This window comes from Camelus bactrianus, chromosome 7 (assembly GCF_048773025.1).
Source record: "Camelus bactrianus isolate YW-2024 breed Bactrian camel chromosome 7, ASM4877302v1, whole genome shotgun sequence".
Classification (NCBI taxonomy): domain Eukaryota; kingdom Metazoa; phylum Chordata; class Mammalia; order Artiodactyla; family Camelidae; genus Camelus; species Camelus bactrianus.
Genome location: NC_133545.1, coordinates 54,731,916 through 55,715,847, shown reverse-complemented (window position 1 = coordinate 55,715,847; position 983,932 = coordinate 54,731,916). Strand labels below are relative to the sequence as shown.

General features: G+C 35.9%; 4 protein-coding genes, 2 long non-coding RNA genes and 2 pseudogenes across 12 annotated transcripts; 6 read left to right on the top strand and 2 right to left on the bottom strand.

Moving 5' to 3' along the window:
- Window positions 1-138,879: 138,879 nt before the first annotated feature.
- On the bottom strand, window positions 138,880-696,100 carry THSD7A (thrombospondin type 1 domain containing 7A). 7 transcript variants are annotated; one of them, XM_074367421.1, is made up of 30 exons: window positions 695,899-696,097; window positions 694,806-694,853; window positions 559,164-559,242; window positions 501,036-501,275; window positions 354,046-354,877; window positions 313,473-313,721; window positions 310,627-310,808; window positions 280,415-280,570; window positions 278,847-279,059; window positions 228,115-228,309; window positions 219,346-219,580; window positions 214,947-215,062; window positions 205,594-205,726; window positions 204,229-204,332; window positions 193,263-193,457; window positions 191,595-191,858; window positions 176,386-176,564; window positions 172,205-172,338; window positions 167,893-168,046; window positions 164,840-164,984; window positions 163,381-163,496; window positions 159,929-160,046; window positions 159,554-159,699; window positions 158,960-159,134; window positions 154,636-154,809; window positions 151,058-151,153; window positions 148,216-148,298; window positions 147,654-147,864; window positions 145,003-145,090; window positions 138,880-144,285 (listed from the first exon to the last, which is right to left on the bottom strand). In XM_074367421.1, exons 4-30 carry the CDS (start codon window positions 501,196-501,198, stop codon window positions 144,201-144,203), a joined length of 4,941 nt encoding a protein of 1,646 aa, XP_074223522.1. In that variant the 5' UTR covers window positions 501,199-501,275; window positions 559,164-559,242; window positions 694,806-694,853; window positions 695,899-696,097; the 3' UTR covers window positions 138,880-144,200. The 7 variants fall into 7 exon arrangements, with proteins under 7 accessions (XP_074223522.1, XP_074223521.1, XP_074223523.1 ...); XM_074367420.1 differs by having other exon boundaries at window positions 559,164-559,239; XM_074367422.1 differs by lacking the exon at window positions 145,003-145,090 and having other exon boundaries at window positions 559,164-559,239; window positions 695,899-696,099.
- LOC141578163 (uncharacterized) lies at window positions 148,944-158,737 on the top strand. The gene is made up of 5 exons (XR_012508188.1): window positions 148,944-149,302; window positions 152,367-152,468; window positions 153,535-153,585; window positions 154,674-154,822; window positions 155,189-158,737. It is a non-coding gene; the product is annotated as an uncharacterized LOC141578163 (long non-coding RNA).
- LOC141578164 (uncharacterized) lies at window positions 164,877-165,607 on the top strand. Its single transcript, XR_012508190.1, has 2 exons — window positions 164,877-165,013; window positions 165,178-165,607. It is a non-coding gene; the product is annotated as an uncharacterized LOC141578164 (long non-coding RNA).
- On the top strand, window positions 451,935-453,318 carry LOC105083034 (hsc70-interacting protein pseudogene; annotated as a pseudogene).
- A 4,598-nt stretch (window positions 696,101-700,698) lies between the features above and the next one.
- Window positions 700,699-701,220, top strand: LOC105082496 (ubiquitin-ribosomal protein eL40 fusion protein-like; annotated as a pseudogene).
- An 84,984-nt stretch (window positions 701,221-786,204) lies between these two features.
- TMEM106B (transmembrane protein 106B) lies at window positions 786,205-806,772 on the top strand. The gene is made up of 8 exons (XM_010972050.3): window positions 786,205-786,343; window positions 788,863-789,084; window positions 792,138-792,201; window positions 795,568-795,727; window positions 798,843-798,983; window positions 799,213-799,262; window positions 800,057-800,110; window positions 800,822-806,772. Exons 2-8 carry the CDS (start codon window positions 788,865-788,867, stop codon window positions 800,958-800,960), a joined length of 828 nt encoding a protein of 275 aa, XP_010970352.2. The 5' UTR covers window positions 786,205-786,343; window positions 788,863-788,864; the 3' UTR covers window positions 800,961-806,772.
- Window positions 806,773-857,409: 50,637 nt separating this feature from the next.
- VWDE (von Willebrand factor D and EGF domains) lies at window positions 857,410-916,445 on the bottom strand. The gene is made up of 31 exons (XM_045508444.2): window positions 916,223-916,445; window positions 910,611-910,795; window positions 909,252-909,483; window positions 903,652-903,717; window positions 900,248-900,495; window positions 899,579-899,668; window positions 897,823-897,967; window positions 895,022-895,239; window positions 894,690-894,763; window positions 893,343-893,613; window positions 891,048-891,256; window positions 889,915-890,882; window positions 887,521-887,657; window positions 884,660-884,815; window positions 884,427-884,531; window positions 882,774-882,888; window positions 880,890-881,140; window positions 879,729-879,948; window positions 878,266-878,403; window positions 875,283-875,423; window positions 872,160-872,714; window positions 870,673-870,768; window positions 870,496-870,591; window positions 869,401-869,496; window positions 868,717-868,812; window positions 867,375-867,470; window positions 864,103-864,198; window positions 863,903-863,998; window positions 863,069-863,164; window positions 860,037-860,140; window positions 857,410-857,705 (listed from the first exon to the last, which is right to left on the bottom strand). Exons 1-31 carry the CDS (start codon window positions 916,356-916,358, stop codon window positions 857,691-857,693), a joined length of 5,547 nt encoding a protein of 1,848 aa, XP_045364400.2. The 5' UTR covers window positions 916,359-916,445; the 3' UTR covers window positions 857,410-857,690.
- A 55,485-nt stretch (window positions 916,446-971,930) lies between these two features.
- On the top strand, window positions 971,931-982,751 carry C7H7orf78 (chromosome 7 C7orf78 homolog). Its single transcript, XM_045508922.1, is given in 5 exon segments — window positions 971,931-972,346; window positions 974,374-974,459; window positions 981,966-982,105; window positions 982,673-982,683; window positions 982,685-982,751. Coding segments are annotated over 5 exon segments (720 nt in total).
- Window positions 982,752-983,932: the final 1,181 nt, after the last annotated feature.

The window sequence follows — 983,932 nt, the reverse complement described above, 5'->3', positions numbered from 1 at the left end:
CTGTCTGTATGTGCGCATGCACAGGCTGTTCGTTATGAACTACTTTAAGCAGAAAGTAAACAGTTAGTTATTTTTGACGTACAGGATTTTAACATTTCAGGGAAATTATATGCAAGCCTGATAAGTATAAAGCAACATTCTGAGTAAAATGTGTAATTATTGCAAGTAAACTCTGAGAACTCTACTATCATTTGCTGCAGTGAGCAGCATAAAGCAAATTACCGTATCTTTTGTTTTATATAGTTTATATCACGGATTATAAGGTAACTGCATGCTACATTGTTTCCCTAGAGCAAGTAATATAACCATCAGTGCTAGTGGTTTATGTGGCTGTGGCTGTCTCCATCTTGCATACAGTTCTTCCTTATTAAGTGTTTTAATCATGACGTTACTGATGGGATCCTTTTGCTGGTGATAGTGGAAAATTTACAGTTATCTCTTTCAGCAGTGCTTAGAACCCTTGGGATTTGATTTCTCTACTATGCTTAAAATGGTTCTTTAGTTTTAAATTGTACCATGTGCATGTAAAAATCCTCTCATCTTTGTCCCTTCTGAAATTTGCAGTAGGTGTTTAATGAGAAAATTGAGGTAAGTGCTACCAGTAGAATGATACTTTGAAATATTTTTTTTTCCTACACTGTAAATCTCTCTTGGACTCAGCTCCTCTCTTCATCTCACAAAACTGTGTCTGCTGGTGCATCAGCAGTGGTCCTGGATACTTCTACCAGGGCCATGGTTGCAGCCTCCTAACTGGTTTTCCTGTCTCAGTTTCATTCTCCTTTATTCAATTTTCTGCTCACATGCCATTTCCTCAGACAAGAATTCTCTGATCCCTCAGTGGAAAATAACATTCTGTCACTTTTTCCCTTATCTTGCCTCATTTTTCTTTGAAACATGTATTTTCTTGAAAAATGCATTTATTGGCTCTTTCCCCTTTAGAATGTAAATTCCATTGGTTCATGGACTTTGTTCCTTGCTGTATTCACAGCATCTAGAAAAGTCTCTGGCATCTAATACCTACTTAATAAACATTCTTAATAAGAGAATAACAGTGGTAGATATCGATGGCTTGACACATTTGTGTTTTAAGTGAGAATTTCTAAAATACACTGCGCATGGTCCTAATCGCACACACAACAAAAAACTATGGGGCTTACACTTGTGGGTCCCACAGGACTAAAACCCATGGAGGAAGAGTGCCTAAATGGCTGCCACCCTCAGGGCACAGCAAGAGGCAACAGACCCAGGAGCTCAGTCTTTCCATATAAGAAGCCTGTTAGCTTATCATCACATCTGCAGCTGAGGGGCAGGCGTCTACTTAAACACATCCAAGGGCCAAGTATAATCCATTCCAGAGACCTCAGAGGGTGGTGCTGTCTGTACACTCTTGCCCTGCCACACTCTGCAGTGCCAGTGTTTCCTGGAGGGGAGCATCTACATGTGTCTGAAGCCTTGGTTTTAACTCAGTGCTCTGTCTTTGTGCCTGCCGCCCAAGGGATGCCCCTTATACCCTGGCCCTGGTTTGCATTCCTGGGTCCTGCAGGACTGTAATGATCACAGAGACAGTTCTTGTCAGGCTGCCACTCCTAGGACCCTGCACAGATTGCAAACTGAGACACACCCAGTCTTTATGAAGGAGGTTCTGGAGCCTCAGCCTGAAGGGCAGGGGTCAGCTTGGACACATCCAGGGGCCTGTGGATGTGCTCTCAGGGGAGGTAGCCCAGTGCACACCATCCTTATGCTCCACTCAGCCTCGCTATGTCTCACTGGTATCTCCCAGACTGGAGTGTTACACTCATTTGGAGCCCCAGTTTTCATGACTGCCACCTAGGGAAACCTCCAGATCGCCTGGCACTGGTGGCCAGCCAGCCTTTTGCCTGCAGTCCCCCAGGGCTGTGTCCATTTGCATACTTTAAAACCTGCTGCTTGAGGGTCTGAATCCCAAATAGCCTGAATCTTGGTGACTGAGATCCTCCCCTTTGGGACACTGACAGATCTTGGCACACTCTCAAACTGCTAGGAGCCATTACAAATAAAATAGGCTATGTGGATAATCACAAAGGTTTAAGAAACAGCCAAGTGCTAGGGGAGTATTGAATGATAAGTTTTATCTCCTACATGAGGTAACACCTTCAAGACTGGGAGAGGTGGCTGTTTTATCTAATGCATAGAAACAACACAGAAGAGAGTCAAGCAAAATGAAGAAACAGAGGAATATGTTCCAAATGAAAGAACGAGATGAAACCTCAAAAAAAAAAAAAAAAGCCTTAATAAAACAGAGATAAGTAATTTACCTGATAAAGAGTTCAAAGTAATGGTCATAACAGTGGTCACCGAACTTGGGGAGAAGAACGGATGAACACAGGATTTTAACAAGGAGATACAAAATATAAGAAAGCACCAAAGAGAAGTCAAAGAATTAAGGAATATGATAACTGTACTGAAATGTAGAGGGTTCAACAGAAGACTGGGTGAGACAGAGTAAGGACCAGTCATCTTGAAGACAGAGCAGTGGAACTCTCCCAATCAGAGCAGCAAAAAGGAAAAAATAATTTTAAAAACTGAAGACAGCTTAGGAGATTTATGAGACAACATTAAGCTGACTAACATTTATATTAGGGATTCTAGAAGTAGAAGAGAGTGAGAAAGGGGCAGAAAACTTATTTGAAGAAATAATGGCTAATAACTTCCCTACGCTAGGGAAGGAAACAGACATCAAGATCTAAGAAGCCTTGTTAAAATTTCAATGGCATTTTTCACAGAAAAAGAAGAAACAATCCTCAAATTTGTATGGAACCACAAAAGGCCCCAAGTAATGCCATCTTGGGAAAGAAGAAAAAGCTGTAGGAATCAAGCTCACTGCTTTCAACTGTGTTATGAAGCTATAGTAATTAAAATAATATGATACTGACATAAAAACAGACACATTGATTAAGAGAATAGGATAGAGAACTCAGAAATAAACCCACACGTTTATGGTTAATTTACACAAAGTATCCAAGAATATACAATGAAGAAAGGACAACCTCTTCAATAAATGGTTTTGGAAAAACTAGACCTGTATTCTTACATGATGTACAAAAAATCAACTCAAAATGGATTGAAATTTGAATGTAAGACCTGGACTCATAAAACTTCTAGAAGAAGACAGGCAGTAAGCTCCCTGACGTCAATCTTAGATTTGCCTTGAAAGGCAAAGACAACAAAAGTAAAAATAAACAAGGGGGATTACAACAAACTAAAGACCTTCTGCACTGTAAAGGAAGCCATCAACAAAATGAAAAGGCCACCTACTGAATGGGAGAGATTACTGTAAATCGTACAGCCAATAAGGGGCCAATATCCAAAACATATAAAGAGCTTATGAAACTCAATAGCAAAAAAAAAAAAGATTCATTTTAAAAATGAGCAGAGGATCCAAATAGACATTTTTCTAAAGAAGACATGCAGATGACCAACAGGTACATAAAATTATGCTCAATATCACTAATCATCAGGGAAATGCAAATCAAAATAATGAGATATCTATCACTTCACGCCTGTTAGAATGGCTATTATTCAAAAAATAAGAACAAGTGTTGTTGGGGATGTGGAGAAAAGGGAACCCTCGTGTACTGTTGGTGGTTGTGTAAATTGGTGCAGCCACTATGGAAAAGAGTGTGGAAGAGTTTTTTTCTAATTAAAAATGAAACTGACATATAATCTAGTAATCCCACTTCTGGTTATATATATCCAAAGGAAATTAAAACAATATATGGAAAAGATACCTGCATCCTCATGTTCATTGCAGAGGAATTCACAATAACCAAGACATGGAAACAACCTAAGTATCCCTGAAAGATGAATGCCTAAAGAATATATAATGAAATATTATTCAACCATAAAAAGGTAAACCTTACCATTTGTGACAACATGGATGAAACTTGAGGGCATTATGCTAAGAGAAATAAGTTAGAGATAAATACCATATGATGACATTTATATGTGGAATATAAAACAAAACAAAGCAAAAAACTTAACTCATACTTAAAAAGAACAGATTCGTGGTTTCCAGAGGCTGGAGGTGGGAGGTAGGTGAAATAGGTGAAGGGGGTCAAAAGGTACAAACTTCCAGTTATAAGATAAATGAGTCCTGGGCATGTAATTTATAGCCTGGTGAATATAATTAACTACAAGTAATAACACTATACTGTAGATTTGAAAGTTGCTAGGAGAGTAGATCTTAAAAGTTTTCATCACAAGAAAAAAAAAACTTTTGTTAAGTATGTATGTTGATAGATGTCAATGAAAACAAAATTAACCAATAGCCAATCTAAGAGGTAAATGGAAAATTTCATTCGAGCCAAATTGAGGGTTATATCTCAGGAGCAGTTTCTCAAAGAGCTCTGAGAGCTGCTCTGAAGAAGTAAGAGTGGAGGTCGGTATATATGTGATTTTGGTGATGGGGGTACGCGCAATCAAGCACACATCTCAGTAGAAGGTTGCTGCTGGCCAGGAGGAACAGACACCTTACTTAATGGTTTTAGTGTTTTTCTAAGTAGGGAAAGATGCAAGAATCCAGGTTCATAAAATTTTTCTGCTGAAAATATCTGAAGCCCTGTTCTGCCAGTTTTTCTAGAGCAGAGAGCTTTATCCTGATCTTCGCTCTGAATTCTTTTCAGGATGTACTGTAGGTCAGAGGCTGCAGTGGCTAATGGCTTGACTCTTATAGAATTGGATGGTGGGCAACACTATTTTACAACCTCTTCTTTTTCAGTCTTAATGTTGACCAAGGTTTGGGGGGCATTTCATGATCAATTTGTCCCACTGTGCTGTCTCAGATCAGGCGAGGATTTCGTTGCTAGGCCATTCAGTGTGGTATTATTGGACTAGACTCTGTTATCAGTAGCCAGAAACCTCTGAACTGCCTGTCTTACTCGTCCGTTACGGTCCAGGAAATGATTCCCTCTTGTAGCTTCTCCCCACATCTCGATTTACACTGTTACAGTCATTGATCTCAAGGAACTATATATTTGATCAATTGTTTCGAGTAGCCTAGTCATCATTAGTTTTGTCTGAAGCTCTGTCGCACATTTGGTAATGCAGGAAACAATAATCTTGTAAAATAGACAGACTGTAAGTGGTATAGCTTTTATCATTAATAAGGTCATAAGTAAATATTAAGCTATGAACTTCCAGTATCTCCCCAGGTCTTCTGACCAGTCTGTTCTGCACCAGTCACTGTCTTTAAGGGAAATGATATATTGGCATTGTACACAAAATTCACCAAAGATCTCTGCATAAGTTGTCTGTAAGGCAAGTGGTGAGTCATCTCGACCCTTACAGGAATGAGGCAGGAATACCGCCTTCTAAGGACTTACATGGCTGATGCCCAAAGGAGAAAAATTGATCTTTATGGTTGAGCAGGTACTTCTGGGATTGGGGAAGTTGGTTAACGTGTAATACAGATGCACGATGCATACTAGAGGGGAAGGCCCAAACAGGCAGAGGAAATTTTTATGTTTAAATTTTTCTTGTCTTGCCTTCTAATGTGAATTTTTATTTCATCATGGATGCTAGCTAGACTTATTGTGGTTATCATTTTGCAATATACACAAATATTGAGTCATTAAAGTATATACCTAAAATATAATGTTATATATCAAATATACCTCAAAAGAAAAAAAAACCCAACAAAACTAAAACTATGACTAGACAGTTGTTTTACTGTGTTATCAAACAACAAAGTGCTTGTGAAAGACATATTTAAAACATGGATCATAATTTCTATTCAGGTAAACATTTTTATTAGTCCAGGTAAGAGTGTATATAGGTGTATGCCTGTAGTCCTATATTAATTTTCTCGGCACTAAAATATTTATTGAGCTTCATAATTCACATGGTGTTCTGCTAAATAGGTGGCACCTTCATCCTATGCTGTTCTCCATCCTCATTGCCATATTAATGAGTGGAGTGATCATATTTGCTTTTGTTTCTAGAATTTGAATCTTCTCATGACTTAAGATATTTATTGAAATAATTTTTATAGGGGAGGAAAAATTTCCTTTTTACTCTATCCTTTTTAGGTTCTCCAGCTGGGGTTCCATAAATTAGACTGACAAAAGGCAGATTAACAAGAGAAAAGCAAATTAAAATTTATTAACATATGCATTGCACATAAACACAGCGTACTCCGTGATGAGTAACTCAGTGGAGTGGTCAGAACCTGGGTGTATGCAGCATCTCAACAAAAGAACAATACATTCTTAGAGAAGAGACAAGTCAAAGGAAAAGGACATTGAGTCCCTAGGGTGGCGAATTACGGGAAGGTAAATGTATGGGGGAACAAGCGGACAATAAAGTCTAGTTAGTGAGGTTTTTTGTGAAGATCCCTCTGGTGCCTCTCTGGGCTGATAAGACTCTAGCGTCGTCACTAGTGGTTAACTTCTGTCTTTCCTGGAAGAGGGGGAAGGGGGACACCTTTACAAATTCATGTCTCATTTTTAGGCAAATGGGGGAGGGCAGAGAGCTCTTCTATTTCTTCTCAACGGTGTTCACGCTAAAATTACCCTTATGCTCAAGTGGCGTGTTTGCTACCCTTTGTCTATGTATTATCTCAGTTCACTCTTTGATGAAACTGCATAGCTCTTTGTCCTAAGGTGAACATTTCCTCAGTTTTAACATTAATTTTCTCATTCATATGCCTCGGGGTTTATGCTTTATGATTAGATCTATGAAATACCCCACAAAAGTCTTTGGAAATTATGAATTTGTTTGTTTAGGATCTTTTACAGATCATCCAAAAATAATACTTTGGTGGAGGGCTATCTCAAGTTGCAGGAAAAATTACCCTCTTTGTTACTTGTAAATTTATCCTTTATTTTCTAATTACAATTTATTGCAGTTTTTAACTTCTGGCTGCCCTTAGAATTCCTGGCCACTTTTTTTTTTTTTAAAGGACACCTATACTAATAGGATGTTTCTGTAACTTAAATCTATCTAACTGGGTATAAAAAATTACTTGGAACAATAAAAATATAAGCACTTTTCATTAGGAATTTCACCCAAAAGTATTTTTCCTCTAATAAAAGCTAGTGAAGAAACATGAGGAAGCAACAGCAAATGATTCTTAATCCTTTCTTATTCCCATGAATGATTACATTGCTTATTTAATAACAGAATGTATTTCTCAGTCTTTGAAGTATTATGCTTGAGGATAAAGCTTTTATAACAGCACTATTATTTGTAGTGCTATCTTACTGAATTAAAACGTTTTAGTGAGGTGTGATGAGATTGTATCTCTACCCAGCATTGTGACTTATTCTTTCTCTCCTGTTCTCCATTAGAATGTGAGTCAAATCATTATTTCCACTTAGATCCAAAGTAATGCAAATTGAGTTACTTGAAACAAAGCCACCCTAGTGAGCAAGTTCTCTGGCGGAGCTCAGGCTGACAGAAGGCTTCTGTTCTCATTTACCTGTACTTCTAAGTCCAAAGTTAACATTCATACAAGTAAGGTACACCTCATCTCAACATTAAGTGCCCTGAATTAAATACTTCTGTGTTAACCAACCTTTCGCTGGATCTTAAACAGTAAAATCAAATCACAAATTATTTTTTGTTGATGAACTAAAGCAAAGGCAGCATTAACATGAGCTCATGAGTGCTCATTTACATTTTAGTTTCCTTCCTGATTTTCAACTCCTCACCTGCTTTGTCCCAGTTATTCGACTTTTCCTTCAAAAGCCAATGGAAATGTTTTCCACAATTCAATTTGCCTTTGGGACAACAGCCAATGCTGTTCTGAGAAAAGTGACTTGATGACAATTTTACTGGCCTTGTTTTATTTTCGAAACAGAAAAATAGCAAGTTTCCATATTTCTTTAATTTTTCTTTTCATCGATAAGAACGCTAAATGACAGCAGTGTGGACCAAGTTCAGCTTTTTACATCAAGAAAACTAACTAATGGGCCATCTAATGAAATTGCTGCTGCTATTTGAGCATCAAAATAGTTTCGCTTCTCCAAAAATCATCGATCACAAGCGTGAAACTTGAAAACCGGGGACCAAAGGAATCTTTGTCATTTTGTTTAACAGTTAAGTTAACCCCGAATCCTTAAATATTTTTAACAACTGGGCTGAGAAAGAAACTATCAGAGTCCAAATGGCATAACTGAAAATGGAGTCAGGGTTTATGAGCAACTGTAGCCACAATCTCAGTTACCTACAGATTTGAGGTTTGTGAAAGACCTGCAGGTCCTTTTTCTTATATCCCCATGATAATCACTATCATGATTGCTCTCAGTGTGTTTTATTACCAACGATGACTTGTAATAATAAAAAGTAATAATTCTTGGTATTGACCTTATACCAGGTACATTTTTTTGTATAAATATTTTTTATTGAATAGTCAGTTTACAATGTTGTATCAGTTTCTAGTTTACAGAATAATGCTTCAGTCATACACAAACATACATATATTATTTTCATGTTCTTTTTCACCATAAGTTACTACAAGATACTGAATATAGCTTCCCGTGCTATACAGTATGAATTTGTTATCTATTTTATACATATTAGTATCTGCAAATATTGAACTCCTAATTTATCCCTTCCCACTCCCTTCCCCTCTGGTAACCATAACTTTGTTTTCTATGTCTCTGAGTCTGTTTCTGTTTTGTAAATAATTTGTTTTTCCTTTCTTTTTTTTTTTTAGATTCCACATATAAGTGATATCATACGGTATTTTCTTGCTCTTTCTGGCTTACTTCACTTAGAATGACACTTTCCAGCTCCATCCATGTCACTGCAAGTGGCATGATTTTATTATTTTTATGGCTGAGTAATATTCCACTATATAAATATACCACAGCTTCTTTACCCAGTCATCTGTCAATGGAAATTTAGGTTGTTTCCATGTCTTAGCTATTGTAAATAGTGCTGCTGTGAACATTGGGGTGCATGTTTCTTTTTGAATTAAGGCTCACTTGCACATTCAATTGATGCATCTACTTTTTATAATTCTCTTGATTCTTCAAATATTAACATCTTAGACAGGTACTATGAAACTCAACAAATTAGGCTAAAAATAAATATATTATCAAAGAAAACTCAAACCTAATCCTGTAGATTTTAAGTTTCATGGACTTTTGAATGATGGCCATTTCAGAATAAATCCTTGAGCTATTATAACTTTTTAACCATCAAAAGTATACATTAAAAATCAACTTAGTAAGCCTACTGGTAAAATTGCAATGTTGTATACTGAGTCAAGGAGGGAGAAATGGATATAAAATTATATCTATTTCATTATAACTATTTTGGTAGGAATTTCAATTCTAATTATTAACTTTAAAAAGTATTTACTTTATTTAGAGTACTTTTTAATTTCTAGTACTCATATTTTCACAAGAAGTTAAAAATTTAAGTACATACTAATTGTCAAGGTTTATTTTACATTTTTATTTCTATATTTTTGGTAACAAAATGAAACGGTGAAACATGTTATATTCTCTTAAATGATTCCTTAAAACTACCTTTCAGCAAATATGAAATAATTCTTTTTAATTCTGACTGGTGTGAGGTGATACCTCGTTGTAGTTTTGATTTTCATTTCTCTGATAATTAGCGATATTGAACATTTTTTCCTGTGCCTATTGGCCATTTGTATGTCTTCATTGGAGAATTGCTTGTTTAGGTCTTCTGCCCATTTTGGGGTTGGGCTTTCTTTTTTTCTTATTAAGTTGTGAGAGCTATTATATATTCTGGAAATTAAACCCTTGTCAGTCTCATCTTTTGCAAACCAGGTACACTTTGTACTCATAAATACACACTTTTATTTAACTTTTACATCAAACCTATGTGATAGCTATCCTAATTTTACTGATGAATGGGCTAGGTCTTGGAAAAGTTAAAAAACTTTGCCTCTAATCATACAGCTAGTAAATGGCAGAGCTGATATTTGAACTATGGTCAATATTATTTCAGAGTCTTAGCTTAACAACTACACAGATCAATATGATATACTATTTTAAAGAGGAAACTTCTCAGAGATGCAAAATTTCCTTCTGGAAAGTATAACCAGTTTTCTCCTTCTGGTGGGGTATAAGACAATCCCAAAAACAATCACCCAAAATAAATCTATATATGTTAATCAGGTTTTTACCATTTGTTTTAAAGTTGTGATCAAATGTCTGTGGTTCTAGAAAAGTAATCTGAAAAGAGTAAGGTCCACAGAGATCACTGTTCCAATTATACAAAAGCACTCTGACACACATTTAGAGGTACACATGAGTATTGTTAGACTGCATGGCAATTAGGCATAAATGTAAAACAATTTATGTAAATAATTCTAGTGCTTCTTTTTCAACCAAATCAAGATTTCTCAGCCTATGAAGTCAATTTCCAGTAAATATATATATATGAAGTTGTCAGTGTTGATGGCTTCTTTGCATATCCTGGTACTACTTAATAATCTCTGACCATATAGAACTCTTGTGCATTTCAGGTCACTGGAGTTCAGTTTCTAAGAGTGAGAATTTCTTTTCCCTAGCATTGAAGTTCTCTGTAGTCTACCACTGGGCATCCCACTTCTACGTCTGTTTCCTTTCCTAACTCCAGGGTCCTAGAACTCAAAATTTCTGAAATGTATATGAATTTGCATCAGCATCACCTGAGATATTTTACAAAAACACATATACTTAGGTACCTCCCCTGAACTACAGAATTATAATTTGTATACATGAGGGAAGTCTTAAACCAGCTTTCAGGTGTTTCTCATGCAGACTAGAATCTCCAAATCAGCTGTGTTGTTTTTGGAGGTCTTGAAAATGCAGACAGATTATATCATGGACCTGAGATGTTTGAATGTGTGATCAAGATATTGTGGGAAGAGAGAGGATACTCAGACCCATGAGAAACATGGTGAGAATAACTCAGTGTTTAGCTTTCCCTAAATCTTTCTGAAATTCGAAATGAAGAAATGTGAAGGATGTTTGGGTATTATATGTGGAGTGGACATAAAGCACATGGCACGAAGTATTACCCATAGTATGTGCTCATCAGTTGTTGTCTCATGACATTCATTCATTCATTTAACTAATTTTTAAGTGCCTATGATGGACAAGCCCTGTGCTGAGCGCTGAGGCTAAAAAGATGAGCAGAAGCAGACATGGCTTCCCCTCAAGGAGCATACAAAGCATTGGTAAAGACAGACAGTAATCAAATAAATACAAAAACAAATGTAATGTAACAACTGAGACAAACACTGGGAAAGGGAAAGAGATGGTGTTAATGGAGTGTACATTAGAGAATTTGACCTAAGCAGAGGAAGGGATCAGAATATGTTTCCCAGAGAAATCCAAAGGAGGACTAGAAATGTTGGGGACTTGGAGTATCTTAGACAAAGAGATCAGCATGTGTTTACAATCCTGGGGATTTTATAAATGGCTCTGTTCTGTGATTTGCTTCATAAGTCTTTATACTTACATCTTTTATAGGTTAGAAAACTGAGGTTAATTAATGTGGGCAAAGTCACATATGATTTAGCAAGTGATGAGTTTACAATGAAATCCTTTTGGTCCTGTTTGAAGCTTACGATCTTTCTTTTTCATTTGGACATGAATGTATTTCAAAGGGTAAATGACAGTAACATCTTCTCAGGTTTCATTTACCGGGGAGTGTTAGAAATCAAGCACAAGCTTTAGAAGTCTATGAAGCTGGAGCTCAAGGGAAAGAAAAGAGAAATGTAAACATAATTGCTTGCATCATAATTCTGTTGTGAGTTGAGAACCACTTTGCTGTGTGCTGAGAACCAGTGGGTATGAATCCCATTGTGGTAGAAATGGCAATGTGGAAGCATCTGGAATCTCCATTCTCTTCCAGAAGTAAATCAAAATCAACTCTCTCTCTCTCTCTCTGGAGAAATTGTAGCTGTTTGTGCCACCACTAAAGTCCGAAAGATGAAGACCGATGATTCATCTTCCATTCCCAGTTAAAGTAATGCAGAAGACAGAGGTATCTTGGAGAACGATGATATATTATTACAAGCTTAATCAGGTGGTGAATCCAATTATAGTTGCTTTTCTTGATGTCTCCCTAATTGAGAAAATTTTTACAGCCCATTGAATCTGTTACATAACTGTTACACTGGTGAATATCCCCCCACCTTTTTCCAGTAAATTAAAAAAATAATAATAACAAAAAAAGAAAAAGAAAAGAAGCAATTTGTTCTTACCTAGAAGGGAAAACACTACACCTTTACTGTTTTGCATCTCAGGGTCTGACCAGTTGTCCAGCTTTGTGGTACAATTTTGTCTAAAGGAAATGTGGCTAATCACCGTCCCACTGAATGTCATGTTGGCTCACCACATTTATCACATCCTGATAATATGATGAGAAAAGGAAGTAGAAGTAACCCTGGAAGCCTTGGTAAGATATCTTACCAAGTGCCAGAAAAGGACGATAAAAATCTTGACAACATAGCATACTGTTACTTCTTTGAAGTATCTGGGGGATATAACAATTTCTCCTTCAAAATGAAAAAAAAAAATTCATTGAACTGGTTACCACTAAGAAAGAGATACAATTCTTTGGAAAGAGGTAATGTATTTTACATCTGCATGTGTTCTATGACTCTGAAGATTTCCAAAGCAAGAGAAGAGCTCTCTAACTGACCCAGGAAAGCAGTGTGCCACTCTACTTTAACGGAGTAGCAGATGTTGTGATGATAAAATTGTCTTTGGCAGATTGGGAAGTTGAATGAAAACATGTCAAACTCCAAGAGGAGAATTCATAAGAGAGAGAATGCAAAATAATTCTCTTTAGGCAAGTAACTATACTCACAATAAGAAGCAGCTTCTATTTATATCTAGCTCAGTTAGAGAACTTAGGACCAGGGGATGACGTGAACTGGTTGTTCCTCATAAATTGGTACTATCACATCTACCTGGCCATTAAATTGGCGTGCCCAGCAGCACTCCACTGTCAAATGGAATGTCAAATCACCAGATCCTCAATGCACAAGAAAGCTGCCTGAGTAGGTAGTTCAAGCTTTTAACATGCCTACTCCTTTACCAAATCCGTATACATTCTAAGCACTGTTTTAGGAAAGGCGTATAGCAATAACAAAAGAAAAAAGTCCTTGCTCTTTTGAAATGTGTAAACTCCTCTAGTGGGAAGAGAAACATCAAAAAAAATATACATACTATTATCAGGAGGCAGTAAATGCTAAGAAGAAACATAAGAGTGTTGGTAGATAGAGAGTAATGAGGTGAAATTTTAGATATTGTTTAGGGAATTTTGTACAAATAAGGTGTAAATGCATTGCAGGCAGTTTGGAATAGATAGCAAAAACATGCTTGTTTTGTTCAAGAAACAGGAAGGAGGCCAATTTGACAGCAAGCAAGGGGAAAGAAAAGGAGAGGAGGCAGAGGCCCGATCACATAGGGTCTTGTAAACCATGATGAAAACTTTGGATTTAATTCTGAGATGGGAAGACACTAGAGGGTTTCAATTAGAAAAGTAATGTGATATAACTTATGTTTTAAAAGGATCATTTGAAATGCCGTGTGCGAAATATATCCTGGAGGGTAAGGGAGAAAGGAGGAAACAGGCTAGAAACTATCCAGTGGTTCAGGAAAAGGGATGATGGATTAGACTAGGATGGTTGTGGGTAAGGTAGTAAGAAGTGGTTGGATTCTGAATATATTTTGAAGGTGGAACTGACAGAATTTGCTAATGGATTAGATGTGGGTATGAAAAAAACAGAGATATCAAGGATGACTCCAGAGTTTTTGGTCTGAGCAACAAAAGAATAAAGTTGACCTTTACCAAGATGAGAAGGACTTTATGAGGCACATACTGTGGGATAGGAAGAAGTAATTTTTAGATATATTATTTTTAAGAGTCTTGTTAAATAACTAACTGGAGATATTGAGCTGGTAGTTAGTTGCATGGGTGTGGAATTTAAGGAGGTGATCTGACTTGGTGATATAAATATGGGAATTCCTATAGAGGAATTTCTTATGGAGGGAATTTAAAGCCAGGAGTTGGACGCCTCTCTAAAGTATAGATAGGAAAATAATGTCTGAGGATAGCAAATAGAGCCCTGGGGAGCTCAGTGATTAGAGGCTGGGAGACGAGAAGGACCTAGCAGAGAGGGGGCATGAAGTAGGATGAGGATGGACGAAGTGGGGTTTCACAGGCCAAAATAAGAAAATTTCCAGGAAGAGAGGTGACGGTTGAACAGGATACGAATTAATTACTGAGCACTGGGTTTGGCCAAATGAAGGCTTTTAGTTACCTTAAGAGGAGCTATTTAAGTCTGGTGCTGAGTATGAATGCAGGCTAGACCAGAAGGCAGCAGGTTGCCCTCATTAGGACAGATACATCTTCTGGGTTCAGGTTGATTTTCCTCCTGCATCATGTTCTTACCAGAACCACCACCACCCAAGGAATTCCTAAATGCAGTGTATGTGATAGTATTCTGTACAACGTTGTTTCTTTCTAAGGAACTCACGTGTGAGAGAGAAGCAAGCAGCCGGGATGCTGCTCAGGGATTCACTGGTGTTATACCTGACCACCAAGGTGCAGCTGGTGTTTTACCAACAGGAGGATGCCCTACTGAGAAAACTCAGGCCAGGTAGGAGAAAATTCTTTCTTATATTATGTAACGTACGCCTGAATCAACAAGGACATATGGTGCTGTTTCTTACGTAACTGAAATGTATGGATCCAGGGTCAACAGCATGGTTGCTTTCACTATTTTAACTGTTTCACAAAATCATTACTTTCCTTCTGAAAGACTCCAGTTTCTGAATTTAGCTTGAAGTAGGGAATGCTTCCAGAGATACCAATTGTTTATTTAATTGGAAGTAGAGACAGTCATTTGCACATGTCATGCTTCTCAGGTCACTAGGAGAAAAGGAAAAAGGGGTTTAAAATATTCGGCTAGGGTGATTGATTCCGACCAGGAGATGGAAGAAGGTTGTTGCTACTCACGGGGGGGAATCCTCTAGATATGCTTACTATGACCAACGCCAGTGGTAAAATGTACAGCACAACTAGGGCAAATTCATACAGACAGAACCATAGGATTCATCTGGAATAAGCATTTGGATTATCCCACTGAGTAAGTCATAAAGGGAAAATGATTTTTCTCTTAGGGATATTTTGGTTAAAAATCCCAATTCTAAAGCATTATGGATGAACTAAATCTGTTGGAAACAACACATTTTCTATTGCTCAAGAGCTAAGGGAGAATATGAATTCTTTAAAAAATTATAGTTTGGGGAGCAATGATACTTTCCAAAAAGAAAATCATTTGGTAATGGAGAATGGAACTAGGGTTTTCTGAAATGTGGCTAACAGTATATCACAAAACAAGGGGAAAATTAAAAAAAAAAAAATAAAAGAACAGAATATGGGGGAGGGTATAGCTCAAGCATGCACGAGGTCCTGGGTTCAATCCCCAGTACCTCTTCTAAAAATAAGTAAACCTAATTACCTCTTCCCACCAAAAAAAAAAAAAAAAAAAAAAAAACCAACAAAGGGAGAAGTTAGGAAATATTGATTTATGATTTATTCTTTGTTGGCGTTAATCAGAGAAATGTCTAATTTGTTGAGTTGAAGCAGAGTGATCAATATTTTCACCCTGATTCAATTTCTTTCAGGCAGGGAGACACAGTCTTCAGTGAGATCACAAAATCAAAACATGTGATTTCTCTGTACTTTAATTTTCCATAATTAAAATGAGGGCAAGCTTTATCTTCCTTATGTATCATACCCACAGTTATGTGCATTAATCCAAATTTTGCAATAAAAAGAAAATTCCAGTTTTGTGACAAGGAATCTCTAACTTGAAATTGGTCCCCTACATTTTTTTCCTTAAATATGGTAAAGTATGAAACCATAAGTCAACAAAAAGTAATTGTTCTCTTTTCAAATTTCACATTAGACATCCTTTCATAAGGCTTGCCTGCAACACTTCCAGTGAAGGAAATGTTGCATCTTTTCAGTTATGATTAGAAGGATGAGAACAGGGATGACTGGATAAATGTATCCCACTCTGGCACAGTTGTACCTTTGGTTTTCCCTTCTAATTTCACTGCTGCTTAAACAGAACTTCACTTTACTGATTGGATAGATAATTTAAAAATTGACTAAATGATTTAGGAAGAATATGAAGGATGCTTTGGAATATTTTATTTTCTTACTAAAAGACTTAAAGGAGATTAGATGGTGAGGTGAAGGGAAGGTGAGGATGAGGTAAAGTGACAGGATTTGGGGAAGGAGGGTCTGTTGAGTACTTCCTATTAATAAGTTTTGCTAGCCCTCTATTACAAATGTTCCCATTTAATCCCATGAGTACTCTGCAAGAGAAATATTACTATCCTCGATATAAGTGAGGAAGTGAAGACTAACAAAGAAGAAATAATTTGCCCAACTTACACAGTAAGTGATGACAGAAGTTGAACTTAACTCTTTTGAGTTTGAATAATCAAAGGGGAAAGAAGGATGATGAAAGGGATCATGAGTTTTAAGCACATTGCTGTATCTTACAGAGCTGATAAATGGCCCTGGTACTCATTCTTGGTGCATTAATTAGGTAGAAGGTGAGCAGCCAACTCATAGAAAGATCCTGCCAAGGATCTGCAAAATGCTGACTGATTAATTCTCCAGACAAGATAAATGAAGTTTACTGGTATGTGTGTGTGTGTGTGTGTGTGTGTGTGTGTGTGTGTGTGTGTGTGTGTTTGTGTGTATGTGTGAGAGAGAGAGAGAGAGAGAGAGAGAATGTGTGCGCTTAGAAGGACTGAGTGTTAAAATTTATATTCACTTGACACACAGTTTCTCAACAATAGGACTATTGGAAAATGTAAGTCCTCAGCTTTGGATTTGAAAGAAAGAAATTACTTGTCAAGTATAGTTCTACAAAGATACATTTTCTATAGAAAAATGGACATTCAAAAGCATAGCTTTATTTCACCATGCTGGTATAAAGGATAGGAAAATATAATGAATTTAAGGTACCCTAGACATTTCTATTTATACAGCTGTATGCACTGAAAAGTATCTAAGCAGTCTGTACAAAGAAACCATTTAATTGTCCTACATACTCTTTTTTCTAGTCTATTTGATCAAAGAATCCATTTAACCTGGAGCATACATAAGCATTTTAAGGAAAACCAAATCAAAGGAGCACAATTTGTGGAATACTCTCTAGGATAACAGCTTTTTGCAAAAATTTTAAGAACTTCCTGTTAGTTATATAAGGCCAAATTTATATGCGAAACTAGATACTTAATATAACAACCAGAAGGGAGTCAGTCACGACATGGTCTCTCTCCTGATATGGACAACATAGTTTAGGGTGTAATAGTCTATCTTGAAGTTTCTTTTTTTTCTCTCTATTATTCCTTCCTTGTGCCTAACTTCTGCCTATTCTGTTTCACATGGTGATCAATACATCACAGGAAAATAATAATTTTCAGTGTACATGTCTACATGAAACAATGAATTTTGTGAATCTTAAGTTTAGTATCAGATTTCTCTGACCTGTTTCAATAATCTGTGAGCCTAGATTCTGGACAGTGGGGAAGACACTAGGAAGCAGTGGGGAATTCATGTGTAATAAGGTAATTAGGCAACTGAATTTCTTCCCACAAACTCAGGGAGAGCTTCTGCTGGGGATGCTGAAGGGTACTTATGGACGCTTTAGGACATGGTACCAAATGGCTAAACAGCATGGGGGGAGGTCTAAAGAATATATAGAGCAATAGATCCCAACGAGCTATTTTTTGGGCAAAATGCACAACCAAATATTTGCAGAGTGATTTGATAGAAATTAACAGTTGACAAAGAGTATATTTGAACTTTTCAAACCAAGAAACTAACAGTTTTTGAAATGTGTATTAAAACATTTTTAAAAACTTTTTAGTAAAAAAGCTTTCTAGTTTATATGTTAGGCATGACAATGATAAATCAGAAGCAATGGAAAATGTGAATTCATCCATTTGTTCCGCAAATATTTGTTAAGCATGATGTTGCTGGGTCTTGGTCTGATCCTTGCCCTCAAGGAATTACAGGGTACAACAGACAGAATGGAATAGCCTAGATAGACCAGGGACACTTCCTTTTGCCATACATTGCTAAAAGGAACTGGAAATTAAAATTAGACAGACACTATATTAATTGTGGATTGTTGTGTGTCTTATTTTATACTTAGAGTAACAGGTAAATGAAGTCTTCATACATAGTGCAGTGATTGTGTGCAGACTATGTAGCCAGAATGCCCAAGCTCAAATCTTAGATCTACTATTTAATAGCTGTGTGGCCTTGGACAAGTTATTTAACCCCTTGGCTCCTCAGTTACTTCAGTCAAATGAGGAAAGTATTAGTACATACCTTAAAAGGCTGTTCTGGGGATTAAATGAGCTAGTACCTATTAAATGTCAGAATGGTGCCAGGTACCTAGAAAACGTGCAATGCATGTTGCTATCATTATAGTTTTAACTTACCATATTGGCTATTGGGTAGTTAAGATACTTATATTCACTATTTGTTGTCATTTAAAAATTGTTATTAAAAGACCTTTCTAGGATCTATAATAGGTAAATACCTGAACAGAACAGAATCAGACTAAAACTTTTGGTAGAACTTTCTTTGAATTAAATAAACCAACAAAACAGCCCTCTCACTAAATGTTGCCTTATCCATTTCTATGCAGACATAATTCCTACACTAGCATGACTGCTTGAGGATGAAAATCCAGTATCAGGGTCTAGGCTCTTTCTTTCATTTGTTTTTTTTCTTTCTCCAGTTTTAATGAGATATAATTGACATACCACACCATGTAAATTTTAGGTGTACAGCATAGTGATTTGACCTACATACATCATGAAATGATCACCACAATAGGCTTGATAAACATCCATCATCTCATATAGATACAAAATTAAAGAAATAGAATTTTGTGTGTGTGTGTGTGTGTGTGTGTGTGTGTGTGTGTGTGTGTGATGAGAACTCAGAATTCCAAGCTCCTTCTTCTGGCTCTACCATTGAATGTCTGTGTGATGTTCATCTCTCTGGGTCTCCATTCCACATCTGTAATGACAGGATATGACAAGATAATCTCCAAAATCTCTTGAGGCTTGAATATTCTGTAAGTTGGTGTCATTAGAGCTGTTAATAATATTCTGGGTTCTTCTTCTGGACGTATCTGAAGTCAGTATCTGCTTGGCCAATTCAAAATGTGAGTGGAAGCGATGTGTGTGTTTTCCAGGAAGACACCTTTGCAAACCCTAAGCTGCCTTGACCCTTCCTCTATCTTGGGGATCATGGAAGCAAGTGTTGGCAGAGCTCTCTGTAAGCCCCAGCTGGTCCCTGCTGGCCACATAATGTAACCCGGAAATAAATCTTTGCTGTTTTAAACCACTGATACTTCAGGCTATTTGTTCCATAGCGTTAAGTAACATAAGCCCTGACTGACACATGTGGTGTAACCCAGTGTGGAGGCAGTGCATATAACACAATGGCCAGTGTGTAGCACATAGTAAGTGCTTAAAATTGTCTGGTTTTATGGTTATCTTTATGATTTGTTGTCTGAATTGAAGGATTGATAATGAGTATCAAGTGGCTCAAGTCTGCTTGCACAACGAATTACTGAGTAATATTTTCAGCCTAATTTTTGGTTGGGTTCAACCATGTATGGTCTCCCTCTCTCTATGCAAGATTGGTCAGTCGGTTGCAGTCAGGCTCTGTGTCTGTGTATGGTGTAAAATGTGTGAGGACAGAACACCTTCTCCCCCTCAGTCTGCCAACAATTGTCATGATTAGTTCAGTTCAGTTAAAAAGCCATTGACTGAGCACATGTGATGTTCCAGGGACTGTATTAGGTGACTATTAGAATAACCTGCTGGTGTTAAGGAACTAATTCTCAGGAAGGCTGGGATGAGGTACAGAGTTTTGTGAACTCAGAAAAATAGTATATAACATGTTGGCATTTCCCTTCACCATGGCATTGTTAGTCCCTGGATGTGGCTACACTCTTGAAACCTGGGGTTGAGGACTGGAGAGCAGGGCACTGAGACCTGGACAGCGGCAACTAGAATGAGGTGTGGAGCCTTGGCAGCCAATGAGGAGCTTGGAGCTGAGCATCTGACTTAGGTTAGGGATGAAGTGGGCAAGATAAACTTTCTTGATGTCCAAGTTTTAGGACGTGTTGAGGGGAGAGGAAAAAATTTATAGAATATGTGTTTTATAAACCTGTTTTTTAATTACCTTTTATGCTTTAGTTATGGGTCTGAGGATGAAAGGCTTAGGAGATCAGAAACACATTGTAATACAATGCTTTTTGTTCCTGCCATTTTTCATCCCATTTGGAAGTCATAATAGCCCGTTTCAGAAGCTGATAATTCTTAAAAAAAAAAAAAAAAAAGAAATGTTTAAATTGTCATTGATTACACTGACCTAGGAATCTCCTAATATCTAATTCTTGCATGAAAATGTAACTAGCAAGATGACTCCTGCTGGCTTATAATTTACTTATTTAAAAAAGCCCACTTATCAGGTCCAGAGCCTTGATGTGGTTATTTGAACATGATTAGAATGAATTCATAAGCCAAGTCTTTCTGTCAGATATTTTTAATTTAAATGTTCTGATGGGTGATGAAACTCAGCATGAGGGCACCCAAAATTGCCTTGTGAAATTAAAAAAAGTCAGGGAAAGAGGCTGGAAAAATTTGACATTTAGTTCACAATCAGTGCCTAATTTGGAATTTAAAGTTTCAGGTCACAAAAGGTTTTGATTTTCTAAATTTGAACTTTACTACTTAAAAATCAACTGTCGTTCCACTGGCTTTTTGTTTTTTTTAATGACAGAGGTTATGTATCTTAACACAGATCACCTGTGGAATGCTGGTGAGGTCAATTCAGTAATAATATAAGCAATTTTACCTGAGCATTTAGGGTGAACAGCACTACCAATTTCTCTTTCTAAATAAATACAGGTAGCTCGAGGCCATTCTAAGCACAGGCTGTTTTTAAATATGCATGTGTTGGTTTGTTTGGTTTTTTTTCCCCTCCCAAATGAGTGTTTCAGTTTTCATGTAGCACAATGCTCTGGTGCGTGACCTTCTACTTGACAGCAATGTTCCACTACAGCTCCTGCGCAGGGTCATTACAGAGGCTTATTGCTAAAGCCGGGATGGCCTGTAGCTATTTGGAGGTCCACAGCCAGATGATTGCTAACTCATCCTGCCTCAATCCAAGGCTTAAAGGAGCTCTGTGTTGCTGCCTTCCCAATTCCTGCAATCCCACTGTACTGTCACCATGGCTGTGGCATCCTTAATGCTATCAAGAAGGCATATAAGAGAAGGAAATGAATTATACAAAACGGCAAGGATGAGCATAATATAGGCTCTGCAAATTAGGCAATGCCTAATTTGCAGCATAGATTCAGAAATCAGGTTTGGACAGAAGTTCTTATTGATACTTTCACTTTGTGTGGATCTTTCTTTAGCATTCTCAGTTTAGCCTATTTTTAACTTTAAGCCAATGTCCAATTTCTCAGGAAGACTTCCTTCCTTATTTATAGTCTTTCCTAAATATCTCCTATGACTTCTACGTGTCTACATTTTTGTTTTGCCTCTAAAAATTCACCAAAGTATCATTCAGTAAGATTTTTTTTTTGTGGAGCAGTCACTATGTGCAGAGCTAGGCACTAAATGAAAGTAGAATCAGCTAAGTATAATCTAGTTGGAGGTATTAGATTTACACGTGAGAAACATTTAAATAACAAGGCAGCATCAACGACTGTGAAGGGTCTGAGACTTTATCATACCTACAAGTTTACAGGGTTGCCTTGGCACAGTTAGTTTCATAGATACTGGCAGAAGACATGAGACTCTGAGGTCAGAGAATAAGGACTTCATTACTTACAGAGCAGCAAGCTGCTTGAGTATTAGCATATTTGAGTCAGTTCCCCTTGCCTGTAAGTCATAGCAGTTTTGGTTGAAGCACTGAAAAAATTAATGCCATATTTCCCATTGAGGTACAAAGCCATGATGTAGAAGTTTCAAAGGAGGTATTTGTTCTAATTTTAAAGCAAGATTGAATTTTGACCATTATATACGAGTAAATAATCTAATTACTCTACTGCCACTGTATTGTGAGACTTGACCTTAGAACTTTCTATTAAGAGGTAACAGAAAACAGCAAAGCCTGCCTTAATTTTCCTCCAGGTACCAGAAAAGATCTGGCCCATAGCGTGTACTTTGAGAGATAGTAAGAGACAGAAATAACTTTCCTTTTATTATATATTGTAAACCATGATAGTTGAATGTAGTGATTACGTGGTTAATCTGGCAATCTGAAAGGCAGAATCTATAAAAGAGAATTGGTAGGGTCTGGAAGTTTGGTGGACAAAACACATGGGATAGAATAACATTTGTAGACTCAAGCATATCCAGAAAATCTCATTTAAGTAGACCAAGAGGAAAGCAGATTTTCCTGAGCACTCTAATACTTTCCAAACCTATCAAAGGGTGAAGCTTAATATTTATAAAGAAAAATTATTGATAAAAATTGGTTATCTTATCTTTTATAACACATTGGAATTTGGGATTCGAAATATGCTGGATTGAACTCAAGAATATGGTTATCAAAATGAAAAATATAAAAAACATCATTGACTAACATTTGCCAGGCATATAAGGTATAAAAATAAAACCAAAGCTTTTTCTCTCTATGTGTGATATATATTAAGGACTTCACCAAATATAAGACATGGAAAACTTTAAAATAATCCATCTAACAGACTGGAAAGTGTTTTCCAGTGATTTATTTTCATCTTAAAAACCTTCTGTGTTTTCAACTTTTCTAAAATGAAAATGTATTACTTTAAAAATAAATATTAAAGCATTCCAGATTTCTTCTCTAGCATGAGGAATCAGATAGTTTGTGGGGAACTGAGAATATTGGCCAACAAGGTAGCTGTGAATTACTGAGGCAGTGACTAGTCCCAAAGAGCACATGACCCTCTTTGCAGGGTCAGCGCTTTCTGTCCTAAGTACCTTGTCTGGCTTATAAAGAAAGAAAGGGCAGGAAAATTTTTCTCAGATGGATCTCCTTTTCTCCTGTGTGTCTTGATGGGCTGTGACAAATAAGACTGTGATTTAGCCGCAGGAAAAGAAAGGAAAGGCCAGCAAGAGGGACAGCAGGCTGGGGAAGTCAGAAAACTAGGCTAAGTCACAGTGGTTTGCCCAAACAGGTTGCAAGCAAGCCACCCACCAAGTAGCACTGCATGGTTGTAGTGAAATCTGCAGAGTAGAACACCAGCGTCGTGCCTGGGACAGAGAGGCTTTTTCGGTTGGAGGCCAAACGCAGAGCATCTGTCACAGAGTCACTTATAATTAATTCTGCCTTTAAATTAGCAGCTGTCTTAGGACATTTTGCTGGTGGGTGGATTTGGGAATTTGGGATGAAGACACATTTCGGATGTAATGGATTTAAGCTTGTCAGTCCTAGGGTCACCACAGTATCCAAGATTATGCTCATCTGAGGGCTGCTCAGGTTTATAGCAGAGTGGTAGTGACCCGTTTCTGACATCTTTAATATTTTTTCTTGACAAAGACTAGAGAGACAGCTATTTTTGTGAAGGATTTAGCCCATCATATTCTAATTCCTCTTTACTTTTCTCCTAAAGCTTGTATTCACATACTTTGAAGGAACTGATTCCATTTGCAAAAATCATTGTCTAGCCATTCTGCCAATTCCAGAGGGGATGGGTAGTTATTTTTTTTTTACCCCGCATCACCATTTGACTTATTACAGAACAAAGGTAGCGAGATGACTTAATTCAGGAGTCCTGAGTTGCAGAGTAGAAGAATCTGGTGGTCCTGGTGAGAGCAGGCTACCACTTTTGCAAGGCTTCAGAGCAGATAGGTGATGCTACTCTCCTCATGGCCTTTTATTTCTGAACTTCTCCTCTCTTATTTGATACAAATGATTCCTAATACTGTGTGTTCAGGTACAACTTGCTGGCTTAGTATTTGGTGAATTGAGTTTCATACTTGGGTACATCCCATTTCATTTGTTCTTTAGGACATTATTTGAAGCTTGAGCACAAATAGTACCTCATTTATCCATGAACAAAAAAGTAAAGAACTGTTTTGTGAATTTTCCAGAAGATAATAATTATAGGAGCTAGCATATATTGAGCCCTGAATACGTGCCAGCACTTTGCTAAACACAAGTGTGGCAGACAGCCTCCAAGATGACCCACAGTGATCCTGTCTCCTGGAATTCATACCTTGTGCAATCCCTTCTTCCAAGTGTGGGCTGGATTTAGTGACTATGACATGATAAATGTTTGTTTCCAGCCACTAAATTTTGGGGTAATATGTTACACAGCAATCAATAACTAGTACAACTGTAGACTTATTATTTCTTCTTTCTAAAAATCCAGTGAAGTAGGTATTATTATTATTACTACTATGAAGAAAGACTTTGAGAAATTAAATATCTTGTTCAAAGTAAATACAACACAGGTGAAATTGGGATTTAAATGTAGATCTGCTTGACTCCAAAGTCAGTTCTCAGAACTGTTAAATGATTCTCTCTTGAGTGACATAAGTTTTAAACATTAATGCATAAGTAAAACTTAGGTTTTTCTCATTCATCAGATTGTTGATGCCATTGAAAGCCTCTCTGCCTTTCAGGGATATAGATGGACATTGTTCTAAACCTGGATTCTGGTTGTAGGAAGGGATGACTGTTCACGTGGGGTCCATGGCATTATTTCAACTCCTAGACCCTCCCGTTCCCTGCCTGCCTCCTCCCAAGTCTGCACTCCCGATGCTGCGTCCCTATTGCTGGCAGCCCACTGGGAAACGTGGCTTTTTTCTCTCCCCGTTCCTATCTTGCTTTACTCTTGGGAATCAGCCTCTCTTTGCTACTGACCATCTGTAGCTCTCAAGAATTCTGGAGAAAACATGTTCTCCCTCTTGTTGAGTTATAAATATGACTGTCTCATTTTAATGATGTTAGATTGAGATGTTCCCTAGAGGTATTGCTATGCTCTGGGTCATATTTTCCCCATATTAAGGACATCAGCTTGTTGTTTTTATAATAGTTTTTCTTCTTTGATATATATTTTTAATTCTCTTTCATCTTGAAACTCTTTACAACCTGGGATGGATTGCATGATTTGTATGCAAAGGAAAAATAACTAGACTCTGAGTAAAGGCTGAGGGTTATTTTCTAGTACATGTGCTTGTGACTTTTTTTTTTCTTTCCCAGTAAGGGGTACAAGTTCACAGCTTTGTTTTGAATGACCAGGGCTGCAAAAAGTTCATTTCCACCTAAGTGGGGTATTACTCTATTTTTCATTTCATTTCACATTATTTGCAAATATGAGCACATTTTTTTTCTCATTTTATTCCTGGATAAACAACCTCCTAGCTATTCTTTCTGCCAACATTGCATTCCTTCCCTGTCCAGTCTGTCTATGGCTGCGTGAAGAGTTTTTCCAAAACCCCCCTTAAGTAGTGTAACCTGATGATGGCCTCCAGCATAACTTCACGAAATAATCATGAAATAATCTGAGAACCCTTCCTGGGGTTAAATATCAATTTTTTTAAATAAACTAAAATAGAATGTTTAGAGTGAGGACTTCACTAATTAAAGTTGGGCTTTGTCTGTTAGAAATTATCAAATAGGTTTATGATGACTGTACCACTAATCCTGATTTATATTAAATCACGTTCCAGTGTGAGAATGAATAGGAAAAAAACCTGTGATTTCTAATTGAATAATAACCTCTAATATAATGAAAGTTATTTAAATGTAATATAAATACTTTTAATTAACGTATTACATTGCTTGAGGTGTGTTAGTAGTAACAGAAGTAACCCTGGTGGTAGGGATGGGAGCTTGATGGAATACCTACAGTAGGACACTGATTGTGACAAAAACCTGATCTAGATTGTCTCTTTTGATCCTCAAAAAACCCTGTGATGTAGGTCCTGATACCATTCTACAATTTATAGCTTATTTTAATGGCACAATTTTAATTAGCTCACTGCTTGTTTTCAAATCCTAAGTAACTATCAGCCCTATTTTTATCAGTCAATACAAATTTCATGTTTCTTGTTTGTCTCTTTCAGCATGTGCAATACAGTGGTTTAGGGAAATGAAATATCTTCTATCACGAAGTATTATACTTCTCTAAATCAAGATTTATTATAGCTGTTTGAAGTTTCCACCTGGGGGAATTTTCTGTCATATAAGTCAGAGAACTTCTATTTGTTCTGCCTAGTTTAGCTGTTCTCTCTACTTTGCTGGATAAAATAAAAAGATGTGACAAAAGGAGACATTAATATCCACAAATCCTTCTCTACAAAAGTGAAAATCGGTAGCTTTTATGATTCCTTTGGCAAAGGGCTCCTTTTAGAAGGGAGTAACAATTATAAATAATACTAATAGCTGTAGCTTTAGTAATAGTAGTCCATTTGTCTTAGAACCTTTTTTATGTACTTTTATTTTTCCAAGTGAATCAAGATAGAATAAAGTTTCTAGTGTCTCTATTATAGTTGTAGTTTAATAAAGGTGCGTTAGGAAAAAAAATGTAAGTAATTTTTTTGCCTATTAAAATATACCATAAAGAATCATCAAACATTAGTCATTATAATACTCTTAAAGTTCCCAAATCTCTATTATTTCTGAACTGGTTTGGTTTAGAACAATGACCTTGAGAGGTAATTTTAGATAACAAACAGCAGCAAGATAAATAGACCCCAATCTGTTATAAACAATTACTTTGGGGTTTGTGGTCAAATAAAATCCAATCCTCCCAAATACATCCTCCCCCAGACAAGTCCCTCTTATAGGACCTTGTGGTTGAAATAATTTAGAGAAAATTTAATATTAGTCTTCATTAAACTTATAAAATATGTTAAAGAAATCAACAAATTCAGCACCAGTCACAGCACTCTTAGTCCTCTCAATTTCTATGTTTGGGTGCACAATATAAAAGTAATATGAAATAAGAATGAAGAGGCTAAGAACTGCTGATTATGTTTTTAAAAAGTCAAGATCAAACTGAAAGCATACCTGTTGTGAGAAATTGTATCATGTCAAATCAATGGATTCATTCCAATGAATGAAAACAAAATAGTAAAAGAACTACTAATTTATTCACTTTGTAACTTCTGAGGATAAATGCCTTTAGTTGTCTTTTTGCTTGTGCATGCATGTGTTCATTTGCCCAATTACTTGTGATTACTCTTGAATAATCACTTCGTGTTATGTTATTTCAGCTAAAATCAGGCAGTGATTCAAGGTAATAGGAAAATAGTTCTAATAAATAACCAGCAGTTTTTCAGTGATTCTGACTATTCATATTACTGTAAGGCACTCAATTAATTTGGGAAAGTTAGCAAATCAAAACCTCACACCGCACCAGCCTTTACACGGTCTTGAGATGCCTGTGTGTCTCGTTAATAGTGTGTATTGTCAACACAGAATCAGTTAAATTAAGCAATTTATTCTTCCAATTTAGCCTGCTCTTACAGTATCCATATTTTCTGTATTTGTATCCATATTTCAGTCCGTCTCCTAAGCTTTCAGACTTGTTACCTTAGTTTCAATTTAAATTAAACCCTCATCCTTATTCCCCACCTAGAGCCACAGCTTGGTCAGTGCTTGCCTTATCATGTACCTCACATCCCTCTCTCCTCATTTCGATCTCATTAGTTCAGAATCTTATCAAACCACATTTTCCTCATTTTGCATGAAATTGTTTAATATTATTCCATAACGTATAGGATAATATCCAAAATCTTGAGCCTAGCATTCAAGGTATTTCTAAACTAAAGCGAAAATGTTCTATCTGATTTCCCTTTCATTTCTTTTACGTTCTACTACAACTAACTTTCTCTTGTAGCTGTGTTGGAAGATGCAATTCTCTTTCCTGGCTTCTATATTTTTACTTCTGAGATTCTCTTTGTCCTTTTCTAAGACCTCATAACCTCCTCAGATCATTTCAGTTTATAACGATCATTCCTGTGTTTGAAGTCAGAGACTGTTATTCTCAACTACACTGCTATTCTGTTCTCTTCCTTAGGACAGGACCATACATATAATTTCTTTATGTCTCTTCGTTGAGCATATTTTAGGGCCCTTCAAATATCATCAAGTTCCTTTGTTAAGTGTTTAAATGAAGCTACCTAGGAGAATTCACTACACTGAATTTTATTATTCCAAAAGGCATGCTGCAACATCCCTTCTACTTCAGACCCAGGTCCCCTACCTGTTGGTATATTCTCAGAGCTGTATCACTCAGGCTATGAGATATGTGGAATACGGCACTCAGAGATTGTGATTTTTGTTAATGGAACATTTCAACACAGCCCTTGATTCCACAGGCAGATTACTGCTTTTTGACCACCACAGAGTGAATGGCAAGAATAGTATTTTTTGGTTGAATGTGTATATGGGACAGATTTAGCTATAATTGACAAAAGTTCAGAGGCTAAAAAAGAGCCAGATTTGGGGGGAAATTAGTCTAAAGTCTAAATTAATGAACTTATTTTGGTATTTATTTTGAACCTATAAATAGCTGCATTACATTTTTTCCAGGACCTTTGTGTATGGTTTCAAATGCTCTGAATATTCTGGTACTTACTAATAAAAAAATAGTCTTTCCAGATGTGCCCCTAAGTTATCAAAATGTTTCCAATTTTTTCCAATATTTCAGAACTATATATCTCCTAGACAACCTCTTGCATACAGAAAATAATTTGACCACTTGTACATATGTATAGAAAACACAGTCATTGTTCATACTGGCTGAAGGATTCCAAAGGGACCAGTTCATTAAAATAGGAAGTTAAAAAATAGCTTATGTTTAAAATAGGTCTAAATTCAACTAGACTTGAGAATATAGACCTACAAAATAGAAGAAACAGAGAATTGCTTTTGGTTTAGAAATTGTATTGTGTAAGGATGTCTCATTCTAGTAAATTTAAATCTGCATTAGTTATTGAATTTGAATTTGAAACAGTAAGTCATAATATAACTTAGTGGAAATACTGTAATTTTCTAAAATAGAAAAACAGAGGGGATGTAATGTATAGATTAAAACAAAGAGTTTCTGTTGATCCATAGCCTGTAGATTTATTGTGAAAATTTTTCTCTGAATGGTTAATGGGCTGAAGGTGGGAGGAAGGGGGTGTGACCCACGGGGTAATGGGAAAATAGTTCTTGGAAGACAAACTGATCTATATTCCAGTCCTAGCTCTGCCATGTGATAGATAAATATCCTTGTGAAAACTACCTAACTTCTTAGTATATATCCTCATTTATAAAGTGAGGGTTCTAATATCAGGTTCACAGCATGATAATGAGGATTAAATGAAATAATATATGCAAATTACATAACACTGTGCCAGGCACCTGAGCACTTTTATTACATTAGCTCTTTTCCCTTCCCTTGGTAATAAAAATAATCTAGTTATCAAATTATATTGTGGAAAAAAGGATTTTTATTGTTTTTAAAGACTAGGTATTTGGATTATTGTTAACAGAATAATGATGTAATATACAAATGCATTTGCTCCCCCATATGCCTATCCAGTAGAAATTTAATGTGGCTCACATATGTAATTTAAAAGTTTCTAGCAGCTGTGTTTAAAAAAGGTCAAAGAAACAGAAAATTAATTTTAATAATATATTTTATTTAACCTAATATTTTAAAAACATAATTTGAACATGTAATTAATAAGGAACATTATTTAGGAGATATTCTACATCCTTTCTTTTTTTTTTTTTTTTTGTACTACGTCTTTGAAATCCAGCATGTTTTTCACACTTACAGCACATCTCAATTCAGAATAACCACTCTTCAGGTGCTCAATAGCCCCTTGTGACTGCTGGCTGTTCTATTGGACTATGCAGATCTAGGTCCTTTTTGTGGAGGAGAAAGGGAAGAGGGCATAACTCTGTAAAACTGAGGACATATCTTGAAAGAAGTTGTTCTAAACTGCTAGGAGACTGTTCATACTGGCAGAAACTGATAGCGTTAACTGAACAGGGTATCCATCAGGATTCTTACTTTCAAATGACAGAACCACCTCTGGCTAATTTAAGCAGAAAATCAGATTTATTAAGGCTATTAGATGGTTAACAATGTCTGTGACTGCTGGAAAACTAGACTTGGAGGCTACATAGTCAGAGACAAAGTCCAAATCATTCTGCAGAACTGGTACATCAAGACAGCACTGCTGAGAATGAGTACTTCCACTGGAAATGACTCCATGGTCAATGCTGGACAACAGAGATAATGCTCGATTTCTTTCCATTGCTGCCACCTTTAGTCCCCAAATTGACAGAATGGATTCTGCACACTCCCTGCTTCTTTGCATCCCAGCCTCTAAGCCGAGGTCTGGTGTGTATGTAGCTTAGTGGCAGAACCTAGGTCATGTGAAAGCTAGGGGAAAAAAATCATTTCCCAGAATGATCAATCACTGTCTCTCATTAAGATTCACAGAGTAGGGGATTCCCCACATATAGAATTGGGTAGGGGTGGGGGTAAGGTGATTTTTATATTCAAAGACAGACATGTCCACCTAACAACCTTGGGCATTCCAGCTATCCAGTGGGATAGGATGATGGCTCCTGAAGAAGATTGAAAAATTTTTAATTAATGTAAAAAATTATATATATATGACACTTTTTCTTCCCAATATGAATGTAATATCCATGAAATTTGTGGTTTTGTTTCATGCCAAAAACATAACATGAGGGGATTTTAAAAAGCTATGAAAATATATTTATTTGACCTTCATTTTCTTCTAGAAAGATGAAGTTCTAACATAGCATTTAGAAACCAGAGTAAATACATAGGAGTGAATGCTCTCATTTTGATATTGAGAGTAATTTAAATACTTAAGACAATTAGCCTGGATAGGAATCTGAGTAGGCTAATAAATAATACTGTTATTCTCTGCATGAGTGTAGAACTGTTGGAGAAATAGTTATACAAGTCAGGGAGATGAAGATGAAAATGCCATTCCTTTTATTGCTAGTCTGAAGAATGTGGTTTAAATAAGAGAAAATGAAGTTGCTAATGCTTCCCAGACGGAGACTTTCGCAGTGTCATCGCCTCCCACTCACTGGTTTGGATGGCTAGAGAAGAAAAGAGACTCGATATTTCAGATGCATAATAGGAGACTCCACATGATTTGAAGACCTGATTTACTAATTCCTTCCCCCAAAATAGTGAATGAGCATTGAGGAAGTGGTAGTGCCCAGGAGTCTTACTCTACTTGGAATCTCTCTTTATAGGAAACCATAAGGAGTGAGAGACAAATAGCCCCCATAACATTTCCAACTGTTTATTCCTCCAAACCATTTGGCTTAACAATGAGTCTACGATTTCCCAAGGATGTGACTGTGGGCCCCAGAGGAGATCACCACTTATCCAGATGTACTCTGACCTTCATGAAGCCATTCTCTTAATTCTCTGCTGGGTAGCATCCCGGGACCACTGCGGAGCAGCGTAGACTTTGGTCCAAAAGTTTCTAAAAATGAGCAAGACTCATAAGGTATTTAAATTAATTCCAGGACCTTTCTCTACCCAATGCTTAGAGGTCACTTTATTCTATTTCTCCCTCTTCCGTGTTAGATCTAGACACATGGCCTACTAGGGCTCACCAAGAGGGTATGCAATGAGATTATACAACAAGAAAAAGATATTCTAATAACAAAACGCCACCACTATAGAGGAGCCCCAAATTTTAATATCTGTGCTATGCTATTACCAAATTGCCAGGGAAAAATTAAAGTTCAAAGATTAAAAACACAAAGAAATTAAATACCAGAATTCTTAACTGAAATTTCAAGACTATTAAAGTCCCAATTCAAATTCTCTCTTCCTTGTAAGTTATAAATCCAATGAATTAAAGTCCAATATTTTTCCTCCACCACTTCTTATATAATAGGAAATTTTAAAAACCTTGACCCTGAGGCCCACTTAGAGGCTGTCTCTATATGCATCTGTCCCAGGTCTAGAAACATTGACCTATAATACAGTCCCCAATATAAAGTCACATATCCCTTTCAGGAGAAAATCTATGACCAGTAAGTGAGGGCAAATGACTCCCAGTCACGCCTTTATAGGTAAGTTTTTAGATGACATATTGTTACATTTTTTCAGTGAGACTGAGGAATCGATCTTTCATCTTAAAAATGGGGGTGCCACCATTTCCAGGGCAGTGGCTACAGTTTTATGCTTCAGAATTTGCCTGGCATACCCAAGAATGCTTAGGTCATTCACAGTACAACTAGCTCACCAGATACCAGTTGAAAGACTGAAATTCTAGCCTGAACTTCCTTGGGTAATGGTTATGTTACAGATAACAACACACAAAAAATGGCATAAACCCAGCAATATTTCTCAGGCCTCCAGATGTCGGGAGGGTGTTTGATAAGGCCCTCTCCTCAGATCCTAGGTGTGCTTTTATATATTCCAATAACCAACATTGAATTTAAGGGATTATCTAAATCAACCCTCCCTCCAATACAGTGATCTCATCTCTTTGGATGAAAGTCCCACACAGCATCATTTAAGAGCACCGCATTGCACATCTGTGGGCCTCGTATGTCCCAAGCCACTGGTAAACCCTGTGGAGTGCTATGATGTAGGACATTCTAGATCATTTGGGTGGTTCCTACAAATTATGAGATTGCACATTCTGTACTTTTATTTCACAGTTTGATAAATTTTTCATGGCCACAGTTCAATATATGACCAAACAACTATTATCGAAAAACACATTTCATAATATCTGTGCTATACTTTCTTTCCCCTTCTTGTGGAGGTAAAAGTCAAACTCTGGCATGTCTGAAACATTATTTTAATGATAGATAATGAGTATTATAGGAAATACTCCCACTAACTTATGATCCTCTCCTTTTTAAGACAGAAATGTTAGCTACAGTTTTTCCTCTTGTATCTGATACAAGAACACCTGATGAAATCATACACATACTATCAAAAAATGTACCTATCTTGAGAAAAGACCAAGGGGAAGACCCTGAAGGCTTGAATGTCTTCTCTGAACAGGTGTCAACCGATCTGGGAGCACATTTACAAATTGCACCCTGCTGTCAGCCCATGACACCTGTTTTTTTCTTTTTTTCTAATCTTCATGGGAAAAGGTTCCATCCATTGGGATAATTGTAGCTTTTTAACACATTTCACTATAATTAGTGAATCTGAACATCAGTGTTTTTTAGTGTATTCCCTGATTGAATTGGAGACCATTTTAGTTCTCCCCACGACCCGTCAAAGATAAAGAATTTGTTTACTGTAAATTGCACACCACTCACTCCTATATGCCATCTGCCACACTTAACTGCACAGAGCTACGATTTTCTATTAATAGCTCTTCGAGCTCAAGAAAAATCGTCAGAGGTGTTAATCATACGTGCTAGGGGAATATTTACCTCTCTCTATCAACCTTACTTCTTGGTGGGATTTTCATTTTAGTGTATTGAGTTGAGATGACATTGCACTTCTATTAAGTAGTGCACAGCTAAGCAGGGTTTAGAAATTCCCCTAAGTGGTAGTCATTTAATATAATTTTGAGACGTGCACTTCCAAGAAAGAGTAGAAAGTTCCATACTTCAGAAAGGAATCTATGTTTTTACCATGGCTCTTGTTGTCAGGTCACAGGTCAAATCTGTGAATTTCGCCTCTGGAGCTGGCTCACCTCCTGCTTTACTGTTTTCTCTTTTTTTTCTTCACCTTTTGTAGAAATCTTGGGTAACCATGAAGTCTGTATGTCATGTTCTTAACTTATTCACTTTTTTTTAGCATTTTATTGTATTTAATTTTTGCATGTAAATACGTATGTACAATATACTGCACATTTTGTTTAGTTTATATATATATACATTGCTTATATATATGATCATTGTTCCTAAGAACAGTTTAGAGCTTTAGCTTTTTAAACATACATAGTTATCAAAAGAATAAAGCCAACCACAAAATAAGAATCAACAGAATCCTGTAATCTAATCATAAAGGACAGTCAAATATGCTTACACATATTCAAGAAATCAATCATCTAAGTTATAAACAATTAGTAGTTCATTTGTGTCCTTTTTTTTTAGATTCCACATATAAGTGATACCTTATGGCACTTTTCTTTCTCTTTCTGGCCCACTTCATTTAGAAAGACGATTTCCAGGTCCTTCTATGTTGCTGCAAAAGGCATTTTTTTTCTTTTATGGCTGAGTAGTATTTCATTTGTGTGTGTGTGTGTGTGTGTGTGTGTGTGTATGAGGTGTATATATATATATATACCTCATCTTTATCTAGTCATCTGTTGATGGACATTTGGATAACTTATTCACATTTTTTATTATTTCCAATGGCTCTACTTAGCTACCATGTTGGAAGAAGTAATCAACAAATTTAATGCATTGTTAACCAATAGACCTTGAACATTAACAAAGCTTTCCTTCAGAGAAATGAGTTGCTGAAATATATTTGTCAATGGTAACATTGGATAGATGCTGGAAGGCTTCATTTAGTTAGGCGTGTTCATAGCCCCTTATACTTCGATGGCTGCCCTCAAATGAGGTATCCATTCCTATGGAATCAGAACAGTTAAATTTTTTTATTTACAAAAATGATACAACAATAACAAAAACAAAATCACTAATTCACTACCTCTTTACAAAGCACTATGGTCCATTGCTCCTTGCAAGTTTTGTTTTTTTTCACTTGGTTGATAATCTTAGAGGACATTGCATGATGGAGGAAAGCCAGCTGGCTGGAGTTGAAGGGCAGGTTGAATCCTTATTTCAACATTTAATATTTATGTTCTCAAATATATCCCCAAACATTTGAGGATATTGATGTTACGACTTTATTTTGTTATCTCTGAGTCATTGCACCGCCAGAGCCCTCATTTCACTACCTGTGATGAAAGAGCTGCAGAGATAGTCTGTCCTGCAGAGGACACACTGTAAACTTTTCCTTTGAAATTTATCTTTTGTACTTTGATATTTTTTGTTACCAAATGTCCCCTGTGTTTCACAAGCTGTGGATAAAATGAAATTGCATTTGTATTTATGACCACATTTCAATGGCTTTAAAACCTCACCCAGTTTACTAGCTAGGTTCCCCTTCCTAACTTTTTCTAAGACTCTCCAGGGATGCTTACACATGACCATGAATTGGTTATCTTACAACAAATAGAAATTTAGACCTCTGTCTGGACCCCACTGAGGCTGACACCCAGATAACTTTATCTTCACATACATCCAATCAATCAGGTGCCTCCAGGTTCACTGGAGCTCCTCAGGTCAGTGAGCGAGGTCTCGAGGGCCCGAGGAGGTTCACAGAGCTATGGCTGAGTTAAATTTTCTGTTCCTCCTAGTTCTCATGCCTCACTTGTGATCCCATTACTATCACCACTGAACTTCTCACCTCTTTGGATGCTAAGTTCAGCTGTGAGTTTTCTTCTCAATGAGGAGGAAGACTTTTCTTTCCTCCGTATCCCATTCAGAAGGGAGACACCCACAACTAAACTATTTGGGTTCCAATTCTTATTAGTTATGATGCTTCAACTCTTTGAATGCACATACACAGAGGCATTCTCTCCAGGCACACCACAGTGCGAGAATGACTGAATGAGAATGGGTTCCAAAGTTAACCAAAAATGGAATCCAGAAGCAACACTTCTATCTAGAACACAGGTCCAAACCCCTTCTTCGTTATAGTACATTTTCAGTCAGAAGCCCTCATTGTCCCTTACTGTAAAAAGACATGACTTTATGTTTTTAACTTTAATGTTGATGGTGGGTTGGAAAGTGGGAAAAAGAAGAAGCATTGTTCAAGTTCTTTATCTTCCATGAGACATCTATTCCTCTACATAAATTTGTGGCATCAAAAACATGTGTTGAAGGAGGGTTTTTTCCTCATTCTCTCTCAAGCCAAGCCATTGGGGAAGGAAAGACATCTCATGACTATTGACTACATCTAAGCACAGATTTTTACTCAAGCAAAACTTCTTGTAATTTTTTTGTATTATCTATGATAAAATGTTTTAAATTCTTAGAATTAATGCATTAATTTTGCCGAAGTATGCCAAACACTTATGAGAATAGAATGACAATGTGAGAGTTGGGGTCATAATTGTGATGTGAAGAATATACATGGATAAGTCTCACATTTTTCTAACTTGAAACAATCACCATTAATTTAACTTAGTGAAAAGTAGCATGAAACTAAGTGATGAAAATATCCGTAAATTATGTAGTAGGTTTTTCCCTTTTCCTCTTCCTAACTACTCATATTCTCATTATATTTTTTTTCAGCTAACGTCTATTTTAATTTTAATTAGTTTAGAACTTGGAAATACCAGGAAAATTAGGTATAATCCTTACACTTAAGGAGTTCATGGTCAGCAGAAACTGAGTAAGTTTCAGGCACACACAAAGACACACGTTGCAGTTTATCAGGAACTCACAAAGGGTCTGAGATTTCACGCTGCTTAACTGCTTAACAAGTGAGCCTGCTACAGTTTCATAGATGCTAACATAAGCTGTGAGATTCCTGGCTCCGAGAAAAGGACTTTATTACTCATGACACAGCAGACAGCATGAACTTCCCTTTCTCAGAATTCCTTCCCCATTCCCACCAAGTTCCATCCGGATGAAGTAAAGGTAGATGTGTACACAGTTTTGTATCAAAGTTGAGGAGCCCTAAGCTTAGGATGCTCCCAATATTATTAAAAAAAAAAAAAAAAAAAAAGTCTGCTAGCATACATGCCTAACCTTCACCGTGGTGGCTGTCATTTTCTTTAGTATCAACATAGGTTAGGAAAAAACCTGCCTTCATCCCCCTTAAGGGGAGACACTATCTTTGTCTTCTAAGGCAGTTTGCCATACAAACATCCTTGAAAAGATAGTTGGAATCAAAAGCTGTCAGTGTCTTTGCTCAAATGGGCAGAAAATGCAAGAGCCCTATGGAAAATTGTCTCTCAACACTTATCTAATAATAGTGTGATAAATTCTGTAGAAGAGTTATGAGTATGCCACAGAGAAAGGCAAAACCAAGTCTGACTCCTAGAGTGTAGGAATAAGGAGAGATACATTTTAACTGATTAACAAGGGAAGAAAAACCCAGACAAAAAGCTTCCTAAGCATGGAAACGCTTACTGCTGCTCCAAGACTGCCCTCTAGTGTGTGGAAAGGCTATACCTCCCTGGCTTTTGGCCTTGATGCCTGCAGGATTGGGGGTGACCCGAAGATTCTATGAGCGTTGTTGCTTTGGAGGTAAAATCCAGCTCCCTGGCATACCACCTAGGGGATTGATTTCTCTTGGAACTCCTAAGAATTTATACTACTACAAGTTTCTGTCACCTTAAAACTTACTTCCTCCCTTTTTTGTGGTGAGTTTAAGGGAACACTTTCTCTTGGGATTGGAGGACAGAAGAATAGCTTATTGGTTTTGACAGTTTATCACTCACTGCCTGTAGGTGATATGTGTACGACAGGAGGGTCTGGCTCGAATAAGGGGAATCGTGGAGACAGAATTTGAGAAGTTCCTAGAGTTACCTAGCTGATCCCCCCACCGCACCCCTTTTCTTCCTTCCCTATTCCCTTTCTTTTTCAAATACTTTAATAGTTTACTGTGTGTTTGTGTTCCATGCTAGGGATATGAAAATGAAAAACAATGGCTTTTTTCCTTAAGCTGCTTACAAAATAATGCGGTTGAAGAGACATGGTCAGTTAATTACAACAAATTGAGACTAGCTCTAACACCGAAGGAATTGCGAGGTGCTGTGGTTAGGAAACCTGATTCAGATAAGGGTATCATGAATAAATATTCAGAGGTCATTCTTGAATTGGGTCTGGAAGGATGAGCAGGGGATATTGAGGGGAAAGAATGGTTAAGGAGGACGCCAATCCCTACAGGGGCTTTTTGTATCATGCTAAGGAGTCTGGACTTTATCCCAGTTTGTATCAGGGAACTTTTGGAGGATATATATCAAGGAAGTGATAAGATCAGATTTGCATTTTAGAATGATTACTTGGCAGCAATGTGGAGAATAGACTCAAAGGAGAACCACTGGGGACATTGGAGATCAATTAAGATGTTGTTAGAGTGACCTCAGCAAGAGATTGATGAAGCTCTAACTCACATCATTAGCAAACAGAATGAGGAGAGTGTCTAGATACTAGCAATGAAATCAATAGAATTGGTAAAACTTGGGGAAAATGGGAGTGAGCAAGGAGTCCAAGATGACTCTGAGGTTTGTGGCTGTGTAACTGAGTAGGTGAGCTGTCATCAAACAAGATCTGGAGAAAGAAAACTTGGTAACGGGCTTGAGATTAATTGAGGATTTGACACACTGTGACTTAATCATCTCTGGAGCATCCATACAGAAATGATACCTGGATTTCGATACACAGATATGGGAACTCACTTTTATTCTGCCCTTTCATTACTTGATCTGTGTTTTTTTCCAATTTTTCATTTCTTTCTGCAGCCCATTTTGAAGTCATGCTCAAGCAATGGACGGGCTATTGCAAAGCACTGTGGGTTCTCTACTTTGCTGAGCACATTTCTTTCCTCTGAATGCTCATACCTTTAAAGGCAGTTCTTTCATGTAAATCTTTGCTTCATATTGAATGTGACTTGAAATTATTGTAAGGTTCACACCTTTATTTGAAAGTCATGTAATTCAATGCTTCTGTGTCATGAAAATGTTTTTCAGTAGAATCGGCTTTCTTTTTTCCCTCTCTGTTGGAAGTGTTTTGATTGTTCCACAAATGTGCATAGCATTCTCAGAACTCTATTTAGCTTCCTCAATACTTTTTTGAATCTGTTACATCTGGAAATTGTAGATTCATATGATGACAAAAAAAAAAAAAACCAGTTTCAGTTATTTGTTACTATTTGCTGTTTGTGGAATTTGGTTCCTACGTTGTTGATTTATTCAGCATGAATTATTTAATAATAGGACATTTCAATGAGGCATTTTACATACTTAAAAAAAATGATTTTTACTTTTTATTTTATATTCATCCTTTGATTCATACTGTACAGTTTAACCTCTTAACAGTTGCAATCTTGAGTTTATTGGTAACTTAAGATCTACTTCATTTTTTTGCATTATGCTGAATAATGAGTATAGATTTGTTTTTTAAATATTTTTCATCTTTTTTAAATGGCATGACTAAGAAGGGAGAAATTCAGAGAGATTCAGAGAAATGGAGCTTAATAAGAAAAGGATCAGCCTGAGGTATATATTTGATGTCTTCTCAGATATTTTCTGAGTCTGTACTTTTTCCTGGACATGCACAGTCATTTTCTAATTTTCCCCATATATGCAATTTCTTTAGAATGTCCTAATCTTTAATTTCTGGCTCCCAAAAGAAGGAAAAGAGAAAAATCAAGTGGGGAGAAAGGGAACTAATCCTTTAAGTTGCACTTCAGCCCCAGAGGGTGGGGCTTGCAATAAGAAGGGGAGGTACCACAACAACGGCCACCCACCCCTCTCTGCACTTCTGTGATCAGAATCAGCAGTCAGAACACAGATCCCCAATATTTGGAGGACAGGGTCGTTTCTGCCCACCCTGTCTCCTGCAAGCTCTGTGCAGGTTGCTCCAGGAACATGAGCACAGCTGCCTGCCATGGGGTTAGTGTTGGGAGATGGGTAACTGCTTCTGTGCTAAGAGCTGAAATTGATCAACATTAACTGCAATTTACTGTCCAAGCCTTCCCCTGGAAGGGCCAAGCCTTCAATAGACTCCAGAGCTCAAAATAGTTGTAACAGGCAGATTCTACCAATGCAGCTATTGTCCTGGTGAGAAGATAGATTCCTGGTGCTTCCTAATTCCTGCCATCTTCCTTTTCCTTCCCTCCTTCCTCCCTTCCTTCCTTCCTTCATCTTTTTCTGGAGAGCCAGTTTACCAGCACACCACTGGAAAGGCTGCTGATATGTATTCCTTGGCATAAGCCAGCTTGGGGTCACCTGGGCCAGCTGCTCTGACTGCAGTTCTCTAATTAGTCTTCTTCATACTGCCCCGCGGCCACTTCCCATTGCTGCTTCAGTTCACTGATTCTAGGAGTTATTTTAAGTGGAAGTGTTTGTATCCTATGGTCCCAAATTATTTTCAAACTCTGGATCTCACTTGCACAAGGTTTTCATAAATGTCTCCCTTCTGCAGACACCTGTCCTACCTAAGCACAGAATTATTTTCTCCCACCATCAGTCCATACTTAGGCTCTCTAATGTTGTCCTGTATCATCAATTTCTCATTACTGACGGGACCATTTCTACGAGTATACATACATGCTCTAAGGCCATCCTTCTGTTAAACAACAACAACAAAAACAAACCCTGTCTTGACCCATCATCCCTGTGTAGCTACCATTCCATTTCTACTGCTTATCCCCATTTTCACGTCTCCTGCTTACTCTTAATCTGACTTCATCACTTCAATTACACTGTTCTTGTCTGTCACCAGTGACCTCCGTTTACCAAAAATCAGCGAAGTTCTAATTGTTCCATTGCTTCAAGCTTGTTCTTGATATATCTTCTTCTGCCTATGTCACTCTCTCCACAGTGGAGTTCATCTAGGCCTATTTTTAAAATACAACTTATATCCTGATGATTCTCAAATTTATTTATTTAACCTTGACATTTGCTCTGAGATTCTCATATAGACAAATATTTAATTGACACCTTCATTTGGAGGTCTAGTAAGATTTTTCAGACTCTACACATTCAACTCTGAACTCTTGATTTCCCTCTCAAACTTGTCAGTCTCTTAGTCTGTCTCTGATTAGTCATCTTCCCAGCGACTCAAATAAAAAATTCCCTACTTCTGTTCTTCTTCACTGTATTCTAAGCTACTACTATTTCTTATCTGTAGTGCCCCAAAGTATCCTAATTGGCCTCTCCATAATTCCTTCTTTACAAACCAGTCTTAAAAGAACACAATAGATCGTGCCACTCACATACTCAAAATCTTAATGGTTTCCCAGTGCTCTTGGGATAAACTTATATCTCTTCAGTAGGACCTAGGAGTCCCTACCAACTCTTTACTTCTCAAACTTCATTGAATACCGCTCGCTCCTTTTTCTCTAGCCAGGTTCTTTTCTGATTTATAACTATTGTACCTGTTTTCTTTCTGCCTAGAATTTTCTCCTCGTAATTCTGTTCATGAGTGTCCCTTTTACAAACTTCAGGTCTCACTTCAAAAGTCATCACTTCAGAGAATTTTTCATTGACCACCACGCCATTGCTTTTTAAATGCTTTGTGGAACTTAACTGCTAGCTCAAATTATCTTGTTTGATTATATAGTTACTCACCTTTTAAAAAAATCTGTGTCCTCAGACTTGAGTAAAATCTCTTTGAGGTCAGGCACTTCATCTTATGTACTGCTCTATCCCCAGCTCTAGAATGATGTATAGTATTGGTCTTCAAGCTGAAGTACAGATACTCCAAGGGGGGAAGAAACATTGACAGTTTGAAGAGAAATCCAGGCCAGATTCTATATGTACTCTTTCCTAAAAGTGATCCGCTTGAGTATCCATCATTCAGATTCTTTGCCAACTCTCCTTTAATGATGGTCTCCATAGTACTTAAAAAAAAAAGCAAAGCCTATTTTCTGCCTGTCTTAATATAATGCATTGCTCTGAGATATGTAAACTTCTGGGACACCAAAAATTGTTCAACTGGAAATATTAGTGACCAAGTTTAGAAAATGAAATACTCCAATATCCAGATAACAAATAGTCTTGTAACTTAGGTGGTTTCCAACTGACTGCTTTGAACCAAAGGGAAGACTGATTGCAATTTGAAAAATGATAGATTCATATATAACTTTATTTTTTTTAATTTGGCAAATAACTCAGAAATAGTTCAAAGACTTGAGTGACATTACTATAATAAACTTCACATTCACTTCTGCTCTTTGACTTTGGAATGATTCCTTTGCTTTACATTGCTTAATAAAATCAAATTAATATAAAAACCCCTAGGAATTGAAAAGAACTTGAAATCAGTGGACTTAAAAGTAGATCATGTTCTAAGTGAAGTGGGCTGGAAAGAGAAAGAAAAATGGCATATGATACCACTTACATGTGGGATCTAAAAAATAAAATAAAAATAAGGACACAAATGAATTACTTATTGTTTATAACTTAGATGATATAACTTAGATGATTTCTTAACTATGTGTAAGCACATTTGACTGTCCTTTATGATTGGATTACCACATTCTGTTGATTCTTATTTTGTGGTTGGCTTTATTCCTTTGATAACTATGTAAGTTTTCAAAAAAAACTAGAGCTCTAATCTGTTCTTAGAAACAACGATCAGTACATATATGTAAACTGGAAGAAAATATGTGCAGTATATTGTATGTATGTATTTACATGCAATGTAATGTATATGTGCAGTCAAACTGTAATAATTCTACCTAATAAAATTGAAAAAGGAAAAAAAAGAAACTATCCAATAAGAAAAAAAGTAGATCATGTTTGTGAGCTGTGTGTATCTAGCTGACTTATTTAGTTAATGACTTTGCAAAATGCCATTTGCTGATATCAGTGCCAGCCCAGACATCTAGGTCAAATGGGAGGTAGACTGAACTTCTGGAGTCTGGAGGTAGCATGAGCCAAAAACGCAGGCTGAGTAGGAAAGGGGAAGACGGTTCAGTTAGTCTAGGAATGGTTTGGGGTCTTCCATAGCAAGAAGAATTTCCACAAACTCAGACGTACAGAAATGCATCACTTTATTATCTTAAGACTGGAATTAGTATCTGTCTTGAGTCACTCTTCTCGAAAATAGGAATTTTAATCTGTCATTCACAGGTAAATCGGATAAAGTTCAATGATGTTGACATCTTTTTTGGTATTTAGTATTTTGAGTTCCTATTGCTTTACTTCTTTATACTTGAAGGAGCCTGGATTTCATCATAGCATCTTGAGGTTGAACTTTGGAGAAGGGTACCTGGTTTGCGCTGTCCTCTGTCCTACCTAGCCTCTGTTTGGTTTTTGAAAGCTGGCATCTGTCGACCACCATCTGCTGCTGGTGTCTGCATTCCCAGCATGATTTCTCTTTTTGTCCACACTGCCTCTGCTGGCAGTGTCTCTTTGTCAAAACCAAAAAACCCCTTATGTTTTTCTCCCTTTACTGAGTCATAGCTGAGCTCTTCTTGGGTGCTCAGGACACAGTAGATGCTTTCCCATGTCCTTCCATGGCCATTGGCCACTTGGGAAGCTGCCTCAGTTCCTTTCTTCTAGGACCTTACCTGCCATCACTTCTTCTCCTGGCTGTAGCATGCTGGTGTAAGAAAGAATTCAAATCATTCCTTTCAAATCCCTCTAAATGTAAATGGAGTTTCTATGTGCTCTCTGTTCCCAGCTTATTGGGCTGTGGGTGTGTGTGTGTGTGTGTGTGTGTGTGTGTGTGTGTGTGTGTGTGTGTGTAAGGTGCCTATTCTGAAATTCACACTAGAAGTTTATCCCATTCCTCTTTTCTCCATTTCCTGTTTGCTCCTTTAGCAAACTTTAACCTGCACCCCTCCCTCTTCTATTATCTGTAATTTAAACAGTGAGAACTCAGCTTTGGGAAGCAAAGACAAGAAGAAAACAATAGAACAAAACACCTTTATATGTATTTTGCCTTCACTCCTGCAATTGAAAGTCCTGGTTTTCAAATGTTTGTATCTGTTATGGGTTTCAAGACCTAGGAATTTGACTCTTCATTCTTGTCTATATCATTTCCATGATAAAAGTGAGTCCATAGAATTCTACATGATGACTGATGGGAAAAGGTAAGGGGTACAAGGAAATGAGGAGAGAGATTCCATTAATTATCAGATGACTGACCAATCTGTGGGGGAAAGGAGAGTTTCAAATCAAATTGCTACTGTCAGTTACAAGAAATTTTGACCAAGTAGGAAAACTTAGATGAGAAGAGTCATCTAAGTTTTCTAAAGTGGGCTGACAGGTCTGGCATGCATTTCAAAAGAATGAAGTATGGAATGGAATCTTGACAGGGCAGAAAGCCCTAGAACAGCAGCATTGGGATTCTAATGTTGACTGCACAATAGGTGCTTATTGTTCTCAGCCCTGGCAGGAACCTTATTCTCCTTCATGCAGGTGGGAAGGGGCTAGAAGAAGAGGAATACTTCTTGGAGCAGGGCTTCTGGGTGCTTATGGCTGGGAATTGCAATTCAGGCAGAGAATGAGGATCTAAAGAAGTTCTTACAGTTTCAATTCCCTGGTATCAAAGAGCATTTGAGCTCCTGGAGGACGCATTTGGGGCAAATTGGGTCCCTGGATGGCCTCTCCTCTGTGGTTTATTCTTTTCCGTAACGGAGCCACTATTTTCTTTACTCGTTCAGAATTCTGGGACGATTGCTGAGGGTGTAACCACTCTCAGGACAGCTATCATAGTGAAAAGATTACATGATACGTGATTTGGGGTTGGCAACCAAGAGGTAATATTTCTCTTACCCTGTTGCTGAGGTTATAAACAGCCGCCGTGCATTGGGTATGCAGATTAGCAGGAAAAGTCAGATTTACCATCTTGCCCTACTTTTTGATCCTCCCTTTCATCATCTGACTCCCCGAATGCCTATAAAAACCTCTCTGCTCTTTCCCCTCCATGGCTTGAATGAGGCACAAAGAATGAAGACATGGCACACATGTTGGGAAAGTCACACCCAACCCTCCAACTTCTTGGGTGTAGAGGTAGGATTTCTTCTATTGTATCAGTATTTCTTGTTTGTACCCTTAAATAGCACTTGGCTTTTTTTTATACCTTGGAGTTAGACATTCTATTCTTCACTCTCACATTCTCTAATTTTTCACCTTGTATGAGTTGTCTGTTTTTGGAAGCCTTGGATTTTAAAAAATCCTGAGAAGGAAAAGTCTAGATGTTTATATCAAGTGTTTGTTTTGTAGTAATTGAAAATATATTTTGGATAATTTTAGTTACTGATAGTCTAGGTAGATTTTTTTACGTCCCCTAAGTAGGGCCAGGATTGCTGAACACTTCATAAATATCTATGCACATTTTTCAGCCCTTTCAGGCAAATCGTAATCTCTATGCTGTAGAAGAGGGGGTGGCAGCGGTCGTATCACGCTATTCCTTTTTACAAAGAATTACTTCTTCCCTCTCGCTATCACTGTGCTTATGTGACATGTTATCTCCTGACTTCTTTCCCTGACACCATAATCCATTTGTGATATCGAATCCTGCTCAGACCCTTAAACACCAGCCGGTTTTTCTAATTTCCTTCGCTCACCAGGAATTATTCACTGTTCTTATTCCCCCTGTTCAGGCATATGTCCCATGTCACTCCAGAAGTGGTTGTCACGTTACACAACATGTTGTTACTGATAATCTTGGAATTATTTTCCCCTCAAAGCAGTGTCTAATGTGATTATTTTGGTCGGTTTTTTTTTTCTCAAGCTAGAGCAATGCAATTTGTCTTTAACAGTGCCTTTTTAAAATGTCTGTTAGTAATATACAATTTACTTTCCCTTTCGCACAAAATGTTATTAAGTAACATTGAATAATTAGCTATGTACACATGCCAAGGATTTTACAGACTTGTAAAATGGCAAGCCATTTCAAGAATTTCTCTCTTGGTAGGGACATTTATAGGGAAGAGCGGCGAGATTAAAAAATACATTTAGTTCAAGATCTAGTGACAGTCAGCTGGGTTGGGTGGGTAACTAGTTTCTTCAAAGAGATTTTAATCCATTTATGCCTATCAGAAATTGTTTAAACAGTTCATCAGGAACATCAAGTTTTTCTTGAGATGAGATTGTATAAAATATATTACATTACAAAAAAAGATTCTGTCTCAGAGTAGATTTGGAACAATTTTTAAAGTCCTCCTTTTGACTCAGACAATCTTCAAAGATCTCTCTTAGTCAAAAAATGTGTTCTTATTGCATATTTCTGCTAAAATCATTCATTGGATTTTTTTAGCCCAGTCTCTTTTACATTTTTTAATGAATGGTAAAAATTAGACATAGGTTTAGTTTGTGTGATATATATGGAGTCATGCTTACCAGGTCACCTACAGTGTTTCATTATATATTGATCTCCTTTTCCTATACAATAGGAATATTTCCAAACAAAATCCTATGACAACTCAGAATCAATATTAGCTGTTTTATATAATCTGTGGACTAAACTTTGATTTTATCTATGTCCTTTTCAATATGGCCCACTCTATTTACCTAAGTCCAATTAAAGGTGTTGATTAAGGCTCTTGCTGTTTGCTTAACAAAACTAGAGCTATTCCTTTCTAAAGACAGAAAATTAACTTCTGTTCAGAGATTTTTAAAATAAGAAAAAAAATCCAGGCTGCATTATTGTCCCAGCATTTCCTTTTCTCTCCTACCCTCCATGCCTCCTCTGCCCTTCTCCTCTCCCTCCCCTCCTCATTCATCTCCTTCTTTTCTCAGCTCTTCCTTTCCCTCTTTCCTCTCCTCAGTTCTCTACTTTCCACTTCCCTTTTTTCTTTAATTTTTCTTTCTTTCCTTCACCCCTCCTTCTATGCTTCCTTCCGTGTATCTGCTCTTGTCACCGTGTCTACTCTGATGCAAAGGACCAAAGAACAAGTGGCTGTTTTTTTTCTAGGATGACCCACCATCCCTAAAAATGTAGGGCTATCCTTCTTCATCTCAAAGAACTCAAATCCATGACTGTCTCTGGCCTGCCAGGAGTGATGATTTATGTTCTTGTAAGGCTGGAATTCTGTTAGTCACATAGTGGGTATCTAAACAAATTCCATATATGAAGTGCAATCCTAATTCTTTTAGAGTGGGCTTGTCCACTTAATTAAATGAGCTTTGCCTTCAAGTGTGACACTTCTGGTACAGTCATGATTATAAATTTGGTCTATCTAATTACGTTGAAACCATGCAAACTATATTGCCATGAGTGGTACAGGGAATCGGTAAAGACACTGTGTACAATAGTTGACCTATTTAACAAGTAGTTTTATAGCAAGGCCAACCCACATATATGCTACTTCTATAGAATCATTATAAATACCGTAAATGGCTTGATTATTTACAGATATTTTGTGGTTAGAATCAGTGGACTTTATACCAACATTTTGTATCTAAAACAATTGTGATTTTTTTTTCTGAGTTCAATTCATTTTAAAACAGTCCTGAATTCCAAACATTAGAGGCATTATACTTAAATTCTTTTGAGAATCCTCTAGTTACATTGACAGTTTTCATATTAAAAAATTCATACACTCACAGCTTTTTTGTAGATTCCATTGGATTTTCTGCATAGACAATCATCATCTGTGAATAATGATAGTTTTACTTCTTCCTTTCCAATATGGACTTCTTTTTTTTCCCATTCTTGTCTTATTATTCTGGCTAAAACCTCTCGTAAAATGTTGAATAGAAATAGTGGGAGCAGACATCCTTGTCTTGTTCTTGAAATTAAGGTGGAAACATTCACCATTAAGTCTAATGTTACCTGTAGGTTTTTCTTAAGTGTCCTCTAACAGGCTGAGAAAGTTTCCTTCTATTCTCTGACTGTTGGGAGAGTTTTTATCAGGAAAGGATGTTGGATTTTGTCAAATGCACTTCCTGCATCCACTGAGATATCATATGGTTCTTCTTTTTTCAGTTGTTCAATATGGTGAATTACATTGATTTTTCAAATGATAAACCTGTCTCACATTCCTGGAATTAAACTCACTTATTCATTATGTATTATTGGATTTGGTTCGCTAAAATTTAGTTTCAAATTTTTCCATGTATATTCTTGAGGGATACTGATTGATGGTCTTCTTTTCTTGTAATATCTTTGTTTTAGTATCATGGTAATGCTCTTTCCTTCAGAATGCATTAGGAAGTGTTCCCTTCTTTTCAGTTGCCTTGAAGGGTTTCTGAAGAATTGATACTATTTCTTTCTAGGTATTTGGTAAAATTCACCAGTGAAGCCACTAGGGCTTGAAGGTTTCTTTGTCAGAAGGTTTCTATCTAAAAATTTAATTTCTTTAATACATATAGTGCTATCCAGGTTTTTTATTTCTTCTTGAGTGAGCGTTGGTAGTTGATGACTTTCAAGGAATTCTAAGTCATTAAACTTACTCAGTTTATTTTTTTCTTTCCTCTATACCCAGGTCTGGAAACTCTATTAAAGTAGTTTGGGGCAATCGTGAGGACACCTTATTCACTTTTTAACTCTCAAGGATCATTGTCTTCCATTGCCTGATGTCCAATATCTTGAAAATCCTTATATATTTTGTGTATATTTGGGGGTTTTTTTCAGACAAGAGAAAAGTCCAGTCTTTGTTTCTTCCTTTTGACCAGAACCAGAGTTATTGACCCAGGTATTTTAAACCCAGGAATAAAATTTTCTTAAAAGTCAATTGGTTGGAAGTCAGCATGTCAGCCCATGTTCATGAACATGAGTATTCATGTATCCATCCTCAAAGGTTACACAATTACTAAATTATATTCATATTAATAACACTTTCCCTGACTGAGACTAACCTCGGTTTGGTCAACCTTCTCTTTTTCACTAAACTAAGAAAATCCAGAGCCTATCTAACATAACTCACCACTGCTAGTACCCCTCCTTTCCAAGGGCTGATCCTCTGTTGTAAGGAGAAGGAGTCTGTGCCTCAAGGAAGTACCAGAGATGATTTGAATGTGAAACACATTTGCTCAGTTTTATTATTTGTAATCTGGGGACTTATCCTGGATAGATTAACAATGGAGTTGTTGTTGGGTAAAACCACACATTTCCAAGAAAAAGAAATAGCCACAGTGTTGGCTATATTATTAACCAGAGTAGTAATACATTATAACTACCAAAGGATTGTTAACTTTATATAAGTGAGAAGTCTCTTATTTTCCTGTTGGCTTGCTTATAATTGTTTACAGTTATGAAATATGCCAAAGCAGCTCGACTCAGTAAATGTTTTTCACAGTACACATATGCAGCAGTTAGGCAAGAATCCTGACATCTGGGTAGAATATAAAGAAGACAAAAATATTTTTGTACAGTTTCATACTGAAAACAGGCTGTACACTTAAAGACCAGTTTTATTTGTGAGCTACCAAGCTTTCTCCATTATATGTAGTTTCTTTTAAAATACAATCTTACTCCTTCCAAATGTTTTTATTTCAAATATATATATACATGTACTACACAATAATGAGATGATATTACTTAAGCTTAAATCATCAGTTTTAAATGCAGTTATTCTTATAAGAACATTTTAAGGCAATATTTCACCATTCTAGTTTTATCCTCTTAGAATGAATATGAAGAACAAACATGTTTATGAATAAACAAGAGTATATAAGTAAAAATTATTGTGTGGTGACCAAGTATTTTTGTTTGATATTACTGCTAGTGTCCCTTCTTGCCAAGTCCCACATCTTCTGTCAAAAAGAGAGGTTTCTATTTATTTTAATTACTTAAACATTTCTAAGCCTTAGGCCTTAAAGTTAATTAAGTCTGAAGTCTTAAAGTTAATTAAGGGTCTTATAATTACAATTTAAACTGACATTAAAGAACAGTAAATCTACTTGGTATTAGACACTTACCCCTAAAAATTTACCCACATAATACAAATAAGGTAACTCTGTGGATTTGAGTAACTTGTAGCATTCTTTGAAGTTTATAAAAACAATGCTTAAGATGTTCATTATTTTAACTCAGTATAGTTTTATATATGTATTTACATCTTTGCAATCTTAAAGGCTCAGTATAATTAATGATTCATTATCAATCTGTAAGACAGATATAAGTTGTTTTCAATAAATTGGCTCCCTGTCAGAAAATAAATGAGAGTCATACATGAACCAAAATGTTGTTTGCATTTTATGGTAATATTTAATTCATCTAAATATTACCAGAATTAGGAGTTTTAAATATTGTAATTTTATTAAAAATATACACTTATAAATATTTATTTGTCAATATTTAAAACATTTTTAGACAAATATTAAAAAATGTTTTGAATAATGGTAAAATCTCAATACAGAAATTTTTCTTAGGGATGGTCTGATGCCTATCTATTTATCTATTTGTCTTTTGCTTTTTTATCTTAGTCATCAGGACCCTAACCATTAAATGAAATTCATTTGCTCCCTTCTTAGAGACTTTTCTGCCTTTCTGTAGGGGAACACAATTATTTTTAGAACTATATAAGCAGGTCACCCAGGGTGGCTGTTCTACTCTCTGTACATTTTCCCCTCTGGACCAGTGCCTGCTAAACCTACACCTCCTCACATGGCTGACCTTCCCACATACTTGCCCCAGGCCCCAGCTAATGACTGTTTTAGCTTTAGATCAGAACTCTCCACTATGCTTATCAAAGGGGTGGAGAGGGGCGTGCCTGGTAGCTGATGAACCAACCTGAAGTCAATTACCACATAACTGGTAACCTCCCCCACCCCTCCCCGGAAGCGCAGCCTGATGCTGTGTCCTGCCTGCTGTCTGCCTCACACAGTGAGGTGTCACTCCAGAACCTTGCTTCAGACATGTAAGATCCCCTGTCCATTAAACCACCATTGCCAACTCTAGGCTCTTTCTTTGGTATTAAAGCTGGGCAGGTACAGGCCTTGCAGACCTGCAGGGTGCAGCCCAGCGAGCACCAATGAAGGAAAGCTTTCCTGCAACACAATTAATGCAGGAGTTATTGTTCCTGTTTAGGCATTTATTTTTCTAATGATCCATTTCTTTGCAAATATAGAGGTAGATACAAAGGGTGTGACATTTATTGGGGATTTTGAAATGGGTTTGGACTAATTTGAACATCTCTAAGATCTCTGTGTTTACATGAGTTTTCCTAATTGCTACATTTCTCAAACCAACACTTATTTTTGCAGATTTTTTTTTTATTGTCTTCTTAAGATGTTATGTTGGCAGTATTCTGATGCACCTCGAATCTCATTCAAAGTGGTTCTTTGAAAATTGAACTTTTGCTTTTTACTAAGCTTTGAATTTCAGAATTTAGTCTTAAAAAGTAGCAGCCAAATTTTTCCTATCTTTATGTTAGGATATGTGATAGCAGAGTGTTGTAAAAAATAACTAATATGGGCAGACAATAATTTGCTACTGGCTCTCCAGAGTTTTTTATACAATTTTATATTTTGGCTCAAGAAAGGGTAATTTAAGTTCTTTATTTTGAAGGGTAATTAAAAAAAATTTTTTTGTTACCAAACCAAACTTGGATCCACTTACCCGAGCATAGTAAAGCCAATCTACTGACACTGGGTTATGGTAAAGGAAAGAGCAGTGTTTTGTGCAAGGCATCAAGCAAAGAGTCCAGGCAGCTAGTGCTCAGAAGACCCAAACTCCCCAACAGCTTTCTGGGAAAAGGATAAGGGAGAGAGTCACAGGGTTAGAGATCATTCTTCTGATTGGTTGGTGGTGAGGTAATTGGGAGTCAACAACATCAACCTTCCAGCAGCAATTGGTCTGGGGTCTGTGTGCTTGAGGTCAGCATACAGTTAACTTCTACCTGTTGGAGGTTTCAGTATCTGCAAAACAGCTCAGAGGACACAGCTCAGAATATTATCTGTAGTCCTTGAGGAAGAACTAAAAGTCCTTGACTTTGTATAATGGCTAAATTATTATTATTTTGTCTTGCTTGAATGTTTTCTTTTGTCTCTACATTTTCTCACTTCTCTGATTAAATTTATTCTTTAGAACTTGGGGAGGGCCTAGGAGGCTAAAGTTTTTCTGCAAACAAGAGGCAGGCAGAGGACATGGGAGGGGTCTTCCTGGGAAAGTCCCGTGAGGTCCTGCTTGGTACAATTTCATTTGTTTCATCTTTTCATTTTAAAATGATTTCAGGAAAAGTTGTAAAAATTATGTGAAAAATTCTTTGTGAAGTACCCGTCATACAGATGCTGCAACATTAGCACCTTAATCAAACATACATTATTGTTTTCTCTTGTATTATTGTATTAGGTAAATAGGTAAAGAGTATTATAATTTTTGAAGCATTTGAGAATAAGCTGCAGATCTGTAACACTCTGTAACACCATAACTACTTCAGGGTATATTTCCTATTAATGGGGATGTTTGCTTTTATAAACGTGGCACATTATCAAAATCAGAAAATTAACACAAAATAACTATTATCTAATCCAAAGGCCTATTCAAATTTTACTAATTGTCCCACTAATGTCCTTTAGAGAACACTTTACAGTATACAATCCAATCCAGGAACACGCATTGCATTAGCTTTCCTGTCTTTTTAGTTTCCTTGAATCTGGAACAGTTCCTAAATCATTCTTCTTTCATTCCTATGATTTTTTTGAAGAGTGTAGTTCATTTGGTAGAATCTTCCTCAGTTTCTGTGGTTTCATCCTGATTAAATTTGGGCTATGCAATTTTAGCAAGACTAGGACAAAAGTGATATTATGTTCTTCTCAGTGTGTACTGTAGGGAGCACATGACATTTATTTTTCTCATTGCTGGTGAGGTTAACTCTGATCACTGGGTTAAGGTCATGTTTGCCAGATTTCTTCCTTCTGTAATTAGAACATCTTCTGTGGGGATTTACTTTGAAATCTTGTAAGTATCTCTTTTCTAAGCAACCTACTAGTTTTAGTATCTATGGATGATTTTTGCCTGGAGGAATTATTAATAGGTCATTGTCAAATGGTGATTTTTTTCTAATTCCAGTATTTGTTCTACATTTATTGCTTGGCATTCTACTGCAAGGGAAAGCAGTCTTCTCTCCCTCTATTTCTTTCTTTATATTAGTATGGACTCCTGGATTCTTATTTTATTTAATGGGACATAATTTATTGCTCTCATTATTTATTTTGATACTGAAATTGTCCCTTATTTGGCCAGTGGGAACTCTGTGCCCACTTGCCATGTCCCAATCCTTCTTTGAGCACTTCCTTACAAAACAACTGAATAGTATTTAAAAGGACTCACCCTTGAGACTTGTGCTGTCTTTTTGAGAATACTTTATCCCCATTGTCTAGGGGAGACACAGACTGCAAGAAATTTTGTCACTATTTGATTTGAATGTATTGCTAAGGGGATTTAGTGATATTAAAAGAGAACTTCAGTGGCCATTTGTGATATATTAACCATGGCCATAGACTCTTTGCAGGCTCTTCCATCAACCTTTGTGACTTGCTTTGAATAATGGGATGTGGCAAATTCCACTTTCACTTTCTTGAAATTTTGCCCTGACATCACCATGTAAGGAAGCTTGGAGGCCTACTGGAGGATGAAAGGCTACCCAGAGAAAAACCAGGGCTCCCAGTGATAGCCAGCGTTGACTGTCCGGCATGCGAGTGGGGCTAGCATGGATCTTCTGGCTAGGATGATTCTCAGCTGCACTGGCTGCATGCATGAGCTCAGGCAAAACCAGCAGAAGAATCATTTGGCCAAACCACTATATTGTAAAAAAAAAGAGTAAATCTTTTTCTTAATGCTTTAAATATTGGGATTGTTACTCAGCAATAATTAAATGCATTGTTATTCAAATTATCTCTAGTTATTCAAATTATCTCTAGTTTAGTAATTCAAAGTTTTTAAGTATTTTAGAGCTTTTCTCAATAATACAAAAATAGGTAAAGAGTCCTTTTGGGTCCCCTTGGCTGGAAAATCTATTTGTTTTGAATTAGATAGCCCCATAGTCACACAAATGATAAACCCTGCAGCTAGCATCATTTGTTTTTTCATGGAATACTATTTTTAAGTGAAGGAAAAACTTGTATTCTGTCTTAGATAGTTGGCAGACATGTCTCTGAAAATGGATGAAATGAGTCTGTCACTCCAAGAAAAACATTTGATAGTATTTGTTGTCAATGATAAAATTTGAAATTTCAAGTTAAAAAATGTGCATTTTGGAAAGCTTCACACTTTCATAATACTTTTTTGATATTGGTGATGATATCAACTAAAGTGATTTTCTACTTGTTATTTTATAATGAAATTTGTCAACATTTGAAAGAGTTGCATAATTCAGTGAATCCATATTTTCTGAATGACAAGTGCATAATGTTACAAAATCATATGTGTGTCAGAAAGATCCATTAAAGCAAATTGGAACCACGGATTTTAATGTAATAAGGCACAAAAACTTATTCATTTGGTATCTGATTCTATATGCCAACTAACACTTTAAAAATTACCACTTGTACAGTTTTAGTGTCAAAGAAGAATATTTATAATTACATAAGAGGCTATTAAATGATTTTCCCCTTTCCAACTATTTATCTGTGTAAGTCCAGATTTCTTCATTATTTAAACCAAAACAACATACTGCAACAGGCTGAACATGGAAGTAGGTATGAGAATACAATTGACCTTCTATTAAGTCAGGCATTAAAGATTTCTGCAAAAAAATTAAAACAATGCTAGTCTTATAGCTAAATATATTTTTTGTTCTGGAAAATTTTAATTTTCTTCATAAAAATACTCTGTTATATGAAATTGATTTATTTGGAAAAGCATTAATGAATACATTAAATTTTTCTTGGTTTTAATTTATAATATATTAAAAATCAATGACTATAACTCCCATAAAAAAGCTGTTTGAGTCTTCAATTCTTTTTAGGAGTATAAAGGAATCCTGAGATCAAAAGTTTGAGAACAGCTGATCTCAGCAAATGGGCAGCTGTATATCTAAAAGCTTCCCAGAGGATTTCACTGACCGTAAACACAAAGGCCAATAAGCTGCTTCCTAAATACATATGCAAACATAGAGAATCCTGAGTCAAATATAATGTTCTAGCCAAAAGGCAGACACAAATATGTCCAAAGATAAACCCAGCAGGAAGAAGATGATATATGCTCATGAGTTTCTCAAACATCTCTAGAATTTCTCAGCATAAAGCATTTACCAGAAATTTGAGGTCCTGTATCTAGTTCCCCTGCCTGAGGGGATCTGATATCCGCTACATGTCAGATCACACGCTGGCACTCTAGAGGAGATCACTGGTGGGACCCAAACTGCAGACCTAAACTGTCTTTCCAAGCAGTTTACCTTGGGTGGCAAAAGGTCTCAAAAGCAATCACTTTTTTAAATGGCTGGTGGACAATCATCATTTTAAATGACTCAATAATAGCTCTCAAATATACCAATGCCCTGATCTCTGGAACTGTGAATATGTTATGTTACCTGGCAAAAGAGACTTTGCAGATGTGATTAAGGCAGATTATTTTGGATTATCTAGCTGAATCACATGAGCCTATAAAAGCAGAGACTTCCTCTGGGTAGAGATAGAAGAGTTGGAGCAGAAAGGGAAGTCAGAAAGATTTGAAGTGACAAGGACTTGATGTACTGTTGCTGGTCTGAAGATGGAGGAGGTAATGTGACAATGGAATTAGGCAGAACTAAAGAAGCCAGAGAGGCTTTTAGCTGACAGCCAGCAAAGAAGTGGTCGCTTCAGTCCTACAACCACATGAACTGAATTTGTTCATCAACTTGCATGAGTTTAGAAGATTCATCCCCAGGGCCTCCAGAAAGGAATGCATGCTGGCTGACACCTTGATTTCAGCCTGTAAGACTCTATGCAGAGGAACCAACCTGGCCACCCTGTACCTGGACTTCTGATCTGAAGAATCATGAAATGATAGATTTGTGTTAAGATCCTAATTTATGGTAATTTAGTAAGATAGCAATAGGAAACATACAATGGCTGTTGGACACCCTGAGAAGGAGTCCAAGTTTTAACATCTCAGCAAGAACTTCCAGTCAAAGCTCAGGAACTGGGAGGTTAGGACAACACACAGGATCTCACCAGCGTGCTTGTGCTGTTCTTGGATCCTTTTCACTCTGGTGGGTTTTTGCAAGAAGAGATCATCTTGATGGATCCTCCAAAACTGTTATACTTTTCTGACAATAATTATGAGCTTGTGTCAGCATTTTATTACAATTTTGCTGCAATTTAAAAGCTCTCTAGCAGGCAATTTAGAGATTTCTCTTGGTAGTGATAATTACAGGAAAAAAAAAAAAAGGAAAAAAAAGGATGGTTCAATAATCATAATCACAGATGGACCAGAAGAAAAGGGAAATGAATACCTGGTTACAGGTTAACTGGCAGTCACCTGGGTTATTAGTTTCCCAGAGAGTCCTAAAACCAATGAAAATTCCATGCTAAATCCTTCCCAGATATAAACTGTGAATTAGATTACACTGAAGGTTCTGTCCAAGTCGAAGGCAGGACAGGTTTTTCTTTTGCAAGGCTCTTTCCTCCCTCTTTACTGAATTAACTCCTGCTCACACTTTGTACCTCACATCATGTATTAACATCCTCACAGACACCTGCCATGACCTTTCTAGTTCCTAGCTCCCTATTATGCACCCATAATGTACTTCACGCCTCCATAACCCTTTATACTTGCAATTTTACCTTTGTTTGGCTGATTCTTAAAATAATGCCTGTTTCATTTACTAGATTTTGAACTCCCAGGGACAGGGGCTATAACTATTTTTGTTCATTATTAGATCCTCAGTGTTAAGTAGTGCTGACCATGTAGTCAGGGCTCAGTAGATACTTTTAAATGAAAAAAAATGAGTATACCACCATTTAAACGTGGTGAAATACATGACTATGCTCAATAGGAAAATTGAGCTGCTGCTTCCTCTCACAGTATTTTACCACAACTTGGGAGGGCCAGTGAGTACAGTATGAATGTTTGAGAACAATTGCTCTAGTTCACACTATTAAAAAGAAATGTCCTGATTTAGATAAACTTTATTCTGGTGAGAAACTGGCCCATTTTATAGTCAGAGGAAATTTAGCCTTTACCAAGTTTACTGAAATCATGTAGAGAATCAGAGGTGAGTTTTCTTCGATTTCTCATCTGTTATTTTAATAAACAGAAAAACATCCTTAGGAAAGGAAAATAACTTTTTATATCACCAAGTGGCATCTGCAGGATGGTAATAGGAATGAGAGTATGTTTGTAAACTGAAAGTTTAGTTTTCTTGATCACAAAGAGGGTAACATACCTGGGTGTTCTACAGAGCTCATGTGGGCAGGGAGGATGTTGTGAAGCTCTTTGTTTTAGTGGCTTTCTATTCAGGATATGAAGTAGTCCCTGAGCCCACCATGCCTTTTCCCTTCTCTCTACTCCATTCTTCTGGTCACCTACTTATTCCTTTACTGAATAGCTGTAAAATATCACGGTGCTTAGAAAAATCTCTTTGTAAATGTTTTTCTTTGCTGCTTTAACCAGGAGCCAAAAATATCATGTGCTTCTGTTTTTGGAGTGTAACAAAAAGAGCTTCTGAAAAATACGGATGGTGTAGCTGAGATAGGATGGCAATATTTTTTAGAGACACATTTTTATAGAACCAGATGGTCTAGTATATTCTCAAACAAATATGTCACCTATAATTTGATGAATACCTTCCAAAGGAAAATAATTTTTTCAGGAGATAACAGATGGTATCAGTCAAAAGCATATCGAGACACTTTAAGAAAAACTTGATGGCTCAAGTGATTTAACAACAAGATTTTCTCCAATGTACCAAGCATGTTTTAGGGTCTAAAATGTGTCATGTGCAAATAATTCAGCCTCATTTCCAAACTTTATTCCCTGGAGAATTGACTGCAACCTGCTTTATACAATACCTATAAAAATGATGAAAATTTCAGAGTTGTTTTCTGGCTTTGTTTTTCAAGTATCTATTATATTATGTTTAAAGAAAAAAAAGTACATATCTAAGTGTCTTAAAACAATAAATAGTTTATATTAAAATATAAAAATATTTTAATAGGACTAAACTGCATTTTACCTATGGGAGCATAAAGCATGAATAGTGAATTTTTGTTAGTGCTTTTCTTAAAACTGCAGAAAATAGGAACATAATAGAAAAAAGTAATTCTGAAGCTACAGGTATGGATTATGAAGGAATATTTAGAATGTGAGACATTTATTTTGCTCTGGTTTTGACAAATGATACTGGTTTTGGATTTATAAACCCTAGTGTAGTAGTTTGTTTGTTATTAGATCTAATGACATACACAAACTTGTGGGGGAAGGAGGTACAGTGGAAATCAGAATGTTATCTTTCATGCCTCATATCCAAATGTAAACTGAGGTGGGACCGTATAATTTATCATTTTGCCCTTGATGCATTTGTGAGTAAAAGAGGCACTGATGATAGATACAAACTGAAACTGTCCAAGGAAAATTGGGATATATATTCATCCCAGGTGTACACAATTGGTGCCACAGTAAATGAGTCTACTGCCTTTTGACTGGCATGATTTGGAGAGTGGCCACACCTCAGCCACTTTAGACTTGGGTAGGTGAGTAATGCCAATGATTTTGTGCTGTTTAGAGCTTCATTACTATTTCCAGACTCTTTTCAACAATATAGGTGAAGACTTGTTTTTAAGACCATTTGCAAATCTGTTTCTTAGCATGGATCTCAAATAATTAAACATACATTTGTTTGTTTAAATGTAATGGGATTGGAATTCTGCTTACAAATATGAAGTCATGGACCATGAAAACACAATTGCGCTATAAGTAACATTTAAAAAATAAAATAAATTACAAAATTATGTTTTTAAAGATATTGGATTGCTATATCAGTGAGGAGAATAGAAGAAATAACATTCCAGAGAGGGAAGAGCCTTTCCTAGATGGGTTCATGGGGGCATTTTCTTCTCTAGGGGCATTTCCTACTTGGTCCAAGAAGAAGATCAGCTTTAGTCTAAACAGAAGGATTCACTAGAGCTTTAAAAAAAAATTGAGGTGTAATTGACATATAAGATTGTATAAGTTTATACAATGTATTGTACTGACACATTTATACTGCAATAAGATTGCCATTGCAGCACTAGCTAACACCTCTGCCATGTCACATAATTAACATTTTTTCTAGTTGTGGGAACAGTTAAGATCTAGTCTCTCAGCAAGCTTAGTGTTTATAATATAGTATTGTTGTCTATAATCATATACTGTGTATTACACACCCAGGACTTATTTATCTATTAGATACAAGTTCATAGTCTTAAACAACATCTCTCCTGTCCCCTCCCCAACCACCCCAGCCCCTGGTAACCACCATTACAGTCTCTATTTTTTCAAGTTTGATTATTATTTTTTTTTCCTTAAGTTTGGTTCTTTTGACAGTTATGTAAGATAGCAGGATTGGTTGAATCCAAAGGGGACTCAAAAGTACAGTTCCTTTTGCCCATGGACATAACTTGGGGCCTGGGTCAACATCTCTAAAAGTGAAATTTCCTGCAGTTTCCTGCTAGAGAGAGAAGATTTGACATGGCCAGTCTCCACATCAAAATGTTTGACATATCAATGTATTTTATATATATTTGGAATAGTGTGGCATAGGAAAAAATAGAGCTAATTTCAAAATTTGTAAAGAACAGAGTAGAATCTCCCATAGTTTTTCAGGATTAAAGAGACAAAGACCTTTCAGCACCTAAAGCAAAAGTCTAGAATGCCCATGCCCTAGGAACATTTTTGAACAAATGGTAAACTGCATTTTACTAAAACTGCGACCCAGACCTGACTCAGTTAAATCTCTGATTGGATTTAAGCGATCAACTTTTTGACTTACCTGCCTAAGAGGGGGAAAAAATAATATTTCTTTGAGGAAAATAACACTCTCAGCAGGTTCTGCAATTATTTTTTGCACAATGTAAAATATGCAATAAAACATTATGAGTCTGAAAACTTAGCATAGTATGACTGATAAGAAAGAGCAAAAATAGGCAATAAATGTAGATCTTTAATACTTCTTGTAAAGCTGGTTATAGTGGTAATGAACTCCTTTAGCTTTTGCTTGCCTGTAGAACTCGATCAGACCTTCAGTTCTGAATGATAACCTTGCTGTGTAGATTATTCTTGGTTGTAGGTTTTTTCCTTTCAGCACTTTGAATATAGTGTGTCACTCCTTTCTGGCCTGCAAAGTTTCTGCTAAAAAGCCAGCTGATACACACACACAAATTTCCTTGTATAGAACTATTTCTTTTTCTTTTGCTGCTTTTAAGATTCTCCCTTTAGCTTTAATTTTTGACATTTTAGTTAAATATGTCTTGGTGTGGGACTCTTTGGGTTCATCTTGTTTGGGACTCTGTGCTTCTTGGACTTGAATGTTTATTTCTTTTCCCAGGTTAGAGAAATTTTCAGCTATTACGTTTTTATATAAGTTCTATACCTGCCACCATCTCCTTCTGGGATCCCTATAAAAATGTAAATGGTAATGTACTTGGTGATGTCTCAGAGATCCCTTAAACTATCCTCACTTTTCTTAATTTTTTCTTCTTTTTTCTGTTCAGTTTGGGTACACTCTTCAGTCTTCTGGATCATTGATTTGTTCTTCTATATCATGTAATCTATTGTTGATTGCTTCTAGTGTATTTTTAATTTCAGTTATTTATTCTTCATCCCTGCTTGTTTCTTTTAAAAATCTTTTTTCTAGCTTTTTAAAAAAGTTCTGTGTTTATCCATTTTTCTCCTGAGTTCTCTGAACATATTTATGATCATTATTTCAAACTCTTTATTGGGTTGATGCTTATCTCCATTTTCTTTTTCTGAGATTTTGTTTTGTTCTATCACTTGGAATATATTCCTCTATCTCTTCACTTTGCATAATCCTCTGTGTTTATCTCTTTCTATTAGGTAGTTTCATATATCCACTGCTTTTGGTGAAGTGGCCTCATACAAGAAATGTTTTATGGGACCCAGCAGCTCACTCTCCTCCAGCCTTCAGAGCCAGATGCTTCAGGGGTTTTCCCTTTCTGCTGTGGTGGGGCCAACTGCTTCAGGTGCACTAATGGGTGGAACAGGCCTCCAGCACAGCTGGCTGGGAGGCTGTTAGTGTGTGACTGCTGTGGGCATGCTGGTGGTGGTGGAATGCCATCTTTAAAGAGATGAAAGGAAAATAATGACCAATATAAAATTTTATACACAGTAAAATATCCTTAAATAATAAAGGTGCTAGATGCTATCCGTTACCTCAGGATGCATCCTAGCAGAGAAAAAGGACATTAGTGGAGAATATATTGAAATATGAATAAAGTCTGTAGAATAGTTAAAAGTAGTGTTAGAGTTTTAGTTTAGAAGTGCACTATAATTATTTAAAATGGTAGCATTCAGGGGATCTGGCTGAAGGCTATAGAGAAATTCTTAGCACCATCTTTGTAACTTTTATGTAAATCTAAAATCATTCAAAAATAAAGATGAGATAAAGAAGTTCTTAGATAAAATCTGACAGCATTTGTCACCAGTAGAAGCAAACCATAAGATATGCTAATAGAAATTCTTTATACTAAAGGAAAGTAATTCCAAATGAATGCTTAAAACTAGAAGAAGAAATAAAGGGCAACAGAAAGTATAAATATATGAGTAAGTATGGAAGGATATTGATGTTTAAAGCAATAATAATATCTTTGTGGTTTATAATATATGTGAATATAAAATGTATGACTATAATGTCATAAGCATCAAGAGACATGTAAATGAGGTTAAATTGTTAAAAGGTTATTGCATTATTTGGAAATGATAAAAGTACTAATATTAGGAAGATTGCATGACAGCAGAGATAAATATTATAATCTCTAAGCTAACTTCTAAAAAGTAATAAAAATGTAAACAAACAAGCTAAAGGAAGAAATAAAAGGAAGTAAATTAAAAAAAATCAATGAATTCTAAAGAAGGCAAGAAAAGATTGAAAAAGGAACAAAGACCAGACGGAGTGAAGAGAAACAGTTATTGAGCTATTGTCAAATGCAACTGCATTGGTTATTACAAGCAATGAATTAAGCACTATTTAAAAGGCAAATGGATTAGGAAATGCACTTCAAATATATGCTTTCCAAATAGATCTATTTTAAATATAAACATAGATTGAAAATAAAAGGATGAATGAAGAGATACTCTATAAATAATAATGAAAAGAAATTCAACATGGCTATAATAATACCAGACATAGAAGACTTTATTGCAAAAAATATTGAAAGATACAAAAAAGGTATTTCATAATGAAAAAGGATTAATTTAAAAAGAAGCCAAAACAGTTCTAAACATGTATGCACTTAATAACACAACTTAAAAATACATAAAAATCGACAGCATCAATTAAGATTATGGTTTTGTCTATTTCTCATTTTAATCCTGTCAATTATATCCTAGATCTTGATTTGGGTGGTGAATGCATTTAACATTTTTGTACTGTATTTATGTTATACCTCAGTTTAAAAGTTTATTAAAATACATTATGGGTCATTTATCCAGTAAATATGTTTAATATGGCATATTTCTTTTCTTTTCAGAGCCTTGAAACTAAACAATGAATAATCATATATTAGAGATTGCTATCTTATTTAAGTGATGTTTAATGGATAGGAGAGGTCACAAAATTCATCATAATCATAAAAACTTTGACACGCAGTACGTGTAAAGGTTCCATTATCCTAAAAACATAATGGAAAAGATGGGTTAGGGGGTGGGTATAGCTCAAGTGGTAGAGCACATGCTTAGCATACACAAGGTCCTGGGTTCAATCCCCAGTACCTCCTTTAAAAATAAATAAATAAGTAAAACAAATTACCTACCCACCAACAACAAAAAAAAAATTATTAAAAAAATGGAAAAGATTGGTTAAATTGCATTTTAAGATATTCCTCAGGAAATTATCTTCTTTATAAAAATTATGGCAACAAGATATCACCATAAATATTGCTAGGTCTAGGAAGACCAATAAATAGTAACTAAACTTTGAGGAACTTTTAGATAAACAAGTTCTGAAATTAGTATTTGTTTCTTTTCTGGCATTGTGTTAGACAATGCTATTGGGTTAGCTATTCTAATATACATTATACTTAAGCTACTTCAATTTCATTCATTCATTCATAATAACTTTGTAAGCTATTAATGTCCGATATTTTCCATATGAAACACTTGCATTTGCTGGTAGTTAATAGCTACCATATGCTTTTTCATGGTAGCTGCTAACGATAATTTAGATAAGAATTTGGGAAAGTGCTGTGAGAAATCCCTGTAGTGTGTACAGATGATCTGTGATTTATAATGGTTCAACTTAGGATTTTTTGACTGCGCAATAGTAAGAAATAAGTTATGTGAGATATTCAACATTTTATTATAACATAAGCTTTGTACTAGATGATTTTGCCCAACTGTAGGCTAATGTAAGTATTCTGAGCATGTTTAAGGTAAGCTAGGCTATACTGTGATGTTCCATAGATTTGGTCTATTAAGTGCATTTTCAATTTATGATATTTTAAACTTACAATGGGTTTATAAAGATGTAACCCCCTCGTAAGCTGAGGAAGATCTGTACTTTGTTCTAAGAGCTCTGTAAAGTGATTATAAGTCTTAGAATCCTTAAAATATTTATATATTTTTTTACTTAGTATGTTTTGTGACAGTTATTTTATGCTCAGGAAGCAATTGGGGTACACTTTAATGATGTACTAGTTGAAGCATTTGCAGGTTTAGAGTTGGACTTAGAGGGTGGGCAGGTTTAATAGGAAGAGAATAATAAAATTACCTAATATGGGAAGAAGAACTGATCACAGTATTATACTGAGAAAGAGAAATTATATATAATGAGATTCTCTATGTAAAGTTTAGATATTTGTGTAGAAGATGCCATTCGCTGCCTAGATTATTCTTCAGGAATGAAGACTTTATTCCCCCGACTACAGAGTATGCTGCTGACAGACAACTGTCAGCTGTCAGCTCTTTTGGGGATTGTCTCAGTTGAAAAGAATCATGTAGTCCAAGGTCATGCCCCCATCCAGGAAATCCTGTATCCATAGATTGATTGATGAGTTTGTATAAAGGCTTGGCCCCCTTGCCTCAACTCTGGACAACTCTGAGAAGTCATCCTGGCTCCAGAATATCCTCTAGGGTCAACTGATTTTTCACTGAGACTTTATTGCATCCCAAACTTCTCTTTCTGTTCAATTCTTCTTTCTTTACTTTCTCTCAAGTTTATTACCTTGAAGAGAAAAGCTAATGTCAGTCTCATAATTTGTTTTGTGTGAGTATCGTTTCTTTTTATAAGTTTCAGTCTGGTTTGTTACTAAGTTGTAGGGATTTAGGAGAAGGTTATTCATTGCTTGGAACAAAGTGGAAAACTGGAGAACTGTGTCCTTGCCTGGAGGTGGTAATAGCTGCTATCGGAGGCTATTAGAGGCCACTTGTGGTCACTGCAGACCATTAGCAGCAGAGCCAGGGGGATCAAAGCTTAACAAGAAGGCTGGGGGAAAAGTGTAAGAGAGCTGCTTCAGATACAAGACAGTGCACATGGGATTCTTAGAAGACATTGGTAGATGCTTTGGGGTAGGTGAGCTCCTGTAGGAGTAGGTAGGGATTGGTATATTGTGACCAATATAGGAGCACAGGCTAGTGATCACAGATATTCACAGTAAATCAACGTCTAGGTGAAAACACATGCTTAGAAGATAAGAGGAAGTGGAAGAATGGTAAGTGATATGTTGGAAGTTTCATTAAACTTTTGAGAACCCACAGATTTTACTGTTGCCCTTAAATGGTTAATTGGTAGTGGGCTGGAAAAGTGTGATGAAGTTAGCATAAACAGACAACACTGCACTCCAATGTCACGAAGGAAGCAAGAATGACAGGAAAGAGCTGTGGACTCTGGATAAGGCCCACTCATCTTGAGTAAGTGTGGGAGGAGGCAGAGGCCTGGAGTGTTTCAGGGAGTATGATGGGCATATTATATTTCTTTTTTCTTTTTCCTAGAAAATAGAGGATATAAGTAGAATTATTATAAAAACGAATTGTAATAATTAGAGGTAGGAAACTCCTTGAAAAGTTAAAGGTATAGAATTGTTAGTCTCATAGTAAAAATGGCCCGTGTCATTTTTTTTTTTTACAGATAAATATAGCTTTTTTAATGAGGAAATTTTTAAATTCAAACATGCTACTGAGCATCTTGGAAATAACCACAAAATTGTTTACTATGAGTTCAGTGGGTCCCGAGCAATGTGTTTGGCATACAGAGGAGGTAAATCGACAGTCTTTGCCCTTGAGAGGAAATAAGGTTTTCTTTTATAGCGAGTTAGAACACAATCCAAGGCAACGCACTTATTGAAAGATGAACAGTATGATGATGTCCCATTGTAATCTCCCAAGTTCATAGATACTTAAATTGGAGATTAAATGCTGGTATTTTGTTTCCCAAAAATGCTTATGCTCACTTCTTCACAGGAATCAGAAGGCTGTAAGATTGGTGTGAATAGGTTGAGTTCTTGCTCAAAGTATCTGAAACTCCATTCATAGTCCATGGTCGGCTAGGTCATAATTTTACTCTCCACCAAGTACGTCATAGAAAAATTACTCTTTCTCAAGAGAAATGTAGACATCAAGTGTTAAAACCTTTCCTTTTCATTTTGAAAAGACGGGTGAGGTTGTGTGATTCCTGAAAGCGATTGATGAGGAAGGCTTCCTGTTTTTAGTTTGTAGTCTTCCACCTTCCCTGGTGATTGTTCACACCTCTTGTGATTTGTAAATCAGTGACATTGGCTGGGCATCCGAGAGCTCGGTGCCCTGGATCTGTCATTCTCTCCTCTAAGAGGCTGATTCGCACTCTTGATATCTACTTCCTTTCATTATTTTGTCTCTAGAGGACTATCAATGCAGTAGCAGCAGAATTAAACACAGCCTATAGATCAGGTTTTGTAAGAATTTTCTGAGCTCTCTTTAATTCTTGAGAGAAAAAAGATTCCATATATTCTACTATATTCTATGTTCCATACATGGGTCAAAACTCTTCATTGCTCAGGATGCCTTTCTAGGGACTGCAAGGGATAATTTAATGCTGTTTTCCAGAAGACTTCCAGGTTTGGTGTTCCAATGACCTGGCATCTACCATCAAATAGTTTTCATTGAATATTCATTCATTAAAGGAGTATCTGTATATTGAGGTCCAGGAGTAAGATTGGGTGTCCTATTTCTCTTTAGGACAGTGGGCTGGAAAGGGTGCAAACCTGAATTACAGCATAATAAGAAAACTTAACCTTATTTACTGAATAAGAATGACTTGGACATTTAAAAGGGCTCAGAGTAAATTTGTAAGCCTGTTTTCTTTTTTCTATTACTTAATACGATATCTTAAACAAGTTTGTATTTTCTTGTTCACAATTCTCAGTGTATGATCATTCCCCCAGTAGTCACAGACTTCCACATTTCCTTGAGGAGAGTTAAGATTGTTATAATTGGAATGCAAAGAGAATCAATAGCTGTTCAGTTTTTGACTTCTAAAATAGGCTTTTGAAACTCACATCAAAATCAATATTTTCAAGAGCCAAAGACTGCATTACAAGAAATGAGTTTGATTGAAAGAAAAACAGTCTCTTTAGAATCAAAAGGGAAGACTCTGAAAGAAGCAAGTAGGCACAAACGTTAGGACAACAGCAGCGGTTAGAAAAGAGAGCTGAGAAGTGTCCAGCTCCCCCACCCTCTCAGACACCTGATGAGCAACAACTGGTTATGAACTGTGTTTGGTACATGTAACAGAAACCAGCCAAAGGTGTCTTAACTAAGCATGGGTTTATTTAAAAAGAAGTTCAGAAAAAGGCATTCCAGGCTGGCACAGCAGTTCCATGACATCAGTATCCAGGGCTCTGTCTTTCTTCCCTGTTATCCAGTTATCTGGATCTGGCTCTCATTTACACAGTGATTTCATGGTCACAATATGACTGCTCCAGCCCCACATCTGTGTTCTAGGTAGAGAGAAAATGGAGAGGAAGGAAGCAGTGAGGTCAGAGAAAGTAAAACACTCCCACAAGTATGTTGAGGTACTATAGGCCAAAGTTGGTTCTGCCATGCTTAGTTGCAAAGGAGTCTGGCAAATGTCCTTTTTTTGATAAGTGGAGGATCCCCAAAGAAAAATGATTTGGGGTTGGGGATAGAAGAATGAAGAGTTGGATGAGACATACATTAGGGGGGTGTTGGTGAGACCTGAGACGTAAGTCCTCCCCAAGGGTACCACATGGAGAGAAGCTGAGTGAATACCATTGTGCCAACGCTATGAGCTTTACAAAGTCTTTGCAAAGAATCCTCACTAATTTGAGGAGAGGAGGGGGCCAGGGAGGACTTTCTTTTGCCATCTGCCTGGCGCTTTTATAAGATATATTTGAATTGCCTATTTTGGAACTGGTTTTTCAATGGTTAGGAGGTCATAGCCTCAGAAATAGAGGATGGGTTTTGTAGTATATAAAGACGCTGGCCAGGGTGGAAGGGAAAACCACTCCTCTTCAGCTCGACTGCACTGGCACAAAATTTCATCCCATTCACTCTCTGCTAATAATTTATGAACAAATATTATAGAGTATCTCTTTTGTGATTTAGTGTGTTTTCTTAAACTCTTTGTAGCTCAAATTTCAGGTTTAAGAACATTTCAGAGATGGAAAAATTTGGAGAAGGAATGGGAAAAAACCCAAAAGGAGTTTACAAATAGAGCTGTCTGAGCTTAAGACTACAATAAACTCAAGAGGCTTTCACCTACCATACACACTAAAAAAGCACTTCAAGATACTCTTGGACAACTTTTGGGAATGACCTTCATCACTGCTTTTAACCTTTGTGTCTGTGTGTGTGCTTCCCATTATCTTTGTTTGATTTATATTGTTATCAAAGTTGCTACATTTCTACTGCAGGGACTTGCAGTAATGGATGTGCTCATGCTCTCACCATTTTTTAAAAAGAGTGTTGGGCAAACAAGATGTTTCCTCTCACAGGCTACCCCAGAGAGAACATGTTGTAAATAAGTAATGCCTCCTTAAAAAAAGAAAGGAAAAAAGAGTGTGTAGATTTGGATAAATATAAACCATTTAAATTTTACTTTCATAGTTTCTGAAAGGAGAGCTAGATATGGTTTCTTCACCCAAAATACATTAGATGGATACTTCCAGAGGTGTGTGCTTTTACTATGCTATTCATTTGATTCATGATTCATAAAGCACCTTTGTACGAAAGCTGGCCAGTGTCTAAGCCAACACACTGACTTTAAAGATATACTTTGGCCATAATTCTTTGTGCTCTGACTAGAGCAGCAGGGAATGCCAACAGAATTTAAACTGCCAGTCTTTCAAGGTAAAATTTGATAAAGAGAAGCTTACTTAATACATTGTCGGTAAAAGTAAAAGGAAGACAGTGACTAAGAAACAAATGAAAAGAGAAGCAGAATTGTTCGCTTTGGGAGCTATATTTTGAAAGAAAAGTGGTTAATCTTTTCATCCTTACTATTAAAATATTTCCCCCACATTCGGAAAAATAGCATTATCATTGTAGAAAAGGGTAGTCAGAAGTTGTTTTTTTTTTAACTGGAACCAGAATACTGTGATTCTGATTATTTATTTTAAGTTTTAAAATCTGAGAACCTCATTAGAGCCAGGAGTATATATGGGCTTTTAGTGGTTGGAGATTCTGCCTGTTTATACTCTTCTTAACACAATTTCAAGAGTGCTGATTGCCAACAATCACAGACAACTCTGCTCTCCATTTGTTTTGATGAGCAGAGCAGTCCATGCAATACCAATAAATTCTTTAAATGGTTTTTCTCATATAATGGGCTTATAATTCTATCCCACTAGAGCTAAAAGCTTTAAAATAGTTTTTTAAATAAATTACTAAAAATTGTCCTACTAACAAAAATAGCCTCTTTGGGGGGGGTGCAGTGTTTCATGTTAAGCATGTATTCAAAAGCCTTAAAGATAAACTAAGCTATGGATAATGCAGGAGACATTTTGTGTTCAGCACAAGCAAAATTCTTTGGATTCTATGTCTAGAGTCTTAGTTAGTAGTTGACATTATTGGTGAAGGACAAGAAATTAGAATATCATAAATTCTACTCTACTTTGCTAGAGCCTGTTAGGAAATGCTACATCAGCCTGTTACATTTTCTCTCTGTGACTTGGGCACCAGATGTATGGAAGTAAGTCTAGGGCCTTCTTGATACCTGGGGCTCTTTTCTTCATTCATTCCCCTCCCCCCCATAATAACGACTTTTAAAGAATACATACATAGCATTTTTAATGACTCATTTTATTTTATTTTACTATTTTTTTATTGATGTATAGTTGACTTATAATGTTGTGTTAGTTTCTGGTGTAAAATGACTCAGTTATATATATACCTATTCTTTTTCATATTTTTTTCCATGATAGATTATTACAAGATACTGAATATAGTTCCCTGTGCTCTACAGTAGGACTTTCTGGTTTACCTATTTTATATATAGAAGTTTGTATCTGCTAATCCCAAACTCCTGATTTATCCCTCCATGTCTTTCCCCTTTGGTAACCATAAGTTTGTTTTCTATCTCTGTAAGTCTGTTTCTGTTTTGTAAATAAGCGTACATAGCATTTTTATCTTTTAATTTTTATAACAATACCTTATAGCAATCAGAGTTTGTGCTATTATTCCCACTTGGCAGATGTGTATGAGATCTCAATATTTGAAAAGGTTAGGTGACTTATTGTGCCTAGAACATCCTATAGCTAAGACTGAAGGGGCCTAAAGTCTGGAGTCTCTTCTAGTTGTTAATATTGTGTGGCTTTCCATGCCAGCAAGATTGGATGACCTCCAGAAATTAAGCTTGGCCAGTGCCCAAGACGTCAGGCCAGTTGGCTTGATTTCCAGCATGGTTGAGTCCAGCTGCTCACTCACCAACCTGGAGGTGGGAGAGATCAACTGAAAAGAAAACATCTGATTCCCGTCTGGAGTACTCTCCCTCTCTCCTCTAGCACTGGCTGTTTGAGGGTAGGGGTTCTGTCTTCTGTGGTAGTGTTATGTCTGGCACAGAGGTCTGGAAAGTGTTCTAATAAAATACAGGTAGAAAAAGAGAACGAACAATTTACCTATCTCTTAGATCACTTAGCTGTGAGTAAGCAAGGCCTAACTGCGGGGAGATTGCTGGGAGGAATAACCAAATCAATTCACACTTGATGTCAAAGCGCAAAGATAACAGCAGCTATGCAGCATCCTGTTAAATGCACCATTCAGTGCTTTTACCTTCCCTGCCCTGAAGCTGATATGTTGACTCAAAAAAAAAAAGACTTTCATTATCAGAAAGAAATGCTCTCTATTTGGGGGATATTTTCTATTTGATTAATGAGATACTAGTATATATAAAAGAAACTAAGAAAATCTCATGAAGGAACCCAAAAGAATAATATTTTGCAAGTAGTAAATACATCACACAGCATCATCGCAGAGGTGTAAGGGTCCCTGGAGGAGTCAGGTGTCCTACCTTATGCGTGAATTCCCTCTACAACATTCTGAATGCCCTATCCCCAGCCTCTACCCAGATCCCATCATGGACAAAACTGTTTTGTTACGACAGATGATTAGTGCTGGACTCCTGTAATTGCTACAGCTTTTTCTAATACTGAACTAAAATAAAATTCCTCTGGATTCCACCCATGCTGCTGGTCTTTTAAAAATTTTTTTTCTTCTTTTTTGGGTAGTAAAATGGCTCTGAACTTGCTGGGCCAGTATTTAAAGTTAAATTGAAAAGTCAATGTGTGGCATAAGGTATATGAGTGTTTAAAGATACTTTATGAATGATTGTTTGAATTGGATCCTTCAAACAATGCAAAAGGGGTAAAGAAAAAAAGAGGATACTTCAGATGAAGTAATTGAGAAAAAAATTTCTTCTCATTTGTTCTATTTTTAAGTACCCTCCTCACACTATTTGATTCATCTAAAGGATCTCAGTTCGGGATGAAACTGGAATTCAAACGTCTGTGGGCATGGCTGCCATCTGGTAGGTGGGTCTCTGATAAGTTCATTTGTAGTAAAAATAATTGGGGGAGAGGGGTGTGATTAGAAGGAAAGTGGTCTGTTTCATTTGGGCACCTGACTGAGCAACTGAGATGTAGAGAGTAGCATGCTGTTTGCCTGTCATACTGTCCCTACATGAGTCTGTAGAACTACAGTCAGAAGGTAGAGGAGCTGCTTGCTTAAAGGGCTCCATGAGATATGGAAAAAGTGATGCTACTTTGGCTTTATCACAAGTTACAAAGTGTGACCTGAGGCAAGGAGAGAGGCGTTCTCTCTGCATCTCTTTGAGTTCCTAGGTGTATATTGCTGAGAGTTTTTTAGTGGTTGCATTTTTGTCTGGATAAATTGCACTAGATGGAGTTAAACAGGCAAGGAAGACTTTATTCAAGATTATCATAATGGGGTGAGAGAAGGAACTCAACTCCACTAAGAGAAAAGTTGAACTGTTTTTTAAGCAGTGGGGTGAGCTAATGGAAAGTAACTGGAGGACATTAGTGGGGAGGTTGGGCCATGTGTTTAATCCATCTGTGTTTGCTAATTGGCACTTATTAAAGTGAGGCTCCTACCCTCCCACAGAGACAGGGAGATAGGTGCCCTATCTTCCTCAATTATTGTATTTCAGAGGGATGACTCCAAGTCCTTGAGAAAGACATTCCTGGGTTGTAAAACTGGCAAGAGACTGGGAGAAGATTTACATTTCAAAGAGGCAGAGAAAAAAAATTTATAGTAGCAATTTTTCCAAAGCAAATGCTCTAAGAAAAGGGCAAATCAGGGGGCTAGAGTCAGGAAGAAGCCTGTCTAGGAAGCTTCTAGGAAGCTGAGGGAACGTTAAGACCATCTTGGTCAGACATCAGTGTTTTCCTGGAAGACCGCTGTAGCCGTGGCACTGAGAGGTCATCACTGAAAAGACAGGGTTGGGAGATGTGTGAGGCTTTCCCCTGGGACTCCTGGAAGCACATGGAAGGGTTTGCGAGGGACTGAGAGTCTGTATAACGTAGGCAGAGGTGAGACCAGTGAAATTTGGGTTATTGCCATTAACGAGATCCCACAGATAGCTAACAATGGCAAGGCCTGGGAAATAGATTACTGAGGTAAAACATTTCAAACTGACTTTGAAACATGTTACACCCTTCAGTCCAGGAGTGCCTGTACTGTGACATCTGGCTTCTCTGTCCTTTGCACAAAAGGTGACGTGATAGAGTGGAAATAGCACTTTTAGATAGCTAAAATATCTGAGAGTATCTGCTTTTTGTTTTATTCTACCATTTACCAGCTATAAATAGTCTTATATGAGTCACTTGTATTTCTTATACTTCCTTATGAGGAAATTGTGGATAATACATCTACTTCACAGGGTTGTTATCAGGATGAAACCAATGTAGGTGATAGCCTTTGCAAAACCTTATGAGCGACAAGTAGGATTTATTTCTCTCGACCTCTAATGTCTCATCCATTACTTAAATATAGCCTTAATGTGACCCCAATCATGTCTCTTTATGACCCCTGTAACTTTTCATAATCAGATGATTTCTTCTATGCTCTGCTTCTGCAAGCTTACTCTAGTTCTCATTCATTTAAGCAACAAATACATGTTTTAAATAGATTTTTTTCCCCTCTCTGTTTTGTCTGTCATGCTTTATCTATCTCCCAGCTCACCAAGTCCCAGACTTGGACTTCCATCTTTTTTACAATACTGTGTCTCTCAGGAGGCCTTTTGTGATGAAGTGGAAGTCAGGGGAAGTCTTGCCCCCACACTCCTACCTGAATGCGCATGTTGCCATTTGCTTGCTAAAATGTCTCAGTGATGGCTTAGTGGTTTTTATGTTCTTTATGTGTCTGTTTGAATTTGTTTAAATTATACTATGTAGTCATAAGCTGTTCAACATCCAGTGTCTACACATGATAAATCAATTCAGTTTATGAAATGTCTAAAAAAGATGCCAAAGAAAAGTCTGTGCTCTTTGCTAGAAAACATGGGTGTTAAGAAGAAAAGAAAATCATTATTTGGTGGGAAAGTTAAACATTTGCTTACCAGAAAAAAATACATTTTTAAGTTCAAAGAAATAGCTTATTTTTCCATTAAACACTCAGGACAAAAAAAAAATAACTATTTTGAGAGGACTATCTAATGATGCAGTCACAATTGCTTTGATATTTGGCCCTTGTTCTGTAGTAATTTAGTCTGAACAAGACCCGAGTGTGTGCTATTCTTTGGCTTTATGGTCCTCTAACCATAGGCACGATGGCATTCACGATTATGGATTAAATAGGGCCAACTCTTGTCAGTAATTTGTTAGAAAACTCCCACAGAGATACCTATGGCGCAGCTGAACAATGATGTTGGTAGTGTGTTATTTTGCTTTAGGAAAAGCTACAGCATACCAACACGGGCTTCAGTGCCTGGTACTGGAAGGCTCGTCTCTATTTGATGTAAATTGAACCTTGAGTACACTCTGCCGGGTATTGCAATTAGCATCTGGGGCCTGACCAAATTCTAATTGGTGCAATTGCAGATTACTTACCACTGGATAAGAAATATACTCCGTCATAGCCTTGCTTAGTTGTATAATTTTGCCTGGGGTCATGAAATCACTGTTGCATTCTGCCACTGTGTGCAGCCAGTGGGCTTTTAGAAATTTCAGCATGAAAGGCTCTCAAGAAAACATGAAAATCTTTTAACATAAGGTTATCTCCAGGAGACTACTTTTTGGTTTAGTTATGTGATTGCATTTGAACAAATGTATTTTCTTTAGTTCTACTTAGCAGTTTTTAAATTGATGGACTTTCACGATAGGTTTTAAGATCCCGTGCTTTCAATTTCATTTTTGAAGGGGTAAAAGTTTCAGAATGAGATACATGATACTTTGAGATGAAAAATAAAAAATATAATCAATTAGACATTATTTTGCTGGTCTGATTTTTTTTCTGGAAATAAAAACAATAGAAGGCTAGTATTCAGAGAAAGTAAAATTTTTGGAATAAATAAACAGCTGCTGGGATAGTCTAATATTTTATTTACTGATGAAATTGTTCACATTGTGAAGGAAGTATTAATGGGGGTGCAATTGGGTTCTTTGTAAGGTGGCAACAAAGGGCTGCTTGGTTTACACCAGAGTCATCAAACTACAACCCAGAGGCCAAGTCAAGTCCACCACCTACTCTGATAAACAGAGTTTCTTTGGAGCATGGCCATGCCAATTTGTGTGTGCATTTCTGTATTGCTTTTGTAGACAACTATATGGCCTATAAGGCTTAAAATATTTGCTATCTGGCCCTTTATAGAGAAAAGTTTGCCAACCTGTGATTTACACAATTAACATCATCTTACGGAATCGAAGCTGAGTGTGTACAGCCTGTAAAGTATGGGAGAATCAAACCACCTCTTTCACAAACAATTAAACCTAGGCCTTTCCCATCCTCTGGACTCTGGATAGACATTTGCGGCAACCACAAGCTTCCTTTGTCTTTCTTTCTCAAGTTGCAGGGCCCCAGCTCTTGTCTGGCTCTTGTCTGTGACTGTGGCACCAGAAATGAGGGGTTGATAGATTATTATTGGATTAATGGTGTGTATTTTTCCCACATATGGTATTTTGAACTGAATGGAAACATGATTCATTTTGTAGCAGCTTCACATTTTAGGCTGCCTGTTTAAAACTGCCCTTATGCTACAGTTTACTCTTACGCTATAAAAGTAGAACAACATACTTCCCATCTTTTATTGTTAGCCAAACTGATCACACATCCTTTTCCAAACTATTACTGTAGACTAATCAGAATCTACACCTGCATTTTGGAATAGGGTTACTTACCCCTGCATCACTAGGGAGAAGAGTGGACACCTGGAATGGCCCCTCCAGAGCTACCCATCCTTTATTTTATCTTGGGTTCCCCCAAAGCAGAACTTGAGAAAAGGGATACAGGTAGGTAGTTACTTTTGTAAATGATATCAGGCAATAGAAGTTAGGGGACTGGGAGTGGTAAAGCAGAAGGACGTAGAGTTGAATTCAAGAGTAGAGTTATTAAAGTTGAGTGTTAGTTACTGTTATGGGCAACTGGGGCTCAGTGTAGCCAAGAACGCTTTGAAGAACTGTATAGATTTGATCTCAGAATTGTCTGCTCAAAACATGGAAGAGAATATATTCATCTATTGGTTTCCAACCCTGGTCAGGCAAGGGTTGCCCCAGGGGCTGCTAACTTCCTTGCATGTACAGTTCAAACATGCCTCAGGGGGAGCAAGCAGGCTGGTCTCGTAGGTGTCTCACACCATGAACTAGAGGATTCCTGAGGAACAAGAGATGTGCTGTGTAGCTGAGCCCAGGGGCTACTGCTGCAGTTGGTTGACATCGCAATGGCCAGAACAAAATGGAGAGCCCAGGGAATGTGCAACGGGACATAAAATATGTGTGTCTCACTGCCCTTCTTAACATGCTCCATACCTCAGGGGACTGAAACCTAGATCACCTGATTTCCCCTGCCTTCTGGCTTCTCTTTGTGTCTTGGTACCAGGAGACATGGCAGGAATCTGAAGACAGGAGAATAGACTGGCATGGGTATCTACTTCTCCCAGCTTCCTCCCTCCTTGAGCTGCCATGGGCACAACTCCTACTGGGTAGGTCTTTCTGCTTCTGAGGCTCCAGCTCTCTTTGGGCTTTGGGCACACCATTCTCTTTATACCAAAGGCCACAGCTCCTTCCAGAAGCTTCCTTCTGCTGTAGCTATAGCTCTGCCTTGGATCCAATAACCGCTTGTCCCATTTTTCCTTCAGGCCTGACATAGGTTTTAGCTCCCTGCGATTGCTGACCCTTGGAACCTGCTCAAACCACTCTAAATAGCCTTTTCATTGAACGCTCATCTATTTAATTCTTTGATTGTACCTTCATTTTCTGTCTAAACAAAATTGAGATTTTGTTAGCAGTAATGAAGGGGAAACATGTTTTGGGTTGGCATCTAAGAGTATCCTTATTCCTATAATGAGGGGCTTGCCAGTGTAATAACTTTAACCACTTTGAAAAATCACATAGAGATGAAATTCCTCTTCTGAGACAGTTTTCACATTTACTGGTCCCTACTCCCATATTTTGGGTTGTTGAACTGGGAATGCTATATTTAAAATTTTCATTGTATTATTTTTTTCTTCTTATAACATTGACATATTTTCAATATAAAGTTTTTAAGTAATATAAAAAGGTATAAAGATGCAAGTGAAAATCTCTTATAATTCAACCACCCATAGATAAATGTTAACATTTTGGTTTTGAATTCCTTCAGACTTTCTTGAATGAGTCTATAAAATAAATCAGCACCTCAATTTTATGTTTGGAATGAAAACTATAAAAAAGTGGAATGGGATGAGAGAAAAGAAGGAGAAGTAAGTCACCTTGTTGCTGGATAAGCATCAAGTTTGGATGTATCTTTTATTACTCAAGGATGTACAATAGAAAAGGAAATAGAGGAAAAAAACAAAAAGAGCAAATATTTGCAATCCCCTCAAAAAAAAAAAAAAAAAGCATCAAAGAATCAAAGAAAGACCATGCTTTTTAAAACACATTTTCCCTGATTAAATACTTGTGACAACTCAAATGTCCATCATGGGGTACTGGATGAATGAATTATGGTGGACTCATTCATTACTACTCACTCACTGCTTTGAGAACAGTGTTATTTCAGTGAATGAATGTGATAGCAGTTCTGTGAAACGTTTAAAGAAATGTTTATAAACACGTGAAAAAGATTTTTGTACAAATGTTACTTGTGTACTACTTTGAGAACAGTGTTATATGTTAGTAGAATGAAGTAGAATGTTATATACTAATATGAAATGATCTTCAAGATATATTAGGTGAAAAAATAAAGACTTATACAAAGGCTTATACAAAATCATTTCATTTATGTAAAAACATAATTATACATTTACATACTTGTATATACATAAAACATTTCTGGAAGGAAATGAGACATTATTAACCTTGTTTGATTATAGGAAAGGGATGGCTATTGGGGAATAAGAGGGAAATTTGCTTTTAATTACATATATTTTGTCGTGTTTGATTGTTTTTCCCGTTCACACATATTCAACTGGTGGAGATTTACTAGAGGGAACACAATTACATCTTTACTGTGCACTTTAGTTAACTTTAAGAAGACACAGAATCTCTGAAATGAAAGATGATATTAAAAAAGTGGAAAAGGGGTTTCTGCACAGTTGTTAAATATAAAAGGAACTGGTAAGAAAAGTGTAAATTGTTAAGAAATTTAAAATGTAATGAGGAAATTAAAGTCTATGAAAAAAGTAGTACAGATAGGAATCATCTTTCAGAGAAGTAACCAGTGACTTGGAAGACATCTTTCAACAATTCTCCCAGGATTCCGAAGATAAAAACAAAGAGAAGAAATTAACAAGAATGAAGAGCACAGGTGTGAAAGACACCTGTTCAACCTACAGAAAATCGGTCTTCCAAGAAGAGAGAACAAATTGAACACAGCAAACATCAGAAAATAACAGTATAAAACCTTCCTGATTTGAAGAATATCCAGAAGCAGCACAAGGCAAATTGGGCAAAAGGAAAACAACACCTAAATATATCCTGGTAGAATTTTTGAATTTCAACAGTAAACAAAGAATCTTCTGCATATCCAGAAAGAAAAAGTAGAGAGATGTGACTAGTTTTGATCTTTTCCAGCATAACAATGAACATTAGATGCCAGTGCAACAATATGTATAGAATATTGGAGTAAGTAAAAAGAATTTAAGATCTAACCAGGAATTTCCTATTTAGTATCCTGTGGTATAATTCATATTTAAAGAGAGACTTTATATTTAGCATATACTAATATATTTATTATGAGCTCTAGAAAATATACCCTACATACTACAGATTGAAAAAAAAAGTTTATTCAAAGGTACACTTAACTAACCAAAAATTTCTTTTGTAGATACACACAGGTTATTCTAGTATTAAATGGTCAGATCAAAGGAACTAGGATAGCTAAAACAATGTGAAAAATGATGAATTGGGAGAAATAAGTCTACTCAGTTTCTATAGTATCAAGATGGTGAGTTATTGGTAGAGGGATAGACACACAGATCAATGGAAAGAATGGAGGACTGAGGAATGGACCCACACAAATATGCCTAATTGACTTTTGACAAAGGTGCAATCCAATGGAGAAAACCAGTATTTTCAACAAATGGTGCTGGAGCAAGTAGACATCAATAGACAACAGCCAGAGATAATATCTTTGGAAAACCAAAGGCAATCTACTAGTTGGAAGCAGATGTAAAACAAAAAGTATGATCAATATAGAAAAAAGTGAAGAGGGGAAAGAATAGGCATATAAGATTACACCTACCAAGTGGTAATCACAAACACATAGTAAATAAAAAGGGAATAGAGTAAGACCAAATATAGAAATTATGATAATACATTTAAATGGGTTAAACTTTCTAATAAAATGAAGATATACAGGTATGGTTAACAAACATATATCTAATAAAAGTACAAAACAAAATCTGAAAAGTTAAGTGCTATGTAAGAGATACACAAAGAAGAAACATTTCAAAATAAAAGCTAGGAACAATATACATTAGGCAAACACAACAGATAAAAAGCACAGATACCTACTTCAAAAAGACACCTGCACCCCAATGTTCATAGCAGCACTATTTACAATAGCCAAGACATGGAAACAGCCTAAATGTCTAACAGCAAATGACTGGATAAAGAAGATGTGGTATATTTATACGATGAAATAGTACTCAGCCATAAAAACCGACAACATAACGCCATTTGCAGCAACATGGATGCTCCTGGAGAATGTCATTCTAAGTGAAGTAAGCCAGAAAGAGAAAGAAAAATACCGTATGAGATTGCTCATATGTGGAATCTAAAAAAAAAAAAAAAAAAGAACATAAATACAAAACAGAAACAGACTCATAGACATAGAATACAAACTTGTGGTTGCCAAGGGAGAGGGGTGGGAAAGGATAGACTGGGAGTTCAAATTTTGTAGATACTGACAGGCATATGTAGAATAGATAAACAAGATTATACTGTATAGCACAGGGAAATATATACAAGATCTTGTAGCTCATATCAAAAAAAATGTGAAAATGAATATATGTATGTTCATGTATAACTGAAAAACTGTGCTCTACACTGGAATTTGACACAACATTGTAAAATGACTATAACTCAATAAAAAAAGATTTTTTTTTTTAAAAAGCACAGATACCAATATTAATGTCAAAGAAAATAGAATTCATGGCAAAAATCCATTAAATGGGACCAGAAAGTTCTTTTTGTATAAATGTAATACCAATTAGATTTTATGTACTGAATAAAATAACATCAAAATATACAAAGCAAACAGTAAAAATATCAGATTTTGAACACACCTCTTTCAGTGTTTAACAAATCAAAAAATCAAGCATAAAGAAAAAACATCTAAATAAAACAATTTATAAAGGTATCTAATAATATAATAAAATGGCATTATAATTATAATATAAATAATAAACTATGTAGTGTTTTAATATAATAATGTAGTGCATAAAGTAATAATATGACAGCATCTAAATAAAATAATATGTATTTCATTGACATATTTCTAACTCTGTTCATTATTAACAGAATATAAATTTTTGTCAACTCACAATAAAACCTTTACAAAAGCTACTAGTCCACAAAGAAACCATAATAAGTTCTAGAAAACAAAATTATAACTGATAACGTTCTTTGGCCTTAATGCCAAAAAAAAAACCAAACCCAGAAATTAATAATAAGGGAGCAAAATATCTCTAACCATTTGAGATTAAAGAAATATTAATGCAAACTAGCCTCATGTAAGCTCTTAAGTCAGCAAGAAGTCCACATAGTTAGAAAAAATAACAACAAGGATGACGTTAAATAAAAACATTAGTGGTATAATATCAAAGCTGTAATTAGAGGCCAATTCATAGTTTAAAATTTTTCATTATTAAACAAGAAAAATAAATTAGTGAACTCGATAAATTACTAAAGGTAAAACCAAATAACATGATATTAAGTAGATACACAAATATATAAATCTTGAGGACATGGACCTTATCTGTTCTGTTCAGAGCTGGAAGCCCAGGCCGGTACCCTGAACCTAGGATAGTCAATCAATAGACGTTTGTTAAAATGATATGTGGATATGTGATTAAATAAGTGAATACATAAAAACAGAATTTGTGGAATAAAGACTGTAATAGAACTAAAAATCTAAGATTCCCGTCAGTGCAAATGCCTGTTTACAGGGCAAACAGGAGAGCTGCATCAAGTGCGGTTCAGACGCACAGCTGGGGAGTGCCAGAGGCCTCACTGTTTGTGTCTGGGATGTTTGACACCTGCTGGGGGCAAAATCTGTCACAGAGGGAGGCTTGCCTCTGGGAACGGCTGCACTGTGGCAATTTAGTGAAATGGCAAAAGGGAAAAACCTTCCCTCCCTCCAATGTTTACTTTCGAAATCCTCCAAACAGGTGCCGAAGTCTTCCATTTCAACCAGAAAATAAAATCTTTGCCGTAACAAAAGTGATTGAGGCTTTACTGTGAGGTTTGTTACTGATAACAAAACCTTTCTTGAACGCACCATTTGAAACAGAAGGTTGCTGCACTGCTGGAGAAACTGGAGGAGAGGGAGGGTTTTCCTTGCTATAGGAAAGAAGGCAGGGCCATTGAAGACTCATTTTGATTTCTTTATACATTTTTCCAATATTTATTCTCCAAAAAAGAAAGAAGAACAAGTAGAATCTCAAGCAAAGGACACATTGTTGGATGTACTGACTATAAAGTCACTTTTCATGGTTCCCCCTTTCAAGTCACTTGGACTGACTTCCTTCACTTATAACTTCCCCGAGTCTTCTGATATGAGATGAAATGATGAATGTTTATTACTTGTCATTCCTTAGTCCTCAAAAAATTCTCACTCTTTTGACTTGTGAAAAGATCAACTGAATTGAAATGAAAGCCATAAAATTTGCAAATCTTGACTAATGCAGATAATTACTTTTTTTTTTTTTTTTTACAGCTCAGGGGAAGGTCCCACTCACCTGGCCTCCCACTTGAAAATCCCAGCGTACTCTTTTTAAATCAGAGAGTATTTTCCAAATCCTGCTTAGAATCCTAGCCAAACCTAACTTCCCAGGTGCTTCACATGAAAGACTAGTTTGCCTTTTTGCTTCTGTTTGGAAGGTCACCTTTATCAGGGCTGTAATTAATTCTTGCCAGGCTAATAGTGTTCCCTGTGATTCACACCAGTCTTGAGGGGAAAAAATTGATAATCCAATAACCACAGCAAAGTGAGACATCTTCACCTTCCAGACCAGGGATCTGGCTCTCCCTCTTTTTTGGCTGATACAGCTTGGTCTGTAGTTATAATTGCTGCTAGCTGTAGGAAAAATAAAAAAAACAATTCATTGGCTTTCTTTAGGTTAGCCACGTCTTCTGTTTCTGCTTTCAAGTACAAAGTCAGATTCTGAGTCAGCCGATCCCTTTACCCGGAAGCAATGGCTTTTCATGCAACGAGATACAACAGCTTAGCTTGCATGAGGTTTTTGGGAAAAGGCCAAATATTCAAAAAACCATCTGCTTCCACTGCTCATAAATCACAGAAATGATTGCCCTTGATCTGTAGCCATTCCCCATTATAGAGGATATTTGTTTCCAAAAGATGTCACAGCATATTGAAATGAGATGGTCTCTTCCAAGCAGAAAATTCCTCTTCATTATTGTATTATATAGTAGAGTAGAATTATGTCATGTTAGCCCTCAAAGGCACATAGGATCTCAGAGAAGATGAAGGGGGTGGTGGTGGGGGCTGTAAATTTTGCATAACAGACAAGTTGCTAAAATTTTTATGCTTTGCTTCAGTCAAATGCTGTAAGAGTTTGAAATGATTGGGAGCAAGTTCTATTTCTGAAGATGTCTTTAACCAGGTGTCCATCTTGTCAATGTAACGCTGTTTCTCACTGAGAGCAGAGACAACGGCAGTTAGAAGGATGAGTACAGAGAATGATTGTGCTGCAAATAGCCCGTGAAAGCCAGACACTGTTATTATTTAGCACTTGGAGAACCATCTGCAGAATACTTGGCATTGTACAAAGCACAGGGATGACAGGATGTCTGGCCAATGGCTTTGATGATCTAAGTGAGACACAACCTTCCAAGGAGCTGGCGCGGCACAAGTGTGCACTAATTTACCCTCTGTGGTCGGAGCCAGTGAAGAGCTGGGTCTGAAACCCACAAAGTATTGAGGAACTCTCGGTGCTTTCGTTCTAGCTGGGTGTTCCGACAGCGTGTTGCTGGGTGACCTACAGGGAGATGGCTGCCCTTGCAGACTCATGTGTGGTATCTTTGTTGAGACCACGCTGCAATAAGGACTGTCTTGTTCTGAGCTTACTATGTGGCCTGAAATCACTTGTGCACTGTGTGCTTATCTTGATTGACATGAAAGTTCTATTGTTACCTAGTGGTGATTTGTACCTCAGCTGTGTATTCAAACTGTCTTCAGGAAGCACTAAGAACTATAAGTGTGGTCAACCTCGATCAGCATTTTTGGTTTAAATTTGTTTTTCATGACAGTTCTGTGAGATCTTATTAAACTGTTTTAGCTACTGAGGATGTTGGGATAGATTATGGCTCATGCTTGGCATTGGGAAGTAGGGGAAAGTTCAGAGTGGCGGAGAACAGGAGGAGAGAGTGGTTAAGCAAAAAGGTTTGGTGTTTTGCAGCCCTGGGTGTGTGCTCTGGCTCTGCTACCTGCTTTGGATATGACACTGGACAAGTCGTCTAACCTCTCTAAGACTAACTTTCGTCATTGCTAATAATAGTCCTACCTTATAAGAATGTTATGAGGATTAAAATTAGATATACATGTGTATGTGTATATATATTGCACATATGTATTATATACAAAGCCTGAATGAGTAGACAATAGAAGGTAGCTCTTATTACTCCTATTCAAGAAAGTAACAATTCCAGAACAGACTTAGGTAGAACAAAAAAGTTAGTGGCTGAAACAGAGTTGAACAACCAAAGTGAAAGGTGATCTGATAAAGACTGGGGCAGGCTCATTCCCTTTCTCTCCAACTGGTTGTTCTTATGGGGGATAGATTGAAAATTCAAACTGAATCAACATTGAGCACCATGTGTGCCTACTCCGACGCGCGGGCCTGCCTGTGTGTGTGCTTCAGTTTGCAAAGAAAGGAAACAGGCTCAGTTACCTTGAGGATGGGACACACGGGAAGTGAGGGAGTACAGGGAGCTCTCCGCAGCTGCCCTGGGCTCCCAGAGCCTGGAGTGAGGTTCACAGCTGTTCGGGTTACAGCCGCAGCTCCAGTGACTGCTGTGTGTATGAAGATTCAATCATTTGTCACTCCTCAGAAAGAGACAACTATTACCTGCCACCCCCGTGCTCTAGTGCGCGCAACTGTCCTGTATTAAGTTATACCTTCCCCTGCTTCCCTTGACTTTCAGAAGAGCTCACTGTCTGCCTTCTGTTGCTTCTCTCCGAGGACTGGGTCTCCCGTTGTCACGTGAATAGTACAAGGTCTTGCCTCCCTGGCATAGCTGATAGATCCAAGGGTGGGCACTGGATCCAAGCTGGGACAGTATTCTTGTCGCCAGAATTACAAAGCAGAACGAATAGCCAGGGAGGGACAGCTGACTTGTTAATAGCCACTCTCTGGAGTAGGGTATCTCAACTCTGGCACTATTGACATTTTAGGTTGGACAGTTTGCGGTGGGGGCTGTTCTATCCATGCATCGTAGGCTGTTTAGCTGCATTCCTGGCCTTTACCTACTCGATGCCGGTAGCACTCTTTCTCCACCCTCTTCTCTTCTCCACGGTGTGACGATCAAAACTGTATCCAAGGGAGGAGGGTATAGCTCAAGTGGTAGAACGCACGCTTAGCATGCACAAGGTCCTGGGTTCAATCCTCAGTACCTCCTCTGAAAATAAATAAACCTAATTACCTCTCCCCTCCTGCCAAAGTAAAATAATTAAATAATATAATAATAAAACTGTATCCAGATCTTGCCAAATGTCCCTTTGGGAAGAAAATCACCCTTGTCGGAGCCACCACTCTAGAGCCGTACTAGAAATAGTGTGACTCTGGACTGGTAGCATCAGTGTTACCTGGGAGCTACTTAGAAATAGAAAATGCTGGGCCTCCCCTGAGAGCTACTGAGTCAGAACTTGGTGGTGGGGTTCAAGGCTATGTGCTTTCACAAGGTTTGCAATGCCTTTCATGTCTGCTCAAGGTTCAGAACCACTGTTCTAGAACTTGGCTAGCCTAGGTGTGATTTGAGGATCCACAGCCTCTGATTCATGGGAGTTTGTTAGGAATACAGAATCTCAGGCCCACCCTAGACCCAGGTTCAGCATCCCCTGGGAACGTGTTGTAACTACACATCTTTTCTACCTCATTTTATGTAAATCAGAAACTCTGGGATTGGAACCCAGAGTTTTAACCAACCTTCCAGGTGATTTGAATGCAGCTACAGTTTCAACCATGGCTGCCGATTGGAATCCCCTTTGGAATTTTAAAGGATATTGATGCTTGGGTCCCATTTCAGGAGATTTTGATTTTAATTCATTTAGGATATGGACTAGTATCAGCACCAGGGTTTTACAGATCCCATACGATTGTAATATGCAGATGAACTTGAGAGCCAGCACCAAAGAGAGAGGGTCTCCAATCTCTGCTGCAAATGCCCCTGGAGCTTCTGTGGTCTTCACATCTCAAATCTCCGTTGATCAATTTTTAATTCATTGTGAGCCACCCCTATGATCTTCCAATGGGGTTTTTAATTAAGCTAGCCAGAGTCTATTTCTGTTACTCACAACCCTAATAACCTCAACCAATAGTCATTGAACAGGGGAGAGATTGCAGGCAATGGGTGAGGCCAGGTATTTGGAATTGGTCATTGGATTGTATGTTTGTGTGTGGTGGGGGTACCCCTGCATATTCTGGGATGGAAGACTAGCAGCCTGTGATCTACGTTCAGCCATTAGGGACACTGCTCCTCTTCCTGCCTGTAGCCACTGGGCAAAAGGTTGCAGCTGTAAGTCGTTAGCAGATAACTCAAAGCACTGGGGAACAGATATGGCAGCCTGGACAAGGGGGTCTGGCAAGTCGTCAAGAATGAGTACTCTATGTGCTCATTATGTTGATAATGCCAATGTGGTAGGCCTGGGAAAACAGGAAATGGGATATATTCCAGATGTTTTGGTTCAAGGAGTAGCAGATAACATCTACTAAAGTTCTGCAGCTTGCTGCTGGGACATTTCTATGGTGTTAATGGTTTAGAGCATATTGGGATATTATTTCCAACCTGAAAGACAAGTTTATACCTGGTGTCTCCCACATGGAGAAGGAAGCAGAATACATGACATGGTGGTCCTCTTCAGATTTTGAAGACAGTCTGTATCATATTTGAAAGAGGTATGTTGTACATTGTCTCTGACGTGTTTACTTGGCATCTTAGTCTGCTTTCATTCTGTTTTGCTGTGTCACAAATAACCTTGAGAATCTCAGTGGCTTACAAAAACAGGCATTAACCTCTCCTTCACTTGCATCATACGTAGCCATGGGGGCTCTAATCCAGGCTGCAGGTAGAGTTCAGGTCTGCCCCACATGTCCTGCTCATTCTAGGGCCAAAGTGGAAAGAGGACCACTTACCTGGGATGTTCTCTTGGGGTGCAAGAGAACAAGTGGTAACACACATCACACCTTCAAGTCTCTTTTAGGAACTGGAATGCTGTCATATCCACCCACATTCCATTGTTTGATGCAAGTCAGATGGTGGTAAAGCCCAAAGTCTGTGAGGCAAGGAAATACACTCCATCCACAGTGAACAATGGCAAGAAAAGGGAAAGAACTGTGACTATATCACTGACAGGTACCTGAAAATCTCCCAGAGCAAGAGAAGCACCTTCAGTTCTCCCACAGCAAAGTGCATGCTGCTCTTTCCTCAGCCTTTACAACCCGGCAGGTCCAAAGGTGCTGTTTGGAGACCAAGATGCACAATGGAGTCTGGGATAAGCCCTGGGGGACAGTCTAGTAGTGGTCTCTGGAGTCTGAAACTAGAGCCATGCTCTTCTTTCCAGGTCACTCTCCTTTTTAGAAGGGGGTCCCAGCTTTCAAATGAACTCGGTGAAGGCAGAATACCTGACCCATAGAAAGCTATAGGGTGTGAACTATTCATTCATAAGCAACTGATACCGTTTGATAGACCTTGCTTTAAAGCTGGGTAAAACTGGTACTAGGCCATCATCAAACAAGATCCTGAAGGCACAGATTACTTGCACAGTCACACTCCCATTGTTCACATTCCCATGAGTTCCTTAGTCCATGCCTGTGAACGGCCTCGTGGGTAGTTTGCTATGACCACTTGACTAAAGACAGGACACTCAACGCTTGGTTCTCTGTGAAATGCAAATGAACACAAAGTGGAAATGGTCTCTAGTGTGACAGCTTCAGACAGCAGTGGCCCTGAAAGACAGTGGAGGAAATTAAACCTCTTTGTGGCCAGAGCAGCAGGCATCCTAATCTGCTGTTTCCTTTGCCTAAAAGGAAATTCGACCTAAAATTGAGATCTATATTGATTTTTGGGCAATTGTCATGGTCTGGCCCTTGTTGGGGAAGAAGTGGATTAGAATATTAGTGACAAGAAGGTTAAGGAATGGGCTGGTGTGGGTGGGTCCCTCAGAATGAGCTTAAAGCATGAAAACGACTGTCTCTCACGCACGCCTTCCAGAAGACTTTCACTGCAGAAGAGACTCTTAGTAATCAGGGAGGCAGGATGGTCCATAGATGTCATCATTTCCCTCTGTTAGCCAGCGTGGTATTCAATCAGTGGGCATATGAGCAAGGCAGGCATGGTGGCAGGACAGATGCTGTACCTGCTACAGGCTCAACCCCATGAATTTCTCTTCACCAGCTCTGACTTGTCTAACTAGCATCATTGCTGAGAACCCAATTTTTCAAGCAATGGGAGCCAATCCTGAACCACAATCTGGCACCAAACCTCAAGGGTGCTTTCTGGGCACCTGGTGATTAGATCAACTAAATTGGGTCTCTGCCGTCAGTGAATAAATTGGGGAGATTTTTACCATTGGAATAAATATACATGCTCTGAATTTGGATTTTCTTTTTCTTCCCTTGATACCTATGCACATCATCTGTGAGTTTATCGAAGGTCATACTGTCAGAGTAAACGTACCATCACCAAATTCACTTCACAGCGAAAGTGGCCAGGCAATGAGATGCTATCCAAAGGATTAATGGATACTATCCCATGCCCTATCATTCAGAAAATACTGGCCTCATAGGATGATTCAGAGACCTATAAAAACCCAGCTGTGACATGAGCTGGCAGATATCACCTTTCAATTTTAGGGTGCTGTTTTGTAAGACGCACTCTTTGGTCTGTATCAGTTATTGGCAGATTTGTAGAGAGAAAAATCCAAGGCGTCCCTGGAGCGTCCCTGTTTCCTTTTCTTTCTGAGAGTAGGTGACTCAGGCTTTTCTTCACTTTTATGAAGTACCCCAGTACGCATCTGATGACCCCCGCCTCGCCTTTCACTGCAGCCCGTTGCAGTGAGCTCTAAGCAGGTCCTTACAGCCAGAAGATTCTTAATGAATACACCTTACTGCTAAGGTCTTCTTTTTTAAAATAGCAGTAAGAGAAGCCTGAATGATCATTTTCATCAAGGCAAATAAAATAGTTGACAGTTTTTCAAGAATATGGCAGACGGTTTAGTTTATACTCCACACCCCTTCTCCTTTACTTTATTTCTAAAAGACATACTGATGCTGAAAAATTAATCTGCAGCAGAGGATGAGTAAAGAAGACCATAGCTCTAGTAATGCCATTCACGTAGATGCCGCTTTCAGGAACACCTTCGAAAGGGAACAGTAAACCTTCTACCTTTCACGCTTGGCCCTTTGCACTGCCTGCTTTTCCTCGCCTGGAATGCAGAGTGAGTTGACAGATATCTTGTATCTGAGGATGAACATGGTAAAGCGAAGCCAGCTGCTGAGGATGACAGAGCAGAAGGACAGGATGGTTTTGACGAGTCTGTGGACCAACCCTGGCTTGCCTGGCCCTGGACTTACTCCAAGGACAGAAGAGCTGAACCCTCTTCAATTAAACCATGATATTCTGGGGTCTGTTCCATTTGACTGACTGTAATATGGAAACGGAACACACAGCTTCCCTTCTTTTTAATACAGTTTCAGGACTGAACAAAAACCTTTCTATTTCTGTAGAGGTGACACAGCTCTGCAGATGATTTGAGGCTACTGAAGGTACAAGTTATGGCCATATTTTTTTTTAATTATAAGGATTCAAATAACTAATCACTTCTGTTAAGATTGTCATGATTTTAGTCAACGAAAGGGACACAGATGAGGAACTTGGGACAGGGTAGGTTTTGATGTGACAATTTCAGGCACATTTGTTTATCTTTAATTTACTTCCCCAAACATAGAAATTCCCTTTAAAAAAAAAAATGCTGTCTTTTCTGTTACCAGTAAGTCCTACCATCACCAGGGAACGTGTTTTCCCCTCTAGTGTTGCTGAAGGATTTGTGTTTTACCTTCTGCAAACTGTCTCCAGATTTCCTTGAGGAATATTCACATTTGCCTTGACAAGCAGTTGTTAGTTGTGAAGATATTGTCCAGGGCTGGCCGAAGGGTCATGTCTTTACCAAATAGTCTTGAGATTCTGTACGTGGCCATCTGGGGGGTTTTCCATTTCACTTGTGCAGGATTTTGTGTCAATATATCTACCATGTCAAAGCGCAGGAGTGTAAACTTCAGGAACCCCAGGAGCTAACCCAGCAATACTTAGGTCAACATCCAGACCGAAATCTGAGGACAGCAGCGTTCCCCAGCTGGAGGGGACCTTCAGGATCAGGTCACTTAAGCCCTCGTGTCGGAGTTGCCTGGACAAAGGGTGAGAATGGGACAGAACCCACGCAACTCTGGAACTAGAATCAGGGAGCTGGGAACAGCTCTCATTTCCTATTTCAGGCTCTTTCTAGAACCTTACGCTTCTTTTTCCTTCTCTACTCAGACCTTTTCTCCTCCTATTTGCTTTCTCTTTAAACTTCCCCCCACATGACCACTTATAACTGGTCCTAGTTCTTTTGAACGTTTCCCACTTCAGCAGGAAAGGACCTGCATCTCGTTGCTCAGTCATGACGAGCTTTCTTCATGTGTATCTGCAGTCACTACTTGGAAGTCGGAGGCTGGCCAACACGTGACAGCCCCCCCCCCCCCCGGGCTCTGCGTCCCACCAGTGTTCTGCAGGCATCGAGACGTCTTTGTGCTAACAGCTCAGAGCCTCCCCAAGAATTCCCCTCCCAGGCATCTCCACCTCTCCTGGCATCTTAAGACCTTCTATACTAGTTTCCTAGGGCTGCCGAAATGAAACACCACAGAGTTGCTGGCTTAAAACAACACAAATTTATTCTCTTATGTTTCTGGGGGCCAGAAATTGGAATGGTTGTTGCTGGGCTCAAGTCAAGGTATTGGTAGGGCTGTGCACCCTCCGGAGGCTTTAGGTGAGAGTCTATCTCCTTGCCTCTTCTAGTCTCCAGTGGCTGCCTGCATTCTGCAGCCTGTGGCCCCTTCCTTGTCTCCAAAGCACATCACTCGAATCTCTACTTCCATCTCCTTTAAAGTTGAATCTCCCTCTGCCTGTCTCTTAAAAGGGCACTTGTGATTCCGTTTAGAGTTCACCAGATAATCCTGGATAAATTTCGCATCTGAAGATTCTCAACTCAATCACCTCTGCAAAATCACTTTGGCCACATAGGTGACATTCACGGGTTCCAGAGAGGAGAGCCCAGACATCTTTGGGGGCCGTTATTCAGGCTTCCACAGCTACCCCTCTCCCTTGGACCTTGACTTGGCCGTCTTATTCCAAGGTGCACCCTCTGAGCATGTTTGCAGCTCAAGAGGAAGGTGCCTACTTAGGCCCATCGAAATGTCGGTCTGCAGTTTAAAACTTGTTCTGAGAATGATGATTTGTGTTTGTCCAGACAGCAGAAGCTGTGCTGGGTAAAACTCAGACCACTTAGTGGTTGTTTTTCCTCCATGGAGCAAAGATGGTGACACAGCTGAGATAGAAATAGCGTGTGCTAGAGCCAGAGAGAGAGAGAGAGAGAGAGAGAGAGAGAGAGAGAGAGAGTGTGTGTGTGTGTGTGTGTGTGTGTGTGTGTGAGGAGGAGGGAGGGAGAGGTGAGGAGCCCTCCTGTGATACCATGATCCGTGATCAACTTTCACCCTTCAGGCCCATCTGCGTCTCCACCCTTACCCTCACCTGCTGGCCAGCCCTTCCCTGGTTTCTGTAAGACACCTTCAAAGCTTAATAACAAACTCCTTTTCTTTCCCCCGAGTCTGATTTTGCCACTCTCAACTAAGAGTCTTCAAAAATGCAAAAATAAACAGAGAGAGGATGTGGCTGGTAAAGGGGTAGAGAGGGCAAGACCTGTAGATAAGGATTTGACTTGGATTCCATTGATATTAGGGTGAGCAAAGACCCCTTTGGTCTACTACTGGGACATGAGACACAGCTGCTAGGAATCCTTTCAACGTGATACTGTGGCTCTGGGAAATTGGTTTGCAACTGTCTAGATGTTGTGTAGTGAAAGCAGGTGATACTTGCAAAAAAGGAAACATGTAGGGAGGGAAATATTTGTGGCATTAGAAGCTCATTCTAGTCCCTGAAGCACTGTTACCTAATCTCTTGAAGATTCTGTAGTTCAAGATGTTTTAGCAAAAGGACAGGCATTTCATAAGGAAGAGGCTATTGCAGTGAAGGAAGACGAGGACATGGAGACAGTCCCAGCCCTCTTGAAAGTCTCTAACTCTGGACAACGTCCTCAGAGTCGCTTTAGAGATTTTATTTAGACACAGGAAAGCAGCCTTCCAAGGTCATCTAGCAGGTCTTTCTTACTTCTCATTTTTCAGTTGTAAAGCTTGCTGGAAATGGCTCCAACTTAAGCTGGTATTCATGACCTGTTAGTCAGCAGCAGATTGCCAGCCAGAAGGAAAAGTGGGGAAGAAAATGCACCTGGGGAAGGTGGGCTGATAGGATGGTGGTGGAGGGGACAGTTTTGCCTGGGGTTGGCTGTGGCCTCATGGCTACCTCACAGGTCTCAAGCATGAGGGTAGAAATACATTTTTTCTTCAAACTTGTTGAACAGAAATCAAGTTTTGCTTATAGCACACATAGTCCTGCACTTTAGTGGGATTGGAGAGCTTTCTAAGCAGAAGAGGAAGACTTAGATGGGCTCCCCAGTATCAAGTGAGGGGGAAGAGCCCCTCCCGTGTAGTGCTAGGATAGCTCTCTTAGCCCACAAGCCGCCTGAGTTAGCCAGGTTTCTCAGGAGGAAATCAGCAGTGCCCACGTAATGCAGAGTGAATTGTGGCATCTTGGACATTGGAACAGTAAAAGGGATTCTCTCCTATGAAACAAAGGGGTTGCAGGTTACCAAGGGCCCTCCCAGCAATAAAGGGAGGAGGGGGCAGAGAGAGAACACGGGAATGTTGTGTGGCAGTGGGGATGCTGGTGGGGCAGTGGTGGGGGAAGAGACTCTGACGGAGTTCAGAGAGAAGGGAAAACCTCTAAAGGAAACAGAAGGACAGCACAACACACTCTCCCCAGGAGGGGATAACCCCCGGCAGCACAGCAGCCCCACTTATTTCCCATGAGAGCTGTTAGCTCAGCCAACATGACGTCGCTTAATAAGGGGCGAGTTCTCCATGTATTTTTGATTGTGCACCGGTGACAAAACCCCTCTCAGTTCAGCAGAGAGATACTGCAAGAGTAAATTGTCAGCGACAACATCAGTGTCTTCTCTCGGCTTCAGGGATTAAGTGACAACGGCGACGGCCAGGCCCCAACATGGCTTTGGGCATCTTAAAAAAAAAAAAAAGGAACCAAATTAAAGCCACATCCGTGAGTAAGAGGGAAGCCTTCTCCGACTCTGGCCGACAGATACCTTTGATTAAAGCTCAGTCTGACCTTCCTGCTTCATCTCCACGGAAATTGAGACACACTTCCGAAATGGCAGGACTTTACAGAATCATAATGAGCAGAAACCGGGATGCTTTGCGTTACATTTCCACCTTCATCCCTGGAGCGGGCAAAGGAGACAATCAGGGAGGGTCCCACTATTTGTTATCAAAGGAACAATGGGGCTCTCTTTCTCCCCATTCCTTTTGTGCAGAGGCAGAATTATCTGTGAAACAAGCAATTCATTCCTGGACACTTTAGATTGCTTTTTCTGCACAGCTGAATTCTTAGGTTATTAGTGTTTAGTGGATGCCAATAGTTTGATGGGAAATCTTCTATTCTGAGGGTGATGTGTATTAGTAAATAATTCACTCTGGGGAAACAACCCAAGCTTCAGGGAATTTAAAACAAAAACAAAGCCCAACAAAACAAATCTGTTTCCAAGTTAATGAGGGTAAAATAAACCAGAGGGTTTTACTCTTTGATGTTTCATTAAATTACAATTACTTAAATTGCGAAGTGCCCAAGTAGTGTATGGAGTCAGTAAGACTTAGCTGTTTTTATTACATTAATTTTGTGGGGTCTAAAATTTCTACCAATTTGGAAAATATGCCCACTGCAACAATGTATTGTTCTTGTGAATTAAAAATTTTTTTAATATAAAACCTGAGTTCTTATGTTATTGAAGCCCTCCATTTAACTTGATTTTTTATATGAATTATAAACCTAGCACCTTTTTGGTACTTAGTAAAGATTAGAACATTGTAATATAATATTTGTGTTGAAAGCCAGGTCTCAAAGATACTGTATAAATATTTTTTAAGTCTGGAAAACAATATCTCTACCCATTGTATTTTTACACATATGTTGCTACAAGGTTTTGGTGAATATATATATACTCACCTAAGAGAGGAGGGATAGATTTTCTGAAGGTAAACAATGCTTATTAAAAAGAAAAATTCTGCCAGCTTGTGTGGAATGAAATTACATGATCTCCAACAGCTTCTCCACTGTCCTATTTTGTCATTTTAACATGTTCTTTACGCATGTCAGGTCTATGTCCCTGCAAATGGTGAGCACGTGTGCAACAAAATCTCACCTGTGCCTGCATAAGGGAAGAATGTATGATGTTCACATCCATGTTCCCAGATGAAACCAACACCTTGTGTTTAGCCGCCTTCTGCGTGAAAGAGAAAAAAGAATCTCGTGACGAGAATGCGAGCAAAACCCATTCAAAATTGAGGACATGCTGCCCTCTTGTGGAAAGATGTGGTGCTAACAATGTGCGTGCCGATTGAGCGCTTTTTCTTTCTCCTTTTCTTTCTTTTTTTTTTTTTCCCCAGAGAAGAGGTTTTAGGAACCCACGAGTGCAGAGAAACACATCTAATGCACTGAGCAATACGGAAGTAAGGAATTTTGGTCAATTTAATTTAACTTCGAGTTTCCTCCACTTACCTGATCGAGAAGTCCTTTTTTTTTTTCTTAATACCTATTAAGCATCTGGAGAAATGGTATTTCACTGAATACATGTTTTGCCCTACAAACAATTCTTGACATGTTTGAATATATCTTCGTGTGGGCGTGTACAGATCTTTTCCCAGGATAGATTCAAAGGAGGGATTTACTGAGTTTTAGGCAAATTCAGACGAACTGCCCTTCTATGCGGCTGTACCTATTTATAAAACCAATGGTGTATGTAACTGTTTTCTCACACCGTTGTGAAATTTTGGTATTATCACATTGAAAAAAATTGTTGGGTAAGAAAGGAAGTATTATTGAATTTCAATGTTTGATTCTCTGAGCTTTAACAAGGTAGAGGCACATGTATATTTGTATTTTCCCCTTATCTGAGAGTTGCTGAATATGTTATTTGATCTTTTCTTTGGGAGGGGGTAGTTTTTATTCTTTGTGCATATTCTGGATTCTGATCTTTTGTCTTTTATGTAAAATGGAAATATTTTCACTCAATTAGTTACTTATATTTTAATTTTTATAACATTTTTTGCAACATTTAAAAAAATTTTTTTTAACTCTGCAAGGTTTAAAATTCTGGTATTGTCCAAATTTCCCCTCTATATCTTTTACCTTCTCTTTCCCCAGGAAAAAAAACATGTCTGTTGTCTTACATCCTATATCAAACTTTTTAATTTAACGTTTTCATTCAATCCTTTGATATTATTTCACATTCACTCCTATTGGCACCTCTGTTCAAGTACATAAATATCCATTTTATAGATTTATTTTACAGTGAATCTTAAAACATTATATATAGAGATTCTTGAAAAGGATACTTTAAGGTACACACTGGGTACAATATAGGACAGTTTGGAAGACAAGAAAATATTTATTTTCCCTTGAAGTGAAGAAGAATATTTGGTTAGGTAAAAAGATACCTAGTCACTAAATTTTGTAATTTAGACTACGTGCGTGCTAATGCTTATATTACCCTATTCCACATTATTGGTAATATGTTGTCCAATAGCATTTTTTTTCTCTTAGGCATTTGAGGTTTGTCTAAATTTTGATTGTTCTGATTGTCTATTAGAATTAAAAATTCATGTCCTGAAATTCAGTCCAACACTCATAAAGATGTAACTGGCAGTTCCCTAACATCATTCGCCTTCTGTTTTCATGAAATCTCCCTGTTTGACTAATAAGAATTACAGACAAATATTGTGCTCGGTGAATTCCGGAAAGGGCAGACTAAAAGGATTACAATGTTCCGTAGAAGAACAAAGTCAAAAGTCCCTATCCTTCTGGACCCAGCAAATGAATGCCATTAGGTGACCTCTACCGAGTCTTTGCCCCAGCAGTGCAGTCTCAGTTAGCGCTGGTCCCAGTGCGAGGCTGAGAGCCGATCACAGAGACTCTGAGATGGTTCTTTGTCCTTGGGTTCTCAGCACTTCAGTGCTGCTGGGGCGTTTGTCAGTGGCATTTGTGAAAGAACTGAGCGTAATTTCATTCCCAAACCAGCACTGGAAAGAGTAAGTGTCCTAAGAGGAAAAGCACAGAGAGCCACATTAGACGGTGACCTGCCATCCCACGGCCTGGTGACAGGCGTGGGGGCTACTGCACATCCTCTCCCGTCTGAGAAAAAGTGCTTCTCAATTTTCAGCCCTGGCAGCGCTGGGCTACATGTTGCTTCCAGCTTTTATAGCAGCCAGAAGGAATCAGTGAAATGATCTCAAATGTTAGGGTTCGGAAATGGCCTGATTTAAATTCAAAGTCATTTTCTTTGGAATAGCGAGGTGGATCATTCAATTAGCACGAGTTTAAGTGGTGTCTTGGAAGGGGAGGCAAGAGAGATGGTTTGTGACCAGTCTGCCATCTGGAATTGCAGATCTGTGTCTTTGTTTCTCCTCCATACTTTCCATTTTACTGTAGACAAGAAGCTCCCCTCATTTCTCCACCCCTCACTGTCCTTGCTGAGAAGGTGTGCCATCACCATGAAGATGGTTTGAAAGCCAGAGGGGATGGCAAAGCCACACTGAGGCCGGTCCACCCACTGACGAGGACTGGCTCAATGAGGACCTGATGGTGGCATGATGAACACGTGCAGGGACATTCCTGGCACGATTCAGACCTGGCAGTGAGCATGGGCAAACATGGGCATCTTCCGACTGCTGAGATGTGGAAGCCGACTACGCATAGTCATTGTCGCCAGACACAGTGACAGGAGCTTTCCACAACTTCTCTCACAGTCTGGATGGAGAACCAGGGTCATCTTTGCTACACTTTAAACCACCTACCCTCGCGTTTCATCAGAGACATTCCCTCCTACCAGAGAATGGGCTCAAGGGCTCAAGGGCTAAAGTGCTCCTCTGCCCTGATTGTAGGACACTGGAACCCTTAGGAGGAGAATTGCCTTTTATGGTCAGAATGGAAAGTACATGAGATTATCTACTTTTTCAGGTGGGCTTCTGAGTCCAAATACCCTTAGGAGATGTGATCCCTGGATTCAAGCCACAGTTAAATCTGAGAACTGTCTTAGCAGTCATCAGAATGCCATGATCTCTGCCAATGTGATGGCCTTTCTTTATTCTACTCCAGTGTATCTTTCCCCCTATTCTCTTTGTGTCTCTTGTCTCAGGACTTCTGCACTATTGTTCCCTCTACTGGGATGGTTAACTTTCTCCTTCTCCTTCTCCTCCTGGAGGTTGCTGATCTCCTCCAGCACATCTCCTTCTTGCTCACTTACCATCCTCTGACATATTGTGTATTTTACTCACTTATAATATGCTATAGAAGCAAGGAGTTAAAAAATAGTTTGTTCACTGCTGAATTCTTAAGAGCCTGGAAGAGTACCAGGAATATGGAGATGCTCAGTAAGTGTTTATTTTAAATTAATAAGTAAACTTGCACTCTAAACTACCTGCTGTTCCCTCTGCCTAACCCATGATTCATGGGCCATTGCTTTTGCCCATTATCACAAGTCCACATCCTATCCACCCTTCAGGGTCTGCTCAGTGTCGCCTCATGCAGAAATAGTATTGATTCTCCACAGTAATAAATAATATCACCTCTCTGCTCTCCCTAGCACTTTTACAAACAGCACTTTCTAAATGGTATACATACTAATTTATATATGCTTTTTATTACATTACAAGTGGTTTGATGAAAAGACATAATTCTCATTAGAATGAGTGATCTTAGAAGCATAGCATACTGTTCACACACTGCTTTTCACAGAGTGTGTGTAAGTTAGCTGAGAATTTAAAGCCTTGGGCTTTGCAGTCAGATGAACCTGGATTCAGTATTTGCCCCTCGTCCCTGTGACGGGTGGCTTTGTGGTGTCTCACACCCACCCCTTGGTTATGGGTTTTGGGTTCTGATTATGGGATCGTGGTGCCGGGTGTCAGCTCCCCATGCACTATGTTATCCCCTCTCCCTCCCCCACGACCCCTCTCCTTTTACCAGGTTACAGCTCTGGAGGACAGTGACTAACCTTTTTTTTTTTTTTTTATCTTAATCTACTTGAGCGCCTAGGGCATAGTAGAAATTCGAGAAATATTTATAAAAGAAATGAAATAGTAACTGTGAGAATTGAACTGTAACAAACGAGTATGTTCATCCCCTGGATCCTGCTCGGGGAACAAAGGTCCGATAGTGGAAATTAGAAAACACCAGACTGGGACCAGCTTGTTTTCCGCTGCGTCACCCAGGAGAGGTGGCAGCGGAGTGGTGGTGAGAGGTCTGTCCCGAGGAACTTAGGAGTGCGCTGTCGCTCAGTTACTGACTCGCTGGGTAACCTAATAAGTCACTCCATCCTTTGGGTGGGGGTGCGGGAGCTCAATTAATTGTTGGTAGAACAGGACTTTGGAATGAACAAGTTTTAGTGTTACTTAAAATCAGAATCCCATAATGCCTGCCCAGAGACAGCCGCCAATGTTTGCTGAACGAAAGAAAAGTGAATGAATCATTATTAACAGAAACAAAGATAATGTTACTTTATAACCATTGATGTCCAAGAATTATTTGTTTTCAATTGACTTGTCTGTGATTCATATTCTAAGACATTTCAGCATTACTTTTTCAAGGTTGTTTATTTACCTCTCTTTGTGGAAGAAATGTATTTTTTGTGTTTCTTAAAGAAAGCAAAGTATGAAAGGGAGTGAGTTAGACACTGAAATCGCACACTTTAATATAGACAGATTAATCATTTTTTATTTCTCATTATTAGTCTCATCTGAGATTATGAAGTATGCCTCCTTTGCTTGTTTATATTCCCTCATTTTAACATTTTCAACTTCATTTTACCTTCTCATGATCTGTTTTTTTCCTTAGGGGTTATTGTTTGGGTTACTCAGTTTGTTACATGTAGCATCCCACATCTGCCACCTAGTGGAATAAAGTGGTTAAGACAACTTTTATAGTGATAGTTTTAAAAATTTAAATCAGACACAGCATTGCTTGGAATAGAAATTACTCCTTTCATCAAAGTTCAAAGCAGTGCCTGGACTCCAATTTACCAAATTTGTGTAGCGAAACTGAAAATTGCATTTAATTTTCTAAAATGGCTTCTGGATACCTATGTTCACTGTTTTACTCAATTTTGCCGAGCCTCTGAAGAGCTGAGTAACCAAAGGTAGTTCTGTTATATTTGCTATGAAAAGTGTGATGGTGAAATAATGAGAGAAATGATTTTTAAGAGAAAGGCTGAAATTACGAGCTGATATCTTTTTTGAGGACCATCAAAGATCACAGCCATTTTGTCCTAGAAGAAGAAAATTACAAAAATATGTCATTAGCCTTGTTAACAGTATGCCATGGAGTATTTTAGGCTCTGACAGGTACTCTTTGAAAGACAAAGGGAACACATAGTTGTTTCTACAGAACAATATAGTAGTGGATGGTTTTACTTATATAGTTTACTCATATTTTCCTTCTTAAATTAGTTTTTTTTATCATTGACCTGTGAGTTTTCAAATATATTCTCTGATTATAAAAGTAACAATTTCATTATAGATAACTTAGAAAATTCAGAAATATATAAAAAATAAGAAAGACACCTGTAATTTAGCTCTCTAAAACATACACAACCACTTTTTTAAAAATCATTTTGATGTCTCTCCTTTCAGCCTTTAATCTCTTCATAGATGTAGTATGTTTATAATTTTTCTTTGACAAAATTTTAATCAGTTTGGTTCCACTTAACATTACAAGATGAACGTTTTCACTAGGTGATTCAAGAATACAATTTTTAACAGCTATAAAATATTTTTCATAGTTACATACAAAAGTCATTTAACCAGTTCTAATTAGTGAGAGCATAGGTGGTTTCCAAATATTTTGCTCTTAGAAATACTGCCCCTTTGAACTCCTGACACGTACACATTGGTGAGAATTGGATTGTGTCCTGAGTACAAATTCCTTTGAAGTTTAAGGGTTCAAGATTATGAAACATTTTAAGGCTTTTCATTTTAGGAGCAAAGTTACCTTTCCTAAAGTTGTAATAATTTTTTTCAGGCTAGCATTGTATGACAGGATACCTTTCATCTCATCCTTGCAACATCATTTTCATTTGATTATATAAGTATAAAAAGAATACCTCATTGAATGATAATTTGCATTTCTTTGATTATTAGACAGAATAAATTCTTTTGTGTTTATCAGAAATTGCATTCCTTACATCATTATTTGTCCTTTTTTTTTTCTCGTGATATTTTTCTTGTTGATTTATTAGCATTATTTACAAAGTTAGGCTACTAAGCACTTTTCATCATGTATACTGCCAATAACTTCCCCAGCTTGTTGTGTGTATTTTATTTGGTTTGTGAAGCTTAACTTTTTTTGTGTGGAGTAAAATTAATCAAATTTTTCCTTTGCATTCCATTTTTAGCTTTTATGTTCAGAGGTGTCCCTTTCATTTTCCACCTTCACTCTGCCTTTTGTTTATGGTTTTCCATTTTCAGTTCATAAAGGCCATGTCTTTTTGCATCTTTTTGAAGATATCCTTTAGAAATGAATATCATTTTCATTTGTTTCTTTATTAAACCATTTTGCAGTGTAGTTTTCCTCCAGTCTTTGGAATAAAGGAAGCAGCATCTTCCATAGGTCATAACTGGTATATATTTTTCTCTATTTGTAGAAAAGTTTTTATTATTAGAGTTAACTTTCAGTACTGTTATGAGGTTTGTCCTTTTTTTTTTTTTTTTTTTATTAGAATTTTAATGGGACATTGGGAGACACTGGGTCATGAATCCCTTGCCATCCTAAACCATACATCTATTTTATATCTTTTATTCAATAAGCGTCAGGAGAGCGGGAGAAAGGAGTAACAGCTGGGAGAAATTAAGTTAATTCTAAATGATGCTGTTGACCTGAAACAAATAGCCTGCAAGATATCTCTCCAGCAAAGATGGGTTTATTCTGGGTCAATAGAGAATTGCAATTCAGTGTCTGTAACGAAGGAGAGCTACTTGCAAATCCCCCAACAGCAAGGAAAGGAGACCACTTTATAGATGGAGAAAGAAAGTCGAGAGGGCTGTAGTAAACAAAGAGTCCATGGCTTTTCAATGGCTGCATCCCTGCTAGGAAGGAAGAGCAGTGTTTCTTCTTACTGTTGGGCTTGGCTATTGTCACAAGGCTTGAGAGCGCCCCCTGCTGGCCTCCCAATTCTATTTAAGTAAAATTTGTTCATTAATTTTTTTATAATACTAATTCATGTCTGAGACTGACTACATGGATAGGCTTGCCTTCTTGCTGGGATTGTGGGTCAAGTTAATTCCTTTGATAACACAAATTTCCAAGGAAATGTAGACAGAATGGCTGGTGTTTTGATCTTTTAAAACATTTCTCCCACCCACAACTTGCCGAGCAATTACTAAACTGTAGCATCTCATTTTCCTCCAACCCCTACTCATTGATGTGACAGATAAGTGAAATAAATTGAGAAGCATGACATTTCAAGCCACAGTGTGCGCTTCCCGTGTGGTCCATCTGCTAACCTGAACTTTCTGCCTTTTGGTGGCCGGAAGGCACCTTGAATGACCCTGCAGCCCTGCACACGTGTGAGTGGTTTTACCTTCTACTCCAGAATGAAGGCAAATGAAGGTAATGCCCATCAGTGATCTTTTGTTCTATTTTTTCTTCCCTTCCTCCAGTTTCTCCTGTAACAACACCGTCATCTAAAGTTTAAACGCATATGATGTGAAACAATAACTTAGAGCAGCGCTGCACAGTAGTAAAGTGGTTAGGAGCCAGGCGTTGGTCAGACCACCTGGCCTGAGTGCGTGATGCACCACCACTACCCGTGGGCAAGTCACTGACCGCTTGATGTGCCTCCCTTTTCTTATCCCGAGTGCGGTCATAGTTGTACCTACTTCACTGAGTGGTTGTGAGGAGTAACTGAGATAACCTGTGTAGCACATTTAGAAGAGGAAGAGCTCCAGAATGTTACTGGGTGTGTACAGAGTTGATCTCCTTTAAACAAAATACTCAGGGAGCTGCATCACCTCAGGGATAATCTAAGGGGTAATAATTTTATGCTCTTCCACTAGGGGTCGCTATAACTATATTAAAATGTTAATTTTGCAGGAGCAGAAATTCGTGTTAGAAATTACAGATTATTTGAGATACAAGATATACACACTTTCTCCCTAATAATAATGCAAGTCTAGGAATTTGAGGATTGCCATTACAGCAACCTCTTTGAACTGACATAATTGAAAATGGGGAGAGATTTAGGACAGATCCAGCTGAACTTTAGGAACCAAGAGAGCTAGAAACTTTCCCTCAGGATTTCCTTCCTGCTTGTCTCTTGCTTAACTCTTCCTTCTCACTGTGGACTGGCTGTCTCTGCTTCCCAGGCCACGCGGTCAAAAATATTGCTTTCAACAATTCCAAGTTTATATGTTAATGCTCCAGCCAGGAGAGCAACAGAATGAATCAACGCTGCATTCTAGCTCTAGCTCCATACAACCCTTGGACCAATAGATGGGGGCCTCTTCCGTGACCCTTTAGGTGAGTACGAGTCCCACTTCTGGTCCCATCAACTGTGACTGCTTAGTGAGCATGCCCACTGGGGATGCTCTACACAACGTGTGTGGAGGAAAGGGGCAGACCCAGAAAGGAAGGGCTGGGAGTTAACACAGAGAGTGTCCATCAAATGATGGTTCATAAATCTCTGTTGGGGCAGAGAAATTAGAGGTGCTAGAAATTATAGATAATGCAGACGGTTCAGAGAAAATAATGAGAACTCTGAAATAACAAATATGCTATTTATTTATGACTTATGACTTCATACCTTACCTGAGTCCAAAACACTGTGATGAGAATAGAAAGTGGTTGATTTACAGAATTTTATTTTACCAAATAATTTGGGGAGGGGCAAAATAGTATACCTGTGGTGTTTCAAACCATATTCAGACTTAACTATCCTTAAAAATCAGTATTTATTTGAGGAGAACTCTTACTATAACATTCAGAACTGAATTCTTCCAAGAGACGACTCCTTGGAGGTGATATTCAGCAAGTGATTTTTTTTTAAATAGATTTAATTTATCCTGCAACTATTGACTGTGAAATCTAGAAAACCCTAAGCTGTGTGTTCCCTGCAGTCAGAGAATCTCTGTTCATCATACAAGATTTAAAATTGAATATAAAATTACCTGTCCCTTCTAAATAGATAAAATAGCAAAATGTGTTTTTTTTTTTTTTCCTGAAGTGCCCCTCCCAATCCTTGCTGCAAAGTCCACCAACCTACCGGCACCCAGTGTTCTCTGGCGCCTCCTTGAGGCTGTCAGGAGATCCTAGAAAACTAGATTTCAGAATCATTGTTGAAAATATATTAGTTTCTATTATTTTCAGAAGTTCAGTATTATTTCAAATTGCAGAAAAATAGAGATTAATAAACAGCCACTTACGTATTCACCAATGAGATTTAAGAAATATTAGCATTTTACCATCTTGCCTGAGACCTGTCTAAACTGATGTAAAATTTACATACAGAGTAGTGTACACATCTTAAACATACAGTTAAATCAGGTTTGGCAAATACATGTTTTCATGAAGCCCACACTACTATCAGGAAATAGTGTTTTTCCATTACTCTAGCAAGCTCCCTTATGCCCTTCCCAATTAACTACAGTCCCAAACCCCCAGAGGCAATTCTGATCTCTATCAGAATTATTCTATCAGAATTATTAGTTGTTTTAGAATTTTATATAAATGAAATCATACTGGATGGATTCTTTGGCTTAGAGTATTTTTGTGATTCATCCATGTTGGTGCATGTGCTAATACGTTAATCCTTTTTGAAAAAGTCTGAGTAGTATTCCCTTATATAAATATACCAGTGTTTGTTTATTCTTTCTCCTATTGATGGGCATTTGGGTTATTTTTAGTTTTTGGTAATTATGAATAAAGCTACCATTAACATTCTTGTGTGAACAAAATATATTGCAAGTCATATCAGTAAACAAAGAGTGCTGTGGCCATCAAGTCATCAGCTGCCACTGCCAACTCAGGAGATAGACAAGCAGGTGGCCTGGCCTCTGCAGCCACCCTCAGCAGTGTCCCCTGAAGGACATGAACGAATAGGACACTGGCCCTAGAGAGCTAAGGTCATATCAAAGGAATGATTTCAATGAGCCCAGGCGTTTGTGCCTTCCCACATATAGAAAATGCTAAATTATTTAACTTGAGATGTCTGGTTTTCTTTAGTTAACAGTACTCTTTTAATGTTCCGACTACCTGGTTTTTGCTGTAAAACTCCTATATATCCTGGCTCCTCCCCTGCCTCTTCAGAGCAGCCCTTCAGGACGATCTGAGAAGGAAATGTTGCAGAAAAGCATGTGACAGCTCAGTATTATAGCTCAGTGTTACAGCTCGGTGTTACAGCTCAGTTGTGACAGCAACCTGGATCCCGGCAAGAGACCAAGCAGCACTCAGAGAGTTGGAGAACTCAGGTTAATTACACCAGCAGGCTGAGAGGAGTTAGCACTCCAAACTCTGGTCCCCGTCTGTAGGTTTACACAGGTTTTTATAGGCTGCCAGTTTACACTTTGCAACATCATATGCAAATAAGGTATAACAAAAGTTGACCAATTAGGAACAAGCTTTGTAGAAATGAACCAATCAGGAGGGAGAGAAATAACCAATCAGGAGTGAGGGACATAGACCAATCAGGAGAGAAATAACCAATCAGGAGTGAGGGAAGTAGACCAATCAGGAGAGAAATAACCAATCAGGAGTGAGCTCCATGCAAATGAAATACTACGAATGGACCAATCAGGAGTTAGCCCAGGGAACCAACAGAATTTTAGGGGTAAGTTCCGCTTTCCTAGAATTATGCCCTTTCAGAGGCAAAGAGTGAGATAAAGCGGCTGGGCCAGGGAACCGGATGGTGCTAGCAGGAGAGTAGTGGTCCTGCCTGGGGGACCTGCCGGTCTTTTTTATGAGGCTTCCTACCTTACTATCATCCTGGGCATGAAGGGGTTGGAGTCCTCAGAAATGTCCGCTGAATAAGACATAATTCTCAACTTTTAGGTTGTACGTTTTATTTCAGTTGACACTTGCACAGTTTGTTTTGTGGGCATGTATTTTTGTTTCTCTGAATAAATGTCTAAAGGAAGAACTGTTGGGTCATAGGGTAGATGTACAACATTATATGAAAGTGCAATTTTCAAAGTTGATGCACTATTGTATGGTCAGGTCACAGAGGTGGCTGTTCTCTTGCTCTCTGTTTGCCTCCCTGTTGGCCCAGCATCTGCTTCACCTACACCTACTCAAACGGCTGCTCTTCCTACGTACCTGCCCCCTGCCCCGTTCCAGCTGGTGATTGTTCTCATCTTTAGATCAGAACATCTCCACCTGTTAGCTATCAAAGAGGTCATGAGGGGCGTGCCCCTCTGCTAGTTTCCCTGGTAACCTGTGAGCCAACCTGTTTTCAATTCCCCCGTAACTGATAAATGCTTCCTGCCCCCATGAGCGAAGCCTGCCGCCATGTTCTGCCCGCTGTCTGCCTCTCAGTGAGGTGTTGCTCCAGGACCTGGCTTCAGAAATGTGAGTAACCTCTCCCACCCGTTAGGTGGGGGATGTCTCTGTTGCTGACTCCGGGATGTGTCTTAGGCACAGGGCTTGTAGGCCTGTAGGGTGCAGCCCGCGAAGTGGCTGGGCAGCCAGGAGATGGAGGAAACTCCGGTGAGCGCCTAGACGTTGGAAAGCTTAAGGGCGGGGAGTGGAAAGTGGCGCGGCCGCCTGCTAGCATGTGGAGCCCGAACGTTGCAGGGGTTATCCCGGGGTGACCTCCACTAATGTGGGGCCTGAAAGTTGCGGGGGAAGTCCTGGGGTGGCTGTGCAGTGGTACGTGGGGCCCTGTGGTGGCTGTCCCTCATGAATGGGGGACCGCTAGGTAGATATGGAGGACTCAGACTCCCCTAAGGCTGTTGCGGAGATGGGAAGAAGTGGCTGCAGCTGTGGGCTGGTTGTTGCTTTTTTATCTTAAAAAAGGCCACAGAGGCTGAGCTAACAGCCAAGGCCACAGTTAACTTGAATGCTGATTCTCCTTCCTTTGAAAGTGAGGCATGTGAATGTGAGTGAATGATGCATTATTGTCTACTACTATTGTTTGTTTAAACTGAATTGGCTATTTAAAAACTGAAAAAATCCCTGAAAATGGTCTAGATGGGAATCTTTTGACATTGTAAAACTGATATTTGCATATGCCCTTAGAAGTTAGCTTTCTGAAAGGAATTGGTGTTTCTCTTCCTGTGCCTTTGAGATGTAAATGATTGACCTGGACTCTCACGAACTTTAATCCACTAAACCCTTGGTGTTTTTCTCTGACTCTTGATCCTTTCTTTAGCCTTGAAGCTGGGCAGGTACGGGCCCTGCGGGCCTGCGTGGTGCTAATCAGCAATGCCTGGGAGTTCCAGGCGCGCTGCGTGCTCACCAATATTTGAGGCTGTCAGTTGTAAACAAGTTTATAGTTTTAACCTTTTGGTGTATGTAATGAAATTTCAGTGTGGTTTTAATGTGCACTTCCTAATGTGTTATGTAGAACAACTTTCATGTGCTCATTGGCATTTTTGTCTTCCTTTGTGACGGTTTATCCTTGTCTGTTGCTCATTTACTTTTCCTTGAATTGCTTTCTTATATTGAATTAGAGCAGTTACTTATATATTCTAGAGACCAGAATTTTGTGACATAAAGATCAGAAAGGAAGAAGTAAAACTATCTCCTTTCAGACGAGAAGACTGCTTTTATAGAAATATTTATAGTACGTCTTGAAATCATGTAATGTAAGTCTTAAAGTTTTTATTTTTCATGATTTTGGTTTCTTTGCATTTTCATATAAGTTTTAGAATCAGCCTGTCAGTTTCAAGAAAGCCTGCTGGGATTTTAACTGATATTGCATTGATATAATAAGTCAGTTTGGAGACAATTGATAACTTAATAACTAACAGTGATTTCCCCCAATCCATAAATATTTCTCTTCAGATATTTTGATAATTAAAATTCCTCTCAGCAATATTTTGAACTTTTCAGTGTAAAGATCTTGTGCATCTTTTATTAAATTATCCCTAAGTATTTTATTTTTTGATGCTGTTATCAATGATACAGTTTCTAAATTTTACTTTCCGTTTGTTGCTTGTATATAAAAATAGAATTAAATTTTATAATTAAACTTTTATTTTGCGATCTTTTAAATTTATCTGTTCTTGTAGTTGTTTACCTAAATTCCCTGGGAATTTCTATGTAAACAGTTGTATCAACTGAAAACAGAGATGGTTTTACTTTTTCCTTTTTGATCTTCGTAATTTTTTTTATGGCCTTATTGCAATGTCTGGATTCACTATAACGTTGACTAGAAATGATGAACCTAGACACCCTTGCTTTGTACCTTAGGAGAAAACTGTTCACCATCAAGTATGATGTTAAATGTGGGTTTTTCATGGATGTCCTTTATCAGTTTGAGGAAGTTTCCTTGTATTCCTAGTTTAGTGAGAGTTTTATCTTAAGCAGGTTTTGAATTTTAACTTTTTTTTTGCATTTATTGAGATGATCTTGTACATTTTCCTCTTTAGTTTCTTAATTTGGTGAATTATTGATTAACCAATATTGCTTATTTAACACCTTATGTTCATGGGATAAACTTGATTTTGCCATCATATGTTACCTTTTTTAAAAAATGTATTTCTGGATTTGATTGACAAACTTTTAAAAGGATTTTTATGTCTGTATCATGAGGGGTATTGATCTTCAACTTTCTTTACTTTCACTATTATGCTCAGGTTTTAATATTACATGAAACTTATCTGGTAAAATTATTTGGGTATGTCCTATTGTTGCTGGTAGATGTGACCAGTGTGCAGGTTCTTGTCCTATACCAGAAAGAATTCAGAGACAAGACACAGAGGTTAAGAAGGTAAAGTGAGGATTTATTAAGGGATGGATAGTACATTGTCAAGGGGAGAGCTGGCAGGCTCAGGTGAGCAGCTGCCCTGTTTCTTTGGCAAGTTGGTTACATAGAGTGTAAAAATGAATGCGTGAACTATTTGTTGGGGGAGGAGGGATTTTTGGCCTTATTAAGTCTGGATCGGAAGTGTCATGGCGTCGGTGCATGATGGGTACTTCTAATCTGCAAGGCTAATTTTATTGAAATAAGGGCATAGTTAGCAAAAGGTTACATTCAGACACTAGCGATTCCTGCCTTTCCCCACCTTTCTTTGTTGGCCTTCAGACTGTTACTATTGCTTCCTTAAGTATTTAATAGCATTCACAAGTGAAGCCATCTGGGCCTGAAATTTTCTTTGTGGAAATGTTTTAAACTATAAAGTCAATTTCCTTAATATGTAGGGGATATTTAGATTTTCTAGTTCTTCTGTCAGTTTTGATAATATTTGTCCTTCAAGGAATTTATTTTTTGTCCAAGTCGTTGCATTTGTTGGTAAAATGTTTCTTCATAATATCGCTTGTCTATTCTTTTAATGTTTAGAGGCTCTGTAGTAGGTTTCTTCTTTCACCCTAACATGGATAGTTTGTATTTTTTTTTTTAAATTTTGATCACAGGACTAGGCTTTAATTAATTTTATTGATCTTTTAAAGTAACTTTGAATATACTGATTTTCTCTTTCATTTGTTTTATGTTACTGATTTCTGCTCTTTTTTTGGTTCTACTTACTTGGGATTTGGTTTAGTCTCTATTGTTTTTAGCTTCTATGGTGGTAGGGTTAGATCATTATTATAACCTTTCTTATTTCCTAATGTTTGGTAGTTAGAAATGAACACTGGGCAGGCGGAGAGGAAGGGGAAAGGAACAACCTAGAAAATAACAGGACACCTGCACTCAAGATAAGGGGCTCCAAAAACTTTTACTTTCTCTAAATAAGGGCCGACAAAGAAGCTGGCTAGGATCAAACAATGCAGCTGTGCAACAGAGGGAAGGATCGGCTTAACTTGACCCAATGTTTATTATAATGTAATTAACATTGCAGTTTGAGTCCGATCTCGTGGGTTTCTCTGTGCGCATCATGGGTAAGACCCTGCATTTACACCATAACATTTCCTCTAAAGCTCTACTTTAGCTGAGTTCTAAGAATTTTGATATGCTGAGTTAACTTTCTTACCCTGGTGTACTTTGGGCTCTTTGGAAAGAGAGACCTTGTCTTATTTAATATATCTCCAGCATCTACTGCAGTGCTTGGTAGAGAGTAAAACTCAGTAACTCACAATAAATAACATCTTTCCTTGGCAATGTTCTCAGGACCGTTCTGATAGCTGCTTTGCCAAAGGAATCACTTTGTTCTTTGGTAGCATATGCTACCAAGGTTCTGTGCTAGGGCCTGGCTTATTTGTAGCTCACATCCCCTCTGGGCTATGGAAGATGTTCTTAGTCTTAATTGGTGCTGTCAGTCGAAATGGATAAAATACCCAAGATCTTTCTATAATCAACAACCAGAGACCACTTTAAGGAAACACCCACAACGACATAAATTAAAAATAAAAAGCAAAACCAATATAAATAGATTTATCTCATGGGTGATTTTCCCCTTCAGAACCTATCTATGCCTTTTGTCCTTCATTCAAATCACTTTACAACCTCCTCAGGGCCCAGGCAATTTTATTGGTCATCATAGTTAACACACTTACTTTCCTACTGCAGGAACACAATGTACCTGTGTGAAAAAGTGGAAGAGAAAAATACATTACTCTCCATTGGGATTTATCTACATTAAGAACAATTGATGGAAACGAAGAATCACAATATTTTCTGATTTAACTTTTTATTAACATTTTCTAAAATCTCATGGTAGCCTTCCTTTGCAGTCTGTTGCTCTAGACAAGCTCAGTTTTCTGCTGATCAGTCATGAACTACATAGAAGCGTTCATGTCACAGGCTGCCTGTTTTCTAGATGTACATGATGTATCTGTGGCTTCTCGGGCACCCATAAAGGCACCATAGCAGTTTTGTTACTGAGACTCCAAACAGATCCTCTTGTTTTTCTTTTAAGTCAGTTGCACTTTTTCCTGTCAGAGCTGCTGGGCATAACAGGCTTGGCAAGTTCATCTTAAAAACCATTTAGAGTAATTTGTGTTGGAGATTGGAGGCACTTGAGCTGCTCTTGCAGTCAGTCATGATGGCAGAAGTAAATTAATCCCCTGGCTTTCTTGAGAAACCTTTATGCAAACGATCTTGTCAAAGAGAAGTGTGATGGCTCTAATATTAAATAAAGTTGAAGTAGGTTTTCTTTAAGGTACACAAAGCTATCTTTGATTCCCGCATTTGACTGTCACCCTCACTCTCAGAAGCTCTTCTGGAGATGCTGAATCATCTAGCTTTTAAAGGGATGGCGTTGGGAGCAAGTTCTCATAGAGTATTTGGAGAAAGGAAGTGCCAATTATGATTGTGATTCATTAAAGAGGCTCTTGAAGTTTTAGGTTCAAAACATTATTTGTGGAAAGGTAGGCAATGAGATGCTTAAGATTGTTGAAACTAATTGATTCAATGATATGAATGAACATGTTTTACAATGCAGTGGTTTTGTCCAACAGAACAAGAAGGAGCTCAAAGCAGACATTTCAGGCCATCCTGACATGGAAGACAAGGCTTTTTGCTTTGTTTTTGTTTTTTTGGGGTGTGTGTGACTTTCCATTGTTCTGTGAAAACTTGGCAATAAAGCTAGAGTGGGCCAGCTTTACTGGCAAATGTACCGAGTTCTCCTCACTAAATAAAAGATAAATCACCGAGTTCATAGATGCCATAGACATACTTCTTTCTTTTAGGATGCTCTTTTTTTCTTTTTTCCCCCTGTGAGGCTTTATGTAAAGACAGAAGAAATTTTGGATTTAGTGCTCCATGGTCTGAATTTCAGGGAAGCAACTCCAGACTGAAGAGTTTTCCCCTTGCGATTCTAATTAGAAACAGGGGATGACCAGTTTAGATGCTTCATCTGTAGGATGATTGTAATAGCCTGTGTTTGCAGTATCTCATTTTATCCTCTCCACAGTCTGTAATGTAGACAAGACAGGAAGTAGTAGTCCCAGTTTTATACAGGAGAACATGGTGAGGTGACTTGCTTAAAGTCATATGGCTAATCAGTGACAAAACCAGCAGCCGCACCTGGACTCTGGTGTTTCACGTCTGTCAGACTGCAGTGATTTATTTTCTCCTCTCTTCTCCCTTCCTTTCCTTTTTTCCTTCTAGGAAACAAACAGGTCCAAATACTTACTGAAAACATTATAAAACATCAGGAGTAAATATTCACATGAGGAAATAATTGGGAATTATTGTAATTCTAAAAATTGATCATAAAATATTTACAACTATTCTTACTATGTCTACATATGAAGAGATTTAAGAGTTTAACTGGCTTCAAATCTGAGATGATCCAGCTAATTTTCTAAAAATTTGAGATATTAAAGTTAAGAGATTTAACAGTTCTTTTTTTAAAAAAAATTACAGGAGAATTTTCCATTTTGGAATTTTGGGTATATTGGTAACATCTGGGTAGCTACTTAGTAAGAATATCTCTTAAATATAAGGTGGATGTGATAGGCTGAATAATGAATGGCTCCCCAAAGATATTCGGGTCCTAACCTCTGGAATCTGAAGAGAAGACTTTACCTGTAGAAGGGGATTTTGCAGATGTGATTAAGGATCTTGAGGTGGGAGTTTATCCTGGATTATCTGAGTTGGGCCAATATAATCACAAGAGCGGGAAGGGATAAATTAGGGGCCAGGGAGTAACAGACACACAGTGCTATATATAAAATAGATAAACAACAGGACCCACTGTATAGCCCAGGGAACTATATTCAATTTCTTGTAATAACATATAATGGAGAAGAATCTGAAAAGAAAACACACATATATATATGTATAACTGAATCACTTTGCTGTACACCTGAAACTAACATAAATCAACTACACCTCAATACAAACTTTTTTTAAAAGAGAAGAATTTCATATATAAATTCAAATGACAGATACACAAAAATCACAAGGGTCCTTATCAGAGAGAAGTGGAAGGGTCAGAGTTAACAGTAGAAGTGATGATGGAAGCAAAAGTTTGGAGTGAGGCAAGGAAGTTGGAGACCAAGAAAAGGAACACCAGTGGTCTCTAGAGGCTGAAAGGCAAGAAAACAGATGTTCCCTGAAACCTCTGGAGAAAATGCAGCCCTGCTGACATCTTGGTTTTATACTTTTGATCTCCAGTACTGTAAGAAAATAAGCTTGTGTTGTTTCAAGCCACTAAATTTGGGGTAATTTGTTATTGCAGAAATAGGGAAGTAAAGTAGTGGGAATTTATCTTAGGTTTTTTTCCTCTTCAATTCATCTTAGTCAAGCAGAAGAATATCTATTTTGCTAGATTAAAGGCAACATTCTCTTCCATTAGTTTATATAGATTTTTGACACTTAAGTGATGGCTAAGTTTCAAGTTTTATTTAATTGGAATGAATCTTTTTAAAGGAACGTATGATTTTTGTTGCAGAAAAATTGGTCCCCTTGAGCAAACATTACTCAGAAGTGGATTTATTACTTTTTTAATGAAAATGATTCATTACGTGTTCCTGTTATGAAAATAATACGTATTCTCCTTGAATGTTTCAGGAAATAAAAAGGTATAAATAAGAATATTAAAGCTGTCTGTAATCCTACCATAGCTGGGAAATGTTCTGATGTCAAACATAGTGTAGTCTTGTGGTGTTTTCCCTGAAAGCAATCTGTGCTTCTCCAGTTGATTATCTGAGAATGAGGGCTCTGAAAGTGTGCTTTAGACTAGAGGAGGAGCTTGGGAAATGAGAGAAGTAACACTAACAGATGTCCAGTGTTCTATCTGTGTGGTGTTTAGCCTGGTAGAAATGCCTCAAGTTGTCTGTGGGCTCAGACAGGGGACTCTGGCAAGGAACCCTGAGGATACAGCTAGGCGTGGGCCCTGTACGTATAGCTGTAAATAATGCTGCACTTCTCCTTCCTCGCTTCGCCCCAGATCCTTCCACTGGGTCTCGATGAAGCTTGGGGGTTAGTTTCTTCTGCTGTGAAGAATTAATTGAAATTCTTCCTCTGGGGTAGAGTCACAGAGGTAAGTGTAGTCTCCTCTCGCCAGGAGCCTGGGGTGTTAAACTATCAGCCAAAAGAGGAGGCACTGAGTGTTTTGTGGCTTCCTCTAACACTGAAATTCTGTCTGGTTGCTGCAGAAGCACCAAGTCCCTCTACCGATCAGGCACCACTGTACCAGCCATCAAGCCTCTCCCTGTATAGTCTGCCAGGGCAAGGCTTCAGAATCCTCCAGATAGGACCCACAGGGACCATCCAGCATTGGAGGCTTGTTTGATGTCATATCATAGAAACAAATGCAGTGAGAGAATGACTGGTGCTACTTCCATTTCAACAACCAGATGAGAAACCTGAATTATATAGTCCTTTCTTGAATTTCTGGTTGTGAGATTACACAAGCCTGTCTCCTTCTTGAGTCTCTTCAGCTAGGAGACAGAGGCAGAAGGGAGTCTGAACACGACTCCCTTGATGTTGACCTTGTCATCCATCTCATGGGTAGGGCAACGCAGGGGCCTTAGGCAGTTCCGGGATACTTGCTGGCTCACATCGTCCTGTCACCCAAACTCGCTGTGGTCATCGGTGGAGGAGGCAGCAGCAGAGTCAGGTGTGCTGAAGAAGCTGGAGCTCAAGAACGGAAAGGATCTGTTTCTTAGGTGTGTGAGACAGCATCCTGGGGGCCTTGGAAGTGGCTGGAGTTCACAGCAGGCAGACTTGATTTCCGACAGGTGGGTGGTAGCTCAGGCACATTCATTTGGGCGTGGAAGGGCAAGTGATCTCGTCTGGAAGTAGGGGAGCCTGCGTTTTACACTGGAAGTTGTCATCCACAAGAGCAGCAATAGGAAATCCCTGTGTCACGTAGAGCTCTGTGTTTTGGGCAGCAAGAGAAACGCCTGCTGGGCTGCCTTGTACGGCTCTCCAGGGTTTGCTCTGAACACTTCCGGTCTGTGATGTACAAGATGTTCCCTAGAGTTTGACAGTACAGCTGCCCTACCATCTGACTTCTGTGTATTCAGGTATTTGAAGTTCAGTGTAGTGTAATCATTAATTGGCTTAGGGTTGTCTGACATGTTCTGTCGCATACTTTAGCATTAAAACCCTCAGGGGTTTGCCATAGTCTTAAAAGACATTTGACACCAATCTGTCTAAAGATGAGACAGCTATGGAAATGTGTGTGTGTGTGTGTTACACCATGATCAGCTTTGTTTTAAGGGAGCTTTGTTTGCTGGGATTCAAACAAAGATATAATGGTAAATGTGTATATAATCTGCAAGGCTTTCTCAATCCTGTTGCCTTCGATAAGAACCAGGTTAAGAAGTTAACAATCTGGAGGTGCTAGATGTGGATTTTTGGGGGAATGGTTGTGATGAGACAGGTGGATATATGGCCCCAGTTTTTTTTGTAAAACAATTCAAGCATGACATTTAAAAATTTCTTTGGGAAAACGAACATTGGACTCATGGCTGTTAAAATTTCTGGCTGTAGATAACATCTTGCTTTAGACATTTTGCACCCAACCATTGATTTAGAAAGGAACGACCAAATGAATAATCCCATGTGTAAAATAATCCAAAACAGGCTATGTTTGATGTTGGAATGCAAAGTAGCTGCTTCACGCAGTTGTTCTAAGCAAGCAAGTGAACTCGTTCCGAAGTGAGGCTTTGGAGGCTTCTTGCAGGGGTTAGACATCACCTGGTTTCCCATTCTTCTCCTTCACAAAATGCCTGCTGCCAATTTGCACCAGGTTGACGATAAGTAACACCTACTCTTAGATGGATGGAGAGCATTGTGCTGAGAGAGGCCAGACCACCACAGCCGGTTTGGGCTGTAAGAATGGCATTCTCTCTCAGCTTTGGCTGTTTGTACCTTGGGTTCAACCCCAAGCAGGGCAAATAACTAGGGAAGGAAAAAGAAGGAAGTGGTCACAGCTCCCTGTTGCCTCCCTTGTTCTTCAAAAAAATCCACTTAAAGTTTGGTCAGTGTGACCCACGTGGAATGGGGAATCGTCCAGGTCAGGGCAGCCCTGGGCGGGAGCACACTGCCGTTGTACCAGCAGGCTGAGAATGCGCCACGTTGGCATCTGTGAGCTACCTACTCCCACATAAGGGATTCTTGGCTGGGCAGTAGTCCTGTGTTTTCGTTCTGACTGGCTATGCCTGCCCAAAAGACCATTCCCATGGTTTTGTTTCTGCCTTTTTGGGCACAGGATTCACTTGCAAGTCTCCATTGCCTCTTGCTTTAAACTCTGGCAAGCACGAGTGAGGGTCTGGTTGTGGTTATCCCCCAGATCTGTTTTCCCTTCTTCTTGAGGCATGACTGACGAAGCTAAGACTGTATTTGCCAGCCTTTATTGTGGCTGGGTGTAGTTACATGGGTAAATTCTCACTGATGAGACACAAGTGGTATTGAGAGTATGAGAGGTACCAAGAACCTGGATCCTTGATGATGGAACAGAGCCAGTGATCCAGTCAGTCCTGCGCCGGCTGTCTCAGTCTCCTGCTGGGTCAGATAACAATGCCTGTCCTCACTGCTTACGCACTTTGACTCAGGGTTACTTGCAGCTAAAGGCAAGCAAATGAATACTGAGGAGGTCCAAGAGTCCATCTCCTGGCTTCTTGTCAGGGTTTCATCCAGAGTAAATACAACTGATTTAGATCTTCTCAGAATTTATAGCTTAACTCTTTTTGCCAAGTGTGTTTTAAATTTAGCCTGTCTCCTTCCTGCTGTTGTTTAAGCACATGTTTTATTGTCCTGTCAGAGGAGAAAAACTCTTGGTGATATATTGAGTGTTATTTTGCACATCTTCCCAGCTACTTCTATTCCAGCATTAATTAATCTGTAGAACTTTAAGACTTTCTTCATAGATCCTATTTTACAACCCTTTAAATTGAATCCATTGCAGCTAATTACATTCTAGTCTAATTGATCTCTTTTTTTTTTCTTTCTTAAATTATACTTTAATACTTTATGTTTCAAAAACTTGGGAGTGAGTAACTGTTCTAACATGACTTCTAAACTCCATCATTGCCCTAAATTAGGAAAGGCCTGTAAAAAGTTAGTAACAGAAATCTCAATTAAATAGAGTTGGGAGGCCAGAAGGGGGAGCTCTCATGTCCTGGGATGACAGCACAGGAAGAATACCCTTCCTGGCAAGGACTGAGCCAAGAGAAGCCTTGGACTTTGTGTTTACGATAGCCCTCCCCATTGCCTTCTCCCCCTGGATAAAAGTACTTTCCTTCCCTTGCCCTTTGGGGCTTGCACGGGCCTCACTGTGGTTGCAGACCCCAAATTGTAATTCTCTGCTGATCTTGAATAAACCTATCTTTGCTGGAGAAATAACTGGCAGTCTATTCATTTTCGGTCAACAGGCCCTTCGGCTTTCCTAAGCAATCCTCCAGAGGCCCTTCTGGGCTCTACCTGTTCCCTGGTGGCAGAGCCAGCATGTTTTAGGTTTTTATAATTTCCAGGGACCAAATTCTGTTACCTGTTTCTGAGTAACAAATCATACACAAGTTAGTGGCCTAAAACAATAATAATTTATTTGGCTGTGATGTGGGCATAATTTGATGGGGCTAGATCACGTCTGCACTGAGTGATGACAGGTGGGGTGTCTTTTACGATAACTCATCTTGTCTGTCACACTGGAGCCCAGCCAGTGTTGGTTGGCGGATGGGGGCTTGATTCCTTATTAGAATCGCTGCATGGGGCCACTTGAGCTCTTTGACAGCATGGTGGCTGGAGTCCAAGAACAAGTGCTCTAAGAGGGAGGAAGAGAAAGTTATCCATTTCTGAAGTGCAGCATCACTTCCACTGTATTCTGTGGATCAAGCAGTCACAACGTCTGCCCAATTCAAAAGAGGGGCTGTAGCAAAAGCAACAAAGAACTTGCAGCCATCTTTACCAAATAGAAGGTATTAATTTTTTTAAATTTACATATAGGTACTGTTCATTGTTTCTGAGAATGTTTAGAGCTTTAGCTTTTTAAACTTATATAGTTATCAAAGGAGTGAGGCAACCACAAAAAAAGAATTAACTCAGAAAGATACATGCACCCCACTATTAACAGCAACATTATTTATAATTGCCAAGATACAGAAGCATCGTTAAGTGCACATCAATAGATGAATGGGTAAAGAAGATGCAGCATATATATGTAATGGAGTACAACTCACCCAGAAGGATATTTTGCCATTTGCAGCCCTTCATTCACTTTTTTTCCACTTCAAAAACAAGAATTTTATAACTGGCATAAACATTTCCATTGCATCAAAAAAAAAAAAAAAAAAAACCAAAAAGCAAAATACCTAGAAATTGACTTAACCAAGAAAGTCACCTATACTCTGAAAACTGTAAAACACTGATGAAGGAAATTGAAGATGATACAACGAAATGGAAAGATATCTTGTGCTATTGAATTGGAAGAATCAACACTATCAAAATGGCTGTGCTACCCAAAGCAATCCACAGATCCAGTGCAACCCCTGCCAAAGTACTCACAACATTTTTCACAGAACTAGAACAAACAATTCCAAAAGTTATATGGGACAATAAGAGACCCTGAATTACCAAAGCAATCTTTTGTAGGTCTTTTTTTTTTCCTTATCTTTTCTTATGGTTTGATGACTAGAGAAGATCCTTTAACATTTGTTGTGAACCTGATTTGGTGGTGCTGAATTCTTTTAGCTTTTATTTAACTGTGAAGCTTTTGATTTCTCCATCAAATCTGAATGAGAGCCCTGCTGGATAGAGTATCTTGGTTGTAGGTTTTTCCCTATCATTGCTTTAAATATATCTTGCCACTCCCTTCTGGCCTGTAGAGTTGCTGCTGAAAAATCAGCTGATAACCTAATGGGAGTTCCTTTGTATGTTATTTGTTGCTTTTCTCTTGCTAATTTTAATATTTTCTCCTTATCCTTAATTTTTGTCAGTTTGATGACTATGTGCCTTGGTGTGTTTCTCTTTGGGTTGATCCTGTGTGGAACTCTCTGTGCTTCCTGGTCTTGGGTGACTCTTTCCTTTCCTCAGTTGGTGAAGTTTTAGTTATTGTCTCTTCAAAAGTTTTCTCAGGTCTTTTCTCTCTCTTTTCTTTCTGGGACCCCAATAATGGGAATATTAGTGCACTTCATGTTGTCCCAGAGTTCTCTTAAACTATCCTCGTTTCTTTTCATTCTTTTTTCTTTTTTCTGTTCTACAGTAGTGATTTACACTAATCTGTCTTCTTGCTCGTTGATCCGTTCGTCTGTCTCATTTAGTCTATTCTTTGTTCCTTCTAGTGTATTATTCATTCCAGTGATTTTATTCTTCAACTCTGCTTGATTATTCTTTATATTTTCCAACTCGGGTAAAAACTTCATTCTGTGCATCTATACTCCTCTTGAGTTCTCTGAACATCTTCACTATTATTACTTTAAACTCTTTCTCAGATAAATTGCCTATCTCCTCATCACTTATTTCTTCTTCTGGGATTTTATAATGTGCCTTGGCCTGGGAGATATTCCTCTGCCACCTCATATTATCTGTCTTTATATTTTTACGTAGGTTAGTTATGTTTCTTGACCTTGGAGAGGTGGCCCTTTGTGGGAGACGTCCTATGCGTCCCAGCAGTACACTTCTCTCTTGTCATCCAAGGGCCAGTGTCCAGCCAGTCCTAATGTAGAGTCTGGCCTATGTTTGTGGATTCCTTCCACGGGCTTTGGGATTGTTGTTTTCTTATTTATGGTATCAGCCCTGATGAGGCTGGGTTAGAGGTTTATGCAGATTTCCTGGCTGAAGGAGTCAGTGCCTGCTCACTGCTTCTGGTGAGTAGGGCAATATCTAGAAGTGTTTGTAGCTTAGGAAGCCTACTGATGGGTGGGGCTGTGTTCCCACCATGTATATTGTTTGGCCTGAAACTTCCCTACAGGCTGTTGGGTGGGGCTAGGTATGTGTGCTAATGATCTAATCAAGATGTCAGCCTCCGGGAAAGCTCATGTAGATGAACACTCCTGAACTGTCCGCCGCCAGCTTTTATATCCCCTGAGTGAGCCGCAGCCATCCCCTATGTCCCCAGGAGACCCTCCAAAACCAGCAGACCGGCCTGGCCCAGGTTCCTATGAAATTGTTACTGGGAAAAGGAAAATAAGAATTACCTCAGTTCTTAGTCACCCAAAGAAAAAGGATTTTTGACGAGAGACAGAAAGCAGGATTTTTATTAGTGAAGTAAAAAAAAAAAAAAAAAAAAAAATGGTGGAAGATAGTCCACTCCTGAGAATTAGAAACGGGCCAATCCAAGAGAGGAAAAATGGTGCAGTTCCCTCATTCTTCCTGTTTTTATATCCTGGTTTCATGATTGATTGATTAATCGATTGATTCGATTGATTGATTGAGTGACAGCTCAGATTCCCTGCGCTCTGGTTGATGGACAGCTCAGGTTCCTTGTGCTCTGGTTAATTGACTGCCCAGGTTCCTTGTGTTCTGGATTGTTCCTTTCCCCTTCCTCTCCCCCTGCCCAGTGCTCATTTCTATTTAAACTACCTAACATTTCCCTCTCTAGTCATAGGACCCCAAATCTTTGAGACTTAGAGGGTGACAACCGCTCTAGCTACTTCTTGCTGATCTGGGGCATCAGTGGAGCTCGCTGGGGTCCTAGATTAGCTGGCTGTCACTGGGCAGGTGGTGAGCAAAGGGTCGGTGTCCATCAAGGGGCTTGTGTGAAAGCTGTCTTGGCTGATTGGTTGGTTACCTTGTTGTATAGCCATTTGAAGCTTGACTCTAGACAAGAAGAAACACACTTTACAAGAAGATTAAAAAGATAGAGGTCAAATATATAGAGCTAATCCTAGCCAAGGGATGAAGGGGACAAACAAGAATCAGGCGTACTTAAATGGAAAAATTGTAAAATGGATTTCTGTGCTTTCTATTGGTTTAGGTTTTAGAAGGCAGATGTTGGAGTGTTAGTCCAGTGAACAAAAGGAGGAGTAAAAAGAGGGACCCTAATGTCAGAGACATTTTAAATTAGCATTAAAGCAGTTTGGTGAGGGACCTAAAAAAGAAAAGATTAGAGCCAGTAGACATTTAAGAAAAAGGTTTATCTAACGGATCCATAGCCCCGTAGGGCGATGGAACAGTCTCACAAGAGTGTCGCTTGAAAAGCAGTCACAGATCACTAACAGGTCTACAAGAATTGTGGAATTTGAGGTATCTTGGGTGCCCGGGTCCAAGTTTTTAACCAGTTGGTCTTCTAGGGTGGATTTCCAAGGTTTAACTGGGGTATGATGTATCCAGCTGTCAGCTCCGGGAACTTTCACTGCAGTGGGGGCGGAGGGAACAGGGTAAGGCCCCTTTCACACAGGCTGAAGCCAGGAGGCTGGGGAGCCATCTTTCCAAACTGATCAACACCTGAGTGCCAGGGAGACACAAAGGAGATGCTGTTGTCACTTGAGGTCCTGTTTTTAACCCAAATTCTCTCAAGGTGTTTGGAATTGATTGAGCCTGGGCATATGCCCCTAAAGAGGTGACTTCATTATCTATCAGTATTTCTGTCTGAATAAATGGCCTTCCATAGAGAGCTTCATGAGGACTAAGACCCAGGGTCGCCTTAGGGGCAACCCTGATTCATAAAAGAGCTACTGGTAAAGCCTCTTTCCAACTTAAAGAGGTTTCTTGGATGAGCTTTCCAAGAGCAGCCTTAAGGGATTGATTGGCCCTTTCAACTTTTCCCGAGGACTGAGGCCTCCAGGAGCTATGTAGATTATACTGGATTCCCAAGGCTTTAGAAACAGATTAGACTATCGAGGAGATAAATGAAGGCCCATTATCACTTTGGAGAGAAAGGGGGAGACCAAACCTGGGAATTATTTTGTGTAATAGTTGTCTTGGTACCTCTGATGCCTTTTCAGTTCTGGTGGGATATACTTCTACCCATCCTGTGAATATATCAACAAAGAGCCATAGGTATTTGTAACCTTGATACAGGGACATCTGAGTAAAGCCAAATTGCCAGTCCTCTCCTAGATAACTCCCTCTGTGTTGAGCAGGTTGAAATTGATTGGGGTTTTAAGGCTCCCTGTGGGTTGTTAGCCATGCAGGTAGGGCAAGATTTGGTCACTCGATCTGTGGTCTTGTTAGTCCCTTTCCTTTAAATGCCCTTGAGATTAGCAAGGAAAAAGCATCCTTACCCAAATGCATAGTTTCATGTAAGGCCTTTAAGACACCCCACTGGAGATCCTGTGGTAGAAGTAAAACTTCCCCCTGTTGTAACCATCCTGAAGGTCCAAGTAGAAATCCTTTATTTTCCCCAAATCTCTTCTTCTTGAGTACAATGGGGGCTTGGTAAAGGCAGGGTAGGAACCAGTGCCCCTTGCAGGGGAGGCTCCTGAATGGCAGCACTCCTGGCTGCAGCATCAGCTGTGCTGTTTCCTTTTGCTGTTTCTGAATCTCCTTTTTGATGGCCCTTACAGTGAACCACAGCCACTTGTCAGGGATGTTGGAGGGCCCAAAGGAGGCCAAGGATTTGGGACCCATATTTTATGGGACTGTTTTTGGCAGTTAAAAGTCCCCTTTGTTTCCAAATGGTTGCATGAGCACGTAAAACCAAGAAGGCATGTTTTGAGTCTGTATAAATGGTGACCCTTTTCCCTTGCAGAGCTCTAAGGCTCGTTTTAAGGCAATTAGTTCAGCCAGTTGTGCTGAGGTGCCAGGAGGCAGTGGCTTAGCTTCTGTAACCTCATGGAGGGACACAACCGAGTATCCAGCTCTACATTTTCCCTCCATGATAAGCTGCTCCCATTGGTGAACCAGGTCTCATCAGGGTTTTCCAGGGGTTGATCAGTGATACCTGTTCAGATCCTAGAGAAGTGGATAGGGTCTCATGACACAGGTGAAAGGGAAGAGGCTCATCTGGTGATGGTAATAGCGTAGCAGGATTGAGTGTCCCACAAATGGGAACAGTGATATCTGGGTTTTCCAGTAATAATGCCTGATATTTAAGAAGCCAAGCATCTGAGAGCCAGAAATGTCCCTTGCCTTTTAAAAGATCAGAAACTTGATGGTTAGTGTCTGCTTGTATAGGGGCCCCCAGAGTTAGCTTAAAAGCTTCCTCCAGGAGAGTGGAGAGGGCTCCCGACACTCTTAGGCAGGAAGGCCAGCCCTGAACACTGGGATCTAGCTGCTTGGAGAGGTATCCCATAGGCTGTTGGGTAGGACCTAGCCGTTGGGTGAGGACCCCCAAGGCTATTCCTCCTCTCTCATGAACAGAGAACTGGAAGGGCCTTGTAGGATCTGGAAGCCCCAGGGTTGGGGATCTTACCAGGAGATTTTAAAATTCTTTCATTGCTTCCTGTTAGGTAGGACCCCACTGGAGAGGTACTGAGTCATCCTTACCCTTTAAACTGTCATATAGAGGTTGGGCTACAGACCCATAGTTAGGGTTCCAAAGCCTACAGGAACCTGTTAGTCCAAGAAAAGCCCTGAGCTGTTTTTGAGTAGTGGGATTAGGGAGCTGTAAGATTCCCTGAATTCATTCAGGAGAAAGGCTACGGTTTCCAGGAGTCAGAACAACTCCTAGATCAGTCGCCTCTTGTTCGACCACTTTGGCCTTGGACCTGGAAACTTTATAACCCCACTTGGACAAGAAGTTAAGAATTTGGATTGCATGTTGGAGGACCTGTCCTCGAGTTAAAGGAGCAGATAAGTAGGTCACCTACATAATGAGCGTTCATCCTATAAACAACAAAGGGAGTGAGTAAAGAATCTTAAGGTTGGCTTACCTGTGACTCCCATAATGGTACAGAATCTAGAGGAGAAGGGTCTGGAGAAGGAAGTTAGGACAGAGTAGGTGGCCCTGCTGTCCGTAAGAAAAGTTACTGTCCTACCTGCCACATCTGTTTGTACCCGTGGCTCCAGCCCAGTGACGGGATCTCTTGCACTGGGGCTGACTGGAGGGGGCTTCTTTAGTCCCAGACAACCATCTGCAGGTCTTGGGCTGGTTTGCTCCCATGGACCATTTGGCTCAAGGGACAGAGGGCCACCCAATGACCTTGCTTGTTACACCAAAAGGAGGCAGATTTTGGAGGCTTGTCCTTATGGGGCATTTCTTGGCCCATTGACCAGGTCAGTGGCAGATGCTGCACTTGTCGTTGGACTTACTCAGGCTGTTGGGGGCTGGGTACGTCAGGATGGTGGCTGCCCTTGAAGGGCCACAGTCATCTGAGCAGGCCTGGCCTCCTCCCTTCCTTCCTTCCCTGAGCCTTGGCCTCTTGCACCTGATCTCAATAATAAAAAACTGTGGCAGCGATGGCCAGCATTTCATCAAGAGTGACTCCAGGTTCCTGGGCCACCTTTTGGAGTTTTTGGCTAATGTCAGGGGCCGACTGAGTGAGAAATTTATCCTTTTAGATGATTTGTCCCTCGTATGAGCTGAGGTCTTAATTAGTATACTTAGTGCCTCCCGGAGCTGCTCTAAAAAAGCAGTGGGATTTTCTCCAGGTTCCTGACTAACAGCTAACACCTTAGAATAACTGATAACCTTCTTTTGGGCTGCCCAGAGTTGTGCCTTAACACAGATTAAAAAAATGATCTTCTTTCCCACTTTTGGTTAAGGTCCTTATAGTCCTATCCGGGGTGCATTGGGGTAACAGCTGTTTTCCCTGTGCGGTACTTATCATTAGACAGATGTAGACCTTATGCATATTTTCTGGCTTCTCTGAGAACCCTTTCCTTTTCTATGTCAGATAGGGTTTGGCCAAGGATAATATTAACATCTTTCCAGATGAGATCATATGCCAGAGTGAGGTGTTGAAATGCCTCTGTGTATTTACTTGGATTATCTGAATAGCTTCCCAGATCAGTCTTACTTGGTCTCAATTCTACCGGAGAGAATGGCTTATGTATGAATTGAGGACCAAGTTCTACACCTGTTTCTACCAGGGGACAGGTCTTAGCTATCAAAGGTAATGGAGGAGCTGAAGGCACTGTCTTTCCTAAGTATGAGGGAAATGAAGGGTGTGGCAGGGAGAGCAGAGGAGGGCATAGGTTTAGGAGAGTCCCCCTCTCTAGGGAGTGTCGGGGACAGTAGGTTATTAGACGTAACCATTGCCTGAGTGGTTAACTTACATCCTTCTAGGAGATCATTGCTGTGCCTCAATAAGTAAAAGATATGAACGTATGGTATTTCAGGCCATTTGCCTGTCTCTTACAGAAGAGATCAAGCTGGAACAAGATGATTGAGTTTATGCTCCCGTTTATAGGCCATGCTTCCTCGCAGGGAAGTTGATATTGTGGCCAGGCAACATAACGAAGGAATATAAGTGTTTTTCTTTTGAGGGTTTATAGATTAAAATGGTCCCAGTTGGCCAATTCGCAGCCCAAAGGAGTCCCAGCAGGGACAGACTCTTGGTTTCCCATCTGAAAAATGAGAGTAGGATACAAGGGGTTTTCAGAGCTTAGTGTCCTAAGGCGAAAAGCCCGTGGACCAGGCTGACGTCTCAGCCTCTGTCCACAATGAGATGCATCCTAGCAGGTAGCCATGAATCAGCAGTGCCTAGTGTCCTAGGGTCCTGATTCGGGGATGGAAGCTGACATCTCAGCCTCCACTCCAGAAAGGGGGAAACGGCCACAGTCTTGCTGTGTGCTGGGTATCTCCGTGATCTGATTGGAGTGATCTCCTTTAGTTTAGCCAGTGGCTGGTCACCCTACCAGGCCTTGTATCCAATCCAGCTGCCACAACCGGTCCCAGGAGCTTTTGCTTTGCTGGCTGGCCTCAGGGAGGGAGAGGGAAATGAAGGAGAAAAGATCAAGTTTAAGCACACAATCCAAGTCATGGCACCAAAATTAATGTTACCAGGAAAAGGAAAATAAGAATTACCTCGGTTCTTAGTCACCCCCCAAAAAAGAATTTTTGATGAGAGACAGAAAGCATGATATAAGCAAGATTTTTATTAGTGAAGTTAAAAAAAAAATAGTGAAACATAGTACGCTTCCGAGAATTGGGAGCTGGCCAATCCAAGAGAGGATGCCCTCGTTTTTCCTGTTTTTATATCCTGGTTTCATGATCGATTGATTAGTTGATTGATTTGATTGATTGATTGATTGACAACTCAGGTTCCTTGTGCTCTGGTTGATTGACAGCTCAGGTTCCTTGTGTTTTGGATTGTTCCTTTCCCCTCCCTCTCCCCCTGCCCAGTGCTTATTTCTATCTAAACTACCTCACAGAATCACTGCCTCTGCCCTTGGACCTGGTGCATGTGAAATTCTATATATGCTTCCTGAGAGAGTGAAGTGTCTGTTTCCCCCAGTCCCATGGGGCTCCTGGAGTTAAACACCACTTGCCTTCAAAACCAGATGGCTTGGTGTCTCCTCCCAATGTCAGAACCCCAGGCTGGGGATCCTGATGTGGGGCGTAGAGCTCTCACTCCTCTGGGAGGGCCTCTGTGACTTAATTATTCTTTGGCTTGTGGGTCGCCCACCTGGGGGGTATAGGGCCCGATTATATCATGAACACATCCCTCCTACCATCCTGCCGTGTTTCCCTCTTTATGTTTCCAGTTGAAGATGATCTTCTTTGCTAGGTTCCAGTCTTTTTTTCGATAATTGTCTAGCAGTCAGTTGTGGTTTCACTGTAGTCACAAGGAGAGGCGAGCTCGTGGTCCTACCATTTAGCCATCTTGACCAGAATCTAGAAGGTATTAATTTTATCCAGATTTTAAAACCAAGAAAATTGAAACACATAAAGGTAAATTAATTTCCTCCAGGTCACACAGCTTGAAAATGTAGAGCTAAGATTTTAATCTAGGTGATATGATTACAGGGTCCCAGTTCTTGAAAGTACACTTTTATGAGAAAATTTGACAAAGGAAAACTTCTTACAGCTGACACTATGGCTTAATTTTACATCTGCCAATCAAGGCCTAAAGAGAACCAAGTGTTGAAATATATAGATATAGGAGGCACTTCAGTTGATCAGTGAGGACAAACGTTTATTCCATTGTGCTGATGTAACAAACTTTAATAACTACTGAACAAATTTTAAGTTTCAATAAAATTTAAACTTCACAAATTTTAAATTCCCATTATTTTATTTTGAACTTGGTTAGAGGGAAAACCTGGTAAGAGGGAAAGACGTTAACATTTCAATCAGTATAATTTCCCACGGGCTGTTTTACCAGGTTAGCCAATATTGAAGCCAGTTTACCATGGACATTTTCTAATTGAGCAGAATTCATTTGTAGACCAGTTTAACAGCTTAAGATACCAAATGCTTTTCTTTTCAATTAAAAAAATCCTAGAGAAAAAGCTACTTGCATGAATAAGAAAAGTAATAGGCAGAGCCTCTGGTAGAAGAAAACAAAAATGGTAGGAATTTCTATGCAGTTGAACAGGGTGCTGTTGGAGGGACGGTCTGGTTGTCCTGAGAAGGATAAAGATAGAGGAGGTGATGGCAGAGAACAATAGAGAAGGGACCAAAAAGTGTCCTAGTTTTTAACAAGAAGTCTCCTAGAAAGTATATTTATGTATGCATACATTTACTTATTACTTTATTGTACATTCAAGATGATAAATAAGTTTGAGTTTAGTACTATGATCAATATTAAAAGATGAAGGTCCACTGTTTTTGTCTTCCAGATGTGTGTCCAGTTGTGTCAATGTTTATTAAATCATCATTTTCTTACGTAGCTAAACTACCATAAAGATTGTCTTTTACTTCTCATGTTTCCTGGATGCTGTTTCTAGACTCTATTCTGTTCCACTGGTCTGTTTGTATTTGTCTTATACAAATATAATGTTTAATTATTCATAATATTTTCAAATAATGGGTAAATTATAGTGATGCTTTTCTTGGCTATTCTTTGGTAATAGTAATTTTTTAAAAAATATAAACTGTAAGAGTATTTTCTCTGGTTAGAAAAATCTGTTGCATTCCCAATTAGAATTTCACTAAACTTATATATTCAGGAAAAAAATGTAACTTTTCTTTCTGTCTGCTTTAAAATATAATCTGATCTGGTAATTTTAATTTTTTCTTTTTTTTTTTTTTTTAGTTTAGAAAAGTTCAGTCTCTAAGTTAGACTATTTCTCTTCCTACTTTTTAAAAGCTGGCATGCTGTTCTATGGGCATACCAAGTCTGTCCTCCTGGGAGTCTCTTAGGAGTAGCACAAATGCCTCTTTAGTATTTTGAACACCTAGAGGAGAGCTATTCATCTGACAGCTGACGCTTTTCACTGTTCCCCTCCTCTCACTTTGGTCTGGCTCGCTGTGGGCCTTGTAAGGGTTGTTTCATGGGTAAAGAAAACCCAGCAGATGCTCTGAAGTGAGCCCATGAGTCAGTGAAGTGACCAGATGTTTAAAACTGCGTGTTCTCCTTTGTAGACTCACTTTGAGTACCTAGAATGAGGGCAGGGGTTGAAGTCATATTTCTTTGTTCCACTTGCTCTGGGCCTGGGTGTCCCCGGGAGTAGTCCTGACTGATGGATAGGAGGGGTTGGGTCCTTAGGAAACAATCAGAAGAAGAACTGCTGTTATTTTCTCAGGTCTTGATAATAGGGAACATGATTGGAAAAGGTCTTGGTATTTTCTTTGTGCAAATATCAATTTTAACTGACCTAACTTAATAGAATTGTGCTTTTTACATTTATTACTTTCCCTCCTAATTTGCTTGAACTGGAAAAAAATGGCAAGTTTTAAAAATTCTTTTGATAGTCCCAATTGCCTTTATAAGAGATGAAAATTTCACCAATTTCCATTATTTTTGACATCGAGTCAGTATTTTGATAGTGATCCATTTCTATGTCTCAGGTAATCTTTTCCTTGAAAAGTTTTATCAGTGAATTGTGGGCCCAGTAAGAGGAAGGATCATGATTTTTCATCACTGGTGTCTGTAGAATATTATTACATAAGTAATAAATATCTTGTTAATGAACGAATGGGTAAAGAAATGTATCCTATATGGTTGCAAAGTCAGATTTTTTTAATTGATATTTTTCCTAGGAATTAATCTGCTCAACTATAATATGTCTTTGTTAGAAAACTTTCTGAAGTATGATGAAGTGTTGGCTTACAAGTTAAGAAAGGAAAAAATAAGTAAATTATGATATAACTGAAAGTACGTTTCAAATCAGGAAATGTAGAACTATGGCAGAATTGCAGTGTTAAAGCTGAAATCTTATGCTGTTTAAAAACTAGAAATCACAGACCATTAAAAAAAAAAAAACCTTTAAACTGTCAAAATAAATCTTAAAGTTACTCCTGATTATTTTTCCCCAGATGGTTACACAATTGTTTCTATACTACTATTTATTAAGTAATTAACTTTTCCCCATGGATTTGAATTAGCATCTTTATTTTAAATGAAATGGATTTATTTCTGGACTCTTCTGTCGCACAAACCATACATATTTACCTCAATGAGTTATCTTAATGGGAGCTCACAAATTTAATCATTACCCCAGGTAAGGAAATAAAACATACCAGCACCCTAGAAGCTCTTTCTTGGTGAATATTTATTAAGTAAATGAGTATGGAAGTCTCTGAGGAGTATTCAGGGTATGTTTTGTCCTCATCATGTCCAATATTGTTAATGTATTGGATGAGGACAGAAATGTGCTTACTAAACCCATGAATAACACAAAGATGGGAGATAATAACAGATTACGGATAAGCCTCCAAAATTTCTCAAGAGTCGGAGACCATGAAATGAAAGTCGAATTAAGTAATAGGTGTAAATGGTTGCATGTCACTAGGTGCAGTATTGGGAAGAACTCACAGCTCTCCTTTATGGAAATGTGACAATTTAGAAGTGTTAGTTATTGTACAGGACACTATGAACAAAAAAATGAATAGAATCCTAGCGTGTTCATATTATTGCTTGATGTCAAAACAAGGATGGTTTTACCTCATTTTGTGTGTCGTTCTCGGTTGTGAGCATTTTCTTTGAGGAAGAAAGATATGTTGGAGCATGTCTGCAGTGGGATGACTGGGGTGGCAGGAAGTCTGTGAACCTCGAATCCTTTTATACAAAAGCCAAGCTTAAGGAGAAGCAAATGTCTGAAAAACGGTCATAGAATTGGCAATATTTTGCTTGAAAAGGAATTGTAAAATGACATGAGAGCTTTCTTTAAAGGCTGAAAGATTAGCGATATAGAAAAAGAATTATGGTTATTTCCTGTAGTTCCAGAAGAGAATCTCACACTTGTTTGACGTTTCTAGGCAGCAGATTTCTGCTCAGTAATATAATGAGGTACGGTCCAGTGGGTAAGAGAATGGGTCCTGGAGGCAGACTGTCTCAATTGCTGTTTTAAAAATGGTCTATCGCTTAACCTCGTCATGACTTTATTCAAGTGAAATAATGATGCGTGCTGAATTCTTAGTTCAGTTCATGTAGTAAACTCACAACAGATACTATAATAGCAAATCCTTATTGTCTTTTTCTACCTTCTGTATCTCTTGCATTTTCATTGCTCTGCTCTGTATTTCACTTATCTAGGGGGATGTCCTACCTCTCCTATTAGCTAAATTACCGCAATAGAACAGTCTATCAAGTGTCTTCGCTTCCCGACCTCGATAGCATTCAGCTTGCCCTTCTACCAACTGCTGCACCCACCCCTCCCCTGGCCTGCTCTGGCAAAGGTCAGCAGTCACCGAATTGCCAAATGCAATAGATGGCCATCTTCATCCCACTTTGTCTTCTCTTCAATATTATGACAAGCTCTTTTCTCAGCTGTTTCTGTCACTTTCTTCTTCTCTTTCAGTTCCATATGAACGCTATCCTTTATAGATTCATCTTATCTTTTTACCCGTGATATAATGGTATTTCTTAGAGTTGGCCCTTTACACAGCCCTTTGGGTGATCTTATGTAGCTGAGAGCTTATGACTTAGAAATTTGAATCCACGAATCTGGAGTTTTACCTGCGGTGTAGAAATCTTCTCTGTGAGTGTTTCTATTTGGATGTCTTGGAATCATCTGAAACTCAATAATTGCTCCAAAGTCCAAACTATACTCTGCATTACCAGTTTTAGTCCATGGCAATCAAGCTAGCACCTGGCAATGACTTGCCATCAATTCAACTTTATTAACATTTCTTGAAGAAATCTTATCACATCTACTACGCCTTCCTTCATTCAGCTCTCATTTTACCTGTCCTGGGCTGAGGCAGGAGTCTCCTGTCTAGTCTCCATTCTGTTGCCAGTAGATGCAACTGGTGTTCCAGGTTTTGGTCCCGTCTCAGAAAGAATTCAGAGACGAGACGGAGTGGTTAAAAAAGTAAAGTGAGGATTTGTTAAAGGATGGTTAGTACACTCTCAAGAGGAGAGCGGGCAGGCTCAGGTGAGCAGTGCCCTGTATTTCTTCGGCAAGTTAGTTACATGATGTGTAAGAATGAATGGGCGGAATATTCATTGGAGAGTGAAGGGCTTGGGGTCGCATTCCCTGATTATCATCCCAATTCCACCTTCCAAAAGGAGGAGGGATTTTTGTCCTTATTTATTCTGGATGGAAAGTGTCATGGCGTTGGTGCATGATGGGTACTTCTAATCTGCATGGCTAATTTTATTGAAATGAAGACATAATGAGCAAAAGGTTACATTCAGACACTGGAAATTCCTGCCTTTTCTCACTTTTATTTGTTGGTCTCCAGGCCACTCATCACCCCAAAATGTGTGACCCCTTATCAGCCCAAAGGTTTCTGCTTTTCTTTCTCTGCCCAGGGACCCCTGGTGCTTACATGATGTATGGTTCCCTGCATTTGGCCTGTGCCCCTCCTTTCTGCACAATTCCTGCCATTTGGTCTGTGTCCCCCTTTCTCTGCTCACATCTAGCTATCTGCCTGCTCTAACACTTCCACGGTTTGCATAGCTGCCAAAGTGGCATTGGCCTGGCCATACGGTCAGGTAAAAAGGCAGTGGCATCCTGGCCTAGTAAAGGGATGCCCATACGGGATACCGTCCTGTGGAAAGCACAGTGGGAATTTGAAGGAGGCACTAGTAAGACATGTCAACACCCATCAGAAGCACTCCCTGCCAGGTTTGGAAAGTAACTGAAATCGACTAGCAGATACATACCCCTGTGTGCTTCTGTGAGGTGGACCACCTGGATCCGTGACACGAGTGGGCGCGGGGCCACTGCAGCAATGCAGAGATGAGCTGCATCTAGACATTCTCCTCTTGCGCCCTCTGAGGCACAAAGTGTCGATAAAAGCTGTTCCGTCTGCCAGCAAAATAGAGACTGCTGTTGGCTCTGTGGCAGATTCCCTGGTGGGAAGGCCCTGAACAGAGCTCAGCAAGACAAGCTGAGGCCAATACTGGGAGCCCCGGTGTGGGGGCAACTACAGAAGGGTCCTGACAGGAATAGACACTGACTCTGGATGCTGGAAATGCTCAGAGTGCCATGAAAGAACTGGAACAGAAAACACGGCACCAATTTAAATGCCTGAGCGTCATTTCTTCAGACCGAGGGATTCACTTTACAACCAGTGATGTCCAGCGGTGGGCAGAGACCTGTCCTCCTCAGATGACTAGTCTGACAGCTGGAACAGGCAGTCAGAACCTTGGTTGTCTAGAACAGGACAGTAAAAGCTGGTTTACATGCTTTCACAAGTGTACATGGGCATGAGTGGGGCGCATGGGGCGTCCCCACTGGGTATTTCTCTGTTCTTCTGATGGATCAGGTGAGGAGGGGATGGAGAAGGTGATGGTATGATTTATTCTCCACATCATTTCAGCTTTTTTTTTTTTTCTTACTTGATGAGGTGGTCAGAGGAGTAGGGCTGCAACTGCAAGGGCTGGAAATAGGGATAATTCCTAAGCAAGAAACTGTATTTTTAACCTTTCTGTCAGGCAGGATTCCTAAGGGCCTGATGGGCCAGGATGTGTCTTCACCATCTGGCCAAGCTGGGATTAACAGTGAATGCAGATACACTATTGCCTGGTGTAAAGATAACCCACTAGTTCTGTAGCCGTGTGACCTGACTCTGGGTGAGGAGTGACATGGGGGGAGGCACTTGCTAGACTAGTGTCTCTGCCTGCATTTTAGGTCAGCGCCGTGGCTGAACCCAGTGTCCCTTCTCAAGGTAGAAAAGTTTGGGTACAAATGGAGAGAAGTAAAAATAGTAACTATTGGTAAAGGAAAGAATAAATGGGTTATGTAATGAAGGAAAGTCAATCTTACATTAACACTTAAAAAGAGGCTCAGAGCAAGAGAGGATAGTTTCTTAGCTCGATCTTAACCAGATCCCAGAAAGAGTGAAGCCATATAATGCTGAGACCAGTCTTGCTTTTGGAACCTGACAAGATCAAATGGAATCCTGCAAACATGAGTAGCCTCCCTCTGGGAGACATTTTCATACATTAGGATTGATGATGGATTGGATATTTATTAATTATTGAGATTCATTGTTTGCTATAAGGAATGCATGTCCAAAGACATGGTAGACAGTGGTATTGTGATTCTTAAGAAATATATATATTTGGTCATTCAGATATTCACAGAAGTATGTATTTCTCATACATATTTGGTCTTGTCCATGGTTCTTGGCTCACAGCTTGCAAATTCCTTGGAATTTCTCAAGTGGTGAGAGCAATACAGGTGTCTTTGTTATGTAAATGAGGTGACTTTTTGAACTCATCTAGGATGGAGGCTGGTTGTCAGGAGAACCAACTGTGCGATTAGAGGGTTGGAACTTTCAGCTCCACTTATAGACCCTCAGGGAGGGAGAGGGGCCAGAGAATGACTTCATTCATCAGTGGTCAGTGATTGAATCAGTCTTGCCTATGTAATGAAGCCGCCATGAATACCCAAAAGGATGGAGTTGAGAGAGCTTCCAGGTTGGTGCACAAGTGGAAGTGCTGGGAGAGTGACGGGCCAAGGGAGGCTATGGAAGCTCCATGCCCTTCCCTGTACATTGCCCCAAGCATCTCTTCCAGCTGGCTGTTCCTGAGTTACATCCTTTTATAGTAAGTCGGTAACCTAGGAAGCAAATATTTGTTTCTCTGAGTTCTGTGAGCCTCGTTAGCAAATTGATTGGTCCTGATGAGGTGGTCATAGGAACCTCTGATGTATAGCCAGTCTGGTGACAACCTGGGCTGGTAACTGGCATCTGAAGATGGAGGACAGTCTTGTAGGACTGAACCCTTAACCTGTGGAAACTGATGCCCTCTCCAGGTAGACAGTGTCAGAATTGAGTAGAATTCTGCCACCCAGCAGGTGTTCAGAGGGTTGCTTGTTGGTGGTATGGTGAAATCCCCTCCCTCTCCCGACCCAGCCCAGTGGAGTTGGGTGCGGGAATACAAAGTATTACCCTTATCAGGCGGGCCTCCCCTTTCTACCATTTCCCTATCACCTGGAGCCTACTTTATTTTCTCCATGGCAATATTCACCAACCAGCATTTTACATATCCTTCCTTTCTTTTTAATGGGCGGGGGGAGGTAATTAGGTTTGTTTGTTTGTTTATTTATTTAACGGAGGTACTGGGGATTGAACCCAGGACCTCAAGCATGCTAGGCATGCACTGAGCTATACTTTCCCCCTCCTTATTTCTTTATTGTCTTTTCTCTCTTTAGAATGTATGATCAGTGAGGGCAGGTTTGTGTTTCTCACTTCCTACCATTCAAAGCCTAGAATAGTGCCTGGCACATAGATTTTCAGTAATGATTACTTAGAGAATGAATGAATAGAGGGGTACAAACCACATGCCATTGCTGAAGGTCAGTGAATACCACTTCTCAATCTGCTTGAGATAGGGTTTCAAATATCTCAGTAACCAAGAGGTCTTCTCAACTCTTACTGCTAAGTGCATGTAATTTCTTCTATAATGTAATAAGTATAGTTTTCCAACAGTTATCCTATTAGTGAAGCAAATCAGGGATGTTAAAATTAGGTCTCTTCACGAGGCATCTAACACTCTCAGTACGCCTACCTTTGGATTGACCAGTGATAGTAAATTCCTAGTATCTTTCAACTTCCTCTAACTGCCTCTGGATGAGGGGGAAAAGCTTCTTATGTGCTCATTGTTCTTGGTCTTCACAGCCAAATTCTAACAGAGTGTCTCAGGAGATACAGAGTGATAATCCAATTGGATAAACATTTGTTCCATTTTCTTCCCCCAGAGGCCTCAATGCACATTTCTAGAGATTTTTTTCCCCCTACCTACTTTATTAGCTTCAAAAATTAAGGCTGGATGTATAATCAGAAAGATGATTATCAGTTCTCTGTGCTTCCAAGCTGATATTTTATGTTTCTCTAAGTCCAGATGAGCTGCAGACGTCCTGCTCATTATCTGGGAAGCACCGACCACTACAGACAGATACGAGAGCCTTTTTCCAGCTGCTCTCCCTAATGTTGCAGAAACCTTCCTTTTCAGTTCATTAAATTTAACTCCAGGCAATTACGAAAATGCAAGATAATTCTTTTTTGTTATTTCTTTGGCACTTCTTAAGTTCAATGTCACATTAGCAGCAATGAGCCAGAGGGGTTTTTACAGTTTTTTTGTTTTGTTTTGTTTTTTTGCAATACTTATTTCAGGAGATACTTAGAAAAAAAGATCCATTCCAAATGACAGATAGCATTATTTTTCTTTTATTTATACTGACGTGCCCTCAATTGTAATCATTTTCTAAGTTGGCTTTGTAAGTGCACAATCAGGAGGAAATATTCTTGAGTTTTATACTGCACCAAAAATCTGGACTGTCAATTTACAATCAGTTGTTCATAACACTTAAAATAAATGGCTTAAAGACCATTTTTAAAGCATAATTAAGGAATATTTTGTGGATATGTGTGTGCACTAAGATTTTTCACTAATTTTTGCCAGTCCTCAGTTCTGAAAAATTTTAGACAGAAATAAGAGAGTCTTACAGATAGGATTTTGCAGAGCATTCTGTGTTAGGTATGTACCATAATTTATTAATTTAAACTTTATTTATTTATTTATTTATTTATTTAAATTGAAGTACAGTCAGTTACAGTGTGTCAATTGCTGGTGTATAGCACAGTGTCCCAGTCATGCATATACATGTATTTGTTTTCATATTTTCATTAAAGGTTATCACAAGGTATTGAACATAGTTCCCTGTGTTACCCAGAAGAAACATTTTTAAAAATCTGTTTTTATATATAGTCTAACATTTGTAAATTTCAAACTCCCAAATTTATCCCTTCCCACCCTTTTTCCTTGGCAACTGTAAGATTGTTTCCTATGTCTGCGAGTCTGTTTCCGTTTTGTAGGTGATAAACTTTACATTATTTATAGCCACTTATATTGCTTCCACATGTTTGTAACTACAACTGTGATAAGTATCTTTATACTGTATCATTGTGCACAGGCTTTATATCAGTTATCTATCTGCCTTTCATATTTGTCCACACATGCACACAAACACACACACACACACACACACACACACAGTGTACATAGTCACCACACATTACCTATTAATCTTTCCCCTTTTTTGTATCTATTTATCATGCGTCTCTCCTAGACTTTAGGATCAGTTCCTAGAAGTGGAATTGCTAGGTCAAAGGGTATGTTTATTTTTAATTAAAAAACAGTATCTACTTTCCCATTCATTGACTTGAATTAATATTTTCCCCACTAGTACAAACAAAAATCTTTTTTTTTTTTTTTTTGCCTCATGCTTGATAAGATTATATATTGTCAGACTTTATTTTCTTCATCCATTGGGTGGTGGTTTTATTTTATTTTTGTTTTGTTTTTGATTTTGGGGGGCCTTTTTTTTTTTTTTTTTTTTTGGTAATTAGGTTTATTTGTTTAGTTATTTTAATGAAGGTACTGGGGATTGAACCCAGGACCTTGTGCATGCTAAGCATGTGCTCTACCAGTGAGCTATACCCTCCCCTACATTGGATGGTTGTTTTAAAGGCATTTCTTCAACTATGAATGTTCATGAGAATCATTTTCATAAGTTTAAAAGCCATTTATATTTTCTTCTCTGTTCTTCTGACCTTATTATTATATCCTACCAGAAAGTGAAATGGAACTTTCAACTGAAGCTTTTGGTCCCTCCTTAGATTGTTTTTGTTTTTTTTTAAATAAACTTGTTAAATATGTAGGCTCTGATAATTGTCAGTGGAAGGTGCTGCTCTCAAAACTTAGGTGCCAGTGGACTGTGTCTGTATGTGGTGCTGTAGTCTAAGTAAGAAATGTACCGGTTTATTGCTACGTCTGCCTTGGTTATGGACCCATAATTATATTTAAATGTTTCTGGCTAGGAATTGTGTATTTTTGAAAGCCATTATGATCCCTATTCTGAAGAGAGTTGTATCAAAGTCCTCTTTAGTTTTTATCACTGAACAAATGTTGCCGTAATCTTTTTGCAACATGCATTAGATCATGATTCGTACCAGACATGGCCTTGGTCCATCATTTTTAACTTCATTATGGGGGGCATTTTGATTTTGCTGTGGATTCTTACATATAGACAGACATTCATGTGGGCATAAGCATATAAAATTAATTTTCCTATAATTTTAAAGAATCTTTTATAAAAATATCAGATCTAAATCCTATCTACTATGACTCCTTCTACAGCTAGGATAATTTCTTCTTGATTTATTTTTATAAATTATTTTTCCATAGATAGCAAGAGAGTGTCATCAGTAGAAAAGACTTGTAGTAAAGATAGTCAAAAGTGATAAACATATAAAAAAATAATACCCCAGCAGATGAATATTGTAAACGGGTGAACCTTTTATAAAGATAAATTTCAAAAGGGTACAGTTATTCCTCAGCTGTCGGAGCAGCAGCTGGAGGGTCACGGGGGTAGGGTTTGATGGGGTTTTCACTTTAATCACTGTGTTTATGAAAGACTGGGACGCAGGCCTCTGCCTCCCCTGAAGGTGTTCACCTTAGTCTCCGTGTTGCTTTCTAGTCTCACCGGCTGACTCTTAATTTTGAAATCCATTTTACTCTTCAAGGGAATCAAGACGCTGTATTCCCCAAGGAATGGATTTAAAAATTTGGGGAGGGGTAATTAGGTTTAATTTATTTGTTTATTTTTTTAATGGAGGTACTGAGGATTGGACCCAGGACCTGGTGCATTCTAAGCATGAGCTCTACCACTGAGCTATACCCTCCCCCCAAGGAATGGATTTTAAAGGGTCTATTAATACATTTACACAGTTGCTGAATGTCCCCCTCTATTGTTCCAAAGTGAGTTATGAGGATTTAGGAAGCACTTTGAAATTGTAATTTTATTCTGTTCTTTGCTTTACTGCTGCTGTAGAGCAAATAGTGTATTATTTGACTATTACTGATACCATAAAATAAATTAACATAGCTTAAGACTGAATAGGAGGGGGTGGGTATAGTTCAGTGGTATAGTGTGTGCTTAGCATGCACTAGGTCCTGGGTTCAATCCCCAGTACCTCCAGTAAAAAAAGAAGTAAATAACCTAATTACCTTCCCTCCCTTAAAAAAATCTATTAAAAAAAAGAAAAGAAAGACTGAATAGGATAGTCAGGATGCTTTTATATCCTGGAAAAAGTGTTTTTTGTTGGTTTGTTTTTAGAAATTTGCGATTGCCTTTTTCTTAATCAACCTCCCTCCCATTTCCGGGTATTCCCTGCTCCCTTGTGCCTCCCACAGGAATTTCCCATGCGATGAAATTAAAATTGAGAGAAAGCTGTGACGGAATGCTCTCTTGTACAGACTCCAGTCTCAAGATAGTTTCCCAAATCCTACAGCTCCCGCCTCCTGACATGTCCTGGGCTGTAACTCCTGCGATGCCAGGTTCAGCCACTACCGATTTTACTTCTTCAACTGCTTGTTACTGTTCTGTCCATGTCACAACACTGTACTTTTGGAGAAGTTTAGGTGAACATACTTTGAGCAAATGAAATGAATATAAAATGTATTCAAGAGGGAGCACTGACAGACAACTTTAAGTTTTGGATAAATTAGTTGGTTACTTAACCCTAGTGACCTCTTTGTAATTGATCTGCTATTTTACCTTAACCATTCTTTGTATATAAATCTCACATTCATTCATTCTTTTATTCAATTATTCATTCAACAAGAATGTGTTTATTCTATGTGTTGGGGTTCGTTCCAGGCAAGGAGCAAAACAGGTAAAGACCTGGCCTCTCATGAGAGGTGAGAGAAAGAGAGAATAAAAACATAACAACAAACCAAAAAGAGATACAATATCAGGTACCATAAAGAAGGGCAGGAGGATAGAGGTAGTCAAGGAAGGCTTCTTAGAGGAGGTGACATTTGAGCAGAGACCTGCCTGAAGTGAGGGAGCTGCCAGGCCTATATTGAGGGGAGAAATGTTCCAGGTAGAGAGAACTGTAAGGGCAGAGCTCTAAGGAAAGTGTGGTTTTAACAGAAGATTGGGTTCCAAATTCATCACCTCCACGTGACCCTGCCCTCAAGGGCATGAGAGTGAGGGTGAGCTTGCTCAGGAAATAGCAGAGAGCTGGGGGCAGTGAGGCTGGAGGGGTCCTTGTAAGAGCATCTCTGCCTCAGATAAAAAACTAGATTGTGGAGAAATAAAATCCAGAAATTTTTGTTGACCAAAAGTTGAAATACAGTTGACGGCCTAAAATTAACCAGTTTGGCATCACCAGAATTGCCATTTACAAATGATACGTTCTAGAGGACCACATCCAAACAGCCCACACATATATGCAAAGATAAAAGCTGCTCGAGTTTACTAGTCTTCAAGGACATAAACAATGAGAGGGCTTGATGTTTTGCTTCAGCCTGGATTGGGGCTTTTTCATAACTCAAATTATGATCGAAAAGCTATGGCCTTTGCCTTAGGTGTTGCCAGGGGGCGGACCAAGGGCATTTTACCTGTCTGAAACAGTAATAGAAAAAGAGATGAAGCTATTTTCTAATCGTATCTACTAAATTTAGCCCATTTCTCTCTCTGTCCTTTTCCTCCCCCATCCCCATCATGTTCATTAGATTATATGATCAAGGAGGAAAATGTGGCCTGATATATAACAGGTTGTTAACTTGAGTTACCTTGGCAGGGAGATGCTATGGAGGAAGGTGAAAAGGGGGAGTGAGTTGGAAAAAAGAAAAAATGAAAGGACAAGACTGCAGGATCAGAAAGCCTGATTGCATTTAAGCGTGTTTGTATGTACACACAGTTTTCAGAGCCATTGACACTGACAGGAACTGTAAATCGTGGTGGGTGTTGGCTTTTCTTTGTAGTATGTTCAGGGTTTAATGAAAGGAATCACTAGGGACTTGGACCAGTGACATGTACACTGGTCATGTTCACATTTGTGTTTGCAGGACGTAAATTAAGAGTTGCAAAATAAAAAAATGAAGTTAGTCACGTGACTGTGAGTGTCCAGGTACATATAAAGAAATAATGTGGTTTATTTTGAGAATTTTCATCTAGATTCAGTTCTGATGGACAACACAGAAAATAAGGAGACTGCAAATCACCCGTTCTTCATCAGGCGTTTGAGGCTAGTTGTACATTTTGAGTGGTTCATACAGTGTGTTTAACAGGCTCCTTGCTTAGTTATATTTTAGCAAACAGCTATTTTAGAAAATGTGTGAACTCAAGCTACCCTGGCAGTAATGATCTAATTTGTGCATCCTTTCCTGAATTTGTTAATGTGTGAATCTTAATTTGGGGAATTAAGGGCATCTTAATTTGTTACTGTGCGAGCTTCTGTCTTGTTTTCTAGGATTGCTCTTTTACTGGTAGACAGAGGGGAAAGGGACAGGGAGAGGCGTGCCTTGTGGCAGAGGGGCAGGGAGAGCTGTACCCTGTTCTAGACGTCTTACCATCCTCTGCTGCTTCTCTTGTAACTGACTGGAAACCAAGGGGTTCTTTGTCCGTGATGATTAATCTGTGGCCTCTGCAAACTTTTAAAGTAAAGGTTTGCATTTCTCAAACTTTCTAAATTGGAGCTGTTTAAAAAAGAGAGAGAGAGAGAGACCCAGGAAAGGGCAATACAGTAGTAAAAAAAAAAACAAACAAAAAACTGGTTATTCACTGAAAAAAAATTTTTAACCCACATTTGAGCAGCAAGTGATGCAAATTAAAAAGACACACGAGTAGAATGAAAATGATTTCTGTGTTTATGTTTGTCAGCAACGTAGTTATTTACAAATAACCCATATGAAAATGTAGAAAAGCATATTACATCTTCACATGCCGTCTGTATGAACTGAATAAAGCTTAGTGACATTATTTGCAAATCTGTAGTTAATTGTACATAGACATTTTGTGCATTAAAAAAGAAATGTACATAATTTAAAATAAATTACATTATACAATTTACAAAGTAATATTAACAAAAACTTAGACAGCTGCCTCCTTATTTAAACAAAATAAATATTCAGGTAATTAAATTAACCAAAAAAAACACATTTCGGGGATTATAATTTATAGAAAGACATATTGCAAACTTAATAAAGGTATATTTTACAATGACAGGTACTGATCACTTCAAATCTCTGTGCTAGAAACAGGCAGGAAAAAGTACCAGAAAGGAAATCTTAATGTTTACTTTTTAAAAATAGAGTCCTGAAAAACAGTTGGGAAGAGTTCATTGAGGGTTTGAAGTAGGTAATCTAGGAACTATTGCTGGGGGGGGGGGGGGGGAACACCTACAAAACGCAACAGTAAGACTGACACCGATGATACCCTGAATAGACTAGAGATTTCTGACCGCTCAAAACATGACTCTCACGAACTAGAAGTCTTCATGTAACTGCCCGCTTTAAGATCTGGCTTGGTAGAAGCACAAAAACAAAACTACCAAATCAACTATATCCATGTAGCATTCGTTTTACTCATTTAATAATGTAGACAGAGCCATCCTTCAGCGTCCCTGCTCGATAGGGAATCACCCTACCACACTGCACAACATATTTTCTGTAAAGAGTCGTGTCTGCTGGGCCCACACTTGTTTCACACACTCCCAGTCCTGTTCTGCAGTCCCGGCCACCTGAGAGCAGGACCAGGCAGGATGGGATTGGCAGAAGTTGCAGTTCCCACATCTTAACCAAACCCAGGAAAGCTCACTGTCAGAAGTGAATCCTCAATTTTTGTTCAGTGACTATGATCCTTTCAACAGCCTTGAGCTTAGAGGGGAAACAACAATAAACATTTGAATTTGGTACTATTTTTACAAATGGTGAGATACCCGCACCCCCCACCCCCACCCCCCGGTCATTTGGGAAGCCTGATTCTTGTAAATCCATTCAAACCCGGATTCAGCCTAAGAACGGGCTCTCCTTTCTGTAAGTTTTCAAAGGTGCAGGCCTCCCTTGCCCTTTGATAGGGCAGGACCTGAACAAAGAGGCAAGAGAGGGGTAGGTGGAGGCGGAGTATTGGGTAGGACTAAATCTAAGGTACGAATCGACAGTTTTATGGAAGACGTCTTTTTTTTTTTTTTTTTTTTTCCTTTTGGCATGTCTTCCACAGCTTTCGTTTCTTTTTGGCTTGTGTCTTTGACCAGTACATTCTGTTTAAATCAAAAATGTTCACTGTCTAAGTGACACTTTGACTCCAGTAGGAAGGACATATAGGTATTCAACTCTTTTTCTTATTAAAAATTTAGGCATGCTTAGTAGGTGGTTCTGGGGGAAGCAGACAAGATTAGTTGTTAAGAGAGCAGAGTAGGCAGAGAAATTCATCATCAAGGAGCAAGGATATATAGGGCGTTAGAGGAAGTTAAAAAAAATGAGAGGTGTTATGTGCTTCCTGTAAAGTCTTAAATGAGTGATTTTATCTTGAAATGTCCAGGAACTTAAGAGGGTTCTGCTTAAGACACTATGACAATTGCCACCTGCCTGAACGATGTGGCCAAAGCCTAACAGCGTGGCCAGGGACATGGACATCATGTAAGGAAAAATACTAACCACGATGAAAAACAAATCTAGAGTGAAGAGTTACGTGTGTGTCATCACTAAACATTCTCTTCTTTTCAATGTCTTAGATACATATGGAAACAAAAGCCACTGCTCATACTTTACAGTGCCTGGCAGAGTGTCTCACATGGGATAACGTAATAGTTTCTGTCTTGTTATAAGTACTTTGTGCTTTATTATAAGTAATTAAGAACGTGCTTTTATGCACTGCTTTTCAAATTAGCTTTAAGCTACAATGTAGGGTCCTCAGAACAGCTTTGAAATAAGGATTATGGTCAATTTCCTAGACTGGGTATTGATGAACGAGCAAATCAACCACTTTGAGGAGAGATCAGTTAGCCACTTATTTATGGTTTATATTGAAACAGTCCAACCAAACAGTGTAAAACTATTGTCAATATTTTTCATTTCTTTTTTCTTCTTAAACCAAGCAGACCTGCATATTTAGAGAACAGTAATTCTTAATCTTTGTGAGCTCACAGACCATTTTGGTAAGGCAAAAGTGTCAACAGACAAGTTACTGCTACATTCCCCTCCCGAATTCTTACAATGAACAGGAGGAGTAAGATTCTGATGAAATTCCAGTATTTAACTTGTTATTGACTCATGCCAGGAACAAAAATAAGGCCATTTTCATGTTATAATAAGCATGAATATAGGAACCTTCATTTGTCCAAAATAGTCAGCTAGCTACCTTCACCTCCCTATACCTTTCTAACAAGAGGCCATCCAGTGTGTATTTATCCTAATGAACTTCCAATATGCTCCTTAGTGTCAGGTCACATTGAACCTCATTTCCTCCATATATGTAATGTTGTAAAAGGTAATCAATTTATGAATAAAAAAATCTTGCATTTTCTTAATATTTTATAATTTTGACCCATTAATTCATTTAATTCTAACAATATAGGTCAGATGATACTGAGTTGCCTTTGGAATTGATGACATTTTACAGTAGCGAAAGTATAGAAGTAGTAACAATATTTTATTCCAGTCAACAATTTCAAGGGTAGTGGCTGTGGCATGGCATACATTAGCTGAGTTCTTCAAGTAACTGCAAAAGACTCTTTGTCAACCATTTTGGACAAATGGAGTTCATTTTATTCAGAGATCAACTTGAGGATTATGTGGAAGACCCCTGAGTATATATATTGACAATCACAGGTTTAGGGTGACAGTATTATTTTTGTCCTCCTCATTAATAAGACGGATGAAATGGAATTTGTTTTTATGCTTTTCCTTTAAGGTACAATTTTCATGTTGCTGACAATCTGTTTGCTTTGAAATTATTTATACATAGTTTAATACAGTGACTATTGAATAAGGAATTAGTGCTTGCCATCTTTAATGCATACTGAAATATTCAGATATCTGTTCATTTGGGGGACACTGACATCCTCATCTCATTTTTTATAATCATTGCAGATACTCTACTGAACAGTAGGAGGAGTTCAGACTCTAGTATAAAGGTAAAATACTTTCTAGTACAAACCACTTTTATAGCAACAAGATAAAACACCTTGTGATACTATTTTTTAAAGACCTGAAAACCTAATGTCCTCCCTGCTCCCAAAGGTTGTTGCAGGAAATGTTGCCTGAAAAATGGTATTGCTTTTTAATGGCACCTTTTGAATTTTCTTTTCATGTGAAAGAGGTTGACCAAGTTAGATACCATTTCACTGTGCCATTCCCAGGGCTATGTCTGTGAAAAATGAAGCTGCTTCCGATACAGTGGTAAATTTAATGACTGTTTTTCATCTTTGAAATTAAACACTGATTGCAGTTGGAGGGTAAGTGAACGAAAACTCAAGATGACACATGGAGAGTCAGCACTGAAAAAACTTCTAGACCAGCGACCAGCAAACCACAACTTGCTAATGAGGTCTGCTGACTTTTTTTTTTGTTTGTTTTACTGGAAAACAGCCATGCTCATTCTTCTACATACTGTATTGTGTATTGTCTAGGGGGTGTTCTCACAGTGGCAGAGAAAGTTGCAACACAGACCTGGCTGAAAATATTGACCATCTGACCCTTTACAGAGAAAGTGTGCCACCCTTGGTCTAGATATTTAATGAAGCCCTGGACAAAATAGTGATTCTTCTCTTTTTAAAATTCTAGTTTTGAAATCATGCATTAAAAAGGCTTGCTTCAAATTTCACTAGTGAGAAAGACAGAACTATGGATTTTGAAATAGATTTGATCTGAAACTAGAAAAACAAAGCGGGGAGAAGGAAAAATCAACACACAATTTTGATTTCTTTTAGTTACAAAAATCATCAATACATTATTTTCTCCATCTGCTCAAAATTAAAAAGACAACCAGCTCCTTTTTTTCTTTTCTTTTCTTTTTTTAACAAAGCTAACAAATATAAAATTCCAGTCATCAACACCCTTCAGAGTACAATTAAAAACCAAATAGTGGGATCCACCTTGGAGAGTAAATGAGTTCGGGACTTAAACACTTAAATTACCGCCATATTGTTGATTTCACAGTTACTGCAGCAATGAGGAAGGGTGTGGACAGCAGATGTCATAGTTAACTCTGTCCTGTCGCCATCCCAAATGAACTCGACTCTCTTCAGGACACAAGAACTTGTACATGTCTCCATGACACTCTGAGCACAGATGTCTTCATCCCATATGAAAAGAGGCAGTTTCTATGGCAATACTGGTTAAGTGCCCATCATGCTGCACTAATATAGTGCAAAAATGTGCCTTCCATGTAGCAAAAAAGATGCAGGCAACCAGTTTGAAAATTAGGGAAAGTAGAAACGTATTAATACAAGCAAATTAATTTTCCAGACAATAACCACTATAAAATACTGAACTTGAGGACTCTTCTAAGATACTAGTACATGTCCAGCATTCATACTTCGGAGAGAGACAAGAATTAAGTCTTATAAAAGGGTCTTTGCCTCTGAAATGCAGGTCAGTGAAACTACCACCAAGATGCTGAATTTATTCAGTGGGTTTTCTGCTCAGTTTAGAGCTTATCTTTATTCACCATTAAAATTGCTTATTAACAAGTATATGATCTGACATAATAATGTGTATCATTCAATTGAGTATATATGTTGTTATATCTGGCTATAGTAGTGTAGAGATCTTGGTATAGACTCTTCATGCGAAAATCTTACTATGGGTTAACACTGCAGACAGAGGCTTGCATCAGGCATCCTACCTGGCCAATTCGACCACCGTATTTTAGAGACGAAGGTGAACTGTCAGTTGGTAGATTTCAGAAAAGATCTCATAAAACTCTCAGAATGCAGCATGTATTGAACTAAATCTCCTAGAATTCTCAGGGCTGATGGTTTCTTTGTAAGTGGTACTGTCTTGATATCTTCAATGGCACTGTGATTTTCACTCTTTTCTTTATGATGATCTTTTAAAAAGTTAAAATGCATTTTAATCCCCACGGTTTGAATAGCTTTTTGGCCTCTGGGTATCTACAGCAAAGGCAGAAAGCTGAAACCTGTTGTTGTGGGGTAAGTTAACAGTTTACATATCTGCATCTCCATCATAGGCTAAGGTTAAAGGTTTCAGTCGGTTGTTTTGCCTTCTTTGGGGTTTCTTTGGCTTTTTGCTGTTAAAAAAAAAAATTGGGAGAAGGAAAATCAACCTTCGATTGTAATTTTTATTGTTTTAAATGAAAAAATTGAACATTGATAAACCTAAATTGCTTAATTGCCTACACTGCCGAAATTCAACTTTAAAATTTGGTTTTCTAGTATCTTTGAAGCTCTCAGTTTTATGCTTTGAATAAACCTGAAACAGAACCCTTCAAGAATTTTATTACCCTGTAAAAGATAAATGAGTTAAATGGAATTCCTCTAGTACTAACAATGGAAATAATGGTACAGTATAATCATTTATATTTGTCTGTAAACCTTCATAAATAATGTAATTTATAATTAATACATGTGTTAAAAGATAGTTGAATAAGATTGAGGTTTACCACTATATCTTCCTCAGGAGTAATGCAATATAAAAATCCACAGCTCACCGTAAGTATACAAAGTAATAATTGCTTCTATAACCAAGGAGAATACAATTGAGAAGATGACCTGGGGCAGCTCTGGCTCATCTTCAGAAATTAAATGGCTCAGACTTGATAGTTGTTAAGACCATCTAAGGCTAAAACCATGTTTATTCAGAAATTCAGACCAATGCTAAATAAACATGGAATACTTATTTGAGATGTTAGATTGCTGTTTTTGGTTATGGCCAATTGGAAGTATTTTCTCTGAAATAAAAAGATGATTATACATCCCCTTAGATTTTGAAATATTTAAACACTCACCAAGCTAGATAAATCATGGAGACAATGAAGATGAGTAACACAAATGCCCCAGCTGCTACACCGTAAACCCAGGTCTTTAGTCTCCCATCTAAGAAGAATGGATATTAGTCATTAATTGACATTAGTCTGGTATATATATGACAGTCTTTAACTATGACCAATGACCAGTCACATATGACTAAGTCCTTTCAAAACTCAAAATGAATTCCTGCTTCGGCACAGTTAATGATTAATGCAAAGCTGCTATTAGGAGTTAGATGTTCCTTCATTAAAGATGAATTATCAATGAAAATTGAAAAGCAGTAAATAATGTTTCAGTTTTAGTTCAGATTTCAAGTTAGTACATCTAAATTTCTATTGCTGCTTACCTGAATTTTACTGCAAACTCAATATATGTGTAATGCTATATAAACATTTATTTCCTTCTGATTTTCATTCTATCTTGAGAATGACAATTGAGAGAAAAGAAGAAAAAATAATGCAATTTCGAGAAAGTCCTACAACTTCGAGTTGATGCAGACAGGTGTCTGAATGTAAACTTTTGTTATTTAGACATTTTTTTCCCCAGCTGGATTGAAAGTTAATATATTTACATTTTGGAACTACTAGTAATCCTTTATCTAGTTTACACTTAGAGAGTTCTTTAAAATTGATTTGACAGTATTATTTGTAAAAAATAACCAAGTCTGATTAACATATAAAAGCATCTCTAAATAACTGTTTTCTACCTTTTCTATTATATGGAATCAGACAAGTCTTTATTTTTTCTTTCTCCAGTTTTATGACTAAGGACTTTATTAAACTAGGTTTTCTGATTTCATTCTCTTTGAACTTCACAGTTTTATATTCTGAAAAAAACTTCAAATGGATGATATTATTAATGCCTTTGCCTAACTTAATTTGATCCTCACACCAACATCTATTTTCTGTTGTACTCACATAGCTGACCAGAGGATTTTAGCATTAAAATTATGTATTGAGCAGATTGACCCCACAGAGACTAGAGTTTATCCAATATTTGGAAGGTAAATCAGTACTGTGAATTTTTTTTTCTCCTAGAGCTGGATCAACTTAGGGTTTCATTTGCTGGAAATAAACCAAGTTAATATTCTAAATACCCCCCTCCTTTTTTTTTTTCCAATTCTAAAGATTTTAAAATATTGAGTCTAGGTTCACAATCAAAAGAGCAGTTCTACTGTTGGGTTTATTGGTCCTGACAGAAATTTAACAAGTATTTTTGGGTTTTTCATAAAGCAAGAGCAAGGTCTAATTGTACATTTTTAGAATGTACTTTTTTAATGTATTAAAATGTTCACTTTAGGAAAATGATATTAAATTTTAAATGACAATAATAATATTCTCTCTATAAAAATCAGTTTTGATGTGAGATCTGCTTGGATTCTTGGTCAAGACTGCAAATGACCATTTGCTGGTCTGCTATCTTGGACAGAGAGAAGAGTTTCCCCTGCTTACACAGACAAGTCAGCTTTGCAAAATTTATTTTCAGCTCAAAACCTAATGAAGGCAGGGATGGTGTGGTTAAATGTGAATCATCCCAATATTGTAAATACTTAAAAAATCCCAATATTGATTTACCAATAAGAGAAAATATTTTGACTTAATGCATTAATAATAGGGATGTGCTAGCTGTGCAGATCGCTTCCTTCCGTCCTCATGCTTCTACTGGAGTTAGGAAGCAGCTGATGCCTGGGAACTTCCTTTGACTATTCTTTTAGATTTTTTGTGGGGGAGGTAATTAGGTTTATTTGTTTTTAGAAGAGGTACCGAGGACCTCGTGCATGCCAAGGATGTGCTCTACCACTTGAGCTATATCCTGCCTCCTGAGACTTCCTTTGGACATGATCTAGTAGTCCCTGCAGGGTGTGAGAAGAAGTGGCATGATCTTAGCACCTTTTAAAGCACCAGCTTAGTTCTACAGATGAACATACAGCTGTATCAACTGAAGAGAGAAAGTGTGCAGAGCAGGGATGGCATTTCATCAGCCGCCAAGCTTTTGCCTGTATGGACTTCCAAGTCCATTACCAGATACATTAAGAGCTGTCTGCTTAATATGACAAGAGTCTGGTCAGTCTAGACAGGAAGGCTCCACCCCTGCCCCGTGTATCTGGGGCCAGTATAGATTCTGAGTATTTGAGTGTGCCAACGCTTAAGGGCGACAAAAACTGGACTGGCTGACAAGTGTCCCCTGGTACAGCACTGCATTACCGACTGTCCTATTTAAGGTTCAAATTATTAACACTCTGTAGTCAAAGGGACAATTGTTGAATGTCTTTATAGTTTTCTCCTAATCCTGAATGATAATGAGCTTGCTTCCTAAATGATATTTTCATTGTCAAACTTTTTTGTTCAATGTGAAAATAATTCTACTTGTAAATTTGGGACTGAAATTGAAATAATAATCAATCCTAAAATTTTTCTGAGAAGAAAGTAATTTCATATCTCTGAATTTTAGGCATGAGTGCTTTTTTCATAATAGTAAAAAGTGGTAAGACTATATGGCAGTATCAAAATAAGTGAGTACAGATGAAATAATGATCTCATATGAAAATGCTTGCTCATTGTTTAACCATTTGGCATTGGTTAAATATACAGCTCAAGAATTCTACATCAACACTGTCCAGTCACTTCACCTGGCCCAAATGGCTGCAGAAACCAGGTCCTTCCCCGTCCTGCTGGGTTACTGGAGGGCTGGGTTGGATGTACTGCCCGACTGGTTTTCACATCTCCTCTTTTGTCCTCCACAGTGGGCATCACCACCACGGGGATAAGCGTGCACTGCTCAAGTGTACCATTGGAAGACATGACTTCAGTGTACCCTTCTTCACAACTGCACGTCCTCGTCTGCAGGAGAACAAGACGTACATGCAAGGTGATCTTTGAAAACATAACAGACCCGGCTGAAGTGCAGGCTTTAAAGAAGTCTGTTTCTGGGAATTTACTTCATGAAATTTGTCAGAACTACATAAAAAAAAAAAGAACACACTTTTTGTACTTTATACAAACTTACTCTAACAGTAGAATCAAGTGCATTCAGAATTGTTTATATTGATAAAAGTAGAGGTCCCCAAATAGAATTTTTATGCCTCAAGACATGCTTTTTTGGGGGGTGGGAGGGATGGATTGTATCAGAGGCAGTGAGCAGGGTGACAGACGATGAAGCTGGCTTGTCTACCCTCATGAATTCACACATACCTCGCTGCAGTACGAGTAGGGTTGACTACACGGTGGGTTACAAGACCTGTCAGCATCAGGCTGGCGCACCACCAAGCAGCCCCCTGCAGAACAGAAAATCATATTTTGACAAGTAGCATCTCTTGCAGTGAGAAAAGTAGGTCATTGTTATAGACTTGTCTTTGAATCCTGAAGCACCTTGGGAATCCTATAGATTTTTCTGAGGGTGACTGAACGTGAAATATTTGGTTAACCTTGACCACTTTATTTAGGAACTTGAGGGCCTTCTGATTCAGAGGAGACAGCACAGTACCTGCCGCTCAGCAGGTGGTTGATAAGCACTTGCTGAATGGGTGACTTTATAGTTGCTACTTTGGAAATACGAACTGCACATAAGCTATTCCTGCCATTGTACCTAAGGCTAAGCCTAGCATCAAAAAGCAGATTTAATTATCTTTTAAAGTTAAAATTCTTTCTTGGTTATTCAAATAAATAGTTTTCATATTAAGATAAAAAAATCTCTTTATGTGATAACATGTAGATGTATTTTTTATAATGCATATTTCTTTCTAAGAGAATCACCATTCCTACTAATTCAGGATATTTTGGGGGTGTAGGAAAGGAAAACAAATGTAGCTACTAAGTGGTGTGTTTGCATTATTGTTTTAAATTGACATTGTAGCTCTCTATTTAGCCCTTTTCTTTCCTAGTACAGTACCAGGTATGCCTAAGTCATTATAATGAAGTTTCAAGATGAGAATAGATGTCATAAAGAAACAACATTGGTGGCATGGAAGAAACTCAAAGTTTCAAACTATACTTGTTCAGTTTAACAGAATTTGAGCAAAGCAAAATTTTTCGTTTACTTATGGAATTGATGATCCTCTGGAATTTAATCAAACGTGCCTATTGTTAATTCTTTGCCTAATCTCAATATTCTAAAACTATTCACAGAAAAATTGTTATGCAAAAGCAGTTAGTCATCGCAAGGCAGTTGCAGTTAAATGGCCAAATTGAAGTTATCATCGTTAAACAGATGAAGACAAAGAAAAACATCTTGAGTTTCTTGTAAGGACAACTATTCATAAAATTAAAGCAATCGATTAAGGTAGGTAACATACTTTACATGCTTGTCTATTTCTTATAAAGAATCCCATCTCTCCTAAAAGATGGAAGAAAAATGTATATAGAGTTTATGACCAATCATTTACACACTATATTATTTTTGGCATTAGAAGGGAATAAACACACAGGATACTTTAGGGAAAAGAAATTGAAAACATGATTTCTACAGGAAGTCTTTTAAAATCTGACTTACCTTTGCACTGGGGAAGAGCCCCAACTTCAGTGTGAAAAACATGTAGAAGAAAGTGCAAATATTTGCATCCATATTTGAAAAAAAAACACAACACATAACTGGAAACTAGCAGGACCTTTTGGGGAAGTTATAAAACTCTCTGTGACAGTTTAAAGGAGAATGTAGACATTCGTTTTCAACATTTGCACCAAGTGGACCACCTCTGTGATGCCTTTAGGTTCAGAAAGCCTGTGCTTCCCTTCCCAGGGCTCCTTCCCCTCCTGTGCCTCTGAGAGTGGTGGCGGAACAGGTTTTTCTCCCAGAAAATAACACTGTGAAAGAGCAAACAGTCTCCTGGTAGGTGTCTTGTCTTTGGTACATACGTGTCCACCAGGAGTTGCTATTATCAAGTGTTTCTTAACACAGAATTTTCATGTATAAAATCTTCACAAGAATACAGTTTGACATCCTGCTCTAGCTTTCCTAGGGAGGAAATGAGTAATTAGGTGATTTAAAATCCAATATAAAAACTGATGCTTTCCAAAAAGTATATCGATCCTGCTCCTGTCATCTTACTGTAGATAGTACAGCTAAATTTATAAATGGACATCACCCAGGGGCACCCAAATGCATAAGACTTTGTTTCCCTGCCAGAGGGTCAAAACAGTGGCAGCAAGGCAGCAGGTCCCCCTAACAGTTAACAAGCTGCTACTGGGCTCTGGAGCTTCTTGAGGATTAGGTCTAGAACGATGAATTGTTTGAGACATTAGATCTCTGGGTCCATGTGCTTGAGGGTGAGGTTGTGGTTCTGACATTGGTTTCCTTGTAGGAAATTTGCAGGGTGGTTCTTTCTGTCTCTGGACCTTTTCAAAGGGTCTTTGGGACCCTGCCATTTATGGGGACTTAGATAAGGACTTTTAGTAACTGCAGATTAGAGTAGTTCTCTGGGGGGGGGTATATTTGGATCAAAGGAAATTTTAGAAAAGTTCTTCATTTGGATTACTTCTTTCAATGGGTGATGATTTTTGAGTGGGGACGGAGCAGGCTGACAGTAGCTACCGGATGCTCTGAGCTTGAGTTTTACCAATAGGTCTTCTCTATTACTTAATAAAAAATTAGAAGTCCTAGATTTCTGAATTCAAGCAAAACACTTGGATTTGTATAATCACATTGTCTTGGTAATATCTGGTCTGCATGTATATTGCCTTTAAGGCACAGAAACATACAGTCGACAAAACTGACTTTTTTAGCATGTAGTGAGTTATTAATACATAAAATTTCTAGAAAAAATAATCTGAGAATTATTTACTTAAAATAATCATTTAGAGTTAGACAGTATTTTAATTAAATCTAGCAGCAATGTCTAAAATGGCTTGGTGAGGGAGAGTTTAATTGAAATATTAAAAAAATAATTTTTCATTGGTCACTAGGTACACAGCTCAGGCTTCCTGAATCCAATCATGTGTGGAATGTTGAAAGAATATCTTTGATTTCTTAATTATTCTCTTTAACCAATTACATATGCATTATAGGAGGATTTTCAAAGAACGGAGAAATGAGGTTTACCTGTTACATTTACTCCATCTGACCTTTGACACCAGACTGTTCGGGAAGAGCCCTTCCAAGCACTAGCCATCCATTTATACTCATAACACTGCCCATCTGCAGGGACACAGCAGATATTAACAGAGGCATTATGCAGTCCAGCAGGACAATCATGGAGATAGAGTATTAATAAAATATTTATTATAAATAACTGAAAAGTGGTAAGAAGTCCATTTTGAATAATTCAAATGTCAAGTTACTGTGCTGAAGTTGCTGTGTTACAAAATTCTAGATCCATACCTAAATCCATCAAATTTTCCATGTCTGCTGTCACACTATCTGATGTGAGCTTGGTTTTTAATTTAATGTTTTATTTAAAGTATGGCATGTTGAATGTACAGACAAGAATGGAGGATAACTGAACTATTAAAAAAAAAAAACTAAAAAATATTCAATTACCCACTAAATATTACCATTTAGTCCTATTTGCTTTAGTTTTCTTTTGCTTGTGGATGAATAAAAAGTAACAAACTCTGTCTTATATTCTTTCCTGATCTGATCTCCCTCCATGACTGTCCAGCAATACCCACTGTTTCTGAAGCAGACACATGCATTTCTGTGACATGTTTTCTATTTTAATATAAATACATATAATCCATAAATGATTTATAGCATTATTTTCAGGCAGTCTTAAAATTTCAAAAGTATCATACTGACACAGATGATACATAGATCATTCTGACACTAGCCAATGCTACAGATGAAGTATTTCTATGGGATTCTCAATGCAGACATAGTCAATTTATTTTAACTGCTATATAGAATTCCATGCTACTAACTACTACAGTTTATTTACCTATTTCCTCTATGGGTGAACTTTTTGGTTGTTTTCAATTTTTGCTATTACAACAGTGCCCCAGTGGTCAGCCTTACGCAAGCCTCCTGATGCTTCTTTAAGTAAATACCTAAAGGGAAATGTCTGGGTATCACTGGAGGGATTGCTACGACTTTACTAAATACAGCTCATTGTTTTTTTTCTTTAAAAGGTGCCAATTTACATACCCACTAGCAGTAAGAGTCACCACTGCTCTAAACCCTCACAATCAGTTCCAGATTAAAAATTTTTTTTGTCAGTCTTGTGGGTGGGGAACACTATCTCATCATTTTAACTTTTAATTGATTACCAAAGCAATTAAACAGTAAGAAAAACATTTGGGGCATTTAGATTTCCTCTTGTGAATTGCTTATGTTTATCTTTTGGCTCCCCCATCCCTTTTTTCTTCTGAAATCTATCCCTTTCTTACTGAATTGTGGGAATTTTTCATTCTAGAATAACAATTCTCAAACTATGGCCCAAGGACCAGGGGAGACTGACATTCTTTCGGTGTATGAGGTGTGTGTGAGGACCTCCCCCTTTTAACTATACATCTGGGTGAGTAAGGTTGAATTTTCTTCATATACATAAACTAAACTAAGACTGCAGTAGAGTGAGTGCAGAAGCAGATAAGTGAATTCAGTGGTCTCTCATTAAGCCAGATGTTACAGAGATTTGAAAGAGTGTAAAACAGGACCATGCATGTCGTTAATTTTCTTCTTGTTTTGGAAGCTAGTTACTTTACAGGAAATATCTATGGTAACATAAAATTGATGTATGATTGCTTTAAATTAACAAATGTTTTACAACTTCACTTGTCATTTTTAATACAATAAATTTTGATATATATGTAACTCCCAAAGAAAAGCAGTTTGGGGTCCTCAACAATTTTACAGGTATGAAATTGTTTTAGAAGGCTGAGAAGTTTTAGGATAGTTGTTCTAGACACTAATCCCTTAAAAATGACTTCACAAATAATTTTTAAGATCTGTGGCGTATCCAGTAACCTTGTTTATGATCTATTTTACTGCATTGAAGATTTAAATTTTAATTTAAAAGTATTTTCATTGTTTTCTATTTTTGTTGGGGATTTTGGTGTCAAGTTGGGGAGATGCTCCTCATCTTTTTTTCCCACCCAACTTTAAGATTTCATGAAAATGGGAGTTGTCTGTTTCTTTAAATTTTACTAAAACTCAATTAAAGCCATTTAGATTTTTAGTATGTGTGCATGTGGGACTACGTATTTGATGGATGTGTGTTTTTAAGAGGGATAGAATCTATGATTTAGCATCTCTATTAATCTTGACAAATTATAATAACATTCTAAATTGTCATCATGTTTTTACATTTATTAGCAAAATTTATTCATAGAATTATATTTCTTAAATACTATTTTTATTTGTAGTCTTAATAATTTTGCCCTTTTTTTCCTTCGTTGATTTTGCCATGAGGTACTCTATTTTGTTTGGTCAAAAAGCAAATTATTGGTTTGCTGATTATCTTCTTTCTTTGTTTTCTATCTCATTAAATTTGTAATTACTTTACTCTATTTCCTTTTTCCTTTTTTAAAAAAAATTGAGTTGAAAATCTAGCTCATATTAAACTTCTCTCTCTCCTATCTAAGCACGTGAGGCTTTAAATTCCCTTCAAGTACTCCTGTGCTGCACCCGCATTGGTAAGTCATGCTCTAGAGATGGAGTTTTCAGTTTTCACTTGTGTGTGTGCAGGGGGCCGGGGGGATTTCTTTCCAGCCGTGGTATTTGTGATTCCTCATTTTATTTCATTGTCATTTGGGGTAAACAATTCTTTTTTCCTTTGGGAATTATTTCATTTATTGTAACTCCTGACCTTGCTCTCCTTTACCTACCCTGTCCCAGGAATATGCAATGCTTTACCTGGTTGGTAAATTTGGGAAGATTCAACTAATAGGATGGGTAATTCTTTAATTCTTGGGTTAAGTCATCTAGCCCGTTGGGCTGTCTTTCTAGGCACTGTTCTCCAACATTCCAAACTTCCTTCAACTTCTCAGTAATACAGGTAATATTCTGGCTCCTCCCTGCTAATGTCATACTCTTTAATTGCTCCAGAATGCAAGCAGGGATGAGAGGGTTGTCTGTTGAGCCTGACATTCTCCACTAGATAACAGTTCTTTTGTGTTCATTTAGATTTCTCTGTGTTCCCAGACTACGTATGACATTTTAATGCTCTGTGGTATTGTTTATACTGGGTAGATGTATATGTGTGTACACAGACTTATAGAGAGATACAGCATATATGAAAGTACATGTTTATATATCAAATTTAGACTAATCTTTACCAGTACTTTGACTTACCAGTTTCTGAGAATATACTGAAATATCTCATTTTGCTTTTGCTTTGTAATTTAATTCTTTCTTTTGATTTAAATAAATTGAGGATATTGCTAGCTTCATACAGGATCAGGACTGCTATAGGTGTGTGAACAATATGCGTCTACTGATCTCGGCCTCCTTTAGCTCATAAAACTGGGAAACTTTTTTATGATATTTCATCTCTAACTTACAAAGGGTGGCTAGACTTTTTCCCCTCTAAATCTTTAGAATTCAGAATCATCCCTGTAACTCACTCCTCAGCCTTGAGTGAGCTCTTAGCAGACTTGCTTATTTAACAGAAAACTGTGTATCTTACGCTTTTGCTTATCAACACAAACCTAAAATAAACAGATTTTATGAACAGTAGCACTCACCATCACATGATTTTGTTTCTAACATCTGCTCTGGGCAGAGATGTTGATTTTCTAGTTCTTGGATAATCACCGCTCTGGAACGGACCTGTATCCCACCGAAGCCTAGGTCCTCCCCGTTCACACAGGTCAGCTGACACAGGCTCCACGAAGACCAGTCCTTCAAATAACAGTCACCTGCAAAACACAGGTTTGTAGTTTATACCCACACCCAGAAAGAATAACCACCAGATACCCGTTTTATGTTTAACCCCACTGAGCAGTATTTTTAGGTATACATGATATTGGTAAGATTACATAAATATTTAATATTTGCAAGCTTGTGTGTATTTTTATAAATTTGTATTAATGTTATTTTCTGAGTGACTAACTGGGTGTAGACTGTGTTGCTTGATGATATCAAATATAACTATAGTTAAGCTTGTCCATCATGATTCCCCTTTTCTTGAGACAACAAATACTTGCTTAAAACCTACTACCACTCTTGTCATTGTTATCATTAAGCACTTGGTACTATTTAAAGAAAATTTAAGTATACATTAAACTTGTCTTCTAGGTGTTCAAAATTTCAGAAGAGCTTGAAGTCCAAGGCTGAGAAAGCTGGTATTCATGCTTGATTCCTGTTTCTTCCCAAAGGTGTAGAGGTAAGACAGCTCCTCCGGGCAGCTGCAGTCGGGGCACTCACGCACACCATTTCCTCTGATCCACATCTTCAAACTCCCCCCACCCCTGGCTTTTTTCAATTATTTATTGAAGAGTAATATACATGCAAAATGATTACGTATCACAAATGCACAGATAACTGAATTTTCACAATCTGATTAAATGCTCATGTAACCGACATCCACATCAAGCAATGGCATTCTGAAAAATTTCAGAAACCATCCTCTTGTTACATACGGAATAGTACCACGGGAACTTTCTCATGTTTGGTTTCTTTCCCTCATTGATGTTTGTGAGATCCATGATGGATTTCTGTAGCTCTAGTCTGTTCACTTTCACTGCTGTACTTCATGGTATGAATGTGCCACAATTTAGATACCCACTCTACTACTGGTGGGCAGCTGGAGATTTGTTAAGTTTTTTTCCTGTTGTGAATACTGCTGTTGTGAACGTTTTAGTATGAGTCATTTGGTGAACTTACAAACGCATTTCTTTGGGGTATAGAACTAGAAGTGGAATTGCTGGGCTGTAGTATGTCGTGTGTTCATCTTCAATCATTTTGAGAACAGGGAAGATTTAATGAAATACCTTTCCCATACACTTATTCATTCTTCAGGACTGACTGCTTGGGGATACTGTTCAGAGAATACAGTGAATTTCGATAAACACAAATCCATAAGGGGTCCTTATCACTTTAATTATTCCAGCCATATCACATGAATAATTTATTTTGCCTTATATTATGCTGAAGATGTCCAACATGAGCCAAGTTGCCTGGAGAGCTGATTAATGAAAAAACTTCTGCCAGGATTAAGAAATCCTGGAAAGATATGAATTACTGACTAACAGATAGGTGTATAATACTAAAGTGGAGTGGTTTTTGTAGAACTTAATTATATGTCCTTAATACTGTGTCTAACATCATCTAAAAGCGAAGGAAATTCTAGTAAATTTTGGAAGTGCTAAGGAAAAAGAAGCGAGTAAGAATTAAGTAGTCTAAGAAAGTTTTAGAAATATTTATTTCTCTTAGGAAGTACTACTTTTGGGTTACTCATTTTTTAATTATGTAGGAGAAACTATTAAATATAAAATAGAGAAACTCCTGTCAAACTCCTTCACCTCAGGGACTGCAAACTACATGGAAATAAAACATACGTTTTTACTAATAGGTTTTATCCCTATGCTTACGTCACTTGACATAGTGTATTTTGCCACAAAAGTCAGTAAGTCTTCTAATGGTAGTCTGTGAATTATATAATTACCACTGCAAAATAATCCATGTCAGGCTTCAAAGATTTAATAACAGCAAATGAGTGTGAGGCATTGACTTGTACTAAATATACCTTCATATTTTGACCATAGAAACCAGTGTAATAATAAAACGACACTATGCCTGTCAAAGAAATGACAATTAAGTGTCTGAAATGCATTTCCTAGTTCAGTATTCTACTGTTTAAAGCTTATTAGCTCACATATCGCTAGCTTTCAAAACCCATCACTAGGGAAGATTAGCAAGAGAGGAAATGAAATGAATAGGCTGTAATTTATAACAGAAGAGCAGCCTCCCCCTGGATTTGTAATTGCTTTGATTAAAATGGTGTGTTTGCCCTATTCTATGCTACTATGGGATCTTAGAATTTTTTTTTCACATCACTTACCACAGATTTCAATCTTAGGATTATTTGCGTCCCTATTAGAAGAGCAACTATCCTCTCCGAGGACAGGCTATGTTTCTCTTCCACTGTATGTCCAGCCTTGAGCCCAGGCCTGGCCTACAGTGACCCTCGATAAGTCACACTCAAATGCATGGTGATTGTGGTGCAGGAAGTAGACTGAGAACAAGCACAGAGGCTCCACAGCAAAGCACAGTGACATCAGTGCCTGGCAAGGGACAGGTCCACTCAAAGCCATGGGTGTCACAGTGTGACCCTAATGTGGCACTGGGGCTGTGTGTAGGAACAGGTAGGCCTTCCACCTTTTAGCTTTGGTCACCTTTGGTCAACTGTGTGGACATTCAGCAATCAAAGCCTGAAGATTCAGTCCTTGGCCCCATCCAGAGCCCTCACCTGCTGCCGCAGCCCCAACCTTGGTCTGCAGTAAAGTAAAATGACTTTATTATCAGATTGTGCAGGAGCTCTGGACTGAAATCAGGCCAGTCTGGAGGGAGGGGACAGGAAGTGGAACAGAACTGCTGGATCAGGAAAAGGTTATTTTTAGAACATGTGGGAATGTCATAGAAGCAACACTTTGCCTAGGTCTAGAAAGTTAGTTTTAACAAAATATTTCTTACTGTGAAGTAGATGGAAATATCTATGTACACAAAGACTATTACAGTTGAATACACAGAGGGAGGAATGCCCTCAAAGTCTAGCATACAGTGAAAAGCACTGGGGGCCGTTATTTTATTTTCTGTTCCATTTATTCATGTTGTCTCAATATCAAACTACAGAAACTACCATATTTACACCTCAAATAATTTACTTACTAAATGAATAAATTGATGAGTGAAAGAATGAACAACCCTTACTGTTAGCTTTTTGGGACTTAGTCCCATTAAAAAATTTTAATAATATGTTATTTATCTTTAGATTTTTCTTAGATAATGTCCTTTTTATATAGAAAGCCTGTTTCATACCTAGTAAGGTTAGCCAAATCCTTATTTTATTTTGGGGGGCTCTTACTTGAAATAACACATTTCTCAGAGATAATTTTTTAATCACAATTATAAACAAACTGGGAGAATAAAAACCTTTCTCTTTGAGGTTAAATATAGGCAATCCGCTTCCAGTCTTGCTCGTTGCTGGCCTGTGAATAAACTGGTGCCCCTGCGTCTTTCTCAAGGCCTTGGCTCATGCTTGACGTCAAGCCCACATTCCTATCATTAGCAGACTGCTGTCTGCCAAGTATTTCTAAGCTACTTCTATACAACATGTGCTTTCTACATTTTACTGCATGCACCTCTTGTGTGAAACGCTGAATTGGAATGATTTCCTTCAATATTTTCTTCCCTTTTTCCTTAAATGACTATTTAGCAGGGGGCAGAATTTTAGGTTACTGATTATTTTCCACTATATTCTGAATATATTCTGCTGTCTTTTGGCTTTCACTTGAACCAAGAGGATTTGTGTTATGATTCTAATTGATTATCTTCAGTTGCAGATAATCTGCTGTTTTCTTTCTGAATGCTTTACAAATTCTTTTATTTGTCTACATTTTCACTGTAGTCTATCTAGGTGTGAATTTGCTGTTGACTCTATCCAGGACCCAGAGGAAGCTTCTGTTATGACTTGAATCTTTCTTTAGCCACTCCGTGCATAAACACTGCCTCTCTCTTATCCTCTGCTTCTGGAAATCCTAAAAGGATGTGTGTTCTATCCTTTTTTTCCTCAACTTTTCTTTCATGCTCTCCCTGTTGTAGAAGTTAAAACTTTAGCAGGGTAGGTGTCAACAGAGGCCACGTGGGAGATGAGGACTTGAGCCTGACCTGGCAGTAACGAGACAGTGTCCCCTTCATCCACACTACTGGGACTAGCTGTTGGCACAGATACTACTGAATGAGACCATTGTTGACATCCTTTAGCTCAGACTTACATATGCAACCCCTTCTCCATCCTGGTCCTGGTAAGAAAAGACCAAGGTATGAATTCTGTTTTGCTGTTCTTACCTGGGCAAGGCTGGGTGCAGGTTTCTTCAAGAACCATTTTTTTATTACCATCTATAATGGGTTCAATGTCAGTACAGAATTCTTCATCCACCACTTTGCTGAAATCATCAGCCGACCCATCACTCACTACACAAGAAATGTTCCTTGTTCTGGTCCCTTCGCCACACTGGGCATCCTGAAATGGAGGAAGAAATAACTAATTAGGAAAAGAAAAATAATTCATTAGTGAGCTCATCGCTTACAGTCATCTCTGCACCACTGATTTTGATTTATGAGTAGTTACAGGAGCATCTGAAACCCGAGGGAAGAAGCCCGAGAGGGCACTAGCTATAAAGCATACAGGGAGCAATTTATTTGTTTTTGAGCCAAAGACAGGCAAATAAATTTTCATTAAAATGAATCAGTCTCCAAATGATTTTAAAAACATAGGACAGGGAGTGCTTGTTATCAAAACTAATGAAAGTTATGAAATGGCAAGGTACCTAAGATCGTTAAGGGAAACAGGCCATCTATAAGCTCTGAAAAATATTTCTGAAACCAAGTCTCTGCAGATAAAGAATACACACTTCCATGCAACCTCCTAAGATCTGATACCTGCACTTGGCATGGAGACCACTGGCCATATTGCCACTGGTAACAGGGCTTCACTGGGCATGGCTTGGACTGTTCCATCAGGGCAGGGCATGGTCTGCCATCACCTTGGAAGGGCTGGGTCACTGTTCGTCTTCGGATCATTTTTCCTTTGAGAGATACAAAGCGATGCAACCTTAGTGTAAGCACATATCTTAATGGGAGAAGGCACCATAGATGTTTCTCCTGAGAAGATCTCAGGAACAAGTAACATTTAGGTATTTTGGAAAGAGAGACACCCTAATTCAACCTTTCTGAAGATCGGACTTAAAGCAAGAGGGACATTTTATTTCCTATTCCTTGATTGTTAGTCTAGTGCTAATTACGGTACAAACAAACCTGTGAGGCCACATGTTTGAGAACACTGTGACCAAGGAGACCAGTCAGAAAGCTGACAGTTCACGGGACATTCCACCATGCAGGACGCGTTCATCTGCCAGTTCTTCTCCAGGCCAAGCTGCAAGGATAGAGGGAGATGTGTTTGTAGGGACATGACCGCGGTGTTGTCGTGATGGAAGGAGTGGGGGGAAAAGGAAAAGACAGGACCAGGGAGGAGAGGAGAGGAAGAAAAAGTAACGTATGTCATAAAAAGATGTCTGCAGGGCAAACACCCAAACTGCTGAAGTGGTTCAAGCCCAGAGAGAGGGAGCCAAAGGCACAGGATGAATGGCGAAACCCGTTTCCTCAATACACTTATATATTGTTGAACTTTTAAAATAAGCAATGGAGAAAGCAGATTTAATCTCCAAATTGGCTGAACTTCCCTAAATAAGGAATAAATAGGAAAAGCAAGATTACTTTCTAGTAGTAAAACTAAGAGTATCATCAATATACAGTTATAAAGTTGTATCTTTGGGATGTTATTTATTTTTACGTGTGCATATCAAACTAAAGCAAAAGATAAAGGCTTTAAAAATTGCCACTCAAAACCAAAAAAATAATGTAATGAAATAATACAAAGTAGTTTTTAAGTAAACTCTCTCAGAAGGAAGGTCACCAGAATTTTTTTGATTATGAACATTTACAGACATTTATTATTTTTACAAAGACTCTCCTTAAAACTGATCTCAGCAGCTAACTGTGGTGTAATTGTTATTCTGGCATTAGCCTCTCATCAGATAACGTTGTGCATTTTATTGTATTGACTTTCATTCCTTATTAAGTATTCTACCTTTAAAATACAGGATGAGATTTTGAACTTGAGTATGTATGCAAACATTTTAACAAAGTAGCATTGAAATAGAAAAAAATAAGATCTTGTTAGGAAAATGACACTTTTTACATTGGTACTCCTTGGGCATTTTCAAGACCTTTTTTATTTCTGCCTGAAAGATAAGTTTATGGTGTCTAATTTATATAGCAGAAAATGGCAAAAGAAACTTTCCCTGAAATGTTATGTTGTGGTTCAAGTATAGCTCTTGGCTCTAAGTTATTTACTGAGAGATGATCTCTGTACCACATCCCTCTGCTGGCACTCCCCTTATATTTCCACCAGTGATACCTGGCAAAGCTGAGTACTTGGTGTGAAAACTTTCATCATATCACTTAATCTAAGACTCATAAAATCACTTAAAAGTCACTGGAGATTGGCAATAGGACTCTTAAGGTGACATGATAAAAATGATGTGTTACATTTAAGGTAGATAGTAAGTTTCATAGAAAAAGGGTCTGAATCATGCTTCAACTACTACTGGCTTATTTTACTAGAGAATTAAAAAGGATGTCTGTTTACAGATATTCTGGGTGTCCTGTGGCAAGACAGTTTCCCCCATGCTACTGTCCCCCTTACATTTATTGCATTTTCTGTCTGTCTGTCTGTCTATCAATCATTAATCCAAACATATATTCAGGGATCAAAGAACAGAAAAGGAGAAACCAATTACTAGTCATCATGTGAGTTAGTGTCTGACAAACATCAAAGACAAAAGTACTACAGAAATGCTGGATGGGTTTAACCCTAATTTTCCTCTTTGTTGGGTAGTAATGCCATCTTTCTTTCTGGCGGTTAGAGAAACAGCGAGACTTAGCTACTGCTGTTGCACTGAATGCAGGGTTTGCACGTGAATTAGTAGGTACGCAATCAATCTATTGTCAAAAAGATAGCCAGCTTTTCTCAGGGCTATTATTTGATTCTGCTGCTTCCATAGGGACGGATAAAATGAGATATGAGTTGTTTAATCCATTTCCTGCAGAGAGTAGCACTGTTCTTCCTGAAGACAGTGTTTGATAAAATGTTATGATTTGAATCCCTAATTGTCATTGCAGTATTCAAATATGATCATATTTGTCCATAAAAGTAAATTTATCTAGGCTCCTGGATAATTTAAATTATAGGTACTTACATTTCATTTAAGAAATAAAAGGCCCTATTTATAGCTTTGTCCTGTAGTCATATGAAATATTTAAAAACTAGTCTTGTATAATTTGGGTTTAGCTTTCAGAAAGCTCTGAGCTATTCATCCTTATTTCGTTCTGACCCAGGAGGGCATTTACAAGTGCATTTGCAAAAAAAAAAAAAAAAAGAGACATAATAACCAACTAGAAGTAGATCACAGAAAGCTCTCCAACCTGTATATGACTGTAATAATATTATTTTTATAATGACCACATTAACTTTAATGTTATTAATTTCAAAACCAAATTGATTCAGGTATGAAATTTCTAATTAAATCTAAAGCAATAACTAAGTTATAAGATGATAGTGAGAGGAATTGATTAACTACAAACAGCATGCTTCCAGCACATTTGGGAGTTCTGTTCCCATCGACAGAGATATAGAGAGTTAAGTTAGGTCCACATGATAAGGACATCAAATGGATTAAAATAGTTCCATCTTGGGTTTTCCCTTAGGAGTTGGAACAGTTTACTGTGGGCAGATACTAACCCCCAGGATGTGTAGACAGAAGCTGTGGTCATCTGTCTACTGAACCCTGATGAGGTTAAGTTCTTCCCCGTATGTCCAAATTTATAGAGCCTGCTGCTTATCTTGGTTCCTGTTTAACCCAGTGGGCCTCAGGTGCAGGAGTCAAAACCTGTCAGGAAGAGGTGTGCCCTTTTGGTCTGGGAATCAGACAAAATAATTACAACTTGAAGAGCAGCTTCATGAATACTAAGGCAGGCCAACAGCTATGTTTTCTCAGATTTGCTTAGGTCACAGCTGATGAAATATGATCCGACATCTTCATACTGTCGGGTGAGTATGAAACTACTGGGGGCGTTACTTTTGTAAATCGGAGAATTAACAGCTACAGTTCTCTGTACCTAAAGGCACTCTGTACCTTAAGACTCCCTTCCTTTGTTTGAGTTTCAAGCTCCCTCTTATCCAGACCTGAGTCATACATTCACAGCTGGGTATTAGATCCTAATATCAAAATCTGCTACCAAACCACATGCGATCAATGTTTTGCAACAGAGAGAGTAACTGATGGCTCTTGGCAGGTGTCCCAGGCAACACAAAATTCATGTGAAATTACAAAAGATGGTGAGTAGTCTGATTAAGATTTATTGCCTCTATGCACCTTGATTACTTATTGTTCCCCAAGCATTTCTTTCAGAATAGGCTAATTAGCATACCTTTAGGCTCCAAGCAGAACAAAATACAGGAAATTATGTGTAGAAATCAGTAGTGTTGGGCAATGTCTCTTTTCAAGAGGGTGCATAGCAGCCTCTGAATAGCGCGGAAAACATCTGCTGGCAACGAGCTGCACAACGCACCGGTCACTTGGCTCGGCATGAGTTGAAATGATTTGGAAAGAATTTACTCACAAAGATCTAACCCAGCATCCCCTTACCTCTTCACAGTACTTCAGGTTAACCGACTTGCCATCACTTCGAACACAATCCAACATCCTTGTTTTCATGCCATTTCCACAAACTGCCTTCTCACTCAGCTGACACGTACTCCAGTCTGAAAGGAAGGGAGCCCATCAGCACAGAAGGCTACATAGGAAACAGATTTCAAAGGAAACTCGGATGACCTGAATCCCATATTTAATTCACAACTGCTTCCTAAGCTCCACAATCAATCATCCCACATGCAGAGCATATGGGTCTCGGCTTTGAGCGTATCAGGAGTCAAACGGCATTGCTGGGGTTGCACACGGCTGCAGGGATCATTCCTGAAGGCAGATGCCTGCTTGTCAAGCTTGACAGCTGGCCGTTTGGTGATGCTGTAAACATGGTCTGGCCTGCATATCAAAGGTCATTTTTCCCTTATGAAAGTAAAAGTTTTCAATGTTTTTGTTTTAGCAAAATAATCATAATTTTAATGGCTGGTACTTTGGGTAGCTGTATTCAAATAAAACACTGTATTTCACTTACTGTTCATACTTAGAATGTTTTAAAATGTACACTTAAATTTATTTCAAAATCACTGTGGCCATATTTATTTCACTTATTTTCTGTCTTTGGCAAAATAATTCTTTCCTCTTTCTTTCCAGGGCAACATAACATGTCCCAGAGAACTGTGATTTCATTGTGTCATTAAAGGAAATTGAAGAGAAAAACTGAAAGCGACGAAAAGCCAACCTGACTGCTACATGTCATTGTACAATTTCTGGAGTGTATTTCAATGTGAAAATCACTTGGGAAAAATTCCAAAATAAGCTTCAGTGTTGTCCTAAGTCATATAAACCAAGAAACTTGCCTTTCCTAAAGCATATGCCTTGATGGTATGAGATGAGGGTTTAGGGAAAAAAATGGAATTTAGAATGAGCCTTTTTCCTTAAAAAAAAAAAACCCTTATCTATCTTTTTTCATCTTTGATAATACTGAAATATTTATATTTTCTACATATTTTGGCAAGCTTAAGATCACTGATGTTTTTACATCAGACTAATCATGCTTATGAACTGCCCCTACAGAAAAAATTGCTATCCCAGTATTCACAGCGATTAAACATCTTCTGAAGAAGAAAGACATCTTTCAATAAAAGTGATACCCATGGGGACAATACATCTTTTACTTGCACCTTCCTAAGTGGGAGGGTGTCTTAAATAGGCACTTAGACTATTCACAATCTGCTTCAAGAGCTAATGTTTGTGTGATGTTTTCATTCCCATTATCTTGATGTTTATTAAAAAAAAAGACATAAATATTTCTGTCATTTAACACAGGATTATTTCTGGGAGAGGAAGCAGCAGGTCCAGAAGGCACGCAGACGGGAGAAGGGCAACACTTCCGGGAATGCTGCTGAACTGACAGACACGGGATCTGACCTTTAACTCCAGGAGGAAATGACAATTCACGTACCTGTTACATTATAATCATAGTGGAAGCAGTTTTTGTTCAGGTTACAGGGTTCCTTCTCAACAGCATTGGGGCAGGCTCTTCCTTCATCAGCAGGTTGTCTGATGGGATCAGCTGACCTTTGCCGGAAACTGCTTTGATTGCAAGGCTGACAAAGAATAACAACTCATCAGAAAGGTGAATACTCAGCCACAGAAGAGCTAATGTATTAGGGAGAGCACTGGAGCAGGAGTTAGAAGGGGTGGGCCACTGGCTAGCTTAAACAATTCCATCACAGCTCAGTTTCTTCATCTATAAAATCAGGGTGCTGGACAAGTTTCTGATGCTCCATCTAACTATAGGACACTGTGGACGGGGAATGCTGCCCGCCTTTCCAGTTCTACAAGGATCAAGCCATCAGCCACTGCAGCCACCCACGTCGTGTGCCCTGAGGGAAAATCAGGATGGAGAAAAACAGGAAGCAGTCTGTGCTGTGGACACTGAACCAAGATAGTTAAGATACAAACCTAACAATTTCAGTGAGCCCAGATGCCTGTATCTTCCTATATATAGGAGAGAACTCAAATCATTAACTTGAGATGTCTGTTTTTTGTCATCAGCAGTAATCTTTTGATGTCCGGCTACATGTTTTTTTTTTTTCCAGCAAAAACTTCCTAGTTATCCTGGTTCCTCCCTTACCTCTTCTTTGGAGCAGTTCCTCAGAGCTGAGAGGCTCTCTCCCAGGCTTCAGTCCTCAGTAAGATCCCCGAATAAAACTTAACTTGCAGCTTTTGTGTGTTTTTTTTCTTTGGTCGACAGTGTTTAAGAGTCTACCTAACTCAAAAAGAAATCTGCACCCCACGTCCACAGCAGCACTATTTACAACAGCCGAGACATGGAGACAGCCTCAGTGTCCATCGATGGACGAATGGGTCAAGTTGTAATACAATTATACAACAGAATATTATTCAGACATAAAAAATGAGGGTTCCTTCAACTTGTGACAACACACATGGACCTGGAAGGCATTGTGCTACATGAGATAAGACAGAGAAAGACAAATACTCTGTGATCTCGCTTACACATGGAATCTAAAACAAAACAAAACTCATAGAAAAGGATCAAACTCGTGGTTCCAGAGACGGGGGCAGGGAGGAGGGAGAAGTGGAGGAAAGTGGTCAAAGGCTACAAAGTTCCAGTTGGTTGTAATAAGTAGTAGAGATGTAATGTACAACCTGACTGTAGCTCACACTGCTGTGCGACAGGAAAGCTGTTACGACAGTAAATCTTAACAGTTCCCACCAAAAGCAGAAAAATTTGTTTCCTTTCTTCTTTATTTTTATTGTACCTATTTGAGAAGACGGATGCTAGGTGAACCTATTATGTTAATCATTTCATAACGTATGTAAATAAAACCATCATGCTATCTGCCTTTAATACAGAGGGATGTCTATCAATTATTTCTCAATAAAACGGTGACAAAAAGAGTCTGTCAACTATGGATAGATAAGTCACTGGTAAGGGAGAAGGGGTGGGATGGAGGGCTAAATTGGGAGTTTGGGATTTGTAGATATTACTATATATAAAGTAGATTAATAACAAGGACCTACTGTATAACACACGGAACTATGTTCAATACCTTGTAATGGCTTATAATGAAAAAGAGTATGAAAAGGAACATAGATAGCTGAACCACTATACTGTACACCAGAAACTAACAAAACCTTGTAAACTGACGATACTTCAATTAAAAAAAGGTAAAAAAATGGATACATCACAGCACCCACACACAAGTGATCATTATTACAGATCGCTAATGTAGACGTTATAATAAATTAATGTATCTATCTACCTACCTGTCTAACAATAGTTCCTCAGACCTGAAAAACTGTTTTAAGGATGACTTTAAATAACTAGCTATTAGTGACCCTTACTCCCTAATGCGCACACATACATGCACACGAACACAACCTAGCACTCCTTAAGAAGACGGGCTTGCCACTCTACTGGTACAGTCTTGTTCGGAAAACACTTGGTTACTAAGAGCAGAAAGAGTGACTCAGACTTGACACTGTGGAATGCAAATGGAAAATTATCTGCAAGCCCTTGCGAGGCAGCTGATTCTTTACTGTTACTATAATTTAACCTGAATCCAAGTCACCTGCCGGCCTTGTTTGGTCCCTGCTGTATCTGCTGGCTGCTAATCAGCATGTCTAATAATGTTAACACTGAACCACAAAATTAATTTCTCTTTGAAAACATGCATCTGTCCTATATTGTATTTTGGCAAATTAATTCCACATAAGATACATTTTTATCCTGTGCTTTTGATGCCATTTTTAAGTGTATAGCTTTACAGAAGTGGCCAGGGATAAGCCACATTTCCCACATCAGCAGCCAGTTCTGTTTCACGTGCCTCTCTCGCCAGGGTCCCATGGAAGTGCGCCTGTGGGCTGCTGAACTCTAGAAGCTTTGTGGGATTGGAAATTCCCAGCTGGCTCTGCAGGGCCAAAGAGACTCAGAGTCAGTGTGTGGAAAGAGATTCACTGATGCACAGCTTTCTCCTTTCCACTCCCGTTCTTACCAGGATCTTTTGCGTTTTCATGTCAATACTCCTGCTGCTGTACCCCCACGGTCTGAAAGACTATTTCTACAATTTAAATAAAATGGATTGGGCAAAAAGCAAGGGACGATAATAACCTGACACCGTTAAGGTACCTTTACTAGTGCGTCACTCTTTCCCCCTTACCCGGAGGGAATCATTATCCCCACTGCAGCTTTTAGCATGCTGTGTATTCATAAGCCATCTAAAGGCATCTTGCGCTGGGCTTAGGAGGGTGGTGGAAGAGCAGAAAGCCTGCCTGCAAGAGCGCAAACTGTTTTAGTGTGTTCAAAACATTGCTGACTTTTAAATGGCAGCCAGAAAAGAATGAAGTAGCCAACAACACACCTTGCTCTGGTAACTAATTTGGTAACTCATTTAGTACCCAAATTGTTATTTTCTTAATATTATCTTTGAAGCTTTAGTGGTAAGGAACTGAGCAAACTCTATATTAAAAAATGATTAATCGTCTCACCAAAGTGCATCGGGTCCATGGGCCCCATTCGGATATCACACAATCCTCAGGACATGGTAATTTGCACTCTCTAGAGCCCAGGGGCATCTCTTCTGGGTCACAGAGGTAGTCCTCTACATGCTCAGAAGGGCCATCCGCTGTGTTCTGCATGCATCTAGAAAAAAACACATCTATCAGTGAAGAAACCATGACAATCAGAACAATGGCCAACCCATAAGATGTTTAGTTTTTCTTAAGACATCACCATGGGGCTAGGGGATGGGAAGCTTTGCATTTTATGAGTAAAATTCACCAAACATAAAGACATAAAAGGATCTTGGCCTCCCATAAATAGTGACAGAGCTTCAGTATGATTTAAAAATCTATGCTTGTATGTATCATTATAATCTTTTAAAGTTACAGTCACTGTGTGTACACTCTGTGCATGTAAATGCTGTATGTCTTCTTCTGCAAGTAGAGGGTCATTTATACCCATATATGATGCAGAAACTAATGAGAAGTGGTCCAAAGATATTCATAGAGGGGTTGCAATTTTGGAATGTACTGGGGTTTTTTTTTTCCCTTTGGAGGGGAATGGTAGATTTCCATGGAGTGGATAGATCCATGTATGATGGAAGACAAGGCACACTGAACTCTCCTAGGGAGAGGTTTCATTAAGTGGTTTTGAAAGCAACTGATGGCGTTTATCACACTGTTTTGTCAGTTAAAAAGGAATTTTAGCCTCCTGCCTACTGATAACCTTAAAAGAAAGCCAGAAGTGAGGAGACAATCATAATAGTAATAGCACAAATTCTCTAAACGTGGTTGTTGGGATCTTTCTATATCTTGACCTTTTTTATTAGTTTTCTTTTTAACAAAACAAATTCAAACATTTTATTACATTTCATTCTATTGTAAGCAGACATAAAGTGCCCTTTACTCATCTCTTGGGAATCTAATTAATGTGGCTAGTATCAGACTTCACTTTTACGTAGTTAATAATGTCTCCAGGTACTTTACTAACAGAATAGAAAAACTTGTGCCCTCATCTGTAACTCAGAGAGGGTCAACTAAACTAGTGGGTTTGGGAAGAGAAGTGCACTGTGGAAGATGAAAAGGAAGGCTTGTGCTCTTAAGCCTCTCAAACCCATGGCCATGTTTTATAAACAACTGATTGAATTACATTACCAATTATCCCTGGAGTCTCAACTCTTCTCCGGGATTTACAATCAGTAGGGACGTTGCATTTTCACAAATCTACTCTGTAAGATCACCTTTCTATACAGCGCTGCTGATTTTAATAGAAATGTGGTTTTCCAGCGGGATGCATTCAAAGACAGGAAAATGATGCTATTGGTCATGTCTTAACTGGGATGCAGCCTGAAAAAATATACACCCTAATACACACCTCTGCATTTTTTTTGGTATATTGAATAAATATATGAAAAAGTAATCAAAATATGCAAAGGTAGATACTTATTTAATTTCATTGTTGAAGGAAAAAAATTAATAATAAATTTCTTTGGGAGAATTTTAGTTTCCCAGGAAAAAGGTCTAGCTTCAGTGGCATTTCTAAAACATTCTGTTGACAGCAGCTCTGAGAGAAAATGGAGCAGACAGGACAGTTCAGTCTCCAAAGCTGGATTTGCTGCTAAGAAAAGACTGCATTCAAGTTAGGCACCGACATGATATCCAAGGATTACCTTGCAAAATTATCTATTGATCCTGAATTAAGGACAGATGTTCTTTATTAAGTAGTTATGTACATAAAACTTCATTTTCAAAGCTTTTCTCCTCCTTCTATTTTTATACAGATAATAGATTCACTTCAGGAAAATAAGAAGAAATTTTTAAAAATTCACTTAATTCTATTGGAGATAACCACTCTTAACAGACTATTATATTTAAACCTATGTTTTTATTTCCTTAAATAGGAGCAAACTTTATCAACTATTTGTACCATTTAAGAAAAATATCAACAATACATTAGGAACATCTTCTCATGTTATTAACTGTTTTTCTAAGATAAAACTTTTAATGACTATGAGTTCCATCATTTGAGTGTGCCACAATGGCTAAAAAATCCTTTATGTTGACATTCAGATTATTTACATTTTATTTAATTTGCTACTAATGAGTTTATTTTATCACTACAGAGTACAGAATAAATATTTGGATCAATCAAGTTTTGAGCCAAAAGGAAAGCACTTTAAGGTCATTTGCTTTCTTCAAATTCTTGGCCTTTCTCCTCTACATAGGAGAAGGAATTACGCTGTGAGAAAACAACTACATTAGAAAACAGGGTGTAGAACCAAGTTGGAGGCCAAAGGTAGGGCCTAAGGGTTACCACAGATGTGGCATTAAGGTGTGCATTATCTGCAGAGAATAGCAAAAGCAACAACAGGAGTAACCACATCTGTCTGGTTTTTATTATCAGCAGGTGCTGGCAATTCTAAAAAAAGATCAGTGAAAAAATATTCCCAACCACCAGGGCGAACCACTTGTATCACGCAGTCTTTGATATGCCATTCCACCGTAAAAGAGAAAGAATGAGAGCACATACACTGAAACCTGCTCTCTGGAAGAGAGCTCATCTGTCCTGAAATGTCACCGAGTGCCTGCCCCTAGCAGGACAGTCGACCTCAATCAGCAGAGGAAAAGGCCTGGGAGGTGTACCACCCGGCCAGTAAAGGAACGTCCCTGCAGGGTCAGAGACGCCAGTCAACACTGATCTTCTCCTTTCTCTGTCTGCGTTGAAAAAGTTTACTGAAAAAAACAAATCGACCTGAAAAGTTACTTTGTTTAAGACATGTTTAGAAATGTCGAGAATTTATATTCACTGAGCAAAAAGAAGCAATATACACATCGATAGCTGCCGAAAAAAGCTGAAGTAACAGTAATTCTTTATTATTATTTTTTACTAACAAAAAACCACTCTGATAAAATTTTTAATATAAGGAAAATACTTTTAAATTTGAAAGGGAAATTTTAAATTTGGAAGAAAATTGGTAGAAAACAGAATCTCTCTTTTTCTTCCCTGTTTCCCTATCAACTCATTAACCTGTCCCCCACCCCATTCATCTTTTCAAGTTCCTTAAAAAGTAACTTGAGAGTTCAGGTGGGCTTTTGAAAAAAGAAACAGATTATTTTTGTTGGAGGCAAAGTTTTACATAGTGTGCCAAGGTTTTATCATACAAATGCTAACTTGTTCTACTTTCCTATTGAGACAGATTAAGAATCTTACATTCATGGAACGTTAGGTCATGAGTGAAAATGGGATTCTTCACAACAGGAGCTGTCACATTTTGGATGTTTTCCTATTTGTCTCTATGGTGTGTCACTCAGCAGAGTTAGAAGAAGGTGTTAACAGTTAAAGAGTGACTAGAGACTTGGGTCTCAGTGCCATCTCTGTCACTTTACTAGATGTGCGTTCTTGGTACATTACTTAGTACTTATGAATGTACTCTGTCAAGCGGAGATAATAAAGCCTCATACACTTGTCTCCCAGGTTCCAAAACCCTTAAAGATCATACACAGATGCTGTAGGGAAAATATAATGAGTATTACACCTGTATTGGGTTTTAGGGAATTTCTATGTATATGACAGGGTCTCGGTCTGGAGAAACTCACAGGATTTAATGAAGGTGACAGAGATGTAGAAAGGGTCTTTCAAAGCAATGAGGGGTATGTGGGGTATTACAGACAAGGCTGCTCCACAGAACTTTTTCTATGATGACAGAGAAACTGTGCCGTCTCACAGAACAGCCACTAGCCACCTCTGGCTATTGAGCACTTCGAATGTGTCTAGTGTGACTGAGGAGACACATTTTATTTAATTTTAATTAGTTTAGATTTAAAGAGAAATAGCCACACATGGCTAGTGGTTACCCTACTGGATGGCGTGGCCACAGAGTGGCACGAGCCAGCTGGGGGTTTTTACAAAGGTTTCAGGGAACAGGTGAGACTTTTCTCAAGTTAGCCAGTTTGACATAAAGGGGCAAGAGTTTATAAAGGATTGTCACTAAAATACAGTTAGAACTATATTTGAAATTAAGAAAAAGGTTACTAGAGCTGGAAAATCTGCACTGAGTCATCTGTCATTCAATATGCAGCTCTTTCCCCTGAAAAACACCTTGAAGCAAAGCTTCCTGAATCAGAAGGCTGAGTAGCATAAACTGCTGCAGGGAGCAGATCCCCTCAGAGCCTCCCATGAACACAGACTCCCTAAAAATAAAACTGGAGACAATCTTATCCAGGAGACTGGGGAGGAGGGCAAGCCCATGCCGGCCCCTGTGAAACTGGGTGGTGCCTGTGCCATCAGGCTTGGCCTCACCTCACTTTCCGGGTCTGCACGCCCTCTCCACAGTTGTCCCGCATGTTCACGAAGGTCACCTTGCAGACGCTCCACGGCTCCGTGACCCATATGTACTGGTTGCAGTCGCTGTGGCAAGGGACGACCTCATACACCTGAAACACACACAGTGCTCAGCGACCTCCCCCCACGGAACCCGACCACGGCGAGTGCGAACACTTCCCATCACAGCAATCACGATAGTCTTGTTTAGCTACTCTCAAGCCTCTCCTTTATTGTTCATTATTCTAAAAGGGGAATGTAGAAAATCTCTGGAGAGTTCTAGCAGTAAAGGGCAGGGCCGGCTGCGCTGTGTGCTGCTGCTCCTTCATCGCACGGTGGTTGTAGATCTGTCCTCACCGATCACGTCACACATACTCTGCCCTTCCCTGGACTGGCCCTCACCACACAGTACTGTAACTTCCTGGGCCACACGTCTGGTTCACAGCTCTGTGTGACTTTGGTATTTAGCCCCAGGTGCTCATGGGTCAGGCATTCTACAGAGATTTGTTGACTAAGATGAATGAATGAATAAACGAACTGATGACTTACCTACGCATACACAAGTAGCTGTTTTCAAATACACACAATTTGGCTTGTTTGCCAAATAAATATGTATGCCAATAAGAATTTACATTTTTTCTATTCCATATATGAAACTAAATTCAAAGATAATTAATATGAAAGAGAGCCATCTTAAAACTAATTAACCCTTATTCATTTAGGGCTTGGAAGCAAGGTCTGAAGTTGGTCTCATATTACACAGCTACAGACCAAGGCAACGAGGGCCACGTGGAACAACGCAAGCTGTCTGTGCTCCAGCGCCCACAAGGGCTTGCAGCCCAGGTTTAGGGTGGTGTGGCTGGTTTCAGGATCTTTAGCACAATGAACCAGTTATGCTCTTTCTTCAATGAGAAAGAATAACCAGATGGATGGAAAAAACAGATCAAAATCCACTGCAACAGAGCTGACTCAACCATAGAAAAGTGTCTTTTAAAATCATTTCAAAATCTATGATAATTCAACCCTATTTCCTACACACACACACAAATAGTACAGGAAAGTTTTATATAACTCTTTAATTTCAGAAATTATAGTGTTAAATACTCCTTTGGAGCCATCCTATTGGGCAAATTTTAGTGGACTAAACACCCAAGCAAAGTGAATAAAGCTGACCTACTCCAGCTAGGAATAAAAAAAATGCACTGTTAGAGTAAGAATCTACACTGATTGCCACAGTGATCACCTTCGCTCTGGGTGTTGTATTAAAACAGGACTAAATACCACCGGCTGAAACAGTGCCCGGCAACTTGCAGAGAAGGAAAAACTGAAGGAGAAACACCATCTTTCCTAATCCTTTGATGGCTCTCATTTTAGTCTCTGACACAGGAGTGAATACACACCAGCTCAGAGTGCCCACCTGCCGCCACCTGCAGCCCACCTGCCCCTTCTCCTCTCCCTCTGAGGAGCAGGAGACCATGAACAGGAGGCCTCACTGCCTTTTCCAGGCCGGTGACGTGAAGCTCGTTCCCCCTACGCCTGCACCCTGATGTTAAAATGAGAAAACACATGGAACATGCTAGGGAAAAAAAAGGGAACAGCTGCAGAAGATAAATGTTACAGAAAATATGACGTTTTTCCCTGTAAAAGATAAAAGAAATAGCAGGAAGAGAGTCAGGAGTGAAAAAGAAGAAACCGCAGCACTCTATTATGAAGCATGAAGTTTAAAAGTTCTTACCTGGGCCTGGAGTAGTGTTCAACAGGGATGAAGCAAAAGGAGAGAAACAAAGAAGTAAAAATGTCAGTATACTCAATGAGAAGAACTCATGTTCTAAGTGTCAAATGTTATCCATAGATAAAAGCCTTTTTTTAGGGTAAATGATAAGGCCATTTTTCTTAGCTCTTGAAAGAGAAAAACCAACTTTACTGTTGTTTAAAATTAAGAGACACAGTGGGGAGGGTATAGCTTAAGTGGCAGAGCACATGCTTAGCATACATGAGGTCCTGGGTTCCAACCCAGCACTTCCTCTAAAAATAAATAAATAAACAAACCTAATTACCTCCCCCCAACCAAAAAAAATTTTTTTTAAATTGATATGCACAAGTGCGTATTGCAAACAGCACAGTCAAGGAAAGGATTAGATGGGCAGGATGAAGAAATCTCAGAAATCTGGGTAAACCTCCGAATACGTATCATAGAGAACTGACATATGACTGTAAATATCTTGTGGTTCAAAGTGTGAACGGACTATCTATAGACTGATTGACCAACTGATTAATATGGTGATCTTAATCAATCCATCCACTTGTATTTCTTAGGAAATGAGGATGTGCCTCAGTTGGAAAGTGGAACCTCAGAGATCATTTAAGGCACAGTACCGCTGATTATTTCTTGGGGAATGCGTAACTGTAGTAAAAATCTGTATGATTTATGGTTTTCAACATTTACACAGACCTTTGCATATTCTTTACTTTCCTCACATTTTACTAACAAATTGATCCCTAGAAGTTTGTATTTTTAAAATGTAGAGTATTTATGCTCAGAGACTCAGGAATCTACTATTTCTTGTTTTAGCTTTGATTTTTCAGCTGTTAACGTCTCAATATGCCACTAGTAGTAGGCTGATAACAAGTATTCAGATGTCCTTATCATACTCTGCATTAGATTAAATCAGAGTGACAGAGGCATGGCTTAGGTTAACAGAATTTTTATAGCAAAGACAACTTGCGACAATCAATTTGAACTTTTTCAAATTCACTGTTTAAAAAATGCTGAGGTAAACATAGCTCATTTTAATTTAAATTCTGACTGGCTGTAGACATACACATATACACACTAAAGGAAAGAAAATATGTAGAATTTATTGCAACCATGGATAAAAATTTATTAAAATTTAAATTTATTATTGACATTTCAAGATTTAAAAACTTGTAGAAAAATATTCTTTTGTATTAGAAACATTACATTTCACTTATTCTGTCTCATCAGGGTCATGAATTTTCTCCTTTGGAGATATTCACCAGGACAGAGACACCCAGTCACCAGCAGATGGCAGGAGAGCAGTATGAGAGTCACCTTCAGTTATGCCTAAGGGCAAGTTCAGCAATTTTACTTGGGGGAAAAAACATTTTTTCAGAGTACTTTCTGTGCAATTTAATTCTCCATTTTCTTGGTCCTCAATCCTTTTATTCAAAAGTTATTTTTATTTTCTCTATAATTTACTTTTGTTGTGATGAATACATCTGGGTTAATTTGGAAAGGCAAGTGTGTATATGGGTAAACAGTGTGTCTGAAGATCAAAATTAGACAATCTATGTGTGTATGAAATATATCTACATATTTAAGGCAGGTTCACACATATGACTTGGCTCATTTGTGACCTGAGTTTCAACATACATCCTAACATCTACACATACTGTATGAAATTTCACTCTTTGTTAAATCACATGGAGGCTAAACATGGTAATAATTGTCTAATGCATCTTATATTACATTAAATTAGTCCCAATTCCCTCCATTAGATCTTTCACTTTTTATTTCCAACGGAACACGAGCAACAACTATGAACAGCAGCTAACAAAGTATGCATCTGAAGTCAAAGAAAGTTCCAAGTAAGACTGAAAAGGCCAATGACCAAATGGACAGATAATATAAGGTTACTTTGATGCCATCTTTGTATTTCTTTCTTTACATATTTTATAGCAAACAAATTTAAATAAATGTACAGAATATATTTCCCACTCTTAGACCCCAGCTCATCTATTTTCTTTGATTTTAATTTATGTAGTTGGTGACTGAGGTGTCTTTCTGAGAGTCTAGGGCATCTACAAGAATGACACAATCTTGCTCCCTGTAGATAAATTGTTGTACAATTTTATAACGGATTAAATACCTTGACATTATTTCAAAGGTAGATTTCATTTTTACTTCCATTGAACTATATTTAATATGCATATATATGCAGGAGACTAAATCTCGTGAGAATAGAGATCATGTATCTGATTTGGGATTTTAATAATTTACTCAGGCATTGTAAAGACAAAATGGGTCAAATTTCTTCTTCAGGGGTTATTATTTATTATTCTCCATTTTGGATAAAAAAAAAATCAGATCACTGTGCATGTAAAAAATACTTCAAAATATTCCCAATGGTAGAAGATACCTGGTTGACGTGGTCCAGTTTGGGGCACGGCCTTCCTCCATTATAAGGTTTTTCTCGCAGCCATTTAGACCGGACCTTCACGCCACTCCCACAGGACTTACTGCAGCGAGACCAGTTGGACCACTCGCTGAGCTTGCAGTCTGAGGGGCAGGGGATGATGCAGGCCTCTTCAATGTAACCTGAGTGAGGAAAATGAGACAAGAGCCATCTCCTCCACATGTCACTCGCCTACCACCACCCACCACCCCAGCTCATTTACAAGGTCCAAGTCTGACTTGACAGCAGCATGCAAATGCAGGGATGTCTCCGTCGTTAGGGACTCAAATAAAATTCTGTAGGAAGATGACATACATACAGCGACTCTGTTAAAATAACAGTTGAGCGGCTGCCATGTGATCTGCTTAGGATTCACGCTCACCATACTTCAACATTTCTGACTTTCTGACAGCTCGTGTTTAATTGACAATAACCTGTCTGCTGCCATATCATTCTTATGCTGCCAGAATGATACAGTAAAAAAAAAAATCATAAGTTTCTACAAAGTCTTATCTGTTAATGTCACACAAGTTCAAGTGTCTGAGTCCACATAGCATTCTTCCTCAAGAAGAAAGCCAGACCGTCTCAATCAATATTCAAAAGGAACCATTTAACTTAGCACCTTATGTTTCCCCTTGATTGAAAATCAAGTCTGATGAAGAAAAATGAAAGATGATAAATAAATAATGCCTCATATTTTTATACAGTGCTGTCAATTTCAAAGTGCCTTCACATCTTGTATTCATTTGGTTCTCTTGAAAATATCATAAATGTTTGGGGCAGATATTGATGTTCTACTGGACAGATAAGAAAACAAATACAGAGATGACTGACAAGTGCAAGGTCACATAGTAAGAGATGGAGACAGGTTTTCTGAGGTTTAGTCCAGTACTCATTCCATCAAATCACACAGTCAATTAACTTAATAGTCTACAGATTTGTTTTGAGAAATGGGAGCATTTTCCTTGACCAGTCCCTCACTACCAACCTGGCATTTCACAGTATCAATTTATCTCTATCATTCTCAAGGCATGTATGTGAAAAAAGCAAAATTCCTTTGGTCAAGAGTCAAATGTTGGCTTCTGTAATGCTCTGACTGTGGGGAGGGGTTGTTCTTGACATAAGGAAACACTCTGCTCTTACCATTTTACATCAACATCAATGATTCGATTTGGAAAATGATTATAATGTAAACAATTTATACTGGTATCTCTAAGTAGTTTTTTTTAATTTATTGAGACATAATTTACATACTATAGAAGTCAGCTCATGTTTTGCTCTTAAATATATTCACTGAGTTTTGCAACCATCACCACCATCTAACTTCAGAACATTTTCTTTATCACAGAGAGAAACCCTAAACCTATTATCAGTCACTTCCCATTTTCCCCTCCCCTGCCCTCTGGCAACCATTAGTTTATTTTATATCTTTAAGAATTCACCTATTTTGAACATTTCATAAAATGAAATCAAACATTAACTTTATTCTTTTGTATGTGATTATCAAGTTATCCCAGGTCAATTTGTGGAAAAGATTATTTTTTTTCGGATAGAGAGCCCAGAAATAAACCCACAAACTTTTGGTCAATTAATCTTTGACAAAGGAGGCAAGAACATACAACGAAGTAAAGACAATCTCTTCATTAAATGGTGCTGGGAAAACTGGACAGCTGCATGTAAATCACTGAAATTAGAATACTCCTTCACATCATACACAAAAATAAACTCAAAATGGCATAAAGACTTAAACAGAATACAAAACACTATAAACTGCTTAGAAGAAACCATAGGCAAAACATTATCTGACATAAATCCCAGCAATGTTCTCCAAGGGCAGTCTACCGAGGCAATAGAAATAAAAGCAAAAATTAACAAATGGGACATTATTAAACTTAAAAACTTTTCATAGCAAAGGAAACCATAAGCAAAACAAAAAGACAACCTACGGAATAGGAGAAAATATTTGCAAAAGATGAGACTGACAAGGGCTTAATCTCCAGAATATACAAACAGCTCATACAACTTAATAAGAAAAAAAACCCAATCTGAAAATGGGCAGAAGACCTAAACAAGCAGTTCTCCAATGAAGACATACAAAAGGCCAATAGGTACATGCAAAAATGCTCAGTATCGCTAGTTATCAGAGAAATGCAAATCAAAACTACAATGAGGTATCACCTCACACCAGTCAGAATGACCATCATTCAAAAGTCCACAAACAATAATAAATACTGGACAGGGTCTGGAGAAAACGGAACCCTCTTACACTATTGGTCAGAATGTAGTTTGGTTCAGCCGTTATGAGAAACAGTATGGAGATTCCTTAAAAAACTAAAAATAGACTTACCATGTACTCCAACAATCCCACTCCTGGGCATATATCCAGAGGGAACCTTAATTCAAAAAGATACATGTACTCCAATTTTCACAGCAGCACTACTTACAATAGCCAAGACATGGACACAACCTGTATGCCTATCAACAGATGACAGGATAAAGAACTTGTAGTATATTTATACAAAGGAATATTATTCAGCCTTAAAAAAGAGTAAAATAATGCCATTTGCAGCAACATGGATGGACCTGGAGAACATCATTCTAAGTAAAGTAAGCCAGAAAGAGAAAAAAATACCGTATTATATCACTTATATGTGGAATCTAAAAAAAAAAAAGAAGATGAACTTATTTATAAAACAGAAACAGACTCACAGACATAGAAAACAAACTTATGGTTACCAGAGGGAGAAGGGGGTGGAAAGGGATAAATTGGGAGATTGAGATTTACAGACACTAACTAATACATATAAAATAAACAAGTTCATACTGTATAGCACAGGGAACTACATTGAATATTTTGTAGTAACTTATGGTGAAAAAGAATATAAAAATGAATATATGTATGTTCCTATACATATATTCCTGTTTTTTTTCTTTTAGCAGGTTTGGTCATTCTTTTATTGGAAGCATTATGCTGTACACCAGAAACTGACACATTGTAAACTGACTATACTTCAAATTTACTGCATAGTATTTCCTAGCCTTGCTTTATAAATTACCTGGAACACATCTTTAAAGTACAGGTTTTTGGCAACCATAGACATCATGTTACAGTTCACTTAGGTTAGTGTCTGATTTTTCGAAATTGATATATTTTCTTGTGTTTATTCAGCACGCCCTCTTTCTTTTAATTGAAAAATTTCTGATCAAGGTAATTGTAGATTCACGTACAATTGCAAGAAATAATATAAACAAGTCCTTTGTATACTTTCCCCAGTTTCCTACAATGGTCACTATAGTGTAATTTCAACCCAGATACTGAGATTCATACAATCTATTCAGTCTATTCAAATTTCACCAGTTTTACTTGTACTCATTTGTGTGTGTGTGTGTGTGTAGGACTGAAATTAGGAAACTCTGTTGTAAGACACAGGAAGAACAAGTAAAATCTGGGTGAAAAGTAGATTTGGGGCATCTTTTTCTATATTTTATCTCCTATATTTTTGTCAAAGATATATATCCCCTATTTTAAACTTACTGTAGTCTCCATACACAAAAGTGCATCTTTCAAAAGTATAAAGTTCACCAAACACACCCATGAAACCATACTCCAGGACCTTCTTTTGCGTTGGCTTCCAATCACTACCTCTTCAATTACCCCGATTGCCCACAATCTAGAATTGTTCTACTTAAAAAAAATTTTATGTAAATGGAATACAGTACATGCCCACACACGCTAGCCTTCTTTCACTCTACAGTGTGACGTGAGATGCATCCACACTGTTGAATGTGGCTGAAGACTGTTCATTCTAATTGATGCAGAGTATTCTATTGTGTGACCGTATTATGGTTTATTAATTCATTCTATTGTTGGTGAGTTTTGGGTATTTTTCCTTGTCAAACCACCATTAACTGTACCGCTATGAACATTCTAGAACACGTCTTCCAGTGAACATGTGTATGCATTTCTGTTGGGCTTATTCCTAGGAGTGAATCTGATGCCTCCGAGGGTATGCACATTATATACGAGCAAACTGTAAGTGAAGTATAAAAGGAGACTTTTTTTGAAAGATGAGACCATGAATTCAGTGTGAAGAGCAGGATTCTCAAAAGTGGGGATTAAGTCTCAGAGAATCTTCAAGGGGGCAGATGTGCCAGTTGGGGCTTTGCCAGCTGTGAAACACTGAAGACAGAAAGAAGATCTAATGTTGAGTTTTGAATGTATTTCTGATACCGAAGGACGCTTCTGGAGTAATGGTAATAATCCAGAGGAAAGCTCCAAAAAGAACTGAAAATGTACTTTACAAGGGTGTTTACAAAAATTTTGAAAAGCGTAACTATTCTTCAAATAGATTGCCATGATCTACTTAAACCTTCTACTTTGACTTTACTTATGGTTTGAGGTGGGGAAACAAGCCCACTTCACTATTTCAAGTGAAAATAACTTTCAAATCACATTCTCTTTTTCAATCAGCATAGCCAGTAAATGAATTTATCTACAACAGTACGAGATACTTAAAACTGTAACTCCTGATAGTGTCAGTAATAATTTGGGTTTCATAGTAATCGTTTAGAATAGTAATAGAATCAAAGTGAGTCATCTCCAAATCAAAGACATCTATGACCAAATAGAAAAGCATAATGAATTTTAAAAAAATCCCCAACTATTTCCAAGTATTATCGATAGCTTTGATAAAAGGACACTAATATTTTCAAAGGTAATAAGTTACTGAAATATTTCTAGAAGAACTGCATTTTCTACCTTGCTAAACATCAAAATGACTGCAAAAGTTAACCTCTAACCTTTCGTCATTCAGTAATTGTAGTTGAAAGTAGAATCACATGACCTTTCATGTCACTGCTTCACAGACTAACAGACAAGTGGAAATCCTTTCTTACCATTTTATCTATTGAAGTACGATGGCACTGGTGAAATGTATCATGTCTGACTGCAGACTGATTCCATTGTATTATTAAGTAAGCAGATGTAAAATTTTTATGTCTGATCTTCCAATAGAGTATTGCAAAAAACATTTCTCAAATGAAAATCTATTAAACTGCTGAAAGATACAAATTAGGCACTGAGATAAAGATAAAACTGCAAGAGAGTATAATGCTTAGCGTTCCATTTTAATTTTCTAATGTGTAACAACATTCAATAATTGCCTGTCATGTTTATCTAGTACAATTAAAATCCTTAATGCTACCAGTGAACTGCCAGATGAGCATTCCCCTGCCTTCTCCACTAAGATCATTTTTGAGGGCAATTAACGCCAAACAATCATGGGGGATGGAAAGACAGAAATATCTGAAGTGTTTTAAGGCTAAATAAACGGCTGGCATCTTGAAGCAATTTATGGTTCCTGAGGAATACTGGAAGAAAATAAATGACTTCACAATTAGGGTGTTAAAACTTTTAGTAGCTCAACACTGAGTATGACACATGGAAAAATCAAACTCCTGACTTCTGATTATATTTTTGTATCTATATCTGTTCTGATTGCTACCTTCAGGTTGAAATGAATACAAAGCACGAGCAGGCTTAAAGTAGCAATCAGAGGACTTATCACCTCATTCATCTGAATTATGAATGTGCAGATAAAGTAGCTTTCAACAACCTTCACAATTACTATATTGTGTTGTTGAAAGGTGCACTGTTGACAGATTAAAGAACTCATTTTGAAAGCATGTGGGAAATGTTGGTTGGTTCTGATTTACAGCTGTGTGAATGAGCAACTCTGGCACTTTGTCTGAAATATCTGGACTAATCTCAGAAGTGACCTCAAAAATCTCTCCTGCTTAAATGTGTATTACATGCACATAACTGCAATTGAAAATGAGAACATTTAGCTAGATGTTTATCTACTGTGGTTCTCATGGATTTGAAAATATTGAGAAAATTCATTTAAAAGTATCTTCAAAATGAACAGAATATTCTTTTGTAATCAAATCTTAAGAACTGATAACTTGATAACCCTGGGAAGCCAAACTAGTATGCATATATCCAAACTCCTATAATCAACTGCTCTACTCAAATTCATATATTCAATGTATGAAAAGTTATGAATCAACACTGGGCAATTAAGATTTTCATAGTCAAGTGTTCAGGTAAATTCATATAACTACAATAAAATGTTATTTTAGGTTTATTTATATTTACTTGTTTTATATACACCTGAAGGCATATCTCTTCATACCCGCTAAGTATTTACAGATTTTCTCAGAAAACTTTAACATTGGTGTTAACTGCTGTGGGATTCTGCAGTTGCTGCTATTCCAATACTGGCAGCTCATCCAATGACTAGGCACCTTCAGATTCAGTTAGTACATCCTGATGGTGCATGAACAAGTTCACCATGAAGGCCATTTTTTAGAATAAACTCTAAAAGTCTGTGTTGTATAATAAAGAATGTGGCTGGTCTTTTCCCCTGATTCCTAGGAGGCAGCCTCTGAGCCCTGAAATTTCCTGAGTGATGATGAGAATATCTCCGTGATTTATTCATGGTGGCCCTTCTGGACTATGTGTGAATTTATGCTAAGAAGATATCTTAAGGAGGGGGATGATTATACCACAAAGACCAACCACGTGTTTAAATGGTTGGGGTTTTAAGCTGCATGATATCCTCTCAACCTCTGGTGAGGAGAAATTGAGTTCAACTCAATGATTCAGTTACTTATGTCTGCATAATAAAACTCTGGACACAAAAGCTCAGGCTGGTAAAGCACATCCATGGGCCAAGAGGGTGATGCCCCTGGCTCCATGGGAGACAGCACGGAAGCCTTGTGTGTGGGACCCTCCCAGACCTCGCCCACGTGTCTCTTCTGTTGACTGGCCCTGATTTTTATCCTTTTGCTCTAACAAAACTGTGATTATAAGTATGGTGCTTTCCTGAGTTCTCTGAATTACTCTAGCAAATTACTGAATTTGACGGGGCAGTGGGAATCCCAAATCTGTAGCCATTTTGTCAGGAATAAAGTTGACCTGGAGACCATGAACTTGTCTGAAGTGAGAGCAGTTTCACAGAGGACTAAGCCCTTAACTGTGAGGTTTGGCCTAAGGTAGTTAGTGTCAGAACTGCATTATACTTTCACATGTATATCTTATTAAAAAAAGAAAATAACCATATTTATGCAAGAACCTGTATCTATAGTTTACTTATTTAACCAAAATAAAAAATTCAGCAGTAATTACATACATTAAGGCATTAATGGGCTTTCTTCCCAAATTTAACATTTATAATTTTAACTAGTATTATATTAAAAATCAGAGAAACGTTCTAAAATCTCACTTTGGAAACAAGGCTTTGTCAGCAATATAAACGTATTTGACAGAATGTTCAAATTACGAAGTAATGAGAAATAAATTAACATTGAAATTTATTAGAGTGATTTACTTTTAACTTGATCCAATGCAGGGCACTGTTCTTTCAATCAACAAAAATCATGTATTACATTTAAGTATTTCCAAAGGATGATCTTTAAACACTAGTTTGTTAGATTCTAATAAGCGTTAAGCATAACTTTTACAAAAAGTGTTCTGTAGTGAAGTCAGTTGGAAAATTGTTGTATTAAACTAGGTTAAATAGGTTTCTTTACCCAGAGTTTTCTTTCTGATAATATGAACTATGAATCTCTGGAGAATGACTCAGACACTTAAGCCTATACTTATTAACTTTTTCGTATAGCTTCTTACCAGACCAGTGAGAAACATATCATCCAGACAGGTTGTAACCATAATGCATTAAAGTTGGATTCATGTTTTGAGCTGTACAGTTTTCTTTTCTTAAAAAGTAGATCTTTTTTATGTCCATTTCCAGATATGGAAAAAAATGCAAAACTAAACAAATAAAACTGAAAACTCTCCAAACTTAAAGTTTCTTCTTCTCAAATTATTTTATACTTTAAAGTTTTAAAGCGTTAAAGACCAAAACTATGGCAAAGGGATGGGGAAACCGTTACGCAGATAAACCTCTTGAATTTAAAAAAAACGACTATTTTAAAAAACTATTTTGTTTGTACATAAACAAACTAAAATTTCTTGTAAGGGCTAAACTGCCTTCAATGTGACTATGAAGAAATGGGATAAACATAGAAAGTAAACACAAGTAGAGATTCTCCTTTCAAATTTAACTTTAAAATGCCCACAAATGTGTTGTGTGCTCTCAGGTTACTTTCTGAACTCACAGATATGGCTTATGTCTAAAACATAATGCCTTCTTCGTGCATTTATTAAAAAAAATACATTCCTTATGCGTAAGTATTGTTCACTACATGACCATTTTGACGATGTTCTGAAGTAGAAAAACACATATTTTAGGAATGAGACTAAACTCAACTAATGGGATATGGAGATTCACAATTATTTTGGATTTGCAGGGCATTAATATAATAGAAATCTGTAATGTGGATTCACACACGTCATTCAGAACCTTTCCGAATTATAAAACCTTATAACATAACACAAATGATGAACAATTCTGTAGTTATATTAGTAAAATTACCACAGATATCAGCAAGATTCCCCCTCGTTATCACTTCACTGAAATTAGTGTTATCCCTGCCCTAAGCCATGGGGTCGGGGGGGAGGTCAAAGGCCAAGTGAAAGGATACAGAGTAAAATATAATAGCAGAAATTGTTGCTAAAGGCAAATATAAAAAAAATCTGTTGTTGTTGATGCAAATAATGAATTCTTTTAAGCAGTGAAATACTTCTTCCTAAAAAGCTAGAAAGCGCAATAAATATATGGGATACACTGGCAGATGTGTTTGACGGCCTGGCCTGAGGGGCTCCATGGAGTCCAGTCTGAAAACCTTTTAAGTAAGTAATAGATGAGCTGAGGTCTCTGTGACACGGAGCACACAGAACTAAATGATAAGACCAGATGTTTTTCTATCACACATGACATGAATGGGAGCTGCAAGAAAATCTCCGAGTGAAGTCTCCTTCATCCCCTCCATAGTCCTCCTTCAGGGAGCCTGTTAGAAAACAATGCTGGTCTCCACACCTTATTTACATTTGACCCTAGGCACTTGCTTTCTTTTTGTACCCTCATATCCACTGTAGCCCTTTCCTTCTTTCCTTGGCTCTTTAAACTTGCAACTGTTACCCCAGGAAAAGTCTGTTCCTCACCCCCTGACGACTGTCTTTTACATTTGAAAGGAAAAGGTCTCAGTTGTCAGAGACTACAGCAAAAGCAACACTAGCTGTACCTGTGCTACCAAATGAAAGATTTAAATTCTGAAATAAATTAAGGCATTAAAAACATATTACTAACTAAAAAAGCTTTTCAGAGAAATCAACACTCCATGTCAGCCTATTTACCAGACTCTACTTATTGCATTTTCTTCCTGGTTTAATTAAACATGCTCTTCCTCAAATGTAAGCATCCACTACAGCAAGGAACGATTTCTCATTCAATTTTGTTTCTAATTAACCTCTAAAATTAAACTTACATAATCTTCTATAGAACCGCATTATCAAAAATAGTACTTTCTAGGTATATTATATAAGGTTGAATGGTCATGTAGGTTATCCTCAGAATCTTCTCTCCCCATATTCATAATTATTTTTATCAGGTGTACCCTGAGTTCCACACAATGTCTTAAAAGTACATGTTCTTGAACTAAAGTCTATTTGTAAATTGAGTGCTATTTAAATTTTTAAAAATTCAGTTGGGCATCTGCACCACAAATACACTGAGGATGTATTCCTTTTCTAAGTTTTGTTGATGATCTTTTTTGTTCCCATAAATTCTACTAGGAAAAAGCCCCAACTCTGTGGCATATATACTAGATTTTCTGACTGAGAAGGCAGCATCTGGTATTTACAGTTCCTTACAGTATCAGGGGATGGTCATTTAAACATGATACCTGCTTTAAAATCATCTGTATCATTACTGCAGGAGGCTGGTGAAATACGGATGTAGACTGCTTAGGCTATTGGGCAATAACGTTAAATGTTGCTGTATAAGGGTAAGCTTTGGTTGTAATATAAAATATTTTATTAAAAAGCTTTTGTTTCACTAGTAAAATTTGTAAAGCTTCCTTTTTTAAAAAACTGATAAATTATTTGAGGTTTTAAAATTTAATAAATAATAATAAGCCGATTATATTCCAGTAAGAATTCTAGAAGAATTCATGAGTAATCCAGAGACATTAATTTACAAATGAGAATCTCAGTGTTAAAAGCCCATGAGGTCATGGCTATGCGGGGTACCACTAAGTGACAGTATCACTAGTTACAGGTTGATGTAAACTGTCTGTGTGTGTGATGCTTTCTTTTTAATGTAATAATCAGCACTGTAGTGCAAACCACCTATGAAGCAACCTGTAAGAACAACTTCGGGTACCAGTAAAGGCTTTCCAAAATATCAAAATTTAATGGGCATACTTTGAATCCCACAGATGCTTCCAAAACCTGGTGCTAAAGCTATTCAGTAATGTCCAGAATGTTTTCTGTAATATCATTCATAAACACAGTAGGTAAAGAGAGAAAGTATGGAAGGATCCATACAAATCATTATATTTAAAAATTAATGTTAAAGGGAAATTAATCTTACACAAATAAGGCATTAGACAAGCTATGTTGAACAATTCAACACAGTTAAAAGACAACCTGAAATAACTAAAAGGGTATAATGTGACCTAAAAAAAAGTGGTACAGCAATCTGAATGACAGCATGATGGTCAAATGGCAGTACAAAGTCCTGAGAGCTGTAGAGTCACTGGATCACGAGTACAGAGTGCACAAAGTCAAATGCACACAACACTTTAATATAGTATCAAATTCTGTTTATGAATAGAGTAGTGAACTAACCTAGAGCTTTCTTATTTCTCTATCTGAACCAAAAAAAAAAAAAATAAGACTTTCCTCAGGACAATCATTTACTTACCAATATCTTTTCCACAGAAGATCCTATCGACTCATTCTGTTCTCAAAATCATACCTAAATAGTCATACACTTTATAAAGACCCATCCTTACAAATTTCAAAAACTTCCTAATGTTCGCTTCCCCACAACTGGTAAGCAAGTGAACTATCACCTGGGAGGTGTTGATTATTTGCCCAAGACAGCATCACATCGTGATCCTCTAAGAAGTGATCTCCATAGACCTTTCCCACTAAGGTTCAAGCTCAGGATTCCTACCAAACTCAGTGAGTGTCTGCACGATCCCTGAAGGAATCTTACACTCTTAACTGTACAACAGAACCCCCCTGAGGATCTTGTCAAATGGAGAGTCTGACTCAGCAGGTCTGCAACATGGGATAAATTTCTGCATTTCCAATGGTCTTCTTGTGATGTCTGTGCTGCTGGTCTGTAGACTGTATTCTGAGTAAAAAGAGTTTAAATCCCAGTTGGCAAATGACAGCCCAGGCTGGCAGCTTGTATTTATAAATAAAGTTTTATTGGAACATAACTGTGCCACTCACTCACACACTGCCTATGGCTGCTTTCATTCTATAACTGCAGAGTTGGGTACTTGTTAGAGATCTTTTGGCCTTCAGATACTTTAATGTTTGCTATGTGGCCCTTTAGGAAAACATTTGGTAACAAGCAAGTTAACCGAATAGCTGATTCTTGAGTTTCCCTATGGTCTCTGCATTGGCAAGTATTTGATAGGTACCGACAGCAGTGTATTACTGTTACGCGACAGGAGAGCTATGTATATTAAACAGCATGGGCTCAGGAAGGACAGTGGTGTCAGACAGGCCTTTCTGCTTACTCACTATTAACAGATGATAAAACATCACAAATAAAATTGAGCTCAATTTTAGAATCTCTACTGATGGTGCATTATGGCTTAAACTCCCTATGAAGAATAGCAGACAAATTTGCTGAAAGTAAAGATTGAGGAGAAGTGTCTGGAAGGAATTATGTAACTCAAAGAGCTCAAAACGTAAGCATCTGGCCTTTTGACACTTCAAATAATTACCTTCACCTTCAAAGTATCTCTTTCAGATCAATCAAATAGAAATGCTATTCCTATTTTCTCAAGGAAAGGTGAGTGGACACAAAGAGAATTAAATAAACATCCCCCACTCTCAATTAAAGTTGTAAACACAGGTTGGGAAAAAACAAAGTGTCACAATTACTAACATAAACCAAGGGATTAAGCTGTTGTCCAAATGTAGTGCTGTACAAATCAGTAATTCTGAACAATAAGCTTTGAACGGGAATAAAGAGACTGGTCAGTATTGATATTACTGGACTAATTCAGTGGAATGGGTGTGTGATTCCTATTTCTTCCACCATTTCTTCTACCTACCATTTAGTAGGTAGAGAGAAGGACAAATATGTGATGAATATTATACAGAAAGTTTGTGGCACGTATAGATCTTATTCCAAACATCTTAGTTGTTCTCAGTGACCTGTCTGATTATTTCCCAGGAATGTGACACAGAGGGAGGGACACTGTCTGAAAAAAAGAAGGTGTCCAAGCCTGACTGTGGATCAAATACAGCTATAAACATTCTCTCCAGCTTTTCATTCATTCATTCTACAAATGTTTACTGAGCACCTACTGTTTTCGATACTTGGGATACATGAGTGAATAAAGTAGTCCAAGATACCCTCATCAATCTACATTTTCGTATAGGAGATAAAACATATATAATAAACATAATAAATTAGGAGTTTGGGATTAATATATACACACTACTATATATAAAATAAACAACAAGGACCTACTGTATAGACAAGAAGCTATATTCAAGATCTAGTAATAACCTATACTGGAAAAGAATCTAAAAAGATTACATATATGTATAACTGAATCACTTTGCTGTATACCTGAAACTAACACAATAACACTGTAAATCAACTATAATTCAGTAAAAATAAAATAAATAATAAGTAAATTATATGGTATGTTATAGAATAATACATGCTTTTGAAACACTAAAAGAGCAGAATTAGGGGTTTTGGGTGGGCTGGGTAGGGCTGAGGTGCAGCATGATAAAATTCTACTACTTACGTTTAAATGAAAATCTTGTATATATGTACCTTGCATAAGCTAGGTTATCTCTAAGAGTTTTTAAAATATCAAAGTTAAATGGACATAATAAAAAAAAATTCAAGAAATTCTACCTCTTGTTCTGTGAAAATTTAGAAGTGACTAACTTGAGAAGTACTTAAGTACTTTGTGGTAAGGCACTCAATAAATTTCTAGGGAACCAATCAGTTAAGATCTTAGAGGATTCTAGCAGTGAGTAGAAAACGTGTAATTTGGTTTTTGAGCGATTTATAATCTGTTGCTAACAGTGACACCATCCAAGATTTCATATCAAAGGTAAACATACATAATTTGTATTATGTTTTTAGGATAAATACCAAAAATGTATTTATATAATCAACATTGGTGCAGGAACTATATTCAATACCATGTATCAGGATAGATGAACATTTATATGGCTCCCAACGTATACTTTAAGATCTAAGTTTTGGAGTATACGTCTATCACTTTTCAGTAGAGACTTCTATTATGAGAAATTTCAGACATATCAGCACTGTATCTTGAGTTTCAGACATTAAAAAAATGGTGACCACATGGGAAATCCTGTAAAATAATATACTTAAACTGCTGAAAGTCTAACTGTTTTATCAGTATTATAACTGATAATATGATCTGCAGATGGACAATACAGATTGAAGAGAAATGCCATAAGGCCACTATTGAATAGGATAGGGGATTAGTGTCTTTGCACTGTGTAAATGTAAGGATCCATTTTACCTTTAAACTGAAAGCACAAAGAGACTTTTTCATGAAAGCCACTTTAAAACCCCATTTCCACTATCCATCTGGAAAGCTGATTTGGCTGAGAAAAGGCAGTGCTCCCAGAAACTGCAACTTACAGCATGCCTAGAGCAGAGGACCGAAGTCACAGCACTCTACCAACACTGTCAGAATTGACAGAATGTATGTAGTAATTCCAAAGAAATCAGACAACATAGAGTCAATTTCTTCAGACTTGACTTTGAGTAAAAATGTTAGTAAATACTAAAATATTTCATGGGACATCCATCAGAGATCAGATTTGATGAGAAAGAAGTGATGTGGGACAGACACAAAGAACTAAACTGGAACAGTTCGCTTAAAGATCTTAGATCCTTTCACAACCTCCATGAAGTTCAGTGCTGCCAGAATCCCCCATTTTTTCTATATGTGCTTTTCTTCTAGAACACAGTACCGCATTCTTCATGCTTTGAACTGACAGTGCTAAGGCAGGAAGTCTACTGTCTTTGGCCAGTTAGTTATTTCTGTCCTTTCTTCTTCTTTTTTTTTTTAAAGATCAAACATTTTTGTGAAAGTCACAAGATATTTAAAAATCTTTTTTTTCTAAAAATAAGATTGACTGTTAATGGCTTACTGAAGCTCTCATGCATCTAATTAACAGATCAGGGCAAAAGTGAGAATATATGAGAGTCATTCTCAAAGCTCACAGGTTATGTTAAAAACAAATGATTAACTTGGTGATTCACTATGCATAACAAGTTAAAATGTGAGCAAACACATTCTTCATTTCAGGAAAAATATTTTTAAAGTGACCTTCAATTTTACACTTTAATGACTAATTATGAATCTTCTACATCATCATCTCAGAATGGGAAGTGCATTCACATTTTTTCTGGTATCTAATTTATAGCACTTGTGTTATTTAATATAGAGAATAGAAAACTCAGTTACTCTTAGAGAAGTTTTTCAAAGTGTGCTAAAGCGTTTTCAGTTACTGTTCTAAATGCATGAAATAATCTTAAAATCAGTAATGCACATATATTAACCTGAAAAATACTTATATCTAGAGCTTCAAAAAGGGGTGGTGAGGGATAAATTGGGAGTTTGGGATTTTCAGATACTAACAACTATATATAAAACAGATAAACAACAAGGTCCTAGTGTATAGCATAGGGAATTATATTCAGTACCTTATAGTGGCTGAAAATAAAAAAGAATATGAAAATATATATACACACACACACACACACACATATGTATAAATGAATCACTATGCTATATACCAGAAATTGGCACATTATAAATGAACTGCACTTCAATTAAAAATAAATAAATAGAACACACTTCTGTAAACTTTCACTTCCCTCCATTCTGATACACATGCATTTTACCCTCCCCCCCAAAGACAGTAAACACATAACAGTGAAGAGGAATTGGATTACCATGGCTGTTACACCTGGAGGTCTCCACGAGCCTGCCATTTTGATCGTAGCACGCCATTGCCTGGTAACGATACCCCTGACCACACTCCTTAACGTCTCCTTGTGCTTTCATTCCCAGCAGCACTTCCACTTTTCCTTCTGGTAAAATGCAGTCTGACCAGTTCCCCACAGGCTGTGCATTATACTTGTCACAGGGACAGTACTGAGTCTCAATCAGTGGGTACAAATGAGAATTTTTACATTTTTCCTTCTTTTTACTTTTTCCTGTGGAGAAAATTAAGTTGGAGAATATAATTATTAATATCAAGCATCCCTAAGTTTTCTCCTTTCCTAAACTTTTCTCCATTTTTAACTGCACTCAACAGCAGCCTATAAATAACGCTATTTTCTCACTCCGTAGTGCTTTCTGTGTAGGCTTTTGTTAGTACTGAGTGCTTTGCACAGTAAATTTTTTTCTTATTTTCTCACTTAAAAATAGCCCATTTTGAATAAGGCATTAACTGTTGTGCTGAATTTTACACTCTTCAGAATGATTAAAATGATCATGTGCTTTCACTGACTGGGGAGTTTGAGGTAACTGCATAAATCTCTCCTTTATAACATGTGCAAAATGTGAAATGGTGAAAGAGTGACACTTCACTGGCCTGCAAAGTTAGCTACCTTTTTTGTTAATTCCAAGTAGATGGTATAGTTATACAGGATGACAATTCAGGAATGAGATTTTTCCATTTACTTTTCTGACTGTGGTTTTGCAACTTTCAGTATTTCTGAAGAGTAATCATTTTGACATACTTGGTGATTAATGTAGGAAATAACAATATTCAAAATGCAGATATTTAATATCACAATAAAAATATTAGGAATGGTTAGTATATATAAATCTAAACAAATTCCCTTCTAAATTAAAAACTTGAGTATAACTGAAAAATAATGTCATTAATATATCATTATTTTAATTAGATCATGTTACATATGTTATATATGTTTATCTCTAACTTTCATAAGCTGCCTTATATAGTTTTCAACAGGCTTCATTATGACAGGTGTTTCATTTTCTAACTTTAAATTCTGAACACTCTACTAGCACCATTATTTTCAGGCTTCTTTGGCCCCCGACACTATCTTTGAATGTACCAGGGTTTAGTTTAGTACAGTGGCTTCTGTTTCCACTCATTATGTTACTTCTTTTTGTCACTGTGACCGCCTTTTAAAATGTAGTTTTCAGATACAGAATTAATGTCATATTTCCATTCTAGGACATGAAGGATAATCTGAGGCTGTGACAGTGGCAATGGGTTAAGAAAGTGAAGTGGTAACCTTTCCTCATGTTCCTAAAAAACTCTTCTTCAAGCACCTCACAGTCTATAGGCAATCGACCAAAGGTACGTGTTTAAACCAAAAATTAACCCCTCATGTGTTGAACAGGGAGACAGGGTTCAATTTTCAATGCTACTTTTTCCTTCTACTAAAAGTACATAATGCATCTGTCACTGTCAACTTACATTAGAATACAGCTCTGAGCCCTTTGCTGTATTAGGTGTAGTAGCAACAATAAGTCATATCCTTGAATTTTCCAAATACAGCGTCAGAACTATCTTGGTCTGACATTTTATTGTGTTTTTCTGCCTTGACAGAAAAGGATGGCTTTGGTATCCCAATTATTCTTACCAACAATAGTGCGCTTTCTGGTCCTAACTGCACCACAGTCCCCATTGCATGAAGAAAACTTGGACCAGCTGGTAAACTGACAGTCATCCTGGCAGGGGATCTGGCAGGCTTGGGTGAGGGCTGGCACGGGGCCTGCATACCGGAGGCACTCATAGACGCCAGCCTGGCCTCCATCTTGCTTTCGACAAGTAATGGCTAAAAGAAAAGCAAAAAGCTGTTTATAACAAATTTGAACATCTGTAATTACTCTATCATTTAGGAATTAACCCAACATTTGTTATGCAGTCAGAGGAATCCTCTTTTAAATCTTTATTTGCAGCAGAAATCCAGTAGGAGTATTTCTTATCATCACAGCAGTCATTAAATTGATCCTATAAGATTTTTAAAATAATAGATAACCCTCAGTGGTTTTGTGACATAAAAAAGCACACACACACACATAACAGTTTTTATTAGATGCTGTTAAGGATTTCAAGTAAAATGTGGAGTATATTTAGAAATGAATTATTTAAGAGACAAATAAATAATACATGGATTCTGATAATAGTTTGTGTTGAGCACGGGCTGTTCAGAGAGGTGCGGGGAGACACCACATACCTCTAATAGCTGTTTTTATATCACTGTCCACTTTAGGATTTCTTTATAGAAGGATCTCAGTGACAGTAAATTGGTTGGAAGCTTTGGGTGGGGAGAGAATGCCTATGAAACTTCTTTCAAAGCAGTATTTGCATAGAAAGCATGCTTTTAAAAAAATCACATTGAAAGCCTGTTGTGATGACTTTGGAGTGGTTAATGGCGGGGGGGGGCGGGATCAAAGTCCCCCACTTTCCTCTGTCTACCCATTCTTCACATGCACAAATGACAAGCATGAATTTAAAATAAAAAACTTTTAGCAGCCTTAATCTCTCATATCATAATTGACATTTCCAACAATTACATATGGACTCTTAAAAAATGGTCAACTAATTTTTGATTCATAGATATTACTTCTCCTAAGATACTGTTCTACTGAAATATTTTAAACCAAGTCATAGTTTTATTACTTATTGGACACAGATGTAAAATTGCTTTAAGGTAACAGGTCTTAATGAAAAAGAGCAAGGGATGTTAAAGTCCCCTTTCTCCCTCAGCCATTTCCCCCTTGTTGGTTTTAAAAATAATTCATTTTTTATTGAAGAAGCAGATGAATCATTTAGACCTTGGTCCTAAAGTTAAGTTTTCATTGAAGTAGCTTAAATGGCCCAGTCAGACTGATTTACATGCCCTTTCAGGTTTATGGGCTAGGCTGAAATGGCAGCTGATCTCTGCCCTGTTCAGGATTCTATCATCTTGAAACTAAGGAGAAGGAGCCTGACATTTTGATTCTAAATTACAGTTCGGACACAGAGGGCCCCAGGTGAGACAATACTCTCTAGATTTGTATACGAAAACTTACCACCCAGTAGTGGAGGCCTGTGTGATGGCGTGTGTAAAAAGATACGGCACTTTTGGGAAAGAAAAACTTTCTCTGTGTAGGTGAATGCAACTTGTTGGAATTACTGCAGGAAAAGTTACATAACTGTGCAAAAGTAGGTGACTACTCACCTATTCCTCAGCTACAGCTACCTCTCCATTTAATATGCATAACACTGGAAGGGCCAGTTTGTATGAGAAGAACAGAGGTCCCTGAGTTTTATAAAGATATGATAATCTGGTTGAATGGATAGTTGTGGTATGAAGGTTATGTGATAAGAGACTCTCACCACTTGGGAGAAGACTTATTGTGTACTCGGTGGTTATACTGGTGTAAGGTAGTGGCTCTCAAATCAAGCTGCAGATGGTAATTACCTATGTAGCTTTTGGAAAATATCCATGACCTTGCTAAACTCAAACATTCTGATTTAACTGAATGAGGACAGGGTCCCTGGCATTAACATCTTTTCAAAGCTCTCTGATGATTCAAACATGCAGCAGTGGATTTAGACCACTGTTCTAGTAGGTAATATAGTTCTACTGGCGTCAGAAACACCTGGAATGCTATTATTGTTGAAGATTCTTGGATTCATTCCAGAACTCCCGAACAAGATCTCTGTGTGTGAGGTCAAGGAATATGAAATTTTAAAAAAAGATGCTCATACATTCCTTATGCACATTCAAGCTTAAGGCCCACCAGCCTGAGTATTCAAATCACCAGAAGAGGTGTGCCTGAGACTTGTGACTAAAACTGAAAGTTCTGGTACTCAATCGCCCTGGCACTGTGCCAGGTTTTGGAGGAGAAACACTAAGCATATGGGAATGAACTCAGGGGAGCTTAAACTTGGAACTCTAGGGGACTTGTACAAGGGGTGAATCAAAAACAGCATCCATATAGTTTGGAAGAACATTCTCTGATGACTGATGTAGGAGGAATCCGCAAAATGCAGCATATTAATAAGCTGAAGTGATTTTGCAATTCTCTCTACACCTGCCATAAACATTTTAAACGCATTAAGCGCTGATGGTTTGCAAGCAAAGTTGCCCCAAGGATGCTCAAGATGAAGGACTGATAAAAAGGAAAATATTAGGCTTTTCATTAAAGAGGGGATATGGACGAATCTCAAGAATGATTAATTCGGAAAATAAGAAATTTGACTGTATCAGAACTCTAAGCTGCGAAGAGGGTCACACAGTTTATAACTGAAAGAAAACTACAAAATGAAATTTGGGTTCTTTGAAATAAGACTACTTTTATCTGCACATCCAATTTGGCTCTCTGAAATAGAGACCTGACTATAAATCTTTTAAACTAAATGAAACTGCCTCAGGTTCTCCACTATGGTTCTCTCTGATAAATTTTATTTCAGAATTGTTCCAACCATCATCCTATTAAGGGACACCAAGAAACCAAAACAAAATACATTAAAACCACTCCCAACACAATTCCAGAAACACATCAGTTTCTTTTGTGCAGGTCTATACTATTTACTAAAGCCTATATACGCGCAGTACATAAAAACTCACAGAGTATCTCAAGTAGCTGAGAAGAAAAAAATGCGTAAAATTCTCATCTCTGTTCTCAGAAACCCACTCAACACTCTACTCCCCTTATCTGAGATTTTAGACTGTGTTCTTTGAATGAATTACTCATGCAATGTTATCCAAACAAGTAGCAACAGTACCATTTGTACAATACACTGAAATCTATCATACATCTCAACTTGTTTCTATTCTGACTTGGAGGAAACACAACAATTCAAACACAGGCATGTAATCTGAAATGAACTTCCTGCTATTAGGGTGAGGAGAATATAAATGTTTGGAAGGGAAACCACCTGGTCTTTCAACTTTATAAATCTTAAAAATCATTTTTAAGACACTGAAAACAGGGTGGTTTTAACTGTGGAAACATGCATCAACTTAAGCATGGTTTCCTAGCACACTAGAAAGTGACGAGTACCCAGACAACTGTATCTGCATTTACAGGTGAAAGGTGTATACCTCGTGTACAATGGTCATGCAATTTCTCCCCTGGGCTGAGGCCTTGTTAGCAAGATGAACCAAAATCCATGCTGCCCTAAGGATAAATAACCATGAAAGCTTCTTAGTGAGGTCAGCATATATCAAAATAATCATTTTAAAGTAAGATTTCATATTTAACTCTATGCTAATTATATACATTTGCTTTATTTACAATTTTATTTTATTTATATGAGGCACAGCAATTTTTATTTAAGTGTCATGGACAGGCTGCTTCCAGCAGGCTGAAAGTCTGGGAGACCTTCATGTGACTGCCCTGTGGGTTACTTACAAATTATGCTAGGCAAGCTCAGCCCATCAATACTGAGAAAATGCTGAGAAGGTAAGTAAAAGAGCCAGTTTCTTCAACAAATAAATACTCTGAAAAAGGGAGCTAGAATTGTTGCATTACAGGTGACTGAAGAAATATTCTAATCAAATGCAATGTGGAGATGTTTATGAATCCTGATTTGAATAAACTGATTATAAACAGACATTTTTGAGACAATGGGGAAAATTAACCATGGTATGAATATTAGACATAGTATGAATATTAGAATGTTAAATATGGTATGAATTACTGTTAATTTTGTTTAGTGTTACAATAATCCTCTTGTTATGCTTTAAAAAGTTAAGTACTTATGGATGATGTAAGTCTTATCTGGGAGCTGCTTCAGAATACTCCAGCAGATCTCTTTAAAGGTGCCAGGAGTGACAGATAACCAAGCGTGACAACACGTTAAAATCTGCTGGAGCTGTGTCAGTGAGGACTGCGCTATTAGTACTCACGACATGAGTGTCTCTACTTTTGTGTATCTTTGAAACTTCTCAAATTTAAATGAAAAAGATTAATAAGTAGACTAAGTAGAGTCAGTTCCAGAATGTTTTCATGCAAGTTGAATTATGTTTTAAAGAGGAGAATCACGAAGGCTCCTGGAATGAAAGGGAATAGATAACACTGGTTTGAGCTAAAAGGACATGGCTCTCTGTATCATGCATACATGAGCATGTAAATGGAAGGCTACCGATACAGGTCTGAAGTAAATCTAATAGAATTCAGAATGGAGTTGCTCATCTTCATGTTCTTGAAGAGGCATGAGACGCCCTTATTATTCAGGATGCACAAAGAGGAGGAGTCCTATTGGTCTGCGGATTACCCTTCAGTACGTTAAGACCATGCTGTCATTTCGTTTGAAGAACCAGAGTGAAATAAATTACTTGGTCTAAAATGTGCACACAGAAGTTCATTACAGGAAACAGAGTAAGATCAATGCCCCAGTGCAGTGAAAGCTGTTGGATTATACGTAACAAAGAGTTCAAGGAGCTCTGAGACCTTATTTATTAAACTGAGCTATATTGACACGGTTTATCCCACAGCAATAGCTTCCTGGTAGCACTAGAGACAGAATATGTTCAGCTGACTGAGTGATGAGAGGAGTGATTTTTTTCCTATGGTGTTACGAAAAAAATGACAATCATGAGAATGAATCATGTACAAATAAAAAAGAAAAAGCTTAATGTGCGCAAGAGCCAGTTGCCAGGAGACCTAATTGTGCTTAGAAATAAGACCAAACCTATAAATAATGCAAGAGGGCTCCAGTTGTTTACTAGGTGGATGTTGTGATCCTGGTCTTTCTCTGTGTGGAAGAGATTTGCATTGACAAGTCTGCCAAATTACACTTCCTAATTATAATTTGTGAATGTAATTCTGGCAGAAAGGAAGGAATTGTGCTTTTTTTTTTACTGATCCTAAATAGTTACCAATGATCCTCAGTCTTATTGACGCTCATAAGATATGCAACAGTCCTTACCAGGAAATAATAATCAGCTCCCAGTGGAGTAGCTCAGACCAAGGTCAGCTAGAGCCTCGACTGGGAACTGAGAAAGGTTAACTAACTGCATCACAACAAGCAGGGCACTGAGGAACCATCGCAGAGACATCCCAGTGTCTAGTTTATTTTATGAGCTGTTTAAAAAATAGCAAATGTGAACAATCATTTTATGACAGGGATCTGACAGAGGTATAAAACAAAACTAGAACCCCCAAATCAACTAGAATTTTCTAATATTTATAGAGAATTAGAGGAAGCCATTTAAAAATAGAAATAATTCTGGAAGTTTTAAATGATCGCTTATATAAACGAAGAGTACAAAACTGTTAGGTGGTAACTAACAAATACATTAGCCAAAAGATTTTAAAAATCATGTCTCTGTAAAATTCTTTAAAGCACACTCCTAGGCTCTTTTCCACCAAGTTCTTTTTCTATTTCCATTATTTTCATTCCTATTACATAACAATCTTTGAAAATTAACAGATTAATGCGAGTTACTAAGATAAATTGGCCCAGATACCCCAGGCCTAACCTCAATAATGTCTCTAAGCTATAATCTTTTAAAAAGAACAAAGTGGGCCAGAGTTTAAGCAAAAGAATGATGCCAAAGGCATCAGTACAGTTTAAGCCACTTAATTTAAGCATAAGAGTTAAGCATATTTGCTCACAAAAAATAACAGCATAAATTGTAGTTAAATAATTATATTTCACATTCTACAAATGCACTTAATTTTGGTGGAGGGAAAATTAGAACTTTTTAAAAAAAATTTATTCCTAGACTAGACTTTCCTTTTTAACCAGTAAGTGATGCAGGCTGAGGACTTGCAGGGCCAGGAGGGTCCCTGCCACGTGAGGTGTATAACTGAGTTTTTTTTCCTTTTCTGTGGTCTAGATTTGAGAATGCATCTGAATCATGCTGGCTTCCATACAAAGAGACTGATGTCAGATCTCAGTGACCTATGAACCCTACAATGAACACGCCTTGGCAGGCAAGAATACAGCCGGGATGGGGGATTAGGACAGGCAGAGTTGGCCCTGGAGATTATTAACTCTGGTTCCATCTAATTTATAGAAGTACACTTGGCAGGAGGTGGCATCCAGATCAACACAGAGATTGAGCAAGAGCAAGAGCAAGGTTATTATCATGAAATTCCAACATCTAATCCATGGTATTTTTGCATCACATTTTTGGGATAAATATGTCACAAAGCAATAATACTGGAATAATATATATGTACATTTTAAGTAGTAGTGATTATCCCTTAGGTCAGTCATAAAGACAAAATATGTAAATTGCCCAGTGTTGTCATTAATATGAGCCATGTCTTTTATTTTCAATGTAAATGTAATGATAACTCTAGCTACAGCTAGTACGGCTATGTTTCAATGATGCAGTCACCGACCAACCAATAATTCAGTGCTCTAAATGCTGTCTGAACTGTAGAAATGTGAGCAGAGACAAGACAGCAGAGGTTATAGTTCCATTAAAAGTTGATATGCAAGTGCCTTGAATAGCATGAAGCAAATATAAGCTGTTTACATACTTAAAAATTAAATAGATTGTGGACTTAATTTTATGTTATTTGCATTCCTTTTATTGACAATATTATAGGAAAGAGGCCTATTTCAAAGGCTCTCTGAAGTTTCCTTTTAAGATTTAAAGAGTGATTTAAGTTTTAAAGTTGCAAAATCCTGTTAATTTCAAAATGGCTGTACTGCAATAAACCTTTAATTGCAAAAAAGCAGACTTAATTGGTTGGCCCACAGGCCATGGTTTGTTGACCACTGGTCTAGAGCAATAGTTTGATAAAAGACAAGCAATAAAAATTCCTGTCTTTAGAATCACAGAACAGTAAAGTTGGCTAGATCGTATTTTAGTTCATGTGATGTCATTTCCAACGCAAGAAAATAGTAATTCAAAGTTAGTATCAGTTAAGCTCTCCAGGTACAAGGAAAGGCTTAAAGAATATACAAACACAAATACGTTAGAGAAAAAAAGAAATCTATTAATGCAAAAATACAATAAACACTTTTCCTGCTATATTTTATGAAATATATTTTAGAGATCTTAGCTTCTCCTATAGCTTCATCAAATCCCTTTATGAAAGTGTTACTCAAATTTCTATCTACATTCCTCTGCAGCTACATTTCTACATTCCTAATGCATACTTGGATATTTCCAATTAGCTTCCCTGCCATCACCTCTAATGCACAGTATACAAAACACATTTTCTAAAATTAGCTTTTGCTCTGACACCTAAGAATTTTCACAAATATTATAACTATTCTCAAGCTGAAAATATTGGCGTTAAAGAATCCTGTGATTATCTTTAACTCATTTATGTCCATCTCTGCGGCTATTGTCTGCTAAGTCCTGAAATTATTTTCCTCTATCGCATGTTGAAAATCCACTGATTTCTGCTCATTCCAACTACTGTGGTTCCAGTCTGAGCCCCTATTACTTCCACCTTGCATTGCTACAACAGCATCCTGGCTGGCATCCAGACCCATGGGTCTTATCTTTCTAACTTATTTCTTACACGCTGACAGATAAAACACTGCTTTCATCAGCTCCTTGCTCCTACCACTTATTGAACAAGGTCTAAAATACCAATCCTGACATTTATAGCCCTCTACAAAATTACCCCAGGCGCCAGCTCACATCTTCAGAGCTTCAATCTCCCCACTTTTCTGTGAACACATTTAATGTTTTGTTTTTCTTATCTCAAATGCTTAGCTTATAAAACTGATCTGATTTTGTATGCGTTTCTCCTTTCCACTTCTTCTAATACTATGGTACAAGTCAAGTCCCAGCTTATCCTTCAGATCTTTCTTAAGCTCTTTAGCTGCCAATGACTGCTTTTGCAATGGATTGGTTTCAGTCTTTAACTCCCACTTGTTGGGTGATGTTACCAGTAATCTCATTTGCTAACCAAACGTGAGTTCCCTGGGTTGAACATCTTCATCCTTTCCTGACACTTGTGGCTCTTTCTACATAGTCTTCCGAATGCAATCATAGTTACATGAGTGGCTGGAATTAGAAAGTCTGAAGCATTAGAGAGGGAGGGTAGCCTCCTCATAGTCTTTGCTGACTGATGCTAACCCCTACTACAAAATTATTTTAATTATCAAAAAACAGCAGAGGTTGGCATTTTTTAAGTCTCTGACTAGATAAGGGCAAAGATGGAAACAGCAAGAATCTGACAAGTCAATTCTGCAGAGTTCTGAAAACAGCCGTGACAATCAAAGGATGAATCTTTTCCCATTTTGCCATTGGTAAAAGGTATTTCTACACTCTTAATTCTCCCCATTTCAGGTTTCTGTCGAAATATAGACTCTAAGAGAAAAAAATCTTTAAACTATCATGGCAACAAAGAAAAAGATTATCTTCATATAAAAGTTAAAGGGGTTCTTCTGAGTATATGTGTGCAGAAATTACTTGTAATATAACTTTCTCTTCCCAGATAGCCGGTAAGATTGCTGAGACAGAGAAAGTAGTCTGACAGATATGCAAAGGTGAGGAAGCAGTGTTTAGGTACAGGCAGAGGAAGAGGCTCCAGTAATAGGAAACCACGAATTGGAACCATCAAAAAGGCAGGAAAAAGGGGCACTGAGGAAGTCGCATATTCCTCTCCACAGTGGGAGTGGGGAGATATTACAAAGCAGTCACCCAGGATGAGGAATAAGCAGAGGTTTCCAGATTTGAAAATGAAAAGGTTACTGGTCATCACAGGAAGAACAGTTTCTATATAACACAAAAGACCCAGGTTAGTAATATTGTTGCTTTTATGCCTACCACGACCTACACACACATTCATGGAGGCCATGATGTAACAGGAAGGGGAAAGAAATTAACATTTAATGAAGACTTAATACTTGCAAAGCACTGGAAGGATCATTATGTTCTCAGCCTCAAGAGGGGGGAAATGAATAAACTAAGGTTGTGCAGTTAAGTTACAGTTTAGAACCGAAGTTGTTTTCACACTTGTGCAGCTTCTACCATTTCCCAGATTTCCTCCAGTGGTATTCTACAAAAATATGGGTTTCATCTGTTTTACCTAACTTCATGTCACACTTTGATCCCTGGATGCTGTCTGTACATAGATCGTAGAAAGTGGGAAGTGGAGTAATCCTAAAAGATCATTTGGTCCAGCCCTCTTTTTTTTTTTTTCTCCCCATCTAAATAAACTGAGACCCAGAAAGGTAAAGGGGTGAATAAAACTCACACTGTATTAGTGAAACTAATTAGTAACTACATGCTAAAAGTTTCAAACTCATGCCTATTTTCATTATAAACTCTGTGTAAGGGTCCAAATTGCAAGAAAATGTATGCTTGGTTCAAAGAGGAATTAGCAGAGCATGACAAGAAAGTCTTATATCACTCAGTTTCTCCACGAATATTTGAAAGGGGGAGAATGACTTTCAATTCTAAATACCTAAGTCTCCATAAGCATAGAGACAGTTATGTTTTTAGCAGAAGCTGATGGTGGAGGATGCATATAAAATAAAATCCCCCAAACTAGGCAGTTAATATTAATCGTAAACCAAGTTTTATGTTTTGAATGAAGATTTCTAAAATGACAATTATCAAAATAGAATACTTTTATCAAAAAGAAGCTATTTTTCTCAAACTGTAATAATTCTACCTAACAAAACTGAAAAAGGAGAAAAAAAAAGAAGCTATTTTTCTCAAATTAAAAAAGGCAATCTTTTCACTGTAAAGAAAAGGGGGTCCCAGATCAAATCAGTAAAACCTGGAATCCTATTCCACACGTTCAGACTTCTGCATCATCAAATACTAACTACAAGAGAGGGCAAAACATGTTTTTATGAATCAAAGAAAAGTGGCTGTGTAGTCAATTACATATTTAGCTACACTTCAAGTGTACAGCAGGAACTCCATGCTAAAAATCAGTATGAGTAAAAAGAATCACGTGATTTCTATAGACTGAATTTGCTATTTGTATAAATAACAGGTTCCGAAGCTTGAAATGTAAGTATTATGCATAATAGCTAGTAAATAATCATAGCAAGTTGGAAACATTTCCATTACTCATTTCTGCAAGATTCCATGTTATCTAGTAGTGCTGACAGATTACAGTTCATATATGGCAAGTTTCAAGCACATAAATCTGCCACTTAAAAATCAATACTAAGTATGAACAGAATGAGGGTTAGCCATGACAGTGATAAGGATGGTCACTGCTGAGTTGCTGGGATTTTTCTGGGAAGTTAGGCAATTATATCACATTAGATGCACGTACATATGCAACGCATATGGGCAAGGATGTAAGGCTCTTATTGACTGTTAAGGTGACAAGCAACATGTTACGGAGTATCATGAGCCAGAAACCAACACAAAAACAACAAAAACAAGCTGTAGTGTACAATCCAGGTCATAACCTTCTCAGGTTGGTCTGATTACCTTCCAAATACAAATAAGGGGGAAATTCAACCAGAGGAGTTACAAACTAATGTCAAAGGACAAAGGACACAATTTAAAAAGACTAGTTGCCGTGTTCTGGTGTGACGTCAAGAGGGGTGGTGGATTCATACCTGCTCTGCTCTGTTTGCCTAGAGAGAAAGTCATCAAGCTAGTGGTTAAGTTAGAGATGCTGGAGAAATGGAAAGCACATCAACTGTGGAATGGGGCCCCCCACCTCTAGCCTGCCGTCCGGGTCCACAGCCTTCCTGTGCTCCAGGGCTGCCCTGCTGCACGCTCCAGGGGACTAACTGGCACCGGCGCCACTTGTGAGTCTTCCACCTGCAAGGAAGGAACAGAAACCTCATGGAGAAGGAGTAAACATGCCAGGCAAGTCACAGAGATTCAGTGGGGCAAGGAACCATGACTCCGACCACTGCAAACAGGAATTTATTTGACAATGCTCAATTTGGTTGTATCTAAATTCAGTTTAGATCTTCATCAAGGAATTATAAAAGGCAGCATTAAATAAAAAAGTGCTTTCTAGGGCAGTGGAGACAAGAGTCCATCATTATCAAGCTCTATAGGAATGGACTCTACAAATGGCATTTGGGCATTTTAATGACTGAGACTGCCAGCAGATGTACCTGATAGTACCAGAAGTGATGTGTTCCATTTAAATAAGATATGTTTACTTTACATTCAAATGATAAAGTTGCATTCAAGTCATGAGCCTTTTGTACAGTGCTCTTTTGATTAGCATTGTAGGGGGAACTCAGAAGCTGCCAATTATAAATACACTTCACAAAAACAAATCCCCCAAATAAATACATTTGGGCTAACAATTAATGTTCATCACGTAAGCAGGCAATTTCACTGTTTGTCGTCTCGGAATTAAATACAGATAAATTAAAACGGCAAGTCTGCCATCAATTTCATCTTAAATTATTATTTTGTGATCACACATCCCAACAAATTGATGCCGTAATATTTCATTCGTTGTCAGGATTGCAATTAGATATCACTTCAAGTTTCAATTAGGTACTTTCTCTTAATAGTTATGAGAAGAATTTTCTCTAATAATTATCAAAATTATGATATATAGCTTCAATAACCTTAATTTTCCTTGAGGTAGCCACAAATGAACAGAACAGACATCTTACGCATATCACTGAGATAAAGATGCCGTTTCGAGAGCCAGAATGCCAGCATTTATGAGAAACAGGTGCTCTTTGGAGCCACAGGAGGAACGCTTAGGCTATTCCTCTAACTGAAAAAGAATTGCTTCCTAAAGCGTATGTTTCATAATTATCAATCACTTTTCTGCATTTCGTCATCAACATAAGAAATTACCCCGAACTCCTGAAGCTAATAATACAGCTTGGAAGTTTGCACAAATCTGTGTGTCCCTGAAGATGATTTCAGTAGAAAAGCAGCTCTTTTGAAGAGGGAAGAGGTGGCTCCAGCAGCCACCAATATCCCCAACGCCACTGAGTCTGAGGGGCAGTGCTGGCTTCCTTTTCTCATTCTCAGGAAGAAAGATTACGGACCTGAAGTATTTTGCCCAGTGCACTGCTCACAAGCCCTTCTTTCACTCTGTTACCTGTAGCTTTGGCACACTTGAGGGGCCTCGCAGGCCTTCTCTTCATAGAGAGGGTCCGTGCAGTCCCGGCCTCCGTTGGCTGGCAGCTGAATGACGACCCGGTGCCGAGTCTGCTTCCTGATTCCGGAGTCCCCTGGAATGAGGCAGCTATTTAACCTCTGTTCTCTGCACTGATAAAACAATCTCCAGATACCACCAGCCTGTGTGAAGAAATTACATAGCCTCCAGCTACATGTGCGTTGACATCCCTGAATGAGAGGCTTCATCTAGTCCAGTCATTTCCTCAATTCTCCCCAAGACCGTTTATACTAAAACCCAATCAATTTATATTTAAAAATGTAAAGAATGAAGAAAACAGTTTCACTGTCAACAAGCCTTCCTAATGCACAGTTACACAGTGATTGTTCTTTTGTTTATTACTTTCCCCTAGAGAAATATGACAGATCTGATTAATTAATTTTTATCTACCTTAAGTTTATCTTCATGCTATTTCACAAAGCCCTGTTTACCACATGGGGCTCCTACATATCTAATGAATCTTTCTTAGGAGAATATATTCAATGTTTTAATGTGAGATTTTATCTCTTTGTTATTTACTTAATTTGAAGTGTGTAACTCGTAAATTATTCTAGTCATTTATTATTCATGTTAAACAGTTTAGGATCTTCAATTCAGGTCTCATCCTAAACGTCCCAGCTGTAAGGAGTGAAATGAAAGTCACTTCCTACATGCAGACTATTTAGAGAAGCATTCAAAGTAGCAATAATTACTGTAAGTAAATTACTCCAAATTACATTAAAAAATGAAAATAATTAAGATTTATCTTCAATGAAGATATCACTTGACTAAGTGTTACTAATATAAAGATGCTCAGAATTTTTTAGTATTAGAAACAGATAACGTACAAGATTTGACAACTTTAATAAAATACAACCCAACTTACAATATATATATACTTTAAGGATAAATAGCCACATATGAATTCACTTACAAAAGAATTCCCTAAAGAATTACTTTAATAGAGGTCCCATGATGCATTTACTTTATTTTGCAATATCATTAAATATTTGATATGTAGACTACAGAAACAGATATCTAGAAGGGTTAGCAGCCCCTAACAATAAAAGTTTAATCAGAAATGAAATAAAACATTTAAAAACCTATTGTGTTTGTAGAAAAATATGATTTGATAATTAGAACTCTCCAATAACGGAACATCCCTTCACATGAAGTCAAAGTATCCCTCAACACGGTCTGGCCCCTGATTGGCAGCAAGGTGAACTGAAGAGTCCTGTATTAGATGGGAAAATGGATCAGATTACTGATTCCTAAACGTCTGACTACATAGGAAAATTTATGTGAAAAAATAAAAATAAAAACAAAAACAGATTTCTGGGACTGTCTCCAGAATTACTAAATAAAAACATTTAGGAGCTGGATGTGGGAATCTGTGGATGTGGGAATCTGATTTTTGCAAAGCTTGCCAGGGAGTTGTGATGAACAGCCAGGTTTGAGACCTACTGAAACAACTGTCCTTCTATGTCTCATCCCAACTTAAGATTCTAGGGTCTGCACGTAACTTTATTCAGGATTTTTCCATAGCGGGGAAACCTGTACTGTTAATGAATGTATTAACTATGTCAGTGAACAGCTGGAACACTACCGATAACGAAGTAAGGGAAATATGAGGGGGAGGTGGTGGGTAGCAGAGAGTTAAAGTATTTGAAAATATTGTCATGGACTTTTCAAAATTGTAGCAACAGTAGTCTGAATGCCAGATATTTAATAATTTTACATATTAAATATCATTTATCTAGGAAAGATCTAAGAAATGCCAATAGAACTTTTACTAAAACTGCTAATGCCGTCTCCATCCATTATACTGTCCAATGACGATGACTTTAAGGCCCAGGTGACAAATTCCTCTAATAGTTTAGAGCTATAGGAAAAATCTTGTTTCCTCTGACCATCTGTCAAGAATCTACTGTGCTTCTAAATAGTTGCTTTGTTCACCAGAATCTCAGAGCTCATTTTCTTCTCAATTGCAGGATCTTACCTTAATTTTGATTTTATAATTTTTTCTCTTCTCCCCTCCCCCACACCATTTACTATCTGACTCCATGCCTTTTTTTTTTTACACTTTCTATTATTTTTCTTTTGTCTTATATTTATAATCTGCTTGTAATCTTCTTAAAAGAATATACAAACTAAATGACCATTGTTATCATTTGTTTAGCATTGGGGGAAAGGCGGAGGTGTGTGTTTTTTAACAGGGAGAAGAGGGAAAGAGCACAGAGAAGAAGGTCTTTGTTTCCCAGGTGGTCAAAATTCTTAGAGTGAATAACTCTCCAACCCTTTTTAATGTACAGATAAAAAAATAGACACAGAATTGAGACCAAGAGATCCAGAGACTGGAGGGCACAACGAGATCAGCATCAGAGGCACCTTATAGATGGAAGCTCATAGTCCTCACCTATCTAGACATCACCTGGTATATACGCAGGGCTGTTCAGAATTAGGAGGCAGCAATCAAATGTTAGTGTTTCAATTCTACTTTGCTCATTGACTTGAAAGCCAGAAGTTACTTGATATAAAACTCGGCAACACTCTAGTGCCTTCTCATCACAATCTTCACAAGTCTGCACTTGATATGTAACACTATGGTAACTCTCTTCACGTCCATATTGATTCCACAATGGCAGTCCACTTATTCTAATAAAAAAGTTCAAATACGTTAGCCTCGTGCAGCCCACAGGATAGAGATGGTGGCCTGATTAAAGTGGAACATTCCGAAGCCGTAACACCTAGAGCAGAAGTTTAATGGGATTACACAGGAAGTGTCATGACATCCAGGCTTCTATCCACTGGGAGGTTCATTTCTTCTCAGATCTCAGGTGAAAAATTAACTTGTACACTCAAAGAAACAGCCCTAGAGAGCTCAGGCAGGTTACAGAGCCCTCAGATCAGAGTGTAGACAAAGGGAGAGTACAACACATGTTTAAAAAAAAAAAAAAAAAGGAAGGTGCCTCACTAATAACTTGAATTGGTGAACTGGGAATTTTACACCCTTCATAGTTTCCTGGATGTATTTACACCAAATTTATTGCATGTGGTGGGGATACACATATAGTTTCCATTTATCTTTGTGTTTTAGCACCTAGAGCAATGGTCACACATAGTAAAGTCTTAATAAGTGTTTGCTGAATGAGCAAACACATTTATTTCACTTCTTCTCAGCTGGATTATTAATTAGCATCTTTTCTTTCTTTTTATTCATTTCCTTATAGTATTATGCACAAGGATACTAAGTCTGTTCTTTAGTATTAAGAAAAAATAAGGTATCATTTCATTTATTGGAAATAATGGGTGTGGGAAAAATAAAGGAATATTCCTGTAGTGTTTATACTTCAAAGTTTATACTATCTAGGATAGGTAGGGAAGAAAGGGAATATATATTTAGAAAACAATTATGTTATAATGGGCCACCGAGATTCAGAGGGTACGTAATCTCTCACTCAGTTATAGCATTTTTCAGGTATCTTAAGGCATTCAAGATAAACTTTACTGGGGTGAGGGTATAGCTCAGTGGTAGAATGCATGCTTAGCAAGCAAAAGGTCCTGGGTTCAATCCCCAGTACCACCGCTTAAAAAAAAATATGAAAAGATACATTTCACTGGAAAATTCCTTGATGGAAATTCCAAAGGGCAGGTAAAACTAAGACTGGGTAAGCTGGAAGTGGGGTGGATGGCAGACTGGAGCAGTGAAGATGCTAGGAAATTGTAAGGAAACCGTTCCGTGCAGGAAGCAAAATGCAAAGGCAGTTTTCAGATCTTTGGGGATAATTCTAGCATGGTACTACTTGAGGGCAACCAGGTAGAATAGATGCCTCTGCAAAATCCCTTTAGCCTTCAAGTCAGTAAGTGCAGTAAGGAAAAAAAAACAAAAAAGGAGCAAACAGAATTTGAGAAGTCAAATGTATTATTTGATCAAAAGCATTGATTTTTTAAAAGACTAGAGTTACAAATAATTTATATGCATAAACGTTTTCCATCCTTAGTAAGCCCTTTGTAAAAATTTATGAAAATTTGGAGAAGTTAGTAAGTATACTGGTTTGAGGATTCAACTACTCTTGACTCAATACTGATCTTTAACAGCACTGATTTGTCAAGACCTATCTTGAGAGAAAGAAGAATAACATTTCAAATTACTCCTTCTGTTCTTCCTGGAATCCTAGGCTATTCTGTTCCATTTACTGCAATACTATACCATAATTTTACCTATTTAAGGTGATTTTAAAAAGGAGGATAGCTTTATTTTCATAAGTTTAAAACTCTTACAAAATGCAGATTTTATGCACAGAATTAAATACAAAAGAACCACCCCATTCCTGAAAATAATTTTCTGTTGCTGCTATCTATCCCTGAACATGCAACTTATCAGCATTTTTGAATTGTGTACGGCAGTCAGTGTAATTTCAATGACGCTTGGCTTATTCCCATTTCATACCAAACAATGAAAAACTAACCACATGTCGCTGCTTTATTTTCCCTAAAACAAAAGGCTAGTTTTCTATAACACTGCTGTATCCTTTTTCTCAGTTACAGCAGTCTACAGGCAAAACAGAAAAGGCTTCTCCCAGTGCACAAAGCATCTTAGCACTGTTGTCCAATAACAACCTCCTCTATCACCCCCTAGTCTTTATTTCCTCAATACACAATTAAGGTTATTCTTTTTAAGTCTGAGTGACTAGGTTTAGGATTTCTGAAAGCCTTTAGTTCTAGGAGACTCAACATAGAGCTGCCAAATAGAACAGGCAGGACTAATCTGCTTCTGGTGAGATGACCTGAGCTTGACGAAACACAGCCTCGCCTCTCAGAACCTGTTGCTCACAGGACAGCAGAGTCTGAGCTGGCATTCTTGCACTCCTTGGTCACTACTACCCAGGAGCTCCAGAGAAGACTAGTATCTAGTGTCACCATGCATTTTAATTTACCTTCCGCCAAGAGACCATCCCAACTAAACCCATTATATATCTCACATTGCCTGTCACTCACCAAAAGAAATTAGCATCCCCGACTCCCTCTGCATGTCTTCCATCATCACCTGGACCACAGCATATATACTGTACATAACCTAATTCAATTTCTCATTCTTTTCCATCCTCTAATATTTCCATCACTGTACCCAATGGAACACTTTGTCTCTCATCTTCAGTCTCTTCTTAGAAAATGTTTCCTTCACATTCCTTGCCAGTGGAGGCTGGCTCTACCTAGCCTTTCTGGGTCTTTCCCCCTCCCTTTACTTTTAGAAATCTTTGACTCCTCTGAAGCTGCTGTCATCAACTTTTTTTTTTTTAATCAGCTATCCACTTTGTAGCAGTCATCTACTAACATTTCATTAATTAATGACTTTAGAAGGTCCCTCACTGCAATCCTTTCTCTTCCTACTCCTACAACCACTTAGGTGGTTTTGGCATCTACACGGTTATTGTATCCAAGGCACTGGACTCTGAATTACTTACTGTACCTCATTTCCAATGACCTTTTCCTGCACTTTGCATCAATTACTAGCTCTTCAGTTCATCCCCTGATGATAACATGTTCAATATCTGAATACTCTCATCCTTAAATACCTTAATTTCTGGTCACTCCTCCTCCCCTTCCAGTTCTCCTACTTTACTAAAGGTGAAAGTTCATCTTACTTATATTCTTCAGACTCAGTCAAGATTGCCAATCTACTTTCCCAGTCACTTTTTTCACTACATCATCCCCTTCAGGACCTCACTTCCATCCCAACCCACCTTAGAGTGTATACTCTGTTATTATTTTAAGTACTCCCTTGAAAACACCCTTGACTCTGTCCCTCTCACTCTTAATCTCTTGGAAAAGCCCTGATCTTAATCAATGCTAATTATTTTCCTACACTTTTCCTTCACTCAGGCAGCTGGCCATGGTTGGAGAAACACTGGCAACTGTGTTGAGAATCTCTTTTAAAACATGACTAAATGGGCACTCCATGTTGCCTATTACAAAATCTATCACGTATTACTAACTCGCCTACTTTTGCACCGTCAGAATGATGTCACATCTTTTTTCTAACCCACCTGCATCCTTCACTTGATCCTCCATGAGCATCAAGACATTAGAACAATTATTAAATGCCTTTCCTGTCTCATACCACCAGAATGTAAGCTTCCTGAGAGCAGGAAAATTGGTTTCCTTGTGTACTGCTATATCCTTTCTATTTAAAATTGTGCCTGGCACAGTGCAGTTACCTGAAGAATCTCTGTAGAGTGAAAAAGTGAATGACTGCTTAAAACAATAAACATGATGTTTAATGAATGACACAGTGAAGCCTTTTAAAACAATGATCAGTAAACGTACTAGAGAATCCTCAATAATATAAATCAGAAATTAGTATTAGTAAGTTTTCCTTCATCATGATCTAAACATTTTTCCCACTGACACATATTAAACTTCTAAGAGAGACTGTTTTCAACACACCAAGTTATAACATTTATCAGATACTGACCATGTGCAGTGCGCAGTGCCTTTTCTAAAAGAAATTATACTAACCATAGACAACAAATAATGTATCAGTCGGACCATGGTTCACAAAGTATAGAGCACTTTACCATCTGTTACCTCATTTTTTGCCACAGAACAGCTCATAGATGTTACAAGCAAGGCCTGGAGAGATTAAGCATCTTGCTTAAGGTCACTTGGCTGCTATGTGGCCAAGATTGGTGTCCAAACCAGATTTGTTTACTCAGAGTCAACTCATTCCATTATATGATGAAACTCACTACTCATTTTTATGTTCAAAAACTAAAGACTGTGTTCTGCTACATATAAGTAAGTCTAATTTGATCTTCCACAATCTGCCTCCATTCTCTTCCCAACGTCACACCTTGACTTTCCTCCAGACACTCCAATCTCCAGGAAGCTGGATCTCACTTTCTTCCAAACAACACACCTTTTTCATGGTCACTAAGACTTTTCCTGATGCCTCTGATCCTCACTTGGGATTCTTTTATGCATTCTCTCTTTCAAAAAGGTCTCTTCTGCCATCTTTTCAACAAGATTTTCCCTAGTACTTGCTTCCACAATGAGTTTTCCCCATCTCTTCCCTAGAACTTCCTGCTTTCTACTTATTGAATCATGTAAGTCTTACATTATCTGCCTTATGTAGAAGAGTTCTATATTTTAAATGTGATCAAAAGCTTCTTTGAAGTTCTTCTTAACAGAGCCATCAATACTAGTTAAATACAGTAATCAATAAATTAGAAATTCAGTAAGTATTTATGCATACAATACAGATAAATATTAATTTAATTAACACATGCAGAGTACTCGTGATCTATTTGTTTCCTCATCTATCTGTTAAAAAAATTTTAAAGTGTCTTATATGTTACCACAGTTTTTCATATAAAATATTTTTTATTTTACAAATGGTCACTTTCTTGATACTGTAAAAAATCATCATCAGAGATCAAGTTAAAAATCATGTTATTTGATTTTCAATTACAGTTCTTTTAAATGAGTAAGTTATACCTACTTTTCTTCCCTTTCTAGCCATAGAATGTATAATGAGATAACAAATTCATAGGCTACTTAACTGGTTCCTAATTCCTGGACACATTTTAATATTCCAAATTCGTTTCAAATGAAGGTCTAATGAAATGAGAAAATTTTACCTGATTCCTCATTTTGAGGAATGACTATCCTACAATCAATTTAATGGAATCTTTTCTGGTTTATTTTTTAATTTTATTTCTTTGAAATACTTTAGACCAAGAGAATTATTATTTCAAAATACTTTACTCAATATAAGGAAATGCCCAATATAGAAAAAGAGGCAGTTTTTTCCTACTTTCAAAAATTTTACTTATGAATATTAAATTTGTGTTAGATCATTAATCATGTCATAAATGTTACTGCATATGGAATTATTGGAATTATTAGTAAATGGTTCATCTCATACCAATGCAAAACATCAACTATAAAAACATTCAAAATAAAATTTTCAAGTATATAAATTCCATATAATACATAACCTTTTCCATTGTAGTGATGAATAACCAACAATTATCACAGAAATATTAACCTATGAGAAACTACAATTCTATTTCTGATTATGACCAAACTGAAGGATATCATATGTTATTTAGTTTTTAAGAAAATAAGAGGATAAAAGAAAAAAATCTGGATAAAAATATCAGACAATGACACTGTTCATCAATAAGATTAAGGCTGTTAACATATTTTTAAAAGTTAATACTAACTCTTTTTGTCCCAAAAGTTTTAAAAATGCCTTAGAAGACTTCTGAAATAAAAATTTTCTGTTCTTGCTCACTTTGCGATTTAATTCATTTGGTATTTCAAGGGTACTTAAAATAGAAAAAGCATTAAAAAGAAACTCATGTTTCAACTATATAAAATAATCACACTGTAAAAAACAATCCACATTAAGTTTATAATTTCATATACCTTCAGGGCTTAAAACAATTCTGGCAATTAAGAACAGTTGTTAAACTAGAAGTTAATTTCTAATTGAATTTCTCTAATGAGAGTCAAGAAGCATAAATAAAAGCATAAAAGGAACTTTAGAAAAAACAGGAGACAGTGTCATTTGTGACATTGAGAGAAAATGTGCTCAGTGACTGCATTTATCACCTGGAGGACACTGACATCTTTCTCAACACCAGTGAGAAAGGGCCCTATCCTGGAGGGTAAAGAATTATCAAAGTATCTGCCATGATATCAAAGGGTCTCTGTCTGTGAGTAATAAAATCAGAACCAAATCATATGGGCAACAAATTCTCATCCTGTAAACGCTGCATGGCATATTAAATATTAGCAGAGGTATGTTTTGGCCATTTTTCTCTTTCCTTTATCCTCATCCTTTGGATCACATAACTGAATCTGTATGCATCTAGTCCCATGGTTGTTTCTTGCCACTAAGAAGGTTGAAAACCACGAGTACGAATAAGATCACTGAATGTTCTTTTTGAAACATATCAGGACACTGTACATTCCTCCAGAATTAACGTTAAAGGAAACATTAATATAATAACATTTAGAATCCCTTCATTTTGATCTATATCATAAAGTTATTTGATTTACATCATAAAGTTCTTTAAGTCAGTTTTGGCATAAAACTCACTTGTCTGGTTCTCTAAAAGCTGTATTATTTTCTAGAAGGAAATCAAAACTTTATGGCATTTGTGCCAAACCAGGATTACACAGCCAGCCCCATGTAAGAATCAAAAACACTGCTCAGCCAGAGACACGTGGAGGTCCTGGCGAGAGGTTTCCTAGGTGAACTGCCTTCAGAACTCTGCAGATCATACCTTTTCTGCATGAGGAAGGGCATGATGTCCAGTCACTATACGGGGTTACAACACAGTCCTTCCTACAAGGAAGCAGACAGGGCCTCACTGTTTCAGGTCGAAGGCTTTCAGGACACCTAGGAAAAGCAAAGGGAAATTACTAGACCTCCACTGGAATTCAGAAAACCAGGTAATTTAATATCCTTAGCATTTTCATTGCTAAAATTGCTGAACAGTCATGAATCTGATTTATTTAACTTCCAGCATCCTTTCTGCTTTTGACAAAAACTATACAACTAAAGTAACTCTTCCAAACTGGACTTCGATAAAGCTTCTCAAGGCAGCATATGTAAATCTGATATTACTCATGCTATGGAGAAGAAAATATAATAATTATACCTAGTTTACTTACAATAATTTCTCCTATTAATAAATGTAAATATTCCAACAAGCTTTATAAGAAATTTATGGAAGTTTAAGTTACCAATTTAAGCACCCAGTTCTACATCTTTGCATAACTAAAGTTTTATTGCTGATTATAATTTCCCGGGTTAATCTGTACTTTACTTTTACAAAACATATTTAGCATAAAATAAATTTATAATGGAGTATATTCTATAGATGTGCTCAATAACAATACTGTATTTATAGCTATGTATTTCATAATAAATAAGTAATAAAATAATAAAAAGGTATAGATAATTATGAAAAAGAATTTTTGCTTTATTTCTGGTTTCATTCACTGTCTCTATTCTTATTTTTTCTTCCATTTTGTTCCTACTTTCAAATGACTGGATTTTAAATATTTTAAATATTTTTGTAAGTCACAATATTTTTTTGAAAAAGGGTGAATATAAACGAAACAAAAAGTCAACAAGTAAATTAAAGGAAAACAAAACACTGTGTTCCTTGACATAAACTGTAGTAAAATTAACTTATTGTTTTAAAAAATACAGCAAAAATATTCTATTTATTAGGAACACAAGAGAAAGATAACGACAAAACAATGAAGTTTCTTACACTATATAAGGTTTTCACTTCCTAAAGATAATTTTAGGAAGCTGATGTATGACTTTTAAATACACTGTTTTCTTTTTTAAATTTCATAATTCTTTTCTGCATGTTTACAATCTGATTCTATTATTGTTATCGCTCAAGTGTTGGCAGTGAGCATTAACACTAGAAGAAGATGTATATTAGGACAACAAAATATAATAACATAATTCATGTAATGAAAAGTACTTAATGTTCTGATTCCTAAGAAATTCTCTTTTGAGGTCCTATGAATCTGTGACAAGTAAGCTAAGAGGCAGTGAAGAAATAAACCTAGCAACCAGTATAACTGTTGCTGGAATAACTTGGCAAATTAGTGAAAAATGGGATTTAAACTACTCCCCACAGGAGAAGACAGATTTTTTGTAGGTCAAGTTAAATTGTCTTTTAACAAGTTAATCAGGTTTTCAGAACTGAACTATGAGTGAAAAAAATCAACATCATTAATCTCCTTCCCATAATTCCTTTATAGCACTTTGCTGACACTTCATTTTTGATATATCTTATAATTTTTTATCTGCATGTCCTATCTCATCCATAAGTATTACATTCTATTCAACTATATAGATACATGCCTTTCTCTCTCATTCTATAACACTAGGGTTTATTTAAAAGTGGGTTTAAAAAAGTATATGAGATTCAACATTTCAAAAGAAATAATCTCCCTGGTTTATGCTGAGTATAAGTTTGGATTTTCCTAATTGCTATGCTTACTCAAAGTCCTGGACGACAAAGAAATTCAGATGTGAATCACAGTAGTTAATGTATTGTTAGAACTGAGATTATAAATCACTAGAACTATAATTTAACCTACATTCTTAACCAGGAAACATTATATGGCAAGACCCCACACATAATCATGTTAATTCTTCTGGAACTATGGAATTATTGATCAGTAATTATTATTGGAAGCACTCCTTCTCAGTGAGGTGATTTTATAACTTTAACAATGGAGAGCTTTACTCAATTACATACTCTTCAAATTTTAGCCTTGAATAAATCAATGAAATTTACAATGTTATCACTGACAACCTCCAAAATTCCGTTTCAGTTTAGAAATTTCCTCAGCAAGATACTTGGCTAACTGTGGAGAACAAAATTACTAACAACAAAGCCGTTAAATGAACACACAAAGATAAATTGTACAGCCTAGATTACATCCAATAAAATGAATTCAGACTTCCTTGGGTGAGGCAATTGGTTCCGTCAACATGCTTCTTTTCTCCTTTGTACTGTTTGTATTTAGTGTTTGTGTTTAAATCAAGGAATCGATTTTGCCCCAGATCTTATTCAAGGTCAAATTAAACAGATGTGATAGGAGTTGAAGTTTGTTACTCAGAGGATAGATAGGATCAATAACATTGATTTTACCATTGCACAGTAATCTGTTTTATTAAGAGGAGTTTAAAACAAGGTTTCTATTTGCATTTTTGTTTCAAATACCGAGTACTGAAAAGCAGTCCCTGAATTTAACCTAGCATTTACTCATAAGGGCAGTAACATTTTCTTTTGAATTTACACTATTTGCTTAATTTTTTAGAACTTTAAGGGCAAAGGAAATCCATTTCATTTAACAAATCTATACTTGTATCCAGGTCACTGAATAAAGGCTGCAAGAGTGAAGCACATTTTTAATGGATTATTGTAGTGGCCCAACATGGGGCTTCAGGATACCCTTTCTATTGAATGATTTAATGACATTAATCCACCAGGCTTTTCCATACATAGGCTTCTGCACGTGTACATCCGTTGCTCAGCGAAGTATTTTGTAGTTTACCTAACTGAGGGAAATACCATCAGCACATCTGGAAGGTAATTAACTGCAAAACAGGAACAGAGTGAGCTTACTGGTGGAAGCTCAGCACAGTAACCCGCCGTTCTGTGCCGTGACAAGTCGGTCAGGTTACAACCCTCTGCAGTGAATATGTCTACCTGTGTGCTTGTCCCAGCAAGACCCACAACACAGCCCTCCAGCACTTGGGACTTCCACTTCTGCTGTTACTGCTACTGAATTTTAATACACTGCAAATGAATTTCCTTTGTTAGATTCATCCCATCTTTAGCATTATTTCTCTTAAAATACTGGTTTGGGGCTACCTGCTGAGCATGTGGAATAGTCCCTCAATTTATTTAAGTCTTTTGCGCATATATTTTCTGATACGTTTCCTAATTTCAAACTGCATAAATAAAGTATGGGCCCAAATATCACTAACGTCTGCAACCCTGGACATTAATTAGTAAAAATAACTCAAAATGGGATTCTTATTTATCCCCTGGATTTTGTCATATATCAGGTACATTATGACCATTTCCCTGAAACACTAAGAAGTATCTGCAATTTTTAAGAGAAAATAATAGTTTCTAAGATTTCTTGAGGGCTTACATTACAACTCCCCACAACGCCCCATTAAATCCCTTCAAAAAACTTTGAAAACTGAAGCCAGGATCTGTAAAGTAGTATACCTAACATCACACATAATACTTAAGATCTCACGTAACACCTAAGCACTTGGCCAGGTATCTGGAAATTAGGAGGCCATTTTTATGCCAACGCTTAACTGACAGGTTTTTCTTTCCCTGTTTCACGTGGCTAAGATGATTTGACTTCTAAAAGATATATGCTGTCTAAATCTCAAAAGATAGCTTTTTCCCCCTTAAAGAAATATATTTTTAGAATTGATTTATTAATTTTCTCTAAGGAATGATTAGCCCAGGTATGCTGTGACATGTTTTTGTTTATACTTCTCACAAGGCACATATAATACACCAATTCTCTAGGTCTTTGTTCTCCCCTCTAGCAAACTGTTTGCCTTGTTGTTACTCTCTTCATAACTACACTGAGAAACTGATGGTTTTTCTGCTCATCTTAACGCTCATCCCATCCCAAGGTTCTCTTTTGGGAGATAGTACTTTTGATATAGTACTTTCTGGGGGAAATGAAAACGAGATCATAGTAGGCTACTTCCCAATTAAACTAGATGGGCAGCCTCTGCAGCCCCTGGGTACACAGGAGGTCACGGATGACCTCCACGGCTAAGACTTCGTACACTGTCACTATTGATCAGCCAGGTCTAGAGCAAGCACCTGTTTCCTTGCCTCACTAGCTTAATAAAAGCAGAAAGTGCTACTATGAAACTGAAAGTAGGTCCCACATAGAAAGACTTCTACAGAATTTATGGGTCCCAGGTACAAGACTCTCGAGCTGCTATAACTTTATCAATGGCTGCATTCAAAACAAAGAGGTCTTACTCTTGAGGCCAGGTCGGACAAGCATCAAAATGCTAAATTTCATGAAGCAAGTGAAGCCTGAGCCAATCCCCGGCATGGCTGGCCCCAGGATTTACTGCTATCTTTCTAAAGCCCTTACTTTTTGGGTCCCACTTGGCCCACATTGACCCGCACACAGATGACTTTTCTTGTCTGCATGCCAACAGAGCAAGAGGCTTCCCCATTCCAAGTTGCGGTGGTGTTGAAGGATGATACCGAGGTGTCCTCGATGCACTGGCCCCAGGGACCAGTTTGCCAGTGGTACACAGTACAGGGATGCTCGTTACAGCTGCGCACCTCTTGCAAAGCACTGCTATTTGGACAGGGAGCTCCACCTATAAAAACGGACAATATTAACAGATTAGATATGGTGCCAACAGAATTCTTACCATTCTCTGTTCCTTGGAATTAACAATAACAATGAGACCTGCCACTTATTAGCACAGGTGACCAGCACACTGCTAAGAAGGCAGATCGAGTATTAATCTTACTTCACTTGGCATGCTCTGGCTTAAAACTTAAACTAAGTGCTAGACATAGTATTTGTTTTGGGGGACTAAGAGAACATTATTCTCCAGAGAAGCTGAAAATGAGATACAAACAAAGCCTATGTAACTGCTAACCAGGGGTAACGTGGGCATTGAGACTGTATGGATGAATCCAGTGTGTTTTAAAATATTATCCCTCAAAATGAAAGTCTTAATTACAGGTTTCAAAATGGTGTTTATTTCAGTGAATTAGGACTTGGGGTGATTAGAAACAGGGGTTTTTAAATGAATTGATGCTTTCTGATCTTCTATAGCATTATTGGGGAAGCCAAACTGTATTTCTTCAAATCTAGGATGTGATTGACTGAGATAGACCATCATTTTATGTGTCACAAAGAGAAACGGCTGCAAATTAAACAATGCAATACTTTTTTTTATCAACTCTAACTTTTACTGCATGCTTACTGAAATAGCTTTGTATGACTTATTTAGATTAAAAAATAACACTCTTCTGCATATGTTAAAGGGGAAGGTAGTCCTAAAACTTCTTTACATTCAGAATCTAAATATTTTGAGTAGCTTTTTAACTCACTCTCACCCAAGTTTGTATTCTCTTAAACAGTGTCATCCCTGTGGCATCCACAGTGTCGGTGATGCAGGATTTCTTAGAGTGTTCTCTGTTGTCTCCAGGGTTTTCTTCCAGGATACTGGTACCCATCTCTAAGCTTTGATGCTGTTGCATTTTTAATCACACCAGAAGATATGAATGAAAGGTTTAAGCAAGCAGCTAAGAAAGAGTTTATTTTCCTTCCTCAAATGGCCGTTAGCTGTTTTTGTTTTCTTTGTTTTTGGCAGGAATACCATAGGATTGCTTTTGTCTCCAGGAACAAAAAAGAAATTCACATGTACTAGCAATGACAACTGTGTTATAACTGCTGCTTGGCCACAGTGATTTTAAAATGCACCCATTGTACGATGTAGTAATTACAGAGATGATAAAAGGTAGACCAGATGTGTCCTTTAATCAACAGAATGTGGTGTGGAGTTGTCAATATGGAACTCTGCTAGCCCCATTTTAAGGATGTTCTAGGTGGCACCTCATTTTATATCTACAGCTGCTGTACAAGTAAAAAATTATCAAGTGGATGAGCCCATAAGGATTAATGACATGGCCACAGTAACAGCTAGGAATTTATGGAGCCCAGTTTTGTTTTGTTTTTTAACTACTATGCTACTTATAATGCCCACTATGAAAATAAAAAGCTTTATATATTGCTAAAAGCGGAGTTCAGGAGGAATTTATTGTTTATCTTGTTCACCCTGCATATTACTTATGTTAATCATACATACTTGTGATAGTAAATGGAGGAAACACTGAGCATGAGAAGAGGTGGGTTTTAGACAATCGGAAAGCAAGTCCCAAAAATTAAAAAAAAAAATAAGAAAAGGTGATTTAATGGCTAGGGACCCCAACATGGAAGATGGACCCTAAAGTTTGAGATGTGAGTAAAAGTCAAACAAAACCACATTCTGGGCTGATCTGCAGTTACCACTTCACTTGTGATTAAGGACATCCCTTTATTCAGCAAATAAATCAGGAGGCAGTTTAGGTGAGAATTCAACTGCAATGTAGGATCATTTGGGCAGTGTTGAACATGGGATCAACAGCAGAATAACCTGCATTAAACAGCATTTCATTAATGTCCCCTGCTTCATGAAGGTGAAAACATCTGTCACAGTTCGTATCCTGTCCTACATCAGACAGCTCAGTGACCCTGGAAACAAAAGTTTAGGATTTGAATAGAAACGAATCCGAAAATCTGCTAATTGGATTGGGGAAAAGTAAATGAGCATTCTTCCTACCCATTCCCTGAGGCTTTAGATTTATGCCATCTTATTTCTCAGGAAAACACATGCTAATTAAAAAAAAAATATATATATATATATATACACACACACACACATATTTAATTTACATAACCATTTTACCTGTAACTTCATATTTAATAGTAAAATTGTTGCTCTTCCACAAAATAATCTGTGTCTTTACTTACCCCATTTTCACCCCGAGTATATGTATGCTGTGTAAACTGTGATTTGAAAACTCTGAATTGTTTTTGACATTGGAACTGACTGGTTGGCTTGGAAAAAAAAAGTTAAGGAAAAAACTTTCACAACATCAGCATAACGTGTTCAGGAACGGCAAGATAGTTGTTAAGTTTACGGACATAAAGACTATTTATTTTCTTGCCTCAATTCACATTAAAGCCACATCAGCAGTTTTGGTCTGTCATCAAGATAGTTGCACAGATAAGCCCCAATGTGGTCTTAATTATAACAATGAAAGGACAATTTGGAAAGCATGGCTTGGAGTAATCAGTCACTGCAGCATCATCCTGCTATTTGGGGAATAATTTTATGGTTGAAAAATTGATAGATGTAACACTGAATTTATTTATTATTTATGGGAACATCTAATTCCAGACATCTGGGAATATTTCCATACTACTGGGGAAATTATAAAATGTCAACCAAGACAAAATTAGTGATAAATATATTTAAAAAAAATCCTCTTATATATAAAAATATATGCTTCATGTTAATGCAACTAGGATTTCTATCGTTCCACTGAAAATAAAGACTTTATAATACTTTGATGAAATTCTGCTATATAAATGAACTTCCATGTTCATATAAAAATACCAACTATTGTGTGAGTCTTCTCTCTTAGAAACGAAAAAGTGACTTTTCCTCTCCATAAAAGTGTGGTTAGGATACATTTAAGAGAGCTACGGTGTTTCTGGGTCTGGCACTGAAGTCATTACAATTTAGTGGCCGACTGAAAAAAAAAAAAGAACCTTTTCAAAATACCTGGATGCCTACATATTGAATGTGATACGCAATGGTCACCTATGCTTCAAGGGATATTGGGAGGTTAGAAACAGTTCCTGTACTCTTAGAGATCTCAAAGTCTCCTGTACTCCCAGAGATCTTATAATACGGTGGAAAAAAGTAGTAGAAAATGAATATAATTCTAGGTAGACTATAATAACTATGTTAAAAGAGGTACTGAGGAAAATTGGGATTCAGAAGTGGTAAGATTAAGTTAATTTGGGGGGTGACTAAAAATGCCTCAGTAAGGAAGGCATTGAGGTGAATACTGAAGGAGTAGGATTTCGACAAGCAGAGTTCTGGGAAGGGAGAGAAGGAAAAGATTTTATTTAAGCAGAAGAAAAAAATAAATAAAAGCAAAGGCACTCAGGGAGGTATGACCCTGGGAATTAGCAATATTGGTGCAGTCAATTGGAGTGCAGAGTTCACACAGGGAAGTAATTGGTGGTAAGGATAAGGGAGTGGACTGGGCTCAGGTTAAGAAGAGGCTATCAGTGTACTATGAATGACAGTCTTAAGATACTTGTAACTGCCTGCTATTGTAGTCCTAACCCCTTGGATAGCAGACCACTGTGCGTGAAAAGCACATTGGCAGTGACACAATTTCGGGGATTTTAACTGGAAGTGCATTGGCCATGGAGAACCTCGACACTCTGCTACTCTGCTGCAGCACCACTCCCCTTCTCTCCTCACTTTTCCCCCCTTGTAGTAAGAGGCAGAAGATGGCTCACTGTGGAGTCTGCATAAATCTTGCCTGGTGGAGGAACAGACTGAAGCAGAACTCCTTTTTCCCAATCAATAGTGGGAGGATGAGGGAGTGACAGTATTTACTTAGAAGTCAGAGTTATGTGTGTATATACACATAAAATAGATCCTGGGTTCTTCAAATTCCTCTAGGAAATGTAAGTACTCCCTGATTCTTAGAATTAAATCATTTAACTGTAAAAACTAAACAAGGTAAAAGAGAAACATTCCTGTTCTCCATGTTTTGTACTGTAAAATAGAAATTTTGAAGACTACTATTTGAGAAAAATTGGCATAATTTTATTTCAATTTGCACCTATTCCATGCATGTATGAAGGAGGTAAAAAGACACACTAACATTTGGCTGAAGTTGTATCAGGTCACTATGAACTCTGCAAAAATAAATACTGTCTCATTTCTTGCTTTGTAAGGATAATTGACTCTATAATTGAGAATTAACAGAAGTTGTTGTTATACTCAGTGGAAAACATTTTGAAAATCATTTTTCCTTTTTCAACCAAGTTTGTTAAGAATCTGCAACACAAGTTCAAAAATGGCAAAGGCCATAAGTCTAACATAAATTAAACTTTTTTTATTCAAATTCAACTTACTACTATTTATGTCAATTATCCTATGCCAGACTAAGTGTTAAAAGAGCGCATCTTTTTAGAACTTCTGGCATAATTTTAAAGTGGCTTTGGGGATCCATCTTATAGTTTACACAATATAAGGAAGATTTTTACCTCAAGGTATCACACAAATCAAAAAGCAAATTACCAATCTTATTTAGCCAAAAGTCAAGGCTTCAGAAGTAAGATACACACCAACACAATTCTACTTTTTTAAGTTGAAAAGAAATACTTTTACTTTCTCCAGTATATTAACTATCGCCAGTTGTTTTACCATTTGTGATTTGGTTTCCAAATGACAGTATTTCAGTAAGAATCATTTTATGACAATTTTTGTGTACTGCTGATACACAAAATAATAGGTTACATGATATTACTCAAGATTATATAAAAAATAGAAGTATTCAAATTGTCTTTATTCTATTTCTTATGTTTAACTTTGAACCAGCCTTGAAATTATAGGAAAATTAAAAGTATATTATCAATAATTTTCCCCTGGATCACTGGGAAGAAGTTATTGAAATGATGCCCCATTACTCTAAATACTTCAGTGTGTATTTCCTGCAGTCAAAGGTATTTTCCTATACAGAAGCAAATTTAATATTCAAGATGAGGAAATCAGGAAATTAACAATGATACATTATTCCCATCTCATCCTCAGACCCACTCAAGTTGGCCAACTGTCCCAAAATATTCTTTGACCCTCTTATACAATCCATATACCCCTCTCTTTAGACTTCTCAGTGTCTCTGACATCTCATGCCAGGCCACCCTTTTCCCACTGGGGTTGCCCATCTCACTCAGGCTGGGCTCTGACAAACTCCTCTGGACCTTTGAAGACTCCCCGCCTGCTGGTACAGATACCTACTGCCTGGCTCCACTTAATGGATTTATAGATAAAATTGTCCAGAAAGGAAGAGGAACAAACTAGAAAGGAAGGGAAGGAAAGGGAAAAGAAAGTATGGCAAGAGGAAATGGAAGTGCTATTCTATTATTCTACCATTCTTTTAACAGAAACAAAGAAATAGTAAAAGTCATAACATTTTAACAATAGAGAGCTTATCTACTGAATTGGGACCATATGGAATAGTCCTCCATCACATAACATACATGGACATAGATACCCATGTAGATGTAGATGTGCCACACATATGCATACACATACACTAAAAAGACGACTGGTAATTCAGGGTCTAGACTAGTAGGCAGCACTCCTCTTTCTAGCACACAGTAGGACTATATTTAGTCCTGCCCCACTTGAAATTAGGCTCAACTTTAAGTCATGATTATATGATGTACTTTGAGAATGAAATGTCTGTGGAAATGACATAAAGCACTTTTGGATGAAGTAATTTAATTGCTGATGCTGTTAAATCAGCAGATACACCAATCTTCTTCCTCTGGCATGACGATTGTCAGGCAGGTCTTCAAATGGAGGTGCAATGCTGAGACACTGGAGGACAGACTACCTTGGAGAGTTACCTGCCACTGTAGCAAAATTCCCAAGAGGGAGACGTAATTGTTCTTTTAAGTTACTGAATTTCTGGGCTGTCTGTTACTGCGGTACAACTTAGTCTGTTTTTATTAATAAAAGAGGTTTATAATCTTCACTATAACATTTAATGGTATATTCTGACTGAGATAAACAGAAGTACAAATGCACAGGCTGCAGCACTGATTCTGTAAATCCATATGAATACTTTGCATGTGGGCTTGTCTTGTAAGTTATTTCACCAGAAAATTATATAATTCCGTGCCTAAACACTCAATATATAGTTTTAATAATGTGGCCTTTTGCCTTAAGGTTATCACAATAATTTTCTTAACCACAGAAAAATTAAAAAATATTTATGATACATACAAAACACTAATTCTTCAGGAATAATAGAAAGACCTACATTTCTGTACAATTATAAAGGGATATCTAATTGGCAGGGAAACATATTTTTAAACTGCCTGCAAATGTATTTAAAAAATAGCTCATATTTAGAAAAGACTTATTTTGAGGAAGACAAAATGTGTTTTTGTGTTCCACAAATAATAGGCATTAAATCACTTTTGAAGGATAAATTCTTCCTTAAATATTTCACATAATTATACCAGTCTTTGTAGCGGTTACTAACAGAGACAAATAGCAGCAAATTTCCCGTTGATGGAATTTCCTCTGCAGTTTCCTTTTAAAATTATATTTTGAATTCATGCCTTTATGATTAACTATATACACATCTATAATTTTCCAGTATGGCTTGCTTCTGATGCAGCTACTAGCCTTAATTAAAAATTATCGAAGTCCCACCCTTTCAACCTAAGTGGATGATACACACCAAAGAGCAGTCATATATTTCTGCCTTTAAAGCATTTCATGACCTTTCAGTGTGAAGCATCATGTCTATAGAAATAATGATCTGGTGAGTTCTGCAAGCATGGCAAAATCTCAGCCATGTGAGTCTCGGGGCGAAAAGTCACTCATTACTAGTCACACAGCAAGTGTCTGCAGAGTATAATGGATTTATAGGAAGCAGAGTGACCACAGATCTAATTTTAATGAAGCCCAGGACATAATCTGAGCTGATAGAATGTGAAGTCTGAATACAATCTATACAAGGTTAGACTTATTGTTTGACAACATAGGGCATCTAATTTTCCCTCTAAAAGGTTCTATTTTTCTATTAGGTTCCATAAACATACTTCTTTCGGTAGCAAATAACTAAATTTATACTAAGGTGACAAAAAAAACCCCACCATTTTTTGGACACTTCGAAGAAAATTCTAAATTTTCCCATAGGTTGATTGTTTTAATTATGTTATTTTTTCTCCTATGTCTTAAAGTCAAGGTAGTTACATTTTTGCGTAGAGTTACATACACATACGGTAAGTTTGATTAACTAAGAATACTATCAGATTTCTATCACTAAAATGCTTCATAAACAGAAGAACAAAATAGGCAACATGAAAACTCCAAAACTGATTATTTGAGGGTATACATAAAGAAACATATGATCACTACAAATAGAAATCATTATTTACTAGTGTTAAATGTGGATGAGAAGAATGATTAAGCCTGATAATATTTAAGCAACATACACCTATATTCTTGAGACAGAACATGCTTAATGTGACAGAACTTGAATTACTTCTGTGTTTTCCTTACTCCTGTGTTATCTTCCAGAATGACAAGATTAAGTATGACATTACATCACTCAGTTGCACAGAGGCCAAATTAGCATTTGGATATAAGCTTGAGAGACAATTACCAAGAGCCTTGTATTTCTCAACAGTAAGGCTGGCACCAGTGAGGTATGAATGTATGACAAACCATGCTTTATTCAACCAATAAGGTGCAGTGATTTAGGAGCAACTTATTTTAAAAATGAATACAATCTACATATGAGACTTCTGTATCTCAGTGCCTATGTTCAGAAACCTGAATAGTAGAAAATTCATGTAATTTTCAGTCAAGCAACAGCCATGCTGGTGATTATTTTCAATAAACTTTATCATTGAACATATATGCCTATTCATGCAAAGGTAGAATGTGATTTCAAAGGGAAAAACTGACTACTAAAATAGACAAAACAATGAAACCTGAAGTCAGGAATTTGGGGAGTCATTTTAATATTTTTCTACAGGCTTAACACTTTAAAGTGGAAAGAACTTGAATTATTAGGAGGGAGGAAAGGCAAAGTGAGTTCACTTTTAAGTCTTTTCTTGGGGCGGGTATAGCTCAGTGGCACAGTGTGCACTTAGCATGCACAAGGCCATGGGTTCAATTCCCAGCACCTCCACTAAAATAACTAAATAAAAACCTAATACCCACCTCCCCCTGCAAAAAACACAACCAAAAATAAATAAATAAGTAAGTAAGTAAGTAAGTAAGTAAGTAAGTAAGTAAGTAAGTAAGAAAGTCTTTTCTTTTTATTGAAGGTCTATTTTCAAGGTTAATTTTGGGGAAGATGAGCAAGCTGACCAATATGTGAACAGATATTAAATCTCCTTGTATTGCTGGATTGCTGAAAATTGATTTTTGTAGAAAATCATTTTATCCAGGCTAGACAAAGAAAATGCATGCCAACCTCTGGAAGAAACTTAAGTCCCTTCTGAAGCTGGTAACCTTACCTTCATCACCTGCATAAGCCAGGATGGACCGTGCTCGTATCTGTTTTCCTTCTGTGGTTTTCCCTGAGCAGGTGTGGGAGCAAGAGGACCACGCAGACCACATGCTAAGCACACAGTCCTTGGGGCAAGGGGCATCGCAGGCAACAGGGATGGGGAAGATGGCATCTCTGCATAGCTGTCGGTCAACTTCTTCTCCTGCGAAAGACATCATCACCAACAGTCTATCACTTTTAAATAAATGTAAAATGAGCAACTGAAACCAGATGGGTACCAAGATAAATTAGGTTATTTTCCTTTTGTTCCTGGGTATAAACAAAGCCAAAAGAGTGACTGCTTACTACAGCCAGATGTTAAAGGAACACCAGGAACAGACAGACAGACAGATCCCTAAATTAACCTTCTTTATTATTGATGCTTAGGTGTGTAGATCAAGTACAAGTATTTTTATGTTGATACTGCCCTGTAAGTGATTTTTATACTTATTAATCTTGCAATAAGGAACATCAATGAAATACGTCCCTCTTTCCTTTATTTTGTTATTGGACATGAGCCATCATTGACAAATAATGAATCTATCCACAGCATGTACCATAGGTTTTCATGAACCAATTCATAGGTATCTCTTTTTGCAAACTTTCTAATATCTCCCAGAGAATTAATTTTTGTACAATTGGCAACCACCTTCTTTCAGTTAAAAATTAGTTTTTTAGTTGGAAATAGCCAGGAAATATAAATGATAGGATAGCTTTATAAAACCACAGGTTACGAAGGTCCCACTGGGAAAGGGGGAAAACACAACAAGGTAAGCTAATGGCAGAAGTAAGATGGTGTCACTTAAAACTCTTCAGCCGTTTCCTGTTGCTCTTCAGAAAAAGACCAGATTTCTCAAAGTTTATGAGACCTCAAATGACCCAGCTTTTGTTTCCTTTTCTAGCTTCATCTCACTCTACTTTCTCCATTACCCTCAAAGCTTAAGTCACTGGCACTCCGTTAGTGTTTGCTGAATGACTGAATGAGATACACAGGTCAATAAGAAAGAAAATATTGTTGCTGCTAATAAATGCCAAAGATAACTAAAATAATTACAAATAAATGACCAAAATACAGTATGAAGAGTCTGAATTCTGTGTCTTAGCTGGTTAATGTAGGGGCTAATGAGGCCAACGGAGTGGAGTAAAACAATACACAAACAGGTAAGATTAATCTGCTATTTTGCCATGGAATATATCCATAATTCTGGATATTTATGCCCTGAGACATTAGGCATTCAGGTGAGAAAGGGTGACTAATCATGCCTTTCTTCATTGCTACAAGCAAACAGGTCAAAGCTGTTTGCCACTGATGGAAGGTTAGAAATATCGTTTTAATGAACAGTCCTTTATTCATATATTTGAAAAACAAGACAGAAAATCAGAAGACAATTGGAAATGCTGTAACATGTTAATAGCTACTACTTTGAAGGGCCTTAAATCATTACACAAAATCAGAAGTCAATTAGAATGTACTTACCTGTTAATAGCCACTAGTTCGCAAGGCTTCAAATTATCAGACTTGCTCAATCCTAAAACTCACTCAAATGACTGACTGTTGGGTCATTATATCGTTTATTCTTCCTTAGTTACTCTGATCTGAAAGATCTCTTTTAATTATGCTCTTATTGGCGTTAGGGTTTGGCTTATATCCCAATAAAATGATATACTAGACTGTATGGTAGGTAGAGTACAAAAATCACTATAACACAAGGCACATAATATTTCACAATTTACATAATAATGATTCTTGTGTTTAATTAGGTCCCATTTGTTTATTTCTGCTTTCATTTCTAGGGCCTAGGCAGACTGCCCTAGGGGAACACTGCTAAGATGCATGTCAGAGAACATTTTGCCTATGTTTTCTTCCAGGAGGTTTACAGTGTCATGTCTTATGTTTAAGTCCCATGAGTTTATCTTTGTGTATGGTGTGAGGGAGTGTTCTAAGCTCTTGTGTTTACTACATTTTTCTTAGTGCAAGGAGGGGCTTGCGTATCTTATCTCCTTCTTTGCTATCTTTTATTGTTCCCTCTACCCTCTGTCACTTTCATTTCCAATATTTTGTGAAAAGTAAGGTAAGTTTGGGGCTGCAGCTTATAGTCAGCCAGGAATTATAATCTTAAGTTTTCTCTAATACTTACGTAACCATTTCTACTCAGAAAAATTCATTCAGCGGCATTTAAGAGGAATGTGCCACCTGTGTGCTAGTAGATTAATGTGCGTGGCATAACATAATACATTTCCGTTTCTTGTAGTGTAAACCACGAGACATACAATTTTAACCTTGTTTGCTTTTTGAGTTTTCTTTTTTATTTGTTTCCAATCTGTGTCTTGGACTTGATGTTATTAGCTCTTTTTCACTCATCTTGTTCTGCCTAGCCAGGTGTACCTTTCTGTAGGTACATTCCTCCTAGAGTCCACTTTAACCCTCTGTGGAGCTGTTGGATCCAAAAACTCACTTTGGATCCAACCTCTAAGGTTTCAGCCCTGGCTGCACTAACCCCAACTTTGTCACCTATGACCTTGCCCCATGCCTCTGATTGCTCCTGGCTGCCCATCACAAACTTGCATCCAAATAATGGTATTATGTTCTAGCCACAATGGGTTTTTTCCCTTTCTTCCTGCACACCAGTTTTGTTACTGCCTCAGGGCATCTGCATTCTCTCTTCACTTTGTACACAGACTGCTTCTCAACATTCAGGTTTCACTTCAACTGTCTCCTGGCTGGAGGAGCCTTCACTGTCCATATGGAATCTCACAGTAACTTCATTTTATCTTTCTTATAGTTTTAGTCATCACTAGAAACTATTTTAATTGTTTAGATGTTTATTATCTGATCCTACTACTAGATTAAAAGCCCATTATGGGCATGATCCTTATTTGTCTTGTTCACTGTTTTATACTTTGAACTTAAAACAGTCCCTGGCACCTAACAGACCCAAATCTTCTGCTATATGAATAAATCAATTAATTAATTTTAAGCTGCTGTTGCAGGAAAAGAAATGTTGGACTACTAGGCAAATATGGATTTAAGTTCAGTATTTCTTAAATTTACATGTATTCAGGTGTATTTGTTGGACAGTCAGCATATGCATTGCCTGGAGTTTGCTAGAAATGCAGTCTCTCAGATCCCACCCATTGAATGATAACTTGCATTTTAGAAAGATCCCTAGGTGATTTGTATGCAGGTAAAATTTGAGGAGCACTGCTCTAGGATTTTTCTGCCTTTGTTCTCTGGTGATTTGATTGGAACCAGACTGCATCTTTATTATTTTATTTTTATTTATTTATTTTGGGGGAGGGAGTAATTAGGTTTATTTCTTTATTTTTAATGGAGGTATTGAGGATTGAACCCAGGACCTTGTGCATGCTAAGCACACACTCTACCACCGAGCTATACCCTCCCTCAGAACCAGACTGCATCTTGAAAGGATAGCTGTATAAAATGAATTCATCTGGATTTCATACCTAACATTGTTTGTTTTCCTATAGAACTTCCCTTTATACTTCTCTTTATACTTGGATGAAAACATACATTCAATGAATAGCTACTAATTGCCAATCTTTGGTCAGGCACTGTACTATGAATACTGCATATACCATCTCAGCTAGTTATGACAACAATTTCCTGTTTTCTTCCTCTGAGGTATAATTTACATATATTATATTAGTTTCAAATGTACAAAATAATGATTCAGCATTTGTTTATATTAGGAAGTGATCACTTCAATAAGTCTAATTAATAACCCAAGCAGTTACAATTTTTTTCTTATGATGACGATTTTTGATATGTACTCTCTTAGCAACTTTCAAACATGCAATACAGTATTAATAACTGTAGTCCCCATTCTGTGCATTACATTCTCATGACATTTATTTTATAAGTGAAAGTTTGTACCTTTCACAAAAACCTTCTGACATAGGTATTAATGTTTTGTTTTGTATTGTTTACTTTAAAGGAAGTTCATGATCATTAAGTTTGCTGTCTCAAAAAGCAGAAGTTTGTCTAAGGAAAGCAGAGATCTGAACTGAGTTCTAACCAATTCTCCAACAACAACAAAATACTTTTTAACTGGTATGGTGTTGGAAGAACTCAAAATGCCAGGGAGTTAATAATGGATGAGGCTTTGTATGCAAAGAAGTCAAGACACCAGCAGTCTAAGTTGTTTCTCAAGGCACAGTGATGCATGGTGGCAGCCACACGCTGACACATCTAGGGTTTATGGCCATTGAACAAACAGTCATAGATCTGAGAGGATATGGAATCATTCAGATCTCTATCTTTGCTTTCAATGGATGCTTTAGTCAACTCCCTAACTGACCACTAACTGGAACCCTTAGGAACTTTGCTCTTTTAAAGCTAACTCATCAGCATTCCAGGCATAAGTCATCTAGGAAATATTAGGGGGAAAAAGTTGGGTCTCCGGCTATCACAGGTTAACTCCATAACTTGTCATCTACAGCCAGTTTCTGAGGCTGTTATGTCTGTCTTATTTTTTTTAAACAAAAAGTGACCTTGGAAATCAGCTCTTTACTTACAAGAACTGCAGAAAATAATTTCACTCCTCTTCCTCACATTAAAACTTGCTTTTGATCGATAAACATTATTTTAATTACGTAAGAATTGTTATGCATGATACTGTATCAGAGAACATATAATAGTAAATCAAACATGTACACATCCAAGTATCAGGTTAATTTATACTCTTTCCACATAGAGAAATGGAAATTCCATTTTTCCCTATCAGCTGCCCCACTATTAGGACATTTTCAACTATCATATGTCCCCATTATGAAGCCATTTGAGAGTTTGATTATCTGAGTGTGCATCCCAATAATTCTGGGCAGACACATCTAATTATCACTATGGTGAAAGATGCAAGTTCTACAACTCATCCAGGCACTGACCAGTGCAACTTCTTTTTTCTATTTTTCTTTAGTCTTTCTGAAGTTAATTTCTTATTATTCTGAACGCGATGCCAACATTTAGAATCCTCCCCACGCTTGCCTTTGCATATGAAATACACTATACTTTTCAGCATGTATTTACCAACGTGAAAAGTTTCAAAGGATTGCTTTGCATTTATGCAACATGCTCCCTTTCCACTCCACAACAAGCTCTAGGCATTTTAACCAAATCTGAAAAGATGCATATTTTACATGAAATACATAACACAAAACTAAATGAATGAACCATTGTTTACATGGTATAATTCACATCTTACTTTGAAGCCTTAACTAATGTATATGTTATGTGGTTTAAGCTTGTTTGTGAAATCCTATAACAAGAGGTTGAGAAATAAAATGAAAATGCTTGGGTTTATTTATTTTTGTGAATTCAAAAACAGATATAAATATTTAAGTTAGTGTCTCTGATTTAACTTTTTCCCACAAATATAATTTTAAGAATATATTTTAATAATTCATTATTTAATCAACTTAAACATGTATTTTGACATCTTCAAAGTAACCCTCAAATTTCCTTGTTTAATCTATTTTTATGAATATCACCAAACTCTTTTCATGAATGCTTCCAAAATATCTCCTCTCATTCTACTATGTTTCCTACAAGAAGATAAGAGAATTAAACATCTGCTTGAAGTAATTACACTAAAAAGTCATGAAGATTTCCACAGAAATAAAACAAAGTAAAAATTGAGATCAGATGATAGACATTTTTTTTCTTGGTAAAAGTATATACTGAAAGTTTATTGCACTCATCATGTAAAACCTAAATGTATTAAAGATAAACCTTGGTTTATGAAGGTTTTTAGTTTCAAGGTTTTTATAGTTTAGGAGCTGAGTCAAGAACACAATGTTAATGCATTAAAAATACAACGAATTGTATTTTAATGTAAGGCATATATGTGTTTAGCCTTGTTCCCTAAATGTCCCTTGCATCATGCTGACTTTTTTAAATCATAGAACTATGCAGATTGTCATGGTTCATTTTTAACAGTGGCAGCAGCACCAGTGCAATGCACCTCCAGAAGGCACTGCGAAATCCAAACTCATCAATGTAATGAAACTGAGAGGGGATAAGCAGAACAGAGAAATCAAAGTAGAGAGGAACCAAATACAGAGTCAAGATTTAAAAAATAAAAAGGCACACTACTTAGAAAGTCTCTAGTATCATAACTTTGGGATCAGATTTCTCTTGCCAGACCCATACAGATCCTGCAGCAACCCTGAGAATGATCATTTGGTTGTCAGAAACTTTTGTATTCTTCAGAAACAGTCTTAAAAATTCATACTGACTTTTGACAGTGAAAGTCATTATTTATATATTTATTGATAACCAATATAAGTTCAATAAAGAATTGATATGGGAAAAGAATGGAGGCTCATGTTTGCCTAGATCTTCTAGGAAACACTTTCATATATCTTTATCTGAACTTTAAAACAACTGTAAGATACGTAGGTCCAGAATCGCTCTCAGCTCACTAAAGTAAATACCCATGAATTGAATCTTGTAACTCTTTCTTCATTTCCCTTCTTGAAGAGAAACTACACATCTCTTCACCTTAAATGGGAAGCTTCCAAATGATTTTTAATCCCTGCCCTCCCTCTGCTGTCATATCTAGGTAGTGAGTCTGAGTTATTCAGTAGACTAAGTATCCTGACCTCATCTCCCTTCCAGACCACTGCACATTTCCCCCTGGTCTCCTGCTGTATCCCATTTCCCCTACAGCCCATCACCTATCCTGACCCCAAGGGTATGTTTCTAAAATGCAACTATGAGCAGCGCAGTGTCCCCAGTGTCTATCAGCTGAAGGTCAGATTCTGCCAGAGTGTAGAACATCCTCATCTCTGTCCTTGCCTCCTGTTTTCCCTACACTCTGTCCACAGAAAGCTGTCTGCTTCTCCATGAGCTGACATGCTGCCTTCTCACTGCTCTGCCATTTGGTCGACACTCCTCTCCATGCCTGATTTCCGCGTCATCTTGCTAACTCAACCTTTAGGACTGGATTTCCTTCCTCTGCAAACCTTCTCTGACTTTCTCAAATTGTCCAGATGGAGTTGCACTCTACCTTCTCTGTTCCCACAGCATTATAGACATAATGCTTTCAAGACTTTTTATAATTGTCTGTTTACTCATCTTTACCTCTGTTGGCCTATGAGAACCTTCTGGCCAGAGATTTTGTCTTATTCAACATCTTTATATCTGAAGTCCTTGGTTCAGTTATTGTCAAAACTTTAGAATTTTGCAGTAAATACTTGCTGGATGAGAGAAAAAAATGAACTGGAAATCCCAGGAGATATGTTGCTTTTCTGAAAAAGCCACTGTTATTTATAGATTTCCAACTGTCAGTTTACTAGAACCTAAGACGTCCTTAACATTACCCTCAGCTTGACTAAACTTTAGACAAGATTTCTTCCTGACTCTCGGCCTCTGACCTCCCTTTGCAGAGAGCATTAATTTTAGAAAATTTGCAATTGTAAACTTTCTTTCTGCCCCTTTGAAAGTTGTGTAAATCTTCTCCCAGCCTCTTCTTGCCCGTTTTACAATCCAGGAAATGTCTTTCTCAAGAGCTGGGCACCATCTCTGACGTGGAAACATCAAAGAAGACAGTGTCCACATCCCCCAGTCTCTGTAGGCTGGCAGGTGCCTATTTTCTTCAGTGGGTGCCATTGAAGCAAACACAAATGGCCTAATCACAGAGAAAAACATTTCCAAACTCAGGAGTAACTCAATGTGCTCAACATATCTCACTGATCAATCTCTTCTTGAATATCCTCCAGTGCTTTTTCCACTAGCTCACTGGAGTGCTTAAAAATTGTCTTTTGTTTCTGCAGAGTTGATTTTACTTTCTCTCTAGAGAAACTGAAGCCCCAGAATAAAGTCCTCCTTCCTTTTGTAACTTTGGTGCAGTTTCTGTTTTGACAAAAAAATTTATATCCAATTTATAACATGAATATTATCTTTAGCTTCACCTTTTGTTCATTTTTTCCATATATATATTTACCTACTGACTTCTAAATTTTATCTTTAGAGTGTTCATACTACAATATATTTTTTTCAGGATTTTCCTCCTTCTTCATCTTCAAACCCTTTACATTTTCAGTAAGTTATTTTTATGTCACCCTGAGGTTCTTTTCCTTGCCACCTTTCTTGTTTTGTTATCTTAGGCCTCTGTCTCTGTTTTCATTCTTCATGATCCCAGCAAAATTGAACGAAGTGACCCTGAGATAAAAAGCTGCCTTCTGTCCCCCGACAGCAACCACTTTCCAACTCCAGGCCCAGATGTGGTCAAGAGTACAAGCTTTAACTTAATTTTTGAGACGAAACCCATTCTAACAAATTGTAGTAAATAACATGAATTGTTATAAATAAATGATGAATATTTAGGGCTATATCCAACTGTAACTTAGCATTTTCTCACTTCACTGAATTTAAAGCAATCATGGTGTAAATCACTCACTTAGTGAACAGGGCATTAGGCAAACAACTCTTTATTACTGCATCAATGACTTCCTTGCCTCGTAACTCTAGTTAAGGATTTCACTTGGGGTTAGGCAAAAAAACCAACCACCCCCCAAAAAAGGGTGGGGGTAAACTATAAAGACTGACATCAGGTCCATGACTTCTGCCTGTTTGACATCAGCTATCAAGGCACGTTTTCTATGCATGTTCTCTATAAGGGTGTAAGAGGTGTTTTCTTAACTGAAATGAATACTTCATTTTTATGCCCTTTCCTATTATCATTTGGTCTGCCTGAATCCTAGACTATACTGATTTTTTTATTTTTAGTAACTGAAAGGTGAACTGACTCATTTTTATAAAAATGCTATGGAAACTCCAGAAAAACCAAATAATAACTTTACCTCTGGCATTATTTGAGAGGAAACAAAGCTTTATCCACTATTAGTTCCCCAGATTTGTTTATTTCATATTTTCATTCTTGATTAGTGCTTTCTTGTAACTTCATCCTTCTTACTGTTTTTGAATCTGAAATTACCTACAATGCTAATTTCATCTCTTCCAAATTTGCTTTTTTAGTAACTAGAAGTTAAACTGCCTTGGTTTAAATACTGGCGCTACCACTTATCAAAATATGTGTTCTTGAGCAAATTATTTAACTGCTGTAAGGGAATATATGTATGTCTATGTAAGACTAAAACATGCTGTACACTAGAAATTGACACGACATTGTAAACTGACTATATTTCAAAAAAAACCCAAAAAACAAAACTGTAAGTTAAATAGCTGCACACAACTACTTTCAGCCATCAAGACTCTCAGGCTCCTTCTAGGCAAGAAGAAAATCTTCTGGAAATGTTATGATGTAGTTACACTGAACTGTATTACAGTACTAAATGAGAGAAATTATGGAACTAAATGAAAGTAATTACATATTAGGGTCATTTTGAAGAGGTATCAACACAACCAACAAAAGCCACATTTATTATAATTTGTTGGTTTAATTTAACTTTAAAGCTTACATACATACACAATTCCACATCAAGTATTTCAATAGAGTATCATGTACTCTGTGACGAAATACAACTCCTGTCTTGATCTCTCCAGCCTCTCCCTCTAAGCCTACCCTGTTAAGGTACCTTGCAGACTCTATCCTAGTCAGTACCTCCTGCAACCCTGCAGGACCTTTGTGGATGAGGCCCTTGAAGTGGCTTTTCCTTTTATTTGGTTCTTCTTCTTCTTCTTTTTTCTTTTTCCTTTTTTCAGGTCTTGGTTACCTCACATTCTTTCTCTGAGGGAGTCTCACATTTCCAATCTGTCCCACAAATTATCAACCAAATAGTCTGCCAGCCAGCCACACTGCTGTGACTACATTACACCCTCTAATGACTCCCTCTAGTTCTGCAGATCAAGCATGCATGCATGTCTGTTGTGTTTTAAGACATTTCACCATCTGTCCCCACTTGACATATCGTATCTAGCAAGTCCATTTCCCATGCTCTGAGCATAGCTGCGACAAGACTAGGTTGGAGGACCTCACTGCCTGGAAGAGAATGACTCCAGCCTTTATCAATCCTTTAGGAATAGGTTAAAACCAATTTCAATTTGTAAGCTTTCTTGTCACTTCTCATACTGCACTCCTACATTTTGAGATCTCTTTCATAGTCACAAAATAAAGTATAGTTATTCTACAGACAGCTATTATAAGATTACAATGTGCAAACAAGTCTATGGAGTAATGGGAAAATTAGAAAAAATTTTAAATTGACCCATATTTGACATTGGAATCTTGCCAGGATGAAGAAGATCAAATGACCTAGAGATATTATATTTATCAAATAAAAATATTCATCAATAAACACTGTAAAATTTCATTCACTGATAGAGACTGTGGATAGACGGAGATTAGAGATAATACAGTTTTTGAAGGGAGTCAATTTGAAGGCAGTGAAATTTGAACAGAATTTTGAGAAATGAAAACTAAGTGATTTGGAAACAAGAACGAGAGAACAGTAAAATACAGAAGACTGGTCTACGTGGGAAAGCTCTGAAGTAGAAACGAGTTCAAAGAATTAATCATTACTATTAAACTTTCCATGATCATCTATTTTGTCCTCTGATGACCCTCATGTAGAACCACTGAAAGTTCTGACCATGAAGGCTAGACTGAGAGCTACAGCTGAGTAAGTCACAGTCCATCCCTTTAACCTTTATTGCTGTAGTGGAGTGTCTGCTAGCAAATCATAGGAAAAGAATCCTAGAGAAAATAAAGTTTCACTGATGGGAGAAATGCTACCTATTAATAGGTCCAAAAGCTGTTTGCTTCCACAATGAAAACACAAATGTGCTAGGAACTACTAGCTCATTTCATCAAGAGACAACATTTATAAAAAGTTGCTTAGGACCATCTCAGACTTAGTAATAATCACAAGAGCTTGTAATAAAAAAATATATACATATACATATACATATAGTACAGTGGACAGACAAAGAACATCATGAGCTTAGCAACTGAGATAGAAAGTCTCTGTTAAGATCAAACAAACCAAACCATGATTAGTGGGTACATGCAGAAAGCCAACCAGAGAGTTCTATGAAACAGTAACATCCGTACTGATAAAGGAGTTGGTTAGCTGGAGATGGGCCAAAATAGAACTCAGGAACCAGTTAACATAAGTCAAAATTAATGGCTGATGAAAACAAGAATCCTGGAAAAGATAGAAAAATTACCCTAGTCCAATTTTCCAAACCTTGGGGGGGGTAGTAAGGGTGTTCTAAATATTCCTATCTTCAGATCTCATCTGAGAACTACTCAACTGGATCTGCAAAGCACGATCTTAGAAATACTCATTTTAAAAAGATCCCTACCTCCATCACATCACATAATTACCATTTCTTTTTTGTGATCAGAACATTTAGGATCTACTCTCTTGGCAGTTTCCACATATATAACACAGTGTTGTTATCTATAACCACAATGCTGAGCATTAGAGCCCCAGAACTTATTCATCTTCTAACTAGAAGTTTGTACTTTCCATCCAACATCTCCCAATCCTCCTCCACTTCCAGCCACTTATAACCACAGCTTTTACAGATTCCACACGTAAGTGAGATCATATAGTATTCGTCTTTCTCTGTTTCACTTAGCATGATGCTAACACTGTGGTGGTAATCATACTGCAATGTAAGACTATCAAATAAACACACTGTATACCTTAAAGTTACACGATGTTGTATGTTAATTATGTTCCAATATAGTTGGGAAACAAAAGATCCTTAAATGATTGATACATCTGTGTTTGGGAGCTATGCTGTCTTCTCATTCCTAACTAAATTCCAGTACCCAGGAAGGAAGGGTTAATGGTTCAAATCAAACTTTCATAGTCATGCTTATGACAATAATTTACATGTACTTACTTATCTAATTAAAAGTAAATAATGTTGGCCCACTGCACCATCTTAATTTACCTCAAACAGCTTTTTTTTTTTATTGTTGCTCATCTCAAGCCCTGAGTTGAAGTAATAATCTAAGTATTTTAAAGAGACGTAAGTAAATCAGAGTGGGCTCTTTTTTTTTTCCTTCATAGTGTTTTATAAACAGATAAAGTAATGAAGTTTTATAGTAGCGGTTTCCTAAAAAAGACATTCAGGCGTAATATCATTTTGTTTATAAGGTATTTGATGAGTGTTAGGTGGATTATTTAGTCATGAATCAATAAAACAGAATTGCCGCTCTGAAGGAACACACACACACACATTTATATCAATACACACATAATACAATTTGACCCAAAATACAAAAGCAAGTATAGGTATACAATAGTGGGAATTTTCCTCTTATAGGAAAGAGTAAATATTTTCTAAAATTGAAGAGTAACCAGATTAGGTGAAAGATATTATATAATTTTCTCATGTAAACACAGTGCTAATATTCAGTTGGTATGGACTGGCTTCTACAGATAAAAGTAAACTAATGTTTGAAGACAAACCATCAGTTAAGACATCTTTTCAGATTAGTTAGTATTTGTATCTTGGTAGGTAAATATTTTGTTAAATATTCCAAGTAAAACTCTTGAGTGTGATTAACAGTTTGTCTAAAAATCCTAGTCTCTTAATTCGCAGTGCTCCATTATAATTTCAAGATAAAACAATGTAAAACAAACCAAAAAGTCATGCAGTTGAAATCAAGTCTTAAACGTCTCCCCAGTCTAAGTCTACCTAACACTGCAATTCAACGTACGATGGTCTTTCATGTTCCTTTTCTATTTAAAAATCTATAATAGCTTCACACTGATTTTTATATCCTGAATGAGGGGAAAGGAAATAACATTTTTGAGTACCTACTATGTGCCAAGCCAATGACCATCATGGTTATTCATCAGGTAAATATTTACCTTAGCCACATTTTACAACATTTGAAACAGAGAATCAAACAGTTTTCTCTTCTCCCCCTTGCCCCAAGTCATCAGTTATTTTGTGGCAAAGGCAGGACTTCAAGCCCACATTCCTAGACCCCAAAGTTCATGTTCTCTCCAACGTAACATGATAAATTTCAGGCACAAGTATCTGGCAGACACTTGATGAAAAACTGCTGAAACAAATGAGTTTACATCTTCCCCGTAATCTATGTACTAGAGCATTTTCTAAAATACACTTTTCTTTTTCTTTCAGAGCATCATCTACCCTTAAAATACACCAATCCTATGAAGCATATTACAATCTGGAAATCATCAACAGTATGACTTTGGGAAAAGGAATCATAGTCCAGGCACAACTTTTCATAAGTGGATGTTTAATTTCTTTGGGGATACGTTCTCCTATGCAGTGAAACTGTTTCTGACATTTCAGTAATGCTTTTATAAGCAACTTGACCTTGGATGCATTTCTTTTTTTAAGCTTGTAGCTTGATAAACTGCCAGAAATTGTGCATTCAGGAGGAGAGTTAAAAAAGCAAAGCAAAACAAAACAACAAAAATAACTCTGGCTAACAAAGCAATGCTTTTTCAGCTGAAATTTTTATCTGATTTATAATTTCACCTTTTAATTTATTTTTTAACACCCTGCACGTATTTGCTATTTCACAATCTGTGGTTCAGAACATATGCAGTAACTAGGTAAGTAAGTTTTAGGGAAGCAATGGACCTCTATGCTCATGAGGATAAATGTTAATAATAAAGTGAGTAAGTATAAAGAAAGAAGAGAAATAAATAGCACTTACACTGGAACTCTTTTGCTAAAAATCAGCTTGAATACTAAGAAACCATGATCACATTCACTTACAAACTGGCAGTACTTTTATTCCACAATTCTGTAAGTAGTTGCCAAACAGCAGTAATGAAAATAACAAAAAAGTCAATGTGAATACTTTCTATTGTAAAACTGTATCTTCTAGCATTGTGTGCCAAGATAATGCTCTCTAGAAGCCATTAAAAAAAATCAAAACCACTATTGAACTAGAGAAATCTTAAAAAGTGCCTGGCTTATGTGTACATCCGAAAGATGGAACAGAGGCTGCCTATTTGATCAAACAAGGAGAGAAGATGCAGGCAGAATGAGTTCCATAGCTAATGTGCTAGGACTTTTGAAGTCTTTACCCTGAGGGTAGGAATAATAAGCTACTCTGCCAGGGTTTGGACGGACTTACAAAGCCGGGGGGGGGGGGGTGGAATGGATGAGATGAAATACACAGAATCAAAATAATAGGGGATTTGGGGAGTTAAGATTTTTAGACAAGTTAAGTTACTGGGAAGTCAATGCCAAGAATAACAACAGACATCCAAATAGGAAAATCTTATCCGCTATTCTTCCAAGATCATACATTTTTCAAGTGGTAAATTCTATAATAAGTCAGAAGTATAAAGAAAGACTATGTTCATATGTGAATATTATGTTTCTGATTTCCACTGTAAAGGATGAGAAGGTAAAATTACAATCTGGAACTAATAATTGCTGACATTTATGAGCACTGCTATGGGTTGAGCATGAAATGCTTCACAGGTTTTGGCTAATGTCATTTTCCAACAAGCCTATGAGATAGACACAATTATATGCCCACGTAATAGAGAAAGAAACTGAGGCATGGAAGTTGTTCAAAATGTGATCAATCTCCTGTGATTCTCCAACAGAAGACTGTTTTGTACACAGAATCAGAAAAGTGTGAGAAGAAAAGCTGTGGGAGAGATTTACTTTAAGGATTAGGAGGCCCATAGAGAAGGACAGACTTGCCCAAGGTCACATCGCAAGTTAATGATAGAGTTGGGTTTCTAGTACTTATTCAGTGACCATATGGAGCTGGGGTTTAAGGGTGAAATGTTTGTTATCTTCTCATGTATGAGGCCATTACAGAGGTTACAGATATTACCTCACAGCACTGTGCTCAATTATCTAATGCACCAAGAAACACAAATAAATCACACTTCTCCCAGGGGCCAGACACCTAAGCTACGTAAACTGCTTATAATACTCTTGAGAAACAGAAAATATTATCTTGCTTTTACAAGTGAGGAAACCGTATGAATCAAATACAAAAGCAATAAATCTCATGGAAATTGGTGCAGCCACTATGGAAAAGAGTATGGAGGTTCCTTAAAAAGTTAAAAATAGAATTACCATATGATCCAGCAATCCTACTCCTGGGCATATATCCAGAGAAAACTCTAGTTCAAAAGATCCATGCATCTCAATGTTCATAGCAGCACTGTTTACAATAGTCAAGACATGGAAGCAATCTGAATGTCCATTGACAAGTGAATGGATAAAGAAGAGGTGGTATATACATATACAATGGAATACTACTCAGCCATAAAAAGAATGGAATAATGCCATTTGCAGCAACATAGTGGACACAGAGATTATCATACTGAGTGAAGTAAATGAAATAAAGACAAATATCATATCTTTTATATGTGGAATCTAAAATATGATACAAATGAACTTATTTACAAAACAGAAAAGACTCACAGAGACAGAAAACAAACTTATGGTCACTAAACGGTAAGGGAGTTGGGAGGGATAAATTAGGAGTTTGGATTTAGCAGATACAAACTACTACATATAAAACAAACAACAAGGTACTACTGTATAGCACAGGGAACTATATTCAGTATCTTGTAATAACCTACAATGGAAAAGAATCTAAAAAAAGAATATATACAGATACACACACACATATATATATTGTGCTGCACACCAGAAACTAACACAATATTGTAAATTAACTATACTTCAATAAAGAAGCAGCAAACCACATTCAAGTATGAATGGAGTTAAAAACATACAATGGAATTTTCTTGAAAGCAAAACAAAACAAGTGACAAAGAAATTCATCCAACCAAGAACCAAAGTCAACAACTTAGGAGTGGGAATGAAAAGATGTTATTGGTCTGATGACAACAACTGAATCTATGTAAATAAAGGAACTGAGGCTAAACAATTGGGAGATTCATTACAGACGACCACATAGATACCATGAATTCAGAATTAAACTATCCTTAAATCAATAAGGTAATTTAAACAGACATGTATCTACTGAGATAGGCAAGATGTTCTGGTACATCTCCCAGATTAAAAAAAAGAAAAGGTATTTGTAGAAATTCACTCCATTTCACTTCTTCAGGACATATTAGAAATGAAATAGTTCCCAAGAAAGGAATTCAAACAAAGCCAATCTTCAACTCAGCACTGTTTCAAAGATAGCATGGAAATCATTGGCCATTCTGTTGGTAAACACACTCTGTAGTGTAATGGACAGTCAGTAACCTTTAATACTTCACAGCACCTTCCATTCAGAAAACCTTCATCTTAAGGATAACCATCCAGGTACATTATCATCTTTGTCGTACTTATGAGGCAGAGACTTAGAGATGCAGGTATGGTTTGGAACTCCCCATTGTCTTACTGCAGCCATTACATTCTCATTTGATTCATGGGCACTTAAATGGATTTGACAGAGTGTCATTGCTTAGGAAGTCTTCAGTTTATGAAGCACTAGAGAATGACAAAATTCAATTCTGCTTTAGCAGAACTGAGTATCTTCATATCAGATGATTAAAATACTTTGATAAAAGGAAATAATTGAAATTCTGTAGTTCCTTTCATCCATTGTCCCAATTCTTCTAAAATGTCTCACAAATAAATGGTCCATAATTCCAAACATCCGTTTCCAATATTTGATGTGAGAGTCTAATTTCCTTTTGCCTTTTCAACTTAGAGTAGCAATCATTTAGGTATTTAAAAGAACTCAGTTACAACTCATGTTCCCTGAAATATTACATTACAAGGGAATTTCTTTATTTGATAAAGTTGATGTATTACAATTTCTAAATTTAAGGTGTGCAGCATGTTACTTTGATACATTTATATAATGTAACATGATGTTATTGAAGCAATATTTATATTACATCATTATAGTGCAGTATTATTCACCATATCATACTATGCATTAGATCTCCATGGCTTATTTGCTGCTTATTATGAGTTTGTACCCTTAGAAACCATCAATCTTATTCCCCCACAACCCCTCATTCTCTGATAACCACCACTCTACTCTGATTTTTTTCTTTTTTACAAGTTTGACTTCTTTTTAAGATTCTTTATGTAAGGTGACATCACACAGAACTTGTCTCTGTCTGATCCGTTGTACTCAGCTCAATGTCCATCAGTGTGCTCAAGGTCCTTCTGTGTCATCACAAATGGCAGGATGTCTTCCTTTCTCATGGCTGAATAATCTCATTGTATATATATACCACATCCTTTTTTATCCATTCATCCATGGCATTTTTATTTTTGAATTCAAAAGATTTGAGTAGAAGACTTAAAAGATAGATGGCAAAGTGGTTTTCACAGTGGAACTGGGAGTAAAAGCTTTGCCATGAATAGAAACATCAAAATTAAAAGCAGGTATTTTGAACATACTTTAAGGCAAAATATTAAATCCACTAGAGAATTTATGTAATAAAAAGGCTCAGATGCATTCAGGGAACATCAACCTTTCCAATACAGTGAAAAATAGGAATTCAAATAACATTGGCAGGTAAGGTTATGGAAAACTGTGCATGGTTAAAAGTGAAGGAAGAATTCAGAATAATGAGGAAATGAAGTATGTTAACTGAATGCCATTTGTGCAGTCACTGCATTACTAGGATGTGCATTATGGCTTGAGATTTATATATCTGGGGGGCTCATTATCTAGTTTCTTCTCCGTCTGGTAGTGATTTGGCCTGATAAGCATCTAGAATTAACGGATGGAGAATCTAAGAGTGCCTTACAAAGAGTACCTGTTTTTAAAAGCGTCTCTGAAGGAAATTAAATAAAACTTTATGAGAACAATAGAGGGATAAAGAGATCTTCGAGCCACGGCACAGATCCTTGAGCAAAACTAAAGCAGAGGTCCCAGCACATGTACAGATAATTCCACCAGGGAACTCTGCAAAATGCACGTGTTCTGATGTTTTTATTTTTAAGTTTTATTCTGTTAATTATTTTCTTAGCAAAGAGAATGTATTTTACTAGTAAGTATAAAGACTTTTCTGGATTTATACGACTATTATTGTATTTGGATCATTTGTATCCTGATCATTTTGTTACTGATTTGGCCACTTTTTAGGTTCTGGCTCCTACTCTTGCTCTTTTCCACTCAGCACTCAGAACAATCCTTTTAAAACATAATTCTGATCCCATCATCATTCCTCTTCTGAAATCTACCACTGGCTTCGCATTAATGTGGAATTATTTCCCTAGCCCTAAAAGGCCCTCTGTAGTTTGGTTCTTGGTCACCTCTACCCTTTTGCTGCTGCCTTACTCCGCTCCAGCCACACTGGCCTCCGTGATACTCCGGGAACACTTAAAGCATCCTCCTGTCTGGGCTCTTCCTTCTGGCCGTAATACTTCTCTCTCTTGATATTTGCTTTACTGCTCCCTCATTGTCCAGTCTGTTTAACTTTCTTCTTCTAAGAGAGGCATTGCCTGGCCATTCTGTCTCAGATGTTCTTCTCCCTACTCACAGATTTTCATCACTGTATCTTTCTTTGTTTCTAGGCTTTTTTTTTTTTTTTAACAACTGTTACACAGATTAATGATGCACTGTATCCTTTTGTATGTTGTCTACTACCCCTAAAATACAAATGCTACCAAGACAAGGATATTATCCATTGTTCATCTCCCATAATTAAAAAAGTACCTGGAACATAGTACAAGCTTATTAAACATTTTTCTGAGTAAATAAATGAATGGCACTTAATGACTTTAAGTAGCCAAAATAAGTAACACTTATAACTCAACCAAAAGACAACCCAATTAAAAAATAGTCCAAGGACTGAATAAACACTTCTCCAGAATAGATAATATACATAGCCAACAAGCACATGAAAAGAAGCTCAGCAATAATGATCAGTAAGAAGAAGCAAATCAAAACCACAATGAGATACCATTTCACATTCACCAAGATGGTTATAATAATAAGAAAAGAAGAAAGTAACAGGTGTTCTTGAGGACATGGATAAATTGAAACCCTTTTATATATTGCTAGTGGGAATGTAAAATTGTGCAGCCATGGTGGGAAGGTTTGGCAGTTACTAAAAAAAATTAAACTAGAACTACCCTAAGACCCAGAATTTCCAATCCTTTGCATATACTCAAGAGAATTGAAAAAAATATGCCCACACAGAAACTTGTCCACAAATATTCACATCAGCACTATTCACAATAGTCAGGTGGAAACATAACAAAAATCCATCACAGATGAATGAATAAACAAAATGGGAGGTATGGAATATTACTCAGATATTAAAAAGGAATGATGTACTGACATATACCATAATGTGAATAAATCCTGAAAACTATGTCATGCTAAGTGACAGAGGCCAGATACAAAAGGTCACATATCATATGATTCATTTATAGAAATATTCAGAATAGGTAAATCTATACAGACAGAAGACAGACTGGTGGTTACCACAGGGGGACAAGAAAATAGGTAGTGACTGCTTAATGGGTATTGAGTATTCTTTTATAGTGACAAAAATGTTTTAGAACTAAACAGAAGTGGTGGTTGCATAACATTCTGAAAGTACTAAATGCCACTGAATTGTACACTTTAAAAGTTAATTTCATGTTATGAGAATTTCATCTTAATTAAAAGAAACTCCAAAATCCATGATGTATTTATTAACAGTCTATAAGGCCCTCAGGATCCCACCACCTCCTTCAGTCTACCTTCTGCATGCGCACGCGCACACAGGTGCACACACACAGTCACACTCAGCTCCAGAGAACCTACCTCCTGCTCGTCCTCAAACCAGCCAGGTGTGCTCCATCTCAGGTCTTTACACCTGCTCTTCTCCCATTTGGCACACAACCCTCACACCTACCCTCAGGGCTTATTTCCTATTTTCTTTTGGGCTCTGCTTAAATGTTGCACCTCAGAGAGGTTTTCCTTGGCTACCCAAAGTAAAGAATATACTCTCCCATCTCTTTCATCCTGTGTATTTTTCTCCATAGTACTTATCATCAGACTCATTATATTTTACTTATTTACTTTTCTTTATGGTCTGTTTTCCCCCTAGACTGTGAGCTATATGAAGTCAGGAACATTATTTTAATCCTGTTACATCCTTTATATATAAAACAGTACCTGGCACAGAAGAGGCCATCAGTTAATATTTATTAAGTAAATTAATATCATCTATATAAAGTTCCAGAACAAGGAAACATAAAATGCTTAGGGACACATTCATATGTGGTAAAACCACATGATATGCAAAAACATAAGGATAAACAAAAAATTTACTGAGAAAATCACTCTGGAGAGGGGTTGTGTAGGAACCAGAGGGATGAGGTCATGAGGGTCCAGAAAGCCTCAATTCCACTAGTAAAGTTCTACTTATTTAACTGGATAATGTTTTAATGAGTGTTCATTTTATCTGCATGCTTTATGACATGTAACATCGTAAGAAAGGTTCAATATACATCAAGTATTTCACAAACACTTTAAATAGGTTAGCAGTATAATTATTTGGTAAAATTAACAAGTACTAAACATTCAAATAAATTACTCACTATTTTTAAAGAATATTATTTTACTCTTTAGAACACTATAGGGATGTTTGGCTAAAACTGCATAGAGGCTTCAAAGCTAAGAATCACCAATATCATTGAGGGAACTCAGCCTTCAACAACAGTGACTTCTGTTCTCCAATTCCTAACTCATCAGGAAGGAGCATTTCATCCAATCCTGAGCAGATCACCATATTTATATTTTGCTTCATATTTATATTCATTTAAAATTGTTTTCTTTTGGAGAGAAGCAAGATGGCAGAGTAGAAGGATGCTTGTAGCTCACCCTCTCCCACAAATACACCAAAACTCACATCTATGGACCTACTCATCCAACCAGAGCACCTGTCGAACTCCAACAGAACACTGTCCTCTTTGAAAAACAAAGATGCCAAAAATATGGTAGGAGAAAAAGAAAAAAGAAAGAAGAAAGAGCAAAACAGTGCAGGACTGAACCTGAAGGGAGGGATTGGCAAAGGAGGACCGGCGCTCATTCGCTGAGTCTCCCCTCTCCAACAGAGAGGGCAGTGGGACAGAGGGGGAGAATCCGAGGCTCAGATCTGCCCCGAGCACCCATTGATTGACAGAACGAAGTTAAGTGGGCACAAAGGGTCCCCGCAACACCCAGCCGGAGACACAACCAGCAGCTGGGGCCGGGACAGGCTGCCAGAGCCAGGAGGAGGACTGGGGTGGCTGCACTGAGGCAGCCCCGGGGGACTGCAGGGTGCATGTGCACCGTGGCTGGGAGAGGATATGGAGCAGAACAACCTCGGTCCCCATAAATTGCGAAAAAGGCAAAGCAACATGGCTGGTGTGCCCTGGGGGCAGGGGTGCCGTAACCTTTCTCTCCTTAGACCTGCGCCACCATTACTAGTGCTTCTTGTGAAAAGAGAGGCGGGGCGCAGCCACAGCTGCCATCTCCTCCTGTCCGCAGCGCCTGGGTAGGGGCAGGGCCAAGACCTGAAACTGCGCCCAGAGGCTCTGTAACCTCCTAGGCAGGACTGAGACTTGTTTACAGCCCGAGGCAGATAGAATCTTTCTGTCCTGGCACCTCAGAGAACTCGCGCTGCCAAGACAAACAAGGAGCTAAGATTTGGCACGGAGCAGGGGCTGGGCCATTTCGCGGTCTTCCCCGAGCCTGCCTTCGGAGAGCCTACCCGAGGCAGAGCGGGCAGCTGCACAGAGCAGCGGAGCGACCCGTGCCAGGTGAGGGCAGGCAGCCACCTGCCTTCCTGGCAGGAACGAAGCACCTGACCACAATGCTGGGAGGGGGTGGCGATCCACCCACCTGCCTCACCCCAGCACAGCATCTGACTGTGGCATCGGGAGGGGGAGTGATCCACCCGCCCACCTGGTAAGAGCTCAGCACCTGACCCAGTGTTGGGAGGGGGCATGATCTGCTAGCCAACCGCCACTGGGAGCAGCACAGACGAGGGCGCCAATAGATGGTCTCTGGAAACAGCAAGCTGAGTTCGCAAAACAGGGCAAAGACACAAACACCTCTCGATAAAATCATTAAGAGCACACTGTCTCCAGGAGAACTAGATGACTGATACTCCTTAAGCCACAGTGCCAGAGAGATATGAGCAATATGAAGAAGCAGAGGAACCACTCCCAATTAAAAGATCAAGAGAAATCCCCTGAAAGCACGATCAAGGAAGTAGACACTGATGGCCTACTAGATCAAGATTTCAAAAAAGGACTGATCAAAGTACTGAAGGAACTAAAAGAAATCGTGTTTAGAGATACAAAATATGTCAAAAATGAAATAGAAGCTATAAAGAAGAACCAAGTAGAATTAGTAAACTCATTTGCTGAGATGAGAGCTGACCTAAAGGCTGTGCAAAGCAGGCTAGCTAATGCAGGGGAACGAATAAGTGACCTAGAATACAGGACAACAGAAAGCACCCAATCAGAACAGCTGAGAGAAAAACAAATAAAAAACAATGAAAACAATATAAGGGACCTATGGGATAATATAAAGCGTGCCAATCTACGCATAATAGGGGTTCCAGAAGGGGAAGAAAGAACAAAGGGGATTGAAAAGGTAGTGGAAGAAATCATGACTGAAAACTTCCCAAATCTAAAGAAAGAATCAGATATCCAAGTACAGGAGGCTCAGAGGGTCCCAAACAGGAAGAACCCAAACAGACGCACACCAAGACATATTATAATCAAGATGGTCAGAGTCAAGGATAAAGAAATGATCCTAAAGGCAGCAAGAGAAAAACAAAGAGTAAGTTACAAGGGAACCCCCATAAGGCTCTCAACTGATTTCTCTACACAAACACTACAGGCCAGAAGGGAGTGGTAAGATATATGCAAAGTCCTGAATGAAAAAAAGATGCAGCCTAGGATACTCTATCCAGCAAGGCTATCCTTTAGAATAGAAGGAGCAATAAAGAACTTCACAGACAAGCAAAAACTAAGAGTTTAGCAACACTAAACCCATGCTAAAAGAAATATTCACAAGTCTACTCTAAATAGAAAAGAAGCAGGATGCTACAAAAATGAGAAACTCGTAACTGGAAAGGAAATAACTGCCATGAATTACAAAAAGAATAGACACAAAATTGTAAAAGAAGACATCTAAATCATTAAGAGTGGGAGAGGGAAGCAAGGAAAGCCACTGTGGAAAACAGTATGGAGATTCCTCAAAAGACTAGGAATAGACTTACCATATGACCCAGGAATCCTGCTCCTGGGCATATATCCAGAAGGAATCCTACTTCAAAATGACACCTGCACCCCAATGTTCACAGCAGCATTATTTGCAATAGCCAAGACATGGAAACAGCCTAAATGTCCATCAACAGATGACTGAATAAAGATGTGGTGTATTTATACAATGGAATACTATTCAGCCACAAAAAACAACAACATAATGCCATTTGCAGCAACATGGATGTTCCTGGATAATGTCATTCTAAGTGAAGTAAGCCAGAAAGAGAAAGAAAAATACCATATGAGATCACTCATATGAGGAATCTAAAAAATAAAAAAAATTTAAAAAACATAAATACAAAACAGAAACAGACTCATAGACATAGAATACAAACTTGTGGTTGCCAAGGGGGCGAAGGGTGGGAAGGGACAGACTGGAGAATAGATAAACAAGATTATACTGTATAGCACAGGGAAATATATACTAGATCTTGTGGTAGCTCATAGCGAAAAAAAATGTGACAATGAATATATACATGTTCATGTATAACTGAGAAATTGTGTTCTACACTAGAATTTGACACAACATTGTAAAATGACTATTACTCAATAAAAAATGTAAAAAAAAAGTCATATCACTGAAATTAACATTGTAAATTAACCACACTTCAATAAAAATTAAATTAAAATTGTTTTCTTTTGCTTTGCATGGTAAAATAACTGATAAATGAATCTGTAAAAACACTTAACTACAAGGAAAAATTTTATATATAAATAATCAAGTCACCCCAGAAAGCCTTTATGATGTATGATGACATACTTAAGAGCATTTAAAAATCAAAATGGAGTAACAATGGCTCAGGCATCCAAAATGGAGCTGGGTGGCCAATGTGAATGTGGTTTCAGACACGTTACCACATCACTGAGAATTTGAATTTTCTCTGAACTGCATCAAACTCAAGGACACCACTACACTTGGCATTTTTCAAAATAGTTTCTGTAAGCAATTGCTAGCTGCAACCTTGTAGTTTCAAAGTTTCCCCTCTTTGCAACTACATAATTATTTCAAATCAATCCCTGCTTACCAAGCACCCTTATTTCTTGCCAGCTCCAATCTTAATTCTTGACAATTTATGTAACCTTGCATGTGTGTGTTTTTTCCTTTAAAAGTCTCCCCCATTTTGTAGTCCAGTGGAACACAAAATTCAGGGGGTTCCTGAATTCTTGTCTCCTGGACTGCAGTCTTAAAAATGCCCCCCCAAATACATTTTCTTTACCTCAACCAGGTCTGTTCTGGAAATTCTTGGTTAATATTACATTAGAAAATACTAAAATTCATGCCTTCAACTGAAAATGGAAAAATGTTGCTATGATTTTGGTTTCTGTTCTAACAATTAAATTTATTTGTTGGACTCGGAATTAGCCCTATTGGTCTCATAACAATACAATTAGTTGCTAGGTATGCAACATTTTAACTTAATAGTCACAAATCCAACAAGATTGGCATCCATCATAGGAGACAATGATGGCAAATTGATCCTCTTTTCCTACTTGTTATTTGATGTATCTCTAATTGACCTCTGACAATTGTCAACTTGACTTCAAACTATGCACTTCTACCTTTTAGCTGAGATAAGAGAACTCCTCTCTGATCCTGTAAATGTTCAAGACAGGCAATTTTAATAACCCAGAGTGCCATAAATCAGCACAAATATCAATAATCAAACATAAGGTATTTACTTAATACGGACATTTCACTTATCATCTACTGATCACAAAAACAACTTAATGTCATTGCATTTAGCTAGACTCATTGCCAGATACTGAGTTATCACCATAGAAAATGCTTCAGGGATTGTGTCTTTTTTTTTTTTTTTTTAAGATATGAATGAACTGAGCTGGTGATAATAGAAAAGATTTTTCCAATGTTTTACAGTAAGTGACAGAACTAGGATTAGAACTTATGTTTTTTATTCATATTTCAGAAGTCTTTCCAGTGCACCTCTGGTGACAATTTGCATACATAGTATCTTAGTTGTACTATCCAGGGATATAATCTCAAAAGTTGATGAGAAGAGTGAAGTACTCCCTTGGCTAAATGAGTTGTGACTTTATAACTGTGACTGACCAAGCCACAGTAAAAGCCTGTCAAAATATTTCAAGTAGCAGTATCAATCATGATTTAGAATATACTGTGACTGAGTAAGAAGTGAATCAAAGTTGTTTATATAAATATGAGAACTTTGATTGTAGTCATTTTAAAAAAGTAATTTGCCAATTCTCATTCTTAAAGTAAAAATTTCTCAGAGCTACTATTTGTATTTTTATTTTAGGTTGTATTCTAGCTACAATGACATATAATACCTCACTAGTAATTGAATGAACTAACTGAAAATAATCCTAAAGGTTAAGGTAATTGCACTCATAAGATATATACACACATGAAATACACTCATAAAATCAGAAAATTTAAATGAATGCACAGACCCATTTCTTGAAATAGGAAAGGTAGAATGGAAGATAAGTGGGGTTGTTGATTAAGCCTAACTAATGTCCTTGTACCCAAGGAATGACTCTGAGAAATGATGCAAGACTTCAGGTGACCTACTACAGATTCGTTAGCTCTTCCAGAGTAGAAATTGTGAAAGTGTACTTCGTTGATGCAACAGAGCCACCCACCCCCACCATCCTATAAAACAAGGCTTCCACAAGCCTGTTGACCTTGCCAGGGTGCAGAGATGACCTTGCTTATATATGTACTAAGGCCACTGTCTGGCTTCAGTGTAAAAGGCTGTAAATAATATTTGTTTACAAATTCCTAATTATCTGCAAAACTTTTAATTCATTTTTGCTGAAGAAAAGGAAAGGTAAGCTATTTACTGGTTATATAAATCTCCATACAACAACTTCTTTACAGGAGAGATAGGCAAGCAGAATTTAAATTGCATTTTTGAAAGACTAAATATTAACTTTTAATGGAAAATCTGTAAATACTTAAGTAAGGCCTTAGGAGACACCATGTGTGTTTAATAATGAACTTGAATTCGGGGACATTGTGCCAATTGTTCTGTAATCTCATTAGTACCTCTATTTGGTAACAGGAGCACATATGCATCTTTATTTATATTGTTATCTATCAGAATTACAGTCATGGCCACGTACATAAAGTCTTTACGTGATGCAAAGGGATAAAAGAAAGAAGGAAAGCAACAGTACTTTTGCCATACTAACAATTATTTTTAGATGTAAAACGTAGTGCCATCTGTCACTTTGCTAGAGTCAACAGTTTAAGATAAAGTAGAAATATTTCCATATAACTAAAAAAAATCAGAAAACCACATTTCAAAACCTACTATATACTGAGATAGCAAAAAGAAAAAAGAAAAAAGAAAAAAACCTGTTTTCCCTCCTGAACCACAGGTGTGTCATTAAAAATAGATGCACTGAATGTAACAAAGTACAAGCTATAAAGCAAAAAATAAGCACCAAGGAATCAGATAAGAGAAAAAGAAGAAAATTCCAACACATTATAATATTTTGGTGTGATCTTTTGATTATCATTTTACCTCAAGTCCTTTTTTAGGGCCTTCTATTGATCTGAGCTGTCAGAAGATAGCTAAGCTATTTTAAACACAACTTCACGAATGTCTTGTATGGAAAGCACGCTTTAAAGACGCATGTAATGAGATACATGGAAGACAATTTTGTAGTAGGCTTATTTTTCTGATACTTTATGAAAACTGACAGACATATCATCTCTATATGCTAATCTGCTTTCTTCCCATCTGAAATCAGGTGCTCTTCAGAGAAATTCAACATTTGTAAGTGAAGAACCAACAGACTACTCAAATCTACAACTGTTTCTGGACCACCCCCGTGGACGACACTGGGCAGGGAGCTGTAAGAGCCAGAGAGAGAGAAGGCAGACACGCTGCTATGGAGGCAGCATGGAGAGGTGAAAAGGGAACTGACTTCAGAGCCACAGGGACCTGCGTACAAATAACAGGACGCCTCCTTGCCAGATGTGTCACCTTGGCCACGCTATCTAACTTAGAGCCAAAGCCGCACTCTGCTCAGAGACTGGAATGCAGCTCTTTATAAAATGTTAGTGCCTGTTTGTTCTCCCCTTCCTTCCCCCATATAATCTACTATCTTATAGTTTAAGTGAGAGACAGATGTACACGGCTAAGTGTAATACAAGGCAAGCATCATACAAGCCATGATAGGGATACAAAGAAATCACTACTAGAATGCAAAGCAAAAGCATGTGGCTCTGAAGGGGAAGACTGAGGGAGACTTTGTGGAGACCTTTCCATTTTGATCTTCAGGAATGAGGAGAATTTCAATAGAAAGATACGGGTAAGAGAATGCATTTTAAGTTGGTGGAGAAGCAGAAACGCGGCATATATAACTGAATGGTTTGACAAGTATCAAGATTCAGTCGTGTGTGCTGGCACCATTCTACATACAGTGGATACTGATAGTAGACAAGATGACAAGCATTATTCTCCTGACAAAGTGCATCAATTGATTAACTTAGTTGAAGCAAGGAAGAGAAAGAAAAAAAATACAGATGTATTAGAATTTTTTCCCCTGAAATTGTATTACAGAGACTTATTTGCCACGTTATATGCTATGTGCTCAGAACTAGGTGCTGTGGGTAATTAAAACTCAATTCAATATGACTTGTGGCTTCCAGAAATTTACAGTCTAGTCCAGTGGACAAAATGAACTCATGTGAAATCATAAATAATCACATTCTGTGACACTGACTCTAAATGAATTCAGAGTTAAGAATAGGAGACAGTGTAGGAACACATTTCATTCACAGGTCTTTTTTTGATTTTCCCATTTTCATTGTTCATTAAGACAGACTTTCTGACAAATTTGTTCACCAAATTTGAATATGTACCAAGGTTTTACTGCTTGTATCTGTCCTCCTGAATGAGAATAAATCATTCATAGGCTTTGCAGTGAGGCAGACGTGAATTTGAATCCTTTACTCTTATTTTCCAGCTAGGTGACTTTTTTCTTGTTTTTAATACTTTGGTTTTACCTGTAATATTTTTACTGAAATGTATAATATACATACGGCAATGTTCTCAAAAAATGTACAGCTCAATAATTAACACAAAGCAAACACTTGGCTAATCATCCCTGAGAGCACAAAAGAGAACACTGCCCTGAGGCCATGCTGCCCCACTAGAACCATTTCAACTATTTCTCCCTCCTTCTTCCCCCAAGTAACCATTATTCTGATCTTTAGCTCACTTGTTTAGTCTTGTCTGCTTTTGAAATTCATATGAATAATTTTTTTAACTTTGTATGTTTTTATAAACTTATGCACACATTTCTTTTTGGTACATACTTAGGAGTGAGATTCCTAAATCACTGGTGATGAGTACATTCATTTTTGTTAGGCAATGCAAACTATTAGTTTTTTGCAGCAGATTGCAGTTTCCTTACTCTATATCCTCACTAACTCTTGGTATTATCTAATTTTAATTTTAGTCATTCTGGTGAGTGTGTAGTAATATAGCATTTTGGTTTAAATTGGCATTTTCCAGTGACTGAGTCTGTTTCAATATATTTCTTGGCTTACAATGTCCTTTAAAAATATCTGTTCAAGTTTACTAATGATTTTTTTTCTATTGGAATGACAGTGATTTTTGCACTGATTTATAGCAGTGCTTTATATATTCTGAAAACAAAAACTTTGCCAGCAAATTATTTTCCTTCATTTTTTGTCTTTCCATGATCTTCATAATGTTTTGTGATGAGTAGGACTTTTTAACTTACCTTGTTCCTTCATAAGGTGTTAGAGAAAGCTTTCTGTGTATCAGTTCATAGTTACTCTCCTGTACTATCTTTGAGATTAGAAATTTCATTTTTTATATTATGATTCACAATCCAGTTGGAATTGATTTTTGAATATTATTTGACAGATGGATCAAGTTTCTCTTTTTCTTACTGCCATCTATTGACCCAGCATCCTTTATTGAAAAAATTTTTCCCTATGTTTTCCATTGCCAACTTTATCACACATTATAAATATGTGGTTCTGTTTCTGGACTATGTATTCTGTTCAACTGGTCTAACTGCATATTTTGCCCTAAAACCACTATGTCTTATTTACTCAAGTTAATAAAAAGTCTTCCTCTCCGACAGAGAATATCTTTCCATCTTTCTGTTTCCTTAGTGCAATTGCTTACTCCTGGCTCATCTGATTTCCATATAAATTTTAGAACTAGCTCTAGATTTCCTATTGAAGAGGGACTAAATAAGTAAATAGGTATCATTTTTACAATCTTATTACAGTTATTGAGTGTTTAATATACAAGCACTGATTTGATTAATTAATAGGAGTGTATGATACTGTACACCCTTTGCTGCTTATGTCAGAGGGAAAGGTTTCATATTTCATCATTAAATATGATGTATGGTTTAGTATTTCTATCATATATTTATCAGGTTAAAGACGTTTCATTATTAGATTGCTACAAGTTTCTGTCTTGAATAGAGGTTAAATTTTACCAAATACCTTTCCTGAATCTATTGAAACAATTGTGTTTTTTTCTTTTACTTTGTTACCTAGTTGAATCAACTGTTGGATTTTTGAATGATAAACTGACCTCATATTCCTGGAAAAAAATCATAACTAGTTGTTATGTATTACCTTTTTAATATATAATTAGGTATTGTTTTCTAATTTTTAGTTACAATTTTTGCTTCTAATTTTGACATCCAATTTTGAATTTAACTTTGGTATTAATATTATGCTTGATCTCATTAAATAAGGTATTCCCTCAAAAATCTGTGTAAGACTGACATTATTTTTTCCTTAATGTTTTGGTAGTATTTGCTAGTAAAGCCATCTGGATCTGTAGTTTTCTTTATGGGAAAATATTTATTTTGGATTCAGTTTTGGTGAACTGTATTTTTCTAGCAATCTGTCTGTTTCACCTCAATTTTTAAATGTATTGGCATAAAGTGGTTAATCATACTCTTTTGCCTTTTTTTTCCAGGTTTTTATGATCTCTTTTCACTGTGAAATTGGTAACATGTGCTTACTACCCTTTGTTTTTTCTTCATTTGACTCTGTATGGATTTATACCTGTTATTCTTTAAAAAAAAAATTTGGTTTCATTTATCATACTTAATTAGTGCATGCTTTCTTTTCTACTCCATATATATTTTTTGTTCTTATTTTCTTTTATTTGTGTTTATATTTGTATTTTTTTTTTTAAGTATATGGGAGGGATACTTAACTCATTGCTTTTTTTCAGTATTCTTTTATTTCTAACATATATGCCATTAAGACTATATATTTCTCTTAACATATGGCTTTAGTTGTATCTCATAAGTTTTGATACATAGTACTTACATTATAAATCAGTTCAAAATACAGTTTACTTTTGATTTTTTCTTTAATCTATGCATTGCTTGGAAAATTAATTCTTAATTTCCACACATATGAAGAATTTGTATTTTTTTAATCAATGTCAAGTTTAATAGTACTATGATTAGAAAACACATTCTGGAAGATTTGAAATCTTTTAAATTTATTGGTACTTGCTTTATGTCCCATAATATTTAAAGGTTTCATATTTACTAAGAACATACTCTGTGATTATTAGATATAATGTTCTTTTAGTTCAAATTTCTTAATTGTGCTTTTCAAACTTTTGTTATCTCTACTGGGTTTTATGTAATTGTTTTATCACTTACTGACAGTGGTCTTTTAAAAGCGCACATAATACTTATGCACTTGTCTACTGCAATCCTGAATAACTTAATCCAATTTTCATGATTAAAGTGACTTGAAGCTGGCCTTCAGAACCTTTGTGCATTTGTCTATTTCTAAATTTATTCTTTTGATTTATTCTAGGGTATAGCTCTTTGAGATCTTACTCTAAAGATTGATGTGTTAACTAGGGCCCTGAATTCTAATTTTTGCCTACATAGCACCAGGTAGCTATTCGAACCTCTGCTAATCTTAACCACACAGCCTCCTCTTCTGGAGTTGCACATATCAACAGAACTGTAACTACTCAAATATCAAACCTGTATTTTTGCCATTCTACTCTCATATCACTGAAACCCTTCACTGCCTTTTTAGCTCTTCAGTGTCTTCAAATATTTCTACAAATACAGTTTTCCAGCCTTTTAAATTGTTCTCAAGAAGTAAAGCTAGTTCTAATTATTGCACTTTCATTACTAGTAGTGGAAGTGTTAAAAGCAATGACTTTAATAAACTACTTAAACTGTCTCAGTTCACTCTTCTACAAAATAAAAATAAAATTACCATCTTTAAAATTTTCTAGTGCATACTTTGCATATGGTAGTAATGCAGACTAGAATTATATCTGACTTCAACTATACTTTATTTAGAGGTCTGATCTAGACTTGTGGCTTTACATTATCTTAATGCATTTCACAAGCCATACTTCTTCATTTACTGACATCTCTTTTGATGTTCTATCTGATAGTCATCATTTGTTGGTTGCTTTCAACTTGCTTATGTTGCTAATATCTCATATAAAACCTAATTCATTTCAATAACTCTTCTTCTCAAAGTCCTCTGCTCCTGTAAATTTAGATAAATCTTTTTGTGGTAACATTGTTTTTGAGTCAACTTTCTACTAATATTTATTCAATTGCAAAGATATTACTTGTCTTTAAAAATGTCACTAGCTCTTAGTTCTGTTTCATGAATCTTGTGAAATGTAGCTCAGTATCTTTGGACTAGTTTAAGTGTCTCCTAATTCTTCTCTCTTCCAGATGCTCAGACATTCCTTCTCTTACAGTTCTGTCAGGTTAATATATAATCTTAATATAGTATTTGATAGTATTAAACTTCCCCTGCCAAACCTTCAAGTAAATGTGCTACTTTCAATAATAAATCCCAAGCCATCAAATGGCATGCACACCCTTCTACAGTCTTGTTATTGGCTCTCACTTCAGCTTTATCTCCAAACTACTTTCAGATGAAACTCATACTCTGTACATATCAGTATCTTCAATTCTCCAGGATACATGCGCTCCTCCTCTTCGTGTCTTTACTCACCAACTTGTCCCTTTCCTCTCTAACTTGAATCCTTTCTTACTTACCTCAACTTTTAAAAGTCCTTCATATCATGAAATGCTGAATCAATCTGCACCATCTCTGTCAGATTTTCCTGATTACTACAGCTGGAGGCACTCCCTAATTTCTGAAAACCTATAACATCTATGAGGATCCAATATGACGCTTTGACAGATTGTAGACATTGTCAAATGGAGCTGAATTTTAAACTATTTTTTAGAGGTACAATCTTGAGTAGGTTACTACTTCTCTTTCTGCAAAATAGATTTAATACTGTTTTTGAAGGGCTCTAATAAAAATTAGATATGATACATGTAATAGCTGAACACTGTATAAAGAGCCTGGTGCATAATAGTTGTTAAAATAAGTGGCAGATAGTACTTCTATCATTGTTAACAGTAGAGCCATTTAAAACTAATCATGTGCTATTTTTATTGTCAATTATATTTTATACATATATTCTATATATGCTACCGAGATATAGGTCCTTTAGAATAAGAACCATGTATATACACACCTTTGCATATCTTGCAAGTAATGAGTGCTTAAAAATTTTTGTTGATTGGATGTATTTACATATGAGTAGATACTATTTTTAGGAATAGACTTACTGAATATTATTTTAGGGTGATAAAAGAGGTTAGTTACTAAAAAAAACTTCAAGTTTCGGTATAATCTGACTAGAATCTGGACCATTCCAGCTTTCACTTATGAAGGGAGTCAGTGCAAGGTCTACAAAATCAGTGAACACAAGCATATTGATCATGCTCAACAACGGAAGCCTTCTTCTGTGGAATAATCCAATCAAATGTCATTTTGGCATAAGAGAAAAAGTAAGTTTGATGACAGGCAAAGGTCTCAGTGGAGGGGGGGGATCAATTTTAGTCATAGAAACAAGAGGGATCAATACGCAGACCATCAGTCTACAAATACACTGAAGGGTCTTATAGGAAATGAGAGTGCTGACTGTGCCATTTAAAAGAAAAGTCCACAAATATTGTTCTCCAGAATGTAACCATTTAAAATTTCTGTGCTTTCATTGGATAATTTTCAAAACATCTGCATCATTAGTGATCACTTAAGAAACACAGTGATAATAAACATATTACACACTCAGACATTTCGTACATCAGAACATGTCCATGTGCATACACACACACACACACAGATACAAAAACGAGTGCTCAGCCTGAGTTGTCCCATCAGTAGTACTACTTTCCAATTACAAAATACCATCTTGGTCACCTTCCGTTCTCTTAGACCTTTAAAGAATTAAACCTGCCAAGAATATTTACATGGACTTGCATTTTCAAAGAACTTTATATATAATTAGTAATTAAAAAAATTATTTGCTAATTGGCAAGTGTTATCTCCTAGACAGAACTCTCCAGACACACTAAGGTCACAAGCTGATGCTCAGACAGAGCCACGTGTTTAAAAGGAGTTTTCATAGCACAACGCTTCCACTCTAAGCCTTTTTCCTTCAAGTGACTGACTGTGGCGGGAGAGGAAAAGAAGACTGCCACACAGGAGGCACAGGCAGTCACTATCTCCTCATTGGTGGACTTCAAAATCCGTAAGGCAGATGTCTGGAAATGGGAATTTAATACAGTAATTAATTCCTATATCATCTTGTTTCCCCAGAAGTCTTAATGTAGTTACCTAAGAGTTAGCTAATAGTAATTAAAAAGTTGACTAATAAATTTATTTTAAGAAGTAGAGGCAATGGAGAAATGAAGTTCACACATACGGTCGTGCATATGAAATTCCATACACTGGTTACAGGTTCCTCATAGTCTTAGTTCTAAGCTTTTTAGCAGTCAAAATAATGGGGGACTCATTACAGAATTCATCCTCGAATAGGCCAATTTTAAGAAAAGGTAAAATTGTTCTTGATTTAAAAATCAAGTAAATTTCTCCCTACAGTTTTCATAAAGGAGATAGTGCATAATTTAATGTGTAAATGTTACCACAACCACCTCCACATGCCTTTGGCAATAATGTCTTCACTACAGGCACTATTTAGTCAAACAATTCAGTGAAAAGGGAACTGTACAGAGAAACTCAAAATATACTTTCCTATCAAAACATACCACACTTCATCGTTATGTTCTAAAAAGATTTCATAAACCTTTTCTGATACAAGGTTGAACTAGATCTCTGACATTAGTCCTAAAAATTTAGAGTTTCCAAACTTTTTAGGTCCTAAATTCAGGCAACATGTGACCAAAATTAGGGAAAGGAGAATTAGGGCCCCATAAAAACTTTCATAGTAGAGACTTTCATGATACTGTCAAGGGAAAAAACTCAATCGTAGGAGAATGGTAAGGAGGTGGCACTACTTGCCAGAGTGAGGGCATTCGTAATACCCTGTTATTGGCAGGACAGAACTCCTAGTTAGAAGCCCAAGAGTCAAAGCCTGCTTTCCCTATTTTCTTTTACAAGTGCGTGTTTCCCCACAGGCCACTAAGCAAACGCCCAACTAAAGTAGGTCACTTTGACTAAACAGAACTAGCAGAAATCAATACTATTTAAAATGTTCTTTGGGTAAATATTTCATCATATTGATTTATACCAGTTTTCTTTCACACTCTCATGTTTATAGATGAGAGTTAACACACACTGTTTTAAAGTATTTTTCTCATTTATCCTTGGACTTTGTTTTTTTTTTTTTTAATTGTTTCTTTTATTTCTGGTTGCTACTAGAAGAGAGAATCTGAGATAAAACATGTTATTGACAGTTAAAAAATAATTATTCTTATCAGGGCGTCTTGCATCATTATAATAAGCTATTGTAAATAAAAGGCAAAACAATGGTCAGTTTAATGCTAAAACATTGAATATAGGAACCAGAGTACATCAAGGCTATGGAAACTATAATATCAGAGTTCTTCAAATGTTTCTATCAGCTCACTGTTTTCACTTTCCTTATGGAAAAATATTTACTGTGGTAATGTTTGGTTTCTACTATAACATGAAAGTATTTGGAAAACTAAAGTATCAGTGCACAGTACACATTTCATCAAAGCTATCAACAGGTAAATATAATATTTTTCTTCTGTTGAACATTCACTGTCCCTTTCAGGATAATCTGAGCTAGGTGCTTTGAGGCATTTAATGTATTTCTGTAGAATATGAATGCCAAAGAAATAAAAGGATTATTATGGTCGACAAACTCAAATCAACTCTCTTTGTCCAAACTACAAAGAAAGGTTACAGAGGAATGGGGCTTTATTAATAGTAACACAAATTTTAATATAAAAGACACTGTCTTAAGACCTTAGATATACTCCACATTATTTCAGTTCTGTGTTGATTTTGCACTTCAGTGAATGGAAGGTTCACAAAGTTCAATGCATTATACAAAAACTACTTAGAAACAGTCGTAAGTAAAAAATCTAGCTTTCTGATCCCTCTAAAAATATGGCTTAAGTCTTTACATTAATACGTTGACTTTTGCTTTTAGAAAATGATTACTAAATGAGAGACAGACACTGTACAGTGAGAGTAATGGCAACAATCATCTCACCCCATCTCTTTCCCTGAGGGTATCTTTCTTCCACATAAGACAATTCTCAAGTCTATACTAAGAAAAACAAAGGAAAACTTGCCAAGTACTGGAGGAAGACACCAAGCATCTAGATGGAGAGGTTATACACAATAAAGGTGTCAGTTTTTCCTAAATTCATTTAAGATTTGCATAAGACCAGTCAAAAAATTACCCAAAAAAAAGCAAATTTAAAACAGAAAAATGACTAATCCATGTATATTTTAAAGTTTAGAAAAGAGAAGGAAGAACCAATTAACTAAACAGTAAAATGGTCAAACTATGGAAAAGTAGCTGAGTCCCGCTGCGAGAACAGAAAAGGCGGGAGTGAGAAACAGGGAGACCAACAGACCAGAATGTAAGGTACAGCCCTCCCTCATGGTAATTATTGGAACTAACAGCTCCACCTACACAAAGGCATTCTCATTATTCTGTACTCTCTTGCAGTCCCTCTAGGTCGTCTTTATTGGCTATGACATTCTTATTCCTTTTAGCATATGCTGTAGACAATTTTTTTTCTGTAACGATCCCTATTTTTAGTATTATTCCTTAGAATAGATTACTAGAGGTGGTAACAGATGAGCACATTTGAGGTTTATAATCATAGTGTTTACATTCTAAAGATCATAATAATTCGCAGTTACTCCTCTTTTGTGTAAGAGTTTCTATTTCACAGCACTGGGTGCTCCTCTTATTGACTGTACTATAAACATAGACGAGATGTTGTCTCGCCAGTTTGTATTTTGTTGTTACACTGTTCTCACATGTTTGGTAACCATCTGCATTTTTTTCTTGGACGAATTAGCTCCTGGTTCTGGGGTGGTGTTTAGAATCTAGCCCTAACAAAGGACTAAGAAGAACTCCAGTGGGCTCCTTGTACCCTCTATTCTAGATGAACGGCAGTCTTGCTGCACATCATCCCAGGATGGCACAGGACTCTGACACTGGTGCCACGTGACTCACTCCTAACAGAGCATAGCTCACAGTCTTCTCAACTGCTTCAGCTGGAGCAGGTTTAAGGCTTCAACTGTTTTTTTGCAAAAAGCATGAACCCCACTCATTTAGAGTAACACTTTTGAGTGTTTCAGTAAACCTTGAGTTGAAACTAATTTGTTTCAGAATAATAATCTTTTTACGGATGTGGAAACATCACAAGATAGATGAATTATTTTAGATGACTAGAGGGGTGATTTGGTTATAAAAATGTCTTCCATCTTTATATGTTTTATATGCGTAGCCAGGCAGAAACATGGCTCCATACAGTCTGCGCCACGGTGCCCTGAATGGCCCCAGAACTCTATTTGCCTTCCCTTATGTACGTAGGCAGTCAAATTAAAATAATGGGCACCACTCTACTTCAAAAGAAGTACTGCCATTCTTCTTTGAGAAAGAGTAAAGACGTTAAGAAATCAAGATATGTTTAATCAGAGTGTATGGTCAATGCATACCCCCACCTCCACATGAAATACAATCTTGTCAAAGGAAAGTTCAAAAGAAAATTTCCCCTTAAATTTAGCTAAATGATTATTTAAAAAGAAACAGCAGGGACCTAGTCTTGCCTTTCTTAATTTTAACAGGAGATAAACACTTCCATTTTCTGGGGATGAAAAGTACATTTTTCATGCACATCATCATGTTTTTCACATTTAATATTAATCTTTCTATTGACCAAGCTACACTTTAAGCTTTCAGTAAATCCATTTTGAAATGCTTTTATCAAATTAGAAGGAGAAGATACGACTCTCTGAAAAAAGGTAAGGGATTCTTTTATGACTCAGATGCAATTCTGGTTTGTTGTTTTCTCCCCAATGTAATCAGTAGACCATGCCTGAGTACAGTCCATCTAAACAGCGTAAAGTTATTTAATTTAAACCCATCCTGCTATGAAACTGCATTATAAATGAATGTATCAAAGTACCATAAAATATATAATATTCTTCACATCAAACTGAAAATGTAAGAAAATCTATTTTTAAAATTAAAAACATAGTAACAAACAACATTTTAATCATGTTAATGTCATAGATCAATTCCAGGAGTACAAAGCTTAAACAATCTGCTACTTCTAAGTAACAGAATTAATAAAATTATGCTGTAATTTTTTTTCAAGTATTCCTGGAACACAAAATATGGTATTTAAAAATTACAGCTTTCACCAATATTATAACATATCAATCTTTTACACTTTTATATAGATGTCAGAGGTGTGTAAAGTTTGAGTATGGATTTCCCCAATAATTATGAGACATCCATATAGCTACATCATCAGGGAATTTTTAGAACAAATAAAAAACACAGAAAGAAACTCAAAATGGCTTAAAGACTTAAATATAAGACAAGACACTATAAACCTCTTAGAAGAAAACATAGGTAAAACATTCTCTGACATAAATCTTAGCAATGTTCTCCTAGGGCAGTCTACCCAGGCAATAGAAATAAAAGCAAAAATAAACAAATGGGACCTAATTAAACTTACAAGCTTTTGCACAGCAAAGGAAACCATAAGCAAAACAAAAAGAACCAACACAATGGGAGAAAATATTTGCAAATGATGCCACTGACAAAGGCTTAATTGCAGGAATATTTAAACAACTCATATAACTTAATAAGAAAAAAATGAATCCACCCAATCCAAAAATGAGCAGAAGACCTAAACAAGCAATTCTCCAATGAAGACATACAAATGGCCAATAGGCACAGGAAAAAGTGCTCAGTATCTCTAATCATCACAGAAATGCAAAACAAGACTACGATGAGCTATCACCTTATACCAGTCAGAATGGCCATCATTAAAAAGTCCACAAATGATTAATGCTAGAGAGGGTGTGGAGAAAAGGGAACCCTCCTGCTCTGCTGGTGGGAATGTAGTTTGGTGCAGCCATTATGGAAAACAGTATGGAGATTCCTCAAAAAACTGAAAATAGACTTACCATATGATCCAGCAATCCCACTCCTGGGCATATATCCAAAGGAAACTCTAACCTGAAAATATACATGCACCCCAATGTTCATAGCAGCACTATATACAGTAGCCAAGACATGGAAGCAATCTAAATGTCCGTCAGCAGTTAACTAGCTAAAGAACTTGTGGTATGTTTATACAATGGAATACTACTCAGTGATAAATAGAATAAAATAATGCCATTGGCAGCAACATGGATGGACCTGGAGATTCTCACTGTAAGTGAAGTAAGCCAGAAAGAGAAAGAAAAATACCACATGATACCACTCATATGTAGAATCTAAAAAAAAAAAAAAAAAATTGCAAAGCAAAGAAAAAAGAAGATACTAATGAACTCATCTACCAAACAGAAACAGACTTGCAGACATAGGACACTACTGAACTCATCTCAGATGAGTGACAGTAACAACAAATACTTAAACAGTATTTATTATGTGTCAGGCACAATTCTTAGCCCTTAATATATATCAACTCACTTATACTCCACAACAGTATTATAAGTAGGTAACTATACTGTCCTTATTTCACAGATGAGGAAATTTAGTCCACAAGATTTAAGTAACTTGCCAAAGAAAGTAGTAAAGTTAGCACTGGGATCCATGCTCAGTGCTTCAATAACTAGGTTCCAGAAAACTGAATCTCAGCAAATAACAGACTAAGGATAAAATGCTGTGAGAAGAATCCTTCAGATGACAGGTTTTTATGAACATTCTGTTTATTTTTTCCCTTCATGCAAATGCAGTGGCTGTTTTGCTCTGGCGTAGTGGGGTTTGGGAGTAACGGAATTTGAAGGCATATTGAAACGGTAATAGAGTGTGCAATTTGGTGTTATGCTTTATCTGACATCTGGTAGGCAAAGTCTGAATTTGCAATGAGAGCAATTACAAAAGTTTACTTAAGGAGAAATTGAGAGCCATTTCCTGAAAAGACGTGATGTTTAGGAATAAAAAGAAAGCAAGAAATTAGTGATGAATCAGAGATTTACTGACCATCTGTTTTGTGGAGCACAGTGCTAGGAAATAGGTATATAAAAATAAATAAGACATGATCCTCACCCCACAGTAACTAACAGTATAGAGGGAATAATGGGTAACAGTAAAGTGGAAACAACCAAATTCTATAAATGTACAATGATGCAGTAAATAAAAGGACAGAAAAGATGGCTGGTAAAAGGGCAGGATGGAATCAGGGGAGAAATTCTTTGATTCCCAAAGAGCTCTGAACTTTACGCAGAAGGCAACAGGAAGCCAGCAAGAGATTTAAAGCAGCTAAATTACGCCATCTAAAGAGGATGTATGGTGGGAGACCTGTGACCCCCAGCTCGGGAAAATCTGACCCTGGGATCCCACTACCTCTAGTAACTGCCTCAGTTCTTCCCAGACAACAGGTTTAATACTTTAAAACTAGCACTGCCCCTTCCATTGTTGCAACCCTTATCTAAGCCTTACTAGCACTTCTCACCTGAATTCCTGCAATAGCCTCTTCACCGCTTCTTATCCTCCTTCAAAGTTCATTCTCAACAAAGCAACACGAATGATTCTTTAAAAATCTAAGCCAGTCCTGGTTACTAGTCTGCTCCAGTCCTCCAGGAGATCCCCATCTTAGAGCGAAAGCCAGAGCCCCGGTAAGTTCTCACTTCTCCACAACCTCTCTCACCTCATTCCTGATTACTCTGCCCCTAATTTGGTCTACTCCAACCAAAATGGTCACTGTGTTGTTCCTCAGATTCAAAGAAGTTCCTACCTCTGGGTCTTGCATTTGGTGTTCCTTCTGCCTAGAATATTATCTTCCTAGATTCTCAAGGGGCTGACTTCTCTACCTCCTTTATGTCTCTTCACAACTGTCACTCTGTCAACAGGATGAAGCAAACTATGGTGCTATGAACAAGGCTAGGAAAACTGGAGGAGAAACCAGTTTTGGAGGAAAGATGATGAGTTTGACTTGGGTACATAATGACTGTGAAATGCCAGTAAGATTCAGCTGGAGCTTCCAGGTAGAGCTCAATAGCAGAAGGTTGAAAGATAGTGTTAACATTTAAGAAAGACGCTAAGAAAGAATATGGTACCCAGGAAACAGAGGAAGTAGCCTATGGGAGATTAAACATGTCTACAAATTCTGACAAGTACCTCCCATACAAAGGTATAACAGAGTCCACTGTCCCTTGCATCTAGCTGGTCCTATGACTGGCTTTGATCCAAATAATATAGTAGAAGTAACCTTATGATTGTTCTAGAACTCAGGCATTACGAGATCTTTCATCTGTTTTGGAACACTGCCCTGTGATCACCTTGAAAATAAGCCAGTCTAGTCTACTGGGCTAGGAGATGACACACAGAGGAAAAACCAAATACCTTCACTGATGTCAGTGAGACCAACTTGGACAGCATCTATGCCAACCCTCCAGCTGAATGCAGCTGCACAGCGATTCCAGGAGGAACCAACAGAGGACTGCCTAGCCAACCAACAGAATTGAGAAATTAAAAAAAAAACAAAAAGATTAAGTTCAGGGTGCTTTGTTATACAGCATACATATCTGGTATAGAACTTGGTACCTAGAAGCGGGGTGCTTCTCTCACAAAAACCTAAAATGAGACCTTTGAGGCTTTGAGACCTGGCGTAGGTAAAGGCCTAAAAGTAGGTGAGAAGATTGTTAGTGGAGGATGGAGAGAGTCTCATGTTATGCACTGATGGAAAAGTTGGCAGAACTTGCATGACAGAAGATGTATCTAATGAACCAGTGAGTTTAGACAAGATACTTCCAGGAACAAATGTTAAAAGAGTTGATTTAATGTCTTCCTCCTGAGAATGATACGTTATAGGAAGAGAAGGAAACTAAAGAAGGAACAATTCAGTGTGCAATAGGAATTAAGAGGATGCCGTGGTGTGCTGAAATGGAAGATAAAATTGTTTCTCATCCCTAGTTATGTGGCGAAAGATTTTCAGAGTAATAAATGGTCTAAGGTAAAAAGTGATTCAAGGCTGTAGCTACAAATCCTTTGATAAGACTTCAGGAATACTTAAGAGGTATGTAGAAGATTCTCTCAACTAGACGAAAGGGCTTCTGAGAATCTTAAAGGCATTTTGCACAGCAGTCCTCGAACCTGGCCCAAGTAAAAAGGCTTGTTTAAAACACAAAATCACACAAATTACGGATATGGCTTTGAGGTCATGGAGTGACCTCCAATGAGATTCGTAAGAAACCCAAAACATTTTAAGAGTGCTATACTGATTAAAAAAAAAAAATACTGTCAGCTTGGTCTTAGAGAAATTGAGACATTTCAAAATGAATAAAAGGCCTCTGAGTTCTCTGATTTACATGAGCGAAGGCAGAATGAGAAAAGTTCCTCAGCTACAAATATGAGCCATTTCTCATGGAAAAGGCAAGAAGTCTTACAGAAAATCCAAGAGCCCAGGGCGAAGAACAAAGAGCCAAGAAGAAAAATGGACCAGGGAACCACTCTCAGAGAACAAAAACAGTCTTAGATCAAGGAATTTCCCCTGCCCCTGGAATAGGGCGGAGAGGCAGGGCTTCAGGACGGACGTAGACCAAAGACTGCTGAACACTTACTGTTTTTCTCATTTTTGAGTGGGAGAGTCTATTCTGATTTTCTGGTCCCCATACATTATTGTATGTTGTATGTGTGGAGAGAATTAGTAGAAGGGATCTTGTCTTTTTAGTTCACAGTCCTCTGATTCAAGAGTAGCCACATCCTAGAAATCCAAAATTCCAATTTCAAACTGAAATCAGGCTCTTTGTGACAAGTAACATGAAACAATAATTATATGAAGTCATTATCTTAAAGAAAACCACTTTTCTGAAATCACTTTGTGAAAAGCATGATACTAGTATAGAATAAGATCTTAAAAGAATGGGTACCTTAAGTGAAGGACTGAAGAGTTCCTTTTTTTTTTTTTTGAGAATTACCTAAATGATTCAAATTTTTATTGTAGCTATAAATTAAAAGATCTTTCAATGTGAGGGTAATATTTTCCATGTCTTGACACCTTAAATAATTCTTCAGATATTCACCTAAACTGAAAGATTCTGCAGGACTGGATTATTTTCAAGGAAAAAAACCCCAATAATCAAAAGCTCTTTCAAACCTCACAGAAAAGGCTTCTGAATATGGGATTTAATTAACATGAAGAAAATTTAAGCACTACAATAAACCACTTTTTTCAAAAACAAAGAAATGACAATATACAAGTTAGGGACAAAAGCACTTACACATTAAAAAAAATTTTAATAAACATTTTAATCCTATCATCTGAAATAAATTTTTGTTGTTGCTGTGTGTGTGGTATTATGTGGTAGATACAAAATACATTACTGTTTAAGGTGTCAAGTTGTGTAACTTTAATTTGATCAAATGAGACTGTCATATTTATTTGCCTATAATAAGGTGGTTATATATTTTCATATTGTATGATTTATTTTCTTTTCCCCCTCAAAAAATCTGTAATTAAAGGATTAGCACTAAATGACTTTCAAATGCACAGGAGAGAATTTCTGACAAGTTGCCTCAAAGGAAAAAACAGCTTCTCTGAAAATAAGAGCTCAAAGCAAATATATGGGGGAGAAAAAAAAAGAGTAGCCACATCCCAGTAGTTGTAGCCAAGATGCCTCACCTGTATTTGAACTAGATGCAGATCATGAGATAGTGAACTTTAAGCCTGATGACATAATTGCATGGGAATTTTGGTGGTTTTCGGTGAAAATGGGATGTACTTTGCATGTGGGAGGAGTGACAACAATTGTGGCCAGAGGGTAGACTGAAGTAAATTAATTCCTTTGACATAATTCTTTGAAATGTCCTCATCAAGAGGCAGAGCATATTTCTCTACCCATTAAATCTGAGTTGTCATCGTGACTTCCTCTAATGAAAAGAATATGGCAATAAACAAGTTTCTTCTGGATAGCATAGGGAACTATATTCAGTATCTTGTAGTAACCTATAATGAATATGAAACTGAATATATATATGACTGAAACATGCTCTACACCATTCTAAACTGTCTATACTTTAATTAAAAAAATAAGTAAATTGTGGTAGCTTCAAAAAAAAAAAAAAAAGAACGTGGCAGAAGTCACATTGTGCAAGTTCAAGAGGTCTGTCAGCTTCTGTTTTGGTCCTTTGTTAAAGCAGTGCCCTAGAACCACCACGGAAGGAAGCTGGTTTAGCTGGTTTGCTCAACAGCGGGTGAGAGCCTCCATAAAGGAGGACCAAGGCCCCTTAGCAGGCAGTGAGCACCAACTGCAAATATGTCAGGAGGCCACCTCGGATCTTCCTCCAGGCATAGCCAAGCCTCCAGGGGGGAGCCCAGGTAAAACCTGAACAGAAGCTCCCCAGAATCATGGGAAATCACAATTGGTTTCGTTTTCAGCCAGTGAATTTTGTTCCCCAGCAGTAGTTAAATGACACACAGCCTGAGAGGTAGGAAGGAAATCAGAGGAATATAGAATTGAAATCAAGAGAAGAAAAAATCTGGCAGAGGAGATAAGAGAAGCAAAGCCATAGAAGCAAACAAGGAAGGAAAATGTAGGGAGTGAGATTCATCTGTTAGGTTTAATAAACTGCCTAATCTGACTGAAAGATATGCCTTCAATCATGCTGGCCTTTACTGACCCAGCTATGAGAAAGCTGGTTGCCCTGGATGGTGTTAAGCACTTGACCACCTACGCAAAGTCAAAGGCTGTTTTCTCTTGCATCTGCCATTTGAAGTGGTAGCTGACACTTAGAGGGAAATTTGTATCATCTCTTCAAGTGGTAAGCAAACTACTGTTCACTTAACTTTCATCTGAGGTTTCTGCTACACCTACCCTACTTTAAAGAAGAAAATTCCTCATAAAACCCTACTCTTTGCTAAGACATCACTATGGGAAAAAAACAAAAACAAAAACAAAAACACTGGCTCAATCTTGATGACTTCCTTACAAGTAGAAAATTAATTAAAAAAAAAAAACTTAAAAATTTTTTTAAATGGAGGTACTGGGGATTGAACCCAGGACCTCATGCATGCACTCTACCACTGAGCTATACCCACCCTCCCAAATAACTTTTATTAGCAATATATCAAAAATATATTATAATTCACACACACACATACAAAACACAAAGGACAGACAGATAAGGGAATTTGATGCCAGATTTTTTAAGGCCAAAATAACACTGTGATTACTACAAACCAACACTGAAGAATAACCTATTGTCTTAAATTTTCTTAAAGGCTATAATGACTTTCATCTTTACAACAAATTGAATAGAGAATCTCAACCCAATTATAGGAAACGAACTCCTACCAACAGCGTTAGATGATCCTAATTATAAAGTAAGAGACCTTAGTTTTAAGTATAATATCCAACCTAATTAAATTCCAAACACACTAAGTGACATGGCATTCTACAGGAAGGAAACTCCCCTGTTGATTTATTGCTTAAATTATGGAAAAACAATTCAGTTGTAGGATGTATTCTTGCATTTAAAAGATCAGCTTTTCCATGTAATGGCTTTGTAATTTATGTTAAGAAGTAGATTCCAGTTCCAAAAAGTGATCATGCTTCTGAAATTGTGTTCTCAACTAGTTTTATAGATATTTCAATTGATCTGAACTCGAGTTCTTGCCAAAATTTTAGAAACAAATCCTATTTAGGTGAGTTTCCCTTCTAAACTTACACAAATTTTAACTTAAGTTTTCATCACTCCTCTTTGTGTGTTATGATGTTTTTGTCCATCACTGATAAATAATTATGAAAAAAATATGGCACAAAAGGCATTCCCTTGATGGAAAAAAGCAAAAATATTTATGACTGCGTTTTTCAATTTTAAGTTATTCTAACATTTTCAAGTAGTAAATAATCTCAATGTCTGCTGCTTGGGTGTTTCCAGACTTTTGAGCCCTCACAATTTATCAGTCATTTCTCGGGTGATCATACTACTTGTTAGTCAAACCAGGACACTTTTGAGGACAAAGAGGAGTGCTATTAATGACCTCAAGAAAATGGTACTCTCCCGACCAAACCTGAAGACCAAATCACCGATTACATACCAAAGGGTATTTCTAATTATCTGTGACCCTCGTCAAACTTTCTCCCTTTCTTCCTTACTCTCACTTCTTCTCCTAGACCTTTCTGACATCTTCTTTTATCATTCCCAAACTTCTTACTTCTCTCCCCATGCTACCAGAGGTAACTTAAAAATTCTCTTATTTTACTTTGCAGAACTCAGCTCTTCTCTTATTTTCAGGCAATGTAGAGGGTACTGCAGATATGCTAACCAAAATGTCCCATCAAAGCATTTCCTGAAACTGGCAACTGTATCCTCATGGGAATTCCTCTGTAGTGTAGAAGACACTATGATCAGGTTTTAGGTTTGTTTTCGTATATGCAACATTTGTTCTCCTTCCCACTGTATTTGGATCTCCTACTGGACAGTGTTGTTGTGCAGCTGGAATCCCTCGGGATCCCTATTACTGGATCTTTGCACCTGTCTGTCAGATTCTGTTGCTACTATCTTGTTTGTGACCTTCAGCTGAATGACCCTAGGCACTAGGGTGGTCTGGCCAACATAGAAAGCTGGAAGTTTCTGGGAACCACCTTCCAGCCAGCAGCTGTGGGCCAGTAGTTGACTGATGTGAGAGTATAAAATCCCAGCTCCTTTACTTCTAAAACCACGGCCTTCGGGGTTGGCTCTTCTGATGATATGCAGAAAAGGTTCCAAAAAGAGGCAGAAAAACTTACTTTAAAGGCTTACTCCAGTACTAATCTCAACATGGTCTTAATCATAAGGTCTTTTTCAGCATTAGCCTAGTCCAGCCAGTTTGCTTTGGTGCTAGGAGTCTTTGGGTAACAGGGTCAGGTCTTAGGTTCCTCCAAAACAATCCTTTCTCATTTTAATTCAGTGGTTCACAAACTTGACTGTGCATCAGGATTATCCAGAAAGCTTCATAAAAAACACAGCTTCCTGGGACTTGCCCCCATAGATTGTAATTCAATGGATTTGCAGATAAGAGAGGAACCTGACTTTATAGTGCACACGCCTGACACTGCGGGGTCTAGCACACTCTGTGAAAGCAGGTCCAGCATCTCACAGGGTAAACTGAACAAATACTTGCATATCATGAATACATACATATGTCCACATATCTTACATCCATCTATATACGACTTATAAATATCTAACGTTACTGACACAGCCCTCCTATTTATACACGAAAAATTCATTGGCGGATATTCTTAATAATCTGATAGTCTGTAAACACTGTGGCATGACACAGTGGTGTGTTACAATCAGGTTTTAGGTGTATGTAAAACATTTGTTGTTAATGATATTTTGAGTAAGTCACTTTTAATAAATACATTTTTAAAAAATTAAAAAAATAAATAAAGTAATTTAAGGTTATCCAAAATAATCACGGCACTCCCATTTATTTGACTTTCAACATGCTTTACCCAATGGAAGAGGAAGGAGTTGAGCTTCAAGAACGTCTTAACACACTTGAAGGGCCCTGGCCCAACACTCCTCTTTCTACTGTACTTGAGCTGTGTAATAAGGAATTGTGGTATTGATTCACTTCTACAGAAATATTATTTTTTTGTTTCATAAAAATCTGTCCAGTATGAATGTGACTGATGCATGTCAATGTCATTGGTCCCATGTTAACTTTTACTAATGTGGAGAAACGTAAGACAGGTAGCACTGGAGTGACAGGTATTTTGAAACTGCTGAGGTTTACTGCTTTACAATGTAACACAAAAAATGAAATAACAAAGTGTGGTTTTGTTACACAGAAAGGTGTCAATCCTCTGATATCTGAAATAGAACACGTGGAAATGAAATACGGGTGGTATCACTTATCTTTTTTTAACAGAGGGGAGGGAAATATGGAAACAATATTTGGTTCACAGTATCTTCAAGTAATCAGTAAGACAGCAGATTATTTTTTGACTTTTAGTCTAATAGCCTTGCCACCTTCTGTCTCTAACCAACCAATTTGGGAAACAAAACACTCTTACCTCACCAAATTTATGCTTCTAAATAAAACACACACAAAATTGCAAAAACTGAAAGAAGGCAGATTTTGGGTTTTCTCATAGGTTCAACATCCTCTAAGATTCCACATGCTCCCCCACCACCGCATCACCGCCAGACTTTCAGAGCAGTTCCTCTACTTGTGCTCAGACATCTGAGACTGCTTTCCTGATGATCTTTAAAATATTTTTTCTGTTACACATAAAATGTTTCTCTCTTTCTGGAGAGTCTAATTGTCTTCTGAGTTCTCATTCATCTTTCATTTTTGTTACACCCCTCGGTCTGTCAGAGAATCTACATAAAACTCCTGGGTCCTCTTAAAACCCTTCCCCAGCCCTGCTCCTTAGAAGGCAACTGGAAAAATGAACAGTAACATCAGCAACAAGTCCTAATGATCTCTGGGAGCCTGGACAAAGGACACATCAGGAGGACAACAGAGATTTTAAACGCTTTGAGGTCATTAACAAAGTTGTGAAATTTGTGAGAAAAGTGGGAGAAAAAAGTCCTTTTATTATTTGCTAGACTCAAAGGTTCTAATTCTTCATTTCCCTAGTTGAGCTTTAATTTAATTATAAAACAAAATCTACGGCCACAGCCAGGCCTAGAGGTAGAGTCTGTACAACTAATCAACTTTAATTCCCTGGGCTTGATTTAATTACAAAACGACATTTGGTGCAGCTGCTAAACACTCACCAGGTGACCACGTGATACACTGGAGTAGTATTTATAGGTCTCTAGCTTTTGCACTGATTCTACCCAGCACAGTTATGTTTCAGTTACACGTAGATAGGAACAACCTCTAGGATTTATAATAATAAATTTTCTTCCTGATTTCATACACCCTTATAGTTGGGCTAAGTTGAAATACTGAGCTGTACTACAACTGATACATGTCAGGAAGTAAAATGTAACAATGGAGATGTCCTGATAAAGAACAATAATGACAAACTGAGTATCAACGATACACTTCTGTTTGTGAGGAGGACAAAGTGAAACCAGCTTACATATATTGTGAGTTATCAATCTGACTTTTAGGTTATAACATTCGTTACTTTCCAATATAACTAGACATAACCAGCTCATTCTTCTGCTCCTCTTTAGTGTTAATAAGACAATGTAGGAGGTGACTGTTTGTCCAACAAAATATTTTTTTACCAGAGAAAATTAAAATTAACCACTGATTTTTTTTTAAAAATAGCCATCTCCTCCAGCATTTTACATACTCAATTTGCACAAACACCCAGGAAGACCATTACATTAAGTGAAACCTGATTTTTCATTTTACAATATTTAAGCAGAAGTTCCATGCACAATTAACTTTTCATCTTTGAGGTTTTTTTCATCCTAGCCCACTCAAATATACTTACTGTAATACCTGCGATCCCAGTTCCTCCCTAGATCTATAGGAGGATAAGAAAAAATATTTAAATTGAGGAAAAAGAATCAAGAAGCAGTATCATTATGGGAGTTACTAATGATGCTAAAATAAATATGAGCTTCACTATTTTTACAGCAACTCAGAGGGTAATACAGAGTGCCATTCGATACAAATTAGGATTTGAAGTGAGTATATAAGCACAACGGAATGCATTTCATTTGCTTTCTTTTTCCTAGTTGTCAATCTCCTGTCCTTTCCCTTTAGAGTAGAACTGAATGTATCATAGCTAATTTTATCTACAGAGAAAAAAGCAGGATACATAACATTCATCATAAAACATCTGGAGCAACAACCCCCTTCTTCACCTTCCAACCTCAAGTGCTGGCTCGGATTTTACGTGATGCTATCTGCCATGGCTACCCTGGACTCTAGACAAAGATGAAACGGGACATTTCAACATCGAAAGGCTCATTTCTCAGTACTAGCACTGTCTGTCAGTCTCTTACTCCAGAGAGTATCTTTCTCTGCTGAACAGTGACTGAGTCACAGGAGGAAACAATTCTGCTTGCTAGAAGAGAGTAGGATGGAAGGAATTATGACGGTTACCAGATGTTCCAGGGCCCCCCGAGGGGGCACCAGAATGTCTCTGCATATGCTGTAAACAGCATCAACTGTCATCCATGGGACCCTGGGGCGTGGTGCTCGTGCTGTTCTGACGGGCAGAGTCAAAGGACTCCAGAGCTGGAAGGAACCTTAGAGATGATCTTTGAGAAGGTTTTACACAACTTCTGGGTGAGTTCTGTGTTTCCTAAGTGTGACTCAGGGATTGCTGAAGAATAAGGGGGATCTCCCTTAAACAGCAGCAGCGTTCGTGGAAACAATGTAGGAATCTTACGTCAAGGCTAACATCAAGGTGGGATATTTTACTGAACAAAAATCAATTGTAAAAGTCCAAGGTTATTCCTATGGTTCAGGCAAAGAATCTTGTGGAAAATCCCCCTCCCGGTGGCTCTATGACATTCCTAGAGGGGAGGACCCTAGAGCTCAGGTTGATTCAAGAACTCTAGGATGCAACAGGCCTCATGGCTTGGACTCTGGGAATTAAATTCTATTCCTAAGACACAGTATCAGGGTGGGAGATAAAGGCTTCTGGAGTCAAGTCAACCAATCCTTACAACCCTTCTTTATTTACATATCATTTTCTGTGGCAGATTAAAAAAATACACTTAGAAAAAATGTTACCTTTCCTTGTTATTTTAAAATCTGGCAATTTAATACATTATTGCCTTGACGATAATTTCTTATTCTATGTTACCTGTTTTCAAAGTAAAAATTACCCTGTGGTTGTTCAAAGACCCTCTCCACAGTCACCATAAGAAGAGAGAAAGAAGGGAGGGAACAAAAGGAAGGAAGGAAGGGGAGAAAGAAGGAAGCAGCAGCTATTTCTGTGTTTGTAAACAGAACCAGCTATGATGAGAGAAGACATGAGATTTTAACACAAGGAACAGCACATCTCCGGGCTCAAACAGACATTCATAAATGCAGGATAGAGACGTCTTCCTTACCGTCACTGTTGATGCACACGACCTCTTGAACTTGAGTGCCTGGACCGCACTCCTTTCCGTTATCTGGTTCACAGTCTCCGAGCCTCACTGCTTTCCAGTCATAGCAGGAGGGCTCTTCGCAGGGAATGGCTTCCAGTAAGTGAGGGCAATTCCCGGTGCCCCCAGAGCCTCCAGTGGGCTCACTGGTAATGCGTCGCTTCCTCAGTTTGAATCCTGAATTATTGGGGAAGGAAAATATTTATTGTTACCATCATAGGCTGAATATTTTACAAGGCTGAATAAAACTCCAAGTGAAAGTTGGATGAGGGTAGAGGGTAGAAGTCACATCTGCTTGAATCACCAATGCATCCTGAAACTCTAGCTCAACGTGAGCTCATTAATAATTTATTACATGAAAAAAAAAAAGAATGAATGAACAGAATAGCCAAACAGGGACTTTTAGACTTAGCTTACTATAGTAAAAATAAAGCAAGAAAAAGATGGAGAGGGAGAAAGAGAGAAACAGAAAAAGAGAGAGACAGAGAAAGAGAGTGATGGGTCGTGGGGAGGGCTTTTGATTTGGAAGGTCTATAGTTGCTCAATGCTCAGAGACACAATGAAATCTCAAGCTATTCAGAAATATTCATGACCAGACAAAAGTGCTATTATTTTGAATTCTTCAACAGGATCATGCAACTAAATTTGAAAAGAAGCCTCTAAGAAGTTAGATGGTCCCAGGAAATTGTCTCTTTGAGCCTTGGTGGATTTCAGACTCCCTGGAAATTTGAATTAGGGATCTAAACCATCTGGGCTCTAACGAGGAGCATTCAAAGGCTTGTTCTGTGCTTTTAACAGCACAGAGGTGTTGCCCTTCCCGACAATGTATAACAAAATTAATGTCTGTCTATTGCTATGTGAACATATTAGAATTACTGGAAAACTGTCCTTTGAAATAAAATAGAAAAATGTTTTCAATTACTTATATCATCTGAAAATTACCCTACCACGCCTACCATGTAGTAAACAAATGCATTTATGCTCCTTTTAGATATATTATTTGCATCATAAAAGCAATAGAGTTGGGTTTTTCGTTTATTTACCACCAAAGTAAGAAGTGGTTCTGTTTACTAGGCATTAGCTATGGGTCAGGCAATGAAATATGTGCTTTATGTTTATCTCATTGAATCTTTAAAAAAAAACTTGGGTAACAGTATTAACACCCTTTTTACAGATACAGGGACAAAGATGTAAATAAGTTAATTAACTTATCCAAACAACAGCAGACAGAATAAATTTTCCAGTCCAGGTCAGTCTGACACCACAGCTCATCTGAACCACTGCACCAACTGCCTCAGATGTTCTCCATCTGTTGTCTACATTAACAAGCATCTTGCTTACATTCTTCAGTTTTAATTTCCTGGTACCATCACCAGAGGAGGTTTATACATCTTTTGTGATCAGTTCTCTTTAGCCATTCTGGAAAATATCATAAATGAATGATCACTGGAACACGGAGCAGCATTTGCTAATAATTCATGGTTTGACTCAACTGACAGGATTTTTAAGCATGCCAGGTTAATATTACATACCTTTTTTGCCCTGTTGGTCATTACAGTTTTCATAAGTACAAGGTCCCCAAGCAGACCAAGGTGAAACTTCACATTCAATAGGACAGGGGATGTGGCACAGCTGTGTAGTATTAGGGCTAGGACCGGTGCATAACTTCATATCCACTGGTTTTGAGGCTGTTTGGGGAAAAATACAGAGATCCTTTAAGAATGAAACAGATTGTTATGATCAACAGTGATTTTATGATTTTTCTATGTGTATGGAAAAGGAAAATGCTTAAAGAAGTGCTACGAAAACATTATTCCAATGCCTCTCGGCTCCATCCTGAGAATAAAAGGAGGAGGAGTGGGGAAAAAGCAAGCAGTACAGTGTTGTCAGTGGAAACTGGGCTGGAAGTCTTGCAGATTGTTTGATCACCAGCTTTACCACTAAGGAGCCATGCAATTATTAATTGCTAAGTCTAATTTTCCTAGTCAGTATAATAATCCTTAGGTTAACTTCATTTCTAAAATTTTATAAGTAGAGTCTAAGAAAGCAGAATCTACTTTAGAGGATGGAGCAAACTAGGCGGGGAACTACAGCTTTAATGTATATGGAAACAAATTTCTATCTGAGTGGCTTCTGGCAGAGCAGTCTTCATTTCCTTCTGGAGGTAACTGGTGGACAGGATGAAGGAAGAGCTCAGGCCATCAAATCTCTCTCTACCTCCAAGTGTATGACTCACCAGACACTTCCCAGAACTTTAAAGAATACATTATCTGCCTGTGTGACTCAAATCTCAGGACTGCTATGGAGACTAATTTAAATTGTCCATGTCTGCTCATGAGTTGACTAATGAACTGTGGCTAAATACTAATGGCGCTTGCTTCTCTTCTTTTCTATTTCAATAACTGCAGTTTGGCTATTTTGTACAGCACATACATTTGACAGTTAATGCCAAGATGTGTCCATAGTTCTGGTTAAAAATGACTAAGTGAGAAAGATACTTGAAGCTATATGGACATCAGAAAAGAGTAAGATTTACTACTGCTGTAAAAACTTTAAGAAGTAAATGTCTTGGACACACATTTCCTTTAATAAAATCTAGCTCCTGTTACCCTCTGATACTTTGGAATGCCCATGCGTTTAGTACAAAAAAAAAACTGAAAAAACAGAGTTCTTAGCTAATTCTCATTCTCTTTATGTAAAGGACTATCAAATTCCAACTGCATGGGATTACATGTAGAAGCTCATAGAGATATTAAAATATTTTAAACATTGTAAAATAATTTAAATATTGTCCTAACTTTTAAATAAATGTACTAAATATATCCACTTGGAGTTTAAACACTAAAGCAGACTATAGGCACTTGTGTATCTGTAAACTTTCCGCACACATAAACATACACAATTATAAATGCTACCTAGAGGCTAGTACATTAACTCCTCTTCCTGCCAGTTTTTCAGTTCTGAAAAGTATTCTATAGATTTTATTTTTTCCTTATTACTCCTAAGAGTGCTTATTTCTCTCCCCTCCCACTCACCCTCCCCCCACCCCTACCCCACACACACACACTGCAGAGAAAATAAATGACTGGGCACCCCTAATTTGCTTAACATAAGCACCGTGAGCATTCATACTTAAGTTTATCAGAATTGTTGCTAATTTGTGTAACACAAGCCAAAGCCAAAAATGATTAATTGGATTGCCTTTCAACAGTGAAAGTACTTGGCCCACTAATGACAGAAAATACAGAAATGCTTCATTTCTCTGAATATAAAAAATAACTTGACATCAATGATACATCTCTCATAAAAAGTGATTTTTAAAAAATATCCTTACAGGCATAAGAGTCTTGTGAAGGTTAATTTCCTGTGTTAACTTCACTGGGCAAAGGTAAAGCATTGTTTCTGGGTGTGTCTGTGAGGCTGCTTCTGGATGAGATTAGCATTTGAATCAGCAGACTCAGTAAAGAACAGTCCCCTTCACCAATGTAGGTGGGGCACCATCCAATCCATTGAGGGCATGAAGAAAACAAAAGGTGCTTTCTCCTCTTGAACTGGGGTATCCATCTTCCCTTGCCCTTGGACAGCACAGATCCTGGTTCTGGGAAAATGGAAATTATACCAGTGGTCCCACTCCCATGATCTGAGAGAGCCACTTCCTAGAATAAATCTCCTCATATATCTATATCCTGTCGGTTGTGTCTCCAGAGAACCTTGACTAATGTAAGCCTATGGTATGTAGAAAAACTGCTCTAACTGCAAATTTACATAAGTAATTACTCCACTTGTGGAATCCTTCACACTATCATTCAAATTAAGATTATATGTATAATTACCTGAAAAGTCTCTATTTTTTCATTCAATTGACTAAAAGTAAGTTTACACCTTAGTGTTATTATAGAGTTTTGGAAATCACAATTACTATAAATGGAAGTCCACTAAGTATGCAATTGTGAGACCTACTATTAGAGCCTGAAGAAATTTACTTTATATATAAGGTTGAAAACTTTAGGAGAAAGATAAGATTTTTATTAAGGAAATAGGTAAAAACATTAATTCCTGGCCATTTTTCTATAAGCTTAATTTTAGCTTTTGGTGTATTTCGAATAAACTAAATAATCAGTCACAAAATTCTCCTAAGCTAGTAAAAGAGGAATGTGATGAATAAAGGCTCAAGGAAGTATTGCTTGAAGCAAAATACTCTTGAGATCTGTTAAACTGGCCAAGTCAACACTGAGATAATACAGTTCTTAAAAATTACCTAAATTTTAGAGATGTCTGTCTATCTATCTACCTATCTTTCATTAAACAAAGAAACACAGGGAGAGAATATGTGTTTGTGCATGATTCTACCCCTTTGGTGATTTGCATTATAGGTTTTCTTATAGAGTATATACTAATTAATGTAAATCACATATACAAGCTGAATGCCTCAAAAATGGTAAGTCAATTACATTTTTGCAATTACCCAAGATTTATTTGTAATCAGTGTGATTCAATAATGAAGTAAAGAACAGACCCAGGGGACCTTACTGGGTTCTAGTTTAACCTGTGGGATATAATTCAGGTAGTTTCTCTATCCCATAATTACATTATACTACATAATGTAATGTTTAAGACTGATCCCTTATTCTCATATACTGAGATATGGGTTTTCTAGAATGTCTCAGTCATTATTCTTCTATAATTTCACTATCTAAGAAATTGATCATCCAGTACAAGTTCAAAATAATTATATATTAGATTTTTAAAAATGTCTTATCGTTGATCTCTTGAAAAATAAAGGAGACATTTTGTAGTTCTCATGTGACTTAAAGGTATTCAATTACATGTACTTTGTGTGCTTCACAAGGTCATGAAAGAAGATCTGAACTTTTCTGGAGTTAAGAAAATAAAAAATATGAGATGCGCATTTCTGTCGGTCTGAAGAATTTTTGTATTTGTACATTTAGAACATTACAATGGAAAAAAATTTACTATAGGGAAAATAAACTTAAGACATTTGTTTCCAGTAACGTGGCCAATGAGGTATTCTGAAAATACAACCAGCATATAACCCCTAAGGGCAGTGAATTTATAATTTTTCAAATTGAATATTTTGTTTTGAGGTAATTATACATTAATATGAAATTGTAACTTCACAGAGATACGATATATTCTTTACCCAGTTTCCCTCAATGATCATCAGATCTTACAAAACTCAAGTATTATATCACAATCAGAATATCGACATTGATACAGCCATGGTACGTGTACAAAGTTGAATAGTGCCCTCTTTCCTCCCACCCCCCCAAAACTCTTCTCTACTAGAAACTCAGAATATGACCTTATTTGGACATAGGGTCACTGCGAAGGTAATTAGCTAACGAACTCCTAATAGATTTGAGTGAGTCCTAAATCCAATGACTGGTGTACTTAGAAGGCCATCCATATGAACACATACAGAAAAGAAACCCATGAAATAACAGAGAGATTGGAGTGGTGCAGCTACAAGAATTTCCTACAGCCACTTTGCTCCTAATCTTAGAGGGAACGAATTCAGTCTTTCACAATGAGTTATAATGTTAGCTGTAGGTTTTTGTAGATGATCTTTATCAAGTTGAGACTGTTCCACTCTATTCCTATTTTTCTGAGAGTTTTTATTAAGAATGGATGGTGAATTTTGTCAAATGCTTTTTTCTCCACTGATTGATATTACCTGTGATATTTTTCTTTAGCCTGTTAATATGGTGAATTATATTAACTGATTTTACCAATATTGAATGAGCCTTGCATACCTGAATAAACTGTACTCAATCCTAGTCTTCAATTCTTATAATGAATAATATTTTCATGACATATTGTTTTTCATTATTTATTTTCAAACTGGGTATATTGCTATATTTGAAGTGAGTTTCTTGTAGAATGTATAGATAGTTGGGTCATATTTTTTAATCCACTCAAATAATTTATGTCTTTTTTCCCCTTATAAGATTAATTCTGTTCTAGATACAGCATACATTTTTATATTGAATTAGGAGCAAATCATAACACTGCCTGAATACACATTTGTTAGGACTTTTTAAAATCTGTGCCCACTGGCCTTTCTGAGTTGTTGTCTTCTCTTAATCCAAGTCTGAGATATGGGAGGAGAAAAGAAAATCAAAGGAACTCATTATCTTGTCACTTCCTGAGTCTTAAAATCTCTAGCTTGTCTGCCTCCTGTCCAGCTAGCAGAGTCATTTTATGGTCTGTTTAAGTGTATAATGTTCAGGAGTTCTTTTTTTTATTTGGTGAGAAAATTAGAAAAAATTGTATCTTTCATGTGTTTCTGGAATCAGAAGCCTGTATGTCGTTTTAAAAATAAGTTTTCAATTTATTTAACTGGGATCATAAGAAAGGAAAATCCTCAAAGGATTCCCCAAATCCACAGCATGAATCCGGTAAGGTTCCAGAGTCCTAAAGCTGGCCTCTCCCTTGGGGTACTACTGATTCCAAGTCACTGAACTTTCAGTTTTAATGGACTGGTGGCCATTAAATTGCATATCCAGAATTCTTTAATTATCACGAACAAAGGAAGGCATTTCCAGACAGAAAATTGGAGTTTTAATAACTATAACAGGCCATCATTAAGGAAATTTCTAAAGGATTTATTTCTTATAAAAATGAAAGTAGACAGAGATGCAAGGTCTAAGATGCCAGATGGAATGGTGGTCAAGAAAATACTAAATATGAGTAAAAGTCAACACTGACTTAAGGCCCTAATTATGATGATTAAATAAGGGAGTATGGTTGGCAGAGTAATAGTCCCCCAGTGACCCCATGCTTTAATCCCTGGAATTTGTGAATGTGTTATCTTAATGGGAAAAAGGACTCTGCAGATGTGATTCAGGATTCAAACCCTGAGATGGGAAAATTACCCTGGATTATCTAGCTGGGCCTAACCTAATTACACGTGTCTTAAAAAGCAGACAAATCTTCTCAGCTGGTCATAAAGGTGAGATGGAAGAAGCAGGAGAGTTGAAGCATGACAAGTTTCTGATTTGCCATTTCTGGCTTTAGAGGAAGCGGGTAAGAGCCAAGGAATGTGGCCTCTAGAAGCTGGCAGTGCCCAGCTAACAACCAGCAAGGAAATGGAAATCTCCATTTCAAATCGGAAGCAACTGAATTTTGCCAAGAACCCAAATGAGCAAGGAACCAGATGCTCCTCTAGAGCTTCCAGAAAGGAACGTAGCTCTGCTAGGCCATGATTTTAGCCAGGTGAGATCCAGGTCAGACTTCTGAGGAACAGAACTGTTAGGTCAAATACTACATTTATGAAAGTTGGTGAAATAGAGATCAGAGATAAAATAGTTTAAAGCCCTTAGCAGCTAAATGTATTAATTATAGATTTTGTTCATTTGGGTCTGGACCTTAATATTTTAAGATAATTTCTTTATATAAATAGGATAAGAATGTATAACTTCCAAATTAAGGGAAACAATTTAACAGTAACAAAACTATTGCAATGGATTCTAAGGAAGGCAAGAAAGAACAAAGAAAGAAACAGAAAAAAATGGAACAAGGAGAATAAGATGGAAGAAATGAATATAAAAGTGTAAAGCATTAAAAGTCAAAGATCATCAGACTTAATAGGAAAATAAAATCTGAAGTGACATTTTATATCCACTAGCTTGTCAAAAAAGTTATGTGTTTGACAATACTCAGTGCTGGAGAAGATTTGAAGCAGCCAGAATAAACACTGTTGGTAGAAATTTAAGTTGCTTTAAACTTTTTGGAAAATAACTTGGAATTTTCTAGTATGGTGGAAGAGGTGCAAACACCTAGGTATATACCTTGGGAAAGCTATCAGACATGAGACATTTAGTTCAGGAGATATTTACAAGAACTGTGATTTTAGTGCTGTTTATAATTGCAAGTATCTATGAATAACTCTGGTATCCAACCAAAAAGACTGGATTTTAAATTATGGTGTCAATACAATGCTATACAAAAGTGGAAATAAACTAGAGCACAATCATCAAAGGTATATCAAAGGTATATCAAAGGTGTGAAGAAAGCAAGTTAAAGAAGAACATGTACTAAATGATACCATTCAGATAAAGCTTTAAAAAGCAAGCATTATCATCGTGTTTTGGGGTAAATATATGTCTGGGAAAGAGGGAAGCACCACTACTGTCTGGGAACTGGCCTGATCCTTTTAGCAGAGGCTTTGGTGTTTTGTTTTGTTTTTTAACATCTTTATTGTCATATGGTTCCTGTACAGTAAACTACACATACTTTAATGTACATTTTGATGAATTTTGATAGATGTATATGAAACCAATGAAACCACTACCACAATCAAGATAGCTCACTTTCCATCATTCCTCAAGAGTTGCAGTTTCTGAATTCCCAATTTATTCCTTCCCACCTCCTTTACCTCCTGGTAACCACACATTTGTTCTCTATGTCTGTGAGTCTGTTTTAGGGGGGCTTTTAAGAGCTGGCCTGGCACTCAGAGCTATGCCATAGTGTTCTCCTGCTGGACATAAACAATTTCATAGACCATCAAATCTGACAAATCATTCTAGACTATGATGGAGTGAGAGAAAATAACATGACTTCATTTGTCTAAGTAAAAACAAAGTCATGGTGGGAACCACAAAAACATCAAATATTTCCATCTCCCAGCTACCATGAGTGAGTGCTGCTCCTTAATCAATTACAGCTTTAGCCTCCCTTCTTCCAAATGAGATTTATTAAGATACTGGTCATACCCTATAAACCTCTTAGAAGAAAACACAGGCAAAACATTCTCTGATATAACTCTTAGCGATGTTCTCCTAGGGCAGTCTACCCAGGCAATAGAAATAAAAGCAAAAATAAACAAATGGGACCTAATTAAACATAGAAGTTTTTGCACAGCAAAGGAAATCACAAGCAAAACAAAAAGACAACCTATGGAATGGGAGAAAATATTTGCAAAAGATGAGACCAACAAGAGCTTAATTTCCAGAATATACTATATAAATACATATACACAGCCTATAAAACTTAAACAAACAAACAAACAACCCATCCAAAAATGGGTAGAAGACCTAAATAAGCAATTCTCCAATGAAGACATACAAATGGCCAACAGGCACAGGAAAAAAATGCCCAATATCGTGAATTATCAGAGAAATGCACATCAAAACTATAATGAGGTATCACCTCATACCAGTCAGAATGGCCATCATTAAAAAGTTCACAAACAATAAATGCTGGAGAGGCTATGGAGAAAATGGAACCCTACTACACTGCTGGTGGGAATGTAGTTTGGCTCAGCCATTATGGAAAACAGTGTGGAAATTCCCCAAAAAACTAAAAATTGACTTACCATATGATCCAGCAATCCCACACTTGGGTATATATATCCAGAGGGAACTCTAATTTGAAAAGATACATGCACCCCAATGTTCACAGCAGCATGATATACAATAGCCAAAACATGGAAGCAACCTAAATGTCCATCAACAGATGACTAGATAAAGAAGTTGTGGTATATTTATACAATGGAATATTACTCAGCTATAAAAAGAATAAAATCATGCCATTGGCCGCAACATGGATGGACCTGGAGACTGTCATTCTACATGAAGTAAGCCAGAAAGAGAAAGAAAAAATATCATATGATATCACTTATATGTAGAATCTAAAAAAAAGAAAAAAAATGAACTTATTTACAAAACAGAAACAGACTCACAGACGTAGAGAACAAACTTATGGTTACCAGAGGGGGAAGGGGGTGGAAAGGGATGAATTAGGAGTTTGAGATTTGCAGACACTAACTACTACATGTAAAATAGGTAATAACGAGTTCATACTGCATAGCACAGGGAACTACATTCAGTATCTTGTAGTAACTTATGGTGAAAAGAATATGAAAACGAATGTATGTATGTTCATGTATGACTGAAGCCTTATGCTGTACACCAGAAATTGACACAACATTGCAAACTGACTATACTTCAGTAAAAACTATATATACAAAAAGAAAAAGACATACCGGTCATAGACTTACCCTTGCTTCCCTACAGCATTCAATCCACGGCAAAACTCACTTATTTAAACCCTCCTAAAAAGTCAGCTAACTGAAGCCCAAATCCTAATACAAGTGGTTTCTGACACTGAGAAACCCATGCTTGCCCACAGTGCAGGTTCGCCCTTGCTGCTTAAGTAATAAACCCAACTTATTCAAACACAGGTGTGTACTTGGTGGTCTTTGGCTGAAGAGCATGAACAAATCAAATATATAAAGAAAAGCAAGGAATTTTAAACATAAAATTTAGACTAGTAGTTCTGCCTGTGGATGGAGTGGGATGTGATTCGTTAGAAAACTGACACATTATAACTGACTATACTATAATAAAATTTTTTTAAATGCTTATTGGCATTTACAATATGCCAGACAATGTTATGATGTTTCAAGTACTTAACAAATATTAATTTATTTAATTCTCACAAAAGCCCATGGGGTAAATATTTGAATTATCCCCACTGAGGGGGGAGGGAATGTGGATAATTATTACCAAATGGGGAAACTGAGTATGGAAATGCTGAGTAACCTTCCCAAAGTCACACAGGTAGGAAACCACAGATTTTTGGATTCACATCCAGGCCATTTGGCTCCATAATCTTCATTGCGTACTTCCAACTACTACACCATGTGATCTTAGAAGGTATAAGTAAGGGAATTTCCATAATATGTATTAATATGTAATGACACATGCACATTTAAATCCTTTTGAAATAGATTATAACATATTAAAATACAGTTAATGGGGATTATTAATATAGTGTGTGTGCATTAATAATGATACAAGGAGGCTATCAAGATAATCCAACATCAATCCCAATCATTAATCAGTGAAAATGATTCTGACTTTTGTACATCAGTTGAGAATGGAACTAAGTTTTCATTCTACAAGATATCAAGAACTGGCTGTCCAATTAAATTACTATTAAAGTGGGATGTTCTGTACTTACAGTGATAATAACAGTAATTACGATAAATAGTTGAATTTACTAAATAAATTCTTTTAATCCTCACAGCAATCTCATGAAGTAGGTACAACTATAGTAATCCCAAATTTGAAGATGAGGCAACTGAAGCACAGAGAGATTAAGTAATTTGCCTAAGGTCACACAGCTAATGAGTGGCAGCTGGTATTTAACTTCAGCGACCACGCTCTTATCTATTGTTCTATACTATGATATGAAAATTAGTAGTAATCACATTCTTCCCCATTTCTTACTCCCATTTCATGGGTCTGTAATATAAAGGGTGACTTGACTAGAACACAATACATTTTTATAACAGCCTATCTGGCTATTGTCATGGGGGGTGACAGAAGAAACTGGGAACACTATTCATTTGGAAAATGAGTCCTCAGTATTTTAATAAGAAACATTTTAGATTCTCATTCATTTTTAATACTAAATTTTAAAAAGCTAAATACTGCTTGTTCTAATGCCTAAAAAATATACCACTCATATGAACTTTTTTTTATCTTGAAAATACACACTTGGATTCTGAAAACATTTTAAACGAGAGCTCACACTCAGTCTACTTCAGACCTATTTGTAAAATATTCCTTTTCTGTAGTCATTCAAAAGATGTATTAGGGTTCAAAGCTTGAGAAAAATGCAATAGGTTTAATAACTCATTCATCCATTTAGCCAAATGGCTGGGCATTTTAGGCATTCAAACCCTCCTGATACTGTGTTTACTTTCTACTGTCCTCTCTGAAAATCTTTTTCTTGAAATAGCACTATTTCTTTAAATAAGCTTATTTGATTGCTAATTCACAATTACAAGGAAATTCTCTTGGATTTAAGTCTTAATTTCTGTATAGAAACTGACCAAATGCTATTATTAAATACAAAGGTGCTTGATAACAAGATTCCAAAGACTTACAAATAAAATCAGTTACAAATGGCTCTTTTCCTTTGTTATTCCATTGTTCAGTGTTTTAAAATAAGTATTAGATGCCAACTTTGTGCAAAGCCCTGCCATTGCTTTAGTAACCACATGTCCAAGGATGCTACAGGGCCAGTGGCACAGGCAATGGTCATTTGCTTACTTTTCTTAATTATTATAAGTATGCAGCAGTAATTTAGGGTATATGTAACCAAAGCAGTTTTAATTTCAGGAAGGTTCTGTTGATAGTTGACTTAACACCCACTTACGTGTCAGCTAGAGGCACGATAAATTCACTCTCAAGAATGATTTCAAGCAAATGAAGAAAGCCTTTATTCTGAAAATTAATCAATTCTACATGTATCAGTGATTGCTTAAAGCTTTTTGCAGATGTTCTTGTACTAAATTTTATTCACAGAAATTTATTTTATCTTCTTCACAGGCTGGTATATTTACTGGAGACACAAAGCTCATGTTCTTTTTAATAATATAAAAGTATTGTCTTTAAGATAATACACTTATTCTTTAATCAATTTTGCAACCACATTTAAAACGATGGTTGAGAATTATCTCGCAGTATTTAATGTGCTTCAAAGCTCACTTCCAGTCCTTCCTGGGTATGATTAACTCATTACTGAGCTATTGTTTTAGATTAATCTTTTCTTATATTAACACAGGACATTACACAGTTTATTTGGAAAGCATACACGATAGTCCTGAGCTCATTCTTAATTCTCATTCTACATCATAATTAATGTTTTCAGTATCTGATGGACTTATCACTGCTTCTGTGCAGCTCCTGAATTAATAGCCATAATTTTCATCCCCAGGCCATCCTGTTTGATCATAGCTTGCTTCCTCTTTGTGCTTGCTGTTTGGATAATCTCTTGAGTTGTGCTGAGGTCAAAAATCAAAACATTTGATTGAGGTCAAAAAACATTGATTTTTTTTTTTAATTACATTAGACCATTGCAGAGCTAAGCTGTTTGGCCATTTGGAATTGCGGTATTTTTACATTTTTCTGATTTTTCTCTTCATTCAAGATTGAGGGTTAAAGGAAGTCCAGGGTTGATCTTTCTTGGTTTTTAGAGTCAAGTCAAAGTTACACAGGATACATTTTATAAATTTAGATAAGGTTCTTCCCAATAAAGGATATGTAGATCCAGATTAGAATAAGAATTAGAGAACATTCCTCTTTTTTTTTCTTCTCAGCTGTATATCCTAGTTTTAACTTCTCGATGATGAGTGTTGAGGAAACTGACGGTGGGGGAGGAGCTAGCCCATGAACACTAGCAGTGTTGTAAAAGATACGGGCAGACTAATAATAAAGCCACCTTCTCCCTACAGAGGACTCAACCCATCCTGCAGTTACTCTGCTGTCTGAATGCCGCCTGTCAGCAGAGTTAGGAGGTTACCAAATGATGGGCCTATCACTGCTTTTGCCTCCAGCCTTCACTCTGCTGAGCTGGATGTCAGGGAGAGTCCTTTCAGGGTCCCTTTCTACTCCTCTTAGGAATTCGACTCCATCTCACACGGGCTGCTCCTTTGCCTGGGTTCCTCTGTTCCTTCACTCTTACATCAATATCCTCTCACAAACAGAAACTCCTTTAAGGGTCTAGCCTCTAGATGGGCTCTCTCCTTGTTCAAGGACTGAGGCAAGTTTATCTCTATTTGTATATCCATCGGTCATTTTAGGGAATTATAGAGAGAGGTCCATATGCCTATGCTTATGATGCCATATTGCTTAGGAAAAAACTATCCTCAAATAAAACAGAACTGTGCTATTCTTTTAAGTATTTATAGGGACAAACATATGTCAGCTAATTTCTCTCAGTGACCCTGATTCTACAAGACCAGAACATTTAAAAATGCATAGGACTGTTCAAAATCTACATCTTCATAGCAATGTCAATCACGTTAGGATTTAAATTTCACAAACTGTATCAACAGCTTGACGAGGCCATCACTCTCCAACGACAGGGATATACCATCTGTTGCAACAATGCAAATATGGAGGGCTTTTTTTCCCTTAAAACAAAGCAAAACAAAACAGGACATGTAGGAAAGTCTATGTAATTCACAGTGAAATCTTCCAACAATACACCATTACTGACAGACTTCCATTTACAATATTCCTAACTGGGAAAATAACATGAATAGATTTTGTAAATTAAAATAAGCATGTGTGTTATCCACAATATAATGATGGAGAACCTTAGCAGTTAGAATCTCCAAGAACTACAACGTTTGTTTTAAAGTGAGTAATGAAAAAAATTGGAATATCTAATCAAACAAGGTCTGTGACCAGCTCCACACACTTGCTGAGCTCCTCCAAACAGAATTATTCTGATGGCTAAGTTTATCAGTCTGCTAAGGCTGCTGTTCCCAGATACCACAGACTAGGTGGTGTGAAAAACAGAAGTGTGTTTTCTCACAGCTCTGGAGGCTGGACGGACGTCCACGATCAAGGTGCTGGCAGAATGGTTTCCCTGAGGTCTCTCTTCTGGCTGCCTTCTCATTATGTCCTCCTTGGTCTTTTCTCTGTGTGTGCTCATTCCGATGTCTCTTCTTCTTGTAGGGACAGTAGTCCTACTGGATCAGGGCCCAACCCTTATGACCTCATTTAAATGTAATTACTTATTTAAAAGCCCTATTGCTGAAAAATATCACATTACGGGTTAGGGATTCAACATATAAAATTGGGGGAGGGGTGGATTTAGTCCATAACACCAAGCTTGATGGGATATTGAAGAAACAAATAATTGGTGAATAGTGACTTAAGTGTAGTCCAGTGTGAGATGGTACCCACTGGCATATCTTATCAACTCTTCCCTGTTCTTTCGGGAGCAAAAATCTATGCTGAACTTGCCTTCAAAGCAACTTCTCCAAAGTTTCTCCAAAGCAGATTGCTGCCACTATTATTATCTGACCACACTTTACTTAGAAGCCAAGAGAGGCAAGTATCTCCACCATGAGATTCTCTGTTTTTCCTGAAATTTTCCATTCTCTTCTCAAAATTGCCATTTATAGACTAAAGAGTCCTATTTACATTGCATGGACAGAAGGTGAACTTGCCAAAAGGCTTAGAGGAGTTCTATGTTTTCCTTCTAATGTCTTGGAGTTAAAAAGTAAAATTCAACCTGGAACACTGAAGTAAAGACCAAAAGCAGGATTTGTGGGCTGTCTTGAACTGTAACCTCAAAACTACTCACCACTTACAAAGGAACTATTTTCATAATGAGTTTCTTGATTCCAGGTCCACTCAGATTTTTCAGCCTACCCCATTCTTCTTACCTGTCTTGGATCTGATTCTTACTCCACTTAATTTTCTCTACTTAATCCCTTGTACATTACTCCTAAATTTCCCCTTATACGTTGTCAGGATCAAGTCTATAATCTTACGAATATTTACTTAATTCACTCAGCAAACGTTTACTGAGCACCTACCACGTACAAGGCACATACTGGTACACAGTGTGCTCAGGATTCAGAGGAGAACAAAACAGATGAAGGTGCTGGATTTTTTTGCAACAGGAATTCTCACTGAGGGAGTGGGGAAACCGCAAAGCAATAAGGAGCTTAAAAAATGACTAACGGGTGTAGGATGGTATGAGGCTGTTTTCTGACCTTCATCATCTCCGATAAGATTTCAATTCTCATTATTATCTTCATTCACATGTACATACCGTGTGTTTTTTCCTCTGGGTACTTTTAGAATTTTCTCGTTACCTTTAGTATTCAGAAACTTGAGTATAATGTATTTTTGCTGCTGTTGTCTTAGTATTTACCCTGCCTGGGGTTTGCTGAGTTTATTATACATGAAAGATGATGGTTTCTTTTTCAACAAATTTGAGAAAACTTTGGCCAGTGTTTCTTCAAACACATTTTTTTGTCAGATCACTCTCTCACTTCTCACTGCAGTATCATTAATATATAAACACCTTGATATTAGTTCACCAGTCACTGAGTCTCTCTTGACTTTTCCCCTCAATGTTCTTTCTCTTAGTTCTTCAGATCTGATAATTTCTATTGATCTGTTTTCAAAATCAATAACCATTTCTTCTGCTCAGAGGCAATAATTTCTATTCATCTGTCTTCAAGATCACTTAACCTTTCTTTTGCTATCTACTGAAAGAATTTTTTATTGTAGATTTGTTACATTTTTGAATTTCCATATTCTTACAGTGTCTATTTTTCTCTTTATACTCCCGCTGTTCACTCCCCAAGACAATCTTTCCCTTTAAGACTTTGAACATGTGTATAGGAATAGTTCTTCAAAGTCCTTGTCTGCTAATTCTAATATGGGTCCTCTCAAAGTATATTTCTATTGACTGATTTTTTTTCTTGACAATAAACCGCTTTATTTAATTTTGCACATGGAGTAACTTTTTATTGTAATTTCTAGACTTTGCTAATGATATGTTGTAGGGAGTCCGGACTATGTCATCTTCCTTTATGAATTTTGTTCTGACCAACAGTTAAATTGCTAGCAGAGCCTTTTGATCGTTTCAGGTTTGGTTTCATTTGGATCGAGGCTGATCTGATTCAGATTGGAAGTTGGCTGTGACAACGTGATGCTTACTGCTAAGCCATGAGGGCTGAGATGCTCAGTGCGTATTCTCCTCCTTATGGGAATGGAAGGGGCTCTGACATCTCCCAGCACTGCCCTAGCTATTCTATCGCCTGCCAGCACCCAGCCGTGCAGCAAAGGGTCTCTGCTAGACCTCCCAGGGTCTTCACCTGCACTTGGGCAGCCCAGCACTAGGCCAAGGACCCCTCACATAAACTCCTGGACTCCATCCCACTCTCTGTACCCTGCCTGGAAATTTCCAGTCATTTCAGCGCCCAGGAACTCAGATTTCTGACTCCTTAGTCGCTATGCTTGTCTTCACTTTTCCTACCTGTGTTAGGAAACCTCCAACAGAAGATCAAAGCGATCGATCACCTCACAACTGTGATTGCAGTTTTCCACAGCTTGCTGTTTAATGCTAAAAAAAACAGTTACTTTGTAATTTCTGTCCAATTTTATAGTTATCCTTATCAAGAGGGTCCCAGTTATTCAATTATAGTTGAAAGCAGAAAACTAACAATAGGTTTGCTCTTCCGTTGATTTAAAATATTGACTTACCAGGTTTTGCGACTCATTTTGAAACATGCGTATCTTAGAACTATCATCTCTTTGGCTATCAGAGGAAGAAATTTTGCCAGAGTGATGATTAGTTGAAAATCATATCTAACAAGCCTTGAGGGTTGTCACTAAGTCCATTTATTCTTAATAAATACTTGCTGAACAATTATTATATGTTACCTATTCTGGTAGTGATTTTTCCCCCTAAGTAGCTTTAAGGGATTTATTTTAACACATGTATTAAATACATCATGAAGCTTGTACTACTGAGGTATACTGTACTCTGATATTGTTTTAAAACTTATTTATTCTGCCATTACAAGAGTGTTTTGGAGGGAGACAAGCGTACTTGAATGTTATGATTGGAGATGTCAAATAGAAAGATCAATATCTGAGTTGTTCCTCAGAGGGGAACTTTGGGCTAGATACATAACTCTGGAAGCCAAACAATACCCTGGCAATCCAAGTAATATCACTGCCCAGTCATTCTCTCTCACATCACCCTATTTTAATCCTCTGCATAGTACTTATTGCTAGCTGATAACTTCTGATTTATTTTATCTCTTTGCTTATAGCCTGTGTCTTTCCATTAAAAAAACAAAACAAAACCCTGTGACAGCAAGAATCTTGTCTGTGCTGTTTACTTCTCTATTTTCAGCATTTAGAACACTGTCTAGACATGGATGGCACTTAGTAACTATTGGTTGGATAAATTAAAGAATGAATAATTTCCTGACACAGAAAACAGTAACATGGACATTATCATACACGGATAGCCTTACTGTCATTAAAGAGGAATCACCTTAGTAAACAACTCACTCTGAGACTTAATTACTTGTTTAAAAGAAAGGCATATATTTTAAACAAGTATCACCTAGACAGGGAGGAACTTTTTCCCAACATCAAACTGATTTACAATTAATAACCCTAACTTCGTGGCATAGAGGTTCAGAGCACAGGTACAGGAGGCAGGCTTTTGATTCATGATTCTGGTTTTAATATTTACTAGCTATATGTCTTGGTGAAGTTATTTAATTTCTCTGCACTTCAATATGATATAATAATAGTACTTACTTCCTAGGCCTGGGGTGGAGCTCTAAATAGTGCATAAGGATAAAACAGACCAGCATCTCACATACAGCAAACGTCTAGCATCTTCTCAATCTTCCTCCTCATTACCATTGTTACTTCAAGTTAACACACTGAATTCTGTAGATTTCTACTTGGAAATCATCTTATCTTGAAGACACGATACCAAAAAGTGAATCTGCTTTTTGCAAGAGATAGCATTATTGTTGAAGCTGGTTCTCCCTTGCCTCTGTGTCAGGCTTTTGCTACGGGTTGTGAGCTGGAATAAATGTCAGGACCTGGGATTTTCCTTTGTGCCTAAACTTTTTATTCGTCCTACATCTAGTTAAGGCTAGACTCATCTCAATGTTTGAAGTGGGATAATATTTTATTCAAGTTTATGTCTTTGCCAAGCCTTTCGATTTTCTTTTAAGGATGCTAATCCTATTCTTACCTAGGTGACGGCTAGAAAAATGTGTCTCTGCATTTAACAGCACCTACATAGAAAACAGAATAGCAGTACTCCAGATCCCCATGTCAGGGGATGTCAGGGAACTCTCTGCCTCTCAGTATCTACCAAAGCTCTGAGGAGGGCTGCCTGAGGGAACAGCTGTACATCCATTCATTCAGATATTCTGAACTCCATCTCTGGGTTATCCCACTTAGCAGAGACCTGTAAATCTGTACCGTATCACACTAATCCCTGCTGATTTGCCTTTCCTGAGTTACACCTTCATATGTATGCTAGTGGCCTACCTTGAGGAAAACTGCTTAATGAAAAAGCTTCCTTCTGAAATTCATTGTGGTGTTTGTTGTAAAGATATTAATGAGGTTGTAATGCAATATAGTTAGTGTCATCTTCTCTTTATGAAGGCCAACTGGTGAATTTTCTTTCTGACCCTAAAACCAGAGATTGTCCTTTTCCCTTATAACTAGTTTCAATTGCCTAATGGAGGCTGTAAATTTCATAATTAACGTAGTATTCTTCTTTGCATTGGCTATTACAAGCTAAGAGCCAAGACTTGTGGTCCCACTTCAAGGAATTCACAGGCTCTTACAGCACACATTTTGTACATTATCTTTACTATATTCACCATCGGTTTGGGTATTATCTTTCTACTAGCATTTTCCCTTTGCCCCACACTCCTCATTCACTTTTCTTAAAATCACTTTATCTCCTTTTATTGTGTATATTTATGTAAAACAAAGTGGGACATAGGTAGGTATTAAAATTCTATCATTGAATGCAAGAGATTTCTTCTCTAACTGTGCATAGAATAAAAGCTGCTTGATAAATTCAAGTCACTCTCAAGCCATCAATGTAAGTTATCTTCCTATAAATAATCCCTACTATGGGAGAATCTACATATTTTTACAGGAGACAATCATTACCCTCTCCAAAGCACACTGCACACAGCACAAACGCATATGGCTCCCATGAAAACAATGACTACAATTCACAGCCAGTAGCTGCAGGGTTGATTCTGACAGTGGAAAGTCTGGACAGAGAGGAGTTCACACCAGGTGACTTGACACAATACAGTAATGGTAACTTTTCAGTTGACGCGTCTGAATCAACATGAATCAACACTAATCAACAGCTACTGACTTACAAAACTATCAACTTCATATGATTCAACACAATATGGATTCAAATGCCCACAGACCAGACTTCATACTGACCTTACAGAACCTTCATCTCAGGGAATGAATCTCTTAATCGTGTTGAGTCTTAAAAAGGACTTAAATTATCCTTAGTTTTCTGTTATAAGAGGTAGCTCCCTAAGGCATTTTTGTTTATTTTTGCAAAAGAGATATCATCAGATAATTTAATATAATGCAACTACTTTGGATGATTTTGATAAAGTTGTGGACAGCTGCTGTATCCAGTCATTTATTCTGAAGCAAATTCACAGGGCAACAGAGTACAACTGGATAGAATTTAGATTTTGGAGCCAAAAAACTGGATTGAGTGTGTCCTCTGTCACCTGTCATCTCAGTATGTCTGTGAAAATTATTCTCTAATTATTCACTTAGTCCTGTATTAAAGGGAAAACACTATCTATCACAATATGTTGGTTTCTTTGCTTATTGCTTAGCTACAAATTTTTGAAAGATAGTGAGAGATGGATCGATAGCTCTCAGTGAAAAGCATGACTATTTTCCAAGTGCTTCTGGAAATTCCTAATGGAGTAGAAACTTAATTGATCTCAGGCTTTTTAACCAGACCTAGCTGAGAACACGTAAAACACTAAGACCCTCACAATTTTTTGCATCTATTTATCAATATTATTTTGACAAGAAAAGTTAAGGTCTCCCAGGTATAATGCTGCCTAACCAATGTGGTTTTAGATGCCTGGGAATCCTGGGTAATGTAAGCGGCAGATGGATCAGGGTGGCATTCTTAGGCTGAGCTATGGTGAAAGTGTTCTTTTTAGAGCAACCAAACAGTCCCTGGGTTACTGTGAGCATTTCCTTCAGAATCCTTGGTAATATAAGGGGCAGATGGATCAGTGTGGCATTCTTAGGCTGAGCTATGGTGAAAGTGTTCTTTTTAGAGCAACCAAACAGTCCATGGGTTATTGTGAGCATTTCCTTCAGAATCCTTTGGCAACAGAATGCTGCTTAAACTTCTCAAAGGCTCAGCGTCACGAAGTAAGGCAAGCTATAATTAGTCTGTCTCCCATAACTACAGAAGTAAAATTGGTTTTCTTTCTTTTTGGCCTAGAATAATACAAAGGAAGTCTACTTTTTCCAGGAAAGGAGCAATTTCATATATAATGTAAGTACACAGCAGTATTTCAGGACATACTGAAAAGACTCCATGAATTATACATTCTGTGTTATGTTTCTCCACTTGCAAGGCCAATATACAATTATGCCTTTATTAAGCACAAAATGTTTGGAGTAAAACTATTATTTAAGAAAATCCTCCCCTTTTCTCAATTTTACCAGAAAAATAGATACATAAACAAAAACAGTTAATATTCATCTGGCATATATTAAGTGCAAGGCCTTATGCTAGGATATGTTTTATATATGTTATTTCATTAAGCCTTTGCAGAGGAAGGGAAAACAAAGGAGGAAAAGAATGACGTTAGTGAGAAATGTATATTAATCCAAAATGAAACACTATAAATTAAATGTCTAGGAAGTCAACATCCCCTAATTGAAGGGCTTTTTTTTTTTTTTGTCTTTCTTAAAGATATTTCTAAATGATACAATTAGCAAATTACCCAGACCCCTGGTAAGAATGATAGATAAACTAAAGTTTAAGAGGGAAAAAAAAATGCCATTCCATCCTCAGACGCTTAAAATCTTGGGGAGTTTCCATGAATATTCATTAGGCAATTGTGAAAGTAAAGAAGTCTATATAATCAAATGGTAACTTGTGTAATACAGTATAAGGAGGACATAGGCTTTGGGTGAAGCAAGATCACTGAAGACTTAACATTGTGAAAAAGATATTTGAAATAGGAGGTATTTTGATAGTTGTGACCATGGCTGTAGGCATTTCAAGGCAGAAAATACAGGAGCAAGAGAAAAGAAAAAGAAAGGTGATGCTTAGCTTAAAGAAAGTTCTTTTCTAAAGACAGATACAGCACAGACACTGACACTGAGAAGATACTGTTTTGCTGAATATTAAAAATATGAAACTATAAGGAGATACATCAAATCAATTACAAGATTAAGGATGGCTACTTTAAATTCTTAAATTGTGTTGAACATACAATCTTTTTATACATTAGCTCTCCCAATAAGAGGCATTTTTAGAGGATTCCAGACTAATAATATGGACCCTTTTATTTTGAGTGTATTTTTGTATGCAATAAATGGTGAAACCTTTCCAAGATGAATCTGCTGTCACGGCTTCCTTTTCCCACTGCTATTTTCCCTGGTTTATTTCCCTTTTTATTGCCCATTGCTTTTAGAAGGAATAAATATTAATGAGTTCCATGATGTAGTTTGTACTCCTCTGTTAACACTGGTGAGAGTAGCTACTCCCTATTGAGCAATCATCAGCAAGGCAGGGAGCAGCCAGCCACAAACCATTTCTTTTACATTCTTAGATAGCAGGAGTGTGCCTCTGAAAAAAAATGCCATTCATTCGCCAGTGCACATCCCTGAGTGCTCATTTCAACATTCCTTCTGGTGCTATCATTCATTGACAACTGACTCAATGAAATAAGTGCTTAAGGGTTACAAAAAGCACACACAGTACAGTCACTTGATAGTGTCAGGTTATGTGACATTTTATCCACCATTTTTCTCTCATTAATGGAAGGTCCTTTACTAACAGCTATGGCTTCTTTCCATCTTGGGTTACAGGTATGAAGTAAGATGAAACAGTATCTCAGTGTTAGGTATTCTTCCTCTCCAATTTCCTAGCTTAACTACTAGCAAAGCATCGTGGTTTCTCTTTCTTTCTTTTTTTTTTTTTTTAAGATTTGCAGCTCAGGAACCTAAAACTAGGGCTCCATTAATGTAAGTAAGAACAATGTTGGAATTGAAAGTTCTTATTTGCTTCTGAGGAGATATAGTGACTTTTCCCAGCCACTCCATTCTCCCTAGTCTTACCTCCAGAACTCTGGGAGACCCATTTTCAGGACACGAATGCCTGTGTTTCTGTTTCTCATCTTAATGTACTGATTCTCTTTGGCTGTAACAGAGGTCAAATATCTATGTCAAAATCTGGGACAGATATACTGAGAAACTCATGAAGCTTAAGGTCAGGGCTCTTCATCCGCACAGGCCCCTTCTGAGACCCTGATCTTAGTGATTTCGTATCTGAAATTTTGCTTTTTTTTAATGTATAAATTGCATAAGTGTTGGGCTTCAAAAACCTGGATTTCCCTGCCCCTCTCAGTCTCCCCCAAAGCTTTGGAAAGGATCTTTAAAAAGGACTGTCATGAGCTTTACGGGAAAATCAACTCCTGGTAATAATCATTATAATGCTTACAAAAAAAGACAGATTTTTGCACCCATTTCCGACCTACAGAATCACAATCTCAGTGGATAGCATCCAGGGACTTTGGCATTTTCTTAAAACATCCAGGTGATTCTTAAGTTACATTTTGAAAATATGTGCTTTGCAGAAAAATAATTCACCCAATGAATAAGGGTAAAAATTCTTTGTTAAGGACAGATCATAGTTGCAGCGTATTTTCAGAGCTTAGTGAAGAGCCCAATCTGGCATGTCTGAACCTCTCTATGTCAGTCTTGTGAAGGGTCAGAGCTGAACCTCCAGTCAACAAAGCTGTATATACAAGGCTACTAGTAGGTTATAAGCTCCCTGAGGACAGAGGTCAAGCCTGCTTTTTAAAAGATTCTATGTTCACCATCTCAATTACTGATGAAAACTAATAGTTTTTCAATAAGTATTTACTGAGTGAATGAAGGAATACCAAGTGAGAAATCCAAATTTTAGCACTTCATCCATCAGACTCTGACTGATATTCAGAAGAATGATGCTTGGGAGAACAGACACGATGAGTTTAACATTAAGCCACTGATGTCAACTATTCATTTCCCCACATTAAGCATTTCATCTTCACAGCAACCAAACAACTGTCTTGATAAACGCAATCAATCCTGTCACTGTCATCATCATCATTATCATCATCATCATCATCATCATCATCATCATCATCATCATACTGCTATTTTCTTTCAGAATGAGCATTTGGGACTTAAGTGTAGGTATCTGTTGTATGCATTCCATTAGACTTTGCACTATTAGAGAAATCTCAATGTTTCTAGTCTATTAATATCTTATTGTGTCATAAAATTATTATCCAATACATTTCATCCTTACTAGCTTAACATCACTCATATTTTATCAGCACACTGTCTATGACTTTGTCAAAGACACCAAAATACAGAATGAATTTTACTATCTTTTCTGGGTAATAATTCCTTTGTCATTATTACCTCTGTCTAGGTAATCAAGCCAATATCATTCATCTTTCCTATTAGCAAACTGAGACAAAACTAGATGACAGAAAAGGAGATAGGTTAGAAATACTCATGAATTTTCAGATGTTTCTCTCAGTTTAAAAAGTCTGCAATCATTCTCATGCTTCATTAAATGATATCAAGTTGGCAACACAATTTTTACTGAGTTTCATGTTTGTGAAGATTATCCTTCACTCTAAAAATACTGGAGAAAATTCTGGGCAATTTTGATTATCCAAGAAGATCTTATATCAAATGTCATTTAATCAATCCAACCAGTCTTTTGAATAGTTTTATCATTGTGCACGTACACAATTTAAATCACTCTCATCACCAAAATAAAACTTTCAGCTGCACTTTGTATATAATGATGGCATTATTGCCTGGGAAGCACAATGTGTCATCTGTCAGAGCACTTATATATTTGCCAGCAGAGGTGAATGTTCGGACTGAATGATCCACTCTCAGGCTGATCACTATAAACACTTATAATACAACTGGTTGGTGTCACAGAGTCAGTAATAATTAAAACAAAATGATTTTCTCTAAAAACCTTTGACTCTGACATTTAAAAGCCCTATTTCTAGATTTTCATTCTTCTTTATTTGGTATTAATTAGATCAATCTCCATAAGAAAACAATGATTTTTTCCTCTCATTCAGTACTTTTTTTGAATTGACTGAATTTTATTTAGTCCTTTTTAGAAAAGTATATATATGCGTACGTATTTTACTTTAATAATTATTTTTAACTTTTTAACAGGCAGAATAACTTAATATACACAAAGGTGTTCAGTGTCCCCACTCTTTCCCAACAATATACTCATCATTTCTTCCTGTCATGTACTACTGCTGTTCATTAACTGATTTACAGTGTTTTAATCTTAAAAATTATTAGTGTTGCTTCCTACATACCTATACTTATTTAGATTATCCAAGTGCTTATCAAATTCTTTGAATATCTTGAATTCTTCTCTTTCTGGGTTGAATTTCCTTCTTTCTAAATGCCATTTAGCAGTACTTTCAGTGAGGGTTTATTAGTCCTTTCACTTTTGTCTTAATTTTGCTCCAAGTTTTCAATGAGAGGTAGCTGGATAAATAATTTTAAGCTGATAGTTATCTTCCTTTCAGTACTTCCAATATATTATTTTTTATTATTTTGTTCTTTTGTAGCTGTTGAGAATTACACTTGTTAATTTGTTAATTCTTTTGTAGTTAATTTTTTCCTTCACTCTATTCCTTTTAATAACGTCTTTATAGTGGATGAGCTGAGATCTCACTACACTGTATTGAAGTGTACATATATTATTATCCCGCTTGGAAATTGGGATTTTTTTTTTTTGATTCTGTACATTCTTGTCTTTCATCAGTTCTAGAAAATTCCCTCATCTTTTCTCGATTCTCTCACTCTGAACCTTCCTGTTTAATTCTGCATGACTTTTATCCTCACCTGTACTCTCAACTTCTATTTTCAAGTGTTTCATTTTGAAAAATTTGCTTACATTTGTCTTTAGTTTACTGATAACTGTTTATTAGCTCAACCTGTCTAATTTACCCATTTATTTGTTTATTTCCAGTTAAAGTATTTTGCTTTTCTGTAACTTCTGTTTCTTTTTTTCAAGTCTGGTCCTTTTAATTGTGATTCATTATATTTAATGTTTTAATTTTTCCTTTATATATTTAATAAGTTTTAACACGTGTACTTTCTAGTTTATATCAGCTATTTCTAGTATTTCCAAACGTGTGAGTCTAATCTTACTGTTTGTTAGGCATTTTCAATCCTGTTTATGATGGAGTATTTTCCTCATGTAGTTCACAATTTTGAGTGGTCTGGTTTATCTGGGGAAACCCTGCAGCTGAGGTTAAGGTATTCCCCTCTTCAGAGTCTTTGCTTCTATTTATGTCAGGCACCTTGGTGACACCACTGGCCTGACACCATTTCTTCTATTAATCTCTCAGCTTTGTGGTCTTTGGACTTAAGTCAGTACTGTAAATTTGGAACTTAAACTCATATGAGTACAAGCCCATAGTTGGAATTCTTAGGAGAGGTTTGTTTTTGCCCTGACCTGAGGCTGAGGCTGACCTGCTTCCTTGCTATCTCCCTCCAAAGGCAAGTTCAGTTTCTCTGCCCACTCACTGATGCTATAAACTCTTTGAGACTGATGAAATAATGCAGTGTTTCTGCCTGTATTCTCTTTTTCTGAGTACAAGTTTATGTAAAACCCCTTACTGGCTCCACTCCCCCAAGTCTTCATAATGTATTATCCTTCCCCTGTACCATCCCTACCCAGGGGCAACCACAGAAAGCACTGACAGCCTTCACTTTTGGGAAACTGTTTAGTTAATCAAGACCATTTCTCTCTTTGCTCCTAAAAATATTTAAGGCAATACTGTATCCTGCATGTCCAGGTATTTTGTAAAGGATGATTTTCAGCTATTCTAGTCTGTCACATTGCTGGAAATGGAACAGAAGTGTCATTAAATAGCTATTTTTAGGCAAATGAAGTTAAGCAATGTGCATAAAGATACAAGGCCAAGCAGAAATGAAAACCAGGTTTCCTGATTATCTGCCTGGGATTCTTTTGAAAGTAGTCTTAAGATGAAAATTCAAAAGATTTTTAAGCTATCGATATAATTATGAAAGAGAAAAAGATATGTAATTTATTTTTCTCTTAAGTGAGTGGCCAACCTGACACAAAGTGCATACATTTTGACTCTCATCATTTGACCTAACAACTAGATCATGTTTCCTCTATTCAAAGTCAAAGGTGTGAACAGTTATTTATTCAGAGGTGAGGAACAGGCAAATGTGTGGATATAGCCCCTGGCTGAAACAGAGAGCGTTCAAGTGTGTTTGAAACGTTAAAGAGATTATTTTCAGACAAATTAAAAGAAAACTGTACCATTTTACAAAGGGGAGAGTAAACATGTCAAACAGGGAGAGTAAACATGTCAAACAGCAAATGTTTATTAAACAATGACTAAGTCAAAGGTATTACAAGCACTGTTTTCATGTTTCCAAGCTGCCTCATTATTTTTTTTCTTTGATTGCCTTTTTGGTTGAATGCTTCCTGACATGTCATTAGTAAGCTCTTCCTCTACTAAAAATTCTAAGTTACCTCTCGGGTAGACCACTGACCAGCTTAATCTAATTCCCAGCATGTAAGTTTTTATTAGCTTCTGTCCCAGTGGCTAAAACCTCCTGGCATCTCACTTTCCATTTTGTAATCTACTGATCACAGGGAAATTTTATAGGGAAATAGCTCTTCTCTCCCCCAAAATACCCAGAGGTTTGATTCCTTCAGGGATTTCCTATGTTTTAATTATTCTATAATTATATCACAGTGCTTTTTACATTGTACTGCATCAGTATAGGCTATGTTTCCCAAATGTAGTCATTATGTGATTTAGTTCCTTTTTCGTTTACCATACGAAGATTAGTAGAGCACAAAGTAGTATGTTTAGAAATATAATGATAAATCATGAAAACTGTTTATACCTTCCTTAACTTATCACAACAAAGTGTTCAAAACCAAACTTCATATATATTTATTTAATTGTGGTATCCTAGTGACATTTTTAAGTCAGTATATTTAAAAATCTTTTCCTGGTTTTCTATAACTTTTATCTATATAATGATCTTATAGGAAGAAAAGAAACATGAAATCATTCCTGTTTCATTGAACAGCTTTAATATTTTCCTAGCAGAACAGAAAGTGTAAGTAAACTACTGTCTTTCCTAGAGGGTTTAAGAATATTTCACCAGGGAATGTACAGAGAATCCCGACACACATTTCTGATTGGAAAGTCATGTGAAACTGTCTCATCTACCTGTTACAGTAAGAGTGATGGACAGGAAAGGTGCAGCACTAGACTTTGACATACTCTGATATTTACTTTCTGAAATAACAGGGAAATAGCACCATAAGCATAGCCTTTTTCTTTTTTCAAAATAGTTTTGACTGAAGTGGGCTAGTTTGTGGAGACCAGATAAAAGACTACAATTGTAAAGAATCTGCATTTCATTTAGGGATGGTGACTTTTATTTTATTTATTTATTTATCTTTGCAGAACATGGGAAAACATGAGCTCTTTACTCATCCTTCTGTCTACACATTCACAGTTCAATCATCCTTCCCTCAATTCATCTTTCCATTGATCCTCCAAACCTTTCTCCTGGTTTATCTCATTTCATGTCATCATACAAACTCATTATCAAGGCTGTTTTTCTTAATAACCTCAAATCCCACAGGCCTTATCCAGATTTCACTGTGGATTATTTGCTATGTTTTCTACAAAAGAATATTCTAAAACTTCCTATCATATAAATTGCATATAAACTTTATGACACTTTATAACCAACACTTTTGGTTTCCCTCATTTAAAAACATGTGTAATTTGTATCAAATGGAAGAATTCCTTGAGTAGCTAAAAATCTGCTTTTATTTCATTCTGAACTCTTATAAAAGTGAACTCATGCTCATGAATTCAATGATCAGTAACATTTTCATCAGCTTTCTAGGACTTACACTGATAACCTCCCCATAGGCAAGGCCTCTTCCTGTCATATTATGAAGAAGGACAGATTTCACACCAGTATAAGCTGGACATTCTTCAAGCCTACTGGAATTCTGAACAGCCAGCTGGACAGAAACTGTCAGAAATTTTTATTACTAACTCTTCTCTGTAGAGAACTTGTCAACGCTTTCTTCTAAAGAAGAGATAGTGGACATTTAAAATCACCTGAATACTGTGTCAGAATTGTAAGACTTAAGCGAATACAATGTGGATCCTCTCCAATATCAAGCAGATACATTTTTCCTATTGCCTATAGATGACATCACCAACTTGGTAAGTATTCTAATCATATAATTCACCTGGTACAGATATCAAGTTTTCAGTAGCATACCTTACACTTTTTATCTACTTTAGTAATACTAATTTCAACTTTCTGAAAATTAAATATATTAGTTCCAAGGAAAAGAATTTTTACAGCCCAGTGTGGTGTGAGTCAGTTAACAGTAGTAAATACACCAGTGAATAAAGTGATTTAATATGGTCTTTGTGCCAAGGTGCTCATTCTCATTCTGCTGTGTAATAAGATGTGCCGAGATAAGAAAGGGAATTTATGTGAATTTTGTATCACTTGTTTGCAGTATTTTTGTATCAAGAATTTTTATTTTTGGGCTCAAATATTTTATCTGGAGTTAAGGTATTTTTAATAATTGGGTTACGTGTGAGAACAAGACATTTATAGACAACACGGTGTCAATCTGTGAAAACAAAGAGTATAGACCTTCTCCTTCAAATTAAGTGCAGCTTAGGGTAACCTGTTCATGGTTACATGGTCAAGATTTCCTGAGATCAGGAAATTATCATTAGGACTGATTGAGGGAGTTATTTTGAGAGGTTTCCCTGTTTTTATAGAGTAAGCTTTCATTCTCTTGTATTTATTGAAGGAAGATAGGCTGTGAACAATTTTCACAGCCCACTGTCTAATTGTTCTCCATTCACATATATTTATAGTCCTTACATGTCACCCCTGGGATGCTGGTTTATTGAATAAGTTTCCTACTGGGAAATGTTGAGTGCTTCTGGGGGGAAACTCACATAATCTAAATTCTGAGAAAAAAAAAAAAAGCTGCAACTTTCAGAGAGAATCAACTATTTTTGCAAAGACTATAAGAAGCTTATTAATAGTCCTGGTATTTAATATGAAAGGACACAGATTCCTAAGTTATTCATGTTACATACATGACAAACACTAGTTTTAGGCAAATTGACTGCTTCTATATCTATTAATCTCTGTTTCGGCATTTGCTTTACTCCAACAGATACATCTGAATAATGATGGTCTTTGTGTTCCCTTTTTTCTGTGACTTTTATTTTCGTGGCTCTGCAGTGCTTTGACAGGAGTAGTAGGGGGACTTTATGACAAAACCGTTTAAAAAAATACCCAGTTGCAATTCAGAATTCTGAAGGATCTTTTGAAAGTAATAACCTACAGGACATAATTGACATTCAGAAACTAAAATCTGATCCACCTCTAGCAATGAAATTATACTACTCTGAAAGGACTGCTATAATAAATCCACCTGAGAGTGTTAAAAATGTAGCCATTAAAGTGGCCAAGAAAATATTAATGTACTAACATTACATGTTTTATGCTACTTTCTTAAAAACCTCAAGATAAATTAGTAGTAAAAATGTATCCCCTAGGCTAGATTTCTAAATGAGTTAACATGCTGTGTAAAGTTAGTGGATACAAAACAATTACATTTTGTAAGTTTCAAATGCAAAACTTTAGTCTTTATTTTCCATGAATTACTGGTCACCAGTGACCCTTCTTTTTGAGGGGGAGACAGAGGAGCCATCTCTTTTGTTTTTTAAAAAACCAATTTCTCTTGGTTCCTTCCCTTCTTTCTGCTTTTCTAGTTATTCTTTGTCATACTCCTACTCTGAATGCTTTCTTTTTCTTTTTTTCTTTTTCTCTCTCTCTCTCTCTTTTTTTTTTTTTTTTTTTTTTTTTGCTTTAATACATGCTGTTCCCTCTGCCTGGAATAAATTCCCTCTTGTTTTCCTGACCCACTTAACTGCAGGGAGTACATGCATCACAACTTAGCTCAAGTGCCACCTCCTTTATGAATGTTTCTCCCATGATTCCCCAGAGCTATTCTAAAACTCAGTTATAATCCATACCATATTGCATTATATCTACCGGTTTGTTTGTGTGCCCTCACGATGACCATGAGCACTTTCCTGACATGAAATTTGTACTGATATTTTTATCCTCACCATCATACACAATCTTTGGAACTCTACTGGCAACTAATCAGTTTATGCTGAAGGTATGAGGGACAGAAGTCCTGCTGTCCCTCAGATAGAAAAGTTTAGAAGGTCTGCGTTACAGCACTGCTTGAAAGCACTCATATTTACCCGTGGACTAAAGGGCTACAAAGTGAATATAAGCTTAATCCAACAACAATTAGAATTTTAGAGTAATATTAATACATTAACAATATATACTTTTAGCCCTGGTCATTTTGGACTCATTTATCCTTTTGTACACTTATCACATCTGGTCCCTAGACTGAGATTTAAACAAAAAAATTCTAAAATATGTCGCCAAATGAAAAGGTTTAACCAAAGGGTTTTCAAAAAAAAAAAGTAATGCCTTTGGGTTCAAGATTTTTTTTCTTTACTAGAGTTTTAGTCTGTATTTCTTTATGTTCAAACTGAAAATTTCACTCAATACCATAATTATTTTTTCAACCATATTATAAACTGCAAAATGAGATGTTGTCTATAAGAAGGTATCACTTCTTCTTACACAATGAAAAGAAAATTTGGGCTTTAGGATACATACTTGTATTCTATGTGTACACTTACAAGTTTTTATTCTATTTTTATGATTAATTACTCCTGCTATTTTTTGACTCAGAGCCTGAAGTCTAAATTTAAAGAAGACTTGTCAGGGTATCAAAACCAACTAAAGATGAAATTCATTAATTACCTGTACAACCATAATTAGGACTACTATTCACCATTGTAGACACCAGTCATAATATGAACAGAAACATGGCTCTTCATGCCCCAAAGACTGCATATATAACCCTACAGGGTAATCCCATGCTCAGTCTCCATGGGTGAGTATTTGAGAAGAAAAGAGTTTACCTTCTTTGTCCTTGTTGGTGTTTAAGTGTGAGAAGAGGTTCCCGTTGTCCTGCACACAGTACACCTCTCGAGTCTGCACCCCTCCACCACAGAGTGCCGTCTGGTTGCCCCGTCTCTTGTCCTGCTGACTGAGCAGAGGGTCCACACGGCACTCGGACCACTCTGTAGTCCTCCAGCTGTACCTAGATAAAGGAAACGCCATTCATCTTTATTGAATAGAACTTTTCTTTGCTCCTATTTATCCTTCAAAAAATTAACCCGAAAAATAATTTCCTCTTGAATCAATCTTAGACTACATCTATGATGCAGATTCAGTTTCAATTCCTTCTACATCCATTTAAGAGGGGTTAAATTTAAGATGATCCATTTTAATTGCAACTACTGGAAGTTACTTATAAATATTTTATGAAAAGACAGCATAATGCTGAAAACATGAAATTTTATGTTCAATTAAGCTGAACTCAGGCTTGCCCTTTTCCTGAAGCTTATAAACAAAGGAAGATTGAATCTGAGAATGGAAAACATAAATGTTGATGAACACAAACATTTGTTTGGTCTTTAATAAAATGCATGAAAATTGCTTCTTCATACTGGATCAAAATTATAATTGTGTGTTTGTAATAAAAATACAACATAATTTAGAGTTTTCTCTTTATTGTTGAGAATAAGAGTGTTTTGTTTTTTTTTTCTGTAGCACTGTGCATCCCTGATGAGTGCTGATGAATGATGAAAAGAGCTGACGTTTCTAATCAGTGGAACACAGGAAAGATGATCTGTGATCCTACATTAAAGCTCCAATCAAGATCATGATGTGAAAGAAATGTCAGGGGATTGTCAGCCCAACACGTGCTTTAAGGCGATAGCCAGGGAACCATTTCCAGATGTCACCGAAGACAGAAAGTGATGGCATTTCTCCACCTTAAGGAAAGTGGATATTCTAAAAGCACAAAGAAAATGGCTCATGTAGCACTTTGTGTCTCTTTAACCAAGATGCTTTCTTAGTAATCAGATTAACAGCTAACACAGGTACAAATGGATGTGCTCATGTTCATCTCAATTAGACAGAAAGGTTCAATGGGCCCTTGAAAATCTGCTCTAGATGCTTTGCTTTGTCAATGGTAAAGTTTCATGAGAGTAAAGCTGAACTTCATGCCCGTTTTTCATTTTTATAAGTATGGGTTCGTGATTTGACAGTGGTGCAGGACTGAGGCATCAAGGAACAATATTCTTGACATGTATTTATAAAGGAAGTGCAGCATTCAGTTCAATTCTAAAAACATGGATAACTGATGCCTTGGGCAGGGAGGAGGGAAGGAAAGTAACACCAAGCAAGTCATTCATTAGAGGAGTTAAAATGAAAATTTTATCTCTTATAGAATGGAGTCCCAATTTAGGTCATCCTAAGGAGTCCTGTGAGATGAATAAATTTTCAGTAATGTAAAGTGATTATACATTCTTAAAAAAAATGCTACCATTCACAAAGGGGAAGAAGAAAGAGACTCAGAGTATCTGTTTATTTTGTTAGTAATGGTTGAATATCTGAGAGGATAAAGCATAAAACACTCGGCTTGAGACAAAAATTGAAGAAACTCATAGGAAACTCTGACTAGAGATTGTGGGAACTTCCTTAGATTATATAGAGAGGAACACCCAAGTCAGTGGGACGAGCAGAGAAGTTAGGCAGGAAACTCTCCAGGGTGTTGGGTCACTTGTCACTCAGGGGAGAATGGACGATTCCAAAGTGCCTCAGAATGAATGATCCTGCATAAGCCATCACTATCCTTTGTTACTGCTATTGTTATTATTATTACAAGTAGCGGAGGAGGAGGAGTTGTAATTTTATTTCTCACTGTTTCATGAAGTTCAGGTGCATGCATGTTCTTCAAGTGTTTGAAATATTCCAAGAAACCTTTCAGTGACCCCTGTGGGTATCTATTGAGAACCTAAGATTCTGTAAGTTGTTTTATAAAGATTCTATATTCAAACTAAGCTGAAATATATTTATTGCCAAGATAATTCACAGTAATGTCCTAGAAGTGATTTTTTTAACGATAAAAAGAATGTAATTATACTGCCAAATATTTCAAAATTGGACTTATTTCATCTGAATTCAACAAACATTTATCTGACACTTACTGTGTGCCTGTCCCTATGATACATGCCAGTGATTTAAACAAACAAAAAAAACAAGGTTAATAAGGACAGTCTTTGTCTTGAAGGAACACCAAGTCATTATTTTGATGTACTATTTTACGCTATTCAATAGGATCTGTTATATATAGTACTGAATTTTAATAGGACTGGCTCAAAAAGCAAAAAGTACCTCTGTTTTGAAAGTTTATTTTACCTTACAGACTAGTTGACAACATATGGTCCAAAGACCAAGTCCAACGCACCCTCTGTTTTTGTAAATAAATTTTACTGGAACATATCCTCAACTCATTTGTTTACACATCATCTCTAGCTCCAATGGCAGAGTTGAGACATTGCAACAGAAACCTATATGTCTCATAAAGACGAATAATATTTACTATCTTCTCCTTTACAAAAAAAGTTTGCCAATACCAATTACAGGCAATATACCAACAGAGAATTGCTGTTAAAAAATCTAGCTTTCATGGAGATTTGGAAATACAGCTTGTTAAAGACACTTTTATTCCTGAAAACCAGTATTTTTTTTTTTTTTACAGGATAGTGAGTGTTTATAAAGAGACATTTTATTTTTCCACTTAGAATTTGTAAAAATCATCATTCCTCTACATACTATTCATTGAAATCAAACAGCTAAAAGAACGTGCAGTTTGGGCTGACAGGGCAGCAGGGGCTGCCATCCTCTGTTTACTCACATGGCACAGGGGGCAACTCCATCTCCTTGAGACACACAGGGTTCTTTTTCCTCAAGTTCTGGACACTCCTTCTCGCTGCCAATAGGAAACTGCCTGATGAGCCGTGTCCTCACACGGGTGCCCTTAGGGGATGTCATGTCGTGGCATGTTTTGGAGCAGGGGCTCCACTCAGACCACTCCGACACCTGGCACTCTTTGGTGATCACACAGGCCTGGAAGGTCATTGGCAGCTTCTCTTGCTGGCAAAAGCTGCAAAAGAGCATCAACATTCTCAGAACAGACTCACAGGCAGGCATGAACTTTGTCTTCTACACTCCAGCGTGAAATCAGCTTGGCCATTTTTATTTTCACTTGAAGGTGCAATTCCAATTTCATTGAAAATATGTCAACATTTACGACATGTAAAAGCTGTTAGACTCAAAGCTAACATTTGCATTGCCTCCTATTTTGTTAAGAGCTGTTAAACCATTCACAGGAAACAGAAAATAAAAGGATTAAGCAAAATTAGCTGAAACGAAATTTACCATATTGTTCATTTTACTCATTCCAGATTTGTTTTAATTTAGAAAACAAGGAACAAAGAACCGTTAACATATGATAATTTCCATTCTGTTTAGTGGTTTAAATAAACGTGCCTGGCTAACTAATACATTATTTTGAATAGAAAAAGTAATTTACACTTAAGATTATGTTTAATGTCATTTGAAACTAAAGCTGTCAATTAGAATTATAATGTATGCTTATTCAAATACATCAACTTTTCCAGTTCACACTTTAATGCAAAGTATATGAGTATACTAAATACATCATAAGCATTAGAAATATAAATTTATTCATAGCTATATTATTGTAGAAATATCCTTTGAGTAGATCTCTAATATTTATTCATCAGTTAACATAAATTATTTATGTTCAAATTCTTATCTATCTAGTCTCCCTTGAATTACAGGGATGTTGAATTCCAAACTGTAGTGTCCACATATGAAGATGAAGATGATGTTATGAATGCCAACAACGTATGCACTTTGTGAGGTTTTCCTGGAACTGGATGGCCTTGTGTTGAGTCTTCGCTGAACTCTTGTTCATTCTCAGTAACTAGTAGCTCATGTTGATAAGACACAGGCAGCCTGTTGCCACAATAGAGCATCTGTTCCAATGGGAGAATGTACGGATAATTCTGTCTCATCATTCAGGTGCTATATTTAACTATGGTAATCAACCATACAGAGAGGCAGGCCGTTTTTAATGTAACAACTCACATTCAATCTTCTTAATTCTAGTGGCATGTGTACAAAAACTGCATTCCTAGGAGACAATTAGAGCTCAAAACGTCAAAGTCAATTTGTCTGTGCTGAGAAGTCTGGGCAGCAGAATCATTTGAGAGTGGCAGTAGAAGGGCCCTGTGAGTCACTTCTGTTTTTCTCCTAACAACAGAGAAGACCAAAATTCCCATTTTTATTCAAAAGTCATGTATTGAGTATTAATGATGCATCAGGTATAACACTAACATTAGAGCAAAGCTTTCTCTGTGATGAGCAAATTTTCATTCTACCTTACGAGTTTTTTCAGGAAAATCAGGCAAAATAATGATCAAACGACGACCTCTTTAACTCCTTTCTTAGAAAATCCTCCAGGTTTAATTTCCTCTTAGATACATTTCTAATCCTTCATGAGATTTTCATATACATATACACATATATTATCCTCTACGTACAGCTTAGTAAGTTCATTTTCTATATAACCCCTTTTAACCTTTTGTGGACAATCTGACCGTCGGTTAACTCCCTCCAGTTACAATCACCTGGTAACCTGATGAAAGCCAGAATACCAGCTCTGTTAGTAGATAATATTATTTGTGATAAAAATGACCACTTTGGATAAATTCCATTTACACTAGAGAAACTAAAACTACCCGGCAGGCAGTCACAGCTTTGGGCTTCCCTAAATGTGGCAGCTCTTGGGACAGGGTTTGTTTTTTGTGGGACCTTGCAGGCTATGACAATGGGATCACTTCAAGAGATAACAGCTCCTGCGGGGCATGAGACTTTTAAGCCAAGACAGTTCTTGGACCTGCCTGATGTAGAACTATCTTCTTCCACCTGAGTTGTGCTACCTGGATTTCTAGGAGAATTCCCACCAGATGAGGAATGACTGTTGCTACAATGAAGATAAGGTCTATATCCTTCAAAGCCAACTGATGACAAATGTGGCCTATGATAGTCTTGTGAGTCTTGTGTATCCGAAAGTTTGTACAGCCAAATTTAAAACTTAATTCACATTACCTCATTTAATACTCCCAATAATTATTCGTATGGGTACCATTATTATTTCCATTTTATAGGGAAGGAGTCTCTGAAAGGTTAGGGAATGTGTTCAAGATCATATAGCTAGTAAGCAGTGGACTGGAATTTGAACTTGAATTTTCTAAAATCAGAGTCCATTTTCTTAACCACTCTGCCCTACTTCTCATAGTTTGAAATGACTATAAATCTCAGTTTGTTAGAGCAACTGCTTTAGTTGAGGCCAATGCCGAAGTTCCTAGAACACTGTAAATCAACTAGCATTACTATTTCACAGCCCTAAGATTTGTACCATGCTAGCTAGCACTTTGCAAATGTGCCATTTGTCCTAAGGGGGACAGAATAATTATGGAAAAGCCAAAACAAATACATTTTCCTGATACATGTAACAATTTTAGTACAGGTCCTACATATGAGCAACTAGCAGCATAAACACAAGAATAGTATGAGTCATATGATTATGTAGTTTTTTAACATATATGACATATATAACATGTCTATATATTTGTCTATCTACAATTTGTCTTTCCTTTAATTTTCCAATATCCAAAATCATTATTTCAACACATGCATATTAAATAACTCTACATATTGGGCTTCAGAAATACTAAGACACGATTAAAGTAATTAATTTGGAAGCATAAAACTCTGCTTGGGGAGGCACAGAAGCTTGTAGGAAGTAGTGGGTTACTACGGTGAATTTTCAACAATATATTAGAATTTGTCAGATTGAGATGATGGTAATTCATGCAGAAATTTATGAAATAAAATTGTCTTCTGTTTGTTTGTTAGTGGGTGGAGGAAATAAAGATGTTTTCCTTGGCCTCAATGTAAGTTTTTGTTGAGCACTGGAACTGAGAGTGGAATTGAAGCCCAGGTCGGATCACAGGCAGTTATGCAGATCTAAAAAAGCACTTTCTTTGGATGAGAGAACCACTGAAATGTTTGGAGCAAAAAAGACATGATATTTGTATTTTATGTAGATTCTGATGATAGGGTGGAGGATGGAATATTAGGGTACAGGATTAGAAGTAGAGAGACTATGATGATGATAACATCAATATTTATAATAAACATAGACTGAGGGCTTACTATGTGCCAGACATTGGTCAAGCTGAGTGTGGTATGATCATGAACATGAGATTAACTTTCACTGAATTGTCTACTGTGAGTCACATACTGGGTTGAGTTCTACCTAGAATATCTCATGTAATTCTGAAAACTATTCTGTGAGGTAGAGTTGTACTTTTTTTTTCAAGATAAGGAAATGGAATCCAAATGTCTCACCCAAGACTAGAGAGAAGAACTAAGTAGATCTTTCTGCTTACGAGGCTTATGAAAGTGCCAACAAAGGCAATGGCAATAGAAACGAAAGGAGTTACAAACTATAAAAAGGAGAGCCAGAAACCATGCAACCTGATGCGTAGTTGAAGGGGTTAAAAGAGAGGAAGGAGTCATTAAATAACTTGGGAGTTTATAGCTTTGGTGATCTGGTGAGCACTACTGCAATTCTTTGAAAAGGAGAACATGCAATAAGCAGCAAGTTTCTGGTAGTTGATAAAAGAGTTCAACATTCAACACTGAGGACTGATATGGATACATCCAGCACATCTCCAACACACAGAAACATCTAGTAGGCAGATCAAAAAGCAAGGATCAGGATTTGGTTGAAATTTCTGGATGCATACTTTAAAAAAATTTATTTATTTATTTATTTAATTTTATTTTTTAAGGAGGGATTTATTATTTACCTTTAATAGAGGTACTGGGGATTAAATCCAGGACTCTTGTGCATACTAGGCATGCACTCTACCACTGAGCTATAGCTCCCTCGCTGGCTGCGCACTATTAAAAATCATGAGCACATCAGAGTTCAAAGCCAAGGCCAGAGGAGTAGCTGAGAGCTCACACACTGGGGCTCATTTTAGGCCTCCATAACTCACTCATGGCCTTATAGTGGACTTTGGTAGGCCTACAAGCACTCTGATGCTTGTTAATGTCATTTTGTGATTGTTAGTGAGACTAAATAGGGTCACCAAATCATCTGTGTGTACCAAATTATTCAGCTATTATTCTCTCATTCTGGCCATGCAAATAGTTGACATAGTTGATACAGAGCTTAGGGGATCTATACATTTTGGTTCATTATGGTTTTCATGAGAACATGCCCCTCTGGGAAGTCAAAGGCGTGGGGTGTGCTTCTGCAAGGGCAGCCTGGTAGAAGATGTGATGGTCACTGTAACAGTTTCCTTATCATTCACATGGTATAGTCAGAACAGCCCAGGCAGCCAGGACTGGACAGAACAAAAACTTGGCTTTGAGACAAAAGCAGTTGTTACTTAATTACCATTTAGCAGATAGACAGTAACAAGGCTGAAAAAAAATGAAAAAGTAGAGGGCAAAGTTTACTATTTCTCTTTAAAAAGATTTCATTCAGAGATGACAGAGCACAGATATTCCTGACAGTTACTTTTAAACTCCGATTACCCAGTATATTTAACATTTTTTTTGTCAGGTCGAGGATAAAACTGAGAAACTGTTTACTTTTTTTTATTATTCAAGTTAAAAAAATAAAAGTAAAATGCCATTTCAAATTTTTTCCCCTAAAATTATTTCTGTAGCCCACTCAGTAATCATAGCACCTGTCAAATATACCTTCTTAACCTCCTAAAATACCATTATCAGCATTTAGCTTCTTAAATAGAAACTTTCCAAGACGCTCATTTTCTCAAGGTCAAATCCTAACTTTCCTCCCTGGTAATCAAAGCTTTCTATAATCCATCACTGCTTCTGCTGCCCTCTCTCTGGTCGGCAGGGAGCCAAAATTAACTTGCAGTCCTCCTCCCTAGTAGCCCGCAATTCTGCCCACTCTTCTCACTGTCTCCAGATAACATTGGCCCAGCTCTCTCTACCCACTTCTGTCTGCACTAGTTGCCATTTGGAATTCCATTTCCTATCTCCCATTTTCTGTGTCTCACAGAAGCGAACTCTCTCAGCATCTAGGTGGTATGGCTGGAGCTCAGGGAAAGTCTGCATATGTGGTCTGAACCATCCCTCCCCCAAACAGCACCATGTGACAATTTTTCCATCTCATGGAAAGCAAATAAAAATATAGACTGAAAATACAATGTCGTAAGTTATTGGTAAGAAGTATGTATCCCTTACAAATAGGTAGGCTGAATATCTGCACTGAGGTGGCAAAAAAGAGACACCTCTAAATCCCCTGTTCCAAATCTCTTTGCTTAGGATCAACTTGTTTAATCCTTTTCTTTGTTTCCTTTCCTTTCTCTCTCTCAATATTGATATGGGGGGGGGGGGGGAGCCTTTTCTTTTCGTTCCTAATAAGGTAAGGAAAGAAAAAGGAAGTATGGTAGTTATGGTTGGAAATCACCATGGGCCTACTGTTTCTCTAACTCAGGGAAAGTAATAAAAGTGATCAGTTTGGTTTCTCATCATCTTGCTGAAGCCTGACATCTGTGTTTGGGGCTCTGGAGGTGGAAGTTGTCCTGAAGGCTTAGTCTACTCCAGAGTTTTGCTTCTCAAAGTTTGTGAACAAACACCACTGCAATTAACTGGGAGCTTGTTAGACATGCAGCATCTCAGGCCCCCGGGCTATACTACTGAATCAGAATCAGTATTTTAACATTCCCATGAGATCTGTATGCACACTGAAGTTTGGGGACACCGGTCTAGAGCTAACTCTCTCAACTATTCAAAAAAAAAAAAAAAATCCATGCACTATTTACAGTTGGTAAGTCAATCTTTAATGATACGGTGCTACTTCTTACAGACAATAGAAACTGAGGAGACCACACAAAATGGGACTTATTATCAGATATTAGGTGGTTTACAAAATAACTGGATAGGCTGGAGGAGAAGGTTTCTAGGTCAAGCTTGCAGGACAACCTCCACCCTCAGAATTACATCGCCATTTCTTTGGTCCACATAGCTGCTTTTGTGATTGCAGGAAGCCATGTTTCTGGCACAAACTTCCCTGTGAAATGGGTGTTTCTGCCTCTTCCTACTGATCTCAGTTCAAAAGCCAAGCCAGCACATTGTTGGAATCTAAATCATATCCAGAAACCTGGCTGCAAGGGACTTTGGGAAGTATGCTTTAGTTTTCTGCCCTTGTAGTGCAGGAAATCCCACTAGAGCAGCACTAGTCCAAATGTGGTCCATGGATGGAGGCAACAGATTGTTAGGGGCATGCAGGAATTGAAAGTAAGTACCAAGGCATTTTTACAGCAAGTTGAACTTTGCAACACTCAAGTACATGATCAGTGTACCTAATTCAACAAACAGGGTACAGGCCAGTTTTGTTAATGATGGATTCCACGGTGAGAGGCATAATGGCATGAGCTACATGCTAGACATACACAGTAGGAACATGTTACTGGGTTGGTAGGAAACTGAACAAAAACCAAAATGAAAACCAGCAACCAAAATCTGATCCTTTGCTGCAGATAGCTTGAGAAGCACCATTCTGCCACCAGAGTAGCATGACTGATGAGCCAGTCTGCGGTACCCACCCCCAAACCTAGCTCAGTTCCCAGCTCCTTCCTGAGGCCAGCGGACTATGATGAGCTCACACGAACTTTCAGAAATATAAATCATTGTGGCTCTTAAAAAACATATCTATAAACAACATCCATAGCAATATATCTTTTTTAGTTTCCGTAGAATTAGTCTACAATAAGCACTTATAATATTTTTACTGAATTAAAGGACATGTTTTCTTCCTGTAAAGATGTAACTGAATTCAGTTACAGTATTCATGTTACAGGAGGATTTTTCTATATAAATGGGATTACCTTAAATCTTTTCATAATATTAACAAGCATCTCCAAGTTTTGTGATATGAACAAACACAATGTGGTATTCAGAGTAGATTAAAGTATTCATTTAGTTGATATAAAGCAAAATATATTTGTAGGCTTGTATACTGTTAGGGCAGCACGGTCATAAATTTAATCTGATTGGATAATTTGTCCCAAGAATAAAAGTGGTTGTCCTTATCCTAGCCAGCAAAATAAAAAGGTAATAGAACTTAGACCACATAAAGAATATTATTGTAACTCTATTGACTATTTGAGAAAAAATGATGTTTTTTGAGATAGATGCATTTTTTGCATATCCGAGAGGCATCAGTCAATTGACAATCATGTCTGTAGTCCCATTTCTTATACTTACATATAAACAGATTTAATTTTAAAATTATATTCAGAGATTAATCTAAGAATATAATACTCAAATATATATTTTTTCCTACTGATCTACCTTTGTATTTTCAATGAAAAAAACTGAATGGACCAAAAGGACTGACCAGTTTTTCTGAGTCCCCAGTTTGTAACAAGATAGAAATTGACGAATGCTGGGCTTACAGTCAAAAGACCCAAGACATTCCCACACTGCCACTCTTGAGTTTCATGACTGATCGGGTAGTGATTCCTCTGCCCCATAGCTTTTCTATAGGATGAAATTGCATTTTCCTAAAAGACTTCTAAGGTCCCTTTCTTCGAGCAAATTGAACTCTTTTAAGTCTTTAGAACCTAACCAATCTAAATTCTTACTGGCTTATATTTTCTGATTGAATCTTAAAAAAAAATACTTTTCCCACCTTCAACTATATTCAAACAACATTCCTTTTTTACACACAAACTCCAATTTCCTCTAATTTTGTGTTTATTTATCCATTTGAATGAACAGTTTACACATTTTCCAAGCTGATTTTATTCTCTCAGTGTGCCCTTTCCATCACAGAATTCAGCAAGTTATAAGCAATAATTCATATGGAAGCAAAATGCATGCACAGTCAAATTACCTTCCTTATAAAGGCAGAGGTCTTTCCTCTTGCTTTGATATTTGAAGATCTTTTGTCGAGCTGCTGGGAACACTGCCAAATGGTGTCACCTGCCAGCTGGAGTGATCATATGCTCCCTATTAAAGCTGAGGGCCATGCTGCTGGTCAGCAGCTGAGTGAGAGGCTATCAGCGCTGCACGTATTTAGTAATGGGATAAACTGCTCCAGCAGTGAGGCCTCCCTGGAAGGGCCGGGACATACATTTTCTATCCTTTCCCACAGCGAATGCTTGCATGCAGCTGCTTCCTTTTGCACCCATGCTGTTCTAGGCGGCAAACCGTAGTGAAGATTCATGGCACGATCCCAAGGCCACCCCAAGTGAAAACTGCAGATAACTTTATGAGACAAGGTGAAAATTACCTACCATGCTCCTAAAATGGTGTTACGTGGCATAATTGATTGGGGCCATTCTTTTCATTAAAGGCATTCTTCAGCATTAAGGAGTTTTTGCCTCTGTTTTCAAAACACTAACTAAAGAAGGAAAACATAGCCACAGGGATACTTTAGATTATTTTGGATTCTGCACCCAACTTCAAATGTGTGTGTGGAGGGAGTGGGTCCCAGCATCAACAAGCAACTCGGATACCTGCTGGGTGTCCGAGAAGTCAACTTAATTCTGATACTATCTACAAAGAGGTAGTGTCAGATTGCAAAGACTAAGGGTTCGGTCCTACAAGACTGCCCCTACCCTCCCACTTCAGATGCCAGTCACAGGTCCAGGTTATTTCCTGTACTTCTCACTGACTGGCTATAAGCCACAGGTTCCCAAGACCTTCTCCTCAGGTCTGATTAATTTGCTAGAGCAGCTCACAGAACTCAGAGTAAAACTATTTTACTTACCAGATTAGCACCTTATTATAAAAGGGTGTAATTCAGGAACAGGCAGACAGAAGAGATGCTCCGGGCAAGGTAAGGGGAAGGATGTGGAGCTTCCATAGCCTCCCCAAGGCTCATCGCTATCCTAGCACCTCCACTTGTTCACCAACTCGGGAACTCTCCAAATCCAGTCCTTTTGGGTTGTTATGGAGTCATGATTGGTTAAATCACTGGCCAATGGTGACTGGTTCAACCTCAAGCCCCTCTTGAGGCTTGGGGGTTGGAACTTAGTTCCAACCCTTTAATCACACAGTTCACTACACTGACAAACAGCCCCATCCTTAGGTGCTTTCCAAAAGTCACCATTAATATTACATAACAAAGGACACATTTATCACTCTCAACACTGAGGAAATCCCAAGGGTTTGGAGAACGGTGAGCCAGAAACCATGGATGGATACCAAATATATACAAGAAATATATTTTGGTCATCCAAATGATCAAATATATATATTCCTTATAAATCACTATATCATGTATCAGTTACTTAAAACGAGATTTATCAAGTATCAATTCAAGCACTGATTGTTGTAACTTTTATGAAAAATGAAAGTGAGAGAAAATTAGCCCAATATATTCAAGTTAAGGGATAGAAGTTAAAGGCAACAAAGCTTTGGGATATTGACAATGATTGGAAATTCTTTTCTATATAGACAATAGATTCCACTAACATTCACCTGACCAGGCCAATCCCCATTGCTTTGATAACCTGAAGGTCCCAGTGATTACTGAAAATGGTATAAAACCCAACATAAAATGTAATTCATAATTCATAAAAATGTAAGAAAAATGATTTTCGATTATTCTAAAACAATATCACTTTTCCTCTGCTGATCACCATCTCTAGGATACCTCTCTCGTCTTTTTCTTGTTTCTCTGAATTTTCACTCTCTTAGATGAACATCCATAGCCATGTTCAACTAAAATAATGATGGACATATTCCTATTTACCTCAAATACAACGACTCTCAAACTGAATTCAACATCTTCCCCTCAAATTGACTTGCTGAGTATCTTTCCCAGTCCTCCTGACTCTTCATTGTCCCATGACGGGAGTAGGAGGAGAAACTGCCATTTCCCTTTAATCTGCCCCTGTATACAAAGCCCCGCATTGCCCTGTCAGAATGACCTGACAAATTTACATTAACCCAATTTAGCATCTGCTCAAGAACCCACAATGGCAGGTTCAGAGTCCACTTGGTCCAGCTAGAACCCTTCCTCCTGACTTTCCAGGTCCTCACAAGGTCCCTATCAGCTTCTCACAAATGTGGAAACACAGCACACCGACCATATTACTTTACTTCTTTATGGCCCCTGTTCTCTCCTGTTCCCTCAGGCTATCTTAACCTTTAAAAGACTTGCTCAAGCCCTTGATATTTTTACTGAATATTGAATTTAACAGGGGGAAATTTAAATATTAATTCAGATTAGCAAACCACATACCCAGAATTGAGGAGACTTCCTTTAATAGGAATCCTGGTCACAAAGTGATAGGGCTGGTCCCTGAAATGAGTGGATCATCAGTATTGACAAAGAGGGGTTTATATCAGGCAAAACTTAAATGAAGGCAGAAATTCTGCTTCACCCAGGGAAGGATTCCTAAATGTTACTGCTTGTCAATTGGTAAAGAGCTGCCTAAAAAGAGACCAGATCTGGAAGAACTCAAGCAGGCTCCAGGTGAACACCCCTCAGGACAGGGCAGTGTGGCCTTAGGGAGGGAAGCTAAAGGGACTTGAGTGGGAGGTACTCCTGGATTCTCACCCCTACTTCATGCAGAGAAACTTGTTTTATCTTTTTTTCCCACTAATAGTGAGGGCTAAAGTTTAATTTTAATTAATTTTCTTCCCTTTTTAACCAGTGGCAGAAAAGAAAGAGAACTGGCCTGGAGACAATGAAAAGTCCTGCATTATTGTCCTTTCTCTGTAACATGATCTCCAGCAAATGACTGATACTCTCGGAGTCTCTAAATTAGGGACAGCAGGATTTGGGTTTTCTGCTTCATAGCATAGCTGTGAGAATTGTGTGAGTAACTGATAAGAAAACTACCCGAAAATGGTTAATTCCTACAAATGTTAGGTATGAAGGTGATGGCAAAGGTGAGATGGACACATGTAAATAGCTGAACTTTCAGTACTAACTCTCTTCTCTGGAAGTTACATAAATTCTCACCCACCCTAAAACTGTTATGTCCTCTGACACTGAAGAGACACGTGATTACTGACTATCTCTTGTTCATCTCTAATTTCTGCATATGTGATGCTATTTTCTCCCCTACTGGACTTCATTCTTCCTCAAATATTATAGCCTTATCTTATTTATTCATTTGTTTATTTTGCCTCAATACTGAGCAAGGAATAGACAACATATACTCAATTTATAAACTACATGATGGAGACCAGCGAGCAAGAGAAAAATCATTGCTAAGGCAGCAAGTGAAGGTAGTGAAGGGTATTTTATATGTGATAAAACTTGAGAAGACACTTTAAATTGGAAAATATAAAGACTTCTTGAGAAAATAGTACTTTAAAATCTCCTACCCACTACTCAAAAACTCCTTAATACATTCTTGAAATATGCAGTCTGTGGGATGACGAACACAGTTTGCTTAGTTCTTTCTACACTGAGAAAAATGGGAAAGCTAAATCTTTTAAAAGAAGATAATTCTGTTCACCACTCCATAACACATTCTTCAAAAGGCTCAGGTTAGAAACCAAGATATTCAGAAATAGAACTTAAAAATCAACATCTTCAGATAAATTGCAGTAAAGAGGAAAAATGAAAAGTCATTACAACTATATGAGAATTCCTGCTAGAATATTTGTTCAACTTAATGGAAAAGTACCTATTATTGGCTATATTTTTATCTCGTTTTTTCACTATGTTCCAACATATGTACCTTGTAATCTCACAGTTATTTCTCTTTAATGGGAGAAAGTTCTTTTGTCAAATTAGAGTTACATGGAAGAGGATGCTTAAGGGAGATTAATAAAAAGGAGACAGTACATTGTTTAAATACCTGTTTGATATGTTCTAAGACATAAAGGGTTTGAGTTAAAACTGAAGTCTGATCTGGACTCTAATGACCACAAAATGTGAAAGAGCCTCATCTTTCAACTTGACTTGTACGTATCTGTCAAAACTATGAGAGTTTGGAAAAATACTTTTCAGTTAAAGTACAGTTTTCTGTCATTCCAAGTCTATTTCAAGTGTTAGGGAAGATCTAACTAAATCAATATTTAATGAGCAATAAAAGAAATAATTCAATTTTTATTTTAGAAGACAAAGGCAATGCATTAACTATGCAGATGGCATTTTTAAATATATAGATTTTAACTCAGGGAAGGAGGATTGATTACAATGTTATTTTATCATACTACATATTCTATGATAACTGATAAATAAGGCTTTTCTTCAGAGTATACTAATTTTAATATTAATGGATAACTGTACTCAGGCAGAAGACTTATTATATTACTTTTGAAAATAATTACTGTACATTAAATGTTTATAAAGTAATAAATATTAATGATCAATTTCATTCATATTCATAACGACCATATTATTGATTAAATGGTTTGCTAGGCATTAAATTGCATTATTTGCTCAGAAAAGTTATGATGCAGACTGTACTTTTAATCAAATCTAATAAACTGATTGGTTTAATAATATTGTAACATTATTTACTGGGCTTTAAACTTCCTGAATCAAAGTAATATATAAAAACACAGAAGGGTGTTGAAGGTGGTAGGTTAATTCAGTATGTACTGCTATGATTAGCCTTAAGTATCATAAAAATATCATAAAGCATTTTTTCACTTGATAAGAACCCAAGATAATACCCCCAACTAACTCAATTTTACAGATAAGGTAACGGCAACCTGGAAATGTTAAACAATTTGTCAAATTCATAGAATTGCTGCTACTGGCCCTCTAGCGTCATCTTAGAGTCTGGTGAGAAGACTGAGTCCTTCATGACAGCACCCCAGCCCCAAGATAACACGTCTGAACTGCTTAGAGAAAGGTACCAGGTTCTCGCTGCTGGGGTTCCATGTCCTTCCAGGTGGTTCTACTCAACAGCACCCAAGATGACCCCATGCTCCTCTTCCTCTCCATAGCATGGTCTTCTTGGGGTCTGCAGGAAGCAGCCTTTGCCACGATCGCCTCTGAGAGCACAGGGCCTCCACTGCTGCCGTCCCAGGGCACAGCAGTGCTCTCCTGGCACCACCACCCTAAAGTCATCAATCACCCCCATCTAACTAGATTCCCAACCCTAGGTAATAGAGAGGTCCCAAGGAAAGACGCCTCACTAGGTATGAGGTGAAGAGAACAGCAGTCTTTATGTAAGAAATCACTTTACAAAACCTTCTTGTGCAACACTTTACTTTTTTTTTCTATTCTTGAAGTGGGCATGAGAATCAAAATCTACCCAACAAGAATCCAGATATTTATTTTTGAATCACATAGGTGTTTCCTAGAGACACACTGCATATTTGCAAAAATAAACATCCTTAAACAGATGCATTTATTTAAATGTATGTATGCAATGCAGCAGTTGGAAAAGTACCAGCAGTGACTTCACCGGGTCATACATTTTAATAGTGCATTTTGACAGTATTACCAGATCATCAACTTCCAAAATGGCAATCCTCACTTATAGTCTGATCAGCAGTGTATGAGTTCCATTTAATCATATCTGAGCCAAAACTTGGTATTATCAAACTTTTCTATACAGTTTTTAAAACCGGAAGGGCAATAAGTGGTTAACTCTTAGTTGTCTTACTTTTTCTTTCTCTGATTATTAGCGAGGATGAACAACTCCGCATAAACCAACTGGCCTTTTGTATTTCCACTGTGCTCTCACGTGGTAAGGAGAACAGAACATTTTCAGTATTACCTTAGGCTGCAACAACTCAGTGCCAGTTTATTATGCAGGGATTCTGCTCATACCATCATCCCACAGGACATCTATATAGATGACAGTATGCCAATAAAATCTTGTCATCAGAGATTAGCAAGTACCCTAGAGTCTCTGGTAAAACATTTGGGTGTGAGAAGTGGGACACAGATGTGAAAAAAGTTCAAGAAGTCCCACCACAGTGAAGTTTCTAGGTGTCCAACAATCTTGGGCACATGACATCTAAACTAAAAGGCAAATCTTTGGATAACAGAGGAAACACATAACATTTAGCTCTTTTCAGCTGACTGATTTACTAAGTAAACTAAGTTAACTGGCAGCTTTGAGTGAGGCCCAGAGCAAAGCAAGCAAGCAGATAAAGCACTTCTAGCTCATTCAGTCTTTTAAGCCAGCTGCTCAAACCCAGCTGCTATGGCTCAGAAGAAGCAATAGTCCTGGAATAATCACAAAAGAAGATCTCAGAGTTTTGTGCAAAGTCATGCTCTTCGTTTATATTTGAACCCCAACCCCCACGATGTCAATTTCTTTCTTCAGTCACTTCAGTGCCTGTTCATGAAAAAGGTGGACAGCTGACAAGGATGAAGGTTTTGTGTGGGCTCAAAACTTGCACTTTCCGTCACCAAAAATAAGTGACACCACTGTTCTGAATGTCTATCCTGCCAGCAGCAGTGGACAGCCCTGAGCCTTGGTACAGCATCATACTCTACGAGAACAATCCTGTGATCGGCTGTAGATTGAGTCTTTGATCCCAGAAGGAGGGTGCAGTTTGCTCTCACAGGAACAGACAATTTTTTTGGCTATGAATTTGCCTTCCTTCTTCACCATACTTCTGCCAGCACTGCCATCTAGAGCCTTATTCAATGCCTTATTCAATCATGGCATCCTACTGCTTTTAAACAGTGAACTTATTTTATAGCAAACAAATCAAAGCAAAGAAATGACCGTGATGGAATCCACTGGTCTTAACACATATCCCCATCATCCAGAAGTGACTGGCCCTATGGAAAGACAGAATGGTCAAAAGAAGTTTCAATTAAGATACCATCTTTGAAATGGTAGTTGGTGAAGTTGGGATGCTTTACCTAAACCAGTAGGAAAATATTTGGTGCTATTTTTTCCAGAGCCAATATATGTATTTCTGGGAACCAATGGGTAGAAAAAGGAGTTACAGCTAATGATCCACTTGAAAAAAATTTGGTTTGCATGACTTTGGACATCCTGCTATAGAGATTTTAGCTTCCAAATGATGAATGCTTCCACTAGGAGACTATTTCTAGTGATTTGGAAGCTGAAGCAAACAACAGGCCGCTTTTGGTTCTTCATGCCACTAAGTCAATTAGCAAAAGAAGGGAAGGGTCACTCAGTAAGCTGTGGTGAATGGTCCTGTGAACATCACAGGCAAATAGAGATGCTGCTTGAGAATGGGGGTGCCTCCTGGTACTGCCATGTCTAGTGTTAAGAAGGCAGATCTACCACAATCTCAAATCAATAGGGCATTCAAGTTTTGGGTCACTCCACTGAATAGCTACAATTATAGCTGAAGGCAAAAGGAAAATTGAATACACGCCGAAAGAACTAAGTTACATATCACAGCTATGGACTTGTAACCAATTGCAGAAACTAGAATTGTGCTAATATTTCTTTCTGACTCTATTATGCATATATGTATTTATCTATATTAATCACATTAATATTCCCTCCCTATTGTCCTTTCTATTTTATATAAGGGATGCTGGCGATGGATAATCTTGTAATTTATCGAAACTTTGGACTGTAGCTGATTTAGAGAAATAAATATCACAAAAGATAAAATTTAGTGACTAATTAGACTTTAGAGAGCAGAGAAACATACCCTCCTTTGTAAAAGAACTAGTTCAATTTCAAAAGCATGTTGTTATTACTGATATTTGAAATATAAGAATGAACCCAAAGTATTGTAACTATTGAGTATCCATAAAAAGGGGACGACCGACCACGGCAAATCTCAGACTGTCTTACTTCCCTCTACTCCAATCTCCTTGGAGCATGTGTTCCTATACATTAGAGACTGTAAAGACGAAGACCACGTATCTGCCTCCTTTGTAGCTTGGGTTGTACACATGACCTAAGATTTCAGAAAGTAAATGCCACTGGAGGCAACGTGGGAAGGTTATGAAGATAACTTATGGAAAATGATCATCTTGAGATGAAGGTAAGTAGTCACAGTGATACGTGGTTATCTGTCACCAGCTAGAGTGCAGCTTCCAGCTTTTGAGATGCTGAGTAATGAGCGGTGAGGAAGGCACGAGACCTTGGCCAGAGCTCTCCCCTCGTGGAACTGGGTAATTCTCCCAGCTGTACATCTTCTGCTTATGTGGCATCCAAGCTTGTTTCCCTGGGTCTCCCCGAAATTCTGCACTCTGCCTATTCCCAATATGGGTAAACTCTTTTCTGCTATTAAACTAGTTGCTGTGGACCCTGCTATTTGCAGATAAGACAACTGGCCAGCATACTAGTTTTCTAATAAATTCACTTAAGCCTGTAATTACTGCTTTGGCCAAATACTGAGCTGTATATTTTCAAATATAATGTACTCATTTCCTATTATTTACAAGTGGCTTTCCATGTTTTAGCTTTTAGCTTCATCCCCTCGTTAGCCCGAGAGTATCTATTTTTCTGTTGGCTCTCTTTCAGTTACCAGTTCCTAACTGCAATGTGCAATTATAGTAAATGTAGTCTGTCTGAAATAAGTAGAACATTGATTTAATCCAGATTTGTCTGGTCTCACAGTGTATTTTATCTACCACATTATATAATTTTGACCTCTGTGATTTCCTCCATTATTTTAATTACTTTAATGGAGGAAATCATCCATAAATTAGATAATATTTATTTGTTTTCTACTATTTTCCTCCATTATTCAACATTTAAAAAACAGCTCACTAGTATTCATTTTGTTGTACTATGTACAGTAAGGTTTTAAATTTATTCCCAAAAATGATTTTGTGTCACGAAATGCTTGTACATTACTAATGTCACAGTACTATTTATTGAATAAATTTTCCTTAATCCATTGATTCGTGAAACATCCTTTGTTATAAACACAAATTTTAAACAGACAAAACCTTTGAATCCCTTACTTATTACACGCATCTCTGCACTAGCATAGGCACATCTGCAACATCATTACTAGTCTCAGTAACTTCTGACACATTTGCTACTCCTTCCTTCAGGAAGTTGTCACAGTTCTTAATTTCTCAGCTTTTAGGAGGAAAATGCAACATCACAGAACATACCTGGCATTAGTTCAGAGTGGTGTTCTGATTTCATCTCCCTCTTCCCACTAAGTTGGACACAAAAATTTTTATCATTTTATAGCTTTGATTAGATGTTAAGAAGACATACGTGGGAATACTGGTAACAGATTAAAGTGCATGCCTTGTAATAACAATGTGGTCTGACAATTTTGATCCAAGGCTATCTAGAGAGGCAGAAATAAATTTTTGGAGGACACTGCTTTATCTTATCCAAGAATGATGTAAAATTTAAGAAGAGCCAAAGTTGAAATTCAGCCTTTTCTCAATTTTTCCCACACATTAAAAGGAGTCCAGAAAATGGGTTTCCCAGTAGTAGTGAATACACTGCTGTGTTCTCTTATTCACTTAAATCTCAGAAAGTGGCGCACTGTTAAATTCTTTCAGTCTTCCCTCTTGGGCCATTCCCTCCTCAGCTCTCCCCAGGGTCTTGTTTTAGCACAGCCCACAGTGCCTTGAAAAGTCTAGTTCTTCTGTTGCTCTAATTACTTTTCCCAAGAGAACACACCCTTGCAAATTTTTTTCTTTTTCTCCTAAGATTTGAGAAGAGGCAAAGGGGAAAATAGTAAAAAAGAGCAGAAGAATGTCGTAAATTTTCACAGACTGATTTTTAGTCTCTGACACAATCATTCATTTAAATATTTTTTAAGGCAATTATCTTATTCTTCAAGGAAACTCAGGAAAAAAATTGCTGAATAACAAGCAGTATTTTTAGAATCTAACAGTGATGGTGTATCAGTGCTTTGCAAAATAACTGCAAGCAGTTCAAGCAGATACATCTAAGACATTCTATGAACCCAAGATATCCTTTAGCCAAAAAAACTTTCTATCTGATCCACTGTGTTTTGATCCCTCTTGTATTGCCTTATAGAACTACTGTGTAAACTTGTGCTCCAAAATTCACCAGCAGCTGACATAGGAATCTGGTGTATATACACACAACACATGCACACAGACACATTTTAAATAAGAATCATGTTCCATTTTTTTCCCCTGTTAGCTGCCCAGGTAAATCAATCTAACTTCTGTTTCCAATTGCTATAACTAACCTCCAAATGGAATTAAAACTTCAAATATCATCACCTTTCCCCTCCTCTTTCACTCATTGAATTTACGTATGTATATATGTATGTATCATTCATTCACTTTGCTTTATTATTGTAAATCACCACCAAAATCCTTACCGAAAGTAGACAGACTATAACTACAATTATTTAAATGCTAACAGAGACCTGAAATTAATAAATCTCTTAACACTTGCAAGGTTGACAAATGACACTAATAGTTCACACTATTTAGCATCGTATTTATCACAGATTATCAATTATCACCAATTCCTTTGTCATTACATTAAACTTACCTTTTGTTAGATGCTAACGTCTGTTCTAATTAGGAAGTGAACTGGGATAATGGTAGATTAACACAATGTTTTGTTTCAACACTTAACTGCCCTTTTAAAAATAATAGGCTATCTAAGATCAAGTTAATTGAAAACTGCCATTATCGTGAGTCTCTGATTCCTAAATCAGAGAGGTAAAACATGTATTACTGTATTTGAAGACCACAGGTCTCACTGCCAGCTCTGGCCTCCAGTGGGAATTAACGAAACATGAACTCTAACTAGTAACACTGTGCACTTCCTTAGACAGGATCTTCGTAGACTCTGTAACACAGTCAAAGTTATCAGGCTTCTCATCTCTAATTATTTTTATGATAGATTAATTCTAATTTAAAGCAAAGAATAAATGTAAGGTTTTCTATTTGCAGAACTTCTGAAGATAAAAGAGAACTCAAATACTGTTATTATTAGTTAATGCCCTGATTTAGATCACATATTTTCTTCTTCTGTACTAATAATTAAAAATAATTATTTCAGTGAACTTAAATACATCCCTGAGGGAACAGATTTTTACTGATTATTGTCATAGTTGAAACTGCTTTGTTACCCAAGTAAACTATCATGCAAATGAAATAATTTACATAAACACTGGAAAAGACAAGAGGGAAATTCCTTTTAATATTACCATTATATACTATGAGTGAGAGAGCCCAGAATCCTAAACACTAGACCACCAGGGAGCTATACTATGAAAACTCAAGAGACTCTAATAAAATATTTTTGGAATTAAAAAGACAGTTGGCACTGTGGATAGACATAAGTTAAACACATAAAAATCAATAGCTTTACCCTTATAATAAGCACCTACACATGGAAATGTTTAAAAAGTTCTATTTATACTAGCAAGAAAAAAAATCACCTATAAAATATTTAGGAATAAAGACAGCCAGGAATATCTAGAATTGATATAAAAATTATAACGTATTATTTTAAAACCTGAGACAAAACAAGAGTGGAAAAAGTAGAAAACTATAATACAGCTTTGATGGTAGTTCATAATTACTTTCAAATATAAATTATCCCAGTTAAAAATCACAACATGGTTTGTCCTATAATTAGACATAAAGATCTCAGTGTTAGAATAGCTAGAAAACCATGAAAAAGAAGAGTAGGAAGGAGAGCACTTGTCATTGCAAATATAGCAAAATACACTCTACATTCCCTACAGAAAAACCTACATGGTATTCCACAGGCAGAGACAAACAGATCAGTCATATAGCATAGAGAATCTAGAATCAGGTTCTGAAAATTCTGAGGTATTGACAGTCGAAATAAATGAGGAAGACAGAATCTTTTTAAGTGATGCCAGCAAAGCCAGATATCCAAAGGACAGAAAATAGTGAAGGCCCCACTTACACATAGACAAAATAAAATTCAGAGAGAAAAGATGTAAATTTAAAATGAAAACAATACAAGTCTTACAAGAAAACCCAGGAGACTAAATTTGTTATCTTTGACTAGGAAGGCTATCTTAACCTCAACTGAAAATGCAGAAGCTTTAGAAGAAAAAAAAAATGTATCCGATGTTTTAAAATTTTTAAGTTCTTGCTAGTCAGTAGATTAATGAAAATTAATTGAAAAAATTTAAAAAATACTAAAAAGTCTTAGTGATCATAAAATAACATGAGCTACTAGAAGTTGATAAGAACAACATACATAAAAGAGAAAAATACATATCTTTTGTTTATTATATATACAGATGCGTAGAAGAGGAAACTCAAAAGGCCATGTACAAATGATCAAATGCTCAGGTCTGCTACCCAGAGAAATGAAAATTCACGTAATAATGCTACGTCGTTTGATATGCATAAGACTAGCAATAATCAAGAACTTTGTGTAGAGGAATGAGAGGAGAATGTTTAGAGGTAATGGACATGTAAGATGTTACCACTTTTTCTGGAAAGGATCTAGAAATATCTTTTAAAATAAAAGTTGACCTAGGAATCCTATACCTGGGACTATGCCCTATAGAAATAAAAGTACCAACTGACATGGACATATATATGAGGATATTTATTGCAGGCTGGTTCCTGGCAGTCATAAACCAGAAATAAAGTTAACCCCATCAATAGGGAATTTAAGAATTTAAGAAGGATGGATTAGAGCTATTCTCTCTAAATTGGAAGCGTTTCCATGGGGTTTTATTTGGGCAAAAAAGAGAAGACAGAAAGATGTGTTCAATATAATCCATTTTTTTTAAACGGAGCAAAATAAGTTAGTTGGGCATTTGCATGTATATGTATAATCAATATACGTAGGTTCATATGAATATAGCTTGTTAATGTAACTTACACTCCATGAGGGAATGAGTATGTGCTTGATGTGTTAATACGATGCAAGAAAGGAGTAACAATAAATTTAGTGTGTATCAATCCAATTGGTGTAAAACTGTATGATACACTATAGACACATAATGGGATGTAGAGCCACCAAAATATTAACAGTGCTTATTTCAGGAAGGTTAGATACTAGGTGGCTTTTCCTTTATATTTTAATATATTTTCCTCAGATTAAAGATAATATTATTTATAAAAACATAAAAATAAGTTTATTTCTATTGTGTATGAAGAGTAATAAGAATAAATATTTTTAATAATACATTATGCAATATTTATATATAAGCTGGAGGAAATAAGGCTCGGAAATATAATCAGCAAATAAAAAACAAAAAGAAACTGGTTTTATTTATTGCTACTGAAATATCCTGGATTTTCAAAGCTTTCAGATGTAAATTTTAATGTAATTTTATAATATTGATGACTGCAACAAATGCTTATAAATGATTCAACTATGATTTTTGCCACCATATCTAAGCATGAACAACTAAATTTCAAAGATAAATTTTGGTATCTTTTATGTCTTCTACCTAAAGTTTTAAAATAAAATAACCATATGAATAAAGGCCCATTTCTTTTCATTTTTGTGCCTTCAGGGACATAGAGGAGAAAGGTACAAAGAAATATAAGTATCAAGTGATCCTAATATGGGAGTCAGTTTAAATATTCATGATTTTCTGATTGCATAATTGATATTTAACTCTGTTGTCTTCCTAGAATAATGTGACAAGCTAATAATTATTCTATTTGTGCTGATCTGACATCTTTTCCACCTTTGAATAAGTGAAAACTGCTGACACAACATGTACCTCTCAGGTACTGCTCATCTCTAAACCCAGAGCAAGGCTCTCATATGAAACAACACTTTCTGAACATTCAGTTTATTTCTCTCTCAGATCCAAGAGTAAGTTGGTGACAGTAAATCACAGGAGAGAAAGCTGGTAACAGCAAACCAAAACCATTTTTAAAAAATGTGCTGAATGAGTTTATTAATGATGACTGTCATTGATGTAAGAAAATTATCTAGCATACTGAGAATGAGTTAAGTAACAATACAAAATATATAGCAATACAGAAATGCCCAGGTTTATTGGTCAGACTGGCCAAGAGATAGAAAGAAGCCTTTCAAATAATCCAGTCTTTAAGACAATAATAGTATTCCATACACTCATTCCAAAACACACCATGAAGCCTTCTGCTAACTACTCCCAACTCCTCAAAAGGTAAAACAAACGTTAATGATTATCAAAAGCCAATCCTTTCTACAAAGCTGCAAATACTAAAGAATGGGAGGCGGGAGAATAAGAATCAAAACAATTTATTAACACTTTAGAAAGAAAATCAGTAAGAAAATCACAAGAACTAAATAGAACATATGGGCAAAGAATTAGAACACCCGATCAGTTACGTGATGATTTCTCAATAAAAACTAGTTATCTAAGTAACTAACAATTCTACTCGTACTTTATACCTTTCATTTTATACATATACCTTAAAGCTGTAATTCCAATAAATGCCCAACAATCACTATCTTTACTGAAGAATGTTGTTGCACTACTAGCATTTTTTTTTAGCATTTAAAAAAAAAATCTGTCTTGTCTTTTAAAAAGTTTGTAGATAAAACTAACCAGAACTTTTTAAAAATCAATGATCTACCTATGGTAGTAAAGTTACCGTCCTAGATTAATGGATTTAATTTACATACAGAAGTACTATCATGCATTTGTATACTAATGAAATAATAAATACAATGCATATAAGGAGACTGCAGGTATAAGATGTATCTGAAATTTCAAGTATTAAAATTCAAGTTGTCAGTGTGGTCATTTCTAATTGAGATGGTCCATGCAAAACAAAGGATGTAGTTTTAGGGGCTGCATTACTAAGTGTTAAGGACAACATCCCCTCCTCCCTGGGCAGCCGTCAAGCGCTGAGCACCTCCTCAAATTCCTTTTAGTAGAGGACTAGGGAACAAGAATAAGAGAGACAGTCTCCAGTAGCCCACAGCCTAGCTGACAAAATACTGCACAGGAATGACATAAAACACATGCTTATTATCCAAGGCAAATTAATCCAGCACAACTGAGCTACTACATTTAGGCTCAAGAAGATAGATAGAATTAGACCTTTTCTATTACTATTGTTCATTCAACCTGTTCATTTTCTATCAGCCATTCTCAGTAAATGTCCCTGGCAGGCAATAAAAACGCACTATGGGTTATACAGTTCTGACCATAGCAACAAAATAGGACAACTGCCCCCACTCCCAACTCATTCTCAGCTTCACTTGTTCCTTCGGCTCCAGACTGTCAGCTTCATAATGAAAGTAGGAGATAGGATGAAGCGATGCAAAAATATGTCACCAGCACACTCTTACTAGCAAACTCCACAGTCACATTAGGGAATGTTTTCTTCTCAAATTGATTTATTTCACAACACCCTGCTTTGGTTGTTCAAATGCAAACAGTTTCAGAAACCAAATTTACAAGTCTAAAATTAAGATGACACAGTAGAGCATATGCATCATTCATGATGATTTCACAGTGTCTCCCAGTCTGATTTACAGTTGTCAAAATTAACACTACATGACATGATCCATTATGTGTTTCACTTAACTGCATTATCCAAATCATGACAAATTCAATTAAAACTAGATTCTATTCATTTTAACCCTTCCATTTATTTCCTTTAGCTCCTTTCTAGCTCTCCTTTCCTTTCCACCAAGATAAAAACTTTATATGATTCTAATTATGGCATTCCTTTAGGAACGATTTCCAACACAATCCTCATTTTCATATTTTAATTTTTTAAATTGCAGATTTGTTTTATCTTATTTTTCTTTTCTTGATTAACTTTGTTATGTAGAAAACCCCACACTGTTCTGACCTGTCACAGAATTCTGTCTCTGTGACTATTGGAGGGGTTGCTATAGACATTAACCTCTGACACTTAATGATACAAAAATATAAACCAAGTCTCTTTCTATCTATCTATATGCTGAATGCAGTGTCTTATAAGTGAGGAAATAATTAAAAATGAAATAATGAAAAGATGCTAAGTTAAATTAATGATTTTGCAATGGAAATCTGTGGTATAGTAATTCTTCAGGGAAATCTCTGATTTATTTGAAGATCAAAATAGTCAATGATGTTACTATCACAGATATATATATATATTTGTTGACTACCATGAATCATAAAAATTATATTTAAATATCCTTATAATAGTATTAGGATGCAGCTAAAGATAATATCTTATTAATGATATTTTGGATGCTTCTAGTATTTAAAATAGTTTTCCTGTCTTGTTCTTATGTGAGTAGAACCCAAGGTTCTGTGGGCTTCCCAGAAAAACATTCACAGTAAAATGTATGTATTTACAAAATAAATATTACTGTATTAATATTGGTTTTATCCTATCATATTAAAGGTACATGGATGTAAAAAAGATGTTTATTTTACTTGTAAAAATCACATATACATTTTTTCCCTCTTATGTAGTGTAATTCTGCTCTTTCGAAAGAGATTTAAAAAACCTAAGGAAAAGAGAGTATTCTCTTATCTTCTTTGTTTTCAATAATCTTTACTATCAATTTTAAAAGCATACTTTACTATTAATGAAAATTCATATTTTGCTCAGCCATTTCAATTTACATAGCAATTTTACATGCAAAGGTTTTTTTAATATCTTCACAAAAATCCTAACACATATAATGCAAGAATATTATCTCCATTTTGAAATTAAAAATAAATGGAAGAATTCCGACTTAAACCCAGGCTGTCTGAGTTTGATGCCGGTGTTATGTCAATTACATCGGTTGCATAAAATGATTTCTTTTTTCTTCCATAAAATTATTCCTTGACTGTTTAATACAAATTGGTTTCTAAGCTCCTAGCAGATGGGGACACTATCTCATCTTCTCAAACTAACCAAAAGAGAAAGGTGTTAACTTTAAAACGGCCACCAGGGATTTATTCACCTTACCTTCTCTCTCTTATTAACCTGTCTGAATACCTAAACTTGTTCCCTTCATTATTCTTTCTCACAACAGAGTGAAGAGTCATGTATATTACAAGTAGATTAGATGAGTTATTTTGTTAGGGTAAATAACCAGTAATCACAGAGAAATCAAATAAAAGCCAGATGAAATATAGACTGAGTCTCCAAAATGCCATTGCATGAGTACTGCTTATAAAGGCTTTAGATATATCTACCTAATTACAGAAAAATATAAAGGCACAAATGAAAAATAGAGTTGAAAGGACTCCCACAAAGGGAGGCACTTAGGCTCAAATAAAAAGTAATTCATAATTTTGTACTTTTCAAACCTACACCTCCCTGACATACTGCTAGATTCCTGGAATATCTAAATTAGGAGGTAGGGATAACCAAGGTCAGTGCTAATAAAACTTACTTTCCAAATAAATGATTATGCACATAATGGGGATTAATTAAATATCTGTTGAATAAATATACAGATACAGACGACGAACAGCCTTTGGAAGAGAGGACATGAGAGTCCTCAGACCATTGGCCAACTCACCCCCTTCTCACCCAGGGTGAAGCTAGGTCAGGCGGAGAGGTGACTATGGAGCAAAACTGAAGGAGGCACTGGCAGGACCTTGGGAAGACTGTCTCCTTAAATTTTGTGCCTCAGGAGCCTCTCTTGCCTTCTGCTAGTTGGACCCTCTTCCCATCCCCAAGTAATCTATTATGCCTTAATTAGAAGTCCTTCTTCCTTATTCATTATCTAAAAGAAAAAAGTTAAGCCACACCCCTTGGCATACTTGGGCAGACTTGGTGGTGGGGAGTGAGGAGAAAAAAGCGATTATTAAAAAGGAACCTCTTTGCATCCCGTTCTCTCTCTCTCTCTCTTTTTTTTTTGGAATGGTAAACCCTGGGGAGCATATAGTTTGGCTGGCACACATAATTATAAGGATCAAAAGTGATATACGTGGACATGTTTAACAAAGAGTGGAAGAAAATCTTAGTTATCATCATCGTGAAACTTTATACACAGGGACAGTCAAGGATCAGCTTTGGTGGTTTGGTATGACCCCAAACTGTCCTTGGCTATGATCTCTTGAGTAAGTGGGATCCCCAAATAAAATGGCCAGTTTTAAGTTTATGTTGAGGAGTATGAAATAGCTGGCCACCAAAACAGGAAAGGCAACTACTTTTCTGTTTCTAATACCTGCTGTTCCATTTTAGCTAATCCAACTATCCTAGCATTTTCTCATTTATTGGTCAGAGTTCTGGAAATTGGAAACTCATACTAGGCAGAGATCAAAGACAATCAAACTGTTGAATGGAAATTGCCAAGACTGAATGTTATCCTAAACTGATCCTGTATTGTCTGTTTGATCTAAAAAACCCGAACACTGATACCTTGATCTAGGCATTGCTCACCCCATTCTTGGATTATAAACATGACCTAAGTCCAGGCAGCCCAAACTAAAATTTGGGCCTCCAACCCATTCTGCATGCCATTCCTGTTTGTGAACCTAATTCTGATCCTTCTTACTGGAAAAACCTTCACTATTCTTTGCCTTACTATCTTCACTCTCCTCTACAGATAACCTGCTAATTCTCAATTCAGAGGGTTTTTAATTTATTTTATTCTACATCATGTTTGACTTGGAAAGCTCATTTTTCCCATCACACCACACCTGGTTAAATATAATTCACTTTTGGGAACTTGGTCAAATTCTGTTGCCTTATCAAATTATTCTAGTCAATATAGTTGAAGCTTTCTCTTGAAAAATGTAGTCATTTTATCTTAGATTTATCCTTTCATCAAGTATTTTGACTAACTATGAAGTATATGTCATACAGCTCATAAAGGACAAAAACTTTCTGGGACAAATGGAGTTACAGTAATTTCAAGTAATTTTACTTATTTTTTCACTTTTCCTCCTCCTTGTTTCTCATGCATAGAATTAAAGATATCCAAGTGCAGGGACAATGCTTTACACAGAGCTGGAACTATACAGTGTCTCCTATACTCTTGTTCATCTATTTCTTTTTTAATTTCACTATACGGGATCCTTGATAGACATGAACCTGTCAGAGAATAGCATTTTTTTGATAAAAACTGCTTGAAAATCTGTTTAAAATCCAAAATGTATGCATATATCATATCTTGTATGAAATCCAAAAGTATACAAATTTCATGCAATTGGAAGTGATTTCTAATAAATTCATAGTTATTATCCTTGAACCAGGATTTACATCTCTTCAGCTATCTCTATTCACATCCATCTATCAATAGGAATAGATGTATTCATGTATATATACTTACATATGACAGTTAGTGGTTTGGCTTTTATTTATTAGTGGCCTTTTGAAAGCATTATTTATTATTATTACTGTTATTTTTTATAAAACCAAAGTGAAAAACTAATGTAACTCAACTATCAGTGGTCACAACTGATTTTTCTTTATCAAAAACCTGCTTTGTTTGTTCCAGCACTCTACATTGTACATGACTGTGCCAACATTCCAAGATCTTTTCAGTACGACGACAGCTTGTATTAAGCACAGTACAGTTATTTTGTTCATTTATGGTCCTTAGTGCTATGGGGTAAATACTAGCCAAACTAATTTTCCATGATTGCATCCTTTTAAAATCTAGTATCAAAAACCACATGTTTGTAATAAGTAGAGAAGAAAATATTTGTCAGAAAACTTTTAGGAAAAATTTGGTAAGCGTTCTATAATAAAAACATTCAAGATTAGAAAAACAATGAACAAAAGCAAGGTTAAAGTGTGGAGTAGAGGCCTAAAATAGTGCCCAATATATAACCAACAATTTTAAGGAGGAAATAAGATAAAACACACAAAATTACTACCACAATGTGTTAGCAAAGTGTAAAATAGTGAGCATATTCTTAACTAGGTTATACAAATAATGCATTAATGATTTATGAATTCCTTATTCCATGTGGATTTTTTTCCCCTTTTAAAAGTATTTCCTCCCATTTAAACCTTTCTTGTCATATTCCAGTCAGAAGGTGATTCAGTACTACACACATAAAGCTGGTAGAATTCCAGCAAATAAATGAAAACAATGGGTGAGATCACAATTGTTGCCAAAGAAATTCAAGGTCACTGCCCCAATCAGTGGCCCAGCTGCTTAAGGAAGTGCCCGCTCAAGGAAGTTTCTCAAGGAATTGTGCTCTCACACCAGTCAAGGAAGAAAGCTAAACTTGGAACAATCAAATGGGAGATATTAATATAAAGCACTGATGAAAAATGAGGCAGTTGGAATGGACTTTATTTAAAGTTTATGTGAAGGAGGATTAGGCAGTAAGATCTATAATGTGGCTTAAGGTATAGCTATAATGTGGCCCTAAATGCTTTCCTTTAAGTTAAACATATTTTGAAAGTTACCTAAGAGCTTCCTTTTGTTTAACTGTCCCAAGATAAGAATATCATTTAAATCGAAAATATTCCTTGGAGGTGAGAGAGGGAGGTGTAGGAGAAGTGAAGCTATCGTGGGCATGACAAGACAGCTGTATCTTAGGATGTGGGACGTGACCCTAAGGTCACACTGATATTTCTGAATTTGATAGAAATGTATAGGTGGATATTGACAATATGAGCCTTTTAGTTGGCTGTCATCAACGCCAACTAATTGATAGTTATGACTACATAGCTTAGTGGCTTCAAGATGTAAAAACAGGAGTGATATGCTTACAATATAAGTAAAAATGCTTACAAATGGATCAAAGATTAAACTAAATAAGCTAATGCTCAGAACCCGCTAAAGTAGATTTACAGTATTATGAATGATTTATTTCCTAGTTTCTACAGAAAATATATTTCATCCCATGATGCAACAGCAATTGTTTAGTGTGACCAGGCAAAATAATATTGAAATATATTCTAAGTGATGTCACCTGAGTGGAACCAAATATTCTACATTTCTATGTATTTTACATTCTTTTTGTTGAATATGACTTATTTCTCTTGGATTATTTTCATATTTCAGTTATTTTCTTCACATCTACAGAAGTTTCCATTTCCCATTGACCTTACTTGACCCCCTATTATTCACTAAAAGGCTCAAATTCTAAAACCAAAGACTCCCTTAAATTTTCATACTTTGACATTTATCGGAGGCTGCTTATATGCTAGCATTGTCTTAGCTGAATGGGGCTATAAATAATATTGTCTTTCTTTCATGAAGTAGATTATCTAGCCATTTCATGTACTGTTACTACATAGAATGTGGATGTATACTTATAAGTAGATAAGTGTCAGTGGATTTCTTTACATAGTATATCATAACTTCTGAGAAAACTTTGAATATTTAACAAAACACAATTTTCACTGAATTCTGGGACCTGACATGGTATGAATAGACCAATCTTTTTCTTTTTTTTTTTTTTGTACAATACTTAAAAAGTACCCTTTTTCAAGGAATGAAATAAAGTTGAGGAAAAGTGGAAAAAACAAAACTTGGGTAATACTTTAGGTTAATAGATCAGGATGGGAGATGTGCATAAACTCAAGCATAAGTTTGAAGAGAACAATATCATGGTTAGTGAGGGATGGTAAATGCGGATATAAAAATCAACAGAAGAAATTTTTCCCACTTTATAATTTTGACCAATGCTGGTTTCGTAAAGTAGATATAGGGTTACTGGCATTTATTCTGACTGTGCATTTGCTCTTGTATTTTGAAATTAACAGATACATATCTTTGGTAGAAGCATGAAAGTGTATATGTTTCCCCTTCACTGATTTATAGTTAAGTGCAGGCTTTATTTCTCTCCCCACTATTATACTCAGTAATCTAAATGGGGCATTTTCCGGAAACATGTCAAAAAAAAAAAGAGAAGATTGAAACTTCTGCAAGGAATCAGGCTCATTACAGAGAGGGCGGGGCTGTGATAATCTACTCAGATCCCAACAAGCTGGGTCCCCTAAAACAGAAGTTGTCAAGAACATTATTTTAAACATGGATTCATGTACTGCTGAGAATGAGCTTAAGCTACCTCTTCGAAATGCCTTCATGTGAACCATCTTTTCTCCCAGACATCCAAGGCAGCACTCAGGTCGCATATAACAGCTGGTCGACCCTGATTAAGGCTTTTTTCACTGCCCTCTAATATTGCTCTTTTTAGGTGACCTGGGGGAGGTACTTAAAACATAAGACACTCACTTTTTGCCATCTATAACATAGGAATAATAATATTTGCTTTATTCTATATATAGCAATCTTTAAAAAATATTTAAATGTAAAAAATTTTTTATATAATTGCAAAGTTAATTCTGTACCTGGCACAGTGCTGGACCCATAGTAACTGCATAAATAATATTCATTTATTGGTTAAATGATTATAACATGATAATCATATTCATAAATCTCTACTTTTCAATATAATTTTACTTATATATAATAAACGAAATATATATTTAAAAGATAAAATGAATATATATATAAAAATCACTACCACTAACAATGTACCCTTCATGGAGAGTCTGTCTTAAGATTTTAGCTAAAGATAATATGAATCCATAATAATTAGGAAAATACTATTTCCTTGTTTCTTTATCTAATGTTTAGTTTCAATTATGATTTTTAATATATAGCATACTTTTATAATAGTGTTTGGTTTAATTTATAAGTAAATAATACATACATTGGGGTGTGCTCAAATCACCATAAATGTGGAGATGACTGACCCAGGATATAAGGTCAAAACATTTAAGCCTGACCTCCAAGAACTTCCCTGGCTTCTTTACTAGCCTAGCTGCTCATTCCTTTATAACACAATCTCTAGATGTGTGAATAATCTACATGCATCATATCCTTATACAATGAACAACTACTGATCAAATCTCAGTGCCTCTGCTCTGCTGTTCCCACGTTTTCCCTTCATTCACCTTCCTTTGGTGCATACTTTGTGCATACCTCCTAGGCCTTACCTCTAGCAGCATTTCCTCTGTGAGGCCATTCTCCATCCTGCCAGCCTCCCTTTATGAGGAACTTGCTACTTCAGTTGTCACTTGTATGCACTCCCTCTTTCTCCACATACAGACATAAGACTTCCAATAGTATATTGATTTTTTTTTGTGCCACTCTTTCCACAGCAAAGAACAGGTCCCTGAGATTAGGGTCTCTGGTTTTTCTTTTTTTTCTTTTTGGGTCTATATATTCCTGTGCCCAGAACGTCTGGGTGTCTTGCACTTTGTTGTACAAAAAAGTAAATAAAGACTAAATTAATTAATAAATAAGTGAACTAGCAATGACACAGAGGTAGTTCTCTGGCTCCAACACTATATTCTGGTGTTCATCATGGTTATCAGAAAACAAACTACAAACTTATGTGGCTTAGTTCAGGAGAGTACAATAGAAGGATCATTAACAAAAGCATGGGCAGTATTTAGAGAAACCACCAAAGGGTGGTGAAACACTCTGGGACTAACAACTCTGGGAAGTTTATCACCCCAAGGCGATAAAGGGACCAAGGAAAGGATCTTCCCAGCACTGAGACAGACAAAGAGCCATAGGAGACTGCTGGACAGGGTCTTCTGTTAGAGGAACTCAGCCACGGTGGACCCAGAAGACAGGAATGAATCCCCAACTCCCCTCTCTTCCCACTTTCTGCTAGCATGCTGCCTCCGGAGGGTAAAGTCCAACCAGGAAAAAGACAACAAGGAAGCCTTATCAATGTGCTGCTTAGAGATCAGCCCCCCAGGCGTATGAGCAGGATCTCGAAGTGCTGAGAGTGGCTCTCTAGGGGCAAACATAATAAATGCCCAGTCAGCTCTACATTTTGAGAGAAGTAAAGGTTCTCTGGTTAGCCACGTACCATCTACAGAAGAATGTCAACATACTGACTACTTCCTTCAGATGTGGTCAGCAAGCAGCTCTGGCAAGCTCATGAGAAATGCTGATGAGTATCTGGAGGGCAAATCGACACTTGCAATGATACAGAAAGTTCTTTAAAAGCCTGCTATTTATGCATGAGAAATAGTAATTTTATAAACAGAGTCTGAAGAACCTAGAAGTAGTCAGCGTTACTCTAAAAAGTAGGCCATTTACTCCCTACTTTCCGGTAAGGTTAGGATTAGATTTGCAATTTCACTGATGCAGAGTCATAGCAAAGGGGATGGGCCCTGAGGAACAAAACAGAACATCATCCTAGGGAAAAACTTGCAGTTACTTTCAAGATCGTAAGAGCTGTTCTAATCCATGGGCACTGCACATACATTCCTCCGTGTTGCACTATGAACTGATCCATGGAACTGAAAATTAATTAACTTTCTGACAAGAAAAGTATCTATGATTTTATACTTACTGCTTTAGGTATGGTTTTGGTTCAAGGTTCACTGGAATCATAAAGCTTGGAAAGGTTTTAGAGATTTTTTCAGATTCCTCTTCCTTTCACTCATCACTGCCCATCACCCTCCACACATATTAATGGGTGAAAAAACTGAGTTCCAGAAAGTTTAAATGACTCAATCTTGTGCAGCGGTGAGTGCTTAGGTCTCCCTTTTCTTATTAAGTACTTATTTCTTCTAATTATCCATTACTTAAATTCCCCTCTTGTTGATTCAGTGACTTTTCAGATTGTTGTAAAGCTACTAGCTTTATATTCAACTTTTATAACACCATTCTAGAGAGCAAGCCCAAAAGAGAAGGATATAGTAAACAAGTATGCTGAAGTGAATAGCAATCAGGCATCAAGAGATGGACTGTTGAGAAGAAATAAAATTTTCTGCTCAACAGAGGTAATTCTGAAGTTGAGAGGCTATGTCAGAAAAGTAAGAAGTTAGGGAAAAAAATGAGCATGCTTCATTACTATTCACAATGCTAAGGCTGAATTTATATAGAGACTAAAAAGGCAAAACTAAATTGATAACAAAATGAGAGAAAAAATACTCCCATCCATATGTCAGTATTTCTAAGGGTTACTAGTTTATTCTCCTCTTTATGTATTACCCAGTTTTTTTTTTTTTTTAAGACTTTCTTTTAGAGCAGAGGTTTTAGCTAGAGGAAGATACAGAGATTTCCCATATACCCTCTGCTCCCATTAGTAACATCGCTCACTAGAAGGGCTCATTTTTTACCAAGGATGAACTTACTTTGGCACATCCTCATCACTCAAAGCCCACAGTCTACATTAAGGCTCACTCTTGCTGTCCATTCTCTGGGTTTGAATGAGAGTATAACTGGCACATATCCATCATTATGACTTCATACACAGTATTTTCACTGACCTAAAACTCTTCTGTATTCCCCTCTTCATCTCTTCTTCCCATCTAATCCCTGGCAATACTGATCATTTTATTGTCTCCATAGTTTTGCCTTTTCTAGAATATCACATATGTAGTTGGAATCACAGTGTGTAGCCTTTTCAGACTGGCTTCTTTCACTAGTAACATGCATTTAAGTTTCTTCCATGTGTTTTCATAGCTTGATCCCTCATTTCTTCTTAAGTACTGAGTACTCAATAATATTCCATTGTCTGAATGCAAACACAGTTTCTTTATCCATTCACCTACTGAGGGGCATCTTGGTTGCCGGAGGCAAAGTTAAGTTTTGTGAAAGGTGTAAGGTCTGTGTCTAGATTTCTTTTCTTTTTTTTTTTTTTTTTGCATGTGGATGTTCAGTTGTTCTTGTACCATTTGTTGAACACGATCCTTGCTCCATGCATTGCTTTTGCTTCTTTGTCAAAGATATATTGACTATATTTATGGAACCAGTTATTTTTTATCCTTATATATTTGTGTCCAAAATGTCTGATTTATGGAGTTATCTAGAACCTGGATAAATCTACATTTTTTTTTTTTTTTGGCTTAGCCAACAGAAATCTGCTTTAAATCCTAATTCTTATTCCCTCTGGAATTTACTGGGCTGAGTTTCCCACACTTCTTGGCAATGTTTCCATAGGATTTATAATTACAAGTAATTGCCTTTGTCACGCAATACAATAAAACAAGGCATGTTCAAATGAAGGATATTTTCAAAAGTTGGCACTAAATGCTTCTTGTATTACATGCAGTGGTTTCACAGTTCTTCTTGAAACATGTGCCTTTCATATGTGAATTCAGGTTTTTATTTCAAGAAGAGGTGAGTGGAGACAGCCAAAAGCTTTCCAGAGGTGAGGGTGGCTGACAGCAAAACCTTAAATCTTAAAAGCCTTAAAGCTATGCTTGTTGCAATCTGGAAGTGTCTGCCTCCAATATCCTCTTCCTCTCCACTTCACCTTTGACAACTTAACTCAGCCAGGAGAAAAGAGAAGTGATATTCCTGCTTAATTACTCCTCCAGCCACACTCCCCCCTAGGACTGTCCATGCTCCAACCCCCAAAACCGAGAGACTCCCTGGAGAAGATCCTTGAATGGACCTTCCCTGATTGTGTTCTAATCACTTTAAAGGAATCTCCTTCATGCCTTAGATTCCTAGATTCCTCCAACTTAAACATCCAGATTTTTCAAATGGCTGCTTTCTTTATTCATTTTTCCATTTTCTTTCTTTTCTTTTTTTTTTTTTTACTGTAGATAGAAGTGATTATTTTCTTTATTGGTATTGCTGATTAATTTCAAGGCAGGAGAGAAAAATAAAACTGCCTTTATTACTTCCTCAGGTTTAATTAGAAGTCACATACCACAATGGACTGAACATGTGCCTCCTGCCCCAACCCATATGTTGAAGTCCTTAACCATCAACATGATGCTATTAGGAGATGGGTTCTTTGGGAGGTTATCATGAGGGTGGAGCTCTCGTGAATGGGATTAGCGCCTTTATAAAGTGACCTTAGAGAGAGCTCTCTTCCCCTCTTTCTGCCGTGGGAGATACAATGAGAAGTCATCAGTCTGCAACCTGGAAGAGAGTCCTCACCAAACACCAGACTTGCTGATACCTTGATGGTGGACTTCTCAGTCTCCAAAATTATGAGGAAAAAATTTTTCTGTGGTTTATAAGCCACCTAGTCTGTGAAACTGTGTTATAGCATCCTGAACTGAGATACATCCCTCCTATGGTAATAACTGCATTGCATTCCACATATGGAAGTACCATGATTTAATTGTCCTTTATTGGTGGGATTTAGGTTGTTTTTCTGTAACAAATCATGCTACAATGAGAGCTGCACGTATATTTACACACTTAGATATATTTTAGAAAAAATTTCTAGGAACAGAATCACTGCCAAAGGGAATGTACAGTTTAAATTTTGATACATACTATAAAATTATTTTTCAGATAGGTTGTACTAATTTTTGCTCCCACCAAGAGTGTATCAGAGTGCCTCCTTCCCCAATTTCTTTAATACTAAATAGCACTCTTGATAAAACAGCAAGTCTCAAACTTCTGTCTTTATAAAGGCCTGCTTGCAGAATTGGCCCTTGGCTGGCATCTGGGAATTTGACCAGTAAACAGTTCCCTATATTGATATAAAATTTCCTCTAATGATAAAACTTCTCTAGATGATAGAGTGGCTCACTGCACCTAATTTGTTCATCTAAACAATGTGGTTTATGGTGAACACCAGTTTTCCTTCTGGGAGTTTGGAACTTTTGTACACACTAGGGAGAGGGTGCCTATGTAATCAACCCCAATAACACATGGGGGCACTAAGTCTCTAATGAGCTGCCCCAGTAGATGATGCCTCACACATGTTGTTGCAACTCTTTGCTGGTGGAGTTAAGGGTAGGCTGTGAGACTCCACAGGGAGAGGACCCTGCAAGCTTGACTCTTGTTTCCTCTCATCTTCTCTCCACGCACACTTGTCTTGGCTGATTTTGCTTTGTATCCTTTCACTGTAATAAATCTTACCATGAATGTAACTGTATGCTGATTCCAGTGAGTCCTTTTAGTGACTCACCAAATGGAGGCTGTAATCCCTGAACACACTATCAAACATTTTTATTTGATAATTTGACAGGTGAAAATGGGATTTTAAATTCTTCTGTATTTCTTAACTATGATGAGGATTAGCATACCTTCTCTGACCTGATCCTGTCCTTTGTTGATTTTTAATAGACTTTATTTTTTAAGAGCAGTTTTAGGTTTACAGAAAAATTGAGTGGAAAATACAAATGGCTCCCATATACTCTCTGCCCCTGCACATGCATCGCCTCACCCATATCATCATTCCCCGTGGAGTGGTACATCTGTTACAAATGTTTTACACTGACATATCATTATCACCCAAAGCCCAGAGTTTACATTATGGTTCACTCTTGATGTTGTACATTTTATGGGTTTACTCATGTTTCAACCATGATGGTATTACATGGAGTAGTTTCACTGCCCTAAAAATTTCCTGTGCCCTTCTATTGATCCTTCTCTCCCATGTAACCCTTGGCAACACTAATCTTTTTACTATCTCCCTAGTTTTGCCTTTTTCAAAATGCTATATAGTTGAAATCATACAGTATGTAGCCTTTTCAGATTGGCTTCTTTCACTTAGTGATATGCATTTCAGTTTCCTCCATGTGTTTTCATGGCTTGATAGCTCACTTCTTTTTTAGTGCTGAATAATATTCTGCTGTCTGAATGTAACACCATTTCCTTATCCATTCACCTACTGAACAACATCTTGATTGCCTCCAAGTTTTGGCAATTATGAACAAAGTTATTATAAATATCCATGTGCAGATTTTTGCATGGATCTAAGTTTTCAGCTCCTTTGGGTAAATATCAAGAAGCATGATTGCTGGATCATATGGTTAAAGTATGGTTAGCTTTGTAAGAAATCACCAAACTGTCTTCCAAAGGGGCAGTACCATTTTGCATTCCCACCAGCAAGGAAGGAGAGTTCCTGTTGCTCCACATCTTCACCAGCATTTGGTGTTGTCACTGTTTTGGATTTTGACCACTCTAATAAGTATACAGTGGTACCTCATTGTTGTTTTAATTTACATTGCCCTGATGACATATGATATAGAGCATCTTTTCATATGTTTATCTGACATCTGTATATCTTCTTTGGTGAGGTGTCTATTAAGGTCTCTGATCCATTTTTTCAGTCCAGTTGTTTTCTTATTGTTGAGTTTTAAGAGTTCTTTCTATATTTTGGATAACAGCCCTTTATCAAATGTGTCTTGCCAATGTTTTTCCCAGTGTGGCTTGTCTTCTCATTCTCTTGAACATTTGCTGACTTTTATATTAGATTTTGGACCTTTCTCTTAATGATTTGTAGGAGTTCTTTATGTATTAAGAAAATTAGTTCTTTGTCAATTTTATGTATCACAAATACTTCTTCTTGGTTTGCTACCGGGATCTTAACTTTGTTAACCTTTTTCCTGAACAAAATTTTCTTTCTTTTTTTTTTCAAATAAATATAATCGTGATTAGTCGTTTCCTGTATAACCTTTGCATTCTGTGGCCTAAAGTGTCCTTCTTTAAGACTTTAACATTCTATCTTTTCTTCTAGCATTTAAAATGAAAACATTTTTAAGCACTGAATGAATATGGACTTTGGGTATAACAACTGAAAAGGGGGTAAATTCTTCTTTTTCCCTCCTTCTTTTTATTCTTTACATGCAAAGCAACTGCACTCCAAACAAAAAACAAATTAATTAAATTCTCATTCTCATCGATTTTAGCCTGTTTGAAAGCAGAAAGCAGGGCAAAACTACCATCTTTAGCTTTGAACTTCTAGCAGCAATTCTACTAAAATTATTTTTATTTGCTCTATGAACTCTGCTTCTCCAAGATTCTTTCATTTATTTAGCTAAATGCACTTAGTTATTGTACTAGAAGTTTTTTAGCCTTATTATTTTGTATTCTCTTATATGATAAAATTCTGAATTTGATATAAAATGAAACACTTTCATCATCAAGTCCTTCATCTGCGGTCCTGTTCTTTGTTGGTGTTACCTCTTTACTCTTCACTTTATTAGCTTCACTGGTATGGTGTAATGTTTGAGAAAAATATGGGCAAAATACCTAATACTGCCTCTTCTTCACTAATTTTCTTAGTTATATATATTTATTTATATTATTCTTATATATAATTCTCAAATAAGAGAGATATTAAGAAACAAACTAGCCAAGACATGGAAACAACCTAAATGTCCATCGACAGATGACTAGATAAAGAAGCTGAGGAATATTTACACAATGGAATACTATTCAGTCATAAAAAAGAATAAAATAATGCCATTTGCAGCAAAATGGATGGGCCTGGAGAATGTCATTCTAAGTGAAGTAAGCCAGAAAGAGAAATAAAAATACCATATGATATCAATTATGTGAAATCTAAAAAAAAAAAAAAAAGACAAACTTATTTACAAAACAGAAACAGACTCACAGACATAGAAAACAAACTTATGGTTACCAGGGGTACCAGAGGGGGAAGGGGTGTGAAGGGATAAAGTGGGAGTTTGAGATTTTTAGGTATTAATATATAAAAAAAAGGTAAACAATAAGTTTTTACTATATAGCATAGGTAACTATATTCAGTATCTTGTAGAAACTTGTGAAAGAGAATATGAAAATGAATATATGCATGTTCCTATATGACTGAAGTAGTGCACTGTACACCAGAAATTGACAACACTGTCAACTGACTATACTTCAATAAAAATTGAAAAAGAACCAATTTAACATGAAGTTTAATTTATACCCCAATAGGTTATAACATATATGCAACTATCATTTTGTTGGAATATATGGCATTTCTAAGATGCTATGGAAGATATGGTATTTCTAACAGAATATAAGCACCTAAGAGATGATCTATAGATTTTAAAAATCTATTTGCTTACAATTAACTGGATGAGAATGTTAGGCTCTATGCAGTGGGAGCTACTATCCTAATTATACTTTTAATTGAGTAGTCAACATGAAATTAAATGTCTACGAGAATATTAACCCAGTGACAGCAGGAGACAACTCAAGTTGCCTTGGAGGCTCATTCCATTACATGGTGGGAGACAAGTAACTAATATAACTGTGATACTTCAGGAAAAGAGATTGGGAAATCACCAGAAAAAGGACAGCTAGAAAAGAATAAAACAGGGATTGAACTGAAAATGTACATGATACAGAATCAGAGGTGAAGATAGGCAGGCAGGCGCGCGTGCACACACACACACACACACACACAATCCCCCTCCCCCGGCACTGAAGGAGTTACAGGGAACCTGGGGAAACAAGGCAGGAGAAGCAGTGTTTAGCAAGACCAGGAAAAGAGTTCAGGATTGATGACCTCAGAATGGAGAGAGAGCAAATTACTGCATGGCTGAAACAAAACACAACTGTGTAAGTACAACGGAGGAGTAGCAAATATCCTAAAGATAGCGAACAGAACAATGCTACGATGAGAGAAACTGGCTTAGGCATATAAATCATTTGTTTATTTACGCAGTTATTTAAACTATATTCTGCTCCAAAAAGGCTTTCAACCAGCTTTCAAAAATCCATAGACAGCAAAATCACTAGACAAGAATGAGTGAAGGAAAATAAGGAGGGTGAGAAAAAGATGAAACCAGTGGGGAGGGGGTGTTAGTAAACAACAAGCCTGTCACACAGCCCTATTTATGGTCCCAAGAGCCAAGGTAAACAGGAAAACGTGATCTATTATGAGATTTCCAGGGGCCATAAGGAAAACAATCCAGATGCTCACTAGAAGCGCAGGGGTTGATACTTCAGTGAAATTTATCTTATGTGTTTTTAATCAAGAGAACAGACTGTGTGATGGAGTAGATGACACTTTCAATGTCACTTCTACAATAAATATGATATAAAATTCTGAGTGGTTACCTTAATTTCTCTCAGTTCAGTCCAAATCATAGCTGCATAAATATTTCAGAAGAAGCAATTATGCAAATGATCCAGATAAGCCACTCCCAGACGGTCTCACTTATCCAAGAGCAAAATTTAGAATATCCAGAGAACTTCATATCCTTTAGATAATCCTCAATGAATATTTTCACAAGAAATAAATCATACATGAGAAAGTCTTTCAACATACAGTCATTATTTGCCCAGAGATAATTTGACAAATATATTTTCTGTCTAGAAAATGAAGCCAATTAATTCACATGTTTTCTAAATTAAGCTACTCATGATTAAATAACCTCTACTTACCTTATTTTCTGCTGGTTCCCCTTTCCTTATTTGGGGAGAGTTACTCCATTTTATAAAATGTGAAAGGAATTATTCTTAGGTTTAACTCCCTGGGTTGTTGTTTAGATTTTTTTTATAGAATAATTTTGAAACTGCTATAAATTTGGAAAGATCACAAGTGTGCCTTATTCTCACTAAAATAAGTATCTGAACTGAAAATCCCAAAACTCCAGCCTCTTAAGTTTTTCTTTTCCATTATAGGTGGAAACATTATTGACCTGAAGAAGCAGTATCATCTCCTGGAGAACCCCTCATGCTTTAGATTTGGGCAGGAAAATTTAAATTAACTCTAGCACCTAAAAATGAGCAAAACAGAAGTAACTCCAGGAAACCCACATACGCTTAAATGACTGCAAGTAGAAAATGTCCCCCTTGCGGGTAGCTCGTACTAGGTGGTGCACATACGAACTCCAGGATCTAGGACAGCACGTCTTAAGTACCCTCCAGCCCATGATCTTGACAGAGAGACTCGTGCAGTTAGTGGTAATAAAACCTTACCTCAAATCAGCAGCTTTCCCCGTCTTGTTCGTACACATAACCTCTCTGGTTTGATATCCAATCTGGATGTCCCAATATTTGTTCTCCTGTCGGTTCTGTCTGTTTCTGTTTCTCTTTTTCTTAATTAGTTCACGGGCCTCCGGATCCTTCACTCCTTTTCCCCGGTCCTTGTCCCGTTCTTTATTTTTCCCGCGTCTCCTCACCTGCCTTGCTTGTCTCGAGTGGGGCGTGGAGCATGTGCTCCAGGGACCCACCTGCAGGCTGTACATGCTCTCCTCGGCTTCGCAGGGACTGGACTGGCACACCTGAAACTCCGTCAGGTTTGGGCAGCCGGAGCCTCCAAACTGGGGGGGTGCCACCACGTGACGGGTCCGGTGCTGGAGCCCACTGCCGCAGGTCTTGGAGCATTCCGACCAGGCCGAAAACTCAGACACAATGCAGTCCTGCTGGCAGGGGATGAGGCAGGCCTGTTCCAGGAGAGGCTTGGGCTCAAAGTACTCACAAATGATATCATCTGCAGGGATGTCTTTCTCCTTCTGGATGCACGTTATCTCTCTCACCTGAATGCCTTCTTCCCCCTTAACGCACTCCAGGGGTTTCTCCAGGCTTCTAGAAATCACAGGCTGACACTGATTCCAGGGTCCCAGCCTCCAGTCATACAACTCTTTGTGCCAGTCACAGACTTTGAAACAATTCTGCTGGTTACTGGGTCTCTCAGGCTGCTTACAGTTCGTATGTAATGTTGTCCAGCCCTCCACGTGAGCACACCACACAGCCCGGGTTTGAATGCCTCCTGGACCACATTCGTCTCCCATGCACCGGCCCCACGGACCTACAAACAATACAAGAGACACCAGTGCTACTAGAAGAAAACTACAAGTGACTTCACATTCTAGAAAGACGTTTCCAGATCTAGCACATTCACTTCCCTGAAGTGTTCTAAAGTAGGTCTCTGTACATGACTGTTGCAAAGTAATGATCTATACTCAAAAGGGGAACTGTGTCACCGTGTCTATATAAGGTAACAGCTGGGACAAGTTCACTTTGGGTCCTTCTGGGATTACTGGAAACTTGCTTTTATTCATTTTCTTAATTTGAGGTAGGTAGATGACCCTTGCTCATAAAGGACATCAGAAACTAGGCACAGTGAAAACCCCTTACTCCTGCCTCATAACCATCAAATCCATTTCAATAAGTGGCAAAGAAGATGGCCCCGTGTGAAGAATCTTGTCTACTGCAGGTTTTCCTTTTCCTGAGCAATTAACTATCTTGCAAATCATGCTCTCTTCTCCCTCATGTTCTACTGGTGTACATACTATGACTGCAAGAGTCTACTAGCTGTATATACGTGTGCTAACAGATGTTCCTGGTAACCAAGTCTAGGAAGTAGAAAAATTCATTTTAGCACACTCTGCCTCTAATTTTACCCCCCAAATTAATTTTTCTCACATCCTCAGTGACTGTAAAGATGGGTAAGAGAATTAAAATTTAACTTAAAGACTTTGGGAATTGTCTGCATGTTCAAGGGTTCCTTGGAGTTTTATCAACTTTTTCATTTCCTAAAAATGAACCATTCGGCATTAGAGAGCAATTTTACAGGATACGGAAGTCAGCAGCTTTAGTATGAAATGTGGACTTTTTACCTTAGACTCCTTCTTAGCACAGATGAAAACTTACTGACATCTGCATATATCATTTCCTTTTTTAAGGTAGCTAATAGGATTCTCAGGGCCTTAACAGACAAATTTATAAAAATTGAGATTATATTATTTTCGAAATTTTAAAGAATTTTAAAGATCATATAACGGCATGGTTTTCAAAATGTGGTCCATGGCATTTGAGGAATCATTTGATGCAGACTCTGGCCGTCTTCAATAGCTTGTGTGGGAAGGTGAGGGACAATATACAGGGTCGGGCTGTAGAGACACTCAGCCCCACCCCACTGCCCTCCTCCCTCATCCCTGCTTCCCTAAGAAAAGCTCCATTATTATTATTATTTTTTATACATGTTGAGATTAATACATAAGATTTTGTCTGAGAAGAGGTTTCTGTTGCTAAAAAGTAAAAATCACTAAACTAGGCTAACAGATTCACTCTATGTATGAAGAAAACAAGTGACACAGAAGGGAAGTAATTTGCCAAGTTTACATCTTGAATGAACAACAAAACCATCTTGGATTTCAATTTCCAGTTCTGACTTTTAATTTTAGGATTTATTCTAGAGTTTAGAGTTGGAGACTTAGATACTCCTATACAAAATAATTCACCTATAAAGAATAAAATATAAAGAATGCTTATAATTTAATTTAAACATTTACTTTTAACTAGGAAGATGTTTACAGCTTGAAGATGTGAAGTTTATTATAAACGGAATAATGGAATTGTAAATAGAGAAGAGATTGACTGAAAATACTGTGCAAACTAACCACAGTTGCATGAAAATAAGAACTGGATATGTGGCATACCCATTACGTTGCTTTATGAAGTTCATATGTAAAGAGTATTAAGGGGCTTAAAATACATTCAGGGAAACAGTCTTCCCAGAGCACTGATACCCAAACTTTACAAGCTAAGAAAGTCAGTGAATTTGTTACATCTGTCAGTATGGAATACTTGGTAATATTTTAATCTTATTTGTAATTTGACAAAGGAAAATACATATTCATAAAGCTGTTGATTCTCTCTTAGAGATTTTCTAAATACCCAGTTTGGGAATCAGAACCTAGGACCCTTCTCAATAAGGAGTATAGCAATATGTATAAAATTTTATAATTAATTCCACACATCTTTGCTATTTATTTCTTACTAAATAATAGACTGGCTCTATGGCCCCTTAAGAACAGAACTTTGCCTGTCTTCTGCAACATTTGATTTGATCATGTCTTTTAAAGTTTCACGGTTGGCTTTTGAATGAATTTCCTCAGTTATTTTGTTCAGAAAAGAGAGAACTGATTTGTAGATCTTAATATCCAACGCATTTTATGGTTCATGCTAATGCCAGCAGAAAGAAAGAAATTGAGTTCAAGAAAATTTCTACACTGTTTCATATACATTGATAATAAGTAAGCACTTCTAAAGTTTACTTAGATAACTAGAAAAAGCATACATTCTATATTCAAATTCAATTCAATTCCCATTCCAAAAATATTACCATAGATTCCTATTAACCAGCTACTTACAGATAACACTGTTCCATTTATTTTACTCCAAGTATATTTACATTGAGAACCAGAAGATAGAATATCCCAAGAAAATTCCAGAGATCTATAAAAATACACACTATACTAAAGGAAAATAAAACGCATGAAGGCACCAGAGAAAGTAGAGGTGGTAATGTAATCACAATGGAACCTGAAGAAAACCCATTCACTTTGCAGGCCTCAGCTGTTGTCTTATCTTTCATTGCACCTTGGGTACTGTACATGTGTCCAATTAACAGAACTCTTGAAAACTCAGATCTTCACTACTATCCACCTGATGAAGGGCTGTCTACTTCTGCTCTCCAAGTAGTCTTAAAATAATCATACATTGAACAGAAAAAGGTTCACAGCTAAAATCGCTCTTGACAGTTAAGAATTGTTAGTACAATTAGTTACCATGTTTCAATGAGGACAAATATTTTAAAGTGCAATTTGAAAGCACAATATGCAACCTCTGTTAAGGAAAGCATGAAGTCATCTCCCACAGACAATATAAGAAGTGATACTTAATTCATATGTCTATGCATAAATGTTAAATTGCAGCCCCACATCTCGTATTACTAAGAGTGGGAAGTGATGTTGGAAAAGTTATGTGTGTGTGTGTGTGTGTGTGTGTGTGTGTGTGTGTGTGTGTGTGTGTGTGTGTGTGTGTGTGTGTGTGTGTAGGGATGTTTGTTTTTTTTTAACAAGAATAGAAAGAATTTCCATTGGTTTGAATCTTGCTTCATTTATTGTTCTTGTTCATGATTACGTAAAGAGGACCTGGAATCTAATTGTGCAAAACAAAAGATAGGCAGCTTTCTACTTAAGGCTTGGATAATTTCTCTTTATGAATGGAAATGTATTCCAGCATACAGATTTGTAGGACTGTGTTTATTCAGTATCTTGCAAAGCACATCTAGGATGTAGGTCAATAAATATATGTAGAACACTTAGCTCAACAGATTTTATGTAAATCAAGAAAAAAATACTGGATGCCACTGAAAAGAAGTTAAAGCAACTGCTTACATATCCAAAATATTCATGTAATTGTTAGTCTCACAATACAAATATTTTCACTTGAAACTGATGCAAAGTTATGCAAAATTGTTACAACAACTTTAAATGAATGCTACTTGGCTTTGTTTTCCATCAACTGGTGCTTTAAATATAATTCTTAACTAAACTTCAAAAACATGCTGATAAAATAATGAATTTATTTTTATTCATGCTAAAGAGTAGTTTATAACATGCCTATTCTCTTCATGTCATTCAAATCTCTCTCCTTAGTTCAATCTACAAAAGACAGCCTTTTAAATTTAAAATTAGTATTTTGCCCACCACATTTAACAATGACTTCTTCTAAGACTGTTTTTATATGTCAAGGACAGGAGAACAATAAAAGGTTGAGTCTATAAAAGGCCACATTATTGACAGGTGGCTAGCAATTGTTCCAAAGAGCCTTATAAAAGGTAAACACTATAAAAGGAGCATGAGAAAATTATGCAAACTACTTTCTGTCCTTGTTTGCTATAAAACTCTCAAATGAGTCAGTTTCTTTTTTGACTAATCATGTTTGCATCCTTCAAATGAGATAGTGCATTTTCCCTCCTGGATCTGGTTATAGAACAGCATGTCCTAGTTTACTAAGATCAAGGAGTGCACAAACAGTTTAGTAATTCTGTCTCATGAATGCTGCACAGTATCCTACATTAAAATTCACAGTTCACAGAATTAAAAAAATTCTGTCTTTACTTGAATAAATCAGTGTAGAAAAAACTCTAGAAATTGCTGCTAATCATTAGGAAAGAAAATTCACAAATCTCATTAACTAGAGGTAACTAGTCTTCATATTTTGCTATCATTCTATGAGGCAATTAAAAATTTATTTACATAAATTTAAGATCAAGCTATAAGTTGTTTTATAATCTGTCTTTTTACTTTACAATATTCTATAAAAATAATTCCACTTCAGTAGGTGTTGAGAGGACTCAGATATTCACACACATAAACACACACACAAAGACTGAACCTACCAGACAGTTACTTAATCTCGTATGCATTTTATATTTGCACAACTAAGATCTATATTATGGTTGCACAGTATGTATCAATTTACCATGATTTACCTAATTGATACTCTATTTGTGGAAAGTTACGTCTTTTAAAAAATTGTTACCAATGCAAAAAGAACGTTAAAATAAACATCCATTGTTGTATATCGGTCAGGTAATTTAGTTAAAAGTTTTGCAAATTTTCAAGCTTTTGATATGTCTGGTATTGCAAAAGCATCCATCCAAATGCACCAGTTTGTCCCCCAAACAGCCATTTATGAATAAATATATTTTCTTGATATCTACAGATTGCTAATTCTCCAAATCTGGGCTTCTACTGGGGAAATCTTATTGCTTATTCCCTCAGAAGGTCCATCCTTTGTATTTTAACTATAAAGATAGTCTTTATTCCTTTAAATCCAATCCTTTGTGTACTGTGGTCTACAGAAAGAGCTCAAAGCTTCTGAAGAATTACTAATATTGTTCCTTTCTTCCAACACTGAAACATAAGTTTGCTTATTTTGTACTAATTTGGTCATTTCAAAGGAGTTTTTGTTGTGGGTAGAAGCAAACATGTAATCTTAAATATCTGTATTGAAATAATCCTGTAGAAACATAATCTGAAAGCCTGGCATACTGTGCCATTCAGTAACGTACCAGTGGATTCAATTATAAATACATACTCTATCCAGGAGACCCTTCTGCATTGATTTATGAGCATAAAAACAATTAAATTTTGAATATTTACCGACCTAAAGTAGATTAAAATTTCTTTTTAAAGAAAAACAAAAAGAGAGCACATAACTTTTTGACTTGAGTTTTAATTTAATTTCTTTTTAATTTAAAATAGAACTCTCAAATGACAAATCAGTTTGGTGGATAAGGAGAGATCACTGTGAAGTCAAGATGAGCTTTCATCTTCAATAAGTAATTAACCTTTAATAAGAAATTATGTAAGAATATCAAATTAAACGTACAAAAATTAGAACGAGCCCTTTAGATCTGATGAGACAATGAATGATGAATCATTGACTAGGATAGCTGATTTCACAGCTGCCAAATATAGTAAACTATTTTCAGGCCCTATCAAGTTTGATCTCTCAAAAGAAAATTAGTTAACTTCTTTAAATCCTGGTTTCTCCCATTTGTAAAACATAGTATAATATGAACCATGTCATTTACTTCTACTGTCTCATAACGCCATCTGAGCCATAGGCTAAGGATCAATATTAAAGGGAGTATTTGTGATCAAGTTGTGAAATGCTTTTCTCTCACACAAAAAGATTCTCACTTTTATGTGACAACATTTTAAAGTCTGCATGCCTCAGTGATGCTTTCTTTAGGCTGGACTCCATTAAAGTGAATAACTGGGTCAAAGGGTATGACAATTTTAAGGTTTTTAGATACATGCTGCCCAACTGATTTTTCAAAGAAACTTGTAGAAATCTACATCTATCACTACACTCTCATCAGCATTGTTTCTATAATGTTTTTGTTAATTTGATAAAAACAAATCCACCTTTGTTTAAAATGAATTCTCATTACATACGACTTCAGACGTAAGTATTTCTTCCATGAATTATTTGTTCAATTACTTCATTTTCCAGTAGTATAATGAACTTATCTTTTTTCTCAATATATTGTTTGATATTAACATTTTCATGCTTTTTAAAATATATCTTCTCCTTCATGTTTATTTTATTTTTGTTTATGGTATTTCTATATTTTTGGTACACAAGCTTTTCACTAACACAATCTTATGTTTTTGGGCTGAAAAGTATTTTCAAGTAGAGAGCTATAAAAATATATTATTATTTCCAAAATTATACAAAAACTTCATCCTGTTTATAGATTCATTTAAAACAAATGTTAAATCTATCAGGAATTTATTTTGAGTATGTTTAAAGGCAAACTTCTGAATATTTAATTTTCTACACAGTAGAAAATTCATGTAACTTTACCATGAATACACAAAACTATTAAAGGTATTCATTACCATCAAAATGTGGCAATGAGAAGTGCTTAAAATACTGAACTCCCAGATTATATTGTTATCTCTTATTGCTACATTTTATTTATTATCTGCATAGTGTACAGCATACTTTCACATATATGATCTCATTTGATTTTCACATCAATTCTTAGATATGAATAACAAACAAGATTAACTGTTATACTATCTAGCAGGTTCAATCTTTTTACATCAAGAAAAATATAAAGCCATAACCCCCCCAAATATTTCTATCATTTTACTGGATTCAGTTAAGCATCCAAAAAAACAAGTTATATTAGCATATCTGAACAATCCAGATAGAGGATTTTTGTGGCTATACTGAAAAGTCCCTAGTTTCTGAATAATGTCCCATTCAAATCCTGGGATGTGCAAACCAATTTCTCAGGGAAAAGTATTCTTCAGGATGACAAACTGCAAGGTCAGTGTTTTCCTTCCAAGCTTATAAAACTCATTTGAGCTCTGACTACAAAAGAGCAAAATATACTAATAGCTTTAATGTATATTAAAATTTAAAAGATCTATTTGACCAGTTGCACTAGTCTACAAAACAATGTAACTCTATTTCCCCAGCCCCCTAAATAATGACAATCAAAATAACAAAAAACAAATGAAAGTTACATGGGATTTCATTATACATATGAGTGGCAGCAGAATATTTATGAAATGAGGATAGAAACTGTTTAGCTCAGCAACTTGCACCATGGCCTGGACCTGCTGGAGTGGTCTCTACTGTAGGATCCATTCAAAACTGGCAGTCTTCCAAGTCAACCAATAAATAGACTGTGGTAACATTCCCACGTGTGACATATCCTGCTTTCAGAATGCAAAGATAATGTGGGAGCCAGCCTCCAAAATACCCTCAGTGATCCCTGCTTCTTGGTATACATGCTTTCCTAGAGTTTCCTGTAACACTGGATAGAGTCGACCTGTGAAACCCCTAGGATATTGTGGAAATACTGGTATGTAATGTAGAAGTCTAGGTCAAAAAAAGACAGTGAGGCTTCTAACTTGGCTGCTCTTGGCTAATTCATTCTGGGAAAAGCCAGTTGTGATGTCATGAGGATACTCTAGTAGCCTTTTGAAAAGGAACTGAGACTTCTTGCCAACAGCCATTCAGTGACCCATGATCTCCCTGGAAGCAGATCCTGCAGCACCAGTCAACCTGCTGGTAACTGCAGGTCTGGCCAGTCCTGACCACAGCCTCATGAGAGACCCTGAGTCAGAACTACCCAGTTAAGCTGCTTTCAAATTTCTGACACAAAGAAGCTATGAGATAATAAAGATTATTGGCTATAACTGGCTAAATTTTCAGTTAATTTGTTATACAGAGATAGATACTTAACACAGACTATGGTCCTGGAAGAAGTATGATGCTGTAACCAGAATTTTAAAATATGGGAGTGGACCTGGGCAATGGACAGAGCTGGAAGGACAATGAGGAAAGTGTGAGTAAAAGCCAAAGGTGCTTTAGAAAAAGACTATCAGAAAAAGCCTAAAGGCAGCTGCCAGTAACAACTTAAAAAAGAGTGAGGAGAATGTTACGGAAATTTGAGGAAAGGGGATTCTTACATCACGACAGGAAGTTTAGTAATTCTGTCACCTATCACCTGCAGTAATGTGTAAACTAGAAAAACCTTATGAACTGGGTGACCTAACTCAGATTTTCCGTCAGAATGTTGAGGGTACCACCTGGTTTTTCTCATTAGGATATCTCTAATTTCTAGTCACCAAGTCCAAATAGCAATGTCATGAATATATAGAGGACTAGTGTGATGTTCTTTCTAATAGAAGGCAGAAGTGTTCATTGTCCCCAGGGTGAGGAAGTGAGTATGTCGGCTATATATTCTCATGTAAAAGAAAACATTTTTGATCCTTTTTACTAATGGGAATCAAGAAAAACAGCTTTGCTAGATCAGTATCTGCACATCAAGTGCCAAGCACAGTGTTGATTTGTTCCAGTTTAGATACCACATCTTTCACAGCAGCTGCAATTGGGCCTAATACTTGGTTAATCTGGCAGCAGCTTGCTGTCATCTTCCACGATCCATCTAGTTTTGCTTAACTTTTCTTAGGAACAATGCAGGTCAACTGAACAGGAAATATGATGTGGACCACGTCTCTTGCATCTTTTGAATGTTTGATGTGGCACTAATTTCTGGAATTCTTCCAAGGATGTAATGCTAGAGCATAACACAAAATGTTTCACTTCCTATCTACAATTCAACTCAATCTACCAAAAAGTCAAGACAGTTAGTAATTCTCAGTGGTAAGCCTCTGATGGTCAGCCTAGCAGGTGATACAGCAAAGCATGTATCCACTTGGCCCTATTCCCTGTTGGTCACGAACGGACCCATGATCATTCACATTAGCTCCCTCACAAGTTGTGCACGAGTGAGTTCTAAGTGGGTTTCTGCAGATGTCTTGCACCTCAGTGTCAGGGAAGCCCTGGGAAGGTAGGCCGCTCAGCCTACGGTAAGTTGTTAGTCTGCACCTACATGAATCTGGTTAAACCTGTGCAAAACTGGAAGTCACATGAGTAACTGGAGATGAAGGAGCCAAGAGTATCTGAAACAGCACATGAGTAGCATCACAAGCCTAGCAAATGAGAAAGGTTTTTGTTTTGTTTTTCTCCTAAAAATGCCAAACCAAGGGCATCTATCTTTCTATGAACAATATACCTTCAGGACAAAATTGCTAAAGACAATGCCTGAATTTTTATTATGTTTATTTATTCATTCCAGAGATATTTAGTGTGAGCCTACAATGTGGTAGGTGCTGTGAAGGGCAAGAAAATAGATGCATACTAAGATAAGAACTGCAAAAGGTGGAAACATCAATGGATGGAAGAATAAACAAAATGTGGTATATACATAAAACGAAGTATTTTCCTGACTTAAAAAAGGAAATTCTGATACATGCTACAACATGGATGAGCTTCAAAAACTTCAGCTGAGTGAGATAAGCCAGACCACAAAAGGACAAATATTGTATGATCTCACTTATGTGAGGTACCTAGAATGGCCCAATTCACAGAAAGAGAAAGCAGAATGTTACCAGGGGCTGAGGGGAAGGGTGAACGGGAAATGATTACTTGAGGTGCACAGCGTTTCCACTTGGGATGATGAAAATGTTCTGGAGATGGTTACTGGTTAATGGTTGCAAAACTATATGAATGTTAATTTGCTATACAGCGATAGCTACCTAAACAGACTATGGTCCTGGAAGGGGTATGCTGCTGTAACCAAAATTCACTTAGCGTCAGTGAGTTGTTCAATTAAAAATGGTAAAATGGTAAACTTTATATTATGTATATTTCACCAAATTAAAAAAATATAATGCTATAACGAACCTTAGCCAACACTTTTTATATTCCATTTATGATCTGAACTTTGAGAACCTTTCCAAATATAGCAACATGGTGCTAAGGTTCTAGGAAGTTACTGACAAGTTCAAAGCCTTGGGGGATTTTTTAAATTCCTTAGGCCTAGAAGCAGTTTATTTGACACCTTCCAGTAAAATGGGCAGGGCCAATAACAGATCTAACAGACTTTTCCTTGTCTTATTAAACACTGAAAAAAGTAGCTCAGAGATGCCACCATTATCATCTTAGGTCAAGTGCATAACATATTAAATAGGTAGTTATCACCAGAAATAATATATTCCAGGTTCTTCGTCTGATGATGTTATAATGTTAACTGCATACCTCGATCATTACAATATAGTTTTAACCAGTAATGTGAAATTATGGATATAATCTTCACAAAATGGAAAATAAAAAAGAATGAAAGAAACAACCTTTTGACATCTGTGCTGTTCTCATTACAAATCTAGAAACATACTTTATTCTTTGATTATTTAGGATTATTTTTTTACCCATGGTTAACAAATATGTATACATCTGTAACATTTTTAAAAGCTCATTTTAGATATATATTATGTTTTAGTGCTCCCCTGCATGTAATAAACCACTCTTGTAAAACAGGACCAAAGTAGATTTTCCCCCTAATGTGATATAACAATTAATAAGGCTCACACACACAAAAATGTTAATTTCTTCCTTTTGGGCACTGGGGCAGAACTACGTTACAAGCAATTATTAAGGATAATAATAATTCAGTTTTTATCTTCTCTCTTAAAAAGACTACAGTTATACATTTAGGAAGCTGAGAATCAAGACTTCTTTACAAGAGACTGTAAAGCCTTCCTTCATGGTTAACCTTAATCAATGCCCATATGCATTGCTGTATATTGTCATAACCTCCATTTAATTGAATTGCTATCACACTAAATGCTGTAATTATACAGAATTAGAAAAGTAACTGAAACATTAAATTTTCAACACAGTAAGTGGTACATATATGAATGCAAATGTAAAGTATATGTAAATATACTTTTTAAATTCAAATATTTTTTGCTACCAAAATACTTCATCTGAAGCCAAGTTAATCCTTCCAAAGTCCACTTGTTCAAGGAACTTGAGTTTATGGTTTAGGGCAGTAATGTGCAACATCAGTGGCTTGGAAATGTCTACGAGACCTTAAATTGCTATTTGGGGAAAATAACAACTTCGGGGAAAGTCAAGTGAATTTTGTAAAGCTAAGCATGAGCTCAAAATTGTAAGATGCTATGAAAAATAATGAGTAAGAAATTAGTTGAAGATTTGAATGTAAATGCTTCAGTTTCCCAAAAACTGAACTGGGGAATATCTTATTTTTTTTAGTAGGATCTTTCCAACTTTGATAATAAAATATAAACCATAATCATGCACAAATTTCTTAAGAATCAGATTCTTTGATCAATATTTTTCATATAGTAATTATAGCTTGGAAAATGTTGGCATATTAAAGATAGCCCTAAATTAAGTTATAGAATGCAAAGCCATAACTGGATTTGATCAATGTTGAGTATTTCTAATTCATGTCCTTTCTTAATAAAATCAGATATTTGGTTTTATCTTTAAAGAGATGTTGCCAATAAAGTGGTGCCAAAGATGCATACAGTTCTGTTAATTGTTTTTTTTTTTTTTTTTTAAATAACTGTGGACACTACAACTTCAGGAAAAATTTCTTTTAGGTTGAAACATCGCCTTATTCAAATTTAGGGAGTCAGAAATAAACATTTATATTCTGATTTTTGTTTCTATGCACATTTTTTCTATGTATAAATTTCTCCTTGATTATTAAATTTCCATGGCTGAAAAATTCCACAAGTATTAAATAGCTATAATTTTAGAATTATATTATATTAATACCAGTTTATGAAGCCAGTCTATACTTTGACACATCATTAGTCTTCCTGAAGACTCATGTAGATGTGATTCTTCTTTTGCTTGATTAAAAATCACAGTAAGGATGCATTTAACAAACATACTACATATCAACTGAAATTAACTCAGGGCATTAATACACATGGTTTCACTGAGTAATTGCTTCCAAGAGTATGACAGAGTATCAACTAAGGCAGATGGTTAGATGAGGAATAGGGGAGCTGACAACTGCGCCTTCATGGAAACCGTAAAATTAAAACTGAAGGACACCATAGTGATAAATAAGACCATCCAAAGTTAAGTGCAGGGTATACAGTTATTATCCAAGCCTGGGTCAGAGCCCAGGAGTCCTGACTTGCAGTTCACATTTTCTGACTTCCCACTCTTGCATTCCATCATTGGAGACTTCAGCCCAGAGGAAGAGCTCACAGGGGAACTCTATTTCTCAAACTCTAGTTACTAAATTATCAAAGTGGCCTACGGCTCCAAAATAATTCACTAAATTATAAACAAAAATTATCATTTTCTCAGAATCTATGATTTGGAAAGATCCCTGGAGATCCTATAATATAATCTTTCTTCATCTCAGGTTCTTTTTACCTCAGATGGAACACTTCTGGTAACAAGAGCTCACTGTTCAGCAAAGTTGCCCATTCTGATGATGGACAGTTTTATTTACTAAAGATATCTTCCCAATATTCCTATAAAATTATCCTCCCTAAGAATTTTAACCTAATCTCTTGACAGCCTTCCAAATATTTTTGAAACTAAATACTAGTTTCCTTCTTCTTCCTTATTCCTAGTAAGACTTCTGGTCTGATCTCTAGGCTTGTTGCTTTTCTGTGGCACTGTTACATTGTGCAATAATACCACAGAGCAATTTGGAAACTAGTAAATAAAATAAAATGGGGTAGACAAATGATAAATAAAATACCTGACCACATCCACATGTCCTTAATTCTTACTAAGATTAAAAAGGTAAGTAACCTCATATCCATTCCAAAATGAGTCTCACCAGGAGCCTCCTAATACTCTGTTAACTCATCTCTCACAAATTCTGTTGAGATTCAAACTTTCTTGATTTATACTATGTTATGTAGTGAGTTTACTGGCTATGGCCATCCTTTTGGTAATTGTTTGGCTAACTCAGCCCCACAAGAACAAAGGCATATGCTGAAAATCCTGTCCCTGAGTATCTATTCTTCAATGAATCCTTATCCAGAGGCTGACTCAAGGAACTAGATGTGCGTTTCACTCAAAGCTCTTCCAGATTCCTTAATCAGCAACCCTCTCTGACCCAGGCTCTTGAGGTGCCATGCATTCATTCAGTTATGACTTTCTAAACATTTTTCTCTTAGAAGGCTCCAATTCCATTGCATAGTCCAGTATTGATAACTTTTAGGTTACATTTAAAAATAAATGTTCCTAATATATACTTGCATGCTTTGATATTGTGTGCATACAATGCTACAAATAAGACTGATTACATAGCAAATGCTTTACACATCTATCTGCATCAATTTAGTATTCTTCTGGTGGAAAGAAATGAGAATTATTTAAATCAAAATTACACTCATAAATTAAATTCTCATTATAGGAAGCAATTCCAGAGCTAAAAATGTTCTGAGCATTCTATACTGAATGTTCATTATTTGCTAGAGTACGAAGGTCAGAGGGGCTCACAGTTCACAGATGGGCTCTGGGCTAAATAGGACACACCAGAGGGACAGAGGAGGCCTGCATTTGGATAACCTAGACTGTGGTTCCCTGCCAGAATTTAATTTTAATTTTTAAAAATTTTGTTTTACTGTGGTAAGAACACTTAACATGAGATCTACTCTCAACAAATTTTTAACTGTACATTTATTGTTGACTATAATGTACAGCAGATCTCTAGAACTTACTCATCTTGCTGAACTGAAATTTTATGCCCAATGATTAACAGCTCTCCATTTCCCCCTCCCCTAGTCCTTGGCAACCACCATTTCTTCTCTCTGCTTCTCTGAGTTGGACTATTTTAGACACCTCCATTGTGCACATTGTTTCCATATCTTGACTACCATGACTGGTGATACCATTCCTCCAAAGAAGGCATACAAATGGCCAAAAGATCTATGAAAAAATGCTCAATGCCACTAATCATCAGACAAGTGAAAATTAAAGCAAAATGAGTTATCACCTCACACCTGTCAGAATGATTATTACCTAAATAATGAAAGACAACAAATGTTGGTGAGAATCTGGAGAAATTGGAACCCTTGTACACTATTGGTAGGAATGTAAATTGTTTCAGCCATTATGGAAAACAGCACAGCAATTCCTGAAAAAATTAAAAATAAGACTACCATATAATCCAGCATTCTCACTTTTGGGTATTTACTCAAAAGAACTGAAATGAGTATCTTAAAGGGATATTAACAGAATTTATTTTTGCTAAATTCTATTTATTTCTAATAAACTCATAAAATCAATATTTTAAATGAATTCCTAAGTTTAGATCATTTGCTTTTTAAAAAATAAGAGTGCCAATCTATCTAATTAATTAATGTTTGTGACCCTGTTCATATCAATACCTGGTTAATTGAACAATTCCATTCAATATAATAAATATTACAAATGCCTAGAATTTTAAGCAGCTGTATCTCTTTGCTAGTCCAAAGAATCAGAATTATTTCTCTCATTTACTCAGGAACTTCTTGAGCTGAAAAATACCTAAAATCAGAGGTTCATGGAATTTTCTTTCACATAACTGAGAAGTCACTATTAGAGGAGTCAGAACAGTTTTTAATGTAGAAAAACATGAAAGAGTATTGTTATCTTCTTTTTTAAAAATATGATGGAGAAAAAAAGAATTAACAGTTGATTATTCACAACAAATTCTGATGCAAGCTCAACATGATCCAACTGTTAAAACTGCCATGTAGTAGAATTCATATAATGTTCTCTTGGCATTATCTTGAAGAGTGGTGATGAGAAAACATACACTTTAGCCAGTAGCCTTAATGACACACTTTAAATCATAGCTTCCTGTCATATATTACAAGTTAGCATTTAATACTTTCAAACAGCAGAGTGAGTTTTGTGCATTCCAGTCAGAGAGGAAAACTAGGCTCACTGAGAGCCTAAAGAAGGAGGGCATTCATTATATTGCTACTTGGGAACTCAATGCTTGATGGAAGTAGTGAGATGAGCTGGAGAGGGAGAAATGGAAATCATGGGATTTAAGGTTGGACAGACACTAGTGTGAAAGTAGACAATTCCAGGAATAGGGAACAACATGAACAAAGCCAGGAAATACGGACTGTGTATAAACAGGCACATGGAACACAGATCTGAAATGGAAAGCGAGCTTGGGACCAGGTTGAGAAAGCACCAGGAACTTTTCTGTAGGATTCACCGAGCTTAATGTGTCTTATAATACCTTACTGTAGGTAAACCTTAACTTCCTTACAGTAATCTGGTTTAACTGTGCTCATTCATCCTCTTCTCATGTAGAATTTCTCACATTATCTGTCGCACAAGGTCTGACCTATTGTAATACTGTGTCTTACTTTGTTTACCAAGTATTTTGCATATGCAAACCTATTTCTCCAGTAAGATTTAAAGCTACTCAAGGGTAGAAGTTTTGTCATGTTCCTTCTGTAGTTTCCACTTTAATAATGGTAAACTGCCAATAAAAATTTACATGAAAGTTCTTTCCAGAGAACATTTAAGACATAAATGGGATTGCTCCTTAATATATACTTGGTGAGCTGTAAGAGTGCAGAAGATGGCTGTTTCAAGAAATCCTCAAAGGAAAAATTTCTAAATTAAAACAAACAGTTTGACATCCTGTATGAATTATCAAGAGGCGACAAAACAGAGTACCCTGGCTATGGAGGTCAAGCTTATATTAGCCTCAGAAAGTGACAGTAATGAAAGTCAAGTACTAGACAGGATGGCCACTCTGCCAGCATTAACAGGGGACCAGCAGTCAGTGAATCCAACATCAAAAATTCATTTATGTCAGGGCTAACAGGTGAGAAAAATAAACTACAACTTAAGAAGTTTGTGCCTAAAAAATAATCCAAGCCTCGAGGATATTAGGCAATTTAAATATAAAGCCTGACTACTGCTTTTTAAGATAGAGCCACCCGTGAATGCTGAAAATGAGATTTAACATAGCAAATTTTAACATTATTTTCCTTCTGCTTTATTTTCTTTTTTTTTCCCCCTGAGGTTTTCATCAGGAGGATGCATGTTTATCATGTGTATTTTATTTTAGACTTGTTTGTCACTTGCTAAAGTGCTTGTGAAGATGACTGTAAGAAGTGATGGAATTCAAATTATTTTCCTCACATAGGCCTCCTTTCAACCCTGATGATGTTAATGGCTGACTCATTATTTCAATGGCATTTTCTTCAATGTCACGATGTCTCTCTGAGGGTGTGTTACATTTTCATAATTGCTACCTTCCCATGTATTCTGGTCTCTCAATGTGACAAACACTACCCCTAAGATTTGAGATTCACAGCTCTCACAGGAAATCTCCATCTCATAGAGGATTTTTTATTCATTTGGCCAACGGCTGAATTTTTTATCTGTAGATAAGCAGTTTTTCAGAATTGTATACCACAAAAAAAATTCCAGTCTTATGTTCTTTGATATCTTGCAGTTTTCATGACATAAGGAATTATAAAGCAGAGGCTATTGGTGAGGAAATTCCTTTATCTCTGACTTCTCTGTAATTCCTGGTAAACGTGGTAATTTTTGCTTCTCTTCAAAAGAAAATGAGCATATGTAAGATGCACTGGAATATATTTTAAGATTCTTAGCAGAACTCAATACAATGCTTTATGACTAAGGATGAGTGGGGAGAAATGGAAATTAACAAGTAAGGGTATATTTCTGAGGACTTAAACTGTACTTTTTGGAGGTATTTCCAAAAGAAAAATGTACGACATATTTTGGGCTTTGAATTTACTCAAATTAAAAAAACAAAACAAAACAAAAATTGTCTTTTGTTTGTCTCTAGCTCTTCTGGTTATTACCCATTTGTCACTGATTTCTTACTGTGCAAATAATCGGTCATGAATAACTCAGATCCCATTTACCACAGAAGCTATCCATTTGATGAGAGCAACTTATTAATGTGCGTAAAGGCACTAGGGCATCCTATACTCACACCTGGGATTCTAAAAGTGCAGGCTGTGCAAGCCCACTTTGGCCCACCTCTAACCGTTCTCTGCACCGGCCAGTCAGAGGAAGCTTTTCAAAATGCGTATCTGCTAATGTCACCTTCTTGTGCAGAACTTGTTGATGCCTCGCTTTTGCTCTTATGTTAAAGCAAAGCTTGTTAGCAAAATCTGGAAATCCCACCAGGTTCTGACCTACACCTCCCTCTCCAAGCTTATCTGGTATTTTGCTCCATCTCAATTTTGTGCTTTAGCCACACTTGCCTTTCTACACCATTTCCCCCCAAACAGATCTACATTATAGCACTGAATGTGTTGCAATTATTTCTTTATGTCTTTAGATTATTGGTACCTTAAAGGCAAATACTTTCTTGTTATTTTTCTATCCCCAATGCTTAGGATAATGCATCTCACACATTAATTGCTGCAACATAAATACTTGTTCAATTAATATATATTTAACAAATAAAATTTCATTTGCCTAATTAGAAAAATTTATCATTGCTAATATATTAGTGAGTAGAAAACTCCATCGATGAGCACAACACTTTAATGCAGTTAAAATATAAATTTCCACAGAAGTCCTATCCAAGATTCTAGACCCTCGCTACTCAAAGTGTGATCCAGGGAACAGCAAAATCAGCAATACCTGCGAACATAGTAGAAATGAAGAATCTCAAAACCTACCCCAAACCTACTGAAGCATAATCTACATTTTTAGAATCTGACTCTTGAAACTTTGCACAGGTATTAAAGTTTGAGAAGTGCAGATCATTCATGTACACTGATTTATAAAAGAAACTTTTGTATCAATCTAGATAGAGAGGCATATGCCTCTAGCTGTGAAGAATTAATATGGAGAAAAAGTTAATTTTTTCAAGAACAATTTATGAGTTCATTCATGCTTTTCAACGAAGAGATAATGAGTAGCAACTATCTGCTAAGTATTGTGCTAGACACTGGACATACCATGATGTTTAAAAGTGATGCAGTTACTGCCCTCATGCAGTGTTTCACCTATTCAGAAGATTAGCTTACATAAAGCACACAAAAACTTACAGTGAGGGCAAAGGCTAACAGAAAATTCAGGTTAATATAGATCAAATAAAAATTCTAATAAAATAAAAGAGAAAATGATTCCAAACGTCATCTCTCATTAAAATCAACTACATCTAACATAAATATTATGAATATAAGCAATGATACTGGAACGTGCCTGCTTTTATATGAAGTCACATTTTGATGTAAAAAGAAAATATGACAGCCAAGTAAGAACAAAAAAACAGTTCAACAGTACATAACAAAATATACAGAAACATATATATCCAAGCAAAATAAGATGAGAGTGGAATCTTATATTAATAATAAAAATTTAAATATGGGTAAAAATAGTAACTAACATTGAATTCTTGATTAATCCTTTGACAAAAGAAGTTAAATCTCCACCTGGTAACATACACTGAAATAAATTACACATGAATACAAGAGTTAAATATTAAGAAAGAAACCAGTTACAACCAGAATTCAGAAAAAATACATGAAAATTTTAAAACAAAGAAAGAAGTCTTCTGCCACTGATCCTTACTCACTTGCTTGGGTCTGACCATCTTTCCAATGAGAACAATTAGAAAAGCTAGCTAAATTAAAAAAAAAAATCTATGTGAAGTCATCAGAGAAATATTAATGCAGCAAGCACTTGAAGAATTAAGATCCCAGAAAAAATGAGTGCAGAATAGGTAGTCTGTTACTTGTCTCACTTGTACTCTTGAGGTATTTTTCATTTCTTAAAACAGTGGCCACTAGGCGAAGAAGATGAGCAGAAGTGTTAGCAGTTTTAAGGACCTGGGAAGAAAATATTATGTCCAGGGTTGACCAGGAAGAAGAAAAACAACCTCAATCAAGACTGAAAAATTGTGAAGAGAACACATACAAGTGACTAATGTTAGAAACATTAGAAAAAAAGAAGACATCCTCAGAGATTCTACAGACATTAAAAAGTAAAAGAAGATATGACAAATACTATGCCAAAAACTTGAAAATTGAAATAAATTCCTAGAAAAACACAAAACTTACCAAAGCTGACATTAAGAGACACATGAAAATTTAAATACATATTACTCTATCTATTCAATCCATACGGAAAACATCCTCACAAAGAAATTTCTTGGTCCTTGATAGCTTTGTTGGTGAATTCATCCAAACATTCAAAGAAAAAAACAACATTGTAATAAATAGACGCCTACAATATTCTAGAACATAGAGGAAAAGGGAATCACTACCAGCTCATCCTATAGAGTCATAATAACCTTGATCCCAACATCTGACAAGGACATTAGAAGAGAAGAAAATTACACACCAACCTGTCTCAGGAACACAGATGTTAAAAAAATAAGAAAATTTACGGAGCCCATCCAACAATACCTCAAAAGGATAATACATCATAACCAAATGGAAATTTCTCCAAAAATACAAGATCAGTTTTAATGTTTGAAAACCAATCAGTGTAATTAAATGAGAATTCCCTCAAGACGTACTGTTAAGTCAAAGTATAATATATTAGACTAAATATAGAAGAAAATTTTATTAACAAAAACAACAGGAATGACATATGCAAAAAGCTAACTGATTTTTTTCTGCCTTGTAAGATAATGGATTTTAATTTTATTCTCCATTTTGATACTGTTTTCCTTGATTTTTAATAATTAAGTATGATAAACTTCCTTTAAAAAAGAAATGTAACATGCTACAGGAAAAACAGAAGTCATCCTAGTTGTGGGCTTTTTTACTTCTCGCTACCATTATGACTAAAAACTGCCTTTTTATCCACTCCTTTTATTACACTGGTGCTCTCTGGACTCAACCCTAGTATAAAATCCTGTTATTCACCTTTTATTGTTTTCAGTCTCTATTATCCCCCATCTTTTATGAGAGAGTCAAATTTATTTTTCTAATATAAGGTATTTAAAGAAGGCAAAGAAGTTAGCTATTAAAACAATATGTAGGGGTTTTGAAGGACCTCCAAGCATATGCCTATTATCCTTATTGATTACAAAGTGCAATCCATGGCCATCAGAAGAACAGAATGCTAACAGTATACTGGTATCAGATATATTTGTTTGTGTAGAAGCTTGTCTTTTATTATACTTCTTTGTATCACTTAGGCTCTGTAAGCATCTATTTCCTCATTTTTATATAGATGATAACAGAACATACCTCCAAGGGATGCTGTGAGCATTAAAGAGATCACACACTCAGCGTTATTATTACTGAAAGAGAAAAACTTAGAGATCAGAAATCACATTTGCCTAAGGTTCAGAGATATACTTTGACATTTCAGTTACTCAGCAATGAGTAGCAGATAGCCATTGAACCTGACGCCAGGTTGTATATGGCTATCATCTGTAACATTTTAAACTGCTTTGCACATAGAAACATAAAAGATAAGAGATACAGGCTTTTTAAAGCACTTAAATTACTATCAAGGATAGAGCAGCAGAACAGATTCTCAAGTACATGATGGTAACCTTAAAGTGCTTTTTCTAACCTCTGAATACTGTCCCCTTAACAGCATTTACTGAGATCCCACTTTTCCTTGGAAACAATCCTTCCCTTTAGACTCTATCATGGATCACCTTGACAGCCTCTTATCTTTGTCACATTTTCGTTTTTCTTATCTTCCCTTTCAAGGGCTGAATGGAATCAATAAGAGAGTGTCACTTTCTAATAAGATAGATGCAAATCAAAGAAAAGGGAAAGGGTGACTTAAGTATTAAATTGATCGGCCTGTTACTTGTGGCAGAATTTTACAATTCAGGAGCCATCAACACCAATTCACAGGTAGAGAAGCATCAAAGGATTTGTCTGTGATGTCAAGCAGAGTTTACCTGGCTGCATCTTGATGGAATAAGCACGTTTAGATCCCAAATAAAGAAAGGAAAAAAAGTCCCTGGTTGTCTCTGCATATGTAAGGTCATGCAACAAAGCTTACTTCTAAGGAAATGCGAATGTTGATAGAGCCAACCCTCTGAACTAGTTATTATGCCGTGATGCCAATTTCCACAGAAATCGTTCCTGCCCATTAATGTTAATTACCAATAATTTTCAGACCCTGCCAACTAGAACAGCTTGGCAGGCATATAAATTCAATAAATACAATATGAGTAGAACTAATAAGTGGTAGTAAGGTCGAGACCTAAAACCCCAGAGGAAAATAAGGCAAATGTGAGTTGGGTTTCTACTGTGTCCTCAGTTGAACCTTTCTTGATCTGTCAGCCACACGCAGCCCACATTCAAAAGCTGTTCTCATTCATTCTTAAGAAAACTTTCTGTAGTGTGACAGTTACAAACCCCCCACAATATTGGGATATAATATTGGAGCACTCATCTCCTTCTTACAATCTCTAGATGTTTGCAGACAAAACTCTCTTTGTATAGGGAATTTTACTTTACTAGACGGAAAGGTCTCTGAGATCGTAAGGCACAGCAGAAAAAAGCACTCTTGAGAGTCCTTAAGTTGCACCACCCACTTCACTTTTAGTTGCAGGAACAGATCCAGGTTTTGTGGGATCTGAAGCTTGTACAATTTGAGAACCCTCTCTGAGAAAAAAGAATACCAAGTTACAGACACAAAATTAGGTCCAAGAGTGAATTTTTAGATAGAGTGAGAAAATAAATAGACACAAATAACAAGTTTTTAAAAGACAGTGAATATAAAAAATATCTGACCACCCAGGGCTTTAGAAGGTCTCTGTGCAAGTGAGAGGCTTTCTTCTCCTCAAAGTAACCCTCCTCTAATTAACCACTTAAAGGTGGCCAGGTTATTTACTTACTGACCATCAAAGTAAATATTTGGACCTCAAAAGGCTATAAGAAATAAGTTAAAAAGAGAAGACGGAGAAGATGGCGGAGTAGAAGGACGCTCGCAGGTCACCCTCTCCCACAAATACACCAAGACCCACATCTACGGACCCACTCAGCCAACCAGAGCACCTGTGGAACTCCGACAGAACATCGCCCTCTTCAAAAGATAAAGACGCCAAAAATCTGATAGGAGAAAAGGAAAAAAGAAAGAACAAAAGGCAAAGCAGCGCGGGACAGGTCCCGCGGGGAGGGAGCGGCAAAGGAGGACTGGCACTCGCTCGCTGGGTCTCCCCTCTCCAACTGAGAGGCCAGCAGGATGGAGGGAGAGCCTCCGAGGCTCGGATCTGTACAGAGCAGCCCTTGACTAACAGAACTAAGTTAAACGGGCACAGAGCGTCCCCCCGACACCCAGCCTGAGACGCCGGCCGGCAGCGGCGGGCAGGGCCAGGCTGCACAAGCCAAGCGGAGGACGGAAGTGGCTGCACAGAGGCAGCCCCGGGGGAACGCAAGGGGCTGCGCGACGTGGCTGTGGGTGCACAGGGCAGAACCACCTGGGCCCTCCATAAAACAGCAAGGTTGATGTGCTCTCGGGGGAAGGGTGCACACCCCCATCTCTAAAAACCCGCGGAAAGTTTTCGGGGGAAGAGAGGCGGGGCTCAGGCACAGCCACCATATCCTCCGCGCTGAGCACCCAGGCGGTGGCGGGGGCGAAACCTGCATCCGCACTGAAGAGCTTAGCAGCCTCAAAGGCCAGACTGAGACTGGCCTGCAGCCCGGGGCAGATAGGATCCTTCCATCCTGGTCCCTCGGAGACCTTGCTCCACGGGGACAAACAGGGAGCTGGGTTTTGCCTCGGAGCAGGGACGGGGCTGTCCCTCGGTCTTCCCCGAGCCCACAAGCTGAGCGCCGACCAGGGCGGAGCACCGACCAGAAGCGCGCAACCGCACAGAGCAGCGGAGCTACCGGCTGCGGTGCAGGTAGACCGAGAGCGGCCCCTAGCCTTTCGGGCAGGAACACAGCCCCAGACCGAGGTGCTGGGAGGGGGCATGACCCGCCCTCCTACCCGGCCAGTCTGCAACATCTGACTGCGGCATCCGGAGGGGCAGCGACCCGCCCGCCCACAGCAGAGAGCTGCACCTGACCCGTGTTAGGAGGAGGCGCGATCTGCTTGCCGACAGGTGCTGGGAGCAGCACAGAAGAGGGCGCCAACGGAGGGCCTCTGAAAACAGCAAGCTGAGCTTCCAAAACAGGACGAAGACAGAAAGACTTCACATTAAAAGCACACAGACTCCAGGAGAACACCGACAAACCCCCCCTCCCTTTTTTTTTAAATCTGTTTTTACCTGTTCTATTTTCTGCTACTCTCTTAATCTTTACTTCTTAATTCACTTCTATCTCTCTTGGGTTTTGATGTCCTGCTATTGATTAGACACAGGTTTCAAATACATCTATTCATCCCCCCCCCCCCCTTTTTTTGTAAAGGTTTCAAAAGGACGTCTCAACCCGATTAATACTCTGCTTCAACTCACTTTTGTATTATTCATTATACACTGTTTTCAAACCCTCTTTCTCCCTTCTTTTAAAATTCTTTCTCTCTCTCTTTTTTCTTTTTTTCCTAAGTTCTATTCCTAAATAGGCATCAGATAGATAAAATCCTTAAGGACCAAAATAAACAACTGATACTCCATAAACCACAGTGCCAAAGAGGTATGAGCAAGATGAAGAAGCAGAAAAACCTTTCCCAATTAAAAGAACAAGAGAAATCCCCTGAAAGAAAGATCAACGAAATAGACATCGATAGCCTACTAGATCAAGATTTCAAAAAAGGAGTGATCAAATTGCTGAAGGAATTAAGAGATAGTGTTTAGAGATAGAAAATATGTCAAAAATGAAATTGAAGCTATAAAGAAGAGCCAAGTAGAATGGGTAAACTCATTGACAGAGATGAGGAATGATCTAATAGCTGTGCAAAGCCGACTAGATAATGCAGAGGAACGAATTAGTGATCTAGAAGACAGGGCAATAGAAAGCACCCATTCAGAAGAACTACAAGAGAAGCAAATAAAAAATAATGAAAATAGCATAAGGGACCTATGGGATAATATAAAGCGTCCCAATCTTCGCATAATAGGGGTCCCAGAAGGAGAAGAAAGATCAAAGGGGATTGAAAAGGTTTTTGAAGAAATCGTGACTGAAAACTTCCCAAACTTAAAGAAGGAATCAGATATCCAAGTACAGGAAGCTCAGAGGGTCCCAAACAGGAAGAACCCAAATAGACCCACACCAAGACATATCATAATCAAGATGGCCAGAGTCAAGGATAAAGAAATGATTCTAAAGGCAGCAAGAGAAAAGCAAAGAGTAAGTTACAAGGGAACCCCCATAAGGCTCTCAGCTGATTTCTCTACACAAACACTACAGGCCAGGAGGGAGTGGCAAGATATATTCAAAGCCCTGAATGAAAAAAAGATGCAGCCTAGGATCCTTTATCCAGCAAGGCTATCCTTGAGGATAGAAGGAGAAATTAAGAGTTTCACAGACAAAAAAAAGCTGCAGGAGTTTAGCAACACTAAACCCATGCTAAAAGAAATATTGAAAGGGCTATTCTAAATAGAAAAGCAGCAGGATGCTACAGAAATGAGAAACACACAACTGGAAAGGTGATAACTCATGAATTACAAATAAAGTAAACATGAAATTATAAAAGAAGACATACAAATCACTGAGAGTGGGAGAGGGAGGCAGGGAAATATAGAATAATTTTTTCTTTCTTTTTTAAATTTTTTTAACAGTAGGATGGGTTTGAGATCATGTTACTATCAGTTTAATAAAAACAGTTGTAGTAATGGGTTGATAGATTTACAAAAAAAGGGTAACCACAAGCCAAAAATTTACAAAGGAGTCACAAAAATTAAATAAAATCCATGACAATACAAAGGAAAATTACCAAACCACAAAAGGAAGAAGAAAGGAACAAAGAGGATATACCAATTCAACTGCAAAGATAAGTTCAAAATGGCAATAAACACACATCTATCATTAATTACTGTAAATGTTAATGGACTAAATGCTCCAGTCAAAAGACACAGAGTGGCAGGCTGGATAATAAAGCAAGAACCTTCAATATGCTGCATACAAGAGACCCACTTTAGGGAGGACACATATAGATTGAGAGTGAAAGGATGGAAAAGGATATTCCATGCAAATGGAAAAGCCAAAAAAGCAGGTGTTGCAGTACTGATTTCAGACAAAATAGACTTTAAAACAAAGGCCATAAAGAAAGATAAAGAAGGACATTTTATAATGATTCAAGGAGTGATACAAGATGAGGATATTACACTCGTGAATACATATGCACCCAATATAGGAGCACCTAAGTACATACAAGAATTACTAACAGAGATAAAGGGGGATATTGATGGGAATACAATCATAGTTGGAGATTTTAACACTGCATTAACATCACTAGACAGATCTTCCAGACAGAAAATAAACAAGGCAACAGAGAAATTAAATACTACAATAGAAAAACTAGATTTGGTGGATATTTTCAGAGCATTACACCCCCAAAAAATAGGATATACATTCTTTTCAAGTGCACATGGAACATTTTCCAGGATCGATCATGTACTTGGGCACAAAAGAAACCTCAACAATTTTAAGAAGATAGAAATTATCTCAAGCATCTTTACTGACCACAATGCCATGAAACTGGAAATCAACAACAGAGAAACAAAGGAGAAAAAAAGGAAAGCATGGAGATTAAACAATATGTTATTGAAAAAACAATGGATCAATGAGGAAATCAAAGCTGAAATTAAAAAATACCTTGAGACAAATGATAATGAAAGCACAACCACTCAAAACCTATGGGACACAGCAAAGGCAGTGCTAAGAGGGAAGTTTATAGCGATACAGGCCTTCCTCAAAAAAGAAGAACAATCTCAAATAAACAATTTAACCCACCACCTGAATGAATTACAAAAAGAACAAAAAGCCCCAAAAAGCAGCAGAAGGAAGGAAATAATAAAGATCAGAGAGGAATTAAACACAATAGAGATTAACAAGACCATAGAAAAAATCAACCAAACCAAAAGCTGGTTTTTTGAAAAAGTAAATAAAATCGACAAACCTCTGGCCAAACTCACAAAGAAGAAAAAAGAGAGAGCACAAATTAGCAAAATAAGAAAGGAAAATGGAGAAATTACAGCAAACAAAATAGAAATACAGAATATCATACGGGAATATTATGAAAAACTATATGGAACCAAACTGGATAACCTAGAGGAGATGGACAAGTTTCTGGAAACATACTGTCCACCAAAACTGAATCAAGAAGAATCTGAACGCTTGAACAATCCGATCACTAGAAAGGAAATAGAAATAGCAATTAAAAACCTCCCTACAAATAAAAGTCCAGGACCGGACGGCTTCACCGGGGAATTCTACCAAACATACAAAGAAGAACTCATACCAGTCCTTCTCAAACTCTTCCAGACGATTGAAAAGGAGGGAATACTCCCAAACTCATTCTATGAAGCCACCATCACCCTGATACCAAAACCAGGCAAAGACACTACAAAAAAAGAGAATTATAGGCCAATATCACTGATGAACATAGACGCCAAAATCCTCACCAAAATTTTAGCAAATAGAATCCAACAACACATAAAAAAGATTATACATCATGACCAAGTGGGGTTCATCCCAGGGACACAAGGCTGGTTCAACATACGCAAATCAATCAGTGTAATACATCACATCAACAAGAGAAAGGACAAAAACCACATGATCATCTCAATCGATGCAGAAAAAGCATTTGATAAAATTCAACACCCATTTATGATAAAAACTCTCGCCAAAGTGGGTATAGAGGGAATATATCTCAACATAATAAAAGCTATATATGACAAACCTACAGCCAGCATAGTACTCAACGGTGAAAAACTCAAAAGCTTCCCACTAAAATCTGAGACAAGACAAGGATGCCCACTATCACCACTCCTATTCAACATAGTCCTGGAAGTCCTAGCCACAGCAGTCAGGCAAGAGAAAGAAATAAAAGGGATCCAAATTGGAAAAGAAGAGGTAAAAGTGTCATTATATGCTGATGACATGCTACTATATATAGAAAACCCTAAAAGGTCCACACAAAAGCTACTAGAGCTGATTGAAGAATTCAGCAAGGTAGCAGGTTACAAAATTAACGTTCAAAAATCAGTTGCATTTCTTTACACTAACGATAAATCAACAGAAGAACAAAGTAAAGAAACAATCCCCTTTAAAATAGCACCCAAAGTAATAAAATATCTGGGAATAAATCTAACCAAGGAGGTGAAAGAATTATACACAGAAAACTATAAACCACTGATGAAGGAAATTAAAGAAGACTTTAAAAAGTGGAAAGATATTCCATGCTCTTGGATTGGAGGAATCAATATTGTTAAAATGGTCACACTGCCCAAGGCAATCTACAGATTTAATGCAATCCCTATCCAATTACCCAGGACATATTTCACAGAACTAGAAAAAATCATAATAAAATTCATATGGAACCATCAAAGACCTAGAATTGCCAAAGCATTACTGAAGAGAAAGAAAGAGGCTGGAGGAATAACTCTCCCAGACTTCAGACAATACTATAGAGCTACAGTCATCAAGACAGCATGGTATTGGTACCAAAACAGACATATAGACCAATGGAACAGAATAGAGAGCCCAGAAATGAACCCACAAACTTTTGGTCAACTCATCTTTGACAAAGGAGGCAAGAATATACATTGGAATAAAGACAGTCTCTTCAGCAAATGGTGTTGGGAAAACTGGACAGCGGCATGTAAAACAATGAAGCTAGAACACTCCCTTACACCATATACAAAAATCAACTCAAAATGGATTAAAGACTTAAACATAAGACAAGATACAATAAACCTCCTAGAGGAAAACATAGGCAAAACATTATCTGACATACATGTCAAAAATTTTCTCCTAGAAGAAATAAAAGCAAGAATAAACAAATGGGACCTAATGAAACTTACAAGCTTCTGCACAGCAAAGGAAACCAGAAATAAAACAAGAAGAAAACCTACGGAATGGGAGAAAATTTTTGCAAGTGAAACCGACAAAGGCTTGATCTCCAGAATATATAAGCAGCTCATACGACTCAATAAGAAAAAAATAAACAACCCAATCCAAAAATGGGCAGAAGCCCTCAACAAGCAATTCTCCAAGGAAGACATACAAATAATCAACAGGCACATGAAAAAATGCTCAATATCACTAATTATCAGAGAAATGCAAATCAAAACTACACTGAGGTATCACCTCACACCAGTCAGAATGGCCGTCATTCAAAAATCCACAAATGACAAATGCTGGAGAGGCTGTGGAGAAAGGGGAACCCTCCTACACTGCTGGTGGGAATGCAGTTTGGTGCAGCCACTATGGAAAACAGTGTAGAGATTCCTCAAAAGACTAGGAATAGACTTACCATATGACCCAGGAATCCCACTCCTGGGCTTGTATCCAGAAGGAAATCTACTTCAGGATGACACCTGCACCCCAGTGTTCATAGCCGCACTATTTACAATAGCCAAAACATGGAAACAGCCTAAATGTCCATCAACAGGTGACTGGATAAAGAAGAGGTGGTATATTTATACAATGGAATACTACTCAGCCATAAAAACCGACAACATAATGCCATTTGCAGCAACATGGATGCTCCTGGAGAATGTCATTCTAAGTGAAGTAAGCCAGAAAGAGAAAGAAAAATACCATATGAGATCGCTCATATGTGGAATCTAAAAAACAAAAATAAAAACAAACAAACAAACAAAAACAAAGCGTAAATAAAGGACAGAAATAGACTCACAGACAGAGAATACAGACTTGTGGTTACCAGGGGGGTGGAGGGTGGGAAGGGATAGACTGGGATTTCAAAATTGTAGAATAGACTACACTGTATAGCACAGGGAAATATACACAAAATGTTATGATAACTCACAGAGAAAAAAATGTGACAATGAGTGTGTATATGTCCATGAATAACTGAAAAATTGTGCTGAACACTGGAACTTGACACAACATTGTAAAATGATTATAAATCAATAAAAAATGTTAAAAAAAAAAAAAAAAAGAAACAAGTTAAAAAAAAAAAAAACATTTGGAAAGTGTCCTGGGCAGTTCCTCTAGGTGTTTGATAAGTGATAAGTAGTAATATTATTATAATCTACATTCTGTCTATTGCATCCTGCCTATCACAGCAACTGGTATATACTGGAGACCACCCAACATTTTATTGAATGATATCCTTTATGAATTCATTGTCAAGGAGTACATAGTACATTTGACAGTCCAGTGGTAATGAAACATTTTTTATTTCTTTAAATATTATGCTAATCTATAGTGCAATATTGTTAAAATATACTTAAAGATATGTTTTATATAGTGTATCAAAAAGAATATAAAATCAATCTTTTTAAAAATATGAAGATTAATATTCCATTTCAGAGGAGCAATTAGCTAATAATTTAGGAAAAGGAAGAAGTAAAACATTCGAAATTTTATTACTGGTTGCAGCATTTTTAAATGTTTCCTAATACAAGCATATTAAAGTAAGTCAGAAAAACTGAATTGTACACCATGGCCTCTAGATAATATTGTCATAAAAAAACAAGTTTTATACTAAGTGCTAATTGTCTGAACTGGTATAGATTTAATCACTGAACTTTACAGGAGGCATTCTTACATTTTCTTATGAAATAGTGCTTCAACCTGCAAACACAGAAGTTTGTACTCTACCTTTTATATGACCCCTTTTCTTCTTAATAGACATTATTAATCACATAGCCTTTTCTGTAAAAAACAGCCTCTAAATTGGAACAGTTATAATAAATATTAAATTAATATCACAAAGTAGGGCAAAGTGAAGAAAAGAAAAACACCCCTGCTCTGCAAAGGAACTGCAGTGGTCATAGGTTACAGTCACACTGTAATAAACAAGCTGCTGAAAAAGGTGGTGTTCTTTTTGGGCCCACGGTCTAAATGCCAATAAATAGTAATGACTAGACAAGTGTTTTGTTATCAGTAACCCATCTATATGTCAATTTATGAAACTGAGAGAAATCTATGTGCACCATAAATTTAATTCCCTGTGATTTATTTTAATAAAACTGTATAAAATGCCCTTGAAAAAATCTGAAAGGAACTGCTCATCTACCTTATTAAAAGCACTTAGAAAAATTTCCCAAGGCATACATTAAAGAGTATGAATTAGGAAAAAAAATGACATACACAATTCCAGTATTAACAGGTAATCCAATGCATACTCTCAGAGTTAGAAGAGTCTTCAGAGACCACTGAACTCAAATGCTGAACATGTGCATATGGAGACTGAAATGCTGAGGTAATATGCCCAGGTCAAGCTGGGAGTTAGGAGAGCAAACTGGACCAAGACACAAACTGGACCAAGGCCAGCACAACTAAGCAAGAATAAATGAATCAAACAATGAACAGTTGAAAGACACAACCAAGGATCAAAGGGCTGCCCTGGAAAGACTCATAATTTTATGATATTAAGCAATATAAGTCCTAAAATAGAGATATGGATGGAGGTACCTATATAATAGGGCACATATAATCTAGCCTTCTATCTTGAAAGGTTTGAAATTATTTCATTAAGATAAGCTGATTTAGCTGAAGTCAAACAATGAGTCTGGGCATTACTGGTTATTATATATATGGTGTAAGTGTGAAAAATTTCCCTGGTGTTCCAAATTCTCTACCTAATTAAACCCAAAAGTCAAAAAAAAAAGTGAGCTGGAGTAGTATTTTTAGATGAGTGGCTGTTGGCTATGTTCTATGGCACAGCTCGCAGCATTTCCCCTAGAGTCAGGGTTTGACATTTTCGCCAGTTCAAGCCATTTATCATTTAGTATTTCTATTTTCCTAATCCGCATGCCATTATGTATATATAAGGTCTCTGCTATAGAAATATCTCACATGGAATATGAAAGGGCAGGATAAAACATGAATTCACTCATTTATCACTTAACTAATGAATTTCACAGTTAATATGCACAGAAAACCTACCTCACCAGAGGACAAAGAAAGACCTTTACCACTGGGCACCCCCAACAGGAAATATTTAGTAGTGTGATGGAAACATAACACTTAAAAAGAAATTTTCCAAAAATCACTGTTGTAAATCATTAAAGATTTCCTTTTCTTAGGGTAACTATACCATGTGTAGAGACACAAAAAATGAGATGCTTGGCCTGCCCCTGAGTAACTCAAAAACCAGTGTGAGAGCTCTTCGAAAGAGACACTCCGAAAATTGAAGAATGCTGTAAGTTAACAACGTACAAAGTGTCAAGTCACCCCAAATAAATGAATGAACAAAACACTGCGTGAGAAATGAGGAAAAGGTCAGACCATCTTATCTTCTGGTTGTAGTTTCCCTAAATTCTAGATAAACTATTGGCTCTTTAAAAAGCGAAAGTTCTGATTTTTAAAAAGTATTATATCTGGAGATTTTATAACTATAAATTAATATACAAGTAAGCCATAACCACAACCTATGATCTCCCTTGAGGCACAGTCCTCTAATTTATTAGCTGTATAGTTCCACACAGTGCCTCTAATTTATTAGCAGTATAGCTCTTCAGAAAATAGGAAATAGACACTGCTTCATCCCACAAGTATAATCCTCCATCTAAGACTCTACTGCCTCTAAACACTCATTCTTGGACTTTCAGAGCTTTGTTATCTTGTCTGAAAATATGAGCCATTTTCATTCCCAGTGACAACTCTCCCAGACGTTTCATGTCGAGGTAGTGCTGCACTTATGTGTGCGTACAGGTGTGTGTCACAAATATCAGCAATATATGAGCTGCAATGTGTGGTATTCAATGGGCATGCACAAGTGAAAAATAAAAAACTGGGAGGAAAGCACCCTTAGCAGAGCAAATAGCACAGAGGGAAAAACCAGAGAATCTTCTGATTGCTGCTGAGGAGTTGAACGTGGCTACAAGGTAGCATACAGCAAGGGAGACATCGACTGGAAATCAAATTTTCACCAGAGTCTGGAGAGCCTTGAAAGTTTGACATAAGGAGTTTATACCTGGACCTTTGGGTTCGATGGCATAGACGACGGAAAGCCATTACTACAGAGAAATCGTCAATGAGTAGGCAGAGGCCAGAAGTCTAAGGGCCTCTGGCCATGGAATGGAAGGGGGACAGATGGTCCAGGCACTCAACAGGGCACAATCTGGTTGGGGCCTGAGTTCTGAATATTCATATACACAGAGGAGGAGAATATTTGTATTTAAGAGTCTGCGTTACGATTCTCCTAGGTAGCTAAATAAACCAATGACCAAATGTAACCCAATGTTAATGAGTGAAAATGGGTTGACAGCTTACTCTGATGCTGTAATAACACGTAACTAACACACTGAGACAAACTGACTTTTGCCAAGCACATGAGGGCTAAGATGCATATTTCTAGGATTCTGATAGTTTAATGAAGTGATCCACTGGGGCAGGGGCGCCTCATATCAAAGCACTGCAGACAGTGTTAACTTATTCAGCAAAAGCACAGGACTCACAGATTTCAAAGTCCTTGATATAAATCTATTATTCACAGAGATTCGATCTTCTCTTTTTGAAGATGCTTTCAGAGTATCCTAAGCTAAGAAAACTGGGTCCCAGTACTCAAACTACTGCCAAATATTTCTACCTCTTGACTGCTATGATGTTGATCTAACACTTCTTGTTAAATGCTATGAGCCCAGCAGCCAGCACAGCAACTGGTCTTAGACAGTGAGACTCTGCGACTTCTGTAAAATGATGCTGTTTTCCATAAGACTGAACAAGTTTACCGAAGTTTCAAGTTTGATGGGAAGTTTTCGTGTGTGCAGTTCTGGAGGTTAATAGCAGATAATGAAGAGCTCTCCTGTCCTGTCTACAGAATAACTGAAGGCTACAAAGGAGCATTAATGGTAAACAGTGAGACTGGAAAGTAGCAAATGCTTTTAGCTACTTTTCTGATGCTCCCAGCACTACTGAAATCAATCTTCAAAATGAGAGAAACCTAATGGCCAGCTCCACTGACAGCCTCTGGTAGTGCCCCTAGCACCTCATGGTTTTATTTATAAGACATTACAAACTCCTGGGATAAAACAGTTTACTTTTCAGTTCCAGATACAATTCAGAGCAATAAATTGTTCATTAGTAACCATCAAATACCTCACTATTTAAAGTATAGAAAACATTAGTAAAATGATTTTATAGGAATGAGTATTGTGAAGTCTAGAAGATATTCCTCTTGCTGAGAAATATCCCATAGCCCTGGCCTTTTGTTCATTCATTATTTGTTGTAATTTGCTATTTGCTGAGTAGCTGTGAAACCTATTTGCAGTTTTACACGCCCTTTTAAAAGACTATCACATAAAACCTTTTTCTGTTGTCGTTTTAAATTTTCTAAATTGCAATGCTTAGCTTTATAGGTAGATGACTATAAAGATACAATACACGTAACATTAAAAAACAGGTCTACAGAAGATTCAATCAAGAATGTATTTTGGATTATCATGAAATCTTACTGGGGCAATGAAACCCAACATACCCATTTCATACGTAATCCATGTAATTCAAATAAGGGTGATTAAAATTTTCCAAAGCAATTTCAATTTTTTCATTCTGTGGTTGTCTGTTTAACAGATTCCTAAAGGGACTAGGAGAGTTTATGATCAATAGTATATTGAGTTTCTCAGACTCACAGACATAGAATACAAACTTGTGGTTGCCGGGGGGAAGAGGGTGGGAAGGGACAGACTGGGAGTTTGAAATCTGTAGATACTGACAGGCATATGTAGAATAGATAAACAAGATTATACTGTACAGCACAGGGGAAATACATACAAGATCTTGTGGTAGCTCACAGTGAAAAAGAATGTGACAATGAATATATGTATGTTCATGTATAACTGAAAAATTGTGCTCTACACTGGAAATTGACACAACATTGTAAACTGACTATAACTCAATTAAAAAAAAAGAAACCTTAAAAAATAGTATATTGAGTTCCTGATGATTAAGTGATATTAAGAAAATATTATTTATTGTTTTCTCTCTTAGATTCATTCTTTTTTCCCCCCTCACTTTTTAAAGGAAAATAAGGCCAATTATTATGAAGAGTGAAATCCAATACAATTTGGGATATTTTAATTCCTACCTCTCATAAACTTATTCTTATGAGAGCTAGTAAAATATTCCAGAACTTCTGGCACGCTCAGTGTCACAACTTTGAAGGTTTGCTCATTTCCTGTCGTCAGTATTTCTAGTTAAGGGACTCGTTATGCTTCCTCCTTTCTTTCAGATATTCCCATGGGGGAAACATTAACATCCTTGAAAAGATTTTTTTCAAACCCAGGATTATAATTTCTGATTTTAATTTTTGCTTAAAATACTATTTCTGCTCTTAATTGTTTGCCATCAGAGAACAGTTAGTACAATTGCTATTTAAAATTTAATGCATCTAAAAAAATATTTGGTCAAGTGGCTGTCTAGTCATTAAACTCACCCTCCACTCTATTACTAAGATTCTCTCACTGGATTATGTTCTATCTTAGATTAATGTTAAGGTGTTAATACAACAGTTACGATTCATTCTGCTATCCTTTCATTTTTAACAAATTTTGCATATTTACAGCTGAACCATATTATGTGACATTTCAAGGGGCATAAATGTTAAACTTTGTTTATCAATACAGAATTACCACCTCTGTATCACTTTTAACTCTTGCCAACAATTTTAATTTGGTTTAACAGTGTCACACATTTAGTTTTGGTGGGCAGTTAAATTATTTATAAATAGTCATTATATATGTCACAGTGCTGTATGGAGCCATGCTGGAGGCAAAAGGAAATACGTGCACTCCAGCTTTAATGGAAGCAAATTTATCAGTTTCTTTTTTCAAAATCTACTTCTTTGCTTATCTCATTTTTGAACTGAGAAAATTGCCAGGTTTGACAATTTCTCTTGACCAAGAGACAATCTCAAATAATTTTATTAGCTTCAGCTGAACTAATACTATAATAAATAATTTTGGGTCAAATATTTAACATAAAATAGTATCATTTAAACTTTTTTTAAAATGAACAATACTGTTCTGAAAAAAGTACCCATTAAAAACACATCAAAACAGATACCTAGGGGTGCAGATTTTTCCTTTTGCCTTAGACTCTGATATGGTTCAGCATGGCAGTAATCTTCACTTACAGTTTTGACATTTTCTTCATGATGGATTTTTTTGCATTAATTTGGATTTCTAAAGATATTACATTGAAATGTTACTTTTTGATTTTTATGTGGAAGCCCCCACCTAAATTTTGCACAAAGGAAAAAAGCCTCACTTGCCTCACCCCAGTTCTGGCTCTGATTATATAACCAAATCACTAGCTGTGAAAAAAGGTGCACTAAAACACAGATAGTATTTAAAAAATAAAAATGCATTTTGCTAATAAGCAAGAAGCTGAAGAATAAGTTTATGTATTTAATTTAAAATTTAATTACTTTCGTTGTAGTAAGTAGGAATAACTGTCCCATGGTAAGAATACTGGTTTAGGACTTTGGTGATCTAAAGACATCTTCTCAAAAGTAAGAGAAATGAAATACACAGACACACATAGACACACAGCTTATGGTCACATTTCATGGCAGACATTCTTAAAACATTCTTCTCAGTAAGAAAACTATAGAAAAATATTTTCTTTCTATCACTGAAAGGGGAAACGGGATTAGATTTTATTTTGAAGCTCAGAAGAGGCCCTTATACTTCCAACTTTTCTTTTCAACTTTTAGAGGATCGCTGCCTTAGAATATTTTTTATCAACTCCAAGGAATATTTTGGCTAACAAAGAAAACTAGAATGCCAGTGATAAGTGAGACACTAATTTAAACATTCACATCCCCCAGTTGATCATAATGGGTCTCATATCTGCCAAGCATCGTGCTAGTGGCCAATGAAGCTGACTAGAGCTTTCCTGCAGCTCAGGCCAGAGCTTCTTAACTCTGCTGTGAGTTAGAATCATCTGGGGAACTTCTAAACAATACTGATATGTGGGCCTTACCAAGGCCCATTACCGGAAATTTCTAGCAGAGGGAGCCCAAGCATCAGTAATGTTTCAAAGGTCTCCAGATACTTTAAAGTGCAGCCTGGATTAAAACTCACTGGCTTGCACTCCAATGGAAAGAACACAGGTACTGTGAACAATCGTTCACCCACACACTCAGACTGAGACTCTGCCATGGGAGAACAAAAGGATTCTGTTTTAGTAAAGAGACTGCCTCCCCGGATGCACAGACAGACCTTCCTGAAAGGTACAACCTACACAGACTGATTGATGAGGCAGAAGCAACATAAGGGGCAAGCATAGGACACTTCAGACAGAAAGAAAAACAGCAACCTATGTTCTGAACAAAAGCAGGAGGTGAGCATGTAGGACTACACAGCAAGGAGGAGAGAATAAGAAGGGAAGTGAGGTAGGTATGAAATGGGGGTGGTGGAGGAGGAAAGTGACCGGGAAATAACAGCTTTGGGTGCCTGCCCTTCATCAAGTCCACCACTCTGCACGCACCCTGCATTATTAACCCAGTTAATTCACACAGCAACCCTCTGAGGTCTGTGGTAAGTAAAATGTAATGGTTCGGCTATAAGGAAACATATAATAAAGACTGACTTCATGTGGATAGAATGTAAAGATGAACTTTTTAAAAAGAGTAGTATCCTTCTCTTTTCCTCTACTTGTTCTCTCAAGAGGGGATAAACCTTTGTAGACTTTTCTTCTTTTTAAGATTAAAATGTGGGTAAGAATTAACTTCTATACAATACAGAGAAAACATTTATGATATGACAGTGTAAGCTCCAGCCATGACAGGGCTATGTCATAAAATATGAAACTGCAGAGTGTGAACTGAGGAATCCTTTATTTGACAAACTATCGGCCAGTAATTATGATCAAATTGGTTAAAGCTGCTAAAATGATACCTGTTATGTCAGGTCAGAGCACTTGCTGGTTCAGTGACTGCCTTGGCTATCACAGTGTGCAATAAAAGGTTGTTCTCTTAACTGTCATTTCCCCTAATTTGTTGGAAATAAAGAAGTAACTTTCACTGGAACAGGGTTATGACTTTGAACAACTGACAGTGCAGACAGTAGACGTGACTTCTGTGATCTTGGCCTCGTCATATCCTACTGAGAAAAGGTTTTGAGGATCTCTTTGAAATACAGAGTCCACGCTCCTCTTTTTCTTTCTTCTTCTTTTTTTTTTTTTTTTTTTGGTCAATTGAACATGAAATCATGATTTTCTCTTTTTCTTTTACCAAACCAAGTAAATGATGTTATCCTCTTAAGAGCCATAGGTTAATGTCATGGGCCATTTTAGTCCTGCTTCTATGGTCACATTACTTTAGAAAATGGAAATGTCATTCCCAGGTGCCGTTCTCCTTCAGGCAAGAAGGTTAACCTACAATTTCAAAAAATCTAAGAGGTCAAACCTTTAGAAATCAATAGTAAAGGGAGTGAAGATAGCTTTTTATGTATGGAACTACTCCAATTAAGAAAGCTCTCACCCATTTGGAATGAATACAGAAAATAGGTTAGCTTTGGACAAAGACCACTGAGCATTCCTGCCAAGCTGGGCTCCAGTGACTTTTATTCGTCTGCATTAAATTCAAAGCTTTGGCTGTTACTAAAATGCCACCAAATTATACATTTCATTTTCTTTCAGGAAAAGTATTATGAGGCTCACCCAAGTACCTCATGTACTCTTACAAAGCAGTTTAAAAATGACTGCTTTAAATCAACTTTAAGAGAACAACTTTCCTTAAAATAATAACATTTGAGGGAATGTTCCTGATGTGAACATTTGAATACGTGAAATGTGAACCCTGGAATTAATTCTTCAAGATGAATTTCTAGACATAAATATTGAACTCTGAAAACAAAGGATCCTGTGAGATGTCTAACATCTTATTAAATGTAATATTATACTTTAAATAATAATTTAAGCCCAACAGTTCAAATCCTTCTGGAGAAGATTCTATGATCAAGTCTATTGTTCCTCAGCCTTAGGCCTTTGTTTCAGTCACTTCCTCAGAGAGTAACCTGTATCTTGAAACTAAAGGGAATCTCAAGCAATCACAATTTTTCTAAGATAATATGCTGTTGAAATATTAAATGTGTTCCTCATGATTCTTGGCCACTGTGCTTAAGCCTAAACAAGTAAACCTTCAAGACTATGAACTTGCCGAAATTTGTATGAAACACCTTAAAGAGAATTTTGAGTAGGAAAAACAGAAGTGTACTTTAATTACGTAGACATAACATTTAAATTTACCATGTAAGAAACATTTCTAACAAAGGATGTTGTAAGCTGGCCTTGAGATGAGTTAAGGCCGTGGGACCCAAGGCCACAATCAGAGCATGTTTGTAGTATGCAGTAAATAATTGCTATATACATGCATCAGTTATATAAGATTTAGAACAAAGAAAATAGAAGTATGCATGTGCTAGAGATATTCTGTAAGCCTAATGAACAAAGAAACTCAGATTGCACATGTGCTGGCAGAGAACAGATTAAAAAGTGGCACAGGTGCATCATAGGCGCGCACCTCCCTGTGGCAATAAAGTGTTGTTAACCCCATGGTGTCTCCAGTTGAAGTCTGCCCGGCGGTATGGCAACTCCTCGTGCATTTTTTCGTTTGGGCCGCTCACCTCCTAGAACCCCACATCAGCCTCCCTCAGCTGACAGATGTATACAGCCTTGTGAAGTGCTGTCATCTTGAAGCTATGTGAATGTTACAGTCGAGTAACCTTACTAATCTAGATCACTATCAAAGACAAGTATACCATTTGACAGTTCACAGAGCACATCTGTGCACTAACTTGGTGGATCCTCACAATCCAGTAAAGCAGTAATAACATATACTCACTGCGTGTTATAATTTTAAAAGAAACTCAGGTTTAAAGTGACTTGCTCCAAGTTAGCTAGAAGACGGTCAAGGGGAAACTTAACAACTGGTCTTGAGTTCCACATTAGTACCACTGAGGTGTTCAGTCAGAATACTAAAGCTAAGGTTAACTACTGTCAGACACCATTTTATTGGTGTTATGTTTCCATAATGAAATAGTAGTACCTTTGTTACTGGCTTGCTTTATCCTCTGTCCTCATCTTGAAAACAAGGATTCTAATACTTAACAGTGGGAACAAATTAGAAAATACATGTGCACAGAATCCAGCATGTATCAGGTTCCTGTACCATGACACATGGCAGTTATTATTATGGTTCACAACATTATTTCTATTACATGTATATTTTTGAAAAAGTTCTATAACATGAAATTTGCAACTAATTAAGGCATCTCTATTTTATTTCTCTCATGAAAGTTCAAGAAGTATTTTTGGAGTAATTTATTTCATAAAACTCAGAGGAACAATTTCACTTTTTATTTTTTCCCTACATCTCAGTAATTAGGAATCTAAGTGTTCTCAAAGAAGTTTTACTTTGGGGATTTTATAATATGCAGGTAATAAAAGTATGAGTGAGAGGAGGTAATTTTTGCCACTCTTGAGTACGTATTTCATCTCTCATTGTTTCCCATGGTCTCATTTTGCTGCACCTCTTGGCTATCTTTCTAAGCCTGACTCCATATGATTAGTGACTTCAGTTTTGGACTTCTTACAGTGTCACCCTGTGATATGTCACTTCCAGTTATTACTGTGGCTGTCATACAGTTCAAGCAAGGGCAAAAAATAGACCAACTCTATGTTCTTCCCGGGCCACCAGAAACCACAGTTAGACCAATATCCATTGGCAAAAAACAGGATTCAGATATAGTCCCCTACATTTTTATGCCTATTCCAAGCCAGTCACTAAAGTTCAAGCTATAGTCTATCTCCATCACAGAGTTTTCCAGTTATGCTGAATACAGAGCATATTCAGACACAGGGTAGAATACCAATGAGAGGGCTGAAATGACAGATGCTGCTTTGCAGAGAGAGCAGATGACTGTGATCCCATCAACTGAATATGAGGTGGTAAAGCTTTCCTAAGTGTGGGGATTGTTCATCATACTGCTCACGAAGTTTGTTAAATACAGTTCATGGCAACCAGAAAAGAGGTAAGTGGGTTTCTATTTCAGCAGTGTTACTCTGAACATAGGCACCACATTTGAACTGAAATATGTAATCTGTTTCCTATTCCAATTTTTTGACCTAGATGTTTTAAACTGTTATACCCTGTTTTTTAGAAATATAAATGCATTTATTATATATCTATCCAAAGAGTAGGAGTTCAAAGTCTAATTCTGGAGAATTATTAGACAAATTTTAGGGTAACTTACATATTACAGTGATGTGATTAAGTTCTAGAATATAAACCTCATGTAAAGAAATTTTTTCCTTTTATAAAATAAAATCTTTTTCTAAGAGGCAACCATTTAACAATAGTGTGCATTTAAAAAAATTTATTTATTTGCATGGGAACAAGCATACACATATTAATGACCTCATACTAAATTTAGTTAATGTTTGTTGGCCATATTTCATGACAGCACACTAGACTCATCCTATTTTTTTAAAAATAGATTGCACCAATGGTTGTACAACTGTGAGTACCCTAACAACACTGAATTGCATACTTTATTTTTCATTTATTGTTTTATTTACCTTTTGAACTTGACCGATTTTTTCCTACTCCCCATCTCCTATCTCTGGCAATGATCAATCTAGTCTCTGTATCTATGAGCTTTTTTTCTTTAGATTCCACATGTACTTGTCACATGTTATTTGTCTTTCTCTACCCTATTTCAATTAGCATGTTTTTGAGGTACAGGAATGCTGTTGCAAATGGCAAGATTTCATTCTTGTTCAAGGCTGAATAATATTCAATTCAATTGTGTATACACACACACACCATGATTTCATTATCTATTCATCCATCAATGGACACTCAGGTTGTTTCAATGTCTTAGCTATTGTGGATAATGCTGCAATGGATATGGGAGTACAGATATCTCTTAAAAGTCTTGTTTTCATTTCCTTTAGATATATACCTAGAAGTGGGATTGCTGGATCATATAGTAGTTGCATTTTCAAATTTTGAGGAGCCTCTGCCCTATTTTTCATAGTGGCTACACCAATTTAGATTCCCACTAACAGTGCACAAGAGTTTCCTTTTCTCCACATCCTCACCAACACTTATTATCTTTTTTTATTGATAACACCCATTCTAACGGATGTAAAGTGACATTTGATTGTGGTTTTGGTTTGCATTTCTCTGATGATTAATGGTGTTGAGCATCTTTTCACGTACCTTTTGGCCATCTATATATCTTCTTTGAAAAAAAGTCTAATTGAGATCTTCAGCTCATTTTTAAACGGGATTTTTTTTTTGCTATTGCTTTATGAGTTCTTTATATATTTTGTAGATTAACCCTTTATTAGATACATGATTTGCAAATCTTTTTTCCCATTTTCAGATGGCTTCCATTGCTATACAGAAGCTTTTTAGTTTGATGTAGTCTGACTTGGTTATTTTTGCTTTTGTTTTTTTATTTTTGGTGTCAGATTTTTAAAAAATCATCACTAAGACCTGTGTCAAGGAGCTTACTGCCTGTTTTCTTCCAGAAATTTTATGGTTTCAGGTTTTATAGTCACGTCTCTAATGTGTTTTGAGTTAACTTCTGTGTATGGTATAAGATAATGGCCTAGTTTCATTATTTTGCATGTGGCTGGCCAGTTACCAACACCATTTATTGAAGAGACCTCTCCTTTTCCCATTTTATATTCTTGACTCCTTTGTTATAAATTAATTGACTATATGTTTCTAGGTTTATTTCTGGGTTCTCTATTCTGTTCCATTGATCTATGTGTCTGTTTTCATAACAGTATCATACTGTTTAGATTGTTATAGTTCTGTAACACAGTTTAAAATCAGGGAGTCAAATGCCTCCAAACTTTGTTCTTCTTTCTCAAGATTACTTTGGCTATCCATGGTCTTCTGTGGTTCCATACAAGGTTTTACGATTGTTGGTTCTGTTTTTGTGAAAAGTGCCACTGGGATTTTGATAGGGATTGCATTAATCTGTAGATTGCTTTGGGTAGTATGGATAATTTAATGTATTAATTCTTCTAATCCACAAGCGTGGGATATTTTTCCATTTATTTGTGTCTTCTTCAACTTCTTCCATTAATGTCATGTAGGTTTCAGTATATAGCCCTTTCACCTTCTTTGTCAAGTTTATTCCTAGGTATTTGCAGTTAACCCTTAATTAGGTACATGATTTGCAAATCTTTTTGATTCACTAATGGGATTCCCAATTTTCTTAATTCTCTTTCTGATAGTTCTTTATTAACATACAGAAGCAAAACAGATTTTTATGTATAGATTTTGTATATTAGTTCTAACAGTTTTTTTTAATGTTGTCTTTAGTTTTCCACATATAATATCATTTCATATGCAAATAGTGACAGTTTTACTTCTTTCTTTCCATCTGAATGCCTTTTATTTCTTTTTCTTGCCTAATTCCTCGGGCTAGGACTTACCATACTATATTGAATAAAAGTGGTAAGAGTGAACATCCTTGTCTTGTTCCAAATGAACATCCCTGTCTTCTTTCTGATCTTAAAGGAAAAGCTTTCAGTTTTTCCCCTTTGAGTTTGACATTAGCCGTGGACTTGTCATATATGATGTTCATTATATTGACGTATGCTCCCTTTGGACCCACTTTATTCAGAGCTTTTATCAGAAATAGATGCTGAATATTGTCAAATGCTTTTTTCTGCAGCTATTAAGATGATCATATGATTTTTATCCTTCATTTTGTTAATGTGGCATATGACACTGACTGATTTGTAAATGTTGAAACAGCCTTGCTTCCCTAGAATACAATCCCACTTAAATTAAATAACTTGCTGCATGCCAGAATCCTTACCTAGACTGTATTATATAATCTCAACAATAACCCCATGTCAGATATTATTATTCATATTTTATAGATGAGGAAACCAAGACCCAGTGAGATGAATAAATTTCCCATAATCACATAGGTAGCATCTGAATGAAATGAAATATTAGACCAAGTATATCTGACTTGAATGTTCATAGATGTTTCATTACAGAATTATGTCTTCCTGTTCATCTCTTGCTGATCATAATATCCCTCAATTAAAGAAGAGTACTGGCAAACAGACAGTATACCAAGAATAGTCAGGATAATGAAGAGTCTTAGAAAATATGACAATCTGAGGATGCTTAATCTAGACAGTTACTGATTGATTTATCCAATTAGCATTTAATGAGTGCCAAATGTGAGCCATTTGCTAGATGCCAGAGTTCCAGAAAAATATCAAGATATAATCTGTATCCTCAATAGCCTACTTAGTATTAGAGAGAGAGAGATTTAAAAAAAATACTGATTTCCATGTAGTGTTAGCTGTATGCATAACGTATTACGGGAAGACAAAACTGAGTACCTAATACATCTCAAATGCGGTGGAGAAGAGAGGCATTAATTGAACTCATATTGTAAGACCCAAAACGGTCATATCCCTGTCCAATGAGATAGAAAAGGACACTGGGAGAACAGTTAATTCACAGATGACGTGGAAAACTAAGTGTTAGTGTGACAGTATATTATGACACAGTAGTAAGTGATACTAGAAAGTAGATGGGAATAGACTCTGAAGAGCAAGCTAACAGTTTGAACTTCATCATGAATATGGCAGTAATCCAATGATATTTTTTAAATTAGGGAAATAACCACAAAAATCCACATTTCAGACAGACCCCATGGCATCAAGATGAAGAACACCCTGAAGCATGACTTAGGACAAGGGGACTAGGAGGCTATTGCCATAGTCCACAGTACATAATGATGAAAGACTGAAATAAGTTTCTGTGCAGTATGGCACTTGCTGAACAGATATGGGATGTGAAGTAATTCAAGGAGTTTAGGAAGACTGTAATTTCTAGACTGAGTCATTTGATGAATGCTGAGGTCAGTCACTAAGCTAAGGAATATAGAAGTAGAGCCTGGTTTGGTGGGGGAAGATGATGAGTTCAGCCTCAATTCAGACATGATGTGTTTGAACTTCTGTGTGAGACAAAGACTTAGATGTGTTTAGTAGGCAGTTGGAAATAATGGGCTGGCAACAAGGTTGGTAATTAAATCCATAAATAAGAATGAAACTGTCGAGAGATAATACATTATTTTAAAGGTTTACCATAGGAAAAAACATTACACTTCTTACGCGACTCCATTAATCATATTTAAGACAAATATCTGGAAGCTACTAGGAAGTAAATGTTAATTTAGTAAGGAATATCTAAGACATATTCTGAAACATTAAGAAACCACTTCAAAAGGGAAGATTTTGCTAGTGTTCAAAGAGAGGGAATTAAGACCTGTTATGAAAGTCAAATACGGAGCTTGTAGATCTAGCAGATCAGGGTTTGCAAACTCATATACCTACAGGCACCAGGTATGAAGCAAAACTAACTGAAGAGTCAGCAGTATTATAACACAGAGAGCATGTCATAGCTATAATGGCATATGAGTTCTGTTCCGATTATGGTGATAAAAGAATATGGATTCAACCACTATCATTTTGATCAGAAGTTCAAGAAAACTGGAAATAAGAATTCAATACCAAGCTTTTAAATACTGGCAAGGAATTTATTATCTTTGAATTTGGTGAGGCTAGACTAACTGTCATCTCTGTGATTTTAACAATGGATTCTGATGACATGTCTTACTATGAAATATATGGTTTCTTTTAACCTGTGATCTCCAAATAAATATTGTAATTTCCACAGTGTTTTAACATATAATAGTTTAATGTTTTCCTATAATTGGGTCTAATGGTATTATTTGCCATTGATCAACCTATCTTTCACCTTGAATCTTCCAAAACCTTACTGCATTATATTCCGTGTATCTAGAATAACTCCCCCACTTTACTCAAACTGTTGACTGCTCATCAACTCTTTAAGGCCCAATTTATGTTCAAAAGTCCTCACAGATATCCTTAGGAAGAACAGAATTTTCTTTTTCCTTAGTTCAATCAACCTTTTTTTTTCATGTTTGTTATACAAACTCCTTGAGGATACTGATCACTTACACAGTTTTATATCTTATGTGGTATTCTGCACAAATTTAATGTGTAGTAAATATCTCTTACAAGAACATCAAGGCAAATCCTGAGATTATGTAATGAGATAAACATTTTACGTGAAGACACAAGCAAGACACATGCATAATTCCTGTTCTTCAGCTGTTTCCTGAACCCCCAAAGATAATAATAATCATTATTGATCCTTTACAGTTTATAAATTGCTTTTGAATGTCTTCTCATTAACCTTCACAAGAACTCTTCAAGATGAGAGAAGAAGCTACTGTTATTAACCTTCTACCTAATTAAAAATCTCTATGTAGAAATGCAGAGACCTGTACAGTAAGAAGACCAAATTGAAGGTCACCTAGTTTCTACACTTAGGAGCCTTCCCAGGAATTGAAATCATAAAGATCCTCCACTAAAATTAACACCAATTAAATGCATGAAAATACATACTGCCATCTTTTAGTGAATTATCATCTGATACCTGGTGTTTCAACCATGGATTAATTATACAACTGCCCTCCATCTGGAAGCTGTTGACTGTTTTTTTTGTTTGTTTGTTTTTTACTGTATTTACTGTATTATCATATAGAATTAGCCTTTGATGGACACTTAATATTACAGGCCTCCTGGCATATCTGATTCCACATAACCTTTTTTTCCCCAAAAACAGATATTTGTATCTAAACATGATTTAATGATTATTTCTCTGTAAAATATTTTCATAACACTTACAAATCAGCAAAAAACACAACCTGCCTAGATAACACTGGCTAATTTGGGGATTAGAAGATATGATCATGACAGAGAGGAGCTTCTGGTTGAAGAGAATTTCAACAGTCAATCTAAGAAGTGATTTTTTTTTATTTCAAATTGCATGAGTTGGCAAATCAACAATACTGTATTTCATTTCAGCTCTCACGTAATTTATTCACTGCTGCGAGGAGACAAGACCCTCTGGGGAATGTTCCAACTCTATGTAATGTTACCTCTTACTATATTTTCCATTTAGCTACAGCTGACAGATGTGACTAAATTGCAAGCAGCCAGGCAACTCCCCTAACTGGGCCTACAGAAGCAATTCCCACAGCTGCACAGAAGAAAGACTGCAAATTATTCCACACTCAGGTTAAATTATTTCAAGTTAATCTGCACTTGAAGTTCTCTCTCTAAAGACACCTTTATTTCTCGGTGTATCATAGAGCTGTCCTGGGCTGATTCTATTTAGTTTCAAAACAGCACTTCAAATTGGAAATCATCCAACACAGAAAGGAAATACAAAGATTAAGGAATTTGCTGATTTCAGAAATGGTAATGTGAAGAGAGAGCAACATTAATTATAGAAACTAACAGTTCTAATCCTTTTAAATAGGCCTCCAAAACTGAAGAATCAGATCATGTTTTGAGTCAGATATGTAGCCCAAGTTTATTTTTTATTTTATATAAAATGACTTAAAAAGTAAGCATATCTGTTTGTAGGTGCCTTGAAATGTTACTGACTGTTCTGCTTTTGCATTTACAATGTCAAGATAACTTAACATTGCTAAGAGGCAAATAACTAATTAAAAGCCAGAAAAGCTCAATACAGCAAATGTGCAGCAAGAAATAAATGAACTTCTGTCATACTAACAAGATAGCATGACTTCTGTTCTCAATTCGAGGCTGACCTTGAGATGCAGAATTCCAGGTTCTATCTAAACCTTACAACCTCATTCTTTAAAAGGCGTTTCTAAAAAACAATCATGTCGTATTGCCGTGGAGAAGAGAAATTAAAGTACACAAATATGCTGTAAGGTAAAATTAAACCCCTATTCTACTAGAATTTATATGATGCTATTTATGCCTTCTCCCTGAAAAACAAAAACAAAAACAACGACAAAAACAAAAACAAAAACTGGAGAAAACCCACTAGAAATGTCTTTCGAGTAAGAAGTACTAACGCAAGCTTTGTATTTTATAGATGTCCAGCTATTTACTATCAATGATTGTTAATTTTCTTATCAGTTTGTATCAGTTTTCTGGTTTTCTGGTTTTCTGACTACAGTTCCTTGGCTCAGTGCACTTGAAGTACAAGCAAAAGTATAAAGTATAAGTAAATCATAACGTAGAAAGAATTTTTAAAAGCTGAGCAAATGCGTTACCTTCAAAGCTAATTACGGTGATGAAAATGTGTTCTAAATAAATAAATGGTGCTTGTAACCTTTAAAAGTTCCTCTTCAAACTCACACTTAATTTCACAACATGCTAGTTTTCCTGTTTGATGGCAGCACTTCTCCATGATGGAATCTTCAGCTTTCTACCTACATAACTGAAGTGTGACAGCTATCACGTAACTGACTTCCTGGATATCATGAAAATAGAATGTGTTATAAAAGTCATTATAATTTGCATTGATGGAAATGTTAAAAAAAAAAAGGTGTATAAATAGATGGTTGCTTTGCCTCAATGCATCCTATATTGCTTTAAACAAAATATTAAAATCTTACTTGTTTAGAAGTTGAGTCAGAACAGAGTATAAGATGAATATTTTTAGAATTATAAGTTATTTCTGAGTTGAAAATTTTATAAGGTTGTATTTGTTTTAATTGGTTACAATTATTGAAGATTTACTATTTTAATAATTACTTTCTGAAAACCACAAGGCATACAACGTGCTAAAGATGTGGACTCTTTTACAGGAGGTCTTCTGATTGTCGATCAGGTTAAATGGATACCAATTGTTAGAGCAATTTCTGGCAGACTTTCAACACACGGGATAATGAAAGGGAAATTGATTAAATAATGTACTCCCTTTTTCTATAACAGTGCAAAACATAGTAAAGGGCACTCATTTCAAATACAAACTCACCATGACACTGGAAATGTCTTACTACTTTTGGAAAGTAGTGGATTTTATGTTATTCTATTTTTCCCTACTAAAAAAAAATCTACTTAATAAGAAAAAAGATATTCAAGTCTAACATGAAGATTATAAATTCAAATTAACAATTAATACATATATTGGATTCAGTAGGAAAAATTAACAGTTCATTGTATAACCAAATGGCAGGAACATAAAATGTACCAGAAGTTATCTTACTGCTAAAACTGTAGCTGAAGTGTTTTCATGTTGTGCCTGTTTACATACGGCCTTTCCTGAAAGTAGATGAAAGACTAAATTATCTCTCACAAACATTTCTAAAAATTGTAGTAATTTATTTTAATGTTAATGGAAATTTCATGTCAGGACTGTTGTGCCCTGGATTTCCTGCCTGTGTGCTCTCTCTGCCTTATCTCTCTAAGAAAAAGTATTCCCATATTCATGATTGCTTCATAGCCCAGGGAGAAATGAGAGACTTCACCTAGAAGTAATTCCTGCTTCACGTTGGAAAAAATTTGCAATTTTAAAGGCCTGTTTGTATGTAAATGTCTATGCCTAGATTGTTTGCATTGTCCTCTTTAAACCAATACAATCTTTAATTACATTATTAATTTTATTCTATAAGAACATGAAAAATAACCTCCCTTTCAGATACTGATTTTTTGAAAATTCTTTTTGTAATTCTCATTATTTTAAAAAATTAGTTTGTATGATTTAAATTAGTGATATTTGCTTTAAAATTTGAACAGGCAATACAATTTCTTAAGGCTCTCGTTGCATGTTTCAACATGTGCACATCACCCAAATTGTTAAAAAAACACAATGTGTGGGTTTTTTTCTTTAAGTGGGATGTTGCATAACAAGATAAAACAGACCATGCAAGCAGCATATAGTAAATATATTATCAGGGGTTTCATATACAATTCATACAGATTGTTACTATGCATATCTTTCTTCAAAGATGTGTGCAAATCATGTGAAGATTCATAGATAACGAGTTATCTTCCTTCTTAGTTCTGTAATCCATCTGTTTCATCCTTTGAATTTTCTTAACAGTATTTCTAAGCCATATAGATCACTACAATTCACCAGAAAGATATTTAAAAATTGAAAATAAAGAAAAATATTTCAAGTTCCATTAAGATCTTTTTCCTTACCTATACTCTACTTGGAAACTGACAGAAACTGATGTACAGAAATTGCTGGGGGTTTTTTCCTAGTGCAGTACTTTAAAAACTTTAGTATGCAAATCAATCACCTAGGACCTTGTCACAATGCAGATTCTGACTTATTAGGTCTAGGGCAGGAACTGATATGTAGCATTTCTGACAATCTCCCAGGTGATATTGGTCCTCAGGCCACATTCTGAGTTGCAAGGCTCTAGGTGACATGCTCATGCTCCTTCTGCCTGCTTCCCAAATACCTACACACCAGACTACATTCCCTAAGGTTGACTCATGTGGTAAGAAGTGGGCTATGGAGGGATCCAACTACTGAACCAATCAGTACCTGCCTCTCTTCTTCCCCAGGGACGATTCTAAGGCCAACCTGTTGCCTATACCTTGAACCCTTCAGGTCTCAGCTCTCACTGCAGCCTATGTGTATTTCCTGGGTCTGAGGTCTGTTTCGAGGCTCAGTCTATCTTTCACTTCTACAGAACTTAGCAGTTAAGAGCATGTGTACTCAGTATATTTATGACAACATAAGTTTTCTATCACTATCACCACAAACAAAGCAGCTTAAAACAATACCCATTTATTTGATTATATTTCAGTAAGCCAGAAGTCCAGTACGGCAGGACCTAGTTTTCTGCTCAGGGGCATCATGAGACTAAAACCAGATGTAGCTAGCCTGGGTGGTTGCCTGTAGGGTCTAGGGAAAAACCCACTACCAGGCTGATTTCAGGTGTTGACAGAATCAAGGTCCTTGCTGGGGCTTGACTGTAGTCTCTGTTTTCTTGCTGGCTATTAGTAGGGGTCACTCTCTGGTCTTTTCTAGTCTTCCCATCACCAAAACAGCACCAGACCTCAAGTCCTTTTGTGGTTTGAAACTTTGAGTTCGGCCACCAGCCTGAGAAAATTCTCTGCTCTTAAGGGCTCATGTAATTTTGTCACTTAGGACCACTTGGATAAATCTCCATATCTTAAAGTCAACTGAATTTGAATTTTAATTACATCTGTAAAATCTTGTCACAGCAGTACCCAGATTAGCGTTTGATTGAATAAATAGGATCTGGGAATCGAGGGGAGTCATCCCAAACTTCTGCCTGAGCAAACTAAATAATTCTTTGTGTTTCACTTCCCTCATCTGTAAATGAGGATAATTTGAAAGCTATCTCATAAGATCTTTGTGGCAATTAAATACTGTAGTATTTATAAAGCATTTAGAACACTATCATGCTAGGTCTCAATATCTATTAGTTACAATTATTGTTATCAATATTATGGTCAATGAATATTATGGTCAGTGACATCTTTTGCTTTTCCAAACTTATTCTTGCCTCTGGGACTAGTCTAGCTCACTGTAATTCTCCTTAGCTTCTTTAGAGAGAAACTTACAATCTTGTCCGCTCAGCCCTCTGGAAACTCTCCAAAGAAGAAATTCTATTAAACAAATCTTTGTGGGGACATGCTCAAAGCTGAGTAGATCTGCTCAGGGACAACATGCACAACTCGCCAGCTAGTTTCTTTCTCTAGGCAAGATCAGCTCTCCGAATGGCCCTCACGTTGGTTTCATTCTTCCCAAGTAAGCTAGTGTGTACACTTTTGCACATAATTACTCCAACTTTCTGGCGGTACTCAAACTTTGGTGTCGAAAAGGCTAGAAAACCCTTCCCCAAATTGTGTTAAATTGCTCATTACAGACATAGAAGCACATCTGCAAACTATGAGAAATGGCTTCAAATTCACACACACACACACACACACACATCTGTGCTTATTATTATTCCTGTTTGCAGTTTAGAAATCTTCAGATCAAAGAGACTTTATTTGAGAATAAATATAATTTATCTTACTAAATAAAATTAATTTCACCTTACCCAATAAGTGGCAGCACCAGGATTGAAACTGTGTCAAGGTAGATTCAATGTCTAGAGCTTTTCCAGCTACTGTACTGCTTCTTTCATCAATCACAATTGAGAAGTTGCTATTCTTTTAGAATTAATATTTGCCATTATCTGCAGATATCTGTCCTTCTTAAATGTTTACAAGATTTACTACTATGTACTAGCAAAGTGCCTGGCATGCTATCTTATATGAAGTCTGCATTTAATAAATTTTTCTTCAGAAAATATTAAAATTAGATATACACTATAGTGTCTGTATTTTGATCTTCTCTTTCCCTTTGATTTCACATACACTTATTATATCTTCCTAATGCTCTAATCAAATGGATGCTGATGGACAACAGGACCTTCTGAAATGCACAGAACAAATTAACATGCTTCATATAGCATATCATTTTTGAAAGAGGAGCAAAGCCGGAAGATCAGAGAAACTTCAGTTAAAGGCAAACCCTCTCTCTATCTAGTGCAGTAAAAGAAGAAAAATTTCTCACACTGAAACTGGAATTAATTGGGGTATAATTGGCAACAGACACAGACTTACACTGAAAACAAAACACGTTTCAGAATACATTAGATTATCACTTAATTAGTGGTATCTTTGAACTATAACCAATCTTTACACTAATCCTATACACAGAACAAGTATTTAATTGAGAGGAACAAAGCACTGGAAACTCTCATTAGGGTCACTTAATACAAGTAGGGGACAGATAGTTTCTACCTGCAAAAAGTTCTCTGAACTTTTAACCAAACTTTAAAGCAAAGCTGCAAGCAATGAATCATGGCACACCATTATTCCTAATAACACCAGGATGCCTGAAATCCCAAATCCTCAGCATTTTCAAATTGAACATAAGGATAAAATAAAAAATAACAATACTTTTAAGACATAGTAAGTAACAATAGGTAGATAAAAGCATACCTTGGTATACCTAAGTATGTCCTGCTGCTAACAGAATTACAACTTTTCTTCCCAAATCATGCACAAGATATAATTTTAGTGACTTAGCTTTGTGGGGAATAGGGACACATATGGAATATCTATTTAACAGCAATATCTCCCTCACTGAATTTCTGTGATGGACAAGAAGAAACAGGAGATGAGTAGAGATCCTTAGGCATCTCAGTGGAATTTGGATCCTTGAAAGGTCATTACAAGACTGGCTCCACCTCTAGCCTTCTACAGTTTTCTCACCCGTCATATCTGTGCCAATTTTGCTTAAATCAGTTCAGCTACACTTCTGCCACTTGCACCTAAAAGAATTCCATCTCCATGATCCAATCACCCCAAAGTCACAGCCCAGATTAAAAACCAATCCTCATACAAAATTATCAATTCTAGACTATGCTTTTTGAAAATGATTTCTTTACCTTCTAGCTGAATTGTTTAACTTTTCCCACCACAAATTTTTTTTCAACTTCATTGGGATCTTGAGCATAATTACTTCTTTGATTTTTCTCACATTTTTCCTTATTCATCTTTGACACAGTGCCCTACGATTTCATTAGAGGCCCTGCCAATATCCTAATATCTTTTTATTGTGTGCTTTTTCCATATCTACACTATACTTTCCCAGAACTGCTAGAAAAAAAATCTACTCATGAGTCACATTATTATCATTATAAATTCATGACCATTATCCTCATAATTTCTGCAAATTGTCCCATTTTCTCTAGTCAATTCTGAGACACATGTTCCATCAAAAAAGAAAAAGCATTTTAAATATTCTTAAATCAAAGTCTCACCAAACTTACCCCTTAGTTCCAGGATATAAACTTGTCTCATGCTTCAGAGCAGAACAGAACACCACTGCATGAGTTTCAACTTTCTGCAACCAAACCTACAAAGCTGCCATTGTATTAAATATTGCCTACTAATTGAGATCCTGGGCTTTGGAGCTTGGCTCCTCTACTTATTAATGGGTGGCATTATGCCTATTAGTTATTGTCTATAGCACTCAGTTCCTTCATCTGCAAAACTAGAATTTAGTAGTCTCTATTTAATTGAATTGTTGCAATGATCAAGTTAAATCATGCATGTAAAGTGCTTAATATGGAGCCTGGCACATGATAAGCTTAAATAAATAAAAACCACGTTGTTGCTGTTGTTGTTGTTGTTGTTGTTAATCATTACTATTATTTTGTGGAAATATTCTCTCTCCCTTAACTTCTGTTTCAATAGACAAGGTTCCTCTCCTACCAAAGGTCAAAGCTTCCACACATCTTTTGAACCCTTACCCATTTCCTTTCACTTTTGTAAATGGTGTTCAGTATCAAGTAGAAGTTGTGGAAGGGCTTCCTAAAGAGCAGTTTTCACAACTCTTTGGAAACATTTCTACCAATCCTACTCTCTGGAATCGGGTTTGTGATCTGAGGCTAACCTGGGGTCCATGAATTACATGTGAGGGGTGTGCTGCTTCTCCTCTCACTCTCCTCCTGGGGAGAAGGTCCAGAGCTTAGAGTCTATTCATGGTTTCTGACCAAGAAAAAGTTAAGAAATGATTGCTCTATACCTTCTGAGACCTTCAGGGGCATAATTTGCCATGTAAGGAGGTGGTCTGGGAATTATATTACGGTGCTGCATAAGGAAAATTAAATTTAACATGGTTCATTTAAAATAGCAATTCAAAGGACAAACACACTGTCAGTGGGTGCTTCACCTAAGAGAAGTTTAATGGCTATACCATATTTGAGATGCTAATCATTAATTGACATTTTAGAACTCAATGACTTAAAAAAATACACCCAAAGTACTATGACTGACTTAAGGAAATGATTAATTCCCAATGCAGAGAGAGGAAGAATAAAAGCACTGTTGGGTTACTACATGAAATTTAAAAGCATTTGTCAATGTTACACCGACAATTTGAGCTAAAATTATCAAGTAACAGGAAATTGACTCCTTGAATCTACAGATAATGTGTACTATGTAAAATTAAAATATCTCATCATGATTTTATTTGCTTAGTAAGAGTCATGGAAATAATTAAATATGCTAAAAACATGTTTAAGCTACAGAGTTGAGTAAACATCTACATAAACCTATTACAAACTTCAATAATCTAACATTAAAGTGTTTCCAAATTTAAATAAGCCAGGTTTCGGTACATCTTCTTTTTCTGAAAGATGATGCAGTGATATTCACTTTGATTCAGTGTTATGGTGATTCCAAGAATCCTATTTCCTTTTCAGAGGCGCATGGGACTTTGATTTCCTCTTCACTTCCTTTCAATCAGACTGTTGAACCTAGGCTCAGACTGTATTTCCATTTTCTTTTATCCCTCATCAAAAAGGAGAAGAGGAGATATGCTCTCAAGTAGGGGATTAAGAGATGCAGGATGATTTTTAACTTTCATATTTTTATTTACTAGGTTTTCTCATAAAATTTGTACTGTATTTTAGGTACATTTCATCTAACTTGGTTTAATGGGCCAAGGATTCCTTTTTCCATGGGAAAATGTTTTTGGAGTACCAACCCATCACAAATTAATTTCTATAAATGAATCTCTGAGTGTAGGAGAGATTATCAAAATATCTAGTTATCTTTCATGATTCAAAAACCTCATCTTCTATAGTCCAATATTATTGTTATTCAGTGTCTCTAAGAACACCTATTCACACATTAAGGCTTCCAGTTGGCCCTTAATATAGACTGAATAAAATGAGTGGCCACATACTATGTTACAACATGTAAATGTACACAATTATCAATAAAAACATTTCTATTATTATAGTCTCCATGCTGTATAAATGATTCAGGTTATACTTTTTACTAATATACTCTGAAGCCACATTGATCTGGTTGTTATAAAATGCCTCAGAATTACTGTAATTTTACACTTGAAAATTGGTCTAAGAACGTTTGTTACTCCATGTAGATAATACCTAAACATAGTACTTTCAGCCACCATATTTACATTAAGATGTGCTGCTAAAAAGGTACCACTTTGCAACTTGTACACATATCTCTTTTTGTTATAGTTAGAGCTACATGTACATGGCCCCAGTGTCAACCTCAATGCTATGTTCTTGAATATGAATGCACACCGAACATTTATCAAACTAAGCATTATTTTCATTGGGGTGCAAATGACTATTTCAAAGCAGGGATTGCACATTAAACTTGCAAGTGGGAAAGCACACAATGAGACTTCAGAGGCTACAATTCCTCAGAAAGTAAAGGAAAATGTCATTAACTTGCAAAAATATCCTTTATATTTTGACTGATACACAATCTACTTTTATTCACAAGGTGTGTCTATTAAGATAGGACATGTGTGCTTCGCTTGTGTTCAGCAGTGTATTAACAGCCACTTAAACCCTGTGAATTTAAATTACTCTTTCTTCATAAAAGCTTCTATCACTTGGGTTTTGAAAACAGTCTAAACATTTTTAAAGGATACTATTTAAGAACAAAACTATCAACTGCTTGGCAGGAATATACTTTCTTAAAACAAGAAACATTTATAAACCAGATAAAATGATACAAAACAGAGGAAATGTGTTCTAATCACTTTTAAAGATTAAGCCCAAGCTTAACAGAAAATCATTAAAATACATTTATCAGAGCCTAAAGAATCAATGACTTATTGGTAAATGAGTGATCAGTCATCTTCTTGTCATTATCTGAACAGAGCAGATACCAAGCAATCCACTCAGCTCTGATTCAGGGGTTTTCACCTTGTTCTTTGTACACAAGAAGAGTTTCTGACTGATGTCATTTTCCTTGTTTTCCATATTTTTTTTAAGCATGAACTGAAGAGGTAGCCTAAAGTGCAGTCTAGAGAAAACCGTCCACAAAACATGCAATGATTTAACCAGTGAACTCGGGGGGGGGGGGGGTCATACTGTGTTTAGGAAATGACAGTCCTTTCGGTCCCTGATGCAAAACAACCACTTTGAAACAGAGCTCCGAATTCTTGTCTCTAGCCATGACACCATCAATATTTCTGATTCCTTCCGTTACTTTTCTCTGAATTCATGCCTAAGTAGCTGTAAATCACAGTGGAGCCACAGTGGGAAGGTAATCGCAGTGTTTGTCTTTGCAAGAGTTCTTTGCCCTCCTGGTTTGAATACTGCCTCTCCGTTATGGAGCTATTAATTTTTTTACAGACCTTCTGTTTACCACTACACCCTGTCTCATATGCCAAGTGTGTTGGCTGTTTGCTGAGCCAGTGTACAGAATTCTGCTGGGTTTAGGAATCGTGGAAAACTCTGGCCATTTATTATTAAGGGGAGCCCCAACTGACTTTGGTTTTGCTATTTGTTAGCTAAAATCAATACATTCTATCATTATAATCTCTGCAAAACTTCGGGTGAGTGTGCCCGGCAGGCAAAACCATCAGAGACTAAGATCTTCCCCAGCAGTGGAGAAATCTTATTTTTATTTTTAATTAATATAAAATGCACATCGAAACCAGAGGCTGCAAAACCCAAAGGAATCTGTTCTAAAGGCTTCAGCAGCGTGTGGTACACTCGTTTCCATGTCTGCATCTTTCAATGCTTATTTGATATTCTTTTGAAATTCATTTGGCTTGGGCCAAAATAACTCTTAAAGTGAGAGAAGTTCATACAAATAAAATATTTTATTCAACATTCTCTTTATGTTTTCTCCTTATTTTTTCCTAACAGACTGTCAAAAGTTCGAGTATGCATATTTTATCTCCTTCCCTCTCCATGATTTCTTAAACCTAAAAAAATGCCAATAAATGGGCTAAGAAGATAGCATGCAGCTGAATCAGGTTGAGGAGTGCCAAGGGTTACTTAAATGTTCCTTACAATTTCCCCCACTTCATATTCTTTTTCATTCCATTTCTCTCAACTAGAAGTGAATTCTAGCTTCTCTACCTAATCACAATTTATTAATCTTCGAAATGCCTGGCTCAAAACCTGGAGTTAAAGCTAGTTAAATAGATATTTTATATATTATAGAGATAGTGTAGGGACAATGCTATAATTTAGCACTCAGTGTTAAAACACTTATAATCATTCCTTCAATTAATGTTGAAATATTTATTATAAACTAGTGATACTTCATAATTGTAGGTACCATTAAAACATATTTAGTTTTTAAACAAGCAAATGGATTTAGTTCATGTTTTCCATAGGTTTGAGGATATTTCCACAGGTTTGAAAAAACAAAATAACCAATAATGAACAGAAACTGTAATATATTTACTGTTTTCAAATATATTTGCCTATTGCCATATTCCACAAAAGAACAACAGCCATGCACAAAACTTCTAATAAAATCAATCAAATATCAACAACGCGAGATAACAAAGTACAATCAACATAGAACCACATGATCTTTAAAATAAATCACTTAATCTTTCAGGAACTAGGTCTTTTCAGCTGGAGCACGGAGACTTTTGAGTAGAGTATCTTTAAATTCCACCTTAGCTCTGAATGTTGTACTATTAACGTTTCACCACTTACTCTAGTCTGGGGATTTATGTTTTCTCTGAATTCAAAGGTTTTGCACCACTCACTCAGCTGGCAGTGTTATATTATGTGTCACCTCTTGCACTCTGGTCTTCTATGCTGCACTCTATTTCCACAATCATTAACAAAGAGTTATCATGGAACTAAGCGTTTTAGAGTACAACCAAGCCTAACCCTTAGGGGTTTAGCTATATGGGTGGAGTATTAGTTAACATGACTGACAGATATCTAGACATTGTATGTGAGCAAATAAAGCATATCAACATAGGAAACATACTGCAAATCTAAGCAATTTATGATTGATGCCATGTGAATGGCTTAGAAAATTATTATAAGGAAAATTCAGAAAAAGAAAAAAATTGAATAACCTTGATTTATTTTGAATTTCCTACGCACTACACTCTATTAAGCCCTGGAAAAATAAAAATGAGTAAGATAAGACCTCTGCTTTCATGGAAATCACTGGAACAACTCAAGCTAGTCTATGAAGACAAGGCTGTGGGGTATTTGAACCAGTTATTCAGAATATTTAAGTCTTTGCTTTTTTACAGGCTCTCTGCTTAAACTGCAAAAGTTTGTTGTGAAATGCATCTTTATATTCCCTACAGCACCTTGTACACAGTAGGGACCCCCAGTGGATACCTCATAAATGACTGACTCTCCTAAACACGTGCATTTATACACACAAACACCCTACTACAGCCTGATCAGCCTAAGATAATAAAAACCTGCTGATATGATTTACACAACACCTGAGTATCAGGTCTGCTGTGCTTTTTGACTTATCAATCTCATGATTTGGCCTGGTAAGTGAGTTATGGACAGTTGAATCACTTATGATTCAGATTTGATTTTATGGCCATAACTCACAACTAGGACAGAGGGAACCAGAAGTCCCTTCCCTACCCATCTTCAACTGATATCTCATTTGGTCTATACTGCTTGACATAATATTTTAAAAAATAGAGTAAGGCCTTTATAGACACATAGGAAGTAGTTCAACTTAGCTTTGATAGTGTTTTATTAAAAACTTGGAAGGAACAAACAGTGCAAAAATGGTCCTTTATTGATCAACAGTGAAATAAACACTTAGATTTAGAAAGTAAATCATGACTAGGAGGCCACTGAAAGCACAGCAAGTTTGTCATTTAAAAAATGTAGTATTTCCTGATAATTAAAGCCTGTCCTCTCTCCACGTGGGATAAAAGCTGAAGTTGCCCTCCTTCTGAACAGGGTCAATGCAAATAGGCTTTCCTACCTGGACACAACTTCATGCAGCCAGGCTTGCTGACTGCTCTCAAAAGGACAAATAAAATGTATGTGCTAGCTACAAGCTTCTTAATGCCACTGTACTTAGAAATCTTGTGTATTTTCAGCACTAGTTTAGTTTTACTATCTGACTGTACAGAAAACACAAATAATTGAATAAGCACATTTAGAAAATTGAAGTGTCTACTATACTAATTAAAGCAGTGGTTTCAAAGTTTTAACAAGCATCAAAATCCCATGGAAGCTTATTAGAACATAAATTGCTAGGCTCCCACCTCAGGACTTTCTGACTCAGTGGGTCTGGGATGAGGCCCAGGAATTTGCATTTCTTACAAGTTCCCAGGTAATGTTGAAACTGTTGGGTCACAGAACAAGCCTTGAAAACCAGTGCACCAAGTATTAATTAAATACATTTTACACACACACAAAAGAAAGGAAGGAAGGAAGGAAGAAAAGAAAACAAAACTTTGATACAACTATTGCTCAGTGATTTTACTAATTTCAAATACATGTACTTCCTGTAACTCACATTTCTTTCAGATGATTTGGGCAATCTGAATTAGATTCCCAGTAATTCTGATTTTGTTCCATTGACTCTTCAAGGCTAAGTCTCAGAGATGAAATTCAGCAAGGGATAGTGTAAGTTTTCATCTACAAAATATACAGCAAAAATTTAACATGGAAGTTCCAAGGGAGTAGAGGCCAGACTTATCTGAGGGTAGCCATAAAATCCAGAATGGATATTCCCTGCTGAATTCTTGCATGCAGAATTAAACAGTATTTCTTGAGTTCTATTGCAGAGAGAATCTGTATGCTGACCCACTTCTCAAGAAAGCATGATTGCTCTGAGGAGGATAAGTGCTTTATTTTACATCACCCACGATGCCAAAAAATATGTTTGCATTGTTAAATTTCTATTTGTTACAAGCCCCTATTTACAGACTATCACCTAGTTTAGATCATCACAGTATTATGGAGGTTATGTCAAAAATGGGAACACAGAACTATAAACCATGTATAGCTGAATATGAGTAAGTTTTAGGATCTAACTGCCTCATATTTGCTATTTTAGTAATTGTGACTGTTACTTTATTTGACAGTACACTTATCAAATGGTTTGAAGAGAGCAAATAAGATGTATTAAGTGGTTTCAAGATGTAGTTATTACATACTATGTGTATTAGACATTAAACAATCTGCAGTTCATGTCCTTTGTAGAAAAAGCTTCAGGAATATTCCTAATATTGTCTTATACATTTTCCAGGGACTGCTAAAGAGTCTTAAAAAGTTGAAGAACTATAAATCAATCAGATAAACAAATGAACACACAGAGAAGAACTGTAACAGGGAAAAACAAATTTGACTCTGTACTGAATCTGTTTCTTTAACTGTTGTATTCTATTGCTTTGGCTACAAGTTAATCTAAAGGAATACTGCCTGTAAACTTAAATTACACATAACGGCCCATCTCCAGGAACCCTGCCTTCCAGGCAATGAGTATTAAGCTAAAATACCCTTGTTTAGCTCACAGGAAACGTCCTGACCAGGCCTACCTGCGACTGACTGCAGGAAAGAAGAAATCCCCTCCAGAGGCTGACCGGAACCAGGAAATGTTTGACTTTACTCCCTCTCTCCTTTTATTATAAAAGAAGCATGAATTCCAACTCAGGCAAAAGGGTTCTTTGGGATACTAGCCTACCATCTTTTTGGTATGCTGATTTTCCGAATAAAGTTGCTATTTTTTTGCCCCAACAACTTGTCCCTTGATTTACTGGCCTGCTGTGTGGCAAGTAGAAGGAACCTGGAATTGGTAATAGAACTTTTAATAATTTTCTGCCTCAGTCATTTCCAATCATGGGTTTTGCCCTCCATTCCATGTGTTATGAATGAGGGGTTTTACAGAAGGGCAGAAAGTGCCTACTCTTGTACTACAGAGCCCGGAATTCAAATCTGAGGACGACTGATAAGCTGTGTCGATGCCTCCAGGTGACCGTGACATTCCTGGAACCAAGTGAAGGTTTTGAAATACCACTTCAATCTTAAATGACACTTATTTGCTTATAACACCAAATAATCTCTCTATTCCTGTTTCTTTTCCTTTATATATAAATTCACATTTGCACTTTCATGTTTTAACATCCTCAATTTCCTCATCAGGCAAATGGCATTCTAATTAGCTACCCAATGAGACTGTTACTAGGACTATGTGAAATATTAAATGTGAAGCTGTAAGACACAGCACAATGCAGGTACTAAATACGGTAATTTTAAGGAAAAAAAAGTACTAGCTGGTTCTATCCCAATGGGAATTCACAGACGTCTGTGACTCCAGTGACAACAGATAACTCAGCTGTGCTCCAATGTCATCCTCTGGGTAATCACTCTGAACAAGAGAAATGTGGTCAAAGGCCAATTAATATGTGACTATCCCAGTTGAGATAAGAACTGGTTATTTACCATCTTTGTATTCACATCAACAAAAGCCTTAGGACTATCTTTCAGGTGCTCACTTATTCGGATTTTTCTTTTTGTCCCCAGAAAGAAAGAAAAATGCTCAGCTGCAACCTTCTGCCCAGTTAACACATGAAGAGAAATGTTCAAAAGAAACCCTCTTGCAAGAAACTACGTAATATGAATAGAGAAAACTACAGAACTTATGTCTAAGGTGTATGTTTCCAGATTATCTTGCAGCTGTTTACTGGGGCTGGTACAAATGGTGAATTTACCCAAAGAGAATGATGACAGCATCCTACAAAACGACAGGTCTGTTTACTACCCTGCATTCCTGGTTGATGGGCTGATCCTATGTATTAAACACTAATATTACTGTCCACAGTCTGCTATAGTAGCTAAAGATGAATCATTACTGGTCTGTGCTTACAAACCACAGATAACTAATCATAAACTAGTGAAAGGAACTCTTTCCTCCCATCACATAAAATATCATTTTGCGTTGGAGTTTACAGATGTCACCTAACCTTTACTGAAATCATTTACCTCTGGAAAAGGTCAACATTTTGACATAGCACAAATATAAACATCAATCTAGCTGCTAGATATTAGGAATTCCCCTCACTTTCAAGTATCAGTAGTCATTTTCATTTCCTATGGGCACATCTACTGGCCAAATCTTAGGTACGCATGACCCAGAGGAACTGGACACCCCAGTGGCCCAAGCACAGTGTCAGAACTGCTGCCACAAACTTAGACTCTGCATTTACTTACTTACAAATGATTTCCCTTTAATCCTAACGTTAAATCTCATGTCCAAATACCAGGTAATAAATAAGTGGCTGATTGTAAGTTATTACAGGAATCAAACTTTTTTGTTTCCCATTTAGAAATCATCAATTTCCTAACAAGTTTTCTTAAAGTGTAAGTCAAGGCAAAGGGCATAATTCATAACACAGAGCAGGCAGTAATCCTACAGCTAGATGAACTTAAAAGTCCCTTCCAAGGTGAACATTCTAGCCAGGAATGTGTCAAGTTTCTCCTTCCTTTGAACTTTCAGAGCATTACATCTCTACTTGCCTCTGATCAATTATTCATCTGTGTGTGTCCATGCATATGTAAAGAGCAACTGAGTGAACAGATAATCTTCTTAACTCTTCCAAACACAGGATGGCTCACTGATGAGCACAGTTCTACACAGTACACTGCTGAATCAGTTTAGCAGCTGGCTGAAGTCATGAGAACTCAGCTTCTGAGACTGTGGCATCTTGTGTCTCACTTCCATTCCTCAAAAGAGGGAAGGACTACGAAACTACAAAATAGGCCAAAAAAAAAAAAAAAAAGGTGATCTCGCTTTACAAGGTTCAAGTTTATGCTTTTACAATCCTTTCCCCTCCAAATGCCTCTTTCAGCTTGGCTAAGACATGCCACGTTACAGTGATGAGTCACAGTGAAAAAAAAAAAAACAATGAATTGATTGCTCATCTCTGTGTCATAAATAAGACTCTCTGATCATTCATGCTTTAAGAGTGAAATCTGAATTTACTGTTTTACTGTCACTGAATTCACTGAATTTACTGTCATTCTGCCCCCTCAGCAGATTACTCATGTGGGTCTAGACAAGTATACGGAGAATACAGTGAAATTTCTGGACAGAGTAATTGACAGAAGCATATTGACAGAAGCATAATAATATTAATAGTATTAATATGTATCAGAAAACTATCTTAAACATACGTTATATGTGAGATTCTAACTTTTTTTAAGAATTAAGAAAAAATATATGTCAACCTATATTACAGAGGTTTAATGATCATTATTTCTCAGTCTAGTGGCAAATTCAACAGGTACACTGAAGCCAGATGTTTCCTAGTCACAAACTTTGTAATTCTTATCAGAGGGTTCTGAATGCTTAACATGACTCAGATTTTTTCCAGTGGAATGCTGGAAACAGTCTTTTTTCAAATGGTGGCAACCAATGGGTGGATCAAGGCCAGCCCTTTTAAAAAGTGAACGGAACAGAATAGAGTAGAAAATAATAAATTAGGAAAGAAAGGCAAAAATCAGAGTGCCTCACATCTAACAAGGGTTTTATTTCTTGAAACTTAATTGTTTAAGTTGTATATGTGTGTGCACACTGAGTCACAATTTCAAAAGTATTTTTTAATGAGGATCACAGTAAAAAAAAAAAAGTTTGGAAATTACTGATGTAATAAATCCCACAGTATTGAAATCTTCAAATGTGTTAATAAAATAACAATATTAAACAATAAAATAACAATATTTTAAAGTGTGTGCACTATGCCAGGTACACTTATAGTGATTTACATGTATTTTCTCAATTAGCCCTCCTATTAATCCTGTGAAGTGGGTATTTTTATCTTCCACTATATACAGCTTGAGCTACAGGGTCATTTATCAGAGGTTTCTGTAATAACATTTTGACTGAATTAGTGTCAAATAACACATGTTTTTGTAAGTAAATAAGTGGTTATGACTCCTCACCTATTACACACCATTGGTAGAATTAAAGACACCTCTTCCACCCTCCACTCATTGTTTTCTTTCTTTCTTTTTTTTTTAGCAAACACATGGAAGCATTTTCCTAGTTTAAAGAAAATGCCGCAGAAAAAAGCAGTTTGTTCAGAATTATGGCTTAACCATGGGAACATTTGGAGCCAATAGATAACATTTAACTAAATTTGCCAGAAAACAGTGTGTACAGGCACTCTGTGTCATTATTCTCTCTCCTCGATGCCACGATTGACTGTTTAGTGTGGCCATTGCAAGAAGCACATCCAGGTTAGTGGAGCAAATCCAGGAACAATCACATGAAGAAGGGGACCCAGGCAAGCACACTACTCTCATTTTCCCTCATAGGAGGCTGTGCAAGTCCAGCCAAGTGGTGCCTATGGTTCGCTCATTCTTTATAGCAAAGGAGAATGAGGTGGAATACCTTGCCTCTTCCAGGTCAATTCAAGGTGGGTCAGAAACTGGCTGTACTATTGTTCAAGAAAAAACTGTATGAAAGAAGTGGATAGTTTTACTGAAGTTATGCAATTTAAATACTGTGTGGAGCAATCACACCACTTTCTTTTGGAAGCAAAGAAAGCCCTTCTTACAGTACAGTGAAGCTTCATTTGTGAAGAAGTGCAAAATCCTAGTGTATGGAACAAGGGCAATTCTAAAAGGACACTCCAAAGCAAAACAGAATCAGTTTAGCATTTGCTGATTAAATAGTCTATTAGCAATTTTAACAGAAGGAGAAAAAAAGCCATGTTGACTGCTTAAAAGTGATTCTTAAGGTCTCTATTTCTAAATGGCTTTTATTTAGCTTAACTAACTGGTGAAGAGTGATTAAACTAGACGGAAATACACCTGTATGAAACAAAATTCACGTGCACCCAACCTGCTGTCAAGATTTTCTCCCTGTTTCTCATAGTAAAATTTTGATTTGAGAATTGTTATGTCATATTACAGTCTCTTGTTAAAACACAGATTGCCATTTAATTTTTAAAAGTTATTACTTCGCTGCTTACCCAAGTTACAGTGTTATTTGAATCGGAGATGTGTGGATTTCAATTTCTGCAGAAGCCCAGGACTTCCATTCTTATTTAAGTGGCCATAAAATAGCACAGGTGCTCTACAGGGTCTAATTCACCTCCTGTTTCCTCATCCCTGAACCCACCAGAGTGAAGAAAAACAGTAACTGACGGACACTTTCTAACATGAAAGCCATTTTGTAAATATGAAATGCAAATCAAATTTGTTTGTTCTGAAACTATATGAAAAGAGCAACATTTCCATTATGGTAAGAAAGAGAAAACTTGGGGAAACCCATGCACCCCAGAATGGCTGAAGTGGAGTTACTAAGATTCTAGAAAGAAGAGAGCCCATGAGGATGTAATAACGGTGTCAGCAACGGACACAGAGGCACATGTCTGCCTACTGGGCCCCCGGAGCAGCAGACCAAGCTAGCATCAATGCTGCTTCATAGCTCCTTCCAGGTGTACCTCCTGCCTTTCCAATTTCTTCCCCAAATTCTTGCCTAGGTGTCATGCTCTTCTACATGCAGGAATTTTCACCTGTAGTTCACTCTTCCTACAACACCCTTCCTCAAACTTTCCTCTTGAATGCTCTGTGACTCTTCCAGTCTCAAAGTGCCCCATCTAACTCACCTCTCCACTGAGCATGCAGTAGATGATTATGAGGAAGCAGGGCTTAAGAGGTAAACAAGAAATTACAATACAAGGTTTCAAGGAGGAAGATGTGGATATACAGCATGCTATGGGGAACAACACAAAAGTGGCTAATGCTGCCTTCCTGCTCCTACAGACATCTACACTCCCTTACACCACACTTTCCTGCTCTCCTGCTTTTCTCCTCCAGTCCTTGGTTTCTGGGCTTTGGGATCCTGGAACTCAAGTATCACCCTGTAATACTTCTATCACTTAGTTCTTCAACAAAAAACCACATAATCCAATAGATTACTCAGTAGGAATTTTCTAATTCATTATATGCCTCATATTATTCAATTCTCCTTGTTCTTATTACCGCTAGTCATATACAAGCATATAGCACTGTTTGCCTATAACATTCTCCAAACTGATTTTTAAATCTCTGATGGTTAATTTTACGCATCAACTTGACTGGGCCGTGAGGTGCTCTGGGTGAACGTTATTTCTGGGTACGAATGTAAGGGTATTTCAAGATGACATTAGCACTTGAATTGGAGGACTCGGTGAAGCAGACTGCCCTCTCCAATGTGGGTGGGCGTTATTCAATCTGTTGAGGGCCTGAATAGAACCATGAGCAGTGGAAGGGAGGTTTGCTCCCTCCCGGCCCACACGCTGAGCTGGTTCATCAGTCCAGCCCTGCCCCTGTACTGAAATTTACACCATCCCTGATTCTCAGGCCTTCAGACTCAACTGGAATTCACACCACTGGCTTTCCTGGGTCTTCAGCTTGCAGGTGGCAAGCCATGGGACTTCCCTGCCTTCATAATCATATGAGTGGCTGTTGGTTCTGTTTCTCTGCACAACCCTGACTAATACTACATCTCATTTTTTCCCTTATCCCAATCCATCTTACGTACACAGCTGCCTTATTTGTCTTTCTAAAGGAAAACACTTACCATATTGCTCTTATAATAATGATAACAACAATAATAATATATATACAAACATAAAACACACAAACCCAAAACCCAGAAGGCAAACAAAGACACAGAAAACTTCAGCAGCAATGAAGAACCTTCATGAATTGAAATCGCCTTTCTCACCTTACATTTTACTGCTCTTATGAACTATTCAAATCTCTTCCTTGCAAAAATAGCACACTTCCCCATAGCCACCATTTGTTCATAATTTTTCTTATAAATGAAAGAAAGAGAGTAGAAGCTAACTCTTAACTAAACACTGATCATTTCCAAGGATAGTGCTAACTATCCAAACATAGTCAGATCTAAGTTTGACTTGATTCAAAAGGTCTGATTGTAGGAACACTATGAAAGCAGTAAAGGTGATGTCTCTTAGCCAGATGTAGGTGTGTCAAAGGGGGCCTATATTCTAGCCTGTCCTCTAAATATCCACATTCACCAGGACTCTCCCTCAGGGCATCTGTGTTACTTGTATTCTTGAGGAACCTCCCTCCTCTTGTTAGTAAGCCTTTATTTCTCTATCCCCCAGCTTCCACGTGGAGGGACTTCTACTGTATCAGCATTCCTGCCTCTTCTCACCACTCCTAACACCATTCTGCTCCTCATTTATTCCCCTCCTTGGAAAGAAGACAATTTAAGCAAAGGAGCTATGTAACGCTTGCACAACCCCTATCTCTTACTCTTTCTTGGAACCAACTCTGCAGTAGGATGGAAAATTCTGATCTGTTCTCTAATATTTGTCTTGCCTCTATGGAGAAGTCTATCTACTGTCCACAAGTGAGTGTTACGAGAAGGCCATGTCTGTCTAATTCCACAGCAGAGTATCAGGAAGCCCACTGTCACAGTACTTCCCTTCATCCACAAAGCTGTTACTTACATCTCCATCTGTCTGACCCTTGTCTCTTATTTGGTTCCAAATTAAGAAGTGGATGTAAAGTGTCACTGGTCTCCTAGCCATCCCAAATTCCCATGTCTTCAGCAATTTTGTGTCTATGGTCACAGATACGTATTTCCTTATGGTTCCAATGGTATTTATTTCGTGGAAGGCTTACAGAGTACCTTTCAGATAATCCCTTCCAGAATCTTTGCCCATCTGCACCTCACAGAACCCAAAGTTCCTCTCTATGAAATTCAAGACAACTATTCTTCTCAAGACCTTATTCTCTATGTATTGTCAAAGATTTTGACAATATATCTGCAATCATTATGGAAATAATTTCCATAAGAGGAAACGTAATTTTTTGGACCAGAGCCTAAACACAAGTTTGTAAAGAGCACTCTGGAGAGTTCCTCTATTTGAAAGTACTTTAATTTTCTTTGATGTGCAGCACAGCAAATGCAAAATTATGCAAGGATTAGCAAGCTCATATTTTGCAACACAATCTGTATGTCTCTTTGTATAAAGGCTTTTTGGGTCATAGGAAGGCTCTAAATAACTTTATATATTTAAACTTTATTCCTTCCATCAAACTGCCTAACCTAGCTGAATACATGTGTATATACAATTTGAACTATGGTTGTTTTGTTTACTATGTCTAATCTGATAATTCATAATATTCTCATATTTTATGTTGACCTAGTAAGATACTTACAGTTTGAATACTAGCACATTCTATAGTTTTTATGAATAATTTAAAAGATTGTGTTGTGTGGAACTAGATGCTAGTACATTAGAGCCAGGGTCCACCAGTAAATAACGTGTACACCTGTGACAACTATCTACATTCTTTTTCTTTAAAACATCAATCTGTGCCTAAATTGCTCTAGTCAATAGCTCCTAATATAGTATTAGTCTACTGAATGCATTTGTTGAGGATAAGGAATTGACCAAAGAATTAACTGATAAGAAATCTTCACATAATCCACAATTCCTTTAAAGAGTAATTTATAGAGTTCCAAAGCAGATTAAAAAATAAATAAAACAAAACAATACAATTTAACTGGGAGACATATTCTGATCCTGCCTTTGTTCAAATAATTTAAGACAAAGTACAGGCTGGGCATTTTGTTGCAAACTTCCTTTTTTGTCTCAACAGGTTTTAAACATAGCTAGCAATCTTAAAATAGAAAAATTATGAAAAGGAAAAAGGAAGTCAAAGAAAGCATCAGATAAATTTATTACCTTACATTTACTGAGGAATTGTATATCTGCTTTTTAAAAAAAAAAAGAAACAGACCTTATATTTTCATACAAACATAGTATCTTTGTGTGAGTGCATGTGTGTTCTTCCTAAAGTCCATATAAGGCCAAGTGTCATAACTTTCATCCCCCAGAAAAGGTAAGCCTTTTGGTTACATATATAAAACCTAGATTAGCAGAATTTCTCTAACTCCTTCAATGTCTTCTTTTCTAGGTTGCTTCCATCTTCCTGCCTTAGTTGAAACCAGGCTTTTCATTGTCAAGCCCACGTTCTGCAATGTGCTTTCTATGTAAGAGTGATCCCTGTTATTTTTTGCATTCCATCCCTGCTTTCTTGGGGATCTAGGTCTTTAATTATCATCCTTCCCCTTAATCTTCACCTATTGGCTCATTTCCATCAGCCTTTAAATATGCTCAAGATTCTCCGAATTTAATGAAGAAAGGCAAAACAATGACACTCTCCCTTAATCCCATGTTGTGTTTCAGTTTCTGCCTTTCTCTAAACTACTTCTTGTAGCTTAACTCATGCAAAGTTGTTATTTCCACTTTCTCCCTCCTCAGTCTATAAGCAACCTACCACCAACTAGTTCTCGCTGCCATCACTCCTGAATCTGCTAGCATCATCCCAGACACCTCCACTGATAAATCCAATGGCTACTCCTGAGTCCTTATTTACTTATTACTTATTTACTTATTTACTTCAGCAGCATTTGACATTCTTAATAACTTTCCCCTCTTTAGACATATTTTCCCTTGTGTTTCAGATTCTTATAGTTTTGGTTTACCACCCTTGACTGCTCCTTCTTCCTCCCCTTTGCGAGGTCCTTCTCCTCCACTTATCCCCTAACTGATGGTACTCCTTAGGGCCTCCTCCATCCTGTTCTGTATCCCCTTGAGTGATGACATCTCATCTCATGCCTTCAATTACCAAGCACATGCTTGTGAATAGAAATCTTTTTCTCAAGGCAAGACATTTATCGTAGGCTTCTGACTAATAAATGAAACTGTCAGAAAACTCCCCTTTCTACTTATATAATCAACATGTACAACAAGAACAACAACAAAAAAACAAAAACTAATCTTATCCCCAAAATCTGTTTTCCCTCCTATAGTCCAAAACAATCCTGAATTAGGCCACGTTTCAATCCCCACTGCACTCGCTGGAAGCAGCCATGGGCATCTCTTACCTGGAATACTGATCGAGCCTGCAAATTCTTCCTTACATCTAATCCTCCTCCTCTTTTAATTCATTCTAAACTGGAAAACTCATTTTTGCATTTTTATTTTAAACCCTTCAATGGTTTCCCCCCATGATCTTTGGTAAAATGCAAAATTCATACGCTACTCCAAGCCTCCCGATGTCTCGCTCCACTGTATCTCTTCAACTTCATTCGAAGCCTCTCTTTTGCTCTCTCTGAGCCATACATACTGAATTCGTATTATCTTTTGTCCCTATGGTCCTTTAATTTGCTCTTTTCTGCTTCAAAACTGTCCCTCACTTTGCCTGCTTAGTTTGTACTCAAATTTTCACTCATGGCCTAAACTTAATTTTGTCCCAGAAAGCCTTACTTGTCCTTCACAACCCAGTCAGTCTTTTCCTCGACGGTACCATGGCACTATATGCTCTCATCATACCATCAATGTTTATTTACACCTTTTTTTCCCCCCTATTTTGTTTGTCTTCTTAGGCAAACTGTAAACTCACTGAAGTCAGATAACATGCCTATCTTTATAGATTTTCTTCACAACTCTTACTTCGTACACAACAAAAATTTAATAAACATTTTTTGACAAAACTGTGTGAAGTGGTAATACTTTCTGTGTGTTTATGTATATACCTTAAAGAAGAACAAATTTATATTCTATATACATTAATGAAAGGTCTTTGAGCTATAAGGGATTCAAGACATAATCTAGTTCAACATTTTCAACATTTAAAATATGGAAGATTTGATGCAGAAAAGGTCAGTAATTTGCCCAAGGTTACAGAATTAATTTGTTTCTTACTAATTTACATTTCCAAATAGTATACCTCTCTCCCCTTGTTTCCTTTATTTCTTGACATCAGCCATTTAGATGTGTGTGTGAATTTTTTTTTAACCCTAAGACTGAGAACTTGAAGCTGCTGTTCATTTGTTATTTAGATACACAATCTGAATTTAAAATACTGGCCCAGAGGAATAAATGTATGTCTTTAAAATATTTTATATATGCCAAACCTCCCTTTCAATATCCATCTAATTATTGTTTTTTATTACCTCTCTAAAACATCCTGGTAACATTTTTGATTATGTACAAAACAAATACAGCAATGAAACTGTGTATTTTCCTACTTTGTGAACTATCTTCTTGAAATACATTCATTCATTCTTTCAACAAATATTACTCATTGCCTACTAGGTTTCAGGCACTGTTCAAAGTACACTGCAAATGGCAATGAAGTAAAGTAAAAAGTCCCTAAACGATACAGAGTTTGCACTCCAGTTGAGACAAGAAAATAAACCAATAAATAAGTAAGTTAAATGGTATGCTAGATAGTAATAAGTACTAAGAAGACACATAAAGCAGAGAAGACAAATTGGAAATATTACTATTGTTTGTATGTTGGCTGGTTGATTAGTTTTGCAGTTTTATTTGGAGCTATGACCAAAGGTTCTCATTTGAGTGATGATGAAGGAAGATAAGAGAACTGGCCACGTATCTATCTGGGAAAAGAGCATTTCAGCAGAGAGAAGAGCAAGTTCAAAGGATCTGAGGTATAAGCATGACCAGTGTGTTTTGATCATTACAAGAAGGTCAGCAGGGCTGGAGCAGAATAAGGAAGGAGAAGATTAGTAGAATATAAGGTCAGATATAGGGCAGACTATACAGGGCATTAAAGGACATGATAAGGACTCTGGATTTTACTCTGAGTGAAGTGGAAAGCTCTCAGAGGGTTGTGTGCACTCTAGCTGCTGAACTAGGAACAGACCCAAAAGTAGCAAGGGTACAATCAGAAAAACTAGTTAAGAAGCTATTCAAAAAATCCAGGCCAGAGATGATGGTGGCTTGAATCAAAGTAACAGGAGTGAAAGTGGTCATAAATTGTGGGATTGGGCTATATTCTGAAAATTGAACCCATATATCTTGCTAATGGGTTAAATGTGGAATATGAGTGTGAGAGATGGGTCATGGATGACACCAAGGTTTTTGCCTAAGTACATAGAATAGAGGTGCCATTTAAATTTGTTATTATTCAGAATAATAGATTAAATACTGTTGTGGAGCCTAACTATAATAATTTCTAGTAGAGAATCCAATATAGTGCAAAGTCTTTCTGCAGTCAAACCAGGGTAGCTTCATTTCTGGCACATGCAGCAGAAGCATCTCTTCACTAAACATTTTCAAGGAATTCCTCTGATCTAACTCTGCAGTATTGACAGCAGAGTGCTATACTGATTTTATTATCTACAATGGGTCATATCGAATATTATTGTGGATCAAAACCTAGACAACAATTTAATCAAGGAAAAATAAAATAAGTGTTTATAATATACATATATATACCTATATGTGTGTGTGTGTGTATATATCTCCCCACCATAACAGTGTATTATTTAAGCCTAAATTTTGATATTTTGATATTTGATGGATTAAAAGTGGCTTTCAACTTATTTTCCACCTGTGGACATTAAAGGATGCTGAGTTTTTAAAAGCAAAAATAATTTTGTTACAGAAAAATAGTTTTTATTTTAAGACCACCATCATATATATCTAAATATCCAAATCAGGGCATGAACACAAGGAGATACATATGCAGAAGTACGTGTTAACAGTTAAAAACCACTGGTCAGGCCTGCTGTGTAAGCTGTGAGTGCACCAATCAAAAAAGTCAATGTTGAGAAGCTTCTCCCAGATCAATCAGGGAAACACATTTTTAAAAATTTCTAAATACATTTTAGTGTAAGACCTATGACAAGGACAATGTATAAACTAAAGAAACTCCTCAAAATTAAGAGCAAAGAAATAGCAGAAAAGTCATTTCATTGATCAACAGTTTTGGAGGTAAAATTTAAAATTCTACTCAAACCTGATTTACTGAAAAATAATGTTTTTAATTTTGAGTTTTAATGTCAATCCTCTGCACTTTTATAACAAAGGCTGAAGTGTAAGCATGTAGAAGCATTACTTAAAAATCCTACTTTCTAATCTCCAGGGATGCTTGGTAACAATTCTTAACTTGATTACACATGTAATGAAATAGGATTAACAGGATTAACTTTATAATCTTAAACCTGAGATGTTCTTTCCAGAAACTGAGCTTGCTTAAGCATTGAACACAGTTTCTATGATAAATATGGGTACCAAACATTTTCAGATATATTATTTTTTGTAGTATTCTTGTTGCTAAAGTTATAAAAGACTTTTAGCTTGTTTAGCTTTGAGTTGCAGTGGATTTGCTAAGATTCATTACTTTTTCATTCTGTAATTTTACATTAGTTTAGAATCCAGATTGGAAAGTGAATGGTCAATAGGGCCATATAAAAATGGAAAATTATTTTGTATTTTTATGATTGGATTTTATGTAGTTAATTAGTTTTTAAAATAAACTACTTCATTCATTTGAAATAGGCCTTTATTTGTGTATGTTGTGATGTTCATGTTAATTTTCCACGTTTCTATATGTGCATGAAACAGATGTGAATATTCATATTTTATCTGCTTTCAAATCTAAAAGTATTTGTGTGACTTTTAGTGCAAACCTCTTGCTTTCTCTGAGCTTTAATTATCAAGAGTGCTAGGTTTAGAGTCATAATTTGGTTCAAATTGTAGGTTCAATAATTTTTTGTTAGGAGTCCTTAATGAATTATTTTACCCTCTTAGTCTTCGTTTTTCATCTATGAAAGAGATAATAATAATTTAACAGCATTGCAATATTAAATTTTACAGTATAGTATAAATATATTTAAAGTGACATAAGCGACATAAAAACCTTAATGTTTCAACAGAAATAATTTCAATTAGAAACACTAATTTGAATTTTTTTTCACTGTGGTTATCACACTGTGGTTTGATCACACTTTAACATTACTTAGGAAAAAATGTGCTTTATAGAGGAACATGATGATGTGAAGCATTTTCCCTAAGAACTAGGGTAAAATAGAATTTAATGTAATTACTGCCAAATGTCCTCCATCTTTTGGCAAAGTTGTGCAGTCTTGAACGATACAGTCCATTTTGGCAGCTGGAACCAGAGTTCAAAAGGGAAATGTGAATAAAATATCATATTTTATATTTCTAATATAAAAGGAACCTTTCTATTAATAATTTGACAATGACAATCCATCACGCCTCACCTCATCTAAAGCCTCTGCCACACATCATAGTTTTAGGTCTTAGAAATAATGATTAGGTGCAGCTGTGAAACACAATGATTCAAAATGAAAGGTTCATTAGTCACATAATAGGAGCAGCACCAAAGATTTGCACAGTGAAATCTGGGATTTCCCTTTTTGGTACTCAATCTGTTTTGGCCTGAGGTCTGCATGCAGACAGATGCCCAGAATTGATTTTTTGCACCCTAACGATTCCCTTTCCCCTCTTTGCATTAAATTGATTGAGGTGGACAATGACTGTGCTGATATTCTAAATGGATTGTGACTCCCTCATGGCATACCTGAGTCAAGGAGAAATACAATTTGGACCGATATTTTTTCCACAATGGCTATTTTATCTGTGAGTACCAGATGAATTCTGACCAGTGTCTGAGTAGTGCTGAAATTAACTTATTTTTTTCCTGTTATATCGTCTTTCATATTCTGAAGAAATAACACTGACTAGGGGATCATAAAACATCAATACCTCATGTCTAGTGGGTCTCATGTTTTTTAGACTACTTTTTCAGTCATCTAAGAATAATCCCAGTCTCTCTCATAATGAAAACCAGAGGTTTGAGACATAGCTCTTGACAAGGCTGCTGGAGTTCTGACACGAGCTACACAATATACCAACCACTGGCTGCAAGACAGGGGTTCCGGGGCTCCCTTCAGAGGCATCCAAATTACTTTTGGACTTAATCTTGAGACCCTAGTGCTGGTATTACATTACATTAGAGGTAATGTGTTTCTAATGAAAATGTTGGCTGCAATTGACTATACAGACTCTGCCATCGTACCAGGAACCCAGCAGGCAATGGATATGCCTTTCTAAAGGTGAGTCACTGAGATTGTTACTAATATTACCAGATATTCATTATCAACTCTCTTGAACTCCTTATTCATTCCTTTCCCACCATCTCCCTGCCTTTCCTCCTTTTACTAGCTGTCTTCTTTTTGAGATCATCATAGTTCCACTCTACCTGCAGCAATCCTCCTTCCTGTTCTCTTTCATCCCAGCAAGAGAGTGTGGAATCTCAAAATGACAATACCCATAATAGGGGTGAACAATTCAAAATAATGATCCAATGGCAAAATAAAATAATAAATATATCATCTCTAGAAACACCTCTTACAAGGAATACCTTCATTTAGCACTCTTTCTCTAAACTCATTTCAGGACCAAAATGTTGAAATAATTGGTATACACCGCTACCAGCTTAGCCTAGCGGGTAGCTGCGGAACACCAATGAGGGTTTCGTGCTTTTAAAAAGTGAAAGACATCAGTATGTTCCTTCTACCTTTCTAATTTAACTTAGGAGATTTAATATTTCTACTTTTTAAAATAAGTGACAGAAGAGCATATCAAAATGATACTTAGAGGTATTCCAGTATCAATAGGATTTCTTCACTCATGTTATTCAGATTTACTTTTCCCTTAGGATACACCCATCATTTTCCATTTCCATTAACAATGCTAACCCTCTTACCTCACTACTGCAATAGCTTACTAACTAGATTCTTTCTTTGGTCTTTAAAATGAACTTGATTTTGTCTCTAAGAAGACCCTTAAATGACACCCCACTGTCTACTCCAGTGTGGTCTAGGGACCGGCAGTGTGAGTCAACTGGGAGCTTGTTAAAATACAAACTCTCAGATTCTGCTCCAGACCTACTTTATCAGAATCCGCAAAACGTTCTCTGGGTGTTTCATTATTTTTACTCATATTTTTATCTATAAAATAAGAAACACATTAAAAATTGCTAATACTTAGTGTACAAATCAATACTGGTACCTTACTTAGTCGACTGGCTACATATATGCTATTCTGAAAGAAGGTCAGAATTAGACCAACAAAAGGCACACTCAAACTTTTCTTTCATTTTCACTTGTTTAATATATCAGTTTCCTTGTACACTGATACACAGACTAAAGGATTATATAATCTACAGTAGCATAAATTAACTTTCCCAAAATAAATGTATAGCTTGAAAGTATCAACATGAATTGAAGACAGGACAAAATATGCAAACACAAGCGAACAAGAAATTGGCAAAGCTGATTTTTCTTTTCCTATTATGAACTCTTTTCCTGTCATCCGGAGGGGGGCGGTGGGAACAATGACAATCTAGTCATATTTGATCAGACACTGGCCAATAAGATTACTGAGAATTTATTTGAATTAAGATTCACAAAGCTATTACTAACTGCTCTAAGTGTACTCTGTAATTGAAGATTCACACTGATCAAATCCCAAACTTCCCTCAAAATATTACATATACTGACTAGACTGAGGTTGCTAGTATCAAAATCTACACTAAATATTAGCAACACTTAATGTATTTATTTTCTAGTACCTTCAGGCTTCATGGTAAGCAAGACATTTTAAAACTAAAGACTTTATAAATAATGACAAACCTCTGCCACTTTTCCAGCAATATTAAAAGTTGTGATAAAACATCACTTCACAGAAATGTCCTAAATCTAATAATATTTAAGGTATCTTTTAAATTTCTAACCATGTCAAACCATGGAAGGCTGCTCCCAGTGGGATGCAAATACAAAAGTTTTCTATCCTGTCTTAGTTAAGGAAGAGCATAATTTGAGATAACGAATAAAAAGATTCAAGGAGAAAGATATGAGTGGTAGATGACATTTAACAAAAGTGGTGTTCTGTGCTAAGGGACCCCTGTCTGCAAGTGCAACCTGTGAGGAAATAGATTCTAGAGCCAGGGTACTGAAAGATCACACCACATGTGAATTTCTTTCACCGCAGGCTTCCTGGACAGTGTAATGCAAGAAAGAAGTTGAAGCATGAAGGGCCCAAAGTGCTACAGGATGTTTTAGAAGAAAGCAAGCACACAGAAAACAAGATCTATAATAAACTGTCAACAATACTCTGTAACGATATATGGATAGTAATCAAGAACATCATTTATACGACAGAATGCTTCACTGGTTTTCTCATCTAAAATGCTTAAAGGAATCAGATTTAAAGGTACACTAAAGTTTTCACTTATTAAAAAAAAAAGAAATCCAAATTTGCTACCTATTAGCAAAATGCTGCCTAATAGATGGCTTGCAAAGAATATAAACATATTTAATCTATCTTTTCAAGGTAGTGTTTTAAGCACATGAAGTTCCCATGTCCATGTCCACCACACAAACTTACATTTGGAAACAAAATTTGATCACTTGTTTAAATGTATGAAACAAAGAATTTCAGTAGGTTTTCAACATGTTCTTTGAAAATACAGGGGAAAAAATGTCTTCCCATTAGTTTGCCAAACAACTAACTGACATTAGCAAAGGCAGAGATACAACCAGCTAATGAACGTTAAAATTTACAACAGCAGCAATGTCATCAGTACACTCTCTATAACTGGTGAGTGAAATTGAAATAACTAGCATGATTTAGGAAGCATGAACAGCGATGTATTTTTTTTCCCTGCAGATTCACCTATTTTGTTGCAGGACCTTTTTGAACTTAGACACACTGTGCACCAAATATTAAATTTAACTGAGCTTGGAACCAGACACTTGAAACTTTATATTCAAAATGTTTAATAGGAATTAAAAATAAAGAAATGGAGCATTTTTTTAAAATGGTATTAATGAATAATTTAAATTAGTGATTAACTAAATTGAGTAACATTCTTTTAATTTGTATTTTTGTGTTTATCTTATAAAATAAAAACAAATGGAGTTTCTGACAGATATCAAATGTACTCTAAACTCCTTAATCTTATTTTTCCCTCTTTTCAATTTATGTTTTTGTCTTATAAAAATTAATATTTTAAAATACAAAGTGTTATTTTATATAATGCATTACAATACACTTCATTGTGATAAAAATATTCTGAAGTTACTGTTTGACTACTATTTTATTTTTGTTTTCCTAGATCCCCACCTTTGGTTCAAAATAAGAAGTAAACACAGGATGTTTCTGTCTACAACTTATCCTCTTCACCCAAAAAAATTCAGCTAAGTCAATGTTTATCCTCTTACAGTGGTCAGCAGTTGTAACTTATGTTCAGTTCCTTTATCACTGGATCAACACTCCACTCATTTCTTGCAGCCTGCTGGCCACCCGTTTTTGAGCCTTATCTTTCACTGAGTATCTTTTTCATACTTTCTGTTCTGTTTCCCAAGAGTCTCTCAACCCACAGAGAGGTGCTCAGCACCTATTTGTTCTCTGCAGGGCAACCTCAGCTGATCTTTTGTCACATTTCTTTCTTCTACAGCAACTCTCTACTCCAGTTACAACAGCCTCTCCACCCTCTCTAGGACATACCATACACAGTCCATTTTTCAATTTGCTTTGACCGCTGTATCCTGAAAAATGAACTTTTTGTCCTCTCTACAATCTAATTAATTCCTTTCAAGACAGTTCATATTTAACTTTGTCTCTTCTCAATACACTAAACCTATTTTCTCTCCTGCAATCCTGTAATATTTATTTCTAATGCAGATAATTTGCCTTGTGCTATAAACACTGTCATATTGTATGATAGCTCCATTATACACAATGATATGGCTTCCTATTTAATTATTGTGTTACTTTTCATAAAAATAAGCTTTGTATCTATGAGTTTTGAACTTCCTTGAGGGAGATAACTTCAGATTACTGTGCATTCCCAAGAGCACCTACCATGCTGTTGATAGAGAACAGATGTTTCCTAACACAGTCTTACTAATTTAGGAAGATTCATCAACTATGTATAATGCATATGTTTATATATAACTCAAAAATTAAGAGTTCTAACTGCTTCCATCATGCCTCAGAGTTATAACATGTTCATGGTGAATTCTCAAAGTCAATTGTTAAGGTTCAAAAACTGATCTATTTCTGATACCTCAAAATCATTTTTTATATTTTTTCACTGTAGTCTACTTTATTTCACTATTTCACTGTAGTCTACTTTATCTCATTTGTGGTGTTAGAGTAAGATCAAATACCTGATCTAAATAAGTAAGACAAGCAATGAGCCAGACAGCAATCAACCCAACTGTGAAACAGAAATGTAATGTGGTTGAAATGACAAAGGAAATCAAGCTATAGATTAAATCTCAGACAACCTTTGCAAGTAATCTAATTTGTGCTCATGGAAACAGAGAAGTCTTGTTGACAGAAGAATTATGGCACATGGCCTTCCATTTCTCCGCTTCAAAAATGCTATTAAAAAGTATTATGTACTTGATCATCTAATCATTATCACAAGTAAAAGCATCCTAAGTCCAGCTTATTCTAGTTTTAGAATCCATAATATACTAATGTTTATGATATGTTACCAAGTGTTCCAGGAATTTTAGCAAAACTAGTAAGTGAATATTCTTAGAATTATACATATATTAAGAACAATGCCATTCATTACTTAAGGATTTTCTAAAGTGTCTCCTGGAAAAAAAAATCCTCACCGCAGAGATATGATTTTAGCTGCAAAAAAGAGAGGGTGGTTTTTTTTTTACTGAGCATCAAAAACATGGGTACATGTTTGCTCTTCTGAAAATATGAACATATGTTTTTATTTTACTCAAAGAGTCACATGACATCCTTTGGTAATATCTCTACAGTAAGATTTTGAAAAATTTACCATGCACTGCTTCAAGTATGATATGCATAATCTTAAAATGTAAATAGATAAACCACAATTCAGAGACGTAAAATAAAACCGTGAAAACCAAGTGCAGTCAGCCATGTGGCAACTATAGGACACGGAGTGCAACGTGAGTGAAACCGTGTTAAACATGAAGTTAATTCTTATTCATGAGTTTAACCCTACAGGGATTATTCTTCCAAGCTTATGTATCAACGTCCTTCCATCTTTCAAAATATTTTTAGCACATTTTAAAATCAAAAATATTTTACACTGTACCTATAGTACATAGTTTATGTATAAAACACAAAACATTTACTCATGTAGGGAAGACTTTCCAATTATTTATAAAGCAACAATAACAACAAGAACAACAACAGTAAGTGTTTGTGACTCCATCTATAGAGCACCACCTAATCTTGGATCCTGAGTTAATTATCTTTATGGCTTTGAAAGTACAGGTAAGGGGCCTGTGACAGCGACCTGACTGTAAGATTATCAAATGGAGGTGAGGGCAGGTGAACCATGGTTGAAAGCATATTTCTCCAGATGAATCATTTTTAAAGTTTGTAACGCATATTCCTCATACAGATTTTTAAAAATTGCCTTCAAAGAAGGTAATTTGCAAAACACATATACAATGGAATGACCCTGAACACAGCATCAAACTACTTAACTATGAACTTTTAGTAAACATAGCCCCTTGAACATCAATATCCAAGTGTTAATTACCCAGAACTGTAATCAAACATACCTACATGAGAAAAATTACTGACAATATCTGATGACTGTTCCACTCTCATCAACTAACAAACCAATCCCGTCTCATGTTCTCAACGAGGCAATTATTTTCCATGCTGGATTTTATTCTGTTAAAAAAAAAAACCAATGGTATCTCCACTGCTGAATTTTCATTTGATAGCTTCAAAAGTCAGAAACTACATTTTGACTTACACACACTTCATGATGATGTTGGTGTTTCTTAATGACATTTAATGATCAAAATCCAGGATATATGTGTACAAAAATAATGGAATTTCAAGAGCCTCTGATCGCTTTATCTGCTCCTTATAGTAAAGAAGAGGCAGTTTTTAAACACAGGGTGGGAGCTGAGGTCTGAAGCTGAGGGTTCAACGTGGTTTAGAAAGATACACGATCTGCATCAGAATAGCTACAAACAGAGAAGGGAGCTCTACATAAATCAGAGACTAAGGATCTCTTCCTTTGAGATTCCTTTATATTACTCTTTGACCCCTCTCCTGAACACCTGTAATATTATTTTGGTTTCTCTCTCAGAAGACTGATAATGACCTTTCCTATGTTACTGCTATTTGTGTCCATATTATGTTCTTTCCTAGAATTTAAACTTCCTAAGGAAGGAAAATGCTCCCAAGGACAGAAATTTCAATTTAATAAAATTTTAGTTCCATACAGGGCATTAAACAGTACCTCATCATATTTCTTGAAAAATATGTGAGTTTGGAGAAAGGGAGAAAGTAACTGAATAAACTTCCATTTTTTCGGCTAGTCTTATAGTCTTTTTTTTTTAGAATTTTCCTGTCAATGATTTTTATTGCTTAGGGGTCTAAATCAAATTAGCTTCTTTTTACCAGAGGCTGTACTCACTGGAATTTCCCACATTTATAAGTTACAACAGTTTTCTGTAAGAACCCTCTGCTTCTACAAATACGTCTTCTTACACACTTCAATTCCCCTTCTGTGATGTCTCCCCTTCTCTAGCTGATTATGGCATACAAATGTCCAGCTCAGTCTTAGTACTCTTGTGAGGTGTCCCCAAATCATTCTGAGTAGGTCACTCTTTCTCCTCTACAGTCATTATTAACTTTTCACTAATTTGGCATTTAAGAATACATTAGTTGGTGAGAATCTTTGAAGTATCTGTAATGTTATAGTAAAAGAACTGCTTTTCTCTATATTAAAGAGGAGGTGGGAACAATGTCTTATAATTAATTCACTCTCAAACACAATTTTATGGATTAGTATCTAAATTACTCAATCTGTAAGAAACAACAGCTGATGCAGTTTAATACGATGCAAAAATTGTTAGCATTCATTTTTGGATAGATAGTGACACTTCTGAATCATGGGAAGGCAAAGTCAAGTGCTTTGATTACAGATATAAATATCCTGTTTTGACATACCTAGCTACAGATGTAAAATGGACATACACATAAAAATATTCTGTATTAAAATGAAAAATATATGACCAGAAAAATGGAACCAATATGTCCTGGCTTCTTATACCCACATAGAATTATATTGTTTCAAGTGTTATATTACACATACTTAAATATATTAAGTTTTAAACATTCACATGGTAAACACATAGCACTTAAAATTCAACATTGGTTTTTTATGTACCTAATTTACAGCTAAATTTTCTGATTGACATCAAGGAAAAGAAGCATCAAATACAGTGTTTATAGACACTGAATTCTAAAGATGAAAACAGAGAGTAAATGGAGATATCAATAGACTAAAGTCATAGATGCACCTAAGAAATTTTGAATAGTACTAATAATAATAAATAATAATAATAATAATAATAATAATAATAATAATAATAATAATAATAATAATAATAAAAGACTACGTCCACTTGACAGGAGTCAGAGCAAAGCTCTTCATCTTTTGTAATATTCTAGGGCTGTTCAAAGCTATTTTAAGAATTCAGTGAAAAAGCTCTAAATATTGTCTTTAATCTTTTTGTGCCAAAATCATAAAGGAAAGTCACCATTTTTGTTGATTCACAAAAGAAAAGGGCTAAGTATACCTACAATCCCCCTATATACAAATGGAAAAGCAGCACTAAAATGACTTAAAAAAAAAAAAAAAGGTATTCTTGGCCTTCAAAGAATGTACTGGCATGTATTTCATTTTACTGACATAATGAAGAGAACATTTTATATACCACCATCTGACAACATTGGGAATATCAGATCAGACTTAGAAGGATGTCTGCTTCTGAAGACAGAAGCTGTTTTATGTGTGCTGGTGGTTGGGAATGGAATCAATGACACTTCATTTGGGCTCTACTTAAGTGTGGGTGGGGCAATGGGTAGCTTGTGGATGGTCACCAAGCAGGAGGGGAAGAGGAGGGGAGAAGGCTAGGGGCCATTCAAGGCCAGGTGATTCCCTTGTCTGTGCTCTTTCCCAAGGCTACACTTAATGCAGTACTTGCCATCAGTGGGTACTTTCCAGGAAATCTGTGAAAGGCACTACTGTGTGAAGAAGTAAGCCCAGAGCAAAGGGAAACCTGAGGCAGGGGTCAAGAAATCAAAATCATGGAAAAGGATCAAAACTTTCATAGGCCACAAAATTATAGATTTGCCCCAAATTTACCATGTTCTCTAAGAAATTGGTCTCCAAGGAACATTTGGGCAAGACAAGTATTATCATTTCATCAATTTCTATGGATAAATTAAAACCTAAGTTTAAAAATAAAGGGTACTGAGGGAGACTGATCAAGATGGTGGATTAAGAGGACATGAAGCTCACCTCTCCCCACAAAGCAAAAATGTATCCACATGTGGAACAATTCTCATTAGAAATGAACTGGAAACTGGCAGAAGGACCCCAGTATAGCCAAGGCTGTAGGAAAGACCAACACATAATCAGATAGAAGGAAAGAAAGGCAATCGGGTCAGGATCTGTGCCACTGGTGGGGGGACTTATAGGAAAAGGGAGACTACCTGAGTGGACAACTACCCTGGAGTAAGTGGTGAGAGCCACAGACTGAGTGCCCTAGTCCTGGGGTTCTGGGGAAATGAGCCCCGTTGACTGGTTGGAAATCAGCTAGGAAGGCTGTGGGAAGCCTGGACTTAGCCTGAGAGGAGCGCATGGGCTAGCTTGTCCCAGAGGCAGAGTGGGAGGGTGGAGAAAAGACTGCTCTAGTGGCTGCTGGGTTACCTGTGAACACCTTGGTGGATGCCCCAGCCCAAGCTAAGAAAATGCTCAGGTCCAGTTCACACCATGTCACAGTGAGGCGCCAGATCTGGGGTGGCTATGGCTAGGGAGAAGATTCAGCTGATGGACACAAGCATGATGCTGTCCTAAGGTTGAACCAGGGTGGACAGCAATGACCACTGCCGGTGCTTATTCAGGCAGTACATCAGAAGCAGCACAGAACTCTGGCAGGCTCCATTTAACCAAAGCTCATACCCCAATATAGGTAGAGATTCTACGCAGGCCCTGCCTGCCTAGCAGTATGGCTCCACAGAATGGCAGGGGTGGCAGAAGCTGGGGTAAGTGATCCACTGTGTGGGACAAGGGGGACTTATACCAAACACTGTCTGAGCAGAGCAAGGGAAATAATTGTAGGCACCTGCACAGGAGTGCACTGGAGACAGCTTGGATATGTCAGTGACCAACACGAGCTGAGAGCTCACACAGACTGCCCTTACTTCAGCATTCCCCTCCTCTGGGGCAAGAATCCTGGTACAGGGAGAGGGGAAAATAGACACTTCAAGGGAACAGAGCTAGCTTGGGGCCAAAACTCAGGGCTTCTGCTCCAGCAACTTGGGAACAGACCTCATACCTAATAGGGTGGGGAGTCCCATCTCACATCTGGCTCCAGCACTAGCCCCCCTAACTCTAGCTCCACTCCCTACCAAAGTAATAGCTACTAGTAATAGCTTTCACCCTGAGGAAAGACGTGATCTGTGTACATGTCAAATCCAGTTCTCCCACCAAAAGCAATGGACACAACACACTCTGTATAAGGATGCTCCCACATAAGAACACACCTTCAACATCTCAAAAGGCAATTGTTTCACCTACCTTCATAGAGGCAGAGAAAGCTAAGCAAAATGAAAAGGCAGAGGAATTGCTCTCAATTGAAAGAGAAAAAGAAAATCCCTGAAAAAATAAATAACAAAACAGGAATAAACAACTTGCCAGAAAAAGAATTCAAAACATTGGTAATCAAACGTTTTGAAACAAATGTTTTAAAACAAGTGTTACCTAAATTACAGAAGAGAATAAATGTTTGCAGTGAAAACTTTAAGTTTAAACTTTAAATTTAAAATTTAAAGTTAAAAAAGACTGAATCAGAAAAGAGGTATTCAATACTTGAAATAAAAGAACGTTAGAATAAAATGAATAGCAGACTAAGTGATACAGAGAAATGCATAAGTAATCTAGAAGAAAGAATAATGGAAATCACCCAATCAGAAAAGCAAACAAAACAAAACAAAAAAAACCTCAAAAAAAAAAAAAAAAAGAAAAGAAGACAGTTTTAAGAGATCTCTTAGGTAACATTAGGCACACTAACATTTGCATTAGAGGGGTCCCAGAAGGAAAAAAAGAAAGAGAAGGGGATTCAAAGTGTAGTTAAGGAAATAATGGCTGAAAACTTCCCAAACCTGAAAAAGGAAATAGATATCCAGGTAAGGAAAGCACAGAAGGCCCTAGATAAAACGAACCTAAACAGATTCACATTAAGACATATAATTAAAATGGCAAAAGTCAAAGAGAAGGAGAGAATTCTAAGGGTGGCAAGAGAAAAACAGTCGTATTACAAGGGAATCCCCATACAGGTATCAAAGATTTCTCTGCAGAGACCTTACAGGCCAGCAGGGAGTGACACGATATATTCAAAGTGCTGAAAGGAAAAAACCCTCAGCTTAGGATACTTTACCCAGAAGAATTATCACTTAGAATAGAAGAAGAGCTTCTCAGACAAGCAAAAACTAGAAGTATTCATCAATACGGAACCTACCCTAAAAGAAATGTTGAAGGGTCTTCTGTAAATGGAAAAGAGGTAAGAATCAATAGGAAAGAGGAAATCCCACTAGGAAACACAGATACATAGTAAGGATTGAAGATTACTTATATAAGCCAGCATGTAGATTAAAATACAAAAGATTGTAAAAGCAAGTATAACTACTATAATAAACAGTGAAGGGATAAGCACAAAGACGTAAAATACAGCATTAAAAATACAAAAGGTGAGGGAGAAGATTAAAAAATTTAGGTCTTTTAGAGTATGTTTGAGCTTAAATGACCACCAGTTTAAAACAAGTAGATACAATTAGGGGTCAACATATATAAACTCCCTGGTCACCACAAACCAAAAACCTACAATAGATAAACAAAAACCAAAAAGAGAAGAACCCAAGCATACTACTAAAGAAAATGATGAAATCGAAGAGGAAATCAGGAAATACCTTGAGAAAAATGAAAATGTAAACACAACATTCCAAAATCCATGGGATGCAGCAAAAAGTTTTAAGAGGGAAGTTTATAGTAATAAAAGGCCTTCCTCAAGAAACAAGAAAAATCTCAAATAAACAACCTAAGCTACTACCTAAAAGAATTAGAGAAAGAAAAACAAAGCCCAAAGTCAGCAAAAGGAAGGAAATAATAAAGATCAGAGAGGACGTAAATACAATAGAGACCAAAAAAAAAAAAGAAAGAAAGAAAAAAAAAAGAAAATGTCAATAAAACAGCTGGGTTTTTTTTTTTTTTTTTTAAGATAAGCAAAATTGATAAATCTTTAGCCAGGCTCACCAAGAAGAAAAGAAATAGGACTCACATAAACAAAATAAGAAATGAAAGAGAAGAAATAGTAACTGATACCACAAAGATACAAAAAATCATAGGAGAGTACTGTGAAGTTACATGCCAAAAAATTGGATAACCTAGAAGAAATGGACAAATTTCTAGAAACATGCAGCCTGCCAAGACTGAATCAAGAAGAAACAGACAATTTGAACAGGCTGATAACTAGTAATGAAATTCAATCTGTAGTAAAAAGAATCTCAGAAAACAGAAGTCTGGGACCAAATGGCTTCACAGGGGAATTCTACCAAACACATGAAAAAGAACTAATACTTATCCTTCTCAAATGATTGCAAAAAAAATCGAAGAGGATGGGACACTCCCAAATTCATTCTGCAAGGCCCACCATTACCCTGACACCCAAACCAGACACAATGAAAAAAGAATACTACAGGGCACTATCTTTGATGAATGGAGATGCACAAGTCCTCAAGAAAACATCAGCACACCAAATCCAGCAAAGGATCACATATATATACAAGATCATATACCATGATCAAGTGGCATTTATTCTACGGACACAAGGATGGTTCATTATTCAGAAATCAATCAATATGATACACCATTAACAAAAGAAAGGCTAAGAAGCACATAATCATCTCAATAGATGCAGGAAAAGTACTGACAAAATTCAACACCAATTCATGATAAATCTCATACAGTGGATATAGAGGGTACATATCTCAACATACAGAGGCCATGTATGACAAATCCATAGCTAATATATTCAGTGATGAAAAGTTGAAAGCCTTTCCCTTGAACTGAGGAGGAAGACAAGAATGTCCACTCTTGCCACTTCTCTTTAACATAGTATTTAAAGTCCTAACCACAGCATTCAGCCAAAAATAAAAGAAATAAAAAGCATCCAAAATGGAAAGAAGAAGCGAAACTGTCACTATTTGCAGATGACATGATACTTTATATGGAAAACCCTAAAGTCTCCACCCCAAAATTATTGGAACTAATAAAGGAATTCAGTAAAGTTGTAGGACACAAGATTAATATACAGAAACCTATTGCTTTTCTATTCACTAATAATACACTATTAGAAAAAGAAAGTTTTCAAAAATCCCGTTTAATTGCATTAAAAGAATAAAACACCTAAAAATAAACATAACCAAGGAGGTCAAAGTCCTATACACTGAAAACTATAAAACAGTAACGAAGTAAAGTGAAGATGATACACAGAAATGGAAAGAAATCCTTGCTCCTGGGTTGTAAGAATTAATATTGTTAAGATGACCATACTAAACAAAGCAATCCACAGATTTAATGCAATTTTATCAAAATATCCATGACATTTTTAACAGAACTAGAACAAATAATTGTAACATTTAAATGGAACCACAAAAGAACCCCAAATTGCCAAAGCAATCTTGAGAAAAAAGAACAAAGCTGCAGGTATCACCCTCCCAAGCTACAGTAATCAAAACAGCATGGTATTGGCACGAAACGAAATACATGATCAGTGAAACAGAACAGAGATCCCAGAAATAAACCCATGCACCTAATTTGATTAATCAGTCAGTGACAAAGAGGGCGAGAGTCAACAATGGAGAAAAGATAGTCTCTTCAATAACTGGTGCTCGAACAATTGGACAGCTGCATGTAAAACTGAGATTAGAACATTTCCTCACACAATGTACAAGAATAAACTCACAATGGATTACAGACCTGAATGTAAGACCTGAAACCATAAAAGTCCTAGAAGAGAACATAGGCTGAATAGTCTATGACATACATCACAGTAGTATTTTTTTTTTTGGATCTGTCTCCTAAGGCAAAATAAATAGAAGCAAAAATAAACATATGTAGCCTAATCAAACTTAAAATGTCTTGCACAGCAAAGGAAACGATCACAAAAGAAAAAGACCATTTATGGAATGAGAGAAAATATTTGCAAATGATATGACCGAGGGTTAATATCGAAAATACATAAGCAGCTCATACGACTCAGTAACAAAAAAATGCACAACCCACTGCAAAACAGTGAGGATATCTCTGGTAGGCAGGAAAATGGCACCTTAAGATGTCCCTGCTCCAACTCTCAGAACTTGTGAATATCTTATGTTACATGGCGAGGCATGATTAAGGGTGCTAATCAGTTCATTTTAACATAGGGAGATTACCCTGGAACGTGTGACGGAATGAAAAGGATCTTTAGAGTGGAGAAGGGAAACAGAAGAGGTGAGTAAGAGAGATTTGAAGATGCCATGCTTCTGGCTTTGAAAAAGGAAGAAAGGGAATGCAGCTGTCCTCAAGAAGCTGGGAAAGGCAAAGAAATGTATTCTTCCCTAGAGCCTCAAGAATGAACAGTCTTGCTGTCATCTTCACTGTAGCATCATAAGACCCTTTCCAGGCTTCTGATCTCAAGAACTGTAAGATCATAAATTTGTGTTGTTTTAACCTACTGACTTTCTGGTACTTTGTTACAGCAGCAATAGGCAAATAATGTCATCCTAATGGGTACATCAACCAGATTCTGAGAGGAAAAATATAAATAAAGCACACAGATCACTGTTGAACTCACTATTATTTTTACTGGGCGGCCCAGGTGAAAAATGATTATGCTTCGTGAAGGAAGTGAACCATGCTGAATTGACATAATTTGGCTATAGGGATGGTACCAACATAAAGAAAATCCTAGGAATAAGTACACACTCTGAGCAGTAAGAGATCACAATATTTCCAGAAACATGACATAAATTTGGATTGCTTTAATGAGAACAGTGAACGGAAGGGCTTGAAACATACAAAAAGAACTGAAATTTAGTATGGTGAGTGTCAAGTCTCAAGGATAAGTAACATGCCCAAAGTCACACAAGGCTTAACCTGGGATTTAAACCCAAGATTCCTAAATTCACACTCTTTCTACTCCTTTAAGCAAGTCTTCAAACTTTTAACTTGAGGAATACTGAAAATGTGTAAAATCAAAATTGAACCTCACTGCTTCTTATTTATCATCTGGTTGTGATTTTCGGAGGAAGCTGTCAAATTCAAAGGCAGTAAAAGAACAACTGAACCAAGGATAACTGAGATAAAAATGTAATTTAAAAAGAAATGATCAGATTCAACAATCATTTTAAGAATTAGGATGGGGGAAGGGAAATAAATAAACCCAGTTTCTGTTTTAAGTTGTCATTTAAAACTTTCATTCCTCTTTCAAGTAATTAAATTAGTAAAAATCAGATCCTTTGCCCATTGCCTCAATTTTATTTCCATTAAAGAGAAATAAATTGAATAGTGGTATTTTTGTTTAAAGAATATACCTACTCTAATAATATAAAATTCTCAATTTAAATCGTTGTGGTTGACATGTTGTGAGAACACATTCTAAGAACTCCTACATTGTCTAGCAGATGAAGTGCTCAGATGCACAACTCAGAAACTGTACATCAATTTCTAAGAAATTCTCACAGAAAATTCACATCCTTTCAGCTGAAAAGGGAAACCTTTATGCGTGTCACTTGCACTCGCAGTGACTGCCAGAAGACTTGGACGTTGCTATTAATAAGGATCCCTGCTGTTGCTGCACTTGTGATTTATCATCTTCACGTCTAAGTGGGAGGAGGTCAGATCAGACAGAGGAAGCTATTCATTCAAAGGTGGCATTTCTCCTTCCACAGCCAGTGCTTTAAAACACAGTAATTCACAGCTAATTAATGGTTGTCTTTCGTGTCATTAGAATTTTGTTTATTGAGTTTACAATACAAGCTGCTACTTTCTAATATAATTCAAGAACATTATCATTAAGGTTGAAAGTGTGCCTCTGCAATTAGGAGCCCTGACTCTTCTCCCATATTGAAGAAATTAGCTACTACATCAAGTAGCCTGATCCTTTATTCAAAGGGTAAAGATCAAGAAATTTCATGATTTAAAACATTGTGCTACACATATTATTGGCTTCCCAAACTCTAATTAATAGTCAGTGACATTTGTTTACCTATTCTCTTTCATTAATATTTATGAAAGTATACAAATATTTTATAGGCCTAATAGATGAGATATGGAGCAATGCTTTATTGACTTTTGTTATCTTTACAAGGCAGCTCAATAATAAATAGTTGAGGTGTTTAGACTGTAACACTGAACCTAGTCTTACTGGTACTCTGTTTCCTTATCTCTTAGACCTGAAATACATAGCAACTGGAAATAAATTTATCATCCACTGGGAAAATTCATCTAGGTCTGAGAAATCAAATTTATATTCTGCATGTTCTTTTAAGTATTTCATCAATTCTGGGATGAGTTCAATGGAGAGCAGTATTTCTTTCAGAATACCAAATAATTAAGAATAAACACTGCACTCCCTTTTGTAATCTAATACTATCAATTCTGGCTTCAGATTTTATTTTCAGTTACTGCATTTTAATATATTCCTCTTAGTATATAATGTGTTTTCTTGATGATACAGTTCATCTTGGGGACTGTCATTTCACTCCAGAGACAAACTAAATCATGGTAACTTGAAGATTAACTACAAAGTGATACGAAAACTCACTTATTATCTCCTATGAAACACTCAGAGTTGTACTGATAGAGATCTATCTGCCCAATCCTTTGCTGTGGTCACCAACCAATACCTCTACATTGCACTTAGGGATCTTGTCCGAAAGTTCCTCTTGCCTATTTTATATGATATTTGAGCTGTCTATAAAGAATCACCAGGGTCTTGATTTTTCAAAATTCAAGTTTTAGGTACAATTAATGAATGATAGAATATCCCATCATTAAATAAACTTCACCCATATTGCTAACTTTTGATAGCACCTACTATCTTCTTCCCCACACAACCACTCGGAATGAAAACTAGTTGTCAGGCCTTTAATACAGACTAGATTGACATGGCCTAAAACTATGCAACACTTTGAAGGGTCTTACACTTTCCTTCCAGAGATGCCCTGATTTTTAAGGAACCCAGAACTAATCCACAGCTAATGATCTTTCACATACTAGGTTGAATATTGGCAATAAATGTCTTTAATACAACAAGTGTCCTGTTAAAAATAGTTCAGAAGGAGATCTTTATTCGACCTTAACGTAATTGATCTACGGGATTAAAATTAAGCCCTACATTCATACTGACTAATGTGCCAAAACATGGGGCAATAAACTTATTAAGCAAGCCTCTTCCTGACATCAAAAGATTGACTAATGAATGTACATTTGTTTTCAATTAAAATAAGCAGATTAATATGTGTTTATATCAATTTTTATGATACCATGTTTAATTGACCTTTAACTGGAAACTGTATTCACTTGCTATTTTCATTTGTTGCATTCATCGTTTTATTTTGCACACATTTATTTTGGAATAATTACAGAATTACAAAAAAGTTTAAAAAATTGTATAGACTTCAAACATAATCTTTACAGTTTCTTCTAATGTTAACATCTTATATTATCATGGTACTTTGTCAAAACTGAGAAACCAACATTTGTAAATTACTACTGACTGAGTTCGAGACTTCATAAATTTTTCCTTTAATATCATTTTACTGTTTTTTTTTTCCCCAAGATCCAATTTAGGATTACTTCATTGTATTTAGTTGTCATGCCTCTTTAGGACACTCTTTACTATGACAGTTCTTCAGTATTTTTTTTTTTTTTGATGACATTGACAGTTATGAGGAGTATGAGTCACATACTTTACAGAATGTTCCTTAATTTGGGTTTATCTGATGCTTTTCTCATGATTAGTTTGTGGTTATTGGTTTTCTTAACAAACACCTCAAAGATGGAGTGCCTTTCTCATCTCAATATGTAAGTGGCACAACATTTCAGCTTGACATCATTAGGAATGTTAACCTTGATTATTTGTCTAAGGTGGTGCTTGCCAGCATTCTCTACCATAAAACGATTATTTTTCCTTATCCATATGCCATTATTTGGAAGTGTCATTAGGTTCACCCCACATTCTAGGAGATGGTTTAAATTCCACCTTCTGGGGGAAGGGAGTAGTGATCTAATAGGTTACAAGGAAGATTTGACCCTTCTCTCCTGCCCATATTTTAAAAATATGACAATATTGATTATCATCAATACCTCATGTCAGTGGTGTCTATCTTCCCAAAGTAAGTATCATTCAATCACATATGAGTATCTTTAATTACAAAGAAATGAGAAATTTGTAGTGAATATTTTGATAGTTTTACCAATTACTGGCCTCTTTACCTTCCCATAAGAGAAAGGAAATATATTTTCTCCTTTTCAAATGACTAGTTTTCATATTTTAATGAAAAAAGAGTACACATAAAAGTAAGAATCTAAAATATTTTTAGTAGACTTGGTTACCTGCTATGAGAAAATCCCATTATACTTTAGCATTTCTTATAATCATTTTTATTAATTGTTCATACTTTAAAGAGACCCTGTGAGACAGCCCTATTCATGAGTGCAAAGATGTACACTTGGCCTGCTGCTCTAAGCCTAGGTGAGTTTACTTGTGATTCTCAGAACTTACACATCTCTCTTTAAGCAAGTTTAAATTAAAAACAAAGTGAATTTAGAAATACTGAAACAGAGAAATTTAACCAAATGGACACAAATATACTTATTGTGATCTAAATTAGTTTTATCGATTTGGCTTCTAGAATTTATTCACTGACTCACTTCATGTGTTTTAAGTCTAGCACATGTCAAACTTTGTGGTAGGTGCTGGAGACGTATGTGGGGAAGACAGTCTCTACCTATAAGAAAATGATTACCTAGTGTGGGTAGACAGACACAGTAAATGAACAATGAATTCTACAGTGAATATGTGCTATTGTAAATATGGAAAAGGGGAGCTTTGGTGGCACAAAGCCCTAAGAGTTTACTTTCTCTGGTAGACCATGGAAAAACATTTTAAAGAAAGTGACCTATACTCTGAGCCTTAAGAGAGGCATTAACCCACAGAACAATCAACAAGTAGAGATTCCTGGCAGACAGAAAAGTATATAACAAGGCAAAATGATATCCACGTAACAGGCCATATTCAGGGAAATAGTTTTTGCATGTCAGAATATGTATGGAGGCTGCATAAAAGAAGGCTGAGGAAGAGACTAGTGGCCAAATCACAAATGGACCTACACCATGTGAAGGAATTTTTGCTTTGACCTAAAAGCTAAGCTTTATACAGTATCATTTTTAAGAGCAGTCTGGCACAGTGTCAAGACTCAGAGCCCACGCAGAATGTAACTGAAGTACAGAGCACATGATCATAGCAATGGAAATGAAGGAAGGTGAGTCATTTGCTAATTTGTTTAGAAGAACAGGTTTCTCTTTGGGAAATGCTTGAGTAGGAGCAGAATGAGATTAAGGTTCAGATAATGGAGGTGACCATCAAACTTGTTCATGAATACGGCTAGTAGGTGATTGGAGATGAAGCTATTTCCTGACTTACGCAAGGCAATTTGTCCTTAAAAACACTTTTAGGGCAAAGTGTTAGGAGAAGTTTTAAAAGTATTTGCCATTTAAATTACTAGCACACAAATAGTTGAATAGTAAAGAAAAACAAACATGTATTCTAGATATTTCTGCAAAAGGCTTTAATTCACTCCCCCTCCAAAATAAAACTCAGAACAAAGTCAAGGGAAATCACCAAAAGACATCCAAATGATGTACAAGATTATTAAAATTATAAATTTCCAAACTATGCACACTGTTATTAGAGTTAAGGATTAACATATAATTTGCTGGGTCCAGTGGAAACTAAAAATGCAGGACCCTTTTTTAAAAACCAAGAAGTGCTACTATCAGAAATAAAAGAGGAAACATCACCATAGATTCCATAAGAATTAAAAGGAGAATAAAGGCATTCTATAAATAGGTCTGTGCTCATATATTTTATAACTTAGATGAAATGGACCAATTCTTTAAAAAACATACATCTTCTGAAACACACACAAGAGGAAATAGACAGTCTGAATAGGCCTATATCTATAAAAGAAATTGAATTAATTATTGATAATTTTCCAAAACAGAAATTACTAGGCCAAGATGAGTTCACTGGTGAAGTCTATCAAACATTTAAGTAAGAAAGTATGCCAGTTCTCTACAATGTCTTTCAGAAGAGAGAAGTAGAGGTAACACTTCCTATCTCGCTATATGAGGCTAACATTACTCTAATACCAGTATCAGACAAAGATATTACAAGAAAACTACTCACCAATATTGCTTATGAATATAGATGCAAAAACGTTCAACAAAGGTTATCATCTCAAATCCAAAACAAGTATAAAAAGATAAACCACAGTCAAGCAGGATCTATCCCAAGTATGCAAGGCTGGTTCAACACTGGAAATTCAACTACTATAATCCATCACATCAACCACCATTAAAAAAAAAAAAAATCACAGGACCAAACCAATAGCTTTGTCAGAAAAAGCACATGACAAAATCCAACACCCATTCATGATAAAAACTCTTACGCTAGGTATATGAGGAAATTTCTTACCTTGATAAAGATTACAAAAAACCTACAGCTAACCTCATACTTAATGGTGAAAAATTAGTTTTCCCTCTGAGATCAGTTACAAGGCAAGGCTTTTAATTTTTTTTATTGAAGTATAGTTGACTTACAGTTTTGTGTGGTTTCAGGTATACAGCAGAGAGATTCAGGTATACATACATATATTCTTTTTCAGATTCTTTTCCATTATACATTATTATAAGATATTGAATACAGTACTATGTGCTATACATTAGGTATCTGTTGTTTATCTGTTTTATATATAGTAGTGTGTATATGTTAATCCCAAACTCCTAATTTATCCCTCCCCTCCTTTCCCCTTTGGTAATCATTAATTTGTTTTCTATGTCTGTGAGTCTATTTCTGTTTTGTCTATTTCTCTTTCTCTGTTGAATTTACTTCAGTTAATATGGTAATCTCTTGGTGCATCTATGTTGCTGCAAATGATATTGTTTCATTCTTTTCTATGGCTGAGTAATATTTCATCGTGTGTGTGTTACTGTAATTCCTACTAAAAGCATGAATATTAAAACTATGAGGTCACAGGAAAAATCATAAATCCAAGAACATCATCATATAGATGTGTTAGTCTGTGCCCTCCCTGAAGGAAATTCCAAAATGGGATTGGACTTGCAAGACATTTATAGAGAAAAATGCTAACTAAGATTAAAAGGGAAGGAGCAGAAGTAATGGGAAGCCTTTTAGACCCTAAAGTAGTTCTCCTACATACAACAGAAATAGGGGGAAAGGACTGGGTAGAAAAAGCCTCAGAGTGCAGCACAACTCTGAAAAAGTCTGTCAGGCTAACAGGAAGTGTTTGGACCAGTCTTATATGGAAGAATTCCAAATTGACATCTACAGCTCCAACCTTTCCCTTTAATTTCTGAATCATATATCCATTACCTACTTGGCATCTCCATTTTAATATCCCATACACATTCCTAACTTAATATGTCCGAAATAGACCTTTTATTTCCCCTGTAAATCTGCTCCTCTCGCACTCTTCCCTCTCTAAATGAAAACTTCAACCTTTCAATTGTTGACTTCTCATTCTTTCTCATTTTATCATATCTAGTCCACGAGCACAAGGTGTTGAGTTTACCTTCAAAATATATCGATTTCTTACACATTCAGGAAATATGTATTCAGCCCCTCATCTTTAGTAGGTACTGTTTGGGAAACAGTGTGGGAAAGTGTGCAGGAAACAGAGCCAATAAAGCCTGTCCTCCTGCAGCTTGCATTAGACTGAGGCAAAGTCCACAGAGAAAGCAACGTAAACGTAACTTGTTATGTAGTTGTCTGTCAAACTAATAGCACAGTTTCTTCCCTACCTGCTAACTCCTATCTTTGTTTAGGATACCCAGCTCCCAGATTCCACCACTCCGATATTAGAAGCTAGAGATTACTGACTGCTCATGGAGGTTTGAGAACTTTAGACTTATTTTGATACACACTGGGGATCTGGATCTCGCTTTTGAGTCCAGAAGAAAACATGATGGGGGCGAGGTGAAGGGTGTGGTTAGGCTACGTTGTCAGGTACTAGTCAATGGTGAAATTCAAAATCATGTTTGTGAAGAAAAGAACACAGTAGAAATAATATGAATACTAAGAATCAGACTAGAAGACAAGGAAAGGCTTTAATCATGATAACTGAACACAGCCTTAGAAGTTAGGAAGAAGAAGAACGTGGTGCAAGGGAAAGGGCATATTTTTATACTGCAGTCTGTGTAAGGCTGGGTTTGAAGTCATCCTTTGTTTAAATAGTATTAATTGAACTTTTTTTTACATGCCAAGAACTTGCCTAGATACTTGGTATATTATAATGAACAAGTACAATGTCCCTAATCTCATGAAACTTATATTTTAGTGGGAGAAAGACACTGATTACATAAACAAGTAATACGATAACAGATGTAGGAAAGAGGAAGAAATATAAAGTGGGGTCATACTGTAGAAACTGATGGGGGAAGGTGCTATTTTAAGTAGAATGGGCATTGAAGATCTCTCTGAGAGGGTAATATTAAGTTGGACAAAACAGAGGGGATAGGAGATACAAAAACACTGAGATGGAAACATCCTTGGCTTACCAAGGAATAGTAAGGAAGTGGTTGTGACTGGAGACTAAAATAGATGGGAGAATGGCAGGAGAGATCAGAGAGTCAAATGATGCAGCGGTCAAACCATGCACGGCTTAGATAATCATGGAAAGGAATACGGATTTTTAGAGAAATGAGATGTCACTAGAAGTTCTTAAGGATAACTTAATTATACTTAAAAAGAATGACACTTATTTCTTTGTTGATAATAAACTCTGGGACAGGAGCAAAAATGACTTTACAGAAATCTAACTTCCTACTTTATTTTTCTTTTGCTCTAAACAATTACCACATAACATTTCACCAAGTAAGTAGACTGAGAGTAGAGGTACTTGTTTGTTGTTAATTGGCAGATTAGAAGCTGACTTTTTTGATTCTCCTGAATGTTAATATTCTTATTCCTTTTGTCCACTGCAACATTTCTTATTACTTCGAGTAAAAATCTGTTATGGGTTTTTATAAAAGATGTGTAATATGTGAATATCTGATACTGTCTTACCTCCAGAGGCTAATAAAGTGTTAATTACTGATTTTTGGATTAGTATAAATGATTTACAGATAAGCTTAACTATTTGTAAAATAGGTCAATTAGAATAACAACAACAGCAACAACAACAACTATCCCCTTTACACGGTCACGCTGAACTAGAGCCGGGGCCTGGAATCGGGCCGAAGCTTCCGCCGCGCCCGCCGCCTCCCGACCATGGACCCCCGCAAAGTGAGCGAGCTTCGAGCCTTCGTGAAAATGTGTAAGCAGGACCCAAGCGTTCTGCACACCAAAGAAATGCGCTTCCTGAGGGAGTGAGTGGAGAGCATGGGGGGTAAGATACCACCTGCTACTCACAAAACTAAATCAGAAGAAAATACCCAGGAAGAAAAAACAGATAGTAAGAAGGCGGAGGAAAACATAAAGGCAGACGAACCATCAGTGAGGAAAGTGATCTAGAAGTTGACAATGAAGGTGATTGAACCAGACACTGATGCCCCTCAAGAAATGGGTGATGAAAATGTAGAGGTAACCGAGGAGATGATGGATCAGGCAAATGATAAAAAAAGTGGCTGCCATTGATTCCCTAAATGAAGGTGAACTACAGAAAGCCACTGACTTGTTTACAGATGCCATCAAGCTAAACCCTCGCTTGGCCATTTTACACGCCAAGAGAGCCAGTGTCTTCATCCAATTACAGAAGCCAAATGCTGCCATCCGAGACTGTGACAGAGCTATTGAAATAAATCCTGATTCAGCTCAGCCATACAAGTGGCGAGGGAAAGCACACAGACTTCTGGGCCATTGGGAAGAAGCAGCCCATGATCTTGCCCTTGACTGTAAACTGGATTATGATGAAGATGCTAGTGCAATGCTCAAAGAAGTTCAACCAAGGGCCCAGAAAATTGCTGAACATCGGGGAAAGTATGAGAGAAAACGTGAAGAGCGGGAAATCAAAGAATAGAAAGAGTTAAGAAGGCTCGGGAAGAACATGAGACAGCCCAGAGGGAGGAAGAAGCCAGACGACAATCAGGAGCTCAATATGGCTCTTTTCCAGGTGGTTTTTCTGGGGGAATGCCTGGTAATTTTCCTGGAGGAATGCCTGGAATGGGAGGCGGCATGCCTGGGATGGCAGGAATGCCTGGGCTCAATGAAATTCTTAGTAATCCAGAGGTTCTTGCAGCCATGCAGGATCCAGAAGTTATGGTGGCCTTCCAGGATGTGGCCCAGAACCCAGCCAATATGTCAAAATATCAGAGCAACCCAAAGGTTTTGAATCTCATCAGTAAATTGCCAGCCAAATTTGGAGGTCAAGCATAATGCCCTTCTGACAAATACAGCCCTTGCTGAAGGAAAAGCAACTGAGATCACCTAATGGATGTCACAATAATACAAACCAGTGTACCTCTGACCTTCTCGTGAAGGAAGCTGGGGTGCTTTGAAGATAATCCCTACCCCTCTGCCCCAAATGCAGCTGAAGCATTTTACAGTGGTTTGCCATTAGGATATTCATTCAGATAATGTTTTCCTACTAGGAATTAAAAACTTTAAACAATTTTTAAAACTTAAAAATATTTAAAACAAATTAAAAGGGTGTGTTAATCCCTAAAATAATAATAACAACAACAACAACAACAACTATATATCATTTTTTACTAACCACTTACTGTTGCTGGGCAAAAAGTTAACATTTTATACGTGTGTTTGTATATTTATGTTTATATTAGGTTTCATTTTTATTGTCACAAAGTCTGTAAGTAATAGGCGCATTTATTATTCTCATTTTGCTGAGATGAAACAGGGACTTACTGGTGGTTACATAACTAATCCAAGGTCACATATAGAGAAAGTGGTGAACAATGGACTATGTCCCACACTCTGAATCTAAAGCCAGTAGGCTTAAGCTGTATCAGCTTGAAGGAAGAATTTTGGGTTGGGATTATCCCTAAAATACATCATGCCCTGTATCTGATAATATGGTGGAACTGGTATCTAGAGAAATTCTCTTAGCATAGAGCACCTAAAAATTCTAGATGAAATACAACATACATATTTTTAAATGCATGGCTGAGCTAACAGAAAAGGGAAATTCTCAGATGGAGAAGTGATGAGAAAACATGAACTCAGTGAGAAAAGAAGACGCTAAAATCTGTATTTGCCAGAGATATCTTTTCATTCATCTTTGATGGTATAGGCTTTGGCTTTAAAGGTTAAAGATGTACTCAATCTATGACAGAATCTTAAAAGCAGCTTACAATGGGAAGTCAAAGACCAGTACAGGATGTCAGGACTCCCACCTGGTGAATCCATCAGTCAGTACACTAAAGACAGAGGGTAAAGATACTTTTCTGTCACATCATTGTTTCTGTTTAAAAGGAATAAAGAAAAAAAGTTTCACATGAGAATTCATAACCACAAATCTGACTTTAAAGAGGTGGGATTGGAATTCATACTACTTGTACGGTCTAAAACTGTAGCTGACAATGTTTTTCTGCAAATGGCCAGATAGCAAATATTTTAGTTTGTGAACCATATGGTTTCTGTTGGAGCCACTCAATTCTGCCATTGTAGTAGAAAAAGCAGCCAAGAACAAAATAGAACTGTGGCTGTGTTCCAATAAAACTTTATTCATAAAATCAATCAGCAGGCTAAATTTGCTCTGCAGGCTGTAATTTGCTGACCTCTGGCCAAAAGTACCTGAAGTGAAACATTAGCTTTAAGAGATCCCATGCTGGTAATGATGCAGGGATCTGGCAAAGCAAAACAGAAATCACTTTTGGAGAAAATACTTCCAACACAGGCTTCACAGAATTCCCATAAATAATGTTCCAAGGAACGTAAGTTAAACAGGAAAGGAACAACCATGAACAAAAGTCAACAAAAACAATATACAAGGAGAATGAGAAGGTCTGATATCTCTAATCAGTGTTCTGAAGTAGAATGACTAAGAATTTTTCAGAATTCATAAAAGATACCAGTTCTCAGATTCAGGAAATCAAGTGAATTTTTAGAAGAATTTTTTTTAAAAAGTCGCATCTAGAACATAACACCAAACCAAAGGAACACATTAAATTTTCTCAAAGTTCTAAGATAAAAAATCTGCCATCCTAGAGTTGTATACTGTGAAAGGCATTATTTCATAATAGTGAACTAAAGACATTTTCAGGTTCCCTACGAATTGAGACAGTTTACCAACTATATATTTTTACTAACAGAACTTCTAAACAACATACTTCAAGATCAGAGAAACAGTACATATACGTGGGTAGATTTACCCACTACTGACTATACAAGAATACCTCGTTTTATTGCACTTTGGTTTACCACACTTTATAGACACTGTGTTTCTTACAAAGTGAAGGTTTATGATAACCCTGCATCAATCAAATCTACTGCCACCATTTTTTCAACATTATTTTAAAATTAAGGTATGTACATTGTTCTTTTTTAGACATAATGCTTTTGCACACTTAAGACTACGATACAGCGTAAGCATAACTTTTGTAGGCATTGGGAAACCAAAAAATTCCTGTGAATTTATTTTGATATTTGCTTTAATGTAGTAATCTGGAACTGAAGCTGCAATATCTCCAAGAAATGCCTGTATAAAGGATTAGCAAGAATACTTAATATTTGGGGAATAAAAAATGCAAAATTAAATATGATAAACAATATCAAAATAAGTTGGGAAGGGGTGATTTGACTTAAAGCAGTCTAAGACACTTGCATTTTGGGGGATGGTGATTAACTTTAGAATTTATAAGTTTAAATATTTCTGATAAAATATCTTTTATGACTACACAATAGCTAAAATGTGTAAAAATTCCAAACTAGATGATCAAAAAAACAATTAAATGATGTTTGGGGAGATTTAGAGGATTACGTACATTTACACAGAGACAGGAATAAATATATGTTGGAAATAAGAACATTCAGTAATATTTACTGGATAGTCAGGTAAAGAATATCAAGGTAGCTGAATTTTGGGTAGAAAAAAAAAAAACCAGATGTAATTTTGCATTTCATATGTAAACAGTGATACAAGTTTGAATTGCTGTTCATCATTATGTGAACTCTGCAAACCAAAATATCAGTCAACAAATGCAAACATTGTGAAATCCCATCTTCTTGTTGGCTGAGCTTCCAGGAATGACAGAACACCAGCCTCACAGGAGGCCAATTATAGCAATGTAGCCTCCAGGCTCCCATAATCACAACATTTGTAAAAGTCCCCTTCATGGATGGTTTACAGTAGATTTTATTACAGCTTTCATGTTGTCCAGAGATTTTAGAACATACTGTGCTAATAATATCAGCAAATGACCAATTAAAAACCAGATAAGCAAAATTATTACTTTTAACTGGAAATAATTTTTGAAGTTTTAAACTGTTCTAATATGATAGTAATCATTTATTTTTAAATACTTAAAAGCTAATTACCCACTAACTTTACATACTTCAGAACACAAACACTATTCAAGTATAGTATTCTAATTTATAATTCAAATACAAACTTATCATATTGCTAAGATGATGATAAGATACAAACATGTCTAACACAAAATCATAAGCATGTCAAACCGACAAAAAAAATGTGGTGCCAGACCTTGAAGGTTTAATTGCTGTTTCTGAAATTTGAGGAAAACTTCAATCACATCAAACACTGTTTAAGACTTTTATACTCAATTTTTTTTAAGTAAATCCATTTCTAAATACAAAAGTTGCCCTAGGTGTTAATTAACAAAACATATTTCATTATTGGTTAAACAAGATTAAAAAAATCAAGGCTTTTTTCATGGAAAAGGGAAATCCAAAATCTGTCAATCTAAAGTTGAAAAAGATGTAATGTCTTTACCAATACTATTTTGGTCAATATAAACATTTGCAGATAGAAACACCTTGTTAGAGCTTATTTCACAGAGATGCTTTTAACATGGATTTTTTTTTTTATAAGAGGCATCATCTTATTGTATATATAAAGTGTGTCCTTGGGGAGACCCTATTAACATGTGAATGAGAAGTAATTCCCTATGTAAGAGCTGCAAACTGAAATTTTAAAGCCTCTTATCTTTGATCAAACACACTTCAAAACTTTCTCCCTTTTGATATCAACTATGTTTCTACCTAGTGTCATCCCATCCCCCTGTTCAAAATTCTTTATTGTGTCCCTATCACTGACCCAAAAAAATCATAAAGAAAATTTTGTGTAACAGATAAGGCCATTTTGAATTGTTTCAGTACCTTCCTGTGTGACTGTTTTTTTTTTTTTTTTCAAAACAAATGATGCTCCTACCATACTTGTAACCAAATCATCACACAGCCAGATACAAACTCATGCTGTTCTCTCTGCCCCACATGCCTTCTCCCATCTCTGTCCTTATCTACCTTATTGACTCTATTCAACTTTCAAGTCTCATCTAAAATGTCACTTCTTCGGGTAATTTCTGGCTGTCTATATCTAGTAGGTGCTTCTTCCTTTGTGCTCATAGGAATTAAAAATATTTTTACATGTATTGTTATGTGTTAACACGTGTATGTATACATGTATGTACACATAAATGCACAGGTATATCTGTATATGTATCTACACTTACAGTTATCTATATAATGTATGTGTATATATTTTTATATTAATAAAACCTAACATAGCATAGTATCTGAAAACAGTCTACTCAAAAAGTCAAGTAGATCTATTAATAAAGCTTGCTAGCTCTTCTAATTTAGTTTCACAATAAACAGTTTTTACCACCTTGACTCATCCTTAGGACATAATTTCTCTTAATGATTATAGCAATATTTGCAGCTAGTGATTAAATATTATTCCTGCCTTTCCAGGAGAAAACACATTTCAATAATGCTATAGTTTTTCTCAGAGCTCTTCTCTACCACTCATTTTATCAGGATGTAAAGATGATGTATTTCACAAAAAAATGTCAGTTGTAACAATAACATAAAATTTGCTCTGTGGAGCAGTTGTAATGAGACTATGCTTAGTATCAAGAGGAACTCAAGTCAGATTTACAAAACTCTTAAAAGAATTTAAACTATATGATCAGCTGGTTATTCATTATATGGTTAAATTTTTCCTCCCTTTATTTTTTCTTCCTTCATTACAACTGAAAATCAGAAAAATAGTATAGATAAATCCTACAATTCTTCATTTTAAATACAAAATTACTAATTTATTATTGTAAGAGATTTAATTCAGTATAACATGATTATTCAACTCTAACTTAAATCTTAGAAATTGAATAATTCACAGTAAGGGAAAAGGTTCTGTCAGTATTTGACAACACAGTTATCTGTTATTAAATACCGTTTGAAATTAAATAAATTATATTCACAAATAATCTACACTATAAAAGTAGATAAGTAAGAAAACAAAGGGAAGGGAAAGAAATTATAATGATCTTATGTAGATTCTCATGTAAACTTCAAGAAAATCAGATCAATATCCTGAAATATTATTAAAATCTAAATCTTGGTTTCATTGTAATTTTGAATAATTGAGTGAACAAATATGGTAAACTAATAGATCATAGTACTTAGAAGAGATTTTAAGTCTACTGACTCAACTCCAGCCTTCTGGTAAATACAGTATTTCTAACAAAGCAAATAAATTTCAGAAAATTAAAGTGAAATTTCAGTAGTTATGTAGTTCATTAAATCTTAAGGTAGGAAAAACTATAAAAAGTAGGAGAAGGATTTCAAGAGGCTAATATGTCGCATCCTAATGTAGGGAGAAATGATTTGAAGGTATGAAAACTCTTAACGATAACCCTGAGAGACAGCAGACACTGTTTAATACACAGAAGTATGTGGGGAAAATAAACTGTAAATTATTTTATCAAAAATTGGTAACAGGAAAAATCCACCAAAAACAAAAATTCATTTTCGTGAAAAACATATATTTGAAAATGAGTAAATCAGGTACAGAAAAAATGCAGATTCATTAATAGAAAATAGTTCAAGGACTTACTAGCTAAAATTTCACTATAAAGAAGACAAACTTTTAAAATCAGTTTTAAGCCCATACAAACATGAACTTTGATGTCCACATCTTAATCTGTTATCTTATCTTAGGACACTTCTTCATAGAATGATGTATATGCTTTAAAATGATAAAGACCCAGAAAAGACTTGCCCAGCTTGGGCACGTGTTAGTGAAACATACCAGTCAACAGCAATAGGAACAGCACTTTTCATGAGTCCCACAGGTAACCAGCTATATATGAAGAAGAGCAAATTATACTAGGTCAGAATTAACAAATGCTTTAACTGCTTAAATGCTGGTTAGGCTAATGAATAATTAAAATATATATGGTTTGTAAAATCATTTCAAGAGAAAGAACTTCAGCTTCAGAACTTAAATTTTGTTTCTCAACTACATTTTCTTGGTTTATTTTAGTCACATATCCTGTCATCATGTGAAAATACTATACATTTCATCTGCTTTGATTCTCCTGAGGAAAGGCTGGTTCCCTTGAGTAGTCTCATACAAATATCTAGCAGCAGTCTTCCATTTTATCCCCAAACTGGTTATGACTCTATAGTTCTTCCCCTTCTAGCCTATATATACCCTGAACGTGTATGACACTTTATGAAGTAAATGCAACTTCCCTTATGGAGAGACCAGAACCTGAGCAACTTAACTGAATAATGATAATTATCTGAGCTTGAGTTCCCATCTCAAAGAATAAACAAAGGTGATTTTTTTTATCCTAGACAGAAATCTAAACAGTTTGACTTTGTAATGATCTAGCAAAACATATTCTAACCATTGGGTGTGCACCATGTCTGTTCAGTGATACTAGACTCTGGATAAACAGTTAAAAGTGAAAAAAAATGCAACTACTTATGTACAGAAGGACAATGAATTTTAAAAGAAGGTTTATGAAGTCCCATGCCCCTTGACCTTCTCTTATTACTACTGCCTGGTGAACCTTTTCAAGAAGAATGGTATATATCTTTATCTATGACAGTCCATTTAGCAATCACAATATTCCTTTAAGTTAGATAAATTGTCCAGTCACTTAACAAGAAGAAAGGCCAACGTCAACTGCAGCAAAGGTCACTCAATCCAGTTTTGTTCTACATTAAATTGTCATCAGATCTGCACAGCAATTTCATCAATAATGCATCTAACTAGAATGTTCCAAAATTTAGAAATCAACTGCCTGCCCTATGGGAAAAATGAAGTAGGTAAATAAGACACAACTTTCCAAGGCAAAGTCAAGGGTATTGAACCCAAGATCATCCTCTTGCCAAGAGTCTCATTTATCATTTAAACTAAAAATGACTTTTAGAAATAACTCTATTGGTTCACCATTTGTCCTTACAGAGATTACACAGGTCAATGTCACGGGAATTTTGTAAATATGAGTTTGACTTTCTCTGACAAACTAGACAAGCAATGACTATGAGAAAGAAGCAAAGTATATTATGATATTAGGACCTGAATCTAATAATGGGGAGTCTGGCACACAGATCCAGAAAGAGGGGCAATCTACAGGACAACTGACCTGAACTCTTCCAGAGATCAGTCGTCATGAAGAAGAGAAGGAGGTAGAGGGAGGGATTCAGAATGGGGGAGAATAAAGAACTCAGCCACTGCAATGAGTGAGCCTTGGTTTATCCAGGATTAAAGAACAACCAGGTAGCAAAGAGAGTATTTAAGAAAAATTGGGGAAATTAGGAAACGTGAAAATGTGGGAAATTTGAAGCTGTTACTTATTGTCTTATGTATGATGATGATGATGTAGCTTTGCATAAGAAGGTCTTGGTTTCTGGGAAACGCAAACTGAAATGTTTAGGGGTGAGTGTCATGATGTTTGTAGAGAACTTTCAATGACCTGGCAGAGTGGAAGAGTGTGTGTATCTTTGTGTGTGTAGACTGAGCAATCATGGGAAGAGATAAATAGCTCATGAATCTAAGGGAAGAGTGTACAAGGGTACACTGCATATTATTTCAACTTTTCCATGTTTTAAGACATTTTTATTTCTTTAAATCAGATCATGTTATTCGTCTGCTCAAAAATCTGTACTGGTATGCCATTTTATTTGGAATTATGCCATTCTTTATAGTGGCCCACAAAGTCCAGCATGATCTGATTCCTCATAATCTCTCTGACCTCTTTGCCGGTAATTCTCCCCTTTTCATTAAATAACTCCAGCCACTCTGGCATTTTTGTTGCTTCTCAAACACATCATGTACCCCTTTACATTAGCTTACATTGGCATGAAAACCTTATTCCTCTAGATGTATTCATTCCTCATTTAAAGACATGTCAATTGCACCTAGTCTAACCACCTTATTTAAAATCGTAACTCAGCTGCAACACACTATTAACCTCCTGTACATCTTTTTTATATCACTTCTCAAGTTGCTACATAGTTGATTACACAAAATGTTCACTTTTACTGTATGCAACACCCCAAAGTAAGCTCCGAAAGGGATGCATTTTGAGGTTTCCTGTTCACTGAAAAACCTAGAAGAGTTCCTGGCACATAACGGATTCTTACTTAATTCTTGTTGAAAGTTGAATGAAGAAAAGCTTTATGGCTTTTCTTGTAGTTAGAAAATGAAAGATCCTAGTGCAATTTTGTGGTAGAACACAATAGGTTCGGGAAAATAAATGCCCAAGTAGGAAACAGTTCAGCAGAGAGACACAGAAGTCTGGGAGGAGATCCAAGGAATAAGGAGATGGAATGAGAGATGACCTCGAGATATCTTAGATATTTGCTCACTTTTACAATATGAATGAGCTGAAAAGGGAGTGATAAATATACTGTCTATTCTCTAAATATTTTGTAACATGATGAAGCTCACTTACAATAAAAGGATTTAGAATAAATGTAATCCAGTGAGAAGCTCATGAAGTATTTGATAAATATGCAAGAAATATTTAATCAGAATTTAAAAAACAGTATCACAGTACTTTATTTTAGCACTAAATGCAGTAGTTACAAGAAAGTGCAATTTAAGATTAGAATAATATAAATATCCAGTTTTTTAAAATGTTGCTTGTTGACATTAACTTTTAAAATGCCTGAAATTAATAATTGCTATATATTACAAGTAATCATGAAAGTGTTTTTAGATTAAAGAAGAAATTGCCAAAATTAGGAACACTTCTGGTATTTACATCTAGGCATTTACTACCTCCCTGCGCATGTAATCTTAATTCAGCTGATTTATTAGTTTTGGCAGGAGTTCTTGAGTTCCTACTATTTACAAAGTACTACCTGTAGCTTTTCTATTCATTTATATCAAATAGATACTTCTATTTATCTTTTTATTTATATCTAGTTGACTTATTTATACTAATATTTACATATTTAGTTTTACTCACTAGTAGTTTAATTATAAATGAGAAATATTTCACTAAGTCCTCCTCTTTAATAATATGTCAAAAGACATGTGTTAAAAGTTTGCTCTCTGTAATTGTGATCTAAACATTCATTCCACTATTCCACATATGTTCATTCTTCTTTTACATACGGAATCAACAATTCTGATCTTTATCCATATTTAAAAAGAATTAAAAAATACTTGAAGAAAAAACTAGCATCAAATTGTTACCATGAATACATTTATAAAATTATTTTATTTCAATCACATTTTATCATTCCCAAAGACTTATTTAATCTATAAAAGGATCAAAGCTAGATCAGTTAATTTTAAGTGATTAGTATTTAAGTAATTAATGTTGTACTTAGAAGCCAAATCAAATATTTATTTTGCTAAAATGAATAATAAAATTCCAAGAATTATATTTTAACTGCAGTTATAATAATCTGGCTTAATCTTAGGCTTGCTCAATATTAGATCTTAATGAAATCATTCTATACAAGAAATTATAGAGTATATTTTCTGTTTTTCTAGAGTCAAAACTGTACTTTATAAAGGGCATGCTTAGTCCTGACAGTGAGCCACATTTTACCAATGTTTTCCAGGAAAAGGTCTAATATTATCGGTTGGAAATTGACAAATATATTTTCAATCTGACTTTTCAATTTTATTATTACTCACATCTTCCTAAAAATCTCTATTCCACACCAAGGCTTAAATACATTATGAGAAGCAAATCTTAAATAGGATTATCACAGATAATTCTCGATTGTGTGGTTTGAATGATTTGTTTCAAGCTTTCAGTGTTTTGAGAAAAATATGCGTGACATCATTTCCTTCTTAAAAAACAGTGATTGTGTATACTTCACAATAACACTAAAGCAAGGACAATATTTATAGATTAATATTCTTTATCTCCAAATCTACTGAATATGCTGAAATACATCAAGAGCTCTCGGCTAAATAAAACTTACGATACAGTAAAATACAGCATTCTTTGTAATATATTCTATTCTTTAAATCACAGTTATATGTGACAGGAAGAAATGTACTCATATCTAGAAGTCTGCATAATAAATACAGGAACATTTTGAAATGTTTTTGCATTTTTTGAAATTTGTTAATTGGAAGGCAATTCTGACACGTGATACAACATGGATGAACCTTGAAGACACTATGTTAAGTGAAATAAGGTAGCCACAGGAGGACAAATGCTGTGTGATTCGACTTTATGAAGTATCCAGAGCAGTCAAGTTCACAGAGATAGGAAGTAGAATGTAGTTTCCAGGGCCTGGGGGTGGAGGGAATGAGAAGTTGTTGTTTACTGGGTACAGATGCAAGATGAAAAATATTCTGGAGATGGATGATGGTGCTGGTTGCACAACAATGTGAACATACTTACCGCCACAGAAATGTACACTTAAAAATGGTGAAAATGATAAATTATATTAAATTATGTATATTTTACCACGTATGTATATAAAATGATAAATTATATAAAATTACATATATTTTACCACAATTCTAAAAAATAAAGACAGACTCAAACTAAATTTCCATAAATTAAATAAAATAACTATGAATATTCAAATATGAGGTAGTTACATATTCTCTAAATATTCCCCCAAAATGCCCTCACTACTGTAATTATAAAGGTACATTTGGTAAGGAAAATAAAGTTGATCTGATATTCTTTTAAAAGGTAACCTAAGTAGAGCAGGCTTCCTGTGTAGACATCTTCTGATAGTGAAGCAGATGTTTCCTAAGACGTGACTGGCCCAAGGGAGTTGAAATTTAAATGAAGCAAACTGAAAATGATTCTCTAGATAGCTTCTTTTAGGGGGGAGAAATTTGCCTCTTTCCAGACCACCAAAGATCTGAAACATGAAAGTTAGGGTATGTGTTTCATTTTCTCCTCCAGGGTAGCTAACAAATTTGTAGAAGAAGCTCTCCTGACCTCCCATATGAAATTTTGCCCCAGAGACTGAATCTGCATATGAAAAATCAGTCCCAATAATGAAACACATCAAGGCGCTGTGCCTACAATGCCTGGAAGGAAAATGTTGAAGGCTTTGTAATTTCTCAGAATTCCCAAGAGAAAAAAGGAAAATTAAAAAAACCTTCCCTTTATTATCTGGTCACTCTTCACAACCTCATTTTCTAATAGAGTGGGTGGTCCATTATAGTAAGATCTCATCTTCTGTGTTACGACTTTATATAGAACCTACTTTGAATTCTTATTGTGATGGATGAAGCACTACAACACGTTTGTCTCTTTTGGATTCTCCTGTTTTAATGTTTGCTGTGTTTTGTAAAACATAGGACTTTATGATTCCATTCTTCATACCCGATTTGTAAAATTTTTAAAAATCAGCTTTTGAAAACATTGATATTGTAGCTATTGAACAAACTGATGGCTTTTAATAATCTAGTATTTCAGAGCCAAAGCCAAAAACACATCCTGACCATTACTAAAACTATTTTCATTTAAAAGTCCTAACACTGGAGAGTTTGAAAGTAGTCCATCGCTTAAAAAAACTGAAGCACCAATTGTTGGTGGTTCTCCCTCATCAGGCCCAGTTTAAATTTAAGGCATTCCAGCCACCAATGCCAACCGCTATTACCTCTGAAACACTGCTATGGATGTTACAGTTGATTTAACATCAAAAAGTCTAACTACCCCACATTTGTTCATTTAGGCATTCTTTCTGTGTATATTCTCGGTTGTTACAAAAGCATTAAAAGATATAATTTATCATTTTTGAGAACAGAATGAAAAGTGATGCTTATTTTGCATGACAGCTAATCACCAGAGATAATGTGCAAATGGAGAAATACAAAAAGCAGTATCAATTGCTCAGCTCAATTTCTGAAAAGCCCATTTCCTTGAGAGGATGCAAAGTTACAGTTGTTTCTACCAGCAGAAGGGGACATTTCATGTCATTTGATAATATTTTCAAGAGATTCATTATACTTTTTTTCCCCCAAGGAGACCAAAATTCCATAAAGATAATGCTCACAGGTCCAACAACACAGAGAATATTAAAGCCAGTAGACCCAATAAACTGACAGAAAAGACCATCATTCTGCCCGAATGGTGCCACAAAAGCTGCTACAAATGTAAATTCCGTACACACACACACACACACACATTTTAACTTGTAGCCTTGAGTGACTTGCGGCCAGTACCTAGGATGCAGTATATTCTAATACGATTCAAAGTCTATCTGAAGGGGCAGATCATCCCCCTTACTGGAGACTCACAGCAGGGAATAAAGAAGATGATTCCTAGATCCTACCTATTTGTAAGTCTTCTAAATTTCCAATGTTCATCTAGGGTAAACAGTCCTGTAGAATTCCATACTACTTAAAGTCCATGGATGTAAGGAAGGCATCAGTGAAGTCAAAACCTGCAAATCTATGTTAAATTACTAATATATAACAGGAATTAAATAACTGGTATGGGAATCATGGCTTGCTTCGCTTTTGAACATGGTATACTTTTTCTGTCATATTCCTGAATACATTACAGAATGAAAGCTGTTAAAATTGTATCAGTTCCTACAACAAGAAAACCCTTCTCCATGCAGTAGATAAATTAACAGACTTGGGGTGTCAGTTTCTCAATGGGACTTTGGAAAAGATAATCCACTAAACAGATTCCTAGGAGTTCCTAAAAGATAAAAACATCTTTCTCACACATTTCAACACTTGATTCTAACATAAACCCATTCATTATTCCTTACTGGACAATGTTTTACTTAATAACTAACCAAGTTTAACACTTACTTAAAGGGTATCTAGAGTTTCACATCCATGTTTTAAGATTTGTACTTGGTTTATCATGTCAACAAAAATAAAGCTCAATCTTACTGAGTCTCTATTTCTGAGGAGATCAAACAAAATGGAAACTGAGAAAGGAAGATGGGAGAGCAGGGAAACAAAAGAAGAGTAACTTTCTTGTGGAAAATTTATCAGCTTAGAAATAAAGTTATCTTTAAAAACTGATGAAGTATTTTTAAAATAATGAAGAATCATGTTTACATTCAGAGATCAAAATTCAAGTCTTATGCCTAGAGAGACAATTAAAAGAAAACAACTGCACACAATTTTTTAGAAACTGTTCTCATGTGAACAGAAATTATCACACTGAAATCATATAATGAGTAATAGATGAATGATTCTACAAATCATATACACAAATAAAATACATATTCTTGTTAATTTATAAACATCATGCAGACTCTGCATTAATAATTTATAAAGCACCTTCACATACATTATGTCATTTTGTCCTTATATCAATCTTATAAATAAGAAAATTAATATTCACATAAAACAAATGTAAACATAAGTGTCATTAACTTTTTGACCGAGGTGTACTATAGAGATTTCCTAGGTTAAGTCTCTAATAAATGTAAAAAGTAAGGATAAGAGAAATTAAATGATTTTCCAAAAATCAGTCTGCTGGTCAGTAACAGATATAGAGGTTTGACACTGAATGCGATGTCCTTTTCACTATGCCAACGGACTTTAATTGGAAAATAGCATTTACTCGTTTACTCCATCAATTCTATAATGTATTACCAAGAAGTATTTCATCCACCTTGAATAAAAATCTACTTCCACTAGAATCTAATAATAATATTAGATAAATAAAAATCTAATATTCCACTTGGAATATTAATATTCCAACCCCACACCCCTCTCAACTTCATCCATGTTAACTATACCTATTAGCAGTTGATTACCAGACAAGATCTCTAATTAGTCGCCCTCTCCCATATAATAGATCCAAGTTTCTGACTCTTTCCTGGATATATATATGTGAATTTCTTTGTCTGACGTATCAAGGTCAAAAGGATCCAAACTAGATTAATTATCTAAAAGTACTCTTTACCTGTGTGTTTTGCTATCTTAGAGTCATGTTCTCTCTACAGAGGCACAAATTCTCAGAATCAACTATAGTATATGCCTCTAATTTACATGCAAACTTTATTTACTAAGTCTCCTATCTCCCCATGCTTTTCTCACCACTTAAATGTTTAGTTCTGCTTCCATAAGCCTGTTCCTCATCCTCCTGTGAATGAATCATTATATTAACTTGCTTATTGATTTATCTATTTCTATTCTCTTTCTCTTTCAAGTCATCAATCAATGGGCTGCAAAATTAATATAAAACAAAACTAAATAATTTATGAACATACTCTGTGACATATAAAAGAAAGTAACAACTTTTGCTAATTGTAGTAAAATATTTTATTGAATATATCAAGTGTAGGAACCAGAATCAAAGGTGTCCTCAATGATTTGAAGCCCTTGGGTTTTGTGTTTTGTAAAATTTCCTCCCATACTGAGTAGGCTGATCTTTGTAACCGATTATGGAAATGATAATGACTAGGTCATAAAAAATATCCTGGTTTCTGCCTTGCTTTCTCTTTGATCACTAGTTCCGGTGGAAGCCAGCTGCCGTATTTTGAGGCTATTCAAGCAGCCTCATACAGAGGTCTATGTGGTGAGAAGTGAAGGTCTCCAGCCAACAGCCAGCTCAAATACGCTGGTCACGTAAGTGAGACACATTGAAAGGGGATTCTCTTGCATCAGTCAAGCCTTCAGGTGTTGGTAGCTCTTCAAACATCTTAACTTCAGTTTTATGGGAGATCCTGTTCCAGAATCATCCAGTTAATCCATACCCCAAACTTCTCGCTCACAGAAACTACATGAAATAATAAATGTTTATTGTTTTGAGCTACTAAATTTTCAAGTATTTTTTTAGCCCAGCAAGGGATAATTAATACAATGGAGCTTTAATGTCATGGGGAGCATTATGTAGCAATAAAATATCCTGGATAGAGAATCAGAACATGGGTGCTAGGTATGAGGCAGAAGTATATGTTGTATAAAGCACTCTACAGGATGAGGAGATAAACAGAAGGTCATTTTGCAACCTGCATTCCCATGGAAAATTCCAACTTACCCTTTCTCCAGTGTCCATTTAATTCCACACATTGTTCATGTGTTTAGCACAAAATAGATTTTATCATCAAACCCTAGGTTGACCCTAAATAAAAAAGATCTGTCAAGTCACATGCTTCTCCTCCATGTCTATTTATTGAACAACTGTTTGAGATACTAACAAAAAAATGATTTGGCTCTGTATTGATAACAATACAGTTCTTCTCTATTTTGAAACAGTTGTTAAAGGGTCCTATCTCCACAAATTAAGGGTGAAAATAGTATTTGAACATTTTAAGAAGCTGTGAATTTAAAGAAACATGTGTAAATTCTCCTAACATATAGACCAGGGTTTCCCAAGCCCTACTCCATACGCTGTCTGTTGCCAGGGGCTCTCCTCTGTGCTGTAGGATACTGAGCAGCACTCCTGGCCTCAACCCACCAGATGCTAGCAGCACCATTCTCTCCCCTGCTCCAACTCATGGAAATAAAAAAAATGTTTGCAGACATAATCATCAGGTGCTCCTGGGAGGGCAAAATCAACCTGGACTAAGGATCACTGTTACAGACTCAGGATGTAATGTAATTTATAAGCATTTACTGGAAAATTATATTTTTCAACAAGTAGGAATGTTCACATCTGTTCTACAGCACTTCATACTTTAGACAAAATACAAAGAAAATCCAGAACCCTCAGTTTGGATTTTCTGATTAAAAAGTCTGAGGCCATCTGTCATAGTAATAATAATCTGCCAGATTGTCACAAATGATCAGCTCGATGTTAGGAATCAACAGGAAAAATATTTTTAGAGATAGGCCTATGATGTCTTTATTGCAGAAGATAAAGTTTTTAATTAAACACGCATGCACACAGACACAGACACAAACACATACACACCCTGGAAAAGGCAGTCACTGATTCTCACTACTTCTAGTAGTTTCCCCAATGAACTGTAAACATTATCTAGGAAAGAAGAAAAGCATTGACCTTTAAGCACCAGGAATGACAGAAATCACAATCCAAATCTGTTTTATTGAAACTTCCAAAGTTGAGTAAATAATCATCATCACCTAAATTAACCAAAGGTCATAAATAAACTGAGGTCAGAAACTGTTTAAGGAATGAGTTATAAAAGAATATATATGTAAAATAAAATAAAATATATATGTAAAAAGTAAAATTTTCTTTGTGATTCTCTCCTACTTATCAGACTTACAGATATTTCTGTCATGAAATGTTTTGCTGTGGCACATGTGGCTACAAAAAGGAAAGCGAATGATTTCTGTAGTAATAGAAATTTCTTTGCAATATTACAAGGTATTTTGGAATACTTTTCTACCATGAATGATGAAATTATATGTTTTTCCACTTTAATGACCAGAGAACACCTATTTTATTATAATCTTGATCATGAAAATTTTAAAAACTAAGCTGCTTTTTGTTTTAGTTATGGTTTCTATAGAACCACTCTGATACAGTAATTTGAGTGTGCATAACTTATTTTCTCATAAAGAAAACAGTAGAGGGATAGGAAGGTGAGACACAGAAAGTAGTGGTTGTGGGGAGCCAATAAAGGTCACATGGTTAAACTAGCTGTCACTGAAAACAACTGAAGCTTATTATCACTAGGGAAACTGAGAGCCAATACAGAATTAATGATTCATCGTCATACTGCTGAGGGGCAGGAGAGCTGGGGTATTTACTCACCAACTCTCATCAACCTCTGTTTAAGGACTACTGCAAAAACATTAATTTCCCAGCATTTCTGGCATCCTCCACAAGCAGAGAATGCAGTGACCAGAGGAGGCCTTCCGATAAATAAATACAGAACTGGGCAATTAGAAATCAAATAGCTAGTGAATTATAGGAGATGTATGTGGAGCACTGGCTACATCTGGTGTATTACAATGTCTATAAAACAATAAATATAATAGTCCAAAAATGTCAAGACAACCCTGCCTTCTTAATTAGACATACTTGTGTAGTCACAAAGAGGAAATATTTGTCTCTCCATACTGAAAATGCAATAAAAATATCCTTTTAGGAAAATCCAAATGAAATTAAAAAATGCTTTTAAAAACAATTCCCCTTTGGTTCATCAAGTAATATAGGCCATCACTACCTACTTAATATCTGTTCATTTTTTATAACATTTACTAGTTCTGTTAAAGCTAAGGAAGTTTTTAAAAATCTCTTTGACTGAAAATTATCAAATTTAAATTGCACAGAAAGTAACAAAATAAAAGTCAATACCTTCTTCTCTGAAACCAAGTTCTCTCCCTAATCTCACTAAAGAAAGCTATTGTTAATATCTGCTTGTTATTCCTTATAGAAATCAATAGATATGTACTTATTTTATTCTGACTGGGTTTTTTTTAAAGCTTCTTGAATTTTAGGAGATGTGTCCTTTGTCAATTCTGGAAAATTCTCAATCAATACTTCTTCAAATATTGCCATTTGAAATTTCAATTAGATACATGTTAAATCATCTCATTTTTCCTTCCATGTCCCTTAATCTCTTCCATAATTTGCAACTCTTTTTGCTCCATTAAATTGAATTTATTCATCTTCTTCCAATCAACTAATTCTTTATTCATCCAAACCTAATTTGCTCTTAATTTATCCACTGAATTCTTCTGTTTGTTTGGTTTTGGCTTTGGTTTGGTTTGGTTTTTTGGCGGGGAGGGGGACGGTAATGAGGTTTATTAATTTTTTTTAATGGAGGTACTGGGGATTGAAATCAGGATCTTGGGCATGCTAGGCATGCACTCTACCAATATCCTCCCCCTTATCCACTGAATTCTTAATTTCAAGTATTACTATTTTTGTTTATTTGTTTCTAGGTTTCTTTCTTTCCCTTTTAAATATCCCTGTTCTTCCTGGAATGGTAACTTTTTCTGTTCTCAGAATGTTTCATTCCATATTTAATTTTTCAATCATTCTAAACATACTTTGACCAATTGGGGCCAATAACTGCATGCACTGAATAATAATATCTGCAGTTTCTCTTGAGTCTTAGTCAATTTTTACATATGTGTATTGTGAATTCAGAATATTGTGAGCAAATATTCAGGCTAAAGGAATATTGTAAATTTTGAATTTGTGGTGGTTTTTGCCAAGTACCCTAAGGGACTCAAATGGGACCGCTATAAATTAAGTTCTCACTTTATTTAAGCAGTACAATTTTGAACTTCAAACATATGAAATGGACACCTACGATTATACCCCTCTTTTTCCAAGGGCATAGCTCTTTGCATGTCTTTATGTGGGAAGTCTCAATGCCAACTGCTTACCTCTTCTGCTTCCATAGGTTTTTCTCCTGTCCGCAGCTTCTTACAAAAATCCAAATCCCCTGTTTATTAAATTTGCAAACACACCAGGTCAGCCGTGGCTTCATTGCAGAGTTAACTACTCTGGATTTCAGTATCATTTTACTTGAGGCCCTTCAAATGTCTTTTTCATTCTTGCGAGCTCAGCCCTACTTTCAACGTTAGACCACATTTTACTCAGCATCCACAATTTGTAAAAGACTTTTCATGATACGTAGTGTTTCACAGGGTGTGAAATATTATCTCTGATTTCACCTGCTCATTTCCATTTTTACCTGCTCTTAATCTTCACTGTTAACTTGTCCCTCAAATATCTCCTATTCCTTTAGTACCTCATGTGCCCCATTATGCTTTTATTTCTTCCATTTTCATGGAATTTATGATTATTAAAATAATGTTCTAGTAAGTACTTTAAATTTACTTAACATAGTTTCTATATTTTATATCATGTGAGAAGCATTTAAATTATAACCTACTCTCAACTGAACTTCATACAGTTGTTTGCCAAGCCTTAAAGAAGAAAGTAACACAAAGCTTTTGTTCTACAAAGTAACTCTCTCCAAGCTCAAATGGACTAATTTGTAATCTTTAATTCATCTTTCACTAAATCTTTGAGACATCTCTCTGCTTTCTCCTTAATCTGATTTCCAATTTCAGTACGAAGTAATTTCCTTTAAACTGGTTTATCCATTATGAAGCATTTCTGCATATTAATTCATTTCTTTCTCCCTTCTCAAAAAAATAACTTGTTTTACTTATTATTTCCTTTTATTCTGAATCACCAATTATTCCTTCTCCAGCAGATCCTTCATCACACTCTAGAATGTTTTATTTGATTTTTTATACTCACTCTTCTCCTACACTACACTGTAAGACACTGAACCAATTACACAAGAGCCATCATTAACCCTGCTCTCTCTTACCTTCCTCTATAACAGAGACAAGGAAACCAAATTACTGAATTGTGCATTCTTCCTTGCAGTCATGAGTAACCATGCTACATGGTTTTGGCCAAACAAACATAGCTAGAAAACCCTGGAGGAGAGACTCTTTCATTAAAAAGAAAGGCAAAGCCTTGCAAGGAGAAATAATTTTTCTTTCTTTGCCTCCCCCACTGTCTGTTTGGAATGTTATCATAAAGTCTAGAGGTACAGCAGCTAGCTGTCTTGCAACTGCCATGACCTTACAAAAAAATGCTACGAAGGGTGAAATAAAAAAGCAGAATGCACCTGAGACTTTGGCATATTTTTTAGCCACAGAACTCTCTTTATGCCAGAGTTCTTGCTAATGGAATAATAAGCCATCATTAAAAAACAAATAAAAACGACTGCAGCTTGACTGTTGTTACTTGCAAACAAATGATGTTAATAAATGCCTTTCTTTGCTGTCTCCCTCCCTCCATACCCAGCTGACAAAAACTCAACATTAAACAAACTATGTATGCTTGCTATCCCCATTTTGTCACCCACCATTCACACAAAGCAGTGGCTACAAACTGGTAGCCCTCAGGGCAAATTAGTATCAAGAGTTTCTGTGCTTAGCTCTAAATAGTTTATATATGTCTGAAATTAATCACCAACACTTAAGCATTAGAAAAATGTTAACTTTTTGGATTTCTGAATTCATCAAAAGATCTGGATTCATAAAAAGATCCGGGAACTCTAGACTGACCTGTACTTCTTGAGAACAACACAGCTGAAGTTGTGTTATGGCTGCTTTTGAAACCAAAGCAAACACCACAATGGAGAAAAGACAGTCTTTTCAATAAACAGGGCTGGGATATTCATGTAAAAAAATAATCTAGACACAGACTTCATATTTTTCCCCAAAATGAACCACAGATCTAAATGCAAAACACAAAACTATAAAATTCCTGTAAGACAACATAGGAGAAAAATGTTAAGTGATCTTGGGTACAGTGATGATTTTTTTAAGATACATCAAAGGCACAGTTCATGAAAGAAATAACTGGTAAGTTGAACTTCATTAAAATTAAAAACGTCTGCTCTGTGAAAGACACTGTCAAGAGAATTAGGATAAAACGCACAGACGGGGAGGGAATGTTTTCAAAACACACTGTTGATAAATAACTATTATCCAAAATACACAAATAACTGTTAAAACTCAATATTAAGAATTAAAAACATGATTTAAAAATGGACCAAAGACCTCACCAAAGACACCTAGATGGCAAATAAGAATACAAAAAGATGCTCCACATTACATGTCATTAGGAAACTGCAAATTTAAACAATAACCAATACCACTATACACCTATTTGAATGGCTAAAATCCACAACGCCAATGTCTGGTGAGAATGTGGAACAACAGCAACTCTCACTCATTGCTGATGAGAATACAAAATGATACAATCACTCTGAAAAACAGTCTGAGAGTTAATAAAATTAAACTAATTTACCATATGATCCAGCAATTATACTTCTTGTTATTTACCCAAAGGAATTGAAAACTTAGATCCACATAAAAACCTGCACTCAGATGTTTACTGCATCTTTATTCATAACTGCCAAAACTTGGAAACCACTAAGATGTCCTTCAGTAGGTGAATACATAAATAAAATGTGGTACATCCAGACAATTAAATGTTATTCAGTGTTAAAAAAAAAAAAAGTGAGCTATTAAGCCATGAAAAGACATGGTGAAAATTTAAATGCACATTACCGAATAAAGGAAGCCAATCTGAGAAGGCTACATACCGTATGATTCCCACTATTTTACATTCTAGAAAAGGCAACTTATGGTGACAGTAAAAAGATCAGTGGTTGCCACGGGTTAGGTGAAAGGGAGGGGTAAATGGGTAAAGCACAAGATATTTAGCGCAGTGAAAATACTCTGCTTAATACTGTAATGATGGATGCATGTCATTACACATTCATCAAAACACACTGAAAGTACAAGAGCAAACCCTAATTAAATGAACTATGAACTTTGGGGGATTATGATCTGTCCATGGAGGTTTACCAACTGTAACAAAAGTATCACTCCAGGTGGGAAATGTTGATAGCGGCGGAGGCTGTGCATCTGTGAGGGTAAGGGGTATATGGGAAATCTCTAATTTCTTTTTTTTTAATTTTTTATTGATTTATAGGGAAATCTCTAATTTCTAGTCAATTTTGCTACAAACCTAAAAATGTTCAAAAAGACAAAGTCTATGAAAAAAAAATTAAAGTGAGCACTCTCCTTCTGGTCATTACTATCCTTACCAGCTTCATCCACTGACATCACATGCCTGCCCTCCACAGGCATATACCACTAGTAGTCTGGATTCTGTCCTCACTGGTCAACTAACCTTAATAGCCTTTTCTTAGCTTTTCATCACCTCCACTTCTTTAGCAACACAGTCACTCCTGATCCACACCTGCCCCCCTTTCTTCTGTGGTGCACACTCTCCTCTTCAGCCTTTCCTAATGCCGTATTCTCCATGTTCTTTTTCTTTGGTTTCTGTCTGCCCTCGTTCCAAAGATGCTGTCCTAGGATCTTTCATCTTCTTTTTCTCTACATATACATTCTCAATCTGCTGTACTAGAGATAACTCTTGAGTGGAACAGCGTTTCCACACTCGTAACTTCCATTCTCACTACTCATGATCACTCTGAAGCACCAGTTCCAGATTGCCAGTGTCTGCTGCAATGTCCAACTCAATGTCCTGCTGTCACTGTGAAGTTCATATGTCCAAAACCAAACTCATCATCTTCCCTACATTCCCTCTCCTTTTTAATGACACCACCATCTTACAAGCATTTTTTTAGGGTTCTTTTTTCTTTTCAATTGAAGTATAGTCAGTTTACAATGTTGTGTAAATTTCTGCTGTACAGCAAAATGTTTCAGTGATACATATACATACATATATTCCCTTTCATATTCTTTTTCATTAGAGGTTACTACAAGACGTTGAATATAGCTCACTGTGCTCTACAGTAGAAACTTGTTTATTTTATATATAGTAGTTAATATGTGCTAATCTCAAATTCCCAATTTATCCCTTATCCTACAAGTTTTTATTCAACCTCTAAACAGTCTTTTGCATCTAATCCTTCCCAATCATTTCTATAAGCTCACCACATTTAGGTCATTAATAACTCTTGCCTGTATTCCTGCAGTCACGATGCAGCCATACCTAATACTCCGTTCTTTCTTGGTGATTTTGCCACATTAATCTTGAAACACAAATTTAATACTGTTACTGTCCTACTGAAATATCTCAACTGTTTTTCCACTGTTTAATATTATCTGGCATGTGTCCTTCTGTAGTCTGGCCCAAATTTCTATCTGGCCAGATTTATATTTTTAAGGTATTCAACATACCCTGCACATGACCAGGTGCCCCACCCCCACCCAAATTCTGTTTACTGAGAGCCTCTTGGTATTACTCACTGCTGGGAAAATGTTACCCCTTCTGTTTCTACACAAGCTGTGTATGGCCATATATACCACTCAGGGTGTAGAATGTCTTTTTAAATTTTTAACAATTATTCGATTGCAGACAATGAGTCATGCTCTTTCTTAGACAATGGCAAAGAGGACAGTTAATGTGGAGACGAGTATAGTACAGAGCTATGGATAAACTCACAGGCTCAGGAGTCAGGCTGCCTTTGTTCACATGCCAGTTCTCACCTGGAGTTTTTCTGAAGCGCTGTTCTGAAGGCTAAATGAATTAATACTTAGCACTGAGTCTGTAGAGACTAAGGATCAGAAAATAATAAATTGTCAGTAAATGTTAACTGTTGTTATTACTACAGTCTAGTGAGGGAAATTAGACAAGAAGCAAGAAGTACATAAATACACAAGTTGATTTTCAAATAGAAGTAAGAGCTACAAGGAATACTAAACTGAGAGATTTATCAAATGGTAATTCAGGGTGAGGAGACAAACTGGATGGTCAGGGAAAGGCTCTCTGAATGTGTGACACTGGAGCACTGACCTGAATTACCAACTGTCCCCAGCTCCTCACAGATCCAAAGGCAGGCTTTCTAACTATGCAAAGGGAGTAACAAAAGTGCGAATGCTTCAAGTGATGTGTTTGAACAACATAAAGGCCAGTGTGCCTGGAACTTCGCTGAACAAAGCAGAGAGATGAGATTAGATCAGAAAGATGGACAATTAACCAATCATGGAGGCACTGCAGGCCACTGTAAGGGGTAACATTTTTATTCTAAGGAAAAGGGAAGCCCCAGGAAAGAGCATGCACACCTCACTCAGACTGCTCTATGGAGAGCAAGAATGGAAGAGGGAGACCAGTAAGGAGGCCACTGTGGTCCACTAGGCAAGAGAACCTCCTCATCCTCTTTTCAAAGGAGATAAACCTTTGTCTTCTAAAAACCAACTCAAAAAATACCTTCGTTCTAAAACCTCCCTAGATGTTGCTTTAAACTAACACTTCACTGTACTTCTCTTTCAGCACTTGGTGTGTAATTACTCATTCGTGTGCACTTCTTCCTTCATATCCTCTAAGCTCCTTATGGGCAGGATTGATGGGATATCACTTTTGGGTGTCCAACTTCACGTTATGAATATTTGCTGGAGAAAGCAAATTTGTGTATCTAATTCTGTGTATCTAGAATCAATACTAAAATGCTATAAAGTATTAATAACAAAATCTTTATTCTACATTGATATTTTTCTTTCAGTATTTGAAAATTAAATCTATGGACATACAATGAAAGGAGTTAAGAAGACAAAAAAGTGTACTGAAATAGAGATTATAATTCAAGTAAAGATACTTTTTAAAGTCTAAAAGAGGCAAATTAAATATTTATTGACTTCCCAATCAGTCAAAACAAAAGCATACATGACTGAGCTAAAACTGCTGAATGTTTTATAATGAGGGCAGCCAAATTGTTTGGGGCTGAAAATCAAATTAAGCAGCTCAAATACTGCTATCCTGTACATAAAATAAAAATGATAGAGAAGGAGTGGTGCTGGCTGTGGTATAAGGTAACCAATACTGTTGAGAAAATAAAATAATTACACACCCTAAGGGAACTGAAATGTAACTGATATCCTCTGACTGGCAACACTTACAGAAGGAACAGTAAGAGCAATTGTACAGAGGTTTGGGGGAGCTTCAGAAAAGAACAACTAGTTTCTTACTTTGCAAACAGAATGGTTTCCTACTCAAGCCCTTCAAATTCTTATATGTTGGTTCATTGCCTGATTTAGCACAACAACAACAAATTAAAGTTTATAAAGACCCTCGTAACAAGAGATAAAAGGAGCATATCTGCATAAGGAAATTAAAAATTACAAAAAACATGGGACTTTTTTTCTACTTAAAATTATCCTAATATTGTAAAAAATTTTGCTAAACAATATTAGGCTGACAAATACTGATAAAATATGATTATTTAATGTCTAGAAAAGCTTTCACCAAAAGATTTTTAAGAGTTTTAGATTCAACTACACATACATGTGTACACACATATAAATGCCAAAATATGTATTACAAATTAAAAAAATAATATATATTAAAGATTGACAGACAACAGTCATTTTGACAAGTCAATGAGGCAACAGGTGACTTTTTAAATTTCTGTAATTTTCATTCAAGAAATAAAATTTTAAATAAACATTTCTTTCACTGGGTTGCCTATTCACAAATCTCTTCCTGCTTTCGCCACCTATTTAATTTAAGAACAAAAGCCATTCCAGACAACCACTTGTATTCTACTGTAATGTGCAATCATGCTTATAATATTGTGAAGAATGAAAAGCAGTGAGAAAGGTTGAAAATAAAGCTGTGTATAATATTCTTACCTACTATAAATTTATGAGATCAAAATAAAGCTACATTTGAACCTTTTATTTCTGCAGACAACCTTAATAATATATACTTAATTAGCCTGCTAGGACACAGACTAGTCAATACTAATAAATACAGTAGAAATAAATATATAGCAATATAAAATATAAAGTAATTATGAATAAGTATAATAAATAATATGAATAAATACAGTTTGAGATTACAGCCTAAAACCTTGAAGTCTGCATGTCTCTGCAGCTTATTCTGATTATCACTGAGAGTCCTCCATCCAATTTACTTGGCAATTGCCATTTGTTATCTCTTATTACAGATAGCTATGGCAATTTTGTTGGACTTCTCTCATACCATTAGACACATTACTGCCCCCACCCCATCATCTTTTCTTCAGAAATTGTGGAGTACAAGCAGTTAGGTCAGATATGTTTACCCTCTGTTAAGGATTGGGGAAGAACTGTAGTTGCCCAAAGCTGAGCTGATTGTGCCAGTTGAGGGTTTTTTGTAAAGTTTATTTCACAGTGAATCTTTATCTGCTCATAGGAACAAAAGTCTCCTAAAGAAAATTCCTTAGTAAATGATGTCAACCTAGCTATTTGCTGTTGTCTTCCTTTTAAGAATATATTTAGACATAAAGAAGGTATAACCTTTACAGTCTAGTTCTTTAAATCTCAAATATTGATACTAACCGCTATTTTTTCTTTCAGGTAAGCAAATTAAAAATAATTTCTGCATTGCCAAGTCATGGAGGGACTGCATGAAATGAGTGAATCATGTACACTGATGGTGCATAGCACCCCTTCCTTTCTGTGGATGCCTCATTTTGCTCTGTTTGCTTCCTCTTCTTCCTTGCTTACCCCTTGCTTTGCAGCATTTCCTGGTGCTATCCCCAGAAGCTTTTCCCTAATTTTACTATTGTTTACTGGTGGTCTATACATTTTATAACTTCACCTTGATGTCTCATAGACACCTTCAACTTCATATGCCTAAAAAAGAAACCATTAGTTCCCAGTAAAACCATTCTTCTCGGTACATTTCCTACCATAAACACAGCCAACCAGACTCGAACCCTTGGAACTGTCTTTCTCACCCCCTCCATCTTAACTGTCATTGCTTTTACTCTCTAAACATCACTCTATTACCTCTCCATCATTGTCACTTGAAGGAAGATTCTTACCCTTTCTGGCTTGGGTTATTCCTAGTCACAGCTGATCATCTGCTGGTAATAGAGAAGCTTTGCAACTTTACAACACAGCTTTTGCATAGCAGCAGAGTGATCAGCTTGCCCTAAAGCTTAAATCTGAATGTCATTTTTCTGCTGCAAGGTCCTTGATGTCTGCCCATTACAAACTACTCTTCACGCTATATGAATCCTTAATCTGACTCCTAACTGCAAGCTTTGTCTTCCTGAACTTATTACCAGCTCTGCTCTCCACCAAAATATCTGTAGCAAGCCTTAAAAATGAGGATAATTGAATTAGAACTTCACCACACAATGCAATCTACTCAAATACAAATTCCAGGACAAGTACATCAGAACAAACTAGCCAAGGTTATTTGCTCAGCATGGAGTAAGTGCAATAGCTCCCAACTACATCCAATGAGGAAGCTGTAACTCCAAGAAAAGATACTGGAAGCTCTTAGAGGAGTAGCCAAAAGCAAACAAGCAAAACACAATTTTTAAAAAATTTCCACTATATCATAGGTCAGCAAACATTTTCTGTAAAGGGCCAGATTAGTTTACAGTTTTTGATCCATGTAGTCTCTTGTCGCAACCACTCATCTCTCCACTGTAGCACAGAGGCAGCCACAGACCACGTGTAAAGGAATGCACATGGCTGTGTGCTAATGAAGTTTTATTTTCAAAAAGAGACTGTAAGTAAGATTTGGCCTGTTGGCTGTAGTTTTTTAATCTATGCACTGTATCACAGCAGCATGATTTCAAAGTAAGACACCCATGGATCAATTAAAATTTTGTGGTAGTGTGCTTAATAAGTTATTACTAAAACAGAAAAAATTTCACATTAAACTGTTTGCTATCTCCAAGTGAATAAAAGAGTTACACAGCTTCTATTCAACAGAAAGGGATAATCACACAGGAGAAATTAAACTAACAGGATGAGGTGGTAACACACTAAGAAGGATAAAAGCAGAGACTGAGGAGGTAAGAAGTATTTCAAGTAATCAAAATATAAAGGCAGACTTAATATCTACTTTCAAGCAAAACAAAATAAAATATTATTAATAATGTCAAAATAATTATTTCAGGCTATAAAGGAAAAACGTAAAGCAATGACAGAGCTATGACATACAGCGACTGAGTGAACTTGAAAAAAATTCCTGCCTCTGAGGAAGAAATCAGAAAAGTTTTCCACAGAAATAAATTTAGACTTAAAAAAATAAGCAAAAACTGATGAGTCTGTGTAACACAATGAAAAGTGTTATTTCTTTCTAGAAATCTAAACTAAGGAAATAGTCTCAAACAAAAAAAAAATCAAAAAAGATATATTGTTTCAGTGTCAAAAATAGAGAAACATAAATGTAAAAAATTACAAGAATGATCAAAAAGGAGTATTATTTTGTCATTAAATAAGATACTGATACTTTTTAAAAAATCATATGGAAATGCTACATTTTACTTTTCAAGTATAAAAAAATCAGATACAAAAATTTGTAAACATCAAATTTCAAACTGTTTTTTAAAGTAACTGAATAAAACAAAATGAAAAGACTCATGCTTAATGCTAACTATGCTACCTGGGACTTCCAATATAGTGGTTTTTTGTTTCCTATGCAGTCCTCCCTTTTTCAAATTTTTTTATGAAGAACAAGTAAAAAAAACAGAAATAAATGAAAACTAAATGTGCAGATATATTTTTAATCTGGTGATCAGATTATCCAATGCAAAATGATCTGAAATTTTAGAAAGTTTAGGAAGAAAAACAATGAATTTTATATTCCATTTTCAAAAATGGATATGAAATAACATGGAAAGAACAGGACAGCTGGAAAAACAGGAATCTTAAAGTGCATAAAGATTTTCAAGTTATATTTTCATTTACCTAATTATGTTCTAAGATATTTTACTTCCATTAAAATCAGTAAAACACAGAGGGTAAAAGATAAAGAAGTCTATGAGGTCAAGATACATGTGGTATATGTCCTACCACTGTTTTTTCTTTAATATAAAGGATATACTACATAGATGCATAACAAACAATTTTACTCAGAACTTCAAAAATTACAGTTAATACTTCAAACCTTTTTCAGTCACCTGTCATTGTTCCCCCCCTCCATAATTCAATTCAGAATTTCTCAGTAAGTCAAACTGAAAAGCATCCTCTTGGTCTACAATCACATCCACATCAAACTTACGCTGAGGAATTAATGATCATTAGTGATGTCTTTCAGAACAGATAAAAAGGAAAATGGAAATCTCTTCTTCTTGACACATCCACATCCTTTTCTCCCCTCTGCTTCTTTTCTAACAGGCAATAGGATATAAGGATTTAATTTAGGTCAATCTCTTACTAATCCACAGCATGAAGGGAAAAGCAGCATAGCTAAGGGGTCTGTACCAGTATTTAAGCTTACTTAATTTTCTAGTAAGCTTTAATATCATCACTTTAGACCTAAGACTCAATAATGAGAGGCTCATCTCCATAAAGTCACTTGAAACATAAGTCTCTTTGCAAAGTGAGACATTTTTCAACATCCCTCCCACCCACACTACCGTCATACAAAAGCACACATGCCATCTTTGGCTTCTTTAAAATAGAAGCAAATTCTTTATCTCAGAGCATTGTGCACCAGAAGTTTACTTTTTTAAACTGTGCTGTATTTAGGGACAGTAAGGCACAAATGGACTAGAAACAGGATTTAATTTTTCCAAGTATCAAGAAGAGTGAAATAAATTATATACTTCATAAATACTATCATTGCTTTAAGGCTTTTTTTGTCCTCTAGAAGAGTTTCAAACATGTATGACATAAGTTGAATGTTGTTACATCTAAAAGTTAAAGAATTTAGTGGTGTGCCATTTTTAAAATAGATTACACTTTAACAAAGTACTGCAAGGGGTCTTTGTGTTTTTTGTTTGTTTTTACTGCAGCAATACCCAAACTTGGTTTTGCAGAACATTTTAAGAAATTACAGCATTCTCAAGAAAATTAGTTACACTTTAAATTTCAAAAATATATGTGAATGTACACATATACACGCATGTACACACATATACACACATGTACACACACATGCGCAAGCATACACAGAGCTCTTGTCCTTTTAGGGTGGAAAGAAAAAATGTTAAAAACTCAATAGTCACATAGTATTCTAACAATCCTAAACTCAGTCCTCAATAGCATTAACAAGCCATTTATGATTTGTCAGAAAATGATGCTAGCTAGATATAGGAAATCACAATTAAACTCATGTTTTACAAAGAACAGATGGCCTTAAGTTACTTTTCCGGAAATGGCCATATTAAAAAAAAAACTTTTATAGCTAACGTAATTTATAGGCCCTAGTCATTATAATACATTTTATTAGTCCATAGTTTTAAGTTTTAGAAGATTTGTTTGAAATAAGGATACCTACTTATAATTCAAATATATATCTCATTATTACAGAAGAACTTGCATCTAGTTTACAAATAAATACACATTTGCTGGAGTGTTCTCTGAACCCCTTTCCCTCTGCTTCCTGACCAGGATGGAGATAAAAAAAAATTTGGAATAAACGAATCAGAGTACGCAATCAACTGGTGAAATGAGAGGCTTTAAGAAGTATGAAAGATATATGAGAAGACAAGAAAGGAGCAAAAAAACACGGACTAAAGGAAGACTCAAACGTAGAGTTAGCAAACAACTAAACAAGACTTCATCAAGTTCAAAATTTTATATAAGGTCAACACATCAACCGTTTTCAAATAAAATTTTTATCATTATAAATTATAAATACTCCTAATTATGCTTAGACTGTTTCCTAGAACTATGCTAAAACATCTATTTTTGGTACTTACTTGAACTTCAAAGAATATACTACATTTTACTACACACAACTACCCTTCCCTTTCTGTGTGGTTGCCTATAAGTGTAAAAAAAAAAAAAAACTCAGTTATCATAGGATTTTCACAGTCTCATCACAGCCTCACAAATGTATCAATTATACTTTACATGAAGAGAAAAGTGAACCATGCTGAATATTACATAAGCATCAATATATCAAGTAAGACAAAGCTAAGACATCCTTTAAACTCAAATGAGCTATTTTAAGTAAATCTGAAACTTGCTTACTTGCTGAATTCCTGGCACTAATGGAGATACAAAATACTTCTTATACACAAATTTTCCTTAGTTTTCCCACTAAAGCCCAAAAGTATGTTTCATATTTACCAAAGCACAAAATGGTATAACACGTGGTTCAAGATAAATATGGCGGGAAGTTGGGTCTAATACCCAATTATAGTTATATGTTATTTCTGGGCTCATGTTGAAGTTGAGATTTCTGAAACAGTGGGTTTAGGAAGTTGAACTCATATGACCATTCGGTTAAACAACATAAAACTAAGGAATGTAGAAAAGTAACCAACCAGCTAGCATTAAGGTCTGAGTCTGGAATTCAAATAGACATTCCCATGAAGTATTACAAGAGACCAAACAAGGAAGTAGAAAACAGGCAGACACTACAGCCACAAAGCTGGCAGGTTTATGAAGGAGGACAAGAGGTGAAACTGACAGGAATCCCTGCGGTTGCTGAGGACACCAGCAGGGAGTTGCTGTAGGGTCCACACGCAGGGAGAGAGCCATTCGCAATATAAAAGCCATTTAGATGGTTAATTCACACAGTTGTGCCTTTACCACGCATGCTATCCCATCATCTCATCTCTTGGAGTTTTACTCATCCTCTGAAGCCCAGCTTAACTGTAAATGTCTCTGTCAAGCCTTTCCCTCCTGGTCCTTGCCCTTCTCCTGTCCTGATGAACTGATCACTTCCTCTTCAGTGTCCTTAGAGCACTTCAAACATGCATCTTCAATAGCCCCAATTGCTGATTTATGGTTGCTGTGTGTCTGCATCTTTTTCAAAGATATGTGCTCATCAGTGACCGAGATATCTGTCATATATGCCTATATTTCCCATATCTAGAAGAGGATCTAGCTCAGAGTTCAGGAAAATGTTTGTGCAGTAAATAAAGGGGCTTAGAGAGCACCGCACCTCATGCTTGTATCACTAACACTTTGCAACAAATTAAATAAAACAGGCTGGGAAGAACAGCTTTGCCTGAAAGAGGAAATACCGGTCTGTCTACCACTTAAATTTATCTGTTCATTCTAGATGCCCTAATGTGATGCCACACATCATAAGAGAAACCTGTACACTTCTGAATGTAGAAAATCATCCAGAAAAACACTGCCACTTTTAAATATATCTTAAAAGTACACAATTAAATGAGAAGGACTAAAAGACTCTATAAATATGGCTGAATTCAGCATCCTACCAATGACAAACTTCTCACAGAGCTTCCTCATAGTTCTGTTCAGCAATAAATCTTTGTTCATAATGAAGACTCTGGTACACTTCAACCTTCTGAAGACATTTATGCATCACGATAAACTACAAATTAAATTATGTGCAGTATGATGTTATTGTTAAGTACATCTTATTGGATTATAATATTTCAAAAACTTTGTGATTTGTGTGTAATGTCTCTTCTGTCCATTAAGCAGACTTTGATTAAGACACCAAATTTCCTGTGCACATTAACCAAGAGAATTATCAAATGCACACACACAAAACAACTTCAAATAAGGACATGAACTGGTACAAAAGTTATGTAAAGACCTTCAAAATGGAAAGAATACACCACGTTTTCCACCAAGTAAAACTCCCATCTGGTTGGATACTTTATACTTGGAGAGTAAAATGCTTCTACAATGTACTCATGATACACTTAGGAAAAGTTAATCATTCACTTTGTCAAGAGGGGCTTTTGATATTGGTCGAATATTTAGAAAGAGACAAACACAGATCTGAATTCAAATTAAAAATCCTATCACACTGGTGGTAGGAGACACCTACCACATAAATCCCTGAATACTTACAGTCCTAATTTTCATCTCTTTCATCACGTGTCCTAAGATATACAGTACCTTCAGAAAAGTCATTTTTAAAGTACAAGAGACAGAATGGGAGTGTTTCCAAAGCCTATTTACTGTGATGTTGGCAAAGAACTTCATTTGAATAAATTTACACAAGTTTTTACTTTCAACAATACATTCTAGCTCATTTCACAGCTGCATCCCATACAGTAGGCCACAATGAAAATAATATAGCTTAGCTGCCTGCAGACAAATACAATGATGCCAGCAGGTTTTCACTTTGTCTCTTTCTGGGAAGAACAGAAATGGAAAACTACAGCTGGAATGCAAGTCTCTAGGGATATTATTGATACTACAAGTCAGCATTTCTACTGTCAGTAATATCCCTATTCAAGAAATTGTATCAGTTTATATACTTGGAAAATGATTCCCTGTAATTAAAGGGAGAGTACAATACTGTACCAAAACACAACACAGATGGTCAGACAAAATTTTTTCAGTGTAACACTTTATTTTCTATTGTATTAAATGAATGCCAAGAAAACATCAATTTTAAAGGTGAATCTTTACTCCTTAAAGAAAAAATACAAACTGTGATACTTTTATAACAGGTTAAGTATATTTTGCATAATATAATATAAATCAAATCACTAATGTTTGGTTTCCTTAAGCTACAATGGAAAGGAATTGGAGAGAAGGGACAGGAAGACCCTAGCAGTAAAGAGAACTTTAAGGAGAGAGCGAAAGAAACCTGAGACTGCATAGGAGAGAGGTAAAGGAGATTACATGTAAATGCGCACGAGAGAGAGAGACAGACAGACAGACAGACAGACACAGACAGAGAGAGAGAAGTTCTGTGGAGTATTTTGGGAAATATGTAAAAGGACTTGGGATGTTGTGTACGGTAAACTCCTGTGTTACACTGGCAAGAAAATCTACAGTTTAAATCTATATAACACTCTAAAAAAAGGAGGAATGAAAAAAGGATAACATCAATATACTGAAACTAAATATTGAGTTATGACTTAAAGCAGCAGTTCATACTTTTCAATGTTAAGATTCACTGCATCATGGAACAATATGAGAATATTTTTACGTTTGATTATAGGGCAATATATTTGCCCAAACAGATCATCATTCTGTGTCACAAAACTTGAAAAAAACTATGAGAGTAAATGTTAAAATCTCAAGAACATCCTGCTCCTGAGCATATACCCAGAAGGAACCCTACTTCAAAAAGACACCTGCACCCCAATGTTCATAGCAGCACTATTTACAACAGCCAAGACATGGAAAGAGCCTAAATGTCCATCAACAGATGACTGGATAAAGAAGATGTGGTAAATTTATACAATGGAATACTATTCAGCCATAAAAATGACAACATAACACATTTGCAACAACATGGATGCCCCTGGAGAATGTCATTCTAAGTGAAGTAAACCAGAAAAAGAAAGAAAAATATCATATAAGATTGCTCATATGTGGAATCTAAAAAAAAAAAAAAAAAAAAGAACATAAATACAAAACAGAAACAGACTCACAGACTCTGCCCAAGGGGGCAGAGGGTGGTAAGGGAGAGACTGGGATTTCAAAATTTGTAGATACTGACAGGCATATGCAGAATAGATAAACAAGATTATACTGTATAGCACAGGGAAATATATATAAGATCTTGTGGTAGCTCACAGCAAAAAAAAAAAAAAATCTGACAATGAATATATGTATGTTCATGTATAACTGAAAAATTGTGCTCTACACTGGAATTTCACACAGTGTAAAATGAGTATAACTCAATAAAAAAATGTTAAAAAAATTCTCAAGAACACTGTCAAATGCTCAAAGTACTAGTCAAAATAGTTACCAAAGTACAAGTCTATAATCACTGTATCTCCCTATCCTTGTCTGAAAATATTAAAGCTAAATTTCTGTTGTTGTCTAGCATTTATACTATATAATGCTAATTTAAATATTTGAAGCTTATTCTTCACACAACCAAAGAGTATTTCCCCTGACTGTTGCCTCTTCAATTAAAATATCAGGAGTATATTTTGTATAAAGTTTTTATTTTTGTCTGTGTCAGAGCAAAAGACAAGATATTTGTCCTGGCTGCTAGTGTTATACTAAGAGTATGCTCTGGGTCAAATCACTTACCCTCAGGTACCTGGATTGACTCTTTCATTTTAAGAGAAGGGCATTAATTCTTGTCCTATATTAATAAAGAAATTGTGAGAACTTAGTAAAAGGACAGGTGAGTATGAGCACCTGGAGAATTGTAGAGTACAAGTAGGTCTTGTTATTACATCCATGAAGCTGTAAAACCCAAATGGGCAAGTTCTAAAATGCACTAACATTCCAATTTTTCATTAGTATCTCTGAGGTATCACTTTGCCCACACCAAAATTTGCATATGAATGTTCACAGAAGCAGTATACATTCTTGTCCCAAAGTGGAAACAACCCAAATATCCACCGACTGATGGATGGATAAGTAAAATGTGGTATGTCCATGCAAATGGAGTATTATTTAGCAATAAAAAGAAACGAAGTACCGAAAGATACTACAACATGGATGAACCCTGAGAATATGCTAAGTAAAGGAATCCAGTCACAAAAGATCACATAAGGTCTGATTCTATCTATATAAAATGTCCAGAAGAGGCAAATCCACAAAACTGAAAAGTAGATTAAAACTTGCCTGGGGCTGGGCCTGACAGAAAAGGATGGGAGTCTGGGGGCAATGGCTGAGAGGTACAGGATTTCCTTTTGGAGTAATGAAAATGTTCTAAAACTGAGTGTGGTGATGGATACACAACTCTGTCCATACACAAAAAGCCACTGAATTGTACATTTTAGACAGGTGAATTGCATGGAATTTGAATTATATCTAATAACACTGTTAAAAAATGGCTCTGTGACAGCAATTCTAATATTCAGTATATGGCCAATAAAGGCAATTCATCTCATCTACAATGACACAGAATGAGAGTGAGTCTTTCCTCTAATTTTCATATTTGTCATTAAATAATCGAATGGATTTAGCTTGTGGATGAGTCTATCAAGACAGAAAATCACTTTGAGAAGCATGATCTTGAAAGCTCTAGAAACTCCCAGCGTGGTTTGGGACATGACGACGCCCACGCTGCTGCAACGCTTGATCAACCAAGGCTGAAAGACCACCTAGTCTGCTCTAAAATATTTATTCTCTTCCTGTGGTATTTTCACAGCTGAAGCCATTCAAAGCCAGTTCTCTTATAAAACAAGCCAAGGGGACTGAAGAAGTTCTATTAAATATTGCAGTAAGAGACAGGGAGACAAATGTATCTTAGCAGCAGTCAAAGCTTTCCTGGTGAATTATTTGATTCCATAAATCGAAATCTATCTGATGACTCTCCTATTAGAGATGTGTAGTCACCACTACAAACTGTCAGAAGAAGCTGCTTTATAGAGCCATTGAACCCTACGATCTCTGCTGCATTTCTAGGATTACAGGCATCAGCTCAGGGCAGCAGATGCCTTGCTCCTACTGGCTCCTCTCACGCCACAGGGCCCGCTAACTACTAAGAGCTAACCAAGCACAGCGTGTAGGGAAGTGGAGGGAAATGCGGGTGCTGGCTGCAAACAGGACTGTTCAAGTTCTGATTTTGGAGATATGTACATTCTCACGTAAATCACGCTCTCAAATTCAAAAAGGTATTTTTAAAATATCTTTTCCACCCTATGTTTAAGCTTCAGATTTATCAAGACCTGAAATGATTGTCTAACAAACCAGTGCCCCCTTACTTCAGCTTTGGCTCACCAGATACTGTATGTGGCCAACACTGTTGTCCCTTAATAGAGTTTTTTAATTGAACCCCGTCTCTAAATGATGGCAAGTAACAAACCCACAGTTGGGTAAGGAGTGGTATTGCTTCTTTAAGTAACCAAGTCCACAAAGAGAAGGGTGAGTACAACCAGACTTTATACCATGCCTGGTCCACTTCATTTATCTTCTCTGTCACTGACCCTACCTGGGAAACAGTATATAGATTACAGGTTTATTCATTTTAACACCAGTCTAATCAAAACTGGAGCAGAAAAAATAAAATACTAGGTCACCCTTATACATAAACCTGAAAGGATACTCCACTCTTGAAGTAACTGTGTTTAACTGGCATTACTTGAAGACAGTATTTCTCACAGTTTGCACAGAGAACTGTAGTAGTTTTACTTACACAATTAACAGTCTTCTAAAATTCATAAATTCACATAGGATTTAAGAGTTGCAAATACATTCTTTCATTCTTAGTAATATTTTATCAATCTGAAGAAAGTTGGGCTCCTAGGTTCCATAAGTCAAACAACAGCAAACAAAGGCTCCTTATTAAATGCCTGCTCAGTGCAGTCCTCACACACCCTTCACACACACACACCTGTCTTTCTACCCCAACTCACTCCCCGCTTTCTCCTCTTGCCTAAGAACGTCTGGCTGACCCTGGACACGTATGTCATTTAATTTCTTCACAACTGTTCCCCTTTGCCTGGAATTCTGTCTCTCTATTGCCTTGGTCCATGTTGTAAACTTTTTATTTTTCAAACTTGTGTATTATGAAATCTTCTCTCCCCTGTCTCCTGAAAGATAATCCTGTTTTCTGTTCTGCTATATCTATATATGCTTCTGTTTTTGTAGTAAGTTTGCTAGGCGGTAATTACTTATTTACACATGACAGAAGACTTCAAAAGGGATGGGTCCTTGTGCTGTTGACGTCTGCCGCTCAGCACCTAATACAGAGCTTGACATAAAATAGGCACTAAGCACCTGCCAGTTTTAGTTCATTGAGCCTGACTGACAAACTAATGAAGAAAAAGGTCACTTATTTTATGTTTTTTACTGTGACTGGAGTCCCTGAAGTTGTGTAATGAAGTGGCTCTGAATGAACTATATTTCCTTTAGAAAAAAGAATACATCATGTATAACACATATTACACACACACACACACACACATATACACAGAATAAAACAACAGTTACTCCATATCATTCCACCTGGGACTGTTAGCAGTACTGCCTGAATGATGTCACAATCAATGTAAACTATTTACAAGCAGTATCTTGTATGAATGACGCCTATGGATATGCTGGCAGGCAATGCTATTGGAAGAGAAGCACTTCTGGGAAATTCATGCAGGCACTGCAGTTTGAAGACACTGTTCAGGTACCTGAGTGGCAAACGCAAGAGGATGGTTAGACATAAAAAGTATCTTAAAATAAAAGCTATGTTAGTGGGAGGTGATGCAAGGACTTGTATAACAAGATCTTTTATGTGAGCAGGCGCTTGATGAATATTAAACTGGCATAAAACTTTCTAAAATAAGATTTTAACACAAATTTTTCTGTAATTAACCTTTTAGTGAAAAGTATTCATAACTGCACACATTTTAAAAAGTCACCTCTATAAATACCAGATACAAAACATATTTGAGGAGGTATAATAACTTCCACAATGCCAGATAAATTCTGAAGTTCTGTGCAGTCATTTACCCATAAATGACTGCTACTTGCATATGCATGTATGTCACATGCATTTATGCACCTAGGTATGTATATATTATACATATGCACTAAATTATTATTCTAAATATATCACAAGTTTACAAATGCTACATAAATTTTAGAGTATGTACAGATAAACAGGTTGTAATGAGCATGAAACTGCTGCATAACTCTCTCCTCCAAGTTGAAAAACAATAGTTTCCTTCAAAGGATTCTGAACCACATATACTGAGGTGTAAGGAGGGTATATAGAGAGATGACACATTCAAGTATGTTTACATACAGAGGGAAGGGGAAATATAGAGAGAGGGAGAGAGAGAAAATGAGCTATAGGAGAGAAAAGAGGACTCTGAGAGATGAAGCATCAGCATTCCCTGTACTTTTCCTATACCCTCTCACTCACAGCATCACAGACCAGGGAAGTCTTGCCAAGAATATTCTTAGGTGTTTCCACACAAGCAATTTTGGAACGCACTGTCCCACTTAAAAAGTCACATCTCCGGCATTCCCTGCATGGCAAAGCTCTGCAACGTCACGAGTAAAAATAAAACACTAAGGCAGAAAGTCTCTGTTTTAAAGCAACTTCGAATGACTCTGCAATCAGCAAAGCTGAGGCCTTCGCAACTATGCTGCTGGCTTCGACAGCAGGTAGAAAGCAAACCAATGTCAGCTGCAGAGAAGCTGGAGATGCAAATACAGACCCAAGAACAAAGAATAATCAAACTGAAGGAAAGGCTGCAGACAGATCCAGGAAACAACCTCTATCCCAGAGAGGAGGCATTTGCAGCTCATACCAGGACTGTACTAAGAGACAACATTTACTGAGCACTAATGTGTGCCAGGCACTAAGTGCACTACAGGTTTAATTCAACTTATCTTTAAAATAACCTGGAGAGGTAGATATTAACATCATACCTATGGTATGTCTGAGGAACAAGAGACACAGAGAGATTAGAGATCATATTCTTAATAAATTACAGAATTAGGTCAAGATTCATGTCTGTCCGGCTCAAAAGCCTCTTCTTAAACATCTCATTTATTACACACACATGCAACTGCACACAAATACATATTTCTTTAACTACTTAGTAATCAGTGATTCTTTCAAGTTATGGGTGTAAGTCTTTGCAACCATTCTCTTTCACTGTCAAGAAGTACCTGAATATAGTGAATTCCTCCGACATTTACAGTTGCACTTTCTGATTTCAGTAGAGAAAATCAAACACAATATTGAAATAGTGGAACTCAAATAGGCACTATTTGTGCGCTGATGCCATTCTTTTGCAGGTTAGAGAACATACCCGCAAACATATCCATCTACAAAACTCACAATGTCCTGTCACTGCTACTGCTATAAGTAATCCAAAGGATAACTTTCTATCCAGACTGTAGCATTATTAGAAAGTCCTGCATTAGCCATATACAGTAAACTAAATTATTCCAACCACATAATCCATGCCTGTGGCTGATATATTTGCTTGGGAAAACTAATTTTCTATCAAGCTGTCTCTACAGTTCTAAGCTAGCTACTCTGGGGGCTGTATTTCTACCCCTGTGCACACTAACGATCCACTTCTGAGTCACTGTCCTATGACCCCCTTATTGTGGGGATGCTCAGCACCTCATGTTCATGAAAAGGTCTATGGGAACAATCTAAGTAGCAGGCTGCCTTAACAACTTAGTTCCCAGGTCAACTTACCAGGGGTTCAGGACAGTGGACTTGCACTGTTTCCTGGAAGTTCAGAAGGATACTGTGCCTCAACTTTCTGCCAGCCCACGGCTTCCTCAGCAAGAATAGGGGAAATCGGATATGCAGCTATGTGCATTTATTAACCAGAACAGAGTCAGCTAGAGATACAAGCACATTCATAGTGTCCTTGAGAATTTCACAAGCTTATAGGCTCAATTTAACCTTTAATACACCAGGAAATTTCCTTCGCTTTCAATGTATTGTTCATCACTCCCAAACTCTCTCCTGACGTCTTCCCCTCAAAGTGTAACAAACTAGGCCACGTGTAGGCCCATCTCCACGTATTCTTCACTCTTTACTTAATTTCCAAGTAGGTTTTCTCTTTACATAAATAATTGTGTGTAGTGTAGGTCATACCATCAGGGCAACAAGAAGTGGGGTATGTGCAGCCCAGGTTGGGTTGAGACCTTGGACTCTGCCACCTAAGAGTTCTACCCACCCTTACTACTCACTCATATGATGAAAAGAATGCAGATCTTCACCTCTCCTTACCAGAGAAGACACACAAATGAGAAGTAAGAAGATGAAAAGACAGTGTTCAACATCTTATGTTATTACAGAACAGCTAATTAAACCAACAACAAAACACAACTGCACATCTGCTAAAATAGCTAAAATGCAAAACACAACAGTGGCGAGAATGTAGAGCAGTAAGAATTTTCATTCATTGCTGGGGGGAAGCAAAATGTATAGTTTGGAAGACAGTTTGGCAGTTCTTTACAAAACTAAACATACTCTTTTACGATCCAGCAATCACACTCCTTGGTGTTTATCCATAGGAGTCGAAAACTTAGGTCCACACAAAAACATGCGCATGGATGTTTACAGCAGCTTTATTCATAACTGCCAAAACTTGGAAGCAACCAAGATGTCCTTCAATAGGTAAGTGGACAAACTGCTATATCCATACAATGGGATGTTTGTTATTCAATGATAAAAAGAAATGAGCTATCAAGCCATAAAAAGACATGGAGGAACTTAAATGTACATGTTGAGAAAGAATAAAACTAATCTGAAAGGGCTGCATACTTTATGATTCCAAGTGTATGACATCCGTGAAAAATCACAAGTATGGAGAGAGTAAAAAGATCAGTGGTTACCAGAAATTTGTGGGGAGAGAGGGACAGATGTAGGGATGAAGAGGTGAAGCACGGAGGACACTGAGGACAGTGAAACTACTCTGTACGATACTGTAATGGTCAGTAACATGTAGGGTGGATACATGTCACCATGTATTTGTCCAAAACTAGAGAATACACATTAGAGCGAACCCTAATATAAATAGTGGACTTCAATTAATAATAATGTATCAATATTGGTTCATTAATTATAATAAATGTACCACACTAATGTGAGACATGAATACCAGGGAGAATTGGGGTGAGAATGAGGGGGTATATAGGAACGCTATACTTTGCCCTTAATTTTCTGTAAACCTAAAACTGCTCAAAAATAGAGCCTATTAAAAATAAATTTTTAAAACAATATAGATGATTTGCCTGTTTTCCCTTTTCTCTCCTTGTTTTGTTGTTCTCTTATAATGTCTTACTTTCCCCCCAAGCTTCAGTAGTCATGCATACATGGCTTCTACTAAATTTACTGATGTCACTCCTTCTATGTGGACCATCTCCCTGTCTCCTGGAGCAACAGTCCTGCTGAACATTTCTCTATTACATGTGCCATTTGAATATTATTGTCCATGTAAAGGAGTGTATTTGTGGTTTTTTTTCCCATCTGCCCTTATTTCATTTTTTTCTCATAGTGTAACTTTGATACAATAATACAGAACCAATAAAATGACATCCCAGAGATTATGATTTCACATGGTAAGTTATATAAAACACCAACTGGCTCAGCAGTTCTCTGGACTATGAGAGGACATCCTCTTAGTTAGTTCCATGATGTATCACTATTTTAGGTGACACCATGTTTCCCCTGCTCTTTCCTTATTGGGTTGTTTTTAAATGTTGTATCACTTCCTCTAAACAGGATCACTTTTCTTACTGCTTGGGTACCCTGGGATTCAATGCAAATTCCACTGTTTTTCATCATTTTAATGCACTCTAAAGTGTCAAGCGTAAAGTTGTGAAGAGGAAAATTAGGAAAAATCTCTACCTTATGACTCACTGACACTCCTAACTCACACTTAATGGTGTTCTTGGGGTAGGGAAGATGCATCTTCCCAGATGCCACTTGCACAATGCTTGTCATGAAGGACTACTCTAATATGCCTTCATATGAGAAGCCTGGAGGCTTCCACTCTCCCCCTTTCCAGAGAGATCCCACTGTCCAGTGTCACCAATCGAACTTAAATCATTTCCTCCTAAAAGGACCCAAAGCATACCCTACTTCACCCAATAACCTGATGAGAATGTCCACATCTCATCCCACCACCATCAGGCCACCAATAATTGGTAGAAAGGGACCAGGGTATGTGCTGCTCTACAGCACAACCTCCTCCTGACCAGGGCTTTCACTATTTTGCAAACCAGGTAGCTACCTCTAATTTGTGGAGTGATATTTGTTATCACAGTCCATTCAGCTATTAAAGCTTCACGAAACCACCTAAGCATTTGACTTTTTGCACCAAATAATCGATAAGCTTTTAATCAATTCTGAGCACTAACTATACTATGTATGCCAAGAAAGAAGGGTAGGAAAACAAGACAAACTGTCGTTGTCAAAAATGTATTTAAATACATTACCTAAGATGTGAAACAAATCATTAACCACAAACAATTTTGGAAGGCCTCGGTGACAATGTTAACTGCAAGAATGCGAAATTTCAGATTCTTGAGAAATCCTGAGACACAATGCAAAGTGAAGTATAAGAAATTTGATTTACATGATTCACCCTGAATTTCCTGTTCAAAATATTTTGACTGTGTTTAGTCCATGCTGTGTATGTTTAGGTGCCCAATTAATAATAAATAAAGACAAGCCTACAATAAAATAACTTCTCTTTTTACATTTGTTTTGCTTTTCCTGGTGTCCCTTCGTTAGAAAAAACAGATAAATGTGTTGGATCAGCAAAATTCCTGAAAGTTGTATCATTTTTAAGAGAGGAAAAGACAGTGAATGGAAAGAGAACTAACATTTTTTAAAATGTCTACTATATTTAAGGCACTGTGCTAGACACTTTCTACATATTATCTGTTAAAACTTCACAAATGCCCTCTTGCTTCAGAACTCCTGTCACCATTCTAAGGTGAGAAGATAAAGTCAGAGAATTTAAGTAACTTGACCAACAGGAAGAGGCAAGATTTAAACAGTGGTTTGTCAGATCCCAAAGTCTACGTATGCTCTTTCCACTCCACAATGCTGTCTCCCTTATCATTTGTTGGAGTATCTAGCATTATAACTGTGTCAATTTGCAATTTCCAGTACTTTTACAGAAGGAAAAAAAAAAAGATGCTCTAGAGAAGGCTAATGCACACTACTGGAGTTGCTCTAGGTCACAAAGTTAAGTAGCCACTGTATTACACAACAGAATAATAGCAATAATATAAGCTATCAGTTACTAAAGTCCTAATATGTATCAAGCACTCTACTAGTACATTACATATGTTACCATATTTAATCCTCAAAAACCGCTACAGAATACATATTTACTCATATTGGAGATGAAAGAAAAAGATTCAGGGAGATGAAGTAATTTCGTAGGTACCATGGTTAAAATATTTCGATCCATGTTGTTCCAGATTAATTGATATTGATGCCCACACACTGTCCACTCCTATCTTTGCTCCATCTCCATTCCTCACTTAATGAGCAAACTGTGTCACATTCCAAATGAAGACAAATTGTAAGCACAACTGAAGTTTTTAAAATAGCAATTCGCTTTTTTTTTTTAAGGACACTGCCATCCTTATGTTCTGCAACCTGGAATGACCTCCCTCTCTCCTCTGTTATTTAACAAATGTTAGGATTAGGATGGATATTTTTCCATATACACTGCAGAATTTCTATATTAGTACAAGTACATGAAAGAAAAAGAAAATGGTAACTCTTGATTTTCTTTCAAACTGAGAAACCAAGGGGTTATTTTACAAGAAATTAACTAAGTAAAGGACACAGTGTTTGTCATTAATAGTGCTGTCTTTCATTGGATGAACTCAGGTCAAAGGTATTTAACATAAGAAGTAATTTCCTTTAGAGAAAACTCATAACTAAATACCTTATCACCTGATTCTGAAAAATGGCTAGTGTGTACCTGTTTTCTGGATTTTAATGTAATTTTCATTATTATAAAAATAAAATTACTTCATTAAGACCTTTTTGAAGGTATATCTCTATGACAGAAGTTGATAAAAGTTGGATGTATTCACTATTTTCTGCCTGACTCATGTTACGTCAATCACATTTTGTTCAAAGCACTGATACTCTTAATTTGGAATTGCCAGGTGAATATAATTAGCCATAATTATTACTGAAACAATTTCATATTCTGGAATATTAAAAAGTGAAAAACCATCTACTACTTATCAGTAACAGTAATTATTCATCTTCCAATTATGTAAGTGCTTTAACTCTGCAAGGATGAAATATGTTTTTCAAGTATTCAAAGAAAGACAAGTTACCTTTCAAATGACCAAGACAAAACTATTACAACATTAACTTTAATATTTTAATTAATAACTTTCATATCTTATATTTTTGAGTTTTCTCTATTGAAAACAACAAAAGTGTAGTCAAGAGACTTAAGTACCACTTGGTTATGCACTTTATCAATACTAAACTTCTCTACCATTGGTTTATTATTCAACCAAGTTTCTGTCTCTATCACTCTACTTAAAAAGTCAAAACACTGTTAATTACCTTATCAATTCCTCCTCTTACTTGATCTTTTCTGAAGTATTTCAGGTTTCCTTTCCAGTCTTTTGAAAATGTTACACTTTTTGCCACCATCCCCTTCGTAAGATATCTTCTTCTACTTAGCATATATTGGCATTATCTTCAGACATGTTCTAACCACACTTTCTCAGGCTGCTTCACTAGTTTCTCTCCTCTAGTGGCTCTTTCAATCTCAATATTCTCTGTGAAGTATCCTGGCACCTCTTTTCAGTATTTTCCCTCTTTTAATGATCCTTCTCATGGCCATGCCTTGAAGTATCATACATTTACTGAGGTCCAATTAGCCTAATACTGTCTCTTAAGCTACCCAACCACTCACGAATTTTCCCATTAGCTGAATGGAGTACTGCTACCTGAAGTTCAGTATATCTGAATTAAATTGATATTCTTCTCCTCCCACCCCAAGAAACCTGCTCTTCCTTCTTTCACATCTTCTGTCTCAATCAAGTAACTGTGCAGACATAATGGCGATGGCATTCGTTCCTCTCTTCCTTGGCAGACAATGTGTCCTCTGTGCTCTAAACCTGAGGTCACGCTTCTGTAATGTGACCCTGAGCCCTCCTTTACTCATCCTTCAGTCTAACTGCCATGGTCCTGGTTTTGCTCCCCTTCGTCTCTCAGTCCCACCTCCCAGCATCTGTAATTCTCTCTTCATTCTGGGGAAAGAATATGTCAGTCCTCTGTTCTAAGCTTCCAATGACTTCTACCAGCTTATAGGTTAGACTCCAATATCTTTACCAGAGTTTGTAAGTTTTCTTACAATCTGGCCCAACTCATCTCATCAGCATTAAATCCATTCATTCCCACAAAAAAAACCCTGGACTTGAGCTTCTAAGACCTAGGAATGTTGTCATGTCTTTTATTTTTACTTCTTCCCTTTATCAGCTACAAGATCTCTCTGCTCTCATAGTGTTTTGTTCATGAGTATGGTATGCCACACTGTAATTGCTGTGTACTTACAGTATAGTTCAATTGGGACTTTGTTGAGGGCAGGGATGACAATATCCTAGTCACCCTCTACCACAATGACTTCATATAAGTCACACAGTGAGTCCTCAACAACTCTTTGTCAACTGACTTACTAAAACTTTCATATAATATACCTTATGCATTAAATTTTCATATAGCATTTATCATATATCATATATTATGTATCATAAACCTTATCTATTACATAAAGGTATACACTATATGCATATACCCAGCTTAATACACTATGTATATGTATATAGGCATACATGTGTTTATGGTGTGTGTATGTGCATATGTGCATATACATATGAAGGCACTTGAGGGTTGAAAAGGTCTTTAAATATTATCTTTTCTAACCAATGAATATTACAAAATAGGAAGCAGAGAACTAAAGTCATTAAATGACTCTGCCAATGTTCTATAGCTTGCAAAGTGATAAACACAGTTAGGGTTCCTCTCTCATCTCCTCATCCAGTGTACCTTTCACTACATCATTTTAGTTCAATGATCTCACCAATAATGTGATTCAAAATGATCTGCTCCACTATCCCACTGGAATGAACATCTTGGACTATCTCACTTCATTTTCTCTCCCAAGTCTCTTCTTGCCTCTTTATTCATGCCTTTTATGATTCTGTTATCTCTATATTTTCATTTACAGTGTATCCCTCTCCTTTAAATATTCCAATTTCTTCTGGTAGCTACTTTCAGGGTTTTTTTTATATAGATATGGTAAAGTCTCCTCTCCCTATGGAAAAAAAAAATCGAGAGGTCATTATTTTGCTCTCCAGTTTAATTCACCATTGTTTTCACCAAACCAAGGATCACCAAAAAAGAGGTTATCCTCCTCATCATACTAGCTTATATTTGCACATGGACATAACTCTGAAGTTTACATATTACTTTCTCATAACTCACTCATTTCATCTTCTTAGCACTATGAATACTCAGGAAAGGGTCACAATCACAGGCAGCTGAGTAAACGGGGTGATCAAAAGTTAAGTGATCTGTTAGTAATCCTACAGTGATCAATAGTTGGAACTGGCACTGGAACCAAGGTCTCCATATCCTTGCTCCTGAGAGCTTTCCACTATTCTGAACTGTTTATTGGCTAGTGTCCTCACCATGACATTTATGTTGACATATATTGGCATCTCAGATACTGCACAGTGAATGTTGCCTAGACTCTTCTTCGACCTGAATTACTAGTTGGCTCTTGTTACTTTAATGGTACAAATTTCAGGAGAGCAGGTACTATTTTGTCCAACATTTAACTTACTTGAGAAGCTCCAATCAAACATCCAAATAATACTATCCAACAGTAAATTATAATTTGATTAGTATCTGTTGTTATGACTTTAGCTTTAGCTAAATTACAGATCTTCAACTCTTTATTTTAAATTGAAATAAATTATTTCATCTGCATCCACTAATCAACAGATCTTTAAATGGCGAGTGTTAACAAGAATGGCTAACACTAATATCCAAATGGCTTTTCTCAATGTGTATGTGCTATTTCATGCAACATTCTGAGTCAAATTATGTACTCTGACTTTAAATAAATTTCTGTTCAATAGCCTCACTAAGTTGCTAGACAGATGTAACTTCTTTAAAAATTCAGAGTATCAGCGTAATTGTAAAGTAAACAGATCTCTCTCCGCATCAGGGGGCTACAGACAGCTGAAGCCAGGAAAGAGAACCACTCTCTTTAACTTGTTCGAGATTCAGTGACGAATGTATACCTTCCCTCCTTTCTACTGCATCCTTCTCCTTACTGTTTAGGCATTGCCAAGAAACTTAACTCATCCCTAGCCCCAGGCAATGGGAATAATGTTTTCCACTTTCTTCCTATAAACATGAAGTTTCAGGTCTGCGGAAGAATTCTCAGTATTCTTTAGAGGAGAAAGAAGCCACTGGAGAGGGGGTGGTAATCCCTCATTTGGCATTGTTTTCCTGCTTGTCAGTGCCCCACCAGGACCTCTAGCCAGTACTTTGCCAAGAGGTTCTGAGAGACAATTACTTGCTGCTTTTGCTGATTGGTTGAAAACAAAGCAAAAACATTGTCAAGGCAGGAAAAGTTTAAACCTAATCACCCTTATTGCACATTTTAAAAATCCTGCAACTCACTCATTAAGAATTGTGCTTCACAAGGTCTCAGTCAGCTCACTGGAGCCCCATTTGCCTTTAACTGTTAGAACTGCCCTCACTTGGCTTCTTTCCACGTGTCCCACATAAGCTATACTTAACAAATTCAACTCTATATCCATAGTATCACGGCCCTGATTAAACTGTTTGCCTAAACACAGAATAAAGACTGAACTAAAACGTTTGCATGCTCTTTGCTAGAAATATATTTAATAAAGTCCTAGCAGGATGAGAACGTAGAGGTTAAAAATACAGCACTTAATTATGAAAGTGGTGTTGGTTGGTTGTCCTCATTAACAACGGCGCTTTGAGAGAGAAATATCATTCCAGTGACTCACGAATGCTTTTTAGTTGTTAGGTTTTTCTTTCCTAATAGCATCAGACATGACCTAATTTGCTTCCTAAGAAGCATACTTTTTACCTTAGGAACCAGCCTACCCGGGCCACCAAGGAGCACAGGGGTCCCCCCCGAAGCACAGCAGTTTCGTAATGTGGACCCAGATGTGAAGATGGGAAGCAGGGGGAACTCCGTCCCACTTACCAGTCTTCCACAGATAGAGGGTGGGTGCCTCCGCCTCGCCCGGCGCCGCAGCCCCGTGGGCGCCCGGGCGCAGCAGCAGCAGCAGCAGCAGCGGCAGGACGGCCGGGCGCGGGCCCGCAGCGCCCGGGCTCCGGGACGCCAAGCTCCTCGCTCGCAGCCCCATGCTGCCCGCAGCCGCTCCAGGGTCCGGATCCGGGACGCAGCCGGCAGGGAATCTTCCTTCCCCCTTGGAACGTCTTCCTAAGGAGTACAGAAAGCAAAGCTCTTCCCAGCTATTGTTCGTGTAGGATGAAAAGGAGGGAAAACGCGTTTAACACCGGGGAACAATAGCGTCTGCGGTGGCCGTGGCTGTCGCCGCCACAGCCGCTGGCGGGGATGCTGCTGCCGCTGCCATTCCGCGCAGAGTGGCAGGTCCTAGCGGCGAGGGAGGCAGCCGTCCGCAGGGGGCCGCAGCTGACTGAGCAAGTCCGCGAGGTCTGGGAGGCAGCGCAGCCCCCGCCACCAGCTGGAGAGAGAGGAGGGGGGCGTGAGCCCACCGGAGCGCGAGGGGGCTGCAGGCAGGGGGAGGCGAGAGCGCCAGGGCGAGAAAGGAGGCGAGCGACCGGGAGAGGGGCACCCAGGTCCAACACACTCGTCCAAAGAAGTCCCGTGCACATGGCGCGATGAAATATGTTTGGAAGGATACACCAATAGAAAGAATCATCGCCCGACAGGCTTCAGCATGATAAATAACAGGCATTGAAATTCATCGTCACCCAAAGAGTCAAATGCTAGATCTAGTGGCATGTTCTTCTTAGTATGTATTTATTTACACAAAGCGTCGGTGTTGATAATTTATTTTTAAGTCCTCACTTCTGAATTACTTTATGTGGGGAGTAGTATTTATAATCAGATATGAAGAACATAGGAAAACAGCAGGGATTTGTACTTGTGTCGAAATGCACTTAAACACTTTTTAAAATCTTTTCTTTTTAAAGTAATCCACTAGCAATAAAAATATGAGCAGTATTCATCTACTGTGACAAATCAAAGTGCAGTCTTTTAACAGCCTTTAAAACTGAATTAGCATTAATAAGTATTCACAATGCTATCTAATTACATAGATAACATTTTACAAAAACTAATCATAAAATTATATTTCAGATATGAAGTTAATAAAAGTGCTATCCCTCTATCTACTGTCAAAAATATGCTACCTTTAAGGAGCCATGCAGTTCTGAGTAAAATTAAAGAACAAATTCACTTTCCCTTATTTGGATATCTTCAAATTAATAAATTCTTTACTTAAAAATCCTTGACATTAATTTCTCTTAATATTTACTATAGAAAAATGCCTTTAAAATTTATATAATTTAATGGTTTGGGGGGTCTTTTGTTCTTTGTGTTTTCACTTCCTTAAACCAGTAATAATAAAGGAATGTGTGTGAAGTCAGATAATGCTTTTGTCCTTTCCCTTTCTCTCCTTTCCCCAATAATAACCTTCTATTAATTCATTTCCTAGTGAAGCTAAAATAATACCAAGGCATTCAGCCAATTAAAAACTGGGCCAAAAAAACCAAAAAAAAAAAAAACCCAAAAAACAAAAACCCCCCAAACTATTCACATCTGGTTGGCAATATTTGGCCAAATAAAACAAAACTTAAAAAGCAGGAAAACCATTCTTTATGAATTTACTCCATCAACACAGCCAGCCCAAGAGTTTAAAATAAGGAAGCTGCTGTTTCTGAAAGAGGAAACCTTCCATAAAGCTCTCTCCTGGGATGCCTGTCATTTTACAGATCATTCCAGACACAGTCCTTCTGCAAGCATTAGATTAAAAGCAGGTTTGATCAAATAATTCCCAGGTCCTGCCTACTTAAGTATTGTGACATCAGAGGAAATTAGCAATGTTGAAGGTTGCAAATTTGCTCTTTGTTTACTTTCTACTCTGTTAGGCCTCTAAGAGGGAATTAAAAGCTCAGAGAGCCCTAGCTCTGCTGAGTCTGTGATTAGAAGAGATAAATTAGTGTGGATTACTATTTCTTCACTGGTGAAAAAATAGGCAACAATCAAAAGACTATAGACTGATAAGGAATACAAAAAAGTCTGATTATAACTTATGCATAGCACCTTGAGGAGCACTTGTTTCAACAGCTGCACCAAAGAAGAAAATAGGACCTGCTTTGGCTTCCTTGAGTCTGTCCTCTTAGGGAACCCTCTGTAATACCACTATATAATGGCAGAGTCTTCCTATCCTGTTTGTTTTTATTTTTCAGCTACTGTTAGGGCCATAAACTCTAACTCTGGCACAGAGAGCATTTAAAACTGCAAGTACTCTGTTAATATCATCCCATTCTAAGCATTCTTGTAAAGTCCCAAATCAATTCACCAAGTAGAAACTCATTAAATAAGAGAAGATAGAGGAGCCAAGTTAGGACAGTTTGATACACAGGATAATTACTTAATCACATGAAAAGCCATCAGATGCTATACTTCATAGATTAATGTCAAAAGAAAATTTAAGATTCCAATTTTTAAATTTATCCATGGTTGTGTAATAATGACTCAACTGGTCAAGAGCTTAAATATTATAGCTGTAACTTAAAGCATTATGTAAGAACCAGGGACCACTTCTAAGTCAAAATTTGCTGCCATTTGAAGTACACAACTAGGGTAAGTGTTCTGCTGTAGTGTTTGAAACTAGCCAACAACTGATTTCCTTCTTTTAATTTCAATGTATACAAAGCTTAAAGATCACACCCAAATACATATACATGCACAATTAGTTAGCAGTAAAGACATCTCTGGACAAGGTTACAGAAACTAAGTCATATAAACATTTGTCTCCACCACTGCCACATATCTGTTCTATAACAATGTCATTAATGCACTTGAGGACAAAAATGTATGGGTCTCTAAGGAGGCAGAAATGATACATATATTCAGACACATGTTCCTTTGTGAAAGCTATAGTGTCCAGTTAGATAAATCCTATCAATAAAACTAATAGATGGCAAGAGATAGCAAGACAGCAATCTTTGTTTTCTAGAATACGACATAAATAATACACAAATGTTTAATGACATGATGTCAAAATTTAGTCATGAGAAGTCTCAAAGATGCAGATTAAATTGACCATCTGCACAGCCTGCCATGAAGTAAATCGTTCATCATTTTTCATGAAGAACTGTTCAAGTATTAATGAGCCAGGGCTATAAAAGTTTCCAAACCAATGGATGAAAAATGCAAAGCATTTTTTTTTAGTACTTAGAAGTGAAACAATTCTGAACCTATCACTTCTCATGTGTTGTCCTTTTGTCTGTCTTTATTATTTTTGCTTAGAACATAAGCATATAACCATACTTCATGACCCACCTAAGACACATAGTGACTTTCAGTGATTGTACCAGCATTTAAAATCAGTCATTTAAAATTCAGTTGCCGGACAGAAAAATAACTTTTAAAATCGGTTTTTATGAATAAAAACAATAAGCAAATGAAGGAATAGATAGAAAGTTATTCTCTGATAGACTGTTACATAGGAAAGTATCTAAGAATATCCATTTTGAAACAACTTTAAATTAATCTCTCTATATAAATGCACTTTTTCTTATTAAAAAACAAAAATCACCCAAAGGAATTCTGTTTGTGAAGCCTCTAGGTGTCATACTTGACCAACACTTGGGGTAGAAAAAAATCTGTACGGGGCTTCTTTCTATTCCTCCCTACTTGCCACACCTATCAAATTATTAAAAGACAAACCATTTCACCTTTTATCTTTGTAACAGGTTGCCACAGATTTTACTTGCTTTCCAAATTCTGACTTTAACATTCACCTTCTATTTTCCTTCTAATTCCTTTTTCTTTATAACCACTTTGTTTTGTCTGTTGGTTGTTTAGTTGATTAGTTTGCTGGTTTGTAGGTATATGTGGTAAGGGGGGGAGCAGATGCCAAGTTTCAGATTGTTTTACAGAAAAAAAAATTAATCCCATAGGTTTTCCATTTTATTCAAAACTAAACCTGTTTGGAAACAATAAAGATCTGCTACAAAGAGTCGGACCCCTTGTTTTTAGAGTAAAAATGTATCATATTTTGGTTCAGATCCTTCTAGTATTTAGGAAACAGATCACTTGCTATAAGATTTATAATAAGGATCCCATCCTAGGTGGTACGTGAGGCATCAATAGTCCCTGACACAAGGCAGTACCCCTATCGTTAAAACATTTCACCAGTGGTAACTTGGGAGAATGTTTGCATAGAGAAAACCCCGGCCAACGCAATGAGTCAGGTGTTGGAAAATACAGAGGTATAATGTATTCAAAGGCAACAGAAGTAAGTACATATCACTAGTTGTGCTGGTGACCTATAGATGTATAACAAAAAGGGACTGGCCTTTAACAAACAACTAAAAGCTAAACATGAAGGCCAGGAGACCTTAAAAAGAGACCCTTTTGTCCCTCAGAGGCAGAGTAAAATAAGCGGAAGATCAAATTGAAAACTCAATAGTTAAGAGTTAACAATTGCAAAGATAAGTAAATAATCAACTGAGGCAAGTTTGTTACTCAGGACTCTGCGTGGGAAAACCTGGTACCTGGTATGTGGGACAAGCCTCTCTGCACGGATGCCCCATGTCTTTCGTTCCCCAGATGCCTCTGAACTCTCAAAGACTTCAGAGGCAGTCCACCTTTTCCTGCTAAGAGCTGCACACATCCTCTACTAGTTTGTAGGCTGATAACTAGGATTATGTTGCAGCATTAAGTCAGCCTAGGTCATGATGGGCCTGTTAAGAAAGTAAAAGGACTACACAGTGAAGGGACTAGAAGCATTAGCTAGCAAGTAGTGGTAGAAGCCAGAAGACTATTCAGGAGGCTTCATCTTGAGAGTGTTTGGTTGGGGGCCAAAATATAAGACAGGATAAGAAAGAGTTTATTAACTAAGAGAAATACTTCAAGGATATGGAATTTAATACTGTGCCAAGGACTGAAAGGGATGGTGCAAACTGGTGGATCCTGGAGAAACAGTGATGAAAACTGAAATGCCTAAACGGCCAATCAAGACAGTGAAGAAAAGGACATGCTGGAGTAGATACATTATGCAAGGAAAAGGAAGACCAGAGAAAGGATTATGCTCCTCCAAGGGAACACAAAGAGAGCACACCAATCACCCAGGCCAAGAGGAATGGGCTGATGAGAAGGAAATCAGCACCACTGGCTCTGTGCATGCCACCAGTAGGAGAGGTGGTCACACAGGTTTAAGTCTCTGATTCATTTGAGTTAATTTTTGTACATAATACAAAGTTCTAAATCCAATATTTTGCACATGGATATCCAATTATCTCAGAACCATTTAAAAGATTGTTGTTTTTCTCACTGAATTATCTCAGCACCTTTTAATCAAAAGTCAACTGGTCACTCAATAAACATAACTAACTACTACATACATAAAAATATCAATAGTAATTCAGACAAAATGAATAGCAGAGCAACATGTTCCAGATGAAGGAACAAGATAAAACTCCAGAAGATGAACTGAAGGAAGTGGAGATAGGCAATCTACCTGAGAAAGAGTTCAGAGTAATGAGCATAAAGATAAAGAACTCGGAAAAAGAATGGATGCACAGAACAAGAAGTTACACCTTTCCAACAAAGAGTTACAAAATATGAATAACAACCAACTAGAGATGAAGAATACAATACCGGGCATGAAAAATACACTAGAAGGAATCTATAGTACACAAAATGACACAGAGAAATGGATCAGTGAGCTGGAAGACAGAGTAGTGGGAATCACTGCAGCTGAACAGAAAAAAGGAAAAAGAATCAAAAGAAATGAGGATAAGAGACCTCTGGGACAACATTAAGCTCACTAACATTCACATTGCAGGGTCCCAGAAGGAGAAAAGAAAGAGAAAGTGGCTGAGACATATTTGAAAATGTAATAGCTGAAAATTTCCCTAATCTGGGAAAGGAAACAGTCACCTAAGCCCAGGAAGCACAGAGTCCCATAAGATGAACCCAAAGAGGAACACACCAAGACACACTGTAATTAAAATGACAAAAATTAAAGACAAAGAGATTATACTAAAAACAGTGAGGGAAGAGCAGCAAGTATCACACAAGGAAACTTCCATAAAGCTATCAGCTGATTCTTCAGCAAAAACTCTGCAGACCAGAAGGGAGTAGCATGATATATTTTAAGTGAGGAAACGGAAAAACATACAACCAAGAATACTCCATTCAGCAAGGCTCTCCTTCAGAGTTGATGGAAAGATTAGAAGTTTTACAGACAAGCAAGAGATAACAGAATTCAGCACCACCAAACCAGCTTTACAACAAATGTTAAAAGGACTTCTCTAGGCAGAAAAAGTAATGGCCACAACTAGAGGCAAGAAAATGACAAAATGAAAAAGCTCAATTGTAAAGGCACACACAGTAAAGGTGAGAAATCATCCACACATAAAGCAAGTAGAGAGGTTAAAAGACAAAAGTAGTAAAATCATCTATATCCATAATGAGCAGTCAAGAGATACACAAAAAACATTCAGTATAAAATATGGTATCAAAAACAATAATCATGAGGGAAAGAGTATAAATGCAGGGTTTTTAAAATGCATTTGCAATTAAGAGATCAGCAACTTAAAACAATCAAATATATGTATAGAGAGACTGCTGTACAAAAACCTTATGGTAACTATAAACCAAAAATCTGTAATAAATATATAAACAAAAAGTAAAAAGGAATCCAAATATGATGCTGAAGATAGTCATCAAATTACAAGAAAAGAGAACAGAAGAAGGAAAGGGGAAAAAAGTATTTACCAAAATAATTAAATACAATTAAAATGGCAGTAAGAACATGATCATTGATAATTACCTTAAATGTAAATGGACCAAATGCTCCAACAAAAAGATAGAGAGTAGCTGAACGAATAAAAAAAAAACAAGGCCCCTATACATGCTGCCTACAAGAGACAAACCTCAGATCTAGAGAAACACAGACTGGAAGGGAGGGGATGGAAAAAGGTTTTCCATGCAAATGAAAAAAAAAAAAAGTCCAGAGATATTTCTATCAGACAAAATAAACTTTAAAATAAATTAATTTATGACAAAGGAGGCAGAAGTACACAATGGAAAAAAGACAGTCTTCGGTAAACGGTGCTGGGAAAACTAGATAGCTAAAAGAATTAAATTAAAACATTCTCTAACACCATATACAAAAATAAACTCAAAATGGATTAAAGATCTAAATGTAAAATCAGATACCCTACAACTCCTAGAGGAAAACATGAACAGAACACTCTTTGACATAAAACAAAGCAATACTTTTTGGATCTATCTCCTAAAGTAAAGGAAACAAAAGCAAAACAAAAACAAAAACAAAACCCAAATAGGACCTAATTAAACTTAAAAACTTTTGCACAGCAAAGAAAATCATCTACAATAGAAAAACACAATGAACTGAATGGAAAAAGGTATTTGGAAATCATATGAGTGATGAGGGGTCAATATTCAATATATATATAAACAGTTCACACAACTCAATATAAAAAAAAAACTCAACTAAAAAATGGGCAGAAGAACTGAATAGACATTTTTCAAAGAGGAAATGCAGATGGCAAACAGCCACATGAAAAGATGTTAAATATCACTAACCAGGGAAATGTAAATCAAAACCACAATGAGGTATCACTTCACACTGGTCAGAAGAGCTATCAAAAATAGCACAAATAAGAAATGTTGGCAAGAAAGAAGCAGGAAAACTCCTACACTGTTGGTGGAAATATAAATTGGTGCAGCCACTGTGGAAAATAGTACAGAGATTTCTCAAAACAAAAAAGCAGAACTACCACATGACCCAGCAATTCCACTCCTGGGTATATATCCAAAAAACCCAAAATCACTAATTTGAAAAGATACATGCACCCCAATGTTCACAGTAGTGTTATTTAAAATAGTCAACATATGGAAGCAACCTAAGTGTCCAACAAAAGATGAATGGACAAAGAAGATGTGTGTATATATACATACACACACATATACACAATGGAATACTACTCACCATAAGAAAGAATGAAATTTTACCATTTGTAGCAAAATGGATGGACCTGGAGGGCATTATGTTAAGTGAAAAAGTCAGACAGAGAAAGACAAATACTGTAATGTTATTACTTGTATGTGAAATTTTAAAAAATACAACAAACTAATGAATAAAACAGAAAAGCAGCAGATTAACAGATACAGAGAAGAAAGTAGTGGTCATCAGTAGTGAAAGGGAAGCAGGAAGGGGCAACATGAGGGAAAAGGATTTTTTTTAAAAAGGGGGTTACTATGGGATTGTATGAAATCATGTCTGTGAAACTTCTGAAAATTGTAAAGCGCTGTAGAATTCAACAAATCTCAAGTTTTTTTCCGAAAGTTAAAAAAAATCAACTGGCAATAAATGGAATGGTTTACTGTTGTTCCACTCGGAGACGTATGTCAGAGATATTGCAGGTTTCATTCCTGATCATCATAACAAAGTAAATACTACAATAAAGTGAGTCACACCAATTTTGGCTTCCCAGTGTATATAAAAGTTATGATTACACTACACTGCATTCTTAAAGTATGCAATAGCACTATGTCTTGAAAAAAAGAGTGTACTGGATTTTTTATTGTTAATACATAGAAATCAAGTTGATTTTTATACACTGATTTTGTATCCTGCAATCTTGCTTATAACTCATCTATTCTAATATTTTCTGAATTTCAGATTTTTCAATATGTAAAACTGCCCTCTGCAGAGAGACATTTCTATTCTTTTTTCAATCCAAAAAAACTTTATTATTATATCATTATTATTACAATTACTGTTATTGTAATTATTATCTTGCCTATTAAACTAGCTAAAGCTTCCAGCACCATGTTAAATAGAAGTGGAGACAGGTGGTATCCTGGCTTTGTGCCTGATCTTAGAAAATATTCAGTTGTTCACTATTAAGTATTATATTAGCTACAGATTTTTCATAGATGCCATTTCTATTCCTAGATTGAGAAAGTTCCATTAAACTCTAAGATTGTTGAAAGTTTATCATGAATGGGATTTTGTCAAATGATTTTTGTGCATCCTTTACAGTCTTATATTCTTTACTTGATTAGCATACTGTATTGATTATTTTTCAGATGTTAAATCAACTTGCACTCCTGAGATAAACTGTATTTGGTCATGGTGTATAATCGTTTATGTATGTTACTGAATTTGACTTTCATATTTGGTTTAGGTTTTCCATCTACATTCATTAGGAATACTGGTCTTGAGTTTGTTTAGTTTCTGTTGCTGCTGTTACTTGTGATGTCTTTACCCGGCTTTGCTATCCGGATAACACAGACCTCACAGAATGAGTTGTGATGTATTCCCCCCTCTTCTATTCTTCAGTTTGTTGAGGACTGTATGATTTCTCCTTTAAATGCACAGATTACACCAGTGACATCATCTGGGCCTCAACATTTCCTTCATGGAATGATCCTTAATTACTATTTCAATTTCTTTACTTGTTACAGATCTACCCAGGTTTTCAATTTCTTCTTCCATAAATTTTGGTAATTCGTGTTCTAGGAATTTATCCACATCATCTAAATTGTCAAATTTGTTGGCAAAAGTTTGTTCATAATATTCACTTTACTCATTTAAGCTCTTTAAATTTACATAAAGCTGTGATTTCTCTTCTCTCATTCCTGATTTTGGTGATTCATGTCTTTTTTTTTTTTTTTCTCTTAAACAGCCTAGTTAATGGTTTGTCTTTTTTCCCCCCATCTTTTCACAGAACTTCCAGTTTCTTTGATTTTCTCCATTGATTTTGTCTTAATTCACTGATTCACACTCTAATTTTATAACTTCCCTTCTTCTGCCTGAGGCTTACTTAGTTGCTTAGGTAAAAACTTGGGGTACCAAGGCCTTACGTTACTTAGTATTTACTTACTGAAGTTACTTCAGCCTTTCTTATTTTTGACATACAGGCCTTAGAGACAAAAAAATTTCCCTCTAAGCACTGCTTACCTATGTTACATTCATTTTCATCTGCTGTGTTTTATCTTTATTCAGGTCAAAATACATTTTTAATTTCCCTTAAAATTTATTCCTTGTTCTATGGAATATATTTTTAAATGTTCTTTGGGATGTATTTTTAAATTCCAAATATTTGAGGGTTTTCCAGATCTATTTCTGGTGTGGAAGTCTAATTTACTTATGGTAAGAATATAGTTTACATGATTTCAAGTTTTTTTCACATTTAGTGAGCCTTGTTTTATAATTCAGCCCATAGTCTATACTGAAGAATGTTTCATGCACACTTAGAAGAAAATGTATTCTTCAGACACTGGGTGAAGTGTTCTATAAAGTTCAAGGTACTCAGTGTAATTGTACAAATATTCTATATTCTAGCTGATTCTCTGTCTAGTTGTTTTATCAACTATTGAAAGCAGATTATTTAAAGCTCCAGATATCATCATTGAATTGTCCACTTTTCCTTTTAGTTCTGTTAGTTATTTAACATCATGTACTTGGGAGTTCTGCTGGTAGGCATCCATACAAACATTGATCATTTTATTTTTCTGTTGTATTGACCCTCCATCATTAGAACATGTCATTTAATGTCTCCACCAAATTTCCCTTGTTGTAAAGTCTATTTTTCCTGATATTACGGCTATTACAGCTCTCTTCTGGTTGCCGTTTGCATTGCATTTTTTTTTCTATCCTTTAACTTTCAACTAACTTATGTATTTGAATCTAAGGTATATCTCTCAAAGACCACATATAGTTATAATCGTTTTTTATCCAGTCCAATAATCTCTGCCTTTGGATTGAGGTTTGTGGTTCATTCACATTTAATGTAATTATTTACATGGCTACATTTACATCTATGATTGTTATTTATTCTCTACTAGTCATATTTTTTAATAACAGTTTTAAGACATAATTCACATATAGAGGTGCCCAGTTAAAGTATATAATTCACTGGCTTATTCACACAGTTGTGTAACTATCACCACCATGTAATTTCACAACATTCTCCTTAAGCCAAAAAGAAATCCCAAACCCATTAGCAGTTACTCCCATTCTCCACTTCTCCCGAACTCTGGGAACCACTAACTCTCTTTATCTATGGTTTTACCTATTCTGGACATTTCACGTACATAGAATCATACAATATGTGGCCTTTTGTGAATGGCTTCTTTCACTTCAATACATTTTCAAGATTCATTTTTGGTATATCATGAATCAGTACTTCATTGCTTTTCATGGTTGAGGAGTATTTCATTATATACATATGCTATATCCTTGATCCTATTGATGGACATTTGGATTGTTTCCACTTTTTGGCTATTATAAATAATGCTGCCATGGACACTTACGTACATAATTAATTTTGTTCCCCTTTTATGATTCCTGTGTTTTTGGCACACCATTCTGACCACTCTGAATTTTTTTAAGTAAATTTTTGAGTTAATTTTTAGTGGTTACTCTAAGGACAACAATATCTGTCTCAGCTTTTCACAATCTACTGCTGAATATTAACATAATTCCCAAGAAATAGAATCTTTTTTCCAACATGTCCCCCCTTTCTCCCCTCCTGTGTGATCTATATATGTTATAAAGCCAACAGAGCAGTGTTATTACTACTTCTGTATAAAATCCTACATATTTTAGAAAAGTTGGAAGAAAAAAATGAATAAATCTATTTATAAGCTTTCATATGTAGTAATGACACATTTACTATTTCTGACACTCCCCATTTCTTCATATAGGTTGGAGTTACTCTCTGGTCTCATTTTCTTTCAGACTGATGGCCTTCCATAAGTACTTCTTACAGGGCAGATCTGTTAGCAATTAATCCTCTCAGACTTTGTTTATCTGGCAATGTCTTTACTTCATTTTCATTTTTGAAGGATGCTTTGGCTGAATAGAGATTTCTTGCTTTACACTTTGTTTTCTTTCAACTCCTCAAATCTCAGATTCTGATGTCTTCTGGAAACCACTATTTCCGATAAGAAGTTAGTTGTTCACCTTATGCAACCAGGTTCGTTTTGTCAAATGCACAGCAAGTCAAAATTCTGAGATAGTAGGGTTTGCAGCAAAGAAAGGGTTTATTTGCAAGACAGGAAAGAGAGGAGACAGGAGAACAAATCTCAAATTCACTCCTAACAGCCAGGAGCTCGAGGTATTTACAGGATAATGAATACCCAAGCAGACTGAGGCATGGGGAGCATAGGGAAAGGTGACTAGAAAAAGGTGCGTTAATCATTGTTCTGCAAAAGTGTAACAATACTATAGGCCGCTGCATGTTCAAAATGTCACCAAGCAGATACTTGTACATGCCCAGCTGAACGATCAGTAGTCCTATTCAGTCTTAACCAACTTAGTAGCTTGAAGCAGATGCAGCTGACTCTAAGTTCCTAGAAAACTCAGAGAAACTGATACATGCTCCTTGGAGGACATGCAAGTCTTAAAATGACTTTGATCAGTGAAGGAAGCTGAAATGTATTTAACCTTTGGTTTTGATTGTAGTTCCCTTGGACTTAATGAGTCTTTTTCCTCTTGATGTTTTATAATATATTTCTATTGTATGTGTTGTTAATCTACTCAGGCTTTGTTGAGGTTCTTAGGTATATAGGTTAACGTTACTCATTAAATTTGGGACGTTTTTGAGTGCTATTTCTTTCAATACATTTTCTTCTCTTCCCTTCCCCTCCTTTCCTTGTGGGATTTCCATGACCTATTTGTTGGCATGCTTGATGTTGGACTCACAGGGCTTTGAGGCATTGCTCAAGTTATCTTTTTTCCCTCTTCTCTATTCATCAGATTAGATCATTTCTATTGATACATGTTCAAGTTTACCAATTCAACTATTCTACTCTCCAGGGCTCTGGGCTACTTCCATCCTTTGACTCAGTATCTCAACATGTAGCCTACACGGCTGCCACTGAAGGAAAGGAAACTCTAGCACAAGAGAGTGCTAGAGTTCTATGAGATGTCTACACCATTTCTCTCTACATACCATTGGACAAAATGATGCCATACAGCCACAATCTAACTGCAAGGGAAGCTGGGAAATTTTTCTCCCTGTATGCCTAAGATGAAAAAAAATGGAATGGATTTAATAAAAACATAGCAGTATCTCTACCACAGATTCCTACATTCAAGCAACTGTGTGACCCAAAAGCCTTATATGATTTTTCCTTGCCTGCTTACCTAGATGTCATAATCCTCTACATGTTTTCAGGTCAAACTGCTAGGCACACAGGTAGGCAATAGATCAATCATCACTGAAATGTAAAAATTGGAGTTTATTCTCTAGAGTGCTGACAGCGATTAAGCTGGCGATGGTAGACCCCTCTTAAGGTTCAACGTGACCAAATAAGAAAATTCACAATGAAGGCAGACTGAGAGTGATTACTTATGATGGTTGAACCTAAGAGTTCTCTCTGCCTCACCCCCAAACCCCACATAAACATGAACAACAGAACTTAAAACATATAAACACATAAGGCCAAAGAACAGTAGAGAAAAAAAAACACGTCTTTAATAAAAGGGATGAATAAATAGTGGTTTCCTATGTTGCATCCTCCCTTTAACTCTATACTTGGACAGCTTTTTGTAACAGGTTATCAGAGTTCAGTTCATAATCCCTCAGGTATCATTCACACAAACTGCACTGTGAATGGCTCTCTCTGGGTTGTACAAAGGACAGTCCTTCCTTACTCCACATTCAGAGTATGCAATGCCTCTGATTTCTGACCGTTCCTGATAAATGTATTTGGTTTATTCTTTGATACATATAGGACCATAGCTTTCTCCAGTCTGCTGAATTATTTTAAAATTTTCTCCTGATTGAACTTTCAATTTTTTTCTAAATTTTTTTTGACACCACTATTTTGTACTGTCTCCTCTCCTATTCTATTTGGCCTTACGTATTTATACATCTTAAATTCTGCTGCTGCTGTTTCAGTGGGGTTTTGGGATGAAGCAGATAGAACTCTTAGGTTCAACCCATCATGTTTAATTGGGGGTCAATTATTTTCTATTTTTTCTTTTATATTTTTTAATCAACTATGAAAACAAACTTCAGTATTTACCTGATATTCATTACTTTCATATGTTAAAAGTCAGTTAAACTACTTCATATCAGATGAAATGAGTGGGGAAGGTACTATTATGTGACAGGAGAGAAAAAGGTAACTGAAGTTTAACAACTTTCCCATATAGTTAGTGACGAGTTGTAAAATCGTAGGATACCATGATTTCCCTATACACTATGCTGCCCAAATTAGAGACAGCTTTCTGAAAATCAGTGATTCCTCAGAGAATATCTGCATCAAAAAATATAATAAACACAACTATTTGTCTAATTTGAATTTACAGTAGTACAAGGTCCATAATAAATGCATCGCAAGTATTTATTAAAAACGTAGAAAGTAATTTAAATAAATAATCCACCTACCTAAAATTTAAAGGTATCTCTTTTTAAGGATAATTAGGAGAGAGACAATTGTGCCCAGATGTTCTAGGACTGGACATGGAGAATGTCAAGGACAGTACTTTCTTAAGAAAAAATGAATACTGGCATACATGATTATCCATAAAAGAACTAAAAAGCTGAAGCTTGTCCTTGAGATAAAATTTAATTTGTTATACAAAAGTTATGTTTTTTTAAATGACAAATAATTTGTGACTGTCCAGCTACTGATATTTTAAGTTGACACACCTCTCTTCACTAAGACAGTGGCCTCTCTATTTCTGCTTAGTAGGTGGTGAAAAGAGACCAGCTGTTCACATCTTGGCATTCACAAATGTAAGATATGTTTACATCTCATACACCATGCATTATAATGCAATAAAAAAAATCTGTAATTATGCTGAATTCACCACTTGGCAACGAGAATCAAGCCCAGCCTAAGATGAAGATATGACACTTAAAGAAAAAGCAAATGTCAGTAAATTAGCTCCATCCATTGTACTACCCTGTGGTGACAGCAGACGTCACTACCAATTTTCTCAAGCTGCTAGTACACGTTTGTAACTGAAAACAGTATGAAAAGCTTTCTAATTAATTGCTACTGGCAGATTTGCCACTTCCAAAAGTTTTTCCCTTGAGATACAGATGCTAACCTGTCTCAGTATATAACAATTGCATCCTTGTGCAATTTACAAAGAAAATAATTTTTCTTATATTTACTAACTGGTGGCACAAAAATGTTGCAGATGCCAGATGATGATAAAGAGGGAAAATAAGGTATTTAAATTTTGTTTTCTTGTCTAAGTTGAATAATGGGTTGAGAGCTGCCAAATTTTCGCTGAACAATAGCTCACCATCCAATTTCACTTTACTGAAATGAAAAGAGACGAACATAAGCCGCTATACTGGGATGTGAATAAAAGTTCTTCAAAACTGTATTAGCAAATAGGACTACTTAATCCACAACATATCTCATTTGCCATATTTTTGTGAGGTCTCAGCATAAGAGGGTTGAGTGTGTGGACAAAATGCCCTTTACTATAAACACACGTCTCTAAATGAAAAGTGATAGAAACCACATTTTATAGCTGTCTGAATATCCTGAAATTGTTACATTTTCAGTCCAAACTGAAAATAAGAAAGAGCCGAGAGCAACAGTATCACAGCCACGTAAGCCAATACCTAGATCTAGGCTCTTCCCAGAGCTTAAGTCATGACCCAGATGTGGCTGTGAAAAGTTCGTATTACCCACTTACTTTATCACAGTTCTTAACATTATCTCCACTATGTCCTCCAAATTAGCCTTTGATGAAAACTGGCCCAATCATTCAACCAACGGGAAAAGGTTTACTGAGTGCCTAGTACGTGCCAACCACGGGGTCAAGTTCTAGAGATAACAGTGACATATACATCATGCATCCCTTATTGAGCCTTCATGTATGCATGGTACTGAGCTTGGAACTGTACCTTCCAGCCAAACTGCCATGCTCCTTAACTCCAGAACAAAATTAAATACATACAGCATTATGTAAACAAAGATAAAATGTAAATGAAGAAAGGACACAGAATGGAGAGAAAAGCCCATTAATATATTAGTACCCAGGGTACTGTGTTGGAATCTAAGTAACTAACAGTGGGCATTACCCTCAATCAATACTTTGCAGAGTCAACTGCTGCAGACAGTCAGCCCCCACAGTGTGTAATAAGCAGAAACTTCGGGCTCCCTGTGTTGTCACTGCTGATGTTTGGATCCTGCTGTTTTCACAATTCTGGCTGCTGAGATGACTGCACTTTCTTGACACCTGAAAGGAAAGCCCGCTCCACTTTCTCCCATAACAAGCAAGGGACAAAACCTAGAATCCACTGTAATTTCATCCCATGTGACTAAAAAGGTAGTGTTGGTGGGGCTGACAATGGCCAGTGTGGAAGAAAACAAATGCCAAAACAAACAATTTAAAAGGTATTAACTCAATGGGTTTAAATTACAAGAGATTTCTCTTGTAAAATGGAACACAGACCCAGGCTCAATCATATTTCACTATCTCATTATACAATTATGGGGACTACTAATGGTTTATGTATTCTAGAAAAAAATAAATCTCACAGAAAAAGAATAGAGACTTTCAAATGTAACGTGTTATTGGTATTAGTGCAGATGGTATTTTTTTTTAATAAACAGGAACACTAATTTCTTTCTTTCTTTCAGAGCACACAAGTGTAAAGGAGCACCAATACCAGTTTGTTTTTAATAACTATTTTCCTAACATTTTCTCATGAAATTACTACAAGTGTATATGTTTATCCCTGACATAACATGGACTATTTCCTTAGTTTTCCATGAAATTTATAAAGCTCCTGCATTATTGTTTCATATCGGACTGTTAGCTACCATATTCTCCAGTCATTAAAGAGTCTTAGCCACACAATAAAACTAATGCTTACCTCTAAGCAGTAAGTAATTAAAATAAATAGTAAACATTTGCTTTACAGCATGTTCTTTCTCTCTAAATTATGATTTTTGCAACAGTTTAATGGCTTTCATTTTATTGCATTGCAAAAGTGAGATCATATTCTTTGTATGCACTTCATTATCTCATTTGATTGGGTTTTAATTCCTCCAACATACAGAAAAGGCTGATGTGCCTTTTGCAATTTGAAACAGTGGTTGCATGCTGAGAATAATTAGCTTCACTAAGGCAGAACAAATGATTTCTTTGCAAAACACCAAGTCTGTGTTTCAACAAAGATAACTGCAGAATACCCAAGTTACCTTGGGTCTTCCAGTATAAGTGGTTACGTTAAATTTAATTAAGATTTTTGTAACCTTAATTCCCTATAACTATAGTGAGCCAGAGATTATCATAAAGAACACTGATTTTGAAATGTGGAGGTGAGGGGACTTTCTTTTTCAAACTGGTTCATTTGATTTGTCAATTTTCATTAAAATATTTATTTTATCTAGATATTTTATTAAATAATTACATCCAATCATAATTTATGCAAAATAATTTTAATGTTGGCTATGGCTATTACAATGGTAGTGAGCTATCTTTCCTGCCCAATTCACCCTGAAATTTTGAAGATCTTTTATTAATCCAATAGATAAACATTTAAAAGTAGCCAAATTAGTTGAGTTTTTCTACTTAATCTTAGTGAGATAATGTAAATGCAATAACTAAATCCCACAAATCAATTTATATACTAAAGAGAACTAATTTGGTAATAGCAACAGAGATACCACTGTAATTTCTTTTAACTAAGGATCTGATCTTTAAACCAGTAAAAAAATTTACACTGAAATCTTCATTCAGCTGTTTATACTTTTAGTGAAGACTGTTGTTGAGTTAATGATTACTGAAGCACCATGAGTGAAAGCATTAAACAGAGTTCACTGTGCAGCAAAAAGGTCATGAATGTATACTGCTCTGGTATTACACCTTACTTTCATTTCCCTACATGGCTACAGGGAAAGTAAGTTGTCACTGAATCACACAGAGACATCTAGCATCCCAGGTATCACTGGCTTGACAAGTCTAATTTCATGCAAGACTCCTTCAACTGCCCCAGCCTCACGACAAATAGCTTCACTCTCTCAAATGCCTCTGGAATAACCAGGTAAACACAAGTTTTACAAGTTTTAAACTTGATAGTCTATATTTACTTCAGTGGCATCACTGGTAAACAGACAATGACACATGTCAAAAGATAACTCACAGAAGAGTCTCAAAAATGAAAGATACACACTAAAACATACACATATATAATTCTAAAAAGGAAGGAAAGAGATAAAATGAAGAAAGCAAAAATAAAATCAATAATAGTGAGAAGAAATGAAATCAGGAAACAGAAACAAGACACCATAAAGCAAAGAATCAGAGCACAAGAACTAACACGTCCAACTTAGGAATATGATAGTAGATATTAAAAAATTAAACAGTTTTGCCATGTTGAGAATCTCCACAAAAGAAGTAAAATGAAGCTGAAAATTTTACATTTTAATTAGCACTTTACTAAGGAGGATAGTTCTTAAAGTCCAATAAATTGTTAATAGTTTTATGAAGTACAAAGGTCCTCAAAAACTGTCAAAGTGATGAAGAATTCATGAAAACAGAATTTTGAATGTGTCTCATTTTCCCAGTTTTATTGAGATATATTGACTTATGTCATTGTACTCCTTTTAGGTGTACAATATGATGACTTGATATATGTTTTTAGAAAGCACAATAAAAGGAGAGAGAATGGAAATCATGAGGTTGATGAAATATGAAGGCATCAAATTTGGGGACATTTTTCTCCTTCAAAGAAAATACTAAATGTTGTGAAAATTGAACTCTACTTTTGATGAAAAACTTCACTGAAGATTCATACAATTTCTCCTCAAGAAACTTTTCAAGAAAATTTAGCTTTTCCTGTGACAAGATTCTATGACTCTTTGTCTAGATGCTTTATTCATTCACAGCAGTCAAAGTTGTTTTCTCTTTTCTTCAAGGAATGGGTGTTACTAGGCTCTCAAACTTTTCACATGATAAACTCCACATTTTATAATAGGTACTCCCACTTAAAACCCACGTGAAAACACACAAACAGAAAATGAAATCTGAGCTTGTACTTTTTAGAGATTATCTATTCAAACTTCCAATTCTAATGCTTTGACAACTTTAAGTCATGTGCTGTAAGTCTATCAAAAAGTGGGAGAAACTAGCACTTACAATTGACAAATACTAGTCATGCCCTGATCATGGTTTCTACACTAAAGACTCTGAGGTAAAGGAGTGCCTGACAGTCAAACACAGCAGTTGGTGTTTCAGAATTCTTCATAGTCACTAATGCAGTAAAGCTCACACGGTAAGCAGTTAAAGAATGCTGACATGGAAACATCAACTTTCAGAAGCAAAATCTGAAAGATACTAGCATTGCATATTGCGTAAGGCAAAGACAGAAACAGAAGTACGTCTGAGGTTAGTGTTCGGTCCTTTACTTTCGTAAGATTATCCTGTCTAGGCAAATCAACCAGAGAATTTTTAGACCTGCACATTATATAAACAACAAAAAATGTTATCTGCCCAGTGGACTTCTGAAATTTTATTTTGCCATTCTTTATTTTTGGACAGGAGCTTTAAATGTACTACATTTTTACAACTCTTAAAAATACTCCTGGTGTTGGTGTCACTAAGGAATTTTCATTCTAAAAAAAGAAAAGTTATATTTCTTCACATTATAATTACATAAGAAACAGAAGAAAAGTTTCCTTTTTTATCAGTATTTCTTGAATTTAGTCCAAACAATATTTTCTGTGAAGTATAGTTATCTACATAATTTTAAACATTTCTATCTTCTGCCTTTCACTTTGGTTTTATTAGTTCTTATTCCCCCCAAAAGAACAAATAAAACACATATTTTATTACTCACCAAATACTGTTAACAGCCTATGGTTACTAGTAAAGTAGTTATTTGTAAAGCTGATAAAAGTCAGTTCCTACTGGTTAGACAACATAGCATGAATGTGTTCATCTGAAGTAAATTTTTGCCTAAGGGTTCCCTAAAGAGGTTTTGTGGGCCGTTGAGATATTTCTGATTATATTTTGCAATGCAGTTAGCCCTATAGTTCACTCATTCCCAACATGTTTCGTAACATTCAAAGTGAATGTTTAGTATTATCATCACCGATGTAATCATAACAACAAAGGGAAGACCCATAGCTTATTGTTCTTTGGCAATTCTATACAAGGACTGAGATTTAGTGTCTTCACCACTGTATCTAAGATGATCTCAACATAATGAAAAATGGAAAGCTCATCTACACAGACTTATTCTCACCTATCTAGAGCCATATCAAGACTCTCCAATGACCAGCTTCTTAAATTTTCTGCAATCTTGGTTATTCACATCCACTGGAAGAGACCTGTAATTAACCAGGATCTTACCTTTTTAATATGCCAGGATTATATACTAAAGTCAATTAAGATGGACATTAAATTTCTTGCACAGCCAATGCCAAAGTACATCAGACAATTTAAAGACAATTATGTTGATGCTGGCTAAAGCCAAAATGGTTGACTCACAGCTCTAGAATGCCTGTAGAGATATGGTTTTGTCAACTAGAATCCATAATGAATTAATTCTACCATTTCTTTCATAAACGTCCTCTAAGATTGTGTGTAAGTCTCCTGGGAAATAAAACTATATGATACCTGATCTCAAAGAGTTCATAATTTGTATCTTGTAAGCTCAGCCCTTCAGTGTGCACTGAATAATAAACGACTAGCTGGCTTTTTCATTATATTTTATTTTTAGGCTTTTTTTAATTTTAGGAAATTATTTTTAAAATTCCATCCCAAACATCTGTGTACCCATAACCAGAACTGCAAATCATTAACATTTCGTCACATTTAAATATTTACATCGAATATTTTTACTCATTAAAGAAAGAAAGAAAATCATATAAACGCAGTTTGTTTTGCAGACTCAATTCCATTTTTACCAACCCACTAACAAGCAGTCATCAGGTAAGTAGGGACCAGGGTCTCCCAGGTACTTGCCATGGCCCTGACTCTCAACTGCCAGCACTTGCATCTCTTTGCCTACCGCTCTCTTTGACCATGAGAGCCCACCTGCCCCTGGGCAGCAGGCCAGAAGTCTCAAGAAATAAGCCATTCTCCTTGCCCACAGCAGCCTGTAACAAGTAACTGATGAATGTTGGTATTCTTGGTCCCTTAAGCAAGATCTAAGAAGTGCCTATTCACACACTCATCCAGTTTTCCGGCAGGAATGTACATATCCCACTTACTCACAGTTGTGATTCACTTGGTATTATATACTTCACTGGCTTTCTTCTTTCTCCTGTTTCATTTCTCCACTTTACTATTGGTAGTCTTTGAGACCATCTCACAAATAAACTACCTGCACTTAAAGCCTTGTCTCAAGGTATGCTTCTGTGCAACCCAAACTACTACATCTGTTGATACAGATGACAAATAAAGTTTGTCGACTTTAAAATCTACTGAATAAACATACAGCATTGTACTTATGCATTTGCCTTTTGGTGGTCACTTAGACTGAGTTCACTATTTTGCTATTAAAAACAAGGCTGCCTTGAACACTTTTGTATACCTCTCCCTATGAAGACATGCAAGTTCCTGACCATTAAACACCCCTATGTAGTATTATTGCTTAGTCACAAGCACGCACATCTTCACCATCAGATACTGCCCAATTATGCTCCAAAATATTTAATAAGATTTTACTCTTGCAACAATTGATTTAATGAGATTTAAAATTTTTTCAATCTCATTTTTTCTACATACTTCTTCAAAGAATCAACAAATCAGAATTAACTATTTGTTCAGGACTTAGAACTGAGCTGCAGAAAGTGGAAAAATATAGAACTCTAGAGTTCTAAGAACACAAGAAACTAGATCCAGTTGAGTCATTACTCAAACGAATTAATTACAAACAACTTAACAGATATAAACATACATGTATATGTAAATATATATATAATTACATATGCTTATAAGTACTAGTAATGTTCTATAGCTAGACAATATACATGTATGAATGTATATCAATAAATCAACCTATCTGTATAAATTGTGTATCTTCCTTGTGAATAATATACACCAAATATGCTCCCTACATGGAATCAAAAATTACAGAATATGACGTAAAACTGCTATTTTCCTAAAATATTTCCCTTTTAAAGGCCTAAATACTTTCAAATAGTGAGTCACTGCTTACACAAAGACTTCTGCTACACCCTCTCATTACCGGGAAGAAAAGAAGCGCAAACATAAAAAAACTAAAACAGAAAGAAACTAAAATTGAGGGTAGATAGGTAGTAGAAGGAGGCACTATAAAACCAAGAATTATGGAAGTCATGGTACAAAAACATTTGTGAATGTGCTCAAACAACAAAATGTGCAGCCTTATCCAGGGTGAATTCCATCCTGAATAACAGTAATGGTGGTATATTCTTGCAATTTCACCCTTTTATTGTCTGGAAAGTTTTTTCCCCCAAATTATAAAACTACTTGACTAGAATCAAAAACACTATATTACAAAATTTATTTTACTAACTTATCCTTCATGTATCATACACAAAAGCTATTTAAAATAAAGCATACTTACACTCCATACAATCTTAACATTCACATATTCCAGCAAAACTCTAAATAAAAATCAATTTGGCAAAAGAGTAATTGAAATGATGTTTATTTTTTCTTAAATTCACCAAAGCTTGTTTTGTGGCCTAGCATGTCATCTATCCTAGAGAATATTCCATGTGCACTTGAAAAGAGTGAGTCTTCTGCTGCTATGGGATGGAATGCTTTATGTAGACCAATATGTAGACCAATTACATCCATCTAGCCTAATGTGTCATTTAAGGCCTGTGTTCCCTTACTGATTTTCCACCTGGGTGGTCTCTCCATGATGTAAGTGGGCTGTTAAATTCCCCTACTATTATTGTGTTACTGTGTATTTTTTCTTTTATGTCTGTTAATATTTGCCTTTATATTGAGGTACACCTATGTTGGGTGCATGTTTATTTACAACTGTTATATCTTCTTCTTGGATTGACCCTTTGATCATTACATAGTGTCCTTACTTGTCTCTTGTAACAGTCTTTGTTTTAAAGTCTATTTTGTCTGATATAAGTACTGCTACTCTGGCTTTCTTTTGATTTCCATTTGTGTGGAATAACATTTTTCATCTTCCCACTTTCAGTGTGTTTTTGTCTCTAGATCTAAAGTGAGTCTCTTTTAGGCAGCATATATATGGGTCTTGTTTTTGTATCCATTCAGCCAGTCTATCTCTTTTGGTTGGAGAATTTATAATTATTAATATGTATGTTCTTATTGCCATTTTGTTAATCGTTTCCTTTCTCACCACTTTCACTCAACATAGTTTGGAAGTCCAAGCCACAATAGTCATAGAAGAAAAATAAATAAAAGTAATCCAAATTGGAAAGGAAGAAGTAAAACTGCCACTGTTTGCAGATGACATGATGCTGTAAACAGAAAATCCGGAAGGTGCCACTAGAAAACTATGAGAGCTCATCAATGAATCTGGTAAAGCTGCAGGATAAAAAATTAATATACAGAAACCTGTTGCATTTCTATACACTAACAATGAAATACCAGAAAGAGAAATTAAGGAAATAATCCCACTTACCATTGCATCAAAAAGAGTAAAATACCTAGGAATAAATGTACCAAAGGAGGCAAAAGATTTGTACTTCAAAGACTGTAAGATTCTAATGAAAAAAAACTGAAGACAACACAGACGGAAAGATATACTGTGTTCATGGATTTAAAGAATCAGTATTGTTAAAGCGACCATACTACCCCAAAGCAAATCTACAGATTCAATGTAATCCCTACCAAATTATCAATGACATTTTTCCCAGAACTAAAACAAAAAAAATTTTTTAATTTGTATGAAAACACAAAAGATCCCAACTGCCAAAAGAATCTTAAGAAAAAGAATGGAGCTGGAGGAATCACAATCCCCAGGTTCAGACTATATTAAAAAAAAAAAAAAAAAAAAAAAAAAAAAAACTACAGTAAACAAAACAATATGGTACCGGCACAAAAACTGGCAGATCAGCGGAGAAGGATAGAAAGCCCAGGAATAAACCCACGCACCTGGGGTCAATTAATCAATGACAAAGGAGATAAGAATGCACAATGGAGAAAAGGTAGTCTCTTTAGTAAGGTACTGGGAGAACTGGACGGCTTCATGTAAAAGAATGAAATTAGAATATTCTCTAACACCACATACAAAAATAAACTCAAAATGGATTCAAGATCTAAATGTAGGACATTTTATAGTATCTGGTACTATAAAACTCCTAGAGATACTATAAAACTCCTAGAGAAAACAAAGGTAGAACACACTCTGACATAAATGGCAGCAATAATTTTTTGGATTTGCCTTGGAGTAATGGAAATAAAAACAAAAATTAACAAATGGGACCCAATTTAAACTTAAATGCTTTTGTACAGTAAAGAAAACCATAAACAAAACAAAAAGACAACCTACAGAATGGGAGAAAATATTTGCAAATGATGCTTGTCACAAGGGCTTAATTTCCAAAATACACAAACAGCTTACACAGCTCAATAAAAAACAACAAAAAAAAAAAAAACCCCCAAAAAAAAAAAACAACCAAATCAAAAAATGGGCAGAAGACCTAAATAGATATTTCTCCAAAGAAGACATACAGATGGTCAACAGGCATATGAAAAGATGCTCCACACTGCTAGCTGTTAGTGAAATGTGAATCAAAACTACAATGAGGTATCACCCCACACCAGTCAGACTGGCCATCATCATCAAGTCTACAAATAATAAATGGTGGAGAAAGTGTGGAGAAAAGGGAACACTTCTGCCCTGTTGGTGGCAATGTAAACTGGTACAGCCTCTATAGAGAACAGTATTGAAGGTTCCTTAAAAACTATAAATAGAGTAACCATATGATCCAGCAATCCTACTCATGGAGATATACCCAGAAAAGATGAAAACTCTAATTTGAAAAGGTACATGCACCCCAATGTTCACAGCAACACCGTTTACAACAGCCAAGACATGTAAGCAACCTAAATACCTGTTGACAGATGGTAAATAAGATGTGGAAAAAAAATACAATGAAATATCACTCATCCATAAAAAATAATGAAATAATGCCATTTGCAGCAACGTGAATGACCTATAGATTGTCATACTAAGTAAAGTCAGACAGAAAAAGACAAATATCATATAATATCACTTCTATGTGGAATCTAAAAAAAATGACACAAATGAGTTTATTTAAAAACAAATTCACAGACATAAAAAACAAACTTACGGTTACCTAAGAGGAAAGCAGTGAGAGGGATAAATTAGGGATTAACATACACACACTACTATATATAAAATAAACAAGGACCTACTGTATAGCACAGGGAACTATAATGGAAAAGAATCTGAAAAAGAATATTTATACACACATACAAACACATACATATGTATAACTGAGTCACTTTGTTGTACACCTGAAACTAACACAACATTGTAAACCAATTATGCTTCAATTTTAAAAAAGGAGTAACTGAAATGAACCTTGGAAACAGAATGGATTATGCATTCTTGATGTTTTACCTATGAAAAATCAAGAATGGACATCATAGGAATACTTCTGTGACATTTGGATAAAACATAATCCTCTCTACACAAATTTAATAGAAGTGCATCTGACATATTAAAGAGACAGACATATCACCAATTTTTAAAAATACTAACTGGGCATAAGACTAATGTTGGCTTATTAACACTTTGGATTTATTTTAAACACCAAAAATATCTAAGGTTGATTTTTATTAGTAGCACCTAGAGTTAGGTGATTTGATTTGGAATGCTTAAGCCTTGATAATCAGGTAACAATCCAGTACAACTAAAGCCTTCTACACTATATTTATTTTATCTAAACTAAAAATGTGTCAAGGTGATCAATCATAACATAATTTCAAAGTTTTTGAACTATAATTTTAATTCCACTGAAAAAAGTAAAATGAGCCTAATGTATAAGTAAATATTAAAAATTTAATCAAATTCTATTGTTGAGTCAATTCTGTATTTGTCAAATAGTGGATTATTTACAAAATTCAGTTGCAGCATAAACCTATAAATAGACCCAAAAAACTAATTTGAACAAGAATTTGAACTTCAAATATAAAATGTAGGATACTTTCGGATAACAAGTAGCTCAGATACATAGTTTACTCTTTTTCATTAAATATCTCAGATATTTCCTTAAACATGACTGAAAGAGAGAACATAGCCTATTAAACATGTCAAGATAATTTCACTTAGAACTCGGTATTTCAAACATTTATCATACTCTGAAATAGCAACCAGCAGAGAAATACTAGTGAAAGAAAAAAATACAATGTGAACATTAGGTAGAAAGATTTTTAAAAATACACAAAAATAAAATAACCTGTAAAGCAAATAATTATCGAAAGAAGGTGGAAAACTTCCGTTGTAAGTCTCTAAGAAATTAAAATAAATAAGTTGAATATAAATATATTGGTATTTATATATATATATACACACACACACACCTATACACACATATATGTAGATACACATACAAGTACATACATACACATGTAGACTATTGAGTGTGAACTTTAAAAACTCACTATTGGGATCACTTGCAGGCTTTTTCAGGCTGATTGCTGCTCAAGGGAGAGAGACTAGGGAAACCCATTTGGCCCGATCCAATTTAGATATGCAAATTTTATCTTGTGTGCTTGAAAGGAACATTATGGCACTGCATAATTTGCATTTTCAGTTGTAAGATATAGTATTCCTAATCTAATAAAAACATCTCTCTATCATCCACTTTAACACTCACCACACTGTAACCTATCCATTGTTCGCTTTCACATTTACACTATACTTTCATATTTTAAACTATCAAATTATTTATTGGAAAAAGACAAATATATTATGAAAGTCACTCTCCCCACAACAGGGTGGAAATCTGAAGTGGTAATTAACTGGTAACTTATGACATATGTTAGAGGAGCAGACAAAAAGAGTCCTTGGAAGAAAAGAAAGAATTACATTATTCTATGTCAAATATATTTTTATTGATTAATCTGATGGAAAGTTAAATTTTGGAATGAGAACTATAGATTTCAATTAACAATATACCTTCACAGAAAGACATTACACTCAACTAAGGTTTTACTGATTTGGCTACTGAGCTTTGAAAAATCATTTTAAGAAAGAAATGATAGGGTTAAGAGCTATCTGTAAGTCATATTTTTAGAGAAACCTTCTACTCATTAAGTAAACACTCACATCACATTAATGACTTTCTGCAGTATTCATAGATACCGACCTTTAAGTTAGAGAAAGAAACTGTATATCTGCCCTCACATTAATGCTTCTACCTCACTTCTACTAATATCTCTGTCAATATCATGTTTACAAGGAAAGAATTTAAATAAGACCAAGATTCACTGTCTAACAAGGTACTATGAAATTTCTATTCTGAAAGTGGTGTTACTTCTTCTGTTGACTTTCAGTAATACTCATTTCCATCTATGTTATCCAAGACAGAGAATGTAGAAGCAACAGTATTTTGGAGAAAATGTGTAAGAGTTCCATCTTGGCCATGTATAATACGTAGAGATGTGAAAGAACAACGTAAGTGGGTAAATAGATACAAGGTCCAGTACTCGACACTAGAACTGAAGATTTTGGAATTATTTTAAAATCTGTATTTTCAAAAAGTTCATACTCATTTGACCCCTAGGCAATAAAGAATTCAATTAGAAAGAGAGTTACCAATTTTATATTTCTTATGTCTGTCCTTTCTTCTCCAATCCAACTCCCACTAACCTTGGACCCACCAGCCTCAGAAGTGGCTTTTTTTTCTGGCATACCTACCTGCAAGTACTGTCAATACCTCTACCAAAACCGTATTTGTAACATGGAAATCTGATCTGCTTTTTCCCTAGCTAAAACATGTCCCGAGGTTCCCTACTGTCTTCAGGGAAATATCTCAACATTTTAAGATCTCCATTGTGTTGTTCTCACCCACTTGTACAGCGCCATTTCCCACCCCTTCCCTCACATAGTAACTATACTAAAGACATGCGGGCCCTCAAAGTGCAACATTCAAACTGAGACCTTCTTGTATTTGCTCATGATACCTCTTCTTTCTGAAAACACTCTTTAACACCTTCTTTATCTGGATAACTAACTGTAACTTTGCTATAAAATTCATATCAATTTTTCTCATTTAGATGTCCTTTCTTAATCTTTAGACTGAATTACACAACCCATAGCACTCTATAAGTGCATCATGCTCTGTCCAGATTCAGAAATTCATTTTTGTTATTTATATCTACAGCTAAATTCTAGGAGCTGATTTTTTTCCCCTTATATTCAGTATCACAGCTTCCAGCAGCAGTCTGCACATAATTAGCACCGTGGGTATTTGCTGAATTGAGTTGAATTTGAATTCTCACACTGAGTATTCAGTTGATAAATCAATAATCAGGAAATAAACATTGCAGATATGGAAAAGAATCCAGTTTGTTATTACATTTGTAACTTATTTACAATTGTCTTCTACTTTGCTTTCTTCATATTACTCTATGATCTTTAATTCTCTTTGTATTCCTCTGATCCATAAGCTAGCAACACTCATCATTTCCACATCCCCGAGTCTTATAAACCATCAGCTAGCAAAGGAATTGCAATCAGTAATTGAGTGTTTTTTATCTTGAGTCACTGCATGGTTCATACCCCAGCTTCAGCACTCACTGGCTAGAATACTGATCAGTTACTTAAATGGTTTAAGCCTCAGTTTTCTTATCTCTGGCATGGGATGAGTGCTACATCATAAAATAATAGCAGAATTTATTATACATATGCAGATTAAATGAAGTCAAGCATTCTATGTTTAGCTACAGGAGTAGGGATAAAAAAAATTATAGCATATTTTTCTATTTAATAAACCAATTAATTTCAACTATATAAGCATGGATAAATCTCAAATATATAATATTGGGTGAAGTCAGAAAAGGCTACAAACAGGAATATTCAGTTACATAAATATTAAAAACAGACAAGTTTATGCTATATTAAAAGTATGTATAATAACACACATATTAAAATTATTTAAAAGTGAACAGGAATGATAATCACCAACTTTAAGCTATTAGTTGTCTTTCTGAAAGCAGAGGGACAGGAAGGGAACACTTTCAACTGTATTTTTAAGGTTTTTTTTCCTCTTTAAATATCTCGAGAGAACACGAACAAATTTACATTGCTACATTGGACTTACAGATATAGGACATAACAACTGCTTATTTTTCTGTGGGGGGGGTGTGTTTAACATACGTGAAAGTTTATGCTTTTACTTAAATATTAAAGAAAAGTGAACTAATTTATATTACCTAGATACACATCTTCCTAGTTTCAGATAATCTGAACAAATAGACTCAAAGGTACAACTCAAAAATGTTAGATTTAAACTCTTATTAAAATTAACATTACTTTGAATTTTAATCAACATTACAGAGAGATATTTTATGTTCCTTGATCTTCAATGATGAATTAGGTGTTAAACAAAAAGTGACCATTTAGCCCCAATGTGAAGATCATTAGCAAAACAGACTTTTAATGACTCTATACATGCTGATTATTAAAGCTGGAATTTTCAATTCATTATGGAACTCCCAATTATATTGGTTAGTGTATAAAGAGGAAAGGGGCTTAAAATATAATTATTTTAAACACTGTCACTTGAAATATAAATCATCACAAAACACAACATCCAATTTTCAGAAATTTTGCAAAATACTTAATAGCCTTTCATATTCTCACCAGCCATCCAGTAAAATAATGTAATGCCAGCAACACAAAAAAAATGGTGCTACAGGATCAACAATATGCAACAGCATGAAGTGGAAGAAAACTGCTTATATCTTTTCTCAAGCAATCATTTAAAAAATAATGCTTTTATGAAATTTGGAGTCCTACTATGCAAATTGTGGCAATCCATTTTCTCCATTTCATTCGCTCATGAATTTTCACTACTCTACTTTAATATTTTCCTATAATATACTCTGATTGCTGCACAGTAAAATTACAAAATTATCACACAACCTGTAACATACATTTGGTTATTTTGTTTCTCATTTTTCATTTTCAAAATCAACATTTCTATATATACTTAAGTAATTTTAAGGTAAATTCCTACAAGTAACTGATTTAAAAATCTGTAATTTGTTGAAATGACTATTTCTTAGAACAGTTTTTAGATCTGTAGAAAAATTGGGCAGCTAGTAGAAGTACCAAGCATTCTCATATAACCCACAGTTTCCCGTTATTAACACTTTGTGCTGGTAAGGCATATGTGGGTTAGAGTTAATCAGTACTGATAAGTTATTATTTACTAAAGTTTATAATTTATTGGATTTCCTTACTTTTTCCCTAATGCACTTTTTTGTGTTCCAATGTAGTTCTTCTATCCATCAGTATTTTGCAGGCTGACTCACTTTTGGAATTTGTTGAATGTTTTTCCCATGGCTAACTATGGTGTTACAAGTTTCTGGGAGGAAGATCAGAGCAATATAATGCCATTTTTATTATGTCATATCAAGGGTACTTACTATCCACATGTTTTATGGATATTGATGCTGACCCTGATAACTTGCTGAGGTAGCGTGTTTGTCAGGTTCCAGTGTAAAGTTAGTCTTTATTTTTCCTTCTTTGCATACTTTACTCTTTGGAAGGAAATTTGCTTGTGCAGCCCCCTCATAAAGAGTGAATAATTATGCTTCCTCTCCTTGAGAATACACTATCTACACAAATTATTTGGAATTCTTCTTCATGGAATTTTTGTCTCTTTTCCCTCATTTACTAATTTAACAAAACAATTTATATCAGCATGGATACAAATATTATTTTATACTTCAGATTATAATCCACTTATTAAATTTTTCATTCTTTTTTATGGCTGAGTAATATTCCATTGTAAATAATTGTAATTACAAATAATCTTTGTAATCCAATCATCTGTTACTGGGCACTTGGGTTGCTTCCATGTCTTGGCCATTGTAAATAATGCTGCTATGAACATTGGAGTGCATGTATCTTTTGGAATCAGTGTATTCATTTTTTCTGGAGAAGCATCATATGATTATTTTAGTTCCATCCTTCACAGTTTCCTCAGCATTAAAAACAAGGCTAAAACTAAGACAGGAATTAATTCAAAGACAATCAATAGACTGTAAGGAAAAGGGAAATTTCTTAAAAGCTTAAATAGAAGAATGAAAGAGTTAACATGATCATTAATCCTTTTAGTGTTAGAATGTAGTTTGCCCCACCCTCTCCCATCAGAAAAAGGTTTCACATCATATTGGCAGAGGCATTGCCAAGTGAAAATTAAGAGTGCTAACAAAATGTCACTCCATTCCAAATATTCATCTTTAATAGCCCTCCAGTCTATTTAAATACACATGGATAAATCAGATTGGCATTAACAGTTTAGAATAGAAGCAGTGGACAGAGAGAAAACAAAAACAAAAATCAAAGTCACCTTATCAATACCTAGAATTACATATACACCCAGGCCAATAACTGTACACATGACCTGAAGGCTTTAATGAAAATACAGACAAATGCAATGGTATATGTGTAATTGTGACTCTCCAAGAGAACCTCGTATTCACTGCTGACACAGTAATATTATGATAGATTGTCTCAAGATCATGGTAATAAACAAAGACAACCCAAATACTTTTTCAATCACCTTAAAATACATTTGAAAATATTCTACCCTTCCATAAGTTTTTGTTTACATTTGGAAGCTTTCATTTTTCACAGGCCAATCCTTAAAGTAAATTGGTTTTATACACGCCCTGAAGTTTGTATCTTTTTTTCCTAATCGATGCCATCCTCAGCAGGAATGCATGTAGCTACCAAAGGGGCAGAGCAAGTGAATTTATAGGTGATAAAATTAAGCAAGGCTTATGGATGCACAGGAATATTAGACAAGCATTCAACAGCCCCATACAGTTTCCCACCCCTCCCCAGAAGATCCCAGGGGCTTCATTTTGTAGTCAACACCAGTCATCTCAGGGGTTTACTACACCACATGCTGTTTCCTTTGGAAGTGGCATAAAAGCCTCCCGTATATCATCCCTCAAGACCCTAACTGAGTGTCCCTGGACCTTAATTACACAGTCTCTTTTTTTCTTTCCATGTGAAGAACCTCTGTAAAACAGCTATTACACCTCTACTATTCAGCAGTATACTTTAAACAAATTGCTATAGGATAAGAACAGATTATTAACACGAATTAACCTGACTTGTTCATATTGATTTAGCACATTTATTGCTGTATGTGCCAAAAGTTACAGTAATGGGTTCTTACATTTTATTCAAGATCTGCCCATTACATGGAATTTCAACTTGACATTTAGATCCTTTGATAGATATAGAAACAGGATCATTAAATATTTAGCCTGTATCTTCATAGGGATCCGAGAGCCGTTCATATGCTTTAAAATTTATTCTCACTTGATATTTGAATCTTCCACTCACACTGATTACATTGTGGTTTTCATCATAAAAAATCACATGGCTTTTCATCTTTTCAAATACAAAGAGTCTTTCCCTTTGTGATGATCTTAGAGTTTATCCTAATAATTGTTTCCCAACACTAATTTTATCTTAATGAGTTTTTATGAAAATAAACTTCTCCCTACAGAATTCATTTTAATCATCATCCCTGGTAAATGTTTTTACATGTGACTTATCGTTACAGCCTTTTGTTTCCTCACATGGGCTTTCGTACAGGATTCGCTTACACAGCTGGTTTGTGTTTCGAGGTTGTACGTTTTCAAAACAGATACGGGTTGAAGAAAGAGGCAAACTCAAGAAAACGACAAACAAATCAGGGCAATATCAGCTGCCTAAATATTCCCCTGTGACGGTTCTCATCAGGAAATTTTAAAATATTAACTAAAACAATGACCACTTGGGGAGAAGGAGCTTATCTGTGAAACACGTTTTTTATTAATTAGATATGGTATATGTTACGTACGTTTGAAATGAATATTCTGTTCATCGGCCAAGTAAAACATCATCAATGAATCTGCGCCATCCCTTTTCCTGAGATTTTTATTCATTTTAATCTGTTTTCCTGCCCTTTGAACACAATTGTCAATTTCCTGCTTTCCCATGGGAAAAATTCCAATAAGCTTTTATGTAGCCATATTTTTTTAAACCTAAGCGTGCAACTGTACACGGTTAATAGATACTATTAAGTCTGTTTTTACAGTTTTTACATAGTATGTCATAAATGAAAGCCTTTTTACTTAATGGCCAACAATCAAAATCACTGTAATGCATAATACTTTTCTGGGGGTTCTTATTAAATTCGGAATTACAGAACTCTTTGGGAGAAGTTGCCTCGCAAATCTTGATTAAATTATGTGGACACAGCTGTACACAGAAGTGCAAATCTAGTAAATATTTGCAATCTATTATATTCTCTGCTTTGGTGATTAACAGCCCATAAAGAGATTTTAACCAAAGCTATGGTTTAATCTTATGCAGGCTTTACATCTAGGATACCACATTGGACCAGGCTGTTTTAGTAGGAAGTCAAGGATGCAGCCACAATTTCTGAAACACCACAGTGAATTTTTTAAAACCCTCAGGAATTGCAGGCCCATTTACTCCATCTGTGGTACAAGGCGGGTAAACAGGAGCCAGGGTGTATGAGACTCCAGTTACTCAGCATAATGATTCTTCCCTGGCGTCAAGGACTAACAAAACACACGTTAGCATGCACTCTAGGGTTTAGCATCTTTCCCAAAGTGAGGGAAATGGGCTTTTGATCACCAAACCCAAACTGCTTAGAGAACTGATCTATTCATATTTCCACAGCATTTAATATTTTTATGACTTTTTATTAAAATAATTCAAAGTAACTGACACTTAAAAATCTTGACGGACTTATTTCCTATAACTAGAAGTCTCAGTTCCACAATTTTAAAATAAGACTTCACCAAAAAAATGATTTCACACATAGAGTGAGAGTACAATCTGCTAAGCTACATCTTCATACCATCAAATAATTATACTAGGAAACAACAAAGGAAACAGTTAAAGGAAACCAAGTTTTTTCCCCAGGTTAGTCATGGATCCCTTGTTAGATATTGATCTGTTCAAACAATGCAATAACTACGTGACAGTCATTTGACACATCTAGGATCCAAATGGTGTTTAGGCTTAACTGTTCAGCAGGTCCATCCTGAGCAGGACATTGGAAATGTAAACAAACAAAGCAAGAGGCTCTTGAGTAACAAAACATCCTGATAGCTATCACCACTGAAGTAGAAGAAAAGTGTTTAAAATTTTCAGATTTGATGCATATTAGGAATTTTTTTTTTTTACTATTAATTCTATTTATCCATCTCATTGTTTAAGAGTGACCTGCCTATACAAAGATAATAGAATGAGCAGCTACATCAAAGCCAAGTGCATAATTCTTGGAAACTGTTAGCAAATTTTTTTTGTCCTTTTTCATTCTATTGCTTCTTTCCAAGCTTTTGGCATGTAGGCACTTCGATCTTCACTTGGCTTTTTTTGTGTACAAGGAAATTCTTAGTATATGATCTTAGAACCCTAACAGAATTCATTCAGTCATATTCATCTATTTATCTATCTACTCATTTCCTTCATACTCCAAGAATAACTTGACATATGTGAAAACTGTATACACAGGAAGAGCAACTGAATTTTTTTAAAAAGGGATGATTAAATTGAGTCAAAATGAAAACGAAGATAAGAAACTAAGATGAATAAGGCATCACTTCCTGCCTTATGACACAGTCATGCATAACATTTACAAGTATGTTAAGCATTCTTAATGCCCAAACATGCAATGAAAGAAACCAGGTATAAGATTTTACAATCTCTGTATCACTGCAGGATATGGATATATTTCTACAGTGTATAATATGTGCTGAAAATATGAAAATAGTATTTCAGTTTTAGTTTTCCAAAATTCCACTTTCAAGGAATATCTGGAGCAGATGTGGCTAAAAGTATTCACACTTTACAGATCGTGTTCCTGATTTCTTTTTCGTCTGGAATTTAATATAAGCAATTAGATGCGTTTTCATAAAGAGAGATGATTTGATACTGAACACTCTAGAAGGTGAACCCAATGTCCACTTTAGCCGAGAGGCTATAATAAATTACAGGCATACCTCCTTTTATTTCACTTCACTTTGCTGCAACTTGCATATACACCGTATTTCAAAAACTGAAGGTATGTGCCAACCCTGCATCGAGCAAATCTATTAGTGCCATTTTTCCAACAGCTGACTTCATGTCTCTGTGTCATATTTTGGTAATTCTCACAATATTTCGAACTTTTTTGATAATATTACATTTGTTATGATGATCTGTGATCTTGATGTTACTACTGTAAAAAGATTATAACTTGTTGAAGGCTCAAATGATGATTAGAACCTTTTTTAGCCATAAAGCACTTTTAAATTAAGGTATTTGCTTTACTGCAGTCGTCTGGAAGCAAACCTGCAATATCTCCGAGATAAGCCTATAATAAGGATATCATTTGTGGGCACCTGAAAGAGGAAGCAGTGGTCACTACAAACAGTGTGAATTCACTAATAATATCCTAGACTACTCTGGTTTTCTTTGTAAAACTTTAAATTTTATAAATAAAGAAAAGGTGCTATATATAATGTATTAAAACTTGAGCAAAGTATGCTACACTGTCCCTCAACCTGTTCTTAAGAACAATATGGTAAAGTATAAATTGGGAACAGGGACAATAAAGGATATTACTGATCCTAACAGGAGAGCTGACAATCTCAAGTAAGGTACCAAAACAAACTACACATCTATCCTTTCATTACGTTCATTAAAAATTTGGATGAATACATCGGATAGATGTTCAGCACACTGATAAACAAAACTAAACTGGGGGGATATCAAATACATATTATAGACAAAAATGAATACAAATATACTGAAAGATTTAAATGGTAAGCAGAACACAGCAAGATATAATTAATGGGGAAAATATGAAGTTTTTTGATAGAATTAAAAAATCAGGTCCACCTCTGAGTGAGAAGGCAATTTGATTAAACGTGCCAAACACCCCCCCTTTCCCTAAATTTCACCTGAAGAGATGAATGAAATTATTAGTCACTTAATTTCTGGTATGAGGCCCAGAAATTAGAGAAGAATGATATGAACACACTGGAAGCTGTAAGGAATTTCTTCTCCATAAAGAGGAATGAAGATAGAAATTGAAGGAAGGGTTGCCTATTAGATTCTTCAGTGGTGAAAGAGGCTACTTGTGACAAAAAGAAAAAGGAATCACTACTGAACCACACGGGTATCCCCTATCCCAGGGGAATATGGCCCCTGGAGAAGCACACCTATATTTTCTTCACAGCCTCTGGAAATAGATACTGTCAGACGTCACCCTGAATGGAGGTACCTCTGATCTGTGTTTACTTTCTACTTACACACTACAAAGAATGCAAAGACGAGAGACTCTGTTCTGATTGTCACACAGACCAGAGGAGAACTGAAGCTCGTTCCTGCCACGACTGTTTTGGATGATTCTTACCTTCCTACTTTGACCAGACAGCTAGATCACTAATCTGACAAAACAAAAACACCATAGAAAAGTTTCTCTCTGTTCTGTCAGCTGGATATGAACTTTGAACAGGCATGCAAATGAGCTGTTAATAGGACTCACTTCAGTTACCAACTGTGATTAAGGCTAGTGACTTTACCCATAAATATCGACAGAGAAAAATGAACAGACATGAAAACATAGTAGAATTCTTAAAGAGGGAGGGACATGTTAGAGTGTTATGTCTTTTCAAGGAAATAAAATTACCCCCAAAAACAAGCCATTTGTAAAACATACCTGATTTATTATCTTAAAAAGATTCAAGAAGATACTGCCTCCATCCAAACAGAATGGGCATTCATAGAAAAGAACAAATCTGAGATCACGAAAGGAAGATTTAAAAGAGTTGCTGAATTATAAACTGCAGTAGAGAGAATGAACATCAGATTGCATTAAGGCAATTTGCATAAAACCAAATATATGAAATATATCAAAATGATGTTTAAGAAATTCTCCCTGGTTTCAGAACAGGATGAATTATTTCCAAGAAATTTCTTCTACCTGCAATGGAAATTCCAGGGGCAAAAGAGAGGAAGAAACAATGACCAAAAAAGAAAAATCATAGATGGACTTTTCTTGCAAAGTTCACAAGAAAAGACAAAGATTAAAAAAAAATGATCAGCAAAATGATAGAATAGACAGTCCCTGCTCATATCCCTGCTCAACAACAATAATTTGGCAGCCAGAAAAAAGTGATTTTGTGGGAGCTTTGAGATTTAGGTGAAACCTTAACTGAGTTCAAGACTGAGGAGGGCTACTTTGAGAAGATAGACCCATGCCCAGGTGACTGACTCAAGGATTATGGGCCTGGCTACAGACTCAAAAACAGTACTGTCCCCCTATGGACCTGGCTATAGCCCCACTGGCCTTTTGAGTGGTCACCACTAGCATCATATCCTAGGTGACCTAAGGGGAGTCATACTTTCACATGCCTCAGGCAATGGGTCTGTAGAACTTGGTGCTGGTTGTGGACCCTGAAACTCCAGTGGTTCCAGTCTCTCCTGGTGCAGTCAGGGTCTAGTCTTAACTGCCCAAGGACTCATCAAGGGAGCTGGTAGGAACACTCCCAGGAGCCTGGTGGGAGTCAACACCATCTGCGTACCTTGCCTTTAACAGGCCCAACATCTGTGGGCCCAAGTTGAACCCTAACAGAGCCCCCTACTCAGTGCCAAAGCCTACTGAACAAGGTCCTGAAAGCAGTCTCATTCACCCAATGATCAGACAGGATCCAGGTATGCCTAAGCCACGTAAAAAGTTCATCAACCCTGGAACCTACTGCAGACCCAGCAACAGCCATGTGACCCAGTTCCAATTTAGCCTGACTTCAAATCTGGAGGTAATCCCATCAACCTAACGGAACCAACTGGAGGACATCATTACCTGCTGAAACCAGCCTGTAAAGAGTAGAAGAGATGTGTGCTCCTTCAGATGCACAGACACCAGCAACAAAAAATGGATGACAAAAAATATCAAGAAAACATGACAACACTAAGGCAAAGGAGTAGTTTTATATATGTTAAGTGCTGGAAGAAAAAAAAAAAGCTGGAATAAAGAATACCATACCCAACAAAACTGCTTTCCAGAAATAAAGGAGAAATAAAGATACTCCAAGACAAAAATCAAAGCTCAGCAGTCTGCCATCACTGTACCTTCCCACCGTAAATGACAAAGGGGATTATTCAAGTTAAAATGAAAGGACTCTAGCTAACAACATGAAAACATATGAATATATAAAACTCACTAGTAAAGGCAAATATATATTTAAAGTCATAATACTGAAACACTGTAATGGTGAAAATAAATAACTTTTAACTCTAAAGTTAAAAGACGAAAGTATTAAAAATAACTATAGATACAATTATTTGTTAATAGATGTACAATATGAAAACATACGAAGTGTGACATTAAAAGCAAAAATGCAGAGGGAAGAGAAGTAGAAGTGTAGAGTGTATGAATTTAAAGGTAAGTTGTTACCAGCTTAAAATACTGTCATGTAAGCCTCAGAATAATTATAAAGAAAAACCTTTAACAGATACACAAAATATAAAGAGAAAGAAATAAAACCATTTAACAACGACAATTAGAAGTTACACAAGAAGACAGAGAGGAAGAGAAAAAAGGAACTACAAAACAGAAACCAACAAAATGGCAATAAATCCTTATCTACCAATAATTAGTTTAAATGTAAATGGATTAAATTCTTCAAGCAAAGACATACACAGGCCAAATGGATTAAAAAAACAAGACCCAACAATACGCTGCCTATAAGAGACTCACTTTAGCTTTAAGGACACATACAGGCTGAAAATGAAGGGATGGAAGATGACACGCCAGGCAAATGGTAACCAAAAGAGAACAGAATTGGCTATGTTTATATCAGACAAAATAGACATTGAATAAAACATATTTGTACCTCAATAAAGATGGAGAAAAAAGAATAAAAATAAAAAATAAAACCAAGAGCGCCACTATGCCAATACCAGAAATAGAAAAGAAGCAAAACACATACAAAGAGAAATCCAATGTAAAATAAGTTATATTATTATGATCAAAAATTGTGAAATAGTTAAAGTTCTGTAACAAATGGTAAAGACGCTCAAAAGTAAAAATGATTCCAAATTGTGTGTGTGGGTTTAAGACATAAAACTGCCAACTTGAATTGACAGGGAAAGAATGAAAGTAATCATTCCAGGATAACTGTTTTATTATTTTCTTTCAATATAATACCAAATAGGTTCAAGAGTCAAATATCAAAAGAGACCATGAGCATACTGACACAAAATTAAAATCAGTATTTATGAAAATCTTTCTGTAAAACAAGCATTTCTAAGCATAATACAAAAGGAAAATATTACAGTAAAAAACTGATAGATTTGACTTCTTAAATTCTTTAAGTTTCTCATAAAACTACTGTACACAAAACTGAAAGGCAAGTGACAAAACGGGAAATTATACACAATACATAAGACAGAACAATATTTTGACAGTTTTAAAATATAAAGAACTCTCACAAATAAAATGAACATAGAGATCACAAACTAATAAATATTAAGAGCCTTAAAATGTTTATATTCTTTGATTTATCGGTAACTCTAGGAATGTAGCCTTGAGAGACAAACTAAAATATTTTTAAATAAATGCTTTCTACACAATTGTTAATCATAATGTAACTGTGAAAAATCTGAAACAAAAAGGCCAATAATAGTAATGACAGAAAAACTATATTGCAACCATAAAATCAGATGCTATTCCTGTTTAGGAAATTATGTTACAGAAGGTTTTAATTGTGCTGTAAAACTGCTAATTCAGTATGTCCAGCCTGACCAAGCCAAAGTACCCTTCCAAAAAAATCACAGTGGTTGATTCAGGGTTGACCTCATGAAGGAAGCCATAAGAATAAGCCCCAGTGCCAGGACTGCTATTAAAGCTATCAAAAAAGAGCCATTTTCCTTTCAGTGGCATTGCTAATTACAAAGATCAGATAAATTTGGAGCTGACAAGAGACTAATAAAGAATAAGATCAACCAAGAAGATCACCAGTGTGACTTAAGTGAAAGATAAAAAATAACGTTCCCTCAGTATCTATATTTACTCATGCTGGAAATCTGTGGACGATCCTATAAACCTATATATTTTCTTTCTCTTTCTTTCTTTCTTTTTTAATAAACCAACTATAAGCTGTATTCCTGAGACTTGAGAGGATATTATTGGGGGGATTATTATTTTATTAAGAAAGAAATATATGCTTATTTAAAGGTTTAAATGGTACACCAAGCATACAAATTTAAAACTGTTGTCTAAAACTGTTAACAGCTTGGATAGTATCCATCTATATATGTGTATATACCTTTTAAAACATAAATGCAGTAATACTATAGATATCACTTACTACTTTTTTCACTTAATGTAAGTTCAAGACACTGTTCTATGCCTAGAAATATGGGTTGGCCATATTCTCTTTAATAGAAATCTAATATTTCATTAATACAAATGATTTACTCAATCATCTTTTTTTAGGCACTTACATTATTTCTATTATTTTAAAAATTACAAATAATATTTAGTAGACATCTTTGCATTTACGTAACTGCACATGCGTAGTGACCAATGACTTCCTAACTCAAATTGTTTGACATATTGGTGGGAGAGTTCAAAACACAGAAAATAAGATTATGTCGAAATTCATTACAGAAATAAATTTCATCCTGAAGCACTGAGTATAAAATGGAATTGGAATGGTATTTTTGCCTGCCTGAGAGGAAAATACTCCTGATGAATAAAAGCTATTATGTTTTATTGTCCTAGCTCTGGTTTATCCTTTCTTCTAGACCATCACAATCACTTTTTAATTCTATTGATGGCAGCCTCGGTCACATACCAACGTGTGTCTTTTGCAAATTTATTAAGTATACCTATGTAGGCTGCTTATTTTCAAATAAAATCTAATAACAAATGTTCTTCAATCCTATGGGGGAAGTGGATATCTTGGGGGCCCAAATAACAGAAATAACTATGAATACATAATATTTGTTACTCCTGATTCTATTTCTGACAAAAGAGCTATTTTTGAAAGTGCTCTGCAAAGATTATCTCATTCAATCTTTACCTAACCCCTATGAGGACAGCACACATATCACAATTTTATATAAGGAAAATGAAGCATGGAAGTTTAAATAGCTTGCCCACGGCCACACAGCTCAAAAATGGCACAATCACAATTGTAAATCATGGTAGCTGCCTATAAAGAGCTTACAACGTAATTGGGGTATACAATATATCATGAATAAAGGCATAGAGATTTGTGTACTGAAGACTGAGAAAGACCTAATGATGTTAAGAAAGAAAAGAAATTAGAGGTACAAGGAAAAACATGGAAATAGTTGATAAGTACTACAAACATGATCTAGCACGTTTGGGAACCATGACTTGCTTGCTCCTTGTGGCTAGAACGTGATTTGAATGAGGAAGTGGCAAATGAGGAGGCTAGATAAAGTGAGCTGGAGATGGGGGTGAAGACAATGGCAAAATCAAGAGGTACAATGAAGACTGAAACTGCATTATCAGCATGGCTCATCCATGTGGCTATAAACGTACAACACACCTTCAGAAAGTGGACACAGTGCAAGTTCTGGTGCACCTCCTTTCACAGCTCAAACTGACAACAGGAGAGGCTACCCTAAACTTTGTGTAGGAAGCCCTGTATACAGTGAGAACATCAGAGCCAGCATTCTGGTTTGGGTCTATGTATTCTGTGGGTAACTCAGGGGAGAAGAACTTGCCTACCCAGGACTGCACATGAGAAAGAAAGAAGCTTCTCTCTTTGTAAGCTACAGTATTGCTGATGTCTTTGACAGCAGCTCTCTGGCCTACTCTCATTTATTCAAGGATTAATCATGTTTCTTTAAACAGCTTCATGTGTGAGTTTCATTTTGAGACTAAAATTCCATTCAAATATGTCAATACAAAATCTTGTTATCAGTCACATTAACATGTATAAATAAATACTGCAGTACCATCAGTTTGAGAATGATAAGTATGTGGGAAGTATTGACAACACTTACAGAGAAAACTTTCAATGTTTTATAAATGCACATGGTTATCAAGAGTATCCTTTATTCTTTACATATGTTCATTCTACTATCAAGGAAACTTAAGGATGTTGGAAGCTCAAAAGCAATGCAAAATAAACTGATAAATGGATAAATTAGATCACAGACAACCTAAATGAGTAAAAGGCCCACAAGGTACATATTAAAGACAGTGTTAAAACTAAGTACTAAATTTATCTCTAGATTTTCTTGCAGCTAAGACAAATAGACAAGAATGTCATATATTCTATTTTCCTTTTGAACATAGCGCAAAATATATGTGCTTTCAAAACAGAAAATAATAATGTCAACTTTTCACTGAAGGTCCCAAATTTCGGGCATATTCAATTTATGACTTTTCAAGAAAACATTTCAATTAAATGCAAAGTCCCAAAGCATTTTCCTAAATATATGGAATCTAATCAATTAAAAAGATGACTTAAATCTTACTAGTGCATAACCATTTAAATATGAGTATGCATGGTTTAGGAATTATATTCAAGTTGAAGAAAATCAATAAACTAATTTTCTCCCTATATCGTATTTACTGGTTTATGAGAAGGTGGCTGTAATATCTGAGTGTTCATATTTCTACATTATTATCATCATATAGATAGTATTACTCAATCATTGTAACACACATTCTTCACTCTGTTAGGATAGTTGGAAAACCATCAAAATTAAACTAGTCCTCATAAAGTCGAAAGTACATGCATTAAGTGAAAGGAATCAAGATTGATATTATGCCTTCACTTATTTGAAAGGAAAATGACTACCTAAGAAGTAGAAAAATTCCTGGTCTGTAATATAGCTCATTTCTGGCATTCTGATTTTGAAGGATGGCCTACTCTGACTGCATATTTACCAGGAAATCGGCCATAGAAATTAATAGATAAAAATTCCCAATACCACTCAACTATTTTTTTAAAGTTGGGAATCATAATTTCAATACAGCAATTCAGTTTTCCTTCTAAGACATTCAGTAGTAGTTGTTTTTTCCCACCTAGTAGCAAGAGGATTTGAAGCTTTTTAAAAGTTAACATTTCATGCTGGGAAAAAAAAAAAAAAAAAAAGCCAAACGTAACAGAATAGGTGAGCTCAGAAAATAAGATGAGCCAATTTTACCAAGAGGACATTGGATTTTAAATAATGTCTTATAGGAGTATCCAAACACAAAAGCCTCCTTCAATTTTAGTAAGAAATCAAGTTATACTGGTAGCTATTCTTTCAGTGAATTTCCAAAACAAGAAATGCTTTCAAAGTTTTTTTTTCATTTAATTACATATTGCTAGGATGGTCCAGAGATTCTTAAAGAAATATGGCAATTGTATGGGCATAAGTGCATGAGATACAAGTTTCCTGACCAATACCAAATCATACTCTCCTCTAAAAGCACACGGATAAGGAGGGAGGTTATAGCTCAGTGGTAAAGTGCCTGCTTAGCATGCAAGAGGTCCTGGAGTTCAATACCCAGTACTTCCATTAAATATAAATAAATGAGTAAATAAACTTAATTACTTCCCCCCAAAAAATTAAGAAGAAAAATAAGAAAAAAGAATAACAAAAAATAAAAATAAAAGCACAGAGAACTTTTTACTACCTTAGTCTTTCCATGAATGTTTTATTGCACTCTAGGAAGTTATAAAACACTGAGACTATTTGACTCACAAAATTTTATTTCTCCCTTTACTTTCATTTCAGGGTGTCTCTTTAATGTAAAGGTCAAAATAATTATGGGGATTCAGAAAAGAACAACAAGAATGAATAAAGGATTGATAAAGTAAACTCAATAGAATTAAAATAGGTATGCTTTACTGAGGAAAGACTGAGACAGAGTTAACTTATAACAATTGTTTGCAAGTATCTGGATTGTTTCCCAAGAAAGGTAAGTTTTTTCGCTTGTTCCAAGCAAACCTATCTGTGAACAACAAAATGTAACAGGAAATTATGCTAACAAGTACTAAAAATTTTAAAGATGTGATACTGTACTAGTTTGAAAATTAAATTTGGTTAAGAATTAAAATTATGCTAGGTGGAGAACTCACATACATATTCATTGGACTTTTGTTGCATGAAAGAGATAAACTAAAGCAATTTTAAATTAACACACCCCATAGACAAGATGTTTCTATATTGAAAAAAGGATACAATTTTGACACTATGCCCCATTCATTACTGATGATAAATGAACAAAAATTAATTTAGTGAACTGATTTCTCTTTAAAAGTCATCTAGATTATACCACTTTTTTTTATTGTCAACGAAAATTAAATTTCAAAAGAATACATGGAAGTCTGTACATTTAAGTGACTTCCTTTTTAAGAAATGTTACAACATAGAGTTTGTGTGTGCTGGAGATTAATGATGGTGACCATATGCTAGGCTCTGATTTTTGAGCACTTTACAGAGACAATTATTTGTGCTCTAAGCAACCTTAAAAGACAGCTCTTTATTACTATAATTTTACAGATGAGCCAACTCAGGCAGAGGAAAGTTAACTAACTTTCCCAAAGACACAACAAGAAGCAGAGCTGGGATTTGCATCTGGGCAAGTGGGTTCTGGATCCCAAGTGGTCAACCCACTATACTATACTGTCTCCTATTAGGATAATTTGAATGAAATTCAACTTGGACTACCATCAAAATTAAAGGGCCATTTATATAGTCAGTTAAAGAACTTCCTGGCTGAAAATGGTGGTCCGATATTGGCATCATTCTTTGCCTTTCTGAAATCACCTCACAGCCAATGAAATAGTATACAGAAATGTAAACACCCCCTTTGATAACTATAAATAACAGAACAGATTAAAGTGCACAAACCAAACGATGGTGAAAAATCAAAACCCCACGTTTGCAGTGGCAGTAATGGGATTCATAGTCTGAGGATGAGAGCACATAAGCAAACCAGTTACAAAAACTTTATTCTGGCCCTATGGCATTGTGTGCAAGACTACAGTTGCATATCTCCAATGGCTTAGAACACAGATAAACACAAACCCCTAGATCGTTTGCAAAAATTTGTTTGGCTGGAAAACTCCCCTGGTCATCCATAATTTTAAAAACAAACAAAAAAGCCACCTCTTTAAGGGATTAGTCCAATATAAAACCTATAACAAAAGCATGCAAACATACTCTCAGACCAGAAAGAAAAACAATGGCAGATAGAGAAAACTGACTACAAAAAGGTTGCCAAGTGTATTAGCTTTCTAGGGCTGCCATAAGAAATTATCAGAAAATGGTTGGCTTAATATAGCAGAAATTTATTTTCTCATTAATTTGAGTCAATTAAGAGATGACTGGAAAAACTAAAGTGTAAGATTATTGGTGAACATTAAATATTTAAAACAATATTATGTTCCCATAACATACTTGAAATAACTGTGTATCATGATAACACAAAAAGATGAAACAGAACTTACAAAAATAGAAACAGCTAAAAAAAGGAAGACTGTAAAAAGATGGAGATAAAGCAAGGATATTAGTTTTATCTCTTAATAAATGGGACCTAATTAAATTTATAAGCTTTTGCACAGCAAAGGAAACCATAAGCAAAACAAACAAAAAAAAAGACAACCTACAGAATGGGAGAAAATATTTGCAAATGATGTGACTGACAAAGGCTTAATTTCTAGAATATACAAACAGTTCATACAACTTAATAAGAAAAAAACAAAACAAACAACTCAGTCCAAAAATGCGAAGACCTAAACAAGAAGTTCTCCAATAAAAACATACAAATGGCCAACAGGCACATGAAAAAACACTCAATAATTATAAAATGCAAATCAAAACTAAAATGAGGTATTACCTCACACTAGTTAGAATAGCCATCATTAAAAGTTCACAAACAATAAATGTTGGCAAGGGTATGGAGGGAAGGGAATACTCCTACACTGTTGGTAGCAATGTAGTTTGGTGCATCCATTATGGCAAACAGTATGGAGATTCCTCATAAAAATAAAAATAGATTTACTATAAGATCCAGAAATCAGACCCCTAGGCATATATCCAGAGTGAACTCTAATTCAAAAACATATCAACCATAAGGTTCACAGCAGCACTATTTACAATAGCCAAGATATGGAAACAACTTAAATGTCTATCCACAGATGACTAGATAAAGTAGTGGTATATTTCTACAATGGAACACTACTCGGCCATAAAAAAGAATAAAATAATGCCATTTGCAGCAAAATGGATGGACCTGGAGATCATCATTCTAAGTGAAATAAGCCAGAAAGAGACAGAAAAATACCATATGATATCACTTACATGTGGAAGCTTAAAAAAAAAAAAAGACACAAATGAAAAATGAACTTATTTAGAAAACAGAAACACACACTCACATAGAAAACAAACATGACTACCAGGGGAAAAGGAGGTGGGAAGTGATAAATTGTGAGTTTGAGATTTGCAGTTACTAACTACTATATATAACACAGATAAACAACAAGTTTTTACTGTATAGCACAGGGAACTGTATTCAATATCTTACAGTAACCAATAATGAAAATGAATATGAAAAGGAATATATGTATATATATATGTATGACTGAAACATTATGCTGTATACCAGAAATCAACACATTGTAAAATGAGTATACTTCAATTTAAAAATTTTTATCAATAGACATTTTAAAGCTTAGAACTCAACAGAAGTAGCACAAGCTTATTAAATAATATATAAGTAATAAATTATAAGAAAAAATACAATTGAATGAAAGTGGACATATGCAAAAGAAGTAGGTCAGGGAGAAAGGATATTTTATCATTAATGCTAGTAGAGCATTTGAACATTCTACAAATGAAACAATTTATAATTTATCATTTTGACTTTCCAGGGTAAAATAACAAAGATAAATATCTGTAAATGCAAACAATATGATATCAGTGTTCATAAATCAAAAACTGACATAAGACAAACTACATTGAAAAAATCAGTAATTTAAAGCTGATTCATACATCTCATTAATTTTCAGATTAATTGAAAACAACAGTTATGAATTTATAGAAGGCCTAAAAAATTCATAAAGAAAATGGGATACATTTTTTATAGGATCAAAGCAATAGTCATAAAAATGATCAGGATGATTTTACAAAGAAAGATTATATACGCTATATGAATGCAGCATCTTTTCAAAAATAAGCAATATAAAGCAAATACACCATAGGCTTTATGGCTTATAATTTAAATAATAGTGATTACAAATGTTATTTTTTGTCTGAGTCATGTGATACTGTCTGTTTTATTGCATTTCTAAAACAATTATCTTTGATATGATGAGTATAGGATAATAGTATTAAAAAAATAAGATACAACATTCCTTTTTGACCCTCAAGTAGTAAGTAGGCATTTCCTCATTTTTATTTGTTTGCCAACCATTTTCCAAGGCATTTTCACTTATGCAAAATATTGACAATGTATTATCAATGACTAACAACTTACAAGAGACAATGAAGGGATATGGAATTAAATATTTATTAAAATTATTACATTTATTACTTGACTTGCCAAGGCAAACGTGATTATACCCCCTGTGAAAACAAACTATGATCTAGCACAGAAAATAATTATTTGTGCACATATCTATACTTCCTATGTTATTAGACCCTCCTTGAGAACAGGGACCATGTTAGATGTTCCCCCATTAACTTGTACGGTATGTTATATATAATAGATCCTTACTAACATTTCGTGAGTGTAACTATTTTTACCAATAGGCAAAGGTATTTGCTTAAAGAAGAAATATTTGATGTTTCACTCAAAACAGAGATTAAAAATAATTTGACAAAGGGAAAGAGAAAGAAGTAAAGTGCTTACTTTTTGCTTAGGCTAACTGCCCAATTCTAATTAGGCCATGAGCACATGGGCCTCCACTTATTTTCATGCCTTCTTTAAGCCCTGGAGATAGAATAGTGATCTTAGCAGCCAAGCAAACCATATGGGAACCAGTAGACCACAACTTAATTAGCACTGAAAATTTAAGCCAGTAGTGTCTGCTTCTATTTTCACATTACTTCATCTTCAGAACCTCTAAGTTTTAATAAAACTGACCATTTTGCCTTTGCATTTATATTTCCTTGAAATATAAATGTTAGATAAAAGCAAAATTATATTATCAAAGATAGCCATTTAAAATAAAAAGCTCCCTATGATAACAAAGAAAAATTTCTGAAATCCTGCCTTCCCAAATTCACTTTATCGTTAAATATGTTTTAAATATTACTGACTACTGAAAGTAAATTTATATTTAAACAAACCACACTGGTTTTATTTAAACAAAGTACATGCAGTATATTCCAATGATAAATTTTCAAAATTAAGATGTTATATAAAGCCTTGACATTCTATTCTTTGCCTCATACTCTATCAACTTTACAAAATTTTAAGGAGACTCATTAGCTCTGTGTTGCGTAATGGGACTGACCTGGAAGCAGAGCTGGGAGCAAAACTGTGGTTATCTGCATCTCAGTTCAGCGCTCTTTTCCTGGACAAGGTAGGCAAGCGAAGTCTCAAAAGAGCTAGATTCAGTTTACTTTGCTATCATTTATATCTAAATTTCATTAGTTTAAAAATATTAGGTAAACTCCTAAAACTCATTTAAACATTACCTTAATTTATATGCCTATAAGTAAAAACTTAATTTTAAAAAAACCCAATAATCATGAGTACTTAAATTTTCCTGCATCTTTCAAACTAACTTAACCACTAAATTAAAATAAAAAAAGAAACTGGCAATCTATGATCACATAAATGTAAACTTAATAGTTTGGAATTTGTATTTTTCTCATTAAATTAACAAATAAGAATTTGTTTAAAAGTTTGTGTCTTTGTTGATAGGTTTTTTTTTTTCCTCTTTGAAATTCTTTGTTGTACCATCTGGCCTAGAAAGCTTGCAAACATTGCTGTCTGGACAGAGATACAACCAAGTACCCAGAGGTGAAATCCCAAAACATTCACAGTCTTCAATAATTCACTGCTTAAACCACCAGTCTGCCACTGCTATATATTTTATTTTTAAAGAATATGCTATCACATTAGTCATGTTGACTATTTTAAACCTAGCTTAAATATGTAATTTTTATGTAAAGGTAGTATTTAAAAAGTTGTAATAAAGACGTCTGCAAATAAATAAAAACAAAAATATCACAAAACTAGCTAAAATGGTAAAAAGAAATGGATGTTGGCAATACTGAAGCAATGTTTTTAGATTTATAGAATAAATTTGGCTATTACCAAATACATTATTTTAAACAAAATGATAAAATGTGAGATCATTCAGTATCACAGAATCTGCTTTTCCTAGGTTTATCTTTAAAAATCTCTCCCAAGAAATCACAGTAATAATTACAAATATCTAAAGAATAAGCACTTGGTATTATAATGGAATATTATAATGGGGTTTATTAACTTTGATGATTTGAAATAAAATAAGAAGTGAGAACCAACTAAAAATATTATAATAGCCACAGAAAAATATCATTCAATTTTAAATTTAGGGTGTTAAATTTTAGATTTCTCCATATTTGAAAAAAAAGCAAAAAAAGAAATTTACCCCAACTCATGCTGCAGATTTCTACTGATCTGGCACTACTGGAGTTCACCACACTTCATCCTGTCACTTAATTTCACTTTTGACATTTTTCTCTTCAAGGCACAAATCCCTGGAGTGAACAGCATGTGCAATGGTTTCCTTTGCTCGAGGAAGAAATCTTTGGGAATGAGCCCCCAGAGGCAATTTGGACAGCTGTTTCCATTCCACAGTATCTTCTCACAGACAATGAAAAGAGTTAAAGAGAACCAGAGTGACAAATACAGTTTCCAACAGATCCCTCGGTACTTAGGCTGAAGTTGTAATGACCAAAGAGCAAACATGAAGTACACAATGGCTTCAAGAATTGGGCCCTGGTGGGTAATATACCTTTAGGTGTAATCTGATAGCATGACATAGGAATGAGAGTTTTGAACAATATCTTGCACCTGTCTTTCATTTCTTTGACTTAACTATTCTGGCATCACTGGCTTTCTGATTATACACAGCACATCATGGGAGGAAGGTTTAACAGAAGTGAGTTAGAATGATAAAATTAATACATTTTCAGTTTACATACATAAAACACAAGTAATGAAAGTGCCAATATAGCAAGTTTATTATGGTTTCTAAAGTTTATAGTAAGGTATCGGAAATCTGGAAAATAAGAAAATAGCAGTCATATTCAGTCAAGCAATATGAAAGTTCAAAAAAACCGGTGTCCTTCTCAGCAGGGACTAACAGGGAGATTACCTTGAACATTAAAATCTTTTCATTATGCAATCTACTTATCCTCTGGCCTCTCAATGTCAGATAAAAATGGGGTGGATTGTCCAACACAGATAGCAACTTAAATTAGCAAACTGGCTTTCATGGTTATTCTGAAAAAGATTGATTAGATTCACCCTATTGTCAATCTAGAAATGAGATATGCTATTCAAGAAGAAATCTCTTTGACTGGAGGAGAGACTATCTCAGCCCTTTGCTTATTCTGCATTTTTGTCTGTTGAAGAACATGCTCATTTTCAAGTTTTTTTTTCACCACCTATATGCTGGTATATGCTGGAAGCTCTCCATCTTCCCCACCCATGTCTCTCCGGTGATGATGGTGAAAAAAACTGATAACTGATTTCAACTGAACTGTTCAGTAAATATTAAAAAACAAATTCTAGCTATTAATGATTACCATTATCTCCTTTAACAATATACTTGTAATAAAAATAAAATATAAGGGAAAGAATACACACTGGTAAATATGAGGAAGAATTTTCCCATTATAAATGCTAAAACCTAAAAATTAATCCCCCCAAAAAGTAAAAATATTTGAGATCTGGATGATAGTTTCCCCTGTATCTGTCATTTTTGCTTCCATAGTTTCAGCCAACCACAGTCAACTTCAATCCAAAAATATTAAACAACAAATTCCAGAAACAAACAATTCATAAGTTTTAAGCTGCACACCATTCTGAGTAGTGTAATGAAATCACTCACCATCCTACTCTGTCCCACCTGGGATGTGAACCATCCCTTTGTCCGGCACACCCACACTGCAAATGCTACTTACCCACTAGTCACTTGGTAGCTGTCTAGGTTATCAGATCAACTTTCTCAGTATCATAGCACTTGTGTTCAAATTGTTAAAAAATTTTTGCCCCTTGTTAAAGGTATATTTTCTTTTAAATGATACCTGCTAATTTTTTAAGTTTCTCAAAATGAGATTCCTTAAAATTCATTCCTTGAAATATTAACCTTAATGTCAGAGTCAAAGATTAATTGGTATCTCCCTTGTTTTCCACTATTAAGAAAAAGAACTGAACAAAGTTTTACTCTCTGCAACCCTACTTAATATATGTAAATCCATCCTATTTAATGTACTTTGGGATTTTGAGACCAAATTATTATTATTATATCATGATTTATGCCTATCTTTTTTTCCACAGAAAATAAGTTTTGATAACTGCATGAAATTTTAGGACTAGAGATCTTGTTTCCATTACTTCCCCATTTTTTAATAATTTTTTTCCTTAGACCTCAGTTTTTTAAACAGGCCCTGCATATCTGAAAATGTCATTGTTGCTTTCTTTATTCTTTTCAAACCTTTTTACTAAAAACTACATAACATTACTCTATCATTTCCTGGCATTTAATATTGCATGAGAGAAGTCACATTAACAATCTGTTTCTTCCTTGTAGGTTACTGTTTTTACTCCTTTGAATCACATAGGAATTTTCTTAATCATTTTGGTTAAGAAATGTGGCAACTGCATCTCAATTTGAAGCATTTTGTATTGATTGTCTAAGAAACAGAGGTTGCTTTTAAAAGCCGTATAAAGGTGTTTCTTCATCACAATAGTTTTTTTTTAATTCTTTCCTTTGTTCATATTTTGTTTGTTTTTACTAAGTCTCTCTTCAGTAATGCTATTTATCCATATAATCTTTCTATTTTCTGTTTTTCATGTCAATCATTTTACCTTTTTCCTCTCTCGCATTATTCCTTTGCAGTATGGGATAGCTTCTCTTGTTTGTTTTCCGTTTTACAAATTGACTTCCATTGCATCAGTTCTACTTTTAACTTCTGCTACCTCCTCTAGCTTTATCTACAAGCTTTTTATTTAAGTTATTTTTTTTGACAGTGGCAGTCTCTGCCCAATAAAGAAAGATGGTATTTGGCGAAATGGGAAGAAAAACACCAAAGATTTTATTTAATTTATGAAGTAATCTCAAGTATTAAGGGGTAAGTAAAGAAGTTCTCTATTTTATTTGTGCTTTAAGTTTCTAAAATGAGGTACAGATTTTAGAAGAAAGGATTGAGAAAGTGTATCTCTATTTTTTGTCAGGCATTCTGTCACATAAAAAATAAACCAAGCTGGTAGGGCAGGGGAGGATGTGGACCAAGATGGTGGAATAGGAAAACCCTGAGCTCAACTCCTCCCACAGGCAAACCAAAATTATAAGTATTTACAGAGAAACTGTTCATGAGAAAGATCAGAAAAGATATTCTACAATTGAAGATATAAATAAGGGCCCACAATGAGACAGAAATTGACACACTGTAAACTGACTACACTTCTATAAAAATAAATTTTAAAAAAGCCACAATGATCCAAAATCTATCGGATGCAGCCAAAGCAGTTCTAAAATGGAAGTTTACAGTGGTACAAGCCTACTTCAGGAAACAAAAATGTCAAGTAAACAACCTAACCTTACAACTAAAGGAATTAGAAAAAAAGAACAAACAAAATCCAAAGTCAGTAGACAGAAAGAAATCATAAAGATTAGAGCAGAAATTAAAAAACAGAAACAAAAACAGGTTAAAAAAACAATTAAGACAATCAATAAAATTAAGAGCTAGTTCTTTGAAGAGATCAACAAAATTGATAAACCTCCAACCAGACTTATCAAGAAAAAAAGAGGGCCCAAGTCAATAAATCAGAGATGACAAAGGAGAAGTTACAACTGACTCCACAGAAATACAAAGGATCATAAAAGATTATTTTAAAATATTATACACCAATAAAATGGACAACCTAGAAGAAAGGGACAAATTCCTAAAAATGTACGCTCTCCCAAGACTAAGCCAGAAAGCAATAGAAAATATGACCATTCTTTCTGCCAACAATTATTAAACTACATTAACCATCATTGGCTTTTAAAAGGTAGATCACAAAATAAAGCATCTGTGTCTCTCCTCTTGCTTCAATGCTTATCCTACATTGGGGAAATATTACCTAGTGCCTGTTTTTCATCTGGAATGCAAGTTACATAAAGAGAAGAGACAGAGACCATCCATGTATGTCTTTATATCACCAATGCACAATACAGTGACTGGAATACAAAAGCTTTTCAATAAAAGCTTGATGAATGCAGAAATGAAAAATCAGAATACAGATGGGGATACATCATCATAAATAGCTCTAAGAATATTGTAGAATTGGTATTTAATTCTAGAGGGAATTGTAGCATAGAACTTGAAAGTTCATAACAGAGTTAACCTTAAGATGAACTCAAAAATTTAAAAGTATGGAATTGAAAATATTAAAGGTAACTGATTTTAAGTATAGACTAACATATTAATAATCAAGTAATTAATAAAACCCATGTCAGATAAAAATTCAGTAAAAGTAGGGAAATAGATATAAAGAGACCGATAAATATGTCTTAATTCAGTAAACTAAATGAGAAAATGTGGCTTAAGAGAGAAAGAAACAGTACTAGAACGAACTAAATCACACTAAAGATGATTTAAAGAAGGAACAAGAACATGCAGACCAATTTGCCCAGCTTTCTTCCAGATTAGATTTATATTATCAAAATGACAGAAATAACAAGTGTTGGTGAGGATGTGGAGAAAAGGAAAACCTTTACACTGTTGGTGGGAATGTAAATTAGTGCAGCCACTATGGAAAACAGTATGGAATTTCCTCAAAAAATTTAGCTCACAGCAAAAAAAAATATGACAATGAATATATGTATGTTCATGTATAACTGAAAAATTGTGTTCTGCACTGGAATTTGACACAACATTGTAAAATGACTATAACTCAATAAAAAATTTTTAAAAAATAGAAAAAAAGATTTAGAATGAATCAAAACAATTGACAAAATGTTTTTATTATGTTGGTGAGAAACACAGAAAACTGAACATTTAATATAGTTATTATCTAAAAGCACTTCATGATTGAAAAGTAACTGCTCCTAACAAAACTGGTTCATAAATAAAAGGTAGTTTCAATACAGCAGTTTGCTAAATATGGATGTGATAGTGAGAAAGGCCTTATACAGTATATCCTTTGTATTCACTTACCTGAATAGCAAACTAGAGCAATGTTTTACTTACAGTGAGAAAATCAAATGTTTAATACAAAACTATCTTGGGTAATAATAAAATGAAGTGATGTATCTCCTAAGAGTGCTTAAATACATTTGATTTTTAAGTCTTATTAACAACAAAGAAATAAAATAATGTATGAGGTTTGAAACAAGTTATCACTATGAGATGTGCCAAACCTATTACTGATTTCCCACAGACCTCTTTGTCACATAATTCACTCGTCAGAAAAATTATTCAGATAAGTAAAATGCTTAAAATTAGGCAAGTATAACTATAAAATAAACTTTGGCCATTAAAGAGCTATACTGCAGTATCATTTTCACACCTAGAATCCAGCACTTCAGTAAAAACTTTTATGTGAATATTGATGATAAAAGCCTTTGCTCTAGGACAGACTATTTTCTTTTAACAAATCTGTAGTCAGGTCTTAGACTAAATGAGTATCTATGCATAGAAACAGCAAAGCCAGACTACATTGTCAACAGTCCTGAAGCTATATAGGGTGTGAAGCAGGTAAGGGGGAAAACAGTTCCTAACAATAATTTCCATACAACATCAAAAAGTTAACATAAAATAATTAGGGTTAGCTAAGAATCATGTTTCAAAGATGCCATATTTCGATCATAATCTTTCTAAATGTGTGATGCCATTTAAGTTAATCAAAGCTCTTTGGCCTAGGACTTTACAAATTATCTGTGATCAAAGACTGATTTTCTTCTATCCATTACAGACCAATAGAGAGAGTGACAGATTGAGAGCAGTATAAAGCTTATAAATAAGCTTGATTTAAAATGGAAATGCAATAATTAAAAAATGCTCATATAAAACCAAAATTAATGACTACATCGACATATGCTATAAAAATATTAGAAATGCTAACCCTAGAATGAGATAATATTACAATTACTTTTGAACCATATTTATAATGAAAAGACTAGCAAAGGAATAGGACCACATTAGGGGCAAATAGTATAATGCAAGTTTGACACACTGGCAGCTCCCACCCAAGACCCTGGTAGACACTGTTCATTGACTGCGCCACTTTTTAACCAATAAGTAGAGATGTAGCTCCTCAGTCTTTCCCCATACAGCACTCCAGACGGTCACTTCTAACTGACTTGTATTGACATAAGACTAGTCTGCCATGTAGAGAAATGAGAAACTATGATAAGAATAAAAATACCTATGCAATTCTTATTTTTTCCCATCTTCATAATTAAACATTTGATCACAACAGCATATAACCAACTTGCTTAAGTAAAAAGGTATAATGGGATAACCAAGCTAATATGAAATCAACGCATAGCTCCAAGCCAAGTAATACTGTGAGAATGTAGAAATGTGACTATGATACATAAAGGCCAACTTCAGACTGGAGCAGTCAGGGAGGGTTAAACACAGTATGGATCTGGAGGTCCTACTTAAACATACTGAAAAGAGCTAGGTATTCCATGTATGTCACAAAGCAATGAAAGAGATACGAAGAGAGAAAAATAAAACAACTTTTAGGGAGACTTTGAGTAAATCAGTGTGTGGCAAAAGATAAAAACAGGAAAGTTCCTGGGAAGAACAGCCAAAATGTAGTTTAGGATCAGGTTCTGAGAATCTTACCTTCCTTGTTCCCTAGTTCTTTTCCGGTCTAACCCCCATAATGAACCGATTTTATCCATTCTTTTCTATTATTTTGAAATGTTTTCTCACTGGCATAATGAACCTTAATGCTACTTTTTTGAGTTATGAAATCCTAAAGACATGGGGACTTAACTTGCCAATTTGCTTTATGTTGAATTTTCCTTAAATTTACTCATATGTTTTCTCAAATATATATTTTAAGAACTTACGTAAGAAGTTCTAAATAGAGATTACATATACTAGATACTATATATATTATACAGTAATATATGACGTACACACATAAAATATTATACGTGTGTGTATATATATGTGTGTGTGTGTGTATATACACATACACACCATGTTTACTAATAGGAAGACTCAACACTATTAAATTGTAAATTCCTCCAAAATAGAAATGTAGGTTCAAGACAATCCTATCCAAAAGTGCAGCAGGCTTTTTTTTTTTCCAGAAACCAACAGGCCTATCTAAAATATATATGGAAATAAAATAATCTAGAAGAGATAAATCAATTCTTTAAAAAAAAAAAGAGAGAAAGAGGTCTTATACTACTTGATTACCAAAATTTCTATAAATCTATGGTAATCTACATCGCTTGGGACTGACAAAATGCTAGATAAAGTTTAGCAATACCAAATAGAGTCCAGAAATGAACCCACATATGCATGGCCATTTGATTTTCAAAAGAGGTGCCAAAGCAATTTAGTGAGATAAATGACAGCCTTTTCAACAAATGGCACTACAATTGGCTATCTCATAAGGAAAGAAAACAAATAATTATCTTAATTTTACCATATCGAAAAATTAACTCATTATGAATTACAGAACTAAATTTAAAAGCTAAAACTATACAAACTCCCAAGGAAAACAGATATATTTGCCACCCTGGAGTAGATAAATACTTCTAAGATAGGTTATAAATAGCAGAAACTAAAAACACAGAAGGTGATAAACTGAATATCAAAATTAAAAACTTTGCTCTTTGAAAGACACTGTTTCTTTCAAAGAAAATAAGGCAAATCACACATTAACAGAAAATATTCTTAATACACTTTCTGCCAAAGAACAAGTAGACAGGATAATGAACTCAGAATTCAATAATAAAAAATAAACCTAATTTTTAAGTAGACAGACTATTTGATCAGACCTAAGTCTCCAAAGAGACATAAAAGACAAATAAGCACATGAAAATCAGCTCAGTAACACTGATCAGAGAAATGTAAATTAAACCCCAAATGAGATTCCACTGCATAACCATTAGAGCGGCTAAAATTTAAGAGTCAGAAAGTCCTTGTGAATTTTTGCCACAGCTGGGCAGCAATACAATGAAATAAACTTCTTAAGCTAACATAATATACTCAAAATCTGATGCCACGTTCTCTTGTGGCTTAAATGATTACACTGGTTCTTCTCCACGTGCTAGTGGAATGTTCAGGCACAAACACAAAATGAACAAGACACAAGGCTGAGAGAAAAGGAAGTAAACCAAGAAGTCTGTATAAGCCATAAACAGTTAGGTTCCATCCGATTTAAACTCTTTTTCCTTTATTACAAAGAAATAGTTCCAAGTAAAATCACCTTAGTTCCTAGCACATGACTCACTCTTTAGATGTGATACTACTTAGAAGTCAGAAAATCTTTTTCTAGCAAACAGGTGGTATCTTCCCCACCCTCTTCACTCCAATACGGTAACGGTCTTGGTTTTTCCTACTTTTAAGCTACTCAGAAAGAGTTACGAGAATTAAATGAGATGTATATAAAAGTAGTAAGTAAAAAAACACCAAACGTTACTGCAGTGTTATCACTTGTAATTACCTTTAGTTGTGCCATGTGCATCTTCTCGCTGAGCTGTAGCTGAGTCTGCAAGACGAGCTCTGGTAATTTCCTGGACCTGCTTAAAATAAAAGAGTACCTCTATCAGATGTTACAAACACAGCTTTCTATACTACATGGAAAACGCTGTCTTCTCACTTTTCATGTTAATATCATATAATCCAGCCCTCAACGGTTGTTTAATTTAAATTTTCTCTTAAATGTCCATCTTCACCGAGAGTTGCCCAAGCAGAAAAGGTAAATATTTCTTAGAAGCAAAAATTGAAATATTTCAAATTGATGCTCACAATATCACCTTTCAGGTGGGCACTGCTTTGCACCACTATAATTTTCCTAGAAACTAAATGCACTGAATAGCCTTAAAGTTACATGGCATACTTTTCATATTTATTAAACACTTAAAAAAAAACCTATATGGCCCTTAGGAATAACATTACCCATAGTTCTCTGCAAACTTCAGGAGTCCAGTGTACTCTGATAACAGTAAGGCAAAGCTATTTCTAGGAAACGTCAGATAAGCAGACTGGGAAAACAGCGGGAGGAAAAGGGACTGAACAGTGAATTGGGGCATGATTAAAGAAAATTCACTGATCACAATCAGTATGTTCTGCTTCACCAGAAGCAGAAGGTGGAAATGTCCAAATTTTTCAACTTATTTTGTGATAATTTTAGATTCATGTAAAAGTTTTGGAAACAGTACAGATTATACCTCAAACAGATCCTTCACTCAGCTTCTCCTTATGTCAACACTTAATCATATTAAAACTAAGAAATTAACTTTGGTATAGTATTTTAACTAATATATGAAACTTATTCTGACTTTATTCACTTTTCCTCTGATGTCTTATTTATGTTCCAGGACCCATTTCAAGATTTCACATAGTATTTTGTTTGCAAGTTTTGTAAGTCTCCTCCTATCTGTGATTTCCTCAGTCCTCCCTGGTCTTTCATAACACTTTTGCAGATTACCTACCAGTTATTTTTTAGAATATCCTCCAATTTTACAGTGTCTGATGTTTTCTCATGATTCGGCCCAGATTCTCCTCTACTGGGAAGAACCATACAGAGACTCTGTGTCCTCTCAGTGCATTACATCAGGGAACGTATGAGGTTGACAAGTACTACTAGTAGGTTAACCTTAATAACCTGGTTAAAGCAGTAGTTGCCAGGACTATGCATTTTATAGTTACTATCTTTATTATTTATTACTAAATAAATTTGTAGGGGGAGGACACTTGGAGATGATGCATACATTTCACGCCTGTTTATTTTATACCTACTAGTTCTAATACCTATCAGTGGACCTTTCCTACGGCAATTATTTATATGTTCCTCTAATTGCACAATTCGATTTTCCTCTCCAATGCTGTTCCTCTGACAACGTCCCAGTGAGGTAGGGAAGGGACACCTCATTACTTCCTGGTGAGGATAAAGTCCAAGCTCTTTAAGTGGTCTCCATTGACACAGTGGGGGTCTTAGTTACTGGCTGTTGGAGATGAATGTCCTGGCTCCCTACCTGACCATGTGTGGCACCACCCCAGCAGGCAGACTAGGGGGTCTTGTTACAGCATGGTGAGAGTGGAAGAGGTGAGGGAGGGGACCACATCTGTCTCCGGCACTGCCTGGCTTGTGTAGAGGGATTACTGTCTATGTAGCTAGGCTGTCTTTGCTTGTCTGCTCCTTTGGCTGCAAAGGGCAAGCTTTTGTTAGGACTTTATTTTCGTTTGTCTGTGCCCATTGGTGTTTCAAAGTTTCCAACTGTAGGTCCTAAATTGGGATATATACAGCAAAACAAAAACTCAAGAAATTCACCATCAGCCTTCTTGGGTCCTGAGATCCCTAAAGGGTCTGTGTTCTTTCCATCATTAAGAGTTATTTGTATTTTTTGTTTACAATACTCAGTTTTTAATTTTACTACATGGGAAGAATAGGGAAAAGTATTGTCTACTTCACCTTTCCAGAAGCATAAATCCTTTTTTTTTTTTTTTTGGCCTATTTTAAAATCGATTGTTGTTTTTCATTGCTGAGTTTTGAAAGTTCTTTATCTATCTAGATACAAATTCTTTGTCAGAGACTTTGGAGTATGAGCCTGCAAGAAGGTAGTAATACCTTCACTTTCTGAAGACCCCAAAGGTTTCATATTATCCACCAGCCCATCCTGTGCCTTTACCATTTATCAACTATTCTAGCTAAACTCTTCTTTCCAGTATACAACTGAATTACCCCAGGTGAACAAGTTACCTTGTCTCCTCACTCCCTGGAGGCTCCATTTCTCATCAGATTTTGGGCCAGCTTTTTGTTCTGTAAACTCAGTTATTCAATGAGTTAAAATACCATGATTTGAAAGTTATCCTGACTAACCTTTTTTGGGAACTTTGTGTATCAACCAGACTGGACCACTGAGTGCCCAGACATTTGGTCAAATATTATCCTCGGTGTGTCTGTGAGGATGATTTTGAATGAGATTAACATGTGAATCATCAGACAGACAGAGTAAAGGAGATTGTGTTCCCTAATGTGGGTGGGCTCCATCCAATCAGTTGACGGCTTGAACAGAACAAAAAGGTTGACTCCCTGTTAGAAAGAACTCCTGCCTGACTGCACTGAGCTGGGACCCCAGTTTTTTCCTGTCTTTGGACTCAAACTAAAACACTGGCTCTTCCTGGGTCTCAAGGCTGCAGGTTTCCAACTACAACTATACATTGGCTTTCCTGGGTCTCCAGCTTTCCAGCTGCAGATCTTGGGACTTGACAGCTTCCATAACTCTGTGAGCCAATTTCGGATAATCAATCAATATTTCCCTTTATTTCTGTCTCTCTGTGTATGCATACACACACATACACACAAACACACACACACATATATACACATATATGTTCTATTTCTCTGAAAAGTCCTTATACATCTTTCATAAATGTCACCCTTCTTTCTGATTACTCCACCCATATTTTCAATATGAAGTCAAGCATACTAGTTACAAGATATAAACAGAAAACTGCTGCCAGTCAAGAAGTCCCACTCTTTTCACCAGTTTCTGCAGTTACTTCCATATAGTGTTTGTATCAAAACACTGACATCTGCCCATCTGCCTTATGATACTTACTGAACTAGGCAAGAATAGCTAAAACACCTAGTGAATCAGTAGCCTAGCGAACTCTTGTCAAATCCAGGGAAAGAATACTTCCTGAAAAGAGCTAAGAACTCTTCGTATGTATCAAATGTGTATAAGCAAGAGCTCCAATCACCCTTTTCTACAACATTTCAATCTTTTTCAAGTTCTTCAAACTTGTTAGGCTTACACATCCACATCCATACACACATATCCTTTATCTTAATAAAGTACCATGATGGCTAAATGTAACCTCTGGACAGTTTTGCATTATGATCTTGGTAGACCCAGTTCTCAAAACTGCAACCTAGCCGAGATTGGGAATAATGGAGGAATGACTTTCCTCCCAAGTCTTCCTCTATTCCATGCCTCAGGGTCAATAAACAGCAAAGTCTCATCTTCTAACATACATATATAATGGAATTGTTTCATTAACAGACTGTCACTGTTCTTACAGAATTATCTCTTGCCTAAAAGTTGGAGCACAAGGTGAGCAAAGACTTGGGGGCCATTTTCTTATGTATCTACAACTGGACCTCAAATGTCACTAACCTTCTGCAGGGTTAGGGCTAAATGGTGCAGTAACAAAGCACTGCTGCCTTTAGAATTGCTTTAGGATTACACGGTCTTCTTGATAAACATATATTAGTGTTATTTTCTTAGTTTAAAAATCATAAACTTGGGTATCATTTATCTGGTTATTTCTTAGGCCAAGCAAATTGGTAAAATGACCAAAATCTGTTTGCCTCATCTGTGTCCCAACCTTTAATCAAAACTCCTATTACCCAAATACCCTGTTACAGAAGAAAACCTTAATAAAATAATTCATACTGTGCTATGAATTACTAATAATATCCTGATATCCTCCCTTCAGGCAATATTTACCCCTTCAAAAAGCAGGGTCACATTTTGTCTTCTAGGGAAATAGATGAGAATGAGACATAACTTATTGAGAAGAGCATCTTTCCTAGCAGGAAAGATTTCTTGGTCCCTTTTCAAATATGCTGTGAAGGAAATTGCTCACAGTGAGATTAATACTAACTGTATTTTGGTCAAATTCAATGCTACTTTGGGCAAATTCCAGAGTTTTGTAATTTCAAGTGATCTCTGCCAGAAGTCTAACTACTTAGCCTTTGTTGTGGAACTTTTAAAAAACAGTTTAGAATGGCAGGCCTATGAAGAATTTATTTACTAAAGCCACCAAGAACCAACTTAGGTAAATACTATTCTTTTCTCATTGCTTATTAATTTGGAAAATTTAATGAAATCCTGGTATAGAAAGGGTGTTAAAAGTTGTTCACCATCCTCCCTGTGCTGCATATATTAGATGCATCATTCAATTTAATCACAATAACTTGATAAAGAAGATACTATTTTCATTTATATAAGGTGAAACTAGGCCTTTAGGTATGGAATAACTTTTCCAATATTACAGAGTAAGAAATGGAGCTCAGTGTAAAATCTAGATTATCTTTCTCCAAGTGTGAGCTTTTCAACTGCACGCACATCTTCTAAAAAAAGAAACCTAAACATAAACAAAAATGGTTTTTAAAAAGGAACAAATATAAACTATATAAAACAACACCTCATAAGAAAGCAAAAATCTGTTGGGACGCATACCTGAAAGTACATTGTGCTCTACAAATAAAACTGTGAAAATAAATCATGAGCGCTTATTTGAGGCATCTTAACAAGAGACACTAGTGAATGAAAAATAGAATACAGAATGCAAAAACACACTTTGGTTCATGAATTCATCAAGTTCAGGATAGCAGTTCCCCAAATGCCAAGAAAACTATTCTCAGTGTGTAAATGAAACATTTATGCCAAAACAGCAGGAGCCCATCAAGGCCGAAACAGTAGCAGCAGGGGCATCTGCAGCAACTGTATCCTTCCAGGCTGGAATGAAACTGAGCTATCAGGAAAGGAAACATGCTTCAGTGATATACGAAAGCTAGCCTAAGGATAGAAACCGAGAAACAATCTCCCAGAAGAACCCCACACAATCTAGGCCCATCAGGAACTGACTTCTTTGATACAACAGGCGTAGGATGGACAACAAATCATAGTTTTCTGTTCATTCACATTGATTTACAAGAAAAGAGATAAAGAATTATGAGAAAATTATCTAGTAGTACTTCTTTTTTCAAATTAGAACTTGCAAACCCGTAGGGAATTTTAATACACTAAACAGATGGCACAAAAAACAGGTACAAGATGACTGCTATCTAGAGAAATACTAATTAAAATGATAAAGTTAATTTAAAATTTTTGTTGTTTAATAGCTGATTTAAAAATTTAGATCATTTGCAAGCTTCGCATAAAAAAGCTTTTCCATTTTATCTGTGCAGTATTTACCTTAATAAAATCTGGGTCTAGAAAACAAAATATAGTTTCTAATAAAGCTGATACTAATATATGCATTAATTAATTAGTTAAAACATGTTAGTATCTTAACTTTTCTTTATATGATGTGAGAACCATCAATAGTTGAATAACTGATTATATACATTGTCTTTTATCACAACTCTTTTTTGAATACTATTCAATTATTTTCTACATGTATGTTACTTGACTGAATTAAAGACAAAGAACACCAAGAGAAATAATCTAAAATAGTTCAACATTGCATTTCTAAAATACCCCAAATAAGAGTAGTTCTGAAGACTGAAAAATAAAATTGTGAGAATCATATAAAAGGTCAAAGGTTTGGTGGGGTAGGGAGAGACATGACATTCTTACTTTCTGTGTTTTTAATGCCTTTCCTTTTTAAATTGTTAGTTTTACATCAGTATTCAGTAATAGACTGTTTCATTTAGTTAGTAAATATATATAATAGAAAGCCAATAAAAGAAATGTGAAAAACAGCTAATGGGTATTCAAGAGTGGTTAAACTTTAGTTTCTTAGTAGCCCTTGTGGTTTTAAGTCCAACTGTCTCTGATGTAAGACCTTGTTAATTTGCATTAAGATTTATCAGTAATAACGGAAGTTCAAATGGATAGTAGGGAATACCCAGGGAACAGATAAAAATAAACACCTGCCAGTTTTTTCAAGCTTTTCTGCCAAATAAGGGATTTTTCCCTAAAATACATTTACTAAGGTTTTGCCAAGCTTGAAGCATAATATGGTTTCTACTCCTTGCCTTGGAAGGAATTCCAGAACAAAATGCTTTATAAAATGATATTCATACTAAATAATTTTTAGAAAAACAGTATCATGGCCAAGGTATTTAGTATTAAAGGAAAATATATAAAATTCCAAAATGTTACTAATTTTTGCTCACAAAAAATCATACTAAGAGGAAATAAAATATTACAAAAGGTTGAAAGTCCTAAGACCCTAATATTCACTTCAATTTTGTACTTTTTTCAAGAATATTTAAAATACATGACAGAAGTCTAGGCTTCTTTAAATAGTACGAGCTGATAATAGTATCAATGAAAATATTATGTCAGAATAAGTCATCCATTGGAATGGGTAGTAACCAAGTAATAATAAAATCCAATGTCTGAATATTGAGGCTTTTAGTCTATTAATGAATTTCACCAAAACATTATCTGGTAGTACCACTGTTTCTGTTTTAAACTGAAGACTGTCAAATTAAACAATTTCAGGATTTTATTTTCAAAGGTTATTAAGTTCTAGAGTGATAAGAAAAGCCAGGAAACCTGTCTGTAAACACGCCAAATGGCACCAGTACTAAAGCTGTGAGTCAAATCCACAACTTCCCATTGTCGACTTCTACTTTAAATTCTTAACAATTGACTTTCCATTAAATCACGCTCATTATAAAGCTTTAACTTGCCCCTGACAGACCTTCTACTACTGAATGCACAAAATAAAGTATCAGCCATCGTTAAAATCATCTTTCTACCCTTTAATGAAAAATTTTATTAGTTGGTAGAATTTCTCTATTTTCCAGAAATAAAGGACTCAAAAAACTTCCATTGTTCAAGCTGTCAGAGCTGCCAGACAGAAGCCTCATCAGTCACTGAATTGCCCTTCAGCGGCACAGTTTTATGATATTTCTAAAGAGTCTGTTTGCACCTGAAAATGTTCTCCCACTTGAGAAATGCACTCTGGAAGGAGACACATTTTCTCTGTATTCTATTCTCTGGCTTAAAAAAAAAGAAAAAGAAAAAAGGTATTTTTCTTTACTGCCTTTGTTTTCCACACACATGTTCAATAAACTGTTCTGTCAAGAGAAAGCAAAGGGCTCAATTCAATAAAAAATTGCAGTGATTATGCTATGCAATTTCGCTCCTGCTACTTTATCACAATTTGCCATTCAAGTGGACACTGCTGTGCTCCCGGCTTTAGAGGGGAGAAAAGTCCATCGAGTGCTGCAAGGTCATTTTGTGTCAGAGACACAAGTCCAATGTGAGAGTGTGTCTGTGTCAGACTGTCAGCAGTTCTTGTATCATAAGCAAAAGTCAGGACTTCATGAGACACTAAGCAACCACAATGGATCATTATCAAGTAACACTTATTTACCTAATAATCTCAGGGTCTGGGTTAATCCCTGTTAAATAAGAATCTGCTCTCAAGCCTCAAAGGCACCATTTAACTAGTTATTGCTCTTTACTACTATTACACCTCAAGGCCATTCTAAGGGGTATGAAAAACTATAAAGGAGCTCAAGATTGGGAAAATGATCCACCTGGCTTGTTGTGCGCACAGAACTGAAAGGGAAAATAGTTACATACATACATATATGTATACACATATATATGTATATTAATATATATATTATATGAGCCTCTACAGTCCAGGATGATCAAGGTCTCCTTTCAACTAGGGTATTTTTTTCTGGAAACTATGTGACTTTAAAATTGATTTAATATTAACATAGTAAAGATTTCTACAAACATTTTTGTATATGTGCTACAAGTTGTAGCATGCCTGTAGCTGTTATAGGTCACTATAAAGAATATTAAGATTTTTTACTTTTTTTATTTACAGTAAGTCATCAAAATCTGGTATGCGTTTTACACTTACAGCACATCAATGCAGACTACTCATATTTCAATGGCTCAACATCCACATTTGGCTAATCGCTATCATTTGAAAGAGACCACTCTGGAATCTTACAGATAAAGCTATACACCAACAAAAATAATTATAAATATAGCAATATCTCCAAAATGCTCTTGGAATTCCAAAAAAGTGGAAAATATCTATCTGGAGGATCAAGGACAGTTCATGACTACATATGCTCTACTACAATTAGTGTCTACCTGATATTAGTTTTAACAGCAAAGTCTGTAAGAAATTTGACTTGTTTCTATGTTAAAAATACATAAATGAATTTATTTGTCTTCTTCTTGATGATGGCTATTCTGACAGGTGTGAGATGATATCTCATCGTGATTTTGATTTGCATTTCCCTGATATTAATGATGTTGAGCAACTTTTCATGTTCCTGTTGGCTATCTGCATTTTTTTTCTTTTGGAAAAATGTCTGCTCAGTTATTCAGCCCATATTTTAAATGTGTTGGCTGGTTGTTTGCTTTTTAATTCAAGGACAGTTAATTTAAAATGTTGTGTTAGTTTCTAGTGTACAGCATGGATGGACTTGGAGGGCATTATGCTAAGTGAAATAAGTCAGACAGAGAAAGACAAATACTGTAAGTTATCAGTTACATGTGGAATCTTAAAAAATACAACCAACTAGTGACTATAACAAAAAAGAAACAAACTCAAATGTAGAGAAGGAACTAGTAGGAGAGGAGGGGGGAGGGGCAAGATGGAGGTGGAGAATTAAGAGGTACAAACTATCAGGTATAAAATAAGCTACAAGAATATATTGTACAAAATGGGGAATAAAGCCAATATTTTATAATAACTATAAATGGAGAATAACCTTTAAAAATCATGAATTACTATATAGTATATCTGTAACATATAATATTGTACATCAACTATACTTCAACTTAAAAAATATATTATAAAATGAATGAATAAAAAATACTAAATTTTAAAAATACATAAAAACTTGAGGTACAAAGTAGAGTGTATATGAGAAAAAGAATGTATTTTTGGTATGCCTGGAGGTGACTTTAAGAGGACAGTCAAATATACAGAAGGCAGCTTGAAGGTTTTTATTCCTTAATAAGCGAAACATAATGGTGAAATAAGTAGTAGTGATCGTGTCTGGAGGAAAAAGGTGAGTAAATGGGGGAAAAAGGCATGGAACATTCAGAATTACCAGGGCTTTGAAGTCCAAGCAAAGTTTACTGCCAAAATGATTCTGACATCATCTTGATCCTGTGCAAGCAGGAAAATAAGGTCACCAATCAAGTTAGAAACGGCGGAGAAAGGAAAATTAATGAAATAAGCAAAAAATAAGAGAACTGGAGTTTGGAAATATTACAGATGAAAAACAGGAAAATAAATAAGTGAATATTATCTTCAACAAGACTCTGGAGGTGTAGAATTGAATTTCAGAACAGATATCATGACTAGATTGCCCAACTGGGAGTTGTACAGAAAGAAGTAGATGTTACAATTATGAAAGCTGATGAGATAGATAAATGAGATATAAGATGATGAAAAAAATAACAGAATCATCAAGAATGTCATACCACAAATTCTGCAAGATTAGAAGAGAGGGAAGACAAAGCAGAAAGCTAAAAATCAAAATGCTATTTATCTTGGAAGCTCTACTATGATGCGTCAGAGGTTCGCAAAATCTTAAGACAGGGACTTCCAAGGAACATGATAAGTGGTTCCCCTGCCTCCACTGCTACACACCATGACAACATCATGGAAATATTCAACGAAACATAAAAAGAAATATCGGAAAATATAGAAGGATGTTTCATATTGCTCCACTTAGAATCAGATTTCATAATCTGGAAAAACCAAACACTGAAGAATTCCACTGATGACCTGAAATAGATTGAACCACACAAATGAGAAATTTGGGTAGAATTAAACTCTAGATAAATTTTCATTTTGCATGTATTCCATTAGGTCACTGAGCCCCCTCAACCCCCCACCCCCCAAAAAACAGACTGAGGCTGGAAGAGCAAAGGAAAAGAAATAGGATTTTACTTAAGAAGGTATGGATAAAGGAGAATCCTATTTAAAGCCAGAATATGATTGAGAGCTGTGTAAATTAAGCTGATCTCCTCTGTACAACTAAAACATTTGGCCTGCACAAAAACAATCTGAAACTGTGGGACACTGACAATTAATTAACCATTCTTTCTGAGAAACACTGAATCTGCACAGTTCTTACCTCAAAGATGATAAAACCATAAAAAATGCAAACGAAAACCCTGCAATACTTGCAGAATAAAGCCAATAAGAATTGTATCTGTAAGATCCAGAATCCACACATCTTTCACATGGAAATTTCAGGAATGAGGAAAAGAAATGATGGAGGATGCAAGACAAATAGTAAGCTGAGAAAAGTCGCGAATACGTATGTAGCTGAACCAATTTTTATTATATACAATGAAAATACTGGACAAGAACATTTGTGTCAAGAGAGGAGTGATCACTATTACCACACTCTATAGTACTTAGATTCTTTGAAAAATAAGAAAGATGTTGACTGAACATAAACCTAGGTTAGCAAGGTTTCAACAGTAACGTCTGAAAGAATAAAAATAAACTTGTAACTTCAAAATCTGTTAAGAAAAAAAATGGAATGGTTGGGAAAATATATTCAATTAATAAAAAACAACGGTTGGGTCAAATTAAAAAAGCTCCAAGGTATCAGTGAGGTTGGGACAAAATGACATCTTATACTTTCAGTGCAGCCATTAATTGTTTAAAGCTTTGTATACTCAAGTCGTGAGACTGGGAAAGTTCTGATTTTTATATTATGTTTAGGTGAATTTCTACTCTTGAGATACTTTAAAACTTTTCATACAGTTAATATATATTTGCTTAACTAAAGGAATTATAAAAATATACAGTAATTTGTAGTCATCACTTACAGGATTAACAGGTGCCAAGTTTCTGGTTAGTACATCAACAGTAAAGTATCAATATCGCTTAAAATAGATGTTTCCTTTGCTCTTTACAACAATGTATAATAAGGATTTTTATCACGGAATAAGAAAGACTTATTTAAAATGTTTCTGCTGGCTTATTTATAATGGCAAATGCTATTAACAAATTAAATGTGCAAATATAAAGATCTGGTTAAATAAACTGTAGATCATCTTTATGAGTAAACAGTATGTATGCTTTAAAAATAATTTATCACAGAATGTTATCAGTGGCATGAGAAAATGTTTAATATATGTTAAATGAAACTTTCTTAAGAATATGGACTACATAACACGTTGCTAAAGACATACACCATAAGGTAAAAAAGTGACTCTTGTCACTTTTATGTGGTAAGAATTCTCTATTTTCCAAATATTCTATAATAATCATGTATTGTAATCATGTAATGAGAATTACAAAATGGAATAATTCATAATCTGCTGTACAATATTATATGTCACTGTGCAAACAATATTGTTAGTAAATAAAATTTCTCATTTTCACATTATCATCCAATATCCATGGTTTAAAAATCATCAGACTTCACGTAATATGGTACTCTAGTGAAATAACCCATAATGTGTGTTATAATCCACACAAATCAACCATCAAACTGACTGTTTCACAGGATCCAAGCTTCAACTAATTAACAATGTAAGTGAATGTGTCACAGATAAGGAGCCATTTATATGATACACTGTAGTCAAAGACTTCTCAACTGCTCTTTGTGTGGTATTTATTGTGTGTGTGAATTCTTAGATGAAATTCTCAGAACTATTTTTTCATCCTCTGTGTTTCAATGAACATCCTAAAAAATTACACAGGATAAATATGTACATAATCCATTTCAAAATCAGTTTGCTTTTAACACTCTCTGTCTTGTATCTTATAAAGTAACAAAGAATAATGTGACCGTTTTAGGAAAGAAAAGAATATATAGTTTCAAAAATATTCGGGGCTCTAATTTTAGTTCTGGAATTTTAGGATATAAAAGTAACTCAGTTTTTGGTAATATTAGTAGGAACAAATTAGAAAATAAATCTTCATAGCTTGAAATTTTGCTTGCCACTAGGCCATGCATAGTCTGTATGTATCAATTATACTGGCTGACAGTACTTGATTAAATAAAAATATTCAGAATTGTTTTATATTTAAGTTGGATACTTTAATAGTACCTTACGGAACATAAAACAATGCCATTCTTTTCCTTTATGTAAAGGGTAGATACCATTGTTTGAGAGATTTCTTACTGTTTTTAACTACCCAGGTCCTGTTCAAAGAAACTTGTAGAGGCAGAAAACCAATGACTGAAAAAGGAAAATACAAAATTAAAAATGTCATGCATTGATGCTTATAGAGGGAGAATTCTTACAAACTGAGAGATCAACCAGCTGTTCAAATAAATAATGTATGTTGCAGCTGGCTCTGACATGGGCCTGAGTGTCCAACAGTAGCAGATGTCCCAGTTCTATAAATGTGCTAGAAGAAGGTTCTAAATGGAGATGGAAACAAATTGTGATGCAAACCTACAAGTGAGCATTTGACTACAGAAATGATATTCAATATATATTTTTCTAAAAATTTCTGTAAACATCAGAGTAAAATGTTTTTTGACTAAAAGATATTAAAAATATCCCAGAGCCTTCAAAAGAATCAACTGACCTCTACACTGATTTTTTGTTTTAGATAAGCAAGTGAACGTATTTTTTTTTTCAATTAAAAATGTGTTTAGAACCCAAAGTAACAGTAATTCAGACAACTGACATGGATCTATCTACAGTCACACTCGGTGATTTAATGAGGACCTGTTTGAACCTAGAACTGCTTATAAAGTAAATGTCAAGACAAACCTCAAACCAAATTAACAAAAACATTAAAATATGATAGAAGTGCTGTTCTCAAAAATATCCACCGAATAGGGCAAAGAGATTTTACTAAATAACGATATTTCAACTCCAACAAGTGAAGGGTGCATTGGAAACACAGTAGCTGCTCAGTAGCACAGACGAGTAATGGCATGATGAGTAAGGGAGAAGGGTTCTTACACAGGAATGATCATCAAATTGGTGTGAAGTCTTGACAAACACTTCCTAAGGAAGCAACATAATGGAAGGGGAAAGTGTTCTAGGAAGAAGGAATAACATGTGCAAGGTCACGTATATCTGAAGCAGCATAACAGAGTTGGAATGACTGAAATACAAAGTAGAAAGTGGAAGCAATAGTCTGGGAAGGAAGACAGAACAGGTCATAAAGGACCTTGTAAGCTAGACTAAGATTTAGATTCTATTCTATAAGCAATAGAAATCTATTTAAATTTTCTTGAGAGAACAACAAGTACTGGATTTTTCACATTAGGAAGGCAAAATTCCTCCATTTCATTGTACTTTGAGTAAAAAAGAGGGTGAACACACTCAAGGCAGAGATGGGAAGACACTGAAGCCATTCATATAGAAGAGATGAAGATTTGAGATAATACAATGAGGATGGAGACCATTTCCTAGTCAAAACCAACGTTTGTTTCATCGTTGACCTAAATAAGACCCATACTCTTGGTTTGAGCATCAAGTTCTCAAAAATGTGAACCATCTTCTGTTTTAACCTATTAAACTATTTCCAACCATATTCTCATACCAACTCCATTTCAGTGCACTGGATCAATAAGATGTAGTCTTCCCCATCTGTCTCCTAAACTCATCTTTATCTAGCAAAGTTAATTACAGGTCTTCTTTGATTCCTTCAAGATCACTTCAGTTTCTTCCTCTGTAATACCTAGAAAAATATCTTTCCACATGGTGGAGTTTCAGTAAATGTTCAGTGAATTTAATTGACTCTCCTGCCTCAGTATACGAGGAAACAAACTCAGAACAGTTCACTGGTTTATCCAATATAAAACAGCTAGTTCAAGGCAAAATCATAGATAGAATGAAACTAACACTTTTGAGCTGTCAGGCTACTTTTTTTTTGACCAAACTATGAAACTTTTTAATAGTCAAATTGCCTACCTAGATATTCCTCCAGCATTACAAACTCAATAGAGTCTTACCCAAATTAATTGACTTCTCAACTATTTCGTATCTTCCAGCACTCTTGCCAGTATCTGTTAATTAAATCACCAATGGCATAGTCATCTAGATTTAAAACTTCAGTCAGCTGCAATTCATCCACCCGAACACACGACTTCAATTACTCCCCAAGCTCTGTCAATTTTACCTCTGCGGTGCCTCTTTGTTCCGTTTTACTATATGCTTGACTTTGAAGTAAGGCCTTAACTACCCTCCCTACTGCCACCAAAAACCTTTTTCATCCAATTCATTCTACGTACCAAGACAAATTAATCTTCAAAGTACAATATTGGCCATGCCACTGCAATGGTAAAATAAGTTTCAATGCAACACTATTTTGAAGTGTTTATTTAGCTAATACAATTAGCTGAATAAATTAAATATTTGAAAGTATATATTGAAAAGAACATATTTTCTTTGGAGATAATACCATTGAAATGAAATACCTCATTTTCAACCACAATAACTTTCAAAATTATAAAATACCTAAAAATTATAAATATGTCTTCATACTGAAAATAAACTTAGTGAAAATGAACTACATAAAACTATACAATAATGCTGGAAGTCAGAATCAGGAGAACAGAAAGCCTTAAGTGGAAATAAATTCCATTTTCTTGAAATAATATAATAAAGCCATATGATTGAAAATTAACATATTATAAAATTTTTATGTCTCCCCCTCTTGTTTTTTATTGCTTTTGTTTTGGGAACCAGAAAGTAATTCAAAAATGGATACAGAAGAACATATGTCCCAAAAAGCTGAGAAGTGTTTGGAGAATAATCTATAGTATAAATAAAATGTTGTACCAGTGTAGTACTTTACTATTGATTGTTGTGCTTCAAATTACGACATTAGGTGCTTAAAACAACATCCACCTATTACAGTTCTTCAGATCAGAAGTTCAGCACTGAATAGGTGGGTTCTCTGCTTGAGGTATAACACATCTAAAATCCAAGGGTCAGCTGGTTGCATCCTCATCCAAAACTTGGGACCTTCTGGATGATGGTGCAAGAGATAACATTCATGTATGCTGCTACGTCTCACTGAGAAACACTTCACCTGGCTCTTTTAACAAGGCTAGACATGGAAATGAGTATGTAGCACAGGCAGAGGCAAAATCTTACATGGGGAAGTGTGTCTGTTGCCAGGGCCCAGGCCACCGCATGACGATAAAATAAGCACAAAAATAGTGGCCACACCATTAGTTTATTTGTTTCGCACCCTTACTTTAACTCTTAAAATATTTTCATAATTTTAACAACCTTCATGTCACCTCGGTTCAGTGCAATAATATTAAAATATCTCCTTTTGGGACTCTTCACAAAGAAAGACACTGCCACCTCTGCAGTCCCACCCATTCTGAAGATAGCACTGGGTTCAGAATAAATTATCCTAAACATATAGTTTTCCTCATTACACAATCTTATTTTATGTAATCCAAGGCATTTTCTGAAAAACTGCTATTTGTCTAACCTACATACCTAAACATAGTTTTCCTCTACATTTTCCTCTAAAAAGAGCATAATATGTATTTCATTTCAAATATATCTTAACATAAATGCAGTTATGCATAAACAATATTAACAACATATTGTAAAATTTGCAGCTGGTGGACAGAAACATTTGAAAAAGCAACTTTAATACTACAATTTTAAATGTGAAGAGCAATCATTTTTAAAACCTAGAGAAAAACTCACTAAGGCTATTAAAGTATAGATGAGTCATTATTACAGCTATCTCTCTAGAAAATAATCAATTAACAGGTTATCATCTGTAAATTGTGGCATGAAATAATTGTTTAAAAATAAATCACTAGCTGATGTTCTCTCTAATCACATTCAACGAAGGATTGGTTCTCTGTTCCCCAAATGGTCAAATCATCTTAGGAGTGAGTATAGGGAGATCCCTTTGTAAATCTGACTCAGAGCAAATTTATCTAAACCAAGAATACATTTATGGCTGCAGAGTATTTCCATTTAATCCTCTTGTTCTTCTAATCTACATCCTTGGAATTAAAATGAGAAGCTTTTGCACTTTAATGAATGCACAAATACAGTATCAATATTTACTCAACAATATTGTTGAAATTTCCCAGTGCAAAAAGAAAATGGCCAAACTCATTTCCACTGACAATCGCTCAACATGGACTCAGTTAGCTCCCACCAGTGTTTTCATATCCTTGAGAAACACAATAGTTTGGATGATTCCATGTCTCTGCATATACATATTTTTTTTCTAACTCTGATAAGAAATAATGTGTTAAATTTGTTATTAAAAATAATCAGCCAGGCTGAAACCAGAAAATTCTTAAGATGATAAGAAGAAAAAGCACAACTTCCTAAAAAGGATGTTTCCTTGATATGTGTGTCAAAATATTTTATAAATGTCACAGGTAAGAGAAAGCTAAGCTCACTTTAGATGACTGTTAAGTGTTTGCATACACTTTTGTGATTGGAAATATTAAACAGAATTTTATTAACAGTTCAACACATTTGTCTTTTTCTTTAAAATAGCTGGAATAGGTATGAATTTTAGTATGTTTCTGGGGTTTTTGGCTTTGTGTATTTTTTAATTGTTTGCTTGCTTATCTGCAAAAAGATCCAAAGTTCTCTTCTGTTCTTTAGGATATTACTCTACTTATATAAAGGTCTTATAAATAACAACTATTCTTCACATTTAAAACCACAGCACTAAAGTTGCATTTTTAAATGTTGCTGTCCACCAGCACCAAATTTTACAATATTTTGTTAATATTGTGTAAGCATAATTGCATTTATTTTAAGATATATTTGGAATGAAATACATACTATGCTCTTTCTTTTAAAGGAAAAATAATAAATTTTCTAGTCTATCCATCAGTACCACACCTCTGATTTCCTTCAATTAAAAAAAAAGTAAACTTAGGGTTTTTTTTTAATGCAAAAAACTGAAAAAGAGCTTCTTATAACAGCAAAACCCTTATGTTTCTTGTCTGTTTTCCTGAGTGCAGGAGCCTTTTTTTATAATAAAGAGTAAGAGAAATTTATCTTATGCCAAACCAAGTAAGGTAACTTGAAGGTTTACTGAGCCTAATACTTGCTTAAATTAATATTCTGAGTCTTAACATATATCCATGGGTACAAGAGAAAAAAAATCTCATAATTATTAAGTCTGAAGTAAATACAGAAATTTATTCAGTACACTGGCATTTTGGGGTCTAGAGATAACTAGCATTATTTTTGGTAAGTCCACCTCACTTCTAAGTTTTAATCAAAAAATAAATCAAATTCTTAATAAATTTAAAAGGATCAAAATCATATTAACCATCTTTTAGAAACACAATGGTATGAAACCAGAAAATAGTTACACAAAATCACTGCAAAATTCACAACTATGTGGAGATTAAGACAGTAGACCATGATCAAGTAGTATTTATTCCAGGGATACAAAGATGATTCAACATACACAAATCAGTCAATGTGATACACCACATTAACAAAATGAAAGATAAGTGTTGTATGATCATCTCAACAGATGCAGAAAAAGTGACAAAATTCAACTTATGATAAGAACTCTGAACTAAATGGGTATAGAGGGAACCTTCCTCAAAATATTAAGGCCATCTATGACAAGTCCACAGCTAATCTCATACTCAACAGTGTAAAGCACAAAGCTTTTCCTGTAAGATCAGGAACAAGACAAGGACGTTCACTATCACCACTTTTATTCAGCATACTATTGGAAGTCCTAGCTAGACAGCAGTTGGGCAAGAAAAAGAAATACAAGCTATCCAAGTTGGAAAAAAGTAAAACTATCACCAAGTATAGATGACATGTTACTACATATAGAGAACCATAAAACTTTCACACACACACACACAAAACTGTTAGAATAAATGAATTCAGTAAAGTTGCAGGACATAAAGTAAATACACAGGAATCTCTTGCACTTCTATACACTATCAAAAATTAAGAAAACAACCCCATTTAGAATTGCTTCAGATTTATATCAGAAAGAATAAAGTATCTAGGAATAAACTTAAGAAAGGTGGTGAAGGACCTGAACATCGAAATCTATAAAACAAAAGTAATTGAAGTATTTAACAAAAGTAATTGAAGATGACACAAATAAACAAAGATATTCCATGCTCATGGATTTAAAGAAACAGTATTATTAAAATGTTCATACTACCCAAGGCAATCTGAAGATTTAATTCAATTCCTCTCAATATTCCAATGTGTTTTTCACAGAACTCAAATAATTCTAAAGTATGTGTGAAAGCACACACACAAAAAACCTAGAGCCAAAGCAATCCTGACAAAAAAGAACAAAGCTGGATGCCTCCTGTTTCCTCATTTCAAACTACAGTACAAAGCTATAGTATTAAAATGGCAAGCAATTGGCATAAACACAAATACACAAAACAATGGAACAGAATAGAGTCCAGAAATAAACCCATGTGTGTATGTATGTGTGTGTGTGTATATATATATATATATACACGTGTATATATATGTATATATATATACGTGTATATATATATATGTATGTGTGTGTGTATATGTGTGTATATATATATATATATGTATACACACTAATTTATGACAAAGGAACCAAGAATATACAATGGGGAAAGGATAGTGTCTTCAGTAAATGGTATTGGGAAAACTGGACTGACACATAAAAAAGAAAGGAACTCAGACACTGTCTTACAGAACACAAAAACATCATAACAAAACGAATTAAAGTTTTGAACATAAGACCTAAAACCACAAAACTCCTAGAAGAAAATGTAGATGGTAAGCTCTCTGACACAGATCTTGGAGATGATTCTTTGAATATGACACCAAAAGCGAAGCAAAAATAAACAAATGGGGCTACATCAAACAAAAAAATTCCACGCAGCAAAGGAAATCATCAACAAAATGAAAAAGTAATCTACTCAGTAGGAAAAAATATTTATAAATCATGTGTCTGATAAGGAGCCAATATCCAAAATATATAAAGAACTCACACAACAACAGCAAAAAAAAAAAAAAAAAAAAAATCTAATTTAAAAATAAGCAGAAGATCTGAATATACATTTTTCCAAAGAAGATATACAGATGGTCAACAAGGACATGAAAATATGCTCAAGATCACTAATCATCAGGGGAATATACATCAAAACCACAGTATCATCTCATACCTGCTAGAATGGTTAGTAGTAAAAAGACAAGAAATAACAAATGTTGGTGAGGATGTGGAGAAAAGGAAACTCTGGTTGACTGTTGGTAGAAATGTAAATTGGTACAGCCACCACAGAAAACAGTGAAGAGGTTCCTTAAAATATTAAAAATACAACTAACATATGATCCAGCATTCCACTCCTGGCTATTTATCCAAAGAAAATGAAAACATTAACTAGAAAAGACATAGGCATCTCCATGTTCACTGCATCATTATTTACAACAGCTAAGAAATGCAAAAAACTTAAGTAGCCATTGATGGATGAGTGGATAAAGACATTCTGGTGTATATGTGTGTGTGGGTGTGGGTGTGGGTGTGTGAGATGAAATATTATGCAGCCATAAACAAGAAGGAAATCTTGCCATGTGTGACAATATGGATGAACTGTGAAGTGATTACGCTGAGTGAAGTCAGACAATGAAAGATAAACACAGTATTCTCTTCTTTATATGTGAAATCTACAAGAAAAACAAACAAACCAAGTTCACACATACAGAAAACAGACTGAGAGTTGCCAGACGTTGGAACTGGGGAGTGGGAGAGAAGGTGGTCAAAAGGTAAAAGGGGGAAAAAAAAAACTTCTGGGGAAAAAAATGAAATACAGAGAATAGACATATAATGATCATTCATATCACATTAATGCCAGATGGGAAAAAAAATTTTTAATGAAAAATCCACTCCTCTATACAGTCTGACTTTTTCCTTTTCTAAAATAATTCAGTATATTAGTAGAAAACCTGGTGAAATTCAAATGAAATCTGTAATTTAATAACAATAAAGTTAATGTTAGTATTCTAAATAAACAATATCATCAACAGAGACAAAAATAGATGGTACCTTTTGATCTCTTCCAACAGAAGCATTATATAAACCTGTACTGAGCTACTGACCACAGGCATTTAATAAGTATCTATCAGATTAATGATTGGAAGAAAAAAATTAATGACTGAATTATGCAATTAGATCAACTACTGCTGCTTCTAGCATCTTCCACATGTCCATCACTAAGGGGCATCTTCATCAGCAGCACTCCGAGTAAGGGGATGTTACTGGTCAGCTCCGTGAGTTCTGCTGTAGCAAGATCCACTAACTAGAATATCTACAGATGGGGTTTCCAAAGCTGTCTCTTTAAATGCTCCTGAGGAGACTCACGTGAAGACATATTAGAGATTTCTGTACTTAGGGTACAAAAATAATACTGGTCCCAGAAAATGTCCCTTCTCACCTTGCTTTATTGTCTGAGTCATAGAAGCAAAAGATCTCATAAATGAGATGGGCATTTGGCAGTCCAAAAAAAAAAAAAACCAAAAACACAGCAAATTATTTTTCCTGGAGTTTTATGTTTTTTTTTTATTAAGTGTTTCTCTATCTCTCAAAGAAAAATCCATACAGCTGACATTATCTCTTCAGTAACTAACACACATGAAAGAAAATGAAATATGTTTATAAATGTTAATATGAGAAAACTGAGTTCACAATGTCAATATATACTGTAAACTGCAATAAAACTCACTTGCCACGTATCTTTTGTCATCTGGTAATGTATTAAGTAGCCTGTGTTACATTTGGAAAAAAGAATTCCCCATGGTTAGAGCCCAGTACCTTTGATGGTTATTACTGCCGTTTCATGTTGTCATCACTCATGGTGCTATTGGGCTTCAACCCACCCTACTGTGAAAATAGCTTGGATTTTCTAAAATCCAGTGGTTAAGGGCACTTGGTAAATGAAGAGAAACAATCATACAACAGAGTTCCTATTTATCTTCCTATCACTTGAAGAAAAGATGTACTGTGGCAATGTGGATCATAGCAACCTACAAAAATTGGGCAAAAATGCCTTAATATACTGCCCAGATGTTTACAACATACGTTCAGAAGTGATCTGTTGTAGTCTATAAATATGAGTTTACCTCCCTGAATGGCGTAACTGTATTTAATACCAATCATGGCTTTCTGGTTAATAGATCACTAAGGTTTAAACTGTATTTTATATTAAAAGCCAGCTGCTACATATATATCAATCACAACTGACTTGTATAACTCAAAAGTAAATCATGCTGTCTAAACCTTGTTCTTTCTCCTTCCTCTGATATATATGTTCATCCTATGAAATGAATGGCAAATACACAGCTTAGAATTTGGGGTTATATATTATTTAGTCATCAGCATGCAGCACTAGGAGAGAAACTACACGTCTGTCACCAGGGGTTTTACCAAACAGAGCATAAACTCTCCACAGGATGCCATGGATGTGGCCGACATTTGCAACAGAAGCTCTAAGTCAGAGTTTTTCAGTCTAACTAATTGTTACAAAAATGTGCATGTTTGCATTCCCAGAATCACATTTTCCTTATCTGTTTCCTGAGGTACAGCATCTTCAAAGCAGAATAAATTCTGTAATGTTCCATCACATCCTCCTAAGGTCCCCCTAATGCCTAAGCCACGAGTTTGCTTGTATGTATTTTAGGATGTCCCCCGCTTATGAGCAGATAGATAAACAGTAGTTACAGTTAGAAGACTTTGTTTTGCAAGCAACACAGCCTTGTCCATACACAGGTGTCTTCTGAGGTATATGCTAAAATCTATGGGCAGTTTTCTCTTTAAAAATTTTTTTTCATTAGTGCTTATTAATTTAAATTAGGGGTAAAAACAGTCTTTAACTTCCTTGAATGTATGCTCTGGACTCTTCATGCCATTAGCAAAAAGGCTGTAAAGGAAAAAAACTACACCAAAGAATGTGATACTTCCATTATTGTTTTTCTATAATATTCTTTCTGAACTATCAAATAAGACTTATTTTACACAACTAAGTGGGGGAAACAACTACAGCCTCTTCCACTTTTTTCCCTTGGTCCTAAGGTGGCCCTTACAATTCATTTAGTCCAACTTCAAAATTTCACAGATTGAGAAAATCAAATAAACATTTCAAGTAATGTTTTCTCTAACTGATAGGGTTGTATCTCTTCAAAGTAAGTTTGCAGTATGAAAATGCCTTAGTTAATGAAATACATAGATACTTACCTTTTTACTGAATTTTATTATTATAGCATCACTGATTTACGACCAGATTTAGTCCAAAATAGCAGGAGAAAACAGTTATTTTAACAACAGGTTTATTTATGATTCTGAAGTATATAAAACTGCTAGCAGCATGGATCAGTTAATTTCAATTTTCATTTAACTAACAGAATCAACAAGACTATACTGTTAAACAATTTGGAATTTAAATCAAAGTCAGAGAGAGCTGAAAGTGACACTATATTTGAAGGGTAAATTATTTTTGAAGCCTTCTTTTCTTTACCTGCAACTCTCCCAATTATTCAATTGTTTCAGATTTGGATAAATTTTGATGAACACAGATGCCATAAGACTTGATCAACCATAAAGATGTTGAGTTTCACTTATCTTTCTTCAATAACTCAATGAATATAAGTTATAAATTTGTGGGCAAACCTTATTTAGCCAAAATCTTAAATACATTTATCAGTGAATTGAACTACTGTAGAAAGTAACTTATCGGTGAATTGAACTATTGTACAAAGTAGTCTGTGAAAGTTTGATTATCTGCTACACCCACAACCACAGGTGACTGGTTATACAGTGACTGGTCATGACCTGCTCCCCTGGCAATAAACACTAGACTAGAGATTGGCATTCAACCACTGAGAGGGTTAAAAAAAAAAAAAAAAAGTAATTGAACATTGATAAATCAAAGTATTTCATCCAGTGTGTTGATTTTTCAACCAACTGACTCTTCTCTCTTGGATAAACTGAATTTGAAACCTTTATAAAGGAAAAATGAGTAATAATCAGTGAAGTTTATTATCCAGCAACAATGAATGAAACAAATCCCAAAGACATACACATATTACCAAATGTTTAACTACCATTTAACATGCCTAGCCCTTTGGCTTTGATGATAAAATTGTTGAAAAGAAATGGGCTGTAATTCTGCATCAAAAGGGAAAAGGATGGAGGTATGTTTTGTTTTCAACTTTATTTCAATAGGTTGTCAAGTATTTTAAACCCAGGGAGACTTTGTGTGTTAGTCTGATAGGACCGCCATAACAAAGTACCACAAACTGGGTGACTTAAATGACAGAAATTTATTGTGTCACAAAAAAAGGCTACAAGTCCAAAATTAAGGATTTGGCAGAGTTGGTTCCATCTGAGGCCTGTGAGGGAAGGATCTGTTCCAGGCCTCTCTCCTTGGCCTGCAGATGGCCTCTCTGTCCTTTGTCTTTTCATATCATTTTCTCTCTGTGTGTTTCTGTGCCTAGATTTCCCTCTTTATAAGGTCACTCAGTCATTTTCAATTAGGGCCCAACCTTGTGACTCCATTTAACTTGGATTTCCTCTGGAAAGACCCTACTTTCAAATAAGGTCACATTCTGAGGTACTGGGTATAAGGAATCAACACATGAATTTTAGGCTGGGAGCAGCGGCACAATTCAATCCTTAACACTTGCTAACAATAAATTCAAGATTTTAGCTTTAATTGAAAAAATATGATAAATCATACAACTTGGCAACTGTGAACCTGCATTCTTGAGAACCCTTCACCATGATTTAAACTGTGGTTGCTCCCTCCTGTATTCCACATTCTCTTTTTTCTGTTGTCTTAATCTATTAATCTTTTCATCTCTAGTTTAATGCTTGTCAGCTGTAAATTTATGATACCAAGAACTATTTTAGGCCCTCTGTTCTTCGAATAATATGAACATTTAACTTCCTGTTCTACTAGTATCAACTGCTGCATGACAGTAGCTAACTCTCATCTTTCACTGCTGCCTTCAGTCCAGCCATCTTTCTTTTACATATGTGATTACTGTACCAACCATGTCATATGTTTGGACTAAACTATTAAGTGGCCAAAAGCCATTCTGAGTGGCTACTCAAAATTATAAAATGGATCTAAAGAAACTGTTGAATTCATAGTTAGGAATTATGGATCTAATCTTTATGTTTCCCTTTTGACCAAGGGGCAGCTATGCAACAACCAAACAGAAGTAAAAGAAAAAGAGACACTCTAGAAAAATCTACGCTAGTCTGTCAAGCCCACAAATCAGACCTAATTTTCCCTCGGTGGGAACAATAATTCAGATCATAATGTGTCATTTTTGAAGTATTCACTATCCTCTTGTTTAAATGACAATGTTTCAGGTGGCAAACTTTGATTTTGACTACCTCTAAAAAGGAAAAGCCAACCCAATGTAGATGTTTTGGAGGAGAGGAAATGCGTCAAATCCTCAAACTAGATCCCAACTCTGTAGTTCCTGGGAAGTTTGTCTCCCTTCTTGATTAGAGATTCCTTTAGAAGCTGCCAATGTTAACAATTAAAAAACAAAGGAAAAATAAAACTACCACACATACATTCAATAAAAATAAAGAAAGCAAAATTTTCATAGAGTAGAAGTCACAACACTAATCAGAGAATAGAGAGAGGAAGGCAAGTAGAAAGCAGCAGATAGGAGAGCAGGGAAGCAGACAGGAAGGAGTCAAATCATAACAGAACTCAAATTTCCCACTGGGTCACCAGAGGTGATGACAGACTGTAAGAACTACTGATTTACCCTTGACAAGGATAAATAATGTTCTAGTTTTTCCTGATTTCTTTGGTCCCCAATACATCCTTACATTAAATCCCCATTAACTGGAAAAAAATAAGTATGTCTGAGTTCCACACAACTAGAAAGAAACTAACACAGATAACCTCTTCTGAATGAAATTTATGTAAGGCAATCCTGTGATAAATGCAAATATGGCCATTTTTTTCTATTATCTACCAATCAGACAAATACTTTCTCTCTTCATGACAAGAAATGAATATAATTCATCTCATTTCCATCTAATGATTAGTTGCTTATATACAATTGCACTAAAAATGCAATTAAGTAATTTACTTGGTCCTTTACCAATTGTATCTACCAAGAAACTTTAACACAGAGAAATAAAAATTAAGCTCTTGGTATTAAAATTACTGTGTCTCGATAGAAAACTCTGAACAAAGCAAAAAAATATGTATGGACATGCACACATGCATACATGCACACCAACACAGTATAACTGGTGGCAGATTTGGAGTTTAAGTTTTAAAAAGCTTTAGTCAGGTCCACTGCACCATGAATTTGATACTCTCATTCAAAATATGTTACATAGTGTGTGGATTTGCAAACTATGGCCTGCAGGCTAAATATGGCTCCTGGCAGGTTTTATATGACTGGTGGGATTAAAATGTTTTTTCATATTTTTATTTGATCACATTTTAAATGATGATACAAGGACCTACATAATATTCTCATTTTTGCCTCTTGGCATACAAAGCTTCAACTGTTTGCTATCTGACTCTTTATAGAAAGCTTGTCCTGGTATTGAGTATACTGAATCCATTAATGAACTGAAATGTTGTTATTAACTAATTCTTGTCATATTTTGAGCTAGACTCTGAATAGCTCAAAAAGCAACCAATCATAAGCAAGTTACCAGCCTCTCTGTCCTCATGTTAATTTTTTAAGCTGCATTCACCTGGCTACATCTCACTTACTGGCTATTGTTCAGAGAGAAGCTGTAGAGTCAGGAGAAAATCAGCAAGATTTTGTAAAATATTATCCACATATTGTTTTAGTCAACAAAATTTATTAGGCACCTCCCTTGTATTTGAAAAAATAAATCAATGAATCTGCTCTAGGTCAAAGCCCAAGTTATTGGCTTGGTCAGCTGTGTGGAGAGCTGTGCACTCATCCAGTAAAAGGATATTGAAAACACTGCAAGGTGGGGTTCCCAGCAAATTAAAGTTCTGAAATGCTTATGAGGCACAAGGTAAAAGATACATGGAAGAAGCTGAAAATACGGTCTAGCAACTCAAGAGGAGCATGGCTGAAGAATGGTATTTCAGAGCCATAAGCATGTATTTGAGAGATGAAATATATTTGAAATTAACCAAATAGAGATGTACAGATAGAGAATGGAAGAGGAATACATGGGGATTACCAACATTTATGGCTAAAGAACTGCCAAATCAGGAATAATATTGGGAAAGGTCAGAAAAAACTCATGGTTACCAGTATTGAATAGTTTTAGAGACGTCAATTAATTAAAAAGATTTTAAAAAGTGAGTATTCATTAAGAGAAAACTTGTGATCTTAGTGGAAGAAGATAAAGCAGAGTGTTTGGGGAAGAAAATAGATTATATTCTATCAAAGCAAAAACTGTACCAGACAAAGTTAAAAAGACAAGGAAGACTTTATTCATGGCTACTGCAAGAGGTGAGAAAGGCCAGACTCAGTCTGAGATCAGCTCCACTGAAACAAAGGGCTGGAGAATTTTAAGAGATGGGGTGGGGGCCATCTGTTTGCTAATTGGCTTTACCGAAGGACAGTAAATTTTCTCCTATCTTCATGACAGGTTGGGAATTTTACAACTTGGAACAAGGTGCTTCCCAAAGGTAGGTTCCTACTCTTTCACAGAAACTGGCAGCTAGGGGTCCTATCTTCCTGGATGATTATGGGAGGGCTCCCAGGTCTTAAAAAAAAGACATTTCTTGGTTGTAAAACTGGCAAGAGGCCTTTAAAAAGATTTACATCTCAAAGGGGAAAGAAAGAATGGAAAATTATAATATTTTTGAAGTAAATGCTCTAAGAAAAGGAAAATGAGGGTCTAGAATTAGGAAGAAGTCATTCTAAAGTTTAGTCAAGATGAGGGAGATGGTCTTTAAGGCTGTCTTGATCAGCTAATTTGAGGAGTTAATTGAGATTAAAATAAATCAGAGACAAAGATAATAAATGACCTCCTCAAAGAACTCAAGTGTGAAGAGAAAAAGACAGACTAAAACTAAAGAGAATGCAGAACTAGAGACAGTGTAAGTTTTCATGATAGAAGAAAAGCATTTTATCATCTGAAGGAAAATGAAAGGGATATGACACAGAGATTGTGGGACTAACCGTGGAAACAAAGTCTTTGAGCAAAAGTCAGAATTTGGGTACAGAGTACATTATTAAGGGTAGACAACTAGAGTTTCTCTTCCACTGAGACCACAGGACAGAAGAATCAAAAATATTTCTGTAGCACAGCTTAGCAAAATAAAAAACACAGAGGTCAATTATAATTAACTTCCCCCAGAACAGAGGCCTGGTATCAATGAAAACAGGCTTTCTCACAACTTCATACTAAAGCATTTTCTAAAATTTTGTTAACACCATTACCCTGTTGACAATTCACATTTTACTACATTATTTTCAAGTATTTGAGAAAAAGACCCACAAATTACATGAATTTTCTCACAGCCCAGTAGTGACCCTGCTATTTTTGGAGGTGTGACAAGCTGTTATAAGCAATAGCTCTTTGGAGTGAAAGTAAGATTCTAAACTGAAGGTTAAATGCACTCCTCTTTCCAGTCTGTAAGAAAAATGCTGTCATAATCTTGAGTTTTTATATGGATGACTGAATGCTAGAATACTTCATGTGACAAAATAAAAATATACCTAAATATAAATGGACTCTGGTAAGTAAGTAAACCCCTAAATCATACACAAAATTCTATATACTCTCTAGAATAGCAGCTTGTACATCCTGTGGAGTCATGATACTCTGAGAGGCTGATGAAATCCACGGCACATAAATTTCCTCCAGTAAAGGTGGACTTCACTGCCTTTGCTCTCAGTTGGAAATGTTACACTGGGATAAAATGGAGAGCATACCATAATATTTAAGGAGAAAATAGCAAGAATATTAAAATAGCATATTCTCATAAACTGAAATAGAGTTTCAGGTTAAAAAAGTTATTTCTGTTAGTTATCCATATTTCAGTATTAGAGCTCTACAGATTTACTTCAGTGATATTTCTGTGGAAAAGAAGATACTAAACCTAGGCTCTAATCTAAAATTTGTAGAACACTTTTAAAATATCTTCGTATGTGGATCATACTGTACTAAAATGAACCCCAAAGGAAAATATTTGGTACTTCAAATGCATTTCAGTAAATTAAAAAATTTACAGATAAAATTTTATCACTAGTGTTAGGAGACATCCCAAGAAAAAAAATTTCCTGGAGAAATCATCAGAGAATCATCAACATCACAGCATTCAATAAAAGGAGATCTTTTAAAGAAATATGCAATTTACATTTAAAATTTTACATCTAACATATAAAGTTAGTTTGCATAATGCTGAGTATTGTTTTGATCTTTGAACTAATACAATTAGGAAAAGCTATGTCATTTAACTTGCCAAACATTGTTTTACTCTAGCTCCTACAAGTAAGTGAGGAAATAAAAAGTACATAGCATATAGTAGTATTAAAATAAAATAAAATGGAGACCAGGCTTAAACATTCCCCAAGCAGACAAAAAATCATTTAACCCACATAAGCAAACTGAAATCAAGCTTATTTCATGGACATAATCAAAACTTAGGTTATTTCTTATAAAAGCCTCTGATAATCATAAAAAAACCTCGTATTTCAAGATAATCACTTTTAACCAATCCACTGCTGTTTAGAAATTGCTATTGTAATAACTAATCCTTGTAAAGGTTAAAAAAAACTTCCTGATTTTCACTTTACAAGTCATGCTGTTAACATCACATCAAAGCCTCATGCCAGTTTGAGGTTTCATGCATCCCTGCTCTTGAAAAGTTTGTTTCTCCCTCAATAAAATATTCCTATCAGGTAAAGCTCTCTGAATTTTCTTTTAACAGTGGAGAGCTAACAAAAATTTGAAATGGATTTTATTTGTTTTAAAGTTTTCAAGTTGATTAACAAGCATCTTTGATATTGGTAAAATATCTAGAAAATAAGATTTTTCTCTTCCCTAATAAAGTGATTCAAAGGGCTATTAAGAGGGGGGAAAAGCATGACACACAAAACAAGATGCAGGACATGTCAACATATGTCACATAAAAAGCAGAGTAAATGCTCAGAAGTGGTTCCCATTATGCAGTGAGGGATAATGAGATTCTAAATCTACCTATAACTGAGACCAATGACTTATTGCAGAACAGGAGCTACTGTCAACGCCAAACCCACTCTCAACCTCAGTAAATGGAGAAATATTATAATGATTTAGTATCTGCTGCATTAGACCACAGTAGGTAAATCTAGTCATTGATTCTCACAGACGAAATCTGTATTGCCAAAGAAGAACAGAATTCTAACAATAATTACCAAGGTGGTCTAAATAGCAATGTTTATGACCTATCTATTAGTTGTCAAGTTATTTGTTAATGATGAAAATGTATTTGCAATAGAATATATCCAGTAAATTTAATAGAAATGAAACTCCATTAATTATTTCACTAAGGTGTATATTAAGATCAGTATCACAATTAGCTTTTATGAACAATTATAATAATAATGCTGCTTGCTAGTCTTACTGAAGAATAAGTAAACAAGCAGCAATGCCAACAATAAAAATCACCTATTATTAATACCTATTGAAGGGGAAATGCCCACCACAGTACAACTTTTTGCCGCACTGATAATTTTTTTCTTTTGGATGTACAAGGAAAACATATAACAGCCATATGCCCAAACAGCTTTAATACAGTGAAATGAAAGATACTAACCACACACAGGAAGGAATAAAAAACAGAAAAATATACGTAATTAGATACATGTAGACATATAGAGAAATATCAATCTATATCTGTTTAGAATCATGAAGTATCTACGACACCCTGAAGAGGACAGGAACGACAGTTTCACATTACCCCTGTCATACCTCCACCAAACCTGGGCAGGCCAGTATAGAGATACATTCCCCATGGGAGGAAGAATGAAGCAAACACCAAAGTTTTACCACAGACCCCAGCTCTGACCCTCACTTGTGCCTGGTTGCTTCAATGACCCCAGTTTTCTGGATGACCAGTGCCAGGATCTCCTGATCCTCAACATAGACATTGACTACAAACTGGCTCCTGCTCAATCCCAGCACCAAAGACCAAACACCCCCCCATGACCCCAGGCAGGATGCCTCAGATCCAGGCTTCCAGCTGACCCCAGGGCAAGCTGACCTCCACACACCTAACCTCCAGACAGACTCCTGGGAACCCAGGCTCCTGGCCTTTCCAGTACCAGGCCAACCCCTGTGGACCTAGCCTTCAGGTCAGCTACCACAAACTGAGACTTGCAGCCTGTCCCAAGGTTAGGCCAGCCCCCACAAACTCTGGCTCTGAAGGAATTCCTACAAACCCAGGGTTCTAGACCATTCCAGGATTAGGCTGGACCCTGTGGACCTCGCCTCTAGACCAGCTCCCATAAAGCCAGGCACTAGGCCAGCCCCTATGGACCCAAGTACCAGGTCTACCCAACCTGCTGACCCAGGCACCAGACCTGGCTGCCCAAGGATTCCAGTTGTTATTAGCTTAAAATAGTTATGTCTGTGATGTATTATATATAAGCCTCATGGTAAGCACAAAGCAAAAATCTACAGTAGATAAATACAAGATAAAGAGAAGAGAATCAAAGCAAACCACTATGGAAATTTACCAATCCATAAAAGATGGCAAGAGAGGAAGAAAGGAATAAGGGAACTACACAACAGCCAGAAATCAATTAAAATGAAAGCAGTGGTTAAGTCATTACCTATCAATAATGACTTTAAATGCAAATAGATTCAATACTTGAATCTAAAGACACAAGAGTGGCTGAATGGATGAAAAAAACAAGATTCAATAATAAGCAGCCTACAAGAGACGCGTTTTAGCTTTGGGGACACACACAGGCTAAATGTGAAGGGATGGAAAAAGATACCCCATGCAAATGGAAACCAGAAGTGAGAAGCGACTATTCTTAGACAAAGCAGACTTTAAGTCAAAAACTGTAAGAAAAGACAAAGAAGGACATTATAAAATTATAAAGGGATCAATCCATCAAAAGGATATAACAATTGTAAACATATATGCATCCACACCAGAGCACCTAAATTTAGTAAGCAAATATTAACATATCTGAAAGGAGAAATAGATAAGAATGTGATAACAATAGGGGAGGGCGATACCCTACTTGCAACAATAGATAATCCCAAAAGAGTATCAATAAGGAAACATTGTATTTGAACTATAATTTAGATCAAATGGACCTAACAGACACATATATGACAGTGCATCCAACAGTATCAGAATACACATTATTTTCAAGTACCACTAAATATTCCCCAGGATAGATAAATGAGATCACAAAACAAGTTTTAGTAAATTTAAGAACATTAAAATCACACCAAGTTTCTTTTCTGAACACAACAGTATGAAACTAGAACTCATCAACAGGGGGAAGAAAGGGAAATTAACAAATAGGTAGAAATTAAACAATATACTCCTGGACAACCATGGATCAAAGAGGAAATCAAAAGTGAAACTTAAAAAGTATACTGAAACAAATGAAATGGAAACAGTGGATGATGCTAGTGGGAGGACCAAGGCCAAATGGGGATGTAGCTGAGTCCACAACATGACAGGCTGTGTCCAGGCTGGTGACTGGGATCATGGTCAGCAAGCCTATAGCGTGGATGCAGATTTGCCTTCTTAAAATGACCCTTCTCAATCTTAGGCTCTACTGGGGTTTTACATGTTCCTTCCTGGATCCCAATGGATCCCAAAACTCCCACAAAGGCACTTTTATCCACAGATGGCTACCAAATTACTGTTGCCTTGGGGTGTGAACCTCTTATTTCATCACCTTGCTAACATCACACACAGCTGCTATGGGTTTTTACGTGAGGATTCAACTAGCCTATATTATTAAGTTAAGCTCTTCTTTTCTCGAAAATCTGCTCACTCTCTACCATTTTTAAATTGCTCTGCAACCCCAAATTTTATGAGAAACAAGGAATCTGATTTTCTAAGGATACAGTTTGTCAACTACTATCTTTGCCAACTACTACAGTTAAACAAATTGATATTGTTTCTACTCTAAATAAAGAACACACACTCATCCCATAGCATGGATTGGTGAGATGCAAGAGTTTGTCATTAATAAGCCTGCTTCTTAAATAAATAAATAAATAAATGCCTGCTTCTTGAAACAAATGCACAGATAATACAAGTGAAAATATTTTGTAAATTATAATTTAGTTTTTTAAAATTATTACCACTGATAGTAGTGCTAGTAGTAATTAATAACAGCATTAGTAGTAATTCTTATGATTACAAGGACGGGTAGGCAATCATTCACTACAGCCCAAGGTAGAATGGGATAAGCACTACACAAGTAACATTATTCAGCTGTGGAATCCACCCAAACATTTTTTTCTGGTGTTTTCTTTTTGGAATTACTTCCAGCTTGGTGAGTTTTTCTCTATTTCTCAGTATTTACTCAGTCCTGGAATTCTGGTTGTTTTGAATGGCACTTTCAGCTTTTTCAAGCAAGCATAGTCAAATTTTAACATGATTTGAAATAAATGGTGGCTCTGGTTGTTCAACATGCAAATAAGATTTTCTTTAGGCCATAAAGTAATTCCCCATATTTACAAATCATTACTGAGACATTTGGTAAAATAGCCACGTTCAATTATTCGCTTCCCTGGGAGCTCTTCTAAAAACATTTGTCATCCTACACACTACACTTCTAAGGGGAGTAACAGAAGAATCCTCATTTTATAGACTGTCATGGTCATGCTTCACAGAGGATAGTATCTGTACAAACTCTACACTGCACTGTTTGGGGGAACAAAAAAAAATTGCTCCAAAGGAGACATGACTTCAGGCACAGCAGAGAAATGAGGTAGAAGGTGTTACAAAAATTTCCTTTGTGAACTATTGGTTTCCTCATATTTTCCCCAACTGGCTCATACACAAAGATTTGAGCTGGGCACGGGGCCAAGGGAAAGACTAAAATCAGACCTTGGAAGCAGGAACACACTCTGAATGCAGATAAAAATCAATAGCATGACCAAAAAGAATTCCAAAAGAAGACAACCTGAAAAGATCTAAAAAAGGAAAAAAACAAAACAGTTATAAAGATTTAGTTCCAAAAGAATTCCCAGACTAGGTATTTGAGCTCACCACATATGTCCTAATCTCCTCTCCTTATAAGGACACAGCCACATTGGATTAGGGCCCACTCATATGGCACACAAATAATTGATTCTGATATTTATCATAAAATATGATCTAATGACTACCAATAGAGTTTACTAGAAATTTTTATCGTATCGAAAATGCCCATGATTTCTTTTTAGGGAAAAAATGAATACAAAATTGTACAGTATGATGTGAACTGTAAAAATATTTTATGTATATACATATGTACACACACAAAAACAAAGACCAGATAATTTTGAAAGTGTGGACTAAGAATGCTGCTTGTCATATCAGTAGACAAAGGATGCTATGGCCATCAAGCCAACAGCCACTGCAGGTTCCCCCAACATTGTACCCTGAGGGGACTCAGTAAAGCAAACAGGATACTGGCCATAGACAGTTAAGGTGCATAACAACAGAATGATTTCAATGAGTCCAGACTCTTGCATCTTCCCACACAAAGAAAAGTGCTATTAAAGTCACTAACTCAAGATGTCTGGCTTTCTTTAACAGTAATCGTTTAATGTTCTGACTACCTGGTTTTGTTGCAAAAATCCCTATATATCTGAGAGGCTGCTTCCCAGGCTTCAGGCTTCAGAAAGTCTGCCAAATAAAACATCATTCTCAACTTTTAGGTTGTGCTTTTGTTTTTTCAGTCAACAAAGGAAAACTCGAAAATACTTACAGTATGCATTTGTTATAGAGCTATGAGATTTTTTATAATTTTAATGCATTTCTAATTGTAAAATATAACATAAGCAGTTCAAGAACAGTTAGAACAAAAATGGCACAGATGAATCAGACTAAAGACCCAGTAGAAGCATGGAACAAATTGTATTAGTCAAGGGGGAGCAGAATTTACCACTCCAAAGTATGCCTCTTTGGCATAAAGATTATTTTTAAATAACAGCAGACTTAGGTAAAGCTCTGAAAACTGAGAAGTTACCTTTTTGTAAGAGAAATTTACATTTATGAGGGAAATCTCTATTTGTAAGGGTGTCTTCCACTCTGTACCAAGAAGAGGAGGAGTCCCAAAACTGTAGAAATGCGTATCAGTGGCGCAGTCAGGGACTTAAATCTGCATGACAATCATACCCATGTTTACTCTGTTTTGCCTAGTCAGCTCCCATAACTGGATGACCTCCCCTAACCACAGCACTTGTCTTTAGCTGGAGGTGGTATTTAATGTGGTGGTATTGAAGGTGGTGGCCTGGGCCACTTGCAGGAATAACTCAGTTTTCCACATATACAGGAGGTATATATTTTATTAAACTTCTGTTTTTCTCCTGTTAATCTGTCTTTTATTTTGCAGAGTGGGGAGGTGGATCTCAGACAAGAACCTAGAAGGAAAATTATTTTTTCTCCCCTACATTAGCATTTTAGAAACATTACTCCAATGGCCATTTATGAGCTAGATTTCAAAACTGAAAGCAGGTTAACAAAGAGCCAATGACTATTTTATTCTTAGTTTCTAAACACCTAGGGCTTAATGAACATTGTTAACATTCTGAAATTGGAAAAAAAAAAAAAAAAGATTTTTTCAAATCCATTTTCTCTTGAGTCATTTTAGTTTCATTCGCTTCATTTTATGCATCTGAGGCATGATGGGGTTTTGGAGTTCTCTGCCCTCAACACTTTTTGCCCCTTTTAATTGCCTTGTACAGTGGGAAGGGAAAATTTCAGTAGTATGCCAGAGCTCAAACCAACTCTCAGGAGTCAGTTGTGCACATCTCTTTCCCAACATTACATCTAGTAATGCCAAGTTGGTAGTGTGGAATTTGCAATGATGGAATTATTTACACCAGGGATAGTAGCTACAAATCAGGGCAGTTTCTTGTTTTCCTTAAGAGCCAGTTGTTAAACATTTATCAGCACACCCAGTTTTAGTATGATAATAATTCAAAGTCATGCAATGAAAAGCAATCAGTAATATTCAGAAAGAAATAACATTTGTCTTCTAGATGCTACTAAGATTGTGAATATCCAAGGCAACTGTGGTTTGCAGACATAAATTCAAAATACAGCTACACGAAACAGGATGTTCTTGGAGAAACTCAGCGTTGTCCTGAGTTTAAAGCCTGGTAGGACAGAGGGAGACCAAGAGGGTGATTTCAATGAAACTGTAAGGAGATTCAGCATTGGTTCAAAAGGAACTAGAAGGAAACTGTCAACAAATGATTGCATAACCCTAACCATCAAAAAAATTGGGCGATTATTGGTCTTCAGTACTGTGTGACTTTCAGAACTGAAACAGCTTTGGTGTAGTGTCAAGGAGTCTTATCATACCTCACAGAACCTAGCAATATGCCTAACAGGCACAAAATAGGTAACTGTTAAACAGAAATGAACAAGCCCAAATTTCCCTTTTTTCTATTGCAGTATCTGGTAAGGTTTTACTGACACAGAGCTATACCAAGATTTAAAAGGAGTAAATTCTGCCTGAAAAGAATCTTAATTGGCAAATCAATTTAAACAAGGATTGTTCTACAAGGCAAATCTGTTCACTCACTTTTCCCCCCATTAAAACTGTTACAGTTTTCCATTGTCAGTGAGATGAAGTTCAAAATTCTTAGCATTCCATCAGACAATTCATAATCTGGTTCTGTCAACTCTCCATGCTGTGCAAATCGCAGCCACATATTCCTCCCTTAACCCCTACATAATGCCCAGTCCCCCACCCACACCAGACAAGATTCACTGGGTCTACATATGTTCACGGAGCATACTAAAAGTCTCTATCCCAAAGCCCAAATCATCATGATTTGTAAATCATAAATTTGCATCCCTTAAAGAATCATAAATTCTATGAGAGACAAGACTATTCTCATCCTATACAATACTTACCCCACACACTGTGTGCAGACATACAGAAAATATTTTAAATGAATGCATATTTAAGCAATTCTTATGGTCTTCAGGGAAAGAAAAAGTAGTACTTAGTTACAGAGTAAATATAATTTCTGTATCTATTTTTTATAGGTTATGAAGGAAGTTAAGTTACTAGGAAAATGCCCAAAGATACTCAGACAGCTATTGGAGTTTAACTGAAGCACTTTGCTTTATCTTACTCTGTCAACTTCAATAAAAATTCCTTTATGCTTTGGTCAGTTTCAGTTGCTGCCATCTCAGATTAACCTTCTAATCGTTTTCCTCCCTTATTCAAAGAAAATCTGGACAAAGGACTGGTTAAGTGTAATGAAAATGTTTCTAAATTAGACTCAATACAGTCTTGCTCAACTCTGAGGAATTGTGTGGCTACGTGTAAATGCACCTACAGAGAGAGATAAACAGAGGTACTTCAAAATCAAATTGAAAGCAAGACACAGCAAGTAAGAAAAAACTTAAAAACAGGTAAAGACTTTTGTCCATTTTTTGAGTAGACTGATTATTCCAGTCAATTCCCTTCACCACCAACCTCTTCCTCCCACTCAAATCCAAACCACACTGTTCTGACCAGCCTACCAAGTGCTCTCTGCTGATGAAAATGAAACCTGTGACTAAATGTGTGCACTTCAATTAAGGCTCATTTTTCTTGAGAATGACTCAACATTTAATTCTGCATAAATGTGCCCAGAAGGCAGTTCCATGTATAGTTTTTAACAGTGTGAATCTTTACTGCCAGCATCTGTTTTAAACCTATCTTCCTCATTGTATTTACTCTATCTAATTGCATTATTTTGGTAAACAGAAGAAAGTAACTTAAAATAACATTTATCTGAATCAGTCCCAAACTAATTAGTTTTTTTCCTCCCCAAAAGATGTAAAAACGACTGCTTCTGGTATTCTGCCCTGATACGACATATCTTTCTATTTTGCAATCAATATGTTTAATCTTTTCCATTTTTTGCTTTTAACTGATGCTACTACTTGCAATCTTATACAGAACTAGTCTTAAAAAATAAAAATTTCAAGTGCAAATGTTTTAACTACTAACTTTCAAACCTGGTATCCTTTGATGTGCAAGTAAGATGATGTGGAAATGCCCCCAGTGAACTGGCCCAGCATTTGCAGTGGAAGGACTTCAGATCAGGTTATGGAAACCATGAATAAATACAACCTCAGATAAAATTAACCTGTGGCATCAGATAACTACTCAAGATTTGTTTCCTCACCCATAAGATGAAGAAGTCAAAGTACGTGACATCTCAGTTCTCCAGAGTCAAGGACAGCACCCTGACTTTTACTCCCTTTTTCTGTGGATGTTAAAAGAAAATGGTGCCAGAAAGAAGGAAAGTTAGGAAAGCTGGAGAAAGCTGAAGTAGACCACCATCACAAAACCAGAGAGAAAACAACTGAGTAAAGGAGGTGGCTTTCAATAATGCCAAGTGATAATGATAATAATCTTCACACTTCTAGAGTATTTACAGTTTACAAATATTTTTCCATACATTAAAATCTGTTACCAGTGACAACTCTGTGATGGAAGCAGGACAAAGATTCATTTTCCTCTTTTGAATAAAAAAAAAATCGAGATTCAGAAAGATTAGGTCAAAGACATAAATGTGAGTACAGGAAAATCTAAACCATAAGGCATTTTTGCTCCACAGTCAAGAATTGTTATAAGACTTGAAACTCCGATCTGGATGGCCTGGGTTCCAATCTCACACTACTGGGTGTTTACTGACCCACTGAACACCCTGGGTCAGGATGCTCATCTGTAAAATCCAGGTCCTGAATAAACATAGCATAAAGACTTGAGGTAAGGATCAAAAACCTGGAGAGAGAGATATATATATATATATGTGGAAACCAATAAGACAACTGCCTGATGTTTGATAAACGTTAGCTGCCATTATTACAGTCAGTAAGGTGACCAGCACATGGAAAATACAGCCACAGCACTACTGCCTCAGTTTACCTGCCATTTATGGGGCTCTGGAGGAGCTAAGAAGACAAAGGAAATGTATCAAGAGAATCAACGAGCAGCAGCCATGCAGCCACCAAAAGGAGGAAGATGGCAAGGTCCAAGGTCCCATTTTCAGCCACAACTGCTGCCAGTGGTTAACCCTGGCCTGGACAGTCTCCTCAAAGCAGAGTCTATGAGTAAGATAGCTAGACTTTGCCATTTGCAAGGAACTCAAATCATTCTAATAAAAGCTTTTGTTTCAAGAGAGCGTTACAGAAAGTTGTAACATGTGAACTTAATTCTAGTCTAAGAAACTGTACAAGTGTAAGCATGTACATTAATTACTTTTAACGTTGAAGACAGAATTAACTCATGTAATAACATCTGGTCAGCCTCTTTGCTTTTTCAAATTAGGGTAATTAGAATTGACAAAGTACCTTCATTCCAACTTCTCTTTCTCATCACCCCTTAGATTGTCTGCCAGTTTGTTTTCTGTTGTTGCAGTGGCAGGGCTTTTTCTTTCATTGTACTCGATATCGTTCAGTTTGTTTTACCTTAAAGTATAGCAGCTATAATCATTACCATGCCATTATTCATAATACACATTTATATTATGTTGAAAAAGTCCTAATGTGAAAAAACACACAGAATTTAAATGGTCACTACTCATCATCATTAGCATCATGATATAGTCTTTATGAAACTATACAAGTTGAAAGACAACTTTCTAAAAGACTTTCAGAAAGATTTTACTCTATTGTTCCAAGCTCTGAGAACAGAGCCTGACATACAGTAGGTGTTCAATAAATATTTGTGGCATGAAAGAATGAATAAACCAGTCAATCAGCTATGTACAATTTTATAGTGCTATATGTTAGAACATGGTTATTTTGTCTTTGTTTCAAAAGTTTTTTTATTGCCATTTTAATTTATGAAACTTTTGATACATCTATTCAAACATATATTTATCTCCCTTGGATTATGTCTCTTTAATCATGTGCATCCTCAAAAATCTTTCACTACTAGGAAAAATGTAGATATAAAATTCTGATCTCATGCTTTATTATACATATGGGGTTACTCATGCTATAATTTTATAACAATTTTTGACCCATCCTATGTAACTGATATAATAAGAGCATTAGTATTCACAAAAACTGAGCCACCATTCAAGCCCTTACAAAAATTCACTTAATCTCTCTGTGCCTAAATCTCTTCATCTATACAATGCCAATAATCATATACTTACTTTCCATAGTTCTGAGGGTTGTTCTGAAGATCAAATTATTTCATAATAAAAAGCCAAATAAATGATTAAATTAGAATGCACCCTAATTCTATTTGTTTAGGGAAAATGATGAAATATTTCAAATACCTTAAAAAAATCCAAATTAAGGCAACATTTTTTCTTTAATGTATTGGAAGATATACACAGCAGAAATATGGTATTATGCTTGAGTAAAATAAAATAAAAATAAGAATCTACCTTAAAGTCACATTTTAAGGTGATCTGAATCTATAAATACAAATTTGCTAAGTCAATAAGGCAATTAATATTTAACACATAGACTAAATCAATTAACGTAAGTAATAATATTCTATGGCACCTTTCAGTTTTTTCATCTTTGTCCAGAAGTGAGGTTGTATTTTCAGTAGAATACTTGTGAATGTATCTGAAATTGCTACAATTTTAATGTTTTTAAATACTAATGTGATCCCTACATCAAATATTAAAAAAGAAAGCTTTAATCAAGCTATATTATACCTAAAGCATGTTTATCACATGATGGAAATAAAATTTCACAAGCCCAGTATCAATCACACTTTGTGGGATTAAGTTTGAATACAAATTCAAAGTCAGCTCTTCTTGTCTCCTAATCGCTCTTACCTATTTGTTCCTTGTACTGTTCTTAAATTTGCTAATATCAAAATTATCCATAGGTAATGTTTTAATCTATAATGCACATTGATTTCAAAAGGTCTAGCATACAGTATATATTATTAAAATCTTTAAAACTCATATAATTAAAAGCTTCTAAGTTGAGACAATTTCCATAATATCCTAAGTATATCACAAGAGTCCTATTCAAGGAATACAGATTTTACCAAGTATAAATGCACAAAGAATAATAAATGGTTAGCATTTCAGTGATAATTTTATTGAGATTATTTAAAGTTAGAATCTACCCTGCCTTAGGCAACCTAACAACTGCAGAGCATAACAAACATCCTAATTTTCAAAGCATTAATGAAGCAATTAGCAAACAGAGGAATGCAAATTGTAAGCAGTTATGGGGAAATGGGAAATTAAAAGAAGGAAAATTCAAGCCATCTATCACAGGACTGTTTTCCCTACTCAGTACCTTTGAGGATAACCTGGCTTGCCCATTAAAATATCAGTGTCTGTCAAAATTTTGTATATAAGATGCTTTCCTGTTTTAAGCATGTGTACCAGATGGCAGAAATCACCTTAGACGTTTACCTCCAGAGAATAATCAATTCTCATACAAAAGCCTTCAGCATTTGCAGATTAGCTTTTATTCAAGGATGCTAAAGGTCCTAAAGGATGTTTCAGAACAAAAGGAAAGAAACAAATTTATTCTTCCTTAGTGTATTTCAGTCCCACAGAGTAAGTAAAGAGTCACATTATGGATGAGATTAGAAATTAGAGAATACACTGCAAGGTATTCTCAAGTCACAAAGAATTAATGCATTAACTTTCCCTGGCACCCTACCTATTGTCAAAGAGAAGTTTCCACTAAAATTTCTGGTTAGGTTTATTCTCACTGGCCTTTAACGTTCACTAGCAACAAAAATCATTTCATTCTACCATAGAATTCAATAGAATTAAGACCTACTGCACAAATGTATAATGATTTAATGTGATTAAATTAAGCAAGTTGATTCTATTACAATAATACATCTGTTTATCTAATGCCTTTTTAAAACACTAACCAGAATAAAGATCTAACAAAACAAGCTATTTAGAATCCCAGTCTGCCAAGTATTGTGTAACTTTGGGAAAGTCCCTAAATTTTGTGCTTAAAGTTTCCATTTTATAAAATGGAAAAATAATAGAATCTGTTTTCTGTATTTATCTGTTGTGAGATTTAAGCTGGTTGAAACTAGTAAAGAATTTAGAAAAGTGTCCAATCCCCGTAAGCACTCAAAACGTATTAGTTATTATCACAAATTAAATAATCTAAAATGTATAAAGAAAAATAGCACCTATTTCCTGCCACATTGAAAACCTTACCTCTTTGAGAAAATCAGTTTTTATGTATCATTCCACAACACTATTATACACATACAAATATACTTACAGCTAATTTTTCTTTATTAACAAAAAATTAGTCATATAGATACATTCTACCTTGCCGCTTTTACTTAGTAGCACAGCAAATAATTAACACAGCCAATAATTTTTAAATAAAACACAATTTTTGAAGTACTTATGGTCCGTATTACACTTTTCTTAAACAAAGAATACAAAGGACAAAGGAATGAAACATGTCCTTGGCTATTCTAATATAAAAAGAAAGATCCTTAGAAGCGAATTCCAAAGGACAATGTTAAGTATTTAAAGGTAAATATAACATGTTAGTAGGGCACAGTCTAGAATGACTGTCTTGAGAAGCTGGAGGGAAACAATTATCTTTATACAATTTGTCTTAACTTTAAAGAAAAAAAAAATGCTGAATGTCATACAGAGAATGAGACATTAAATCAGGTAAGCATTCTGGAGATAATTTAACCCTAAAGTGCCACTCATCAAATAAAGAAGAGATGTGAGGAGGCAAACTTCCTAGTGCACCATTCAACTTATTAGGGTTGATGCAAGATTTTTACTACACTAAATCTGAATAAAGAAATATTTGGCCTCTGCATCTGGTAATGAAATATTAAGTAACTGAGACAATTCTTCTATGCAGGACAGTGAGAAGATCTGGGAAATATATAAAAATCATCTGCTTGAATGAATCAGAGTTAATGAAATACTGAAGAATTACCAGGCCAGATTCTGGGGGTGGGAGGCAAAGGCCCAAAGAGATGAGCCTGGTTTCCTTACGGATTTCAGAGGGGTAGCTGGGAGACAGATAAGCTTCTGACAGTCGTGTTGAACCTGGGAGCAAGAATTAATGTCCATGGTCCACGTAAGGGTGTCTGCTGAGAAACCTTCCTTTGACTGGGACAACAAGACGAAACAGAATACAACCCATCTTTGAATCATTTCAATCCCTGAAATTGGGATCATGTGATTTTTGAGATTGCAAAAATAGACACATGACAGAATGAAACATTTAATCCAGAGACAGACATATGTACAAAAAAATTATGCAACTACAACACTGTTGACAAAACAATGATAAAACAGACAGAAGAGGCACACAGGCACATAAGGAGATAGCATAAACAAAACAGATCATAGGCAATACATGTTAAATACAGTTACCACATACTAGTGTTAAAATACCTATGATTACTACTTTCATATAGTTTAAGAACAATATTGGAAATATAGGCAGAGAATTGTAAAAAATACTAACTAAAAAACCAAGTAAGAAGGAAGTGCTTCTGAAAGGGTGAAATGAGTGCCTCAAAAACAAAAACTCTTATCCATAGGACCAACGATTGCACTGACAAAAAATGTCAAGTTTTTTGAACCCTGGAAATTAACCAAACTTTTGGAACAATCCTAAGAATATTTACTGAAGAAAAGTGACTGAATCTCCTTAAGATCAGCAAGCTTTGTGGTATTCTAACTTGCCCACCCCTTTCTTCCCTGTTCTTGGTAGCCTTGAAAACCAGCAGTCTTCCAACAACAGTAACTATGAAAATCAGCAAACAAGCAACCACTGGAGGGGCAGAATAGATGTGGAGCTCTGCAAATGCCCCATTCTCCAGATTGTCACTATCTGACCTGACAGCTCACCGAGAAGCTGCATTCCTAGGACACTTCTTCATTTCATCTGATGCAGACTTCACACTGCATGAGTAGCCCAACCCCTAAGGAATTTGCGAAAAACAATTAGGGGCAACTGTTTAACACTGCAGCTGACTCACTTTATCTGCTGTGGGCATATGATACCAACTGGTGCTAACATGACTCTTACCAAAAATTTTAAAACAAAATATTGGGAGAAAAGATGTTCACATAAGGCTTTGCAAATCTAACACATTCTTGGAAATCTAGAAGGCCATGCACATATGTAGGATTCTGGCCATGTCCAGAACAAACCTGAGAAGTCCCTAACATCTCATCTCTGACTGACCTTCAGGATCTATGCAAGCAGGAAGTGAATACTATGACATATTTGTAGATTCCATGATGAAGGGTTGAAGGAATGCCCCAACACAAACAGAATTTCTTAGTAAAGTCTGGAAGACTTTGGCTCAAGGCATTTAAGAAAGTCTCTGTCTCTTCATTAGCTGACCACTAATCTAGCAAAGAATTCAATGGCCACACATAGTGAAGGATACAGAATTGCAGAATCAGCCCAGGAACACCACTAAACAAACAAACAGCTGCAGCAACAATCAGAAACAGCAAAAATATAACATCCTCAGGAGGAGACACAGAGAAATAGGAATGTGTGGCACACAGGATAAAAAGTAGGCAAGAGTAACTGTTGCTGATGAAGCTGCGGTGTTAGTCTTACTAGTTAGCTGCTAAAAGGATGTAAAAGAACTAAAAGAAACCATGTCTAAAAAATTGAAGTATGAAAACAATGTCTCACTGAATAGAGAACAGTAATAATAGAGAAATTATTTAAAAGAGCCAAACAGAAATGAAGTTGAAAACTACAATTACTGAAATAAAACATTTCTTAGAGGAGTTCAGCAGTGGATTTGAAAAAGCCAATGAACTTCAATTGAAGATAGGCCAATTTATATTATCCAGTCTGACGAACAAAAAGGAAAAAAATGAAGATAGATGAACAGAGCCTCAGAGAGATAATGGAAATCTTAGAGAGGCAAAGTGTACATATATTTAAAAGCCCTCAAATACCATAGATTTGGTGAAAACATTAATCTATATGTCCAAGAGCTCAATGAATCCAAGTAGAATAAGCTCAAAGAGATCCATGCCTTGAAGCATGATAGTCAAACAACTGAAAGACAAAGAAAGAATCATGAATGTAGTGAGAACCCATTCATCATATACAAGGAATTCTCAATAAAATTAATAGCTGACTCCTCAACAAAAACCATGAAGGCCTGAAGGCAGTGTTACAACATACTCAACGTACTAAAAGAAAAAGACTGTCAACCAAGAAGGTGGTATCCTACCAAATTATCCTTCAAAAATAAAGGAGAAATTAAGACATCTCCAGATAAACAAAAACTAAAAGAATTCTCCATCACTAACATATTTGACCTGTAAGAAATATTAAAGGGAATCCTTCATCTTAAAATGAAAGCATACTAAACAGTAACTCAAACCTACACAAAAATAAAGAGCACTAGTAAAAGAAACTACATATATAAATGTGCAAGACTGTGTAAGTGTGTTTTTGAAATTATTTTCTTCTTCTGATTTAAAAGACAACTGCATAAAGTAATAATTATAAAACTGCTGACAGTTTATAATGAACAAAGATATAAATTGATGGCAATATGATCACAAAGGAGTGGGAAGGAATTAAGCTATATTGGCAAAGACTGTTAAATACTTCAAAAATTATTCTGGTATTAACCTGAACTAGATTGTTCTAAAATAAATGTTAATTACCCTGAGACAACCACTAAGAAAGTAACTCAAGAAGTAGTAGAGAAAGCAAGAAAATTTAAGCAGATATTTCATAATATTTCATTTAACAGAAAAAAAGGAAGTAATGGAGGAATACAGAAAAAACATAAGACATGTAGAAAACAAACTGCAAAATGGCAGATGTAAATCCTATTTTAATTTTTCAGTAATTAAATATAAATGAACTACACATTCTAATCAAAACACAGACTGTCTCAATGGATAATAAAACAAGCAAACAAAAAGATTCAATTACATATTGTCTACAAGACATATTTCAGATACAGAAACATAAATAGGTTAAAAGTAAAAGGATCAAAAAAGATATATCACGCAAACAGGAAGCAAAAAAGAGCTGGAATGGCTACAGTATATTCAGACAAAATGACTTCAAGACAAAAACTGTTACTAGAAGCAAAGTCAGTCCATCAGGAAATCATAACAATTACAAACATATGCAGTTGACATTACAGTCTCAAAATACATGAAAAAAAAAATTCAGCTCTGATAAGATAAACAAATGATTCAATGATAATAGTAGGAAATTTCAATATCTAGTTTCCAATGTTGGAAGGAACTAACAGGCAGATCCACAAGGAACTAGAACACCTGAACACTATAAATCAGTTAGTGCTAGTAGATATTTACATAGTACTCCATCCAACACTAACAGAATACAGATAGAACCATGTCACACCGTTTTTTTTTTAAAGCCTCAATAAATTTTAAAGGATTTAAGTTATATAAAACATAAAGAATGAACTGCATCCTCTTAAATTCATATGTTGAAGCCCTAACCCCTAATGCCTCAAAATGTGACTTATTTGGAGCTGGGGCTTTTAAAGAGATGCTTGAATTAAAATGAGGTCACTGAAATGGACCTTAATCCAATCTGACTGATGTCCTTACAAAAGCAGAGATGAGGACATAAGTAGAGATACGAGTGGCATGCATATACCGAAGAATAACAATCTGCAAGCCAAGGAGACAGGACTCAGAGGAAATCAACCCTGCTGGCACCTTTACCTTGGACTTCCAGCCTCCAAAACAGTGAGAAAATAAATTTGTCCTTTAAGCCAACCAATCTGTGGTATTTTACTACATATCAATGCGAGCAAACTAATATACAAAGTATCTATGACCAGAATGAAATGAAATTAGAAATATCAAAAAGCACATGGGAAATCCACAAATAAGTGTAAATTAAACAACACATTCCTAAATAATCAATGAGTCAAAGAAGAAATCAAAAAGGAAATTAGAAAGTACTTTGAAATGAATGAAAACAAAAACACAACATACCATTATTTATAGGATGCAGCTAAAGCAGTGTTTATAGGGAATTTTTTAGTTATAAATGCTTTTATTAAAAAAGAAATACCCCGAATAAATACTTTCCCCTTAGTAAACTAGAAAACAAGAGAAAAGTAAACTCACTATAAACAGAAGAAAGGACATAGTAATGATCAAAGTGGAAATGACTGAAATACGGATTGAGAAGAGAGAAAAACAAAAGCTAGCTCTTTGAAAAAGATTAACAAAATCCCACTTACTATAGCAACAAAAAGAATAAAAAACATAGGAATACACTTAACTCTTCTCTTCAAAGATAACTCAGCCTACTTTATCAAAACTGTTTTATTCCACTCAAGGAATCTGCCCAACTCAAGGACACAAGAGGACTTACTTCTATTATATAAATGATACTTTTCCACCCAATATTATACACTCAACTAGGATACTACTTTTTAAATGGGCATCAGGCTTATACCTATGTACCACAGTCTCACTTACTTTGGGTATCTGGAGTAACGGTTAGAGATTTCCAGATATTGAAGCTACCATTCCATCAGTAAGTCCTATCTCCTTCAAAATAATACCCAGAAGCCTCAACAATAAAACAAACACAAGTATTTTTTTAATTAAGAAGAGATCATCCAATGTCTTTTCATTTATACTCTTCAAACTACAACTTCACACTATAGAAGATGGTTCAAAACTTATCTCTAACCTTAGCACAAAGTAATAAATTACCACTCTGCTCTGAAAACCCAAAAAAACAAGTCTAAATATATTTGCAAAGAGTTATCATTGACAACTGTACAGAAGTTAATTTCCTCATAGTAAAAAGGGGAGTTTATGCTATAGTGAATACTTCTTGTCACACCTATATAAATACTATATAGGACAAATAAAACAGTCTGTAACTAAACTAAGTTAAAACAAAGCTATGTTGCTACCTAAAGCAGAACCAACTGGGACAGACTATCATTTCCTGGGTTCCAGTACCTAGGTACTTAACTCCAAAGCTTATTTAAAGGACTTGATGTCATTTTGGTCCTGGTAATTTCCTACAGTACAACTGGCTACTATGTACTGTCCAGAGTCTGAAATGCTTCTCTGCAGCCATGGTTTCAGTTATTCATTAACTCATTCTGCAAAGATTAAAAAAAAAAAAGATTAACTCTAGTGTACTTACAGACTACGTACAACAGATATACTCTTCTAACAGCATTTTAACAGCCAAATGTCTAGAAGCAATGCCTCTACTTCCTTAGAGTCTCCTTGTAAATCACCCAACCAAAGCCCAAATCCTTTAATAGTTTCTAATACTCTGTTACTGAAACAATCTACACTCCGCTGTGGTATACATTCTCCATTCTTCCAACAACAAACAGTTCAATTTGTTTAACTACAGGTAGTTTTCTGGTGGTCTCTTGTTGAACAACACTGACAAGTTGCACACACACGAGTGCAGGGACTCTGGAGTTGGCTTGGCCTAGATTTCAAACCTGTGTCTTTCACTTACTGGTAATTCACCTTAGCTCAATTCATTATCATTCACAAAGCCTCAGTTTTGCTCCCATATGCAAAATGGGAACATTCTAACTCAGAGGACCTGGTGTGAAGAACTATAATGAGGCCAAATAAATAAATGCTGGCTCTCCCTAAAAAAGAACAAACAAAAGCTTTACACCATTCACAGAAAAAATCTTTTCCATCTGGATTGAAAGTCTCAACGTGGAAAGCAAAGCTATTAATTTTGGAGAGTACCTTTAGTTTCAGAACTAGGAAAACTTATATGGGGGGAGAAACACTGACCATAAAGAAGTAAATTGGTAACTTGGGCTACAATGTCATTAAGAAGCTTGTTCATCTAAAACAAAGTTATGGTGAACCATAGAAGGAGAGATGGAGGGATAAATCGGGAGCTTGGGATTTGCACATACAAACTACTATATATAAAACAGATAAACAGCAGGCTATACTGTGCAGCACCAGGAACTATATTCAATATCTTATAATAACCTATAATGAAAAAGAACATGAGAAGGAATATATATATAACTGAAACGCCATGCTGTACACCAGAAATTGATACAATATTGGAAACCAACTATACTTCAAAAAAAAAAAAAAGACATTGTTAACAGGTAAAAAGTTAAGAAAAGTGGGAAGGATATTTGGATATGTACAACATAAATAACCAGTAAAGTGCTCAAGGAGGAAAAGACCCCAAAAGGTAGAACAGATGATATTGGAAAGGCACTTCACAAATAGGATGCACAAATGCCAATAAGCACATGCATAGGTTTTCTACTTATTTGTAAACAGAAAAATGAACATTAAAACCACAACGAAATACAACTACAAGTCCATGAGGTTGGCTCAGTTTGAATCACTGAAGCATCATTTTAAAATCTGAAAAAAGCACCTTAGACTTTATGATAATGTAAATCCACAAGAACAGGTTCATTTGCTCAAAATGTATAGAATCATTAATTTACTTGCTGCCAATGGAAGAACACACAGTGCACTATGATTATGACCGCACCCCTTTAAATATTTCCATCCTGTTTATCCAAATTCCCTCTGACCATGATGTTGTACCCACAGCACTCTCTAGGCTTCAGCTGAGCCTGAAACCCCAGTAAAACTGGGAATAGAGTTGTATCTATTCCTTTACAGCTCTATGAAATGCAGCACACTCATAGCATCGAAGGGGATTCAAGATGCTATCTATTGATTACTGTCACCTTCACTTAAAAACCCAAATCCTCTGAAGAATCAAGGTCCTTACAGTTAAAATAACCAGTCAGTTTTGTGCTAAAATAAAGTCTGCTTAGTAAACTGTTTTAAAAAGAAAAATCAAGGCGATTTAATTTTTTATGTCACCTTAGCCAAAGTTAAAATTTAATCTAGAAATTTACATACTTAAAAGAATATAAGTAGCAAATGAAAACTAGTTTTCTGGGACATTTCAGGAACTTACATTTTCATAACATTAAAACATACTTTATTGTTTTAACATTAAAACAAAAAAAATGTACTTCCAGCTTTCTGTTTTAAAGTTACCTAAAATGTTTTGTGCAGAAGCACTGAGTATAAATAACATAGAATTTGTCACACTGATATGAAAACCATTATTAAAGGTTTTTTTGATTTACAATTGGCTCTAAGGTAACAAGCACGAGGTATACACAATCACAGGAAACAACCACCCCTAAAAAAAGACACATTTAAAGGACATGCCTGGTCCTAAAAAAAAATGATTCTGTCTTGCAGCAAAATAAAGTTTTCTCATTTTAAAAATCCCAATGAATTATGATTAACCTGGGGTCTTTTATGACACCCCGGTACAACTGAAGGTCTCTAAGTGTAACACTGTTTCTATGATGACAGTGCCATACCACTCACTCTGTATGGCCACAGGAGTTGTAGCACAAATAAAATGTTTAGTCTTTATCTTTCAGACACTGAAAAATAACTCATAGATATACATTCAATTTTTTCCTCTTGTGTGACATCATCTTAAGTTTTTCAACAGAGTTTGTGTTAGAATAACATCTACTTGGTAAATAGTTTTAAGAAAGAAGAACATATCAAGAGGGAATTTAAATATCTTAAAATTTTACTTTATCCAAGGAAATTCCTAACAAAAGGAATTTTGTGGAGGTAGTCGACCATATTGTAATGATGACTGCATAACAGCTTGCCCTTCATTCAAGATTAAGTCACAATTTAGTACAAATACATTATAAATAATATTAATGACACTGAGAATATCAAAAAGGAAGAGGAAGTTCAAATTCTCAAGAACATATAAACCATATATACTGCTTCAAAGGAAAAACATGATTTGCATGTGACAATAAAAGTGCTTGAAAGAGAAATGGTCAACTTAATTCTTCGGTGAAAAAAGAAAATGGATCTTGGCAAAAGGTAATACACCATGTAGCCAATGAAGCATAAGCTTCAGGGTCCCTCATTTCCATCTTCCTTTCAAAATCCTAAATATAGTATTAGCAATTTTGCGTACCTTTTCTTAAAAATTGTCTTGAAATTGTTTTAGCCTCAGGCCCTATGAAATCTAACACCACACCATTCTAAGCTAATCCATTAATTAAATTTTCAGAAAACAAGACAATCAGATGTCTGTAAGTACAGACTAATATTTTTCAAATTCCTTTCACATAAATGAAAAAGAAAACCTTAAATATTAATTGTTTGCAACATTATCATCACCAAGGAGCCCTTGGGTTATATTTTCTTTCATGACTCCAATGTTTGATATATTTTATATAGCAAACAGGATTATACAGAAAAAAAATAAGACTAGGGTTAAAATAACTGATTCAAATCATTATCCTGTTTTACAAAAACTGTGTAACTTGTGGCAAGTTGTCACTCCTCACTTTTTCTCTATTTCAATGTAAATCTACATGATCATTCTAACATATTAACATATAAAGGTAATTTTTATTAGAAAAATGAGTTCATACTACATTTAGTATTGCAAAAATATTTTTTCACTTAAAAACTTCCATGGATATCCCTCCAGACTGAAAAATCACATTCACTTTTTGGATAGATTTATACCAAGAATTTACTACAAATTACTTGGCCATTCTCCCATGAAGAAATAGATGAACAATATTGCCATAAACATCTGTATACAGACAAAGAAACAGAGACAATGATGATCTTAATTGTTGTCACTTGTCTTCCTTAAGTGTTCAATATTTTGTGTCTGTCTACTCCATTATTTTAACATCTCACATTCGAGGTGTTGGTCCATTTAATTAACGTTCATGTAACAAGTTCTTTGGAAACTTTTGTTCCATTTGGGGGATTAAGGTTTCTAAGTTTGGGGTTCTTGTTAGTCACAGTTACTTACAGACTCAGTTTATTGCCTTACATTGTGTGATTTTTCCTGTCTTGTGTTTACATGACTGCCATGTCATTTCCTTCGACCTTATCCCTAACTGGGCAGATCTTTCAATGCCTTTCATTTTCACTAACAGAGTGGATGATATACTGATTTCCTTTCTACTACATCTGTATCAAGATGGCTTCCCCACTAATACGTGGTTTCAGATTTAAGAAGTTTGTATATATTTTGCTGTGGTTTGGGAGAATGAGTAGTGAGAGGCTGAGGACAAAGGAGAATGACAAGTGCCTATCAAGTCTTTATAAGATGTCTGAACTCAGTTCTCCATTCAGAAGTTCTTATGAGTGTCCTGTACCAGGACATATTTAGGTGGTTGCCCATTCTCACGGGAGAAACCACCGAGACTCAGATGATTTCTCCCCAGTTCAGGGTGTGGCCTTGGAGCCTTCTCAGTTGTTGACTTCCTTCAGTCCATTTATCTTCAAATCTCCCCAGTAAGAGGGGAGGTGGGTGAGGGGAGAGGAGGGGATTTTAATATTTAGACTATTTCATTATTACAATATAATTCCTTCACCCGTCTCCTGTCCTATAATTTATGTATTTTAATTGTGCTTTTTACTTTCAAGAATGAAAAATCTATTCCAGCTTAGAAAAGAAAGAATATAGTAAAAAGGTAACAGTTTATAAGAGCTAAGATGTAGCTGAACAGAATCCAGTTTCAAAGAAAAAAAGAACAAGACTACCTCTGCAGAAGTTTGTGGATCTTCAGTGCTGCTACTGTTATTGAGACCTGGTCAAAGGCTTGTCCCCAAGCCTCTTGTTCCCAAATTTCAGATTCCCAGGAAAGCCTTAAAATGGACCAAGCTTCAGACTGGCACCAGGCTTGAACTAATCAGTGTGGCTAAGGAATTAGGTCATATGGTACCTGCAAAGCTACTACCCAGGACTGTTATATAATTTTGTGGGGGGTCCAGTGCAGTAAGGAAATGTAGGATTCTCTGTTCAAAAACTAAGAACTTTTAAAAGAGCTACAGCAGGGTATTAAAATAGGGGTTGGGGTCCTGTGTAACTATATAGGTCACACATCCATAAAGCCAGCCCCGGAAATCATGGAATCTGCATAGATGTGTTGGGGGTGGGGTAGCAGCTGCCAGAAGCAGCTGCTAGGCAGAGAGGAAAAGGAAAAGGTAAAAAGATCCAGTACACCGTACATGACATGTCATCATTTTGAAAGGAGGCCAGGGGTGCTTCTGATACTTAGCCCTTTTAGCCTACATTGTCTCTGATATCCAGGGTCCATAGCATCCTCAAAATTGTTAGGTTTGAGGCTTCTCCTTCCACACCATTCTTTCCAATGTCCTATTGTATTTTAGACCCTAGTGCAGTGCTTTTTATTTATTTTTAAAATTTATTTCCAAATAGTTGAAGGCTAATATATACATAAGAGAAAATAAGTTATCCAAAACAGTAATAAAACTTTTTCACTGCTCCAGCTTTTATTATTGAGATTCAAAATATATTTCAACAATATAATCAGAATAAACACAGGATAAGAGAAGATTTTAAGAAAAAAAAGTTATTAATATCTGTTGAAAATGTACATATGGGTAATTAATGTAGAAAAATCACTATGACTTTTGGAACTTTCCTTTTGTTTGGCAACTATAACTTTAAAAGCTATGAGAAAATAGCAATTGCCCATACTAAATATCTATACACACAATTTGAACAAACACCATGTATAAAAATATTTAAAATTTTCATGACAACCTTATTAATTTTTTTCATCTATATTGAATTGATAACAATGCTATTTGTGTGCAGTAATATATATCTAAAATATTTATAGGTTTGTTAAATATAACGTGTAATAGAGAGCTTTCTCACAGGTATGCTGACAGGGAAGAGGGAACAAGAGAGAACAGTTTTTAAAGTAACTTCATCAAGCTTCAGATACTTTTAATTTTATCCAAAAGAATACTGTATTTTCAAAATTAATCCCCAAAACTTCATCACTAGCCAGTTTCAACCATTTAGCCTGTATTTAAATTTAAATTTACATCTTTACATAAAAGTAATGAGTGGATTCCAAATTTTGTACAATATTGACTTGTATTTGTCAACAATCTGAAAATACTACGTTATATAATGTGACTGGAACACAATTTGTGTCTTCTGCAACTCACCCAAACTCGACAATGCCCTCAATGATTTATACGTTGTTCAACAAGGCAGTCACTGACCACACGTTTAGATACCATAACAATGTCAAATTGTCATGAAAGTTTCTCAGCACTTACTCTCAATGTCTGTATCTATCTTACTAACGGGTAAGAGTCCATGGATCATACTTTCTTAGTGCACCTTTCCCAATATCCAGCATCTAAACAACAAAAATCTTGTATGAAATAGATGTTCATGTACTAGCTAGGGCAGACTAAGCCAACGGCAAAGGAGTTAAATAATAACAATGCAGAATGTTACGGAATTCTAAAGCAGTATCTGGAGAGAGAGAAAAACCATTGTGAAATCTAGCAATTAAGCTTTTTAAGAAAATATCAGATTCCTAGCTAGGAGAGGTAATTTTAACAGTGTTGATCTAGCTTTCATAGTTTGCTCCAATTCTCTTAAATATTAAATGTCTGTGTGGTTAACAGTAATGTCTGCAATTTTAACATTTGATAATTCTCATAAACTCAGTAAACCACCTGACTACACTGAACTCAGTCCTTTTTTTTTTTTTCACTTCTTTGCACTTCAGAGCCAGAATTCTTCTTTCTACTTAATTATCATCATTGTCACAGTTTTCTTCCGATACCTCTGATTGTCTTAAAGTTACAGAAGTGAAGTAGAATGGAACATGGGAGGAATGTCTGGAAGGAACAGGAGTGTTTCTAAGCAGAGATATTAAATGGTTTGTCCACACAGATGTATTCATCTACACTAAGTCTCTCAGGGACATCTCAATCCATCACATAGCCCTGAGGCACCTCCAGGAAAGAAAGAAAAATCCCAGGCTTCAGGGGTTTGCTGGTACTCAGCTGCTCCAGCTACAGCACAAACACAAATCAAGAATATCCTCATCTAGTTAAGAGTATAAATGCAAACTATACAGTGGGTATTAATGTAGAGAGAATACAAAACCTGGAGGTACTGATGCATATGTGGGGGCTCAAATGATTAATTTCATATTAACTGATGTGGTGGTACATTATCTTCAAAACAGCAATTAATAAAAGCTTTTAATAACTGAGCATATTGTAACTCAAGAAAATGCTTGTGAATTAATGTGTAATTTGATATTCTATTGATTCATGGTATTGAAATACAAGGTTGAGTATATTAAAAATAATCTGTGTATCAGAATTACTAATGTTCTAATACTCAAATGTGTGGGAACAGGAAAAATAATCATTTGTAAATCTAATTTTCAAAGAGACCACTGTCTGCTGATACCTGTAAAAGGTGTAATTAGTTGGATCTTGCTCTCAGTATTATTTCCCTACTTGGGTTCATTTGCGTGTTTCTCTTTTTCTACCTGTATTAACTTAACCTACAGAACAAGGAGATCTCTTATACTCCTATTTAAGTTATAATAAGTATTTGATATTATAAATTAGATGTATTTTTCTGGTTTTAAAAGAAATAAGTGCATATTGTGAGAAACTTGAAAAACAAAAATATACATATAAAAATAAGTATACATTAATAAGCTAAATAAATTATTTAGCTTTTTTGAGCTAAATAATGGACACTTAAACTCCCCTACTCACAGTGGCATTTATTATTGCTTCCATTCTGTTTCCCTCTTCAGGCATTCTCTGTCCTACGTATCTATTCTTAAGATTTCTCACTGTTTCCCATGTGCTGTTTTCCTTTTCATTCTGGAAGGACTATTCATTCTTAACACTATTGATCATCAACATTATTGATCAATTTATAGCCTCTTCCCATTTATTTTCAAGGATGCCTCAGCTTATCCACCTTCCAAGATGTTCTGTTTGATTGTTGTTTTGAATTTCAGCAGCAGGTAACTGAACGACTCCTACTTGTCATGCCATTTAGTTACATGAGGTCCTTCACATTTATCCCCTTAAATTTCCACTTCTAGTTCTCATTTCCATCACACCATCTACCATAAGCAGTCACTTAAATGTTTATTCTGTATATTTTGACAAGTATTTGTCTCTAAAATATATATAGTATCTGATGCATGTAAGTATTTTTTAATTTACAAAAAAAATGGAATGGTGCCACAAGTATTTTTTTTCCTCCCACCTCATGACTGAATTTCAAAAATCCATTTGTAAAACCAGGATACAACTAGTTTTTTACAACTGCCTTCTGGCACATTTATTTCTATCACTTCTTATCCATTCTCTTAGTGATGGATACCTACTTTGTCTAACTATTCCTGATCACACAAGCAGTGCTGTAAGTGTAGTTAAACAAGCTCCCTCATGGGTCTACTGACAAGTTCTCTGCCTTCTATAAACATTAAGAATACAATTGCTAGGTTACAGGATTTTGTCACGCTTAATTTCACAAAATGCTGTCAAACTACCATCCAGAGAGCCTGTATTAGTTTATATACCAACTGGAAGTGCATAAGGACTTGTGTGTTCCCTACTTCCTAAATAGTCTAATAATTAAATTTAACAATGTTTAAAAATCTATTCTGCATCAAAGAGTGTATCACCTATCACAGTTACTTTAATTTGCAATTCTGTTATTACTGATGAGTTTGCATTAGCTTATTTCCATGTATTTGTTAGCCATTTTCTACTTGTGCACTACCTATTTACATACTTCACTCATTTTTCTTCTGAGTTTCCTGTTTTTTTCTTGCTAATGTAAATTACTCCTCTCAATACTTTTGGACATTTATCTGTGTCTTACTCAGTATGGGCTATTATAATGAAAGACTGGGTGTGTGAAGCAATAAACATTTATTTCTCACAGTTCTGGAAGCTGGGAAGTGCAAGATCAGAGCGTCAACATGACTCAGTTCTGGTGAGGAACTTCTCCCTGTCCTCACATGATAGAGTGCTCTGGCTTCTCTTCCTCTCCTTGTAAGGACACTAATCACATCAGGAGGTTCCCATCTTCATAACCTAATCTAAACCTAATTTACTTCCAAACATCATGACACTGCGAATTAGAACCTCTAACATGAATTTGGGGGGAACACTCAATGCATAACAATCTCTTATTGGTTTAGAGGCTGCAGGTATCTTCTCCCAATCTAACTTTGTCTGCTTAAACAAAACCACGACTTCGATGTAATCTATTGCTTTCACATTTTTGCTCATTACAGCTTGTGCTTCTACAGTCTTATTAGGAAGTCCTCCCCCACTCCAAAATCACAAAGACAATCCTCTCCACTTTAAGACTTTTTGTCTTATTTTCTTATTTCTCAGAGTTCAACTGAGGATTAGTTTGCTCTTTCTTGGGTTCCTCTCAAAACAAGTAATTTCTGGTGCATCATCAGAGAACACTGAGATGTGAAGCAGTGTGGAGTTTCAGGCTGAGGCTACATCAGAGAGCCTCCTGAAGGGATTAGTTTGTGTAGACCTTCAATATGTTGCCAAGTTTTTTTGCCTTGGTGACTTTCAGAGGCTTCTATTATCCAGGCAGGATTTTAAAGTTTTATGGCGGGTTTTAACTATGTATCTGGCCACACAGTATTCAGAGCTTGGTGAGTGACCAGAGCTTACAGTGGCCTTGTCTACAGAGGGTTTCTATTTCTGCAGGTTCCCCTCAGCCCTTGGCGAAGACACCTAGGTGGCTTCAAACACCAGTTGCCCACAGTGGCGGGGGAGGGGGGGGTCTGAGGCTAAGAGTCTGCTGTAAGGAAAATGACTTTATGGGTCTATTTGACATTTTAACAGGCAAAAAAGTATAGGTTATTTTACTTTTTTTTTTTTCAGCCAGATCTGCAAGTGGGGACTTAAAAATGTAATACAGTGGCTGAATTCTGTTTTTCTGAAAAGTCATTACTTCAGCAGCTAATATCTAATTTGGTTACTTGAAGTAAAAGTCTCAGATACAAGAAAAACTATAATGTCCATTATTACCTTAGTGATCATTTAGAGGACAGAAAAGAAACTGGCAGAAATTGGCGGAAAAAGAGGGAGATACAGATTATGCAGGAAAACCCAATAAATCTTTCAGTTAAAATGCAGTCTTGGGATAACCAGGAAGAACACTGCCTGCCTCCTGAGCCTACAGCTCCAGGGAAGGGGTGAGAAAGAACGAGAAGAGGCAGTGGCGCTGGCTTGTCCTTTCAGCTCTTAGCAAGGTGACACAGCAAAGAATTTCAGGCAGGAACCAGTGAAGCTGAAGGCAAAAATAAAAGGTTAACAAACAGAATCCAGAAAGTTGGAACTTCACAGGGTTTGACAGTCCAGCTGCTACCGTTTCTTAAAAAATATAATAAAATTAAAAAACTGGAAAAAATTAGTAATAGCAAAGTCACTACAGTTTCTCATTTAAAAAGAGGGTCATGGGGTGGGGGTGGGGGTGGGAGGGTAGCCTGGCTCCATTTCCTGCATCTGTACGCTCCTGCTCCCAAGACAGACTGGCTCAGAAGACAGCCTGAAGCCACTCACCACTCCCTCTGCCCCAGCAGCTACTGGCAAGGCAACGCAGCAGTCTCTTACAGTGCTAATGGGAGGCGTAAAATTCCTCCCTGTTTAACGTGGGAGAGAAAATAATCACAGTTAACAATCTCCCTCGCCAGCATATTCCTAGACAATGTGGGGGTAACAGCTTGGCCATCTTCCACTCAGCTGCTCTTTTCTATCAGGATCCAGCAAACTTCCTCGTAGGTTTTTCAGAGTTTTCCTATTAATCTGTGATGCATCAACTCCTAACGTACTTCTCTCTGGCTTCTTTAGGATTGGGCTGGGGGAAGGGAACAGCATTGTGAGTGTGCCTTCTTGACAAGCTTGTCCTGGAATGCCAGTCTTTCTCTTTTTATGCCTTTTGGTCTCAAAGAGCAGAGGCTTTTGTCTATCTGAATACTATTAGGACAATCAAAGACATTTCTAAAAATTTCTCCTAAACTCCTATGGAGACTAATATTCAGAAGAAGTATGTTGTTCTTCGGAATTTTCAAGGTGACTGTGAAAAGTCCTATGATTAAAGTTTCCTATTTATTCTTCATCAAATGAGGAAAGATCTGCCGATGCCTAGTCATTACTAATAAGTAGGGTGTGTGAACTGCCCTTCATTCTATTTTGTTTTCACTTTGAATAACTAAATCCACTTTCTTGTACAAAATCTCAGTGTCTAGAGATGTTGCAGGGTATCCTTGTTAGCCTCAGATGGACTGTCACAGGCTTATGTGACTACCTCTTTGCTATTTAACATATGGGATATATGAAAAATCGTAATTCCTAGTATGAACTACTACTCTTTTCCCTCTCTCTACTCATACCTTTTCTACAAACATGGCAGAGCAGTGTAAGTTTCAGCCCATGCCCTGCCTGCCACCAACTGTTTCCTGGAACTTTAATTACAAATGAGTATAAAAGATGGTACAGAGGCAGGGGTAGGATGTCAAGAGCAGCACTCTGTTCGAAAAACAACAACAACAACAACAACAACAACAACAAGACCAACAAAGTAAAGTGATGGCTGTCATTCCCTTCAGTCAAAATTTTCATTTCTGAACTGGGGGACAGAGTGTTAGGTACTTAGATAAGTGGGGGCACTGGGCAGACAGGTGGAGGAGAAGGAGGATGGTCTGGAAGATGGCATTATGCTCACCTCCAGCGTAAAGGGACTTTACTTCTAAATGAGTGCCAGCAAGAAACCAGTTACAAACTGAGAGCTGAAACTGCTCAGTAGCGAGAAGGACCTAACTGGACTTGACCCAGTGCTCACTGTAATATAATGCTATTGTGGTTTAGGACCCCACCACCACCATGGGTTTTTCTGTGTGCATCATGGGTAAGGACATGCACAAAAGGGGATGAGCATGACTAAGCATTCCAGGGGCAAGAGCTATCAGTCAAAAGACCACCTCTAAGCAAGGGTGTAAGAGACGTGGCAAACAAAGACCAGTGCTTTTCCTTAGATCAGCCCACCTCCCGTTCTTGGAGGTGTACTTTTCCTTCCCTAAATAAATTCTTCAAAGTCTGTTGCTGCACAATGCACCACCTGTTGCCTGTATTCTTATCTTTTGGGTAAGACAAGAACTGGGGTCTTTTCCCTTTCCCTTTTGGTGTAACGTGAGGATAGAAAAATGTCCATATGATACTCTTCTATACCAAGACATATGCTGTATTTCTAACAGTACAAGGAGACAAATTATTTTCTAAATTCAGTTACAACAGCCTTTCAATTAGTGGACATTTTTTCTAGACTTAATAGCTATTTATTTTTCATACCTCTTTTCCTGTGTTTCTGTCTTAGTAAGTCTTTCAGCGCGAAGATGGAGAGGGCTAAGAAATGACTGATAGTCTGAGACCTATTTTAATTTTAATATCTAACATGTTATGCTTTATTCATTCTTCTCCAACTCAACTGTAAATTCCTTTGACCACAACCAAGGCAAGATAATGAGTATTCCCTAAAGCAATTAGTCTAGAGTTACGCATATTACAGGCAGCTACAAATCAGCAGAATGTATGAAAATTTGTATCTAAAGTATAAGAAAAAACAGAAGTAAAATGAATTCAGAGTATAGCTGAAGTTATTGAGCTAGCTTTTAACTTGTCAGGCTCTTACAGATACTGCTGTTTTATTAGACCAAGTCAGTGCGGTTTCTAAGTGGGGCTATGATTTTTATGCCTGTTCTCTTGAGAGCCAGAAAGCTATTATTTTAATCAAATATTTATATAATAGCTCTTCGAGCAGCTTGGGGTCCAAATGAATGGTTGTCTATGATGATGAAATAAAATTGACTTTGCTCCACCAGAAAATGTATAACACACCAAAGTAAACAGTAAGCGACAAAAATTTCAAGATGATGGGTAAAAAAAGTGTCAGTGATAAACAATACAGCAACACTAAAAGCTCCCATGCTGTGTGGTTCACAAAAGACTTCCTAAAGAGTTTTTGGCTCTGGAATGAAGGTATAATTTTACATACTTTGGATGGTTTGAAATGTCCACAAGACTTACTGTTGTTGGAAAATACTTCTAGGGCATAGATCACCTAGGTCATGGCTCCCATTTTTACAAAAACTGTTTGAATTTGCTCACTTAAAAGTAGACTCAAGATGCAAGAGCAGGGCAGGAACACAATAGCAAAGTGTAATGACAAAATAGTTGTTTACTGAATCTGAGAAAATTGCTACAAATGCAACTAAAACATAGTAACCACTTCGTTGTTTCAAAGATTCAGTGTTCAAACTGTCTCTGTTAATTATAGCCATGCTTAGTTAGATAAAATAGGACCAATGACATATATACCAATGCACAGAACTTACATCAGGCACCAAATGAAAGGCATGTCCATTAAAATAACTCTGAGTGCGTTGATAAAAGGGAGCAATAGGACAAAGGAAGGGAACTGACATTGGTAAAAAGAACTTATTATATTCAAAGCACTGTGCAAGGTGTTTTACTCTACATGTTATTAAATAATAACTCTGGGAGTTAAATTTTATTATTCTCATTTTAGACATAACTATAAAAGGTTCAAAGAGGTTAAGGAAATTGCTTAAGGTCACATGTCTCACCTAGAGCTGCCTGCCTTACAGGCTATACAACCTACTTTGGAGAATGCGTCAAACTCGATGTGGAAGGGGAAGCAACGTGTTTACTCAATTAAAAGGCCAATCTCAGGAAGCCTTAAAAATTGAGCAATAAAAACATGACATTGATCACAGAAGAAGGAGAGGACCAACAACTTAGGGGAAAATAATAAAATGAATCAGCATTTGGGGGGAAATAAAAAGTCACAAGTTGAGTTACCACAGTAAGAGACCAGAGGGAACAAGTCAGCAAGTTACTATAATAATTAGATGGTATGTAATAAGGCATAGAATGAGGAATGAAGGGGAGAAGACCATGTTTATGATGAAACAAAGCCTATAAAGATGTGTTCCTTATTTACTTCCATAATTATCTTCATCGCCCCAATTGTTTTGATAAGGAAAGAGCCGTTGGGATCAGGGTTGGACCCTGGAAGAACTAAAGTCCAAGTCTTTATCTCCCCTTCCTACCGTTGATGCTGGTGAGAAAAGCAGTTGGAGAGGAGCCGGGTCTCAGCCCATGGAGACGTACAACTTTCTAACGGAGTATCTCAAAGACTGCACTCATGATTATTTTATTTCTTGCATCAACACTGAGTGCTAGGAGGGACTTTAAAAACAAGCAATGCAGGAATCCCCTCTGCAAAACCTCTGACAAATGCTCATCCAGCCTGTTTGAGCACTTCCAGCTGTGATTCCCACTCTGCGGAGGGGCAACTCTCACTGCTGGAAGGAACTCTCATACTCAATACTCAAGTAAATGGCAAGAAGAAAAGGGAAGGTCACACCAATCAAATGCATTGTTTGGACCTTTTCTGGATCTGTATTTTAACAAACCAACTCTAAACATACATTTTTGAGATGATTGGGGAAAACTATGGATTTAACATTAATAAATTATTTTATTGTTAGATATGGTTATGGTATGGGGTTGTATTTCCAAAAGTCCTCCGGTAGAAATATATACTGAGGTGTCAATATTTATGGGGACAAAAGTAAGAGGTCTGAGGTCTTCTTTATAATACATATGTATGCACAGAAGGTACTGGAAGGGATAATATACCCTGACTCCTTTTTTTTAATATTCTAAAATTTCTAGATATAAAGAAAAGTGACATAATCTAACAACAGACAAGATATATAAGATACAGGAAAAGGAATATGTAAACACTATTTCAAAAACGCTGGCCTGGGAGATCTCAATATTGCCAATGGTAATGGGGAAACAGAAAAGCAAAGAGAGCTAAGATTGCAAGACCCACGGTTCACAGATGAATCTTACTTACGCAGTGGGATGCAAAGCGTGTTCGTATTTCAGTGCTTCTACTTCAGTGTTTGTCTAAATTTACAAGGAAGCTCTCTAAAATATTCACAATGATTATTTCTATGTCCTGGAATTCAAATCAGCTTTTAATTTCACCTTTGTATGTTTCTATATTTTATCACATTTCAACAATTTGCATGTTTTTATTTCACCATCACAGGAGACATAAAAACAAAGGTACAGTATATAAAATGCATTAAGCGTTAATTTTTCTAAAACTAACTAGTGTTAAACTAAAAACTGTAACTTCTGACTTTGTCATATTTGCATTACTTGGCTACAGAACATTTTGAAATAAACTGCCAATAATAAATGGCCAATTATTTTTTCAGTGAAAAATAATCTCTTTGAAGTAACAAGACACAACTGAAGAGGCAGAGGGCAGGAGAGACTCTAAACTACACCTTTCACACAGTATTCGCTACCTGATAACTGATGATTTCTAGTGCTATTTTATAAATGCCTGCTGGCTGGCATTCAGTTTAGATGGAGAAAGTATGCCATGGCAGAAAAGCTATTTTACCCATCACAGGGAAATACACACAAGCTACGCTGTATATCAATCGAAGAAGAGGGGAGGCTTCTGAACTATCATTTAGAAGGAATTCCCCTTCGGAGCATTGTTTACAGGCATGTAAAACTGTAGGATTTGGGCCTCCAATTAAATTCTCTTTTGGAGTTCTTCTCTAACTTGACCCAAACAATTCTCATTCATTTTCCCTTTCTACTCAGTGTCTGGTCAGACTGAACACTGACACTGGCAGAGGGCTGTTTTTTCCCCAAGGGGGAGGGTGAATAATACATTTCCTTCTCCTTGATGACAGTGTTTTTGAAGTCGCTTTTCTTGGCTATTATGTCACTTCTAAGCCTTTTCCTTCTCACTGAATAAAAAGTAAATCTTTATACTTGTTTTCAGTTTTCTCTCAGTACATTTTACTTTTTTGGTTAAAGAAACTGACTTTATCTTGTCAAAGAACTCTCCCCATAACACCTAGCACAACATGGAGTACGTATTAGAGGTTCTATAAAGACTGAATGATTAAATAAATGCACACAGTCTTGTGCTTATGCACTCACTGCATAAAAACAGCAAATGCAGTACTCAGAGTTTAAAATATTCAAGCATCTCTGCTAGAATCTTTTAGCTAACTTCAGAAGCCATTACAATGTTCCTGAAGGCACAGAAATCTTGTTTACTTATTAGTTTGCTAGACAACTTAAGCTACTGATGATCTGCATACCTAACAACATGGAAAGACTCCAGTCACTCAGAAGTGTTAGTAGAATGGATACTCATTTTGTTTATAAAGCCTGTTATCCTCTCTATGTACAAATATGCTACTAACTCATAGGAGAGAACTGGGAGGTGTTTCTTTCAGCAGGGCTGCTGGACTTGAGCTCATGCATCTGGGGTGAGGGAGTGGAAGGGGAGTGAGATGAGGGTGCAATTTGTAGTACAGGACAGTCAAATCTACCCAATTACAATGAATCTTAAATCAGTGATGCTGAGCTCATCAGTAACATGTATCAAATATGCAATCAAGATTGCCCCAGGCTTTTATAATTCAAATATTGCTTTGGAGTACAAAATATTTTTAAATAAAAATGTAGACTTTAAAAAAAATTTTTTTTTAACGCTTCAGAAGTTACACCAGCCTAACTAATGTCACTTGATATATTGCGTTTCATTTAGAATGTTCATATTTTTACGTAGTAAAGAAAAACGCGCTCTGGGGCAGAAAGGAATTGCAAAACTGAAAATCTTATATAGAAGTAACTCAGAAAGAAGCCATGATACTTTTTAACATCATCTTTGTTCCTCTCAGAATATTGTGAACCACAGAACTGCAAGTGTTCATATATTAAAGTGAAATAAAATGTCAGATAATGAAAAAAATCTAAAGAATGGAAACAGGGTTTCCTCACTTCGGTACTATTTGCTTTTGTCCCTCAGTGATAAGGCATGAATGCTTCAACAGGGGACTCTCCAGAGGCTTCAGGTAAAAAACCTAGACATCTGAGGAACAAAGTTTTCATACAGTTTCTCACATATCCCTCCATTCCACTGTAAAACAACACAACTCTTATCTTTTCCTGTCACTAACATAACACAGTAGAATTCTTACAGGGAGTGCAATGAGACAACTGCATACAACAGAGCATGAATTTGGGCTGTAGCAGAAGTAAATTCAAACATAAAGATCCTTTTGTATCATCACATGCAAATTACTACTATCGTTAAGGAAAACTGGTCTTAAAACCAATCATTTTACAGTCAACTGTGTTATGGTTCCTAGCCTGATGTTTTCTTCCAGGAGATCCAAAAGAAAAAAGTATAGTATCTTCTTTTGTATATAATTTTTTAAACGTAGTTCGTGGGAATGTTGATTGGTCCGGCCACTATGGAAAAGAGTATGGAGGTTCCTCAAAAAACAAAAAATGAAACTACTATATGATCCAGCAATTCCATTCCTGGGTATATATCTGAAGAAAACGAAAACACTAATTTGAAAAGATACATGCACTCCAAGGTTCACAGTAGCATTATTTACAATAGTCATGATACAGAAACAACCTAAGTGTTCATCAACAGATGAATGGATAAAGAAGATATGGTATACACATACACACATTTTGGTATACTACTCAACCATAAAAAAGAATGAAATTTTGCCATTTGCAACAATATGGATGGATCTGGAAGGTATTATGCTTAGTGAAACAAGTCAGACAATAAATAAATACTGTATGTTATCATTTTAATGTGGAATCTAAAAAAAAAAAAAAGAATATAACCAAAGAGAAACAGACTCATGGATCTAAAGAACAAACTAGTGATTACCAGTGGGAAGGCGGAAGGGCAAAAAGGTGGTAGGGGATTAAGAGGTACAAACTATTACATATAAAATAAGCTACAAGGATATGTTGTACGGCACAGGGAATACAGTCAATATTTTATAATAACTTTAAATGGAGTATAATCACTATGTTATACACCTGAAACTAATAAAACAAATCAACTTCGTCTCAAAAAAAAAGTACTCTCATAGCTAAGTTTGGCTGATTTTTTTAAATTTTCTAAATGCTGTCACATTCTAGTAGTTGGTATTTCTAGATTCACAATGAATGTCACACGAAAAATTCACCTTGATGTGGAAAATTATAAAAATAATAACTGATTTCTTTTATCACAAAGAATTCTAATCCCTTACTCAGATTTACAATTAGATATAGCTTATAATCATTATTCTTCATGCAATTTTTTCAAATCAATGTACCTAGAATTTTTAAAAACAAGAAATTGAATTTTTACTAAATGAAATGCAAAACACTTGCAAATTTTTGTCTAAGATGCTCTCTCTGAGCTTTCAAATTAATACTAATAATATTTTTAAGGAGGAACACAATATTGAAATAAAAGAAGTAAAATACATCTTTTTTTTAAACAACAATGCTATTAGAAATTAAGTGTTCTTACTCTCCCTTTCTTGTTTTAGTTTGGGACAGAAATATTTTCCAGCATAATATATATAGCTAGGTAAGGTTTTAAATGCTAGACATTAATTTCTAGTTAAAAAACTTTAAAAAATGGAATTCAGCATGTAACTGACTTATCATCTAAATTTTCCATCACTTTAATATTTTTTCTTGCTGGATTATTCACACACTTTGCATCAACATGTACTAAAAGAAAATAGTGAACTATAATTCAATTAGTGCTGAAGAACAAAATGACTCAAATATGTGTTAATAAAGTATATTATGTATCATTTTAAAAGACTTCCCCTAATTTAGCTATGAGTCATGATAAATAAAGGCAAGAACAACCTGAGTCAAATGATCAACCAAGGTTTATAAGAAGATACTAACAAGCTTTCTGTGTCAACTTTTTATTTTCATGAAATCAGACTAAGAGCTAAAAAATAAGCAGAAGTATTCAGTTTAGCACAAGAAGACTCTGTATGAAGACACAACCTATATTGGGTTTGTGTTCCTAAAATCAGGGAAAGGGACAACTAGAAAAGGTCTTTCACTAGGCACACAATAGACAATAAAGTTAGCTTCTTGTTCCCGAGACATATTTTAAAAAGAGAGTTATATAAAAAAAAAACCTATATTGTTTCTAGCATCTGTTCAAGTTTTACTGTATATAGCTATATTGAAATCATGCATTCATAACATGTCCATAAAACATCCATTTCCTCTCTTATTTATTTCACCATTATTTTATTTATTTCCTTTGTGTTTGCTGGAGAGGATACACTCCAGCACTTAAATTATTCAATTAACTAATACTCAACCATCATAAACTAAAACGACATGTCTAAAAAGCAGCCTCAACTACGCATTATATTTAAAATCATATTCCCCATCCCCAAGTTACTAGAAACTGTCTATTCTGTGCAAAACTGAAAGTTACATACAGAGCCATGAGAGAAGCATTTCGGCAAATCTGGCTTATGAGAGGTATTTTCACTGTGCAAATACAAACTGCATTTAAGTCAGGCTTTGTTTAGAAGATTGCTTCTATAGCTTTCTAAATATCTGTGTTTTAACTGTCAAAATTTTGCTGACAAAGGCGGAATTCATATTATTGTAAGTGTTGTGGAAAAAACCATGAAAGATTGAAAGGTTGTAATAGTACTAATGAACAGTTTAATTTAGAAGAAAAATGTGTGGGGGAGCAAGAGAAGGGCAATACAGACGGAGGAGGATGGCTCAGGGCTTCTGAGGTCAGGGCCTGTCTCTGATAGGCATCTGCCTACTCAAAAGTAATAAAGGGGAAAGAAATGTGCTCTCAGGATTATGGTCTCTCCTCCAGAACTTATTAAATGCTTTATATTTAAATGTTAAAGAGCCAAGAAAAAATTAATACAGAGTAATACGTGATAATATTAAAATACATAGGGCATGTATTTCAACTTAGTTGGTAGTTAGAATTTTAAAAACATGTCAACACAGAAATTGCAAGCAAGGCCATAATTAAGCTATTAAATTATCAAATTAAGCCCCCTATTTAGGTAAGACAGGGTTAGACAAGCAAACTAAAGTGAAACTCACACTAGAATGCCATGAAGTTTTTAATGAGTATATTTTCAAGGAACAGTACAATATTTTCAATGGTTCCTAACTATTGATACTGACTCTAAATCATTTACTTTAAAAACATTTGAAGTGCATTTACTGTGGTTAAATAACAAGTGAAAAATCCAAATTGTACATGATTTTCATAACATAATCGTTAATTTTAACTACAGTTGAATACATTAAGGTCAAATAAACCATGTGCCGTACGTCGTATGTAAACATCATGTTCTATTATAGCTTATAGAATCAAGTTGATATCAAAACTAAAAACTGTTCAAATTTCTCTTAAAATTTAACCAAAACCTTGTCCTCAGTCTAAAATTATTAATAGGAAGAAGTAAACACTAATATTTATCTAAACCGAATTCTCATTTTAGTTTTTTAGGAAGTTTATTTCTTAAAAAGGATTCTAGAATGTTTGAAAAATAGGAATATATAAAATAGTCATCTTCCTAAGCCTTCAAAAGTCTTGACACATTTAATAAACCATTTAAGGGAAAGTTTATCCAAGTTTAACTATATTCTTTAAGGCCCTATTAAGAATTTCAAATCTGAGTTAATTCATCAGGAGTTCCAAATTAAGAATGCCAAGACTTGGATCTTTTTAGGTATGACAAACTTCCATCTGCCTAGAATGTTAAAAAATAAAAACACAGTAGTAAGGAGCTAAACCTCAAATTGATTCATAAAGTAATAATTCTGGTTTATCAGAAATGCAGACATAGTGACTAGACAATAATAGAGATTTTCTTTTAAAGATTTAAATTAAAGGAAAATGAATTTGAAAAAAGTAGAAGTCACAGCTTCCTTAGCCTTCTTTCCTTTTCACAGTAATTTATAGAAAACATTATTACATAGAACATTGTCTTTTATTAGGCTGAGGCATAGATTTCTTTTTCAGCTTTGTCACTAACCTGTTGAGTACTCTTAGGGAAATCACTTCATCATTCTGTATAATTAGGTAATTGAATTAGATGGTGCATACTACAGTTTACTCTTACCCTCCCAAGTGACTTCAAATAGATGATTGAGGGAAAGTAGAAAAATGAGAGGTAAAGATACAGTAAAAAGATGAGTTATCAGTAGATCAGCCAATTAAATGGATAATTCTGTAGGTAGAATTGGGTTAGCTCACATGGTGATTACGGATGATCGTATTCTCAGTGTTTTGTGTAGGCTAATTCGTTCTTTCAGGGCCCTTGAAATTCGGTTTCAAATAGTCACAGGGAACTGCATGTGATTTCAGCTTGATTACAGAATTCTCTAGCAACTTAGATTAAACAATGTCCAATATGGCACCTTAATTGCAAACTAACTAAAAATCAAGCCACCAACTTTATTTTTACTTTTAAATACTGTAAGTTTAGTATTTGCTTAGGGAAATTTCCTTCAATTGCTTGGTTCTTCATATATTTTTATCAGCAATGTGGAAACAAAAGCTAATTAATTATAATTTCTCTTTAGCTGTTAGACAGCTTAAAGTAGATTAGCTATTAACTTTAAAATCCTCCCTACCACCCCCCCCTTTTTTTGCCAGTAGTAAATTAGCAGAATCACAATATCATGTTCACTAAAATACCCCTTTTCCTATGATTTAGGAATGTCCAGGTTTCAGTATGATCCTTAGTGGAGAACATTAAGGAGTGTTTTTTTTCCCCTCCTAGAGGAAATAAGAATTATTCTGGATTGTAATAACAGGACAGCATAGAGGGTTTTGTTCTGGGGAAGAACCTATGACCAGAGTAAACATATTTAATTAGTTGGCATCCTCAGCAGCCTAAGGAGTCAGGCTTATGAAAAACAATGTTGTAAACATAATACAGTAATTGAATTGCATTAAAGTTTAACGAACTGGATTGGTAGCAGAGAAAAAAAGCTATCTAATGTATATTTCTGAAAATTTTTTATTTCTCTTCTATTATTTACTTTGTGAAAATCTATAAGACAAATTAAAGCATCTTTCACAAAAACATGGAAGAGGAAGAGGAATCTTTATATTTCTATGAAATGAATAATAGGAGACACTCATATACTGAATTTTAAAATTCACTAGCCAAAAGATCAGCAGAAAGAAGCTGTCCACAGATATTTCCTCAAGAAAGGCAAGCCCTTATCTACTGTCAAGCACTTTATCAGATTTATTCACACTTAGTAACTCATTTTCCCCTCACTATAACCCTATCAGAAACATCCGCTGGGGTCATATTAAAACTGACCAGGAAAGGTTTCCATCAGCCTCATTTTACCTCTGTGGTTCCCAAGCTTTCATAACATGACAGCCTAAGAAACGATAAGGGATTGAGAGATTAAGGGGACACGTTTTAAGTGGAAAAAATTTTTTTATTTTTCCCTCTCTGTAATTTGCTCTCTTGAAGACTCTTTTGTTTTTTTCCTGAGGGCTCTTTCTCTTAGGTTCCCTCCTTCTTTCTCATAAGGCCATTTTTCTAGCTGTATGATATACTGTTGGCCTCCAAACACTAACCAAGGTTGGGCTTTTGGGAAATGGTGCATCAAAAAGACTGCCAGACCTATCTCTAGCATAGCTAAAATACTCTGCATTTTTTTTAAACAATTAACCATGCCAAGTATTAGTATGATCTTCATGGTCAGGTTCAAGATCTCACATATCTTTAAAACTCCAACAGCCATATGCTGAAAGCTCTCAAAATCTACAATATGTAGGTATATGCTTATGCAGTAAATAATTTTCATCCATAGCTGCAGCTTTAATTGGAAAAATAGTTTAAAGCACTGACTCTCAGACCTCGCTGAACATTAGAATCACTTTATAACTTTAAAAAAAGGCAGATGCCCCGAGTCCATCCACAACCATTAAATCAGAACCTCTGAAGGAAATACTTGGTCATCAGCAATTTTTCTAAAGCTCCTAAGGTGATTCTAACTTTTAGCAAAGTTTGAGAGCTACTGATACTAAGTCAGAAGAGAAGATTACTTATCCTTTGGGAACTCCAGTATTTGAAAACAGTACTGAAGATGATGAACAAGTAAAGATGGAATGGAAATCAAGGGATGAGACAGTTTAAGTCAAGTGGGGAATTGAGACTGAAAGTAGACCCATGTTTCTCGAGTTTGTAGGCAGTGGTGGTTGGATAAGAATACGGATTTGGAATGAGTTTTTAAAGATTAGATATATTTAAACATATGTAAATGCTGCCGGGAAAGATCCAGCAGAAAGGACAGTAAATGGAGGTATGATTACAGAAAAGGGATAGTTCATCCTTAAGGCTGGCAATGGAGTTAATAATTGATCATGCCTATATGAAGAAGCCTCCAGAAAAATACCAAAAGTACAAGGTTCAGGGAGCTTCCAGGGTGACACACATCCACACCAGGAGGTTGACATGCCCCAACTCCAAGGGGACAGAAGCTCCTGTGCTGGGAACCCTACCAGACCTCACCTTATGTGTCTTCATCTGGCTTTTCATCTGTATTCTTTAACAAACTGGTAAAGGTGAGTAAGTATTTTCCTGACTTCTGTGAGAACTCTAGCTAATTAACTGAACCTGAGGAGGGAGTCATGGAACCTCCAATTTGTAGCCAAATCTGACAGAACCTGGGGACTTACTACCTGCGAATGGCATCTGAAATGGTCAGGAACTGAGCCCTTAACCTGTGGGATCTGATGCTATCTCTAGGTAAACAGTGTGAGAACTGAGTTGAATTGTAGACACCGGTTGGTGTTGCAGAGAAATTCTTGGGGTAGGGAAAAGTCTCCACACAGCTGGTGACCAGAAGTGAAATGCATAGTGTGAGCAGTAAAGGAGACACACAAAAGATCAATAAAAAAGGGAAGAACTTAGTTTTCCCTACCTGGAAACAAAAAATATCCAAACTTTCACCCACTCACAGGTATTAGCTGAGTTAATTATCAAAACAACTCAATGAGATAGGTATTGGTGTCTTTAGTTACAGATGAGGAAACACAGGCAGAGGGGGGTTAGGGAATTTTCCCAAAGTCACAGGGGCAGACATGACCTGTAAGTTTGACTCTGAAGCACAAGCTTTCAGCCACCACATCCCACTACTGCCTGTCAGCTAAGGTACCTCACCACTATAGACTAGGGTGAAATGCTCCCCTACATCAGACAGACCTCACTCTAATTCTACTTCATAATTTATTCACTGTAATAGAGGAACATATCCTTTTTCAGACTCAATTACATCAGCAAAATGTAAGTAACAGAACCTTCTTTAAAGAGATGTTGGGAAGAAAAATGAGATTCCACTGCACATTACACAGATACAGCTCCTCTGAAGTGCAAAGCACAGTTCTAAGCACGGGGGGCTATAGCAATCAACAGAAAAGGAAAATTCTTTTCATGGAGTTTAGGTCCTAGAAGAAGCAAAGAAGAATAAGCAAGTACACAAATTTCACAGGCTGGGAAAGATTTCTCTCTTTTGCCAAGGATTTATAACTTCAGAGACACATTGAAGTCTACGCTCCCCTCATTCTCAAATGATGTTTCTCTTTGCATTAAGTTAGCCCTTTTGGGAAACGGTCCCCTTTATGATTTTCATCACAGCAACCAAACTCACACACAGCAAATATTTGCAGTATTGAAAAAAGAGGCATCCTCTCAAACAAAGCAGAGAGATAATCTTAACATTTGGGGAGAGGTGACTGATAACAATCAAAAGAATCCTGAAATACCTGTGTTAACAATAAAAAAGCAGACTTCAAGAATCATTAGTCACTAATTCATAGTGATAAAGGAAATTATCACAATCTTAAATTTGTACCTATTAACATGATTTCAAAATACATAAAGCAAAAATTGACAGAACTAAAAGAAAAGCAGTTAAATCCATAACAACTACAGAAGACTTGGAAATGGTATTATCAACACATGATAATCAGTAAGAATCTGAAAGGCTATAGAAAATCAAAAGGATAAAGATAAGGAATATATACACAGGAGAACTAATATATATGACATTTAGAATACCATATCCAACAATAAAAAATTTTAAGTGCAAAATAATATTTAATAAAATTGACAATACATGTAGTAATGCAAGCCTTAACAAACTTCAAATAATTTAAATTATTTAGAATGAGTTCTCTAACTAGAGTGAAATGAAGTTAGAGGTTAATTAGGACAGAGACAGAGAGTGAGAGAGAACTAGACAGAAATTTGTTTTCCAAAAAATAAAACAATACAACACTAATAAATAAAGCATGGAACAAAGAAGTAATTTAAACAAATTATAAAATACTTTTAACTCAAAGACATGTCAAAATGTATGGAATGCAGCTAAAGTGACATTTTAAGAAAAGTTTACAGTTGAGGATGTTTGCCCTAGAAAATAGAAACCGTAAAAATAAATTATGTATGCTTTTCTTTTGAAAAAGAAAAGCAAATTAAACCTGAAACTATAAAAGAAAACAATATAGAGGATCAAACGAAAAATATGATGCATTCAGCAGAAGCAAACTAACTTTTAGGAAATATTAATGAAATTGATTGACTCCCAAAGCAAGGTACAGTAAGGAAAAAAAATGAAAAGGAGTAAACACAAGCTACAGTTCCAAGAATGGCAAATGATATTTACACTGTTCCTAGCTACACCAAAAATGAACATAAAGATTAACAATTTTCAAGTAATAAATTAGAATATTTGATGAAATGTACAAATTCTTCAAAATAAAACTGTAGGAAGACGACAGCATATATAGAAATCCTGAATTACTTGATATCAAGTAAAGAAATTGAATCTGCTATTAAAAAATTCTCACAAAATCCCTTGGTCTACATGTCTTCATCAGTGAATTCTTTGAAATACTTAAGAAATAAGTAACACCAATGTCAAAAAATGCTCTGTATGAAAACAGTGTTTCAGAAACATTGTCAAATCATCTTAGGGGGTCAGTATAATCTTGATACCTAGAGCTGATGAAGACATTACAAGAAAGGAAAATTAGTAAGGGATCTTTCTCAAGAACATAGAGGCAAAAATCATAAACTAAACACAAGCAAGTGAAATTCAGTGATACTGGAGGAAAAAAAGCACATCATGAACAAGTGAGTCTTATTCTATGAATAAAGAGCTGGTTTAACAATCAAAACAAACCCATAAGATTGACCACATTAACAAAAAAGTAAGGGAAAATCATTAATATTTTGACAAATGAAGTCAGAAGAGTTTTACAAACGTCACCACCCCTTTATGATTTATAAAACCTCTTGGCAAACTAGAAATAGAAGGGAATTTATCTTATAAAGAATATCTACAAAATCCAGCACATATAAATGGTGAAACAAAAAATTCAGGCACAAGACATTATGTGCCATATGACTTCATTTATATATATGTAAAAGCAGGTAAGACTAGTATATGACATTTGAAGTCAAGAGATTGATTACCCTTCCATTATGGGGGCTTCTGAGTTGCTGATGTCAGGTTTATTGGATGGATGCACTGTGTCTGTAAAAACCAATCAACCTGTACACTCATGTGCACTTTTCTGTATCCATATTAAACCTCTATCATCAGAAGATAGGAATAGGCAGAGGAAGCCGATTATTATCACTTCTTGATCCTCAACACAGGAAATCTAAGACCATGGAATAAGGCAACAAGAACAAAAAGCATGAAGGATTGCAGAAAAAAGAAATGAAAGTATTATTGTTAACAGGTGACATAACTGTACACTTAGAATATCTACAATATTTAGAAAAAACTTTGAATAAACAAATCAACTCCACTAGAGATAAGATCAATATACTAAAGCTGTATTTCTCAAAGCAGCAATAACAAGTAAATGAAGTGTAAAAATGAATTTATAATAGCATTTAAGTAAAGTATTTAGAAATAAATCCAACAAAAAGTGTGAGAACTCTACACTGAAAACTAAATGGCATTACTGAGAAATATTAAAGAAGAACTAAATAAACATACCCTTTGGATATCAATTCTTTCCAAATTTATCTATAGATTTAATGAAATCCTGTGGTAGCCAGTGTCTATAATCATTTCCAACAATCCTCACATCCTGATCCTCACATCCTCTTGTAATACCCTCCCACTTCACACCAGGGTTGGTTTCTGTGACCAGAAGAAAACTATAAACTAGTAATAAAATAAATAAGTCATAAGAATGTAATGTACAGCACAGGGAATATAGCCAATAACAATGTAATAACTTTGTATGGTGACAGATGGTTACTGGAATGACGGTGATCAATTTGTAATGTATATAAATGTCAAACTACTTTGTAAACTATACTTTAATAATAATAAAATAATGGAATACCACAGAAATGAATGTCACTTCAGAGTTTAGGTTCTCAAAGATGCAACAGTTTGTATCTTGATCACTTTCTCTCTTAGATCATTTGCTCTAAGGGAAGTAACCATGTCTTGATAGTTCTCAGGCACCCTTATAGAAAGGCCCAGCCAACAATGAGCCTTACTAGAGGAGGACAGTCCAACCTCAGTCAAGCTTTCTTTCAAACGCAGCCTCAGCTGACACGTTGTTTACAACCTCATGAGAGATACTGTACCAGAACAACCAGATACTTGAGTGCTGGAGGTAATATTTGTTTGCTCCTTTCAGCTGCTCAATTTGCGGGTGATTCATCATGTAGCAACAGATCACTATTATAAACTCCAATCTAAATCTCAAAAATTTAAGAACAATGGCTACCCAAGCATGACAGGGGCTTCCCAGTTGCTGTTAAAGTTAGGTTTAATTAAGAATGTTCATTTTGTGAAAATTAATTGAACTATATGCCTAGCATAATGCCATTTAATGTATGTATATTATATCTCAATAATAGTTTTTAAAAGTTCCAAAACTGCTTAAATTTCATCCAGTTTTATTCAAAACCAAAAAAATGCATTAGTGATTCTCACTAAAAATATAGATTTATACTTTATATTATTACTCAAAATATTTTTACCTTATTTTTAGCCATTCCTATAAAAGTAATCTATTCTTTCCTTTAAAAATAGCTTTAAAATATACGGAAAGTTTAAGTTTTCAAATTCAAAAAATTTTTAAAGGAATCATTTCCTTTTCATTAATTATGCCTTTCAGCATCTATAAAAAATGTGAGAAAAGACAAAAACCACATAATCATCTCAATAAATGCAGAAAAAGCATTTGATAAAATTCAATACCCATTCATGATAAACTCTCGTTAAAGTACATATAGAAGGAACACAGCTGTTTATGACAAACCCACAGCCAACATAATACTCAATGATGAAAAGCTGAAAGCCTTTAGGCTAAACTCCGGAACAACATAAGGATGCCCACTCTCACTATAGTATTGGAATTCCTGGCCACAGCAATAAGAAAAAGAAAGAAAATGTATCCAGATTGGAAGGGAAGAGGTAAAACTGTCATTACAAGCAGATAACATGATACTACGTACAGAAAACCCTAAAGACTCCACACAAAAACTACTAGAACTGATAAATTCAGCAAGGTAGCAGAATACAAAATGAACATACAGAAATCTGTTGCATTTCTTTACACTAACACTGAAGTATTAGATAGAGAAAGAGAAGAAACAATCCCCTTTAAAATTGCATCTAAAAAATAAAATACTTAGGAATAAACCTGACCAAGGAGGTGAAAGACTTATGTGTTGAAAACTATAAAACACTGATAAAGGAAAGTGAAGTGGATTCAAAGAAATAGAAAGATACCCCGTGCTCTTGGACTGGATGAATTAACATTGTTAAATGGCCATAAATATGCAAATTTAATGTGATCTCTATCAAATTACCCAGGACATTTTTCACAGTACTGCAGTCATCCTAAATTTCATATAAAACCACTAAAGAACTACAATTGCCAAAGCAATCCTAAAGAAAAAGAACAAAGCTGGAGGCATAACCCTCCCCCACTTCAGACAATATTACAAAGCTACAGTAATCAAAACAGCAAAAATAGATATATGAATCAGTGGAACAGAATAGAGAGCTCAGGAATAAACCCACACACCTATAGTCAATTAATCTTTGGCAAAGGAGGCAAGAATATACAATGAAGAAAAGATGGTATCTTCATCAAGTGGTGCTGGGAAAACTGGACAGCTGCATATAAATTCGTGAAGTTAGAACACTCCCTCACACCATATGCAAAAATAAATTCAAAATAGCTTAAAGACGTAAATATAAGACATCACACCATAAAATTTCTAGAAGGGAACATAGGCAAAACATTCTCTGACATAAATTGTAGTGATGTTTTCTTAGGTCAGTCTCCCAAGGCAAAAGAAATAAAAGCAAAAGTAAACAAATGGGGGGGACGGAGAAGATGGCGGAGTAGAAGGATGCTCGCAGGTCACCCTCTCCCACAAATACACAAAGACCCACATCTACAGACCCACTCAGCCAACCAGAACACCTGTGGAACTCCGACAAAACATCGCCCTCTTCAAAAGATAAAGACGCCAAAAATCTGGTAGGAGAAAAGGAAAAAAGAAAGAACAAAAGGCAAAGCAGCGCAGGACGGGTCCCGCGGGGAGGGAGCGGCAAAGGAGGACTGGCGCTCGCTCGCTGGGTCTCCCCTCTCCAACTGAGAGGCCAGCGGGACGGAGGGGGAGCCTCCGAGGCTCGGATCTGTACAGAGCAACCCTTGACTAACAGAACTAAGTTAAACGGGCACAGAGCGTCCCCCACGAACCCAGCCTGAGACGCGGGCCGGCAGCCGCGGGCAGGGCCAGGCTGCACAAGCCCGGCGGAGGACGGGGGCCGCTGCATGGAGGCAGCCCCGGGGGAACGCAAGGCGCTGTGCGCTGTGGCTGTGGGTGCACAGGGAAGAACAACCTGGGCCCTCCATAAAACAGCAAGGTTGATGTGCTCTCGGGGGAAGGGTGCACACCCCCATCTCTGAAAACCCGCGGAAAGTTTTCGGGGGAAGAGAGGCGGGGCTCAGGCACAGCCGCCATATCATCCGCGCTGAGCACCCAGGCGGTGGCGGGGGGCGAAACCTGCATCCGCACTGAAGGGCTTAGCAGCCTCAAAGGCCAGACTGAGACTGGCCTGCAGCCCGGGGCAGATAGGATCCTTCCATCCTGGTCCCTCAGAGAACTTGCTCCACAAAGACAAACAAGGAGCTGGGTTTTGGCTCGGAGCAGGGACAGGGCTGTCCCTCGGTCTTCCCCGAGCCCACCCGCGGAGCGCCGACCACCAGGGCGGAGCGCCGACCACCAGGGCGGAGCGCCGACCACCAGGGCGGAGCGCCGACCACCAGGGCGGAGCGCCGACCACCAGGGCGGAGCGCCGACCACCAGGGCGGAGCGCCGACCAGGGCGGAGCGCCGACCACCAGGGCGGAGCGCCGACCAGGGCGGAGCGCCGACCAGGGCGGAGCGCCGACCAGGGCGGAGCGCCGACCAGGGCGGAGCGCCGACCAGGGCGGAGCGCCGACCAGGGCGGAGCGCCGACCAGGGCGGAGCGCCGACCAGGGCGGAGCGCGCAGCCACACAGAGCAGCGGAGCTACCGGCGGCAGCGCAGGTAGAACGAGAGCGGCCCCCCGCCTTTCAGGCAGGAACACAGCCCCTGACCGAGGTGCTGGGAGGGGGCACGACCCGCCCTCCTACCCGGCCAGTCTGCAACATCTGACTGCGGCATCCGGAGGGGCAGCGACCCGCCCGCCCACAGCAGAGAGCTGCACCTGACCCAGTGTTAGAAGGAGGCACCATCAGCTTGCCAACAGGTGCTGGGAGCAGCACAGAAGAGGGCGCCAACGAAGGGCCTCTGAAAACAGCAAGCTGAGCTTCCAAAACAGGACGAAGACAGAAAGACTTCACATTAAAAGCACACAGACTCCAGGAGAACACCGACAACCCCCCCCCCTTTTTTTTAAATCTGTTTTTACCTGTTCTATTTTCTATTACTCTCTTAATCTTTACTTCTTAATTCATTTCTATTTCTCTTGGGTTTTGATGTCCTGCTATTGATTAGACACAGGTTTCAAATACATCTATTCATCCCCACCCCCTTTTTTTGTAAAGGTTTCAAAAGGACGTCTCAACCCGATTAATACTCTGCTTCAACTCACTTTTGTATTATTCATTATACACTGTTTTCAAACCCTCTTTCTCCCTTCTTTTAAAATTCTTTCTCTCTCTTTTTTTTCTTTTTTTCCTAAGTTCTATTCCTAAATAGGCATCAGATAGATAAAATCCTTAAGGACCAAAATAAACAACTGATACTCCATAAACCACAGTGCCAAAGAGGTATGAGCAAGATGAAGAAGCAGAAAAACCTTTCCCAATTAAAAGAACAAGAGAAATCCCCTGAAAGAAAGATCAACGAAATAGACATCGATAGCCTACTAGATCAAGATTTCAAAAAAGGAGTGATCAAATTGCTGAAGGAATTAAAAGAGATAGTCTTTAGAGATAGAAAATATGTCAAAAATGAAATTTAAGCTATAAAGAAGAGCCAGGTAGAATGGGTAAACTCATTGACAGAGATGAGGAATGATCTAATAGCTGTGCAAAGCCGACTACATAATGCAGAGGAACGAATAGAAAGGGCAATAGAAAGCACCCATTCAGAAGAACTACAAGAGAAGCAAATAAAAAATAATGAAAATAACATAAGGGACCTATGGGATAATATAAAGCGTCCCAATCTTCGCATAATAGGGGTCCCAGAAGGAGAAGAAAGATCAAAGGGGATTGAAAAGGTTTTTGAAGAAATCGTGACTGAAAACTTCCCAAACTTAAAGGAATCAGATATCCAAGTACAGGAAGCTCAGAGGGTCCCAAACAGGAAGAACCCAAATAGACCCACACCAAGACATATCATAATCAAGATGGCCAGAGTCAAGGATAAAGAAATGATTCTAAGGCAGCAAGAGAAAAGCAAAGAGTCAGTTACAAGGGAACCCCCATAAGGCTCTCAGCTGATTTCTCTACACAAACACTACAGGCCAGAAGGGAGTGGCAAGATATATTCAAAGCCCTGAATGAAAAAAAGATGCAGCCTAGGATCCTTTATCCAGCAAGGCTATCCTTGAGGATAGAAGGAGAAATAAAGAGTTTCACAGACAAAAAAAAAGCTGCAGGAGTTTAGCTACACAACCCATGCTAAAAGAAATATTGAAAGGGCTATTCTAAATAGAAAAGCAGCAGGATGCTACAGAAATGAGAAACACACAACTGGAAAGGTGATAACTCATGAATTACAAATAAAGTAAACATGAAATTATAAAAGAAGACATACAAATCACTGAGAGTGGGAGAGGGAGGCAGGGAAATATAGAATATTTTTTTCTTTCTTTTTTAAATTTTTTTAACAGTAGGATGGGTTTGAGATCATGTTACTATCAGTTTAATAAAAACAGTTATAGTAACGGGTTGATAGATTTACAAAAAAGGGTAACCACAAGCCAAAAATTTACAAAGGAGTCACAAAAATTAAATAAAATCCATGACAATACAAAGGAAAATTACCAAACCACAAAAGGAAGAAGAAAGGAACAAAGAGGATATACCAATTCAACTGCAAAGATAAGTTCAAAATGGCAATAAACACACATCTATCATTAATTACTGTAAATGTTAATGGACTAAATGCTCCAGTCAAAAGACACAGAGTGGCAGGCTGGATAATAAAGCAAGAACCTTCAATATGCTGCATACAAGAGACCCACTTTAGGGAGAAGGACACATATAGATTGAGAGTGAAAGGATGGAAAAGGATATTCCATGCAAATGGAAAAGCCAAAAAAGCAGGTGTTGCAGTACTGATTTCAGACAAAATAGACTTTAAAACAAAGGCCATAAAGAAAGATAAAGAAGGACATTTTATAATGATTCAAGGAGTGATACAAGATGAGGATATTACACTCGTTAATATATATGCACCCAATATAGGAGCACCTAAGTACATACAAGAATTACCAACAGAGATAAAGGGGGATATTGATGGGAATACAATCATAGTTGGAGATTTTAACACTGCATTAACATCACTAGACAGATCTTCCAGACAGAAAATAAACAAGGCAACAGAGAAATTAAATACTACAATAGAAAAACTAGATTTGGTGGATATTTTCAGAGCATTACACCCCCAAAAAATAGGATATACATTCTTTTCAAGTGCACATGGAACATTTTCCAGGATCGATCATGTACTTGGGCACAAAAGAAACCTCAACAATTTTAAGAAGATAGAAATTATCTCAAGCATCTTTACTGACCACAATGCCATGAAACTGGAAATCAACAACAGAGAAACAAAGGAGAAAAAAAGGAAAGCATGGAGATTAAACAATATGTTATTGAAAAAACAATGGATCAATGAGGAAATCAAAGCTGAAATTAAAAAATACCTTGAGACAAATGATAATGAAAGCACAACCACTCAAAACCTATGGGACACAGCAAAGGCAGTGCTAAGAGGGAAGTTTATAGCGATACAGGCCTTCCTCAAAAAAGAAGAACAATCTCAAATAAACAATTTAACCCACCACCTGAATGAATTACAAAAAGAAGAACAAAAAGCCCCAAAAAGCAGCAGAAGGAAGGAAATAATAAAGATCAGAGAGGAATTAAACACAATAGAGATTAACAAGACCATAGAAAAAATCAACCAAACCAAAAGCTGGCTTTTTGAAAAAGTAAATAAAATCGACAAACCTCTGGCCAAACTCACAAAGAAGGAAAAAGAGAGAGCACAAATTAGCAAAATAAGAAAGGAAAATGGAGAAATTACAACAAACAAAATAGAAATACAGAATATCATACGAGAATATTATGAAAAACTATATGGAACCAAACTGGATAACCTAGAGGAGATGGACAAGTTTCTGGTAACATACTGTCCACCAAAACTGAATCAAGAAGAATCTGAATGCTTGAACAATCCGATCACTAGAAAGGAAATAGAAATAGCAATTAAAAACCTCCCTACAAATAAAAGTCCAGGACCGGACGGCTACACCGGGGAATTCTACCAAACATACAAAGAAGAACTCATACTAGTCCTTCTCAAACTCTTCCAGACGATTGAAAAGGAGGGAATACTCCCAAACTCATTCTTTGAAGCCACCATCACCCTGATACCAAAACCAGGCAAAGACACTACAAAAAAAGAGAATTATAGGCCAATATCACTGATGAACATAGACGCCAAAATCCTCACCAAAATTTTAGCAAATAGAATCCAACAACACATAAAAAAGATTATACATCATGACCAAGTGGGGTTCATCCCAGGGACACAAGGCTGGTTCAACATACGCAAATCAATCAGTGTAATACATCACATCAACAAGAGAAAGGACAAAAACCACATGATCATCTCAATCGATGCAGAAAAAGCATTTGATAAAATTCAACACCCATTTATGATAAAAACTCTCGCCAAAGTGGGTATAGAGGGAATATATCTCAACATAATAAAAGCTATATATGACAAACCTACAGCCAGCATAGTACTCAACGGTGAAAAACTCAAAAGCTTCCCACTAAAATCTGGGACAAGACAAGGATGCCCACTATCACCACTCCTATTCAACATAGTCCTGGAAGTCCTAGCCACAGCAGTCAGGCAAGAGAAAGAAATAAAAGGGATCCAAATTGGAAAAGAAGAGGTAAAAGTGTCATTATATGCTGATGACATGCTACTATATATAGAAAACCCTAAAAGGTCCACACAAAAGCTACTAGAGCTGATTGAAGAATTCAGCAAGGTAGCAGGTTACAAAATTAACGTTCAAAAATCAGTTGCATTTCTTTACACTAACGATAAATCAACAGAAGAAGAAAGTAAAGAAACAATCCCCTTTAAAATAGCACCCAAAGTAATAAAATGTCTGGGAATAAATCTAACCAAGGAGGTGAAAGAATTATACACAGAAAACTATAAACCACTGATGAAGGAAATTAAAGAAGACTTTAAAAAATGGAAAGATATTCCATGCTCTTGGATTGGAGGAATCAATATTGTTAAAATGGTCACACTGCCCAAGGCAATCTACAGATTTAATGCAATCCCTATCCAATTACCCAGGACATATTTCACAGAACTAGAACAAATCATAATAAAATTCATATGAAACCATCAAAGATCTAGAATTGCCAAAGCATTACTGAAGAGAAAGAAAGAGGCTGGAGGAATAACTCTCCCAGACTTCAGACAATACTATAGAGCTACAGTCATCAAGACAGCATGGTATTGGTACCAAAACAGACATATAGACCAATGGAACAGAATAGAGAGCCCAGAAATGAACCCACAAACTTTTGGTCAACTCATCTTTGACAAAGGAGGCAAGAATATACATTGGAATAAAGACAGTCTCTTCAGCAAATGGTGTTGGGAAAACTGGACAGCGGCATGTAAAACAATGAAGCTAGAACACTCCCTTACACCATATACAAAAATCAACTCAAAATGGATTAAAGACTTAAACATAAGACAAGATACAATAAACCTCCTAGAGGAAAACATAGGCAAAACATTATCTGACATACATGTCAAAAATTTTCTCCTCGAAGAAATAAAAGCAAGAATAAACAAATGGGACCTAATGAAACTTACAAGCTTCTGCACAGCAAAGGAAACCAGAAATAAAACAAGAAGAAAACCTACGGAATGGGAGAAAATTTTTGCAAGTGAAACCGACAAAGGCTTGATCTCCAGAATATATAAGCAGCTCATACGACTCAATAAGAAAAAAATAAACAACCCAATCCAAAAATGGGCAGAAGCCCTCAACAAGCAATTCTCCAAGGAAGACATACAAATGATCAAAAAGCACATGAAAAAATGCTCAATATCACTAATTATCAGGGAAATGCAAATCAAAACTACAATGAGGTATCACCTCACACCAGTCAGAATGGCCGTCATTCAAAAATCCACAAATGACAAATGCTGGAGAGGCTGTGGAGAAAGGGAACCCTCCTACACTGCTGGTGGGAATGCAGTTTGGTGCAGCCACTATGGAAAACACTGTGGAGATTCCTCAAAAGACTAGGAATAGACTTACCATATGACCCAGGAATCCCACTCCTGGGCTTGTATCCAGAAGGAAATCTACTTCAGGATGACACCTGCACCCTAATGTTCATAACCGCACTATTTACAATAGCCAAAACATGGAAACAGCCTAAATGTCCATCAACAGGTGACTGGATAAAGAAGAGGTGGTATATTTATACAATGGAATACTACTCAGCCATAAAAACCGACAACATAATGCCATTTGCAGCAACATGGATGCTCCTGGAGAATGTCATTCTAAGTGAAGTAAGCCAGAAAGAGAAAGAAAAATACCATATGAGATCGCTCATATGTGGAATCTAAAAAACAAAAACGAAAACAAACAAACAAACAAAAACAAAGTGTAAATAAAGGACAGAAATAGACTCACAGACAGAGAATACAGACTTGTGGTTACCAGGGGGGTGGAGGGTGGGAAGGGATAGACTGGGATTTCAAAATTGTAGAATAGACTACACTGTATAGCACAGGGAAATATACACAAAATGTTATGATAACTCACAGAGAAAAAAATGTGACAATGAGTGTGTATATGTCCATGAATAACTGAAAAATTGTGCTGAACACTGGAATTTGACACAACATTGTAAAATGATTATAAATCAATAAAAAATGTTAAAAAAAAAAAAAGTAAACAAATGGCACCTAGTCAAACTCATAAGCTTTTGCACAGCAAAGGAAACCATAAACAAAACAAAAAGACAACCTACAGAATGTGGAGGGAAAAATATGTGATTGGTTTGTAATGTATGTGATTAGTCTGAAAAACAACTCATGATTAGTGTGAAAAAAATTTTTATCATGTCTCACCTTGGAAATACTCAATAGTTCTCCACTACCTACAGAGAAGTGGTTTGTTTTTTTTTTTTGACGATTTAAGAATATTTCACAAAATAACCTTCATCTATTTCCAGATTCAACTCTTCTTACCGATTAATTCATTCATTTGCACATTAGGAAACTACTGACTGAATTGGGAGCTATAGATTCACAGATACTTATATACATAAAATTAACAAGTTTATACTGTATAGCACAGGGAACTATATTCAATATCTTGTAGTAACTTATGGTGAAAAAGAACACGAAAACGAATATATGTATGTTCCTATATGACTGAAGTATTGTGCTGTACACCAGAAACTGACAACTAAATTGATTATACTTCAATAAAAATACTAAAAAAATAAAAATAAACTGAGAGCTTATTATGTCCCAGGCACCAGTTTAAAAGTTATCTATATAGAGGTGGTCCCTTCATCCAGTGGGCTTACAATCTAATGGAAATTACCCATAATAAGGAGAACCTATACATACAGGGTCTATACTCTTTATCTCTGACACCCAGCCCCACCACCACTTACTCAAGGCTAGTAGAAGAAATTCAGAAGATGCTTTTGGTTTTATTCTGTTACATGCAGCTGAAACTGATTCTAACTAATACATGTATTAAACATGGTACATTTAAGAAGGGAGAGAAGGCATTACAAGGTAGTCAAGACAGTCAAGTTTATTCAGGAACATGGATGAAATGTCCCAGCTGTACCATGGCAAGGTATTTGAGAGGCAGGACTGGATTCTAATGATTCTGGTGTAGGTACTGAGTCAAAGGCCACTGTTAGTTGCCCCTTTTCTTACTCTAAATGAATGAAGGTGCTATGTGGTGTTAAAAAAAAAAAAAAAAAAGTACTATCTAGTAAATACAAGCAATAAACTTGAAAAGTTACCAGATGGATTACAGTCCTCACTTACTAAAAATTCAGAGCAATCCTCCTACAAAGAAAAGTTATCTTGTATTTAAAAGACATAAGTATCCCTTAAGACTAAGATTCAGAATTTGTTAGTCTGTCTCTACTGCATTATTTTGAAGTTCACTATTTTGATTATTGTACTAGTCAACTCAGGCTGCAGTAACAAGATACCATAGTCTTAGTGGCTTAAACACGAGATTTATTTTCTAACAGTTCTGGAGGCCTGGCAGTGCAGTATCAGGGTGCCAGAGTAGTCAGATTCTGGTAATATCTTCCTGGCTTGCAGATGGCTGCTTTCTCCCTATGTCCTCAGGTGGAGGAGAGAGAGAAAGAAATCTCTCTCACCTTCTAAAAGGCCACCAATTCTACAGGTTTAAGATGGCACCATCATGACCTCATTTAATCTCAATTACCTCCTAAAAGACCTATCTCCACATGCAGAATTATTGGCATTAGTCACATTATGAGTTAGCACTTCAATATATGAATCAGGGCTGGGGAAAGGGGGCAGGGAGGGCACAACTCCAGCCATAGTAATTATACTTGATAAGTTTAGAATATAGAGATAAAGCCACAGTGATTAGTGATGGCAGCAATAGAAGCATTTTCATACTTGAAGATACTAATGGGCCCAAGCGTTAGTTAGGGGAGTTAGGGCACTGACCCACCGTGCTTTCGCAAATCTGAGCATAACTTTACAGCCAGCCTTCTGTGTCCACAGTTCCGCATCCACAGATTCAAGAAAGCACAGATTGTGTAGTACTGTAGTACATATTTGTTGAAAAAAAATCCACATGTAAGTGAACCTATGCAGTTCAAACTTGTGTTGTTCAGGGCCAACTATACTTAGAAATGATATAATCTTTGTAAAAATAATGATTAGATGACCTCTGGAGACATGGCCAATGAACTGATCTTGGCTTTAGATTCGACTGAAACATCCCTCAGTTGGACTAAACTTGAGACAGGTTTGTTCTTGACTATGATCCTCTGACCTCCCTTTTTGACTTAAGAAAACTGAAATGAGTTCTTATTTTAGAAAACTTACTGTAAATTCTTTCTCCACCCCTTTGAGGTATAAATCTTCTCCCAGTCTCTAGACAGTTTCACAGCCCAAAAATGTCATCCTTAAAGACCTGGAAGCCATCCCTTTTAAATGTTATCCAGAAAGGGAGCACTCACATCAGAGGGAAAAAGTCATAATCACCAACCAGCACAGTTGGCCTAGTCCCTTGACCAACCTCCCTGCTCACGTGGCCCTCACTGGTTTTTCACAAGCCCACCTCAGTGCTTAAAGTTTCTCCAGCCTTTGTTTCTGCAGAGTTGAGTTCTACCTCTCTCCCCTATTTCAAGTCTTGAATAAAGTCTTCAATTTCCTTCTCAGTTCTAAACAGATGCATGGGAATGATCGGTAACATACATAAACCACGGTAAATCCTATACTCTCATCTTACTGAGCAGTACACTTTATAGTTGTCAGGAATATAAAAATTTATAACTTTTTTTTAACCAAAAGTGAGGCTACAAGAATGAGAACGGAACTGATCAAAGAAAGTCTGAGCTGAAGTTTTCTCCTTCGCTATGAGGAGCATTCTGAGCTAGTCAACCAGTTACACCAGAAAGGAAGACTAGGTAACTTTACTCAGGGTCCAGAAGGAAAAGCTACAAGAGTATGAAAACTGTTTTCTAAGACATGGTTCTACATAAGGTCTATTATTCATACCTAGTAATACCTACTATCCTAATTTTAACATTAGATGAATTTTTAAAGTACAAATACCTGAAAAAAGAAGAGTCATCTTTTCAACTTTTTCTATAAAGAATATTAATTAATAAAAAGCAGAGACTTCATGGTCTTGATTTTTGTTTCTCGTATCAAAAAGTAAGCTATTCGATCCTCATGTTACTATGATTTATTTTAAAAGGGCTTTGTTGACAGAAAAAAAATGATGGTCTCCCTTTTGTTGGTTTTTTCCCCTGCTCTAAATTTTGTTCTCACATCAGAAACATACATTTATTTATCCAAAAGGGGAAAATGAAAGTAATAAAACAAATAAAATACTGCTCTAATCATAAGTTTATTTTCTCATTACTCAAAGTCAAACACAACAGACAAAAAAGCTTCAAGTTAAATGTAAGAAATGTAATAAACCAGTAACATAATTCTCTTCAGGGATAGAAATTGCTGAGGAACTTTTTATATTTTAATGGAAAAAATAAATCTAATATGATGCTTTACAAAATGTTCCCACAAAATAGCATTCAGTAAATTATCCTACACTACCTCACATTTGTGATAGGCATGGCTATTTTTTAAGCATATTTAAATGCAATCTCAACAAACAATCTGACTTTCGAAACTGTTTTTTGTGGTTTTTGGTTTTTGTCATATTTCATTTTAGAGTAAGGTACATCTGATTTGCTCCCTCATGGAAAGCTGTATTTTAATTCTCTTCATTTATACACCATCTTGAATCAACAAATAAATTAATTCATTGGCTTTGCGCCTAACTTTTAATTTACCATTTGGCATTGTTTTCCAATTAAACTGTTAAAAATTATTATATGCTCCCCAAAGTCCTTCAATAGATATCCCACATTTAATCAAGTGTGCTTTTGAGGAAAATTCCCAAAGTACAGATTGCTGTTTCCTATAAGTTATGTTTTTTAAAGTATGTCCTTCAACTGCTTGACAGAAAGACCAATTTTAACCTTTGTAATGTTTATTTTCATTTTGCTTCACAGAAGGAAGGTACTTATGATGTTAGTGTGAAATGACTTTGTTATGTCCTACTTCTCAATTATCTCATCAGTGTTATACTTGCCACACTTAGACTAGTAGTCAATTGGCTTCCTTTATGGGGATGCTGCTGTTAACTTACTTTTAGAGGAAACTATAAGCAGTAGGAACTAGTCAGAAATGCCAAAGACTCCTATCGTTTCAACAGGAAATTTCCTAAAGTGGGTTTTATTAATATTATTGCTATATCAGCATTGAGGTTAGTGGCTGAATATGTTAAAGACATATACCCTAAGATGCTCAAGTTACATATGATCCAGCAATCCCACTCCTGGACATGTATCTGAAAAAACGAACTCAAAAAGACACATGCACCCCAAAGTTCATAGCACCATTTACAACAGCCAAGACACAGAAGCAACCTAAATGTCCATCGACAGATGAATGGATAAATAATATATGGTATATATATACAGTGGGATACTACTCAGTTATAAAAAATAATGAAATAATGCCACTTGCAGCAACATAGATGGACCTAGAGATTATCATACTAAGTGAAGTCACACAGAAAGACAAATATCATACAGTATCACCTTTATGTGGAATCTTAAAAAAATGATACCAATGAACTTATTTACAAAACAGAAATACCATCTTGGGTATTTAAATGAGTGTAGTCATAATCAAAACCTAAGCTCTTCTGGTTATATAAGCATACACATGTACTTACACACATGCATGCATTTAAATTACAGCAATGATATTAAAGAAATAATTTGTAGTTATATTAACTTACAGTAGATCAATTTGACTATTACATTTGAAGATTTGGTTGCAGAAAAGGTACTTTAATAATGCTATTGATTTTGTAAAATTTTTAACTTGTCCATCAAGATGACACACTGAACATCAAAATATCTACTATGCTTCATTTAGCATCTGTTCTTAAAATACTGCGGACATAAAAAAAAAAAGTAGTATCACCATTATACTAGGATATCAGATAGAGTTGACATTATTACCAAATTAAAGAGTGTATGTGTGTGTATACACATACATCTATATTCTTTTAGCCACATATAGATTACTAAGGATGAAATCTAAATATTTGCCTATAAAATATATTTAAAGTATATTTTCTTGATAAGTGATTAAATTCAGGCATTAATACGAACAATAAATTATTTGACCCTCTACAGTTTCACATACAATTCTAGGTCATTCATATAACAGAATCAAACATGCAAAATAATGCTAATACAGAATGTGATACTATTTCACTCCTCAGTAAAGAGGTTCTGTAGGCAGAAAGAACAGAAGGCACAACTTTTTTTTTTTTTTTTTTTGCTTTCTGTTTCATTTTTTACTTGCTTTAGTGTCATTTAGCCTAAGTGGTAATATCATAGGATATTTTCTGTCCTCAGAGGCTCATCTAAAATATGCTTTTGGGATGGAAGTCTTCAAATTTAGAAGCCTGCAAAATCTATGTATATGTGGGTTCCTTCCCCTAAATTACAGAACTGCAGCTGCATTAAGTGTTCGAACCAGTAACTAATAAATCTGGCACAACAGGGAACATTCATCAGAAAAGCCAAAAACAAAAAGAGCCCTAAACAGTAATTATGCACATAAGGTATCTGCCGGTAGTTTTAACCTGGTTTTGATCAACCATATGGTGCTCTACTTCTCACCAGCCCCAAGGGCCACCAGTGCTGAGCAAGACCCACAGGGTACCCAAGAAGATCTCAAGACTTGGAAGGCAGTAGAAAAAGAAACAGGGCAGGTAGAAGGAAGAGGTACACCAAAAAAAAAAAAAAAGTTAAGCAAGGAAGGATAATCAACTACAAAAGGATGAGAGATCCAACTAAAGACGTGTGACAAAAGAATGACCTTCCAGTGCCAGTCTGAGGTCGTTTTATAAGAATGTTCATGCCTGTCCGGTTGTTACATAAACTGCAAGATTTTTCTCTCTCTCCATTCTTTATTTAAGGGAAAGTAGATAAAAATACTGTAGGTTTTGTGTTTCAACTATTTATCTGGTAACACATAAAGAAAATACTATTCTTCATTTCACTGAATAATATCAGAAAGGTCCCAAGAAACAGAAACATTTAACTAAATCTCGTCATTAGAAAATATGGGCACAATAATGCAGAAATAACTCTCCCCTTCTCCCTATCCCTTGAATTAACCAGAAAAATTCTGTATATACATCAGCAAACTGGTCTGTGCACATAATACAAACTGGTTATATTTAACCTAGTCCCTTCACTACCCAATGTATTATACAGTCTACTAAGTATCAGGCATTTTGCAAGAGGCTACCACCTTGTACTGATGAAGCACACAGCTTACGTAAACAGACATTAAGATAATAAGACACTAATAATATATAAAAATGTGTTTAAAATCTTGATGACTACTACAAAGTTAAAGTGTTAGGACAGTAGTTAGTGAGGTGGGAGGCACTTTTCCACATCTACGTTTTGTTTCACACTAAGAAGTTTAAAAGTTTTTTGATATATCTCAGTAGAGATGTCAATTAGGCAATTCGATGCCTAAGTTTGGGTTTTAAAAAACATTCTGTGTTAGAGCACAAATTATCAGAGTGAAGCAATTAGGTGGTGTTTAATATCATAGAAGTAGATGAGAACAACTAGAGAAAGGTCACTGTTGTCTTCCAATGCTACCCTTAGAAGAAATATTTTAATGTTAAAATTGGGTGTTGATCAAGGGTAAGTTACTTAACTCTTAGATTCTGTCTTTTACTGGCTGCACTATTTATATAAAAGTCATATTTAGTGATTCTCACCTCTGCCTCCAACTGGTATCAATGGAGCTAAAATATATTTTTTAAATGCCTTTCCCTAGTTATTTGAAATGAGGAAGGGCTGACACATTGTGAAATGATCACCACAGTAAGTATCCGTCACCACACATGTTTACAGATTTCTTGTGATTAGAACTTTTATGATCTACTCTCTCAGTAACTTGCTAGTATGCAATACAGGATTATTAATTATAGTTGTCATGCTGTAAGTTACATCCCCATGCCTTATTTTATAATTAGAAGTTTGTACCTTTTGACTCCCTTCACCCACTCCACATTCCTGCTTCTGGCAACCACAAATCAGTTCTGTATCCGTAAGGTTTATTTCTGTTGTTTTGTTTTTATTCCACATATAAGTGAAATACAGTATTTCTCTTTCTCTGACTTATTTCATTTAGTATAATGCCCTCAAGATCTGTCCATGACATTGTAAACACCAAGATTTCATTCTGAGTGCTTAACAGCATTCCACTGTATACGGACATATCACATTTTCTTCATCCATTCACTTACTGGATACAGGTTGTTTCTGTAACTTGGCTATTGTAAATAATGCTGCAGTGAACATGGGGTACAGACATCTTTTCAAGTTAGTGTTTCCATTTTCTTCAGGTAAATACACAGAAGTAGAATTACTGGTTCTTACGGTAGTTGTATTTTTAATTTTTTATGAAACCTCTAAACTGTTTTCCATAGTGGCTGCACTACTTACTGAAGAGACTCCTTTTTCCATTGTATATTCTTCGCTTCTAAGTTGTAAATTAATTGACTATATATGTGTGAGTCTATTTCTGGTCTCTGTTCTGTTTCATTGATCTATGTATCTGTTTTCATGCCAATATCATACTGTTTTGATTACCATAGCTCTGCAATATAGTTTGAAATCAGGGTGTGTTATCCCTCCAGCTTTGTTGTTCTTTCTCAAGACTACTTTGACTATTCAGGGTCTTCTGTGGGTCCAAACCAATTTTAGGATTGTTAGTTCCATTTCTATAAAACAGTGTCATTGAAATTTTGATAGGAATTGCACTGAATCTGTAGACTGCTTTGGATAATATGGACATTTTAACAATATTAATTCTTCAAATCCATGAGCGTGGAATATTTTTCCATTTATTTGTGTCTTTCACTTTTTTTCATCATGGTCTTAATTTTCAGTGTACAAGTCTTTCATCTCTCTGGCTGAGCTTATTCCTAAGTATTTTATTGTTTCTGATGCAACTGTAAATGCAACTGTTTTCTTAATTTTTCCTTCTGATAGTTCATTACTGGTATATAGAAATGAAACAGATTTCAATATATTGATTTTGTATTCTGCAATTTTACTGAATTCACTTATCAGTTCTAAGAGTTTTCTGGTATAGTCCTGACTTTCCTATATATAATATGTCATCTGCAAATAGTGAGTTTTAACTTTTTCCTTTCCAATTTGGATAACTGTTATTTCTTCTTCCTGTATAACTGCTCTGGCTAGGACTTTCAATACTTTATTGAATGGAAGCAAGGAGAGTGGGCATCTTTAACTTGTTCTTGATCTTAAATGAACAACTTTTAGCTTTCCAGCAGTGAGTATGACGTTAGCTGTGGGCCTGTCATATATGATCTTTTTTATGTTACAGTACACTTCCTCTAAAAGGGGCAATTTAAATACAAATTACAGTGATTATATCTAGCTACTTAGAGATAGTATCAGGGTAAGAATGCTGTTATTAGCAAGTAACCAAAAAAATCTCTAAGTCTCTAGGTTTGTGAAAAGTAGGGCCTGGATATGTACTATTTAGAACTATACCCTTATAACCCTTATAAAAAGTAGGTATTCAATAAGGATTAACTAAGTGAAAGAACAGTTTTAAAAGTCTATCATGATAGATGAGAAGAAATGGACAATAGATAGTTGGTCACACTAGGAACAGAACACAGTTAATTTATTAAGGAAAATGGATGGAGATATCTTACTAGATAATATTTGGAATTTCCTCAGGAAATTATCGAAGTCATGCCTAAGTATTATTTTTAAAATATTTTTTACTTTGATTTTAAAAGATACATCAGTATTAGCAGTCAAGACATAGTTTATACTTTTAACTTAATAAACTAATAAACTTGCTATAAATTATATTAAAAATAAATCATTTAATAAATTTACTACAATCAGTAAAGCTCTCAGGGCTGGGAGGTGGCATGAAATCTCTTGTCACATGTCTTATGGTATATTCTTGGGCAATCTGTTCTTAGGTATGTCATAATCACTCATGTGTGCTAATAACCCTGGGGAAATTTGCCTTTTAATAAAATTTCTTAGAAACGCAGAAAGCCTCTGTGAAATAATTTTCTAGTGGTGAATACATAGGTATGGTTTTATACAGTGAGATATGTTTTGGAAGCAGAAACTGATAATGAGTTTCAAACAGCACAACAAAGCTAGTTAACTTCTGAAGTACTTCTAAAGCTGGAAATAACTTCTTTCTTGGGACCCCTAAAAGGAGAACCAAGTCTATTCATGTTGGTGTGTTCCGAGGCTTGAGGCAAGGCATCCAGCAAGGCAGCCATAAGGAGAAGCGGACAGAGTGAAGGGCAAGGAGCCTATGTCTAGGAGTTTAGAGGAAAATTATTTAAGAAGCTATGTGGAACATGTCTTAGTTTATTGATTCCTATCACCCTCTTCTGCATGTCCAAGCAACTGGATTATACTGCTTTACTTCCCCTGGCCTAGGAACTCAACAACTTTTTACCCAGAGTTTCCTTCTTGGCCCAGTGTAGAAGTAAATACTGTACTTTTATAAGGTTTTTTCCCCTGTAATCCTTTCTCTAAGTGACACTTCTTTCGGTGTTTTCTAAGATTAGTTACACGTGCAGCAGTGTCACTCACTTCACATTCCACCTCATTTGCACCTACAAGGAAAATGAATGCACATCCTGGGGATAATGAAGAACGCTTGCAGACATAAAGGACAGAAGCAAATCTAAACTTTATTTTAGAGCCCTTCATCTCAGCAGGCTCTCAAGCAAACTGGGGAAAACAAAGACTTTGAGGTACACCGGAGCAAGGCCAAAGGACAAGGTCTGAGGACAACAACCCACCAGAACAGCACAGTGAGAAACAGCAGTATTCTCCTCCTCCTCCTCCTCCTCATGAACTCTTAGGATTTCTAGTCCTAATACTTTATTCTTTGCTTTGTACTGACATCAGAGAAAATGTGAAAATGAGGACCAGAACTTGAACAAAGGTTTGCAGTAACAGGAAAGGAATAGAAAAGCATATTACAAGTTGCAGCATCTCAGAGAGAGGGAGAATTCAAGTAGACACCTGGCTGAATTAGTTATTTTTAAAGAAACTTTACTTTTAAGATATGCACATAAATTAATCACAAAGAAGAGACTGCCTATGCACAAAAATACTGAGACTAAAAACTGCAAATTTTAATTGGTGTTATCTATTTCCAACACTTAAATTACTAACAGCACACACAGTATAGCAGAATAAGCTGGCTAGGTATGTGACATCAAAGCAATAGCTCAGCTAGGATGTTAACGTAAGATGTAAGAGAGCAACTGTCATGTAGTAGGCAATTAATGTCAACTACTTTTTTTCCTGATAATGTAAAAATACCATTAATTACATTTCCCAAATAAACACACAATTTGAAAAATGTGAATATATTCTTCACTCTATTATATCATATAAAAGTGAAACTTAACTTTGGTCGCTATTTTGTATTGTTACCTTCTAACTGCTATACCATGATAATCATACTCCCCACCATTTCCAATATCCTAAATCAAAATCAATCAAAAAAGGCTATGAAGAGATAAGTATAGTACATTTAACATGATTTCTATCAAAAAATGTGAAATAGGCCAATAACTAGAAAATTTTCAATGATACAGAAATGCTAATTCAGACTACCTTCATTCTCCAGCAATGCAACGGGACCGGTGAGTACATATAATTCAAATATAGATACAGAGAATTACAATGATTTCCCACCATAACGGTCTTGAGGCCATGAATTATCTGCCATCATAAACCAAGCAATACATGAGTCAGACATTCTTCTTGAACTTACTTTAAAAGGTTCTTGACTTTGGGAACAGCAGCATGGCTGTCTCTGCGTCCCCAGGGCCTCTAGTGTAGGGTCTTGCACATGACATTGCAGGTGATCAATAACCTCATAAAATGGATAATGTTACTTCATTTGGAACAATGAAGGGCAAGATGCAATTCTTGTTACTCCAAATAATGTTATTAGATCACTCTCCTTCCAATTCTAAGACCCTTCCTTGGAAAGGAGGTAACAGCCAGTGACAAAATGATGGAAATATAGTTACAGCAGAAATTTTTAGAAGAAAAGGAGTAAAGAGGAAGATATTTGGTAACAATATAGTCCAGGTAATAGGCAAAGAAGAAAAGAAAGAGGGATCTAGAAATATAATGATGAAAGGAAAGGGAGATGTATGACTGGTAGGTACTAGAGGTGAGGAGTAGTTCCTGTGTGTTACAACTGTCAATAACACATTAGTGAAGGAGCAGGGCTAAAGCAGGACTAAAGCTTCAGCTAACCAGAGAAAGCAGCAGATACCACAACACAGGTGAAACAGAAAATATCAGAACATTCAAAAAATTAAATTTCTGATATTTATTATTTATCAAAAACTTACAAATAGTCAAAAGTCTGGAGTTTTCTGGGGTTTTTTTTTTTGTTTTTTGGAACAGCAGAATACAATAGAAATTGTTAACATTTCTTAAAAAATGAATATTTTTAATTATTTGTGAAAATATTCGTTCTTTGATAGCAATCATGAGTGCTTTTGTATTTTTTTCAACATTAACCAAAAATAGTTCCCAAAAGATTCAGAGATCTAAGTGACTGAGATAATAATCTTCATTATTCTCAAAGAACACATAGCATAGATGTTTTATGCTAAATTTTGTAGATTATCCTATTATATTTTCCTCCCATCATAAACAAAAGCACCTACAATTTTATTCTAGATTATCCTGAAAGTTTGAAAAAAATAAAAATATAATGAATGTTCCAAAACGGTATCTGGAAATATTCCTATTTGACAGAAGACATAAAATCTACCCTGATTAGAATGGGAATGAAAAAAAAAATTCTCTCTTAGAGGCTCTGTTTTCTGGCTTACTAATTTCAACACTACATTAGACAAATGATTTTTAAGAACTGAGTTGGTGAATTTCTTTTCCATCCCTATTATTCATGAAGAAATCTAGAAACTGAAGAGAGGCAAAGAGACATAGCACCTTCCATTTCCTGTTAACAGGAGACATTTAACATAGCCCAGGGCAGGCAAAGGCGGATTCTCTTGCATTTCAATAAGGCCAAAGTTATTAGTTATTTGCTTGTTACAAATAAGGTCAAAGTTATGTTAATAGGAGGAATATGAATTTCTCACAAAGACCAGATGGGGACCTTTAGAAATAAATGAGTCATCACAGTGGGAGGTATGTTTGATTTCAGATACTTTGGGTGAACATAAGCTACAGCCTGGACTGAAAACCCCTACCCCACAACATCTTCTATTTCCTCTGTCTAAATGGGAAGCAAAGTCTTCATTATACTCCTCTAACAGCCAGGAAGACTCAGAAACTCTAGCACAAAGCATCTCCCTTTCTAGGACCCACAGAATACCACCAGGATAGGTGAATAAAGCCTTAGGTAGATGCTTCAGGCTGCAAAATTTGAAAGATGAGAGATAACTGAAAACTGAGCGGATGGGAAATTCTGTGTATTTGTGAATGTGTGGTTGCGAAGGGGGCCTCCAGACAAAAGGGAAAAAAGATGTTACAGGGAGAGGACTGAAGGAAAGGGGTAGAGACTACAGAGACTGAGGCTTGAAAGGTTCAGGCGTGACACCTACCTATTCCACAGTTCAAGACCTTGTCCAGGTCACTGATCCTGATGTGATAAGAAGCAGTCAGGTAGCTAAGCCACCTCATCTTTCATCTATGGAACTGAGTAATGGGTAACTTTGGGTCAACTACCTGAAGCCTACAGTAAATTTCTTAAATTTCCCTTAATATTCTATATATTCACTTGGGGAACAGAAACTTACAGTAGAATATAGTGTAGAGAAGGTCACAGCCCCATCCCCACGCCATGGTCAGCAGCGGGCTTTGGCAGTGTCCTGCGTGTGATGTGCTGGAGATGAGGGGCTCCATCTGCGAGGCCAGGTCAAGCAAGTCAGGCCTCCCACTTTCACCCTTGGTCTAAAACATGGCTTGAGGCACTAGAGGTATGTAGATGGGCAAGTAAAGACCACCAAGTGGATTACAAAGCACTTTCTTTTGAAATAGGGCTCTCATCAGAGTCCTCAAATGTAAAACAGGAATCACCATAAAGACTTCTTCCCTAGCTATTGCCTTCAGAGTACCAAATTACAACTCTGCCAACAGAATGATGAGCTATATTGAGATACAAATAATATTACAACAGACATAGAGAACAAACTTACAGTTACCAGGGGGTAAAGGAGTTGGGAAGAGATAAACTGGGAATTCAAAAATTGCACTTCATGAGGAGTGATGGAAATGTTAGCCATCTGATTGTGCCAGTGTCTTCACTGGTGTTTACATACATAAAAATTCATCAAATTGTACATATGAAGTATGTGTAGTTTACTGTATAGGAACCGTATCACAATAAAGGTATTTAAAAAAAAATCCTTAGGGAAGATTCTTCAGAATTAAGAGCAAAGAAAAGAAATATAAATGTATATACTAAGATAAAGACAAAATGAAAGCTGACGACTGTCATATTCTCTGGGTTTTCAGGAGGCTATAGTCGTTTAATACTGCTTTCTGGTTGCTCCAGCATGTTATTAATATTCCATGAGAGATTATGCCCAGGGTCAGCTGCTCCAAGGCAAAGACCTTAGGTAACATACTTTAGCAGAGTATGTACTTTTTAACAGCCAATTAATAAAACACTCAAAATGAATAGAGTATGAAATAGGTAAGAGGCTGGCAAATTCTAAAAATGTGAGCAACCAATTTTATAAAACTCCCCTTGAGTTGGTAGAGATGCAAGTGCATGTTGGAGAAAACATTTTTGGCAAAAAATACAACTATAACCTACAGGGCCACACTTCATGCTAGAATATATAAAATATTTACACAGAATATAAATACACATACCCACATATGTGTATGGGTGTATATATTATATATAAACAAATTCAATTTGGAACTGTATTTTAAAGTCTCAAGAAATCATAAGCAAAAATTCAGTAGTAAGGTTTCTCTGACAATATGTTAATCAGGAAATCAAGCAGTTAGAAGTCATGAATAGTGTGCCTTAGGCTGTGATGGTGTATGGAAGCTATTTTTACTGAAGAACATAAATGAGGGAGATGAAAAGTTGAAAGTTTCTTTTTTAAAGGCTTACCAGTTAAAAAAATCAAACTGAATTTTCTAACTACAATTTGTTCTCACAGAAATATAGCTTGAAGATAATCTCAGAAATTGGAAAAAAAGAACTTTCAAATCCAGCTACTGTTAAGAAACAAGGAAGCAGTAAACTAATGATCAATTTAACACTACATTCCACTATTCCAAAATAAATTTTTACTACTTCAGAAAATGTGATTGCCTTCAGGGCTGTCATACATATTAACTTCTGAGATATGCCTGTGCACTCTCTCTGACTTGCAAAGGGCAAGGTTTATAAGAACAAGACAGGAGAAGTAATTCCAATAAAAGCAGAAAGAACTGAGAAAGTCTCATAACCTGACTCCTCCCGTATTTTTTTCCATAGCTAAGCTTTTTCTGTTCAAGTAAAAATCAAATGGTGATCCTGTATAATTAGGGCAGAGACAAGAAGACCTGAAAACCTGGATTTTTTTTCTTTCAAAGAACTCTTTTCCTTATTACTTCTTCATTTTTGCTGTCCGCCTCCCCGAAGAATTCATGCTAGAAACTTTTTTATTTTCACTTCCCCTACTGTAACATATCCCTTTTCTTCCTTCCTTAAAAAGTGCCCTCTAAACTCTCCACCATCTCTTTTTAGGTGCTTTGTTGATCAAATCATCAGACAAAAAGAAAGTCACGAGAAGGTAACTATTATTTCTACCAGGTGAGACAGTTTTTATGGAAACAGGGGAGTAGAAAAGAAAAACTCCCTTACAAATACTTTCAACTTTAACAAGGAATCAATGAATTAACTATTCATAAAATTCAGGGAAAGCTAGTTCACATTTCTGAACAGGTTTTTTCCATTAACATTTTTCAAGATTTACTTCAATTGGCCTACAACCCTAGTGACATTTAAATGTTCTGATATGCCCCTAACCACCCTCCCCCCAAAAAAACTGCATCATAATTTCCAGGAACACACCAATTATGGAAAAAAAAGAGAAACCCAAAAGAAGTCTCTTACAAATAATGCAGTTAAAAAAATTTACAACTTTCAACATTTTTAAATTTGAATTTTAAAGCTTCTGCAATTTGCCTAAAATTGTGCCATTTTCATTTCTTTCTGGAAAAGGTTTGCTAAGTTCATTGTTGACAAAAATGAAATGTGGAAAGCGGAGTGTTTCAGGAGTTGCACATTAGTGTTTGGCATCTTTGTTGAGATTCAATTTCTCTCTAGCAACTTCATATAGACACATTCCCATACGAGATGATAATGTTTTCCGTATATGAAAGAAAAATATATAAACAAACACAGTTGTTTTTGTAAGTAATTGCCTCTTTCTAACCTGGGAGGATCTTGTTACTTGTCATCAGTAGGGTTTTTTTTTTCCTTCCTTTGCTAAGGAGTGTGGTAAGTGGGAGAGTCACGGCTGCTCCATTGATCTGGATGTTGCTGAAGACGGCATTGACTGAGAGACTGAGGAGGCATAAAAGGGAGAAGGTAGGAAATGGTGGACTTTAAAGTTTACTTCTACTTTAATAAAAAGTATTATATCATGGCATACACACTTTCTTAAAAAGCAGCATGTCAGATAAAGCTCCAAAACTGTATGGATACCAAAGTTTTTTTTGTTTTATTTTTTAACTCACACAAGCATGTACACGTGCTCGCACACACAAACAACCCTGTTACACAAGGACACCATTATTTTTGTAGCTTAAAAGCCATTCCCTCCTCCTCTATTCATTTTTTTTCTATTCACTTTTCAGTTCAACTTCCTATTGATAAATCTTTAAACTCACTGTTTCCAGTCTACTAAGCCCACTAAAAGATAATCTTTTTCTTTGTTAAAGTGTTCTTCATTTCTAGCATTTCCTTTTGATTCTGAGTTTTAATCTCTCTACTTATGTTATCCATCTGTTCTTGTATGTTGTCCACTTTTTTTTCATTAGGGCTGTTAGCATATTAATCACAGTTAAATTCGCAGTCTGATCATTCCAAAATCTCCACCATATTTAAAACTGGTTCTGATGTTGGCTTTGTCTCTTCAGATTATACTTTTTGCTTTTTAGCATGCCCTGCAATTTTCTGTTGAAACTCAGATATGACAGATCCATAAAGGAACTGAGGCAAATAATCCCTTAGTGTGAGGTTTTATGTTTATCTAGCTAAGAGTTAGGCTGTGTTTCCTCTTTGCTGCAGCTATGGAGTCAGGGGCAAAAAATCCCTCTGGTGTCCTTATTTCTGTCTCCCTGCTGTGTTTGGTTTCCCCAGAGATTCCCTCTTAAATAGGGCCCAAAGCTTACAGGTCTTTTAGCTGTAACTCCCTATTATTTTACAGGAGCCCTACTGACATGTAGTAGCTATGTATGTAGAGGAAGCCATTCTATATTTCTACAGTTAAGTTTCAGTCTCTTACTGAGAGACTGTATCCCTGGACTATGACTTGCACAAGTACTTCTAAGCTTTTTCCTTTTCCTATCCCCCTATGTGACACAGGAAGACTAGAGGAGACTGGATTAGGTACTTCCCTTCCTCCAGGAAAATTAGATTCTGGTAAAACCCAAGTCAATTTGACTCTGGTAATACAGTTTCCCCCGAGTATAGGCCTTAACCTATTTCAAAATGGTTACTTCTCCCTTACCCCTGCCAGAAGCACAGAGGGAATTTTACTCCAACTGGTCTCCCCGAGAACCTGGTGGGACTCCTAGAGGTGAACCTCAGGAAAGCAAGAGGGCCCAACAATTAGTTAATTACCCTTTAAGTGTTCCTACCAAGAGACAGCAACAGCTTCTGCTTCTGGTCACCTGTGATTCTGTTTACCTGTCTTTGCAGTTTGGGGGGCAGCAGTTTGCCCCAGGGCTTCAATTCTTTGATGAATCTACAGAGTTGTCAATTTTCAGTTTGTTCAGCTCCTTCTGCACTGCAAGGATGGGAGTTATGACTTCAAAGCTCTTTACCTGCTGGACCTGGCTTTATAAATACAACTTCACAGCATTATCCTCATTTGCTTATAAATAATTACAATATACTATTATCATTAAAAATGGGTAAGTGGGTTTACCACTTACCCTACTACATACAGCTATTGTGAAACCTTGCAGACTTTATTTTCCTCGTCTGCTGGGAAACAGAACTGGTTCTACTGACCTTCACAACACACATCCTGACTTCTTGTTCAGACTTGATCCAAAAAGGCCTATCTGTGGCTTGATACATTGCTGATTTTCACCAGCTAATGAATACCCTGACTGGCAAGAAATGCTGGGAAATTATCATGAATGGGATTAGCAAGCCTGTCTTTACTGTATTTGGCCAAAGGCAGAATACTCACTGTTAATTGAAAGGCTGCCTTCCCTCTGGAGATTTGTGAAAGAAACAGCAAATTATTAGAAGCTGAAAAGCAGGCCTGTTATAGTATCTGCAAATCTCGAACATTATATATACTATATATAAAATATATTAACAAGTAACTACAGTCAGTATCTTGTAGTAACCTATAATGAAGAAAAATATGAAAACGAGTATATGTATGACTAAACCATTATGGTGTACACCAGAAATTGACACAACATTGTAAACTGACTGTACTTAAATTTAAAAAAGAAAAAAAAATATTAATTTATGTAAGGACAGCATCATATTTTGACATTAATAATATAAATAGATTTTTTAAATTTCAACTCAGTTATATGCAATGTATAAATATAAATGATGTATTTGCACTGTGATATTTTAGTTCTACAACAAGCATCTGAGTTTCCAATGAAATAAAGATGAAACTCTTTGGGGGGAAAAAAAAAGAGCAGGCCTGTTTTGTTTATATGCCATTTCCTGAAAATAATTTGGCAGAAACTTGGGTGGAAAGTATCAAAATGCTGCATATTAAAAGTTAAATAAATGACCTTGAGAAAATTAATGAATGGAAGAAGATTAAAAAGTAAATATTTTGATAACAAACTCAATCTTGAAAAATAATCTTGTTGAAAAGAGTTTGTTGTGATGTAATCTTGATGAACCATGTCAGTCCAACCAAAGCATTTTTGGGGTTGCTATTTTTAAGTTACATACTATACAGTGAGTTTGGCCACTATATTCTCACAGACAAAGCACATTATTTGTGCTTTTAAAATACCGTTAACAGTCCTGAGTCACCACATTTTCACATACTTACTTTGTGTCTATGTTTTAACTATTTTTTAAATAAAATGACAGAAAAGAATTGCACTAAAATGCATGAAATTTCCACTCAGTATTTGTCGTTAGCAGAAAGAAAATGTCTTCATGGAGAAAATGACATAAAGGAAAAAATGTAAGCTAAAACTTTAAGGGAGGTGGGGACTAATGATGTGTGAAAATTTAATAGGCTTCCATAAGCCTACTACGCTGTACTCCATTTGTTAAGGAATGGTAGAAGCAGCAGTGCTCTGGGTAATGTGAATAAAGGTTATTAGCAATCATAATGGTTTGCTAGCTGATAAATTTGCAGATTAAGCAACCTCTGCCATGGAGGTTAGTAATATTTCAAAGATATTGCTCAAGAGAGAATAGAATGGGTATTTTACTTTTGTATCAAGAAAACTGGACTCTTTACCAAAGTGTGTGGCAGCAGAAGTCTTGCTTCTCTCATTTTTCAATTTAATGGGTGGTGAGAATTCTACCTAGTACTGAAAATTTTATGACATTTCACTCATTCGATCATACAGTGCTCCACAGTTATGCTCAAATCATCTGCTCCCCTGTTCTTGTTAAAGATCACATTAGAAAAAGTTACAACCTATTTCATATCCAGGTCAGTTTTATAATAAAAATAATGAATAATGTATGTAAGTTTCTCCACTGGGACTGCATTTTTGCCATTTTTATAATAAAAATAAATAGCTAGTGCTAAATTTTCAAAATGACCACTAGGTTTCCTACATTTGAGTTTTCATTTATCAGAGAAAATGTCTTCAGGAAAGTACCTCTGAAACTTTCATAAAGTAACTATAGGTTGCCAAGTGTTCTGATTTGCTCAGAAATATAGGTGTGGACCAGCCATGTGATTCTGTTGTTGGTAACACTGTGAATTCAAGAAGGGCTTTAAGAACATGGCTCCAGAGATATTTGCACTGTGCATTTGGTTTATCTGTGATCTATGCAGTTTGTGAATTGTCCATCACAATGCCTTGTTTCATAACACCTTTCAGTGGAAGCCAGAACCACTCAAATTATGATCAATTACATTCCTTTTCAATGACAATTACTATTTGACCTAAGCTCACCCCATGGCATCTTCTGTCACTAGTTTCATGAATTATATAGTGCTAGTTGCAATTCTCGGTGCCAACCAATTGGACTAAAATAACAAAATTTACCCTAAATTACTCAGGTAGACCTTGCCTAGATGACATGGAGGCATTATTTGCCATAAGTAGAAGTATTTTGGAGACAGGAAGGACTACAACTTTGACAACAGCTTGACTGAGCTTGTGGGCCAGAGAGCCAGGAAGGAACTAGCCCAGTGTCGCTGACAGTACCTGAGCCCAAGCCCCCTCTGAATCAGCGTCAACTTAGGAAGCAAAAGTCCAACAGGAGAGATTAGCAGACAGAATTCCAGTCAGTCTGGAGGCACAACTCATAAAGGTAATGAACATGGTTTATGATTTAACCCCACAGAAGTAAAAGTAAGAATCAAACCCAAGTTTTGAAGATGAAGATGATGGTGAAGATGGAAGATCATGTACCACAAAAAATTCCTTCATCTATTGATTCTCAAGATTTACTGCCCCTTTGAATCACTGAGGGTAAAATTATTTGAAGAACAGATGATAAGCAGCTTCCTTTAAGACAGGGAACTAAGGATTCTACAAAAATATTGTAGAACAGTTTATATCAAACTCTCATTCCCTTTCTCTTTCATTTTCTCTACCTGAAAAGAGTCTAGCAGACACAGACAAACATTTCTTTCCCCTCCTATTTCAGGTCTGACCGCTCATCTAGGATAAAAAGCACACTAATTGGAGAAGTCAGGGAGTCTAGCAGATTGCAGACGAGCCAGTCAGGAGCATCTGGCTTTCATTTCTGAAATGTGGAGCTTACCAGTAAATTAAGGGTCTGTACCACCAGTTCTTAAAGTATTGTCCAAAACCAGCAGCTTCAAGTTCACATGAGACTATTTCAGAAATTCAAATGAACTCCAGACCTACTGAATCGGTAACTCTAGGGTTGAAGCTTGGCAATCAGCATTTTACCAAACCCCCCAGATAATGCTGATGCACATTTCAAAGTTTGAGAAGCACTAGTTTCTATAATAGTTTTGTGAACTAGTCTCTGTTTTCCTGAATTGGTGGGCAGCCTATGATATATAGATCATTAAGAGTTTCAGATTCAATTATCTTTGTTCTAAATTTTTATTCCAATACAAACTGTGTCCTAGCCTGTCTGCATATTTTGCTCACAGTTTTAAAAGTCAGAGGGAGCATTTGTTATGACTCTCACTAAAAGGAATCTGAAGGACCTGGACAAATAGCCCACATTCCCAGAGGTTTTCTGAACCAGGAATGAGCCTGTAATTTTCTACGACATCCCTTTTCTGTCTGCTACCTTGAGAACAATCTGGAAATGGTCACAGGAGGAGGAAGTCTCAAGTCAGAGGGCCTGGTTCGGCCTTTGGCTCCTCCTGTAACTAGAAGCCTGACTTGTGGTAATTTTATGAGCTTCAAGTTTCACGTAAAGTGAAGATTATAAAAAATTAAGTAAAATGAAAATAAGATACCACATATAGTGATAAATGAAAGAGATCATTTATGTGGGGAAAAATGTCCTACCCAAAATGAATTAATTTGTATTTTTAACTAATAGTTCTGTATACTACTGTCTGACCCTCCTTAGTGGCAAGAATAATGTCCAGCATCCCCCAAAAGCTGTCCACATTCTAATCACCAGACCTGCGATACATTAACCTAAATTACAGGAGGGACTTGATGTGACTAAGGTTAAGGACTCTGAGATGGAGAAAGAAGCTTGGATTGCTCAAGTGGGCCCAATCTAAGTATATGAATTCTTAGAAGTGGAAAATGGTTCCCAGCTGCAATTAGACACATAGGAGCAGAATAATGGTCAGGGATGTGAACCTTGCTAGCTTTGAAGATGAAGGAAGGAGGCTGTAAGCCAGGGAATGCAGGCAGCCTCCCTAAGTTGAAAAAGGCAATTAAATTTTTCCCTGAAGTCTCCCGAAGAGAATGCAGCCCTACTGACACCTTGATTTTAGACAGGTGACATTCATGTTGGATGGCCAGAACTGTAGGATAATAAATCTGTGTTATTTTAAGCCACTAAAAGTTGCATTAATTCGCTATAGCAACAGTCAGAAACTAAGATTCCTATACTTATTCTCTTTAAGTTACTTTATGATGTAAAACTGAAGTGTGCCCCACCCACAAGCCAAACAGGACCACTGACATCCAGATGGATCCCAGGAGCAGATTAATGGTCCAGAGGGCCACTGTTACAACATATATGCAAGGTCGTTCCTGGAGGTAAGCAGTATAAACCCTCCTTTCACTGAAACAGAGAGTAAACTCATCTTAACAGTCATGTCACAATTCAGCAAAGAAGCTGGGCCTTGGAACTTTTCAACTTGCCTTTGAAAAGGCTGTTTCTTCTTTGTCTCTTGTGAGATTTGAAATATAAAGTCTTAGCTGCCCTAGCCACCACAAAAACAGAGTTATACCTACCAGTAAGCTCCCCAGGGAGAAATCAGAAATTAGTAGACATGGCAGAACATGAGGTTTTTCAAAGCACCTGAATGATCTGGGTCTGCCTAACACTGTAAGGCAAGGTGTAAGGAACAAACAGTGAGCTTATTGATTTTTGTAAGTAAAATATGCACCCGACTGCCTCACCAGTGGAAACACATTCTAACAGTCTTGAAAAGAAATTGAAATATATACTATATTCATACTGTGTTTTGCCGGGACTGCAAACAATTAGGATCTTCCTTTCTGATTTTCAAGATCTATAATTTTAATAGTTCACATACAAACAGGAACAGGACTGGGCAAAACATGGGATTACAAAGAGCTTTACGCAGCTTCTCTGTAAGACTGTATGAGAAGCACTTGTGAGATGCTTACAGATGTGATCTCACTGTATCTTCACACGGTACAGAGAGCAAACTTCCTTGTCTCTAAGGGCACTAATCCTACTCATGAGGGCTCCACCTTCATGACCTAATTACCTTCCAAAGGCCCTGCCTCCTAATAATATCACAGTGGGGGTTAGGATTTGAGTGTATGAAGAACGGGGGCAAGAACACAAACATTCATCATGTAACAGAGGATACACTTTTAATCATTATACCCTCCCTAGGAAGAGGGGTAACTGTAGACCAACTGGACCACCCTACAAGACCATTAAATTATGCAGGCTCAGAGAGTCCTGAGACATGCATCTGGGATGAAGAACCTGAAAGAACCTATTAAGGGTGGAGTGAGTGGGACAGCAGATGCAAGGGATGCTGGCCTGGAGCCTTGCAGTCCTTCACAACCCTTCTGTAAAAGCTACTTAAGAAATTGGGCTGGAAATCAGATTGCCTAGGGTTGGATTCCAGCACTATCACTTAATATTTATATTTCCTCTAGAATTTCTCAAAGCTCCAGTTAAAGATGGAGATGTGTGTCTATCTACACAATTGTCATCAGTATTAAATGAGGCAATCCAAGGACCAGCCTGATCCTGTCTGTACACATAGAGAACATTCAGTAATAGTAATTATTATCAAAATTATTGATGATGATTATCATGTTGGGTCTGCTGCTACAGTAACAAAATTTGGGGTTGAAAAAAAGTCAGAGGAAAGAGAACAACTTATGCTGTCTTTTTTTTCCTTTTTTTTAAACCCAAGGCAGATCATATGGTGGTCCAGACCTATGTTGCAGAAGACATCAAATCAAAATCGGAGGTAGCAGGCTGGTTGTTAGCTATGTAAATACAGGAAAAGACGGTAAGAAGTATCCCTGTGTAAAACAACTGGGCTGGAAGACAAGGTTTGTGACCCCCAGACCAAGGAGAATTTGGCTTCAAATAATACCACAAAGCCTCACACACAAACAAAATGTAACCTTTACAAGCATTCCCCAAATGAGAGTTGACACTAGTTGGTTGTCCAGTTTATGCCCCTTCCTCATGACAGGTCCAAGCCCCCAGAAGTCAGTGCTCAGTGATACTAACACCAGCCGTCACTAGTGATCAGTGGGTTCCCAAGCAAAGCAGAAACAGTCTGAATCTCTTTTCCAGTGTCACTGAAATTCTGAATATGGCTCAGCCTAATACATGCACTCTAAGGAGATGGGGGTAGCCGTATTCCACCAAGTAGATGTAGTAGAAGAAAAAACGTGTATGCAAAAATATAGAGCAAAACAAATATGCAATGAGGAAGAAAAATGATGGATGGAAAGTCCCAGTGATTATTCCTGTTTACATTAGGTAACTGAGGCTTGGATGAATTTCTGTCCCTGGATTTGGGGCTGTGCCCCAGTACCCAAATTATTAATTTGACTTTTGACTTAAGAAGTATCTCAAGTTGGTCTCCCTTATTTCAAGTCAAAGAATTTAAACAATATAACTATACAACCTCTGCTACTGAGCCATGGATTTTTGCCTTGGTGATTACCCTCTAGACCAATTTCAAAATATTACCAGAACTTCCTCTTCAACAGTAAAAGTAATGAGCAGAAAGTATCATCATAACTCCAACAGCCCAATCCTGTTAAGTCATTAAAGGTTTTCATGTGTGTCAACGCTACTTTATAGAGATGACAATATGATACTCTGATGACTCCAAATAACACACCTGAGCCAACTACAAAAACACTAAAATATCCCTAGCTGTCGTACAATCATTGCTGTTCATACCATGTAGTGTGAAAGCTCATATTGAAACTTTGTAAATGCATGTATGTGTTTTTTTGTATTTTAAGTTTGCCAAGCAAGCAATGCACCAAAATTTTTTTTAATCTTTATTTCAGTGGTTGGTTTGTTTTGATAAGAATAACTGAAAAAAATCCAAAAGGAAGGTTAATGCCAACCATAAATTTTTATTTTTTATTTTATTTTTAATGACTCCATATTTAATTTTTTTTTAAATAAAGCTCTTTCAATATGGGCAAAAAGAACACCACATAAAACAATCAAAATACAAGTCATAGAGTATAGAAGCTTCACTTCCGAACAACATTTCAACCTTTTCATTTATTTTGGTTGACAGATTGCCTTTGTTTCCAACCCTTTCTGGTATGAGATGAAACTAACTGTTGTCAAGTTATACTCCTAATGTCTATCACTATATTCATCATTGGTAGTTTGTCCATAGACTGGAATTTTTCATACAATATACAGTTGTGGGAAGAAAGTATAATTTTTTAGATTGAAAGTATTTACAGACAACCTAATTACTCATACAGGAAAGGAAAAACAAATGAGCCATATTATCTAGTTTTAAGTGACATGATTTTTTTGGTCAAATATTTACTGATTTTAATAACAGTTATATACTAAAATGATCATGTATTTTCATTTAATCATTGAAAGAGATGTTAGATGGAGGGTTCCTGGACATTTGAAGTGGGGGGGTGGTTTACATACTATGAGAGGCAAAATGCAAACAGTGTTCACGAGCTTGTATGTCTAGTAACAGAATGGATTACAGGGCAGCCTTCTCTCTTAGCTGAGATAGCAGGCTGGCCTAGAATTGCAGGAGGTGGATAACTGAGTCTTACACAGCTACAAGCTAGGGAACCAGAGGAAATCTGAACAAGTGGGAAAATCACAAAGCAAGATTCAGTACCCAAAATTAAGCAAGACCTGATCAAAAAATGGGAAGTGGTGAATTCCTCTGGACAGAAGTAGTAAGTGGCCAAGGCCATAGAGAAAGTATAAGGGACACTGAGAGTCACCACGCTCCTCTCCCCTGCCATGAGGGAATGGTTCCAGTATTCCCTAAATCACCTACTGCAGTGTTCTCCACTCTGGATGTGCATTAAATCACCTGAGCAGCTTTTAAAAAAATACTGATATCTGCATTTCACTCAAGACCAATTTAGTCAGAACTTCTGTGGGGCTCAAGAACACAGCCAGCACTGAGAACTACCAATTAAATGGAAAGAATTACCAAACTCAGGGAAATACTGATGGTGAAACGTAGGTTCCTACAAGGAAGCCCCTGAATCTAAACCTTCCCAGCAGAGTGTTCACAAAGCTGATAAGGTTACAGGGCTTGCAGGTCACCAGCAGCCAGGAGGAAGGATCTGCCAAGTCACTAAGCCAGTTCAGAGGACGTGCTTAGCATCGTACAGCAGAGAAAGATTACATAAACTTGTTTAAAATTTGATGTCTATAATAAAGTGTATTCTAAAATAGATTATCACAAAATGGTTATGACTTAATAACTTAGGTTAAGTGTCTATTAAAAGCAAACAATGAGAGATGCCCTAAATTCTTCCCAGCTTCAATCCAGCATAATATAGGGGAAAATGTTTCAAAATTAATTGAAAGCATCTTAATTTCCAGATTTCTACACTCTGCTTTTATCCCAAATGTTCAGAAGTTCATATATGAAAAAAAAATCTCTAAAGAAGCTGATCCTTATAACTGCAATATTTTTTCCATCCTGAAAAGCAGCATGCTTCTGTGTATTTCTAGATATTTTTCTCCTAAAATGTGCACCTGACAACCACAATGAGATGCCATCTCCTCCTCTGTCTGAGAGTCAGAAAAGGGGCTTTCAGCCTTTGCCAGGGCACCTGAGGAGGTTAAGAGCCGTCTTGGAACCTGTCCATCATTAAAACAGTGCTTAAGGGAGTTTACCTGCTCATACTTTCATTATTGTTCTACTCATGTTATTTGTATTAATCCTATGGACATCAACCCTATAACCCTTTTTAGCAATTATTTTCTTTGTTAAGACATTTGGGTTTACCCAAAACAATCAACTTTTTAAAATTCATCATATTCACTAGTGTTATGGTCAAATCCATCCCTTTACACTGCTGGTGCTGGAGGACAAGATAAACACGCCACCTGAGCTAACATTTTAGCCTGAGTCAGCATAATAATTACGTTATTAGAGAAATCGACTGTACTGATTAGTATACATCAGCATACAAATCAACTTCAGCATAAGAACCAAAACCTTCATCCAAATGTGGGTACACTGGTGCAGCTCCCCACCTGGCCCCACTCCTTTTCCACCAGAGGAAGCTGGGAAACAGAGCCAAAGAAGGATTTCTGTAACATGACTTTATCCCTTTGAGAGACAAGACTGTAAATGAACTATTTTCCTGCCTTAAATGTATAACTTGAGGAGGTCAATTCTACAAAGCCAGGGGAAGAAAAAGAGAAGATAATGAGCTGGACAGTGTGGAGTATTCAACACTAAAGGTTGGTTCTGGTGTGTGTTCATTCTACAGTAAAAGATGAGAGCTCACTGGATGGTTTTTGAAATCTGAAAGAAGACAGTTCACTCTCTTAACGGGCTCCTTGAGGATAGAGATTAACTCTTAGAGGTCCTTTTTCTGTGTTCTAAGAGCAAAAGCTTTATTAGAGTAATTTTCCTTTCTCAAACCTTCACCTTTTCTATTTTTACCTGCAACTTAGCAAATTCCACTTTTATTTACCTGTAATTAATATTTATTTTCATGTTGTAAAGTCCCAGAAGACAGAAATCACATCTTACTTTTTCATTTCTCATGATGTCTAATACCTCAATATGTTTCTTAACTGTTCATTATTTCCTTTTTTCAGGAAAGATAGTAAGGTATCTGAAAAGTTATTTACTCAGGGCATTTCCAAGTGGAAGAGATAATTGGAAGGTCCTATGCCAGCAGATATCGTCTCCCAGATTTGGCATGTGTAAATAAGAACCATGCATATTATAAAAAATAAATATATTTTGACATATATAAGGGCAAACTGCATTTCCAAGCAGGTAATCTTTTAAATTAAAAAAAATCATTTTTCAAAAGTATGAATAGTAATTGCTTAAATAGTAAAGGTCAATGACTTAGGGTAACACATTCTAAAACATGCTTGGATCAAGACTATTTTTTCTCAGCCTTGCTCTTTAACATATCCTATTTCATCTTTGAAGACATCCTATTCACTGCCATTCCGGCTTTATGACTTTCATCGCATGAAGCTAAGACGGCAGGAACTCTAAGCACTTTGAACAGAGACTGGAACTTCAAATACATTCAGTGTATCTTAGTTAATTATAATCATTAGTATAATTATGTTATCTTCCCTAAATCATTTTTTTTCTTTTCTATATGGAGAGCTTCTTGGTGGCTAGCATATATTTCTATAATTCTTAATTGAAAAATCCATACACTTAGTTTTATCTATGTAAGTAGGAATGTGTAAAGAACAGAATGCAAAGCATGGCTAAAGTAATCAGTGCTCAAATGCATTCACAAGCCTGTAAGAAATTCTATATACTGTAACTGATAGCTACTTAGTACTAACAGACAAAAACCAAAAGTCCGTTTTAACAAGAATGTTGTAAATTTTTTAGACATTATTCAGCATATGAATAAATGCAAAAGCAAATAATAACACCTGAAGATTTATATAGAATTGCTTGTTTTAATTCTGGAGCTCAGGGGGATGATGATCACTAGAGTGAAGAATGATGATGTTAATTCATTCATCAAAAAAGGACTATATGTCACAGACAAAGAACCTCAACAAATTACTCATATAGGATATTAGTTATTGAATGTGTCACAAGTCAACGCTGTGCCACAATTGACTTTTCAGGCGTTAGAAGAGCTCCAACGTGAGAAGTCAAACTTTTCTAGTATGTATACATGCTACTGGTTCACTGACAACCATCCTCCCAGCCGTCCCTCCTAGAAACAGCCCCTGAACATTTGTTGATGGTTGTGGTTTGCAGGTGGTCATGAGGAGGAATGTTTTTCTTGTTAAACTGATGCATACAAGCCATCTATAAAAAGCATCAATACTTAAACGAATGCTCACAGATTGTGGTAATAATTCACAACTGAAATTTTGCAACCAAGTATTTCAAAGAGTAATTTGTACTCTAACCATTTTTCTTGAATCAATTACTTCATTGTTGCATTATAGCGTTACGTCAAAGCTGTAAGTTAAAAGTGCTACCAAACGATTAAATACTATCTAATTCCTTTCATGTGCTATTCTCATTTGTTTGCAAAGCTATGTGAAATAGGCTTCTGGGGAAATGATATATTAATATACGTCTGCAGTAGTTCACAGTGCTGAGTTACATGAAGTAATAAAATGCCATTTTCACTACTTTACTGAAGGACAAGGTTCTTATCAAGAACTGAAAGAAACGACATTTTTATAAGAAATTTGAACTTACATTGAGACTATAAGTCAAGAGCAAGGAATACGTAAACATTTTCAGATTTTCTATGTTTGTCATCATTACTTTTACTATCACTCAACCTCAAGCACTTTACCTATAACCACTTTATTGCAAGAAAAAAAAAAACAGCAATGATGAAAAATGAAATAGATTAAGTTCAGATATGAGCCACAGTGGGAATTCTGTTGACATTTGGTTCAAGTTACAGCATGGAACTTGAGGTACAGGTTATGTAGTTACTTAACTTTGTGAACGGTGCGATTTAACAGTCTAAAACATAAAGTAGGATTTAGACAGGGAAATTCAGATCTAACCAATTACTGAACAAAAATATCCATCAAAGGTTAAGTACTGTTAAGCACATTAGTATATTCACTCCCAGGTTAATATGCTGCTATTTACTGCACAATATTTTTGATTAGAGTGGTCAAGTGTTCTCAAATCAATTATCACAAAGTCTGTAAAAAGTAACATACTTAAGTATATTTTACATTTTTCATCTTCTATAATACACTGTACTTTTGGCAGAAAAATGTGTTGCAGAACAATGTTTCTGGTGATCACTCGTTGTGGAGAAACTATCCAAAATTCTAATTACAACACTCTGAAGCTGTTGGAAAAATACCAGTGTGTGGACTTGAGAGGTCCTGATCCCAGAGAGAAGGTAAGTAAGTACAAAGGATAGAGCCCAACATTCACTACTGCTTTTCCCTTTAGAGTCATTTGCTAATCTATAAGCAAAGAGTAGGGGCTAAAACACTACAGAGAGCTTTTTATGGGGCTGGGGAGACTGAAATTGGAGTTAAGGGGCATCAAGGAGAAGGAGTCCTGGGAAACACCTCAGTTGGGATCCATGAATGTTGGTATCAATTATACACAGCCAAACAAGATTATATTTCAACTGCTTCTATTTGTATTTGTGCATGTCTGTGTGTATACATATGCACACAAATTTCAGAGCTGAAACAAAAGTAGAGCAGCCCTAAGACTGAATTGCAATTCTGAGACTGAATGGAATTAACAGTCTATCCCTTCTCTAAATGTGAAGGAGATTGTCCAAGATGGCAGAGTAGAAAGACCAAGAGTCACCTCCTCTCGTCACAAGTGTCCCTACCACAAGGTACTAACAATTGCATTACCCTATTTCTTATTGAATGATGACTTAAATGCATCTTTATGAAATATCTTGAGTTCTAATACATCGCTACAGGTCTACAGGTTTATAATTCAGATACATATAGATTTTTGTTTTACAGCAAAGTCAGCAGTATTATATCAGGTAATCTAGCACACAAAATTAAAGCAAACACTATTAAAATTTCATTGTAACAGAGCAGTTTCCAAGAAGCAGAAATCCAAAGAATATTTTTAAACAGTGTTAGATTGGAAGGCGTCTCTATCTGAGAACTCATAGGGCTCTGTTCTATTCAGGATGTTTTGCCAAAGACTAAATTCTTGATATAAAGACAATTCTCAAATTCATGATGACAAAGAGCATAGACAAAGAATAAGGAGAAGCCAGTATCATGTATGTTTAATTATTCAGCAATAATTCGGGAGCCAACACCTGTGATTTATTCCATATTTAACTATGCCAATGCCATTATTCCCAGCTTGCTTCCTCAAAGTTCTAAATTAGCTTCCGCTCCTCAGAATCTTGAAATGTTTGTTCCCAATAAAATAATCTGGTCATCTGAGGCCCTGACTCATGCAAACTCTAAAACACTAGCTCCAGAAAATATTACCAGAGTTAAATGTGCCACAAGACTAATGAAGTACTTCTAAGCTCTCAATGGAATGAAACTCTCCCAAAGTCCTGAGAGATGTCATATAAGTATGTTCACATGGTCATATAATTCTGCAAAATTTTTACCAATTAGATTTTAGCCATTTTAAGATCACTACCTCTTTCCATTTTGCTTCCAATCCATTATTCTTCCCATATTTTTGGTTGACATTGAGCTGGTTACAAGCATATACACACACACACACACACACACACACACACACACACACACACACACACACACACAGCTAAGGGAAACTGATTTGAGAACAAATATAGCAAAATATATTTGAGTTATAGTCATGTATATTTATTGTAACTGTTAGCTGTCTGGGCATAGGGATGACTTCCAAGCATAACTTCCGTGACTACTCAGCCAATCATTGCTTCATGAAAGTACAGGGTCTGAGATCAATTACAGTATACTTTGAATGTTCCCTGCAGGGCCCAGCACGCGAAGTATGTGGCTCAGAAACATGCTTAAATGTAGCCAGAAGTTGGGTAGCTAGAGAGTTACTCCTGCTTTTATTCCCATATATGATGAAACATCAGAGAGGCTCTCTCAACTCCTGAATTTTACATGACATTATTAGTAAAAAAAAAAAAAAAATTGTGAGGCTGAAATTTTTCTACACTATCAATTTAAAATAAAAATTCAAACAGCCACACTAGGAGAAAGACTTTGATATTTCGTTCCTTTTATAAAAAATGATATGAAGTTGCTGTCCTATGAAGAGGTGGTCCAAGTATGCAGTCAAACCTAGGAAAATACAGAAGTGTTTTAGGCAGTTAATTAAGAACATTAAGTTATCTTTCAGGACTTTGCAGTGGGCATGGTGTCGACCAGCTTCTGAAGATGTACATTTCTGATTTCTTTTCTCAGTCTAAGTAATCATTTCATACGTGTGTGTTCCTGATTTTATATCTATTTTTTCAAGAGTGGGCTGGATAAGTCCTTCTGGCTTTTACTAAGTATGATTATATCTCTGGTATTAACCCAGTTTAGGATATTCAACAGACAAATATAAAAATTATTTTTAAATTATATGGATTCTAGAAAAAATAAATGCAATGACCATGCATTATTTCCTCTGATTATACTATACATATGTCCTCAATTTTTAGCAGGAATGGTCAGATGGAAGGAATTTTGAGGCCAAGAGAACAAAATATGCAAAGGTTTAAGGTAGAAAGGAATGTAATTCTTTAAGGGAGCTGGAGGTTTATATAACTGTAATATTCTCTTAAGGTTATTAGTATGTGATCAAAATAAGGCTGGTGTGAATAAAAGGAGCCAATTTTTGATGCTAGGTATCACTCATATGAAGAATCTGGAAACTTATCCTGAGGGGAACACAGGTCTCTGACAGGTATTAGGCAGAAGGGAAGACGTGGCATCCAGAGCCCAGATGGTCGAACAAACCTCAGAAGAATCACTCTTTTCATTTATCAGAAGGGAAAGAGAAAGTATGGTGTGAAGTTAAAATTCAGGTGTGCCAGCAAGAATCAGAGTTGCTCTGTGAGAGAGTTCATTTCCTGCAAAAAATGGCAGGCATGGTTCTATGTGCTTCGCAGCCATGGAGAAGACAGGACAGTCAGACTGATGAAAAATAAATGTTTCACCAAGGGGATGAGATGAAACATGGGATAATGGAGTAGAGGGTACTGCCACGAAAGTGGTTATGTCACATATAAATGAGATTAGAGAAAGCACTAAAGAGAGGAGAAGGCTAAACAGAGGAGTTCTACCATTAACTCCTTCAATTCATTCATTCATGTGACAGATATCTATGAAGACCTATTATGTGCCAAGATCTATCCAGGCATTAAAGAGTCAAAGTACTAGCAATTTCATTAAAATAGAAGACTTACGTCTAGTGGGAAATATGACATAAAGCTGGGAATATAAAGCTATGGTCTGAAAATCAGATTTGAAAATAAGGTTACAAATATCAATCAGGAATGCCTGCTATAAGCACCAGAAACAAAGGTGATTAAAGAAAAAAGGCAATGGATTGGCTCATGTAAACAAAAAGTCCAAGGGATGAGTTAGCTTCACTGCAGAAGATCCAAGGTTCCAAGTATCAGGACTTGCTGTATCTCCATTCTCAGGTATAAAATATGTTTGGCTTCATTCCCAGGTACCACAGGTAGCTCAAAACTTCTCCTTCAAAGAAAATGGCCACAGAAACCTTAGCCTCATATCCTTTTCGTGACATTCAACAATAAACACCACAGGTCTTGCCCAATCTTCCTCAAATATTCTGTGACTGAAAGAGACTGGACCAGCTCAGGTTAGGCTAAACCAGTCCAGTTATTCACTGAGGAGACAGCAGTACTCTGGCTTCCACTGGGGTTCTCTGGGCAGAGAACTATCAAGACACATGGCCTTGGATCTCCAAGGGATGAATAAACAAAATGAAATAGAGGATTGTAGCTAGAATAATAAAAATCGGCTGTTAGGGAAGTGAACTATAGATGCTCACTAAAAAGACACAGTTTTTCTAATGTTTCTTATGTTACTGTTGTATCTTCTTATATGGCCACAAGAGTTGATGGCTAACATGGGTGGGAGCTAGATCACTGGAACTGAGAAATTCAAAGTGTTGGTTCACCAGTTTAGATACTGAAGTCACCTAGGATAATGGGACGTCTTAAGAGGGAGAAGTAGATTCCAATGTGCCAAAAGGTTTTAAAATAAAAGTGAATGAGAGGGATGACAGAGGGGAAAATAAGGAATGGTAGAGGTGGCAAAGCTAGATGACTTAAGTCCACTATGATTTTTCTAAATAGTGTTATATCCCACATATTGCCAAACACCACTTTAATTGGTCTTAAATATTATTCTTGAAATAATGATTGTTTTAAAAGTCTTAGTTACTTACTTATCTAACACTGTTTAATGTTTTAGGAAATTAAAACATACTAAAAATACTCTTAAAGAAGTATTTTCAGATTTCACAATTTATGTAATAAATAATCTTAATCCTTGGATTTGTAATACGTTTGCCTCCTGCCTCATTAAAAAAGAATAATTTCTTTGCCACTCTGATTATACGCAATTTAGTAACATTTTTCATTTCAACATTTTCTGTGAATTATTTTCATGAAATTTCATTCATACTACTAGAAACAATGTGACACTGTTATACATACGTACACCCACATATATATACATTATTCAGGAAAATTTATATTTGTAAAAGAGTATTTTTTCAAGAATCTAAATAACAAGAGTAGGGAGAGGGAGGTTGGATGAAGGCAGTCAAAATGCACAAAATTCCAGCTATAAATACATACTAGGGATGTAATGAACAACATGATAACTATAATTAACACTGCTGGAAGTTCTATGAAGTTGTTAGGAGTAAATCCTAAGTTCTTACCACAAGAAAAAAATTATTTTTCTTTAATTTTATATCTATAACAGATGATGAATGTTCACTAAAGTTACTGTGATAGTCACATCATGATATATGTAAGTCAAATCATCATGCTGTACAACTTAAACTCATACGTACTGCATATTAATTTTATGTCAGTAAAACTGGAAGAAAAATCTATGACACATTTTAAATAGTAATGCAAGAAAATATGTTTATAGTTAGCTTTTGCTTGAGAAATAGAAATTATGGGAAATATGACTCAATTTCAGTTTTTATTAACACTAACGTCTTATACAGAATAATTTATCTTTAGATTCAGTGCATTTAGAAGCAAATATTTGAGAGGGAACAGAATATGCCACCCCCAAATTATTTGGGGCTGAAAGCAATCAAGACTAGCAGACTGAGGAAAAGCTTTTTACTTCCCATTTAACTGCCTAAAAGAATTTAGATAGGGAGCCTGAACCAGGAAGAGAGCTATTACCAGAAACAACTTTTTTATCTGAAAGACCGACCTATCTATACAGCAGGGCAAGCATCTGCTCTTCTCATCTCCCTGTGAATCGCTCTCCTCCTCATTGAAACCCCAGGCTCCTTACCCTTAGCTCAGGATAGCATAAGCCTCAACTGCCTGACTGCATTTGAGTCTCCCGTTTTTGTGGGGTTCCCATGTGTACATAATTAAATTTGTTTTTCCTGTTAGTGCCCCGTGTCAGTTTAGTTATTATACCAGCCACAGAACCTAGAAGGGAAGGGACAAGTTTTCCACCCCTACATATTATTCAGGATAATTTTTGAAAAGAATCAGGCATCAGGTTACCACAGTGATTTAGTGAAGCTTTCACCATATCCCAGTTTCCATCAGACTGATATTATTTAGAAATGCGTGTTTACCTTCTTACCTTACAGCTGAGTGGGGTACTCCTCCCACTTCCCCGTCCTCTTCCTAATTCCCCCTCCCCCATCTTCTCCTTCCCTCTCCTCCATTTTGTAAGTGTAGCAGAAAAACAACTTGAGAGAGATGCCTTTTCATTACTTTATAGACACGTTTTCATATTTCAAACTCATTACATTTAGAAATAATTAAAATTTACATTAGTGAATCTGTACTTGCTGCTGTATGAAAAATTATTTTTTGGTTCACAAATAAAATGTTCCTCAGTGAGATAAAGCAGTAGACAAAACAGCACTGTCTTGAGAGAAAACAATAAGGGCTTTCTTTTTAAGTAAGGAAAACTAAGTCATGAGAAATAGTTGAACTGATTTCCAAAGAGTGATCAAATTTCTCTACTTCTTCAAATAAACTTCCAACGCAGCAATGCATATCCGTCAAGAGTTGCCTTGTGAGACACTTTTTCTGTTCTGCACTGTAAGATTACAATAGGCATTAAAGACAACAGAGAAGGCCTAATATATTTTTTGAGTATTTCTTAGATAATATCAAACCAAATAGCCACAATTTGTGACACTAACTTCATCTGAAGAAAATGTATGCCAGATATTTCTGTAGATAGGGAAAACTGTGTGACATACTCTGGCATAGTTCACAAAGAAATGACAGCAGGAAGGCCATTAACACCGAAAAATATGGAGAGGCACTGAGGGTTTTTTTTTTTGTTTTGCTTCTGTTTTCTTTTAAACAAAAATATTCATGTGTATTTGCCCCCACCTCCAGTTTTAAATGTTTTTAGGAGAAGAGGGAAAGAAAGATTTTGCTAAGTAAGGAGGAAGAGGAGAGGATGAAATCCAAGTCTCAATCCCATCATCTACCTCAGTCTGAAGTATGGAGCTTTCGTTCTTAGTTAGAAACTTGGTCTCTTAAGAGTTAAAGATGGACAAGAAGGTACACTTGGTAAGAGAAAATGCTTTGGGGCTACAAATGTATTCATTCATTGAACAAACACTTAAGTACCAGCTATATGCCCCTCCAGATAAAGCTAGGAAACAGTATCTGCTTTCAAGTAGCTCACTGTCTAAAAGCGGGGAGCAGGGGCAGAATATGTACCATGAAGCATAACACAAAGTTCAATAATATGTATCTGTCCTGGTTACTAAAGAAGAACAGGAGTTAGCAACACTGAGGAAGGAAAAAAGTATTCAATGTACAGAGAACAGTACAAATACACAGAGGCAAGAAAGAATGTCGAATCCGTTAGCTAAACAGTAAATACCTTGCTATACTTGGAATACAGGACTGTGAGTAAATGTAAGGAAATATGACTGCAAAGTAGGTAGGGCTTTTAACACTGCTATAAAGTTAGGCAATACTATAAACAAAAACATAAGATGCCATTGAAAGATCTTCTCATACACTAGTAACACATATTTTAAAAATACATCTAATTCTCACAAATAAAGGCCAAAGTAAAAATCACATATAATTCTTTCTAAAGAAAATCAACATTAATTTTTATTTCATTTCTATCATAAATACAAAATAAAGACTCTTGTTTTGTAACGTGACTGATACCAATAGCAAATAGAAAAAAAAAAAAAAAACAGGAAGAATTCCTTAATGACTGAAATATCCAGTTGGTGCTATAAGAGAATTCTGAAATAGGATGATGACACGACCATGTTCTCAACAGCACTGGCAGACAGGGGGAAACTGAGGTGGGCAGAGGCAAAACAAGACAGTAATATAACGAGTTAGAAGCCAACTGCAAAATCCCAGACAATCAAGTATGCCCAGAAGATGCTTGGACTCCAGTTCAAAAACACTGGATGGGAGTCTACCTTTATTCAACTCCATTCACACTAAAACAGTAACTAGTTCTACCTATATTGAAGATGATTAATTTTAGCAAAAATCTAGTTAGAAATGACTGGGCTTTCTAGAAGGGGACCATAAAAGTCAAAAATTAGAAACAAGGATTCCTAAGTTTGGGGTGCCCTGTATTAAAATCTGTAACTTTCTAATAATTAACCCTTATATATTAGTTATTGATTCTTTACATAGGAATAAAATAGCTTTTAGGCCTTAAAGCAATGATAAAGTCATTAAAGGCCAATTTCAGACAATTTAAATTAAAGGCCAATTTCAGCTCAGAAGGCAGTTTTCCTAAGAGTTATGGTGCAAAGAAAGAAACAGAGAAGTAAGGGATTCGAGCTCAAAAACCACAGATGTGCAACATTCTTGATACTGCCTTATGCAAACCTGGCTGTCTACGTTCCTAACTAACCCTGGAGCGTCCTTTGCAGTACTGGGCCTCCTGAAGAACAAAATGAGACCTCCTTTTTTGACTAAGTCTAAGGTAAAATAGTAAATTTGGGAAAAGATGCTTTCCACAAGCACATCACACACTCCCATCCCCAGAATTACATAGGCAGTGTGCCCTGGAGTGGAGCAGAAGATGGAGTGACCTTTTTAATCAGATGCTCTTGGAGAAGATTTTAGTACTTCCCCAATTTGTAATCTCCATCCAACTCCCCTCTCAAAGAATAAGCCAGCCACATCCTAAGGCAGCTTTTGGTCCTTAATTCCAATGCCAAATTCACTAGTATTACACATATAAAAAGAAGTTGATTAAGTTCTTAATATCCTCATTTTGAAAGATAAAAAATTGAAGGAGGTAAGAATATAACTTTTAATGAACCCCTTTATGAGCCAGACACTGGATAGGACATTTTGCCTACTTTATGTCACTTAATGAGCAGATGGCTGATGGTTTGGCCATTAGAATAATTTGATAACAGTAAAAATGTGGTAAAAAAAATTAATACTTGAAGCATCAATATCAAGTAATATAAAAAGCTGTAAGTTCTTCACTCTCCTCTTAAATTTATTCAATTTATGTTACGGCACCTAATACGTATATAATGACTTTGTTTTGATCAATGTAAAGACTACTTTGTCTGAGAGATTAGCATTGATTGATTCATGTGGAACTATGGTCAATACTGGAATCTGAGTGCCATTTATTTTTGAAATGTGTAACATTATTGACCATATAATGACCAGGTTATAACTTATGAAATGCATAATATTAGAAAAAGATACATATGAAGAGAAATGCCTTGCCATTTTAAAGTTGTAGTAACATAGGAAAAATAACTATCAACTTACTCACTTAACTCAATTTTTGAATAAATTCTGAATCTTACTTTGAATTTTTATCCTCAAAGCTTTCTGAACAGTGCGGGTACTGGCAGGAGGTCTGCAGGGGCTGGTTGTGGAGAGAACTAGGAAAACATGCTACCTTCCCTCTCACTCTAACACGCAAAGTGAACACTCTCCCTGTGATCTACATCTCCAGATTTATAAGAGCCAACAAGGAAAAAAGGAAACATGTAAACAGGAAAGTAGATAGAATACTAGAATGTGAGAACCTTCAGAACAGTTTGCTCCAAAGTCAAAGAAAGCAATTTAAGCTAGCAAAAGATCAGGAGTACCAGCTCCTAGCCATAGGTTCTGGAACTGCACAGAACCTCCTTAGCTTTCAGAGTTCTAAAACAGGCCCCTATAGAGAGGCAAGTGGGGGAACCAAACTCCAGAATCCCACCAGGAAGGCAACAAACTATTTCATTTTGGAATGAGTTCTACTGCTTACTGAGGACTACTGTTTTTTCCCTAAAATATAGGAGTCAACATCCTGATGAGCAAAGGACATTTGGGGAAACATTTCCCACATGGTTTGAACTGTGGCCAATGCCTCTCAAAATAAAAGACCTTGTCAGTTTAAATTCTAGCGTCTTGTGTTTGGTTTTGCTTTTTTTTTTTTTTTTTTTTTTTTTTAGTTTTTCAAGCCAGTAGTTTCTTAAGCCAGGTTGGTACAAAGGGTAATCACAGAAGAGAAGTTCAGTTAATTAACTTTCATTGATTCTTCATGTGAAAAAAAAAAAACTGAAAATGATATGATTCCTGGAACTGGATTTTTTTTTTTTTTTTGCTATTTTACAAATACTAAATTAAAACACATACATTTACTGAGTGCTTTCCATGTCCCAGGCACTGAAAAGCCTCTGTGTATAAACTCATTTAATCCTCACCTTTTCCCTATGAAATATATGCTATTTTTTTATACATAAGAAAACTAAGTTTAAGAAACCTATCCAACATAACCCAGGTAGAAAATGACAAAAAAGGATTCAAAACCTCTCAGTAAGGTCTTACAGTTCCATGCTCCTAGCTGCTACAACACACCAAGTTTACTGAGTCTTATGTTCTTTCAGAACTTAGGAGGCAAACAAGTTAAACAAAAATAGGTAGAGCCCATGTAGTGAATTAAGGATAAAGGAAAAGAGTGATACAATTTTAAGAAAAGACTTTTAAAGTATGTTCTGGCATAAATCAGTAATTTTCCAGAAATAAGACTAACTAGGCCAGCCTCCCAAAATGCCAAGTGAATTTCAGAACCATTTTTTTAATGTCCAAAAGGCAAGTCACAAACAGAAGATATCATTAGATACTGCCAATTAAAGAACAGTTTAAATGTATTCATTTTTATGTAAATAATTCAACAAAAACTGGCAATTCACAGAGTTGTGAACTAGATGAATACAAACTATGAATCTTTGATTAAGATTCGCAGAACTGTTTTTTTAATGAGTCAATTTTGGAAGTGCTTTCTGTAGAAGAGTAACTCAAGGAGAAAATAGCTCTGTATAAAATAGAGCAAACAGCCACAATGAGGCACAAGCTGGAGAAAAGCAGGTCATGCTTTCATACTAAGAAATCTAATGAAAATATAGAAATCTAAAAAGTTGTTTATGTATATGTAATAACTTACACATTGATTTCTTCTGGTATTTCATAGAAGAGCATGTTCTTGGGGGAGTCAAACAACTTTCAGGCCCCTACCTTTTTTCTTTTTTTTTTTTTTTAAGAGTCCCATGATCCATTCCTTTCATAGGTAAAAAATCTTTTAAATTGTTAAGTGTGTATTATTTGCATTTGACTTATCTATGTCACAAATATGTTCTCCTGTTTTAGTATTTGTTGATCTGGTAGTTTTGTTTTATTTACTTACTATATGTTTTAAAAATGATCAATTAGATGGTATCCAGATGAAAACAGAAAAGATGACATTGAGGGGTCTGGGAAAGTCACCCCTTGAGTAATATTTTGGCATAAAAATGAAAAAGTAGAGGGATTCCTGATAAACCTCTGAATATTTGAAGAAAAAAATCTGTTCTGACCTGCTCTTGCTACAAGATGTTGAACTAAGTTTCCAAATATGGTTCTAGACAAGCATTTATTACAGGGACCAAGAATAAGTGCGATGACTCCTAAACCCCTCAGTCACACTGATAAAGGTTTAGAGTATTTTCAAAGAATGGAGGGATGGGAAGCACCATCTGCCAACTCCAAATCAATAAAGGGGGTGGTAGGGAGGGAAGGAGATCCACAGAACAAGCGCTTGTCATCTTTGCATTTTCCAGGTTAAGGTCAAACACCTAGCTACCTTTCTGATGAAAGGCACGATGGAAAAGGTAATCCCCACTGGTCGGCTGGTACTCAGAATTTTAAAGGAAATGAGTTTATCAGGGTTTTCCACAGTCAAGATGTAGGCTACATAAATGAAGGAGAAGATGTGGGGTCATTTAAGCTCCTATCTATAAAGACCACTGGAAGAGGTGTAAACATCTCAGCAAAAAAAAAAAAAAGAGTACATGACTGGTCAGAATGGAGACTGAAGAGAACCGCTAAGTACCAGCCAATCCGCAAAGGCTATATATTGACTAACTCCAACTATGTAACATTCTTGAAAAGAAAAACACTGGAGACAGTAAAAAGATTAGTGGTTTCTAGGGATCAGAGGACAGGGAGGGATGCACACAGCACAGATGATTTTCAGGGCAGTGAAACTATTCTGCTTAATACTCTGCCAATATACAATTATTGTATCCTGTCAAATCCACAGATGGTACAACTGAGTGAATCCTAACATAAACTGTGGTATATATACAGTTCATACATCAACATTCATTTATCAACTCTAACAAATGTACTATATCAATGCAAGATGTTACTAGGGAAAATTGCATGTAGCTGGACAGGGGGATATGTGAAAATCTCTGTACATTCCACTCAATTTTTCTTTCAACTGTTCAAATAAAGTCCATTGGTTCTTTAAGATATCCTGAAAACAAAGCAGCCAGAAACTGTTTTAAAACAGAGCACCAAACATGGAAGAGGGGAGAGGGAAGAGAATGGGGGAAGGAAAGGGAATGAACAGTGTCTGAAAGTGTGAAGAGTGGGTGAAACTATCTCAAACATGGTTTAGTGTGCACTCACTAAAATGCTTTCAGACGTGTTATTAGGCACCGTGCCACTGGGAGAGGATTCTGAAGCCAGTGGTTAAGAATCTTTCAGGAGTGTCACTCTTGATACTTAGTCAAGTCACAATCTGTCCTTAAGGATACTTTCTTTATACCTCCAGCTGCAAATATTTATAGGGGTCTCGCATTATTCTAATATTCATTTTCCAAATTCCAGAACTTATAAGGTAGGACAGAAAAGCAAAATACCATCCCAAAATATTAATCAGTGAGTTGATGATCTGTAAAACCCACTACCACTCAAATCTCCCCCACTTAATACTAGTTAGACGCACATTCTTTGCTCAACCTCTTTACTGTTCAGTCCCTCACAGGCTGTCAACTGGAGCTTTGAAAAAACTGTGCAAATAATACTAAAGTCATTTACAAAGTAAAATTTTAAATGTAACAAATCTTAAGTTTAGAAAATGATGTTGGAAATTTGGAAAGCCATGGACAAATGGTAATACGCTAGAGTTAAATTAAAATCTGATGAAAAGAATCCACCAAGCTGAGATTCAAAGATTAATTTGAATATGAAAGCATTACTAAAAGTTCTAAGGAAAATGGGTAGTACATGGTATCAGGCGTTTTCAAAAGGGATTCTTGTACTAACTGCTGTATGACTCAAATGTAAAATGGAAGGATCAGGTCATAATGCCCTATCATTTTTGTTTGGAACATAAGAAAATACCCTGAACTATTGCAAATAAGAGAAAAATACCTCTCTTTTATTTTTTAAGATAATGTCCTAGTAATGTCCAACCCCCCGCCCCCAACTACCTGATATGACATTTTGGTCCTTTTATGTACAGTGAGCTTCTGATACAATTATGTTTTGGTAAGATTCCCATAATTGCCCCTACACTTGTGAACATTTGCCCTATTCAAAATTCATAGGAACTATGACAAAAGAGAACAGACCAAGCATCTTGCATTGGTTTTGCCCCACCTTTAAGCTCAGAGTATCACTATATTTAATTAATAATGATTAATTAGTAGTTCCGTAACTAAAGTGCTTTAACATGATAATTTCCCACTGGTTGACCCTCATCTGTATTTCCAATGCTGTGCCTGTCTCTATTATTGGCACTGAAATGAACACAGAAGAATACGGCACCATGCCTAAGGGAGCTGCATTCTGATTGGAGTTACTTTTATAGTTGTAAATCACAAAAATATATTCACACTTAATAATTATCATTTAATTATTTAACTTTATTTAATTACTCACAATTTAATTAGTGAAAAGGGTGAGGGCTGCAGCAAAAAAAAAAATTGAAGGACATTATCAAAGAGGCAGAACTTGATTGTATCCTTCAGAAATGCTTTAAATGGCCACAAAATTATGGAAACAACCTAAGTGTCCATCAGCAGGTGAACAGAAAATAAGATGTAGTGTATATCTACAATGGAATACTATTCAGCCATGAGAAAAAGGAAATCCTACAATTTGCAACATGGAAGGACCTTGAGGCATTATACTAAATGAAATAAGCCAGAAGCAGAAAGACAAATACTATATGGCACCGCATATCTGGAATCAAAATATAAAGTCAAAAACTCATAGAAAAGTGGCTGCTAGAGGCTGGAGGAAGTAGGGAGACATTGGTAAAAGGGTACATACTTTCAGGTATAAGACAAGTAAGATATGAGGACCTAATATATAGTATGGTGACTATAATTGCTAACATTGTATAATTGGAATTTGTTAATAGAGAAGAACTTAAATGTTCTCACACACAAAAAGATAAATAGGTGATGGATGTGGTAACTAGGTGAACAGAATCCTTCCACTGTATATGTATATCAAATCGTAATATGCACTTTAAGCATCTTTGCAGTTTTGTCAGTTATATCACAATAAAACCAGAAAAAAAGGAGAAAAAGGAGATGTGTGTTCAACTACTTAAAAAAGAAAAAAAAAGCCATAATTTGTAAAACATAGGTAATAGAGTTACATAAAGAGTGAAAAAGCTAGAGAAAGAGTAGAGAATGTTCCCAACAGAATTAAACTATAAAGACAAAAATGAACCATGGCAGTTGTTTTTGTTTTTTTAACAATTGTTGGGGCCTGACAGGGTTGGTATTTTATTAGGAAGCAAATGATATGAAGATAAAGAGGGGGAAATATATGATCAATTGAGAGTTTATTACATTAAATCTTTGCTAACCTAGCCATTAGTTTAAAATGCTATTACAAGGTAAGTTTTTCAAATTAGCAACATGTAAGCGTCTGTTCAAAACAGCACAATTAGTATTTGACCTTGGAATAGTTAACTTACTTATGTTTTCCATACTTTTGAGCCCAGGATCTTTCTGAACCTTGACTCTCAAATTACATAATTTTACAGAGAATTTTTTTCTTAAAGGGAATACCTTGTATACCCTGTATATCCTTCTCATCTCCACTTAACCTCAGAATGTGAATTTTATATTCTGCTCTGTCCTGAATGACAGAAGCCTTATCTCCTTGCTCTCTAGTTCATGCAATTCCCAGCTTGTAGATACCCGTCTGCCAGATTATTTTTCTCATTCCTCCTCCCCTGTCCTTCCACAGTCCCAATACAAATGCAGAAAAGGAGAAAAAAGGGCAAATTTGCACATGTCTATGTTAAGTATAACTTTTGCTTGGTTTTCTCCATTGCCTACCAGCTCACACTCCTCTCCTAAGCTTTTACATTTGACAAAATATGGTTTAAAATGTACACAACACTAACTTAACTGTCTTTACAGCTCCTGAGATATCTGCACTTGTAAACACCTCTATGTATCACTGCTCTAGCAAGATGCCTTATAAAATGTTTCTAAAAGATTTTATATGTCTAGGAGAGCATAATATTTTATAAAGCCTTTAACATTAGTTTCATTTAACTTAAAGGGGTTTCATGATTATCACGAATGCATCTCAGCCGTAAAGTGGAACCCACAAATAAATTTCATTTTCAAATAGTAATGCTGATTCTAATAAATGCTTTATTTTACAACACCCTCTACTTTGTTTGAAAAGGTCCTTGCACAATGTGAAATAAATTATGCCTAAAAGGAAATCTGTGATTATTCAATATATTCCATAGATGTTTCTATGCTATTCAGAACTCAATACACACTGGATATTCCATAAGCACTGAGTGACCTACCATGAGCCTCTAACCCTGCAGCTGTCCCCAGTCACGAGGATGAAAACTTCAATAATTGCTCACTCAGAATTCTTCATTTTTAGCTTACAAACACATTCCCTTTCATTTTACATGTTTCTACTATCTAATGTTCAGAAAAACTCTAATAAAATTTGGACTTGCATATTTGGAGAATAAAACTTTTCTACTTTGTCACCCTATCAAAGAACAAAACTTGCCGGGTTGGGATTTGATTTAGGGAGCTCATTTGCAAAGGTTAACTTTAAGGGTACATGTCTTTGAAATAACCATGTCCTTTTATTTTTCCTACATTAATGGATGCTCCAAAGTCTCAAAAAAAATTTTTAACACTGCCACTAGAGAAATCACAAATTGTTTTACCCTATAAGAAGTAACTTTTTTTGTTTAGATCTTGGCAGGACAAGATGTGGTTAGTTTTCTCTAGAATTGATACTTGCAAGCAAGTATTTGATTGTTTCACAACCAAAGCAAAACCAAAGACCAAGGCAGTTTCTCATGATTTTTGAGCTGATTAAGATTATTCTGTAAGAAAATTGAGAAACTGACACATGATGTGACAGATGATGTGACATTGAGGTTTTTGCACAAACTATCAAAAACTATTTCAAATGTGGGATACAACCTAATTTTGCATCTTGGCATTAATTTCTGTTGTTTCTGAGTTAAAGACAGCTGTTTTGCATATGTTACTGTCAGTGAAAAAAATCTTGTCCGTATACACAGATGATGTATTGGTCCACTACTAGAAAAGTTCTTAGAGAATTCTTTATCAAAGAGGAACTAACTGTGGGTTTTTCTTAGTTCCCTTTGCAAACAAAGCCAAACATTTAAAACAACTGTTAAGAGTTAGATATAGAACTGCAATCACATTTTCCACTGTTTACTCTTTGCTAGCTCCCGTTTTAAACATCTGAACTATGAGAAACACTGTATGAATCATATGAAAGCATTTGTATGAGAAATGTGTAATTCAAGCCATTTTAAAGAGGGAGTCCTAGTTAAGTAACTTGTTTAAGATTACCCAGCTATAAAGTAGCAAAGACAATCTTCAATCTTAACCACTGAACTGGAACCTTCCTACACTGAATTTTTAGTATACTTTGGGGAAAAAAATTCTTTGACTATTATGTTCTAGTTCACAGCTTTGTAATCAAGAAAGGAATCTTCAAAAAAGATTGGGAACAAGTGATCTAATGTATACAATGAGAGGTGTGCACGTCCTCTGTTGTTCCCTGATTAAGGTTTGTCAACCTTGTGTTTAAGCACATACGTAGAACAGTCCACACAATTGCCCCTAGCAAGAAGATGTCTCTTTAGGGTAAAGAGAAACTCTATAAATCCTTCTGCTGCGTCGTCCACCAAAGTATTACTTATCTGTCTCTCTCTCACACACATACAGATTCTTTGTATATTTTTATATAACCACATACACATATACTTTAGTCTTAGAAAAGTTAGATTCGTATCTGTTTAAGGGAAAATTAAGAGGAGAAAGCAAGAGGTGAAAATTTAGCACAAAATAATTTGAAAAGCACTACACCAGGACAAAAATCCAATAGGGAGGCTAGTTGGTAGTTAATATTTGTTGATAATTCCTACGTGTTAGGCAATATTCTAAGTGCTTTATATTTATTAAGTCATTTAGCTTTCACAGCAAGGCTTTGAAGAATGTATAAATATGTCACTTTACACACAAATTCAGCCTCAGGGAGGATAACTAATAAGTTCAAAAATCACATAGCTAGGAAATGGTAAAGCCAAGATTTGCACGCAGCCTGCCTGAATCCACATTTTTCACCATTAATGAGCTAGTTTTGTTTAAATCAAGAGTGCAACATCCTCCCAACAAATCTCTTATGTGTGTGATTGAAGGTACTATTAATGCTGATAATGATTTATGCTGGCAAGAACTTTGTTTTGTGATGAACCAACAATGATGATTTCAAGTTAATGACAATATAATTGTAAAAGAACCAAATGCAACGCTGTATTCTTGAATTGTTACTAGAAGACAAGCCAATTTCAATCATGCCTTAAGTATATTATGATGCACATTAGCCACAATGTTTAAAATATTTCCAGAAGCCCCACACTCCTACATTTAATATCTGATTATGAATCACCTAATTAAGTACTTAAGTCCCACTATTTCAGCCTGGTGTTCTCATGCACAGCATCAAAGATACCTAGGGACAAAATAGCAAATGGGAGGAGTTTATTTTATTATGCATTTTACAGCCAATTTCAAGAACTAACATGGATGAACTACCATCTACCCTTTATTTAATGACCCAAATCTTCCTTCAAATACTCCCAGTGATTCTAACATCACTATACATTAAACACATGGAAATTCCTGGGAAACTATTCAGTGTGTTTTACATTTGTCTCTAATAGCAGCTTTCATTGTTACTTATCCAGTTTCACAACAAGTTTGCCACAAGGCTGGTTAAATTAAGGGCATTTTATACCCAAAATAATGTTTTACTTTAAATCATGGTGATTGAAGAGAAATTAGTTAAAGAAGTTTGAAGAGCAGACGAATACTTATGAGATTTCTAAATTTTCTAGAAATTTTCAAGCCCTTCTAAAGAAAATCATTTATGTTGACAAGTTTAATATCTTCTTTATAGTTTAAATATAGCCTAATTAGTGTTGAAATAATTAATAATTTAATTCATCACAGTCTGATTTCTTTCAAATGGATTGCCAATTTTATTATTTATTAAACAATTCTTTTTCTATCTATAAAATTTTCACAGTAAGGTTGGATTTTTATTGGGAAATGAATTTCTATACATATACAGTATCGCAGATTATAAATGACTAAACTAAATTATTTTAGTATATAATCCAGTAAACACCTTTAAAGCCAGTTAAGAAAAAAGTATGCCAAGTAGTTAATAAATTCGACAAACACCAAGTAACTCAGAACTACTCAAGTTTACCAGAATTTGAACATTTAAGTACACACACCAGCACATAACCAAATACTTAATACATCCAGCCCTGAAATTAAAGTTATAGAATGAGCACTATTAAAAATAATTGACTAATTTAAGTATGAATGCTGGTTCACATTCCTTAAGACTTTATTTTTTCAATTCAACAAAAGTTCAAATCTAGAAAATGCTGAAAAAATGAGCATTTTAAGGAAGACTGCCATATTCTACTAAAAAAAGAAAGGACTATTAATTCCTATGGGTTTTTCCAAATGACTTTCAAATGTTCTCTCACATTTTCGAACTAGTATTTTATACCTTTAAGCTAAGATAATTTACATAAATGATTTACTTCCTATTTCTTCATTAAGTAAGACTAATATTACATAAAATTAGGCTATTATCACTTACATAAAATTGACCAAAAACCAAATCTTTTAAATAATAAAAATAAGACATTGTCACAGAATCTTAACATTCCTTGGCTGCTTTTTATCATAGATAACAAAGGGGAACACCTGGTGTTTAGCTTCCAGTCCTGGCCTTGCTAGTTGACCTAGAACCTTAATCTAAGATTCAGCTATAAAAATGGAGGAGTAGGACTACGTAGCCTATGAGTACACTTTCAACTCAAAATTATATTCCACGCTTGTTTTATTTAAACACTTGCTTTCAGAAGACAAGATGAGTACAGGAAAGAAGCAAGTTTTAAAATATAGAATCTGTATTTCTAACATCTTCACCAAAACTTTATTATTTACTGCTCTTCAAAACTTGGGTTATTGCAAACAAGTAGTTTATTCTATGAAAATATAATGACACTGTACATCCCAAAATGGACACTTAGAAATATCAAAAGATTCTTTCAAGTTCAGATGGATTTGCACTGATCCTTTGCCTCCCACACTTGGATTTTTTTCATCTCTAATTTAAGAGCTATAAAGCTGTGGAGGGAAAATGAACAAGGAGTTGCACAAAGTTATTTTGTCAGATTCTACTGATTACATATTTATAGAGAATTAAGTACCCTTGAAATCACATTTTAAAAGGCAAGAGGCTAGAGACAAGAAGATCAAAGTGCTAGGTACCTTTTCTTCCTTTAAAGAACAGAAAAATGCACCATGGATTTTTTTTTCTTTTTTACACACATTATAGCTCAATTTGTGGGGTTGAACAAGTGAGTTGGATGCCTTCTCTTTGGGGAGTTTTATTAACTGTAGTTATTCTCCCTGGTATACAGATACTTGCTTGTGTAATTTTACTAAAAGTTAACAGAAAGGCCAAAGCCAAGCCAAGCCAAGCCATGCCTTTATGTCTGAGGTTATCAAAACCTATCTTCACATTTTCAGTGCCTTCCTAAACACATATCACTCCTCTAGTATTTAGTATTCATCTTTAATTTCATAATATATTGGTTTCTTTTCATTACTAAACTGAAGTTACAAAGCCAAAGAAAGCAAAAGTGTAATTATTTCTTGGATAGTCATCATTCAAGCACCATTTAAGTGCTTCTCTGTTGTTTAAAGCCAAAGTAGTGGTTCTGCGATTTCACATGTTTACATATTATCCACAGCCACTGCCTCTGATGTGGAGTATCTGCAAATAATTCACTGGCCTTAGGATCTGGATGTCTATACAATCTGATCTTGATGTATTAGCTTTGCCTTTTTTCAACAATTAGACTCTGCTTTGAACTTCATCAGAATCTTCTTGTTTTACTTTTCCCCTAAAACTATTTAATGGAAAAAAAAAATGGCCCACAGAGGCTCTGATTTGTACTCCTATTTTCTCAACTCCATATTTAGTTGTATCTTTAAGAAGTTGTTTCATTGTGTTTGCTACTGAAGGAGTCAGAAAAGGCTGGATAGGCAAGTTGAAGCGTCCTTCCTCACACCTGGGAGCAGCAGCCAGAATAAAGGGATCAGACAAGTTTATCCTTTTTGTCACCACTTTCTTCTAGCTCGAGCTCAGAAATCTGTTGCCTTAGCCACTTTGTTGGAGGCTAAATACAGCCTCCGTACCCCGCTTACCAAATTGAGACTCAAGGACAGACTCTACATAAAAGCTTGTGCAGTTTAAAGTCAGGTTGCTAAATGCTTCTAGCATTTTAGGCAGGCTGAGGCCTGGGACCTGCACCTGGAAAAACAGGATACAAGAAAACCATAAAGTGCTAAAAAAAAACAAAAAAACAAAAAACAAAAAAAACAAAAAAAAAAAAACTGCAGACATGTGCAGCTGAGGCAAGTTATGAAAAAGTTATGCACAGAACACCCAACTGCTGTTTCTGAGGTGTGAGGGTCAACAGGAGGGCACTGGGGGCAAGAGCAGGACACTGAGGATGAGCACTGCGCACAGCACCATGAGAGGGTTGGGCAGACCACCCAAGCCTCCCTCCTCTCCAGTCCAACCCTGGTCAGCAAGAGCATGAGAAAAACCCTTTAAACCACTATACAGTTAAGCAGTTACAAACACTATTACAGATTATCAGAAGGTCACCAATGATGACAATAGGATCCTGCTCTGTTACAAAGTCATTCTGATGATTTAACTTAACAGCTTAGCACCTAATTGATTCAACTTAGCACCTAATTGAGCCCAATACTGAACTAGGAGTTATGACATTTGTGTAAAAATCAAAGGTGTTGATAACACAGTACTTGTCTACGCTGTGTCAGGCATTGTGTTAGTAACAATTTATTTCTCACATATTGTGATTTGAGATAGGTACTAATATTATGCTTATGTACTGACATAGAAACCAAAGCTTTGGACAGATTAAGCACATTGGCCAAGACCCCATGGCTAAGCTTAAGACAAAGGAATTAAGGAATAAACCATTTATTTAAAGAAGTTAGGACTCCTTAGTGTGCATAAAAAACTTTCTCCGACTGTCTTTCAGCCTCCCCTGTGCTAGTTCTTCTCTTGCTCCTGGGAAAAAACCTTAGGAAGTGTCTACAACCTTCTAGTTCCCTTTAGTCAAAAGAATAATTTCATTCCACTAGCTGAAATGTCCACTTAATGTAATAATCCAAACTTTAAACTTCACAGAAAGTGAAACATCTCTTGAGCGCATTTCAGGCCAAGAAGCCTGTGGTGGTGACAGGTTAGGTGCTTTCTTCTCCTAGTCCTGCCCCCACACAACTGTGACTTATTAGGGGTCAATGGCAGAGGGACAGGGGCCACTGTCATGTGGAGGCAGAGTCCTTGGGGTGACAGAGGACAAATCCTGACTGAGGAGAGAGGGAACACATTGTCAGTTTCTCAAGGGATCATCCACTGTGAACACTGAATTTCCTCTGACATGGAACATTCCTCTCTGCTGGTGGCTTCCACTCACTTCCACAGATCCACCTTCGGTCCTCTTGGGTAGAAAAACTTTCAAAATGGCTTCAGGCCAAACTTCTTCCCAAGAGTCAGCCAAATTTGTACATCCTTCCCCCACTGCATGTCACTGCATTTTGATCCTAGTGCAGTTTTCTACCTCTCTGCAGTCAGGCAGGGGCATCGGTCTCACCTTTTCAGGCACATTTAAGTATTAATCTCCAAAACTCCAAGAAACATTATCAGGCCCTATGAATGGATACTTTGAAGATTCTTCAACTTGATTGCTGGTAAGGGGGAAACATTTCCCTCCCTCAAAAACGTTCCCTTCCATTCCTCCATAGCAAAGGGGTGAACCACTCATAATTTGACCCAAACAAGCCTGTCCACAGATTTCAACACCCTCACCAAACCTCTAGCTACCTCTAATATACCTTCCTAGTAACTGGTAAGTTCAGAGTTGAAAACTAGATTTTTTCACTATCTTGTTTCCAAATATTATGTGAGTGGTGTACTGGCACACTGGCACAATTCTTGTATACCTTATTTGAAATTCTCTAATTTTAATACCATGTTATGGTATTTTAGAGGTTAAAGACAAACGGGATAATTTTCCCAACTACCCTCAGAAATAGCTGATAGATAGATTTACAGAATCCAATCTGCACAGACTATCCAACCAACATAAGCAATCCCAAATAACATTCATCAAGGGCTGAGATCTCTTGACTCAAATTATTAATATTCACAAGAAAATAGGGCAGCAATCCTCAATCCTTCAAAATACCATGGATATATGTATATTCATGACCTAATCAAACAGCAAACTTAATATTATATGATTAACATGTATGTATTATAGCAATCCATAAAAATAAAAAGTAAGATTCATTTCTAAGCATGGCCTACCAAAGATAAAATAAGTATTCAAAGTAACAAAAAAATTCATCAGATACTAATGATTCAAGGTAAATTCTAGAGAAATCAAGGAAAACAGGGCACATCTTCAGGCAGAGATGGGGTTCAGGGGAGCCCAATTTTCAGAGGATCTCATCTAGACAGTCTAACATACAAGTGTACCAAATTAGAAATTAAACATCTAACGCTATTTTCCTGCAGCCCAGTAAGACTTTGAAAGTATTCACTCCTACACTGTAGGCCTACACATTCCCATGAATTTAACACATACGCACCATAGTCATGGTTAGACGTAGTATTTCAACCAGATATTTCAAATACAATGCAAAGGTATTCACTACTCCACCCAGCGTAAGTGTATATTTTACTACTTTTGTGCTTAAGAAAAAAAAATATGACTAAAGGAAAATCTTTGGCAGAAAAATCAAATACTTAATAGTTTACGAAGTTACGTGGTAACTCACCCAGCCTTTGGTCCAGACCTAGCCTTTAGTTCAGGATTCAAGGATCTCCTGATGGGGAGGGAAGAGGAAGAGTCCATGATCAGAATCACCTGGGAAATACCCTATCTCGCCCTATCCTACCTCCACCTGGTCCACCTCAAGCCATTGGGCGTGAGGAAGCTGAGGTACTGTCTGAAAAACAGCGATAAGCAGCATATTCCCACTAATAAAACCACTGACTAATATTTAAAGTTTGAGGAAACTGGCCCCAAACTGTCAAGTGACTTGTCCCACACCACAGAGTGAGTAAGCAAAGCTCCAACAAAAATCTGACTCCTTTTACTCCACCATACGTGAAAATGAAGTTGTATCAAAGTAGCTTAACTTACAGGTTTGGCGTTAAATTCACTGTCTCTTCTAGAAAAGTTTCCTTACCACCCCCAGCAACCCCACCGGCCCCAAAATTGTCCCTTTCCAAATAGGTTATATTCATAGAACTGTTCAAAAGTGTTTTTCAGTAAGATACGCACAGTGCCAGGGTTTTAACGCAATTAGCAAAGTAAACCTTAACTTTCTTTTCATATAAAGTCAACATGAACTCTAGATGCAGGCAAGCAAGAGATAAAGGGAACTTATTTTAAAACTTTTGAAACGACTTATCCTGCCATTTTGTTAACCAGGCCTGTTTCAGCTGAAAAGGATTATTCCATTAACTACGTTTGCTTGTCTAATGAGGCCCTTCTCCATTTTACTCTCAATACGGTCTTCCTTTTTCCACTGAGTCTAACTTCAGATCATATTTGTTCAAGGAAATAAAACATGACAGCTTGAAATGATGAAACTAAACAATAAATATGCTAATTTAATATATTTACTGTTTCCCTCGGGTCAAGTTTCCCCCACACTCCACTCCACACACACACACCCCCTAAAAAACAGAGAGGGAGAACTACTTCACGAGTTTTCAGTTGTGCTGACTATGGGTTCTTGCCCCAGAAAGCCGAGTCGAGGTCCTGCGGGGCACCCTCTCCGTGGGTAGCCCGGGTCAGGCGGGCCCGGGGTGGGGGGCTCCCCGCGGCGCCCTCGACAGGACACGTGGCCCAGAGATACTCACTAAGCCTACGACGGGGCGGGCGCAGCAGCGGGGCGAAGGAGACAGACTGACTGGGGCGCGGTGTGGAGCCCGGAGCCAAGCAGGCGCCACACTCAAAACGACCCCGCGCACCCGGGAGGGAACTTGCCGGCGGCGCGTCCAGCCCGAGTTCTCCTCACGCCGGGACCCCGCCCACGCGCCCAACGCCGGGGCCGCGCCTGCGCCTGCGCCTCCGCCTCGCCTCCCGGGCCGCGCGTCCCAGACGCAGTGCAGCTGTGGCGGGCTCGGCGCGCCTCCCTCCGCCCAGCCGACCCCGTTCCTGCCGCGCAGGTCTGATCAGTGGCAAAAGAGCTGGATTAGGTGAAAGAGGAGAGCTCCTAGGAGACTGAGGCAGGATGAGGCATAATATGTTTCAGTACTTAACATCTGATAGTAAGAGTTGGTTTTCCATCTTAGAGAAGGGGAAACTGAAGTTCTGAAAACATTAAGTCCTTCCTCAACAGTCAGTAAAAAAGAGAACTGCACTTGTTTTTGATCTTGCAACTCTTCCAAATTGCTTACACCTGTTCTTGACCCTGTATCTTTCCCACTCTTCCAAACTGACTCTTATAAATGGTATGCTTTTCTCTACTTCACTAACCTTGATCATACCTGATGATGGTTTATGAACTCTCCAGAATACACAGTTAGACTCAACACACTTAATACACTCTATATTCCTTGTTGAGACTTGAAGACCCAGAAATTGATAAACCTGAATTTAAGCTTCAGACTAAAGCAAAATCACTTTGAAATGACTGCACAGCTAGTTGGTAAGCTTCAGGACTAATCCAGAGAGCTAAATAAAAATAATAATAATAACAACATCTAAGAATTACAGAACAGCATAGCTAGAGCAGAATTACAGGCCATCTAATCTAACCCTCTCCTCAAATTTTGACACCTTGCAATCAGCAGGTGAAAGTCATTGCTGACAATGGTGGAAGAGCTAGATTAGGTACAGGAGAGCTCCTAGAAAACTAAGGCAGCATGAGGCAGAATATGTTTCAATACTTAACACCTGATATAAAAGTGGCTAAGACTGAAGTATCATCTTATAATAGAGAGTCTTAAGGTTTATTTGTGTATCTGTTGTGAACGTGTGTATTTCATAAACACCTAGGCATCTCCAGCACAGCAGCTTCTATGAGTGAACAGAGAGTAATGTGATTATCACAGCCATTCCTCAACACTTACAACACCCTGCCCCATACTCCAACATCTTTTAGAATAGTGAATCTCAACTCTGGCTGTACATATATACCACCTGTAAAGCTTTAAAAATCAGAGTACCTAGATTCCAACCACAGAGATTCTGATTTGTATGGTGAGGACCTGGAATTGTAAGAACTCCCCAGCTGTTACAACAGTACATTGATTCCAATATATTGCCAGGATTGAAAGCAATGGTTTTAGGACTCTGGCCTTAAAAAATAAGGAAAGTCAGGTTAAAATAAGCAATAACAGAAATTGGGGGGTGGGAGGGTATTTATAAGCCTTAATTTAAATACTTTAAATTGGAATCTTAATTTGGAAATTAATATTATATTTTTGCTATCATTTTAGCCCAAAAAGTCTATATATGTATATAAAGCCTAAAACACTAGCTAATCAAATTCAAAAATGGGTTCAAAAGAGAATACAGTATTATAAAATATAATTGACATTAACAATGTATATAAACTTTAACATCAAAAAATGTATCTCTACATTTCTTCTCATTGATGCATCAAGAAGAAAAACTGCAAGATTATGTTTATATATGGAGAAAAGGAATTTGATAATGTCCATTCCTATATGTTGTAAAAATTATCAGCAAACTGGAAATCCATCAGTTCCTACTAATTAAACATATACCTACCCTACGAACCAGAAACCCCACAATCAGCACACACCCAAGTGAAATTAGTCCGTATGTACCACTAGAAACAACAAAAACCCTTGTGCAAGAATATTCAAAGCAACTTTATTCATAATAGCTCCAGGTGTGTGTTGGAATCACTTTGCAAAAGCTCACAAGGAAAATTGCAAGCTTGTCATTAAGCCATACAGCTTGAAATTGGCCATGGTGAAATTATTTACATCAGGGCAATTGGCAAATACTACAAATCAGTGTGTACAGTGCTACAAATCCCCCTCCCCTATAACCCTCAGCTCCTTTACCAGCACATCATTGAATAGCTCCAAATTGGAAACCATCCAAAAGTCCAGCAACAGGAAATTAGACCAAAAAAGTGGTATATTCATAAAATAGAATACTATATGACAATAAAAAGAACAAATTACTGATGCAAAGACATGAATGAATCTCAGAAATATTATGTTGATTGAAGGAAGTCAGACCAAAGGAATATATAATTAACCTATAATCACAGAATTCAGAATACTGATTACCTCTGGAGGTGAAGTGTTACTGAGTATAAAGGGGTATGGACAGATTTTGGGGGTGGTGGCTATGTTCTACATTTTTATTCTAAGTGGTAATGACATGGCTATATACACATATAAACATTCACTGAGCTGGACACATGTATAAATGATATCTTAATAAATAAAGATTAAGGTTTAAAAATAGGTTTATATGAAAGATTAAAATATACAAAACACTAAGGCAATTTTGAAAGAGTTGACCCAAAATATCAGGTACATGCCCTATTGGATATTAACACATGGTAACTACAATAGTAAAAGCATATGGAATAAGCAGAACAGAGAACCTCATGAAAAGAATACAGAGCTCAGAAAGATATAAACATAATTTTGATATATGCTAAATAAGGCTCCACAAAGCAATGAGTTATAAAGAGATTATTTAATAGGTTATGGAGGGAAAACTGTTTATGATTACACAGAGGAAAATAAGACTGAATCATTAACTGACACATTAAGTAAAAAAATGGAGAATATCTTTGTGACTTCAACATGAGAAAGTACTTATTAAAGAAAACCCTAAGACTGAAATCCCTAAATCAGAAATTAATGTGATTGAATAGATCAAAAGTAAAGATTTCTGTTGAATGAAAAAGACCACAGAGAAAGGTAGCAGAGAGTCAGGAAGAAGCCAACTGCAGTACATAACATCACCAAGGGACTGATGTCTAGAACTGTACTCTTTAGCAAAGTAGCCACTAGCCACATGAGACTACTTAAAAGTAAATTAGTTGGAATTAAGTAAAAGAAAAATTCAGTTCCTTAGTGCCACTAGCCATATTCCAAGTGCTCAGTAGTTACATGTGGCCAGCGCTATCATATTAGACAGAAAGAAATAGAACATTTTTATCATTACAGAAAGTTCTATTAAACAATACTAGCCTAGAATATAGGAGTTTCTGCAAATAAAGTGGAATAGGGTAGCAAACATGATAGAAAAATTAGCCAAAAAAAAAAAAAAAATGAACCCTAAAGGACAAAAAAGACAAGCCACCAAGGAGAAATCCAGGGAGTTTATATGAGTTACTCAAATTTACTAGTAATCCAAGAAATGCAAATTTAAAAGATATTATACTTCTACACCTACTGAACAGAAAAAATTTGGATGTGGTATAATACCAAGTATAGTCAAGGATGTAAAGAACTAGGAATCTTCATGCACAACTGATTGGGATACAATTGTTCTGGTTTTACTGGGAAGAAGTTGGTCACTATAAAGTTAAATTGAATATGTATATAAATTATACCCCAGTGGCTCTACCCTCAGAGAATTTCTCTCAGAATTTCACAAAGGTGTTTACACAAGGTTATTCATTGTAGTGTGTCATGCAGTTCCAGAAGGTTGAAGGCATATACATACTAGGTATCTTTTCTTCCAGGAATGGATAAGAAATGTGGTGGATGCACACTGTCAGATAGTATGGAGCAATTAGACACAGTTCATTAGGTAAATTTACATAAAGCAATAAAAATATTTAAATATATTTTGAGTATATTATGAATGTTATTATAAGAAGTATCAAGCAGAATAAAGACTATATACAAAAGTATTTATGTAAATTCAAACATGTATATACAAAATAACTATATTTTATAATACATATAGAAATATGTGTACATATGTTTATATGTACATGTCAAATACACATACACACAATAACAATAGGAGTGGAGATAGGACAAAGGGAAAAACAAACAAAAGAACAATTGAATAAGAAGTGCATAGATCAATGGAATAGAATAGTGTCTAGATTCCAGAAATTCACGCACACATATATAGGCAATTGACATTCAGCAAAGATGCAGTCAATTCAATGGAAAATGATAGTCTTTTAACAAACAGTGTTGGAACAAATGGGCATCTATATGCCAAAAAGGAAAGGAAAGAAAAGAAAAGGAAAAAAAGATAAAAATAAAGAAATAAAGAACTTCAATCCATAACTTGTTCCACATAAAAATATTAATTCAAAATAGATCATAAACCTAAATGTAAAACCTACAACTATAAAACACTTAGAATGAAAACAGTAGAAAACCTTTGAGACCTTGACTTAAACAAAAATTTCTTAAATATGGCAGTACAAGCATGATCCATGAGAGAAAAATGAAGATAAATTGGACTTCATTAAATTAGGAAATTTTGCTTTTCCAAGTAAGACACTGTGCCATAAATGAAAAGTCCTACTCCAGAGTGGGAGAAAATATTTACAAAATGTATATGATATAGGACTTGTATCTAAAATATATAAAGAACTGTTAAAACTCTAAGAAAATCTAATTAAAAATGGGCAAATGGTTTAAACAGACACCTTACCAAAGAAGCTATACAGATGGCAAATAAATACATGAAAAGATGCTCAACATCATTAGCCATTAGGGAAATGCAAATTAAAGCCACAATGAAATACCACTAAACATGTATTAAAATGGTAACAATTAAAAGGCTGACAGAGCCTTCTTTCTCTTCACCGAGGCAGCTGAGCAGCAGATGCAGAGATGCAGATCTTTGTGAAGACCCTAACGGGCAAGGCCATCACCCTCGGGTTGAGCCCAGTGACACCACTGAGAATGTCAAAGCTAAAACCCAAGACAAGGAGGGCATCCCGCCTGACCAGCAGCATCTGATTTTTGCGGGCAAACAGCTGGAGGACGGGGACACTCTGTCACACTACAGTATCCAGGAGTCCGCCCTGCACTTGGTGCTTGTCTGAGAGGCGGCATCATTGAGCCTTCCCTCGGTCAACTCGCCCAGAGATACAACTGCGACAAGATGATCTGCCCCAAGTGTCAGGCTTGCCTGCACCCCCACGCTGTCAACTGCGGCAAGAATGTGGCCACACCAACAACCTGTGCGCTAAGAAGAAGGTCAAGTAAGTCCCTTCCACCAGCTCCTCCTCCATCGGCTCCTCCGTTTCCCGCAGGGTAGTCTTCTGCCCAAGCTCCACAGCCCTGGGGCCTCAGTAAATTTTCCCTTTCGTTGACTAGAGCAAAGAAAAAAAAAAAAAAAAAAAGGCTGACAGAGCAGTGTTGTGAACTCTTACATAAAACTAATGAGATTGTAAACTGGTACATCCAATGTGTAAAAAGGCTGGATGTTACTTTAAAAGTAATCATTCACCTATTATATGACCCAGCCATTCCACACCTAGGTATTCACACAAGAGAAATGAAACATATATCCACACAAACACAGACATTATTGCTCATAACAACTTAATTTGAAATAGACAAAAACTGGAAATGACCCAAACGTCACTTAACAGATGAGTTGATAAACAAATTCCAAACACTGTAATACTACTTAGCAGTAAAAGAAAGGAACAATACACACTTCAACATGAATGAATCTCAAAATAATTATGCTGTGTAAAAGAAGTCAGACAAAAAACAAATGCATACGATATGATTTCATTTATAAAAAATTTTAGAAATTGCAAACTAACTTATAGGACAGAAAACAGATCTGTGGCTGGGAAAGTGACGGAAAGGAGAACCTACAAAGAGGCACAAGGAAATGTTCACGGCTGATGCTCATTATCGTGATTGAAGTGATGGTTTCATAGGTGTATTCATAAGTTAAAACTCATCAAATCATACTTTGAATAGGTTCAGTTTCTCATATGTAAATTATACCACAATAAGATTTTGAAAAAGTAAGAGAAAGAACAAAAACGAGAGAGATGTTTTGCATGAAACAGTGTTGACTGACGATATGCCATGAGCTGGGAAAAATGTTTCCCAAACTACCTCATCCATTGCACCTAAGTTCCTCAGAAAATGTTTTAAATGAAAAACTATACTTAACTAGAAGATCTGCTCAATGGTCTCAGTTGTAGCTGCTCAGAACCAGATCACCAATTCCACCACTCATTCAGTGCTAGCTAACCTTACTATGGTTATAAAAGAAACAACCTGCCTTTGATATGCAAGCATTAAAACTAACTTAAAAAAAAATTAGGAATTCAAGATTTGCAGATACTAACTACTATATATAAAATAGATAAACAAGTTTATACTGTACAGCACAGGGAATATTCATTATCTTATAGTAACCTATAATGAAAAAGAATATGAAAATGAGTATCTTTATGTATATGTATGACTGAACTATTATGCTGTACACCAGAAATTGGCACAACATTGTAAACTGACTATACTTCAATAAAAAAAAATAAATAAAATAAATCACATGGCATAGAAAAAATTAGAAGCAATCACTGTTGTGAACAGCTAAAGTTTAGAGAAGATTTCAGTAGTGTTGTAAGAACAAGACTTGGATTAGGCAAATTTGAATTTCGATAGTTTATCTAACATGAACAAGCTGAATGACAAAAAGTTAGTCTGGGTACCAGTCCTCTCTCTTTATTTACTTGAAAGGATTTTTACAATAATAAGTAAAATATTAAGCTGGTTTTACTCCTCTTTGGAGTTAAAAAATACCATCTCTTACTCCAGGGCTCTGTTGTCTATTCAGTTGTCCATAAAAAACTTACATCTAAAGGAACCATGTTGCTTTAAAGATACTCACAAAAGAAGATATTCAGGCACAGACATCCTTAATGGGTGCACCATATTGGAAACTTCTCTCTTAGGATGGGGAGTACTTTGGAAAACAAAAAAATTCATGAAAAAAGATAACCTATTTCCACATTTTCATGAAATTCGAAGCTAAAATATGACATACTAAGTCTAATAAAGCCTACAAGGAAACACTGTAAAAGCAGCTGAATTACCCTCACGTATTGAAGCATGTTCAGTGTGTGCCCCTAAAAAAGGAAAGGGGGAAATAGAGCTTAATTTATGGTGGTCCTCAAAATTACCCAGAAAAAAACTCTTCAGATCCTTTCTTTGAGAGAGACGTTTCAAGGTAACATTGAGTCTGGGTCAAACAAAAAAGGTAGCTGTAATTTTCAAGCAGAAAAATGGAATTTCAAAGCAGAATATTTTCCTAGAATGTTGTAAGCAGTCACTAAATGCCTAAACTCTTTATAGAGAAGCAAAAAATATCTTGCAGACTGTGGAGCATGCAGGACAGTAGTTTTCTTCCTGAAGGGAAAAGGTCGATTCATTGTTATTACTCTAATATTTAACAAATGCTGGGGTTTTAAAGAGAATTACTTTTCATTTTAGCTTTGGTATTAACTTTATATACAACTTTGCTCAAATTTCAGACCCTGTATATCTCTTGATTTTTTATAAAGCTGCAAAAGTCTATCTTTAAAGATTAATACAAATTATAAGCTATTTTTCATAAAAATATGTTAAAAGGATTTTAAATTTATGAAGAAGAAATTATGACATTAACTTTTAAAAGACATAGCTAAAGAGATGTGACTCTTCAGATGAGAAGTAGTAAATGATATATTTTCAATATTTGCTCGACTGGAGGTTGTTTGAATCTGTAGTTTGATGTAATAGAACTACCTTGAATCACTGCTCTTACATGGACTGACATGTCAAAAGCTCCACTGAGGAAAGCCTTGTATGGTTGTCATTAAAAGACTGTAAAGTGACATGCTTTTCAAAGATGAGATCAAGCAGTTACATTGGGTATTATATTATGTGTATAATAAATTGTGTAGTATATTATGCGGCATTACAGAATCAGTTTATGAAGTGCCATGTGAAAAATACCATGACTTTAGGTAAGAGCAGTCCAAGTTTTCTTATATATATACCAAAATATAAGTGGATTTTACTGAACAGTAATCTTAATTATCTGTTTTTCATTCTGCAAGGGAAAAAAAGGTTGCTTCTACAATAGGCCTTTTTAATTTACAGTTAGCTGACTGAAGTGCATGCAAATGGAAATAAAACTGCAGCCCTGGGACATTCTAAAACATGACACATGAGGTTGCCAAGGTAACCCACCAGGAGGCTGTCTTGGCATCTTCTGGAATAAAATGGGAAGAAAACATTATAGTGAACAGATGGGGGATGGGGATCTTCTGGGCCCAGTTATATAACAAAAGTGTTGCAAAAAACTACAGCTCCATGAAATTGGTTCCAAACAAAAAAGGAACAAAGTATCTCTCAAACTTCCAAGGTTAAATTGGATTTATGATCCTTAAGAGTGGAATTTAAAACAAATCATTTTCAATATTATTTAAATGGTGTAATTTCTTTAAAGCCACTATGTGATAACATTTATAAGCTTTCATACTTGCAAAAATTCAACATGGGTACAGATCTGATATTCAAGGTGCAAAAGTGATGCTAACTTTGTAATATCTTACTATTAGGACAGGTCTTGGGAAGGTAGCAGAATTTGCCTTAGAAAATATTCTCAAGATCTGCGTCCCAAGAGAACAACAAAAGATGACACTCAGAATCATTTCACTTTAGCTCATAGATAATTTTACATTTATTCCTTACATTCTTCTTTCAGAACTGCAAAGGATTCCTTTGATTTAGGAGTTGTTTCCTTATATTTCACAGTGATGCTGTTTCCATTAAATGCACACACACAGCTTCAGCTCCCTCTCTTTGAAGAGCAGATTCTCTCTAACATAAGGTTATTCTATAAATAGTCAGTGAATCTCCTTGGCCTGTCCTTAGGGTTTTTTTATTTCTCCTCTGTCCCTGAAGATTGAATAAGAACTCTCTGAGCTGATGAAGGACAAACACAGAGATAAGCCACTTGGGCTGGTGTGTGACAGCACTTGTGGCTGTCACCGCTGAGCTGCATTTAAGAATTCTACACACAAGCAAAAAGTTCCAATAAGAAAAAGGAGAATTAAAAAATAACACCATCTATTCTAGATGTTTATAAGCTTAATAATTGCTTTTTTTTTTTTTTTTTTTTTACTTTACATGAAAATACAGAATTTGTGTCCTTTGGAACATTGCCCAGAGCAAGATCACTAGAATCTTTGATTATTGTGTGCCCTGGATTGCAGTAATCCAATCAATTCCATTTTAAAAAAATCAAAGCTGATTATTTTACATTGTACATTCATTCATAATAACCAATGTTACTTTGCTGTTCTGGTGCAGTAGAGATATTAAGGTACAATCTTCCTTTTAAGAGATTACTTTGCTTTTAATACACAAGCAGCTACAGACCTCCATCTGGTCATATCACTATTTTCCTTAAAATCTTTTGATGTTTCTCATTACCTGTAGACTAGTAGAGTCAGCTTACTATAATTCTTAGGGCCCTTCTCAATTAAGCCCACAGATTCCTGCAAATGCACAGTAGGCTCCCACTATCAGAACTCTTCATTCTCTCTGAACATCCAGTAGTATTTATTTTTGGTCTCTCTAGGGCATCTGTCTACTTCTCTGGAGACTTGCTTCAATCCAGCTCACATGTCGTATCTTTAAAATACTGTACCCTCCTCCTCTCTACTAAGGGAAGTGGTTTTTTTCTTTTGCTACTATCGTACTTTGCATTTATCTAATGCATTATGTATCCCATTGTGCATGATTTAGAACCCTACCTCTCATGAATGAGATACTTCTTGAAGACAAAGCTATGTCTTGCTCATTTTGGACCCCTGGTACCTAGCAGGGTCTCCAGCACACAGTATGCAATCAACAGATGTCTGCTGAATATTGAATGAATAACTGCAATTATAGAGTGAAGAAGTGCTGGGGTGAAGAATGGATTCATAACTAGCTGATTCCTAAATTTGTATTAGATCAGAGTCACAGAGTGAAGTAGGTCTGGAGTTGGCCAAAGACATCTGCTTCTTAAATAAGTATTGCACATGATTCTGACATCAAAGTCTGGGAATTGAGACATAAACTACTGAAGAGTATTTCACATGCACCACAAAAATTTTCTAACATAGGAAAAATAGATAAATGGAGGAATAATGTAAAACTGGAGATATTTTCCATTAAATAACTGACCTAATTCATTTTAAGAAAATGCAGCATAATGCGGTATAAAAGCTGACCATCAAGTCTAAAATGTAATCTGTTTGCAACTTTTTTTAAAGAATATCTGTAACATTTTAGAGAGCAAGTTACAAGGTCACAGAATTATAATCTCAATTAGAGAGCATGCTCCATCTTCTCAAGTTCAGAAGAGCACCTATAATATCATCTTTGTAAGCATCCAAATATGTCAGACCAAGGAACTCTAGAGTTCCTAAAGTGAGAATCCTAGTATTCTTTCTATTTGAGAGAAATCAGAGAGAAGAATTTACAAAATGAGTTCAGGTATAGAAAACCACTGTATCATGGACTGAAGTCTCTGCTGCTTGGGAAATGAACACTGGACACCAATAAGCATAATTATTGGTTATATTTTAAATTTTAAAATAATTAAATCAGGCTTATTTGAAGAGCTAGGAAAGTTGATGCTTATATATGTCAGCTGATCTGTACCTAAAATTACTCATTTTGCTACTGCATTTCAAAGGTTGCTAAGGATCCCAAGGAAGAGTGGGAATGAGTGGTGTGAAGGAGATGCTGAACAGGCTCATCTCCTGTCCCCTCTGCCTACCATTCAATAGGGATGATAACTGATCTCTCAGCTGTACACACAGTATATAGTGTTGAGTCCTGCACAGCCGCAGTCTGTATCAGCTTCTCGGCAGGAATGAGGTAATACATTAAATCTGTGACTCTAACTCCATCTCAGATTCGAATGCCAGCTCTCAAATAGGGAAGGAACATTTTTCTAAGTCACACCTTCTTTGCTTGGTTCTGATGTCCCATCTTGCCTTAGCTCTCACTGTCACCTTAAGATTTGAATAGCACTATCTGTCACTCCTTCCAGATCCCAATCATTGGCCAGAATTCCTTCACAGTGAGCAGATTACTTGGATTAGAATTTTACATCTTGCCAGTTCTCATGTGGCTGTACCCAAGTGAAGCATAGGGCTCTATAATTTAGCCAAAATTGCCATGTCCATGACTCTTCTCTCTAAGCCACTGAGGTAATATACAGATAATTATTCATTGCAAGATCCAGCTCTCTAGCTGCATTCAAATTCTTGCCCTGATAAAGCTGAATCTTTACTTCCTCCTCTTTTCATCAGATTAAGATGCAAGGGCCTCAGCATATATTACTATGAAGCCTGCATGTGCTAGGACATGATTAAGTCCTGATTAAGTCATGAACTCACTGGGAAAGCAATGCATTGTTTGCTACTGAGAGTCTAAAAGTCCTCACTCTGGCTGGGAAATAAAGAGTCACATCATTTAAGCACGGAATCATTGAACATGGAAGAGTTACCCCATTGATCTCCTGGCACATTTCCTTTTAAAGGCAGTTTTTGCCTGTATATTAAAAATATTCATTCTCCTCTCCTTTAAAAATCCATACATTATTTACAAAAAATAAAAGTAGCATAGAGGAGAGATTCTCCTCATAGGGAAAGAAGTCTCTTTTCAAAGAAAAGATGCACTTTGGAATTGATGGACTGTGAAAGGGGAGTTGTCCCAATTTTGGTTGATTTTTGTTGGTTATTGTTGCTGATTCTTTAAACTGAACTGGTTGGTTGAAGTAAGCTGTAATATCATCAGACTAAATTGGAAACAAGAAGAATAAAGGGGAGAAGAGAAATGGCAAAAATGGAAGAGAGACAAGAAACAATGTCATAACTGAAAATACGTTTCTTCCTCACAACTTTCTCCAAAAGGCTTTAAAATCCAAAAAATAAGAGAGCCTAGGGTCAGAGGACCCCGAAGTGCTCAAAAGTGTGATATTTCTCTACTTTATGGATTTCAAAAAAGTAATGGGAGAAAAGCAGCTCTGAAAAAAGCAGACAGAGCAACTCTACTTGCTTTCCTTCCTTGCTCTACTGCTATGGTCCTCTGAGGACTAATAATGCAAAATGCACTAACCTCCCCGTCTGCTTTGCTTCTAGAGCCATCACACTAAAGGATAAGTGTGTATATAAATTAATGTTATGGAACACCAATTTGTATTTGTAAATTTCACTAGAATTTGACAATTATTCCAGTAATATGCTGAAGACAGAAAAAGATCTTGAGTAACTTTGCCTGAGTGGAGACTTAGAATTAAACCCAAGGCTGTAAGAGAAATATAGTTTTGATACCATAACCAAATTACTTCTCTATAATAGCTACTTAAATATATATATCCAAGTGTTTATTTAGTGATGAAAATATAACCAAACTAAAATTAAGTACCTTTAATTCTTGATTAGAAAGCAATGTAAAACTTGCTTCCATATATGACACTAAGAAAAATACAAAGGTGTGTTGTAGTAGTAGTAGTGGTGGTGGTGGTGGTGGTAGTGGTAATGGTAGTGGTAGTAGCAGTGAGCTCGTGACTACAATCATAAGTATCATGACCCAAATAGAATCTGGTCAGATAAAAATCTCAAAACCAAACATCAATCCTACATGTTGAATCTTATTAATAAGGTCAATGTTAACCGAGATGTATTAAGCACTGTGTGCCATTCACTGTGTTATAAGCATTGAGATTATAGTATTTCATTTAATTATCATAAGACCCTAAGAAGTAGACACTGGGAAAAGTTAATAGCTGTATCTGTGACTTTTTCTCTAGCTTTAGGGATGCCTGAGGATGTGAATTAAATCGAGTCTCCTAGCAATATATTTCACAAAGTTTGTAAGAAAATAGGATACCAGATTGAAAATAAGAGAAAATCCAGCCCAAAACTATGTATTGGACCAAATACTCACTTTATTGTCCAGAGCAAGTAATGAAGAATCTATATTGATAAGAGGCAAATTTTCTGAAGAATGGGCTAACTATGAGCACCTGAGGTGGCTGTGTGAGTAATTAAAGAAAAAGCTAAAGGGACTGCAGCACTGATAACTCCCTAAGCTGAGGTTGTCCAGCATCTTGTCTCATGATTCCATTGTCCCAAGGATAAAACGACTGAGACATCAAAAGCAGTAAATGTTAGTCGTGCAGAGTCCATGGCCTCTGCTATGTCATTGCTATGTGTGATGTATTTCCTTCTTATCCTTTCTTTAAGCTAAAAAAAAAAAAAAAAAAAAAAAAAAAAAAAAAAAGACGCTGGTTAAAAGATATTGTGTCTCATGGGTTTAATGGTCAATCCAAACCATATCCTATTACTGCTAGTATGACAGAGCGAGTTGCAAGGACTATTTACTAGCTCTGTTTTGCAGATAAGAAGACGTAGGCTTAGAGATTTTAATGATGAGTGGCCAAGCCAGTACTGGAATTGCCTGACATCAAAAAATGTACTTTTAAGTAATACCAGATGTTTTGTCCATATTGCTCCCTGCTGTCTTAGCAAGCCCAGTTATGGGACTCTAAATTGTTGGTTACTAATGACTTCATCATATAACTGCATTTTGATAGCTAATGTATAATCTAATCTTATTCTCAATGGGTGAAACTCATCACTGTACTGGGGGAAATCTACCTGATGTTGTGAAGTATCTATCCTTCAGCTCTCTCTGATTTATTTCCTTTTACTGTGCAAATCATCACTGAAGTCCCATATTTTTCCTGAATTTCTCCTCAGGAACAGAGGAGAAAATAACAACTTTTTTTTCGAGGCTTATTTACATATTCATCTATAACTATTTTGGTGATTTCTTCCAAAATGCACCAAACTCTCAGTTTATTATTTTTGTTTCTTATTTAATGTCAGGAATATTTATTTTCCTGAATACTCTTTGTGATTGTTCCCATCCATGTTATCATAGACTACAACTACATTAAAGGTAGGGAATGTGTCTGCCAACATCTTACTCTATGTGCCAAGATATCACACTTGTTTAACAGTGGTAAATATTATAATAGAAGATCATTAATGGACGTATGTCGTATGCACAGCTTTTATATAAATAAATAGACATCTGCTAAACTCAACTGAGGCTACCATTTTTATAGAACGCCCCCCAAAAAAGAGCTGAAATTTATGAACCTGGATTTATGTTAGAGGGTACATGAAAGAGAAATTTCATCTGAGTTGCAATTTCATATTAGCCTTAGGTATAGAAAACTTTATTCCCCTTCACTATTACTTTTAAAGAAGAGATAAATTTTACTACAAAACCTACACAAACTTAATGATGAGAAGAAAAGGAGTTAGTTTATCTTCTAACCTAAACGTAAAATAAAAATAACTGAATGACCTGGTTCTGCCTTATATACAGTTGTTCAGGAAAATATCCACTTTTCATTTTTGTGGGCCCAATTTATAACTGTGTGAACCTTTTAGAGTTCTTCTACCGTCCAACTTTCAAAAGCAAAATTATACCTTAAACATCTCAGTGGATCACATCTGGTTTCTGTAGCGTACATAAGCACATACTCAATGATGACAGGATTACTTCCTAGAGATATTTACAAATACAGAAAATTTTCAAAGGGTATATATTATGGATGATAAAGATTTCCTCCTATCAGATATTACTATTTTTATTCTAAAAATATGAGGCAATAAAGACTTACTAATGTTATATATTGTACCCCTTAGCTTACCCAATAATTACCTTAGGTTACTTAAAATTCTATTCTTTCCCTAGTTTATTGCACTATTGTTCTTTTTATATATCCAGCTGAAGATATATATATATATACTATGCATATTAAAATCATATATAAATATTATATATGTATATGTAATTATTGTTTTAAATCCATGGAAATGTCTTAGTTTGTTGGGGCTTCTGCAACAAAAACACCATAGACCAGGTGACTTAAACAACAAACATTTATATCTTACAATTTTGGAGGTTAGGAGGTCCAAAATCAAGACGCCAGAAGATTTGGCGTCTAGTGAGAGTTCACTTCCTAATTCATAGACAGCCATATTCTTGCATGGTAGAATGGCAGAAAACTCACTGGAGGTGCTAACCCCACTCATGAGGGCTCCACACTCATAATTTGATCACCTCCCAAAGGTCCCACTTCCAAATACCATCACATTGAGGATTGTGTTTCAACATATGAATTTGGGAGAAACACAAACATTCAGTCTATAGCAGTAAATTATTAATAGTATAATTATTTTTTAAAGTGTAAGAAGTTTTTCATGGCTCAAATAACTGTTTCATTGGAAAGGATACTTCATTGACCTAATCGTGGTTATCCACCAAAAGCCTACATGAAACTTTATGATCATCTTCTGTCCATTTTTAGATTGAGTTGTTTGGCTTTTTTGTTATTCAGTTGTATGACATATATTGTTAAATATTCTCTCACACTACATTTCATGGTTGTGTAATACTCCCTTATAATAATTTACAATAGAATAATATTATTAACTTTCAACTTACAACCTGTGTTGTCAAGTATTTAGATCATACAACAACATGAAATTAGCCAAAAAAGTTGCTTTTGACATTGGTTATATTCATGGCTTTCCAGCCTCACCCTGATACATTCCTCAATTCTGAGCAATTTGAATTTTGTTCTCTACACTCAGCTGAAACTGTTCTTGCCAAAAGCAATTTACAAGCTTCCTGTTACTAAATCTAATGACTGTGTCATTGTTCTTAACTGACTCATCTGCAGGGGGTGTCACTGTAGACAACTTGCTTCTTTTCTTCTCTTAGCTCATCTAAGGTCATATTCAATTGTTTTCACCCATTGATTTCTCCACCATATCTTTCAAATCTTAGCTTGAAAGCCACCTCCCCAAACAAGCCCTCTCAAAACATTCTCTGCAAACAAGTTTCCCACAGCTTTACACCCAGAACACCATTCATTCAGAGACTAAGCACAAGTTGTTCTTAAAAACAACAACAACAAAAAACAAACTGTTGTTTATTCAATGGATGGAAAACACCAAAGTGAAAGAAACATTTCTGTTTTATTTAGAAATGTAAGTCTATTTTACATCATAATGTCTAGCCCTGTGTACTGTTCTGAACGGTGAATGGAACTTTCCTTTTCCTCATTTCTCATCACGGAGAAGGACTTTATTTGAAACCTTATCACTGAAGGGCATGCAAGTACTATGTGACTCAAGGTAATACTGTAAGCTTTGTATAATTCATGAAAAGATTTTTTTAAAGTAGTAGCATCAAAAAGAAAAGAACATGTCTCTTACAGGAAAAGTATCCCTTTTTCCACTCATGAGGTCCTTGCTAAAGAAACCTATTAAAACTGTCACTAACTGTGTGTGATCATAAGCCATGTAGTCAACCTGCTCCAGGACAGAATTTGATCAGTAATTATAGACAACTCACCTAGATTAATAGTTTGAGACTCTTCATTAAAAAATAAAAACGATGCTAAAGAAATGTCATAAATGCACACACATTCTTTGTTTTCACCTTTAAAAGTAGATGATTCTATGTTCTTGAAAATTCAATTATACATCTCAAAAAGGACAATCGCTACTATAACACTTTCAGTCTTGAAGATTAATTACTTTCCCCTAGCTTTGCTCCTTCAGTTGAGTCTCCTATACCAGACATTTGCTAGTGATTCCATTGTCAGCATCTTTAAACTTTGATCTTAATTATATATAAATGTTTGCATACTTTTTTCAAGCTATTGTGGTTCAAAGTATTAAATGAATGCTTCTATGAATCCTTGCATATTTAAGTGTGCCCTGTAAGTTCAAATGTTAGTCTTGTCTCCTGATGAGAAAACATGCTTCATTTTATTCTTGATTTTAGAGAATTGACTAAAACTAATTTCTTGGCTTAAAAAATATTTTAAACTACATTTGTTTCCAATGTTGAATAACTCCCACATTAAAAAAAGAAAGAAAGAAAGAAAAACACAAGCTCTCTGCAACCCACCAATCATCCAGTTCCTGTCTAGATCTCTGTTTTCTTTAGTCCACAATTGCCAGTACATGTAGATTGCACTCCAAACGCAAACCAACCTCTTTCCCAAGCTCATCACCTGGCAGCACTCTGTGAGCAAGAAGCAGTTCCAGAATATGTTTACTTAACCAAGATTTTTTTTTTTCTGGAGCTATCATGTCCCTTTCAAAGATAGTAGTATACTCCTAAGATCACTAAAATTCCTGAGATAGTTGCATTAAACAATACATGGATAGTCTTAATCTTAAACATAGTAGTTTCTTCATTATTTTTTTTCCAGGAATAAGAAGTCATTTACGTTGTTGAAATATATTTAGTTAGTAACAATATGACTTGTTAATCAGTAGATAGGGCAAATAGTTATTCCATAATTGCATCTCAACTCAACAGTTGTTATGTCCTGACAAGCAACCAACACATATTCAGCATTATAAATGATGTTCTCAGAGCATAAGGTTTTATGGTGATTAGTGCAAAATTGCAAGTCACAGTACTTGTTAAGATTTTGACAATTTATATAGAGTCAAGCCAAAAACACATGAAGTAAAATAAGCATTTTAAAAGCTTGAATCTGGTTTCTCTGGTAATAGCAAAAGTTTAAATCTAATTTCTGCTTCCAGTGAAGATTTATGCGGAATTTTTATTCATTCAATAGGTATGTGTTGAACCCCACCAATAAGACAAACTGCCATGGGTGTTGGCAATAGTAAGATGAACTATGCACATGAAGACTCTGCTCTTACAGAACTTGTATTCTACTGTAGAGGAGGAGGAAGCTAACCAACAAAACCAACATAAACCAGAAGAAAATACCACCAATGACTGTCCCAAAAGACAATAGAAACCAAGATAGGTAATAGTCAATGATGGGTGGTAAAATTCTAGATTAGTCAGAGAAAAACTTTCTGAGAAGGTTACACTTACTTTGAGTTGGCATTGACAAGGAGAAGATAAGCAGGGAGAGGAAATAACTAGGCCTTCATGGAGAACAAGCTTAGGACTGGGGCCCAGAGGCAAGAGTGTACATCACTGGAAATGGTTAACAGGAGCCCAACATGTTGGTCTACAGACCTTAACTGAGGACTTCGGCCTTTACTTCAATCGTGTTGTAAAATTACAGAATGTTATAAGCAGTAGGAAAGGGGATATGGTTGGAGACTATGGGTCTAGTTGTATTTTTTAAAGATCACTCTCTGAAACATAATAATTATTCAATTTTAACAGGATTGCTTACTAGAGTTTCACTATTGATCAAAAATTTCATGACTTTATGTATGGAGGACATAGTCTAAGGTGACTCCCTGAGTCATATCCTTATATAATTCCATTCTTTTGAGTACAAGCAGAATTTGTGGTTTGCTTCCAACCAATAAAAACTGATAGAATGTAGCAAAGGTGATGTGATGTCACTCCGATGATTACCTTAAGTTTCATAAAACTGGATTACATTAGCCCACAGTTGGGAGAGGTGCTCTCCTGCTGGCCATGTTCCGAAGCACCCAGCATGGCAGGGAACTGAATGTAGCCACTAGGATCAGGGAGCAGCATCTAGCCAATAGTAAGAAAGAAGCTGGTGCCCTCAGTTCTCCAGCCACAAGGAAACCAATCCTGTCTGCAGCCTGAAGGAGCTTCTAAGTGGATTCCTCCCTAGTCAAGTCTCCGGAGATGGTGATTTCATATATATAAATTAATGTTTTAGAAGGATCATGAGGACACAGTTTTGCAAGATGAAAGAGATTCTTCAGTCAGTTGTGATAAGGTATTTGAAAACATCATTTCTCTGTTATATCTGCAGCTTCAGTTTGCACGTGCTTATTAAGTTCCTAAATCTTTCTCCTTCCTCCAGATACACTCTCTAATCCATCTTCCACTTTGCAACCAGAGGAGCCTTTCTAAAATCTTTCTGTGGCTTTTTCTTCTTCAATGGCCCTTTTCAGGCTGAACAATAAGCCTCTAACCTTTTGCCTTAGCATATAAATCCCTCCACATTGTGCCCCTGCTCAACGTTCTAGCTTCATCCTTCATAGTTCTCTCACACTTATTTACTATTGAGCATGTGAAACGTTCCCTCACACCTATAGACCTTTGCATGATATGATTTCTCTGTCTGGGATATCCTGGCCCCACCTACAACTATTATCTCTAGTCACACAGGCCCACACTCCCTCCCCAAACAGATTAAATCCAATTTGCCAACCTAGCCTCCTCTGAAGTATCTTTCTTTTGCAGCTCCCTCTAATCCCCTAGTCTCAGGAAAACATTCTTAGCTTCATAAACTTTGAACATCATTTCACTTACTGAGCACACATTTGCCTTATCTGTCTATTCTTCTAGATGATAAATTCCTTGATGGTATGAACTATTCATTTCTTTTCTGAGTAAAGGTGAAGGTTAAAACATGCAGTAATTACTATAAGTCTTACATTTGCATAGGCATCAGTTTTATTCAGACACTCCATCTGAGTTTGAGCACAGTTTACTTTGTCACAAATTTCAATCTATTTCTATCCACCAAAACCCATGTACAGATTCTGACACACTTAACAGTAGAAATAAATGGTAAAGAGAATTTCTCTTCACACCTGTTTGTTTAATATTTGTTCCTCCTTCATTAAAAGGGGAGCAACTGCATCACAGGTAGGTAAGGGGAAATAAAGATATCAAAAGGGACTAAGTTTGTCTCTAACAAAGCTAAAAATAGATTTGACCAAGGTTTAATTGGATCATATTAGGCATTATAATTCATCATAAAGTTTTACATTTTTAATAGTTTATCCTGTCATCCTGCATTTTATAAAAGCAGTTATAATTATATATCAGTCCCTTATAATTCTTTTTATAATAAAAGCACCCCCGAAATATTATATAGGAAGATTTGGTATCATAGCAAATTCACTACAGCACATATTTTTATTTACTTTTATACTAGGTAGATTTTTACACTATAAGTAAGTTTTACATAAAAAGATAATACAAGTAATCTGAATAGCTATAATTTAACACTTTGGGTTGCTTAATCTACTTGGAATACCAAACTGGCTAATGGTATGGTATTTTTTTTTACAGTGGTTGATACTTCATATGCTCTAATTCCAACAGGGCTTAATCAGTACATTGCAAAAAAATGAACAGTATAATTATTACAGTAAATTATTACGGAGACTCTAAAAGTGAATATTAAAGTAAAAATAATACTCCTTAGTTATTTAAAAGTCACTCTCTTCTATTATATTCCTTTCCTAACATGCTCTAGCCATTGCATCTCTATTTTTATTTAGCATTAGGAATTATTTTAAAGCATAATGTATTTTCTATTTTTATAAATCAAAGGAGTTAGAGAATATCACATATCAAATTTTCTTTATCCTTTCAGTGAGGAGGAAATAACAGGCACTAGAGAAAGGATTTACTGAGCATCTACTCTATATGCGACCTACAGTCTAAGGATAAATACTGGATTTTCATTATCTTGTTTAATCAGGCCCACTCTCAACATTCTACAACACATCTGAGATGGCCAGGTCTCTACATGCTTCCTGTTTGGTGGCATTATCCTACCTTTACTGTCCTCTCTGTCCAGCTAAGATCCTATAACTTATTATTCAACTACTCTCAGTATTTTTCCCTGCAATCTGCTTTAGTGTTTCCTCCCACCCATCTGCCAAAGTCCTAGCAAGTATCCACCATCTCTGAGCTTGCTTCTAGGCTCCTGAATTCTGCTAGAAACAATAACCAACAATAGGGATGGAGATTGGACTTTCCAATTCCACCAATTTCAAGATTGCCTAATAAATTTCTGAATGCATAACAAGTAAAAAAAAAAATTGGGAGGAGGGGTGATATAAAAAACTAAGCTTTTATCTAGTGTATTTAGCTATGTGGAAGTTAACAGGTTGTCAAATCTTAGAAAATAAATTTTAATTTTATCACAAAAATCTTATTGGAGTTTTAGATACCAATCTATCAAGTGGCAAGACAGTAATAAGCACACATAGGCTTTATGATGACTCACTCTTTTAAATGATAACCATTTGCAAAGACTACACCTAAGCAACCCTCAATTTATTTTATTGTTATATATCCTTATGAACCCAATCTGCCAAAAACCAAATCTATGGGGTTTTTTTATGGCTTTTTTATTTAACCCAAGGGCACCTAATGACATTATTCTGGCTCTACGTGTATGTAATATGGTTGAAGTTAGGAACCTGCCAGCTTTTCCCCATTAAATACTGACTATTTCATTCACCTTAGCCTTATCTGTGAAGCAGTGATAAGACTTAGCTATCAGCTCCTTGTGCAATAATTCTTTCTTACCCCTATGTCAGAAAACTGAAGTTTAAAAAATGTAGCCCTTCATAATTATAACGAAGTCCTAAGCTCTTTTCACAGTGGTATCTAAATCTAAACTTCTAAGCACATAATCTTATCACTTAAAATAATTCTTTTTTTGAAATCTGCAGTGAAAGGATCGTATTCTGTTTTCAATACCTATTTAAAATTTTATTTAATGTGCAGACCACCAAGCAGAAAATACAAAGACATACTTTTGTTAACAAAGAACAAATGACTAGAATGAAAACTAATGTTCAGCCTGTTACACTCACTGAATACTTACAGGAAAAACATAAAGACCCTGGACTGATTGCTGACTTCTTTCTGGACTGATTGATTGCTGATTCTCTTTCTGATCACTTCAATACAATTTATTTAGAAATTCAGGTCTATCTATCCAGTTGTCAAACTCAAGTTTTAAAATCTTAACTTAATATCTCTTCCATGGCTCATTCCTGTTGATTATTTTCCTCTTAATCACATTTCTATTCTCCCTATTCTCTTACTTTAACTAGAGTTGTGTTTTTAATATTCTTTCCCCTCTCCCCTCTGCCTCCCCCTTTCTCTCTCTCTCTCTCTCTCTCTCTCTCTCTCTCTCTCTCTCTCTCACACACACACACACACACATACACACACACACACACACACACACACACACACACTCAATTAGCCCCTAACACCCCTTAGTCTACCCACAAGCATCTCTACCATCAGTCATCTCTTTTCCATGTCAACAGCCCCAAACATGGTTTGGGTGTTCAAAAACTCAGTAAGTGGCAAAGCTTAATAACCATTAACTGATTTCCTTCTTTAATCTACTTGTTTTTAGCCTTTGGGAGTTTCAGATTCCTTTGAAAATCTGATAGCTTTAGATCCTCCTGCCTGAAAGCTCTCATACACATGAAATTCACTGTGCAGTTTCTGATGATTAGCCGAGTTACAGAAGCCAGACCACGGGTATTAGTTCAACAACTTGCTTTTGTTTCCCACACTTCCAATATGCCTCTATCGGACTGCCACTTTAAGCCCCCTCAGTGTATCAGTGAATCATATTCATTTCCTCAAAAAACTTGTTCAACCCCAGTCTTCACTGTATTAAATCTAAATCCTTATTCTGGATGCAAAATTCTATAATCCACACCTTTAACTCCTGAGACTCGCCATTACCTCACTCTGGAGCCCACAGTCTCACCTATATTGACATTCACCAAATTTGCTCCCATGCTGTCCTTTCTTGCTGATTTTTTTCTGCCTAAGTCTTCTCTACTCCAATTAAATATACCAACGCCTAGGGCATAAATCAAGACATTCTGATTTAGTCAGTTTGGGGTATAGCAGGAGCATCACGGGTTTTAAAGCTTTCCAGGTGTCTTTAATGTGTAGCAAAGTTGAAAACCACTGATGCAGATAATCTAATACTTTAATCTCTCAGTTCTTTCTCCATTTTAATAACCTTTCCCTTTAGCCTCAACTCAAGAGGATAACACGGGAAAATATTTTTATAACCAAATGAAAGGTAATGCTTTTTTTTTAAAGTACCAGGTACAAAGGAAAAAAATGCTGAATTAGACTTGGTTTAAATGAAGAACTAATGTTCATCAAGAGACGAAACTGGAAGTAGATATTTCAAACATATTTACCTGGTAAAGGACTCTTACCTATACTATATGAAAACTCTTGAAAATTAGCAAGAAAATGACAAATAAAAAATTTTAATGTGCAAAGGACTTAAACAGGCATTTCATTAATTATAGTACACTTATCTAAGTGACCCAATGATAAAAACAAAGGGATGAGCAATATCATGAGCCCAAAGATGCCTGCAAATGCAGATGACAGAAAGATACCACTACACATGGAGAAGGTTGAATAAATAGTTTGACCACAAAAAGTGGTGGCTAGCAAGTTCAGAACTAGAATTTCCCACTCAGACACATGTAAAACCACTTTGGAAGATGATTTCACAGTATCTATTAAGGCTGAACATAGCTGAATATATATATATCCTTATGACCTGTTAGCAATTTTACTCTTAGGTATCATCCCCAAAATGATGTTCACACACATAAAACAGGTAAATATAGCATTATTCAAAATATCCCAAAAAGTGGTAAAAATATCAAATTTCATTGTACAGTAATTAGACAAATAAACTGTCTTATGTTCATAGAATGGAACACCACACAGCTATTTAAGATAACAAATTACTGCTACATGCAGCAACATGGACAAATCTCTCAGACATAATGACTAGTGAAAGAAGCAAGAAAAAAGAGTGTACTCTGTGTGGTTTTATTTACTTAGATTTAAACTGGCCAAATTAAACCATGGTGGTGGAAGACAGCATAGCAGTGAATTTTGGATGGACAGATGGAGGTAATGACTGACAGGAACATTAGAAAGTCTCCTGGCCTGCTAGACAGTGTTCTAAATTTTGATTTGGTTGATGGTTACAAACATGTGTTTACTTGGTAAAAAATGCATTGAACTATACAGTTACCTGGATGTACATTACATAATATACTTCAATACAATGTTTTCAAAAAGGAAAGAAGATCTGTACCAGTATACCTCTTTTACTGTGCTTCAGTTTATTTCACTTTGTAGATATTGCACTTTAACAAATTGAAGGTTTGTGGCAACCCTGTGTTGAGCAACTCTCTTGGCACCATTTTCCTGACAACATTTGCTTACTTCATGTCTCTGTGTCACATTTTGGTAATTCTCACAATGTTTCACAATTTTTCATCATTATTAGATATGTCATGATGATCTATGATCAGTGATCTTTTATATAACAAAATAATACAAGACAGTGAGCTTAATGGGTAATGTTGTATGTGTTCTGACTGCTGCACCAACCACGCAGTCCCCCATCTCTCTCTCTCTCCTAAGGCCTCCCTCTTCCCTGAGACACAACAATATTGAAATTAGGCCAATTAATAACCCTACAAAGGCTTCTAAGTGTTCAAGAGAAAGGAAGAGTTGCACATCTCTCACTTTAAATCAAAAACTAGAAATGATTAAGTTTAGTGAGGAAGGCTTATTGAAAGCTGAGATAGATTGAAAGCTAGGCCTCTTGAATCAAACAATTAGTCAGGTTGTGAATGCAAAGAAAAAGTTATTGAAAGAAATTAAAAGTGCAACTCTAGAGAACACACAAATGATAAGAAAGCAAAACAGCTTTATTGCTGATATGGAGAACATTTTAGTGGTCTGGATAGAAGGTCAAACCAGCCACAATGATCCCTTATGTCAAAGCCTAATCCAGAGCAAGGCCCTAATTCTCTTCAACTTTATGAGGGTTGAGAGAGGCAAGGAAGTTGCACAAAAAATTGAAGCTAGCAAAGGCTGGTTCATGAGGTTGAAGGACAGAATCCGTCTCCATAACATAAAAGTGCAAGGTGAAGCAAATGATGGTGTAGAAGCTGTAGAGAGTTATCCAGAAGAGCTAGCTGAGGTAATTCATGAAGGCAGCTATACTAAATAACAGATTTTCAGTACAGATGGAACAGCCTTCTATTGGAAGGAGATTCCATCTAGGACTTTCATAGCTGGAGAGGAGAAGTCAATGCATGGCTTCCAAGCTTCAAAGGACAGGCTGACTCTCTTGTTAGGAGACGCTGTAATGCAGCTGTTAACTTTCATTTGAAGCCAATGCTCATTTACTGTCCTGAAAATCCTAGGGCCTTTAAAAATTGTACTAAATCTATTGAGCCTGTGTTCTATAAATGAAACAATAAAGACTGCAAGGCAGCATATCTGTTTACAACATAGTTTACTGAGTATTTAAAGCCCACTGATGAGACATTTGCTCAGAGAGAGAGAGAAAAAAAAAGGCTCCTTTCAAAATATTACTGCTCATTGACAATGCATCTGGTCACCAAGTGCTCTGATGGAGATGTACAACGAGATTACTGTTGTTTTGTGCCTGCTAACACAATACACATTCTGAAGCCTATGGACCAAGAGTAATTTCAAATTTAAGTCTTATTACTTAAGAAATACACTTCATAAGGTTATAGGTGCCATAGACAATGATTCCTCTGATGGATCTGGGCAAAGTAAATTAAAAACCTCTGGAAAGGATTTACCATTATGGATGTCATAAGAATACTTATGATTCATGGAAGGAGGTCAAAATACCAACATTAACAGGAGTTTGGAAAAAGCTGACCCAACCCTCAAGGATGACTTTGAGGGGTTCGAGGCTTTGGTGGAGGAGGTAACTGCAGATGTGGTGGAATCAGCAAGAAAACCAGAATAAGAAATGGATCCTGAAGATGTAACTAAATTGCTGCCATCTCATGATAAAACTTTCACAGATGAATTGCTTCTTATGGATGTGCAAGGAAAGTGGTTTCTTAAGATGGAATCTATACCTGGTGAAGATGCTATGGAGATTGATGAAATGACAACAAAGGACTTAGAGTATTACACTTAGGTGATAAAGCAGCAGCAGGATTTGAGAAGATCAACTCCAATTTTGAAAGTTCTGTCAGTAAAATGCTATTAAAAAGCATCGCATGCTACAGAGAAATTGTTCATGAGAGGAAGAGTCAATTGACATGGCACACTTCATTGCTGTATTATTTTTTTAATGTTGCCACAGCCACCCCAGTCTTCAGCAGCCACCACCCTGATCATTCAGCAGCCATCAACATTGAGGCAAGACCAGCAAAAAGACTGTAACTCACTGAAAGCTCAGATGATGGTAAGTATTTTTTATCAGTAAGCTACTTTTAATTAAAGTGTGTATATTGTTTTTTAAAGACATAATGCTATTGCACACCTAACAGACTACAGTATGGTGTAAACATAACTTTAAATGCACTGAGAAACCAAAAAATTTTTGTGACTCGCTTTATTTTGGTATTTGCTTTATCGCAGTGATCTGGAACAGAACCCACAATATCTCCAAGGTATGGTTGTATATATTTACATATCACATGGGTAGAGCTTTAAGATGTATTGCTATATGTAGAAAGGCACATTTTATGTAAAAAAGGAAATACCATTAGGAAAATTATGGGTCATACTTTAGTGGTGAACATGGATATTCAACAGTGGTGCAGTTGTCCCTCAGAACCCACAGGGGATTGGCTCCAGGAGCCCCACATATACCAAAATCTGTGGATGTTCAGATCCCATAGTTGGCCCTCCATATCTGCCTTTCTGCATCCATAGATGCAACCAGCCTCAAGTCATGTATTATCTATGTATTTATTTAAAAAAAACCAAAAAACAGTGTATTTGTGGACCTGTGCAGTTCAAATCTATGTTGTTCAAAAGTCAACTGTATTATCATGTTATAAAGGACCCATATTTGATAATAATGACACCCATGCCACACTGATTCTGCAATGCTGAATAAGGAGAATCAAGGACATGAGTGCTCAGATAGGAGTTGAAGTAGGAAGATGTAAACCCTTCATACAGAGCAGGGATACATGATGAGTGTTGCCTGTTCTCCCACAGTTGAGGTAGTAGTGGCCTGCTATGACTGGCTTACCCTCATACATGAGATTTCAGTTTAAGGGACACATATTTCCCTAATGAATTTCCTAACATCCAGGAAATGATTTTTCTTTTCTTAAAACAGTCTCTGAATCCTTCAAATAATTTTACAGTTCTTTCACTTTCTGGAAAATATCAATGTATCATTATTAAGCGGAAAACAAATTTGTCTCTCCCAATTACGTACACAGTTTACTCAATATTTTTCAAATAGAGGCAATACAAGATTAATTTAGGTCACCAAGTTTATCATTTCCATTAAAATAAAACTTAAATATTGATTAGATATAAAATGATATGGTTATTTCAAACTAACATTACCAATTCTATATGATATGTTGCAAAATAGAAAATTATTATTATGTGTTAAAAATTTTATTGTGACATATTTAAAGATTATACTTTCTATCACCAAGAAGCTATTCTCTTTTGTAGACAATCTATATTAAGCACAATGTATATGAATGATCCTGTTATTGACATACTTTCATAAAATAATGGTTAGCTCCTTATCTTAGCAGCAAACAGAAACATGAAATTTATTTTTACTCCCCTGGTCTTTTTCCTAGTCGTATGTTTTTATATGCCTGTAGAAACCTGGTCAATGTATCATCATATAATTCATGTGTTAAGGTGCATAAAATTCAGAAAACCTGAGGTTTATATCCAAAGCTATCCAAAACAGATTTTTAGCATCTAAAACTATATTCTTTTATTGTGAACTATGATCATTTTTGTAACTAGAAGTATAAATTTTCAAGATTAATAATAATTATTAAAATATATATTAAATATATATTTCTGCTAATTATACTAGAAAGCATTTAAAATAGCTAGAAAGTATATAATTGATTAACACTATATTTAATGGTAAAAAAAGTATACATTATTAGGACTCTGTGTTTAGATTAAATTTTTTTTAAATAAAAAGGTAGGGTATATCTTAAAATCAACTTATGTGAGCCAATTACCTTAAAGGCACTTAACCAAAGACTGTATATAGATGGCAAAAAAGCATATGAAAAGATGCTCTATATCATGTATCATCAAAAATTCAAATTAAAATAACAATGAGATACCACTGCACATTTACTAGAATGGCTAAAAATTTTAAAAACAATGACACCACCAAATGCTCGTGAGCATGTGGAGCAACATGGAACTCTCAGATATTGCTTCTAGAAATGCAAAATGGTAGAGCCACTTTGGAAGAGAGTTTGACAGTTTCTTACAAAACTCAACACACTCTTACCATAAGATCCAGCAATCATGCTTCTTGGTATTTAACCAAAGGAGCTGGAAACTTATGTCCACAAAGAAACCTGTACATGGATGCTTATAATTATTTTTAATAAAGCTGCACACAACTTTATTCATAATTGCCAAAACTTGAAAGCAACCAAGATGTCCTTCAGTAGGTGAACAGATAAAGTGTGGGACATCTAGATAGGGGGATGTTATTCAGTGCTAAAAAGAAATGATCCATCAAGCTATGAAAAGACATGGAGGAAACTTAAATGTGTATTACTAAGTGAAACAAGCCAACCTGAAATGGCTGTATACAGTATGATTCCAACTATGTGACATTCTGAAAGAGGCAAAACTACAGAGAGAGGAGAAAGATCAGGGGTTGCTAGGGGTTGGGAGAAGAGTGATGAATAAGTGGAAGATTTTTAGGGCAGTGAAAATACTCTGTATGATGCTATAATTATGGATACATGTTATTATAAATTTGCATTATGTACATAAAAACATTTGTATAATATGTATACAGAATGCTCAACACCAAGAGTGAACCCTAATGTAAACTATGGACTGTGGGTGATAATAGTGTCAGTATAGGTTCATCAATCGTAACAAATGTACCATTCTGGCAGGGGAGGTTGATAATGGAATAGGCTATTCATGTGTGGGAACAAGGGGTATATGGGAAATTGCTGTACCTTCCTGTCAATTTTGCTTTGAATCTGAAACTCCTCTTAAAATAAAGTCTTAAAACAATCAATTTATGATGGAATATAGAGGAGAAAATGTACCTCTCTAGTTCACTTTTTCAAAGTGTTTCAGAGAGTATTTGCTGTAGAAGATAGGCAAATTTCATTAACTTTTTTTTTGTATTGACATGCTTTGATTTCTTTCTTATTTTCTTTTGTGTATCTTCCATAGATGTTTTCTTTGTGGTCACCAGGGGCTTATAGAAAATATCTTATAGTTAAAAAAATCAATTTTCTGATAACAACTTAACTTCAGTCATATATAAAACTACTCTTCTACATCTCCCGACCCGCAGTTTATGTTATTAATGTCACAACTGACATTTTTATTTATTGTGAATCTATTAATATAATTTTATATATTTATTTTTGTACTTTTTGCCTTTTGTCTTTTAAGTTCTGCACCAGAATTAAAAGTGCTTTACATGCCACCAATACAGTATTATAGGATTCTGTATTTGTCTATGTATTTACCTTTACCAGCAAGCTGTGTTTTCATATACTTTTGTGTTGTTGTACATCATCCTTCCATTTCAACGATCAGGACTCCCTTTAGAATTTCTTGTAAGGCAGGTCTGATGGTGATAAACTGCCTCAGCTTTTGTTTATCTGGGAAAAGATTTCTTCATCTTTGAAGGGACAGTTTTGCCAGATACAGTATTGTTGGTTGATAGGTTTTTTTGCTTTTCCTACTTAATTATAATATGTCTCTTGGTGTGGGCCTTTGAGTTATCTTAGCTGAAGTTCATTAAGCTACCTCAATTTGGGTGTCCATTTCCTTTCCCAGATTTGGGAAATTTTTAGTCATTATTTCTCCATATATGCTCTCTGTCCCTTTTTCTCTCTCTTTCTCTCTCCCCTCCCCCTGCCTTCTGGAAATCACATTATGTATATATTGGCTGTGTAATGTTGTCCCTTAAGCTCCTCAGGCTTTCTTCATTTTTCTATATTCTTTTTTTTCTCTGCTCCTTTGACTCAATAATTTCAATGACCCATTATTGAGTTTGCTGATTTTCTTACACTTAAGCAAGTCTGTTGTTAAAACTCTCTAGTGAATTTTTCAATTCACTTATTGTATTATTCAGCTCCCGAACTTATTTTTTGGTTCTTTTTGTCTCTTCATTGATATTCGCTTTTTGTTTATGAATTTTCCTGATTTTGTTTAGCTGTCTATCTGTATTCTCTTGTAGATCACTGACCTCCTTTAAGACAATTATTTTTAGTTCTTTGCCAGGTAATTCATAGATCTTTGTTTAGATTTTATTTTGTTCCCTGTTTCTTATTTTGTTTCCATGTTTCTTTGTGTCTCTGTGATTTTTTTTTTTTTTTTTTGCCAAGCAACACTTCTCCCAGTACTTTATAGGCTGACTTTGTACAGTGGAAGCACTTCATCAGTTAACTAAGCTAGAGATCCTGGGGGCCTCTGAAACCTTTTTCAGGGGGATGCAACTTCTCTGTGCTTGTACATGTTATTGCCCAACTAGAGAGATTTGCGAATTTCTTTTTCAGGAGTTCATAATCTCTTGCTCCCTCTAGTGTCTCTGTGCAATATTGCAGGTCCTGTGGTGCTGCAGCAGCAATTGTCCAGTTCCCTTTTATTCTCAGTGGCCTACTGGCAGCCAAAGTATCCTGGCTCCCTGTCAGGTCTCCAAGTCAGGCTAATCAGAAACCAGTCTGTCAGGTAGCCCTTCATACACCTAGATGAATGCTCCACTCTTCTATCTCCCTCCCCAGAAGCCACGAGTTGGGTGCATTCTTCTGATAGCACCAACCCACACTGGCCTCTGCCTGTGGCACTGCAGGTCCTCTGGCGTGAGAGCGAGCTACGCCTACTCTTTCTTACTTTCGGTGTAATCCGAACTATGCTGGTTCTAATCATGACAATGCTCCAAGTCACACGAGAAAAAACAAGTCCCTTAGGCGGCCTCTGAAAATCTTGCACGTTAGCCACTTGCTCTACTCTTCTCTTTTCCCCCAGGGAAAAGCCTTGAGCTGGAGTTCTCCCCAGTGGCACTGAGCTGTGCTGACTTGAGTGAGACAACGGAGGGTAAACTGAAATAGTCCTCATCGCTCATTTCAACGTGGTTGTTCCCAGCTTTTCACCTGCCTGGGGTACTGCAACTTCTTAACTGGTTTCTGGAGTTCTCATAAGGATATTTTGGTCTATCTATTGTTGTCAAGTTAGTGTCTTTGTGTCTCCTTATTCTGCTACCTTGCTCTTAGCTTCATTGATTTCTGCTCTGATCTTATTTCCTTTTACCATTTGGTTATATTTTGCTCTTCCTTATTTTGTTTCTTTTGGTGGACACTGAAATCATTGATTGAGACCTTTTTTCTTCTCTAATATAGGTATTTGATGTTGTACATTTCTCCTTTATTACTGCTTTAGTAGCATCACACAAATTCTAATTCATTGAATTTTCATTTTTGTTCAACACAAAATACCTTCTAATTCCTCATTTAATGTTTTTCACCCATATGGTATTTAGAAGTATTATTTAATTTCTAAATTTTAAAGGATTTTTCCAGAGAGTATTCTGTTAGCGATTTCTAACTTAATTCCATTGTGGTTGGTAATATTCATTGAATGCCTTGAATCTCTTTAAATTTAGTGAGATTTGTTTTAAGGTCCAATGTAGTCTATCCTGGCAAATGTTTTGTGTGTACTTGAAAAGAATGCTTGTTTGAGGGTGGAGTATTTTATAAATGTCAGTTAGATCAATTCAACTGACAGTTACTAGAATCTTCTATTTTTTTTTTTTTTTTTTTTTTTGCTTATTTTTCTCTTCTTCGGTTCTATCCATTATTGAGAGTATTACTGAAATCTCTGACTATAATTGTGGGTCAGTCTCTTTCTTCTTACAGTTCTCGCAGCTCCTGCCTCATGTATTTTCAAACTCTGTTATTAGGTGCTAGCATATGAGAAACTAATTTAAATATGTATTATGATGACCAGCCAATAGTGGTCTCTCTAAGCAATGTGATAGATCGTTGATGACAATATACCTTATAGACTCTCCTTTATTGTATGATTTGGCATTAAAAGTTTACTAAAAATATTCTCTAGTATCTTTTCTCCAAGCTATGGTGGATAATTTTTCTTTATATTTCATTTTTGTAATTACTGTAAATAATAAAAATAAATATAAAGTAAATATATTTCTGATGTTGTCTGAACACTTTCTGAAATATTAAGTTTAGTCATTCATATAAATCCTTAAAAATACTTTATAAAAAGAAATCATATTTTCTGCCACTTCCCTTGCCTACGGATATATTTATTTACATGAAAGATATCAATGACCAAATTTAAAAGCTAGTAATAGGCTTTCTTTTTTTAAATTAACATCTCAATTCAATAAACAGCTATCAAATATACAACCGAATAACTTCAGATAATCCTTTGTCTTAAGATTTTAATATGCACAATATTATTGTGCAGAACTTTGATTTGCTAGTTTGTGTGTGTTATGTAATTTGGGTTTTTTAAGTCCATATGAAAATGTTGCAGATGCACATTGGGGCAAGAGCCTAGATCCACAATAATATCCCCATTCTGTGCTCACCTTCTTTTTGATTATTTGGATGGGCAGGAAATGCAAACAGGGCCTATAATAATGCAACCATTTTATAGCAAGTCAGGCCATGGATATTAATCCAAATCATGTATATGGGAATCCCTTCCCAAGATTTGGAAAAAAAGGGTTCTTGCTCTTCTTTCTTGCAAAACTGTCAGGATGTGAGAAAAGTGCTACCATATTCTGTGACTTTGGTTTGGTGAAGAAAGCAATATGTGAGTAGTGAAATGATACCAGCAAGTAAACTGAAAGAATGTCATGGTGCTCCTCACAGCTTCCAGCTGTCAGTCATCTTCAGATACACCCATTCTCTTGGCAGTTACATTAGCCAGTGAGTGACCTCTTATGCTTAGAGAGTGAGTTAGGTGTCTATCATCTAAATTGTTCTTAAATATTGATATTAAAGTATTAAAATATGCTTTTAGAAGAATATCTTACTCAATATTCAACCAAAATTGCTTGATTCAGTATGAATATAATTAGACAGTAAAATTTAGGTAGTAATAGAAGTCTTCATGGTCCACAATTGTAAGGATTTTTTCTTGGATAAAATAGAGATGATGATGTGAAAGGAAATGGAAAGGTGGGACATAATAGCATAACTGAGGCCTGAAATGAAACAAAATGTAAAAGAGATCCTAGGACATCTGGTTAATCCTAGATTTGATACTGTATCAGGAGCTCAAAACAAATTTATAAAGTAAAAACGTTTTTTGCAGTTTTTATTTTTCCTTCTCTAAGATACCCAGTAATTAATATGATAGGTACACCTATCAATTCTACATTTTTATCATTTTATCTCATATATAGTCATATATTTTCTGTGAGTAAATGGAAAGCAGATCAACCTATAGATATTAACTGATTTTAAGGCACTGTGCAAGGTACTACAGGCAGCATTGCAGACAGGTGATTTCAACACTCTCTAATGTTTGCTTCTGAAGTGTTTACATTATGAATAATATGATTTAAAGATTCTATATCCTCTAATTGGCAGAATTTTGTTAAAACAAGTTTTAACAGATTAGGAAGGAGGAATTATGGATAGTTGAAGAAAAAGATGACTCATACTCTCAATATAGCCCACAATTTCCACCCCCAAATATTTCCCATATATGAAACCCCTTAAATTTTATTGTAACCTTTCCCTCTAGAGTCTTGACCTGCAGTTTGAGAAATACTGGCATTGATATATGAAATACACAGATAATGCAAAAAACTCATTTTACCAGAGTTGCACCTTCTGCCCCCATCAATCATATTACAGAATCTGTCAACAGGAAGCAAATTGCCTGGCTTAAATTTCAACCCCACTCCCTTCACATAGTCACTTTAGAGGACGTGTTAATGGCCAATATAAATGTCAACAGTGAATAGGAATAAAGATATGGAGACACAATTCTAGTTAATTAGCCTCTAAAGATTAATATTAAACTATACTGCAAACTTGTGTTGAAAGAAAAAAATGGAAAAGACTTCTGGATCTGTTTTCATTATGTCTTGAAGAAGGATTGATATTATTCTCCAGTATCAGTGTTTCCCTTTTACCTTCTCTTTGCTTTCCTACTCTGCAGGTCTTTGGCCGATTTTTTAATCCAACTTTCCTCCTTCTTCACCTCACCTAATAGCCTGACAAAATTCAACATGGTAAGAGGGTGCAAATAAACTTGAAAGAAAATATCTTAGATATATGAAATTATATAGTAAATTCTAAGTTACTATATTTGTCAGTTGCCTAATATTTACTGTGTGCCTATAACCTACCAGACAATATTATACATTCAGATGATGGACATGGTTAGCAAAATAGCTCTTTTTCTCATGGAGTTTACATTCAACAATTAACAGAGAAAAAAAATATTGCACCAGTATTTACTGGCTATTAGAAATTGTTATGTGGAAAATGTAGGGAGTAGATTTTCATAGTGCTAAGGAAATGTGTAAATTGGAAATCCAGCTTATTCAAGTGCATTAGGAAAGGTTCACCTGCATAGCGGTATTCAGGCTGTGATTTTAAAGAGGACCACCATCAGATAAGGCAAAGAGAAGGGGCAGAGTATTCCAGGAGGAGGGAACAGTGTGTGCTGAAGCTGTGAAGCAGGAGAAAGCACTGTCCACTGAAACAGAGAGCCAGAGTGGCTGACATGAAGCGGGCACTTGGTAGAGCTGTGCGCGTGAACCTGGAGAGCCAACTAAAGGACAGGTTGTTGGGATTTTACAGGCATTATTTGAAGGATCATTGGAAGTTGTTGAAAGATTTTAAAAGAAAAATGATATGTTTACATCTCTGCCTTAAGAAGGATACATTCTGGCTGCTGTGTGGAGAATGGAGAGGAGGAGCAGAAGGATTATGGCTGTGGTGACCATAGACCAGTTGAGGATTCTGACAATAAACATAGATAGAGGTCAATGAATTCAAGAGTTAGGTGGTGGAATGTATTAAATTGGGGCATAGGATGAGAGAAGCGTCTAGAATTATGTTTACTTTGTATTAAAATATGACAGACAGTAAAGAGTTTTACTGAACTTGGGAAAACTGAAGATGGGAAAACATTTCTTAAATGGGAAAAAATATATATGTTTATCTTTGGATCACAAAGGTGACCCAAAACTTAACTACTAGCTGAATATTAAATGTTTAATTATCAATCATTTTAAGTGCCCTTTTTAGGGATTATGAGAGTTCTGAGTACATGATTTGGATGGCCTATTTCTTACTAAAACTTTCCCAATTTTGTATGAACACCTATGGCATCTAAAGTAAATATCACAATTATTTTCAAATATGGATGTGGCCAGTAATTTATTTCTCATGAAGAAAAAGAGCCATTTTTAAAGAGTTGAAAAGCATGTCTTACTCCTTTGTGAATCCAGAATTATAAGAGAAATTTCTAGTGGTGGAAATAATACCATCAGGAAACAGTGAGAGCTTTAAGTCTTTTTTTTTCCCCCTCATCTGTCCCTTTGGCCACTGAAATTTTCAGTTTGGGCTTGTAATTCTGTATTCTCTACATGATAGGCTACAATTTATATCTTACCCAGACGCACAAACTCAAAAGCTGCCAGCTGCTTACACAAAACTGCTTTGAATATTCTTTCTGTAAAACAAACTCTAGTTTTATGACGTCAATTTTTTTCCCCACACTACAGCTATGGATTTTGGTTCAGTAATCCAAAAATTAATTATTCATTCAAGTTTAGTGTAACACCTATTTTGAGCCAAGCAGTCTGTCTGCTAAGTGCTGAGTTGAAACACACACACATTAACTTATTATATCTCACAATGATTTAAATCTTGCTCAACTGATAGCAGAGTGCTTCATATAATTTTAGGAAGAGTAAACAAGTATAAAATTGTTAGCACCAAGTTTTAAATTAACTAACTAATATGTTATCATTAAACATTTCTGATATAAGACTTAAAGTATCTTACTGGCTAGAATAGTCGTCTTTTTGTACATTCAAATACTTATAAGCTAATCAGTTAATCTATCAGTTATATTTAAAATGTCTCCTTACCACCATCACTGTTGCTCCTTGCTAGCCTTGAGTAATTATCAGAGTTAAGATGCATGTTAACATTAATAACTGTGAGGAGATATGTTATTAATAATTCTTCTAAATGAGAACACTACTCTGTCTTGCCCAACCTTTGAAAGTTGTTTTCCAGTGATTAGCCAATTCTATTTTAGATTCAGATTTTAGGAGAATTGCACTAAATTTATATAAACATTATTTAAAATTCTCATCTTTTCAAAAGTAAATAAAAATAAGATAAAATCTTTAGATGCATTCATGGATCATATATACCTATTGCTTCTATGATAGATTTCCTGTCCTGGTGTTTGCTATTAATTTGGATCAGGCATAATTTATAATGCTAACATGGGCTTCTGGTTTAAGATGACAAATTAGGCACAGTTATTTACCTCTTCTTACTCCTAAGTTTAGAACATCTTGCAGATTTTATAAAAGCAGAGAATGCCAGAACAAACAAAACCAGACACAATATAACCATTTTCCCACATCTCATCCCTCTGTTATCCAGTTTCTGCCACCTGTACATTATATTTTCATTGCAAGGTTGGCAATATTTACATTATATTCAATAATAATATATAAAATTTGCTATCTTTTGAATATTGGTTAATTATAAAAGTTTATAGCCTACAACAGCATTTATCTCACTATAATGATATAAGTTGTTCATTATAGAGCCATATTATCTTCTTTTTTAGTTCTATTTGCACTTCACAGGGGAGAATTTCTAATAGGTTTTTTGTATCTAACCCTTTAACCAGTCTGAACAACAAAGAAAATATAATACAATAATAAATAAATAGATAGACAAACAGAACCTCAGAGATCTGTAGAACTATAATAAAAAATTTAAAATTCTTATCATCAGAATCCCTGAAGAAGAGGAAAATGATGCGGCTGGAAAAATACTGAAAGAAATAAGAAATCAAAGCTAAATAATTCCCAAATATGGCAAGGGACATAAACTCTCATGTTCAAGAAGCTGAGTGAAACCCAAATAAGACAAATCCAAAGAAATCAATGCCAAGACATATTACAATAAAAGTTTGATAACTAAAGACAACAGTATCTTGGAAATAGCTAGAGTAAAAGAATCCCTTACCATAGAGGGCAAAAGGGAGTAGCACAAAATTTTTCAGGTGCAAAAATACCAAAACTGCCCATCTAGAGTCCTACATTCAGTGAAAATGTTCTTCAACAATGAAGAGGCATTCAAGATATCATAAGGAAAACTAAGAAAATTTGTTGCTAAAGAATACAGTAAACACAATTATGGGTGAATAAAATAGACTCTCCTTCTCTTGAGTTTTTAAAATTATGATTATGGTTAAAGCAGAAATTCTAATACTGATGTGGTTTTAAATATACATATGAAGAAAATACTGTTTAATTATAAATGAGGGAGGATTAAGAGAGATAAAGAGAGATAAGGTCTTTATATTTCACTCAAACTGCTGATGAAATGATACCAGTAGATGCTGATTAATATATATACATAATCATAGTATAGACATAGATATATAGATACAATAAAAATATATACATACAACACAATCACACATACACATACATATACATATATGTAATGTAATAGAGAAATCACTGAAAAGCCATACAGAAAGAACAGAAAGACACACTCAAAAACAATATAGATAAATCTAAACAGTAATCTAAAAATGCAAATAAAAAGTATCAGAATTTGAGGGAGATACCTAAAGCAGTGCTGAGAGGAAAATTTCCCGCACTAAATATGTATGTTGTCTCTGTGTATATATATACATATTTGCTTAGAAAGATAGTGTATCAAAAATCTTAAGAATTATACTTCAAAATATTTTAAAATATGTCTAAGTTATAAATATGTGTATATATGTATTATGTATATATGTATATGTATTATATATTTTAATATACATACATAATAAATATAACAGATACACTTGAAAATATTTAGAGTATAACTCTTAAGATTTTTAATATACTAACCTTCTAAACAACAAATTTTGTATAAGAATAATCTTATTTTTTGATTGGTTAGGAAGACTAAACTGATACATTCAGTTTCAAAAGCTGAGCATGTGTGGTATTGACTGATGTCCTGACTCTTGCTTTGTGAGTATTTAAAATGTGTTAGGTCTTTTCTGGCACTGCAGTAATGTAGATAAATTTAAAGCTGGGATTTCATATATGAAAAGGGACTATCTACCAAAAACCATGTAGCCAGACCTCTTCTCTATACTCTTTATGCCACCATCATCTCTCTCCTACCATCATCATAGTCACTGATGGCTATGGATTCCGCTAAGAACACCAATTCAACAAATTGGACACAGAAGCCACTGAGCTCAGAGAATTCAAATGAGTGAACTACTAACTAGAGCATCAAGAACATAAAGACATTGTCAGGACAATGCAGCAAGTCCAATTAGAGTGTAACAGAGGAAGGCCATGAATAAACTTCGGTGCTTACAAACTAACATTGACTGTAGCCACTTGAGTCCTGGAATAGAAACGTGATCCCGGAACAGAAAATGACGTTCGTGGGGAAAAAATACCCGAAAAATCTGAATAAATCTTTAGTTCTTTTTTTTAATAATTAAGTACCAATACTAATTGCTTATTTCAACAGATGTGCCCTGGTTTTATATGTCAACACAAAGGGAAAACAGATGAAGGGCATCCAGGATCTCTCTATACTTTCTTTGTAACTTTTTTACAAATCTAAACACATTCCACAACGTAAAGTTGATTCATAAAACATTAACACTTAGATCTTGTGTACAAACACAAAGACTTAGTGGTGAGGGCTTTGAAGCATGAAGGTGTCATTCTATCAAGATTCAGAATAGGTGGGTCAGGAGCAAGGAGATGTGCCAGAACAGACGAACCAATGCTGAACCAAGACTGGTTCTTTAGTCATATTGGTTAAAGATCATCACCGCTTTCTAAGTGGTAAATCCAGAATGAAATCAGAACGTATCACATGTTTTACATAATTTCACAAATATAATAGTGTGCATTAATCTTGTGCCAGAATAGTTATACTTTGGAGTTGCCTATGCTTGCTGTATGCTTTAGAAATGAACACAAAGAATCTTCAAATTTCCCACACAAAAAAAGGACATTTGTATGCAAAGATGGAGAAACGTTGAGGAAAACTCTGTATAATACTTTTACTAAATAAAGACTGTATTTAATCTTGGAAGCAAAGTATAAAGAGTACGAAGCCCTTGTGACAGGCCAAGCAGCTTGGTGAATTGAGTTTCACCTACAATATGAATTCAATTTTCCTCCGGGTTGAAGAATTTAACGGCCATAAAGGTGAAATCTCTTCAAGCTACTTACCATATTTTCTCCTTTAAGCAGATATTATAATTCCTTTGAGGAAAAAACCATGAGTGCAGAAAAGCAAGCCTGTGTCCCTTGCACTGATGTTTTCCTATGTAGCACAAAAATGTGAGTTGGCTGGTCATTGTCCGACCCCTGTTGATAAATCTGTCTTTGGTTCTGTTTCTTCAGTAAGTAGTTTGAAAGGACCTACAATTTGATTCAAAAGTTAGAAAACATGAGAATGTGGCCAAGGAGTATTTGACGTCATTCTGCTCCTTCAGGGGATTGGAAAGTGAGTAAAATTAGCATCAATCTGCAACATCCCTGCCCAAATGCAGTGTGAATCTGTGGTGGATTATACCCTGTGTGTTTTGAGGGGCCAGCTCTCAAACGTTCTGAAAATTGAGTTAACTGATTTCCCTTTTAAATTCTGGAGCTGTATAAAAAGAAATAATAAGGAAAAGATGACTGTAATTTTAAAGGCCAGAACTAGGTACTCAATTTTGTTTTCTTCATAAAATACATAATAAAACATAAAAATTCCAGAGTAAATGCCATAAAATATTAAAACTAATTAGAGTAGGCAGATATCCTACAAACTGAGTTAATTTGTATTTAGAGACTATAATTTTTCTCCTATTGAACATAGCAGATTCTACTACAAAAAGAATGAGTAAAATAAACAGCTGGTCTTGGTGGAAATGCATTGCATCAACCATAGTTATTGGTACTATGTTTGCTAGTTAGACGCCTTCTCAGGAACAGTCAATCCTACACATTATACTTAAGCCTCTAGATCAGGTTACTTTGATGAACAAGTTTAAGAGAGTTCAACAACAACTTTATACGTGACTTATTCTGTAATGAAATTAAGCATAAGCCATGCAATTCTATATAGGCATATACTCTGTCCCTCTGATATGAAGGTGATTTGCATATATCTAAAATCATTAAAGTTGTGTTCTTTAAAACATTAGAAAAATTGAGACCAATGAATTAGAATTTACACTATAAAATACTTTTGTGTTCTAAATGTCATTATTCTTCAGATAATTCATACCTAAAAGACATTAAAATTAAAATATTTCAGGGTAATTTATCATCTTATGCCACTGTATTAGAGTAATTTTTAAATTAATAGATTTGGTCTAAATTATTAGTCTATTTCTATTTAGACACAAGTCTAAGTGACTTTTCTTATTATCAACACATAATTTTGTGTCCAAACAACAAAATAGCCAAGAGATTAAAAAATGTAGAAACAATGTGATGAGATAAATGGATACTATGGGAAAAAAAGAGTTTTTACAGGTTTAAGAAGCTGATTCCCTCCAGGAAAGGAATAATATTGCTCGTTTGCACTTCAGTATGAGTAAGTCACTTTCCTCTTCTAGGAGAGGATACATTTAAATTGGCCCCTGGGAAAACACTACAGATGTTAGCAAGGCAGAGGGTGGCATCTGTGGTCAGGAGAACTTATGTTTTTGAAATCAGACCAGAGAGGCACAGCTGCCTCGCTGGCCTTTGCCCTGGGTGTGCCCCAGGTGGGAGTGCTGGGTCAGTGGGAAAGTCCCACCATTGACCCCTCTGCTTCCCCTTTCTTCTGTCTGTTTTGAGAACACACACTGCAGTCCTGACACAGCAATCCCAAAATGTGTATGAGCATCCCTGCACCGGGGAGAGAAGGTGTGGGTGGCTCTGCGAGGCCTCACACACACTTCATATCATCTATACCTGTTGCTTGGAGGCAGGCACCATCCCCCCTCAGATGGCTCTCAAATGATCAACTTCTGTGAGTTGGGCCAAGTTCCAACAATAATTTTGTCATCTTTTTCCTTTAATTTTTGTTTTAATTAACTTCATCGAGGTGCAATTTCTATGTCCAATTAACTTTTTTGAGGTGTAATTTGCACACTACATATATATATGAAGTGTAAAATCCAATGAGTTTTGTAACTAACACCCCAACTGAGACACAGAACATTGCCATCAACCCAGAAATTTCCCTCCTGCTCCTCTACAGTCATTTCTCCCCTGCCTCCACCTCAGGAAACCCTGGCTCTGTTTTCTGACACCATGGATGAATGTGGCTTTTTCCAGAACCTATACAAATGAAATCATACATACCTTCTGTTGGGGTCTAGCTTCATTCACTCAACATAATGGCTTCTGAGATTCACCCATGTTGCTGTTTCTCTCTTTATTGCTGATTAGCAGCCCATTAAATGAATATACCACAATTTATTTACCTGCTTATCTGTTGGTGGTCATTTGTGTTGCTGTTTTTTTTTCTTGTACATATATACTTTTTATTGAAGTGTGGTCAGTGTACAGTGTTGTATCAATTTCTGGTTGTACAGCACAGTGCTTCAGTCGTGCATGAACATATATATATTCATTTTTATATTCATTAACATCATAAGATACTGCAGGATATTGGCTATAGTTCCCTGTGCTATACGAAAGAAACTTGCTGTATGTGTTGCTGTTCTTTTCATTTTTTTAATTAATCCACAAGCTTCATTAAGTACCATTAATGAAATTACTTTATTAAGTAAGGACTGAGCTAGGCTTGGGGGACACTGACCACTATCCTGCACAATTGGCAAGAAGAATAAAGTCACTAGATAGAAATGTTAAAAAAAAAAAAAAAAGAAGCTGATTTCCTCTTCTCTTCTAAGCATGAATAGAGAAAAGTTAAATAATTTTTAAAACGAGGCCTCCATTTCTACTTCTTTTGTCAAGCAAACCATATTAGAGGTAAAATGATCCTTATTAGGGAAAATGGCAGCAAAAAAGTATAATGGATTATAATTTTATATAGATTATTTGTAACACTCTTTCATAATAGTAATAATTAGATGGCCTCTGAAGTCAGATCGTCTGGCTTCTAATCTCAGATCTGATTACTTGCTGTGTGACCCTTAACCTTTCTGTGCCTCCTTTTCTTCATCTGTATTGTGCAGACAATAATTGTACTTACCAAGTAGTGTTTTAATACAATTAAAGGAGAAATAAAAACTGCTGTGTTAGCTGGTGGTAGTAATAGTAGTAGCAGTAGCTGAAGCAGCAATATAGCTTAGCCAGTGTCAGAGTTATTAAGGTAGGTCTATGTATGGACACCTTGAATCAAGACAACATGTACTAAGAAAGAATTTCACTTTACAGATGAATTGTATACATAATAGTAATTCTTTGATTTTCTAATGATTTTCATAGTAATAAACATTAATAATTTGTCTCTAACAGTACTATACAGATATATAAAGAACATACAAAAAATTTAGAGGCCAGGAATTACCTTTTTAAACTCATGCCCACAGCTAAAATCACATATAAACTATCTTAACCATAGATGATTAATTTAACATGTATCCAAATATAAATGTCTAATCTTGCTCATAATTATGTATCTTCATTTTAATGTTAAAGTTAATAAGGTGATAAATATATTTTTTAACCGCTTATAGCGTCTCTTCTCTAGATTACCATTATGATAATACCATTCATTTCTCCTTGAGTCTATTTATGTTTTGTCATGTTGAATCACATAAAAGGAATAAAAAATGTATTTCAATTATGTATATGAATCTGGAACAAGTCTAATTACAAATAAGTTAAATAACAGTGTGGTGGTCTGTATGCAGTAATAAACCTGAAGACTTCAATCTCAATTATGTAACCTGAATTCAATATTCCAGCATAAATGTTTTAAAATATGATTTTAAATGTGTGACATTTTATATATGTTAGGGGTTAAATTATGTACCCCTCAGAAGATATACTGAAATCCTAACCCTCAGTACTTCCAAATGTAAGCTTGTTTGGAAGTAAGATCTTTACAAAGCAAATAAGTTTAAATAAGGTCACTATTCTGGGTTGGTGTCCTTGTAAAAAGGGGAAATTTGGACATAGAGACAAACATACAAATGGAGGGAAGATGATGCAAAGATGCACAGGGAAAATGTCACGTGTAGATGGAAGATGGGAGTGATGCATCTACTACAAGCCACGGAACACCTAAGGCTACAAGAATAAGAGCCTTAGAGGAAAGGCAGGGAAAGCTGCTTCTCTACCACCTTCAGAGGGAACAGGGCCTTGTCAACACTGCCTTCAGACTTCTGGCCTCCGGAACTGTGAGACAAGAAATTGCTTGTTGTTTTAAGTCATCCAGTTTATGATACTTTGTTACAGAAGACCTAGGTGTGATTTTTTACAAGAGATTCTGTTACTTTTCTGATGTTTAGTTACCTGTCTTTGACAATCTTAATCCTAGTTCATTGAAACTGACACTGTTCTGTAAGGATGTTACATTCCAGTAGAAATAGTACTGAACCTGAAGGTGTGACACCACAGGCATATGTCAGATGTTTTTCATAAGTAACTTCTTCTGTATTCTTTTACATTCTGTAAAATGTGCATTTTATCTATGCATAAAAATTGGATAAGGGTTTTCCATGGAAAAAGCTAATATAAATTTCAGAGTTTTTAAAAACTAGAATATTTTATCTTTGACTTTTTTCAGTGAGAAAAAGGATCTTCTATGTTCTTCTACACCTTGATCTGAATATTCAACAAAAACACATCTTATTATCAATATTGGGTCAAGGATAACAATGTTGAGAGTGAGAGAGATATACTAAATAACATCCTACATATAATTTGAACCACAATAAATGAATACATTGTTAATATGTATTAGTCATAACCATTCACAAGAAGCTAAGTACAGAACAACAAAAAGGAATCAACTAAAATTTCTCTTACAAAACATTCCATTATAATTGAGAAACATGTTTTCCATCATCCTTCTTTTCATATTCAAGGAAGTAAATTCATTCTTCAAGTCATAATTCCTGGGTTACTCCTATATATAATGCATATAGTCTACTTGCATAATAACTGTAAGAATGATGAAAATGTTTACTTTCTTCTCTCCTACTCAAAAATACCTTCCTTCTTTTCTCTTGGACTTCCTCTTTCAGTTCAAACTAATAGATTTTTATTATTCCTTCCCGTGCACTACTTTAATTCAGTTTTGAATTCCTCAGATATTTCAGTCTTTAGTGAGAATAATAAATTAGTAAAAGATTACGTATATTACACAGTGTTAAAGCAATTGTGGCCTGCAAAGACATATGTTGACAGCTTTCAAGGGAAGGAGAAAGTAACTTGATATGATCTGGATGGAGGACAAGAGAAAACAAATTAAGAAGAATGGAAAACCCATGAAAGCATAAAGAATACCAATCAATGATCAGAAGTGGAAACTTGGAATTAGGACCCAGGCAAGTCAGAGGCACCATAAAGAATGCAGTTTAAACAAATGGGACCTAATTAAACTTATAAGCTTTTGCACAGCAAAGGATACCATAAACAAAACAAAAAGACAACCTACAGAACAGGAGAAAATATTTGCAAATGATGTGACTGACAAAGGATTAATTTCCAGGATATATAAACAGCTCATACAACTCAATGACAAAAGAACAAACCAAACCAAAAAATGGGCAGAGGGCCTAAATAGACATTTCACCAATGAAGACATACAAATGGCCAAAAGACACATGAAAAAATGCTCAATATCACTAATTATCAGAGAAATGCAAATCAAAACTACAATGAGGTATCACCTCACACCACTCAGAATGGCCATAATTCAAAGTCCACAAAAGATAACCACAGGAGAGGGTGTGGAGAAAAGGGAATCCTCCTACACTGTTGGTGGGAATGTAATTTGGTGCAGCCACTATGTAAGACAGTATGGATATTCCTTAAAAAACTAAAAATAGACTTATTGTATGATCCAGTAGTCTCACTCCTGGCATATATCTGGAGGAAACTCTACTTCAAAAAGATACATGTACCCCAATGTTCCCAGTATCACTATTTACAATAGCCAAGACATGGAAACAACCTAAATGTCCATTAACAGATGACTGAATAAAGAAGCTGTGATATATATATATCACGGAATACTACTCAGCCATAAAAAAGAATGAAATAATGCTATTTGCAACAACATGGATGGACCTAGAGATTATCATACTAAGTGAAGTTAAGTCAGAAAGAGAAGACAAATATCATATGATATCTCCTATATGTGGAATCTTAAAAAATGACACAAATGAACTTACTTACAAACCAGAAATAGGTTCACAGACATAGAAAACAAACTTATGGTTACCAGAGAAGAAATGTCAGGGGAGGCATAAATTAGGAGCCTGGGATTGCAGATACTAACTACTATATATATAAAACAGATAAACAACAAGGTCCTACTGTTTAGCACAGGGAATTATATTCAATATCTTATAATAACCTATATTGATAAAGAATATGAAAAAGAATATACATATATGTACAATTGAATCAATGTGCTGTACAACAAAACTAACACAACATTGTAAATCAACTATACTTAAAAAAAAAGAAAAAGAAAAAGAGCTCTTCTTAAGAAAAATAAATAAATAAAGGATATGGTTAAGTGTGTAGATGGTGGAGTCACAGCACATTCATTGGCTGTATCTCTTAGTAGTTGTGTGATCTTAAGCATTAATTTTCTCATCAATTAGAAGTAGTAACATTATCTATCTCATTAGTTTTATTATAGGGATAGAGTGAGCTGACCTTTTTAAAACTCTTAGCACAGTATTTGTGTGGCAATCCTAACCTTTTGATAGTAGCCAACAATTATTTAAGACTAGTAGCCATGTTAAGGCAGACAAGAACAGGCCCATTAAGTAGCAAAACTAGGATTATTTTCTGCGCCTTTAAAAAAATTCTAGCTGACTGGAATATTTCTTCTACATGTCCACTGAAACAAAATAACTACCATTTCCTTATTGATTGGTGATTATATTTTCATCCAGACCAAGGCTTTGAAACATCAATGCCTTGATAACTCTAAAATCTTTATCTCCAGCTCTGGTATTCCTTTTGGAATATATATTCAATTTTACTCAGTTTATCCACTTGGGTGCCTGCCATCTTTTAGGTGGTCCTCATGATCCTCATATCCTGGCTTTCACACCCTTGTAGAATCCCCCCCCTTTGAGTGTGGGTAGAACCTGTGGCTTGAATATAGCACAGAATAAGCAATGTCACCCCTGTGAGTATGTTACATTACATAAGGCTCCATCCTGCTAGCCGATTGTTCTAGAGTCTTGCTCCCCTTGCTGATTTTCTTTCTCTCCTTACTGATTTTAAAAATGCAAGATTCCATAAATCCTAAGGCTTCAAGGCAAGGAAGTCTGCCAACAATCTTAGGGAGCTTGGAAGCAGATTCTTCTCTACTCAAGCTGCCAGATGAGAACCCAGATGGCTAATAACGTGTTTGCAGGCTTGCAAAGAACCCAACTAATTCATGCCCAGACTCCAATACCACAGAAACTGTGAAATAATAAATTTGTGTTGTTTAAATTCACTAAGTTTATGATGCAGCAAAGAAAATAAATACAGTGATCTAACAGGCATCTTCTCATAAAGTAATCCTGTCCAAAATAGAGTATTGATCCTCCCCATTCCAAATGGCATCTCTTCTAAGAGTTCCCTATCTAAGTTAATGTCCCCATAATTCACTCAGTTGATCAGGTAAAGCCTCTTGGAAACATTCTTGATGCCTTTGTTCCTCTTGGTCTCAAATCCTATCAACTTTACACATTATGTCCAGAGTAGGAATACGACTTCCTATTATCATTGGTTCTACCCACCATGAATTTTTGCCTGGGCTACTGTAATACCTCTTTTCTTCAATTCTTAACCCTCTAGAGTCTATTTCTACACAACAGCCAGAGAGGTTCTTTAACAGATAAATCTATCATTTTCCTGCTCTCAAGCCTTCCAAATACACCCATGATACTTGGAGCAAAACCCAAAGCATTTGTATGACTTGTGTTTGAAATGATCTCACACATGGATAACTCTCATCTCATAGTCTACCTTTTCTTCCCTCATTCATTTTTCTTCAGCCACACTGACCCTCTTGCCAGTCCTTGAATACCCAAGCAAATTCCCTACTATGGTCCTCTCTGTCTGATTTTCTCTTAAACTTTCTCACAACTTGCTTTCTTTTCTATTCAAACTTCTGCTCACATGTTATCTCCTTATACAGGCCTTTTATGAAGAACCTATCTAAGGTAGAAAACTGCATGACTTCCATTTCACTTATCTTGCCTTAGTTTTTTTTTTTTAATAGTACTTATTTAAATCATCATCATTATCATTTGTTTATCCATTTATATTCTGTCTTCTCAGTAGAATATAAGTTACACAATGCTAAGTAACTTGTTGGTTCTGTTCACTTTCATATTCTAGGACAATACATGGCACAAGACAAATGATGAATTAGGCATAAAATTGCAGTTGAAACCATTTTGGAATCCTTCCAGAAAAGATACTCTGCTACAGTGCTTTTAGAAGTTCAAGTTATCTCAGAGAAAAGCACAAAAGTACATTTAAAATTTTTATTGAATATTTAATGCTAACTAATCACAAGACAATATTGTCTTCATCTCTTTGTACTCTGTTTTCAGAAATTATTTATGTGAATTATCCTTATGAACCAATGAGTATCCCAAACGGCAGCTCTTGATTTATCTGTCAGCTACATTTCCACAATCATTTTTTACTCTCTATTGTGTATTTAATACAAAGAAATAAAAAACAGTGTGGCAGAAAAATAAAATAACTTATTCCCCAAGTATGTTAACAGTGAGTGTAAAAGTCAGGCCTGTAATGTTATCCGACAGAGGCCAGAGACTATTCATGGAGGAGCTGCTTGGGGTGACTCAATCCATCATCCTGCCATGGTTTGACAGTCGCAGGCAAGAAATACCTCAGAACTGCAAATGAATCTTCTCACTAACAATTCATGGCAATTTGCAGAATGTTACACTTGGCACGTTTTCTTCACATATGTTCCATATGTTCCAATAAAAGGAGGCTACTTTTTATGCTGTTCATATTTCATACAATATGATATTTGCTAACAGAGTGGTGTAATGTATTAATGAGTTGAATCAAATCATTCTCCCCACCCTTGTCTGAGCCAGTGCTTTGCTGCTGGAAGAATGGGTAGCGTAGATGATTGATAACAGAATCCACAACCTTTCACCTCCAACTCACCAGTTGGAACCCAACCTAGTTGAGCAACAAGAGACATTTGTTTCCATAGGCAGCTCGTCAGAGGCTTGCATGAAATGAATGGGTAGTCTCTGTTTGCTTACTAGACCTGAAATGATAGTTACTTTCAATCAGAAATATACTCTGCTGTGAGCAAAGGTCTAGATTATCATTATAATAATATCCTTTTCTCAAGGCCCTAAAGTTAATACGTAAGAGTTGATATTCAGTTTCTGACTAGAATTTTATGCTCTGAGATAAATTTTCACCCAGTGTTTTCAATGTTCTCAACATTAAATAATTTTTATTTTAGATTTTTAATAATTAAAACTTAAATGTATCATAGTAGCAAATCAAATATGCAATGTAATAATTAAAATTTTGCCTTAGGTTTATTTTCATTTCTCAGAAGTTGGGATGTCACTTTTTGAAAAATTTAAATAGCTCTTGCAATAATTTAAGTTTATGTAATAATTAATGAGCTTAAAAGTAAACTCATAGAAGAATGTTTTCTGAAGACATTTCAAGATAAGGGAGATTACATCTTCCTCTATATTAGACTGACATGATTCAATGGATAAGTTAGAAGTAAGTCAGGCTAATTGGGCCCTTGTTTTTCCTAGAAGCTATCAAAATATATGCAAAGAAAAAAGTTACTATTTTTCACCTTTTTAAAAAGTGAAAATGATCTTTTAAAAGATAATTTTAAAATATACATTAAAAAACTGATACAGAGAGAGACCCCAGACACCAAGAGGTGGTAAAATGTGTATGACTAATTTTCTACTCCAAAAATGCAATTTACAGCGCATTCTGTTCTTCCCAAATGAGTGGTCTTTTACTTAGGTATTTAAGACACGCAGGTAATGTTTAATTACATAAACAAAGTTGTAATGCCCCCTCCTGGCCCCATAATCTAACTAAGATCCTGAGCTAAAGACGGGATGTTAAAGCAATAGGTTCTCACTCCTGACAGGGACTATTACAACCTGACACATAGAGAAGGGGACCAGTGTTCTCATGGTCACTTCTTGTTGGTACAATAGGTACAGATCTGCCATCAGATCCCAGAAAAAGCAGTATTAGTTCAGGCTGAGTACCAAGCGTAAAGTGCTCTACACTTTTCCTGGGGTGGCCATGACGGGCCCTCTTCTGCAGGGGTCAACACTGTGATTTCACCATTTCTATGAGTGATCAGGCATCTGAGGACCAAACAGAATTATCTCTATAAAGTTGCCTGTCTGTTGAGGGGATGGGCACTAATCCCTAAAGCAAATCAGTTGGATTTAGCAGACAAAAACATTAAGGAAGCTATTTTAAATATATTTAAAGCAGAAAATAAAATGTTTATGTGTTACTTAAAGCAGAAAATAATGAGCAAGGAGAAAGAGAATCCAGGAGGGAAGTGAAAATCACAAAATATGCCAAAGTTGAACTGAAAAGTTCAATCATTTAAATGAAAAATCACTGGACATGATGGAAGAAGTTGTTAAAGAATGTGAAGACGGATTAATAGAAATTATTCGAAATAAAAAACAGGAATAATAATGAACAGAGCTGCAGTGACCTATGGGACAATATCAAACAGCACTGCAATTGAACTCTCTGAAGGAAAGTAGAGGGAGACCTGGGCAGAAAAATAGTTAAAGAAAATGGCAAACATTTCACAACTTTTTGGGAGAAGAACAGAAGCTCACAGAAGGTCAGCAAACTCTAGGAAATGTAAATATAAAAGAAGCCATGAACTTATATTGAATTTTATCAAGGGATTTTTCTATGAGTAACCTATTTTTCTATTGAAGTAAAGGCTAAAAATTATATATATACACATATATATGTGACTTGTAAGAGTCTCCTTTGCAGTATCACGTCCCTATACTCACTATAATGGTTAGGGTTATTATTAGAGCTATTTTAAAATATTCTGTTTGTCCTTCCTGGCACACAGTAGGTAAGTTCTACATTTAGGTGTGGACATGTGACTTGCTTTTTCTAATAAAATGTGAGTGGAAATGACATGCGGTACCATTCCTGCTGTGGCCATGATCATGGAAGTATAAATCAACCTGGTGCAGACCCCTCCTATTGGAATAGGGAAGAACAGACTCCATATTGAATCTGTTTCTTTTACTTTAACCTTTGCATTCTATTGCTTTCGCTACAAGTTAATCACTAAAGGGGTATTGTCTATAAGCTTAAATTTTACATTATGGCCCGTTTCTGGGAACCTTGCCTCTCAGGCAATGAGCATTAAGCTAAAATACCTTTGTTTAGCTCATAGGAAACATTCTGACCAGGGCCACCTGTGAACAGCTGTAGGAAGGAAGAAATTAGCACATCACCTCCAGAGGCTGACCAGAATCAGGAAGTTTGACTTTATTCCCTCCTCTTTTAGTATAAAAGAAGCATGAATTCTAACTCAGGCAAGATGGTTCTTTGGGAGAGTAGTCCTCCATCTTCTCCGTCTGCTGGCTTTTGGAACAAAGTCACTATTCCTTGCCCCAGAAACTTGTCCCTTGATTTATTGGCCTATCGTGCAGCTCTATGCATAGGGAATTACATAAATTATTATTAGGAGGAGAAATAGATCACCACTGTGAGGCAACTGAGAAAAAAACACAGGACCTGATTCTTCAGGGAGACTTTTAGAGAAGCAACAATGTTGTGTGATGTATAGTACCTGACACATGCCCCTCTAAAGCCTCCTTCTAATAGGTCTTTGGTAAAATCTTTTTTGCCCACTACTTCACTATGAAATGTATTTTCTTTGGGGGACTGGAAAAAAATGTTTCAAGGGAGAAACCAGAAGCTACCAAGGGGAGGTAATCAACACAATGTCTTTCCCAGGAGATAAATCAAAAGTATATTTTATGTGGCCAGAAAATTTATAGCCTTTGCTGTGATTAATATTTAGGTATTCATAAATATTGCAAATATGAAATATTGATTTAACCAACAATTGTAAATATGTGTATTGGAACTATAGGAAGAGGGAAAACGTATGATGAAGGGGAGGAGCCAAAGAGGAGAAATAAAATCTCATCCAAGGAATTCAATAGATGTTTGTAACAGAAAATCAGGAAGTATCAGTTTGTACGTGTCATTTAGATATATGGACTAAAGCACTATAATAATCAATTAGATGAAAGTGCTTATCTCTGGGTAATGGGGCTTGAGAGTGAGGAGAAGTGTCTGGAAGAATCAATCATTCCTTCAAAAAGGTAGTTTATTATTTGATAAAAACTAAAAGCATAAGTAAATTTAAAAAATAAAAATATATTCACACTTTCTCATCTTTAATCATCTAAATTTTTGTTTTGATGTGTTTAATGTTTTTAAAAAGTTTAATATTATTGTGATTTTTCAAAGAAAATATGTGCTCCTTTTACAAAACTTAGAAAAATACAGGAAAATATCACTCTAAGTTGGCTACACTTCCCTAGCCAATGTCCAAAGTTGTTCTACTACCCACTCAAATAAAATAAGAAACTGCTTGGCTAGACATCAGTGTTTTACTTGAATGCTGAGACTATCTTCCATCTCAGTATCCACAGGGCATAACAAAGTGCAAACTTGATAAATAATTATGGACTGAGAATTTCCACTTTGACACCTGAATGTGAGAAGAGAGTCAATGTAGATTACCAGAGCACAGAGCAATGCACATTACTCAGAAAAGACTTTAAAATGATCAAGAACATCACCACTTGTGATGATTTACACAATTACATTATTGTGAGAAACACAAGAATGCTGAACTAATCTATTTCATTGAAGGCTTTTTGATCAGTCAAGTAAAGAAAATAATCAAAGGAGAAAATGGACAATGCTAGATTTTTTTTTCTCTTCTTTTTCCCTTTCCTCCCTTCCTCCCTTCCTTCCTTCTTCCCTTCCTCCCTCCTTTCCTTTTCCGTAAAAAGCAAGTGAAGGAAAAATAAGTGAAAAGATTTCTCCTCAGGAAACTGTGGTTGCAGGCTCAGGATGCCACACAGAATCAATCTTAGCTGAGGAGCAGTGGGAGGAAAACAGGATTTCCCAGGCATTTTTTGATGGCTGTAACCTCCAGGGCTTACCATTCTTGTTGATGTTGTTTCTTGACTTGTAGTTTTCTAATGTTTCCCACTAAATCGATTATTGCCTTTAGAAGTAATTTCATGGCTTCTGGAGTACTATAGCTTTATCTCTCCAAACTTCATGGTGCAGTGAAAGATTGGTCTCATTTATTGTTAATTCTGATTCTTCTTTGAGGTTATTCTTTCGCTCTCCAAGGGAATCATCAGGTATTGTTTTATTAGTCTTGCACATCATGCCACCGCTGGGGAATTTGTACCAACTAATTCATCTTTTCTGACAATTGCCAAAACAAATGGTACCAGAGTGCTTGTTTTATTTCTGTGCACTTATTTTATTGCTTGCCACCTTTCCCAGCAGTGAGCAGTCATAAACACCAAAAAGATGAGGATTTTCTTTTTCCAATATTATATGTAATGGTCAATCTTAAATCATTAAAGTTGTAAAAGTTTTTAAAAACTAGTTTAACTCTACATTTTTTTATCTGACATATTCATTTCTTCTTTATGTGTCAACAAAGGATAATGGAAGAAACAGCTTATTAATATTAGAGTCTAGATTCTGGTCCCAGTCCTACATATGACCTCACACAATTTACTTAAGTCCTCAGTTTTATTATCTATAAAATAGAGGAGTCCACCTCTGAAGTTGGCTGAAAGTTTAAGAGATTGTGTTCCCTGTAAGAAAAATGTATTTTCCAATTGTCAAATCTTTAAACAGCACCAAGTTGTCTCAACAATGTATTTTACCTTCCATTAATTAAAATGTGTCCACATAGAATACAAACTTGTGGATGCCAAGGGGGCGGGAGGTGGGAAGGGATAGCCTGGGATTTCAAAACGTAGAATAGATAAACAAGATTATACTGTATAGCACAGGGAAATGTATACAAGATCTTATGGTAGCTCACAGGGAAAAAATTATGACAATGAATTATATATATGTTCATGTATAACTGAAAAATTGTGCTCTACACTGAAATTTGACACAACACTGTATATTGATTATAAATCAATAAAAAATGTTTAAAAAAATAAAAAGGATAAATATTCAAAAAAATGTATCCAGAAGACAATATCCAAATGTCTCAGTTTTTAAAAAGATACGCCTTATTATGAAAGCTCTTTACACATACACAGTTAACATTAGACTAATAGATGCCAGAATCACAAAAGGTTGCAAAGTTTGGAAAATCATCTTAGAGCAAGTTATTAAGTAATACATACTTTCGATTTTTTTTTCTCCAAAACCCAGCCTTCAGATTCTAAAATATTTAGTATCTGGACTCTATCACCAAAAGTTTTCCAAACCTTGGAAATAAATAAACAAATGTGAGAAAAGAACAAATCTTCCTCACAGGAGAATTCTAAAGATTAAATTTAGAAGTGTGAGAAATGGAAAATCATCATTAGAACACAATGCTAACAATTGCTGCAGACAAGATACGTTATTGACCAATGTTAAAATTAGCAGGCAAAACTTTGAGAAACAGGATAGTTGCATAGCATCAAAGTACCCCCTCCAAAATATGTATTAATTATTATGGTTACTCTAACACCTACACAAAATTTGTGATACTCCTCCCTCCAGAAAACTGTGCTCAGTTCTACTTTTTAGTCTGGGCTGGATTTAATGACTCATTGTAAAGAAAAGAATATGTAAAGGGAAAAATAGTTACCTTATAGGGGAGAAATATGGCAGACACAATCTCAAACAAGTGATCAAGGTTATGCTCACCACTGATTACACATGTTGTATCATGTGCCTCTGACAGGCTGCAATGGGTAGGGCATTTCACCTACGTGGTGTTCTTCCTCAAAACCCAGAACTGCAGTGTAATCGTGAAAAAACATAAGTTATGCCCAAATTGAGGGACATTCAACAAAGCATTTAACAAGTAATCTTCAAAACTCTCAAGAAACCACAGAGAAAATGACATAAACTGGAAGAAACTAAAAGACATGATGCCTAAACACATTTCAATAATTTGGATTAGATCTGGGAATAGAAAAAGGATACTAGTAGAGAAATATATATCTGATAAATGACTGCTTTGCAAATATATATAGAATACTTAAAATTCTACAGTAAGAAGACAAACAATTCCATTAAAAATGAACAAAAGATTGGAACATTTCACCAAAAGAAAAAAATGTGAATAATAAGCAAATAAGCACAAGAAAGTTGCTCAACATCACTAGACAACAGAGAAATGCAAATTAAAACAATGATATACCATTCTAACACCAACTAAAATCATCAACATTAAGAAGACAGACAGTACCAAATATTTACAAAGATGTGTAACTCTTGAACACTCTCGGTGGAAATATAAAATGATACAGCAATGAAATAATGCTCAATATAGCTAATCATCAGAGAAATGCATATAAAAACCACAGTGAGATATCACCTCACACCTGTCAGAATGGCTATCATCAAAAAACACAAATAACAAAAGTTGGTGAGTATGTGGAGAAAAGGGAACCCTTGTACACTGTTGGTGGGAATGCAAAATGGTGCAGCCACTATGGGAAACAACATGGAGGTTTCTCAAAAAACTAAAAATAGAACTATCCTACTATCCAGCAATTCGACTTCTGGGTATTTATCCAGAGAAAACTAGTACAGTATTACAAAAAGATACATGCACTTCTATGTTCATTGTATCATTATTTATAATAGCCAAGATATGAATATAACCTGAGTGTCTATCAACAGATGAATGAATAAAGAAGATGTGGTATATATATAATGGAATACTACTTAGCCATAAAAAGGTATGAAATTTTGCCATTCGCAGCAACATAGACGGACTTGGAGGGTATTATGCTTAGTGAAAGAAGTCAAAGAAAGACAGATACTGTGTGGTATCACTTATATATGGAACCCCCAAAATACAACAAACTGGTGAATATAACAGAAAAGAAGCAGACTCACAGATACAGAGAACAAACTTGTGGTTACCAGTGGGGGGAGGGAATTTGGGAGGGGCAAGAAAGGGGTAGGGGATTAAGAGGTACAAACTACCATGTATAAAGTAAATAAGCTATAAGGATATATTGTGCAACACAGGGAATATAGCCAATATTCTATAATAGCTATAAATGGAGTATAACCTTTAAAAATTGTGAATTACTATGTTGTACACCTAAAACTTATATAATATTGTACATCAACTATGCCTCAACTAAAAAAAAAGCAAGAAGGAAAAAGAGACCTTATTACTTGTTTACAGAGTTGAAGACTAAACAGAACCATTCCACAGTACTCTGTATTTAGTAGATATTTAAAAAGCACTTGAATAAATTAATTTACAGTTAAATGCTATCTAGCTCGTCGGATATTTGTACTAGAAATTAAAATCTCAGGCTTCTCACTCACTTTAGCTTATCTTTCTCTAGTGTTTCTTTCTTTCTCTGTCTTTATGTACCTCTGTCTCTCTTTCTTTCTTTTTCTGTTTAGCTGAGTTCATTTCTGAGAGGGCAGAGAAAAGTTAAATGGCCACCAGGAAATTTCTCTAGCCTCTATACTCAAATACCTTCTGGAAAAATACACTTGATTTACAACCACAACACATACAACTGGGTATCTTAACTGTAAATCTAATGTAATGATTATTTCTCTAGATATTTCCTTAATTTTATGTAAAATATACCTTTTAATGACAAAAAATAAAAAATAAAATAAATATGACAACTTTGAGAAGTTTCACATGTAAACACGTACCATATGACCCAGAAATCCCATTAGTAGAATAGTTACCTAGGAGCAATGAAGACATACATTCACCAAATCATATTCAAATGTTAATTGCAATGTTTACTAGTTATAGCCAAATATTAAAAACAATCTAGATGTCCATCAACTGGTAGATGAATAAATAAATTCTTGCATATCCATATAACTGTAATACATTGCAACAAAAAAGGATGAACCACTGATCATGCAAAAGCCTGAATTTCAAAAACATGCTAAGTGAAAGAAGTCTGACACAGAAGACTACATAGTGCACTATCCCAATTCTATTAAACAACCAGAAAACGCTAGCCTACAATGAGAGAAAATAAATTAGTGAGTGTCACAAGCTAGGGTTAGTGGGAAGGGATTGACTACTAAGGAGCCCAAGGGAAATATTTGGTCCAATGTTAAAGTCTTATATCATGAATATTATCAAACTCCATATAATTGTAAATTTATTGGTGAATTTTATTGTATGTAATACCTACCTCAAAAAAGGCTGATTAAAAATAATTTTTAAATGGCAAAGATAAACCTCAAATAAGTTCCAAATATTTGACAGATTAGAGGGGTATCCTTGGAATATCTGCCTAAATTATTAGGGCCACTCAAGCATGCTTTCCTGCAAGCCATTCACAGTGTACATCAGATGTTCCTGGGCATCTACTGCTTATGACTGTGGAAGAATTTATTTAGTGAGTGAAGGGCACAGATTAGAGACTATGTCTTGATAATATCAAGGGATTATGAAGGGGTCAGGCTATAATATGAGCGTGATCTGGACACAACACGCTGAAGCCTTGAGACAAGTCTCAGAGTGCTCTTTGTATAGAATACAATTGGAAAGGGGTAATGTAAATATCAGACATCACAGTGTTGTTGAGAGGAGGAGGCTGGACAAAACTCAATATTCATGTTCGAGTGAAAGAAATGTAATTTGTTAAATGATTGAACAGGAAGGGCTGAGTAAAAACTTCCTCTTATTCTAAGATTCTCTGCTTAGGGCTAATTATAATATTGACTTTAATACATAACTAGGAATTATTGTATTAATTCATATTTATATGCAACATTGGATGAAGTAATCACAGACAGAGATAATCTCTAAAAAAATTAAGAACTTTATATAAGATCTATTGTACAAAAATGATAATATATAATTATATATGTAATATAATGTTAATATCTATTAATATATAAAATACTATAGATATGATTATTCCTTTATAAATATGACATAAATTATCGGTATTAAATGAGTAAAAAGAAACACTGAATTAAATTCCATAGTGCAAAAGAGAAAGCTATAAAGATTGGAACTCTGTTTCTAATTTTGAGCTTTTTCTTTTAAAAATATATAAGAAAATGAAAGACAAAAGGTTGATAAAATGCTATATAATAATCTGTTCTTGGGGAGAATAGCAAACTAGGAGTTTGGGATTAACAGATACACACTACTAAATATAAAACAGAGAAACAACAAGGACCTACTGTATAGTACAGGGAACTATATTCAGTATCTTGTAATAACCTATAATGAAGAAGTATCTGAAAAAGAATATATATACATATATGCATAAGTGAATCACTTTGCTGTACACCTGAAACCAACACAACATTGTAAATCAATTATACTTCAATAAAATTAAATTTTTAAAAATCTGTTTTTATATGATAATTATTCTTGACAAAGTGATGTTTCTCCATGCAAAAACTCCTGTCAAGTTAAAAAAAAATAACCTCTTGAAATATACATTGTTACATTATAATTGCATCTATTAGTGAAATATTTTTCCCTAACAGCAGAATGTGAGGTGTCTCTCTCCTTTCTGTTCTATTTTGAAGAGAAAGTGGCCCAACATTAACGAAAATATATTCAGATTTGTGTTAATAATTTCTTACTGAATCTGCATTATACAAGAACAAGGGATAGCTTATACTACAAAGAAAATTAAGTGTCAATTGCACATTCATACTTGAACAGATTAAAAAAAAAAGCCTCTAGCTACTAGGACAAATTATGTCTTTTCTAGGAAGTTTACCCAAAAGCCCCCCTCACAAAGCTGTGGTGTTTGCCTGACTGCCCTTACCATAGCATGCCTGTTTTGTTTAATGAACTACGTGTTTGTTAAAGAGTAACATCAGATTCAGCTAGAACTTGGCCTCAGCCTAAATCAATGTTTTTAAAAGTTTAAATGAAGTTGGTTATTTAAATAAATAATTCCACTGTAGGTCTATTCTTTTCTCAGAAATCACTGACCCTCCACTCAAAAAATGCTAGAAAAGAACAGAGATGTGAACCTTATTGCCAGCAAAACAACAGTACAGATTAAAGGACTGCCAGAAGTAGCACAGGTCAAGCAGAATGCAGCAAAATGTGGAGAACAGGTGGCCCCAGCTCTATGTCGCTGACACTGTCGGTAGAACACACTTCTCTAAATAAAAGCACCTCATTCTGAGACACAAAACCATAAATTATTTGTTTACAGTAAGGAAGAAAGGATAAGTGGGCAGGCAGTGAGAGCCTTCCTGTAGCTCATGCAGTAGAAGGCAAGGATGAATAGGGAAAAAACACAGGTAAGCCATTTCTGAGCTTTGTTTCTTTTCCTGGATGTTGTCGGTCAGTTGAGTATTCATTTCTGATAAGTCATTTACCTGCATGTATACTTATGTTTAGTTCATTTTTCTAATGTTATACATCCATAAAAATAATTGATAAGGGGTTCCAACTTCTATTTATTCACCACTATAATTTGAAGAAACTTCTTTTCCAGTTATTATAGCTATGCAACAAATTACTCCATACAACTATTTTTATCTTCATAGATTCTGTGGGTCAGGAGCTCAGACAGAGCACAGCAGGGATGGGTGTTGTCTGCTCCACACTGTTCAGGTGCTCAGTGAGAAGGCTCCCATCTGGGAGCAGGAACAATCTGAAGACTTGTTCCCTCACATGTCTGGCAGTTGATGCTGGTTCACACCAGTTAGAGGATATTATAAAGGATACAACTTCATTTACAAGAGCAACAAAACAGACCAAAAAAGAACAAGGAATGAGAGAGATATCTATGAAGGACATTTTAAAGTTTTACTGTGGACATATATCAATAGAAAATAAATATTACATGTCTGAGGTTTTTTTTTTAATGAAGAATACAAAGGTATTAATTCTCCCTATTTTAATTTACAAGTTTAATGTGTGTTAACTAAAATAAAAATAGTTCTTTTTCTCATAAGGCAAACTGATTCTATGGCAAATTACACCGGCTGTCCCACAAGTTTTTAATTAAATTCAGAGCACATTTTCCATCTCCATGGCTGGCCCAAGCCACAGTCATCTCTCATTCAGGCTACTGAAACAGCCTCGCTGGCCTGCCTGCTTCCACTCTTGCCCTCCTGTCCCTCATTCCCCTCCCATCCACCACTCTATTTATAAGCAGTGAGTGTTCCTCTGATAGCATCAATCAGATCCCATCCTGTGGTTCACCTGCTCCAATGGCTTTCCTACACACTTACCCAAAGTTTTTCACATGGTCTACACTGCATTCTAGGACTTTGATATTTCTCTGTACACATTTTCTATCACTGCCATACTTACTCACTTTCTACTTTTTCACTTTTTTACAGTCCTATTCCTCAAATATGCTTTTCAAGCTCCTATCAGCTTTCCACTCATTGTTCCATCTGCCAGCAAGGCTCTTACTCTATAAAAACACATCCATTTCACTTTCACATCAAACATCACCTCCTCAGAGAAACTGCCATTGAAAATCCTATGTAAAATATAGGTACTTACACTGGTTTATTTTCTTCATATCATATACTTATTTATTTGGGGGTTGTCTGTCTTCTCCACTTGGAGGTATATTTTTGTGAAGATGGAAAGCCTTTTTCCTGAACACTTAAAATAATATCTGGCATAGAGCAAGTACTCAGTAAACATTGAATTGAATGAGTAAATAGAGTGAGAATCATTCTGAAAATTAGCATATCATAAAAATAATGTAACCCTATACTAACATAACATAGATATAATCTCAATCAACAGAATATACTATGTATATTTAAGACCAGAAATTTATCTAAATACAAATGCATTTTAGTATAAAAGAGAGAAAACATTTCAAGTTAGGAGAAAGACTCGTTCATAATTATTGGTGCTTTAACAACTTGATTAACCATTTGTAACAAGAAAATAAATTAAGCAGAATCCTTACCTTATACCTTAAAACAAAATAAACTCCAGCTGAATGAAGTATTTAAACATAAAAAAAAAGATACCAAGAAATACTAGAAAATCCATGGTAGAATTTTGAAAGTCACCTCAGAAATAGGATGAGTTTTAGTAAATGTGGCAAAAAATCCAGAAACCATTTTTTTAAGTGCTGAAAATCTTTACTACAAAAAATTTTAAATGTCTTTATTTTAAAAATCACTTAAAAAACCCAAAGGAGGGGAAAACATCTGCAACTTGTATCACACACAAATTGCAAATTTTCTCAATACATGAAGAGTTCCTAAAAATAAGAAAACTGACAATCCAGTAGAAAAATGAGCAAAGCGTGTGACTAGATATCACATTGAGTTAAATTATTCTTAAATCTATGAAAATAGGTTCAACTGCACTAGAAAACACAATTCAGCTGACAATGACATGTTATTATTTACATATCTCATTGGCAAACATTAAGAAAAATGACACCACACTGTGTTAGAGACGGTAGATAGAGGATGTCAGGCACTCTCATACATACATTGCCATTGGAAGTATAAATTAGAACAACTTCCATGAAGAATGTATTAGTTATCTCTTGCCACATAAAAAATTACTCCAAAACCTAGAGGCTTAAAAACAACAATGAACATTTATTTTCTCTGACAGCTTCTCTGGGTGAGAAACTTGGGAGTAGCGTAGATTGGGCAGTCCTGGCTCAGGCTCTCTTTTGAGGCTGCAACCAGGATATTAGTTAGAGCTGCAGTCATTTTAAGGCTTGATGAGGGCTGGATGATCCACTCTTAGAAGCGGCTCACACAGCTGCCTAGCAAACTGGTGCTGGTTGTCGGTGGGAATCCTCAACTCTTCTACATGTAAGCCTCTCCCGTGGCCGCTTGAGTGTCCTCATGACATGGCAGAGGGATTCCTCTACAGCCAGAGATTCAAAAGAAAGAGAGGTGGAACTTGGGATGTCTTTTATGACTAGACTCTGTAGTCATGTATCATTTTGTCAATGTTCTATTAGCCGTATGGGTCAGCATTGGTCAATGTGGGAGGGGGTTACAGAGAAGCATATATTTCAGGAGAAAACTGGGGATCATCTTGGAGGCCAGCTACCACAGGGGACAATTTGGAAAATAATTTTCAAAATAAAAATTTCATATAAATTCTGAAACCGGAATTCTACTTCTGGTTATCCCCCAGATACACACACACACAGTTGTATACAAGGATATATTCATCTCAGCTTTGTAAGCAATCACAGAAAATAGAAATAACCGAGATGTTTTTCAATAGGGGTCTGATTAAATAAATTATGCATCCATACAATGTGATATATATGTGTATTTTAAAGGAATAGGATACTTTGGATAGAATCCACAAAAAAAAATAGAAATAGTATTGCCTTTGGGAAAAGGAAACAGTGATCAGGGTGACAAGGGAAGAGAAGGAAATTTATTTTTCAGTAAGTACTCTTCTGTACATTTACTATTTTGTAACCATGTACAAAAATTACCTACTTTGAGAAAATGGGAAAAAATTCATAGCTGCTGTAATCTTTGTAAAACTAATTTCCCAAGCAACTATTGGTTGAGCTCTATTGAGCCTTCATGGCTTTATTTTGTCTTTTTGTGATATGTTAACAAATTTGCTATCATCATCATCATTATTTGGACTTTCAACTGAATTCTTCACTGAGATTTCAAGCTTCTCGAGGGTACTGATCACCTGGCATACTTTATATCCCCAAATGTTTCTAAGCACAATAACAAGCATACAGGAAATACTCAATGCATCTTTGTTTAAATCAGGGTTTCTTAACCTCAGCACTACTAATATTTTGGGCCAGATAATTTTTTGTTAAAAGGGGCTATTCTATGCATAGTAGGATGCTTAGCAGCATCCTTGGCCTCCTGCAAACAAAAATATCTCTAGACATTGTCAAATGTTCCCTGAAGGGAAGGAATCATCCCCAGTTGGGAACCACTGGTTTAAAGTGATGACATATCCAATCTTGGAGTAGATACAGAATTTAAAAATAGATTTTTAAGCAACATTTAGTAGACATTACCTACTACAATATAGTAATGCAATATATACTTTTGGGATAAGTGACTTAAGAGTTAGAATATAATGTTATAGACTATAAACTAAGACTAATCTTTAATACTTTTGTCTTTTTTCATTTATTATTCTTAATTGTTCCTTGTTATTTTATATCCAGAATTGACCTAGTATAGGAAAATGAAGAATTCAGAATCCCTCATTTAGTGAAACAGTATGATTTACAACATGATGAATGATGGCCTATATGTGAGATATATCATTTTCTTCCCCCTTTCTTCTAGATGACTATAATGATAGCAAAAATTGATTATCAGTACACCAAGGATATGATTTGGAATAAATACTTCATTATTTGATGCAGATCACTTCATCAAATAGGGATTAAACTATATAAAGATTAATTACACTAGCCAAGGTATTAGTTCTGGATGATTTCTTTTAATTGATAACCAATGGTTTACAAACTAGAAATTATCATCTGTGAAATTGGATAAAGAGCCTTACAGTGAGAATGATAGATAAAGTAACACTAAGGATATCTGATATAGATCATTTTCATCTCACAAATAGCATTACTGAGCAGAAAAGACCTCCATAACACATGGGGAAATTAACAAACCTTTCCCTGTCTTCAAGATTATCATTTTGTCATTGAAAGTCTTTGTGCTATTAAGAGAATTTCCCATCTCTCCTACCCAACTCATTTTTCCTCTTTGTGTTAATCCTACCAAAAGAAGAAGGAAGAAAAGAAGAAAGGAAGGAGGGAAGGAGGTGGGAAGGATGGGAGGGGAGAAAGGAAAAAGGTAGCAAAGGAAGAATGGAAGGTAATTTTTCTGTGATAGAGTAAAACCGTCATAGATCTCTAGTCTACAAGATAAAAATTAAAGTAGTAGCCTAATTTTATATCTTCTTTCCCTTTAACTCCACCAAAACACAATTTAGCCAGCATCCATAAAGTCCATTTTGAAAAATACTTAGGAAACTTAATTAGCTAAAACGACTATGTTCATTTCCATAGTGTAATTTTTAAATATATTATAAAGGACCACTATAGACAGACTTCCTGGTGTTGTTCAGCCTAACTTCAAGCAATAGTCTTAAAAACTAAAAATTCCTATTTCCTTTAATTCTACAGTATTTGCATTGCTTTCTCTTATCTGCCTTGATACCTGAGTATCTACCAACAAACCCCAAATGGTTTTATATATCTACCAATAGTTCCAGTACTTGAAAAAAGAACTAAAGGTATTTTCAATTAAAAAAAATTTCTCTCCATCCTAATCTGACTACAGTACCAGGTATTAACACTAGGTACTATTTTTAATACTGACTCCATTTTGTCTGCACCATCACTGTATAACAGTCCGTAACTTAAAAACAAATATAAGCAAAGAGTGAGGTACCTAATTATTCACTATTTCATATTAACATAGAACATAATTACAGCATATTATTATCATTATTTATTTATTTACAAAGCTACCAGCTTTATGGCTTGACTGTTTATAAAGCAAGAAAAAGACATTTTAGAATCATCCTATCAAGGTAGGTCACTTGTATAATAAATAAAAATTTACACAGAATCTATAATTCAGTAGTTTGAATGATTGGTCATACGTCAAGCTCTAAATACAAAATAATTAATCAAGAAGGAACAGGCTTTGCGTGCTTTCAGGTAGAAATATTACATCTTCTTCTAAAGATAAATGTTATTTCATGGAAAATAATGTCTACAACATGATTAACCCTAGATAAATTGACCTTAGAATCATGATGAAGCTAAGTATAATGTTTATATTAATGAAGCTAAATGTAATGTTTGTCTAGAAATTCTAATTTATCTTTTTTCCCAGGAAAAAACTGACATATAATATTATTCATTGAATCTTCGAAGACAAATACTCCTGGTATCATAAACACTTACTTGTTTTGAGTTGTAATTTCTCTTACTAATTTAAGCCAAATGAAAAAAATGGCAGAAACTGCAGTTTCACATGGTTCAACCTAATTGTATGAGCAAGAAGACGAAGGAATGGAAATGTGAGGTAAAGAAAGAAAATATAAAGTAGAATTCTGGCGTAGTATAGGCAGACAGTCCTCTTTAATTATGTTATATTCAACAAAACAACTTAGGAAAATCACAAAAAATACTAATATCCAAATAGGTATTTCACTTTGAAAACCTTACAGAAAGCATTATGAGGTTTAAACAACCAATGCATATGTGACATGTAAATTTTACACTTTAACTTGGTGTCATAAGCAGTGATCTAATGGATGAGAGATTAATAAATTAAAATATTCTACAACACTGAATAGTTAAGCATAGTGAATGCATAATTCTGATTATAATTTATAGAAATTAACAGTGCATTTGCAAGAGAAGATATTCTTTTTCTTTAAAAGGTGGCAATGACAGGGTTTTATCACTCTTTCATGACTTTGATTTTAAAATGAAACTGTAGGGGTTAAGGGATGGTCAGTGATACCTTACCCTGAGACTGTTCTAGCTAAAAATCTGGGGAGCAATCTGGCATGGGTTTATTAAGAATGTGAATGTCTACAATGAATTCTAATTTATGAATCAACCATGTAACAGATAAATTTGGAAGGATATAAAGGTCAATTATCTATGATGATTTAGGATATTAATACTATCTTGAGAAGGACAAAAATGATAAAAATACCATTGATCTCAGCTTCAGTTTGATAACTTATAAAACTTATAATACACAAACCAAGTGAATGTAATCTGGCAATTTGGGAACTATTACACAAGTTAAGACATTTATAGTACAGAACTTGAAAGAACTGAAAGAATTCAAAGCCCACAGTGTGGAGTATAAGACCTTATTCAATAGAAGCATCATGGACCATACTTTCCATCTGAGTATTGAATTTGGAGCATTCCTCTAAGGGGCGGAATCACCTGGTAACTCAGGGTGACAGAATGACTCAGTGGTTCCTTGCTTTGTCCAGTACTATTGCATTTTAGTTGTGACATAATACATAATATACACTGGTGATTATAGTCACCATGCTGTACTTTAGACCCCCTAGAATTTATTCATCTTATAACTGAAGTACATACTCTTTGACTAACATCTCCCATATCCTCCCACCCCCTTCAGCCTTTGACAAATGCCATTCTATTCTCCATTTCTGCAAGTTCAGCTTTCTTAGATTCCACAATATGTTCCACATGTAAGTGACAACATATGTTATTTGTCTTTCTCTCTTTGACTTACTTCACTTCACTTAATACCCTCAAGGTCTATCCACGTCGTCACAAAAGCTAAGATTTCCCTTTTCAATGGTTGAATAATATTCCATTGTGTATATATACCACATTTTCCTTATCTATCCATCACAGACACAGAGTCATCCATGGACACTTAGGTTGTTTCTGTATCTTGGCTATTGTGAATAAAAGCTGCAATGAGCGTGGGAGTACAGATATCTCTTTAATATCATGGAACCAGCAGGTGCTGGGATGAACCAGGGGCCTGAAACTCCTCACCTGCTATCCTTAGCATTTATGAAGATACTTCCATTGTGGATAGTTAATCAAACTGTTACTGCTGGGAGAAAACAGGTGCTAAAAACTCCTTTACAGCCATCTTGCTGATGTTCTTCCCTTGTTCAGGAGTATTTTAAACAAAAGATTATTTTATATTTTTGGTTATGACTTCATTACTTATTTCAAAAATTTCTAAACTATGACAAAGTAAAATGAAAAATTTTAAAGGCACCGGAAATCTCATTACTTAGAAAGAAAAGCTAAAAGCATTCAATTTTAGGACTAATTATCACATACCTCTTTAGCATTTTAAAATAAACATTTAAATTAATTGATTAGAATTTCACACACAAAAAGAAAACTATTCATGAAGTGAATTAACGTACTGTTTCCACCTCAAATAACTTCCAGGTGGACAAAATTTGTGGCAACCCTCTTTTATTCTAAAGAAACTAAAATAATTTTTGTCCTATTACTTAAGGTATATGACAGTTTAATTTTTCCAGATGTTTCTTTCATAAGATGAAGAATCATTAGACTACCAACCCAGACATCCTCTGCTGCTATCTCTCTTTGGTCAAGAGTTGTTCCTTTTCTCTGAAACAAATGTTATTTTGATCTATGCTCTACCACCACTACCTCCATGCCACCAGTACATCAGCTTTCTCCATAAACAGCATCCTCTCCTTCATCCTCAAATACTGAGAAGCCATAGTGAAAGGATAATCTTAGCACCAAGTCCTTATAGTGTTCTTCTTTGGCACCCACAGCTAACTAAATCAACTGTTACTGTGTATTCCAAGTCCAAAACCTTCTACCACTCACTGGTCCAAGAGAAAACTGGAATGATTCAGTTTCAGTCACAAATATACTTTGGGACTTTATCACTGAGGCAAGGAGGCACGGATTTCTTGCACAGGTATACCTGCTCCTTCCTGGATTGTGGCCAAAGGGGAAATTCTCAAAGATTTGGGCAAAAAGCCAATGACATTGCTAGTACACCTTATAGAGAGTCATAGGAATCCTCAGAGATGGGGCTGTGATATCATCCAGTCCTCTGGGTAAATAGATTATTCTTTCTTTGACCTCTTTAGAAATTCAAAGTGTTAGTGTCTTAATAATGTACACATTTTGACAGATCAAGAGCATTTTATTACGGTAGCCAGATCATTGTTTATAGGTCAAGAAGGAGGAAACATGCCTAGCTCCCCATCTGGTATGTGCACTTTATTCTTATGATTAAGCAAAATAAAAATACTGCATGTCAGAGAATGTCAGGTCTCTTATACAGATTTTAAAAACAAGAATACAAAGTCTCCCTGTATATGTAGTACTATAACAAATGTGGTTTTTAAAAATGAATTTAACTTTCTCAAAAAACATGTCATGTAACAGAAAAACTGTTATCCATAATTCTGGTTGGTACAGATCCTAAATGAATTAGTCAAGAAATTAAAAAAAAAAAAAGGAAAAGAAAAAGTATCATTCTACATTCTTTCAGGTGGACAGATTTGCAGACAAATGTGAAAGTGTTTGCCAAGACCATGGCTTTCTTCTCTGATAATTATGCTTCACTTCCCCCACTCACAGACATGTAGGCCTTGCCAATATGTTTATTGTAGGCAACCTGATTTCTGCCTGGCTACATATATTTAGTTCAAACTTAAACGTGCATATAACTCACTTAACAGTATGTGTTAATGCACATTCTAACTCGTGTAGGTTATAGTCTGAGATTCTGCATTTCTAATGAGTTCTAGTAATGCCAGTGCTCACAGACCACGGAACACACTGAGTAGCAAGGGAAGATTTTAGGAAATCCCTGACACATTATATTTTAACTATTATAAACAGTATCCTTTAATAGGTCATGCTAACTTCCTAAATATTTATCTGAACTGGTATTTCTGCTGGACACAAATTTAAGTGACTACCCAGCTCACAATGATCCTTCCAGCAGCTTTAGTAGTTGTATCATTTCCTATCTACCTCCACTCTGTCACAGGAAGACACCTGGTCCGTGAAGACAGTGAGATTCTCTCTGGGTGATTGTTAAAGCAGTCCCTCTAAAAGGCTTGGGCTCCTGACAGCAAGGTCCTTGGAGCCGACTTTTTGTCTGCCTTTCTGAAGCTTGGTTAACTAATCCATACCTTAATCCATGAACTAACTTCATCGCCCTTCCAAATAATCCTCTTCTTAATTTAAGATGCTCAGAGTTGACTTCTGCTGCTTGCAAACCACTATGGCAATAACATAATTTATCATAGTAGGGAAAAATATTATTACTAAAAACATCCCCTCTACTGAACACCACAAGAAAAGAATGAGTGTTTTTATGCTATCCAACAGCGTAGCCATTAGGCACATGTGACTATTTGAATAAATTAAAATTCAAGAAAATTTAAAATCCAGCTCCACTGTCTTAACAGCCACATTTTAAGTGTTCTATATCCACATATGGCTAGTGGCTGTCATATTAGTTGGTACAGAAAAAGGACATTTCTATCACTGTAGAAAGTTCTTTGGGAAAGCACTGTCAGGAGATTGAGCATCAGATAACTGGGGTCTGTGGGTATAGCAAGGTCTCGAAAAAGACTATTCAAACATAGTAAGAAATTCCTCCACTGGCAAATCTGTAAACGATGCCTCTAGGTTCTCATTTCTCTTTTCTGAAAAAAAACTATTCATAAACTGTTCATTCCTCTAGGAACGTTATCATGTTCTTGACCCAGTTTCTATGACTGTATGGTCAGTGTGCTGATCCAATCCTTATAGTCATTAGTAAACCACATAGTTATTATTTGAAAAAAGAAATCTATCTTAGCCTGATAAGATTAAGTCTAAAAGAGGAATTATAAATAATTATAAATGAATAAAAGAAAAAAAGGTTTAAAGTACTGGGGTAACAAATACTAATTAATTCAGCATGTATATTCAAATTAATTAAATATGCTAAAATATTCATACTGAATAATAAATGCTAAAATGAGGTCATTCCCCAAGACTGTAAAACAAATCAGCCTCATAGAATCATTGCAGACTGATGAGGAGGGGCTCAAAGGCCATTCACCATTCATTGACTGGACAGTATCTTCCACTGACAATACAAGAGGTCAGCTTAGTATTTTTTTATTTAAGTCTAAAGTCACATGTCATAGTATATTTCTACATTACCCATATAAGAAAAGTAAAAGACAATGTTTATGTTAGAGGTTAAATATTTACCACACCATTTCCTAATAGGCATGCACTCATTAAAATGCAGCAACAACCTTATAAAGGGGAAAGGGGACTACATGCACACATATACTAATACATTCATACACACATGCACACACACACCCACACATCTGGATTCAGACTCTTATTCATCTGAATCTTCAGCCCTGTGTTTTCCAGTCACTCTGTTTTCTCCCTGTATGTGAAGATAGCATGAAAATAACCACTTTTTTGTTCTTTCTTGTTTTCAAACTAGTGTATACTGCATCTACGAGGCAATAATTCTCAAAAAAAAACCCTTATTAATAAAAATGATGACCAAGTTACAGTCTGTACCCATGTACATGTCATTATAAGAAAACCCATAATATCCTGAAGTAGACTTAGAGTGACAACACCTGTAGGCTGATGTGTAACAACGAATAGAGCAACTCTTTCTGCATGACATTTTAAATGTTGCAGCATGGTACTTATAATCTGAAAGATGATGAATATATATTGACCTTTAACATATTATATTTTTAAATAAACAGGCTACATAATACCCATACCAAAATATGAATAATACTTAGAATATGAATAATTGTCTCTGAAATTCAGATATTTAGCCTTTTAAATAATTGCAGAAAATATTTTAGAGAGTATAGATGATGAATTTACTAGTTGATAAGTATGCTAACGAGACTTTGATTCCTTTATACAGTCTTTTTCATACCTCTTTTTTCATCTTGCTTAAATCTTAAGACCGTCTTTGTGTGACTGTTTGTGTGTATATGTGTGTCTGTGTGTGTGTGTGCGTGAGAGACAGAGATATTGAATTGATGTGCACGATCCCTATATCAGGAAGAACAGCTTTAGCACATGTGCTACTGACACTGGATCAATAATATTATTTCTTTTAAAAATGATATTTAGTCACGTTGCTTGTTAATTAAGTTACAGCATCCTCTAAATCTGGAGCCTGTTATGGCCGCCATTACATCATATGCAATTCAATAATGGATAAAATAATTTTGGTGGGCTTTCCCAGCAGATTTACAGTACTGATTCCAGGAATAAACCAACCTATTCAATTCAGTGTGGTTCAATTACATGTAATTGGCCTGTGACCTTCTAACTCAAAACACAACACTCATTAAACTGCAATACATCTTATTACTTTATCTAACAAAACCATCATACATCAAAGCAATAGAGCAGCTGTGGTGAAACAAAATACTCTCTTCCCCTCTGGAGATCGTTAGAAAACCAATCGGACAGGTGAATGAAATCCACGGGGAAAGCTCAGATAGAACAGTAAAACAATATGGATAGGGTTCTTTGGCAGAATTATAATCCTGTTAAAGGAGATTTCTCTCTAGAACCGTCATCAATGACTCTTATACTTGTTCACACTTGAACACGTTCGTTGTGTGACAAGTGGAAGGTAGATCTGCTTCGAGCATGCAATGTCATGTTTTTAAAAGATTCTGAGGCTTTGCCACTACTCAGGTGTCCTACTTCTCAAAGTTAAAATACATACGCCATGATGTTACCATGGTTATTTATTTGCATTTACCTAAAAAATTATTTATCACTGGCCCTGTATATTTTTTGTTTGCCACTGACACCAGTTTTATTTCATATTGATGCTAAGATGAATAACGAAATATTATTTTGCTATACTGTCATTACCACTTATTATAGTGTTGGCAAATTTCCAAGGTAAGTACAAGGAAGACACTTTATAAAGTGCACTGTGGTGCACATTTCTACTGCACCAAAATATTGTGTTTTGTTAGTGTAAATGTTTAATTTTTTGATATAAATTAACATTTGAATGTAAATGTAAATGTATTAAGGAAATAATCCAGTTCAATCTATATAAATACATTGATTTATGGTCAGTGAGCTATAGAACAAGAAGATGTGGCTTTAGAGAGAAGAGGTTTCTGGGATGGAAATACATGAAAGAGGAGAGCAGTAGAAAGTTGAGAAATTTAAATTATAATTATATAATTTTTAAATCATAAAAATCAGTGTCAATGTAATAAACCGTCCCTTTTCCACTAGGAGTTGGAGGAAATGGAGGAAAATGTTTACCAGGTGGTGGATGTTCCAATTAGTGGAGGACAACAGTACTCCTTTTCCCCTGTCTCTATAGTACAGGGGCCATCTATCAATAAAGTACTCTAGTCAGACCATGTGGTCCACTTTAATGAGTCCTCTTGAGTCCTAACATACTAATTAGCAAGTTATTATATAATGTCTTATTATCATTCTGTAGTTTATAATCGGTTTCTCACTTCCTTCATTTTTTTAGAGTATCCTTTATAAGTCTTATAAAGAAGTTCAAATGCTTACAAGAGCTCACTGTAGCAAAATGTTTTGTGGGGTGGGGGGCAAAGAATTGATACTGGTGGGGAGAGAGTAGAAAATAAATGAGGCAACACAAATGTGGATGATTAGGAATAATGAAAGACAACAGTAATGATGATGAGGGGAGCTAATCCGTTAGTTTTCCGTATCTCAGGCTTTAGCACCATTTAACTGGATAAAATATATATGGTTCAGATGATAGTAGAATATTTTTCCTTCCTTGAGATTTATTCATTCACTCAACAACTATTTATTGTTTACTTGTGATCTTTCTGGCAACATGGTCTAAGATAAAATTACTTTTTAAACTTCCTGATAAACATGAATTTTAGGTCCCTTGCCTTTTGCAAGTACCTTCTGACGTCAACCTGTGGAAAACTGAATACTTAAACTTTGAAGACAGAGTAAGGATTAGAAAAATTTACAAAACAAATTGGACACAAGCATAGAGACACAACAGGAGCCATAATTGAAGATCAAAAGAAATGAACCCACACTTGATTAAAAAGAAGATGATGTCCATACACACACTAGGGTAGATTTTATGGCAAGTTTTTACTGGAAACGGAATCTGGAAACCTACTGCCTGTTGCTTATAATTATGTTCCCAGTTGATTGCATAGTAAAGTTTATATGGTTGTCATTCTACAGTGAGTTCAGTGATTCTAAGCATAAAGTCTTCTTGGAGTCCTAATAAAAGAATTCTCCCAGGCATATTTGTAACAATGACCTCTACAAAATTACTCTAAGTTCTAGTGACAGGAGTGGGAAAAACAAAAGAGTAGAACATTCTCACAGATGATTGTTTTCAACAAGGCTTATTTTTGTTTGGGTGTTCTATTTATTACATATGCATGCCTGACCTCTTGTGAAACTAATGCCCTGTAGGAATGTCAAGGTTAGAAGTAAGCTTCTGTAATTTTCCATTAGTCATCAGGTACTAGATTTAAGTAGCAGGTTGTGTCCTCCAATTGGAGATTATTTAGCTGGCGCCAAAGCCTGTTCAAATATTCCCCGTGTGTTGTTCTCTTCTGTATTTGTGACTCAAAGTATGCCTGCCAAGTAATCTATGAGCTCTCCAAAATAATTCAATGAAATAGGTTGGCAAATGTCATAGGAATGATTACATTAAGGGGGAAAGTTCAAGTAAATTTACAAGAGAGTTGGGGCAGGGAGAAGTACTTTCATGTAGATCATTAATTCTTAATAACGAAGATAATAAAAGGAAGGCATTGATGATATACTAAGTGTTTAACATTAGCTGGGAAATAATGATTAAGCAGTTAAAAACATACAAAACTGGTTGAAAGGTGATGGGTACATTCCAAGCAGAAAGCAGAGCAGGAATGAAACTACAGTGGCTGGAAGAACAAGACAGGAAGGGCAGAAGAGCAAGGACTGCAGAGACCTGGCAGAGCATCTGCACTTGGATTCTTTGAAGTAGGCTAGAGATCCTACCAAACACTCAAGCCCATATGCCCAGGGTCAGACACTGAGGGGCTAAAAGCTGCCACAAATAATGACCAGATGAACAAAAAGTCACCTGTAAATGGAATTAATAAGCCAGCTCTGCAGGACACAATTCTCATTTCTTTTTTCTAATATCTGACAACATTCTCTAACTCCTCAAGATTAAAGTGCAAATATCAATCATATGATAAAGCTTTTCAAAGCTACTGTCAACTTTGCCTCTTTGGTTTATAGGATTCAATGCATAACCATTGTCTATTTCACAATTCTGGATTTTACATATGCCTGTTTACTCTCTCAGTCTCTCTCCAGCAAGACCTCAATAGTAGATCAGAAAACAATTATTTAATAATGAATATTAAAAAATTAAATTAAGATATATAATACATGGTGATTTTCATGACACTGTATGTATTGAATCTAAAAGTTTCTTCCAAATTATTTATGATCAGATCAGGCCTGGTATATAGAAGAAAATGCAGAGATAAGGAGATAAAGCAAAGAACCTTGGCAACACAGGCCAAAGGCAAACCTTCTATTCAATAGGAATTCAGAGCCTAGCTCTAATATTAATGGCAATGATATCAAATCAAAAAGGGCTCCAAATGAATTGAATTTGTGACATTGATCATAGAAAAAAATAATAAGTATTGAGCCACTGTAATAAAAAGCCAAAACAAATAGGAATCTCCAGGCTTGAAGAGGAAGTTAGGTAAAGAGAAAGAAATGCTCATCTAATACTTAAACTTTTTAAAGTATGAGTTTTAAGTTTTTTATTGAAGTATAATTTACGTGTAATAAAGTGAAGGTCCTTAGTGTTTGTTTCAATGAGCAACTGCATGCAACTCTTTTTTTTTTGCAAAAAACCAAGATAAAGAGCATTTATTAATCCCAGAAAGTTTTTTCATGCCCCTTTTCCTGTCCACCTCTACCTCTAACTGAGGCAGCCACTTTCTGGAGTCTATAACCATGTATTAGTTTTGCCTTTTCTTGAAATTGATGTAAATGGAATCACAATGTATGCATTTTTTTTTGCATCTAGATTCTTTTGCACAACAAAGTGTTCTTGAGATTCTTACGTGTTGTTTATATCAATAATTTATTCTTTTTTCACTGAGTAGTATTCTGTTATATGAATATACAAATGTACATTATGTGGTGTAACTGTTAATGAATATTTGTTGGATTTTTTTCTTCAAGTTCGGGTCTAGTAAGAATAAAGCTGCTATGAATATTTCTGTATAAGTCTTTTTATGGGCATGTTTGATGTCCCTATAGCTGGGTCATAGGATAGATGTATGTTTAACTTTCTAAGAAACTGTCAGATAACTCTCCAAATAATTTATTTTTTCATTCCCATTAGTAATTTATGAGCATTTTATTTGCTCCACGTGCTCATCTATGGAGAGTTCCTATGGACAACAGTTTCCACAATGTTATCAGCTTATGTTAGGATGCTAAGTTTGTTAGAATTAATGAACTAATATTGATACATTTGGTGTTCCCAGGGTTTGTTTTTCATCTTAGCCCTTAGAGTGGATAGGAACTGGTGTATCAAAGTTGTCATTTGCATTGCCTATGACTAATAATGTTCATTACCTTTTCATTTTCTAATTGTCTATTCCTTTTGCAAGGTATGTGCCATGTCTTTTGCCCATTTTAAAATCAGATCGACTTTTTACTGTTGATTTGTGAAATCTATATATTCTGAATGAGTCTTTTGTCAGATAACTGTATTATATTTTATCAGTCTTGCCTTTTTGATGGTATATTTGATAAGCAGAAATTCTTAATTTTGATAAAGATCAACAAATACATCAATATTTTCCTTCAGTCATTAGCTTTTGTGTCCTGCTAATAAAACTTTTCCTACCCTTAGTAAAAAAAAGTACAAAGAATTTCCATGTACTCTACACACAGTTTCCCCAACTATTAACAGTTTATACAAACACAGTGTATTTGTTACAATTAATGAACCTATATTGATGCATTGCCCATACTTCATTCTGATCTCTTGGTCTTTACCTAAGTTACTTTTTTTCTGTTTGATCTTCAGATCCAGGATGCAGCAATACATTGAATTGTCCTCTTAGGTGTAAGTTTCTGACGTCCATTGTTTTCAATGATTTTCACAGTTGTATGGAGTACCAGTTAAGTATTTTGTAAAATGTCCCTCACCTAGGATTTGTATTGTTTTTCTCATGATTAGACTGGGTGGTTTATTTTATGAGACAGCTTGGCTGGGCCACAGTGCCAGTATTTGGTCAAACATGATTCTGGACGTTTTGTGAGGACATTTGTAGTTAAGATTTATATTAACTCTTTGGACTCTGAGTAAAGCAGATTGTCCTCCATAATAGAGGTGGGCCTTATTCAAACAACTAAAGGACTGAACAGAATAAAAGACTGATCTTCCCACAGGAAGAGGGAATTTGGCCAGCAGACGGACTTCAGACTTCGGACTTCGGACTTGAACTGCAACACTGGCTCTTCCGGGTTTCCATCTCTTTTTCTCTATATCGATATTGATGTAGATAAAGATATCAATATCGATACAGATATAGACAAAAGCAATACATCTTGTTAGGTTCGCTTCTCTAGAGAACCCTGGCCAATACATTACAGTTATAGGTTTTGGGGTGGAAGACTCCAAAACTAAAGTGCCATTCTTCATCCCATTATATCAAGGGAACATGCTACTATCATGACTTACCACTGTTAATGTTAACCTTGATTACCTGGCTGAGGTAGTGTGGATCAGATTTCTCACCTGCAAAGTTACTAATTTTTCTGCCTTTCCATACTATGCTCTTCGGAAGAAAATCACCACATGCAGCCTGCAGTTAAGGAATTGGAGTTATGTTCCACCTCCTAGAGGGAAAAATTTCTATGTAAATTATTTCAAATTCTTCTACATAGATTGTTTATACCCCATAATTATTTATTTAGTTAGTTATTTATTTATATCTGTATGACTTGGTGCGTTTTGTTTGTTTGCTTAAGCAATTCCTTACTTTCCAGTACTACAAGAGGGTTCAGGCTCATCTTACATATTTCTTGGTCCAGTACGAGAATAATCCCTTTCTCCAAGGATCCCTGGTTTCTTTTATTAAGAAAGGGTATTAGAAATCAAGTTCTGGGCACTAGATATGCTCACTGAAACTGCACAGTAGCATGTCATTCCTTCCAGGCCCTCACAACTGAAAAGAAAGGAAATCTCTGTGTGTATACTAAACTGTGTATATACTATATTTTTCTGTTACTATCTGTACCTCTATTAAGCTAAACATGAATTCATACTGATGTCTCCAAGTGTAATTCATTACTGCATTGATTATTATAGCCTATGCCTTTGCCTATCTGTAACCTCCCACTCCAACAGTGAAAAACCTGGCTCCACTTGTCTGCCACCCATTCACTTAATTGTTCAATTCCCATATATATATATATATGTATGGTGGTATCAGTACTGGTAATCTGTAGCTTCACATGAAACAACTTTATGACCTGTCTTATGGTGCTTATATACATTTCCTTTTGACTTTAGTCTTAAAAGACTCCATTCATTTCCAAAGTTACTGAGGTCAGTATCTTTTCCAATACCTTCAGCAAAGTCATTTCATATATTAACAATAAAGTTAGCTTAAAGAAAGGAATTAATTTCTTGAAAAAATTCAGCTAGCCAAATTGATGCATAAAGGAATAGAGAAATCTGTGTAGTCTCATCTATTAAGGAAATTGAAATTGTTATCAAAACCTTCTCACTCAAATTTCAAATGGCTTTGCCAGTGAATTATATCAAACACTAAAGGAAGAAATGAAACCAATCTTAAATAAATGCTTTCACACAATAGAGGAGGGAACACTTGCCAACTTACTTTATCAAGCAGCACAACCCTGATAACAAAACCTGCTAAATACAGTACCAGAAAATAAAATTACAGACCAATATTTCTCATGATAATATATATAAAATTTATTAATAAGATACTAACAAATTCAATACAGGAATACATAAAAGAATAATGCTAGTGGTTAACAATGAAAATGTAATTCTTAACAATATAGAAGAAAAAAATCATGTGATCATTTAAGTAAATGCAGAAAAGCTAGTTGACAATATTCAATATCCATTCATTATAAATTTTTTCAGCAAACTGGGATAGAACTATATATAAGGAACAAGGCAAGGATGTCTGCTCTCATCATCTTCCATCAACATTTTACTATACTTCTTAGCCAGTGCAATAAGCCATGAAAAAGATTGAAAGGCATGAACTTCATAAACAAAACTGTTTCTCTTGTTTCTTAATGTGAAAACTTAGCTAATTCACTGAGTATCTTTCTTCCTTTCTTAAATAGACAATTAATGTTATAAATTTCCATTTTACTGGTATCTTAGATGCATCCTACAAATTTTTATATATTATGTTCTCATTATCATAGAGTTCAAAATATTTCTCATTTTTCCTTATGATTTCTCCTGTGATTGATGGGTTATTTAGAAGTGAGTTAATTTCTATTTTGGCATTTTCTAGATATTTTTCAGTTACTGATTTCTAATCTATGATCATAGAACATATACTCTACGTTTCTGATCTTTTGAAATTTATTGAGACTTTCTAGTGTGCTAACATATGACTGGTCTATGACTGGTCTCACTGAATGTTCTTTGTGAAACTGAAAGGAATTTGTGCATTTAGTTGTTGGGTATCATATTTTATTAATTCTGCTAGATTAAGTTAGCAGTGTTTGTCATTCAACTCTTCTATATTTTTCCTGATTTTCTTTGTATTTTCTATTCATTACTTATTGTAGATTTGTCTATTTCCCCATTTAATTCTGTGAAATATTGCTTTGAGGTTTTAAGACTGTTAGTAGCTGCGTACATATTTAGAACCATTATATCTTCTTAAAACAATGATGATTTTTACCATTATAAATATGACTCTGTATCTCCGTAAATACTCTTTGTCTTGAAGTCTTATTTTTGATATTATTATAATGATACTATCATTCCTATGCTTATTGTTTTCATGATATATTTTCCATTTTACTTTACGCATCTTCAATTTTTAAACTGTACCTTCAACTGATAAATTATTACTTAAAGAATAATACAAGAACACTGCAACACCACAATCCTATTTACATTCCTTCCTACACTTTGTGCCCTTGTTGGCATATATGTTACTTCTACGTATGTTATAACCCAAAAAATATTGTTACTATATTCATTGTAGTCAATGATATTTTAAAGCTATATATAGCTACAGATAAATATGATACATGGGGGTACATATAAAATAAGGATAATAGAAATATTTGTAAATTTTTATTCAGACATCAAGGCTTCCATTTGGTATCATTTCACATTAGCCTGAAGAACTCCAATTTTGGCTGGAGATGTTCTGCAGATGAACTTGCTCAGCTTTTGTCTGTCTGAAAATAGCTTTATTTTGCCTGAAATATTTGGGAGTTTTTGCTAGATATAGAATTTAAATTGATAGAAGTTTTTTATATTTTTAGAACACTTCAAAAATGCCATTCCATTTTCTATGGCATCCATTGTTTTTGATATAAAAAAATCACTAGAGATTTTAATTGCTGTTCTTCTGCATGTAATGTGTATCTTCTTTCTGTGACTGGTTTGACATTTTTTTTGCTATGATTCCTTAGGTTTGCTTTTCTTTCAATGTTATGCTTTTTAGGATTCACTGAGCTTCATGAATATATGGATTGATAACTTCAGTCATTTTGGAGATTTCTTAGTTTTCATTGCTTCAAATATTTCTTCTGTCCCCTTCTTTTTCCTTCTTTTTGGACACCAAGTACATGTATGCCAGACCATGCGATACTGTCTTGCATCAGATACTCTCTTCCATCTGTCCCTCTTTTTTTTTTTTTTGCTCTTTATACTTGGTTTGTATAATTTCTTTTGACCTGTTTATCCAAGTTTATGGATTCCTCCTTCTGCTGTGTCCAGTTCACTGATAATCCTATCAAGTGGGGCTTTTATAGCTTTTAAAATTTTTACTTATTTCCATCATTCTCATTTTTTAATTTAATTTTATTTTTTAACATTTTTTATTGAGTAATAGTCATTTTACAATGTTGTGTCAAATTCTAGTGTAGAGCACAATTTTTCAGTTATACATGAACATATATATATTCATTGTCACTTTTTTTTTTTCGCTATGAGCTACCACAAGATCTTGTTTATATTTCCCTGTGCTATACAGTATAATCTTGTTTATCTATTCTGCATTTTAAAATCCTAGTCTGTCCCTTCCCACCCCCTGCCCCCTTGGCAAACACAAGTTTGTATTCTATGTTTATAAGTCTGTTTCTGTTTTGTATTTATGTTTTGTTTTGTTTTTAGATTCCTCATATGAGCTATCTCATATGGTATTTTTCTTTCTCTTTCTGGCTTACTTCACTTAAAATGACATTCTCCAGGGGCATCCATGTTGCTGCAAATGGTGTTATGTTGTTGGGTTTTTTTAAACATTTTTTTAAAACAATTCCCTTCTCTGCCAAAATACTGTGTTTATTCATGCACGTTGTCCACTTTTACTAGAAATCCTGTAACATATTTGTCATAGTGATTTTAAAACCCCTCTCAGATAATTCCAACATCTGGGCCATTTCCGTGTTTGCCTCTATTAACTGTTTTCTCTTTTGACCATGGCTCACATTTTCTTGTGCCTTCACATATCTCAAAATTTTTATTGTATGCTAGATACTATACAAAAGAAAACAGTAGACAGTAGATATTTACCCTAAAACATATCTTGCCACTTTTTTTCTACTAGGCTTCTTGTTTTGAAGGCTGAGTCAGTTAAATCTTTAGATTTGCTGAGTCTGGGCTTGATTGAAGTTAATTAGATTCAGTTCACCAAATCCTTCAAATGTGATTGAGTTCTTAGCACTGGAAAACCTCTGGAGATGACTCTGTACCATCCACTAAACCCATCCACTAAACTGTTACTCTCTTTGCTTAAAAGCTTAGCTTCCAGCATGTCCACAGGTTATTGTCTTTACTCCCCAGTCTCGCCTGTCTTTCTGTACCTCAGTAGAACTCTCTCCACCCTGCTGCCCTGCCCCTAGCCTTCAGAGGACTGGGGCAGTGCACCTAAAGAAGGCCTGGCAACCTCAAAGGGATTTTTCCCAGCAATCCTGCCTCAGTCCCTGCCTTTCACATAGTACTTTTGACCACTTAGTTAAGGCCTTGGGAAAGAGTTAGAGGGTGGGTGCAGACTCACTCTGTGATTGGAGCTCCATGAGATTATAATCTATCATTCTAGCCCCCACACAGCCATTAAACATTTGGCTAGTCTCCCTTCACCCTGTTTATGGTGTATTCACATAGTACAGAGCTACTTGATTCATGTAGTAAAAAGCTATTTGAAAAAGCACCGTAAATGCTATAAACTATTCTGTAAGAAATAAAAGTAGTTGCCATTCTCTTCTCTCTTAGGAAGCTCTTGCTATCTTTTGAATTTAAGGTTATTAAATTTACTTGTGTCCTCAGCTCTCTCTCTCTTTTATTCTTAACTTAAAGAAAAACTTCTCTTCTTGTGCTTGCTATGAAGTGAAATACGTCTCCTACTACTTTATAAATCCTGAGTGGACTCTATTTTTCTTTTACAGCCCTTTTAGTACACCTCCTCAGGAGTTTCTGGACCCAATTCTCTTTGCAGCAGTAGTGATGCTCACTAGCAAAAGAGTGAAAATGCTTCCTTTTTTTGCTCCTAACCACTTAACTTTACTCATTGTTCTCCCTTGCATTCATGTAGCAAAACGTACTTGATTGACAGTTATTATCTGGCCTTGTTTGCTATTCCCCGAGATTCTCACTCCAGTCATGTTTTCCTTCTTCTCTACCTATTGGTACCCACCACAGATGTATTATTGCTCAGACATTTTGTTTAGATTCTTAACTTACATTATGTTGACTCTTTGTTCAGCGTTTCTTTTTTTTTTTTTTTAATTTTTTTTTGGGGGGGGTTAATTAGTTTTGTTTGTTTGTTGATATTTAGAGGAGGTGCTGGGATTGAACCCAGGACCCTGTGTATGCTAAGCACGTGCTCTACCACTTGAGCTATGCCCACTCCCCACTGTTCAGTGTTTCTCACACTGTTTCAAGAACAGCCTCTTCCTGAAACCTTTTGTTGCTTTAATACAAACCATTTTGTCTAATCCTAGAATTGTAAAGTACTACTTCCAAGCTGGACTGACTTTCTGGATTTGACCAACTGCCCAGCTGAACACATAAAACTTGCCTATCATTCTCTGACATCACTGATCTCTACAGCTATGATATTCAAAGAAAAAAGATCAGTCAGTTCCCTTTCCTTCCAACCACTGGAACTCCAACTCGAATAGTTTAATTGTCTCCCAGTCACTTATTAGATTTGTTGTCTCAGATGAGATTGCTCTTCAGACTATCTAATAATTAACCTTAAAATACAAACACAGGACAAATTAATTAATATACTAATACCAGGAGAATACATTATTCTCCTAGAAAGATTTGAATCCTAAATAATCTTCAATTTGCAAAACATATGGGGATGTATTTTGAGTATAATGGTCTTCCTCTATTCCTTGACTTCCACTGGCTACTACTAACCTAATGACTGTGTTGATCTTCCTGCCTTCTCATTCATTCCACTCCACTAGTTCATCAGACAACAAAATATATAAAACAAATAATGAAATTTCAAATTACGCATCCCTGTTCCTTAGCTACACAATTTATGCTGTTTAAGCTTCAAAAATGCCTTTCTCTAAATCCCACATTTACCTCGTTCCACAGTCTCTCATGAAACAGTGATAACCAAATCTTTCTGATTCTATTTTCCAATTATCCATACCTATTCAACTTCTGAACCCAGGCATCATTACTTTTGTCCTGGGTTCTTCTCACAATTCTTATCTGGTCTCTCAACCTCAAATATCCCTCACATCCATTCCCTGTGCATTTTCAGCAACAATTCCAGAAAGATTTTTTTTAAATGCATATATGACCATTGTGATTAAAAATCATAACTTCTTAATGCACAGGATCCTTGATGACAAATTTACTTTATCAGTGGTCAGCCTAATTTCATTTCCTATTTCATCCTCACATGTACGCTATACTCCAGTCATACAGATATTCATAGTTAAATACACAGTACTCTTTTATACCTGTGCACATGTTCTTTTCTTGCCTGCAACTCCATTCCCAGCTTTACTCAGATAGCTCCTCAAGCATCTTTTCCTTCAAGTCTTTATTACTTTGGAAGTCTGAATCAAATGCCTTCTCTCTATACATCCTGTGCAAATCCTTATAGCACTTATCAAATTATATTGTAACTTGATTTACCTAACGCTTTTCACCACTTGGCTTTAGGTGATGTTGATTAATTTGATTCTGTCAAAATTAACAACTTCTGCTCTTTTTTTTTTCTTAAATTTTAATAGAAATTATGGGTATAGAACCCATGACCTTGACCTTGTGCATGCTAGGCACATGCTCTACCACTGAGCTATTATCCTCCACCCCCAAGAATTTCTGCTCTTTAAAAGATACAGTTAAGAGAATGAGAAAACAATCACAGACTGGGAAAACATTTTTGTACATTACATACCTGACACATGTTTGTATTCAGAATATATTTTTAAAAACCTTCATAACTCAGTAAAAAGAAAACAAAATAACAAAAATGGGGCAAAATTTTGAACAGATACTTTGCCAAAGACGCTATGAGAATAGCAAATAAGGACTTGAAAAGATGTTCAACACCAATAACCATTAAAATCAGAGTAAGAAACCACTTTTCATCCATTAGAAAGGCTGAAACTGAGTGTTGGCAAAAGGTATGGCTCAATGGAAACTCTTAAACACAACTAGTGGGAATATAAATTGATACAGCCTCTTTGGAAAATAGCTTGGCACTTTCTTAAAACTTTAAACATACACCTATCACAGTCATTCTACTCCTAGATAAATACTCCAAAGGACAAGCAACATGCCTTGGAAAGACCTGTACGTGAGCATTCACAGCAGCTTTGCTTGTAACAGCCAGGAAGTTGAAACTCAAACCCAAATATCCATCAACAGATGACTAGACAAATTGTGCTATATCATTATAAAGGAACACTCCTCAGCAATAAAAGGGATGGACTATGAGTGCTTGCAACAAGATAGATGAGTCTCAAAACAAGAGGACTGAGTGAAAAAAGCCAAAGAAAATGTTTGATTTCACTACTGTAAAATTCTAAAAGATGCAAGCTAATCTATAATAGCAGAAGTATACTGGTGGAAGAGTAGCAAGAGTGAGATTACAAAGAGACACAAGGAAATTTTTGTGGGTATGAGTATGTTCATTATTTTGGTCATGGTTTTCATTTTACAGGCATATTTGTATGTTCAAACTTCTTAAATAGTACACTTTAAACATGTACAGTTAATGGTATGCTAATTATACCCCAATAAAACTTTAAAGAAATTAAAAAAAAATCTCCTACACATTTCTCACCTTTTGAAGGAATCTTCATCAATCTTTTACATTGTAGTCATTCTATTTGAGTTAAAGAACAAAAGAAGAAAGGATTTCAAAATTTTAATAGCAAATGTCATAGCATTCTAAAAGAATTGGGAGGATACTGCTTGATTGAGAAAAAACATTGGGAGACATTTTGGTTACAAAAAAGAACTCTTACATTGAGATAAAGGTAGAGGCAAACTGGCCTGTATAAGAATTTTCCACTGTCACTGCAGCAGCTTGAGAAAACAGGAGTCTGGGCCCCTGCACTTATAGGAGAGCATCAGGAAAAAGCTCACTAGAGTCAGGATGGGCTACTGGGGAACTGACGGCCGACTGGGCTCAGGAGGGAGGGGGATTACAATATGACTCTTGGCAGAAAATGAACTTTGAACTTTAGTAAAAACCAATGTCAGATATTCAGTTTTGTTTGCTTTTTTTGTGCTTAAACTACTTTTAAATTTCTACATCTTTGGTAGTAATCTGTTACACATACAGTTTTCTATTTATGGAGACTTATGGTATGACAGAAAGGAACCATGTTTAAATGTGTGGCAAAGAGATGCAGAGAGAAGAATCCAGGAGTAGTGTTAAGACAGCACAAAGTGATCAAGACTTGAGCCAGAAGCAGAGCACAGAAGATAATGACAGTCAATTATCAGCAAAAAACTGTAAGTCTTCCTTCTCAGAAATACAGAAAAATTGGGGAGTACATGCCCCTGGAAAAGAGCGTTCATGTTATTTCATTTGCCTGTATGGAAAGGGGGACTCTGGAAGATTGGAGAACTAGGGATACACGATAGGTAATTTTTACATATGGAATCTATACTCAGATATTTTCAGTTTCTTACCTACTCTCAATTCCTATCTCAAATTTGATATTTAATGAGAAAGAACAAATGTATTTAATTATAAGCTCTAACTAGATTTTTAAAACATCATTTTGAGCTTAGGGAATACTAGGTGTCAAAGTGATAAGATTTCAATATTGAGGTGCTCCCTTAAGACTTAAACTTCACATTTTTAATTAATTTGATTTTTATTAATTCACTCTTAAATCTATTGTATTATACTCTGAAGATCACTCATACGACTAGGACATTGAAACTTTTAAAATACAGCCCATAAAACAACGAATCTACTTAGACATCTTCCTGCCACTCGGCACCTGGTGATCACTGAGGCAAATTTGAAGAACACTTACAGCCAGAATTCAGGGTGCCCAAGCTATGTTTCACGTCACAAATAAAAATTGAAACTCATCCCTTTATTAAACTGCAATTTAAACAATAATGATACTTTTTAAACAGAAAAAAATAGAAAAACTGTAAAAAAAAATAATAAATCTTTTCAGGGTTTTCTGAAAAGAAATGTGGGATCACCTAGTATTGATATGCCAGAATTGAATCCTGCCTCTGTATGTAATTCATAATTACTGTTTCCCTAAGTCATTTTTGAAAATGAAAAGAAATAATGTCTAGCAAATGTAACACCATTGTTGTAATGACTGAGATACAGCCATCTTTATCTAATTGGGTTTTCTAATCCGTTTTCTTGCCACATTATTTCTTAGCTATTTTACAGTCAGGGTTTTTAATCTGGTCCTAATGGACAGACTTCAAGGAAATATGTGAACCCTTTGAAACTGTATACAAAATGTTTTTGTGTCTTTTTTCCCCCTTGGGAGAGGGAGGTTCATATCATATTTCAGATCATTAAAGAGGTTTGTGACCTAAAAATAATTTAACAATCACTGCTTTGAAATGTGTTTTAAATAAACTGTAATTTGATAAATCCTGTTATCTCTTAAAGAAAACCTATCATCTTATACATGAAATATTAGAATAAGATACGAAAACACAAAGAATTGTAAGATTCTTAATGTATTAGGAAAGAATATCTAGAGAAAATTAGAAGTATCTATGAGCATATTTAAGACCCTACCTAAGAAACCTAAAAAACATTATTCTTGCTGCTTTTATCATTTTCATCCATGAAAGCCTACAGCAGTTTTATTCCCTTCACAGTCTTTAACATGAAATTAAAGAATTATTTTTTATACTGGCATTTATCTTTCAGTATTCATGTGTTTTAACCTTTTTTTTTTTTCAGACAAAAATTCTTCTCCCTAATTAAATACAGACACTTCTGTTACAGTGATTAATTGTTTAGGCTTTGGAAGTAGAATACCTTAGTTCCAGTTCTGCTATTTGCCAGCTCTGTGGCCATGGGTAAGTCATAGTACCTTGAATCCTCTATTTCCTCCATTTGGAAAAAAAGATGTGGGATAATAATAGAACCTAATCCAAAGTGTTTCTGTAAAAAATTAAATGAGGTGATATTAAAAATGCCTGGTACAATAAATTCATTCATTCAGCACAGCTTTCTCAAACTCCTAAAATCATTTTTATTAGAAATTATAATTTAGACAAAGATTCTCCCAAAGATTCAGATGAATTAAAGTCACTAACTAGTTTTAATTATTTTTACTTTTTTCCACCTTTATTGAGATATAAAACATTGTGTAAGTTTAAGGTATACAAAAGGTTGATATGATACTCATATATTGCAAAACTGCACCCTCATAGCATTCATCAACTAACACCTGCATCATATCACATAATTACCATTTCTTTTTTGTGGTGATAACATTTACGATCTATTCTTTCAAGCATGTAATACTATATCATTAATTATAGTCACTATGCTCTAACCTGCACATTAGATCCCCAGAACTTAATCATCTTGTAACTGGAAGTTTGTACTCTTTGATCAACATATCCTTTTTCTCCTACTCCTCAGCCCCTGGTAACCACCACTCTAGTCTCTGTTTCTATGAGGTCAGCTTTGTAAAATTCCACACGTAAGTGATATCATACAGTATTTGTCTTTCTCGGTCTGACTTATTTGACTTGGTATAATACCCTGAAATTCCATCCATACTGCCACAAACAACAGGATGTCCTTCTTTCTCATGGGCAAATAATATTCCTGTGTCACATGAGATATATGCACATACACACACTCACTCACACACACACACACACACACAAATATACACACACACCACATCTTCTTTATTGACTAATCCATCAACAAACACATAGGTTGTTTCGATACTTCGGTTACTGTGAACAATGCTACAATGAACCTGGGGGTGCACATATCTCTTCAAGACCCTGTTTCCTTCAGATATATACTGAAGAAGTGGTTTTGCTGATCAAATGGTGGTTCTTGTTTTAGTTTTTTAAGGAATCTCCACACTGTTTTCTAGAGTGGCTGAACTAATTTACACTCCCACCAACAGCAAAAAAGGATTCCCTTTTCTCCACATTCACACCAATCCTTCCCTGTTGAAGAGGTGGGAAGATGAAGAGAACCCTCCCAGGCCTTATGATGTGTATGTGGAGTGTCAAGTACCAGGCTCCCTCAGTATTTGCACAACTGGAAGCATCCCTAGTGGACCCTGGTGAAGAAATCGGCCTTGAATGATCTTAATTTCAATGACAAATCTGCTTTTGCTTTCTAACTACTCCTGCTCTTTCTCAAAACTCAATACTTGGCATATTTCTCTCACTGCTTTCCCCCCTCCTTCTTTCCCAGCTCAAACACTCTGTATACCCTCTAGACTGACCTACCAATCAGAATAACAATAAAGAATGTGGATTCTGAGGCTGACTGCTGGCTCAGATTCTGGCTGTGTTGCTCGTTATCTGTATAATGTGGAACAAGTGGCTTTTCCTCACTAAGCCTCAGTTTTCTCACCTGTGAAAAGGGAGGGAAATTGTACATTTCTCATAGAACTTCAATGGGCTCACATTATGGTTATTCACTACTGAATAAGAAACCACCCTGGATCTTAGTGAGTTAAAACAGTGAGTCACATTTATTTTGCTCATCAATCTGCCACTTAGGTAGGGCTCAGTGGGGACATCCTTTATGCTCCACTTGGTGATAGCAATAAACTCCATTGTTTGACTATGGTTGACTTTATTAAGATTTAGGTGCTTTACCATTACAGAAGATTAAAGAGAAGACTGGAATGTGAGGCAAAGCTAAGTTTTCAAGAGTTAATTAAACATAGAGAAATCCCTTAGATTCATCATCAATGGTGAATATAACAAGAAATCATTACAGACAAATTATCACACATTCAAAGTTATCCCGGACTCTTAAATAAATCAAATGGCCTTCATATCTGTTAGCACATAGACTGAAATGGAACTCAGGAAAAGGCTGTTAACCAAACAATTGCAAGCTTTTCAGATAATTTTCCTTTCAAAATGTGCTTTGATGATGAAAAGCAGCATACAGGAGCAAACACAGCAAGCATTCAATATCTATTTTAAAAAATACTTCATTGTTATATGGGCAATGAGTTTGTCATAATAACATTAATATTTACTAGGTAACTTAAAGTGTCAGCTCCTGGCTATGACCTATTGAGATTGGCGTTATTACCATCCCCATTTTCACAGATAATAAGTCAGGTATAAATAAGGTTAAGTATGTTTGTCCACTGTTACAAAGACTCTTCTAGTCAGGCTGGGCTCATCCTCAGGCAATCTGGTTCTAAAGGCTATATTCCTGACCATACCACTAAGTTGCTTCTTACAGGGATCTTAGAAAGATTTACTCCTATGTGAATTCCAGTATTTGGATAAGGACATGTTGTATGGCCAGAATTCTTTTAAGTTAAATGATAAAGTTAGTTGAGAGAATAATAGCTAAGTATTCTCTCAAGAATTAAAAAAAAAAGTAATACCTTTTTTATTGAAAAGTAGTACATGTTAAATTATAGAAACATTTGCTAATTCAATAATGTATATGCAGAGAAAATAAAAAAAGCCTCAAATGGCAAATGACTTATATTTTGTATAGTTCCTTCAATTTATAGCTATATGTTCTAAATGTGAATATACTTTATAGCCTTTATAATACTTCATATACTACCTACTGCATACTGCTTTTAGTTAGTGGTATATCATTATCCTTACTTCTCATGTAAGAAAACATCTTTACAACATAATTTTTATGGGCTTTATAAGATCTCACTGCATGGCTATTCCATATTTAAGGAGCCCTGTATTGCTAAGAAGGGTTGGGTCACACAGGTAGACCATCAGAACAGATTTCAAAGTTGCTTTCTTTTTTCCCCCATGATTTTGATGTGTTTTAGCCATACTATTTATTTTGAAATTTCAAACCAAGTTAGTGGAAGAAGCCCACTCCTCTCACCTTTGAAAGGCCTTAGCTAAATATGAGGAGTTAAACGATTTAATTAATGCCCCATTGGAAGACATGGGCAAAAAGGGGAGGTCAAAGAATGATTTAATCAGCATCCCATTGTGGACATTTTGGTTATTTAAATGAATATACTTTGTACAGAAATCTTGTTAGAGTTTTCATTAGGTTTAGGATAAACCCCAAGGGGTGGGATTACAGGGCTAAAGGCTGTGAAAATTTAAATTTTTAATACTCTTGCTACATATTGCCTAACTACTTGCCAGAAAATTTATGAATTTATACATCTTCACCAATGTGGTGTGAGAAGGCTCATTATCTTACACACGTATAAACAATTTTAGATAACAAACTGCATACTGTTTTGACCTGCATTTCTCTACTTTTACATATCCTCATACTCTACTGGCCAAACATACCCATCCTGTCGGAACAGAGAAATAAATTACTAGAAATCATTTTCTTTCTTGGGGACTATGCACGTTGTGACCATGTTATAACCAGAGCTTTCATCCATTAAACGTTAAACTCTCTGCAGACATAGTCTAGTCAGTGCCTGACAGTTATTCCCAGTACCTCATTTAACCCATGAAACAACTCTGTATTGTTATTCTTACTTTCTACATGAGATAACCTACCCTTTGAGATGTTAAGGAGAATAGCCCCAAGTCACAGCATGGGGTTGAAACACTGGGATTTGAGCAGGGACTTCACACCCTAGTAACTAACCACTTGGGGGAGGGGGAAGGGGGGACATCATGTGGAAAAATAAATGAAAACAAAACCAACCAAAACAAAACCAAAGCCGAGTCTCGCCCACTTACTGTCATTCTAGTAAGCAAGAGGTTCTAAATTAAAATAGACGTGACTTTTCCGCTATCATACATATGCTACCAACCAGAGCACCTCACTCCCGGCGTCAGGGAGAGTGGACTGGGAGGCTGCTCGGCTCAGGGCTGAGGCAGACAGTACACGTTTTCCCCTTTGCAAAGGAAAAGAGCCTGACGGGGAAAAAGAGGGGGAACTGCTATTTTAAAATCTTCCAGAGCTAGAGCGGCCGAATTTTACCTCTAAGTTTTGGGATACCAAGGTAACGAAACAGGGAGAGCTCACACGCACAGCACCGGCCCCTGAGAGCTTTAGGAAGGCGGAGGCAAGACGCAGGAAAGACGCATGCGTCCAGCCTGCATCCGGGCCACACCCCTCTCCGGGAGCGCTGTGCGCAGGCGCGGTCGCAGGTTGCAGCAGCACGGGGCCTCAGCTGATGCGGTCGTTGTGCTGCCCCTCCCCCACCCCGACCCCGCGGCGGCCCAGCGCTGCAGGCCCGTCGCTCCAGCTCCAGCACCCGGGACTGCGGACTCCGTGACCCTGTCCTCGGGCCTGTCCGCGCCGGAGCAGTTCGGGACTGCGCAGCACCCCGCGTGCCGGTGAGCGACCCGGGACGCGCAGCCCCCAGGTTCCCCTTTGGAGCGGGGCCCACCGGGCGCTCTGGGAAGAGTCAAGCCGGACGAGGAGGGGGAGGAGGGGAGGCTGCTGGGGATCTGGGCACGCCCGGCGACCGGGGAGGCGCTCTGGGCTGGGTAATGGAGGCGTGTCATCCCTCTTACCCCGGCCAGCTCCCAGCCAAGGGGCTCCAGGCTTTGGCCCCAGCCTGGCGCACAGGGTAGATTCCAAGCCTCCACACCTTGAATGGCCAAGTGGCCCCGGCTTTACTGTTTTTGAGTTCTCTTCCTGGACCGCCTGTATTTTATCTTTAACCTTTCCTTAGGAGGCAGGCTGTGTTCTGGGTTTTGTTTCTGTAGCTTATGAAAGGCGCCGACTTCCTTCGTTTAGAAGGTCATGACCCATTTAGATTGGATCGAATTCTGTGCTTTTTTTTAAAAACCATCTCTTTTAAGGAGTCTGAAATCCTTGTTGGTTTTCAGTAAATTAAGGGATTTTGATAAAAAAACATTTAGCACAGGAAAGTGAAGGGGACCTGGTACCTCTTGGTAAACGAAGAGTCTCCAAAGATATAAGTGGTTAAACTTAACAGTGCTCTGAGGAAAATACAGTAGAGGGGGCAGGGGTGCCCAGTACCTGACAAAGTCTGCCGCTTACTCATTAGCCCTGATGAAACAAACACCAGTCAGAGGCTTACTCTATCAAGGGAGTTGTTATGTAAGAATAGAAAACATGCCCAGACTGAGAGCCACTTGCTTTTGCCGTCTGTGTCTTTTCCCCTTAAGGCATTACGGTGGGCAGCAGCTTATTACCTCCGGTGTGTTAACTGAGATCCCGGAAAGGGCCCCTCTGAGGCCCTGGATGATGAGGCCGTCTGATATCTTATCTAATATTCCACGTGGGCCCCAAGGTCACAGTGTGTGGGGACGCTGATGTTAATTCACCCCTGAACCACCTGTGACTGGCAGGTATCGATTTGGCTTGGATTTAGTTAATGTCTTTGAGCTAAATCAAGAGAAATTTACGCAATTTTAGAAGCTATGAATCATTTATATTTTTCAACTTAATGGGTACTGTGTGCATAGATTATTTTTAAGTAGTGAAAATATGCATCTTTGTTCATCCTTCTGAAATTTTAAGTTTGTCTATTAGTTGTATAGTTTTATATCCTGCTGTTTACACTGTTGGAGTGACACCGACAGATGGATGACATGCCAGTTTTCAAAAGGAAACTTTCATTCATAGCAAAAGATAAATGGAGTTATTTTGAGTGTTGGTTTTCCTTATTCAAATCAATGAGAATTTTTAAAAGCAATATTATTTATCTTTTTATATGAATGTCTGTAGTAACCTATTTGTAGGAACTGATAAAAGATATACAGTCAAATTTAGAAAGAGAAGTGTGTGTTATTTTAAAGTTCGGCTTTCCCTCTTTGTTAATTTGCCTTCAGAATATCAACAGATTAGATTGTATGACTTTTTAAGTTCTTTTTATCCGTAAAATTGTATGACCTTAACTGTAGTTTTACTGTATTACCTACCTGGAGAGGTTATTTTTACATAGGTACAAGCACTGATTACTTATTTTTATTTGGCTCTACATTTATATTTAAATTTCCCTCTATTTTTGGTACTGTCATCCTAAAATTTTGAAATTTTCTAAATTTGCTGCTTTGTATAGGTGAATTAAGTTAATATTTTGGAACATTAATTTCATAATTTTAACTCCACCAACTGTTGAATGAAAGAAAAATTTGCAGGTTTTATTTTTTTGAGTTGTTTTCTTGCAGATATTTAAATGTTTAAAGCAAGAAATGTGAGGATGAGAAAGATTTGGATTTTATTTATCACAAAGGGGCATGAATTTTAAAAGGCTGAAAAATACTACTTCTATATTTCCTGGTAAAACTATACTACCTAGCTGTAATCTATCCAAAGCAACTTTTGTCTTCAGTGCTAATTGATTTAAAAGTAGAATGTGTTTTTTTTTGTAGTCTAAGAAAAGTGAAGCTTATGTGTTTCTTTTCAGAGAACCCTAAGAAAGTATCGACTTCCAACCAATTTTAAAGTCGTTTGAAAGCCCGTTCTCATCACAAGTCTAATATGATATCATTTCATAATATTTTGTTAGAAAAACACTTTTGGGGGAGGGTATAGCTCAGTGGTAGAGTGCATGCTTAGTATCTATGAGGTCCTGGGTTCAATCCCGATTACCTCCGTTAAAAATAAATAGGTAAATGAACAAACAAACCTAATTACCTCCTCTGCAAAAAATAAAATAAAAATTAATTAACTGGAAAAAAAAAAAGAAAAATGCTTTGGACTCTAATAAATTGCTTCCTTGTTTCAGACATTGTTTAGTTTGTGTATAATTCTAATCCGAATAGTAGCTTGAGCAGTCCCTTGACGGTTCTAAATTATTCAGATCAGTATAAATATCCTCTAATGTTCTTGAGTATACCTTTTTACTGAACTTTACTGTAATATTTTTCTTTTTCTTTAGACATGGGAAAGTCTTTTTCTCATTTGCCTTTGCATTCACACAAAGAAGATGCTTATGATGGAGTCACATCAACTGAAAATATGAGGAATGGATTGGTGAATGGTGAAGTCCATAATGAAGATGGAAGAAGTGGCGATGTCTCTCAGTTTCCATATGTGGAATTTACAGGAAGAGATAGTGTCACTTGCCCCACTTGTCAAGGAACAGGGAGAATTCCTAGGGGTATGTGTTACTGTACTGTTTTTCCTCTAAAGAATGATTCCAGGCATTTGCATGAGTACTATAAAACCCATGGGTCTAAGCACAACCCTTGATGTTTTAAAAGACTCTTAGAATTAAAGGTAAAACTTCATGTTAGTTATTTTCAGTCAAAAGGACGCAAAGAAACACACATGAAGGTATTAATAATTAAGGTTCCTTACAGCAAAAAATGAAAACCACCCCCTTTACCTCCACTATCTTTTCCTTTCCACCTACAGTTATAGCAGATATACAGCATCTCTTGTCTGTAAACTTCTGGTCCTATTTGGCATCAATAGAGGTATTTTCACAGTTGTTTTGCTGTATTGGTGTGAGGAGCAATTTAAGTAATTTGGTGACCTAATATTTTTAATTTGTTATTTCGAGAATAATAATGAGCTGGTCATGTGCTAATTAGTTATGTTTTAAAGGAACTACATGAAGAGAGATGGTATATTAAGATGAGTTATGTAGGAAAAACGAAATCAGTTTGTGGCGTGACATGGGGAAGTCAGTAGGAAGTAATCTCCACATGCTGGTTGTAGATTACTTTAGTAGCAATGGCAACAAGCAGAAATAAAACTATGCTGTCATATTTTCATTTTTCGCTTGATTGACTGTTAATATGCGGCCCTGGAGAGACCCTGAGGGAAGGACAAAGTAACAGTATAAGGTTTCTTTGTTTTGTTTTGGTTTTTTGTTTTTAATTTAAAAAAAAAAATTTGGAGAGTGGGGAGGGTTTACTTATTTGTTCATTTTTAAAGGAGGTACTGGGGATTGAACACAGGACCTTAGGTATGCTAAACATGCTCTTTACCTCTTGAGCTATATCCTCCCAGCAAGGTTCTATAAGATAAGGTTTTATCTTTGCAGAGATAGTTGCTATTTGAGAATAAAAAGATTATCATAGTTGAAGAGATTAATGCACCTGGCTGGGGAAGGGATCTGGGGGCTGGAGTACCATTTTAGCAATCTGGATATATTTCTGAGATATGGCCAGTAGATATTTTTCTGCTGCCTAGATGTGGATTGTAAATAGTAGAATCAAGGATGATTTCAAAGGTATTTTTGTCTGAGCACCTGGAAGAATGAAGCAGCCATTTATTAAGATGGAGGAAAGAAGTTTTGAGTATGTGTCAGGGAGAGATCAGCACTCAGTTTTAGATGTGTAAGTTTGGATATAACATGTTTGACATCTAAGTAGATATGTTCAGTAGTTGGATGAGAACACCTAGCTTGTCAGTATGAATAGAAAACAGAAGAGACTCTAGCATTGAACCTTGGGGCATTGCAACATTTCAAGGTCAGTGACATGAGAAAGAATTAGCCAAGGACACGAAAAAAGAGCAGCTAGAGTAGAAGGAGGAAATTCCTTTGTGGTGTCTTGGAATATAAATGAAGAAAGTGTACCCCTTGGGGAGGAGAGACTGATTAACTGTGTTAGATGCTACTGATAGGTCAAGTAATATGAGGACTCAGAACTGACCAGTGGACTTGGTGATATTGAGGCCACTGGAGACCTTTAAAAGAGCAGTTTAGGTAGTCTGCAAAAGTATATACATATGCTCAGGAGTGCATAAGAGGAACAAAGTTGTATAGAGAAAATAGCTTTTTAAAGGAGTTTTGCTCTATAGAAAAGGAGAGAAAAGAGGTGGTAGCTGGAAGGGGCTGTAAGGTCAGGAGAGGAATTTTTTTAAAGATGGAATGAATAATATGTTTGTATGTTGATGAGAATGATCCATAGAGAAGACATTGATAATGCAGGCAACAGAGAATTATTAGACTTAGTGAGCAGGTGCAAAGGGCTGCTCTTACAGAGGAGCAGGGGCAGTTTACTCTTAGCAGTGGGAGAGAAGGTAGAGTATATGGACACAGCAGTAGGTAGGTGGGTGGACATGGTGGTGGGAGCTTGCAGGAATTCTCTTTACCACATCATGAGCCAGGAGTAGGACAGGGAAAAAGATATTGGAGGTTTGAAGAGGGAGTTGAAGTTATGAAATTGCAGTTTTAGTCAGATTGAGAGTGTGAACTAGGGAAATACATTGTGATTGTTGGCATCTTTAAGAGCCACTTGAGATTAGTGATGTAAAATGAGATCAGTCAGCATAGTTTATGTTTTTCTCTATTCATTTTTAGCTGTGTGGATATAGGCATAGTAGCCAGAGGGTTGGTTTTAACCAGTTGCAGTTTAGACAGATGAATACCACCAAACAAGATAGGATATAATACACAGTTGAGGTGTATTATATGTATTTATATATTAATATGTGGGGATGATGGGGAATTATTGATGGTTGATGGGGGGAGATTTATGGAAGGGGCAGAGAGGAATAATAAAACCTCTATGGAAAACTTTAAGAGAGAATTTGACTATGGTTCTTTAATAGTTAATATGAAGAGCCAAATTATTTTAAGATTGGTAATTGGGCATTTTAAAGTTCATATATCCATTAAAGCATATGCATAAAGCTCAACCCAAGAAAGAATTGTTGGATTTTGAAATGACTTACTATGAAGAGGAGTGTGACCTGAAAGAGTCCTGGAAGGCTCATTATGTAGGGGTTTTTGAAGTATGAGACTTAGTATGTGTCAGTTTTGGTTTTCAAGGGGGACAGTTTAGAAACCTCTCGAGTAATAGGGATCTCAGGACACAGGGGCAGCAGTGTGTCTCCTCTACTCTCATCCACATTACCAAATCAGAGTCTGAATGGAAAACGGGGGTTGAAAGAGGACCTAGTAAATTCAGATCTTCTGAAAACCTGGGACTTTTTAGATTTTTTTCAGTAGAAGAAAGAATTACTCTTTCATTCTTTATACTGTTCTGATTAGCTAGAAATCTAGATAGGAAAAAACACAGTGTCTGCTTTGGAGCTCAACTTCTACTGGATAATTTTTGAAGATTTTGAGAGCAATTTTCCAAAGGAATGAGATGAGAACCAGATGGTATTCTGGTCTTTCCAAAGCAGACATTAATGAGGAGCCACTATATTTTTAACTAATCATGTTAATAAATGTCTACTTCTTTTTACTTTTAGGGCAGGAAAACCAACTGGTGGCATTGATTCCATACAGTGATCAGAGATTAAGGCCAAGAAGAACGTAAGTATTTAAGAGAAAATGGCATTTTTTGTTTGTTTTTTTTTGTGTTTTTTGCTTTTCAAATTATTTATAAATAAATAATCTAGTTAAAACTGTTAAAAGGAAAAATGCTATCAGGTTGTTAAGTTATGCCATCATATGCTTTATGTCATTAAAAAATGAAAAAGAATTCCTGGTTAGGGTAAGTTCTTGAAAGCAGCATTGTATCTAAATCTTCTCAAATCTATAAAACAGAAAGGCCAAAAAAAGCTGTTAGGAAACACAGTGACAACATTTGCATCAAAAATGAGTGTCAAGGTATTCCCAGAAACCTCAATAAATATGGGTATTCAAACCATGATGACACAAGGACCCAAACAAGCTTAGCAGCTGTGTAGAAGCTGTGAAGGGAAACAAAAAGAGAGTTCCTAAGAGCCCTTATGTAGAGTAAATGCTTTTCCCCCAAAGAAGAGGCCCCTACTCAGAGGACTTCCAGCAAATACCTCTAAGAATAATCTGTTAAAACTGTAGCTTGGAGAGAGTGCATCAGAGGCCTTGAGAAGATCAGAAGGAACTGGACCATCTAAGCCTTCAGAGACATTAGGGAAACTCAACATAGACTCCTGCAAAAGAACAGACACAGCCTAAGGAAAAAAACTGCTGAGTGTAGAATACAGTTTGTGTAGGGCAAGAACAGGGATAAAAGAAAAGGTTCAGAAACTAAGGAGAGAATCTCAGAACTACAGAAGTGGTTATACATTGAGGCTGTCTTTTTTAAATGTTTTCTTTAACAACAGAGCATGGAATTCCTCAGCACTGAAGCTAGGAAAGCAATCCTGGCCCATCCTCACCACCTAAAATGGCAGTTTCTCTTAAAAGTATGAAAATTTGTCTCATTTAAATATGAGCAACAAAAAAGAATTATGATCAAGCATCATACAAAGATAGTAAAATTTAAATAAGAAAATGAACTGAGGAAAACACTAACACATGATAAAGAATGTCAGAAAAGCACATGAAATCTTTAACTTAATATTTAATGTTCTAAAAGAGATATAAGAGAACTAGAAAAGCTATTAAGTCAGAAATTGAGAAGCTCAGAAATGAGATGACTGAACAATAGAGTGCTATGAAGAGAGAGTCTGCGGGCCTCTGGAAAGAGGAAAAAAAAATAATTTCAGAAGTGAAGACAAAACTGGAAGAACTGTGCACACACACATACATATACACAAACAATAAAAGAATCGGAGAGAAAACAGTATAGGACACAAGCTAAGACAACTGAGCATAGATATAATTGAAGTCCTTGAAGAGAATAAACGCAAATAACTCTGGATCTTCATTTGTAAGTTGAGGGACTTTTGATAAGGTAGTTAGGAAATTATTAATTGTTTTTGTCTATGTACTTTAGCCATGTCATTTGATCTGTGAAATAAACTGATACGATTTAAAATGGAGGAAAAGAGTGAATTATCTAAAATACTGCAAATAGGAAATGGCAGATATAAAAATCATAACTTGAGTCCAAATACCATACAACTTTCATAACTTCATCAGTACTGTATAGTACTATCTGCCTCCCAGGATTCTGTTACTGTCTATAGAGCCAAGAGAAAAATGATCGCTGGAGATCTATGTACTTCATCAGTGAACCAGCCAATTTTTTAATTTGGTATGAAATACTACATAGAATGTTGTTTTGTTGTCCCACCAGTTTCAGTAATATTTGTTGTGGCTGTAAACTTCGGGTGCAGAGTAATTTAGAACACTGATTCTGTTAGTCACAGCTGGGGCTGATTTACAGGCCCCAAGCCCTAGAGTATGATGAGCTTACCTGCCCATATGTAATTATAAACAAAAATAGTAAAACGTAAGAAAACCCAGCAAAGCTCTCATTTTTATCATGATTTTTAAACTCTTTTTATACCTTCTTTAAGGTGTTTGGTGTATAGTTGGTACTGTACATGTGTGCTTAATCTGCCTATTAGGTAACCCAGTAGTGATCACCACCTGCTCAGGTTGGGAAGAAGTTGACAGTGAGTCGGAACTGCTTTGTTTGCTCCAGACAGCAGAGTGGGCCCACTGTTCGCTAGTGATTTAGGGAATTTTTGTTTTGTCTTTTAATAAACCATTTTGCTCTCTTAATTTGGGCAACTTAAAATACTCAGAAACATTTATGAAACATTGGCACGAGGCACCTGCAGTAGCTGTTATGAGGGATAAGATGAGATCCATCAAGGCATTTAGGTGCAAGTCAGTAGGAAAAAGAGGATGGAAAAAGGATAAAGAATTTTTTGTATGGCGAGAAATACAAAGAAAAGATAAAGTAAGTGACATGCAAAACATAGGAAGAAACAGAAAAAGGGTTCTCTGGGCTTTGAGCAGAGTGCTGTTTATTAGAGAAACCAGGAAATATTGTCATCCCTCAGTATCCATGAGGAGACTGGTTCAAGGAGTCCTTGCATACAAAAATCCACCGATGCTCAAGTCCCTTATATAAAGTGGCAACCCTCCGTGTCTTAGGTTTCAAATCCATGAGCTCAACCAACCATAGAGGGAGATTTCAGTTGATCCATAGAGTGAAAAATCCATGAATACTGGATAGCTGACTACAGTTTCTTGAAATTCTAGTTTTGAGGGTAAACTTGAAGATAAGAGGAAATTTTCATCTATGAAGGTTGGAAATAAAGAGCAAGAGATGGAATAGAGCCATTTCAGGAGGAGTTAGGACCAATAGCAAAGTCTTGGGAGGTTTTTTTTTTTTCTTGTCTTATGCCTGCATAAAATTATCCCTTCTTGATTTTAAAGGAACAGTTTAACAACATCTTCAAAGCAGACTTGATTAATATAAACAATATTTTTTTAACAGAGTGCGTAAATACTTTGGGATGAGAAGACTCAAAAAGGACTGTGCTAGTGAGCATGATGAGGCATATGGTTACATCGTTACAGTTTCAAGGGCTTCACAGGTGGTTCTGATGAACAGTCACTTTAGGGAGTCATAACAATGGCAAAACTCACACGTGAAAATTCTGCTTCAGTGAATTCATCAAGGAGTCTTGAAATACATATTTATATAAAGCTACCCAGCTTGGTTCTGATGTGCAGCCTGGTTGGGAATCACTACAGTAAATGTTGTATCTATAATAAGCCTGAAATCCTAGTCTCCAAAAAAATAAATAATCATCTTTTGAGGTGAACATTTTGACACTTAATAGACTCAAACCAACCCTACTGATTACTTTTATAATGTAAAAAATTGGTCAAATTATACATCTTTTCCTGCTGGTATAATAGGGGAAAATTCAAGTTGAAAATACCTTCTCCAGATGTTTCGTTATGTAATTTTTGCTGCATGTGTTTAAATATTCCCATTTTCCTTTTCAGAAAACTGTACGTGATGGCTTCTGTGTTTGTTTGTCTGCTTCTTTCTGGATTGGCTGTGTTCTTCCTTTTCCCTCGCTCTATAGACGTGAAATACATTGGCGTAAAATCAGCATACGTCAGTTATGATGTTCAAAAGCGTACAATATATTTAAATATCACAGTAAGTACATACTTACATTAAAAGTATTTGATTTCATTTCTTTATCATGTTAAGCTGCACCTTTGTGCCTATTGAGAGATATTAAATGTAACACATTAATGCTCAGTTTACTTTTTGTGTATTGACCTCTACCAATTGTGATTCTGCTGGAAATGGCAAATAATAAATACTGGCAGTCCTGTGTATACAGAATCATTTAGCATTTGAAGATGTCTTTAGGAGAGTAAAATATAGTAAACATTTAATTGCTGGGAAAAACAGTATTTACAACCTGTTTAGTTTTCAACATTTGATTCTGAATAGCTCCTAGCAAGATGTTAACATAGTTGATTCAATAGATGTTATAAATGTAACATTTTTATCACCTTGTGTTTTGCCATCTTTCACAGACCATTCCTTTATTCTTTTTAAAGAAAAGTACAAGTGACAGTTTGATTTCTCTTGTAAATTAGTATGTGTGAAGATACCCTCTGTGTTTCCCAGGATGGTGTTTGTTACGACTCTACAGTCTTCCACACCTGAAAACAACACACAGACAGACACCTCAGAGAAGGTCTTCTGTTTTACGTGCTAACACATTTGAAAAAAAACATGGTTTGCAAAACATTGTATTAAAAAGGAACATATATGTTGATTCAGGGCTTAAGGTGTATCTGTGTGGCAGTGATTTATTTGGAAGAATGATATTGGACTTCAATTGGTTTTCCTCCAAGAGGTGATTGGATTGGTGTGGTAGAGGTTGAAGTAGAGATGCCTGTTGTGGTAGTTGGGAGGAGGGAGATGTAAAGGGACCTAGAGTGAAAGGGGAGTGGTGTGTTAAAGTGGGACTACTACTTAATTACAGGGAAGAAAGAACTCCCATGGATCCATTTATCCTCATTGCTTACTGTCAGAAGTTGCCAGTCTACGGGAGATATATATATATATCTGTGGAAAAAAAAAATATATGCATGAAGGTAGTTTAAAGTCTTTCATAATAAGTTGTCATTATTTAAAAGTTTATGATTATGGTCCCTTGACTTACAGATTAATGGGATTCTCACTGTTTTCAGTAACAAAATGTCTGATCTCTAGTACTAAACTTTTTTGTCTTATTTTTTGTTGTCTTTCTTGATGTGTATCTTTGTGTTTTCTTTCTCACTCCCGTATATCTTTTTCTAATTGTCATAAGTATTTTTGTTCTCAGCCTGTTTTGCATCACTGATCTTTTTAATATTCTGATGAAAGCTATGGACACTTCAGAAAAACCACATACCGATATTATGTTGCATGTATAAAGGATTCCAAGATTCTACTGAATCCCATTCGTTGGTCTGTATCAGAAGGTTTATTACTGGCCTTCAATTAAAATCTTTTCCTATAGTGTTTTGAAATGAAATTGATATTGGTAATAAGAGCCAAGTAGATGAAAATGTTTATACATTTAGACTAAGGTTATTTTTAATTTAATTTAATTTTATGAAATTAAAATTTTTTCTCTATGTTTATCGCTATAATAGTTTAAATGAATACATAAATGTGATCATATAATGGCTAATTACTAGCACATTCTTTTTTAATTAACTTTTCTAAGACTGTTTTCTCTCTTTTATTTTATCCCATATTGCATCTTTCCATATCTTTCTCCATATTCATATTAACTTACAGATTCACATGTTCAGTTTTTCTTAAATCATTATTTTTCAAAAAATAATACTTTATTTATACTTTTATGCATCTTGGTTTTCTCACTTGTTAATACCTTGTAGAAATCTCTTCTCATTTTCCGGCTTAAGATTAATTCATTCTTTTTAATGACTGTATATCATTCCATGTAATGACATTATATTATTTTTTCTGTCATTCTTTTTTACGATGAGCATTCATTTTATTTTCAAGAATTTTTTTTTTTTTTGCCACTACAAAGAACATTGTCATTAACATCCTAATGTTTTTATTTCTGTGGAGTAAATGCTCAGAATTAGAACTATAAGGTCAAAGGATATACTTAATTTTTACTTTAATGGATATTGCTGTAATGCTTCACATATTTTCCAGGACTGTGAAAATATACCCTTCTGCCCATATCTCAGCCAGAAATAGAATGTCACTTTTTACAAGTTTTGCTAGTTTATTGGATATAAAGCAATACTCCATTTTTGCTTAAATTGACTTTTCCCTGACTGTAAATGAATTTGAGAGAAATTTTAAGTGTTTTTTGACTATTTGTATTTGTACTTTTCTGATTTCTTTACTCATATCCTTAGCTCTTACTATTTTTTAACAATAGGAATGTCTTTGTCTTTTTTTTTTTTCAAATCTGTATGAGTTCTTTGTATAGGTGATAACCATTACTATCTGCCTTACAAAACTTTAAGAGTTATCATTTAGTATTTGTTGAGTTTGGTTATGGTTTCTTTCACTATGCCTGTGTTAGATGTTTTATTATCTGTTATTTCTTGGTTTAATTTTTTTTTCTTATTTTCATTGACTGTTTTTTCTAAAGTAATTTAAAACAATTGTTGTAAATTAGAATTGCAGAAGTTGGCCTCAGCTGTTTCTCATAAGTATAGAAATGATGTAACTGCATTTCTTTCCAACTAGTCTTGACTGTATCCCATTTCTTCTCAAAAGTGACCTATTGGAAATCTCTACTCATATATAAGTTAAAATGCCACTTTCTTTTAAACAAAAATTTTGAAGTGCTGTTTAACATGTTAAATGGTTCCCTTTGTATTTAATAGAAGAGGAAATAGTTTAGTCTGTAGAGACATGTACATATTAACATTTAGTAAAAATTTAGATGGAATTTTAGAAATATTTTTATTGAATTTTTGCTAAGGCCACAACATTCTAACATTTCTAACTTTCATGTTTCCATATTTCTGTACTATACATTTTCTGGGCTTACTTTTTAAAAGTATGTGTTCATTATAGGTATGTTATATACATAGTACTCATGTATAAACTACATAATTGGTTCATTTAATGCTCTTTGACATTTTTGGTGTTAGTTTTCCAACTAATAATGAAACACGGCTGCAGCTGAAGTCATTTTCTCTATCAATTTTGAATACATATTTTTTATGCTTATTTTAAGATAACTTGTACATTTTCTGCTCCCTTTGTTTTTCAGAACACACTAAATATTACAAACAATAATTATTATTCTGTTGAAGTTGAAAACATAACTGCACAAGTTCAGTTTTCAAAAACGGTTATTGGAAAGGCACGCTTAAACAACATAACCAGTATTGGTCCACTGGATATGAAACAAGTAAGCTTCATTCATAAAGTACTTTGGAGGAGTTAAATGAATAAATGAATCTCATCTTTGTATATCATATTAATGTGAGGGAGCTGGGGGATTTCCTAAAAAACTAGAGAATGTTTCAAACTTACAAAGGGAGAGATTTTTAAACTTTTTGAAGTTATGAAATGTATGTGAAGTACTTGATGTTTTGATCCTATTGTCTATTGGTTTGTTTTTGTTTTTTGCCTTTCAGATTGATTACACAGTACCTACTATCATAGCAGAGGAAATGAGTTATATGTTGTAAGTTCTGATTTTTAATTATTTTATCTCATTAAACTATAAAGAATACAGTGCACGTGTGAATAAATATATATATATATACACACACACACATACACATGTATATATATTTTAAGTTTTCCATCATCTTAGCAGTGAAAAGACCACATTTTGGGATATTCCTTCTGGCCTCTGATCATCTCTCTATTCCTTTTTCAGCATACAACATTAATGAACATAAACCTATGCAAATAATCTTTTTTCCCCCAGAATTAGGATCATATACACCATGTCACTTTTTATTTACTATGCTATGAGAACCACATGTGTATATTCTAGTACTTCTTTCTATTTTAGTATAGGAGTACTAAAAATACTAATGATGTATATAATACTCTGTTATTGGTTTGAATAATATTGGTTTAAATTGGGTCTAAATGATTATTAACTCTTGTTAAGTAAAAAATAGTGATAAATTTTCATCATCTTTTGATATCAGCCAGATACAGAAATTTTTGAAAAAAACTGGTTACTAAAATTTCAAAAGGTGAACAAAAAGTAGAAGTAATTTTTAGCCCATGTTAAAACAGTGCTACAACTACTATAGCTTGGAAGCATATGTTTTTAGAATAAGAAGTCTTGAAAATATTAATCACCATTTGAAGTATAGAAAATGCTCAACCAATAAATGCTTATTTACTTTGCCTTAATAGTATTTCTGTTAACTTTAACGTAGGAAGGGGAATTGTAATTAAACTATTTTAAATTTATAATGTCATAGTTTACATTTATTCACATTATGTTTTCTTTAACAGTGATTTCTGTACACTGATATCCATCAAAGTGCATAACATTGTACTCATGATGCAGTAAGTAAGACTTTTTTTTGGAAAGAGATTCTTTGTTCAAACTTCAGATTTATAACATTGGCTTATAGCATACACATCTTTACAAATGTCATGTCATTGGGTTTTAAGCCTTATAGGAGTGCGATGAGGTGAAGTAAATATTATGCCATTTTACACGTGAGGAAATGGAAGCCCAGGGAAGAAGTGCAGGATCACATGGCTCTAAATAGTGAATCTGGACCTTTCAAGAACTCAGGGAAGTGGCAGGGGTTGGGGGAGAGAGAAGGATGAGCTCAACACCCAGTTCCTTGCCACCTGTGATTAAGGATTGTTAATAGTGAGGAGGAGTAATATTACTGGTTTGCAAATTGGGTGTTATCCTAAGTCATGAGAACATTGTAGATTACAGGTTGGATATTTGGGTGATTAGCTGACATTTAATTAAGAGAGATCTGTGTATTTAAAAAATTTTAAGAGTACAGGAAATTACCTATTTTCAACTAAAGATGGGCGTTTTGAAAAATTAACATTTTTCTGTATATAATTATTTGGATAGGGCTTGCTCTGCCAGCATTCCTATTGTCTCTTGAGGAAGTATTCCCTAAGAGGCCCATATCCACTGTATTAAGTTATCATTAATCAAATAATCTCTCCCAGGAGAGAGTTTTGATGAATAAAGTACTCTCACTTAGAGAATATTTCAATGTTTCTCCCCATTTATTTTATTTTTAGAGTTACAGTAACAACAACTTACTTTGGACACTCAGAGCAGATATCCCAGGAGAGGTACCAGTATGTTGATTGTGGAAGGAACACAACTTACCAGTTGGGGCAGTCTGAATATCTAAATGTGCTTCAGCCACAGCAGTGAAAACGAAGGGATGCAGCCGGAGAAGAAGAGATACCTACTGATATTTTCCAAACTCTGAAGGACAAGGTACTCACTTCCTAATCGGAGACCTTAAATTGAACAAACCTAAAGTTTACACTTCTCTTCTAAGAGTACAGCTAAAAGTATGTGGACTTGCAGGTTATTACAACTCTCCACTCTGTGTTCATGGTATTTGTACCAGGATCTTGTACTTGAATCCAAATTTACTGATTGGTTTTCTTCTCTTCTGGTCCGCAAGTGGAAAACTAAGACTTCTACAGAACAGTAACTAATTATTTAAAATTCACAGCTCTAACCACTACTAAAAGCATAATTTTGGTAAACATAATTTGAGAAACTTTATTTCTGAATGTTTTTATAGAATATTACCGAGGGCCTAATATTCATGAAAGACTTTTAAATAACTTTTTTTCCTCTTTTATAAATTCCCATTGCTACTTGGTAGTACTTCAGGTGTATGCTATTTTAGCTGTTAGCTAAACGATTTTATTTTCTCATTTGAAATTCTACTCATCTGCATGTTTTTGTCAGTCTTATTTCAAGCTAGTGCTTGCATAACACTTATAAACCAAAATAATCTTTGCAAAATTCTGTACCTAAATTTTTTAAAAACCCCTAAATGGTGTGTTTCACATGTCTTTCCATATTAGAATTCTGCAAGATTTTTGTGTAATCTTCAAACAATCATTTAATGTACAGTATTGTAAATAAATTGTGCATGGCTTTTATATAGCTTTAAATAAATGTCAAAGTGGTACAGATTCAGAGTAAAGTAAGTTGCTCATAAAAATAAATAAAATGAAATTTAGAAACCTAAAGAATGTGAATATGGTTCCAGTTACATATTGGGTCAGGCTAAAGTAGATTTAAAATAGAATATTTTAATGTTCCACTTTTTTAACATTGCTTTTCATATTAAAGAATCATGAAGACACTTAAGTTTTCACAACTATTAGATACCCAAGTCATCAATTTTATGAATATTTTAGAGGAAGAAATTCTTTGGTAGAAGTTATCCAAGAAATCCTGCCATTAAATGATGGTGGCTAGATCAAAATAAAACCTATATTATGCTTTTAAAATTTTTATCATTTTGCACATCACATTGATATAATGCCTCTAGTAACATTTTTAAAGACTTCATTTTGGTTTGGATTTTATTTAAAGTTGTTTTCAGGTGTAAATTATTAACTTACTCACTTTGCTGTTTTATATTTTTCAATACCATTTTCCATTTGGGCTTTTTGCCTTTTCACTTACCAAATTTGGAGTACCTTTTAAATACAAACCACTGAGCATAGGGGCTGACTATGATACCAAAAACAGTAAGTGGCTTGAGATTAATTTCTTTCTGTTTCCTAGTGACAGGAATCAGGTTCCTCCTCTCCCCGTCCCCCAAAGTGCCTAACTTAGGTCTGAAACATTTATCAGTCTGGCTCTCTCAACTATAAAACATAAGCTTTATTTACTTTAATTAGAGCTACTGAAGCCCTCCTTTCTGCCTTTAAACACACTCAGGTCTCCCCTTACCTTTCACATCATTTTCTCTAAGTTTTCCTGAGTGAACATTTAAAAATGGGTGAAACGCACTGACTTTTTTTTTTTTTTACTACTTAGTTTAGTCTTCCCTTAGCATTGCTAACTCATCTGTCCTTACTATTAAAGTCACCCCATTCAATTTATTCTGAACTTCGTAGTCCAACCCAATCTTTAATTTTTTTCCGCTGTTTTTTGACTACTCTCCTTCTCCTTGAAACTGCACAATTCCCTAATGTATGTATTCTATTTATGTATTAAAAACATAAATGTCATGTCATTCTCATTTTATTTTTCTTCATTCTCTATCTTTTGATATCTTTTAATGAGTAGTATCTAGACCTCTTCTGCCACAGATTTTCTACTCCTGTGACTTTAGCAATCACCTACTCGGCTTTCCAGATGTATTTCTACATACCTGACCAATCACCTATCTAGTTTCTTATTTAGCTAATACCTTAGAGATAACAGTATTTCAGTGACTGTGTAAAATCAAAAACTGGTGAAAAAAATTTTATCATATTTTGTTTTGTTCTCACCTTGTCCCTCATGTCCCATTTCTTCGAAGTCATTCTTCAGTTCTACCTCCTTCAGAAATTAATCCTGATTAATTTTCTTGCTTTATATCTTTTAACCTTGGAAAATTATGTAGTGTAAATTAAATGGACTTTTGTATTAATTTGTGGCTCTAATGCCCTTTTAAGAGTGTATGCAGGATATCTGCTGAAGAGTCAGGACAGTGAGGGAACGTTTGCTATTTAGTGACTTAGTTTTGAATATTTTTTCTTTATTCTTTAAATTAAAACCTCTTTATAGTACCTGCTTTCCATGGAGTTTAAGTCAGAAAAAAAACTGGAATTTAAAATATGTAAAAACACAATAGTAGAGAAATATATCACCTGTGACTCCTTTCAGAGAGGGTTAAGTAACAGCCAGAATAAACCTAGAACAAAGCACGTTACAAACCAATAAAACTATCAAAACATATTCAGGTAAAGCAGACTTAAAGCCACTAAAAATGTCTGAAAAGAATGGATGAGACTTTAATTTTTCTTAGGTCATTGTCCAGTGTAGTTTCTTATATGGTAATAGGTTAACTATAGATATAAAAATTTGCTCTCAGATCTTACCCAGAGGACATGGTAAAGGTGTTACAATTTTTTTTTTCTGATACGTCCAAGAATAACTTTCTCTTAAATTACACTTTTGATAGGCTGGTCATCCTAACCAAGTCTAATACTGTAACAAGCCTATGTGTTTTGAGATGACATGTATATAGCACTGTGCTCTTTTTAGAACTTTCATATGTTTTTCTTATACCATTTCCCATAGTCCTGTGAGTCAGAAAAGGAGGGTGGTAGGATTCTTATCTTTTAGAAGAGGAAGAAGCATGGAGAAATTAAGGAACTTGGTGAAGATCTCGTATTTAGTAAATAGTTAACTGGGGCCAGACCAAGTTTTTCTGTCTCCCATATCTGTGCTATGTCATTTAAAATATCCATTGGAAAACACTATTGACTCAGGTTGGTATGAATAAAAATTAGAGAAAGTATTCACATAGTTAATAGTGACAATCAGAGTAATACTGATGGACTAAGACTTAGGCAACTTGAAAAACTGGTACCAGAAATATTTTAAGTGGGAAATGAACACTTAGGAAATATTTTGGAGGATAATCTGTAGCTTAACTCTTCTGTTAAAATTTAGTATTCCTTGATCATTCCAATATAGATATCCCAGATATATTTCTGAAAAGACTATAAATAATCGAGTTCATTATATTTGAGATTTGAAATAAGAACAAAAAGTGGTATAAGAAAATAGATACCAGATAAATTGCTTGAAATTGCTAAATAACCAGCCTTACTGTAGCGCATAACATATAAATGACTGGCTTTATTTGTGTGCTTTTTTTTCTATGCCTTTTGTTTGTTTAGGCCAATGAGGTAATTATTTTCTCTGAGAATCATGACAAGAAAATAGAATTCACTTTAGATCTTATGAATTGTAGTTTGGAAATGATACAATGCAGTGTTAAAATAGAAGTGACTGCTAAAACAATAAAGTGACTTCAGAGGCTTCAAACATTAGCCTAACTAATCCTTGGTGGTTCTTCTTATTATTGTAATATAATTCTGGATGTTTCATCGGAGGACATGTTCCCAGCTCTCTCCCATGCCATTTTGTTTGCTTTTTTAAAGTTTTTAAACAGTTCTTTATATAATGGCTCTATCTTATTTAAGAAAACAGTTTATTAGGTACTTGACCCCAAAGTATGTCATTTATCAGTGTAAATATTTGTTGGTTACTTACTGTGTCACACACTGTACTGTACTAATCTTTTACGTGCATTGTCTTCTTATCCCTCAGACGAACCCTCTAAGGTAGTTACTGTCGTGGCCCCCCATTTTATCTCTGAGGAAATTGAGTTTACAAAATATGCAGAAGCTTGAAAGTGGCAGATTAGAGATTCAAAACAGATCAGTTTGACTCAAGCATCATTCTTCTTATAATTAGCATATATTCTTTCTAGCCTCATTTTTACAAATAAAAATGTTTTATTTGTAAAAATATATTGGTTCTTGCACTTACTATATAAGATAAGTTTTGGATAGTATTTTCAAAAATGCTATTAGGATACTTTATTATTTTATAGATTTTTAGTACAGTGAAAGTGTGTATCATTGATTCTTTAAATATTAATACTTACCTGTTAGGACTTTTTTCTTTTTAAAAGGTGTAAAAATTTAAACTTACAAATATATATGAGTTTTCTCTGAAAAGCAGCATGAATTGAATTTCAGGTTATTAGGTTCTAAGCCAAAGGTTACTCACCATAATGTCATAAGTTTTAGCTCATAACATCTGGAAACAGCAACTGCTTGGCTCAAATACATCTAAAAATAATTTTATTTCTCTTTTTTGTCAACTCAGATTTTAAATGAGATGTTTATCTTAAACTATTTTAAGGAAAAATATGTGTTTGAGAAGGTGCGATAAAAAGACTGTTAAACATTATTTCTTTAAAAAAATTTATTTTTACATGAAAACAAAATATATTTGCAGTGTACTTCAAACAAAATATTCACTTCTATATCCCAGATCAGCGTATTTCAAAGTAAAAATTTTCACTTGTCAGCTGAAATTTCTGATTAGAACTAACATTTGTGTATTTTTGTGCTTAGTCAGTATGTAAATTTCATAGTGGATTTTTGAGATTTATCCTTAATTTGGATAAAAGCAAGTGATATATTTATATAGTTACTATAGGGATAAAAATAGTAATTTTCATTTTAAAAAAACTACCAATGTGATTATGGTTTTAGTTCTTTTTACATGTGTTTAGCATAGGCTTCAAATTAAAAAATACGGTATGGTTTGTATTGACCCAAAAATATTCCATAAATTAATTTAACAAATATATGGCAAGTTTTTCATAGCTAGATCTAATTCTTCTAGAAGGAAGTTGTTGCCTTCTGTTTAATTACATTAATTGAAATGTGTTTAAGAGAAATGTTTTCAGCATATTTTGTATACTAAAAAAAAAAAAAAAGGATTAGTATTGGGCCAATGGCCAAGAGGTAAATATTACTACCATGTAGACTGTTACAGTTCAAACTGTCCCACTTCCCCCAGAATTTTAGAAACTAGAAATCTGGGAGGTACTGTATCAGCTGTAGACAGATGATTCTAAATGATGTAAGTACTATTCACCTTTTAGTTAATGTGTGAGATGAAACAAAGGCCAAGTTGCAAAAGATGCATAATTATATTGTGTAATGGTTTGTTTAAGGCGTAAAATATCAGCAAGCCATGTCTTGTGTGTTTTGTCTCATATTTCCTCATAAAACTAAATTAAGAAAGATTTTGGAAAATGTTTGAAATGCTTTCTGACTTGACTTGCTGCATCACATATTTGAATGATGGCATTACTGGGTAGTCTAACCCATGATTCTAATTGTGGAATAAAGTATAATACACAGTGTGAGACTATGTTTGGGCACTTACTCTTTGTTTATATTATGTATTAGCCTCCATCATAACCCACTTATTAAATTTCCAAGTTGAGCAATTCTGTAATTGTAACTCTTGTTGCCGTTCCTGTTACAAAACATGCTTATTCATAGTAAAATAATAGAAGTGCCCCAAAATGCTATTTTTTTAATTCACTTGTAACTGTTACTCTTGTAATTGTGTATGACAAAATAAAATTTGTAAAAATTTTAGCATGAAAAATAAAATTTGTATCAGTCAAGTATCTTGGTTATGCTTTTAAAAATCTCTTGGCATAAACACATCAGTGTAAATATTGAAAGTCCTTTATCTTAAAGCGCTTAAGTTATTAAGTTATTTCCCAGGCTGCACACTAGCATCATATTTGATTTCTTTGTCTTTCATCCACTTAGCTTCCAATTCGTTGCCTACTTCTATCTGTTCTGTCTCTGGAATCTGTCTTATACTTGAATGTAATATCTCTGGAATCTGGAATCTGCCTCGTACTTGAGATCTCTCTATTCTGTCTCTGGATAGCAAAGAAAAGCATGTTGTGCTATTTACTTACATTAGGGGAAAATTGTGTAGCTCATACACAAAGTCATACATTTATAGAATGTTTTTAAATTAGTGGTACTCTTGGAATGTTTGTATTCATTGAATATTTGTTAAGAAATACAAATGTCATATAATAGACTTTGAAAAGTTACCTCAGGAGCCTATGTGTTTAGTCGAATGAAGTTGATTATCAAAGTAACAGCTAAAACGTTAAGAGCTTTTTTTATGTCAAACACTATAATTAGCATTCTTTGTGCATTATTTTATGTAATCTTTACAACCATATGACGGCATACTGTTATTGCTGTTTTCCATTTTACAATTAAGAAAACAAGCTTAGATCAAATTGGGGTTTTATTTTGACTTGAACTTTTAACTTAAAAAAATAATAATAACATACTAATGTCAGGAAAGTAATGCATTGCTTTTGATGCCTGTTACTCTGGGTTTTAACTTAGGTCTGCTTTTATCAGCTTAACATTTATTAAAGGCAAATGTATTGTGTAAATAGTACAACAATCCCCTTTCTGTGAAAATTATTTTTAGCATATATTTAAAAGTATATCTAAAGACCTAAGTATGATGCTTAGAATCACAAGACTAAAAGTGATACAGTGTTGGGTACCCAGTTTCAATCATGTAAACTTTGAGCAACAACTGTATATGAGGCACTGCATCTGGTACTAAAGAGAATGCAAAGATAAAAGTAATACAGTCCCAACCTCAAAAAAGATAGTTTAGGGGAGGGTATAGCTCAAGCGCTAGAGTGCATGCTTAGCATGCACGAGGTCCTAGGTTCAATACCCACTACCTCCTCTAAAAATAAATAAACTTAATCACCCCCCCAAAAGAGACAGTTTAGTGGCTATGAATAAAGTGGCCCTCACCTTTATTTCTTGGGCACTTCATCCTCCTCTGCTCTTTGCTGTACTATGTTGGGAACAGAGTAGGAGGACAACTGTAGCATTTGGGGAACTGGGAGTGTGGGATCCAGAGTAAGGAAGATCTTGGGAGTCAAAGCAAATAGAGTGCTGCAAATAGGTTACAGGTGTGCCAGCATTCTGGCAGCCAGGTGAGTCCTGCGGCTGCTGGTCATCTCAAGTTGTAGGCATCCTTGTTAGTTTGTCCTCATGGGCTGAACAGATATTTTCTGTGAATACTATGGAGGGAAAATGTTGGGAAGCCTTGTACTTGAAGGAAATGATGGACAAAATAATTTCTCTTTGTTAACCCTATTAACTTTGACAGAAAAATTATGTGGCATATTTCTCAATCTTTCCCTACAATAGACTATAGTATTATGAGAATTGTTCTAGAGAAAGATAGCTGAAGGAATAAAAAAGAAAAAATTACATATTATATAAAATATTCCAGAAAGGAAAAAATTTCTGAAAACAGAATTGTTAGGTCCAGGTGAATGTAGATTTAAAATGACCAACGACTCTCCAATAAGTCTATGCTCAGACTCCTGCCAAAAGAGTGCACCATCTTAAATACCAGTTTTATGTGTATACACATACTGGTTAACTAGGCGGGCAAAGTAACTTTATATAGAATGAGTCACTTAAAACATTTTTTCTTTTGAAACCACACGATTTTAAGTGCTGGTAGCTTTGTTCAAATCCTCTTCACTTTCCAAGTGTAGAATTACACTATTGAAGGACACTTGCTCTCAGTGGTAAGCATTTGTATTTAGCTTATCTAGAGCTGTAGACCGAATCCTGGCAGCAAGGTGCCAGTTTTTGACTTGTTTTACAAACCACCTATTTACGTTTTGGACAGTTCACTCTAGTAGGATGCCAGTTGAGCTGCAGATCTTCAGGGCCAGTTGGTTGTATCCAGAATGAACTAGAACTCTTAACTAGGGCAAATAACAGATAATCATTTGTATTTATCTTTCAAGACTATGTTACTTCGTGGCTGAAAAGTTGGAACATTACAGCAGCCTGGTAACCATGTCTGTTTACCCTTTCTAATGGGCATTGTTTTCTATTTCATGTCGTAGGTAATGTAATGATCTCATTATTTGGGTTTGATTTTTCAGCCCACTCATACACTTACTATCTTTTGATTAAATTTAAAAAGAGGAGGCTAATGCAAACCCACCCTTTATAAATCAAATCCATTTGTTTCAGATATCAGTGCTAATCAGAATGAGTTGGATTTTACACTTGAACTCACAAATAAAGAAATGCAAATAAAGCGTGATTTTTTTTCTTTCAGATTGGAAAATACTTAAAAGGTTTATATAAGCCATTGGTGGCAAAAGTTTGGAAATGGCCTTCATTGTGCACTCTTTTGGCAGGGGTCTGAACATAGCCTTATTGGAGAGCCATTGGTTATTATCTCTCAATTTTAAATGTACATTACCTAACAATTTTGTTTTCAGAATTTTTTTCCATTCTTCCCTGGTGGTCTAGTGGTTTGGATTTGGCACTCTCTCAGAATTTTTTCCTTTCTGGAATATTTTTATGAGTAAGTAAATATGGAGGTATGGTTTCAGATTTTAACATGTTAGATTAAACATACAAAGTGCAGTATATCCTTCCTAGACCCGATTTTTTAAAAAAAGGAATAGCTCTACTCAAAAACGAGAAATTTGCAATTGACTAGAAACTGAAGACTCTGTGAAATAGATACAAATAAAAATTAAAAAGAAGGATCATATTAAAGGGAGAACCCAGTCCATGTAATAATACCATTCTAAAGATGGGAACAAGAGGCCGAACGCCTGAAGGGGTAGAAATGGAAGCAAGAGAGATCCCAAGGGAAACTTCCAGTGTGATCATCTTGAAAGGAGACAATGGGAGTCTTACCAAACAAAACAACACCAAAATGTAGAAAGCAAAAAGTGATACTGGACACGGAGAAATCGATATTTAGATGATGTAGTGGGAAATTAAACGTAGCTTTCCTTGAAAGCTAAGGATATTGAAGATTTAGGTAAAGTTAATGATCTGTAATCTAACATATTTATGGAGATGGGTAACTCCTAAACAGAGAGTGCTCATTCTTTTCAAATACACGTAACATTTTGTCAGAACATTAGTATATGGCTTGCCATAGGTAACTTCCACTCACCTGAGTACAATACAACTAGGAATCAAAAAAAAAAAAAAAATACTTAAAGGGTGTAAGACTCAAGGCAAAGAGGAAATAAAATGGAAATCATTTAGAAGTGAACTGAGAGCATAACCTTTTAAAATCTTTCAGATATATGCAAAATGACAGGAAAATTGCAGCCTAAAATACATGCATCAGAAAATAAGAAAAACTGAATATATGTATAATCTGTATTTCCAACTCACAAAACTAGAAGAAAAAAAGTAACAGAATAGTCCCAAAGAAAATAGAATGAGAAAAAAAAAATCTATGATGATAGAGCAAAAAACTAGACTAATGCAGAGATTATTAAAAATAGATTCTAAAAATTAAGGCTTCTGTTTCCAGCATTCTGGTGACCTTCCCAGTACAGAAGCTCTAAGAACACTAGAAAACTACTTTTAAATACATGGCTAGGCTGGTGAGAAGGAACTCCCCAGAGAGCAAAAATCACTTAGAATGGCACGACTAAGAAAGCACTACATGTCAAAAAGTGTGTGAGATAGCAAAAGGATTACGAATATCAGGGAATTAGTCAAGGGAAATACGATAGTGTCTAATACATTTGTTGGAAAACAAAAGAGACAGAAAATAAATTTGCCAAACTTTCACAAGACTGAAAGGGAAGGGAAGGAGAGTAAAATTAAACCCCAGACAGCTCCAAAGCCCCATTGAGTTTCAGCATTCAGTTGGAAGTCTGAAATCTTCAGGGGAGGAGGTGTCCTTTCCCTCAGTTTCAGAATTAACCTCTCATTTTCCGGTGAACTATATGTTAAAATGAGCAAGTGTTTTCTCGCAACACAGGCAACGTACAGGATGACTGTAATAGTACTGCCATTTAGCAAAGGGAAGAGATGGAGTTAACACGCAATTAACTAGTGCATGGCGTATATCAGGTATTGCTGGCCCCAAACCACGTGGCATCCCTGCCCTCGGAGTGCGTTGTGTTCCTTGTTAAGTCAAGTTGGCAGTTCTGATTCTGCTGTCTGGGAGGATCTCACTTCGTTGTCCTCCACAGTTGCATCTGAGAGGGTTTCCTGGGTAGGAGCTTTTAGTTAATGGGTAGCCATGTATGTGGATTATAAGGGTAAAGAATGGAAAGGAAGAAAGGACAACACCATTATTGAAACATGATATTCCAAGAAAATCAACTCAAAAACTACAAACTGTTCATAAAGGACATGAATTAAATTTTAGCACACAAAAAAGTAGCTTTCTGATATTACATTAAAACTAATTATCAAAGACCAATAAAATACAAACAAAACCTGGTTCTCAATAGTAGCAGTGGTAAAGCACTTAGGTGTAAACCAAACAAATATATAAAGCTTACTTATGGAGAAATCTATAGTACATTGTGATGATGAGTAAGATTTAATACAGTAAAGCCTCCTGTAGATTTATAAATTCAGTGTTATCCCAATCAAAATCCTGACAAAAATTTTCATGAAACTTGACAAGCTAACTCTAAAACTCTGAAAAATAAAGGGGCAAGATTAACTAAGAAAATTTTGAAAAATAATCCTAAAGTTTGAGTTTGTCATACAAGTGATGAAATCATATTTGAGATCATGTATTAGGTCGTATTTTAAAACTATAGAAATCGAAACAGCATATTATTGACCCAAATAGAAAAATTAATTTTAGGGACTGATAACAGTTTCATAAAAGTCCCTTCCTTTAAAACTGTTAGGTAAAGACATACTGTTTAATCAAGGGTATCAGAGTGATTTACTATCCATTTAGGTAAAAAAACAGTTAAATTTGTGCCTCACAATTTTCACAGAAATAAGTCCAGAGAGTTTAATGATCTAAACCACAGGTCGGAAAACTTGGATCCATGGGCTGGTTGCCTGTTTTTGTAAATAGAGTTTTATTAGAACAGCCATCCCTATTGATTTGTGAACTGTATTTCACGTAAGAGCAGAGTTGACTTGTGATGCTGCAGCAAAGACCATTTGGACTATAAATCCTGAAATATTTATTCTTTGGTCCTTTAAGAAAAACGTGTCTGACCCCTGATTTAGACATTAAAGAACAATCAAAAAGCATTTTTTTTAGGGGGTGAAAAGATAGGAATATGTTTATGACTTTTGGTTATGGTAGCTGAATTACTTTGGTAGGCTAACTGCTACATCGAATAACCCCAGGGTATCAGTAGTTTTTCACAATAAAAGTTTAATTCTCACTTTATGTTCCAGTCCTAAGCAGATTGTTGTTCTGTTCCATGCCGTCTCTTAGGAGTGTAGAATCCTTCCACCCCGCAAGACTGTGAAGACTTGCTCTAGATTCCATAGGGGAGTAGAATTTTGCCACCATAAACTTTGTCTCTTCTCCATATCATTTTAAGCTGATACAGGAAGAGTTCTGAACACCACATAGGAGAGGCCCTTTTGTAAGAAATATTTACATTTGTAAGGGAAATCTCCATTTGTAAAAGTGTCTCTCTTTCTGTGCTTGGAAGAGGATAACCACATCTCTCGAAGCTTATCTAGGGAGAAAGTGATGACTTAAATCTGCATGTGGCCCTTACCGTCGTTTACTGTGCTTTTCCTGGTAACCTCCCACAGCTGACTGACCCTACCCTTAACATCATCTTGTATCTTTGGTTGAGAATGGTACTTAAGGTGAAGGCTTTGTCCATTTGGGGGAATTACTCTGTTTTCTCAGGTCTCTCCCATGTATACATGCTATTAAACTTTGTTTGCTTTTCTCCTGTTAATCCGTCTCATGTCAATTTAATTCTTAGAACAGTGAGAATAACCTAGCAAGAGAGAGAAAAATTTCTTCCTCCCCAACACTATTAATTTTATTTTTTCTGTAATTAGGTGGCATCAATTGTACAATTAAAATAAGAAATATACTCACAGATTACCAGTCAGAATTGTTCCAGAGACTGATATCTGAAGTGCTCAAAAAAAAAAAAAAAAGAAAAAATTAAAAGATGTCACTTCAACCATGCGTATCTTTTAGTCTCAGTGGAACAATATTGTTACTAAAACTTAACTTTATATCTGCTTGTAATTACTTTGAGAGAGCAAATTCAAAAGTACTATATAGATAGTCCATGTTAATTTTGTGTAGAGATATTTAATGTCACTTAAACTTGGTTTCTACCATCAGTTTTATTTTATTTGGTGCAATATAATACATAAAGCATACCTATGATAAAATCTATTTTCTAAATGAAGACAGTTTCATGTTTTGCTTTCCATATTAGTGATTTTCATGCAGCAAGAATCTAGACAACTGAAGATTATGAAATTAAGTTGACATTTCTTAGTCTTTACATGAAGTATGTTTATAGAAATTGGTTTATGAATATGTCACTCATGAATTGTATACCAGCACTCTAAGGTAGGTGAATTGTGCTGACACAGTGCAGGTGACCATAGCATTTGGGTTTATGTGAGCTCAAAGAACAACACAGCTAGAGGACTAATAAGTCAGCTGCCCTTTGTGTGGGTGGTGGCTTTGTGCGTTAGTCATCCATCTGTTGGGACTCATGGTTCTAACAGCACAGTTCCTCACAAAGATAATGTTCCTCTTTCCTCTGTTGGAAACTTCTTGTTGCCTCACAACATCTATTCTCTTCTTTTTTAGAGCTCTGAGTTTTAGGTAGGCCCCTTGCCAACAAGTAAAAGACTACCTTTACCAGCCTGCCTTGTGGCTAGATGTGGCATGTGACTAAATCTAGGCCAGTAATATGTAAGTGGAAGCATTATATATGGGACTCATGGATGGCCTTTGAAGGAAAAGGGCATACTTTTCTCGCCCATCCTCTCTTCTGTTGCTTGGAACCCAGACTAAATGACAGGAGCCGTAGCAGCTCTTTCGGACTATGAAGTAACTGTGAATTACAAACTAATACTGAAGGGGATGAACAAGAGATAAAGACTTCCTCAAACAAACATTGAGGAGATTTGTTGCTGGTAGAATCTGCCCTGCAAGAAATATGACATAATTTCTTCAAAGAGAAGATATAGATCAGAAACTTGGATCTACCTAAAGAAAGGAAAAACTTTAGCTATGGAATAAGTGCAACAAAGGTCATTCAGCACTCCTGTGGGTTGAAAATGTCCCTCGGGAGGGACCTCATCTGTGAACCCTCAAACCCAGGCTCAGCACGCTGCAGATCTTCTATAAGCGTTTCCCAAGAGGTGAACACCAAGATCTGGAATACGGCAGACTGGAGCTCAGTGAAGGAACCTGCCAGAGTGAGATCATCTTCAAAGCAATACCACTTTTTCATCATTTTCCACTCCAATTCTGGCATTAGTATAATTTCATTGGAAAAGGAAAATGGTAAGTTATACAAATAAATATTTTTAAAACAGAAGATAGACAAGAAAATAGAAACTAAAGCTAGTTACCAGCCTTTTCTCCTCTTTATCCTTTTACTCTAACTGTACCCACTCTTTACATTACAACCCCCACTTTAAACAGCCTGTGGAATGTGTCAGCAAAAAATTAGTCAATCTAAGAAAGAAATGGAAAATTTTATTTGAGCCAAATTTGAGGATTATAACCCGAGAAAGAGCACCTCAGGAAGCTCTGAGAATTATTTTACCCATTAGAAATCAAGGCACAGTTACATATTTTTTTTGAGACAAAAGGCTGTATATCAAATTACATATTATTGACAGTTTACATAATCCAGATCTAAGTGTTATCATGACATCTTCTAAAAGCATCATGTGACCCCTTAACAAGCTCAAGAAGGAATGTTACCTTTTAAGGAGCTGTCTTGTTGATAGAATGTTGCTCTTTCTCGTTAAGCAGATCTTTCTGCCAGTGGGGGAGGTTTGGTCTATGCATGATGCAGATACCCAATACACAGTGGGTGGAACAAAGAGATTTTATTTCAAAAATGATACACAGTAGATCTCCTGAACTTTAGGCATTAATGTAACACCCACACAATTGTCATCATTCCCACTGTGAAATAAAATTCATATTTTACGGCAGTGTTGCTGAAAGATCGACCCCTGTCCCAGAGAGCAGGTCTTGGAGCTTAGAAGAAAACAGGCAATTTTATTGCTTTGCCGGGCAAAGGGGATTCACAGACGACTACTGCCATCAAAACTGAACCCACCTTGGAGATGGGGTGGGGTGGTTATATAGTCATAGCTCAAATAATAAAGCATTGATAAGAAGCAACAGAATTATTTTCTCTTCAGAAGACTTAGAATGGTGACATGATGCCTCCAGGTGACCAATTTTATAGAGGGCACAGGACAACGGGTCATTTCTCTGGCGGAGCCTTGGATAACCCTTGACATGGCAGGTAGAAAAGTTGTCTTCTAATTAGATAAGGGAGCCACCTCCTCTGTGCTGACTCATTTCCCTGGACCCTTGTCCTCCCAATCCTGTGTAACAATGGGATCAATAGAAGGCGCCCAACAAGGTGCTTACTAAAAATTTACTTTTACACAGGAGTTTTTGCTGGTAGCTGAGTACCCCATCCCCTCATTAGCAAGGGACCTACTTGCTCAGTAAATCCCAAGAAATAATCCAATTCAAAGACCCTTACATGAAAGACACACACACACACCCAAAAATTGTCTGCTCTTGGCTTTGGAAGCCTGCCTCAGTCCCAAGCTGGAAGAGGTCTCCCTTCTACCCCATATTGACTCTCAGGGAAACCCTGCTGTCTGGGAAACTGAGGTCCTTGACAGAGCTACTGTTGTCAGGTTATCATCAGAAATGGGACTGTGAAGGAAAAGCCGGGCTGGTCTAACAAGATAACTCACAAGTCTAGGAATGTGAAGGAGAGGCTGGGCTGGGCTAACAAGATAACTCACAAATCTAAGTATTGGAATACTGATCTGAGTTCTGCTGGACTAATTTGTAAATCTAAGTTAATTAGTGTTGGTTTGCTGATTCCCTGTCCATGTTTTTTTTGCTAGCCAGCTAGATTTTCAAAGGGACATATCTGGCTTTGGAATGTTGGTTTGCTGCCTCCCTGCCTCCACTTTTGTGATAATGATGCTGCTAAAGCTGTTCCATGCCTATTGGCCAAATACCCTAAGCTTGTACTTTACCCTATAAAACCTCATGTGCACGTCTTGGAGGCACTCAGAGCTTCGGAGCAGAAGCCCCTCTGAGCCTGCAGGCGTAATACATCTGAGTACTCCAACCCTCCAAGTGGTGCTTGCTTCTTGGCTGGCCTGTCGTTTCCATAACAGGACCACATGAGGCTACAGGCAAGCCTCTTCAGATCTAAGGCCAAACCAAGAGCCTTAATTAAAAAACTTCTCAAACCCAGGAAGGCTCCTCAAAAGTTTTCGTAAATAGATGGCTAAATGGGAGGCCATCGGTTGTACTGAATTGACCATAGCTGATATTCAGAGCCTAATAAAAAGTTTTTGGAAAAGTCTCCCCTAAGTGAAATGAGAAAAAACAAAACTGTCTTTGTTTTACAACTCTAGTCTTTACAGGACCAGACGTGTGATTCCAAAACTGATACAAAGCCCAGCAATTCTTCCACCACTCCCCAAACCTCCCCTATGTATTTACCTTAAGAGACAAGTATTAAAAAAGATGTTTTTTCCTGGCCTTTAAAAAACAAAGTTTCTCTAGGAGAAACTTGCTTTCCTATTGCCTTTGAGATACAAATATTCTACCTTGTCATCTCCGGGAACTCTGATCTAACCATCTTTTTAAAATGCAAACTTCAAAAAAAAAAAAAAAAAAAAAGGCGGGGAGGATAAATAATTTGGAACTTAATTTGCTAAGGACAAGTAAAAACTTTATCTCTTTTTCATAAATCTTAGTGAAGAAGCCTAGCCATCTAAATGGACAACTTTGTTTTGTTCTATCTGCCAAAAACCCCAGTTGAAACCCAACCTCCTTTGTAGCCAATGGGTTTTACTTTGTTCTATCTGATTCATGACTAAAAGTTTAAAATGAATGTAGTAGAGAATAACCTTTGTTTTGTTGGAGGTTTACAGGGACACCATGACCTAGCCCACGGGGATGGCTGCAAGAACAAAGAATGTCTGTAGCTTGAAGATTACAACAATCAACCACACCCCCTCCCTTATTTTTTTGTATAAAAGGAACCTGCGTTCTGACTAGAGCAGGATGGTTCTCCAAGACATTGGTCTGCCATCCTCTCGGTCTGCCGGCTTTCTGAATAAAGTTGCTATTCCTTGCCCCAACACCTCATCTCCCAATTTATTGGCCTGTAGTGTGGCGAGCAGAACAAGTTTGGAATCAGCAACATAACTGTGCTTTGACTTCTAATGGGTGGAACAGTTCTCAGAGCTTTCTGAGATGCTCTTCCCCAGTTATAATCCTCAATTTGGCTGGAATAAAATTTCCCACTTCTTTCTTAGATAGACTGATTAATTTTTCGTGTACACCACTTAACCTCCAACCACAGAGTCTACCAACTCTAGTCTTCTCCTAAGCAATAATTTACATAATATCAGTTTGTTTCCTTTTTTTTTTTTTAGTGGAGTCTTGGGGTTTTTTCTTTTTTTTAAAACATTTTTTATTGATTTATAATCATTTTACAACGTTGTGTCAAATTCCAGTGTAGAGCACAATTTTTCAGATATACATGAACATATATATATTCATTGTCACATTTTTTCTCTGTGAGCTACCGTAAGATCTTGTATATATTTCCCTGTGCTACACAGTATAATCTTGTTTATCTGTTCTACAATTTTGAAATCCCAGTCTATCCCTTCCCACCCTCCACCCCCTTGGCAACCACAAGTTTGTATTCTATGTCTATGAGTCTATTTCTGTTTTGTATTTGTGCTTTGTTTGTGCTTTTTTTTAGATTCCACATATGAGCGATCTCATGTGGTATTTTTCTTTCTCTTTCTGGCTTACTTCACTTAGAATGACATTCTCCAGGGGCATCCACGTTGCTGCAAATGGCATTATGTTGTCGGTTTTTATGGCAAGTAGTATTCCATTGTATAAATATACCATCTCTTCTTTATCCAGTCATCTGTTGATGGACATTTAGGCTATCCACAGTTTGATGGAGAAATCATACTGTTACAAAAAATATGTAATTATTAAGTTTAAATATATTTATGTACAGAGAAAAATTAAGACCTGTGTCAGTGTTAGCAAACATGTAACACCTTGGGAAATTCAGGGATGGGATTAGAATATAGGGCTACCTGCCTCCTAGAGGTCTAGGACTAACTGCCACGTAGGGAGCTGTGCTTTTGTTTAACCTTTCAAAGCCTCAGTTCCCTTGTCTCTGGAATTAATGTAGCACAATCCAGGCACATGCTATATTTTTTCAATTAATGTTAGCAAATATACCGATAATTTTCATGTCACCCATTGTGATATTGTCATTTTTAATAAGGAATATATATTTGGTCTTCATCTCATTCCTGACACAGAGATCATAAAACCCTTGACATTTCCTAAGTGATCAGAGTAATAAAAGTGCCTTTTGTTATTCATAATAAGCCCTTTTCATTCATACCTGAGTTTATGGTAATGAGGTGATTTTTGAAACCCCCTCCAAGGATGGGGCCTGATGGCCTCTAATCAGCTATGTGATTAGAGGATTGGGACTTTGAAGCCCACCCTCGAGAACTTTGGGAAAGGGTGTGGGGCCAATGATGTGATCAACAATGTGTAAGTAATGAAGCTTCCATAAAACCCCTAGAAGACAGGTTTGGAAAAGCTTCCAGGTTGGTGAATACACCCACGTGCTGGAAGGGTGGCAAACCTCAGTTCCATAGGTCAGAAGTTCCTGCACTCAGGACCCTCTGGACCTTACCCAGTGTGTGAATTTATCAGGATGTTCATCTGAATCCTTTATAACATCCTCTACAATAAACTGGTAAACGTCTGTCAATGTTTTCCTGAGCTCTGGGAGCCATTCTAGCAAATTACTGAATTCAAAGAAGTGGTGTTGGTATTGCTGAAAAAGTGGCCTCTATACCCCAATAGCTGAATTGAGAGGCAGAGGCAGAGTTTGGGGAGGATAGACAAGAATAGCTTTATTGCTTTGCCAGGCAAAGGGAGTCACAGCAGGCTCATGCCTTAAAGACTGTGAGCCCATCTTGGGGTCAGGGTCTTGAGGTTTTACAGAGAAACTGAATGGAACAGAAAAGGTGATAATAATCAGGATGTTTTACAGGGTGTTACATTCTCTTCATCTTGATAGGAACTTGCCATTGTTATGGAGGAATTTAGGAGGGTCTGCCCATTTTCTTGAGGTTCAGTCCAGTGACTTTCTTTCAAGACATGTAGGGTAAAAGGATAAGTTAGTTATTCTAAGAAAAGTATGCACAGGGAGGGGAGCCTGTTAGTCATAAGATCAAATCAGCTAGAAGTACAGACCTGAACAACTCAATAGCCATCTTGTTAGTTTCCTACTCTTTCAGTGGAAACCTCAGTTTTTAGCCAGTGAGTCAGAAGTACAGGTGACAATGTGGATTTCAGTTGGTATCTATAGTAGGGGCAGTCTTGTGGAACTGAGCCCTTAACCTGTGGGATCTGACGCTATTGTTATCGAACGAGACATGAGTGCCCATTCCTGGGGTTTTAGCTAAACCAAAGCCCCCTGCCCTCTGGCTCAGTCAGGGAGTTCTTTCCCACTGATTTTCGTACTGCCAATAATGAAACTTGAGTTTGGTGCAACCAAGTCAGACTTTTATTCAGTGGCCAGAGAAAAGAGAGGCGGAGCTCATGCTCTAAAGTCACCTTCTCCCCGAAGGCATGAAAGTAGGGGGCTTTTAAGAGCTAAGAGGCAGACAGGTGTTCAGGGCTCCAGAAAAGGGTGGAGATTTCCAGGAGCAGCTGGAGACAGCTGGGGCACACACAGTCTTCTAGGCTCCAGGTTTCATCTGTGCAGGTGCATTCCTGTGGTCAAGTTAGAGCTGGTTTGGGGTGACTGACAACTGTATATCCCTCAGATTGCAGTGGCAAAGCATCTCTGCCAAACATTGATAATTTTGAAACAAACACGGAGGTGAATCAGGGCAAATGTCCTTCAGCTCTCAGGGGTTGGTATGGAGACCCAGAGATAAATCAAGGCAAGAAAAGCGGTGACCTTTATCCTACTTGGCCCACTGTCTTAGATCTAGACCTTTCAGTCTGGTCTTTGTGGCATTCTGTTGATAAAACACCACTAGCCTGCATGGTTAAAATCAGTTTCTGTGCCTGGGACCTGGGCTGCTGAGCAAGGGTGACACTATGTCCAGGTAGACAGAGTTGGAATTTAAATTTATAGGTTTTAGGTTTTCACTGAGAATTGGAACATTATTTAGTGGTGTTGGAAAGCAAACCACCCACTGATTACTTTCATCCCTCAACTTTTTTGCCTCTTCTCCGTGTCTCTGGCAGGAAGCAAAATGACCTTTCACCTAGAAAACTTTATAAATGCTGGGTGAGCACTAGTTCTGCTATGCTACCTGAAGTGGATGATGGCCAGTAACTCACAGTAGATAGTCCTAGGAAAAATGAGCTAATTTTATGGAACTGAAATGTTATTCTCAGATACAGAATATTAAAAAGCCAATGCTTTCTGCAACAGCCCTTCAGCACTCCAGAGGAAACTTGATCTGTCTGAATAATAAAACACTATAATGATAATAGCCAAGTGCGCTTCACAGGGGTATTGAGCTTTAATGACTCAATATTTGTGGAACCCTTTGAACACCCCCAACATTATATAAGCATAAATGAATAAGTAGGGACACCATATGCCTTTGTTATTTCTGCATTAAATCTCTCCTGATAACTTCTTATCCTGTAACATCTTGTAAGGTAGGTACTGTATGAGACTAATACATGAACAAAGTTATGGAAGAAATAAAGTAGAAAATAATGTATAAGTGATTTCCAATGAAATAATTATACTGTCATGTTAGTGAAAGAGAATGGAGTCATTATTAGCACCCCTAAAAAGTCATTCTTAGGTTGTAAAGTAGAAAGATGAAAATCTGGAATAGATACAAGTTATAAATGTCTAAAATGAATTTGAAAAAACCCTTGCTAATTTTTTTTTCTTATAGAGGAGACAGCTACGATTTTAGTTGTTTTTCTCATACTGAAGAAATTATAATCATGTCTCCTCTGTTTATTACTTAACAGATATTGTATACACTATCTTTATACTAAGCTTCCATTCTGCCTTTTCATCTTCCCCTCCATCACCTGCATTACTTATGTAATGTGATAGTACTTTTAATGTTCCTAGGTTAAAAAATATCTTTACAACCTTGTAGAGCTTTATCATGTTTTCCAAAATGCACCACTGTGATTGTAATACTGTCCCTAATTTCAGCTGAGGTAGCTAAAGATAAAATACAGTGGCCCAAAGAATACCTTCAACAAAATTTGTTGTAATACCTCTATCTCCAGTATTGACTCATTCCTTCCAGTGAGCATCATCTTTTAAAATAAAAAAATCCCTTCCACCTAGCAGACATCATTTTCCTCAAGACCAAGGGAGCTTTCAGGGGTGAGAAGACTAGGAGTAATAATAAGGTCACCTCTTCACAAGGAGAGTAATTCTGAGTGGGACAACTTGGCATCAACTTTTGAGTAGGTTCCTCATCCTGAGAGAAGGCAGAGGGGACATACAGAGGTGGGAGGACATTAATGCAAAGCCTACATTCTTTATGTTCTGCCTAGGACCAGATGTGATTGCCTAGAAGCTTCAGAGTCATAGGCTTATTTTCCATTCACTGAATATTCTTGCCAATGTTCTGCTTTTTATTTACGGTGTTGATGTTTTGTACACAGTTAATATTTTTACTACCTTATAATTTAGTTGGACATCCTAAATTTTGTCACGCCACTAGTACTGTGATCAATACAACTCTTAGACTGGGACAACAGGGCCCTCTACCCTAGCAGGTGCTGAAGATGCCCTTCTCCGTGTCACTCCGGCAGGACCAATGGCATGTGGCCACGCAGAGACTGTGTTCACGTTCTGGACCATGGTAGCTGCAGCTCTGGATTGTCTGTTCCACAAACGCAGACGGAGCCCACTTTTCAGCCCCGTGGAGGGGGTGGTCTTTCCTGGAGTCTCCCTGTAGGTCTGCTTGCAGTGGGTGTCCTCCTCTCTTGACTCCAGGGGTGGTCAAGAGAAATCTGTTAGCAGAGATGTCTATGGAACTTGGATGTGAGGGTGTCCTGTGGGCCCTGGAGACTCCTCAAGTGTGGAGTGATGTTGGGGTGGGAAGAGACAGTGAGGAGGAGTGGATGGTGGAGTGGGGAGAGCTGGAGACAGGGGACAGCCATCATCACATTCAGTTGTAATAAGAAGAAAATTCTGAAAAGCCTTAATTAAAACCTGAAGTTTATACTGTATAGCACAGGGAACTACATTCAATATCTTGTAGTAACCTATAGAGAAAAAGAATATGAAAATGAATACCTGTTTGTATATGTATGATTGAAACATCATGCTATATAGCAGAAACTGACACAACATTGTAAACTGACTGTACTTCAATTAAAGAAAAAATTTTAAAATAAAATAAAATAAAACCTGGCCTCAGCCTCAGGCTTCTTCCTAGACTTTTAAAGAGCACAGGGGGTAGGGCCTGGGGTCACCAAGTGGCCAGAGAATTCCAGGCGTGGACGCGGGGCATAAACAGAGACTTTTTTTTTTTTTTTGGTGGGTGGGGCGGAGCTTTTGCCAGCCGCGCAGGCGTTCTGCTCGCGCTCCAGCGGCAGTGCCAGACGCGGGCGCGCGTCCCTGCGCCCGGCCAGCCGCCGCCATCTTGAATTGCCGCGTCTCTGGACACTGCCCCGGACCTGCGGTGTCCCGCACAGCCGGTTCTGCACCAAGAACTCCTGTCTGCAGTGTCGGGCGCAAGGTCTATGAGCATGCGAAACCAGACGAAGCACAAAGGAAAGGAGAAAAGGTCAGACTTATTCAGATTCTGTTTTTATTTCTGGGAATTGTTAATGGAGTTTGCTGGTGACAGACCCCTCGTCTGTCTTTGTCCTGCCCCTCTTTCTTGAGGGGCGCAGTTCTGTCTTCGGTAACTGCTTCCTGCTGACTGTGGGTGTCGTCATAACCCCCGGTTGAGGAGCAGGGCTGCTCCCCAGCTGCCTTTAGATGTGTCAGCCCTGACTGCTCCTATCCCTGAATGACCACCATTTGTCTAACCATCTGAAGACAAAGGACACCAGACAATTTAAGATGCATGGCCTAAATATTAGCAAGAGAATAACGGTCATATGTCAAATTTTTCCTAAAGATGAAGGTATCTCTGCCTTTTGCCTGAAGGCAAGCGTGCCCTGATGTTGAGGAGGCTCACTCCCTGGGCCTGATGATCCCTGCTCACACGTCTGTGATCTTTTGGAAGAGAAGCTTCAGGTGAGAGAGAGGTAGTCAAAGGGGTCTGTTGTCCCAGGTTGTTTCTCCGGAAGTAGGGGCTTGGAGGCCTCTTCCCTTGAGTGCAATGTCCCCCTGGAGTGATCCCTTGCAACTTCAGGGCAGAGTGGGTGGCTCGGATCACTAAGTGGGGTCGTCCTGTCTGGTGTGGCTCATGCCAGTAGAACGAGACTGAGTTCGGTTCAGCAGCACAGGGAAGCTTTGTTCCTTGATCAGAGAATGGAAAGGCGTGCGCTCGCACTCTACAGCCCATGCTCCCCCCACTGCACCCCCCTCAGGCTGTGGGCGGGGCTGTTTTATAGACATCCCATCAGTGGGGAGGAGATGAGTTCAAGCAGGGCTGGAGCCGAGTTCCGGTCTTGGCTCCAGATTGTAGTGCCCGGCACAGCGACTTCGCACCTGACCCCAAGGGAAACCTTAAAGCCTCCAAGAAATATTCCCCTTCCCTGCCTAGGCTGCATCGCCTCACACTGTTTTTGGCAAGAAATAAAGTTAATTTTGAAATTGTGCTATTCATTTCACTGATCCATCACCAAATTTAAAACATTTTTGTTGTAAAGCTTTATCTGTTTTTTTAAAGGTAGAAAACATTTTATTTAACAGTTTATTGGCTTGTTTATTTTACCTTTTATATCTGGAAAGGCTGGACCTGATTGTGAAATAGGGTCCTTATGACTCTCTTGGGTACAATTTTTGGTATAGGATTGAGAGGCAATTACTGATTCAGATGAGTATTTTTCTAATCAACTATAGTGTGTAGTGGTGAGCATAGTGTAGTCAGTCACTATCCTGATCAAGGTTTAGAACATTTTCATGCTACATAATAAAAAGGGGGAGAGAATGGAGAAATTTAATGAATACTATGAAGTTTTCTTAAAGTGGTACTGCCACATGTATCAAAATGATTCTCTTTTTCTCATAGTTAGCAAAGCACTAATCTATACATAAAATGAAAAGACGATTAAATTTCTAATAAGACTGCATATGTAAGTGAAGAAGGTCATAATACAGTGTATTAAAAATTATTTTGGAACTTACTAATAGGCAATAGAATGGAAGAACTTTAGATATAACCCTTTATTTTATGTGTGGAAGGAAGTTGAGACCCAAAACTTCAGCCAGTGCTCAATGATTAAACAAGTTGCCGCCAAATTTCTAATAGAAGGAACCTTCTGCTGTAACCACTTCCAAATGGCTGATCGTTCATTAATGCAAATGCCCCAAAGGATACTTAATATTAAGTACAGATTATATTTCTGTTAAACTAGTGTAACTTTCCCCTGTCCCATATCTCTAGATTCCTGGTTTGTTACATTGTTGCTTAATGGTTTAACTGGAATTGATCAATTATTACTAAGTAAATATTCTGCAAACCTGAGGAAAACCATATATAAGGGTTAACTGGTACTTACGGTCCTTGGTTCTTAATTCAAGGACTCATCAGTAGGCAATGAAAGGACCACGAAATTAGCATTTTATTTTTGGGACAATATCCAGCAGAAACTTCCATTCAACCCTAAAAATATGTTTGCTTTAGATGTCTGATTAGTGTCACACTCCCACTTCTCAAAATTTGACAGAAACATTAGAGTAGACAGTTCTGTATGTACTTGGCAACAGGCTGATTCAATCTTTTACAACACAAACTTAAAAGGAAGCTTAATATTATTATGAAAAATACATTAGCAATTAAATTTTAAAGGAAAATATGTTTAGTATTTTGAACATAATGTTTTCATTTTGTCTGTTCAGCAGAACAAAAAATTGATTGTGTAGGCTTTGCTGGAGAATAGGTTCTTGCCTTGCACAGGGAAGAATTCGAGAGCAAGGCATAGTAAAGTGAAAGCAAGTTTGTTTTAGCTATTCTGGTGGAATATGGAGTGGTTTTAACTTGCATTCCTCTGATAATTAATATTTTGAGTAACTTTTAATATATTTATTGACTATTTTAATATTCTCTTTTAGGAAGTATTGTTTAAATCTTACCCATTAACAGTTGAATGTTCTTTTCTCATTTAATAGAAATTCTTTGTATGTTCTGAATATGAGCCTATTGATACATATGTATTGAGATTATCTTCTCTCAGTTTTGGCTTACTTTTCTTCTCTTGATAATTTATTTTAATGAGCAGAGTTTCTTAATTTTAACAAATGTCAATTTTTTGCAGCTACTGCATGGATATATTTTATTTTGTATTCTTGTAGAGGCTTAGTTTTAACTTTTACATTTAAGCCTATGACCAGTATTGAGGTAATTTTGTATGTGGTATTAAATACAGACCCGGGTTCTTTTAAATTTAAATATGCACAATCCAATTAACCCAGTACCATTATTGAGAAGATTGTCATCTCTACCAAATTGCAGTTAAGACACGTGCAAGAACTAAGTACAGACATAGAATTTCTTTTGGAGGAGACTGAACCTGTCCAAAAAAAAAAAAAAAGAAATGAAAAAGAAAAAGGGATATTCTGAAAATGTATCTTTATTTAATAGGTTACATTTTAGTTTTGGATTAAGAGAGAAATTCTGAAAAATGTATGTTAATATTCTATTATAAGAAGTTTATTTTCAAATGTATGCAGACTTCAACTCTGACATGTAAGGACATTAGGAGTCATCACTTTGATCCTCACAAGAAAAATGATGGAAAAACCTGAAAATCAATGACTTATTTTGGGCTTATCAGAGAATTGAGGTTACAGGGCAAACCACCATGCAAAATCTGGAGAGACAGGCAAATATAAAGAATCATAGTTAAAATCCGTTTACCTGGAGCAGAATCTGCTGCAGCTACAAACTAGTAGAACATTTACATGACACTTTGATGAATTGTGGGAAGCAGACCTAAATGAGGGTAAGGAGGAGACACTTCTGAGGGCCCCAATCTTAGAGAGGATCCCCACACTTTTCCTGGGTTTTATCTGTTTTATCTCCATAATCACTAATCCTGTCTTCTCCTCTATCAGTGTGCTGTTGAAATTATTCAATGTTATTAATTACAGATACTATATTTCGCTGTTCTGTTGTCCTAAGGTGTCCATTAAAATCTTTTTTTATATAGATTTTAAATTTCTGTAAAAATCATTTATTTTCCACTTATTTCCTCATTTTTCTCTATTATTTTTAATATATTAATCACAGTAGTTTTGAAGTCTTTCTCTGCAACTCTATTTCCTTAATCTCATCTCTGGGTCTGAGTCTATTGACTATTCTACATTTTAAATATAAGTCACTATCTTTTTTTTGCTTGTTAAGTAATTTTTTATTTTATGTTAAGCACTGAATTATTTTATGTGGAAGTTCTGGACTATATTATATTCTTCTAGATTTCATCATATTTTGGTCTGGTAAGCAGTGAAATCCCAGCACCGACTTTAAATAGCTCAAGGCTTTGTTGCCTTGGTCTACATTGGTTATCCTCTGGCTCTTAGTTTTTTGTCTTTACTTGTAAGACTGACCTTTCTGGGTTTTTGACTAAAAGCCCTGTTTGTAAAGGATTTTCTATTCTGGTGGGTCCAAAATCCAGTCTCCCATTTCACAGTACTTTGCAGCCTCTAACATTTCTACTCAGCCCTTCAGTATTCCAAACAGCTGTTCTCTACTAGATTTCTCAGTGCTTCATAATAAACACGCAAAGCTTATGAGTTGGCCAAACACCAGAGGGAAATTTTATTGTGTATTTTTGGCCTCCCTCTATTGGCCTCCTTCTCTTAGTACTCTGATCCTCAAATTCCAACTGACTATGTAACCCTGAACATGATCTTTGTTTTCTCGGTGACGTGGCACTCGCTGGTTGGGCTCTATTTTCCTGGGTAATGAGAGTTTGGAAAAAGCCTAGGTGAGAAAGCCAATAAATGTAGGGCTCACCTCATCTTCCTCTCTTCTCGCATGGATCATAGATGGCTCTCTGTGGTAGCTTTCCAGGGCCTAAAAATTGTTGTTTTTTAAATTTGGAATTTTTTTCCAGTTTTTATTATATTCACAATGAGAGTTTAAATCTGTTCCTAGCTACACTATAGTAGCCAGAACCAGTCATTAAATTTGAAAACAAATCTTCTGCAAGAGAAAAAAAAATGTACTTTAATATATATTTTCAATTTGATAATAAAATATTTTAGCTGTTTTTGAAATTTTATATTTTAGTCTACAACTTTTTCCCCCCAAAATAAGAACTGTAGCATATAATGGAATAGAGAACAAGAACTCATATTTTTAATGATAGTGCGGAGTGTTTGTTTTCTCTGAAATATAAAACAATTACAAGAAAACGTCATTTTAAAACTAGGTCTTCTTATGAAAGATTAATTCTGTGTGCTGAGTACTTGATCCCAAACCACTGAAGTTCTTGAGAAGCTAAATGACTATTTGAGCTAGTTAGGGACCTAGCAGAAAGTAGGGGAAAAAAAAAAAAGAAAAAAAGAAGAAAGCAGTACATTCAAAGTGGGTAATATGAGGAGTGTTTAATAAAATGCCCTTTTTTTTTTTTTTTTTAAAGTGTGTGAACAATATATAGGCAATCTACAAGAAGTAGTGCTGCCCTCTTGAGAGCAGTGACTCATGGCACTAATACCACCCTTAAGACAGAAAGAGGAAAAAGATAAAAAGGGCTGATTTGAGAGGAATTCCTTGACAGGAGCTGAGATCTTTAGTCAAGGGACTCGCCAACCCACTTCACCCTGGAGGAAGGAAGCCAGGGGCAAAAAACATTTTAAGACCTCATTTTCCTCCCTTCTCTAAGCTCCTGCTGGGGCTTACCCAATTGAATAGGATGTCAGAGGACAAGGGAGCTTGTGGATGTAATCCGTACAAGTTCAGTCTTACAGAATACAGAGTAGGGTGGAGATAAATGAGGAGTATCTCTAGTTGGGAAAAAAATTTCCAGGACAACAATGACACTTTGCCCCTTAATAAGAATTTCAGCTTGGACTTATTTTTTTCTCAAATGAGATTATACATTTACAACACACAAGAGTAATATTTGTTATACCTCAGTTATTTCCTAAAGTGAAGTTTAATATGGGAATATATTAATTATTTAGGAATGTATTAATTACCCACTGAACTAAATCATTTTACAAATTGAAAATGGAAATTGCTGTTTGTTCTATCTTGACTTTCTAGCTAACTCAAAGGCAAAGTTGTAAAGAGAATTAAATCCGTTTTCTCCTTACTTTTGAACTCTTGCCTTTCCCTTTTATTAAACTCTCAGAGGTTTGAGGCCTGAGCACAGTGGGTCTCTTCTATTATCACCTACTCAGGGTCTTAATACCTTAGGAGACTTCCTCTCTTATGATGAGGTCATGAGGTTAAAATACAGAGTAACTTTCACAATACAAGTGATGTATTCAGAATATTTTGTATATTATAAGAAAATTTCACAGGAGAACAAATCCTCACAGCCATAACCCACTTTAGGGGAGATTATTGTTCTCCAAAGTGATGATAATTTAAGTATTAAGATTAGGCATTAAAAAAACAAGCCACTTGGTGATTCTTTTGAAACATGAAAACCTCCAGTTTTTTCTTGTAGTCTTTAACACTTCTCAAATATTTTCTAATTTCTTCCTTTAAATAAGGAGAGAGCATTCCACACGTTCAGAATCATCAAGGTCATAGCCATTACCAACTGGAATCTATTAATTAATAAAGTTGTTTTGTTTCCTTGTATTAATTTCTTTACAATTACTGCCTATTAGAGGCAGTGCTATCTGCTTAATATATATTGAACTGGTATCTTTTCATTCTTGTATAAATATAAGTAAAATAACTCACTTTAAATAAAAGTATTAAGTTAATAATAGTATAGAATTTCTGTATAGTATAGTAATTTGAGGAGTGTTTAATAAAATGACTTTTTTTTTTAAAGTGTGTGAACAATGTATAGGCAATCTACAAGAAGTAGTGCTGCCCCCTGAGAGTAGTGACTCATGGCACTAATACCACCCTTAGGACAGAAAGAGGAAAAGATAAAAAGGGCTGATTTGAGAGGAAGTGTGAATTGAGAGGGAGTGTGAATATGTTTGGTAAACCTAATCAAGGTGATACTGAATGACGAAGATTTCAGGAAAATGGAATGGGTCTTCATTTTTGTTCTCTGTTGAATATCAAATCTTTGAACAAAGTGCGGTACGTAGTAGATAATGAACAAATATTTGGGTGATCGAATCGTTCTTTATTTGGAATTTAAGATAGAGTAACAAGCTGGAGTGTCCTGGGAGAGACAAGCTCAAGCTGTATTATGTAGGCCGATCCATATTTTCTCTACCCAAGAGGCATGTGTCGCTTATCTTTCAAATTCTGTCTCATTATGTAATTAAAATTTTATTGAAATACAGCGAATTTGAAATTTGAGCTACTGCTAAGGACTTTTGAATACTCCCTAAAGTTTAACAAGTAATGTCTTAACTGATTAGCTGTTTATCAGAGTAACAAAATACGAATTACTTTATGTTAAAAATTATGTCCTTAAATTATTTTATGTCCTTATAAATCTTTTTTGATCATTTTCTTACTTAGAATGTAAATCACTACATGTTTTCATTATATCTAAGCTTTTATTACTAAACCACAAAAATTATCAGGCTGTTGACTATGAAATTTAATTTTATTTCTTGTGGTCATAAAATGAAATGAAAATTAACCACATGAGAGATGCTTATTTTATCTTTAATTAGACATCAAAACATGTTTAAACTAGGAAGACAAAAGCCTTTATAAGGCATTAAAGAGCATGAATTTTCAGAGTTTTATACAAATTTATATGTCAGTTAAAATTTTTTTGAAGAAAAAAACAAATGGCAAAATATAACCTATATTGTAAAAATATATTTTACTGAGGATATTGTCAGCACAAGTATGGTTAAAGCAGATCTTTCTTTCTTTCTTTCTTTCTTTCTTTCTTTCTTTCTTAACTGATTTATAATCATTTTACAATGTTGTGTCAAATTCCAGTGTAGAGCACAATTTTTCAGTTATACGTGAACATATATATATTCATTGTCACATTTTTTTCTCCATGAGCTACCGTAAGATCTTGTGAATGTTTCCCTGTGCTATACAGTATAATCTTGTTTATCTATTCTACAGTTTTGAAATCCTGTCTATCCCTTCCCACCCTCCACCCCCTTGGCAACCACAAGTTTGTATTCTATGTCTATGAGTCTATTTCTGTTTTGTATTTATGCTTTGTGTGTTTGTTTTTGTTTTTTTTAGATTCCACATATGGGCGATCTCATATGGTATTTTTCTTTCTCTTTCTGGCTTACTTCACTTAGAATGACATTCTCTAGGAGCATCCATGTTGCTGCAAATGGCATTATGTTGTTGGTTTTTATGGCTGAGTAGTATTCCATTGTATAAATTTATCACCTCTTCTTTATCCAGTCATTCGTTGATGGACATTTAGGCTGTCTCCATGTCTTGGCTATTGTAAATAGTGCTGCTATGAATATTGGGGTGCAGGTGTCATTCTGAAGTAGGGTTCCTTCTGGATATATGCCCAGGAGCGGGATTCCTGGGTCATATGGTAAGTCTATTCCTAGTCTTTTGAGGAATATCCATACTGTTTTCCACAGTGGCTGCACCAAACTGCATTCCCATCAGCAATGTAGGAGGGTTCTCTTTTCTCCACAGCCTCTCCAGCATTTGTCATTTGTGGACTTTTGAATGATGGCCATTCTGACTGGTGTGAGGTGATACCTCATTGTAGTTTTGATTTGCGTTTCTCTGATAATTAGTGATATTGAGTATTTTTCACGTGCCTGTTGATTATTTGTGTGTCTTCCTTGGAGAATGCTTATTTAGGTCTTTTGCCCATTTTTGGATTGGGTTGTTTGGTTGTTTCTTATTAAGTCATATGAGCTGCTTATATATTCTGGAAATCAAGCCTTTGTTGGTTTCATTTGCAAAAATTTTTTCCCATTCCGTAGGTTGTCTTTTTGTTTTACTTATGGTTTCCTTTGCTGTGCAGAAGCTTGTAAGTTTCATTAGGTCCCATTTGTTTATTCTTGCTTTTATTTCTATTGCTTGAGTAGACTGTTCTAGGAGACCATTTTTGAGATGTATGTCAGATAATGTTTTGCCTATATTTTCTTCTAGGAGGTTTTTTGTATCTTGTCTTATGTTTAAGTCGTTGATCCATTTTGAGTTGATTTTTGAGTATGGTGTAAGGGAATATTCTAGCTTCATTGCTTTACATGCTGCTGTCCAGTTTTCCCAACACCATTTGCTGAAGAGACTGTCTTTGTTCCATTGTGTATTCTTGCCTCCTTTGTCAAAGATGAGTTGACCAAAAGTTTGTGAGTTCATTTCTGGGCTCTCTATTCTGTTCCATTGGTCTATATATCTGTTTTTGTACCAATACCATGCTGTCTTGACTACTGTAGCTCTGTAGTATTGTCTGAAGTCTGGGAGAGTTATTCCTCCAGCCTCTTTCTTTTTCTTCAGTAACGCTTTGGCAATGCAAGGTCTTTCGTGGTTCCATATAAATTTTATTATGATTTGTTCTAGTTCTGTGAAATATGTCCTGGGTAATTTGATAGGGATTGCATTAAATCTGTAGATTGCCTTGGGCAGTGTGACCATTTTAACAACATTGATTCTTCCAATCCAAGAGCATGGGATATCTTTTCATTTTTTAAAGTCTTCTTTAATTTCCTTCATCAATGGTTTATAGTTTTCTGTGTATAATTTTTTCACCTCATTGGTTAGGTTTATTCCTAGGTATTTTATTACTTTGGGTGCTATTTTAAAGGGGATTGTTTCTTTACTTTGTTCTTCTGTTGATTTATCGTTAGTGTAAAGAAATGCAACTGATTTTTGAACGTTAATTTTGTAACCTTCTACCTTGCTGAATTCTTCGATCAGCTCTAGTAGTTTTTGTGTGGACCTTTTAGGGTTTTCTATATATAGTAACATGTCATTGGCGTATAATGGCACTTTTACCTTGAAGACTGCTTAAGATTTTTACAAACTGAGAGAGATTTTATTCTAGGCATTAGTTTGAGATACAGCTGATGTAAAGGGAAAATACAGTATGTATAGATCCTTGATTCACTTGGAGGAATCAGAGGATGGGAAGAGAGAAACACAAGAGAGGAGTTCAGGGTAAACTGATCATAAAAGTGATGTGAGGAAGTAGGAAGAAAGGTGTTAAGTTTGTAAAGGAGGAGCTTCAGTCCTCCATCTTGAATCTGTAAGTGCAGGGGGGTGTGTGTAAGGAAATTAAGTGTAGTAGTTATGTTATTAATTCTAAAACAATTATTGGCTTTTATTTATTTCTAGCTTTTTGTTGTAAGGGAGAGATATTAATTACATCAGTCAGGGTCCTGATGAGAAACACATGTGGGTTCAAGTTTTTCCATGAAGGAGAGTATAGTTAAAATGACTCTTTACAGTGGTGAGAGCATGGTTTCGAAAAAGCATCGAAATTGTGATGCATTACGCCTGTGCAACTAACAACAGAGTGCTTTTACCAGCCCTCGGCTGAAAGAGGCCGGGGGGTGGCAATGATCAGATCCTGGAGAAGGAAGCTTTATAGAGAAAGTGACTTGTCAGCAGACCATGAACAACTAGAGGTGATGGCACTTGGGGAATATGAAAGCATGATATCTTCACACTACTTTCCCCACACTCTCTAGTCTTCTGGTTTTGTCTCACTGGCTGACGACAAAACCTGTGTGTAAGGGTATCATTGATGTATCCTGGGTTCCTAACCCTGGGTTCAGAACCCTGGGCCTGGAAAAATGGACAGGGTATCTGCAGAAACATGCAGAAGGTAGTCAGCATTGCAGTGGAAGCAAAACATAAATGAAGATGTAGATAAAATTACTCCTTCACACAGGAGCAAATTAGTTAACTGTATTAAAATAAAATATAAAATAGTGGTTTAAATGGGGCTTCAGCGTGGGCTTAATTTACTTTATTATACATCTCCAACGTGTCCTACAACTTTTTAAATACACTCATGGAAAGTTTTAATCAGAAATGTGAGAATTACTTTAGGAAAAAAAAATCAATCTTCTTAATGGCTACCTAACAAGCCAACAGGCTTTAAAACATTTTGCATAATAACCAACTTGCTGTGATTGTCCAAGCCCTGTGGGGTTCAGTATGAGTGCTTTGAAGGGGAATGAAAGGATGTAGTGAAACAGAATTCCTCAATTGATTTTAATAACCTTTGAAATTAGAAATAGATGTTCTCTAACAAATAGCTTAAATTCCTCAATTTTCAATTAAAGACATATTACACTGTAGCTTTTCAAACAAGTTCTGGTATCAAAGAAAAGCGGATTTTGTACATACAGCTTTATCTCATTTTAATTGTACATTATCCATAATCCATTTTCTAATTAAAAAAATCATATTCCATAATGATAATGATACTGAAAAGTAATAAGGATGACAGTTGAATTTCTTTAAATTTCAATTTAATTTAAAAACTTCTTTTTTCTCAGTATCTTAAAAATTTTTATATCAATCTAGCACCACAATGTTGAGGTTTTTTTTTGTTTTTTTTTTTTTACCAGTGTGATAACTGATTGTATGTGGTTTATTGTCCAGTCAAAGTTACTGCTGGAGATGATGCAGCAGGAAGAGACAGCCAACAGAACCATCTAAATTTCAGACATACTCTTCCCTGCCTCTGTGACTAGCAGAAACCTTACTTCTTTATGATAATCAGGTCCCATTACCCTGTCCAGTATAGTAACTTTCTCTTTGCCTGTTTGTCTTTTGGTATCAGGAATCTAAAATGTCCAGGTGGCAACCACAGTTGTAGGCTTAGTGGCAAACCCTTGCTGTGTCCCATGATAGAAGCATCCCCTCTAATACCCTTCCCAAACCAGTACCTCAAACCCAGTAGAGCCTAACGCTGCAGGAGAGTAAAGCAAACATTCCCCAAATGAGTGAGTAGGAGTGGTGATGAGTCTACCCCTATTCGCATGCCTTGGACCCAGCCCCATGTAGTCTAGCTTTTGACAAAATATCACTAATGGCTTTTGGTTTAAAGTATATACCGAATCTTGAAGAACAGCAGCCCAACCTCCAACCACTCAGGGTATCGTCCAAGGGCTGAAGCCTCAGCTAGGCATTTAAGAGGCCATTACAAAATTCTATTAGCCTGGCAGCTTTTGGATGATAAGGTATATAGTAGTACCAGTGGGGGTCGACAGTCATATGCTCTTTGCTGTACCTCATATGCCGTAGAATAGGTCTTTACTATCAGTTACAGCTTGACCATGTATCCAACAGTCCTTTAGGGTCTCAGCTTTCCACTTCCTTCCACATGCAGTTATACAGAGATGTGGCTTGCATCCCTCTGGCGCAGACTAGGAGAATACCTACTCTATCTGCTGTGATGTTAGAGTCCTTCCTTAATGGCACTGAACATCCCTTTCAATTGAGAATGAGAAATGGCTTAGGTCTAGAAACTGGGTAATGGATCAATGATTCTTCCATCATAGTGGCTGTCATCAGCCTTCTACGCACCTGCTCTTGACATTTTGGGGTTATGTAAGTCAAGAAGTTCTCTTACTGGCTGTCCCTCAATCTTGGTCCTAGAACTAACATGATATATAAGCCCTAATTCTAATCATCAGCATGTGCATTTCTTTGCCAGGGGAATTTTTCTGGCTGCTCTACTTTGCCCATGCAGACTGAAAGGCAATGTAACTAAAGCTTGTCTTCCAGTCCCCTGTAAAATTCTTCAAACAATGACTAGGTGGAATTTGTAGATAAATATCACTCCCCCCTCAGATTTTCAGTGAATAAGTTTGAACTGTGAGTCCACTGTATCAGACCAGGCTTCAGTTGACCACGATAGTTAATTTCTTAGCCAACTTTCTTTCCTTCTTGGTCTCATTTTTCCACTATTCTACAGGAACTACCTGGGATCATCTTCCAGTAAACTACCTGTACTCAAATCTTTGTTTTAGGGTCTACTTGGGATGAGGAGAAGTGAAATTAAATGCCAGCAGTGTCCCATTGCTGGTGACAAATAGGTTATGATAGTGCATGGGGTGCTGTAGCATTACTAAGACCTTTACCTGTGATGAATTGGGATGACATGCAGTTGGAAAGTGATCCATGAGCTTATATAATATTACTAGCACTTGAGAGATATAGGGTAACAGATTATAAGGACTGTGGGATTGGCTGGTTGGTATTAATTTCCATTAAGGTAAAGAAAGAAGAAAATAGACTTAAGTCATCCAATCTCAAATCAGTGCATAGTGGAAAAACTGTAAAGTACTTAAAGAGAACTTCACCTCTGTAAATCCACTGCGTGCCATTTATTTCCATCTTGGCAATGAAAAAACTGTAAAAGAAATACCAGTGGATAACAACACTAAAACATAAAATTGTGATGATGATATACACAAGCCAGAATAATGTGAAAGAAAAGATCACATGTCAATAAATATGGCTAAGATAACACTCTTAACTCTATATCATCCATTATGAAGATATAAAATAATCATTTTCTCTCCAAATATGGACTCAACTCTGTACACATGAAAATTTTTGTAGCTTCCCTTTGTAGTTGTCCGCTCAGAAACAAAGTTCAGTTTCTTCTGATTCCTAGTTGACACTTTATCTAAAAATTGTTAGAGTTTATGAGTTTATGTCCCCTCTAAGAGATATTTCTAAGTCACAGTGAGAACACAAGTCTTGTAAAGTGACTTGTAATTTGGCCTCAGAGCCTCTTAGCGACAAAAATTCTACAGCCTTGTTAAGTTTCAGCATGGTGAAAACTGATCGCCCAACAATTTGCACTGGGTAGCTGAGAACTGCCTCTTTAAAATTTATAACAGCATTTCAGTCAGTAAAAGTTAATATTGTCATCACTTATACTTTTTCCTGTAAAAGTAACAACTAGTTTTTATGAGTTTCATTGTGTTTTCTAAAAAAGAACATGATACCCTTAAAGATAAGCATCCATTTACCGTAATAACCAAGTGCTTCTTAACCAAGTGTTAACTTTTCAACTCTTGTGTAAATATATAGTTTAAGTAGAACTAAAATGCTCTGTTTAAATATACCACATCTTCTTTATCCAGTCACCTGTTGATGGACATTTAGGCTGTTTCCATGTTTTGGCTATTGTAAATAGTGCTGCTCTGTTGATTTCTTCATGAATCCACCTGACATTTTCTGATCACCTTCTACACACAAGGCAGGATGATTGGTGCTAGGAACTAACAATAGAGCATGACAACAGAGACAGTTAAAATATGCACAAGTCTCTGGGAATGTAAATACTCAAGCTGCCTGGAGAAGCCAGGAAATTACTACTAAGGAAGTAAAACTTGAGCCCACACTAAAAGGGTTGATAAAAATTGGTCAGTGGTTTTTCAGTAGTTTAATCGCAGATAGGTCAGCCTGGGGCAATGGAGGAAAGAGATAAATCTGGAGAGGAAAGAAGACACTCTGGCTATTAGGACAAAACCTGGAGGATGGCCATACTGTGTCATGGTGCCTGGGCTATTAGAAAGTCTTCATTATTCTTTTGTTCTTGTTGACATACAGTCCTTCCTGCCGTCACAGGAGTCTGGACATTAGCCTTCCATCAGTTTCTAGGGCTCTCCTAAAGATGTTTCCTTTCCCCTATGTTTGGATATTAGGACATGGGTGAAATGGCTTCTGTAAATTGTAAATTCCTGACTTTGATCCCAGTGATGTTCCTATAATAACTGGAGTGAGAAATTCTTTACTAAGACTCTCTGTTTTTCAGGCTACTTGTGGATAAAACCTAGCTTCTCTTCTACTCATATTGTGATTTTGCCAACCTTTTTTTCTTTTCCCCCTCAGATGAAACAATGGATTTGTACACAGTAGAGAAAACATTTAACCCCACTAACTGCCAATCAAATCTTTACTAGGAAGGAGCTGCCACTGTTAAGAAAAAGACCTTATTAAGCTTTTCTGCTCTTGCTAGGGAAAAAACAAACAACAAACAAACAAACAAAAAAGAGGAAAGGACAGAGGAGGAACAAAAATGTGACAATGAGAAAGTGGAAGGCTGAATTCTATGTGGGGTAAAATAGAAAAACCCTTAGTGGTATGGGTGGTTTTGAAATAGTCAAGAACACATGTCCAATTGAAGTTTGCTATCTACTGTTTTGCAATGTAGTTGTCCAGCAAAATTTCTACTCTTGCATCATTGGTTTAGTTGGAAAGGGAGAGATAAAGTGGTACAATGCTTGAATTGATGTCATGTGCACATGAAGGAATTACCACAAAACTGCAGCAACAATTCTCTTTTCACCCAAGGTTTCGTAGAAGTTGTATGATATTGGTTTGAACTGATATCACGTGTATCCCAGGGGACTGAGAGACAATAACTGAGATAAAGGTTGTACAGATTCATAATGAGCAGTTGAAAACTAAAATCTACATGTGTTCTCCAAGTCAGCAAATATTTCATGAAAATTCTCTAAATTTTAGAGTACTAATATTTAGTATCTTTAATATAATGAATTAAGTTCACTTGAATTTTTAAGAATAAAAGGTAAATAAAATGGTAAGTTTTTATATGTCCTATAGGTTGTTGTTGAAAAATTTGGTTGTGACCTAAATTTAGTGTGCATATTTAGGTCTCCAGACACTGATTAGTTCTAGTGCTAGATTTAACATTTGTTATGAACCCTGGGGCACTGATGAACTTTTTTTCCATATAATTTCATGTTACTTTGATGTTTCTGTGGGTTTTAGAGAAAAATTGTATTATAGTAAAAATAATATTACAGTAGAATAGTAGTAAATATTACATAACATTGGTGGGCTAATATTTATTTCATGCATAAATTTGATGTGTAAAATACCCCTTTCTACATCTGTGACTAGAAGTGCTGTTGAAAGTGCAGTTCCTCCCATAAAATACCCACACTGAGGCAGGTTTTAAATAATTTTGAATCTGGGTGTATTCATAGAAATTGAGCTCCTATCATTAAGTACATATCATGTGTAAAAGAAATTATTCTGAATTTGTTACCTGTATTCCATGTATTACATATATAGTACATATATGATAGCATTACATTTACTATGTATTATAAGGTACCTAAGTATTGATTACATCTATTTTTATTAATGCATGTACTGTTCATTCAAGGATGCCCTCTCTTGTGTTTCTCAGTATAGCTGTGATTCAAATGATCAAAGTAGTTCATTTCTTTATTTTACTTTTTTATTAAGATATAATTGACATATTCATTTCAAATGTTCAACATAATAATTCCATATTTACATATATTATGAAATGATCACCACAATAAAGTAATTTTTTGATACATCAATAAGACTTAAGTTTATTTAAATTTTAAAAGCCCATTCTGAGGTATCATAAAAGGACTTTGGAAACTTTTTTCTCTAAATTTAGTTCATTAATGTTTTTTTAATCTGTGATTTAGCTTTTACCTAATATTTCTTAACAAATTGCTTTGCATCTGTTTTAAGAAGTTCTTATGTATTGCCTTTCAAGGAATATTAGAAGATAGGGACTAAATGATATTGACAAAATTGGCTTTCTCTTATGACTAAAATGAAAATAGATAAGAAATAGATCATGTATGATAGACTAATTACTCCTTTTGGTTTTAGTCACTTTTGAGTGCTTTAATAAATATATACATTAACTTTCTTGATTTGATTTAACTTAGAATTATTATTTAATAAAAAATTTAATTAAAATTGCTTTTTAAAATAATGTTGAAAGATTAGGTTTTATTTTTTCCTCTTCTTTTCCATGCATAATTATCAATGTGAATTCATCATATCTTCAGCTCACGATACTATTTAATTCATATTTATATATAGTTTTCTATATTTATCAATTAAGTGTAATTATGAGGAAACTTATTAAAACTTCCATCCATAATAATAATCAGTGGAAACAAAAAGTAAAAATAAAGCTATTACTATATTTCAAAACTGAATAATCAAGTTACAATTTTTAACATGAAGATGCTGCTTTGAAATGTAAAATTTAGCTGACTGGTAAAATACAAGAAAGCTTTTAAAGCTTAATAAAACAAAAAGTCAACAGAGGCTATTTTCAAATTAGAAAGCAAAGTGCAGATTCAAATTTTTTAAAAAGTCATAAGTTTCTAAAACTTTTCTAGGACTCTGAAGCCTAACTCATCAGATGGGGCTTAAAAATACAGATCTTTGTATTAGAAGTAAAACTTCTTTCCTGTAAATGGAAGGAACATCTGGGCAGACTCAGACAAAAACAGAATGCCACAATCAGCTTATAATACAAGCCAATTCAAATGGAAAGAGACGATTCTCAAAAAAGAAAACCCATTTTGAGAATAAAGGAACATACTCAAAACCTACAATTTGGTCTTAATGATGCTTCATTTTTCATTTGCTTTATAGCAGGCTTCTACCCAAGGGGCAAAGATTGACAGACTGTTCCTTAGTCCCTTAATTTTAGCTGTCCCCTTAGCTATGACTTGGGGCTGGAATGCACGCACAGGACAATAAATCAGAGGAACAAAGAACCTTTAAAACTTATAAGGCAGAGGGGAGAAGGAAAGTATGCTGAAAAATTCCCTTTACATGTATCATTAATAATTGATAAAAAATATCTAGTTTGCTGAGTCCAGTTATATATTTTTCGAGACAGAGACATTTGTTCATTGTTTTCCCTGCCTAACTTTAAGCAACATAGAAAGTTCTGTGTCACATTATCTCTTTGATGTTATACTCTCGTCAAGTTATATAAAATTAGAATAAATTGGCTTTGGTTTTAGAAATATTCATTATTGCAACCTCTACAGCACTTTCAAGACACACAATATACACCTTTGTTAATCCTTCATCTAAATGTTATCTTTTCAAAAGAAATACACTGTTGCTTTAGTCAAATACACCCTGAATTTAGGGTTTCTTTTTAGATAAATTGGACACTTCTGAGATAAGCTTAATTTGGAGACTCTAAAACATGAATATCACTACTCTTTAACCTCTTGAATGGTGATAGATCATATCTCATTATACTTTTTTTCTGACTTAAGTGTTTTATAATTTAATAGTTGAACTGTGTTTAATATATGCTGAAATATTGTAGTTAATTTCCTTTGTGTAAGTAATAAAACATCTTTGACCTAACGACTACATGCATACATATCAAAGTAAATGGCTGTCATTCTAGCATTCATTGCTCTTTTATCTTTGTCATTGTAGGACAGTTGAAAGCACAGTTAGGTCAGGTGGAAAGCTCAGATGCTTTTTGGTCTTTGGAGGCCCAAGAATGGTTAGAGGTGCTTTGGAATGGGCAAACTGATCTAGTTATTTATCGTCACAAGAACCTTGGCAAGACTTTGACAGGTTAGCATAAGTAAAATGATCATTGGGCAGACTAGGGGAGTTGGTTAAGACTTCCTGCTACTAACTCAGTGTAGGGGTGTTGAGAGTGAGAAAAGACATTCTGGGAACGATGTACACGTGCTTCAGTTCCATTGAAATTTGTAAGAAAACAAAAAGGAGCCCGGACTGTGGCAGTGCCCATCCTCAGCCATATTAAATTTAGGTGGTCAGGGAATATTTGTAAAATATAGACAGGGGTGAAGGAGTTTTGTGCTAATGCAGCATTTTTATTTATGTAATTAGTTTCTTTAATTTTTAAAGTTCTGTTCTCCCTTCTTAAATTTAGAAGTTAACTCACAATCTTTCTACCTTACACATGTCATTAATATTGTAGTAATTGCATATAAATAAGTAATAAAATATATAGAAAAGTAGCAAAGCGCTTTTATAATCATCATCTTTTATGTTAGCAAGGAAGAAAACATGTTAGTTCATAAACTCACTTTTTGGCAGTCTTTATTCTTTACTATTCTGAAAGTTTTTGATCACATTATGTAAAATCTCTGAAGATTTTTTTCTTTCTTGTAATCAATTTTCCATATTCATTCAGCAATGCCTGTTCTATTACCAGATGTGCTACATCTAAAGAGAACTGCTCTGCCTCTCTTACTAAGAGTGGAAAAGGATTTGCTTATTTATCTTTGACATTCTTGAAACAATTTCATATAAAACATTCAGTGATGATGAGCATGGCAATATTCAGGTGATGCAAAAATGATTTGTTTCTCCAGCTTTATTTGGGCATTGGTTATGATCCTGAAGAATTTGATTCAGGCTTGTTTGAGGGAAAAATACTCTGTGGTTTTTTTTTTTTTTTTTGGTGTGTGTGTGTGTGTATCTTTCACACATCAAAGAATAAATGTCAGTTTCACAAAGAAGTGAATGTTAACCCTATTACAATGCAAGTGTTATGATAACACAAGGAGACAGGGTAGGGGGTTGGGAGTTGGAGATGATGAGAATGACTAAGTATCCTGACATCTTCCTCCTCCTGATCTTAGATCTGCTGCTCACTCCCCTTGTTCTGGCCCCATCAGGAACTACAGGGCAGGAAGCCGAGGTGGGACACTGTAATGATCAAATGCAGAGCACAGAGTTAGGCAGAGAATGGCTAACCACCAGCACAGATGGGTTAAACAGCAAATTAGACAAAACTTAAAACATAATTAGTGATTCAGAGGTAGGTCTGAAGAAATCACCCAGTAGCATAGAGAAACAAGGATTCAAAAAGTGGGAAAGATTAGTTAATTGACATAAAGATTCAAATGGACAAGTGTTTTATATTTCTAATGGGCATCCTAGAGGAGAGAATACAAATAATGGGGGAGGGGGCAATATTAAAGGAAAAGATGATAAAAGTAGTAATTATTCAACAATAATGGAAATCACATACATAGCATCTACTATGTACCAGGTATTGTTCACAGCACTTGGTATTAACTAATTTAATCCTGTAACAAACCTCATGAGTAGATATAGGATGACTCATAGATAAAAGAAGCACAATAATTATTGAGCAGCATAAATTAAAAATAAAATGACATTTAGACACTTTTTAGTCAAACTACAGAACACCAAATAAAAAAAGAAGAATAGAAAGAGAGTCAGAATAAAAGACAGTAACAACAATTAGGTTGATAACAGAAATTTTAAGAACAGTGGAAAGATGCTCCAGTGTATAGAAGGAAAATACTGTAAACCTAGAATTAGGTATCCAGAAAAGTTATTTCCAAGCATGAGGGAATCATAATAATACTTTAAGATAAAAATAGAATATTTACCATCACTAAAGGAGCTTCAAAATGAATATAGTTTAGGAGGAAGAAATTGATTCTAAATAGAAGGTCAAGAGGCAAGAAAAAAATGGGGAGCAAATTGGTAAACATTCAACTAAACTTAAGCAAATATTGTCCTTTCAAAGTACTAGTAATAATTTCTAATTTGGTATCTAAAGCAAAATAAAATTAAAATTAAAACACAAAAGCATGTTACTTGGAAGGAGGTTGACAGGAGTTAAACCATTGAAAAATCATATTTTTGAAATGAGAGTGAAAAATGATTTGTATTTTGTCATCAGTTGAGAATTTCAAAGGCAGTAATCAAAAGGATCAAAATACATATTACTCCCAAGCCAGTTAAAGGGAAATGATGAACCAAGAATCAGACAAATATAACATCTCAGTGAATCTCAAAGAAAGCACAAGAGAAAAAAAATAGCAAAAGTGGGACAACTTGTGAAAAAACAAATGGTAGAAATGTCAAAATATTTATAGTCACAACACACTTACTTTTTTCCAGTTGAAAGACAGAATGACTAATTGTATCAAAAAAAAAAAAAAAAAAAAAAGAGAAAGAAATTCAGCTGTACACTGAATTCCAGAGGTACACTTAAAAGCTAAGGAGACAGAAAGGTCAAAAGTACAGTAGAAAAAGATTAATTAAGAAAATATATTTTCTTCAGGAAAATATTTTTAAAAATAAGGTAGCTTTCAAAATAATTTAAAAGTAACCTTTAATAATCTTTAAGCAAAAGATATTATTAGGGATAAAGAAGTCAAAACATATATTGACTTGCCAATAGCTATATGTTAACTACTATTGTATGCTTGTAGGTATTAACTTATTTAAACCTCATTTCAGTCCTTTCAGGTAGGCATTATTTATATTTCCATTTTTTAGGTGAGGAAATAAAGAGATGAAGGTTAAATAATTTGTTCAAGGTCACATAGCTTGTAAGGAATAAGATTAGGATTCCAGGTCCAGAAGGCAATTTGTCCCGAGTCCATGCACTTGACCACTATGTTATGCCCCCTGATAAAAAGCTTAGTGTACTAGAAACTTGTAGTCATCTAATTTAATGGCCCCAAGTGTATAAGGGGAAATTTGATAACACTACAGAAATAGACAAATATAAAAAATGATAAGAGATTTCAATGCCTTTCTAAATTTTTAGAAGTTTAAGCAGATGAAAAATTTACAAGACAAAGAATCGAACAACACAATTTAAATATTTGATTTAACAGAAATCAATATGCTTTCTGTACTCTATCAAAACTTTGTGAAGACAAGGATAATACATTTGCTATCTACTGCTGACCAACAAATTATTCTAAAACTTAGTGGCTCAAAAACACATGATTTTCTTCCTTCCTTCCTTCCTTCCTTTCTTCTTTCCTTCCTTCCTTCCTTTCACTGAAGTACAGTTAATTACAATGTGTCCATTTCTGGTGTACAGCACAATGTCCCAGTCATGCATATATATATATATATATATGTATATTCATTTTCATATTCTTTTTCATTAAAGGTTATTACAAGATATTGAACATAGTTCCCTATGCTACACAGAAGAAACCCCCACTCCCTTTCTCTGGTAACCATAAGATTGTTTACTATGTCTGTGAGTCTGTTTTTGTTTTGTAGATGAGTTCATAGTGTCTTTTTTTTCCCCTTTTTTTAAGATTCCACATATGAGTGATATCATAAGGTATTTTTCTTTCTCTTTCTAGCTTACTTCACTTAGAATGACGATCTCTAAGTCCATCCATGTTACTGCAAATGACATTATTTTATTCTTTTTTATGGCTGAGTAGTATTCCATTGTATAAATATACCACAACTTCTTTACCTAGTCATCTGTTGATGGACATTTAGGTTGCTTCCATGTCTTGGCTATTGTGTATAGTGCTGCTATGAACATTGGGGTGCATGTATCTTTTTGAATTAGAGTTCCCTCCAGATATATACCCAAAAGTAGGATTGCTGGATCATATGATAGATCTATTTTTAGTTTTTTGAGGAATCTTCATACTGTTTTCCACAAGGGCTGCACCAAACTACATTCCCACCAGCAATGTAGGAGGGTTCCCTTTCCTCCACACCCTTTCCAGCATTTATCATTTGTGGACTTTTGAATGATGACCATTCTGACTGGTTTGAGGTGATACCTCATTGTAGTTTTGATTTGCATTTCTCTGATAATTAGTGATATTGAGCATTTTTTCATGTGCCTATTGGCCATTTGTATGTCTTCATTGGAAAATTGCTTGTTTAGGTCCTCTGCCCAGTTTTGGATTGGGTGGTTTGTTTATTTGTTATGAAGTTGTATGGGCTGTTTATGTATGCAGGAAATTAAGCCTTTGTCAGTCACATCATTTGCAAATATTTTCTCCCATTCCGTAGGTTATCATTTTGTTTTGCTTATGATTTCCTCTGCTGTGCGAAAGTTTGTAAGTTTAATTAGGTCTCATTTGTTTATTTTCACTCTTTTTTTCCACATGACTTTCTTATATCGCATTTTCTGTGGGTCAGGGGTTCAGGTATGGTTTAACTGAGTGCCTCTGGCTCATGGTGTCTTTTGAGATTTCAGTCAGGATTGATGCCTGGGGCTTGACTCGGGGATGGTCCACTCCAAAATCACTTGTGTGGTTTTTGTCAAAATTCAGTTCCTCCTGGATTGTTGGTCTGAAGGCCTCAGTTCTTCCTGGCTGTTGGCTGGGTGACTCCCTCACTTCCTTGCTATATAGGTCTTTTCATGGGCTAACTGATAGCTTGTTAACTGGCTTTCCTCAGAGCAAGCAAGAGACCAAGAGAGGGAGAGAAGGGGAGTGGGAGGAGAGAGAGAAGAGATGGGGGTTAGGAGAGTGGGGAGAGAAGTTATAACTTAATTTCAGAAGTGACAGCCATTGCTTCTGCCATATTCTATTTGTTAGAAGTGAATCACTGAATTTAGCCCACCCTCAAAGGAAGGGGATGACATAAAGGTGTGAATATCAGGAAGTGGTGTCCTTGGGGACCATCTTAGAGGTTGCCTAGCACAGGTAATAAACACAAAGTACAGGACAATTGTTTGAAGTAGGGAGAAGCAGGATTGTAACAGGCACTGGCATACGTCTGAACTGGACGACTGAATTGTAGGTATCCATTTTGGTATGCTTTATAACTTTAGAGATATAGTACCATTTTATTTTGTATGTATAAAATGTCACATAATTTTTTCAAAAAGAAAGATAGTGATCATTTTCTGAAACGAATCTCTATCTATTCAAGACTGACCCTCAATAAGTTTAGATTCTGAAAAATAAACATTGCATTTTATCTGATTTATGAGCCTTTGGGTAAGTTTGCCTCATTTCTGCACACCTCAGATTATGTATATAAATTGAGTAATGCATTTTAATATATCTTTAAAGTAAAATATTCATTAATTCATTTTAAAGTATAGCTAATTACATCCTTTAAAGGCTCTAAAATTTTCACATAAAAGGCACTCTACAAACTTCTAAGTAGAAAAAAATATTTTGTGGTATATTTGCTACCATAAATTTATGCAAATGCGAGCTCTTTGCTTGAATTATTCAGTTAACAAAGTCAACTCTTTGCTGTAAATGTGACCTCTAAATATTTGAACTCATGCAAACAAAGAGCTTGGTTCCATCATTTTTATATGTAGTGTATATTTCTCTCCCGCCCTCCCCCTTGCCTGGTATTATCAGAAATACAGTTTGATAACATGAATCAAGCTAATAACATTAGCTTATGACTGATTACCTGTCTAGTTTGGCCTCAGATGAAAATTCTGAGCAATTAATTTTAATCTTATGATAACACACATGGGACTGTAAACCATTCTCCTTAATTTAAATACAACAGTTTTACGTTCAAAACTTAAATACATATGCAATACTGAGTTAGCAAAATCTTTTACTTGGAAAAGAGTTTAAATGCCACAACCAACTAACATTAAATTTTTAAATATTTGTTGCCCTTTTCAGTTAAGAAAAGCTATGCTGTGGTTCTTTTTCAATTCATATTATTCTGAATACCTCTTAATTGGTATTTCAAAAGAGCTGCATTGTTTGAGGCTAATGGAAGATTCTGCAAAAGCATACATTACAAAAATAATTTAAGATCATTATAAAATTTTTAAACAGTACAAATATACAAAAAGTAGTATGTAAAATCTACATAAATCACCCCTCAGCTCCTAATCACACTTTCCTAAGGTAACCAATTTTAAAAATTGGGTATGTCTTTGTAGGAATTTTCTGTTATTAAAAACGTGTGTGTATGCAAACACATACACTTTTTAAAATGAGAATGTATTAAAATTATTGTCTAGAAATTTGCATTTTTACATTTTTATTTAATGTAACACAACCATCTTTACAAGATATAAGATATAGTTCTTCTTGACTGATTTATATACTCTATGGAAATTACATACCTAGATATATAATTTATTTTCCTATAGATGGTCACTTAAAATATTTTATCATTTAATAATTTTTAGTTTTTAGTATTGGAAACTGTGCCACAATAAATGTTTTTGGTGGTGCAATTATCGAACTAATTAAAATAAATTATTAGAATAGTAATATATGAGAGGATGTTATTTAAAAATTTTATGTACTCTCTTAATTGGCTGTATCTTTTAAGATTTCCACTGACAGTTCCCATTTCATAGCACTGCTCTTAATAGTGAGTGTAAAAGTTCTTTAAATTTGTGTCTCAGTAAAAGTTTACAAGTCTTGATATGAATTTGTTAATTCAGTTATAATTACATGTTATCTAAAGTATCATATTATTTCAGTTTCAACTCAACTTAAAAATAGCAAAGTTAATTTTAAATATTTTATCTCTTTTAGCATAAAAACTATAATATGGTAGTGTGAAAGTGTTTACTCTTCTGACAGTTTTTCACATTAGATAAAGAATTTGCTTTTTGAGAAATAATGAGTAGCAATCATCTTAATTGCAAGGTGGCTTTTACAAAGAACTTCAGGTCTAATTAGTTAAAAATCTCACATTTGTATTTTCAGCATGAGAATTCTATCAAAAGTTACCAACTGCTCATCCATCTTGGTTTCAACCATGCTTGTCACTTCAGTTTTCCCTGAGGGGTGGGGAACCTAACAGCTCTCTCTAGCAAGTTGTCTCACTGGGTTAGTTAGTGCTTCATAGAACAGACTGGCAGAGCCTGTAATCAGCCTGTCTACATGGTTTATTAAGGACTTTTGTGTTTTAGTGAAAACTCAATATGTACTCCTTGGAAGACCATTATGGTGTTCAGAACAATTAGAAATATGAATTTTCTCTTAATTGATTGGTTTAACAGTGATTGGAAGGTTAGGTCATCTAAGCAGAGGTGACAAGTCTGGGATCTTTGTTGTCTCATTTCAGGAGGAAAACACATCAGTGTATTTCTTGGCAGCCTCCTCCTTTTCAATGTAAATCTAAGATTGGAAGCCTTTTAGAATATATTATGCATTAGGACTTCATCATTATCTGTAAACTGCCTTCTGTCTGCTCTAGCCCATTCCCTCTCTTGATTGAACCATATGGCTTTAGAAAAATCCCACTCTTGCTTTGCAGAGCCAGGCACACAGCTAGCTATATGCCAACTTCAAAACGAGCAATTCAGGTTTTATGTTCTGGTAAGGCCAATTTATATTTCCTTTAGCTGTTTATTCTCTTATGGGGAGAAAAAGAAAACTAAGAAAACGAAAATATTTGCCTGTCACTTGCGTGAGACATGATGCGTTCTCCCTGTGAAGCTGCCACATTTTTCTCCAAGCTCTGCTGCTGTCTTGTGATTATTTCTTGGGTTGAACCATTCTACTTTTCTGTGTAGGCTACTGTGTAGGAAATGATATGGTCAGACTATGCAGAGCATCTCTGATGCTTTATTTATTTCACTTAAAATGCTGCAGGCAGTGTATGTTGATGGCATTACACTGAAAATGGATTGATTTTTTTGATATGGGGAGATAGGTTTCAGGTCAACTCCAAGGTAAGAATTGACTATTATCACAAGAAAGGATTTGAGAAAAAAAATCTGGTTTATTTCTGGATTCCTCAGAAGTTGCAAATCATCAGGAGAATGCATCAGCAGAGAACACTGATGTGGCCACGGAGAGTCAGAGTAGGGGGAGGAGGCGTCCCGCAGCTGCCCTCTCCATCAACTAATACAGGAGGCATCATCAAAACCTTCCCTGGAAATGAATCACAGGTCTTGGTGGCTAAAAACACAACTTGGGGCCATGGAAAAGCAAACCGTAACAATTTCTTTTACTTCATAATCAGAGCCCTCAACCAAGATAGGAGCATCTCAGCTCAGGCAGCAATGGACCAAAACAGTAGAGGAAAACCAGATGAAGGTCCTGAGGTGCTAGAATGAGAATCTAAACTGGCCCATAGCAATATCTCGGCCGCATTAGCAAGGATCACTGTAATTTCTTGGTTAGGAAGATTTAAGTTTAATATCGGAATCTACTCTATATATGTTTGATCTATTTATCTTTCTGTCTGTGTATCTGAGGGAATTGGGAAATAAAGAGATTATTCTCACTATAATGTTTGTGTCCAGTAAGTCTTAATACTTTCTCAAGTTCGTAGTGTCTCAAGTCAAGGACTCTCCAGGTATTGTCGTGTAAAAGACATATAGTTGGGGAAGGGGGGCTCCCCTTACCTCAGACAAAATTATAGTGCCATGAAAGAGCATATTTAGGAAGGCATTATCCTTTACAAAGACTTATTTCCCCCAGAGTCTGTTACATATTAACTTATGATTATTTGTCAATGACAGGGGAACAAAAGGTATAATTTTGAAATAACTGAAAGTACTGGGTATTTTAATTGTTAGAATTTTCCAAGTTCAATGTATGTGGGAAAAACAAAAGGTTTTCTGCTTACCCTAATACCACTCACAATTTAAATCGCACATAGATTAAGTCACCAAATCTTGCAGTGCAACTCGTATCCCTTACTAGCATATGGAAGTTACTAACTGCAGTCAGCCCAGAGGCTGTGATTAGTAATTAATCACCAGGTATGACAGAGACGTCTAGGCCCACAGGAAAGGCTGATACTGTGTTAATGAAGAATTTTATTTTTGAAAAATTTCATACTTGAATTCAGTATTTAATATGCTCTCTTACCAAATGGTCGTTTTGCAATTCTTGTGTGTTACCTGGGAACTGAGGATCTAGCACCATCTGCAGGCAAAAATCTGCTAATTTCATCTGGCAGTAGAAACAATTTTACAAAAATGATGTTAAAATTGTTTCCACAACGATGGGCAAGATTGTCCTTACAATAAAAATATAAATTGAAATGCTGTCTATTTTGTCTTCCCTTTCTTTCATTCTCTCAGATTACCCACAGTAGCTATTTAAGGAGTAAACAGTCAGGAGATGTAATCAACTTAACTCTGGCAAACCACTTAGAATCAGGCTTGGCACACATGCAGCTCACAAATTTTAGTCACTCTATGCCTGCCGCTTTTAGCCTTTTTAGGCTGGTTTTTACTTAAGAGTATGCCAGTGTTGATTTAAAATTTACGTTCACTTATTTTATCTTGTTTTTAATTTGCATATTGTTTAATCAATGCTTTTTAAACGTAAATTCTTCAACCAGGAAACAGGAAACACCAATATACAGTAATCATTGGAAAACCTAAAATTGAATAAGGGAATCTATCTTTTCCTTAGCTGGTTCCACTGATGCATTTTTAGCAACAAAAAAACTAATAAAACCCATGTATTGGGTATTTATTAGATGGCAGTCACTTTGAAAAATCATTTATAATTATCTCATTTTAAATGTAAATTTAGCTAGTAATCATATGAAATAATTATTATTTATCTCTACCTTACAAGTGAAGGAATTACATATAGAGGGAGGTGAAGCTCTCTGTGCAAGTCCATGTAATTGGGAAGAGGTGGAGAGAGAATTTGGGGTTGAATTAAAACCCAGCTCTTCCTAACTCCGAAGTCTCAGCCCAGTGCGTCATGCTGCTCCCCTGCCTTCAGTACAATTTCTGCATGGTGCTCTTTCTTAGCAGACACTTCTCTGACACAGATATGTATCTGGCTAAAATAAAACAGGACATCAATTCAGAAAGTCTTCTTGAAACGTGTTCCTTTCTATTTGCCAGCTAAGTTAATAAATTAAAATCTCTTATTTTAACATGCATAGTTGGCTTCTAACAACCCGTAATGTGGATTGAAAAGATAAGGGGGAAGAGGTACTCAAGTAGGGCCCCTTGCTGAAGTTATCAAGTGGTCTTGAGCCATTAAAAGCCATTAAAAGTTCTTTCTAAAAAATAAGTAATACTATCCTTTGAAATAATAATAGGCCTCAGTGTCAGGCAGCTGTGCATTCAAATACAACCACTTCAATATGTAAGTAGCAAGATATAAACAGCTGGACTTTCCTAGACTTCAGTGTCTTCATCTGTAAAGTGAGGATAAAACTCTTTCTCTCTCAATAGATTTGTGAGGTCTAAATAACTAATATTAGTTAAAATACCTAGACCCAAGCTCAATACATTTTAGTTTTCTTTCCTCAAATCAGTCTGATGATTTGATAATCAAATAATTGATCTATTTCTTGTCAAGGAAACACTCCTGAATGTGTGCTGCTGAATGATTTATGGAAATAAAGCAGATGTTGACCAGAGACATCTTAGCCAGCACTATCCTTTGACAGATATATTTGTTTACACGAGTTTTAGTTTATCTGACTTAAATAAATAAACAAAAACAAACAAAAAAAGACCTTCCTTGACAACCGTGTCTATAATTACCATCATTTCTCAAGAATAGGGACCATTCCAACATGATTATTTACCTCCGTTAAGTTCAGCATCACAGAATTCAAGCTCCAGAAACCACAGCACACTGGGAACTTCCTGTCTTCAGATCTGTTGCATGCCCAAATCAGAACATGAACTTCCCTATAGCTCAACACAAAGGCAGCTCCACCCACCGTTTGACTCTTCTGGCCCTGGTCATGGCTGCTTGCCCAGGGATGGACACTGGCTCAAGCCTACTCAATCCACTGACTGGTCACTGCCCTCTGAGATTTTCTCACAGAAGACTTCTGAACTAAACAATATATTTTCTAGCCAGTGGGTGGCAGCTACAGGAACTGAAAGATTGGATCCTAAGAAAGATCAATAAAGGACAGCAATGGGCAGAGAGAACCAGAGATTCACAAAGCAGAGGTAATAATCCACGCAGCTTCACAAGAAGAAAAGAGTGGATCTCTTTTCTTGATTGCTTACGGGTTCCCATTAAGCCCAGCTTTATATTTGGCCCTTGAGGTCTGTGAGGTTTCTCTGTATCCTTTTAATAAATCACCATACTCTTTGAGTTGAATCCTACGTAAATCTCAACTTTATGTCTCTCAACCAGAGAGAAGGGAGGAAGTTTTCATCAAGTGAGATCTCGGATAGAAAGTGAAGGAAACTGAAAGAAGTTACGCACTCTTCAACGCCAGGGATGGATAGCACTTCAACGTACTTGTCCGTGGTGAAGTCCAGGTCACTCCAGGCCATTGTGAACATGATGATGAGAGGATGTAGAGGGTCAAGGATCCTGTCCATTATTTTTAACATCAAGAAAGAGTCCTCATGATGCAAGTGGAAAACTAGGGGGGAAATGTTGACAGAACTAATTAACCGGTTCATTTTTACACCTGTTTTCAGGGATTAAGTGCTGAGTTCTAGGAAGGTCTCTAGGAATAGGATTTATAAAGCATTCCTTATTCAACATTAAATACTAATGATTTGAGCACACCTCTGTTTTACTGCTATTTAGAAGTATACAATTTCATCCACTTCATCAGATGACGAAAATATCTTTAAGACTTATACAAATCTCAAGACTGTCTTTCAGACTTTTTTTTCTATAAGCGATAATTAAGTTGATATTTTCAGCATCATTTTCAGTGACTGAGGAAATGGCAGCTGCAGGGCTGTTCAATGCCTGTTATAGAAGACCTAATTAATACATTCCATTTAGATCACCTACTTTACTTTCTATAGACAAATGGCTATTCTTTTTTTAAAAAAAGTATTATAACTGCCTATTATTTACTTCTTACTTGTAATTTATAGCATTGTAGATATGCAAAACAGTGTTTTTCCTTTTAGGACTTCTGAATACTGTGTTTTCCCCCCTATTTAATATGATGTTTAATATTTGGGTCACTTCATCCCATTTTAGAAGCAACTGGCATGCATATCATAAGGAATAAATTATTAAGTGATATAAAGGAAAGCAAATATTATATTAATTTCATTAATATAAATATACATGGTTTAAACTCTGGCATATAAGTACTTTAAAAACAACTGCATAGTTGTAATGGTGTTTATAAAGTGGATACAATATATATAATATGTATACATTTTCATTATGGACTCCAAATACCCCAAATAATTATGTTGCAATTCAGATAAGTATTATAACTTGTGAACAAATGGAACCTAATTAAACTTAAAAACTTTTGCACAGCTAAAGATACCATAAACAAAATGAAAAGACAACCTACAGAATGGGAGAAAATACTTGCAAATGACACAACCAACAAGGGACCAATTTCCAAAACATACAAACAACTCATACAGCTTAATATAAAAGAAACAAGCAACCCAATCAAAAATGGGCAGAAGACCTAAATAGACATTTCTCCAAAGAAGACATCCAGATGGCCATCAGGAACATAAAAGATGCTCAATATGCTAATGATTAGAGAAATGTGGGTCAAAACTACAATGAGGTTTCACCTCATACCAGTCAGAATAGCCATTGTTAAAAAGTCCACAAATAATACATGTTGAAGAGGGTGTGGAGAAAATGGAACCCTCCTACACTGTTGGTTGGAATGCAAACTGGTACAGCCACTATGGAGGACAGTAGGGAGGGTCCTTAAAAAACTGGAAATAGACTTACCTTATGATCCAGCAATCCCACTACTGGGCATATATCTGGAGAAAACTATAATTTGAAAAGACACATAAATCCCAAGGTTCACAGTAGCACTATTTACAATAGCCAAGACATGGGAACAACCTAAATGTCCATTAACAGATGAATGGATAAAGAAGATGTGGTATTTATATACAGTAGAATATTAGTCATAAAAAAGAATGAAAAATGCCATTTGCAGCAACATCGGTGGACCTAGAGATTGTCATATTAGGTGAAATAAGTCAGAGAAAGACAAATATCATATACCGTCACTTATTTTATTTACGAACTAGAAATAGACTCACAGACACAGAAAACAAACTAGTTACCAGAGGGGAAAAGTGGGGGGAGGGCTAGATTAGGAATTTGAGATTAACAGGTACATATTACTATATGTAAAAAAGATAAACAGCAAGGACCTACTGTATAGCACAGGGAACTATATTCAATTTTTTGTAATGAGCTATAATAGAAAAGAATCTGAAAAAAAAATATGTATATGTATAATTAAATCACTTTGTGGTATTCCTGGAACTAACATTGTAAATTGACACTTCAATAAAAAAATAAGAATTTTTAAAAGTATTATAATTTGTGAATATGAAAAATAAGATACATTTGTAATTCTATCAAAAACATTATGACACTTTAATATTTTATAATAAGGGCTATTAGGCATGTTTTAAAGTTTAGACAAGTGCAGTATCTTAGAGGGTCAAAGAAAGGGTAAGAATATTTGATAACTCAGACATTTCATTTAAATGTTAGCATGAATAAACACAAAATAGCCAAGCATGTTAAACAAGGTCAATGATCTGAATTCTTTTCAAAAAATGATTTATAAGGTAAACATTGAAAATTACACATAGTATTTTTGCTTAAATTTGCAATCATTATCTTCAACATATTTTTCCAACAGATTTTGGATAAAAAATTTTCAAGTTAATAGGTGCAAATATCACCAAGAAATAAGAAAAAAGTTAAATTTATTCTCCATAAATTTATCAAATTACTTCCTTTTAAAAACTCACATTATATTTCTAAAACATTACTTCCATTTGCATGAGTCGTTAGCTTTCATAAGGAGTGCTTTTATATAATATCTGTAAACCATAAACCATAGCGTTTCTTCATTATTAGCATACACAGGTCCATTAAATCTATTATAAATGGATAGCCTACTGATTAATAATTTAATTGTAGTTTGAGATTCTTGGTGAGGATCTAGGAAATATTTATGAAGATTTTAAGTATTGGTGTAGACATTTCAGAATAAATCCTTGAGCTGTTATAACTTTTTAACCATAAAAAGTATACATTAAAAATCAACTTAGTAAGGCTACTGGTAAAATTGCAATGTTGTATACTGAGTCAAGGAGGGAGAAATGGATATAAAATTATATCTATTTCATTATGACTTTTTGTAGGAATTTCAATTCTAATTATTGACTTTGAAAAGTATTTACTTTATTTAGAGTACTTTTTAATTTCAAGTACTCATATTTTCACAAGAGCTTAAAAATTTAAGTACACACTAATTGTCAAGGTTTTTTTACATTTTTATTTCTATATTGTTGTTAACAAAATAAAACAGTGAAACGTTGTATTTTCTTAAATGATTCCTTAAAACTACATTTCAGCAAATATGAAATAATTCTCTTTAATTCTGACACTGAATGCTATTACTTAAAACGATTCTTGTCAAAGTTAGCAGTAATTTTATTCTAATTTCTTACTTTATCTTACACTTTAGACATAGCTTAAGAATGCTTAGTCTTCCCACTTAAATGAACGAAACAAAATTTGTAGACATATGATTTAAAATAGGTATGTTTATCATTCAAAAGTCTACAAATGATGAATGCTGGAGAGGCTGTGTAGAAAAGGGAGCCCTCCTACACTGTTGGTGGGAATAGAGTTTGGTGCAGCCACTGTGGAAAACAGTATGGAGAGTCATCAAAAAACTAAAAATAGATTTACCATATGATCCAGCAATCCCACTCTTGGGCATATTTCCTGAGGGATCCTTAATTCAAAAAGACATCTGCACCCAGTGTTCATAGCAGCACTATTTACAATAGCCAAGACATAGAAGCAACCCAAATGTCCATCGACAGGTGACTGGATAAAGAAATTGTGGTATATTTATACAATGGAATACTACTCAGCTGTAAAAAAAATAAAATAATGCCATTTGCAGCAACATGGATGGCCCTGGAGAATGTCATTCTAAGTGAAGTAAGCCAGAAAGAGAAAGAAAAATACCATATGATATCACTTATATGTGGAATCTAAAAAAAAAAAATAGAAAGAAAAAAAAAAGACAAATGAACTTATGTATAAAACAGACACAGACTCACAGACATAGAAAGCAAACTTATGGTTACCAGAGGGGAAGGGGTGGGTAAGGGATAAACTGCGAGATCAAGATTTGCAGATACTGACTGGTATATATAAAATAGATAAACGAGTTTATACTGTATAGCACAGGGGACTATATTTGATATCTTGTAGTAACTTATGGTAAAAAAGAGTATGAAAACAAATACATGTATATCCATTTATGACTGAAATATTGTGCTGTACACCAGAAATTGACACAACATTGTAAACTGACTATACTTCAATTAAAAAAACAACAAAATAAATAAATAAAATAAAATAGGTATGTTCAAATGAAAGCAAAATGTTTTTTGAAAAAGATGAATGAAAAATTTGAGGTCAAATATAAGACAGTAAAGAAAAGGAAGTTTTATAACTCTAGTTAACATATGGTTATTTGCATCTCTGAGACAGATCTTTCTATTATTTGTGTATTCCTTGTTGACATTCCCACTTACTCAACAATTCATGTAATTTAATTTTTCCTTTATTAAGCATCCACTTCTCTTTTTGATATTTGTAGAAGGATTTGATTTTGTGATAGCTTCTCTCTTGCTTCTGCACCAAAACAGATCATGGTACCAAAAGAATGGATAGATAGAATGGACGTTTTCAGTATCTTTTTACACATAAGCATAATGACCAAGTAAGTCTTTTAAAACCCCAAATTTCATTATTTCTTCCACCTTGTCCTGAAGTGGTACAGGTCAGAACAGCAGAAAAAATAGGAAAAACAAAGACAAAGCTAAATATGGTGTTTTTATCGCTAAAAAGTAATGGCTTTACTCTCTGGAATATAGTCCAAAGCAGTAAGATGCAGAATGTTTAGTGTATCTTGTGTTAGCTCACTTTTGTCCCCTTGGCACCACTGTCACTTCCTTCTAAGGCTGGGAACTGCATTTTCCAGAATCCCCTTCTCTCTGTGATTTGGGGTTAGAGTTTACCAATGAAAAAAGCTTTCTAGAGAGTTAGAAGATGGAAATGAATAGGAAGCCATTATTTTTTTCAGAGGTGTTTGCAGGTGGATACTTGGATAGGTGAAAGATTCACAGTGGCTTTCCTGCAATTTTTTTTTATGATGACCTACTCTGGTGGTAGTTATCAAAGATTCAGAAGTATTGCAGCAGCTCCAGAAAAACTGAAAAGCCCCTGTTTGGTGCTTTAGGCTGACATCTTCACTCTCAACCTCTCTGACCTTCAGCAGGTGCTTTCCTGAACTCTACCCTGTCCTCCCCCATCCCCGCTCCCAGCACTTCCAACAGTCTTGAGAGTTCCTAATTCCGCATTAACACTTTATATCTGGGTACATCAAGTGGCTTCTGTTATGTTGACTGATCCTGATAATAAGTAAATACACCATCACAGGAAGGACTGGGAAAATATTCAGTTTATTAAATATTATGAATGTTGGGAATATCAGAAACATCATCTCAGTATGTAAATATTAAATCATATTTCAAAGTAAAATTTCGATGATCTGGATTCCTTCTTTGCTTTTCTCTGACAGTGATAACTAAGACCATTCTATATTTTTATTAGTTTCCTCAGTCTTTAAAATAGTTTCAAAAATGATGTCCAGATAAATTTCAAGTAGTTATTTTCAACTTTTTCTGAATAAAAATTTATGTTCTTAAGATACAGGTCTGTAATTCATATACTTGCTATTGGCGTTTTATCTGTAGTAGGAAGAGAGAAATCAAATTTCAAAGATATTAGAAAACAATTTAACTCTGACTCATTATTTGCTGCCTCCCCCCGACATGATACATAAAGCTTTTTTGGTTCTATGTTCGGCACTAGAGACGAAGTACTGCTTTCATAAAATTGAGATCTAATCAGTATTTAAACATCACAGCAGTTGTGACTGAATGGAGCTTGGATACTACATGATTCCATCTTGGCAAAGTGTTACATTCAAGAAACATCCATGCTCAATAAAAGAATAACTTTTTTGTCTGGTATCCTTCAGGAATAGACTTTACATATTCAAAATGCATTGCAAGTCTCTTTGCCCATCTGTTTCCTTCTCCACGTCTCTATTCCTCTATTCAGTGTCACCACCAATAACAAAGTACATAGTGTTTTCTGCATTCTAGGTACTTCCCATATATTAACATATTTAATCCTTATAACCCTATGATTAGGTATTATTATTAGCCCCATATTATAGATGAAAAAATTGAGGCTCAGGGGTTCAATACCTTGCTCAAGGTCACAGCAAACAAGTGGCAGGGATATGATAAATGCACTTAGCATCTAGTCAGCAAGTTATGAAGCCACTCAAAGCTGTTTATCAACCCACTCTCTTTACCACCTCCTTTCCCCTTTTTATTTCCTCTTTCTGTCTCTTTTTCTAGTCAGTAATTCTCTGTCTTTTTCATTGAAATTCTAGCAATCCATAAGAACTTGGGAGAGCAGGTTACAGTAAAGCAGGACATATGGTCCTTGAGCTAGTCTTTTTGTTTTGTTTTGTTTTTCTTTCCCCATGACTTTCTGTTCTTTCTTTCCTTAATGTGGTTCCAGTTGCAGTCTCAGAAGCAACATGAATGGGGATGAAGATGATCTCCTATTAATCATATGAGGAAGGATTCAGACAGTAAAGGAATACATAAAAATAGAATATAGAGAAGTAACCTAGTTTAGTATGTCAAAGTGGAGTTGAAAGCTTTTGAGGTGATACGGTTTTCTGTGCCATAAAAATCTCAAATAAAATAAAATATATTTAGGCTGCCTTCAAACCTAGGAAACTCAAACTTTTATGTTTATTTTTTCTTAATAGCTGATCAAATGGTTACTCAATAAATTCTGTTTCCTGGTTTTCAAACTATAGTACTATTATGATCATTTCTTCCCCCTACAAAATGGGGGCCATATTCTTCCAGGATGAACACCAGTGCTAGGAGAAAAACATAAATACATGCACTTTGCCTCTAAGCCAGACTGATTCAGTATCTTGCTTCAGGAAGAAAATTCCTTATCATTTTTGAAATTTTAATACTCCAGCAAACTTTGATATGCATGACCACTGAGTTTTTTGAAGTGCTGAATAGCATATAATTGCTTTTAAAATTAAATCTAATACAGTTTAAGAACTTCTGGAGAGTTCTATTGCATTTTGTGTGTGTGTGTGTGTGTGTGTGTGTGTGTGTGTGTGTGTGTGTGTGTGTGTGTGTGTGATTGTTGATTGTTAGAGCCACCTTGGTGTGTATAGGATTAGGGCTGAAAAAAATCTTGGCTGTTGATAGGAATTCAAGATTGGAGACCTAAAAAATTCCGTTTCGTTTTATAAGTACAAATATGATCACAGAAACTTTTAAAATAGGTATTTATACAGCACTGGCCTTACTAGTAAGTGTGGGACAATTTCAGAAACTCTAAGCTCTTGTTCTTCCTTTGGTTTCTTGATTTCTGAAATACAAATAAATCCTAATTCTAATGATGTGAAGAGCTTTTATCTCTGAAATGGATTTTAATAGAGAGTAAATGAAGAGAAAGAACTAGTATCAGGGAAAAGAATGAGGATATTCAAGACTTCAGTGGCATAGAATCCACCAAAAATGTTTAGACACCCTCCACCCTCTAAATCAATGAAGTAGTGATTCACTGATCTAAAAGTAGTGAACTTTTTTTTTTGAGAACACTAAAGGTGGTCTTTTTATCAAGTATTTCACTAAATATAAATTATTCGTGTGTTAAATCCATATTATGAGATTATTGCTCTCTTTCAACCCTGGTACCATGAAATACTGCATTACATTTGATGGCTGTATCTGCACAGTGACATTCCTTAAGTGCACAACAAAATTTTGAACAATAAGATAACTATAATGACGCAAAAACAATAGCATTTTGGTTTTAGAGGCAAATAGTAAAACCTTGTATGTTTTCCTTTGTGGAAATAAAAGAAAATAAAACGTTAACAGATAGGTATGAATTACTAAGTAGAATATCTGAGTAAATGTCAGATGTCAATATGTAACATAAGTTTTGTTTAAAATGTAAAATACCTGTATTTTCTTTTCACATTTGACTCCAGAATATCCAGGGCGGCAAGAACATATGTTGGGGAGTACACATCTGCCTCCATAAAGACACTTTTGATTGCAAATTGCTATAATACACAAATTTTTATAGTTACAATCTTTTGACATAAATGCTTGTGACATATTCTATTCCAGTGATCTGATAGCTCGGCTATAAACAATAGTCATAAGAATCTGTTAATGACCAATTACACTCCTTTATTTCTGCAAGCAGCTCAAACACACACATACACACACACTTCAAAAGACAAAACACCCCAAACTCAACACAACCCAAACTCAACACAACAGTTTCACTATTCTATGAGGATATTATTAAAGCAAACAAAATTTTCATTGGCTACATTTAATTTAAAAAATATATATTTGATTTCCTAGAAGATTCAAATCAGTAACATAAGGTAGCTTTCATAATTGCTTTTTAATAAACATTTTTAAGCAAAAATTTAAGAGACAATTCAGTATTGACCAGTGTATGGAAAAACAGATAATTTTATTTTATACCATAAACTTCCTTTATGGAGAAAGTTTAATGTAAAACAGCTCTATTGGAAGTTTCCTAAAGATTTTCACACTGTTTGTACTAGGAATTTCTTCTTTAAAATCTCTCCAAATAAAAATTTAAAATTATTTATTTCAGTATGTATCTCAATACTTACTTATCTTTCATCTATCTCAATTTTTTCCCTTTCTTTTTTCTTTCTTTCTTCCTTTCCTTTCCTCTCCTTCTTTCTTTTCCTTCCTTCCTTTCATCATCTATCTACCTACCCACCTGTAGAGAAAAAAATACTCATAATAATAATAGTAATTTGTAAGTAACTGAAATGTTCAACATGAGGGGAAAGATCAAGTGAATTATACTGTTTATATTATGGAACTTAATATATCATTTAAAATTATGTTTTTAAGGACATGGAAAATGCTTTCAAGTAATATTGAGTAAAAATAGACATAATATAAAATTATATACAATGCAGTTATTTTTCATGGGAGAGTTATGTAGTTATGTTTCAATAACTCATAATGGAAGATTGTATAATTCAAGAATAATATTCCTTTTGGTATAAATACAACAATGAAAGGTATGTTTTCATCAGGGCTGTTGTTAATGACTGAGCAGGTTGTGTAGTGAACAAGGTTCCACAGGTAAGGAAGCACCATTCACATCACAGACATCATAAATTTAAATATTTATTACAACAATTTTCCAGAAGATGGCAGTAATACTTCTTGTAAAATAATGTCATCAAAGTTTAGGCAGTTCTCAGACAATTGGAAGTAAAGAATTCTGGGGAAGGGGACTTTTAAGATTCACATAAACGTGCTACAAGGTGCAAAAATAGGTGTACATCTTTAGGCTGTGCTCAGGGTAACTCAATTCACAATCATTGGAGCATATTTCCACATTAGTATGCTTTTAGCAGCTCATCATTCTCTCTCATGGTCCACACAGACCTCTCCAGAGTGAGTAGATTAAATTGAGGCTGATAGCTCTTTTTTCTAGCATTTTATCATATCTAACTTCCAATGAGAATTGTTGATTTTGAACATATATTTCTTATGTGAGTACTAGTATTCAATGGACCCTTTGAAAATATTTTCCTAGGATGAGGAATGTATAAATTATAATAGCAATTACTAACAAAATAAAGTCTGAGTCATTAAAATTACATGCAAAATCTTTGATACATGGAAACAAGTATAGTTCATAAGACACTGAAAAGCAGGGCAGGTATTTCTAGTAATAAGGCATGGTCTTTTTTTTTTTAAGGTATGATCTTTTTACAACTGTGTAATTTCAGTTTACAATTCACTTACTTGGATCACAAGCTTTGATATGTAATTATTGATCATTTGAAAATATTTTGAGGAGATTTTCAGTTTTTCTCATGAGGTCAATCTTTGCTAATATTTTCACATATTATTTAAAGTTTTCATAAATTTCAGAACTGCTTAAAATTTGATTTTCCTCTATACCCTGAAATCTCATCTATGTAAAAATTCATGACTAAAACTGAATAGAAATATACTAAAATGCTACTATCAAAGCAGAAACTAGTTATGGGTGGTGGAATTTGGAATGAATTAATTTTTTAAAGTTTTTCTTATTTTCTATGATCCCATGATAGCTATATCCTTACCTTATAATATAAATAATATTTAAACTGTGTATTAAAACCTTTTTCATCCAATTCTCCCTTAGATGAAAGTACTCAAAAGGTACAAACTTTTAATTATAAGTTAAATAATTACTAGGAGTATAATGTACAACACAATAAATACAATCAACAGTGTTGTATATTATATATGAAAATTTTAAGAGAATAAATCATAAGAGCTCTCATCACAAGGAAAAAATACGTTGTTCTATTTCTTTAATTTTGTATCTATATGAGATGATGGATGTTCACTAAACTTACTGTGGTTTATGCAAACATATGATTTATGTAAGTCAAATCATTAGGCTGTATACCTTAACAGTGCCAAATGTCAATTATACGGCAATAATACTAGAAGAAAAATAAAGTTTTTTTAAATGAAAAAAAAAATCTTCTTTAGCCCACCTAAAAGAACTTCAGTGGCAACCCACAGGCTATAATTTGGAATTAACTGTGTCACACAAAATATTAATATACTTTCTTCTTTTAAGGGGGTATAGAAATACGTAAGAGGGGGGTGGGCATAGCTTGGTGGTAGAGTGCATGCCTAGCATGCACGAGATCCTGGGTTCCATCCCCAGTACCTCCATTAAATCAATCAACCAATCAATCAATCAATCTGATTATGCTCCCCACACCCCAAAAAAAAAGAGGGAGAAAAAAATGGAAAAAAAGAAGTGTTAAGATACCCTTTTATTTCTAAAACTTTTAAAAAGTGGATCAGCATACTGGGATTTATTTGCCCTTATAGATTTTAGCTAAAGCTATATTTTGTTCAATAATTATGATAGATTCAAGTTCAGAACATAGAGTAGAAAACAAATGCTGTAGGCTTACGTGTCTGACACTGCGCTCCTTCCCATGTGGGAGGACAATGGCATACGCTAGGAGCAATACACTCGCCACCGTTTTTACATTTCTGGAAGCAGATAGCTGCAAACAGAAACATAAACAAGTTAAAAATTCACTAGTCAAATCCTATCACAAACCATAAAAATTTCCATTAAAGAAAGAGAAATAGTTAAAAATTACTTAACTAAGGATCTCTTCCTTTAACATTTTATCAAGGACACTTTGTATTGTCACTACTTATTCTCAACGTGATTTTAATGGTTGTATAATGTTCCATTGATCAAACATATTATGATTTACTTTTTCCCCAATTGTTGAACTTTTATACTGCATCTCATTTTACACTTTGACCAATACATTATGTTAGCTAGTAATTTTAAATAATAATTTATAAAAAAGGAAATACATGAAACATTTGAATGAGGAGAGCTACCATTATCTCAAAAACTAGCAAGAATCGAAAGCACCCCATCAGAGGAGGTTCTGCTTTGGCTGGTCTGAGAAGGGGCCAAGGAACCAGTAATTTTTTAAAAAACCTTGCCCTGACTTCTACTTAAGACTGAGAGACCAGAACTTGAAGACTTGTCATTTATCCTGGCAACTGTAGTGAACAGACTAGAAAGTACAGCACCTTCTCTACCTCTGCTAACTTGGCAGAATGACTCGGCATTTTACTCTTCCTGTTTCAAAAAGGTATCTTGTAAATTAGAAACAAGTAAGAAAAAAACAAGCAACAAAAAATAAGGAAAATGCTCTTTGTTTTAAACTCTGCTTTACATTCCCATGTAGGCTTTAGCATTTAAAGAATACTCCTCTTACGTGTGTTGCACTGTTTCCCTCTCCAACCAGAAGGACAAGAGCAAAGATTTGGTCCCATACATTTCCCTCCATTCATGCACATGGGATCACAGATACCTTAAGGTAAAAGGATGAAATGTGAGCCCTTGAATAGCAATAGTTTTTCTACTTAATATGTTTGCTTTACTGGTAGTTGGCAAATACATTTAATGGTGTCTTACTTTTTTGGCATCTCCTACCAGTGTATCCTTCAGGACAGGTGCACACATTATTTCTCATGCAGTGACCACCATTCTTACAGGGAGGATGACAGATAGCTAAAAGAACACATGGCAGCAGTCTGTGAATATCAGCTATGCAATTATTATATATTATATATTGTATCGTGTGCTTGTTATCTATGGGGCCATAAGGCAGAGAAATGTGCTATTAAATTAAAACATCACAACTGCAAGTCATTAAAACTGTCTTTTCTAAACCACAAAATATAATGCTTACAGCTGTGATTTGCTAGTAGGTTAGCACAACCTGAAATGTATTGGTGAAGTGTTCATAACCAATAGAGACTTCGGTATTATAGTGCATATATTATGCACCTTATCTTTTTTTAAACTGTACTTTGAAGTAAAAAGTGAAATGATATGGGAAAAACCAAGAAAATAAGTCAAAACTTAGCTCAAAATAAGAATATCTGTTCCTACTGGAAATTAGAAAAACTCAGCAATCAGTCACGTGATGTTCAGTAAATACTTTAAAGTGAACTTTTGAATACTTACTGAGGTCATGAAGGCAGAGCTTTTTATGTGACTTGTTCCTGTGAATGCTTGGCAAAAAATCTTTTAAACAATAAATCCTTGGCTTTGTTAAGAATAGTTTTTGAATAATCTTGAAAACACTGTACTTGTATTTTCTACATACATGATTCTGTTCCATAGAGTTCACAAGCTAATTTTTGTTATCTTTTATGAAAGGATTTTTATTGCTTCATGCCTCTTCCCAATATGACAATTATATGCAGTTATTTTAAAAATAATAATACATAGGCAAACCTGCCTAGAAATTTTTAAATTTAATTTTTCCTTAAATGATAATTAGATGGATTTTAGTTTGTATTTTTAAAGTGAATGTCAGGTTAACTGGTTTTGGTAATAAGGCCTTTGTAGATGGGCTTCCTGTTAAATTAGACCTGTTTTTAATAGCTGCTTTTAAAATTTCTAAACATTGTAAGAAAAATTCAACTGATTTCTAATGGATTTATAAATGAAAACAATGTAGCGCTTTATGTACAAAGACAACATAACTGAATGATTTTAGGAAATGAATGATTTCTACTATTTTAGACCGAGCCTTTTGAATCTACTTTCTCTGGCATTTTTATATTTTTTATTACTGGGAAAAGCTCTATCTTCTGTTTCATAATCTTTATATGATTTAAGATTATTTCTGTTGAGATTATTTTAGGAAAAAATGTATTCTTTTCATTACAGAAACATCATAGGAAATACCATGGTTAGAAATTTAAAACTAAAAAACAAAAAAAGAACAAAAGACTTGTTTACAGTGAGTAACATTGTTATAATTAATACTCATCTACGCTACAAAACTTGCGTGTGAGATAAATACTACATTTATACAAAAAAGTATATAAGTAATACAGAGAAATGACATATAAACTTAGGCTTGGTCATACCCACCCCGATCCCATTTTAGAAAAAGGAGGTTCAGGAGAAAGTCCACCTTCACACATATATTTATGAGATTTTCTAGCCTCAGATGGATCTTCCATCAAACTCCAAAGTGAGCTGTTATCCAGCCTCATGTTCCATATGGAAAGGGCTCATGGCAAATGGATGAAGGAACTTGGAAGCTCTTCAGACACACGTTTTAATCTTTGCTTATTCACAGAGTGGTTTATCTCTTTCACGATGTTTACAGCTCAAATGCTATCTTTCTCTTTTGAAACCCAGTAGAACCCACAGAATATTCTCCTCATACTGACTTTTAACCATACTCTGCCTAATGTTATTCAATGGCTTTCGATGTGTATAGCATCTTCCCTTCCCAGCTTTTGGGCTCACAAGAGAATGTAATCTAATAAGAATAAAAATAATATTTTTATGTCTTCTGCTCTTTTCTGTAACATGTCTTACATGACAATAGTACCATTACTTAATGCTAGCTAGCCATGTGCTGACTGTGTGTGCAGGTGGTCCTCTTGTTTGTCTCATTTGCACTTCACAGCAACTGTCTAGCTCAAACTTGAAAGTTAAGAAGCCTGAGGCCTGGAGACTATAAGTAAATTTTCAACATCTATGCCAACTAGGAAACTTCAGAGACTGCTAGTTCCAAAAACTGTAACATGACATCTGTTCAATAGATAACTTTTAGTTCAATTTAGTAATTTAGAGTCCCTCCTTTACCCAGTTGTATAGTTGGCATATAAATTTTAGAGAATTTTTCTTACTATACTTACATCTACTGCAAATAGCATGAGAGGCATAAGCTTTTTATTTTCCTCTTTATGTTCTCCACTCAAAACCCTACCTAAAACTCTTAAACGTGGATTTAGTCGTAGTCTCCTGGTTTTCAAGATTTGTCTTAATTTAGTCTTCCCGTTTTTGCAAACTAGTTTCTTAACAGAAATCTGAATTCGAGGAACTCATTTCGTATGTCTGCATGCCTAGTATTAGAGTGATGGTTTCTTCACCTCAGTTTTAATGTCAGAATCCTAGCCAACCTCCAAGTTAATAAAAAAGGATTGCAAATCAAAGTATAACATGACATAGAAAGTACATATTTTAGAATTTAAATTATACATATTCTGGTATGTTTTATACTGAAAGTCTATTCTAGTTTGCATAAACTCAAAAGTATGAAGATGCAGAAAATACATTTTAAATTTCATTTATTGGCATTAATTCATGCCTATGTGTTCAACATCAGGTCATGTTCATATTCTGGAAAAAACGAAACAAAACAAAATAAAATCTGTAGCATTAACTTTATGAGGGAAAGTGTTAAAATAACAGTCCGTGAAGGGGAAAAATGATGCATCTTTACGTCCCCCTATCTCTTTGCATAGTTCTGTGCACAGCTGGCTCTTCATAAATGTTTAGTGAAACTAAAGTCAGGAAAGCACATTAGATAACAGTGGACATTAGACTGACTGTAAATCAAACATTTTTGCTGAGAGGGCAGCAAAAATGACACCATTTCACATGAAAGACCGCAAGAGAACTTTGCTTATTTGTTTCAACAACTTGGTCCTACAAATGTGCTATGGTTGTGACAAGGTTTTTTATTCAACGTATGTTGAATAAATAAACATTTTGCATAATAACTCATGTATTTCTATGAGCTAATCATTTGGTGACCAAGACTGCAACATCGCAAGAAATAGAAGAAATAGCATCTTCCTCCTTGAAACTTGTCAGAGCTCTGTTTACGTCTAACTTTCCCTTTGCCTTTATGTTTATAAAGAAAGAATAATTACCATTTTGACACCGTGCACCAAAGAATCCATTTGGACAGAGGCAAGTGTTTGGCTTGTTACAGGAACCACCATTGAGGCAAATGGGGTCACACAAAGCTAATGAACAGCAGGAGGGAGAAAGACCATAAAAGTTTTATTATTTAAAAAATGAAAGCTGCACTGAAGTACAAAATGGTGCATAATGAAATATTTTATTTTTACTGCAAGTAAAATCCATAACCTATAATTAATTAGACTTTGCCAAACATAAGAGGGGTGAAATAACTGGTTAATAGCTTTGCAATTCTGTTCATTAAGTTTACAAATATTACTAAGCCAAGAGTGTGGAGGCTATGATTAGAATTCAGAATGCCCTTGGTAAGCTGGAAAAAATGATTGGAAGTTAGGAGAAGGCAATTCAACAGCACAAGCAGGATAATGTGTAATCTGCTCAAATACATGTGGCCACATGTACCTCTTTATGTCTACTTCCCAAGTCAAATATGAACACTGAACTCAAGTCGTACCACACTCAACAACATTCTTTGTTTTTCCTTCTTTACCTTTCTTCCACTTTGAAAGTCACCCTCCATACCATTTTTCAACCCAGATTTTACCAATTCTCCAAAGTCTACACAATTTTCTTCCAAACTGCACTTGCTAGAATTAATCTCTCTTTTGTCTGCTTCCAAGGAACTGTGCAATTATTATATTACTTATTGTAACTCAACTTGTTTCACAGTCTTTTCTATAGTTGTGTCCATGTCCCCTTCACTAATGATCTATTTGAAATTGGGGCAAAAATCAAACTGATCTTTGTTTCCCCTTGCATCGTGCTTCACACATAGTTGTCAAGCTGTAAATGTTGAATTAAATTTATGTTGAGAAAAGTCATTAGATTACAGTGGATTAAATTAAACAGAGATAATTGCAAACACCACACTGCCAAAGAAGTAACCCTAATACTGTGTAAATAAATAAATACTGTGTTATGATGTCCACTTAACTCTTAGAATTGCATGAATGTTTAATGAAATAGAATGTCTGTGCTGTTTAAAAAAAACTTGAAAGAGACCTGAATATGCAGCACAGCTATGTTTCTCTCCACCATAAGACAAATAGATGAGGGAAAAATAAAGGCCAAAAAAGAAAGTATTGGTCGGGCTGGAATATACTCTGGCCTAATACAAGAAGAAAAAGAATGAAAGTGAGAGGGAGGGCTTTAAAAATCTTCTTGAAATAAAAACTTTATAATAAAAACTTGTCAGATTACTTTTATGCTTTTGGGTGCAAGTATTAGGACACTGGTGCATTTTAAATTTCTTTTAACTAATATATTTATTGAAAAATTTTCTGATTTTACCTGTGCTACAGGTGGGTCCATACCAGCCAGGCTTGCACTGGCAAACATCTGGTATAAGACATTCACCTCCATTTTCACAGTGCTTGTTACAAACCACTAAGATCATATGATAAAAATAAAAGAAAGATAAATTAGGCTTGGAATTGGTCATATTATTGGCTATTACCTATTTTCTTATAACTGCCAATAACATCATCTAATGAACAAGATCAGAAAGAAAAAGAAAAAGAAAAACAAATTATCTTTTGGCTTTAAATGGTTTCCAGTTTTCACTTTCAGTTATTTTTGCTGTTGTGGTTGTTAATAGAGATGGGGAAACCAGAAAACCATTGACCTGAATGGTAAACAGGAGTTGGCTATTTGGGAAAATTATTAGTTACTGATGAAAGTAATCATAGATGTAAATTAAATGAGATCAATATATATATATAAGCCAGCAAATTAGAATCCTTATTATCTCAAAAAAAATGTTCATGGATAAGGTCAAGAAAATAGTTGCTTCTAAGAACAAGCGTCTTTATCTTAGTACTGGCACCCAGTGGTATGCAAAATGGTAATCATCGTAATAAATCATGAAGGTATATTTTTTACCTAGGATTTGGGTTTATCTCAGTCAGCATTAAAGCAATCAACTGTCCAAAGGAGAAATTTCATTATATTAGACTGCAAAAGAGCTTTGCTTACTTGTTTCACATCTTGGTCCCACAAAACCATAAGGACAAGTGCAGAGATTTCCAGCCAAGCAGGTGCCACCATGTTGACAAGGTGGTCTACAGTGTTCTGTGGACACAGACTATGTTAAGTCAGTTCTTAATTAAGAAAAAGTCAGTTTTTATTTATGAAGCACAGTCGTAATAAAAACTTCTTATAAGAGCAATTTATAGAAAACTCAGTTCTATTTTAGCATGAAATTTAGTTCTGTGGGATTGACTAAGTGGCATTTTCACACTCTGAAAATGCCTACAACTCTTCAGCATGTTTTGGTTTATAAAACTTTCAGTTAACTGGGTGGAAATATACAATCTTAGGTTTCTTCTGAAAAATTAGACTTAGACTTATGCATTCCTGCTTTACAAATAGAACACTTCTGTATTTCCCTATGCTATTGATATTAAATGTTTCTATTAGTTAACTCTATATTTACTGTAATTTATTAATTTGTATCTTGCTTGGTCATGAAAACATTTAACGTGGCTCTCAGTTTAATAATTCTCTGCGTACAGTCTACTAGAATATTATTTTAAAAATAACAAATTTGTTTCTTGAAAACATTATCCATTTTAGGAATGCCATTTCTTAAACTCTCCACTTAAGATTTCAACCAAAGCAATAAAATTACATGGCTGTAGACATGTTTTTAAAAACCTTTTTTTAGGTTTCTTCTTACTACCTGATACCTTCTAATTATTTTGTATTTAACAGTTCCTTGGAACCATATTTGACAAGCTTTTCAATAAGCAGATGTCTTTGTTTGAAGCTAAAATATTTGTAGAGATATGGTTCCATAAAACTAAATCTCAAAAAAAAATTATTTCTAAATATACTTTTACCAAGGATGAATAAGCTGTTGTTCTTTGGCTCTCTGATTTTGTAAATTTGTTTTCAAAATCTTCAAATAAATTTTTTTAATAAGCATTAACAAACTTAGACTCCCTCACCAGCATTATTAAGTATATATTAATGTGTACACAGTAAAACTAAATTATCTTTTCAAAAGTTTTTAAAGAAAATATTGCTTTATTTTGGTTTTATTATTTGAATTTTATTTTGAATTATCACCTTCATCACAGGCTGCTCCACCATACCCTGGGGCACATTCACAAATGTTAGGCTTAATACATTTTCCATGGTTTTTGCAATCAGGATGGCATATAGCTGTATAAAATAAAATTCATGGTTTAGAAATATCAATTATCAATTAAATTCATTATGCAAACGAATGAATGCTATACCTACCAGTTTGGCAGTTAGAACCACTGTAGCCAGGTCTGCACTTGCATATGTTTGGGGCAACACACTCCCTGTTTCTTCCACATGGATGTCTACAAATGGCTGCAAAATCAAGTGGGAAAGGAAAGGCTGAACTGTAAATACACTATATGCACGTTGCCCATAGATTTAATTACAATGAAAGTAAAATTTCCTGAAATTTGAAAATTTTGACACCGCTATTAAACTATAACCACTACATATATCCAGAAAATTATTTTTCCGCTTATATTTGTTTTACTACTAGAATGACCGAGGTAAATGATTGATAGTGTAAGAAAAATGTATCATATGTGGTAATTAACTCCCATAGCAAAACTGATGTTGGAGATGGCTGCTAACCATAAATGGGATTACAGTCTTTCCAGAGCAATGAAATTTCAGATACTAATTAGGTAAATGTTGCTGAGTGGCAGGGATAGTCATAATGACAAAGAGCAAGACGCCAGGAACACATCATAAGCTTATAGGTTCGTATTCCTTAAGCTTGTCTAACAACCTGATATATTCTAACTATTAGGCATTGAACACTTCCTAAGGTAACTGAAATACATGAGGTTGTTTTATTTGTTAATAACTATGAGTTTTATATTACAAATATGTAAGTATTGAAGGTTATTATCATTATTCCTATAGAGAAAGGAAAAAACAAGGTTCCTCTCCGTAACTCTAGGTTCCTCTGGAGAACAAAGAAACACTCCAACAGCTCTGTTGCTTAAGTGGGTCTTAAATAAATCAAAACACAGACAAAACAAAACAGTAACAACGTAAGAGTATCAACAACAAAAAGTAGCTTCTACTTTGTCAAAGCCAGAAATTTGACTTGCATCAGAGAAAACAATGCTGATGATTGTGAAAAGAAGTGAACACTCCTTTCAAATTTAAAGTGATTCCCAATTTGTTTTATTCTCAAGGCTGGAGGAATTACAGAGTAACCTAGTTTATGCAAATAAGCAAATATGCCAGAATTAGTCATTTAAAGTGCTAAATGCCCTCTGTGAGCTGAAAACAATTCAGACCACAGTGTTATTCACATCTTATATTTTATCTCTAGCAGCTTAATGCCAGAAAAGTCAGTTAGCCCTGTAAGGCTCTGCTTTCTTGTCTATATAATGGGAAAAATAACACTCAATATCTGGGGTCCTTGTGGACTATATGACATAGTGATACAGAGTATTTCCACAGACCCTACAACACAGTATGTTCTCAGTGAATATATTTATAATGGATTATATAGCTATAATGCTATTTAATATTAATGTTATTAAAAAATTCAGAAATACCTGTTAATGTTTTTGAAATGTGAAGGGAATATACACAAATAATAAATAAATAGAAATTAGTGAACTGAATGGTGTAAACTGAAATTAATAAATAGAAGAACATATCTTCTTAATTACTTAAATGTGAACTAAATAGTTTTCTTTGTATCTTCTGAAGAATTTTCATACTACCTCTGCAACTGATACCATCCCCATAATATCCAAAGGGGCAGCGTCCACACTGGGAGTGACCATCTGTGGTTGGCACACAGGAAACACCAAGAAAGCAAGGGGATTCTGCACAAGTTGATATTTTGGTCGATCTAGGCTTTTCTGGCAAAATAGTGATGGCTCTAGTAAGTGATGATGCAAGTCCATTCTTATACTGTGTGTAACCTTGGGCAGACCTGTTGGTTTGAAAATTATACTCTCTTGCTTCTGTTTGGATGGTGCCCTGGATAACATCCTTTACTTTGCTGTGAGAACTGTTTTGGTTAATGCTTAAAGAACTATGGTTGTTTGTAGGAACTTCCAAATCCTGCAGACTGAGGTTTGTACTAAGGGTGTGATCTGCATGTTTAAAACTTGATATCTGATGGGAAATAGCCTTCTTTGAATGATTTATTCGAGTTGTAACTGATTTTAATGAAAAGTGTGAGATGTCGTTTGTTGTATCCAAGAACTTTTTGATAGTTGCAGGGCTGTGGATGAAGCTTGCACCAGTTGATGGTTGCTGCAAATTTATATCTAAACAACCGAAAAAGAAAAAGAAATATTAGTTAATAACATTTGTTAATATTCTGCTCTACCCATAGTATTTAATATTAGGTAATTCATTTCTTCATTTAATGTCTATTACATGTATAACACTATACTAAGAGCCATGCAGTAATAAGAAGTTATCACACACAGTTCCTGCCTTCAAGGAACTTATAATTCAAATATATTATAATATTTGAATACACAAGACACCACAAATTATTAAGCAGTATAAAAGTATTTGACTATAAAAATTAAAAAATTTTGCATTAAAAGACAAATAGATAAGGCAAGCCACAGAGATAAAAGGGGTAATTTCAAGTACATATTATGTAAAGGATCAGTGGCTGGAATATGCAAAGTACCCTTACAAATCAACAAAAAGGTAAAGTTATAAACAGATAATTAACAGAAAAGCAAATCTCAATGATTATTTGGGAAAAAACACAATTGAATAGATAAATTTTGGCAAGTTCTGTCCAGATAAGAGCAGTGGAACGATATAACTAAACAACGTTGAAGATGAGAAAACAGGGAAAGCTACACATATGAAAAGAATTTTAAATTATACAAGAAAACTACATATAATTTTATTTTTTAAAAATTTTTACATTTTTTATTGAGTTATAGTCATTTTACAATGTTGTATCAAATTCCAGTGTAGAGCACAATTTTTCAGTTATACTTGAACATACATATGTTCATTGTCACATATTTTTCGCTGTGAGCTACCACAAAATCTTGTATATATTTCCCTGTGCTATACAGTATAATCTTGTTTATCTATTCTGCATATGCCTGTCAGTATCTACAAATTTTGAACTCCCAGTCTATCCCTTCCCACTCCCCTCCCCCTTGGCAACCACAAGTTTATAAAGAATAATACATATAATTTTAAACTAAGAGTTTGAAATCTCAAGGAGATAAATGACTTTCAAATTATAAATGATTAAATTGACTGAAGAGGAGATAGAACAGATGATGGAAAAATTAGTATGAAAGAAATAGAGAAATAATCTAAAATCACCTCCTAAACAGGACAGCAGATCTAAAGGAGAAAAATTTATCAAATAATCAAGAAAGGGATATTTTAAAAACTGTTGCAACACACAAAAAGATGAAATATTTTATAAACATTTAATAAATACTTTATCAGAGTGGCATAATCCTATAGCCAATATTTATGAAAATATATAAAAATTTAAATGAAATACTGGCATTTCATTTAAATCAAATTAAATCAAGTGCAGCAGTTTAGTTACAGATTACTTCAGGATGAAACAGACTTGTATTTTAATTAACAATTACATTAAGGTATTAATGAAGAAAATAATGTAAAATAAAATGTTAAAAGCAACCTGATCCATCAATTTTTTTTTGTTAAAACATTCTGAAAAAATTAAGGAACCATTAATAGAAATTATACCAAGTAATGAGTGATGCTAATAAAGCATTTAATAAAATTTAAAATGTACTCCTGATTTAAAAGTAAGGAGAATTCTGAGAAAGCAATCAGTAAAAGGAAAATTCTAGCAGAAATCCACAGTGATATCATATTCAATGGTGAAACATGAGAATAATTCCCATTAAAAACATTAAGAAACAAAGCTATTCCACCCCTACACACTTTGCTCTGGAGGTCCCACCCACTACAATTGGAACCTAAATTTGAAAGCTGGGACATGCTGTTAGAGTGCTCAGGTTCACATTTCGCCTCTCTAATTTACAAACTCTGTAAATCTGAACAGATTACTTAACCCATCAATGACTCAGTTTACTCATCTGTAAAATGGAAATAAGTTACTGTATATATCTATTATGAGGATCGAATGAGATAATATATTAAAAATACTTGCCTAGTGCTGGCATATCATAAATATAGACTAAATTTTAGTCACTATAAGAAAGTAAATAAGAGAGACAAACTCATTGCAAAAAATATTATGGTTTACCTATAAAATTAAGAAGAGAATCAACTATAAAAAATAGTGTACTTAAGAGTAGTAAGGCAGCTGAATATGTGAATAACATTAAAATTAAGATAGCTTTCCTATATTGCAGTAACCAACAATGATGCCTTGCAAAAGGAACAAGCGGAATGATATCTTGCAAGATAATCAGCTGATACTACAGAAGGCAAAGGCATAAAGAAAGCTAATGAGAAATGTGCAAATTGTTATGAAGACAATTGTAGAGTATTACTGAATAAAACAAGAGTTACAAAGATAACACTACGAAGAGGGAAAGGCCTTATGAAAGAATGAGCTTCTCATACTTTCAGGGTTTGAGTAGATAATGGATGACCAGGGATTTATAGAATGCAAGTTTGAAATGATCACTTCCCACCATAAGCTTCTCTGAAATCACCTTAAGTAGTGATATAATTTGTTCATTGTATAACATGAATCATTTTTCTGGAGTATAAGCCAGAGGATTCAACAGATGTGCAAGAAAAAGATTACTTTGCAAACTGTATTTTATAATCTTAGGTGATATTCTGGAAAACAGATGAGATGTATTACTTGTCATTAGATTTTAACTAAGATCGTTACTTACTAAAGGCATATCCATTTGTTGGCCAAATATGCATCTCTGTCTGATTGGCATTTTTACTATCCTCTTTCTTAGTTACATTCTTGTCAGACCTTGTGAGAGCCACAGTATGTGTAGTAGAGTCATTTAAATGCTGTGTTTCAACTGTAAATTACACAATGAAAAGCAGGTCAGAATTAAACTGTTATAAAGCCAAAGCACTGTGAATAAGAACATATAATAAACTGTATTGAACTCCTTGCAAATTAGATCAGAGAACTATGTTAAATGTCACCTTTTTAGCAGATGCTTCTGTTATGGACTGAATTGTGTTCCTCAAAATTCATATGATGAAGCCCTAGCCCTAAATGTGACTGTATTTGGAAGTAGTTTTAAGGAATTAACTAAGGTTAAATGAGGTCATAAGAGTGGGGCACTAACCCTATAAGACTGTTGTCCCTAAAAGAGGAGGAGACACAAGAAGAATGCACACGTGAGAATACAGTGTGAAGGCAGCCATCTGCAAACCAAGCAGAGAGCCAGTGACCAACTCTGCAGGCAACTTGATCTTGAGCTTCCAGCTTCCAGAACTGTGAGCAAACGCATTTCTGCTGTTTAAGTCACCCAGTCTGCGGTATTCTGCTATGGCAGCCCGAGCTGCTCCTATAGTCACACTCACGTGCTCAGTGTCATTCCACAGAACTTTGTCCTTCACACTTATGTGTCTCTTTCCTCCACTAGTTAGCAACTTCAAGTATATTTGCTTTTATAGTCGTTGACTTGGAGCTTATAAACTAAGTAAACAACAACCAACAATTTAAAAAACTATGTTGTATTAACAAGCATCTTCCTAAAATACACAAATGTCTCTAATGGAGTTAAGAAACCTATTAGTCACTCTTGTGTAATGGAATTTGGTTCAACTTGCTTTCCTCTCAAGTTCCACTTGATAAAGGTCCTATTGAGAGAATGCGCCATTGTTTGGAAAAGACAGACGTGAGATCACTTTAGTGCATAGAATGGATGGTTGAGTATTGGGGACTGGATATTGAGGGGGAAATGTGAGTAGCTGAACTGGTGGGGAATTCCCTTCCCCATCCTGCACGGTGCTCCTCAAAGTGGTTACCTCCAGTGCTAGACAGGCCCGGCCCAATTCGAAGCACAAGGTGATACTATGTCATTAATATGTATTCTTCACCAAAATAGGTCTCGTTTGCTTGATAATACCAGAGATAGAATTCTTAGACACTGACTTCTATAATTTGCTTTTCTCTTTTAAGTTTTTAAAGTGTTGATGTTCACCAATTTTTTTGCTCTTTTCTTCTAAGTGTTATCCCTGGGAAATGTCATCCGTAACTGATGACCTAAGAATTACATCTTTAATGTAACCTTCCCTCCTGAGCTCCACTTGGATATTCCACAGTCACCTCGGTGGTGAATTTATTATCTCTTCTCTCCCAAACTATTCTTCCTTATATTTCATGTGTGTCTTAGCTTGAGCTGCCATAAAAAAGTACCACAGACTGGGTGGTTTAAACAACAGGAATTTAGTTTCTTACCGTTTTGGAGGGTGGTAACTCCAAGATCAAGGTGCAGACCTGTTTGGTCCCTGGTGAGAGAGTTTTCTCCCTGGGTCCCAGACAGCAGCATTTTGCTTGTGTCCTCACATGGCAGAGAGAGTGAATTCTTTGGTGTCTCCTCGTAAAAGCACACTAATCCTATGGGATCAGGGCTCCTCCCTATGACCTCCTTCAACCCTATTTCCTTACTCCAAATACAACCGTAATCTGGGTTTGAGTTTCAATGTATGAATTTTGGGAGGACATAATTTAGTACATAGCAATGTAAATGCCAATTCTGCCCACTCAATTTGCCTAAACCAAGCACTTAAAATTTAGTAACTCTCTCACCATGATAATCCCAAATCACTGAATAAATACTATCAACTTGCTTCTTTTTTTTCTTTTATTGAAGAATAGTTAATTTAGTGTTGTGGTAGTTTCAGGTATATAACACAGCGACTCAGCATTTTTGCAGATTATACTCCATTATAGATTATTACAAGAAAATGGGTATGATTCCCTGTGCCATGCAGTATATCCTTGTCACTTGTCTGTTTTATATATAGTAGCTTGTGTCTGTTAATCCTAAACCCCAAATTTGTCCCTCCCTCCTTCCCTCTTTCTTTTGGTAACCACAAGTTTGTTTTCTGTATCTGTGGGTCTGCAGAAGCAGACTCAGCTTGCTTCTTTAGTGTCTCTTTCATCCATCATCTTCTCATCTTAGGTCAGAATATCTTTATATCTTTCCTATGTCTGTAATATTGTCTTAAATGCTTCTTTGTACATTTACACTTGCACAATTCCTTACCTGCAAGTGGTCCATCCTGCACGCTGCTTTAAGTAGACTTTCTCAGATGTAAACCTTATCCTGTTCCTCATCGTTTGTCAGGGAGTTGTCCACTGCGTACCCCTGCTGCTCTTGTAGCAGCCCCCCTTCCTCTCTATTCTAAGCGCACTGAATTACTCACAGGGCCCGAGGTGTGCTGTGATGTTACTTGCCTCTGTGCCTTTGCTCATGTTGTTTCCTCTGCCTACAATGAAATGCTTTTCTCTTTCTTGATCAGATACATCAAATTTAGCGGTAATGATACTTCCTTTTTAAACCTTTGCATTATCCCTCCAGAGGGGCATGATTCCCTGTGTCGTATTCCTCTCCCTCTAGGCACTTCTATCAAAAGACACAGAACATTATACTGAACTGTGACTACTTGTCGTATTTCCTGCTATTATGCTCAAACCTACTTGGTCAGAGGATACATCTTATACATGTCTACATCCTCTGCATCTAGCTTAGTGTATGACCCTGAATGAATGCTGAATACGAGAGAAAATGGAATTGAGTGATTTGAAGTAATTAAATGCAGCAAAAAACGAAAACAAAAACAAACCTCAAAAACCCAAAAACAGAAAACAAACATTTCATGGCAGGAAATAGGAACTTTTACCGTGACATGTTTTTCCATCACCATAAAGTCCTTTTGGACATGAACCACAATGATAGGAACCAAAAGTATTGAGGCACTCTGCTCCTGGAAAGCAAGGCCCTGATTCACACTCATCAACATCTTCCTGGCAGTTTTTGCCTAGATAAAATATAGATCGAGAGTTCAAATTATTCAACTTGCAAAACACTATATGTCAAATCAAAAGCTCATTATTTGATTTCTTTTACTCTTTATGGTCCTGGTAACTCCCCAAAAGCTGTCATATATAGAGAGAAGTGTGCTGCTTTTAAAATTTACTTTATAATTAAACATTAGGTCATTAATTAGATTCTATTTAACAATAAACGAGACCCTACAAGTTTATAAGATTTTCCCTATAAATAAGACTTAAGAAGGACATTAATATGTTAAGACAAAAATGTCCATATGATAGTAGTAATTTCTATTTTGTTAAAAAATTCAGTATTTTTTAAGAAGTTATTAGAAAGATTGTCTACTTAGCTTAAGAACAACTTAGTCCAGTTATTGTATTGGCTGTAAAAATCCATGAACATTTTGCAATGTTCCAGTCTTTCCTCAATAAAGTTTTTTCAGATGAAGTGTTGCTCTTGGAAATGTTTAACAACTTATTTGATGAATACATTCACAGTCGTTAATGATGGTAGCCCCTATTATACTAAAATCCATGAAGCAAACTACATTTGCATTCTTTCAAATGTGGTCTGTAGCAAAGTAGCCCCAAATAATAACATTTTTATTTTAAAATGCTGGAGAAAATTAGAGGACACCTAAATATCCTGCTTAGTTCCATTATAATGTTAAAATAGATGCCTTCAAGGAAAATATCAGCTTCAATATCTGCATATTTACTTATTTAATATTTATATCTGTTTTAATTAAAATATTGGTATGAGATTTTTTAAAAATCTTGGGAGGCTAAAGGTTGTCAGTCATATACTTATTTGGGGTTTCTAGAATCAGATATTTTAGGATAATTAATGAGTTAACAAATATTCTAACATTTCATTTGATTTCAACTCTAAAGATCATGATATTTTTAAATTAATGAATTGTCAATAAAATTTCTCTTAAATGATAATGTTCTATTTCCCATAGCAAATAGCTTTATTATTCTACATTATATTTCAGTATTAATATATTTAAATACATTTCTACCTACCCAACATAGATAGAAATGTTTAGAAACCTGCAAAATACAATACAGACATAAAATATTGTCATTCAAATTATAAAAATGAGTGAAATTATAAGAGTATATGTAAAAAAAGGATATGGATACCAAATGTGTTTGTGATGAGTTTTACTAAGATTTAAAAATGTGCATTAAAATCTTTAAGACCATACATTTGCTTGACTAATGTGTAGATTACATGGGAAGCTAAGGAGCTTTCCTTTTGAATTTGTTCATATCCTAATTTCATTCATGAGGAACCAAAACTTACCTTTGAGCTCAGGTGGACAATCACAGGAATAACTGTGAAAACCACTAATGCATCTGCCAAAGCCACAGGGGTTTGATTGGCATTCAGTGATATCCACTTCACAAAGACTGCCCTGAAAACCAGGCAAGCAGACACACAGGTACGCCCCACTTCCTGGAGGAAATTTAGTATCAGACACACATGATCCCCCATTCAAGCAATCACAAGACTTCACAGTCACCTGTAAAAGAAATAAAAAGTAAATGTTTTATTTTGTCATAAAATTTATGTCCCAGAAACCATGATAGGCATGTATATTTATGTACAAGTAGGACCAGATTACTTGTTTTGCAAAAAAACAAAAAAACTATATATGTATATATTTAATGTAAAATAGTATTTTAAAAGGCAGTTTAATACAGCAATTATGACCACTAAAGAGCATTGGCAAAATATAAATGCTAGGGATACATTTTTAAAATGTTACAAGATGATCAATTTCTATCATGTAGGCAGAACAACTGGAAAAAAAATCCTTAAATTGGACAGCAGTTGGTCACCTGACTTATTCCAAAATCTAGCAAGTAAACAATCACTTGAATTATCTAGTTAATATGACATAGTACACAATTGTCCTTCATGCCATTACTTTTCTGTGAGAGTGTATCCTAAGTTTCAAGTGAATGTAGGACACAATGAAAGTGAAAGAAAATACAGTTTGCAACTAGTTATTTCCAATATTTGTAATCTTTTATTGAACTATAGTTGACTTACAAAATTGTGTTAGTTTCAGGTGTACAGCAAAGTGATAATATTTATAATCTTGACTTCTAATTCAGATTCTTTCACTTGAAAGAAAAGGACATAATTACCGATCTTAGGTTTGTCACAGATCTTTCATGGAGATGGACATGAATTCACTCTTTATCTTTAGTTAGTTAAGTTAGTTACAGAAGAAAGTGGTCTAGGAATTAGTAATTTAAATCCATGCTCTGAAGTTGAGACTTTCTCTAAGGTTTTAAATTCTTGCAAAAAATATTCAAAATTTTGGCAGTTTAATTTTCCAAGAAATGTTTAATTATTTAGTTCCTCTTGACAAATTAAGAATATAAATTATATTTTAAATTTAAAATTGTTACTACTACTGTTAATCAAGCAGCATTTATGAATTATAAATATTACCTCAATCATGACTCTAGTTTCAGCATTGCAGTCATCATTAACCAGGAGGGTAAATTTCTGGGGAGTTTGTGACTCTGTTTTCCATTTAAGAAGTCCTGCAGAGGAAACATTTGCTCCTTCAGGACCAGAATCCAAGGTAAAATGGATGTCAGAGCCTTCTGGATCAAAAGCCATGAACTGGTACATAAAGTTCTCTCCATAAAACGTCTGTAATTTATCTTGTGGTATTTGAATAACGGGGGGTTGGTTTTCTGTAACAGAGAAAACATTTACTTTTGTACCTGTGTGGAAAAGGAAAAGGAAAAGTATAATACTGAGAACTCCAACTGAGGCAGACATTTTGATAAAGTTTGAACTCTTCTAAAATTTCCATTACCTGCTTTCATTTGTTTTTTAAAAAAAATTCCAAATAAATTAAATTTCCTTCTTAGGAAATGTAAAACTGACAGGTGCAAGTCTCCAGGCTTTGCTATGAGAGTGTAAAAGCACTTTGGATATGGCATAAAATACGTAAGTACGTTTGCATTGCCCAGACTAGATGCACCTCCTCTTCTGCCTGAAATTACTTCTCAGTGTCGACCATCTTGCTTCTTGCTCTCTCACTCTTTCTTCTTGGCCAGCTATTCTTTTCAGCTTTACTTTCGCCCTTACACCTCCTTTTCTCTATCCTTACTATCCAAGACTGAATTATTCATTTGACTCTCTGAACCTTTCCTCACTATACCTGCCTCCCTAGTTTATAATAATTGGGAGCCACTTAGACATACCAAGTCAGATTGGCAGTGGTCCTTTTAGTGTCCAAGCTGACACACTGGAATGTGAGCTATTCAGGGTATGTGGCTATAACAGTGCACAGAGCTTCCTTTATGCTCATGAAATGATTAAAAACATATTTTTACATTGCCATATTAAAAAATGCCCCCCTCCTTACCAGCTGGCTTAACAGATAGAAAGAATAGCCTTTTTCTTTGCACTGAGCACACACTGCTTGCGTCGACAAACCACTGATGGAAGAAACCGTAGTTTTGGCTCCCATTCTGCCCCTGTACATCCCTATACTATGTACTGATTTTAACTTCCTCACCTCTCAATATGAGGGGCTTGGAACAGGTAATTCAAGACCCCTTATGTCTTTGAACATTGTGACTCTATGATGAATCAGTCATAACAAAGCTATTAAAACCAGAATAAACGTAAAAAACAATTCAGAAATTATAGTGTGTTTCTCTTGTCTCTTGCACTAAATTCTTTCCCAAATTCCCACTATCTTCCCATAATATCCCATGAGCAATGAATCATCTGACATGGAGTCTAACACAGTAATGAAACTTGCACATACAGTAACATATATAATGATATTACAAAGCACTGTGTAAATATAAGGTTTTATGACTCCTTAGGTAAAATTACAAGGCACCAGGGAGTAATTATAGCTTGTTGTATCTTATGATGTCTGGTCTTATGACTGAGGAAAAAGAATGTGAGGAACACCTATGTGGAATCATGCACAGCTGTATTTAAGGAAGGGAAGAAATTATATGGATCATGATTATAATTTGGCATTTTTGAGGTGGAACAAAGTATCCAGAAATCATCCATACCCAAAATTATACTCACAGAGTCACAGAATGGTAGGGCTGGATTTGTATTCCTTATCAAATATTAAAATAAAAATACCATACCCTATTGTACTATAATCATACAGATTATATAAACTAAAAACATTTCATCTTACATTTCCTTTCAACAAAGTAAATTATTCAGTTAGGGAAAATCCTAAATTACTTGTGTTCATCTTAAACACATTTGTGTACCTCATGGTTTAAAATTATTTTAAAAATCATCTTGTAGAGGAAATATTTGGATTAAAAAAGAATAACTTACTTTCTAAAAATGACCAAGTAAATTTTGAAATTTCAGGTCTACAAATCGAACAAAGGCTGGTAGGATTTTTATCCCCTTCAGTGTAGCAGAATCCATCAATAAGGCAAACATTTTCCTGATGGAAATTTTTTAAAAAGGAAAACATCAATCAAGATAAAACTGTAGTTAGTGTTTAGGAAAAAAACCGCAGTGTACATAGAAGGATAGTAGCATGTAAGTTGATGATTCCAGTGAATGCATTTTACAAATCTGTTTTGATTGGGAAACCTTTTTTCATGTGTCCTGATCATAAATGCATGTTAGAAAACAAATAATTTACTTCATGTGTAAATACGTATGGAACTGATCAACATGGAAGGAGTAAGAAAATACATATAATAGCATCTCTGTGCAGAATTATAATTGATAGCTTATAAATAACATGGAGGAAAACACCTCTTTTCTTTTTGTCTTTTCACTGCTAAACTCATGCTAGAATTGTTTTATATGTAAAGATATTAAAAAGACTATTTTCCTTTGCACATCTAAGTATCACGTTAGTTCATAGTTATCCTCCCTACTTCTCAGAGACCACAATGTCCTCTGAACATGGAAAAACTAAACCAGATCCATGGCATACTTATCCATACTTGATAATGGATATCAATACACAAAATAGTGGAGAGAGGTGCTGATATGCAAAGAAATAATCCTAAACGTAGCGATTTTTAACCTGGGAAGAAGACCAACTTTTGTTCAGGATATGTAAACTTTGCTCACTTTAACAAATCTCTTTTGACATCACTTGGAACATAGCACATAAATAAGAACAAAAGAGTCCCAAGAGGTTAAAATAATTCCGAATAGCAACATTTTAAAAGTAAATATTGTAGGACATGTGGAAATGTAATATGTGGGAGAAAATAAAAATCAAACAACTTCTCAAAAACAGAAATTTCTTATTGATATGATCTGATTACTAGTCTCAAGGAAAAAAGATTTAAAAATTTAAAATAATAACAATTTTAATTTCCATATACATAAATATTATTTGATATACTTTTAAAGAGTCAAGTGATATTATATCCATGGTATCAGTAAAATCAGCAACTGATATGTGAAAGAAACCTGTTGATAAGCTCGGTAGACTGGATATATGTTAAGAGGTTTGAGGGGGAAGAGTCAGCTCAGGGTGCACTGTTCTGCAGTCCCTCAAGTGGTAGGAGATTATTTGCTTGGTTCAATGATCTCAGTTGCCACAAGAAACTTCCTGTAAAAGTGTTAGCCTCTCACATTTTACTAACTCTATCCAAACGCATGTCATTTGCCACAAAGAAGACTGAGTAACCATAAAGTGATATTCTATTCGAAAATCACTATTAATATTGAAAAATGTACATAGGAATGGAAAATCAATCTGAACCTACTCCTTTTATTTTTTAGGAATAAACAGCCTCCGACTTCAAAATTTTAAAGGTAGACACCTCTTCTTTGTGTTTTCAACAAGAGTAGTGGACAGAGGGACAATTTTGATTACCTTTGCATAAACTTGAGGAAGGCTTTTCTCTATTAGTATTTCTGATATGAAAGTGAAAACCCACATTAATATGCCAACAGCATGAGAAACGAAAATACCTATGATGTAAATGTGAAAATAATTGGAAAGATACATACCTTTATAGTACATGAGTCCTTTTCCTGGAGACCACAAACTTGACAAGCCCCATCATATATGGTCATTAGTTTGGGATTACTAAATTTATAACCATCATTAGATACCTGTAAGATGGATATAGTTCCATAATAAGCTAATTTGTTCTAAGTGTAGTTTCACAAATTCATTATGAAATTTTAATACCTAAGTATTCACTTTGTTTATAAATATGAGTCTGTCTTTTCTCTTTTACCTTTAATTGCCACTTCACAATTGGCATCTCACCCATCAGATGCATGGTACCAGACTGCTCAACATCAGTGGGCAGCTGACAATCAACAGTCCTGCTATTTTGAAAAATAGTATGTGCATAGACGGCTTCTCCAAGGATCCATTTACTGTTATTGTACTGAAGGCATAATGAGAAAGCAATTAACCTCTGTTAGATTATGGAACTACTTTGATAGTGAATTACATATAATCAAAATACAAATTTTAAAATACATGCCTGGTATAATGGAATATATAATGAATAAAATGTGACACCAACAATGAGTTTTATTCAGAATAATGAAAAACATATGCATCATAATTTGATGTAAACAGCTTCTAATGACTCACGCATTTCTTGTGGGCTCAAATCAAACCAATATTGGCCATATATGATGAGTCACTATGCAATGAGTTTTGCAGCAAGAAGAAACATTTGATTATATAGTTGACAGCAGACTGATTTTCTGTTCAGAAAATCCTTCGTTTCTCTTGCTCCTATCTTGCCTTAAAACTGCCCTTTTTTGCCTCCATCTACATGGTTCTCATAGGACCTCTCAATGTTCTTATATGACCCACCTCCCGACTACACTTGGCTTGTCCAGGGGTGGACCTAAGCCAAACCGATGCTTCAAATACTTAGGATATTTTAACTTTGTATCAGAGTGGATGTTGGTCCAGTCTGCCTCTGGTGGCTTTAACTGGAAGATAAAAAATTATGGAGCTGCTGGCGGCCATGTTTTTCACTATGTGGAGAAAGCTCATTATCTAGTGAAAGGGAAAAATGAAGTCCACAAAGAAAGAAAGCAGAACTGTGACAGACAGATACACACATACACAAATACAGACATACTGAGTGTTTGTGGTGTTCGAGTCCTCAGTTTAAGACTTTGCCTGAGAATTCAGAAACTACATTCTTTTCCTCATTCTGTGAAAAAATGCACTATCCTCATAATAGATATCATTTTTGCTCAAGCTAATTTAAATAAATTCATGTATCCTGAAACTAAATAAATTCTAACCAATTCACCCTGTTTAATAACTCATTGGCATATTATTCTTGATTTACAGTTTAAGTGCTGTTTTTCAGCATTGAAATGCATTGGTGTCTAAAGAAGAAAAGCAAGAGTAATTTTCTGGGTACTGGTAACTACAAAGAAAACTAAAAGAATGTATTTTATTACCAAAATTTAAATTTAGATTTTTAAAAAATTTATGGCTGTAGAATGTTATTTCTTAGAAATGGAAAGGAGCAGGCTGATGCTTCAATATGGTTAGTCAGCAGGAAAAAGAAAAGGAAGGCAAGAACACCCTAGTCTGTGGCTGGTAGAAACTATCCTGCTGAAAGAGTGAGCACCAGAATAAATCTCCATATTTGAGGGGGTATGTAGTCTGGGCTGAGAGATACACCAGTGGTTCCCCTCCAGCAGAGGGGACTGGTAACAGTGTCTCAGTGTAGTCATGACACTGACACTTAGATGAGTGCAGTGTCTCTTGGTTTCGTGTGCTGAAACAAAACTTCAGGCAATGACTGGGAATACAGGGGCTATTTCCACCCCTTTCTTTGGAAAGCCTACGCTAAATGTGGAATAAACCACCCAAATAAGTATATAACTAAAATCAACTAAAATCAGCCAGAATGTGATGGAAATTTAAAATGGAATACAAATATTAAAAAATAAATCTAACTGTATCACAAATAAAATACATTAACACTCTGAACAGGGTAGGAAAGAAAATAGCTAATCTGGGTAAGTTTGGTTTTGGCTAGTGAATATATTTTCTTTCTTTCTATAGTTCTGTATAGTGTTAGAGAATCCCAGATGTACTCTTTATTTATCAGATATTTGGAGAAAGGAAGCAGTATGAGAAAAAATATTACAGCAAAAAATGTTTCTTAAAGTAAGTACAAAATGTACTTTCCAAGAGAATATAAACGTATGAAGTTCCCTGTTGACAAATCACTTAATTGTAATGTGATGTCATATGGTTTATTCTGCCAAGAACAATATAATGACTATTCTCGAGTAATACTGAAGTGATGAAATTATACATACATTTTCTATTGTCTCATTATTTCATTGGGGTTAAAATATTTCATGGCTCATTTAGAAAGGCTCTGCTCATAAAATCTTGAAATAAGCATACTTCTTGTGTATAACTATTTGATAAAGACACATACTAAAGTTATCTCCCTCTTAAATTCTCAATCTCATAATCAGTTTAGAGACATAGTAAAAAGAATGCTAAAAATATGATTTATACTGTTTTAAGTTTTCAGCTTATCCATGTAATAAGAACTTTCTAAATTCAAAGCACTTTCCTTAAAACAAATTCCCATGTGAATAAAGGTATACCCTGTAAATAATCATAAAAAATAAGATATATTTTGATACACTAATGTTCAAACTGAATGATCATGTCTGACTTTTGTGGCCTGAAGAAAGAAAAGCACATTTGGTTTGTAAGAGGAAATTGTTCATTTCTCTATGTCCTATAGTTCATGTACAGTGTCTTAGATAAAGATGGCCTCCATTCTTTCTGAATTTACATTTCAATAAATACAGAAGCTTACATATCAAATTTGATATTATTTTAATTTCTTACTATAGCTGAAATAGTGAGCCAATACCTCAATAAAAATGATATAAAACAGTTTAATACAGTTAACAAATAAGGAATCTTTAAGGTTAAGCAACTTAATAATTTTCCTGCTCAGCTCTCTGAGAGGATACAACATCCTTTGGGATAATCTTGCCTAATTGATACTCCAAATTAATCTAAGATAAAATCAATCTGACTAACTCATAAACTTAGTTGTTTTCACCACTATAATTAACATACCTGCAGTTTAGTCACCTCACATTTAATTGAAGGCGATTCTTTGAAGCCTTGACCAAAAACTCTCACCATCATACAGTCATGTTTTCGAATATCACAGAATCCAGCATTTTCAAGTTCTATAATTTCAGGAATCCTGTCTTTGGAAGAAAAGATTAAAAACTAGGACATATCTTCTCTACTTCCAGAAAAAAAGCTAATTATTTTCAAGACTAAAATTAAAAGCATATGCAACATAGTATTTTAAAGTCTACCCCAAATATTAATTAGCACATTAATTAAACTATTACATGTTAAGAGTAATCTGATATTAAAAGAAGTGTTACCTACTATTCAAACCAATAAAAATAGCTTTACAGATACCACCAGTGCCTAATTATACAGGTTTATTTAATGTTTCAATAATATTTCATATGAAATAAGTACAAGTATTAACAAATTACTACTACAATGGCCTATGTTTTGGTTTTGCCATTTTGGTTTGTGTTATGGAGACAGTTTATAGAAAAAAAAACCTTTGTAATAAGATAGTCTAGTTAGTCATGCAATGTATTAAAATTTTTAAAAAAATCTTCATTTAAGCTTTAGAAAACAATTATCAAACTTTGGGCATGCTGTTGTTCCAGTATTGCTGATACTTTATCATTGCTATCCTACATACTACCATTATCTTAGGTGTACTTCTCAGAAAAAAATTTCTTTTGGCAGTCAGAATTAACTGACCTTCACATGGTTACATCTGTGGTTCTGGTTTTGGTAAGATCATTCACTATCTCTATCAGCAAGATCTGTTTGTCAAAATAGATAAATGCAATATAAAAGTAATCGAGTCTTTTGTCTAAGTATTGGCAAAATTTAGGTGAAATAGCTTTACTAGCGGTAGGATATAAAAATCCTAAATTATGTGTATTCAGAACCCTAAAATATTTATGAAAATTAAAAAAAAATGTTTCTCTTTCCTATATTTAACAAACGTTTATTGAACAACTGCTGTTTTTCTGGTGTTATTCTGGAGATTGGAGATGTGGTAATAAACACAACAAAGTCCTTGACTTCACATAACTTACATTCTAATATGAGAAGACAAAAATAAGCAAATGAAAAAATAAAGTAAACCATGTAAGGGTTTTCAAGGCAATGAAGAAAAAATTTATTAACTCTGTTAAGGAAGATAAAAGCCATGGGGTTGTGTGAGAAAAACCATTTTATTTAAAATGGAAGGATTCTCTGATAATATGATATTTGAATAGAGAAGGAAGTTAGTCATAAATATATGTGATAGAAGATTGCTCTGCAGGGAGAGGGAGCCATAGTGCAAAGGTCCTGAGGTAGAAGCAGGCTTGCCCTTTTTGAGCAAAGCAACCACTGTGAATACTGGAAGGTAATTACTGGAGAGAAGGAATACTGGAGAGAATGGTAAATAAATTCAGTGAGAGAGGAGTCTCAGATTATATACGATCTTCTAGGCCATGGTAGGGCCTGTGAATTTTACTCCTAAGATGAAAAGCCAATAGAGGGACTTAAGCAGAGGAGTAATATGATGTGACTTGCATCTCCAAGGGAATCACTTTAGCTGCTGCATGGAAAAAAAAACTGAGAGAATCTATAATAATCCAGGTGAGAGGTAACAGTGTCTTGGACTAAGTTCGTAACAGGGAAAGAGATGAAATTCTTTGAAGCTAGAGCTGGATTTGCTGCTAATGGATCAAACATAAGGCATGAATGAAAAAGAAAATCAAAGTGACTACAAATTTTTAATATGAACAATTAGAGGAATGAAGCTTGCATTTATTAAGATGGAAAAGGGCAGGTTGGTGGTGGTAGTAAGAAAATCAGGAGTTATTGGTTTAGTGGTTAACAGAATCAAATTGACTTTTTCAAGTGTCTTTCTGTGATATAATGGGACAAAATAATTTGTACCATTTAGATAAGTTAGAGAAAAATTAAGTGAATTAGTATAATTAGGAAAATATTATAAACGCTGTGCTTAAAAATACTAAAATTTGAGTTCTGAAGAAACTGATTATTCTCTGCAAGTAGAGGGACCAGCTATGTGCAAAGGCCCTGGGGGCAAGAGAACCTGGCATTTTAAGGAACAGCACAGAAACCAAAGTGGGTGAAGTAGAATGAGCCACAGGGAGAGTAACAGGATGAGCCTCAAGAGATGCTGTGTGCCTGATCACGCTGTGTCTTATAGGCTGTGATAAGTACTTCAGCTTTTACTCTGAGTAAGATGAGACATTTCTGGAAAATTATTAACATATTAATTAACATAATTTGAGTTCTTTTCTGTATATAAGCTGAATAAAGCCTGTTAAGATACTGAAGCTATAAAAGAACAAAGTTTTCATAATCAAATAACATACACAATATCAAAGTTGGAGAGTATTTACCTACCATGCAAATCACTGCAATCATAGGAACTAAAGCCTGGGGAGCATGCACACCCCCATTCCATACACTGCCCGTGGTCACTGCATACATTGGGGCATTTTAATACCAAGAGAATGTCTTCAATTGACTTGCTGTATTCTTTTCTGTTACGTCTCCCCTCTTCCAAAATCCTCTTTTCACATTCATTTTCTAAAAGGGCCACACCTGCTTCTGCCCAGCTAAGGTCATCTTTTAGGAGAACATCCTTAACACACATCTCTATAACACTGTCCAGTCTCTTACCAAGAAAGGCAAGACAGAGCCTTCCTATGCTGGAATTGGCAAGAGTCTGCTGACACAGTGCCAACGTGCTGTGTTCGGTGAGGCCAGATGGTGTGGGCCACGTGGGGACAAACTCTTGGTGGATGTCCTCAGTGTGGTCCTCAGGGAAAAAGTAAGCAAACTCTTCTAGGTCACTTTGGCTGAGACTTTGGAATGCAAACAATGGAAGAAACTCATGGAAGTTTTGCCGTTTCCCTCTGTTTTGTTGATCCCAGCTTGTTTCTTGGCTGTGATTACCCTGCTCCTGTGTATGTCTCCCCTTGTCCAAAGCTTTTGGTGCATCTTCTTTTTCATTCTCAGGATGTTTTTGTAAATTTAAGTCCAGATTGGTTAGGTTCACATACTTTTTTTCTTGAAGAAAGAAATCTAAATTATTTTCTTCTTGAGACTTACGCTTATTTATTCCTCTAACAAGAGTTTCTGAATTAATATATTCAGAGGTGACATCTAGTTCTGGTATTAAGGAAGAGAATTGGACATATCTAGGGTCTTTGCAAGCGGATCCAATTTCTGATTGAGAAGCACTATCCAGATGATTAGAAGATGGGTACAATGAAGCAGTGTTCAATGAGCAGCTACAGTAGGATAGTTTTGTAGGTGATGGCGGAGAAATTGGCATTGTGTCAAACATGCTTTTTCCTGGCAATATCCTTCCAGATGGAAAACAGAAAAGAACAGTAATTTGGACAAGAGCATTTTTTTCTCACTAATGTGTTGCCCCCCCCCCACCAAAAAAGCAGGGTATTGAGTCACTCACCACTCACTTTAAGTCAAATATTAATACAATAACAAGTGAAAATAATTTACTTTCTTACCTCCATTCATTAATAAAAGCAAAACAGTTATTAAAAGTTTGATCAATTTTGATCCCATTTTTATCATGGAAATCATTTTCTGGGTTTTCATCAAAGGTGCCACAAAGTCCCAGAGTGTTTCTGTAATCTAAACTAGGGGCTCTGATTGTTAAACTCATGCCCCATTCACTAAGATCAGCACGGATAAATGCTCCAGAAGAAAACCAGACCTGAAATACAGAAATAAAAGATGTTTAAACAATATGCAGTATGGATTAAGGAAAAAACTAGTATTTAAGAAATAAATTAATTTATTCCTTTAATATAAAAAGAGAATAGAATAGTTTAGACCACAATTTTCCTTTTAACACTATATGTCAAAATAAAGAGTTTTTGCATTTTGCTGGCTTAAAATTTGGTCTCCACATTGATCCTTTCATTGAGGTATTTTGTTTACACCCCTTTCTTTAAATAATTTAAACTAAAGTAAATATTTTATAATTAAAACAGCTAGAAATCCTGAGGATAATGTTTACCAAGTAATGTCTCTGATAATAATTATTTAATATAGACCTAGATGGCCAAGTAATTAATTTACACAGATAAATGTAATTCCAGGGGGGTGTGTATTCCTGTGGTTAACCAGCATTCTCTTGCAGCCAGTAGATAAACAGAATCAGAAGCCAAATTATACCAGAAACTTGCTTGGGGAGTTGGGAAGGAGAGCACAGGGTTTGTTGAATCATCCGTGCTATCTGACTAAGATCCTCCTCACAGGAGGCTCACCTCTCCCAGATCCGGGACTTGGACGTCTATTGAAAATCACTGAAAATATGCCACCTGTGTTTGTTCCTCTGTCCCTCCTCCCCCTCTTAAATTTTTTAATTGAAAAATAGCATTTTCTTCCTTGTTATAAAAATGGTAAGTGTTCATTACAGAAAATTATTTAAAAGGCAAACAAACCTTACATTACTACTCAATCTGAGGTAGCTACTATATTTGGTGCAAATTCTTTCAAAACATCTCCTATATTCCATTAGTATCTTTACTTATCAATAAATATTTATTGATTATTTATTCCGAAATTTTCATTTATTCCGAAATTTTCATGACTTAAAAGTAACCTATTATGTGATGTTATTATATTTAGCGTTTTGGTTAAGCTCTTTCATTCATCCCTGATTACTTTTAACTTTTCTCTCTTGGAGAAATGCAATGAACACCACTGGGATTCTGCACATCCTTAATTATTTTATTATGATAAGTTTTTAAAAGTAAAATTTTTTTTACATTTTTTTATTGAGTTATAGTTAAAATTTCTTGAAAGATGACATGCACAGATTCAATTTATTATATACGAATACGTCCTCCGGAAAGGCTGTAGCTGTTTCTTCTTGCCAATACTGTATGAGAAGCGTTTGCTCTGCATTTCTTTGGTAACTAATGAGGTTGAGATTTTCATATTTTTGTTGATTATTTGTACTTTTTGACATTTGTCAGTTTTATTTCTTTTGTGAACTGCCTGTTTATATTACTTGCTCATTTTAACTGGAGTGCTGATTATACATTAGTGATAGATGAGTGTTTTCTACATTAACTGAATGTTTTATATGTAGCAAATATTTTCCCAGCTTGTGATTTGCATTTTGTTTTTTGATGATGGAATTCAAGTATAGAAAGTTATGTTAAAAATTATTATTCATCTCAATATTACAAAAACATTCTCCTGCATTTTCTACTACTTTCATTTAAATTTAAATTTTATCCACCTGGAATTTTTTTGGGAGATAAAAGAAAGATAATCTTAGAATGCAAATAGTCAGCTCACAAATATGAAGTATTTTTTAAAAATATTAATGTATATATAATCTTGGATCTGTTTCTTGATTTTTCTAATCCCTTTTGTGCATCTACCGGTTTATTCCTGAGGCAGACCATCTGTATTCATTTCAAAAATAGGTTAGCTATTCCTGAATATTTATTCTTAATTATATATATTATCTTCACCTAATATACCGTTTATTAGGCACTGTCAAAAATATTTTTTATGAATAACCCACCAGGTTATCATACTGAAATCTTAAGACACTTTAGACTTGACAATTTTAACTATGTTGTGTCTGTTTGTGTGTGGTAAGTGAAAAAAAATTTTATTCCTTCTAAGATCAGTGTTAATTGAAAGCTATTTTCTTGAAAAAACTCATACTGAAAAATAATGGTTCCTAATTTAGTAGAGATGAAAAGAAGCTCAAGACTTGAATCCAAAATCTGTATAAAAAATGAAAAATACTTTTAACAGTAAAGAATTATACATACTGTGACTTTTCTTCCTAAGTAAGATTCACTTATCTTGATATTGCTGGTTACGTCGTGGCTCTTTACAAATAAATATGGCTGTGATTCATGTAGCTGACCACTGCACATGTCTAAAGAAACTACATCACCTTCTTCTTTGGCAACAAAGCCACAGTTACATGACACAGGATAGTGAAGGCTTCCACAGTCCCACTGACGTACATGGACTTCAAAATCACGTGACATACTCTTATAAAGCACAAACGTTCCAGTCTTGAAGTTATCATACATCCTATAATTAACAAAAGTCGATTACATTATACAAACCAAAATGTATATTAATTTATACACATTCAATATATTTTGATGCAAAAATGAAAAAAATCTATGCTTCTAATAGCTTTATATACCGCAGGCAATTATTTGTAGAGTACCGAATGAAACAAAGTCATGATCGACACCTAAACCTCTCACTACTCTTTCCTTCTCTTTCATCACTTGTCAGTCCTTACTGTCAGCCTTCTCTTTGGCCACTGCTTTAGTTTTCTTCATAGTAACCATTTTCTCAGATACACTGTATCTTTTATTTATTAATTGTGTACACTTCTTCACCCATACAAAGGTAAGCTCCACGTGAGCAGGGAACGGATGTCTGTTTTGTTTGTTGCCATACCTCCAGTAGTTAGAACAGGGTTTGTCACTTAGGTATTGCACAATCTTGATGAATTGTAACAAATTAATCACCATTATGCCTTCTTGAGGTATTTCCACTGAAATGTCTAAGCCTTTGATTATAATCATAAAGGATCTTGCATGTGGGATCAGTTGCTACAACTTTTCAATAGTTGTTCAAACGTTTGGAATTTCATTTGTTATTGGAGGGGTTCTATATCTATTAGCTCATATTGAATAATTTTACTAACAATGATCACATTACAATTTTTAAAAGAATAAATTACTTTGCTTCATAGGGGAAATTATGATTCAGCAATGAGGTGTTCTTATTATTTCTATAGCGACATCTTCAAATGTATTCCCCAGAACAGAATAACTGAGTTTAAATCCTTCTATTGCAGCTATTAATAGCAAGATAGCTTAGATTACTTTTTGGTCATTTTGCTCATTTTACTTTAAGTTCCAAAGGTAGATATCCAGGTATTCATGATGGCTAAAATTTCCCCTGAGTATCCTTGCAGTGAATTAGAAGTGATTAGTTTTTTAAATAATTATAATGTGTTAGTTTAATCATCTTGCCTAAACCTTAAAGATTATTTAAGTATCATGTAGAAATAATATGATATTTAAAACAAAATAACAAAATCCAAAAGACACACAAACTAATAAAAGAAAAAACTTTCAGGAAATTACCTGCCGTCAAAGGTAATTATATGTGGGTCAGTAAATGAATAGCAGTAAGCAGTTGGGACATCGTTTACTCTGATCTTAAAAGCAAAGAAATTGTCAGTAAATATTACCATTGGTTGTTATTTAGTGATATACAGTAAATTTCCTAGCAATTGCAATGAATTTTCAATTAACTGTTGTGTTTATCACAGTTACTGAAAATGGAATCATTTAAAAACTGAAATAGCATATTAAATAATTTTGAAATGAAACGTTTACAAGGTATAGTGATAAAATACACATATCTTTTTTTTTTTAAAGCTTCGTTTATAAAGGTATTTTTGTAATTTCTTAACCTGGATGCTGTCTGGAATGTAGCTGTTCCACAGGAAATCGTCACTAACTATAGGTTCCACTACAATACTTGTAACTCTATTTCCATCTCGAGAAAAGTCTGTTACAGCAGTGTAGTACACAAAAGCAAGGCTGCATGTTCCATTAACACAGGATGATGTCCGGTGAAGGTCCACGTGGCAGGAAGACAGTGCCAAATTTAAGCCTAGATGTTCTTTGCCTATTTTAATGAAAAACACATGGAAATTTTTCCTAAGATAATATACCTAACAAAGCATCTCATAACTCGATTAACACAGAACACTGAATTGAGAGATTACTTAGAAGCTATGGTTGTAATATTTGCCTAAATGAAACCAAGTGTATTGAACTCTACCTGATCTTCACAAATAATTAATCAATATACATATATATATATATATATATATATATATATATAAAAATATGTAACTATTTTCAATAGGTCATAAATTCATATGCACCTGGATAAAATTCAGAAGAAATATTAAATTTACCTTTGTTTCTGTAAAAAAATTATAATTCTAACACTAAGAAACATAAATTAACCTTTTTCTGCCTAATAATTAGGCCTTGGGTCCAGATATGTCTTAGGACTTGAACTCATGTTCTATCCATTGAGTGATAGCAGCAATCACTGATAGAGTTCATCAAACAGATTTAATTATTAATACAGAGTTCATCATTTTAAAAAATAGAAAAATCAAAACCAACTGAGTAATAACCTGCTACCTCTTTCACCTCCCAAATGTCCTAATATATTCAAAACTGTGAGAAGCTTTCTTATCTATGGAACAAAGAGCACACACACAAAAATAATTTGGAAAGAAAATGGTAACAGAAGAAAAGAAAGGAACTCCAGGGATTTGTTTAAACAAAAAGGATAGAGTCCTCTAAAAAACTGGCTACAAAAGAATTTGCTCTCACATCCAATGAATGACTACAAAGTCCATCTGACATCAAGGAGGAAGAAAGAAGTCATTAAACACTTTCTTTCAGTTATAAAATTACATTGGTCTGACATAGGTACACTGCACTAGATTCAAAATTCCTGAACAAAATTTTTCTTCATGCATTTTTTCCCATACACATAAAAAATAACAGAAACATCCAAACTCTTAACTAGCTCCCTAAGGTGGATATGGAATATATCTGGCATAGATAGAACCCTGACATCATTCCCCTGGTACATGGTATGAGGGCCAGGTGCTGTTCTCTTTAAGCCTGTGAAAAAGCAGCATTGTCTCTGTAGAAATATACTAGGGAACACCAACTTGTTCTCTATGGAAGTCAAGATACAATGAAAATACGCTTAAAGAAGATAAGATAAAGAGTATCAGAATGAAATCCAGAAATTTTCCCCCCAAAAAGGAAATTGTTTTCAATTGACAAATAATCAGAACATGCAAACTTCTAAAATGTAGGAATGTATTTAGGTTGTTTTTATATTATGATAGCAATGATTATCTTGTTGAAAGAACTGAGTGCATGAAATATAGTTTAAAGTATATTTGGAAGGAAATCTTTGCTTAACACAATTTTGAAATATGTCAATAACATCATCTGTTTCCTATTCTCCCCCACAAACTGTAGTAAAATTGGTTTACTATGCTTTTCAGAGGTAGTCTGAAGTAGAACTGTGTCAAACAGTTTGAGAGAGAGCATTTAATTTCATATTTCTGGGCTGTACTTCAAAATGAAGTGTTGCTCGTGGGGCTCCTGAAAGCTGAGTGAGTAGCTGGCTGTTATCTAACCCTGGTGCCTGTCAAGCATGCCGGGATTGTCTCTCCTTTCTCACCCTGTATCCATCTCTTTTTCTGGGCACATCCTTCCCATGAGACTCTCTCTCTTTGGCATTTTAATCCTTTTGTTTCTCTGATTTAATTAGGTATAATACAGACATGAAGACTTAGCTACATCGTATTTAGTGTATTTACTAAATAAAATTTTATGCCTTATGGTGAAAAGGTATGTGAACAGAATTATAATCTCTCTTAAAAGTTGTATCTTAATTTATGTATCTTTTACATGCTTTGGTCTCTACACAAGAGGCTTGGGGGAAAAAAAGAACCCAACCAACCCAATCATGGCTGCACATGGGTTGTCCTCTCATATTCTATCTTGTTCTGTGGCAGAATTTCAGCTCTCGTTGTGGCTGTAACAGTGGACATTTATGTGGCCATGTATCATAAAATATATATAACTAGTAACTTAAATGGAAGAATTTTAAAACACAAAAATCTCAAACATGAGCTTACATTAGGGAGTGAAGTGTGAAGTATGCATTATGAGATCCATGTTGCATAAAGCATGAACTTTTAGTATAACTTAATCACACCTCCCCCATGAGGGATGATTTGGAAAATCTTGAAGAGCAATTAACCCCTCAATCTCTGAAAATAAAACAAAGAGAAGAATAAGTAGAAAGATGAAGAGAAGGAGGAGGAAAAACAAGGGGGACGAGGAAGAGAATAAAAAATGAGAATGAAGAGGAGGAAGAGGCAGAGGAGAAGAAAGATAATGAAAAGGAGGAGATTGTTCAGCATTGTTTTTTCTTTCTAATTTGTGCTTTGAGCCCAGGGGGGATAAATGTGGACTGTAAAATAGACTGCTTTGGCAATCATAAATTTGGTCCAGTATTATTAATATGGTTGAGCTCTAGTTTGATAGAAACATGCAACATGATTAATTACATAACTACATTCCAATGACTTTCTGAAAGAAAAAAAAACATTAGTTACTTTTTGAAATGTAATAATAAAATTAAATGGATTTAGTATGTTACCTTGATCAACAGTGGTCAGTTTTACCGAGATTTTGCATTCCTGATCAAGGTCACTGAATTCAGGACAAACAACAGGAACTGTGCTCTCCATCCTCAGCTGGTATTCTTTTCCATCTTCCGATATAGTGCTCAGTTCAGGCTGTAACTGGTATAAGAAAATATGCAGAGCAGTCATGTTCAAATAGAATTTATTTCTAAGGTACAATAATTTTGAAAGGGCATTTTTTCCTCAATAGCTCATATTTTGCTAAATGAGCTGGTAGTAATAATTTAAGCACTAGAATTTTTTAATTATACAAGATCGATTAAAACCAAACCCTTAAAAACAACAGCAGCGAACAGAAGAGTACATGGAGTCACTGTAATGCTCTGAGTTTAGACACAAACTGGTTCCCCAGCACATGTTAGGCACTCTGGTTGGAGCCTGCCTTAGTGATTCTGGCTCACGGTGGGCACTGGAGAACGGAGGAGACAGAAAGATTCCTATATTCTTCCATTTGTTTGCCAAGGTTTACTGACACACCAATGGAAGATTCTACTTGTTCTTAGGGATTAATATCATCCCTAATATCAATTAGAAATCTAAGTATTTTAATACATAAATCAAAATATTATTGTCACATGAAATGTCCCAACCTTTAGCTTATTTCTCAGCCTCTGCTCTCCGCAGTTCGGCTTACTGAGTACTGAAACCTAGGACTGGTCCTGCCCCAGTTCACAGGTCAGTCCTTTGTTGAGGTCAGAATTTTTATGCAGTCTCCTTTCTTGGCTGGCTCTCAAAACAGATGGCTTTGAATATTCTCCCTGTTAGCCTAATCAGAAACAGTACCTGGGCAGGTGAGAATTCTACTACTGAACCACCAATGCCCAGCATAGGAACAGTAACTGGGGGCCGACCACTTGCACTAATGTTGTCTGCTGAGTTCTTACCAGTGTAGATGCCAAGGTTCAGATTCCCAAGGTCTGAGCTCTGTTTCCACTCCCACTCCACTGTGCTTTATGCTGTTATGACAACATAGTTCAATCTCCTCACTTCTCTCTCTGCTCCCTATTGTGTAAAAATGGACTTTATCCAGAAACAGGTTTTGCCCTGGTTCTAAGTCCTGTTCTTCAGTCTGTGAATGATCCTATCTTATCCTTGAACTAGAGATGAATTCAGGTCAAACTCCAGTCCGTGGCTGAGACCTCAGAGGGTGCACAGTGCTTGCCTGCCTAGACCTCTTGATACTGGCCACACTCCTTCCATCACCTGTGGGTTCCCTGTCACTGCTGCTCATCTGGAATAGCTCGTTAGTTCTTGGACCCCAGTGCTACCAGCAGTGACTGTAGATATTATCTTGTTTAGTTAGTTCAATCTTTGCTATCTTATGCATAAAGCCTAGATTTCTCAGTCAATTCTACTCTAGTCAGAGGTTCTAGTACCTGACCTGGTATATGTCTTCCGAAATGAATAATAAATTTTGATACTCTAACTTTTGGATACATGATAGAATTAATTATGGAAACAGGATTTTTGCTTTAATCTACTCTGAGCTATTTGTGAAAAAAAAAATGCTGGTATATTACAACTTTAGTCCATTAACAGACCCTCAAACCTCACTGGCACTAGAATTGTTTGAGTTATTTCTCAAAAATACAAACTCCTGGATCTCATGATGTCTCTGATGAGGTCCTGGAACAAGCATTCACAGGTCACAGTATAGAAAACACAATTCCAGTAGAATAATTTTTCAAATCCATCCCCACAGCTACATACCTTAATGCCTGCAAAAAATTCTCGGCTTTTGATGGCTAAACTTTGTACATGTGGTTTCTCCAAGTAAAAGATGGAAGCACTACAAAATATCTATGAATATGGTTAACAAACAATCATTTAGCAATATAATTATGGAGGAAATATGTGGAAATTATTATATTTAAGTACTTAATTTTACTTTTTGGGAGATACGGCATAAGATATAATAGAAAACAAAATAATTTAAAAACTTACTTGAAAATTGAGAAAAATTCCATCATTATAAAATATTAATTATTCAAACCTCAACATAAATCAGTGTTGTAGACCTTGTATTTAAGATATATGTTAAAGTGGATAATAAATGATATTATCATTGAAAAAAATAAAAACATTTTTTTCTGGAATAAAAATCTATCATTTTAAAACCAGAAGAAGACAAATTCATAAAAGTTCATTGATAATAACTAGTATATTGCTAAAAGAAGATATTCATACAAAGTAACTAAGATTGCTGACTCATCCATTTGTCACTGGAGTTAGATCAACTGCCAAGAAAAAAATAAAAATGAAAGCATTGTGCTTATATTCTGGGGACAAAAGCTAATTTTAGAATATATTTAAAAGTCCATTTTTGAAAATTAATACATTTATGAAAATAAAAGAAAACTCAACTCTGTTTGAACATACCCTGTCTCCAAGTCTGAGGTTTATGCCATCCAGTTCTAAAAGAGAGAATGCCTGAACTGTGGTCTCTTGTTTCAGCTCCTCTTTGATTCCTTGAGAAGAAAGCCTAGACCAAGTTATGAGAAATCCCACTGAGTTGTTTGTAGGGGAAACATCGAAAGCACACCTACAGAAAAGCCTGGACTCAATCAGCTCCACCACAACCTCTGGCCTTCCTGGAGGTGGTGGTGGCAATGAGGCCGACAGCTGACCTGGTGGGAGAAAACGCATGGTTTTCACTCGGGCATCTTAAAGACAAGAGACTGACTTACAAGGGACAGCTCATGAAAACTGTAACTCAGGGATTTATATTAAGGAAAAATAAAATACATTTAGAAAAATAATTATTCTCTAGCAGTCAGCAAAGTAGCACGTTTTTATTTTGACTGATAATCATATAAATATTGATAGTAATTTTTCAGCTCATCAAGCTTATATTAATGATGTTGAATATGACTACTCTTGAAAAGTCTAGCTCTTGAATAGAAAAGTAATTTACCTTCTTTTAAGCAATTATCTTTTCTAAAAAATGGAACAAACAAAATTAACATTTTCTACATTACAAATTCTTGTTATAAAGAAAAATAGTCATTACAATGAAAAATCAAGTGACTTACTATTTTACTTTATAAGTTATTCTGATAACTCAATCCATCATTACTTTGTGTTGAAAGAGCTGTTCATTCTGGAAGTGATTATTATGTCTTAGTGAAACATATTAAGTGTTAAACAATAGTCTAATTCTTTTAATTTTTCTGAGGTTAAAAAGGTTTGAAGTTTCCTCTGGAAACTCAGGAAGATTTTATAATTTTTATCTTTGGGCATCTGCAAGATTAAATCTATGGCTCTAAAATGCATCTAAATGAGTTTTTGATTAATTTTGTTCTGTTTTTAAAAAAGAGAAAAATATCTGAGTGATAAAATGTAAAAGTAAGATTTTAAAAGTGTGCTAAAATATACAAGTATTTTTCTATGATATATTTTGTAATTTTATGATAATCAGAAAGAAAAATTTTTTTTCAATTCTGTCATGTAGATTTTGGAAAATTCTGAGACCTTAGCCTAATGTGAGGGGAACAAACCTTATGTACTTTCAAATATTTTAAAGTGTTATTTTGTTAGTATCCAATTACAAAATCCCAATAACAAACGAATTGTTTTCAAATTAATCTGAGTAATAAATATTTTGCTAAATATTTTAAACATTAGACCAGAACATTGTATCTAGATTTGAAGGAAATAATAGACTATTTTTGAGTATATATGATTTTTTAAAAATTCTGTATCTGAGTAAAAATTTCCTCTTAAATAAACTAAGAAAAAGAAGTTGAACTTATTTCAAAACAGGGAGGGACTATCAATGAAAGTGATTATTAGGAATAAGATAATAAGTGACTGAAAAAATAATTTATGAAATTAATTTTTTAAATCAATATTTTAAATGGTATCAACTATCTGAGTAGGCTGATCATTGCCAGCAACAATGTAGATCAAAGAAAGTCATTCAAATATACTTAAAGAGAAAGGTTTCAAAATTAACAACAGATAAATTATTTCTGCTTGAAAAGCACAATTATTATCACTTCGTCAATTCTAACATTTGCATGTGCTAAATATGTTAATAAGTTTTCTATTTTATCCTGAAGCTTTATCTCTTGACTTTTGACTCAATATTTTCATTCAAGTGTTACTTTCCCAAACTGTGTATGATTTTATACAGCAATTTTTCTAATTAATTGCATAAACGTTCTGAATAGCAAAACAGTAGCTTAAATTCACTGCTTATTCAAGGAGAGAAGTGATTTTACTCTAATATATGTGTTTGATAAAGAAAATCCAAAGTTATAAAGCAGAATATCCAAACAATTATACTTCATGGTTAATGTTACTGTTATTAAGGATATTGTTTTATTCTTTATGACCGCAACTAATTGAACAGAGACTTTAAGATAAAGTAATAACTTGTTTAGAAAGCACTAGAAAAATGGGCTGAAAAATCCTTTATAAATGGAATTGGGCACAGAAAACAACTCAAAAATGATTTATTGTGAGGATCATTCTAATAGTACTTTTTAAGGACAAAACATAATAATTTTTATACCTGGTACCATGATATATTCTGATTTGTTTTATGTCATTATGGTTTATTTTACCTTTAAAACCACCTTCAATTATATTAATGATATGTCAACAATTCCTCATTCATTCAATGTTTCACCATATCATCATCAATATATTTGGTTAACAGGCCCCCCAAAAGGGTTAATGTTTCAGTAATTTTAATTTCTGCCCACTATTTAGGTAGGCATCATGAATTTTATTAGACAATCTATTAACAGTGATTTGTTACAGTTGGGGGGTCTTAATATTTGAAATTACTTTTTTAAAAAATTGAAGTATAGACAGTTACAATGTTTCAGTTTCTGGTGAGCTGCACAATGTGCCAGTCATGCATATACATACATATATTCACATTCATATTCTTTTTCACTAGGTTATTACAAGGTATTGAATATAGTTCCCTGTGTTATACAGAAGAAATTTTTTAATCTATTTTTTTACATAGTGGCTAACATTTGCAAATCTCAAACTCCCAAATTTATCCCTTCCCACCCCTTTTCCCTTGGTAACTGTAAGATTGTTTACTATGTCTGTGAGCCTGTTTCTGTTTCGTAGATGAAATAACTTAAAAATTTAAATTAGAAAATACAGATTGAAGGCAGGGAAAAACTGTGACCACCATTAACATTTTTGGTGTTTATCTTTCAAGATTTACTTGGTACAAATGTAGTCTTCCCTAGAAAAGAAAAATAAGGTTGTGTTGCATAATCTGATTTCTTACTTACAATATACCATGAATACTACTAATGTCGAAGAATTTATTCCTCCATTTAATATTGTTTACAGGATATTTTATCTTTATGGATACATCAAAAATATTGAATCAGCAGTTATTGGATATTTGCAATTTATTTTTTTATATTATTTGAAAAATGCTGTTACAAATACTGTGTTTGCACACTTCAAATATTTCTCTAGGTAGACTTTTGGAAGTGGAATTCCTGGGAACAAATGCATGTGAACTTTTAAGACTATTGAGATAAATTGCAAATTTTCTCATAAAAGAGTCAATCAATATACACACATATCTGTAGGATATAAATATGCCCAGCCTCTGTAGCTTTGCCAGCTCCAAGACTATTTCTTAAAGGCATAATAAAGTGATTTTAATTTTTTGATATTCATTAGACTGGGGCATTGTCAAACATTAGCATAATTCAACACATAAAGTAAGTCACAGAACATAAAAACCTGTTAAAATGATTAGTTTATAAATACATTATTAAAACATAAAATGTGATACTTACGAACACAATCACCTCCAATTTCAATTTCGTCAGGGCCACATGGGTATAATTTTGCATCAGAAATAGCTGCAAAATGTTAAAGTTTATGTATTTATTCACCTGATCATAAAGATACATAGGTAGATAATAGATTAACAGATAGATAGATATCTGAGGTGACAATTCCTTTTTGGAAAAATATGTTTTAATACAGACTAAGGCTTACTTGTTCTCAAATTTTTTCATAATAATTATTTCCATTTTCAGGATGATATCAAATGGACATAATTTGGGATCATATTTTGAAACAATTAAAGCTTTCATATCTTAGATTCCAAATTTTAGTCTGCATTATTAAGTGAGGAAACATTACACTCTCCAGAAATTAATACAACAGTTGCTTTGGTAGCCCTTCCTCAGAAGTTCCCCTCTCACCACCCCATAACTATGTACAGGATTACAGAAATGAGTCGACAACTATCGTGGTAATACTTATAACCCAATGCCAAACTCAGTTCATTGGAACAAGAGTAATTACCTGAACAGATTAGCTCATCAGGTTGCTTCTTGGAAGAATTCAGAATTTAAACCTGAGTCAAGTTAATGATGAAGCACCACAGGGATGTCTACAGATTCCTGTTTCCAAGAACATGGAGCTCTCTATTGCCCACTCCTTCTGAAACCTTCCTATTTAACTCTTCCTCAGATTCAGTGACATATCCTATAATCTTTAGTTTGTTCTTTTTTTAAACATTACTTCTACTCATTTTCTGTTACTTGCAACCCAAAGTAATGATCCATTCTGAATTATTTTTTTCATTTGCATTTTGATCAGAGTTCATTTTTCGATATAGACATCCAGTTTGTTGAAAACACGATCCAATTCTTTTCTATAGAATTGACTACATTCCTGTGTTGAAAATCAGTTTACTATCTATGTGTTGGTTTACTTCTGGACTCTATTTTTAAAAATCTATTTGTCTATCTTTTATGTTAATAATAATGACCTGTAGATTATTGTCCCTTTAGAATAAGTCTGCAAGTCAGATAGTATAATTTGTCCAATATTTTTTCTCGTTAAAGTAGTTTGGAATATTGTAGGTATTTTGTATTTTCATACAAAATTTAGACTAACTTTGCCAATTTCCACCAAAAAGCTTGCTGGGATATTGGTTAGTACTATTTTGGAAATCATCTTGAGGAGATTTGACATCTTAACATTGAGTCTTTTCATCACTGAACGTGTTTTATCTCTATTTTTTTAGATTTTCTATAATTTCTCTCAGCAAAATTTTACAGTTTTCACTTTATAGATTTTGTACACCTTTTCCCATATTTACTCTTCATTGCTAGTGTAAAGAAATACAAATCGTTTTTGAAAGTTAATCTTTTTTTCTTTCAGAATTGCTAAACTCACATAAGAGCTCCAGCAGCTAATTTGTAGATTCCATGGGATTTTCTAAATAGATGATCATGTCATGTGCATTTATGTTCATGAAGGATATTGTTTCATAGTTTCCTTGTAATGCCTACGTCTGATTTTACTTTCAGAATAATGCTCACCTCAAAGAAGTTTAAAAGTAGTCTCTCCTCTCTATTTTGAGGGGGAGAGTTGTGTAAAATTGGTATTCTTTCCAACTTAAATGTTGGGAAGAATTCCCAAGCTATCTGGGCATGGGGTTTTGTTTGTTTTGTGGGATAGAATTTAACTAGAAATACAATTCATTTAAAGGATATAGGGTCATTGAAATTCACTTATTTTGAGTGAGCTTTGGTTCCTGTGAATTTCAGTTTGTCTGCCTCACTTAAGTTGAGTTCACTGGCAGAGTTATTCATAATAATCCTCTTATTACCCTTGTAATATCTGTAGAATCTGTAGTTGTATCACCTGTCTTATTCCTGATACTGGTAATTTTATTTTACCTTTTTTACTGATTAAATGGGCTAGAGAATTACTAATTTTATTGAATTTTTCAAAGAACCAGCTTTTGATTTTCCTGAGTTTTTTTCAGTGTTGTGTATTGTTGCAATGATTTTCACTCTGATCATTATTTCCTTTCATCTGCTTACCCTGGGTCTCATTTGTACTCCTTCTTCCAGTCTCAGTGTATAAGCTGAGAGAGTTAATTTGTGACCTTTCTTATTTTCCAATATAGCTGTTTCCTGAGTGTTTCTCTGAATTAACTTCAAAATTTTTTGTGATATTCTGATTTCCTTAATTTAGGGCCCAGAACGTGTTCTATCTTGGTTGATGTTTCACGTGCCTTTGTAGATAATATAGATTGTTCTATTATTTGTAGAATCTTTTCTAAATGTCATCTAGATCAAGCTGTTGATAAGAGTTTTTCTATTCTCCTCCATTTTTGCTGTTTCTGTTTCTATAAACCCAGTTATTGATTAATGGGTATTAATCCCCAACATAAACTGTAGATTGGTCCATTTCTTCTTGAAAATCCGTAAGTTTTGCTTCATGTATTTTGAATCTGTTATTAGGGACATAAGTGTTTAGCATTGTTATGTTCTGTTGCTGAATTGACCCATTTATCATTAGGGAATGACTCTTGTTTTTCCAGGTAACACTCTTTGCTCTGTAATCTGCTCTGCTAATACTAATATGGGCACCCAGGATTTCTTACGATTTGTGTTACCTAAGTATATCTTTTGCTATCCTTACACTCTCAACCTCATTTTTAAAATATTTAAAGTGGGTTTTTCTGGGCAGCCTATATAGTTGGGTCTTGCTTTTCTGTTCAATCTGACAATTTCTGACTCTTAGGTGGGTGTTTACACCATACATACTTAACTGCTTATTGACACTGTGGGGTTTAAATTTACCATGTTGCTGTTCTGTGTTTGTCCTATTGGCACTTTTCACCTTTCTCTGCCCCTTAAAAAAACTGAGTGTATTTTATGATTCCATTTTATCTCCCTTGTTGGCTGATTTGCTATATTTTTTTCAGTGGGTGCTGTAGGGTTTATGGTATACATTCTTAATTTCTCATAGCCTATTTTCAATTGATATGTTGCCTCTTCATGTATATAGTATTATGGGTATGTCTGATTAATAACTTATACATTGAGTCAAAAATGGTGATCATCTCCCAGAAATTCTGTTTTCCCTAAAACCAGTAGGATGACTTTAATATGAAGAATGAGAGAAAAAAATTTGAATATTTAAGCTTGGGAAATTGAGTAAGTTGTAATGACATTAACAAAGCAGGAAATAACTTTTTACGTTTTAAGCTCATGTCAAGAAAATGAAAATTTTAAATACTGAATGTTAAAATCCAATGTAAGCGACAACAATAACAAAAATTCAATATAAACAATAGCAAAACAAAATTTCTGCTGAAGTGATTATTTGTATTTTATGTATTCTCTGGCGTAGTTCTTTTTTTTCATTGTTAACAGTTGTCAGTATTTGTTAAACTGATGTAGATAAATTGTTGGTTTTTTCTGTTGAAACACCTGCAGAATTTTACACACATATTTGGTAATAGTATTTGAAATTTTATAAAAATTAACTACTTTTTGATGGCAAGAATATTAAAAAATACTAAAAAGACATTTTTCAGAATCTCTCAGCATGGCCACTCAATGAAGCTAATGCACCTGTCTGGGTTTTCTCCTTCCCAGAGAATGACATTAGCTCTACGAACTGAGCAGATGCTGCCCTTCCTTACTGAACATGCTGCTTCCAGCCAGGACTAGCTGGCCAGCAGCTGTGTAAGAAATGTGAAGATTTACTGGCTAACTTTCTCAGGATAATTCTCCAAAGATTTCTCAATGCACAGAGAATAAAACACAGAGCTTCTTAAATATTAGGCCAGGCTGCTCTTCCAAACCTGTGTCTCCTTATGCTCTCCCTTGCTCAGTGAGACCCTGCATCTCTGTCCTGCTTTCACGCTTGCAAGCACACCGTACTCTAATCACCTGAAGGCCTTTCACGTGCTACTGCTGCTGTCTGGGGTGTTCTTCCCCTCACTTTTTATGTGATCCAGGACCATTTACCCTCCAGTTCTCAGTGCCAAGGCCTGTTCTCAGAAAAGGCTTTCTTTAGCCACACCACATTATAATGTCATCTTCCTCTTTCCTCCAGTTTTCCCATTTACAATAAGTTTTAATCTTTTCATTCATAATTTAATTAATTCCAATTATTTGCAATTTATAATTCCATGTATTTTCATTCTAGATATTGTCCTTGGTTCTTCTCTTTCCATCTCCTCTCATCGCCAGTGCATGAGCTCTGCCTCCAAAAGACATCCCAATTCAGGACCCTCTTTCCTTTGTCTCTGCTATAAGCCATCCCCGCCTTCCCCAACATTTAAATCACCACCTTTTTATTGAATTAATGCAACAGCCTCGTAAACAGTGCAGGAAGAGTAACCTTTTAAATACAACCCTCAGACAGCATTATTAACTTACTTAAAACCCCATAAGACTTTACACTGCAATTGTGCCTAAATGTAAGTTCTTACCAACAGCGTGCAGACGCTGCAGACCCTGTTACCTTCCAGCTTCTCTGACAGCATCTCACAAGGCTCACGCACTCAGTCTGTTCCCACCAAGCTGTTTCTTCTTCAGTTCCTGGAATGTTTATCTTCACACCTGTCTAAGGACATTTGCATTTGCTCTTCTTTTTATCTGAAATGCTCTTTTCCCATACCTTTTAATGACTGGCTCATTCTCTTCATTCGGAGCTCAGCTCAAGTTCATCACCTATTCAGAGAGACCTTCCCAAGTGCCTTTGTAAGACAGCATTCCTGTGCCAGTCAACCCCTATTATACTGACCTGTTTTCCTTAATTTATAACACCTATTGCTTTCCAAAATAATTTTATTCTTTATTTTATTTTTGTTTTGTGATAAACATTTTATTTTAAAATAATTTTAGATTTACATAGAAGTTGAAAAATAGTGTAGAGCTTTCCTTCATACCCCTTATCCATCTTCCACTAATGTTCACATATTACAAAACCATGATACATCTGTCAAAGCTAAGAAATTGACTTTAGGACTCTACTTTAAAATAAGCTGAAGACTCTATTCAGATTTTACCAGTTTTCCACAAATGTTCTTTTCTGTTACAGTTATCCAATCCAGGATATCATCACAGTGCATTACTCATACTCCCCTAGCCCTTTCCAGTCTTTGTTCGTTTCTTACTCTCTCATGGCTTTCCATGATTGTGACACTTTTGAAGAGTACTATTCATGTATTTTATACAATGTTTCTCAACTTGGGTTTATATGAATTTGCTCATAATTAGACTGGGGTTACAGCATTTGAGGAAGAATATCACGAAGGAGAAGGGTCCTTATTGTACGTTATCAGTAGATAAATGATACCAATATTCATTATATTATCACTACCAACGTTAACCATTGATATTTTCACACTGACAAATATTTTTGAGAAGTTTAAGATCTTGGCAAAGAATTCTGAACAAATCTGGCCCAACTGAAACCAGGAATTTAGCCTCACTCTAGCAATAGTAGTAAACCAGATCTCTTACTGAGATTTGCATTAATTGCATACACCCCATCCAGAAGATGGCACAAACACACCGACACACAGAGTTCCATCACTAGCAGTTCATGTGTATTACACATGTTTTCTTACCTTCTGCACAATATCCCATACATCCCTGGGTGGGCTGTAGTAAGTATACAAAGAACTTCCCACAGTTTCTTACAGACACTGGGATTTGAAAAAGACAGCAGTCTTTTGTAGTGCTAAACAAAAACTGCCAGGTGGCACAAGCTGTCAGTTGCTTGATCTCTCCAGGAGGGGGCAGTGTTTCTGAATCTCTCAGAGACAGCCAGATCGGGGCCTGTGTTCCACAGTGATTCATCTTTTGAATCAGAGAAAAAAAAAGTTGAAAATTCAAGGTATTTTCATACATGGTAGATAAATCAACTTTGCATTTTCTTTTAAACAACCTATAAAATATTAAATTATAAATCATTAAAAAAATCGAATAACTTGTACTGTAGCATAAAAGAAAAAGTATAGTAAAGTACATTTATGGAATAGTAAATTTAAGGATAGAGTCCTCATAATTAATATAATCTTATTCAGTTATAATATTTTTATCCCATTTATTGCATTTATATTGTGAACAAGACAAATTCAGTATCAGTTGACTTACTAAAATAGCTGAAATATTCTAAAAGAGAATAAGTCAACTTGAAGTCATTCTAACATATAGTACAAAGATAGACTGATCTTGGAGATTTCTTGAAAAATTTCTGGAAATAGTATATGTAAGAAGTTAACACACAGTTCAAGAAGCATCAAAAAATCAGGGGAGAAGGAGAGGATTGTTCAAAATCTGGAGATGGACCAACAGGTTGGCAAATTGGAAAAAAAAAATGAAGTTAAAGCCTTATTTGAAGCCAAATTGGGATATCTTTCCTGAATTCTTTTTGAATTATATAGGTAAAGAAGAAAATAATTTTCACTTCGGCATAATTTTAAAAATGTAGGTAACGATAAGGAAAACATCCCATTAAGACATAATCCTTCTATTAAGCAGACAAGAACTGAAGCACTTAAAATACACAGTATTTTACTGTTTGCAAGCTACTGTGATTAAGTACATGAGCCCTGGAGAATGACTGCCTGTGATCAAAACTTGACTGTCTGACTGCTACCTGGGTGACTCTAGGAGTGTTACACCTAAAAATAGGCCTCCTGTACTGTACGATAGGAGTCATGATGAGAGACTGTCTTGTACAGTTGTGACAGTTAGATAGCGTAAGTGAAAACACTGGGTGGACCATTGAGCACTGTATTCACTATTACTATTACTCTCAGAATAGGGAATATGGGAGGACTCCCTTGGCTTAACTCAATCTTGACACAAAATTAAAATAGTATTTCAGCATGAGAAACAAATCGGCTGTAACAAGATTCAATCCTTATATGAAAAAAACACTTAAGAAAGATCACATGTAGATCACAATAGTGAGCTGATACCTCTACACATTTGGTTGGCATCTCAGCAGGTCTGTCAAAGAGGAGAAACCGATACCAGCCGGGAGACAGGGAATGGTCACATATCAGGTCTTGGATGGCTGACTGCTGGAGGTGTAAGGAGTCAAAGTGGACACTTCTGTAAGGGCTCTGGAGCAACTGGTGTCCCCCAGGAGTGCACTCCTGAACTAGAATGGAAAGATAGATGTCTTTATGTGTGTATTCCCTACCTTAGCATGGTTCAGTCCTAAATTGAAGTTTAGTCCTCAAACAAAAATAGAGCAGATAAACCCATAAGTGCACAAAAAGATCATCTGAACTAGCAGGTGCCAAGATGACTTAATCTGAACTTCCCATAAATACAACAAACAAATCAAAAACTCTTTAGAATGTACTTTTGAGGGTCAAGGATTTTGTTTTCATTTAATTTGGAAAAGCAAAATTGCCGATTGCTGTTGAGTCAGGATTTGTGTATTCCTACTATCTGGAGGCAGAGGCCTTACAAAGACTTCTCTTGAGAATGGTCCTTCAGATTTGAATGCCATTATTGACCCTCCATGACCTGCTTTGCACCACAGTAGCTGCATGCCCCCCAGATCCCATCTCTGGCAGATTCTGGAATGCAATGAATGAAACCAATCTTTCAATGCCAATACAGTTTTTGTAAAATGCCTTCGTTCTGGAGCTCTTGCAATTTTTAGTGCTGGAAAAAATAGAAAGTTTTCAACTTTCTTTTTTTTTTTTTTAAGATGAAAGTATTGAAGTTAATTTTTATTTCTAAGCACAGGAAAAGGAATGGGGTGGAGGGGGAAAGTTTTGAAGGGAAAACAAGAAAAGACCATGTAGAAAGAGACAGTTCTGTAGTTTTTTTAGGAAAGTCATTTTCTGAGCAGTAGTTGGCCTGCAAGATACTTTTTCTGTCAGACCCACAGAGGCAAAACGTAAAGTTTCTTTTCCCAGCATGAAAGAGAAGCGAACAGGAGACAATGAAAACAGTTATCCTAGAAATACAGCTCTTGTTTGAGGCTCCTGTCTCCCAAATCATAAGAAACACAAGGAACTGTCCTTATTTAGACACCAGAGCATCTTGTTGACACAGTGGGCAGAAAATCTCCCAATATTAGATACTATGTTTGTTCAAGAAAAACACTCTAATAAAGATAATATCTATGAAACAGAAATGGGGAAGAAAAGTTTAATCATTACTAAGCTACCTCACTATAGAAAATTTTTATCTAACTGAACAAAACTCTCAAACTTTTTTTTATATAATTTTAGGTTACAGAGTGTTTATGAACTAAAATCAATTTGCAAACAAATTAACAAGGAGCACAATAAGCTAGAGATATTAATTTGTAAGTCAGTCTCACAAGTGCAGCTTATGAAAACTGTCTTTATTATAATTTTTTGCTTTTTATTTTGTTGTTTGTAGTTATAAAGATACTGTTTTGTGTGATAAAAGATCTCCCCGAAGAATTTTTTTTTTAGTAAAAGATATTTGGAATGACCACAAAAGGTTCTTCTTCCTTTTGTCTCTAGTTTCACCAGTTATTAATGCCCCAAAATGCTCCAGTGACTCTGACTATCTCAATCTGACAACAGTAGATAAATATTTTATAAAACGTATGTGGGTAGAAGTCAGGGGCTGCACCATCATTTCATTTAATTTTGAAATATTTCTAATTCCTTTCAATATCAGGTGATTGCATCTGGTTAGAAACTAAGGAAAATATTTAAAAAGAGATTACTAGTGAGGTTTGCATGAATTATTCAAATGTTTTCTCTGATCTTACCCTGTAATAGAATTTTGTCTTGGGGAAAAAGTCAGTAACTCCATCTTTATTCTGTGCAGTATTTCTTCTTCCTAGGCGCTTCTGTAATTCTCACATTTCCTCTGATTTTGCTGCTTTGAATAATTGTTTTCTAACTCAAAGCTAATGATGTAATAAATGTAGAAGAAATTACAGTGTGACATCAACAATACTAAAGAATATTTAAACAGAGATGTTTAAAAATTTATATTTATTTTAGAGGAAAAATCCCTGATTTGTGTAATTAATACTAGCTCATTCTTTGTACTGTTTATTTCACAATTTTCCTTCCAGATCTACTTGTCTCTTTTAGGATGTTCAAGGTCTTTATAGAACAATTTTAAATCTTATCAGCAATGAACAAGCCACACTCTTAAAAACCTCATTACAACCTTAACTCTAGAATGGAAGATATAGTTAACTATAGCTGGTCTGGGCTCTCGTTTGGGAATTTAGGGGCCTAGCTCCCCAAGTACTGAAAGAATAACTCTACAGGCCTACTTCATTAGTCAATTTCATGACATGAATGATGTACAAAGCTTTCTAGCAAACTCAATGTAGCTTTTTTTCTCTCAAAACAAAAGCATATGTAAAATATACTTTAAAATTTACATTTCAACTTATTCTATCTTCTTCCCAATAAGATTTAAAGAAGCTAGGCAGTATGTAATAGAATCTGCAATACTTGGATTTCAAATACTTTTAAAAAAGTGCATCAGGTTATAAGTAATGGATACATAATGATACAATATGCAAACAGTTTTCTAGTTTTATTTGTAGATGTAAGCAACCTATATTAGATTATTTTCTGGTTTAATACATTGGCTAAGACTAGCATTCTGTAAGATTTATAACTAGGTGACAAACAAGTATGTTAAGAAACTAAATAAATCAATGTATTTTTAAGAGATGAATGTGCTTAATGCCTAAGGACGGCCATTTCATAATAGCTGAGTTTATAATTATAAAATCTTTGTTATATTGCTCTATGGGAATTTTAAATATTTGTGAATTTTTAAAAAACTGTGTAATTTCCCCAAAGATGTAGGAAAGGGGAAAACCACCTTCGAGCTCCAAATTCACTGAGAAATAAAAATTTAATCATTAAGTTTCTGATATTCAAAATTGTATTATGGTTTCTACAACAACACAAAAGCCTAAAAGGCACGGTTAAATAGAGCGATGGGTTTGCTAAGTGTCTTTAATTTTAATGGGAAATGACAGTCTTTTCAATAAAGGGTGAAGTTGGACCTTTTGGTTATACCAATCACAAAAGTTAATTCAAAATCAATCAGAGACCAAAATACAAGAGCTAAAACTATGAGAGTTAGGGAAAAACGTTGGGGTACATTTCTATGATTTTAGATTTGGCAGTATATTTCACGATATGACAACAAAGCACAGCAACAAAAGATAGATAAATTGGGCTTCATTAACATTAACTTCTGTACTTCAAAGGACATTATCAAGAAAGCGAAAAGACGACTTAGAGAATGGGTGAAAATAATTGTAATTCATATATCTGCTAAGATCATTGTACCTAAAATGTACCTATACAAATAACTCATATGATTCAATAACAGAAAAGGCCAGCAACCTGATTAACAAATTGGCAAAAGATTTGAGTAGGTGTTTCTCTAAAGAAGATGTGTAAATGTCCAGTAAACACATGGGAAATGTTTGACGTCATTAGCCACCAGGGAAATGCAAATCGACCCACAGTGAGATGTCGCTTCATTCCCACTAGAGTGGTTAGAATCAAAATTTCAGGTAATAACAAGTGCTGATGAACAAGGCTGTGGATAAATTGGAATCTTCATACACTGCTGCAGGAATATAAAACAGTGTAGTCACTTTGGAAAATATCCTAGCTATTCCTGAAATGGTTAAACACCATTACCCTGTGAGCCAATAACTCTACTCCTAGGTATATTTCTAAAAGAAATGAAAACATGTCCATACAAAATCTTGTACCTGAATGTTTATAGCAGACCTATTTGTAATAGTCAAAAGTTGGAAATAACCCAAATGTTCATCAACTGATGAACTTTTATACAGAACATGGTACACACTTACAATGGAATACTCTTCCATCACAAAAAGAGATGAAGTACCAATACACATGCTACATCATGATGAACCTTGAAAACATCATGCTAAATGAAAGAAGTCAGGCACAAAAGACAATCCATTATGTGATTCATTTAGATAAAATATCCAGAGTAGGCAGATCTATAGAGCAGAAGGTAGATTAGTGATTACTTACAGTTGGGAAGATGGAGAGGGTGAAGGAGAGGGTAGAGAGAGGTTAGCTAGAGTATGGTATTTCTTTTGAAGGTGACAAAAGTGTTCTAAAATTGACTATAGTAATGGCTGCACGTGTTTATATACATAAACCCATGTCATTGTATCCTGTAATAAACCACTGTACACTGTAAATGAGTGATTAGTGTGGTATATGAACTATATTGTAACAAAGCTGTATGCAAAAAGTCTTGTGTTTTCCATTTGTCTCCCCTTTTATCTGTGCTAACTCTAGTAAATATGTAGAAGTTTATTATAAACTTTATTTTAAACTCCACCATGGTATGAGCTTAGAACCTGGTAACGGCACTGCTCGCCTTCAGTAAAGGGATTACAAGGCTATTTTATAGAGACAAGAAGTGGTTACGTGATCTTAATAAACACTGAAGCAAATTCCTTTATAAATATTGGTCACTGTTCTGGAAACATTATCTAACTATAATAACTGCATATTTAATATATTATTACATGTATTTTTAACAGTTCTTCATGAAGATCTAGTAAATGTGTAAGCAAACCAAAGAAGACACAGACCACTGATAGCTTGTTGAGGTGTAGCATTTCAGGAAATAACTTAATTGGGTTCTAATATTCTTTTTACACTTTTACATGGCGGGGTGCTTATTCTCCCTCCCTTTTTTACAGAGTAAACTTACCTTAGTAAAATAGATTAAGATCAACAAAGTGATAAAACAAAATTATACCTTGAATGTTTATAAATGTTGCTCACAATCTTTTTTTTTTTTTTTAAGCGTCAGGTAATTTTACACAGATCAGATTCATTTCTGAAAATTAAGTAAACTTGTCTAAGAACAAGTCACCTTTCATTTAATATTCCCATCTGTGTGAACACAGAAACGATCAGGAAGGGCTAATGAATGTTGTTTTGTTTTAACTTCACTGTACTTTAAATTATATGTCCTTAGTCTTGAAGTGGGAAGAGAGCTAATCTCTCCTTAGAGATCTCTTTTACAGTAGCAAAACAGATTCTAACAGATAAACGAAAAATATTATACACAAAACTTATTGAATTACTATAGAAATAAACTGTTCGTCAATTTATTATTTCCGGGGGGTGATGAGTGGTGTAGAAATCGTGCATTTTGGAATTGAGCTCTTTTCGGATATTTCAGATCCATTTGTCCATAGGACACCTGGCAGATCCAGCAAAACTTTCTTTCTTACAGTGAATTAAAGGGACCTTAAGGAGCAGAATATCATCAGGAAACAGACAAAGGAACAAAAGCGGGACTGGGGGTCTTAAGAGGAGGAGAAGAGGCGGCAACAACCGCCTGTGCGCAAAGGAAAACTGGAGCGCACTAAGATTGTGAGGTGACCTTTCCAAAGACTGTGTTAGGGCAGAGTAGAGGTTGATAAGAGACAAATAATAGATGAGGCCATTAGATCCGCAAGCACTCTCCACGTGTCATCCAGGAAGTCAGCCCCCCTCTCCCAAAGGCCCAGGTGGCGCCGCTGCGCTCCCATCCGCCAGCGCCCTACCTGGCCAACCTTTCCCCGGGGCCAGGAGCATCAGTGCCAGCGCCAGCACCCAGATTCCGCCAGGCATCGCAGCTGCCGCGGGTGGAACGAAGGCGTCGCAGGGCCCTGGCTGTGGGTGCGGGTAGGAAGGGGCCATCGCAGCCCCTCCTCAGTTCTTCTATCACAGGACTCAGTCTGTTCCTGCTCCCCCTTCAGGGTCGCCGCGTGTCCTCGCTCTGGGGCGCAGGGCTCTTCCAAGGATAACCGCGCGAGCCTGGTGACTCCTCCCTCCCAAGCCCCACCCGCCTGCCGGAAAGCCACTCCCAGCCTGTCCCCGGAGACCCGGCAGTTGTGGCTCCAACATTAGTTACACATTCAAGGGGAAAATTCCCAGGGTATAATTTGCTGTCTTACCTCTCGCTGTTCTAACAAATGCTTTGGGAAAACTTGGTAATCCTAGAAACTGTTAAGATGGGCCTCCAATAAAAGGAGCCTTGCAGGGTATGTTGGTAGGGGCAGTGACCCTGATGAAAGCTGCAGATGGACTCTTAACCCAGTAATCCGGAGTGCTGGTTTGCCCCTAAAGGTGCTTCTCAAAACTTGCACCTGCCACTGTAGGCATCAGTAATGAACAATGGGAGGAGGACATAGAGATTAATGCTGCAACATTAGTAGCTCTCTTCCTCTGTCTATATGTCAGGTTTTCAGAAACGAATGGGAGGGCGTTTAAACATTTTCCAAATACGTGAGAGCAGTTATATATTTGCTGAGGATTTGCAGAGCTCTCTCACTAGTCCGGTGGTGACCCAGTGACCAGGTTAGTCCCAGGGTCCTGGTGGGTGTCAGGATTCAGGCCACTGTTTCATCTATGGATTTGGAGAACTGAGGCATTGACTATGTATGGTGATAAAGACAGCAAGTGACCTAATGTATAAAGAAGTTCTTTTAGAAACTTTATAATTTATTTGAAAGAAATTACCATTTAAAAGTTTAAAACCTGTTTCCAAAACTATATTAAATTATCTTGGAAAAAAATTTCCTGGTGGTGTACCAAACTTGTGTTTAGCCACCTTTTACATACAGAAATGACATCCAATCTTCTAGAAAAAAAATGAAACATATGTTTTTGGTGGGGATGGACAGATGAGTTTCATCTTAGAGCCTAATTGTGGAAGAACAATTTAATGTGAGCAGGTTGAAAATCCAGAGATTTTTTTAGTGTACAGGAAAAAAAAAAAACAAAACCCATCATTTTTCTCAGTCTATTTTTGAGATCACCAGAATTAAAGTAATGGTTATAATCAGGATTAAATCATATCAGGCTTTTTTGTAAATGTATGGTCCATCAATACCTGTAGAAATGCAATCAACTTTTATCCTTTCCTGGACAACATCACTTACCTAACTTCCAGCAAACTCTGAGCATACAGTTTAAAGTATAATGGGCTCATTTTCCCCTTCAGTTTTGATTGATGAATACCAGGTTATGAGTTTACAACAGGCTTGTAGCAGAGAACAAATTTTCCTCCGTATACTTGAGTTAAGATGGAAACAAACTGAAAACAACTTAAAATTGTTTTTCAAATCTCAAGGGAAAATTCATCTCAACTGGCTTGAGTCTGCAAGAATATATTGAATAAAAATTAGAGGACTGGAGGAATAACAGAAATAAGAAGAATATTTTAACAGATTATGTAGTGAGGTTCGTCACAATTTGGTGTAATATTCAGATCTTTAAAAATTTTTTTTTTAATTTTTGAAAAGGAGAAAAAAACAGTGTATGCATGGTGCCCTAACTATAAAAATCAGTGGTATGTGTAAAATGCAGTGAATATCACCAGGAGAGAAATAATACAGAATGTCTGTGTAGAAGATAAAATGAAGCTTAGAGCTGATAACTATGATACAACTTGTATAACATAAAATAACAAGAGTAATATAAGTACAATGTAACCATATATGGAAAAGAAAAGCCTAACAGGAGAAAGTTTCAAATGATAATGTCCTTGAGATGGGAAATAACTCAGCTCTTGTCAGGCTTATTTGCAAAATTATGGTAAATTTATTTGGGCAAAACCCCCAAACTCAGGGAACAGAAAAACACAGTGATTAAGTGCACAAACACTGAGGTCAGGGTACCTGGGTTCTAATTCTAGACCTGCTATCTACTTACTGGCTGTGTCACCTTAGATGGCACACTTAACACCTCTGAACCTGGCTTTTTTGTGCAGTGGGAATGATGATAATAATACCTACCCCGTAGAGTTTAAGAAACAATAGTGTATGTGTGGGAGTGGGTATGGAGGAGGAGAGGTCTGGAGAGAGAGCACTTAGTCTGGCACAGGGTAGCTAACATAAATATATATATATACTACTATATATATATATATATATATATATATATATATATATATATATATATATATATATATATATAGTAGTTTACAGTTAATAAAACCAAAGTGCAATACCACATAATTTTGCTTTTTCTCATATTTTGTTCTTACAGACAGGGGCATCATTCCTCAGTGTTTTCCTCTTACAGTGATCAGTATAATTTAGAGTTACTGAAAAACACACATTTATAGAATATATGAATTCCTGGGCCTGTGTATGTTTTACTAAATGAGAGAGCTTGGCTCTCACCTGGATACATCTTTTTGGGGGAGGGGTTGGGGGGATGGTGATAGAAATAGCATCAAGGGAAAAGAGTGGCATCACCAGATCAAACTTGATCTTCACAAATTAATGTCTTGGTTCTGGCTCTGAGTTTATATTTGGGAAGACATTGCTCCCAGACAGAGACACTAAATGGAACAGACATTTTGCTCCCCAAAATAGTAAATTCCTTTTTCTTAATGAAGAATCAACTAGAGACTTGATATATTAAAGAAAATTCATTGAGGGCATCCATTAACTGTGAATTTTATGATGTTTATTATGGCATGCCTCTAGGAAATAACGTCAGTGAGCTGGGGGAGGGGAGCTGTGTGCCTGGCATGAATGTTGGTTATAAGCATGAATCTTTCATTAATCTATGACAAAGGAGGAAAGAATACACAATGGAGAAAAGACAGTCTCTTCAATAAATGGTGCTGGTAAAACTGGACAGCTACATGTAAAAGACTGAAATTAGACCTTTTTCTTACATCATATACAAAAATAAGTCAAAATGCATTAAAGACCTAAATGTAAGATCTGAAACCATTAAACTCCTAGAAGAGAATATGGGGTGAACATTCTTTGACATAAATCATAGCAATATTTTTTTTGGATACCTAGCAGCCAGAAAGCAAGCTCTTTATTTAAACATATCTCAGCATCATTGACTTCAAGCAGGTTTCTTGGGAATATTCAATAGAAATGGTTTAATCCCTGACTGAGTTTACTTTTGAACATAAAATCATATAGAGGCGACAGCCTGATTACATATCAATTAACTATGCAAAAGCACAAAATTACAACATGGTGACCATGTTTTACCAGCTAAACAATTTTCCTATCTTGCAGATCAGCATATTTTACAAAGACTGAGAAATTACTACTTTTCAAAGTTTTTGTTTATCATTTTTATACAATAAAAGCAATATTTATTTCTACTTATTTTTATTTTTTTCTTCCAGTTTTGTTGAGATATAGTTGGCATACAGCCCTGTATAAGTTTAAAGTGTACAGCATAATGATTTGATTTACATGCATCATGAAATGATTACCATGATAAATCTAGTAAACATCCATCATCTCACATAGATACAAAATAAAAGAAAAAGAAAAAAATTTTTTCCTTGTGATCAGAACTCTTAGATTTACTGTCTTAATAACTTTTGTGTATAACATACAGCAGTGCTAATTATATTTATCATGTTATACATTACATCCATAGTACTTATTTGTTTTATAGCTGGAAGTTTGTATCTTTTGACTCCCTTCATCCAATTTCCAGTCCTCCTTCCCTCCACCTCCAGTAACTACAAATCTGATTTCTTTTTCTAAGAGTTTTCTGTTTGAAGTATAATTGACCTATAGTGCTAAGTTGGTTTTTGGTGCACAACAATAAAAGCAACTTCTAAAAATCATTATTTTAATAAAATAACTTGTTTCAACTTACTATTTTCCACAATGTTGTTTAAAAATAAGATTGGAATACTAAACTACCTTTGAAGGGAGCTGGAAAAGGTGTTTTTTTTTCCCTTTCCACAGCCATCCATATACATAAGTAATACTGTTTGCACCTGAAGTATATATTATACAATACCTTTATAATTGAAATGTCTGGCTAGTTAGTGTCATGATTATAGTTGAATGTTACTTAGATTCTTCTAGAAGCCTTAAATAAAATGTTTTAGCAGGTGGCAAAGCTGTGTGACATTTTTGTTTTTGTTTATATGATTTATGTTGTCATCCCTTTCTAAATCTCGAAGTATTTTGAGTCTCACAATTATAACTTGTAATATATAATTAGTTAAATTCTATAACTATAGAAGGAATGCTTGATATTTTAGAGCAGTAATTTCATTATTTAGGAAATGGATAGATTTACAAAGCAACTTAATAGTTGTCAAGATACTTCATTTTTGTCTAACTGTCCCAAACACCCACCACCCTAGTCCAATTTGAAATAAGCCAGATTTTTACAAGATGCAAACTCATTTTTTAAAAATAGCTTTACTGAGATGTAATTTATGTAATGAAGAATTCACCTGTTCTTAGTGTATAATTCAGTGAATGTTAACGTATTTACAGAGCTGTACAAGCATTACAACAATCGAATTTTAGAACATTTCTGTCACTCTAAAGATAAATCTTATGCTGCCTTCAGTTTTTCTCCATCTGCAATCTCAAGCAACAACTAATCTCCTTTCTCTATATATATTTGCCTTTCCTGGTTATTCTATATAAACGAAATCATACATATTCTTTTGTGACTGGCTCTGTTCACTTTTTAAGATTATCCATATTGTAGCTTTATCAGTATTTTATAATCCTTTTTATTGGCAAGTAATATTCTATTGTATGGATATACTATATTTTGTTTGTCCATTCACCAGTTGACAGTCATTTGGGTTGTTTCCACTTTTTGGTCATTGTGAATAATGCTGCCATTAACATTTGAGTGTAATTCTTTGGGTGTACACATGTGTTCATTATTTTGGATAGGGTTCCTGGAATGGAGTTGCTGGATAGTGTGACAAGCCTGTGTTTCATTTTTAAAGAAATTTCCATATTGTTTTCTAAACAAACTTACTTTTGGAGAGAAAGTAAATTTGTATATTGTATGTGTGTTCTTGGCTTGCATTTATTTTTCTCCAAAATAAAAACCCCTCAGAAATTTTTTGACTAAAAATCTGATCATTTTGTTTTTTCCATGATAAAATTTTGAAACTTTATTGGCAAAATTGTTATAATACTTTAAGCCATGATTTAAAAAAAATTGAATACCTCAAAAATGTCAATGCAATCCATTTGATAATAGGTGAAGCAAAGTAAAACGTCATACAGATATGTTTGCATAAAATTTGGATAACAAATTTTGAAGTCAATCTCTAAAAGATTCTCAAACTTTTATGAATATTGCCAATGAAAATATTGTTAACATATTTGAAAATTTCAGCAGTTTTTCTTCATGAATGATTTGTCAGCAACCCTTTCAGACATCAAATTATGCTTAGAAAGTTCAAAGAAAAACCATAGACTTTAGTCTACTTAATTAAATTCCTGGATTTTCTGACTATTTTAGGTATCAGGAAGTTAAATTTTGTGTACATATGTGAATTATCATGGTATGGGAAAAAAGAACAAACATTATTGGATTAGACCAATTTTGATTCAAAACTGTAATCTGATACTTTAAAAGCTGTATGACTTTGGGCAACTTATTTAATAGTTCATAAAATTAATTTCTTGATATGTAAATGAGGCTCATAATCCAATAACTACCTAAATAGAGAGGCATTCAAGAATCTCCAATTGATAGCCACATTCAGCCTCATGCCTCCTAATGTTTTGAATCTGTTGACTCTTGGTTGCTACTGATTAGATCAGGGATCCCTGCTTGATTCACAGGAAGGGACCTGGCATCACAGCTCTGCCTGACGAAGACTCTAAGACAAATGCTGATTCTCTGAACCAGGCATCCTCACCTTCAGAGAATTTAAATTCTCAGCATGGAAAGTCAGCTGCCAGCGCTCCACTGCTCTGAGAGCTACCGCGTTACACTGAGGAGGCTGAACACGGTGAAGCCATTCAGTGCGGTGGCTGAGACCATGAGTTCCGGAATGAGAACACCTTGCCTGGAAAAGCGACGTTGCCAGTTCCCATCTAGGTAATTCTGGGGTAAGATGTTTATCTTTGCCTTTGTTTCTTTATTTGTAAAACAGAGTTAATGATAGTATTTGCTGAACAAAGTTACTTTTTGGATTAAACCAACATATATGTCAAATCTTAACAAACATGGCACTTAGAACATGTTCAACAAATGGCTGAGGCTCATGTTATTTTTGATATTATTATTTGTCACGGAGCCTATCAGTGCAACCCCATTGCCTTACTGTACCTATTCCCTGCAGGCAGAAGAAGATAAAATTACAGGAAATTGTCAGGAAATTCAGACATTGCCTACGGCCTTTGTAAATCCTCACTCTCTCTCTCTCACCTTTCCTTCTCCTGTACACTCCTTATAATTTAGCTAATACAGCACCTCTAGCACACTTCCCTGAACTTAAAGGCTGAGTATGAGTCCTCCTCCTACCATGCACTCCTGTGACCGCACTGTCACACTGATGCCCGGGTTCAGACGTGGCATTAAGCATGCTACTTAAACTGGAAAACAGAGCTAATACACTAGTGCTTATCATTGTGATGGTGTAACAATTAAGTCAAATATTTAATAGCAAAATATCCATTAAATACTAAATAACTGACAGAGCTACTTTCTGTAAATTACTATACTATTTACAAGCATGGTGTTTGAAATACCCTATTCAGTTGCTTGTGACCGAGTAAATGTACCAGTTAGAATATGACATCTAAGTGGAGAGGGACACTGTCTTAGTCATCACTGAACACTAACAGATCTATGTACTTAGTTCCAGCTGAGCCAGAACCATGGGTGCTAGCCCAGCTTTTGCTCTGGGTCTGGCAAACTTTTTCTGTAAAGAGGCAGATGGTAAATTTTAAGACAATACAGTCTCTGTTGAGACTTCTTTACCATCATTATAGCATGAAGACAGTCTCAGACAATAGGTAAATGACTGGGGATGGCTGTGTTACAATAAAGATTTATCCCCCAACACAGACTACAGTCAGATTTGACCTGTGGGCCATAGTTTGCAGATCCCTCACAGATAATTAAAAGGTTGTATGTACTATTTACCACTTGCCTTGCCCATAGTTTATTTCTTTCTCCCTTAATTTTTAAGTACATGGTCTTACTTTTTGTTTTACTGAAACATTTTAAGCCCCTTAGAATTTATGTATTTCTTACCTGCCTAATAATAAAAATAGTAAAAAAGATACTCTAGTTATATCTGAGTAAAAGTTATTCATTTTAGAGCTGGGGAAACCATCGAGATCAATGGTTTCTATGCTTATTTTAAGATAAACAATTTATTTAAAAAATAGTATGTATCAAAGGCTTTGATAGAAGATGGAGTGCCTTCCAAATCCCACATGAGACTAACGCTGGAAACTGCATCTGCATCTAGTAAGCTGCCTAGAGAGGGGCTTGGAAGACAGTTGTGCTTTTTAGTTGCTATGGTAAAGGAAAGTCAAAAGTCGGTGAGGAAGTGATGGGACTGAAAACTGAATGCCAATTGTCAATAACCAACACAAAGGTAAGAAGCCAGCTAATTCCATGAGCAAAGAAAGTATTACCCAGACCCCATCATCTTTCCATCACTCCCACACTTACCTCAATTGATTCTTTGTTCTTCCCTCTAATCAATCCTCCTTCCCAGCAATTTGTGTGTCCTCTGGAATTACAGATGGCATCCAAGTGTAAAAATGAGACATTAGAAAAGAAGTGATTTTTTTGTTGTTGACAGTACAAAGTAAACTAGAAAATAATTGAAGTAGAGTCAGGTTATGGTGTTATGTCAGTTTCCAATGTACAGCATAATGTTTCAGTCATATATATACATACATATACTTGTTTTCATATTCTTTTTCATTAAAAGTTACTACAAAGTATTGAATATAGTTCCCTGTGCTATACAACTATATAAACTTGTTGTTTATCTATTTTATATATACTAGTGCATATGATATTTTTCTTTCTCTTTCTGGCTTACTTCACTGAGAATAACTATCTCCAGGTCCATCCATGCTGCTGCAAATAGCATTATTTTATTGTTTTTTCTGTTTCTTGCGTTTTACTTAGCTATCACCTACTCAGTCTTGGCTTTCAGCTGAGACATCTATTTTTCCAGTGATTTCTTGACGTACCAATAAGGAGTCCCATAGCTCCATGTACTTAACATTTTCACAGCTTTTATCTCTACCCATCACACAAAAGCTCACCATTTCCCCATCTGCCTACCCCACCAAATTGTGAGGTCCTTGAAGGCAAAGATTGTGTGGATCAACATGCTATTCACAGAAGATGGCTCAATAACTGACATGACGTTGATAACACTCAAAAAGTACTTGCTTGGTCAAATTGAACCCAGTAAAAGTATAAATTGTGCTGATGAAGAAAGGTAGGTCCAGGGTCTGAATGGATACAGTTATTCAGTAGGTTCATGAGGGAGTTAGGAATAAGGCTTATTATTGGTCTCAGAAGACAGAGTAGCTTCTGCACCCCCAGCTGAGAGACCTGGCTTTGATACATGAGGGCACCAAATAGCCTGCTTCAGAACAACTGCTTTGTCCTTTCATTTTTCTCCCTCTAATATTTAAAAAACAAAAGACAAAATGTAAGTTGATACCCAATCATTGTCATTTGTCTCTAATTGCCTACCTGGTTAACAAAATGCTCACTAATTAATCATAGTCTCAAAAATTTGTCTAGCATCTTTTTTCAAGTCACAGCATGATCTATTCCAGTTACTTAGCATGACACAACTCAGTGGTATTATATCTAGATTTCATAACATCAGATGGTGGAGAGATCTTGTACCTGAATTAGGAAATTGAGATTGATTCACATCCTTTCCTGTAATTACAGTCTATTGCACTGTGACATCAAAATGTACCACATGTTTTCACGCGACCAAACCCTTTTCCTCACAGTTTCCTTTGCCTAAACTGCCTTTCCCCCTATTTCTTATTGGAAAGAGCGTCTTCATGATTCAGGTGAAATAAATCCAGTGATAAAGGAGTTATAAATTCAATGCCAAGAAAAGTAAGTCATCTCCAGAGTGTCACATTCATCACTCTCTATGCCCCCTCATTGTTGCATCCATTAATCTTCATTTATACTTGCATAGTAATTGTCAAGCTATATTTTAATAAACTTTGTATGTCTCTCCCCAGTGTTAAAAATGATTTATTTCTTGTGAATAAGTGGCCCTGGCAGGCTGTGCTTGGGGAAAATGTCGCTGAACAGGCAGCACTAGAGCTGTGAGGCAAATATGGCATTTTTCTAAATATTAGTCTCAGTTGCATTATGCTCTGTGAAAGCAGACAGACTTAAATGGCTACATACTATTTGATTCTATTTATATGACATTATTCCAAGGCAATACTGTTTGCTCAGAGAACAGATAAATAGCTTCCAAGGGGCTGGCAGTGGGATACGTGTTGATTTCAAATAGACAAAAGGTACATTGTGGGGCGAGATTTTGGCGCCACACTTTGCTTGAAGAGGTAGGTGCACGTGGATTCTGTTTATGAAAACTCTCAGAATTGTACACCAAGAGGGTATCTTTAGTGTATGGAAATTATGTTAATTTGAAAGGAAAAAAGAAAAAAAAATTGGGCAGCCACCACATGGGTGATTCATACCCTTAAGCTTTCCAGCTGTGCAAGGGGTGAGTCAGTTCAGGAGGACTTGCTGTTAACACTTTCTCCTGACTAAGGGCTGTAATAGGTAGATCACTTTGTACTTATGCAGTCATTGTGTACCTCTGGTTAATTTACTTTTATATATGTGTGTAATATGTGATGTTAAAAAGTTCACAGAACTAAAAAAACTAAGCCACAAATAACCTCATTCCTAAATATCAACCCATGAAAATACATGCCAAATTTAGTAAAATGTGGAACAAATAAATGGCAAATTCTGTGATAATACACATAAATCCATAAATTTTGAGTCACTCACAGAATTCCATAAAAATAAAGAGCAGCAACCGAAGTGTCACTGTATTTATTTCTCACCTGAAATGACAAAGTGACGGATGTGGTATCATGCCCTCATTTTTAATAAGTCCACAAAATGATGTGGGGCATATTCAGGTGAAATGAGGAAACATATTATCAATATAACAAAAGTTATTAATCTGTGTGTGTGTGTGTGTGTGTGTGTGTCTTTTGGAAGACAGGAGAGTGCTTGTTTCTTGTGCAACGCCAGGTACAGCGCCTGGTGCTGCCAAGGTCCTGCAGTTTCTGCAGCGGCAAGGCTTTGTCAGGGTAGGGGCTCGGCCCTGGGGTCCATCCTCTGCAGCAGACGTCGCCTTGCTCGTCAGGCACCCTCAGGTCCTCTCAGCTCGCTGCTGCCTCATAGCCATTTGGGGGGCACTGGAAACTTTCTGCGAGGCCGATCCTGGTCGTTCTGCCTAGATCTGCCCTACAACCACTCCTTTAAAGACTCTGCCTCTACCTCTCTCTTCTCCCTTTTCCAAATCTAGAGGACTCTGGTCGGGGTGTGCCCATGTGTCGTTGTGTTTGGGGGGATGACAGGAGACAGGGAACATACTGTTCTTGTCATCTTTCTGCCAAGGATATTTTTTTCACCAAGTACTCTCTCTCCTCCAGAGTTTAAGCTTTTCAAAATTAAGAGCTAGAATATAGCAAACAAATGTGTTATCTTCCTGTTTTATTCATTCTCCCAGAGATTAGATGAAGAGGCTAACTGAAGGAAAGAAAGAAAGGAAACAAAGATTAACATCTTAAAATAAAATTTGCATAATTATTGGCAAGTTAAAATGCCTAAAAACAAGTCTTAAAATAAATGTGCAGCATGTGGATGAACAAAACGCTAATGAAAATATAAAAGAAGTTTTAATTAAACATTCATGTATGTTTTTCTCTGGGTATGAGGCAACATTAAAAAAATGTCAACTCACTCTAAATTGATCTATAAAATTTTACTAAATCAATAAAAATCTTAATAGCAGGTCTCACTGGAGCTGCAGGGGAAGTGCAACTAAATTATATTGGACTCATCTGCAAATGACTAAGCATATCCAAAAATGAGAAAAATTCTTAAAGAGAGTGAAGAATAGGAGGAAGTATATAGCTCAGTGGTAGAGTGCATAGGATGCATGAGGTCCTGGGTTCAATCCCCAGTACCTCCATTAAAATGAGTAAGTAAATAAGTAAAATAAACCTAAGTACCCCCCCAACACAAACAAACAAACAAACAAAAACAAAGAGAATGAAAAATTAAAAACACTAGTAATTTTGGTTGTTGTTGATTTAGTATTTTTTTGTTTTTTTTTCCTGTTATTTTCAAAACCAATCATCAATTATTAGGTTATTTATACAGATTTCTTAGTACACCTGATAGCATATGGAAATAGACTTTAATGTTTGAAATATCTCCAGCTGGTCATGTCAAACTTCAATTGTGGCTAAAGTAATCATGGACTAATTTATTCATTTAAAATACAATGCTTATAAAATCTAATATTAGGAGGTTCAATGAAATAAAAATAATGTATTAATAAGAATTATAATTTCAGCCATATGTATTCTGGAATTACTCTTTTAGGAATTAGAATATATAAAGCATTAATGAGAGAAAATGGATCATCAGTTAAAGGGCCGTAGTTACACCAGTAAAAGATCAATCAAAATTACTTTAAAGAGAGGAGAACACATCAGACCTGCTGTGCATGTGGATGTTTGGGAGCTGGCTGCTCTGTGCCTGAATCAAACCTGCACATCACCCTGGATCCCCGTGCTCTCACTCCCCCTCCTCCCCTGGGACCTGGGGATGCAGGGAATGCCCTGACCCTCTCTGAGCTGCAAGTGCAAAAGAGCCACCTGGCAAAAGCTGGATTCTAAGCTCTGATTCTGCCCAGGTTTGCCTGTTCTCATCATACTCTTTGCTTAGTTTCTCGAGCTTTCAGTCAACTGAGCTGCCAAGCAACTTCAGTTCTTTTGTCAATTGTAGAAAATCCTGTGATAGGAATAAATGGTGCTTTCCAATTGTTTCTCCAGGTTTTGGCCATCTTGCTGTCAGTGTCAAGCTTTCAATGTGTAAAGCTGGTATTTTCATAAATTTTGGAAAGTCTGAACTCTCTTCTTTTTTTTTTTTTTTTTAACCAATGAATTTATTTTCTCATAGCTCTGGAAGCCAAAAGCCAGAAATCGGTTCTCTGGTCTGAAATTAAGGGAGCTGGCGAAGCCTCACACCCTCTGAGGCTCTAGAGGAGAACTCCTTCGCTGTGTCTTCCTGCTTCTGGAGGCTGCCAGCGTTCCTTGGCTTGAATGGCCACAGCATTCCGACCTCTGCCTTCGTCGTCACACTGCCTTCCCCTCCGTGTGCTCTGCTCCACTTTGGGTTATAAATCCCCTCCTCAGCTGATGCCGTGGTTCATATTCATGATACAGGTTTTGAAGTCTCAGCTGAAGCTTTTGAACCTCGTGTTCAAAATGTGTGTTTTCACACTTGTAAAGATGCTCTCTCAGTTTGAGACCTTGAATTGTTTCATTCATTTGATTGTCTTCACATAACTTTAAAAATATCATTTTCTCTTTTAAGTCTGTGTAAAGAAGGATTTCAGTTACTTCGAATCCACTTCTGGCTGATTATCTTGGGCTCATTTTTCTCAGTCACTTTCTTTTTCTCTGATTCCAAGTTGCCATCATCATTGTGATCTTCTCTAATGAGATGAGGCACACTTATGTTCAGGAGAGCTTCAATCAGAGATTTTAACTAACTCTCTTTATCATTTACCACCAGTTCCCATCCTGAGTTGAGATTTTCAAGCATTTTGTTGTTGTTCCTTTAGCTTCCACATTCTTTCCTGTCATTCAGCATCTTCTTGGGCAAAGAGCTTTAACCTTCCCGAGGTTGAGTGTTTGCATTCAAAACCACCATTCCTTTCTGACAGTTCTATACGCTTTTGAGATGACTTTAAGTTATTTTTGACTCAGTTATTTTGAGTTGTAGAGATTTTGATGCCTCTTTAATTGATCGTGACTGCCTTTAGAGATAACCTACCATCACTCCATTAAGTGAAATTTTCTGTAACTCCTTCCTGTTCTCTGCTGAGAAGGCTTATTGTATCGCTCGGGGACCTGTTCATATCTCTACCAAGTGCTACCAGGCACAGGATTTGTGACTTCAGAAGAGTGGCCTCCATTACAAATGATTCGAGGGCTTAGAGTCTTCTATGATCAGTCTGATCTTCTCACTTACTCCACAATATTCTTCAACTCAAACAGAAATCTTTTGCCTAGCTCTTTTCCCCTCCTGAAAGTAAACCGATTTTTTATAATAAACACAATCCAAGCAGCTCATACCAAAATTTTGTAGGGAGATCCAAGCAGACTTGATCCTTGTGTCCACAACTCAGACAACACCATCAGAGCGCTGCACAGATGCTACAGGTCTGGATGGAAGTTCACTTATTTGGCCGCCAGGAGGCTCTTGCTGGTTCTGAAGGGCACGACAGCTCTACTGTGGATATTAGCTTATGGGTTACAAGTGCTTGCCTGGACCCATGCAAGTTTTTACTTCAACCCAAACAAGTGCCCGGCAACCAGGACAGACCATTTGTGGGGCTGGCGCAGAGGAGAGGAAGATTTTATGAATTAGTGCTCTCTGTATTCTGGTACTGCATCTGTCTTGTGGTCCTCAGTGTGGGGCCCTACTCTGATTATACTGTGACTTTATAGGAAGAGGAAGAGTGTTTTTTCTCTTCACCATGAGGATAATGACCATCTGCAAGTCTCCTTCTGACCTCAACCAACTTTAATTACTTCCTAAAGACCCTGTCTCTAGATACAGTCACACTAGGGCTTAGGGCTTCAGTATATGAATTGGCGGGCGAGGGGCCAGTCTCAAATCAGTCCATAGCAGGAGGCTCCAAGGTAGAACGAATTCTCTCTAAACCCAGTAAGTCTTCACCTTTGGAGAGTTTGAATTCAAGACATGGAAAGTCAGCTGGGTAGGGGTGAATTCTTGCCAGGTTGCCATTGCTCTGACAGCTACGGGGTTATACTCAAGGAGGAACAAGGTAAGGCAGTTCAGTGCAGTGATTAAGAGTCTGGGAATCAGAATGACTTCTTTTGAAAACTGACTCTGCTGCTAACCAAGTCACTCCAGGCAATTTGTATAATTTGTCTTTACCTGTTTTGACATCTGTAAAGTGGGAATAGTAATAGTATTTGCTAATAAAGTTACTGTCTGTATGAAACAAACAATACATGTGGAGCTTTAGCATACATGTAGAATGTGCTCAATAAATGAAGTTTTGTTATTTTCAGTATTATTATTTCTCACATGGTTTCTCAGTGAACTCTCATTAACTGAGGAAATTTAATCAATGAAGCCAGACAAAGACTACATTACACATGACTCTGCAAAATTGTTAGGGAGTTTAGAGATAGCCTATGGCCTTCATATACCCATCCTCTCTTCTGTTTTTCTGGTTAACTCTTCTGCTTCCCTTATGAATTAGCTAATACATCACCTCTAGCAAACTTGACTGCCCTCGAAGGCCGCGTATGAGCAATCCTCCACTACTTACTCCCCGGACCCCTAGTCTCATTATTAAGAGTTGGAGATCCTTGATATGGATGGTGTTGGTTTAAATGTGACATTGAGCATGTTACACAAAGTATGTTACACACATAAAGTGCCTCATTTTATCCTCTTGAAAATGGGAACAATATAGTCTCTCTCACAACTAAGTTCGTATAAAGTTTAAATAAAATGATACATAGGAAACGTTGAGCATAACTCCTAGCAAGTACTCAATAATTAGCAGCAGTTCTTACTGCAGTGCCATTGCTGGGTCATTATTACAAGCACAGTGACTGAAATACCCTGTTCTGTTGTTGGTGATGGGGTAAATGTGCTAATTAGAATATAAGATCTAAGAGGACAGAGATATTGTCTCCGTAAACACTCAGCCAAGGATCTCCAAATACTGGGCTAGAATCCTCCTGCTCTAAGGGTGCTGTCTAGCTTTGTTCTAGGTGTGGCAAGCTTTTTTGGTAGGGTCAGATAGTAAATATTTTTGGTTTAACTGGTTAATCTTTTGCAGTGACTACTTATCTCAGCAATTGTGAGGCAAAACACCCACAGACAATCTGTAAACAAATGGGTATAGAATGTGTTCCATTAAAACCTTATTTACAATTACAGGACCCAGCTTTATTTGGCATGCCAGCTGATATTTTGTTGACAGACTTCTTGCAAATTACATTAATAATTGTCAACATGTCTTCCAAGACTGTTTTTTCCTTAATTTTTATATGGTCTTATTTTTTGCTGTATTGAAACACAAGTCAGATCTTCGTATTTCAGAGCTTCTGTGTGTTCTAATCTATACAGTAATAAACCAGAGTAAAAAGATATTCTAATATCTGGACAAAAAATTACTTTTTTTTTTAGAACTGGAGATACCATCTATGTCAGTGGTTTTCAAGCTTTTTAAAGATAAAAGAAAACTGGGTGTTTCTAGAGCTTTCATTGAAGATGGAGAGGGAGTCCTGGAGCTCTTCCCACAGTTCCCAGAGCAGCTGCCAACTGGCAATCATCATTGGTAGGACAGACTTCGCTAAAGAAGATGTTATTGATCTGAGGACAAAGGCAATGTTGTAAAATGAATTCAGCTTAGAGTCTTGGAAAAATCTAATGTTACATTATTCTTACCTACACTTTTCTGGCAGTGCAAGCTTGTTTCCTATATGTAGCTATGTTGTTTTATGAGTCAAGTTTTTTAGCACAATATTAAATTAATTTAATATCATTTATGATAATTATTTCACTCATATAATTAAGTGTTTAATATTGATGATTAATATTGTTTAAACTGAATTGAACTGAACTAAAGTGTGTGAATCTCAAACTACATCTGAAACTCACTACTTACAACTTGTGGGTGCATATTGGGCAGTGTTGATGCAAACTGTAATACTCCATTCTTACCCATAGGTGGCAGCAAGCCCCTAAAATAAAGAGGAAAACGGTCTGTGTGCTGACGTAATTGATCACAGAAGTTAAACTGACACGTTCTAATTTATATTTTGTCCTTTACATAATTAACAACTGCGTAAGTTTTCATTTTCCAGAAATACTAAGGAAAAGAGAACACAATCTATTAAACTGGGAGCTCCCTGAACTGAATATTCTTTCTGTCCTTATTACTTAATATTTCCATAGTCACCTACAAAGCCTCGTTGTCTAACTCCTTCCAGCTTATTCTACGTAGAGGCTGTCGTGCTGGCCCCAACATTTTTGTTTGGGGATCGCTGAGCGAAGATGTCAAATAGCTTTAATTCGTTTTTGGTGACATCTTTTTTCCTTGACAGAAGTATCTATCACTCATTCCTTATCAGTCTTCCTGAAATATGCACAAATTAATTTCTAATAAAATATTACTTACATCATCTGTCCAGAAGTTAAAAGCATTCACAAAAAAATAGGTAGGTAGATGGTAGTGGTAGATAAATAAAGATACAGATTTCTATATGAGTATGGGTATAGGTATAGGTATATTTTGGGTGCAATGAAGAAAGAAGGAGCTGCTCTTTCCTCTAATCTTAAACTCCTCTCCCTGAAGTTCATGTACTTGTGTGGTCCAGGCTCTCATTTGGACCTGACTGGTGAAAAAGCAGTGTTACTAATGCCTCCTTGACCATTTTTATGACTACTTCAAGGCACCCTGCTTTAGTATATAATTCAAGTGGAAAGTCCAAATTTTGAGCTGGATCTTTACGCATAATCCAAATAAATGTCATCTTCAGTGCAACTGTCCCATTCAGTCCCTGAGGACCAGTCTTCTCTCCATGCTTCCAAGGTCTGTTCCCACCGCAAAAGCAGGAAACTACTCTTCGTCAAGGCATAGTCTGCAGAATTGTTATAACAAAAGTCAGGAGCTGTTTTTGTTTAATTCAATAACAATATTGTTGGCAAAGCCACTTGTTAGTAATTTATGAAATTGTTTTTTTTAATAATGGGGTCATAAATAGCTCTATTGTTACTACTGATAGATGCAGTCTATAGTAAAATTTGATGCTTGTCCTTTTTTCCTAAGTTCCCAAAGAAATTACAAACATTTAAAAACTTCCCATAACAAATAATCTACACAGTATAGAGAGTGCAGCAACCAGGTAGAACAAGGAATAGTTTACTAAAGATGAAGATCAAGGATAATCATGACGTTTAAAGAAAACAGTAATCAGAAGATGATGGGCATTCTTTTCTTCTAAAGGAAGAGAGGAACAAAGCATTTTATGCTGTTAAAATTCTGTATCTAGTATTCATTGGTTCAAATAGAAACTCTTTATATCTGCTATAGTGTCTACACTAATAGTGGACATATACTGGATATTTACAGTTTTCAAGTTACCAATTTTAATCATTTATTCAGTCAATGAACACTGAGATTATGGGATCCTAGAATTCTACTCCCTCCCCGACGTCAACATATTAAATGCCTTTGGTCTTGAAGGGCTGTTTTTTTTCTTTTATTGTTTGTTTTGTTTTGTGTTTTTAGGAGGATACACTCCTGTGTAGACTGTGCACCTCTAATAATTGTGTTGTGAGGTCTGTTTTTAGTATGGATGGTTGCCACATCTTTCTTTCGCGTGTGTTGGCTGTTGTCCCTTTGCTTGGAGGTGTGGCAGGTGTTGTGGTGACCAGAGCCTGCCCTGGTTGTTGAGTGGGGCCTCCTTTTTGTTCTGTGGTTGTCACAGCCCTGACAGGGGCTGGGTCTGTTCCCCTTTTGTTGGAATGGAGGCTTCCAGACTCGTTTCTGAGGTGCAGTGCGTAGTAGGCGGTGTTGGAGCGCTTTCGGTACTCTGTTGACACTGCCCTTGTCCCCGCAGGAATGTCAGTGCTCTGCTCTGGGAAATTTTATTATCTATAGAATTATTTCCTAAATTTCTTTCAACTCCTTTTATACTTGAAGCAGTAATGAGACTCTGTAATAACACAGTACAGTGTTATAAGCAACAGCAACACTGCAGCAATAACGAGAAAATTACCCAGGACTTTTCCCTTTTCCAATACTGTTTGGAAGAACAAAGCATTAACATTATTTTATTTGATTAAGTCAGCATTAGACTCTTGTTCCTTTTTTTTTTTTTTGTATTTCTCCTAATCCAGGATCATCTTACCTTTATTTTTATATTTTTTATTGAAGTATAGTCAATTTGCAATGTTCTGTTAATTTCTGGTGTACAGCATAGTGATTCATATATACAAATATATATTTCTTTTCATATTCCTTTTCATTATAGGCCATTACAAGACATTAAATATATCCCCTCTGCTATATAGTAGGAACTTGTTGTTTATATATTTTATACATAGTAGTTAGGATCTGCAAATCCTGAACTCCTAATTTATCTCTGCCTACCCCATTTCCCACCTGGTAACCGTAAATTTGTCTTCTATGTCTCATAGTCTCTTGTTTCTGATACATGACTTAATACTGCCAATTATTTTACTAAGAAAATACCTATTGCAGTAATATCATCTCTCACTGGTTTGCATATAAAATTTGAATCCCTGTAATTTTATTTCATTATTTAATGAAATTATTATATTAGTATTGCTTACATCATAAAACAAAAATGAATTATTCCAGAAAAAAAAATGAAGTTTGAGAACATTTCAATTAGATGGAACAGAGTAAGAAGAAAATAGGTTTATGTTTGTGTGTGCATTTGTGTGTGTGCATTCGTATGTGTGCAGGTGTCAAGTCACATTATAAGTAACTTTTGTTTAAAGATGGAGCATATTTACTTATAGAGCTAGCATCTACTCCTTATATGACCTACTCTGATTTATTTTATGGCATATGGCTTATTTCATCATACTTTTAATTCTGACATGCTATAAAACACCTTTGATTATTATATTACTTGTAGGTCATCAATTGCGCATTCATTTAAAAATATTTCATTTAGCTAATAGGCCCCACAAAGAGGCTAAGTTTTCAATAGATAATTTTAATCTCTGTCCATAGTTTAGATAGGAATAATAAATGTAAATTAGTTCATCTATCCCCAGTTTTTAAAATTTTGCTTTATTATTAGTCAGTACCTGTATGTTTTGAGAATGGCAATTGAAAGCATTTTTAAGTAACAAATAATATTAAGGTTTAAGTTTCCCTAGAACAATATGATTTATTTTTCCCTTTCTTATTGGCTTATTTTGTTTTGATAATAATGGAAATTCATACTTTTGATAAATATTTTAGAATGTCTAACATGATAGTAAAAGCTAGGAAATATGTCTTATAATCCCAACAGCCAGAGGCAACTACTACTAACATACTCTATTTTTATTCACTTCCTTTTTTAATTCCCCTTTTCACATCATACTTGATCCTTCAGCATATAACAATTTCCTGTAGTGTTCTTTTGTTTCAACGTAGTAGATTTTTAGACTTCTTACATATTGGCTGGTTTATCCCAGAGGAAACATCCTAAAAGAGCCAGGTGCAAGCCAAATGGCCTTTTCAGAAGTCACACAGCATTACTTTTACTGTGTTCTATTGGTAGAATCAACCAAAAGGCTGCCCAGATTCAAGAGAAGGGGCATTGACCAACCCCTTGACATGGGAAGAGAGTCAAATAATTTGGTTTATGTTTTAAAACCACCACAATACAGTAAGGCCTAAATATAAATCAAAGTCATAATTGGCGTTATTTTAATAAGAAACTATCAAAGTTTCTACGATGGACAAATCCAAGCTGTTTCTCATTCCATTCCACTGCAAGAGCTCAAAGGATCGTCTTACATTTAGTATGTGAAGATCTTTATAAATTTCCCCAGTACAAGTAAGGGTCACAGTAGGAATGCTGAAAAGGAAACAGATTTTAGAAGCAAAAAATTTGAAGTACAAACATTAGCAGGAGTTTGCAAGAAGTTGATTCCAAACCTCATGGATGACTTTGAAGGAATAATCGTCTCCTTCAAAGAAGGAGATTTCAGTGGAGGAAGTAACAGCAGATGCGATGCAAACAGCAGAAGAGCTAGAATCCCTATGAATCACGAATGTTCTTAATGGCATTTAGAATGGTAAATCCTTCCTAGAAGGCCTGCAGCTTACTTTGCCCGGACCCATCAGAGGAATCACCATCTATGGCAGCTGTAGCCTTTCAAAATGTGTTTCTTAAACAGTAAGACTTGAAAGTCAAAACGACTCCTTGATCCATGAGCTGCAGAGTAGGTATTATGTTAACAGGCTTAAAAAAAACATTAATCTCATTGTCCATCTCCATCAGAGCTCTCGGGTTACTGGGTGCATTGTCAAAGCAGTAATATCTTGAAAGGAATCTGTTTCTGAGCAGCAGTTCTCAGCAATGGGCTTAAAGTATCCAGTAAACTATGTTGTATACAGATGTGCTGTCATACAGGTTTTGGTGCTCCATTTATAGTAGATTTAGCATCATTCTTACAGGCCCTAGGATTTGGGGAATGGTAAATGAGCATTGGCTTCAACTTAAAGTCACCAGCTCCATCAGCCCCTGACAAGAGAGTCAGCCTGTCCTATGAAGCTTGGAAGTCAGCCATTGACCTCTCATCTCTAGCTGTGCAAGTCCTGGATGGCATCTTCTTCCCATATAAAGCTGTTCTGTCTCCACTGCAAACCTGTTGTTCAGTGTAGCCACCTTCATGAATGATCTCAGCTAGATCTTCTGGGTAGCTTGCTGCAGCTTCATCAGCACTTGCTGCTTCACCTTGCACTTTTATGGTATGAGGATGGTTTCTTTCCTTAAACATCATGAACCAACCTCTGTGAGCTTTAAACTCTTCTTCTGCAGCTTCCCCACCTCTCTGTCTTCATAGAATTGAAGAGTTAGGGCCTTGCTTTGGATTAGACTTTTGCTGGTTTGATCTTCTACCCAGACCACTAAAACTTTCTCCATATCAGCAATAAGGCTTTTCACTTTCTTACCACTTGTGTGTTCACTGGAGTAGTGCTTTTAACTTCCCGTGAAAACATTTTCTTTGCATTTACTACTTGTCTGACTGGCCCAAGAGGCCTAGCTTTTGGCTTTTGACATGTCTTCCTCACATAATCATTTCTAATGTTTGACTTAAAGTGAGAGACATGTGACTCTTCCTTTCACTTGAACATTCAGAGGCCACTGTAGGGTTAATAATTGGCCTAATTTCAATATTGTGTCTTTGGGAACAGGGAGGCCAGAGGAGAGGGAGAGAGATGGCGGAACAGCTGGTCTGTGGAGCAGTCAGAACATACATGACATCTGTCAATCAAGTTCGCCATCCTACATGGTTACTGTTCATGGGGCCCTAAAACAATCAATAGTAACACCAAGGACCACTGATTATGTCATCATAACAAATATAATAATGAACAAGTTTGAGTTATTGTAAGAATTACCAAACTGTGACACAGAGACATGAAGTGAGCAAATGCTGTTAAGAAAATGGTTGCTGGATACAAAGTTGCCACAGGCCTTCAATTTGTAAAAAAAGACAATAAAACGAGGTATGCCTCTGTGTGTGTGTGTGTGTGTGTGTGTGTGTGTGTGTATAAAATACATTATACATATATATAGCAATTGTTGTAAATAAAAATGTTTATGTCTGTATTTTGAAGCTTAGTATTAGCTTAGTATAATGTCTAGAAGGATACTTATCAAATTGTTACACTTGGTATCTTAAGGAGTTGAGATTAGAGTAGGGAAGGGCACTTTAATTTTTTTTTAATAGAACTCAAACTGTTAGAATACATATGTATTTCTTCTTTAGTAATAAACAAATTAGCGTCATAATTTTTTTTGAGGGAAAGAGTTGGGACAAGGGAAAACTGAGAGTAGGAAATGTAAAATGAAGCCAGGAGTCTAACCGGGGAGATTTACAAGACTTTCAAACCAGAGTAAAAAGCTGTGGGAACCTGAGGGAAGGATGTTAGAATTGCTGGTGGGTCTGGGAAAGTTACTCTGTGCTCTGAGAAGGGGGTCTCTGGTCAGAGCGTGTTGGAGGAGCCCACATGCAGGGGAGACTGCTTGTGGAAAGACAGGAAGGAGGAAGATAGGCCAGAATGGACCCCGTTGCGAAAGGCTCGGCAGAATCATGTTTTGAAATATTATTCTATCTTCTTTCTCTTTCTTCCAATATTTTGCCTTTTATCTGCTTAGATTTTTTAGTGCATAATCTGCTCTGTGTTCATTGTTTGAAGGAGAATTCCGAGACAGAAAGCTGGAATGAACTGAGACACTTCCAGTCTTGTCTTAATTGCTCAAGTTCAAGAATTTAGTGGATTCCACATGACAAGAGCATAGAAAAAGAAGGGTGATGCTGTGTGCACAGGGAACAGGGGTAGAGAGGGGAGGGCCGTGTTCTCTATCATCATCCTAAAGGTGAGACTGGACCAGAGAAGCAAATGTTTCATGACTCATCATTATTTTTGTATTAACATTTTTCTTTATCTTGCCAAATCACAAAGTTACTACGATTAGAGTGACATTCTGTTTTGCTGGAGTGGGCTCTCTTGTTTGATGTAAGTATTATAGGCTTTCCATTTCACTCTTGAAAAGATGCCATGGTTTGGATGATAAATTGCACTGTCACTCTAATTATAATCAATGTATATCAAACATATGCTCTTCTTTGTGATCATCCACTCTTCCTTCTCTTTCTCATTTTCAGAATTATTTGACACACTTTTGTAAATAATTGTGATAACATGAAAAGGTAAATATATTGAGTTCAAAAGACCATAAAAATACGAAATAAAATTAAGCCAAGAATAATATCAATACACACAGTGAATAATATAAGGTTTTGTGTATCTAAGCTTTGAACGTGTATTTAGGTTTTAAAATTAGCAACAGGATTCATAGTAATAGTGAGATGAAAACATATCAATAGCTCAGTGCAAAGCACCAACAGGAAACATTTGAGGACCAAAGCAAGCTAATCTAAATGAAAAGGTTTTTCATAGGCAGTTTTTTTTTTTTTTTTTTTTTTTTTACCAGTTTTCTCATTGGATGCCTGCTGTAAACCATACATGAACCTGAAGTGTTGAGGTGAACAAGACCAGGTTCTAGACCTCATGAAACTTATGTTCTATTAGGGGAAACTGATAATTAACAAGTAAAGTCAATAATTTTATTCCATTCAACTATAAAGGAAATAATACTGGTGCTAGTTTTAGATAGAGGTATCAGAAGGCAAAATTATTTTGAGATCCAAGAATAAAATATAAATTATCAGGAAGAAAATGTGGCCTCAATATCCTTTAAACAAACACTCTCTCTGACAACTGAAGACTCAGTTAACAATTGAGTAGGCTGTAATTTAAAGCTGTATTTATTGGACTTACATGTTTATACTGAACTCCTAAAAATGTTATTCTGATTCTTCACTTTGATTTTATACTTTGTTCACTTTTGCTTTGACTAGAAGCTACATTTTAAGGCTGAAGTAATAGAGGTTTGAACTAGAAAGTTGAAAGTACGAACAAAGAAATTAGCTAGTGATAACTAATAAAAATATTTACTGTACATCCTTCTGAGTATTTTTTCTGTGCGACTGATGACTTATGTTTAGCACAGCAAAGCTACTGTTTGTGTGCTTTGTAGCCAACTTCAAAGTTTTTATAATTCATTATTTTTTGTTTTAATAGATAAAACTATATATCATCACTTTAATGGCTGTGTACTCCTATATCATTGTGTGGATTATATGGATGTAGTATTTGATTTTAAAATGCTCTATCATTATTTAGGTTTAAAGTTTTTGTAATTTAATGGTTGTGCTTTAGTACTTAGTGTGAAGAAATTTTTAACGATTGTACTGTGCTTAAAATGACATAATAATCAGAAAAACCCTACTGTCATTGATCAGTATATTCGGAAATGAAATTTGCAACTATTTTCAGATCAGGATACTAAGCATTAAAATTATTTGGGCTAAAAATTTTGACTCAGATTTTAATCTAGACGTTTAAGAGTAACGCACACTAATTAACCTAATAATAAAAAAAAATTTGTTACACATTGCTTACTAGATATTCATACAAAACGCCAACAGGTTTGACTTTCTGATGTTTGTTAATAGTGTAAATAATGACTTCTTTATTCTATTGTTTATTCTAGATGATATAAAAAGGCACAATTATTCAAAGATACACTTTAAGTTGAATCATGAATTTGTTTATATATTAAGTGTATTTTCTGTTATTTCATCTCTTTATCTTTTTAAATTATAGTAGCCAGTGGTTACACAATATGTAACAAAGTGAGCAGAGAATGACAGCTAAATTTTTTCTGTAGCTGGAAAAACTGCCCTTTGGGAAATTCAGACAGATCCTGCTTCCTCAGATAGAGACAGTGCTTTGTTTTCCAGGCAAATGCTCTTTTATTCTGGGAAGAATCCCTTTGGTAGGGCCTTTTAGTAGGAATTATTGCTTCCTCATTGTTCCTGGGGAATCACAGTGCAGTAAAATAGCCCAGTGCAGATGTTTCAGACTAAGAAACACATGTTAAATCAGCTCAGGGACAGGCCATGCCCTGAAAACCGTCATTTTTCTCCTGGGAGATCATCTTCACCGTGTGTTCTTCTCAGGGATTGTTTTCCCTCCAGCACAGCAGCCTGGAGGAAAGACTGTAAGCAGGAACAGAGGTGAATCTGAACAGAACAGCACACAGTGTGGACTGGACTGTTTGTACTGCATTCATTTTAGTGTGTGTGTGTGTGTGTGTTTGTGTGTGTACACAGTAAGCCAAATTTAGGTAAACATGTCATCAAAGACTTTGACAGTCTTTGCCAGCCTACGGGACTAGGCTCTTCCCTGTGGTGGAAGCACCCACCTAAAGGGAACGGATATGTTGTCACTGCCAAGAAATCCAGGAAAGGTTGAAGTGTGGGATAGGAAAGGAGACAAGCCTTGGCCTTGGGAGGTGAGAATTTGCTTTCTCCTTAGAGAATAGTAGGTAATTGGGCCCAGACTCTTAGGTGAGAAAAATGCCTCGACCATCCAGTGATGGATGAATTGCTTTCTCCCTTACAGGGAATGCCAAAAGCTAGAGAGAATTCCTCCCTCTGAAGGGCTTGTTGAAAGACTTAGTGACGCATATTAAAAATTTTTAAAGTTTATTCGAGGAAAAATTGGAACCGGGCAGTGCCAACTGGAAGCAGTGAAGAGTTCTCCATGGATGGACTGGCGCTCCAGGAGAGACTTTCATAGAAAAAAGAGTGAAGTAAAGTGAGAAAGTTGACTGTCGCTTAGAGCCTGTTAGCTATTTGTGACTGGTTGCCCTTGGGTTTTGATTTTGTAACCTTGAGGCATGTACAGGCTTAGATTTTGGTTTGCTTACTTCAATAGGCTGCCATGGCATTAGAGACACCTCAATCTAGTAGCCTCATTGTTTAATTAATTTAACGGACTCTAATGCAAGTTGGAAATTACCTTAGAAATGCTTCTATTTTGACTCAACACTTCAACAAATTCTAGATGTTAAGTCACAGCCCATTCTCAGTTGTACTGTGGGAAATATGAGTACACAGTGTCTTCCCTGTGCCAAGGCTTGAGAAAGCATCAGTGGGGGTCCCCTTAGAAGGATGGCTGTGGACGATCCTCGATACACATGAGGCAATATCCTGAAAAACTTAAAACACTAGGAAGAAGCTTAGGGCTAACTCTATTAGTTGAACTGATGGGGTTTAGTGCTACAGTATAGTTTGAATAAATATCACCTTACTTTGTGATCAAAGACCTAGAGTGGCCATGGACATAAGGGTTACAAGTCTGGTAATAATGTACTTTCACACCATTTATTAAAAATTCTTACCAAAAAAAAAAAAAACCCGACCTGTTCAGGGAAGTTATTCAAATCGGTGCTCCTATTTTACAGATAAGCAAAGACTTGGAAAATTGAAATTACATGTTAAAGATAATCCCACACGCAAACAACATAAAGAGCCCTCAGATCCATAAATTTTGGGTCATAAATTCCATATCCATTCTACAATAAATCAGTCATCTTCATATTCTACCTACATCTCTGTACACTTCCTTGCAGTTTTATTAAAATACTCCATGTATTCCTTGATTTTCATCATTCATTAGTTCCCCAGAATTTATCACATGTAACCTGGGTGTCAGCTCTCCTGCTGTCCTCTAGCTCCTGCATCCATGGAACCCAGGTCTCAGCTCTTTTTGAAACCTCTTTTCCCAAAGGATAGTAGACGCTTTAAGCCTGTACACCAAGCCAAAGACATTTTCTTAATATTCTCACCCAGCAGCCAAAAGAGAGGGCTTACACAGCACATTGCATAATAAATAACTCAGAAATTCTTATTCGGCCTCTTGTATCCTCCAGCACTTTTCAGTTTCCAGTCAAAAACTCAGCCCCTCACATTCCTCCTCCTTCCAGTTTCCCATTGGAAGACAAGTTTCTCTCTAGCAAAATCCCTCTTTCTTTGAAATTCAGGCAGGGCAGGCTCTGGAGGCTTATTACCAAACCAAACTTGCTGTGCAGTAAAGCCAATCTGCTGACACTGGGTTGTGGTGAAGGAAAGTGCAGCATTTATTGAAGGGGTCAAGTAAGGAATCCAGGCAGCTAGTGCTTAGAAGACCCCAACTCCCCAGCAGCTTTCAGGGAAAGGTTTTTAAAGACAGAGTGAGGGAGAGTGTAGCAGGATGCGTGATCAGCTCATGGACATTCTTCTGATTTGTTGGTGGTGAAGTAACCGGGAGTCAGTGTCATCGACTTTCTGGTTCCAGCCCACCTAGGGGTTAATGTGATTGTGCTCAGTATACAGTTAACATCTTTCAGCTGGTGGGGGTTTCAGTATCTGCCAAGCAGCTCACAGGATATGGCTCAGGATATTATCTTTAGCCCTTCAGTAGGAACTAAAGGTCCTTGAGTTTGTTTAGCGGCTAACCTGTTATTATTTTGTCTTGCTTGACAGTTTTCCTTTGCTTTTGCATTTTCTCACTTCTCTGATTAAATTTATTCTTTGGAACTTGGGGAAGGCCTAGGAGGCTAAAGTTTTCTACAAACAAGAGGCAGGTAGAAGACATAGTGGGGAGGGGAGGTGTCTATCCCAGGAACGCCCCACAGGGGCTGATTACATGCTTGGTTTGAACTCTAAAGTTGCCTCACTAACTCGTCTCCTTCACAAAGAACAAAGAGAAGCCCTCTCTTCAAGGGGTCTTCTTGCCAACAGTTAAGAGAGTGAAGTGCTTCCTGCATGTGAGTGGAAATTATCTCCCTGTGAGAGGATAACCGTTATTCAAGGTGATGTGAGCAGGTGGTTCTTTTGTAACTGGAAGATTGTCTTTTGTGGAGACTTGGAGGAGCGTGGCCTTTCAGAGGCCTCCAGAGATGGGTCTTCCTGTCTTGGTCAGCTCAAGCTGCTCTAACAAAATACCATAGACCAGGTAGCTTAAACAACAGGTGTGTGTTTCTTAATGGTTCTGGAGGCTGAGAAGTCCATGATCAAGACACCGGCAGAATCCGTGTCTGGTGGGGGCCCTCTTCCCGGTTTGCAGGTGGCCTTCTTGCTGTGTCCTCACACAGCAAAGAGAGAGATAGGAGAATCTCTGCTGTCTCTTCCTACGGGGGCATTAGTCTCATGAGGGCCCACCCGCATGGCCTAATTTAGATCCAGTTACCTCCCAAAGGCCCCACCTCCTAATACAACCATAGTGGGGGTTAGAATTTCACCATGAGAAATGGGGATGCAAGCATTTAGTACGTGGCAGCCTTTAACCCCAATTATCCCTCACTTCTCTCTGCAGGGGGTCTATGTGGACAAGAAGGAAGGACTAAGAAGGAAGAGGGGGAGGAAGACTCCTGAGATAATCGCTCAAATCTCCCTTCACAGATCACTCAAACAGGGTAAGAGATGCAAGAAATAAGCTGTGTTTCCCTCAGAAAACAATGCTCGGTAAGATTAAATATTTAGCACATATCATATGATTTTCTGTCCAGCTTCTTTTTACTTTTTTATGCATTTAAAAATTAACATCATAATGAATTAGTTAATTCTAGGGTCTGGCATGTAGTAAATATTCGATCATATAAGTTTAATATCTATTTGAACTGTGCTTATAAGAAGAAAGACAATTTTTGCTTTGTGTTTGAGTCAGGTTCATTAAAATTACAATTTTAATTTTTAAATAAAAGCAATACTTTTCAATGTAGAAGATGCATATAAGCAATGTCAAAGGAATTTTAAAAACCATCCACAGTTCTACCATACAAAGACGACTAACTGTAACAAGTTTGATGCAAACTTCCTTTTTTGATGGGTGGGAAGGGTGGGGTGCTGAGATTTAACAAAAGAGAAAGAATCCTATTTCCCTGTAGGCTGACTGTGGTGACAGCATTGGGAATCAAGTTAGAGAGCCATAAACAAAGGGCTGTTGGACAACTTCCCTCCTAAACATTCTCCAAGTAGCGTTCTTTGTAAAATTCTCAAGGAGCAGAGCCAGGTTTTATGAAGCTTAAAGCTTAAAAATTATTTGGACCCTTTTTATTAAAAGAAGAATACAAAATTAGGCATATGAAATCTGATACAAAAGTGAGAATTACTTAGAAAGAAAAATCACAACATATTTATGTATGTTTTACACTTTACAAAAAAATGATTTACAAAAATCATTACATATTTTAAAAAGCTGACAAATACCATAAACATCACAAAATGCAAATAAGATGCATACTTTTATTAATAACTGCCTCACATGCTTCTACATTTCCTTACATTTTTTTGGCTACACGTTCTTTGAGTACCCCCTCACATAAAACAATAATATAACACTTTCATAAAGAGAATAGGAAGATAATTCAGTCTTTTAGTTGATTGAAATTTTTTGTTACTATTAATAATTTAGAACAGTTTTTTCAGATCCACAGTTTACCACTAGCACTATCATATAAAGTTTTAGGGTTGTTGTTCCCTTCATTTATAAACTGTAAGTCTAGGAAAATTTTTACAGACTAGCTTTTGAGTATGTGCATTTCAAGACCAATATTTTACCCTCCATTTCTACACTTCTAATGTAGATGTTTTTCAACATGATTATAGAGTAGTATGCTTCTTACTCCAGTGCTAACGTCCTTGGGACATGGCACCAGCTTAATTGGCATGATGGATGGTAGAAAGCCATTCCTCCACAGAGACTGCTAGCAATGATGTCTCTACCCATGCCAGACGCTGTGAACCACAAATCTGTATCATATTAGACTTAGTCTCAGTGTATCCCCAACTCAACTTCCTTCTAGACAATTCTTGCTAATTGCTGCAATCACTCCAATCCCATTTACTGTGAGGAAGGTACAAAGAAAACAAAGTGAAGAGAGAACGGTCTTAGCAGATTTCAGATAAAATGTTTTACTTTTGCAAATATTACAAAAGCATGTGCTCACATGCATTGCTAGGCTCCCTCACGGGGCCTTGGAAGTAAAAGGCCAGTGGTAGTAAAGGGCTCTAAAGCTTGTTCTTCGTTAGTTTCTAGGTAAATCCATCTCTGCCTGGACAGTCGTGTTTTGTTTACCAACAGCTAGTCTCCTGAAATTCCTCCCTCACCCAAAGATGATGACTCTTCATAGACACTGACAGAACTGTGTGGCACAAAGCATCCACAGAGCTTCATGAATATTTGTTCAGCTAAGTAGATCTCTTTCCACACCAAAGATTATTTCAGTATTTCAGTGTATTGGACTAGAAAGTTTAATAATGGGTTTAAATTATAGGTTTAAATTATGATCATATGTTTATATTATGATGGCAAATAATAGTAATGATAATAGTTAACTTACCTATAATAACGTTTCCCTAGGTTTATATGGTATTTTAACTTTTCAGTGTACATTTCCCTAAAACACCATGGCTATTAACTAGATTCACTGTCACCAGTAAAAATCTGGATAATACATGTAAATATGGATTAGCAAAAAGACCCATCACTTCACTTATTTACATAGAACAAAACCTGCATTTACCTACACTACGGTGATTTAATGTCTGAGCAGACCCAGCAGGAACTACAACCCCTCCCCCATGTAAATATGTGTCATTCTGTATACACAGACTACCTTTATAACAAAATGAAGATTAGATAAATCTGATTAAAAACCATAGTATGTAAAAACCATTCTATTTTTATAAATATGCCATTTAGGCAATTTCAAGCATTATTTTGAAACCTAAAAATTAATCTATTATATCACAGATTTATTTTATGACCTAGTTACTAATGATAAAAGTCAAAATAATATTATTGTAGTAGTTATGAAAGAAGAACAATACAATAGTTAATTATAAAAATATCTGTATTTTGCTTGAGGCTTCAACTCTTTGGGTTCTAATGACAGTTCTGCCTCTTACTAGCTGTTAAGTCTTGGGCACATAACATAAACTCACTGAGAGTAAATGAAAAAAATAAGAATTTTCCTTGTCCAAAAAAAATCTGTATTTTGATGATGGATTTTGACCCCCCCAAAATTTAAATGGTAAGAAAATGTGTATTTTTGCCTTTCTATCTCTGTTCTAAAAAATATTATAATTGGATCATTTTCTTTTAAATATAATATATAAGAAATATGAAAATGAGTTATAAACAGGCACACAATAAGTATTCTGATTTTTGTTTAAGTGCAGTTAATCTCAATAGATCAATAGTATGTTAGTTAATTAGAAAAAAACAGTCAGAATACCACTTTATTCTAGTGATAAATCCACTGGTTCACACTGCTTCTTGAACATGATAACTTTGTGAACTTACATCATATAACACCACAAAACTGTTTCATATAATCAAACAGTGGACATGTATGTGTCTGGATGATTTCCTGTGGAAGGAAAATTGATTTGAGAAGGTATTCCATAGAAATCCATCTTGGTATTCACAACTGATATCTTTTTAGAGTATTTTTTAATATGCCAAAGAAAATGTATAACCACCACATCTCATTCAACTAATACTAAATTAGAGTTTCACAAACTTATTTGAAATTAAAATTAAATTTGAAAATAAGTAACTGCACTTCTGATCAAAGTTTTGGATTGACTCACCACTGCTTTGGGCTCAAATTTTCATTGAACTCTACTTATGGTGTAATTTTTTAAAAGTTAAATCTCATACATAAATGACCACATTTTTATTTCCGTGCCCAACATGTTAAAAGCAAGTTGTTTTAAAGGTTAGCTATTATAACCTCCCAATATATAGGTCTTTTTACCCCTTAAGATAAGGATCTTAATCTGGGTCTATAATTCATGAACCAACCTTGATTCTGTGAAACTTCTGACATTATATCCATATTTTTAGTAGGGGGACAGGAACTGTTAAAAGAAGGTAGTTCATTGTGTGCATCAGATTCTTAAAATACTCTGTATGCACAAGATGTCAATACCTGACTAACTGACATCACTGACATCTGGACTGTAAGAAAGTGAGACACTAGAAAGAAAATATTTGGATTTTCTAAGAAAATCATTGGAGCCATGAGAGATCATGTATGAATGTCTGAATCCAACTGAAATTTCATGTTAAGTTAATTTTATTTATACTTATTCTTTGCTTCATTCAAAATAGATTTTCCTCTTCCTTTGCTGCAAACCAGTCACGTATCACAGAAAATATTTAAATGAAGAAGTATACAGAAATTTTCCCTTAGTATTTCTGAAAGCTACTGGACTCTCAGGCTACATGTCTTTCTTTCAGTTCCAAATAATTGTGTAACAAGAACTGTTATTTCCATTCAAAGTAAATAAAAAACAATCCCAAACTGGTTTACTCATTTTGTTATACCTAACACAATAGGCTACTTCAAAAAATAAGAAATGAGCACTGCTTTTTGCTTCTGTGTGGTGTGTGTGTCATTTGCTAATGAAGAGCCTACATAAATATATAGTCTATCTTCGGTTTTCTGGCTTAGCATTTCAGCACTCTGTCTGTTACCTACTTCCTAAAAAGTCCTTGTAATTTGCTTTTCATCCTCTTCAAGACATTAATTATTGGTGTTCATTGATATTTAACTTGTTAAAACTGACAGTTTGGAAACCACCAACATATACAGGCAGGACTTCATCTTTAAAGATGTTATTTTTAGAGATTCATTTAAAAAGCGAAAACTTCCTTGCTGCATTTTAAATTTCCCATTAATTGAAAAGGGTATTGATCTTTATTATTATTTTGTTTTGCTGTATTTTGCTTTATTTGCTATTCCTAAGTGAGTAAGACACCTTCTTTATTTTTTTCCCTCATGGGGCTAATTTTGGCTTCCAATTAGTTTTGTATAGGATCCAGAGATGTAATACATATAGACACACACACACACACACACACACACACACACACACAATTTCTTAAGAAAATAAAATGTGTACTTTACTGATACTTGCATTTAAAAATTATATTAGAATAGCCAGAATTCAGAGTACAAAGTAGATAAAACCTTTTTGTTTATGAACACCAGAATAGTGTATTGCATCTACCAGGTTGTTGTAAGCTAGCAATACCACCCTTATCAGATGGTTTTGTTCATCAGACACTCATTTTCTGAATTAATTCATTTGAGATTAAAAATTAGAGCTTTTAGAAAAATTTTTGGCTACATTATCCTAAAAAAAGTTTAAATTTGAATGATAATTTTGCCCTTCATAAAATATGTATACACTTCAACCAAGAAAAAATTATTTAAAAAGTTTTAGTGAAAGAAAAAATATGTCCGTTTTCCTTTTATAATGTTGAACAATATATGATTTTAATATTGTGAAATTGTCTGAACTCTGCTATATGAGATGACTGATTAAAACCAGTTGAATAGCTTAGAGCATTTTATAATTTCTCTGTAATTTATTCATGAATCTGCTGCCTGGAATGACTGGAGAATATTCAGAAGGCTTAATTCAGTAAATTCCTAATGTGAGCTGTTTCAGAAGACCAGCCTGAAAGGAGTTCTTATTAATAAAGTCCACAGAAAAGTAAGAATGTATTTGCAAATTTTAAAAAACCAGATTTTTGACATGAGTTTTATTGTGTATATAAGATAGTCAGCTCATGCAGTTTCTAAGTCATATTTGTGTAGATGACTTTACTGCCTCTCCCAAGATTTTCATTTAATCTTCATTCTGACTGACCTCAGCATGGTTTTCTGAAAAGGAAATTAGTCCCTGGGAAATACACTCCACACCCACCACCAGAACACCTTCTCCTGGGTTCCAGGAGTTCAGCCCTGCAGTTAGTTCAACAGCGAAATCCAATCTTACCCACCATAAAACACACACTAAACACTAACCGGCATCTTGTGCAAAGTTGTGTCTTTTTTTTTTTTCCCTTTAATTCAAGAAAGGTATAGAAACTGATTCATTTAAAAAAATCTGGCTTAATTAGAGCCACTTTTCACCTAGCAATGATAAATTATTGATTTAATGTAAGAGAAATTTAATGAAGTCTATAGATAATTCAAGAAACGAGTTTAGACACTAATTTTAAGATTTTTTTCCTTACTCAACATTACAGAGAATATTAAGTGTGTTCCACTTTTTAAAAATACTTCAAAAAAAATAAATTTTTTAAAAAGCGGGGGAGGGTTTAGCTCAATGACAGAGTGCCTGCTGAGCATATGCACAAAACCCTAGCTTCAACCTCCAGTACCTCCATTAATAAATAAATAAATAAACCTAATTACCTCCCCAAATAAAAATAAATTTTAAAAACTCTATTCTCTATTGGAGATATTAACAAACAGTGAAAGGCATATGAAGGAACTGGATGAAGCACTGCTTACGTCATCAGTCTGTAATGTTCTAGATAAATGTAGCCCAAATAAGCAAGAGGAGCTTAAACTCTTGGCAAAATGTTACCAATCTTATACTCACTAAGAGATTTCTGATGTATTCTGAGCTCCCTCTGAAGACAGTGTATTAAAAGGTATCAAAACAGATTAAAAAAGCAAAAAGTACAAAAAGCATAATAGCTAAATTAAAGTTTCTATTAGAATTGCTTTTACAAGTGATGCAAGGAGTTCATATTTCACTAAGTAAATATATAATGACTTGTTGCTACATATAGGGAATTAAGTTTGTTTTTCTCATTAGGAAACTGTTTAAAGCACAAAGATGAAAGGAAGTTCCTATTTCCCTTAATTTAAAGACTAAGCAGGCAGTGGATATAAACAGAGAGATGAGTTGCAGAAAATTTAAGTGGATGAGACATAAGTCTAAAAATTGTTCAACCACACATCTACTAAAAATGCAAATAAAATCATATGTCATTCTCCCTATCAAATTAAAAAATACATTTTTACATAAAATAATGCTAGATGTAAACAGAAACTCTTATATATTCTGCTGATGGGATGTAAACTAGTACAATTTTTCTGGAAACAATATGGCAGTATAGCTTGTGAACTTAAAAATAGTCATGTACTTTGATGTGCTTCTACATCCCCATCTAAAGGGCTAATCAGAAATGAAGTCACTCGTGCACAGATGTTCTGTTTAGTATTACTTACATTATCAAAAATTGGGAATAACTTAAACACCCAACAAATAAAGAATAATTAATTATTATATGTGAATGTATTATAACATTTTATTTAACTATTGTAGGTAATATTTGGGAAGATTATTTCATGATTTGAGAAAGTGCTCAGGATGTAATGGGAAGAGAAATAAGCTGCTGCACCAGTGTGTTGTCAATTAATGCTGCGTATACATATGGAACTCCTTCCCTGGTAAGTGTATGTAGAATGATTATAACAACTTCATTCTTTTCAAAAGAAAGACAATGTAAAATTACTGAAAGTTATGCATTTATGATTCCAGACCTAGATTAAATACTAATCTATATTTGACAAAAAATATTTGACAATAATAGGACTTACACATTCTTAAAACTATGCCCAGGGTTCACTGAAGATTTTAGCATTCGTTTGGGATACTGCCAGCGAGAAAATGTTTAAAATGTTCTCTTAACCAACACCAGAATACTGAGATCTACCCAATTTTCCAATGTCAGTGATCACTCAGGAGACAGAGCATGGTAGAAGGGAATGTGATTTGGACGCTAAAAAGCAGTAGGACATGCTGATACCAGTCCACATGCTGATACTTGCTGGCCTGTGTCAAGGTTATAACCTGGTTTGATGCTTATTTCTCAAGCTAAATGTTATGTTAACCTTAATCCCAAATGTAATAATTGGATGCAGGCCTTTGCAAAGCTATGATGTGACCACAGGGATAAAATCTAAGATACCAATGCCCACATAATTAATAAAAATGATAGAGAAAGAGACACTTGCCATTGACTTTGCTTTTACTTTTCTTTTTGTGGAAAAATCTGTGTAATAGAACCCATGGTTATATTGAATTACCTTTTTAGCATATTCTTAAACTTCCTAGAAGGAATAAGGTCACTTCATAATTGGTCATATATATTTATTTTTACTGATAACTATTGAGTGATTTGATACAAAACAGTCATGGCTACTGTTTTTAATTTGCAACGTTTACAGTGATAGACATATACTTGTCTACACTTAGAGACAGAACTGATCTTATGTAAATACATAAAGTCTCTTACGAATTTCCCCCATTTTCCTCTACCTATTACCAGTGATCACCAAATGTTAGAGAATCAGAATGTATGAATTTAAAAAAAGAAACATACATTTAACCCAAGTGAAAAATTCAGTTCCAAAAATCCAGTCTTCAAAATTTTATATTAACTGGTTAATCTGTTTCTTAGAATCTTTATTATATTTCCAAGGGCAGAATCAGCAGGGTGATCTAAATAATTACACATATTGCTGTACACACACATACATACACACAAACGTACTATGTATATAATTTGGAAGAGGAAACATTTCTACTATATTTACTAGTTTTTAGATGTCATGGTCCTAAATTTGCTGTCTTCATAGTTCAGTTTCAGAAGAAATATGTCTCTAGAAGTGTTGCCATTTTTATATGTGGATACCTTTTGGGGTAAAGCTCAACTTATACACACTGCTTTGAATGTAATCTGTTTTTTTCCCTCTAAGCTTGCACAGAAGGCCCATATGATCACATCCATATGTAAATCAAGGGAAGTTTGTGCCACTTTTTGTCTACTGTGGATAGACTGGTTCATATGACCTTCTGAAAAGTTCATATATCTCCATTCCAATTCATCAGGAGTTCTTCTGAAATGTCAGTGTTGCCAAATTTGGGCACAGTGCTTTTTATTTTCTACAATTGTCTCAAGGTAACATCAGCTAGATCTCAGACAAGGAAAAAATATTATTTGATTAAGCTTTTGAAATCTCTCAAGAACAGAGGACATGAAAAAAATAAAACCCAAAGGACAGAAATTGATCTTGTCCATAAGGACAGCCCAAAGTATCATACTAAAACTAAAGAAGATAAATGATGGTGTTGGAGTTTTAACTCATTGCTGATTGGTTTCTAGTTGCTGCAAATCTTTCCTTTTAAGAATTTATCCTTGGAAAAATCAGGAAGATAGTAACAAATATATCATTCTTCAACAAATTGTTACCTCTTTTCATTTTGAGTCCAGAGTGTCTCTAGAAATATAAAGGTATAACAGGGTCATATGTTGGAATATGGTCCTTTGTATATGAAATAGATATTGAAAAAAAGTCACTAGAAGAAGGGACAGATCACTGTCAACATATGTAAACACTGTATGTTTATTTAAATTTGTTGAAACAATTTGGTCTTCAGATTGGGCTAAATAATATCACCCTTTCATGATTGTTTTGATTGTTGCTATGTGTGTATTGAACTATGATTTGCAGTTGTATTCTTTTTCTATTTCTGAATATGAAATGGCTTAACTATGTAGCACATGTGATTAATGTGCCTCAAATGTGTCAGTTTGTATATAGGGAGATCAAAACTTACTTCTACTTTTGTCATGGATTATGGATTATCTGGTTAAATTTAGATAAATTATTTAACATCTCAAAACTATAGTTTCCTTTCTCAACAATAGAGATAATTCTACCTTCTAGAAATAGCAGAACATTTAAAAAAATTAAATGGGCTTTTTGCACTCAGTATTTTGGTAGAAAATGTATTATTTAATTATACCCCACTTACTCTCTTACAAATTATTTTGTAAAGTCTCAATTTGGGGGAGAGCGTTTATTTTTATTACCATATTTTCTGCTGTCAGCCACTTTTCCTGATTGCATGCATGTTACTAAGGAATGTGATACGTCTGAAAGTGGGCTGTGGTCCGTTTCAGGATGGAGATATGATAGAAAGCATATCTCTCTTTTATTAGTACTCTATTCTAATTACTTCTCTCTGACCCTTGGACTAAGCCCTTCTTTGGTCTGCTTCTGTTAGGTTATTTAACATTTACTCAGTTGCAATGAAAAAATTAAAATGTCCCTCTCCCAACCCAAAGTTGCCTCTTTTCTATTTTCTTAGGTACACATTTGTCACATTCAGCCAGTTCATAGCAACTATATTTACATTTTGCATCTTTATGCAATTTTCAAAAATATTGCATGCTTAATTTTCTGTTGGTTTAAACTGTCCCATGGAACAATGAAAGTTGAATTTTGGTGATGTGGTAAGAAGATAATAAAGTTCTTAATTACATAGCCTCCTTGAAAAACTGAGGTTTCCTCTATCTCCTCATTCACTGATTGTCTGATATACAAATTATAATTTGTGCATAGAAAGGTCTTCACAGTAGAATTATGGTAAGTGTTATGACATTGACTGGGGTGGGGGAAGTTGAGAAGAGTTGCCTCAAAAATAGGATTTTTTTATTGAAGTATAGTCAGTTTACAATGTGTTAATTTCTGGTGTACAGCATAGTGATTCAGAAATATATATATATATACACACACACACACACACATATATCTTCTTTTTCATCTTCTGTTTCATTATAGGCTATTACAAGATATTGAATATAGAGGGGAGGGTATAGCTCAATGGTAGAGCACATGGTTAGCATGCAGGAGGTCCTGGGTTCAACCCCTAGTACCTCCTCTAAAAATAAATAAGCAAACCTAATTGCCTCCCCCTCCAAAACAAACAAACAAAAAAACCAAACAAACAAACAGAAAAACAAGGTATTGAGTATAGTTCCCTGTGCTATAGTAGGACCTTGTTGTTTATCTATTTTATGTATAATAGTATCTGCAAATCCCGAACTCCTACTTTATCCCTACCGCCCCCCAACCCTTCCCCATCTGGTAACCGTTTGTTTTCTATGTCTATGAGTCTAAAATAAGATATTAATCCAATATATTAATCAGTGGATCATGAAATCCAATCCTTTGTCCTACCAGATGTAACATAGCTCATGCAAAGACAGATCAACTGCTTCAAGGTTTTGGCAGAAGATGAATCTGAAAACACTGACAAAGTCAAAATTGTAGATATTCATTTTCTTTTTACACATGTATTTTGCCTGTGAGGCAGTGTAAGCTCAGAAAGGTGAAATGACCGATAGAAAGTCTGCCAGTTCTTACTCATTTAAACCATGAATAAGTCAATTTTTAGGATTCCAAAGATATCTTTCTCTATAAAATAGCAACGGTTCTGGTGGAATCTGATTCCTTTCTCCTACCGGTAAGGTTTTTATGAATCCTAAGAAATTCTATAACTTTCCAGTGAACTGAGTTGTGTCTCATTTCCCACAGAAAATTCAGTAACAGTATTTATTGAATACTTGCTATTAGGTTTATTTGCACTTTGCTGCCTTAGTTCCATGACATCCAGATGCAGTCAGATAAGCTAATAATACAGGTTTTCTATGGCTTCATCACTTCACTGGTGTGCTCCTATACAAATGGGTTATACTTATTTTTTTCTTATCAGTGTATATGAAGAAGGAAAGGATTATGACTAATAAACTGCAATTTTCCAGTTGATTCTACATGTGTTCTCTAACAATTTTAGTGAAGCAAAGTTTTCCAATCTGAATATAGTTGTCAACAATGTGGGCTCTGGACTGAGGCAGACCACCTGTATTCAAATCCTTATTTACGCTATCCGGGAGCTTCAGTCTTCTTAACCTCACTGTGTTCATCAAATGAGATAATTCCATAGTTTTTCTGTATGAATTAAATGATAGTAAGTACGTAGAACAAGTATGTAGAAATGGCTATAATGTATTTTGAGAATCAAATAAATATAAATAATTTGCCACAATTTGTTAATATTGTGGCAAATTAACTGATATATTATTGCTAACTCTGAATATAATTAGCAAATTTACTTAATTTTTATAATTTAATTTTTTTAAAGGAGGTGCTGGGGATTGAACCCAGGATCTGATGAATGCTATGCATGTATTCTACCACTGAGCTATACCCTCCCCTCTATAATTAAAACTCTTGTTTTCCCAGAGACTAATCTCCTGAATACAGTACAACACATATGGAAAAAATGTTGACAGTTTGGATTATGAGCTTGATCCCTAGTTGGATTCTTCTTCATCCAGTTGACACTTATTCTAAAAACTTGGAGAGGAAATTCAGAGACTAAATTTAAAAATTTGTCTTCAAGCTAAAAATCCATCCAGACAACCTATTAGAAAACTGAGATCAACAAAACATAAAAGAAAAACTATATTGAACATAAAAAGACATGAAGATATAGCTCATGGACTTTAGAACAGTTTCTCCTGTGATTGGAGTCTGCTCTCAGCAAGGAAACTGGCCCAACGTGCTGCCAACATGTGAACAAGTTATCTTTTAAAACCACATAAACTTCTTTTTTCATCTCCCAAGACTATATAATGACAACAAGACAGATTGTAAGTAAAATTCTGAGTTAGTTCTTTACAGAAGGCCAAAAAACATTTTGAGTATTTTTCCTGGAAATAAGCCAATCCAATGGATTAACTTGGATTTATAAAGGATTCAGTCTTTAGAGTCATTTCTCTGAAAAACTTCAATATCAAAGCAAAGTTAGTGGAAAAATTGCAAACAAAAATATTTTCAACTGAAAGAATGAAAACAGCTTCAATCTTCTTGGTGATCTATAAACTATCCAGCCTAAGCACCGAAAAGTAGTAGAAATTCAATGTGCTTGTTTTTAAAATTCAGACATGTCTGCAGTTATAACCAGTGAAAACCAAATAAGCTGATCTCTGTGCATGGGATACACCTGGTCATAATAACAGTATTTAAAGTTTATCCTAATTTTAGAAGCAGTTTATGAATATCATCTTAGAATCAGGTGACTCTTACCATGTTGTTCAAAGCAAAAGCAAAGCAAGCAAACAAATTAAAAAACTCCAGTGTAACACTAATTCTCAAGGTTCATGTAAGCATTTAGATGCATATATATTGGCTGAAAAAAGTCTAAACTGAAAATCACTTAATGAATTATAAATATCCAGTATCTCTTGGTAGATACTGTTATTTCTCTTTAAAAAGAAATCCATTTTTAGTAAAACTTTCGAAGATTGTTTAATTTGAAAATCATCTCCCCCACTTGACCTCTGCCTTTCCCAGATCTCGACACAAGCCTATGAGTTATTAATTTCAACACTGTCTCACTCACCATGAACTTTTCCCAGAGCTGAGAAAGAGCTCTTCACTAAACGCTTTTTCCAAAACAGGATTCAACAAGGGCAAATGCAAAACAATCCACATATGACAGGAAAATCACAAATGCAAATACAAACCAGCAAAATAGTGGCTGAACTCCAGTTACACCTTTGGAATAGTTTTTGGAAAATGCAAACTTTCTATTCAATTAAGTAATAAGGCATTTAGAGAGGCAAATGAGAGCTGGAATCCAGGATTTCAAAATGAAATAAGTTCTTTATAAATTCAAATCTCATAGCAGAATCATATAATCCACAGGCCATATCTCCAGCTGCACCTGTATGAATGTGACAAACGCAAGGTTGCTTAAAACTAACTCAGCAAAAAAATTTAAAGTAATTGGATACCCAATGAGAATAGATTCCAGCTTATAAATTATGTATTTATCTAATAAAAGAGAGAGAAAGTTACTGCTTATAAAATGTTCTGTGTAATTTCATGTTTTTTTAAGGCTTTATGTATCCACAGCATACATGTATTCCTAGGGACCTACTATAAATACATAATTTTTTAAAAAGAAGTGCTTTTTATAAATATAACTATGATTATAATTCACCTTGATTATGAGAAATTAATCTTGATTACAATCAATTTGTTAATTTTTTTTGGCTAATAAATTTCCATATATATTGGTCCATCTTTTATTACCCTAGTTTACTTTGGAAAATTGAGAAAAAGGACCATAGAAAAGAAATAATGGGGAATGAAGGTAATGTGATTGTTGTCTCCCCAAATACTGGTTATCCTGGTGAAGATATTTAAAATATAAAATATCTCCATTGCTGAACTAGAATAGAATATATTTTGAGCATATTCAAATATACTTTCCATAATGCCTCACAACAATATAGTCAAAAAGCAATGAACATCTATCCAATAAAATAAATTACCCCAATTGTCAGTATGCGCTCTAAGATTTTTAGTCTAACATTACTTAATTAATAATTTGTCATGCAAGTATCATCTGGCTGATTATGTATATGCCAAATTATTGCCATTATTTGCTCCAGCACCTTTAATTCAACAAGTTCATTCAGTAAAATGTGATCACAGTCTAATATTAATTAAAACAGAATTTTTGGTAAATGGAAGACTATGATTGATTGACTTTTTACTCTAACTGAGAGCAGATTCTGTGGAGTCCTACAGTATTTAAAAACTCAGTTATTAGATCCTTTTAAATGCAATCACACAATAGATATAACCCAGCCTCAGAGAGGTAACTTAGGACACTATGCTAGAAGGTGTAAAAATCCCGTTTCTTCTCCCTCACTCCAGATCATGACTCTAGTGTAGAGCTGGGAATTGAGATGAAGATACTTTATTTGTATGCAGAATTGGGAATAGGCCCTAGAGGCTATGGAGCAAGACAATTGCCATTAACTGGGCAAAGTCATGGTTTACAGATAAGGAAGATGGCAAGTCCAGAAACCAATAGGCAAATTGATGTATTCGTCACAAAATGAGCATTTTAGAAGAGATACAGATGGGGTAAATCTTAACACATTTCGGATATCTGTGGCGTGTAGAGGTGAATGGGGAGAGTGATGAAGGTGACAGGGAATGTCACACAGGTAGCACTGACATTTGCTTTCATGGGCTAGTGGATATACATTATGTGGATGAAACTGGTAGACTTTGAAAGCCCTGAATGGTGTGGACAGTGGGTAGCAAATCCAGTTCTTTGCTTTTTTATTTTCTATACTCTTATAATCTTATTTCTTATGGAAAATATTTCAACTACCTTATTGAAAATATTAGTAGAATCAGTATTTTCTTGCTGAAATAAACACAATATGAAGACAGACATTTAACAGTATTAATAAGCAGTTCACATGTGTTGGATGCTTAGTATGACCTAGCCACCACCAGCCTAAATAGTATGAGCACCATATATTTTTTATGAAGTAGTAATGATTTATTTACATTTTATGTGTGATGTAACTAAAGTTCATCAGGATTGTATGAATATCTCTTTGTAGTAAAGGAGGAAAATCACTTTAACCCATAGGTAATTATGCCCTCTGCTGGTGGTTAGAAGATTCTGTACCATCTACCTATTGAAATGATGCTCTTCAGTATGAGCATCAGATGATTTCAGCATGTGGATAATTATGCATTACTTTTGTCACTGTGGTTTGCTGATCCTCAGGTCAGAATTTTAGAAGAAGATTTTGAAAATATGAGAGATCATTTATGGTAACGAAGGATTCTTATACAAAGTTAGATACCAGGAAATGATTTTCAAGTATGCAGAAGAAATTGCCTTTCGTGGGGCTGAGGTGGGGGTAGGTGGCAGGAAGAATTCATTAAGTGTCTTGAAATTATTATTATTATCAGGAAAAAAAAAGCACTGAAGAAAAAAGCCACATCTGAGACTGGATACTTGTGCCAATAATAAGAAATAGTTTTCTGTCCCAAGGACGTGGAATTTGTCATTAGGAAAAAACAAAGGACAAAAAGAAATAGTAGTAACCTAAATAAAGCACATTTATAATCAGATTTTTGGCAAAATTGAGTAAGTATGAGAACCGAAAAATGCTAATATGGCAATTTTTCCTAGGATAAAATTAGAAGACTTAACCATCATTCAAATCTTTGGATTTGCATTCCCACTGTTTCAAATGAAGGGCACCAGACTCAAAAACTACTCCTTCTGATTTTCTTCCTTAAGGGAAAAGTCTAGTGTAAGCGTCTACTTACCGTCCAGGAATTGGCAGAAGGTCAGATTTCTCAGTGCTGTAGGTTTTTATCTGCAAGATCATCTCGAGGAGGTATTTCACACCATCCACAGGGAAGGAAACATGGCTTCCCCTTGGTCGGCTATTCCTCATGTTATCATCATGTCAGCAGAATTTGTCACAGGGATTACAGTAAATGGATTTCTTATAATCATCAATTGTAACGAATTGGTCAAAAGCAGAAAGCTAACACCAATACAGCTTCTTTTTATATGTATAGGAATGTCTAGATTTGGTCTACAAGTCGTGTTAATGGTACAAAGTTTTTTTTCTGTGTTCTTTCCACTCTTTTATAAAGTAAAAATTTATGGCACAGCGATGATATTTTTTTGGATGTTTTTTAGCTCTGTCAGTCTCTGGTTTGCCACCTGTCTCTCTGTATTTTACTGCCTCAAGATATCAGGCTTCACCCAGTCCCATTTTCTTTGGCTGAAATTCAGGATCTCAAAGTTAATGCCTTGGCTACTTCTGGGAAGTCTGCTGTCGTCTGTGAGCATTGCAACTCTGTGCATCAAGGTGGATTACCCTAAAAACTTGGATAGTGATGTCCTCAGGAATGCCACGCTAAAGAGGACTAAACTCAAGACAAAGCAAATTAATGAACTGTTTCTTGTCAACTTGGCATTAGTACTTCCTCTAGCCATATTTGTGATGTGTACTGTTACGTTATTCATTTCTCTCTGCAAGCATACTCATCGGATGCAAAACGGATCTCATGGTTTTAGAAATGCCAGCACAGAAGCCCATATTAATGCATTAAGAACAGTGATAACATTCTTCTGCTTCTTTGTTTCTTATTTTGCTGCCTTCATGGCAAATGTAACATTCAATATTCCTCACGGAAATCAGTGGTTCTTTGTGGTGAAGGACATAATGGCAGCGTATCCCTCTGGCCACTCAATTATAATGATCTTGAGTAATTCTAAGTTTCAACAACCATTCAGGAGACTTATCTGCCTTGAAAAGAATCAAAGAAGAGGAGGACCAATGTAAAATATTTTGTACGTCCTTATCATGGATTCAATGGACTTCTGTTTTTGTTTACTTACATGTTTTGTGTGCTCTCTCTCTCTCTCTCTGGCAGGTTCCTGCTCATCTCCCACCCCCAAAAGCACTAATTTTGATGTTGGATGGATAAGATATCTTCCTTCCAGGACTTCTGTAGTGAAAAATATTAACACATTTAAATAACTAGTACTTGTATTGGAGTGCCTATTGTGATAGAAATCTGAAAAAAATACTAAGGCTTCCCTTGGCTGACTAAAGTAGTTCTGTTATCTGACTTCCCAGGTCATTGAGAATCTTCTGGTTTAGATGAGCAAAATCACACTGATCTAGTCTAAGACTTGGAACAATAAATAATTTGGCTATTTGTGCATAACATTTTTCTTTTTTTTCAAAGAGAGTCATTAATGTAATTATTTTTAAATGTAAATTATATGTTGAAAGTGTATGTATGTCAGGGAAATGTATTCAGATATACAGATTAAAGTCTTATTCTGCTTCTAATTTCAGTTACTAGGTCAGGATGGTAAATGATAAGGTGCAAACATATATATACTGGCATATGTACGTACACACACACAATCCAGGGTCTCCATTTATACAAGTTGAAGAAATATTTTTCATCCCCCTGAAGTGTTAAAGTCATGCCCAAATAGGATGTGAGGGAAGTTGCTGACGATGAAGTCCTAGCAGGAAATTGTTCAACTTGTGTTTTAACTTCCCTCCAACAGAGACTCTTCTCTAGAGCATGGCTGCAGTAAATGACTTGAAGCTCTAAGTTAAAAGCTTTGAAATCTGTTGCTAGATTTGAATTGATTCTACTCTTTTTAAATCTTGAGTTGTATTGCTTTGGGGAAGAAAATATTTTTGTAATATATTACACCTCAGGATCTCTGAATCTGTGAAATCCTTATTGGCTTTTAAACAAAGAAACAAAAAGATAAATAGTCATTTTAACTGTAAATAAATTGTATATAAGTAGATTGTTTCTTTTCTAGGGTGGGGGAAAAAGCTAGATATGTGTATGAATATGTGCACATGTATGTGTGAGTACTTTTTCTTTATAAAACATTTTCATACACAATCGTTTATTTCATTCTCAGGGCACTTTGTAAAGTAGGTAGTAGAATTATCTCTGCTTTACAAATGAGAAATGAAGGTTTGGAGAGGTCCCTATCCATGCCTAAGTTCAGTCAACTGCACTCAAGTGGTATAATTGAAACTCAAACCTGGTTCTTCTGTCTCTAAAGTCAGCACCCTCTCTGGTTTTCTTTCCATTATTCTTCATATCAACTTTTAGATTCTGAAAGTCACGACAAGAAATGACATTCCATCTATGACCTATGACATCCTATGACCTTTCTGTATTATGGCCCTAGAAAGTCAATTAAAAAATATTTCACAGATCTCTGAATTATTCTATTATTTGTTCAAATTATTTGTTTTCTACTTCATCTCATACTTGGTTTACTAATAGTCTGAAGCTGTCTACACATAGGTGCCCCAATTTATGTTTTAGTATCACTAGACTCTTATATGGTAGGGGAACTGCTGGACCAGTCTCACTTATCATAGGTCAGATGAGACTAAGCTCTCTGCTGGGAAAAACTGGTATTTGCTATGTTTCCATCTCGAGCTTTAGATAATTGTGTAACTGGAACCTACTCTCAGAGTGTAGAACAGACATACAAGCTTTTGCGTCACCCTGGGGGATCCCACACCCCCCTGGTCTCCTAGGTCAGGCTGGAAGTCTTACTTATGCTATTACATGAATTACACAGGGAGTCATGAATTACACAGCAGATATTTCCATAGTGAAGTCTGATATCATTGGATCATTTATATCCTCTAGTATGCTCATTTTTTAATTTTAAAAAACAGTTTTAGTAATTGTTTTTTAATTTGCAAAATAATACACAGTGTAAAAAATTGGGAAAACACAAATATTAGAAGTGAACCTGATATAATCACAGGTAAAATTTTCATATACATTCTTTCAGGATTTGAAACATATATATACATACATACAGACATATATAAGTATATGTGTGTATGAGTGTAATTTATTATATTATGAAGGTGCTGATGTATGTATACTTTATGCTTTATGCAACCTTAGCACTTAAGTTACATGTGAGAAATTTCTCATATCTTAATAGCTTAATAACATTTTATTTTATGGTTTAACTTGGTTTTTAACCACTCTTCTATTGTTAACCTGTCTCTCCATTAACAAAAAGAATTATGGTTGAAAACTGTGTTTATATTATCGAAGAAAAAAAAGGAGCTCACCTAAACAAAATAAAAGATGAAATAAAAGTTTACAATTAAAGAAGGATAGTCTTTTATGATTAATACTACTTATAAATGACTAACCAAATTGGTACTAATGCCTAGAAAGATTTTGGGATGGGAATCTCTTGGCATGGGGCCTATTGGCATGGGAAACTTTTGTAATGATGCTGTGGGCTGGGAATTCCTTGAAATGGGCTTCAGGCTGGGAATTCCTTAGAATGGGCTGCAGAATGGCAAGCATTCTGAGATTATTTCATAAAGTCTGTATAAAAAGGCATCAATGCCTTTAGAAGAAATTTCAATAATTAGGTAATTAATTTTAGATCCCAGAATTGCCTTACTTTTTTGTGTATATTATCTCAGGAATCCTCACAACCCTGAAAGAGAATATGGCTAGGTTAAAGATGAGGAAGTCTAAACTTGAAGAGACAACAGGATTGGTCTAGAATTATCTAGACCTGAGTTTTGCCTTCTAAATCCAAATTCCATATTTTTTTCTAAATTTAATTGTGTGTCAAAGTCATCTGGGAAACATTTTATAATTGTAGATTCCTAGGCTTATCCTAGACATGCTGAATATGGTCTCTAGGAATGGAACCCAGGAATCTACATCATAACCTTCCCAGGCAATTCTGATACAACTTTTTAGGGACCAGGGTTTGTGACTCACTACATTACAGCATATTAATGCTACTAAAGGGAGCCTAAGAAATATATTTATGTCAAAATAAAGTCTTTCTTAGGAGAAATTTTAATGGCATTTAAATAGTATTATTTTCCATTACAAACCATTCAAGTTGTAACTCACCCTTTTATTTATACTCTTTTAGCTCAAAGGAACTGATTTATAGTTTGATTACCCAGTGCAACAACATATGGAGTGCACATGGAATGATCAAGAAGAAATACTGTCATGGAAATCCAGAAACAGAAGCCAAGACCAGGTGAATCAAAGGCAACCCTGTAGTGGTCAACAGCCACAATTTTTGGAAACTTCTGTAGTGCTCATCCATTGCTGTGAGTCAGCCTTTCTCTCTGCACATTTATTTTCCTTACACACTAGAGATAATCATTCTCTACTTTCTATAGATACCTTTTCTCTATTATATTTTCCTCATAGGATAATGCCTACCTCAGTGTGATAACATGTTTGTTTTTGCAAACCCTTTGGTGAGCACAGTCATTGCTCCCACCCATCAAAACTGAACATTTACCAAAGTAATTGTAAATATAAAAGAGGCAGCTACAAATTTACAATAATCCTCGAGAGTCCTCAAGATTAATGAATCTATTTGTTAGCTAACTTAGATGCCACAACTTGTTCTCAGATGCTCTCTTTTACCAAATTTATCACAATATTAGAAGCTGGAGGCAAAAGAAGAATCAAGCTCCTCCTATCTTCTCAAAAAGAAATGATTATTTGATTCCAGATGAGTATAAACTTCATGAAAACGGTGAAATTTAAACAGAAACTGGCTTAGGTTAGCTCACCTAAGGATCTGCAAAGACTGATAGGTTATCATTTCTAGCGTAGTGTAACTGTCAACCAGTGATTTATCTTTTACGACAAAATGGCCTCATGGCCAATTAGTTGTACGCGAAAACTGCTTGTGGCAAGAGGTTTACAGCAGGAACACTAGACGAGATTTTTTCAAGACTTGGGTAAGGCCACAGGTCCCCGTGGATTCCATAAAGACCTTTCATGGCACTGGGAGTTTGAAATCCACAAATAGCAGATTGGCTTATCTTTCCAATATGTTCTAGGTAATTTTGTATCAAGAAGACTTTGTAGTATATGTAAATGAAATTTTTTCTGTAGAAGACCATATATGCAGCTTTCATTGAATAAGCACTGAGAGGTATGAATGTTTGTGTTTCCAGCTTTTGGGTACGTCATAGCTGATTCAAACTCCAAAATGAGTCTGAAGACATCTATATGTATTCTATTTCTTCTGACTCCTTCCTCAGTAGACACAGCTCCCTCTTCCTCATATCAACACCATTGAATTTACATTTAATTAATCACTAAAGAGTTTTAGTTTTAGCCATTTGGGTTAAGTTACTAAAGAGAGAACTCTCTAGGTTAAGCCCGAAATTTTGTGCTTCTTCTGTGTGACACGACTTAAATAGTAAATCTTTTAAAAATTGAAAACTTCTTCCCTGCATATGTATACATATCTATCCAAACTTCTGAAAGAATAAGAATTACAAAATTTTATTAAGAACTTCTTCCCTTTCATAAGGCAGGCTTCCTGTCCACTTTGTGTCAAGGGTAAACTCAGGTGTGTCTGACCTCCAGTATCCACCCTTATACAACCTTGTCCTCTCAACAAGTTTTCAAAGAGTACCACCTCATTTCCCACTGCCAGTTCTCTTGTTGTTCTGAAATGTACCCTCTATGGTTTTTGGACCTGAATTCATGTACATAACTGTGCTATTTTATTATCTCCTCATCTAACTCAAGCTTCAACTTGTTCCTATTCATATTTGCTATTTTCATTGTGGAAATTTCTCCCTTTTGTAAAGAAGGAAATGAAATAGAAGCGAAGCTGTACGGCTACGTTATGGCATCCATTAATGTTACTCTTCTGCCCAAGAAACTCCCTCATTCTTGTTTTCTTATTCTGAGCCTAATTTAAAACCTGTTTCACTTCCTTATTAATTTATGGAGTATCTCAAACTACAATTACTGGTTACATGATAAGATTATTACACAATAAATTTTAAGTTAATTCATTTGTGTAAACATATGTTATTCAAGTGGCTTTTTAAAAAATGCACGTGTTCTTTTTATGGAGACATAGAAGTCAGAGTGTTGAGGTTTTTATTTGCCACAACAGTTTACCTTCCTGAATTTGTGGAAGCTGAGCAACAGATCCTTGCTCATCCCATAGATATTCATGTGTGGTAAAATGTTATTGTACACTCAAAATACCTACTAAAATCTACTGAAGAGTAGATATTTGGATGGTTTGATATAAAACTCGAGTCACTTAACCATCAAACGATATTTCCCTATCAGAAACTTCTGGAAAAGCATTCATGCAGGCATTAAAGAGGATTCCGGTAGCTTTTATTCTGGTTACCCACCCAAACCACCTCCTTTCTTCTTTTTTACTAAGAACCGTGCCGTTGTCAAGGAATAGAATTGATCTTAGTTGCTCTGAGAAATCTTCAGAGATGTTATCAAACTTCAACACTTCAACAACCTACCCCATCATTAATTTCCTAGGAAGGTAACTGTCAGGATTGTTCATTTGTCATTTAATACTTTGTCTTGAAATGTATTCTTATAGATTTGTATCTTTTCTAGCCAATTATTTATAATTTTCTTGAAATCTGAGACCACATCATTTGTATTTTGCCATTCCAAACAAGTATGGAACCAACCATAAATAGGCACTTGAACATATGCTTTTGAGAAAGAATTGTATGCATCTCTATGTAGAGAGAGAGAATCAGATACCATAAAGATAGGTTAACTTTATTTCCAAAACTGTAAGAAATTGAGTAAGCTCAACGCCATTGTCATTTCCCTGAGCAAAAACCACAACGAAATTGAAATTGAATATTGGGGAAAACAGTACAGGCAAATTTATCTTTTAAGTCTCAGTTTATACACTGGGATAAAATAAGTAATGCACTGCCACCTAGTGGCAAACTTTTCACTTCAAATAAAATACTAGTTAAAATAGTCAAAAGACTTTAACCATTAAGGATATTTGTTCAGGAAATTTTTTACCTCATTAGAAAAATATTAGGAAAGGAGAAGTTAATATTCAGGTCATAGGAAATTTTGGACCAAATGAGAGTAAATAACTAGCCCAAATCAAACAAACTGGAAAGAAAAAAGCAAAAACCAAAATTATTTATGACTTTTATGAGATAATTGGAAGCTTGAATTTTGCCAAGATACTCAATTTCAATGAATTGATGTTCATTTTTTTAGATGTCATAGTGGTGCTATGCTTATGCTTTTAAAATAAAAATGTTTTATCTTTTAGTGGAACCATTCTGACATAATTACTGATAAATTGATGTGACGCATCAAAATTATGTTAGGAATGGAGGGAGATAAGTTGGAGGTATATTTAAAGCAATTTGAGCTGTAAATCGATCATTTTTAAAGCTGGGTAATGGTTACATGAGGATTCATTATACATTTCTACTTTTATACATGTTTGGAATTTTCTACAACAATTTTTTAAATCTCACCAGGAGATATCATTGAGTGTAGGTTTTGATCAGTAAAAACAGATAGCTTTTTTTCATCAATTATTTTGCAGAAATCAGTAGGATAAGCCATCCCTAGGGAAGAAGAACTTGTAATCTTCATTTGCCTTATAAAATGAACACTGAGGAAATTAACTCAAAACTTCTTGACCCCCAAGGTAATAAAAGTTGAAACTGCTTCTCAAATCGTGTTTATATTAAATGTCAAACTCATGTCGACTTATAAAAGATATTACTAAATAAAATACAAACGGTGAATCATCAAGATGTTATTTAGTAAAACTGCTCTGGAGTGGAATTATTCATTATCTTTCTCTGTCTTGATATTTATTGAGTATTGAGTTCATTGTATGCTGATTTTCTAACCTTTCAAAAAAGAGCTCAGGACGTACTGCCTTGTTGCTAGGTTTTAGGCAACATTAATGTCTTGCTTTCACTGTGCTTTCCTACTCTGACTTGAGTCCTTTAGAAAATTAATTCAGTCTCTTAGCAACCCAGCTGCATAAAACTTAAGGATACTTTGGATTCTTTTGTAAAGCAAAGGCTGAATGTTTCCCTTATAAACTGTTTGCTTAGTCTTACTGGCTTTGCAGAAAAGGTTTGTTGAGACATATTTCCCTAGACATTTTTATAAAAACTCTCAGTTTTAAATGGTGAGTGAAATTATCGATTTTCTAATGAATACTTCCTGCTTTTGTTTTTATTTTGAATTATTCTAGTTTGTCAATTTGACTAGCTCTTTGGAATCTAGGTGTTTTGTAAGTTAGACATGAGATGAATTCATTTATGAGAGAAACAGTTTCTTTCTCTATAATATCATGAAAAATGTATTAAGAAGGAGAAAGCCCAGCTGAAGGAAGGTGCTAGATTTCTTCATGAACTTATAAATGTGCATGAATTTGTGATCTAAAGAGTTTACTGTAATCTTAATAGCAGACTATTTTACAATGCTCTTTCTTACGTTGTCAGCATTTAGATATCAGGTGTGTATTTATGTCTGTCTGTCTATCTATCTATCTTCCCAAATAATTAGTTACAAAATTAAACTCAGATATGTAAGCAGAAGAAGCTTATATTTGCATAGATTTGATAACTGAGGAAATGTATTTTTAATTAGCAGATTATAAAAGCAGGTAAGAAAAATATTTTGTGTCTTTCCAGTAGAAAACATTTGAGGAAGGAATTTAGATGAAAATTTATTTTTTATATTGCCACTATTAGAAGATTAATTATTTAGAAAAATATAATTAGATATTTCATCTTTTAGATATAATTTTCAGAGAGATCTGTAATTTCCAGAATTTGGCAAACTTAGAATTCCTATTATTTCTCTTACTGTTGAACCTTATAAAACTGACATTTTTGTAAAGTTGAAAAATGATTGAATAAAAGGAATTTCATATGGCTTAACCTAAAATATGCAGAACCCTACATAGTTTTGTAAAGATAGGAGTTTTTTCTCAATAATTTTATAATCTAATTTAGTGGCCGATCTTGTAAATAATTAGCTTTACACCAGGTACAGGGGAAATGTAGCTCCACGTTCCATTGCTGTATTCAGAAGGAAGGGTGAATCCTGATCGGGCAAAATGGGAATGCTTTTATTGGAGATAGTATTTAAACTGGGTCCTTGAAACCAGTGTAATTTCATAAATGGAGAATAACTGTGCTTCCTGAATGCAGATTAAGCCATTCTTTTATTTCCAATGTGGTATCTTCGCCAAAATATAGCTCCTATAATAACATTTTCCACTAAAAGTCTGACTGAATGAAACTATTGCTAGTTTACTTTTCCTTACTTTCTCAGCCATACGTCGTATAACTTTATGTTTCTCTGTACCTTAGTTTTTTCCATGTAGAGTGAGGATTATAATATGATATTGCCATCGCAGGCTTCAATCATTCAACTAGATCTCCAGTTGATTTCTTTCTGCCAGAGTGTCTTGGGACTGCAATGACTAATGCATAATTCATATACTATAGAAGCCTAATTTTACATACATATCATTCAAGAGAATACTGTTCCTATCTCAAGGCTGTGTCATTGGGCAGCTTCTAGAGTAGGAAATGCCAGTGAAATCCACATTCCCAGGACAAGGGAGGCAGTGAGAGACCTCTGATTGCCCAAGTCCAGCTCATGGGTTAGCTGGTGGTCACATCCTTATGATGACCTCCTCCAGCACCATTCTTCCCATTCATCCAGCAATGGAAGCTTATATTGTTTTCATATCTTAACTGTCGTGAATAATGCTGCATGAATGTGGCAATTCAGATATCTCTTCAAGATTCTGACTTCCAGTTATTTTGGATAAATATCCAGAAGTGTGATTACTGGATCATATGGTAGTTCTATTTTTAATTTTCTGAGGAACTTCCACACTGTTTTCCATAGTGGCTGCACCAGTTTACATTCTCACCAACAGTGTACAAGTGTTCCGGTTTTTCTACATCCTCATCAGCAATGTCTTTTGTGGTTTTGATTATAGACATCAAACAGGTGTAAGGTGATAGCTTGTGGTTTTGATTTGTGCTTCCCTGATGATTAATGATGTTGGGCTGATGATTTTTAGCATTGGAGAAAGTTGAGGAATTGTACGTAGTCAGTGCCATATGTACTTGAGCATCGTTTCATTTACCTGTTGACCATTTTTACATCTTGTTGGGAGAAATGTCTATTCAAGTCTTTAGCTCATTTTTCAATCAGGTTATTTGTTTTTGTTGCTATTGTATTGAAGGAATTCTTAAATATCAGATAAACGGTTTGCAAATATTTTCTTCCATTCCACAGGCTGCCTTTTCACTTTGTTTGCTTCTTTTGTTGTGCAGCTTTCCTGTCCCTTGACTATTTTTTTTGCAGTATTTAAATAGACTCAGATAATGCCTATAGACTTGTTCTTTCTATTTCCCAGAAAAAGTTTGTCTTTTATGTTTATTGAAATTTATACAACATGATTTAATGATTAATTTGGTTTTTTCCAATTGAAATTAAATTTACATAAAATAATTTCACTACTTACCATTTTAAAGTGTATAATTAGGTGGTTTTTAGTACATTTACAATCTTATGCAACTTTCATCTCTGTATAATTCTAGAACATGTCTGTCACCCCAAAAAGAAATCTTATACCTGTTAGCAGAATCCAAATTCCCTCTTCCCCACATTCTGTTGCAAAAATTTTTTTAAATTTATTTTAAGGCGCTGAGTTTGTAGGCAGTTTATTAGATAGCATTATTACAGCAAAATCTGACTTAGCGACAAGCCTACACTTCCAATTAAATAATGGACATATATTTTGTTTAAATCTACTTATTATTATGATGTTTTCCTGTAAACTGTTCCTCCTCTTGTATTTCTTATCTTGGTTAAGAAATTTTGCCGTATCTTTGATTCGTTAGAATTCCTTGGTGTGGTATGAAAGACCTTTGCTGATGTCACCCAACTGACTTTTCTAGCTCTGTATTCCACTGCCGGCTCACCTACCTATGCTGTGCTCCTGCCAGGAGTGCTTCTTGCTTTTCTCTCAATGGGCCATGGTCATTTAAAAAAATTTAAAAAAATATATTTATATTAGAAGTTGACAACAATTTATTTTATGTTACAAAATATTTATTGTTAACTTTTCAAGTTGACATTTTCAGTGTTTCTCCAAAGTAGTTTCTGTTCATTCACAACTTGAAATTGTTGCATAATCGCTTTTAGAATCTTGAAGATCCTTTATTTTGATGCTATTATCAAACAACATAAAATTCTAACACAAAACAAGGAAATTCACCCCCACCTCAGGTCTTTATTTCCCAGGAACCATGATTGTTACATTTCCACTTAGCCAAATATACTTTAATTGATAATTATCCCTCTTTCTAATGAGATTTCACATTCATTGGTTTTGTCTAGTAACATATTGATACATGCTTTAAAGTCGAGAAGTGTGCCAGCCATTTCCTTGTCATTGATCAGCAGAGAGCAAATCCATGCTTTTTGTCCACAGATCCCAGCAGTAGGAGCTACAGCACACTTAGTACAGTTTAGGTGGCCGTAGAATCCTAGAAATAGTTTATGACAAATTTTCTGTCCTTTCTGTGCTTTGGTGACATGTTGTGTCCTCCCTTTACCCCCTGGCATATTTCTCCTTGTCCTTCAAGATTAGTTCGAATGATAACTTTTCTTTTGATGTCTCTTCTATTTTCCCGATAGTGTTAGCTGAGCCCTCTCCTTGTTTCTCATAACACTATCGTAATATCATTGCCTTAGATGAAGCTTTATTTTTTGTTTTCATGTCTTTCTCCCAATAGCTCTGTTACTTAGGGGCATGAATTTCAAGTTAGTCATTTAGAATTCCTGGCCTCTAGTGCCCTGACTGCGGTGACAAGGTTGCTGAATGAATATTTGTACTAGCCATGATGCTTTCTTCCATCTCCCCTCCCCCCCACACACACCCTGTCATTTCTGAGCTTTTTTCCTGCTTTGTAAATCTTTCAGAGATCACCCAGGCCCATAGGGATAATATTTGATGCACCATTACTACAGTGGCATATCTTCCACCGATGTCTACATCTGTTGCAGATTCTGACATGGGAAAATGCCCTTGAGATCCAGAAAGGCAGGAGAGGCAGGGATATTGCAGAAGAGAGTGTTCAACCTAAGATCACAACCCCAAATAGAAAAAAATGTCCTGCAGCCACCACAATCTGAAATAAAAGTCAAAATGTGGGAAATAAAGCCTCCTGATTTTAGTTAAAAACTGTATACATCTTTGAGACTTCCAGAAAAACCATCAAGGACCATTAAGGAAGGAGAAAGGAGAATAAAAAGCAGTTTCCCAGGAACAGTGATTGACCTGCCCAGCTTAAGGAATCATCCCAAGAAGGCCGTATCTCCTAAATTTATAACTACATTTCCACAGCTGGATTCACGTAAGGTGAAGTTCATGTTTGTGGAGAGTGGAAAATATCCAAATGGTGTATACCTCAGTCCAAAACCACATGACTTTCGACAGGTACAAAAAGAACATTTGATTCTAAATAACTTAAAACAGATATGGGGAAATATGTATTATTTTTATTCATTTCCTAAGTATGACAACTATTACATGAGCAAAAAAAGTATTTGTGGATATAATATGTACAAAGTTGCATCTTTATTTCTCATGGAACAGTACAATTCAAAATCAGCAATAAATGACAAAGGAGAGGTAAGATCCTGGTTAATGTTTCTGATGGAGTTTTATCTGCCAGGTGGAATGACCAACTCAGAGATGGCTTTTCTCCGGTTAGAGAAGACTTTGGACTGAGCTGTGATTGGAGAACAGAGCTCAGTTGCCAGGAGTTTATAATCTAGTAGTAATGAAATCAGTTCATGGAACAAATGGATGAATGAGTGAAAACTGACCGAGAGAGGATATTGTATTGCTTAAAATAGATTTTCTAATGATTAACAATTTAAATAATATTTGAGCAAGAACTAGATTTCTAATTTAAAATGGTGGGAGGGGATTTTTTAAGGAGATGAAAATGAAGTCAAAATATAATCCATAGAATATGAATATACCCTATACTTAGGTCTATAGCTTCACACATAAATGTGACTCTTGCTGGGTAAACAGAGGAGCAATAGGAGAGATAATACCAAAAAAAATCTAGAAAAAGTTAAAAGTTTATTCCAGTGGGAAAATATAGGAAAGCAGTTAACAGCATGGCCACTGGGATCCCAGTTTTCTTACTTTTTAGTAGTTTAGGACAAGCCTTTTTCCTTGTTTATACATTGGAATAACAATTTATACATTGGAATAACAATGGTTTTACATTACTTAACATATTATGTAATGAAGGAGACAATTATATAAAAAGTTCTTAAAACAGGGTCTGAAATAGCGAGATATTCAATAAATGTGAACTCTTAGGAGCTATTAGGATAAAATTGGGAAATTCAAGAGGCCTTGATTCATATGTAACCTTCTTTACTTGTTCAGGGCATCTAAGCACTTCTACTTGTAGTAAATGAAATATATTACATTTTGGAGATGAGGAGAGGTCAATTAAATATCAAATGCCGTTGGTTTATTTAAATATTTTGTTAGTTACAGTTATAATTACAATACATGGATAAGTAAAAGTTTAAGGTATGGGGAACTTTTTAATTTTAACTCTATTTGTTTTTTAAATAAGAGTAAATTGGAGGCAGCAAGATATAAATTGTACAACCACCAGGTGTCAGTATTGTTACAAATGGAAACAACTAAAGCATTTTCTAAACTAACTTGCCTCACATTGGATTTGATTAAAGATGAAAAATCTTGTATTAGGGAGTTTCCTTTGGTACTTTTAATATTTTATTATCTGCTTGTGGCAGGACCTAGAATCAGTCACTAAGAAGACAACCCTGTCTAACTTGTTTGATATCCCCAAGTTCACTCTTTTTGTACCACACTGATTCGGCTTTTAAGCAGACATTTGCGGTGTTTTATTTGCTTAGTTTCTGGAAGTGTACAAATTCTATTTCAGTTCATATTGCTTCATTTAAACCATGTAAAAAAACCTTTGTTTTATAGTTTACTAACAACAGTCAATATTTATTCTATTCCAGCCTCAGCAAATTATTTTAGCTTTGTTCAATATTTTTTCTATTGCGTGAAGTAAATTCAGCTCTAGAAATAAAACATGTAACTCTATTTGCATTTATGATTAAGTTGCCAAATTTTGAATAGATTGCTTTAATTTCATCCTGTTTAAAATATCATTCTGAATTATTCACGGAAGGGTAGTTGAAGTCCTACGCTCCACTGTAAAATGAATGGGCTATACAGTATCTTGAATCTTAGCTCAATCTATGAAGCTTTCATATGCAAGTTTTAAATGCTGTAGCAAAACCCTCAAAATTGAATTTTACTGGTGAATTATTCAATATTTGGAAAAGTCAAATTCCAAATAGAAGTTTAGCAATAAGAAACAATATTTATTAATAATAGTAGTAATAACAGTATTATAATTAATAATTATTAATTAATAATAATAATTGCATATCTGGTACCAATGTAATCTGCCAAATTTCTAGACAACTTATGAAAACGACCCTTTTGGATTAAAATTCAAGTCATGACACTTAAGTACAGGTAAGTTATTATTCTAAAGTTAGGAATATGACAAAAATATAAGCTTTATGCATTGTATCTTAATAGTAATACTTGCAAATGCAAATAATATAAAAGGTATTTTTTTACCTGTCACCTTTAATGATACAGTAAATTTTTTAAATGCCCAGTTAATGAATGGCTTTGTTATTCATAACTTTTAATATATTATTGAAGATTGAGTTTGTAACTCAGTGTGTTCTGTGTAGAGAGCCAGTGGGTTAAAATATAGACTCCAGAAGCAAGCTGCGTAGCTTTGAATCTTGGCTTTACTGCCTTTAATCGCCTTAACTGTCTCTGTCTTGGTTTCCTCAGCTGTAAATGGGAATGATAATAATTGAATCTACATCACAGAATTATTGTGAGCATTAAATTTGTTACACATATTAAAGCACTTGGTTAATTATGTAAAGCACATGTTCTCTGGCACAAGATCAATACACACACACTGTTATTATTATTAGGGTGCCATTTTTATAGTGTTTATGCAGAGTTAATTTGTATAATCCAGCATTTTTTATTTGGATAAGGATGAATAATACATATTACATTTACATATTATAATTACATATCAATTATAAACAAAACAAGGTTTTAACAGTGGTTGTTTCTCAATAGTGGGATAATGATTGAGTTTTATTGTCTTTTCACAATGAGAAGCAAATAATTTTATAATTGTAAATTAAGATAATTTATTTGCAAAAAATGTATACATTTTAGCATGAATTAAATTTAAATGGTCTTGTCTAGGTGTGTAATTAAAATGGTACCCGTCAAATTTTCTCACATGTCAGTCACCATGGAAGAAGATGCCAAGAATATTTTGTAAGACCAAGCCCTTTGATGTTAAGAAACATCTAAGTAAACTATGGGCTAGAATACAAAATGTGCTATTCAAGTTCCAAAGCGCTAATGAGAAGTTTTAAAAGACACTTCCAGGGAAATAAAGTAGGATTTGAGTTGGAATTTGAAGGACAAAATTAATTCAAGCAGAAATGGTGGGGAGATTAAGCAAAATTTTACTTAGATTCTCATTTATAAATTGTTCAGCAATTTACTACTCCTGAATCCTGATCTTCAGAAATGAGACCATGTTCTGAGAGACATCATGAACAAATTGTTAAATTCTCATTTTTCTTCACGTCTTGCTAACTTAAAATTGGCACTTGCCATCTCCCTCTACAAGGATAGGATCACGTTGGCACTTGCCATCTACCTCTGCTCGGATTAAATCACAAGCCGCTGCAGCTGCTGACCTCCAACACACCCTGAAAGGCATTCAGGATGGAGATCAGGAATGAGGTGCTCTGTGCTCTGGGAAGACTGACTGTACAGGCCTTCAAATAGTTAGATATTTTCAGAAGAAGATTTTATGAGCCCTAATTCTTGCGTCTTCTCATTTCTAGAAAAGCACTAAAGTCATTAATGGTGACGTCTGCTCCTCGTGACTAGCAGCAGCCTCTGCCTACATGTGTGTTTGACTACACGTCCGCCCTTCACTGAAATATATAATACTGAGTTTTCCCCTGCCTCTTGGGAACAGTTTCTCAGAGCTTTCTGGGATGCTGTCTCCCAGGCTATAGTCCTCATTTGGCCCCAAATAAAACTTAACCCACAACTCTCACGTTGTGTGATTTTATTTCAGTTGACAGTTTTTGGTGACCACAAAGGGACCCCGAGCAGACTTCTCTCCTTCGCCTGAACTCTGCAAGGAACTGGAGCCTTGATACCAGCAGAGGCCCTCTGCACCCATCCGCCTCCTTGGAGAGTCCAGATGAATTTGGGTGAGTCTCTACTGATTCTTGGATCTCCTATATTGGTTGATGACACTGAGATTTGTTTGGCAATGTATCCAGGTACCTGGCCCTCTAGCAGAGAGATACTGGGGGGAAATACTCACCTAGTGGAGACTTACTGGGTGGGGCCTGGTTGAAAGATATCAGGGTCTGGACTGAGCGGTTAGGTAAGAGACTGAGCTGCTGCTTTTCCTCAGTTTGGCTACCTCAATAGAACTTGTCAGGATAAATGTAAAATTTTATTCCTGACAAATTCAACTTTAAAATGAGAAATAGAGTCTTTCAAACAGAGACGAAGGGCATCAGAACACCAGCCTCGGACTAACACCCTGGCCTGATCCATGTTTGGAGCTCATACTTGCAAGTACCTACTTAATTGGGGAAATTATACTAAAGGAGATCTCAATCTAAAATGGCCAAGTTGGGGTTCTTTTTGATATTCCAATATTGATATTTTTGCATGTACAGTTAGAAAAAGCTGGCCTTAAGAGCAAACAGACTGAATGGAATGCTTACTTGATTGGTATTTAGAAGCTTCTAAAAGAGGACATGATAAAATAACTTCTTTGCAGGAAACCAACAAGAAGTTGCTTGAAACTATGTCAGAACTAGAAAAGGCCGCTAGCACTGACACTGTCTCTGCCTCTGCTCCTCCCATGTATCCTCTCCTACCCGAGCTGTCTGGTCCAGGTAATCTCCTTTTCTTTTCTGCCTCTTCCACCTCCTGCTATTCCCTCTTCCCCAGTAAAGGAGTATTTAAAAAAAAATCAGAGGTGATTATAGCTCTCCTTAAGGAGAAACCTATTACAGGGATATGTGAACCATCCTCAGTACTTATGTACACACCCTGGACCCAAGCAGAACTTAGAGCCTTGGCTAAGGAATTTCCCACTCCAAGTCAGGATCCATTGGGGTTTGCTAAGGAGTCTGAGTTAACCATCTGGATCTACGAGCCTGGGTTTTCAGGTCTATATCAATTAGTTTCTGAAAGCAAACTGGGGGAATGGACAGAGAAAGCAGGTTGGAAACGACCTCTAATGGACTTTGAATTACATAATCCACAGGCTCACACTGAATGCAAAGAATTAGCTCAAAAATTACTCAAATTTATCCAAGAGCTTTTTCCAAAAACTGTAGACTGGGCAGAGATCCAGCAGTGCAAGCAAAGACCTGATAAATCAATTCTGGACTATTATGGAAGGTTAAAAGAAAACTTTTAAGTAATATTCTGGCTTGACTCATTCATTCTCTAATCACCAAAAAGATCCTTTAATTAACTCTGCCTTTTTAGAAGGCTTAAATGAGGAATTGACTATTCTGGTCAAAAGACAATCTAGGTTGGTTCACACTACCTACAAACGCCCTTGTTACACTGGCTCACCAACTTTTAAGACCGTTAAAAAGAAAGAACAGGGAATATCTACAGAAATCATGAACCGTCAGTTGACTAAATAAGTACTCAATGCCAGTCAAAGGTTAACCAATCCCCATTCAATCCACAACTGCAAAGAGAAAACCAAAGTTTACTTTTACTGCAGAAAACCAGAGCATCAGAAAATAAATGTTAAGTTAAGAAGGAGAAGCCTAGAAGGAAAACTGGGTTTTAGACCAGAATTATGAGTTCAGCAAGAACAGGGCTGCTCCGGGGGAACATGGGGACTCTTTCCGCTTCCCCTCTCTAACACCCTAGGAGAAGGAGAAATGATTATACAAGGAGAAACAATCAAAGCGCTCATAGATACAGGCGCCAGCCACCTTTCCAGTTTTGAACGCTGCCAAAATTAAAGGCTCTCTCCCTCGGAATAATACCTCAGTACAGATGGTAGGGGTTTCTATGCACTTATTAAGGCTTTTAAATCATTACCTTTAGAATTCTACTTAGGGCAACATAAAGGAAGGCCCTCCTTGTTCTTCTAGTAGAAAATGCTCCCAGTCACCTGATATGCAGAGATCTATTGGAAACTTATGAAGTCCATATTTCCTTTACTTTTAAGGGAGAAATGTTTCTAGACCTAAAGGACTAGTCAGGCTTCATTCATCATATAATGTTTGTGACTCATGATGAGGATGACACTGAACAAGACAAACTGTTAGGCTTAGCACCTAAAGAACTATGGGCATTTGATTCTGCCGACATTGGAAGAACACATTCTGCGTCACCCATTAAAATACTCCTCATCATTCTGTAGTGCCAAACCCCCATACCTCACTGTCTGTATTCCTAAAAGCAGTGACTTCTTTTCTGTGATAGAGCTCTGTAGCACATTTTTTTTTTCAGTATTCCTGTACATCCAGATGATCAGTCTTTTTGCCTTTACTTGGAATGAGAGGCAATATACATGGGCTGTAATGCCTCAGGGCTATAACTGAAAGCCCCACTTACTTCTCCCAGATATGAAAGCCAACCTAGAAAATCACCTCAGAATTCTGACACAGAAGGAACAAGTCCTTCTAGGAGAACTTGCTTTTTCTCTCCCTGTGCCTTAAGACCAGGCTCTCAGGAACATCTATCTTACGTAGACCATCTCTAATTCCTGAGATTGTAGGGGGTGGGGAGGTGGGGGAATGAAGACTTTTAAATTTAGCTTGTTCCAACTGTTAAAACTAGTGAGTTTAAAAAAAAAAAAAAAACTAGTGAGTTTTACATTGTAATACCTGATTCATGACCAAGTTTGGAAGATGAAACTATGAGATCTCTGGTTGTGTCTGTCTACATGTCTGTGTGTGTACTGCATATGCCTTTAATTTTGGATAGTATTATAAAAACTAATTTGTAAATAAGTTCTACGGAGTTGGCCTAAAGGAAAATAAGCTCTTATATAAATTCTCAGAAATATAAAAGGAAACTGGCCAGAATGAATTTCAGGTTCACGTGAACTGGGCAATATTCAGTATTAAATTAATACCTGATATTAAAGTTTGCTGATTTAATTAATATAGGCATGTCCCTAGAGTCATCAACATTAAGTATAATACCTTTGTTGTACCTAGGTTTAATAGAAGTCAAATAAGATCTTATTATATCTGTTACAAATTTGTCAGCAAGGAAGGTAACTTGATATGGTGAAATTTTTAAAAGTGAGGTGAATGCAAATGAGATAAGAGCCTTTGGATGAATTCTTTAGGAGTGATATATTTTAAAGATGTCTACTTTAAAATAAATTCTCCAGATATTTGGTAACTTAAAATTTTAGAGTTGTGCTAAATTAAGTTAAATGGTGAAAGTTTATTGGTGATGGTGGGAACTAGGTCATTCCCAAATATAGTAACATACTGAATCACTAATTACTGAATATTGGCTTCCCTTTGCAGAGAAACTAAAGGTGTCTAGGACTATTAATATGTTTACTGCCAAAATGTGATACTGTCTATAAGAAAGCACATGGTTCTTAGAAATTATTATTGATATTTGTTTGCCAATCTACAGAATACTAATGTAAAAGGCAACTCATAATTGCTTACTTCTTAGTTTTCATTAGATTTTTAAGAGTTGAGGATTCTATTTTAAAAATTTAATTAAAGCTACTAGGAAACATAAAGGAAACGTTTAGTATATAGCAGGAAAGTAGGATATGTGTTTTTAGTAAAAGAAGGTATGAGGAATGGAATTACCTTTTGTTAATGGAAAAAGAGTGATTTTTATCCTAAAGCTGGTTGCTTCTGAATGGAAAAGAAAATAAGGGACAAAATAATACGGATATAGAAAGTTGTGGAAGGTTTGTGGAAGAGGAACCCTGAGAAAATAGTATTGTACATGGTCGGGATTGGCTAAGTTTAGAATAAATTTAGTCGAGTAAATGACTGTTAGAAGGTACAAGGCTAGATTTAGTTCTCTTTCTCCCTGTTAAGAGGACAAAGGTTTCTTAAAATGTTAATCTGCCTTTAGCAACAGATTGTAAAGTTTCTTTTACCCCTTAAGTGATCTGTTCTGTATTTACCTTTAAAATATTTTATTGTTAATAAGTATTATTTCACAGTGACCTATGCTTTTATCTGATCAAGTGTTTTGAAACTTTTTAATAAGCTTCCCAAATACCAAATTTTAATAAGAGTTCTTCTGACCTTCAGCTAATTCTGGGATATTTCAGAGGGCCCCTGAATATCCCAAACAGAGATTTTAAACCAGTAAGGTTCATTTGGTATGTTAAACTACATGGGAAGTATTATCAAATGAATAATAAATCTTCTTGGTTTATATTGTATGAGAAAACATTATTAATACAGATATTCTAGAAATTATATGGAATTAAAAAAAAATCCGGTATATCCTGGTAAAATGTTATCAATCATAATTCTGGTTATCTTAAAATGTTGTATGTCACATCAGTACCTAAGTTCTTATCAGTTGCATTGTAATAAGGTTTTAAACTGTGCCTTAAGTTTTTTACCATTCTATAGATAGTTATGGTTTACTCTGATGTCTTTGCAAAATACCTCCTCTTCAAGAAGGTTTATAGAAAAGATTTCTTTGATAAATACAGATTTCTGATAACTTCCAGACCATATGTTGAACTGGATAAGAAATTAAAGAATTCTAATGGAAAACCTGATTGCTTCATAAAACTATTAACAGAAAGGATTATTTACATAGGACTGAGTGAACTGGGAAATAATCGTTATAATTTTTATGGTTCCTGTCTGAAACATTACTGGCTTTTCATCTGTGTTTTCCAGATAGAAAGAAACCTTTCTCCTTAAGCTAATTATGACTCACAGCAATTTGGTTAATTATACCTATGTAAGCAGACTTGGAACGGTTATCTTTTCTCTCTATGTGATCCCTCCAGAGATTGGAAACCCTTAGGTTCCCAGTGGCTTTATCAGATAAATTAGGAAGATCTCCTCCTAACAGGTATAGGAATCAAGGTATTTTGGGGACCTTGAAAAGAAAAGAATTCACCTAAATCATAAGGCAAAAATCTGTGACATGCCTTTGATGTGGCTTTCCTAGTCTTAGGAGACCTTAAAATTTCAACCTGAGACTCATGAAAAGTTCTGGCACAGCCAATTTTAAAATTATATTAATTTATTATATATAAGTAATAAATTAAATTATAAATTAAATTAAGTTATATATAATTTAAATTATAAATTATGTAATTATATAATAAATACATTAAATTATAATAGATTATATATTAATTTATTATTATAAGACAAATAATCAGACTTAATTTGTGGACAAATTTACCTTGATTTTGCTATATTTGATAAAAATGAGGGTAACTTTAGAGAGAAAAAGATTATGTTTCAGTGAAAATTAAATCTAGATTTGTTAATGGAGGTCTGTATTTACAGCCTATGACTCACTTCCCAGATAGTTTCTTATTATTTTCTTATATTATTGTAAGTTTAACTGAATTATTAAGAAGACACTCTAAGCTTGTTTCTGAAGCTTATCTCAGGAGATTTTATGACCCCAGTTCTTGCATCTCATATCTAGAGAAGCACTAAAATCATGAACGGTGACATCTGCTCCTCGTGATTAGCAGCAGCCTCTGCCTAAATGTGTTTATTGCATGTTCCCTTCACTGAAATCATATATAATACTGAGTTTTCCCCTGCCTCATGGGAACAGTTTCTCAGAGCTTTCTGGGATGCTGGCTCCCAGGCTGTTGTCCTTATTTGGCCCCAAATAAAACTTAACCTACAACTCTCACGTTGTGTGATTTTATTTCAGTCGACAGTCTAGTACATGGGTGTCCGTTGCTGAAATATGGCCAACAGAAGAACAGTGCAGAGATTTATCACCTACAAGCCTCATGAAAACTGTGGGATTCAAAGCTAATTTTACCCAAAGCCCTGTGGCCAGTTAAATCTGCTTCATATACGGTGGGTTTGCTCTTTCTCTGTATCTCTTAGGGTCTGCCTCCAGCAGTGTTAATGATTGCTTTAATGCAGGAGTTTCTCATTTGTTGTAGTGTATATGGTGAAAGATATTCCTAATCTTAAAAGTAAAGCATGCAGATTTCTGCTTTTTCTTAAAATGCAAATAGTAGATTATCCAGAATGTTGGATATTTTTTCTTATTACAAAGGTAGTTGGTATGGTGGATTGAGGCCTGAGTATTGTGAAGAATTTTCCCCCAAATTTATTCCCACCTTGTTTGGAGCAGCCCATTTTGAGTGAATTGCACTCGAGTAAGAAGGCTGGACGAGAAGACTCTGCCATACACTCATAAAAAGATGCTGAAACACATAGTTTAAGGCTCAAGTTCTACCCTGGACAAATAAGGCTCCTCTGAATAGCCCTACATGACCAGGCAGAACAAGATGTGCATCTGACCTACAGAGCAAGCTTTTAAAGCAAAGACTATTAAATAGCAATTTTAAAAAGTTGAACAAAAATTAAGGTCAATACATTTGTTTTCACTAATTCCTTTGTACCATCTTCCTTAAGAGACACAGAAGGTGCCTTTATCGACCATGTGGAAGAAAAGTTTACTAAGACGTGCAAGAACAGTGGGCAAAAATTCTAACATTTGTCACTGAACATTGCCATTCAGTATGGATTTACTACTCAAATGACTGTTTTCAACACTGTATACTTCATCCTGGAGAAGCACTGTTATCATAGGAATTTTAAATGAAGTATTTGTGTGGTATTTAAACCACTTTAAGTGGAGTCTGAAAGAGTTCAGTCTTATGGTCAGGTACTATTTTTCCTAGGTTTCAGCGGAATTCTGGAAAACTGCTAGTGACCATGTCACAGTTTCAAATTTCGCAGACGTGGTTGGTGCCAGCCAGCTCCCCTCAGTCTTTCATTATTCCTGAGCATTTCTGTTTAACTTCCTACAGCCAGCGTCTGCATCTCCTTGCCAGAGGGGGTTCTCTGGCTGTCTGAGTTGACCCCGGTGGCTCACTGGGCTAGCGGCTAGCAGCCTGATGTCTCCCAGCAGCTGCCCTGAAGCAGTATCTGAGATGGTTGTTTTACAGTGTTCCCCCGGCTCCCCAAGGGGGTTTAACTTCAGTTGTCTCACTAGTTATTTGCCTTTTGTTGGCTTCTTCTCATTTCCTTTATCACCAGCCTGAGTTCTTACCTTCATTTTGGGGATCACCTCTGGTTTCACTAGAACCCCTATTAAGTGTCTGCTTCTCCCAGTTTCCTCCTCTTGTAGGCACCTCCAGTCTCCAATTACAAAGGGTAATTCTGAGTGCCTCCTAATTGGCTTGGCAGGGATCACCCTTCTTTCCTTCCTCAGAGGACCCAGAATGGGTACTCTGCAGTGCTTCTCCCCAAGGATAACCTTGCCTACTTCAAAAAAAAAAAAAAAAAAGCCTTCAGAATTTTAATCATTTGCTTAATCTGGATGCAGTAGAGGGTGAGAGTAGCAGGTCTGACCTGCCCACCTTTTAAAAAATCCAATAGGAGTAAGTTTTCTAGCAGCTTCTTTGTGGAACTTACAAGGAGTACTTATTTCCTTGGGTTCTCAGCTTTGGGACTTTTGCCTCATTTCAAGACAACAGGAAACATCCTATATCCACATGCTATTAACACTTGTATTCCTTGCCTCAGTGAGTTCCTACCTCCTGTCACCTAAGAAGTCTGGGCACATTGGCTCTCAACTCCTCACGTGCCTTTGGAAGTTTCCTGGGAATTGTTCTCCCAACATCCTTCTGCTAGCTTTCCCCACCCACTAGTTTTACTTGAATACCCCTT

Bases quoted from the DNA above. Each gene is read 5' to 3' on its own strand.
- VWDE (XM_045508444.2), bottom strand. From the start codon at position 916,358: ATGGCCCCTTCCTACCCGCACCCACAGCCAGGGCCCTGCGACGCCTTC. The intron at 881,141-882,773 runs GTAAGTTATTCT...TCTCTGTTACAG, and splicing joins TACTTGGTCATTTTTAGAAA to AAAACCAACCCCCCGTTATT. The intron at 869,497-870,495 runs GTGATAATTCAA...CTGTGTCCACAG, and splicing joins TGGAGCAGCCTGTGATGAAG to AACACTGTAGACCACCTTGT.
- THSD7A (XM_074367421.1), bottom strand. From the start codon at position 501,198: ATGGGGCTGCGAGCGAGGAGCTTGGCGTCCCGGAGCCCGGGCGCTGCG. The intron at 148,299-151,057 runs GTAAACCTCATT...TCTGTTCTGCAG, and splicing joins AGATGGAGTAAATGTAACAG to GGGGCTGCTTGGTGGTGCGC. The intron at 144,286-145,002 runs GTGAGTGTTTAA...TTTTTTTAACAG, and splicing joins TCCATGATTTATCTAGCTTG to CAAAAAGCCAAAGAAACCCC.
- TMEM106B (XM_010972050.3), top strand. From the start codon at position 788,865: ATGGGAAAGTCTTTTTCTCATTTGCCTTTGCATTCACACAAAGAAGAT. The intron at 798,984-799,212 runs GTAAGCTTCATT...TTTGCCTTTCAG, and splicing joins GTCCACTGGATATGAAACAA to ATTGATTACACAGTACCTAC. The intron at 799,263-800,056 runs GTAAGTTCTGAT...TTTCTTTAACAG, and splicing joins GAGGAAATGAGTTATATGTT to TGATTTCTGTACACTGATAT.